Source organism: Rhyacophila brunnea, unplaced genomic scaffold (assembly GCF_057557595.1).
Source record: "Rhyacophila brunnea isolate RB1 unplaced genomic scaffold, BYU_Rbru_1.0 scaffold_24, whole genome shotgun sequence".
NCBI classification, from domain to species: Eukaryota; Metazoa; Arthropoda; class Insecta; order Trichoptera; family Rhyacophilidae; genus Rhyacophila; species Rhyacophila brunnea.
The window spans coordinates 17,660,870-18,731,529 of NW_028232904.1; the positions used below are offsets into that span (position 1 = coordinate 17,660,870).

The 1,070,660-nt window shown below is 34.2% G+C and overlaps 12 protein-coding genes and 3 non-coding genes across 29 annotated transcripts; 8 read left to right on the plus strand and 7 right to left on the minus strand.

The window, feature by feature from the left end:
* The first annotated feature begins 17,217 nt into the window (after nt 1–17,217).
* On the plus strand, nt 17,218–25,180 carry CAHbeta (carbonic anhydrase beta). The gene is made up of 6 exons (XM_085951283.1): nt 17,218–17,385; nt 17,608–17,692; nt 19,054–19,241; nt 21,018–21,206; nt 22,205–23,922; nt 24,177–25,180. The coding sequence occupies exons 1-5, from the start codon at nt 17,293–17,295 to the stop codon at nt 22,412–22,414; spliced, it is 765 nt and encodes a 254-aa protein (XP_085807409.1). The 5' UTR covers nt 17,218–17,292; the 3' UTR covers nt 22,415–23,922; nt 24,177–25,180.
* A 3,129-nt stretch (nt 25,181–28,309) lies between these two features.
* On the minus strand, nt 28,310–36,259 carry LOC147069126 (HIG1 domain family member 1C-like). 2 transcript variants are annotated; one of them, XM_085951484.1, is made up of 3 exons: nt 36,184–36,259; nt 34,557–34,655; nt 28,310–31,160 (listed from the first exon to the last, which is right to left on the minus strand). In XM_085951484.1, exons 2-3 carry the CDS (start codon nt 34,642–34,644, stop codon nt 30,973–30,975), a joined length of 276 nt encoding a protein of 91 aa, XP_085807610.1. In that variant the 5' UTR covers nt 34,645–34,655; nt 36,184–36,259; the 3' UTR covers nt 28,310–30,972. The 2 variants fall into 2 exon arrangements, with proteins under 2 accessions (XP_085807610.1, XP_085807611.1); XM_085951485.1 differs by lacking the exon at nt 36,184–36,259 and adding an exon at nt 35,822–36,136.
* Nucleotides 36,260–38,465: 2,206 nt separating this feature from the next.
* LOC147069127 (HIG1 domain family member 1C-like) lies at nt 38,466–45,287 on the plus strand. The gene is made up of 3 exons (XM_085951113.1): nt 38,466–38,547; nt 40,328–40,450; nt 44,174–45,287. The coding sequence occupies exons 2-3, from the start codon at nt 40,339–40,341 to the stop codon at nt 44,359–44,361; spliced, it is 300 nt and encodes a 99-aa protein (XP_085807239.1). The 5' UTR covers nt 38,466–38,547; nt 40,328–40,338; the 3' UTR covers nt 44,362–45,287.
* Nucleotides 45,288–62,298: 17,011 nt separating this feature from the next.
* Nucleotides 62,299–90,417, minus strand: Sec5 (exocyst complex component secretory 5). Its single transcript, XM_085951274.1, has 15 exons — nt 90,223–90,417; nt 88,374–88,526; nt 87,587–87,776; nt 86,282–86,393; nt 84,745–84,904; nt 82,388–82,602; nt 80,860–81,109; nt 80,191–80,375; nt 77,790–78,146; nt 75,117–75,311; nt 73,585–73,784; nt 67,499–67,730; nt 65,854–66,041; nt 63,919–63,978; nt 62,299–62,496 (listed from the first exon to the last, which is right to left on the minus strand). The coding sequence occupies exons 1-15, from the start codon at nt 90,329–90,331 to the stop codon at nt 62,424–62,426; spliced, it is 2,679 nt and encodes an 892-aa protein (XP_085807400.1). The 5' UTR covers nt 90,332–90,417; the 3' UTR covers nt 62,299–62,423.
* Nucleotides 90,418–91,010: 593 nt separating this feature from the next.
* LOC147069129 (growth hormone-regulated TBC protein 1-A) lies at nt 91,011–105,702 on the plus strand. Its single transcript, XM_085951158.1, has 6 exons — nt 91,011–91,162; nt 93,030–93,214; nt 98,937–99,203; nt 101,672–101,854; nt 102,610–102,863; nt 104,360–105,702. The coding sequence occupies exons 1-6, from the start codon at nt 91,143–91,145 to the stop codon at nt 104,456–104,458; spliced, it is 1,008 nt and encodes a 335-aa protein (XP_085807284.1). The 5' UTR covers nt 91,011–91,142; the 3' UTR covers nt 104,459–105,702.
* A 13,846-nt stretch (nt 105,703–119,548) lies between these two features.
* On the minus strand, nt 119,549–125,631 carry LOC147069130 (mitochondrial import inner membrane translocase subunit TIM14). Of its 3 annotated transcripts, none has more exons than XR_015071245.1 (4): nt 125,530–125,631; nt 124,053–124,292; nt 121,119–122,155; nt 119,549–120,564 (listed from the first exon to the last, which is right to left on the minus strand). XR_015071245.1 is itself a non-coding variant. In XM_085951267.1 (3 exons), exons 1-3 carry the CDS (start codon nt 125,530–125,532, stop codon nt 122,039–122,041), a joined length of 360 nt encoding a protein of 119 aa, XP_085807393.1. In that variant the 5' UTR covers nt 125,533–125,631; the 3' UTR covers nt 120,420–122,038. The 3 variants fall into 3 exon arrangements, 1 of the variants encoding a protein (XP_085807393.1); XR_015071244.1 differs by having other exon boundaries at nt 119,549–120,560; nt 120,795–122,155; XM_085951267.1 differs by having other exon boundaries at nt 120,420–122,155.
* A 79,393-nt stretch (nt 125,632–205,024) lies between these two features.
* On the plus strand, nt 205,025–215,726 carry LOC147069131 (uncharacterized). Its single transcript, XM_085951369.1, has 7 exons — nt 205,025–205,128; nt 205,780–206,145; nt 207,453–207,629; nt 208,612–208,716; nt 209,783–209,893; nt 212,317–212,400; nt 215,382–215,726. The coding sequence occupies exons 1-7, from the start codon at nt 205,048–205,050 to the stop codon at nt 215,607–215,609; spliced, it is 1,152 nt and encodes a 383-aa protein (XP_085807495.1). The 5' UTR covers nt 205,025–205,047; the 3' UTR covers nt 215,610–215,726.
* On the minus strand, nt 205,634–205,715 carry TRNAS-AGA (transfer RNA serine (anticodon AGA)). Its single transcript has one exon. It is a non-coding gene; the product is annotated as a tRNA-Ser (tRNA).
* TRNAT-CGU (transfer RNA threonine (anticodon CGU)) lies at nt 206,198–206,269 on the minus strand. The gene has a single exon. It is a non-coding gene; the product is annotated as a tRNA-Thr (tRNA).
* A 5,698-nt stretch (nt 215,727–221,424) lies between the features above and the next one.
* On the plus strand, nt 221,425–238,040 carry LOC147069134 (E3 ubiquitin-protein ligase RNF13-like). Of its 4 annotated transcripts, XM_085951227.1 has the most exons (5): nt 221,425–221,493; nt 227,599–227,777; nt 231,532–231,695; nt 234,447–234,538; nt 237,661–238,040. In XM_085951227.1, exons 2-5 carry the CDS (start codon nt 227,667–227,669, stop codon nt 237,900–237,902), a joined length of 609 nt encoding a protein of 202 aa, XP_085807353.1. In that variant the 5' UTR covers nt 221,425–221,493; nt 227,599–227,666; the 3' UTR covers nt 237,903–238,040. The 4 variants fall into 4 exon arrangements, with proteins under 4 accessions (XP_085807353.1, XP_085807355.1, XP_085807354.1 ...); XM_085951229.1 differs by lacking the exon at nt 234,447–234,538 and having other exon boundaries at nt 221,465–221,493; nt 237,661–237,856; XM_085951228.1 differs by lacking the exon at nt 221,425–221,493 and having other exon boundaries at nt 227,580–227,777.
* Nucleotides 238,041–244,980: 6,940 nt separating this feature from the next.
* On the plus strand, nt 244,981–782,992 carry LOC147069135 (E3 ubiquitin-protein ligase RNF13-like). Of its 9 annotated transcripts, none has more exons than XR_015071263.1 (12): nt 244,987–245,284; nt 257,643–258,517; nt 276,178–276,344; nt 278,822–278,913; nt 281,261–281,363; nt 283,856–283,964; nt 284,561–284,735; nt 285,340–285,554; nt 286,601–286,737; nt 289,268–289,405; nt 293,258–295,287; nt 782,917–782,992. XR_015071263.1 is itself a non-coding variant. In XM_085951502.1 (12 exons), exons 3-12 carry the CDS (start codon nt 258,413–258,415, stop codon nt 293,619–293,621), a joined length of 1,605 nt encoding a protein of 534 aa, XP_085807628.1. In that variant the 5' UTR covers nt 244,987–245,284; nt 257,643–257,861; nt 258,179–258,412; the 3' UTR covers nt 293,622–300,026. The 9 variants fall into 9 exon arrangements, 8 of the variants coding, with proteins under 8 accessions (XP_085807627.1, XP_085807628.1, XP_085807629.1 ...); XM_085951502.1 differs by lacking the exon at nt 782,917–782,992 and having other exon boundaries at nt 257,643–257,861; nt 258,179–258,517; nt 293,258–300,026; XM_085951501.1 differs by lacking the exon at nt 782,917–782,992 and having other exon boundaries at nt 244,981–245,040; nt 293,258–300,026.
* LOC147069136 (uncharacterized) lies at nt 634,527–637,172 on the minus strand. The gene is made up of 3 exons (XM_085951496.1): nt 636,774–637,172; nt 635,794–635,888; nt 634,527–634,909 (listed from the first exon to the last, which is right to left on the minus strand). Exons 1-3 carry the CDS (start codon nt 637,108–637,110, stop codon nt 634,562–634,564), a joined length of 780 nt encoding a protein of 259 aa, XP_085807622.1. The 5' UTR covers nt 637,111–637,172; the 3' UTR covers nt 634,527–634,561.
* LOC147069137 (inactive ubiquitin carboxyl-terminal hydrolase MINDY-4B) lies at nt 640,782–720,384 on the plus strand. Its single transcript, XM_085951607.1, has 11 exons — nt 640,782–640,983; nt 697,311–697,423; nt 698,897–699,123; nt 700,839–701,004; nt 702,121–702,186; nt 707,169–707,239; nt 708,779–708,926; nt 709,672–709,803; nt 713,499–713,578; nt 718,616–718,750; nt 720,318–720,384. The coding sequence occupies exons 1-11, from the start codon at nt 640,782–640,784 to the stop codon at nt 720,382–720,384; spliced, it is 1,407 nt and encodes a 468-aa protein (XP_085807733.1).
* A 180,096-nt stretch (nt 782,993–963,088) lies between the features above and the next one.
* Nucleotides 963,089–963,160, plus strand: TRNAM-CAU (transfer RNA methionine (anticodon CAU)). The gene has a single exon. It is a non-coding gene; the product is annotated as a tRNA-Met (tRNA).
* A 91,257-nt stretch (nt 963,161–1,054,417) lies between these two features.
* On the minus strand, nt 1,054,418–1,058,256 carry LOC147069139 (uncharacterized). The gene is made up of 4 exons (XM_085951608.1): nt 1,057,425–1,058,256; nt 1,057,139–1,057,207; nt 1,055,467–1,057,086; nt 1,054,418–1,054,968 (listed from the first exon to the last, which is right to left on the minus strand). Exons 1-4 carry the CDS (start codon nt 1,058,254–1,058,256, stop codon nt 1,054,418–1,054,420), a joined length of 3,072 nt encoding a protein of 1,023 aa, XP_085807734.1.
* Nucleotides 1,058,257–1,070,660: the final 12,404 nt, after the last annotated feature.

Genomic DNA, 1,070,660 nt, shown 5'->3' on the forward strand with positions numbered 1-1,070,660 from the left:
ATTGCATTGCGTACAAATTACCCTAAACATTTTTTCTAACAGAGTTGAAAATTGACGCACCGAAGCCCGGGGAAAACTGCCCTTCATGACATGCCCTTTTCCTTTGATATGACCTGCATCTATAATAATTATTGCTTTTCGCATTACTTTTCCGATGTTCTCCTCCTGAAATGCTTTTAATAAAATAAGAGTTGGCAACTTTAAGAACTGGCAAATATTAATTTTCATGTTCCCACCAATATCACTCGTAGCTCCACGGTCTTCAAGATACCTCATCGCAGGACAGATGTTATGTTTCATGATGCTGTGTATCGTGCAATTAGCTTATTTGATGGCACCATAAAGGTTGATTTGTTTTTTATTAACTATATAATGTTTGTGGACGTATTAAATAGGTTAAATTTATAATTGTATATAATATTATCATATTTCTTTAATATTTACACATGCTGTCTTTTCTACTTTCTTGTTATACCTATTAGTTGTTATTTGTAATTAAGATATTTTTATATATTTGTATTTATTATGTATTATGGCGCATTGGCCAATCGCTGTAATGCCGTAATACTCTTTTTCTAAATAAATAAAGTGTCAATTATCGGTTAAATTAAGAGTATAAGTACGTAATAATTATTCGTTCAGCCTGTTTCGTCCATGCGCTGGAAACACCATTTGAAAAACATGATCTGAATTTACAAGACGCTGTATAATATTATGGTCTATGAATTTTATTCGGACCCATTCTATACCAGTGTTTCCCAACCGCCGGTCCGCAAATAGTTGCCCCGGTTGTCATCCATTGTAAAATGCATATTATGCCAAAAATTTCAAGCAAATTGTCATTCAGAAAAAGTAATCCGTTCTTGGAAGGCATAAAATACAAACGTGTTTAGTTACAACTATACTTTCGACTCCATATTCATGTGTTTAAAAAACGAAACAAAGAAACTGAATGGATGCTAATGCAGTAGGTATTTATTTACTTACATCATCTCTTCGAAAGAACACTGATGCCATGCTTTCTAACAAAAATGCATCGTTTTCACTAGCACAGATTTCTGCAGGTGAGAATATAATTTTCATGATAACATATTTTTTGCATTCACAATCAAACTATTATACCTATATCTGTTATTATAAGATTTAAAAACTAAGTTCTTAATAAATTTAATAATAGTTTTTTGTGTCATCGGTCCTCGAAATAATATTATTTCTCTTATCGTCGATGCCCATCAAATATGGTCTATGTGACGATTTTACGAAAATGAGCTAAATATACAGTCTTTTTTTTCTTTGCCTTGTAAAATATGAACCATGTGATAATAACAAAATACAAACAAACTATGTGCCAACATTCAAAACTTTGCATTTAAATATAAACCATGTGATCTTACTGCATATGCGCCGTATTTAAAACGTGGCTAGTGCAGGGCACGTTGTCTGTATTTAGCATCCATGATTTCACTGACAAGTGACAGTTGTCTAGTTGTTCCCGCCTTGTACGTATCCTGGCTGTTTTTGGTTTTTCCTGAGGATGTGCATTATTGGGTCCCTTATTCTCATCAAGAGGATGTTTGCCAAAGTCTTTCCCGGAACACTGAGTAAAGTAATGCCTCGGTAGTTGTCGCAGCTAAGAGGTCACCTTTTTTGTGAAGTATTATGATTTCACCGTTCACCCAGTCCCTTGGACAGCGCTCTTCTTCCCACACCTTTGTCATCAGATGAAACACAGGGTGCAGGATTGCGCTTAGGCTGTACTTGAAGAATTCAGGATGAATCCCGTCTTCCCTGGTGCCTTTCCGTTCTTGAGCCTTTTCACAGCCGATTTTATCTCGGTGTGCGTGGGCGGGCAATCGGAAATGTTGGTCGCTGGAGCAGTAGCGCACCCAAATGAAAATCATCAGAATGATTTTACATATTGAAATCGAAAGCCAATAAACTATACCTTGGGCTTAGACAAACAACACGGCAAAAAATTATTTGTAATTCTCCGGCACCCTTTTTAGTAATATTTCTTAGATTTTAATTTCTAATACAAAAATTTCGAAACACTAATGTCAGGTTTTTTTAGAAACCCGTTCCCTAATGAAATTCTCGGTGTCCACCCGAATTCCGGAGTGGTATTCCGGTGGTGGTGGTGGTCATGGCTGGGGAGGGTTGACAGGGGTCTAGCCTGGGGGCCCGGGCTGTGGGGGGCCCGGCGTGTCGGGTTGACCAGATAAGTGAGATAAACACATTTCATAAATTAGCTTTAATAGTAAAAAAAGTCGCCTGCGGCGCTATTACACTTCATGACTATAAACATTTTAATTTATATAAATGTCCAATATATTTTCTGATTATTATGTGTCGGCAGCTCCATTATTAAAGTAGATGACGTACTGAAAATCGCCAATAATTCACTGTATAAGTACCCTCAATTTGAACTAAAACACAATTTGAAAAACGATAATGTAGTGTTTCACACTGCCTTTAATCTAAGCGGTGGATAGGGGGCCCGTCAAATACCCTAGTCCAGTGGTCGGCAAACTCATTAGTCAATAGAGCCACATATCAACAGTACAACGATTGAGATTTCTTTTGAGAGCCAAATTTCTTAAACTTAAATTATATACGTAGGTAGTTTAGTTAAAGTCCTAATTAAATTATAGGTAGGTACACTGAATAAAACTGAATATCATACGTAATAATGATCTTATTTATTAATAAAAATTAAATTGTAAGTAAGGTATCCATAAAATTGAATCATGACAATGACTGACAAACTCAATGTGAATAATGGCCTTGCACCTCCTTGTAAAGTTTTGGTAAGTCAGGTTCGTATGTTGTTGATTTAATTTTAAACACGATTCCAGGTTCTCATCAATAAATCGATTTCTCAATTTACTCTTGATTTCCTCTCTTGGAAATCTTTTTACTAACCACAAAACTTGCAATATTAACATTGTTGAAAGATTTTATTCAGTACCTAATTAAATACAGAACTTTATTTTTCTTGACTCTTCTCCTCAGCTGCTTTCTTCCTTGCATCATCGACAGAATATTTAGCGCAAAATTACGAGTTTTTAGTTGTAGTATCTCTCTAAATTTGAATGCGTCAATTTTTCCCGACACATAAATACAGGTCTGGAAGCCATTTAAGTTTTGAATAAACGCGAAGTCTCGGTCTATTCAACATTGTATTTACGGTTATCCTCTTCCATTTTCTTTGCTGCTTCTTTGTAGCCATGTCAAATATGACAGAGAGCATATGTGGCAGAGCCGCACTCAAGGGGCCAAAGAGCCGCAGTTTGCCGACCACTGCCCTAGCCTGAGGGCCCGTTTCAGGATGTGGGAGCCATGGTGTAGGTACACCGAGTGCAATAGACAAAAGACCGATAAACGAGATATAAGGCTGTGTTGTATTGAGTAGGTTGTGTATAATTTAAAGGCAATAATACTTTTTGTATCCATTTTCAATTAATATGTTAGAACCTCAATATTAAAAAACCAAAAATCTGAAACATTCTGCGAAAAGAACGACTACACCCACTACGGTGGTGGTGTAAATCAAAGGAACATTTTTTTCGGTGGAATTCGGAATAAATATTGTATTGTTATTTTAATTTAATAAAACGTATTTTTTTTTAGTACTTATTCCACTTTTATTAAATAGATTAGGACCGGTTTCGTCCGCCTCTGAGGGACATTTTCAAGTAGTTGAAAATGTCCCTATGTATATCGCCATGTATTGTGAAAATATGTAAAAATATTTATATGAAGAAGAAAAAGAGCCTATGGGACTAATTTACATTCTCCTCCTTGGGCCCCCCCAATAATAATTCCTGGGTGCGCCACTGCGCTGGAGTAATGTACAAAAGCAAAGCTTCCGCAGATATGTCGAAGGGATCCAAGGGGAGTGGGCGGTTCAGCACTCCGCAGTTCTTTCAAATCTTCTTGACGCATTCTGCGTCAGACTCTATTGCTCCACTGGGGCCACGAATATCTCCGGGAGTCAGTGGTCGTCTGCCGCAGACTTCACGAGTGATTCGGAAGAGTTTTGCAACTGCACGCATCGTTTGACTACCCTGTCTTGGGTCTGGTAGTCGGTCCTGCAGTCCTCGGTTCGGTTGGGGTCTATCTCCTCGTCTCTCAGGGCTTTCAGCCTGGCTCGCTCTCCAATTTCAACCCATCTTTCGTCAGAAATCCACTTTGACTGCTCACTCCTTCTGGTACCAAGGACGGTACGGGCTGACGACACAATCGCACTCTTTATGAGGCTCCAGTCCGCCTCAATGCGGTCGGATTTCGAAGTGTAGCGCTCGTAGATACGATCTATACTATCTCGTACAGCAGTTTCGAAATCGATCCGAATTCTGCGGCCTTGGAGCTTCTCAATATCGATTCGTTCACGCTTTAGAGGCCTCGCCTGATATTTCGGATATTTCCAATGAGTAGCTCATGATCGCTATGGATATCGGCGCCTCTGTAAGTGCGCACGTAGAGAAGTTCCTTTCGGTGCTTCAAGCTGTACAATGAGTGGTCAATCTGCGTCCATCAGGAGACGTCCACGTGTGTTTGTGGGGAAAAACGGTGCCTCTGATGACGAGCTCATTCGGGGTGGCGAATTCTACGAGCCGCTCACCATTATCGTTGGGGTCACCGAGGCCGTGTCGTCCCATCACCATGGGGCCAAGCACCGGGTCCGCTCCTACTCTCACTCCTACTCATTATAAACCCCACTACAATCACGCGGTCTCTTCGAGGGATGGAAGAGACTGCCGCCTGGAGAGAATCGTAGAAGGCATCCTCGGTGGGGGCGTAGCACTGAAAGACGGTCAAGGAGCTACCAGGCGTCTTGAAGGAGGCACATATCGGTCTCTCCGAGATTGGTTCCCATGTCACCAGGCAACGGACCGCTCTCTTTGACATCAATACTGCCACTCCCTGGCGATGATATTGCTTCTGACCTGAGTAGACAATAGAGTAACCGTCAATCAACTTTCTCCCGGCTCCTTTCCAGCGCACTTCGCTCAACCCTAGGATGTCCACACCATAGGTGTGCATGATACGTGGGGCGTGCAGGTCCTTTCCGGGGATACGCAGGGTGCGAACATTATATGTCCCAATGCGCATGCTCGAGTTGTTAGAGAGGATTACTCTACCTGTTTCATTGACCATTTCCATGCAAGGTCGTCGGTTTACAGAGCCGGTTGTCGTCCGAGGCTGCTGTGAAGGTGTTATGTTGATCAGTTGCTTTTAAAGAGGCAAGGTGATTAGCCCAGCGCTCCCGAGTCCTGAGCCATGAGGGCCCTGAGGGCAGCGCTCGGAATGGAGCGGAACGCCCCGGAGCGCCGTTCCTGTTCGTGGGATTCTTAAGGATGGCGTTCCTGTTCGTTAAAACCTCGAAAATGGCGTACCGGTTCGTTAAATATCCGACGGACAGCGAGTCGTCTAGTAAAATCCTCAAGCGTCATACTTAATATTATTACGTTCCGGGTTAGATTTAAAATTTACGAAAATGAATTGATAGGTACAAAGGTACAAAAACATAAATATTTTTTTTATTAAAAAATAATTTTACTGGTTTAGAACCACTGGATTTTCTATGACCCGTACATAATTTACTTAAGTTTTTTTGAAATAGTGATAGAGTAATTGTAAGACAGCGTATTTGAGAAATAACCTTTTTTCAAGACAATACTTTTTTCAACGAATTTGGCCTTGAATGCACCAATAGACATATTACTCTTTTGCGTCAATGGTGATAAAACAATAAAATTGTATACAAAGAAATGCACTGGGGTAAGTAAGATTTATTGCATTGTCGTATGGGACAATAATGTATTTTGAAAAAAAAGGTTTTTATGATTGTAAGGAAATGTTGGAAGCTATTTTACATTGGAATGTAGATTTACTGTATTATTAATTTATAAAACGAGACACTTACTTTTTTGCAAGTTCAAACATATTATTTTAATACAGTTAAGGTTAAGTTACATGCCTAAATATAGTGAGTTAATAACGTAATAGTTATAATGCACACTGGAACTTTTAAATTTTTAAATGAAACACATTCAATACATATATTATCTTTACTGCAGTGGTAGGCAATTGTTTTTTGTAATGAAACTTTAAATTTTGTATCGAGACAACCATAATTGGCCGAATTGTCCATTTATCATATTATTATGTTAGCGAAATTTACATGGGTTTGACGCGTTCATAGTTTTTGTATTTCATAATGCAATCGAGGTCGTTCATTGGTCGTTTATCAATATTAAGTTGTATGCAGCCAATGATAAGCGTTTTCATCAGAGGAAGCGACAAAATTAGACTCCTTATTTTTCCAAATTTAATAATTTTGAGTTGTGTTTTTTATCTTCTATCATATATTTTTATTGTTTTAATTTTATATGGATATTTTTCGAGTTGAATGAACTGTGTTTTTGATGGTTAAACTAATATTATAATAGATTTAATAACTTAAATCAAATAATTCCATAATTAATATAGATACATATTCGTGAACATCGTATGCATGTTAAAAAAAAATGTATTGTTTAAGGTACAATACGAAATAAAAATATTTAAATAAATCAATCAGAATCCAATAGGATAAATATATGAAAAATTTCCCTGTATATAACAATTTCTATAACATTGGAAACCTATTAGAATAAATTATCCTACATGTCCACATGATGTAAATATTTTTTTTCTAATAATATGTACCTACACTTCTGAGGTTGTTTAAAATGATTCATATTTAATAAATAATGCTACATTTGTAAATCTTGCGTATTACATACTTTTTAAATTAATTTATTTAAAACCATGCCCTTGCTTTTTCGTATACGATGGATTTTGATTTGATTAAAAAATAGTTTACCATAATCAAAATATTTCGAATTTACGAAAAATCAGAGCTTTGAAAAAAGCGGCATGTATTTTGTTTAAACCGAAGAATCTTCACTAATATTTCTATCCACTCTTAGTTGCATATTTTTATTCAAACTACTAACGAAACCAATGGGAAATTGTGATTAGTTTGTCTATTGTTTCGTGTATTTTAATAATGTTTCCCACTCCAATTAGATTCATATACGTTTAGTTATTTATATTTGTATAATTATTAATGTATTTTTTAGAAAACGATTTCGTAAACTAAAATGACTCTATATTTGTATGTTACCACTAATTGTTATAGCCGATAGCGTATTGGGCGAAGATGATGATAAAAAAAGTACATCATGTAAAAGTAAAAGATATTTTTATATTACAGATATTATTATATCTAATATCACACATTTTTGGAAAATTGTCGAGCGTTCCTGTTCGTGAAAATTTCCATTTCGAGCACTGCCTGAGGGTCGGCTCGACCGGGTTTTTCTGTTGGGGATTTCGTTCCCTTAGCCAGAAGGCCAGTTTTATACGGAGAGGCCAGCAGATGGGACTTGCTGGAGTTTGGCATTTCCCAACTTTTGCTATGAACACATCTACTGGCGTCAATGTGTCCACTTGGGGCCGACCAGCCGTTGACTGTATTTTGTAATAAAAAAGTCATATCCTCTGCATATCACTACACAATTCCATTGTTATAGTCCATAACATTCACATAAATTTTGTGATAATAGAATTAATTAGACTAGTGCCTAGTTATCAAATATGAATAATTTTGAATGAAGTATTTTGACAACTAGTATTAAAAATGGTTCATGTGACGAAAACTGTGCATAGAATATGAACCATGTGCAAAAAACGTAGTAAAATGCCATTTTCTTGTTCAAAATAGTAAATATTTGCAATAAAATATATTCTTACATCGAATAAACATTTTTTCCCTAATTTGTCCATAAAATAGAAGTGTTATGTTCCATTCCGTTTTTTAAACAGTTTTTATCGATTTTCTCAGAATGTACTCAGAGTCACATATACCATATTATTTGATGTGCATCGACGTTATTTTAACCGATCCGTAGATGTAAAAAGGTTTGGAAACCCGTTTCTATACCACTGCACCACCGCTCTCTGCAGTATTGAGTGAAGCACAGAACAGATTGATAAATATAATTCCGATAAATTATTCGCCAATACTCTATATTTTGATGCATGGTATTGAATATTGTGTGACTGTCTACGAAAATGATAAACACAATATTATAGATGCGCAATAGTGTGTGTCGCAACCTTCAAATACACCAATATTGAATGATATGAATATATCAGTGCATAAAATGAGAGCAGTGTTGTCAGAACTAAAGACAAGCGTATTCTTTACACGTGTTTAAGTTTATCCCATATTCTTCCACACTCCTGCTGCCTTTTAGCGATGGTGCCCACAGAACGCGTCGAGCGGGCGAATTCGGCGTATTCATAACCATAATCACACGTCTCTCGCCGCGCATTACCCTTCACCTATGTAATAAGCGGCCCAAACAGCACAAAACAATTATTTTTACAGCGTCTCTCATAACAAAGCAATAAAAATATTATATAATTTCGGGGCTTGTAATAAATATTTACGACGACATTATTCAACCAGCGAAATATAATGACACGGAATAAAATAAAACAATGGGTTCTCTGTTATTAAATAATTGCTTTTGGCCCGTCGATCGACGACGCCTCAAGCAGCGTAATTTTGGTAGCCGTGTTCAATGAATGGACTTCTTTGTATTTTCATTAAATCGTATCGCCGAGAAGCGAAAAACGGTGACTCATGCGGCAGGCGGCGCGCAAGGCATCGTTAAGTCCAGTGGGCGCTGGCGTATTTGATTACGTTGTATTTTTGATGATTTACGCGCCACTTGTAGAAATTTTGCGCGAGCGCCGCACTCGCTGCGTCAATGGGCTTTATGCCTTACTCCACACCCGTTCAGCATTTCAGTTCTCATTAATTCTGTATTCCCTGGTCTATCTATTACAGTGTAAATTTGATAAACGAATACCTAGGTACATGAAATACTATATAAATAATGTGTCTTTCTGAGTTACCGGTCTGCAGGTGTACAAAAGATTGGGAAACACTTCTCTATACCACTGCATCACCGTTTTGGCAGTTATGAGTGCAACCTAATTAAAACAGCCTTTTATCGCTGTGATTTTAGGGTTGTCAGTTTTATTATGACGGATGGTTAGGTTAGGTTAGGTTAGGTTAGGTTAGGTATATCGTACCAAAAGAAATACATTACCTACGTAGATAAAACAATTACCCACTTACCTAATAATCTAAATAGGATGTGCTGCAAAAACTTGACTGATAGGTAAGTAGGTATAGGTAATTCATTATGAGGATACTACAATTTATTAGGTAGGTACTTATCATACATTTAGGCGTTATGTGGGTAGGTACCTACTTATTTTTTATGTGAGTATAAAAACTTATACCTATACAATATACCTATTATACTTATGTAGTTTCTTCATCCTGTCAAACCAGAGAACACAGAATCTGTTCTGTGTGTCAAACTCTAGAATCGGTATTAAAAATTTAACGTAACCTTTTTACTGATGATATCCTTTCCACGAAATCTACGATCAAAAGTTGGGGAATGAGACAACTGGACTCCGGACAATTGGACGCCGCACTGTCGTAGACACGTATACAGAACGTAGACGACGTATTATAATCAGTTTCTATCTACTGCTTAGTAGTTTTAATTCATTTTACTCATAATATAATGTATTCTTTATTGCGGATTGAGAATTACCAGGCCTAAGGCTTTATATAAAATAAAAAACTCTTTTTGCGTTGGAACTTAAACATATGCACGATTAAATCATTATCTACGTCTGCATATTTACATTTTCACAAACTATTAAATCATAATAATATAATCATTTAAATATAAATAATAATATTAAATATTTTTTTGAAAGTAATGATAAGTACCTAACGTCTATTTATTTTCGAATTCCGTGGCGTCCAGTTGTCCCGGTGCCAAATCGTCCTAGACCCCAAAAGTTGTAGCCTTCCTCTTCCTTTATTTGCTCAACCCAACCTTTCCTATAGGTACCTCGCACAAATGTTTGATCAAACCTTCACCCCTCAAAAACATCAATAATCATATTTGAAACTTATTAGTCAACCTAAAAAATCTGTCCAGTATCCAAGTCGAGAATTTTTTAATGTTTTCATTACAAAATAAAGTGCAGTCCTTTTTTATTCAGCTTTTCTTGAGGAAAAAACCCGAACCACAAAAGCCCAGGATCTAAATGTGGAACATTCAATATACATGTACATGGAAGTACCGCTAATATGAATGGTCATATTATTATATTCCAATTTTCAATCAACGTATAGGTAGGCAGTATTTACAAATAATATAGGTACCAAGGTACCTATATCTACCTAGAACAAAAATCTAAAATCCTTCTTAGGCTGCAGACCAATGACATATTTAAATGGACAACTCACTTCATACCCGGCGCGCACGAGAAATTGTGCATGAAAGTCATTTACAGGTATATGTCACGTGACCATATGACGTATCCGTTTCCATTATGCGATACAAGCTTCGAGAATTTATAGTAATATAACCTTTATTGTAATGGCGTATTAGTATCATGACTCATTGCGTTAGAAACAGATTCTCGGTTACTTACGACTTCTCGGAGATTAGACGCAAGTGATCGCAGCGCATCACAGGCGACTGTCCAATGGTTTCTGTCATTCAATTGCATTGAATAAACATTCATCAATATCTTAAAATGGCATTTTATAAATAATAAATAATACTAACACATGAAAAGTGATATCCCATCTTTCTTGGAGTGTTTAGTAGATTTTTTTTTACAATTTTTAACTAGGCACATTGGCATTTTGTAACACAATAATAACGGTGGAGTCGAAACCTGAGTCAGAAATTTTGTATGGGCAGACCCAGCGGTGTCGCCAGACCGCTTGCAAGCAGAATGTTCATTTGAGCGTAGGATACCGATATTAAAATATGAATTTCGCCATCCGGCAGACCCGACACAAAGTGAGTGTCATTTTATTTTCTAGATGCTTCGTCCATATTAATGTCATTGCTGCAGACACACTGCATTGCAGAAGACCTGCGTCGACGCAGGGTCTTATTTGATTCCAATTGCATCCGATTAGAATCACCAGTTAGATTATTTGTTTTATCTAATTGGTGATTCTAATCGGATGTAATTGGAATCAAATAAGACCTGTGTCGACGCACGTCAACTGCAATGCCGTGTGTCTGCAGCCTTCGTCGAATTCTTTCCCTCATTCTCGCACACCTTGGTGGTGCGTGCCAGCGTTGCCAACTTAGCGTTCTTTTATACCTACCAGCCTAGCATATTTGAATAGGCATCTAGCCTGCAAAATTTCTCGATACCGCGAACAGATTAAACTACTCATAAAGCTAGAACATTACACTAGATTTGCTTAAAATTCCACATACTGGTATTACATACTTTATATCTTACTATGAAAAAATACCAGGCGGCAGAGCCACCTGTCAATATTCTTGTTCAGTGTGTTCAATGCGGATACAGATATAGAGCATATTGTGTGTTTTGCGCTGCGTTGCAAAACAAATATAATTATTTTACCTAATATTCTATTAATTGTAAAATCCTAAATTTTCTTCGATCTTTGTTCTTGTAAAAACGATGCTTATGGGTAATGATTGTGCACATTTTTTTTTAATTCTACTTTCTAGACACTTTTTCAATTTTGAAAAAATCCATCATTTTATTCTGCCATCCATTGACGTCCCATGGGGGTAGGCAGATTGAGCGTCGCTTGGGGGCGGCAGTTACTCGATGGGCGGCAAATCGAGGAAAATCATTTGGAATATATAGAAATAGCTAAGTACCTTAACTTAGTAACAACGAAAATATCTTTCTGTTAAAAAAATCAGCTCACTGGTTTTGTCGGGTTCGCGATATCTAGTTTACTTCCGTTGCTCTTCGACGTCCTTGGTGACCAGAAACGACACGTGCAGATTTGCGAATAATAAAATTACTCTGATATTTGGTTAATAATGTTTAGATTTTGGACTCATGAAAGGATGATAAAAATTATGTATGAACAAATGAGGCGGCATTTTGGCGCTGCTTAGAGGCGGCATTTTATCTAGGGACGTCACTGCTGCCATCTAGCTTATTTTCTTACCCTGTCTGGCATATTTTTGTAAATGGCAGTTGGCAACATTGGTATGCGCACCCAGATTAGGGTCATCTGTACTAAACAGTGCATGATCTATCCAGTCGATAGGAACACATTATGCAGTGACGTCCCTATACAAAATGCCGCCCATAGGCAGCGCCAAAATTGCGCCCCATATTTGTATACAGTATTTTTTATCATACTTTCATGACTCCAATATTTAAGTTGTTAAGGGGGGACATGCTCGTCGAAGGTCAAAATTGAGTTTTTATTGTATTTTCAAACCATGATCCTGGACACTCCTTAAACGTTGTAGATAATCTATTTATATAATTTTGAAGCCTTATTATCCTTTATAGTTATTTTAAACATTTGATGACTGCATGAAGTATTTTTGTTACATAAAATAGTATTCTTTTAAACCTCTCGCTCTAATGTTTTAGAATATAGTCATATTTCGGTACAGAACTGTGCAGTGGTGTTAAGATTTTTTACATTTATTAATTTTTAAACGCATTTTTAAAACCATTAGTATAATTTATTACGAGATAATTTTTGCAAAATATTCACGATAAAAAATTATTTTGATAATCTCTGTGATCCCAAATTTGACAAGAATTAGGCATTTTATTATTCAAAAAATCGGCAAGATTAACACATTTGAAGATGATTCTAAAGATATTTAATATAAGCTATGTCTTTGACCATTCAAGTGTGATAAACATCTTATGAATAATGATTGCTTTATAATAATTATTGACCTAAGAAGAAGGTAGTGTTTTTTTGAAATACGCCATTTCTTTTGTCATTCCCTAGTGGTTAAGCTACAACATACGGCCGTAGCCATAAAATGACAAACTATAAATAAAGTAAGGAGTAAAATTATGTTAACGCGCGTGTTTGAACATGTACCTAACAGAATTTTTTTTAATTTTTTTTTAAACGGTACATGTTCAAACACGCGCGTCAATATCATTTTACTCCCTACTTCAATTATAGTTTGTCAATTTATGGCTACGGCCGTATGTTGTAGCTTAACCACTAGGGAATGACAAAAGAAATGGCGTATTTCAAAAAAACACTACCTTATTCTTAGGTCAATAATTATTATAAAGCAATCATTATTCATAAGATGTTTATCACACTTGAATGGTCAAAGACATAGCTTATAATAAATATCTTTAGAATCATCTTGAAATGTGTTAATCTTGCCGATTTTTTGAATAATAAAATGCCTAATTCTTGTCAAATTTGGGATCACAGAGATTATCAATATAATTTTTTATCGTGAATATTTTACAAAAATTATCTCGTAATAAATTATGCTAATGGTTTTATAAATGCGTTTAAAAATTAATAAATGTAAAAAATCTTAACACCACTGCACAGTTATGTACCGAAATATGACTATATTCTATAACATTAGAGCGAGAGGTTTAAAAGAATACTATTTTATGTAACAAAAATACTTCATGCAGTCATCAAATGTATAAAATAACTATAAAGGATAATAAGGCTTCAAAATTATATAAATAGATCATCTACAACGTTTAAGGAGTGTCCAGGATCATGGTTTGAATATACAATAAAAACTCAATTTTGACCTTCGACGAGCATGTCCCCCCTTAATTAATTAATTAATAACAAAATATATACCACTAAAACATTCAAATGTATATTTATGAATATTATTCCCCCAAAAGTGGAGATATTTTTGACGTTGATAATGTGGCTTCTAACATGTCATTTTTGCCATACATTAATTTGCTCTGTCTTGAGGAATCCGTGTCGCTTTTCTTCTTCATAAAACTTGGCAACATTTGCAATGATATGTATTTTTAGCCTGAGATCGTAAAGGTTTAGGCATTATTAAATCCATAATCGATATAAGCTTCGATACAGGCTAACATCATGGGCCAGGAGCGGTAGGTGGGACGTTCTGTAAGAGGAGGGTGCATCTTTAGTTTCGACGGCCAACGCAACTTCCGTGCGTACTAGTTAATATGTCAAACTGTAATTATTCGCAAATCTGCACATATCGTTTCTGGTCACCGAGGACGTCGAAGAGCAACGGAAGTAAACTAGACATCGTGAACCGGACACAAAATTAGTGTCCTGTTAAATCTTTTATATTAATTAATACATTTTGTTTCCAACCATTGAGCTAAATTATTAATTAAAGATATTTTCGTTATTACTAAGTTTATGTAGCTATTTCTATATATACCAAATAATTCTCCTCATTTGCCGCCCCCAAGCGATGCTCAATCTGCCTACCCCCACGGGACGTCACTGACATTATGGAAACAACCCGTCGATATTATAAAACACATATTCTAATTAGATTCTTATTGGCTTCCTATTAGAACGACATAATAGGTAGGTAGGTACCTATCGATGGTATTTTAAAAATAATATTAGGTATAAGTATAAGATAATAATTATGTTTAATAAGTGTTACCTAACTCATGTAAAGTAGGTAGGTATCTACCTACTTACTCATTGGAATGTTTGAATTGCGGCAAAAATTGTTAACGTAGGTATATTATTACGTAAGTATATAATAATATGTAGGTAGGTAATTACCTATTATCTGGATAAAAAAATGATAATCTGACCGATTATCTACCTACCACAAATGCTGTGGTTATTAAAAATTGCATTGTCTTGCCGAGATATTTTTGTTAGGTAATAATTATTATTATGTTTACTATTAATTTCGTCGCTAAGCAAAATAATTTGGACATTTGAAGACTTAAAACCAATGACATTTTAATGTCATTGCATCAAACCTAAACTTCTATGCTAAAACGATTCCATTATATTGTAGGTAAGGTACAGTGACGTCCCGTGGGGGTAGGCAGATTGAGCGTCGCTTGGGGGCGGCAGTTACCCGAAGAGCGGCAAATCGAGGAGAATCATCATGTATATATAGAAATAGCTACCTTAACTTAGTAATAACGGATTGGTGAACAGCAATAACATGTGCAGATTACAGATTTGCAAATAATATTTGAATTATGTATAGGTAGGTACATACTTACATAATTTAAAATTTAACCAAATAATGTTTGCTAGTTACTCACGAGTTTTGGAAGTTGTCAGGCGTATTTTAAATGTAGGTGCCTATCTGAAATCATTGTCTATTGAAGCAGATATGGCATTTAAATTAGATTTAGTGGTAATATATCATGTTAGTAATGTATCCATACAATACATTTCATAGATATTAGAGTCATGAAAGGATGATAAAAGTACTATAAGTATTAAAAAAATGTGGCGGCTTTTTGGTACTGCCTAGGGGCGGCATTTTGTCTAAGGACGTCACTGCTAAGGTAGGTACAAAGTATAATAGAGTTCCATGACTGGAATAAATTAGGAAATGCTCATCTATTTATTTTACATAATATTGTCAACAAATAGGTACCTACAGCATCACTAACGAAGTGAGAGAACATTTATTAGGTAATTATTTATTAAATCTGTACTATGAAAGTTAAAAGTAAATTACCACTATCGGTCCTGAGCGGAGCATGTGGGCCAAGGGCCTCCACATAATAAACGTTATATTACCATATTTTTTACGAAAGATGATTAGTAGCCATTCGCCCAACCAGTGGCGCACCCTGGGGGGGGGCAAGGGGCCCTGGCACCCCCCAAACATAAAAATTATCAGAATGCTTTTAAACATTGAAATTGAAAGCCAATAAACTATACCTTTGGGCTTAGACAAATAAAAACACGGCAAAAAAATGATTTGTAATAATTCTCCAGCACCCTTTTAAGAAAAATTTCTTAGATTTTAATTTCTAACACAAAAATTTCGAAACACTAATGTCAGGTTTTTTTAGAAACCCAATCCCTAATGGACCTGTCAAAAAATTCTCGGTGTCCACCCGAATTCCGGAGTGGTGTAGGTCATGGCTGGGGAGGGTTGACAGGGCTCTAGCCTGGGGGCCCAGGCTGTGGGGGGCCCAGCATGTCGGGTTGACTAGATAAGTGAGATAAACACACATCATAAATTAGCTTTAATAGTAAACAAAAGTCGCCTGCGGCGCTATTATATTTCATGGCCATGAACATTTTCAATTACTTATATAATTGTGCAATATATTTTTTGATTATTATGTGTCGATACTCGACAGCTCCATTATTAAAGTAGATGTATTAAAAATCGCCAATAATTCACTGTATAAGTACCTACCCTTAATTTGAACTAAAACACAATTTGAAAAACGTTAATGTAGTGTTTTACACTGCCTTTAATCTTAGCGGTAGGTAGGGGGCCCGCCAAATATCCTAGCCTGAGGGCCCGTTTCAGGATGCGGGGACCATGGTGTAGGTACACCGAGTGCAATATACAAAAGACCGATAAACGATAAATTAGGATGTGAAGAAGAAAAAGAGCCTATGGGTCTAATTTACATTCTCCTCCTTGGGTCTCCCCCCCCAATATTAAATCCTGGGTGCGCCAGAATTCTTTTCTGGAAATCAAAATTTCATCATTTCGGGAAATCCCGAATCTGATGAAAAGATGGAGATTTTCTCGCGAAATACCCAACTCTACCCACGACTGTATAGACGTCCTCCAGAAAAGTTAGACCACCGTAGTGCAAAACCTCGGTAATAAAACATCTTGAAAAATGTGATTATTTCCAATTAAAATCCTTTCCACGCGGACAGTACACCAGTTGTACACTAATTAATTGGTCATTCGATATAATTAGTATGTTATTTAAATGCGGTAATTAAATGCTCCGCGTCCAACAAGTTAAAAATAAATTGGGTACATACATAGGTATTGAAATGTTATATTTAATTTATTATTTTATTATACTAAACTTGCTACATACAGTGTGGAATGATTATTAGGTAGGTATTATTTTGCACTAATTACTTAAGCAAGGTATTTTTTTACTGAAAACATTAGCAAAAAAATAACGCAATAAACTAGTTTCTAATTAAAATCTAATTCATTTTATTACATAATATCGTAATGTTGGATTTCATTCATTGATACCAATGTGTAAACATTAAAAAAATGTTATGTTATGACGAAATAGATACGCGCAACATCACACCGCTGACCGATTCGCAATGAAAAGTGTGTCATAGCATAAAACCACGAGTCGTCCACAAGTGAGTACATGTAGGCATAATAATGTTTTTACACAAACTGCGAAAAAATGGACAAGATACTGCGAGGAATAATGAGATACCGGTATCTAGATAGAGACGTCATGGTTAAACAGTTTCAAAAAGTAAAAGACAATCCTCAGGTCAGTGTAACAGTGTTTAATTTAATAATTTTCATTTAGAATCGCACATTTTACATCATTGTTTGACATTCGTACGTCATTTTCTACAATGCCATGCTTTATAGAGCGTAGTATGTTTCTGCGCGTTTGGTTACAGATGATTTTCAAAATGATCTTTGAATAAATTAACAAAATAGGAGAAATAATATTAACAATTAATAAAAAATAATATTTGTTTTATAGCCTAAAGCAGTTTTCTTCACTTGTATGGACAGTAGAATGATTCCTACTCGATTTACTGAGACATGTGTTGGTGATATGTTTGTTGGTAAGTATACCTTTTGTTTGTTATTTTTTTGGCGCCCTTTGACACTTGTGGCTTTTGACAGCTTCTTATCAACAATGATCAAGGAGTAAAAATCGATTATATTTTTATTCATAAACATTGTCTAGGTAGGTACCATTATTGTTATTTCGTATAATTTTTATGTACATAATGTTATAATTATAAATAATATTTTAAGACTATCAATAAACTATAATAGGTAGGTACTTAATTATTAAATTTGCCTATTGGTAAACGACTAAAATTATTCAACTTACCTACCTACCTATTATCTATCTGAATAAAAATGATGAAATTTTTAATATGAATAAAAAACGGCAATTGTGCCGCAGATGCCGTCATGAGCTTTTATGATTTTTTTTACGAAAACTGTTTATTCCATGTAGACAATTATAATACATACATACCTTTTACTGTCGGCGCATAGGTTTTTCGATCCAATAATTGTTGATTGAAAATTTGAAATTTTCATACATTTTGATGCATGATCATCACAAACTAAGATTATATTAGGTTGGGGTAGGTTAGATTAGGTTAGGTTACGTTTGGTTTGGTCTAAAAAGAAAGTTATAAAATCTCATGATGGCAGCTGCGGCACATTTACCTAAAAAACATTGGTAATGGTGCTGCAAATGACTGCATGACCTTTTATAACTTTATTTTTAGACCCAACCCGACCGAACCTAACCTAACCTCAGTGGGTGATAATGATGTAGGTAGGTATCGAAATGTATTAAAATATCAAACTTTAAATTAACAATTTATTGGACCGAAAAGTATCTCCCCCAACAGAAAAAGGTATTTAATATAGATAGTAAAGTTGTCTACATGGGATAAACCACCATGGCTTCCCTGGTTATATGTTAATTATTTCCAATAGATAAATTTAAATATGTTTGAAAATAATAGCCAGTTGGAATCCTATTTGAATCAAATTTATTATAAAGATGAGTTAGAATGCAACTGCTGAATATTTTAATGTCCAATGATAAGGATCGCAGACATTTCGCACCGTGAGTGTAAAACCAAGGCATCTGCAAATTTTTCAATTTCGAAATTAAATGCAAAACAACTGCAAAAGTCGTGAACTTGATAATGTAAAAGTGAAGTAACTGAAAGAACATGCAATATAATGTAGATATAAACCAAATATGGTTTTTTTTAGAAATTCTTTCTCCTAACAAAACGAAGACTTCAAACCCTAATATATCCAAAATATGTCTTTTGCAGATGCCTTGGTTTTACACTCAAGGTGCGATTTGTCAAATCTTAGCACACTTGACTATATAACTCGTGTACAAAATTGGTATAATTTAACTGGGTTCATTTTTCTTTATTTCCAGTGAGAAATGCCGGAAATCTGATTCCACACTCACAACATTTTCTGGATGAACAGACAAGTTGTGAGCCTGCTGCCTTGGAACTCGGTTGCATTGTCAATGATATCAGGCATATCATTGTCTGTGGTCATACCGACTGCAAAGCTATGAATCTATTATACCAATTGAGAGATAAAAATGTGTCATCACAGGTACGGAAAACATTTGATATAAATCACCGCTTTCTTCCTTTGGAGCCATCTCTGATACTAGTCATTAGCCATGAGTTCATTAACAGTTTCTACCGTAATCAAGGACAGGTAATGGCATGAATGCTGTATTAGTATGCCTACCATAATTACAAATTAAAATTAAACCCTGGTGCGCAAGTGGGAGATTTTTGGTTCGGACTCCCTCCATCCCAGGAATAGAAAATACAATTTATTTAAATGAATGGAAGATAAATTCTTCTTCCTCTTCGCCAGGACCTCATGACTGAGGATTGTGACCTGGATTATTTAACTGTCATACAGCCTTCTGAACGGGTGCGCCCAACTCCTCTCGGCGTTATACGACACAAAGCCTGTGGCCACTGGAAAACCTGTGACTCCTGAATAATGGGTGCACCCATCTGGGGAATCCATTTTTCCTTTAATATTCTAATGCGGCATTGATTGTACAAATTCATGAGCACCGCGGGTCTCCCACTGACATAGGTCCCTGTGTCGTAGAATGCCGAAATGAGAGGGCCAACCCGTTAGAACGCCCTTTGTGTACTTGCCAGCTTTAGACAAAACTTTGCTTGTTAAATTAAATATCTTTGTGAGAAAGCCCACAGGAGGTTGCGTGGCGAGGTGTAGAATTCACGAGGGGTTTACAAAGCATTGCTCAAGACACTAGTGAAATGTGTGCAATTCGTTATCTTGAAAAGTAGATCAACGGCATATTTTTTTTAAAATTTCCATCCGGAATCTGACCACAAAGAATTTCAGATCAATAAGACCATCGCCACCTAATCAAGCATCCAACAGTGTAAACTGAATGACACTCGCTCCGCCGTTTCGTGTGGGTCCTGCAGTATTAAAACAAATTGTATTTTCATTAAGTACGGCTGAAAAAATTGATAGATGTGCCACATTGCCCTGCCGCCTCATATTTCAATATTTTTTTACTCCAGAGTATAAAATCTGGATCCATTTGTTCTAAAAAAGGCGTGTCATTGATGAAACTAATTATTACGTCAAAAACGAATAGTGATCAAAATTATAAGACTTAACTTGTTGACCACGGAGCATTTAATTACTTTTTAATTACCGCATTTAAATAACATGCTAATTATATCGAATGGCCAATTAATGACGGCACAACAGGTGTGCCGTCCGTCTGGAAAGGATTAAAGGAGAGACTATCAAGAAAATAAAATATACTTTGATGTTTAAGTGCTGTCAGAAGTTGTGCAATACATTTTTTGCAGCCGTTGGACAAAATAATTTATTTTACAAGTTTTGGGAAATGGGAAATAAAATCCAACGGGATGCAAAATAAATGGAAGACATTTTGTCTTGTTTGCCTTTTGTGAAGCCAACAAAGTGCTGATTGGTTAAAAAATATATTGGAATTTATCCCAATAAATGTTGGAAATGGACCTCCTGATGAAGACATCACTTCAAGTGACTCACTTAAAAACTTAGGGTAAAGATATTACCGTCAAAATCAGAGTTGTACGATTATTTTATGTTATACGGAAAAACAGCGTTAAATTTGTTACCATATATTTTATTTTAACCATTATGGTTTATCCAATAAAGTTTTTTTGTTCAATAAACCGTGTTCTCAATTACTCAAACTACTTTCATTCATCAGAAATAAATATTTTCGATAACGGGTATCTCCACAACAACCAAAACTGTCAATATTTCTGAACGCCGTTTTCAGGATAACGCTCGTTTTCCGGATATCAATCATTCCATTTAAATTTTTTGTTTCAGGAAAATAGAAGATTGTCACCATTAAAGTCATGGCTGTGTACACACGCTCACACCAGTTTAGATAAGTTCCTAGAAATGCACGGAGACTTCAAGAAACCTATGGTCTTCACAGCTGAAACGCCAATGAGAAAATTTGTGGCCTATATTGATCCAGATGATAAATTTGCAGTAGAAGATAAGCTGTCACAGGTATCCCTTTCTTCATTAGCTGTTTGTAAATTTTTCAGGAATGAATCTCTGGAGATGTTGAAGAAATTCTTCCCAATCAGCTGGAGCGTAATTAATGTATGACAGGACTCATGGACTAATGTTTAAATTAGCGGAAAGTCAACTCGCATTACGGATTGATTTGTAACAAACTTCAGCATTTTCTTCTCCATCTTGCAATTTTAGATTCAATCAAAAAGTCAATTCCATGAAATAATATAGTTACTATAATATACATAATGTACAGCGGCTTAAGTGTCGCGGGTCCCAGGTTCGAATCATGGGTCTGGCAAGTACATATTGTTTTTGAATTTGTGAATGAGTCAGAGTATGGACCTGATAGGTTGAGCAAGTGGCTGACGTCCATTTCTCGTAAAAACAAAATCTTTTAAATTAAATCTCCGCTCTGTGCAGGCCCATTATAATCTTATTAGGATCAGACATTGTCGAAAAAAAAAAAATATTTCTGATACTCCCACTTCAAGAATTTGCGGCAACGATGAGTGAAAATATGTGACAGACTATCCCGAATCAGCAAATGGCTTCTCAATATTGAATTGAATCTAAACTTATATTATTAAATTCTAATTGTTTTTTAAGTCGATAGCATCATGACTACAAAAATGAACGACTTTTCTGCGGATGAGTATAAAACTCACAGAATGAAATGAAATGATGTCTCTCTCTCTCTCTCTCTCTCACTCTGCTATGCACTATTCAAGAATAATACCTACTATGTATTGGATAGAAGGCCTCTCCTTCAATTACATAAGACCTTCCCTCTAGGATACTGGGAGAGTATGACATCCCTCACACGGTCGTCGCCATAATCGAATCCGTGGATGAGAGTATCGAACTGTGTCAGAATCGGTAACACTTTCACAGAATGTCTGTATTATAACAGGGTTGTGTCCTTGTGGTGCCGTTTCTATTCATCAAACTCTTCGTTTACGCGTTTTAATTCTTTAACATTATTTCAGGTGAATACCCTTCAGCAACTGCAGAATATAGCGTCGTACGGGTTTCTGAAGAAACGATTGGAATCTCACGATCTACACATCCATGCCCTGTGGTTCGACATTTACACTGGAGATATTTATTACTTCAGCAGAAGGGCGAAACATTTTGTGATAATAGATGAAACTACGTTTGAAATATTATTAGCAGAAGTGAGACGATTCTATTCGTAGAATATTCTAATAGAAAAATACCGTGTAAACCAGTGTTTCCCAATTAATTTAGTCATGCAGGCAAAAACGTATTAGGTTCAAGGTTAAATATCTTTAAATTGAATGTTTGATTTTTCAAGGGAAAGTCAACTAGACGTTTTGTCATTTTTTCATGTCCGATAAATAAATGCATTGTTTGGCTTTGCTTAAAATGATCCAACTTTTTTTGATTGTTGCATTTTATCTACAGAGGTGTGAGTACACCACGTAACTCGGAGTGCAACCAATCACACCCGTTTGCGCATTGTTTCTTTGTATTTAAGTTAGTATGTGTAACTGGATTACAATTACAAAGGCAGTTTAGTACCTACTCAAGCTGTGCAGTAAAAGTGACTCGAATCAAATATTGTCTCGTCTGCCAGATATAAACAAAACCAGGGCTTCGAACCAGAACTGAACCGAAAACCAGAAAAACTGTTATTATTGTCGGAACGGAAACCGGAACCGAACGGAAAAAAATATATCATTTTTTTCAGTGTGTTAACATGATCTTTCTCCCCACTTCAGTTGTCATTCAGTTGCCGTGACACATCTCGACATAATTCTCATAATTTATAATATACTATTTTAAAGATTTATGGTTACAGCCGTGCGGTGCAGCATAACCATTGGTTTCGAAGCGTGGCACCGGGCTCTCATACAAGTACTTACCATAAAATGTTCTAATTAATTATGGTAGAAAATATTTTCTTAATACAAATAAAAACATTTAAAAATTAATCGAACCGGAACCGGAAATACTGTTATTTTTTCGGAATGAAAACCGAATCGATATAAATTGCAAATGGTGTTAGTTTTTAAAATACAATTAAACCCTATCTAAACCAAACCATAATGGTTAGGTATGCTCTGGAGATCTGACAAAAATAGTGCACACTATATCAGTCATACTTTTTTGTTTTCGTTCAATTAAGAATACATGTTACAGATGGTGTTGGTTAGTTTTTTTAAATTCATTATGCCCTGCTTAACCAAACCATAATCGATAAAAAATATTCTTCTATCGATATCATATCTAAAATTATGTATGATTTTAGATATTTTATAGGTAAACAAATATTTTTTGACTATATTATCTACTTTGGATTGGATTAGGCAGGTTTAATTGAATTTTAAAAACTAAAAAACACAGATTCTAACAGATTGTAGTATTAGTTCAATGAAAACAAATACGTTTCACTGACAAAGTTTCGAGTGCATTATTTATGTTAGATCTTAACAGCCTACCTCCACCCTTTGCCACTGGTAAAACCCAAATGGTTTTTTTTGAACTAAGAAGACAAATTGCAGATGGCGTCAGTTAGTTTTTAAAATTCAATTAACCGGATGTATGCCACAAGCATGGTGGTATCCTGTGGGCCGTGAATTTTAATGAAAAGAATCTTTTTTAGAAATATATTAAAAGTATATCATAAAGACTTGTATTTTGGTTAAGTATTTCGCCATGATTCCAAAAGATGGCTGTGTGTGTACAATATATCGTCTCTGTTCTGGCAGAACACACTAACTGGAGAATACTATTTTTGAGTAGTTTGACTTTGAAGTTGTTAAAATGTTTGAAATAATGGTCTATCAAGTGAGTTTATTAAGTAATCGTAAATAGGGTGACTTTAAAATAAAGACCGTTTATGAAGGTTTCCAGACGGTAAAGTTTGAAATAAGGAACATTTTGGTACTAACTCAATATGTAATTTTTTCGAATTAGTGTTTTCTGCCAGAACAGTGACGATATTTACTTATTTAAAGCAATCGACGGGGGCTTGTATAATGAGTGTAACGTACAACATGTATACAATCTCACTGTCTATGGACAGCAGTGGCGAAGGGTGTAGGTAGGCTGTTAAGATCCGACATAAATAGTGCACATTAAACTATGTCAGTCATTCGTATTTGTTTTTATTGAACCAAGACTACAATTTACAGATGATGTTGGTTAGTTTTTCAAAATCAATTAAACCTTGCCTAAACCAAGCCATAATAGTTTTGGTGTACTTTGGGCGATATGACAAAATTGTGCACACTTTTTCATTCATACTTATTTGTTTTCGTTGGATTAAGAAAACATATTGTTGGTTCATTTTTTTAAATTCATTAAGCCCTGCCTAAACCAAACTATAACAGATAAACAATATTATTCTATCGATAAAATATTCAAAGTTATGTATCATTTAATTGCATAATTTTAGATATTTTATACATGAGTATTTTTGACTATTATTTATTATGGCTTGGTTTCGCAGGGTTTAATTGAATTTTAAAAACTAACCATCGCCGTCTGTAAATTGTTGTCTTATTTCAATGAAAACATATACGTATGACTGACAAAGTTTAGTGTGCACTATTTATGGCTGATCTAACAGCCTACCTCCACCCTTCGCCACTGATGGACGGCCTTGCGCACATGGAATTGTAAAGTGGCTAAACGCGCTTATGGCATACATCCAGTTTAGAGAGTTTCGAAATGGACCCCTCCCAAAACATTTTTCTGTGTTTGCGCCTGAGTCTTTTCTATTAGGGCAAATGATAAATAATTGCTTAAGGTGATACATCAGTGAAACGGCAAATAATTTTCAACTATAGGCGCGACGAAATTTTGGACTCGCTCACATTCTGAGAGAGAACGTCGAGCTGGAAACACGTCACTTTGTTTCATGATGGCGACAGGCGTTTTAATTCTTAAATTCTTAAATCGTGTAAAGATGACTAAAAACGTTACCCATTTACTTTAAAAAGAAAACATGTCAATGAATATATTATTATTGAACAATAAACAGTACATAAAATGGACGTATGTTGGATTTATATGACAAATTATATTTTGTTTGGCATGCGTCATTTGCACCCGCGACCCGCAATCCGCGCATTGCCTAGCCACGATCTTTTTAGACCGTGCCTCAAGTGAGGTACAACCTTAATAAGGTGTCTTCGCAACTGCTAGATAGTCAAATTTATAAAACAATACAAATATCACCTGTGATTCTCTGTGCTAATGTAATATGCATATTTTTGTACCTTTGAACTATTATATATTATATTAAATTGTATGTACTTAATAGTAAGTTAGATAGAAGAATAGGTACTGTTCGGTTATACCGGAGCCAGCGGAAAACGCATTTTGAAAATAGCCGATAAACTGGATTATTTGTTAGTTTGGGTTAGTTTAGGTTCGGTTAGGTTAGGTTTGGTTAGGTTAACCTAACAAATAATCCAGTTTATCGGCTATTTTCAAAATGCGTTTTCCGCTGGCTCCGGTATAACCGAACAGTACCGAAGAATATATATCTTATTCCAGATACCGAAGTGTCTTCAAACGTGTGCTTATAAATGGTCCAAATGATTCCTTAAATTTGTTGTCTATTGAAAAAGTTTACAATATCATTTTACTGCTACATATTATTATTTACTTATAATTCCTATGTTGTATTTATTAAATAGTATGAAGCAACGCTTGTCAGCAAGTATTGGATTCCTCTGCAGGGCTATTCTAACTAGTTACAACGATAACATGTTACCGATATTTACCTTGATCCAAAATAACACTGATATCACTTGGGGCAATTCCATATTCAAAGCAGTTTATCTACAATAATTGGTAACACACGGCATTGCTTCATGACCGGCCGTGCTAAAAAACATCACGCCTGCAGGGCAACTCTTAATAATTAACATGGTAACACATTTCTGTTATTTTTATTGCTCTAAAATAACACGGATATCACTCGGAGCAATCCCAAGGTGGTTATCTACAACAATTGTTAGCACAGTTAACACGTGTTACTTGATTTCAAATGTATCCCATTAGAATGCCCAATTGGATAAAAAAAGGTGTAATTATTACTAACTGACATTTGACTGCTTGCGGTTAACACGGTCATGGGCTGGCCATGTTAAAAAATATTACGTCTGACAGTTAACTTGCGGGCTAATCAACTGCCTGAATATGACATATCATATTTATCACTTTTTTTTATTGATTTTGGATTAATGTGATACGTCAGAATAGCCCCTGCTTGGATGCTAAGTGTCTTATTTTAAAATATTATAAAAATTATTATTGTTAATTAAAAAAGCATTGATTGTTTATGTTTTTTATAGTATATTACATATGAAATATATTAAATAAGTATATAATTTTATAATAGACTACTAGGTACGATAAAAGTTGATTGATTTTTCTATGACAAAATTGGTGTTTTATTTCTCATGATCATAGTTTGATAACAAAGATTCTTTGCAACCATTTAATCCTACATATTAAAATAAAACTAATAAATATGAAAGTCATGTTTAAATTCAGAAACACCTCTAAAACATACATACAGTCGAACTCGGGTATTACGATCTCGGATGTAATGAGGAAACATTCGTTGACATTTTGGTTTATGATTTTCTCCATACATTTATTCACTGTTATAACAAGCAACTTATCGGATATATCGAGCTAAAATACTGTTAATGTGTCGATTGTTTGAAAACATTTCGACCCTAAGCAATAAAATCCGATCGGACAGGATGCCGCCGGTCATGGATTACGTTTATGACACTAGTTAAGTGTCTTAAGTACCTACCTAATTGTTGTTTTCGCCGACAATAATGAAAAAGTATCCACACATATGGTTGAAATATCCAAGGTTTGTGAAGTCCGTAGGTACCTACCAGTGTACATTACAATAAACAACTTCTTTTGTAGTTTATGAAGGCCATGTTTGTTTCTGGGATTTTTACGATGGTTTTCAGATTTTTTATTTTCGACTTTTGTTATGTGACCGCTCATTTAAAAATACCTATTCTCTGATATAATGAGTACCGCTTATAACGAGCAAATTCAGTCGGTCCCATCTTCCTCGTAATAACCAAGTGACTGTATTAGAAAAAATGTTGAAAAAAATATGGTACCAGGCGGGACTTGAAACCATATCCATCGGATTCTGGCCAATAAATGCTTTACTAATTCAACCACCTAACCTAATTTTTTTCTACTATCTTCGATCCCAAGAAGATCGTATGAGCCTCCACAGGGTGGAGGTTGTATTAATTGATTTTTATTTATACGAGAAATGGATGTTAGCCTCTTGCTCAAATTACCATGGGTCCAAACACACATTGAAAAACACCCACGACATTATAGGCTGACATGTTACCTCTCAGCCGTTGTGGGTTACCTACGTAATTATGACAAAATTAACTAACAGTCATGTAACTGAGGCGTTTCTCGGATTTCATTTATATCGAGACTAGGAATCAAGGTATGTACTAATTATTGGTACCTGGATTTGAGCCACAAAAGCCGGTAGTGAATATTAACAAAAATTGCTTCAGTTGATTGACTATTAGTTAATTCCATTGTAATTATGTAGGGCACAAGTAGTTAACATGGTAAATCACATTGGCCGGAATCCGATAGATGCTGTTTGCACTCCTGAAGAATAAAAAGGGATTCTCATAAAATATACTCCTCTCGACTAGCTGTAAAACTATATCATATACCAGTACACACATTTTCTCTCATACTATGTATGTTTCTGATGTTCCAAATTCTATAGGTTCAATATTCTTGCATTTTTACCGTTGGATAAAATACAGTAATTAAAATACATACGGTAGGGAGCGGCTAAGTGTCGGCCTATAATGCCGTGGGTTCCAATTTCGAATCTTGGATCTGGCAAATACCTACACATTATTTTTCAATCTGTGTTTGAGTCAGAGTATGGACCTAATAGATTGAGTCGATGGCTAATATCCATTTCTCGTAAAAACAAAAAAATCTGTTAATACAAACCTCTCTACTCTAGGATCGGAAATGGTCAAAAAAGTTAAAATACATTGATATCTTTTAAACAATTTATTATTCAATGATAAAACATAATAATATACAAATTATATTTGTATTTAATTTCATTCACATAATAATAAAATTATATCACATTTCATAATATAAAACTAGTAAGTACATCATAACTAATAAAATTAATAATTTTAAAACACCTATCGAAATAAATTAAACAAATCAATTTTGTTTTCAAAAAATCTTCATCTGTTACAGCATGCAATTCGATTTTTATAAAGCCTAACACCATTACAAAATACTGTTCAAAATTTTTTATACAAAACTTGTTTCAAAGATGGTTATCGCCATTTTATTTCACATTTTTCACGATTCTGGTTATCAAAGTGATTTTCCAACAAACTCGGCTCCTGTTGCTATTAAAATTGTATTGAACCAGAAGTTGGTTATATTTATCAGCTGCCATTTTTAAATATTTCGACCAACTTGAAACATGTGTCATTGGTAATACATATTATTTCTAATTATTTATATTTGCAGTCGTAAATGTGCTTGACAATTTTTTGTGATTATTTCAAAATGATGGTTCATGGAGCTGACCGACTTTGAAACTATTAGTGTCTGTCAACAAAATTGAAATTGACATGAAAAAAAAATTGCAGTAATAATAACCAGTATAAATTGTCCACTGAGTAAGGGCACCACATGCTAACATTTGACATATTATCATTTAATACTGTAATGAGTTTTGTTCTAAATTCGAACACCTGAAGATTTATTATGGTATATCTATTTCATAGTAGGTGTCGTTACTGGATTTTTTGTTTTGATTATAATAGAGAATTATATAAGAAATAATTTTAATATAACTAATACACTATTACAAATGTACATTTCACAGCGAACAAACGAGGATTTTTATAATAAATAAAGCCTTACATATAAAGAGATTCGCAAGAAGAATTTGTAAATTTAATATTAATACATACAAATTATATCAAATAATTAATATGGGGTAAAGGATACAAAAAATAGATCCCGTATTTTAGTTACATACAAACAAAAAGAAACAAATTGAATACCATATATCATAAACTTCACTAGTTTAACATGCATAGATACGTTTGGTTGAAACTATCACGATTGTCGTTATAGTTTGCAAGGTCATTACATATACTCTTGAATATGAGGCGTCTAATTACAAAAAGCGACAAGTCCACAATTCAATATTTTCGGGAAACAACGTTTTTATGTTTCAAGCTTCAATTATTTGTTTTAACGTGAGATTATTTTTTTCGTTGTATTCTATGTCGAAATTAGAACCAAATGGCAATTTGTTTCAGCCGATAAACTCTTAAATGTAATAAATATAGGCAAAATAAAATTGGACTTAGCGCTACTTGTACTTCACTTTTTAATTTATCCCGCATAAGGCACATATTTCCGTGGCACTGTCATAAGTTTACCAGATGCTACAGCATGGGAGACGCCTTTTTCAATATTGAACGTTCCCTTATTGGTTGACTTAAGCACGCGCGAAATCAACCTAGCTTTAAATAATATGAAAAACGGACTTGGCGCTTTTTGTAATAAATCGAGACTTAAAATATTTTTTTTCGTAGGGTTATGTCGCGTTTTGGAATTTTTAGATCAATACATATTGTGTAAAATTATACAAAGAATATGTGCGTATTTTTTTCTCGATTTTGACCAAATGTGGACTTGGAATTAGACGCCTCATATCATAGACTTCACTAGTTTAACATGCATAGATACGTTTGGTTGATTATCATTTACAAGGTCATTACATGTACTCTTGAATATAATCGCCATCTTTGGTAGCCTGTTTACACATTTTAAGTTATAATTATTGATTCATGATCCATTCACAACAAATTCAAGTCTCAGGGATTATTTGGCAATATTTTTTAGATTTAATAGTTTATGGAATTCATAAATTGAAGCTATTATAGTTTCAAAGTCAGTTATCTCCATATTCTGCCATTTTGAATAGTAAATAGAATATTTTCTCTGTGCAAACAATTATAAAAGGTTAAATAAAATGACCCAAGATTGGTAAAAAGCCATGTTTAAAATTGGTTGGGATATATAAAAATCCACCTCTGTGTTAATATCATTTCACCAACGAATGGAGCTAGATTTGATAGTTTATAAATATTCATACGATGGAAAAATGTTTAGAGAACCAGAATCAAGAAAAATGGATGTAGGTAACTGACTTTGACACTGATAACCTCAATTGAATAAATATATAATTGTGCTAGCGGTTTTCGAAGGATGCGGGCAATAACATTATGAAGTTTTTTTCGAGTCCATCTACAATTTGAAATGACTTGCAGTTTATTAAATTTAATCATTAACCTTAGTAGTCTTAGTACAGCTTTACTTTTTAGATTCCGTCAATAGGTATAGCGAAGATTTTCTTCAACATTTTAACATCTGATTTTGTTGTTGCAGGAAGTTTTTTATCAGGTCGGTAACCTATAATCTTTTGTGTAGAAAGGAAGTATGTACCTATTGTCGTCATGAAACATTATTGAGGGCATGAATGGGCAATGCCATATATTAAAAATAGTAATACGTAATATATACAGTAATATCCCGCCATTGGCACCCTATTTCCAATTTCTGATGCATACCCAAAATTTACTTCTAGCTACAGCCTTGCGACTATTACAATCTAAATTTATTATGTTCCTAAAAACCCGTAGTATTAAGGTTTCTTTTTGTGTATTATGTGTTCGTCGATCATCCCATAGATCATGCCGGCGGTGAGGGATCCGATGACGGACCCTTGCGCGATCACCCTCAACTGCATGAGGAAAACGCTCGTGCTCATCTGCCCTTTGTGCTTGAACTTGTAAGCACCCAAACTACACGCCACCACCAATCCTACTAAACCTACAAAATAAAACAGAAAAAAGGGTTAAATCACAAATGGATTACATGAAATGTCTATTTTCAAAAATGGATAAGTCCACAATTCAATATCATTTGTGGGAAATGATGTTTTTCAATGAAGTACTGTAAAACGAGGTGAATAGGAACGTTTTCAGATTTCATATTTAATTCAAACCCTATGCTGTATGACTGAAAAGATAAATTTGCCTGCCAAAAGTTATGTCTGCGATTCATCAGTATAGTTATAGAAAACGGGGTCAATAGGAACGGGGAGGGAAAAACTGCAAATTTTATTAAAACACATTAAATAAAGAAATATTTATTTAGAAAACAGAAACTGTATTCTTTCTTTAATCAGTGGATTAGCTGGAACAAAATTAAGTACTTATTTAATTGTGTTGAGCTCATTCATGGACATAGACACGTTCGACAAAGTTTGTCAGACATGCAAAACATGCGAATCGCAACAAACTTTTACACGTCTGATGAATAACAAACGGTCAAGTTTCCTGTCCTATCGGGGTTTCCAAGAGGAAGAAAAATAAATTATCTCTCAAATAACAAACATATTGGAATGCAAACGATAGCATTTTGGCAATTGAACCACTCTAAATCTTTTACCAGTAAACTGTTCCTATTAACCACGTCATTTCTATTCACCCCGTTTTACGGTATGCATTTTTGTTAGCCGATAAACTCTTTGTTGCAAGAAATATATAATGAAAATAAAATTGGAGAGATGAACATTTATTGGAGTCATTTTAACCGGTTCTATTTCTTCAGCGAGTTTTCTCGCTCTATGAGGCCGCGATCGACAGGTCGCACATACAAATTTCGTGAGTTATCTCGTCCGACTTTAAACTCAAATTACTAGCCACTGTCGATTGATTTGCATAATCTAAAAAATTAAACACACAGTGACATCTGTGTGAAATACTATGAAATACTAAGCCACAAATTATCAGTATTACTACATTCAACGTGTGTCATTAAAAATTTGCGGCCTGTCAGATACTGCTATAGTAATATCGTGAGACATAGAAAAGATTAAAATAATCTGTAGCGGGTTGGAAACAATCATATCATGTCAGGGGTCAGCGATATGGAATATATTATATGCTACGTTACGGGAGATAAGATTATCAAACCGAGACGCACATGCTTTAGATTGAGAATGTTTATTATTCAAATAGAGATTGACATTGTTAAGATATCAGATAAATTGAATTGAATGGACTCGGAATCATGCAGCGAGTTGACGGTTATTAAAAGAAGCTGAATTGCTCAAATATATGGCCACAAAGGAAATGCTGCCATTATACCGTGTGAGTTTTAATGTTGCCACACGGTGGACTTATCGGTTGTTGAAAATAGAGACTCGATATGATAATCAATTTGGCATCATATCAAGTTGGCAGTTTAGGTACAATGCAGTGTTCTTTGAACGATTACATTGAATTTTGCATTTTTTAATCGTTCCACATACAAAAATAATATCTTGGATTCAAATACCAAAAAACATTTCAGAAAGTTAGTATAAAGATAACAGTAGCGAAGGGTGGAGGTAGGCTGTTAAGACCCAACAAACAGTATACCGTCAAATGGGGCGACATTGAAATCGAGGGGCTACTTTGATACTTTGAAAATGATTTTGAAATTGGCAACACAGTACCCACCGGAACGGTATAATTATAAGTTACCGGTCTATTTTAAAAGATATATCTATGGTCTACCTGTCAAACTACAAATACGGTAATTAATTGTCCGATTTGTTGTATATCGAAATCCGTAAACATCAAGGTGAATTTGGTGTCTTATTTGAAGAGCTATAAAATGTGAGTACCCTTTTATTATCATCGTAGTAATTCAATGATTATTTAAATACTATAGTGATATCACTATTTCTTTTTCATATTTTAAATTCAAATTTATTGAGGTGAATTACACTTTTGTGTAACATACTGATTTAGAGTATGGGACGTCATTGATACGGGGTATCAAAGTCGCCCCCACACCTAATACCTATAATGAAGATGGTGTAGTTGCTAAATTTTAAGAATATTCTCGTGATTTTTTTTAATTTACATGTTTTTAATTTCAGAATAAGATGATGCGACAGTACAAAAGAAAACTAGGTTCAAATTATTTTATTTTAAGTTTTATTGGTTATTTTGTATTGTAATTTTGGTCTCGTATAAAAATGTTCCTAGATCTTTGTTGTTTACCCTGTACTTTTTTGATAACATGATGAATAAATGCTATAATGCAAATCTGTACATTTTTTGCTTATTTTTTTGATTGAGAATACGTTTTCATATTTTTATTTTATTTAATGTAGCTTGTAACTCCTGAAAAAAAAATTGAAAAAAATAATGAAATATAGGGATGGGTTTGAAGTCCCACATATAAACTAATGAAAGCATAAAAAAAATAGGTATCAAAGTAGCCCCACCCCATGGTGTGACTTTGATAGGGTACATTTTATTTTTTATTTCAATACGTATTCGTTAAAATTTCAATTTGGTTGGTATTTATAATGCAATATTTACATTATTTTTTCAGTCTAATCCTATAGTCGGTTTTCAAAATATCGTAAATATAAAATCAAAATCGATCAAAGTCACCCCACTTTACGGTACACTAAACTTTGCCAGTCATACTTATTTGATTTCATTGAACTAAGAATTTAATTGCAGATGGTGTTGGATAGTTTTTAAAATTCAATTAAACCCTACCTAAATAAATTAATCATAATAGATAAAAGGAGGTAGGTTATGGAGACCTGACAAAAATAGTGTACAACAATACTTAAATGTTTTCATTAAAAACGAAAAGTTTAATTGAATTGAACAGCTTACCTCCACCTTTTGCCACTAAAACATACTACATTAGCATAAAGTACGACAGTTTTGACAGAAAATAAGTCATAGTTGGAGCACTGCCGAACAAGAGAAAGTAATGCAATAGAAGTTTAACGTAAATGAAGTCGGGAATAATACCGTAACAATCATCAAATTCGCCTGTGTTATTCGTGCACACTAGAAGAAATCACGTCTGTATATATTCAAGGTTAAATTGTTCTACTATAGCAACTGGTTATAAATTTGCCAAGTCTGGAACGAGGCAGAGCTTGGACTGTAGATATGGCTGGTGATTATTGATGCTTGCTCACGCGATGCTTATCATCGGCACTGTAACCCAATGAAGGAATCGTCTCCACTCCCCTCTGTCTATTGCAATCTTCCACTAGGGACGGGATGCTGTTTCTTTCTACAGTCTAGGTCTCCCTTTTGGTCTACTGGAAAAGAGCCTCTTTTGTGGTTGGGTATCTTTCATCCTTGAGACATGGCCTACTAGCACTTTCACATTGGAAGTGACGGGGTTTTCAATACGTACCGATAATCATGAATGGAGAATCTTTCGATTTTCTCGCCAGTTTCTCTGCCTGTGTTTCATACTCATAATCGAAAATTTTGTCTGCCATTTTCGACGGCTCTGTAAAGTAAAACACAGAATTATGAAAATAATCCATTTTTTTCAAATACACATTACTTAAGTACTAATAATAATTGAAGATGTTCATGACAATTTAAAAAAAAAAAAAGTGGTATAATAAGAATAAAAATAGGTATACCGTGTCGTTTATGTGTCTGTGGTCTTTTGGGACATAAGCCCACAACGTGTAACTCACAAATAAGTAGGTGATGTCAAGTTGCAGTTTGTTAAATTTAAAAACTAATGATTTCAGACCCTTTTTCAAGCTTCTATTGATGTCACAGTCCAAGAGGGTGGGGGGGGGTCTGATATATGTGATGGTTTATAACAATGGGGATGTTACAAAACCAACACAATGTAAATGTAGAATAAAATATAATGTGAGAACATTACACCTACTGAAATCGATATTTTTAACGAATTCATTCTGGTAATGCAACAAACACAACAAACAGACGCTTCCGCCGTGGGAAATATAGAAGCCAGTGGGTGCGTGGGAGATAGAGGGATAAGGTAACCACACAGTCTAAAGGTTAGAAAATGTTATCAGCATGTGATGTCAATTATGGACGATCGCTAGGGTACCTACTAGAAAAGACACAATATGGTAAAATGTATTTAAAAAGTAAAATACCATGTTCACTCCTAAATGGACCATATGGGGTAGAGTACGGAGTAGATATTATATTGACAAACTAGTTTTACGAGGAATGATTGTAAGCCATTCGTCCAACCCATTGGGTCCTTGCACTAACCCAAACATGCACTGATATTCAATTTAAAAAATATATAATCTCATACAGTCTAAAACAGCTGTTTTTTTCAAGGTCGATTCACATAGGTACCTAGCTAGAAAAATAGCACCAAAGTTTCAAATTTTGTAAATAATAAGTCTACTTATAGGTATGGTAAATTAAGAATAGTGAGACCTTCAGCTAAAAACGTAATGAGTTATATGTAAATTCAAATATAAATTATATTTATATTCATTTTGAATAAAACAATATGACATGTCGATGTTAGATTTCGTCAGAAAATTAACGATGCACATGCTATAATATATCAAAGTTAAATGTAAATAACACAATATAGTTTAACACGAAAAATATAATAAAATTAAATTTAAAATTTTTTTTTTTAATAATATGTAAGATGTGTGTACTCACAAGATTATTACGTAAATGTAATGTGAAAATAAATCACTTTTAAATCGGCTTATGTAATAAAAATAAACATGAATTGTGTAAAATGTCCTAATGTCGAATGGTTTCACGTGATAATCTTCCCGTCTTTCATTCATTAGCGTCCATGATTATGACAAATCCGCGACTAAAAATAAACTCCAATGGAATTGTGTCAGTGTCAAGATGAACTTGACATTGGTTTTGTTCGACATTACGAAATTTTCCACGAACCAAAATAATTAACAATGATGTTCAACGGAAGAATGATAAAACGTAGTCAATTATATTACATTATTATATGACATCAATATAATAATCACATTTTGTGTTATAAAATTACTCACTTTTTTTACAAATTCACACAAGACGTCAAATTTCAAACTGAAAAGGTTATCCAAGAAACCCGCTAGAAAGTGAAATGATTATCTATGGTGAAATATCTGATTGGTGATGTTTATGGCTAGTCAACTTTTAATTGTTTGGTACACGCATCTTTTTCAAAGTTCATGGATAAAATTTAATAATGTCGATATAACCATTTTCATGAATTTATATTAATTAAGATATACGAAAATAAATTTACATACTTACCTAGTAAATTTAATTGTTTAAAAAAGTAAACTACCTACATTAGCGGCCTGCACTCATACAATCTTGTCTGCGTGAAAGCCTCGTGTGCACGATGTCGCACGGGAATGATCGTGTGTCTAAAGTCGCGTAGCGAACAGCAGAAAGAGTGAGGTTAGTCGCGTTCAATTTTTCACGCGTGCCGTGCGTCAAGTCGTTTTTTAACATATTTTACCACGTTTAATCTTTCACATATGCCGTACGTCAAATCGCTTTACTACGTTCGTCACAAAAGGACGTTCGCAATTTCTCTCGCCAATTTATTAGACATTATGGACATGTAGGTATAAAATATTCCCATGCTTGTGGAGAATCAAATCGGCGGCATATGAAAACAGAAATTTACGAGATGTGGCGTATGCAAAAATAATTATTTTCTTTCAAAGAGAGAGGATTTCCCGAGGCTAATAGAGACTTTGTAGAAAAAAAATTCAAAGCCTTAGGGGTTCTTTTCGGAAAGAGTTTAAAAAAGTAGAGGTAAGTCGACGTAGTGGTAGCGGAAGAGATGAAGTAGGTATATGAGCCATCATTGTGGTATTACGATCTGCTGCTCTTCACGAAGGACTAAGAGCTTCCAATGGCAAGCATGTCAAATATGGATTAGGAGATCGGGGATAATGAGGATGAATCTGTAATCAAATGATGAACTACTGTTTATTCTTAAATAATTAATTTAAAATTTTAAGTTCTCCAAAAACATGGGAATATTTTATACATGTCCATAATGTCCGTAATAAATTGGCGAGAGAAATTGCGAACGTCCATTTGTGACGAATGTAGTAAAACGATTTGACGTACGGCACACGTGAAAGATTAAACGTGGTAAAATTTAATGTGTTAAAAAACGACTTGACGCACGGCACGCGTGAAAGATTGAATGCGACTAACCTCACTCTTTCCGCTGTTCGCTACGCGACTTTAGACACACGATCATTCCCGTGCGACATCGCGCACATGAGGCTTTCACGCAGACAAGATTGTGTGTGTGCAGGCCGCTTATCGATTCTTAGAGCTAAAATATTGTATCTCCAGTTTTGGTCGAAAATGAGTTAAGTACTGAAATGTACCAAATATAGCCTATATTTTTATGTGTTAAAATATTGCATCTTCTAATTTTACCATTTCAAAGATATATACCTATTTTTATATCACAAAATCTAATTTTCCAAGGTTTGCAAACTTTCAATTGCAGTTTTCTCAATATTATGATTTATGGAGATACAATATTAATTTTAACTCCAAGCCATCGTTATAGTCTTTAACCCAGACTTTTCGTTTTGTTTTGACTTAAACTTATACTTGCGCCTGCACAAGCTCAGTTAGTATAATAATTCTTCTTTGTATATCCATTTATAATGTACAAATTAAGTGTGTACAGATGCTTTCTTGTATAAAAATATAGCTAAACTTGTTCACGCGTTATATTTTGGTTATGTTGTGTGCGGAAGGATTCAATTGAATTGTTTTTTCTCAACAACGGTTTATTTACGAAATTGTGTTTGAGCCAAATGTCAAAATGCAGTGTGTCAAAATAACATACTCACACATACTCTTACTAAAACCGTTGAATTGTTGTACGCTCCAACGACTTTCACGATCACGCCGTAATGACGCGCGATACGCCTTTAGACGCTCAATCCCGGCGCGCGCTCCTCAAAACGTTGTGCTTTCGCGCAGGATATAGTTGACATGTAAATTGTAGCAACAGACATCTGACACGTGTGATATCACGCGCTCAATACCGGGTTCTGGCGCGTACGCTCCTGAGCATGCGGTAAAGAATGTGTGTGTAAAGGCCGCTATTGATACATGCGAAATAAATATAAGTATTTTTGTGAAGAAATTAAAATAAAATTTTTAAAAAATTAAAAACTATTTTTTACTGTCATTTTAAATGAAAGGTGCTATTATTTTTTTTAAAAATTAAATTTTTCAAAAACGGAATATTTAATTTTAATGCATAGTTATTGTCTTTGTCTGTAAAATACCTGGTAACATCAACAAATGTGACAGCCGCCCTCAACCTCAAAGTCTGGTCGTGAGTTTTCTCACGTAGATTCAAATTCATTTCGAAGCGAACGGTGAGTATATACCAATGTTATCCTTTTAGCTGTGAATTTCGGAATAGAGTTTCTTAATAACTAGTTGACTGACAAGTTAAAATATTTTTACCACTCCTTGAAGAATTTTAATAGTTCCATTTATGTCGCAATAATTTGATCATGGTCTATTTTACATCCAAACTATTTAAAAATAGTACCCTACTTATATACTGTGAATTTATTTTATTTGTTAAATAATGTGGCCCTCTTAATTTTATTCTTTAAGTACATAAGTTTATACCCACGCTTTTGTCGTCAGTCAAAAATAATCAACTCATGTAGGTAGTTCGGGTGATCCTTTCTATTAATAAATCGTGTTACCAAATCAATAAAATATTAATGAGATACCTACTCAATTAGCTAACGGATATTGGACAATTTCACTACTCTAATATTAGATGCAATTATTTTCGGATTTTATAAAAAAAATCTTAAGATATCTTTTAATCAAAAAGGTTAATTTTATTAATCTCTTTGATTTGAACTCAATTTGAACCTAACCTGATTCAAACAGGTCAATAAGAATTGTGTCGAAATGTGACATTAGGGTACTTAGAGGGAGGTTTCAAAAAATATTCAACATCATATTGTGATAATATCATTTATGGACGACCCCTTAGCAAAAAGGTCCACATCCGTAAAACTAAAATTATCTAGTACGTATTGCTTCTCTATTTTTCAGAATACACAATCTCACAAACAAGTGAATTCAGTGACGTCCCTAGACAAAGTGCCGCCCCTAGGCAGTACCAAAATGCTGCCACGTTTTTTTTATACTTACAGTACTTTTTACCATCCTTTCATGACTCCGATATCTAAGAATTTGTTGTATGGATACATTATATTATACCAATAAATCTAATTTAAATGCCATATCTACTTCAATAGACAATATTGTGAGTCTATGATTTCAGATAGGTACATTTAAAAATACGCCTAACAACTTCCAAAACTCGCAAACATATTTGGATAAATTTTAAATTATGTAAGTATGTACCTACCTATAATTCAAATATTATTTGAAAATCTGCACGTGTCATTCCTGTTCACCAAGGACGTGACGTCCAAGGACAACGGAAGTATACTAGACATCGCGAACCCGACAAAAAATTAAAATTTTTATAGTAATTAATACATTTTGTTTCCAACCAGTGAGCTCAATTTTTTAATGGAAATATATTTCCGTTATTACTAAGTTTAGGCAGCTATTTCTATATATAAATAATGATTATCCTCGATTTGCCGCCCTTCGGGTAACTGCCGCCCCCAAGGGTCGCTCAATCTGCCTACCCCCACGGGATGTCACTGAGTGAATTGTTAATAAATTGTTTAGTTACTTATTTCAGATTCACTTTTTGCTTATTGTAACAGACACGGGAAAAAATTAAATGGAAAAACCCATAGTATGTCTAGCATGCAAACAGGTTTGGACTTGATAATTTTATTTTCACTGGTGTAGTAGTCATCATTATTGTATAATATGTTAGAGACCGATAAGTTTAACGTGAAGCTCCGCTTCAAACTTGTCAGTCTCTACAACCAAATATAAAAATAAGCAGAAAATTATTTTTCTATGGCTAACCTATTCAATCCCAATAAAAATATTGTGGAATCACTGTCCTGTCCATGCTCTTTGTCTCCAAATCTTTTTCACTTGTTTGTGAATCGTTGTAATAGTTGAATAGAGCAATTGGAAAAAAAAAGCTGTGTAAATGTAATCATCGAAGTTATATTTTAATGCATTTATTTTCTCAATCAGGTGCTGATTAGATGTCCGACAAAATGTCAGAGAAAATGGCAGCCCCGATTTTCAACTACAATGAAGAAACACAGACCGAGAAACTGGCCAGAAAGTCCAAAGACTCACCGTTCATGGTCGCAGGTGTGTACCTTTCAATTACTATATGACAGGTTCTAAAAATCTTTTTACGAGGATTAATTGTTGTTTTAATTGTGTGGCTTAATCGGATGGCTGCCAATGACGTTTTAAGACGCGAACTTTTCCGTGAACGGAACGCGGCTCATACAAAAATGACATCTTTGGACATCCTGCTTTAAACGGGATTTTACGTAAACGTTTAACGTAAATCAATTATTTTAAACATACAATAATATGTTGAACACACAACAACATATGTTGGGAATATCGTCACATACTCAGAATTGAAACAGAATTCGTTTTTACCACTTGAAACGTAAATTGATTTTTATTTTTTATTTTTGCAATAAAATTCGCGGTGTCCAAGGTATCGCCATACATACACCTACCGGCAGTAAAAAGGTTAAGCGTCAAATCCTGAGTCTGGCAAATACACATATTGATTTTCAATTTGTGTTTGAGTCAGAGAATGGGCCTAATAGGTTGAGCAAGTGGCTAACATCCATTTCTCATAAAAAACAAATCTGTTAATACAAACCTGCTCTCTGTGGAGGCCCATATTATGATCTTATTAGGATCAGACATGGTCAGTCCTTGTAGATCCAAAAATCTAATAATATAGTATTGGCCTGCGCGCCCATTAACACCGTTTATCTTTGCATTTTTATGTATGTATGGCCTCCTCTATCTGGCTGGCTTCTAGATTTCCTATGGCTGAAGAGTCGAACACAGTATATATTATGTAAAAGAACACATGATTACAATATATTTTTGTTAGATTTTGACAGTGTGTGGTTTCAGTTTATCTTCACCATTTATATTGACTCTTTTAAATCCTAATACCTTATTTGTTCTGATAATGATAAATTACTTATTTACCATTTTCATCAGTAAATTCGGAACCTGATGAGGCTTGCTATCTGCGTTATCTCTACTTAATTAATAAATGCATTTTTTTCCACAAATATTCTATAGGTAGATCGATTCTCATTGTTTAGTTGTTATCAGCTCATACCAGCACATACCGAAGACGACAATCATGTTTAATTGCTTTGCTGACCGAAAAGAGATTCTTGTAATGGCACACAGCTCGAACGGGTGAAGAAAGATGTCTGTTTAGGACAGTAAATGTCTATAGAGAGACATATGTATAAAATTGATCACAGAATGAAGCTGGGCTGAAATGCTTCTGGCTTCCTAAATAATATCTTCAAAAGTGACTTTCCATTGTCGCTAAAACGCAGTTTGACCTGTAATCATATATCTGTTCAAAATATATACAAAAGAGAAATCCAAAATTTTAGATACATGTTGGTCATAATGCGTAAGGAAAACAATGAATTCATGTGTGAATATCCCAGTACTTTAATTGCGCGCAAGAGTAATTCGATATAAACACAAAAAATATCCAAGTGATAAAATATACATAATTTGGAAAAATATGGTGCCTGACAGGATTCGAACCCGTATCCATCGGATGTGCATTTCCAATATATACGGGCTGGCAATCGGTGCTGCAAGTATGTCCCCGGAAGGGTTAAATCCACACCTCAACGAAATGCTTTATTGAATAACAATCAATGGTATGCGACATAATACAGTTTGTTAAAAATCTGAAATGGATACAGGCACAGAACAGATTAATAAATAAAATTCCGATAGGCTATATTCAATACACTACATTTTGACACAGGGTTTTGAATGTGAGTGTCCTACGAAAATGAACCACGCATTATGGACGTGCAATAGTGTGTGTAATACACCAATATTAAATGAGCGCAATGCATAAACCAAGAGCAGTTGTCAGTATTAGACGTATGACATATTCTTGACACGTGTTTAAGTTTATCCCGTATTCTTCCGCACTCGAGATCAGTTGGATGCTACTCCTTAACCGTTAGGTATTTCAGTTCCCGTTACTTCAAAGTTCCCTGGATACAGACAAGGCACAGTTTGGAGGAGAAACAATTGCTGAACAGTCATTCAGTAGTGTCCAAAATGTAGAAAACATTCGAAAGGTAGACCAATAGAGCACTACATTGATGAAATAGTTAAGTTCTGCAGAAGTAATTTGGCAACACAATGCGAAGGTCTGAGAGGAATGAAGTCAGCTGTGGATTGATTCATGTCGATGATGATAATAATGACATATCAGTGTTGAAGTCTGTTTGTCGGTAACCGTGGGTAACCTAATTAATTATATCTCTCCAGGGGGGTAAATAGTACGTATTTTATACTGATTTTCTGGTGAATTTTCTTAAGAAACTTCTGCTTTGAGTACAATAATTATTAGCGTCTTCTGCAAGGCCAGACAAAATTAGTATGTTATTGAGACTGATAAAATTTTCAGAAGTGCTTAGTCACAAGGATAATGAGATGGAATTAACTGGAATGAAATGATCGAATTTAAAAATTCAATTTTGTTGTTTTGTTTCAAATTGTGATAGGTTCTGAATATAATTTTGTTGCCTGAAACAGCTGTCAGTGTTGACAATAATAAAAACTCTATGTCCAATCATCATAAATTTATATTTCAATCTTTCGGAAGATTTAAAATGTAAATGCAATTATTAATAATTACAGCACATACTTAAATGGCCGGCAAAGGAAGATGACGTCATTCTTACATAGTTTCTTTGCTTAAAGTATATGACGTATTCTACTTACATGACAGAAAATCATATCATGTCATAAATTTGTTTATCTTATCTTGAATAATTTAATCTTTGTACCCATTTTGTCGCATGGAGGAATTCCCAGATAAAATGCATCGAGTGTGAATGATCTCATCGTTTACTGCTATCATGTAGATGTTGAATATTGACAGCAATTTATTACTGAACGTTATATTAGTGTTGAATCCACCATTGCTAATGTGACCACTTTTATTCTTATCTCTGACTATCTCGTGCAACTGGCAACAGTTGGATATAGACACATGTCCCTCTACCCTCACCTCACCACTCCACAGCTGCTATCTGATCAATTTACCTCCCCGTGATAAATTGTTCCTATCATGTTGTATTCGACAAGTTTTATCATATCTTCTGAACGTTTCGAGATATTCAGGTGAAATTCGATGATATAAATAATTGATAGAGGAAGGACAGACTCTTCTGGAATTGCGGCCACAATGAAATCACTTTACAATAGTGTTAGTGTCATTTGAAATTTACTATACCAACACATAAATGAGTCGCCTGCAATGCCAGAAAAATTTAACACCATTCTACTAACAATGTAGTCTGTAAGCTTTATCAATATTGATCCAGTAGTTTTTGAGTTACAACCAACCAAAAAAAATACAGGTAACCCCCCTGTTCATCGTGACCCCGGCGAGTGCGGATTCGTTTTATCGTGATCATTTTTTAAAACTGGAAATTGTAGAAAGGGAAATTATCCACCTCCAATTTAATTCGGCTCAGCACTTCATTACAATAAACAACTTCTTTTGTAGTTTATGAATGCCATGCTTGTTACGATGATTTTCAGATTTTTATGTTCTATGCTTAAATAAAACGTGGCGCGAAAAATGTTATATAACGATATAACAAGTAATGCTTATAACGAGCAAACTCAGTCGGTCCCATCTTCCTCATGATAACCAAGTTTGACTGTATTTTCTTCAGATGGATGAACAGTGTGGATATATTTCATCAGAGATTTGTTAGAGGACTGGTCAACAAATTGAAACCACTAAATCAAATATTCTCGTTTAAATTTCAGGCTTAATTGGTCTAGTGGGAGCCGTGGGATATGGTGCTTACCATTACAAGAAGAGGGGAGCGATGAGCACCAGTGTATACCTCATGCAGTTCCGAGTTATTGCACAGGGAACGGTTATCGGAGCACTTACCGGTGGCGTTCTGTACTCAATGTATAAAGATTACTTAGAGCCAAAGAAGGATGCATAGATATTTTATTAATTTTCTAAGTTTCAAGATAAAAAATATGTATTCTCATTTTATTATTTTTATATAAGGAGTTCGATATTTTACTACCAGTATAAATTTACAGTTGGGTGGTGGCGCCGCTGTCTATTCAGTATGTCAAAGTTTGTATGTAAAATGTCTAGTTCAAAATGTGGCCACCTATCTGTTTATAATGATGACGGACAAAGATGTTTTATAATGTTATTCGATAGAGTGGCTAATGAAGATGGATGTGTTTAAAACGTAATTAAGATACCTACTTAATAAAAGAATTAACCCAAAATATTTTTATTATATTGTGGAGATACAATGAAAACTGAATAACTACGAGAAGTACCTAAGTTAAGAAAACAATTATTGCCTGTTGAATAAGATACCTTTTTAATATGATGTTTCTAGAAGACTTATGAAACGCCGAATGAATTCCAAGATTATAGTTATAGGCGTTTTGTTGAATTTCTGTAATGAAATAAATTATTGTGTTTCTATTCAAAATAAATTTTATAAAATAATTTTTGTGGTAGGAAAAAATCATATATATTTTGAAATTAACCATAAAGATTTATTAATTTATTCCAAATGCATTTAATAATAAAACCGTACGTACAAATATTTGTTTTTATCCAGTCTTGGCATGGATGCAGGAAATGTGTTTTATATTATGGCTAAAATGTGAGTTCTTTTTGACTTTTGAGGATATTAATTTTGATTTATTTCGATATTAAAAATTAGGAAAATGTACCCACTAAAGAAAACTTTCGATATTATTTATTTTGTTTGTACAAATGTCATTATAAATTAAGTAGAAAACAATATTATTATGTGATATACAATATTATATTATTTTGCGATTTATCATACATTATTTATTATCATGAATCATTGGGAACATGCTTTTATTAAAATATATTTTAAATAAATGATGTGTTTTATTTAAACTTCAAAAATTTTCGGAAATCCCGCAAATTAGAGGGTGATGGAAGAACGGAAACTGAGATCATGACTAAAATTCACACTTTGGAACTAGACTATTGATTGAAAAAATGAAATCCAGGCAATGTGGTTTGAATCTTTGGAACAGATTGATGAAAGTCTATACCAGTAGCGCACCCAGGGGGGGGGCCAGGGGGCCTTGGCCCCCCCCAAAATATGAAAATCATCAGAATGATTTTACATATTGAAATCGAAAGCCATTAAACTATACCTTGGGTTTAGACAAACAACACGGCAAAAAATGATTTGTAATTCTCCAGCACCCTTTTTAGTAATATTTCTTCGATTTTAATTTCTAATACAAAAATTTCGAAACACTAATGTCAGGTTTTTTTAGAAACCCGTTCCCTAATGAAATTCTCGGTGTCCACCCGAATTCCGTAGTGGTATAGGTCATGGCTGGGTAGGGTTGACAGGGCTCTAGCCTGGTGGCCCGGGCTGTGGGGGGCCCGGCGTGTCGGGTTGGCCAGATAAGTGAGATAAACACACATCATAAATTAGCTTTATTAGTAAAGTAATAGTATATAAAATAATAAAAAAGTAATAGCATAAAGTAAAGTATTATACTTCATGATTATGAACATTTTAATTTATATAAATGTCCAATATATTTTCTGATTATTATGTGTCGATACTCGACAGCTCCATTATTAAAGTAGATGTATTGAAAATCGCCAATAATTCACTGTATAAGTACCCTTAATTTGAACTAAAACACAATTTGAAAAACTTTAATGTAGTATTTCACACCGCCTTTAATCTAAGCGGTGGATAGGGGGCCCGTCAAATACCCTAGCCCAGTGGTCGGCAAACTCATTAGTCAATAGAGCCAAATATCAACAGTACAACGATTGAGATTTCTTTTGAGAGCCAAATTTCTTAAACTTAAATTATATACGTAGGTAGTAAGTAGGTACACTGCTAATTTACTTAATAAACTTTAATTAAAGTCCTAATTAAATTATAGGTAGGTACACTGAATAAAACTGAATATCATACGTAATAATGATCTTATTTATGGCTTCAAATTTTTGGGTAAGTATATATATGCATTACCAGCAAGTATTTTAATAAAAAATCGAGCAAGTATTTTATTTAAAATTTGGGAACTATTTAATATGAACAGCAAGTAAAAAAATTATTATTGGTAAGTATTATAATATAACAATGGAGGTATTTAAATTATGATAGGGAATTATTTAAACAATTTCCGGGAATTATTTAAATAATTAATGGTAAGTATAAATATCAATTTGTCAGTATAAAATCTATTTTGGGCAGATTTTTTCTTTTACAGAAATAACTTATTTAGTAGCTTCCTTATTATGTTAAATTTAGTAGGATAGTATTGTTCTTTCTATCTGGCTCTCCAGAACAGATTGTACTATTAGAATGGTATTTCTCTATTATTTCATCCTTTACGCCCATTTAGTGTAGCAGCATTTGTGTATCTATAAAATGGCTCAATGATGCAATGCGAGTCTCCTGAGAAAGCTTCTAGTGCCTTTAAGATACTATTTCATTTTAACTATCAGCTGTAACTTAACTTAACTGCACCTTCCGAACCATCAGTTGTAGGTAGCTGTTAGGCATACACTCTTGATCTAAGCGCACTTCAAAGATATATGTAACCTTACCTTATGAGATTCAAACCCTTAATCTCTACCTACTTCATTGCGGAGTTAAATAAATTGTAGTGTCTATTATATACATTTTAAACTTTGCAATAATAACAAGACATACTTCAGACTTGTATAGAGCTTATTACATATTATTTTCAGTATCAGAATTAAATAATAAGACAGACTTCAGTTGTTTACAATAAATGTAGGTATTTCTTGTGTTCAAAAATTCACAATAATAATCAATGGTAAGTAACAAACATATGACAGAATAAGACGTTTCCTTCAATGATATATCAATTATATACAACCTATTACTAAAGACGACCGATGTCGATCAATGTGAATGATTGAAAATGATAATCTAGAATACACACCCAGTCAAACGATAACATAAAAATCTTTTCCTTCAATTACGTACAACCTATTACTAAAAACGTTCATGAAATTCATAAAAGAAAACATAAAATTTGTGTTGTTTTTACTGTTATATTATTTTATGCAAGTCTACATATAAATAACACAACATTTTAGGATTATCGGAAAACATTCCGATAATCGCAACTTTTGACAGCTCGATTTTTTTATTCGTTCGTTGATCAGTATCAGAGCATAGACAAATCGGACGACTTATTAAATTGTCCTCGGACTTTTAGCTCGCCAATGGCAATACGTTTCACGGTCTTGTTTACATTACATACTGTAATAAATTAACAATATTAAATTATTATCTGATTCGGCATAATATACACTAATAATAAAATAATAATATACATATTATATAAATAATTAAGATACTTACTTAAATAAGTAATTTCAAAAGACGTTGAAAAAAACCTTTTTGTAGTGATGAGTAAAAAACATGTAAAATATAAAAAATCCACGAACCCTAACTAATTAATTTAGCATACAATTTTAATTGAGATAAATTTAATATCACACTATTAATTATTGTTGTACCCAAACTGAGATTCATTTTTTTTATAAAATTAGACAATAATAGGTAATAAAAATGTACTTAGTTTAAAAAAATGATTTCTGTAATATTTGTAGTACCTACCTAGAGAACCTATATTTTTGATCAATTATTAATTTAATCTTTGAGGTTATTCGCATTTATTTTGTGAAATGTCCATCTAGCTCTTTTCTCTGCACCTCTGCGACTTCTTATTTGATCTTCTTTTAATAATAACCAAATGTCGTTTGTTTAACGCGTGCGTGCTACCTGTGCTCCTGTATGGCTGTGAGACATGGCATCTTACTAAGCTTCAAGAGTCTCGGCTTTTGTGCTTTGAGAATCGATATCTCCGCAGAATCTTAGGGGTACATTGGTACGACCGCGTTACAAACACCCGAGTTCGTGAGCAGACACAACAGCCTTCGGTGATTGAAGTTATCACGAAGAGACGATTTACGTGGCTGGGACATGTATTCCGGATGCCGCCAAAGAGTTCGGCACTTCGTACCCTTGTGGCACAGCCACAGTCAAGGGTTCCGTCGCCGTGGCCGGCCCTCCCTCACCCTGCAGCGATGCTACAAAAGCGACCTACGTGCTGCAGGTCTGACATGGCGGGAGGCACAGGAGTTGGCGATGGACCAAGGGAAGTGGCGCCAACTTGTGCTTGCCCTATGCCCCAATGTTGGGACGTAACAGGGTGAAAGAAGAAGAAGAAGAAGCCGGACGATAGGTATTGTTTTTTTTTTTTAATATTTGAACCTAACTACACGCAACAGATATCCTTACAAACAAAATCTTAATATATACGATTTAAAACTAAAATTATTTCTTTCGCGTGACCAACCTTTATCTCGTTTATCTAGTAATTTGTACATATAATTTACATAATTACTGGACAAAGGATTTACAAAAATATTTTCATTTATACATACTTCTCATTTTAAAACGGACGGAGATAAACTTGACAACGTCGTTTATTTTTGAGAATCGTGGGTGCGACATTCTTAGCTTCGGCAGCCCACCGCCCAAGGGGGTCTCCAAACCCGTTGAAACCTGTGGGTATCAATGGTATATTGAAGAATCGAAGTAAAAACTGTAATTTAGAAGTAATAATTGTTTATTGTAAGCTGGAAAACATTGAATTTATTTAAACAAGAAGACAGAGACATGAAATTCAAGAGACTCGTGATCTTTGCTATGCGAACATAATATTATATAGTTTTACAAGAACATTATAATACAAAAAATAGGGGTACTCATCTACTGGTTCATTTGAAGACACTGATTTTACAAATGTTAATGAAAGTTCAAATAAAGCAAAGCAATACTGAGGATTAATGTGACCGGCGTCCGTACCAGCCGTCACCTAAAGTAAGTTAAGTGCAGAGCTCCTTCGAGATCAAACGCCAGGGTAAAAAAGTGAAAGAAATAAAGGTCCATCCCATTGCCGCCAAAGTAAAGAGTAGGGTCTCGTCCTGCCGCAGGGTGGGGGTTGGTGTGAAAGACACAACCAATCTTGCATCTTCTCTTGGTCAGCATTTTTACCTACTTTGGATTTAGGTATAGGTATCCACAACAGTTAAGCATGATGCTTTTTATTTGGCAGCTATTTTCAAACGATTTAAGGCCATGCATTAGTTGAGGCACGGTCTAAAAAGATCGTTGCTAGGCGATGTGCGGATTGCGGGTCGCGGGTGCAAAAGACGCCTGTCAAACGAAATATTATTTCTCATATAAATCCAACATACGTCCATTTTATGTTCTGTTTATTATTCTATTAGTAACAATAATAATATATTCATTGACATGTTTTCTTTTTAAAGTAAATGGATAACGTTTTTAGTCATCTTTACACGATTTTAGAATTAATTGGCCCGTCGCCATCACGCAGCAAAGTGACGTATGTCTGACTCAACGTTCTCTCAAGGAATGCGAAGCGAGTACAAAATTTCGTGGCGCGTACAGTTGAAAATTATTTGGCGTTTCACTGATGCGTCACCTTAATGAAATTAACCTGCAGCTTCAAGGTGCCACTAAAACACTTATTAGTTGTAAAAATACTGTGTCCTTATTTATCGAAAAACTTGATCTTCTCCATTGTAACCTTCTGAAGAGAGAATTTTATCATTTTCCCGAATTATTATCTATAAAAGAAGATAAATAACACCAGAAGAAATCTAAAGGTTTAGTTGCCATATCAGCGAACTTAAAATTGATATGAAAATAAGATTCAAAGACATATAATAGTATGATAAAACCTTGCACCATAAATTTGGATTAGGTCGATATAATTGATCAAGAAGAGTTGTTGGAACAGAAATATGACGAAGAGAGCAAAAATATTTTCAATATTTCCGGAAGCCAAAAACTTTGGCAAAATAAAAAAACGCCTGGTTTGTATCAAAAAATGTGGGAAACAATTAAAGATATTTTAATACCCTTTCCCACATCTTACCTTGTTGAGTTGAGTTGTTTCAGTGTAGTGTAGGTATATGAATTTAAACGTTGCTCTAAGAATGTCAAAAGGAATCCGATTAGCTAAGAGCAAACGTTGCTCAGAGTAATCTGTCAATCGTTACGACAGAGATACCCGCTCGAATATTGGATTTTTCTGATAGTGCCGGAAGCCATGACGTTTTTAACCGGAATCCATCATCCCTATTAATAATTTCAGGGTTTCTATGGATTTCAATGACCTCCTTTACCAATCGTGCAAAATATCTTTTATTCCGACCCAATATCTTTTTTTTCAAAGTCAAATTTGTGTCCTGTATCCATCGAGTGCTCGGCAATTGCTGACATTGTGTAATGTTTAAGTCGGTATGCTCTCTCGAGTTCACTCACTCACTTCTTTACTGTTCTAAAAGTTTGGCCTATATACTTTTTTGGGCATTAGCGACAGCTTAACTGGTAGGTATACACCTGCCGAGTCCAAAGGTTGCGAGTCCTTTACTGGTCTTAACATATTTCGGACCTTTGTCGATGTAGAGAATATTGTTTCGATTTCATGTTTCTGAAGTATCCTGGAAATGGTATCGGTGGTGCTTTTGATATAAGGTAGATAACTATATAATGACGAAAACCCTGACCACTGTAACGGAAGCCAGTACCACTTTGACTACCTCGACTGGTCACGCCCACTCTTCCAACCCATACTGTAAAGAGGTACCGGGACAAGGCGCTACCCTGCAAAAGAACGCGCCTGGACATTCTGCAAGAAAAGATGCCGACACATCTAACGATTTCACAATCAACATCGCCCCTAGGGCAACCCGTTCCAATTCTGGAACCCCACATTTTAATGCAAGCGATTTGAACAATCGTTGCAATCCCTCATGCAAGAATTCTCCAATTTAAACAATCAGAAATAACGCTGCACCGCCACGGAGTAGTACGTCATCACCGCAGACTCTACATCAGGTATTGAATGCGAATCCATCATCGAGGAAAACCAGCCACAGCACGGCCAAACCCCAACTTCATCACAACCCAATCATTTCGACAACGAATCATTTCATACACCTGGCCCTATTATGGGAACAACCGGTGCCGAAGTCATGGTGTGTAAAACTCCCACCTCCGCACCCGTTATATATATGCAGCCACGTCGTCCGCGGCCGCATAACATAACCCTTACGTGTGCCAGATCAATGAATTTAAGCCCTCATTTTGTCTCGAGCAGAGTTGCACGGGACTAGTGATGCAACCTTGCACCGAAGTGCGAATGCATGATGTTAATTTATATGGCAGCTATCAGAGTGACTTTAATTTGAAGAGTCGCAAGGGGGGTCGGGTGTGTCCCGCTCCTAGAACCCGTAGTCCCGAATTTAGTAAAGGCCGCAAAATTGGCCTCGGTTGCCACCATGTCCGCGTGTCCTATTGGGCCCGAATGGGGTCGGACCCGGGCAAACAACTCCGCTCGTTCGGGGCCCATAAGTGAACGGTCCCACAGGACGTGCTCTGCGTCCTGCTGGTCGTGTCCACATGAGCAACCCGATCCATGTCCTGCCAAACCAAACCCCTGCAGTTTGGCCGCAAAGTTTCCATGGCCAGTCACGAATTAACTGGTCCAGTTGGTCGGCATCAGTATCCTAGTCATGTGTCTCACAGTGCCGAAGTCATGGAGCACTTGTCAGGTGGAAACGAAAGTGTTGGTGCCTCCAACACTCCCATATCACAATGTCCAGTGACAGAATCATCATAGGAAAATACCTACACCCAGCAACCTCAGCAAAAACCAGAGTACCGAAGTACTCAAACATCTCCGTTGGGAGAACAACACGCATCACGGCAGGGTGAGCTAGCACCTATGCAACAAACTACAATATCTACCGAGACTGTTCCTCCTCCACGGAGAACTCAACCGTTGTTCGTTCAAGACTATTCCAAGAAACCTGAAAACGAAGACAGCTCTTCGTCGCAAAAACATCAATTCTTCAAGAAAGCTAGTTTCGAAGAAGAAGTTGAACATCAAACCGAGAACCCTACTGCCAATGAAAACCCCATGACGACCAGTTCGGCTGTTGCGGCGACAACAAAGGCTACTAGAAGGCCTATTCATTTCAGAAGGCCCCACGATACACCTTTTCGAAGTCAGAAAACGGAAAGAACCCCACAAAGCAGAGCGTTTTACGACAAACGCTCATCAGAAAGAGAAAACCAAATCCGTTTCGCACCAGGTTCAAAAGTTCATCTTCCCAAGCTGCGGTGACAAACCGAAATTAACGACTTCGATCCAAAGGCCGTACCCGTAATAGAACTTTTGAACATCACCATGGTACAGAGATGATTTGGAAGAAGCGTAAAAAGCCAGGTAAACGGGATCGCTTCTCATCTCAACAAGCTGTTTCCCACCCGAAGCACCCGGTTACCCTTTCAGACAGGATGAGTACACCCGAAGTACACTCGTCCACTCCAAGGCCACAGAACAGGCAAGGAGTAAAGTCATCCAACCGAACCAGAAGAATACCTGAAAAAACTGGTAGCACCCAGAGGTTAACATCAAACGCATCCTTGGACCCTGATCATCGCCAGAAACAACCGAGCTTCCAGAGAGAACAAGAAAGATTGAACACACCGATGAAATCAATCCAGCCAGGAACGCTGGTGCTAATCCACGAATACAATTAATATACCACCACCCAAGTGGCCGATAGGCATTTTCTTGAAGGTATTTTCTGATATGGATGCCATTATTCGAGCGGTGTTCATAAGAACCACCAGAGTCGTCGACAAACGAACCGTGGTTAAACTCCGCCCGATACCATACCAGTAACTTCCTTAAGATTTGGGTTCGGTGCCATGTTTATCTGTAATTTCTAGCGTTAGTTTTTTCTTTTTCCCCTTTGTTCGTTTATTTTTCTTCTCTTCTGCAGTTGGTATGACGTATCCAACTCGTACCAATTAGGTGTTTTTTTTTTGTTTTCTTCAACTTCGGTTTCTCACTACGGGAATCGAAAATAACTTTCGATGCTGGGGAGACTATGGTTGGGTCATTTATGTTCCCACTCCACTCCTTATCTCCTCACCCACCTCCTAATCCCCAGTGTTATTGTTACCAGACAATCAATAAGCAATTACGGGTCAGGAGAGACCATGTTACAAAGAACATTCAGTTGCATCTCGACAGCGGACGCATGCGGGCTTCTAATAGCTTTCCGTCGCTTAAGTGATTGACTCAATTGATACAGACTCACTCATAATCTATCATCATCATTCATACACCCTCACATATAATCCATAAAACTGTGTCATAAAGTGCGGGAGTCTTCCCTTAAAATAATTACAGTCGACTTAAAAGCTCAACCAGCGGCTTTTCCCTATTATTCGAATTTGACTTTGAAGTCCTTGAGATAGGGTTTGCTCTTCCTTCTTCGCGTGAGGTGTTATTCTACTAATTTAATTTCCTTTTTCTTGTCGTTGGTCATTCCTCCCTTTTTATTTACTGGTCATACCCGTGCGTCTCTTTTTTATGTAGGGAGTTTGGGACCCCTTGTCTTCATTCTAGATTTGGCTTCCTTATTGTTTAGATGTAGCGTCTGACATTTCATTTCTAACTATCAAAAAAATTATCTTGGACGGACGTTAAGTGATAGTTAAGTGATAGTTAAGTGATCAGTGATTACGGCGCAACATCTGAATGACCGTGAGGAGAATATTCTAAAAGCAATGGACACCAGATGGCGGAGCAGACTTGCTACAGGAGGAAAAATTCAACGTACGAGCGTCGATTAAGATGCTGATGTTTGATGTATCCTCGTTACGTACCTTATTTCAGCAGGGGGACCGGCAAGGAGTGGCACAATGCCCAAAAACAATTCTTTACACCCAACACGCCTTTACACCCAAACACAATGCTAAAAAAAAAAACAGTTGCGTCGGTACGACCACTCGTCATCAGCTAACCATCTGACGGAGAGGACCATCGCGGCCCTCCAGAATGTGATGTTTTCCCAACGGGACAGCTTCTGTAAGGGTATGCAAGGGTTAGTGGATTGGGTAATCAATCCTCAAAACATCATAACAGCGATGAGCCTGTACCAAAAAATTGAAGAGGGTTTTGGGGACAACGCATAATAAAATTTGCGAGGACATGACTCAGATCCTTACCGGGAAGCGCACCGAGATTATACAAGCTCGGCGCCAGGTGATTTCGCTTCAGTGAAGGATACCTTCACTCGGGGGGCACTATCAAGGATTCCTCCGAGCTCAGAGTCCCGGAAGGCCCTCGAACTCACATTATGGCCGGGGTACTTCCAAGGGGAGAAGTCCTGTGGGAAGGGAGTTCTCCATCGGAGGTACGGGCTCCACCAGGGATCCGTACCTAAGCGAAGGTGACCGCATCTGGACGACCAACAACATTGGGGGCCACCTAAGAGACTTTTGGGGAGTCTGGATGGCGTAGGGTACCCCCCCCCCCCCAACATTGGTAAAAATATTGCCCGCATACCTTTTGTGCGGACACCACCATTGGTAAGTCCTTCTTTACTTTTACGGAAAGAATTTCAAACGCAACAATCAGCAGAGGTCACTCTCGAGATCGAGGAGTTAAAGAACTCAGGGGTCCTAGAAGAAGCGGGTCCAACCCCCAGTTTTATCTCAACCCTGTTTCTGATCAAGAAATAGGACGGGACCCTATGCCCTGTTTTCAATCGAAAGCGTTTGAATGCGTTCCTACAGCCAAAGCCATTCAAACTAATTCACCATTACGAGGTTCCAGCCGTCTTACAAAAAGAAGACTGGCTAGTAATAATAGATCTAAGACAGGCGTACCTCCAGGTACCCATGGCTTCTCAACATCGTCGATTCGTTCGACTAGCCTACCGAGGGGAGCTCCTACAATTCACGTGTCTCCCGTTTGACAGCACGACAGCCGCTCCGATTATGTTTGCATCCCTGACCAATTAGGTCGCCGAACGCCTACGAAAGAATGGCTGAGAATATTCACTTATCTAGACGACTTATTAGTAGCCAACCAATCCGAGAAACAGTCTCGGTTCAGGTGGAATACTGGATAACCTTCCTACAGTCTTTAGGGTGGTTAATAAATATAAAAAGATCCTGTCTGATCCCAAGCCAACAATGAGGGTTCCTGGACATCACGTGGGACACACAACAAGCGGAGGTTTCTGTCATTGGAGAAGTGTGTAGCATTCCGTCACCATCTGCTAACGCAGGTACAAAAAGGCAGTTCGTCCCTCAGACAGGCACATATCCAATCCCTTCTGGGGCGACTCAACTTCACATCCTACCTCCACGAGGAAGATTGCATTGCCGACGGCTACAGCGCTCCAGTCATCAATATGGCCGAGGTCCCATCCTTGCCAATTGATGAAAATCCCACCACAGGCTCAACAGGACATCATGTGGTGGGTCTAGGCGATAGGATCCTCAGAGTTGACACAACGCAGGTACAAAAAGGCAGTTGGTCCCTCAGACAGGCACATGTTCAATCGCTTCTGGGGCGACTTAACTTCGCATCCTACCTCTACAAGGAAGGTTGCATTGCTGACGGCTACAAAGCTCCAGTTATCAATTATCAATATTATCGAGGTCTTATTCTCACCAATAGGCGACAATCCCACCACAGGCCTAACAGGACATCATGTGGTGGCTCCAGGTGATAGGATCCTCAGAGTTGACACACAGAACGACATTCAATCACTTCCTGACGACAGACTCAGCCGACACAGGCTGGGGAGCCCAACTGAATGAACACCACCTACCAGGTACGTGGAAACAAGACCAGTTAGCATGGCATGGCATTCCAACAGGAAGGAAATGCTTGCAATTCAATCTCGGGTACAAGCAAAGAGATTGGATAGAAGAAGAGATACAAGCAATCATAGGATCAGATCTGATTCTGCAGACAGACAACAAAACAGTGGTGGCATACATCAACAACGAAGGCGGCACAAAATCTGCCACCCTCCTAAACCTATGCCGACAGACACTAGTATTTACCAGTCGAGCCAACATCACGTTTACTGCACAATAACTCAGCAGAAATTACAATTGCGTGGCAGATCATCTCTTCCGCAGACAACTCATTCCCGAATGGCACCTCAACACCGCAATCACCCCCTGTTTCAAAGATGGGGAGTTCCCGAGGTGGATTTATTCGCAAGCGAAACAGCACATGTCGTTGCAACGTACGTCTCACGAGACGTTACAGACAGTGGCGCGCTGTTTCACGACGCCTTCGGCTGAGTATAGGGCTTGAGACTGGCGTGGATATTTCCCCCACCAAACTTACTTCCACGAGTCCTAGCGCACCTGAACTCAGCAAAAGGGAAGTACTTACTAGTGGCACCGAGCTGGAAACAATGCTTTTGGTGAGTAGACTTACGAAAAAAGGCGATAGTACCTCCTTATACAATACCTCACTTACATACGAAACTAGTAGGTACGGAGACCAACCGTCCACCTCCAAGGACCCAGGACCTGTCCCTTTAACTATGGATAATTTCGGGTGGGGTGAAATAACATCAAACTGAATGGTGGAAGAAAGGGCACTCCTTACTTCCAGATGGCGGCCTTCGACTCTAAAAACTTACAAATCAGCTTGGAACAAATGGAAGACAATGACATGGTGTAACACGAACCAAATGGATCATAATAGCCCTCAACCAATGGAATTGGCTAGATACCTAGGCTACTTGCACAACACGGAGGGTTTGTCGTACAACACCATCCTGGTGCATAAGTCAGCCATAGCCACATTTTGCAAACCGATAATCATTGAAGATATCAGCATCAACGTGGTAGTACAACACAATATGTTAAAGGCAATTTCGGTACATAAAACCAAACCCGTCAAACCACCCGTTTGGGATCCTGGACGCGTGGTACCTAGATCATCTTAGGAAAACAACACCGGTGGAGTAAACCTATACGAAACGTCTCGCAGGACAGCTACTCGGCTGCTTCCCGCATCGGGACGAAGGGTTCATGACCTCATACTACTCAGTAATAGTAGACAATGGATTAGTGGATAAAGGTAACCACATAATTGTATGGCCAATGTTTGGCGCAAAGACAGATACCGCCAAGCATCGTCAATCGGAATGGAAGCTAAGCGCTTCCACGTGTCAGAACATCGACCCAGTATTCTGGTTACGGAAACTCATCTGCATGTCAAACCCAATGAGAGAGGAAGGTGGGGATATTTCGGAATTATTTATGTCTTCAAGAGGACCACCAAAACCAGCCACCAGGACAGTTATAGGGAATTGGATAAGGTCAGTACTGTTGGAAGCAGGGGTACAAGAACCACCAGGCAGTGTCCGCTCAGTGGTGGCTTCCTTAAACTGTAAATATACCCAATAGATGATATCTTAAAAAGAGGTGACTGGCGTAGTGAGTCGACATTTCACAACTACCAGAGAACGATGGACACACCACTATCAGAAGGGGAAAAGAACCAATTAACTTATCTATTCAACCCTATACATTGAACGTCACGATGGTCTATACCTCGTAAATGAATCATTGTCACATACAGGAATTTGGCATACCCAACACCATAACAAACAGATATCTCAAGGACTCAAATTCGAATAATGAAAGGAGTTTTACCTACCAATAAAACTCTTATTATTCATGTAGACTTTGAAGTCCAGGTAACTTCTACCTGGTTCCTTGAGCCATATCATAATGAAGACAAAGGAGTCCCAAACCCTACATAAAAAGGGACGCGCGGGCATGACCAGTAAATAAAAAGGGTGCATGACCAACGACAAGAAAAAGAAAATTAAATTAGTAGAATAACACCTCACGCGAAGAAGGAAGAGCAAACCCTATTCCAAGGACTTCAAAGTCAACATGAATAATAAGAGTTTTATTGGTAGGTAAAACTCCTTTCAATATTTCATATTGTGTAATCTTTATTTTTTGCCTGTGGTAAACATTATCCAATCCATAGACTAATATAAATTTATCAAATCTATTTACATTACTTTGTTGTCTATGATTTGTGACAGCTGACAAGAGTCGAATGCAATGTTATTATTTAAATTGAACTTGAATGTTATACCTACCAGTAATAAGCACTTTATTTATTGTATTATGGTGAGTAAAAGTACAGCCTTAATAATATTATGAATCGCTTATAATCGTAATTTACAGTGAAATTATATTATTTTATAATTTGAAATTCGCTTCTTAAATGTCTTTTTATCGAATTTCAGATAGGTATCTGCGATGTTTAAGGGGATAATAATAAACAACAAATTCGCCTTTATCATGAATATTCAGGAGCGTAATGGGTAAATAATAAAGATTGCTGACTTAACCTCAAAATTTGAACCTGAAGCATTTTTTATTCGGTGAATAAATTCATTTATAATGTCGGTCGATAGTAGCGGATCGGATTCAAGCGATTGCGAGCCTCTTATTGTGCATCAACATATAATACACAACAGTACTTTAAGCAAAGAAGTAGCCAAAAGAAAGAAGTATGCTGGCAAATCTTATGTTTCTCCAAGTACTGGCGATTTTGTTGGGAGTAAAGTATTCAAATATGCTGAAACATGCTGTCTGAAAAAGTGTTACCAGAAAGTAGACGAAGATACCCAAGAAGAATTTTTTAAATCATTTTGGAGTATAGGTGACAAAGAATATCAGGACACGATGATTTTACGATTGATTGAAAAAAATGAACTGAAAGATAAACCTGGCGATGCAAGGCGTAGATATAGTTTTATTTATCATATTGATACAGGTGTAGGAATGTTGCCGGTATGTAAAATGTTGCTGTTGAATATTTTACAAATAACCGAGGGCCGCTTGAAGGTGATACTAAAATCCGTTGTATCGGACGAATTATTTGTGGAAGATAAACGCGGGAAACATAAAAATAGACCAAATAAACTACCAAACGATATGAGGACTGTTATTCGAAATCATTGGGAACTTCTACCCAAATGTGCATTGTTGTCCGGATCCGAATTGAAACATTTCAGTGATCCCGCCCTAAATATTAAGGAAATATACAAACTGTTTGTGCAGTATTACAGGGAAACAACTGGAAAAAGTTGCACTGTTAAATACTGCACTTATTATGAAATTTTCAAAGAGAATTGTCCATACAAAGTTCAATGTATTAAGCCCATTTCACAAGGATTTAAAAGAAAACGGAAAAGTTTTTAACTGGAACATTGACAAATTATAAATTGAAGACAGTCTCAACATGACATGAAAAAACAATGAAAATAATAGTATTCCTTTGGTGCCCGTCTTCCAGTGGCGAAGGGTGACTTTTAGAAAAAGGTAGGCTGTAGAGAAAGCACACTTGTTAGATATATTTACGGGAAATAAGAAGATAATCCGACATTACTACATACGGATGAATAGGTACACAAAAATCGATGTAATTTCTAAAGCTCACTGAAGGTATAAAATTAAGCAATTAATTTTAATTCTGTATTTTCCTGAACATTTATAAACGCAAGATACCAATTTATAATTTAACCCGTAAAACTAGACACTTTAAAATACTTCTATATTTTAAAACACAGACTTATTATGTACAATATCAGATTTCAACTGACATAACCTGACTGAATAAATTGTCTTAGTCTATGAATGAACTAACTGATAAACAAAAATCACGAGATAAATTATTTTATATTTTTAACAACAATCAATATTATATGTGATTGAATCCCATAGATGTTATTTTTTTTTATATTATCTTATTAATTATTTTGAATAAATGTGCACTTACGTAATATGTAAGCGCTCCTTAAATAGCTTACCGATTTGTATGGGCCGCTGCAGACGTCTTGAAATTATGAGAAACAAACTTCATATAAAAAAAACTTTCGATTCACGCGAACATAATCCATACAATATGTGAAGCGAAACGAGATGTCGCCTATTTTTTTTAAACTTTAAAGACATGGCATAAATGGTATTTATTGAAATAGGGGAAAAGATCGTAAAATTGTTATGACAATTACACGATAGATGTCGTTGGGCATATTAAATATATTATTAGGTATGTGATTATACTATTATTATTTAATATGTCAATATAAAATTAAAAAATATTTTTCTTAAGAAGGTAGGCTTTAAATAATCGCCTAGTATGGAGTCTTCGCCACTGCCGTCTTCTATCAAAAGTAGGCGCCCAACTTGCAGTACACCTAATCTGAATCAAATCCCCAACGCCTTGAACATTAAGCCCCTGACGGAGGTTACGCAGCCAAGGGAATCTCCTTCTATATACGTTCCCCCGCATCGAGTTTGAGTAATACTTCCCATTGCGGAATATTTCGCACTGTGAGTGTAAAACCAAGGCATCTGCAAAAGACATATTTTGGATATATTAGGGTTATGAGAAATAAATTTTCTAAAAAAAAACAATATTAGGTTTATATTATCTACATTATATTGCATGTTCTTTCAGTTACTTCACTTTTACATTATCAAGTTCATGACTTTTGTAGTTGTTTTGCATTTAATCTCGAAATTGAAAAATTTGCAGATGCCTTGGTTTTACACTCACGGTACGATTTGGCTGATGTATGCAACTTTACTACACTTGATAATAGCTATAAGTTGTCTTAGTTTATGTTCAAATGGCCTCATTGGTCATGTGATCAACCCAGGATAGCTTTGTGTTTCCCAAGCCTCCAGTCTTCTTATTGCTCATTCCTGCAACGTTCAGGCTTCAATTTAGTCAATCAGTGTGGGTTTGATGTAGCACCTGATCGCCTTCCATCGAGTGGCTATTAAGAGATTGAGGTATTAAACTCATGGTCTGGACTTCAGTCTTCATGTAGACGCCAACCGAGGTATTCAACATGCTCCATTCTCTATGCAGGCTCCTCAATGTGCAGGCGGACATTTCTGACTATTTGTTTACCGACAATCATTAAAACCATTTTTAGCATATCGTCGTAATTTTCTACAAACACGTATCTCAAAAAACACAACTTTTCAGGAGAGGCAAATAACAACTTTATTCTCTCAGTCTTTAATTCAGAAATAAATTTTCTTCTATAAAATATCCATATTTTCATGAAAAAAATGTTATATTTCTTCAATTTATCACACTATACTTTCGACCGTTTAGTCATATTGTCAGAGATACGAGAATGCGTTGCAAATTTACTGTGACTCATTCCACAATATTACTACAGTAAACACGTATCTTGACTTACGAGAAAAAACTTCAGTATAATCATCTGTCGGAGTTCAGTATTCTGTGTACTTATAAACACGTAACTCAAGATACGAGTTTATAATATTTATAAAAGTCTTATTGTGATACGAGTTTTTTTGTCATTGCTTAAATCTATTATGTTATAAAGTATGTTTTGAGATACGTGTTAGTGGAATATGTGCATATTCAAATTCTGAATTCATTACCTCAAACAACTCAAAACTGACAAAAATTGAGATACGTGTTTGTAGAAAATTAACGACGATATGCAGTGTGTAAGCATAGGTATCTAAAAGAAAGTCAGTCAGATAATACTATGCATAGTATCCTTAGCCTCAAGTAAAGGAGTCCAAAAATATTCTATTGAACCCATCACCATAAATCCTTAATTCAAGTGATGCAGTGCCCAAACAATAGATTTTATATTATAAAGAAGTTTTAATACCATAACATCTGGAAAGACCTGGGAAGTACACAAGATGAAACCCAACATTAATTGTAGAAGTGGTAACATTTTGGCCACTAAACGACAGCCAATGTGATTGGGCTTATTTTGAGGCATTTAAAGAGACGTTTGGGAATATATCGGAGTGACAACCGATCAAAATTTAGGCTTCACTGAAGTGTGTATTGGAAATTCACATAAATTGGGTTGGATTTTACTATGCTATTACTGGAGAAAGGTATTGCAAATTAAACTCAATCAATTTCTTGTAAATACGTTTATTAAATTTATGATAATTTTAATGATATAAATATAGGTATCTAGTAATAGTAATGATTATTTAATTTTAGGTTTTCATTAGCAATTCTTAAAGCACATCATTTGCAGTTTTGTTCTGTTGAGGAAATCTTGGATAATCTCATCTTTTAACCTGCAAGATAAAATATAAAATAAAACAGACTGAATTGGTTTAAGTATAGTAGTAGGCTGAAATTAAAATATTCTTTAAGAGAAAAAATACACTAAGGCCTTCCGCTAACGAGAATACTCAAAAAAGACAAGATTGAAACTAAAATTCCAGCCAGTATCTAGCTGATGTATTTCAATGGCGGCTTGCTCACGGCAATACTGAAATCTCTGTTTCAAAACGTTCGTGACTAAACTGAAGAGACGCGACATGCTAGTCTCCCAGTCTCTCAGTTTCCGATCACCCATAAAACAGTGATGTAGCAAAAATGGTAGCACTGAAGGCTAAAGGCTAGGTGAACTGATTTTTAATTTAAAATTCGTGGCAGAAGTTGAGAAATCCCCTGCCTGTACAGGCTGCCAGAATATTCCTGTAAAGATATTACGGAAAAAGCTTGGAATGGAGTAGGAAAGACAATGGGTTTTTGACAGTTTGAGGTTATGAGATTATTAGTGGGTTTCAGTAGCGCCGTGTGCGAAGCATCAGTCATTGACCAGTTTATGAGCTCCATCAGCAACAAGTTCATCGGATTTTAGTTTCTCCATGAGGGAAAGGCTTTATACAACAGTACACGGCCGCTCGTTGTATGGTATAGCATAGTTTAAATTTACAGCCCAATTTCTTTTTTTACTTTTCAATATATTGTGCCTGTTTGGGCAAATAAATACATAAATTGGAGATGAACATATTTGGAATGAATACTGAATCACCTGCATTATAAAATTTGACAAATGACATGGCAAGAACTACCCCAGGGTTTGTCAACAGCGCTTTCTCATTTCAAACAAGAGAGGAATATCCTACTTCACATTGATCCCGATGAAGAATGCATTTATTTTGAATTTGAAATATATATTATGATAAATTTTGAAATAAATAAAATCTAATTTGAATTAAAACGTTTTTTTTTAAGGTAACCTGTCAGAGGCACCTAGCGGAAAAATATGAAGCTTGCAATTTGAGACATTTTTTTGATACTTTACAATTTCAACTGTATTAGTTAATAAATATGTACTTAATATCAATTCATATAAATAAAAAAGATTTCAAGCTACATTTATATTTTCATAAAAATCAATGTTTTTTAAAATGAATATAAAAAATATTAAAAGTATGAATTAGTCAAAAACCTTTTAGGGACAGCATAGAAAACTTAATAAACTAAATTTTAATAATAAATATAATAATAAGACGGGACAAATTCTCATTTTATTACATTTTTTTATAATAATTATTGCAAGTTTATCTTTGACTTAAATAGTATTTGTATGAAAATATATTATGATTAGTTATATGAAATTTTACTATACAGCCAACTTTCCAAGAACCTATCTCGGCCATAAAGCGAGGCATAATTAGTTAGTAAGTATGTAGTGTAATTATTACCTTTTGTCATCAGCCGATTTTATTTCTGGGATGGATTCCAACGCATCATCAAAATAATTCCTGAAAAAGAAAGAAAAACATTTACAATTACATATTTTGCAGATAGTGTAACTTATCTTAATAATTCTAGAATTGTGTTCTTCCTTTTCTTAATCCATGTTCGCTCCTGGAGCATATGGACATAAAGTGGCGTCTTTAAGAATCCCTGACTTTGTGTCTACCCATGTCATGCAGTGGCGAAGGGTGGAGGGAGGCTGTTATGACCTGAAATAAATAGTGCACACTAAACTTTGTCAGTCAAACTTATTTGTTTTCATTGAACTAAGACTACAATGTGTAGATAGTGTTTGGTAGTTTTTAAAATTTAATTAAACCCTGCCTAAATTAAACCTAATCCAAGCCATAGTAGATAATAGTCAAAAATATTTGTTTATAACCATACATATTTTATAAGTAGATAGAAGAATATTTATTTATCAATTATGGTTTGGTTAGGCAGGGTTTAATTGAATTTCGAAAACTAACCAGCACCATCTTCAATATTTTATATTCTTAGTTCAATGAAAACAAATAAATATGACTGACAAAGTTTAGTGTGTACTATTTATGTTGGATATCAACAGCGTACCATCACTTTAGCTCAATGTCGCTCAACCGGTGGTTCGCGGACCACTGGTGGTCTGCAAATTTTTGACATCCAAACACCTATGCTAAAAAATCCAATAAAATCTTCAAAACCGGTGCACTTGCAAGTGTTTGTGCATTGTGTTTCTGTTATTAAAATAAATTATTGGTTTTACGTGACAAAATCAACTGCGATTAGACGTTCCATTTACACTTATTATTTTGCAATATAGTCGTTTCATACCGATACATTGATAATATTTTTTATTTCTGTAAAAAGAGTAAAAAGGGGGTGCTAGTTTTACTATATCAATTGCGACTAGAGATCTCAGAAGCCAAAAATGATAACAAACAGCTGTAAATGTCTCCATATAAATCTTAACACCAGCTATAAATCATGTTTATTTATTTAAGAAAAAAAACATTGTGGACATAACAAATCTAAATTCAAGACGTGCACAACATGAGATTTACATTATAACAAATATTACCCTCACAAGAGAGAAGAGAATATATAAAATAATAAAAAATAAAATTTAAAAAAAAACAGGTACTAAAGTACAATTTTTTACAGAAAAATTAAATTTTGAAAATAAAAGGACACAATTTTAAACAGAAAAATAAAATTTCGAATACAAAATACATAGCACGTCACCGAAAATGTCTACGCCTTTGGGGAGCGCATTGATTAGTCTTGCACCCCTCGCTAATTGTGCCTGGTAGGCTTGACACGAGGAAACTGTTCCGATCCAGAATAAATCATGGCTGCGACCACGTAGATAATTGACAGGCGCATGTAAATTCAAATTCATTAGGGCACCTGGATTGGAAACCATCCCTCACGATATCAAGCAAAAGTGTTTCAAGAGCAGAAGAGACCTACGAGATTTGAGAAAATGAAAAGTAAGCATGCCTTGCAGAAAGGCATTTGGAAAATAATCATTTGACGAATTATCGAAAGGAAAATAGTTATATGTCTTAAAATAAAGACATCGAAGAAATTTCTTCTGGACGCATTCTAAAATAAGCTTATAGGAAACCTCATAAGGACACCAGATAATCGACACGTATTCAAGAATGCTACGCACTAATGAGATGTAGAGTGTACGTAAGACATTTGGATTCTTGAAAGGTTTGGATTGTCACATGATAAATCCTAGAAGCTTAATTGATTATCATTGGATAAGAGCGCTCACCCGGACAGCGAATAATGTTGGTTTGAATCTAATTCGGTCTAACCTTTTTCTGGAATTTTTTCTAATAGGTATGTATTTGAGGTTTTAAAACATTCAAAGTATTTCCTATCATTACTTTGCATTTTGTGTGAGCAACAACTTGGTGACGTCACGTAGAGTGGTGAGATCGATGCGGGCTTGCAATGCACCGTACGGGGAGAATTGATCTCGGCAGCATCCCATCAGACGTGCCACTTCCTGACCGACAGTCTCGATTATCTGCGACAGCACCGCTCGGACCAGAGACGGAGATATACTGTGAACCTGGAACAGATAATAATATTGAACCTCATAACAAATCTATAATTCAAACAATGTTGCAAGACTGAGACAATTGATTAATTGCGTTAGCCTAAATTTAACAGAGTTTGTACAAATGATAACATAAATTATAGATACATAACAGGTTGGTTTATTATGAGATCTTTTAAAAATGGAAAAATCGATTCTCAATTTGCCAAGCATATACCTAATAGAAAATTCACACAATATGGCAGTTAACAGATAGCTAAATCGCGAGCCTAATATTACAAGGTTCTAAGTGTTCATCCTTGAGAAAAGAAACTCACCAATAAAGTATTATTTTAAGCTGCCTCATCGTTACTTTTATTTCGCCAAGGACAAACACTTAGAACCTTGTAGTTCTCCACTCACGAAATGTCTACATTTACGTAAAAAAAGACTCAGGTAAAAAAAATATTACAGCTTTAATTTAATAAAGAATTGCCCAAAAATAATTTAATGAGAATCTCATGGTCCTTATTAAATTCACAAATAAAATTGTCACATGGGTCCATTTTGACAATTTGCTTCTACATAATTTTGTTTTTAATTGAATAATTTTTATTAAAGGGCATGGCATGGAATCTCGTCAAAACATGCAATAATATTCAGTTTCAAAAACCAAGCAAAGAATGCACTTATTTTTGGCTGTATTGGCAACAAATTCATTATTTTCTTCTAGTGGGAGCTCCGAAAACAAAATGGTGACTCGCATTCTGGTTTGAAGTCTGATGCTTTATTTACATAATTTACAAACGTATTTCTCTGTGTTTTATGTCATTATTCATGATAAGAATAATGATCAATGTATTGCTTTTGGCTGATTACATAAAATTGATCAGAGAGTAGCTTGCAAAAGGTTATTTATAGCTAAATTTTATATATAAATGTCTGCTTTGATATGGCAATTTATGTGAGATGTGTGAAATGTCAAATTAAAGTTGAATTTAATTATATACTATCCAATCCTTTGAATATAAGTATTCAAGACTTATTTTGACAATATCTGCATATGTATTAGCTAACTTAACAAGTAAACCAGAGGTTCTCTTTTTTTCTTAAATTTCATACATTTATGCTCTATCTTTATAGAAGAAGGTTTTTTCAACTTGTACCCAATCCTTGTATGAATTTGTATGGAAATAAACAAGTTATTATCCGACATTTCGCTTTAAAACCAACTTTCCAGAGACATAACTTAACCTTAAAGTGAAATATTAGTGTACTTTCAATTATTGAAGTAATATTCAAACTTTTGACAGAAAAAATTAACATAATAATTAATTACCTATTGAAGTAACAAGCTTGACATTTCTCATCAGCCATATTTACTGTACCAGCAAAACTGCTGTACTGCACGAAATAAAGAATTGCCACAAAAATTCAACGATCTATGAAGTCGTGCAAATAAGCAATCAATTTGAATACATAATAAATACCTCCGCATGCACCGCAATGAGATTATTAATGCATTCTTTGGCGTAGGGCCGAACATCAGTCGGTTTATATTTCAAGTCCCAGTCGAACTTCCCGATGTACATCGAGGGCTCGATGGTGCCAATCAGCGGGTCACTTTTCTGTTCCAGATACGCCTCCATGATCGATTTGTCTAGGGTTCTCAGGGCCACCTTGGCCGTCTCTGTCGGGATTATCGGTTTCGGGTAGCCATTCCTGTAGCGAAAAATCATATAAATAATTAATATGGCAGTAATCAAACAGGATTTCTTCTGTCCGTGCCATATTTGTTTTGTCAATAATGTTTAATATGTTTAATGTCAATGACAATGTCAATGGCGACATAAAATTTATAAGGGCCCTATACATAGTCATACTTACATAAATAAGTGGGCTCATGAGTTATCTAGCTGATTTTCAGGTACATAACACATCTCTATATATATAAAAATCTCGTGTCACGATGTTTGTGGTCAAACTCCTCCGAAATGGCTCGACTGATTTTTATGAATTTTTTTATGTATACTAGCTGACCAGGCAAACGTTGTTCTGCCATATAAATTATTTCTAGTGAATATTTTGGTTGTTAAATAAAAAGTAACAACGAATGTATCGTAAGTGTGTGGGGATGGGATCTATGACAGAAAGAGGAATAGAGCACTGTAGACGATGACCGCCGATAAAAACAAAAAAACATCAACCATTCATTTTCTCAATTCAAAATGAGTAATGATGTTCATAATGAATGAATTACCTGTGACAGGATCTCGTTGTTTAATGTTTATGCAATATCCGTCTTGTCCCTTCCAGAAAATTAGCGGATATTGGAGAGCGTCGTATGAACGGTGTGTGTCAGCGATGAACTCCAGATTATTGTTTCTTCTTCGAATCACGATTTCTCGCGTCGATGTGCGGTCGCCAACCATGATTCCAGCAATGTCGTCAACAACAGTCGCATTGAATCGACGTACGTGCTCTCCAGCTGGTGTTTTATCAGGATTGATGACAATAGCGTGATTGTCACTTTGCAATTCGTGCATGTGTGCTTTGAAGAATTTCAATAATTCATTGTGCTCATTCAACAGGGCGTCCAGTTCGCCGACGATGCGCCTGGCATTAGGCGAATTGAGGCTATTGTAGCCGCAACGTGCATCCACATGATTGATGTCCTCACCGCGCCCATGAAGTAGATTTGCAAAAATGTATGTGGTTCGTTTGGCATTAGCAGCAATGAGCCTACTTTGTGGTATACTTGACCTTTGATTTTGAACGTAGAATGGAATTGTTGACCATTTGCCGCAGTATTGTGAACTATTTCTGTTGCTCCGGACGAAGTCATTTGGAAGCATGAATTGAATGTGCGAATGGACTTCAGGAACAGGTTTGAATCTGGAACCGTGCCAATGAGCAAGCTGTTCAATGGTTCTGGTGGTATCTCAATTTCTGGTAGTTGCACTTTTCCTGATGCGCAACACATCCCGGCTGACTCATGTTTGAATTTGAGCGCATGACAATGGGGACATTCTTTGTCCATATCACCAATCAGCACTTTCGGATGAGCGGAATATTCAATATCTGGCTCGTACTCGAATGCAAGACGAAGGAACGAAGCGGATGTAAATGTTCGATGTACTTGTTGGCGTTGTCGGTCATTTGCTCTGCGTGTCTTAACTACGAACCGGCGCGCTTGGCTCCGTTCCAATTGTCGTTGTTGATTTCGTTCAGCTTGTGCCTCTTGTGATTGAGATGCACGCAATTGCGACATGCTTACACGCACGTTTTTGTTATCTTGTTGGATTTGTTCGTCTGTTCTTTCTACTCTACTATTTCGCATGTTTGTTGCTTTATTCGTTCGACGGCCCAAATGGCCCCCCTTGCGTCTTGCTGGCATTGTGCACTGTAATACACGCACATAAAAATAGATAAATTAAAATAAATCGTACAAAATTTTGCACGCACTGCGTTGTGATTTGCCGAATGAAATGTCAAAATGACGCGACGCTTCTCTTGAATTCTTCTCGGACGTAGTGCTATCTGTTATTCAACCAATGTCATGTTATTTTAACACGACACACTAAGCCAAGCGAAGTTTTTACGCGTTATTTAACGACGGTTAAATTTGTTCATACAAAAATAATAAAATCGCGATTAAAAAATGGGAGGATGGGGGTAGGAAAGTGGAAATTTGAGGTTATAAGTATTTTTTTATGCCAAATAATAAAAAAAATACAAAAAAAAAATTGTCAAAAAAATAAAAGAAAATTTTTCTGGATAGAGAGAGATACCCTAATCACCTAGCGGTATAAAATATACTTGTTGACCTATTCTCATACTTAACAAATATACATAAAAAAATTCATAAAAATCGGTCGAGTCATTTCGGAGGAGTTCGACCACAAACATCGTGACACGAGATTTTTATATATATAGAGATTTGTTAGGTATGAGAATAGGTCAACAAGTATATTTCATACCGCTATGTGATTAGGGTATCTCTATCCAGAAAAATTTTCTTTTATTTTTTTGACAATTTTTTTTTTGTATTTTTTTTATTATTTGGCATAAAAAAATACTTATACCTCCAAATTTTCACCCTCCTACCCCCACCCTCCCATTTTTTAATCGCGATTTTATTATTTTTGTATGAAAAAATTTAACCGTCATTCGTATTTCAAACAGATCGAAATTATTTATGTTGTTAAATGACAGATGGCGCTACGTCCGAGAAGAATTCAAGAGAAGCGTCGCGTCATTTTGACATTTCATTCGGCATATCACAACGCAGTGCGTGCAAAATTTTGTACGATTTATTTTAATTTATCTATTTTTATGTGCGTGTATTACAGTGCACAATGCCAGCAAGACGCAAGGGGGGCCATTTGGGCCATCGAATGAATAAAGCAACAAACATGCAAAATAGTAGAGCAGAAAGAACAGACGAACAAATCCAACAAGATAACAAAAACGTGCGTGTAAGCATGTTGCAAACGCGTGCATGCCAATCACAAGAGGCACGAGCTGAACAAAATCAACAACGACAATTGGAACGGAGCCAAGCGCGCCGGTTCGTAGTTAACACACGCAGAGCAAATGACCGACAACGCCAACAAGTACATCGAACATTTACATCCGCTTCGTTCCTTCGTCTCGCATTCGAGTACAAGCCAGATATTGAATATTTCGCTCATCCGAAAGTGCTGATTGGTGCTATGGACAAAGAATGTCCCCATTGTCATGCGCTCAAATTCAAACATGACTCAGCCGGGATGTGTTGCGCATCAGGAAAAGTGCAACTACCAGAAATTGAGATACCACCAGAACCATTGAACGGCTTGCTCATCGGCACGGTTCCAGATTCAAACCTATTCCTGAAGTCCATTCGCACATTCAATCCATGCTTCCAAGTGACTTCGTTCGGAGCAACAGAAATAGTTCACAATACTGCGGCAAATGGTCAACAATTCCATTCTACGTTCAAAATCAAAGGTCAAGTATACCACAAAGTAGGCTCATTGCTGCCAATGCCAAACGAACCACATAAATTTTTACAAATCTACTTCATGGGCGGTGAGGACATCAATCATGTGGTTGCACGTTGCGGCTACAATAGCCTCAATTCGCCTAATGCCAGGCGCATCGTCGGCGAACTGGACGCCCTGTTGAATGAGCACAATGAATTATTGAAATTCTTCAAAGCAGACATGCACGAATTGCAAAGTGAAAATCACGCTATTGTCATCAATCCTGATAAAACACCAGCTGGAGAGCATGTGCGTCGATTCAATGCGCCTGTTGTTGACGACATTGCTGGAATCATGGTTGGCGACCGCACATCGACGCGAGAAATCGTGATTCGAAGAAGAAACAATAATCTGGAGATCATCGCTGACACACACCATTCATACGACGCTCTCCAATATCCGCTAATTTTCTGGAAGGGACAAGACGGATATTGCATAAACATTAAACAACCAGATCCTGTCAGAGGTAATTCATTCATTATGAACATCATTACTCATTTTGAATTGAGAAAATGAATGGTTGATATTTTTTTGTTTTTATCGGCGGTCATCGTCTACAGCACTCTATTTCTCTTTCTGTCATAGATCCCATCCCCACACACTTACGATACATTCGTTATTTTTTATTTAACAACCAAAATATTCACTAGAAATAATTTATATGGCAGAATAACGTTTGCCAGGTCAGCTAGTAATAATATAATGATTGACAACTGTCAAATAAATATTAGGAAATATTTGAGTCTTGACGAAGTTTACACCTATTGATTGTGTTATTAGTGATAAGGATTTTTTACAAACATTTCAATTATACATAATTTGTTGCCTATATTTTTATTGTGATCCTAGATTTAATAGGTAGGTGATAAAGTTTTTACCTACTTCATTGTATGTATTAATCTGTTGTATAAGTTAGAATTAATTGTATTCGTTGTTAGTGTGTATTTACCTTTTGGTGAATGCACATAGTGCCAGAAAATGCTGAAAGGCGAAACCCGAGTCGCGAAAAAATGACTCAAATGAAATAGTACAAAACTTAAATCCATTAGAATTTAAATTCAAATTCCATTAAGTAGGTACCATCGTTTGATAATATGAATACAGTATAACCTTGTTTTTACGTGCCCGGAATTCACGTTTTCCCAACAATTGCGTGTAATTTTTTCAGTCCCGATGTATTTCAGTACATTTAATACCCGCATTTACGTTTTTCTTTCCCGCAATTTACGTCGGAAATATTCAAAATATGCGAGTTACGCGCGCTTGACAATGATTGGGTCGTGACATTCGAACGGTGTAAGGTGTTTGGAGGGAAAACTCCGTGTCTTTAGAACGGCGCATGGTGATTGGTCGGCGAGCGACGCTGTGATTGGCCCGAGTTCGGCGCATAACAAGGTGATTGGTCCATTGGTCGCCATCTTTTCTTTTGGCATCGTGTTTGTGTTTTGTATACACTCCGTCTGTCATTTTTCTGTCATCAGTCTTACAAGTTACAAGTTCGCGGTTTATTTATTTCATATTGCTTTCGGTTCGATTATTATTCATTTTCCAGACTCCAATGTTATGACATCAGACTTGGTGGAAGTTGCTGACATTGTTGACAGTCATTTAGCAGACTTGTCTGCTGAAGAACTGTCTGATGAAGAAGAGGTTGATATTCCAACAAAAGTAGAAGCAATGAGGTTCATCGAGGGTTTAAAAACCTACTTTACAAGCTTTGCTGATATTCAAGATGACACTTTTAAATGTTTATATAGCCTTGAAAGAGAATTACATAACAAAAAAACAAAAATGCAACAAACTAAGTAATATACATGATTTTTTTAATAAAAAATAAAAAAAATTTCATTAAAAATTTAAATTGAATGTTGTTTTTTAATAAAACGTTATTTTTTTAGAAACATAAAATTTAAATGTTCTTTTTTTTAATACCCCCCTTTTACATTTTCCCTCCAATTGTTTTTTTTTCAGTCCCTTAAAAAACGTAAAATAGGGGTTATACTGTATGTCAAAAGAAGTATAAACTATTCAATGTCATTGACTTGTTTCGGACAAAGCAAAATTGATTTGACTATCGATTATCTACACAAACATGAAAAACTAGCAATATTAAAAATGTGTTATTATGTTATTCAGACTATTGAAACCAGTTTGACATTTTTGTACGCATGCATCAACTGACGTAGTGTTGCAATACTTGCAATTTTAGTAGTGTTGTCCAAATACTAGGGATACTGTATCCACAATATGTATCTACATTTATTGAAATAGTAAAGTTTATAATAATATTAACTATTAATTTATGATTATTCAATTCATATTATGCAGAGGAGATACGTTTACCATTGTATCAATTAAAAAATATTTTAATAATCTACGCAAAATCATAATTTAAAAAATGGCTCGACTTTTAATCGCGGAAAGCAACGTTACCTTGTCAACTACTATGCATAGTGTTAATAACTAAATAGTTTTACATAACGTTAACATTCTATGCATCAGGCTCTTAGAAATGAAATGAGTAGAGAAGACGACAACCAATCACTCACTTGTCAAAGAAGCTGATAATCCTGGGCAACACGCAATCGGAAGTGTAATGGCAGTTGGAGAGGGTAATGAGCAAGCGGTGCTGCCAGAGGGGGGTAGAAGAGTGGGGGGCGTCGTGCCCTTCCAGCTCCCGCAGCTGACTACTGATAATCATCATCTCCGGAGAACCCAGGACAACCGACAACGGAGATTGGCCGTAGTCCTGAAATAAAATTTGATAAATTTATCATTATTATTTCTCAACACATCTTTACTAGATGGAGCATAACTATATGAAATTGAAGTTTAAAAAAGGACTTATGGACTATGTACCACTTAAATTAGCTGCAAATGATTCAAGGCTCAAAATAGACTGGAGTACAGTTCCATTTTGTGGGATCCACGAGACTAGCGCTCTTAAAATTAAAAATGTATTTAATGTAAATAAATAATTAAATTAAATGTTTAATAATATGTGCTACACTTGTATTTTGGATATGGGTTAAAAAATTTTCGAAGCTTCTGAATTTTCACACAATAATAATTGGTACTTGCATGGCGGATGAGCAGTAGAACAATAGTGGCGAATCTGCCGGAAGAAATACGAACTACACCGCACAGAACATTTTGATGTTTACCGATTATTTACAAACCTGTTAAATAGCACCTTACAATGATAACATCGCGTCTCGCTTACGCTTAAAGAATGAGATTGGAGAAACAGTCAGCACTTTTACGTGTAAACAGTAATTATCGCGATAGTTTAAAATACACACTATTGGTGCCAGTAAATCCATGCACGTGTACAGGCGCTATAATACATTATTTATAAGTAGAAAGCTGTGATGTCTGGTGTGGATAGGCAGATCATGCAGTGCTCATGGGTAGCAGATAAAGGGAAAAAAGAGAATAATACAATCTTTGATAGTATATTTCAAAATCAGTTTTTTTGCCTACAACATTAACAACATTTGACTGCCTAAATCTTCAGTTGCATAATTAAAGTTTAATCCTTTCCACGCGGACGGCACACCTGTTGTGCCCTCATTATTTGGCCAATCGATATAATTAGCATGTTATTTAAATGCGGTACTTAAATAGTCATTAAATGCTCCGTGGTCAACACGTTAAAGACATATCGATGGCTCAGTTCCATAGTACGATAAGTAAAAAATTTCAAGCTTTGAGTTATGTTAGCCATTATATTCGTATATCGTTCCTCTTGAGTTCCACAAAATTTAAACTCGAAAAATTTACTAGTTGTCCTCGTAGGGTCGTTGTTTTTGTCGCTTTTCTATAGGTCAGTATAGGTGAGTCAAAACTTTGATCAGCCATTACTCAAAACTACTAATTCCTAGCTGTAGCACTATAGAACTGAGCCATCGATATGATATTAGTCTGTCCAATGTAGGTATGTAAATTAACGAGCGCACCGGTTTGTAAAAGTTTCTATTTTGAGTGCTGAATTGATTTTGTATTGTGTTCTCGTGTATAGCAAACCTCAATATTTTTGCAAACTGCAAGTCTATTTAAAAAAACATTTTGCAATCCTCACCTGCTCATCGTGACTGAATGCCAATTTTTCCAGAGTCTTGGTAAACGTCATGAAAATATCTTGGATGTGCCCACTCAAGTGACTGCTGGCAACGGACGCCGTATCGAACAGTAATTTCTCCCGAGGACACGAAACCAATACAGACTCCTTTATGACAATCATTACATCGTATATGGTCTTCTCCAATAGGCCGGGCTGGAATAGAAATACACATTTGAAAACAAAGTTAGATCATATGAATACGTGTATTAAATAAGGCTCTAAGTACCAAAAAGTAGTATTGCCTGTAGTTACAAAATATTGAGTCATTGCAGTAAAATTTCATGAAGCAGACCTTTTGAAAAATGTAGTTTTACAGTGTGAAGCAATCACGGCAGCTTCTATAATTTTAGGTATTAAGAACTCGCAAGTGTCAACTCACCATCGTCAGCTATTTTATATTGAATGCCATTGACCACTGCAGTGATACTTACACCATTATAAATAAAAAACGGCAACGGACTTACAACGTCGACAAGTTTCATTATTTTGCTGTATTTTTTTGACTTGCTTGAGGCACTTAGACTATAGTTGAAGTTATTGTCGTTGGTATGTAGAACTTTTTTCTATAAAAATGTCAGTTTTTATTTTTTTGGTACTTAGCGCCTTAATTAATAGATACACGTATTCAATTATGATATTCCAATACATATCTCAGTTGGTAGATTATTAATGAATAACAAAGACAACATAGAATTGAACAATAAGTCCGGCATTTATATATATTGTGGGGTTACTTCCAAGTGTCTCGAAATCATGTTATGGAGTAATTGCAATTTAAATTTCCAACGGTTTCAGAGATATACGTTATTGAAAATCGATAATTGGCAGCCAACGAGCAAATGGGCAAATTGACAATTTGACAAATATGTATAGAAACAATTTTATAGGAAATTTAATTAGCTTTCCTGTCCTGAAGTCAAAAATGGTGACATATTCCATGCACTCTACAATATATTCATTGACTGGACTAGTATAATAATGTCATATTACGTAAACGATAATAAAAATTTATGGAATTTACTGTTGTGTGTGAATCTAAAATTGATTGAAATGTTTGCGGTTTGTAGCAGATGCGGGACAAAATAGTAATGCAATTAACAGCATATATTTTCGAGCATTTTACAAGGGCCTTCATTCACAAAACCCACTTGAATGTTTTCAATGTGTAAGTACTGTGAAAAATTTTATAATTTACGACTTGTTATAACATAACTTATTTATAACAAATACAGTTCAAGAGCGGTGCCGCCCGGCTCGACCGGTGACATTATATTTTACTGCCGTATTGACCAGCGGCGGCTGGTCTAACATCATGCAAGTGCACCGCACTGCTTGCATTGCTATGAAACATCGTTCAACATCGTAAATCATATTTTTTCTTCATAGGTTTTTAATATTATCGCTCACTTATTGTAATGCAAACCACAAACCGATGCGACCACATTCCCAATCGGCGATAATACAGGCACTATGCACCGTGTACGTCATCCTCGCTGAAATCGTTTGCGCTCCGGCAATAATTTTGTTTACTTAAAATGAACCCAAAGCTTAGTATTAACTAAAGACATTATAAAACAACTTAAACCGTGCTAATCATTTACGCCATGCGTAAGTTCCAGAATATCGAGCGCCGACCGGGTAAAATGACATCATATTGTTCTGAGTAGAGAGCAATTACAGATTTGAATTATGGTGTGTTATTATAGACGCCGCGACTTCACGCTCAAATTATGTTTAGTATCATATTTAGCAATCTCGTATGTAAAATGCCTGTTAAACTAAATACAATAGAATTCATTATTTTTTAAATTTAAAATGGATAAGAAATATAATAGAATGTCGGTAAGATATTTTGATTTATGTGTACTGCAAATTACATCAATGAAGATAAAAATAATTTTGGTACCTACCGCATTTCTGGAAAATTAATATTTCATTATCCTGTGTGTTGACTAAATGTGAAATGATGTCGGTTATTTATAATAGGTATAGAAAATTATTGATTCATGAATTCTAGTGATAAGCTAATAAATCTTAATACTACTATTTCACAAAGTGCAGTTTCATAATAATCATTATTCATACAGTGTACAAATTGCTAAAGATAATGTACTTATATAGAATAAGATGGCTTACGTTGAAAGTAAGAGGTATTTATCTACTATAAGAGATGCAATCGTTTCTTAAAACAAATCCAATAAAGATTTAAGTAACTCGCAACATGTTTTATTAAAAATATAAAATATACAGGTAATTTCCCAAATGTCAATAACGTTTTGTCAAATCAAAAATAACGCCGAATTGATTTCATTTTTCAATAAGGTAGGTTTCCAGCGCACCCTCAAAAATTACAATCCAAAAAATCACCGGCCGCCACTGGTATTGACATGTTTATCTACTAAAAAAATATTATGAATATAGTCATCACTTGGTTTCATCTACCATGACCTAATTTTTACGTTTTCGTGGATTGGCACATGGGGTCAATTCTATATTATATATACTAGGCAGCGAAACTGTTAATGAGTAATTTAAACGTTAGTCAATGATCCCCCTCTCCGCTTCACTTCTAATATTTTAAAGGTCAGAAGTCTGACTGAGACGGTTTTTTTCGACGTATCTGCATCTTACCAATTCTGTGATACCGCCATGATGAGGATCAAACTCCACCTTCCAGAGCTCTTTCTTATGGAAGGCCTTAACGAATTCGTTGGCCTGCTTTAGCAAACCGATCATGCAATGCAGTCGGAGGTCATGGATGAGGTTCCCCACTATATCCAGGGCTTCCGATGGCAAGTCTAGCCGCATGAGAGAACTGTAGGTTCCCCTCACGTCCCGCAGGCAATGGGCTAGCCAGTTGCAGAGATTTGGGGCAGTGTGGGTGCTCCACATTGACTTTTCTGCGGATGCCGATCTTTCCAGGGTTTGTGGGAGTAGAGCACCTCGTAGAGTGCGGCTGAATAGTTCTATGGATGCCAAGATCATTCTCTGAAACCAAAATTACTGGGTTAGATAGATTTGATATTCTTATTATATTATTTGATATCAACTATCTTATAAACCAGGGATGGCCAGTGCGACGATTGTGGACATATAATAATAAATAAATAGCCATAAAAATTAGTGTTTTATTAGATATCGATTCTACACACTTTGCCACACTTCAAGGAGAAATTTTGACACTAAAATGCGATGTGGTCCTGAAAGCCAGAGCTGTATGTCTTGATAATTTTTGGAGCTTAATTTGTGAAAACAAATATCCACATCTTTGGAAAGTTGCAGCATATTTAACTTGCTTTTTTGGCTGCACATATCGGTGCGAATCGGCTTTCTCTTCGATGAATTCAATCAAAACGTAGCATCGCTCACGATTGACTAAAAATAATTTGACTGCGTGCTTACGTCTAGCTGTAACTTCATATTATGTACAATATGATGAAATTGCTGAAAATATGCAATGCAAAGTTTCGGTTAAAAAAAAAAAAATTTTAAGATTTCTAATATTCAATATTATACAGGTAAATTGTGTAACTATGTCGAAATTACAGTTAATGTGTATTTAATTTTTTTAGAAGTGAAATACGTAATAATTATAATATTATTGTCATTAATTCGATTTTTTCGTATCGTTATTTTTTATATGTATAAAAATTGGGTTTTTATGGTTCTCGCATGATATAATTACAAGTGACATCAGTCGATTGCCATAAATAATTTTATCAACTAGCCGTCCGTAGAAAAAAAACTGTGGCCACCTCTGTTATAAACCGTAGGCTTTCATTGGCATTAGCAATGTCCCATTCACCTTTAGTGAATTTTATCTATTGATTTAAAACTCCATCTCTATACAATTCAATTTATTCAAGATTTAAACGGAACAAGAGAAGGTTGAACTTTTGATATATTGGAACATTGGAACGTTTCTCTGGGTTTAATATCATTCTTTTCTAAGATTAAGCACATTTCCATGCGACTTCCTCAATAAATCAATCGTTTACATGAATTCCAATGGCTTCCTTAATAAACAATATTGACAGTACTTTAACAATAGAAAACACAATATAAGCCAACACTTAAGCCGCGCGGCCATCGTGGGTTAATAGCAATGACATTAATATGGACGAAGCATCTGGAAAAAAAATGACACTCACTTTTTTTTCGAATCTGCCGAATGGCATAATCTGTTCTAACGCCAATGCAATAAAGGTGATATTACTATAAATTCCCGATGCTTTTTGTTGGGTCTGCTGAATGGTTCGGGTCGCTCAAATGAATATTGATTGACACTAGAAACACTGTTCTAATGCCATTACAATAAAGGTGATATTGCTATGAATTCCTGATGCGTGATATCGCATAATGGAAATTGTGTGACGTCTACCTATACATGTGCGATTGTCGCTATGCGTGAATTTACTTGCTAGCTACTGTATTGAGTGCGTTGTCCATTAATAATGTCATTGGTTAATAGCATATTTTTCGATATTTTATAGACAAATAAATCGTCAGCTGAATGCAGAACTATTCTAACTTACATTTGAAATTTTTGAGGAGAGTTTTTTGAAACAACTTACTGAAATTATTTATTATCTTTATGGATAAATGGATGGATCATATTTTAGTAGGATTATTGATGAAAAAAATGGTGCATACACTTGTCCATATAAATAATAAATAACTGAAGTAGGTTGTTTCAAAAAACCTTTCTGCAAAATATTTCAAATGTGAGTTAGAATAGTTCTGCATTCAGCTGACGAAATGTTGTTTGACATTTTCTATGGCTTGGATTTGGCAGGGTTTAATTGAATTTTAAAAACTAACAAGTCTATAAGTCTTAGTTCAATGAAATGTGTCTGACTGACAAAGTTCAGTGTGCACTATTTATGTCGGATTTTAACAGCCTGACTCCACTCTTCTCCACTGCCATCTATATAATATAGATTCAATGGAGAGTAGTGCAACATGGCATGGAAAGGAGCATATTAGGCATAGAGTTGAAAGATCACAAGAGAAACTAATAGATAAGGATCACCTTAAATTTGTCCTGCTTGTCCTGGTGCCTGTCACCTCTGAGCTCACCGCAGAAGTAGCTTTGTCCCAACTTCCAGAGGTGAGGCATGCACTCCATCACCAGGGGGCACAGCGCTCCGCAAAGGGACACTCGAGCCGGCCACCAATCCCCGGCCGGGCCTCCCTTTGACCCTTTGTGATGTTTGCCTGAAACCAATATTTATCATTAGTAATAAGAAAATAATGGTGCAGTTGGTGAAACTGTTTTATTACGTTGATGGAAGTGGCAAAAATTTAAAAGAAGATTGTATTATAGTATAAATGAGAAGACTACCATGGTTACCAATGTACTGGCACAAAATAAATGTCAATCCAAAATATTGTTCGAATGCCGATAGAACATGCCAGTGTTGATAGATGAAGAAAATTTTAAAAATTCAGTAGATTTTAGATGAATTAATTTATCTCTGATTGACGAAAACACTTTAAGATGTAACAAACAGAACAATGAATTTAATTACATACTTCGACTCGACATCGACTCGCATACTCTGATGCTAGCTAGATACCGCCTTTAGCACTAAGCTTCCTCTTAAAAATTGAATTAAAATTAGAAAAATACAAAGTATTTTTATCACTTTTTGTAACAGAACATGGATAGGATTTGTTATAAGATATAGTAAAATAGAACCTTGTTCATCATCGGAAGCTTCGAGCTTGACGTGATAGTCCCTAGTGTGCGTGATCTGGGCGGAGATGTAGTCGCAGCGGCTAGTGATGGCATCCCACGCCGCATCTCCCGTCCACTCCAGGTTCATGAGGGACCGTATAAGATGCTTCTGCTCCTCCACCGAGATGGGATTCTTCTGTAGCTTCGTGTGTAGAATCGTGCGAAGGTTCTCGATGCGCTTCTCTACTTCGCCGAGTACGGTTTTGAAAATCTTCAAAAAAGGTGGTAGCCAATTAAGTTAAATCCAAAGAGTTCGGCTACAACAAGACAAGCTCTTGAATGAAATGTTAGTATTAAATCACTTGTTGAGCATTAACATTTTTAACTTTTTCTATGCCTCACGATATTACTATGGCAGTATCTGAAAGGCCGCAGATTTTTAACGACACACGTTGAATGTACAGCGATGCTTTACTAAAATCACTCTAATACCGATAATTTGTGGCTTAGTATTTCATAATTATTCAAACAAATGTCACTGTGTGTTTAATTTTTTAGATTATGCAAATCAATCGACAATGGCTAGTAATTTGAGTTTAAAGTCGAATAGGGTAATTTACGAAATTTGTATGTGCAGTAGAGGTGGGAAAACTGGTCGATTTTGAAGACTAAGTATACTTACTACCAGTATAAAAAATACTTAGTTTCGAAACTTGTTCCAAAATACTTCCTAGTAATTGAAATATCGGCTTTAATACTAGAATCGCAAAAATACACTGAGCTCGGCTTTTCGAAATGTCCCATTTATTATAAAATTTTAAACACATTTTAAATTGATTAGTTGTTTTTATGTTAGGTTATAATATTCTTGTTAAGATAAAATGAATATACAATGATTTTAAACATATAAATATAACAACCTGTGACTTCACCTCACCACATTCCCTAGGGAATGTGCTGCCAATTATACAAAATTTATGACCTATTGTTCATACATAAGATTATGTCATTCGAGTACAGACTAATAAATTAAAATATAGGTAAGTACTTGTATTCGAGTGCTATCTCGCTCGCGCACATTTAATGTCAATAGTATTGAAAGTTTACCAACTAGTGAGCGACTCGCAATATCATAGCATGCGTTCGTACAAGTTTATTGGGCCACACGTATTGCCACGAGTATTGGTAGTTTCATCCGAGACTTACAACGAGTACACAAACTGGTGACAGTATTTCCAACTCACCTCTAATATGCAGCCTGTCAATCATGGCCTCATAGAGCGAGAAAACTCGCTGAAGGCATAGAACCGGTTAACGTGGTAGCCAGAGTAAAATTAATAAGTTATATGTTGGCAATTGAAATTTAAACAGCTTATTTGTAGCAATCTTTGTTTTTACTTTTTGGTGCTAATGACAACCGCACTTGTAAAAGGATTTGCACCTATTTTCAAACCTTTGCCTCATTGTACACAATATAATGTCATATTATATAATATCCCGTGCCGGATTTACTATTTAAAGCCCCTGGGCAGATAGAATCATAACTCACTGCGACTTCGGTTTTCCCGAACAAATTCTTGGCCCTCGCATAATCATTGATGACCAGATCGTAATCTTTCTTGATGATGTTTTTATCGATGTTTCCAGGCAGTTGGAAGAGGAACTTGTATCTGGTGAGGATGGTTAGAGCGGCTCTCGTGGAATCCGCCTTGTCTTTTCTTGCCAGCACTTCGTCAAACAGTTTGTTGGCTTCCACCATTGATTCTGCAATAAGTATTGAGAATTGAGTTTTATTGGAATGTTAAAGGTCTCACACAAACAAACTCGACACAACTTGTTAATAATTTAGTTGATGTTATCAGTTATGAAAAATACAGCGGAAGAGCTAATAAAAATTGATTAAAAAAGATAAACAGATATGTATGTATGTATGATAACACAAACAATATAAGAAAAAAAATACAGTCGTCCAGTTATGAGTGGTAAATTTTGGAGCAACTTAAGGCTATACCTCAGTTGAGGCATGGTCTAAAAAGATCGTGGCTAGGCGATGCGCGGATTGCGGGTGCAAATGACGCATGCCGACCGAAATATTATTTGTCATATAAATCCAACATGCGTCCATTTAATGTTTTGTTTATTGTTCTATTAGTAACAATAATAATATATTCATTGACATGTTTTCTTTTTAAAGTAAATGGGTAACGTTTTTAGTCATCTTTACACGATTTAAGAATTAATACCCCCGTCGCCATCACGAAACAAAATGACGTATTGAAACCTCGACGTTAGCTCTTAGACTGCCAGCGAGTCCAAAATTTTGTCGTGCCTATAGTTGAAAATTATTTGCCGTTTCACTGAAGTATCGCCTTAATGTAAAAGAGGAAAGAAAACAAGACAGTTCCATTAAATTCTTATGACGATAGTGCCCTAGATTAGTTTTATATATACATATATTATTATATCTGTGTATGGCATGAATATGTTGATAAATCTAAAAATATTTATTCTTAGGGCAGTTCTTAGTAAGGTTGGTGTTCTGTGGTAAATCAGGAATGTTTTTAAATTTTAGTTTGTTGAGAATTTACAAGCATTTTATTAAAATTTAAAATCATCTAAAAGCATATAACGATGGCCTAATGTTATTATTCCATAAGTGACTTTGTACAAATTGTGCAGGAAGCTAAAAAACCTAATTATTTAATATCCTGTTATCACCGGCCTTCTACGCGCTCTTAAGCGGAAATGGCAGGCCGTGATAATGTCAAGGTCAAAGCGGGGGTGGGAGACAGAAACGCATGGTGTATGGTGTCGAGGCTGGTATATTTTATCGTATTTGATACAGGGTATTGTCGTTGGTGGTCGGTAATTGGCGCTTTGGCGGGCTGCAAACGTGGTATCGCGGCTGGGCTGCTGATTGATGCTTGGCATCCGAGGTGAGAGTCAGCGCTTGCGGCGTGGCGATTCAGTCTTTTTGGCGGGAAATGCTGGCTGGGCTGCAGACGCTTGTGGCTCCGCGTCCGAGGCAAGAGAGAAGAGATCCTGGCTGGTCAATGTCTGATACAAGAGAGAGCTTTTCGCGCGCGTCCCACTGTCAGATTGCCGGCATTAACGCACTCTATGTTTTACCGACAAATTGACTAGTGGCGGTGCGAGCGACCGTTTTTGACAGGCCGCGTCTGTGGTTTGGCGGGGCACTGACGAATTTGAATTTCCGATTCTTTGAGGCGGGCTTCGCTCGGCCGAGGTTTGCGAGAACCGCGAAGAGTGGACGTAGGCTGAGGGGTATGGGAAAGTTGATGGTTCGGTCCGTCCTTTGAGGTGGTCTCCTGTGGGAGACTTTCATCTGGTATCACTGTATCTGACTGTTAATAGCACACACATGTTGTAACTACATAGCATGCCAATAACCCGTAACGTAAAAAGTGGTAAAGCAAATTATGATAACATCCAATAAAATGTGATATATATATGAAGACAGACATCCACATCCATACATATTTGTTATATTACTTACTGTTTTAACTTTTAAATAATTCGAAAGTGACATTTTGAAGCTGAATTCAACACACGTCATGCAACACGCTTGACAGCGTAGAGGCAAGATACGGGCTATTACAGGTTTATTCCTGCAATGTTCAAGATAGGGGAAATTACTAAAATGGCTGTATCATTTTTGTAAAAATAACTACAGATACAGGAATTTTGCAGTCGATGGGAAGTATTTTTGTTGTATTTAGTACATCAAAAAGTAATTTTCGTCATATAGGTCAGATACGGGGTATTGACATTAGACCATCGATAGTCTGATTTACCACAGAATACCAACGTTACAAATAGCTCCCCTAAGAATTGATGTTTTTATTCTTATCAACATATTCACGCCACACACGGATATTTAGTTACCTTCAATGGCAGATTCCAACTTTATCAAAGGTTCTTTCCCGCCTTCTCTGACATCGATTTCAAACCGATCCTTGAGCAATATGAGGGCGTCCAATTGGTCCATCACGCTTCCAGTGTTAGCCTTTAAAAAACTTAACTGTCCTTCTTTCTGGACGTCAACCTAAAATATAAATGCTAATTTTTAAATTATGTCTGAACATATAGTATGTTTTTTAAGTGCGGGTGTGCACACAACAACTGACGAAAGTTTCATTGCAATCGAATGAATGGTATAAGAACCATACGAATAAAAGAAGATAGAATGAAGAAGAAGAAAAAGTGGTTTTTCTAATTCAGAAACCTTCGCAGGTGTGCGCACAACAACTGCAGAGATTCATTTTTATATATATATATATAGATATATACTGAAATTCGAGACCCGACCACGCACTCCGGCTCATCGGTCTCCGTCTAGTGTCCAAATTTTGTCGAATTCCGACTGCGCGTGTGAATTTTTATAAAGGAAAACCGACGCGACGGTACATAGGCACATCCAAATATATTCTTCAAAATATAGTATAGAAGCTTTCAGCTAAAGGCTTTGTGCTTAGTCATATTTATGTATATAAGTGAACTTATACAGACGTATATATATATTAGATGAAAGTCATGTTCAACTGCTCTGTGGACCAATAAGAGATCCTCGTCAATGATACTCAGCTCGAACAGGTGAAAAACTACATCTATCTGGGTCTATAGATGGATGTATATTTGATGAAATTGTTTGCAAAGCTGAGTAAAGCTGAGCTTGTAAGTAAAGCTGGGTTGGAATGCTTTTGGCCGCCTGAATAATGTCTTTAAAAGTGACCTCCCACTGTGCCTAAAGTGTAAAGTATTCAACCAGTGTGTGCTTCCCATATCACAAATGCGGGTGAATCATGGACCCTAAGTAAAAGAGAGATCCATAAACTTAGAGTAGCACAGCATGGTATGGAGAGGTGCATGCTGGGCATAACGCGAAAGGACAAAAAGAGGAAACAGACAAGGGTTTGCGATGTAATAGAGTTCGCTAAAGGCCTCAAATGGAAATGGGCTGGAAACATAGCTCGAAGAAGGGACAATAGTTGAACAAATCTAGTCATCCAGTGGTACCCAAGAGGTACAAAACGACGGGGAACGGTTAATGCGGGATTATTTAACATTGTTTTAATGGGTGTTTGGCGGGACTTTCAGAAATGAACGATCCGTGCCGGAAAACGGTTTATGCGAGAACGGTAGATCGGGGTTTAACTGTATGTACAGTTTTTAATATTTCATAAGGCAATCGGCATGATTAAACGATCAGCTGTTTATAGGATTGACTATTTGAGTGAATCTAAGATTGTGTTGGAATGCTTGTGGTTTTAGACAGATGACGTTGATAATAGTGTGAAGTTCACTACAAACGAATCTGCCAGTGACAAGGGTTACATCTAATTTAATCACAGTATCGAAAGGTGTCAACAGTTTCGATGTTCTATTCGTCACTGATCGGAGGGAAAAAAATAGTAATGAGGACCTTTCTTTTCAAGAATAGTGTTCCAGCCTTCAAGTCTTCAAATGTTGTAGCATGATGATGCTCCAACAAAAACCATCCAGGATGAAAATTCTCAGCTGCTAGATCGCCAGAACTAAAAAAACACAATATATGAGAATACAAAATTCGTTTCTGAATATACATAATTTAGAATATGCCAGAAACATACATATAAAAAAAATAGTTGTACAGAACGGAATTCGAACCTGTCAATTAAGGGCGGACATTCTCAGCTTAGGTCAAAATGGAGCTTTTATTGCATTTTCAAAGCATGATCCTGGACATTTCTTAAATGTTGTAGATAATATAATTATATAATTTTGAAGCCTTATTATCCTTTATATTTATTTTAAACATTTTATGACTGCATAAAGTATTTTTATTACATAAAATAGTATTCTTTTAAACCTCTCGCTCTAATGTTTTAGAATATAGTCATATTTCGGTACATAGCTGTGCAGTGGTGTTAAGATTTTTTACATTTATTAATTTTTAAACGCATTTATAAAACCAATAGTATAATTTATGTCGACATTATTATAGTGAAATATTTACGATAAAAATTTATATTGATAATCTCTGTGATCCCAAATTTGACAAGAATTAGGCATTTTATTATTCAAAAAATGGGCAAGATTAACACATTCGAAGATAATTCTAAAGATATTAATTATAAGCTATGTTTTTGACCATTCAAGTGTGATAAACATCCTACGAATAATGATTGCTTTATAATAATTATTGACCTAAGAATAAGGTAGTGTTTTTTTGAAATACGCTATTTCTTTTGGCATTCACCAGTGGTTAAGCTACAACATACGGCCGTAGCCATAAATTGACAAACTATAATTGAAGTAGGGAGTAAAATGATGTTAACGCGCGTACTTATTATTAATAGTAATATATTGTCACCTATTCGTTTCATTGAACTAAGAATACAAATTGTAGGTGGTGTTGGTTAGTTTTTAAAATTCAATTAAACCCTGCATAATCCAAACCATAGTAGAAAAACATTTTTTTTTGTTTTTGCACTATTTTTGTCAGATCTTCACAGCCTACCTCCACTCTTCCCCACTTCTAAACAATCTTCCCTTATATTTTCTTAGTTTATATTTTAGTAATTGATTGATTAGTTAGTTGCTGATTGTATTTACTAGTACAGAGATTACTAAAATGTGCACTGCGGCAACCTAGTATGCCGCGAGTAATTTACAGGGGCGCCACGGAATATTTATATAGTTTATAAGCTATTGTTACAATCGATAATAACAAAATAATATTAGTTACCAATCGGGGAATAGCTCGTGCAGATCGTCCTCGGGGAATTTGTTTTCATCGCCTTCCGTGGACAGCCCCAGGGGATCAGGGGGGGCGTATGAAGCGGGGGATAGGGGTCTCCTTCCCCACGAGAGAGCTGTGCCACCCTCTTCCACCCACACAGCGCTCTCTTTCATTGGTCCATAAGACTCATGGTAGCCTAAAAAAATTACATTACTTAAAAGAGCTCTAGGCATTATTTGTTAATTGAATTGGCGTTTAGGTGGTAGAACTCTATTATATAAGTTTTAAAATATTTTTTTTATGAATATTATGGTATTTGAATTACTTATATTGACAGCTGTTTAAAGCCATTTGTAGAACGATAAAAAGAATATAGCTTAACAAGTAACTAATAAGTTGTCAATCAAAAAACTTTGTTATAAAAACATTTAATTTTATTTGATTTAAGGATGTTTGTCCAATGTTTGTACATGCTTCCAATACATGATGTACTAAATTAAGTATCAGCCAGCAATTTCTGTTTTGTTATAATTGAGATTTCCATGAGGGTCGAGCAATTTACTTGGTTCTCAGAATGTTTCAGATTTGCTGATGCCTCAATGGTGCATTTGGTAGTGGGCTAGGTTGCCAACCAAAATATTGATGGTTCAACGCTAACCTACGGTGGATATTTTTTGTTTATCGAATTTCGAATTGACTATGACAGTTTTCGTTACACATCAGCCGTATTCATTCTACCGATGAAATTCCTGTAGCATGGGAAAAAATAATTCACTTCCGACAATATGCTAACCTCTGAACTGAACAGTGGACGTTCCTATGCCCCCGGATCGTGTTGTGATGATTATGTCGCCTCTGCCTTTTCCTGGACCGGACCTCGCCACTATTTTGTTCTTGCTTTTCCACTCAGCAGACAGAAGACAATCGCTGCCGCATATTGTGACCCCTGAAAAAGAAAATGGATGCTGTTATGTCAATAGTGATGGGATTAGTGGGTAAATCGAACAAACATGTCATTTCAATACCACAGCATGGACCGAATGGTAAATAACAATGTTCCCTCTAGCTAGATTCATGTTCCATAAATGTGTGCAAAAAATCTGGACGTCCAACAGTAAAAATTTCTTGTAGTAATAAAGACAGACATGAGAAAAGCTAGAATTGATGTCATAGATTTAATAGATGTGAAAACTTTCGAAAAATGTTCATTCATCATGTCAATAATTTTATAAATGGAGTTTTATACTATATAAAAAATGTGTACTGATTTATTTCTCCATTCATAAATTTTATGTAGATTTTTGTATTATACCACTGACTTAAAACATGTGAGTCAGAGGCTGTCCGCCCATTAACGGCGTCATGTGGTTGTCTTTTGCAGGGTATACCCGCACAATGATACTGCGAGAACTGCAGGACATAGTTAAATTGTCAGATGCGTGTGTACTACCTGTCCTTCTGTATGGTTATGAAACGTGTCACCTTACCAATTACCGCCGGTTTACATAGCACGGACATGCGATATGGACGGCAACAGAGAGTGCATTAATCCGCATCCTAGTAGTACAGCTACACAGATTCTGTTGCCCTGCAGTGATGCTACAAAAGCAATCTACGCTTCGAGTGAAAGGGGTTCAATGCTTGAATGTAATAGGGTAAAGGGTTCTTGTCTGTTTAGTGGAAGCCAGCGACAAACAAATTTTGAAAATAACCGATATACTGGATTATTTGTTAGGTTAGGTTAGGTTATCATTCTTGAATTATTCATGAATTTTGCTGAAATCAGCTATGAAAATTTTCGCTGTTCCCGCCTGGCTTCCAGTAAACATACTTGTTCCGGGTATAGTAAGTATTTAGATCAGTGTTTCTTAACTTATGTGTTGCGACCCAAAATTGGATCAGTTGATATATTTAGTGGGTCGCGAAATATTCTGAACAAAACAATATTCATAAATATTATATTGAATTATAAATTTTATACTCTGGCAAGAGTATTGTATTGAATACAATATTCTGGCAACACTGTTTAACGTTGACGTTTCACGCTATTGCAGTGGTCAAAACTAATAATTTCTTTCAAGACGAAGTTCTCTTCTCTGTTACTATTATATAGTCTGCTTATATTAAAGTTCTTAATATTTATTCTACCCACAATGGCAAAACGTGAATACAAAGAAGTATTTTTAGAGATAGGTTTCGCCTGCATTAATGATCGCGGAGTAGACAAGCCACAGTGTGTACTATATTGTGAAGTTTTAAATAATGAATCATTGAAACCAAATTAACTTACAAGACATTAGTATTATTAAAAAAAGCATTTTTTGTCAGTTCGTGCTATTTTATTTATTTTATCGTGGGTCGCGAACCAAAATCATTGCCCTAAATTGGGTCGCAGATCAAAAAGGTTAAGAAACGCTGAAGTAAATGAATGAATGATGTGCGAAGGCATCAACGGAATAACATTTTTGCCTAAATTGAAAAATCTGCGTTTTTCGAATAACCTAGTTTGATCTAGCCGTAATTTGAAACCGTTAACTCCTTCTGCTCTATTGATAATTTGACATAATGGCGATGTAACCAATCAATAAAATATAAATATTGAGATAAATAAAATACTTAGAATGAAATGTAATATGTAGTACCTAGTAAATCATTCGCTTTAACTCCCAAAAACTCGCCGCGTATCGTCACCCTGGTTCCGGGTGGTCCTTCTTTTGGTGACAGACCCGTTACGACGGGAGGTGGGCCCATTTTTACTTAATATTAATAATAAAATTTGAAAAAATAACAAATTTTGACAGTTCGGTTACACCTCTTTGACATTTTCATTTGACATTAAATCCAATAGACAAGCGTAGAAAGTCACTCGGTGTTTCCACACGACAAACTGCTAAAAAAATACTAAAGAAATTCAGCACTGATTCAAGCACTACAAATTTTTAATAAAATTAAACACAATTATTAAAATTTTACATTAGTTGTGTTATTGTAACGAATAAATTATTTGCATTGTGTATAAGAACATTATGATAATTTTAGTGAAACAACTGTTTACAGTACATTACTAATATTTTTTTATTGATTATAATTTTTATTGGGGCAGACAACAAAACATTCTAAATGCATTTCAAGAATTTTGATTAAAAATAATGTTATCTTTTTATTCAGGTTTAGTAAGTTAGGTACCTACAGGCCTACTAACATATATGGAGAATGAAATGGGAGAGCCACTATCGAAAACTACCCAATCATGACTCGTAACTGGCAAAATCTGACATTCACATGACATTTTTTAATATGGCGTCCTATAGTAGTTCGTAGTTCCATTTTTGGCCATTCTTCAGATACGTATGTAGGTCTGTACGTATGTATCTATTAACAACAAAAATCATGAATCAATAACCAAAGACAATATTTTAAATTAATATTCATATGGCAGCGGACTGTCATGAATGGACTACCGAAAAAAGTATAAGTGTAAATACTCTTATCTGCCAGGAAACGTCAAAAATTCTGAATAAGTTATATCTTTCGAGACGACGGCGGCCGAAACTCTGTAGGGATGGCCAATTCTAGTTTTAGGTAAATTCTAAATGAAAACTCGTCCCGACGTCCACCCTTCGGTACCGGTTGTTTACATTTTGTAGGTTAATTGTATGAGGTCAAGGGGTACATTTTCTATTTGTTAGCCAATTTATTTCGACGCGGATGACTGTTAAACCCGTTATGATGCGTTGTTTATCTTATTCTCAGTCTTCCGCATAGTGTCTTGTGCGATGTTTTATATCGGGAATCACAGGTGAAAATTCTATTGGGTTTTTGACATTTTGACACTCCGCAAGAAACCCAATAAAAGGGGGTTGCCAATCGTAGATAATGGTTTTGTTTCTAATACCGCCAAATATTCAGTTGACGTTCCATTTTTGAATTTGAATTTAAATCTAATTATGTTTTTTTTTCACTATTAGGCTTTTATGGGTACATACCTACCTATACCTACTATTATAATGGATATTTGATAAACCAACAGACTTTTACAGATTTCATGTAGGTATCATTGATCATGGACCACCGATAAAGCGTGAAAGAGGCTGGCCTGAATTCCCTGGCTAGTTGTAAGCATTAATGATTGTTGAATGCTTGAAGTCTGCACCTAAGGCAGAAAGCCCACAGAAGGCGGCGTAGTTATATGTGGATTTTACTAGGCATTTATCAATACATACAAAAAGCAGACACCCACTGTACAGCCCAGTTTCACAGGAAAATAGTGAAATGTGTACCTTTAAATTATCACAGAAAGTAGATAGAGAGCATATTTTTTTAACATTTTTTTTCTTGAAACCGCCCATGAATAATCAATTGACGAAGATTTCAGATCGTTAAGACCGAAAAAGATAGGCTAATAATGTGACAGTCATTTGCCATTTAAACCTAGATTATATTGTATTTTTGCTAAGCGGTTGTACCACTGGCAAAATTGACACCCGTGCTCTAATACAACTGCCTTCTGTGGGTTTTGCGCCTAATGAGAGAGCAGCCATTTCAGATAGGGACACGAAACTGCAGAAAACCAGGCCCCACACTGGGTAGCTGTATGTACTCTACAACAGTCATTGACCGCAGTGTGTACCTCCATAAACAGTTCTCCTATAAACTGATAAATACAGATGAAAATGATTGAAAAAAAAAGTACCTAAGTACAATGTAATAAGCGTCAATTAGCAAATTTGTGTTAATTTTCTAGATGTCATTATTCTGCTAATGCATTGCCAGCTGTACTGCCTGATGTTTATTGTAAAAAGACAAGTATTGTATGATGGTAAAAATGAACTCAACCTACATTGCAATATGTGTGATTTTTAAAGATTTTCGTCAAATGTCTTCGACCTATTAGGCAAAATGTGTCTAATTAATTTAGTGTTTGATTGCAGGGTGTCTGAACACTATGCACGAATCATTTATTCAGATAAAATATTTAAAGTGCCATTCAAGGATGATAGATTTTATAACTGTTTTGTCCAAAAAAAATGCATAGGATTAATTTTTTCTGCAGAATCATCAGATTAATTCTAGTGTCATTTACCATTATCTCGGATGTTATTGAGTATTTTCATTATTATCACTCTCGGCGCAACAGTCCGGGGTAGGCCCTGGCCTCCTCAAATCTTCTTCTCCAGTCAGTTCTATCCTCTAATCGCTTGTGCCACACCATCCAACCACTACAATTACGGTTTCCCTATACTCCTCCACCCAGACAGCTTTGCATCGAAAACTTTCTAAACTAGTCCTAAAAAATTCCTCATATTCAAGGTTCCCCAATCGTGATTATAGGCCGCACCCCATCTTCATTATCAAGTGGCACTTGAGGCACCCCGTCCACATCACTTTTGTACATTAATAATTACAGTAAATACTTAAACTGCTTTATCAATAATTGTTATGTTTTCAGCAAAGTGGATGAATATGGCTTCGAAAGACCGCAAAGTTTCGACTATTCCTCGTACGAGGAATTCATGTCGGTGTATCTAAAAGTTTTGGCGCGACGGTCGAAGAAATGGTCGGATATGCTGGGAGATGGGAAGTCATTGAAGAGGAGTCTTACCATAAAACGATATGTCAGAAAAGGAATACCCGGTAAAATATATAGAAATAATACTTAAACGTTTAATAAACTATTTCTTTTATTCAACGAATAAGACACAAGATTTGAGAACGTAACAATCTATATATTGAATATACATAATTTGAAAACATCTCATGCGTATACAGACTAGAAAAAATCATTTTGTACGAAAAAATACGACACCCGACGGGACTTGAACGTGTATCTGCTGGATACACGCAAGTATGCTTTTCCAATTAAGCCACGGGCATCTTATTGAACTATGGCGATTTTAACTAGTAGTTCTTACATGACATGCTTATCGAATTGCGTTATAAGTGGTAATAATCGAGGTTACTTGTAATACTTTAAGAAAAACCTTCTTAGTAGGTACGTTACTGACGCCTGATAGCAAGGCAAAAAGGAAGGTAGAAAAAATTGCATTAAGTATCGCATTGCTGTGGTTTAGTTTTGTATAGCCACATATTTCTGTCAAACTGAATTATTTCATCAATCAAGCGGTATTTAGGGCGGCCGTTTGGCTTTTTTGTATCTCATTGCTACTTACAATTGAATGACTGAATTTGTCCAGCGATTATCTCTTTTTCAATAAATATGCCCAGTCCATTATTCGTGGCGAACTTTTGTACAATATGCCTATTCCAGATTAAGATACATCTATTAGTGAACGAATTATACAAATGTCTAAACATTTATCACAATGCAAATGTCCGTGTTTCGCAATGATTCGTTTGAAACTAACGCTTAACACCTGTGTTATATTTAGTGGTTTTATCTTGTAACTTTGAAACATTTTGAGATAACGAGATGAAGCTGTATTAAATTAGTAAGTAATCTGTCCAAGTTTCATCAATTTTGGCTCAGTAGTTTTTGAGTTATAACTGAACAAACAGACAGACAAATACGGATTTAAAAAAAATCTTACTTACTTCTTTGGCGTAACAAAACAAAAACAAAACTTGTGATAACCTAGATTCTTCGACTAGCTCTTAATTATCTTGTTAAATTACACACTCAAGAAAAAGGACCGCTTATTGGAACGCCGTTCGTTTATTTCTATATACTTATTATATAATTACTAAATTATATAATTATTTATCGTCGTTTTTATTTTTAAAGTGACAACTGCCACTATGACATTTAATAGTTTGTTTACGTAAGGAATTGCAAATGGCCAACAATAATAAATTCGCTGCCTAGGCAACGGAACAATTCTAAAATATAATGTTACACTGTATAATCGTCACGATTGCATTATCATACTGTGGCGTAAAGGTAGTGCGTTCGGCTGATGACCGAACAATCGTGGTTCGAATCCAATCGAGTGCGATTTTTCATGAAAAAATAAATTATGTGTTACATGTCACACGCCAAAAAGAAATCATGTTATGTGCTTAAGTATCATGGATATAGTCAAAACGCTGACCAAAAAGTAAATATTTCACAATCACAGACTGATAGTTGCCTTAATTTTATTATTGGTGGTGACAATTCAATTAGTTGATATAAAATAGACGTTCATAGTAATATAACAGCTATTTTCCTGTCATTAGATTGTGAGTCAGGATGTCATTCTCGATTTTTGTCTTGATTACGTCATGTGTGAGTTTGTGGGCTGTCTAATGTTTACTGAGTAATACAATCACGTTAATTATTATTTCCTTTATTTTTGGAATTCCAAAATATTTCAATCTAATTTGAATTAAACATACGTAATTTGTAACACCTCAGAAATATAGCTAGAAATAATATTACATATTACTCTACCATTTATCTATTGTATTATTTTGTGTTTTATTTATCGTATAATATATCGGTGGCGAAGGGTGGAAATAGGCTTAAGATCTGACATAAATAGTGCACACTAAACTTTACTCATACATTTTCATTGCACTAAGAATACAGATTGCAGATAGTGCTGGTTAGTAATTTTAAAATTCAATTAAACCGTGCGTAAACCAAGCCATAATAAATAACTATCGTCAAAAAAATATTATTTTATAGATAGAACAATATTTTTTATCTATCATGGTTTCGTTTCGGCAGGGCAGGGAAAAAACTAAACATCACCATCTGTAATACGTATTCTTAATTCAATGAAAACAAATTAGTATGAAGTATGCACTATTTTTGTCAGATCGACCATTGCATACCAAATCTATTATGGTTGGTTTAGGCAGGGTTTAATTGATGTTTAAAAACTAAGCAACACTATCTGCAATTTGTAGTCTTAGTTCTATGGAAACAAATTCGTATGACTGACAAAGTTTAGTGTGCACTATTTATGTCGGATCAAGCCTACCTCCACCCTACACCACTGTAATATACATACAGTCGAACTTGGTTATTACGAGTAATATGGGACCGACTGAATTTGCTCGTTATAAGCATTACTCGTTATATCGTTATATAACATTTTTAGCGCTACGTTCTATTTAAGCATAGCACATAAAAAATCTGAAAACCACCGTAAAAATCCCCGAAACAAGCATGGCATTCATTAACTATAAAAGAAGTTGTTTATTGTAATGAAGTGCTGAGCCGCCGGCGCTGGTAGGTACCTACTGACTTCATAAAGCTTGGATTTTTTACATGCAATTTCAACCATATGTGTGGATACTTTTCCAATGTTGTTGGCGAAAACACCAATTATGTAGTGTCATAAACGTAATCCGATCCCGGCGGCATCGGTCTAGTTAACTGCCCAGTCGGATTTTATTGCTTAGGGTCAAAAATGTTGTTTTTAAACGATCGACACATTAACAGTTTTGCTCGGTATACCCGAGAAGTAGCTTGTTATAAAAGTGAATAAATGTATGGAGAAAATCATAAACTGAAATGTCAACGAATGTGTCCTCATTACACCCGTGTAGTATTTCCGTGATCGTAATACCCAAGTTCGACTGTATTTCACAAAGATCCAATAAAACATTTTTAATTTAGAGGCTCATGAGTTTTCTGAATTTTTGTAGAATCTGAAAAAAAATCACTTTCAAGTCTATGGGGTAATATCATCGTAAACAAATATATTTTAGGGTAATAACCACAAAAGTTCTTCCACCCCTGTTTTAGAAAGACATCATGTTTATTTTTTTCAAAATGGAGATATTTGCCCTCCATCAAAACAGTTAACATTTTCTTTGTCATTCCATATTCAGTTAAATATGGCAGTCATATTAATATAGATAATGTTATTAACTTGCAATGTGAGTTATCATAATTATAAAAGCTCTGTCATCCGAGATAATGCACACATATTATGTTTAATTAGCTGTCACTCTTATCATTTATAGAAAAATTCATATTATTTTTGCATTCACTTTTATATAGAGATAATATTATAATGTTAATAACATATTTTATATATGAGGCGTCTAATTACAAAAAGCGACTAGTCCACAATTCGATATTTCATCAATATTCGAAACAACGTTTTTATGTTTCAAGCTTCAATTATTTATTTTAACGTGAGATTATTTTTTCTGTTGTATTCTATGTCAAAATTAGAACCAAATGGCAATTTGTTTCAGCTGATAAACTCTTAAATGTAATAAATATAGGCAAAATAAAATTGGATGTAGCACTACTTGTACCTCACTTTTTAATTTCTTCCGCATAAGGTACATATTTCCGTGGCACTGTCATGAGTTTACCTGATGCTACAGCATGGAAGACGCCATTTCCAATATTGAACGTTCTCTTAAGACACGCGCGAAATCAACCAAGCTTTAAATAATATGAAACATGGACTTGGCGCTTTTTAATATATATATATATTTTAATAAATCGAGACTTAAAATATTTTTTTTCGTAGGGTTTTGTCGCATTTTGGAATTTATAGATCAATACATATTGTGTAAAATTATACAAAGAATACGTTCGTATTTTTTTCTCGATTTTGACCAAATGTGGACTTATCGCTTTTTGGAATTAGACACCTCATATGACTTTTGTAGGAATTTTATCACGTAATATCATGTTTCTCTGCTCTATAATAAATCAGTGACCTTAAAATAATTCAAATGCTTATAGGATTTATTAAATACAGTCAAACTTGGTTATTATGAAGAAGATGGGACCGACTGAATTTGCTCATTATAAGCGTTACTCGTTATATCAGAGAATATGTAGGTATTTTTAAATGAGCGTTCACATAACACAAAAATACACAATTAGAATTTTTCCCCGAAACAAGCATGGCATTCATAAACCACAAAAGAAGTTGTTTATTGTAATGAACGCTGGTAGGTACCTAGTGACTTCACAAACCTTCGATTTTTTATATGCAATTTCACTTTTTCAATATTGTCGGCGAAAACACCAATTAGGTAGGTACTTAGACACTTAACTAGTGTCATAAACGTAATCCGAACCCGGCGGCATCCTGTCTGTCAGATTTTATTGCTTAGAGTCAAAATGTTTTTAAACGATCCACACAATAATAGTTTTAAGAAAATTTTTGACGATATTTTAGCTCGGTATATCGGATAAGGAGCTCGTTATAAAAGTGAATAAATGTATGGAGAAAATCATAAACTAAAATGTCAACGAATTTTTCCTCGTTACATTCGAGATCTCGCTATATCCGTGATCGTAATAACCGAGCTCGACTCTACAATTCAATTTTTCAAACTCAAAATTTACAGGTTGATTGCGGGGGATACGTTTTGGTCGTGATAGACGATGGATTTAATAAAGAAACACTTTACACATGTGCGTAATTCCACTCATTATGATGACTCCTGGCATGTGGCACATTAAAATCAATCACGATATAACAAATTCACACTCGCTGGGGTCGCATTGAAGATGCGATATCTGTATTTAAAAAACCAGATTCCGTTACTAAATTTAAATAGAAAATGCTGTCTAAGAGAAAGTGCCGAAGAGTGGAGGTAGGTTATTAAGATCTGACATAAATAGTGCACACTAAACTTTTTCAGTCAAACATATTTATTCTCATTAAACTAAGCCGGCTCTCACATCAAAACTCGTCTCGCCTAAAAACGTGTCGAATACGTTGATGTGATGTCATGGTTATTTAACACAAACAATAAAACACACGTGGATGCGAATGGAGCTCTGTAGATTGGTCGAATGTGACTGTTTCGTTTGAAAAAAATATCTGGCTGTTGCAATCGACAAGTTGCATCCTTCTCGGGCTTCAAGTCAAAGGGTCGAAGTCACAAACAAACACCTACGAATTGGTCATTCCTATACCGGCTCTCTGATCACCGCATTCAAATATCAATACGTTCCGAAGGCTACGTGCGACTGTCGCTAAGTCGATGTGCGCGGTATTCACAAGCAACACTGGTTTGTGGTGGTTTGGTTTATGCAGGGTTTAATAAATTTAAAAAAACTAACCAACTCCGTCAGCAAATTGTATTCTTAGTTAAATTAAAACAAATAAGTATGACTAACAAAGTTTAGTGTGCACTATTTATGTCGAATCTTAACAGCCTACTTCGACCCCTCGCCACTAGGTTTTACATCGTGGATGAGTCTGGTAGATATGCCCATTTTAGGATGGCTTGCGATTAGAAGAAAATGAATTACTAATTAGGAGTTCTGTTGTCAGTGGTGACGGTGATTTGGCAAAATTCTTTGGTGTATATTTCTACCTATGTTATTTATTTGTAACCTTCATTTGCAGGCGTTCTTGTCATATTGAGAATGTCTCAAACTTTACTATTGTTCACCCATGTAAATAAATAAATTTGAATTGAGCAGGTGGACACAGAAGCGCGGTGTGGATGTTGATATCAGGGGCACAGCAGAAGAAAGAGCAATCACCCGACCTGTACGAGAGACTACTGGACACCCCTTTTGAGAAAGAGTTGGTGGATATCGTAAAGACTGACCTGCCGAGGACCTTCCCCGACAACATTTACTTCAACAAGACAGCCAACCACCAGGCGCACCTCTTTAACGTCCTCGTAGCCTACGCGCACAATAACAAGGATGTGGGCTACTGTCAGGGCCTTAACTATATCGCAGGTATTCATTATTTTCATATTATTGAATATTCAACTCTAAACAATGAATACATTGGGATAGTTGATAAGTTTGTTTTTCTTGGATTACAGACCAATATCAATAATATGATTGATGAAATTGAAAGGATGGCCATAAGCGCTAAAAGGTGTTTATAGGCACCATTCTCCGGACTATCACAAAACACAAAAGTCTGCTGAAATAAAATAGTATTGAGACCATTGATTTACCACATTGAATAAGCTTTTAGCTAATTTCGCAATGGTTTAATTCTTACATAGTTATTGACATTTTGTAAAACAATTAGGGCCATTCATTGGTATTTAGAGGTGTGTAACCAATAAGGTTTATATTGCTAAAGCGCAACCCACATTGAGGTGCATGTCGCCTACTGTCACGTTGTCGCGGCGAAAATTTAGTCTATGGTTTTGTCATTTTGCAGAATATTTTGAATGGAGATGGTCTCCGTAAATTCACTGAAGAATGACACTGATGAAGAGTGCCTATAATGTATTAGTAATTTGAATTAATATTAATTATTCATGCTAATTTCAATTAATTTTAACAGTTTCTACGTGTGCGTACGTTAAAATTACGTTTGACCTGACATCCATAGATAATATTTTTAATAGAACCCAACTTGCAGACCATAGATAATAGACAACATTCTCATAGAAAATACACAGTGCCAACTGCTAAAAACAAAAAAATCGTGATTTTGACATGACATTCAAAAAGTGCAGGCATGTTGAATATGATAAAAACGTTCAAAACGTCATGCAGGTGCCGAAGCAGTGCAATTGAACGTGAAGTGCCATCATTGTTGTTTTAGTGATTACGGCAGATTTTGCCAACTGACAATGTTTGTTTAAAGGTTCAAAATGTGCTACGGGATGGGAGCATCAGTCTGATAACATTTTAAACACCAAGAACAACGACATTACACACTTTTTTTCCCGTAGTGGCAGCCCATGACAGTAGGCGACATGCACCTTAATGTGGGTCGCGCTTTAGGCGCAGGTAACCCCAAATTGATATAGGATTTTTGCTAGCAAAAGCGCCTCTATGAATGTACAGTGAAAAATTTCAAATCTCATTCGTTGAGACTAGTATTAATTGTACTACAGATCGGAGATGTGGAGATTAACTGTCAGTGATTTCTAAAAGCTATATGTCTTTGCCGCCCACAATGGCCTTGTAGTTACCACGTCGGCTTATAATGTCGTGGATCCCGGGTTCGAATCCCTGGAGCATGGCCCCCACAAAGGGGGGGCTGACAGGGGTCTAGCCTGGGGGTGAAATAAATGCACACCACAAATTTTCTCTAATAGGAAAAAAGTCGCCTTATTTGACGACTAGAATTTATTTTATAATTATTTTTAGTGTGTTTACTAACTAATAGAGATTACTATTTATCCAATATAGCGAAGGATCGCATGTTACATGGCTATCACAAAAGGGGGTCATGGTCAGTGCTTCATAATATGATGCCAAGTGCCGGCAATTCAAAAATACCAAAAATCGCTAAAAACTCTCAGAGTACCCTTTATTTTACACGGAACCCTGGAGTTTCATGGCATACCCTTTGGGGAACACTACTGTAGATTATTAGATACACTGCCCTTAACCTTTGGCGGGCCCGCCAAACATTGTGACCTGGGGCGCCGCTTCAGGATGTGGGGCCATATATGGATGAACAAATACCGATAAAAAATTTCACGATGAGTGTAGGTGTCGCTTGAAGCAGCCGAGGTCCACCTCAGGCTGTAATTCTAAAAAAGAGGAATATTGTTGGCCTGCATCAATCCCATTGATCTCTCCTATGATTTGTATACTTGTTTAAAAAACCATATTGACGATTCAGCGGCGTTTGTACCTCTTTTGTACCACTGGGTGACTAGATTTATCCAGCGATTGCCTCGTCATTAAGCTGCGTCCTGCCATTTAACGGTGCATTATTTATTGTGCCCCAATACACCCCAAATTCTTTATTACAACGTTTTTCTTAGCTCGTATTCTTATTTGTCCGGTGGTTCTTTGTCCAGTACAAATCTTGCAATCGATTTTTAACTAACTATCCAACTAGCTAGACATTTGAAACTTTTAGAACATATCAGAACACGATGCCAATGCATTTTTTTAATACTTTTATCCATCTTTAAGTAGAATTGAATTCATTTTCAGTTAATTCTGTTTTGTATGAAAAGTTATCTCGACACCATTATTGGTTGCTAGGGGGTCCTAGCAACTAAATTATTAAATACATAATATATACATGCGTTACTATGGAAACCAATATGACATGTCAAGTACAAATTTTTTTGATCGTTTAAGCTAGTCAAGTCAAGTTTATATGGCTCAACAGAATTTAAAAACGTATATAAAAAGTTCTTTTTATCTTGTAATTATTTTTGACCTATGTACATACCCCACCAATTATCTGAGTTTCATAATATGTATGTATGTTACAGGCTTATTATTACTGGTGACGAACAATGAGGAAACGGCGTTCTGGCTGCTGAAGGTGCTGGTGGAGGTGATCCTGCCCGACTACTACACCCGCACGATGGACGGCCTCATCACCGACATCGAGGTCCTCTCGGAACTGGTCCGCATCAAGGTGCCCGATGTGCATCAACATGTCACCAATTTAGGTTACATATCCATTTAATTCATTTAGTGTTTCGTTTGCTGATCACAAGCTGGTTTTAAACAGTATATCATTTTATGTGCTCGGGATCAAACAAAAGGAGTTTATTGATTCCTCACTAGAATTTGTAATTGAACCATTCTATGGAATATATATATGGGCATAAAAGTACTGCCTGCAGAATATTAGTACTGGATTATATTGATTGCAGAATCGTTGGTTTGTTTGAGCATCCACGGGGCATATTATGACAAATGTAAATATTTATCGCCCACGATGGTCAAGCAGGTTAAGCTTTGGCCTCTATCGTCGCCGGTCCTAGGCTTAAATCCCGGGTCTAGTAAATACACATTATATTTCAATTTGTTTTTGAGCCGGAGTATGGACCTAATAGGTTGGGCAAGTGGCTAACATCCATTTGACAAACTAAATCTGTTAATACAAACATCCAATCTGTGGAGGCTCATATGATCAAATTAGGATCGGACATATTATTTATAAAAAAAATATTGAAAATAACATATTCTTTAACACATGTTTAAGATTATCCCATATTTTTCGGCACTTGAAAATCATACTTCTTACAATCACACCTAGAAGGTAACGCCCATCCTATTATTTTTGTGTTCCCTGGTGGACATATTTGTTTTGTTTAAAGCACAGGCACGGTCATTCTGTCCATCGAATTCTAGAGAGAACTAAAAAATATAATTTCGGAGTATCCCAGGAATGCACAATAAAAATGCTCTTTTATTTCAGGGTTACCGTGGGCAGTAATAAGCACAAAATGGTTCGTCTGCCTGTTTGCCGAAGTCCTGCCAACGGAAACGGCCCTCCGGATATGGGATTGCCTGTTCTACGAGGGTTCCAAGATCCTCTTCCGGGTGTGCCTGACGCTTCTCAAGCAGAACCGGCAGCAAATTCTTCGCTGCGATGATTTTTCCTCACTGGCCGAATGTTTCAAGACCATAGTAAAGGATGCGTTCGCCGTTAACTGCCATGTATTTATGCAGGTGAAGAAATTATCCATTTTTTTTCTCGTTTGTTGTATAATCGTATATTTTAATTTAATTGTTGAATAAGAAGAGGCAATATGACAGCGGGTCGGAGTCAAAGCCTTAGTAAAATTGTATATAAAAAAATCTAGTTGTGTTGACGAATCTTTCGGGTCATAAATTCATCTGTCAGAATGATATTTAAAATTGAATATCAAAACGGCTAATGATAATTTTTTGTTTGAATATCGTGCCAGAGTGAGATGAATAATTGAGGCGGTGTTCTCCAAGACAGACCTCTTTCATCCCTGTTACAAAAATCAACTACTGTACTCTCTTAGTAATTCGCCACCCCAAAAACCAGACCAATTAGTGAAAGCGGCGGATTATAGTGCATATACAAAATATGGTCAAAATTAAAATAGGTTTTTCATAAAAATCGTTTTTTTGAGAAATTTGTACAAGAAAATTACGGTTTTATTTATAATCAAAATCAAGTATTTACTAAATTATTTATATTTATAAACTAAGTTTATTAACTAAATATTAAACAGTAAATCACTTGACACAACCAGTTGTTCAGTGAGGCAAATATTCTTGAATGGCTTAGGATTCCTGGCTTTCCCTATGACCAAAAGCTTCATTTTGTGTGTCCCGGTTGCATTGGGGCACAGCATAATTGTGATGCGGTCCTTGGGCACTTTCCTCCCTGGTAGATTACTTTCTTCATGATGTACGTACGATTTACGAAAGAGAAGTTTCCAAAATAAATCCGTCTCATCTGCGTTGTATACTTGTACGTGGCGGATTACTAAATTTGACAATCGAATATCGGCAAATTATAGAGCTTGATTTTGTGCTTTCAACTAATAAAAATAACGGCGGATTATAGTAGTTGCCGGATAACCGAGTGGCGGATTACTGAGAGTGTATTGTATGTTCGTATCACTGATAAAGGGAAGGCTGTGAAAATTCTACATAAATAGTGGACACTATATTTTGTCAGTCATAATTATTATTTGTTTTCATTTAACTAAGAATACAAATTAAATATGGTATTGGTTAGTTTTAAAATGTAAATAAACGCTAGTAGATAAACCATAATAGATAGAAGAATACTTATTAACTTAACTTAAATTTTGGTTTAGACAGGTCTTAGTCGAATTTTAAAAACGATCTGCAATTTGTTTATGACTGATGAAGTCTGCATTATTTTTGTTGGATCTCCTCAGCTCAGCCTCAATCTCTACTATTATGGTTTGGTTTGGGCAGGGCTTAATTGAATTATAAAAACTAACCAATGCCATCTGCAATTTGTATTTCTAGTTTAATGAAAATGTGCATTATTTATGTCGAATCTCCACACTCTACATCCACCCTTCGCCACTTGTTTGTATTACTATGCAAGTATGCACTATTTTTTAAATTACTCATTGTTTACCTACCCTCAACTGGCTCGCTTTGCCACTGGTCCAACCTCGGGTTATTCCTAATTTTACTGTGTTATTTTACAGAGTATCTTCAAAGTACCGGGATCCTTATCGAACACCACCATCTTGAAATTGCGAGAGAGTCTAGCGAAGCAACGATTGGAGCGGGGCTCCGACAGATAATGAGGTTCATGAATAGTTTATAACAATACTTATATTAATCTAGTTACGAAAATATTCTGCGATCAAATAATAATTCTACACCATGACATGTTTGCGTTGTTTTTTTGCGTACACCGAGTGAGTTAATGATTTCTTACTACGGTGACGGTTTTCTAAATGATGTGTTTATACTTATATCAATTTAATTCTAAAATAAGTTAGACAAAACACTGCGTCAATACTGCAAGGTTATATGTAACATTTCTATCATTTTATATATAATTATAACAGATTGTTATCAAATTGGTTACAGTAAAACCTCGTTAATACGAATTCTATGGGACTTAATGTACTTTATTACGATTTATTGAACATTTTTATATGCCAGGACTCTGAAATCATTTCGAATTACGAAATTCGAATTAAACGTATGGTTTTATATGAAAAAAATGTTCAAGGGACCTTTTTTTCGGTAAAATTTCGAATTACGGCGAATTTCGAATTATCAGTGTTCTTACTAACGAGGTTTTACTGTATGTGTCCTGGGCTCGAATCACAGATGTGTCAAATTTACATGTGTGTTTTGGTCACAGCATAGATCTAATAGGTTGCGCAAGTGGCTACCATTTTTCGCTCTTCAATCCGATGTGAATCTTGACCGCCTCACGAAGAGCTTTTGTAACAGTTTTTTTTTTATGAAAAATGGGTGTTGGCCACTTGCTCAACCTCGGATTTTTTATCGTCAGCCGACATGTTACTGCTCGGCCATTGTGAGCATAAATGTAAGTGGCTAACATACATTACTCAAAATAAAAATGATAAGTAACCTCTTTGTGATGCGGCTGAGATCCGCTGATTGTAGAACAAGCGAAAATAAAAACACTATAGATTAGCCATTCAGTCAACTCGCGCTTTACTGTCAAGGACTCTGGATACAGGTTCGAATCCTACATCTGGAAAAATTCACATTGTTGATCCAGAGCAAGGACCCAATGGGTTGAGCAAATGATTTAATATCCATTTCTTGTAAACAGTCTTTTAAATATAAGATTTTACGGATCCATAGACTTATTTATTGAAATTAGTGAATTCCATTTTCTTCAAATATTTCGGTCTCAAGAAGTTGAATTTGTTTTATTTTTTAGTTTTTCTTCCATGACGAATAATGTGGGAACATTTTTTTAAGGTTTTCTGGACTAAACGTACGTCTGGACACATAATAAACAAATTATGGCAACATTCATTTTGTGTAAACTAATTAAATTAAAAAACAACTAAACTAAAACTAACTAGAACTTTAACTTAACCATTGATCCATTGTGGACACATACCTACATAGTATTGATCGAAAATTATGTGAATTGGACTCAGTGGTGGGTTTCGATTCGAACACCTACGATTTGAGCAACGAGCGTTCTTTACCACTCAATCTGTTTAGTCGCCAAATATAAAAGCATTATTCTGCATCATAGAAAGTTATATGAATATTTTTTTCTTAATAATTTATACAAAATGAGTTTTTCTTCATTGATTTAATGTTCCATATGACCTTGTTGTATTGAAACAGCGAAATTATGAAATATATGTAGATAATAAGGGTCTCAATACACAGTCCGCAGTTTGCAATCGATACAACTACAGTAAGCATGCGGTATTTTGCTGTCAACCTGTAGTCGATAACAAGACTAATTCTATAGTGTTCGATTATATAATATTATATCGATTCATGTCGAAAACGAGCCTTAAACATTAACGATTGATAGTATTTTTTTCACTATATAAAGGGTCTCTCAGTTATACTTATGTAAATAAATGGGTTTTGGCATTCTGTAGCAGATTTTTGGTCTCATAATACATACCGAGTGTCAAGTGAATTTGTATTGTAAACAGAAATCAAGTAAATATAGTATTGAATGTCATTTATTTGTTTCGGACAAAGTAAAATTGTATTGAGCATCGATTATCTACCCGAACATGAAATAATGGAGTGATATTTTTTGTACTCAGTATTATCCTAACACTAGGAATACTGCATCTACGGTACATGCATTTACTCAAATAAACCATTCAATTATTCAATGTTTATTAAAATTACTTATAATATAATTAACAAGATTCAAAAATGTAACATGCTTTATTGAACATACATAATTCGATTGGCACGTCGATTCAAGCCACAAAAGCCTGTCGCCAATATTAGCGAAATTTTAGAAGCCCTTTAATTGCATGACTTTAGTTACTTTCGTCGTAATTAGGTAAGGTGCAGGTGGCTAAATACGTAAAGCGCATTGGCTGGAATCCGATGGGTGTAAGTTCAAATCGAATCCAGGACCATTTTTTTTCAAGATTTTTTTCTAATTACATTTATATTATATATTATTCTGAGGTGTTTCCTAATTATGTAGGTACATAGGAATATTAAATAATAAGCTGAGAATACGGTTTCTTGTAAATTCTTCTTTTTTTCTTCTTTCGACCATGTCCGATCCTAATAGGATCATATGGGCCTCCACAGAGTAGAGGTTTGTATTAACAGATTTTGTTTTTTACGAGAAATGGATGTCAGCCACTTGCTCAACCTATTAGGTCCATACCCTGACTCACACACAAATTGAAAAACAATATGTGTACTTGCCAGACCCAGGATTCGAACCTGAGACCCACGGCGTGGTAGTCCAACGCTTAAGCCGCGCGGCCACCGTGGGTGTAGATACGGGTATATTAAATTTAGTTTTATTTTTGTACAATTGCATCCAACAGGTAAACGTCAAAGTTACTTATGTACTTATTTTTAAAAAGTGCTTTTCTATGACATCAATATTTTTTACTTATATATAGTTTTACACATCACAGAATATTTTGTCCGCAAGTGCGAGTTGTCTGATATCTGTATCGCGAAATGTATCGATTGCAAAATGCCATTTGTGTATTTTGACTCTAGGTTTGTGTACACAGTGAAGGTCATGATATTGAAAACAAATAATTTTAAGATCTCGATTTGTCGCGTGATCTTTCAATGACTGTTTCCATGACGACAATACAGGTTCATGCTGGTACACTTCATTACGTTGTATGTACGCAACCCAATCATTGTTTTGTTATGTCATTACATTATAAATGTAAATGTTAGAATATTAGATAACTAAGATAGTTACGTGAATTTCATTGTAATTTAACGTACCAAAAGAAATAACTCTGGTAACTTTTCTTATATTTATTTGTAATTTATTTTGTATAAACAACTTTATGTCTGTTAATTGAATAGATAGTGTGTTAAAATCCCCACATAAATAAATCCATATTATTAACTTAAAGGTAAAACTTATTAAACGCATTAACTATATTGTCATCTTAAAATCAAAACATGTTAAATGCATATTTTGTTGAGATTCACCGTTTATTCGGTCGTTGTACATGATAAATCATAAACTGTTCATTAGACATTTTCATATTTTAGATTACTTCATACTATCTACCCATCAAATAAACTTAATAAGTTTTACCATTAATTTGATTTTATAATTTAATATAACTGGATATTATGATCTCTTGATAAAGCTTAAAAGTATAGACTTTCAAGAAATTTGTCATTCACACTTTTTTTATATCGCAGGTTCATCAGGTAAAACTTATTATTTAATCTTATTGCACTTCTGTGGACAATAATGTTCACCATGTTAAAAATGGTGACTTTTTCCAAAAGTTATCAGTTATTCAATTTACTTTGTGATAACTATTTTACTGAAATGTCATTTAAATAGTGAGTTTTACCTGTTGAGCTTGTAATATTTTTTTGTCAAATAGGTACTTGGTACCGTCTATAGATAGATATATTATATAATTTCTTATACATAAATGTAGTCTATTACATTGTAATATTTAAAAAATATTTTTCCAATATATTTATATGTTTTACGAGTCAATTATAATTTCAGATTATTATGTAATTATTCCAAATTTAATGATGGATTATAAGCTATAAAGCCAAATTTTTAAATTATGCTAGTTCTGTAATGTAAAATAACGTTAATAATCTGTTGTTTTATGGATTAATCAAAATTTATTTATATTTCGGTAAGTATCATTCGCAGTTCAGGCAAAAGTCATTAAAAATATCAGACCATAGTCACCCAATTGGGATACATCTCCTTATCCTGTGTCAGTCGTATCAGATTACCAACACCCGGGACATTGAGTTATTTACAGATGTTGGTTAACCAAGAGAATTTTTTTTACTTACGCCTCTACCAAACTCTAACTTTCTCTGTTTTGTGAGTCAGAGTAAATTATATTTCTCATTGCGATAAATAAGGCCAAAATTAGGCTCTTCTTCTCTTAATGGTAGTTATAATTTCTCTTGTCTTGGCTCATCTCAAATCTTCCTCATTGGTAACGGGGTCAGTCCAGGAAATGTTCATGGTACACTGATAAAGCCACATCTCAAAAGCCTTCGGTCTTTCGACGGTCCATTTCTTTAACATCCAAGTTTTGATTCTGTTGATCAATGTCACTGATGAGACAAAATACTCAAACACAACACGTCAGAATGCTAACGTTGATTTTTTTCATACACCTTTAAACTTTCAAAGTCTAGTATCTCAAAGCTGTGTCTCTGCTAATACTGACTTTTGCCTGGGTGGCAACCGTATATAAAATAAAAACAGTGATTTTGCCTGTATTAATTTTTATTAAACATAATATCAATTAATAATTTGGCCAAAATTTATTAAAACATTTACTTACGAGACAAGTATTATTTGTCACTACTTCCACAATCGTATTAGCAATTTATTTGGTTTCGTATCGTCCTAGTATTTTCAACCGATTAGAAAATGTGGAATGGCGGATTGAGTGTGGATATTCCTGTAGTTTTAATTAATTATACATATATTTTAAATGTACATACAAACATGAAACAGAATCAATAGATAAATATAAGTGTGGCGAATACACGTGGCAGAAGTGAAACTTTTCTCTCCATTCTCAGACACGTAGATTATTAATATCAGCCATATTAATTTTAATTAAATGCGGAATGTATACCTGCGGCCTATTAAATTTTATGTTGACATCTGTTAGTACCATCACAAAATAATACTTTTAAAAATCGATAATTTCAAAAAAAAAAAAAATATTGAATAGTTTTATTCCATACATAATAGATATAAATTGTTATTTACCCCATGGCTGAAATAATGCAGTCATTCCTGCCTGATTCCATTGATTTTAATTGAAGCGCCTAGTTTCAAAAGCCCCTAAAACGATTTTAGGTAGTTCTGAGAAAAATGATTTTAGTTAGTTTTGAGAAAAATTCATATAATTTTTGACAGTTTCTGGCGTTTTTTAAAGTTCAATCTTTGGCCATCTTATATGTAATAAAAATATTCATCTAAATACATATCTAACTCAAAAATTTTCAAAAACCGTTTTAGGGGCTTTTGAAACTAGGCGCTTCAATTCATTTGTCAAGTAAATCATTACAGGAATTCCCTCTTCTGTGAATATTCGTCTGTCGCGTGTAAAAAGTTCTGTTTATCGTTTTAATATTTTTTTATAGTCATCTCTCAAAGCCATGCAACAAATTATTGAAAATATTAAAAATAACATTGCCTTAGTATTAATTCTCATACAGTATTATAAAAAAATGCATTGTATCCTGTTCAAAATGACTTACAATTCAACTATTTTTTTAGTCTAGGCGGAAAAGTGAATTACGGTTGACAATTGATTTACTGGCATGTTAATTAGGCGGAGATTAAAAGTGCTAAGTGGTCTACTATTATTATTACATTTAATATTTATACGGACGCATTGAATGAGGTGCATACTGATTATCCGAGGAATAGATTTCCCCATCCACCCGGTTATGTCGAGTCAACTGTAATATGAACATATTATTTATTTATTATTAAAACAGTATTGGGTCGCGTTGTACTGGGCGAAATATTTGTCGGAGAATTTTGTTAATGATAATTAATTTATTTAGACTATACTTTTGTTATACCTTATAAGTCACTCTGTCTCGCATTTGTTCAGGACCAACATATTTAAAATTACATTGTAGATGTGAAATTTCTTTTACACAAATTATGGGTTCCATTTAGGTCGTATCTGCCCTCTACTCTTAATTTGATGATATCGTACTATATCGGAGGTAAAACTAATTACAGTACTCTCTCAATAATCCGCCACCCCAAAAAGCAGACAAGTGTCCAATTAGTGAAAGTGGCGGATTATAGTGCATACATACAAAATATGGTCGAAATTAAAACAAGTATTTCGTAAAAATAGTTTTTTTTTTGAGAAATTTGTATTAGCAAATTACGGTTTAATTTATAATCAAAATCAAGTAATTACTAAATTATACATATTTATAAACTGAGCTTATTAACTAAATATTAAATAGTAAATCACTTGACACAACCACTTGTTCAGTGTGGCAGATATTCTTGAATGGCTTAGGATTCCTGGCTTTCCCTACGACTAAAAGCTTCATTTTGTGTGTCCTGATTGCATTGGAGCACGGCATAATTGTGATGCGGTCCTTGGGCACTTTCCTCCCTGGTACGTTACTTTTTTCGCGATGAACGTACGTTTTACGAAGGAGAAGTTTCCAAAATAAACCCGTCTAATCTGCGTTGTATACTTGTATGCGGCGGACTACTGAATTTGACAATCGAATACCAGCGAATTATAGAGCTTGATTTTGGGGTTTCAACTAGTAAAAATAACGGCGGATTATAGTAGTTGTCGGATAATCGAGCGTCGGATTACTGAGAGTGTAGTGTATGTACAGTATTTTATTATTGCACTTAATGAGTTTTATTTCTGAGTCAGCTTAGTGCTAAAAGTTATTAACTAACGAAATTATAATATTATAGTAATAACTTCTTTGATATAAGATTCTGGATTCCAATGTACATCCCAATGGCGAAGGTTGGAGGTAGGCTGTTACTGTCTGACATAAATAGTGCACACTAAACTTTGTCAGTAATACATACTTATTTGTTTTCATTGAACTAAGACCACAATGTGTAGATAGTGTTTGTTAGTTTTTAGAATTCAATTAAACCCTGCTTAATAAAACCTAATCCAAGCCATAGTATATAATAGTCCAAAAATATTCTTTTATCTATAAAATATTTTTATCGCTTGTCATTTGGTATTTTTTTTTTCTGACCATGTCTGATTCTAATAGGATCATATGGGCCTTCACAGAGTAGAGGTTCGTATTAACAGATTTTGTTTTTACGAGAAATGGATGTCAGCCACTTTCTCAACCTATTAGGTACATACCAGGCACAAATTGAAAAACAATATGTGTACTTGCCAGACCCAGGATTCGAACCTGGGACCCACGGCGTTATAGTCCAACGCTTAAGCCACGCGGCCACCGTGGGTGTTTGGTATAGGCAGGGCTTAATGAATTCAAATAAGTATGACTGAAAAGGTGTGCACTATTTTTGTTGGATCGCCCATAGCATAACTATTATGGTTTGGTTAAACAGGGTTTAAATGAATTTTTAAAACTAAACAGCAACATCTGCGAATTCTTTTTCAATGAAAATAAATAAGTGTGACTGACAAAGTTTAGTGTGCACTATTTATGTCGAATCACCACAGTCTACCTCCACCTCTCGCCACTGCTATGTACTTATGTCTAATTAATGATTTGTTAAGTTAACCCCTCTTTATTGCATTTTTTCATTTGTTTGATAGTAAATAAAATGCTAAAATTACAATGGACAGAAATCATGATATAAGAAATTATTATATCATTTACACACATTTTTATTTTAGTAGGGGTATTATGAATCATTTCATGATTAGTTGAGGGCAATAAACTAAAATGTCAGTTAGTGACTTCTTACACTGAAATAACTTAACATAACCTAACAATTTTATTTGTAAATATTATAAATTACTACCTAATTATTGTTATGATATATTATTTTGTGATTTATTATTTGTAATTAAAAGTTAAAATAATCTTTTTAACAATTTAGAAATTATTATGAAAATACTCCCACCTTATAAATAATAAAACATGCATAATATTATTAATAGAAATTATTTTTTTACTTTTATTAATTTTGATTTGTAATAGCCCGTTCACACATGCATGGATTTACTGCTGACAGTATGTAATATCGCGCCCATAACAATAAACACGTATTATCATCGTGAAAAACGCAAGATTGCATGCTTGGATCAAAAAATTTCTGCAGCTTCTGAATTTTCACACAATAGTTAGAACTTGAGCAATATCTACGCCTGCACAGTAGAACGATAGTGGCGAACTTGCCGTAAAAATACAAACTACACTGCGCAGAGCATTCTGATGTTTATCAACAATGTGTCTCGCTTATGCTTGAAGAATGAGATTCGCGAGACAGTCGGCACTTTTGCTTGTAAACAGTTATTATCGCGATAGTTTAATTTACACACTGTGCCAGTAAATCCATGCATGTGTACAGGCGCTGTAGTGCTTCAGATAATATATTATGAGTAATGATGTACCGTGTGCGTGTTTTTTTTGTCCTTTCTTCATCGACATTTTGAGCTTGTTATGGAGACCATTTTCTATTTAACCGCTTCGCCGCGAAGCATTTAGTTACCACATTTAAATAACATGCTAATTATATCTACTGGCCCCCTAATGAGGGCACAACAGCTGTGCCATCAGGCTGGTCGCATGACCACATTAGACACTATTGGCATAATTAAATGTGGTAATGAATTAGTAATTAACTGGTCAGCAGTGAATAGCAGAGAGCCGAATACATTCCAAAAAATATTTAACCTTTTCTAGTACCTATTTGTTTTTCAATATTACTGTAGACACAAAACTATGCTTGAATTTAGTTGAGTTGATACTGATAGTGTTTTGGATTAACCTTCTTCTTTCGGTGCTGTCTTCTATCGAAGGTTGGCCTATCCTACATGCTGCTCGTATCAGATCACCAACGCCTTATACATTGGGCCACTTACAGAGGATGCATCACCAAGAGAACCTCCTTCTGATTATGTCTGATAAGTTAGAGTAAATATAGCTGAAGAATGCAGACTTTCTATACTTGATGGTAGCAATACATTCTCTTCGCTTATTGACTGAATCCTTCTCATGTGTATTGTGATCAGACCGAGCAATTTTCATCGTATGCAAATATAGCCACATGTCGTAAACCTCAAGATGGTCTTTTCCTTTAATGTCCATGTATTCGGTGACGTATCCATTCTAAATTATGGAGTCGAAGCCTGGTTTGAGGAACGGATTAATCTGGAATATACCCCTGTAAATCGAGAGTGAATGTGTCAACAAAATTATTTGAAAATGCATTTCCTCAATGAGATCCTCACGAAAATTTGGAGAGTCTAGCACATGCGAGACAGGCTATTTCGTTGTCTACGAGACTACTTTGTTTTTCAATCCGACGTAGCGTGATTTTGCAATGAGCAATGTGTCATCCGCGTAACTCAAATTATAGAACTTTTTTGGTTTTGCTCTTCCAAATCGTTTGCAGTTTGGATTAGGCATTTTTTATCATTGCTAGCTATTCTTAGTGGCGGTTTTAGGTACGTGGAAGCATAAGACACTGACATGCTGGGAGGCTCCCTTGCGGATAAACCACTTTCCAAATTGCCAAAATAATCTAGATTATTTACATTCAGATTCTGAAAAATATGTGTATTTTATAAAATTTTGGTACTTTTAACAAAGTGACCGCCTCATCTTCTTCGAAATTCGGCACTGGCTATTCTCCTTTTGATATCAGCCTTGCATCCACTCGTATCGGAGATCCTCAACTTAAGATAATCATATTCATTATCCACCATATTACATAATCAGTGAATTTATATTTCTGTCCAAATAACAATATACATAAATGTTTCACGGAATATCTATTGTAATTAATAATATCGCTTGTTATAATATATTATAATGTTAATTATTAATCTGTCTTATTTTGTATATAAAATGACTGTCGATAGTTAAAACACCAATGCATGTATATTTTAACGTTTATATAAGTTATTATTATAATATATAAATGTTCATCGGAATATGAGAAGTGATATATATATATATATATATATATATAATATGTATTATATTCTATTTCATAGATTATTTTTTATTGAATTTGCACCATATATTATTATTATTATTAATTGTTATAAAATATGTTTGTTTTGCTTCTAATAAGTGATTTTAATTTCTGTCAAGCGCAAATCAAAATATCAGTAAGTAAAGTAATCATTACCGATTTACTATGTTTTCTTAATAAAATTATATATTAATTGAGATAAAATTAAATTTGTATAATTCCATTATAGGTACAACAGTTTCAAAAATATTAAATCCCAAATAAAAATGTATTGTAGTCAATTACTATTTCAGTTGTAAAAACATTATAATGTTTTAATCACAGAACAGATTAATAAAATAGAAATTTGGAAGCAGGTCGCCATGGACCAAGTTTGAAGCAGGTTTCACTTTATTACTTTAGGCCATAAAACCAAGGAACACAAAGCGTGACGGCTGTCGTCAAATATTACCCGGTAGAGTAAGCCAGTTCCCATTAATTTTGTGCTCCCTGCTCTTGATAATGTCAACTGTGTTTAGGAAAAAGGGCGTAACCCTCGATTTTTCGAAAAGTGCTTTTATTAGATATTAACAATGTATACAACTAAATACACGTTCTATAAAAAGGAAGTAAGCCGCAAATACCCGATTATTATCTAAATTCAGATTTTAATTGAGATTAATTAATTTTTAATTTGTGGAAAAAAGCATTTATCCTCAATTTTAATGATTTTTCTGTAATAACTTCTTTAATTATTATTAGATCGAAAATATATTACACCAAATCATCAATTATCATGCACCCAATGTCTGTGCCTATTTTTTACAAAATATTAAAATAAAATCACTCAAAAAATGTTTTTTGCCTCTCCTGTAAAATTTGTTCTGTGAGGGTTACGCAATTTTTCTTAAACACGGTCGATGTGTTTCTACCGAAATATGTAATTATTTACAAAAAAACTGATTTGATATATTTACTATAATACTTTTGTAAAATTGTCCATAGTATAGTTATTTTACAACATGGCATTATTGTACCTCGTTGATTCAAACATCCAGTATTCAAATAACTACCTACAAAAATAAAATATTTCCTTACAACATTCTAACGCTTTGAAGTAGTTTCAGACCACAGCTAAATATGTCATTAATTCAAGTAAAAATATCGACACCTATGTATAAGGCCGGAACTACAAAATGGTATTTTTCAGTACAGTAAGTCGTTGACTTACTTACTCGAAGGTTTTCATATAAGCGGAGGACTTAGTGCTCAGCCGTAGTGGTTTGGCGGGCGTGGCGGCGTCTTGCGAAACTCAAACGTATAACCGTGTGTATTATGCCCCAAAAAAGACACTGTCTACGAACATTTCACACACGGTTAGACGTTTGAGTTTCGCAAGACGCCGCCGCGCCCGCTAAACCACTACGGCCGAGCACTTACTGTATATTATATTTTTTTGGTGGCATTAGAAGTATTGCATTCGGAGATATTAGTTTTTTAGTACGTAGTAGTCTTTTCAAACGTATGATTTCTTAGTTAACGGAGGTTGTATTTGGAGAAAGGAACATTATTTTTACATTTTCGTTATAGTCACAAGGCAGATGACCCAATGCATTATCAACTAACAATAAGATCTTAAATGGTAGGTCATTTTCTTTGCAATATTCTTCTACCTCTTGTATTTTAAAATGATGACGAAACCAGACGTCAAAAATTTTGTGAGTCATCCATGCTTTTTGATTGGATTTTCAAATCACAGGTAGTGAAGATTAGGAAATATTCTTAAAGGCCCTTGGGTTTTCACTGTGGTAAATTAGAAGTGGCCTGATTTTGCAATCCCCGGCAGCATTTCCACCAAGTAAAAGTGTTAGTGTATCTTTAGACACCTTAAAACCCGGCATAGATTTTTCTAGTTGGGGTATACTCGTTCGTATATGACCGATCTGGCATTTTTTTCCAGTATTGTCCACATTAAAAATTTGTTGGGGCAGGTAATCCAATTTTTTTATGATTTCTGCTAGTCTCTTGATAAAATTCATAGCTCCCTCTGTGTCTGTATTAGCAGCCTCACCTGTCATTTTGATGTCGTGTACTTTATTACGGTCTTTAAATCTTTGAAACCATCCGTGGCTTGCAGTGAATGTATGAGTATCAACACTAGCGTTATTTTTGCACTTTAGGTCTTCATAAATACTCAAGGCTTTCTCCTGTATGAACATAGGCTTATTGGGAGGTGTTGTTGCTGTACATCTTCTATCCATATAGCCAATATTTTTTCTATTAATATTCCTCTATTGGTAATAATCGTAGATTGCATTGGTACTGATTTTTTCACATGATCCATAATTCAAACTTTATCGAGTATAATAAAATTGTTCTAATCGTAGAATGACTCATTTTATGAGCGTGTGCGATGTCCGTCATCTTTTCACCTTTTTCGTATGAATTAATTAATATTCATTTAATCGCATAAGTATGAATTCACGTAAGTCGAAATCAGTCGAGGATTTTAATAAATTTTAATGACACCACAACGTTAATTTTTAATGCTGAAATCGTAATTTTTTAGTTGATTGATAATATTGACTGAATTTTTTTTTCGATTATCATTGTTATTCATTCATTATCTTTGAAATTATTTAATAAAAGGCAATCAAGTGAAAATAGCCAAAAACGCAGTTCCTGCCTTTTACATAGGTGTCGATTAATATATGTAGTTTTTTGGGCTGTCAAAGCGGGTTGTCTTACTTCAACGAAGTATGACTGACAAATTTTAGAGTGCACTATTTATGTCGGATCTTAACAGCCTACCTCCACCCCTCGCCACTGACGTACTTGTGTTATACAGTCCCACATACTCATCTGTAGAGCAGACAAAAATGGAATTACAATGACGCCATATTGAATACGTCATTCCACTGTCAGATTCTGTTCAGTTGCGAGTTTTGATTGGGTAGTGTTCAACTGTAGCGCCCCCATCAATTCTCCAGATAAATTTGAGGCACTGTAAATGTCAACTGAGTTGCATAGAATTACGTTGAATTTTTATGGGAGGCTGCTCAAACCAGTTTTCTCAGTTTTACAATGACGTTGCTTGGTCTATAATTACTAAGAAGGTGGGTGAAAGAGAAACATAAGCGATAAAATCAACACAAAAAAATGCATCATTATTGATTTACTTTTTGGCTACTAGCAGTGCCTGTAGTTAGTTATCAAATCAAAATGATATTTGGTGATGTAGAGAAGGAATCAGGATTTCTAAAAAAATGGCCTAATTTTATTTACGCCACTTGTTTATCCAGCTCCTCAAATGCATTAAGCTCTCCGTGAATATTATTAGGTACTACTTTAGGTCACATTATTAATTTATATTATGGTACATTGTGATTTTTTTTCATTATGAAATATACAATATTGTAATTACCTAAATAATAAAATATCATAAGGTGTTTTTAGTTAGAATCAGTATTTTTTTGTTTGTTTAAAATCTTACAAATATGAATTTGTTTAATCTAGTCAGTGTAAGATATATCATTGATCAAAATAATAAATGAATTTCAATAAAAAAAACTTACTTTTTACTTTAGCAAAGATGTTGAAAAAAACTTTATTCTATAGAAATATAAATGTACGAAATTCTATCGAATACAGTGTTCTTCAACCTTTTAACACCCACGGCCCGGTATCAGCCAGAATTAAAAACCAATATGAATAGAATTTTAATTACAATTTTTAGTTAGTACGCCATCTGCTGCTGCTTCTTTGTAAGCAAATTTAATATATCGTGGGCGTACAGGCAGAAGTCACGCAAGAAGGCAGAAATCGCCAACTCTTACGCCCCCCGCCATGTCAGACCTGCAGCACGTAGGTCGTGAGCACCGCTGCAGGGTGAGGGAGGGACGGCCACGGCGACGGAACCCTTGAGGCTGTGCCACAAGGGTACGAAGTGCCGCACTCTTTGGCGGCATACGGAATACCGGATACTTTTTCTATATAATGACATTAAAATCTTGATTTCGTCAAAACTAGAGTTAGTGACTTCTGCCTGTACGCCCACGATATGTGGTAGCAGCGTTGTTTGTTTATGAGAGACGAAGTAATGTATTAACATCCATTCAATTTCTCTGTTTGGTTTTTATTACTGACATAGAGTTGAAGAAGTCTTTTCACACAAAAAGTATGTTAAAAAAATTACCAATAATCTAATAGCTTTATAACTCACGACGGATATTCCTTATCAAGGCATATCCAAAATTGAAACAATGACACCAGAGTGACATTAGGAGGTAGCTCGATCAGCTTTTTATTCTCTCAATAGGCACATACTGACTGAGCGAACAGCCTCGGGCATTAGCTCGCAACAAAATTAACATTACGCGAGGCAGCCGCACGCAGCACCTTTGAGCATCGATAAACCGACAACGATTGGCTAGGTCGCTGCTCGCTCAGTCAGTACGTGCCTAATAATCTAATTTAATATCTTCCAAAAGGGGATTATTAATCCAGAGGTTACCTTTCCCCTTTCATAATTCCCCGAATCGTGTAGCGGTATAGTCGGTTGAAAGCATGGTGATGGCTTTCGCGGACCACCGGTTAAAGAACACTAGAACAAAGGACCTGTGGTCTACTGATTAAGTTAGCTACAATTGACTTTGCAGGTTCATTTAAAAAGAACTTCACACCTATAATATTATCTTATAGAAGATATTAAATCATGCGCCCTTGATTATTGTGAGAAAAAAAACCTGATCGAGCTGCCAATAGAAGAAAATAATGAAATTGTTACCGATACAACCACACAATCGTCCAAACCGCCTTCAAAATTCCTAATACAGAATACGTATATGACTCCATCTAGAGTCCAAATTCATTGGTATTTAGTGTATTCTCTCCTAATACTTACCCGTTTCCATGGTGACATCAATAAATAGAAAAACCTATTGGAAAGCCTGCACATAGAGGTGAGTTTTTGAGGGATTGTTTTGTTAGAGACAAGGTTGTTTAGAAAAAAAGAAACAGCTTTATAACAAATATGCTATATTTATAATCAAAAATAACTAACCTAATTGTAACCAATACATAATTTACACAAGCTCGTAAAGTTCGGTGGATGTACATGGCAGCAAAGAACTAGTGACCGAGATGATTTGAGAGAGCTAGGGGAGGCCTTCATACAACAGTGGATCGACCCACGGCTGATGTCGATGACATAATTTAGAAATATAGACAGTGCCTAAATGAAGCAATTTACAGACATATCACAGAAGTTTTAGAAAGAGAATGTCTTTCACTAGTAACACATTAACATAATCAAAGCTCTCTTTAAAATCGTACAATTTATTCAATGGCCCACTAGTTATAAATTGTTGACTAGCGATGGCGTACTATCTGCTCTATGTTACAGTTTCAAAATCGAAATATATTCCTATTGTCACATAAATACTCAAAACAACCCGAAACTTGTACACACTTAATTCTCGGGTTATAATATGGAGTTTTGGAAGTAAAAAAATACTCCACAAATTTGCATTTCGATTTTACGATCAAATTTTAAGAAGCAAAAGTTATCATTAAACTAGTTACGTGTATTACACAAATCAAAATATCACACAAAATTAAACAATGTATGCAACACTATCAAAATATATAATTTATGTTGAAATTAAATGACAAACACGACTCAAGCAGTCGTTAACAGAAGTTAATAATATGTTGTGTGCCATTTTGTCTAGTGTGGCAAATGTAAAAAAAAATCTTCAAATTCAAGAAATTATGTAAAAAAAAGGATGCAGGATGATTTCACAATTATTATGAAGTAGAATTGTTATTTGGTGACATCAGATTAGTTTAGAAAATATGAATTTCAAGCTGTTTTTATTTATAAGTTTTTCTTTCATGGTATGAAGAACCGTATGTTGACATTTGAATGATTCATAATATGAACCTAAGGGTACCTAATGATATTATTATTAGGTACCCTGTATCTAACTTGATGTAAGAGAAATTTTAGGTTTATTAAGATTATTAGGCACATACTGACTGAGCGAACAGCCTCGGGCATTAGCTCGCAACAAAATTAACATTACGCGAGGCAGCTGCACGCAGCACCTTTGAGCATCGATAAACCGACAACGATTGGCTAGGTCGCTGCTCGCTCAGTCAGTACGTGCCTAATAATCTTAATAAATCTAAAATTTCTCTTACATCAAGTTAGATACAGGGTATCTAACTTGATGTAAGAGAAATTTTACCTTCAGAATTGCTACTACATAGTGTTATAAGTTATAACAAACATGTGTAATGTTTCAAAAACATTATCATCATGGTATGTGCTGTCACAGTAAGCTGCCGCTACGGGAAAACGTGTGTGATGTATATTTTCTTGGTAGGTACCAATTTAAAATGTTATCAGACTGATGCTCCCATCCCGTAGCACATTTTGAACCTTCAAATGAACATTGTCAGTTAGCAAAACCTGCCAAAATCACCAGAACAACAATGAGGTCACCTCACGCATACTGCTCTGCACGACACCCGCATGACTCAATGAACGTTTTTTTTTATCATTTTCCACATGCCTACACATTTTTGACTCATGTCAAAATCACGTGATCTTTGTTTTTTGTGGTTTTCTCTGTGGATTGTCTATTAAATTACTATCAATAGTCTGCAGGTTGGGTTCTGTCCAAAATATTATCTATGGATGCAATAATGCAAGTAATTTTAACGTACGCATACGTAGAAACTGTTAAAATTAATTGAAATTAGTATGAATAATAATTCAAAATACTAATACATTTGAGTAGGCACTCTCCATCGTTGAATTTATAGATATAGTGATCATTTAAAATATTCTGCGGAATGACGAAACCATAGACTAAATTTGTCACCGTACCAGCATGTGACAGTACGTGACATGATCATAATGTAATGGCAGCATTAGTAACTGTCATCTCTCTTCAGTAGGTATTGCAATATCTTATCTACATTACTAACCGGAATTCTACTTTTCCGTATGACATCACGTTTATTTAGATTCAATAAATCTTCAAACTCAATAAACTCAAAACTAATAAATCACAACAAGAAGTTAGAACCCGAGTGACAATATATATCCGTAACTTATTCACAGTGAACCTTCACTGGAAGTTTTGTAAGTTTAATCAGTTTCAAGAAAGTATATATATTTTATTAGAGCTATTAGGGGTCGTCCATAAATCACATCTTCTTCATAAAGTCTTTTACCACCCTGTTTAAATTACCAATTTAGCCACCTGTACCATACCTAAGTACGATGAAATCAACCATGAACTATGCATCTGAAATGTTTATCAATTTTGTTAGGTATGTTTCTGAGGTGTTTCCATATTACAAGTAAACATTTTATTGATTTTGTCACGTTATATTTTATACAGCACCCTATCTCTTTCATCAAAAGTACATTATATCAGAATCCCCTCCCTGTTGGGCATGATGTCACAAATGGACGACCCCTACAACGGTTCTTGTTCGATTATGATTTTCCTGTTTCGAGGAAGTCTTTGGCTTCATTAATCTTGGCAGCGAGCAATGGAGAACCTCCTCTGTCCGGATGATTTAATGACATTATTCTCTTATGGGCTTCTTTCACCTGTAATAAAAAGAACACATTAACGGAACATTCTTCAATATATCGTGAGGTAATCGAATCTCTGCCTAACTGTTTAACTAAGATAACATTATGAACATTCACTCCATTATAATGCCACTTACAAATTCAAATTTAGTTGTTTACTTGACTGAGCATTCAAGAGCGAACAATTCAGTGCCGTCAACTTGATTTTAAAACAACTGGATGATGGATACCTGCACTCCGATATGGATAAATGCGCACTTAGAAATACATGTACATTACTACTTGAACCGATAAGTAAATAAGCAAGCTCACTAATGTGGGGTTGCTGCTAAAAGTTGTCTATGTGAGGTTAATGGGTTTTTTTTATAATGTTGGATTATAAAAAACAGCAGCCATACTGTAGAATAATCGTAAGAAACTAATCCACTTTCAGCAATATAATATTAAATATACCAATGCAATTCTGGCCAATTTATAAATACTAGCGGAGCCAGCTATCTTCGCTAGACATTCAATTCGGATTGATGTCCTAACCACATAGTGGTGGATTTTAATATAATAATGAAATAAATCTAAGAATAATGATACACTTTGACTTGGGGTGTTAGTGTTTGCTTGGTTTTATAAGATTGTGCTTGATTCAAATTGAAGTAAGTTCAGGACTTCAAAAATTGAAGTAAAAATGCTAAAAAATAAACAAACTGATGTTTAAATCGTGGGCGTACAGGCAGAAGTCACTAATTCCAAATACACAGTTCTGAGATAATCAATGTTTTGTGTTTTTGGTGTTCTTAAAATGGTTGTAAAATCTTTATTTTTTGAGTTCTTTATTACTTTTATTTTTTTATATGTTCAATAATCTTAAATCGTGACTTATGCCATTTAAGCAACATTACTTTTTCTATATAATGACATTAAAATCTCAATTTCGTCAAAACTGGAGTTAGTGACTTCTGCCTGTATACCCACGAAATATGAAATTAGTGTGTTATCCAAGACATCTTAGTGAATTAATAATATTAGATTATTGCACTACATCGCTGCAGTTCAATGCAAGATTGGAATGTGAAAGCACACCATCAACATGAGTCTGCAACAATCACAAACCTAGTTACCCCTAATAAAATTATAGGTAGACACTTGCTGGTTCAAGTCGTAACTTCTTCACGCATTTCATTCATCTGTGCATCGCCCAGACATCCGTCATGCAGTAGTGATGCCAAATCAACATTACAAATAGATTAAGATGTTTACAACTCATGGTTTAGAAAGATAGAAGAACGCAATTAAATTACATAATTATAAAATAATACATAATATAAATTAAAATATGAAAGATAGTAAAAAACTATAGATCATCTTTTTAGATTTATAGAACAAATTATAAACAACGTCCATATGAACCCATGCAAATGGAATATATCATAATATTGACTTCCAATTGGTATCACCAATGGCAGCTTAGGTAGGTTAAGAAACATTTCTGAGATATAATATGAGGTATAAAAAAATGGGGCGGCATTTTGTCTAGGGACGTCACTGGATATACATAAATATTTACTGTTTTTTTCCTTATGAAACTGACATTGATCTATCATAAATAAAAATACAAATGTTAAGTTTTATAATCAATGTTTTTGTAATTTTGCCATTTTTGTGTAGGCAAAATATATATTTTTTTAAATGATCTATTGTAAACCAAAACATTTATTATAATTGAGTAACTTTTCGTGAAGCACCAATGAAGAACATGTTAACCGTCTCTATTGTCAAAATTGATTTTTTTCCATTAGCTGCGTTTTTGCTTATGGGGGCAAAATAGCAAAGTTCTCATACGATACGAGGTTCGGTCAGTATCTAACCACAGCTTCAGGCCCTCTACGAAAAGAAATATCCACATTGTGGTGCAAACCTTTATTTTAGAAGCAGTGGGACTGACTCCTAATATAAGCGATGCCTCTCTTTTGCTCATCTTGGACTCAAAGCCTCCTTTGTAGTATCTGGAGTTGGCTAAAGATTCCGCGTCGAGTTTGGGCATATTTTTGTAAGCCTCCGCCATCTTTTGAGACATGTTTGGCATTTGACGCATAACGTATCTGCCGACAAACCCGACGGTCGCCAGTCCCAGGCCTGCCATAATCAATGAACTGGCCTGTGGATTAAAAAAGAACAAATTAATCATGTAAGTAAATTGCAGGCATTGCTGTCTACGCGACACGTTAACATATGATAGGGAGAAGTTTAGTTCCACATTAAGACATCAGTCAAGTTGTAATACAGTAATTCCCGACCACGTACACCACAATTCGACTCGATTGGATATGGCATCATACTTAATGAGTAGTAGTGTAGACCATAAATACATTTCTCCAAGACTTTAAAGGCAGTTTTGGTTTGTGACTTAATGACGGTTCACCCATTTAACGTAAGAAATTCAAAGTCCCTTGAATATATCCTCAAATACTACCAATATTGAATGCGCATTTCGTTCACATGACAAATCGTAATCCAGTGACGAGTGGTGGAGGTAAGCTGTTAAGATTCAACATTATATAGTGCACACTAAACTTTGACAGTCATACTTATTTGTTTTCATTGAACTATGAATACAATTTGTATATGGTGTTGGTTAGTTTTTAAAATTCAATTTTACCCTGCCTAAACCTACCTACCTTCACCCTTCACCACTGCTATAATCCATTCAGATGTAAATATTGAAAATAACATATTCTTTAACATGTGTTTAAGTTTGTCCCATATTTCTTCACTCGAGAATCATATCTTCCTACAGCCATACGCAGAAGGTAACCCACTTCCTTTATTGTTGTGTTCTCTGAGAGACACATTCTAAGGGGATGGCAAATAAAGGTGGAATAAAAATTTGGTAATTTTACAGTATAAACCTAACACAACCTACTTATGTTCGAGTTACAGCAGGTTGTGCTAGGGTTTGGTTTTTGGTCTCAAAAGACCACAATCACAAAAACGACATGGACTACCTACTAAAAAATTACCAATTTTACTTATGATTTATGACACTTAAATGTTTGTCAAAATTACATTTAAATTAAAAACGAATTCGTCACCAAACGAACGCCAAGTCAGTACTTAATAATTGTAGGTTATTTTTTTTTATTTGGATAATAAAAATTAAATGTCATCCATAAATACATCATAGAACATCAACAAATTATTAAGAAATATATAAACTATTATACTGCAAACATGGTTTGACAAATATGTTGCGTAATTTTATTAAAACGCAATTCAACCTTTTGGCGTTCTACAAACCTAACCTAAATAAGTCTAAAAGAGTTATTTCAATGAAAACAAGGAGTATCGTGGCATAATATTTCGTTCAAAAAGTAAGTAGGTATTTCATAGTTTACCATTTTGTTTCTGAAAGTCTGTCAATGCTCTGGTTTTAAAAAGAATACTATGGTCAAAATATAATTCTAGGAGCAAGCGAATTGACAATTTTGACAGCGAGCAAAAAATATGACAGCTAGAAACAGACCAATAGCAATAGACAATGCCCAGCTACCACCACAGACAACAAAGACAGTATAGGTGGATTAAGTATACTTGCACCAGTGTTACCATCTTTTCAAAGTGAAATTATAGTACAGAGCCTCCAAAATTATAGTACTTGGGGAAAAAATATAGTACGCGTTGTCATCACTGTTTAAAATGTATAGGTTTTTTGTTTCTCAGAAAAAATCACAGAGAATTTGAGAAACTCCGAGACCCCCTTTTATTTAGGTACCTACCTCTTCCGACCAAAAATTTTTACCAAAGTCAAGGGATTTTTTTACGTTTTTCGAGCAATTTTTTTCAAGTTCTCCAAATCTTCTTATATTGCGAAATTATCGTACTTTTCACCAATATATCGAATGGAAAATATCGAAATTTTAGTAAGTATGTTTAAATATTTTTTCCGATATTCAAAATTATAGTATTTTGGGCGTACTATACCTACCTGTTTTATATTGTACATAGTACGCGGACCAACATTATAGTACATTAATACTATAATTATTATAGTACGGTTGGCAGCACTGATTTGCACTAATTATTATTTTTATTTACTTGCAAGCAGAGTTTGGTATTCTATAATGACTGAAGAGTATAAACAAGTTATTAGTTATTGTCGTTTAGAATCGACTGTCACATTGACAAAGAACAACGTCCTAGTGTATTATAATATCTGTAACTCAGAGGCAGACGGATGCAAATCCAAATACCCAATTGTTCAGGAGGGCCAAAAAACAATTTTTATTTTAAACGAATACTCATAACTTCTAAGAAAATATACAAAGAATGATCATTAGGTATTTTTTTTATTCTAAGTCAATTAAAGTACTTCTGGAATATGTAAGAAAGGAATAAATATAATACAATTTTATATCTAAAAAAAATAAAATAGTGTGGATTTGCATCCTTCTGCCTCTAAAGATATTTTGTTAATGTGGATTTGTATCTTATTTACCTAGCCAAAATAAAACAATTTGTAAGTTAAAAAAATTTATAGGTATAAATATAACAAAGCAAAACACATTTTTTTTTTAAATTTTTATTATGTCATCATCATCATCACCAGCCTGAATCTATTAACTGCTGGATGAAGGCCTCGCTAATCTCCAAGCTGATTCCACTTCTCTCGTTCCTGTGCGTTGCGTTGCCAAGTTTTTCCGCAGATATCATTTCATCGATCCAGCGGCCTCTAGGTCTACCTTGCGGATGTTTTTTACCTCTTGGATACCACTGGATGACTAAATTTGTCCAACGATTGTCCTTTCTTCGAGCCATGTTCCAGCCCATTTCCATTTGAGGTTTTTAGCAAACTCTATCACATCATTAATTCTCGTCTGTTCCCTTATCCACTCATTCCTTTTTTTGTCCTTTTGCGTTATGCCCAGCATGCACCTTTCCATACCACGTTGTGCTACTCTAAGTTTCTGGATCTCTCTTTTACTTAGGCTCAATGTTTCACACGCATGTGGTTACGGGAAGTACACACTGGTTGAACACTTTGCACTTTAGGCATTTTTGAAGAAATCATTCAGGCGGCCAAAAGCACTCCAGCCTAGCTTTACTCTGCGAACAATTTCATCAAATATACATCCATCTATAGACACTTATTGTGCCAGATAGATGTAGTTTTTCACCTGTTCGAGCTGAATGCCATTGATGAGGATCTCTTTTTGGCCCGCAAAGCAGTTGAACATGACTTTATTCTTTGATACATTTATTTTCAAGCCTACTTTGTTGCTTACTCCAGCGAGTTACTGCATTCTGCTTTGGAGGCCTTCTGAGTCTTGCAAACTACTATTTTTATTGTTATCGGCAAAGCGTAGATGACTCACGTATTCTCCATTTATGGGTACCCGTGTCATTCCAGTCAGGTTGTCTAAAAAAGTCTTCAAATGTAGCTGTAAATAGTTTAGGTGAGATTGTATCACCTTGTCGGACTCCTTTGCTGATAGGAAATGCGCGATGGTTTATGGAGATGTTGTTGCGAAACTGTATATATTATTGAAAATATTTATTTAGCGCCCGGGGATTCCTTGATTTCTGAGTGCATCGAGTATTGATAATTTCTTTATGGAATCGAACGCTTTCTCATAGTCTATAAAACCCATGGATAGCGGCAGCTTGTATTCCTGTTACCGCTCTGATTTCTCTGATGACTTGGATAATATTGTCCATAGTGCTGTATCTTCCTCTAAAGCTCGTTCTCCTGGTTGGTTCTCGTCTAGTACATTTTGCAGACGGTTTGAGAGTTTGAGAGTTTGTCATGTCATTGTCGTGTCATTGTCGTGTCATTGTCGTGTCATTGTCGTGTCATTGTCGTGTCATTGTCGTGTCATTGTCGTGTCATTGTCGTGTCATTGTCGTGTCATTGTCGTGTCATTGTCATGTCATTGTCTTGTCATGTCATTGGTCGTATCACTATTCCAAACTTCGCCATATTTTTAAAATGATTAATTATCAACGGTTTATTCATATTCAACAAAATTTAGTTAAAATTTAATGAGAAAACGAAGGTAGGTAACCTAGGTATTCCTATATATATATATATTTTTTTTTAATATTAGTGCGGAGCGTGCGTTGGATCATCCAACGTTCATTGGATTCAGGCCAATGTGTATAATATTCAATAACGAATACCTACTGCATTTTTAATTCTTGTAACTTATTTATTTGAATATAAAAAATAGTTTCATAAATTAATTAAAAACATTATTAGGTATAGAAATGAATGGTAGGTATTGACTACAAGCATTGAAATAGTCATTGCAGCAAACAATTATTCTAATACACTGGCGAATTGCACATAGTGCCAATGTGTATTGATTTACCTACTTACCTAGGCACCAATAACACAAGTATGTAGTTGTCAATAGCAAGGGACTGACATAATATTATTATCTATGAGTGTCGAGGCTAGCTCGGATGGTATTGTTTGGCACTCCTGACACGTAGTACAAAATTAAAAGTAATATATTAGGTAACTTGTTATTTCTTGCCGATCCCGTAGATTAGGTATATCCGGGTGTGTAACACGGTTTTATAGAATTTCCCAGTAATGAAACGCTCGGAACTTTTCAAGTTACTGTTTATTCAGGACACAAGTACAAATTAACATTGTTTTATCAATTATCTTGACAGTCAGAAACCAAAAAAAGTAAGGGCCACTGTCGTGGAACTACTAGTTTAATTATTGTTCATTTCTAACTATATGTCGTTAGATAAAATTTGTTACCAATCTCGATCATAGTTCACAATTAAAATTAGAGTCTCACTTGGAGTACCTCTGGTTTAATATATTTCACTTCCAACTTTACTTTAAAGTGTAAAAGTTAATTTTATTTAACATGCATTTTAACTTAAATGAATGCTTGGTGAATTTCCCGCACATAACAGATAATAAATTATGAGTTCCCTGATTTCCCGACTATGAACGTAAGTAGCGTTTAAATTCAAAACTACATAAGTACCTACATACATTGTAAAACAAATGAACCTACCTACGAATAAAAAATAAACAAAAATAGTCGTTCACGGTTCGCTTCAACGAATGACGTACAGATATATTTATTAAATTATCGACTTATTGGTGAAATAGTTCAATAGTTTTTGTCGAATCAAAGATAAAGATAAATTCATATTAATAACGAAATGGAAGATAAAGAAAAAAAACCGTTTAGTAAGAATAAAATTTTGACTGACAATCAACAAAAAAAACTTGACAAAATGAAAGGTAATATGGAACGCGAGAATAAAAAATATTTGGAACAGCATCCCGAGGTATTGAATACATATAAAATACAATATTATTAGCTTTTTGTCATTGGTATCTTCCTTTTAATGTTGACCTTTATCCATATTTATCAGCGTTGCTGCACCCATGATAAATACTATGGTAAATGTGCCGCATAGGTGGCCATGAGATTTTACAACTTTCTTTTTAGACCAAACCAAACCTAACCTAACCTAATCTATCCTACCCCAACCTAATATTACCTTATATAATCGTAGTTTGTGATAATGGTGCATCAAAATGTATGAAAATTTCGAATTTTCAATTAACGATTATTGGATCGAAAAGCCGATGCGCAGACAGAAAAAGGTACCTATTTATTATAATTCTATACATGGAATAAACTGTTTTCGTAAAAAAAATTTATAAAAGGTCATGGCCACCTCTGCGACACAATTACCAATAATCAGCGCTCGAAATGGAAATTTTTACGAACCGAAGCGCTTGATAATTTTACGAAAATATCAACTATATTATACTATAATACTACATTGATTGTAAATGTGATTTATAAAACTAAGTGTGTTATTTTTTTTATTATTTGAAATATCTAGCTAAGACGGTCAAAATAATATTTCCACGAGACGGAGCGATAATTTTGTGGATTTTATGAACCGGAACGGCGCTCCGGTGCGTTCCGGTCCATTTCGAGCCCTGCCAATAATATTAGTAACTCTTTCTAGATGCATAGGTACCTAATCTTACTTCCCATCAGGTATATTCATTGATAGAAACGTTTCTTGTGAACGTGATGGAATCTAAGCCAAAGGGTGACCAGATAATTCCCGCGGCTGTCAATTATTTCACTCAACCATTGGAAGATCTTCAAGCGAAGGTCCAAGAATATTTAACTAACATCGACACTAATGATTCGCCGAAAGCCTTTGTAAGTATTCTTTAGAGCTTTTCCTGTCGTTTATCCATATTGTTCAGGGGGCAACAAAACCGGGATGCTCAGTATATACATCATGGCCCCCACAAGGGCGGGCTCCAGCCTAAGCCGTGTCGACCAGTTAAATCAGATAAACACACACCACAACAATTCGTCCTGTAAGGCTAAGGTCACATAGGCAGGTGCCTTGCTTGGTCGCTACGTGCTAGGTGACATATCCTAGCGAACGGACACACACCATACTATCGCAATGGCCACACTACACGCTTCGCGCCTCGCTACCTGATTATTAGTCACTTCGTGAGTCTCCCGGCGAACAAACGTGTTGGTTATTTTTATTGTGTCACCTAGTGATTTTGCAAGATGGCGAATGTTTTTTCAGTATGACAAACGTCAAACACCGTATATTTTGGGGTTATTACTATTGACGCATGGGATGAATTCACATTATGCACCCAACAAGTTCGAATTTGAGACTTTCGAAATTTGAAACTTAAATTCTTTGTGAGAAGTAGCTTTCTGGTTAGTTTTGAGAGTGACATATCGTTGTTGACTTGAACGCTCCCAAATGTCAAATGAATTTGTACCTACCTAAGCACGTAGCGTGCAATGTGGCAGTAGTGTTTTAGTAGACAAGCATAGCACCTAGCGAAGCACCCATATATGTGGCCGAAATCTTAGGCTTCGCATGCATACACAGAATACCATTAATGTTACCTAGCGGATTCCACGAGATATCATTTGGAGATTTGGGGAACACTACTGTAGAACATCATACTGCTCTTAACTTTAGTGATAGGTAGGGGGCCCGCGAAACATCCTCGCCTGAGGGTCCGCTTCGGGATGTGAGGCCAACCGTCCAATCTCTTTGGGGGGCCATGATATTATATTATATTCACTGGGATCCCTGCTATTCGCTAAACTCATATTATTATGAACGCCTTGGCAACGTGTGACTGCGCGACAGGTTGCATGCACGTGCAGTTTTAGCCCACGTGTTTATCACTCAGGTAATAGAGACGGCGCAGTGCCCGTAGATGATGTCTGGCGATCGTAGCAAGGATCTGCGGATTCAAGGATTATCTACTCGCAGTAAGTCGCACACGTTCGACGCAGCAACGCAACGTGTGTGAACTCAGCATACCAACAGTCTGATAAATGCAGCCTGCAATGAATGGCTGTCACCTATAGCAGGCACAAGCTGTTACTGCCCTAAGCTAAAGAACCATTATGGAAATGTGATGATAATGTTTATGTTTCAGTGTCTTTGTATATTGTTGTTCACACCCTCAGTGACATCCCGTGGAGGTAGGCAGATTGAGCGTCGCTTGGGGGCGGCGGTTACATGAAGGGCGGCAAATCGAGGAGAATATTTAGGCGTTTAGAATAAAGGAAATATCTTTCCATTAAAAAATTCAGCTCACTGGTTGGAAACAAAATATATTAATTACTATACAAGTTTTAATAGGACTATAATTTTTTGTCTGGTTTGCTATGTCTAGTTTACTTCCGTTGTTCTTGTACGTAACGTCCTTGGTGATGAGCAATGACACGTGCAGATTTGCGAATTATATTTTAATTATAGGTAGGTAGATACATATCTACTTGGTTAATTTTATGTAAAATGTTTGCGACTCACTCGCGAGTTTTGGAAGTTGTCAGGTGTATTTTTTAATGTATCTGAAACCGTGGACTCACAATATTGTCTATTGAATCAGAAGTTGTAAGTAATGTATCCATGCCAGCGCTCGAAATGAAAGATTTTACGAACCGGAGCGCTTGATAATTTTCCGAAAATATTTCCATATTATTTATGTAATAATTATATGTAACATAATATCTATCATATACCTGCCAAGCTCGGCCGGTCAAATGAAGTGACTATCTTTAAAATTGTGGCAAGCAAGATTAGGGCATAATGTTGAGGTTTACGTCATAAATATATTTTTTTTACTATAAATCCGATAAGTAGCGTATAAACTTTTTTAAAAATATATGAATTAAATTAATTTTATGACTTTTTAATATTTCACTTTTTCTACGATACGAGCGAATAAGCGAACATAATGTCGAAAGTGAACAAGATTATTAATTTTTTTAGAAAGTCGCATCGGATTCCTTCCCAAGTCTTCCTCGGTACGTTCTTTCGAAGGAGTCGTTTCCGTCCGTGGACTCCCTGTGGTTCGAAACCGAGTCGACTTCACCAAGCGCAAGCAGCTCCGATCTGGTGTCTCCGCCGTCAGTGTCAACGGAGGTGCTACGCGCGCTGGAGGCTTACTATGATTCAGACCGTGAAACTTCATCAGAGGACTCCCACACGCAGCAAGTATTGTCACAGCATACTATGGGCAAAGATGTCGAAAAAGAGTAATTTTGGGTACCTACCTACCTAACTAGCAATTAATTATCTTAGTATGCATTTCGAATTCTGTATTTTTCAGGTATAAATAAATGTATTTCCGTGCAAGGTGTTTCAATCCATTAATGGGGGTTGGGCATACAATTATTTGAAAACATAATTCACTAAAATACTGCGTAGGTACCAGCTAGGTGCCAGTAGCGTAGGGCAGGGCTCGAAATGGACCGGAACGCACCGGAGCGCCGTTCCGGTTCGTGAAATCTGTAAAGTTATCGCTCCGTCTCACGGACAAAATAATTTGAGCGTCTGAGCTAGATTTGCCATAGAAAGATATACCAAAAAAATCTAGCACACTTATGTTTATAAAATACGCATCAAATTTGATAACCTTCTTAATATCCTCAGAAAACTTTCGAGCGCTCCGGTTCGTAAACTTTTACATTTCGAGCGCTGGCGTAGGGTGAAGGTAGGCTGTTAAGATCCGCCATAAATAGTGCACATTAAACTTTGTTAGTCATACGTATTTGTTTTTATTATTTTATTGAACTAGAAGACTACAATAATTTTACAGATGGTATTGGCTAGTTTTTAAAAACCAATTAAACCTTGCCTAAACCAAACTATAATAGTTTTGATATACGAGGGTGGGTCAATAATTCCTTAGAAAAAAGCATTAAAACAGTTTTTATTTTTGTATTTTTTTTTTATTTCTCAACATAATCTCCTTGGAGCTCAATACACTTGGTTAGACGTTTCTCAATTTTTTTTAAACCGTCAGAAAAATAAGTTTTCGGAAGGTCCTCAAAATAAGCATTTGTCCGATCGATGACTTCTTCATTTGCAAAAAAACCTTGTCCACTTAGCCATTTTTTTAAGTTTGGGAAAAGGAAAAAGTCACTGGGGGCTAAATCTGGCGAATACGGTGGGTGGTCGACCAATTCGAACTTCAATTCTTCAATTTTAGCCATTGCTCGTAAACATGTGTGAACACGGGCATTGTCCTGATGAAAGAGGATTTTTTTCCTGTTTAAATGAGGCCATTTTTCTTCAATTTCGTTTTTTAGCTGGTCCAATAAAGATGCATAATAATCCCCTGTTATTGTTTTTCCTTTTTTCAAATAGTCAACGAAAATAATTTCACGTGCATCCAAAATACAGTAGCCATAACCTTACCAGCTGATTTTACGGTTTTCGCCTTCTTTGGACATGGTTTGTCTTCGCAATCCACTGCTTTGACTGTTCTTTTGTCTCGGGAGTATAGTGGTGTATCCATGTTTCATCTACAGTCACAAAGCGACGAAAAAATTCATCCGGATTGCGTTGCATGAGCGACAACAGGGCTTTAGAGGCCACCACCCTATTGCGTTTATTGTCGACTGTGAGCAAACGCGGCACCCATCTTGCAGAAATATTTTTCATGCCCAATTTGTCATGTAAAATAGAAATGACGCTACCTTTTGAGATCCCTGTAACCTCAATTATCTCACTCAACTTTAATCTTTGGTCACTTAACACCATATCGTGGATTTTATTGATTATTTCTGGTGTAGTCACCTCTACAGGACGTCCTGAGCGTGGTTCATCCTTTGTTGATGTACGACCACGTTTAAATTCATTTAACCAGTTATAAATAGTTGCAAGTGAAGGAGCAGATATGCCGTGAACTAAATCCAACTCATTTTTTATTTCCTTTGCTGTTAACCCTTTTATATTAAAATGTTTAATAACAGCTCTAAGCTCAATTTTCTCCATTTTCCATTTTTCCATTTTCCACAAGCAAATTTTTTTTTTAAATGTACGAAAAACACACAACAACCCGAACAATCTGATTGAAACTTCGCAGCATACTGAATCGGTAGTGCCGCTGCATGAAAACAAACCGCTCACAGTACTAGTCGCGCCACTTGTCGGCTTTTCTAAGGACTTATTGACCCACCCTCGTATTTTGGGCGATACAACAAAACTGTGCACACTTTTTCATTCATAAGGGGGATCATATAATTATGCCAACAGAGAACCTAGCGGAAAAATACGAAGATTGCAATTTGAGAATTCTTTTTGATAATTTACAATTTCAATTGTATTAATTAATAAATATGTACCTATCTGAAAACATTAAAAACATTTAATTTAAGTCAAAGTCAAAGATAAACTTACAATTGTAAAAAAATGTGAATTTGTCACTTATTTGGTACATAGAATACGTTATTATTACATTATTTTTATGGTTATATTTATTATTAAAATTTAGTTTATTAAGTTTTCAATTTTTCGCCGTTTAGATTTTTGATTAATTCATAGTGTTAATATTTTTATATATATTTTAAAAAACATCGATTTTTATAAAAAATATAAATGTGTATAACTTGAAATCCCATTTTGCACCCACGTTGGCCGCGTGGTTTAAGCATCGGCCTATAGCGTCGTTGGTTCCAGGTTCGGATCCTGGGTCTGGCAAGTATACATATTGTTCTTCAATGTGTGTATTATGAGTAGTATGGACCTAATAGGTTGAGCAAGTGGCTGACATCAATTTCTCGTAAAAACAAAATCTGTTAATACAAACCTCCACTCTGTGAGAACCATATTAACCTATTAGGATCGACATGGTCGAAAGAAAGAATATATTACCTTATATAATAATGTATCCATACAATACATTTCTTAAGATATTGTGAAAAAAGAATGATAAAAAACACTAAATGGGGCGGCATTTTGGCACTGCCTAGGGGCGGCATTTTGTCAAGGAACGTCACTGGTCACCACCCATGGACCTAGGTTTGACATGAATTTTTAATAAGGTCTGTACTGTGCTAAATTTGGCATCATCTCTGAGAGATTTCGAACCTTTTTAGATATAAAAATAATCGTTACGCTTACTTAAAAAATACATAGAAGGTAACACATAAGTATGTATTAAACCTACCTAACTGTAAAAGTTATTTCATTCTTTATTGGTATGTTAGGATGCCGCCGGCTATGACGTAAAAGGAGAGACGAGAAAAATGGTCGCACGTGACCATTATGGCGATCTCGCGAAAGAAGTTTAATTATTTTATTTAATAACAAAATTCGTAAAAAATGAACCTGATTCTATTTCGCACAACCCCCGCAGAGACGCATCCAGTTTCCAAAACGAAACCGGATTATTCTTGCTATGCCAAGTCGAACATAGTTTTTAACTAGTACAGTACTCTCTCAGTAATCCGCCACCCCAAAAACTAGACAAGTGTCCAATTAGTGAAAGCAGCGGATTTATAGTGCATACATACAAAATATGGTAAAAATTAAAAGAGGTATTTCGTAAAAATAGTATTTTGAGCTTAGATTATAGAAAAATATTACGGATACGATTTTGAGATATTACGGTTTTATTTATAATTAAAATCAAGTATTTACTAAATTACACATATTTATAAACTAAGTTTATTAAGAGCATGCTTCAGTGAAACGGCAAATAATTTTCAACAATAAGGTGGGGTGTAGTTTCGCACGCGTTGTCAATCGGAGAACGATATTCGACCTGTGAGCACATCAATTTGTTTTGTGATGGCGTCGGAGGAATTAATTTTTAAATCGTGTAAAGAAAAACGTTACGTATTTACTCGAAAAATAAAACATGTCAATGAATATATTATTATTATTACTTAAATAACAATAAACATAACATTAAATGGACGCATGTTGAATTTTTAAGACAAATTATGTTTTGTTCGTCACGCGTCGTTTGGACAATATGCGCGTCGCGTAGTCACGATATTTTTAGACCATGCCTCAGCTGAAGTATAGCCTTAAATAAATATTAAACAGTAAATCACTTGACACAACCAGTTGTTCAGTGAGGCAGATATTCTTGAATGGCTTAGGATTTCTGGCTTTCCCTATGACCAAAAGCTTTCATTTTGTGTGTCCCGGTTGCATTGGAGCATGGCATAATAATTATTGTGATGCGGTCCTTGGGTACTTTCCTCCATGGTACATTACTTTCTTCGCGATGAACGTACGTGTTACGAAGGAGAAGTTTAAAAAAAACCCTTACTGAATTTGACGATCGAATACCGGCAAATTATAGAGCTTGATTTTGTGCTTTCAACCAGTAAAAATAACGGCGGATTATACTAGTTGTCGGATAATCGAGCGGCGGATTACTGAGAGTATACTGTAATTGATTTTTTTAACACTACAACAGGCCACGAGGCCCAAACAGAAACAATAATTTGTTATTTATTTATTACTAGATGAAGTACCCGGCTTCGCACAGGGTCGCTTCGTGGTTATATTTATCTTAGATATTTAAAAAAATAATAAGAGGTAATTATTTTTTTAATATTAAAATATCTGTGTAATACAATATGGAAATATGAAAATAATTCTAATAGGAGTAAAGGTCAAACAAAAGAACACTAAATTAAAATCGAATCCAAAATAATATGCAAACGTTATTAATGTTATTAATATGTAGTAAAAAAAAACTTAAATTGGATGGAACAAACAAACAACAAACTTTGTATTTTATATAAGTAATACTAATTTAGAAACCTTCGCAGGTGTACGCACAACAACTGACAAAAGTTTCATCGCAATCGGATGAATGGTATAGGAACGCATAAGAATAGAAGAAGAAGATGATGATTTTCTAATTCAGAAATCTTCGTGGGCATGCGCACGACAACTCACCAAAGTTTCATTGCAATCGGATGAATGGTATAGGAACGCATACGAATAGAAGAAGAAGAAGTAGGTTGTACTAATTCAGAAACCTTCGCAGGCGTGCGCACAACAACTGGTCAAAATTTCATCGCAATCGGATGTATGGTATAAGAACGCATACAAATAGAAGAAGATAGAATAGAAGAAAAAGAAGAAGAAAATGGTTGTATCAATTCAGAAACCTTTGCGGGCGTAAGCACAACACTTGATCAAAATTTCATTGCAATCGGATGAATGGTATAGGAACGCATACGAATAGAAGAAGAAAAAGATGGTTGTATTAATTCAGAAACCTTCGCGGGCGTGCGCACAACAACTGGTCAAAAGTTTCATCGCAATCGGATGAATGGTATAGGAATGCATACGAATAGAAGAAGAAGATGATTTTCTAATTCAGAAATCTTCGTGGGCATGCGCACGACAACTCATCATTGCGAATAGAAGAAGATAAAATAGAAGAAGAAGAAGAATATGGTTGTACTAATTCAGAAACCTTCGCGGGTGTTGGCACAATTACTGACAAAAGTTTTATTGCAATCGGATGAATGGAATAGGAACGCATACGAATAGAAGAATATAGAATAGAAGAAGAAGATGGTTGTACTCATTCAGAAACCTTTGCGCGTGTTACCACAACAACCGACGAAGGTTTCATCGCAATCGGATGAATGGTATAGGAACCATACGAATAAAAAAAGATATAATGAAGAAGAAGAAGAAGATGGTTTTCTGATTTAGAAACCTTTGCAGGTGTGCGTATAATAACTGACGAAGATTTCGTCGCAATCGGATGAATGGTATAGGAACCATACTAATAAAAGAAAATAGAATGAAGAAGAAGATGATGATTTTTCTTATTCAGAAACCTTCGCGGGTCTGCATACAACCACTTACCAAAATTTTATCTCAATCTGATGAGTGGTATAGGAACGCATACGGGACAGACAGAAAGACAGACAGGCAGACATTCATTTTATATATAAGATATAGCCTATAATCTTCGCGCAAGTGCAAGCAATAAGTTGACAAAGTTTTATCGCAATCGGATGAACGGTTTGGCAGCGCATAAAATACGAACAAACAAACAAACAAATATTGATTTTTATATTATAGATAGAGGAGGGAATCAAAGCCAGCCGGTGTCACTAACTTAAGCCTTTCGCTCACGGAGAAACTAAAATCCGACGAACTGTTTGCTGTAGGAACGCATAAACTGGTCAATGATGCTTCGCACACGGCGTTACTGAAACCCATTTCCAATAATAATCCATTACTTCAGACTGTCAAAGTCATTTCTTTCCTATTTCATTCTAAGCTTTTTTGTAATATCTTTACGGGAATATTCTGGCAGCCTGTAATTTTATTATACAGGCAGGAGTATTTCTCAGTTTCTGCCACAAATTTTAAATTAAACGTCGGTTCATCCATCTTTAATTTTTGACGTCTTGACTAAACTTGTTATTCCTTGTTCAGTTCAGTTCAGCGCTACCAATTTTGGTAAGAAAATATTATGATTTTTCATCGAATCTACTGATATTGGCACTACTGTTTTATGGGAGACTGGAAACTGAGAGTCGCGTCTCTTCAGTTTCGTAGCGAAAGTTTTGAAACTGAGAGATTCGTCTGTCGTTTTTGAGTATTCTTGTGAGCGGAAGGCCTTACTGACTCTGTTGCCCCCTTATGCGCCTTGTAGCATAAAGCGTGGAACCCCGCACTTTCCGCGGGAAAATTCCCCATGCTCAGATGTTTTTCGATTTATTAAATAATGAATACCTAGCCTGGAACTACAATAACTAATTTGATTTTCAGATAGTGCTTGCTGTGACCTGTCGCATCTTCGATCGAGGTATCGAGTGCCATTTGTGTCATCCGCATGCACTGTGTTTGTTGTTTACTATATTTGTTTTAGTTTATTTGTGGTTCAAGCGCTATGATTGGGGAGGGGGGGGGGGGGGCGTTTACAAAATTATTTAAAGGTATGATTGTATTGAGAGTTAAAGTCTTTGAGATGTGTTTATTTATATGATACACGACACGTCACAAATAACAAATAACAGTAGGCACATCTTATGTCAGGTTGAGTCAACGGCGCGTATCTTTGACCCAAATAACGCAACCAGTTCGTCATAAAATTTAAAAGGGGGCCTCCTAAGAGTTTACACCAGAAATAAAGTTACTTAATAAATTATATTTAAATTTAAAAAAGACGCGTATTTCTACCAAACTGAGTGTAAAATAATAAATATAATATAACAAAATTACTGCATTTATAATTTGGAAAATTCTTTAAATTAGTCAGTGCGTCGGACCTATACGTCACTAAACGCGCCACTGGATTGGACTATACTGTCGTGGGTCCCGGGTCTGGCAGATTCACATGTTGTTTATTCAATGCGTATTGGACCTAATAGGTTAAGCAAGTTTTATATAAAGCATAGTTTATCGTAAAAACAAAAATCTCACCACTCTGTAGACGCCTATAATGATATGATCTTCTTAGGATCGAGCATGGTAATGTACATATTACGCACAATACTTTAAATACTTACTAAAACCATGGCTCGAAATGGACCAGAGCGCCGTTCCGGTTCATGAAATCAGCAAAGTTATCGCACTGTCTTGTGGAAAAAATAATTTGACCGTCTGAGGAAGATATGCTATAAAAACAAAATAATAATATATTTAAATTATAAAATATACATCAATAATGTAGATAACTATGTTGGTTACATGTAAGTTGTACGTATGCAGCTTATCATGGGACACTTATTCGTGTGCCGCAGTACGTGAAACATGAGTTCGTATAACATTTTATCAAATAATGACGAGTTCTTTGTTGAACATTTCACCGTGGAATACATTTTTACGTATCTTACAAAATGCGGCGATAGTTTTCAAATAGTACTGTTCCAATTATTAGATTAACCCTAACCTACTAAAGACATCTCATAAAATTCGCCACATGTTGTAGCATACGTACAAATACGGTGAAATGTTCAACGAAGAACTCGTCATTTGATTAAATGTTACACGAACTCATGTATCATGTACTGCGGCACACGAATAAGTGTCCTGCCGTGAACTGTTTACGTACAAATTTCAGGATACGAACTAGGTTAATGTTTTCGAAAAATTATTGAGCGCTCCGGTTCGTAAAATTTTATATTTCGAGTGCTGAGTCTAAAACGAATCACTAAATTCATATTATTATGAATCGCTCGAGTATAGTCAAAACTCCTTGCTCTTCTCCAAAATGCGGCTCTGCAAAAAAAGAGTTTTTTTCGTTAAATAATTCCATAAAATAATCTACATAGATACGTCGTTTTTAATAGATAATAAAAAATCGATTTGTGCCGATGATTGCCGAATAAATGTTTGCCGTGAAATGTCCAAGTAATTCAGTGAAATTGGCCAGCAATAAAAAATGATAAAAACTATGGGTATGTAGTGTTATAGAAAATAATAAAAACATAAATTATAATATTATAGGCGTCGCGGTGTTCTTTCGTTGATATTTTTTTCTCTTATTAGGTCCAGTAGATCTGTAGGTATTGTATTTAAATAAATAACGCAGTTTTTAGTACTTCTTTCACGGTTTGCTTAAAATACCATAAATTATGTACTAGTAGTTACAAGCTACAGTGTCGGGTTAGAGATTTGAAGGCCCGACACGGTTACGTCGTGTAAATTGTACGTAAAACATTTCACTTTTGGAATAATTTACTTTTGTTTCTGACATTTGGAATAAGTTGCGTTTGTAAAAACCACTAAAAAAACTGTCATGTTAAATGTTGCAATATATAAATAACTATTATAATAATATATTGGTTGTTGTGAGTTTCCGAAACGGACATCACTCATGTAACGAAATGATATCAAAGAATATTATTCGTCGAGAGTGTGGTGTTGTAAGATGCTGTCTATCGCGTGGTTCCATCGTAATCCGTTATAACATCATTAAAGTTCAAGTATTTCATAAAATCAATTAAGTATTTGATTTTTTAAAAATGTTTTTAATACATTTTCTAGGCACGTTTCCCTGTCATAATTGGTTAGGGTAAATTGTACGTAAAACATTTCACTGTGGCACAGTTCGCCGTGAGCTTTCTTATCGGAAAGAGATGATCGTATACAATATGGTCTCCAATATTTCAATATGAACGTTAATTCAATATTCATAATTGATTTTGGCAAAATTCATGAATTCAATAATGAAAACCTAACCTAACCTAAAAATAAACCAGTATATCGGCTACTTTCAAAATTTGTTTGCTGCTGGCTTTCTGTAAAGTGTAAACCGACAAGAACCGTGTATATTTAGAAATGAATTTTATGTCAGTACTATACAACCCAAAGAGGTTGGACGGTCTTTAATATACGGTAGGTATATATTTCCGATACAACATTTCACGGTGAAATGTGATACGGCGAACTGCATATGTACAAGTTTCCTGACACGGCCCGATACAACTACTGATTTTGAGACTCACCACGATAAAAAATTAAATAAAAACCATAAATTCTAGCTACCAACGTGCTTAGAAAAAATATCAATATAAGTACCTTCTTCCGAGAATCAGATCCTGACTTATTTAAAAATATTATTAATGCTGATTGACATATAATAATATTAGTGATTTATTTGTTTGTGTAGAAATACATACCTATCTGTTTGAATCAGTGACGTCCCTAGACAAAATGCCGCCCCTAGGCAGCGTCAAAATGCCACCCCATTATACAGTATGTTTTATTATCCTTGTATTCTTATATCATGACTTCAATATCTAAGAAATACATTATTAACAAAATATATAATTACCACAAAATTTAATTTAAATGTCATCTCTTCTTCAATAGACAATATTTCGAGTCCGCGGTTTCAGATATATTTAAAAATACACTTGACAACTTTCAAAACTCGCGAATGACAAAAATATTTGGATAAATTAATTAGGTACTTACCTAAGTATGTACCTACCTATAATTCAAATATAATTCGCAAATCTACACGTGTCATTGCTGGTCATCAAGGAGTGATGTCCAAAGACAACGGAAGTAAACTAGACATCGCGAACCCGACGAAAAAAATACAGTCTTGTTCAACCTTTTATGCCAATTAATACATTTTGTTTCCAACTGGTGAGCTGATTTTTTTAATGAAAAGATATTTCCGTTATTACTAAGTTTAGGTAGCTATTCCTATATATATTTAATGATTCTCCTCGATTTTCCGCCCTTCGAGTAACTGCCGCCCCCAAGTGACGCTCAATCTGCCTACCCCCACGGGACGTCACCGGTTTGAATGTTTATGTTATAGGCTCTTTTGATGTTAGTTACCAGGATTTTGTTATGTTTTGGGTAATACCGTACCTACATTTATTATAATTTGTGAGAAATAGGTACGTACGCATTTAAGATTTTGGTATAATAATTCAATAATTGTATAGCGGGTTTGAACTATTTATAGGACCCGTTTTAAGTCTTCTAACGAATCGTCAGCGTCAAAGAAAATCCGCCGTTGACTGGTAACTGTTTCCAGGAGTGATTGCTTCCCGGGTGCCAGTATGAAATTGCCACCCCCTTTGGTTTTGTACCATATCGGCGATGATTTTTGCCATTTTTTCCCTGCCCGTCGCTGCAAATAGGGGTCGAGCTATGCACACAAACAAGTGTTTTCTCATGAATATGTTTCATTGATAGTAACAGTAAGTTTATCGTTAAAATAATTACAAGATAAAACGAACTTTTTATATACAACATTTTTAAATTTTCTGTTGAATCATATAAATTTGACAATTCTATGTAATAATAAATACTTTATTTGTACTTGATAGAAATATGTACTGAATAAATATTATAGAATAAGTACTGAAATGTCATTTTGACAGTTCATATTGATTTCCATAGTAACGCACGTATAAATTAATAATTTAGTTGCTAGGACCATCCCCTTAGCAACCAATAATAGTATTTTACTTTTTACGGATTTCTTCCGAAATAACTTTTTATACAAAACAGAAATAACTGAAAATGAATTCAATTCTATTTCAAGATGGTTAGAATCTTAAAAGAATACATTAGTATCGTGTTCTGATATATTCTAAAAGCTTCACATGTCTAGCTAGTCGGGAAGTTAGTTAAAAATCGATTGTAAGATTTGTACTAGATAAACAACCACTGGACAAACAAGAATACGAGCTAAGAAAAACGTTATAAAATACGACGTCTATTTGAATCTATATTCAAATACAAATAAAAAATATGTTTCTATTTTTAATTGTTTGTTATATTATCATTAAAAAAATGTTTATGGGGGAGGGGTGGCAATTTCCATTTGACATCCTTAGCACGGGTCTGGTTTCCATCTTCGCCTTCACCTTAACATTCGAAGCCGTGTTTTTTTTACAGCTGATACGGAGCAAGCATATTATGTGAATTTACTGGTACCATGATGGCTGCATCATTGGCTTTAACATAACATTGTTGTTGATAGTGCAACTGAATGCAACGAGCAGACTACCTACACAGTTTGAAGGATCATTGGAGTATCCCTGTATTTCTTCATGTTGTTCTGTTCACTCCGGTTTGTATCTGATCGTCCGTCAAACTGTGAAGTTTTGCGTGTCCCGAGGTAGTAGCTTTCCGTCGGTTGCCATTAGCAGTATAGTCAAATCTCTCGCACCACCTTGCTGTTCTTTCTGTCACGGCTGACTCCGAGATCTTCTTGAATATACAAGGAAGATTATCCTGGGTTTCAAACGTGATTGCGCCGCGCCAATATAGATCCATATATTGGTGTCTTTCATCATATATTTGGGCATGTTTCAATCCATTCCATGACAAAGCAGAACAGTGACAAAACAGAACATGATAAAATAGAACATGACAAAACAGAACATGACAAAACAGAACAGTGACAAAACACAACAACGATAAATATAACTATGACCTTTCAGGAAAAATATAAATTTAATATTGAAATTGTCCTATCTCTATTATGTTGATAGATTTTTAATAGCACAGATTTTCAATACGCCATAATAAATCAAATTATATACCTAATTTCTGCATTCCTAATCGCTAGAAAGCCTCAAATAAACGTGACTTAACTCGGTGTTGCCGGCAAGCTTAGGATATCTCATCAATCAATATAATAATAATATGTTCAAAATGATTGGGTGACTAGGTACAACGAAATAATGACCTAACCTAACCTAACCTAAATAGATTCCACAAAAAATAATGTTTCATTTTTCCCCTGGCTGTTCTGTTTTGTCACTGTTCTGTTATGTCATTTTCTGTTTTGTCATGTTCTGTTTTGTCCGGTTACCGTTTCAATCATACAACTTTCGCGAACGATGCATATGGATTTAGAATCGAAATTTTTCAGTCAGCCACGGACTTGAATGGTTTATGGCGCCATTTAAGTAAGTAAACATTTTAAGCCGAATCTATTTACTTAGTACAAAACTAATCCATTGTAAACACCATTTAATTTTTAATACAACATTCATAATACACGAAAGTCATGCTTCTGAGAATAAACGGTAATGAACCTTTGATTATATTTCACGGGATGATTTCTTAGATAATCATTTTAATATACTTCATGCTTGATTTATTCGTCAATTTTTTATAACGCCATAGAAAATAAAAACTCCAAACAGTGAAGTCTCACTTTAAAGGCAATTGTGTATGTATAGGGCCATCACATTTATCGGACAATATCAGTAGACACCGGTTATTATGCGATAAAGTTAACCGGTGTATTACTATTCCTTACTTTAATGGTGTAAGCGATTTTTTTTTGTTGCTTCAACACATGTTATAAAATGAAATAAAACAGTATGTATACTTACAAAATAATGAAATGATATTGGTTGAGCTTTTTAAGTGGACTGTAATTATTTTTAGGGAAGATGAGGGGGTCGGATCTAGGGGTGGGGGCGATGGAAGAGGATGCCAGACACTAACCTTTGTGATAATGTATGATGGCTCCGTGGTCTGGTTTCAACTTTCACTCGAGTATCGGTATTGTTGTTTTGGGTCACCCGTTTCGTATACTCACGCACTTTGTGATGCAGTTTTATGGATGATATGTGAGGATGTATGAATGATGATGATAGATTCGGAATGTGTCTGTATATATTGAGTCAATCACTTAAGCGACGGAAAGCTATTAGAAGCCCGCACACGCCCGCTGTCGAGATGCAACTCCACGTTCTTTGTAACACCGTCTTTCACGACCCGTAATTGCTTATTGATTGTCTGGTAACAATAACACTGGGGATTATTAGGTGGGTGAGGAGAAAAGGAGTGGAATGGGAACATAAATGGCCCAACCAAATATATTAGTTAATAGATTCACATAATTTAAAAATAATTGACCCACTATGTATTTACCTTTACCTTTCTATGTCATGCCAAGATATTATAACTCAGTTGGAGAGTATTTTACGGCCTCCAAAGTTAAAGGAAAATAGAAGGAAAATAGGTAGGCCAAGTTAAGTCTTTCTTAAGTCATCCGTGTTATGTGACCGAGCAAGGTCAAACCTCGCATCTCCCTTTTTATGTAACCAGAGGATACATGGACAGTTTTTGTTGAAGTTATACTTCATTAGAAGCGTTTGGAAAATCAGACCAGAGTGTATTTTTGGCGTGTGACATGTAACACATAGGTAATTAATTTTTTCACACGAAAAAAATCGCACTCGATTGGATTCGAACCACGATTGTTCGGTTATCAGCCGAACGCACCGCCTTTACACCACAGTATGATAAATCAATCATGATGATTATGCAGTATAATATTATATAGCTTAGAATTGTTCCGTTACCTAGGCAGTGAATTTATTATTGTTGGCCAAAATAAAATATAAACAACGAGAAATAATTAAATAATTTATTTAGTGATATAAGTTAAAGTGTCTAGAAAAACCAGCGGCACTCCAATAAGCGATTGTCCTTTATTTTAGTTTTTATTGATATGGGGCTATTAAAACGTCAATTCTATCTTATATCATACTTTATTATTTGACAGATCTGAAACATGACGTCTCGCGCAATGATGTGATCATAGCCGACCATAGTGACCATAGAATAAGGAGTATAGATTATTTTGCTTGGTGAAAAATATTCTTTCGCGTTGTGAATTGTACCTACTCCTTTTTATATGTGATTAGCTGTCAAAACTAAGCTTAATATTTTTAAGTGTGATAGGTACGTTACTTTTATTTGGTATTATATATTTAGTTTATGTGAAAACTATTTTCTTGTTTGAATATTTTTGGTTGATGTGAATTTTGACTAACGTGGTGTGCGATTATTTTATTTTGTTACGCTAAAGAAGTATAACTTCTAACGCGTGTAAATAAGTACACACACCGATTTTTTTATTTCCTCGTTACTCTTAGTCATAATACCACACATCCGTGGTAGTATGGATGATGTGGAATTTGGATACATACATCTTTAAATATAAAATATGGAAACATTATTATTTTTTATTACTACTCCACCCTCAATGGAAAACTACGGAGCCAATATCTGGAGGTTAAAGAAACATAACATCAGAAGAGTGGAGACATTTTTAATGTAGCTGTATTGGCGTAGATGAGAAGTTCCTGTGCTGATCTTTTCACCAAAGAATTAATTAAGGCTTAATGATAGATCAAAGTAATTTACCTTTTACCGTCACGCGCGAGGAAGCTGCATACTTCGGAAATACTTTCTACAATGAGAGTTTCACTCCAACTTATAATGCAGGGGAAATTATAGGGCAGCAGTGGCGTAAGTATAAAAATGCTTGATCATTTTACCTCTGTAAATGGCTGAATGTCAATATTATTAGTGATCTAACCCCGGATAGGCAGATGTACTGCATTTTAGTTGTCAACTTTTGATTGAAGCATCAAGGGGTTAAGTATACGGTTTCACTGAGCCTTCATGAGATGCCATGATTTACCATGACTAACCGGTAAAATTATTATTCGGTTAACCGGTAATACCGGGTATAAAGCCCCTACACGTGCCACAATCAATAGAGTCTCTATTCATGAAGTAGCCACGTTGTTTGCAAAAGTAAATAAAAAGTTAAGTAAGATAATTATTGTGCCTACTTAAGTACCGTTGCTAAGTAACCAGAAGAAACAAGGAGTTTCTTATTCTACAGAAGTCCTGACATAAGTACCTTTGAAAATTACAGGTCGTCGGTAATTTTCTACAAACACGTATCTCAATTTTTGTCAGTTTTGAGTTGTTTAATGAAATAAATTCAGAACTTGAATACGCACATATTCCACTAACACGTATCTCAAAACATGCTTTATAACATAATAGAATTGCATCAAAAGTTAAACGATTTTTATTATTATTAAAAATAATATTGGAAACTTCATAAATTATTGTATGCCTTTTAGTGGCTGTTTTAATAATCTAATATTATGAAAGTTTCCAAACATAGGTATACCCCAGCGTAATGAACGAGCTGCGCTATTCAATACTATGTCGCAAGCGTCCCAAGAATATTTTCCTAAAACTCTTCTTGGGAAGATTTTTTTTTATTTTACCGGACTAAGGGAATAATAGATAATTATTCTCTTTCGCTATATAATAGACCCTCGAATTTTCTACATGCCTGGCAAATATCCTCGGGTTGCAATACCCGATCGGCTCAACTGAGGTTCAGGCTTCAGACAGACTTTTCAGCGTATTTCTAATTGCCCTCGTAAAAGGGTATATTCAGATACTTCGATATTGAGGTGTGAATAATTAAATACATTGGTAGCTATTGTACGACAACATCTTATTGGTTACATGAAGGAAGGCGCTGTTGTCGACTAAATGGGAGGAGCTTGTTAGTTTATAATGGAAGTGCGGTTAAAAATGGGAGGAGCATGTTAGTTCACAGTTTTAACACGTAGCCAAGAAGATGTTGTCATGGAGTAGGTAGGTACCAGGGCTCGAAATGGACAGGAGCGCACCGGAGCGCCGTTCCGGTTCATAAAATCCTCAAAATTATCGCTCCGTCTCGTGAGAAAAATAAATTGACCGTCTGAGCTAGATAGGCCATATAACGAAAAGTCAAACAAACTTATTTTTATAAAATACATATAAAATTAGATAACTTTGCTGATATTTTTGTAAAATTATCACGCGCTCCGGTTCGTAAAAATTTCCAATTCGAGCGCTGGTAGGTACCTTCATTAAATTGGAGACAAGTGAATTTTTGAGGATTAAAAAGGCACACTGATTACTAAAATTGATATAACTCATTTATTATTAATTTAATTCAAATAAATATTTTAAAAATATTTATAGTTAAGTATTGAATTCTTCAATTATTTAATTTTTAGGTTAACTTTGTGTATCAGGGAATCAAGAAAACATGTCAAACATAGGTTGTTGTGTTTTTTAGCTTTTTTATACAAAATGACAAAAATGTAGAAAATCTATGATAAAATAAAGATATAGAGACTTAAACGGGAGCTAAATATAATACTCTTCAAGATATTTAGAAGATGTAGAGCCATTATATGTTTTTACTCACTTAAACACCTCATACCTACCCAACTGATCATTATTTTGACAAATTTAAATAAAAATACATTTTATAAATCAAATAATTCTTTTAAAATATATCGGATTATGTATATAAATATCACCATGGCCCCCACAAGGGGGGGGGCTAACAGGGCTCTAGCCTGGGGGGCCGGCGTGGCGAGTCGAGTAAATAAGTGAGATAAACACACATCACTTATTTGCTCTATTACTAAAAAAAGTCGCCTGCGACGCTAATTTCCTTTAACATTGGCTATAGTTTCGAATATATGATGTAATTTTTAAATGTGTCATTACTTGATAACTCCATAATTCAAGCGGATGTAAGTATTAAAAATACACAAAATACCCTTAATTTTGCCGTGAACGCCTTTTGGAAAACGCTACTGTAGAGCGCACATTGCTTTTAACCTTTGCGATAGGTAGAGGGGCCGACAAAGATCCTAGCCTTGGGGCCCGCTTTAGCGTGTGGGGGCCATGACTATCACCCAAATACGAAAACAGCATCTAGATCAGTGGTTCTTAACCTGGGTTCGATCGAACCCCAGGGGTTCGGTGAGTCAGTCTCAGGGGTTCGGCGGAGGTCAAGACACAACGACAACAACAACCCTCTCAACGTTTTGCTATCAACTAATGGTAACGTACCCTGTTATTGCTAAGAAAGCTCTGGAGATTTTCATACCGTTTGTTACAACATATATTTGCGAGCAATCCTTTTCGAGGATGCTGGAGATAAAAACGAAGAAAAGGAACAGACTTTCTTGCGAAAATGACATGAGAGTGGCACTTGCCAAGGTTTTTCTGAACTGGTCCCTGAAAGGCAACAGCAGAAGTCACACTGATTATATTCATTATTATGTTTTTGTGTGAAAATCATGTTTTAATGGTTTTGTTCTTTGAACACAGTGATGTTGATGCACGGTTCATTTTGTGCACCAGTAAAATATATACCTACCTATGTTTTGAATTTGGAAAAAATCATATTTCATTTTTCCAATTAATAAAGGTTCGGCGAATGCGCATATGAAACTGGTGGGGGTCAGTACCTCCAACAAGGTTAAGAACCACTGGTCTAGATACTTTGACCGCTGACAAGGCGTCGCCGCGAGACATTTCCTTTGTATTCAAGTAATATAAAAAGGTGGGGTTGCTACCCACTAATCATCAGTCACACACAGTCATTCAGATCTTGCCAACGTAACCACGTCCGGCGAGCTGTCAATTTTCTCAGAATGCTATCTTCGTAATCTTTATTGTCAATCATAAATTTAAGCTCAATAATATTAAATACTAACGTGTCTGCAATCTTGTATCAATTTTTAATATAAGGGGATAATAAAATCACGGTTATTGTATTTCACACCCCAATCTGTTTTATTATTTGGAGTCATTCACCAACCTACCTATCCTGTTCCACTCACACATCCCTAACTGTAACTCCATACTTAATTTAGTTCAATGACTGACAGGGAAACAATTAATGCCGAGACCGTTGTCGATTTCCAGTTCAAATCAGTCCAAACAGCTATTGAGCCCATCGGGCCGTCCTGCTTGGTCGCCACAAAGGTCAAATTAAAAAAATACCTACTGCAGACGTGAAGATCTCCTCACCAGTGACGTCCTGTGGGGGTAGGCAGATTGAGCGTCGCTTGGGGGCGGCAGTTACTCGAAGGGCGGAAAATCGAGGAGAATCATTTGGAATATATAGAAATAGCTACCTAAACATAGTAATAACGATTTTTTTCGACCATGTCCGATCCTAATAAGATCACATGGGCCTTCACAGAGTGAAGGTTTGTATTAACAGATTTTGTTTTTACGAGAAATGGATGTCAGCCACTTGCTCAACCTATTAGGTCCATACACTGACTCATACACAAATTGAAAAACAAATATGTACTTGCCAAGCCCAGGATGCGAACCTGGGACCCACGACGCTATTGGCCGACGCTTAAGCCGCGCGGCCATCGTGGGTACCTATATCTAAAATATCTTTCCATTAAAAAAATCAGCTCACTGGTTTTATCAGGTTTGCGATATCTAGTTTACTTCCATTGCCCTTCGACGTCCTTGGTGACCAGAAACGACACGTGCAGATTTGCGAATAATTAGTCTGATATTTTGTTAGTAATGTATCCATACAACACATTTCTTAGATATTGGACTCATGAAAGGATGATAAAAACATGTACCGTATAAAAAAAATGAGGCGGCATTTTGGCACTGGCTAGGGGCCGCATTTTTTATAGGGAATGTCATTGCTCCTGACGTCATAACCATGTCTGTCAGTATTGTTTTAGCTTTATTTCTTGGAAAGTTCTGCGTAGTATTAAAACCAGATAACTACAGTAGGTACATTCGCCACATTGTGAGAGGACAGAAGTACAGCATCCCCCAACTTGTCATCCAAGAAACGATTAACGTTAAGCGTAGCACAGGCTGGCGCTGGATTTCGTGGCTAAAGAACATCCGAGATTGGTACGGGTCCACTGAACTGTGCCAGGTAGCAGTTATAAAACAAAGATCGCCACTTGTTAGGGCATGGCACGATAAGATGAAGACCTTGGTCTTCTATCCAATGGGCACTTTTTGTCAGGGACAATGAATTTTAAATGGAACGGAGCGCCGTTCTTGTTCGTGAAATCGGTAAAATTATCGCTCCGTTTCGTGGAAAAAATTATTTGACCGTGAGCTAGATAGGCCATATAATAGAAAATCTAACACACTTATTTTACAACGTTTTTATTAGCTCGTATTCTTGTTTGTCCGGTGGTTGTTTGTCCAGTGCAAATCTTGCAATCGATATTTAACTAACTTCCCGACTAGCTATACATTTGAAACTTTTAGAATATATCAGAACACGATGCATTTTTTAATGTTATTTTATTATTGTAATTAAAGTGTAAAAAATAAAATACACATAAAATTCGATAACTATGTAAATGTCTTCAGAAAACTGTCGAGCACTCCGGTTCGTAAACTTTTCCATTTCGAGCGCTGCTTTTTGTTAGAATCAGTCAAAGTACACGTGAATGCGTGGAGACCTTAGTTTTGGGTATCTGTTCCTAAGATATTCCCAGTCGTGTAAAACTGCTAATGCTTTTCAGAAAGAAGAAAAAGGGGTACAGTTTGGTTATGAGGAATTCAGCGGAAAACACATTTTGAAAATACCCGATATACTGGATTATATTTTGTTAGTTTGGGTTAGTTTAGGTTAGGTTAGGTTTGGTTAGGTTATTCTAACAAATAATCCAGTTTATCGGGTATTTTCAAAATGTGTTTTCCGCTGTTTGTATTCCTCATAACCGAACTGTACCGAAAAAGGTTAAACGTTGATTTTGAGGTAATTTTATTTCAATTTATTTATTATTATTTATTGAACATTAATTGTAGAATATTTTTATGGTACTGTTCGGTTATCAGGAATACAGCGGAAAACACATTTTGAAAATACCCGATATACTGGATATATTTGTTAGTTTGGGTTAGATTAAGTTAGGTTAGGTTAGGTTAGGTTAACCTAACAAATAATCCAGTTTATCGGGTATTTTCAAAATGTGTTTTCCGCTGTATTCCTGATAACCGAACAGTACCTTTTTTATTTCAAATAGTAGTTTAATAGTGGTGTGATTCAAAAAAATATTTAAGCAACTGGTTCGCCAAATTGAATCAGTATGTAGAGCGTCGAGATAGTATCTATCAGGCGTCTACTTAAAACATAACAAACACTTCACCGTTAGCGAAATTATTACATTATTATCGGCGCGAAAAAAGAGAATAATGTCTGCCAAAATGGACATAATCGTAATGAACTAGTTGCCCCGAGAGAATTTCAATTCATTCAAATCCATTTCACGTATCTATTGAGGACATACAGTAAAATAATATTTTTCTTGCTGTGTGATATTTCAAATGGTTTTTTGGCACCGTGCTTTTTTTTTCTTTAACTAACGGAACGCTTAGTGCATACATGTGTGAATTATACAACACTTTGAGAACCATTTTTTTTTTAAATTTAATATTTAATTTTAGGATATAGATATTATGGGAATGGAACAACTGTACGCCAGGACAAGTGGACCCAATTGGATCGTAGACACGTAAACAGAACGTAGACGAGGAATTTTAATCAGTTTATATCTACTACTTAGTAGTTTCAATTCATTTTACTCTAAACATAATGTTTTTTTATTGCGTATTGAGAATTACTAAGCCTAAATCTGAACTCTGCCATTCTTGTTGGTGTTGGCTTGTGTGTCTCTGATAATTACCTAAGGAATCGAGGGCATCCGTTGTTTGTTCTCCCACGGTGCAGAACTAACCTGCCATTAGTAATGCCAATTTGGAGGGCAGTAACCATGTTTAATGAAATCGCTTCGGATATTGATATATTCCACTTACGTGAGGGTGAATTTAGATGGACGGTGTTTTATAAGTTTTTAAGATAGGGTCTTTCAAAGTTCACTCTGTGTGCTTCCATCTACTTTTATTTTATTTATTTTCTTATTTTATTACTTATTCTCTGTATTTTTATTTTTAAAAATTATTAAGTACCAATTATTTTATGCCATGTCGTGAACACTTTGAATTTATAATTTGTTATGTTCATTATATGTAAAATAAATAAATTTGATTTGATTTGATATAACAATAAAAAACACTTTTATCGTTCCTCATAATATGCACGATTAAATCATTATTTACGTGTGTATATTTAAAATCTCACCAACTATTAAATCATATTATAATAATTTAAATATAGATAATAATATTAAATATTTTTTTTTAAAAGTACCTATAAGTACCTAACGTCTGTTTATTTTCGAATTGCGTGGCGTCCAGTTGTCCCGGCGCCAAATCCTCCTAGACCCGATATTATTATATGCGAGGTCCGGAAATTTCATATTATGGATAATATATTGAGCTGTAATAAATTATACATCAGCAGTGATAAATAAAAATATCCCTCTGGATTAATTAATTATAATATTTTGGTACCCCCCTCCTCCCAACATAAAATTTTGTAATAAACTATTTTTTATTCAAGGAATAATAAAATTCACAAAATTCTTTATTGAACATACAGACACATCAGAGAAATCGTGTCCGGAAACTTGTTGGTATGCAGTTCCGTATCCGGCAATTTGTACGTAAATAGTTCACCGCAGGACACATATTCGTGCGCCGCAGTACGTGAAACATGAGTTCGTGTAACGTTTAATCAAATGACGAATTCTTACAATTCACCATGGAGTATATTTGTACGTATGCTACAATATGTGGCGAATTTTATGAGATGTCTTTACTAGGTTAGGTTAGGTTAGGGTTAATATAATTGGAACAGTACTATTTGCAAACTATCCCCGCATTTTGTAAGATACGTACAAATGTATTCCACGGTGAAATATTCAACGAAGAACTCGTCATTTGATAAAATGTTATACGAACTAATGTTTCACGTACTGCGGCGCATGAATAAGTGTCCCACGATGAACCGCATACGTACAATTTACATGTAACCATGCTGTTCACCGTATCACACTTCACCGTGAAACGTGAAAACCTCTTTGGGTCGTATAGTACTGACATAAAATTCATGTCTAAATAAAACACGGTTCGTGTCAGTTTACACTTTACAGGAATCCAGCAGCAAACAAATTTTGAAAATAGCCGATATACTGGATTATTTGTTAGGTTAGGCTAGGTTTTCATTCTTGAATTCATGAATTTTGCCAAAATCAGCTATGAAAATTGAATTAATGTTCATATTATTGAATCTAGTAAAATTGGAGACCGTATAGTATATACGGTCATCTCTTTCCGATAAGAAAGCTCACGGCGAACTGTCCACGGTGAAATGTTTTACGTACAATTTACATGTAACGTAGAGAAATATATACCTACTCGAAAATATACCTACCCGTATCCACTGGATCTCATGTGCTTTGCCAATTGAGCCACGAAACTAATTACTTAATCGTAAGTACGTATTTACATTATTTATGACTAACTCACATCTGGATCTCTCCAAATTTTAGTCTTAGCGTACTTGCACTTCCTAATGATCTATGAAAACTATTTTTTATAATCAACGAATAATTCACAAGATTCGGAATATAATATTATTTATTAAACATACATAATTTGAAAACACCTCATATATATACATACCTGCCTATAGAAAAATATTCCAGTGGATGCGGATTTGAGTCCCGCTGGGCGTCGCATTTTGTTTAAGTAAGTATAGATTTTATCTTGTATGTATGTATCTATACATATTATATTTGAGGTGTTTTCAAATTAAATAGTTACCTATTTTAAAAATTTGTCTTTAAAGAGTTTTAAAGTCAGTCAGAAGTTATCCATATGGTCAGTCAGCACCATCTTTAGATTAAAAAAGCCTGAGCATAACTTTTTGCACAAGCAACGAGTCGTCCACTCTTCAGCTGTCAAAATCAGATCACAGATTGCTTGACATATTGATTCGCCCTTTCTCGTTTCAAATTGAATTATATAAAACTCTCAAATCAAACATATTAACTATCAGTGTTATTTATAAATAATATACATTCCTGTTATTCGTCAACTGTTAAAGTCAGACCAGTCCTTCACACAAAAACCGGTGGTAATATCGATTTCCAAAAAATATGTAGCATTAATATATGCATTACATTTGTAGAAGGTGTGTTGACATCCCGTGCGTCGCCGCGATACAAATCTAGTTAATCTCGCGAATCAAATGACCGATAGGTGGGTAAAAATGTTCGCTGTATGTCGTTGTTCAAAACTGATAACGGTAAGTCTATAATTAAGCATGCTCTTTAATCATTTTATATTTTATTCTGAAAAAATACTCATTTCTTCATTAATAAAATCATATTATAAGTAGTAATAATTATATAATATGGGAAAGTAGGTAGGTATGTATATTTAATTAATGGCTAAACCCCTCCACCTAGAAAGTCGTTGAGCCGCCACTGAATAACACATTTCGCCTATGGTGTTAACAATGTTTCTCAACTCTAAATACCTCCCTAAAGGTCTATAACAATCATAAGAAGAATATATTTATTGATTATGGGTTAAAAATCCACTATTTACGCAGTCTTCAAGAGGTTTAACTATTATGTAGCTAGAGAGACATAAAAAGACCATCATTGCTTGCATAGTGTCGTACCATCATACATAGTACACGCTTATTATATTTCGCATCCAATATGTTCCCGGAAACGCTAAAAAAACAATAACTTTTTAACGCACATATTTGCAAAGTGTCTTGACGTAGGTACCGACTCTGTGGTGTATTATTTGTTTTCAACGGCTATTTGAAACAAAGAAGTATACTGAATGCATTTTAAAAGAAAAAAACGGTAACTGTCAGGGTCAAAGAGGTTTAAAATAATATTTTGAGGTTAATTACGCTGTGTCAAAGATTTAAAACGTACATGCAAGTGACTCAACTGTCACAAATGCTTCCAAAACTATGTAAAGCACGGCCCGCGGTCCTGCAGCGGCCATAGTGTCTCATACTAGGGGCGGCAGGTTATATGAAAGTATGGTGAAGCAGGCTGGTATGGTGAAAAAGTCTGGTGAGGCGGGCTGGTAATCAAGTTGCAGCCAAATTTCCACGTTAACATTATATTGTATGGGTAGGTTATAATGCCTAATGTAAGTTGTCGGCCATTGTTGTTCAGTTGTATGAGAAAGCCGATTTCTTGCCCCTCTTTTTATTTAATACCTATATGATCTCATACTACTACATACAACTAAGGGATCATTCATTAAAAAACGTCACACGTTTTAGGGTATTTAAGGTAGAAGTGGAAAAAAGTTTTTCCATTTATAAAAATTTGCTAAGATCAAATCGTCAAAGATTCACTTTCGAAAATTTGAAGCAAAATTTTATTATTTTTTGTAATAAATCGTTTTCTGTCTGTGAATAAATAACACATTTAATTAAACTGTTGGAATATATATGTTATATTGTAATTGGTACTTACTTAAATTTTTAGCACCTATTTCTGTTTTTTACAACATAATTGTGAAATTTTAATAACATATTTCCCAATTATATCTACATATTTGAGGTACCTATTATTCATTTTTAGCACCTAAAAATCCTAAGCCTAATAATATATAATATAGAACCTTAAAGGTAAAGTTGAATAAATTGACCATGATATTGCACAATACAAACACGAATATTAGTATTAGTATTACATAGTAATTGTCTATTTGTATAGACCTATATATGTGGTGTCTAATTACAAAAAGCGACAAGTCCACAATTCGATATTTTCGGGAAACAACGTTTTTATGTTTCAAGCTTCAATTATTTGTTTAACGTGAGATTATTTTTTCCGTTGTATTCTATGTCGAAATTAGAACCAAATGGCAATTTGTTTTAGCCGATAAAATCTTAAATATAATAAATATAGGCAAAATAAAATTGGACGTAGCGCTATTTGTGCCTCACTTTTTAATTTATTCCGCGTAAGGCACATATTTCCGTGGCACTGTCATGAGTTTATCAGATGCTACAGCATGGGAGACGCCATTTTCAATATTGAATGTTCCCTTATTTTGGTTGAATTAAACACGCGCGAAATCAACCAAGCTTTAAATAATATGAAACACAGACTTGGCGCTTTTTGTAACAAATCGAGACTTACATTTTTTTTTCGTAGGGTCATGTCGCGTTTTGGAAGTTATAGATAAATACATATTGTGTAAAATTATACAAAAAATACGTGCGTATTTTTTCCTCGATTTTGACCAAATGTGGACTTATCGCTTTTTGGATTTAGACGCTTCATATATTGTATAAACTGCACGCCACTGATTGGTACCTAATAGCGCCTGTACACGTGAATGGATTAACTGGCACCAATAGTGTGTAAATTAAACTATCGCGATAATAACTGTTTACACGCAAAATACTGACTGTCTCAACAATCATTATTCTTTTAAGCGTAAGCGAGTCGCATTTCTGTCATTGTGTGGTGCTATTAATTGACAAGTTGTGAAAATGTGCAATCGTCAAAATGCTCTGCGCGGTGTAGTTCGTACTTTTTCCGGCAGGCTCGCCACTATCGTTATACTTTGCATGCGCATACGTCATGAAAAATATTCAGATGCCGCTCAACTTTTTAGATCCATGTATGCAGTCTTGCGAATGCACGACAATGTTATGTATTTACATATCATCATTTTGATTTATCGTTATTGTCGCGAAAATACGTACTGTCGCCAGTAAATCCATGCACGTGTAAAAGGGCTATAATGCTAATAACGGTGTTCAATCGAATCGTTTCGTATATTGATATACTTATTCCACTTACGTGAGGCGAGTTTGGTTGAACGTTGTTTTATATATCTTTTAAAATATGGAGTCTACTTAGCACATTCGGTATTTTTTTTCGACCATGTACGATCCTAATAGGATCATATGGGCCTCCACAGAGTAGAGGGTTGTATAAACAGATTTTGTTTTTTGCGAGAAACGGATGTCAGCCACTTGCTCAACCTATTAGGACCATACCCTGACTCACACACAAATTGAAAAACAATATGTGTACTTTTCAGACCCAGGATTCGAACCTGAGACCCACGGCGTGATAGTCCAGCGCTTAAGCCACGCGGCCACCGTGGATGGTTTCGTATACTTTCATATAATTCATTAGTTTTATTATTTATTAGTCTTGCTGTTTTAATTTTTTATCCCATTTCCTACATTATAATATTATGTAAAATAAACAAATTTGAATTCGAATACTTACATCGATTTGTAGAGTCAATGGTAATGATTAGCTGATAATAATAGGTGTTGTTCCCGGGCCGCGAGTTTAAAATCTACGACATTATCGATGGTGGTTGGCTGGTTGGTAGTCAGAGACTAGGCAGAGAGTGAAGCGGTCAGTCACCCATAAAACGATGTGCAATAGACAGGTGAGCAGTTGTTTCCAATGTTCGTGCCGCAAACATCAAAATATATTATATATTTTTCAAAATCGCATTATACAAAATTGTAATGAAGAATGCTACATTATTAAACCGTGCGCCATCTATGAATCAAGTTTATACAGTCGAACTTGGTTATTACGAGGAAGATGGCACCGACTGAATTTGCTCGTTATAAGCATTACTCGTTATATCGTTATATAACATATTTCGCGCCACGTTCTATTTAAGCATAGAACATAAAAAAATATGAAAACCATCGTAAAAATCCCCGAAACAAGCATGGCATTCATAAACTAAAAAAGATTGTAATGAATTGCTAAGCCGCCGGCGCTGGTATGTAAGTACCTACTAACTTCACAAAGCTTGGATTTTTTACATGCAATTTCTACCATATGCGTGTATACTTTTTCAATGTTGTCGGCGAAAACACCAATTAGGTACTTAGACGCTTAACTAGTGTCATAAACGTAATCCGATCCCAGCGGCATCGGTCTAGTTAACTATACGGTCGGATTTTATTGCTTAGGGTCGAAAATTTTGTTTTTAAACGATCGACACATTAACAGTTTTTTCTCGGTATACCCGAGAAGTAGCTCGTTATAAAAGTGAATAAATGTATGGAGAAAATCATAAACTAAAATGTCAATGAATGTTTCTTCATTACATCAGAGAACTCGTAATAACCGTGATCGTAATAACCAATTTCGACTGTATTTATATAACCATGATTTAAATCACCAATAATACTTTTCATATACCACGTTTTTAAATTTTCTGTATGATTATATGTATTAATAATTTAGGACAAATAAGGCAATTGTCAACAAATCATTTTTCAACAAACAAACAAATATAGAATACTGAAATGTCATTTTGATTTCCATAGTAACGCACGTATATATTAATAATTTAGTTGCTAAGACCACCCCCTTTGCAACCAATAATAGTGGATTGGATTACGCATTTTTTCCGAAATAACTTTTCATACAAAACAGAATTAACTGAAAATGAATTCAATTCTACTTAAAGATAACTAAAAGTATTAAAAGAATGCATTGGCATTGTGTTCTGATATATTCTAAAAGTTTCAAATGTCTAGCTAGTCGGAAAGTTAGTTAAAAATCGATTGCAAGATTTGTACTGGATAAACAACCACCGGACAAATAAGATTACGAGCTAAGAAAAACGTGGTAAAATGATAGAGAGGGTTCAAAAGAAGAAGAAAAAATCTAATAATGAAGTAAAAACAGTCCAAACAACATTGGTGGAAAATGAATTAATTGTAATTAGTTGTTAATTCATAAGAGTCAAACTGTTCGACAGCAAGATCTCGTCGATAACAGAAAGTCGCTGCAGTCGCATTTATAATACCTGTCATAGCGGCAACTAGAGTTGGGTATTTCCCGAGAAAATTTCAATCTCGAGATTCGGGATTTGCAGAAAAGAATTCTCGAGAATTCTCGAGATATCAGGAAATTAAAAAAAAAACCTGTAAAAATCCTAAAATCAATGTAAAACCGGCAAATTCCAAAAAAAAAAAAATGTTTTTTTTAATAATGTATGAAGACAAACAGAATAGAAGTAGGGAAAAAAATAATTCAAAACATTACTTATTAAAATAGAATTTCAAAAAACACAGACTGTCAATTGTTGCGTCTGACAATCGCGTACGCTTTTGAGACACAAAATTCCCTGATGTTGCAAAAATTGCGCTCATTTTGAGTCGACGTTGGCTTAATTGTGTTGAATGCCCCGATCAGTCTTTGAACGTTTTGTGTTTTATGTCCACTTTTTTCATATAGAAAATCGTTTTTCAATTAATATTTGATAATAAAGACATCCCAAATCCCGAGAAAAGATTCTCGAGATCCGGGATTTCCCAAAATGTTAAAAATTTCAATTCTCGAGATTCGGGATGGGAAATCTCGAAACCCAACTCTGGCGGCAACGCGTGTTTAAATAATGTATCGGTTCTCTTTTTAGATACGACTCCTTCTCTTCTTCGCAATAAACCAAAAGTTTACTAATAACAATTCTAACATCACTCTTGATTGTTTTAGACATATTTTTATCACAAAAAGCATCAAATTACGTAAATTGAAAAATCCGTACACCACGGAAGTGTAAATTGAAATGATAAATTTTGGGGCGAACCTAATGCTTGTTAGTCCACAGTTTTAACCAGTGACGTCCCTAGGCAAAATGCCGCCCCTAGGCAGCGCCAAAAAGCCGCCCCATTTTTTATACAGTATTTTTATCACCCTTTCATGACTCCAGTTTCTAAGAAATGTGTTGTATTGCTACATTACTAACAAAATATACACCAATAAATCACACAAAATTAAATTTAGATATAAAAAGCGAATAAATATAATTAAGTTAGACACTTACCCAAATCATCAAAGTCTGATGTCGTATTTGGTTGATATTTCTGACACATTTGGTTTGTACCATTTAGCAATACACAGATTTGTTATTTCCACACCATTTTTACAAAGCTATTATTGTAGGTAGGTACAATATGTAAACAAAATATTTTTAGCTATTTCTATAAGTATACCAAATCTCGATTTGCCGCCCCCAAGCGACGCTCAATCTGCCTACCTCCACGGGACGTCACTAGTTTTAACACGTGGACAATACTGCCTACATAAGCAAAAAGGCAGCGTTTTGCCAAAGTCACATTTTGAGATAATGAGACATTAACGTTTTTTTTTTTTAACTTTTCTTAATAAATTTTTAAATAATGTGGATGAATCATTAAATTTGATATATGGAATAAGCAAAAACTAGTATGTTTTCAATCGATGCTGTGTTTTTGCTTATGAAACTCGATATAATGTATTTTTGTTTAGAATAACTACCGTTTTTGTGAAAAAAAACAAAAAACAATGTGTCGATTATTATACTGAAATAAATTTTATACCGCTTTCGACTTTATGTCAAATAGTTCAGAATTTCACGTAGAGCATTATCTGTACACTAACTCAATTAATTTGTGATTTTTGTCGAAAAACTGCCTTTTTCCTTATGAGGGCAGAATACCGATCAGTGACTTATGAGAGGTTTAAGCTATATTATTCAATATTATATAATATATATATAATTATATTATATATTATAAGTTATATTATATATAATATATATTATATATTATAAGTTATAATATATTCAATAACAATGAATCGAACATTCGTAGAATAATAATTTGATTCGTGTTCTTCCATAACACAATGTAATCAGTTTGAGGCTTAGAGTAATAAAAAAAAAGTTTTAAATCCAAAACCGATTGTATATCGCTGTTAAAGTCAATCTGCCTATCAAATACAAAAAAAGGTCTAAACATCCACAAAGTGACGTCTCTATCGAAATAGTATTTCAAACCAACATAACGTGGAGATTACAGTCGAACCGGTGTAAAGTGACAGATTAAGTCATTTTTATTTTTGACACCTTCTCGATACCCCCAAAACGTAGGAGTGTTAAAAAATCTCTCAATTTTGATTCGAGAGGGGGGGAAATGTGAAGCTAAAGAAAAAAACTTGCAACAATTCAAAAATACAGGTACCTTAATGTGGAAAAAAATATGTTGCCGGGTGGGATTCGAACCCACATCCATTGGATTCTGGTCAATGTCATCATCATCGGCACTACAACCCAACGTGGGTCCTCGCCGCCTCCAGGAAACTCTCTTTCTATACAGTCCAGGCACCGAAGTCTAGGTCTCCCGACCCTCCTTTTCTCTTCTGGTCTGTTGAAGAGAAGCCTCTTTGGTGGTTGGGTATCTTCCATCCTTAAGACATGGCCTGCCGAACGAAGTCGCCCCACTTTGACGTGTGAGACTACAGGTGGATTTTCATACAACGCATATAGTTCATGGTTGTACCTTCCTCGCCACGTGCCATCCTCCTTACATACACCGAAGACTCTTTTCTTTCAAAGATATCCAGCTGCCTCTCATCTTTTTTTGATAAAGCCCAGCATTCCGACCCATAAGTTAGGTTAATATTGGTCTAATGAGGGTTTTCTATAACTTTATCTTAGTTTTCTTTGAGAAGTCTTGATCTGAATTGTCTCTGTAAACCGTAGTAAGATTTGTTTGCCAGAGTAATCCTTCTGCTAACCTCTTGGCTTATGTTTTTTTAGGGGTAATGCGTGATCCCAGATAATATGAACTCGTCGACCCTTTCGAACTGATACGGGTCAATCGTGAGTGGTGAGCTTGAAGGAGCCTCACTTGCAGGCATCTATTTTGTTTTTTCTTGATTGACCTGGAGTCCCATTTCTATGGCAGCTCTTTCCAGTGCGATAAATGGTCAATGTGCTTTACAATTTTAGCGATCTGCGCGATATCTAATTACGACGAAATTATGTCAGAAACAAAAGTAACTTATTTCAAATGAAAAATGAGAAAATACATTCATTTAACAACATTGGCATAGTTTTTAGCATTGAAATATCCATTTCAAAGTGTAAACTACAATTTTCAACAGAATTAACAAAAACATATATAAAATCAACAACGTAAACAGTTTCTTGATGTTTGCCAACAATTTGTTGAAGTGTTATCAGTTCACTTTGAAACTACACTCCTCAATTCGTCGTTCATATCTTGTAGATACATACCTATTTACCTACTTATGATTTTTTGTTAGTTTATTGTGTTAACGTTAGTTTCACAGCGTTGGTCATATTGTCACGCTTCTTTCACGCTACTGTAATAGCAACGCCCACAGTCCTTTGCTATGGTCACTCCAGTTGAATGAGAATGACTTTAGCAATTTTCGAAACTTGTATTGATATTTTTATTAGTTTTATGTAATTGAGGCCTATGCAGTCGAACTTGGTTATACGATCACGGAAATAGCGAGATCTCGGATGTACCTAATGAATGAGGAAACATTCGTTGACATTTTAGTTTATGATATTCTCCATACATTTATTCACTTTAATTTTCTAGTACAAATATCTCAAAAAAACTATTTTTACGAAATAACTGTTTTAATTTTTACCATATTTTGTAAGTATGCACTCTAATCCGCCGCTTTCACTAATTTGACACTTGTCTGGTTTTTGGGGTGGCGGATTACTGAGAAAGTAGGTACTTACTGTATTAAATATTTATAATTATATATTTCGTTTATAAACTTAAATTTAACTTATAAGTATTTAATTAATAAATAAATACTTACCACAAAAATTAATGTTTTATTTTTCTCCTGAATGTTCTGTTTTGTCACTGTTCTCATGGAACCATAATATTGATATAATATGCAGTTGACGAAGACACTAAAACAAAATACCACATCACAGGATTGGAGATCTACACAGATGGCAGTCTAATCGATGAAAAGTAGAGCTTTTGTAGCCTACGAAAATGGAACATTAATAACCCCCCGAAAATTTAAGCTCGAAAGCTACTGCACTGTTTTCCAAGCAGAAATATTGGCTATCAGAGAATTTTTCGAGTGGACACTGAAAAGATTAAAGTTCCACAGATACAACTATGTTAATATATTCTCAGATAGCCAATCCAGTCTGGTAGCTCTCCAAAACCCATCATCTACACACCCACTAGTAAGGGACATTTTAACACTACCAACACAGCTTCGAATGATAGGAACAAACCTTAGATTCTTCTGAATAAGAAGTCACACAGGGATAGCCGAAAACGAGGAAGCTGATAAATACGCTAAACAAGCCACAACAGATAAAAGACCTTAAACCTACACACACTTCCCTCTAAGTTACGCAAAACAAAAACTAAACGAAGACACAACAGAGTTATGGAACTACAGATACACAACATCCCCCACAGGATCAATAACGCAGAAATTTATTCCAAACATAAACTTTACTCTACCATCACTCTTGCCAGGAACATAAAAATATCACACGAACTCACACAGATACTAACAGGCCACGGAGCGGTGCGAGCTTATCTAAAAAGATTTAAATTGAGGGATGATGACTGTTGTCTATGTGACGGCAACACATCTAAAACTGTGTGGCATGTCATCAACAACTGCCCTATACTAGAAAGGGAGCGATGGACTCTCAGGACTCGATGTAGACAGCATAATCATGAAATTGACCTCCAAAAGCCCAGTGACGTCCCTAGATAAAATGTCGCCCCTAGGCAGTGCCAAAATGCCGCCTCATTTTTTATACAGTATTTTTATCATCCTTTCACGAGTCCAATAATATATAAGAAATATGTTGTATGGATACTTTACTAACAAAACATCAGACTAATTATTCGCAAATCTGCACGTCTCATTTCTGATCACCAAGGACGTCGAAGGGTAACGGAAGTAAACTATGTATCGCAAACCCGAGAAAACCAGTGTGCTGAGTTTTTTAATGAAAAATATTTTCGTTATCACTAAGCTTAGGTAGCTATTTCTATATATTCCAAATCATTTTCCTCGATTTGCCGCCCTTCGAGTAATTGCCGCCCCCAAGCGACGCTCAATCTGCCTACCCCCACGGGACGTCACTGCAAAAGCCTCACGAAGTACTAAGCAATAGAACTACACAAGAACACTTCACAAAATATTTAATCCTGGCCACAAAGAAAATTAAAGATATAAATGGAGGAACCTAATTAGCCCCACATCAATGCAGCTAACCCACCGAACCACCTTGTACGAAAAAGCAAGGGAATGGTTATTAATATTAAAAAAATGCACTGCCACCTGGTATTTTTTTTCTAATACTTAGTATTTTTTGTTGCATTTTTATCATTTGTGGACTTATCGTTTTTTGGGAAATGGGTGCCTCATTTATTTTATATTAAGAAGATAGTGTGGCGTGTGAAACGGTAATCTTATGATATTTTTTGCAAATAAAATAATTAATAACACGCAAAAAATACCATAACTAATAATAGGTAATTGATAGCATACTTGAACACTACTCAGACCACACTATACCATAAATAATATTATAATGGTTTAATAAATTATATTATTTATGACCCGACACCCACAGACAGATAGGTAGAAAAGAGATTTGCTGATTCGAAATACTAAAAAAAACAGTATGGAATTAATCAGTGGTGAATATTTAAAGTCTTATAGTTTCAAAAGATGTTTATGATGACATTTTCATAGTTTTGATGAAAAAAGCGGGAAAACCGTAGTGGCTAGAGTTGGGTATTTCCCGAGAAAATCTCAATCTCGAGACTCGGGATTTCCTGAAATGATGAAATTTTGAATTCTCGAGATAGAAAAGACTTCTCGAGATATCGGGAAATTAAAAAAAATTGTAAAAATCCTAAAATCAGTGTAAAAACAGATAAATTCCAAAAAAATATGATTTTTTTTATTTATGTAAGAAGACAAACAAAACAGAAGTAGGAAAACAAAAATAATTAAAAACATACTTATTAAAATAGAATTTCAAAAAACACAGACTGTCAATCGCGTACGCTTTTGAGACACAAAATTCCCTGATGTTGCTAAAATTGCGCTCATTTTGAGTCGACGTTGGCTTAATTGTGTTAAATGCCCCGATCAGTCTTTGAACGTTTTGTGTTTTCTGTCCACTTTTTCATATAGAAAATCGTTTTTTCAATTAATATTTGATAATAAAGAAATCCCGAATCCCGAGAAAAGATTCTCGAGATCCGGGATTTCCCGAAATGTTAAAAATTTCAATTATTGAGATTCAGGATTGAAAATCTCGAAAATTTCTCGAGAATTCCCGTCGGGAAATTCCAGAAACCCAACTCTAGTAGTGGCTATTATATTATTGTAATCAACATGACAATGAATTTAGTTTTGCAATTCGAAGATAGCTCATTAAAACCGTTTTAAAATATAAATATGTCAGTTAAAATTATTATATTTATACCTTTAAATTGACATAATTAATTGTAACTAACTGTTGGACGTTATAGGTACATACATGAATGAGTTACATGTAAACTATATGAATTACATTTCACCGTAATATAACTCACCGTGAGCTGTATTACATGGAAAGAAATTGGCATTAAAGAAATACGCGTTGTTCGTGGATCATTGCAGACAGTAATGTTTCAATTTTATTAAATTTAATAAGAACATTAATTTGATGGTGATTGGCATCAAATATCTGATAATAACGGTGTCATTATTGAGCATACATAATTTGAAAACATCTCATGCATATTATACACACTAGAAAAAATCATTTTATAGAAAAAAATATGACACCCGACGGGACTTGAACCTGTATCTGCTGAGTTCGCGCCAGTACGCTTTTCCAATTAAGCTACAGGCATCTTACTAAATTATGACGATTTAAATTAGTAGTTGTTACATGAAATGCTTATCGAATTGCATTATAATGTTGGCTATCGGTTTTAGTAAGATTAAATTAAGGTAGGTATCAATTAATCAATGGGACCAGTCTCAGGAAATAAAAACTAGAATTGAGATCGCGAGGAGCGCCTTTCTCAAAATGAGACGCCTCCTTAGCAATCGAGATCTTAACTTAGGTCTGAGACTGCGTATGGTACGTTGTTATGTTCTCTCAATTCTTTTCTATGGAATGGAAGTATGGACGCTAAACCAAGAGATGTCACGGAGACTTGAAGCTTTCGAGATGTGGCTGTATAGGCGCATCCTCAAAATTCATTGGACTGACCGGGTGACAAATGTTGATACAACAGTTCTCAATCGAATGGAGAAAGACCGAGAAGTTCTACGTAGTATCAAAACCAGGAAACTACAGTAAGTACCTCGGCCACATTATGAGAGGACAAAAATACAGCATTCCCCAACTTGTCATTCAAGGAAAGATCAATAGGAAGCGTAGCAGAGGACGGCACCGCATTTCGTGGCTTAAGAACCTCCGTGATTGGTACGAGTGCAGCTCCACTGAACTATTCCGGATAGCAGACGGCAAAAATAAGATCGCCTTGATGGTGGCCGACCTCCGCTAGGGGATGGCACAATAAGAATATCAATTAATTCCTTAATTACTAACCGACGTCGCGGATCACTCCGTTATTTAGTTGTTACAACGCACTTAGACTTGCTAATACTTTAATAAACTATTTCTTTCATTCAACGAATAAGACACAAGATTTGAGAATGTAACGTATCGTACGGCCTTTATCAGTCACAGACCTTTAACACATTTTCTGGTGTCCCTCAGGGCTCAAACTTAGGGCCGTTGCTGTTCACGATTTTTATAAATGACATAGCATTGGTAATAAAAAATGCTATGTTTTTGTTGTTCGCTGATGACTTGAAACTCTTTTTGGAAGTTGTCACCTTGGACGATTGTCGTCAGCTCCAACTTGATATAGATAATATATTGGATTGGGGAAGGTGTAACAAACTAGAATTCAATATTGATAAATGCAATCTTTTGTCGTTTACCAGAGCCTCAAAAGTGTTGTTTTTCCAATACTCGATGCATGGCAGAGTTCTGTCACGAATATCATCTGTAAGGGATCTTGGCATTACGTTTGAGAGTAAACTGACATTTATTAGCCATATAGTTACCATTTGTAACAAGGCGCTTAAAATGTTGGGCTTCGTCATGCGTACTTCCCGGGTCTTTTCGGATGTTACGGTATTAAAACTTTTATTTAATTCTTTAGTTCGAAGCAGCCTTGAGAGTGGGTCTATTGTTTGGGCACCGCATCAGTTGAAGTATGGCCTTATAGTGGAGAGGGTTCAGAAGAAATTCTTGAGACTCCTTTATTTGAGGTTGTACGGATACTATCCGTGGCTTTATCCAACTGACTTTCTCTTAGGCATGCTTACATACTGCAGTTTGCAATTTAGAAGAAATCTTTATTTAGCTATGTATTTTTTTCGACTTATACGAGGTATAAATGAGAACTCTGCCATTCTGGGCAGTGTTGACCTGTGTGTCCCTGATAACTATCTTAGAAATAGAGAACATCAGTTGTTTATTCTCCCAAGGTGCAGAACCAACCTGCCACTGGTAATGCCAATTGGGAGGGCGATAACTATGTTCAACGAAATTGCTTCGGGTGTTGATATATTCCACCTACGTGAGGATGAGTATAGGTGGACGTTATTTTATAAATTTTTAAAATAGGGTCTGCTTAACTCATCCGGTGTATTTCCATGTACCTATATAATTAATATTTTTGTATGTACATATTTGTTTAATAACATATTATCTATCTCTTTTTTTATGTCATGTTGTGAACGTCTTAAACTTATAATTTGTAATGTCCACAATATGTAAAAATAAATAAATTGAAATTGAATTGAATTGAATTGAACATTCTATATATTGAACATACATAATTTGAAAACATCTCATCCATATACAGTGAGATACATTAGAAAAAAACCATTTCGTAGAAAAAAATACCACACCCGACGGGACTTGAACCTGCTGTCAATATTATCAAATATTTTATAGGTAGGTTACGACTTGATAGTTACGAGCACCTACCAGCATTTTATATAAATATATACGATGTGATTGTATTTTTAATTTACTTATTAATTAAATTAATTTACCTATTTTCTTCTGTATTTCCCTAGTATTCTGGTGTTTTTATTACGTATTCTATTTAGACATGAATTTCACTTAAATACTATATGGCCATCTATTCCCGATACAACAGTTCACGATGAACTGTGATACGGCCAACTGAAGGAATTGTAGTCAAATGACGAAATTACTTTTGAGTGGAATTAACACTTATTTATAACTAGGATATGTTATATTTCCATTGATTTTAAAGCTAACGAGATTCAAAATTTATTATATAACATTGCTTACTTTGTAGAGCTTTCAAAGTTTTATACAATTGAAATACATAGTTTGTATCAATGCAAGAAGCTGAAAGACCTCGTTCGACGCGGACGACACGGCTGCCGTGTCCCCGCTAAATGGCCATTAGATGCAATCAGCATGTTATTTAAATGTGTGGTAATTAAAAAATAATTTAAACGTACGCAGTGATTGTGTTTTAAACGTCGAACGGGTGGACAGCTACAAAATTAACTTTACTCTTACGGATTACATGAGCAATAGCAACCAGTGGCGGTTTAAGGTACGTGGAGGCCAGAGGCGCTGGCTAGTGTCTGTGTCATCTACAAGAAAAAATAACTTTATATAATTAAAATTCACATATTTTGTTTTATTGCTTTTAATCATGACATTATGAGAGAACTTAATTTCGCCGATCTAAAATTGAGAATAAAAGCATTTTTTTAGTAATTAAAATTTTTAACACTTTTCAATAATTATTCTTTTGACAACACGTGCATTAACAATTTAATTTGATTGTCAACTAACGTTATACAGTAGGTATCATGTTCGTTAGCTAAACTTTACATTGAAGTTTATAATTGATTCGTAATTTAAAAAAAAACTTTTAAAACAAAATATTTTGGAATTTGTATTTGTCATCATAATAATTAATTTTATTGTGCATTTTTATAAAATGATTTATTTATTGAGCTGTTATATTATTTCGAATTGATTATCAGAATAAAAGATATTTTTTTGTCTGAATTGAATCTTCATAATGTCCAGTCCAGTTTCTCCCGGATATGAACTATGAGGCATCGATGTGAAATATTTTTATTTTATTGAAGCCTGAATTTATGGCTCATCAATACGGCTGCGCGACCTGTCGGGGGTGAGTCTAATTATCAATAATAATTATTTATTATAGAAATTCTACATGGTATATTACTGAACATACCTATTGCTTATTACGAAGCTAATTACGATAGCAATCTACATCCTCTGATAATATAATAATATAATCTTTCTTCTTGTGGAACAGTGATTCTCAACTGAGGTTCCGCGGGCTGGGTTAGGGGGCCCGCGAGAATTCATAAAAGCTAGCAATAAATATACAACCTGAAACCAAAATACTAATGATAAAAAAAAATTAACATAAACAATCAAATATTGTGAAAAATTTGTTTGATTAGTTATGATCATCAGTTGGCGTTGATCCACTTTTGGATGAAGGCCTCTCATAGCTCATTCCACTCTTTTCTTCTCTACCACGTACTTAGATCCATCAAACTTTATGAGCTCGTCTATACAGCGGGCTTTGATCTGAAAACCGGCTAACTCCATCCCTCTAAGGTGGGCGAAACCGGTCCAGATTTGTTTATTAGAAGTGGAAAAAATACTATAAAATTTTTGCGTCTTATTAAATTAATAATGAATTACCTAATCAGTAAAATTATGACTGACCGAATTCCCACAGTAATATGTTATATTGTTAAATGTTTATAACAAGGTGTGTTTTTATATAAATAAATAAGGTATACATTTAAATTATCCACTCATTCCTCTTTTTTTGTCCAAATGAGTGGATAAGGAAGCAGACAAGGGCTTGCGATGTAATAGAGTTTATTTAAAGCCTTAAATGGAGATAGGCTGGACACATAGCTCGAAGAAGAGACAATCGTTGGACAAATCTAGTCATCCAGTGGTATCCAAGAAGTACAAAACGTCCGCAAGGTAGACCTAGAGGCCGCTGGATCGATGAAATGATAAAGTTCTGCGGAAGTACGTGGCAACGCAATGCACAGGACCGAGAGAAGTGGAAACAGCTTGAAGATGCCTTCATCCAGCAGTGGATAGATTCAGGCTGAGATGATGATGATGATGACATTTAAATTAAGTATTGATTATATTAGATATAGATTTATTGTGTAATTTAATTACTAACTATATTTCCACAATATTATTGTAGAGGGTGTAGTAACATGAATTGTAAAGTTCAAATAATAAAATCGATAGTTTACGATGTTTTTATGGAACATTTACTATTTAGGGGATCTACATCCCCTTGACCCTTGTCCGTCATGTACCCAATAAAAAAGAAGACTCTTGTTTCATACGCCATACAGTAAGTTATGTTAAATACTTATTTTTACAATTGCCAATTAGTAATTGAATCCAATAAAGTATTTTAATGCGTTAAAATTGTTATTTTTGGATAATTATAGCAGCCTGGTTAAATCGTGCTATAACATTAAGGGTGGCACTGCATATTTTGCAGTTTACCTTTCTTGGTCGGAATAATATTTGTCAGACAACATATAGGAGTTTCTTGACATATATAATAAAATGGTTCCAAGGTTCCGCCATTTAAAAAGGTTGGAAATCACTGTATGGAAGATGGAGCCAAAACAAAAAAGGTAGATTACAGCGCGAAAGATGCAAGGAATCTTCACCACACCTGTGTATTATTATTACGCCGGCAATCAAAGGCCTATACAGAATGCAACAGCCCATAGGTATAAAAGGCTTCGACGGTGGGTTTCGCGTTTACTCTGCCGTTGATGACCCTGAGTTGAGGTCAATGTCACTTATAGAGCTGGCCGTCAATATAAATTCTCCATAGAAACTAGTAAATGAAAATATTATACTATCGCGCATTCTCTATTTAAAAAAAAAAACAAATTAATTAAACTGTGTTCTATTTTCAAATTTGAACATCCATAGACAATAAGTGTTCGTTTTTTTTAATTGCTATTAGGCCAGTGCTTGGATTATTTAGTAATAGATAATTAATTGTTTTTGTGATAAGACAAAAGTATTGTGTTTTTTCTCAAATTTGGCCGTGATAATCACCTGACTTCAAGGTAAGCAAAAGTGTAAATAATATAATTTTTATGATCTGAATTCATTGAGTTATAAGACCTTAATTTTTATGACATTTTTACACCTGTTATTAAATTTTAATTGACAAATTCAATAATAATTAACAATTACTGAGCATATAATATAATATAATGTGTTTAATAACTTATAATATACTATTTATTAATGTTTAATTAATTAAAATAAACACACATGATCCTCTTAAGATAATAATGCTCAGGACCGGCTTCGTCCGTTTAAATATAAATTTTAACTGAATTCTAAATAAATCCGTTAAGACAGTTGCTTGGTATATTTTTTTTTTCAATTTAATAAAATAGGAAATATGGAAATTACTTTAGATTAGTTGGTTCCTACCATTTTTTTTTGTTTCAATTATATAATAATGTGTAATAAAATATTACTTATTAATTAAATTACCTAGTTGGTATGATACTAAAAGTACAGAAAATACAATTATTTTTGGACTATTTTGCAAATCTTATGAGTAAGTTTGGCACATTTCCCTACACAGCTGTCAAACTAATTACAACGCAATTGTAAAATAACAAAATTTTATTTTCGTTAATATGTAGCTACATATTTTCTTAGTGAATATTTTTCTAATGTTGGTAGATGCCAGGTACTTATTTGAATTATAATTGAATCGGAAAACTGATTCAAAACCTATTTCACTAAGGATGCCAAAATTTTCACACTATTTTCAACATAATATTATTATAGTACCCATAGAAGAAAGGCTTTCACATTTTATCAATATAATATACAGATTAAATTTATTAATTTATGTAACGTATTATTTTACTTCCCAAAGTCAATAATTGAGTCAAATGAAGCTATTATCAGAATACAACTGTTATATTATATGAAAGAATTGTCTATAAAATTATATGTAAAAATTAATGGCTCTCTCGTTACAATACACCGCGGATCAGTAGCGAAGGCTAGAGGTAGGCTGTTAAGATCCGCCATCATAGTGCAAATTAAACTTAGTTAGTCATACGTATTTGTTTTTATTGAACTAATACAACAATTTGCAGATGGTGATGGTTAGATTTAAAAAATAATTTAACCCTGCCTAAACCAAACCATAATAGTTTTGGTATACTTTGGTCGATACGACAAAATTGTGCACACTATTTTTATTCATATATACCCACTTTTATGTTTTCGTTCGCTTAAAAATACATATTATACACATAATTTTTTTTAAATTTATTAAGCCCTGCCCAACCAAACCATATTAGAAAAAATATATTATTCTATTTATAAAATATCCAAAGATTTAATTGCATAATTTTAGATATTATATTATAGATAGACGAGTATTTTTTAAAAATTGGCTATTATGGCTTTGTTTTCGCTGGGTTTAATTGAATTTTAAAACACTAATCAACACCATCTCTAAAGTGTAGTCTTATTTCAATGAAAACAAATACGTATGACTTAAAAGTTAAGTGTGCACTATTTATGGCGGATCTTAATAGCCTACTTCCACCCTTCGCCACTGCTGCGAATATATTATAACTTATAACACATCGGTTTCAATATGAATTGTTATTTTTTTCGTTTCCTAAAATCATTTATCTCAAATTCAAAAGGTTATCCTCGTCACTGAAATCTGAATATTTACCCACGTTAATTAATACATCAATTTAATTCATTAAATCACAGTTTGGCATATTTATATGTAAAGAGTTGATTTATAATGATTTTCTATTACTACCTAACATAATGTATTGTGTATAATATATACGTCCAGATTCACATCTAGTGGGAGTGTTAGGGATGCACAGAACCCAAGCGGTTGGGTTCAGGGGGCGGCAAAATACCATAAAAACATTTATTTTCTAAATACTTTTATTTATATTTTATACATTATATAATACATATAATTAAATTACTTTCATAAACTAAGTATTTTTAAATATAATATGACGTAATATGTAAATATCTACGTATTTTACGTGCCAATAGTGGGTGATAAATTATTGTAGAATAATAATTGATCTACAATCTATTAATACTTTGGATGCTGAAGACTCACCTGGCGCGTAATGACCAGGCGGCCGATCGATGTAATTAATGTGCATTTTAAAGGTGGTAATTAAAAAATCATTATCTAGTCAGTAGCGAATGAGTTAAACAAAAAAACATAATGCTTTGTTTTCGTTGGCTACAATCTGATGTGAATTGCAGTCGCCTTATGAATAGACTTTCTTAATATTTTTTTTATAATAAGAAATAATTTGTCTCAATCAATTATTGATGTTAGCCAGTTGTTTAACCTATTTAATGCTCTAGGTTCAAACACACATTGAAAAACAACATGTGAATTTTCCAGACCTAAAACCCGAAATCCACGATGTTCGATCTATACTAAAAATAACAGTTACCTACATTTGTACATATACCTATCTAATCTGCAAAAATATAATTCGTTATACCTACGGCAAAAGGCGCCAGAAAATGGAATTTTTCTCATGAATTAGTTTCGTGATAGCTTAAAAAGTCACCTGCGGCTCAATGTATTATAATTTATAGGCATCTCTCGTAATCCAGTGCGTAAGGCATTTGCCTTTCATCCGAGGGCTCTGAGTTCGATCCGCGGTGAGGTTTCAATACATTTATGTGATTTTCGAAGAACCTGGGTGTTTGAGATTGTTTCTCTTCTATTACTGCACTACTCTCATTGGGCTTCGTGACCTGCTGTAGTGCTAAAAATAATATAATATACTAGTATTAGGTAAGTATATATTATATTTTTACATTAAAAACCATTTTTTGAAATGATACTTAGGCAAGTTGCTTAGTTACAATATTCAACTACATCTTTCAGAATACTATAAAAAAATTATAATATAACTATTTTGATGAAAATAAAACTCGATTTTTTCTTTTATAATTTAATTAAACATATATTTTAATAAGGGAGGGGGGGCAGCTACCCTTGACGTGGCCCTGTAGACTTCGTAACAAAGGAGACGAATAAACAAGGGCGTTACTTAAAAAAAACACCCAAGTCTGTTGACCCTGGACTTGAACCCTGAACCTACTGGTCATTAACAATCACATTACCTTCTAACTGTAGTCATTAAAAACCCACCGAAAAAAATGTTATTATTATTTATGAACTTATCCTTTTTATAAATCTATTGAAAATAACTGTTATGAATATTTATTTATGTAAATGTAAATGAATATTGAAATGACAATCCTTTGGTCATTTTAATTATCACAAAACTTGATTTCTAACAGTTATATTATTATAAAGAAAGAATTTGTTTTTATATCATTACGTAATTATACGTAATATTAGACATCGGCACAGGGACGTATCGAGGAATACTTTGGCACAAAGTAAAAACTTCCTCAATAAATTTGATGTAACGTTTTTGAATTTTAGAAAACAGAGGATCGTTCGGCATGTTTATTTATGTATTTATTTATTTAAAAAAAGACACACTGAGACAAACATTCGCAATACTACATTTAGAATAAGAATGTAAATCAAATTAATAGAGAAAAATAAACCAAAAAATAATTTTAAAGCAAAAGAAATAAAATAAAAAAATAACATTAATTCAAGAAAAATACAAAATAAACAACAACATAGAATTTATAAAACAAAATACATAGGACATCACTAAAAATGTCTACATCTCTAGGGAGTGCATTGATCAGCCGCACAGGCCTCGCTATTGGTGCCTGGTGAGCCTGAAGAAACGGTTTTCACCCAAAATAGGTCATGGCTTCGACCACGTTACCAACTATATTATGATTATATTGTAGAGTAGGTACATTTTCATTTGGCAACTCGGCTATTTTTGGAAACGGAGGACCGTTCGGCAATCTTCGACTTTGCCACTACCAACTGTCGATTTTCTATTATGATATCGCGATACTTTATAGTGCGGATGTAGCTTTTAAATGCAATAAGTATCTTCGATGCACTTCGTATTTGAATTTTAAAAACATCATGTTTTTCTTTGCCTAACCTAACCAATGGTGTCGTACGCCTGACCCACGGCCACACACACGGCTGCTCTACCAAATTAAGTAACCCAGTGTTGCTTTTACTGAAATTTCAGCAGATTTATTGATATTTAATATTAAAGTAAAGGTCAAATTCACATGATTTTTTAAGAGACTTGTGACGTTATAACAACAGCACACTTTGAAGGTCACTAATCACATTCTTATCTCACAGTACTGAAAAATACTCTACCATAAACTAGTCTTTCATAAAAGTTAATGTCGTGCTATTACACTGTAAACAGTGGCGTCATTTGAGGGATAGGCAGGTCTTTCGTTGCTTAGGGACGGTAAAATATAGAGAGCGACAAATGAAGGTACGAATACTGGCATTAAAACGGTTTTAAGGCGGTTTTCCATGAAACGGATGATGTGGTCGCTTTTAGATTTAAAATTGTTTTTTTTTTTTAGTTTTAAAGCATCCCAAAGAAGCCTTACTGCATGCGGCATGACTGACCAAATTCGTATTATGTTATATTGTTAAAAGGGATGTTTTTATATAAATAAATAAGGGATACAGTTTAAATTAAATACTAATTAAGCTAGATAAAGATTTACTGTGTAATTTAATTACTAGCTACATTCCCACAATATTGTAGAGGTGTATTAACATGAATTGTAATGTTTACATAATAAAATCTATAGTTTATGATGTTTTTGTGGAACATTTACTTTTAAGGCATAAAGCCCACCAAGACAGACAAGCGGGCGCAGTCGGCGTGAGAAGCGTATATTCATAACCATAATCACACGCATCTTGCCCAGCACAAAATAATTATTATTACAGCGTCTCTCATAACAAAGCAATAAAAATATTATGTTATTTCGAGGCTTGTAATTAATATTCACGACGACATTATTCTACCAGCAAAATATAGGACACGCAATAAAATTAAACAATGAGTTCTCTGTTATTAAATATTGGCTTCTCGCCCGTCGATCGACGACGCTTCCAGAGCGTGATTTTGCTCGCCGCGTTCAATGAATGGACTATATTGTATTTTCGTTCATTCATATCGCCGAGAAGCCAAAAAACGATGACTCATGGGGCGGGCGCGCATAATGCATCGTCAAATCCAGTGTGCGCTGGCGTATTTGATTACGTTGTATTTTCGATGATTCACATAGAATATGCGCTTCTCACGCCGACTGCGCACGCTCGTCTGTCTTGGTGGGCTTTATGCCTTAGAGGACCAACATTATTCTTTCCTTGACCGTTGTCCGTGGGAAAATCGCAATTACAATAAATCCCTATTCAGTATCCAATCAATATCAATATTTTTTTTAGTTTTAAAGCATACCAAGGAGGCCTTCATACTTGTCAGGTCTTCAAACATCCACGTACCTAAAACCACTGCTGTTTTATGATAACTACTAATTTTTAGTAGATTATAATATTATGTACGTATGTAATTTTTATCAAGAGTTTTGTAGTATATGTCTGCTAAGTTAAGATGGAAAAAAAGGTAGATCTGTAAAAAAATTGAGGCTTATGAAAGGGAACAGCATCTTAAGTCTGCTAAGACTGACTTACTGACTGTAAAATATTTTATAAAATATTCTTTATAAAAGAAATTTGTCAATGATCTTTTATAGTCTCTGAGAAAAGATAGTGAAGAGAAATGTTGAAAAAAAGAAAAGGCGGGACCCACACCGGACTGTAGTAATAATAAGAATTATCTGTTTATTTTAAATGTATCTGAATTTGTATTTAAGATCATAATCATATCAGAATTTTATAATGAGTGATTTTTATGACATAACTGTTTTGTAATCTATATAAGGTTTATTTAACGATAATCTAGTTTTATCGAATTGCCATTAAAAATATAATGTTATGTCCATCGCATCGCACCCACCCATTCCGCCCCTGGTTACCAAATCAGGCATTATCTCCGAACATATCCACGTTTACAGTTAGTTAACAGGCCCGTGGGCCAACGACTAATAGCACACCGCTCGAGGAAAGAAACGGTACAGTCCGGTTTATCGAAAATCTTTTTCACACATTATTTGACGATTAGAATAATTTCATTCTTCAGTGATTTTTTTTATTATTATTGCGTGTGAGAAAGACTAGAAACCAGTCGACACAACAAACGATTATATTTCAAATTAGCAAGTTACTAATAGTTGTGGGTTAACATCTTTTTTTATTCAACAGTGACCTTTTCTGAGGAATGTTTCTAATAATTATAGAGCATTGTTGTCAGACACGTCCCACGGCAAAGTACCGACAAACTATATCCCCAGGGAATACAAATATTAATGGGAACTGGCTTACCCTGCCAGGTGTTGTCTAGCAGTCTTCGGATCTCGAGTGTAGAGAACTTAAATGATATGTTATTCTTAATAGTTACGTGTGTATTGTAATAATATGCATTAAAGTTTCATTTGTAAATAAAACACAAATTTAATATTAATTTGAGGATTGTTGTGGGGGCTTTGTGTTCTTTGGGTTGGGTTATAAAATAATAAATAATTCCCAGTTTCAAAACCTTTTATATTTATATTGTATTAATCTATTCTATGCGGATCCCCATAAGCTCTACGCTACAGTTAAAATCCAACATTGGTATCATTAATACTCCGCCTTCACGACACTCGGCCCTCCGCTTTAGAGGGCTCGCACATCAGAACTCGCCGCATGCGTCTTACGACGAATACGTCGATGTGACGTCATCGTAAACCAAGAAACAAACGTTATCAAATGGACCTTCGCAGATTGGCCGATGCAACTGCAACTCTGCGACCCTGCGACATTCGTCTAGTTGCAATGGCCAAAGCGTGCATGTCGATCTCGGGAATGTCGCCTCCGCGCAAGCTCACAGCTTGCGGCCATCGGCCATTTCTGTTTCTGTCTCTGTCTACACTGTCATTGCTCGCTCATCGCGGCAGTGATGCCAACCGTACTATAATTATAGTACAATACTATAATTTTAATTCCGCGAAAAATGTAAAATACTATAATTTTACGCCAAATATACCAAAATACTATAATTTTAAAGGATTCAAGACGAAAAATGTTCCTGTACTATATATTTTTTAGAAATACTATAATTTTTACGCCTTCGTACTATAATCAGCATTAAAAAAGATGGCAACATTGCATCGCGGTGAGCGTTTGACGTTTGTTCATACAATCAACACAATAAAAATGGCAGACGAGAGACTTCTCCTTTTTCACGTTTGACGTTTGCCGCTAGGCAGATGTGCGAGTTGTAGCATACTAGCATATAGCTCAGAAGTCTTTGATTTATGGCCGTCAGGCACACAAGGCGAGTTGCGATGTGCGAGCCGGCTTAAGGCCCGTTTCAGACGGGACACCGGCGTCGCACTCGTATATAATACGGAGGCATTTGTATTCGAATAAAGGGTCTTTGTATTATGTTTATGAACGCCCCAGAGCTAATGAGTCAACGCGTGTCCGGGACACTTTTCCGTCGGCCGCTACATTCTCAAGCCGCCGATAAACTTTTTTTTTGATTACCGCAGCCAGTTTTATGTTCTAATTTATAACGCGAAATTATGCGATGACTCATTAGCTCTGGGGCATTCATAAACATAATGCAAAGGCCTCTTTAATCGAATACAAAGGCCTCCTATATTATATCGAGCGCGACACCGGTGTCCCGTCTGAAACGGGCCTTACTCTTGCAGTTATTCACCAGTATCTAGCAAACAGAAAACTGTCACGTAAGGGGGGGAGAGACACATTAATATATTTCGCCATGTAGAATGTGCCTCCTCCTACAGTGCACGATCTGGACACACACGGAAAACGTTTTATTTCACCTACTTTACATTATTTGAATTAAAATGATCTCTTATTTACCACCTAAGGACGTGTTTTATAAGCGACAAAGCACGCTGTATGTGGCCGTCCGAGTGCCGTGTAGGTCTCGTGTGCCATGCGCGCATCGCACGGCGTCCTGCAGTGTGCTCCGCCACCAGGAGTTCTCGAGATAATTATAATGTAAATAAAAAATATACGTATATACGCGGTATATGCTTTGTAATAGATACATCATAAACAATATTCATGAGTGAAACGACATTGTCTCTTTTTTCAAATTGAGTGACGTTTATCCGACAAACGACATAATCACATGTTACTCACCTAAGTAATATTTTTGATAGCGTGACGGAAATGGTCGCTCAAAAAAGACTATGATTTTTCACACGGTGTAGTGTAGCATGTTTAAAATATTTGGCATTCGAGTAGATTTTTGTATTTGGTCAAATAGTACTATCAATGAATAGTACTATCAATGAATAGTACCTACCTTAAATCTACCAATATATGATGTTGTCCAGGGGTTTTCAAACTGTGCGCAGTGACTAATTTTCAGGGGCCTGTTTTAAAATTTAATATGTAATTCCAAATAATCTTAATGACCTGGAAAAGTGGGAAACGATTCGGAATCGAAGTTAACCTTTTGAGAAGGCAATCCGTTGGCACGTAACAATGTTTTATGGAAGGAAAGCTTAAAATAACCATTCCTAATTTTGTTTTAAATCCCTTGACATGTCACCCATTTTTTTTTACACTGCGTAGTGATTTAAAATGCTCATCTAGCCTATTAACTGATAGTTGATACCTATATTTGGAATGCCGTAAAAAAGAGATACTACAGTAATAGCAACTGACGTAGATTATACTGAGAACCTATCTTAAAAGAATAACCTTAATTAACCATATAATGGTAATAAATAGCGGTTGATGATGGTAGTGATAAAGCAGGAAACTGCTTTTGGGTGTGTTATAATAATATGGTCCGTGAGAAAACAAAATATTTTACATAAACAATGTTAATTGCTCTCAAAGTCAACCGTTTTAAATAATTAATAGGTGGGCAAATAATGTTAGTGTGTCCATATAAACAATGGAATATTTGCTGTACTGACAAGTTTTAAAACCGTTACAAAAGATTATTCAACGCTTTATTTCAGATATTTGAATAGTGAGTCATGTTTCGGGAAAAAAACATTCATTATTTTAAAACAATAATAAACTATGTATTTCTTTTAACGGCCCACATGCTCAGCGTACCTACGTCAAAATGGAGCTTTTATGCTATTTTCAAAGCATGATCCTGGAAATTCCTTAAACGTTGTAGATAATCTATTTATATAATTTTGAAGCCTTATTATCCTTTATATTTATTTTAAACATTTGATGACTGCATAAAGTATTTTTATTACATAAAATAGTATTCTTTTAAACCTTTCGCTCTAATGTTTTAGAATATAGTCATATTTCAGTACATGCATGTGCAGTGGTGTTTAGATTTTTTACATTTATTAATTTTTAAACGCATTTATAAAACCATCAGTATAATTTATGTCGACATTATTATAGTGAAATATTTACAATAAAAAATTATATTGATAATCTCTGTGATCCCAAATTTGACAAGAATTAGGCATTTTATTATTCAAAAAATGGGCAAGATTTACACATTTAAAGATAATTTTTAAGATACTTAATAATAATAATAATAATAATAACTTATAAGGATAATTATAATAAGGCTTCAAAATTATATAAATAGATTATCTACAACGTTTAAGGAATGTCCAGGATCATGTTTTGAAAATAGCATAAAAGCTCCGTTTTGACGTACGCTGAGCATGTCGCCCCTATGAAAATCGTGGTAAAAAATCGTGTATTTTCCTGGCTTTTGTGTAATATGTATTTCTTGAAAGAATTGAATTATAATACCTATATTGTCCTGATATTTCGATGTCTTTGATTTTTCTATAAAAAAAAATAAGATTGTAAATGGATATTTTTTTTAAATTATTACCATTAACCCTACTTCACCCTATGTAATGTTGAAAGCAAGTAAATATGTAGCTCTGATAACTTGCGATCTCCATGATAAATTATCGTGAAGAGCTTTTTAGACATGTTTTATTAATGTGCTTTTAATTGGTACCTACGCACTGACATCGTTATATCCGCCGGTTAACGAAGGCTCGTTCGGTAATAATAAGTTTCTATAGCCTGTCAGTTTTTGTAGCGTATTCAATTTATCATTTTCCTTGGTGTAATGGTGGATTCGTTTTCACAATCATAACACGATGCCAATTCGAATTATTATAATAAAGCTATTTCTCATCAGCTTATCTCGCCCATGATCAGCGGTGATTTTAAGTACGCGGAGGCCTGACAGGTTAGATGACTCCCTTACAAAAAGCCTATATTGTGGTAAACCATTATTGAGTATTAAAATACCGCTTGCATTCTGACAGTGCTGCTTTACAGCAGTCGCTATGGGTGGAGGTAGGCTGTTAAGATCCGACATAAATCATCACCACACGTGTTAATCCCATATTATTTCACACTCGAGATCGGTTGCCTGTTACTCCACACCCGTTAGGTATTTCAGTTCCCATTAATTCTGTGTTCTCTGATCACCAGTGACGTCCCAAGACAAATTGCCGCCCCTAGGCAGCGCCAAAATGCCTCCACATTTTTATTCAGTATTTTTTATCATCCTTTCATGTTTCCAATATCTAATAAATGTGTTGTATGGATACATTACTTACAACTTCTGCTTCAATAGACAATATTGCGAGTCCACGGTTTCAGATACATTAAAAAATAAGCCTGACAAATTCCAAAAAACGCGAGTGAGTCGCCAACATTTTACATAAAATTAACCAAGTAGGTATGTATCTACTTATAATTCAAATATAATTCGCAAATCTGCACGTGTCATTGCTAATCACCAAGAACGTTACGTCCAAGAACAACGGAAGTAAACTAGACATAGCAAACCAGACAAAAAATTATAGTCCTATTAAAACTTGTATAGTAATTAATACATTTTGTTTCCAACCAGTGAGCTAATTTTTTAAATGAAAAGATATTTACTTTATTCTAATGGCTAAATATTCTCCTCGATTTGCCACCCTTCAAGTAACTGCCGCTCCCAAGCGACGCTCAATCTGCTTACCCCCACGGGACGTCATTGCTGAACACAGTTTATACAAAAATATTTAAAAACATTTTTTTCAAAGTCTCAATGAAATAGGTCAGTGTCATAATATTAATAAAACGGTTATGCAAAAATATAATTCTTGTGTAATGTGTCATTAGGGTACAATATTTGAAGAAAAACCATTATGTACGTACCTACCTATTATGAGCTTGTTTTACGGATAATATAAAACTCGCCTGCGTTGCAATTTTTTTTCATGTCGTTAAATATTTTTTTTATAAATTGTGCGTCCCCCTCCATCGACCATTTTCTTATTGATACAACACCTATATCGATTGTCTCAAATTGCTTCACAATATAATTCAGAATGTTAATAAAATATGTGTCATAATTTGTAATATGACATAAATAATCGAAAAGCAGCATTTAAAAATTCCGACAAGGGAAAAAGTATCATAATATGAATTGACATTGACAAAAAAGTATCAATATTGGTACCGTATCGGTAGAAAATAGGGATTTCAATAACGCTATTACAACGCCGGTATTCCAGTATTTAGCAATACCGAAATACCTACCAGTTTTAAAAATTCAAAATACCGAAATTTTCGGTATTAAGAAACCACACTCGTTTACGTTTTTGGAAATGAATTTAATGTTATTAGATCGTATTCTTGTTTGTCCGTTGGTTGTTTGTCCAGTACAAATCCTGCAATCGATTTTTAACTAACTTCCCATGCAGAGACATTTGAAACTTTTAGAATATATCAGACCACGATGTCAATGCATTCTTTTAATACTTTTAGCCATCTTTAAGCAGAATTGAATTAATTTTCAGTTAATTCTGTATTGTATGGAAAGTTATTTCAGAAAAATCCGTAAAAAGTAAAAGTCTATTATTGGTTGCTAAGGGGGTGGTCCTAGCAAACTAAATTAATAATATGTACGTGCGTTACTGTGGAAATCAAAATGAAATGTCAAAATGACATTTTCAGTATTCTATATTTGTTTGTTACAAGTTTGAGTATATTGAGCATAATAATTCAACAGAAAATTCAAAAACGTTGTATATAAAAAGTTCTTTTTATCTTGTAATTATTTTCCTATTACGTTGAACTGTATTGCCTATTAAATTGAGTGTATATTATGTTATGTGCTGCTAAAATGAAAATATATTGACTGAATCCAACAGAGGTGAAATAATAACAAAACAAAATTCATCAAATATACCTATTAATAAAATTGTCGGGATAAAATAAAATAATATTATTTCGAAATAGAAAATATCCGTGACAAATTCTCAATCATTCTATAATATAATAATCATTGATGACTGTACAAGCGTTGAATTGAAGAAACTTTTCTTACAGCCGCACTTATTTTTACTTAATGAACAAGCCTTTTTGAGGACTTTAGTTAAAATAATCAATATATTGAAATTATTGGTGAAAATTATCAATTCTACAATATTACATATTTTACCACGTTTTTCTTAGCTTGTATTATTGTTTGTCCGGTGGTTGTTTATCGAGTGCAAATCTTGCAATCAATTTTAACTAACTTCCCGACTAGTTAGGCATTTAAAACTTTTAGAATATATCAGAACACGATGCCAATGCATTATTTTAATACCTTTAGCCATCTTTAAGTAGAATTGAATTCATTTTCAGTTCATTCTGTTTTGTATGAAAAGTTATTTCGGAAGAAATCCGTAAACCAATCCACTATTATTGGTTGCTAAGGGGGTGGTCCTAGCAACTAAATTATTAATATATACGTGCGTTACTATGGAAATCTAAATGACATTTCAGTATTCTATATTTGTTTGTTTGTTTGTTGCAAAATAGCAAAAAATGATTTGTTGACAATTGCCTTATTTGTCCTAAATTATTAATACATAGAATTGTCAAGTTTATACGATTCAACAGAAAATTTAAAAACGTGGTATATAAAAAGTTCTTTTTGTCTTGTAATTATTTATTTGTCAACATAATAAATGTAGGTAGGTTTTTGCTATAAAAGATTTGACAGAGATTTTAATAGCTATATTTACTAATAAATATTTCTGTTTTTTATGTTTTAACGAATACCGGTATTCAATAAGAAATACCGAAAAACCGGTATTTATATTTTCATTCGGTATTGCAATCCCTAGTAGAAAAGTACTGAACCAAAATATTGATAATTTTTTGACATCTCTATCCACGCCGAAGTTTGATTATATTTGAACCGGAAGCAGGGTTCCTATTTTTATTTTGACGCAACCAAAACCCAGATCTAAATCACTTGCATTATCTCATCATTATCTGTACACTGGAAGCAAATTTGACATGTGAATGTTGTCCAGCTTAAAGTAGTACCTATATTAAAAATAATGAATATGTTTCGCATCTATCAAACCGTGTGTATTTTAATTTAATTTTTAATGCACGCCACGAAACGTTCGTTGCACAATCTTTTGCTATGTTCGAGTATCAACTTAATTACATCTCCGGTGAATAAATATTTTTTAAGAACGATGAACCCGGCTTAGTTACTGCGTGAACGAGCACCTAGCGGCTAGTTACCTCTCTACTTTGCTTCACTTTATTTATTTTTTTTTTGTTTTTTTTTTAATATTTTTTTTAATGGCTGTTCAAACAAGTTTTTCAACGGCTTTGTGGTGGATAGTTGGATTAAAAGCATAAGCGCATCTGACGGTCAGTCATCAATGACTAATCGGACTAAATCAAATTAATTTTAATATATAATTCTGAAATCATAACAACTAGGTACTGTAATAATAATATGAACGTCGATTTGATGTCGCGCAGTGACGTACCATGGAGGCAGGTAGACCACGGTAGGTGTAGAGGCGGCAAGTCACGAAAGAAATGCGAATATTTATTAAAACTTAACAGAGAAGATTTTTATGAAAATATGACTGTTTACATTTGACTACAATTTTTAATTTGCTTCTATGTGGACGTCTCTTCAATTGACACTTTTAACTCAATCAAAGCAGACTTGCGTGCACGGCGACCTTAGTCTTAGATAACTGCTCCTGATATATTGCCACTGATAAAAATACTGATGTTTCTCATCCAAACATAGGGTCTTGTGAAATGTCCGATTAAATTCGTGTGATGTGATCTAGGCGGTTTGTGGTTTGGTAGGACCATTAATTTCAATGTTTGCTTGCGACGCCAATATTGTTTGTCTAGATCAGTGTCTCTCAACCTTTTTTTGGTTGGCCGGATCCTTGGAGCATTTTGAAAAATCTCGAGAAACCCCTATCTGGTACATATGATTCAGATGGTTAAATTTAAAAAAATCGTATACCGATAACCAGCAAAATGCCATCGATAAGCAAATTCAAATCGTTAACGTCTCAAGATGGGATATTTACAAGCATATTCATAGACATTCAGATATACATATCGAGAAATTTTTAAAGAAAGTTATAAATTTTTATCTTCTCCATCGAATCTACTCTCAAAAGTTGTATTATTTGCATTCTTACCTTAATTTTGTATGTAGCATTTATTTTATTTATAAGATAATTAAAGGTACTTACAAACGGTTAGCGTGAAGATTATCATGCAAAGTTAGTTGTTCTAGATTTACTATGAGAAGTTTTAAGCTGTTTGCGGTGTCGGTAAACGCTAGATTTAAAGCTATACGCCAGATGCGAATTACGCAAGATCGCCTATTCAAAAATGCCAGATCTGGCAAGAAAAAGGCCAAGTAGGCAACGCTGAAGATAATGAATAATTCCCAAAAATGTTGAAACTTGATTATCTCAGAAGTGTCATTCTTCTTCTTCTTCTTTCACCCTGTCACGTCCCAACATTGGGGCATAGGGCAAGCACAAGTTGGCGCCACTTCCCTCGATCCATCGCCAACTCCTGTGCCTCCCGCGATGTCAGACCTGCAGCACGTAGGTCGCTTTTGTAGCATCGCTGCAGGGTGAGGGAGGGCCGGCCACGGCGACGGAACCCTTGAGGCTGTGCCACAAGGGTACGAAGTGCCGCACTCTTTGGCGGCATCCGGAGTACATGTCCCAGCCACGTAATTCGTCTCTTCGTGATAACTTCAATCACCGAAGGCTGTTGTGTCTGCTCACGAACTCGGATGTTTGTAACGAGGTCGTACCAATTTACCCCTAAGATTCTGCGGAGACATCGATTCTCAAAGCTCAAAAGCCGAGATTCTTGAAGCTTAGTAAGATGCCATGTCTCACAGCCATACAGGAGCACAGGTAGCACGCATGCGTTAAACAAACGACATTTGGTCCTCACAGAATACAGCCTTGACCTCCATGCGACTCCAAGTTGGTTGAACGCAGAGCCCGCCACACCCATGCGGATTCCAAGCTCACTAGAAATACCACCATCATCGGCAACCGTGGCACCCAAGTATTTGAATCTGGACACCAGCTCGACGGGCAGACCAGAAACCCGCAGAGGAGTGTCAGTGTCGATGCAAGCAGCACTGCACATGGATTTGGTCTTAGCGGCATTCAGATGAAGACCCACACGTATCGAGTTATGTAGGTATATTGGTGACTGTATGATCAGGACGATATTATTATGCGTTATGACTTATGATACTACAGCTCACAGCTCAATTCCTGTTTATAGGCATATGATGCGCTTGACCAAAATCCATGCTGCGGTCGACGCATTGGACAAGCTTGCCATAAAATTTTAATATCAACGATAGCCAGTATTGCCATCTTTTCAAAGTGGAATTATAGTACAAAGTCTCCAAAATTATAGTATTTGGGGGAAAAATATAGTACGCGTTGTCATTTCTGTTGAAAAAGTATAGGTATTTTGTTTCTCAGAAAAAATAATAACGGAAAATTTGAGAAACTCCGACACCCCTTTTTATTTAGGTACCTCTTCCGACATTTTAAACCAGTCAAGGGATTTTTTTACGTTTTTTGAGCAATTTTTTTCCAAGTTCTCCAAATCTTCTTAGGTATATTGCGAAATTATAGTACGTTGCTCTAATTTATCGAACGGATATATCGAAATTTTAGTACTTTTTACATATTTTTTCCGATATTCAAAATTATAGTATTTTGGGCGTACTATACCTGTTTTATATCGTACATCAGTGGTTTCCAAACTTTACGTTACTACGCCTCCCTTTATTTCATTAAATACATTTTTACGCAAAGTACTTTTTTTTACTAAACGGGCTCCATATAATATGGATTTCATTGCATCTAATGCAGAAAATTCCGTTTCGCATACATATTGTGATGTTACGAAATGGTAGCAGTTTCTACTTGCATTGCTTTTCTTGACAAAGTATTATATTATTCTTCAATTCGATTCAACGAAAATTTAACAAAGGTTTTTGTTTCCATATAGCCATTTTTATTAGTCAGGAAATACACTACAAATAATTATAAAATAAAATTCTATGTGTGAATTATCATCAATCACATCAAATTGTATCACACAGATACATAGGTATATTATAAAATGTTAATATCCTGTAACCGAAACAGCACCGCAGGCGACTTTTTTTTACTAATAGAACGAACTTGTGGTGTGTGTTTATCTCAGTTAACTGGTCGATCCACAACACCGGGCCCCCAGGCTGGAGCCCTCCCAGCCCCCCTCTTGTGGGGGCCATGCACAATAGTATAGAAATGAGGTACGAGTATAATAAAATTAGTCTCCATATCTGGACTGTTTTTATGTAGTTTATAACTAGCTGCCATTTATAAACTATGCACTTGCAAACTGCAAACTGCAAACCTGTGGCTACATTATTGTGTTAATTTTTTCGCGCCTCCCTTTGCAACAGTCCACATCTCCCCAAGGAGGCGCGCCCCCCAGTTTAGAAATCGCTGTCGTACATAGTACGCGGACCAAAATTATAGTACAATACTATAATTATAATACGGTTGGCAACACTGACGATAGCTAATAATACCAATCAATAGACAATAACAATAATTTATTATCATAATACCTATCCCTAAAGAGAAACGGTAAAAAACCTCTATGCTACGAATATTATTTTTTATCCACATTCACAAATATTACAACCGCACTATTTGATCAAGAAAACCATCGTTGGTTTGATTGATTCCTCAGATGATTTGTGGGTTTTTACGATGATTTTTTTAATGTGCCGTACAGAGATGGTTAGAGGGACACGTATACGTGCTTCATTGACCGCTAACGACAGCTGATGGCTCAATAGTCCGGACATGGCTGCGCGCCTAAATTAATGGTGAATACAGAAGCGGATTAATAAACATATGCGGAAATTTTCTGTAGCCGCCCGAATTGAAGCTTATCTTCTGGGCAATTGCAATCATTAACATATATGTTTCATAAGAAGAGAATTGATATTACTAAGTTAGTATTTTGTCGTTTACCTCGCCTCGCGAATATTATCTATATGATCTTGGCATTACGTTTGATAATAAACTGACATTTAGTGATCATCTGGTTACCATCATAGTTCATATTGTTACGCTAGATATTACATATTCTTTATAATCTTGAGAATGGGTTTATTATTTGGGCACCGAATCAGTTGAAGTACGGCATTATTGTGGAGAGGGTTCAGATTTTTTTTAAGATTCCTTTACTTTCTCTTACTATATGCTTACATACTGTAGTCTAAACGTCCGAAGAGATCTATATGTGGCTACGTAATTTTTCCACCTTAGACAGGGTGTACCTAAATGTGAACTCTTCCGTTCTCCGTATCTCTGATTACTATTTTAGAAATGGGGGAACGTCAGTTATTTGTTCTCCCAAGGTGCATAATTAACCTGCCATTGGTAATGCCGATTGGGTGGGCAATAACTATGTTCAACCAAATCGATTCGGGTATTGATATATGTATTATAAATTCTAATATTCTATTCTATTCTTATAAATTCGGACGTAGTTTTATAAATTTTAAAAACCTAATTAGTTCATCCATGTAACCACTAAATCATTTTTATTGTTTTTATAATACTGCTTAAATTTCTTTGTTTTTGAAGTTATACTTCTTTTGGGGCGTTTGGTAGAGAGTGAAATTGAGAGCTGCGCGCGCACACCGTTACGAAAGTGCGCGACAGTATGAAGTTAGCTGCGAATCAGTCAGTTGTATACAAACGTAAGTTTGATAGTAGAATTGTTCCGTTGCCTAGGCAATGAATTTATTATTGTCGGCCATCTGAAATTCCTTACGTAAACAAACGATTTAACGTCAGAGTGGCAGTTGTTACTTTAAAAATAAAAACAACGAGAAATAAGTTCATAATTTAGTATGTAATATAAGTTAAAGTGTATAGAAATAAACCAACAGCGCTCCAATAAGCGGCCCTTTTTCTTGAGTGTGTAATTTAACAAGATAATTAAGAGCTAGTAGAAGAATCTAGGTTATCACAAGTTTTGTTTTTCTTTTGTTACGCCAAAGTAGTATAACTTCTCGCGTACATAAGTACACACACCGATTTTTTTCATGTTGTGAACGTCTTGAATTTGTAATTTATAAAGTTAACTAAGTATATGTAAATAAATAAATAAATTTGAATATGAATTCTAAAGAATGGTGATGTTCTTTTTATGGTGTCATCTCCGATCGCCAAGATGACGTATCTAGACTTCAAACACATGTCCTGGTCATAGAAGTATAGTTCATAGTTTATAATTACTTCATTCGGTCCTGAACTAATAGATCATATTATTATTCATAACGTTTTAGCTGATGAATTAATTCAGTGTTTGCCAAACATTATACATTACATTATTATATTAAATTTACACTCACAATAAGAAGGTACTGAATACATCGGTGAAGTTTTTTGGTTTTGACATAATTAAGGCGATGATACTCTTCAGTGTAAATGTATTTTCTGCGTAACTATCCTTTTTACCAGGTTTTTATTAGCTCGTATTCTTGTTTGTCCAAGATTTATATTGGACGATTGAAGATTTTTAACTAACTTCCCGACTAGCTAGACATTTGAAACTTTCAGAATATATCAGAACACGGCGACAATGCATTCTTTTAATACTTTTAGCCATTTTTAAGCAGAATTGAATTCATTTTCAGTTAATTCTGCTTTGTATGGAAAGTTATTATTGTTGGTTGCTATATAACGTATAGGTACTAATATATACGTGCGTTACTATGGGAATCAATATGAAATGTCAAAATGATATTTCAGTATTCTATAATATTTATTCAGTAGGTACTTATTTCTATCAAGTACAATAAAAAGTTTTTATTAATACATAGGATTATTGTCAAGTTTATATGATTCAACATAAAATTTAAAAACGTGGTATATGAAAAGTTATTTTTATCTTTTAATTTAGATGATTAGTTGTGGCTCTTTTGTATACTAATATGTAGGTAATACGTGTGTGTATTTTGCCACCTCTTAAATCCTGTCGCCTGAGTGCAGCGTACCCCCAACACCACCGCTTGGCACGTCCTTGCCAATCGACATATCCATAATAATTTCAGTTTAAAACACTTGCGAAGCTATTCTCTACACAAGGTGGATATCGACGGCTAAAGTGATAAATATTACCACTTAATCATATATATGTATTGAGGCGGTTAATTGTTACAATAAGTTACCCGTCTAAACTGTCAAAACTGTATATCTCGCTCTAAAAGTTAGTCAGTCTTGGATAACTGCTCCTGTGGGTCTATTCTATAGACAAGGCAGCTATCGGCAGCGATCGACGGTAGTTTATAATATTTATGTATTAAGGTATTAATAATTATTGTTACAATACATTATCCGGATAAACTGTCAAAACTGTCTATCTCGCTCTAAAATGTAATAGACAAGAGAGGGGCTATTAAAACTTGGCACTTTTTGACCGTTTAGATTTTTTCTTAGAGTTTAAACTTTAGACGGTTAACTTATTGTAACAATAAACTTCTCAATACATAAATATGATAAACTACCGTCGGTAGCCGCCTTGGCGCTAACTGATTATAGCCCCCATAGTAAAATGGTTAACGATAGAACAGTACCCGCCGCATAGACACAAGGCTAGAGTGTTAAATCTTCCAATCATAACAGTGTATTTTTTTCAAAAACTATATTGTAGGTATATACAGTTTAGCAAGCGCTGAAATATGCTTCTTCAATAAGCTGTACATACGCATTGGAATGCCAATCCACGTGCTTTCATAGAAGCTATTCATCATTGTCTTCTTCTCACAATACAACTAGATACACACTACATCCTGTGAAACAAATTTACTGGACCCACAAGGAACCTTAAAAACCCGATGACTCACTATTTATTTTCTTTTGTTTTCATTTTTCTTTGTATATAATATTTTAATAGAACAATAATTAAAAACGTAAAATATTCAAAGTTGGAATAAATTATATTACAATATGTTCTTTCCGTATATGAAAAACCGGCTGGAATACATGATTACATTATAATATTATTCTATGTATAGTATATCAGTGGCGAAAACTCCACACTAGTTAAATAATAACTTGATTATTTTATATTCTATAAAAATAATTTAATTTGCCAAAGACATCTGCCGTATATGTAGTAATGTATTATAAATATAGGTATACAGAAAGATTAAAAAAATATGACACAGCGCCATCTCTCTTTAACTGTTGTATCGGATTATTCAGCGAGAATTGCTGATATTATTTTAAATGGACTTTACCTTACATGATCTCAGTCCGTCTACTGCAATGTATGCAATACGGTAGGCTCTAAATGCGAAGCCTAAAATATTTGCGCATAACATTATTGTATATGAATGCAGCTTTGTCCAAAATAATAATAATTATTAATAAGATAATTTAAAAAATATATATTTCTAGACCATTCAATCAAAATAGATTGTTTTCAAAAATAAAAATTAGCTTTATCTAATAATTTTTGGTGTGTATAAATGTTTAGGAAAACACGTAATTTAAACTCATCGCTCAATTTTATATCGTCAGTGAGCTATTGAAATCTTATCGAAGTAGTGTGTCGTTGTCATTAGTAATATCGCATTATCTTCTTATTTCCTGTAAGTATTCCTGACAAATGTGCTTTTTTTTCTCTGATCTCCACAGCCCATCTCATTCCAAAAGTCACCATTCGCCACTGTATCGATAAAGATCCAAAAATCTATCTCAGAGTCGTTCGCTAAACCTCTTTGGACCTATGTTCCAAACAGCGCATCTTCTTCATCCTAGCGCTTTAACCAGCATCTGCTTCATCTAGATATGTCCAATTCCACTTTTCTTCAGTTCAGTAAACCCAAGATCTTTAAATCCAACTTCGTCGTTCTGGCTTACCGAATACCAGCTTCTTTGTTATACGTGATTCATTCATCTAAGGCGGCCCACTTTGACTGTGCCCCTGACACTTTACAAACTATCGAAATTGTGTATCATTGATGGATCCAACCACTACATCAGTAAATTTTTAAGAAACACATAATATGAGTAAGTGTATCAGTTAATCTTCTCTTCAAGAAGTCACTGGTAGAGGGGTATCAGTGGGTATCAGCACCTACCTAACTAATATAAAAGCACTAATACAATTACAATACAGAAATTAATTAAATTGGTGATTTAATGTGCAATTTTATAATATATACTTAAAGCAATTTTTAAAAGTAGGTAAAGTAACTAAAAGTTTTATTAGTTGTTTTGTAGATGGCAAGAAAAATATTGCTAATTATTAACTATTATTATAATTATTATTATTGCGTTAAATCAAAATAACATTACTTGAAACGAATTTGATTACAGTTACGTTAAAAAGCGGTAGTATCTCTTTAAACCAAATGAATAAAAATAACACTTAAAGATATTTCCTTACGTTTTGTCAAGTTCCATATTCGGAGGCTCCTAAACGTTTCGGTGTCATGCCCCTTCCTAAAATTCCAGACAGCTATTTCTTAAAAAATGATTATGTTGAAAATAAATAATATCTCGTTTTTGAACTCTTTATTCTACCGATACAAGGAGTCCATGGGGCTGGTAATCATAGTCCTGTAGTCAATTTTGTATATTAATTTATTTTATTACTATGAGCAATTAGTAGGAGGGTACTCGCCTTCCGAGGGTCAACTAATCAATGTAAATCCATGTCGTTAATTAGAGGATATAAACAACACGGGGTGTTAACAGTTCTAGCATCATGGCCCCCACATCCCGAAGCGGGCCCCCCTACCTATCGCTAAGGATATAGGCAGTGTGACGCTCTACAGTAACGCTTTCCAAATTGGGTACGCGGTAAAATTAATGTACATATTATTATGTATTTAGTGTTTTTTTTGTATAGATTGTTATGTACATCCATTTGAATTATGGAGTAATGGAAAATTGCATCGTAGAACCATATAATTTTCAATAATAATTGTATTGTGGGAAAATAGCGCCACAGGCGACTTTTTTTTGGTACTGTTCGGTTATACGGAATACAGCGGAAAACACATTTTGAAAATACCCGATATACTGGATTATTTGTTAGTTTGGGTTAGCTTAGGTTAGGTTAGGTTTGGTTAGGTTAAACTAACAAATAATCAAGTTTATCGGCTATTTTCAAAATGTGTTTTCCGCTGTATTCCGTATAACCGAACGGTACCCTTTTTTTACTAGTGAAGCAAATTTGTGAAGTGTGTTTATCTCACTTATCTGGTCGACTCGCCTCGCCGGGCCCCCAGGCTAGGGCCTTTTCAGCCCCCCCCCCCCTTGTGGGGGCCATGTCTAGCATCTCCCCAGGTAGTTAAGGCATTCCATAGCTCATAGCTTAGCTGTTTTTAATGGCTTTGAATCTTTTAACTTTATGATTTTCTTAGTTCTCATATTAAGTTAGTTTCTGGAAAATCTTTTATTTTGTTTGAGCCAATGTCCTATGATACCCTTATCAAAGAATCCTGAACCTTACCCATCTATATTTATCCCGGACACTTACACCGGATTAGTGCCAATCCGACCGCGAAACCAACAACAATTAAATGCAATTACAAACCAATAAACACCAATACTACAGGGTGATCCACGCGCAATTGAATCGTAGCAAAACCGTGAAAGTGTGCGCGTGAGTGACTTGGGAGCTAATAGTTCGGAACAAAGTATGCCAAAAGTTGGTAAGTCGATAATTTACGCACACAGAGTTAACAATCAATCATGTGCCCATGTATAAATTATGTTAGAAAAGGTCATCGGATATAATATAGGAAATGAACATAAAGCACAAAGAAATTATGCCTGATTTTAGACGGAATGTCAAATTTTCAAATTGAAATTACTCCGCAGCATTATTTCGAGACTTACCAACTTTTGGCAGTACCCCCATAACATATTATAATATTATGATGTTTATCGAATCTGAATCGAAACGGTCTCAAATCACTTTAATAAAAAATGATAAACCACATCCTAAATTCGTCATCGTTGTAGATGAGGATTCTTCGCGTCTCATCCGTGTCGATTATAATATGGTAGGTATAGAGCTTTGTCATATGAATTTTGAAACTACATATTATATATATTTTTTCTTATTGTTATACACATCTGATTATTTGAAATGCTTATATGAAAATATCTAGATGTCTTTACTAACTAATACATTAGACATTAAGTGGGAATGTCCTGTAATTATTTGCTTCGGTTGTACCTATTAGACGACTGTTGCGTGATCAGTAACGGAAGTCTTTTTTAAACGTGGTCCATTGGAAGATGACTCTCCGTAAAACGTCTCATTCGCTGCGTCCAACGCAACTGGTGCGTCGCCCATCAGGTGGCCATTAGATATAACATGCGCGATGCAGATATAGCATGTTATTTAAATGCTAATATTAATGCGTAATTAAATATTAATTAAAAGGTCCGCAGCGAATGGGTTCTTATTGATAATTAGTTTCAAGTTCGCATTCATAAACTTATTACACATACACACTTCGCATTCGTATACTTCATCAATACATTATATATTGATAATGGTATCTGCAACGAGTTCGAAACGTGTAGGAAAGAAGGAGGAAGCATAATATACATATATTACGATAACAAAGAACCGTGAAAGTCTTAAATATTTTCATTAGTTGATGGAGAAGAATGCGGCATAAGCACCTACATCTCATTCATGGTAGAAAATGCTTGTTCGCAAACGTAATTATATTTAAAATATAAATAAACGATAAGGTTCTATCTGCAGAAGAACAATTCAGGTTAAAGGGTAATTAACTAAATCAACTTCCCTAGGCAAAGTTAAAATAAATTCATTCTTCAATATTCTAAATCAATTTGCTGGATGAAGGCATCATCAAACTTTTCCCATTCTTCTCGGTCCAGTGTATGCCACGTAATTCCGAAGTACTTGACAAGCCAATCGTTCCAGTAGCATTGATTGTTTCGAATCTCTTCCGTAGCACTGGATGAGTATATCTTTATACGAACTACGAAGTCTAAAATCACTCATGGAGATTCAACATAACTTTGTGTTTTGGGAAATTCAGTTTTTGTTTGATAACAGCGCTGATTTGACTCATCCCTTTTCATCTTATGCACTCGTAAGTCGTAAGACAAATCTCCCATTTCTATTTACACACGTATATTATTTTTCTAGTGATTATCTCTTTATGTGATTGTTGTTGTATTACACAGGCGCTAGTCGCAGCAATATCTAAAAGAATTGAAGGGATAATAGTCCAGTCAATCTGTACTTTTTGGTTGCAAAAGTTGGGTTAGAAGATTTTTTTGTCCCCTACTTGTATATATGATAATGAGTAAGAAAAAAACGAGTTTGAAAATTCGGATAACTTCGGCACAACTTTTGGAAAGCAAAAAAACCGCAAATTTTTGGGATTTTTTTTTGGTTTTTCGCTTATATCTCAAAATTGGTCGGTCGTAGCAAAAATATTGTTATATACAAGTAGGTACGTTTTTTTCTATCTCTGACCGTTTATGAGATAATTGCTGTTGAAAACAGTATATATGTATTCGAAAACACGCTACTAATTTGACTGGGGAAAGGTGAATATTGACACAATCCCATTTGTCAAATTAATTGATTTTTCAGGAGAGACAAAAAAAAATTCACGGGCATATTGTTTCATCCAGTTTTATTATCGTTTAGTATTATTATTTTTAGTTTTGCGACACAATCCCAGATGTCATTGATAAGTCTAGTGTGGGATTTTATCAGCAAACTGTTGTTAACAAGTGGTGTTTTGTCAGAATCAATGTTTTTCATGGCCTTATATTCCGGACATGTGATATTTTATCAAAAATTTGTGAATAAAGAAATATATGCTCCCCAACGCCACCTACAAATCTGCATTATTAGTTAATTTGACTCAATTTTTGACAAATGGGATTGTGTCAATTATTACAACAACGAATTTTCTTTTTGTGACTCATTTGAGAGGCACTGCTTTTAGTAGTTTGAAAGCCTCTGCTATGCGTAATAATTTTTATAACTGTTCATCAATTATTGCATGTCGGCATTATTGAGACGAGTCTTTATTTTGCAAGCGATGCACTCGCAGTTAAAAAAAAAACTAGATTTAATAGACCTTGTGTAATGTCTTGTAAATACCACCTAGGCTTATACCACCGTATGTTTTAACTCCTAGTAATAAGAGATTAACTATTACATAGTAACTCTAACTGGATAATGTCGTTAAAGCAAGATCAATGGCGGATATAGATACATACCTACTGTCTTCTCGAAGAAGTTAATAATTATTACAACGTTTTCTTAGCTCGTATTTTTGTTTTTCCGGTGGTTATTTATCCAGTACAAATCTTGCAATCAATTTTTAATTAACTTCCCGACTAGCTAGACATTTGAAACTTTTAGACTGCATCAGAACACAATGCCAATGCATTCTTTTAATATTTTTAGCCATCTTTAAGCAGAATTGAATTCATTTTCAGTTAATTCTGTCTTGTATAGAAAGTTATTTCAGAAAAACCTGTAAAAAGTAAAAGACTATTATATTGGTTGCTATGCGGGTGGTCCTAGCAACTAAATTATTAATATATATGTGCGTTACTATGGAAATCAAAATGAAATGTCAAAATGACAGTTCAGTATTCTATATCATTGTTTGTTTGTTTTTTATTTACTTCATATTGAGCATAATAATTCAACAGAAAATTTAAAAACGTTGTAAGTATATAAAAAGTTCTTTTTATCTTGTAATTATTTTTAATATAAATAGGCATCAAGCAATTTATTAGCATTGATATCAGACAGGTGCGCACACAGCAAAGTCATAATTGGGGGGGTCATGGTCCCCACATTATGAAGCGGGCCCCTAGGCTAGGATCATTGTGCGGGCCCCCCTACCTATCACTTAGACTCATACCTATCACTTCTCTAATACACTCACTTGAATTATGGAGTTGTCAAATATCGATAAACAAAAATCAAAAATTGCATCGCATAATCAGATATTTTTAATTATTAATATTATATTAATAATCATATTATTGTTTACTATTAGTGCAATTTTATGATGTATATTTATCTCAATTGGCTGGTCGATCCGCCACGCCGTGCTCACTTAAGCCCGGGCCCCAAGCTAGAGCCCTGTCAGCCCCCCCCCCCCCTCTTGTGGGGGTTAAACATGGTTGGTATATTCTAAAGGGGTGGCAAGTTAAAAATTAAATAAAAATAAGTAAGTATATAGGTACATTATACAAACTTTGACATCAATGTCAATAAACCGATATATATTATACAAACATTTATAAAAATACTGATAAACGAGTTAGAGAAGTATTTATGGACCTTGAGAAAAACACCAGAAAACGGTTACATGTAAATTGTACGCAAAACATTTCACCGTGGCACAGTTCGCCATAAGCTTTCTATCGTAAAGAGATGACCGTGTACTCGACGGTCTCCAATTTTATTAGATTCAAAATGAACATTTAATTCAATTTTCATAGCTGATTTTGGCAAAATTCATGAATTCAAGAATGAAAACCTAACCTAACCTTACCTAACAAATAATCCAGTATATCGGCTATTTTCAATATTTGTTTGCTGCTGGCTTCCTATAAAGTTTAAGCCGACATGAACTGTGTTTTATTTAGACATGAATTTTATGTCAGTATACGACCCAAAGAGGTTGGACGGTCTTTAATATACGGCCATATATTTCCGATAAATCATTTCACGGTGAAGTGAAGCGCTTACTTTCATAAGCGGCTAAAACGGTTTTATGCAATTTATCTATCTTTTACTACCGTTTTAGCCGATTTTGAAACTAATGTAGATTATTAATAATTAATATCGACGTATTTAGCCGAGTTTTGAAATTAAAACTCAGACCATACTATGATAGATAAATATATTTATCAAAATATATATCCAACTCAAAATACTCAAAAAACCGTTTTAGCCGCTTTTGAAAGTAAGCGCTTCAAGTGTTCACGGCGAACTGCATACGTACAAGTTTCCAGACACGAAGCAGCACACGTCCAGTCTATCCATATGGGACGTCACTGATTTAGAGGCTAACACGGCTCACTACAGTATTGAGAATGACCGATAATTATTACGCAATTAAGGATAAGTGCATACTTTTCTTGCTTTCTGTTGTATAAAAAACATATCTTATTTTGCAGTAATGCTCTAATGATGCGTCGTTGAAACGAAATACTGAGAACGAGTCACATTAAATTAATAATGGCCGCCGGTAAAACTCCTGGACGTCAGCTGTCATCATCATTTTGATCAATTAAAACTAGAGATTCAATAATAATTGCAATAATTATATCTGTAAATTAAATTAAGACAAAAATGCTGTTATTACTTATTTTATTAATCTTATTATTACTGTCGGTTGAACTTGCTACCCAGCTGTCATTGACGTCTTATTTAGGTAATAATAAGATAATAATACCTACCTAATAAAATCCAATGAGCCAAAAAGCCAATAAAAAGTTAAATTTTTATTGATATAATAAATACGAGGTTGTTCATGAATCAGACGTGTTTATGGTCACTTAATCACTCTTCATGAAAATCTTAAAGTATTTTCCATAAATTGAGTAAGTCCTACCTACTTATAAAAGAAAATAATCAAATCGGTAACCGAACATGAAGATACAGAACGGTGACAAAACAGAAATAAAACATTCATTTTTGTCGTATCTATTTATAAACGAAATACATATTTATATATCATACATATGAATAATTTTTAAATATTATAATATAATGTATTATAATCACTGCATGTTGGCCATTCGGCGTAAAAACCTCAATTTATCTGCTCAATTTTGGTAATCATGCACTTCCACAGACTTATTAAACTCATTATTTATTTTCGTTGTACCTAGTCATCCAAACATTTTCAACATATACGGTTGAGAATTGGCCTTGAGAATTGAAAATATGATTTTTTAACATGTGGTCCATAATATCTGGTCTACTAGTTAATATAAAAAGGTCGTGTCAAAGTTGTTTGTGTCAATAAATTCGCTCTATGACTCGATCCGACTTATATTTCATCAGGGCTGTCGAAGACATAAATCATAAATATTTATAATTTTAAATTTTTATTTATAATATATATTATTTAAGTTTTGTGCATCTAATGCCGGGTCCACACTGGCAACAAGTTAAGTTGCTGGCAACCTCGTTAGATTTTACGATAATTATGATGATTATCGTAAAATTTTTTAAGCAATTATGGTAAGTATCGTAAAATTTAATGAGGTTGCCAGCAACTTGGTGCCAGCAACTTGTTGCCAGTGTGGAAATGGCTTAATATCCACTGTGGTTTACGTAGTGGCATGGACCTGGGGTTAACTAATTCAGGAAGTCAAAAGCCATGATAGAATTTTTTCCAGTTTTGGTTGCATTATATTCCGAAACTCTTCTGTAAAAATCGTTTCCGATTTTATAAATGGAAATTTCTCGGTGTACATAGTAAACAAACCTACGAATAAAAAAAGACAAGAAGGAACATACTGATTCATCGCAGTAAAATCTGGCAATCAAATTTGCCATTTTGAAAATCGACGATTTTGCGTAAACAAATATCACGTGGTCTGTACGTGTGCGGCAAACTTCGAATGTGTTTGTAATTTTGTATATTTTATGTTTGTGTATCACGCATTGTCGGCCATATTTGCCGGCCTTTCTGATTGCCGTGATTTGTACACATCTTCCTTCCTGTCTTTTTTTATTCGTTGAAACAAACAGTTTTTTTTATTAGTTATATGATTTATACGGTGTCATGTCCTAATAAGGATATTTTTTAAGATATTGAGCCATTCAAAATTTACACAAGTACCCCAAAATTCCAAAATGCCGGAGATAAATTCAATCATTTGTAATTAGCGTCTGATTTTATCGGTTGTCAATTTGGACGTAAATAATATTTTAATATGGTGTTAAATTTTAATTTAAAGTAAAACTTGATAATTTACAATTGAAACCCTATAAAATACCAAGATGGTGGCCAAAATTTGAATTTTCAATTGATTCACCATGTCAAAGTTCATGATTTTAGACAAAATGCATATTTTTAGCAATCCCGCTAGACTAAACCAATAATCGTAAAAAGTTTCGTCAACACATTCTAATATCATGTCGTCAGCAGAACTGCTGTAGTTTATCGCATAGCTAATATTTCCAAACCTGTCAGAGCCTCGGCCTCCACGGCATAGTACCCACCGTATTCATTAAAATCCGAATTTATCGAAAATGTCACAATATTAGGACAGTATCGTTGGTTTTTACCACACCCAGAGTCGATTCACTACTGCATGAAGGTCTCCCCAGGTAAATCTACTTCCTGTGTCCTGACGCACATGGCATTATTGTTAAAGCATATTGGCGCGCATCCAGTAGTCTCGTAGGTACTTATCGGGTGTTTTTAAATTATGTATTTTCAATAAAGAATGTTACATTCTTAAATCTTGTGAATTACCTATACGTTGAATATAAAACAAAAATATTGCCAAGTGCAAGTACGTAATAACTAAAATTTGGATAGATCTAGACACCAGTTAGTAATTTATTAAGGTAAGTAGGTAATTGAAACTTCCAAAGCCGACTGCCAAAATTAACGTAATTTGTAAAGCGCTTCAGATATGTAAAATATACAAGTTAATTTCGTCGTATTTACATAGGACGCACATGGTTCAATTTGCAAATTACATTATCGCGAATCTAGTGGATGCGGGTTTGAGTCCCACTGAGCGTCGTATTTTTACTAAATGATTTTTTCATATTATATCCCCTTGTAAAATTGGCATACTATAATATTTATTTTGTTAACTGTCAATTCATGGTGGAAATGCAATGTATTATTAATTTAATTAAATAAAACGCAAATTTTTTATAGTACTTTTTCCAATATTTATAAATAAATCTGGATCGGTTTCGTCCGCCTCAGAGGGACATTTTTAACTAAACCGAACGAAATTGGTCCAGATTTATTTATTAAAAGTGGAAAACGTATTATAAAAAATGCGTTTTATTAAATTAAATTAATACTTGATGCTTACTATAATATTTAATGTGATGTTTGCTGTAAATGAATCTGCTACTGGGCATATACTTTAATCGCTAGTCTTAGTAACATCTTTTCAGGACCACCTCCATCGAGAACTTTCTTCAACGTTCTTGGTCTTTCGTATAAAAAACAATGAGCAATTGAATTAATTAGTTTTACAGGGCAAAAAAATGCTTCCCTGGGCCCCTGTGATTCGTTTGTTCCATTCGGCCCTGGAATAAATTTAAACATCGGACGTGGGTGACACTGCCATTTTCAGACAGGTCGTAATAATTAATCTCTTGTAATAAATTAGATTTATACTGTATTTTTGGCGTCCTCAAAGCAAAACAGGATGCCATGTCATAGACAGCGCTGGTCAATCGGTTACGCCATGTTTTTTTCAAATGGTGAATAATAATATTATGTAGATCACTCACTGTACATACGAATATTATCGAGGGTATACTGACAGAAAGCATTACCTCATTAAAACAAGTTCTGAGATAATCGCAAAAAGGATTCTTATTTTTTTTTCAAAGCGTTCTCCCACGTAGATTTTTTAATGATTTAAAAACATTTTTTCTACATTATAAAGACTAACCTTTATGGCAAACACAATATACGACATGTTACAAGTCCTGTATTTTGTATATGCATAACGCATTAGGTCATTATCATGCTTTCTATCAGAATAAAAAAATAACAATATGATTTAATAATGTTTCTATTTTCTCACCATTATATCCTATGCCTTTGTGCGTTTTACCAGGACGTAGAGCGTAAAATTGTATACATTTTGGCATTTAAAACAGAAAAACAGCAAAAACTGAAATAATGCGTTCTGTCAGTATACCCTCGTTATTGTGATTGGCGATTGATTTTACGACCAACGGGACTTATCAGATAAAAATGAATACTAAAATGCATTGGCCACTAATTTATTTAGTTAGTCTGCTAGCATGACTAATTGAAATTAGATAATGAATGGGATTATATATAACGGGTTTTTGGCGTATTGGCAAGTAGGTGATAATGATAATATTAATACTTTGGACGCGGAAGACGCACACGGTGCGTAATGACCAGGCGGCCGATCGATGTAATTAACGTGCATTTTAAAGGGGGCAATTAAAATCTCATTATCTATTCAGCAGCGAAAGCGTTAATGATGTGATTACATCCAGTGACGGTCCTTAGATAAATTGCAACTCTCAGACGACCAAATTGTACATACATTATTATCTAGCTAGAGCTGCTAGATAAATAAATTCACAGCATAAGATCTGTATTTTATTATTTCTCTCAGCTTCCCTAAACGGAAAAAAAACTTCTTTACATCGAATTTATTTTCATTTTATTGTATTTTATTTCCTTTAACTCAAAAGTATTGCGTGTAGCATAACATGGCATATTTATTTAATTTACGGTTAGATACTAAATTATTTTTCTGCGTTATGTCTGCACTGCCTAGAAACGATCACTACCCCGATCGGTGTAACCAAAGTTCGGGCTGAATTGAGAAACTATCCAAATTATACGTCCAGTGCACAAACCGCACCTAGCGAGTTTATACAACATTTCCCCTGGTGCTCACACCGCGCCAGTCACGGTTTCGCTACAACAACACTTAGGCCCGTTTCACATGGGACACCTGAGCTGAATGGGCGCGTTCAGACGGGGACACACGAGTGTCGCATTCATTTATATTATGTAAATGCGGAATCTCGCCACGCCGGTGTCTTGCCACAGGTGTCCCATGTGAAACGGGTAACTTATATTGCACATTATTATCGCAGCACAGCTGGAAATTATAATAGACTGTGTCAGCACATGACATGTAATTAATATCCACTATGACCGCACTAAAAAAAAGTTCTGGAGCCGTGTTGTGCTTCGTCTACCATTCGTATCATCATTCTATTTCCCTTATGATGTCCCACAATATTAAGATGTGATTATTCTCGAAAATAATAATATATTTCTTTTCGTTCACAGATGAAGTCAACATTTTGCAGTATATCGATGTTATTTGGCTTAGTCATTACGGCTACTGCTTTCGGCTCCAGCGATGACAGGTTCTTGAAGAAATACGCAATGATGAAGGTAAATTATTAATGCTATAGATCTTGTAGTTCATGAGTTGTGCCAGTTGTGATCTCTAATCGTAGGTAGTCATATAGAAAAGTTAACGAACCGGAGCGCTCGACAATTTTCTAGAGATATTAACATAGTTATAAAATTGTATGTGATTTTATGTGGCCTATCTAGCTCAAATGGTCAAATTAATATTTCCACGAGACGGAGCGATATTTTGGGGATTTTATGAACCGGAACGACGCTCCGGTACATTCCGGTCCATTTCGAGCCCTGAATTATTAACATAATTGTGTGAAATATTGACCTTTGTACAATTTCGTATGGGAAGAGTAATTATTCAGCGATTTTAACTTGTCCCTTTTTTCATTAATTTGGCATGTTTTAAATTAATGTTTTTTCAATACTTTTAGATATATCCCTTTTCCTTTCAAATATGGATAAATTTAATAATACTTACATAAATAATTCATTATGTAAATCAATACAATCTAAATAAATACTGCAAAAAATTCGCAGTCGGTAGGATTCGAACCTACGCTCCCAGAGGGAATCTGATTTCTAGTCAGACGCCTTAACCGCTCGGCCACGACTGCCGTTGAGTCTAGCGACTAAAATTATGTATAATTACAAAAAAATTTCTAAATAATATTTTTTCAGATTTACGAGAGTTGTTTCGGGCCGGACGTTGTAAAAGAAATTCGACAAGAAATGAAAGCAGCTTGCGCAAAGTGTGCACCACAAAATATTGAAGCTCCTAACAACAATAATATGCCAATGAATAACATGCCTCCGAATATGCAGCCAGCCTACTTGGCAAGACTACCGCCATCTATGGGATACATGCCGAACAATCAAGCGTATGGGCGACCCGACGCGCCTATCCAAGACTCGAACCAAAATAACGAGATATCTCTCGGTCAAATGATGGCGGCCGCCGCGCCTCAAATCGCCGGCGAACAACCAAATATCGACACGGAAAAATTACAACAGGCCATTATGGCCTATAATAATAGGGCTCAACAGGTTAGTGTGTACTGAAAAAAATTATATTGTTAGTAAAAAAACCAAAAAATCCTGCCTCCTGTGAGGATTGAACTCACGACCCCTGGTTTACGAGACCAGTGCTCTACCACTGAGCTAAAGAGGCCACGGGAAGGGACGCCGTTTTACGAAATACAAACTAGTGTGATCTTCTTTAATGTTTGTCGTAAAGCTTGGTTGAAAACTTTGGATGTTTTTTCCTTATCTAGGCAAAAGGAAAATATACATGTGCCCGCAAACAAATTTAAACTCAAAGCAAGTTCACACCTGCAAAAATTCCTATCCAATTAAAAGTACCTACCTAGTTTTAACTATACAAATTTGTGCGCTTTAATCAAAACAACATTTCACAAGATCACATATTGCCCAGGTACTTCCAACAAATCAGTAGGTAAACATTTTTCAACACAAATGCTAATAACACCAACGCTATTTTCATTTGTTTTGTTCATCTGTCATCGACTTCAAAATAATATTTTCGCACACACAATTAAAAATTGGAGTTTACGTTGCTCAGGACATCAATAATTATTGAAGCTATTAATTTCAAAGTTGGTAACCTCCATAATCCGCCATTTGAGATAATCGCAAAAAAACCGATAGGTACCTCTAATCATATTATTTAGGATTCCAAAATAGAATATGTACACACTTACTTTCTTTTTGTAAACATATTAATTACCTAGTAAACAATTTAAAAAAGCGAATAGCGAAATAACATGTCTGTGGTTTCCAAACTTTATATTGCTATGCTACATATTTCAAAAACAACTACCTACCCTATTTCTTTATAGAAATTTCATGTAAAAAATCACTTTTTTAAATGATATTAAATACATGAAGCAATAAAGTATTAAATGTTACACTTTTTGCTCCCCCCTTTGAACTTTGGAAACCACAGCTTCACATAATTAAAATTAATAAAATATCATGTCTAAAGTTAATGTAATAAATGGCGGCTGATGAATATATACACGATTTAATTTATAATAGATAATTATTGTTCTATTTAACGACTAAACATAATTTTCAGCATCATGATTTGATATTTATATACAATGGAAAAGTACCTACTTACAGAATCTAAATCAAGAAAAACATCAAAATAAGTAAAAATGGAGGTTACTGACTTTGAAACTAATATGCTCAATTTATTATTCATAACAAAAACTAAAAGTTCCAGTCGGATTTTGTACTTAATGATGATTACAAAAAATATGAACAACATCATGTGATATGTACGACATAATAACCTTATTTTACAATAAACCATATAAATGAATTTCCAGCAGATGCAGGGCTATCCTCAACCACAACCGAATCTGGGTCCATTCCGAGGTGGTTACAATGCGCCTGTCTATCAACCCGTTCAAGCCGGACCTTTCTTCCAACCATGGTCACCTCAGCAATACTTCCCTCAACAATATTTCCCTCAACCATACCAGTTCTTGGGCAACAGAATGTCGGTAAGCAACAGTCTAAACAATATACCTTCTTCCTCTTTCAGAAATTAGTAGATATTGACATATTCCTTACGGAGAATGGTGACCACTTGCGGTGACCATTTAAAAGACAGTCCATTATTTTAGCAGTGACCTGTATTATTTTTTAGTTTTTCAAATTCAATTAGGTAGGTACTGAATCCTGCGAAAACCAAGCCATAATAGATAATAGTCAAAAAATACTCGTCTATCTATAAAATATTATCTAAAATTATGCAATTAAATCATTACATAACTTTGGATATATTTTATCTATTATAGTTTGGTTGAGACAGGACTTAATTAATTAAAAATTCTTAATCCAACGAAAACAAATAAGTATAAATGAAAAAGTGTGTATCGCCCAAAGTATACCAAAACTATTATGGTTTGGTTTGACGGGGCTTAATTGTTTTTTAAACACTTATCAACACCTTTTGTAAATTTGTAGTCTTACTTCAATAAAAACATAATATAGGTGCATATGGCTAACAAAGTTTAATGTGCACTATTTATGGTGGATCTTAACAGCGTACCTCCACCCTTCGCTATTGGTATGCACCGGTGTAGACTGTGGTGAAAAACTTACTACAGTTTATCCGGGGCTTAAAACTTATTATTTTTATCTTTGCTGTATCCCTTTGTTTTTATTTTACCAAAATTATCTGTATCTCTACCGAAATAGTCTTTTCTATGTTTTATATTTTGATTAGTGATGCTTTTGTTTCAATTATCTCAAAACTGATTTTTTGCATACTACAAGTTAGTCTGGTTGCAAGACGGCGATAGTATCTATAAATCACTTAGAAACATACCTATTAGAAGAAAAATAGTGATTAAAATCCAATGGAAGTTCGAGTCTTGCCTGACACCAATGTTTTTTCAAGATTTTTATGAAGCGGAATAGGAATTTTTCTGAAATGTTCCGAATTGCGTGTTTTCATAATTAATTTATTGTTATTTTCAGCGCGATATGGACTTCAGGAATAGACTGGAAATGTTGACAGCGAGGACCAGTGGAAGAGTTCGCAATGTTACATGCGTCATGCAAGAGCTCGGCTACCTGGATCATGTAAATTAACTAATACCTAATCATATCTATATAAAATTTCAATATTATATTAGGAATATTGTATTTATTGTGCTTGTTTTTATGATGGATATTTTCAATTAGTAACAAACAAAATATTTTTTATACAACATTTCTGTTGATATGTTATGTAACTTCACATGAAGATTGTATTTTGTAAGTGTTTATTAAGGTGAATACTTACTAAATTTCTCATTGCCATGACGTTGTTTATTAGTTAATGACATTTTATTTAATTGAACAACTTAATTTTATTATTATTGTATCAATATTTTTGATTTGATTGGTTGAATTTTGTGTGTCGCTGACTACCATAGGCACCTAGCGGAAAAATACAAAGCTAGCAATTTGAAACCTTTTTTTGATAATTGACATTTTAAAGTGTTATAGTTATTCAATATGTAGGGTATCTAAAAACATTAAAAAGAAAAATATATTTTAAAGTCAAAGATAAACACGGTAGGTATGTATGTGTGCATACACAATGGGTAAGGCGATAGCAGGTAACCGACTCGAGTAAGGAAGAATCCGGGTTAAACTTACATACGTGTATAGAATACGTTTTACGTCGAATACTGAAAACTGCTCTCGGTTTATGCATTTATGCTCATTTAATGTTGGTGTATTACACACACTATTGCACGTGCATAATGCGTGCTTCATTTTCGTAGGACACTCACACATTCAAAAGCCTGCTTCACCATGCGGCGTATTGAATATAGCCTATCGGTATTCTATTTATTATCTGTTCTGTGTGTGCAGGCCTAGGCAAACTTTTTGGATGATGGGCCACATTAGGAATATAAAATGAACGGCGGGCCGCGAGTAAAATACTATTTTTAGACATACACTATTCATTATCATGAATAGCCAACAATTTAATGAGAAGAATAATAATAAAGAAGAATAATTTAATTACCTATTTCAATAAATTCCCAATTTAAAAATAAATATTGAATATAAATATAACGTAAACAATTTATAGCAGTTTTAGTAAATATAACGACAAGGGGATAATTTAAAATGTTTTTTAAATCATGGTTTTCAGAATTTGGAGCCCAATTACGAAAAGATTGCTGATCGAATTGCAAATCTTCCCGTATCCGCAGAACTCAAAGGTGATATGCAAGAAGGACTTCAGTTCTGTCAGAAATTCTCTGTAAGTAATCCACTAATATTTAAATAGACATATAATTATGAATTTCACATAGATACTTACTTGTATCTATGAATATTATACCATTAAGGTACTGAGGATTGAACAAGTAAAGTTGAAGAAACTGGCTTCAAAATGAACACTCCAAAAATGAAGTCATTGTTACTATTCCATGAAAAAATATTGACATTAGATGTCTTTATTTATCAGTGTAGTTAGCGTTTGAAATATGACAAGTCAAGCCAAAGCATTCAAATAATATTTTGTTGCTATGGATACGTTGATGTATTAAATTAACAAAGTATATGAGCCAGATCATTCAATTTATATTGAATTTCCATAATACGAGGGTGGGTCAATAAGTCCTTAGAAAAGCCGACAGGTGGCGCGACTAGTACTGTAAGCGGTTTGTTTTCATGCAGCGGCACTACCGATTCAGTATGCTGCGAAGTTTCAATCAGATTGGTCGGGTTGTTGTGTGTTTCTCGTACATTTAAAAAAAAATTTGCTTGTGGAAAATGGAAAAATGGAAAATGGAGAAAATTGAGTTTAGAGCTGTTATTAAACAATTTATTATAAAAGGGTTAACAGCAAAGGAAATAAAAAATGAGTTGGATTTAGTTCACGGCATATCTGCTCCTTCACTTGCAACTATTTATAACTGGTTAAATGAATTTAAAAGTGGTTGTACATCAACAAAGGATGAACCACGCTCAGGACGTCCTGTAGAGGTGACTACACCAGAAATGATCAATAAAATCCACGATATGGTGTTAAGTGACCGAAGATTAAAGTTGAGTGAGATAATTGAGGTTACAGGGATCTCAAAAGGTAGCGTCATTTCTATTTTACATGACAAATTGGGCATGAAAAAAATTTCTGCAAGATGGGTGCCGCGTTTGCTCACAGTCGACAATAAACGCAATAGGGTGGTGGCCTCTAAAGCCCTGTTGTCGCTCATGCAACGCAATCCGGATGAATTTTTTCGTCGCTTTGTGACTGTAGATGAAACATGGATACACCACTATACTCCCGAGACGAAAGAACAGTCAAAACAGTGGATTGCGAAAGGCGAACCATGTCCAAAGAAGGCGAAAACCGTAAAATCAGCTGGTAAGGTTATGGCTACTGTATTTTGGGATGCACGTGGAATTATTTTCGTTGACTATTTGGAAAAAGGAAAAACAATAACAGGAGATTATTATGCATCTTTATTGGACCAGCTAAAAAACAAAATTGAAGAAAAACGGCCTCATTTAAACAGGAAAAAAATCCTCTTTCATCAGGACAATGCCCGTGTTCACACATGTTTACGATCAATGGCTAAAATTGAAGAATTGAAGTTCGAATTGGTCGACCACCCACTGTATTCGCCAGATTTAGCCCCCGGTGACTTTTTCCTTTTCCCAAACTTAAAAAAATGGCTAAGTGGACAACGTTTTTTTTCAAATGAAGAAGTCATCGATCGGACAAATGCTTATTTTGAGGACCTTCCGAAAACTTATTTTTCTGACGGTTTATAAAAAATTGAGAAACGTCTAACCAAGTGTATTGAGCTCCAAGGAGATTATGTTGAGAAACAAAAAAACAATACAAAAATAAAAACTGTTTTAATGCTTTTTTCTAAGGAATTATTGACCCACCCTCGTACCATTAATAATAACCATAATCCACACTAGAAAAAATCATTTTGTAGAAAAAAAATACGACACTCGACGGACTTGAACACATCTTCTGAATGTCACGGCAGTATGCTTTTCCAATTAAGCTACGGGCATCTTAGTTAATTACGATGATTTTGACTAGTAGTTGTTACATGAAATGCTTATCGAATTGCGTTATAATGTAGGTTATCGGTTTTAGTATATTAAATTAAGGTAGGTATCAATTAATTCCTTAATTACTTACTACTTTATTAAAATTATTAGCCAAACTAAGAACGTTATAAAAACTAAATAATGGAGTAATCCGCGACGTCGGTTGTACAACAACACAATGTCTGGAACTTAAGGCTATACCTCAGTTGAGGCATGGCCTAAAAAGATCGTGGCTAGGCGATGCGCGGATTGCGGGTCGCGGGTGCAAATGACGCATGCCGAACGAAATATAATTTGTCATATAATTCCAACATGCGTCCATTTAATGTTCTGTTTATTGTTCTATTAGTAACAATAATAATAATATATTTATTGACATATTTTCTTTTTCAAGTAATTGGGTAACATTTTTAGTCATTTTTACACGATGCAGAATTAATACCCAGTCGCCATCACGAAACAAATTGACGTATTCACACCTCCACGTTCGCTCTCTGATTGCCAGCGAGTCCAAAATTTCGTCGCGCCTATAGTTAAAAATTATTTGCCATTTCACTGAAGTATCGTCTTAACTATTCGTTTACTAAATTTATCACATTATTTTTACAGCAATGCGTTCCTGAAGCGAAAAAAGAAAATTCTCCGCTCTCCCGAGAGCTCATCAAGCCAATGTTCTTCTTCAGGTGTTACAAGGTAAATAAAATAATAAAAGTAATCAAAATACAGTGACTTCTAAATACAATGCTTGCCTTACTTATTTTCAACTAGCAATAACCTGCTACTTCATCTACGCGAAATACAGCATGAAGAAACACACTAATTCGATTTTAATTTTTTGGATCACGCTCCCCTTGACCTGCATCCCACCTTACCACTCCACCGCTGCTATCTGACTCTTACGAATTGAACTGTATTGTTTCAAAAGTTTTTAACTCTGCTATTGGTATGAGATTAGTTAGCAATTCCAATTTGTAAATAAAAATAGTAATAATAGTAAACATAGTAATAATTTCAATACAACAATAGTTACGATGTCAGTGTTTTTTATACTTCGATTTTCTTTAAACTAAGATGGCCACTGATACACCCCTGTTACAGGCGGGCTTCTCCCGGTGTAAAATAATCATTTAGTAGCTATAAGTCGAAACGTAACCCTCACCTCTAGAAACGGCTTCATAAAACATCTAATCTGATTCCTTGCTCAACCACGTAAGTATTTTTTAATCATAAGTAAAGGCCTTCGTCCGGTGTGTGAAAATCGCATATTGGGCGGAGGTGTAATTAAGATAAATTTAATTTAATTTAAAAAGTATAAATGATGATGGATGAAAGCGATAATTTTAAGACTAAATATAAGTATTTAAATATAATAAATTTTGCCGCGCATTGTGCGTGAAATCGTCGCGCGCCGGCGCCAGGGTCAGGCTCGTGATTCGCCGAATCAAAGATCACGCGATAAAATTTGGCCAATCACGAGAGTCCTTTTTGCTGGACGGCGTCGGTACGCGAAATTTAAAAAGAAAAAAAAATTAGTAAGCGTCCCCTTTCCGACATATACGGACCTGCGTAACTAATTGCAAAACCTAAACATGTAAAGAAAGTGTAAAATATAAGCTAATACCAAGTTACACGAGACAGACGTGGTTTTATTTAATTCCACCCTCAAATATATCGTACTTTTCTTTTGTGAATCCGGGGTTCGATGGACGCCTGAGCTAGCCGCTGGAACCCCGGGAATCTCACCACCGTAATGAAGCAATCACATCTTTTGCTTCATGGTAAACCTCCTCTGTTAGCAAAAGTTGTAATATTTTTGTATTCGTTCCTTGATTCGCCGTCCTTTATAATATGCCACTATAATGGCCCCCCTACCCATCGCTAAGGATAAAGGCAGTGTGACGCTCTACCTACAGTAGTGTTTTCCAAATGGTGTATGCAGTAAAATTAATGTGTATATTTAGTGTTTTTTGTATAATTTAATACATCCATTTGAATTATGGAGTTGCCGAGTATTGATACACAATTCAAAATTGTATCGTACAACCACATAATTTTAAATAATAACATTATCAAAAGAAAGTGACTACGTGTGACGAAAGCGTGTCGACTCGCCACGCCGGGCTCCTCCTGAGCCCGATCCCCCAGGCTAGAGCCCTGTCAGCTACCCCCTTGTGGGGGCCATGGACACTATTTAACATATGGCCTGCTTAACACTGCGGGACATCACTGTAGCTACCTACACTATTATAATCATTAATAATTAATAGCTACCGAAATGGTTAATAATTCTTAAGATAATTAATAAGTCATGTAGTTTTGTGGTTTATCTTGTGGTTATCTGTGGTTTTATAATATAGGTAACCGTGTTATATCTATCAAGATATAGTTTTATCTATTTTATTGTCTATTAATAATTATTGTAACAGTAATAAATTCCCAAATTTGGCCATCTTGATAAAAAAATATATATATATATTATTATATAAATTAGGTCATTATCACTCAACACATGTTTTCACTCAAACTAGTCTTTTTTTAAATTATAGGTACAGTCGAACTTGGTTATTACGAGGAATATGGGACCGACTGAGTTTGCTCGTTATAAGCATTACTCATTACTTCTATTTAAGCATAGAACATAAAAAATCTGAAAACCATCGTAAAAATCCTCGAAACAAGCATGGCATTTATAAACTACAAAAGAAGTTGTTTATTGTAATGACTGCTGGTAGGTACCTACTGACTTGACAAAGCTTTCAACCATATGTGTGGTTACTTTTTCAATGTTGTTTCATTTTTTTCCATTTCATTTGGTTTATGATTTTCTCCATACATTTATTCACTGTTATAACGAGCAACTTATCGGATATACCGAGCTAAAATACTGTTAATGGGTCGATCGTTTAAAAAATTTTCGACCCTAAGCAATTAAATCCAATCGGACAGGATGCCGCCGGGGGACGGATTAAGTTTATGACACTAGTTAAGTGTCTAATTGTTGTTTTCGCCGACAATAATGAAAAAGTATCCATGCACATGGTTGAAAAATTTAAGGTTTGTGAAGTCCGTGGGTACCTACCAGCGTTCAATACAATAAACAACTTCTTTTGTAGTTTATGAAGGCCATGCTTATTTTGGGGATTTTACGATGGTTTTCAGATTTTTTATTTTCGACTTTTTGTGTTATGTGACCGCTCATTTAAAAATACATATTCTCTTATATAACGAGTAATGCTAATAACGAGCAAATTCAGTCGGTCCCATCTTCCTCGTAATAACCAAGTTCGACTGTAATAACATTTTAATTAGATTTAATATTCTAGTAATAGTAAGATGACAAAGTGCATATAAACTAATATATTTTCAGTTTAACACTATCACTGCTGCCCTTTTAATTACCACATTAATTATATCTAATGGCCAAGTACTCCAAACGCGCCAGTCGCGGTGTTAGCACTAAATGAGTTTAATGGGCTGGGTAACCTAAGATGACATTACAGTAACGGGAGTGTTAAGAGGGAGTTTGATTGTACAATACATACAGTTTACAGTAGTTGTACCTTTCCCACTACGTCCCTTTCGTTGCATACGTCTCAGAAAAACCTTGTGTATTATAATAAAAATAATCTATTAACCCGGCACTCTCTTACACATAAAATTATTTCTGTTAACAGCACAAGAAGTTGGAGGCGTGCGTCATGAAAGATGTCCGCGAAAGGTTCACAAGCGAAGAAGACCTCGACACCGACACCGACTTCAGGTCGATGTCACGAGTTGGCAGATCGATGAAAAACGGCGGTTCCCCCGGGCAGCCGTTCGCCGACGAACTAGACGACATGGCCGCCTCTATGTATGAGTTCCTCTACGGAGCCAACGAGATGGATCTGGAGTCGCTTTTGTAGAATATAACTTATTCGATACAATGTATTGTAACATAGGTTAGGTGTCACTATGTAACTTGTCACTTTCTGTTTCTTTTTATAACACTACTTATTTAATTTACACGGATTCGCTTCAGTATCACACTGTCCAATCCGACATGCTACACTTTATTTCATGTCATAATTTCAGGATGTAGATCGCTCTTGTGGCGATGTGATAGCGATGACTACCTAAATCTGACCTAACCTAACATTCATAAGAATTTAACGATTTCAAACAGATGATGTCTGTTTTATTTATTTATTTATTTATTCAGAAAACAATCTTATGGCATTGCAGTGATTGGCCAATACGCCACAATACATAGTAAAATATAAAGTTTACAATGATTATAAAAAGTTATGTAGAGAACATGATATAGATTATAATAAAAAAAACTTTTACATTACATACTGAGACAATAACATAATTTAAAAATGATCAATAAATTGATGGGCAATATTGCAAATAATATATAGAAATGACAATCTTTATTTGTATTGAGATGTGTTTTAAAATATTATTCTATAACATCCAAGGATATTGAAAACAACCTTCTTGTATAGAAATGGAGCTTAAACATATTGCAGGTGCAAAAAAAGAAGTTCTGGGAATACTGCACTGATTTTCGTACAAACTCTGAATTGACTGTACTGTTACTGGAACTTACTTCAGTGATTTTTATAGCGAAGCGACAAAAAGGCTTCACCTGAAGGAAAATTCAACATCTTTGGTAGGAACAATAATATTTTAAAGTCTAAAGTATACATAACTTGAATTCTTAATGGATTTTAAGTATGTTGTTTTACAGAAAGTGCCAAATTATAAAATTGTTTGTTTTGAAGGCAAATAAATAAAATGCCTTTGAAATGACCTGGTGTGTACAATAAATAAGCTTAGAATAATTAATATAAAATATATTTTTTTTATAAAAGAAGAACTAAGTATTAATATTTTTCAATTTAATAATAATAACAGTAGGTATATAAACTAATGTATTATTTTTTATATATTCAAATAAAATATAAAATCAAAAAAAATTCTTTGTTATTCGACTTTGTTACCGTTATCATCAGGCCCTGTCTTATAGCGCCTGTGGCCTTATATTGTAACTTGCAAGTTGAAGTCGCCCGGTCGACATGATGTCATATGATATCATTGTGACGTATTACCGGAGTGATAATAGCATTCGAGAAATTAACGCTACTCAAATACTGGCGTTATTCATTGTCCCCATACACAAATAGGTGTTTCAGCATAATAATATCTATGGTGAGCCGTGTGCTTGGACGGCTCGCCTCGATGCGTGTATTGGGGTTACGTCATGTCGTCGGGTGACTTCATGTCACAAGTTATAACATAAGGCCCCTGGACACGTGTATGGATTTACTTGCAACAATAGTGTGTATTTTAAACTATCACGATAATAACTGTTTACACGTAAAAGTGCTGACTGTCTCTCCAATCGCATTCTTCAAGAGTAAGCAAGACACGATGTTGTATTTGTATGGTGCTATTTGACAGGTCGTGAAAATGAGTCTCTGCGCGGTGTAATTCGCTTTTTTTCCAGCAGGTTTGCCACTATCGTTGCAGATATCGCATTGTCCAATCAGAAGCTTCTGAACTTTTTTAATCCATGCATGCAATCTTACAACTTGCACGATAACACATGTTTACACATGCATTTTTTTGTTATGGCCGTGATAATACATAGTCAGCAGTAAATCCATGTAGGTGTAAACGGGGTTTTAAGTCGGTTGGACGGATTGGCCCAATCGGGTCTTGCACTCTAGGGAGCACCACGTCTCGGGTGGATTCGAAAATTATAAAGCAAAGTAACAGAACATTGGTTTTTAATTTTAATCATATATCTTATTGTGAAACATTTAACCTTATCACTGCCAGCCAATTTTTACTAGGTGGACACTTGTAGGTCAGCTATTTTCGGAATAAAATAAATCCTTTAACAAATATGAAATAGGAACGGAATGATAGATATTTGTGAAAAATTAGCAACACAGCATGTTTATCAAGTCTATCATGAATATTTTCATACTAAAATGATAAATATTGTTAAGAAAATATACACAGAATGCTTATTCAGAAGTTATGACGTTTATAAGAACCCGCGAATATATTCGTTCGTGGCCTGACGCGACATACATGGTTTGGCGAGTTAATTCGTCCGTGGCACGGATCAGGTTAAAACGGGGGGGTTTCTGAGCCGTAAAATCAGAAATATGAAGAAAATTAGCCCCATTGTTCAGAAAAATCTTCGATCTGTTTCTAATGAAGATGTTCAGGGCCACTACTTGAAACAATAATATCTCTGACAAAGTGTGCATACATTTGACGAATATTTGTCTTATAATCGGTGTAAATGTAATTTATTTAATATTATGTTTGTTCAATATATAGAATATTACATTCTCAAATCTTGTGAATTATTTGTTGAATAAAAGAAATGGTTTATTAAAAAATAAATGAAATTTACCACTCTAAAGAGTTCTTCAGACCAGATTCCGGCGTCCTGAAAGGCCGCTAAATACTATCTATTGAATGTATACGGCAGACCTACGGGATGCTGGTATGACCTGAAACGATGCAAGAAGACTGGCGAGCGACAGGGATTCTTGGAAGTACCGCATGGTATGCATATGCTCCAAATAAGGGGCGAATATGGCCGATGAAGAAAAAAATAGTACCGAGGTAAACTTCTACACTGCACTTCTGCTCCATGAGTCGCAAATATGGAAAAGAGATGTGAATATAACATTTCAGAGTAGCTCAGAGTAGCTCTTGTGGAGATAATTTTTCATCTACAGCGTTAACAAGGGCTTTTCTAGACACCCGGCGATCTGTCTTCTTTATGGCAGATTATTGGATTTTTCATACATAGGGACCTTGAGTAAATATTCCAAACGAGCCTCGCACTTGCTAGAACCAGACTTGCGGGTCTATTATATACACAAGGCGACTATCGACCGCTAAAGTGATAAAGTGATAGTATTTATTACATATTTGTATTGAGGTATTATAATTGTTACAATAAGTTAGCTGTCTAAACATTCAAAACTGTCTATCTCGCTCTAAATTGTATCACAGCCAAGAAAGGTGTTATTAAAATATAGCACTTATTGCAACAATTAACAACCAACTTATTGTAATTGTTACAATAAGTGCTAATACTTTGATATAAACCTACCCTAGTTAGCCATCGTATTTATCACTTTAGTAGTCGATAAGTATAGAATAGACCCACTAGTTATCATATCGAGTTGTTGTTATTATAATGCTGAATAGAGGAAAAAAATGGTTTATTAAATTGTTAGCAAGTACAAGTACATTATAACTAAAATTTGGAGTAATCCGGATGTCGGTAATAATTATGGCACCTAATTGATATCATGATTTAAAACATAAAAACTGATAGCCAAAAATTAACGCAATTTTATAAGCACTTTATGTAAAAACTACTTGTTAATTTCGTTGTAATTAGATAGGATATCTGTACATTATAATTATTAAAGCACATTGACACGAATTCATTGGTCAGTGGAAGTGGAAGTCACGTCGAGTGTCATATTTTAAAATTTTTTTTTCTAGTAAGTAGATAATATGTGAGGTGTAAATTATGAATGTACAGAGACGTAATTATTTTATCTATGGCACAGAGGGTCCTCGTTATCTGAGGATAATAGGGACTGAAAAAATACCTCTTAAAGCGAATCCGCTTAAAACGGACACCAAAAATACTTAGTAAATGGGTTTAATTGAGACACGTTTAAAAAAGAAAAAGACAGAAATAGCTTAGAAGTGTGGAATTGAATGATTGAAAGTGACAATTAACGACTGTGAGCTATTACGCTTATGTTTTTATAGTTTTTTTACATTGTCCTGTAAATTCATAACAGCGGTGACTGGGATAACGGATACTTGGATAATGAGGACCCCATGTATGTTCAATACAAGGAATGCTATATTCTCAAATCTAATGAATTATTCGTTGAAAAAAAGAAATAGTTGATTATCTCAGAGTAATAAAATAAAGAGAGTGGGTATTGTTCAGCAAAATGAAGCCGTGTTTCTCGCGTATAACGCACAGTAGAACTTCAATTTTATTAATATTAACTTAACTGTGAAACGTTACACCATCGTGTTGCTTCTCAGTATGGCTACCAAATTTAAACACAACATAGTTAAATATTTTCTACTAAATTAACTAAAAATAATTACCATTTCACATTCGCGGACATGACGTCTATAGACATCGTATTTTGTGAGATGGAGATATGACAGGACGTCCTGTACTGTGGAACGGAATACGACACAAGTGTTTATAGAAGTCGTATTTTGTATTCAAAAGATAGGTTCCCTGCTACTTGTGTCACGGTGCGAACATATTTCCATTAGATAGTGTTATATCTTAAGACTATATATCTAAATCAAAGATTTAAAACATAAATATTTTAATATGTGTCATATCACTAACATGTATTAGCTAACATGTGTCTGCGAAAGTGTTTTACACAAAAACAATAAATTTAACTAAATTTAAAATTTAAATTAAATTAAATTAAATTAAAATTAAAACCGGCCTTCTTCGCGCTTACGCGGAGATGGCAGACCGTGATAATGTCATGGCCAAAAAGCGGGTGTGGGGGACAGAAACACACGGTGTAGGCTGTTGAAGTTAATTTATTATACGCTCTAAGTCAAGCAATTAAGGAAGTCAATGATGCTGATGGCCACGGCAGTAGATGTACGGTTTGGCTGGATCGTAGGTACGCCGCTGGCTCGAGGTTGATGCGTGAATCGTCAAAAATGGCGGACACGGCGGTATGGCGCTCTGTACTGTGGTACGCGAGAGAGATGTTGGCTGTAGGGAGTCCGAGGCCAGAAGACCACATTCAGCGCGCATCAAAAGTTTGGGATCCGCGGTGTCATGGCGCTGTTGTTGGTCCCGGTCGTGAACCTCTCTATTTTTTCGACGGATTACTTTGTCTCGTGGCGGCCGTTTTCGGTAGCTTGTGTCAAGTCTGTTTGAATTTTGGTGAGGGCGCAGACGAATTTAAAGTTATGAAATTTCAGTGGAGGTAGGCTCCGCTTCTTGAGGGTCGCGAGAGCTGCGAAGAGGACGTAGGCTGTGGTGTTTTGAGAAAGTTGATGGTTCAGTCCGCCCTTTGAGATGGTCTCCTGTGGGAGACCTTCATCTGGTATCAAAGTGCTCGCAGTTTTAAATCATTCAAATCAATATTTTACCGGCGACGTTTCCAAAAAATATTTAATTCAGCCGTAGAAATTCTCTCAATTTTATAAAGTAAAGTTAATTCCCTACTTTATAAATCACCATTACTGTGGAACTGGTGGGCGGTTAGAAAATTTTACTACTAACAGAGATACAAAAGTGGGCGGTAGGTATAACAAGGTTGACTACCCCTTCTCTAACGCATCTTGTGGAGATATAAGCGTGCCGAATGCTTTCTCATTCACATTTATGGTTCGTTTTTGTTCAGGCATTGTTAATTATTGTTTTAAGCGTTAACTTGTTTGAAAATATGTACAATTCTAAAAAATTCAAAATCTCTTACAACAAAAATATTAGAGTACCTATTTTATGACTTATAGCGCAAAATGTTGTTGGATGTCTCTCAAGTGTTTACGAAGTTTGTTTATGATTTTATAATTTCTAATTTAATATTAAACATGGTGTGCTATGACCTATGACTGTGACCGAGTGATAACCTAAAAACAACCCAAACGTATGGACATCAATATTTTTGTTAATCAATGATTAGTGTTTTCGGTGTATCAAATTAATTTATTTCTATAAGGTTGACATCAACACGATATTGTTTTAAGAAGGTAATAATATTATACTATTAACATTTACAGCAGTTTATGACAAACCTAAAATTAGGGGTTACTGCCAAAAGTTGGTAAGTCTCGAAATCATGTTATGGAGTAATTATTGCAATTTGAAAGTTTGTTTGTTTATATTGTGCATGATTTTTTTTTCTTTTCTTTTTCTGTTTGGCCATATCCGCCCCTTAGTTGGAGCATATTATGGACACCACGAGGCGCCTCCAAGAATCCCCCTGTCGCTCGCCAGTCTTCTTGTATCGTTTCAGGTCAAACCAGCATCCCGCAGCTTCGCCGTATACACTCTATAGATAGTATTTAGCGGCCTTTCAGGATGCCGGAATCCGGTTGACTTGAAGAACAGGCAAGCCAGACTGAAGTTTTCTGGCACACGTTCAACGTCGCCTCTTCACTCTCAGCGTGATGAGAGGCTGCGTCCTCTTATCTCATCGTTGCTCCTAAAGTCAAACCACCACACACCCAGTATCCGTAACCCTCACAGAACAAATTTTACAGGAGGGGCAAAAAACGTTTCTTGAACGATTTTGGTTCAATATTAAAAAAAAAGTAGGCACAGACATTGGTTGCATGATGATTGCTGATTTGGTGTAATATTTTTTCGATTTAATAATAATTAAAGAAGTTATTAGAGAAAAATCATTAAAATTGAGTGTAAATGCTTTTTTTCTTAAATTAAAACAGAATTAAAGCTCAAATAAAACCTGAATTTAGATAATAATTCAGCATTTACGGCTTACTTCCTTTTTACAGAATGTGTATTTAGTTGTATACTTACATTGTTAATATCTAATGAAAGCACTTTTGGAAAAATCGAGGGTTACGCCCTTTTTCCTAAACACAGTCAAATTCTGTTTTCTAAGTTCAGTATACGGTTGCTCTGAGCCTTCGTAAGGTGCCATGATCCGCTACCGTAAAGCAGCACCGTCAGAATGCAAGCGTCGAATAGGCGGCATTTGGTTTTGACCGAGTACAGTCGTGAGTCCCAGACACTTCGCATCGAGTTGAATGTTGCTCCAGCATTCTCATTCGAAAAGCGAGTTCTCTCTGCAAAATGCCATTTCCCATATTGTATACCTACCCCCAGGTATTTGAAGCTGTCAATGCTCTCGATGTTTTGTCCCTCGCTAATCAGAGGAAAATCTGGATCAGGACAGGTGCTGTTGCATAAAACATAATCCGTTATTAGCTCTAAATACCTCAATTATTATCGACTTACCAACAATTTTTAATGGCGGCCATATTAGATTTCGTATATTTTTAGGCCTGTGATTGGCTCGTCAATCCTTTGGCCGTTTTTAATATTCATGCACATTTTAATAGTCGATTTAGCATAGGTTCTGGCTAGTTTTGATGCACGAAAATTATAAGAGTGAGATATTGACATAAAGAATTTTTCGGCATTAGAATATAAAAAAAAATGCTGAAAAGTGCCTTTGGCCCACTCTGATACTGTACAGTGCAGTTATTAATTGTACATTTGGCTTTCTATGGTAAATCAAATTAAGTATAATATGTTTTGAAATTTTAGTAAAATATTTGTTAATTCTCAACAAATTAAAATTAAAAAACATTCCTGATTACCACAGAAAACCAACCTTAAAAATACATGTTTCTGTGACCCAGCACTGTTGATACCGCCTAAACCATGGCATCCTCAGAGGATCCAAGGCCACGAGGCCTGAACCATCATTGGGCGGATTCATGCAGACATGAGCAGATCGATTACAAGACAAAAATTTCTAGCCCGTAAGTTTAGATGTGTGAAAATTTATAGTCACCCTTTTGCAACTTCAACAAAATTTAATATAAATAAAATCCTGCATTTTTTTTATACTTACATTAATTCTAGAAACAAGCCAAGTAAAACATAGCGTTACAATCATTGACCTAACTAAAGCTTTATTAAAAATAACATCCATAAAAGCACTTAAGTACCTACTTATATTAAAGTCATTGCATAATGATAATTAAATACCTATAAACTCATTCATTCCAAGCCATTGCGCTGCTATTTAATATAAACTTGTTACATTATATTATTATTATAGGATATGTTTACCACTTGGCTAACCTTGATTGATCTCATAGTTTTATACATCATCTTATGTATAATTAATTATAATTGCAAATTAATCATTCATATTACATATTATACTATTTATGCTAGGTATGTTTCAACATAAAGTCACATAAAATAATGGTAGACCAATAATTATTGCTAAGATTTGCTAGAGCCAGGCAGAGCAGGGCTTCCCAACTTTACATTGAATTGGCAATTACCATGAATTAGAATATTTGCAAGATTTTCAGCGTGATGTTTTTCGTCTGTAGATCATAACGTAATTTTTGGTCTAGATCAGGGTAGGCGAACCTTTTTACGTGCGCTTGCCAAAATTTTCAAAATATTATTTTTCGACTAAGAGGGGGCTCAAGAGGAGGAGATTGAAATATAATCTAGTATCAAAAGGACATCGGCGTCGTTAGGACGTTAATTTAAATCGATATTTTCGCAAAAACCACTAATCATCGGAGATTTTATTTAAAAAAAAATATATATTATTGGCATTGTCGGCCGTCTTACACATTATTATTTGATAAACAACTGCACGTGTCCGCCGATCAGAAAACAGGGCTGTCAAAATATTATATCCATTAATATTTTTAAAATGTTAATTTCGTCATAGTATTATTATTACCTAATTCAAATTGAGCGTAGGTTGATACTCAAATACTATTATAGTATGTTTATGATTTCGAGAAAATAATACGATGATATATAATCCATATCAATTATTTGAAAACAATACATTTGCATGTAGGTACATGTATAATATAGTGAAAAGGTCAGATACCTGTTTAATTTTCAAGATAACATCAAAATTTGTATATACTTACCTAAATGAAGAATATTCGACATTCATGAGTGAGCACGGCTCAAAGCTATGAAAATGTGTTTTTTTCAATTTGAAAATATTTTAATTGTGTATTATTTTATTACAGATTCATAATACGTTATATAACTAATACAACATACTGTTTTTTTCTATGAATAAAAAAGACTGGAAGGAACATATTGTGTCACGGCAATCAAGAAAGACCGGAAAATATGGCCAACAATGCATGATACACAAACATAAAATACACAAAATTACCTATTTAAGTTTACCGCACACGTGCAGACCACACGATATTTGTTTTCGCAAAGTCATCGCTTTCCAAAATGGCGAATTTGGTTGCCAGTTTTTATGGCGATGAATCAGTATGTTCCTTCCTGTCTTTTTTTATTCGTAGGTTTGTTTACTATGTACACCAAGAAATTTCCATTTATAAAATCCAAAATGAGTTTTGGAATATAATGCAACTAAAACTAGAAAAATTCTATCATGGGTGTTTACTTCTTGAATTAGTTGACCCCAGAAACAACAGGTCCATTCCACTACGTGAACCACAGTGGATATTATGCAGGGTCCACATTGGCAACATGTCGCCGGCAACCTCGTTAAATTTTACGATAAGTATGATAATTATCGTAAAATTTCTTAAGCCATTATGATAATTATCGTAAAATTTATCGAGGTTGTCGCGCGACATGTTGCCAGTGTGGACCCGGCATTAGATGCACAAAACTTGAATAAAATATATTATAAATAAAATTTAAAAAGTACAATATAATTAATTGCGTCGACAGCCCTGGCGTCGCCCGCCAGTCGGATGGTCTAATAAAAAAATAATGTATCTAGTGACTGTATGTTAATAATTATTTTTAGGCACTCATGATATAAATTATTTCGCCCATTGCCTTTACATGCAATAATGGTTCTACCTACCACTTGTTTCACTAGTATAAAAGTGAAGTTGCGCAGTCAATAAAAAGTCACTTTCTTTTTATAATAGGCAGACACTAAATTCTACGTTTTAAAAAATATGCATTAGAATTAAACAATACCTATTATTTTTAATACGTAGGTCCTAAACATTACAAATAAACACTATTCATTATTAATGTTTTTTGGATAGCACATGAAATAAAAATGTAGGTAGATATGCATTTCAACATCCTTCGTATGTTTAATTCTCGGACAATTTCAGGTTAAAAAGTTATTAATATATTATTAAGTTTATATTGTGGCAACCACATAATTGAAAATGTCACCATCATATTGGTTGCAATACTTTCTCCCAAACAGTTGATTAACAAATTGAATTTAGTAACATTTACGTACCTACCTATATTAGAAGATATTATTTTTTGGTCACCCCATTCTGTCTTCACGTCGACCGTGTTTATGATTTAAATTTAATTTAGAGACCATTTACATTTGACACAAGCATTGTCGGCGACCTTTGTATATTGCTAGTAGACCAACAATTCCGGACCACATATAAAAAAATCATATTTTCAATTCTCAAGGGCAATTCTGTAGAGTTTGGATCAAAATAGAAAGTGTCTTATACATTATTAATTCTGTTAGGTATGACATTTGAGATTATTTTGCAAGCGCATGAAGCATACTAAAGTATATTCCACAAATATTAAGATTGCTCAGTTGCCATTCCGATTTTCTTACATACACAACGGCCGCCATTTTTTATGTGCATTGTGATTACTTACTTGAGTGCAGTAAGTTATAAAGCCTCAATTACATTAAGCTTCTTTACGAGTTGTTTATTGGTGAATTTAAAAGCGGGCGATTCAGCTACTGCGATTTGATGATTACATACAAAACTTTCCATTCGCTGATAAGCCACAAGCCAGCGACAACTTTGACAGAACGTAGTTCGTTTTTTTACCGGGAGGTTGCTACTGCGCTCTACTGCGCAGACGCAGTAGGTCCACACGCCGGTGTGTAGCGTATAAAGCCTCAATTACATTGAGCTTCTTTACGAGTTGTTTATTGGCGAATTTAAAAGCGGGCGATTCAGCTACTGCGATTTGATGATTACATACAAAACTTTCCATTCGCTGATAAGCCACAAGCCAGCGACTATTTTGACAGAACGTAGTTCGTTTTTTTACCGGGAGGTTGCTACTGCGCTCTACTGCGCAGACGCAGTAGGTCCACACGCCGGTGTGTAGCGTATAAAGCCTCAATTACATTGAGCATCTTTACGAGTTGTTTATTGGCGAATTTAAAAGCGGGCAATTCAGCTACTGCGATTTGATGATTACATACAAAACTTTCCATTCGCTGATAAGCCACAAGCCAGCGACTATTTTGACAGAACGTAGTTCGTTTTTTTACCGGGAGGTTGCTACTGCGCTCTACTGCGCAGACGCAGTAGGTCCACACGCCGGTGTGTAGCGTATAAAGCCTCAATTACTTGAGCTTCTTTACGAGCTGTTTATTGGCGAATTTACAATCTGCCTGTAAAGTCGCCCAGTGTAATCATCGAACAAGCTAATAAGCAGGTTGTAAACACTCTACCGAGAAAAGTTGAAAGCCGATCAACTTTACACGCTACACGCCGGCGTATGGGCCTACTGCGTCTGCGCAGTAGAGCGCAGAACCAACCTCCCGGTAAAAAAACGAACTACGTTCCGTCAAAATAGTCGCTGGCTTGTGACTTCTCAGTGAATGGAAAGTTTTGTGTGTCATCATCATAATCGCAGTAGCTGAATCGCCCGCTATTAAATTCGCCAATAAACAGCTCGTAAAGAAGCTCAATGTAATTGAGGCTTAAAGTTGACCGGCTTTCAACTTTTCTCGGTAGAGTGTTTACAACCTGCTTATTAGCTTGTTCGATGATTACACTGGGTGACTTTACAGGCAGATTGTAAATTCGCCAATACACAGCTCGTAAAGAAGCTCAATGTAATTGAGCCTTAACTGGTTTTACACAAATTTAACATGATTTTTCAACCAAATAATAATGCTGAAGTGTAGTATTATTGGCTGCTTATCTACTCATCGTGACGAATTGTCTTTTTATACACCCTGAAAATCGCACCGCATCCGACTTATTTTACTTTTATTTTACATACATAAAATAAAACCTGAGACACACAAGTTGGGAAGCTCTGTATTAGAGCACTTGCTAAGATAAATTAATAAATTATTAATCTCATCACTACACAATTGGTTTTAGAATATATGAGTGCATAACAAGATAAGTGGATTTCGCGGCACTACGAGTGAAGTTTAAGTGAGAACACGATGGCTGGTAGCTTCTGCATTTCGGTGACTACCGTGGCAGTGGTCTTCTTTATCCTCAGCACCATGGCCAAGGGAGACATCCAGGTCTACACAATGCAGATGCCCAGACTTGTAAGTATTGCTTTTCTATATTAATTCTATATGTTACACCGAATGTGTGAAATTGCGTATTACATGAAATCGGCAAAATTTTGCCTATTTCATGAAAAATGCAAGCCCGTTGCCTTATTCATGAATTAGGCAAATTATCTGCCGAGTGCGTGAATTCGGCAGGTTACCTATGGAATTCTTAAACTGTCAACATGACAGTAGAAAAAGTAAATTTAATACGGATGGTTTTATTAGTTATAATTGGACTATAATTGGAGTTATAACATAATAATATTATAAGGTTAGGTTAGGTTATGTAATTCTGAATTCAACTGAATGTCCATTTTGAGGTTAGCTAACAACTTACTGTCAACAAACTATCAAATCATACTATCACAAACAAACAATCGAACATTGTACAATTGATAACCAAGCACGAATCAAATCGCGAAAATACCTTTTAATAAAATTCTTCCGTTATCAGATTATAGTTCTAGACTTTTTTTGGGCATAGAAAATGGAAATGAATGTCATTGTAGTTATTGATTGGTATATTTTTATATAATCAATGACATTTGACACATTTGGTTAGTTTGATTAGTTGCCACTATCTATTTTGACCAATGCATGAGCATTTGACAAATTTGGTTTAGTTGCAAAAAAACACCACCGGCGCGCCACTATCTAATTTTCCCAATGCATGAACTAGGCAGAAAAATTACTGCCGAATTCACGCACTCGGCAGATATTTTGCCTAATTCATGAATAAGGCAACAGGCTTGCATTTTTCATAATATAGGCAAAATTTTTCCGATTTCATGTAATATGCAATTTCACATATTCGGCGTAACATATACATGAATAACTTAAGTGCCAGCCACATCTTTTATACCATAGCAACATACTAATTTAACTACAGTAATCCACAATAGTTTTGGTATATTTTGGGCGATACGACAAAATTGTGGACACTTTCAATCATACTTATTTGTTTTCATTGAATTAAGCATAAGTACTTATTACACATAGGTATTGTTGATTAGTTTTTTATAATTCATTAAGCCTTGTTTAAACCAAACCATAATAGATGAAAAATATTATTATCTATAAAATATCTAAAATTATGTATGATTTAATGGCATAAATATATAGTTATACAAAAATAAGTTTATAGATAGACGAGTATTTTTTGATTATTATCTATTATGGCTAGGTTTTCGCAGGGTTTAATTGAATTTTTAAAACTAACCAACACCATAATATGTACCTAAACTTGTGTCCGGAAATTTGTACGTATGCAGTTCGCTGTATCACAACTTCACTGTAAAATGTTATATCGGAAATATATGGTCGTATATTAAAGACTGTCCAACCTTTATATGAGTCGTATAGTTCCTATATACGATAAGTCCACTTTTAGTCAAAATTGAGATAATGATGCCATTTTTTTGTACCAGCAGCGCTCCACAATAATAAAATGTTAATCAGTTCTTAACGGCGATAAATTCATGTGAAAAGAGAGTTTCAAAATCACGATGAATTCCTATCGGCGATAAGTCCACGGTGCGGTTTGTTCCAAGGGCCGATGAGTCCATGCGACCTTGTAGACAGCCAATTAGTATCGAGCCTTTGCAAAAATCAACATGGCCGTTGTAGCAGTTCGCGTTATCAAAAGTGTCTCAAGTTTTTAGAAGAAATACAACGAAATAATGTCTGATTTTACCCAGAATGTTGCTAAAGTGGAAGGAAATACATCAAGGAAACGAGTCATCAATTAGGAATTATGGAAAAAGAACGTGGATCATCGGGAAAGGTATTTGAAATACGACTATTTTGCATTAAATGTTGGCAAATACTGGGTGATTGAGAATTTTTCTCGAATTAAACAATTGTTTTCATTTTAGTTATATCCGTACTTTTTTTTCTGACAAAATTACCTGAACAAAATAAAATCTGTGTGATTGTAAACTTCCCACGTTTTAAATAATAGTTTTTTAATAAGATTTTTTTATGAAAAAATTTTCTGTTAAAAATTACTCGGCCTACGTTTATTTAAAAAAATATATTGTGATTACATTATTGATGGTAAATAAATGTCATTATTATACATAATAGGTACATTTGTGTAAAAGAGTATGTTGTTTTTTCAATGTATGCTTGATCCAGTGCAAGGTCCCAATGGGTTGGGCGAATGGCTAATAACCATTCCTCGAAAAAAAGGGTCTGTTAATATAACCTTCACTCTGTGGAGGTTCATATGCTCTGCTTAGGAGCAAAGACGGTAATTAATTTCTTTTTTACATTAATTTGTGTATCTTTTTCTACTATCACTTACCTAAAAAACCTTTTAAAGTTACCAAACCATGTTAATATTTTTTGATTTAATTTTAATAACCACTTGTTTATTAGATGAAGAAAAGACAAAAGTATGTTCGATTCATTCTAATGTATTACGTTCGCTAGTGTTGAGAAACAAAGACCGATAAGTTTGTTATACTACTTATTAAACTACTTGACAGTTAGTTTCAAATGCCGATAAGTCCATCACTGTTTTTGTTTTTGAGATAAAATTTCATTCTTGAATTCATGAATTTTGCCAAAATCAGAGCATAGTATACAGTCGTCTCTTTCCGCTCAAGAAAGCTCACAGCAAACTGTGCTAAGGTGGAATGATTTATGAACAATTATTTACATGTAACCACATGATTTAATTGAATTTTAATAATTACAAGATAAAAAGAACTTTTTATGTACAACGTTTTTAAATTTTCTGTTGAATCATATAAACTTGACTTGACTAGCTTAAACGATCAAAAGATTTTGTACTTGATAGAAAAATATTAAGTATTTACTGAATAAATATAGAATAGGTACTGAAATTTAATTTTGACATTTCATATTGATTTCCATAGTAACGCACGTATGTATATTAATAATTTAGTTGCTAGGACCCCAGACCCCTAGCAATCAATAATAGTGTTTTACTTTTTACGGATTTCTTCCGAAATAACTTTTCGTACAAGACAGAATTATTCTACTTAAAGATGGCTAAAAGTATTAAAAGAATGCATTGGCATCGTGTTCTGATATATTCTAAAAGTTTCAAATGTCTAACTAGTCGGGCAGTTAGTTAAAAATCGATTGCAAGATTTGTACTGGATAAACAACTACCGCACAAACAAGAATACAACCTAATAAAAACGTTGTAAAAAGTAACCAGCACCATCTGTAATTTGAATTCTTGATTCAATGAAATCAATTGAGTATGACTGATAAAGTTTAGTGTGCACAAATTTATTGTTTTAATAAATATTCACCATTTAGTAGGTAAATAATGTGAGCCTCCACTTTCAAGACTAATGAGCCGCCACAGGTTACTACAACTATATATCGTCACTGTTTTGGCAGAAGACACTAATTCGAAAAAATGACATATTGAGTTAGTTATACCAAAATGTTCCTTATTTCAAACTTTACCGTCTGGAAACCTTCTTAATAAATAAACAGTCTTTATTTTAAAGTCATCCTTTTTACGATTACTTAATAAACTCACATGATAGACCATTTCAAACATTTTAACAACTTCAATGACAAATTACTCAAAACTAGTATTCTCCAGTTAGTGTGTTCTGCCAGAACAGAGACGAATATTTTCAATACTATTTTACATTTACACAAACAGTCAATATTATAAAATAAATTATAATTTATTATAACGTCTTTTGCTCTTCGATTGCAGCAAATTAATATGTTATTCTATCTGATTCTGTTATAGATGCAGGAGTTCCCTGATACGCCGGCGAGTGTTGGTAATCTGGTGCCATCAGATGGCATCCGTGGCATGTTGATTCCCGGCATTCCAAAAGACGGCTGCATGCCCCTCCAGAGTCCGCCACCTGTGTCTAATTACACCGGCAAGTGGATCGTTTTGCTCGCCAGGTTTGATATGTCTTTTTAACCCTTATTTTTCAGTATCCATAAGATATGACTTCTAGCAATGATATATTAAAATTTGTAAAATATTACGCTAGGTATAAAGTCATAACCTAACCTAACCCGTGTTTCATGCACAGTGAATATTGTTGCATAATCAAAGTTCACTCTGTGTGCTTCCATCTACTTTTATTTTTGTTATTTTATTTTATTTCTTTTCTTATTACCACGTTTTTCTTAGCTCGTATTCTTGTTTGTCCGGTGGTTGTTTATCCGGTACAAATCTTGCAATCGATTTTTAGCTAACTTCCCGACTTGTTAGACATTTGAAACTTTTAGAATATATCAGAACACGATGCCAATGTATTTTTATAATACTTTTAGCCATCTTTAAGTAGAATTGACTTAATTTTCAGTTAATTCTGTTTTGTATGAAAAGTTATTTCGACACCATTATTGGTTGCTAGGGTCTGGGGTCTTAGCAACTAAATTATAAATATATACGTGCGTTACTAAGGAAATCAATATGACATGTCAAAATGACATTTCAGTATTATTTCTATCAAGTACAAATTTTTTTGATCGTTTAAGCTAGTTAAGTCAATTAATTGAGTTAGCATTTACTTGGTAGAATTCCATTTTACAAGAAATGAAAATATAATTAATATTAAATTCTACAGGTTTTTAAAAGGTTTGTCGATAGCTATTTCGGTTGTAACACCATTATCAAGACTATTCAGATAGGCCGAAATGCTGGCTGGGCTGGAATGCTTTTAGCTTAGGATGCTTGCTTGGCGCCGACGCGGTATTTTTTGCTGGATAAGTGAAGATGCTGGCTTGGCTTCGCGTCCGAGGCGAGCAGAGGCGATGCTAGCTGTCCGGCGTCCAATTGAAGAGAGCGATTTTTCGGTCGATGCTGTTCGTTCGGCGTCAGAGACAAGAGAGGATTTTCGATTTCAATTCGATTCGATTTGTTTATACTGGTAGTAAGTATACTTAGTCTTCAAAATCGACCAGTTTTCCCATCTTTAATAATGAAGCTTGTGTTTCAAAAGAAACAATGAAAATTAACGCATTATTATTATTGATGTTAATGAAAATTAACGCATAATTAATTTTAAAAAATTTTAAATTATGACGTGGCATGGATTTTGAACATAATAAACACCGCATACCTATAATATAATAAGTAAGCTTCCAGGATACATCATGCGACAAGCCAAACCATCCAAGAATCCTAATGTCATACGTACACTCTACTTCTCTTTAGTCCGTAGTATTCTTGAATATGGTTCTATTATCTGGAGTCCTTACGAAGTTTCCAACAAGCTATTTTAGAGCACGTCCAGAAGAAATTTCTTTGATGTCTTTATTTTAAAACATATAACTATTTTCCTTTTAATAATTATTCGTCAAACGATTACTTTCCGACTGCCTTTCTACGAGGCATGCTCACTTTTCACTCTCTTGAATCTCGTAGGTCATTTCTTCTTTTGAAACATTTTTGTCTGTTATCGCAAGGGATGGTTTCTAATCCTTGCATCCTAGAGAATTTAAATTTATCATGACTTTTTCTGGGTCAGAACTGTTTCCTCGAGTAAAACCTATCAGGCACCATTAGCATTAGCGAGGGATGCAAGACAGAAATTTTCAATGATGTACTTTATTTTATTCTACAAAATTATTTATGTTTTCTATTATTATTATTTTCTTCTTCTCTCTTGTCTTGTGAGAGTAATATTTTGTTATAAGGTAAATCTCATGGTGTGAACATCCTGAATTTTGATTAGTTATGTCCTCAATGTTTTGTTTTCTTAAATAAATAAAATATATACTGTTTAGATCAGGGGGGGGCAAACAGCAGCCTGCGGGCCGCATGTGGCCCACCGGGTATTTTTTTGCGGTCCGCGATCATTAATTCTACTTCTGATTACGAATAAATTTTTTATAATTTTTTAAAAAATATTGACAATAGATTAAAATTTGAAGAATTTGTTGTTTCGTAAATGTATTATCTCAGTACGTCTTCCTTGCGTCTCGTCTCATACTATGTAACCACTATTTTCTACGTTGAACATCAATTTCAATAGATATTGATAGTGTGCCGACAGAGCTACAACTTGAGATTATTGATCTGCAGTGTGACACTGATTTAAGATAATTGCATTGTCGTGAAGAAATCTCCAAATTTTACAATGCCCTTAATTCAGACAAATTCAACCAACTTAAGGATTAGGCAAGAAAAATGTCCGTTATTTTTGGATCAACCTATATATGTGAACAAACATTTTCAATCATCAACCTCAATAAAAATTCTTTACGATCAAATATCTCCGATGCCCATTTACAAGCAGTTTGAGAATATCAACTACAAAATTAACACCTGAATAAAAAAAAATGTACAACAGTTTCATTCTTCACATTATTTTTTTTTTGTAATGTTTATTTTTCGTGATAATAAATAGTGTATATCTAAAAATGGTATTTTACTTGCGGCCCGCCGCTCATTTTGAATTCTTGAACTTGGCCCTCCATCCAAAAAGTTTGCCCCCCCCTGGTTTAGATCATTGTTTCCCAAATGTTATAGGTCCTTTTTCAAAGATATTTTTTACTGTATAGTGAAAACCTCTTGCCTTACATTCAAGGCAAAGTTCAAATAACATAATAAACTTATAATATTTCACACGGTTATAAAGAATGTATGTTGTTAGTTAGGTCCTATTTTAATTTTCATATTTTGTTTTTCTTTATTTTAAGATACAATTGTACTTTTGACATGAAACTGAGGAATGCCCAAGATGCCAAATTTGATGGTGCGATTGTCCAAAATGTAAACTCCAATGAATTAGGTAATGGGAATTATCCAATTAACTGTTATGGTTTTGGTAGCTTTGATAATTACCTTATATGTGTCCTGATTTAATGTAACAGGTGTATATGTATAAGAGAGAGAGATAGGGAAAAAACTTATTAAATGGGTAAGGTGATAGAAAAGATACCTACACATAAAATGCAAATTCTAAAATTGAAAAATAAGCCAACACGAAAACAATGGAATCATTTATTTTTACAACATTTTTATTAGGTCGTATTCTTGTTTGTCCGGTGATTGTTTGTCCGGTACAAATCTTGCAATCAATTTTTAACTAGCTTGCCGACTAGCTAGACATTTAAAACTTTTAGAATATATCAGAACACGATGCCAATGCATTTTTTTAATACTTTTAGCCATCTTTAAGTAGAATTAAATTCATTTTCAGTTAATTCTGTTTTGTATGAAAAGTTATTTCGGATAAAATCCGTAATCCAATCCACTATTATTGGTGTCTATGGGTCTGGGGGCCTAGCAACAAAATTATTAATATATACGTGCGTTACTATGGAAATCAATATGAGTGTCAAAATGACATTTCAGTATTATTTCTATCAAATATAAATTTTTTTGATCGTTTTATCTAGTCAAGTCAAGTTTATATGATTCAACAGAAAATTTAAAAACGTTGTATATAAAAAGTTCTTTTTATCTTGTAATTATTATTTGGTTATGAAAGAAAATAAATGATAGGATACTCTCATAATAGTTTGACAGATACACACAGTGCAGTACTAGCATATCGATTATATAAAAAGTATTAAACAACATTACAATTATTGATTTGTCACAGATTGACGGAAACGTATAAAAATGTGATGTCTGATAGGAACACACAATTTTGAAAATGTTTTGAAAGTGGAAAATGGTTTGATTATTACAATATCTATAAGAATATACATGATTCAAGACATTTCAGGAGTAGAGAAATCAATGTGAAAGTGTTAAAAAATCAATAAAGTGGCGTTTAGATAAGAAGTCAGTGTGTTATCCAATACACAATCAAAAAATAGAATTATTATGGATGAAAAAGAACCATCAACTAACCGGTCACCGTTTGAACGAGTTCAGGAGACTCTACAAAGACTCCGCCAGGTTGATGCATTATAGCGCCTGTGGATGTGTTAAATCCAGAAAATGTCCACAGAAAAACTAAGACCCGGCTCTATAAAACCGTCATATGCACAGTCGTTGCATACGGGTGCGAGTCATGGACGATAAAAATGAAAGCAGCTGAAATGGTGGATTGCTTTGAGAGAAAGATCCTGAGGATGATATACGGACCCATGAATGATGGTGGGGAGTGGAGAATTAGGTACAACACGAAACTATACCGCTTATACTAAGATTCAAAACTCTCCACCTTCATAAAACTCCAGAGGCTGAACTGGGCAGGCCATGTCCAGCGCATGCCTGAGTCACGGATACCGAAGAGGATCCTCGAAGGAAATCCAGGGGGGAAGGGGCCAGTGGGAAAGCCACGCACACGATGGGGTGACAACATTACAAAAGATGCCAACCAGCTACTAAAAATCATGAACTGGAAAAGACGTGCGGAGGACCGTTCCAGCTGGAGGACGGCGGTGGAGGAGGCCAGGGCTCGACTTGAGCTGTAGCGCCATCGAAGAAGATGAAGGATGTGTTTAATGGATTTACTGGCTGCAATAGTGTGTATTTTAAACTATTGTGACAATAACTGGTTACACGTAAAAGTGCTGACTGTCTCTCCAGTCTCATTCTTCAAGAGTAAACGATATACGATGTTGTCATTTTATGGTACTATTTGACAGGTCGTAAAAATCGGTTAACCTCCGCGGTGTAGTTCGTTTTTTAGTAGGTTTGCCTCTATCGTTCTACTGCACAGGCACAGATCGAAAAAATCCCAACTGTTGCATGAAAATTCAGAAGCTTCCGAACTTTTTTGATTCATGCACGCACTATCATTTCGCTCACATATTACTTCTACGGCATTGCGTGCGAGCAAGCTTCTAGGATTCGTCATGAGACAAGCCAAGCCATTCAAGAATCCAACTGTTTTACGTACACTCTATGTGTCGTTAGTACGGAGTATTCTTGAGTATGGGTCCATTATCTGGACTGTTTATGAGGTTTCCTGTAAGCTTATTTTAGAGCGGGCTCAGAAAAAAATTCTTCGACATCTATATTTTAAAGTTTATAATTATTTTCCCTTTGACAGTTTCTGAAACGTGTATTTTCCGACTAACTTTCTTCAAGGCATGCTCGCCTTTCATTCTCTTGAAGCTCATAGGTCACTTCTGCTCTTAAATCATTTTTCCCTGCTCTCATGTGGTATAGTTTCCAATCCAGATATTCTAGAAAATTTGAATTTTTATGCACCCTTCAATTACAAGCGTGGTCGCGCAGCCATGACCTATTTTGGGTGAAAGCTGTTTCCTCATGTCAGGCTCACCAGGCACTAATAGCGAGGGCTGTGCGGCTGGTCAATGCACTCCCTAGAGATGTAGATAGTGATGCATTATGTATTCTGTTTTTAAAATACTATTTTATTGTTTAATTTGTATTTTTTTTGAATTATTGTTTTTTTTTTATTTTATTTCTTTTCTATAAAATTAATTTTTGTTTTGATTTTTTTTCTCTACCTTGTTTTTTCTCTAATTGATTTACTTGTACTTTTTATTCTAAAAGTCATGTTGTGAACATCCTGAATTAATAATTTGTTATGTGCTCAAAGTGTCTTTTTTTAAATAAATATACATGTTTACACATACATTTTCTTGTTATGGCCGCGATAATACATACTGTCAGCAGTAAATCCATGCACGTGTAAACGGGGTATTAAGTCACAGACAAAGAATCAAGCACAATAACAAAAGGAGTAAAATGAGAGAAGTCATATACATAAACGTATTCGAGAGAGAGAGACAGGGTGATGATGAATTGGCAGGTGGCATACAGGTAATAAACAAGTAATTTATATTGACAGCTATTTAGAGCTATAAACCTATCGTCAAAACTATCATCCGAATCTGGATAATGGTTCAAAGAAGCCGAAGAATCTTTGACTAAGTTGTTTTACTGTAATACAATAATCATTTTTGTATATTTGTTTTGTTTCAGAAATCATGTCTGCAAACAATCCGGAAGGAATAAATATAACATCAGTGTTTGTCAGTGAAGAAACTGGATCGATTTTAGAAAACAACTACTCGTACCCAATGAATTATGTGGTCATAATGAAGCCAAGGCCTCTCAAAAATGTTGCAGTTCTGAATGTTCCACACTTTTTTCAGAATTATTTTTATATTGTGTTTTGTGTCGTTTACTCAAAAATAGTAGTTATTTTCAATATTGTAAATTAATCATAAATAATAAACCAGTGGTGAAGGGTGGAGGTAGACTGTTAAAATCCGATATAAATATTGCACACTTAACTTTGTGAGTCAAACATATATGTTTTCATTGAACTAAGGCATAAAGCCCACCAAAGCGGCGCTTAACCTAAGAAATTTTCTTATATTTTGTGACTAAAAATGAAAGGGAGTGGTAAATTTGCATAAGGGCGGCACTTTGCTCAGGAACGTTACTGCCAGTTTCTGAAATCATTCCACTTCTTATGAAGGCCTCTCCACCAATATTCCCTGTAAAGGACCTTCCAAAATGTGTCCGCACACATGTTTTCATCCCCGCACAGTCCTCACACAAAAATATTGTAAAAGAAAGCTTCCTTTGCCAGATTTTAGTTTTGCTCGAAACCATCACATGTACAATTTTTCGACTCATTTCTTGGAAGGCGAAGGTCAAGTGTGACTAACGCGAGCACGCAAGTGAAATTTTACGTCGAGCAGGATCACTATATCCGTCCCGTTCTATCGCGCGCCAAAGTATACGAAAAGAAGATACGTATTTTAGTGTTTATCAATGACCACCTATGTGCCTCTGCATCTACATTTCTTAGTCTTTGACATATTTCAACTTGCAAGAAATATTGTCAGTACAGTCCCATAGTAGTCCTTATTGAAAAAACAGCACATTTATAATTATTGAAGTGTTCGTGCCAAATAGCAGTGTTTTTTACTTATAATACAAAACTAATTTTTTGTAAATATAACTACATGTGTGTTCAATGTACGTAACAAACAATAATTCAAGTGGTCGATACGATTGCTTGCACAATTATATATTATACATATTGTTTTAATTAATTATCATAGAAAACTTGTTCCATAAAAATTTCAAAAAGGAGTGAATTTGACATTTCAAATGCGATCATTAAAAAGAAAGAAAGAAAATTAAGAAGAAAAATATTTGTTGTATTCGTCAGGGTGAAAAGAAACACATTTTTATAAATTAACAAATACTTTTTTCTTTATTTCCTTTTTTTTTATTTACTTCAAAAATTATCGTTGTTAGTGTTATTATTATATAAAATCACTGAAATTAATGAATTAAAAAATATAAGTTTTAATGAAAAATTGTATGTGTGTGTTTGTGGGGGGAGCGGAGTGTAAATTTACCGGACCGGATGACACCAACCCTGCTCAGATGCGTTGATGATCCGCACACACAATATAAAAATTAGACGGAATGTTGCTCTCCACATCTCCACCATAGCTCTTTGTTTTTGGTGCTTTGCTTAATTATGACGCCTTCTCAGCAGTAAATTATTTACATTAATAATTTAATCATACTATATCAATTCAGACCAGGTGCACATACAGAAAAGTGGTAGGTATGGGGGAGGTACTGTTTTAAAAAAATTACTAGGTATTGCTAAATACCATCTACAGGGTGTATACGGTGGAGCTATGGGTGCTGGCATGACCTAAGAAGACACAAAAAGACTGGCGAGGGATAACGATTCTTGGAGGCTCCGTGTGGTAACTATAATAATTATTATGTCTAACAAAGGGGGCAGCCATTGATTTGAATTGGTATTCAAGTACCATATTGAAACCTGAATCAATTTAATTTAATAGAAAGGTAGGTAACTAAGAATAATTTTAATAATTTCCATAAAAGATGACTTCTTTGCACCGTTCAATATTTTTCATTCAAACACATAATTTATTACTTGAGTAATGACAAATTTTAACTATCTATATTGTGTCAGGATGTGCAGCGCCTAGTTTCAAAAGCCCCTAAAACGGTTTTCCTAAAATTTTGAGTTAGATAATATATATTTAGAGATATGTTTTTGTCCATTACATGTTGGCCAAAGTTATAAGTAATTTCAAAAAGGCCTAAAACCGTCAATTATCCAAAATTAGGCTTAATTTCAAAACCCCCTAAAACAGTTGGCGTGTGAATTTCAAATCCCCCTAAAATGAATAAGCCAATCAGCGGCTGCTCTAATGGTCATGTGATACGGATTTCAATATGTCTGCCTGAACAAAATTAAAGTGACTTCGTGTTGATCGCTCTGTAGGTTAATAGTATTTTTCAATATCTATAATGAATGTTGAACTGATCAATGTGTCGAAACGTAAGCCCAATGAAACAATGAAGCGTTTACAAAGAAAAGAAACATGGGAAGTTAATATCGAACGCCAAAAAACGGTGATAATTTCTGAGTGTTATTTGTCCAATAATACAGTGGTGTCTCGTCATACTGTCCCTATTGTTGATTATAAAATTACTTGTTTAAAATAATTACAGTTTACCATTGAAAACGTTAAATATGTACCTATTGACTTAATAATTTTTTCACATATTTTATTAATTATCAGGACCGGGTTTACCAACTTATTATTTTCTATACAAATATTTAAAAATACATAATAACAAAATATAAAGTAGAGACAGCCACTAACTAGAATATAAATAATTATATGTACACTATACCCACAATACCATTCATCCGATTACGATAAAACTTTGATGAGTTATTGTGTGCATACCTGCCAAGGTTTCTGAATTAGAAAAATCATCTTCTTCTTCTTCTTCACTCTATCTTAATTTATTCGTATGGTTCCTATACCATTCATCCGATTGCGATGAAACTTTCGTCAGTTGTTGTGCGCACACCCACATTTTTTTTTGAATTAGTACAACCATCTTTTTCTTCTTCTATTCCATCTTCTTCTATTCGTATGCGTTCCTATACCATTAATCCGATTGCGATGAAACTTTGGTGAGTTGTTGTGCACACGCCCGTGAAGGTTTCTGAATTAGTACAACAATCTTCTTCTTCTTCTATTCTATCTTCTATTCGTATGCGTTGCTATACCATTCATTCGATTGCGATGAAACTTTCGTCAGTTGCTGTGCTCACACCCGCAAAGGTTTTTGAATTAGTACAACCATCTTATTCTTCTTCTTCTATTCTATCTTATTCTATTCGTATGCGTTCCTATACCATTCAACCGATTGCAATGAAACTTTGGTGAGTTATTCTGCGCACGCCTGCTAAAGTTTTTGAATTAGTAGAACCATCTTCTTCTTTTTCTTCTTCTATTTTAACTTATTCTATTCTATCTAATTCTATTCGTATGCGTTCCTATACCAAATCCATGCTTCTCACATGGACTGCTGCATGTGGCCTGCTCATGCGTTGGAAAACCTGATTTATTCGTGTATGCACCACACGGAAAAACAAAAAATATTGTGTATCCAAAAGCACTTCAATAAAGAGAATTAACACACAAACACTTTATTTCTTTGAGTGGCATTGCAACGCATGCCAGGTACTACGGGCATACGAATAGAAGAAGAAGAAGCATATGGTTGTACTCATTCAGAAACCTTTGCGGGCGTGCGTACAAGAATTCACCAAAGTTTCACTGCAATCGGATGAAGGGTATAGGAACGCATACAAATAGAAGAAGACAGAATAAAAGAAGAAGAAGGAGATAGTTGTACTATTTCGGAAACCTTCGCGGGTGTGCGCACAGTAACTGACGAAAGTTTCTTCGCAATCGGATGAATGGTAAAGGAACGCACACGCATACAAGAAGATAGAATAGAAGAAGAAGAAGAAGATGGTCGTACTAATTCAGAAACCTCTGCGGGTGTGCGCACAGTAACTGACGAAAGTTTCATCGCAATTGGATGAATGGTATAGGAATCATACGAATAAAATAAGTTAGAATGAAGAAGAAGAAGAAGAATATGGTTTTTCCAATTTAAAAACCTTCGCGGGTGTGCGCATAATAGCTCACCAAAGTTTTATCGCAATCGGATGAATGGTATAGGAACGCATGCGGGACAAACAAACATTTATTTTTATATAAAAGTATAGACTACTGTTCTATTTCATTATTATTTTTAATTATATAATATGTATGTATACAATATTAAATTCTATATCGTTATATTGTTAATTTTCCTGGTAGCGCTCTACCAGGAATACAAACTGCCATTATATCTTGGCTTAATAGACTATGAAAAGGCGTTTGATTCCATCAAAAAATTCTCAATTATAGACGCCCTTAGCAACCAAGGAATTTCCAGACGCTACATAAACATATTGAACAGTATATACAGTGATGCCACAGCATGCGTGAAACTCCACAAACGGTTGTGTAAATTCCCCATTAACAAAGGTGTCCGGCAAGGTGATACCATTTCACCTAAACTATTCACCGCTACTCTTGAGGACCTATTTAGGAAACTTGAGTGGGAAGTAAAAGGTGTTCCAATTAATGGAGAGCACCTCAGTCACCTGCGCCTTGCAGATGATATCAGTGGCGCACCCAGGATTTAATATTGGGGGGGGGGGGGGGCAAGGAGAAGAATGTAAATTAGTCCTATAGGCTCTTTTTCTTCTTCACAGCCTAATTTCTCGTTTATCGGTCTTTTGTCTATTGCACTCGGTGTACCTACACCATGGTCCCCACATCCTTAAATGGGTTCTCAGGCTAGGATATTTGGCGGGCCCCCTACCTACTGCCAAGATTAAAGGCAGTGTGAAACACTACATTAACGTTTTTCAAATTGTGTTTTAGTACAAATTAAGGGTACTTATACAGTGAATTATTGGCAATTTTTAATACATCTACTTCGAATCGAAAAATATATTGCACAATTATATAAGTAATTGAAAATGCTCATGGCCATGAAGCATAATATTGCCGCAGGCGACTTTTTTTACTATTGAAGCTAATTTATGATGTGTGTTTATATCACTTATCTGGTCAACCCGACACACCGGGCCCCAGGCTAGAGCCCTGTCAGCCCTCCCCAGCCATGACACCGAAAATTTTTTGACAGTTCCATTAGGGATTGGGTTTCTTAAAAAACCTGACATTAGTGTTTCGAAAATTTTGTGTTAGAAATTAAAATCTAAGAAATTTTTCTAAAAAGGGTGCTGGAGAACTAATACAAATCATTTTTTTGCCGTGTTTTTATTTGTCTAAGCCCAAAGGTATAGTTTATTGGCTTTCAATTTCAACGTTTAAAATTATTCTGATATTTTTCATTTTTGGGGGGTGCCAGGGCCCCTTGGCCCCCCCCTGGGTGCGCCACTGGATGATATTGTTATACTCTCACAAGACCCGAAAGACCTCCAAGGTAGAATGCAAGAACTCGCGGATGTCAGTCAAACGGTCGGTCTAAAGATAAATGTCTCAAATACAAACTCATTGGATCTGCCTGGCTTGCCACCGCACAATTTACAACTGTAGGTTGATTCTGTAGTCATCATGCTTCGAAATCTGAACCAACCAAAACAAATGTAACGGAACGCGTTTGGTGGTGAGAAATCTCATGGGCAATGTGATTCACGCGACGATAATCAAAGGAGTGTTCAAAGGTGAGAAATTCTCATTCCGAGAATTCTGATGATCCCAACCGATATGCCATTCGAGTTTAAACGAATTCAATTTCCGATTCGTCTTGCATTCGCCATGACGATCAACAAATCACAATTCCAATCCTTGAGTGTTTGTGGCCTGAATCTAGAAAATGAATGTTTCTCTCACGGTCAATTATTATTGTACGTAGCATGTTCACGTGTCGGCAAACCATCTGCTTTGTTCGTTCTCGCACCTGACAACAAAACGAAAAATGTTGTATATCACTAGGTGCTTCAATTAAGGGAATCGACTCGAGTGCAACCCATCCAGCAAATAGTTTAACAGAAAGTAGTGCCACAATGTTACGCGAATCATTTCGATTCGCTTCAATAAAGCAAATGCCTTGCTGCCACGTGAATTACATTCATTTCAATGAAATTAAAATACTTTTCATTTTGATTTGATTTTTGCACATTTATTGAACTCAATTCATTTTGAGTACCTATTCATTTTAACTTAATAAAAAACTGAATTTAATGTAGCTAATAAGTTAACACAAGATTAATTATTGGTTCTGAGGCGGTACGAAGTTCGCCGGGTCAGCTAGTAGTGTATACATCAAATAATAAATACCTACATAAAGTTCACGCATTTAATAGATAATATGACTTTTTCTCATTTTTCTCAGAACTGTCAAAAGTCCTTTTAGGGGCTTTTGAAACTAGACGCTTCATGTATTATTTTGGTTTATTAAAGTATTCATTATCCAGTACCTATATATTTCGTAAAAATATGTCAGGGATGTTTTTTGTTAAAAATCATTGTTGAATTTATCGATAATCCATTGCCGACTCAAGTAGAAAGCCGATACATTCACAATTACTGGTCCTACCTTTTCCGCCCCTCCCGTTGTTGTCTATGGATGACCTGTCATTGTTCTATAGAGTGCTCATACTGACGCGTCTGTCGTGTTCACACAGGGAATGGTTTGATTTGGATAGATGAGTTACATGATAAATAATACACTAGGTAGCATTACCTAATACACCTTATACATAATTATGTAATGCATAGATCAATGCTACATATTTTTGGAAAACGATATAATTATTACCACCGGTTTTTACCGGGACTAGTCTGACTTTAACAGTGATGAATAGGTAACAGGAATGTATATTATTTGTAACACTGATAGTTAAGTACCTACCTAATATATTTGATTTGAGATTTTTTTATAATTCAATTTGAAACGAGAAAAGGCGAATCAATAATACCTATGTCAAGCAATCTGGGATCTGATTTTGACAGCTGAACAGTGGACCACTTGTTGCTTGTGCAGAAAGTTATGCTCAGGCTTCATTAATTTAAAGATGGCGCTGGATATTACTCAAAAAGATTCGACGAATTAGTGCAAGAACGTAGTGGTCGCGCGGGGGCGGCGCGGCGGCGTCTTGCGAAACTTAAACGTATAACCGTGTGTATTATGCCCCAAAAAAAGACACTGTCTACGAACATTTTACACACGGTTACACGTTTGAGTTTCGCAAGACGCCGCCGCGCCGTGCCCGCCAAATCACTACGGCCGAGCACTTAATGTATAAAGTACGTAATAAGTATACCTTACTATTAGAAGGATAAATATTTTTATTTTATTTATTTACGGTTGGCTAAGCTTTCGACTGAAGGCACTGAAGTTAGCCACGGAGTAATCGCAAAATTGTTATGGCGCATATTTTATTGGACGTCTCTGTGTAGTGTTTTGGAAGTTTGTTTATTTTTTTTTTGAAATCTAATATTAAACGTGCTGTGACCGAGTGACAAGTAAAAAGCAACCCGAACGCATGAAAATCAATAATTGTGGTCATCAACGAGTGCTTTCAGTGTAGTTAATCAAAAATCTTCGATGAAAGATCGCTGTCACTACTCACTAACATAATAGTTCTGTATAGACATGTTGGGAGTATATCGTATAATTTCATACAAATGACTTTTATAACTGCAATTTAATCGTTTGTATTCTCTTTATCTTTCACGATAGAGTCGTCAGATGATTACGAAAATCAATTACGTTAGCCAGAGCGCTTGTTAAGCTAAATTAATAGTGAAAAATATTGGTGCCGTCTGAAGTATGTAGTGATTTTTTTCTTACATATTTTATTGTTTAATTTGAACACAAATAAACTTGTCGAGGTCTTTCTGTCAACCCGTAAAGGATCAACGATCTTTTTTAAACAATGGCAATGCATTGGAATAGTGTTTATTTTTATAATAAAGCCGTGGCAGCGGTCGTGAGCCGTACATACATAAAATAATAATGATATCACGTTATCCGTCTTGTCATTATTTCTTACGCATAAACACGCCTATTTTGAATACTAAACCATTTATAGAAATTAATGAGTATATTTACTATTGTTTATTATAATATATACGTAGATAACTATATTCTAAGAAACTGAAAATCTTTATTTCAATATTATGATTATTATGAGACCGCCCTCACTATTATTTTTTGCTGTCATGTGAATAGGTAGGTAATTAATTTATAGTTCGGTTATGAGGATTACAGCGGAAAACACATTTTGAAAATAGCCGATATATTGGATTATTTGTTGGGTTAACCTAACCATACCTAAACTAACCCAAACTAATAAATAATCCGGTATATCGGGTATTTTCAAAATGTGTTTTCCGCTGTATTCCTCATAACCGAACTGTACCATTAATTTATATTTACTATCTACATACCTAATGAAATTAATCTATAAGTAATATCATTATATATATCAAAAGAATAGCATTTATTGAGGTACAATTATTATCTATACAGGCATTTTTACAAGAATTTGTTCTCAATTACTTATTCCATCGAGCCAAAAACTGTATAAAAAAAACAATACTATATGATCCTGCCAAATGATTCCTGTATTTACAGATGAATATTCTGTCCACTACTTACTCCACGGCTAGTGCAAAATAACAGATAATTTGTAGCACTCTGAAATCAATTATTCGGATATTTATCTTCCATTGTAGAGATGTATCTAAACTAAATCTAAACATGTTTATACCAGAATCCATTGTTAGTTAGAGTATTATAATATATCCCCATTAAGTTTCTCCAAAACTCATTGAAAAGGCAACAACATGTGAATTTGATCCTGACAAGGGATTCGAATCTGTGTATTCTTACCTCGAAGTTTCTGGCTCGCTGTAGATATCATTCTCAAGAGGCCATGAGGTAAATTTCTCTTAGGTTAAGTTGCCAATGCTGCTCTAATGCCGTGTCTACACTGGCAACCTCATTAAATTTCACGATAATTATCAAAATTTGTTTGAAAAAAAATTATTTTAATCGAAATTTAATGAGGTTGCCAGCAACTTGTTGTTGATGTGGATAGTCTCTTATGGTACGTTTACATTTGACACTAATATCGTCATATTTATGTATGACACCATATTCACTTAAGTGTAAACAGTAAGTATATTTGTATCTGCCACTTATTTTGCGTGTGTCGACTCTCACCTACCTCTTATTCAATCTACTTATATACGCAAATGTAAACACCGCGTATTCGACAAGTTCGAACTTGGAGCGATATATCACCGAAGTTGGACCACCGTCTACTTTTATGTCAAGTACCTGACACAATATTCGTAGTTTGACAGGTACCTAGTGAATTGCATATGTATATTTCTAAAACAACGGACAATCAATAATCATAGGTACACCATGAATGTATGCCCAACGTTTACGTTAATAAATGTACTGTAGCGATCTGTCAAAAATCATAGACAATGAGAAATAAATCGGATGTGCCGTGTTCTATGGATTTTGTTCGAAAATAAAATATCGCTTGTTCTCGGCACATACGATTAATTCTGATGCACTCTGTGAAGAAAAAATGCGCTTCAAATGGTATTACCTAATTCATTTTGGCCCACACCTGCACTCGTATTAGGTACGATAATATTATATTGAATATGCAATGACGATCAAGTGCTAGATATCGCAATGTTACTGTTAATCGTTCTTCTACGCATTTCTGAATTGTTTGTCTTGTTTTTTGGCAAAAGGTCCAATCTTGCAAACTAAAGTTCAAAAATTGAGTTGGATCTTCGATTTTAAACTCTGACATTAAACGGAAGGCACCTAGTTCTTCTCGTTGCTGAATCCATTCCCGCACCCATCTAGACCATTTTTTCCTCCTTTTTGTTGCCAAAAGACTTAAAATAATAACACTCGCTGCTTTCTTTTTTAACATTCCCATATTGACAACTGACATAACGTTTTTGAGAAGTATACAAAATAAGTGTCCGAATAAATTACAATATCATATGTAAACACCGCATATATTTATTCCAATGTTGCCATTGAATAAAGTGTCGAGACTTTATTTCAACGAGAAGTATACCAGAATTTTATGTCAGATCCATGCAGGTGTAAACAGTAAATGAAATTTTATGTCCGACACATAAAATAAGTATAACGGTATAAGTGTCAGATGTAAACGTACCATTAGCGATGCATGTGATACATTACAACCCCAACAATATTAATAACGGACGACGGGCTGCGTTTGAATATGTCAAGGCTTCCGGCTCTCCAATGTCTTATCTGGCATCTCTGGCCTCTAATGCGTAGCCTGGACTGAGATACGTTATTACATTATAAGTAGGTACTATTGTATCAAACTATTGTATCAAAAGTTTTCTTATATAAAATTTCATTATAAATATCTGTCAAGATATTTATAACTAAACTACAATGTCTACTATAATTAAGATGCCTTCGTCAATTTTATGTAGGCAGCACCAAAAATAATATATTGGTTGTCATATTTTTTAAGATAAATAATCATATAAAACCCTGAGAAATACTTATGTAAACTAAGCAAAATATTTCAATCCCGGACGCGTGTAGCCATTTTGTTTTTTATTGCCAATAGAAGACGAAAATAATCAACTTGTTACCAATATTCGAATATTCGGTCCGTTATTCGAAAATCGAACTGCCTTAAAAATTCCAAATTTGGAATGTGCGACTCATTCTATATTCTAGAGTACGAATTTTCTATGAAAACTATTAGCTTTTAGTCTGAGATACCTACTTACTTTACGATTTATATAATATTAAATATACTTACAGTCAATAATAGTGGTAAATATTTAATGTTCAATAATTCATAGTAATGGACAAGCTATCTTCTATGTATTTTGAAAACCATTAATAAAATTATAAAACAAATATCTCTGAATGTGATATAAATTCCTTAATTAGGTAATCTGATGACAATATGTACGCAGTGAGTATGGGTCAAAATTGCTTGTAGCCATTGTGGGCTGTTGACAGTTTTAGTAAACTAAGATGTGCTGTAGATTATTCAAATTGGTTCCGTGCTATTGCCCTGCTTCCTGTTTATACTGCAAATGCAGATATAGAGTGCATGTGAAAATGAATCATCTTTTCAATTTGAGTGTACATATGGATTGCTATACCAATTACTTCTTGGTACACATTCTCTCCTTAGGTGGAGCATATGAACATTAAGCGGCAGTGGCTTACACTGCCTGTTGAATGGAAGTTAAGGCGATACTTCAGTGAAACGGCAAATAATTTTCAACTATAGGTGCGACGAAATTTTGGACTCTCTGGCATTCGGAGAGAGAACGTCGAGCTGGGGACACGTCAATTTGTTTCGTGATGGCGACGGGGGTATTAATTCTTAAATCGTGTAAAGATGACTAAAAACGTTACCCGTTTACTTTAAAAAGAAAACATGTCAATGAATATACATATTATTATTGTTACTAATAGAACAATAAACAGAACATTAAATGGACGCATGTTGGATTTATATAACAAATTATATTTCGGTCGGCATGCGTCATTTGCACCCGTGACCCGCAATCCGCGCATCGCCTAGCCACGATCTTTTTAGACCATGCCTCAACTGAGGTATAGTCTTAACGGAAAGAGTTATAATCAACATTACCTCTAATTTTTCTATTGTGCGTACAGATCATCAACGCATCTGAGCAGTGGCATAACTAGTAGGCCATCCATGGACTAAAACCGTATGCGGTTTCAAACCGTGTGCTATACTAACCTTATCTTTTCTGGTCATGGAAATATATTTCCACAAAGTATATTATAAGCATCTGATCGTATCCGTTTATACCATACACTTACAAATTTAGTGAAAATATATTTTCATGAACAAAAATCATAAGTTTAGTATGGCACACGGATCTAAACCGCATACGGTTTCAGTCCATGGATGGCCTCTAGGGTTGGTGTCACCCGTTAGTGACGCTAGTTTCGACTAAAATCGATTATTAGTTTTGTATCACTTATAAATATTTTAAGTAAAAAAAACTGTCACCTGTCTCGCTTGTTCTTATTCAATATTTTTCTTCTTCTTTCATTGCAGTCTTCTATCGAAGGTTGGCGACCAAATCACAATACATCTCCCTATCATGGATCAGTCATATCAGATTCCCAACACCTTCGGCAGTAAGCCACTTACGGAAGTTGGGTAACCAAGACAATCATCTTATGCCCACGTCTCTGTTGCCCTCTAAATTTCCCATTATGAGCCGCAGTGAATCATACTTCAAATTATAGAATATGACAGAGCCTTTCTGCGCTTGATAATAACTATGAAATCTCATGTGTGATTATCTCGTTTTAAAACCGCCTTATCGGTAGGTATTGTGACAGCCCAGAAAATTCATATCATATGCCGATACAGCTACATTTCGAAAGTTTGCAGTCATCTGATGGTTGTAATAAATTGCTCTGAATTTAAGTGGCAGTGCCACCTGTCAATATTTTTGGTCGATGCACTCAATAATACTATTGAGCTAACGATAATATCGTTCGTAAAGCAATATAGGGTAAAAATATTCATAGCTAAAGAACGTGAGTGAATGGGTTAAGAAGAGTGTGAGTTTAATGCATATATTTGACTAAGCGATTAAGTGCAGAATGCATGAGAGACGTATAGCGTGGGTAATCACGGAACAAAGATGCAAACTCTTTCGCAAGCATATTTACGTGCGTCAAAGAGAGACAGCTTATGCATTACAGACAGACAGATGAATAATATATTAAACTAAACTTAATGTAATTTACAGTCGAACTCGGTTATTACGATCACAGATATAGCGAGGTCTCGGATGTAATGAGGAAACATTCGTTGACATTTTAGTTTATGATTTTCTCCATATGTTTATTCACTTTTATAAGGAGCTACTTATCGGGTATACCGAGCTAAAATATCGTCAAAATGTGTCGTGTCTAAGTACCTACCTAATTGGTGTTTTCGCTGACAATATTGAAAAAGTATCCACGCATATGGTTGAAATTGCATTTAAAAAATCCAAAGTTTGTGATGTCAGTAAGTACCTACCAGCGTTCATTACAATAAACAACTTCTTTTGTAGTTTATGAATGCTATGTTTCGGGGAAAAATTCCAATTCTGTATTTTTGTTTGAATTGCGACTTTTTGTGTTATGTGACCGCTCATTTAAAATTACCTATTCTCTGATATAACGAGTAACGCTTATAACGAGCAAATTCAGTCGGTCCCATCTTCCTCGTAATAACCAAGTTCGACTGTATTTAGAATCTAAAGTAAGCGTCTAATAATCCTTCAGTATTGAGTCTTCTCCGCTGATGTACAAAGTGATAAAATTTATTTTTAAATGAATATATAATTATTCTTTTGTTGACGTGTTTGTGCTAATAATAAAATTGATAACACAGTAATAATTTTATACCACAAAGGGGGCTATGACCCCCTCAAAGTGCACGGCCTTACAGCTTTTATGAGTTATACATTCCCAGTCAAATTGAATTAAATTCGCTTTTATTGATATGTTTGTTTGAAACTGGGTCGACTAATTTAGTCAGAATTATTTTGTTTTGCACATAATATACACTTAGGATTGATGTGCTTGTCATCTAATAATGCAGACAGTTTTCAAAAACCTCATGAGGTTTGCAACAAATGCGGTCTAAGCATGAATACTAAGTCGGCTCGCGCATCTATAATGAATACGTCAATGTGACATAATCGTTATTCACAAAACACATGTTATCTTATGGACCTTCGCACACTGCTGGAATGAAACATTTTAGTTGGAAAAATATATCTGGTGTTGCTTGTAACAAATCTCATACGACTCCGCCTGCAAGTTGCTCGCCATCCGAGTTGGTCATTCGAGCCAATCGTATTCAGATGTCAACCTGTGCGTTTGCCATATCTCATACATATCCACATAAAAATTCGCAGATGAGCGCAACATTTGCTTCATTCATGAAAACAAGAAATATCCTTATATATAGGGAATGAACCCTTCGCTACTACTTCAATTTCTGTGTCTGATACTGATTTTTCGTGTGCGGATATTTGTACGTATGTAGTTCGCCGTATCACACTTCACCGTGAAATGTTTTTGGAAATATATGGTCGTATATTAAAGACCGTTCAACCTCGTTGGGTCGTATAGTACTTACTGAGATAAAATTCATGTCTAAATAAAACACGGTTCTTGTCAGTTGCCAGGAAGCCAGTGGCAAACAAATTTTGAAAATAGCCGATATTATACTGGATTATTTGTTAAGTTACGTACATTATTGTCTGCAATGCTCTATGAACAACGCATAATTTTTTCATCTCAGTGCTATAATCGAGATGACCGTATAGTATACCGTCATCTCTTTCCGATAAGAAAGCTCACGGCGAACTGTGCTACGGTGAAATTTACATGTGAGGTGTCTAATTCCAAAAAGCGATAAGTCCACATTTGGTCAAAATCGAGAAAAAAATATGCACATATTCTTTGTATAATTTTACACAATATGTATTGATCTATAAATTCCAAAACGCGACATAACCCTACGAAAAAAATATTTTATGTCTCGATTTATTGCAAAAAGCGCCAAGTCCGTGTTTCATATTATTTAAAGTTATTAGATTTCGCGCGTATTTAAGTCAACCAATAAGGGAACGTTCAATATTGAAAAGAGCGTCTCGCATCTGGTAAACTCATGACAGTGCCACGGAAATATGTGCCTTATGCGGAATAAATTAAAAAGTGAGGTACAAGTAGCGCTTCGTCCAATTTTATTTTGCCTATATTTATTACATTTAAGAGTTTATCGGCTGAAACAAATTGCCATTTGGTTCTAATTTCGGCATAGAATACAACGGAAAAAATAATCTCACGTTAAAACAAATAATTAAAGCTTGAAACATAAAAACGTTGTTTCCTGAAAATATTGAATTGTGGACTTGTCGCTTTTTGTAATTAGACGCCTCATGTAACCGGTATTTTTGGTGTTTGACTAATTTGATGTTGCGAGAGGTTACGCGCGTCGCTAACGCTAGACTCCTATGTGCGCGTTCAAATATGCAACATGCTTTTGACATTCTTACACGGTTAGATTTATGACTGTGCTGCCGACGAGATGAGTTAAGATGTGCGAGTCAGCTTAAAAGGCATGTGTATTAATTAGTATGTTCCCTATAGATGACAACATGCATTTGCCAAGTCGAGAAAGCCAGGACTGTTAGACGTTTGAGAAAAATACTATGTAGCCATGACATAAACCTTAGAATTAGAACAAGTGTACTGTACGGGGTGGAATCGTGGACACTCACAGAAGTTTTCAAAATGTGGGTTTGCTTAACAGGTGGAAAAACAAAGTTATAACAATTTTGAAGATTAAAAAGACCAAATAAATACCTAATCATGGAAGTTGAAGTTAGAAAAATGGCCATCGGCTCGTTTACCTGATTATTACCAAGTACCTATCTGTCAAATTTTAATATTATTTTACCTTGAACTATTTTCACATAACTTATAGGTAACGTAAACAGCTTAATATTATCATGTATGCAATTTTTATCTTATCAAACATTATTCAAGTCAAGTCGATCAACTGTACGATTTTGGCTGAACAATAAAGATATCCTTATCTTTCCTATTTGCATCCAGTGCGACTGTCTATGAAACTGTGGGTTAGATTCAAGACAAATTTTTTTTTTTAAAAAGGTTTTTTCAATCTGTGTTTGAATCAGTGCAAGTACGGAAAGGGTTGGTGGTTGGTTAATAACCATTCCTCATAAAAAAACTCTACCAGCCCATATTCTCCACTCAAGTGCGAACGTGGTACTAAATTTAATTTACCGTTGATTGCTTTTTATACTGTCCACTCTTCATCGGCTGGTAAATTTGTAAATTTATTGTGTCAGTTCTTCAACGTCATCATAAGTGGCCCAGTAACCTAGGGCATGTCTTAGCCTCCTCTCTTCTCCCCGTGTTCTGGACCAGTGTCCTCCAGTTCTCTGCACCGGCCGCTCTATTATCTTTGTTGACACCGTCCAACCACCGGTGTCCGGGCCTGCCAGCTTGTATCCATAATTTCCCTCGGCGGTCGAGCACTGTCCATTCTTGCTACATGGCCCGCCCATCAGAGTCTACCAAGTTTAACGAATGCGGAGATATCGTCTTTTTGGAAGAGGTTGTAGAGCTCCAGATTATACCGAATATACCTTTCTTCTCCTTCTAGTATGGGGCCATATATCCTACACCAGCACCTTCCTCTTGCATATATTGAGCGCACGCTCATCCATCCATCGTAAGTCAGTAATGGTCAGATCAGCGTCATGTACATCATAATTTTTGTACTACGGGAGAGTATATGAGACTTAAGCTGATTTTGTAGATCAAAGTAGCACCTGTTCACTGTTATGACTCTCCATTTTATTTCTTCACTTATGACATTCTTCATGACTCTTGTGCCTAACATAACGTTTGATGTCAGTAAGTTTTTAAAATTATAATATTAATTATGTAGGTACCTATAATGTTTCTTATGACTTGATCATTATCTAACAGAGCAAAAAGTTATTGCAATGCTAAAGTACACTAACTTAGTACATATTGTAATAATATGTTTGTAAGTATATTCTATTAAAATCATGTATACATCTGCATGTAGTAAATTGCATATATTTATTAGTGTATTTTAATCTGTGTTTGCACTAAAACCAGTTATTCTTGAGTCACATTGAATCCTTTTAATTTTCTTACATGCAAAATCTTAAACATTTTGTAATAGCATACTTAATATAATTGAGGCGCCGAGTGCCAAAGGAGCTCAAGCGCCAACTTTACGATTTTTGACATTTGAATGTAGGTATTTTCTATAAATCGATATGTATCATGCCACAAAGTCTTATCGCTCAAATAATTATAGATATTTTACAAAAGAGTTTTATTTTCTGTGGCATAATTGTTTTGGTCGTTATGTCGGCACGCCACAGAAGCTTATCCGCCATTATACTATGGAGAGCGCGAGACCAAAACAGCTGTCAGATTTGTCTTATTGAATATACATTCTCAACAGTGAAAAAAACTAAAAATGAGCTCAAGAAGGATTAGAAAAATAGTTTCGATGTGTGTTAAACCTGTAAACGAGGAAAATCATGGTAAGTATAACATGTTTTATCCGTTTTTCTTTCACATATGCTGTTGTTTAAAATATTTTAGATTACTTTTGAAATATGGTTATTAACGTCGTTTTAGTAATTATGTCCACTAAACTTTTACTTCCATAAAGAAAAATAACTCTTATTTCTAATTTCATCTTATTTTATATCCACTTACGAAAGATATACACTAAAAACAGTATTTAAAAAATCACCCGAATCCTTGAGAAAAAATGATGGTGTTAAATTTGAATAATGATTTTGTTATTTTGGCCAGTTTGGAGTAACGATTTAATTTAGTATTATTAATAATATTGGGTATATAGACGGTTATTACAAAAAAAACCATCCAAAAGCTTTGAAATCATTTCTGTAATGGCAAAAACGTATTTAATATTATAAGGCAAATTTTATGCCAAACAAACTTATGTAACAATCATAACAAATTTGACCATTTTTTCAGTGTTTATTTGGCATAATAAAATTTGTTTATATCAAAATGTTTTTTTATTGCTATCCAAACCCTTACATTAAAACATTTTTTTTAAATGATTTATTTTTTTAAATTAATGCCATTATTTGAGTTTGAAAATGTTAATGCCACAGAAGCTTATGCAACAAAAAAAAGTATCAAGTGCCACCTTTTTTCATTTTTCTATATGCCAAAGGGGCTCAAACACCATTTTTTTTGGAATCCAATAGATATTTTTCATTAAATGTTATTGCAAATAATACTTTGATTTTTTAAAATTTGCTTTGCTTAGAAAATAATTGTCCATTTCAACATTCAAGTTTAAAACTAAAAAAATAAATTAACTGAAAACTTGTCGGCCATTTTGTAGCACTTTTGTTAAATGGTGCTTGAGCTCCTTTGGCGCTCGGCGCCTCAATTATTAAAACCAGTCTTGCAACACTGGCAGGTTATCGGTTCAAAACCTGGCTATATCATTTTTTTTTAAATTTATTAAATTTATGTCTATCTAATTGCCCTAAAGATGACAGCCATTTTTTGTAACATTAAATCAATATTTCCAACTCTGATTGATTCATAGATGGCGTCAGGTTTATTTAAAATTTTAGTTTCGTGCACTTGCTAATAATACTAGCTACGCATTTTTTATTGACACATTACAAGAAGTGGCAGTTTTAGATAATTATGTGGAGGCCTAAGACTGACAGGTTTGAAACTAACTAAGAAACTGCTATTCGGTGTCAACCTTTTCTATGCTTCACAATATTATTATGGCAGTATCTGACAGACACATATTGAATGTAGAGCAAAGCTCATACTAATATCATAATTTGAAAATAATTAAAAATTTCATGATTATTCAAACAGATGTCACTGTGTGTTTAATTTTTTAGATTATGCAAATCAATTGACAGTTGCTAGTAATTTGAGTTTAAAGTCAGACCAGATAACTCACGAAATTTGTAAGTGCGGCCTGCCGATCATGGGCTCATAGAGCGAGAAAACTGGCTGACGGCATAGGACTGAAATACTGCAATAGTTTAGGTTGCTTGGATTTTTTCTCTCTCTTACTCTCGCTTCACTTTATCCAAAGTAAATATCTTTCAAAGATGTTCGATACTTTCAGATGAAGCGACAGCCTCATCTGCTTCGCAGAAAACTTGAAACATTCTCAGAGAAATCTTTTTTGGTCCGAGTGGGATTTGAATCCATCCTGTTTCTTGGGTTGTTCTACATAGTACGTTAGTCGATTTTCGGAACAATAATAACTAATAACTCACGCTAACGATAGACAGGTGGCGCCCCTGGAAACGAAGCATTGAAACAAAACGGACAACCGCTGTTAAATAATTATATTATGTAAACAGAAATAAGTACTTAGTATATTTATATAGTTTTTGAGAAAGCAAGAACTTATTGTTGCTAACTATCTACGCAAATACTGACCAAAAAAATCAAGTATGCATTTAATCTATTGAGAATCATGTAAATAATATTATTTGAACACGGAGAGCGTATTGCCATTTCAAATAAATAATAAAAGTGATAGGGATACTTTATCCACATTGCATGTATTTACATTTAAAACACTGATAAAGTAACCATTGTATTCTTTCAACTTTATATGGAAAATGGCAACATTTAAAATGACAAGACCTCTAATGCCAGCGCTCCATTGGCGAGCCAAAAGTCCGAGGACAATAAATCGTCCGATTTGTCTATGCCCTGCTACTGATCAATGAACGAATAAAAAAGTCGAGCTGTCAAAAGTAAAAAATTGCGATTATCGTAATGTCTTCTGATAACCCTATAATTTTGTGTTATTTATATGTAGACTTGCGTAAAATAATATAGCAGTGAAAACAACACAAGATTTACGTTTTCTTTTATGAATTTCATAAATACAAATAAAAAAATAATTGGTAAATCTCTCATTTTATAATGTGTAAATTAACAAATAAATCAATGAAAATGTTTAAAACAATTACAGATTTTTTTGCGGTCCGAATGATTGCGTATTAATGTCAAATCGAATTTGCATTGCGATCGACGGACGAAGTCTGGCAACTCGGAGGTAAAATATCAAACATGTTTGAAATCCAACGAGCCTGGTCTGCGGATTAAAAAGTCCGCAGACCTGGGGTGCTCCACGCGAAAAAAAAGTCCGAAGACTGTAAATCGTCTGACTTGCGTGCCAATGGAGCGCCGGCATAATAATTATTGTTGAGTGCAACTTTGTCATGTTAGTCACTGTCTTGTTTATTTGCAATATCATATTTATTTATGCATATCATTCTTAACTAGTTAGTTTTACATGACGTCTAATTACTATGCATCAGGCCCTTAGTATTAACAATGACTAATTTTGTATGTTCTTTTTATATTTTTAGATTGTTCCTTGTGACAATGTGATTTTTAGACAAGTGGCAATACTTTGCCAACGAATGACCTTCCAAACTGTTTATTTTTTATCACAACAACTGTTAATAAAAGCCTTTTAGAGTGCTAAAATAAATAATTACAGTATTTTCAGTGATCAATTACACTTAAATATTGTGAATGGGATTGTGTGTTTATTCATAAAGAAACACAGAAAGTGACCACACCAAGTTAGTATATAAATAATTGAATATACATTGTTTAATTAATATACATGACAGCTTGAGTGTAATATAATTATAATATAAAAAGACATTAATAATATTTAAAGTGTATTTTTATATACTTACCTAGAGAGACTTTATATCTTGTTAGAGAAAGCAAAGAACATCTTTTTTCTGTGACTTATTTTATATTTCTTTTATTGAGTGACTATACAAGAACTAAGTAGTACCTAATTAAAATTAATAGCATTAAATCTCCACATGATACAGAGTTTGGAAGATAATCATAATTTCTTAAAAACAGTGTTATAAATTTAATATAGGTGCAGTGATATAGTTGGGCATAAATTTAAACCAGTGCTAAAGAAGAATATATTTTGGACATATCTCTAACACATAGAGATTGTCCTATAAATTTGTTGAGAGTGAATATGATTTTATAGCACATAATAGTGGATATATCTTGTGCGTAGACAGGGTTGTGAAGTTTCTATCAGATGAGAGGATCGGAGTTTGTGGCCCGTTTGTGGATTTCTTGGTGTTGCGAGTGAGTCACGATGGCCGGGAGTATCTGCATCTCGCTGATAGTGGTGGTCTTCTCTATCCTCAGCGCCATGGCTGAGGGAAATATCCTTGTCTACACCATGCAGATGCCCAGATTTGTGAGTATTATTTTCTATATTATGTACACACTTGAATTTATTTATTTAGGTATTCAGAATACAGTAGTGTTTACTTCTTCGGCCATATCCGCCCCTTAGTTGAGCATATGGACACCACGCGGCGCCTCCAAGAATCCCTGTCGCTCGCCAGTCTTCTTGCTTTGTTCCAGGTCATATCAGCATCCTGTAGCTCCGCTGTATACACTATAGATAGTATTTCGCGGCCTTCCAGGATGCCGGAATCCGGTCGGTTTAAAGAACCTGGCTTGTTGAGGTTCTCTTCTGGCATCCGCAGCACGTGGCCGAGCCAGGTCCAACGTCGCCTCTTCACTCTTAGCGTGATGAGAGGCTGCTTGGTGCGTTCTCTTATCTCCTCGTTGCTCCTAAAGTCATCCGCACACCCAGTATCTGTCGCAACCATCTGTTTTCGAAGCTCAGTATACGGTTGCTCTGAGCCTTTATAAGGTGCCATGATTCGTTACCGTAAAGCAGCACAGTCAGAATGCAAGTGTCGAATAGGTGGCATTTGGTTTTGACCGAGTACAATCGTGAGTCCCAGACACTCCGCATCGAGTTGAATGTTGCTCCAGCCATTCCCATTCGAATAGCGAGCTCTTAGCAGTGTGATATTATGATAACTAAATGGCCAATGCGCCAAAATACATTGAAAAATACAAGCCATACAATGGTTATAAAAAGTTTACTAGTGAATAGAAATATAACACAATACAATAGAGTATGGATCTTGAACCCATGGGTTACAAGTCTTACAACCCACAGAGAGGTTGCCAATTACTAAATAGTAAACTTAAAATAATACTAAGTAAGTACTTAGTGACTCATTTTTAAACTTTTATACAATGGAGTCCAGTGGCGCACCCAGGAATTATTATTGGGGGGGGCCCAAGGAGGAGAATGTAAATTAGTCCCATAGGCTCTTTTTCTTCTTCATATAAATATTTTTACATATTTTCACAATACATGGCGATATACATAGGGACATTTTCAACTAGTTGAAAATGTCCCTCTGAGGCGGACGAAACCGGTCCTAATCTATTTAATAAAAGTGGAATAAGTACTAAAAAAAAATTACGTTTTATTAAATTAAAACAACAATACAATATTTATTCCGAATTCCACCGAAAAAAATGTTCTTTTGATTTACACCACCACCGTAGTGGGTGTAGTCGTTCTTTTCGCAGAATGTTGCAGATTTTTGGTTTTTTAATACTGAGGTTCCAACATATTAATTGAAAATGGACACAAAAAGTATTATTGCCTTTAAATTATACACAACCTACTCAATACAACACAGCCTTATATCTCGTTTATCGGTCTTTTGTCTATTGCACTCGGTGTACCTAGACCATGGCTCCCACATCCTGAAACGGGCCCTCGGGCTAGGGCAGTGGTCGGCAAACTGCGGCTCTTTAGCCCCTTGAGTGCGGCTCTGCCACAGATGCTCTCTGTCATATTTGACATGGCTACAAAGAAGAAGCAAAGAAAATGGAAGAGGATAACCGTAAATACAATGTTGAATAGACCGAGAGACGCGTTTATTCAAAACTTAAATGGCTTCCAGACCTGTATTTATGTGTCGGGAAAAATTGACGCATTCAAATTTAGAGAGATACTGCAACTAAAAACTCGTAATTTTGCGCTAAATATTCTGTCGATGATGCAAGGAAGAAAGCAGCTGAGGAGAAGAGTCAAGAAAAATAAAGTTCTGTATTTAATTAGGTACTGAATAAAATCTTTCAACAATGTTAATATTGCAAGTTTTGTGGTTAGTAAAAAGATTTCCAAGAGAGGAAATCAAGAGTAAATTGAGAAATCGATTTATTGATGAGAACCTGGAATCGTGTTTAAAGTTAAATCAACAACATACGAACCTGACTTACCCAAACTTTACAAGGAGATGCAAGGCCATTATTCACATTGAGTTTGTCAGTCATTGTCATGATTCAATTTTATGGATACCTTACTTACAATTTAATTTTTATTAATAAATAAGATCATTATTACGTATGATATTCAGTTTTATTCAGTGTACCTACCTATAATTTAATTAGGACTTTAACTAAACTACCTACGTATATAAATTAAGTTTAAGAAATTTGGCTCTCAAAAGAAATCTCAATCATGCAAGATACTGTTGATATTTGGCTCTATTGACTAATGAGTTTGCCGACCACTGGGCTAGGGTATTTGACGGGCCCCCTATCCACCGCTTAGATTAAAGGCAGTGTGAAACACTACATTAACGTTTTTCAAATTGTGTTTTAGTTCAAATTGAGGGTACTTATACAGTGAATTATTGGCGATTTTCAGTACGTCATCTACTTTAATAATGGAGCTGTCGACACATAATAATCAGAAAATATATTGGACATTTATATAAATTAAAATGTTCATAGTCATGAAGTATAATAGCGCCTATAATACGCCGTATAACTTTTTTTTACTATTAAAGCTAATTTATGAAATATACTGTTGATATTTGGCTCTATTGACTAATGAGTTTGCCGACCACTGGGCTAGGGTATTTGACGGGCCCCCTATCCACCGCTTAGATTAAAGGCAGTGTGAAACACTACATTAACGTTTTTCAAATTGTGTTTTAGTTCAAATTGAGGGTACTTATACAGTGAATTATTGGCGATTTTCAGTACGTCATCTACTTTAATAATGGAGCTGTCGACACATAATAATCAGAAAATATATTGGACATTTATATAAATTAAAATGTTCATAGTCATGAAGTATAATAGCGCCTATAATACGCCGTATAACTTTTTTTTACTATTAAAGCTAATTTATGAAATGTGTTTATCTCACTTATCTGGTCAACCCGACACGCCGGGCCCCCCACAGCCCGGGCCCCCAGGCTAGACCCCTGTCAACCCTCCCCAGCCATGACCACCACCACCACCACCGGAATACCACTCCGGAATTCGGGTGGACACCGAGAATTTCATTAGGGAACGGGTTTCTAAAAAAACCTGACATTAGTGTTTCGAAATTTTTGTATTAGAAATTAAAATCTAAGAAATATTACTAAAAAGGGTGCTGGAGAATTACAAATCATTTTTTGCCGTGTTGTTTGTCTAAGCCCAAGGTATAGTTTATTGGCTTTCGATTTCAATATGTAAATCATTCTGATGATTTTCATATTTTGGGGGGGGGCAAGGCCCCCTGCCCCCCCCCTGGGTGCGCTACTGATGGAGTCCATGGAATGTAATTTTAGTACTAAAATGCTTATGTGTTCATACAAAACAGTTAAACGTTTGAATCCTGTTTCACACAGTTCATAAATAGCTATTGTTGATTTTGAAACTGGTTCTATTTCTTCTAATTATGTCATTTGTACTCGTTTGACCTTTAGCACCTCAATTATTATCATAATTAATTTTATCATGGATGGTTGTAATCATGGCCCCCACATCCTGAAGCGGGCCCCCAAGCCAGGATTTTTGACGGGTTCCCCTACCCATCGCTAGGCCTAAAGGCAGTGGGACGCTCTACATAAGCGTTTTCTTAATGGTGTTTAGGTAAAATTAAGAGTATTCGGTGTATTTTACAACGTTTTTCTTAGCTCGTATTCTTATTTGTCCGGTGGTTCTTTGTCCGGTACAAATCTTGCAATCGATTTTTAACTAACTTTCCGACTAGCTAGACATTTGAAACTTTTAGAATATATCAGAACACGATGCCAATGCATTTTTAAAATACTTTTAGCCATCTTTAAGTAGAATTGAATTCATTTTCAGTTAATTCTGTTTTGTATGAAAAGTTATTTCGACACCATTATTGGTTTTTAGGGGTCTGGGGTCCTAGCAACTAAATTATTAATATATACGTGCGTTACTACGGAAATCAATATGACATGCAAGTACAAATTTTTCTGATCGTTTAAGCTAGTCAAGTCAAGTTTATATGATTCAACAGAAAATTTAAAAACGTATATAAAAAGTTCTTTTTATCTTTTAATTATTTAACGATTTTTTTGTATTGTTGAATAAATTCACTTGAATTATGGAGTTGTCAAATATCAATACTATTGTATCACAGAACTAAATATTTTAAAATGTTAATACTTTAAGTAAACAGCGCCGCAGGCGACTTTTTTCCCATTAGAGCAAATTTGTGATGAATATTTATCTCACTTACCAGGACGACCCGCCACGCCGGAGCCCCTAGATAGTTTCTTGCGTTGAGCATGGGTTGATTTGTTATTAGTTTTACCGAGATTTAATGTGCGAGTCGAGTTGAGTTGCCTTATTATGATGTTGTCAACTTGTGTGTGTAGTTATCTTTAAATTCCCTATTTTTATATTCGACCGATGTTTTAAAAATAAATTTTGTTTAGGTAGGTACTCATAGAATATCTCCATATAACCAGAACTCTTCCCCTTTGATATAATGTAATATTATACAACATTGTTAATTTATCTTTATGCAATTTACCAGACATTTTGTTATTTTTCCTATTTTAGTAGATACTCAATCTGTACTTACCCACAGGTCACAAGCTCTCAGTAGATAATGTATGCCAAACATTTGAATAAGATAAGATTATTATTTTATTATTAATATTTCGTATCATTTTAACGATGTTATCAGCTGTCACTGGATGCGATTTTCGATAATGTGTAATGTTAGATATAAAATATTAATCTACATACTTATTTGTTTTCATTCAACTAAGAATACAAATTGCAGATTATGCTGGTTAGTTAAGAAAACAATTAAACATTAAACCCTGCCTAACCAAACCATAATGGTTTAGGTATGATATGGGCGATCCAACAAAAATAGTGCACACCTTTTCAGTCATACTTTCGTTGAATTAAGAATACATAATACCTATTACAGATGGTGCCTTTTGCAGAGATGGTTTTTTTTTAAATTCATTGAGCCCTGCCTAACCAAACCATAATAAATAAAAATATTCTTCTATCTATGCAATAATATCTAAAATTATGTAGTTATGATTTAAAATTGCATCTTTTAAGATATTGTATAGATATAGGAATGTTTTTTGACAATTATTTATCTGTTTTGGCTTGCTTTACATAGAGTTTAATTGAATTTTATAAACGAACCAACAATGTCTGCTATTTTTAGTGTCGGTTCCAATGACATTTGGTTCAATGAAAATAATTAATACGTATGACTGAGAAAGTTTAGTGTGCATTATTTATGTCGGATCTTAACAGCCTACCTCCACCCTTCGCCACTGGTACCTACTTATGATAATTGGCTTTGAAGAATAGTTTTTTTCTTAAAATGACGATTCATTCACTATTCTCCTTTATTTTTTATTTCTTTTGCTACAATATTGCCTCTTAGGCCCGTTTCAGACGGGACACGGTGTCGCGCTCGTATATAATAAGGAGGCTTTTGTATTCGAATGAAGGGGCCTTTGTATTATGTTTATGAACGACCCAGAGCTAATGAGTCAACGCGTGTCCGATACTCTTTTCCGTCGGCCGCTACATTCTCAAGCCGCCGATACACTTGTTTTTATTATCGCAGCCAGTTTTATGTTCTAATTTATAACGCGAAATTATGCGTTGACTCATTAGCTCTGGGGCGTTCATAAACTTAATACAAAGGCCCGTTTATTCGAATACAATGGCCTCCTATATTATATCGAGCGCGACACCGGTGTCCCGTCTGAAACGGGCCTTATAGATGCTTTAATAATACGTTTGGCGCGATAAGTGTCTCTAATGAAACAATTAAATTCTATATTACTAACAATTTTATGAGATTTCTCGCGTAGCCTCTGGCATTAGTCGCGGAACCTCGGTAGGTAATCACTGCACTCTAGGTATCGATTCATTTTTCTGGTCCCACGCAGGGCTATTCTAAATAGTTAACACGTTTCCATTATTTCTATTGCTCCAAAATAGCACAGATATCACTCGGGAGTGGGAGTAAACAATGCGGTTATCCACAATAATTGTTAGCACAGTTAACGCGTCACTCAACGATATTTGACAGCTCGCAGTTAGTCGGGCGACCATGTTAAAAAAATATCACAATTGACGTTTATCTTTCCATGATAACTAACTGCCTGAATGCGACATAATATATTCATCCTTTCTTTAAGCAAGCACTAAGGTGCATGGTTGATACATCAGTCCCGTGCAGCTTCGTTTCAGGACAAGGAAGTGTGGCACTAAAATATTTTCATTCTGATACGTTTTTAGCGTCATGAAAGGCGGCCGTACACAAATCGCATATACATAGCGGATGGAGATGGGGTAACTCAAATCATATCATATTTATCACTTTTTTATTGATATCGGAGTTAAGTGGTATGTTAGAATAGCCGTGCTGGGCTATAGCACATTTAATGTAAATTCAGTCCTGTCTTTAACGGTAAGAAAGTTCTCTTATCTTAAGTATTATTGATAATAATTGTAATCTGCCCAGGTATATATCATTTTTAATAATTAAACAATAACAATTAACAACATATTAGATTTTATTGTGTTTTAATTATACATACAATCAGTAATGGCCACCGAGTCAGTATCGAAGTATCGCGTGCGTTTGGATTGTTTTAAAAGTGTTTTTATTTTTTTTAAATTAATTAATTTGTTTATTTTAATTAGGTTGTGATAGTGAAATTTTACTGAGATGTCTCCTGCTATGGTGGTCAACATCCTCCAAGTTTTCAGAGTCGTGGATGTGCAATCATATGTGTGTATTTCATTATATTGTCGTCTATCAGATTGTTTTTTGTCTTATGGTTAATCTATAGTGCCTCCTAGTGACAATACGAATGAATGAACCGTAATTCATTCAATCAATGACCAAAGATTGTGAATTGGCGTAATAAGTAAATCCTTTTAGCAAAAATATTTTATCGTGTCCTCTTCACCATTTTTTATGAAATTATTTTAATGTTAGCGACATGTATTTCGTTGAGTTTGTAAACTGCATCAAATTTAATTTAATATGAATAGGTATCAAAAATCTATGCTTAAATTGATATTAAAACAAATATTTCATTTATTTTGATAAAATAAATACTACAACAGTATAATAATTCTATTGAGAGCGCACTTCAGTGAAACGGCAAATAATTTTCAACAGTAGGTGCGACTAAATTTCTCACTAGTCGCCAATCGGAGACCGACACGAGGTGTCCGCACGTCGATTCGTTTTGTCATGGCGTCAGATGAAAATATTCTAAATCGTGTAAAGATGACTAAAAAACTTTACGTATGTACTTAAAAAAGAAAATATGTCAATGAATATACTATTTTTATTAGTCATATAACAATAAACATTACATTAAATGGACGCATGTTGGATTTTTATGACAAATTATATTTCGTTCGGCACGCGTCATTTGCACAACCCGCGCATCGCCTAGCCACGATCTTTTTAGACCATGCCTCAACTGAAGTATAGCCTTAAGTAATCGCTACAAAATAGTTTTTTAGTCGATAGCTATTTCGGATTTTGCATCTTTATTTAGATTATGAAAAATCAATCGAATCGCCATTCTGTTTAGTTGCTATAGTCACTAGTGGGTACAGTATTTTTCAACCTTTACTAAAGCGGCACACTTGGCCTTCTGCCAAATTCTCCCGGCATACCAAACATTGGTACATTATAAAATTAATGATCAGCATACTTATTTTTTTCGGAGATCATCTTAAAAAAATTGTGATTTTAGTGCGCGGGTTTTAATGAAATTAATAATATTTTTACGGCTTGGTTGAACACATTTTTCGAGTTATATACTACTATCATCAGTCTTATCAGTTATCAGTGTTTTATCATTTATCAATGAAACACGTGTCGTGAGCCAGTGGCGCACTATTTGAGAAAACAAAAAGCTGTTTTTCTCCTATTCATCTATTATGGACTTGGCTGATTTTGAAATCTAGCGACACATTATACTAACGGTTACATTTTTTAATAATTTATTTTATGCGGAGGACAGTGGCCCACCCAGGATTTAATATGGGGGGGGGGGGGCAAGGAGAAGAATGTAAATTAGTCCCATATGCTCTTTTTCTTCTTCACAGCCTAATTTCTCGTTTATCGGCCTTTTGTCTATTGCACTCGGTGTACCTACACCGTGGTCCCCACATCCTGAAACGGGCCCTCAGGCTAGGATATTTGGCGGGCCCCCTACCTACCGCTAAGATTAAAGGCAGTGTGAAACACTACATTAACGTTTTTCAAATTGTGTTTTAGTTCAAATTAAGGGTACTCATACAGTGAATTATTGGCGATTTTTAATACATCTACTTTAACAATGGAGCTGTCGAGTATCGACACATAACAATCAAAAAATATATTGCACAATTATTTATATAATAAAAAATGTTCATGGCCATGAAGTATAATAGCGGCGCAGGCGACTTTTTTACTATTAAATCTAATTTATGATTTGTGTTTATCTCACTTATCTGGTCAACCCGGCACCTCGGGCCCCAGGCTAGAGCCCTGTCAGCCCTCCCCAGCCATGGACCTACACCACTCCGGAATTCGGTTGAACACAGAGAATTTTTTGACAGTTCCATTAGGGATTAGGTTTCTAAAAAAACCTGACATTAGTGTTTCGAAATTTTTTGGTATAGAAATTAAAATCTAAGAAATTTTTCTAAAAAAGGGTGCTGGAGAATTACAAATCATTTTTTGCCGTGTTTTATTTGTCCAAGCCCAAAGGTATAGTTTATCGGCTTTCAATATCAATGTTTAAAATGATTCTGATAATTTTCATGTTTGGGGGGTGCCAGGGCCCCTTGCCCCCCCCTGGGTGCGTCACTGTCGTGAGCTGCCACACAATTGACGCATAATTGCATTAATTTGCTAGTTGTATATTACACGCCGATCGTTGTCAAGGGCGTCGGTTAGAAGGTATGTTGTTGTAGGTATTAGCTTTGTTTCGTAAAATTGTTGGCATACTGGGAAACACTCGCGGCACACCAGTTGAAAAACACTGCTTTAGTCTACTATAGTTAACACCAATATTTCGGTTTTATAGTTTACGTTAACTATTCAAAGTTACTAATAGGTAGATACTTAGCTAATTATTGTTTGTAGTGACTAAATGCATGGTATTGTAGGTTCCATCACTTAATTATTGTTTCTTGCTGATTATTTAGTGCGACATGTTGTTTTAATCATTTTTGCCTGTTATATTATCTCGGAATAATTGAAAGCAGATATACCTACACAATATCAATTGCTCATATCCTATGTATTTCATTGTTGAAAGAAAACAATGTGACGCATGTATTTATTAGGCCCGTTTTAGACGGGACACCGGTGTCGCGCTCGATATAATATAGTAGGCCTTTGTATTATGTTTATGAACGCCTCAGAGCTAATGAGTCAACGCATAATTTCGCGATATAAATTAGAACATAAAACTGGCTGCGGTCATAAAAACATGTGTTTCGGCGGCTTGAGAATGTAGCGGCCGACGGAAAAGTGTACCATACACGCGTTGACTCATTAGCTCGGGGCGTTCATAAACATAATACAAAGACCCTTTTATTCGAATACAAAGGCCTCCTTATTATATACGAGCGCGACACCGGTGTCCCGTCTGAAACCGGCCTAAATGCATGGTATTGTAAATTCCATCACTTAATTGTTTCTTGCTGATTATTTAGTGCGACATGTTGTTTTAATCATTTTTGCCTGTAATATTAGACTCTTTTATCTCGGAATAATTGAAAGCAGATATACACAATATCAATTGCTCATATCTAATATATTTCATTGTTGAAAGAAAACAATGTGACGCATATATTTATATGTATTATTATTATTATAGAGGTGAATTACCTTCTAATAATATGCCCTTCACACGTTTCGAGTTCGTTGGGCGTTGGGGGCGACTTTGTTTGTTTGCAAATATAATTAAAAATTGTTTTTTTTTTTAATTCATTGGTCCGAAAAAACGCAGCTAGGGTGCCGTGAAACGAAAATGTTTGAAAACCACTGTCTTTCATTATTAGCTAACGTCACTTGTTAGTTGCGATCCCAAAATTTTGCTTTTTTGATAAAATTTGAGTCTGGATCAGTGATGCCAACCGTACTATAATTATAGTACTTACAATACTATAATTTTGATTTCGCGATAAATGTAAAATACTATAATTTTACGCCAAATATACCAAAATACTACAATTTTAAAGGATTCAAGACGAAAAATGTTCGATAAGTTACATGATAAATAATACACTAGCCACACTTTCACAAATGTATTGCATGCAGGGGGGGGGGGGGCAAACTGCGGCCCGCGGGCCGCATGTGGCCCGCCGGGTATTTTTTTGCGGCCCGCCATTATTAATTATTGTACTTCTGATTACGAACAACTTTTTTATAAATTTAAAAAAAATATTGACAATAGATTAAAATTTGTTTAGCAATAGTACGCGATCCATTTTCAATAGATATTGATAATGTACCGACAGAGCTACAACTTGAGATTATTGATCTGCAGTGTGACACTGATTTAAGATAATTGCATCGTCGTGAAGAAATCTCCAAATTTCACAATGCCCTTAATTCAGACAAATTCGACCAACTTAAAGATTATGCAAGAAAAATGTTCGTTATTTTTGGATCAACCTATATATGTGAACAAACATTTTCGATCATAAACCTCAATAAAAATTCTTTACGATCAAATATCTCCGATGCCCGTTTACAAGCAGTTTTGAGAATATCAACTACAAAATTAACACCTGAATTAAAAAAAATGTTAAAAAAATGTACAACAGTTTCATTCTTATCATTAATTTTTTTGTAATGTTTATTTTTCGTGATAATAAATAGTGTATATCTAAAAATGGTATTTTACTTGCGGCCCGCCGCTCATTTTGAATTCTTGAATTTGGCCCTCCATCCAAAAAGTTTGCCCCCCTCTGTATGGCATAGATCAATGCTACATATTTTTTGGAAATCGATATAGCCACCGGTTTTTGTGTGACTAGTCTGACTTTGACAGCTGATGAATAACAGGAATGTATATTATTTATTAATAACACTGATAGTTAATATATTTGATTTGAGATTTTTTTTATAATTCAATTTAAAACGAGAAAGGGCGAATCAATATGTCAAGCAATCTCGAATCTGATTTTGATAGCTGAAAAGTGGACCACTCGTTGCTTGTGCAAAAAGTTATGCTCAGGCTTTATTAATCTAAAGATGGCGGTGGGGTAGTTTATTGTAAAAGTTATTTTATGTTTGTTAAGCTTCATATCGATTAGGTATAACATTACAGGAATTTTGATATTGAAACACTAATATTGTAGTTTAAAGTAGTTTTATGTGTATTGCGGACAAACACAGTATGCGTGAACGATTGTTCAATTGACTGTTTATTAATAATTGTGAACTGCTTGATTGAAATGTTTGATATCGACTGATTTGATTGTGAGAATAATTTACTTTCTTTTTCTCAACGATAGTGATGTTGTTACAGTTAGTGAACAATATTATGAAAAAAGAATAAAATTGTTTTGACAATTACTCAATTGCAATCCTGTAATGTTGCAAACTGTTACTAAAGATTCAAATACATTATGATCACGTCACGTACTGTCACACGCTGTCACGGCGACAAATTTAGTCTATGGTTTCGTCATTCCGCAGAATATTTTGAATGATCACTTTCTTTATAAATTCAACGATAGAGAGTGCCAACTCTAATGTAATAGTATTTTGAATTATTATTCATTATTCATGCTAATTTCAATTAAGTTTACGTGTGCTACGTTAAAATTACTTACAGTATTTTTTCCATAGATAATATTTTGAACAGAACCCAACCAGCAGACCATAGATAATGGATAATAATTTAAAATAAAATCCACACAGAAAACCACTAAAAACAAAGAATACGTGATTTTGACATGGGTCGAAAATGTGTAGGCATGTAGAAAATAATAAAAAAAAAGTTCACTGAGTCATGCGGTTCCCTATGTAGCGCGGTACGCGTGAGGTGACCTCATTGTTGTTCTGGCGATTTCGGCATATTTTCGTTCAAAATTCGACATTACACACTTTTTTTCCGTAGCGGCAGCTTACTGTGACAGCACGTGACAGCACATAACGTGGTGATAATGTATTTGAAGCACAATGCCCTTTTTGCTCAGCAATGTCGGCATGTTATATGCGCAGTTCTTGACAAGAACTGAAACAACTCATTTTTATTCGGATTTTTTTATTAATTGTTAGTAGGTATACAGTTCTAAGTATTTTATTCGGAAATTACTGGTTGTAGTAAATTACCTCTGTTATATTATTATTTATTATAATTGAATGCATGAGAATGACGATGTTGCGGTTGCCGGGCAATTATAGTTCAACTCTACAATACAAGTTACAAGTAATATTGATTGGATAGGTGGTTCTCAAACTTTTTAACGACTCAATTAAAATGGGTGCAATCCTGGGATCGGGAATGCTTAAATACTGGAATTTCGATTTTAGTTTTATTACGGGGTTTGTTTTATTTTTAAAATCGCGTATTTTTGCAAAATAAAGAATATAAATTTAAGAGAGCTAGAGAACTTAAAAGTTTTGATTATTTTGTGTTCTAGACTGTATGTAGGCAAGATTTAAAAATGTAACATTCATTGAACATACTTAACTTGGAAAAGCCTCAGCAGACCCATAGATAATAATGTAAATAACACTTTTCGACCATGTCCGATCCTAATAGGATCATATTATGGGCCTCCACTGAGTAGAGGTTTGTATTAACAGATTTTGTTTTTACGAGAAATGGATGTCAGCCACTTGCTCAACCTATTAGGTCCATACTCTGACTCATACACAAATTGAAAAACAATGTTTACTTGCCAGAACCAGAATTCGAACCTGGGACCCACGCCGCTATAGGCCGAGCTTAAGCATCGTGGCGAATAAAACACTTAAAAATACGTATCTAATTAAAAACACTCAAATACTAGGGAAAGATAAAAGTAGATTAGAAATACAATGATTGATCAATGGCGAATGTTATTTTCAGATATTTGATACCAATCAATATCAAATTTATGTTCTTATTGAATCTAATCAGCAAACAAGCGTCGCATCTTTGTAACATACGTACAACTTACTTCACACTGAAATACTCCACTAACAGTGCGTCATTTTTGGATCTCGATGCTATACGGCCATCTTTTTCTGATACAAAATAATGAGGTATGGCTCACTGCATACATACAATTTACATGTAATAATACAATTATTATTGTAGGTATGAATGTCTATAAGTATATGTATGGAAAGGGAAGAGCTGCTTAAGTCGGTTCAACCAGCAGTTGGGCCCATCGGACCATCCGACCTGATAGCCCCTAAGGCCAATTTTTTTTGCATCTATTAAAAAAATTGCATCATCATATTGCCAACATGAACTCTCTTCACTTGAGATTGTTTGGCAGCTTTGTATTAGCTTTTTGTTCTTACTACAATATTTAATTTTACCTCTATCTGCATTTCTCTCCAATGGGTACTCTTAACTTAAAGTCATGTAAAATCCAGTCAAATCACATTTGAGTGCATGGCGACCTTAGTCTTGAGTAACTGCTCCTGAGACATTCCCAGTCATAGAAAAAAATTATGCTTCACTAAACGTAGGGTACCGTGATACGCCCGATTAAGACTGGGTGTGGTTTGGTGAGGCCTTAACTTCAACGTCTATTATGTATAGGTATAATTTCATCGTTTTAATGTATGAGTAGCCACAACATAAACGCTAGCATTGAAACAGGCATTGTAGCGAACAATACTAATGCATCTGCGAATCACTCATGGCGTCACTGTCGAATGATTCCGGTATACCTAAATTTTATTCAATATCAGTTGGCATTTTTTTGTAGAAGCGTATTATTCCCAGTTACATCACTGGATGTTGGATTTCTCGTGGAACAGTATTGAGAATCACTGGATCAACTTTTTGAAAGATGACATCATACTATGAGAATCACATGACTTTGAATGAGTTTAAAATAATATGTATGTATGCATAGGATGTTTGTAGATATTATTTTTAATCATTGTCCTCATTGTGTATAGTAAAATAACAACAATACAGTCACACTTTTTAAATAGATAGTAATATCGAGTAGTTATTGCTTCGCGATTGGTTCTTCATTTTTGAAGTCTTTTCAAGTTTGCAATCAACAGACGTTTTGTAGACAATGATGTTTATAATGAAACATCTTCAGTCGGTGTTGATCCATTTCTGAATGAAGGCCTTCGGCTTGTTTGCGAGTGTAATGAACGAGTCTGTATATCTAGGATCAACCATTAGAGGAAAAGGTGGATGTGAAGCAGAAGTCTTACCACTGTAATATGGAAGAATCGGGGATTTTCAATTGCTATGAAAATGATGCTTCTGCAAGTTCTTCATATTTTTGTATGGTGTCGTAAAGTCGTGGATCCTGAGGGCAAGGGAGTGGTAGGCAATTGATGCCTTCGTAATGTGGTGTTGGCGTCGAATGCTTTAAATTTCTTCTTCGACAGAGCGCATGTTGAATCATCCATAGAGGAACGGCTCTCGACGATATGTCTGAGATGCATGGACAACTGAGTGAGAATTGTATGCAAAATAGGAAATGTTTATGAAGACCGTGATCTTCATTATTGTGGCGATGGGTGAGAAGAAACCCACATGGTTCTTCTTCGCGTATTAGCGTGTGGATCGAAATGCTGAGCACTTAGGAAACAAAAAGATGGACATCTTTGTGAGGAGAGTCCTGGAAAGAATCTTTGTAGTCGTTAAATAAAATTGCATTTGGAATCAAGGGGGGCGGAAAGGTCATGTGACATAATGAAGATACTGAATCGATAACATAAGTTTCCATGTTCCCATTCTCTGAGGGAAAAGAAGTCCTGAATACCTGAAACTGAAATGGCTAGACTGGTTACATGTAAATTGTACGTATTACATTTCACCGTAGCACAGTAGTTTGCCGTAAGCTTTCTTATCGGAAAGAGATGATTGTATACTATACGGTCGTGGAGCATTGCAGACAATAATGTTCCAATTTTATTAGATCTTAAACTAACCTAACAAATAATCCAGTATATCGGCTATTTTCAAAATTTGTTTGCCGCTGGCTTCCTGTAAACTGACAAGAACCGTGTTTTATTTGGACATGAATTTTATCTCAGTACTATACGACCCAAAGAGGTTGGATGGTCTTTAATATACGACCATATATTTCCGATACAACATTTCACGGTGAAGTGTGATACGGTGAACTGCATACATACAAATTTCCGGACACGGACTAGACCGCGCCATGGAAGTTTTAAGAATGCTTGGTTAAAGCAATTGGAAAGCGTTGGACTGGCTCGTCTTGGACGGAAAAAGTTTTTGGAAGATGCTTTGACCACCGAGGATTGTAATGCCAGATGTCAATATCTTAATTTTTGTATTCTTAATACAATTTTGAATACCACTTGAGTATATTACAATATACAGACCTCTGGACCTGATGTAAAAACTAATTATGATGCAATCTTTGAGAGAATTGCATCGCTCGTTTGCCCCCCTTTGTTGTTATAAATCATTTATTCTTATCGGTATAACAATGACATGTTACAAATTTAATTATTAACATTAATATACATTATCGATTAAATAGAACATGTCCTAAATAATTGAACTATTATTTTGTGTTAGTAGTTTCTGTTAACTTGTATGTACTAATACCATGACCCCCACAAGGGGGGGCTGGCAGGGCTCTAGCCTAGGGGCCCGTTGTGGCGAGTGAGATAAACACACATCATAAATTTGCTCTAATAGTAAAAAAAGTCGTTCCCTTATTAATTGTTATATTTTAAAATTTGTGATTATGCCATGTGATTTTTAGTTCTGTCATTACTTGATAACTCCGTAATTCAAGTGGATGTAAGTATTAAAAATACACTAAATACCCTTAATTTTACCGTGAACGCCTTTTGGAAAACGCTACTGTAGAGCGTCACACTGCCTTTAACCTTAGAGATAGGTAAGGGGGCACGGCAAACACTTAAGCCTTGGGGCAGCTTCAGGATGTGGGGGCCATGACTAATACCCACTATTTGTGACGGGGAAAGTATACCTCTTGTCCTTCGCGTAGATTCCTTATGTTTTGCCGTCAATTCAATTAGTCACAGACTGATGTGGAAATGTGAGAAAAATCTTTAATAATATGTTCAGTGTGCACAAATCAATGTTCATTCACCTTATCAAAAGTGGAATATTCTTCCTGCTGATAGATTAAGATACATTCTTTTTAGAGCAGCTGAACGATCGAGCTCCGACACTCTCTAATTGATTTGACTGAGCATTTTTAAATCTCCTGTGGCGCAGTCCAGCCATCTCAATTTTGGCCGTTCAGGTCTTCTCTTGCCATCGGGGGCTGCATACATAACCCGCCTCGCAGGTATATCCTCTGGCATTCTATTCACGTGGCCGATCTAGCGCAGTCTCTGCATTTTCATATGCTACGTGATCTTTTCGCCCCCATAAAGTGTGTACATCTCCTCATTCTACCTTGACCTCCAAATGCATTTTCTTGAACAGCCCCAAAGATTCTTCTCAAAACTCTCCTCTCAAAGATGTCGATATTTCCCTTATCCTGTTTGCTGAGTGCCCAGCATTCTGATCCATATGTTAATACCGGGCGCAGGAGAGTTTTATATAAGGTTATTTTGGTTTTCCTTGAGAGTGCTTTGCTCTTTAGAAGCTTTTGGAGACCAAAATAACACCTGTTGGCGAGGGTGAACCGGCGTTAGTAGTTAGAGCTGATAGTACCCCAAATTATTTCAAAGGTTCGGTTCCGGGTAAGGGTCCAGTCGGACATTGGATGGGATTCGATTCCATAAACTCATAAATTACAATTCCAGTTCCATTTTCAGATGAGGATATTAATTAATAATTCGATATTCTCTTCCCGCAAATGCGTTGTGCATGTAATGGAATACATGCAGTTCGCCGTATCACACTTCACCGTGGAATGTTGTATTGGAAATATATGGCCGTATATTAAAGACCGTCGAAACTCTAGGTCCTATAGTACTGACATAAAATTCATGTCTAAATAAAACACGGTTCTTGTCGGTTTATACTTTACGGGAAGCCAGCAGCAAACAAATTTTGAAAATAACCGATATACTGCATTATTTGTTAGGTTAGGTTAGGTTAGGTTTTTATTGTTGAATTCATGAATTTCGCCATAATCAGCTATGGAAATTGAATTAATGTTCATATTGAATCTAATAAAATTGGAGACCATATAGTATACGATCATCTCTTTCCGATAAGAAAGCTCACGGCGAACTGTGCCTCGGTGAAATGTTTTACGTACAATTTACATGTAGCCAAAATATTTATACTAGGTACTTTGTATACCAATATTGTATTGATATCTTTGATAATTATTTTACTGTGTGTTTGCACGAATAAATCGGTACAGTGATCAATGTTTATCTTGATATAAGTAACCCCTCCCTCTCAAAAAAATTCCTATGCCTCACTCCCACGACTCGCACTGAAGCCGATTTGTTAATACTTACCTAGGTATGTCTGATTTAGATTAATAACAAATTAGTCAATGTGACATCGTATAATTATGTTTCTAAAGTTGTTTTGTCTGCTTCTGTTCCAGATAGAGGAAGAGTTCCGCGACATGCCGGCCAACTTCGGCAGCCCGCTGCCGTCGGAGGGTCTTCGTGCCATGGTGGTGCCCGGCATGCCGAGGGACGGCTGTTCACCCCTCCAGGCCCCGCCTACCGTGCCCAATTTCACTGGCAAATGGGTCGTTCTGATTGCCAGGTTTGTTGATGGTTTTCCTTCATTATCTTAGTGTCCATAAGGTAGTGATGACATAGATAAATAATTAATCAACATGCATAGGGCCTCTTTCTTAGTCATACCACTGGTGAAGGGTGGAGGTAGGCTGTTAAGATCTGAAACAAATAGTGCACACTAACTAAACTTTATCAGTCAAACGTATTTGTTTTCATTGGACTAAGGCTACAATGTGTAAATAGTGTTTGTTAGTTTTTAAAATTTAATTAAACCCTGCCTAATCCAGGCCATAGTAAGTAATGCCGGGTCCACACTGGCAACATGTCGCGCGACAACCCCGTTAAATTTTACGATAAGTATGATAATTTTCGTAAAATTTCTTAAGCAATTATGATAATTATCGTCAAATTTAACGAGGTTGTCGCGCGACATGTTGCCAGTGTGGACCCGGCATAATAGTCAAAGAATGTTTGTTAATAAAATATCTCAAATTATAGCATTAAACAATACATAATTTTAGATGTTTCATGTTTTAGGAGAATATTTTTTAACGATCATGGTTTGGCGTAGGCAAGCCATAATGAATTAAAAAAAAAAAACTAACCAACACCATCTGCAATATGTATTCTTAGTTCAATGAAAACAAATAAGTTTGACCGACAAAGTTTAGTGTCCACTATTTATGTTATGTCATACTTATTCTGTCGAAAAATGACCACATGAAGGGTATTCATAGCCATAGTAATTTGATTTGTACGTTAGTTAATAAACACAGGATAAATAATTATAGTAATCAAAAATAAGTAAATAAATTAATTTAAAAAAAGTGGACTGAGACATTGACAGGTTTGGATGTCCCTTTGCGAAAACTTTTCCTATTGGACAAAACACCATTGAGTGTAACAAATACATCTACAGTACTCTTTCAGTAATCCGCCACCCCAAAAACCAGACAAGTGTCCAATTAGTGAAAACGGCGGATTATAGTGCATATGATACGCCGAATGTGCGAAATGGACTATTACATGAAAAGGGCAAAATTTTGGCTAATTCATGTAATAGTCAAGCCTGTTGCCTTATTCATGAATTGGGTAAATTTTCTGCCGAGTACATGAATTCGCCAGGGTATGGAATTCTTTAACTGTCAACATGACCGTAGAAAAAGTAAATTTAATACGGATGGTTTTATTAGTTATAATTGGACATAATATAATATTATTATTATTAGGTTAGGTTAGGTTAGGTTTGGTTTTGTAATTCTGAATTATTCAACTGAATGTCCATTTTGAGGTTAGCTAACAAGTGTCAACAACCATACAATCGATCATTGCACGATTGATACCCAAGCACGAATCAAATCGCGAAAATACCTTTCAAAAAATTCTTCCGTTATCATATTATAGTTCTAGATTTTTTTTTGCGCATAGTAAATGGATATGACTGTCATTGTAGTATTGGTATATTTTTATATTATAATCGAATGACATTTGACACATTTGGTTAGTTTGATTAGTTGCAAAAAATACCACCGGAGCGCGACCATCTATTTTGACCATAGATAATATACGTACATTTTGACCAATGCATGAGCATTTGACACATTTAGTTTAGTTGCAAAAAATACCACCGTAGCGCTACTATCTAATTTGTCTAATGCATGAACTAGGCAGAAAAATTACTGCCGAATTCACGCACTCGCCAGATATTTTGTCTAATTCATGAATAAGGCAACGGGCTTGCATTTTTCATGATTTAGGCAAAATTTTGCCCATTTCATGTAATAGTCAATTTCGCACATTCGGCGTAACACATACATACAAAATATGGTAAAAATTAAAACAGGTAAATATTTCGTAAAAATAGTTTTTTTGAGAAATTTCTACTTGTACTGTTTTATTTATAATCAAAATCAAGTATTTACTAAATTATACATATTATTTATAAACTAAGTTTATTAACTAAATATTAAACAGTAAATCACTTGACACAACCAGTTGTTCAGTGAGGCAGATATTCTTGAATGGCTTAGGATTCCTGGCTTTCCCTATGACCAAAAGCTTCATTTTGTGTGTCCCAGTTGCATTGGAGCACGGCATAATAATTGTGATGCGGTCCTTGGGCACATTTCGCCCTGGTACATTACTTTCTTCGCGATGAACGTACGTTTTACGAAGGAGAAGTTTCCAAAATAAACCCATCTCATCTGCGTTGTATACTTGTACGCGGCGGACTACTGAATTTAACAATCGAATACTGGCAAATTATAGAGCTTGATTTTGTGCTTTCATCTAGTAAAAATAAGAGTGGATTACTGAGAGTGTACTGTATTGTTTTTTTACATTTGGATTATGAAAAATATGCACTTTTTTAAGGTTTTGATTCTTTCTAACGAAGTGATTGTGAAGTGATGGTTCACGAAAAACCGCCACGGATGATGGTTTTATAAAGTTAGAAAGTAATATAAATAAATTATTTAATAAAATTAATTAATGTGTTTTCAGATACAGCTGCAGTTTTGAAATGAAGGTGCGTAATGCCCAAGACGCCAAATTCGACGGGGTGATTGTTCATAATGTGAACTCCAGTGAATTAGGTAACTGATATTTTAATTTCTTCTTTGTCCGTTGCAGATGTACAACACATTTTCCCGTTTGCTCAAACTCGGGGGCACTCGATGATTACGAATTCAAATATTCTTCTATGCAGATAGAGCTTTTTAATAGTAAAACCAATGACATTATTAATGGACAACGCACTCAATACAGTAGCTAGCAAGTAAATTCGCGGATAGCGACATTCGCACATGTAAAGGTAGACATCACGCAATTTCCATTATGAGATATCACACATCGGGAATTTATAGCAATATCATCTTTATTGTAATGGCGTTAGAACAGTGTTTCTAGTGTCAATGTTCATTTGAGCGAACTCGTTCGAACCGAACCATTCGGCAGACCCGACAAAAAGCATCGGGAATTTATAGCAATATCACCTTTATTGTAATGGCGTTAGAACAGATTATGCCATTCGGCAGACCCGACAAAAAAGTGAGTGTCATTTTTTTTTCCTGATGCTTCGTCCATAATATTAATGTCATTGAGTAAAACTAAAGAAATCCTTACTAAGGCTATTATTTGAAAGCCATTTTGCATTGCTGATTATTTATTGATAGCAAGTTTTCACACTTTAGATTTATTTGATTTTTGGGTTATAAGCGTAAAGGAAATTTATTATAAAATTAAACATCATTGTTTGGTTGGGCAATCACGTAAAAGCGTATGTAACATAATCATATGAAAATGCCGTATTTTTTTCTTTTAGGGGGTATTGTCGTTATATTGTATTCGATTTGTAGTGAAACTGTTTGAATGTAAAATCACATAAATATACTGACCAACTGGCAACTCCTATTTTTTTTTTAATATACTAATCCTTAATATTTTAATCTCATTTCACGACTAGTAACTATGAAAGTAGCCCTAAATCTTAACTTGGGAGAACAAAAACTGATGCTCCCAATTTCTTAGACAGTTATCCGGGGCACAGGTCAACACTAAAAAGAATTGTGTTTTCATGTTCATCACTATTTACTCCTTTGGTACTCACTGTTGTAGTAATTCAATCTCTTTGGAGCCGCAGCTGTTCATGATCTTCTCAAGTAGTAGAATAGAACTGTTTCACCTTCAATTTGTGATCCCAAATGTTGTCTCCTGATTTTCTAGCTCAATAGTATCAAAGGTAAGAAGCCATCACGTAATGTTATACAGTAGAACCTCGATTATCCGGACTAATTTGGGATGAAGATAGTCCGGATAATCGAAAAATAATGATAATTGACAGGGAAAGACAAGTATATTGAGTATGAATAATTTTTATTTGTCTAGATTTTCATATACATACATACCTACACATGTATAATAAATTATTTTTTATTAAAAAAATCGTTTATCCATTTTTGCTTAAAGCTTAAAGCAGGATCTACTTTACTGCGTTACTGGAACTTACTAATGGTCTTTTCAATGTTCCATGATTTCCAATTTTTGTTCCATGATTTTGTCAAAGTTGACACATCTAAAGAATTCCAACTATCTGCTGCCATGTAGCAACAATCATTTAAATTTATTTTCTTGTAGAAGCTGATAACTGTTTCTTCATTATTTTCGTCTGTTAAGCCTCAATTACATTGAGCTTCTTTACCAGCTGTTTATTGGCGAATTTACAATCTGCCTGTAAAGTCGCCCAGTGTAATCATCGAATAAGCTAATAAGCAGGTTGTAAACACTCTACCGAGAAAAGTTGAAAGCCGGTCAACTTTACACGCCGGCGTGTGGGCCTACTGCGTCTGCGCAGTAGAGCGCAGTACCAACCTCCCGGTAAGAACTACGTTCCGTCAAAATAGTTGCTGGCTTGTGGCTTCTCAGCGAATAGAAAGTTTTGTGTGTAATCATCAAATCGCAGTTGCTGAATTGCCCGCTTTTAAATTCGCCAATAAACAGCTTGTAAAGAAGCTCAATGTAATTGAGGTTTTAGTAATAATCGTCGAAGCATATGTTTTCTATATAAACGTTTGAATGTTTCTATTACACCCTGATTCATCGGTTGTATTACCGATGTGACTCTTTCGTCTTTGTATATGAACCACATAAAAATGCTCTCTTTAACTTCTTTAGTTCCTGATTTTTTCATAACTTTCCGCTCTGAGCTTCCATCTTCTGACATTAAACAATTAGTAAACTTCATAATAGTTTCGCTTTGTTTTTTTATATCTGAGATAGTTGACGTTCCGACACCATATTTATTAGGTAGATAACGTCCCGAATCACCGCGTTTCAAAGCATCGATTGTATCCACTTTGCCTTTTAATGAAAATAATCCGGATAATCGAAAATCCAGATAATCGAGGTTATACTGTAATAGTTTTTGTATTTTGTTTCTTTCAGAAATCATGTCAGCGAACAATCCAATGGGAATAAAAATACCGTCGGTGTTCGTCAGTGAAGATACTGGATTGATTTTAGAAAATAACTACATGTACCCAAATAAGTATGTCCATTTTTCCTATGCCGAATTTTTGAAATTACCTTATCTTTTTATTTTTTTTTTTATCGTCATGGTTAATTGCTTTTTCCTCTGCCACCCGTCACGTTTTTACAACTGTTTAGCTTGCATTTATAATTAACGTTCGGCACCTTTTAAGAGCGTACTTCAGTGAAACGGCAAATAATTTTCAACAGTAGGTGCGTCGAAATTTTGCACTCGTCGCCAATCGGAGACCGAAAGTCGTGGTGTGCGCACGTCGATTTGTTTTGTCATGGCGTCGGATGAAAATATTCTTAAATCGTGTAAAGATGACTAAAAAACTTTACGTATGTACTTAAAAAAGAAAACATGTCAATGAATATACTTTTATTATTATTAATATAACAATAAACATAACATTAAATGGACGCATGTTGGATTTTTATGACAAATTATATTTCGTTCGCCACGCGTCATTTGCACAATCCGCGCATCGCCTAGCCACGATCTTTTTAGACCGTGCCTCCACTGAAGTATAACCTTAAAGTTGTGCCATGAGTTTTTTAAAAGCACATTCTCAAGATTTTGCTTTGTCATATGTGATAACTATGTCAACATTTGATTACTTCATCTTCATATATGTATTTATAAATATATGAAATTGACGAATTACAAAAATTCTCATCGAATGCAGTCATGGAGAACGCTCTGACTTGCTTCTGTCTTCAAAGCGTTCACAAAGTACCGTCATACTCGCACATGCCATCATGTTCATGAAATACCCTATAGCTATGTCTACATTTGATCTACTGATACTGATACTTCCACTTCAACTTTTTAATTCTGGTTTTAACACCGAGTAGTTTTGTAAGCGTCTTAAGCGTGAATCAAATTGAGATGCGTGTCACGCGTCATGCGCGGCGACAACTTTAGTCTATGGTTTCGTCATTTTGCAGAAAATTTTGAACGAGCACCATCTCTGTAAATTTAGTGAAGAATGAATGACACTGATGAAGAGTGCCAACTATAATGTATTAGTAATTTGAATTATAATTAATTATTCATGCTAATTTCAATTAATTTTGACAGTTTCTACGTGTGCCTACGTTAAAATTACTTTTGACATGACATCCATAGATAATATTTTGAACAGAACCCGACCTGCAGACCATAGATAATAGACAACATTCTTATAGAAAATACATAGTACCAACCGCAAAAACGTGATTTTGACATGACATTCGATGTGGAATATGGTAAAAAAGTTCAAAACGTCATGCAGGTGTCGATGCGGTGCAGTTCAACGTAAGGTGACCTTATTGTTGTTTTAGTGATTTCGGCAGATTTTGCCAACTGACATTGGTCGTTTAAAGGTTCAAAATGTACTTGGAAAATGGAGCATCAGTCTGATAACATTTTAAACACCAAGAACAACAACATTACACACTTTTTACTGTGACGTCACGTGATAGTCCGCGACATGTACCTAAATTTGGTTCGCGCTTTACGCACTGCGTCAACTGTCTACACTTGAACGTCAAATAGTTTTCAATTTTTCACCGGAAGCAGTGTTGTCATTTTTTCATAAAGCTGATTTTAATACAAACATGTAAAAATTATAGTATTTTGAAAAAACTATAGTACACAGAACATCTTTCGTTTCGAATCACTCGAAATTATAGTATTTTTGGCGTATTTGGCGAAAAATTATATAGTATAATTTACTATTATACATTTTTTGCGGAATCATTCGGTTGGCAACACTAACGTGATGTTGAACAGAAATCTGCCACTGGCGGAGCTACGTGCCTTAGCATTTTCATGAAAAATGGCCATATTGAAACCGGTTTGAGGCAGGCAAAACACACGTTACGCACGCACTGTGCTGCAATATGAAAAATTGCTTTAGACAGGGCTTATGATCAAGAATGGTATGAAAAATCAAATTTCAATCAGTCCATCTGAGGCTCTGATCAACATAAAAAAGTCTTACTTGTCTACTGATTATCAGGTTAAACTAACATGCACCACAACATAACTTTGGTTAACTTGTGGGTGTCATGAATTTATATGAAAACGCATTATAGTATTCACACTGACTACTAATAAGTGTAGTCAGTTTCGATGGTCTCACCCACAAAATTGTCACAGTTGGTAGTCGAGTACGACACTCATTAGTGGCTTGCCAACTACTCACCGCCAACGCTACATCCTGTCAGAGAGTCTCATTCACTTACATCTCATGGTTGATCGTGTCTGAAAGTGCAGATTCTTTTGACACAAGAGATATTTATTTATAAACGAGATTCACAAGTATTTAATATGCATCTTTGTCTTGTCGTCGAAAAAGCAATTAACTCAATAAACAATAACCAAATAGTTAAGATATTTGTTATTTTAATTCCATTGCAAGTTCAATAATGTTGTACCTAATTCGAAATTTTCTGTAATTAGAATTTTTGTGTAATTCACAAATTTTTGCCAGTTTTTAAATGTTTACTTTGTATTACTTTCAGGTTTTATTTTGTAATAAATGGCGACCTTCCGTTTAATGTTAACACACATTTGCTGTTGCCTTTTGCAATTGTCGTAGGGGTGTGTCTCTTGATCATCATTGTCATTACGGTAAGTAATCATTTGGTTATTTTGAAGATTATCCATTGCATGGAAGTCAATGATTATAAAATCATATTTTATAATGTAAAATGGATGGCTCTCTGAATATTTTAGTTTTTATTTTGAGGTCATAATATTATATAAAACTGTAGAATATAAGTATTCCGACAGACATGGAGGACAAAATGTGATTTCTTCCAAATTACATGTCAATTACATACCTGAATAGAAAGTTTTAGATTGTATTTAGTTTATTGGGTTGTCATGAAGGTTGCTATGGGTGAAAAAGGTAATATGTCTCGTGTAATCTGTAATGTTCGATAATTTGGACAGGAAACGAGAGAGTGGAAAATGAGCACGGAGATAACAGACGTGGTCTTATCAAAATCCGCAGTAGCAATGATAAACAATAAATACATTAACCCCACCTACTTTCTGCACACGAGAAAAAATAGCATCTGTACATATTAGTGGTTAACGGCTAAGCAACAAAATGATACAAATATTTTTTCCACCAAGTTAACAGATTGTTCAGGTTTAAATTACTAACTTACCCATAATTCCTCATTCCTGACGAAGTTCTAATGCATCTTGTATATTCACAGGTAGTGAAGTGCACGAGAGACAGGAGGCGCGCGAGACGCCACCGATTGCCCAATAGCTCACTGAAGAAGATCCCCACGTGCAAGTTTGCCAAGGGGGATCCTTACGACACGTGTGCTATCTGCCTCGATGATTACGTCGAGGGAGACAAGCTGAGGGTACTCCCATGCGCTCATGGTAATTATTTAATAATAATTTTGTGATTACGTAAATAGATCATTCGGCTTTTTACCATAACACAGCTGTAACAATGTGTCAGCTGTTGGCTATATTTTTTTCATGATTTCATATTTAATAGTGTATAATATAACTATTTAATACAAGATATTTTCAGCAAAATTAACCTGAGGTTATTTATCTTACTCGTAGAGCATTCAATTACAGATCTAAAGATTGACTTTTCAAGTATTTTGTAACGCTTTTTCGTTACATCGTCGGAGAAAAAGCGAATGTGACATATTAGGCCTTTTCAAATATTATTCAGTCAGACAGTATTCTTTCTAATCTTTATTATAAACTTGTTAGACATTTATAATCATCCACAGGTAATTAATAAATAAATGTCAAAAGTTAAAAATCCTCCTCCTGTAAAATAGCATTTTGGTTAATAACGGCAATTCTGCTGTATGAATCGTAAAAAAGTTTTACTTGGTATGATTATAAACAGCTGATTTCCATCATTTCCTGCAATAAACCAGTCACACCAGTAGCAGATTGGAGCCGACTAAGGTTGATCGAAATTATGTGTTGATTTTGAATGTAATTCATGTTTTGTTTTTAGCGTATCATTGCAAGTGCATCGACCCGTGGCTGACGAAGAACCGACGCGTGTGCCCTGTGTGCAAGCGTAAGGTTTTTGCGTCGGGCGAGAGGACCTCTCGCAGAGGCAACCCGCCCTCCCGAGGGTCGGCCAATGCTAGAGACACCCACTCCGACAGTGACACTGACGATGATCAGGCTCCACTAGTCAGGCCCACGACCACACCCACCACACAGGTATGGATCGTTCCTCGTTTCCCCAACATTCAGAGTATTTGCCCCACTAACTTGCAGCGGCGGAAACTTTCTTGCAAAGTAGTTTTATAAGTGCAGTCGTACCAAATTGATCTAGGTAGAGGATTACGAACTGAAGAACACCCTGATGGCGGCCTACCTCTGATAGGATAGAAGAAGACTTATTACCATTGTAATATTATTTATAGATGCTACTCCTTTATCATTCTGCAATCCTTAATTGCTGTAATATTTATGAATGAAAGAATAAATTAATTTTTACTATTTGTTACTATTTAAATTCTCAAATGACACATGACGAGTGACCGGTGTCAAATAAATACATATCGTAAACAGAAATAAAAATTGTATTAATTATCTAAGCGAACACCGATCAAAAATACAATTGGAATGAATAATTAGCATGCGTTTAGTATCCTACACATGATATTTGTGAATAATGTACACTATAAGCGTAGGGCATGGCAATTCACATTTTATAACATTTTTCTTAAATTGTAGGTTTATCTTTGACTTAAAATAAAAAAAAAATCTTTTTAATGTTTTCAGATACATAATATTTATTAATTAATACAGTTGAAATTGTAAATTATCAAAAAAATGTCTCAAATTGCAAGCTTCATATTTCTCCGCTAGTTGCCTCTGGTAGAAAGGCTGAGTAAAGACATCACCTTAAAATTGTGGTTGTAGGCTGTAGCTGTAATAAATTTTAAGTTAATTTTTGTTTTTATATCTGCTTTACTTAAATTTAATTTAAAAATTAAAATTTCACTTTAATTAAAATGTTGTTTTTAAACGATCGACACATTAACAGTTTTGCTCGGTATACCCGAGAAGTAGCTCATTATAAAAGTGAATATATGTTTGGAGAAAATCATAAACTAAAATGTCAACGAATGTTTCCTCGTTATATCCGTTATCGTAATAACCGAGCTCGACTGTAGTTAGTTTAACTGTTTATCATAATATAGACATAATTATTTACATTTGGCCTTAAGTAATCATTAATTTTTAATTGCACTTTGCAGGGAGGAACTTTTGTGCCGCAGAGAATAAATCCGTTCGTCCGAGCTGTACGGTCATCCCTGGCTGCAGCTTCCACCCCGACAGCAGACAGAGTAAGCCCCACGTCAGACAGACACATGCGGGGAAACACGGAAGACAGGTACTTGGAGTTCTTTTTTCTCTGTGCATGCGTATGGATAACATATCGCTGCTTTAAAAATCGCTGACGCTCTTCAATCTTTTCAGATTACTTCATATTGTCCAGTGACTTGTGGGTTGTTGGGACAATACCGCCAATGTTTTGGGGTATTATCTTGGCTTTGCCTTTCGATATTTTTTTTCTACTAAATATTATTTTTGCATTCATCTTGGGATCCAGGTTTTTCTTTCAATTCACCAAACACCGAAATATGTTCAGCAGTTTTTGCATAATTTCTAGGAATAGATATATCATCGGTGTTTTGTAAAAAGGGCGAATCAACTATTTTGGCGAAATCGAGATTTTAATGAAAATACGATATGTACCCCACTAGCTTTGTTGTGTAAAAACGGCGAATTTGCATCTCCACAGAAAAGTCTTAAAAACGATAATCGACTAAAATTAAATTAATTAAAATTACGAAATAAAAAGCAAATGTGACATGATATTATGACAGTATTCTTTCTAAGCTTTATTATAAACTTGTTAGATATTTATAATCATCCACAGGTAATAAACAAATAAATGTCAAAAGTTAAAAATCCTCCTCCTGTACAATAGCATTTTGGTTAATTCACCCTTTATACAAAACACCGACGAAATATCAGCGGCGAACGGTGGAGGTAGGCTGTTAAGATCTGACATAAATAGTGCACACTTCACTTTTTCAGTCATACGTATTTTGTTTTCATTGAACTAATAATGCCTGTACATGTGCATTGATTTACTTGCATCAATAGTGTGTATTTTAAATATCGCGATAATAACTGTTTACACGTAAAAGTGCTGACTGTCTTATCAATCTCATTTTTCAAGAGTAAGGGAGATGCGATGGTGTCATGATACGGTACTATTTGACAGGTTGTGAAAATCGGTTAACCTCAAAATGAGTCTTCGCGGTTTAGTTCGTTTTTGACCAGCAGGTTCGCCACTATCGTTCTACTGCGCAGGCGCAGATATCAGACAGTCCAATTTTCGCGTGAAAATTCAGAAGCTTTTGAACTTTTTTGATCCATGCATGCAATCTTGCAAATTGCACGATAATAGGTTTTTTCTTATGGCTGCGATAGTACGTATGTACTGTCTTTAGTAAATCCATGCACTTGTAAACGGGGTATAAGGCTACAAATTGCAGGTAGTGTTTAAAATTCGATTAAACCCTGTGTAAAACAAGCTATTGATATATAATAGTTATGGGTTGAAATACGTGGAAAGCATTGCTTAGGCAGATTAATGATGTCTATTTTGTCAGCGCATATGAAGCATCTTTCAATGTTTGACCGGTGTTGCAATCGCAGCGGTGTTGTCAATGAAATGTGAGAGATATTCTTTACTCGTTACCCAATAAAAGGCATTACACGTCATCCCATTTTGGTCAGTGATAATGTTTTTATTGAGTATGGTGGTATTATCGAATTTATAACTATCTACATTTGTGTAAGATTCTTGTACCCATAACATGTCTAATTAAGAGCCTCTCCACATGGCGCATTTTTATGCACGAGTGACAAATCGCGCGTTCTCCAGGTACATGTTACCCAATTCAGCTGTCTACAAGCACTCGCGTGTTTTGACTCTCGCGCAACGATCGTCTGCAAACGCCAGACTCTGGACAATCGCAGCTTTTACAGCCATTACAAAATGAAATACGACCGTTTGGCGCTCGAACGCGAGACTTTTTATTGCTACTCCCAAATAAATTACGTCATCTAGGTTGTAAAGTGCGGAGAATATGTATTGGAAGTAATCGCGAAATACAAAATCTCATAGAAACCGACCAACACCATCGAGTTGTAGTGCATTTTTCTACACTCGCGTTTGTTTTTTTATGCTGATTCAAAAATGAATTACGTCACCTATTGTTTCAAACGTGCAAACTACGCCGTATCTGGATGGAAGACATTTTTGGTTCTCGAGCGTAAATCGCGATGGGAATCGCACCGTGTGGACAGACTCTAAGTAAATAATTACAAGATAAAAAGAACTTCTTATATACAAGGTTTTTAAATTTTCTGTTGAATTATTATGCTCATTATGCTCAAACTAAAAACATACAAACAAACAAATATAGAATACTGAAATGTCATTTTGACATTTTTGATTTCTATAGTAACGCACGTATATATTAATAATTTAGTTGCTAGGACCACCCCCTTAGCAACCAATAATAGTCTTACTTTTTACGGATTTTTCTGAAATAACTTTCCATAAAAAACAGAATTAACTGAAAATGGATTCAATTCTGCTTAAAGATGGTTAAAAGTATTAAAAGAATGCATTGGCATCGTGTTCTGATATATTCTAAAAGTTTCAAATGTCTAGCTAGTCAGGAAGTTAGTTAAAAATTGATTGCAAGATTTGTACTGGACAAACAACCACCGGATAAACAAGAATACAAGCTAATAAAAACGTTGTAAAATAGTTTTTTTGAAGATAGAATGGCAATATGTTGCCTGATGTACTCTTGCATGACATATGGTGTATTTTGCAGGAGCATGACGGGCCAAGGTCATGGACAGGTACAGGCAGCGAGTGGTAGCTGGCCGGAATCGTCAGGGTCTACTCGCGGCGCTCCCTTTCTTGCCGGAGTGCTCAACCTCAAGGGAGAGAACTTGCATCAGCCCAACAGGTCAATATGCGTTGACATTTTTACAACTGTAGACGGCTTCAAACCGTTGGGATTCTAGCATCCTGTACGCTTGGTAAATACCAGTGGTAAAGAATAAACTTTAGTACAGATCGACATAACCTTGCCGTAAACGAATTATACTTCTTTCTGGCGCTACAACCGTGTGTGGGCCTTCGCCTCTTTCCAGCATCTGCCACCATCCAAGTCTGCCCAAAGTTGCTTCCTTTCATTTTAGGACGCCCAAGGTCCTTCAATCCAACTTGACACTATCCTTCCATCAGACTAGCTCTTTATCTGTCAGTTTTTTTTTTGCTGTGTGTGTGACTCGTCCGTCCTGTGTACATGGGCCAGCAGTTCAATTAGTAGGGTGGCGTCCAGTACAGATTGTAAAACTCATTATTGTATCTCTGCCCCCTCCTGTGTGTCATTGATGGGCCGAAGATACCTCAAATGAGCCCAACGTTTTTTTCATGTTTTTGATCATGCACCAGATTTCCGAGCGAGATATGAAGCGCCTAGTTTCAAAAGCCCCTAAAACGGTTTTTGAAATTTTTTGAGTTAGATATGTATTTAGATGGATATTTTTGTTACCTATATAATGGCCAAAGAATGAACTTTAAAAAACGCCAAAAACCGTCAATACGTATGATCAAAAATCAGAGTGAATTTCAAAACCCGCTAAAATGGTTGGTTATGCTTTTCAAATACCCCTAAAATGGAAAGCCAAAATACTCTTAAGAATGTAACGAATTAAAAAATAAATACATAAAGTTCACAGATTTAATAGATATGATTTTTTCACATTTTTCTCAAAACTACGAGGGTGGGTCAATAATTCCTTAGAAAAAAGCATTAAAACAGTTTTTATTTTTGTATTTTTTTTTTATTTCTCAACATAATCTCCTTGGAGCTCAATACACTTGGTTAGACGTTTCTCAATTTTTTTTAAACCGTCAGAAAAATAAGTTTTCGGAAGGTCCTCAAAATAAGCATTTGTCCGATCGATGACTTCTTCATTTGAAAAAAAACGTTGTCCACTTAGCCATTTTTTTAAGTTTGGGAAAAGGAAAAAGTCACTGGGGGCTAAATCTGGCGAATACGGTGGGTGGTCGACCAATTCGAACTTAAATTCTTCAATTTTAGCCATTGATTGTAAACATGTGTGAACACGGGCATTGTCCTGATGAAAGAGGATTTTTTTCCTGTTTAAATGAGGCCGTTTTTCTTCCATTTTGTTTTTTAGCTGGTCCAATAAAGATGCATAATAATCCCCTGTTATTGTTTTTCCTTTCTCAGAACTACCTAAAATCGTTGTAGGGGCTTTTGAAACTAGGCGCTATGACAACCGGTCTTATTAGTGTTTTCTACTAGATTTCAAGTGTCAGTTCAGTACCTTGGAATATAGCACCTAAGTATGTACATTAAACCGAAGTGAAATTGTACAATTGTTTCTAAACTTTGCTGGCACACAAATGCACTTACATTAGTTAGAACGGCATGTATGCAAACAATTATATTAAACTAAATGTAGTTTTGACAGTCCATATCGTAAAAATTTGCACTCTCAGAACAACACTCCGATGAAAGAGTATTTCCCTTTGTCAGTGTAGTTGTGGCTGAATACTTTGGTATTTGTATGAAATTTAAATCAGAATTTACCTACTTCTATAAAATTTTATGTTAATAAAATGATAAGGGTAGAAATTTATGTCTGCTTGAGGGCATGTCTTTGCAATTCAATATTGTGAGTCTTTAACCCTTTCTAAGCGTTACGAATCCCGACTTAGTACAACAGTGCGCGTTGTGATTTCAAGCATCAATAAATCGTAATAAATGTCAGTCAAACATACACAAATAGAGTAGTAAAAAATCGGAGTCAAGTTCAAAAATGATTATGACAGAACCTAATATTTTATGTGACTCTAAAAATAAACATTCGTCGCCTAAATCTGATAAGAAATCACGAACAAGACTTCTTCATTGAAAAAATGCCAGCTTACTCGAGCGGCGCCATGACACTTACGAAATGGTGCTGGACTAATGCGTCGATGACAGATTAACAAGTGTAAGAACAGTTCAGTATTCTTATAGTCTACCGGCTACCATTTCGACAAATATGTCATACACATAATGAATAATAATATGGTTTATGACTTTTATGAGCATTTTTGTTGAGTGTGTTGAAAAAATATCAGTCATAAATAACTCATTTTTATAGCATCCAGGACATCTCAAACTGTGTAACTTTTGTTTGAACTCGCATACACATTGCAGCACTGCAGGCCGAGTATAAATAAATCATCCTTGAGAACTACTGGCTATTTGAGAGTGATGTACTTACCACCAGTGCCTGGTTTGTACCTACCATTGACCCTGAACTGAATGGAATCGAATGACACATAGTTTATATAACAAAATGGTTTATTTTTCGAATACCTATTACAATTCGTAAAATATTAAATTTCAAACACTTTTTGCACTTCTAAATGCTTTATAGTCACCACAATTTTATTTTCAAGTTCATTTGTTTTTTTTTATTATATTACTTCAATAACCTGGTACTAGAATAGGTAATCTCTTATTTTATTATAATGACGTGATAGTAAGTAACTCGAGTTATTTTCGACTATAAATATAAGAAGAATTCTACATAAAAAAAATAGTAGTCATGAATCAAACCCTTTTGAATAGTATTACGAAAAAAATAATTCTCAAGTGTCTGTCTCACACCAGCAGACGATGATTTGCCGCGCAGTGTATAAAAATTCAGTAGCGCGGCACCTGGTGTTTGCGTAATACGACAATTTCCGCATTTATGCGGGAACGGGCGTCTGAGTGTTCGTGTCTTTTCTTTATAAATGGCTGATAACTAGGGTAAATAAATAATTTTTGTCTGTTTCACCTAATACTATAACCAGAAAATAGTATTTAAAAATGTTAATCAATGATAAACAAAGAGACATATTAAATCGCGGACTTCTAGGTATATTTAAATGACACCTGGTTCAAATTATTTTCCGAAACTATAAACTCGCGGATAATATACTGGCAGATAGGCGAATGAATGCAATCTCCAAAAGCATTCCTTTTGTAAAAATATTTTGTAAATTCACTTTGATCAATGTAACTTTCGAATATTCTATTTAACAGTTTACGCACCAAATAGTTTTTCAATCACTAAAAAACAATATAACTTATTATATCGCAAACTCGTATCGTTACAAACACGTCAGTCAAATGTCTTCGGCGCACATGCACTAAGAAGCGATAAGACACTATATACGCGGCAAATTTGAATTGGCCCGATGACTGATATATTTTTATTCAAGACACGCTCCCGAAAAATATTTATTTAAATTAGATAGAACAAAAGTTTAGGCTATCCATTGACAGATGTCAAGAGAAGGATGATTTTTGAATAAATTAAATCAATATTCGAATTATTCGCGCCTGGCGGAAAGCAGTACTAGGCAAACGAAAATCGAAATGACTTTAGTCAGCTGACGCGCGGATGACTCGCGCGTATAGGCTGACTAAAGTCAGTTGCCGCGTTAGAAAGGTTAGAGATATAACGTTATTACATGTGAAAAGAGGATTTTTTTTATTAAGTATGTCTGATGTAATCCAACATAGCCATAAAATGAGTTAGGTACTGCTTAATTCGTTGTGGGTGTCAATATATTGTATAGATTTGTATTGGATTTTGGCCTGCTAACTTGCATTCAAAGCAATACACCTCATCCACCTTGTCAAACAGATCGCATCCTCCATGATGCAATTGGTAGGGCGCTCGGATGTCGCCATTTTAATGATAGCACAATCCAATTTCATAATGTATTGTTATCTTTTTAGATCGACAAACCCATTTGAAGACGAAGAGGCGGCTGTGAACCCCTTTGAAACTTCGCGGAGTCCGTCTCTGCGCACCTTCGTAGAAGAAGAGCACCCGAGACATAAGAAACTCATAAAGCGCGTCCGGCCCAAACGCAGAGGCTCGGACTCTACGCAGACGTCTAACTCCAATGCTTCCACCGCCAGCAGTAATGATAGCACAGGCGAGCGAAGCATCCACGAGAATCCTGCAGTTGCTGGCGACGAAGAGACGAACCGCGATCGAAATTCAGGACAAATAGGTGTCGCTGCGCTGCCCAATCTTGAAAATATTCAGCCTGGCAATGATAACAGCAGGCCTTCTAGGAATGATTTCATCGTTTAGTGGAATCCCGCTTTGTGATTCTTAGGTTTATAATACTTATGTTTGCAATTATTGAGTTTGAAAGCTCCGTATTTGTGAATATAGAAAACTCAGCTATCGTATTAGTTTTTTTGGGTTGTCACTTTGTGTTCGTCCTTCTTCTTTCCTCCTACGTTTAGATCTCGATGCAGAGGCCCAATACACCAGATAAATACACTGGAACCCTGATAGTATTAATAGGGATAATAGGCTATTTTTAAAAACGTCATGGATTCCGGTTCTTTCAGTAAAATCCAATATCCGATCAGGTATCTCTGGTCACAACTGGACACAGTCAATACATTATTACCCGCTTTTTTTTCTGCATTACGATCACTGTTGGTTAAACAATACCCTTTTGGCACAATTAGATCCGCGCTTGCATTCATCCACCTAATGGTCCGCTTCTTACGACAACTGACTCGAAATGTCAAGGAAAGAGGGAGAAAGAACACGGTGACAACCCAAATACTAAATAATATAACAATCTCCACCCATAAAGTTTGGTCTTGTGGGTGCTTTGTACCGTCCGATAAGGTTTAAATACAGTAAAACCTTGTTAATACGTACACGGTCAATTCGAAATTTTTGCAAAAATTCATATTTTTTTTTTTAAATAAGTATTATTCTCGGAGTAATGATATGTAGAGGACCTATTTTTAGGCAAAATGAAGCCGTATTTCTAGCGTATAACGCACAGTGGAACAACGATTTTATTGTTATCAACTTAACTATGAAACGTTATACCATCGTGTTGCTTCTCAGTACGACGACCAAATTTAAACACAACATAGTTAGCCATATGTTCTATTAAAATAACTAAAAATAATTACCACTAACTTTATATTTAACAAAACTATAAATTTCAGCAACACGTGCTAGCAGTTTTTAAATGCATGTCATCAGCCAAATCAATTTTATCCGGCGAGTTTTAATTTTTTTTAAATTCAGTCGGAGAAATTTTATCTTACTTTAACGTATAAAGCGGAGATATAAGCATGCCGAATGCTTTCTCACTTACACTTATGGTTAATTTTTTTCAGGCCTTGGTATTATTGTTTTTTTGCCATATATTTTGTATTTCAAAATTCGTAATTTCAAATTAATCAACTTGCGGCTGAGGACTTTCAGAAACATCTTCTTAATAATTTTTATCGATGAATTCACTATGAAAGGAAAGACACGAATAACAAGCTTTTACTGTACACTAATACCCCGTTTACACGTCCATGGATTTACTGTTGACAGTAAGTATTATCACGGTCATAACAAGAAAATGTATGGGTATACATGTATTATCTTGCTGTTGGCAAGATTGCATGCATGAATCAAAAAAGTTTGGAAGCTTCTGAATTATTTTCATGCGATAGTTGAAAATTTTTCGATCTGCGCCTGCGTAGTAGAACGACAGTGGCATACCTGTCGGCAAAAAAATGAACTACAAACGAATTTTCAGTTTGACCGATTTTCACTACCTGTCAAATAGAACGAAATAGTACCATAAAATGACAACACCGCATCTTGCTTACTCTCAAAGATTGAATTGGAGAGACAGTCAGCACTTTGCTGCCAGTAAATCCATGCACGTATAACTCCTCCCGACCATGTCCGATCATAATAGGATCATATGGGCCTCCACAGAGTAGAGGTTTGCCACTTGCTCAACCTATTAGGTCCATACCCTGACTCACACACAAATTGAAAAACAATATGTGTACTTGCCAGACCCAGGAATCGAACCTGGGACCCACGGCGTTATAGTCCAACGATTAAGCCGCGCGGCCACCATGCACGTGTACAGGCGCTATAATAATACATTGTTTTACCGTCAAGATTGGTCACAAAGCGAAATGCCGTATAATGAATCATTTAATTACATACAATTTCATCATTCCTTGTTCGAAACGAGAGAGCTTTTGAAAAACTCCGAGGTGTCTTTTATGAAATTTTATGATGCAAGCGTTCATGACTTCTTATTATTCGTCACTGTTCTGGCAGAAGACACTAATTCGAAAAAATGACACATTGAGTTAGTTATACCAAAATGTTCCTTATTTCAAACTTTACCGTCTCGAAACCTTCTTAATAAATAAACAGTCTTTATTTTAAAGTCATCCTTTTTACAATTACTTAATAAACTCACATGATAGACCATTTCAAACATCTTAAAAGCTTCAAAGTCAAATTACTCAAAACTAATATTCTCCAGTTAGTGTGTTCTGCCAGAACAGACACGTATTGTTCTGCATCCCATCCAAATATTTCCATTTCCAATTGATTACATACATGCGTAAACTGTTTTATGCATACATTTTTTTGTGATGTTGAAACTACATTATAAAGTTTTTTTGGCTAATACTTATATATGAACAAATATATTGCGCTATACATGGAAATTACGCCATAGTTAAAAAGAGGCTGCGTAGCGAAAAGTCATATAATATGCGGGGCCGTATTAGTGAGGTATAGTGCACTCAATTTTGCAACACTTCCGTATGCCATTCTTAAGTTTGCGATGGCGGACTTTGTGATAAAATTTACAATGCTTAAATTTACAATTTGAATGTTAACGTAATAATACATAGTATGTCATCTTTTCTTTGTTTACTGTACAAAACTTTGCAATGTTTTAATTCACACTACCTATCAAAGTGTACATTTATTTTGGAATGAAGTCAAGTGCTAAGGATTCAACTGATATAAATGCACCAGTGACAAAGTTGATTAAACGGGTGAATTAAATGCTTGTTTATTTTCACACGAGGCAGTTTCCTGTTTTACATTGATATGTTTGTCGTGATACAGAAATCTGCTCCTATTTTTTTTAATTATGTCACTTTTACTTGATAAATCCTCATATCTTAAAGTTATGTATACAGTGCACAAATGGATAATATTTACGGTTGTAATGCTTCAATCGAAGCTTGAACCTGTTTTGGATAGTTTCTGATCAGCGTTGGGGTAGCGACTCTGAAGATAGCCACCGATGACAATGACATGCGGAAAATGCTTACCAATCTACTGCTTAAATATCGGGAAGAAGAAGACACTGAGTTTGAAGCATATATTATTATCGTGCAGTTTTAATTGATGAAAATGAACTTCTATCAAGCACAGTCGCTCGTAGTATTAATATTATTTAGTATTTTTATCATTCGATGAAGTGACTTTGAGTTTCAATCAATATTTGCGGACAATCAATTTGGATATTTTTGTCAGTATTCCAACACGGCAGCCGATCAAATAAGGCCTTCCCCGGAAAAAGAGTATTATTGCGTCAATAAAAGTTTTCGGTAAATCAGTTCAAGTGTCGCGCCATACTTTTGCCTGGTCACCTAGAAGTGAGAGATCGATGACGTGCAGCATTGTTTTAGATGATTTTTGAACTGCCGTATCGTGTTTAATGCTATTATGTATCTAAAAAATTATCTAAAGAATTCAACATAGAGCTACTTTTCCGTAGATGGGTTCAATTGTTCGTTTACATCTTTTCCGGCTACTGTAATTGCGTGTCCAGAAACTTGTACGTATGCAGTTCACCGTGGAAATGTTATATCGGAAATATATGATCGTATATTAAAGACCGTCCAACCTCTTTAGGTCGTATAGTTCATACTGACATAAAATTCATGTCTAAATAAAACATAGTTCTTGTCGGTTTACACTTACAGGAAGTCAGCAGCAAGCAAATTTTGAAAATGGCCGATATTCTGGATTATTTGTTAGGTTAGGTTTTCATTTTTGAATTCATGAAAATTGCCAAAATCAGCTATGACAATTGAATTAATGTTCATAATATTGAATCTAGTTCATAATATTGAATCTAATAAAATTGGAGACCGTATAGTATACGGTCATCTCTTTCCGATAAGAAAGCTCATGGCGAACTGTGCCACGGTGAAATGTTTTACGTACCTACAATTTACATGTAACCCTATAATTGAAGGGTACCCGGTAAACTGTATCCCTCATATTCTTTATTTTTATTTGTCACTTTAGTTATGGTTGGTGACATCATGGTCTCATCAAATCGCGGGATCACAAAAATTTTTGTAACTGAAATTTAAAAAGTCATAACATTCTTTTTTCAAAAATATACATGTTTTTACAAACACGCTTGATAGAAAAGCTAGAAGGTTTTCTTCGCGAGTAGCTTTTATTTAGTTCTTGCAGAATTACATAAAAATATTCTTTTTGTAAGTTAGCATATTATGAAAAAATTTAATGTTTTCATTTTGTAGAGTGTAAATAATTACGGTAGCTAAGTAACATCGCGAGTCTAATATTACAAGGTTCCAAGTGTTCATCGTTGAGAAAATAAACCCAGCAATGAATTTGTATTCTACTCTACAACAAGATCTTCCAGGCTACGTGTTAAAACTGTGAACTAATAAGCTCCCCTCATCTTTAACCGCACTTCGATTGTAGCGACGTCCGGTTAGCGACGAGTTGTCTGCGTGTTAAAATGAACTAACAATCTCCTCCTATTTAGTTAACACTTAGAACCTTGTAGTTCTCCACTCGCGACAAGCCAACTAAATAAATTATCGTGTTTACTTGGCTTTTTTTTTGACTAAATTCTTATCGTAACTTTGATGATTTTCGGTATTTTTTGAAAAATCCCTACATTGGCCATATCCGCCCTTTAGCTGGAGTATATTGACACCATATGGCGCTTTTAAGAATCCTTGTCGCCCGCCAATCTTTTTGCGTCATTCCAGATCATGCCAAAATCCCGTAGATATGCCGTATATACTCTGTGGATAGTATTCAGCAGCCTTCCAGGACGCCGAAATTTGGTTGGTGGCTTGAGGAACAGGGAAGCCAGGCTGAAGCCCCATTGTCACACTTCATCGTAAAATCTTTTACAAGCCCCTTTCCCGGCCTCAGATTATGTTAAGCGGTTCTATGCCTTCAGCGAGCTATCTCACTCTATGAGGCCGCACATACAAACTTCGCAAGTTATCTTGTCCGACTTTAAACTCAAATTACTATCCACTGTCGATTGATTTGCATAATTAAAATTAAACACGGTGATGTCTGTTTTAATAATTATGAAATACTATGCCACAAATTATCAGTATTACGGCGATTGCAGGAATAGCTTTGCTCTACATTCAACATGTGTCGTTAAAAATCTGCGACCTATCAGATATTGTTAGTGTTTAACACACGGCTCTACCTAATGTTTTCTGGACTCCGGAATATTATATTCTTGCAAAAAAATTTGTGATGTCATATTTTCTATAATCCCCCCTAACGCCTTCTTAACAAATTATCACATTATATTGGACACCTCCCTCCCTAGAATGTGACCTCATATATGGCCTTAGAGTTTGTCTAGATGACAGATGACGCGTGTCTCACCGCGATACGTCGCGAGTGCACGTGGACGGCTCAATGAGGTCACATGTACCTCGACCACGCGAGAAGTGATACGCGGCGATTACTTGTGGACAGCTCAATGGGTCACATGTACCTGGAATGCACGAGATGCGCCATCTGGACAAGGCCTTACTGAAAAAAATATTTTCTTTTACCTGTTTGATTTTGTCAGTAAACCTAATTGTTATCAAGTATTTACTCACAAGAAATACACGTATAAGTAGACATTTAATTTTATTCATTTCGCAATACTAAAATGAAATCACTTAGGCGAAATTGACCATTTTAATGTTAATTCTAGTATTATTATGAAATGTACATATTTTATAAAACACCCTCGTAAAAAGGGTTGTTATAAAATAATAGGTTTAACTCTTTCCCTTACTGAGTGATATAAAAAATGTTTAATGAATTTTCTGATTTTATCATAATTAAAATAAAAATTATCCATCCATGTAATTATTATTATATTGTAATTTTTATGTTGCCACCTGTTAAGGATTGATGTCATTATCTTCTTATTATAATCGGTTCGTTTCTGTGATAAAATAAGTGCTATTTGAACATTTTGCAGAATTGTAGAGGGAAAGAGTTGTTTACATTAAAAAGACTTTGGAAAAATAAAGTTGAAACTCAATACAGCAAGTGTTTTTTTTTATTTTTGTTTTTTTTCTGTACTGGACAAAAAATAAATTCTTAGTAATTTTTTTTCATATGTTGTGGAAAAAATATAATTTTTTCCTAGATGGGATACAAATTTTAATTATGTTTATTTGCAAACATTATAGTCAAGATACCGTAGGATTAGGTAATGTATAATTTAACGAAACAAAATCATTTAATATATTTTTTAGGTTAGGTTAATACTTTGTTCTTCCTTGTTATGGCATTTTTAAAGATGTGAACAGTATAGATTTGTAAATATTCTATTGTTTTATTAAATAACTTTTATATTATGTTATTGTAATCTGTAAATATTAAAATACATTATTTTTTAGAACATGTCATAATTATTATTAGTTTATACATAATTATTTAAAAAAAAAATGTAAACTTACAAATAACTTGTAAATGACACAACTAACATTTTTTTTATAAATAAATAAAAAAGAAAATGTTATAATTTTGATTTATTTTTTTCTCCTTTATAGGTACAGTACACTCTCAGTAATCCGTCACTTGATTATCCGACAACTACTATAATCCGCCATTATTTTTCCTAGTTGAAAGCACAAAATCAATTGGCCAGTATTCGATTGTCAAATTCAGTAGTATACAACGCAGATGAGACGGGTTTATTTTGGAAACTTCTCCTTCGTAAAATGTACGTTCATCGCGAAGGAAGTAATGTACCAGGGCGGAAAGTCCCCAGGACTGCATCACAATTATTATGCCGTGCTCCAATGCAACCGGACACAGACTGAAGCTTTTGGTCATAGGGAAAGCCAGGAATCCTAAGCCATTCAAGAATATCTGCCTCACTGAACAACTGGTTGTGTCAAGTGATATACTGTTTAATATTTAGTTAATAAACTTAGTTTATAAATATTTGTAATTTAGTAATTAATACTTGATTTGATTATAAATAAGATCAATCGCCATACAATGTGTATTATGGTAGGTATAATATGTTTTATAACTTTGCACTTTTCACTACTGATATGCCTTTTCGCCTGATAACCTCGCATAAAATTAGATAAAATGATATTATTTATTCACTTGTATTAATCTTGTAATTATGTAGTACCTAATAAGAAAATAAATAGATTATATATATGTAAAAAAATATTTTTAGAATATACATTCATCATTTTCATCCTAGAGCCGAAGTGCAAAGTTATAAGGAATATACTCTACAATACAACAATGCAGTGATGTCCCGAGACAAAATGCCGCCCCTGGGCAACGCCATAATGCCTACAATATTTTTTATCATCCGTGTTCGTGCCATTTCTGGTCACCAAAGACGTCGAAGGGCAATGGAAGTAAACTAGACATCGCGAACCTGACAAAAAATTACAGTCCTGTTAAACCTTTTATGTTAATTATTACATTTTGTTTCTAACCAGTCAGGTGATTTTTTTAAAGGAAAAATATTTTCGTTATCGAGTAAGTACTCAGTTTAGGTAGCTATTTCTATACATATCTACCAAATGATTCTCCTCGATATGCCGCCCCCAAGCGACGCTCAATCTGCCTACCCCCACGGGACGTCACTGCAACAATGGTTATGTTGTGTTATGTTCAAAATGAACATAACTAACATTCATACTCTGGCAACCCCGACGAATATTTATGGTCACGTCATGGAGCGTACGCTATTGCACAGATGTCGCTGACAGAATTTCCGGGCGCAACGGACGTCGCGAGGTGTGAAAGAAGCAACAGGGCTTTTTGATTCTGTCTGTCATCCAGTATAGTCGTGCTCTGCTTTGGTTCTACCCAACATTTATAATGGACGTCACTTAAAGCAGCACGATTGCAGCCGCAGTGCTTGAGGCCTCTGTGTCGTTCGAGTTTGGTATTTTAAAACTATTATTATTTGATTCACTTATCTTCCAATGTTTCTTTTAAAACTTAGCTGCTTGCCTTTATTATAGTATTTCCTTAATAACCCTTTAATGTAATATTCTTGTTTTTGCTATAATATAGTTTCGGTCAAGTACATAAATTGCTCTTTCATTTATTATTCCCCCTTTCTTCCTCACTGCTATATAATTATAATCTTTCACGGTATCAAGACCGTGTGGCGTCCAGGACTTTAATAAGTACATCTTTTAACCATAGATTGCACGTGTCTTCGAAGTTATTCGAAGGGCGGCAAATCTAGAAGAATAGTACATAGAAATAGGTACCTAAACTTATATCTTTCAATTAAATACTTCAGCTCACTGGTTGGAAACAAAATGTATTAATTTACATGAAAGGTTCAACAGTACTGTATTTTTTATCGGGGTTGCGATGTCTAGTTTACTTCCGTTGTACTTGGGCGTCACGTCACGTGAAGATTTGCGAATTATATTTGGATTATATGTAGGTACATACTAACGTAATTAATTTATCCAAATATTTTTACCAGTCACTTGCGAGTTTCGAAAGTTGTCAGGAGTATTTTTAAATGTATCTGAAACCGTGGACTTGAGTATTGTCGATTGAAGTAGAGATGGCATTTAAAATAGATTTAATTGTATATATGTATTTTTTTAGTAATGTGCCTATTCATACAACACATTTATTAGATATTGGAGTCATGCAAGGATGATAAAAAATACTGTATAAAAAAATGGGGCGGCATTTTGGCGCTGTCTAGGGGCGGCATTTTGTCTAGGGACGTTACTGAAGATTGTAATCTACGGTACCTTCACATGTTTTTTTTTATGGAATATGGGTCTTTTTGATGAGTCACAGAATATTACATTTCCTATTTAAAATTAATGCTCCCGTCTCTATGGCAGATTAATGTGCACAGTTTAAAATGACATTAATTTTAATGCCGGCACCATTTTAATGACGCCGTAACATTTATGGTTATTAAGTATTTTATGATTTTGGGTATTAATGTCCTGACACTAAATAAATTATTTAATGACAGAGTCATTAAGGTGATAGGTATCTGTATCAAAATAATTACATCTCATTATCGTAGGGCTGCCAAAATTTTATTTATGTGGTAATAATCGTACATAAAAAATTACGTATAGGTAATAAGTAGGTACATATCGGAGTCTGAAATCATGTGAATAGATTTTCACCATAGGCCATCCCTAGAAAAGGGGAAATGGAGTAAGTCCATTCTACCATCCCGACAGTTGGTACCCTGGTTTGTAGAGTCTCCTTTGAAGAAAAATGAGGTTAAGCGGATACTGAGGCTGAGGACACACAATGGGTAAAAGCAGTAACGTCCATAGACAAAATGCCGCCCCTAAGCAGCGCCAATGTGCCGCCCCATTTTTATACAGTATTTTTTACCATCATTTCATGACTCCAATATCTAAGAAATGTGTTGTATGGATACATTAGTAACAAAATATATACCGCTAAATTTAATTTAAATGCCATCTCTACTTCAGTAGATAATATTGCGGGTCCATGGTTTCAGATACATTTAAAAATACATCTGACAACTTATAAAAATATTTGGATAAATTTATTAGGTTATTATGTACCTACCTATAGCTAAAATATAATTCGCAAATCTGCACGTGTCATTGCTGGTCATCAAGGACGTGACGTCCAAGAACAACGGAAGTAAACTAGACATCGTAAACTCGACAAAAAAAAAAAATACATTCCTGTTAAACCTTTCATGTTAATTAATACATTTTGTTTCCAACCACTGAGCTCATTTTTTTATGAAAAGATATTCTCGTTATTACTAAGTTTAGGTACCTATTTCCATATATATCTAATGATTCTCCTCGATTTGCCGCCCTTCGAGCAACCGCCGCCCCCAAGCGACGTTCAATCTGCCTACCCCCACGGGACGTCACTGGGTAAAAGATTTGATGTCTTCATGGGAAGAAGCAGTTCGCAGCTCTGAATGTGATGTTTTGGAGGACATTGTACATATAGCTATACAATGCCCTAAATATGAACGATACAGAGTACAACTGCGAATTGCGGATATCCTTGAGAATGTCGACGAATTGAAAGGTGCCCTGACGGTGGGTAAGACAGGAGAGCTTGGCAAAATTGTAAAGTTTTTAACAGAATTGGAGTCCTGATCAGCGGATCCCCTTCTAGAAGATGACAGCGATGATTCTATGACAGCGAGTCGCAGTCAAAGCCTCTGTAAAATCATATAAAAAGTGCGTGTTGGACATAATACGCAAAGCTGATAAAATAAACGATGGAACAATATAAAAAAGGCAGAATATGGTAGATGTCGCCAATTTGAATGACAATACGCTGGAATATCGCCAGGCAAATAGAAACAGCATATTCGGCGGCCTGGTCGGTAAAGCACCCGTCTATCGGCTATAAGAGCTGGCGGGTTCGATCCTCCAGCTGGCAGAAATTTGATCCAGTGTACAATGATTATAAATTGTGATTATTTTTTTCTAGTAAAATCAAAAATCAAGTAAAACAGTCTGTTAATACTATAAATTGTGATAGCCAATATAATATCTCACTTAGGAACGAAAATACAGTTTAGGTACTTTTTACTTTAAATACCATCACACAGTGGTAGGTATATAAGTGCTTATGTACCTATATGAAAATGGCGACTCAAAAATCAAAATATACAGGATCGACGAATTGACAATGTTCTGTTGAAATACGTAACAGCAAATAATGTGGTACTTACCTGTAACATAGCTCGGCACATTTTAAACGCTGTAAAGATACATCTAACCTAAGCAGAGTCGCACACACACATTGTCTCGACTGTGACACGTCGAATTTGTTGATGTGATTTTGTTGTCATTCACAAAAGACAGTATAACACCTGCTTGACACATGTAACGAATTCGATATCAAAATGTTGCGTCGATGTATCTGCAGATGCGGCATTTTCATTCGTTTCGGCTAGCCACGTGACGTCACTGTCTCTATGAGTGTATTTGAATCTCAAATTGGATTTTCCTTTATCCAACTGGAGATTCTAATCGGATGCATTTGGAATCAAGTAAGATCAGCGTCGATAGACTGCAACTGCAGTGCTGTGTGTCTGACGCCTAATAATAGTATGGTTAATGGACGATAGCGAGGGTCGGAGTGTAGATTAGTACGTGAAAGAGCGAAGACTTTGTAGTTCCATCAATCAACGCTGACATCCGTAACCATGATGTTATAACACAGTGACGTCCTTGGGCAAAGTGCCGCCCGCAGACCTAGAAATTCCATCCCCTTTCATTTTCTATTTCAAATTGTCTACAAAATCGTAAGGTTACCTACTTATATTTATTATAATTTATTTTCGGCTATATGAAACAGCAGATACACCAAAAATTTAAATAAAAAAAACAAACACACCTATTGAGAATTTCCATAAAATCTTGTCTCAAAAAGTAGTGGTTTTAGGTATTTAGAAGGGCCATGGCGCATGACAGGTTTAGAGGTACCTATTTTATCTGTGCGTAAAACTGCCATTACAATTTATGTATTATAATGGGTATCACAATTAACACACCAATAGTTAGATATGTTGTTAACATTTTTATACCTTTAAGCTAAGAGCTAAGTTTTAAGCCAAGAGCTTTAAGCCAAGCTTTTTAATGAAGCTTGTTAATTTTATTGTATTTATTCCTTTTTCGCCGCCCTTTACAACGTGCCGCTCCATAGCAACGCATGTCCTGCCTGCCCTCACGGGACATCGCTGGTTATAACGGTAACGCATTAGCTATGTTTTACCATTTAGACAATATTCCATATTCACCGTTAAAATTGTAAAAAAAAACAATGTCATATAATTTGAAGCGAATTCTTTATTTCACCTATAATATTTTAAAACTATAATTTGGTTGTCGCTATTTGTGATACGATTTTGATTATAAATAGGTTTCATATTATAATATCTAGATGTCAATACTAACCGTTGCATTATCTTGTTAAAAAAGTAATGAATTATATTTAGAAATATTACATTATGCCCTGAAAGATCCGAGTTAGGCCATGTTAAGGTCACGTGAGTTTAGGGCATGCTAAAGTCTTGAGTATATTGTAGAATTAATAAATAAGGTGTGTACATAGATTTGGTAACATAAAGCATAGTATAGTAGTTTCGTTCTACATCGGCATTGTTGTACGCTAAAAACGATTTGCAGTTGTGTTGGTGTTTGTTGGTAGTATTGACACAGGGTGTGCATGAAGAATTACGGTAAATAAGCATATTTTTATGACTTATTGTTTTAATAAAATATAGAATAAAAATGCGTACATTAGAACAGGTACCTATATATTATTTACTTATACCAATAGTTACAATTCAATGAAAACATCCTGTTTTATTATTTATTTAGTTGGGATTAGGAATATACAATGTTTTGGAATTTATAAATTAGCCTTAACGATATTATTATCATTATTTAAAAGATTAGTTATAAATTTATAGAGAACTAAGCAATTAAAAACAATTATAATACCGTAAAGACATAATTTTGTTGGCAATGTCATTTAATTATATTACAATTAAATGTATTACAATCATTAGGACTTCGGAGAACAATTACAAATGGCATTTTTAACTATAAGTATAATGCTGTTAAAGTAAAATAAATAATAGGAAGAACATAATTTAATCGTGTATTATTATTTATTTAGTTAGGATTGGGAATATACAATGTTTTGGAATTTATGAATTAGCCTTAACGAAATCACTATTGTTATTTAACTTAAAACACGCCAAACCGTTCTTAAACCAACTCCTTATGCATTCGAAACTTCTGTCACAACACTACTTTCACTACACATTTGTTTTTAATTTTTTACGTATGTATATATATTATATATAACTTTCTTCGTTTGGGCATTAATAGTATGACTAATTAAACGGGACATTATAATTCAGTATGCGTATCGTTTCGATAACAATCACTATATGAACACACTGTAGACGATTGCAAAGAATGAGTTTATGGTATGTTTATTACCAGCAACTGTCTTTAACAATAGAAACTCCGCCTTTTATGCCCCTAAACTGCACGGATAACCAATTGGTGATAAGGTAATAATTGCAGGCGGTTCTAAGTAAGGTTTTATTACAGGGCTTAATGCATACACACAAATAATACCAACACAGATGCGAAGCAATTTTAGCGTACAACAGTGCCGATGTAGAACGAAACTACTATACCCACGTACGTTCTTGCTTGATGGTTTTGCTCGATCGAGCATGTTGACTTGGAAGCATGCTCAACGTTGCGTCCACACAGCCGAGCAACTTGACACAAGACGCTGTGAGGCCACCGTCGCACCGTCACGACTTCGACCAGCACCGCGATTTCCTAACTCTCGTCTCGTGTGGCACCAGACGAGATGACGTAATTGTGTCGTCACGCTCGAGGCATGCCGACCGCGCACAGAATAACCATAGAAAATATTATTACGATACACCTATATGTGTATGGTGACAATGAATAGCGCCGCTGTCGGAGTAGCGTAATATTCTCGAGTGCTATTATCACTCCGGTAGTACGTCATAATGATGTCATATGACGTCATCTCGACCGGGAAGCTTGCACTCGCAAGTTCTAACATAGAGCCCCAGGAGTGAGAGCGAGGCCAAACGAGTCTTGCCGGTGCGTCCTCACTCCCTTACTCAAATTACATCGAGCAAGAATTACGGACCTTCAATCTTTTTCGGATAGCGCAATTTGTTCGATGTCGAACAAAAAACCATGGAGCCAGATGATACACACGTTGAGACATGTTGGAATCAGCGTAAAACCATCGAGCAATAACGTGCGTGTGTACCTATTTTTAGATTAGACATTAGGTAAGTACTAACACACCTCCATCGCATGCTCGAAGAGAAGGAATGTTGTTTTTGAGGCGGAGTACAGTATTTTCAGATTATTTAAAAGGACCATGATCCGAAGTGAATAAGAAAATGAAGATGGTTGGATAAATGAATTTAAGACGTGGATTTTGGGGTATGCATTGTAAATCATGTGTTTTCGGGCAATTTGTGTTTTGTGTCATCTCACTAAAAATAATTATCAAGATTTAAGGAGTTTACTACAATTACCTACTTCCATAAGCTTACTGTCACAAAATAATAGTCGATGATAGTATATACATAACCAGTTAAAAACGTTTGAATGATTTCGGAATGACAAAACTATGGGGCAGATGCAAAGATGACATAGTTAAAATTATTAACATTGTTAACATAAATGGTACCGTCACCAAAGACGTCACTGCAGACTTGAGCAACGTATATGGCATACTATGTCGAAAGAGTCAACATATTACAAATACAATTCAGGCGAGTGGCGCTAGTTAAAACTAACTTAAATCTCGATTGAAATTAAAACAAAATATAACACTTGCCCGAAATTTATGTATAATACATTTGACTATCATGACAGGTTGTCACTTCGGTTTCTCAATTTAGTCACTATAGTGCAGTGGTCTTCAAAAACTGTGGTTCGCGGAACCCCGCGAGTCAAAAAAAATTGAAATGCGACTGCAGTTAACATCAATGGAGCTAGACTTCGACAAATTGTGTAAAAAATGCAAGTAAACCCCAGTCACTAAATATAATGCAAAATGCAAGGGTAGGAGACAGCTGAGGAACGAGTTGATGCTACTAGTGAGTGAAATTACATTATTTTATGTTAAAAAAATAAATAAAAATACAATAATTTTCTTTAATTGTCTTTAAATAAAGTAACTATAACACATTGATCTATTTTGAATATTATTTTAAGATATATTTGTCTAAGGATGGGATGGGGTTCCCCGAAAATAAACTTATAATTCTAAGGGTTTCGTGAGTCGACAAAGTTTGATGACCACTGCTATAGTGTGTCTACATGTACTAAACGACTGATTTCGACAGCCTAGCTTTAGACGACAATAGTATGACTAAGCATCTGGCCCATGTGACTATGAGGACAGATAAAACACTAAATTTTGATCATTAGTTGGTGTCAGAACATAACATTTAAAAATAATATTAATAAGAGTTATTAGGCGGTTTTTGGTGGTGGGGGTTTACCACCTTTCGCTGGTGCACCTTTCACAGGTGGTAGTTTCTTCTCTTTGACCACCTTTGCTTCCCCTATGATCTTCATACACATTATAGCCCCTTTCGCAGAATGCAATTCAAAAGAAAACGCATATTTAGCATAGTTGAACTTGTTTATGGCTGAGTGCATTAGTTCGTTTAGATTGAAGGCTTTTAGCTCGTAGTCACCCTGAAAACAATATGCATACAACAAATTAAGGGTGGTCCATATATTATGATGTTAGGCTCTAAGTAAGGAAGGATCCGTCTCGTGGATAAAATAATTTGACCATCTGAGCTAGATAGGCCATATAATAGAAAATCTAACACTTATTTTTATGAAATACACACAATTTGATAACTATGTAAGTATCTCCAGGAAAGTTACTGTCAAGTGCTGGACGAAGGGGTTAAGGGTGTTGCACAAAATGTAACTTTACAAAACCAAGATAAACTCATTTTTTGTAGCCTCTATTTTTCAATGGACCAACGTAATTTTTTACTATATCTACCTACCAATGGTGTTGTAATATAAAAAAGGTATACGTAGTGTTACATTCCCAAATGGCCCCCATTTGGGGATGTCTCTGTGAATCTGGAGAGGCCCTAATCGATATCAAGCCTACAAATAATAAGGGTCGATTAAGAAAATAAGTAATAAAAACCGGCAACGTTGTACATAGTTGCCGGCAAAATTTCATATTGGCAACGCCGCATTGGATCGCTTTGTAAGCGGCCGTTATTTTTTGGCGCGGGAGAACGCTGCAAACAGCCAAATCGTAGACACGCACGTTTCATCCTCCGCATAAAATAAATTATGAAAAATGTAACCATTAGTATAATATATATTAACCTGAATAAAACTCGTTGTTTCTCCATCACAATTCCGGTGTGTTATTTGTCCACCTCCAAGTACCGAATCCAGACGAAAACCACAAAGAATAAAAGTGATAGCGTGTTTTCACTTTCGAAAATGGAGGGAAATGACAGTAGTCGAGTAATTTTCTAGTTATCTGTTTCAACATTTTGTTTACACTCTATGTACCGATCCAAGGAAAAAACTAATGGTATCAATAAGCCCGTAGAATTCTCCTCTTAGTGAGACCTCCCCTTTGCTAAGTCATGTCCGGAAAGTTGTACGTATGCAGTTCGCCATATCACACTGAAATGTGAAATGTTGTCTCGCAAATATATGGCCGTAATATTAAAGACCGTCCAACCTCTTTGGGTCGTATAGTACTGATATAAAATTCATGTCTAATTAAAACACGGTTCTTGTCGGTTTACACAGGAAGCCAGCAGCAAACAAACTTTGAAAATAGCCAATATATTGGATTATTTGTTAGGTTAGGTTGGGTTTTTATTCTTGAATTCATGAATTTTGCCAAAATCAGCTATGAAAATTGAATTATGTTCATATTGAATCTAATAAAATTGGAGACTGTATAGTATACGGTCTTTTTTTTCCGATAGAAAACTCACGGCGAACTGTGCCACGGTGAAATATTTGTTTTACGTAGGTACTTACAATTTACACGACTGTAACCTTGATAAGTGAAACACCTAGAACTAGGCCCGCCCACGTACTACAAACGCCTCAGGAGAGTCTCAACTTGGCTTGCCCTTTCTTCAAGCCAAATGAACTCTGGAAGGCTTCTGAAAACTATCCACATGGTGTAGATGTACGTCAGAGTTAAGGGATGCTGGGTTGACCTGGGAAAACGGAAGAAGACTGGACATGGACTGAGGAGAAGAAGGAGAAATAAGTAAGTATAATAATGTTGAAGTGCGTACCTTTGTCACATTACATTCTTTGTCGGGTTTGATCAACTGCCCTAGTACAAAATACACTGTGATGTGATCACATGGTTCTTTCAATTTCCTGGTCCAAAGGGGAGTAAAAGCACCGCCCTGCCATACTTCACTTTTTACAATTGCCTGAAAAATAGAGTTGAAAACTTCTGACAAAGTCTGACATAAAGAATCTACGCAACATTAACAACGGCTCTCGTGGTGCAGTGGGTAAGGCGCTGGCCTTTCACCCGAGAGTTCTGGGTTCGATTCCCGGTCATGACAAAAACATTTATGTGTTTTTCTCAAAGCCTGGGTGTTTGTGATTGTTCAAAATTACTAACAACCACCTTGTACGAAAAAGCAAGGACATGGTTATTAATAATTCTAAAAAAAAAAAAACATTAACTTGACTTGAACTCATTGATATAATTTACTTAGATAAACCTTATGGAGCTTAAAATGACTCTTGATTTTCAGGTTTCAGCCCAATGGCGAAACTTACTGTTTCAATGTCAGCGTACGTGACACAATATGCTTTCAATTTATATTAATCGCAAACACGACCTGGTAATAATGCACGAGTACGCCCCATTCTTTCAATCAATCTTCCATCTTCCTCTAACTTATGATCAGCTCTACGCGTCGACGACAACTTTCTTTGTTCGCTCCTATGTGCATTTTTTGTTGTTGTACTATACCAGGGATGGCGAACCAATGGCACGCAAGATGATTTTACAAAAAGTATTGTCATCAAATATATCCTCCCCCCAAATCACGCATCAAGACTCCATATCAAATCAGTAATCTAATCAAAGACCTCACTAGGATACCCCGACTAAAGGTTAAGCTCTCCTGCCTTACGAAATAATATTATTGCAACACGCATTTAGGCAGCCGAAAACAGGGCCAAGTACCTGAACGCCTTCCTGGACATTTCAGGCAACCTTGAACATCGACCGGCGCGGGGACCATAGACTCAAAAATCTCTCAAGTAACCCGCACCCCTTGAGCCTCTCCTCAGCAGACTAGTCCCGCCAAATTGAAACATGCCCTTTGAAATAGCGACAGTCTCAACCTACCCACCATTGAGAGCGCGTAATACAAGTACCTAAGCCGCGTCCCGTCGCACGTAGGCGGGTGATGAGCAAACTTGTGCGATCGCCCGCCTCCCAATTACTATGTCTCTAGTGCCCGTGAAATCCAAAAGTGAATACCACAAGGTATCTAATTAAAAATGTGCCTAATCTAAGATCTTCGTCGAAACCTATATTGTAAATTATCAATGTTCATCCTAATGTAATTACAACCCATGTTTGTATAATTTCGTGTAATTAAATATCTCTGCGCGGAGGTTTTGAATCTAAAGTGTCTGTGTTATAATGATGTCCCATGATGTCACACATTTCCCCCAACTTGAAGTGATGCTGGATGACGGGTCTACCAAGATATAAGTGAGTCCTTCCTCCCGGTATTAGTATATAATATTAAAAAAATAATGGCGATATGGCCATGGAAATTTTCTTCGGTTTTTAATATTATTTTTACTCATAATATTTACCAATCGATGCGGGAACGGAAACGATGAAATGCATGTATAAACTACAGATCGTACCTACTGTATAAAAAATAGGAAGCAAATAGTCTTCAAGAATAAGCATGTTTAATGGAAAGATATAATTGGAATGTCGGTTCTTAGGCTTGAAGAATTAATTAAAATTTAATATATAAAAATATTCAATCAACAAACCCAACGAAATTTATCTGCAATCATTCAAATATAATAGTTAGGTACGTACTTGTTATTTTGCCTCAAATATAATTGCTAAAAATGGAAAACCGTTCACTGATGGAGAATATAATATTATGAAAGAAGCATGATTAAAATCTTACCACGATTTCTTTGAAAAATTTGAAAACAAGGAAAAAATTATTCAAAGAATAAAAGATATGCCTTCCGCAAAAACACGATGGAAGATAGAACCTCAAGAACTCAATTGAAATTTTTAATCTTTTTAGTAGATTTCTTAAAAACTACTTTTTTCATTTTTTCCTCATGAAAAACTGGTCGGCACGTCAGACAGTCGATATTTTTTGGGAAATTTTGGCACGCGTACGTAAAAAGGTTCGCCACCCCTGTACTATACTGTCTAGGCAAGGAAATTAAATTTTATAGCAGCCTTTTCAATATGGGTGATATTCGGGAATCATGATAACGGTGTTAACGCATTATGAGATGATATTCGTAAAAGGCATAGCTAAATCTTACTGTACTTTTGTGTACCTAGTTGGTGCGGTTTCAAGTCGACAATTATTATTGTTTAGACATTATTCTTCCAAGTTAAATATTATATCAATAATAATATTGGAATCCCTATTCATCACCTTGCACGAATACGCGATTCATTCCGTAGGGTCAAATTACACTGAAAGATTCTTATGCCGATTGTCTGCCACGATCGACTTGAGAGTCTGCCGGTGTGATTTGAGCTAGAGAGCCAAAACAATAATAGCGACTCAATTAGAATGGTCGTTTTCCTTGAAAAGTCAGAAGTATTTAATTAAGCCAAAAAGTTTCAAAATAATTTAGTAAAATCACTGTTGACAAGTATTTTCAAATGAATGTCAAAATTTCATGCAAATTCGACGCGTAGTTTAACATTAATTTGGCAAGCATCTGAATCGTACACTTTCGTATTTACCAAAGTAATGGAAAAAACGGGTTCCATGCCGTGATAACACTTTTTTATCTGAATAAGTTAACGGTGATGAAGACCAAAGCCAAGTTGGATGAAGTGGACTAATCATTGAATAAAAGTACATTCGAGGGTATACTGACAGAACGCATTATTTCAGTTTTTGCTGTTTTTCTGTTTTAAATGCCAAAATGTATACAATTTTACGTTCTACGTCCTGGTAAAACGCACAAAGGCATAGGATATAATGGTGAGAAAATAGAAACATTATTAAATCATATTGTTATTTTTTATTCTGATAGAAAGCATGATAATGACTTAATGCGTTCTGCTTATACAAAATACAGGACTTGTAACATGTCGTATATTGTGTTTGCCATAAAGGTTAGTCTTTATAATGTAGAAAAAATGTTTTTAAATAATAAACAAATCTACGTGGGAGACCGAACTTTTTGCGATTATCTCAGAACATGTTTTAATGAGTTAATGCTTTCTGTCAGTATACCCTCGAATATTATATGAGAGATTGCTGATATTGTGGGCAATTAAGTGAATGCATAAATGAACTGCCTTACCCCAGTGATTTTAAGGTCTTGATTCACTATTAAATTTCCTTTTAATTCTTCAGTTGTTCTTGTAGCTCGAAATATAAACAGTTTGGAATTGATTTTGTTTTCTTCGTCGAAAAGTATTGAGGGGGTGCAACTTTCGATTGCTAGAGTTTTCAAGTAATAGGGTCCCTGAAAAAAAATAACGTGATAATATTATTGTGAAAGCCAACATTTTCCCTCTACTGTGTAGACGGATTTTAACTTTGTACATTCAATGACAAATAATACATTAAATTGATGTCAATATGGACATTTCGTCACTGTTCTGGCAGAAGACAATAATTCGAAGAAATGACATATTGAGTTAGTACAAAAATGTTCCTTATTTTAAACTTTACTGTCTGTAAATCTTCTTAATAAATAAACAGTCTTTATTTTGAAGTCATCTTTTTTACGATTACTTAATAAACTCACACGATAGACCATTATTTCAAACATTTTAACAACTTCAGAGCAGCACTCGAAATGGAAAATTTTACGAACCGGCGCGCTCGTTAGTTTTCTGAATATATTCAGATAATTATCTAATTTTATGTGTCTTTTATAAAAATAAAAGTGTTAGATTTTTTTGTTTTATGGCCATTCTAGCTCAAATGGTAAAATTATTTTTTCAACGAAAAGGAACGACAATGTTGCCGATTTTACGACCCAGAACGGCGCTCCGGTCCATTTCGAGCCCTGCTTCAAAGTCAAATTACTCAAAATTAGTATTCTCCAGTTAGTGTGTTTTGCCAGAACAGAGACGATTTTATTTGAGATTTTTCTAGAATCGACAATATACCCTTTACATAAAATTCCATTACAAATTCAACTGTATTTATTTGTATATCTGTAAGTATACCTAGTAAAATAAAAAGGCAAATAATAACAGAATTTCAGCAAAAATAGAATTATTTCAAAGAATGTTTATTACAAGGATTACATTGTCATTTATTCAATACAGTTTTATTCAGGGACTGGAGTAGTAAAGCTTACTGTAAGTTCTCAACCAAATGCGGGATGGATCAACGTTGGTTTTACTAAAATCAGTGACGCGAGAAATTTTATAGGATAACCTCTTTCACGGGAACTACAGAATAAAAATGAACCACGAGTTGGAAGAGCTGATTGAACAGCAAACAATCATAAGATACTGTAAGTCCCAAAGACTACGATGGGCGGGACATGTGGAGAGAATTCCTGAAGTTAGAGCGCCAAGGATCATGACGAAGTGGCTACCCCAACGGAAGAGACCCAGACGCCGTCCAAGAAGGAAATGGGCTGATGCCGTAGAAGTGGACTGGATTCATATAGGAAGACCCGGTAACTGGAGAAGTGTGGCGAGAGACCGGAGTTAGTGGAGAGCGGTTGTGGAGGAGGCCAAATCCCACCTCGGGATGTAGCGCCGTGGAAGAAGAAGAACCTCTTTCATTTCTTTGACGTAGAGTCTCAAACCTATACCTATCAATATTTGTAATATTTTTTTTTTTGAGATAGGTACATATTGTGAAACCTCAATATTTTTAACCCTCAAAAAAACACGTACCTTATAAAAGTCGATAAAATAAGATTTTAGGGTACCTTTGAGACCCAAACCTGAACAATTTGAAGACTTTGGAAGTAATATGTATATAAAATTATAATGAATTTAAATTTTGTACTATTTCGTTTGAGTGAAATAGGAAGAGTGGAATACTCAAATGGAATAGTACAAAACTTAAATCCATTAGAATTGAAATTCAAATACAATCAAGTACCCACCCTCTGTTGATAGTATTAATACTATAAATATGTAGGTATATGTCATTATGATGCTCTGTATTTTCTCATTCTAGGAATGATTACTTACTACTACATACAATATAATAACATTACTGTAATCGTCTCGAGATTGTAATTTGTGATGTACACTTATAAAAAATAAATAAAATTCAATTCAATACGCTTTTTAAACAAGGTTGGTTTTGAGATTTTTAGAATCGAAGGGAGAGCTTTACAAGAATTTATCGTAATGATTTAGATATTATATATTATACATTTCGATTTATAACGTAATACAAATATTATCGATATAACACACATCGACTTAATGCGTTGTAATAATTAATTGAATAAATATTTTTTTACTTACATATCCGGCTGTGAGAAGGGCAGTCAACCCTCTAGCATTTGGGATTTTAGCATTCGGGGCTTTAGCATTTGGGGGTTTAGCATTCGGGATTTTGTCATTGACCCCCAAAGAACAACCGCAAAGGGTGAAAATGATATAAATTGCAGGGAAGGCGTACATTATTGCCACTAGTTTTCTTTCAGTGGCCGGTGTTCATATTAATAATAAATTATTAAATACTTATTGTGTGCAAACGATTGTTTTGCCGTTGACTGATAAAATAATGACAAAATAATTCTATTCATTATACAAATCGCGCAATTTATTATAGATTTAGTTACCTGGTGACGGATTTAGGATTAGTCTATCATATCATATTTACTTTTGTACTACTTTGTGTCTAGAATTCGAGTTCCTATCAAAATCACACATTTTAATAATGTAAATCACATTGGTGAGGGGTAGTATACTAAGTATACTTACTACGAGTATAAAAAAATACTTAGTATATAAACTTGTTCCAAAATACTTACTAGTATTAGGAATACTATATAGATCGTTTTGCGTGCGTATGCGACAAAAGTTTCATACTCAACTAAAACTAAAATCTACTCAATATTATTAATATTTTAAAATACTTATCGGCTCAGGGAACAGACTGTGTATCGGCTTCAATAGATCGCTAAAAATACGCTGAGCTCCGCTTGTCGAAAAGTCCCATTTATTATAAAATTTTTAATTTATGAGTTGTTGTTCTGTTAGGTTTCAATACAAAGATACAGTACAAAGATTTTTTTAAAATTTTAAACATTTTTGAGCGGTATATAACAAAGATAAGCCTGTGCGTCATCTCACCACTGTGCTACGACACAAAATTTATGACCTATTCATACATTCGAGCACAATAGACTAATAAACTTAAATATATCTATATTCAAGTGCTATTTCGTACATAAATAATGCACAATAAACTTTGTCAGTCATACTTATATTTTGTTTTCATTGAACTAAGAATACAATTATTTGCAAATGGTGCTGTTTAGTTTTTAAAATTCAATTAAACCTGCCTAAATCAAACAATAATAGTTTAATTATGCTATGGACGATTCGGCAAAACACTGCTTACGTCTTTAGGCATACTTATTTGTTTTCGTTAAATTAAGAATTATATATTAAAGATGGTGTTGATAAGTTTTTTTTAAATTAATTAAGCCCTGCCTAAACCAAACTATGATAGAGAAAAAAATATTGTTCTATCCATAAAATATCTAAAGTTATGTATGATTTAAATGCATAATTTAAGATAGTTTATAGATAGACGAGTATTTTTTGACAATTATCTATTATGGCTTGGTTTTCGCTGGGTTTAATTGAACCTAACCAAATCATCATCATCATCATCAGTCGGGGTCAATCCACTGCCGGATGAAGGCCTCCCCAAGCTTCTTCCAACTCTCTCGGTCCTGTGTTGTTCGCTGCCACGTATTTCCGCCGAACTTTACCAGTTCGTCAATCCAGCGGCTTTTAGGGCGACCCTGTGGCCGTTTCGTGCCCCTTGGCCACCACTGGATGACGGCATTTGTCCAGCGGCCGTCCTTTCGGCGAGCAATGTGCCCCGCCCATCTCCATTTCAGCTGTTTGGCAACGTCTATTACATCGCGTACTCCTGTCTGATTCCTAACACATTCGTTTCTCTTATGGTCCTTTCGCGCGATGCCCAACATACACCTCTCCATGCCTCGCTGTACGACTCTTAGCCTTTGGCGGCCCTAATACTAAAAACCCACCTGACATCATGATCCTTACCAGGCCGACAATTAACGGTCAGTCATTCATCAACCGTGCGCTTATAAACACTTTTAACCTGAACTATTTTTGACCTTCAAGTGCTGCGCTGTGTCTGGAAACTTGTACGTATGCAGTTCGCCGTATTACACTTCACCGTGAAATGTTGTATCGGAAATATATGATAAAGACCGTCCAACCTCTATGGGTCGTATAGTACTGACATAAAAGCATGTCTAAATAAAACACGATTCTTGTCGGATTACACTTTACAAAAAGCCAGCAGCAAACAAATTTTGAAAATAGCCGATATACTGGATCATTTGTTAAGTTAGATGAATTTATAAATTTTGCCAAAATCAGCAATATGAAAATTCTATTAATTTTCATATTGAATCTAATAAAATTGGAGACCGTATAGTATAAGGTCATCTCTTTCCGATAAGAAAGCTCACAGAGAACTGTGCCACGATGAAATGTTTTACGTACAATTTGCATGTAACTCTGCCGTGCATCGGATGACCCAGTAAGCAATACCGCGCGAGAGTGATAGTGCGATCAGGAGTGACAACCAGACCACGGAGCCAGCCTCAACAGGATAAAAAGTCAGTGTCTGGTATCCTAAACATAACCCCCCCCCAGCATCCGAATCATTCCATGACAATTTACAGTCCACTGAAAAGCGCAGCCAGTGTTTATTTTTTAAAAATATTTTCGGTCAAGTCCTGCGCCGATTCTGTCATTTTGATACTTATTCTAGCGTAAAATGTATTATTTTTGCAAGCTTATTGAATACGTGATTTGGCCTTAGTAAAGAATCATTAAAAACCATTTTATTAAATATTATGTAGATTCAGTAGATACGGTACAATGATTTTTTATTCGAGAAACAAAAATAAAATGGTTGACAATGGAGGACATGTCCACATTTTTCATTATAAAGATTACGGAATAGCGCATGAGGAGGTTTCCATTCAGAGAACAGAATATAACAAACAGAATTCCGATAGGTACTATACTAAATACAGTGCATTTTGACGCAGGGTTTTGAATATGTGAGTGTCCTACGAAAATGAACCACGCATTATAGACGTGCAATAGTGTGTATAATACACTAATATTAAATGAGCGTCAATATATAAACTGAGAACAGTTGTCAGTATTCGACGTATGACGTATTCTAGACACGTGTTTAAATTTATCCCGTATTCTTCCTTACTTGAGATCCGTTGCCTGCTTCTCCTTACCCGTTAGGAATTTCAGCTCCCATTATTTCTGAGTTCTCTGCTTACATTTAATATAAATAAGTATATGGGACTCAAAAAGAAAACCGCCACAAAATCAATGGTCAACTTAAAATCTCGATTGTGGCAGTTTTGCGTTTGAAGCACACATATACTAGATAGCAGTAGCGAAGGGTGGAGGTAGGCTGTTAAGATCTGACATAAATAGTGGACGTTAAACTTTGTTAGTCATATGTATTCGTTTTTATTGAATAGAACAGATTTATTTACATATGGTGTTGGTTAGTTTTTAAAGATCAATAATTAAACCCTACATAAACCAAACCATAACAGTTTTGGTATACTTTGGGCGATACGACAAAATTGTGTAGACTTTTTCATTCATACTTACTTGTTTTCGTTGGCTTATGAATACATAATTATTATGACGCATATTGTTGCTTCATTTTTTAAATCCCTGCCTCAACCAAACTATAATAGATAAAAAATATTATTCTATATATAAAATATCCAAAGTTATGTAAGAACATATTATTTAATTGCATAATTTTAGATATTTTATAGTGGACGAGTATTATTTGACTATTATCTATTATGGCATGGTTTTCTCTGGGCTTAATTAAATTTAAAACACTAACCAACACCATCTGTAAATTGTAATCTTATTTCAATGAAAACAAATACGCACGGCTGAAAAAATTTAGTCTGCACTATTTATGGCGGATCTTAACAGCCTACCTCCACCCTTCGCCACTGCTAGATAGTGTACCTTGGTTAATTAATGTTCATGTTTAAGCACGCTTATTATTTTAATCAATAAATTATTGGGTAGAAATTTAAAGTTTAGTGTGTACTATTTATGGCGGATCTTAACAGCCTACCTCCACCTTTTGCCACTGATAGATAGTGTACCTTGATTAATTAATGATCATATTTAGGCACGTGTATTATAATACTATTCAATAAGTTATTGGGTAGAAATTTAAATATTAAATTGGGTGGTCAAATCAAATCAAATTTATTTATTTTACATATAATGAACATAACAAATTATAAATTCAAAGCGTTCACGACATGACATAAAATAAGTGTTAATAAATTAAAAAAATTAAAATACCGAGAAGTGTGAGTTTTTAATACAATAGGTAATAAAATAAGAAATAAAATAAGAAAAGAAATAAAATAAAATAACAAAAATAACGAAGTAAAAGAGGATGGAAACACACAGAGTGAACTTTGATAGACCCTATCTTAAAAACTTATAAAACAACGTCCACCTAAATTCACCCTCACGTCAGTGGAATATATCAATATCCGAAGCGATTTCATTAAACATGGTTATTGCCCTCCCAATTGGCATTACTAATGGCAGGTTAGTTCTGCACCGTGGGAGAACAAACAACGGATGCCCTCGATTTCTAAGGTAATTATCAGAGACACACAAGCCAACACCATCAAAAATGGCAGAGTTCACATTTACGCCGCGTATAAGTCTGAAAAAATATGTAGCTAAATAAAGATCCGTTCTAAATTTTAAGTTACTGTATGTAAGCATCCCTAAGAGAAAATCAGTCGGATAGAGCCACGGATAATATCCATACAGCCGAGAGTAAAGAAGTCTTAAAATTTCTTTTGGACTCAAGGCCGTACTTCAACTGATGCGGGGCCCAAACGATAGACCCACTCTCAAGTCAGCTTCTAACTAATGAGTTATAGAGAATTTTTAGTACCGTAACATCCGAAAAGACCCGGGAAGTACGCAAGACAAAGCCCAACCGTCACAGTACCTATGTTGCTTTTTATTCATGTTATAATTTATTATCGTCTAAATACTTTTTCAATAAGGATACATTTTGTAATCAATAAGGGAGACCAGATGTTAAAGAAAATATAAGTATTACCTTATAATGTATTTTAGAGTAAATTACCTGTATATAATACATGAGAGAAAATATAAAAATTACGTATTAATATTATTATATACCTATGTCCGAGTATAAACTCTATAGAGGCAAATTCTATATTTGAAAAATTGGAGGAATCGATTATTTAAATCGGGTCTTGAAAAAAAAAACAAATGACATTCTTATAATAATATAGTGTGACATATTATGTTTACAGTACGGTAACTTCATATCGAGTGTTAATAGTTTCTAGAAATTAATGTATTATCCAAGAGATTTAATGGTAATTATAATAGGGATAGGGTGCTTTAACCTACCGTAACCTTATCAACAACAGTTCAGTGACAAGGAGTGAATGTAGGCTGTTAAGATTCGACATAAATAGTACACACTAAACTTTGTCAGTCATACTTATTTATTTTCATTGAAGTAAGAATACAATTTGTAGATGGTGCTGGTTATTTTTTTTAAATTCAATTAAACCCTGCCTGAACCATGAAAATATAATAGTTTTGGTATGTTATGGGCGATCCTACAAAAATAGTGCAAATTTTTTCAGTCATGCTTATTATTTGCTTCGTTGAATTAAGAATACATGTTATTACGGTGTTGGTTGGTTTTTTAAAATTCATTAAGCCTTGCTTACATCAAACATAATCGATAAAAATATTCTTCTATCTATCAAATATTTAAAATAATGTTTGATTAAATTGCATAATAATTTTAGATATTTTATAGGTAAATCAATATTTTTTTGATTATTATCTACAATGGCTTTAAATGGCTTTAAAAATAGAAACCTTATGGATGATGAAGAATCACCAACTAAGCATCGCCGCTTGACAAATGAATGAGTTCAACCATGAAGTGCTCGGCAAAGTCAAGAGACTACAAAGACTCCGCCAAGCTGATGTAGCAGCTCACAGACACACATTTGAGCCTGAAATACCATATACATAGACGTATGAGAAAGAGGAAGGCAGGGAAAAGACATATGATAATGTTGACAGATGGTAATACTACCTGGTAATATTTTTTAGTAGTTTAATATATTGATTTAGCCCGTAGTTGATTGGTGGAATGATCATTCGCCTCTTAATCCCATATAAAATATAATATATTGTAAAATTCCCATAGTGTGTTTTTAAATTTGTGTTTGGATCCGGACCATAAATTCAATGAGCTGAACGAATGGTATTAACAATTCCACGTAATCATGCAATAATTGTTAAGATAAGTTCTGCTCTGCGTTGGTTCACTTTAGAAAGATGGAAGACATGCGCGTTTTGATCTCTGCATCAATGTACCTAATAAATGATGACTCAATAAATCATGATTCGTGCCTTTCAGATCCAGCGGTTGGAGCCATATAACCTAGCTAGGCTAAGTAAAATATCAATCCTGCAGCATAATACGCTCGGAAATGTAGTCTATTGTTCTACAAATAAAACAGCTATGAATCACTGCAGCTTGGAAAAAAACAGTTCTTATTTGTTATAAAGAAATTTTCAGGGCTTTTTGCGAGGTGATCTCACAGGCTATGGTCGAATTATAATCAGCAAAATCTGATATAGGTAGACGAATCAACCTTCTATTTACGATGCAAATAAATTCCGTCCGTTCCGGTGATGTCACCTTGGGTTACCGTACAAGATTGACAATAATTACAGTAAAAGGAAAATGCATATTTTGGCAACGATCATTATTTGGGAATGGGATGACTGGACTCCGGACAATTGGACGCCGCACTGTCGTAGACACGTATACAGAACGTAGACGAGGTATTTTAATCAGTTTCTATCTACTACATAGTAGTTTTAATTCATTTTACTCTTAACATAATGTATTCTTTATTGCGGACTGAGAATTACCATGCCTAAGGCTTTATATAAAATAAAAAACTCTTTTTTCGTTGGAACTTAAACAAATGCACGGTTAAATCATTATTTACGTCTGCATATTTACATTCTCACTAACTATTAAATCATAATATAATCATTTAAATATAAATAATAATATTAAATATTTTTTTTAAAGTACCCATAAGTACACTCTATTTATTTTCGAATTCCGTGGCGTCCAGTTGTCCCGGTGCCAAATCGTCCTAGACATGCAAGCATAATGTTCGTGATAATTGTTAATAACTTAGATATTATTATTTCGTACATAGCACAAAAACCCTTACTACCCAGTAAATCAATAAAATCACATTGCTATAAGGTACTTACAAGTATTTATAAGTAATATCTATTGTACCTACTGTAATTTTACCGTTTTCTCTAAAAACGTTATATCTTGACACGTTATTGGATTATGGTATACGACTTTAAATTTTACTTATCTAAATAAGGTAAGTACAACAGTAGCTGACAATATCGTTGACACAAATGAATTAAATAAATGTAATATTATTTTTTTTCTTTATTTGTATGTAATATTATAATGAAAGCAATTGAGTTTCTAAATTTCAACAGTCAACACAGCGATTAGTGATTACTATAATCTATAACATTATTAGTAAAAATTTTGCATAAATTTTGTTCAAAATAATTTGATGTCATTACTAAAGTTATAATATACTTATTAGAAAAAATAGCTAGCCTACAAAATTATTACTATTAGACCATTTAGTATGAAATCAAAATGCAATTAGAATAATATAATAAATTTTTATCAGTGATAATGATATGATTTCGATTTCTTAATTCATAATTTTGTCCAAAGTCATTTGGAACGTGCGCGTTGCTATTTTGACGATCTACGAATCAGATAAAATATAAATATCATTTGAAATAGTTACAATTTAAGATGTTTACTTTTTGCGTGAATGTTTTGATATATATATCTTTATTGCAATACGGTTATTGTAAAAATGTAAGAACTAGTAAGCCAAGATTAAACGTGGGTGGTATTCGCAGCATGATGAGTTTGAGTTTCGTAAGTAAATGAGTTTTTAATATACTTTGCACAATATATCAGTGGCGAAGGGTGGAGGTAGGCCGTTAAGATCCGATAAGGTAGACTGTTAGGATCATAAATAGAGCACACTACACTTTGTCAGTTATACGTATTTGTTTTCATTTAAATAAGATTACAATAATTTACAGATTGTGTTGGTTAGTTTTTAAAATTCGATTAAACTCTGAGAAACCATGCCATAATAGACAATTATAGTAAAAAATGCTATTCTATCTATAAAATATCTAAAATTGTGCAATACAATCATATACCTGTAAGATATTTTATAAATAGAATAATATTTTTTTAAATCTATCATAGTTTGGTTTAGGCAGGGTTTAATGAATTTAAAAAAAATAACTAACAATATGTGTAATAATATGAATTCTTAATCCAACGAAAACAGATAAGTGTGAATGAAAAAGTGTGCACAATTTTGTCGTATCGCCCAAAATATACCAAAACTATTTTGGTTTGGTTTAGGCAGGGCTTAATTGATTTTTAAAAACTAACCAACACCATCTGTAAATTGTAGTCTTAGATAGTTCAATAAAAAAAAAATACGTATGACTGACAAAGTTTAATGTGAATTATTTATGGCGGATCTTAACAGCCTACCTCCACCCTTCGCTACTGCAATATACATAATGATAATATTATAATGTAGTAGGTTTTATAAAATACACGAAAAGATTCGTCAACAATTGACCGGTACGATCAATTAATATACGCGGACAATTCCCCGCTGATGAAAAACAAAGTTGATTTACTTTGGCGGCTGGGGAGTTAAAATTTAAGAAAATTGTAGCCTCCAGTCTTCTTACTGACCAAAAATAAGTCCAAAGTAATCCGAGTAACATCAATCCTTTTATGGAAGGATTTAGGTCGTTATTTAGAATGATAATTACGAATTTTCGCCTTGCATGGCATGGTTACATGTAAGTTGTACGTATGCAGTTCATCGTGGGACACTTATTCGTGCGCCGCAGTACGTGAAACATGAGTTCGTATAACATTTTATCAAATGACGAGTTCTTCGTTGGAAATTTCACCGTAGAATACATTTGTACGTATCTTACAAAGTGCGGCGATAGTTTGCAAATAGTACTGTTCCAATTATAACTCTTTCAAATTTTTAAATTTCCGGACAACGGCATGGCTTATAATAGGTCTTCGTCGAGCAATGACTAAAAAGATTTTGTATGATGCTGGATTAGAATGGCGACAACACAAACATGGATGCTCCGAACCAACGCATCCCTCACACTATCATGAGCCCCTACGTTTAATGTGAAACATAAACAGTTGTTTAGGCTTGTTTATTCTAGTACTGTGATCGTCACGCATTCAACTGTGCTTTGACTGAGTTTACAGTGACACAATTTAATAAAAACATGCTTACGGGAGAGAGGGCACGTAAAATTAACAAAAATAAATGATTATAATTATTGATTAAATATATAATAATCAAACAGATATAACTTCACGTCCGCAGTAAGATGCCGTAATTTTTATGAAAGCAATAAAGTTGACCTTTGTGATGACCAAGTCAGACGGCCCGATGAACCCAACAAGTGGTTGGACCAACTTGAGCATCTCTTCACTTTCTGTATACATTTTCGGTCATTCCCACAGGACGTGGTTTTCATTCTATGTTCTTCGCCAGATGCTCATGACAAGTTTAGTATAAGCTCGTAGAGAATTGGCAGCGAAACCACTGTGTCCACTGTCCAGTCAAACATTTAATGGTGTTGTGGTCAGGAATCAAGAGTCAAAGTGGCTGTCTCAAATTGCCATAATTGCTCAAATTGACAATTATTTGAGTTTCCCCACTTCCACCCACCATGTATATGCAGCCGCGGCTTGTGCACGGCCACCTTCTATGATACTATAAATGTTTCTGAATGGAAAGCTTTTAGTGCCACACTCCCTTATCCCGAAACGAAGCTACACGAGACCAAGGTGCATGGTTGCTACATCAGTTCCGTGCAGCATCGCTTCAGGACAAAGAAGTGTGGCACTAAAATCTTTTCATTCTGACACGTTTATAGCGTCATGGAAGGCGGCCGTGCATAAACCGCGGCTGCATATACATGGCGGGTGGAGATGGGGAAACTTAAATCATTGCTGTATCAAACATGTATCTTGGTGCTTAAAGAAAGATCTTAGAAAATAAAAAAATATCATTGACTCGCTCTGCCGTCATTTGTCTTTGGTGATATAAAGTGTCATTTGTACTCATATACTGAAACTCTGGTAAAAAGAGGAGTCAGGAGTTGAAAATGATGAATCTAAGGAAGGATCGGAATTATTCCGTCATCCATATGACGCAGCAAACTTTTCAAGTGCCTCCAAATTGGTCTTCGTTGATATCAAGTCGGCGTGGCCAATTAGGCCCGTATGTGAATGGATCCCAGCAAACAGCTCCGCTCGGTCGGATCCCATCAGCGGGCAATCCCAGGAGTTGTTGTACGTGTTCAGCGTCTTTATGGTCATGCCCGCTTATGCATTCCGGCTCATGTCACACGGACAGTCGTATACTATACGGAAGCAAATCGTGAACACTAAGCATGAAAGCAGTTGGACAGATATTCTTCTTTAAGAGAGATATTCTGCGGCGGATCCACCATTATTAAACTCTTGAAACTGAATTAAGTATTTTCAGAATATAATCGACATGTATACCGACAATGGACAAAAAAAGCTACTCGGGAAGCCACGGATGGCGTAGGAGAAAGGGTGAGACCAATTCGAGAGTCATTCTCAGTATAAATACCCAGAGAAGGATCATAGATGATATCGCCGACTGAAAGAAAACGGTGATGGAGGTCATGGTTGGAGTTGAACTGTCTTACATTTGGAAGTTAACCTGTTCAACGTTTGTAATATAACAGTGCGGTTTTACTATTGATATATGAGGATGCGGCGTTGAAGACCTGGTAAAGAGTGGGATGCCTCCACCAAAGGCAGACGCACATAATGTGTTTTTTTTTACAAATATCAAATAGTAAATGAAGATAATCGCTTTGACTCCAGATTACACCAGTCGATTCTTGACTGGGCATGGTGGCTTCGCAGGCAGGCTTTGTAAGCTCGGTCTGCTTACTCTTTCAACATGTTCCTGTGATAGAGAAATACACGATGCAAGAAATGTCCTAAAATGTATACGGAGATTGTACTATCGGCTGTTGGATCCATCGGACCGTCCAACCTGATCACCACAAAGGCTAATTTTATTGCATTTACCAAGGCTGTTTAGTAGTTTTGTATTAGCCCTATGTTGTTTACTACAATTATTGCCTCAAGATACTCTTCTCTCTCACGGGCATTCTTAATTATTATTTAAAGTCATGCATATTCAGAAAATGCATACTAAAGTGCACTGTGACCTCAGTGGTTTGAGCAACTGGTCCTGATTTAGGATAACAAATATTAATGCTTTATATCTAATGTGGGTCTCCGTGTACAGCCAATTAAGACCGGGTGTGATGTGGTGTGGTATAGTTTGAGGGACATTGACGTAAAAAATGCTGTTGTTTGTGATGGATACTGAGTGCCCAGTGGTACGACTTTATCAGAAACGAAAAGATTAGTGGACCATGCAGTCTTTCAATACGTCATATTATAAAGTAGATCTGGATTGGCCTTGTGCTTTGTATGTCTCAAAAGAGTCTGAAAGAGATGGTGCAAAAATGGAAGATATGATCACTAAATTTGTAGTTAAACTTAAAAAAAATGAAAAGGATATTCTTCTGAAAAATTCATTAAGAAATTAAATAAAAAAAATGGTTTATTTTTATTTTAGGGAACTTATACGTATACAACAACAACGATCGAAAAATGCATACCAACCATTGAAATGGACAAAGAACACGAAGTTGATTTTAATATTTTTCTTAAATCAAACACAAGTAAAGAAACCATAACTGGAAACATAACGTGTCCTGAGGATTTTAAAATGGCAGCAGTAAGTGTTTATTTGCAACCCTTTTAACCATTTCAGCAGCTTTGGTTGTTCCAAAAAAATGGTTGTATCCGCGTAAATAAATGAAAATATTTAATAAGGTTTTTGTCTAAAAACAACTACAAGTTATATCGCATTGCAGAATTTATTATTATCCACAGCAAAATGGACTCATGCGTTCCGGAACGGTTCCGAGGTTTACTTGTTAGAGCTGCACTAAAATAAAACAAATTTTGTATGTATTAGTAAGCATAAAACGGGATATTATTCTATAAACCATTGTCATTTAGATAAACAATCAAGTAAAATGGTAAGTAACACTACGTACGTAAGTAATCAAGACAAGACATCAATAAGAGGTCACCATATTCTTTTTTAAATACATTTTTTTAAACCTTCAACGCAGGCAATATTGTATACTTAGTTAATTTTGTACGTATAAGTATATCTATTTATATTTAATATATAATTTCATACCTTTATTTATTATTTTTACCATGTCCGATCCTAATAAGATCATAAGTGGACCTTCACGGAGTGGAAGTTTGTATTAACAAATTTTTGTTTTAATGAGAAACGGATGTTAGCCACTTGCTATCAGGTCTATACTCTGACTACAAACACTAATTAAAAAACAATATATGTATTTTCTAGACCCAGGATTCGAACCTGGAACCAACGAAGCCGATGCGTAAGCCGCTCGGCCATCGTAGACTGTTCCTACGCTTCCGTACCTTTTTAAACCCGTATTGATTGATTTTATTTGCAGAATGTGTTTAGAGTGGTTGATTGTATGTTTAGGGTTGCTTATTAATAGTGGTCGATTGTATTTTTAGGGTTTGCTACAAGTGGAAACATGGCGTGCTGGAGCCTTCGCTCCCTTCCTCAAGCAGAGGGTTATAGATCCTTGCAAAGACATTCTGTTGGGTACGATTTTAAGGCTTCTATTCACCCCGGACGGGGATTGTGTAATAAAAAAGGTATTTTGTAATATTTCATATTGTTCGATCTAATAAGTGAATAATTAGATAAAATAACGGACACTAATAATGTAATTGTATTTTTTAGGATACATACCAACTTAAGGAGGTATATCCAAATGATATTTCACATTCTTTCACGAACTATCAGGCTTACAGCAAGATATCTGTGTGGATTGAGTGGCATAGTACGGAAGGTGCCGTAGGGTGTATAAGGCTTATCGGCGAAGTTAAGCCCCTCCAAAAAATCAAAGTAAACAGTTTTTAATAATTTTTATTGGGAGAATAAAGGGACAACTCGAGTTAGTTACATTTTCAAGTAATCATTTTTGTGTAATTTTTTTATTTTACAAAACCATTAATATTGATTCTGAGAACATTTTGTGGTGAAAGGGTAAAACTAAATAGTATAGGGTGGTTTTATTTATTTATAACTAACAAAAACTTCGGGCCCACGTTGGTCGCCAGTTATAGTATGTTTTAGTTATAAAATAGGAACACTTCCGGTTTTGTATTTGTTCAGAGTTCACAGAGATTTAATCAATAATAACAGAGAATATGTCAAAAGGTACACGAAAACAGATTAACACAATCAGATGACTCGCTCGACTAAATAACCAGATAAACTAGCTAAATGATTAGTTCAGTTCAGGTAGGTATCAAATTTGATAACTAGATACCACACTAATCATCACTAGAAATGAATCTAGATAGCGTAAGATGCTTAGTCTCAAAATAAAGGACCTGTATGATCAAAAGGGTCAGAGCTTATCATACTAAACTGGCTGGCTGTGAGAGATCTGCGAGAGATATCAATTACGGAGTCAACATAAAGTTAACAAAGAACAAATAATTATTATCATTATAAATAGTATGTATATAAAAGAATATTCTTTTGGAATCATGGAAGCATTTTTTAAAATTTCAATTATGGACAGACAAGGATGCGTCGTTTTGATGAAGGGAGAAAGCACGTCAGCGGGTATCCGAGACACAACGTTAATGCCGTCACTTTGAATCAAATTACGAAGTTTCACTATATATTTTAACTGGATATAACTAAAATTACACTGCCGCGGCAATATCTTCATAGGTATTTGTTTGAATAAAATTTTTATAATTTTCGAATGTTTATGTGGATGTGACACATTAAAATCTAAGATGGTGTTTAAAATGGAAATTACGGTATTTTACAATAAGGTGATAACTAATGATATAACATGGGCCACCTGTTTTATAACATTTGAATTTGTAACGACGCGTAATTTGTATGCCCCCCTTGAAATTAATGTCTCCAATCGCTGTCAGATAGCTGAGAATCATCCCCCTTAATTATAATTATTTTATGTTATAGGAAAGCTACTATATGTCTGTTCGATCGCTGGAAAAATGTACACCGTCCTCGGTTATCGACGATAGCAAGTTTATCACAGCTGATTTCAAAGTTTCAAAAATAACGAGGATCAAAGAAGCAGTCGTTGGAAACTTCACAGTCCCAGAAGATGTACAATTTACTAAAGTAAGTTGACATAGAAATATTTACCTAGGGGTTTTGGATCCGGACCCTACCAGAAACGGAATAATTACAAGATAAAAATAACTTTTTATATACAACGTTTTTAAAATTTTCTGTTGAATCATATAAACTTGACTTGACTGGCTTAAACGATCAAAAAAAATTGTAATTGATAGAAATAATACTAAAATGTCATTTTGACATGTCATGTTAATTTCCATAGTAACGCACGTATATATATTAATAATTTAGTTGCTAGGACCCGAGACTCCTAGCAACCAATAATGGTGTCGAAATAACTTTTCATACAAAACAGAATTAACTGAAAACGAATTCAATTCTACTTAAAGGTGGCTAAACGTATTAAAAAAATGCATTGGCATCGTGTCCTGATATACTCTAAAAGTTTGAAATGTCTAGCTAGTCGGGAAGTTAGTTAACAATCGATTGCAAGATTTGTACCGTACAAAGAACCACCCGACAAATAAGAATACGAGCTGAGGACAACGTTGTAAAAATACAAATTATTTAGGTAAATTGCATATTGGACGTGGAAACATCCAATGCAGGTCTGACATGGCGGGAGGCACATATGCCCTATGCCCCAACGCTGGGACGTGACTAGGGAATCCAATCCCGAGCCAAAATTCTGATCCCGGGATTTCGGGATTACAATGTGATAATCCCGGGATCCCGGGACTGGTCCCGGGATTGGCATTTTTTCCATAGTTAATACATTTTTTTTATATTTACAAATAACATAAATAAAATCGGTCAAAAATAAATCTAGTATAATTTATACTATTTAAGACATTTTTATACAACGTTTTCATTAGCTCGTATTCTTATTTGTCCGGTGGTTGTTTGTCCGGTATAAATCTTGCAATCGAGTTTTAACTAACTTCCCGGCTAGCTAGACATTTCAAACTTTTAGAAAATATCAGAACAGGATGCCAATGCATTCTTTTAATACTTTTAGCCATCTTTAAGCAGAATCGAATTCATTTTCAAATAATTCTGTTTTGTATAGAAAGTTATTTCAGAAAAATCCGTAAAAAATTAAAGACTATTATTGGTTACTAAGGCGGTGGTCCTAGCAACTAAATTATTAATATATACGTGCGTTACTATGGAAATCAAAATGAAATGTCAAAATGACATTTCAATATTTTAGATTTGTTTGTTTTTTATTTAATTCATATCAAGTACAAGTTTGAGCATATTTAGTATAATAATTCAACAGAAAATTTAAAAACGTTGTATTTAAAAAGTTCTTTTTATCTTGTAATTGTTATTGTTAATTATGTTAATTGTTCAATCTTGAAAATACATAAGTTTAGTGGAGTAAATAATATTGTAATATAAATAATAATGTGAATTTAATATGAGATTGCTGTTTCTGGTAGTAAAGACTCAATGAATGGGTTAGCTAGATTTAAAATAGTAAAACAAATCGTCGTGTATGGCCTTTTCGCTTCATAAATCCAATTAATCAACCAAATATGAAACTGCCGTAAAACTTATCAGATCATGGTGGAATTACTTTGTTAAAAGTGCGAAGAATTGTTTTTTTCCAATCTTTCTCATTTTTATTGATTTATGTGGAAAAAAAAATTAATCGGCAACTTACATATGGGTATAAATCAAACTTAGTTTATTTCTAATTTAGTTATTTGTTATTAAAGTATTTTTTCTGTTATATTTTCGTTTTTATTTTATTTTCCATAAAAATTGATAAAAAATCAATCCCGAAATCCCGGGATTATGTTTACCAATCCCAGGATTCATAGGTATCGAAAATAGCTCGGGATCCCGGGATTGGAATCCCTAGACGTGACAGAGTGGAGTAGTAAGTGGTAGTGAATGCGACAAATCATAAGCACCTCAGTATTGGCTTTAGTTGTGAATATTTACAGCAATAGCCAATACGCGAATTGTCTGGGCAGTTGGGAATGCACAAAGAAAGTTCTAAGATCAGTCAGATATGTGACGAGGTGCGGTGAACTGTGGGTCATGTGAATAAGCTACACGCTATGCAACTGAAATAGACGATACTATTCTGTGTCGGCGTGCATTTACCAATGTTATATTGTCATATTTACGCCCAGGATGGTCAAGTGGTTTACGCTTATATTGTCGTGAGTCCCAGGTTTGAATCCTGGGTTTAAAAAATACACATATTGTTTGAGTATTGACCTTATAGGTTGAGCAAGTGGCTAACATCCATTTCTAGTAAAAACAAAAATCTGTTAATACAAACCTCTATTCTGTGGAGGCCCATATAGGATCAGACATGGTCAGAAGAAGAAAGGGTATTGACATGTACCATAACTCGAATAGAATTTAAATTTCCATTATGAACCTACCTAACCTCAGTTGATAATATACATTAATGAATTGTTTGTTGTTTCAGGGAATAATAAAGGCAGAAAGTGTCCATTTAGGACGTTTTGAAACCATGTTCGAAATGAAATCAGAGACTCCTTGTGTTGATCCAGTTTTTAAAACTGCTTTGAATATTTCACTTACCCCCAATGAAGACTGCACCGTCAAAAAGGTAAGAGAGTTTTAAAATATTTTTAGAACTCCAAGAGCAGAATATAGGACGATAGAAATTACATTCGTTTTTTTTTTTTAAATGAGTCCGATTATCTGAATATTGAATTTTAAAATTGGAATAATGGAAATAGTAGGTAGTGGTTACAGACCTACAAAGTTATCTAAAGAATGGGATGGGGGAGCCACTGTCGATAACTACCCAATCAAGGCTCGTAACTGGACAAAATCTGACTTCGAATGACGTTTCCGAAATGGCGTCCTATGGTAGTTCGTAGATCCATTTTTGGCCATTCTTTAGATAAGTTTGTAGGTCTGTACATATTATTATAATATTACATAATACTATATTGTAATATAATGTATTATGATACTATTCCAAATTACTTGCAGTAAGCGACTATTGATATATTGAAGTCACTTTTGAAGTCGGCATTGCGTTTGACTTTATCAATGGCGAAGAATAAAGTTTTTGAATATAAATAATAAATACCTACATGTAGTAGAACCTTGATATAATGGACTTCGGATATAACACACAAAATATCTGATCAAATGTGAAAATTGTTTAAAACATCCTGGTTCTGCGCCTGATAATCACACCATACCTCTCGCGCTCGAATTCGATTCATAATGCCGCCCTGCTCGCAGATTAAACATAGCACTGACGTTTGCAACATTAGTAGCTAATTCACACAGCCGCACAGCAGTTTAATTTGTTTACTCGAAGTGAATGGATGCATTTATTAAATTAGTATACAATGGTTAGAAGTAGATGAAGGTGACCCTGTGAAACAGCAGATGAAGTTATTATCTAGGAAAATGAGGATGGAAGTGAAGATAGCAAGGAAGAAGAAACAACACGCCCAATAACATTTATTGACCATTTTGTCGGATAATGAAATTCAACTATATTACACGCATTTTCGTAATTTTAGAGAGTTTAAAAGTGCAAAAAAACATGATTTTTTTTTCAAAGCAGGATTACCGAAAGGAAGCGCATCAACATCGAACATTAACGTCACTCCACAACGACTGTATCTGGATATATTATCCAAAGACGAATACATATGATTTTGTTTTGAGTTTTATATATAACTGACTTTCGGCTTTAAGAGCGGGAATATACGGGCAACATCGTGTTGCTGCTGCTGGCATCAAACGAGCTGCCGACCAATGCAACAATGCGGCAGTTCATGTTGCTGTGAATGGCAGCAAATGTGTCGGCGGGTGTGTATCGGATTTTAATGACGGTGCGCAGGACTAGGCGGAGAAAGAGGTGGGAGGGGCTGTTGCTATAACGGGCAGCAAGCGCTGCTATTTTTTGCCGCAGCAAATTGACTGCGGAAACTCGGCGGTTTCGAGCAGCGCGTCGACAGCAGCTGCCGGGGCGGCAGCAACGTGTTGCTGTGTATGCGTCCACTATGAGTTTTGTATGAAAAATTGGGGATTTCCGAGTTGCCACTGCCGGTAGCAGCAACATGATGTTGCTCGTGTATTCCCGCTCTAACGGACATCTCCCCACCCGCATTAATTCATTATATCCAGGGTCTACAGTATGTCATTTTTGTTGCAGGGTTTCTACAGCAAGAAAACTTTTGACATAAACGAAATAGCCCACAGATTTGTGCAGTATTTTAATCATGGAAGATATGTGTTTTCCATTGAGTTACGTTCTAAGGACGGCGCTGTGCTATGTATGAAGTCTATGGTCGAAGCAAAAACGCTGAGGAAGAAATCTTGAAATATCCAACGAACCCACTGAAGGCAAAACTAATTTAGTGACAAATCAGATACCTATGCATTATTCCTTGTAGCATTTGTGTTTATATTATATTTTGTTGTGTTCTAACAGAAATTTTGAAGAAATATTTAACGATTTGGATTTAATGAGTTTTGCCTTAAAATACGTATTCAAAATTATTATATATTGGTTTTCAACCATTTATGGAATGGAATATTTTAAAGTTATTTAGTATTGAAAGCAGAAGTTGTATGTACTTATATTTCGTTTACGATAATACATTTAATTTGTTTTGTATTTCAATATAAACACGACCATAGCTTTAATTTAAAAAAAAAATGTTGTCAATATTATAATTAATCAACAAGACAACATGTGACTAAAGAAATAATACATACCATAATAATATACTAAATAATTATTTATAAGCAAGATTCTCACTGTTTAATCAAAACAACCTATGTTATTTGCAATGTGATCTAAAATTTCTATTAATTACATCAGTAGGTATATTAAACCTGTTTTTTGTTAGTACTAATTTTCTTACTGGAACATATTTTTAAATACGTACAGTAAATAGTCTGTTCTGATTTATAATTTTTTTTTTTACTTCTGCACTACAATTTATTAATTATTTGGATTACCTATCCACAAGGTCATGATTTGAACATATGCCTAAAGTGTAAATTGTTTATCCAATGTCTACTAACAGTGCTCGTGAATGCATGTGAATCATGGACCATATCATTGCCGACTCAAGTAGAAAGCCGATACATTCACAATGACTGGTCCTACTTTTTCCGCCCCTCGCATTGTTGTCTATGTATGAACTGTCATTGTTCTACAGAGTGCTCATACTGACGCGTCTGTCGTGTTCACACAGGGAATGGTTTGATTTGAATAGATAAGTTACATGATAAATAATACACTAGCATTAACACACCTTCTACAAATGTAATGTACAGATCAGTGCTACATATTTTTTGGAAATCGATATTACCACCGGTTTTTGTGTGAAGGACTAGTCTGTCTTTGACAGCTGATAAATAACAGGAATGTTTATTATTTATTAATAACACTGATAGTTAATATATTTGATTTGAGAATTTTTTATAATTCAATTATTGGAAACGAGAAAGGGCAAATCAATATGTCAAGCAATCTGGGATCTGATTTTGACAGCTCTGCTAAAAAGTGGACCACTCATTACTTGTGCAAAAAGTTATGCTCAGGCTTTATTAATCTAAAGATAGCGGTGACCATATACATCCAAAAACTACAAATAGAGTAGCGTGGAATCGGAAAATCACACCATTGGATAATGAGAAAAACAAGGGTAGGTACATACTACATACACAATGTAGTGGATAAGCCCCACTATAGTCAGGCTGTGACACGAAACTGTAAATGTCTACCATAGTGCTAGTTATTGCTCGTACTTCGAATGCAAACTAAATTGGTAAGTTGTTTGTAGAAAATGATGATTTTTGCATATTGAAATAAATTGTAATATTTTAAACGAAATTTGTAATCAAAAATCTTCATTTCTTGCAAACAGATTTACGTTTACAGCGAAGAACTACGGACCGAGAAAAGTGGAAGAATCTTGATGAGGCCTTTATCGAATAGTGGATCAATTACAGTTGGTGATGATAAGTATGGTAACCGGACAAAACAGAACGTGAAATATTAATTTTTGTAGAATCTATTTAGGTTAGGTTAGATTAGGTCAGGTCATTATTTCGTTGTACCTAGTCACCCAATCATTTTGAATATATTATATTGATTAAGATGAGATATCCTAAGTTTGCCGGAGTTAAGGCCCGTTTATTTGAGGCTTTTTAGGGATTAGGAATACAGAAATTAGGTATATTATTTGATTTATTATGTCGTATTGAAAATCTGTGCTATTAAAAATCTATCAACATAATAGAAATAGGACAATTTCAATATTAAATTTATATTTTTCCTGAAAGGTCATAGTTATATTTATCATTGTTCTGTTTTGTCGCTGTTCTGTTTTGTCATGTTCTGTTTTGGCAAGGTTTTGTCAAGGAGCCCTTATACGGCGGTATCGGGCCTTATACGGGCGGCGCTATTATATTTCATGGCCATGGACATTTTAAATTATACAATTGTGCAATAAATTTTCTGATTATTATGTGTCGATACTCGATGGCTCCATTATTAAAGTAGATGTATTAAAAATCGCCAATAATTCACTGTATAAGTAGATACCCTTAATTTGAACTAAAACACAATTTGAAAAACGTTAGTGTTGTGTTTCACACTGCCTTTAATCTTAGCGGTAGGTAGGAGGTCCGCCAAATATCCTAGCCTGAGGGCCCGTTTCAGGATGTGGGGGCCATGGTGTAGGTACACCGAGTGCAATAGACAAAAGACCGATAAACTAGAAATTAGGCTGATTTGTGTTGAGTAGGTTTGTGTATAAGTTAAATGCAATAATACTTTTTTTTGTCCATTTTCAATTAATATTTTGGTACCTCAATAAAAAAACCAAAAATCGATGATAAACATTTCGGATAAGAATGACTACACCCACTACTTACAGACGGTGGTGGTGTAAATCAAAAGAACATTTTTTCCAGTGGAATTCGGCATAAATACTACTAGCTCTCTAGACCGAGCTGGTAGCATAGCCGATATTATTTGAGTAATGTTAAGCGTACTACGCGCACATGTCGAGCATGGTCGCTGTTAGTCACTTCCAATCCGCCAGTCGCTGATGACACGCTCAAAGGTTACCGTCACTATGGCTCCAATTAAAAAAAAAAAAAATTGGAGAAACTGTAAAAATATACCGCCGTGGATTGTGAAAATATGTAAAAATAATTATATGAAGAAAAAAGAGCCTAATTTATATTCTCCTTGCCCCCCAACATTAAATTCTGAGTGCGCCACTGGTAACCGACCTCTGCTTTAGAACTTTAGATAATTATAGCTGAATTTTTTCGTACGCCAAGCAAAATAAATCATTGGTTTCAGACCTCTGGTTTTTTATAACTTAAAATTAATATTATTAATTGCTAACTTTGAGAAATTATTAACATTTTTTATTTACTATCAGATTTTAATTTTTATTATTTTTTCACGAATAAATATTTATAGATAACATTACATAATTATAATGGGATTATAATAGGTGTGCTTAAAACGAAAAAAACTCACTAATGTAAATTATACATTGTCGGCGTGGCTATAAACCTGAGCGTTTAGTGTTTTTTGTTGCTTAAAAATAATGACTGTACTTCATGTAATATTTATTGTATATATGATAATTAAGGGTAGCCATTGCCAAAGAAATGCGACAAATAGAATGCCGAGCAAAGCTGCTACCTCAATATACGTAAGTATTTGTACCTACTAATTATTTGTAATATTGAAAATCTGTATTAAAAAACCTCATGTCGAAAATTCTTGGGAAATCTTTCAAAAAAAATCTCATTGAATATATTATTATTATACAGTCTTGTTTCTAACTACGAGATTTTACGAGAAACCTTGATGATCATTTCTCGTTTCATAGTATTTTGATAAGCTCGTAAAGTTGTAATTATGTGGAGATGCATGTCGCGTACTGTCACGCTACGACGGCGTCAAATTTAGTCTATGATTTCGTCATTTTGCAGAATATTTTCAACGAACATGATCTCTATAAATTCAATGATGGAATAACCTAGTAACGAGTCTCTGTAAATTCAATAATATTTTAAATAGAACCCAACCCGCAGACCATAGATAATAGACAGCATTCTTATAGAAAATACATAGTGCCAACCGCTAAAAGCAAAAAGTACGCGATTTCGACATGATTCGAAATTGTGTAGGCATGTAGAAAATGATAAAAAACGTTAATTGAGTGATGCAGGTGTCGATGCAGTGCAATATAACGCAAGGTGACCTCATTATTGTTCTGGTGATTTAGGCAGATTTTGCTAACTGACAATGTTCGTTTAAAGGTTCAAAGTGTGCTACGGGATGGGAGCATTACTCTGATAACATTTGAAACACCAAGAAAAACGACATCACACACTTTTTTTCGAGTAGCGGCAGCTCACTGTGACGTCACGTGATAGTACGCGACATGCACCTCAATATATTTTGCGCTCTCTGTATTCAATCGCAATGAAAATACAATTATACATCTATAGTAGTTCAAAAAAGTACACCGAGCTTGCTAAGGAGACCCTAATTTAAGAATTTATAAAATAACGTCCATCCAAACTTACTCTCACGCAAATGGAATATGTCAACACCCGAAGCAATTTGGTTGAACATAGTTATCGCCCTTCTAATGTGCATTACCAGGGGCAGACTTCTGCACCTTGAGAGAATAAACAACCGATGCTCCCTATTTCTAAGATAGTTATCAGGGACACACAAGTCAACACTGCCCAGAATGGCAGAGTTCTCATTTATACTTCGTATAAGTCGAAAATTGCAGAGGTTCCAGAGGTACTCGTAATAGGGAACCTCTTCCAATGGTTAACTCCGTTTAAACATTTTTGTGGGTTACGCCACTTTTGCTTTGATCGTCTCAATTGTCTTTTATTACAATGTTCGACTTAATATCAAACGGTGGTTTAGTTCAGTGATGCACAACTTCATTACCAAGTATTTCATTGAATATGAAAAAAAATTTTTTTTTGATGTATGAAAAAATTATGCAGAAGCAAATGAATATAATCTGAATCGTCATTGACAGAAAACAATACGTTGCTGTTTGATTTTAGGGACCTTTTTATGTAACAACTCAATCTATTGAGCGATGCGAATCATCAGTTCCTTACGACGACAACCATCGTGTCACTCTTAATATGAAGGTGTTTAAAGTAACTAGGACCAGCGAAGATTATCGAGGGAATGTAACATTCGATAGTGACACCGTTCTTACTGGGGTAAGTGTGCAATAATATGTATCAAAGCAGCTAAGCCACACAAACCTCAAACAGAGATAGAAGCAATTTTATGCAAAGTGTGTTTCTTTAAACCCACAAAGCCTCTGTATACTATTTATACCTTTTGAATAATATATATTATATATTTATATGATTTTGTGTAACTTATAATGATATAAAAGCATACAATCTATGAAATTTTGGTGTTTTAGCAGTCCAGGCTGTTTTGTGCAAAACGGGTTTTTTAGAATGTTCATTCTTGAATGCAGCCAACTCTTATTTTTGTGAGAAAAATTGGTATTTTTGTATCAATTTTCTTAAAAATAACCTTCTTAGTTATTCAAGTATTATAAGAATTTCAAAATTCTGAAAATAATTCGAAAAACTTGTCATTTATACATTAATATTTAGCTGCCTGTCACTATTTTTTATATGAAAAATTTTTATATTATTATATTCTATATAATAAAATGAAAAACATATAATGTAATTGAGAAAATAATGCTTATTAATTGAATGTAGAAAAACATACCTTACAGTCAGGATTTTAATAATTATGTTAAGTAGGTACATAATATTATCATTTGGCTGCTTTTTGCAGAACGAATATGGCATATTTTTAGAACGCATTAATATGACATTTTTGTATGACAGCAGCTTTGCTGATTTGTGCAGAACGTAAAACAAACGTGTGAGATTATAGAAATCACAATAACTCATTTTTTTCAAAATTGTGGCTTGGCTGCTTTGTGTATAACTACGATCATTAGATAAAGTCCGTCTATACTCAGGCTGCTGTACTAAATTGCAATTTCCTATGCCGTAGTGCTAGTCATTGCTAATTATGTAACAATACGGTTTGATGGTAGATGAGGTGGAAGAGGGTATATTGATCACGAATACAATAATAAGGATGACTGCATCGAAATAATAGGAAAAAGCTACATCTATCTGGGGCAGCAACAAATGTCTATAGGCGGCTCTCGTGGCGCAGTGGGTAAGACACCCGGCACCACTTCATCCGGGAGCTCTGGATTCGATTCCCGGCGAGGACACAATATATTTATGTGATTTTGGTGTTTGTGATTATTCAAAATTACTTACAACCACCTTGTACGAAAAAGCAAGGAGATGGTTGTTAATAACTCAAAAACAAACAAGTGTCTGTAGATGGATGTATATTTGATGAACTTGTTCGCAGAGTAATGCTAGGCTAGAGTGCTTTTGGCCGCCTGAATAATGTCTTCAAAAGTGACCTCCCACTGTGCCTAAAGCACAAAGTGTTCAACCAGTGTGTGCTTCCCGTGATCACATATGAGTGTGAAACATGGACCCTAAGTAAAAAAGAGATCCAAAAATCCACTTACAGTAGCACAACGTGATATGGAGAGGTGCACGCTGGGCGTAACGCGAAAGGAAAAAAACAGGAACGAGTGGATAAGGAAGCAAACAATGGTTTGCGATGTAATAAAGTTTATTAAAAGCCTTAAATGGAGATGGGCTGGATACATAATTCGTGTGATCAAGAGATTGATTACATTAATGAACTGAGAGACTTAATTTGAGTGGAATAACGGTTAACTATGTTGAGTCAATGAGTACGTCTCATGATGGACTCGATGAGTGAGTGAGAATTCATGAATTCATACAAATGCAATATTACAAGAGATATTGTCGTAATTACCAATAATAACAGACCCTACCAATCAAGTTATGATTGAGGAAATACTGGCCATTATTATCGCTCTATTGTTTTGTTTTGACAACAAAACATTAATATTAAAGTGTGTCACTCACATAATGGTGAGTAGTATGATTGCTACAGCGGTAACATGTTCGCAGTACCTATATGAAGATTTTCGATGGCATATTTTTTTCATAATAATTAACGTTGATTTCAATATGAAATAATCATCTTTCTACAAACAATTTACCATATTACATTCAATGTGTAAGCAATCACTAGCACTACGATAGAAATTCATAGTTTCGTGTAGCGGCCTTAATGTAGTGGTTATGTATTATGTATTTTTAGCTGTTTTTAACTGATAGCTGCCAGTCATTATGAAGATAATTAACCATTTATATCCATCAATACGTCTTATGACGCTGGATGCGGAGTCGCAAACCTAGCAGCGAAAATGGGATGCTTTCTTCTAGAGCAGGAACACATACCTATTTATTTTTCCCAAATGTACCATACCATGCCATACCGTACAATACCCGACCACCATGTCCATTTGGTGGAGAATTACAGGATGCAAACCACATCTTCTGGGAATTTCCGAGGATGTGCTCCGAGAGGGAAGAGATCTCCAAGTCGGTCCAACCAGCTGTTGGGCTTATCAAGCCATCCGACCTGGTCGCCCACAAAGGCTAACTTTATAGCATTTAGAAAATGCGGCATCTTATTGCGGACGTGAAGATTTCTTCACATAGGTTTTGTATGTCTGTAGTAGGGATTGCAATACCGAATGAAAATATTAATATCGGTATTTCCTATTGAATACCGGTATTCGTGAAATATATGGAAAAAAACATATCTACCAAAAAATATACCTACCTAGATATAAAGATCTCTTTAAAAACAATTAATATGTTATAGTAAAACTTTCTAAGTATGTACCTATATAATTTATGTAAACATTTAAAAATAGGTAAAGAGGTGCTGATGTTTCCAAATACCTAGTAGTTAAACTATTGGCACTTTTTTCTTCAAATGATCTTTCAATAAATTTATATAATGAAGTGTTCTTCGATGTATATGTGCCCCACTGGTAATCCCACATAACGTTTTATTCATTTATTGCACTTTATACACTTAATAATTTCTTTACTTCCCATAAGAAGTAAAACCAAAAACAATATTGCCCACTGCTTTATTCAAAAAATATATATTTAACCATTATTGTATTAGCTACCGACTTCTTCCGTAGAAAACATTATTATAGTGTATAATTATTATTTCATATTGAAATCTCTCTAATTTCAATACCAAATATATTCGTATTGTCTGATTTTTAAAACCGGTATTTCGATATCGAAAAATACTGGAATACCGGTTTTAAAACACCGGTATTGCAATCTCTAGTCTGTAGGTATTGTTTTAGCTTTATTTTTTTTTGTATTATATATTATAATACTATTAAATTGATTTATTTTTGTTAATTCTCCGTTCTTTTCTCTCACATGGCACTTATTATTAAAATAGGCCAATCAGTAAACCCAATCAAAGCTCACTTGAGAACGTGAAGACTTGGGTATCTGTAAGACCAAATGTACTCCGTACTGGCGGGTTGGTTTATAGGGGTCTTTGTTTCTGTTGCCGTTCAAAAACGGCAGTAAGTAAATGAGAGAATTCAGTGTTTTTTTTAAATTAAATTAACAATAAATCTTAAAAAACTCCCCAATTATTATTTGTCGTATCCGAAAAAAACGGCTTTTCTTTAAAAAAAATCTGTTCGTGTACTGATGTACGCGCGTTAGAAGTTATACTTCTTTGCCGTAACAAAACAAAAACAAAAATTTTGATAACCTAGATTCTTCGACTAGCTCTTAACTCTTTTGTTAAACTACACACCCAAGAAAAAAGGCCGCTTATTGGAGCGCCATTGGTTTATTTCTATACTTTTTAACTTATATTACTAAATTATATAATTATTTCTCGTTGTTTTTTTTATTTTTCAAGTAAAAACAGTCACTCTTACGTTTCATCGTTTGTTTACTTAAGTAATTGCAAATAGCCGACAATATTAAATTCGTTGCCTAGGCAACGGAACAATTCTACTATCAAACTTGCATTTGTATACAGCTGACTGATTTGCAGTTAACTTCATACTGTCGCTCACTTTTGTAACAATGTGAGCGCGCAGCTGTTAATTTCACTCTCTACCAAACGCCCCAAAAGAAGTATAACATAAAAAATGGATTTATGAAAGATTTGGATACAAGTTAGTATGTGTCTTTTTGTGTATTTTGAATCACCTTTCATGTTTTCAGGGAGTACAGTTTACTGATGTGTGGAGGGATGGAGGGTATAAGCCCATGATCCATAGAAACTTTACTAATGTTTGTAAAAGCCTTGTTTTGTCATTCGTGCTGAAAAACTTTGCCAAACCAGACAAAAACTGCATGGTGAAACAGGTTGGTCATTATAAATTTTATTATTGTGTTATTGATAAATTAATTTGATTGTCAATCTTTCAAGGCTTTAACGGCCCACATGCTCAGCGTAGGTCAAAATGGAACTTTTATAGTATTTTCAGAGCATAGCTCTGGACATTCCTTAAACGTTGCAGATAATCCATTTATATAATTTTGAAGCCTTATTATCCTTTATATTTATTTTAAACATTTGAAGACTGCATAAAGTATTTTTATTACATAACATAGTATTCTTTTAAACTCTCGCTCTAATGTTTTAGAATATAGTCATACTTCAGTACATCCGTGTGTAGTGGTGTTAAGATTTTTTAGATTTATTAATTTTTAAAACCATTTATAAAACTATTAGTAAAACACAACTGCACATGGATGTACTGAAATATGTATATATTCTAAAACATTAGAGCGAGAAGTTTAAAAGAATACTGTTTTATGTAATAAAAATACTTTATGCAGTCTTCAAATGTTTAAAATTAATATAAAAGATAACAAGGCTTCAAAATTATATAAATAGATTATCTACAACGTTTAAGGAATGTCCAGGATCGTGATTTGAAAATAGAATAAAAGATCCATTTTGACCCACGCTGAGCACGTCCGCCCTTAACTATTATTACTTAACTTACTTATAAATACATCTTATTTTTTTATATATTTTAACAAATACCGGTATTCAATTATAAATACCGAAACACCGGTATTGCAATCCCTAGTTCTAAAATAAGTTTCATGTAATACAGTCTCAAAGAATATTGGATCTACACTTCTGACAATCATCGTAAGGAATTTAAAAAAAATCGATCAAAATACATACATTGTGGAGAAGCTGTTGTTGATGATGACATACAAATATGTTATTTTATTGGGAGATATAATGTCAAATAATGTTTCGTTATGGTCGTAAACCGACCATTGTGATATTCCACGAATAAAAAGAATTTCAAATTTATTAGTTTGTATTTTTATTTAAAAAAAAATACATAAAATTGTGAATTATTTGAAAATCTCATTAAATTACATTATAATGAGAAAAATCATAAATATATCGTATAGTGCCTGAAGATGCCGAAAGGAGAAACCAGGTTTGTAAAAAAACGACTCAAATGAAATCGTATACAACTTAAATGAATTAGAATTTAACATGGAGACGATTACATGCAATCAAGACCTGAAAGAAATTAGAGTGCTTGCAGCCAGATCAAGCATCACTTAGAGTAGCAAATAAAAAAATTCGAGTGATACAACATTTGAGAATAGATGTCGTGAATTTTGAAAAAAATTCGCCTGCGGCACTAACAAATAGTGTGTATTTGTGGATGTGTATTTCCAAATTTAAAAGAAATCTTGACGTGTTGTTGGTATAAACTTTCAGACGTTTTTATATTTTATTTCTTTGATATTTCGACGCCAAATTTTTGAAATTTTGTTTTCCATTGCTCTTAAAAACTCCGAAAGAAATTAAATAAATAAACAAATATGTACTGTACCAAAATAAAAACATTTTTTGGTTTTGTTTATATGGAAAATAGTGTCTCAAAACTTTTTATCTGTTTATTCAAATTTAGCTTACTGACTCTCAGTTATTTATTCGCTATTTAAAATTCTTCAATATTTCTTTTCTAGAGTTAGTTAGGAACCAAAGATGTTGAAAAACTTTTCTTCTATAGATATTTACTCTAAATGTATGAAATTTAAGCAAAAAAGGACATCTGTTTTCTGATTGATCAACTCAGCCACAAGAGACTTCGCATTGCATGTTTATTTGAAGAGAACATAAGACAATAATTTTAGATTCACCCGATTAGTTAATTACCTGCATGAATTTTAGTGAGTTGTCAAAATAAGTCTTGAATACTAAAATTCATAAAATTTGATAGTGTATACTTAAATTGTACTAACATTTGAGATTTAATGCAACTCACAATTTGCCAAATCAAAGCAGATATTTGGATACTAAATTTACTTATAAGTAGATATTATGAAAAGTTACTCCCTCAATAAGTTTATGAAGTCAGCCAAAAATTATATTTATATACCATTATTTTTAAAATGAATAGTCACATAAAATATGGAGAAATACAGAACGCAAGCCGCCATTTTATTGTCGGTGCTGCCAATAGAAGAAGAAAAATAATGAACGTGTTAATAATATAACCACACCTACAATCATTCGATTCGAAAATCGAATTGCTTTTAATAGTCCTAATACGGAATGAGGATAAAGGTTTAAATATATTATGATGCACGTTGCGTACAGTCACGTGATCACAGTAAGCTGCCGCTACGGGAAAAAGTATGTAATGTCATTTTCTTGGTGTTTATAATGTTATCGTCTGATGCTCCCATCCTGTAGCATATTTTGAACCTTCAAACGAACAGACAACAGCATTGTCAGTTAGCAAAATCTGCCGAAGTCACAGGAACAACAATGAGGTCACACCCGCATGACCATAGATAATATACGTAAATGCATGCCATGCGTCAATGAACGTTTTTTGTAATTTTCCACATGCCTACACAATTTCGACTCATGTAGAAATCGCGTGTTTTTTGTTTTTAGCGGTTGGCACTATGAATTTTTAATAAGAATGTTGTCTACTATTTATTATGGTCTGCAGGTTGGATTCTTTTTTATGGATGCAATATCGCAAGTAATTTTAACACACGCACACATAGAAACTGTCAAAATTATTTGAAATAAGCTTGTATAATGAATAATAATTAAAAATACTATTACACCAGAGTTGGCACTCTCCATCATTGAATTTATAGAGACAGAGATCGTTCAAACTGTTCTGCAGAATGACGAAACCATAGACTAAATTTGTCTCCGTAACAGCATGACAGTGCGTCACGTGAATCACAATGTATTTGAACCTTAAGACTCAATCCAAATTATTGTTTGTATTTATATCAGATTTCAGTGAGGAGTAAAAGTATTATTTTTTATTTAAAATAAGTACCTATCTACCAATTAAACAAATGTGGAATTGCTCTCAATTAGTATTACGTACAAAATGGTTATATTAACCCCTCTATTATAATAGTTAAATCACTTTGTTAAAAGCTCATAGCTTAAATTATGTACGCAGAGCTTGATAATTCTCGAGCTTTTTCATCACGCGGTCAAATTATGTAGTTTTCTATATTTTAACGAGTGTTTAAAATAATTGCATTGCTGAGTTTGCAAACCGGATTTCCGTTTTAGTAAAATTGTCAACAGTACATAAATAACAATATAAACACCATTAAAATTAGATTTAAAAATAGAATTTTGAACGCAATGAGTAAAATTATAATTAGTCATCCAATTTTGTAATTAGCCGAAAAGCGAATAGGCGTATAAACTAAATTTAATATTGTCTATTAGACTTCTATTCGAATAGCATATTTTTGTGTATAAATACAAAAATTATAATTATGAATATTTACTACGCACTATTTGTCATAATTTTTACAAGTAACCATGCTCTGTGTATTGATAAAAATAATCGTCAAGCAACCAAAATGTCAAATTTTGTAAGTAATATAATTTTTATTTTAAAGAATTTATCAATTTGTCGATATTTTAGCTATTTACCTTGACATTCTATAATATAATCAGTGGTAAAGGGTGACTTTTGGAAAGAGGTGGGCTGTGGAGATCAGAAAAAAAGAGCACACTTGTCAGGTATATAATACGATATTACTATTGATGAATCTTTTTCTTGGTCGTGCACTCATGGCTGAGGATCGTGACCACATTTAAATTTCGCCATCCTTTGAGCGACCAAGATTTTCCATCCTTCTCGATCTTCCGCTTCTCTCAGGGCAGAATGGATGGTGCCTTTTGACTCTTTCACTTGGTCGCTCCATCGCGCAGACGCTCTTCCTCTGCTTCGCCTTCCCTGGAGGCTACCCAAAACTACCAGTCTCTCCAGGTTGTCCGGTCCGCGCCTGACAATATGTCCAAAAAACTGCAGAATTCTTTTCAGACATATCGTCGAGAGCTGTTCCTTTATCTTCAGTCTCTGGATGATTGACTGGTTCGTCCTGTGCTCCGTCCAAGAAATGCGAAGCATTCGGTGCCAACACCACATCTCAAAGGCATCAATTGCCTTCCGTTCTCTTGCCTTCAGGGTCCACGACTCGACTCCGTAAAGAAATATCGAGAACACTAATGTTTGCACATGAATAGGTTACACACTAATTCGATGAAATTTCAATAATTGAGCGATGAGTTTAAATTATGTATTTTTTTTAAATACATCAAAAATATTTATTTTTATTTTTAAAAACAATCTAAGTATATTTATCTATGTGTGATTAAATGCCGTAGAAATATATTTTTTAAGTTATATAATTATTAATTGTCTTGGACAAAGCTGCAGTCAAAGGAGCTTACCGTATTACATACATTGCGATAGACAGGCTGAGGTGACGTAAAGTCCTAAAAAATTAATCAGCGTTCCTCACAGAATAATCCTATACAATATTTAAAGATAGACGGTGCTGTCCCATTTTCTAACCTTTCTGACAGATATCGATGGTAAATTAAATCAATTTTATAGAATATAAAATAATCAAATTATTATATAAATACGTCAATATGTAATTAAAAATTATTTTTCTAAAGAAGATAGGCGTTAAATAATCGCGTAGTATGGAGTCTTTGCAGCTGAATATCATATAATTAATATTTGTTTTCATTTTTTCTACAATCCGAAGTATATCTTAGTTGCCTTACCAAAAAGTTTTTTTTATTCAGACTATAAGGTCCATGCTCTAGGTCCAATCACACAGTGGAAAACAATATTTAAATATACCATACGTCTTCCCATACGACCATACGACCTTAAAATATATTTCCATGAACAATCACGAGCTAAGTATGTCACATGGTATATATTATATACTTTTATTTTGTTAGACCATGTCCAATTATAATAAGATCATATGGGCATCCAGAGAGTGGAGGTTTTGTATCCACAAATTTTTGTTTTTACGAGAAATGGATATTAGCCACTTGCTTGTTAGGCCCATACTCTGACTGAAAACACACATTGAAAAAAAAAATGTGTATTTGTCAGACTCAGCATTCGAACCTGGGACCCCACGACATTAGAAGCCCACGCTTAAGCAGCTCGGCCATTGTGGGCGCATTCTATAGTAGTAAAATAATATAAAAATAATAATTATCATACTAACACTACAACAGATCATGCAGACCTATGACAGTAGTGTAGCGAAATAGTATTGCAGTAGTAGAAATAAACACATACATGTATTCAGTATTGTAACCAAACCTCCACGTTTCCGTCTATCGATGGCCTCAGGGCACATATTATTAATGGGAAGTTCGTTACCTTCCTGGTGTGGTTTTAAAAATGGACGATTCTTGACTGTGAATAAATATGGGATAGAATAAAACATTGTATTAAATAATTAGTTCTAGTTATGTTCAATATATTATTCTAGGACAGGGATGGCGAACCTATGGCACGCGAGATGATTTTGCATGGCACGCCAATGTTTTATTTTGAAGAGAGAAAAAATTACATTAAAAAAAAATACAAAAGTGTTTAACAAATAAATTTAAAAATAAGACGAGATAGCCATGCGTATTGTCTTCGGGTATATTATTTTTACGAATAATATTTACCTATCGATGCGCAAACGGAAACAACGAAATGCATAAATGACAGATCGCATTGTATAAAAAATATCATGCAAACACTACAAATTTCATTAAAAATCAACAAATCTGATGAAATTTATCGACAGTCGTTCAAATACAAACAGCTGATTGCTATTTTGCCTCAAACATTATCGCTAAAAATAGAAGAATATATGAAGGACGCGTAATTAAAATGTCTCCACGATATCTTTGAACATGGAAAAATTTATTCAAAATTAAATTAAATTAAAAAAAAATCAAATTAAAACATATAAAAAGACTAGAAACACGGCGAAAGATTGAATCTCAAGAACACAATTGTGTGTAATTTTCCAACTTTCTTACCATGATTCTTAAAAATATTTTTTTCCCTACGAAAAACTGCTCGGCACGTCAGACAGTCGAAAAATAATATTTGGGAAATTTTGGCACGCGTACGTAAAAAGGTTTGCCATCCCTGTTCTAGGATGTATCGTATTATGCATTAATATTTGTCGTATAAACGCAACATGCATTTAGTATTGGTTCTATTTGAGAATATTCAGGGGGTTAGTGTTTCTTGCGGTTAATGTCTTGCCCCTCATTAAGTCATAAGCAAAAACTGCCGTTTTGCATTTCTGTCTTATTACTTTGTTGTGTCCACACACTCCACAAACGGTCGTATAAATTCCCCATTAACAAAGGTGTCCGGCAAGGTGATACCATTTCACCTAAGGTATTCACCGCTACTCTTGAGGACTTATTCAGGAAACTTGATTGGTAGGAAAAAGGTGTTCCAATTAATGGGGAGCACCTCAGTCACCTGCGCTTTGCAGATGATATTGTTATACTCTGACAAGACCCGATAGACCTCCAAGGTAGAATGCAAGAACTCGCCGATGTCAGTCGAACGGTCGGCCTGAAGATAAATGTCTCTTCTAAAAAAATAGATCTAGCAAGGAATTCATAAATCTGAAAATAAACGACCACTGATAATGATGATTTTAATATATTAAATTTACAGGGTGCGTATGTTGTAAAAACTAAAATGGTAGAGAACTGCCAACCCTCGATCCCTTTCGACAAAGAGAATAAGGTTACCGTCGATTCAAAGGTGTTTAAAACATCAAGAACCAGCGAGGATTTCACGGGGAATGTGACGTTTGATCAAGATACCATAGTTAAAGGGGTAAGTATTATTGGTTATATGTATCGTAAGGGATGGATGATGGGGGTAAGTTGATTCCAATGAATAGAAGGATTCTGTGTGATTAAAGTAAGACCCAATATACTATTTCCCTTAACAATAAATGATACAATTTTAATACAGACACGTACTATGATAATATTTAAGTGATTTTTACAGTTAATAATCACGGAGATGCGTTGTGAGAAAATTACTAATCGTTAGATCGTAGATTCGACTGGATGTTAGAATGATTTGACGACTTGTGTTATTAAGTTTCTCGCTTCCTGAGTCTTTATACTGCGCTTAGACAAAGGAAATGCGATGCTAGCTTGAGGCGAACGACCTGAAGATGCATGTCATTGTTTACTGCATGACTGATGCAGAGTTCATGCCCTGGTAAACAATTCATAGAAAAATGACTCTATTACGAAATCGCGTTATAAAATAATCAATAATATATTTTATTATACAAAGTTGCAAGAAGTGCATTGTTCCACGATCGGACAAGTAATTTTCTTGCAATAACAATGATTCGATATTATCATGTTCGCATTCCGAATTATTATAAACAGTTGATTTAGCAAGAAAAATGTTGTGTCATTATGAAATCATCGTCGATGCGATCTTTCTTACTGGGCTTACTGACCGCAGAGCGTGCCGTTGAGAATAATTTATAACTGATATTAAAACTAAAAGACATACCTAACAACTAGCTTTCTTACAAAGTAACATAGTGACGTTCACCCCGGTCCGGGAATAGTCTCAAAGGTACTTTATCTACAACCGGTCCTGCCCTCGGACCGATCAAGAACCTTTGTTTGGCTAGCTCGATACTATTCGGGGAGAGGGTGATCAACTAAAGTTCTTGATTGACACTTTTGGAATACACTTGATCGATATTATTTAACTTTATATTATTTAGAATCGCCACCTAATAATAGGTAGACATCAAGGTTATTAATTATCCAATTAACTTTTAGTTTGAATTTATTTTCGTAAATATTTACGTAAATGTCAAAGACAGCTGACCACCTGTCACTATTTTCAGATCAGATGTTTTCCGTAAAATACTTCGTAGATTATTTTCAAAATAAAACTCCTTGTGGTAATTCAGTTTAAATTATTTATTAAATTATTTGCAATAGTAAATTTATCTTCCTTTTATTTAATTGTTTATTAACAATTATACACTTTAATTTTAATTTCAAATACTTGCATAATTATTTTATAAAACTTATTTAAATTAATTATTAAATAAAGTTAATTAATTATAATTCTCTTATATTTAATTTATGTACGATCACACCTTATAACTATGAGTCGCCGACCGTAAACTTTGAAGAGCTATGCTCTTTCAAAAAAAAAAATATTTATCGCGGAAATAACTTCGCGAACGATGACGCGTCGCAGTATTATTCACGTTATCAACTGACAGCCCGAACACGTGTCGGCTGCGATGACGTATCAACTCGTGACGCGTCGGGAATAATCTTCGCGAACGAATTACTTCGCGAAAATAATTAAAACTATGTGAATTTGGTGCACCCTCGGGCACAACCTCACGGTGATATGAGAAGATCGACTACTAACGGTACATAAAATACAGGCCGTTATATAGATTCACAGTGGGAAAAACCCGAGATTTTGACGTCATTCGAAATATGGACCAATGGGAGATCGTTCTACCTCCTCCACAGAGCTAATGGCCAAAGTTTTGGACCAATCACAGAAAAGTCGTTTATTTCCCGGCTTTTCCGGAAAATTATGAACATTCAATAGAATAAAAATATATAATTAATTAATACCTATAGGCGGTACAAGTTTGATAACAATCGTGAAAGTCCTTATAGGGCTTTTGGCACAAATTGTCCAAATATCTGTTAGTTCATTTATCGAGCTAACGGAAAAGAAAAATGAAAATATTTTCGCTAAAAATAATACGTAACAGAGGCGTGAATCATTAAGACTACCGACTGGCTACGTATTTGCAAAGAGAATGGCAGAAAAACAAACTTGTCCGTTTCTTTTATGCAGAACTTTTGCGGGCTAATTATGGATGATCGGAAAGGGTTGCGGTTAAAATTTATTCAATTATATTTATAGAACACTTCAACTTAAAGGTATAACATTAGTTTCAATCAAAATTTCTATGACAAGTCTTCATTTATTAAGTTTGAAAATTACCTACTTTGGGTAATTTAATATTGATCTGTCGAGGTTAATTGACAGATCTAAAGAATAATTTTTATTCGTAAATTAAGAGAGCAACCGAGTCCTTAGACTTACATTGTCAGAATTTCTATTTTCGAAATTCCTTCATTTAACTTTTACAAAAGTAGGTACTTAAATTGGTACCCTTTTTATTATAATTCGAAATATTAATTTGTTATTTAAATTAAGTGTGCGTAATCAGTACTTACAAAACGTAATCATTAGATTTTAAATACGACAATATTTGATATCATAATTTATTTATTTAAGTTATTTTACTTTGGCCGCGGTGAAAACATCGCGACTCAATTTAGAAAAAAATAAAATTTATTTTTATATAATTCAAAATCAGATTAAATACAAATGAACATTTATTTACAATGTTTAGCAAATGATATCCCATAAGTCGTTTACAATTTATTATCTATTTTTAACCTTAATCCTATACATTTCAATTACTTACATTTCACCTTATAAGACCATTTGGTCCCCTTGAAAGAGAATTCATCCGTAGTTCATTCTGAGGGGCTATAAGTCACTCAGACTGCACTACGGGACTCAATACACAATAACTATAGCTTTGTTTAGAGATTAGGCACGTATTTTGCAAGTAAAATCGACATTCACGGTCGGATCAAAAAGTTGTGACGTCACTAATTTATTAAGGAAAAATGCCGGCTGAGGGCCTACATTTTGGGGCCGTGTCAAACGTCCCTACTTCAAAGAGTCACAACTGTGAGTGTCCGATCTCGATAACGTCCGTCCCACCTCTAAACTTCACCATATATAAAGCAGTTAAAAGCAGTTAGTATAAATTTCTATAATAAAGTACACACTACAAATGGGTGGATGCACATAGATCGCTTTATTTATATTTATTTATAGTCGACCCAGCATCGAGTCTTAAAAGAAAGTAATAAAATTTTGATACAAAACAAAATTTGATTTTATATATTTCATTTCTTCAAATGGAAAGCTGCATAACGCGAAGCTGTCTTCGTCATCAGAGAGGAAGTACAACCGGCCTCTTCGTTGTAAGCTGCACTCTCCTTGCTAAGGAACAATCATAGTATCCTAACATTTTAAAGGGGTAACTGCCCCATAAACCATCAATAACTAATAAAACTTTCGCTTAGTAAACTTAATTATTTTTCCATTTAATATTTAAGAACAACAGAGCTTAACGCGAAGACTGTTAAACCTCCCCTTCGTGAGCGTTTACGTAGGATAAGAAGACCAGAGGGGTCCCCTTCCCCACGCTCCACGATCTTTATGACAAATTATTAACGTAGTCTTCATTTCTTCATCCTCCTCCTTTTTATCCTTATACGCAGCTCCGAATACTAATGAGGACTTAGCGTGGAACTAAACGTACTCCCCCATGCCATCACTTAGCAACACTTTCTTCATTCCGCAGCTCCGAATACTAATGTGGACTTAGCGTGGAAGCAAACGCTTCCCCAAGCCATCACTTAGCAACACTTTCTTCATTCCGCAGCTCCGGAGGAAGAGACCGACCCATGCGTCTCCTTCCCGTCCGACCTGCACGTAGATATCTCCTCAGAGGGGGCCTCGTCTTGATGGGGGCGTTTCGTAAAACTGCGTCCAACGCATCTTGCCTCTCTCTAAGGGTCATTGGTCCTATTTTAACCATATGTTCACTACGTTTCACTTAAGGGCGCTGTTTAGGTGGAGGAGCCCTTGGCTGCGACTGCAACACCCTACCTCTCACTAAGAGCCTTTCTCCCTTCTATTATTTTAACGGTGAATTAGCTAAATTTCTTTTACTCAAGCACATCCAGGTACATCCAAAGTATACCGGTAAGATTTTCGCGAGTCCGTCTCCGTACTGCTTACTGGCACTGTTGACGTCGGTGGTTCCGAAATTCGTTCCGCCATCGACGCGGTTCGTTCCAGTTGCTGGTACTTCCTCTCGTTCGCAGGTTTCACCGATATGACTGGAAACCTCTCAGTATGTGGTGTTAGAGTGGTAACTAAATTGTTCACCCATCCATCTTCATTCTCCGCTCCTTCATGAGCTTCTTCATCTCGCAGCTCCGAATACTAGTAGGGACTTAGCGCAGAAGTAAACGTACTTCTCCATGCCGCCACTAGTAACTCTTTCTTCGTTTCGCTTAAACTTCTTCTTCCAGCTACACGTTCATATAACCACTCCGAACTTCACATAAAACATACATATTTCACAGTAATCCTGTTTACTGATCACTTATTACTTAAACGTCAATTACATTCAGTATATTATTCACACAATACGAATATAACATACTACACTATTAATATTTGAAACACTTAATTAACACTATTATTAATGACCTCACTAAATTATATTTCTTATAATGAATTATATTTATATTGCGCACAATTGCAGTAGTTGGCAATAGCTCGTCGCCCGATACATCCAAAGTACTACCTACAATTGTCCACACAATCTTACTACTCTATTTTGGACGGTCTGCAGTCGTTACAGCTGGTAGTGTCTTTTGACACGCCGAAAGTTACTATCCCCGACTACACCTGTCCCTAAGATCTAAAATATTTACAAGCCAAGAAAAATCCGTAGAATCGTTTGTTTTTGTTTTGAGCTGGTTTTCACACCGACTCTCCCTGCATAAGAGGGTAGTAAGTTATGGTCAATCGTCATTACACCTCATAACTTTTATCTTATAACTAACTTATATAGTATGGTCTCACCACTACTATTAACTCAATAACATGTTATACTAAATAATGTTATTACTAGCTAACCTACTATTACGAACTAACTTATTAATGGGCTTACACCTACTTGATTACTTGCTGAGGTAGTGATCCAGTTACTTACCTTCCAGCAACGCTTCTTTAGTTCCTTAGACTAATTTTAACGAAGGCATTTACATTGATGCAATTTGGAGACGACTCAGCATCCAAATTACATAATTTATTTAATTAATCAAGTAGATCGCCAAATTATCGAACACATACATCTCGTAGGACGTTATCTAATATATTTAAGTTTAATATACTATCGCTTCTACAATAGCTCTTCGTATAATCATTTAAATGATCATTAATCGGTTTCGCACCGACTTCCCCCTCATTATAGGGCAATAGATTTCTAGCGACAGAAATCACATCCAATAATTTCCTCCGATATTTAATTTTACGATATAACCTATCAATGGTATTAAAATTAATAATCACTTTATCTCTAATATAATTAACACACTTTATTATAAACTTATTTAATTTCGCCTTAAGCCTATTTAATCTCTTCTTGTGGTTATACTCCTCGAGGTATACCACGACGTCCTCTTTAATTTGATTTTTGTCAAGTCGTCCAACGACTTTAACAATGGTTTTATTAGATTTCAAAGCGATCTTGCTTTGCCCTTTAGCCTGCCTAGGGCCGACCTCCTCTGGATCAACGGCTAGTACAGGAGCCAAATGCTCGATAGAACCCTCAGGTTCAAATTCCAATTCAGGATCCATTTCCTGTTCACGTTTATTAAAGTTATCAACATTATAATCTTCAGGACCGCTTTTTGGCCCGACCTCTTCAGGGCCAGTCACCATCCTTGAATTTAAACACTTCAGAAAACCATTGAAGTTCAAATTCGACGCGGGCTTTACTTCCCGTTTACATACGCCAATACTATTATTAGCATTATTTAAATCAACATTAATTTTATTAATGGAGTTAGTATTCATATTCAAATTAGCAAGAGCATAAGGATTAATTAAATGGTTAGTGGATGCACAATGTCTGTCACTAGATTCAGTGATATTACTGGCACCTACCTTTAATGAAGTTCTCGGCTCTGCAAGGGCGGCATCCACACAACTGGAACTACCGAAGGCACAGGTAACTACCTTTCGAAGTTTATTTTTATAAACCTTTAACTTTGGTTTTGTTAACATACATATTAAATAATTCAATTGGGAACTTATCCCTAATAAAACTTGCTTTGTGGCTAATTCGGCTGCCGGTTGTTTAATTTGAGATGTCGTATGGTGTAAGGGATTTGTTTTATTTTTACCTTTAGAATGAACAACTTTCTTATTACAAGAGGCAATTTTCAAGGCAAATTTTATACCTCGCAATTCTTCCCCTTTCACCTTACCACAATTAGAAGTTACTTTACTTTGCACAGATGGTGCATTAATCAATATCCCATTATTAATATTTACATTCGGTATTTCTACCGAATCATTGGTAGTTTCTACCACATTTTCATTACAATATTCTACCGGTCTTACGTTATCAATGCTCTTCTCAAGAGCGACAACACTATTAATAGCAGACTTATCAATGCCAGCTTCGGCTTTAAAATTAACATTAGTATTAAATGTCTTCACTGGAAGAGTGTTCATTTTAACTTTATTATTATCACTAAAATTTCTCGCCGGAAGAGCGTTCACATCACTTAAAACTAATTTTGAACGGCGCCAAAAGGGAGTCCGCATCGAAGCACTAGTAGCACCAGTAGTCGCTTGAAGAGAGTCCGCTGATTTCACACTAGTCTTCTTACCGGCGGTAAGCCGGCGTTCGCCATCAAAGAGTCGTCGACGAGACACCGGGGCCGCTGACCATCCTCACGTTCGGGGATTACCATTCCGTTGAGGGCGCTGTTGATTTGGACAATCTCTGTTGTCATGTGGTCCCGAACAATAGTGACATTTACGATTGTCACTGAATTGTCGGGCGCCTCCCGGCTGCATACCTCCACGTCCACCTCTAGCTCCATTAGCCGAACCACCACGTTGGTTCATATTATTACCCCCATATTGAGGTCTCCCTTGGGCAACATTTTGCGCCCTATTATTACTTCCATATTGAGGTCTCTCTTGCACAACATTTTGTGTTCTTTCAAAATGTTCTTCGGGTCTTTGTTCCACACGTGGCCTTCCTTGCCACCTATTCGGTTCAACGACCCTTCTGTCGTTATTCCTATAATTATTGTCGTATACTCTTTCATGATTACCCCAAGACGTCATTACTGGAGGTTGGGTTTGTTTCAAGGGATGTAACATCGATGCTTTCTTCAAGAGTTCGGGCAACGTACGCCACGTCCCCTGATCAATCCGAAATTGATCTCTCTCCGTCAACAAATCGAAGAAAGTAGCAGCCAACGTCTCTGACTGCATTCCTGGTAAAAGAATTTCCGCCAATTCAGCTTTTTGTACTAAGAAGTAGTACGCCTCTTCATCTTGTCTCTGTGGCCTCTCCTGCAAATCTATCCTTTGACAACTTCTCCGAGTGGACGATTCGAAGTATGCTGTCAAAACTAGACTAAATGATTTCCAGCTATCCGAAGGACTAATATTCCTTCCCCAGGCTTTGGCTTCACCTGTCAATTGTTTTAAAGCTCTTTCTGTCCAATTTTCTCGTGGGTAATTAACCGCTTCAAAGTAATCCTGACAGTGTTTCAGAAAAACATCGGCACGTTGCCTTAAGTTTCCATCATATGTAGCGAAGAGTTCAGGTTTGAAACTGCAATGTACGTCCATCTTTTTATCCGGGGTCACCGTCGGGCGTCTTATATGTATGGCACTTTCGTCTGTGCGAGGGCTATCCTCTGAGAAAACTTGCGCGTTTTGCAAACCTTCTTCCAATACGAAGTCCTCTTCAACACTAGGACCAGGAATGGGGTTCGGCATTATTTCTTCGAATTCCTCCGTTCCTCGAAGTTGAAAGTAGCGAACACCCGACCGTTAATTCATAAAAAAATTCCAGCCTCCAATTGGCTTTTGTTTGGATCTTCTGTCTCAAACCGTTCGGCTGCAATCGTCGTTTGAACATATCATCCAGCTAAGTGATTTAACAGTTTTAATCTCTATATTAGTTAAAGACCGTCGCTTTCCTCCGTTTGCCGCGCAAAGTGAACATGTTTATAGACCAGCTTACGAGTATCTTGCAGTATACGACGTCGCGGTAATCATAACCAACATTAGAGAAAAATTTTCAAAAGTCATAAAAAATTTTATTTTCGAAAATTTTTTTCTTGTTATCGACTATAGATACCTCCAGGTATATAGTTCAAAACTTAAATTTCGAAAATTTAAAAAAAATTCACAAATTTTTCAATTCCAAAAATTTTCGTAAAATATTCTTAATTTAAAAGTTTCTGAAATGGTGAATCATCATTTTCAGTTTTATTACTTTAAATCCACTTTCCGGGGTTCCGAACCGCCCCAATCATATTAATATCTATTCTAGACATCCAACTAATGACTTTTTTCCATAAAAAGCGAAAATAAAAAAAACTTAGTAAAAACTATATAAGTGTTTTTTCAATTTTTCTCATTCCATACCTCCCGGTATCATGTCTAGATACTATTTCTATATTTTTTTCTTAAAAATATTAAAATAAAATTTACTTAGTAATTTACTAAGTATAATTTTTATTAATTTTTCTTATCTAGTATCGTCAGGTATCATACCTAGACACTATTTCTTTACTTTATTTCCATAAAAGTAAAACTATATTTACTTAGTAATTACTATATATTTCATTTTCGATAATATTTTGATTTAATATTATCGCGCATATATTCCGATGTCGATTCAAGACTTGATAATAAGTTTTCACTGTTCATATTTCATGTTACTCACTCTTTTGTATACTGGGACAATTCCGATATTTCTGCGGGTTCGTTCGACTCCATATGACGTCGAAAAGTCCCGCGTTGCGGGCGCCAAGTTGACGTTCACCCCGGTCCGGGAATAGTCTCAAAGGTACTTTATCTACAACCGGTCCTGCCCTCGGACCGATCAAGAACCTTTGTTTGGCTAGCTCGATACTATTCAGGGAGAGGGTGATCAACTAAAGTTCTTGATTGACACTTTTGGAATACACTTGATCGATATTATTTAACTTTATATTATTTAGAATCGCCACCTAATAATAGGTAGACGTCAAGGTTATTAATTATCCAATTAACTTTTAGTTTGAATTTATTTTCGTAAATATTTACGTAAATGTCAAAGACAGCTGACCACCTGTCACTATTTTCAGATCAGATGTTTTCCGTAAAATACTTCGTAGATTATTTTCAAAATAAAACTCCTTGTGGTAATTCAGTTTAAATTATTTATTAAATTATTTGCAATAGTAAATTTATCTTCCTTTTATTTAATTGTTTATTAACAATTATACACTTTAATTTTAATTTCAAATAATTGCATAATTATTTTATAAAACTTATTTAAATTAATTATTAAATAAAGTTAATTAATTATAATTCTCTTATATTTAATTTATGTACGATCACACCTTATAACTATGAGTCGCCGACCGTAAACTTTGAAGAGCTATGCTCTTTCAAAAAAAAAAATATTTATCGCGGAAATAACTTCGCGAACGATGACGCGTCGCAGTATTATTCACGTTATCAACTGACAGCCCGAACACGTGTCGGCTGCGATGACGTATCAACTCGTGACGCGTCGGGAATAATCTTCGCGAACGAATTACTTCGCGAAAATAATTAAAACTATGTGAATTTGGTGCACCCTCGGGCACAACCTCACGGTGATATGAGAAGATCGACTACTAACGGTACATAAAATACAGGCCGTTATATAGATTCACAGCGGGAAAAACCCGAGATTTTGACGTCATTCGAAATATGGACCAATGGGAGATCGTTCTACCTCCTCCACAGAGCTAATGGCCAAAGTTTTGGACCAATCACAGAAAAGTCGTTTATTTCCCGGCTTTTCCGGAAAATTATGAACATTCAATAGAATAAAAATATATAATTAATTAATACCTATAGGCGGTACAAGTTTGATAACAATCGTGAAAGTCCTTATAGGGCTTTTGGCACAAATTGTCCAAATATCTGTTAGTTCATTTATCGAGCTAACGGAAAAGAAAAATGAAAATATTTTCGCTAAAAATAATACGTAACAGAGGCGTGAATCATTAAGACTACCGACTGGCTACGTATTTGCAAAGAGAATGGCAGAAAAACAAACTTGTCCGTTTCTTTTATGCAGAACTTTTGCGGGCTAATTATGGATGATCGGAAAGGGTTGCGGTTAAAATTTATTCAATTATATTTATAGAACACTTCAACTTAAAGGTATAACATTAGTTTCAATCAAAATTTCTATGACAATCCTTCATTTATTAAGTTTGAAAATTACCTACTTTGGGTAATTTAATATTGATCTGTCGAGGTTAATTGACAGATCTAAAGAATAATTTTTATTTGTAAATTAAGAGAGCAACCGACTCCTTAGACTTACATTGTCAGAATTTCTATTTTCGAAATTCCTTCATTTAACTTTTACAAAAGTAGGTACTTAAATTGGTACCCTTTTTATTATAATTTGAAATATTAATTTGTTATTTAAATTAAGTGTGCGTAATCAGTACTTACAAAACGTAATCATTAGATTTTAAATACGACAATATTTGATATCATAATTTATTTATTTAAGTTATTTTACTTTGGCCGCGGTGAAAACATCGCGACTCAATTTAGAAAAAAATAAAATTTATTTTTATATAATTCAAAATCAGATTAAATACAAATGAACATTTATTTACAATGTTTAGCAAATGATATCCCATAAGTCGTTTACAATTTATTATCTATTTTTAACCTTAATCCTATACATTTCAATTACTTACATTTCACCTTATAAGACCATTTGGTCCCCTTGAAAGAGAATTCATCCGTAGTTCATTCTGAGGGGCTATAAGTCACTCAGACTGCACTACGGGACTCAATACACAATAACTATAGCTTTGTTTAGAGATTAGGCACGTATTTTGCAAGTAAAATCGACATTCACGGTCGGATCGAAAAGTTGTGACGTCACTAATTTATTAAGGAAAAATGCCGGCTGAGGGCCTACATTTTGGGGCCGTGTCAATAGGTTCTAAAGTACTTAAACAAACTATGATGATAACTTAAATATACACTATGATTGAAGATTTATGGTGTACCCACATATTATGTAAATAATTGTACGTGTTACATTTCACCGTAGCACAACTCGCCGTGAGCTTTCTTATCGGAAAGAGATGACCGTAGAGTATACCGTCATTTTCATAGCACCGAAATGAAAAAAAAATCGCGTTGTTCATGGAGAATTGCAGACAATAATGTATCTAACCAGTGGTGAAGGGTGGAGGCAGGCTGTTAAGATCCGACATAAATAGTGCACACTATACTTTGTCAATCGTACTTATTTATTCTCGTTGAACTATTAATACAATTTGTAGATGGTGGTGGTTAGTTTTTAAAATTCAATAATTATACTCAGCCTAAGCCAAATCATAAAAGTTTAGGTTTGCTATGGGCGATCTGACAAAATATCGCACACTCTATCAGTCATACTTATTTATTTTCGTTGAATTAGAATTAGAATCAGAGATGGTGTTGGTTTTTTTAAAATTAATTATACCCTACCTATACAAAACCATAATCGATAAAAAATATTCTTCTATCTATAAAATATCTTAAATTATGTATGGCTTAATGCATAAACTTTGAATTTTTGTAAATAACCGAATATTTTTTGGATACTCCTACTGTGGCATGAATTATGCATGGCTTAATTGAATTTTAAAAACTAACAAACACTATCTACATATTGTAGTCTTCTTTTCTTCTTTTGGTCGCGCACTCATGGCTGAAGATCGTGACCACATTTGAATTTCGCCATCCTTTGAGCGACCAAGACTTTCCATCCTTCTCGATCTTCCGCTTCTCTCAGAGCAGAATAAATGGTGTCCCCAGTCAGCTCTTTCACTTGGTAGCTCCATCGCGCAGACGCTCTTCCTCTGCTTTGACTTCCTTGGAGGCTACCCAAAACTACCAGTCTCTCCAGGTTGTCCGGTCCGCGCCTGACAATATATCCAAAAAACTGCAGAATTCTTATCAGACATATTGTCGAGAGCCGTTCTTTTATCTTCAGTCTCTGGATGATTGACTGGTTCGTCCTGTGCTCCGCCCAAGAAATACGAAGCATTCGGCGCTAACACTACATCTCAAAGGCATCAATTGCCTTTCGTTCCCTTGCCTTCAGAGTCCACGACTCGACTCCGTATAGAAATATCGAGAACACTAATGTTTGCACAAGCATCATTTTTGTGGCAATCGAAATTCCCCGATCCTTCCATATAGTGGTAAGGCGTGTCATCGCATTTTTTGCAATCTGTATGCGCCTTCTTATTTCCGCTTTGCATCCGCCCTTTCCACTGATGGTCGATCCCAGATATACAAACTCGTCGGCTGTTTCGAGGTTTTGGAGTGTACTTGCTGTTGGTAGCAGGTTAGCCCGATCAACTACCATTAACTTGGTCTTATTCCTATTAATAAGGAGGCCGTATTTGCGACTCTCTTCCTCTACCAATATTAATTCAATGAAAACAAATACGTTTGACTGACAAAGCTTAGAGCCCACTATTTATGTCAGATCTTAACAGCCTACCAACACCCTTCGCCACTGTACCTAACCTAAGCTAACTTAACCTAACCTAACATAACCAATAATCCAGTATATAGGCTATTTTAAAAATTTGTTTGCCACTGGCTTCCTGTAAACCGACAAGAACCGTGTTTTATTTAGACATGCATTTTATCTCAGTACTATACGGCCCATATAGATTGGACGGTCTTTAATATACGACCACATTTCACGGTAAAGTATGATACGGCGAACTGCATACGTACAAAATTCAGAAAAATATAGAAGTGTTTAATAATCGATAAATTTTATTCAAAAGATAATAATTCTTAGATGTCAATGAAATGTCGTCCTATCCCTAGATCTGGCATTCAAACTAGTGAATCATGATATAACATATTGTAACGAACAGTAAAGTTAAAACATTCCATCAAATGGACGCCAGGGCTACTGGATGATGGAAATCTCAGCATTGTGGAGATAGATGAATGAAATGCGTGAAAGAATACACGTGTGTTACCTCGTGAACCAGCAAGTGGATAAGAAAGTAATAAAGCAAGGTTTATGGTTATCGCCAAGGCCGACTATATTCAGGGCGTGGTACTGAATTTCGAATTACTATGGTATTCGTAGGCATTGATTATCTTCGAACGCAATGGGGTAACCTGTTTGCAATAAATTAATATATTCGATTGCATATTTCGTTGAAATTATTACCATTTATTTAAATATGTAATAATCATCATTTTCTACAAACTGTTTACCATATTGTATTCGAAGTATTAGCAATAACTAGCATTACCATCAAAGTTTACAGTTTTGTGTCACGGTCTAACTATAAGAAGGCCTTGAGCTTTTGCAAAAGTTTATGTCGATGTGTGCTTTAACACTTCAATCTCACATTAAATAACAACGAAAATGTGCAATAATAATTAGAATTTTGTCAATATTTCGCAATCGCTTCAGAGAGCCATTAGTTAAAATTTGTCGCAATTAGATAGGGTGCCTGTACACAGTGTTTTAGAAACTTCCCATATCTGTGTATAGTTGTCGTAACACTAAGTACCCCTCGTCAAATAAAATGCATATACTTTTTAAAAATCAAAATATATTTCTTTTTACCTATTTTAATACATAAACAAAATAATAATAAACCAAAAAAAATCATTCATAATAAAATAGAAATAAAATAAATGAGAGTTATATTATAAATAACATTCATTATAATCAATGAGAAGGATGAACTTGTTTATGTTGAGACAAATCATCATAATTTGGTTTCCTGGTTGTTAATTTTAGTCTGAGATCATCATCATCATCATCAGGGGCGCGACAACCCGGTGTGGGTCTTGGCCTCCTCCAACTGCTCCCTCCACCTGTCCCTATCCAGTATGGCCGCTTTCCAATTTGGTACCCCTAGAACACGGCAGTCATTGGCAGCTCCATATCCAACCAGCGAATCTTTGGCCTGCCTCTTCTTCTACGCCCGTTTGGATTGGCAGACATCACTCTCTTTGCCAGTTCATTGTTATTCATACGGCGCACATGACCTAGCCACCGCAGTATCCCAATCTTAATTGATTGAACTGCGCTGCAATCTTCAAATTCAAATTCAATAACCTGTTCCTTTTTTTCTACTTAATGTCTACAAAAAAGCTACTTCACATAGAAATGAAGTTGGAAAAGGCAGTATGTATTTCAGGACCTTCTCTCTTAAAACTGGATACACATATTGCATTTGCAACCAGAGAGATGTTTTTTTTTTTAGAATTATTAATAACCATGTCCTTACTTTTTCGTACAAGGTGGTTGTTAGTAATTTTGGACAATCACAAACACCCAGGCTTTGAGAAAAACACATAAATATTGTGTCGTCACCGGGAATCGAACCCAGACCGCTCGGGCGTAAGGCCAGTGCCTTACCCACTGCACCACGAGCGCCGCAACCAGAGAGATGTTAAAGTACACTCCTTATATTTATTTTTCAAAAATCCGTCTCAAATTAATTTCAACAATAATTATTGCTCTTCTTCCACATGCGATAAACCTTCTAGCATGGATGTTGTATTAATGCTTGTTGAACCAGTCGCAGCCAAAGCGCGTTGCAGAGCATACCTTCACCAAACTCTTTCCGCCGTACACCGTACGCGTATCACACTTTACACCTATAGCATTGTGGTCGATATGCGTGGGCGCGAATCCCGAGAGACGCAGGTTCGATTCCTGCTGGGTGTCATATTTTTTTCAAAAAAGATTTTTTCTATTGGTTATATATTATTTTTTTAAAGTGTTTTCAAAATTATGTATGTTCAATAGTTATTGTTTTTCAGGGACTGATAAAAGCCGATGTTTGGACGGATAGCGGATTTAAGCCAATGTTGCACAGAAAAGTTGAAAATGCTTGTACAAGTATTGCATTGTTTTCAGTTTTGAGAAGTTTCTCAAAGCCTGATATGAACTGTATGATAAAAGAGGTAAGGCCTTCTTCTATGTCGTAGTTACTACAGTCTATGTCTACCCATATTACATCTTTCTAGCGAAGGGTCCAGCGCATCTATTCTATACACACGACTGCTATCAGTGGCTATCGAGGGTAGTTTATCATATGTATTGAGTATTGAGGTATTGTTACAATAATGTATTATAAAAAAAATTAGACATTTAACTATCAAAACTGTCTATCTCGCTCTAAAATATAACACAACCAAGAGAGGTGCTGTTAAAACATAGGTCTTATTATAACAATTACAACTAATTTATTATAACAATTATAATACCTTAATAATTCATAATTATGATAATCTACCGTAGATAACCGTCGATAACGGCTGATAGCAGTCTTGTGTATAAAATACATGTGCAGGTGCCATATAACGGCAAAAAAATGAATATTTTATAGTATCTTTGTCCTAGTTCCTAGTCTATACTATCTGTAGACTTGTAGGAATGTGTATATATCATTATACACATGGACAGAGCATATATCACTCCGATCGGTATCAATATTTGTATCAGTCAGATCTCAGTCTCTGTATCGCCGCGCACAGCATCTCATCTACCGAGCCTCGGATATTGGACCAGCAATATTCGTGTATCTAAACTTTTGTAATATGTACCGACTGTTTACGCCGCAATAAAAACTCTCTCCATTATTCGGAGCAACCACCAAATCTGAATTCTCATATCAACTCCTGGTCACCTCCTATCGGTCTCGTCCGTTTACAATGAAACTTCCCCAAAGTGGTGACCCCCAACGTCTATATTTCGGACTAGATTATACAGTCGAACTCGCTTATTACGATCTGGAACATAGTGAGGAAACATTCGTTGACATTTTGGTTTATGATTTTCTCCATACATTCATTCGCTGTTATAACGAGCAACTTATCGGATATACCGAGCTAAAATACTAAACATTTAAATATTTTGACCCTAAGCAATAAAATCCGATCGGACAGGATGCCGCCTGGGTCGGATTACGTTTATGACACTAGTTAAGTGACCAAGTACCTACCTAATTGGTGTTTCACCGACTATAATAAAAAAGTATCCACGCATATGGTTAAAAAATATAAGGTTTGTGAATTCCGTAGGAACCTACTTGCGTTCATTACAATAAACAACTTATTTTGTAGTTTATGAATGCCATGCTTGTTTCGGGGATTTTTACTACGGTTTTCATATTTTTATGTCACCGCTCATTTAAAAATACCTATTTTTTGATATAACGAGTAACGCTTATACCGAGCAAATTCAGTCGGTCTCATCTTCCTCGTAATAACCAAGTTACACTGTATTATGATTTACCTTTGTCTTTAACATCACTAATGAAATATAATTTGACTTTTATTGTCTTTTAGGGAATATACAGAATTAAAAACATCAATGCAAATGAGGTTCTACACAAAATTGCAGGGTCAAATTTCCATTATAATAATAAATTTTCTTTTACTTTGGAATGGCATACAAAGAGGGGTGCAGTTGTGTGCGTAAGGCTTGTTTGTGAAATATTACCAGAAAGAAAAAAAAGACCCAAGCATTGATGAACGCAGCTATCATTGTCATACATTAGGTTTGTTTCCACAAAAAATGTAAACCAAACAATGATTAATTGATATAATTGTAAAACTTCTTTTGCGCATACGAAAAATAAAAACAGTTTTTGAAATTATACTTCTTTTGGCGCATTTAAGATAACAGAGTCATGCGCATGCGCATAGTGTCATTTAGTTAGTCGTTCAATACAACCAAGTAAAGAGCACATGCTGTAAACATAACCAATATTGTGTCGTAATAAATATATATGTTTATAAACAAATTTCTGGAGACTAGCATTCTACACTGTTAATTTATATTCATAAAACTTTCTTTATATTGGAGTGTATTTTTTGATTTGTCATTGTAAAGATTGTATATCAAGATCTGAGGCTATATTTATGTAAGTATTATTTATGAGTGAAATTATAGGTGTATCAATAAATAAATAAATTTTGTGAATGTTGAGTTGGTAAATAATTCAAAAAATATATTAAAATTTGATTTTTTATTAAGTCATCATGGGCACTTATGAATCGATTATAACCGCTGTATGGCAAAGATGAGTTTTGGTCCAATACAATAATTAAATTACAATTATCATGTGCTATATGACACAGATGAATCGCATACGTTTTGATCAACCTAATCCACTGTAATATTAATAGACCCAGGTAACGGCTTAGGAGTTTCTTCATGCCCAGAAGATGGAAGTTTTGTTATTTTTATAATTCATCATGGACATTTCTGAATCGATTATAACCGCTGTATAGCAAAGATGAGTTGTGGTCCAATACAATAATTAAATTACAATTATCATGTGCTATATGAGACACAGATGAATTGCGTACGTTTTCATCAACCTAATCCACTGTAATATTAATAGATTTAGGTAATGGCTTATTTTGTTTTGTTATGCCAAAGAAGTATAACTTCTAACGCGCATACATAAGTACACACACCTATTTGAAAAAAATATTAACTGGAAAATAATATTGTTATAATTTATAAATGAGTAGATATTAAAATTTTCAATAAAACATGTATTAATTTGACAAAAAACTTAGTAACCTTGTTTCTAAGACCATAATATGCCCTGTTTTTGATAGTTTAGCCTGAATAATAATTGTACTCTTCTGCAACATCTTCTTGGCTACGCTTCTAAGCGCTGTTGTCTACTAAATGGGAGGAGCTTGTTAGTTTATAATAGAAGTGCGGTTAAAATGGGCGGAGCATATTAGTTAACAGTTTTAACACGTAGCCAAGAAGATGTTGCTGATGGGTAGTATGTACACTTTGTCGGAAAGATATATTATATGTCATGATTATGGTATCTCCTTTTTCATTATAAAAATTAACACTTCACGAGTATATAAAATTTAATATAATAACACCGTAAATAGCAGTGGTGAGGGGTGATGGTAGGTTATTAAAATTCGACATAAATAGTGCACACTAGTCAGTCATATTTATTTATTTTTGTTGGATTAAGAATACATAATATTACAGATTGATGGTGATGGTTAGTTTCTTTAAAATTCATTAAGCCCTGCCTATACCAAACTATAATCGATAAAACATATTCTTCAATCTATAAAATATTTTTTGACTATAATCTACTATATGGCTTGTTGTAGTCAGGGTTGGATTGAATTTTAAAAACTAACTAACACTATCTATAATACATTGTAGTCTTACTTCAATAAAAACAAATACGATTGACTGAAAAAGCTTAGTGTCCACTATTTATGTCGGATCATAACAAAGACAGGGCTCTAGCCGGGGGCCAGGTCTCAGGAGGGGCCCGGCGAGGCAAGTCGACCAGATAAGTGAGATAAACATACATCACAAATTTTCTTTACTTGTAAAAAAAGTCGCATGCGGTGCTATTTTCCTTATATAATATTAATATTTAAATTTATGGGGTTGTACAATACAATTTTTAATTGTGTATCAATACTGGAGAACTCCATTAGTAATTTAAATGGATATATTGAAATATACAATAAAAAACATTAATTTTACCGCTACATTTGGAAAACGCTACTGTAGAGAGTCACACTACCGTTATCTTTAGCGATAGGTAGGGGGGCTGCCAAATATCCTAGCCTGGGAGCCCACTTCAGGATGTGGGGGCCATGGCCTACCTCCACCATTCGCTACTGGAAAATAGGTATTAATGTAGTGTAAAAACAATAAAACCATATTATTTTGGTCTAATGTCCGTGGTTATAGGACCTTTTGAAATTATTTTGTCGACAATATGTGCAGACCTTTAGTTTTATGAAAAATAACATTATTTAGTAAAATATATTCGGTAAATTTTTAGTTAGAGTTTGTAATTGACTCGTAATTTTGGAGAAATCTTAATAAAAACAGACTTACCGTTCTATAACAAAAATAAGTCGAAGAAATCGATACATAAAGTTTTAAAAAATATTGAAAAATATCAAATAATAATATAAACATAAAAGCCCAGCTGAACTGAATAATTAATATACCTTAGGTTTTGGGTTTGATTCCCGATGAGGAAAAAAAAATATGCGATTTTCTCAAAGCCTGGGTATTTGTGATTGTTCAAAATTACTAACAACCACTTTGTACGAAATATAATATATAATACTATATAATATATAAAAGTGTGAAAGTCAATGACCCGGGATCCAGGTGTGCTTCGAGTGTCCAGGGGGACTTATCTGTTAAACAAACCCTAAAGGTTACTACCCTATCTATCCAACCCACCGAACATTACAGTCCATTAAAATGATCGCTGTAAAAGTTGACTGTAGAAATTATTGAAAAGTTAAAAAAGCACACATAATATATCAGTTACGGAGATTAGTACAAGAGTAAATTCTACTTACAAAGATTCCTTCATAACATAGAACATTAAATTCAAAAGAGGTTCAAACGCTTAACTCTATTGTATAGAAGCGCAAGGATCGAATAATAAATGAATGAGTTAGAAAGCATATATTTTATTTATTTATTTATTTAAGAAAGACACGTTGAGTACATAACAAATTATTAATTCAGGACGTTCACAACATGACATTTATTTTAGAATAATAATTACAAGATAAAAAGAACTTTTTATATACAACGTTTTTAAATTTTCTGTTGAACCATATAAACTTGACTTGACTAGCTTAAACGATCAAAAAAAATGTACTTGACATGTCATATTGATTTCCACAGTAACGCACGTATATATTAATAATTAATTTGCTAGGACCCCAGACCCCTAGCAACCAATAATGGTGTCACAATAACTTTTCATACAAAACAGAATTAACTGAAAATGAATTCAATTCTACTTAAAGATGACTAAGAATATTTAAAAAATGCATTGGCATCGTGTTCTGATATATTAAAAGTTTCAAATGTCTAGCTAGTTGGGAAGTTAGTTAAAAATCGATAGAAATGCGAGATTTGTACCGGATAAAGAACCACTGGACAAATAAGAATACGAGCTAAGAAAAACTTTGTAAAAAGTACAAGTAATCAGTTAGAGAAAAAACATGGTAGAGAAAAAAAACAAAGCAAAAAATAGTTTTAGATAAAAGATATTATAAAATAAAAAAAACAACAATAATTCAAAAAGAAAATACAAATTAAACAATAAAATAGAATTTAAAAAACAAAATATATAAAGGATCGCCAAAAATATCTACATCTCTAAGGAGTGCATTGACCAGCTGCACGGCCCTCGCTATTGGTGCCTGGTGAGCCTTACATGAGGAAACAGCTTTCACCCAAAATAGGTCATGGTCAAGAGTGCATAAAAATTCAAATTTTCTAGAATATCGGGATTGGGTTGGATTATCGGGACTATACCACGTGAGAGCAGGGAAAAATGCTTTAAGATAAAACAGGTGGATTCTTGAATGGCTTGGCTTGTCTCTATATTTATAATATATCGTGTATTATATTATAATATGATATATTATGTGATATTTTATAATTCAAAATTGAAATTATTGTAATTGTTACTCTTTTTGTGAAGAAAATGTGAGTTTTAATAGGTCACACTAAACAATCGCTCAGATAAAATTTGTTCATAATCTATGCCGTAGAGGGTCTACGGCGTGAAATTTTTTAAATTCAAAATTGAAATTATTGTAATTGTTACTCTTTTTGTGAAGAAAATGTGAGTTTTAATAGGTCCACACTAAACAAACGCACAGACAAAATTGGTTTATAATCTATGGCGTAGAGGGTCTACGGCGTGAAATTTTGTAAATTCAAAATTGAAATTATTGTAATTGTTACTCTTTTTGTGAAGAAAATGTGAGGTTTAATATGTCACACTAAACAATCGCATAGACAAAATTTGTTTATAATCTATCACGTAGAGGGTCTACGGCGTGATATTTTTTACATTCAAAATTTAAATTATCAAAATTGTTACTCTTTTTGTGAAGAAAATGTGAGGTTTAATATGTCACACTAAACAATCGCATAGACAAAATTTGTTTATAATCTATCACGTAGGGGTCTACGGCGTGATATTTTTTAAATTCAAAATTGAAATTATTGTAATTGTTACTCTTTTTGTGAAGAAAATGTGATGTGGCGGAAGTTATGCGGTTGTTGTGCGGAAAATTTGCGGAAGTTGTGCGGTAGTTGTACGAAAGTTATGCGAAAGTTGTGTGGAAATTGTGCAAAAATTGTGTGGAAATTGTGCGGTAGTTGTGGAGAAACTGTGCGGAAGTTGTGCGAAAGTTGTGCGTAAGCTGTGCGCAAGTTGTTCGCCAGTTGTGCCGTAGTTGTGCGGAAGTTGTGCGGAAGTTATGCGATAGTTGTGCGGGAGTTGTGCGGGAGTTGTGCGAAAGTTGTGTGAAAGTTGTGTGAAAATTGTGCGGAAGTTGTGGAGAAACTGTGCGGAAGTTGTGCAAAAGTTGTGCGTAAACTGTGCGCAAGTTGTTTGCCAGTTGTGCCGTAGTTGTGCGGAAGTTGTGCGGAAGTTGTGCGGAAGTTACGCGATAGTTGTGCGGAAACTGTGCGGGAGTTGTGCGGAAGTTGTGCACTAAACAAACCCATAGACAAAATTAGTTTACAATCTATGGCGTAGAGGGTCTACGGCGTGATAAATTTTAAATTCAAAATTGAAATTATTGTAACTGTTACTCTTTTTGTTAAGAAAATGTGAGTTTTAATAGGTCACACTAAACAATCGCACAGACAAAATTAGCTTAAACTATTCAAATAAATACACATTGTTCATAATGGGTATATATTTATATGACGTCATGTCGCACCATCGCAACTAAACTGCCACAATCCAAAAAACGTCAAACAGAGAAAATCAGCTTTGAAGTTTTTACCTTTCCCATTTTTGTACTGTGTTTTTGAAATATGTTTAGATATTTAATGAAGTTTTGACTTCATTTTGATGACTTAGAGATATGAAATTTTCGGTACATATACTATGGACGATAGACAATGAAACTTAGTAATTAACTCAACACACGTAAATTTGGACTTGTGGCGGTTTAGTTGCGAGGTGCGATGTTATCGTCGTGGGTTCCTGGCTCGAGTCCTGGGTCTGGCAAGTAGACATATTGTTTTTTTAATTTTTGCACGAGTCAGAGTATGAACCTAATAGGTTGATCAAGTGGCTAACATGCATTTCTTGTAAAAACATTCAAACAAAACTATTCCATTTGAGTATCTGATAATAGAAAACTCCACTCTATGATCTTATTAGGATCGGATATAGTAGGAAAAAAATATGACATTATAATTTATATGTACTTGCAGGAAAGAATTTTATTCTTTCAGAAATATTTGGATACACAAAAAAGCTTTGATGTTTGGTTGAGTTATAAACATCTCAAGAATGAGTTATAATTATTGATAATTTTGACTTTTAAAATTTTCAACGAGTTTTCGTCTTTGGTGGTCAAAGCGGATATTGCCAAAAACTTGACTTATATTCATTGTCACTTCCGCATTGACATTTCTATATTATAAGACTAGGTGTAGGTAGCGCTTTGCGGAGCGGGAAGTGCGGCGTGTATGTTAAACAAGACGTGTACACAATATGTACGCTACATACTTCGCACTGTAAAACGCTGCCACTGAGGCCTTACGCTAACTATTTTTCATTATATTTAGCACGTAAATCGTGTCCAGTACACAAATATGCATATATTTATTTTAACAATAATCATGTAAGTATTTAACTTTTTATAAACTCAATCAAATTGTGTACACTCATTTTTAACTATTTGAATATAAATAAAATGTTTCTGTAAATTTCAACTTAAATGGTTTTATTAATGTAGGAATATCGAGTATAGACTCTGATAATATCAGTTTTTAACTTGATACAAGAAATATATACATATATATATATATATATATATTTATATATATATGTATTATACAAAAATATAAAAATATACTTAGATAAAACATAAAAAATCATAGATAGATAGATATATATACATAGCAGATATAATTATAGGTTATAATATACATTAGATATAGTCAATTCACTGTCATTTACTGTTTGGTTGTTAGAAATCAAAGGGCTTTTTTATTTTTATTTTATTTATTAAGATCGGACATGGTCTAAAAATAAAAAAAATAATACAAAAACAAAGCTTAACAATACGGACATACAAAAACTATTTTCACGTCCGCAATAAGACACCGCAATTTTTTTTTAAACTGATATAGGTAGTTGGCTTTTGTGACGACCAAGTTGGACGGCTCGATGGGCCCAACAGCTAGTTGGACCAATCCTTCCTTCTCGGAGTTCGAAGCAGTCAAAATCTACACACGATTATAGAGACAAGGAAAAACAAATATCTTTATTATGGTCGAACACGCTTATTCATGCCGGTTCTAGCCGTTACATATCGAGCTCCGAAAATGATATTATCTATCATTAAAAAAATATTAACATATAATAAGTTAATGACATTGTACAATTTACATACAAATACTAAAAATACACAATTATATTGTTTATTGTAATACGTAGGTTTTTATCCAATTTTATGGTCATTATACATGAGTAGGTGGGTGCATTTATGTAAAAAACAAAAATAAGTTAGTTATTATGACAACATATGAATATAATTACTAGCGACACATAATATTATTATGTAAGTTAGTATTGTTCTTTTGGTCATTACTGGGAAAGCTTAGCTATCGAAAATGAATTTCGTGTTGACAAAGTTTATCATATTTTTAATAGTAGAAGTTATTCACTGCGACAAAAGTAACCATATAATATTTAAAAGATCGAAACCTTTCAGAGATTTCGTAAGTGTTCTTTTTTTAAGTTCTGGAAGTAAATTTTTTGAATATTATATTTTAATTTAAGTGGACTGTATGAAAGTGGCTATGCGTGAAGGTAGCCGGTTAAGATCCGACATAAATAGTGCACGCTAAACTTTGTCAGTCATATAATGTAATTGTTTTCATTATTATAAAACTCTAAATTGCAGATAGTGTTGGTGAGTTATTGAAATTCAATTAAACCCTGCATTACCAAGCCATAATAGATAATAGTAAGAAAAATTGTCTATCTATTTAAAAATATGCCATTAAATCATACATAATTATTATTTTTTTATATATTATACAATAATATTTTTTTATCTCTTATGCTTTGATTTAGGTAGGGCTTAATGAATTTTAAAATACTATGTATTCTTTTAAACGAAAACAAATAAGTATGGCTGAAAAAGCATGTATTATTTTTGTCGGATCACCCATATCATACCTAAACTATTGTGATTTGGTTTAGGTAGGGCTTAATAGATTTTTAAAAATTCACCAACAATGACCGACATGAAAATTATGACCGACAAAGTTTAGTGTGCACTATGTTATGTCGCATCTTAACAGCCTACCTCTACCCTTTGCTATTGCAGTATGGATGGGCAGGTGAGAATGGCAGAAGCACGGCTACTAATATTGATGTTAAAGTTTGTGGACGATCCGAATCTCACAATGTGTATAGACTTGAAGTTATGTTGTCCATAGTTGAAGGTGGGCCAAACACTAAATGAATTTAAATCCTATTGATTTTGATTCCCTGTTGGACTACTTACTTTTTGCGTTGGTGTCGTGTAAGATATTCATTTAAATACTGCACAGAATTTATTTGGTGTCACTTGTCAATGTTATTGTTGTACAACGGTGAAGATAATGAACATGTTTGGAAATAGAGATTTAGAGCTAACAGTATTTTAATTCTGTGGTAGGTATCTAAGAATACATAATATGTCAGTTGGAATATACTGGTAGGTACCACTCTAGGGGCGGCAGGTTATATGAAAGTATGGTGAAGCAGGCAGGTTATATAAAAAAGGATGGTGAGGCAGGCTGGTAATCAATTTGTGGCAAAATTAACGTAACATTATTAATTATATGAGTACGTTATTATTATAACGTAAATTATTATAACCAAAGTAAATCCTCCGTGATGCCCAGCATTTTTTTTATCGCGTCGCTATTTCTCGTAAGTTGTCGGATATTGTTGGCCAGCTTCATTCATTGTACGAGCAAGCCGATTCCGTGCCCCTCTTTTTATTTAATATCTCTATGGTACCACTGCTTTACGACCAATCCAATAACACACGTGTCAATTGTTTGTAACGGATGTAATTAGAGACACTTCACGTGCCTGGAACATATTTAGAAGAGGCTCTTATGGGTCAGCCGCATAGATTCCGCCACTGTGGCTGACCTTATAAATGTACAATAAATCAATTTATGTGCTGCAAGGTTGCTGTGACAATAACCTCAGATCCTAGCAATGGAGTGTACTTTTGTGTAAGAGCATGAGACGATGGACGAAGTCAGTAAATATGGTTGGTTTAAAGTATTGTGTTTTCTATCTTATTGTATGGATCAAAATCTTGGACATCACGAGTCAATGGGTGGATGTATTGGTGCTGGAGAAAAGTGCAAATAATTCGAAAATTCTATTCAATTTGAATGCTCTGCCTTGAAGGCTCGATGGCTAAATTGATTAAAAGATTTTTTCTCCGAGTTAGTGGTTTGTTATAATACTTTCTTGTGTTAATACACTTAAGAAAATAGAACAGTCATCACCGGAATGATAGTAGAATAGATAATAGTAAGCAACAAAAAAAAAATGAGCGTGCACAATAGAAACTAAAATTAACTTTATATTATATAATATAAAGTAGGTAAGAACGGAAGGTATTATTGCTACGTAAATTTTTATACTACATACAATTTTCATCGTCTATGCGAGTATTAATGTATCCGGCGCACGTAAATTATCAATGAGGTAAATTGATCGCAAAAAATAAAAATATATTTATAAACTTTCGATACAAGTTGTACTTGATATAGGTACTCACTACAACATCTTCTCCTACTGGGAAATTTGTTACACCACGAGTAAAAAAGTTTAAATAAAACCGCGAAAAAACAACTTCTAATAATGTTTCTAAAATTGAAATTACAGGGGCCGTATTATGTGAAAACTCAATTGGTGGAAAATTGCCAACCCACGATTCCCTTTGACAGTGACCATAAAGTTACCGTTGATACAATGGTATTTAAAACATCAAGAACAAGCGAGGATTTTGGTGGGAATGTGACAATTGAGCACGATACCGTAGTTGCAGGAGTAAGTGTCTTCTTTTTCCGGTAATCCAAGTAAATTAAAAAAATTGAGGATTTTTTCATCTCTTCAAGACTTAGTTCATGATAGCCTTTTTAAATGTATCTGTAATAAAAAAGGCCAGGGCCTGAATACAACAAACTGTAGGGTGAATCCCTTACCATCCGCATGACTTGGCAGGAAACCATCAATTTATAACTACAATGTATCTTGCAACATAATATTGTTAAAAATGTAAATCAAGCGATGTATGTAAATCAATCAAATTTCAACAAAGCTAATTTGGCAAAAATAATTCAATAATTATATTAATCAATTATTTATAATTTACAAAACGATTTATCATGATATGCACAAAAGTTGTTTATATGAAAATCAATCTTGCTTAATTATTAAAAACTGCTTAATTGTTCAAATTAAAATCAATTATTTACAAACGAGCCATGCATTACACAATAAACCTAATAAGAATGATTATCAAAATATTCAAGTAGTGATAGCAGCATTTTCTATTGTATCGAATCACTATAAAAATACTCATTACATGAAATCAATATGTCAGTCAGTTATCAAAGATTTAACCATAAGGTTATCGTTCAGCTTCGCCCGATCGACTTCGCAATTCATCAGAACGTATAACCGTGATTTCACTCATCTAAATTATAATCTGTAAACGTACCTGTAATAATAAAATTAATATTTATTTGGAAGGAGATAATAAAACCAGGGCTCATTTCATTCACGCTCTCTTATTATTGGAGTCAAACCAACCTACCCTCCGGTTCCTTATTCCATCTCACTCCAATATCAGTGTGAATGAGAAAGCATTCGGCACGCTTATATATCCGCAATATGCATTAGAATAAGATAGAGTTTCTACGGCTGAATTCAATATTTTTTGAAAATGTCGCCCGTAAATATAGATTTGAACGATTGTATTCACAAGTATTCATTATTTCAGGGACTAGTAAAAGTAGACATTTGGAAGGATGGTGGGTTTAAACCAAGTGCGCTCAAGAAAGAAAAACATGCTTGTAGAAGTATTCCGTTGTACGCCGTTCTGTGCAGTTTTTCGAAACCAGATTCAAACTGTATGATTAAAAAGGTAATTTGGTTAATTTTTGTGTATATATTTTCATTGTAGGTACACCATTACAATGCTCCCATTGTTACGAGTAGGTACCTATATCCCTTTGCTTTCCGCCGTCTGAAGTAGCACACAGATCTCTTAGGCATAAAGCCCACCAAGACGGACAAGCGAGCGCAGTCGGCGTGAGAAGCGTATATTCATAACCATAATCACACGCCTCTTGCCGCGCATTACCCTTTACCTATGTAATAAGCGGCCCAAGAAGCACAAAATAATTCTTATTACAGCGTCTCTCATAACAAAGCAATAAAAATATTATATTATTTCGGGGCTTGTAATTAATATTCACGACGACATTATTCTACTAGCAAAATATAGGACACGCAATAAAAATATTATATTATTTCGGGGCTTGTAATTAATATTTACGACGACATTATTCTACTAGCAAAATATAGGACACGCAATAAAATTAAACAATGAGGTCTCTGTTATTAAATAATGGCTTCTCGCCCGTCGATCGACGACGCTTCCAGAGCGTGATGTTGCTCGCCGCGTTCAATGAACGGACTATATTGTATTTTCGTTCATTCATATCGCCGAGAAGCCAAAAAACGATGACTCATGGGGCGGGCGCGCATAATGCGTCGCCAAATCCAGTGTGCGCTGGCGTATTTGATTACGTTGTATTTTCGATGATTCACATAGAATATGCGCTTCTCACGCCGACTGCGAACGCTCGTCCGTCTTGGTGGGCTTTATGCCTTAGGTACTCGTATAGAGCCCACAAAAAGTGAAGAGTGTGCGTCAATTTTTTGATCGGTACTACCATGTATTGAAAATATAAAATGTTAATAGGTACGCATGTTGCTTAAGGTTCAAATATGTTATGATGCACGTCGCGTATTATCACGTGATGTCACAGTAAACTGCTGCTACGTGAAAAAGTGTGTAATGTCGCTTTTCTTGGTTTTTAAAATATTATCACACTCGTGTTTACATCCCGTAGCACATTTTGAACCTTTAAAAGAACATTCTCAGTTGGTAAAATCTGCTAAAATCACCAGAACAACAATAAGGTAGTGCGTACCGCACTGCATCATCATTTTCTACATGCCTACACATTTTCGACTCATGTTAAAATCCCGTGTTTTTGTTTTTAGCGGTTGGCACTATACAATATCTTCTATTAGAATGTTGTTTATTTTCTATGGTCTGCAGGTTGGGTTCTGTTCAAAATGTTATCTATGGATCCAATATTGCAAGTAATTTTAATGTACGCACACGTTGCTGAAACTGTTAACTGACGTCAGCTGTCATGCGACAAACGCAAGCGAATGTGAGACTCTCGAGAACTCGACGTTTATAGCTATTCCAAAATGAATTACGCCATCTAGCTTATAAACTGCCGATAATACATAATTATGATGAAATACAAAATCTCATAGAATCCAAGTATCACAATTGAATTGCCAGGCTTTCTTCTTGCACTCACTTTTGATTTTTATGCCGATTAAAAAATGAATTAGTTGTTGACCGTTGACTGTGACAAATGAAATGCGCTATATGGGCGGAGCACATATTTGATAGTCGATCGTAAAGCGTAGTGGGACACACGCCATATGGAAAAGGTCTAAGACGCCAGTTAAAAAACATTTTTTTTTCTGTATTTCAGGGTCTATACAAAATAAAAAATATCAACCCAAATGACATTGTCCACAGAATTGTATCAAAATTTCATTACAACAATAAATTTTCATTCTGGCTGGAGTGGCATACAAAGAAGGGAGCTGTTGTGTGTATAAGAATTGTGTGTGAAGTTATAGAGGACAAGAAAAAAGTCAAACATTAAATTATTGAGTTATTATTTTATTATGCAACCTAATATATTATAATAATATATAAGCAAATCGAAATAAGAAGACGATTTTTAATCCAATTTCTTTTTTTTTCTGCGCATGCGCGGATCCAAAACAGTTCGAACACAATATACAAGATATATTATTAAATATACACTTTGTATAATATTGCCTTAGCATGTATTTTGGCTTGGGAGAAATCAACTAAACTGTCATTCGCACCAAATAAGACTGAAGCCATTGTCCTGAAAGGGCCAGGAAAACTAATGAAGCGGACACATAAAATATGTATCTGTATTGTTCGTTGAACATTTCACCGTGGAATACATATGTACGTATCTTACAAAATGCGGCGATAGTTTGCAAATAATACTGTTCCAATCAGATTAACCCTAACCTAACGTAACCTAACCTAGTAAAGACATCTCCACATGTTGTAGCATACGTACAAATATACTCCACGGTGAAATGTCCAACGAAGAACTCGTCATTTGATTAAATGTTACACGAACTCATGTTTCACGTACTGCGGCGCACGAATAAGTGTTTACGTAAAAAAATCCGGATACGATTTTCGGGGGTTGTTGCCTACGCTACAAGCGTATTGTATAAACATATCCGAAAAAGTGTAGTTCTCAGTGGATCTCTTTTAAGTGGGCAACGCAGTGTGCATGTGTCAATCAAAAAGGCCTACCGTTCAACTTCAACGGACGCGCTCCCTGTCTTGGCTGGGGTTCTCCTTCTTGATCTGTATGACATGTACAAGTACGCAGCGCATCCTCGATGCTCCACAAAGGCGAGGAGGCGGATGAAGGACACTTTCATCTTACGCCGCCTTCCCACTTTGCTGGTGAAAAAAACATTCACGAGGAAGCGAACTATCCGTCTAATGATGGATTTCAGAATTTATACCCATAAGAAAGACATTATTTTTAATGAATCGCCAACATATTGAGAAAATTGAGACTGTCGCTTTTGTTTCCGGAGCCCTCATGTGTACTTGTCAAACCCAGAATTCGAAACTACGATCCACGACGTTATAGGCCGATGCTTAAGCCAAGCAGCCATAGTGGGCGTGTTTGTTTACGTGCCTAAATATTTTATGTTATTTAATAATTATGACTGTATTTGATTGAGTATAGAAAGGAATTTTTTAAATTTGTTTTTATTGAAAGTTACATTCTGCTTCCATTTATTGACATTTGAAAATCGAAACAATTGGTTTATCAATGATGTGAGGTGTGTCAAATGTAGACGTGGGCCCCCTCTACCAGCAACCCACATCACCATTCCACCGCTGCTATTCGACCACTTTACCAAATAAGTTGTTTCCGAGATGTTTTATTAGAGTTCAATCAAGACATCTTAAAGGTTTTTTTTTAGAATTATTAATAACCATGTCCTTGATTTTTCGTACAAGGTGGTTGTTAGTAATTTTAAACAATCACAAACACCCAGGCTTTGAGAAAAACACATAAATATTGTGTGTCCTGACCGGGAATCGAACCCACGAACTCTCGGGTGGAAGGCAAGCGCCTTACGTACTGCACCACGAGAGCCGCCAGATATCTTAAAGGTGACAAAGTGAAACTGTTCGGCCTTGAAAAACATAATCAAAAGTATAAGTAATCAAATAACAGCGTTGGGAATGTGAGGTTAGGTGCGGGTGAAGGGGCGTGCGCCTATATCCAACCGTTGTTAAACGCGCGGATTCACTAGAGTGTAGAATTGACTTACGTATCTACTGACTGGATATGCATAGTAAAAGAGCAGCTGGGTACAGGTACAAGCGTTTGTTATCGCACTGTTAAAAAAAAAAAACAATTCGAGTCATCGTCATAGAAAAGGCGGACAAAAAAGCATTCTTTTGATAATAAAATCATAATTAAAAGTTTACATTTTAATCTAGTTCTGAATTAAATAATCCTGTTATTTATTCCGGCTCGAACCATTACATACCGAGCTCTGGATATGGTATCATTAAAATAGTATCAAGATTAATAATCTGATGACTATATGCAGTTTTGTGCATTAACCTGTAGAATGTTTATTTTATTCTAACATATTTATCCGATTGCAATGTCCTTCAAAATTATTAGCAAAACAAAATAATTGAATATTATATTGTTTACCATTGTTTGCTTGGTCATTATTATTACAGGCGAAGCTTATTTTTATACTTTCCAGAATGAATTTTCTTTTAACAATCTCTATCATAATTTTTCTATGTAAAAGTATATTTTACTGCGATGGAAATAATCATACAATTGTGAAAAGATTTAAAGGTTTTAGAGATTTCGTAAGTCATCTGTTTCTGTTTAATAATACATAGGCAGTAAATAAAATAGTGTTTTTGAAACGATATATAAATAGCATAACAGTGGCGAAGGGTGGAGGTAGGCTGTTAAGATCCGACATAAATAGTGCACATTAAACTTTATCAATCATTCATATTTGTTTTAATTGAACAAGACTACAATTTACCGATGGTGTTTACAGTTTTTAAAAATCAATTAAACCTTTCCTAAACCAAACCATAATCGTTTTGGTATGTTATGGGCGATTCCACAAAATAGTGCACACTCTTTGATTCATACATATTTGTTTTCGATGAATTAAGAATACATAATATTACACAATATGTTGTTGATTAGTTTATTAAAATTCATTAAGCCCTGCCTAGACCAAACCACAGTAGATAAAAATATTATTCTATCTATAAAAAATGTCCAAAATTATGTATGATTTAATGAGATAATTTTAGATATTTTATAGATTTACGACTATTTTACAACGTTTTTCTTAGCTCGTATTCTTATTTGTCCGGTACAAATCTTGCAATCGATTTTTAACTAACTTCTCAACTAGCTAGACATTTGAAACTTTTGGAATATATTAGAACATGATGCCAATGCATTTTTTAAATACTTTTAGCCATCTTTAAGTATCATTTTCAGTTAATTCTGTTTTATATGAAAAGTGATTTCGACACCATTAATAGTTGCTAGGGCCCTGGGGTCCTAGCAACTTAATTATTAATAAATACGTGCGATACTATGGAAATCAATATGACATATTGTCAAGTAAATACAATTTTTTTTGATCGTTTAAGCTAGTCAAGTCAAGTTTATATGGTTCAACAGTAAATTTAAAAACGTTGTATATAAAAAGTTATTTTTATCTTGCAATTATTTTAGTATTATCTACTATGGCTTGGTTTTACAGTGTTTAATTGAATTAAAAAATACTAACCAACACCATCTGTAAAGTATAGGTTTAGTTGAATGAAAGCAAATACGTATGACTGACAAAGTTTATCGTACACTATTTATGTCGGATCTTTACAGCCTACCTCTACCCTTCGCCACTGTACCATAATAATAATCACAGTAAACTTATTTAAGATAATTAAACATATTATGTGCATCATACACTTAAGCTAGCGGTGCCGTCATGTAGCGGCCGTAACGTGACGTGATGCGGAGGACGTAAGAAAACGTCCGTCAGAACAGTAAAGGTGTAAACTTACAAAAAAAGACGGACAACGGTCAGTGAGCATATTGCGATGGAGAATGGATGATCTAGATTCTAGACGTAGCATTATTACTATATTTGAAAAATGAGGAGTCATTGGAAGACGAAAACTGTCATTTGGAAATCGAGCAAGAAGGTCTTTTCTCATCGATAATTGACCGTAATATATTATATCGAAGTAGGAATCATGCACACTCTAGTGCACGCATACCAATATCTTAGGAAGTTGCTCCTGTGGGTCTATTATATACACAAGGCTGCTTTTGGTCCACTACGGCAGCTAAATAGGGTAGGAAAGTATCGAATTATTAACACTTATTCTAACAATTACAATAATTTAGTTATAATTAATTGTTACAATAAGTACAATGTTTTAACAGCACCTCTCTTGGCTGTGATAAATTTTAGACCGAGATAGACAGTTTTTGTTTCTTTTATTGTTACGATAAGTGCTGATAATTCGATACTTCCCTGCCCTATTCAGCTGCCGTAGCGGACCGAAAGTAGGCGTGTGTATAGAATAGACACGTTGGTACATTTTCGGCACAACTTTAAAAAGCGCCTATCGTTCGTTACGCCACGGTATACGCCTGCATAACGGGTGTGGAGACGTGGCGGGTGGTGAAGAGAAAATAAAATATCTCCAAGTTATCATCGCCCTCCTCTCTAGTTATCAAAAGCATTTATGGGTGATTTTTTAAGCTAGGTATGTATAAAGCATCAATTACACATTGAGCTACTTTACGAGCTGTTTGTTGGCGAATTTAAAAGCGGGCGATTCAGCTACTGCGATTATGATGATGACACACAAAACTTTCCATTCGCTGAGAAGCCACAAGCCAGCGACTATTTTGACAGAACGTTGTTCGTTTTTTTACCGGGAGGTTGCTATTACGCTCTACTGCGCAGACGCAGTAGGGCCACACGCCGGCGTGTAGCGTGTAAAGTTGACCGGCTTTCAACTTTTCTCTGTAGATTGTTTACAACCTGCTTGTTAGATTGATCAATGATTACACTGGGCGACTTTACAGGCAGGTTGTAAATACGCCAACAAACAGCTCGTAAAGTAGCTCAATATAATTGATGCATAACGCTTCAAGAATGCATTCGATATGCATTGCAGTTCAAAGGATTCAGGATACGCGTCCAACTTTAAAACTTCGCGTTTTTATGATCCATGTTGCCAATGGAATCATTAAATTTAATAACCCTACATCATTTACAGGGTCTATATTATGTGACTACTCAATCAGTGGAGAACTGCCAATCGTCGATTCCCTCTGATAGAAATTGCCGCATTACTCCTGATATAAAAGTCGTAAAGACTTCCAGAACCATAGAAGACTTTCAAGGAAATGTCACATTTGAGCAAGATGTGATATTTTCAGGGGTGAGTATTTATAGTAGAAAATTATACAAATTTTATTTATTTATATTAGATAAAACGATCATGCGATGGCCGTGCGGCTTAAGCTTCGGCTTATAGCGTCGTGCGTCCCAGGCTCAAATCCTGGGTCAGGCAAGTACCCACACATATTGTTTTTCAGTTTATGTATGAGTCAGAGTATGGACTTAATATGTTGAGCAACTGGCTGACATCCATTTCTCGTAAAAACAAAATCTGTTAAATTCTAATGGATTTAAGTTTTGTACTATTTCATTTGAGTATCTGTTAATACAAACCTCCACTCTGTAGAGGCATATATTATGATCTTATTAAGATCCAACATGGTCAAAAAATGGCCATTAAACTTATTCAATTTATTTAATTTTTTAACATATTGTGGACATTACAAATGATAAGTTCAAGACGTTCACAACATGACATTTAGAAACAAAGATATATAAATATAACAGTATTACATAAAAAAAAGAGATAGGTATATTAGTAGATAAATTAGATAGGTACAAGGAAGTACACCGGATGAGCTAAGCAGTCCCTATTTTAAGAATTTATAAAACAACATCCACCTAAACTCATGGCCATGCAGTGGTAGCGCCTGTACACATGCATGGATTTACTTGCACCAATAGTGTGTATTTTTAAATTATCGCGATAATAACATTTTACACATAAAAGTGCTGACCGTCTCTCCAATCTCATTCTTCATGCGTATGCGAAACACGATGTTGTCATCGTATTGGTGCTATTTGACAAGTTCGGACAAGTTCGTAGATAATCTGTAGACGTCAAAATATTCTGTTCAGTATAGTTCGTATTTCTTCCGGCAGGCACTATCATTGTACTGAGCATGCATGTATCAATTATTGCGTGAAAATTCAGAAGCTTTTGAACTTTTTTGATATATGCATGCAATCTTGCAATTTGTACGATAATACGTGTTTGCACTTGCATTTTATTGTTATGGCCACGATAATACGCACGGTTAGCAGTAAATCCATGCACGTGTAAACGGGGTATGATACTCAAAATCACGGAGGAAGCAAAGACTACAATAATTATTAATATATTTGGTAAAATAAACATTTTCATACATGGTCATAATAATATTTAAAAGCATTAAAAATGCTTCAATATAATATTACAAAGTATGTTCGTGTGTTCCTTTCAAATTAGAATTTTTACTACAGATGCATAGTATGCATATTTTGGATTCGAATTTCGAATTCAATTTGGTGTTCTTTTGTTTGACTTTAACTGCTGTCAGAATTATTTTTATCTACGTCTAGATATATTTATTTTGATATTGAAAAAGTAATTCCTTATTATTTTTACGTTATGTAAGAGTAATGTATATTGATAAACGGAGTGTTCTCGTGTGAAGACAGGTATTTCTATGTTATTATATCGACATGCTCGATACTACAATAATTTAGCTACGTGCTATGCTATGGACCAAGCGATTTAATAGTTCATTCATTATACGTAATGCCCGAATGACCAGGGTGGACAAATAAAAGTCGGGCAGAATTATTCATATATTTTAATTGTTTTGTTATGTAGTAATTAAGTCAAACCTAACCTCACAAGCATGAGCGTGTTAAATAACTGCATTTTTACTAATTACGTGCTCGGACGTTCACCATAATCTGTTTCCTGTCCCTTGTTATCAGATATGTACACAACGTATTATCACATTGCCTGGAGAGTGAGAAGAATAATTTTATTATTGTACAAAATGCCCGGTTAAAGTCGTAAATTATCAATATTTTTCATACCGCCCGATTGTTCTGGTCATTATCTATAATAATCGGGAATTATGTATACCTACGTCCCATTCGACAACTCAATCGAGGGCATTCAAGGGACAATCGACAATTTGCATGACAACTCGTCTCGCGTTGGTTTGAAAATCAATGCGAAGAAACCAACGTTTTATGCAACAGCACCTATCCCGATCCAGGTTTCCATCTAATTAGGGAGGGGAAAAGTATCGAGAGCGTCGACAGCTTCAAATACCTGGGAGTACAAATCACGGGAGATGGTATTTTGCAGAAAGAGCACGCTATTCGAATAGGAATGGCTGGAACAACATTCAACTCAATGCGGAGTGTCTGGGACTCATGATTGTACTCGATCAAAACCAAATGCCGCCTATTCGACGCTTGAATTTTGACGGTGCTGCATTACCGTAGCGAATCATGGCACCTTACGAAGGCTCAGAGCAAACGTATACTGAACTTAAAAACAGATGTTTGCGACGGATACTGGGTGTGCGGTGGTATGACTTTAGGAGCAACAAGGAGATAAGAGAGCGCACTCTGCTGGGCTCATCACGCTGAGAGCGAAGAGGCGACGTTGGACCTGGCTCGGCCACGTGCTGCGGATGCCAGAAGAGAATTTCAACCTGGCTTGCCTGTTCTTCAAGCCAACCTGATTCCGGCGTCCTGGAAGGTCCCTAAATACTATCTATAGAGTATATACGGCGGAGATATGGGATGCTGGTTTGACATGGAACGATGCAAAAGATTGGCAAGCGACAGGGATTCTTGGAGGCGCCTTGTGGTGTCCATATGCTCCAACTAATTTATTCATAGTATTAATGGTATACGTCATGTTAATTCGGATATCAAGCTCGACAATCAGAGACAGTGATGTTCTAGTCAGACATGTTTGAACCTCGTAGGCAGACCAGTTTTTCATACCAATTGTATTCTTACAGGGTCTCGTCAAGACTGACATTTGGCAAGATGGCGGCTTCAAGCCAATGGTATACAGAAAGCAACCTGATGCTTGCAAAAGCGTTGTTTTGATGATTGTCATGCAAAACTTTGCGAAACCGGATAGAAACTGCATGGTCAAAAAGGTTTGTATAAGATATGCGTCGTTCATGTATGACTGACTTGAAACATGTACAGAGAGGTTGCCCGTGAAACAATCATATACTAGGTCAGGGTTGGCGAACCTTTTTACATACGCATGGAAAATTTTCCAAATAATATTTTTCGACTGTCTGACGTGCCGAGCAGTTTTTCATGGAGAAGAAATAAAAAATATGGTTTTTAAGAATTCAATTAGGTTGTTAAGATCATTTTTTTCATCGTGTTTCTAGCCGAAGGCATATATTTAATTCTTTGAATATTTTGTCTATGTTTTTGTGGTTATACATTTCGGTCCACCAATTTTGAAATTGTCTGCCAGATACTACTAGCGCCACCAAGTTTTGGTTTCTTATTATTTGGTACAGCCATTTTTGTGGATTGCAATGAAATTGTTTGTTACTGTATTACTTAGTTTGGTTTTTCCGCACAAATTAACATCAGAATGGATCCGATCAGATGAGGATTCTCTTGTGACAGAGGTCTCAACCATTATAAATCGATCACATCGGGGAGAGGTTTGCGGCGCGACTTTGCCCGTCGCCTGATGAGGTCAGTGTGATAAAATTATGGGTGACGCATACAGCATAAGGACTGACCAATGCAATTATTTATTTACATTATGTACTTATTCTTGAAGAGTATTTGCGTGATATTTTTCATATCGCATTGTCTGTCATTTATTATTATTACGGGTATTTTTTTTCTCTTCAAAATAAAACATTCGCGTGCCATGCGAAATCACCTAGCGTGCCACTAGTGGCACGCATGCCATAGGTTTGCCACCACCGTATTAGGTATTTTGCGTAGTATCACGACTGATTCAGATGTCGTGGCTAAAGACTACGTTACACCTTTTGTGAACGCTCAAAGGGTGAGAACGAGTCGTAGGCTACGAACTTCGTGAACGCTGTGAAAGCAGGAGTTAGTCAAACGGCACATAGCAAACGCTCTGAAGACAAGCAAGTCTGAGCATTCAGAAGGGAAAAGATGCTCAAGTCGATCCAACCAACTGTTGGATCCATCAAGTGAAGGTCACCACATAGGCCAATTTTGTTGCGTTTAAAAAATGCGGCGTCTTATTGCGGACGTGAAGATCTCTTCACATAGTTTTATATTTACGTATTATTTTAGCTTTGTTTTTTGTACTATATATTTATCATTTATTTTTGTTGGCTCACCATTCCCCTCTCTTCCTCACTCACATTTTGCAATTTTGTCATTTTTGAGTTAAATATACCAAGTGATTCTAAAGACATTAATCAATGTAAAGAAAAATAGTTGGCTATCAAAAGTCACTTTAAAACATGTGGAAATCATTCACTGTTGGTGTCATACGTCATATTTTTCAATGAATAATGTGAGTTCTGTCATCAAGGCCTTTCTAACCAATCAGGGAGGTCTATAATGTGCCGTGTGTCTGCAGCCTTAGGAGTACTATATAAAAAATAATGTGAATCGACTCACTGACTCATTAATATTGAAGGCAGTTAGATACTTTTCTTCTAATTACAAAAAACAGCACTCTGGCGGTTTCTTGCGATTATCTCAAAAGATTTTTGGAATATGTGAGATGCAACTCAAATATGTGTGCCTGCCTTCGGTGGAGGTCTGCCTGCACGCGGCATCGAGAAACCGGGTGGCGGATTCACCAGTACCGAGTCTGAAACGGCTGCGGTCCTACTCGAGGCCCTCATCCCCCTGGATGATGAATCCAGGGATGATGACGCCATGAGGATGGCCCGCTTTGAGGCTTCTCTTCCCATCGACACGGATCACTCATCGTTGCCTTCCGAACAGGAGATCAACCACATCATACGCACGTTGATTGCTGGCAAGGCCTCGGGCCCGGACTGCATTGACAATTTACTTGTCAAACGCACATGGGCCATCGCCGCGCCAGAGATTACAGCCCTCCTCAGTGACTGCATCAGAAGCGGCACGTTCCCCGACTGCTGGAAGAGGGGCTTACTTAAGGTTATCCCCAAAACTGGCAGCCGAGAACCGTCTAGCCCCAAAACCTACCGCCCTCTAACACTTCTGCCCGCTCTGGGCAAAGTGCTGGAGAAGCTACTGTGCCACAAAAGAAAGAAAGAGGGCAAGAAGCCCACCTGGAGACACACTCGCCGCTTTCCGATAAGCAATTTGGATTCAGAAGAGGCAAATCAACAGTCGACGCCATAAAGAACGTGATTGCCATTGCTGAAAATTCTCGTCGTAAATACGTCCTAGGAGTTTTCCTGGACATTGCAGGTGCGTTTGATAGTGCGTCTTGGCCTCTTATACTTCGAAAGCTCCGGCTGAAGAGACTACCAGGAAATTTGTTCGCGTCAATTCAAAGCTATTTCACCAATAGATCGATCGAGTTTCGAGTTGGTTCAACCACAATAAAGAGGAACACCAGCATGGGATGTCCCCAGGGCTCAGTCCTCGGGCCCCTTCTCTGGAACGTACTCTTCGACGATTTCCTTAGAATTCCGCTTCCAACCGACTGTACTGTCATTGCCTACGCAGACGATGCGCTGCTGCTGGTCGAGGCCGACAGCAGGGCGAAGATTGAGAGCACCGTTGACGAAGCTTTAGCATCAATTGAGGCTTGGGGTAGATTAACTAGACTATCATTCGCACCTTCCAAGACAGAAGCCATTGTCCTCAAAGGACCGAGACGACTTAGCTGTTCGAGACTACCCACAGTCCGATTCGGTGACACGATAGTGAAAGTGTCGAAGATTGTCACCTATCTAGGCGTCAAAATGGACACAATGTTAAATTTCCTACACCATGCCGAAACCCAAGCCCACAAGGCTGGGGTGGCCTTCCAGAGGATCGGCCGCATGGCTGGTGAAGGATGGGGCTTAAAAGTAAGGGCGCTCAAGATCGCCTACGGCGCCATTTTTATGGGAATCGCGGCTTATGCCGCCAGTGCTTGGTGCCCGCGCATTCCCAAAAGTGTCAAACTTAGAATCTCTCTTTTAAGAGGACAGCGCATCGCGCTTCTGTCCATTACCAAGGCCTACCGTACTACCTCAACTGACGCGCTCCGCTGGCGAACTGAAATGCTCAGGTCGGTCCAACCAGCTGTTGGACCTATCGGCCCGTCCAACTTGGTTGCTACTAAGGCTAATTATCTTGCTTTCAAAAAATTTGCGGCGTCTTACTACGGGCGTGAAGATCTCTTCACATAAATTTTGCTGCCTGTATGATTAGCTTCGTTTTTTAATTTAATAAACAAGTAGGTTCATTTTCTTTTTAGTAATTTCCATGTGCTTTTTCTCTCCCTGGCACTTTGCATTATAGTAAACTCAGTAAACTCAGTCAGAGCTCACTTTGAGCGTAGCAATCTAAGTCTTGGGCATCTTCTCCCAGGACACTCCCAGGCCAATTCTTAGATGCTTCACATCACCAATTGATGGGTCCCGTGATACTCTCGATTAAGACCGAGGGTGGTACGGGGCGGGTTTGGTGGAGGGACTTTAACTTCAATGCCTGTCTGGTCTTGAACGCTGCATCCAGAGTAATTAAAATTTGACGTATTGTTTGCTTCCTCATTGATACTTTTCTTGCATCAAGGATTAGAGGCGAACAGGTTACTACATTGTATTTGAAGTTAAGTAATAACTAGCATTATCATCCGACCTCGCCATTTAGGTACTATCGAGACCTGAGTGTGGATGGTCCTGTTTACAACTTTTATGTATTTATTACATAATATTTTTTTTTGTTTTTAGGGAATATACAAAGTCAAAAATATAAATCCAAACGATGTCGTGCATAAAATAATTTCAAATTTTCAATATAACAAGTATGCCTTTACATTGGAATGGCACACCAAAAAGGGGGCAGTAGTGTGCCTGAAGATGGTGTGTGAAATTAAACCATTAAAAGCAAAGAAAATTCAAAATTAAAATGATTATTAATAATTATTTTAAATATCAAAATATGTCAAAGTGAACTGATAATTACCAAGTATTGTATTGTAATATTATACCTACTATATGAATCATTGTCCTTTATGAATAAATGTATACCTACGTTAGATTAGAATAATAGAAAAAGTGGTGGATAGATCTTATTCTTGGTCATTTTTTGGTATTAAAATGATGGAGACGAGGCATACGTCCACAATTCAACATATTTGTCGGAAGCGATGTTTTTGTATTTCGAGTTTTTCCTATTGTAATTACTGTATTTTAACCCTCAATTGCATCAATTCTTTCGAAAAACTTACCTCTTGTAAGTTTTGGGCTCAGTTTTCTGCTGGGTAAATCAATACAGTATGCATGTTATATTATTATGTCACTATAATAATATTATAGTATATAAAGTTCGTTTTTAAGCTTGTAACAACATTAAAGTATATTGTTCAACTACCATAGTCGGTCTTAATCAGGTGTTTCAAGAGACCCTACATTTGGCTGTGAAGAATCAGTATTTTTGATGACTGGAAATGTCTCAGAAGCAGTTACTAAGGTCTGAACTAACTGTGAAACAGTGGCAAAGACTCCATACTAGACTACTATTAAATGGCTACCTTCTTAAAAAAATGATATGATTTTCCAACCACATGGGGCAGGTATGTATTATAAAGTGATTGTCCGCTTGCCTAAACAGTCCGACACATCCATGGCAATAATGCAATAAAAAGGCTGTAAAAGTAATTTCGAACATTTCACACATAAAACACATAGAAACGATTTCACACATTTGTAAAAAATCACACACACATAATGTCAAAACTAGTGTCATACTATCAAAGTGACCTGAAGATGTAGATATTTCAGCCTTACTTGTTTACAGCGATGTATTTTTTGTAAATATATACGTTAATTTAAATGCGTTCTATTCGATGTTAAATGGTCTCGCTCAACTGATGTGACAGTAGAATTTTAAAGCCCAGGTTCGAATCATGATTAGGCATGCATTTTTATTATATATATTTTAGTGACCCTTGTAATTTTTCTTTAAAAATATATTATAAAAATGTAGAATAATAATAATTTTTGTACTATAATTCCTGCCTTATAAATCCCTGTAAATATGGCTGTTCTAAGATTTTGTTCAGTAACCTACCACAACCAATCTACCTTCAACGGACACCATTTGCCACTGCTATGCCCTCAAGTGTGCTTTAACTGAATTTAAATAACTTTTAGTTAAAAGTTCCCATATGGGAGAAGTAACAATACATTATATTAAATTTCCAAACAAAATAACGCCCTTTGTATTGGATTTTAGCCACGCTTATGTAGGATATTTTTTTCTGCTCAATGCCATTATTTAATTGACTCAGTTATATAATATTGTCACGTTTGATAACTTTGCCAAAATATTCATGCATTACCACAGACGATCGTGATTGTAATAATATCACACTATTTTAATATTCAGAGAACGACTGTCTGTGAATTGAACACACCACTGAATGATACTACTTATGTAAATGTTCCGTTTTGTTGTGTTAGAAATATATTATAATGTAGAATTATCAACAGGTAGACATATCCATCATACTGTGTACTAAGACTATAAGTAAATAAATATTTATAGTCATATTTGGGACATATTTTCATACGGGATTAAGATTACAAAAAGTTCTCGTATCATTATTCAGTTTCTTGATTTCTCTAATTATTAGACGAGTCAGATGGAAATAACTTTAAGTTTATGACAATTTTATCATTTTAGTAGGTAATTAAATATATGTATTAAAAAAATTAATTCTTTAAGCTCATTATTATGATGATTAAAATTTTCTGAATATAATATTATTATTTCCTCATCTAAATGCCACTTTGTTGATTTTTTAAAACTTTTACTTCGATTAATACAATCAATGTCTTCAAATTGAATTTAATGAATTAACTACTATCCGACACTATATTTTTTCGTAATTTAGGCAGTACCTACTTTATATTGCGAAAAGGGATGTTGCTTTGTTGTTTTATTGATTTACTAAACTGTTAACACTATGCATGGAAGTTTATAATTATTAGTTAACTTTTTATTTGACCTTTAATATTATGTGCCATGATAGCTATTGTAGCCTATTTAATGATCGATTTAAACATATTTAAACCACAGAATTATGCGCAGTGCATAGTTATTGTTTAAGTCTTATTATATTATATGAAGGCTTACTAATAATTTCTTTCTAAAATATAATATATACAATAATTATATAGAATTAACACACAATTGATATCACTTAAAAATTCAGTCATTTGTCACAGGATTTGTCACAAGATGCGATGACTCAAAGTAAACATAAGGTAAGTAAAAAATATTAAAATTTATGTTAAATTTATTTGAATGATGATAAACTTTTAAAAATTACAATATTTTTATAACGATAGTAGTGATAATTATTATCCATTAGTATTTTTATCTTCATAAAGTTTTTAACTTACATAGTAGATATCAACACCAATGGTACCTACACTCGATAATAAACAATATTATTTAACGTTAATATTGACTTATAAAGACATAATTTATAATGAATAAACCATAATATACAATGATTACTATAACAGTGGTGACAATTTATTTATATATAAGTGTTTAAATAAGACACAAGAAACATGGTTTAATTTAAATGATAGTGATATATTTCATGTGATTGTTGGAGCGTGCTACTGGTTTGTTAAATGTATGAAAAACGCTTGTGCCACTCAGTGGTAAATAATAAAATATAATATTATACAAAGTCTTTGGTGCAGCAAACGACACATTGTGCATTCGTCGTGAGAGAGACACCAGGAGTGTGGATTTATTTGACTTTTTAAAATTCATTGACGACTTGATGTCGGTTTTATGTCATATAATTCATTTAAAAAGTATTCATTTAAATATATAATTCCATAATTTTATATTATCTGTAAGGTTTAAAAAATTGGTTCGTTTCGAATGTCGTATTATGTAGCATATCGATATAAATATGATAATCATAGTATATTATTGTTATAATATATTATCCATTTTTTTATATTAAAACCAAAATTTTAAATTTAGACTACATATTTATTTTCACCACCAAATTAATGGTAAATTCTCTGTCAACTTATGATAAATTTTCATTTTGGCCAGCATAGATCTAATAATTTTCATTTAACATTATTGAGTACAGTGGGTAAGCTAAACGTTATTAGTCTATTTACAAATATTTTTTTTATTTACTTAATATTCAATCAAAAATTTTAAATATCCACTTTACAAATTTTATTTTTCAATACCAATTAGAAAATATCATACCATCCCGAATTTGCTCCCATAGAAAGTTGTTCTGGGCAGATAGTAATGTATTAACACAATCACTGTTGACCTTTCAATTACCACATTTAAATAACACGTTAATTATATCTAATGGTCAAGTACTCCAAACGCGCTAGTCGCGGTGTTAGCCCTAAATGAGTTTAGTGTGTATGTACTACTGTGTTTTTATGTTACGAATTGTTAACCTTATAATAACATGCTGTTTTGGCAACTAATCGATGCAGAACTTGGAAAAATGTGATAGCCAAAGAGAGAAATGTATGGTTAGCACTGATTGTAATAATCACCCGGATCTTTATAACATTGCTTTACTAAATTGAAATAAAAAATATACTTTTAAGATTTTCCCTTTTCTAAAGGCGCCATATCAAATGGGATAGACAGACATCCAACTGCTCCTTTGTCGGAGAAAAATTCCATGTTTATAAGGTAACTGTCATAGTAAAATTGATTGGAAAATTTATGGGAAAAGTCGTTTGTATCAATGTCTTTTACTTCATGCACACCCTGAAAAAAAACAACCATTTAATTATTTACATTTTAAAAACTGCCCACTCTTACGATGATTTAAATACAGCCGTGAGCATTTCATGTGGCCCAGCACGATGATACTTTGGTTACATGTAAATTGTATGTAAAACATTTCACCGTGGCACAATTCGCTGTGACGTTTTTATCGGATACAGACGATCGTATACTATACGGTCTCAAATTTTATTAGGTTCAATATGAACATTATTTCAATTTTCATAGCTGATTTTGGCAAAATTAATGAATTCAAGAATCAAAACCTAACCTAACAAATAATTCAGTATATCGGCTATTTTTAAAATTTGACTGGGCTCCTGTAAAATGTAAACCGACAAGAACCGTGTTTTATTTAGACATGAATTTTGTGTCAGTACTATGCAATCCAAAGAAGTTGGACGATCTTTAATATACGGCCATATATTTCCAATACAACATTTCACGGTGAAGTGTGATACGGCGAACTGCATATGTACAGGTTTCCGGTCACGTGATACTTTAGGGGTGAACGTATAGAGATACAAGTCGGATCGGTGGTTGCTCCGGTAAATGGAGGAGCGAGCTTTTATTGCAGTCGGTACAAGAGTTAGGTTACTGGTCCGAGGTTCGAGGCAAACACGCGTGTTAACATGATCTTACTCCCTACTTCATTGATTTTTTGTCAATTTATGGCTACGGCCGTATATTGTAGCTTAATCACTGAGAAATGCCAATATAAATGTCGTATTTCAAAAAAATACTACCTTATTCTTAAGTAAATAATTATAATAAAACAATCATTATTCGTAGAATGCTTATGGTATTTGAATGGTCAAAGACATAGCTTATCATCGGTATATTTAGAATTATCTTTAAATGTGTTAATTGTGCCCATTTTTTGAATAATAAATGCCTGAATCTTGTTAAATTTGGGATCACAGAGATTATAAAATATATTTTTTTTATCGTAAATATTTCACTATATAATGTTAATATAAATTTTATTAATGGTTTTATAAATACGTTTAAAAATTAATAAAACTAAATAATCTTAACACCACTGCACATGGATGTACTGAAGTATGATTATATTCTAAAACATGAGATCGAGAGGTTTAAAAGAATACTATTTTATGTAATAAAAATACTTTATGCAGTCATCAAAATAAATGTTTAAAATAAATATAAAGGATGATAAGGCTTCAAAATTATATAAATAGATTATCTACAACGTTTAAAGAATATCCTGGATTATGCTCTGAAAATACCATAAAACCTTCATTTAACCCACGTGGTGCACGTGGGTTCTTAAGTACCACTAGCTTCAATCAAACCGTTCATGAAGCATTTACAGAATTCTCAGATCGATTCATTAACAAAAGTCATTTTTAAAGAACGTTCTATGGAGATCCCATGTTTGAAGTACCATAGTATTTAATACAATATAATATTATCACTGCATTAACACATATTATGCACTAAATTTAAAGTCTCTTGGTACACGGGAACTAGATGAAAATTTAGCGTAGGTAACGGAAATAGATAAGTAGACGAATTTCGTTGAGCAAATAAAAATAAAATCAATAATTTTCATCACATAAAATTGACCAAGTTTACCTTTTTTACAAAACAATTTACATCTGTCCTCAGAAGTATAGCGAGAGTTGTTCCTATTACCGGATCTAAGCAAGCATTTTTGGCAGTCCTTTGAAAAATACGGGTGTACTTGGAGAGTTGGTAGTTCTTTGCGTCAACCGCACCCTAAAGTAACAAAACGTTTTGTAAATATTTATATTTCTTAGTTTACATTTAGTTCTTAATTTAAGATTATACAATATATTATGATCACCACACTGTCTCCATGAATCACTGTCAAAAATATTAGTATTTCCTCCGTGGATGGTATTTAAGTGTTCCTGGAAGCTGGAGTCCGATTGGCTTGAAGAAAAGGCAAAAGCAGGGGTATCCGTGGCAAACCCAATGTCACTTGTTCACCTTTAATGTGATGTGAGGCTGTATGGTTCACTCTATTGGGTGCCGGATGCTGAAATACCGAATGGCCGAAATCCCGAATGGCCGCAATCCCGAAAAATAAAAACAGCAATAATTGCGCAGTCTTAACACTTATCTTGAATTGCGCAATATGTCGTAATAATTAAATAAAAAGAAAATATAATATGTAAAATTAGAACATATTACACCATTTTCATCCTATAGACGAAGTGCAAAGTTATGAATCATATACTCCACGCATGTAGAATTTACAGAATATAGCCTTGACTTCAAGAGTTTCTCACTGAGTCGAATGTTGACCTTCCTATACAAAACAATAAAGATGCTATGACGCATTCCAAGAGTTAATTAGCTCGAGGTAAGAGCGATAAAATTTAAAGTTACGTAACGGCAAAGAAGGTAACTAAATTAAGGTCAGCAAACAAATCTTATGATGCGGCGATTTGAAAAAATAATAATCATATCGCAACACTACTGTCACCGCGTCACGCGTCAAGTTAAATTTGCCGTATTATACGCCCGTAAGTTGAAAATTGCAAAAACAATGTACTTCTATATAATGCAGAATATATAATGTAATTTATACTGTAAGTTAATAATATAATATAATAAGATAGTAATGATTACTTACCGCAATGAAGCGTATCGATAATTTTAGTTTTACTACAAATTTTAATAGGTTAAATAAATTTCCAAGTAGCATTTGGTAAATCACTAGCATTCCGCATACGTAGCAGGTGTTTTAGATAACCACCCTGTATACAGAATTAATCCGAGAGTTAACGGAGTTATCTCAGATGAATAAAAATAACGGAAAGATGTTATGGCGTTTACTAGTTGGAATAGCCCTGTTGATATTTTTTAATAATGCTAGGATAATAAGGAAACAAATACTTACACTAATTATTTTAAAATCCTTTGTGATAGTTATGGAAGTCGTCGTGAGAGTTTTCGTACTGCTTATTTTTTTGTTGGTGACATTTATGTAAAAAAAATTGTTTTTATCCATAGCTTTACTTGGAACGCAATTGGTCACTTGTTTCATGACTAAAACGTACTTGCCCTAGAAGTTTAACATCATATTATTTAGTATAAGTAATAATACATTGCTTCCTGTATAAGAAGTAAACTTCTAATATATAAAACAATTGTAAGGCCAGTGGTCACTTATGGCTGTGAGACTTGGTGCTTAACTCAAAACGAGGAAAACAAATTAGCTGTCTTCGAGCGCAAAATATTCCGAAAAATCTTTAGACCCACGTTAGAAAATGGGAATTACAGAATAAAAATGAACCACGAGTTGGAAGAGCTGATTGAACAGCAAACAATCATAAGATACTGTAAGTCCCAAAGACTACGATGGGCGGGACATGTGGAGAAAATGCCTGAAGTTAGAGCGCCAAGGATCATGACTAAGTGGCTTCCCCAACGGAAGAGACCCAGAGGCCGTTCAAGAAGGAGATGGGCTGACGCCGTAGAAGTGGACTGGCTTCATATAGGAAGACCCGGTAACTGGAGAAGTGTGGCGAGAGACCGGAGTGAGTGAAGGAGGCCAAATCCCACCCCGGGATGTAGCGCCGTGGAAGAAGAAGAATACACAATAACCGATAGTCAATAATAACGCAATTTGATAAGCATTTCATGTATGACTTATAATACTAGTTTAAATTGTCGTAATTCGATAGGAGACTCGTAACATAATTGGTTAATGCACAGATTGGCGCAAAACCAATGGTTATACCGGTTCAAATCCCGTCGAGTTTCGTATTTTTTTTTTCAAATATGATTTTTTATAGTAGTTACTATGATATATCTGAGGTATTTTCAAGTTATGTATGTTCAATATATTATGGAATGTTACATACTCAAAATAAAAATGAATAAAAGAAATGGTTTATTTTTATTATTATTTACCGCGATATAGCGTATAAATGATTTATTCCAGTACGACGACATCATTTTTGGGTTAACAAAACGTCGAAGTAGTACAATAATAAATATCAGTGGCATGTGTTAACTTGCAATTTAAATAACTGTCTTGTAATACTGAATTGATTCAGAAATTAATAGAGATATCTCGGGTCAAGCAAAAAGATGTTAAAAGTAATTTACTAGTTGGAATTGAAAATAACGTAATAATAAGCAATAAGGAATACATTCATGAACATACCGCCATCAATGGTTTTACGTCTGTAGACAGCTTCATGCAGGCAACACTTCCTGCTTTGGAATTCCATTCCAGACTGTAGACAAACTTTCCGTAATGTAAGAAGTTACTGTAACGATGAGCAACTGAATTCGTGTCGATATTGTCCACCACGTAAACACCCTGGTAAAACGAATATTTACATAATATAGTCCAGTCGTATTATATCAAAATAACATCTAACCTTAGACATTGCATATTATACGAGGTATAAATGAGAACTCTGCTATTATGGTCAGTGTTGACCTGTGTGTCTCTGATAACTATCTTATAAATAGGGAGCATCAGTTATTTATTCTCCCAAGGTGCAGAACCAACCTGCCACTGGTAATGCCAATTGGGAGGGCGATAACTATGTTCAACCAAATTTCTTCGGGTGTTGATATATTCCACTTGTGTGAGTTGAGTTTAGGTGGACGCTATTTTATAAATTCTTAAAATAGGGTCTCCTTAGCTAACTCGGTGTATTTCTTTGAACTACTATAGATGTATCATTGTAGTTTCACTGCGTCTGTATGTTTATATTATGTTCTATGTTTTTATTTTCATTTTTATCCCTTTTATTATTTTTCTTTCTTCTTTATTAAGTATACTGTTTCATGTCATGTTGTGAACGTCTTAAACTTATAATTTGTAATGTCCACAATATGTAAAAAAAATAATTTGAAATTAAATTGAAAATGCATTGTGTCAGTGACCACTAACAGTAAAATCAACACTTTTGTTGACTAGTTGATCAAGTTGTGCGACTGCCGCAATATTAGAAAATGGCGGATTAGTTTAGTAGTGGTTAGTTTTTTTTAACCATATCATACTAACGGCTTAAAATACCGAAAACAGTTTCAAATAAGAACATTAAGAAATAAAAATCTGTAATAAAAATATTTGATCGTATCTACAACGGCTACTGAACTGGCGGCTCTCGTGGTCCAGTGCGTAAGGCGCAGGCCTTCCACTAGAGAGTTCTAGGTTTGATCCTGGTGAGGATACAAAATTTATGTGATTTTCTCAAAGCCTGGGTGTTTGTGATTGTTCAAAATTACTAACATTGTACGAAAAAACAAGGACATGGTTATTAATAATTCTAAAAAAACGGTTACTGAACTGTAGTTCGAGGTTGGTCTTGAGAATTCCCAAGAAATAATAAGAAAAGGCTAATCACGAATCTTGAGAAATAAATTCTCTGGAATTTCGAGAATTCTCATTTCTTGAGAAATTAACAATGAAATTCTCGAGAAATTAACACTGTCTAAGCTAAGGTATACACCCACGGTGGCCGCGCGGCTTACGCGTTGGACTATAACGCCGTGGGTCCCAGGTTCGAATCCTGGGTCTGGCAAGTACACATATTGTTTTTCAATTTGTGGGTGCCAGGGTATGGACCTAATAGGTTGAGCAAGTGGCTGACATCCATTTCTCGTAAAAACAAAATCTGTCAATACAAACCTCTACTCTGTGGAGGCCCATATGATCCTATTAGGATCGGACATGGTCGAAAGAAGAAGAAGAAGTTAAGGTACCGCAACAAGAATATAATACCTAACGGAACTTTTCAAGAAATTTTCTCAATAAAAAAAAACCTTCCTAATTCTGAGCGAAATCCCGATATATTTTTTCATTTTGGCTAATATAGCTGAAAAAAGGTCTTGACTTTCAATTTAAACGGAATTTCTTTAAAAAATCACAGAGAAAAAAACCTGGCCGGAAAATCAATATTTTTGAATATAAGAATTTTCGAATCTTGAGAAAATAAATCACAAACTCTAGCTGTAGTGTAGAAATAATTAATGTGAAAACAGATTTTGAATTTGGATTTCGAATTAAAATTTTGAATTTTTCGATGATGGGTGGATGGTAGATAGAACAACATTTTTCGATGTATTGGAGCTGTGAGGATTGGAGGAGAAAAGGAGGGAATTGGATGAATCAGAATGCAATAGTGACCGTGACCGTGAGGTGACCACTTTATTATTATTAGGAAATTCTAAATACCTTTTTAATAGTGCAGGTTTTATCGATATTAAATATCTCCTGTAATATCGTTCCCAAGACGAGATGCTTACAAGGGTCGTTTGGGTTTTGCATAAACATAGTTTTGTATGCTCCATGCTGCTGGATACTTGCCTCTATTAAGCCCTGAAATATCAACAAACCATTATTAATTAACTAGAAAATATAACCAAGTAACATCTGTCTAAATTCTGGCACGTCTCCCTCACTCTTATACGTTTAAGTGTATGTTCTGTCTTTGTTCTGGTGTTTAAGACAATATTTTGTTTTTGAGCTACTGCATCAGTTGAATTTGTAGAATCTCCAGACTTTGCCATTTTGCCAATTTCGCTGAACTCTCAACCATAATGTTTTTTTTTTTTTAATAATTGTGTATGTTACGGGTTACTCGCTAATTTATCGATACTCGATATGCTATTACCACACTGTAAGCATCTGTTTAACTATTATGAGAGTGTAAATTGTTTTCTTTCACGACCCGGTTAAAATAAATGGTTTTTTAAATTTAGAATTCACGATGTATGTTATATACGTAATTTTTCCATCTCGCTTGTTGAAACACATTTTTATATATTTTCTCTAATGCATTACAGATAATTCAAGATAATTCGTATAAGGTAATTCATGCCAAAAAGGGGCTGTAGATTGATAAGAACTAAACACAGTTCGTTACTACAATACTTGTATGATATTTTTAAAGTTACTATTAATTGTTTGTAGTAGCGACACCATATATATGAGAACTCTGCCATTCTGGGCAGTGTTGATCTGTGTGTCCCTGATAACTATCTTAGAAATAAAAAAAACATCAGTTGCTTATTCTACCAAGGTGCAGAACCAACCTGCTACTGGTAATGCCAATTGGGAGGGCGATAACTATGTTCAACGAAATTGCTTCGGGTGTTGATATATTCCACCTACGTGAGAAAGAGTATATATGGACGTTGTTTTATAAATTCTTAAAATAGGGTCTACTTAACTCATCCGGTGTACTTCCCTGTTCCTATCTAATTAATATTTTTTGTATGTACACATTTCTACTGTTTAATAACTTACTATCTATCTCTAATACTGATCTATCTCCTTTTTTATGTAATACTGTTGTATATTTCTTTGTTTCTAAATGTCATGTTGTGAACGTCTTGAACTTAAAATTTGTAATGTCCACAATATGTTAAAAACTAAATAAATTGAAATATATTATAATTTAATTATGACTATGAATCTGGCCCTTACATCCCGATACATGGAATTTTACAAATCGCTAACCGTTATTTCACTTTGAATCTGTTGTTTAACAGATAGCGAAAAAGAAGTTAACATACGTGATGCTTGGAAGAACATGAGTATATAATTATTATAGGTCTTCTGATAGATGTCAGCTGTTATTCGTGGCTTGTGAGTATTCATGCAAATAACAACTGAAAAGATAATATGATTGGTCACATGTAAGTTGTACGTATGCAGTTCATCGTGCGACACTTATTCGTGCGCCGCAGTACGTGAAACATGAGTTCGTATAACATTTTATCAAACGACGAGTTCTTCGTTGAACATTTCACCGTGGAATACATTTGTACGTATCTTACAAAATGCGGCGATAGTTTGCAAATAGTCCTTTTCCAATTAGATTAACCCTAACCTAACCTAGTTAAAACATCTCGTAAAATGCCACATGTTTTAGCATACGTACAAATATACTCCACGGTGAAATTTTCAACGAAGAACTCGTCATTTGATTAAATGTTACACGAACTCATGTTTCACGTACTGCGGCACACGAATAAAGTGTCCTGCGGTCAATGACATATGAATGACATTGCCTGCGGTGAACTGTTTACGTAAAAATTTCCGGATACGAATATGATTACTTTACAAGCAGTTGACATATTTAAAATGTCAATTAAATTAGCAAATACGTATGACTAGTATTAAATACATCTCTTTGTATTATAAATGACGTTGAAATTTACTTTCGTGTTGTCATGTCAATAGAAAAATATACAAATATATGATACATTACAAGGTATACTGTACGATTAGTCCATTGATTCAATTAACTACTGATAAATGAACTATTAAGTTAATTAGTTCGTATACCTTATCATACTTTTATCATTATATGGTAGATGTTAAAAATATTTTAATTCAATAAAATTATCGGGAAATCGAAATTTAATAATGGCAAGAATTCTGACTTCGTATGTGGCGTTGCCTGAATAATTCGCAGCTGTCATTATATTTTTTACGTTGTTTCGATTTAACGTAACAAAATTCTATGCATCTCAGACTTAGTTACGTCAATTTACCGGTGACATCTCTGCATCTGGTCAAGTTGTAAAAAGAAAATAATACGAAGATAGAATAAATTACTTACTGAGGTAATCTTGATATCATTTGGTACAGTGACATTTCCTTTGAAAGTTTCCTTTGTTCTGCTCAATTTTGAAACTATTATGTGTATCGTAATATAGTTATCACTGTCTGGTGCCATAGCACCCTTGCACATCTCCACCGACCTCGTAGACACTGTATATACACCCTATAATATTTAAAAAATAATAGCGATCAGAATTAAAACTGAATTCAAAATGTTTCCACTATAACTGGAGAAAAAATCCTTGGCAATTGTTTGACATTGTACTATTATGTTCATCTGTGGTGAAGGGTAGAGTTAGGCTCAGTGCTCGAAATGGAAAATTTCACGAACAAGAACGCTCGAAAATTTTCCAAAAATGTGTGATATTAGATTTAATAATATCTGTAACATAAAAATATCTTTTAGTTTTACATGATGTACTTTTTTCATCATCATCTTCGCCCAATACGCTATCGGCTATAACAATTAGTGGTAACATACAAATATAGAGTCATTTTAGTTTACGAAATCGTTTTCTAAAAAACACATTAATAATTATACAAATATAAATAACTAAACGTATATGAATCTAATTGGAGTGGGAAACATTATTAAAATACATGAAATGATAGGCAAACTAATCACAATTTCCCATTGGTTTCGTTAGTAGTTGGAATAAAAATATGCAACTAAGAGTGGATAGAACTATGAGTGAAGATACTTCGGCTTAAACAAAATACATGCTGCTCTTTTCAAAGCTCTGATTTTTCGTAAATTCGACATATTTTGATTATGGTAAACTATTTTTTAATCAAATTAAAATCCATCGTATACGAAAAAGCAAGGGCATATTTTTTAATAAATTAATTAAAAAAAGTATGTAATACGCAAGATTTACAAATGTAGCATTCTTTATTAAACATGAATCATTTTAAACAACCTCAGAAGTGTAGATACATATTATTAGAAAAAAATATTTACGTCATGTGGACATGTAGGATAATTTATTCTAATATTTAATCCCATTGGATTCTGATTGATTTATTTAAATATTTTTATTTCGGATTGTACCTTAAACAATACAAATTTTTTTAACATGCATACGATGTTCACGAATATGTATCTATATTAATTATGGAATTATTTGATTTAAGTTATTAAATGTATTATTATATTAGTTTAACCAATGACATAAATATGGTCGAATCATCTGGAAAAGAAAATGACACTCACTTTATTGTCGGGTCTGCCGAATGGCATAATCTGTTCTAACGCCATTACAATAACGGTGATAATGCGTGATATTGCATAATGGAAATTGCGTGACGTCTACCTATACATGCGAATGCGCGAATTTACTTGCTAGCTACTGTATTGAGTGCGTCGTCAATTAATAATGTCATTGAGTTTAACCATCAAAAACACAGTTCATTCAACCCGAAAAATATCCATATAAAATTAAAACAATAAAAATATATGAGGAAATAATATTTATTTTTTTTGTCACTCAATGTAAAATATTATAATAGATTAGTATAAATAATTATTATCTGGCGATTCCGTAACGTTGAGTAAATAAGTAAAACAGCAAATACGTATGTTCTGGTCACAGGGAAAAGCATGACTGTATTTACTATTTAATATGAAATATATGACCCCCTCAGAAATTATTAAACAACAATTTAAGCTATTAAGTACCTACAAAGAGTTTTTAAACGATGTCAGAGCACAAGTTTTTCGGAAATTTAAAAATTTAGCAAAACAGCTGCAATAGTTAGGTTTTTTCATGTATGCAATAATAATTATTTAGAACCCAACCCATCAACCTTGGTCGATCCAGTGCTGGATGAAGGCCTCCCTTATTTTATTCCATCTCTCTCGGTTCCTACTTAGTTTTTCACTGCAAAGTATTTCCGCTGAACTTCATCAATTCATTCATTCAATAATGTAAGAAATATAAAAAATAAATTAGTGTAGAGCAGCAAAGCATGGGGGTTAAGTAATGGGAAACCAAAAAAACACAACTTAAAATGATTAAATTTGGAAAAACAAGGAGTCTTATTTTGTCGCTTCCTCTGATGAAAACGCTTATCATTGGCTGCATACAACTTAATGTTGATAAACGACCAATGAACGACCCCGATTGCATTATGAAATACAAAAACTATGAACGCGTCAAACCCATGTTAATTTCGCTAACATAATAATATGATAAATCGACAATTCAGTAAATTATGGTTGTCTTGATACAAAATTTAAAGTTTCATTACAAAAAACAATGCCTACCACTGCCATATTGATCATAAATGTGCTCAAGAATTTCAACCCTCGGTAGGACAGATATAGTATACCAATCTCGGTAGATACTAAGGTAGGGCACGTAGTTTTATTCACAGTATTTTTACTATGTTATTTTTGTGCAATATTTAACAAATTAATTAAGTCATTTATACAGTAAAGATAATATATGTATTTAATGTGTTTCATTTAAAAATTTAAAAGTTCCAGTGTGCATTATAACTATTACGTTATTAACTCACTATATTTAGGCATGTACCTTAACCTTAATTGTATTAAAATAATATGTATGAACTTGCAAAAAATAAGTGTTTCGTTTTATAAATTAATACTACAGTAAATCTACATTCCAATGTAAAATAGTTTCCAACCTTTCCTTACAATCATAAAAACTTTTTTTTTTCAAAATACATTATTGTCTCATACCGTGAAACAATGCAATAAATCTTACTGCATTTTTTTGTATACAATTTTATTGTTTTATCACCATTGATGCAAAAGGGTCTGTCTATTAGTGCATTCAAGGCCAAATTCGTTGGAAACAGTATTGTCTTGAAAGAAGGTTAGTTCTCAAATACGTTGTCTTACACTTACTCTATCACTATTTCAAAAAAAATAAGTACATTATGTACGGGTCATAGAAAATTCAGTGGTTCTAAACCAGTAAAATTATTTTTTAATAAATAAAAATATTTATGTTTTTGTACCTTTGTACCTATCAATTCATTTTCGTAAATTTTAAATCTAACCCAGAACGTAATAATATTAAGTATGACGCTTGAGGATTTTACTAGACGACTCGCTGTCCGTCGGATATTTTACGAACCGGTACGCCATTTTCGAGGTTTTAACGAACAGGAACGCCATCCTTGGAAATCAAACGAACAGGAACGGGGCGTTCCGCTCCATTCCGAGCGCTGGTTAGGCTGTTTATATTCCACATAAATAGTGCACACTAAACTCTGTCAGTCATACGGTATTGTTTTAATTGAACTAAGAGTACAGATTGTAGATAGTGTTGGTTAGTTTTTAAAATTAAATTAAACCCTGCGTAACTAAGCCATAATAAGTAAAAAAATATTCGTCATCTGTAAAATATTTAAAATTATGCCATTAAATCCTATATAATTTTAGATGTGTTATACAATATAGAAGAATATTATTTATTAGTATGTGCCCATGTATTTTAAGTGTCAGTTCGATGCCGTGGCACCTTGCCAATAAACACCTACATTATGTTAAAAGGATTACGTTGGATTACACAGAATGGATGTTTTATAAACAGATTTTTGTAGATCGCTTATGAAGCACCACTACAGTATTAGGGAGAGTCTTGGACTTGTGTTCTGGATGCAGCCTCAGAATGCGGCATTCTGCACATCATCAACGATTCTGTCACCGTGATCGACTCTCCCGACATACAATTAATATAACTATTATTTTATTTAAAATATTTGTAATTTTCATAATTTTCATTTGAATGATTTTTAGTGACCCTGGTTTCGAATTTTGGTATCTTTAGGAATTAGACACACTCACCTGTGGAAAATATACCACTGCAAAGAAATATAGTTATTAAATTATATACGATAAGACCTTCTTACTTAAAACACTAAACTGATAGAAAACATTTTCATTTAAAAACTACCAATTAATTTTGTTGTAATACAATAGGACACCTGTAGGTTAATTGGTGAAGCATATTTTGGTGAACCCAGTGAATACAGTATTCATGTCTATATCTCGCTGGCGTCGTATTTTTTCAACAGAGGTTTTTTTAAACATTCATAATTTTAAAACACTTCTGAGAAAATATATTACAACCAATAGAAAAAATCTTTTTGATAAAACTAAGACAACCTTCAGGAATCGAACCTGCATCTCTCGGGTATCGCGCATATGCACATAGACCACTATGCTAAACGCATCGTACTTAATTGCGACAAACTTTAACTAATAGCTTTTAATACTCCCTGAAGTGCTTTCCAAATTGAGCTACTATTCATCACTCCTAGATTTTTTTTGTAACTTACTCTTGAACTTGCTTATAATTTTTAATTAACTATTTTTTTATTTGGTTAAATAAGATCATTAAAAATGCCGAGCATTGGAGAACGTTAAGTATAATACTTACAAAATAAAAAGAACTTTTTATATACAACGTTTTTAAATTTTCTGTTGAATTATTATGCTCAATATGCTCAAATTTGTACTTGATATGAAGTAAATAAAAAAACAAACAAATATAGAATACTGAAATGTCATTTTGACATCACATTTTGATTTCTATAGTAACGCACGTATATATTAATAATTTAGTTGCGAGGACCACCCCTTTAGCAACCAATAATAGTCTTTTACTTTTTACAGATTTTTCTGAAATAACCTTCCATACGAAACAGAATTAACTAAAAATGAATTCAATTCTGCTTAAAGATAGCTAAAAGTATTAAAAAATGCATTGGCATCGTGTTCTGATATATTCTAAAAGTTACAAAATATCTAGCTAGTCGGAAAGTTAGTTAAAAATCGATTGCAAGATTTGTAATGGACAAACAACCACCGAGCAAACAAGAATATAAGCTAATAAAAACGTTGTAATAATAAAAATCCGGGTAAACCCCGGAAATGGAATAATATAAATCTTAAAACAATTCCTCATAATTTCAATTTAAATTCCTTCAAGTACCTAGCCTTTATCAAAAGTAATAATTTTCTAAATATTATTAAGTATTTAAAATTTCTTACCAATCCGAGGTTCTTCATAGAATCGAGGACCCTAAAACCCCCTAATTCAAAAGAAAATACTGTTTCAAAAAGTAAGAATTTGAAAAAGAGCAGAACAGCGGAATGCAACATGGCGGTTGATTGTTTATAATATTAGTTGCAAATAATAGTGTTTATGCAAGTAATTTAAAAATATACATCATTATAAAATATGTTTTTCAAATGATAAATCATAACGAGAGCCCATTAAATATCAATTTTGCGACAGAGTGTGGTCTCATTATTTTGGTAATTCGAGATAATTATTTTGTGCTATGATACATCGCTATGATAAATATGTCCGAAATAATTATTACCTACTGCGGAAAATTTATTAAATTGGGATAATGATTATTACGGCAACGTAAATTTGGCTATCGCAAAATGAAATCTATGGGGGGTAATATATAATGTATTATACGTCATATTATAAATTTATTATGTACTACAAAACGAGCAAATTTTACCTACATAGCGATCTACAGCTGACAAACACTAAATTGACCACATTTAAGGCTATAACTCAGTTGAGGAATGGTCTTAAAAGATTGTGGCTAAGCGGTGCGCGGATTGTGCAAATGACGCGTGCCGAACGAAATATAATTTGTCATATAAATCCAACATGCGTCCATTTAATGTTCTATTAGTAACAATAATAATATATTCAAAGACATGTTTTCTTTTTCAAGTAAATAGGTAACGTTATTTAGTCATCTTTAAACGATTAAAGAATTAATTCCCCCGTCGCCATCACGAAACAAAACTCACAGCTCGACTTTCGCTCTCCGATTGCCAGCGAGTCCAAAATGTCGTCGCACCTATAGTTGAAAATTATTTGCCGTTTCACTGAAGTATGCTCTTAAGGAACCGGCTTCTGACGGTGTTATAACAAAGAGTTGGCTGCGATTTGGACAGATTAATATTATATTTTTATGGAAGAAGTCTTAATAAATGTTAGAAACTAAGCATAACATGGAATGTTTTGCCAGTGAACCATTTCCAAGAAGGTCACACCAGCACATAAGAATGATTAGATATTATCGTTACTTGCTTTTACCTGAGGATTGCAGATATAATAATTAGTCAAGAATCTACCCAGAACTCATCGTGGAAACCACTTCATTATTTAATTCTCTAATTTAAAAAATAATCATTGTAACTGTATGCAGATTGTCCTGACCTTGAACATGTAAACAGTTATCCACCCAAGTGTTGGTTATTGGTTTAGATATCCGTAGCCTTAAGAGGACGCTCTACAGAATCGGCCTTGAGAATTGAAAATATGATTTTTTTACATGTGGTCCATAATAACTGGTCTACTAGTTAATATAAAAAGGTTGCCGCCAATGTTTGTCTCAATAAACTCCCTCCAAGTGAAGCTTGTGAAGTGAAGCTATGGGGTGACCAAAAAATAGTACTTTCTAATAAAATTTATTTTCTAATAAATTTACTAATAACATTTAATGTTACTAAATTCAATATGTTTATCAGTTCTTTGGTGGGAAGTATTGCAACTGATATGATGGATATGATTACTTTTTTGATTATGTGTTGGCCACGATATAAACTTAATAATATATTAATAACTTTTTAACCTGAAATTGTCCGAGAACTAAACATACGAAGGATGTTGACATACATATCTACCTACATTTTTATTTCATGTGCTATCCAAAAAACATTACTAATGAATAGTGCTTATTTGTAATGTTTAGGACCTAAATATTAAAAATAATAGGTATTGTTTAATTCTAATGCATATTTTTTAAAACGTAGAATTTACTGTCTGCCTATTATAAAAAGAAAGTGACTTTTTATTGCCTGCGCAACTTCACTTTTATACTAGTGAAACAAGTGGTAGGTAAAGCCAATGGGCGAAATAATTTATATCATGAGTGCCTAAAAATAATTATTAACATACAGTCACTAGACACATTATTTTTTTATTAATCCATCCGACTGGCGGGCATATAAAAAATGACTGTCGCTATAAAAAGTGTCTGACAGGGCTGCCGACGCAATTAATTATATTGTACTTTTTAAATTTAATTTATAATATATTTTATTTAAGTTTTGTGCATCTAATGCCGGGTGCACACTGGCGCAAAACAATGTCGCACGACAACCTCGATAAATTTTACGATAATTATCATAATGGCTTAAAAATTTTTACGATAATTATCATACTTATCGTAAAATTTAACAAGGTTGCCGGCAACATGTTCCCAATTTGGACCCGGCATAATATCCACTGTGGTTCACGTAGTGGCATGTACCTGTTTTTCTGGGGTCAACTAATTCAAAAAGTAAACACCCATTATAGAATTTTTCCAGTTTTGGTTGCATTATATTCCAACTCATTTCCGATATTATTAATGGAAATTTCTCGGTGTACATAGTAAACAAACCTATGAATAAAAAAAGACAGTAAGGAACACAGTGATTCATCGCAGTAAAAACTGGCAACCAAAATGGATTATATAATATATTCCATCGTATTATTTTCTCGAAATCATAAAGATACTATAATAGTATTTGAGTATCAACCTATGTTCAATTTGAATTGGGTTATAATAATAATATACCCGTAGATATATCAATAGTATGTTTGCCACGATATCCACCCAAGTTATCAGTATGTACTTGCACAGGTTTGATTAAAAACTATGATGAAATTAACATTTTACAAATATTATGTTATTTTGACAGCCCTCTTTTCTGATCAGCGGACACATGCAGGTGTTTATCAAATAATAATGTAAGATTGTCCACAATAATAATAATGTAGAAGGTCGACAATAGTAATAATAATGTTTTTTTTTAAATAAAATCTCCGATGATTAGTGATTTTTGCCAAAAGATCGATTTAAATTAACGTGCGTACGACGCCGAGGTCCATTTCATACTAAATTAAATTTGAATACCGAGCTCTTCAGCCGCCCCTTAAAACCAGGGAACTCAGAAATAATGGGAACTGAAATACACAACGGGTAAGGCGATAGCAGGTAACCGACTCGAGTAAGGATGAACCCGGGTTAAACCTACACACGTGTTTAGAATACGTTTAACGTCGAATACTGAAAACTGCTCTCGGTTTATGCATTTACGCTCCTTTAATGTTGGTGTATTACACACACTATTGCACGTGCATAATGCGTGCTTCATTTTCGTAGGACACTCACACATTCAAAAGCCTGCTTCACCATGCGGCGTATTGAATATAGCCTATCGGTATTCTATTTATTATCTGTTCTGTGCTTAACACTATCCACTAAATTGATCTATCTTAAAGGATTAGGTTATAATCGGCTTCTGACAGTCATATGACTAGGAGTTGGCTTCAATTTAGCTGTGTTGTATGGCAATTAAAGAATAAATTGTAATACCTACACGATTATCTGAATGTTCGGCCGATAAGTCTATTTCATAAAAGATTAAATTGGCGCTTTTGCCAGCGACGGCTTCATATCCAAGCCAGTGATGAGTTGTAGGGGATGAAGATAACATGACCTAGTCCCATGCTAATGGCCCCCACATCCTGAAACGGGCCTCCAGGCTAGGATCTTTAGCGTGCCCCCTACCTATCGCTAAGAATAAAGGCAATGTGATACTCTACATTAGCGTAGTAGTGGTGTACGCGATATAATTAATGTGTACATTTAGTGTTTTTTTGTATATTTTAATACTCACATCCATTTGAAGTATGACAATTAAAAGTTGTATCGTTTAACCACATAATTATAAATAATAATATTTTTGAATGAAAATAGCGCCACAGGCGACATTTTTAACTGTTAAAACAAATTTATGATGTGTGTTTATCAAACTTATCTGGTCGACTCGCCTCGCCGGGCCCCTCCTGAGCTCGGGCCCCCAGGCTAAAGCCCTGTCAGCCCCCCCTTTGTGGACGCCATGCCCTTGCTCGTTATATTGGAGTTGCAAGTAGTAACGCTCAGTTCTTAACCTACAGAAGGCTTTACTCCTGTGTCTGCTTTATTTTAAATTAAAGTATATTTTATTTGTTCAAATAAAAACTGGTCTTCTTCACAATTTTGATTGAACCCTCAGTTATAATATTAAATTTACTTGTACTTTATATTATTATGGAAATACATAGGTCATCATCATTATTATCATCATTAGCCGGGGTTGCTGTCAACTAAATCAATCGCATAGCTCCCTCCATTTTTTCGGTCTTTAGTTCTTCCTTGCCAGGTACATCCACCAAACTTTATACAGCGTCCTTGCGTTTTGAAGATACGATTAAAGTGCCCAAATGCACTCCATGCCAGTTTTGTTCTGCGAGCAAACTTTTCATACATACTACCGCTAATAAACACAGTTTTCCAAGGTGGACTGAGACCGGAATGCAGAAACATTTGTCTAAAAACTAAAATTTCCTTAGCAGAAAACAATATGCAGAAACATTGTCCTTAGTTAAGATCATGTTGTCTATGGTTCACCTCGTTTTAAAGCTTCGCTCGTTTTTTCTTTTGAAAATAATACCATATTTAAAAATTCTCCTTCCTATAGTTTAGGTAAATTATTTTATAATTGTTAAACGATGACAAAAATATGACAACTGCACTTTATAAATGCAATAACTATAAATACATATTAATATTTAATTATAATACTCTTATGTTTCCGTTGTAAGTCATTATACGTGATTCCACAGGCACCGCAAGATATTTTTTTAACATGGTAACACTAGTGTCAAGTGTCATTCTATCATCTGGCATTTCTGCGGGCTTGCGTATAAAAGAAAAAATTTATTCTGCAAGTACATGCCAAATGAATTCACACTATCAATATCCATATTGGGATACATTGTTAAATGAATTTGAGTGTATGGACTGTTTTATAGACATGCGAATTTATTTTGACAGCAGCTGTCAGTGGTAAATGGTAATACAGAAGGGGGCGTGTTCATAACAAAAGTAGTCTATGGTTAAGGATTACTTAACTCTTTACTCAGTATAGTCTATAGTTAAGTCATGCTTTTCGGCAATTTATCCTAATATGATTTCATTGTCATCGGATTTTTTTGATTATTTTCCGTATACATAGAGACTTAAACCGTCTTTATAAAAATCTATCGTTTTTGTTAGTTTTATCGATTTAATTTTGCGAATAGATTTCCTCTTGGTCATTGGAAGTTTATATTTAATTCTGAATTAATAAAAAATACCAAAAAAATATGTATTAGTTAGTTGAGATTGATGAAATGTTATTATAGAGAAATTCTTATTTAGAGGATGCAGTGCCTTTAACTTTGATTTAACTTATTATGTATGTATCCGTAATTATTGTACTGATCGATTCAATGAGCAAAAATAAATAGCATAGAATTGTATAGGTAGCACAACAGAGTTGAGACGACCAGAATACTCACACAGACGCATTGTTTACAAACAGGATGTTTCAAACTTTTAAATCGAACTATTCAAAAAAAAGAACAGCCTGTAAAAGAATACTCTTTTCTCCAAAAATACACCAATACACACAATCTTTCGTATCTGTGATCGTCTCAACTTTCGGAAATATACCTATAATCAAGGCCTGAACAAAAACGATGCATGAGTGCGAGTGAGAAAGTATTCGGCACCCTTACAATCTCTGCGACATGCGCTAGAGTAAGATAAAAGTTCTACATATGTGTGAGCTAGTTTCAAAAAGTATCGCCATCAAATCGGAGCGAAACGCTTCACATAGCGTCGATAACTTGCGAGCTCGTGTTGCTAAAATTGATATTTTTGTGTTAAACATAAAGTCAGAAAAGATGGTTCTGTGTGTTGTCTTAAAATGTGGTAGCCGTACTGATAAGCAAGAAGATGGTATTACGTTTCATAGGTAAGTTGATACATGTTCGTGATAATTTATTTGTATTTTATTATATATTTTAATATCAGTGACCTAGTGTTTCTTTAAAATAACTTAAATTATGGATATCTTTATCTAATGGTTGCATTTTGACCGCTTAAAAATACTATATAACGTAAAAAAATAGAAAATTATATTTTAATTCTGAGCGTCTAGTGCGAGCACTTTGGGCAAGCACTAGCAAAATGGTCTATGGTCTCGAAAATTTGTAGACGAATGCGTTCGCTCGCCCACAAACTAAACGCAAGGCACGCGGCTTCATTTAGCAATGCAACGGGTGGCGTCTAGATGTATCTATAGTCTAAGATACATCTAGATAGAATTATATTAGCCTCCACAGAGTTGAGGTTGTTCTAACATTTTTTTTGTTTTTACGAGAAATGTAATGATGTTAGCCACTTGCTCAAGTCCAGAGAGATCCAAGATCCATACTCTGACTAGTAACACAAATTGAAAAACAATATGACATTTGTGTACTTGCCATACCCAGGATTCGGACCTGGGACCCATGATGTTATAGGCAGACGCTTAAGCCGCGCGGTCATCGTGGCTCATTACTAATGAGGTAAAGACAGGGTATCATAATAACATCTATGATAACCTATAGATTGTTTAGGCTTAGATTCCAAATTTGTACCAAATTCTTGATTTTCAACAATTATATGGCATGTGGGCACATAAAAGAAATAAATAGATTTAAAAAATAAAAACACACATTGTAAATTTTAAAAGTTTATTTACATTTAACAAACATGTAAGAAAAATAAAATATTTTTAAAATAAAGAAAAAAAAATGACATTAAAATGGTAGGTGGGTTTTTATCTTATTTTTAGGAATAGGTGTACTTTCATAGACTATTACGGTACAGCATGAACTTCCATGGTCAGGGAACCACTTCAGAGTGACTTTCAGAGTCATGTAGAAATAATTGGGTCCAGTCATGGAGTGCATTACACTGTTAATGTCAATTCCTTTCATGGTGTAGTTATTCTGGAAAGTGAATAAAACATAAATAAAAGAATGAGTGAATGAATTAACGAATGAAATAATTATTATTGAATATACCTATGAATGAATTAATTGTTGAATGAACAAACGAAATAATGAAAAAATGAACGAACGATCGAACGTAAGATCGATCGAACGAACGAATGAACAAACAAACAAAGAACAAACAAATTATTTTATCTTTTTTTCTTTCGACCATATTCGATCCTAATAAGATCACATTATTGGAGGTTTGTATTAACAGATTTTGTTTTACGAGAAATGGATGTCAGCCACTTACTCAACATATTAGGTCCATACTCTGACTCATAGGTACACAAATTAAAAAACAATATGCGTACTTGTACTTGCCAGACCCAGGATTCGAACCTTGGACCCACGACGGTATAGGCCGACACTTAAGCCGCGCGGCCATCGTGGGCTGATACAAAAAATAAACAAATAAGTAAATTTATTCTAAAGCGTCACTGTTCTGGCAGAAAACACTAATTCGAAAAATGACAAATGGAGTTGGTACCAAAATGTTCCTTATTTCAAACTTTACCGTCTGGGAACCTTCTTAATAAATAAAAAGTCTTTATTTTAAAGTCATCCTTTTTACGATTACTTTATAAACTCACATGATAGACCATTATTTCAAACATTTTAACAACTTCAAAGTCAGATTATTCAAAACTAGGATTCTTCAGTTAGTGTGTTCTGCCAGAACAGAGACAAAATATTATGTTTAAAATCAATACCGCTTTCACGTGACAGTTATTATCTGGCTTTGTTACCAAGTTCATAAGCGTTCCAATTACTGGATGTTTGCAGGGTTTATCGAATGATCTGCGGAAGAATGGTTTAAATCCACCATCTGACAATAAGTCAACTTTGACCATACCCTGGAAAAAATCAGATACTTTGGTACAATTGAAAGTATCCCTTCAAAAAAAATATCATGAAAAGAACCTGAAGCTTCTTTCAGGGAGTCGTGATAAATTTCAGGATTTGTGTGATAAATTCTTATAAATATTTTATTTTCAAAAAGCGCATACTATGTACATGCACAGTACACCTTGTTTATATTGAAATGCATGTTAGTTTCCAACACTTTACCCAGTTCCTTTGTTTATGAGTAAAGCCTCAATTACATTGAGCCTCTTTACGAGCTGTTTATTGGCGAATTTAAAAGCGGGCGATTCAGCTACTGCGATTTGATGATTACACACAAAACTTTCCATTCGCTGAGAAGCCACAAGCCAGTGACTATTTTGACAGAACGTAGTTCGTTTTTTTACTGGGAGGTTGGTACTGCGCTCTACTGCGCAGACGCAGTAGGCCCATACGCCAGCGTGTAAAGTTGACCGGCTTTCAACTTTTCTCGGTAGAGTGTTTACAACCTGCTTATTAGCTTATTCGATGATTACACTGGCGACTTTACAGGCAGATTGTAAATTGGCCAATAAACAGGTCGTAAAGAAGCTCAGTGTAAAAAGTGTAGGGCGCTAAGGGAGACCTTCATCCAGCAATGAATCGACTCCGGCTGATAATGATGATGAATATTATCTATCATTCAAGGGAAGATATCTGGTAAACGAAGCATTGGCATCTGAGAGACTGGTTTAATCTCAGCACTCCATTATACCCATTTAGAACATCAATAGATAGGGAAAAGGTATTAAAAATAATAATCGGTGACATCCAGCAACAGATATGGCATATAAAGTGGAAAATAATTATTTACTTACTTCAGCATATTTTCTACATATGATTATTTCTATACAAATTATTTGAATAATTACTACTATGGACATAACACGTGTTATTTTCGAAAACATTGTAGAGTTTTTGTAAACATTGCACAAATGACTGTAAAAAACTAAAATCATAAAATAAGTTCTGATTTTTTATTGCATAATATCAGATAGATCTCGATCAGATATTTATAATAAATGCGTTTTTGTAATGCATACAAAAATTAGGCATTATCTGTTTCAAACAGACCAGTTGCATGCGGTGACAATGCAAACAATATTATCTTATAAATCTGTTATAATAAAGAGATATTTTATTATTATATTGAATAATAGAATAATTCAGCAGCTTCAATATAGCTACAATATAGTGATGTCATTATGTAATGTGTCTTTGTAGATAAAACAGTACGCTATATTTTACGATTTTATTAATTTAAGAAAACAATACATTGTGGACATAACAAATTTAAATTCAGGACGTTCACAGCATGACATTTTTATTAATTGAGTTAGCATTTACTTGTTAGAATTCCATTTTACAAGAAATAAAAATATAATTATAATAAATTCTACAGGTTTTTAAAAATGGTGTTACAACCGAAATAGCTATCGACAAAATCTTTTTAAAAACCTGTAGAATTTAATGTTAATTATATTTTCAATTTCTATGAGATTTTTACATTATAACAAATATTACACTCACAGGAGAGAAGAACAAGTAAAAAAACATAAACAATTTTACACAGTAAAATAAAATTTCAACAACAAAATACGTGGCACGTTACTGAAAATGTCATTGTCTTTGGGGAGTGCATTGAATAATCTTGCACCCCTCGCTAATGGTGCCTGATAGGCTTGAGACGAGGAGATAGTTCTGACCCAGAATATACCATGGCTGGGACCGCGTAGGTAATTGACAGGTGCATATAAATTTTAATTCTTTAGGACATCAGCGCATCTATTCTATACATAGGGTTGCTATCGGCGGCTATCGATGGTAGTTTTTCATATTTTTGTTTTGAGGTTTTATAATTTATACAATAATTTAGTTGTAATTGTTACAATTAGTACTATGTCTTAACAGCACCTCTCATGGCTGTGCTGATTTTAAGAGCGAGATAGATAGTTTTGATTGTTTATACGGCTAATTTATTGTAACAATTATAATACCTCAATACAATAAACATGATAAACTACCCTCGTTAGCCGCTGATAGCATTCTTGTGTATAGAATAGATGCGCTAGATTGGATTTTTCTAAAGCATTTTGTTCTCGACGCTCAGTTTGAAATAATTATTCTGAGGTATAATGAGGCCCCATGTCTTGCAGCACAGCATCAGAATCAGAATGCAGGAATTTAACAGATGATGGCATCTGGTTCTGACCAAAAGTGCCAGACAATCCATGCTCGATCACCGTGATATACACTAACATGATGTGTTTAAAATTGTCCACATTATTGAAGACCTGTTTCTTCCTGATCAAAGGATGATGGAGATCGGGACAATGGTATTATTCATTGCCGACTGAAGAGGAAAGTCGATGCATTTCACAACTGGTCCTACTTTTCCGCCCCTCCCGTTCTTTATGGATGAACTGTCATTGTGCTCAAACTGACGCGTCTGTCGTGTTCACTTGTCGGAGTATTCTTGGTTTCGGATTATTTTAACGTACCTAACTTGGAGACCTTGGAGTTCATCTGATTTATAGTTCTGTGTTATTAATAATTGGAAGTGACGATCAACGTAAGTAAACTTCTTCTGTGTATAATAATATCATAATACACTAGGACGTTTGTCAATTCTAAGCGACAATAACTAATGACTTATTTTTTATACTATTCAGTCATTATAGAATACCAAACTCTGCTTGCAAGTTTTTTATATCAATAAATAGTATGACAGTGGACCACTCGTTGCTTGTGCAAAAAGTTATGCTCAGGCTTTATTAATCTAAAGATGGCGGTGTGTTATTACATATTATTTTAATCTTGTTTTACTTTTCGTTGATTTTCAGGTCAATGCGAGATAAGTTAGTTTGGAGTCAGCTTCTTGAATATTTCGATAGAGTTGCCAAAAATATCACATAGTATCAATTTAAAAAAAAAGTCATACACGTGGAACAAAATATTGTTTTATAATTACAAGACATAAAGAAAAATATCCACGTGAGAAATAACGTTAGTTTTTCGTCTTATTTTTAGGAATTGGTATGACATCGAAGACAACAACAGTGCAGCATGTAGTTCCATGGTCAGATAACCACTCCGCGGTGGACTTTATGGTCATCTAGAAGAAATTAGGTCCAACCATGGAGTGTAATATCTCGTTCATGTCAATCCCCTTTATAGTGTAGTTATCCTGTACAGTAAAAGAAATATCTGCTATATTATAGTTTTAGACATTAGCCTTGAAATTGAATAAAATACACAAGCAATTAGATAACTATGTTAACATTTTCATGAAATATTGAGCGCTTCGGTTCGTAAAATATTCCATTTCGAGCGCTGCTCAGGAGTAAACCTAAGTACGGGAAGACCCCGACTTTGATAGCTTGATGGCCTACAGTGATACGTGCAAGCGCTGGACGCGAATGACTGGGAACAGAGTGTGTGCAAGCGAGAATATTGGAAGAGAATTCTTGATGCATCTAAAGCTTTCCACATGCTGTTTGCCTAATATTTTAGATCAATGTGCAGATGAATAAATTATAGAGCAGTTAAAAATTAATAGCAAACGCAATAATGAATGAAAAAATCGATACCGGTTTTTCGGTATTTCTTATTGAATACCGGTATTCAGTAATACATAAAAAAAAACAGAAGTACTTAATACAAGTAAATATAGCTATTTAAATATCTTTAAAACATTGTTGTATAGGAAAACCATATATTTATTATGTTGACATTTAAAAATATGTAATATTGTAGAATTCGTGATTTTTACAAATAATTTGAATATATTTATAATTTTAACTAAAGCCCTTAAAATGACTAGTTCATTAAGTGAAAATAAGTGCGGCTGTCAATAATTTAATTATAAAATAATAATTGAACATTTGTTACGAATGTTTTCTGTTTTAAATAATATTATGTTAATTTATGACGAGGTATATTATGTGATGGATTTTGTTTTATAATTATTTCACCTCTGTTATTCAAAATATTTGCATTTTAGCAACATATAACTTATATACTCAATTTTATACGCAATACAGCAAATACAAAGAAGTGAAGAAATAGCATTAAATTAATTTTCAAAAACGTAAACGGATGTGGTTTCTTAATACCGAAAATTCCTGAATTTTGAATTTTTATAACCGGTATTTCAGTATTGATAAATACTCGAATACCGGTTTTAAATACCGGTATTGCTATACCTAGTCAAAAAGGGGTGCTAATAATATTATATTATAATAACATCTTTACCGGTTTCAGGTGACAGTTCTTATCTGGTTTTGTGATTATGTTTAAGGATCCCAATATAGGATGCTTGCAAGGATTATTAAAAGTCCTGTTAAAGAAAGGCTTAAATCCACCATCTGACATCCTGTCAGCTCTGATCATACCCTGGAAAAAATAAATCAGATGCAGTGGTTACTACAACACCGAGAGACTTTTCAGGTAATTTTAGCTGAATAGCACATACACAGTGGCGCACCCAGGGGGGGGGGATGCTGGCACCCCCCAAACAAAAGCCAATAAACAATAAAAAATGATGGCAAAAAAAATGATTTGTAATTCTCCAGCACCCTTTTAAAAAAAATCTTAGATTTTAATTTCTAACAACAATTTCGAAACACTAATGTCGGGTCTTTTTAAAAATCCAATCCCTAATGGAACTGTCAAAAAATTCTCGGCGTCCACCCGAATTCCAGAGTGGTGTAGGTCATGGCTGGGGAAGGTTGACAGGGCTCTAGCGTAGGGTCTCGGGCTGTGGGAGGGCCGACGGGTCGGGTTGACCAGATAAGTGAGATAAACACACACCATAAACTAGCTTTAATAGTAAAAAAAAGAATTTTATTCAAACACAATTTGAAAAACGTTAATGTAGTGTTTCACACTGCCAAATATCCAAGCTTGAGGGTCCGTTTCATGGTGTAGGTACACCGAGTGCAATAGACAAAAAACCGATAAACGAGAAATTAGGCTGTGTTGTGTTGAGTAGGTTTGTGTATAAGTTAAATGCAATAATACTTTTTATCGTCAATTTTCAATTTATATTTTCGAACCTTAATATTAAAAAACCAAAAATCGACATTAAACATTCGGCGAAAAGAACCACTATACCCACTACAGTCGGTGGTGGTGTAAATCAAAAGAACTTTTTTTTCAATGGGATTCGGCATAAATATTGTACTGCCCTTCTAAAGAAGAAGGCAGTAACTGACTCTCACACACAAATGACATAGTTAATGTGTTTTTTCTCAAACTTTAGTACTGTGAATTAATAAAAAACGGTCGTAATTTTTATAAATAGTATGGTAAAATACAAACAAAATAATAGTAAACAAGCAGTAACTGCAATGAATAGGTGCAATTACTGCCCTTTGCCTAAAAAAATGTATTATTTTAGCAGATGTCTATTTTTTCACTAAGAATTTTAACGGTATTTTAGTGATAATACTGATTTTAAAGTGAACAGAATATATAGCTTTCAAAATTACTTAACGGATGGCATTCATATCTCAATTTCACAAATTTTGCGAGTTACTGCCTTCTTCCTTGGAAGGGTAGTGTAGCTCTCTAGACCAAGCGGGTAGCACAGCCGATATTATTTGAGTAATGTTTTAGCATACTAGGTGCACATGCCCAGCATAGTCGCTGTTAGTCACTTCCAATCTGCCAGTCGCTGATGACACGCTCAACGGTTACCGCCACGATGCCTCCAATTTAATAAAATTTTGGAAAAACTGTACAAATATGCCGCCGTGTGTTGTAAAAATATGTAAAAATAGAAGAAGAAAAAGAGCCTATGGGACTAATTTACTTTCTCCTTCTTGGGCTCTCCCCAATATTAAATACTGAGTGCGCCACTGTACACACAACATTATAAAATTGTATTGACTGGGACATTTGGTAATGTTGCAACTCGATTCCGGGGCAATGACGTTTCGCGCTTAGCTGAAACAAATGAAAAAGTAACACCTGCACTTGCGCCTATCCAATATTCTGCTATTCTACTGCAGCCAAGTCGACGTACATAATATTTCGTTACTTGCGACAAGCAGATGTTTTTTCCTATCAAAAAGTTGTACCAAGTCGTGCACAGTATTTTGTGAATGGTTGCATGTAAATTATACGTAAAATATTTCACCGTGGCACAGTTCGCCGTGAGCTTTCTTATCGGAAAGAGATGACCGTATACTATATGGTCTTCAATTTTGTAAGATTCAATGTGAACATTAATTCAATTTTCATAGCTGATTTTGGCAAAATTCATGAATTCAACCTAAATTAACCAAACCTAAAAAATAATTATTCAGTTATCAGCTATTTTAAAAATTTGTTTGCTGCTGGCTTCCTGTAGATCGTAAACCAACAAGAACCGTGTTTTATTTAGACATGAATTTTATGTCAGCACTATACGACCCAAAGAGGTTGGACGGTCTTTAATATACGGCCATATATTTCCGATACAACATTTAACGGTGAAGTATGATAAATTTTATTTTATTTTTTTCATATATCTTTTTTCACAGGCCGTCAGCGTATCGGTCAGTGATTATTTAGTACAATAATCTTTACCACATACATTTCAGACAAATCTTAATACTAATAATTGCAAATAAAAACTTTTACCTCAGTAATATTTATTACGTTATATAATGCATTTCTCACCAAAGGCATGGGATACTGTGTGTCAGTCTGGATGTATCTATAGTCTAATGTGTCAGCAGTATTCAATTGTGAGGGGTTGAATAAATAGAGTGACTCCATATTATACCTCAGTATCGCCAAGCCTCGGACTGCATATCTAACTAGTTTTTATATTGATAATGATCAGTTTATTAACAATCGACTAATTCGTTATCTCCAAGTTGGTTGAACGCAGAGCCCGCCATACCCATGCGGATTCCAAGCTTACTAGAAATACCACCATCATCGGCAACCGTGGCACCCAAGTATTTGAATCTGGACACCAGATCGACGGGCAGACCGGAAACCCGCAGAGGAGTGTCGGCGTCGATGCATGCAGCACTGCACATAGATTTGGATGGGTGTAGCGGGGTCTGCGGTCAACCAACTTGGAGTCGCATGTAGTCAAGGCTGTATTCTGTGAGGACAAAATGTCGTTTGTTTAACGCGTGCGTGCTACCTGTGCTCCTGTATGGTTGTGAGACATGGCATCTTACTAAGATTCAAGAGTCTCGGCTTTTGAGATTTGAGAATCGATGTCTCCGCCGAATCTTAGGGGTACATTGATACGACCACGTTACAAACACCCGAGTTCGTGAGCAGACACAACAGCCTTCGGTGATTGAAGTTATCGTGAAGAGACGATTTACATGGCTGGGACATGTATTCCGGATGCTTCGTACCCTTGTGGCACAGTCTCAAGGAGCCGGCCCTCCCTCATCCTGCAGCGATGCTACAAAAGCGACCTACGTGCTGCAGGTCTGGCATGGCGGGAGGCACAGGAGTTGGCGATTAACCGAGGGAAGTGGCGTTGCCCTATGCCCCAATTTTGGGACGTGACAAGGTGGAAAAAGAAGAAGAATTCGTTATCTTAGCAGTTCAACGTCCATTTGTATCATCAGCGCCGCACTTTTCATTCTATTGGAACTGCCACATGGCAATAATGAAAAACAACATGTTATTTTAATTCAATATCACCGCAGTAAGTATTATTCCATTAGTCCCAACTTACACTTGTAATGGTGGTTCCCGTCGGTACAATCAGGTATCCAACATAATCCGTTCTTGTCCTGCTCACTTTGGTGACGTGGAAATTAACCTCGCAAATTTCGCTATGAGTATTTTGCTTAGACGGCGAACATTTGCTTATGTATTTCGGTCGAGGAATAAACGGACCCTAACACACAAGAGTATTTTACTTAAGACGGTACTTCAGTGAAACGGCAAATAATTTTCAACTGTAGGTGCGACGAAATTTTGGACTCGCTGGCAATCGGAGAGCGAACGTCGAGCTGTGAACACGTTAATTTGTTTCGTGATGGTGACGGGGCTATTAATTCTTAAATCGTGTAAAGATGACTAAAAAACGTTACCCATTTACTTGAAAAAGAAAACATGTCTATGAATATATTAATATTGTTACTAATAGAACAAAAAACAGAAAATTAAATGGACGCATGTTGGATTTATATGACAACTTATATTTCGTTCGGCATGCGTCATTTGCACAATCCGCGCATCGCCTAGCCACGATATTTTTAGACCATGCCTCAACTGAGGTATAGCCTTAACATCAAGAATCGGTAACACGCTTTAGAAAGATATTTAAGGCACCCTCACCAGCGATGCCAAATTTTAATTTTTTTATCCACAAAAAATATCAGACGTGGTTATGAAAGAAGCCATTTGAAACGAATAGTGCTAAATATCATTTAAATCTTGTATCTAAGTTCTAATAAAAAAACATTCGATTGTACTTTCCGTATGTTAACTAAAAAGTCGTATGCGGCGCAATTTTGTTTATTATGTAGTCAATTATGTGTACATTTGAAAATTGTGCTTGTGATATACTAGATAATTTTAAGCTTCTAATCTATCAAAAATATTTGTTGTTTTGTATTTTCAAATATAATATTATTGCGCCCTTCATGAGGAAAATGTAGGTGACCTCTGCTTTAAACTTTAGACCTGTAATTTTGATAACCTGAATTGTTTGTTCAATTTTTAGCTAAGGGATATTAGTATTTTCTATGCCCCACATTCCTAGGAAATGTTTGGGTAATGATCGCACCCCTTATAGACATAATAATAATGTCACATTTGAAGATGAATGAGTCAAATTAAAATATTATTTTAATGAAATATTATTGCATCCAGTAATGTAGGTAACTAAGTTAAACTTAAACAAACAAGCTTTCAACTCAGTGAATTTAAATATAAATATGAGCAACTAGAAATAAACGAAAATGATAAAATCAATACCAGATGGCCTCTTTATTCTTGATTTTGTTGTAATCGACAATAAACAACTGGATCTAGATTATTTACACGTCATGTACATAATGATACAATTTTACGTTAATGTTGCATACCCTTAAATTCGTACTGGAAAAATACAATCAATGATAAATTCTTTATAGTTCAGGGGTATTAAGAGGTGAATTTTAAATTTATGTTGTTAAGACGTTAACATCTCCTTAATTCAATTCAATTCAATTTATTTATTTTTAAATATTGTGAACATTACAAATTATAAGTTTAAGACGGTCACAACATGACATAAAAAAAGAGATAGATAGTATGTTATTAAACAGTAGAAATAATATGTACATACAAAAATATTAATTATATAGGTAAATGGAAATACACCGGATGAGTTAAGCAGACCCTATTTTAAATATTTGTAAGATAACGTCCACCTATACTCACTCATCCTCGCGTAGGTGGAATATATCAACACCCGAAGCAATTTCGTTGAACATAGTTATCGCCCTCCCAATTGGCATTACCAGTGGCAGGTTGGTTCTGCACCTTGGGAGAATAACCAACTTATGTTCTCTATTTCTAAGATAGTTATCAGGGACACACAGGTCAACACTGCCCAGAATGGCAGAGTTCTCGTTTATACCTCGTATAAGTCGAAAAAATACGTAGCTAAATAAAGATTTCTTCTAAATTGCAAACTGCAGTATGTAAGCATGCCTAAGAGAAAGTCAGTTGGATAAAGCCACGGATAGTATCCGTACAACCTCAAATAAAGGAGTCTCAAGAATTTCTTCTGAACCCTCTCCACCATAAGGCCATACTTCAACTGATGCGGTGCCCAAACAATAGACCCACTCTCAAGTCTGCTTCGAACTAAAGAATTAAATAAAAGTTTTAATACCGTAACATCCGAAAAGACCCGGGAAGTACGCATGACGAAGCCCAACATTTTAATCGCCTTATTAAAAATGGTAACTATATGGCTAATAAATGTCAGTTTACTCTCAAACGTAATGCCAAGATCCCTTATAGATGATATTCGTGACAGAACTCTGCCATGCATCGAGTATTGGAAAAACAACACTTTTGAGGCTCTGGTAAACGACAGACCCTACATAATCTCTGGATTTATCTTCTAACTCTCCAAATCGAATACTTTTACGTGTACTATCTAATATATACTATAATATTTAGTCCTAAGTGTTGTATTTATTTATTATTATAATGATTACTTACATAGAGAACTTTTGCGCATGATATTATTTGAAAACAAATAATAATCTGAATTATAACTGTAGTCAACATAAATACAATTATTTTCGATAACATTATGTTGTTTGTTAAAAATGCACAATGTATATTAGAAATTTTAAAATAAAAAATGAGTTGTAATTTTGTTTTTAAATATAAAAAAAACAGATCTTAATCATCTAATTGATAATAAATGTATTATAATATGTAATAAAGTAATTAGGGATAATTCATTTTTAGTTTCCATGCCATGTTGGATTTCACGATTTAAGATTCAGATTAAGAGTTAACTACATATTATGCGTACGTGAGCACTGATAATATACATTCATTGAATATTTAGTTAGGAGATGAAATATCGGAACAGGCAGGGTTGGTTGACTCCAAGGAATAACTCAGAATTTGATCCGTGAATGAAATGAACCCTAGTTTTATTATCTCCTTCCAAATAAATATTAATTTAATTATAACAGATATGTTTACAGATTATAATTTAGCTGATTGAAATCACGAGTATGCGTTCTGATGGATTATGATGGAGATGGTTACGAGATCCGATCGAGCGAAGCAGAACGATAACCATACGGTTCAACTTTTGATGACTAAAAGACGATGTTGCTTTCTTCTACTGAGTGTTTTATACAGATTCGATACACTAGCAAAATGCTGCTATCACTACTTGAATATTTTGATAATCATGCTTATTAGGTTTATTGTGTAATGCATGATTCGTTTTGTAAATTATAAATAATTGATTTTAATTTGAACAATTATGCAGTTTTAATTAATTGAGCAAGATTGATTTTCATACAAACAACTTTTGTGCATATCATGGTAAACTTACATTGCATTATTTATTAATTTGCGATATTATTGATTGATTGAATTATTATAATATTATTTTGCTGAATTGGCTGTCTGTTGAAATTTGATTGACTCACATAAATCGCTTGTTTTGGAATTTTAACAATATTATGTTGCAAGTTATATTGTAGTTATAAATTAATGGTTTCCTGCCAAGTCATGCTGGATGGTAGGGTATTGACCCTACAAATATACAAACGCTTAATAATTTAAATATTAATGATTCAATAAATAGAAGTGATTATATAATTACCTATCTAAATAAAAACATAATTCTAAGCATTATTACTATTGACTCAGGGTACTTGATCAAATTTGAATTGAAATTCTAATCGATTTAAGTTTTGTACAATCATTTGAGTATTTTTTTTATTAACTGGATTATGCTTTTTATCACATTCATGCACTATGCATTTCAAAATTCAAAACCGGTATTCCAGTATTTATCAACACCAAAATACCGGTTTTAAAAATCCAAAATACCGGAATTTTCGGTATTAAGAAAGCATACTCGTTTACGTTTTTGAAAATGAATTATAAGTTATGTGCTGCTAAAATGAAAATATATTGAGTGAATCCAACAGATGAGAAAAAATAACAAAACAAATTTCATCAAATATATTTATATGTATAAGTAATTGTCGCGATGAATTTTCATAATATTATTTCGAAATAGAAAACATCCGTGACAAAAATGTTCAATTATGTATTCTATAATAATTATTGATGACTTTACAAGCATTGAATTTAATAAGCTTTTCCTGCAACCGGGACTTATGTGCAATTGGTGAACTTTTGAGGGCCTTAGTTAAGATTATCAATATATTCAAATTATTTATAAAAAATAGTTCTTCAATTATTATCAATATATCTTTTAAAAGTTTTTTGCAATAAAATAATATATAAAAAAATAATAGATATATTTATTGATAAGCACCTACTTGTTTTTTTAATATTTAAAAAATACCGGTATTAATACCAGTATTCATTCATTAAGAAATACCGAAAAAACGGTATTGACATTTTCATTCGGTATTGTAAACCCTACTTCCAAATGGTAAATGAACACCGATACTAACGGGATGTAAAATGTCTCAAATAGAAAGTACTGTGAAACTTAAATTAATTGAAATTTATAGTTTTTATGCACTACATGCCTACTAACTGTAAACTAATGACATTCGGTCAACTTATTACTGCATACGATCGAGCGAGGTTTCTTTGAGAGGGTGGGTTCGATGTATTTAAACACTGCATTTAGCACGTGGACACACATTTAATCTTCAAGGCAAGTAAGTTAAATTTGGGTATACCTATACGGTTGAAAATATTATTCGATTACCTACATGTTGTTTGAACATGAGTTAACGTGATGGGTTGGTAATAAATAATTACAAGACAAAAAGAACTGTTTATAAACGTTTTTTAAAGTTTCTGTTGAATCATGTCAACTTGACTTGACTAGCTTAAACGATCAAAAAAAAATTGTACTTGATAGAAATAACACTGAAATGTCATATTGATTTCCATAGTAACGCACTGTCATTTTCCTTCATTTTCGAAAGTAAAAACACGCTGTCACTTTGCTTCATTGTATGGATTTTCATCTGGATTCAGGACTTGGAGGTAGACAAATAACACACCGGAATTGTGGTGGAAACGCCAAGGTATATTAACGTTAATATATTCTAAATGGTTACATTTTTATACAAATTCTTTTCAATTTAATTTTGGCGGATAGCGAGGTTAACACTGCTTACTGCGTTGCTGTCAAAAATGCTTCTCTCGCGCTAAAACAAATTATTATATTATATAATATATAATATACCGTATTTTTTTGTAACGGCATTCAGACAATGTTGCCGGTCAGATATTTAACATTATTTAATTATTTTCGCTATCAACCCATACTATTTGTTGGTTTGATACCGACCTCTCCAGATACACAGAGACATCGCCAAACGGGGACCATTCGGGGGTGTAACAGCACGTATATATTAATATTAATAATTTAGTTGCTAGGACCCACTTAGCAACCAATAATAGTTTTAATTTTTACGGATTTCTTCCGAAATAACTTTTCATACAAAACAGAATTAACTGAAAATGAAATCAATTCTAACTTAAAGATGGCTAAAAGTATTTCAAAAATGCATTGGCATTGTATTCTGATATATTCTAAAAGTTTGAAATGTCTAGCTAGTCGGGAAGTTAGTTAAAAATCGATTGCAAGATTTGTACTGGATAAATAACCGCCGGAAAAACAAGAATACGACCTAATAAAAACGTTGTAAAATGACGTATTCGCGCTCTTTTTTTTATTGCCATTTTTCAAAAGTCACTCCTGCAGATACTTTGTGTGTACTAGCAATCTAGTGACCGGTCGGCCAATGCCTCTATTATCAGATTTTAAAATTATATTTTTACAGGGCGGGAATTTTGCATAAATGAAGTTTCGTCTGTTTAGGTTACCAATTATTTAGTTTGGCCATAATATCGCGATGGCATGGTAACACTTCATATTATTTAACCGTGTATTATGATTCAAATGTATATCTTACTGATTTATATGGACATATATAATCAATATTTTCTTAACCTCAGATTACACTATATTATTATGTATGCATGGCCCCTACAAAGGAGGAGCTGACAGGGCTCTAGCCTGGGGGCCCGAGCTAAGGAAGGGCCCGGTATGGCGAGTCGATCGGATAAGTGATATAAACGCTCTAGTCTCTCTAATAGTAAAAAAAGGCTCTGGGGCTATTTTCCTTAAATAATGTTATTATTTATAATTATGTGGTTGTACGATACAATTTTTAATTATATATTGATACTCGACAACTCTGTAATTCAAATAGATGTAAGTATTAAAATATACAAAAAAAATCATTAAATATACCTATACATTAATTCTACCGCATACACCATTAGAAAAACGCTAGGTATGGGGGCCCGCCAAAGATTCTAGCCTGGGGTCCCGCTTCAGGATGTGGGAGCCATGTATGTATGTGTTTAAAATATTATTTTAATTTTTATAGTAACGTAGGTATATATCGAGGGTTTACTGACAGAAAGCATTAACTCATTAAAAAAAGTTCTGAGATAATCGCAAAAAGGACTTTTTTTTCAAAGTGTTCTCCCACATAGTATTTTTTTATGATTTGAAAACATTTTTTCTACACTATAAAGACTAACTTTTATGGCAAACTCAAGTATTTTGTATACGCAGAACGCATTACGTCATTATCATGCTTTCTATCAGAATAAAAAAAATAACAATATGATTTGATAATGTTTCTATTTTCTCACTATTATATCCTATGCCTTTGTGCGTTTTACCAGGACGTAGAGCGTAAAATTGTATACATTTTGGCATTTAAAACAGAAAACAGCAAAAACTGAAATAATGCGTTCTGTCAGTATACCCTCGATATATACCTTGAATAATATGGTCCGACGTGGCAAACACTCATAATATAATGTTAATTAAAATTACAAAATATCAATATTTTTTCATATAATAGTAATAATGCACCCAGAAATTGTACGAACACACTGTACGAATACATTTTAACCGAAAACCTTTATACGCATTGTAGAAAGGCTCGCAGACCGAATTACAATATGTTATACGACTAGCAATTCACCGCGTGGTAATTTTGTACGCATTTTTAAAACATGTGCTGATTATTTGAGATGCGATACTTGTTTATATATAAGATATACCATCATAAATCGTCAGGTGTTCGAATTTAGAACTAAGCTCATCATCACAGTATAAAAAGTATTGAATGATATTATGTCAAATGTCAGCATGTGGCGTCCTCACTCAGCGGACAGCTTATACTGGTGAATATAATATAGAGTGTACTGTTTGGTGATTCACGTAATTCGGTCTCTAAGCTTTTCTGAGTTTTGCCATTGCATACAAATGCATTTCCTACAAATGTTTTTGAACAAAATATATCCGCACAAATGTTTTCGTACAAATTACATGTAGGTAACCCTCAATTACAGAATGTTGATAACAGTAATGTAGAATTTACAACAGACTGGTATACTCACAGAGGATGGTTTCAATATACAAGTATGGTATATTTAAAAAAAATTACAACGGAGTAGGTATAGGTATTTTACACTGTATATTTTATTTATACAATTATTTCACATTCAAACAGAAACATTACAAAAATAATTTTATACAGCTAAGCAGGAATAACGCGTCATTTAACAAATGTCAATGCTATAGGCCGGTTCGGATTAGTCGAGTAGTTTGGCCGAAACGTGGCGAGTGATTTAGTTACCACTAAATGATTTAGTAACTGAAAAGTATCCGAACACAGTACATTAGTGAGTAACGTGTCAAAATGAACAGAGCAAAACGTTATAAAGCAAAAATAATTTTTTTTTTTTTTTTATTCAATGAATAATTCACAATTTCTTTTATTTTGTTAACTGTCAATTCATGGCGGAACTGCATTGTACTGTTGTTTAATTTAATAAAACGCATTTTTTGTATTACTTATTCCACTTTTAATCAATATATTAGGACCCGTTTCGTCCGCCTCAGAGGAATATTTTCAGCTGTCGAAAACTGTTGAAAATGTCCCTTTGAAGCGGACAAAACCGGTCTTAATTTATTGATTAAAAGTGGAATAAGTACTACAACAAATGCGTTTTATTAAATTAAACAACAGTAATTTACAAGACTTAAGAATGTAACATTCTTTTTATTGAACATACATAATTTTAAAAACACTTCTGAGGAATGTAATATAACCAATAGAAAAAAATCTCTTTTTATATAAAAAAATAAAAATATGACACCAAGCAGGGTTAAACCTGCGTGATGAACCTGGTTCGAAGTGTTTTCAAATTACGTATGTAAAATAAATACATAATAGCTATATTATAAGAGTTGGAGAAAGAAATTGTACGACCACTAATGAACTTGACTAAAGATAACGTGTGTAGACTCGTCTCGTGGGTTGTCTAGTATTTAGTGAGAGGTGGTGGGGGTCGCTACTCGATCAAAAATTAGAACAAAATGGATCGACTCGACTAAATGATTCTACTAAATTTGTCTGTACGTACACGTTTAGTTACTAAATTGCTCGCCATTTGACTAAATTACTCGACTTATACGATTATCTTAGTTGTGATAAGTCTCTATAGTATATTGTTTTGTCTCATCATTACTTTTAAGCAAAACTACCACACATCCAGTATTGCCATAAAATATTAGTTCTCGGCGATCAGCACACAATAATTATTATTACTATAAGCTTTATATTGAGGTGCCATATTATTGTCTCACAGCACTACCCGAATGCAAGAATTTGACAGGCACGATCTGGTTCTGACCAAGAGTGCCAGATAATCTATCTATCTCTATTCTATCTCTGTGATATACACCCACAGGTCAACAAGTGTAGGGATTGCAATACCGAATGAAAATATTAATACCGGTATTTCGGTATTTATTATTGAATACCGGTATTTGTCAAAACATATAGAAAAAAAGAAGTACCTATCAATAAATATAACTATTTATATCTATTTAAAACATTATTCTATGGCAACCTAAAGTACATATCTGCATTTATTATGTTGATCTTCATAGATATGTATTGATCATAATATTTTAGAAGTGCTAATTTTTACAAATACTACGGGTAGGTACAGATAAACCTCTCTCAAATTCAACGTTTGTTGGATATATGTAGCAAGTTATAGTAAATTGGAAATGTGTGCCACGAATAATTTCCTTAACGAAACATGTTAATTTATAGCGACAATTCTATAAGTATGTTTGAGGAATTTTGTTTTATTTTATTTAACTTTTTGTGGTTCAAGTCAATATATTTGCGTTCCGAAAACATAAAACTTATACACTTAATTGAATATACAATAAATAGTAGTAAATACATAACGTAATCGTGTATGCTTTTTTACTACTGAAAATACCGGTATTTTGGATTTTTGAAACCGGTATTTCGGTACTGATAAATAAATGAATACCATTTTTAAATACCAGTATTACAATCCCTAAGCAGGTGTCTATAAACTGTGTACATTATTGATGTCCTGTTTGTTCTTGATCAAAGGGTAATGGAGATTGGGGTAGTGGTGTCTTTATATAATAAATTATAATATTGGTTTTATTTGCGTTCATTTTCAGGTCTATGCGAGATAACTTAATACGCAGTCTACCTATTGAATACTCTGATAGAGTTCTCAAAAATATTTTATATTAATTATCAATTCAAAAAACAGTAATTCACAAATATTGTATTATAAAATAATACAATTATATGTTAAGACATAAAGAAAAAAATCCACGTGAGAAATAACGTTAGTTTTTTGTCTTATTTTTAGGAATGGGTGAGATATCGTAGACAACCTGAGTGCAGCATGTAGTTCCATAGTTAGAGAACCACTCCGCGGTGGACTTCATGGTCATGTAGAAAAATTTAGGTCCAACCATGGAGTGTAATACCTCGTTCATGTCGATCCCTTTTATGGTGTAGTTATCCTGGACAGTAAGAGAAACATTTGAGCATTTTCTCCAAATATAATAAGGTCTAGGACGATTTGGCGACGGGACAACTGGATGCCACGCAATTCGAAAATAAATAGACGTTAGGTGCTTAAAGGTACTTTAAAAAAAATATTTATTATTATTATTTATATTTAATTTGATTTAATAGTTGGTGAAAATTTAAATATGCACACGTAAATAATGATTTAATCGTGTATATGTTTAAGTTCCAACGAAAAAAGAGTTTTTATTTTTATATAAAGCCTTAGACCATGTCTAATTCTCTATTTACAATAAAAAAAACATTATGTTAAGAGTAAAATGAATTAAAACTACTAAGTAGTAGATATCATCATCATCATCAGCCTGAATCTATCCACTGCTGGATGAAGGCCTCTTCAAGTTGCTTCCACTTCTCTCGGTCCTGTGCATTGCGTTGCCACGTACTTCCGCAGAACTTTATCATTTCATCGATCCAGCGGCCTCTAGGTCTACCTTGTGGACGTTTTTTACTTCTTGGATACCACTGGATGACTAGATTTGTCCAATGATTGTCTCTTCTTCGAGCTATGTGTCCAGCCCATCTCCATTTAAGGCTTTTAATAAACTCTATTACATCGCAAACCCTTGTCTGCTTCCTTATCCACTCATTCCTCTTTTTGTCCTTTCGCGTTATGCCCAGCATGCACCTCTCCATACCACGTTGTGCTACTCTAAGTTTCTGGATCCTTCTTTTACTTAGGGTCCATGTTTCACACGCATATGTCATCACGGGAAGCACACACTGGTTGAACACTTTGCGCTTTAGGCACAGTGGAAGGTCACTTTTGAAGACATTATTCAGGCGGCCAAAAGCACTCCAGCCTAGCTTTACTCTGCGAACAATTTCATCAAATATACATCCATCTATAGACACTTGTTGTCCCAGATAGATATAGCTTTTCACCTGTTCGAGCTGAGTGCCATTGATGAGGATCTCTTTTTGGCCTGCAAAGCAGTTGAACATGACTTTCGTCTTTGTTACATTTATTTTCAAACCTACTTTGTTGCTTACTTCAGCGAGTTCCTGCATTCTGCTTTGGAGGTCTTCTGAGTCTTGCGAGAAAATTACTATGTCATCGGCAAAGCGCAGATGACTCAGGTATTCTCCATTTATGGGGATCCCTTTGTCATTCCAGTCAAGTTGCCTGAATAAGTCTTCAAGGGTAGCTGTAAATAGTTTAGGTGAGATTGTATCACCTTGTCGGACTCCTTTGCTGATAGGAAATCTGCGCGATGGTTTATGGAGATTTACAGATGCTGTTGCGCTACTGTATATATTATTGAAAATATTTATATAGCGTCCAGGGATTCCTTGTTTTCTGAGTGCGTCGAGTATTGAACATTTCTTTATCGAATCAAACGCCTTCTCATAGTCTATAAAACCCATGCATAGTGGCAGTTTGTATTCCTGGTACCGCTCTATGATTTCTCTGACGACTTGGATATGGTCCATAGTGCTGTATCCTCCTCTAAATCCGGCTTGTTCTCTCGGTTGGTTCTCGTCTAGTACATTTTGCAGACGGTTTGAGAGAATTTTTGTAAACGTCTTGTAGAGAATAGGGAGTAGACTTATTGGGCGATAATTTGCTAGGTCTTTTCTGTCACCTTTTTTGTGAAGAATGACAATGCTGGCATTTTTCCATACGTCTGGGACATCCTCTTTGCATATGCAGGCTGTGAATAATTGTGCAAGTACTTCCTGCTTCCTACTTTCCTGCTTTTTTGAGGATATCTATCGTTAAACCGTCTTCCTCGGGGGCTTTCCCACTTTTCATGTAATTTAAAGCATGGGTTACTTCCCAGGATGTAATTTTGGGAGTATGGTCTTCCGAGTAGTGGATATAAACTGGTTAAAATTCCTCGTCTACGTTCTGTATACGTGTCTACGACAGTGCGGTGTCCAATTGTCCTAGTGTCCAGTTGTCCCATTCCCACATAATATTATTGAACATACATAATTTTGAAAACACTTCTGAGAAAATATATTATAACCAATAAAAAAAATCTTTTTGAAAAAAGTAAGCCACCCCGGCAGGGATCAAACCCTGCATCTCCTGGGTTTACGCCCTTCCGTCGCATTTACCTCTATGATGAATATATTTTCTCAGAAAGTGTTTTTCAAAATTATGTATGTTCAATAATCTGAATGGTACTCGTATATTCTTAAATCTTGTGAATTATTCGTTGAATAAAAGAAATAGTTAATTATAAATTATTAGCTAGTTCAAGTAAGTTACATCATAAAAAATATTAGAGAAATCCACGACGTCGGTTAGTAATCGAAATAATAGGTATCTACTTTGATTTAATAAACAAAAACCGATTGCCAAAGTAGCTTGATTTAGAAGAACGCTGATGAGTGGGTATTAAAAAGGCAAATAGTTAAAGTTTGTTGCAATTAGTATGTCACTGCGTAGCAAAGAGGTAAATGCGACGAACCCAGGAGATGCAGGGTTCGATTCCCTGCCGGGGTGGCTTACTTTTTTGAAAAAGATTTTTTCTATTGGTTATAATATATTTTCTCATAAAGTGTTTTTCAAAATTATGTAGGTATGTTAAATAATTATTTTTTTATGAATATTTCCTCTTTTTACTAATTTTACCAAACAAATTTTCGATTCAACCGTCAAGCCCAAAGGTTTTCCGAACCTGGTTGATAATTAATTCACGACTATTATTATCAACTTTACATTAACTGTGCAGCAGCCAGTAGGATAACACAATATTTACCGCTTTCACGTGACAGTTCTTATCAGGTTTTGTGATTAAGTTCATGATTGTCCCTAATACAGGATGCTTGCAGGGATTATTAAAAGTCCTGTTAAAGAAAGGCTTAAATCCTCCATCTGTCATCATATCAGCTCTGATCATACCCTAGAAAAAATAAATAAGGTGGAATTTTAACTCTAATGGATCATTTTAGCTCGACCACACATGAGGCGTCCCATTACAAAAAGCGACTTGTCCACAATTCGATATTTGCGGGAAACAACGTTTTAATGTTTCAAGCTTCAATTATTTGTTTTAACGTAAGATTATTTTTTTCGTTGTATTATATGTCAAAATTAGAACAAAATTGCAATTTGTTTCAGCCGATAAACTCTTAAATGTAATCAATATAGGCAAAATAAAATTGGACGTAGCGCTAGTTGTACCTCATTTTTTAATTTTTTCTGCATAAGGCACATAGTTCCGTGGCACGTCATGAATTAACCGGATGCTACAGCATGGGAGACGCCATTTTTAATATTGAACGTTCCTTTATCGGATGACTTAAGCACGCGCAAAATCAACCAAGCTTTAAATATTATGAAACACAGACTTGGCGCTTTTTGTAATAAATCGAGACTTAAAATATTTTTTTCATTTGTCGCGTTTTCGAATTTTTCGATCAATACATATTGTGTAAAATTACACAAAGAATACGTGCGTATTTTTTTCTCGATTTTGACCAAATGTGGACTTATCGCTTTTTGGAATTAGGCGCTTACATACAAAATTTCAAAATTGTGTTGTCTGGGACATGGTCATGTAGGAGTCATGGTGTTGTGGATGAAGAAGTCGAGGTTTGGTGGTTACTCCGATGGATGGAGGAGCGAGTTATATTTACTGCGTAAGCAGTCGGTATGGCGTCCCGACAAAACCACCCGAACCAAAACGGGCGGACATTGAGAAAAATTTTATTTTTACATAATACTATATCTTAGATACAAAAGTAAAAAAAAACATGCGAATAAAAATATACAAAAACAGTAGATATTCCAGGTATTTCATTCGGGAACTCAGGTATAAGCTATACAGCCCCAACGGATTAAACACGTATTATTGGCATTTTTTTTCAGTACTGGGTATGAAAACTGATGATTTTAAGTTATTAGCTGCAACGGATAAAGTCTCAGATCACTCTGTAAATTTCTATCAATACGCAATTCGAAAAACCAAAAAAGTGTTGTTTAATATATTTTTGTATTTGTTGCGGGCAGTTTTGTCTAGTCGGATTTGGCCGGTCGGTATTGACGAGCACTGGTACGGACGCATTTGATTTGGCGGCAATGTCCGGGAGGTTTTTTTTGGGGTACCGTTTTGTTAGCAATCGACTAATTTGTTATCATATTAGTTCACCGTCCATTTGTATTACCAGCGCCGCGCTTTTCATTCGTTTGGACCTACGACATGGAAATATTGAAAAATAACATATTTTACTACGTTTTTATAAGCTCGTATTCTTGTTTGTCCGGTACAAATCTTGCAATCGATTTTTAACTAACTTTCAAACTAGCTAGACATTTGAAACTTTTAGAATATATCAGAACACGATGCCAATGCATTCTTTTAATACTTTTAGCCACCTTTAAGTAGAATTGAATTCATTTTCAGTTAATTCTGTTTTGTATGAAAAGTTATTTCGACACCATTATTGGTTGCTGGGGTCTGGAGTCCTAGCAACTAAATTATTAATTTATACCTGCGTTACTATGGAAATCATTATGACATGTCAAAATGACATTTCAGTATTATTTCTATCAAGTACAAATTTTTTTGATCGTTTAAGCTAGTCAAGTCAAGTTTATATGATTCAACAGAAAATTTAAAAACATTGCATATAAAAAGTTCTTTTTATCTTGTAAATATTTTTATTTCAATATCAGGAAGTATTATTACATTCGTCTAAATCTTTTTTTTATATATTTTTTTATTCCAACTTACACTTGTAACGGTGTTTTCCATTGGTACATTCACATATCCAACAAAATCTATTCTTGTCCTGCTCACTTTGGTAACATGGAAATTACTATCACACATCTCGCCACGAGTATTTGGCTTAGACGGCGAGCATTTGCTTATGTATTTCGGTCGAAGAGTAAATGGACCCTAAAACACAGAGTAGTTTACTTAAGATCAGGAATCGGTAATGCGCCCTAGGAAGATATATGAGACACCCTCGTCAGCGATGCCAAAAAAATGTTAGACGTGGTATGAAGCCATTTGAAACAAAGAATGATAGGCATTGTTTAAATCTTGTTAGTCCATGCGGTCGCATGGTCCAAAAGTCGCATGCGGTGCAATTTTGTTTATGATGACTAGTCAAGTGTTTACATTTAAAAACTGTGCTTATGATATACTACATAATGTCATGCTTCTAATCGATCAAAAAATAGTTTTTGTTTTGTATTTTCAAATATTATATTACTTATTGCGCTCTTCATCGGGAAAATGTTGCTGATCTCTGCTTTAGATTTTAGAACTGAAATTTTTATAACCTGAATTCTATGTTTAATTCTTAGCTAAGTGATATTAGTCTTTTTGGTGCTGTTCGGTTATCAGGAATACAGCGGAAAACACATTTTGAAAATACCCGATATACTGGATTATTTGTTAGTTTGAGTTAGTTTAGGTTAAGTTGGGTTAGGTTAGGTTAGGTTAGGTTTGGTTAGGTTAATATAACAAATAATCCAGTTTATCAGCTATTTTCAAAATGTATTTCCGCTGTATTCCTGATAACCGAACAGTACCGTCTTTTTTCTTCCCCACATTCCTAGGAAATGTTTGGAAAAATGATCGCACCCTCTATAGACATATTAATGTCAAATTTGAAGACGAAGTAAAATTAAAATATTATTTCAACGGCATATTATTGCATTCAGTATTGTAGGTGACTAAATTAAACCTAAATAAACAAGCTTTCAACTCAGTGATTATAACTGAAATAAAAATTGAAAAAATTTGAAAACATGAAAAAAGTAAAATCAATACGAAATTGCTTCTTTATTCTTGCCTCTCATTCCTGATGTTGTCAAAACGAGGAGCTTTCTTATTGATTGCAATCAGCAGGTCTGCTTGAAAGCTTTTGTCGAAATCGACAATGCAGAACTGGATCTCTATTGGAAATATATTAAGTACTGAACTTTGAAACCCTTACGTCTTGCCTTTAAGCTACATCTCCAAAAGTTTGATTTGTCCATCCAAGAATGAGATCTTCCTTCAGCTCTTAGTTAGCTTACATTATATACTTCTCTGTTTTATAGTTGGGTGTGTGGGAATCTGAGATTGGGAACTACTCTATGATCAGTTTTAGTCGTAACCGGACAAAACAGAACACGAAAATACAGAACAGTGACGAAACAGAATAGACAGGGGAAAAATAAAAGATTCCTTTTTCTCGTATCTATTTATAATTAAATACTTATAAACCTTAAGTTTATAAAGGAAATAAATATACATAGTTAATGTATATGTTACGCCGAATGTATGAAATTACGTATTACATAAAATCGGGAAAGTTTTGCCTATTTCGTAAAAAATGCAAGCCCGTTGCCTTATTCATGAATTAGGCAAAATATCTGCCGAGTGCGTGAATTCGGCAGTTATTTTTCTGCCTAGTTCATGCATTGGGAAAATTAGATAGTAGCACTATGGTGGTGTTTTTTTTTCAACTAAACCAAATGTGTCAAATGCTCATGCATTGGTCAAAATAGATGGTAGCGCTCCGGTGGCGTTTTTTGCAACTAATCAAACTAACCAAATGTGTCGAATGTCATTGATTATATAAAAATATACCGATCAGTAACTGCAATGACATTTATATCCATTTACTATGCCCAAAAAAATCTAGAACTATATTGTGATAACGGAAGAATTTTATTAAAAGGTATTTTCGCGATTTTCGCGGTATCAGGCAATGATCGATTGTTTGTTTGTATTGATAGTTTGTTGACGTTAGCTAACCTCAAAATGGACATTCAGTTGAATTCAGAATTACAAAACCTAATCTAACCTAACCTAACAATAATAATATTATATTATGTCCAATTATAACTAATAAAACCATCCGTATTAAATTTACTTTTTCTACTGTCATGTTGACAATTTAGGAACCCTGCCAAATTCACGCACTCGGCAGATAAATTGCCTAATTCATGAATAATGCAAGCCCGTTGCCTTATTCATGAATAAGGTAAAATATGGCCGATTTCGTGTAGTACGCAATTTCACACATTCGGTGTAACATATATATAATCACTGCATGTTGGCAATTCGGCGTAAAAACCTCAATTTATCTGCTTGATTTTGGTAATCATGCACAACTCGCAAAGAATTATTAAACTCATTATTTCGTTGTACCTAGTCACCAAAGCATTTTGAACATATTAGATTGATTAAGACGAGACATATCTAAATTACCGGCAACACCGAGTTGAGTCCCGTTTAATTGAGGCTTTTCAGTGATTAGGAATGCAGAAATTATACATTTTGATTTTCTACAGCGATTGAAAATATATATATATAATATAATATATCGACGTGCCCTAGAAAAACCATGATAAGTCTTAAAATAGCGTTTTAAGTTTTATTAGCTTTTTATAATATCATATTTTTTGTGCATGTCCTGTAAAAATTTCAGGTCTCTAGCATAAAAATTGACAAAGTTAGGTTTTCGACAATGGTGCTCTATATCTACATATCGCATCGACCAAATTTGTGTTCACATAAATATCCGAGGAGTATAGTCATATATCAATAAAAAAGTGTACTGCGTTTTATTTTACGAGTGAGAAGGTTGTTATACTTGCAATAACAGCCTTTAACGGAGATCCTAATATACGTCATGGTTTATATTGACGTATCACATTAGTTTTGAAAAATATATTGGTTTATCTTCGGAAAATATTAGAATTTGCAGTAGGTAAATGCAGTTTTAGTTAAAAAGCTACTCACTAGTTACTAGTACTAGTGTTTTATAATCAAAATATTATATTATTGAATATAAAACAAACAAAATAGAAAAGAATTATTTTGTACTAATATAGGTAGGTACTTTTACTATACTAGGACACAGTAATAATGTTTAAATATTGATTATTCATTATATTGATTCATCAGCCAATTTCAATCCACCGCAAAATAAAGACCTCCACAAGCTTTCTTCGACTATTTTCGGTTAATTACTCTTCTACTTAGATACCCAAAAAACAATGTTGTAGGTAATGTTTAAGTTTGAAATTGTTATATTATTTGATATTAAACAAATACTTATCCAATAGAAAACGATATGGATATATCATTATAATAATTCACTGTTTCAATTATTTAGATGAGTAAAAAAAGTATGTAATTATAAATAAACTTAATTTAAATAAATACCCAGCAGAAAACGACATATTTTTATTAAATATTATTACCTATCACTAGAAAACAAATTGTTTTGCAATTAAAAATGTACCCACCTAAAATATCCGATCATGTCCGATCATAATGAGGCCCCCCACAGATTGGAGAACAGGTTTTGTTTTTACGAGAAATGGATGTCAGCCACTTGTTCAACCTATTAGGTACGTACTCTGACTCCGACCACAAATTGAAAAACAATTTGTATCTATTTTTCAGACCCATGATTCGAACTCGGAACCCACGATGTTATAGGCCGATGCTTACACCTATAATATTATGTTTTAACTTCAAAACATTATTTTATTTTCGGTACAGTATGACACATTTTGATTAAATTAGTCTTGTACATCGATAATAACAACTAGGCAGTATTTTCATGTTTAAATTACAAAATATTTTATTATTTAAAAGGAAGGACTTATCTAGCTAGCAAATACAAGAGAGTTTATTTTATTATTCTCTTAGTAAAATTCTTACTAATTACGGAATAATATTTATGACTTAAGAAAGTGAAAAAAATCATTTTTATTACTCTTTCAAATGGTGAGAATTTTCGAAAGGCTTACTAATTGAAATGTACACATTGGGACCAACTTAAGCTCATTGTAAAACTTAAATACGTCCAACGTGTTAATTTTATGTTTGCAATAATATAAAAGGGTATATATTATTATTACTTTGTACATTGAATGTTTCTCGAAAACGAGCTCTGTGGATTATAAATTATTATTACATGTCGGTCACCTAAAAGAAAAGATTAGCCGGGTTTTTTGAAAACTTATTTTATCTATTATTTTCAATAGAATTTTACCGAAAAACGTGTATAATAGTCAGTTTATGAATCATTTATGGTTGTCTAGAATCTAGGTAAATAATATGTATGAGATGGGATTAACATATTGTGGTATCCCCGGTAGGTATAATATCAAACAAAATATCAATTGGTTTTGAAAAATCTAGTACCTACTCTCATGTATACTTACCTCGTATTAATTTATTGAATATGATTGTTTTAAAATATGATTTAATGATGAGAGATGAAATAAATAGTAATTACTATTTTTTATCTAAGTTAAATCGGTCGGAGTTATATAGATCGATCAAAATAGTAAGTTAAATAAAGTGCTATGAATGATAATTGATATTAAACTATGTTTTTATGAGAAAGTATTTAATAAAACTCTACGTAATTGATTAGATTAGATAACAATATAATGTATCATTTAAAGAAAATACTAGTTAAAAGCCAACCGTTTAGAAAAATGCAGATTCGTACCACGATTATTTAAATTTTAAACCAAATATTACAATGTTGGGGAGGTACATATTTATTTTATCTTTCCAAATAAATTATTGCAATCATGACACCTCGTATTAATTAACATAACTGAGTTCAATTAAGACGTACTTATACTGATGTTTCATGATTTATGTTGACAATTAAATATAATTCAACTATGTTTACTAATCGATAATTAAACTCATATCAACAATAAACATTAGAAAAACAAAACGAAAGTTAATATGATCACTGTATCAGTATGTATAAGCTTTTAATTACAATTTTACAAGATCAATTACAGAAAGATATTATGTTGCAAAAATTGAATTGAAAAAAGTGAATAGAAGGTAGGTACTGAAAAGGTTATCACTCTTGCTACAGCAGAACTACATAATGTTGTATCAATGTTATTTTAGATAGGTAATTACCTAATCGTGATTATAGATTGTGTATGTAATACAAGCCTAGTATAAATTTTATATGAATTTAACTTCTGCTGATGAACATTTTAATAATGCGATCTCATTTGATAACGAAAGTGAATTCAGCTGTCTTTAAATAATAATTATTAGGTTATAAATAACACTTTCCTTAGGTTTATTAGTATTAAAATTTTTGAAACTAATAAACCTACTTAAATATATTTTTTCCAACATTTCGATGCTTTGGTAGGTACATTTGTGCCAAATTGTTATGTATAATATTATATTCCACTAGTTATTTAATATTTTTGTATTTTTGTATTGAACAATAATAATTATGTGTGTTCTAAAGTGATAATTACTAATTTAATTCACTCAGTATATCCTTTATGTAAACCATTAACGAACTTATAATGATTTATTTAATGAAATATATTATCTCTCTGGTTTCGATATATGTACTGAATATTAATTAAATTAAAATTGTTCTAGCGATATACATGACCATTAACATTACATTGTTTTTTTCTATCTATTCTATATTTTTAATGAAAAATTTGTTACGAAGTAGGTATAAAAAATAGATATTTTATTGATGGTGTAGTAAGTAGTGTTATGTACTAATTTCCTCATAACTTCTTTATTATTCCATTATAAACATTTTTCTTGAATGTTTATTATTTCGTAATGTACATATTCTGATTATTTATAAAAATATCAATAATAATTTGCAAAAAAACATAAAAAGTCATACTTAAATACATTTAAATAATAAAAACTCCGTATAAAAATATATATATATCAATATGTCCCTATATCCCTTGTTAAGATTTTATAGACACGCTGTACTATTTCGAGTTAAATATTGCGCAATGTCAATTTTTCCGTAAAAGAGCGTTATAACTATAGTTGTAATTAATAAAATCGTATGGAGTAAGAAAAATGCGACGTAAAATAAGGTTTCTATCTCAGAATATGAATGTGTTATGCGGAGTCAGTAATCTATTTCGTCCGCGCAAAAGCATGTTGAATCGAGTCAAAATATAAAGTGCGTAATATTATTCCAAATAAAAACGATTTTTGGACATTATCTCAGCTGTTAATTAATGAATCACCATTAAATTTTGATAGGAATATAGACCATAAAATGGTCTATCTGATTTACTTAAATAAGATAAGAAAAAACTTACTCATTTTATATGATGAATTTAATAGCGTAAATATTTTAGTTTTTTCGCTCTCCTGAACATTTATGATTTTAGACTTATCATGGTTTTTCCTGGGGCCGTCGATATATAGAGATACGACAATTTCAATATTAAATGTCATATTTTTCCTGAAAGGTCATAGTTGTATGGATCGCTGTTATGTTTTATCACTGTACTGTTTTTTCATGTTCTGTTTATTCATGTTCTGTTAATTCATGGAACCATTAGAATTTATGTTGATATAAACAGACTTTTCCAAAGTTCTTTTGAGAACTCAGGATTCTGATCTACCTATATTATTATTATTATTATGGATAAAGATGTATAATATATACTCGTACCACCTCTCAAAATATTATGTTAGGTCCACTAATTTGGCATTGGTAAATCTTCCTCTTTCAACGTAATTTATTATCTATTATCGTATATCAATCTCCCTGTTATTTTTTTATATAAATATCGATGTAGTGATGACCTCAAACCATTTACTCAGATTTTTAAGCAAGAAAATTCTTATTTTTCTATTACCTTGCCTACTAGAGACCTCCTGAATGATAAGAGACAGGTGTTGATATAATATTTCGGAATGCCGCATCATACAACACAGTTAAAAGAGGGGCTGTTAAAAGATAGCACTTTTAGAGAGTTCAGACGGTTAAATTATTTACATAATTAACCGCCTGAATACTTAAAGTGATAAATGTGATATATTTATCACAATTAGCTCTCTTTGGATGTTACATGATATGTCAGGTGAATTTAGAATTTATGTTATTAAGACGTTAAAATCTACTTAACCCTACCTTTGATCTCTGGATAATATCTTCAAACTCTCCACGTAGATATACTATTATATTGTGTACCTACTGTCCAAAATATACTATAATATTAATTATAGTACTAAGTGTTATATTTATTTATTATTATAATGATTAGGTACTTACATAGAGAACTTTTGCGCATGATATTATTTGAAAACAAATAATAATTTGAATTGTTAGTGAAATGCGCCTAAAAAGAATTATTTTCGATAACATTATACTGTCGTCTGTGGAATATAAATAATTTATATTAAAAATTTTATTCTAAAAAATGAGTACAATTTGGTTATTTTAGATAAAAAAATAGATCTTAATCATCAAAATTTTAATTCATAATAAATGTATTATAATAGGTATAAAACAATTAGGGATAATGCATTTTTAGTAAACGCTAGGATTAAAAATACCGCTTACATCCGTATTATCAGTGACGTCCCGTAGGGATAGGCAGATTGAGCGCCGCTTAGGGGCAGCAGTTACCTAAAGGGCGGCAAATCGAGGAGTATCATTAGGTATATATTATAGAAATAGCTAACTAAGCTTAGTAATAACGGAAATATCTTTCCATTAAAAAATTCTGCTCACTGGTTGGAAATATTTATTAGGTACCTACTACAAAAGTTTTAACAGGACTTTTTTGTCGGGTTTGCGATGTCTAGTTTACTTCCGTTATCCTTGGACATTACGTTATTGGTGAACAGCGGTGAACACGTGCATACCTAATTTAAAATTTATCCAAATATGTTTGCCAGTCACTCGCGAGTGTTGGAAGTTGTCATGTGTATTTTTAACTGTATCTATCTGAAACCGTAGACTCGCAATATTGTCTATCAAAGCAGATATGACATTTCAATTAGATTTCGTGGTATATTATATTGTTAGTAATGTATCCATACAACACAGTTCTTAGATATTGGAGTCTCGAAAGGATGATAAAAAAGACTGTATAAAAAAATGTGGCGGCATTTTATCTAGGAATGTCACTGCGTATTATCAATTTTAGCATAATGTAAATATAAAATAGTCATAGCAACCTACCTACATTAAAAAAACGAATAATTATTGTAAATCAAGATGTTTCAAAAACAATACGATTATAATTTACGCCATTTAGCAAATAAATGCCACATAGGGGTTCCTTCACACAAAGCAACGCGATTGTATCGAGACCAAAAACTGAAAAAAATGACATATGCGTGCGATAACGTAATATTATAACCTACTATTATAAATATTATAAATGGCCCCCACAAGAGGGGGCTGACAGGGCTCTAGCCTAGGGGCCTAGCATGGTAGGTCGACCATTTAAGTGAGATGCGACAAATTTGTTCTAATAGTAAAAGAAGTCGCCTTTGGATATGGCCGCCACATCCTGAAGCGGGCCCCCAGGCTAGGATCTTTGACGGCCCCCTACGCATCGCTAAAGATAAAGGCAGTGTGACGCTCTACAGTAACGTTTTCCAAATGATGTAGGTACGCGGTAAAATTAATGTGTACCTATATTTAGTGTTTTTTGTATATTTGAATTCATTTATTTGAACTGTGGAGTTGTCGAGTATCGATAGACAATTAAAAATTGTATTGTACAACCACATAATTAAAAATAATAATAACATTGAAGATAAATACTATTCGAGAGTATTTGTGATGTGTTTTTAAATCACTTATCTGGTCGATTCGCCACGCTGTGCCCTTTCTGAGTCCAGGACCCCAGGCTAGAGCCCTGTCAGCCCCTCCTTTGTGGGTGACATGTCTGTGGCGCTATTTCACTTAAGAAATATTTATATTTACAAATATGTGGCTATAAGATGCAATTAGATTTGATAATTATAATGATTGATATAGTTAAATGATAATTCACGTATAGAAATTACATGAAGATTACATGTTCTGTGAATACCACAAAAGGGGGTCGCGATCAGTGCTTCATAAACGAATGTAGAGTGCCGATAGACTCCTTTATTTGAGGTTATATGGATACTATCCGTGGCTTTATCCAACTGACTTTCTTTTAGGTATGCTTACATACTGTAGTTTAATTGCTAGAAGATATCAATATTTGGCCACGTATTTTTTTCGACATACGTGGTCTGAATGAGAACTCTGCCATTCTTGGTAGTATTGACTTGTGTGTCCCTGATAACTATCTTAGAAATCGGGAGCATCAGTTGTTTGTTCTCCCGATGAGCAGAACTAACCTGCCATTGGTGATGCCAATTGGGAGGGCAATAACTCTGTTCAACCAAATCGCTACGGATGTTGATATATACCATCTACGTGAGGATGAGTATAGGTGGACGTTATTTTATAAATTATTAAAATAGGGTCTGCTTAACTCATCCGGTGTAGGTACTTCCTTGTACCTATATAATTTTTTTGTATTTACACATTTATACTGTAGAATAACTTAATACTGATCTATCTCCTTTGTTATGTACCTACCTAATATTGTTTTAATAATATTTCGTTGTTTCTAAATGTCATGTTGTGAATGTCTTAAACTTATAATTTGTAATGTCCACAATATGTAAAATAAATGAATTGAAAAAAACACAATAATTCAAGTAGATTTATACTATAAAAATTCAAAAATTCGCTAAACTACCCAGAAAGTCCTTAATTTTACTTTGCGTGCCCGTAACCTTAACGATATGTATGGGTGCCCGTCAAATATCCTCGCCTGGATACCTGCTTCACGATGTAGATGCCATGATGTGATGTGAGGCATCTGCAGTATTTTAGAGCTGAGAATGTCTTGGCAGCAGTTTCCCAATACTAAGCTCGTTGAGAGTTTTTACTGATTTCACTGTGCTTAATTCTTAAAAATAGCCATCAAAGAGAGGAGCAAATAGAATTTTGAACTATCTAGAAATAATAAAAAGAAATTTTTATATACGAGTACCTACAACGTTTTTAAATTTTCAGTTGAATCATATAAACTTGACTTGACTAGCTTAAACGATCAAAAAAAATGTATTTGATAGTCCTAATAATACTGAAATGTCATTTTGACACTCATATTGATTTCCATAGTAACGCACGTATATTTTAATAATTTAGTTGTTAGGACCCTAGCAACCAATAATAGTGGATTGGATTACGGATTTCTTCTGAAATAACTTGTAATACAAAACAGAATTAACTGAGAATGGATTGAATTCTATTTAAAAATGACTAAAAGTATTAAAAAATGCATTGGCATCGTGTTCTGATATATTCTAAAAGTTTCAAATGTCTAGCTAGTCGGGAAGTTAGTTAAAAATTGATTGCAAGATTTGTACCGGATAAACAACCACCGGAAAAATAAGAATACGACCTAATAAAAACGTTGAAAATATAAATATATTTATATTGGTAAGATAAGCTAAAGTTGAGTGGTCCAGCTAAGGAAAGAGATCCATTCGTTCAACGTGATGTGATGAATTTACCTAACAAATATTTTCTTTTATCAGTTTGGCAACGGAATGTTTATCAATGGCCCCTGACTTTTCACACAGTCCATACTATGTCCGTGATGGTCAGTAAAAAGACTCGGTGGGTGTTAAGTCAACCTTCAATTATTTTATTTATCAAATCTCAGAGCAATCTCATAATGGATATCATCATCAGCCTGAATCTATCCACTGCTGGATGGAGGCCTCTTCAAGCTGCTTTCACTTCTCTCGGTCCTGTGCATTGCGTTGCCACTTACTTCCGCAGAACTTTATCATTTCATCGATCCAGCGGCCTCTAGGTCTACCTTGCGGACGTTTTGTACTTCTTGGATACCACTGGATGACTAGATTTGTCCAACGATTGTCTCTTCTTCGAGCTATGTGTCCAGCCCATCTCAATTAAAGGCTTTTAATAAACTCTATTACATCGCAAACCCTTGTCTGCTTCCTTATCCACTCATTCCTTTTTTTGTCCTTTCGCGTTATGCCCAGCATGCACCTCTCCATATCATGTTGTGCTACTCTAAGTTTCTGGATCTCCCTTTTACTTAGGGTCCATGATTCACACACATATGTGATCACGGGAAGCACACACTGGTTGAACACTTTGCGCTTTAGGCACAGTGGAAGGTCACTTTTGAAGACATTATTCCGGCGGCCAAAAGCACTCCAGCCTAACTTTACTCTGCGAACAATATCATCAAATATACATCCATCTATAGACACTTGTTGTCCCAGATAGATGTAGTTTTTCACCTGTTCGAGCTGAGTACCATTGATGAGGATCGGGCGAGAGGATCGGAAGAGTTGGCCGTAAATACAATTATTTTCGTACGGTACCAAACCTCAAAAGCATCCTGCAGTTTTACGGGTTTCAACTTTTGTATTTTTATATTACTATAACGGATTGCACCGACAACCAAAATGGACAACAAGCTATCGATAATTCGGAGTTTTTGACTTGGATGACGTCATGTTGTGTTAGATGATAATTATAATGAGTATTTAGGTAGGTAGGTCAGTGACGTCCCTATGCAATGAGTCACTTTGAAGTAAACTAAAGAATGTCATCCCCTTTTCACATTTTTTTAGCTCGGTACATACCTACTTTCCTATTTTATTATTTATTTTCAGCTAAAACTGACTATAACTTTCTTAAACAGAAAAAATACATTTAAAAAATCTTAAATTGACATACACACCATAATTAATAATTAGAGCATTTCCACAAAACCTACTTGTAAATTTAATTGTGGTGGTTTTAGATACGCGGAAGTCTGTGGTGAAAACAGGTTTGGTAGCACCTTAATAAAAATGTTACCTGTGCGATAAACTGCCATAACAATATAAATTACAATAGATATTATAATTAATAATTACAAGATAAAAAAAACTTTTTATATACACCGTTTTTAAATTTTCTGTTGAATCATATAAACTTGGCTTGACTAGCTTAAACGATCAAAAAAATTTGTACTTGATAGAAATATTGAATAAATAAAAATACTGAAATGCCACTTTGACATTTCATATTGATTTCCATAGTAACGCACGTATATATTAATAATTTAGTTGCTACGACCCCAGACCCCAGACCTAGTAACCAATAATAGTGTTTTACTTTTTACGGATTTCTTCCGAAATAACTTTTCATACAAAACGTATACATACATACATACGTAACGCATTGTGTTCTGATATATTCTAAAATTTTCAAATGTCTAGCTAGACGGAAAGTTAGTTAAAAATCGATTGCAAGATTTGTATTGGATAAACAACTACCGGACAAACAAGAATACGACCTAATAAAAACTTTGTAAAAAATAATTATGTGTTCATGATTTTTATGCTTCGATTATTTTTCGATGGCGATACTTTCTAATGAAGTCTGCTACATGGAAACCGTCACTGCTCTCAAAAGTTATTCTTTATTCTTATATTAAAGTATTTATATTCGTTCATTTATTCGTCGCCCTTCATTATGTGCCGCCTCTAATACAACACAAGACCTGCCTACCCCCACGAGACATCACTGAGGTTGGTACACAGTATTTATTTATTCAACATACATAACTTTGAAAAACAATTTTGAGAAAATATATTAAAACCAATAGAAAAAATCTTTTTAAAAAAAAGTAAGCCATCCCGGAAGGGAATTAAACCCTGCATCTCATGGGTTTACGCCCCGTACATCGCATTTACCTCTATGCTACGCAGTGACATACTAATTGCGACACATTTTAACTATTGGCCTTTTTAATACCTACTCATCAGCATTCTTCTAATTTGCAATCGGTTTTTGTTTTATTAAATCAATGTAGATACCTATTACTTCAATTACTAACCGACGTCGTGGATTTCTCCAATATTTTTGATGATGTAATTTACTTGAACTTGCTAATAATTTATAATTAACTATTAATTAGCTAGTTTAACTAGCAATTAGTATGTCACTGCGTAGCATAGAGGTAAATGCAACGGACGGGGCGTAAGCCCAGGAGATTTAGGGTTCGATTTCCTGCCGGGGTGGGGTGGCTTACTTTTTTCAAAAAGATTTTTTCTATTGGTTACAATATATTTTCTCAGAAAGTGTTTTTCAAAATTATGTATGTTCAATAATCAGAATGGTACATTCTTCAATCTTGTGAATTATTCGTTGAATGAAAAAAATAATTAATTATAATTTATTTATTCATATAAAAAATAAGAAACTATACTGTAAAATGGAAAAATATATTTGAAAACAAATGAAATGAAAATACAAAGACTTTCGAAAATAAAACAAGAAATATTCCATGTGTAAAGCGGCACTAGTTTTTTTTAATAGTTTTATTTTTAGGAATTGGTATACTATCAAATACCATAATACAGCAGCATGAACTTCCATGGTCAGGAAACCACTCCATCGTTACTTTTAGGACCAGGTAGAAGAATTTAGGTCCAATCATAATGTGTGTGAATCCATTCATGTCAATACCTTTCATGGTGTAGTTATTCTGGACAGTAAACGAAACGTCATAATTAGCCTATATTATCCAATAAATAATAATCGTAACTGATGATAAATGATATTAAAACCATTACCGCTTTTACGTGGCAGTTCTTATCAGGTTTTGTAGTCAAGTTCATGAGTGCCCCCAATACAGGATGCTTGCAGGGTTTATCAAAATTCTTTTGGAATAATGGTTTGAATCCACCATCTCCCTTTATATCAGCTTTGATCATACCCTGGAAAAAAGTAACCATGTACAATGCTTTCCACTATTTTGCTAACATAATTCTCCAGTTTGGGAAACCAAGCAACTGATTCACATGATTTATTAATATTGTTACTGAGTTAGTCCAGTGGCGAAGTGTGGAGGTAGGCTGTTAAGATCCACCCTAAAAATAGTGCACTATGTCAGTCATACATAATATCTGTTTACATTAAAATAAGACTACAATTTTATTTACAGGTGGTGTTGGTTAGTTTTAAAATTCAATTAAACCCAGCGAATAGTCAAAAAATACTCGTATATCTATAACGGAAATGGGACGATTTGGCACCGCGAACTGGCCTTGGGCGATTGGCCTCCGGTATTTGGCCCTCCGGCCCAATTGGACGCCGACCTAATTCGACGCTGGGAGGATTAGACACTATAACATATCTAAAATTATGCAATTAAATTATATATAACTTTGGATATTTTGAAGATAGAATAATTTATTTATCTTTTATAGTTTGGTTAGGTTGGGCTTGAATTGATTTAAAAAATGAACCAGCAATAGGTATGTGTAATATGTATTCTCAATCCAATGAAAACAAATAAGTATGAATGAAAAAGCTTGCACAATTTCGTCGTATCGCCCAAAATATACCAAAACTATTATGGTTTGATTTAGACAGGGGTTAATTGATTTTTTAAAATTAACCAACACCATCTATAAATTATTGTAGTCTTAGTTCAATGAAAACAAATACGTATGACTAACAAAGTTTAATCTGCACTATATATTATGATATTAAAAGCCTGCCTCTACCCTTTGCTACGGAAATAAACAGATATACAATAGTACCTTGTGCGAAAAAGTAAGAGTAACAGGCCACGAGCACATCTAAAAAGATTTAAATTGAGGGACGATGACCTGTTGCCGACGTGACGGCTACACGATACCTCATGGAATGTCATCAACGACTGCCCAATACTAGAGAAAAGCAGTGATGAACTCTTGAAATTCTGTGTAGACAAGATAATCATGAAAATGAACTCCTAATACCTCACGAAATACTAAACAACAAAACAACACAAGAGAACTATACAAAATGTTAAATTATGGCCATAAAGAAAATTAAAGACATACATATAATATAATTAACTGCACACTTCCCTGTAATCTAGCATGACCCAATGTAATTAACTCCCTTAGTCCCTGTATGCAAAAGCAAGGGCATGGTTATTTATAAAAATAATATAGGTACCGAAGTTATTTGACTTAAAAAAAAAAATTCTTTTTAATTTATTTTAGATAGTTAAGGCTATACTTCAGCTGGGGCACGGTCTAAAACGATCGTGACTACGCGACTCGAAGATTGTGCAAATGACGCGTGCAGAACAAAACATAATTTGTCATAAAAAGTCAACATGCGTCCATTTAATGTTATGTTTATTATTCTATTACTAATAATAATAATTATATTCATTGACATGTTTTCTTTTTCAAGTAAATGGGTCACGTTTTTTAGTCATCTTTACACGATTAAAAAATTAATTCCCCCGTCGCCATCACAAAACAAATTGACGTGTTCACAGATCGATTTTTGCTCTCCGATTGACAGCCAGTCTGAAATTTCGTCGCACCTATAATGGTTGAAAATTATTTGATGTTTCACTGAAGTATCGTCTTTATTTCGATAAATAGTGTAGGGAAGTAGGGAAGCTATATATTTTTCCGGTAGGTCTCTTTGGTAGGCAGAGAATTCACCATAATGTGACAAAAAGCTAAGAATAAAATATTATTGCATGGAAAAAAAGTTATAACTTACTCTTGTAATGGTGACAGGCTTTGGATGATGGACGTATCCAACATAATCTTCCTGTGTCCTGCTGACTTTGGTGACGTGGAAATTAATATCACACATATCGCTATGGTTATTTGACTTCTCCATCGGGCACTTTGATATGTATTTCGTTCGAAGAAAATATGGACCCTAAAATACAGAAAATTCGACGTCATTCTTCAAAAAGCAACCAACCCACTGAAGTAAGTTGGTAATGTCCAAAGCTTAGTTGCATTCTTTTTTCCCTTTTATTCCTCGACGTTTCAAATGCTTGTCATATCTGTAATCTTTGTAGGAAAGATATTGTATAATATGCTATTATATTATTACTTTCATTTCATCATCCTAGAAATTATTAATTGATATTAATATTAGTATTTTTCCTATTTTCAGTGGTCCGCAGGTATAAAACAGTTGATTACAATAATATGTTTATTATGAAAGTAGCAGTAAATATATACAATCAAGAAATACCTATACTGATTCGTATTTTTAATTTGTTCGATTACATATTGTTACAAGTTTGATGATTTCAAAAAGTTTTTTATGTGATATCAGTGGGTCTATTCTATACATACGGCGGCTTTCGACGGTAAATTATCATATTATTTAGGTATTGAAGTAATATAATTGTTACAATAAGTTAGCTCTCTAAACCAGGGGTAGTCAACCTTTTTATACCTACTGCCTACTTTTGTATCTCCATTAGTAGTAACATTTTCTAACCGCCCACCGGTTCCACAGTAATGGTGAATTATAAATTAGGGAAGTAACTTTACTTTATAAAATTTATAAAGCAGAGTTACAGCAAGTTAAAGCATATAATAATAATTACTTACCAAATACTTTACGTCATAGCATAATGAAAATATTTTTAAAACCACTACCGCCCACCATGAGAGCTGGAACTCCCACTAGTGGGCGGTAGGGATCAGGTTGACTACCCCTGGTCTAAACAGTCAAAACTGTATCTCGCTCAAAAAGTTAACACAGCTAAGAGAGGGGCTGTTTTTGATAGTAAGTAAACTTAGAGTGACTATTTATCGCTGTTCTGTTTTGTCACTGTTCTGTTTCTTCATGTTCTGTTTATTCATGGAATCGGGATTTAAATACCATAAACAGGTTTTACGCTGATAAACTACGCGATGTAAGCATGTCGTAGTGTGCCACAATGATTTATGGAGGCATTACGAAGTATCTATATACTCCACTTAAGAAACGGACTAGCAGGAAACAAGGATTATTTGTAGAATTGCTACAGAGCAATAGTGATCTCGTAGCAGCAAATAATTAAAAATAATTACAAGATAAAAAGAACTTTTTATATACAACGTTTTTAAATTTTCTGTTGAATCATATAAACTTGACTTGACTAGCTTAAAGGATCAAAAAAATTTGTACTTGATAGAAATAATACTGAAATGTCATTTTGACATGCATATTGATTTCCATAGTAACACACGTATATATTAATAATTTAGTTGCTAGGACCCCAGACCCCTAATAGTGGTTTGGATTACTGATTTATTCCTTAACTTTTCATATAAAACAGAATTAACTGAAAATTAATTCAATTCTACTTAAAGATGGCTAAAAGTATTAAAAGAATTCATTGGCATCATGTTCTGATATATTCTAAAAGTTTAAAATGTCTAACTAGTCGGAAAGTTCGATAAAAATCGATTGTAAGATTTGTACCGGATAAACAACCACCGGACAAATAAGAATACGACCTAATATTAACGTTGTAAAAAATATAATGTAGAAACCTACATAATATATCACTTACATATTCTTCTAAGCAAAAACAAGCATGGGCGAATAGTACAGTGAAAATGAAGTTCTTCGTAGATGCCATGTTGCACAACGTCACTAACTTTGTGCCGTAATGTGACAATGGAAATATTTTTTTTTGTTATATCAGGCATTTTAATTTGTTTTGTGTTTGACAAACTTTTTATTACGGCACCCCTTTTTATTACAGTTGTGATGAACTAAATTTATTCCAATATCAATATATAAATACTGGTGAAATATGTTTCGTATTGCATTAACGGATAAGCGCATAAATATATCTACATATTATTATATAAGCTTGGCATCAAATAATGTCTCTCGGCCACCTGTAGGAGAATTTTATTTTACAACGTTTTCTTAGGTCGTATTCTTATTTGTCCGGTAGTTGTTTGTCCGGTACAAACCCGAAAACTTCCCGACTAGCTAGACATTTGAAACTTTCAGAATATATAAGAACACGATGCCAATGAATTTTTTTAAATACTTTTAGCCATTTTTAAGTAGAATTGATTTCATTTTCAGTTATTTCTGTTTTGTGTGAAAAGTTATTTCGGAAGAAATCCGTAAAAAGTAAAACTATTATTAGTTGCTAAGTGGGTCCTAGCAGCTAAATTATTAATTTTAATATATACGTGCATTACTATGGAAATCAATATTATATTTCAATATTATTTCTATCAAGTACACATTTTTTTGATCGTTTAAACTAGTCAAGTCAAGTATATATGATTCAACAAAAAAATTAAAAACGTTGTATATAAAAAGTTCTTTTTATCTTGTAATTATTTGATATTATGAGTAGGCTGGAGAGGAGAGTGAATGGAGTGTTTCCTTTCCAGGAGCTTTATTTAGTATACGAAAGCCATAAGTGAATTTCTGGCTTACCTGTTTTTTAAACCAAGCGGATTTTAATGTCCTGGTCGCTAAATTTCACCTAAATGGTGTATAATGTGTATACAAGATGCTAGCATGATCTGGGATGATGCAAAAAATCTGGCGAATGAAAGAGATTCATCGAGAAACTCAATAAAATTATTGTTTTATTCCGCTTTCACATTGTAATGATTGGCTGCGACACTGGGTCATAAATAAAAATGGTAGACAGTATTGCAGTTTTTTTTCATGCACACAAGTGGAATCATGCTGGGACACTGACGTCACACGGCTGCTAGCCAAAACGAATGTGAAATGTGGCATCTGCGCATGCGCCGATACAACATTGTGTTATTTTACCTGCAGCCCATGCCGCGTGAAATGTATTACGTGCGACAAGTGGATGTTTTTTTTCTTTCAAAAATGTCGTATCAACGCTATGTGCTTAATGCGTTTTCTAATTAAAAACAAAATAACATTTACAAATTCAATTTTTTGTAGTTGAGGCGAGTTTGTATGCACGGTTGTATTCTTGATATTATGTTATAATATTCGAAAATAAGTCGATAAAAGCTTTTTTTTTAAAATATATTTTCACTAAATTTAGCAAATTTTCTTGCAAAATAGCTTATCAACGTGAGTTGGTAGCACTGAAGCGAGGCACAAATGTATAGCCCAGTGTTCTCAAAAGAACATTATTTTACGACACACAATTTGAGAAAGACCATCATTTAGATTTTAGATAGTTACTAAATACCATATTAGCATGCCATTAATACTATAATTACTTAATATAGATCTACTAGCCACTTGAAAGATTAAAAAAAGATTAAAAAAATATTATTCAATCATTATGTTATGTTTTGCTGTGCAATAAAAATATTGTGTTTTTTACAAACTCACTTTCTCAATAATTATTATGGTAAAAAATATGTTTTACAGTTTATGTGTATGCGGTAAACTGACATTGAGTATTTTGTTTGTTAAAAATATTTATTTATTTGGATGATTATGTTTTGTCAGATTTGTAATTCGAACCCGCGACCCATGATATTATAAGCCTGACGCGTAACTGTCGGCAATCGTGGGCGAGTGTGTTTGGATCTAGAGCGCGATGCAGAGCCATCTGGATTAACTTGGCAATAAACACCATCAAGAGTTGCTAATTTAGCTCGACTTGTCTTGACTAGGTAATCCAATCCCGAGCCAAAATTCTGATCCCGGGACTTCGGGATTACAATTTGACAATCTCGGGATTGGACACAAAATTTTTATATTAATAAATAACAATCGGTCAAAAATAAATCTAGTATAATTTATACTACTCGTATTTAAGACATTTATTGTTAAAATTGTGTACGTTCAATCTTGGAAATATATAAGTTTAATGGAGTAAATAATATTGTAATATAAATAATAATGTGAATTTAATATGATATTGCTGTTTCTAATAGTAGACTTAATGAATGGGTTAGCGAGATTTAAAATAGTAAAGCAAATCATGGTGTACTTATGGCCTTTTCGCTTCATAACTCTAATTAGTCAGCAAATATGCCGTAAAACGTATGAGATCATAGTGGAATTATTTTTTTAATAGTGCGAAGCATTGTTTTTTTCCAATCTTTCTCATTTTTATTGATTTATGTGAAAAATTAAAATTAATCGGCAACTCACACATGGGTATAAATCAAACTTCATTCAAACTCAGTTTATTTCTAATGTAGTTATTTGTTATTAAAAGTACGAGTATTTTTTCTGTTATATTTTCGTTTTTATTTTATTTTCCATAAAAATTGATAAAAAAATCAATCCCGAAAGTTTCGCGATTATGTTTATCAATCCCGGGATTCATAGGTACGAGTATCGAAAATAGCTTCGAATCCCTAGTCTTGACCAGTGACGTCCCTAGACAAAATGCCACCTCTAGGCAGCGCCAAAATGCCACCCCATTATTTTTACATAATATTTTTTACCATCTTCCATGACTAAAATATTTAAGAAATATGTTGTTTAGTTACTAATAAAATATATATTACTAAATCTAATTTAAATGCCATCTCTGCGTCAAAATACACTTGACAACTTCCAAAACTCGCGAGTGATTGACAAAAATATTTGGATAAATTTTAAATTAGCTAAGTACCTATGTACCTACCTATAATTAAGAAATCTGCACGTGTCATTGCTGGTCATCAAAAACGTCACCTTCAAGGAAATCAGAAATAAAGTAGACATCGCGAACCCGACAAAAAATACAGTCCTGTTAAACCTTGTATGATAACTACTTAATACATTTTGTTTCCAACCAGTGAGCTGATTTTTTTAATGGAAAGATATTTCCATTATTACTAAGTTTAGGTAGCTATTTCAGTGTAGGTATACCAAATGATTCTCCTCGATCTGCCGCCCTTCAAGTAACTGCTGCCCCCAAGCGACGCTCAATCTGCCTACCCCCACGGGACGTCACTGGAATTGACTACATTTTACAGACATAGGTACATTTAAAATTTATTATTTTTATCGATTTTATTTTAGACTCTATAATATTATTATAATCTACCCAGTTCCATGATGCACATTTAGAGAAAGACCTCATCTAATAAGACTGTACTTAGGTAATTAGTATACTTACATGATTTTTTGTAAGTATGACTAAATAGTTCTACATAATTACTATAATTATTAACATATTGTTTGAATATAGTCATAATTTATTTCCAGATAAAAAAGAGATAAGAGTAATTTGATATTATTATTTTATTTATTATTCACGGGTCGGCAACCTAATCTTCCCTAGTTTGTTTGTTATTATAATATATTTGATGACTTTATATGTTATCATTAAAAAAACGATGTATGTGATATGGAAATTCGTAGACCATACTAATGGTTACATGTACATTGTACGCATTATATTTCACCGTAGCACAGTTCGCCGTGAGCTTTCTTATCAGAAAGAGATGACCGTATAGTTCTAGGATTGATTTTGGCAAAATTCATGAATTAAAGAATGAAAACCTAACCTAACCTAACAAATAATCCAGTATATCGGCTATTTTTCTTTAGGCTTACCTTAAACCGACAAGAACCGTGTTTTATTAAGACATGAATTTTATTCAAGTTTCAATTCCATTCAGTGCTTTATTTATTAATAATATAAAGATACCTAATGTAAAAGTAGCAATATTTTTTTTGAAAATATTTTTATTTATTGTAATAATCAAAAAATTAAATACAAATTTGTTACTAAAAATCTTATTTTAAAATTAATGTAAAACAAACACACTTATTTATAATTTATTTTTTTATTTTATCTAAGCCAGCATAATCAACAAAAGTCGATTTTCCATGGATTTGAAGGCCCGAGACTCTCCCCTCCCAAATAAACAGTAAAATAAAAACCATCAACTTCAACCAGAAACCTGTCTAATTAAAAAATGTAGATATCTCTTTCCCATCCTAGTATGACGGAGTTGACACATAATAATAATTAATTCTAGTAACTAGTGTTTATTTTTTGTGTGTTGCCAAAATTTGGTTAGATCAGAATTTAGTTATTTAGAGCTAACAGCGGATTATGTACTTATATAATGAATATCAGGGAACTCAAAAATAATGGGAACTGAAATACATAACGGGTAAGGCGATAGCAGGTAACCGGCTCGAGTAAGGAAGAATCCGGGTAAAACTTACACATGTGTCAAGAATACGTTTTATGTCGAATACTGAAAACTGCTCTTGGTTTATGCATTTACGCTCATTTAATGTTGGTGTATTACACACACTATTGCACGTGCATAATGCGTGCTTCATTTTCGTAGGACACTCACACATTCAAAACCCTGCTTCACCATGCGGCGTTTTGAATATAGCCTGTCGGTATTCTATTTATTATCTGTTCTGTGATAATTATGTATGATAAAAAAAAATCAAGGTCATCCGATGTATAGAACAGCGGCCCGCAACCTATGCCATGCGTGCCACTAGGTGGCACGCGAAAGGATTTTTAGTGTCACGCCTCGAAAATGACGATTTATTAAAAATTTTGGTACTTTTCGGTTATTTAAAAGTTTTTAATATTTTTTAAATTTAAAAAAAGTTTGTGGATACTTTGTTAAGTAATGACTTTGTTATAACTGATATAATGGATTATATAATATATCAACCTTACAGAAGTATTTCATAAACAGATTCAAGGATGAATTTATGAAAAACGAAGAGAATTAACTTGATATGATAAAAAAACGTGGAATGGACTCCCAGACAGATTTCATTGTATGAAAAAAGTTGCATTCGCTTTTTTAAGTGTTTTCGGTACAATATACTACTGTGAGCAAACAATATCAATTATGTAATATATTATAAATCCGTATCGAAAATTCACAATGTGCATACAATTAAAAACTTCAAACTATGAAACAAATATTGAGGTGTCAGCTTCCAAAATTGAACCTCAAAAGAATCACTAATCTTTAAATATTTTAATTTTTATGATGTTTTTATGTAGCATGTATTATTAGGTAGGTATAGTCAAACAAAATTGTCTTAAAATAGATTTATTAGTTTTATTTCGGTGGCACGCTGAGTGTCCAGTACTTTGAATAACCTGTTTGTGGCACGCCAATGCATTTGGGTTGCCGACCGCTATACACTCTATACTATAGAACATGCACATAAATCTCAAAGAAATTAGCAATATGCCTGATTTTAAAGTGCATGCCAAACTTCAAATTGAAATTTTATTACCCCATAACGTGATTACAATATATTATTTGACGACTAAATAATATAATTAACTATTTTTTTAAACTAACCAGTACCATCTGCAATAATTTGTATTGTTAGTTCAATGAAAATAAATGTGTATGACTGAAAATAATTATTGTGTATTATTAATGTCGGATTTTAATAGCCTAAATCCACCTCTCGCCTTTGCCTGGCGTAGACTATAATAGTGCAGGAGTAGTTAACTTGGTGCCTACCGTCCACTAGTAGGCGGTTCCAGCTTTCATGGTGGGGTGGGGTAAGGGTTTTAGAAATTAGATATGATGAAGAAAGTAAACATAAATTCGATAGTGGTGGATATGAAAACCTATGGCAAAATAAAAAAAATGTCTGTCTTATATCCAAATATGTGGAAAATGGTTGATCTTTTTAAGTGGACTGTAATTATTTTAATGGAAGATGAGGAGGTCGGATCTAGGGGTGGGGGAGATGGAACAGAGTGGCAGACATTGACTTTTGTGATGATGTATGATGGCTCCGTGGTCTGGTTTCAACTTTCGCTCGCGCGGTATAGTTGTTTTGGGTCACGCGGTTCGTACACTCTCGCACTTTGTAACACAGTTTTATGGATTATATGTGAGGGTGTATGAATGCTGATGACAGATTATGAATGAGTCTCTATTTATTGAGTCAATCATTTAAGCGACGAAAAGCTATTAGAAGCCCGCACGCGTCCGCTGTCGAGATGCAACTCAATGTTTTATGTAACACCGTCTCTCATGACCCGTAATTGCTTATTGATTGTCTGGTGACAATAACACTTGGGATTAGTAGGTGGGTGAGGAGATAAGGAGTGGAATGGGAACATAAATGGCTCAACCAGAAAATAATATTCAGTTTATTGATACCTTTCTCTACCTCATATCTTATGGAATCAGGCTTTATTGCTGTTAATCATATTATGTCCAAAGAATGAAACCGCCTGAATATTTCCGAAAGAGGACACCTTCGTTTGTTCCTCACAAAAATTGAGCCAGATATCCAGTATTTAGTTTTGCAGCATCAGCCTTAGGGATCTCACTATTAAATTAATTAATGAAATGTAATTTCATCAGGCTTCATGCTTCTATGTATGAAAAGTATAAAAAATATTCTGCCAAAGTTAGCGAAAGTCTGACATAAAGTATTTGGTAAGTAATTATTATTATATGCTTTCACTTGATGTAACTCTGCTTCCTAAATTTTATAAAGTAGAGTTACTTGTTTACTTTATAAATCACCATTACTGTGGAACCAGTGGGCAGTTAGAAAATTTTACTACTAACAGATATACAAAAGCGGGTGGTAGGTATAAAAAGGTTGACTACCCCTGCTATAGTGTATCGATTTACCTGATGTTGTAAGGATTGTTTCCGCAAGCTATGATTTTTTTAAAATAGCAAAATAAAGCATAGCAAAATAAAGAATTTTTGGGACCGAAATAAAAACACGTTTTTTTTAATAATCATAAAATGGCATTGCAGTATTAATTATAATGGGTTGAATCTGACGATAATAGTGCCATGTCAATGTTTTTTGAATGATTTCAATTGGCCCCCTTTTCAAGATGGTTTCAGGTGTCTTTTTGGCGGTGGTGGTTTTTTCATCGACCTCACAATTGGCTTTGACTCCACCACGACTCTGATGCAACATGTTGTGCCCTTATCGGAAAAGTACTCGATGTCAAATGCCATAATACCGTAAAAGAAATTCTCGCCTACCATAGAGTGGCAAATTTCGTCGACGTCCAGCCCATTAATTGTATAATTATTCTATAACGATAAAAACACAATATCTATTACATTAGTGAACTTACATAATTTTGAAAACACTTAATATACCTATTAAAACCAATAATTTTTTTTTTTTTGAAAAAAGTAAAACACCCCGTAGGATCGAACCTGCATCTATCGAGTTTCGCGCCCACGCACATATACCACTATGCTAAAGGCGCCATACTTAATTGCGACAAATTTTAACTAATGGCTCTTAATAGTCTCTGAAGCGCTAAAATCAAAGTAGGTATCACTATAATAAATTATTAACCAACGTCACGGATCACTCCAAGACTTTTTGTTGTAACTTACATGAACTTGCGAATAATTTTTAATTAAAGTTTTTATTTATTAAACGAATAATTCACAAGTTTTAAGAATGTAGCATTCTAATTATTGAACATACATAATTTTAAAAAACGCTTCGGAGACACCCTGCAGGAATCGAACCTGCATCTCTCGGGTTTCGCGCCCACGCACATAGACTACTATGCTAAAGGCGCCATACTTAATTGCGACAAATTTTAACTAATGGCTCTTAATACTGTCTGAAGCGCTTTCCAAATTGAGCTAAGTACTATTATTGGCGATCGGCTTTTGTATTTTAAATCAAAGTAGGTATTACTTTAATTATTAACCGACGTCACGGATCAATCCAGACTTTTTGTTGAAACTTACTTGAACTTGCAAATAATTTTTGATTTTATATCTTTTTAATTCAACGAATAATAAAATTCACAAGATATAAGAATGAAACATTCTAATTATTGAACGTACTAAATTTTTAAAATTGAATCAAATTGAGGTGCATGTCTCCTACTGTCACGCTGTCGCGGCGACAAATTTAGTCTATGGTTTCGTCATTTTGAAGAATATTTTGAACGATCACCATCTCTGTCAATTCACTGAAAAATGACACTGACTACTATAATGTATTAGTAATTTCAATTATTAATAACTATTCATGCTAATTTCAAATAATTTTAACTGTTTGTACATGTGCGTACGTTAAAATAACTTGCGACATGACATCCATAGATAATATTTTGAACAATCCTGGCCATAAAGAAAATTAAAGACATAAATGGAGTAACCTAATTAGCCCCACATCATTGCAACTAACCCACCCAACCACCTTGTACGAAAAAGCAAGGGCATGGTTATTAATATTTAAAAAAAAATTTTTTTTTGAACAGAACCCAACCTGCAGACCATAGATAATAGACAACATTCTTATAGAAAATACATAGTGCCAACCGCTAAAAACAAAAAAACGTGATTTTGATATTATGAGAATCGAAAAGTGTTGCTGAATATAGAAGCTGGCATATAGAAGATGATGAACACGCAGGTGTTGATATAGTGTAGTTCAACGTGAGGTGACCTCATTATTGTTCTGGTGATTTCGGCAGATTTTGCTGACTGACAATGTTCGTTTAAAGGTTCAAAATGTGCTACGGGATGAGAGATCAGCCTGATAACATTTAAACAACAAGAAAAATGACATTACACACTATTTCCTGTAGCGGCAGCTTACTGTGATGTCACGTGTCAGTCAGCGACATGCACTTCAATTTGATTCGTGCATAATCCTAGGGAGAAGGCGCGACCTTTTGCGCACGATAAGGTGAAGGTGACCTACCTTGACTATGACGCAGTCTTTAGTTATGTCAGGGCAGGTCATCGATAATATCTTCCCTAGTATAATCTGTTTGCATGGATTCTTGAAAGTTTTCTGGAATTGTCTTTTAAAACGTCCTTCGTGCATAAGATCGACTCGAAGAATACCCTGAAATAATCGTGAAAAGCAATTATACAATGCGTAGTCCACCGGAAAAATCGTCTGCGATCCGTAGACCATTGCGTCGTCCTCCATGATACGCATAATGGAAGAGGACGGCTGTGCAATCACTGAACATCACTGAAGATCTCGACTTGTCATGATAAGACACATGCGCCGTTTTAGTACGCGCGCGCGGTTGTTTAGAAATATTGAATGTGAAAATATCATAATCATATTAAAAAAAAAATGTGGGTCTATATTTTAAAACAATAAAAAGGCTCAATATAAAGGCTCATTTACACGAGTCAATGCGGATGATCCTCCGCAGGGAATTGGATTCAGGCATTCACTTTTTTTTTACACGTCGTGTCACTGAAAGTGAAATATTCAATTCATTCCAAAATGGTGTCAAATGAAATAGCGAACACATAAATCACAGAAACAGCAACCAAGAGCAACAAAACAACACTTTGTTTATTACAATCAGTATGTACTATTAAATATGATGTAGACTGCAGGAACATCTATTCAACCAGTTTGTTTTAAATTATTCAAAATGAAAATTTTCGTACCAATGTAAATAATATGACAGTACTCAGGGGCGCAGTGCGCATGCGTGGCATGTGCGTAGAGTTCAACTTCATTCACTTTTGATTCCGGATGATCACTTTCGATGATTCGTTGATGAATGTGCATTTACACGGGTCACCAGGGATGATTTCTCTGCGATGATCGTCAAAAGTGAACCATGCAAATGGGACTTAAGGTAATCCGAAAGGTAACTACTAATTAAAATGAAAAAAGAAGAAAATTTTGACTTAACGAAATATTTACCTTTATTACTTTGACAGTTTTAGGCATATAACTGTACCCAACAAGATTTTCTTTGTCCCGACTGAGCTTCGTTATATGATACTTAAGATCGCAGGACTCTCCGTTTGTGTTGGGGATCGACGCGGGACAGTTCATAGCAGTTTTTGTTCTCAAGGAAAAAGGACCCTGTAGAAATTAAAAAATGTTGAAAAACTAAAAGTTATTTATTATTCAGCTTCAAATAATTGTTCACATTCTAAAATCGATTCACTTGGTTAATAAATTAGACATACAATGGTTGAATCTGAACCCGTGCACCTCTACCCTCACCGCACCACTCCACCGTTGCTATCAGACAACTTTATTTAAATTGGTTGGGTCTAGGCGTGCGTCCTTCTGCCCGCAGTTCTCCTTATTAGGGCGAGAATCTCCAATTGAATTTTTTTACTTCACAGATGCTAACTGACTGCTTGCTACTCATATACAGTCATAGTGCGTTATTTTCGAGAGTTACGAGTATTATCTTGCGATTTTGGTACCTTTTGAGATATCGAGATGACCTATGCTTAACTAGTATGAATATTTACATAATCTATATAATAAATAATACAAAGCCTTTTTATTTCTTACAAACAAAAGTAAATGACAATTAAATGACTATATCTAATGAACATATATATATATATATATATATATATATATATATATAACCTATGAATATATCTATTATGTATATATATCAATCTATGGTTGTATTATCTACTTATTTTCTAGTTTATAATTAAGATTTTTTATTTTTGTATATAATATTATTAGATAATGTTTATAAATTGAACAATGGTATGTAATTAGTTTGTTTGGTTTGTAAGAACCCCTCTTCGGGTGAAGGCCTCCTCCAAAGTGTTAATCTCTGGCCTCTCTAGTTTCTTTCTCCATACCTGTTTGATTTCGTAGCTAAGTATTCGTCGTGTCTGGGTTGGCCTATTTTTGCGTTTAGGTCGCCCATTATTATAAAAGTTTTATGTGCCTGGTTAATAGCTTTGTTTACATTTGTATAAAAAGTATAAATTTCTTTTTCTTTCACTTTTCTTTGGGTGTATCATAATCTATACAATAATAGCATAATATTGATTTTTTTGAGTTAAAACGTAACAAACAAACATTGAGATAGTCAAAACACGCTTACTCCTGCTTTAACAGCATTTTGGAAGTATTTCACAGAATGGTTGTACACTTGAGAACTTCCATAGGCAGAGAAACAGGTGATATCAGAAAACCCGAAAAAAAATATAATGAACATAATTATGTTACATGGCATAGTTACTATCCGAATTACTGTAATTTGGATAGATAATCAACTAACTGCGTTTAGTAAATTTAGTCAAATGATTGTAAACAAAAAATCGAGTTATATAGCAATAATGATTCTTAATATTTTTTCTGATTAATATCTGAAAATTGTACTGACTATTGGAATAATGTTTGAATAGTTTAGATCAGTGTTCCTCAAACTTTTTACGAATACAGACTGGTGAAAATACATTCAATATTTCGCGAACCATTAACGCAGAAATAAAATAAATATTTATGTAGTTTTTTTGTTTATTAGTTTTTAAATATTATATTAAATAGCAGACATTCAGATAAACCGTTACGTGTCCGGAAACTTGTACGTATGCAGTTCGCCTTATCACACTTCACCGTGAAATGTTGTATCGGAGATATATGGCGGTATCTTAAAGAATGTAGAACCTCTTCAAATTCATGTCTAAATAAATCAAAAATGAGGTTTTCATTCTTGAATTCTTGAATTTTGCCAAAATCAGCTATGAAAATTGAATTAATGTTCATATTGAATCTAATAAAATTGGAGACTGTACATTATATTACGATCATCTCTTGAAGAAAGCTCACGGCAAACTGTGCTACGGTGAAATGTTTTACGTAAAATTTACATGTAACCAAATAATTGAAAAATGTAGCATGAAATTTAAATTGTTGATTCAAATAATCAAACACCGATCAGAAAATAAATTGGAGCTTTTTAAGCCTGGTTGCACATTAGATAAACTCGTCTCGATTGCAATGCGATAAATATCTCGATGCAATTTTGTTAGTTGAGGTTTTGAGGTTGCCAGCAATTTATTGAAATGTAGACGCGGCATAATGTACCTCCATTCACACTCGAATGAGATAAATTAGTTTGAAAAAAAACAGCTGGTGTCTCAAGAAACAAATTTCACTTGATTTGGGGCGCAGATATAATACCAAAATGTCACATCAGCACATGTGCAGAAGCTGTTTTTTTCATTATTTTCGGCTAACCGCGTGATGTCACTATGAATGCAAGATAGTTGCAATATTGCGCCCGAGTTTGATTTATGACTATATCGCAGTCAAAACGGTTTTCAATGTGCGACCGGGCTAATAACAAACCATCTGGAGTTTTGAGAAAGTATGTAATATATTTATTTAAAAAGCATAACATTTCGTTGCTATAGGATTTGTTTCCCGAATATCCATTTTTGTCGAAATCGACATTTTAATGCAGCTCAATTTCTTTTATCGAACTCTACCGTAATCATTTATAAAAACAATATATTTTTATCTAGGAACAGAGATATTTTTTTAAAAAACCCGAATACGCCATGTTAAGTTACAATTACTCCGTGGTGTTCTCCCGAATGTCCAACTATTCGTACCTGAATATCCAAGTTAATTTCGGTCGAAATATATCTCTGGCTGAGTGTTTATTTCCCGAATATGACTTTAGCCAATCAAACCGCGCTCACGACGTGCATCTCGCTCCCACATTCACGCTGTCTAGCTCTAAAACAATCACGCCCACTTTCATATTTTTCCGCCGTCTGGAGACTTCTTTCAAATTTCGTCTTATTGATATTATTTTTAACGTTACTATTGTTTTAATAGTGAATTCATCAAATTTGAAGAGATCATTCATAGCTGATACATCACCAGTTCGCCCTGAACTTACAATAGAGTTGTGGAAGTGAGTATTTTAACCTAAATAACTGCATTTTGTTTTGATAAATGACACAAAATCCCAACGGTTATATGAATTCTACAGTATGACCCGGCAACTACTATGACGTAAAAAATAATTATTATTTCAAATTATTATTAATCAAACATTGTTTGTCTTTATTTTACTTTTAATCTAGGTATTTCTATGAAAATAAAGGCGATGCTATTATTTATTTTTGAATGCGCTGATAATTAATATTTTAATTTAATATGTATGTTAGTAACTATTTATTTGGTGGATATTATATACTAAGGATATTGGTACATACTTAATATTAGCAGCCAATGGTAATTAATTTATACATGCTATTATTTTGTGTTGTTGTTCCTTACAATAGTAAATATATAATATTTATTTGGTGGTTTGTAATAAGTTTAATTGTCAATTATAGAAATATATATATATATAATAATATACAGATATATATAAATAGATTTTTTTTTTTGGAAAAAGTATAAATATAAAATTGTTAGCAAGTACGAGTAAGTACCATCATAAAATATTGGAGAAATGACCGTGACGTCGGTTAGTAATTGAAGTAGTAGATACCTTATAATATATTTTCTCAGAAGTGATTTAAAAAAAATATGTAAGTATGTTCAATTATTAGAATGGTACATTCTTAAATCTTGTGAAATATGCGTTCAATAAAAAAAAAGGTTATTTACTTAAAAACTATTTTATTACTTAATCCGAAAAAAACCGAAAAAAGCGATTGCCGCGTGTTATTATTACATACGAACTTGGGTAATTACGATCATTAAGTATTTAAATAGTAGAGGTAATTATTAACAATTATCGTGTAAATAAATATAACATTTGAGGCGCGTACTTTTTGACCACTCAGTAATCTGTGGGCCGTGCAGCAATACGCTACGGTCTTAAATCCCGAATATCCATGTTTTGTCCCGAATATCCATTATTCTGAGAGAGCGCTAAAAATTTCCCGAATATCCACAGTGAGTACTTGTAAATAAAACGCATTTTCTGTGCATTTAATGATTTATACCAGTATATTATTCTTGGAATCTATTCTTAGATAATGTTGCAATCATACAGTATAGAAAGAATGATTGATACATCTACTGATATTAAAATATACGACAGTGAAATTTGTTTTTCGTCTCCTGTAAAATTGACATTTGGTCTATTCGGGAAACAAATCCTATAGCGACGATTTGCTGCCATTAGTTAGAATTATAGTTGATAATCACGGCTTCAGTTGTATTTCTAAGTGATAAATTTTAATCGCTGCATTGGCATCTATTATTTGGTTTCCAAGTTTCGGTTTTATTACTGACATAGCCGAAAATAATATATTCTCATATGAATACGTAGTAGTAAATGACAATAATTTAATGGTTATGTTATTTAGATAAAGTCAAAGCTAAGACTGAGTCAATATATATATTCGATACCAGGACACCATCGCTGGCAACTTCAATAGACAACAATATGATTAGGTTTCCCTTTTCTTGAGTATCCACATATTCGCATGAATTGACGTCTTCCATGACGGGATTTTTATCCATATATTGCTTTTTTCAGAATCTTCATTTGTTGGGAAATATAGAGTAATATATTTTGAAGTAACACCCTTTAATGTTGACTTGTCTTATAATATTAAAAAATTACTTTCCCATTAAAATCCCCATTTAATCATTAAAAATTCTTGCAAAATAGAATAAACATTTCTATATCTTCATCATTTTTATACGCGACTAAACCAAAGAGCCATCTTATTTTTAAACGCATCCATCATAATTGAGCGTAGTTATACACAAAGCAGCCAGGCAACAGTTTTGAAAAAAATGAGTTACTTTGATTTCCATAATCTCACACGTTTGTTTTACATTCTTCACAAATCAGCCAAGCTGCTGGCATATAAAAATCTCATGTTAATCCGTTTTAAAAATTTTGCAAATCGCAGAATTTAACATTTTCAATCTGCATAAAGCAACCAAGCTGCTGTCATAAAAATGTCATATAAATGCGTTCTAAAAATATGCCATATTCGATCTGCAAAAAGCAACCACATGATAATATTATGTACTTACCTAATTATTAAAATCCTGACTGTAAGGTGTGTTTTTCTACATTCAATTAATAAACATTATTTTGTCAATTACATTATATTATGTTTTTCATTGTATTACATATATATATAATATATAGATTTTTCATATAAAAATTAGTGCCAAACTTAGTTATTGAATAACTTAGAAAGTTTTTTTTAAAGAAAATATATGCAAAAATAAGAATTAGCTGCATTCAAGAATGAACATTCTAAAAAACCCGTTTCGCACTAAACAGCCTGGACTGCTAAAACACCAAAATTTCATCGATTTTATGCTTTAATCTCTTTATAAGTTACACAAAATTATATATATATATTTAATTTCTATCATCCAAAAGGTATAAACAGTATACAGAGGATTTGTGGATTTAAAGAAACACACTTTACATAAAAGTGCTTCTATCTCTGTTTGAGGTTTGTGTGGACTGGCTACTTTGCGTATAACTACGCTCAATTCTCAGTGTGCAAAAATATTTTTGGAAAATCACTGGAAATAAAATATATTGTATTGATAATGCCGGAGTTTTTGGCATATATGCATTTTAAAATAGGCGACAACTATAATATTTGTAGACCGGCATTTGGAAAACACTGGCTTTGATTGTTAAATATTTAAATAGTCATCACTATTATGGTCAATTACCAATTTTCCTTTTTCGCGGTACATATGCCTTCCCCTTCTCTTCCACTATTTTCGGTTCTTTGCTGGTGAAAAGCGATGGATCGCTTGTTTCAAGGCGGGTAACTGCAGAATGTAAGCCATATCATCTGGGTATGTCCGAAAACATGCTTCCAAAGAAAATATATACTCAAGTCGGTCCAAATAGTTGTTGGATTTATCGGGCCGTCCAATTTATTTGCCATAAAGGCCAATTTTGTTGCGTTTTAAAAAAATACGGAGTTTTATATATCCGTATAGGTTTGTGTTTTGTATACCATATATTTATTAATTTTAATCATTTGTTTTTTGTTGAGTCACCGTGCCTTATATGAAAACTTTTTAATAAGTACATCAAATCCTTGTAACCTCAGTCAAAGCACACTTATGTGCGTGGCGACGTCAGTCTTGAGAATCTGCTCCTGAGACATTCCCAGTTGTAAATAATTGTTCATGGCAAACAGGGCCTCGTTATACTTTTTTGATGCTTGATTACCACCAATTATGGTGAGGAGCGGGTTGATTTGGAGGGGTCTATGTTTGTGTTATTTCAAGGGCATTAAAACGTAATTATATTTTTCTAAAATTAATGCTGTAGTTTTGAAAACGTTACATATGTTACATGTTATTGTGTTTTAATCAAAATAGTGAAAATAATAATTCTAATATATTATATATAATAATTACAAGAAAAAAAGAACTTTTTATATACACCGTTTTTAAATTTTCTGTTGAATCATATAAACTTGACTTGAATAGCTTAAACGATCAAAAAAAATGTATTTGATAGAAATAATACTGAAATGTCATTTTGACAGTCATATTGATTTCCATAGTAACGCACGTATTTATATCAATAATTTCCTAGCAACCAATAATAGTGGATTGGATTACGGATTTCTTCCGAATTAACTTTTCATACAAAACAGAATTAACTGAAAATGAATTTAATTCTACTTAAAGATGGCTAAAAGTATTAAGAAAAATGCATTGGCAACGTGTTCTGATATATTCTAAAAGTTTAAAATATCTAGCTAGTCGGAAAGTTAATTAAAAATCGATTGAACGATTTGTACCGGACAAACAACCAATGGACAAATAAGAATACAACCCAATAAAAACGTTGTAATAAAAATAAATAGTGATAAGTTTTAATGTAAAATATAGTATTTTATAGTACCTAAGAGTTAACTGTTGTCTTAAAAAAACTACAAAAAACAATACCATACATTTGTGTATTTAAGTAATATGAAGAATTTTGTAACTTATGTAGGTCATAGCTTACTTTCTAGATCAATGACCGCGACAATAATCTTTGTATATCTGTTCTCACTTAGCTAGTTAAGCGTCAATTACATTGAGCTTCTTTGCGAGCTGTTTGTTGGCGAATTTCAAAGCGGGCGATTCAGCTACTGCGATTTGATGATTACACACAAAACTTTCCATTCGCTGAAAAGCCACAAGCCAGCGACTATTTTGACAGAACGTAGTTCGTTTTTTTTTTACCGGGACGTTGGTACTGCGCTCTACTGCGCAGACGCAGTAGGCCCACACGCCGGCGTGTAGTGTGTAAAGTTGACCGGCTTTCAACGTTTCTCGGTAGAGTGTTTACAACCTGCTTATTAGCTTGTTCGATGATTACACTGGGCGACTTTACAGGCAGATTGTAAATTCGTCAATAAACAGCTCGTAAAGAAGCTCAATGCAATTGACGCTTTAATAGCCTAATTATTTTATAATTATAAGTTGATAAAATAATAATAAGTACGTCATGATTGATAAAAAGAGAATTATTCGATTGTAAGTTTTCGACCGAAGCACATCGCTTTGTGCTGTGATTCGCATTATTGTAACAATTGTACACCTGTACTTTAAATAAACTCACACCCTTCATAATCACGACAACGACTTCTCATCTCTCCTCGTCACCACACCATTCGCCCTCACATCGACAACCCCATACATATTAATTAGTATCAACATAAACGTGTTTGGTCCTACCCAATGGCAAAGAGAGTGCCCATAGCCTATTACCCACCCTTAAAATCGTGACTACGTTTAGTTTCCCGTCATTTCCCATAACACACTAGAAGCCTCACACTAGGAACAGGTACTCGTAATCATTTTTAAGAACACCAATAGTGCACCTATAAGCTTAAATAAAATTTTATTTATTTATTTATCAGAATCAATGACATTAATATGGACGAAGCATCTGGTCAAAATAAAATGACACTCACTTCGTGTCGGGTCTGCCGGATGGCAAAATTTATATTTTAATATCGGTATCCTACGCTCAAATGAACATTCTGCTTGCAAGCGGTCTGGCGACACCGCTGGGTCTGCCCATACAAAATTTCTGACTGTCAGGTTTTGACTCCGCCGCTATTATTGTGTTACAAAATGCCAATGTGCCTAGTTAAAAATTGTAAAAAAAATCTACTAAACACTCCAAGAAAGATGGGATATCACTTTTCATGTCTTGGTATTATTTATTATTGATAAAATGCCATTTTAAGATATTGATGAATGTTTATTCAATGCAATTGAATGACAGAAACCATGCCTGTGATGCGCTGGGCTCACTTACGTCTAATCTCCGAGAAGTCGTAAGTAACTGAGAACTGTTTCTAACACAATGACACTAATACGCCATTACAGTATAGGTTATATTACTATAAATTCTCGAAGCTTGTATCGCATAATGGAAATGGATACGTCTATGGTCACGTGACGTCTGTGAATGACTTTCATGTAAAATTTCTCGTGCGCGTCGATATGAAGTGAGTTGTCCATTTAATATGTCATTGATCAGAATACATGGGGTGAATGAGGTAGAGTAGAGAAAAGGTTGTTGTTGCTTGTAGGCTTCGAGGAGAGAGTTTATTTGTCATTTAAAAGAATGAATAAATATAATAATGCTTTAATAAAGATGACAGCGTGAGATTATAATCGCGGATAATAGGAATGTACTGGTGAGATCGATGTGATCAAGATATTTATTATATTAATGAACTGAGAGAATTGATTCGAGTGGAATGATGCTTTCCTACGACGAGTGAAAGACTCGTGACGATAGCAGTGCGTCGCGTGACGGACTCGATAAATGAGTGAAAATTCATGTATTGTCCTTCCAATTTATACAAATGCAATCCATATATTATTACAAGAGGTATTGTCGCAATTAACAAATCAAAAGAGACCCTACTTAGTACTCTTCTAGTTATAATTAAGGAAATGCTGAGAATATTAGCGCTCTATTGTTATGTTTTGACAACAAAACACATATATTAAAGTGTGCCACTCATTTGATTCTGAGCGGTATGACTGCTATACATTATTTTAAACAATGATAAACACGTCATTAACGTTATAGATGAGGACTACTTCTTTATTTATTTCAACAGTGTCGACTAATTTTGGTACAGTTCGGTTATGAGGAATACAGCAGCAAACACATTTTGAAAATACCCGATACACTGGATTATTTGTTAGATTAACCTAACCAAACGTAACCTTACCTAAACTAACAAATAATCCAGTATATCGGGTATTTTCAAAATGTGTTTTCCGCTGTATTCCTCATAACCGAACTGTACCCTAATTTTATTATTATGATAAAAAATTGGAGATCTTTGATAAAATTAGAATTAAACAATATTTTTTTAATATAAAAAAAATAATTGTACACAATATATTATGTTGTAGGGACAACCTTAGTAACCAATGCAGCTTTTTGATTAAAAATAACATTATTATCAAAATTATTCCATATTTGCATAGTTACCAATTTTGGTTAATGAGTACAGTAAACATTTTTTTATTATAATAAGCCAATGCATAACAAATATAATAATCAAATTATTTCCAATTCATACCAAAAATAAATTGTTTATCGCTAACCGAATATTATGGATTAAAATGCACTTACTGTATTTGGTTGCATATTTCAGTAAATCGTAAGGGATTACTAAAATGTAAAGGCCGTATAGCACTAGTTATTTCCAACCGCAATATAAATATTATAATATTATTTAAAAAAATAAATATTAATTCTAATATATTTGAGTAATTTACTATCTTGAGAGCTGTTTCAGGCTATAAACTAATAATGGGAATGGTCTACAATACTGCCCCCATAAGCAAAAAGGCAGCTTTTGGGCAAAGTCACATTTCGAGATAATGAGACATTAACGTTTTTTCAACTTTTCTTAATAAATTTTTAAATAATTTATATGAATAATTTGATATTATAATCAAAAACCAGTATATTTTTAATCGATGCTGTGTTTTTGCTTATGAAACTCTTTATGTCTTTTTGCTTAGAATAACTACCATTTTTGTGAAAAAAAATGAAAAACAATATGTCGATTACTATATTAAAATAAATTTTATACCGCTTTTGACTTTATGTCAAATGGTTCAGAATTGTATGTAGAGCATTATCTGTACACTAACTCAATTTGTTATTTTTGTCGAAAAGCTGCCTTTTTCTTATGAGGGCAGAATAACTTTACTATCATAATGTAGGCGCTCCATTTACGAGCCAAAAAAATTCGGAGGAAAATGAATCGTCCGATTTTTGTATACTCTAAAACTGATGGACGATCAACAAACGAGTTAAAAAGGAAAGCTTTATAAAGTCACAAGTTGCGATAGTTAAACATATCGTAATGTCTTCCAATAATACAGAAATTTTGTTTTAATTTCGTATAGATTTGTATAAACTAACGTAGCAGTTTTACGTTTCCTTTTAAGAATTTCTTAAATTTAAATAAAAAAGTAATTTATCATTTTTTATTAATGTAAATTAACAACGAAAAAAGGTCGCGTGGCTTAAGCGTCGGCATCAGCGTTTTTTTTAATTCAGACGATGACATAACTATCTCATACTTGCTCATCAAAACACCTCGTAGTCGTTTAACATTGCGGTCAACTGGTTTCTCAATATTAACCTAAATAAACTAATAAAAAAGATTGTAAGAGATACAGTCGACAGTTCACTCTCACCATTCCACTCGAGTCCGACACTCGACACTCATTCGACATTCGTCTCTCCATCAGAGACTCGTCCTAATAATCATTGCGACCTGATCGAGGCCCTGTCTGAGCACCTAGCTCACCGCGATACTCTGTACTAAGACAATAAACATCTACATCCATCTCTACTACCGCTATTTTCACTACTCATCGACCCTAAACGACGAATCGTAACGATTCGACGAATGAATACAGTTTGGTGAAAGTCCTTCAAAACGAATAACCAGGGACTGATAACAGTGAAAAATGGGCTAAAAAAGAACTTTATTTAGGTAATTATGATGATGATGAATATAATTTATATTAAATGAGCTTTATGTAAATCATCTTAACCACGGAAATTTGCAGGTATATGTGAAAATAAATAAATAACCGAATAAACATAAAGTTGTATTCCGTTGACACTCTGTGGAGATTTCGGTCCTCGTATAACATCGCTCTGAATAATTGACCAGCCGGAAACACGTGCTTTAGGGCCACGTAATAGAAGAAAGTATTTCATAGTGTGTTCCGGAAACAGCTGATAATATCCGCTATAATTTAAATTTGGAATTAAAATATGAAGTAAGGCTTATAATTTGAAATTTAAAGTATAACTTCCATTTTAAATTATATTTTAATAGTTTATAGTTTAAATATCAATAAATTACCTACCATTTTATTTTAATGTGTACCTTTTTTGCTTATATGGCAGGCATCATGATGTAGAATTAGACCACAGAAACTCGCACAGAAACAAAACCAAATCCACTAATATACACGCACAATTTAGTTTGCCAACGACATATGTCGTATATATAGAAAAATATTAAAAATATGTACAGATTACAGAATTATCTGTCAAACGTTTAGCGCCATCTGTCTATACGTATTTATCGGATTATTCGGCGAGGAATGCTATTTTTTTGTATGGACCTTACCTCACGTGACCTCAGCATGTCTACCGCAATGTATATAATACGGTAGGCTCTGATTGCGAAGCCCAAAACCCTTGCGTATAATACTATTGTATATGACTGCAGCTTTGTTCAAAATAATTAATAAGATAAAAAAATCTATGGCATTAATCATATATTATATTAAATAAATATACTAAGATACTTATACTGCCCTTCTTAGGAAGAAGGCAGTAACTGATTCTCACAGACTTTCAAGATAAATGACATAATGTGTTTTTTCTCAAACTTTAGTACTGTGAATTAATAAAAAACGGTGGTAATTTTTATTAGTAAGATGTTAATATACAAACAATGTAATAATAAACCATCAGTAACTGCAATGAATAGGTGCAATTACTGCCCTTTTGCTAAAAAAATGTATTATTTTAGAAGATGTGTATTTTTTCACTAAAGATTTTAACGGTATTTTAGTGATAATACTGATTTTAAAGTGAACAAAATTTATAGCTTTCAAAATTATCTAACGGATGGCATTCATAACTCAATTTCACAATTTTTGCGAGTTACTGCCTTTTTCTTAGAAGGGCAGTATATAGATCGCATTTTATACCCACGATGGCCGCGTGGCTTGAGCGCCGGTCTATAGTGTCGAGGGTCCCAGGTTTGAATTCTGGATCTGGCAAGTACACATATTGTTTTTCAATTTGTGTATGAGTCAGAGTATGGACTTTATAGGTTGAGCTAATGGCTGACATCCATTTCTCGTAAAAAAATAAAATCTGTTAATACAAAACCGGAAGTGTGGAGGCCAATATGATTCTATCAGGATTGGACATGGTCGAAAGAAGAAGATTGACCTAATGATTATTGATGTTTAGGAAAATACATAATTTAAACTCATCGCTCAATTTTATATCGCCAGTGAGCTATTTGAAATTTCATCAAATTAGTATCTCGTTTTCATTAGTGCGGACCTATTCATGAGTAGTAATATCGTAATATTTTCTTATTTTTCGTAAATATACCTGGCATGTAGTCTTTTTCTCAGATATCCACGGCCGACCTCATAAGATAAGATGTTAATAAATTAAGAAAGTACTTTCTAACTAATCTGTAGTTTCCGTCTGTGTACTTTATTAATAATAAAACCACGAAATGTGAATTACTTTTCTCTTATGTAATGCATAAATAATTCAGACCAATTTATTAAGGAAAGTTTTACTTTATGCAAGACCACACAAATTTAAAAGAAACTCTATGTTTTGCTTTTCAAAAGTTTTGTACAAAGAGGGTACTTAGAGCCGAGATGAAAAAAAGCCACGTAATGACCTTAGCCTTAGATAAACATCGTTCCATTTATTAGGATGACCATGTTTCTGTGAGGACTCAACAGGGTAGTGCATTAATTTTTGTATGAATATTAATGTCCTACTACACACTCTTACTAGGTGACTGTCAAGGGGGGGCATGCTCAGCGTAGGTCAAAATGGAGCTTTTATTGTATTTTCAAAGCATGATCCTGGACATTCCTTAAAAGTTGTAGATAATCTATTTATTTAATTTTGAAGCCTTATTATCCTTCATATTTATTTTAAACATTTGATGACTGCATAAAGTATTTTTATTACATAAAATAGTATTCTTTTAAACCTCTCGCTCTAATGTTTTAGAATATAGTAATATTTCAGTACATGCATGTGCAGTGGTGTTAAGGTTTTTTACATTTAACACATTTGAAGATAATTCTAAAGATACTAACTATAAGCTATGTCTTTGACCATTTGAGTGTAATAAACATCATATGAATAATGATTGCTTTATAATAATTATTGACCTAAGAATGAGGTAGTGTTTTATTGAAATACGCCATTTCTTTTGGCATTCCCCAGTGGTTAAGCTACAACATACGACCGTACCCATAAATTGACATACTAAAACTGAAGTAGGGAGTAATATAATGTTAACGCGCGTGTTTGAACATGTTCCGTTAAAAAAAAAAGATCTTTTTTTCGGAAATTTTTAGGAAAACAAAGGGATCGTACTCAGTAACAATTAAATAAAAAGGACATTTATTTCGTTAACTTTCCCTTAGCGATGTAATAAATTTCGTCCATTTCGGTGATGTCATATTGGGTTGCCATACAAGATTGACAATTTACAGTAATTAAAAAGAAAATCATATCCATGTGGCGGAGAACTGCAGGATGTAAACCAAATTTTCCGGAAATATTGATAAATATGCTCCGAAAGAGAAGATATGCTCAGATCAGTCCAAGCGTTGGGTCCATCGGCCCGTCCGACCTGGTCGTCTTAAAAGCTAACAATAATGCTTTAAAAATTGGGCCAATTCTCCGTGGGCACGTTTATTTTTATTAAATTGAATCTCAGTAAACCTAGTCAAAGCACATTTGATTACGTGGCGACTACTAACAGTCTTGGGCATCTGCTCCTGAGACATTCCAAAGCGTAAACACCTGCTGATATTTCAAACCTAAATGTAGGGTCTCGTGATACGCTTGGTTAAGACAGGGTGTGGTGTGGGACGGGTTAGTTTGGAGGGAACTATTAGGTAGTAGGTAATGATTATTTAAAATGAATATTATCAGGTATATGTATTCGCTATTATTATACACGATTGTACTCGGTCAAAACCAAATGCCTACTGTATACTGAATACTAAATGAATACTGAGCTTCGAACACAGGTGTTTGCGATGGATATGACTTTATGATCAATGAGGAGATAAGAGAACCTCAAGCAGCCTCTCATCACGCCGAGAGCAAAGAGGGAACGTTGGACCTAGCTCCGCCACGTGCTGCGGATTCCAGAAGAGAATTTAAAGCTGGCTTGCCTGTTCTTCAAGCCAACCGGATTCTGGCATCCTAGAAAGCCGCTAAATACTATCTATAGAGTGAATACGGTGGAGTTACGGGATGCTGGTGTGACCTGGAATGATGCAAGAAGACTGGCGAGTGACAAGGATTCTTGGAGGCGTCTCGTGGTGTCCATATGCTCCAACTACGAGGCGGATATGACCGAAGAAGAAAGAAAAAGATATGTATTAAATTATTGCAGTGTTTGCTAAAACGTCAGTGTTTTTAAGATACTTCGTAATTAATTGAAATGTATATGTTTACAATAACAAAAAACTAAAACTTTTTTTTATTTAATCCACTTTATTACACGGATCAAGAATATTGTAATAATGTATTGGCTTGTATAATATATTACGTGGTAATATATTATGATTCCCTAGCGTGAGGCTCGATGCATCTCTCGTGAGACGTTTCTCATACGAGTTCCAAGACACGTCGAACTTTCGCAGACGAAAAAGGAAGTAATAGATTTTGTATGGGTAAACTTGGATACATTATTTCGTGTTGCATGCCTTATCTTGTTTATTTCTAGTGGAAACTTTCGCAAGACTTACATGCATTCGAAATTATATGTTATCTTCGAAAACTCATATTATGTTAGTTTGTATGAGGTGGAATATTATTTCGAAAAAAAAAAAATTATTCAATGATTTTTTAACAAAATTATAGAGAGCAATAATATACTTTATTGAACAACTTTGGAGTATCCTCAGACAAATTTATTTTAAATCCTAATCTAGATAAATATACATCTGGTCATGAACATAATATTACGTGTGGGTATAATCAGATTCCTGTAACCCAGATCTCGATTATAATAATTATTATCTGTAAGAAATCTTGGAATTACGTTTGACGGTAAACTGACGTTTAGTGGTCATATAGATACTATTTGTAAAAAGGCGCTAAAGATGTTGGGCTTTGTCTTGCGTATTTCCCGGGTCTTTTCGGATGTAACGGTACTAAAAATTCTCTATAACTCATTAGTTAAAAGCAGACTTGAGGGTAGGTCTATCGTTTGGGCCCCGCATCAGTTGAAGTACGGCCTTATGGTGGAGAGAGTCTAAAAGAAAATTTTAAGACTCCTTTACTTTCGGCTGTATAGATATTATCCGTGGCTCTATCCGACTGATTTTCTCTTAGGGATGCTTACATACTGTAGCTTAAAATTTAGAAGGGATTTTTATTTAGCAACATATTTTTTCAGACTTATACGCGGTGTAAATGTGAACTCTGCAATTCTTGGTGGTGTTGGCTTGTGTGTCTCTGATAATTACCTTAGGAATCGGGGGCATCCGTTGTTTGTTCTCCCACGGTGCAAAACTAACCTGCCATTAGTAATGCCAATTGGGAGGGCAGTAACTATGTTCAATGAAATCGCTTCTGATATTGATATATTCCACTTACGTGAGGGTGAGTTTAGGTGGACGTTGTTTTAGTTTAAGTTTTTAAGATAAGGTCTATCAAAGTTCACTCTGTGTGCTTCCATCTACTTTTATTTTGTTACTAATTTTATTTATTTTCTTATTTTATTACTTATTCTCTGTATTTTTTATTTTTAAAAATTATTAACACTTATTTTATGTCATGTCGTGAACGCTTTGAATTTATAATTTATTATGTTCATTATATGTAAAATGAATAAATTTGATTTGATTTGATTATCTATTAAATATTCATTTTTCATTCAAATTAAAAAAAAATCCTTGAAAAATCTATAAAAATCTGACCTACATACACTATACATATTTTCACTATCTTAGGGCCCTTTGAGCTATCGGTTTATATAGAACTCATTATGGCATCCTAAGTGTGTCAAGCTTTGCCAAAGTAAAGCGACCAACTAAGGTGTAATTGGAATTGAGGTAACCTAATAACATTCTATGCATCAGTACTTTGGATCTGTATTATGATTGCAGTACAGTTCAATGAATTAATATTGATAGTCTATGCTGTCTAAGTTTAGTAATCTCCGTGTAATATCCAGCAATACAATATGTATAAAAATATATACAGGTGAAAAAATCACTGAGTGTATGAAGTAGGGATTCCAATCCCGGGATCCCGAGCTATTCTCGATACCTATGAATCCCGGGATTGATAAACATAATCCTGAAACTTTCGGGATCGATTTTTTTATCAATTTTTATGGAAAATAAAATAAAAACGAAAACATAACAGAAAAAATACTTTTAATAACAAATAACTACATTAGAAATAAACTGAGTTTGATTTACACCCATGTGTAAGTTGCCGATTTATTTTATTTTTTCACATAAATTGATAAAAATGAGAAAGATTGGGAAAAAACCACCCTGAAATTCCACCATGATCTCATACGTTTTACGGCAGTTTCATATTTGGCTGACTAATAAGATTTATAAAGCGGAAAAGCCATAAGTACACCATGCTTTGCTTTACTATTTTAAATCTCGCTAACCCATTCATTAAGACTTTATTATCAGAAATAGCAATCTAATATTAAATTTACATTATTATTTTTATTGCAATATTATTTACTCGATTAAACTTATGTATTTCCAAGGTTGAACGTATACAATATTATCAATAAATGTCTTAAATAGTATAAATTATACATTGATATACTACTGGATGAATCATATGCTTCTTAAAATGACGCCCGATTTTCAGCGACTCGGCTTTTGTTAAAACTTACTGAGTAAGCCCGATCTAGCTTGCATCTTACTCTAACTAATAGTCAGCGTATAACGACTTGCTCTGTCTGCTTTGCGTTGCAGCCACCCTTAGGTTCACTATTCCAAGAACGCAAATTTAGTTTTACAGCCAAGGCAATACGGGTGAAATTCGGGAATCCATGTTATCGGTCTTAACGCATTATACCTACAAGGAAATATTATAAGACGATATTCGTAATATCTTTTGTGGTACATTTTTAAAATGACACTTGTATGGGAACTGCTCATCTAGTAGTATATCAATGAAATTATACTAGATTTATTTTTGACCGATTTTATCAATGGTATTTGTAAATATAAAATTTTTATATTAATAATGGAAAAAAATGCCAATCCCGAGACCTGCCCGGGATCCCGGGATTGTCAAATTGTAATCCCGAAATTCCGGGATCAGAATTTTGGCTCGGGATTGGATTCCCTAGTATGAAGCAACCGATGACTATCGTATTGTTGAGGTACTAATGTACATTGTACACGCATTTAGCAATGTAGAGACACGATGCACTAACTAATTTTAAGCCTAATATAATAACTTTTATATTAACAATTTCTTAATTTGATGTCATGGGATGTCAGTGATTATAACATTGTTGAATGATGGCTGTGTGTTTGTTCTGTGACATTTAAATCGATATTAACAATTTGTGAGAAATGCGCATCATTTGGAAGAGGCCCTTTTTTAAATTTTCTGACGAATCAATTGCGTCATTTGCATAAAAAAAAATCGCCACTGTTAATATACCATGTTGCGATAAGGGTAGAGTAGTTGGATAAACCTAAAGCCCACCCCTGGTTGTTGTGCGCCAACTAGCGATTTAGAATAACAATAAAAATGATAAGAAACACTTTCAAGACAATAAAGTTAATGGGAAGTTTTGATTGCAGAAAACTACCCCAGTTCAAATTGCACGTCACGAGGTGTGGCATACAAAACACATTCGAGGCAGACCCCATATCAGCTGGCAATTCTCACTGTCTGATACCTTGGTACAGGGGTGAACTCAAGAGTAATTTGGATAATTAAAATTAAACAATATGTCTTATTCCACATAATTTTTAAATAACGATCAGGACCGGTTTTATACACTTTACCACAGTATTAATATCCACAGTTTATAGATAAAATATATTCTTAAAACACACGAATACAATAAACTAAGATTATACTGTGTTAAAAATAAATGAATTAGATTTACATAGTCTCACATATTATAAGAAAGCTCTGGAAATAAAACGGCAAACTGTTGACAAGTCAAAAAAATGTCTCATATTATGGGTATCAATTCTGAACAACTTTTTGGAAAACTATATTTCGAATAGTTACTTATAAGAAATAATAATTACAAGATAAAAAGAACTTTTATATACCACGTTTTTAAATTTTCTATTGAATCATATAAACTTGACAATTCTATGTATTAATAATTTAGGACAAATAAGGAAATTGTCAACAAATCATTTTTTTTGCTATTTTGCAACAAACAAATAAATATAGAATACTGAAATGTCATTTTGATTTCCATAGTAACGCACGTATATATTAATAATTTAGTTGCTGGGACCACCTCCTTCGCAACCAATTATAGTGGATTGCATTACGGATTTCTTCGGAAATAACTTTTCATACAAAACAGAATTAACTGAAAATGAATTCAATTCTACTTAAAGATGGCTAAAAGTACTAAAAAAATGCATTGGCATCGTGTTCTGATGTATTCTAAAAGCTTCAAATGTCTAGCTAGTCGGGAAGTTAGTTAAAAAATGATTGCGAGATTTGTACTGGATAAATAACTACCGGATAAACAAGAATACGAGCTAAGAAAAACGTGGTAAAATATATACATTTTTGTTGACTTGTTTTTGTTAAGTTATTTTGTTGTTGCCGGGCTATGCAGGAACTAAGTGTTGTAGATATGGATATATTCTTTATCGAGTCAATAGATATTATTATTATTTTAATTATTTAATCCGGTACAGACTAGACACTCCGAACAATACGCACTATGCATTAATTGTAACGTACATACGTCCATTACTTTGCGTATTTCATTCATATATGTAGCGTCTACTTATACCGGCGCCCTGTTGTCCCAGCCCCTAGTTGTATAGGCGCCTACTTGTACTGATGCCCAATCGTCCCAGCGCCCAGTTGTCCCAGCGGTCAGTTAGCGGGGTCCACTAGCCCGTGCCTAGTCGGAGCCAAATCGTCCTAGACCCATGTTCTATCATCGGTAGTCTTACTTGTATCATACTTGAGAAGAAATAAGATGCAAAATAATAATGAGAAGTGAGTGATCTTCTAGGTGAGGCTATAACAAGGATTAATTCTCGAGTGTGAGTGAAGTGTGACAGCATATGGGATAAAATTAAACACGTATTAAGTAATAATATGTTATTTTCAGTAGTTATATCTGTATCGTAATGTGCATTAAAATCTTACATAAAAGCGGCTAACGCATCGGTCTATAATATCGTGGGTCTCATACTATATTCCAATGACATTAATATGGACGAATCATCTGGAAAAGAAAATGACACTCACTTTATTGTCGGGTCTGCCGAATGGCATAATCTGTTCTAACGCCATTACAATAAAGGTGATATTGCTATAAATTCCTGATGCTTTTTGTTGGGTCTGCCGAATGGTTTGGTTCGAACGGGTTCGCTCAAATGAACATTGACATTAGAAACACTGCTCTAACGCCATTACAATAAAGGTAATATTGCTATAAATTCCCGATGCGTGATATCGCATAATGGAAATTGCGTGACGTCTACCTATACATGCGAATACGCGAATTTACTTGCTAGCTACTGTATTGAGTGCGTCGTCCATTAATAATATCATTGCTATATTCATAGATCTGGTAAATATACATAATATAATATTATCTTTCAATTTGTGTTTGGCGTCAGAGTATAGGTCCATACTCTGTCAAGCAAATGGTTGACACCAATTTCTCGTAAAAACAAAAAAATCTGTTAATTCAAACCCCCGCAAGTATAATGAGGAATAATTACTTCAAGGCATTGATACATTACAACTGGTTTTCACATCTCCATCTTATTAATGTGTTGTATGGGCCAAACTCTAGTAATTAAAATTGATTCCTTTGATTTTACAGATTGAATAGTATACCTACTATTCAATAGCAATAATTGTGTCTAATTCGGCCCTGCATATCAAAGTGTAACATTAATAGCGCTCCATTTTGATCGAGGAGCTTTTGTAAGTTTCGATTGAGCTTTCCAAAGCTCTATCAAAGTGTTTTTGATCGAACAAGCGCTAAGTCAGTTTTTTTCGGTAAACAGTCTTCCTTCACGCGGTACAAGGCAAAAACGTTTGCTTTATATTAGCAAATTTAGCATTATTAACAATACCGACACATCGTATGTCATAGGTATACCCAGCTATGCTAGAAAATAACCCTGACTTTTAAAAGCATTTCAAGGGCTCACTTAGTCAAGTGACATCGTTTGAAAGGTGTGCATATTAAAGTTAACAAGCAAAAAGTGTGAAGTATTCATAATATAAAAAAATATATTATAATACGAGTATTATAGTGTAGATACTTAAAATAACTTACCCTATTCTAAAAAAACCCTGTAACTAAATAAAAATCCTACTGCATCCCACAATTAAAAAAAAATCTAATACATTTGATACTAAGCAATTATTTAACGTTAAAAATAATAAAAAAAGACACATTTCCTACAACTAAATGTGACGTGAGTTAATTCATTATTTCATTCATAAGTAGTAGTGAAAAAATAGTCCATCTAAGAAACTAGCGAAAACTATAAATAACTTACTGTGAAACAATAGAGTATGTTATAGTAACTACAAGTTGCAAACAATCATACGATATTGTAACATGTTAATCACTGCATCAACATGTTTATTATAGGCAGTTCTCGTGGTGCAGTGCGTAAAGTTGTAATTATATTGAGATGCATGTCGCGTACTATCACGGCGACAATTTTCGTCTATAGTTTCGTCATTTTGTAGAATATTTTGAACGAACATGATCTCTGTAAATTCAATAATATTTTGAACGGAAAAGCAGACCAGAGATAAAAGACAACATTCTCATAGAAAATACACAGTGCCAACCGCTAAAACAAAAAAAAAAAAACGCGATTTTGACATGATTCTATAATGTGTAGGCATGTAGAAAATGATAAAAACGCTCATTGAGACATGCAGTTGTCGATGCAGTGCAGTACAACGTGAGGTGACCTCATTGTTGTTCTGGTGATTTCGGCAGATTTTGCTAACTGACAGTGTTCGTTTAAAGGTTCAAAATGTGCTACGGTATGAGAGCATCAGTCTGATAACATTTTAAACACCAAGAAAAACGACATTCCACACTATTTTCCCGTAGCGGCAGCTTACAGTGACGTCACGTGATAGTACGCAACATGCACCATAATATTATATTTCGCGCTTAAAACGCTGGCCTTCCATCCGGGAGCTCTGAGTTCGATACCGAGTGAGGACACAATATATTTATGTGATCTTCTCAAAGTCTTGGGTGTTTGTGATTGTTCAAAATTACTAACTACCTTGTACGAAAAAGCACGGACATGGTTATTAATAATACCTATATATACATAAAGAAAAATATATGTTATTAATTATAATAATTATTGTCTAAGGTCCAATCAACTCATCCAATAGGCAGTCTTCGCCACGTCAAATGCACCGACATTGCCGTTATAAAAAGTTTACTAATTATAAAGCTTGTGACTTGATAAAAGTTTACCAAAGCGATCGCAAGTGTTGCCATTTTTGAATTCAGATTTTTCGTATAAGTAACTTAAAAATATTTTTTAATCGACATACAATGAAAACAGTAAGAAAACTACTCACGACTCACTCTTACAAGATAAAAAGAACTTTTTATATAGAACGTTTTTAATTTTTTTGTTGAATCATATAAACTTGACTTGACTAGCTTAAACGATCAAAAAAAATTGTATTTGATAGAATTACTGAATAATGAAATGTTATTTCATATTGATTTCCATAGTAACGCACGTATATATTATTATTTATACTAATTTAGTTGCTAGGACCCCCTAGCAACCAATAATGGTACCGAAATAACTTTTCATACAAAACAAAATTAGCTAAAAATGAATTCAATTCCACTTAAAGATGGCTAAAAGTATTAAAAAAATGCATTGGCATCATGTTCTGATATATTCTAAAATTCAAAAATGTCTAGCTAGTCGGGAAGTTAGTTAAAAATTGATTGCAAGTTGTACCGGATAAATAAGAATACGACCTAAGGAAAAGGTTGTAAAAATAAGGTCACAGTACATAATTGTAAATGTTAAATATTTTAATGATTAATAATTTATCAGTGATTTCTTTTTTCGTTCCCGTTCGTTGATATAGTGTTCTTAGTTTTTACATTTGAATTTCGAGTATTATAACACTGCGTACGATGCACACGTACAAGAACAAGTTTCAATAGTATGATTAATATAGTAACCATGTTTTAATGTATTTTGTGTTTGTGTACATAATGTACTCGATAAAAGATTTTATTATGGGATACGTAAGATAAATGTCATGTCACTCGTTATATTGTCAAGTCCAAAAATCGACTACATATCGCGTACACCTACTTAGTTACATACAGTAATATTACTATGTACCTATGGTGCTTTAATTTTTGCCTGGTAAATCTGTGACACGGTTAATTGTTGTTTACGAATTGAAATTTAAAAAAATACAATTTTATTGTATGACTAAACGTATTGCAACGAAATAAAAAAATAAATCTCGGAATACTGTACTAATTTTCTTACAGTCTCAGAATGTCATTTATTTATTCTATACAAAAGTAAAACAAACGTTGAACTGGAACCTGCTTTAGTAATTTTAGCGAAAGAAGACTCTATCTGGAAGAAAATTATCTGATTTTTTTATGTATTGAATAAAGCTGATTGTATTTACTGAATTCTTTTTTAGTGGGTGTTATAGGTATACATACTATTTTTTTATTTAGTTGTACCATATACCATTGAGACGAGATAAATAGAGATAAATATAACATAAAAAAAACTAACCGGAATTACTTCTGCAAACATAAACATAACGATATAAAATAATATGATGAAAATGTGAAACAAATTAATTTTTGACAGTGTTTTAAAGAGTTTTAAAGTGAAATCGGTGGTTGGGATAACATCAAGTATTATTTCAAACTGAATATAATAATATGTAAGTAATTAATTGTCTTATTATATTTATATGTTTCTTTGTACATAATTATATTATTATTATCAATACAATCAACAATAACGAAAGAAAAAAGGCATTTTATAGCTTCTTTAACTTGTTCATATTATTAGATTTTTTTCTGGAGAAAAAAAACCAATATCGGTGCATATTTCTTTGAGAATCGATTTGAACCGGTATAATCACTGGTATAGCGCCACTGTGCATTAATCAATTATGCCACGAGTCTCATATCTAATTGCGACAATTTAAGCTAGTTGGTTATACTTATCAAATTACGTTATTACTGACTATCGGTTTTTGTGTATTAGGTACATCAAGGAATATTAATTACCTTAATTACTAACCGACGCCCGGCTCTCGCCAAATATTTTAGTTATAATGCTTACTTGAACTTGGTAACAGTTCTTTAATAAACCATTTCTTTTATTCAACGAATAATTCACAATATATTGGAAATGTAACACTCCACATATTGAACATACATAACTTGAAAACACCTCAGATATATACCCACTAGAAAAATCATATTTGAAAAAAATACGATGCTCGACGGGATTTGAAGCCGTATAACCACTGGTATCGAGCCAACTGTGCATTAACCAATTGTACTACGAGCCTTCTATCTAATTACGACATAGTACGACTAGTAGGTCATACATGAAACTGTTTTGGCAAAAAGGTACCGTCAGTACACTTTGTAGTCTTTTGAAGTCTCGGGGCTGTGAGGAATAAAATAAATGTAGTAAATTCTAATGGATTCAAGCTCTGTACTATTCCATTTTACTCGTTTTTTGCGACCCGGGTTTCGCCTTTCGGCATCTTCAGGCGCCGTGTACACTCACCAAAGGTAAACACACACTGACAGCGAACAATCTTAACTCTAGCTTATATATAATCAATCAATACAATAAAGTAGGTAAAAACTCCATTACCTACCTATCAAGTAAATGGTCACAAAAAATACAATGAACAAATTATGAATAGTTGAAGTGTCAGTAGAAAACCTAATTAGTAAAAACCCTTTCTTATTAATAACAATACACTCGATAGCATATTATAATAAATCGTCAAAACCTAATAATAGATCATTGTTCTTTATAAACAATAAAAAATACTACACTCAAGAGGTGTAAATCGTCAATTCTAAGAAAAATAATTAACGGAGTTAACTAATGAGATAGGTAGGGTAGGTAATGGAGTTTTTACCTACTTTATTGTATTGATTTATTATATAAGCTAGAGTTAAGATTGTTCGTCATCAGTGTGTGTGTACCTTTCGTCCGAAGATGCCGAAAGGCGAAACCCGGGTCGCAAAAAACGACTTAAATGGAATAGTACAGACCTTGAATCCATTAACAGACTAAGGTGAAATTGTCAAATTATTAAAAAAAAAAAATGATTGATGTGAATTGTATTTTAAAATATCAACAAACACAAACCATTCCTTACATAATAATATACTAAAAGAGTCGACAGGTTTTCTTAAAAATTCATTATTTTAGTATATGGAATTTATACGATAATATATGTGAAGATGTAAGATAATTATATTAAATGAATAAGAAACCTTTTGTGAAAATCACACGTGACTTATTTAACACGTGTTACTTGTTATAACAGTACTTCCCAATCATCTACTAAATAGTAAAATTTTAGCGGCATACCTACTGGGTAGGGATTCCAATCCCGGGATCCCGAGCTATTTTTAATACCTATGAATCCCGGGATTGGTAAACATAATCCCAAAGATTTCGGGATTGATTTTTTTGTCAATATTTATGGAAAATAAAATGAAAACGAAAATATAACAGAAAAAATATAACTAAATTAGAAATAAACTGAGTTTGAATGAAGTTTGATTTATACCCATATGTAAGTTGCCGATTTATTTTATTTTTTCACATAAATTAATTAAAAAGAAGAAAAATTGGAAAAAAATAATGCTTCGCCCTTTTTACAAAGTAATTCCACCATGATCTCATACGTTTTACGGCAGTTTCATATTTGGCTGCCTAATTAGATTTATGAAGCGGAAAGGCCATACACGACGATTTGTTTTACTATTTTAAATCTCGCTAACCCATTCATTAAGTTTTTACTATCAGAAACAGCAATCTCATATTAAATTCACATTATTATTTGTATTAAAATATTATTTACTCCATTAAACTTATGTATTTTCAAGATTGAACGTACACAATATTAACAATAAAAATGTCTTAAATAGTATAAATTATACTAGATTTATTTTTGACCGATTTTATCAATGTTGTTTGTAAATATAAAAAAAATATATTAACTATGGAAAAAATGCCAATTCCGGGACCAGTCCCGGGATTGTCAAATTGTAATAACGGGATCAGAATTTTGGCTCGGGATTGGATTTCCTACTACTGAGCAATACTTATAATCTTACAATTATTATTCTTGCAGATCAAATTATGTAACCATCTTGATGTGTTTTGATTTATCTGTAATGCATAAAACAAAATATATGTAAATGTATGGGAGAGACAGAGACAGAAAGTAGAATTATTCAAAATTAAGGGTAGCATGAAAGAAAAGACATACGTCCAACGCAAATTCTAAATTTAAAAAATGAACTTACATGAAAATAAAGAAATCGTTTATATTAGGCGGACCGTAAAAAAACAAATTATATGAAAACTCTCATAATAGTTTGACAGATACAAAACCAAGCCACACTTAAGAATATTGACAGCTGGTAGTAATTGGTAATTTTATCTACTTTTTTTAATGAAGCATTAAATACTACTTCATTCTTTTTAACTTTACAACATAACATGCCATGACATCCAATAAGAATAGTGTAGTAGTAGCAATCAACCAATCACAGAAACACCAAGGATTTAAGAAAATCAACTACCTACATGTATTTTGACCAATTGGCGAGGGGTGGAGGCAGGCTGTTAAGATCCGACATTAATAGTGCACACTAAGCTTTGTCAGTCATACGTATTTTGTTTCCATTGAACTAAGACTAGTACTACACATTGCAGATAGTGTTGGTTAATTCTCAATATTAGATTTACACCTGCCTAAACTAAATCACAATTATTGATAATAGTCAAAAAATATTCGTCTATCTATAAAATATCTTAAATTATGATAATAAATTATATTATATTATAATTTTAGATATTTTTTAAATGAATATTTTATATCTATTATGGTTTGGTTTAGACAAAGCTAAATGAATTTAAAAAAAGCTAATAACACCTTCTGTAATAATGTATTTTTTAATTCAACGAAAACAAATAAGTATGGCTGAAAAAGTGCGGACTATGCGCGCTCATGTGTAGTTTTCCTACTCGAAGTGAATTTTTGTGTACAAACAAAAAGAATTCAAACAATAATCGAACATAACCTACAATATTTGACAGCTGCCGAGACGCAGATAGTATTAATTTTCAAAATATTAGCACCTCAATTCTCAATATGTATTTTACGTACTCTATCTCGCTCTAAAACAGTTAGCACGCTCATGAGAGGCCGTGTTAAAAGATTTGTGACGTTTGACGGTTAATTTCCCGTGATATTTAACTACCTGAATACACTACATGATAAATGTGTTATGTTTATCATATTTATTTCTTTTTATAGCTTTTGGTTAGTTAAGTGATATGTTAGAATAGCCTCACTGAGGCTTTAAAAATACAAATGATTGCATGTACAATGATTGCAAATGAAATGTTTCGCGCAGGTTTGAATATAAATATTGTATTACAAAATATTATCATGCTGCACGACTCACCGGTTGAGAGACTCTACTTAATATCACTGGGTAATTCGTTTATGTCAGTAATTAGTATAACAGCGTTTTCAGTAAATTAATAGAAAATTTTCGCAAAGTATTAATTACTTATTTGAAATAGTCTTATATTACTTTTATGTTATTCCTGAAATAAGAGTATTATGTTGGCTGTACTGTCGCCCACGAAGTTCGGGGAAATCCGTTAATAAAGTATTATTAATCTATCGTTATTATCTAGAGTTCAGTTATATTTATAAAGTACTGCAAAATGTGTTGGGATTTCCTTGCAGAAGGTTGGGCGATAAATTATGACTCATTACTAAACTATTTATCGGGAAAGTCGCATGTATTTATGTAACAACTGGGATAAAATCATCATCATTAATGGCACTACAACCCTTGGCGGGTCTTGGCCTACTTCAAAAACTCTCCAGGCTCTCCAGCTGCTTTGGACGAGCATTCCTAATTCTGTGTACAGTGTGTAAATAGCCCGATTTGTTGGTATATCCTCCGGCATTGTATCGATACCCCAGTTCAATAAAGGAACAATTCATAAAACCTTGTTCCAAGATAATGGCATTTGAATTTTTTGCAGTAATTCTCATTTTAATTTTAAAGCCTTGAATTCATTGAAAGTGTATGTTTTTTTTTTATATTTAATTTGGTGGAATTCATCAATCCACAATGATATTGTACATTTTAATAAGGAATTAACCAATAAATTTGATTATATAATGGAATTACTGATTTATCTCAGAAAGGGTTATTTGATTTTATGACACATTGAAGACATTTTTGACTATTTTTTTTGCTGAATTATAAAGAGAAGATTTTTCTACATCGAATGGCATTCTTTACTCAAAACCTTTAATTTTTGAGTTGTTCCCCTATTGAACTGTGGTATCGGTATGCACGTGGCCGATCCTACGAAGTCTCCGTATTTTAATATCTTAAGTGATTCTTTCGCCATTAGAAAGTGTGTACAGCTCTTTATTATACTTTGACCTCCAAATTCCACTTTCAAGAAACCATGGATTATCGAAGGAATACACAGTTCCAAAAGCATCGACGCCAATGATAAATGTGTTATTGTCATCTGTTGCACTGGAATAATACTCAATTATTGCCAAAAATTGTTAAGTTTTGAAATCATGTTATGGAGTAATTGCATTTTGAAGTTTGTCATGCTCTCTAAAATCAGGCATAATTCTAATTTCTTTGTGCTTTATGTGCATTTTCTATACTACATATTATATATAATAATATAATATGGAGATCTGATAGCAACCGAGGCCAACTTTGCGGCATTCGAGAAATTTGCAGCGTCGTATGGGGAGCGGGATAATCCCGTCTCTTCTGTAGACTCATCCATTTCAATTCGTGACACTCAGTATGCGGGTACACAAAGCGCTTAACGTCAGCGGACAGCAGAGCCAGTCCAAAAAACAAAAAAAAAATCTTTCTTAACTTTCTTCTTTAAGCACTACGGTGCATGGTTGCAGCATCAGTCCCGTGCGGCTCCGTCTCGGGACGGAATGAGCACTTAAAATCACTTCTTTCAGACACGTTTAAAGCGTCATAGAAAACGGCCGTGCATATCCACGGCTGTGCATATAATATGACGGGTGGTGGTGGGCACTTTTTTTTGGTAATATGTAGTATAGAAAATGCACATAAAGCGCAAAGAAATTAGAATTATGCGGTAAATCTAAATACCTAAATTATCGAGTTACCAACTTTAGGCGGCCACTCCACGATATAATATTTTACGATTTTGAAAAATTAAATACAAATTCGTTTTGACCTTCAAGACTAGTTGAATGTTAATATGATTCCAGATATCACCCAGAGTGCAACTTAAGTTAATAATAGAATATTCTTTATGTAGGGTTTGACTACCGATGAATATTAACTGATTATTCCCTGTGATCTCCTGGTCTCGGAAAAAGAAGATGTACGAAACTTTGCTAGCCAAATAACAAATTAAATGACAGGGAATTAATTAATTTTCTGAAAGATGTCAATTTTAAACAGCCAATAAATTTGCCAAGAGATAATACTATAATTACTTTGGCTTCGGGACAAATTGATTCGAAATTTCAGCGTACGTAAGCGGTGAAAAGAAATAGCCAATTTATTTATTTGTTTACTCCGGTCGTTTATTATTGCTTTACATCAAATGACTAGGGAATAAATAATTATTTTTAGCCCAAAAGATCTTGAGTTTAGATCAATATTAACTTTAACTAAAGTCATATTTTTTACCTGAACATTTATTTTATATTATTTATTTTGTACATTTCCATTCCGCTTACCTTTACTTTACCCTTTATTATTATCTTTTCAACTATATTTTAATGAAAGTATACCCCGTGATGTGAATTTATGTTATTATAATTTACGATAATTTGTGGCTGATCATTCATTCTAACTCTGCAAACGATGGCTATGAACTCAATTCCCATACAGTACAAATATTTTTTCCAATATCGACTTCTTAATCTACAAACCGGCTCTATTTGAACAAATTATTTAGGGAGGAGAAAAAACATAATAGTTTAAGTATCGAGCGGAATTTAGCAAATCCAAAAATACACACAAAAACACAAATATACATAAATATTTTTTTACAAATAAGCTGCACTGTGAATTATTAATACAATATTTTAGCTTCCTTTTTATATAACATAGAAAATAATTACAAGATAAAAAGAACTTTTTATATTATACAACCAACGTTTTTAAATTATCTGTTGAATCCAGTTTAATCATATAAACTTGACTTGACTAGCTTAAACGATCAAAAAAAATTGTACTTGATAGAAATAATACTGAAATGTCATATTGATTTCCATAGTAACGCACGTATATATTATTAATATTAATAATTTAGTTGCTAGGACCCACTTAGCAACCAATAATAATTTTACTTTTTACGGATTTCTTCCGAAATAACTTTTCATAAAAAACAGAATTAACTGAAAATTAAATCAATTCTACTTAAAGATGGCTAAAAGCATTAAAAAAATGCATTGGCATCGTGTTTCAGTCTGTTTAGCTAGTCGGGAAGTTAGTTAAAAATCGAATGCAAGATTTGTACCAGACAAATAAGAATACGAGCTAAGAAAAACGTTGTAATAATAAAAAAACGTTGTAAATAAAAATATATAAAAAGCGGAGTTGTTCCATTTACGATATTGGAAATTTGGCACCTGCAGTTGGGTGTTTTATGTGAAGAACGATAACGCATTTATTTATAGGTTTAGGAGTTTGAAATTTTGTGCGAGCAAAGAAAACATGCTTTATAACAAAATTTCATTAAATCTGATTTTTGGTCAAGAGTGCAGTGGGCTGGTTTGCGGATGAAGCAGTCGATATGTATATTTCTAAAGAATGACGGAAAATTATGTTTTTCATCACTTGAAATGAACCACATAGTTTGGCACATTGGCACAAATATCTTATATACAAATGAACTCACTTGATAGTAGAGAGATTATTATCCCAGTCGAGACAATTTTCAATGTGCGACTGGGACTTTTAAATAAATGTGTATTTTTCTGTATTCAATATTTCAATCAATTGGTTATAATTCGTAATTGCCCATATCCATTGGAAAAAATATTGAGTTGGACTTTGTAGGTAATACATTGTTTTCATTAATATTTAAGGGTAATGATAAGAAACAGAAAACATTATTAAGCTCTTGTTAAATAATCCGATATTTTTTCTAATATGGTGATATTATAATCTTTGTAATAATTATAGTGTTTCGTGTATAGAACATGACCGTAAAACATAATAATGCGTATTTTAAAAGGTCTTTAAAATATAGTTTTTAAATGGAACTGGAAATAGAAATGTGTTGTGGATTAGCAAATTTAAAATATGGAAATTTGGAAATTATATTCAAAATTCACAATCGTAATAATTGGGATCGTCCGGTTGGGAACCTTTGTTCTAGTAAATTAGTCTGACGTGACCATTCTAATGACTTATCTAATAGGTTGAGTAAATACAAATGTCAACCGTTTCTAAAATGTTAATAGTTTTTTATTATTAAACTTTTTGAACTATAAATAATTCTATACAATTATAATATCATAATAAAGTATATTTTTAAAACTTTTAAAACACCCGTCTTTGAAAATATATTTGTACTAGAACTTTTTACCTTTTTATAGCTTTTTAAAAGCTTTTTTCACCTACTACAAGCCCACTTAGAAATGAATCATCCATAAATAATATTATCGGGGTTGTTTTTATCGGTCTATCATTTTTTCAAAAATAATATTATTAAAATTGAACTTTTTGATTCGATGCAAACTCTTAATTGACTTTGAAATGAGCCGATATTGGAAATTATTAACATATTTTTTGTACTGATTTTTTCTTTTGATTCAAATTAGTTCTCAAAAAAGATAACAGTTGAAATATTTTTTTGTCATCAAAGGTTATTGGCCATTTTCTTATTAAAATACTAGGTATCGTAAAATATCATATTTATATAAATTATTATTATATTATATATTTTTCTTTGAAATAATTGATGGAAAATTATGTATTTATGTATTATGATTTTTAGCAAAGGAGACTGTTACAATTAAACCGTATTTGTATAATTTATACAATAATTACAAGATAAAAAGAACTTTTTATATACCACGTTTTTAAATTTTCTGTTGAATCATATAAACTTGACAATTATATGTATTAATAAATATTTTTTTGTACTTGATAGAAATACTGAATAAATATAGAATACTGAATTGTCATTTTGACATTTTGATATTGATATCCATGGTAATGCATGTATATATTAATAATTTAGTTGCTAGGACCCACATAGCAACCAATAATAGTGTTTTACTTTCTACGATTTTTTCCGAAATAACTTTCCATACAAAACAGAATTAACTGAAAATTAATTCAATTCTGCTTAAAGATGACTAAAAGTATTGAAAGAATGCATTGTCATCGTGTTATGATATATTCTAAAAGTTTCAAATATCTATCTTGTCGGGAAGTTAGTTAAAAATCGATTGCAAGATTTGGACAAACAAGAAAAAAATTGTACTGGACAAACAAGAATACGAGCTAATAAAAACGTGCTAAAATAAAAAAAATATTTGAATACATGGATTTATTTGGAAAAATAAAATTAGATTGTCCATTTTTTATCGTAGGGGGCTCAAAATCAGTCAGTACGTCAGGCCTCTACGTCAAAAAATACGCCGCTGGATCCAGCTAGGAGGAGTGTCGATGTCGGTTTTGTATATAGCTGTAAATAACGCATTGTATTATTTTATTGCAGAACAAGCACTTAAAATGGCGAAGAGTCTATTATCAATCACTAAGCAGATGGTGGAGGAGCAGCCCAATACGTTCACACCATCACAACCCTCAAACGAAGTTCCCGGAGTAGTGAAAAAGAGTTCTTCAGTTAAAAGATTTGGCGTGATTGCCAAACAAGTGACGAAACTTCCCGGTAAGTGATAACTATAATTAAAATTATTTGTCGTTTTGGTTTACTTATTATAATGAAAATTGGTGATCAGTAGATTATTGTAGAAAATGAACTAATTTGATAGTAAGGAATAATAGTTGATACAAAATTAAAACACAGTTTTACTATGGTATTATTTTATTCTCCATATTGTTATGCCGTGTTTGGTAACGGAAATCCTTACCAACGGGCCCCGATCCTTCATGACGTGGTCCAGTGGAAACTGTATATCGATAATTAATAAGACTCACTAAATGTTAATTTTTAGTATGGTTTATTTGTCAATTAATCTCAAATAATAGTTACATGGTCTAAATAAAAGGTACGGAGCATAGAATTGAGTTAAGTTTGTACACGTTGAACGGTCCGTGTTGAATGGTATTACAATGATTTACAATGTTATAATATATTAACAAGTAAGTAAGTAATATAAGTGACGCTTAGTTCATGTACAAGGGTTTACATGTGTATAGTAAGGGTAGATCAATAATATAATATTGAATAGGTACTGTCATCTCCCTTCATTTTCGAAAGTGAGAAAAACGCTGTCACTTTTATTCTTTGTGGTTTTTCGTCTGGATTCAGGACTTGGAGGTAGACAAATAACACACCGGAATTGTGTTATCTAATTGTTACATTTTTATACAAATTCTTTTCAATTTAATTTTGGCGGATAGCGAGGTTAACATTGCTTAATGCGTTGCTGTCAAAAATGCTTCTCTCGCGCTAAAACAAACGGCCGCTTACGAGCGGTACAAATGCGGCGTTGCCGTTCGTATTTTTTTGTAACGGCATTCAGACAATGTTGCCGGTCAGATATTTTACATTATTAAATTATTTTCGCAATCAACTCTTACTATTTGTTGGTTTGATACCGACTTGGGCCTCTCTAGTTACATAGAGACATCCCCAAATGGGGACCATTCGGGGGTGTAACAGTACCTACATTACAATAGTCGAAATCACACCAATCGGGTATTCTTAACAATATATACTTAACTATTAGCTACTTAAAGTGTCAATGAATTAAACAAAATATTTATTGTCAATGGGAAGATATCATAAAGAGGGTAGTAATGGATACATAACATTATTATCTTACACCATTAATTAGAGTTAAGGTAAATACATAATTTTAAAATCCCCAGCAGGATTAAAAAATGCGCCCATGGGATTCACGCCCATGCACACTGACCAATATGTTATACGCGTCCTATCTAATTGCGACGAAGTTAATTACTGTTTTTACTTTCTGTATACTTTTTTATTTACTGAATACTGTATTTCTGTTTACTATATTATGTTAATACTTTCTGAAGCGCTACCTATCTAAATTGCGTTACGGTTTTTGTATTTTAAATCATAGTGTTGAATTACCTTAATTATTACTAATCGGCGTCAGGATCACTCCAAAATTTTTATTTGGTACTTGCACTTGCTTATAATTTAATAAATTATTTTTTTATTCAAGATTAAAGTGTATCTTTTCAATGCACAATCTTAATTTAATGGACCAGCCTAAGGTCATAAAAGATTTGCTTACTTATATGGCTGATTTCTTTAGGCGACAATACAATATCTATACAAAATACTGCTCTTCCTTTATAGCTATGTATATAAAATACTAAAGATGATAATCGCGGGTACAGATGTACTGGTGATATTGAAGTGATAGAGAGATTGATTATATTAATGAACTGATTGACTTGATTGACTATGTCGAGTGTAGGACTCGAGACGGACTCGATGAGTGAGTGAGGATTTATGGATTGTCTTCCTTATTTATACTAATCCAGTCCATATATTATAAGAAAAATTGTCGCAATTGACAAATCATAACAGGCCCTACTGATCTAGTAATTCTTGAGGAAATGCTGACAATCGTTTTCATTATATAAATTTGTTTTGACAACAAAACATACATATTAAAGTGTGTCATCCATGTAATGTTGAGTGATATGATTGCTACAAATGCTAGTACAGAGATACTACTACAGTTGTTCTCAGTGTTATAAATGTTTAATCGGTTAATGCAAAATGCATTTTAGATACTTTTATACGTGCTAACAGTATGCGAGTGTTTTAATACGTCTACGAAGAGAAGTGCATTGTTTAATGAATAATAAAGCGCCATCTGCCGAGTGTCTCATCAATCAATATAGCTGACATTATAACTAGTATCTTCAACTCTCGATAGATGCCATGCATCTGTAATTTTTGTGATGTAATATTAATGATATCATATTATTATTTTTCTCTCGATGACTGTCCAAAATGTGCTCTTTCATTTCGGTTATAAATATTTTTTAATTTAATTTTTTTTTCGGTTAGGTACATGTTCAAACACGCGCGTTAACATAATCTTACTTCCTATTTTATTTATCGTTTGATAATTTATGGCTACGGCCGTATGTTGTAGCTTAGCCACTGGGAAATGTCAATAGAAATGGCGTATTTCAAAAAAGTACTACCTTACTCTTAGGTCAATAATTATTATAAAGCAAACATTATTCGTAGAATGTTTATCACATTTAAATGGTCAAAGACATAGATTATAATCAGTTTCTTTAAAAGTATCTTTAAATGTGTAAATCTTGCCCATTTTTTGAATAATAAAATGCCTAATTCTTGTCAAACTTGGGATCACAGAGATTATCAATATAGTTTTTTATTGTACATATTTCATTATAATAATATCGACATAATTTTTTTAATTAAAATTAAAAAATATAAAAAATCTTAACACCACTTCACATGGACGTACTGAAATATGACTATATTCTAAAACATAGGAGCGAGAGGTTTGAAAGAATACTATTTTATGTAATAAAAATACTGTATGCAGTCATCAAATGTTTAAAATAAATATAAAAAATAATAAGGCTTCACAAGTATGTAAATAGATTATTTACAACGTTTAAGGAATGTCCAGGATCATGCTTTGAAAATAGCATAAAAGTTCCATTTTGACGTACGCTGAGCATGTGGGCCGTTAATAGGCAGTATCCTTCACTGATATGTATGCCATCAGTCATAGATTGGACATATTGAACTCATAAATAAGATTATTATTATGTACGTTTAAATAAGAAATTACTTAGTGTATTATTTAAAGTATTTTAGCATATTAAATGTTGGTTGCGCTTTATATAGTGGATTATAATTGATTTTGATAGAATGATTGTGATTGGTGGATGTGGATGCTGCAGGCTGGGTTATGTTTGGATGCCAGGCACGGACGTTTTATGCTGTTGATGATTTTGCTCCGTGGTTTGGTTGCACTATCACTCAGCGGGATTGTTTGTTGAGTCACCCGGTGCGCGGCACTAGATGTTCGAAATACTCGTAGTTTGGGTTGTAAATGAGCGCACCGTTTATGCATGACTGAAGTTTTTTTTATATTAATAATTAATAACTGGTAACTGCGTTTTGCCTGGTCTTGCGATAACACTGAGAATTTGAGGTAGGAGAGAAATATAGGAATGAGTGCCACCATAATTGGCCCAACATAGCATAGCATAAGTATCATTTTTTGATAGTATGCAACACACGTAGGCACTTCACATATTTCAACATGAGATTGAGCTTATATAATATAATTTAATATAAAAATAATTAAAATAGGGTAGGTACCAATCATACAATTTATTTTCTGCGTATTTTAACGCTCCCTAAGCCCCATCGCCTGGGTGCTGTGCATCCCCTAATATACCCGTTTGGCACGTCCTTGAATCTAGATTTGCCTTTCAGACATTTATAAGTGACTATATTTTCAAATGATTGTCTCTTATTAGACCTACATAATTATCTCTTACCCATTTATATATGAGTTTTTTTCACACTCTATTTTATTGCATACCCACCCTTATTTCTCTATTCTCAATTTATTTATTAATTCTCCACTAAATATATAATAATATATGGTTACTAAACATTTAAAAGGATATTCTCAAACCTCAGTACGTGGTTTAGTTTGCTAATGTTTTACGCGATCCCAATCTCACCACCTTAATGCACATTAAATGCTTGAAAAATAAAATAGATGACGCCATTATTCGTTTTTCTCCATGCATTAAAAATAATTGACTTTGAGAGGAGGTTGGGGGCGATCCAAACTATAAGATACGTTCGGCTAAATTGAAATTGGCTCACGGACAAGTCGCCTCCGGATCAGAATCGAATTGACAATAATAATTCGTCTCCGATAAATTAAATATGAAAATTATTTTATGATGAGTATTTCAATCGGGGTGCTGCTGTAAATTAAGATTTGTTCTTACTGCCGTATTCATACACTTTTGAACCGCATTCAATGCAGTAAGCGGTTTATCGGCCAAATAAGAAAACTATAAAAAATGCATACATCACGAAGATGCGTACAGGAATGCGCACCAAACTTAAAATGGCGGCGATCTGCGCAAGCTGTCAGTGTCACTTTAATATACGTCTTAAATGAGTTCATCACAACAAGCTTTTAGTAGGAGACTTGAAACGTGCCGTTGTGCTATAATCGCTTGTAAAAATGGATACAGATCGTGGATCGATGGAGATGTATGTAATATTGTCAATGTGTCCGCGAAGCTGTATTGCCATATTATGGAAATATTTACTGGGTATTCTTTATCATTTTGTGCATTAAAAATTATAAAATATATATGATTTTATAACAAATAAATTAGTTAAGTTCATGATAATTATTCATTTATAATTATTAAATTTATATGGTACAGTTTGCACATTTTTACACCTATTTACAATTTCAAAATTTTAAATTAATTATCGGGAAATTTAAATTTAAAAGTTGGTTACATTAGCCACGGCATGACGCGTATTACGTCAGCGACGTGACGTCACTATTCGACAGATTCAAATTACGTTTATGCATGCAAATTTGCAGTAAATAGCTTGAATGCAGTTTGCTGTTATATGCATACGCCAGTTAGTTGAAAAATTATCAAACCTCAGAGCAATAATACTAAAGAGACAGTGTATTGTCTATATAATAATATGTGACTTTTTGAAGCCGTTTTCCTTGCATATTATGAAGCATAGTAAAACGTCAATTTTATCATTATTAACAGTTAACTAGCATGCAATGTTATACCTTTATCTTTTTTCTCAATATGGCTACCAAATTTAAGCAGCAAAGTTAACCATCTTTTCATGTAAACTAACTAAACAATTTGTCAGACAACAAGAAATCGGCGATAACAGTAAGTCGCAGTAGTCACAAGTAGAATAATTCTAGTGACGTACCTGTCATGGCGGCAACGCGTGCCAGAGACGTATTTAAATAATGTATCGGCTCTTCTTTTAGATGCGACATCTTTTCTTCTTCGTAATAAATCAAAGCTTTACTAATAATAATTCTAACATCACTCCTGACATCACGCACTAGCCACACAGTCAAACTAATATCGCATCCTAAAACTTAATTATTTTATTCATATGATTTATTAATATAATATCTTATTCTGCGGCATACTCTATATCAGGAATACCCGACCCCGTGCCCTCGGTCTCTTTTGTGTGCGCTCACGGACTCATGTGTGCATTATTTTCAACAATGAATGTAATGAAATATAAAGATACAAATAGCAACTCACTGATGCGAATCAATATGATTGTTTAAGAATGTGAATATCCATATACATTCCTAACTACTCGAAATTGACTGAAGAAATTCAATGTCAAAGATCCCATTCATTCTGTCGCGTTGTAGGTATATATTTTTGCACATGGCGTTCATATTATAATTACATGCATATTTATAATTATCTTTTTTATTATATTTAACAATATATTAAATAGAACTAATGTTTATTTGTGAAATATATTATATAACTTATATAGTATGTATTCTCTGTCTAAATTATGAAAGTTTTATTGAAAAAAATATGCCCGCTATTCCTTTATTGGCTATAAAAGTGCTCCTGAAAACAATAAGGTTGTGCATCCCGGTTACGTGTAAGTTGTACGTATGCAGTTCATCATGGGACATTTATTCGTGCGCCGCAGTACGTGAAACATGAGTGAAACAAATGACGAGTTCTTCGTTGAACATTTTACCGTGGAATACATTTTGTACGTATCTTACAAAATGCGGCAAATAGTACTGTTCCAATTAGATTAACCCTAACCTAACCTAGCCTAGTAAAGAAATCTCATAAAATTTGCCACATGTTGTAGCATACGTACAAATATACTCCACGGTGAAATGTTCAACGAAGAACTCGTCATTTGATTAAATGTTACACGAACTCATGTTTTACGAACTGAGGCACACGAATAAGTGTCCTGCGGTGAACTGTTTAAGTACAAATTTCCGGATACGGTGAATCCCAGATAGGTACTACAGATTCATCATACTAAGTATTCATATATTGCATAGTTTGTGGTTTGAGAATTGCTCAATCACAGTTATGCCTTTGATGTATGTCTTTCAAAACTGACTCCATTCCTCTCAGTCCTGTACGCCGTGTTACCATATAGTTCCGCAGAACTTGGCTGCATATTTTCTGTTCTACTTTGATACCACTGAATGACAAGATTTGCCCAACAGGTGCCAAATGATTACTTCTTCTTCAACAGTAATTAAAATAATAAAATCAAAACATCTTACTGTGATTTCCTTAGGTCACCATCTAAAAATAATTTAATAATCACTTTATCATAATATAATTAAAAGGTTCATGTAGCACAGTATTCTCTAACTGTAAATTGTCCAGGGAAGTACAGATTAATATCCCATTGATATTCTAGATCTGCCCCAATCGATTTTGCTTATCACTCTGTAGTAGACGGAAGACTGGCGATGTTTAATTCAGTCAAATTAGTTTGTTTAATAGCCCGTAGGGGTTACAAACTTTTACGATTAATTAAAAAATCTATAGTATCCACAGAGAGAGTAGTTTTTTAAAACATCACGAGAGTTATTTTAGTGTTATTAAAATATTTTACACCTCTCAAAATGAAAATGCAAAATTCATTTAGTGACATAATATTTATTTTAATTCATGTGGGTATATACTTATTTACATGTTAATGAGTGAAAGATTTACAGTTCTTTGATACTGGCAATTATTAATTTTTATCTTCCCATCAATAGATGTTGAAGAAAACCTTTTTTGCAATATCACTAGCGATTATTCTTCAGTCATTAAAATACAGCATTGTAAGACAGGCATGACGTTGGATGATGCTGTATATCTTGCGGTTGAATTATTTGATAATACCAATATTACTGTATTTTTTAAAATCATTTTTTTTTGTATCTAGTATAGCAGTGGTGCACCCAGGATTTAATATTGGGGGGGGAGCAAGGAGGAGAATGTAAATTAGTCCCATAGGCTTTTTTTCTTCTTCACAGCTTAATTTCTCGTTTATCTGTCTTTTTTTTGTCTATTGCACTCGGTGTACCTATGTCATGGTCCCCACATCCTGAAACGGGCCCTCAGGCTAGGATATTTGGCGGGCCCCCTACTTACCGCTAAGATTAAATGCAGTGTAAAACACTACATTAACGTTTTTCAAATTGTGTTTTAGTTCAAATTAAGGGTACTTATACAGTGAATTATTGGCGATTTTTAATTCATCTACTTTAATAATGGAGCTGTCGAGTATCGATACATAATAATGAAAAAATATATTGCATAATTATATAAGTAATTGAAAATGATCATGCCCATGAAGTGTAATAGCGCCGTAGGCGACTTTTTTTACTATTAAAGCTAATTTATGGTGTGTGTTTATCTCACTTATCTGGTCAACCCAAAATGCCGGGGCCCCCACAGCCCGGGCCCCCAGGCTAGAGCCCTGTCAGCCCTCCCCAGCCATGACCTACACCACTCCGGAATTCGGGTGGACTTTGACAGTTTCCTTAGGTATTGGGTTTCTAAAAATACCTGACATAAGTGTTTCGAAATTTTTGTGTTAGAAATTAAAATCTAAGAAATTTTTCTAAAAAGGGTGCTGGAGAATTATTACAAATCATTTTTTTGACGTGTTTGTATTTGTCTAAGCCCAAAGGTATAGTTTATTGGCTTTCAATGTCAATGTTTAAAATCATTCTGATAATTTTCATGTTTGGGGGGTGCCAGGACCCGTTGCCCCCCCCCTGGCTGCGCCACTGGTGTTAACCACTCCGAAATTCGGGTGGATACCGAGAATTTGTTGATATTTCCATTAGATATTGAGTTTCTAAAAAAACCCGACATTAGTGTTTCGAAATTTTTGTGTTGAAAGAGGGTGCTGGAGAATTTCAAATCATTTTTTTTTGCCGTGTTGTTATTTGTCTAATCTATTGGCTTTCAATTTCAATGTTTTGGGGGGGGGCAAAGCCCCTTGCCCCCTCCCCTGGGTGCGCCACTGTAGTATAGTAGACCTACAAGATAACTTTCAAATTATTTTTTTATATTTTTATATCGGGTAGCATATTATATCAAATAAGACACCTGCGCATCTATTCTATACACACAACTGCTATTGGCCGCTATCGAAGGTAGTTTTGTATCGAAGTATTACGACTTATTGTAACAATTACAATTAATTAGTTGTAATTGTTATAATGAGTCTTATGTTTTAACAGCACCTCTCTTCGGTGTACTAAATTTTAGAGCGAGATAGACAGTTTTGACTATTTAGACGGCGAACTTAAATACTTACCTCGATAGCTGCCTATAGCAGTCTTGTGTATATAATTGATGCGCTGGAGCATACTGGAATCAACTAAAATACATACAATCACAAAAAAATGGTCTTTTACAATAGACGAGAAGGAGAGTCGTCGGAAGTAGTCGGGAGACCTTGCGGAGGACAGTGAGGAGTAAAGATGTTTCTCAGAGGTAGCCACGCCATAGGGCATCCAATTAACCGGTTGAAGGAATTCTACCCGGTTAGCGGTTTTTTACGGATACCTAACCAATTACCCGGTTTAAACTAGCAGATTAAAAAAAATATTACATGTTTAGATATTTTGAATAGAAATAAGACATAACAATGTCAAAAAATATTATTTAATAAAAATACTTTTACACCACTACTTTATAATACTACTTCAATTTGTTTATAATTATTTAAATTTTAATTATTTTTTTTTTTAACATATTGTAGACATTACAAATTATAAGTTTAAGACGTTCTAAACATGACATTTAGAAACAAAGATATATAAATATAACAGTATTACATAAAAAAGAGATAGATCAGTGGATAAATTATATCGGTACAAGGAAGTACACCGGATGAGTTAAGCAGACCCTATTTTAGGAATTTATAAAACAGCGTCCACCTAAACTCATTCTCACGTAGGTGGAATATATCAACACCCGAAGCAATTTCGTTGAACATAGTTATCGCCCTCCCAATTGGAATTACCAGTGGCAGGTTGGTTCTGCACCTTGAGAGAATAAACAACTGATGGTCTCTATTTCTAAGATAGTTATCAGGGACACACAGGTCAACACTGCCCAGAATGGCAGAGTTCTCAGTTAGAGTTCAGAGTTAAAATTATTTTATATATGATATCTTGATGACGTGTATTTCAAATTATTTCAATATTTTTGTTCGTACAAATACATATTATTATTGAAAATTCGGTCAATTAACTGCGTAAAATTACGTATCCGGAAATTTGTACGTAAACAGTTCACCGCATGACACTTACTCGTGCGCCGCAGTACGTGAAACATTTAATCAAATGACGAGTTCTTTGTTAAACATTTCACCGTGGAGTATATTTTTGTACGTATGCTACAACATGTGGCAAATTTAATGAGATGTCTTTACTAGGTTAGGTTAGGTTAGGTTAGGGTTAATCTAATTGGAACAGTACTATTTGCAAACTATCGCCGCATTTTGTAAGATACTTACAAATGTATTTCACGGTAAAATGTTCAACGAAGAACTCGTCATTTGATAAAATGTTAGACGAACTCATGTTTCACGTACTGCGGCGCACGAATAAGTGTCCCACGATGAAATGCATACGTACAACTTACATGTAACCGTAAACTTACCCGGTTACTGGTTTTAATGCTCTAGCCAAGCTCCATATTAGGTTTATAGTTGCGATGATAAATGAATATTTTAAAATTTATTATACGTTGAAAATTTACGAGTATCCTTTACCCATTTGTAAATAAAACGAAACAATACGCTTTTAATAAAACACTGTTATATTAAGGGAGTCAAATTTTAATAACCAGCCAATGAAAATTAATAGCTTAGTGATATTTTTTATCGAGGACTATTTTGCGATTTATGTAATAATTAATATTCGAGATCATGTAACACGAAGGTGAATTCGTGGAAAATGAGCGATACGCTATTAGAAAATAGAATTTAATTTCAAAGTAGGTACGTATTAAGTAAAATTTGAAAATAATTAATTTAACTATTATTTTTGTAATATAAAGAAATATCTCAGAAGCAGCTTAGATTCTGGCTAAATCAAGATTCGAGGAACAGGAGAAATTCACATATAAGTATTATTTTTAAATTTATTGAACATACCTACATCACTTGAAAACACCTCAGATATATATTTACACACTAGAAAAAAATAATTACAAGATAAAAAGAACTTTTTATATACCACGTTTTTAAATTTACTGTTGAATCATATAAACATGACAATTCTATGTATTAATAATTTAGGACAAATAAGGCAATTGTCAACAAATCATTTTTTTGCTATTTTGCAACAAACAAACAAATATAGAATACTGAAATGTCATTTTGATTTCTATAGTAACGCACGTATATATTAAGAATTTAGTTGCTAGGACCATTCCCGTAGCAACCAATAATAGCGGATTGGATTACGGATTTCTTCCGAAATAACTTTTCATACAAAACAGAATTAGCTGAAAATAAATTCAATTCTACTTAAAGATGGCTAAAAGTATTAAAAGAATGCATTGGCCTCGTGTTCTGATATATTTTAAATGTTTCAAATGTCTAGCTAGCCGGGAAGTTAGTTAAAAATCTGTACTGGACAAACAACCATCGGACAAACAAGAATACGAGCTAAGAAAAACGTGGTAATATCATATTTGAAAAAATACGATGCTCGACGGGATCGTATTTTTTCAAATATGGTTTTTTCTAATGGGTATATATATATCTGAGGTATTTTTAAGTTATGTATGTTCAATTTATGGAATTTTACATTCTCAAAATCTTGTGAGCTATTCGTTGAATAAAATAAAATGTTTATTTTCAATTTATATTTGGAGTTTGAGGATGCACGTGAATACAAATTCTAAATTTGAAAAATAAACTGACCCACAAATAGTAGAATCGTTTGTTATGCACCCACAATGGTCGAGCAGCTTACACGTCGGATTATAGTATTGTGGGTCCCAGGTTCGAATCCTGCGTCTGGCAACTACATAATATTGTTTTTCAATTAGTGTTTGGAGTCAGAGTATGGATCTAATAGGATTAGCAAGTTTAGTGCCAAACATCCATTTCTCGTAAAAACAAAAATCTGTTAATACAAACCTCTACTCCGTGAATGTCCATATGATCTTATTAGGATCGGACATGGTCAAAAGAAAATTCAAAAGTGCCAGTTCTCAATTACTTGCCCCTCGAATTGAGACTATGACCAGTTTTCTATTATAACTAGGGAATCTAATCCCGAGCCAAAATTCTGATCCCGGGATTTTGGGATTACAATTTGATAATCCCGGGATTGGCATTTTTTTCCATTGTTAATATATTTTTTTTATATTTACAAATAACATTGATAAAATCGGTCAAAAATAAATCTATTTTTTTTTTTTTTTTTTTGTGATTTTACCGAGGCTTTGACTGCGACTCGCTGTCATATCGCCTCTTCTCTTCTAGAAGGGGATCCTTCGATCAGGTCCTCACTCATATTCTGTTAAATGGCTTTATAATTATTTTGTCTAGCTCTTCCGTCTTTCTTTCTTTCTTCTTTAGACGCCAGTGTTTTATGCACCAGAATCGCTCTCCTCCGTATCCATCCCTTCTGTATTTTCGATACATCGTGTAATCATTGAATTTCAGATAGTCTAATTCAGACCTCAGCCAAGTCTCTGAGATTAATTCTATTGAAATGTTTTGTCTTATTAAGTAGAGTTCTATATCATCCTTTTTTTTGCTTCATACTTCTGGCATTCCATTGTAAAATCCTAATTTGTTTTTTATTATCCATTTTGCTCCAGAACCTCCCCTAGAATTTTCTTTAAGTGTCCTTCTTTGAATTGTTTGCATACCCAGTCCACTGCTTTAATTATTAGTTGTTTAATGATCTGCTGCCAGTCTCCCCCTTTCAGCAAGACTTTCATAATTTCTCCCATCGCGTTAACCTCTGTCTTCCCCTTTGAATTTTTCTTATTTTTTGTAGGCTTTACGCTACTACCTGTAGATATTATTGTTGAGCCTGAAGCTTCTACCACCGCTTCTTCTTTCTTTTTGTTTTCCTTAGTTTTTTGAATTGTTTCGCTTTCATCTCTTTCTACGATTTTTTTTTGTTTTAATATGTCAGCATAGCTATTATTTAACATATTTTTTTTTGCTTCCTTGAAAGGTATGTTCATTTTTTTCATTGCTTCTTTGCAATTCTTTTCCTCTTGCCACTTTGGGCATTTTTGGCTGTTTGCCGCGTGGTTACCTTTGCAATTGATGCACGTAATTTCCTCATTTTTTTCGCAGGTTTTGTGGTTTTCACCACACTTAGGGCACGTTTCTACTGTACGTCCGCAATTGTTCGCGATATGCCCATATCGCCAGCATTTGTAGCATTGCATAACCCTGAATACATACGGTTCTACAGCAAAAGAGACTCCATATATGTAAATTGTTCTCGGCAATATTTTCTCCCCAAATTTAATACTGACTGACGAGGTCTTTGTCAGCTCTCCTGTATCACCTTTTCTTGTCAACCTCTTAAGGTTGATTACTTTTGCATCACTTTTGATTTCCATTTGCAGTTCTTGGAGGTCCATATCAATATCGACTTTTCTTATTACTCCATAAGAGCAGGAGTCATTCTCTTTGGTCACAAAACCGAGATCTTTGAGTTCTCCAGCTTGTTTCACTTTATCTGCTTCTTTTTCTTCTTCTACTTGGATGTACGTCTTTAAATTTTTATTGTAAATTTTCTGTACTTTTACTCCTGCCTTATGCAGCATCTGCGCTATTTTCAATTTTAATGGAATTTTACTTCCCGTCGCTATCATGACGATGTTTTGGTTTCCCTTTGGAGTGACCCCAGAGTCTCTTCTGGGTTTTTTTCCAGAGGTCACCGTCTGCCATTCTTCTTCTTTTTCTCCAACCACTTCCTCTTCATCATCGTTTCTTTTCTTCTTCGTTTTTTTGGTTTCATTCACTTCCATCGTGGTGTTTTCCATTTTATTGCTTTTGCCGTTCACGTGGTCTTGGAATTCGCGCAACAGTGTGAACAAAAAACAGTGTGGACAACCCCTCGCTTCACAGCGTTTGACGCACTCCCCGCACAACGTGCACTATCCGTGCAACAATAAATATTTTTCACTTTTTCTCAAGCACTGGCACTGATTGTCAAAATCACCTGGGACCACACATGTTGAGTTTATTGTCAAATTCATTTACAAACAATATTATTTTTGTTGTATCCCGTATTTATAGCCGTTCGCGAGTAACCAGGCGAATAGCGTCCCGAATACGCAAGCGAAGTTGTACAACCTCACTCCACCGCTGTTGGCTTCCGACTGAAAAATAAATCTATATAATTTATACTATTTAAGACATTTATTGTTAATATCGTTTACGTTCAATCTTGGAAATACATAAGTTTAATGGAGAAATAATATTGTAATATAAATAATAATGTGAATTTAGTCTGAGATTTCTGTTTCTGATAGTAAAGACTTGATGAATGCATTAGCGAGATTTAAAATGGTAAAGCAAATCATGGTGTACTTATGGCCTTTCCGCTTCATAAATCTAATAAGTCAGCCAAATATGAAACTGCCGTAAAACGTATGAGATCATGGTGGAATTACTTTGTTAATAGTGCGAAGCATTGTTTTTTCCAATCTTTCTCATTTTTATTTATTTATGTGAAAAAATAAAATGAATCGGCAAATTACACATGGGTATAAATCAAACTTCATTCAAACTCAGTTTATTTCTAATGTTGTTGTTTGTTATTAAAAGTATTTTTCTGTTAGGTATCAAAAATAGCTCCCGGGATTGGAATCCCTCGTCACGACAGTCGGCGTGGATCGTTGATCTGGTTGTTGTTGCCAGTGTAATTAATTAAGCCTTATGCATGGAAGCGGTGACTTTGTAAACTACACACAAGCAACATTCATGCTGGGTACTTCTAAGTATAATATAGCATGGATCATCAGACATGTTATAAGATATTGCAATACATTTAGTATCTAACATGTGTTTTGTAAATACGTCAACAAAATACATTTACAAATTCAACGTGTTGAAGTCAGGACGGGTTTGTATGTACGACTCTAGTTCTGAAGAATAGTTATAGTTGCATTGTGAGTCGGAATTTGTGGAATATAATGGCTGGAATATGCAGTTATCATCCAATAACTGGACCGAAATCAAATTCTGAATAAGTTATGACAAAATTCGATGATGAAAGACACATGATGCATTGCACGTGACAGGCTAGTGGCAAATAATGGCACGTAGGAAGTGGCGAGATGCGGCGAATGGCAAATGGCCCACTGATGCAAATGAGCCCCAATTTGAAAGTCGTTCAAATAACTCTGCAAGTGATGGTCGAAAACTTTCCGCCATGGCACTATATCAAAAAACGTGGCGTAGGACTTAGCGGGGCAGCACAAGGGTGTTTTGAACCCCTTTTATCCGGACGGAAAAGAAAGAAAAAGAAACCTTGCGCTAATTGGGTGAAACGATTAGATAAAAGCAATCACTATTACTATTTTGAATAAGTAAAAACGGATATTGCTATAAAATAATATATGAATCTATCAGAAAGTTTTATAATATGTTATACATTTATATATACAGTATTGCAAACACAAAAGCACTTTCGTTGGTATTATTAATGATTTATTGAAAGCCCTCGTAGTATATAGTGCGTGGTGGTGTTGGGCACCGCATCAGTTGAAGTACGGCTTTATGGTGGACAGGGTTTAAAAGAAATTCTTGAGACTCCTTTACTTGAGATTGTATGGATACTATCCGTGGCTTTAACTGACTTTCTCTTAAGCATGCTTACATACTGCCGTCTGCAATTATTTAGAAGAAATCTTTACTTAGCTACGTATTTTTTTCGAGGTATAAATAAGAACTCTGTTTAGAACAGTGTTTTCCTGTGTGTCCCTGATAACTATCTTAGAAATAGAGAGCATCAGTTGTTTATTCTCCCAAGGTGCAGAACCAACCTGCCACTGGTAATGTCAATTGGGAGGGCGATAAATATGTTGAACGAAATTGCTTCGAGTGTTGATATATTCCACCTGCGTGAGGATGAGTATAGGTGGACGTTGTTTTATAAAATCTTAAAATAGGATCTGTTTAACTCATTCAGTGTACTTCCTTGAACCTATCTAATTCATATTTTTTGTATGTACACATTTCTACTTTTTAATAACTTACTATATAATATGTCTATTCTGATCTATCTCTTTTTTATGTAATACTATTTTAAATTTTTTTGTTTCTTAATGTCATGTTGTGAACGTCTTAAACTTATAATTTGTAATGTCCACAATAATATGTTAAAAATAAATAAATTGAAATTGAAAAAAAAGCGCTAGCCTTTCATCCGAAAGCTCCGGGTACAATTCCCGGTGAGGTCACCATATTATATTTATGCGATTTTATCAAATCCTGAGTGTTTGAGATTGTTTCAATTGCATTTACTAATATTGCACAGTTGTTTCACTACAATACAACAATATTAGGCTTCATGACCTATTGTAGTGCTAATATATACTTAGGTATATATAATTTTTATATTATTGATTTTAATAAAAAAAGCAGCGACATTATTTATAGTCATTATAAGTTTTATTTTTTACACTGTTAATGTATAATATATGGTATTATATGAATATACATATTACAGCACTTTTGGTGTATAATATGTATAGGTACAAACAAGTATTTTCTTCCATTAGTTTTAGAAGGAACAGATTGTATTTTGTCAAAATTCCTATAAACTGCAAATCAAATATGACAATAATGTAATATTATAATTTTGCTAAGGAAAAGAGGTAACAAAAGTCACTTTTAGCAAGGAGAAATACATAAACTTTATTTTATTCATATTCTAATAATATATTTTTTATTACCACGTTTTTCTAACTAAACAGTTTTGTAGATCGTATATTTTTACTTCAAAGTCGATTTACTCAGTTTATGTCACTGGTTCTTTCAATTTTTAGCACCTCAATCTGTCTTCTTCACTACAATTTTTATATACACTCGATTCTTTTTTTACGTAGGTACCTAAAACGTACTTACCTATTATTATATGTTGATAAATAAAAACACTACGAATGGTTTTTATTTTATTACAACGTTTTTTTAAGCTCGTATTCTTGTTTGTCCGGTGGTTGTTTATCCAGTACAAATCATGCAATCGATTTTTAACTAACTTCCCAACTAGCTAGAAATTTGAAACTTTTAGAATATATCAGAACACGATGCCAATGCATTTTAGCCATCTTTAAGTAGAATCGAATTCATTTTCAGTTAATTCTGTTTTGCATGAAAAGTTATTTCGGAAGAAATCCGTAATCCAATCCACTGTTATTGGTTGCTAAGGGGGTGGTCCTAGCAACTTAATTATTTATATATACGTGCGTTACTATGGAAATCAAAATGCCATTTCAATATTCTATATTAATTGTTTGTTTGTTGCCAAATAGCAAAAAAAATGATTTGTTGACAATTACATTTATTGTCCTAAATTATTAATACATAGAATTGTCAAGATTATATGATTCAACAGAAAATTTAAAAACGTGATATATAAAAAGTTCTTTTTATCTATTAATTATTTATATTCATATTAATATTTTTTCATTTGTTTTTGTCTTATAAAGTGTCGTATTTAATTTTTTTCTATATTTTTACAAATTGGAAAACCTACTCACCAAAATTTGTTTGGTAGTTACCCAAACTGCTTATATTACTAAAAAATTTAAAATGTTATCCAAATATATATTACTGTTACCCTAAGAACAGGCCATGCAAAAAAACATTACTCAGGTTTTGATAGAATCACATAAATGTGTTGTAACCTCATCAGGAATTGAAGCCAGAGTACCTGAGTGAGTACACTTGCGACACTACTATTAAAATATAAACGTGAATGCCCTGAATAATTCTGAAAAGAAAGCTGAACCCTGATCTAAATAATATTAGTTCATCGTATTTTCCGCGTTTTTCGTTGTTAAGAGCGTACTTCAGTGAAACGGCAAATAATTTTCAACAGTAGGTGCGACGAAATTTCTCACTAGTCGCCAATCGGAGACAGACAGTCGAGGTGTCCGCACGTCGATTTGTTTTGTCATGGCGTCGGATGAAAACATTCTTAAATCGTGTAAAGATGACTAAAAAAACTTTTCGTATGTACTTAAAAAGTAAAAAAGACAATGAATATACTATTATTATTAGTAATATAACAATAAACATAACATTAAATGGACGCATGTTGGATTTTTATGACAAATTATATTTCGTTCGGCACGCGACATTTGTACAATCCGTGCATCGCCTAGCCACGATCTTTTTAGACCATGCCTCAACTGAAGTATAGCCTTAACATTAAATTTGTAAAAAATATTAAAGAAAAAAAAACGGTCTTATATAAATTACCTACATAATCTTACTTACTTAGTTATGTTATTTTTATTGTCAAATATAATAAATTAAGAGCCCAATTCCTATTCTGGCTCTTGCACACTCCAGTTAACCTATCGTATGTAGGTGTGTGAAACCGTTGGTGGGCAATAATGGTTGTTTGCGCAAGCCACAACGTTGTGGGATCGCGCGCCGACGGTTGGGATTAACGATTGCGGTATGACGTCACGCGTTAAAATGTTACTGGAAATATGATTATCGGAATAAAACTGATGGATATCATAACCACAAAGAAATATCATAAATTTCACGTTATGAATTTTATGGTTATTATAAGGTCGAATGTTCAATTCGCAGATATTTTATATCTAAAATTTGAAAAGATCCGACTGTCAGTTATTAGGCTTAGGATTTTTAGGTGCTGAAAAATCAATAAAAGGTACTTATAATATGTAGATATACCTAATTGGAAAATATGTTATTAAAATTTGATAATTATGTGCTAAAAAGCAAATAATTACAAGATAAAAAGAACTTTTTATATGCTCAATATGCTCAAACTTGTACTTGATATGAAGTAAATAAAAAAAACAAACAAACAAACAAATATAGAATACTGATATTGATAGTAACGCACGTATATATTAATAATTTAGTAGCTAGAACCACCCACTTAGCAATCAATACTAGTGGATTGGATTACGGATTTCTTCCGAAATAACTTTTCATACAAAACAGAATTAACTGAAAATGAATTCAATTCTACTTAAAGATGGCTAAAAGTATCAAAAAATGCATTGGCATCGTGTTATGATATATTCTAAAAGTTTCAAATGTCTAACTAGTCGGGAAGTTAGTTAAAAATCGATTGCAAGATTTGTACCGGACAAACAACCACCTGACAAATAAGAATACGAGCTAATAAAAACGTTGTAAAATAGGTGCTAAAAATTTAAGTAAATAAATATTACAGAACGCTTTATTACAATAAATAATAAAATAATGCTTCAAATTTTCGAAAATGAATTTTTGACGATTTGATCCTAGCAATTTTTATACATGGAAAAACTTATTTTCACTTCTACACGTGTTATTATTGCGTATATAAATGAAACTATTTCTGAAGTAGAAAAAATTTAAACATCTGAGGCATCTGATGGATTTTCCAAAACAGCTTTAATATTATGCACCATTTGAAGTCCAGTATTTTTTTTATTTAAAACACTATTTAAGTTTGACTTTATTTTTATTCCAATTGGTCCAGGGACATTTTCTTATTTTAGCAGCAGTATTGTTTAAAATAATAATTTGCTCTACTAGTGACTTTGCAGATGATTTTAACATTTCAATTCTGTTTAATAATGTTATTGTGTTTATGTGAAAATATGTAATTATCCAAAAATATTGAAAAATATGTGCTTACAAATAGGGCTTAAATGTTTCAAAATTGTCTGAAGCAGATAGATAAGAATCCTAAACCTAGTTATAACTAAAAACTAACTAACTAAAATTTGAAAAAATCCAACCAGCGGTTAGTAATTATTGATGTTATAATTCATACATTGATTTAAATCACAAAAACCGATTTTCCAAAAAATAACGTTATTTGTTGAGTGCTTCAATAATATGTAAATACAAGTAGTTAATTTTGCAGTTATTATAAGTCTATTTATAAGCACATCAGTGGCGAAGGGTGGGGGCTGTTAAAATCCGACATAAATAGTGCATACTAAAATTTGCCAGTCAAACATATTTGTTTTTATCGAGCTAAGACAACAATGAGTAGGTACATAGTATTTGTTAGTTTAAAAAATTCAATAATTAAGCCCTGCCTAATCCAAGCCATAGAATATTACTTATTTAGTCGACACGCCACGCCGGGCCCCCCCATGATCCCGGGCCCTTAGGCTAAAGTCCTGTCAGCCCCCCCTTGTGGGGGCCATGTATAAAATAAATAAATTGAAATTGAAATAAAAAATGTCACACTTAAAAGTAGTAAAGTTTTTTTACTTAATATTTAAGACTTTTGGCGGTTACTCCATATATATCGTCACTGTTCTGGCAGAAGACACTTATTCGAAAAAATGACATATTGAGTTAGTTATACCAAAATGTTCCTTATACTTAATAAACTCACATGATAGACCATTTCAAACATTTTAACAACTTCAAAGTCAAATTACTCAAACCTAGTATTATCCAGTTAGTGTGTTCTGCCAGAACAGAGACGATATTATATTCTGTAAATATGAGGTAAAATAAATTTGTCGGTATATTCAAAATCTATTGCATTAAATAATGTAAATGGTTTTTTGACAGCTGGAACTCAGTACCTACCACGACAAGGTCTTGTAATTAACCCGAAGGCTGCATATTTCCAACGAATCCATAAATATTTTAATTAAGTTTACCTGAAAACTCTTGTTTGAAGACGTCGCCTTGTCGAGGAGCAAACTTTGAAAAATAGTTGCCAGTACTTTTCTTGTTAGCAGTTCACTTTGGCCAATTAATTACTTTGTGAGAATCGTTTCGTTAGCGCTGACAGCCGTAGATACTACGTACTTTCTCTTTGCGAGGGTGTACTCTTTGATATAGTGGTGAGTTTGTATGATTCCGCTCGTGCAGTACAGCCACTCTAACTGTGATCTACAATATGTAATTAAATTAAAATCTATCAAAATAATATTTATTAAAACATATCGGAAATATACCTACCGATTATATACATATATTTTTTAGGGCTTGAACCTGCATCTTTTGCATTCCCGTTAATATTATGAATTACGAATGCAGAAACCGATACAATACTAGTTGGCTTTGATTTTTGTAGTGGACTGTAATTTATGTGTGATTGTAATGGTGGATGTGGATGATGGGGGGGAGCGGTTACACGGGAGTTAGTTCAGCCACTAACCTTATTGATGTTCAGCTGCCTGGTTGAAATACGGTACACTTGGGTTGGTTGAGCATTTCGCAGTGGATTGTAATTATTTTGAGGGATGATGAGTCCGGATCTAGGGGGTGGGGGCAATTTAACCGAATGCCAGACACTGACTTTTATGATGATTTTGTTGATGGCTCCGGGGTCTGGTATCAACTGTCACTCACGCGTTATTGTTTGTTTTATGGATTATATGTGAGTGTGGATGAATGATGATGATATAATGATTGAAGAGGATGAGAGCAGGTATCATGGCTTATTCAGAAGTATCCGACGGTCCCACTATAATCAAGCTGGCGAAATACTTCTGAATGAGTCTGTATTCTTGAGTCAATCTCTAAGCGACGGAAAGCTATTAGAAACCCGCAGGTGTCCGCTGTGTCGATCGAACTGAATGTCTTTTGCATTTACGCTCAAATTCTCACCGTTACTCCGCGCTTGCCTGGTCTTGTGACAATATCGAGGAATTAGAAGGTGGGTGGGGAAATAAGGAATAGATGCGACTAAAAAGGGCTCAACCATGGGTTTATATGATAAATAAGGAGACACCCTGTTCCGGTAACATGGCTTGACATGTAGTTTAATTTACTGAGTTTGCACAGAGAATTATGGTTTCCACGACGTTTTTTTTTTTTAAATTTTTTAACAGAATTTAAGTGAGGACATGAACCATGGATTGTTACTCAAAGGGAAGAAGTAATATTATGTATTAAATGCTATATCATGACATATTGCAAAAAGTATCGGCATTCAGAGACATGGATGAGAGTTTCGTTAGACTATGTATTATAACGTCAGTGCAAGGAAAAAATAACGGCCTACCAGGTGCCGCCATAGTACCTTGCAGTATAGAAAAAGGTTAATATAATACTATGTCTTATTATTTTGTAAATAATATTAAATGCTAGTTGTTAATGTTTAATAGTCATTTAGTAACAAGTATATGCCACTGGTATCTGTGTAGGAATCCACACGAGCGCCAAGTCTAAAACAACACAGTCTACGAAAACATCCCCCCATGTTTTATTTCCTCCCCATTATTTAATATTATTTGTTCTCGTTTCGTAAGAGAATTCCGGATGGAGTCGTTCACCTAATTCAAATTTACATAATGCATATTCCATTATTATATTGATTTATATAAATGAAATGACAATGAAAGGAAACATAACATTAAATAACTAATGTAATTCTGTATCGAAAGAATTTAATGATATTCATGTTAAATAGCTTTCATATATTATTATTATTATAAAATTCGAAAAAATATCAGATGGTAGTGCCACCTGTCAACATTATTCAATTTGACGATAGTTTAGTACTGTACTGTATTCACCTGTCAAACTATCATGTCAATATATATTTTTTTTTTGATTTCTTTCACGGCCCGAATAAAACCATTAATTCATTCATTTGACCACGTCCGATCCTAATGGGATCATATGGGCCTCCACGTAGTACAGGTTTGTATTAACAGATTTTTGTTTTTATGAGAAATATTAATTACTAACTCAATCTATCAGGTTTATACTCTGACTCCAAACACAAATTGAAAAACAATATGTGTAGTTGCCAGACTCGTTATTCAATATTAAATTCAGTACTGTATATTGATTTTGAAAATGATTTTATCATTTGGTATCACATACCTACATGTAGCAATCGTAACACCCAGCATTACAAGGGTGACAAACTTTGATTTTTATGTTTTATTGTCAAAACAAATCAGAGTGGCGGAAGCGATAATCAGCATTTCCTCAATCATGACCTAGATCAACAGTGTCTATTATTATTTATTTCACTGCGACAATGACTCTTGTAACGTATTGATTTAATTTGTATAAATAGCGAAGACGATCTATAACTAACATGACATACCAGTCCACTCGAGTTCAGTCACTCGATCGATACTCGTCATTCGACATTCATATCTCGAGCACAGGCTACAGAGCTCGTCACCCAATCATCATCAACACCGGATCGCGGCTCAGTCTGAGCACCTAGCTCACCGCGATACTCTGCACTGTTATTTTACTCCGACCATTGGAACTCATTGTAGTCTTCATCAAGACAATAAAAATCTATCCATCCACAACGCTGCTGCCTTGATCAACTTAAACACGACGTAAGTGAACAAAGTCGACGTTATCATCCAATCCTCTACTTCTATTATAAATATATACAACATATTTAACGATACGTATTACGTTACGTAACCATGACGAGCTTTGTGGGAGTATCTACCGGAATTTACGTTTGAGTTTGTAATGATGTAATGTTATAATCCAGTGGTTTCCAAACTTTATATTACTACGCCTCCCTTAAAAAAAAATCTTGGCGTCTTCCCCTTTTTATTTCATTAAATAATAGACACATTTTTACATTGCCAAAAATGTACTAAGTAATACATAAAATGAAAAAAAAACTTAATTAAAAAAATAAGCAAGATTTGACTATAAATATTCGATTTCTAATTTATTTGTTTTTCATGCGATGGATGTGTTTGTTTATTAGCACAAAGTGCTCTTTTTCTACTAAATGGACCTGCATGTATTCTTCTTCCGACCTTGTCCGATCCTGATAGGGCGCCATATGGGGGGCCTCCACAGAGTGGAGGTTTGTATTTGACAGATTTTGTTTTTTACGAGAAATGGATGTCAACCAATTAGGTCCATACTCTGACTCAAACACAAATAGAAAAACAATATATGCACTTGCCAGACCCAGGATTTGAATTAAGGACCCACGGTTTTATAGTCTAACGCTTAAGCCGTACGGTTTTCAGCCAAATTTTAACCAAATAGACAAGTTTAGCAATAAAGTTATCGACCCTAAACAAATTTGCTTCTTCAACGTGATTTTACCATTATTTTATTTAATTTTTTCACGTGATAGCTAGGGCACTTCACAATAGTACAGATGTGCGGTATAATAAAATTAGTCTCCATATCTTCAGAGGTTTAAAAACAATCTAAAGTTTATATGACTGTTTTTATGTAGTTTATAACTAGCGGCCGTTTTATGATCTTGAAGTTAAAATCCCTCCACCAAACCCGTCTCGTACCACCCTCGGTCTTGATCGGGAGTATCACGGGACCCGTCAATTGGTGATGTGAAGCATCTAAGAATTGGCCTGGGAGTGTCCTGGGAAAAGATGCCCAAGACTTAGATTGCTACGCTCAAAGTGAGCTCTGACTGAGTTTACTAAGTTTACTCTAATGCAAAGTGCCAGGGAGAGAAAAAGCACATGGAAATTACTAAAAAGAAAATGAAGCTACTTGTTTATTAAATTAAAGAACGAAGCTAATCATACAGGCAGCAAAATTTATGTAAAGAGATCTTCACGCCCGTAGTAAGACGCCGCAAATTTTTTAAAAGCAAGATAATTGGCCTTAGTAGCAACCAGGTCAGACGGGCCGATGGGTCCAGTAGCTGTTTGGACCGACCTGAGCATTTCCTCCCATTCGGAGCACATATTCAGACACTCCCATAGGATGTGGTTGACATCCTGTATTTCCCCTCCGCATGGACTTGTCGGACGGCTTGCAAGTCCAAGCTCAAAGAGCTTGCCAGCGAATCCACCATGACCAGTCACAAATTGACTGGTGTAATGGTCTGGAGTCAGATATTTGGTTATCTCCATTCGCCACTGTATGTCTGGAAAAAACGTATATGCGTGCCGGCCCTTGGTCGATTCGTCCCACTTTTGCTGCCAGGTCTTAATGGCCGCATCGAGCGACATGAGTTTAATTCTGCGCCTCAATAATGCTACTCCTTCGCCAACTAGCCGAGGGGGAGGGGGACGAGATGAAAATCACCAAGGTCGGCCTCCTCGCCCTTGAGGAGCAATATTGAAGCGCCGCTGACCTGAATGTGCAGGTCAAGTGGGAGAATGCCGGTCAGGACCGGGAGCGCGTCAGTTGTGGTAGTACGGTAGGCCTTGGTAATGGACAGAAGCGCGATGCGCTGTCCTCTTAAAAGAGAGATTCTAAGTTTGACACTTTTGGGAATGCGCGGGCACCAAGCACTGGCGGCATAAGCCGCGATTCCCATAAAAATGGCACCGTAGGCGATCTTGAACGCCCTTACTTTTAAGCCCCATCCTTTTATCCGTTTTATGAACTAGGCACTTGCAAACTGCAAACCTGTGGCTACATTTGTGTTAAACTTTTCGCGCCTCCCAGTTTGGAAATCGCTGTTATAATCATTGCCAATATTGTTTGGTGGAGGCAAAAAAAAACATGTAATGTGAGAAATAAATAATTAAAAATTATAATTGAGTATATGGGGTGGGAGTTTTTAATGGGAACACCGTTAGTAGTGTGGGAAATATATTATGTATTTTTTCTATTCCTGTACTACCCTCTCTTTCTTAGGACCGGATATGAATGGGATAGAGTGATAAAGTAATGTCGAATTATTATACATTGCCACGTATGCCGAAAAATTCATAAATTAAATACAATATTATGTTGCTTATATTATATGATTATGGTAACCGTTCGTTTCGTATTTTAAAGGGTAGTTTTTTTAGCGTAGTATCAATTAAGAACTCTTTTAGAGTACTTATCAATTCTCTAAAGATATCTGATAAATGTAGACGCGAGGTAAAAATAACAAGTCGGAATTGCAAGAAATTTGGAAGAGCAAACACATAAGCAGAACGGCGGAAATGCATTGCGGAATTACCTCTTAGCCGGTTTGCATATCTAAACTCATCTTGACTGTAACACGTTGAATATGTCATTTTGTTGGTGTTCACAAAATATATGTAAGTAATCTAATGTACTATTGATCAAGAATTTCTTGTCTACGTGGTAAAACTGTGAACTAACAAGCCCCTCCTATGCAGTTAATTGTACTTCCGTTTCAAATGAGGAACGCCCCTAAATTTATCATTTAATTTTTTACTTCCGTGGTGTACGGATCTATCAATTTACAAAATTTTATGCTTTTTATAACAAAAATATGTCTAAAACGATCAGGAGTGATATTCAAATTATTATTAGTAAACTTATGGTTTATTACGAAGAAGAAAATGAGTCGCATCTAAAAAGAGAGCTAATATATTATTTAAGCACGCGTTGCCACTATGACAGATACGTCACTGAGAAGTCTTCCATATGCGATTACGGCGACTTCCGGTTATCAACGAGATCTTGTTGTCGGAAAATAACTCCGCACTCTGTTCGAATGCGACATTCTAGTTTGAAACCAGAAGCTGGTGTCTCAACCAACAAATTTCACTAGACTTGGGACGAAGGTATAATATAAATGTCGCACTGGCATAGGTATGTGTAGAATTGGTTTTTTTCATTCGTTTCGGTCTGTCGCGTGACGTCACTGTCCCGGCATGGTCTTGCCTACGCGCACAGAAAACAGTTTCAACATTGACACCAATTTTGATGTATGACTAAATCTTAGATCAGATGTGCGACAGGACTTAGTTTTCCCGATGTCTATAATATACCATATTATGCACCAGACTATAGCTATATAGAAAAGATGAACGGAGAAGCTAGAGGCTTCTGAAATGTCATTTGCCTTTGCCAGATTCTTCAGTTTTTTGGTCTTAAGCAGAGAAAATTTACAACCTGAAAAAACTCGTGATATCGAAGGTCAGAGGAGACGATGAAGTGTTACCTCCAGATAGACAGACCAAATTAAGAATGCCACAGGTTTCATATGGCCCAGTACCGAAAGGAATAGTCATGAAGAAAGCTTGTAGTTTGTTAGCTGTTAAGTTTAATTTTTGAGTGGATACATAATTGATTGACATACAGAACTGTTTACAATATTTGCTTTATTGTGTGCACTTATAGTCACGGTATTAAATTTTGAAGATGTAGGTATATATTATTTAGAGAATATTAATTGAGTTATCTATATGACTTTTGTAATAAATAGTAATATTAGAATAAATACAATATGGGTGGAAAGACTATTTAATTGAGAGGTTAATTTACAACTGTTTGCTTGAAAGGTTTGATATCGACTGATTAACATGATGTTTTCGAGTAACGACAAAGTACCTAATTATCGTCTAAGCTCGTTAGTTATAATTTATGTTGATAGATGTTACTATAAGCTGTCATAGGAACAAATCAACTTTGTCATAATCCTTAGTCACGAGGTCCCGAAGAAGAAAAAGAAGATTTCGAAATACTAACAGTACTTTTATTGGAAATACAATAAAATTAAAAAGTAATATCCAAAACGGTATTGTCCACAGATTAATGTAGACAAAAAACTTATTACATAATTCAGAATTTATTGGAAAAACTTTTAAATGGCAGCTAATAAAATCTAAAAAACACCACCAAGGTTTATTCTAAAAATATATCTTATATTAGGCGAGACAGAAATACTTACATTAAACTCACACCGTTGATATCTAAAGGGAAAACTATGATTTGTATAATATACAAACCATGACCCATATTATGGGTCATCGACTTTACCTCATGAAGTCAGTAACAAAAAATAAATATATACCGTCACCAAATGTACCCTTCCGCATAAAAATGCCTCTAATACCGCATCACAAATTTAAAAACAACATATAAACATATCGCCGATAAATATTATAAAATAAATAACATCTCGCAAACGATCTTGCGAGGAGCGAATTTCGAAGACCGACGGTCACAAATTAAATTACCTGAACCCGAGGGTATTTATTGCCCTTCGGCCCAAGCAAAATATTTACGTTAGATTTCTAAGTTGAAATATCTACCCCTCTCCCCGCATCTTACGAGGGGGTAGACCTGTTGAAAAGAATTCAGTAGTACACTTTCGCCCGCGAAGCCAGGAAATACGTCTTCCGCGCCCCCTTTGTCTTCGCGGAGGGAGCCGCCTAGAAAAAGTAAACTCCGTCTGTCCCGATTTTTTAAATCAGTATATCCCTTGTAGTGTTCCCGTGTTAATAAATAATCGTATAACTCCTACCACGCAAGAGCGAAATAAATAACAAGTGATCTGTGAAACCTAATACATCGTGAATACCACAAGGTACCTAATTAAATCAACCCAAAAAATAACGTCAGTGTAGTGCTTAATCTTAGACTTTTTTTAAGTGTAATTGTAATAAGACCCATGCTTGTCCATGCTTTAGTGTAATAAAACATAATTCTGCGCGGAATTATAAAATAAACGCCTGTGTTATCCATTTTTATACTTGTGCCCGTTATAATAATTATTGTCTCTCACTCACCAATACATCGAAGTACCTAGCCAAATGAAGGACTCCACACATACACCGGAGCCCTAAAAGGTATTAATACATTACCAAAACAGTCCTGGAATTATCCATTTACAATACTTCATTCTTAAAATTATTTTAATACCAAAATATATTTAGTCGAGTCATGGACCCCAATTGAAAGCAACTGATGCCTTCGAGATGCTTCGTATTTCTTGGACAGCACATAGAATGAACCAGTTAATCATCCAGAGAGTGCAAATAAAGGAACGGCTCTCGACAAAATGTCTGGGTCGAATTCTGCAGTTTTTTTACATATTATCCGGCGCAGACCGGACAACCTGGAGAGACTGGTGGTTTTGGGTGGCCTCCAGAGGAGACGAAGCAGAAGAAGAGCGTCGGCGCGTTGGAGTGAACAAGTGTAGGATCTGACTGGGGGCACCATTCATTTTACCCTGACAGAAGTGGAAGATCGAGAGAGATGGAAAGTATTGGTCGTTCAAAGGATGGCAAAATTCAAAGGTGGTTACCATCCTCAATATTTAGAAATGTATAGAAATCATTCTTTCAAAAAAAAAATTACAAGACAAAAAGACCTTTTTAAGTACCACGTTCGCTATTTTCAGTTTTTGGAAAGCTTGCTTAGGATCGTTTTAAGGATGGGTTTGAAGTTAGAAAAGTTTGTCAATTTAATATTATCCACATGTTTTATGCAACAAATATGGTCACCTTAGAAAATATATGACCCAAACCTGTGGTACGAAATAGTGGCGTGTACAAAAAAACATTAAATATACCTGCTGAAAAATATTTTAATTACATTTTCACGTGAAAAAGTATAAATTAAAAACTTAACACTGTACTAGCGGGTGTAATAATCCTTCCATAATTAAAATAACACTTTACGTGTTGAGATGTGTTAACAGCCTCTCGCTATTTTCACGCCAAAGTCTGAATATGAAAATATTTTTACAGCTTTTTCGGATGCGAGAAGCTTTTAGAGGTTGAAAGTTTATCGCTCAAGAGGCGTAGGCATTAAATTGATTGTTAAATATTTCAGGCTTCATATGGGGAAATAGGTCTCTATCCCAATAGGAATAGCTGAAGCAACATTCAACTTAATTCGAAATGTATCAGACTTACGCAGTATGTGAGTATGATAAAAAGAAATGGATCAAGGATGCAGGCCTGCCTGAAGGCAATCAACATAATTAATATCTAAACCATAACGATGTTTTTTTTATAAAACCAATAATTTGTAGATCAACACAAGCATTTTACAACGTTTTTTTTAGGTCGTATTCTTATTAAATTTGTCCGGTGGTTGTTTATCCAGTAAAAATCTTGCAATCAATTTTTAACTAATTTCCCGACTAGCTAGACATTTAAAACTCTTAGAATATATCAGAACACGATGCCAATGCATTACTTTTAGCCATCTTTAAGTAGAATTGAATTAATTTTCAGTTAATTCTGTTTTGTATGAAAAGTTAATTCGGAAGAAATCCGTAATCCAATCCACTATTATTGGTTGCTAGGGGTCTGAGGTCCTAGCAACTAAATTATGAATATATACGTACGTTACTATGAAAATCAATAGGCCCTGGCCGAATTCAAATTATCAATACCCGATGCGGGTTGGAGAATAGTTTTCAATAAGGCATATTCTCTTAGCCGGCACAATTTTTATTTGACTAGCATCAAGTAGAGTAGTCTGCGTGCCAAAGTCCTTAAAGAAACTTCGAAAGTAAATGCGAGGTATCCATAAAGGCATCTAGAAAAAAAAATATGAAATATCAAAATGACATTTCAGTATTATTTATATCAAGTCCCTACCTACAAATTTTTTTGATCGCTTAAGCTAGTCAAGTCAAGTTTATATTATGATTCAACAGAAAATTTAAGAACGTTGTGTATAAAAAGTTCTTTTATCTTGTAATTATTAATGTCATTATGTTGTTTCATTTACAAGGTATGAATATTTTTAATGTTTCCGTAGTACAGTGCCAATATTATATACTTGGAATAAAATACAAAAAAATGTAATCAAATATATTAACTATCTATCTTATTTTATACTACATTAATAATCGTAAACCTTGATAACATAGCAACATTTTTTTCTAATGACAATATTCGGCGTAAAGAATATCTTAATTTGCTTCGCTAGCAGGCACTATGAATTTGGTCTTGTTACTCTCCAACATGTCCATGTGGTGGAGAAATACAGGATGCAAACCACATCCCCTGGAAATGTTCTAAAATGTGTATGGAAAGAGCTGCTTAAGTCTTTTTAACCAACTGTTGGGCCCATCCAGTCAATTTTATTGCATTTAGAAAATTTACCGCGTCATACTGCCAATGTGAAGATCTCTTCACTTAGAATGTTCAGTAGTTTTTTATTAGTTTTTGTAACTTACTACAATTTTTAATTTTACCATGGGTACCTTTAACCAAGTAATGTAAATTCAGTCAAAGCACATTTGAGTGCATGGTGGCCTTAGTCCTGGGTAACTGCTCCTGAAACATAAACTCAGTCATAAACAATGATATGATGTTTGCGACTTTCATGGTTGATTGTTATCTTATTTATAGATTTCTGGGTTTTTCAATCCGGTATCTCTGGTCGTCACAACTGATACAACACATTACTCTGAGCAACGTTTGCTGTAAGTTAATTGGATTTATTTTGACATTCTTAGAGCGGTATTCGCATTCATACATCTACACTAAACTTCATTATAAGATATCTCTTTAGAGTGGTCTCTGCAACAAGCCCGAAACGTCGAGGAAAAAAGGTAGAAGTACTCACGGTGACACCCCATAAATCTATAAATACTACTGTTTCACATCAAACGCAGGGTCCCGAGATACGCCCCATTAAAACAGGGTGCATTTTGTGTAAAATAAGGTGACGAAGAGATTCTGGATGTGTTTTTTAGCAGGAAAAGCTATTTGCGGCCCGATATATTATTGCTCCACTGAACTGTTCCGGGTAGCAGACAACAAACCTAAGATCGCCTTGATGGTGACCGACCTCCGCTAGGGGATGGCACAATACGAAGAAAGAATATTATTGTTCGTCACTCAATTTGGCCCAAGTGAAATTAGAAGGTTACCATTAGGCCACTGAAGTGGTGGTTTTTCCGCAATCTATGTAATTAAAATGCCATATAATATGAAAAAACCAAGCGAGAGAGTTTTTTTTAATAATAGCATATGTATACATCCAAAAATAATTGCACCTTTTCAATAATAATCCAACTGGCATGAGAAATAATTAAGTCTTTACAATACCGTAATAGGTCTTTTCCACAAAACGTAATACTGCACCAAAGCCCGGGGCTATATTCATACATCATCCGATATAAATACCCACGCGCGACTGCTGGGAATTATGAATTGTGATGCACTTTTGTGCAAGCTGCATACTGCAGAATGCAGACGATCCGCCGAGATGATTTGTTGCCATTGTGTTAGTTTGGTATGCACCCTTTCAGAAGAGCAGCACTCCTGTGACGTGAGTATATATAGTATTACCAACTAAACTTTTGTAGCACTCGACGGAGAATATTTATTAAATAAATAAGACATATTGGTATACTTTGTATAATAAAACAATAAGACTAAACATAAAAAAATGTATAATATAATATTTTTACGGTTGTTTATTATCGTAATTAGTTTTTGAGATGTCACTGCAATGTTTATTTATTTATTTAAGAATACAAAACATTGTGGACATAATAAATCTAAATTCAAGACGTACACAACATGATATTTATATTATAAGTCAAATATTAATGGTTACATGGAAGTTGTACGTATGTAGTTCATCGTGGGACACTTATTCGTGCGCCGCAGTACGTGAAACATGAGTTCGTATAACATTTTATCAAATGACGAGTTCTTCGTTGAACATTATTCACTGTGAAATACATTTGTACGTATCTTACAAAATGCGGCGATAGTTTGCAAAAAGTACTGTTCCAATTAGATTAACCCTAACCTAACCTAACCTAGTAAAGATACCTCCGAATGTTGTAGCATACGTACAAATATACTCCACGGTGAAGTGTTCAACGAAGAATTCGTCATTTGATTAAATGTTACATGTACTGCGGCGCACGAATAGGTGTCCTGCGGTGAACTGTTTATGTACAATTTTCCGAATATGAAGTCAAACATTACCCTCACAAGAGAGAAGAGAATATAAAAATTATATATAATAACAATAATAATAATAACAAAAAAAAAATCAAAACATACTTAAGTACAATTTAATACAGAAAAATACAGTTTCAAAAACAAAATGCAAAGTACATCATTGAAAATGTAAATGTCTTTAGGGAGCGCATTTACTAATCTTGCACCCCTCGCTGTTCTTTCTCTTTTTTTCCTTGGCTTTTAAAGCTCGTTGCAGGGGCTATAGAGATCTCATATTTAAAGTATACTGTTAGGTTAGGTTAGGTTAGGTTAGGTTAGGTTAGGTTCGGTGTCGAAAACGGGATTGTTTAGCTTAGGCCTTGTCCAGATGGTGCGATTTAGCTCGCATGTATTCCAGGTACATGTGACCTCATTGAGACGTCCACTCGCATTCGCGCGCGACTCTCGAAAACGCGGCGTTTTTATTGCCAATTCAAAATGAATTACGACCGCTTCAGTTCGAAATGACAGTTTTATAGACATTTCAAAATAAATTACGTCGCCTAGGTTGTACAATGACAAGAATACATCTTGCCAGTTACCGCGGCATATATATGAAGTCTTAAAGGAACCGAGTATCATGATTGAGTTGTCAGCCTTTATTCTCGTACTCGCGTTTGTTTTTTTTTATGCCGATTCAAAAATGAATTACGCCACTTAGCTTGTTCACTGCCAAATGAAACGCGCTATTGCTAAAACAACCGGAAGTCATGATGTTTTTAAATATAACCTCATTGTCTCTAAGCAAAACTGTATAACTATGAAAAAAAAGTAGTCTGTAAGATGAGGGTATTGATTTTTACATGATTTGAATATCAAATAACTCATGGAATAACACACTAAGTCACAATAATGTATTATTACCTTTTGGCTATTGTTTAATAGAAAAATAATTACAAGATAAAAAGAACTTTTTATATATCACGTTTTTAAATTTTCTGTTGAATCATATAAACTTGACAATTCTATGTATTAATAATTTAGGACAAATAGGGCAATTGTCAACAAATCATTTTTTTGCTATTTTGCAACAAACAAACAAATATATAATACTGAAATGACATTTTGATTTCCATAGTAACGCACGTTTATATTAATAATTTAGTTGCTAGGACCATCCCCTTAGCAACCAAGATACGTGGATTGATTACGGATTTCTTCCGAAATAACTTTCCATACAAAACAGAATTAACAGAACATGAATTCAATTCTACTTAAAGATGGTAAAGTATTAAAAAATGCATTGGCATCGTGTTCTGGTATATTCTAAAAGTTTCAAATGTCTAGCTAGTCGGGAAGTTAGTTAAAAATTGATTGCAAGATTTGTACTAGATAAACAGCCACTGGACAAACAAAAATACGAGCTAAGAAAAACGTGGTAAAATAGCACATCGGCCAATTTTTATTTCGGATTTTTCCTCAAAAAGTTAGTATTAATAAGTAGAGTGATGATTATATTACATTCTATTGTGATATGATAAATAGCGTGGAATACAAACCTATCTCTAGTTGGTGTCTAGCAAGTGACATCGATGTAACTGAAATAATTAAGTAGGATGCATTATATGTTTTTTGGGGGCTGAAACAACTACTTACCAAATAGGTTTGAAAGGAAAAATTGTATTCTGAATTTATTTCTAAAAATATGCATTACTACTGAAAGGGACATTAGCCACGAACTTAGCGAAAGAATTATGTTAGCAAAGAAAACTTAACATGGTTTACTAAGACACTTCAGATAAAGATTTTTTTCCCAAAAGAAACTAAAATAAAGTCTACAAAACCCTCATCGGGTTTATATTGATCTATTGATTGGAATTTTGACCTTCGTAAAAAACTAAATTTCTTTTATATTTAGAAGAGTCTTTTTAATGGAGATAACTACTTCTTCTTCTTCTTTGGCCATATCCGCCCCTTAATTGGGGCATATGGACACCACGCGGCGCCTCCAAGAATCCCTGTCGCTCGCCAGTCTTCTTGCTTCATTCCAGGTCAAACCAGCATCCCGTAGCTCCGCCGTATATACTCTGTACATAGTATTTAGCGGCCTTCAAGGATGCCGGAATCCGGTCGGCTTGAAGAACGGGCAACCCAGGTTGAGGTTTTCTTCTGGCATCCGCAGCACGTGGCTGAGCCAGGTCCAACATCGCCTCTTCACGTTCATGGTGCGTTCTCTTATCTCCTCGTTGCTCCTAAAGTCATACCCACCGCACACCCAATATTCGTCGCAAACATCTGTTTTCGAAGCTCAGTATACGGTTGCTCTGAGCCTTTGTAAGGTGCCATGATTCTCTACCGTAAAGCAGCACCGTCAGAATGCAAGCGTTAAATAGGCGGCATTTGGTTTTGAACGAGTACAATCGTGAGTCCCAGATACTCTGCATCGAGTTGAATGTTGCTCCAGCCATTCCCATTCAGATAGCGAGCTCTTTCTGCAAAATGCCATCTCCCGTGATGTGTACCCTCTGGTACTTGAAGCTGTCGACGCTCTCGATGTTTTGTCCGTCTAACACCTCTTTCCCCCCCTTCTTAACTACTTCTGCAGAATATTAATATATATATCCATTACGCTCGTTATCAGTAAATTTAATTAGGATTTCCTGGAAGCATTAATATTATCGAATATCCTGCGGCATCTCAACAGCTGAGGTGCATACTTGGAGATTCTCTGGGATAATCAATGATCAAATTACTTCGCGATATCGCCTTTGGCACTATTGCACTAAGCAGGTATACAAAGGTAATGCATGTTTAAGCCAAAGCAATCTATTTTTGCTATGTACCTTTGATAATAATCGACACTATTCTTACTTCTATACGTCTGATAATGCGTTTTATTATGCAATCACAGTGCACACAAAAGAGAATGCATTTTATACAAACATGAATTAATTTTGCTTTTTTTTTTAATATTCAGTTCCATATAGGACAAATATAGTTCTTCTTTCAAATACCCTTAAATACGTTTTTTTGGATCGCTTAAGCTCGTCAAGTCAAGTTTATAAATTATGATTCATCAGAAAATTTAAAAACGTTGTTTATAAAAAGTTCTTTTTATCTTGTAATTATTTCATGGTAGGTTACTAATACCGTGTCCGGAAACTTGTAAGTACGCAGTTCGCCGTATCACACTTCACCTTGAAATTTTGTATCGGACATAATATTATATGACCGTATATTAAAGACCGACCAACCTCTTTGAGTCGTATAGTACTGAAATAAAATTCATGTCTAAATAAAACACGGTTCTTGTCAGTTTACAGAAAGCCAGCAGAAAACAAATTTTGAAAATAGCTGATATACTGGATTATTAATTCTTAGATTAGGTTACGTTAGGTTAGGTTTTCATTATTAAATAAAAGAATTTTGCCAAAATCGGCAATCAAAATTGAATTAACGTTCATATTGAATTTAATAAAATTGGAGACCGTATAGTATATTATATAACGGTCATCACCTCTTTCCGATAAGGAAGCTCACGGTGAACTGTGCCACAGTGAAATGTTTTACGTACAATTTACATGTATCCTACTAATACAACTGTTAATATTGCGAATAGTTGTTAAGAGCATACTTCAGTGAAACGGAAAATAATTTTAAACTACAGGTTCGACGAAATTTTAGACTCGCTGGCAATCGGAGAGCGAAAGTCAAGCTGTGAACACGTCAAATTGTTTCGTGATGGCGACGAGGGTATTAATTCTTAAATCGTGTAAAGATGACTAAAACCGTTACCCATTTACTTAAAAAGAAAACATGTTAATGAATATGTTATTATTGTTATTAATAGAACAATAAACAGAACATTAAATGGATACATGTTGAATTTTTATGACAATTTATGTTTTGTTCTGCAGGCGTCGTTTGCACAATCTTCGCGTCGCGTAGTCACGATCGTTTTAGACCATGCCCCAGCTGAGGTATAGCCTTAATAATCACGATATCGGTGTTTCAATCATCACAAAAAAATGATTACTATCTTTGTAATTTAAATAACCGCAGTGATATTATTATTATTAGCATAACCTATTCGGCAGATCTCGGGAATCTAAATATGACTTGCAAAGACACACGAGGTATCGGCAGGTATTTTTCGATTCTTTACGCTGAACTCATGATGTACAGATTAATATAGAAGAATAAAGCTCTAATTAGTTACCTGTACATTATTTTGGCGGTATGGTGTATATCAACTAGACTGAGTTGGTTAAATAAAATTTGAAAGGCTCAAAATCAAATAATCATTATTGTGTGTCCATATAGTACAAGATAAGAAAACGTATAACACTAAAGTTGTGCTTACTGCAAGGTAACGTGCAGAACGCTTATGTTCATTTCATACTAGTAATTAATATCAAATATTTATCTATCTGTGATAAGAAAGGCGGAAAGTTTGAAAATCATCCCCTAATGTGAATCAAACATGCTTGTTTGCGAAACCGCAGCGTTTATGAAATACAGCCTTAAAATCATATTTTTAGTTGCTGTTAAGGTCACAATATATAGGGCATCCAATTAACGGGGGAGAAAATACTACCTAGTTAGCGGGTTTATAACGTCAAAAACCATTGTATAAAACAGGGTTTCCCCAACTTTTTCTGCAATTGAACACTTCGCAAACCCGAAAATTTTAACGGAACACTTAGTTTATTTTGTAGGTTATTTATTAGCGCATTTAACCGTTCTTTTCCATGCGCATGGTGTGAGAAAAGATGGTCTGTACCTAGATCATGGCCCCTACATCCCGAAGCTGCCCCCCAGGCTAAGATCTTTGGCGGGCCCCCTACTTATCGCTAAGGTTAAAGGAAATGTGACGATCTACAGTTGCATATTCCAAATGGTGTTCGAGGTAAAATTAAGGGTATTTTTAGCGATTTTTTTTATTTTTAATACACCCATTTTTATGTTGATATCAATCAAAAATTGTAAGTATGGCAAAACCACATATCATTAAATGTTAGTATGCCTGAAGTGAAACAGCGCCGCATGCGACATTTTTTTACTATTAGTGCATGTTTGTGATGTGTGTTTATCTCATATGGTTGGTTGATCTCTCACGCCGGCCCCCCGTATGCCCAGGTCCCCAGGCTAGTGGCCTGTCAGCCCTCCCCTCTTTGTGGGAGCCATAACCTATCTAGATACTTGACGTCATAAACATCAGTGGAGATTGATCATTTCTTGATCATTGAGCCTTTCAATATGAAGTAGATTCTTTATTTATTTTAGTTTTACTTATTTTACTTCTACTTAGTAGAAGATCTTTAAATGTATTGCAGTGTATAAAACCTTTCCAAATGGTCGCGAAACACCTATTCAGGTTCGTCGGAACACTGGTGTTCCGCGGAACATAGTTTGGGAAACCCCGGTATAAAACATGTTATATATCAAACTGTCATAATATTTAGGTGTCTTAATAGTATCTTCAAAAGGGATCCTCCATTGTGTTTTAAGACTAAAGTTTTTAAGCAATATAATATGCTACTATTGTTTAATATACGCATCACATCTTAATAGAAGAGATATTTAAAAATGAGTGGCAAATGTGCATGTTAAGAATAACGCGGAACGACCTGAAATTAATCCAATTGATAAGGAAGCAGACAAAAGTATGGGATTTGATAGATGTCGATACGCATATGAAATGGCAATGAGCTGGAATGACGCTCATGGAGTGGACAATCGCTGGACACATGCCGTAATACAGTAGTACTTACCCAAAGAGTATTAGTTATTTACAGAGTACTGTACGAAAACATTTTCTTGGCTACGTGTTAATACTGTGAACTAACATGCTCAGCCCATTTTTAACCGCAATTCCATTATGAGCTCCTCCCATTTAGTAAACAACAGCGCCTGGCAACGTAGCCAAGAATATATTTTCGCACAGTAGTAAGCAAATTAAGTAAGTAATATTATATTTTTGAAATTCTGCGCTGCGCGGTTGTTGAAAATAATTTATAACCTATTATTTTGTATTTATTGCAACATATAAACTCAAACCCGGTTAACCGGGTACGGTTTAAGCCGGTATTTATGCTCTATTCACATAGCAATCATAACGTTTCGATTTCCAGTGACGTGCCCTTTCATTTTTCCAGGAATTTGGTTAGTACCAGCTATATAATATTATACTTTTTAAAACTCCTTTATTCAAGGTTGTGTGGATACAATCTGTCACTTTATCCAACATACGTTTTCTTAGGTATGCTTAGGTACTCTATTTGGATATACCATTCTTAGCAGTATCGATATGCATGCCCATGATAGCTATCTTATGAATCGGGAGCATCAGTAGTGATTTAGAGGCCATCCATGGACTGAAACCATATGCGGTTTAGATCCGTGTGGCATACTAAACTTATGATTTTTGTTCATGAAAATATATTTTCACTAAATTTGTTGTTCTTACAAAGTGTAATAATTTTATTGTAAAAGCAATAACTAAAAATTACAATTCTTTGAATTAAGTTTTGTACTTTTTCATTTGCGTCGTTTAAATGACCTGAATTTCAGTTTTTTTTATTAGTTTATTATAAACGCTAGAATTGACTGCATTCATCATAAGTGTGCTTACCATTGGTGTGTGCGCATAGTACCTGAAGATGCCGAAAGGCGAAACCAAGATCGCAAAATACTACTCAAATGGAATAATAACAAACTTAAATCAATTAGAATTTACAGGTTCAGAGACAGGAGCTTAATGAACAACTTTGTCATGGGGTTGCCATAATAGTATGTCACACTTTAAAATATTAATAAAAGCAGTTGTTTGATATATGAGTGGTTCACAAGCATAATGAACCAAGTCCATTCTGGTTATTTGTGAGTAAGCTAGGTTCAAACATAATATTTGAGTATTTCTTATTCTGTAAGGGTAAAATTTCCCTTACATAATGACTTAAATGTACTCAAAATAACACTTTAGAATTGCAATCATACCCTTACAGAATTAGAAATACTCAAATTTTTTGTTTGAACCCAGGTTACTCAAAAATAACCAGAATGGACTTGGTTCACTATGCTTGTGAAACACTCAAATATCAAACAACTAATTTTATTAATATTATATAGGCGCCGATTATTTTTACTTGAATGTTAAAACTATTACTGAGTACGCCACTGTACTACATACTAGCAATTGAAACTACGGCTCGCGAGCCGGAAGTTAGGTTTCGAAGTTTAACAGTTCCGACCGCTTTGTTCATCATCGAGGAAGTCAGGAAACACTCCAAGGGTAATCTGCTCGTCAAAGAGACGTTTGAAACTCCAATCCAAAAGAAAACTTTCCAAAGTGCATGCATGGAAATTGACGTGGTAACTATTACATAATATGTGGCCAATTCAATAATAATGATGTCAAATTCGAATGTATTGCAATCGAGACAAATGTGAGACGCAGCCTAGGCGTACACTGGTACCACGTGAGTTCATACGCATACATATCAGTCCTCAATAGGGAATACAATCCCGAGCCAAAATTCTGATCCTGGGATTTCGGGATTACAATTTGACAATCCCGGGATCCCGGGACTGGCCCCGGGATTGGCATTTTTTCCATAGTTAATATTTTTTTTTATATTTACAAATAACATTGTTAAAATTGGTCAAAAATAAATCTAGTATAATTTATACTATTTAAGACAATTTTATTGTTAATATTGTGTACGTTCAATCTTAAAAATACATAAGTTTAATGGAGTAAATAATATTGTAATATAAATAATATTGTGAATTTAATATGAGATAGCTATTTCTGATAGTAAAGACTTAATGAATGGGTTAGAGAGATTTAAAATAGTAAAGCAAATCGTGGTGTATGGCATTTCCGCTTCATAAATCTAATTAGTCAACCAAATATGAAACTGCCGTAAAACGTATGAGATCATGGTGGAATTACTTGGTGAAAAGTGCGAAGCATTTTTTTTCCAATCTTTCTCCTTTTTAATTAATTTATGTGAAAAAATAAAATAAATCGGCAACTTACATATGGGTATAAATCAAACTTCATTCAAAGTCAGTTTATTTCTAATTTAGTTATTTGTTATTAAAAGTTTTTCTTCTAATATATTTTATTTTCCATAAAAATTGATAAAAAAAAATCAATCCTGAAAGTTTCGGGATTATGTTTATCAATCCCGGGATTCATATGTATCGAAAATATCCCGAGATTGAAATCCCTAGTCCCCAATTATGAGTAAAGTAAAAGAGACTTCACGTTATTTAAGGAACAACTAAGATTAAATAAAACAGTTTATATCTTTCGTGTTTAACGCTGTACTTTCAGATAACTAGTGTATAGCTTCTAATCACGGGGAAAAAATATTGATGTAACCAGCGCAAGGATATGTCACACTATCTGCTACTAATCGAAAAAAACTAAATATGCTGAAGCACTAAAGCTTGAAAAATAGTATACCAAAATTCTCTCGCATGTGGTCAAATATTCAATTTAATACTAATATATACACCGAGCAATGAAATTCCCTCCTAGCGGCTCTCCCGGCAAACAATGCATCGCGGGCCTTCCGTTTAATACTCGAGTGTGCCATTCCGAAAATACTTGTTAGCGAAGCTTTTATTTCCCAAGTGGAGTTTGCAAGTGATGATGGGAAATAGGCTGCGTTGAAATAATACGAAGTCCGCAGTTGCTTGGAAATGTATGAATGTACTATGAAAACACAAATGTATACTATGGCATATAAGTATGGAGGTGGTTGATTTAATACAAGGGTCCAGGACATCGCGAGGTTTTTTTAAAAGCTAAGTAACCAGCAACCCTTCTTTGCATTTGCGGCAAGCAGTGGCAAAAACTCCATACTATGCGATTATTTAAAGCCTTCTTTTTGTTTATTGATTAATTTAATTTAATTGTTATATAGATTGATTCAGAAGTTGTTCATGGGCCACGACTGGATCAGATTGATACAGTGTTATCGTCGTCAAAGCGATACTTCTGAATACCTGGCAAGCCGTGATAGGCTCTTATCTTTCATACAACCTATCATCATCATTCACCAACCTTATATAATATCGTCCATCAACCAATACCGTCAACTGCCACGCACCGGGTAATCCAATAAACCATACCACGCAAATAATAGTGCAACCAGTTCACGGAGCGATCATCAACATCATAATAGGTCAGTGTCTGGCATTCTGTTGAACTCCCCCCCCCTCTAGATCCGGAATCCACCATCACCTTCAAATCATACAGTCCACTGCAAAAAGCGCCACCAAGTATTTCATTTTTTAATATTTAATAAAAATGTGCGGAAATCAACTGTCGTCAGATTATTGAACGCGGCTTAAGCGTTGGGCTAAAACGCCGTGGGTCAAAGGTTCGATCGGACATGGTCGAAAAAAAATAATAATAAAAAGAAGCCACCTACCCTTAGAATAATTTAGAATGAATAAAAAAAAGCGCCATCTGTTCTCAACTATTGAATTAACGATTCCTTTAGAAGGATTTCTGGATCTGTTTTGTATAACCATAAGGTCACACGACATCATAAGTACAGATTATTTTTAAAATTAAAAAAAATACTTGCGATGGACTAGCTATAACAAGGCTTGAACGCGCACGGTGTCTTAAGGTTACTTGAGGTAACTTAAAGTTATTCAATCAGGGTCGACTGATGACTTGTAATTGCTGATCGTCTGATCTTGAGACAATAACTGGAGATTTAGGTAGGAGAGATAAAAGTGACCAGAATTGGCCCAACCAATATGTAATAAATCGATACAAGAAATCGTCGTTTCGTATAATCAATTAGAATTAAAATTCAAAATCCGATAGAATTAATTACAACGTTTTTCTTAGCTCGTATTCTTATTTGTCCGGTACAAATCTTGCAATCGATTGTTACTAACTTCCCGACTAGCTAGAAATTTGAAACTTTTAGAACATATCAGAACATGATGCCAACGCATTTTTTAATACTTTTAGCCATCTTCAAGTAGAATTGAATTAATTTTCAGTTAATTCTATTTTGTATGAACAGTTATTTCGACACCATTATTGGTTGTTAGCGGTCTGGGGTCCTATCAACTAAATTATTAATATATACGTACGTTACTATGGAAATCATTATAACATGTCAAAATAACATTTCAGTATTATTTTTTTGATCGTTTAAGCTAGTCAAGTCAAGTTTATATGATTCACCAGAAAATTTAAAAACATTATATATAAAAAGTTCTTTTTATCTTGTAATTTTTTATTTTTAAGAAAGTTTAATATTTTACCAGAACAACAGAAAAATACATTTTTTAAACAAATTTATGGGTAAAAGTCAGGATCAATAATTATTAGCTATACTGTTGTTAGCCATAAACCGAATTCCCTAGTTGCAAAACTTTCCCACCTTATTTCCGTAGTTTAGATGTTTGATATAGTACCGCGTATCTATTTTGACTTACTGACTTATTTCCAAGAGCCGAAGATACAATGTTTCCGTTTCCGGTGGCGCCGCGTAACGCGAGAGCTTGGAAAATGGACTTGTAAAAAGCGCGAGTGAGGCTCGAAACCAAATAAAATAGTTTTCAGGATATATTATTATGTGTCTAGTACCCACAAACAAACAAATAATGTGTTATTGGTATTATGGTCGGGAAATCCCGTATAGACCTCAAACGAGTCCCAAAACCCAAAAGGACGGTCAGACTCGATGTGGAAAAACTGAAAAGTACCCGTGTGCGTGCAACCTATGAGCTGGAGCTGCAGAAGCGCTTATATGATGCTAGAACTCTCACGTCTTCCATCGACTCGGATCCCTTGGAAGGAAAATGGATATTATTCCGGGATGCTATAATGAGCTCCGCAACTACTGCATTAGGAGAGCGGCATATGCACAGGCCGGACTGGATGTCACCTCATACATGGGAGATGATTGAGAAGAGGAAGCTCCTGAAAGAATTGCGAGACAATGGTACATACGACCCACAGCGCAGCGCGGAATACCAGACAATGGACCGCGTGGTAAAGCGTTCTGCCCGCCGCGATAAGCGCCGACGCCTGGATGACCTCATTCGGGATGCGGAATCTGCTGCCTGCAAGAATAATCCAAGTGCTCTCTTCCGCATCACCAGAGCAATTTGCGGTAAAAAACGTCCAGTGGTCACTGCATTACGCAACTCTGACGGAGTGACAGTCACCGAACCTGCAAAGGTCCAGGAGCTATGGCGCCAACATTTCAGTGATGTCCTGAATCGCCCACCTCCATTGCATCCCTTCGATATTCCGTCGGAGATCACCGCCCTCAGAATCACTACTGCATCGGGATTCTGCGAAGATCCTCCGACAACTGCTGAAGTTAAAGAGGCTGTCAAAAGATTGAAGCGCAGGAAAGCTCCTGGAGATGATGGCATCCATGCAGAATTTCTGCTCTGCGGACTGAGCGCTGTATTGCCGTCCTTGTGTGACCTTCTGCACGAGGTGTGGGAAAGGGAGCAGTGCCCTAAAGCCTGGAGGGATGGTACCGTTGTTACTCTGCACAAAAAGGGTAACCCACAAGACTGTAATAATTACAGAGGAATCACTCTCCTCAGCGTTCCCGGGAAGGTGTTGGCGCAGATTCTCCTGTACAGGATTAGAAGTCCCATGCTGGACGTTTTGCGTGCGCAGCAGAGTGGATTTGTCCCGGGGAAGTCCTGCTCAGAGCATATTTCAACTCTCCGAAGCCTTCTGCAACAGTACCAAGAGATGAATATACCTGTCGCCTGCTGCTTCGTAGACTATGAAAAGGCATTTGACAGTCCTCATCGTGAATCTCTGTGGCAAATTCTGCTAGGATATGGTGTCCCACGGAAACTGGTCGCCGTGATAAGTGCTCTCTACACCAATACAGAGTGTCGCGTGAGAGCAGCCGGAACATCCTCTGACCTCTTTGAAATCACGTCAGGAGTCAAGCAAGGATGTGTACTTGCGCCCTTTCTTTTTATCATCATGATGGATTTCATAATGCGTAAGACGGTTTGCCCCGACAGTGGGATACGCCTACATCATGATGACACAAGCGATCTATGCGAAGAAAGACTGTGCGACTTGGAGTATGCAGACGACGCAGTCGTGTTTGACTCGACGATCGAGAGGTTGGAGGTGACCGTGAACAGGCTAGCCGCGAACTCGATGCGTGTGGGTCTTCATCTGAATGCCGCTAAGACCAAATCCATGTGCAGTGCTGCTTGCATCGACGCCGACACTCCTCTGCGGGTTTCTGGTCTGCCCGTCGAGCTGGTGTCCAGATTCAAGTACTTGGGTGCCACGGTTGCCGATGATGGTGGTATTTCTAGTGAGCTTGGAATCCGAATGGGTGTGGCGGGCTCTGCGTTCAACCAACTTGGAGTCGCATGGAGGTCAAGGCTGTATTCTGTGAGGACCAAATGTCGTTTGTTTAACGCGTGCGTGCTACCTGTGCTCCTGTATGGCTGTGAGACATGGCATCTTACTAAGCTTCAAGAGTCTCGGCTTTTGAGCTTTGAGAATCGATGTCTCCGCAGAATCTTAGGGGTACATTGGTACGACCGCGTTACAAATATCCGAGTTCGTGAGCAGACACAACAGCCTTCGGTGATTGAAGTTATCACGAAGAGACGATTCACGTGGCTGGGACATGTATTCCGGATGCCGCCAAAAAGTGCAGCACTTCGTACCCTTGTGGCACAGCCTCAAGGGTTCCGTCGCCGTGGCCGGCCCTCCCTCACCCTGCAGCGATGCTACAAAAGCGACCTACGTGCTGCAGGTCTGACATGGCGGGAGGCACAGGAGTTAGCGATGGACCGAGGGAAGTGGCGCCAACTTGTGCTTGCCCTATGCCCCAATGTTGGGACGTGACAGGGTGAAAGAAAGAAGGTATTATAGTCACTGTATACTTTGAGTATCCAAAAAAACATTGAAAATAAACTTTCTTTTATTGAGAATTATAGAATTATAAAAGTATTTAAAATTCAATTGTTTACATAACATAATATTGAAATTAACTATTTTTTTATTTTTATTCAACGAATAAATCACAAGATTTAAGAATGTACCTACCATTCTAATTATTGAACATACATAATTTTGAAAAACACTTTCTGAGAAAATATATTATAACCAATAGAAAAAATCTTTTTCGAAAAAAGTAAGCTACCCCGGCAGGGAATCGAACCCTGCATCTCCCGGGTTTACGCCCCATCCGCGCATTACCTCTATGCTACGCAGTGACATACTAATTGCGACAAATTTTAACTATTGGACAGATTTGGAAGGGCGCTGATGAGTGGGTATTAAAATTAAAGTGTTTTTCAAAATTATGTATGTTCAATAATATTGAAAATTGCAGTAACCTGGAGTGGAGGTAGGCTGTTAAGATTCGACATAAATAATGCACACTAAACTTTGTTAGTCATACTTATTTTGTTTTCATTGAACTAAGATTACAATTTGCAGCTACTGCTGATATTTTTTTAAAATTCAATTAAACCCTGTCTGAGCCAAGCCATAATAGTTTTGGTATGCTATGGGCGATCCGAAAAAATAGTGCACATTTTTTCAGCTGTTATACTTATTTGTTTTCGTTGAATGAATAATATGTACATATTACGGTGTTCATGAAATTCATTAAGGACCCACATGCTCAGCGTAGTCAAAATGGAGCTTTTATGGTATTTTCAGAGCATAACCCTGGACATTCCTTAAACGTTGTAGATAATCTATTTTGACAATTTTGAAGCCTTATTATCATTTGATATCATAAGATCGTGGTAAAGCGCGTGTTTGAACATGTACCGTTAAAATAAAATTGGTTAGATACACGTTCAAATACGCGCGTTAATATGCAAGATCATGATCTTACTCCCTACTTCATTTATCGTTTGCCAATTTATGGCTACAGCTGTATGTTGTAGCTTAGCCACTGGGAAATGCCAATAGAAATTGCTTATTTAAAAAAAATACTACCTTATTCTTAGGTCAATAATTATTATAAAGCCAACATTATTCGTAGGATTTTTATCACATTTGAATGGTAAAAGACATAGCTTATAATCAGTTTCTTTAGAAATATCTTCGAATGTGTCAATCGTGCCCATTTTTTGAATAATAAAATGCCTAATTCTTGTCAAATTTGGGATCACAAAGATTATAAAATATAATTTTTTATCGTAAATATGTCACTATATAATGTTAACATTAATTTTACTAATGGTTTTGTAAATGCGTTTAAAAATTAATAAATCTAAAAAATCTTAACACCACTGCACATTTATGTACTGAAATATGACTATATTCTAAAACATTAGAGCGAGAGGTTTAAAAGAATACTATTGTATGTAATAAAAATATTTTATGCAGTCATAAAATGTGTAAAATAAATATAAAAGATAATAAGGCTTCAAAATTATGTAAATATATTATCTACAACGTTTAAGGAATGTCCAGGGTTATGCTCTGACAATACCATAAAAGGTCAATTTTGACCAACGCTGAGTATGTGGGCTGTTAAGCCTTGCCTACTCCAATCATAATTGGTCAAAAATATTCATTTATCATTCTATAAAATATCTTAATTTATTTATGGTTTCATGGCACAATTTCAGATATTTTGTATAGGTACACAATACGACTGTTTGCTTGTAAATTTTATTTAATTTCTAAATTTCTCAACGTTGGATACTTATGTAGGGTGATACTTTGAGATATAATGCACAATGTACGTATTATTAATATCTAGCTGGAAATTGTTTATTGTCAGAAGTTATCACTTGGAAACCCATCAGCCCAACTTCGTCCCAAGTATTCCAAAGGCCACGATGGATTAACGCCTTGCTAAAGCGCGCTATAAAGTTTGTTTGGAATAACTCAAAAGCCTCTAATGCACTGATAGAGCATTAAACACGACAAGTGAGTTATGTCACCACGTTAATTATTTCGATACTTTGGTGTAACACATTGCCCGAGAGAGAGAGTGAACTCAATATCCAAATAGAAATCAGTACAGTAGCTTTTGACTTAATGCGGAATGCCTGATACATTACATTAATTATTGTGTAATATAAAAATCAAAACATACAGTTTTTTAGTTAAACAGTGATTTTAAATACATAATGCAACAGAAGGCACATAGCGATGACATGAACAATGAACATGTGTAACAATTCATTAGAAATTCAATAGCATCCAACAAAAGGGTTCCAGAGGATAATGAAAACTAAAGAAGGCTGAACTGATTCGGAATATCACTGTAACAATTTTGGAGTGATGATAGTGATCAACTATATAGATTATAACGCGGAATAATATATACTTAAATAATAAAATGGTTGTGAATATGTTACAATTATTTTCTTAAGACCACAGAAAGCGCATCTTGTTAAAAATGCGCCAATTTCAAATAAAATTAAACCGAGCCTGCTTTGGTCAATCGTTTAAAATTAAAATTATATATCAATTCATTAGTATTAATTATCGACATATTAATATTACGATGGTAATTAATATTACTTAGCTAAAACACACGATTTTCCTCGGTAAAAACCAAATTCCGCCTATTCGAAACTTGCATTTTGATGGTGCTGCTTTGCGCAATGAATCATGGCACCTTACAAAAGCCGTATATCTGAATCGTAAACAGATGTTTGCGATGGATACTGGGTGTACGGTGGTATGACTTTAGGAGTAAATAAGAGAACGCACTAAGCAGTCTCTAATCATGCTGTGAGTGAATAGGCGACGTTGGACTTGGCTCGACCAGAAGAGAACCTCAACTTTACTTGCCTGTTATTCAAGCCAACCGGATTCAGGCGTCCTGCAAAGCCGCTAAATACTATCTATCAACTGAATGCTGGTAAGACCTGGAACGATGCAAGAAGACTGGCTAGCGACAGGGATTCTTGGAGGCACCGCGTGGTGTTCATATGCTCCAACTAAGGGGCGGATATGGCCGAAGAAGAAGAAGAAAAATTTAACTGCACAAAATTAAACCACACACAATTGTGCAATAATAACGGTGATCTTTCCGAAGTTAGTGTTATTTAGTACAAGTTTAATCCTTAATGCATTCCTATGCACGTATTTACTGATGCATTATTTACTATTATAGTGCAGTACAGCGATTGTTACAATTACACTTGATAAGGTTTTAGAATATTCAGAATGGCTCGATTGATGTATGTGATACCCCATCTATATGGATTATTATCGATTACTATAATTAGGGTTAGACGAAAGTCTCAGTATGGTAAATTAAATAAATTGCAAAATCTCCAGGAATATTATTATATATTGGCTAAATCTTAAGCTGAGATCTTTGAAAGTAGATGATGGAGTGGAGATAAAGGTGGTTGTTGCATGGATTCATTCAAATTCAAATTTATTTATTTTACATATAACGAACATAACAAATTATAAATTTAAAGCGTTCACGACATGATATAAAATAAGTGTTAACAATTTTTAAAATCAAATACAGAGAAATGTGAGTTAATAATACAATAAGTAATAAAATAAGAAAATAAATAAAATAAAATAACAAAAATAAAAGTAGGTGGAAGCACACAGAGTGAACTTTGATAGACCCTATATTAAAATATTATAAAACAACGTCCACCAAATTCACCCTCACGTAACTGGAATATATCAATATCCGAAGCGATTTCATTAAACATGGTTATTGTCCTCCCAGTTGGCATTACTAATGGCAGGTTAGTTCTGCACCTTGGGAGAACAAACAACGGATGCCCTCGATTCCTAAGGTTTATCAGAGACACACAAGCCAACACCACCAAGAATGGCAGAGTTCACATTTACGCCGCGTATAAGTCTGAAAAAATATGTAGCTAAATAAAGATCCCTTCTAAATTTTAAGCTACAGTATGTAAGCATACCTAAGAGAAAATCAGTCGGGTAGAGCCACGGATAATATCCATTCAGCCGAAAGTAAAGGAGTCTCAAAAATTTCTTTTGGACTCTCTCCACCATAAGGCCGTAAGTATATATATTGCCAGCATATTGATCGATGAAAGAACTCAATAAATAATACAATGATACTTTAAGAAAGACGACAGCATGAGATTATAACCGCGGGCAATGATGTACTAGTGAGATCGATGTGATCAAGAGTTTGATTATATTGATCAACTGAGAGACTTGATTCGAGTGGAGTGATGGTTAACTATGTCGAGTGAAGAACTACTAGTGACAATAGTAGTGTGTCTCGTGATGGACTCGATGAGTTGAGTGACGATTTCTGTATTGTCCTTCCAATATATATAAATGTAGTACCTACATAATAATATATTGCAAGAGATATTGTTTCCGTTACCAATCATAACAGACCCTACTGATCTGGTTATGATTGAGGAAATGCTAACGATCATTATCGCTCTATTGTTGTGTTCTGACAACAAATCATACATATTTAAGTGTGTCACTCATGTAATGCTGAGTGGTATGATTGCTACAGATCCAATCATCCATAAAGTGTATACAGCGGTGCGGTTATGACCTGGGAAGTTGCAAAAAAATGGCGACTAACAGAGATAATTTGAGATGTTGTGGGGTGACAGTATGCTCCAACTAAGGGATGGACATGGTCGAAGCATTTCATACATTAATTGACAGCCGGGCAAATGCTTTATCCATGTAACTGACCCAAGTGTCCGTCTTGATGATATTTCCCAATGGCTACAACATTAAGATTTTTTCATTTTTAAATTGTTAATATATGTGTTCATTAAATCTTCAACATCGTCAACCTGGATCAATCCACTGCTAGATGAATGCCTATCCAAGATAACTGCATTCCTATCAGTCATGTTTGTTACCTTGTTCTTTTGTATCGCATCATCATAATTATTATCATCAGCCCGGGTAGATCCACTGCTGGAAAGCCTTTTGACTTCCTTCACCCTTCTCGGTACCACCCAACATTATGAGTATGTCTATCCAGCGAGTTTTATTTTATTTATTTAAGAAAACCAAATATTGTTGACATAACAGAATTCAGGACCTTCACAACATGAGATTAACATTATAACAAATATTACTCTCACAAGCGACAAGAAGGAAATATTTGTTTAATAATAGTGAAAGTTTCAAAAGTAAAATGCAAATTACATCATTAAAAATGTCTTACTAGTCTTGCACACCTCGCTAATGGTGCGTGATAGGCTTGACGCGAGGAAACAGTTCTGACCTAGAATAAGTCATGGCTGCGACCACGTAGGATGGCGTCCCGTGATTGTTTGGTGCCCCCCCCCCCCCTGGGTACTACTGTATTACGGCATTAATTTGTCCAGCACATTACAATTTTATTTGCTTAGCGACCTTTATCGCGTACTCTTGTCTGCTTCCTTATTCATTGGTTTTGAGGTCTTTCCGCATTATGTCCAATATGCAGCTATCATGCTACGTTGCGCTATTCATATAATAAATGTTATAATAAGTTATATCTTAGCTTTCATGTTTTTTTAATCGTATAGTAAAGTTAACTTTTAGCATAGATACATGCTTTTGCCTTGACCTCCCGGGCAGATTCGTTACGAAAAATCGCACATGTATAACAAAATTTCATATCACAACTATAGCGCGGCCGTTAGAGATTTCATTCGGCCGCGAACGGTATTAAGTATTAACAAATTTCAAGCTTTTCTATAATTAACATGGATACATGCTTTTGTCTTGACCTCCCGGGCGGATTCGTTACGAAAATCGCACATGCGTAACGAAAAATAATGTCACAAAAGTTGTGCGACCGCTAGAGACTCCAAACGGCCGCGAGCAGCACTTCGAGGATGACGTGTAAACCCTTGCCCAGCAATTTGTTTTGATAAATTTATAAGTAATAAAAAATTTCAAGCTGGTTTATAATTTTTCTTTAATACTACTTAAGCAGAGACATGTCGTTTATTTTTGTAGTCTTGATAATGTGCATGAGCAGTTTTTATTAGGTATGTAAGTTAAGTTCTCTTCGTCAAGATGGTTTTCCGATATTTCTTCTGAGAATAATAATACAATTAATAATTTAAAAAATATATTTCCACCTTCAACACCGTTTTAGAACATTTTTTATATATTTTATTATGGCAGTACTTTTTGGTAAACTTTGTTATAATAATTAGTGCAGTTGAAAGCGCGTTGTAGCAGAAGATTTATAAATAAACATAACGGTGTATTTAAGCCTTCGCTGAAAGCTTTTCGCGCCGCAGTGTGATTTCTGAACGCTAACGTGCGAGTTGCAGTGGGTCGCTTCCACGCCCGAGTAAACCTAACCGAAAGTTCAAACAAATAATTAAAATAAAAAAAACTAACCCGATAATAAATTGTGTGTAAATACAAAAATAATCTGCAGTACCTCCTATTAGGTAGGTAAAGATTAATAATAGGATACAATTCGAAATTAAATAAATAATGTATAATAATATGTACCTAATCATTAATTATTCTAACTCAGGTAGTGGTGACGAAGAGTAGTAGGTTGTTAAGTTGCGACATAAAAAGTGTAGGCACACTAAACTTTATCAGTCATTTTTTATTGAATTAAGAGCGGAATGCAGAAACATTTGTCATAACTAAAATTTCCTTAGCAGAAAACACTATGCAGAAACATTGTCTTTAGTTAAGCTCATTTCTATTGAAAATAATTCCATATTCAAAAATTCTCTTTCCTATAGTTTAGGTAAATTATTTTATAATTGTTAAACGATGACAAAAATAAGACAACTGCATTTTATAAATACAATAACTATAAATACATATCATATAATATTACTACTAATTATAACACCTAATAGTTTCCGTTATATCGTTTCCGATTCCACAGGCACCGCAAAATATTTTTTTAACATGGCAACACTAGCGTCAAGTGTCATTCTATCATCTGGTATCTTGTATTTCTGCGGACTGGCGTATAAAAGTAAAATACTATTCTGCAAGTACATGCCAAGCGAATTAACACTATCAATATCCATATTGAGATACATTGTTAAATGAATTTGAGTGTATGGACTGTTTTATAGACATGCGAATTTATTTTGACAGCAGCTGTCAGTGGCAAGTGGTAATACAGAAGGGGGCGTGTTCATAACAAAAGTAGTCTATGGTTAACGATTCCTTAACTCTATACTCAGGATTGTCTATAGTTAAGTCATGCTTTTCGGCGACTTATCCTTAGGATCGAAATCATAGATTGTGCATGCCGCTCTAAGTTGTTAATCACTTTCCGTGGGGATCACCATTATTTTGTAAGTGTTCGTTATTTTAAATATATTTAAATTTAGTATTACGTCCAACTACTAAGCTTAGTTTTTTTATATGCATATATAATTGATCAATAAACCCACAACTGTTTTCACAGTTGTTTATTGCTTCGTATCTATTTTACTACGTTTTTCTTAGCTCGTATTCCTGTTTGTCCGGTGGTTGTTTATCCAGTACAAATCTTGCAATCAAGTTTTAACTAACTTCCCGACTAGCTAGATATTTGAAACTTTTAGAATATATCAAGAACACGATGCCAATGCATTCTTTTAATACTTTTAGCCATATTGAAGTAGACTTAAATTAGTTTTCAGTTAATTCTGTTACCACCAAAGTTTCTCTGTCACACGTATTTGTTTTCATTGAAATAAAACTACAATTTTTACAGATGGTGTTAGTTAGTTATTAAAATTCGATTAAACCCTGCGAAAAGTAATAATAATAAAAGTAAGATAATAGTAAAAAATACTCGTCTATCTATAAAATAATATCTAAAATTATGCCATTTAACCATACGTCATCTTAGATATTTTATAGATAGAACAATATATTTTATCTAATATGGTTTGGTTTAGAAAGGGCTTAATTAATTTAAAAAACCAACCGACATCATAATATTGTGTAATATGTATTATTAATTCAACGAAAAGAAATAAGTTAAAGTGTGCACTATTTCGTCGGATCGCCCATAGCATACCAAAACCATTATGGTCTGGTTAGGCAGGAAAAACTAAACAATACCATCAGTAAATTTTATTGTAGTCGTTCAATAAAAACAAATACGTATGACTGACTTAGTTTAATGTGCACTATTTATGTGGGATCATAGCAACCTGCATCCACCCTTTGCCACTGTACTCAAGTTTCAACAAACTTTGACTTACATTATGCAAGTATAGAAAGGGCATGGGAAATGTATATTTTTAAAATATCAATTATTAAAACTAGATATACATTTAATTTATGAAGTAGGTACAAAATAATTATAAGATAAAAAGAACTTTGTATATACAACGTTTTTTAAATTCTGTTGAACCATATAAACTTGACTTGATTAGCTTAAACGATCAAAAAAAATTGTACTTGACATGTCATATTGATTTCCATAGTAACGCACTATATATTAATAATTTAGTTGCTCATAATGGTGTCGAAATAACTTTTCATACAAAACAAAATTAACTGAGAATGAATTCAATTCTACTTAAAGGTGGCTAAAAGTATTAAAAAATGCATTGGCATCGTGTTCTGATATACTTATTCTAAAAGTTTCAAATATCTAGCTAATCGGGAAGTTAGTTAAAAATTAGTTAGGACAAAGAACCACCGGACAAATAAGAAAACGAGCTAAGAAAAACGTTGTTACAAACCTGATTCAAAATATTTATACCTATATTAAAAATAAAACTATTTTATAGATAACTACACATTATATCTTTTAGATATTTTATCTATCGCTTCGATAAAATAATGTATTCTTCAATGTTTTATTATATTTAATTTCCAAAATTTTCATATATACCTATGTACTATGTAGTTGGTTTAGTTTATTTGAGTATACCTACAATGCCCATTTTTCACTATGTTGGCCTAGTCGGTACAGTAGCTGTCTTCGTATTTATGTTACGCCGAATGTGCGATATTGACTATTACATGAAATCGGCAAAATTTTGACTAATTCTTGTAATAGTCAAGCCCGTTGCTTTATTCATGAATTAGGTCAATTATCTGCCGAGTGCGTGAATTCGCCAGGGTATGGAATTCTTAAACTGTCAACATAACAGTAGAAAAAGTAAATTTAATACGGATGGTTTTATTAGTTATAATTAGATATAATATAATATTATTATTATTAGGTTAGGTTAGGTTAGGTTTTATTTTGTAATTCTGAATTCAACTGAATGTCCATTTTGAGGTTAGTTAACAAGTGTCAACAAACTATCACAAACAAACAATCGACCATTGCACGATTGATACCCAAGCACGAATCAAATCGCGAAAATACCTTTTAATAAAATTCTTCCGTTATCATATTATACTTCTAGATTTTTTTGGGCATAGTAAATGGATATGAACGTCATTGTAGTTATTGATTGGTATATTTTTATATAATCAATGACATTTGACACATTTGGTTAATTTGATAAGTTGTAAAAAACACCACCGGATCCCGACCATCTATTTTGACCGATCCATGAGCATTTGACACATTTGGTTTAGTCGCGAAAAACACCACCGTAACGCTACTATCTAATTTGCCCAATGCATGAACTAGTCAGAAAAATTACTGCCGAATTCACGCATTTGGCAGATATTTTGCCAAATTCATGACAACGAAGGCAACGGGCTTGCATTTTTCATGATTTAGGCAAAATTTTGCCCATTTCATGTTATAGTCAATTTCGCACATTCGGCGTAACATATACACGAAGCTGTGGGTCGCGAGTTAAAATCCGCGGTTGGTTAATAACAAATGCATGTTGTTTTTCAATGTGTATTTATTTGTTCCTTTGCAAGGACTCAATGAACTGCTAAAGGGTTACCAATTATTCCTCTTAAAAAAAGTCTGTTAATACAATTCCATGCATAGGTACCATACATTGACGATAACAATGTTGACCTGTTATTTCACACCCAAAATGCATTTCCCTCTATATCTATATAAAGCCTCCATTTTGAGGGTCACATTTATATAATATTATTTAAATAATAAAACCACGCAAACAAACTGAACATGTCCTTGTGGGAAATCGACACCAAAAGCAATATGGCACCTTAGTACGTATTCCACGAACGCCGTACGAGCACAAAAACGCTAACGTTGTAAACAGAGCCGAACCGAGAATTTAAGCTATACGGGTATTTGCTGTAACCGAAGGAAGTCAGATATTGCGGCGCAAAATTTGATATTATTTCCTATAATATATTTTTATGTCTAGATGCAACCAATACGTATATAAAAGTGAAAATAAAAAAGCGTTAATGATTAAATTATTTACAAGCTCAGAGATCATACTAAAAGAGATGCTTTCTTTGCGTATGGGAAATAGAAACTCAAATTTATTATTATTATCTTACTTATAAAATTTTATACCATCATCTTGTCATCATCGTTAACCATCTTTTATACTAAATTGACTAAACATATTGACTAAAAAAACCACTCTATATTTCAGCAATATATACTCCCGGTTTTGCCGTAAGCACATCGGCCAAAACAATATCTACCGATTGGATGACTACTACACTAAGTTGTTAATTCATAATATGTCTTCCATTTTCCTCTGACGTATATTGCGGAGATTATATGAATGATTAATGCTTTCCCACTCACACTTAAGCTTAGTTTTCGTTCAAGCCTTATTACAGAGCATATTATTAACTAGAGAACCCGCCAAATGAAGCTGTCAGTACAAGTTTAATTTATATTGCGTGTGATAAAGTTTAAATGTCAAATTAAGGCCATGCATTAGTTGAGGCACGGTCTAAAAAGATCGTTGCTAGGCGATGCGCGGACTGCGGGTCGCGGGTGCAAATGACACCTGTCAAACGAAATATTATTTTTCATATAAATCCAACATACGTTCATTTTATGTTCTGTTTATTGTTCTATTACTAACAATAATAATATATTCATTGACATGTTTTCTTTTTAAAGTAAATGGGTAACGTTTTTAGTCATCTTTACACGATTTTAGAATTAATTGACCCGTCGCCATCACGCAGCAAAGTGACGTGCTTACGACTCGAGATTCTCTCAGTGAATGGCAGCGAGTCCAAAATTTCGTCGCGCCTACAGTTGGAAATTATTTGGCGTTTCACTGATGCGTCACCTTAATGTGTGTTTGTGAACGGAAATGTAAATTGATTATATTTCATTCATATTTACCGTAGCTGTACTGACATAGCATAACAAGATACCTTGCATTAGTGTAACAAGCGTGAATCATCATTTAAATTTTGATTAAAAATATTTTAATATTACATTTATGACACTATTAACGTTGGCAGTTCTTGGTTTCCTTCAATTCTCTTAAATCCTGAGCGATATAGCGCCGACGATCTCCAGTGGCTTTGACTGAGCATTCTTATATCGGTTACGTATATCTTCCGGCATTCTATGCACGTGGCTGACTCAGAGCAGTCTTAATTTTCATTTACCACGTGATCTTTGACACTTTAACATGACCTCCAAATCGACGGCTTATTCTGCAAACCGGCTAACTCCATTTAGGAAAAATCTTAACTATCAAGCGGAATTTAACAATTCCATAAATACCCCTTTACACCTTTTATATATAAAGAAAATTAATATAAAGAGCGAAGTTGTTCTATTTACGATATTAGAAATCGGCACCTGCAGTTGAGTGTTGTGTGTAAAGAATAATAACGCATTTATTTTAGAAGTTTGAGCATAGAAAACATGCTTTATAACAGAATTTGGTACTGTTCGGTTATCAGGAATACAGCGGAAAACACATTTTGAAAATAGCCGATAAACTGGATTATTTGTTAAGTTAACCTAACCAAATATAACCTAACCCAACCTAACCTTACCCAAACTAAAAAATAATCCAGTATATCGGGTATTTTCTAAATGTGTTTTCCGCTGTATTCCTGATAACCGAACAGTACCCAGAATTCCATTAAAATCTCATTTTTGGTCAAAAGTGTAGGTTTACAGATTAATCAGTCGAAATGCCATATTCTTGAGCTGCCCAAAATATACTTTTCAATACACTCCTCTCAAAGATACCCAAATTAAATTTCTCTCATCATATTTGCATTCTGATCTAGACGTTCTTTTTTTACAACAGATGATTCGTCCTGCGACAGTGAGCAGAATATAAGTTTATGATCTGGAATTGATTTAGATCCAATAAAATATTATATCCAAAATGAGTTTAACTTCTACAGTGCATGTCCTACATACACAAATCGACTCGCGAGTTCTTTGGCTGTAAAATATCTTAATACAGCTCTGGTTATAGGGAAAGTGTCTTGGGAGTAAAAACTTTGACAGAGACTCGTAATGCCTGGCGAGAGCTCGCGCTAGTCGAACAAGCCTCCAGTGGCTCGGCCGAGTTGATTACTTGAACGTGTAAGAATTATATTACATTTCACGAATAGGGAAGAATAAAAAAATCGGAAAAAGTTTAAATACGCTCGAATGGCTATGACCTAGATCTAAAAATTTTGGTATATTGTGGACTTGCCTGCAGTTATTTATCTCTTCTTCATCACCTTCCTCGTGAGTCGTGATTAGGGTCACGGTCTCTCTGGAATACAGCAAAATTTTTCCTAACGTCCCCCTTAGTTTTTTCATATTGCGTGTACGGATCATTAATTAACTCAGCTTAGCAATAAATTTTGAATACAAAAAAAAATATTTGCTAAAATTTTACGTAGATAAATGAACTATCAAAGTCTACTATAAATATTATACTACTGTTATTGTGTGATTACTGTTGCAGTGTTATAAAAATATATTGTGTAATTGAGAAATCATTACTTCTAAAGAAGATAGAGTATTTCCTGGAAGTGCAGTATATATGAGTGGTTCACAAGCATAGTGAACCAAGTCCATTCTGGTTAGTTTTGAGTAAGCTAGGTTCAAACATAATATTTGAGTATTTCTTATTCTGTAAGGGTATGATTCCCATTACATAATAACTTAAATGTGTACAAACTAACACTTTATAATTGTAATCATGCCCTTACAGAATTATAAACACTCAAATTTATTATGTTTGAACCTAGCTTACTCAAAAAAAACCAGAATGGACTTGGTTCACTATGCTTGTGAATCACTCATATGTAACAAACTATGTGAACACAATATGATATTATAATAATATATTGTAGGTATACCAGCATCTTAGAAGATCTATTAAGGCGAGTTTACTGGGTGAACATATAATATAAGTCGCTGCTAACTGCGAATATTTCAGTCACCCGTGCATTGCAGTCTGCAATAATTGCAGACGAGATTGATGTCTTTGGGAAAGACCAAAGAACCTGGGACAAAATGCAGGAACTTACAAATTTGACAAAAGCCGCAAAGTAGGTTTAAAACTATATAAATCTAGCTGATAAAAGTAATTTATTTATTTAAGAATGCAAAACATTGTGGACATAACAAATCTAAATTCAAGACGTACACAACATGAGATTTACATTATAACAAATATTAACCTCACAAGAGAGAACAAGAGAATGTAGAATATAATAATAATAATAACAGAAGAACAACAAGTAATGATAAACTGCTTTGCTAAACCAAAAGTGACTTACGATAGTGCATATTGGGTATTAGCGCGGAAAGTCCAGAAAAGAAACCAGAACATTTCTAAATTATTGCTTTCATTTCTGTCTATGTGGTTATAGGAATGCAGCACTTTGGAGACATATGGAATTAATGATTTTTAAACATTCGACCAACCCATTAAGTCTGAAAATATATTATCAAGACTGCAATCTGATTGGGGTTTATTTGAAGCAAGGTTTACAGTATTGCATTGGCGAAGGGTGGAAGTAGGCTGTTAAGATCCATCAAAAATAGTGCACACTTTTTTATTCATACTTATTTGTTTAAGTTGGATTAAGAATATATTATAATATACTAGGTACACAAGTCATTATTGGTTCATTTGTTTAAATTCAATAACCCTTGTCTAAAGCAAACTGTAATACATAACAATATTAGGTTGGTATTAATTCTATCTATAAAATATCCAAAGTCATGTATGAATTAATTGCATAATTTTAGATATTTTATTAATAGACGAGTATTTTTTGACTAATATCTATTGTGGCTTGGTTTTCGCAGGGTTTAATTTCATTTTATAAACTAACCAACAGCATCTGTAAATAATTGTAGTTTTATTTCAATGAAAACAAATACGTATGACTGAGAAACTTTGGTGTGCACTATTTATAGCGGATCTTAACAGCCTACCTCCACTCTTCGCTACTGCAGTATTGTACCATGCACATTATTGCTCTACGCTTAGCGTGTACCAGCAATCATTAATCATTTATCATTATTTAGATTATCACGTAAAATCAAATAAAGTAGTCAATAATCAAGATGTTTTAAAATTTAATGCTAATAATATTGCATGTGGTTAGGTACAAATTTATTGTACCATATTGAAAACGTTCTGGAATCGGTATACAAAGTCGTGCACATACAATAGGTTCGTAATATTTCTTAGACTGATTTTTTTTTTGAAATGACATCTAAATAAACGAAAAAAATTAAAATAAAATCATTTTAACGGGGAAAACTGAACAAAGTGCTGTTGAGATATTACCAGGGGGACATAAATGAAAAAATGAACCATAACATTTGTTGAAAAGACGCTAGAAATCCGAACAGAATTTAATACGTAGGTACCAGGCGCTCAGAAAACCAAAGAGGTGGTGTAAAAATACAAAAAAACATCTTTTGTCCTTTGTGTTTCCCGGGAAAAAGTGAGAGACGGCGACATTGGAAATGGCTGTGATGCGAGATTACGCCGTTAAGATGGATTCGTTCGAAGACGAAATTGAAGGGGGGGAGAAGTGCCGCCAGATGTCACCGGACGCGGTCAGGCGGAAAAAAGACGACAAAGGTTTGAGTCTCCGCTAGATTATATTATATTGCTTTTTTCCGATTGTGTGCCAAAAGTACTTGGAATTGATGGATTTTTATTATTTTTCTTGGCTGTGATTTCGTTTCAATTTGTTTTCTGTGCCTCTACTAACTGTACTTAATATTTAATTTAGTGTCGTTCACAAAACATGTAAGGTCATTAATAAAAAAATTGATTAAAAAGACTTTTTTTTAGTAAAAGCGATCTTTGTAATTTTCTGCTATCTTTTATGAAAGGTTAGCGAACAAATAATTATTATTGTAAAACATTCCCTATCGAACCAGTCTAGATAACCAACAATTTGAACGTTGAGCCACTTACAGATGTAATATTGTATTCAAGAGAATTTTTTGTATGTACTGTCATACCCATGATTATTGGGCCTCTCCCGATAGATTAAATTAATTATTAGGTATAACCATGTCATCTGACCTCCTAGTCAACAATGGGCGTACGTACGTCCAAAATTCCTTGATTAACTGTCAAAATGTTTAACATGTACTCAGCACGTAAGAATTGTATCTATCTAATAATTATAATTATAGTATATCAGATAAGAATGTGATTTGCCGAATAAAAGAGACGAAAGCCAGAGAAATTTAATAATAAGGAGTATGTAAGAGAAAGATGGCAACACTGTTGAGAGAAAGAAGAGAGTAAAGGGTTGCGATTTTTAAAAAACGGAAAACACTGGCCCTCACGACTCGGAGAGTAAAACAAATAAAAATTGAGCATAGAAATGAAAAATGGGATACGGAGTGAAAGGACATAATTGTGAACGATTAATTATTAATAACGAAACTAAAATTAGTGCATAAAACATTGGAAGTGTAACTAACTAACACGTGTAATCTAAAAAAATATAAACCGAATATAATAAAACGAGTTTCATTTAACCCTACCATGAAACAGATACCAATTTAGTTTTAATTTTTGTGAATCCAACCATCCCACCAACATCTCGAGCTAGCCACCAGGTCCCGGGATATCTCAGTACCTACCTCTGCAGCCCTCTTTTAGCTGATTTATGAGTGGAATAAATCATATTTTTCATTATGGAAAATGTGGCCGAAGTATGCAATGTTTTGCGTTTGATAATTAAAACCTAATAAAACTTCTACATATTTTGATCGGACAGAAAATAATTATATGGACTATAAACTAAAACTAAATTATATGACAGTGAAGCTAACACGATGCTACTAAGATTATTGCTGACCTGCATGTTATTTATTTTCGTTTATAGCCAAACATAACGCTGGTGTTGCCGTATGTCAGTGGCGAAGGGTGACTTTTTGAAAGAGGTAGGCTGTGGGAGTAACCATGCTTGTCAGATATATTTGCGGGAAATAAGAAGCTAACCCAATATTACTACTGATGAATAGGTACTCTAAAACGAAGAATTATCAAAAGCTTAATTGGTTTGTGATAATTAGTTCCTAAAAATAAGCAATTAGTTTGAATTACTTATGTATTTTCCTAAACATTTATAAACGTAACATACGCTCAAAATATATTACCTATCATCTTTGAAAATTTCCGTTGTTGTTTATATATTATGCTCCATAACAATTTATAATTTAACCCGTAAAACTAGACATTTTAAAATACTTCTATATTTAAAACACAGACTTAGGTAAGTACAATATCATAAATCTAAATTGTCTAATGAGTGAACTAATAAATAAATAAAAATCACGAGATAAATTATTTTATATTTTTAACAACAATCAATACATATTTATGTGATTGAATCCCATAGAAATTATTTTTTCAATTATCTTCTTATTAATTATTTTGAATAAATGTGCTCTCGCGACGTAAGCGCTAACGAAACAACTTCTACATTTGTATGCGGGACGCCAGATATTTTGAAATAATGAGAAAAAAACTTCATATTGAAAAACCCGTCGATTCACGCGAAAATAATTATGTACAATATGTGAAGCGAAACGCGGTGTGTTCTATTTTTTTAAACTTTCAAGAGATGGCGTAGATGGTGCTTATTGAAATATGGGAAAAGATCGTAAAATTATGACAATTATACGATAGATGTCTTTGGGCATATTGAATAATATTATTATTTGTGATTATAGAAATACGTCAACATGAAAATAAAAAATATTTTTCTTAAGAAGGTAGGCTTTAAATAATCGCCTAGTATGGAGTCTTCGCCACTGCCGTATGTTATGTACATAATATTAAATTCAGTCAATTGCATAATATACTATTATTAAAATGTGCAGATATTGTCAAGATCAATTTGTGGTGAACAATGAACTTTTGATGCACATAAAAGTATTTGCCAAAGATGCACTGAGATCATAAACGCATTAACGCGATAGATGTAAAAAATTATAATTATTTTAAATATTTAGATATGAATCGCTAAAAAGCTCCTCACAGTAAGAAAAAGTTCAAAAATCTACCCACACAGTCTACTTACTACATAAAAAAGCAGGCCGTGTCAACCTAGAGGAGTGCCTCCATTTTTTTATCTGACGGCACACTGACAAAGTGGAACTATTTCGTGGCACACCAAATAAAAATCGAAATATTTTACTAGTGATTGATTGATTTTGAGAAAGAATTATGTCAAAATTAGATAAACAAGCACCCGACTTAAATTTCATTTCTATGAGCGCTTAGAAAGTTTATTCGTAAAGATATAACGATCCAAACGGCGATAGAGATTTAAAGGAAATAATGGTAAATAGAGGATATCGACTCCAATCCAGTCTCTAGCTCAAAAAAATTTGTAAACTGAAAAGCTTTGTGAACAGGATTGTATTGCATGCCTATTGAATTCATTTACCCTGTTATTAACAGGTATATATCTATTTATTTACCTACACTGTTAATATCAGAATAATATCTGAGAAGGGACAATCGTTGGACAAATTTAGTCATCCAGTGATACCCAAGAATTGAAAAACGTCCGCAAGGTAGATTTACTGTCCAACAAGAACTTCTTGGCTACGTGTTAAAACTGTGAACTAACAAGCTCCTCTCATTTAGTCGACGACAGCGCCTTCCGGCTTGTGCCTTAATCTTCTTGTTGGACTGTAGAGGCCGCTGGATCAACGAAATGATAGTTCTGCATTAAGTTCTAAGTTCTGCGGAAGTACGTGGCAACGTAACGCACAGGACCGAGAGAAGTGGAATTAGCTTGTAGAGGCCTTCATCCAGCAGTGGATAGATTCAAGCTGATGATGATAATGATATATGGTCATATCATGCGGATTGTTGACCTACTTATAAGTACGTTTCTTAATCAAAAGTGATAAAAAAAATTAAACGGCACACGCTACGCGCCACACATCCAGGCAAAACTGAACTAGAGTAATATTATATCTTTCAGAGTCGTTTTATTTTTTCGGTATATTCATTCATAACAAGAACCCAATTTATTATCTAAAATCATAAAGCTGAACGTCCATAGACATTTCTTGTATTTTTACTATAAGGTATCCATGTAAAACGCACTCTAACAGAACATACTTATAAAAAATAGATTATTTTTATCCGGGACTCAAAATAGGGGAAAAATCTAATAAATCTCGAAGGGCGAACGCAATTCCCCTGAAAAATGCTCTCGTCAGATAGAAAACATCCTAAATAATCCTTGCACCTGTTGTAGGAAACATTTCAATAAGGATATCGGAAAAAATTCTTTTATTTTTATTGAACGTCTCCTCACCTTCTTCCCTTTTAGGACAGAATAATTCGCTCTCAGCGTTATGGATTTATTGCCTAGTTGAGCTGAAAGATTACAACGTTTTCCAGGTAATTTATTTTCCATAGGTACCTTATTTATTTATAGTATTTTAATTTTTTTTTCATATAGGCACCCTCGGCATGGCGGTGGACAGAACACATTTAAATGTATTAGTCGTGGATTTGAATCCCGACTTTCTTAAAGTTGTGTGTTGTTTTGTACTTAATAATATAAAATACCAACTAAGCCTATAAGTATGTATATAACAAACATTTAAAAAATTTCAAAGTTTGTTTTATACTTGCTAAAATACTTAGTAGGTACCTAGGTAATAAGATTTTTTATGTTCATTGTATTCGCTGTTGGTGTGAATTTACCATTGGCGAGTGTGAATTTTGCCTGACGTTGCCAAAAGGTCGCAAAAAAGAGTCAAAAATCAATTAGAATAATTCTAATGCAAAGGGACTACTATTACTGCAACTTGTTGTGCTCTAGCATCAGAGTATATAAAAAAACGTAAGGTGTCTTTTTTTCGGTCCATCGCCACCTCTCACGTCTCTTGCCATAATATGATACCTGTAGAACGCAGATCGTTTTTGTAGTAGCGCTTCAGGATAAGAGAGAATTGAGGATGACGGAATCCCTGAGACTGTGTAACAAGGGTACGAAGGCTTGCACTCTCTGGCGGTCCAAGCCACGTGAAGCGCCTTTTCATGATTGTATCGATCATCAAAAACTGGCATATCAGGTTACGTACTGGAATGTTTATTACAGCAGTGGATATCACCTCACGTATTGGAGTGTTTGTTACACTAGTGTATCTCTAAAAGTCGGCGGAGATATCGATTATTAAAGCTCAAATGTCTAGAATCTTGGGGTTTGGTAAGATGCTGCGTCTCACAGCCATACTCGAGCACGATTCGAGACTAACTGAGCTAGTCCAACACTAATTTAATTTTCTCTCTAAATTCTTTCTTTCAGGACCACGGTGTATGGTTGTTACATCAGTCCCATGCGGCTCCTTATAGTAGAGCGAGCATGTAAATTCTTTTCTTTCAGACACACCCTGCATATCCATGGCTGTACATGATACATGACGGATGGCGGAGGGAATCTATGTAGTACGCTTGCGTTGAATACATGACATTTTTCTTTCTGACCTCCACACGAGTCTAAGTTCACTGTAAAGACGACTACTATGATGCCTTAGTATTTAAACCTAGTCACCAGCTTGACACTGACACCAATAAAAGTGTCATCTCTTAGGGAAATCTACTCCAAAACCTAGAAGAGGTCGAAATCATTATAGAGTTGACTCAGATATGAGCAGGGTTGACTACGAGTTAATTTTAGAATAATAATATTACCTGAAATATATTAATTTATCTGGGTCAGACATAATTCTGAGAAATTTCGAGAAGCAGACATGCAGGTAAAATACCCGCCATCAGAGTAAAAAGGGATGAAGCACCCCAAACAGCAGGTAAGGAGAAATGGAATTACTCTCATAACTTTGCGCCAACGCAGCTGAATTTATTATTATTGATTTTTATCGGGATCAGTAACGAATTTAACTTCTGTCTTTCCACCCGTTTCTCTCTTCAAACATACGCTGTTGTCAATGTGTCACCGATGGTTAATCCAGCAAGACGATATCAGTATTTATTTACAATCAAGCGGGGTACCTAAAGCTTCTGGAGCTTTCACTGAGCTAGACTGGAAAACTGCAAAGGAATGTAGGCATAAATGCATATGTAGTGTTCAATGTGTTGGGTTATCACTTTGGGAGTCGACGATGTGTCGTAGGTTATGGTGTTGAGGATGATGATGAAGAAGTCGAAGATGTACGCAGGAGCGAATTTTATCAGGCGTAACGGTTGGTACAATAGTATGTCACAGCAGTTATGTTACAATACTAAACTTATGATAGGTATGGATCCGAGGTCCGCATCTCGGTACAATCAGATGTTGGTCGAAGCGATATAGAGAGTATATTCGAGTGACATTTTGATTAATCATTATTCGTATTTTATACAGTCGAAAGTAATTCCTTAATATTATATTCTAGTATATAATTATATTGAACGAAGCAGCGGTTTAAAATACGAGTAGCTGTGAATTTTATTTATTATTACAGTCATAATATAATATGATACTATGGGAATGGATATAAGACTAATTTTCCATTGCGATACCGTATTTAATATCGCCAATCAATCTGCTGACATAGGTAATGAGTTGTTTACCGGCATATGAGTCGCTGTGAATTTATTATTGCGGTAGAATAATTTGATACATTAAAAATAGATATTTGATTAATAATATACTGACAGCTACACATAAATTACTCTATAAATTATGGATTTGCCATATAGAGATGAAAACCTACACAGTTTGAATTTAAGGTGAACCTATTCAGGGTAACCTAATTATAAATTTGTAATGTAATTGTAATAGTTTAATGTAAACACTGTGAATGATAATAATGTGATTGTTAAATATAATTATTATAGGTTAATCTAGTGTTATGTATCCATAACTCTCCTCTCTATGATATCTTCCCAATGACATTAAATTGTTTTTTGTTTAATTCATCATAACCCTAAGTTACTAATTATGTACCAATGTTAAGAATATTCGATCGGTGTGATTGTGACTATTGCAATGTATTATAATTATATTATTAATCAACCCCAATTTATCCACCCTATCTAGCTGTGTTGCTACACACATATAAACCTTTGTATAAGCGTCACTAATACTACTTACTTACTATTTATTATTAAATTTATACTATTGTAAATGATTCTGAGATCATTCAACTTGTTCAAACTTAATTCAGCTCTGCTCACCGAGTTCTTTCACTGCGGATCGAACTCTCCTGAGTTCTTTCCCCATTATTTTTATACCACTGTAAATTGAGAATTATTGATGAATAAACAATTTCTCTGAAGATTAACATCCATCAAGTTTTATTACTGATATAAACCTTCTACTCAGGGCTCGCAATGGACCGGAACGCACCGGAGCGCCGTTCCGGTTCGTGAAATCTGTAAAGTTATCGCTCCGTCTCACGGATAAAATAATTTGAGCGTCTGAGCTAGATATGCCATAGAAAGATATAACAAAAAATCTAGCACACTTATGTTTATAAAATACACATAAAGTTTGATAACCTTGTTAATATCTTCAAAAAATTTTCGAGCGCTCCGGTTCGTAAACTTTTCCATTTCGAGCGCTGCTTCTACTAGAATACGTGAAGGATCGGGGCTCGCTGGTAAGGATTTCCGTTGCCGAAAACATAACACTAGTAATATTTTTACGTAAGCACAGTTTTCTATTAAGTGGACCGTTAATAGTTACATTTTTTTTTGTTTATTCGGTTTACTTAAGTGGTTGTTGAAAACTTAACAGCGCCGCAGCAATGTTGTCGTTGTATATGGCTTTGTTTTTCTCTTTTAAAAAATGCAGCATTTTGTAATAATTTATACGTCCGCTTACCGCAAAACGGACCACTGGCACTCTATCCAGAACTGACTCAAGTAATTTACAATGTTGGTTTCTTGCAAACTGTTTTGTATTTTCTAGCGGATAGCGATATTAAAAAAATAAACATAGTTTACGATAGCATAATAATTTATTAACTAGGTACCTATACAAGCAATTGATTTATTATCGGTTTTTGCAAACATTTAACGTTAACATTGATATACTACTGGATGAATTATATGGTTCTTCAAATGACGCCCGATTTTCAGCGACTCGGCCAGTGTTAAAACTTACTGTTTTAATATCAGCGGACTTAACTCGATATAAGCTCACTTAATATAAAGTCTTGAAAACGACCTGGCAATAATTATGAGTAAGCCCGATCTAGCTTGCATCTTTCTCTAACTAATAGTCAGCGCATGACGACTTGCTCTGTCCGCTCAGACATGAATTTTTGGTAGCTTGCAAGCTTTGGGTTGCAGCACCCTTAGACATAAAGCCCACCAACGCGGCGCTCGGTGCGCTCTCTACGAAGGCCCCCCCCCCCACCGCGCATTATCCTTCACCTATGTAATAAGGGGCTCAAGGAGCACAAACTAATTATTATTATCAGCGTCTCTCATAACAAAGCAATAAAAATATTATTCAATTTCACGGGGCTTGTAATTAATATTCACGATGACATTACTATACCAGCGAAATATCGGACACGCAATAACTAAACAAAGAGTTCACTGTTATTAAATTATGGCTTCTTGCCCGTTTATCGACGACGCTGCCAGGAGCGTGATTTTGCTAGCAGTGTTCAATGAATGGACTACGTTGTATTTTCGTTATTTCGTATTGCTGAGAAGCCAAAAAACGATGACTCATGGGGCAGGCGGGCACAATGCGTCGTCAAATCCAGTGTGCGCTGGCGTATTTGATTACGTTGTATTTGCGATGATTTACGCGCCACTTGTGAAATTTTGCGCGAGAGCCCCACTTGCTGCGTTAAGTGAGTTTTACGCCTTAGGGCAGGGGAGGGCAAACTGCGGCCCGCGGGCCGCATGTGGCCCGCCGGGTATTTTTTTGCGGCCCGCCATCATTAATTGTATTTCTGATTACGAATAACTTTTTTATGATTTTTTTTAAAAAATATTGACAATAGATTAAAATTTGAAGAATTTGTTGTTTCGTAAATGTATAATTTCAGTACGTCTTCCTTGCGTCTCGTCTCACACTATGTTACCACTATTTTCTGATTTCTATCTGATATATAATCTGATTTCAATAGATATTGATAGTGTACCGACAGAGCTACAACTTGAGATTATTGATCTGCAGTGTGACACAGATTTAAGAGAATTGCATCGTCGTGAATAAATCTCCAAATTTTACAATGCCCTTAATTCAGACAAATTCGACCAAATTAAAGATTATACAAGAAAATTGTTCGTTATTTTTGAATCAACCTATATATGTGAACAAACATTTTCGATCATGAACCTCAATAAAATTTTATTACGATCAAATATCTCCGATGCTCATTCACAAGCAGTTTTGAGAATATCAACTACAAAATTAACACTTGAATTTTAAAAAATGTTCAAAAACGTACAACAGTTTCATTCTTCTCATTAATTTTATTGCAATGTTTATTTTTCTTGATAATAAATGGTGTATATTATCTAAAAATGGTATTTTACTTGCGGCCCGCCGCTCATTTTGAATTCTTGAATTTGGCCCTCCATCCAAAAAGTTTGCCCTCCCCTGCCTTAGGGTTACTATTCCAAGAACGCAAATTTAGTTTTACAGCCAGGGCAATACGGGTGAAATTCGGGAATCCATGTTAACGGTCTTAACGCATTATACCTACAAGGAAATATTATAAGACGATATTCGTAATATCTTATTTTGTGGTACATTTTTAAAATGACACTTGTATGGGAACTCCTCATCTAGTAGTACCTATATCAATGAACGTTAATAATAATATGTACATACGTAATATTAATGTATTATTGTTTATTGATTTGGTGGATTGGTTGTTTTTGACAATAATTTTATATTTTATTTATTGTTATTTTTTTAAACAAATAGATTTTGTGAGTTGTTGAAACTAGAGAAAATATTCCCAAATGTATTTTACCCACTGCCCCATTTTCAGAAAAATCTGAACGCCTTCCCGGAAATCTACCTTATTTATTTTAAGCGCACAAACAAAAATAAAATCATAAAGTGACGTACTTGCGTTATTATTATGTATATAAAATATTTTATTTTCTACAGAACATGATATCGTAGTGTTTCTACCAATAATTGGTAAGTCGATAATTTAGGTAAGTATTAAGGCTATACTTCAGCTGAGGCATGGTCTAAAAAGATCGTGACTAGGCGATACGCGGATTATGCGAATTACGCGAGCCGAACGAAATATAATTTGTCATAAAAATTCAACATGCGTCCTTTCAATGTTATGTTTATTATTATATTCGTAATAATAATAGTATATTCATTGACATGTTTTCTTTTTCAAGTAGATGCGGAACGTTTTTTAGTCATCTTTACACGATTTAAGAATATATTCCTCCGACGCCATCACAAAATAAATTGACGTGCTCACACCTCGACTGTCAGTCTCCGATTGGCGACGACTGCGAACTTTCGTTCCACTTACTGTTGAAAATTATTTGCCGTTTCACTTATGTATGCTCTTAAGAGTTAACAACGGATTATGTGTCTATTTAAATACATAAATGTATGCTAGAAAAAAAAATCAAGGTCATCCAATATTTAGAACAAGCACATAAAACACAAAGAAATTATTAGCGTTATGCCTAATTTTATAGGGCATGTCAAACTTCCAAATTGCAAATACTCCATAACTTGATTTTGAGACTTACCAACTTTTGGTAGTAATCCCAAAACCAAAACACTGTCTATTTACTTAGAAGGGCACTATAGTTTACTGGTTTTGTTATTACGTAGACATTCTTGGTCTTTTTTAACAGTTGTTACCATGTCAATCCAAAAAAGCCATATTTCTAAATGCAGTGATTCCCACCGGGGGCAAAAAGGGAATCTTGAAAATCATTTAAAGATGAAACATAGCACAAGGATCGCACTGATAATCTTCTGAGTTGTACATGTAACGTAATATACATATTATCATTTACTTATGAAAGTTAAATTAAAAATAGTATTGCCTACGTGAATTTTTTATTTGAAGCAATTCATTTTATTTAGAATTAGTTAGGTAACTATAATATTTTGATAAAGGGGCATGAAGATTTTTGAAGCGTCGAAGTAGAGCTTGGCAGAAATAAGGTTGGGAAAAACTCAGGGAACTCAGAAATAATGGGAACTGAAATACATAACGGGTAAGGCGATAGCAGGTAACCGACTCGAGTAAGGATGAATCCGGGTTAAACTTACACACGTCGTGTCTAGAATACGTTTAACGTCGACTACTTAAAACTGCTCTCGGTTTATGCATTTACGCTCCTTTAATGTTGGTGTATTACACACACTTTTGCACGTGCATAATGCGTGCTTCATTTTCGTAGGACACTCACACATTCAAAAGCCTGCTTCACCATGCGGCGTATTGAATATAGCCTATTCGTATTCTATTTATTATCTGTTCTGTGGAAAAACTGCAATAAAGCCTTTATTATCCGTGACATGTCCTGGTTTACTGTGTGTACCTCTATATGAAAGCATTTTTTTGTTTTATTTCAATCAATTTATGGCTACGGCCGTATGTTGTAGCTTAACCACTGGGGAATGCCTCAAGAAATGGCATATTTAAAAAAAAACACTACCTTTTTCTTAGGTCAATAATTATTATTAAGCAATCATTATTCGTAGGATGTTTATCACACTTGAATGGTCAAAAACATAGCTTATAATTAGTATCTTTAGAATAATCTTCAAATGTGTTATAATCTTGCCCATTTTTTGAATAATAAAATGCCTAATTCTTGTTAAATTTGGGATCACAGAAAATATCAATATAATTTCTTTTATTTTGTTAACTGTCAATTCATGGTGGAACTGCATTGTATTGTTGTTAACTGTGTAAACTGTGTAACTGTGTAAACTTAAAAGTGGAATAAGTACTATAAAAAAAAAATGCGTTTTACGTTCTACGTGAAAGCGTAGCATAGTCAAAGCACTGCAGTAGTTTTATTCTTTCTTACTCTTAGTAGCTTCTACTCTGCTTAAAATATGAGCGATTTTCCACGATTTTCTTTTGCGCTGGGTTTTCTTGTACCAGTCCGGGAAACGGAAGGTGTCAGAGTTATGAATTTTCATGCGGCGGTCGGGTTTATTCTGGCTGTTACTTGGTGATTCGTGGAGACCATTTCAAAGAATATGGCAAGAACCATTTAAAACAATTTATACTATTCTAATGACTATTACTAATAAATTATACTAAGTATATATTTGTACTTCCGTTAGTATTCGGTCTATAATAATAATTCAAAAACTGTTAGACCAGTATTGATGGAACTTACACTCTATATAGACTAGAGATGGGTTGATTTTGAAGTCGAAGTTGTGAGTTTTTGTATTTTGAAATACGTATCGGCTCTGGGAACTCAGACTGTGTATCGGCTTCAATAGAATCTTTAAAAATACGCTGAGCTCTGTCATATTTTGATTTGACAGGGGGGCTTAGGAAGGATGGGATGGGGATGTAGGGAATAGGTGGGAATGGTGACAATTGATCGGATTGTCACGTAGGTAAAAGAGGAGTGGATATGGGATATGGAATGGGATAGGATAGGGACAGCATGAGACTCGGGGAAAGGAGCAGGGTCATGGGTGGTTTGACAATTACCTCTAAAACCTCATTTACCCGTCCGGTTACTTCGCTCATTCGTTGATGTTCCTAGATTAATGAAATGGCATAATAAATATGTAAGTAATAATAAAATCTCGGTTTGAGCGCCATTCTATGATGATGCATAGAGACAAAAGTGATAAGGATAATTAAATAAAAAGCAAGTAGAGAAATTTCAACAAATGTATAATTAATAAAGGAGTTTACTTGCGGGCTACAGTGTAAAAAGATGTATTATTACTCAAGTGAATCACGAGCACCTAATGCGATATAATATTTAAACAAATTAGAACAAAAACCCAAAAGCTAGTTCGGTGGACCGTAACGTAAAAGAACAATAAATACCAATTACACAAAAGGCTCTTCAGCCTCTTCGCTGCCCTCGATTCCTTCCAGGACGGAATCGAGGAATGCGTCTTCAAACGTGTGAGGACCGTAGAGTTCCTCCGATCTCCTGGCGTGGGGGGGGCGTCCTTCGGATGGCCATCGTCCTCGTCTCCAAAACGTCAGGAAATCGAAAGCCCTGTGCCCCGGGTCCGAGGCTCGGAGCTGGCCAAGACGTCTGCTTCCTTCAAACGATCAAGACTGAGAGATCGACTCCTGCTTCAACTTCATGTACAAAGCCCGCTATCTCGTTTAGCGCCGGAAATATTATCACGAACTCCGTACAAACTATCCCGTGCGCAGGCGTGGTCCGGTCGATCTTTTGCGTAGTGTTGCCGTCGTAAAAATAGTGTGTTATGTTATAAAATAACATGACAGCTCCGCTTGTCGAAAAGTCCCATTTATTATAAAATTTTGAACACATTTAAAATTTGTGAGTTGTTTTTCTGTTAGGTTGCAATATTCTTGTTAACAAAAATGAATAACAGTGATGTTTTTTAATTTTAAACATGTTTTAAGTGGTATATAACAAGCCTGTGCGTCATCTCCTCACCGTGCTGCGACACAAAATTTATGACCTATTATTCATACATTATAACGCAATAGACTAATAAATTAAAATATACCCATATTCAAGTGATATCTCGGTCGTGCGCATTTAATGTCAATAGTGTTGAAAGTCTACCAACTGGCGAGTGCACAGAACAGCGACTCGCGATGATAATCATCACAAGTGTTTTGGAATAAGTTTATTGGGCCACACATACTGAGTATGGGTAGTTTCATCCGAAACTTGAGCACACAAACTGGTGACAATATTTCCAACTCACCTCTAATATAGACTACATTTTTGGTACCAGCTCAATAAACCGTTAGACTTCGGCCACATAGGCAAGTGCTTCGCTAGTGCTGAGCTTGGTGCTATGCTTGTCTACTAAAAACACTACTGCCACATTGCACGCTATGTACTTAGGTATAAATTCATTTGACATTTGGGAGCGTTCACGTCAACAACGATATGTCACTCTCAAAACTAACCAGAAAGTTACTTCTCACAAAGAATTTAAGTTTAAAATTTCGAAAGTCTCAAATTCCAACTTTTGCATAATGTCAATTCATCCCTTGCAACATTATTATAGCCTCAAAATATACAGTGTTTGACGTTTGTCATACTTTGATTTTACATTTCCCACCTCCACCCGTCATGTATATACAGCCATGGATATGCACGGTCGCCTTTCATAAAGCTATAAACGTATCTGAAAGAAGTGATTTTAAGTGCTCATTCCGTCGCAAAACGGAGCCGCACGGGACTGATGCTACAACCATACACCGTAGTGCTTACACGTTTGCGACGGTTATCTTAATGTTTATCGTATTGAAGTAAGTATAATAATTATTATAAGTTATATTATTTTGAGTAGTATCTTCGCTCCAACGCTGTGCCATTTCTACGGCAGCTGGCGACTTATGAACTCGCCTGTTCAGACTTGTTTCGTGGCTTGTTTAATATTAAGTGAGAGGTGGTGGGGGTCGCTACTCGGCCGAAATAATAGAATAAAATGGATCGACTCGACTGACTATTTTACTAAACTACTCGTCTAAATTTAGCTGTTCAGACACGTTTATTTACCAAATCACTCGCTACTCGACTAAATCACTGGAACAGTCCGAACAAGCCTTTAGCCTTAGTAAACTTTCATCTGAATTCCCGATGCTTAAAAAAAACTTTCCAAAAATATGGCATGTGCGACATATCAATTAAAAGCGGGTAGTAAGCAGTATGTATGAATTGTGCTGATTTGCGCGAAATTTCATGAATATTGTCGGCGTCTTATTGGGGACATGGAAGATCTTCTCCCTTAGTTTTGTATGTAAGAATTATTTTTGCTTTGATTTTGTACCTATACTTAATATTTATTAACTACAATCATTTTTGTTACTTGTTCACCGTACTTCCCTCTCCTATGGAAACTTTTATTAGAAAGTCTATGTAAAATCAGTCAAAGCATATTTAAGTACATGGCGACTTCCTGAAATATTCTCAGTCGTAAAAAACTGCCAAAGCTTCACACCAAAATAGTGATAACGCCTAAACCATTGCATCCTCAGAGGTTCCAAGGCCATGAGGCCTGAATCATCATTGGGTGGATTCATGAAGACGTCATGAGCAGATCGACTGTGAGACAGAAATTTACATACATTAATTCTAAAAGCAAGCCAAGTAAAACCTAGCGTCATTATAAATTCTATACGTATTCAATTTTAAAAAGACGTACAAGCAAGCTGTGATTTTAAAGCCAATAACTAGCAAACGATTTTGTAGTTACCTATATAACTTAAAACAATCGTCAGCACAACACTTTAGATGCCTAAAACAATAATTATTAATATCATTTTTTAATATTATTACATTAGCCTTCATCCAATTTTGACCAATATTAAAATTCGTATACTTATATAAATATTGGAAGCAAAGTTCCCAGCCATACAATGTCACCTAATACCTAGTATATTTTTAGTCTTAACTCTAAACTGATTTAAGATTATTTGTAAAAATATGTGTCGTAATTGTTAATAGATAAGCAGATAATATTATATAGGTACTTAGCAAAGAAATATTTTAAAATTATACCTAATAGCCTACTAGGTACCTAGTAAGTAGGTAATAATTTTTCGAGCCAGGCAAAAATTCTCAGAAATGCCACGGACGCAGCGCAACCCACGGGTCCAGCTCAACCTACGCCCCCTTTCGAAGGTGACAATAGGGCCTCGTGATACTCTCGATTAAGACCGAGTTTCATGCATAGTTTTGAGGGTTCAATGTTTGCATTGTTCTTATTCTAAAAATGACAATTAAATAATACAATAATAAATTTACCGCCATCCTGGTATTTTATGAGCATCTAAAATATGCAAAATGTATAGATAAACTGACATTGAATTTCTATGTTACACAATTGAATACGTGTATTAATTAAGGCGCTAAGTACCAAAAACATAAAAACTGACATTTTATAGAAAAATGTTCTACATACCAACGCCAATAACTTCAACTATAGTCTAAGTACCTCAAGCAAGTCAAAAAAATACAGCAAAATAATTAAACCTGTCGACGTTGTTTGTCCGTTGGCGTGTTTTATTTATAATTGTGTAAGTAGCATTGCAGTGGTCAACGGCATTCAATATAAAATAGCTGACGATGGTGTCTTGACACTTGCGAGTTCTTAATACCTAAAATTATAGAAGCTGCCGTGATTGCTTCACACTGTAAAACTACATTTTTCAAAAGGTCTGCTTCATGAAATTTTACTGCAATGACAATGACTTTTGTAACTACAGGCAATACTACTTTTTGGTACTTAGAGCCTTATTTAATACACGTATTCAATTATTCTTACCCCCGCCCCCGCTATTTTTGGTCGCAGTTAAATCCTTATTCATACAGACCCATGACGGTCAATGATATAATATCGTGGGTCCCAGGTTCGAAGCCAGAGTAAGTATGGAGATAATATGTTGAGCAAGTGGCTAACATTCAGTTTTCGTAAAAACAAAAATCTATTATTACAAACTCGCACATGGTTAAAAGAATACTACAGTTTATTTGATTCTTACACAATAACTCTGATAATATATTATGTCAGTGTATTCTTAATTGATGAGGTTATCGCAAGACAATGATATGCCACATAATTATGAATTTGTTAATTTTGAATAAAACCAATACACTCATGTTTTACTTAAGACACTTTAAAAAAAATACACATAATATGTCTCAATAATTATGATCAATATTGAGTTCTTACAAATTAAAATTTTGCTATAAAAATAGTTATAATAATAATATGATATGCCATGCCAGTTAAAATTGATATCGATCAGTCATCCACGCCTTCTGCTCCAAACAGAATAATTAGATGTGAGATATATTGAACATTTTAATGAGGATAGTAATTTTTCCTGTTACAATAGTGAACGAACAAGAATATTAAATTGCTCATATCTCCAAACTATGTTTCTGTGCCATATCCATTGTCTTGTAATAACTGCTTCAATTGTGCGATTCTTTATAATATTTACAAGGAATTCCCGTTGGCCGTTCATTGAATATCATAATATAAACAAATTGGTATTTTCGTCTCTGTTCTGACAGAACACACTAACTGAAGAATACTAGTTTTGAGTAATTTGACTTTGAAGTTGTTATAATGTTTGAAATGGTCTATCATGTGAGTTTATTAAGTAATCGTAAAAAGGATGACTTTAAAATAAAGACTGTTTATGTATTAAGAAGGTTTCCAGACGGTAAAGTTTGAAATAAGGAACATTTTGGTATAACTAACTCAATATGTCATTTTTTCGAATTAGTGTCTTTTGCCAGAACAGTGACGTTATGTACCTACTTAAAAAGTTACATTATTTATAAATAGAATCTAATAATATTATTTGTTATATATGAAAACGTGAATAATATAATGTACACACGAGAATATTATTTAATCTGACTTTAGTTATTCGTTCCGCGAGCTCTTTCATTTGCATCAGTAAAACTGCAGAGTAAAAATGGTTTTATGCGAGCGTGGAAATGCGCGGGAGAAATGCACTTAGCACCAAAACAAAACCCGCGAACAAATAAACATATCTTAAATGAAATTGCAGGTTTTGTATTATTTGCGGCTGTGAATGCCAATTATTATACTAACTTCACAACTCGAGGTGAAAACTTTCCTGCTTATTACGGTGTTAAAACGTGAACTTTACAGTTATGTAGCACCTATGCAGAATATTCTATTATTAATTTGACCATTATTTTTTATTCTTAAGCTTTAATGAATCTCATATACTTAGGTATGTAAAAATATAAAAAAATATCATTAGGTATACAGATACATAGCGTCGGGGTCACCAAACTGAGGAGATGTTAGTGGTGGCTCGTCTCTTGATCCAAGCAATACTGAATGGTTGTTCCGAGTATGATCCCAATCTTATCCTTAAACTCGCAAAAATTTACTACACATACCATCCTTATTATTATTGTCATCCAGGCACTTAACAATCATGTGTCATCAGTAGACCGCGACTTAATGATTGTCAGTTATCAGTAGACAACGAGAGACTCAACTTGCTACAGTGTGACCGTCGTTTAAGCAAGAATTCAATACGAGTCTTCGTACGATCTCAGTAAATCAGAACATCTATTCAAGCCGTGTTACTGGCATAGTGTGTCTAATCATTCATATAAACGTCATCATAATTCATATCAACCCAAGTGTAAAAGTGTGAGTGACACTTCCTACTATTGCGTGAGTGCATGGCCCGGGACCAGCTCCAGTGCGTGCCAGCTCTCCAACATCAACGGTCAGTGCCAGGATTAATTTGAAATTACTGTTATTGCAATTTGAATATGTTAGCTCAGTCGCACATTGAGAATCATCTCGACTAGGATATTGTCATCAATTAAAACTGGGGGCAACATTGCAACTTTCTTTCAAGCGTATAGGCGAGGAGGCCATATCAGGACAGTCACGTCACATGGCCAGCCAAAATGAATGAGATTTTGCGACATTTTGGGATTAAGCCTTGTATATATTGGGATGTCGGGTAAAATTTGTTGCATGCAACACCTGCTGTTTTTTTTTTTTTTTTTTAATTTTGCATTGCAGCAGTGTGCGGAGGTTCATTAGGTTACATGTGTTTTGTAAATACCGAAATACGATATTTGACTCTGAAGTATAAGTAGTTTTTATGACTGGGAATGTGTCAGGAGTGGTTACCCAAGACTTAGGCCGTCATGCACTCAAGTGTGCTTTGACTTAGTTTACATGATTTTAAGTTAAAATTGTCCATGCGATAGAGGGGCATAATTAAAGTTTTTTTTGAAATGAGGAAGCCAGCGTGACTTTGTTGTATCTTTTAATTTGTATTGTATCACTCACGGCTTGCCGCAGAAATTAAACAAATAGACTATATGAACTACTTCGTTTAAAACTGAGACATTACTCTCTTTAACGTCGCCCACTGTGTTATGTGCAGGTACAGAGGAAGAATAGTGAGATAATGAGATAATCAGATAATGAGTGCCTGAAAGAAGACCAAAACTTATTATTTCCACGACGAATGGGAAATCGAGATTGTGAAGAGTAAATAGTGTTTTTGTTTAATTAATAATCTCAATGTCATCAGCCAAAATATAATACAGTTTGTTCAAATTGACATTAGGTCAGTGTGGAAGATGGGATAGTTTTGATACTGGATACAGGCAACTTGAAGTAGGATATACATAGTCTAGCTCATGGTTTCCCAAACTATGGGTCGCGACCCACCAGTGGGTCGCGAGCGAATATTGAGTGGGCCCTCGCCACTGTATACCTACATGAATTTAAAAAAAATAGAAAGTGATAAATTTGATATTTCATTCAGCTATTTATAATTCTTAAAAATTGAAATAAACTTAAGTTACGGAAAATGTTGTGATAACATAATAATAATTTGAATTGACAATGCACTACAGATGGCTTGATTCGTTGCGTTGGATTTGTAACCCATTTCAAGACGACTTACCAACTAGTATGTCAACAAAAGCAAGTGAAGAACTCATTAATTTATCAGAAGATACGTCACTGAAAAATAGTTTCAATCGTAAACAGTTAACGAAATTCTGGCTCTCAGTTGCTGATAATTATCCTTGCCTGTTCGATGAAGCTATGAAAATCTTCCTCCTCTTTACTACCTCATATCTATGTGAGGTCGGATTTTCGGCTATGGTTAACATTAAAACTACATACCGAAATAAATTGGATATATCAAACTCACTGCGATTAAAAGTAACTAAAGTTGAAGTTGATGCTAATACTGTAATGAAGAAAAATAAGAAACAAATACATCCTTCCCATTGAAATAACTTTGTAAAAAAACTTTGCAGGTGTAGGTATTTCAGTAATATTTTTTTTTATTTAAGTTGTGTTTCTTATTTCAACAGTCTTTCATTCATATTGGTAACACTTATAAAAAATATTTTTTTTATTTAAATTAGAACAAATATGACAGCATTAGGTAGTTCCACGACTCGCCATTAGGGAATCTGAGCATTACCAATATTTATACCCTCTTTTCTCTAAGACAGCTAAGAGGTGGGTCCCAAGATTGGAAATTTTTGTTAGATGGGTCGGGGCCCAGTCAACTTTGGGAACCACTGGTCTAGCTAGACTTTAGAGTCTAGACCAGGGTTTCCCACACCTTTTTTAACCGAACACTTATTTTTTAGATTAATTCCTACCAGTTAAAATTAAAAAAAAATGTTATTATTTATTATTAAATTATTTATTTAGCAATTACATATTTTTAAATATACAACTATAATATAAACATAAAAATATGAATAAATAAAGCACTTAGGTAATGACTTTGATAATTTTGAGTCCTTGAATTGCATATCTTCTTGATATCAGGCACAATATTGGTAAGTTGCATTCTAATATCTGGTGTGGCATCGAGCCTGTCCTGCACTTTGACTTCGTTGCAGCATAAATAGAAAATCTTGTTTCGGATAAATAGTTAGTAAACGGAATTAAAACAATCATGGTCCCCACATTATGAAGCGGGCCTTCAGGCTAGGATCTTTGGCGGGCCCCCTACCTATCTCTAATGTTAAAAGCAGTGTGACACATCACATTAACATTTTTCAAATTATGTTAAAGCTCAGATTAAGTGCTTTTATTCAGTGTATTATTAACTTTTTTTTCTATTTTAATACATCTATTTTCATCATGGAGTTGTCGAGTATCAATACGCAATAATCAAAAATTACATCGTTTAATTATATAATTTAAAATTAACAAATGTTAATATAGTAATGTTAGTAGTTATAAATTTGTGATTTGTGTTTATCTTACTTATCGGATCAACCCGCCACGCCGGACCCACCCAGAGCCCGTGCCCCTAGGCTAAAGCCCTGTCAGCCCCCCTCATTGTGGGTGCCATGAAAATAGTAATAGCTTGCTTTGAAAAATTGGGGTACTCTTCTGACAAACTTGCCCAGAAATCATTTAAAGGCTGATCTTCAAATCAGAGTCACTAATTAAATCAATAAGATTTTCATAGTCACTTGTGTTTAAGCATACTGGTTTAGCTGTTACGGAAAAGGGATTCCGAACCCAGGAATCGTCATTACTCGATTTCAAAAAATATTGCAAAAGTGTATAAAACCTTTCCAAATTGTCGCGAAACACCTATTCAGGTTCTGTGGAACACTGGTGGTCCGCGGAACATAGTTTGGGAAACCCTGGCCTAGACAGTGGTCTAGTATCCGTGCAGCTATGATGGTGGAGAGGTCTTATATGGGGCAGTATACATAGGGGAATACAGTCATTTCCTAGAGGCGGCCAAGATGAACATTGGTACGAGTATGTAGTGACAATTATAATTGAAGACAGGTATTCATTCAAAAATAATTGTATTACAAAATAATAATAATAAAAACAGTTTCTGTTATAAAATTTTACATAAAATAATATTTCTTTAACTCCAAAAGAAATAAGTATCAATTTTTTTATTAAAGTGAAAACGAAATGGATTATTTCACACTTTTAATCAGATTATCCAATCAAATCGAGCAAAAAGAGAAATTGAGCAATTAACTTTTAACAAATCCTTCATTCCGATTGATGAAATATGTCCATTAAAAATCCCTCGGAGGGGAAAAATTCCCTGAAAAGTTATTAAGAACTTTATTGATTTCCTTCGCGCGTCGAAAACTCGAGTTACGTTATTTAATTGGACGTCTGTGACCAGAAATAGGGTTGCCAGACTCAAGTGGATGCATCCGTAAAAACAAAAAAAAAATCGCCTAAACGTCTCAATCAAAAGACTAAAATATATTGTATTTCTGTTGTACTTAATCAAAGTTCAAAATTTAATAATTGAAATTGGAAATTGTACCTACTATAGCATACAATATAAAAAGAAGAAAAAACGTTGACAATAAATAATAAATTATAAATGTGAGAAAACAAAATTATAACAATATAATAAATATGTCACAGTGGGACCGGACTTCGGTTCACCATGGTGTATGGCTGAAACTCCTCCGGAGCATATTATGCTACATGACTACTAAATAATTACAAGATAAAAAGAACTTTTTATATACCACGTTTTTAAATTATCTATTGAATCATATAAACTTGACAATACTATGTATTAATAATTTCGGACAAATAAGGCAATTGTCAACAAATCATTTTTTTGCTATTTTGCAACAAACAAACAAATATATAATACTGAAATGTCATTTTGATTTCCATAGTAACACACGTATATATTAATAATTTAGTTGCTAGGACCACCCCCTTTGCAACCAATAATAGTGGATTGGATTACGGATTTTTTCCGAGATAACTTTTCATACAAAACAAAATTAACTGAAAATGAATTCAATTCTACTTAAAGATGGCTAAAAGTATTAAAAGAATGCATAAACATCGTGTTTTGATATATTCTAAAAGTTTCAAATGTCTAGCTAGTCGGGAAGTTAGTTAAAAATTGATTGCAAGATTTGTGCTGGATAAACAACCACCGGACAAACAAGAATACGAGCTAAGAAAAACGTGGTGAAATAATGTTCCACGGTGTGAATCTGACACCACACACAAAGTTAGGAGTCTTTCAAGCATCACTTATTCATACATCATTTAAGTATATCTGGAATAACCGTACTGAATTTAGTTCAGATTTATGCTAAATTTGCGTGGAAGTCTAAAGCCAGGGAGGCCATCCAAGAGATCTATAAATAAAAGGTAGTTCACGTCCAATGATAGTCAGTCACGTCACCAGGCATCTCCCTGCTCACTCTCAATCTGAAGAAGCTTCTCCTGCAAACTCGAGTATCTTTCTGAAATGATTTCAGCATCAATAGAACCATGTCCGGAAACTTGTACGTATGCCGTATCACACTTTACCGTAATGTTGTAGGTATTGGAAATATATAACCGTATAAACCTATTCACTGCGTCCAACGCAACTGGTGCGTTGCCCATCAGGTGGTTATTATATATAATTAGCATGGTATTTAAATGTGGTGGACCTTTTAATTAATATTTAATTATCACATTTAAATAACATGCTAATTATATCCAATGGTCACCTGATGGGCAACGCACCAGTTGCGTTGGACGCAAAATATTAATTACCATATTTAAATAACATGCTTACCTGCATGCCTACTGCCATGCATCTATCGGTTCTTATCGGTTTACACTTTACAGGAAGCCAGCAGCAAACAAATTTGCTGAAAATAACTGATATACTGGATTATTTTTTAGGTTAGGTTAAGTTTGGTTTTCATTCTTGAATTCATGAATTTTGCCAAAATCAGCTATGAAAATTAAATTAATGTTCATATTGAATCTAATAAAATTGGAGACCGTATAGTATACGGCTATCCCTTACCGATAAGAAAGCCCACAGCGAACTGTACCACCGTGAAATGCTTTACGTACAATTTACATATTGTAACCTAATAGAACACGCCATGTTGTACTAACTTTGGATGTATCCAATATCTCACGATCAATTTTTTCCATTACTTTCCGAAATATACCTCTGAGATTTAGGTGTTCAGCTATTTGAGAAATCTTGCCTAGTTCGTTGCTAAAATTAAACCTTAAACTTTCTAGCGAGTATCTTTGAATGTTGCTACAACGGGATGGAGAGTTACTTGTAAGAGTCTTTCCAAACCTTATTTATTTATTTATTTATAAAAAAGAGTATTACGGCATTACAGCTTTTGGCCAATGCGCCATAATACATAATACATACAAATATATAAAAATATCTTAATTACAAATAACAACTAATATGACAAGAAAGTGGAAAAGACAGCATGTGTAAATATTAAAGAAATATGATAATATATACAATTATAAATTTATCCTATTTAAAACGTCTACAAACATAATATAATTAATAAAAAACAAATCAACCTTTATGGTGCCATCAAATAAGCTAATTGCACGATACACAGCATCATGAAACATAACATCTGTCCTGCGACGAGGTATCTTGAAGACCGTGGAGCTGCGAGTGATATTGGTGGGAACATGAAAATTAATATTTGCCAGTATATGCGGATTGTAAATGAACCCACGAAGAAGTAAAAAGAAGTGCTTTAAAAGAACAATCACTCTTCGGGTAGACAGGGATTGCATTGATAGCATACCCAGAAGAAAACGAGTCGGGAAATTCATTTTATTGTCATTATCATAAGGAAAGAACCCGTATGTTCTTAAGTAGAGAAATCTAAGAAATCTATTGTGGACTCGATCCAGCTTAATTGTGTGCATGAACCTATTAGGACTCCAAATAATGCTGGCATATTCAAGAATACTCAACACAAATGATACGTATAATGTACGTAGCACTCGGACGTTTTCGAATGATTTTGAAACCCTCATAACAAAACCAAGCATTTTGCTAGATCTAGTACTGATGTTAAGAATATGCTGATTTATTTACTTCTACTGTTTGCTAACTAAAGTATGAAAAGAAATTTTGAATATTTAAAGTGTTCTAAACCATTATTTAATGTATATAATATGGTAAAGATATGGAAATAATTACAAGATAAATAGAACTTTTTATATACCACGTTTTTAAATTTTCAGTTGAATCATATAAACTTGACAATTGTATGTATTAATAAATACACTTTTTTGTACTTGATAGAAATACTGAATAAATATAAAATACTGAAACGTCATTTTGACATTTCATATAGATTTCCATACTAACGCACGTATATAATTATATTATTAATTTAGTTGCTAAGACCCCCTTAGCAACCAATAATAGTATTTTACTTTTTACGATTTTTTTCCGAAATAACTTTCCATACAAAACAGAATTAACTGAAAATGAATTCAATTCTGCTTAAAGCTGGCTAAAAGTATTAAAATAATGCATTGCCGTCGTGTTCTGATAATATATTCTAAAAGTTTCAAATGTCTAGCTAGTCGGGAAGTTAGTTAAAAATCTTCAATCGTCCAATACAAATCTTGGACAAACAAGAAAAAATTTGTACTGGACAAACAAGAATACGAGCTAATAAAAACGTGTTAAAATAGCCTGTGAGGACGTATGTTTAACTAATATAACTTCTTAAAGCATGAAATTTTGGTACCGCGGTCAGTTCAGCAGTGCATTCAGTTCAGTTACATACTTCCATTATTTACTGATATTAATTTAGTGACTATCTAATGTATCTACTACGAGTTTTTACACCTTAAATATTCAAAATTTGTTCTCATACTAAACTTGATCCTTTACGTAGTGGGCAATAAGGTTTTTATCTTGTTTTATTGTATTGATTTATTAAATAAACGAAAATTTGTTGTGAGTTTGAATTTACCATTAGTGAGTGTGCAAAGTGCCTAAAGATGCCGAAAGGCAAAACCCAGGCAGACTCAAATAGAACAGTACAAAAGTTAAACCAATGAGAATTAAAATTAAAATTTCATCAAGTACCCTTGGTTGATTTTATTAATTATATATTTTATAGTATGAAAGGGCAAACTTCTCATTAATTATTAACTCTTTCGGGATCCCTCCTTCTTTGGAGAGATATTTTATGACTTATACTATACAGCGGCGTTACTGAAGAAAATTCATTTTATGCAATGTTGTATTACCAATTAAAATGTAAAACATTTTCCGACCATGTCCGATCCTAATAAGATCATATGGGCCTCCTCACAGTGGAGGTTTGTTTTAACAGATTTTGTTTTTACGAGAAATGTATGTCAACCACTTGCTCAAACTATTAGGTCCATACTCTGACTCATGCACAAATTGAAAAATAATATATTGTGTACTTGCCAGACCCAGGCTTCGAACATGGGCCCCACGACGCTATAGGCCGACGGAAAAGTCGAGCGGTCATCGTGGGGTAAAACTAGAGATACTCTAGAAAATATACCAATATATGCCGATAATTATTCATCATCAGGATTTGATATGTTTTTTTTTAAATCTGGATAAGAATAGTGGGTAGGTAACCATATTTTATTATTATTACTACAATGTTAAGTTGATTTATAAATGGTGCCATATTCTCTTCATATTTTCGAGTAAATTGTCATACAAATATTAGCTTCAAAGGGGATATGCAAGGATAATAAAATAATTAAATGTTCATTTATTGCATATAATAAAAAAAACGAATACAGTGACCCTATCAAAAAGCCTATTAATTGTTTGACGAACTTTATACAGCCTCTCAGCAAAACTTTGGCGAGTGTCTACGGAGAGCTTTCGTTAGAACATGAGCTTTTTTGTTATAGCGCCGACAGAGCTTTGGTCTGCAGTCACTAGGGGTCAGATTGGTGACGTATTAACGTTATTAACAACCTTTGAAACTTTTAGATAAGAATCATCAACATTTTAAATCACATTATGGATAACTCGGATAATATATATTGTTTCATGATGCCATTTACCAGATTAATTGGTCAAAGGCTGTATTAATCATCGCATTGCTTGTATATTAACAGATTAAATAAAATAAATTAAGGATTTTGAATTTAAAACTACTACGAAGTAATATGATCATAAGTATTTAACCTCATTAGTAGCATCAATGTTTAAAAAAAATCAGAATTATTGATGTTGCACACTGATATCTCCGAAACCTTGATTTTAATTTCCAAGTAAATATGGATAACCATTCGTAAAAACGTTCCAATTTTTTATTTTAAATTTAGTTGTAAAAAGTTCAAACGTTATGGAGGACATTCACATTGAAAAAATAATTATAATCAATATTTACAAACGTAGATACTGATTTCAAAGTTGGTTACTTCCATTTTTATTTTTTTTCTTGGTTCTGAGTCCCATGTGCTTTTACGTTGTATCTATATATTCATATACTATAACACCCAGCATCTTTTTTTGTAAAATAGTATTTAATTGGAGGTATTTAATCGGAAGTGAGTCAGTCTCCAGTGTTCGCGCAGAGGGCAAGCACAAGGTCACGCTACTACCATCATCAAGTATCACGCCTCCCGCTATGTGAGACCTGCAGCGCGTAGATCGCATTTGTAGCACCGCTGCTGGATAAAGCAGCATCGGCCATGTCCTAATTACTTCAATCAACGAGGGGTGCCTTGTCCGGTCATGAACTCGAGTGTTTGCAATGCATTCGTACCAATGTACCCATGCTCAAAAGCCTATAAAGATGTCATATCTCACAGCCATACAAGAGCGCAGGTAGCATGCACGCGTTTAACAAACGACATTATTTGTTCCTCACACAATACAGCCTTGACAAATTAATACTGCCGTCTACGCTTTTTCTCCCTTCACCCCATTTTTTCACCCAATACAGCATATATACTCGCGCCAACTTCGACAACTTATTGTCTCTGAGGTCCGCTTTATCCCCCCCCGTGTCCCTGTACAATTTTGGATAGGGACCATTTTTGGACCGCGGGCCCAACTTGACCTCCCCTGACCGGAAGTCAAGGGACCCCATCTGGACCCCGACCCCTGACTTGGGCACCCCTGATAGCCAAGTAGGTATCCACTTTGTATACATAACTACTGCTTCGCTTCGGCCACCCCCGACAAAGTGTTAAAACACTATCTAAACGTCAAGCTACCGGCCGTGTGACGGACAACCAAATCCAATATAAACTCCACTCGTCTTCTCTCTCCCTGCCTACACACCATCACGCGACTGCATGCCGAATATGATGCGCACTCCTCCCCAGGAGGGTCCTGATCCTCCAGAGACTGACAACTCCCCAACCCTCGCGGCATCCACTTCGGGATCCACAGCATACGCCCCATCTTCGGCCAGAACTAGCAAAACGAAACAACGTTCCCCCAAATCACCATCAACAAAAAAAACATCAAAAAATACTTCTCCGACAACAATCACAGAACCAGAGGCGAAAAAACCCAAATCCAGAAACCATCAGCCGCCCCCCCCCCACAAGAAGACGAAGACTCCTCCTCCTCTGGCGAGGATTACGAGGTGGACTTCTCCAGGATAGACCCCGACCAGCACGAGGACATATACACTGAGGTTTCAACATGCCTGAACGAGGTTATTACGGCCTTCCGCGGCAAACAGGCCGGCGCCAAAGAGTGCATAACAAATGCCCTCCTGAGCATGTCGGAAGCCCACAGCCGACAAAATCTAGCCATGGCCAAGCTAGAGCGGAGATCAATCGTCCAAGAGGCTAGGATCCTGCACCTTGAAGGATTATTGAAAGACAGGACCTCCGGCCTCAACTTACAAAAAAAGGCTATCAAGGACCTGCATGCTCAGTCTAAAATATTAAAAACTATCCAGCCACAAGCGGTCACAAACGCCCTACCTACAGCAACGACACCTGCAATGTCATGGGCCACAGCATTGGGCAGGAAGAGCCGCCCACCTACGGCGACTACAGCAACACTTGCTCCACCCTCCACCTCAACATCCGCCAACCAACAGTTTCCGTCCCTGCTTCCCCTCGCCCCCAGACCGGGAGTTCTCTTCTTCCCGACCGGATCTGGGGAGAAGAAGTCGGATACCACGAAGGAGATCCTCAAGAAGGCCTTCGACCCCAGGTCACTTGGGGTTCAAATTACGGGTATCCGTAACATAAGGAACGGAGGTGTAATTGTTCACCCCCGTTCTGAAGTCGAGGCCAAGGCCCTTATGAAAGCCCTGGAGACCTCGGAGGCTGCCCTACGAGCCGAGCTCGCTGGGAAAAAACAGCCTCGTGTCATTATCTTTAACTTACCGTCGACTCTCACGGAACCACAACTCCGGGAAGCTATCTTCACCTCCACCAGGGAACAGACCGGCCTGCCAGAAAATGCATACCAGGAAATAAGACTGAGCCACAAAGCCGGGCCAAGAACCGGCAGATGCCACTTTGTGGTCTTCGCCCCGGCGGCCATCTGGTCTGCCCTAATAGCAGAAGACAGACTCTACATGGGGTGGGAATCCTTCCCTCTTAGGGACTACGTTGGGGTAGTAAAGTGCAATATTTGCCACCTCTTCGGTCACATGGCCAAAGGTTGTTCTAACAAAACCCCGACGTGCAGCCACTGCGCCATCTCCGGCCACGACCGCGAGGACTGCCCCAACAAAGGAAACCCACCCAAATGCGTGGCCTGCCATAAACACAAGCAACCGTCTGATCACTCCACCGGCAGTCTCGATTGCCCAGCAAGGCTACACGCTGAGCTGCGCGAGAGGGCTATGGTGGACTACACTGCCACGCGATGATTACCTTCGCTCAGTTGAACGTCAACCTGAGCGACGCCGGCTCGGCGGAGTTAATTGAGACCATGCGGGCCACAGGCTTGTCTCTGGCGCTGGTGCAGGAACCGCACCACTGGGGCTCTAAAAGGGGCCCCAAGGCCACTGAAAAGAGACTCGGGTGCGCGGGCCTTGTCGTCAGCGCCAGGGGTGCAGAGCCAAAGGCCTGCGTCTTCGCTCTTGACCCTCGCCTTGGCGTGCTTTCGCTCTCGCACCTGTCAACTGAGCTAGTCGCATGTGCAGACATAAGCTTTCCCGGAGGAGGCAGTGTGGTGGTTATCTCCGCCTACTTCAGCTTTAAGAGCACAAAGGAACACGTGGCATCAGTGCTCGACGGCATCCTACGCGCAGTTGGTGGCAGGGATGTCATCATCTGTGCGGATGCAAACTCGCAATCACCCCTCTGGGCGCCCGTGGATATCCCCCTATGCGACGCGGATGTCATTGAGGAGCTGGTTCACCAGCACAACCTGGTCGTCCTTAACGACCCCAACAGCTTGCCGACTTTCGTGTCGCACGCAAACTCCGGAAGCACCCACATCGACATCACCCTGGCCACTGAGTCCGTCGCGAGACGAATCAGCGGCTGGAAAGTCCATGAGAGCGCTTCCATGAGTGATCACCGGCTGATCACTTTTGAGCTGGCCACTGTCTCCTCGCACGATGGCGTCTCTGACGTATCCCCAACCCCGCCCACGCGATTTAGAACGCGCGACGGGAATTGGGAAAAGTTTGAAGAGGTGCACTCCAAAAAGCTTGACAGGACATCTAGAACCCGATTTCCGGACCTGCACTCAGCCGCCTCACGACTGACTGCAGACATCACCGGATCAGCCGAAGCTTCACTTGGACGCTGCAAGCCCAAGCCACCAAGCCAGTCGCCGTGGTGGACGCAGCATGTTTCGCGCCTGCGTGACCTTTTCAGAAAAGCGCGCAAGACCCATCAACGTGCACGCCTGCGCAAGCAACCACCTGCCTCCATCGATCCCCTTGCAACCATGGCCAAATCCACCCGAATGGAATACAAGAAAGCGATTACTCAAGCCAAGAAAGACTACTGGCGTAACTTCGTCACCATTGAGGGAGGTTCGGACCCCTGGGGTCCTCCATACCGCGCATTAAGGCTGGGACTCAGACCGACGAGCCTCCTGTGCGGCATCGAGAAACCGGGTGGCGGATTCACCAGTACCGAGTCTGAAACGGCTGCGGTCCTACTCGAGGCCCTCATCCCCCTGGATGACAAATCCAGGGATGATGACGCCATGAGGATGGCCCGCTTTGAGGCTTCTCTTCCCATCGACACGGATCACTCATCGTTGCCTTCCGAACAGGAGATCAACCACATCATACGCACGTTGATTGCTGGCAAGGCCCCGGGCCCGGACTGCATTGACAATTTACTTGTCAAACGCACATGGGCCATCGCCGCGCCAGAGATTACAGCCCTCCTCAGTGACTGCATCAGAAGCGGCACGTTCCCCGACTGCTGAAAGAGGGGCTTACTTAAGGTAATCCCCAAAACTGGCAGCCGAGAACCGTCTAGCCCCAAAGCCTACCGCCCTCTAACACTTCTGCCCGCTCTGGGCAAAGTGCTGGAGAAGCTACTGTGCCACAGGATTGAAGCCCACCTGGAGACACACTCGCCGCTTTCCGATAAGCAATTTGGATTCAGAAGAGGCAAATCAACAGTCGACGCCATAAGGAACGTGATTGCCATTGCTGAAAATTCTCGCCGTAAATACGTCCTAGGAGTTTTCCTGGACATTGCAGGTGCGTTTGATAGTGCGTCTTGGCTTCTTATACTTCGAAAGCTCCGGCTGAAGAGACTACCAGGAAATTTGTTCGCGTCAATTCAAAGTTATTTCACCAATAGATCGATCGAGTTTCGAGTTGGTTCAACCACAATAAAGAGGCACACCAGCATGGGATGTCCCCAGGGCTCAGTCCTCGGGCCCCTTCTCTGGAACGTACTCTTCGACGATCTCCTTAGAATTCCGCTTCCAACCGACTGTACTGTCATTGCCTACGCAGACGATGCGCTGCTGCTGGTCGAGGCCGACAGCAGGGCGAAGATTGAGAGCACCGTTGGCGAAGCTTTAGCATCAATTGAGGCTTGGGGTAGATTAACTAGACTATCATTCGCACCTTCCAAGACAGAAGCCATTGTCCTTAAAGGACCGAGACGACTTAGCTGTTCGAGACTACCCACAGTCCGATTCGGTGACACGAGAGTGAAAGTGTCGAAGATCGTCACCTATCTAGGCGTCAAAATGGACACAATGTTAAATTTCCTACACCATGCCGAAACCCAAGTCCACAAGGCTGGGGTGGCCTTCCAGAGGATCGGCCGCATGGCTGGTGAAGGATGGGGCTTAAAAGTAAGGGCGCTCAAGATCGCCTACGGCGCCATTTTTATGGGATCGCGGCTTATGCCGCCAGTGCTTGGTGCCCGCGCATTCCCAAAAGTGTCAAACTTAGAATCTCTCTTTTAAGAGGACAGAGCATCGCGCTTCTGTCCATTACCAAAGCCTACCGTACTACCTCAACTGACGCGCTCCCGGTCCTGGCCGGCATTCTCCCACTTAACCTGCATATTCAGGTCAGCGGCGCTTCAATATTGCTCCTCAAGGGCGAGGAGGCCGACGTTGGTGATTTTCACCTCGTCCCTCCCCCTCGGCTAGCTGGCGAAGGAGTAGCATTATTGAGGCGCAGAATTAGACTCATGTCGCTTAACGCGGCCATTACGACCTGGCAGCGAAAGTGGGACGAATCGACCAAGGGCCGGCACACATATACGTTTTTTCCAAACATACAGTGGCGAATGGAGATAACCAAATATCTGACTCCAGACCATTACACCAGTCAATTTGTGACTGGTCATGGTGGATTCGCTGGCAAGCTCTTCGAGCTTGGACTTGTAAGCCGTCCGACATGTCCATCCTGAGGGGAAATACAGGATGCCAACCACATCCTATGGGAGTGTCTGAGTATGTGCTCCGAACGAGAGGAAATGCTCAGGTCGGTCCAACCAGCTGTTGGACCCATCGGCCCGTCCGACCTGGTTGCTACTAAGGCCAATTATCTTGCTTTCAAAAAATTTGAGGCGTCTTACTACGGGCGTGAAGATCTCTTCACATAAATTTTGCTGCCTGTATGATTAGCTTCGTTCTTTAATTTAATAAACAAGTAGGTTCATTTTCTTTTTAGTAATTTCCATGTGCTTTTTCTCTCCCTGGCACTTTGCATTAGAGTAAACTCAGTAAGCTCAGTCAGAGCTCACTTTGAGCGTAGCAATCTAAGTCTTGGGCATCTTCTCCCAGGACACTCCCAGGCCAATTCTTAGATGCTTCACATCACCAATTGATGGGTCCCGTGATACTCTCGATTAAGACCGAGGGTGGTACGGGGCGGGTTTGGTGGAGGGACTTTAACTTCAATGCCGTCTACCGTTTAGTTAACTTATGTATTTGATGGCGACATTATTATTGACTTATTACCTATATTGGATGTGTTAAGTAGTTTAATGTATTAATTGAATGTAACAGTTTTTTTAAATCTCTGTAAGCTTTGTAGGGAAGATGTATTTCGAATATGCTTATGTCCACACTTTTTTGATTCTAGCTATAAGTACATTGTTTCCAACTAAAACCATTGTTAGCATTGCTCCTTTAATAGTTGTTGCAACTTATCGTACCAGAAACGTCCCTAGACAAAACGCCGCCCCTAGGCAGTGCCAAAATGATGCCACATTTTTTAAAACTTACAGTATTTTTTATCATCCTTTCATGACTCCAATATCTAAGAAATGTTTTGTATGGATACATTACTACCACCACTAACTACTCCACTTTACTAAATCTAATTTAAATGCCATATCTGATTCAATAGTAAATGTTGCGGGTCTACGATTTCAGATAGGTACATTATAAAATACACCTGACAACTTCCAAAACTCGTGAGGGACTAGCAAACATATTTGGTTAAATTTTAAATAAGTACTTAAGTGTGTAGGTACCTAGGTACCTATAATTGGAATATTATTTGTAAATCTGCACGTGTCACTGCTGTTCACCAAGGACGTGACATTAAAGGACAATGGAAGTAAACTAGACAATGCGAAACCGACAAAAAAATAAAATCCTGTAAAACTTTTATAGTAATTAATACATTTTATTTCCAACCAGTGAGCTGCATTTTTAGTGGAAAGATATTTCCGTTATTACTAAGTTTAGGTAGCTATTTCTATTTATAAATAATGATTCTTCTCGATTTGCCGCTCCCAAGCGACGCTCAATCTGCATACCCCTACGCGACGTCACTGTATTGCACCAACAAGTAGTTCCAAACGCACCGATACTATATTTTAATTTATGAAAAATCAAAATACAATATTATATTTTCTTGATTCTCAACCAAAGTAAAATGTTACAAAGTTGGAACTTCGCAAAATATTAGAAGGAACCGGTCCCATTACGGCACGTGACCACTTGGTTGGCGGCGAACGGGCTCAACTAAATGTCGAAGTGTCGATCAAAATACACTTTTGATAGTTTTGAAGTTCGCTTTTAGAACAACGAATACCGACTTCGACACGAAAACTTACTTACGTCTTCTTAATCCGTGTCGACGCAGGATTCTAAACTTTTCGAAGAACGACTGACTTACATATTGTCGGTTATTATGTTTTATTTTTATCTACAATACATAATACTATGTTAATACTATCGACCGAAGGTACTTGATAGAATTTGAATTTAAATTCTGATTGATTTAAGTTTTGTACTATTCCATTTGAATCCTTTTTTGCGACCCGATTTTCGCCTTTCGGCATCTTTAGGCGCTGTGTACACTCACCAAAAGGCAAACACTGACAACGAACACTATTAACTCTAACTTATAATTATAATAAATCAATAAAATTAGGTAGATAAAAACTTATCGCCTATCTATTAAGTCTAGGATCCAATAAACAATATATAACAAACAAAATAAATTATGAATAGTTGAAGTGTTTGTAAAAAACCCCATACTTTATCAATAATAGTAATTATACACTCGATAAGCGAAAATCAATCGTCAAACCTAATATATCATTAGTAATATTATAAACAATAAAAAATACAAGATAAAAAGAACTTTTTATGTACAACGTTTTTAAATTTTCTGTTGAATCATATAAACTTGACTTGACTAGCTTAAACGATCAAAAAAAATTGTACTTGATAGAAATAATACTGAAATGTCATATTGATTACCATAGTAACGCACTTATATATTAATATTAATAATTTAGTTGCTAGGACCCACTTAGCAACCAATAATATTTTCACTTTTTACGGATTTCTTCTGAAATAACTTTTCATACAAAACAGAATTAACTGAAAATGAAATCTACAAAAAAATATTATACCTAAAGATGGCTTAATTTAAAAAATGCATTGGCATCATGTCCTGATATATTCTAAAACTTTCAAATATCTTGCTAGTCCGGAAGTTAGTTAAAAATTGATTGCAAGATTTTTACCGGAGAAACAACCACCAGACAAATAAGAATACGAGTAAAAACGTTGTAAAAATACTACAATACTCGAGAAGTGTAAAATCGTCTATTCTAAAATAGTCCCAGAATGGACGTAAAATAGTAAAATAATTTAGTATAGTGACACTGTGGTGTCTAATACCAATATTGATCAGTACGGTGTAACCTTTTACAAGCGTTGCATGGGTGATATTTTAATTTGAGTGGCTTTTATTTTTCAATATTGTAGTGTTCTCAAGCTGTGCTCAATAAAAAAACAACTTATTTAAGGAAGGTATTGTGAATTCATAGTTAAACTGAGTGATTTATTGATTCATGGATTTTACATACGTCAAAAGGCCTATAATACAGATATCACTACGCTTATAATGTCGTGAGTCCCAGGTTCGATTCCTGGGTCTGGTAAATACACATGTTGCATTTGTAGGTTTGTAGTCAGAGTATGGACCAAATAATATGTTGAGAAAATGACTAACATCCATTTCTCGTAAAAAAACAAATTCTGTTAATATAAACCTCCACAAGTATTTGATACATTGCAACTGGTTTTCATATTTCCATCTTATTACTGTGTTGTATGGGCCAAACCCTAATCATTTTATTGATTTTACAGATTAGATAGTACACCATTTGGTATCAATATTGTGTCTAATTCGGACCTGAATACAATAAAAATTGTAATATTAATAGCGTTTCATGTTGATCAAGGAGCTTTTGTATGTTTCGAGTGAGCTTTCCAAAGCTCTATCAAAGTGTACTTTTCATCGAAAAAGCGCTCATTCAGTTTTTTTTCGGTAAATAGTCATCTTTCACGCGATACAAGGCAAAAACGTTTAACTACGTGGATGCTCATATTATGATACTATTAGGACCAGAAATGGTCACAATGAAAAAAACCATGTAGCTAAAACATTTTTTCCGAACCATTTTAATGGAGTTCTACCATGCTTCAGCAAATGCTTAGAATAATAATATTATTTTCCGACCATGTCCGATCCTTTAGAATCATATGGGCCTCCATAGAGTAGAGGTTTGTATTAACAGATTTTGTTTTTACGAGAAATGGATGTCAGCCACTTGCTCAACCTATTAGGTCCATACAGAGGGATGAAAGTTCCATACAGCGAACGTGACCACCTAATACTCAGTTTTCAGAATAGATGGTAGCACGGTCACACACGAAGTCGCATGATACAAGGCCATTTCAATGACCAATCAGAGCTCACCCATGATCCAGCCAATCAACATTCGAGCTTTCGATTAGTCTTTTCAAATTTTATGTCAATTCTACATGATATTTTCAAAACAAAAGCAGTCGTCCAAGTGTCAAGTGTCAGGATAATATTGCTGTTCGGTGTTTTTAAACCATATTGATAAAAGGTTTTGCAATCCGATAGCTGATAAAATAAGTTAATGGGTAAGTCTACTTTTATTATATTATGTTTATAGGTATATACAATTGTATGCCCCTTGAAATTTCTTTGCAGTCGTGGTATCGAAATAATGATAGTACCTACCTTCCTATTGTAATTTTCACGTTTGCAAATCTACAAAGGCAAACATAAAAAATAGGTAGGTATATAAAGAAGATTATGTTTGAGTAAATTACGTATCTACCTATATAAAATGTCTATATTATATTTGCGCATTCTTACAAAAGTGTAAATGGCGACCATTGTCATTTTATATTTTGAGATTAAGTAGATTTTAAAATTGTTGTTTCAGAATCTACATCAATATGTTGTTGATCGTCAAGCGATGAAAATTTATAAAGAAATCTTCAAGCTACACAATATATGAAATAATTAATGAAGTCATCAATCTGACAGGAATTTCTGACAAATAATTTCCATGGTGGGAGTGCATTACTATTAGTATTATTACATAATTATGTCCTTATAAATTTATATTGTTACTCATAATTTGTTAATATGATTACCATTGCAATAAAGTGTACCTATCTGAATTGAAATAACGACTTTTATTCATTTTTGTCACAATTTCGTTTTTATAATTATAAATACTTTTTTGGGTTCGGATCTATGGTTCTGTCATAGCCAAAACTTCTAGTCACGTCAATAGATGGTGCCAATTATAGGGGGCATCTTCTTGTATAGGAACTTACGAATTTATATATATATATACGTCTGTTATCTATGGGTCCATACCCTGACTCACACATAAATTGAAAAACAATATGTATACTTGCCAGATCCAGGATTCGAACATGGGACCCACGGCGTGATAGTGGGTATGATAATATTTTTAATACATGTTTATATACTCAATGATTGCTGAGTTATTTATGTTTACAATTTGAGCCATTATTAGCCCATCGAACAACGATAAAACGAAATATTTTTGTTTATCTCTCTATTTCTCTCTATTTCTCTCTATTTAAGTATCTGCTGTACTAAATTGTTTGCAGTTATGAGGTATTAATAGTTCATTCAATAAACGCAGCTGATATTCATTTTATGAGACGATTCCCGCGATCCGTTTTATAACTTATCGTAGAGCAGCACTAGCGAAATCTATTTTAAAAAAAACAGACATCAAACTCTTATATAACAGAAAAACTTATAACTGCTCAACAAAAAAAAAACAGGCAAATGTATTTTCACAAGTGATTAACTTTTTATGATATTTGCTATGTTCTGTTACGGATTTTTTTTACACAACGCTTGGCACGGTTCCAAAAACTCGCACAGTTTGAGAAACAATCCGTTAAAGCCTTTTCAGGGCTCACTTATAAGTTCTCTCTCCGTTCGTCAATGGAAAAGTTTAGCAGACTCATATGTGAGGAAAAAAATATGGCCGAGTCATAAAGTTTTCAAATAAAACGTTCCAGAGATTTATTTTGTAAAGATGTTTTATTTAGAAATTCGAAAAATAGCGAAATGGGGGGGGGGGGGCGTTGGACGAATTTATTTCGAGTTTCGACTTTAAGTGATTCGTATATATTATTACGACATAATATTATTAATAAAAAAAGTTTATTTTATTTTAGGTTTTATTCTATTACACAGGAATACTTTATATGTCATCCGTTTACCGAGCTGTATTGTTTTGCAGAAATAAAATATAGTGATATTATTGTCAATTCAAACGTGTACTCTACTAAGAAAGTTTTAATTTCTTCTTCGACTTCTTTACTCCAATTTATTCTAAATTAAAATAATCTAACTCAATATCTCATGACATGTGGAGTATATAAATAAAATTCTTGTGGTTTCCTAGTATACATGAGGCTTTTTAAGTTTTTTTCCAGATTCCCATAAATTATAATTATTATCATTCATAGAATACACACTCAGGATAATATATTTTTATTACGATCAGTTTCTATATAATAGTGCGGTGAGTTAATTCTATAGAACAATGAATCAATCTAGTATTCGAGCGACACTAACCATTTTGTTATCTTGCCTCTTTAAAAATATCATACACATATATCTACAACTACTTGGGTTCCTATTACCACCCGTAATGTATTTACAACCGTGGATATGCACGACCGCCTTCCATGATGCTATAAACGTGTCTAGAAGAAATGATTTTTTGTGCTCATGCCGTCCCGAGACGAAGGCGCACGAGAGTTCTGCTGCAACCATGCACCGTAGTGCTTAAAGAAGGAAGTTAAGAAAGAAAAAAAAAATAACTGTATCCGCATACTGAGTGTCACAAGTTGAAATTGATGAGTGTACAGAGGAGTCGGGATTATTTCTTTCCCCATACGATATTGCAAAATTCTATAATGCCGCAAAGTTGGCATCGGTTGCTATCAGATCTGCGGGTCCAATTAGGCCCGTGTGAGGATGGACCCTGGCAAACAGCTCCGTTTGTTCGGGTTCCATAAGCGGGCAATCCCAGAGGACGTGTTCAACGTCTCGGTGGTCATGCCCGCAGGTACAACCCGGTCCATATATCATCAAGCCAAACTCGTGTAGTCAATCAATAATGTGTTTATTTCTTATATAATTTTTTTTTTGACCATGTCCGATTCTAATAAGTTCATATTATTGGCCTCCGCCTAGTAGAAGTTTGTAGTGTCAACACACTGCTTACTTGCCCTTTTAATTCATTTTGTAATTAACGTGTTAATTTGCATTTGAAAAGTAATTAGCAAAAACACAATTTTGTGCGGCCCGTGAGCTATGGGTTAACAGATTATTTTTACGAGAAATGGATTTTAGCCACTTGCTCAACTTATTAGTTCCATACCCTGACTCTAAACACAACTTAAAAAACAATATGTGTATTTGTCTGACCCAGGATTCTAACCTGTCACCCACGACACTATAAACCGATGTGTCAGCCACGCATACGCTTTTTTGTTTAGTTAATACTAGGTAGAAAATAATGCTTTCCGATGCTTGCATTCTGGCAGTGCTGCTTTACGGTAGCAAGTTATGGCACCTTACCGAAATCGTATAATGAGCTTCGAAATTAAAATAAATGTTTGTTATCTCAAAAAAACTATAAATATGATACAACATAGACGAGAGTACAGCTCTACCGAATTGTCCCGGGTAGCAGATGCTAAAACAAAGATCGACCCGATGGTTGCCAATCTCAATTAGAGGATGGCACGATAAGAAGAAGAAAATATGACTTCAAACGAGTGATCACTGATTGATACATTCAATACCTACCAATTTATATTGGTATTGGTTTTCGGGCACCGTTAAAAATACTCTTTTTACATACAGGTGTAGTATTATTATATATATATATATATTATTATATATATATTATTATTTGCTACGTCATATGGAGGACGGAATAATTCCGATCCCTCCTTGGATTCATCACTTTCAACTCCTGACTTCTCTGTTTCGGCAGAGTTTCAGTACACGGGTACAGAGGACACTTCATGTCATTAAAGATAAATGACGGCAGAGCAAGTCAAGATTCTTTTTATTTTCTAAAACTCTTTCTTTAAGCACTAAGGTGCATGGTTGCTACATCAGTCCCGTGCAGCATCGCTTCGGGACAAGGAAGTGTGGCATTAATTTTTTTTCATTCTGACACGTTTATAGCGTCATGGAAGGCGACCGTGCACAAACCGCGGTTGCATATACATGGCGGGTGGAGGTGGGGAAACTCAAATCATTGTTAATAGTTCACGCATGTAACTACATATCATGCCAATAACCCGTAACGTATAAAGTGGTAAAGCAAAGCACATAACGCATAATATAATGTTAACATCCAATAAAAATGTGACATATTATAATATATAAAGATAAACATCCAAATTTGTTATATTTACTTACTGTTTTACCTTTTAAATAATTCGAAAGTGACATTTTGAAACTGAATTCAACACACGACATGCAACACGCTTGGTAGCTTAGAACAGGGTTTCCCAAACTATGTTCCGCGGAACACCAGTATTACGCCGAACCTGAATAGGTGTTCCGCGACAATTTGGAAAGGTTTTACACACGTTTGCAATATTTTCTGAAAATTAGTAAGGACGATTCCTGTGTTCGGAATCTATTTTCCGTGACAGTTAAACCAGTAGGCTTAAACGCAAAAGAGAACCCCAATTTTTCAAAACAAGCTTTTATTGTTTTCATGGCCCCCACAAGGGGGGGGGCTGACAGGGCTTTAACCTGGGGGCACGGGCTCTAGGTGGGCCCGGCGTGGTGGGTTGATCAGATGAGTAAGATGAACACACATCACAAATTTGCTTTAATAGTTAAAAAAGTCGCCTGTGGTGCTATTATATTTCATAACTATTAACATTAGCTAATTTTAAATTATGTAATTGAACGATGTTATTTTTGATTATTGCGTATTGATACTCCACAACTCCATGATGAAAGTAGATGTATTAAAAATAGAAAAAAATGTTAATAATATAACGAATTAGGGCCCCTAATTTGAGCTATAACAAAATTTGAAAAACGTTAATGTGTCACACTGCCTTTAACATTAGAGATAGGTAGGGGGCCCAAAGATCCTAGCCTGAAGACCCGCTTCAGGATGTGGGGGCCATGATTGTTTTACTTTCGTTTTCTACTACCTATTTATCCGAAGCGGGGTTTTCTATTTATGCTGCAATGAAATCAAAGTGCAGGAACAGGCTCGACGCCACACCAGATATTAGAATGCAACTTTACCAATAGTGTGCCTGATATCAAGAAAATATGCAATTCAAGGACTCAATATTATCAGTCATTATTTTTTTTTTAATTTTAACTAGTATAAATCAATCTAAAAATAAGCAATCTAAAAAAGTGTTCCGTTAAAATTTCCGGGTTTGCGAAGTGTTCCATTGCAGAAAAAGTTTGGGAAACCCTGGCTTAGAGACAAGATACGAGTTATTACAGGTTTATTCCTCCAATATTCAGATATGTGAAATTACTAAAATGGCTGTATCATTTTTGTTAAAATAACTACAGATATGGGAATTTCGCAGTAGATGGGCAGTATTTTTGTTGTTTTTAGTACTTACATCAAAAAGTCGTTTTCGTCATATAGGTCAGATACGGGGTATTGACATTCGAGTGAGAGACATACGTGTTGGTAAAGGAAAATTACAATACTATCACCATTTAGTTTTAAAATAAATCTTCACCCTATGTAAATGGTAAGTATTATTTATATGGATTCATTTATGATATTGTTTCTTTACTGCCAATTAGCTAAAAATAGAAGATTATCGATAAACATAAAAAATACGAAATAATTGAGAAAATTACTAATTATTCGAATCGTTTGCTTCATACATCGGAGCTCAGATGTCACTGTTGCGGACAAATAATAGAAACAGCCAGTTTATTTCTAGTCACCCGATGTCGACAACCTTTATTATTTATCAATACTATTTATTTAACAAATACGTTAACTTCTCTTCTTGGTCGTGCACTCATGGCTGAGGATCGTGACCACATTCTTCCTTTCTCTTGCCTTCAGGGTCCACGACTCGACTCCGTATAGGAATATCGAGAACACTAATGTTTGCACAAGCATCATTTTTGTGGCAATCGAAATTCCGCGATCCTTCCATATAGTGGTAAGGCGTGTCATCGCACTTTTTGCAATTTGTGTGCGCCTTCTTATTTCCGCTTCGCATCTGCCCTTTCCACTGATGGTCGATCCAAGATATACAAACTCGTTGACTGTTTCGAGGTTTTGGAGTGTACTTGGTGTTGGTAGAAGGTTGGCCCGATCAACAACCATTAACTTGGTTTTATTCCTATTAATAAGGAGGCCGTATTTGCGACTCTCTTCCTCTACCCGGTGTAGCAGCTCTGTGAGTTCTCTTTCATCAGCAACGATTAGTGTGGTATCATCTGCGAATTTTAAGTTATTTATTTTCTGGCCACCAATTGTTATTCCGCCTTGCCACTTTACTTAACTTAAATTATTACGTCTATAGTTATAGGATAGAAATTCTGAAGTCAGTTTAGTTGCAGCTAAGTTTATCGCATTTGAAATAGATGACAATGTTAAAAATACTATAGTTTTCAAGATATTTTTTCGGTACTTCTTTTACATTAATAAATATTTTAAAACCTTTTGGCTGATATTATATTTTTATTTTTAAACAATTCACAATGAAAGATGCTACAATTTAATTGATAAAACACATGGTATAATTTACGTCGAATTATTATATTGGGTGCGGGAGACTAATAACAACAACACTAACAATAAAAAATACAACCCATTTTTAGAGTAATTCAGATCGAAGTTTTTATCCTTTTACAAATCATTACACTCGATGACCAATTGATTGTCACAACACATTGGCAAATTTTACAATATAATTTATAATACTGAAATATTGTTTCAAAATAAAATAAAAATTTGCGGTACTATGAGATTCAATAGAGTTGCCTAATTGCATGAAAAATTTCCATTTGAGAGTTGATACATGTACATTTCCTGTTCACACATATATGCTGTTTTTATAATTTGTCAAACTTACGTTTTGACTTTGCTCCAAATAAATTTCCGGGAGTATACTAGAAGCTTTATAATGAAATAGGTACATAACTTAACTACATGGATTTTATTATTAATAAATAACTGTAATTTCTAATAAATAAATCATCTAATTTACAAAAGAAATTTTAAACAGTACCTATTGAGTTATCAATGTGCAAATCAGAAACAATAATTACAAGATAAAAAGAACTTTTTATATACCACGTTTTTAAATTTTCTGTTGAATCATATAAACTTGACAATTCTGTGTATTAATAATGTAGGACACATAAGGCAACTGTCAACAAATCATTTTTTTGCTATTTTGCAACAAACAAACAAAATATATAGAATACTGAATTGTCATTTTGATTTCCATAGTAACGCACGTACATATTATTAATAATTTAGTTGCTAGGACTACCCCCTTAGCAATCAATAATAGTTGATTGGATTACGGATTTCTTCCGAAATAACTTTTCATACAAAACAGAATTAGCTGAAAATGAATTCAATTCTACTTAAATATGGCTAAAAGTATTAAGAAAATGCATTGGCATTGTGTTCTGATACATTCTAAAAGTTTCAAATGTCTAGCTAGTTGGGAAGTTAGTTGAAAATTTATTGCAAGATTTGTACAGGATAAACAACCACCGGACAAACAAAAATACGAGCTAAGAAAAACGTGGTAATAAAAATCGTTTTGCCAATGACACATTAAGAAGTTCCCTAAATAATTTACTATTTCAAGCATTATTAAATTTATGACGTCAAACAACGATCGTGATTGACATTTCTGGCTGGTATTATGAACATCGATATAATATTCTTGTTTAGCATTCAAGGGGAAGTAATATTTTATTATATTTAAATGCAATAAAATTGGTCTTTGACTAGGTCGGACGGTCATGGCCAACCGGTCCAACTGAGGTTCAGACCGATTTTATTAAATATTTTTTTATACTCTTCGTAAAATATAGTGCTAGCAGTAAAATAAATTACCTATAATATAAAAAAAATGACAGCACTGCCCATACTCTCCATTCGCGTGACCAACAGTTACACATCCCTGTGTAACACACCCGTAGAGTGCGGCAGACCCGAGGATGCCAGTCAATTAATCAAGTCGGCGGTGCGTAGAGAGCAGCACTACACACCCGCCAGTTATTACATAAATCTATTTATCATCGTCCTTAATACGGTCCGACCATACATGAGGATAACATTTTAAGGGACTCGCCATAAACATTACTGTTTATTTAAATTTAACATTAACTTTTATTATTTTTTCTGTTTCTGCTTTTTAACATATTTATCCTAAAGCAGTGGTTACCAAACTTTTTTAAAAATCCTTGAAATATTTTGTAAAATTTTAGGAAATACCTATCTGGTGGACATATTCAAAATAATTAAAACGATAGTGAAAGTAAGACTTTATGTCTGGTTTATTTGTTAAAGAAGCATTGTGTAATAATAAATATTCTTTTTATAAAATGTATTTATTTGAAATTCCTTACATTGTCCATAATTAAAAATTTTAAGGGCGCACATAGAACAATGATTTTGTTTTGAAAAAATGTTCATAATATTTATTATTGAATTTTGGGGCAGCTGAAGGGGGCGGGGTTAGGAGACTTGCATGTGCCGCCGAAATTCATATTATTTTTCTTCGCCTACTATTTATAGCTTCTCATCACTTCAATCGCGAATACCACACTTTTCCAGATACATTCTCTATACTCAGACACCTCGCAATTTAAATCTAGCTATAAGCACATAGGCTGCAGGTGTACATAACTAAGGGTACATACGATTTATTAAGTGCTGTCTCATCCACAGATGATTGTTATAGTTATTAAGATCGTTAGTGTCCGTTTGTATCGTCCGCGACGTCTTGTCTTTTAGAAATGCTGCATTATCCGGGTCATAATTCTCAGTCTTGAAGTCCTGAAGAAATAATATTCCATTTATCTAAATAATTTGTATATTTGTGTCTGGGGGGGGGGGGGTCTGGAACTAGACTGTCGGTTGTATCTAGAATGCCCTCGATTGAGTTTTTCAATGTGATGTGCATTTTCGGGCTACTGGGCTACTTAAAGTCACATAGATTCCTAGTAGGGGTGACATAATATATGTTTCAGTTAAATAGTAATGATGACTATGTTCAACCAAATTGCTTCGGGTATTGATATATTCCACTTACGTGAGAGTGAGTTTAGGTAGACGACATTTTATAAATTCTTAAAATAGGGTCTCCTTAGCAAACTCGGTGTACTTCTTTGATATACTGTATTTTTACTGCTTTTGTATGTTTATAATATTAGGTATGTTCTCTTTTTATAATATTTTCATTGTTATTGTTTTTATTACTCTTTTTTTCTTCTTTATAATAATGTTTCATGTCATGCTGTGAACGTCTTAAACTTATAATTTGTAATGTCTACAATATGTTTAAGAAAAATATTTAAATTGAAATTGATTTGAATGACTTTCATGGTTTAATGCTGAAAAGAAGCGGACCAAGAAGGCGACTCTGCCCGACTCCTGATCTCAATGTTCTTTGACCACTTGACTGTTACCATACAAGGATTTGATTATGATGATGGTCATGGGATGTTTAACTCTATAATCAATACTTATCGAAGGGGAAAAAAATATATTATAGAGTATTGTAAGAGAAACAGAATTATTGTCGTCGTGTGTATGTCCAAATAAAGACTGAACCCCAAACAATGCATCTTGAATCGTGTTTTTGTATCGCCCGGTAGAATACAACTAAAAACTAGGGGTGGATACAGCCCCGGTTAAGACAATGGGATGATATCACACACAGTGATATGTTTTACTAAAGTTTTCATTGTGATAGCTCACTAATTCGCGTTATGCGTGATTAATATCTAACTGAATCGTATCACATACTCAAAATATATACCTCTCATCTGCCATGAGTTTGTCATATCATTATTATACACACTATAATATTAGTATGTTGACATAGATTACAAAATGTCTTCAAAAGTTTTCATGAAAGATTCAGTAGTTTACTGGGAAAGTGAGCCGGAGAATTTGTCAACATATAACTAAATTTATCAGTGAGAGCAGTTCGGGAAAAATTACTTTCAGAACGCAGTTATCAAAGCTTATTTTATTTTACCCATCTGTCAATATTTTAAGATTTGAGTGGTATAAATGTAATATCTACCGCATAGCCCCCACAAGGGGAGGGCTGATAGGGGTCTAGTCTGGGAGCCCGGCATGGCGCATCGACCAGTTAAGTGAGAAAAACACACACCACAAATACCTTGGTGGAAAAAAACGTCACCTGCGGTGCTATTTTCATTATCGATTATTAACATTAACAAATATATGATAATATGATGTAATTTGATGTGTAATGGTGGTTAATATAATTAAATGGTAGATTATTCGTATGTAAATTATTTTAAGCGTGTTTCCTGAGTATAAAATGGCTTTTTATCCAATACGGCGAAGGGTTACATGTCACTTGGTTATCATAAAAGGAGGTCACGATCAAGAAGTTAGAAGTTAGAAAATGAACCATGTAGCCTTTCATCAAGAAACGAAGTTGAATCTGGAGCGATGCCTCAAGAGAGTTTTAAATTGGCTAACTTGATTTTCTAGCCAAAAACATTCTGGCGTTCTGACCGCTAAATACTATCTACCGTGTATATACGGTGGGGCTACGGGTACTAGTTTGGCTTGGGAAAACGCAAGAAGGCTGGTGGGTGAGAGGAATTCCTGGAACGGATATGAACGACGCAGAAGAAGCAGTAGTTTGAGATATTATTCTATTTTGACTACGATCGTGAAAATGTGTTATACATAGTCATGTTTTTGTGCTAAACGTTATTCATTTGATGAATACAAAACCTTCTTGCGGAGTAATTTTTAATCATAAATAGTCCTGTCAAAATACAGTAATTTATGTATAAGCGATATAATTTATATGCGATATAATTTATATGCGAATTAAAAATATATATGTATATAAATGGTTCACTTTTTATAGTAACGATATAGTGGCTAGAGAAAATCAATTGATTGTGGCTTTTATGACATTTAAATAATCTAAGAGCGTAATCTCCCCTACCTAATTTTTAAGGACATGCTATTCCGGCTTCCTGTAAAACCGTAAAATATTATTCAAACGGCGTTATATGGCGGGTCTTGGACGATTTGGCACCGGGACAACTGGAATCCACGGAATTCGAAAATAAAAAGACGTTAGGTACTTATAGGTACTTTAAAAAAATATATTAAATATTATTATTTATATTCAAATGTTTAAATTATGATAGAATGGTTGGTGAGAATGTAAATATGCAGACGTAAATAATGATTTAATCGTGCATATGTTTAAGTTACAACGAAAAAAGAGTTTTATATTTTATATAAAGCCTTAGGCATGGTAATTCTCAATCCGCAATAAAGAATACATTATGTTAAGAGTAAAATGAATTAAAACTACTAAGTAGTAGATAGAAACTGATTTAAATACCTCGTCTACGTTCTGTATACGTGTCTACAACAGTGCAGCGTTCAATTGTCCGGAATCCAGTCGTCCCATTCCCTTATATGGCATAGCTACAAGATTCTGGCATGGTCTGGTTAGACGCAAGAAAGCTGGGATGGGAAGACAGGGATTCTTGGAGGTGCCACGTACGCAGTGGCGAAGAGTGGGGGTAGGTTGCTAAGATCCGATATAAATAGTGCACATTGCACTTTGTTAGTCATACGTATTTGTTTCTATTGAACTAAGACTACAATAAATTTACAGATGGTGTTGGTTAGTTTTAGAAAACCATAATAGTTTTGATATATTTTTGCCGATGCAATAAAATTGTACACACTTTTTCATTCATACTTATTTGTTTTCGTTTGATTAGGAATACATTTATTACACATATTGTTGATTCATTTTATAAATTCATTAAGCCCTGCCTAAACCAAACTATATTGGATAAAAAATATTATTCTATCGATAAATATCCAAAGATATGTATGATTTAATTGTATAATTTTAGATATTTTATCGATAGACGAGTATTTTTTGACTATTATCTATTATGGCTTGGTTTCGCATGGTTTAACTGAATTTTAAAATCTAACCAACACCATCTGTAAATTATTGTAGTCTTATGTCAATGAAAACAAATACATATGACTGACAAAATTTAGTGTGCACTATTTATGGCGGATCTTAACAGCCTACCTCCAACTTTTGCTACTACCACGTAGTGTCCATACGCTCTAACTGAAGTAGCGGATACGATGATGATTTTAATTTTATTTGAATATATAATTCTACATCGCATGCGTGCAATTCGCAAAGAGATAAACACATACATAAAAATCCCAATGCCATAAAAACGAAGAAAGCTAATTTAAGCTTTTTATTTGATTCTGTAACTGCTTGGTAGACACTTCTATTCAGTAAACCCGAATGTAAGATTACGCCAAGCTAAAGAGATAAAAGAGATAATTCAGCTTAAAAAGGAGGCATTAAAAAGCTCAACAGATATGAGCTTATTTAATGAAAAGCCTGGCCTTTATCCGCCTTGAGTGACGTGGGTATAGCTCTATGCAATGAACTTAAAAAGCTCGAGGCCTTCGGCTATTTTATCGTAGAGTTGTGCGACCTAAAAAAATATTTTACACAGTTATACTATCAAATACAGACCAATTTTTTAGAGTTGTTTAATTTTTTCCAAGAAAATTTTAGTTCTAGTGACTTTTTTAAAATTTAATAATACTAGTGGGTGTTTTCAATCCGAGATTATACTTATAGACCAGTTGTCAACTACCTTTTTGACTTAAGGCCAAAAAATACAACTAATGACAATACCAGATATGAAAAAAAAATATAGGTAGGTACAATGTAACAATTATATTATATAAATTAAATAGATTTAATGAATCATTCTGCTTAACGTGATTTTTGTGGCTTATTTTCCCCTTGCTAATTTATAAATAAAATAAGACCCACGATGGCCGCGCGGCTTAGCGTTGGCCTTTGGCGTCTTGGGTCCCAAGTTCGAATCCTGGGTCTGGCAAGTACATATACTGTTTTTAAATGTGTGAACTTGCCTGTGTATGGACCTAATAGATTGAGCAAACGGCTGACATCCATTTCTCGTAAAAAAACAAAATCTGTTAATATAAACCTTCACTATGTGGAGGCCCATATGATCCTATTAGGATCGGACATGGTCGGAAAATTATAAATATTAACACCTTTTTAAAAATAAAATTTGAATAAACATAAATAATTGCACCGTCGAGAATAAATCTGCAAATTTTACAACACTCTCGATTCGAACAAATTCGAACGACTTAAAGATTTTGCTCAAAAAATGTTTGTTATTTTTGATCAACCTACATAATATATTATTGTGAACATACATTTTTAATAATGAATATCAATAAAAACTCTTTACATCAATCACTCTACACATTTTAAGAATCTCAACTACAAAATTAGTTAAAAAACATTTTCATTCTTCTCATTAGATTGTTGGCTATTAGAGAATCATTAATTTTATTATGTTGACATTCCCTTTTTATGATAAAAAATAATGTATGTCTAAAAATAGTATTTTACTTACGGCTGGTCCTTCATTTTAAAATTATAATGTAGCCCTTCATCCAAAAAGTTTGCACAGACCTACTATATCTATCTGGGACAACAAGTGTCTTTAAATGGATGTATATTTGATGAAATTGTTCGCAGAATAAAGCTAGGCGGGAGTGCTTTTGGCCGCCTGAATATTGTCTTTAAAAGTGACCTCCCACTGTGCCTAAAGCGCAAAGTGTTCAACCTGTGTGTGCTTCCCGTAATCACATTTACGTGTGAAACATGGGCCATAAATAAAAGAGAGATCCAGAAACTTAGAGTAGCCATAACGCGAAAGGACAAAAAGAGAAATGAGTGGATAAGGGAACAGACAAGGGTTTGCGATGTAATAGAGTTTGCTAAAAACCTCAAATAGAAATGGGCTGGATACATGAATTGAAGAAAGGATAATCGTTGGACAAATTTAGTCACTCAGTGGTACCCAAGAGGCCGCTGGATCGATGGAATAAATTAAATGATAAAGTTCTGCAGAAGTACGTGGCAACGAAACGCATAGGACTGAGAGACGTGGAATTAGCTTGTGGAGGCTTTCATCCAGCAGTGGATAGATTCAGGCTGATGATGATGATGAATATAATGTTATTTTGGTCAACTATTTAGGTACGACTCGCATGCAGTCTGCGGACCGCCGGTTGCCAATCACTGCATAGAGGAATAGAATCAGTTCGAAGAAACCTTCATACAGCAATGAATTAATTTAGGCTGAGGATTGTTAAAAAAACTTATATTCTTTACCCGTAATAATATGATGGTATTCAAGTTCTATTGGAATGATATTATATTTAACACCTAATCCGTGAAATAGCTGGTTCGACAAATGTACAAAAAAATGTATTGAGCTTGACATCAATTGAAATGTATTTAACCTAAAGTAGTATTTGACAGCTGTCACTTTGACGTTTAACATGGATACGTTTTCAATACTGGCAGAGCCTTAGAGACGACCAGAATTTATTATAAGTCTATAGCGTGATTATTGGTAAAAACATTTTCTTTTCGAATATTGACTGACTTCTTCTATTTCTCTCTACTTCTATGGATCGACATATAGATTTTAAAGCAGCGTTTTACAAACTTGACATAGTTGAGACCTGGTATCTATATTTATGTATATTTTTTTTAGATCGTGATGTAGCCTTACAGATTATGTTTGACGTCTCTTCTTCCTTTTCTTGGTCGTACACTCATGGCTGAGGATCGTGACCACATTTGAATTTCGCCATCATTTGAGCGATCAAGACTTTCCATCCTTCTCGATCTTCCGCTTCTCTCAGGGCAGAATGGATGGTGCCCATTCAGCTCTTTCACTAAGAATTTTAGAATTTCTCTAATGTATAGAGAATATTTTAAATTAGGTTGTAGCAATCATACCACTCATATTACATGAGTGACACACTAATTATGTATGTTTTGTTGTCAAAATAAACAATAGAGCAATAATGATTGTTGGCATATCAATCATAACTAGATCAGGAGGGTCTGTTATGTGTCAAAATTTAGTGTATTGTATAGCCTATCTGAATTATATTTATTAATCAATTCTGTGCATATCATGGTTTAGCGTCAGTTCTTTAATGCCATATCAATGAATTGAGAGAACAAAGCAACGTACGTAAGATCCGCCATAAATAGTGCACACTAAACTTTGTCAGTCATACGTATCTGTTATCATTGAAAAAAGACTATGGGTCGTATGCATGAGATTCCCAAATACTTTATAGGCTATATCGAGTGCTTAAAGTCAGACAACGTTATCTACAAAAAAGTGTTTTTTTTTTTTTTGAGATAATGTTATTTTACATTTACGGCTACATGGTAGTCAAACAATGTTATGTCAATCTTTTCTAATTTCTTATTAAATCGTCAGTAAAGTTTAACGCTAATTACATAAGTTACCCTTGTTTTCATATTTTTTAAAAACTATCCCTATAAATTTTAACATCATCATAAGCAAGATAAATGTACAATACACAATAAATTATAAAATATTAACATTAGATTTTAAATAAACATTTCCCTTGTAAAGTTACAAGAATCTAAAATAACGATTTTTGGCTCTCCTGTAAAGTTGCACTTTTGTAGATAGTGTTGTTTGACACTAAGACCTCGATATTATACTGCTCATTTGTATGCATGAGTGAAAATTTAATTCGTTGTTTAGTGACGTCACGATGTGACGTCATAGTGTGTCATGGCGTCCAAACAATTGCAAACTTATAAAATTTCATCCCAAACCATTAATTTAAAATTTTGAAATTGTAAATGTGTCTGAAAGTGTGCGAACGGTACCATATAAATTTAATAATTATAAATGAATAATTAGTATGAACTTTAAATAATTTATGAGTCATTTTATCACATTTATTTTATAATTCTACTGTACGAAAGGATAAAGTATTCCCGATAAACATTTCCATTTGATGGCAATACATACAGTTATATTATGACTAACTTCACTTCAATCACTTCTATGATATGTCAAAACAGAATAAGAATAAATGATAGAAATGCAAATGGATTTAGATAATAATATGTAATGATCTCTGTATAATATTATCAGTTATACCAATCACCGTATGACACTATTGATGTTTCCAGTGTATTTGAGAGTTGTGCCTTGTTTATTACAGTTATCTTACAATAATTAACTAGGTAGGTAGGTACCATAATATTTTTAAGAATGTAGAATGCTTTCAATTGCATATTTTAATGCCAGATACAGCAGTAGGTACCTATCTTTGCGATAGTTTAGTGGATGTATTTTATCGTAATCTTACGTAAACCCATCTTATCTCTCAATGAGAAATATTTAATTAATAAAAAAATTTGTAAGCGAAATACGAGGCATTGTATCAGTTACCTACTATCTAGATTATGGACTGGATAAAAATTATACGTATTTTGTAAACAGCACGACTAAGAACTGTTTTTAAAGTTCGCAAATGTTTTACAGATTCTACGAAATGAACGAGGGCCTCAAGCAAACGTTTGTTGTAATGAATGCATTATTAAAATGACATTTGAAAGTGACAGATGAAGCAGCCATTTTGAATTACATCTGACGTCAGATTGCTTACGTCACAAACAGTGGTATACGCTATATGGTGGAACATCGGTTAAATAGCTTCTAAAGAATTTGGTAATCTCATACATACGGCCCTATAATTTACAGATGATGTTGATTAGTTTTTAAAGTTAATTAAACCCTGCGACAATAAAGCCATAATAGATAATAGCCTAAAAATACTCATATATCTATAAAATATCTAAAATTATGCAATTAAATCATACATAACTTTAGATATTTTATAGTAAAATAATATTTTTTATCTATTATAGTTTGGTTCAGGCAAAGCTTAATAAATAAAAAAAATAAACAAACAATATGTGTAATATGTATTCTTAATCCAACGAAAACAACAAATTGTGAATGAAAAAGTGTGTACGATTTTGTCGTATCGCCCAAAGTATATCAAAACTATTATGGTTTGGTTTAGGCATTGCTTAATTGATTTTTAAAAAATAACCAACACCATCTGTAAATTGTAGTATTAGTTCAATAAATACAAATACCTATGCTAACAAAGTTTAAAGTGCACTATTTATGGCGCATCTTAACAGCCTACCTCCACCCTTCGCTACTGATACGCAGTCTCAGACCTAGGTTATGTTCTCGATTACTAAGGAGGCGTCTCATTTTGAGAAATGCGATCTAAATTACTTTATGGCATCTTCAAAAATATCATATTATAAATCTCGTAAAAATATATCATTTATTTATACATTTATTGTAAAATATGCCAGACGTACGTGAGATAAAAACATATTACGTGTAATAATTTTAATGGCTTTACTTTATAATATGTCTTATATCTATGTAGATTGGTGTTTTATTCAAAAGCTATGAAAAATGTAAACATGAGTTAAATTTTTACTCTCAGAATATGTGTTTTATTTTAGAAATATTTTTATCTCTTTGAATCTAGTTACTTTGAGAGAGAAAGGTGACAAAATCATTATTTTACAGGCAAAGCAATAAAAATGTATATATATTATAATATAATATTTTAATAACATAATTTTCACCTGAATAAAATCAAAATGTATAAGTTTCCATACTTACTGACTTCACTTTATCGGGCTCCAGTATCCAGAACACAAGTAAAGAATCGCGTCATTTCTCTTAGCCCAGCGTCACATCTTCTAGATTCTTTTATGGGCACATATTGGGTGAAAGCGAACGGCCAATGGAATCTATTGGAATATACCACAATTATACCAGTCAATTCTTAAGGGGGGACATGCTCGTCGAAGGTCAAAATTGAGTTTTTATTGTATTTTAAAACCATGATCCTGGACAATCCTTAAACGTTGTAGATAATCTATTTATATAATTTTGAAGCCTTATTATCATTTATAGTTATTTTAAACATTTGATGACTGCATAAAGTATTTTTGTTACATAAAATAGTATTCTTTTAAACCTCTCGCTCTAATGTTTTAGAATATAGTCATATTTCGGTACATAACTGTGCAGTGGTGTTAAGATTTTTTACGTTTATTAATTTTTAAACGCATTTATGAAACCATTAGTATAATTTATCACGAGATAATTTTTTACAAGTATTTTTTTCGAAATTTTTTCAAAATTATTTCTCAAATAAATTTAATCCATACCTCTCTGATTTTGACGATGCAACCTTGTACTGAAAATAATAAAAAAACCCGACGTCCTGTAAAAATTGATAAAATTTTTCATTAAGAAAATGTCATTTATTTCGTTTTGTATTATATTGGTATTGCAAAGTAATTGAAGCGCAATTTTTTCCGTTAACTAAAATGTACTCCAATACATTTAGAAATGCTGTCGATACAAAAGGTGAGAAATTTAGCTCTCACATTAATTTAAGTATTTCTGCATGTGAATGAGATCTATATAGTCGTCTCGCAGGAAGCTGGAAAGAGCTTTTGTAATATACATTAAAGGTACATCATCTCGTTATTTCTAACTTATTGTAAGGGAAAGAATACACTTTTAAAACACCAACCACGATATCGAATAACTGTAGATTTTGTATCTCTTCAGTAGACATTTTATTTTTTTTCCTGACGAATTTAGCCATAGGACTGATTTAAGCTTTGGATTATCGTGTAAGTATAGTGTAAAAATGAAAAATCTCAATTTGGGGCTGTGTTAAATCATCAACGTATTTTTTATTGAGTAATAATTGTGTATTCATATTAGGTGCGTATATTAAAAAAAAAACATCATTATATCAAATACCCGAGTTTCAAACCAAAAGATTTAATCAGAGAAATAGTGCCGCCGTCAGAATATTATTCCCATACAATTTAAATTTCACAATTTTAGTTAATGGCCCCACTAAACTACATCGCCCTGCACCACGCCCGGTCTTAATCAGGCGTATTACTGGACCCTACATTTGATAGGAAACACTAGTATTTTTTATGACTAAAATATCTCAGGAGCAGTTATGTACTCAAAAGTGAGCTTCCCATATACGCAGGTATGTGTTAACTGAATTGAAAGTGTAAATGGAAAGTGTCTATTAGGAGAGAAGAGCAGAAGTTAAAAGATCTTGACGTTCACAGTAAGACGCCAAAATTTCTCTAAATGCAATAAAATTAGCCTTTGTGGCGACCAGATGGTCCATTAAAAAGTACAGTTTTATTTTTATGGTATGCTGTAAGTTCCTCGCTAATCGCTCCGTGTCCTCGTGAAACCAATCTGGGTGATTCTATGCAAAAATGCTACTAAATAAAATAATTTAAGCCAAGGAAGATCGTACGAATCGATAATTTTGAACACATTGCACTACCCGCTATTCTTATTTTTTCAAATGGGTCGAACCGTTCTACGACCATGCCGATGGCATGGTACAATTATTGCATTTTCAATCAATCCTTGATTCGGTCTTGGTTTTATTGAAGAACTCAGAACAATTTTTGGTGGGTTATACGAAAAAAAATTAATACCTGAATAAAAAAAAATGACCACTAATATCGCCTGGCAACATCGACATTATATAATATCTTTGTGACCCCTAGAACCTATTCCAATTGTCAGAATGCGTTCCGCATATTATGTATACGAAAAGTCTATGGGATCCTGCACTAATATCAACTGAACGTGTTTTATAAACCAATTAAATAAGGCGTCAACACGATCGAGATGGTAGCTAAATTGTTCCGTGTACCTAATTGCCATTTTTAAAGTCGACAATTGCTCACGACTCCACTCACCAATTGCTAGGTCATATTGCAAGGATAAAGGTAACGTAGTATATAAAACAATATAACTATACACTGGTAGAAAACAGATGGCTTTCTTGCGTTGCAATAATGTAATTGAGACGCTACTGGAGAACTAGAGGTAAGAAAAGGAAGGCGTGGAGAGTTATCCAGAAAGTCATCAACTCATCACGATACACGCTGGATTATACCTATAGCCAGTTATGATGATTATAGTGATTTAAATCAATTTTTTTCTAGATCACCACCCCAAGATAAAATTTCTCAAACATATTTTTTACGAGAAAGGGATGTTTGCCGCGTTTTATTGAACCGAAAATTTTATTGGATTAGATATATCTCTCTTCTCTTCTTGGTCGTGCACTCATGGCTGAGGATCGTGACCACATTTAAATTTCGCCATCCTTTGAGCGATCAAGACTTTCCATCCTTCTCGATAGTCCGCTTCTCTTAGGGCAGAGTGGATGGTGCCCCCAGTCAGCTCTTTCTCTTGGTCGCTCCATCGCGCAGACGCTCTTCCTCTGCTCTGCCTTCCTTGGAGGCTACCCACAACTACCAGTCTCTCCAGGTTGTCCGGTCCGCGCCTGACAATATATCCAAAAAACTGCAGAATTCTTCTCAGACATATCGTCGAGAGCCGTTCCTTTATCTTCAGTCTCTGGATGATTGATTGGTTTATCCTGTGCTCCGTCCAAGAAATGCGAAGCATTGGATACCAACACCACATCTCAAAGGCATAATTTTTTTCCGTTCTCTTGCCTTCAGGGTCCACGACTCGACTCAAAATATCGAGAACACTAATGTTTGCACAAGCATCATTTTTGTGGCAATCGAAATTCCCCGATCTTTCCATATAGTGGTAAGGCGTGTCATCGCATTTTTTGCAATCTGTGTGCGTCTTCTTATTTCCGCTTCGCATTTGTCATTTCGACTGATGGTCGATCCCAGATATACAAACCCGTCGACTGTTTCAAGGTTTTGGAGTGTACTTGGTGTTGGTAGAAGGTAGGCCCGATCAACAAACATTAACTTGGTCTTATTCCTATTAATAAGAAAGCCGTATTTGCGACTCTCTTCCTCTACCTGGTGTAGCAGCTCTGTGAGTTCTCTTTCATCTCTTTCATTCTCAGCGATTAGTGTGGTATTATCTGCGAATCTTAAGTTGTTTATTTTCTGGCCACCAATTGTTATTCCGCCATGCTAATGATCTAGGGCTGTTCACATTATATTCTCCATATATATACTTTGGATCTAAACACACATTTTAATTTGATAGCCCCGTATTTTGAACTCGAGATCAATGACTTAATAAACGGACTGTTATATCTCCAATGTTAAAGGGCGCATTTTAACCTAGCTGAGTTTAAGTTAATTTATAGAGTTAAGCTACTATTTTTCTAAAAGCATTTTAAACAATGTACCAACTCTAGCCAAGAGCGATATACATTAGGGAATAGTTGAAAGGTTTTACAATATTGCTTTTCTTCGGAGAGGAAATTCTAAGAATGGTTAACTTAAACATTAATTTTTCTTTCAAGGAGCATTTCCTTCCTACACTTTTCATTGTGGAAAATTTTTTTCATCACTCTACTGGTTTAATAAAATTTGAAATACAAACCAAAATTTCTCTAAAATGCTTTTCTTAAAATACATCCAAATCACAATATTATAATAATTTATTACACATCAGTTATTTTGGTGACTCTGTAAAACATCTCGTCCTATGGATTATACAAAATGTTTTACAGCCTTTTAAAATACAGAATTTCCAAAGACAATTAGACAGCTAACTTAAATAATGTATTGAAATAAATTTTAATGGCGGCCAAATTGGGAAACGTAGTCATCCTAAAAAATAAATTGCCTGTAAATGTACTATATTCTTAAATATTTCAGTTAAAATTTTTCATTTCGACTGACAAGACCGGTCTTGGCTAATAATCAGTATTATGAATAATTAAATACATTATTATAATATCCACGATAGCCGCGCGGCATAAGCGTTGACATATAATGTCGTGGATCCCAGGTTCGAATCATGGGTCTGGCAAGTACACATTGTTTTTCAACTTGTGTGTGAGTCAGATTATGGACCTAATAGGTTGAGAAAGTGGCTGACATCCATTTTTCGTAAAAACAAAATCTGTTAATAAAAACCTCCACTCTGTGGAGCCGATATAATATGATCTTATTAGGATCGGACATGGTCGAAAAAAATACATTTTTAACAGTTACTATCAGTAACTTACCTTAACTGTTAAGTATATAAATGAAAGCAATACTTATTTCGATCGGTTTTGCTCACTTTTCAAGGACTTAATTTCTTAGGCCCCGGAAACAATGACAGGATGAATTTGCATAATACATTATATTTCGTACACACGTTGTTTTGACCTTGTTCGGATCAGTAAAATAATTACAAGATAAAAAGAACTTTTTATATATACAACGTTTTTAAATTTTCTGTTGAATCATTTATAAATTTGACTAGCTTAAACGATCAAAAAAATTTGTACAATATAATATATTATGATAGAAATACTAAATAATGAAATGTCATTTCATATTGATTTCTATAGTAACGCACGTATATATTACTCGTATTTAGAATTAAGTTGCTAGGACCCCCTAGCAACCAATAATAGTATCTAAATAACTTTTCATACAAAACAGAATTAATTAAAAATGAATTCATATCTACATGGCTAAAAGTATTTAAAAAAAATGCATTGGCATCGTGTTCTGATATATTCTAAAAGTTTCAAATGTCTGGGTAGTCGGGAAGTTAGTTAAAAATCGATTGTAAGATTTGTACCGGACAAACAACCACCGGACAAATAAGAATACGACCTAAGAAAAACGTTGTAAAATAGAACGATTTCCTTTAGCATGTTCAAATCAACTGCCATCTTGCTTTTTTTCATACTGCGAGTATTGTCACCTATAATGGCGATTGTATATAACTTTTATGGGTGCCGGACGAAATCCCGAAGGCCGAAATCCCGAATGCTGAAATCCCGAATGGCCGAAATCCCGAATGGCTGAAATCCCGAATAGCTGAAATCCCGAAAGCCTAAATCCCGAAAACCGAAATCCCGAAAGCTGAAATCCCGAATACCGAAATCCTGAACGCTGAAATCCCGAATGGCCGAAATCCCAAATGGCCGGAATCCCGAAGACCGAAATCCCGAAAAATAAAAAAATACAAACATCAATAATTGCGCGATCTCGAATTGCGCAATTTTTAAAAGAGAGACAAAACCCATTTTTGTGGAAATATAAAAAAATAAAAATGCAAACATCAATAATTGCGTAATTTTTGCAAGAGAGACAAAATCCATTTGTTCTACAAAATTGTCTCTCCTGCAAAAAATTGCGCAATCTGCAAAACCCATTTTTCACAAAAAATGGGTTTTTGTCTCTCTTATAAAAAAGTTTGCGCCATTTAAGATTGCGCAATTATTGATGTTTGTATTTTTTTTATTTTTCAGGATTTCGGCCTTCGGGATTCCGGCCATTCGGGATTTCGGCCATTCGGGATTTCAGCGTTCGGGATTTCGGTATTCGGAATTTCGGCTTTCGGGATTTAGGCTTTCGGGATTTCAGCATTTGGGATTTCGGCCTTCGGGATTCCGGCCTTCGGGATTTCGACCCAAACCCAACTTTTGTTCTATAAAAAACCGCATGAGATACTTATAAATTTGAAAAAACTGTTATGATTGTCAAAAATCATTATATGCGTCGCTTACTAATGCATTTTTATATTTAACACACTTATGTCTCATCGCGATTGAGATATATAATATTCGTGAGGTTACTGCTAAAAATTGGTAAGTGTCAAAATCATGTTATGGAGTTAATGCAATTTGAATGTTTAAATGCCCTCTAATGCTAATTTCTTTGTGAATTCTAACCTTGATTTTTTTTAGTATAAATATTTATATAAGACACAATATAATCCGTTGTTAACTCAAAATATCTATATTATCGACTTATCAACTTATGGCAGCAACCCCAGAAATGAACGTTGAATAAAAATTCTTTACGAACATTTGAAAAATTCTGACACAGATATGTTTTCTCGTTTTGTGTCGCAGATGTAAAATATTGTTCTCAAACTCATATTTTCTGTCTGGATTAAATATGCTACGAACTAGATAAGCTGTGTCGAATCTTTTTAAATATATTATTCCTAAATTATCCACGTGAAAATCGACAAAATTTAATGTAGAGTATTCGTTTCAATTTATCATTATCCATTCGCTCAATCTCACCCCATTTTATTTTCTCTCATGCAACTTTCCCAATTATAGCCCCCATCCCCCGAGCGCACCCGAACTCGACGCTTTTGGGGATATATTTTTTCCGCTCGATGTAGTATGCAGTGTGATTTATTTGTTATCAACTTTTTTATATTGATACGCATCCGAGGCTTCAAGATGCAATACCAGTAGATCACCGTAAGTTCGACCTTTAAACTGATCGATTGGCAACAACGCTATGATTTATTTAAAAAAACAAAACATTGTGGACATAACTGTTGGGAATAGTGGATTGTTTTGAGGATCGTAAATAAGCAACGTAGTTTTAATATACGATTAACTATATTTATATTAAACTGCATGAATATAATTATACATAAAGATATGCGCGCGTTACATATAACCGAAGAGAACTAACTAGTATCACGCCGCACACACAGGAGCGGCGAAAGAGTGGGAAGAAGAATCTGTCTCCCTCTTTCAAACAATAGTCGGTATCTGGCAGCGTCGTACAGCGAGCGCTAGATGTAAACACGTACTGCTTTATTCTTATATTATTAATTATATTATTTAATTATATTGTTATATTAGATGGCTATATATCAACAATAACAAATCAAAATTTAGGACCGTCACAAGTGAGAAGAATTTTATACAGTAATATAAATTTTCTAAAACAAAATGCACAGCACATCATTAAAAATGCATATAGCGCATTGACTAGTCTTGTACCTCTGACTAATGGTGCTTGCTAAGTTTGACGCGAGGAAACAGTTTTGGCTGACACAACGTAGTTAATTGAGAGGCGCATATAAATTTAAATTCTTTAGGACGCCAGGATTCGAAACCATCCCACGTGAGAGCAATTCATAAAACTAAAGTTGAACTAAAGTTTAAGTTAAACTACTTAGTGAAAAAACATACAAAACTAACTTCACACTACCGCAATAAATACCAAAGCCTACTCCCACGCACTCTCACCCATATATACACACGCACGTAAACACATACCTTATATTATATACTTATTTTAAAGTTGTTTCTTCTATCTCACTTTGTTTTAGTTTAATATAAATGTAATAATAAATGTGGAAACCCATTATTGGTCCTTGTATATTATGTAAAAAGTTGTAATATGTACTTTCAATGTCGACTGTGAGGTTTCCCAAATAAAATAAAATAAAATAAAATAAAATAAAAATAAAGCGCTTCACAAATAATTGTGTAAATTTAATATTATAAATCGGCTTTTGCGGATTAAATCGAGGTAAGTGATAGGTACTAATAATGAGTAACTTCGATTTCTAGCTTAGACTATTTTCTTTATTTAACGAATAATTCACAAATTTTGAGAATGTAACATTCTTTATTGAATATATTTTAGATGTGTAAGAAGTGTGTGGTGATGTGGAAATGGAAATAGACGAGCAGGTACACAAAACTAACAACAATAACCGGTTATCCTTTCTTATCATCACGCACATAATAAAGTATTGTATTGCTTTAGTTATCTGGAAAATTTTGGATCAGCTGCAAATCTTTAGGTGGATGGTATTGGTTTTCTGGTTAGTTTCTTCATCTGGTCACTTGGTACACTTCCTAAAACATTGAACCTTTTGTGGCTTTTTATACCTACTTCAGCGTATCCAAAAAATAGCAAAATGTGACAAAAGCATACAGAAATCCTTAGTTCGTAACCTGGATTTCACACCAAACAAACTATAATGTAGACATACATATCAATTACTGTATAGAATAAGATTGCTCAAAAAATACAACAAGCATATTTTTTACTATAGTTATGTAGTTAGGTATGTACTTACTTATTATTATGAGACAGGGATCACATCACAGTCATCTCTGTTTAGACGTTTAGTGGGTTTATAAATTCTTGTTTGTAAAAGATAATATTAATTGCTTGTAAAGGAAATAATTATAAATTAAGTAGCTATTGACCTGAGAGGTACAAGTAACAAATTAGCTGTTATACATTTAACGTTTTTGCATATAAATTTATTCGCAAAAAACATATTTCCATATGAGACAACTAAAACCAACACACTAGGTAAGCCAGTTTCTGGCCGGTCATGGTGACTTCGCAGCCAAGCTGCATGGTTTTCGTTTGGTAGAACATGGGCCAGAATGCACATGCGTACATGACCATTCAGACGCTGTACACGTCCTCTGGGATGGCCTGCTGATGTGATCCGATGCAGCGAAGTTGTTTGTCAAGGTCCGTTCACATACGGGCACGATTGGCCATGCCGACTTGATATCAACCATGGCCAACATTGGGGCATTTGAAAAAATTGCTGCGTCATATGGAGGACGGAATAATTTCGATCCCTCCTTAGATTCATCACACGGGTACACGGGTACAGAGGACACTTCATGTCATTAAAGATAAATGACGGGAGAGAAAGTCAAGATTCTTCTTATTTTATAAAACTATTTCTTTAAGCACTAAGGTACATGGTTGTTACACCAGTCCCGTGCAACATCGTTTCGACACAAGGAAGTGTAGCATTAAAATCTTTTCATTCTGACACGTTTATAGTGTTATGGTAGGTGGCTGTGCACAAACCGCGACTGCATATACATGGCGGGTAGAGATGGAGTAACTCAAATCATTCCCAAGAAATAGCTACTTTGTAATAAAGTCAGAGTAGAAAAAAACCGCAATATTTCTCTCCGAAATCAACTAAAATGCATAATTCTCTAATGCCATGTGAAAATTATGATATACAAGTCACTGAATAGTTTTGAACTTGCAAATTGTCAAACAAAAAAAATCACACCGCACAATACTCACTTCCACCGAGCCTCGGACCGCTAACATAACTATTTACTATTTACTCTTGTACCAACTATATACTGTGTACGCGGCTCTAAACTCTCTTTCCTCCATTCATTTGAGCCACTCCAAATAGATTTTCATTTAATATACACCTGTCATGGATGTATATTTGATATAAATTGTTCGCAGAGTAAACCTATGCTGGAGTGCTTTTGGCCGCCTGAATAATGTCTTCAAAAGTGACCTTCCACTGTGCCTAAAGCGCAAAGTGTTCAACCAGTGTGTGCTACCCGTGATTACATATGCGTGTGAAACATGGACCCTAAGTAAAAGAGAGATCCAAAAACTTAGAGTAGCACAACGTGGTATGGAGAGGTGCATGCTGGGCATAACGCGAAAGTACAAAAAGAGGAATGAGTGGATAAGGAAGCAGACAAGGGTTTGCGATGTAATAGAGTTTATTAAAAGCCTTAAATGGAGATGACCTGGACACATGGCTCAAAGAAGAGACAATCGTTGGACAAATCTAGTCATCCAGTGGTATCCAAGAAGTACAAAACGTCCGCAAGGTAGACGTAGAGGCCGCTGGATCAATGAAATGATAAAGTTCTGCGGAAGTACGTGGCAACGCAATGCACAGGACCGAGAGAAGTAGAAGCAGCTTGAAGAAGGCCTCTTTAAGCTGCTTCCACTTCGCAGTGGATAGATTCAGGCTGATGATGATACACCTGTCATCCCTAAGTGGTTCTAGTCCCATTACACTTAGACCTCATAAATGTGCATGCACCGTTAATAAATTAATAAATAAAGTAATATACATAAATACCTCTGCACTTTTTAAATAATTTAGTTCTATCGTGTGGAGTTGGGTCGGTTGTCCTCTCAGCGTCTCAATTATAATACCTGTATTATTAAGGACATGCGGGTAATTAATTATTATTATTTAAGCAAGGGAGGTGGGCGATTAACCATGATGCCAAGCAATTAATAAGCACATTAAATTTAGTTGATTAAAGTACAATTCTAAGATAATATGCTCTCAACAGACATTTGCCACGAGCGATAATTCTTAATTCTATTCTGGTTGTTTTCATAATGTATTGTTATAATATTTCTAATGTACGTGATATTTATTATAAACCAGCGTTTCTCAAATTATAGTACGCGATACGGGGCACGCGGTTGGTTTTTTTTTGTAAAATATTGTTTTATATGACATGCTTTATATACACAAACTTGTAGTAAGAGCGGAATGTAGAAACATTTGTCATAACTAAAATTTCCTTAGCAGAAAACATTATCAAAAACATTATGAAAACATTAAGATCATTTATATTGAAAATAATACCATATTTAAAAATTCTCTAAATTAAAAATATTTAAAAAAAAAAACCCATAACTGTTTTCAAAGTTGTTTATATTGCTTCGTAACTATTTTAATATTATATTATAGTTGGGTTTTATTATTTTGTATTTTAATGTAGGTACCTACATTGTGAACAATGAGCAATTATTATTCAATTGAGACATTATATTTGTGAACTGCTTAATTGAAAGGTTTGATATCGATTAATCATTATATCTAATATAATGTAATATGATAATTTCGAGTTATGATTACTTAATTATCGTCTGAAATCGTTAGTTATATTTTATGTCGATAGATGTTCCTATTTTATAACGTTTTTATTAGCTCGTATTCTTGTTTGTCCAGTGGTTGTTTGTCTAGTTAAAATCTTGCAATCGATTTTTAATTAACTTCCCGACTAGCTAGACATTTTAAACTTTTAGAATATATCAGAACACGATGCCAATGCATTCTTTTAATACTTTTAGCCATATTTAAGCAGAATTGAATTAGTTTTCAGTTAATTCTGTTTTGTATGGAAAGTTATTTCAGAAAAATCCGTAAAAAGTAAAAGACTATTATTGGTTGCTAAGAGGTGGTCCTAGCAACTAAATTATTAATATATACGTGCGTTACTATGGAAATCAAAATGAAATGTCAAAATGATATTTCAGTATTCTATATTTGTTTGTTTTTTATTTACTTCATTTCAAGTACAAGTTTGAGCATATTGAGCATAATTTATTTCAACAGAAAATTTAAAAACGTTGTATATAAAAAGTTCTTTTTATCTTGTAATTATTAGTTACCTATGTTAATAGGTACAACATTTTGAAAATCTGTTAAACAAAAAAACGTTTTCTCGTGATTATATTTTTTTATCACATGTCCTAAAAATGTCCTAATGTGTTGGGGAAGAAAAGAGCGGCTCAAGTCGATTCATGCAGCTATTGGGCGCCATCGAACCGTCCGAACTGAACGCCACAAAGGGTAATTTTAATATTTTGTTGCATTTAGCCGACGCCATCACAAAACGAATTGACGTGTTCACAGATTTTTGCCGATTGGCAGCTAGTCCAAAAAGTTCGTCGCACCTATAGTTGAAAATTATTTGCCGTTTCACTGAAGTATGCTCTTAAACCTCTTGGGTGATTGCTCCTGAGCTATCCCACTCATAAAAAATACTGATGCTTTACATCTAAACGTAGGGTCCCGTGATACGACTGATTAAGACCGGGGTTTATGCGGGATAGTTATGGTTTAGTAAGGCCACTAGCTTCAATGTCGTTTTCACCTATTTTGAGGTTAAGAATTCCTTTTTATTTTAAAACACTACAATAGCCCATGTGGCTTAATGACAGTAGTGTAGTGAAACAATCCTGCATTTAAAAATACATTTATATGTACTGTGACTTCACCGGGATCGAACCCGGAGACCCCGGATTAGAAACTAGTGCCTTACGCACTGATATGTTCGGTCTGGTCAGAGGGTGACTAGCAATGGGGATACTTCTTACTATGTTCGATTTCTGCTTCATTTTGGTTTCAAGCAAAAAGGCAATATTGCCATCTAACGATTTTAAGAGAAACTTTTCCCCAACAGTAACCCGAAAAAAATATCGTATCCGGAAATTTGTGGGTAAACAGTTTACCGCAGGACATTTATTCGTGCGCCGCAGTACGTGAAACATGAGTTCGTGTACCATTTAATCAAATGACGAATTCTTCGTTGAACATTTCACCGTGGAGTATATTTGTACGTATGCTACAACATGTGGAGATATCTTTACTAGGTTAGGTTAGGGTTAATCTAATTTGAACAGTTCTATTTACAAACTATCGCCGCATTTTGTAAGATACATACAAATTTATTCCACGGTGAAATGTTCAACGAAGAACTCGTCATTTGATAAAATGTTATACGAACTCATGTTTCACGTACTACGGCGCACGAATAAGTGTCACACAATAAACTGAATACGTACAACTTACATGTAACCAAAAAATATATAATTTCAATTTCAGATGCGTTTTGGTCAATTTACTCTCAGTTTTATTCTAATAACAATACTTATACACTATAATAATGTTATGTATCTAAAAGAAACAATTTTAATTTACAGGTGAAAGCCTAAAAAAAGACTGGTTTTAAAGTGTTGTAGAAAGTGAGATTACACTAGTAAAATCCATGCTTCTTAAAGTGTATTATAATGTTATAAGTTTGAGAAATACTGTTGTAAATAAATTTATATTATAATGTTTATGTTATAATATAACGTATCACAGGAAGAACTAAATTGTTTAATTATTATAATGTACCTAATACTTATAATAATAATTATTATTAAGTCAGACTAATTAAGATTAACTTAGGTGAGACGTTTCCGAAGTCATCAAAGTAATGAGAATATAATATGCCAACATCAAAAACACAAGTGTCCTTGATCCAAATATACATCACTCACGTAAATTATCACCTCCGCTTCCATGACGAAACACATGAAAATTGGGTATTCATTGGGTAAACATTAATGTATCTTTTTTATAATTTTACCAAGGTTTTGACTGCGACTAGCTGTTACATCGCCTCTTCTAATCTAGAAGAGGATCCGCTGATCGGGGCCTCATTCCAGTAATATTCCAGGATACCGGAATCTAACATTCACTGTTATTTATAGCACTATTTTATTTGAATATCCAGATATATATTAAAAAATTCACTAAATACGTGTGTATTGTGTTTGCTATTTAACCTTCTTCGACCATGTAATTAGAGTTAGGTATTTCCCGAGAAAATCGCAATCTCGAGATTCGGGATTTCCAGAAAAGAATTCTCGGGAATTCTCGAGATATCAGGAGATTCAAAAAACTTGTAAAAATTCTAAAATCAGTGTAAAAACAGACAACTTTCAAAAAGATATGTTTCTTTTTATTTATGTTAGAAACAAAAAGAACAAAATAGAAGTTGGAAAACTAAAATAATTCAAAACACACAGACAGTCAATCACTGCATCCGACAATCGCTTACGCTTTTGAGACACAAAATTCTCTGATGTTGCAAAAATTGCGCTCATTTTGAGTCAACGTTGGCTTAATTGTGTTAAATGCCCCGATCAGTCTTTGAACGTTTTGTGTTTTCTGTCCACTTTGTTTATATAGAAAATCATTTTTTCATTTAATATTTGATAATAAAGAAATCCCGAATCTCGAAAAAAGATTCTTAATATCCGGGATTTCCCGAAATGTTAAAAATTTCAATTCTCGAGATTCGGGATGGAAAATCTCTCGAGAATTCCCGTCGGGAAATTCCCGAAATCCAACTTTACATGTAAGTACCTCAGTTGAAGCACATGCGCAAGCATGCAAGACGAATTATTATGCAACTTGTCGGTTGTCACAGTTGTCGAATTGAACAGTTGCAGAAACAGTATCGCTTTATATATTTCCTCTCATGCGTTACAAACAGGTCTAATATAGATAAATAAAGACACATAATATATATTATAATATAATGTAATTGTTGCGATGTACGCATTTACAAAGCCGGCATTTGGATATCAAACAATACATCAATGACCTCCATTATTAAGATGCTCTCGTGGTGCAGTGCCCTTACGCCTGTACTCTACTTCTATCCTGAAGCTGGGTTCGATCCCAAAGAGGATTCCGAGGAGACAATATACCTAATATTAATTATTAGTTTGGAAAAAGGCCTGGGTGTTTGTGATGGTTCAAAATTACTAACAATCATCTTGTATGAAAAATCAAGGACATGGTTATAAATAATTTGAAAAAACACCTTCATTATTGTGACAACTCTGATTTGGATGAAAGCATTTAGCTTAAAACTAACTTTTTCCAAAAAATCTTAAAATTACAATTTAATACTAACTCTTCGGTCGGAAGCGTTAGAAACTTTTGGCATTTATTTTATTTAGAAGTTTAAAGAAAGAGGCCTTAAAATAGAAAGAGAAGCTTCACTTGAAATGACTTATTCACTCCGCCCCTCGAAGGAAAGTTTTGAGTGATATTTTCTTCCTCCAGGAATATATCTACTGGAAACTACTTAAAAGTTGACTGACACTGACGTCACGTGTTTTGCTTTACTCCATTCTTTTCATATATAAGTCTTTTAATATTATTATATAAGAGGAAAAAATGAGTTGAAATTTTATTTTGCGAAAACTTTTTCAATGGGGAATTTTCACTGTCGATTTATTTAGTTATTACTTTATTTAGTTACTGATTTTGTTTTGAAATAGTGATTTTATTTAAGATGATGAAAGTTAAACATCGGATGATGTTAAGCTTTACGGCGATAATCTTAATAAGATTGTCGGCGGTAAATGAAAAAAAATATAATTACCTATCCATAGATTCTTTTTTCGACCATGTTCGATCCTAATAGGATCATAATTATGGCCTCCACAGGGTGGAGGTTTGTATTGACAAGTTATGTTTTAAAGAGAAATGGATGTCAGCCACTTGCTCAACCTATTAGGCCCATACTCTGCCTCATACAGAAATTGAAAAACACCATGGGTACTTGCCAGACCCAAGATTAGTCTGGGACCCACCAAACTATAGGCCGACACCTAAGCCACTGTAATATAGATTATAACTATTATTTATTTGATATTTCGATTCAAACTTTTGATATTTTGTCTACGATGGTATTAAGATAAGCTCTCAAAATTGATTATATATTAAAATATTCACAGTTACTTCCAAAAGTCTTTAAAACGTGTTATAAAGTTATGGCCATTTTTTCACAGTTTGAAATCAGGTTTTTTTAATAGATTGAAGTCTATTTTAATACTTAAGTATGTTAAATAAAACGGCTATTTTTTAAGAAATCATAATAATTACCAAGTTTTGGTAGACAATATTTTATCCGTTTAGATAGTTAACTGTGCATTCCTATTGAGATCAAATGAAGAGAATGGTCGAATGTTTTATCACTATGGTTCAGTGTAGTCATTTCAGAAAAAAAAATTAAACAGTATTTGTAGTAAGAGTGGTAAAACACATTAAAAAATAGTATTTATTACGTCATTAAAACACTTTTTAAGTATAGTTACAAACTTAAACAGAATGATCTTGATGGATGCCTGTTTTGTGAAGATTATTAAATTAAATATTAAATTGAGTAAATTAAATCAATAATACAATGAATTTCCACCATGAATTTTTAGTTAACACAGTAAAAGAGATTAATTTTAATATTTTATGTGGTTGCCGAGAATTGCATTGCTATTTTTATTAACAGTACGTCATATCGAAAAAGGATAAGTTATTGAAAATGAGACATCTTTCTTTTCGGGAGTGTCTTATAATAACGGGTTAATATCAAATAAATTCACGTAATTCGTCAAGTTATAACTTTACTGTGGTACCGACCACTAACGGAGAAGCGTATTGTATTTTTCACTGTGGCAATTTAATATCGCGTGTTACCCACTTGTCTTGTGAGCGTGCAGGCGATGGGTTGGCGCGATCACACTGGGAGCGTTTTCGCAGAAACTATTTCATAATATAAGTGTCTCCGTAGACAGCTATCGTTTCTAGAGTGCCAATCTGACTCTAGAAATTATGGTTACCACAGTAAACAGGAGTAAATTTAATATATTTAAACAAAGTAAAATAATGGATTTTTACAGTTATCATTTTTATTTTATTTTATTTTATTTTATTTCGACTCACAGTCGACATTGCAAGTACATATTACAACATTTTACATAATATAAAAGGACCAATAATGGGTTTCCACATTTATTATTACATTTGTATTAAATTAAAACAAAGTGAGAGAGAAGAAACAACTTTAAAATAAGTATATAATATAAGGTATGTGTTTACGTGCATGTGTATATGTGGGTGAGAGTGCGTGTGAGTAGGCTTTGGAATTTATTGCGGTAGTGTGAAGGTAGTTTTGTATGTTTTATCACACATTGTTTTTGTGAATGTGTTAAATGTTAGGTGTAAAATGTCTGTATCGCTGAAATCAATTAATTAATTAATTAATGTGATACATGAGCAAGTCGGATTTTCTAAATTTTAGAAATATAAGGTCGAATATTTGAAATAGCTACCCACAATTCTTTTTGCTCAATTGCTTTTATCATACGAGTATTATTTTTCGCGGTGCACTTGCGACTTGCACCAAGCTAGCGCCAGTGCTCCACGGTGAACCGGTTCAGTACCACTGCGTTAACTAAATTAATCACATGGAAGCTATATAACGGTCAATTAATTTAGTTTTTTTTAATAAACTATTTTGTTTATATAATGAATGATTCACAAGATTTGAGAATGTAACGTTCTTTATTCAAGATATATAATTAGAAAACATCTCAGATTTATGCAACTACTAGAAGAAATCTGACGTTTTTTCAAATTATGTATGTTCAATAAAGAATGTTACATTCTCGAATATAGAGAATTCGTTGAATAAAAAGAAGTTTATTAAATTATTATTAACAATAATTGGTTATAACTAAAATTTGAAGAAATTGAGATGGAAAAAAGACACAGGTTAGTAAGTAAGGTAATTGATACCTACTTTTAATCAAAACACAAAACTCGACTGTCAAAATTAATAAAATTTGTGAAACGCTTCAAAAATGTTACAACTACTAGTTAATTTCGTCGTAATTAGATAATATCGTACATGGCTTAATTGGTAAAGCTCATTAGCACGCTTCCAGTTGATGCGGGTTCATCTCCCGCTGAGCATCGTAGAATTTTTAAAAGATTTTTTTAGTACTTGTCCATAGCATACCTAAACTAAAGTATGGTTTGGTTTAGGCAAGGTTGAATTAAATTTTAAGAACTAACAAGCACCATCTGCAAATTGTATTCTTAGTTCAATGAAAACAAATAAGTATGACTGACAGAGCTTTTGTGCACTATTGATGTCGAATCTTAACAGCCTACCTTCACTCTTTGCCACTGTAGTGTAATAACTGTAAAGTATACCTGAGTATTGGAAGTCATGCAGTTTTTAAACGTACTATATTTATATTATTAGGTTTCCTCTGATTTTCGATGCTTATATTTACTAAGTGTGAAAAAGTACCCTTAGACGAATAAATCTGTTTTCGTAATACCTATTAAGTAATTGATTCCGTTTTACGTATTATTTTACCTCATCTATGCATTTCAGTCGAACGGGAATTGCATTGCAGTATCTTCTAATAGAATAACACTTGCATTCAATCCGAAAACCTTACTGTGCCAGTCTCGCATAAATGCAATTCAATTATAGTATACAGTATGTTGTTTTACTTATCTTATATTAAACAATATAAATTTGGTTTATTACACTATCAGCAAATTTTCATAATATTTTTATAACACATTTGGTAAAATTGTATCAATCAAATTTATTATTCTGGCTTTATAAAAAAATATGCCAAAACTCTATTGAGTATATGGCAAGGGATCTGCCCCCTGCGCATCTATTCTATACACAATAAATACTGCTATCGACAGCTATCGAGGGTAGTTTATAATATTTATGTATTACGATAAGTATTATAATTATTACAATAAGTGCTATGTTTTAACAGCACCTCTCTTCGCTGTATTAACTTTAAGAGAGAGGTAGACAGTTTTGCAGCCATGTTGATTACTAGAGATATAGTTAATGTGGTAGTTTCCCGATGCTTTCCACATCGCAGTGTCAAAGCCATTAAATCCGTTGCGATCATGCCTTAAGCTATCTAAATGTAAGCTGTACTGAAGTCCATCCTCTCCACCTTAAACCAGTACTGGTAATTGCTGCTGCCCAATACCTGGGATATTTATTGACTTCCCAGTCTAGATCCGCTGTGTTCTGCGATACCAGGGTCACCTCTAGGAGGATGTGGTGCTGGCACCACGCACAGACGGTGTTGATAGGGGAGAGACTAATGATCTGTTTTAGATCTATATTACGCATCCACTTGCCTTGTAGGACAGCGAGGACCAGTGACTGGTTTACTCAGAACAAAGGTACTACCTCTGCAGTCCAACTTAACCCCATTGAAATTCAAGGAAATTCTTCCTTATTAATATCATAAATTAATTCCTTAAAATTCAAAGAAGGATCAATGGGAAGCATAGCAGAGCACGGCGCGGCATTTTGTGGTTTAAGAACCTCCGTGATTGGTACGAGTGCAGCTTCATTAAACTGTTCCTGGTAGCAGACGACAAAGATAAGTTTTATTGCGGATTGAGAATTATCATGCCCGAGGCTTTATATAAACATAAAAGAACTCTCTTTTCGTTGGAACTTAAACATATGCACAATTAAATCATTATTTAGTGTGCATATTTAAATTCTCTCCAATTATAGACAATAATATTAAATATATATTTTAAAAGTACCTATAATTCACAAACGTCTATTTATTTTCGAATTTCATTCGATTGCGTAGCGCCCGGTTGTCCCGGTGCCCAATCATCATAGACGCGATTTTTTTAAAATTAATTAGTATAGTTCTTAAGACACAATTTTGTATTTAAAAATATAACGATTTTGTGCTTAAAATTACTATCCGTCGCGTATAAATTTCCATCAGAGAATTAATGTCATGATACTAAAGTGAGCCGTCGTCCGTCTGATGAATTTGAAACATGATTGGACAGATGTCACGCGGAGTAATATTTTTTATTGTAAATTGTCCTGCCCGTCGATATTTAGAAAGAATCAAAATATTAGTTTATTCATATTAATATGATCTTTGTTATACAAACTATCATCTCGAAAACTTGTGTTTCACTCGTATATTATATTTATACCAAAGAAGTCTTAATTTTTCAATTATACGATTGTTTTGTTAATTTATATGTTTTGTCGCACAAAAGTCATTAAATTAGAAATGCCATATTACGTCATATTATAAGTCTGTGCACCAATAATATAAAATTAATTATTTTATAATCACCCTCTAAATGACGTAAGGAAATCTAGCTAAGTATATATATTATATACCTGGTCATTTTCAAACGCAACCGCGTTATATCAGTTGGTATTTGTATCAGGCAAGCAGAAATCGTTCAGAATAGACTAAACGTTTGGGCCGTGTTAGCAGATTCGCAGTGTTGTTTTGTATACAGATAAATCTCTGAAGCGTTGAATTGTTGACTGACCTCCTATAATGCTATGTCCGCCTGGTATTTTGTAACGTCTATCGCGTTGTTATACAAAACGGCTATCAAGAGGTTTAGACATAGAAATACATAGATTTGTATGTATTGCAATTAATAATATAATATACTGCTAAAATTTGGTAAGTCTCAAAATCTTGTTATGGAGTAATTGCAATTTGTAGTTTGACATGCCCTCTAAAATCAAGCATAATAGCGCCTGTTGTACACGTACATGTATTTACTAGCAGCAATACTGTGTATTTTAAGCTATCGTGACAGTAAAGCCCAACCCACATTAAGGTGCATGTCACGGTGCATGTTGCCTACTGTCGCGCTGTCACGGCGAAAATTTAGTCTATGGTTTCGTCATTTCGCAGAATATTTTGAACGTGAACCATCTCGTAAATTCTCTGAAGAATGACAGTGATGAAAAGTGCCCACTATAATAATGTATTATTAATTTGAATTATTATTAATTATTAATGCTAATTTCAATTAATTTTAACCGTTTCTACGTTGCGTACGTTAAAACTACGTTTGACATGACATCTATAGATAATATTTTTAATAGAACCCAACTTGCAGACCATAGACAACATTGTCATAGAAAATACGTAGTGCCAACCGCTAAAAACAAAAAATCGTGATTTTGACATGACTACTATAAAAACGTTCAAAACGTCATACAGGTGCCGATGCAGTGCAGTTCAATTCAACAATGAGGGAACTTCACGTTAAGTTTAAGTAACAACTGTCACTCTGACGTTTAATCGTTTGTTTACGTAATGAATTGCAAATGGCCGACAATAATAAATTCGGAACAATTCTACTATCAAACTTGCGTTTGTATACAGCCGACTGATTCGCACCAAACTTCATACTGTCGCGCACTTTCGTAACGGTGTGTGCGCGCAGATCGCAATTTCACTCTCCACCAAACGTCCCAAAAGAAGTTTAACTTCTAAATTGGATGCATTTGGAATCAAGTAAGACTGGCGTGTCTAAGCCGGCGGTTATAAATAAATATGATATTTTTTTTCTATTTCTACTAATTCAGCCGCAACGTTGTGGAATCACTATAAGTGTTATAAGTACTAAATTTCAAGACTTTTTTCTTCTTCTTTCTTTTTGAAGAAAAAATAGACAATAATATTTTTTATAGATTTATTATTCAAAATAATATATCCGGAGTAACTAATGCCGGCGCTCCATTGGCACGCAAGTCAGACGATTTACAGTCTTCGGACTTTTTTTTCGCGTGGAGCACCCCAGGTCTGCGGACTTTTTAATCCGCAGACCAGGCTCGTTGGATTTCAAATGCCAGCGCTCCATTGGCGAGCCAAAAGTCCGACGACAATAAGTCTTCAGATTTTTCTACGTTCTGCTACTGGCCAACAGACGTTCAACGAAACGAGTATATAATTAATTTGACGAGTAAAACAGTCGACTTTGACAGCATAGATAATATACGTATATCTGACAGTTAAATCGTGATGGCGTTAAATGATACCGACGTTTTATGGGTTATTGGGTGGCAGATACCTAATGTAATAACGAAGCAAAGGGTACACAAATACTGGGTGAAACATTGGATAAGGAAACGAACGACATTATCCCACACAAATTTAATACGAGAATTGCGTTTGCAACCGAGCGATTTCCGCAATTATTTGCGAATGTCGGAGGATGTATACACAGAACTGTATAATTTGGTCTCCCCATTTATTAAAAAAAAAAATACTATGATGAGGGAAGCTATTTCTCCTCATGATAGATTATGTGCAACCCTGCGATTTTTGGCTGCCGGCGGAACATTCACTGACTTGCATTATAGAACTGCGATTGGAAGACAAACTCTGGGCAAGATAATTCCCGAAACTTGCCAAGTCATCATTGACGTTTTGAAAGGAGAATATTTCAAGGTGTGTATTATATTATACGTCATCTAATAAAGTTGGGCAAATTTACAAATATATCATTAACAAGTAGACATTGGTTGGTCTTATAAAGTGAACGTTTAGTGGATTGTTTTACCTATATAAATCATAGACGGCAACATCATAAGAATGGCAGACAAGATGCATTTGAGATAGGTATATATATAGTCACAAATAAGGCCATCGTTGACATGCTAAATATTCAATAGACCATTAGAATGCTGTACCTAGCCAGGACTCTCCATATAGGCTGTAAGCAAGCTGCTTAATTATTCCTGTTGAATGTATTGTAATACTAGTCATATTCTTCGAAAAGCAAGCATGGAATTTGATTTCTAAATGAGGCCACATAATAATATAGGTTTGCTAACATAGCTCAAATACTTACCATTTGTTGTATCGCTTAAGCTAAGGTTTATAGGCATAAAAACAAACAAAAAAACAAATATTTTTACAAGATATTTATTCATACAAAAAACATTAATTTATTATACCGGCTTTTGTACATTTTTGCTTAATATACGATAAACTGGTTGAGTATGAACAGTAGTTGCTGGCATTATTTTGTCACTTTGTCCCATAAAGGCAACTTCATGCATCAGCTTCTCGGCCAGCAATCTTTGTCCCTGTGACATCGATCGTAGTTTCATGGCCATCATTTTGCCAAAAACATCAAATTCATCTTCAGTCTTGCTTAGTTTGTCGGTGATTAATTCTAACACTTTGTTGGCGCTATCATTCGATTTTTTTCGTTTGAACGATGGGGGTTCTGGTGCTCTATTGAGATTCGACCTTGGAGTAGTCGACAACGTGGATGTTGAAGGCGAATATTCTATCTGTAAATAAAATGTTGATTATTTTTTGTTGCAGTTCCCTGATACGCACGAAGAAATGGAGACGATTGCAGAAGAATTTAATAGTAAATGGCAATTTCCAAATTGCCTGGGCGCAGTTGATGGGAAACACATTGCAATCGTGCCACCTGCAGGCGCCGGCTCCCACTTTTATAATTACAAACATTTCCACAGCATTGTTTTGATGGCGATTGCAAATGCTAATTATGAATTTATTTATGTTGATGTTGGAACAAATGGACGTATTTCTGATGGAGGCGTACTGAGAAAATCTGATTTTTTCAAACGTTTAGACGAAGGCAGATTAAAAATACCTGCACCAAAAAAACCTACTGCTAATTCTGATGCACTGCCATTTGTTTATATTGGCGATGAAGCCTTTGCATTACGTAACGATTTCATAAAGCCGTATTCACAAAGGCATTTAAATCACAGTAAAAGAATATATAATTATCGGACATGCAGAGCCAGGCGAATTATAGAAAATGTTTTTGGCATTTTAGCTGCTAGATTCCGCATTTTTCAAGCTCCAATAAACATGAAAATTGAAAATATCAATACAGTTGTATTAACTTGCTGTGTGCTGCACAACTTTCTTCGTCGCAAATCAACACATACTTATACTCCTTCTCATGACCTTGATAGGGAAAATCCTGAGACAGGTTTAATAGAGCTCGGACTGAGGTCACAGGGCACCTTAGCGCCTTTGGAAGCAACGACTAATCGGAACTCGACTGCCAATGCTAAGAAAGCGCGAGGAGATTTCGAAAAATATTTTAATACTACCGGGGCTGTCACATGGCAAGAAAGTATGATAAGCAATAGATAAATTAAACCAATGTAACAATTTAGTTAAAATGTTTTACCTCAATACAATCTTCGTTGTTTAACGAGTTGGAGTAACTCTCATCAGGAGACATGTTTTCCAAATCGTCCACCATGCTGGATATTGAGCTCGATTCTGTAAAACAAAATGTAAATTGTTAAAATACAACATAATACTCAAACTTGTTTTTTATTATCTCTCCCCTAAGTACCCATTCCTTCATACGGTTAATATTGATGTTGGTATAATTGGTGTAATCCAGTATATCGGGTATTTTCAAAATGTGTTTTCCGCTGTATTCCTCATAACCAAACTGTACCATTAATTTTGATTGATGATTGACGATTTATTGATTGTCTCTGAAGGAACCTAACTCGAGCGATTTTTGATTTTATGATCATTTCTTTTCTTCTTCTTTCGACCATGTCCGATCATAATATGGACCTCCACGGAGTGGAGGTTTGTATTGACAGATTTTGTTTTTACGAGAAATGGATGTCAGCCACTTGCTCAACATATTAGGTCCATACTCTGACTCATACACAAATTGAAATTCAATGTGTACTTGTCAGACCCAGGATTTGAACCTGGGACCCGACCACGACTCAATAAGCCGCGCTTCCACCGCCATGATCGTACCTATATATTATTATTTCTTACCTACCTCAGCAAAGAATAAATAATTTTATTGTGACTAGAAATGATTCATAGCTGTATGTTTTAATTGCTTAATAGTAGCTAATCTAATGCGATGTCACTTTCAGAGATACGACAATGTCATAGTCTGCACGTGTATAATAAATAGCTTTAAAGCATTCCCTCGTACCTATATATTATTATTATTTATTACCTACCTCGGCAAAGAATAAGAAATTTTATTGTGACTAGAAATGATTCATAGCTGTATGTTTTAATTGCTTAATAGTAGCTAATCTAATGCGATGTCACTTTCAGAGCTAGGTACGACAATTTCATAATCTGCACGTGTATAATAAATAGCTTTAAAGCATTCCTACGTACCTTCCATTTGGTCGTTCAAGAACTCCAAATTTTTATAGTACCACAGTTTGGGTAGATAAACTGCGTCTGTGCCGGCTCCGCTTCGATATGATGTCCTTACTTTATTTCTCTCCTTTCTGTAACCCGACCTCAATGTCTGTATTTTCTTTTTAACATCGTCGACCCTTGCCTGCGGCTCCACCTTGATTAAAATCTCCAAAAGTTCCGCATACGCCAAGGACTTGGCATCACGATTCTTGTATAGTGGGCTGGTCGTCTTCCACAACGATGGGTTGTCTTTAAAACAACTAATAAAATCTTCCAAGAAACTTTTCGAATGCACTCGTAGATCTACCATTGTTGTTATCGATGTGAGATGTCCGAACACTTTGAATGACAGTAAAATAATGATGGCGCTGTCGTCCGTCGGCATAGATATAAATAATGTGACGGTAAAGCGTGGTGAACGTACGAATTTCAGCGGCTCGGCGAGTAAAATATCAAACATGTTTGAAATCCAACGAGCCTGGTCTGCGGATTAAAAAGTCCGCAGACCTGGGGTGCTCCACGCGAAAAAAAAGTCCGAAGACTGTAAATCGTCTGACTTGCGTGCCAATGGAGCGCCGGCAAAACATGTTTGATATTTTACTCGCCGAGCCGCTGAAATTCGTACGTTCACCACGCTTTACCATCACATTATTTATATCTATGCCGACGGACGACAGCGCCATCAACTGTCATTCAAAGTGTTCGGACATCTCACATCGATAACAACAATGGTAGATCTACGAGTGCATTCGAAAAGTTTCTTGGAAGATTTTATTAGTTGTTTTAAAGACAACCCATCGTTGTGGAAGACGACCAGCCCACTATACAAGAATCGTGATGCCAAGTCCTTGGCGTATGCGGAACTTTTGGAGATTTTAATCAAGGTGGAGCCGCAGGCAAGGGTCGACGATGTTAAAAAGAAAATACAGACATTGAGGTCGGGTTACAGAAAGGAGAGAAATAAAGTAAGGACATCATATCGAAGCGGAGCCGGCACAGACGCAGTTTATCTACCCAAACTGTGGTACTATAAAAATTTGGAGTTCTTGAACGACCAAATGGAAGGTACGTAGGAATGCTTTAAAGCTATTTATTATACACGTGCAGATTTTGAAATTGTCGTACCTAGCTCTGAAAGTGACATCGCATTAGATTAGCTACTATTAAGCAATTAAAACATACAGCTATGAATCATTTCTAGTCACAATAAAATTTCTTATTCTTTGCCGAGGTAGGTAATAAATAATAATAATATATAGGTACGAGGGAATGCTTTAAAGCTATTTATTATACACGTGCAGACTATGACATTGTCGTATCTCTGAAAGTGACATCGCATTAGATTAGCTACTATTAAGCAATTAAAACATACAGCTATGAATCATTTCTAGTCACAATAAAATTATTTATTCTTTGCTGAGGTAGGTAAGAAATAATAATATATAGGTACGATCATGGCGGTGGAAGCGCGGCTTATTGAGTCGTGGTCGGGTCCCAGGTTCAAATCCTGGGTCTGACAAGTACACATTGAATTTCAATTTGTGTATGAGTCAGAGTATGGACCTAATATGTTGAGCAAGTGGCTGACATCCATTTCTCGTAAAAACAAAATCTGTCAATACAAACCTCCACTCCGTGGAGGTCCATATTATGATCGGACATGGTCGAAAGAAGAAGAAAAGAAATGATCATAAAATCAAAAATCGCTCGAGTTAGGTTCCTTCAGAGACAATCAATAAATCGTCAATCATCAATCAAAATTAATGGTACAGTTTGGTTATGAGGAATACAGCGGAAAACACATTTTGAAAATACCCGATATACTGGATTACACCAATTATACCAATATCAATATTAACCGTATGAAGGAATGGGTACTTAGGGGAGAGATAATAAAAAACAAGTTTGAGTATTATGTTGTATTTTAACAATTTACATTTTGTTTTACAGAATCGAGCTCAATATCCAGCATGGTGGACGATTTGGAAAACATGTCTCCTGATGAGAGTTACTCCAACTCGTTAAACAACAAAGATTGTATTGAGGTAAAACATTTTAACTAAATTGTTACATTGGTTTAATTTATCTATTGCTTATCATACTTTCTTGCCATGTGACAGCCCCGATAGTATTAAAATATTTTTTTGGTGCAGGTATTTTTAATCTGCCTTCGTCTAAACGTTTGAAAAAATCAGATTTTCTCAGTACGCCTCCATCAGAAATACGTCCATTTGTTCCAACATCAACATAAATAAATTCATAATTAGCATTTGCAATCGCCATCAAAACAATGCTGTGGAAATGTTTGTAATTATAAAAGTGGGAGCCGGCGCCTGCAGGTGGCACGATTGCAATGTGTTTCCCATCAACTGCGCCCAGGCAATTTGGAAATTGCCATTTACTATTAAATTCTTCTGCAATCGTCTCCATTTCTTCGTGCGTATCAGGGAACTGCAACAAAAAATAATCAACATTTTATTTACAGATAGAATATTCGCCTTCAACATCCACGTTGTCGACTACTCCAAGGTCGAATCTCAATAGAGCACCAGAACCCCCATCGTTCAAACGAAAAAAATCGAATGATAGCGCCAACAAAGTGTTAGAATTAATCACCGACAAACTAAGCAAGACTGAAGATGAATTTGATGTTTTTGGCAAAATGATGGCCATGAAACTACGATCGATGTCACAGGGACAAAGATTGCTGGCCGAGAAGCTGATGCATGAAGTTGCCTTTATGGGACAAAGTGACAAAATAATGCCAGCAACTACTGTTCATACTCAACCAGTTTATCGTATATTAAGCAAAAATGTACAAAAGCCGGTATAATAAATTAATGTTTTTTGTATGAATAAATATCTTGTAAAAATATTTGTTTTTTTGTTTGTTTTTATGCCTATAAACCTTAGCTTAAGCGATACAACAAATGGTAAGTATTTGAGCTATGTTAGCAAACCTATATTATTATGTGGCCTCATTTAGAAATCAAATTCCATGCTTGCTTTTCGAAGAATATGACTAGTATTACAATACATTCAACAGGAATAATTAAGCAGCTTGCTTACAGCCTATATGGAGAGTCCTGGCTAGGTACAGCATTCTAATGGTCTATTGAATATTTAGCATGTCAACGATGGCCTTATTTGTGACTATATATATACCTATCTCAAATGCATCTTGTCTGCCATTCTTATGATGTTGCCGTCTATGATTTATATAGGTAAAACAATCCACTAAACGTTCACTTTATAAGACCAACCAATGTCTACTTGTTAATGATATATTTGTAAATTTGCCCAACTTTATTAGATGACGTATAATATAATACACACCTTGAAATATTCTCCTTTCAAAACGTCAATGATGACTTGGCAAGTTTCGGGAATTATCTTGCCCAGAGTTTGTCTTCCAATCGCAGTTCTATAATGCAAGTCAGTGAATGTTCCGCCGGCAGCCAAAAATCGCAGGGTTGCACATAATCTATCATGAGGAGAAATAGCTTCCCTCATCATAGTATTTTTTTTTTAATAAATGGGGAGACCAAATTATACAGTTCTGTGTATACATCATCCGACATTCGCAAATAATTGCGGAAATCGCTCGGTTGCAAACGCAATTCTCGTATTAAATTTGTGTGGGATAATGTCGTTCGTTTCCTTATCCAATGTTTCACCCAGTATTTGTGTACCCTTTGCTTCGTTATTACATTATCTGCCACCCAATAACCCAAAAAACATAAAACGTCGGTATCATTTAACGCCATCACGATTTAACTGTCAGATATACGTATATTATCTATGCTGTCAAAGTCGACTGTTTTACTCGTCAAATTAATTATATACTCGTTTCGTTGAACGTCTGTTGGCCAGTAGCAGAACGTAGAAAAATCTGAAGACTTATTGTCGTCGGACTTTTGGCTCGCCAATGGAGCGCTGGCATAACACGTTTCTAATACCAGGCAAGCATAAGCGATTAGGATGTCACTCAGTACGAATCGGAACGATGAGAAGTTAATTACTGGCAATCGGGACGTGCAATCACCGTCTGTATCGAGGGAAACGATTGTATCAGGCCAGCAGAGTGTTTTAGGAGGTGAAAGTGAACAGTGCGATAACCGTGTGTCATTTGAATCTCAAGCGATGTTCGGGAGATCTAACTCTGTTAATTTCTGGGACCCTGGTAATTATTTTTCGAGTATTCTTTTTTTATTATTTTCTTATATTAAATATTATTTAATGTTAGGGAATCCAATCCCGAGCCAATTCTGATCCCGGGATTGGCATTTTTTTTCCATTGTTAATATATTTTTTTTTATATTTACAAATAACATTGATAAAATCGGTCAAAAAAAATCGAGTATAATTTATACTATTTAAGACATTTATTGTTAATATTGTATATCTACGTTCAATCTTGGAAATACATAATTAAGTTTAATGGAGTAAATAATATTGTAATATAAATAATAATGTGAATTTAATATGAGATTGCTGTTTCTGATAGTAAAGACTTAATGCATGGATTAGCGAGATTTAAAATAGTAAAGCAAATAATCATGGTGTACTTATGGCCTTTCCGCTTCATATATCTAATTAGTCAGCCAAATATGAAACTGCCGTAAAACGTATGAGATCATGGTGGAATTACTTTGTTAAAAATGCGAAGCATTGGTTTTTTCCAATCTTTCTCATTTATATTAATTTATGTGAAAAAATAAAATGAATCGGCAACTTTCACATGGGTATAAATCAAACTTCATTCAAACTCAGCTTATTTCTACTGTAGTGATTTGTTATTGAAAGTATTTTTTTCTGTTATATTTTCGTTTTTATTTTATTTTCCATAAAATTGATAAAAAAATCAATCCCGGGATTCATAGGTATCGAAAATAGCTCGGGTTCACGGGATTGGAATCCCTAGTGTAGATATATTCAAATTAACATATTATTTTAGTAGGTTAAATCAATCTAACCCAAATTATTTGGGTTCTAGATGACTTGAGTTGTATGCATTTTGAAGATAGTTTGGTTTGTATGGTTTTATTGGTAATAAGTTCATTATTTTATTCTTCTATTGGCACCGCCGGAAATAAAATGATGACGCTTTGTTTACATAACTAACATACGCAATAAATCGATGTTTTAATTATTGATTATTCTTTCTTATTAAATCTTTATTTCTACCGTTCAATATTGTATATATTACTAGCTGACCAGGCAAACGTTGTTCTGCCAAATAAATTATTTCTAGTGAATATTTCGGTTGTTAAATAGAAAGTAACGAATGTATCGTAAGTGTGTGGGGATGGGATCTATGACAGAAAGAGGAATAGAGCACTGTAGACGATGACCGCCGATAAAAACAAAAAAACATCAACCATTCATTTTCTCAATTCAAAAAGAGTAATGATGTTCATAATGAATGAATTACCTGTGACAGGATCTCGTTGCTTAATATTTATGCAATATCCGTCTTGTCCCTTCCAGAAAATTAGCGGATATTGGAGAGCGTCGTATGAACGGTGTGTGTCAGCGATGAACTCCAGATTATTGTTTCCTTCTTCGAATCACGATTTCTCGCGTCGATGTGCGGTCGCCAACCATGATTCCAGCAATTTCGACAACAACAGTCGCATTGAATCGACGTACGTGCTCTCCAGCTGGTGTTTTATCAGGATTGATGACAATAGCGTGATTGTCACTTTGCAATTCGTGCATGTGTGCTTTGAAGAATTTCAATAATTCATTGTGCTTATTCAACAGGGCGTCCAGTTCGCCGACGATGCGCATGGCATTAGGCGAATTGAGGCTATTGTAGCCGCAACGTGCATCCACATGATTGATATCCTCACCGCCGCGCCCATGAAGTAGATTTGTAAAAATGTATGTGGTTCGTTTGGAATTAGCAGCAATGAGCGTACTTTGTGGTATACTTGACCTTTGATTTTGAACGTAGAATGGAATTGTTGACCATTTGCCGCAGTATTGTGAACTATTTCTGTTGCTCCGGACGAAGTCATTTGGAAGCATGAATTGAATGTGCGAATGGACTTCAGGAACAGGTTTGAATCTGGAACCGTGCCAATGAGCAAGCTGTTTAATGGTTCTGGTGGTATCTCAATTTCTGGTAGTTGCACTTTTCCTGATGCGCAACTCATCCTGGCTGACTCATGTTTGAATTTGAGCAAAAGTTTAAAAGCACCAATCAGCACTTTCGGATGAGCGGAATATTCAATATCTGGCTCGTACTCGAATGCGAGACGAAGGAACGAAGCGGATGTAAATGTTGGCGTTGTCGATCATTTGCTCTGCGTGTGTTAACTACGAACCGGTGCGCTTGGCTCCGTTCTAATTGTCGTTGTTGATTTCGTTCAGCTCGTGCCTCTTGTGATTGAGATGCACGCAATTGCGACATGCTTACACGCACGTTTTTGTTATCTTGTTGGATGTGTTCGTCTGTTCTTTCTACTCTACTATTTTGCATGTTTGTTGCTTTATTCGTTCGACGGCACAAATGGCCCCCCTTGCGTCTTGCTGGCATTGTGCACTGTAATACACGCACATAAAAATAGATAAATTAAAATAAATCGTACAAAATTTTGCACGCACTGCGTTGTGATTTGCCGAATGAAATGTCAAAATGACGCGACGCTTCTCTTGAAATCTTCTCGGATGTAGTGCCATCTGTCATTCAACCACATAAATAATTTCGTTCTGTTTGAAATACGAACGACGGTTAAATTTGTTCATACAAAAATAATAAAATCGCGATTATAAAATGGGAGGATGGGGGTAGGAAAGTGAAAATTTGAGGTTATAAGTATTTTTTTATGTTAAATAATAAAAAAAATACAAAAAAAATTTTTTCAAAAAAATAAAAGAAATTTTTTCTGGATAGAGATACCCTAATCACCTAGCGGTATGAAATATACTTGTTGACCTATTCTCATACCTAACAAATATACATAAAAAAATTCATAAAAATCGGTCGAGCCATTTCGGAGGAGTTCGACCACAAACATCGTGACACGAGATTTTTATATATATAGAGATATATATTTTTTTTCTTTAACACGGTATTAGGTGAAATGGATTAATGTCAAATTGAAGTCGAATTTAATTATACATTAATCCTATAAATATGTATTCAAGGCGTATTTCGGCAATTCAGTGAATCTGAAATTATAGTGGTATGTTTAAATTGCCCTTCCATGGAAGAAGGCAGTAACTCGCAAAATTTGTGAAATTGAGTTATGAATGCCATCCGTTAGGTAATTTTGAAAGCTATATGTTCTGTTAACATTGAAATCAGTTTTATCACTAAAATACCGTTAAAATCCTTAGTGAAAATTTGGAAATTTGCTAAAATAATACACTATAGATGCTGGACTTGTGTTGCTTGATGTGAAATCCAGCATCTATTATGATTATGATCAGAAGGTTGGTTGTGTGTGACATATTGTGTTGAGGCAGGTAGATTGAGACACTTGTTGGTGATTATTAGTTTTATTTATGTATCAATATTTATGTATATATGTTATCACAGTATTATTGATTAAACTTTGAGTATGCAGATCTAAATTATACTTTTGGAATTTAGATATTAAAAAGAGGAACGGACAAGCGGCGCGAGTCGACTACATTTTGTGTTTTCGTTTCATTATTATTGTCCATGGTCGATCAATGACCATAGACAACAACTTGACATTTGTAGAGTTAAAATATAAAACCTCTACAATACATTTTTTAGCAAAAAAGCAGTCATTGCAACTATTTACTGCAGTTACTGCTTGTTTATGATTACTTTGTTTCTATTTTAACATCCTACTAATAAAAAATATCACCGTTTTTTATTAATTCACAGTATAAAAACTTGAAAAAATAACATAACTAATTGTCATTTATTTCGAAAGTGTGTGAGAGACAATTACTGTCTTCTTTCTTCCGGAAGAGCAGTATAGTAATATTCTCTTTAAACCAACCTGACATGCAAAGTTACTTGTGTTTGACCAGAGATAGTTCTTTGCTTCAATTTAATACATTTTGACTCCATCTCTATAGAATAAGGATTTATTTAACATGTATCTAAAAACGCAATATATATACAAATGTACACACATAAAATATTAAATATTTATTGACTCAAACGATATTGAGATTTGAGAAACGGGGTTAGTTTAAAAAAAATTATACCTACCCTTACAAAGCAGCAAAGATTTCAGTCACATTATGAGAGGAAAACAAATAAACTCAGCTTGGTGAGATGGGTAGATGATATCGCAAAAAATCGGTAGTCAAATGTCATCCTCTAGTCACACTACTGAGATTCAACAGTTACTAAAATACCTGAATTGTTATCAAGCTTCCATTGAAAGGTATTAAAGCTTCTTTCTTCTTTTGCCATATCCGCCCCTTAACTGGAGCATATGCCATATGGACACCATGCGGCGCCTCCAAGAATCCCTGTCGCTCGCCAGTCTTCTTGCTTCGTTCTAGGTCAAAAGGTATACACTCTGTAAATTATATTTAGCGGCCTTCCAAGACGCCGGAATCTGGTTGGCTTGAAGAACAGGCAAGCCAGGTTGAAGTTCTCTTCTGGCATTCGCAGCACGTGGCCGAGCCAGGTCCAACGTCGCCTCTTCACTTTCAGCGTGATGAGAGGCTGCTTGGTGCGATCTCTTATCTCCTCGTTGCTCCTAAAGTACCACCGCACACCCAGTATTCGTCGCAAACATCTGTTTTTGAAGCTCAGTATACGGTTGCTCTGAGCCTTTGTAAGGTGCCATGATCGCTACCGTAAAGCAGCACCGTCAGAATCAAATAGGCGGCATTTGGTTTTGACCTAGTACAATCGTGAGTTCCAGATATTCCGTAACGAGTTGAATGTTGTTCCAGCCATTCCCATTCGGATAGCGAGCTCTTTCTGCAAAATGCCATCTAACATGATGTGTACCCCCAGGTACTTGAAACTGTCGACGCTCTCGAGGTTTTGTCCGTCGCTAATCAGGATCTGGACAGGTGCTATTACAGGTGCTATTAAAGCTAAGCGGAAGTTAAATGATGAGAAATAGGTCTTTAGCAGTAGATGAAAGTGGAGGAGATAAAGTCGTTATTGCTTGGATGTTGTGAGGGGAGAGTTTATTTTTTGTTGTTACTAATAAAGATGACAGCGTGAGATTATTATCGTGAATACGAATGTAATAGTAAATACATTAATTAACTGACTTGATTCGAGTGAAAAGACGGTTGACTATTTTGAGTGAGGAACTCGTGACAATAGTAGTGCGTCGTGTGACGGACTTAATGAGTGAGTGACGATTCATGCACAATTTATACAAATGCAGTTCATGGGATCTATTTAAAACACAAGTTTGCTATGGGCTGCTATCGGCAGCTATCGACGGTAGTTTTTTCAATTTTGGTATCGAAGTATTAGCACTTATTGCAACAATTACAATAAATTAGCCGTCTTAATAGTCAAAACTATCTATCTCGCCTCTAAAATTTAACACAGCCAAGAGAGTTGCTGTTAAAACACAGTACTTATTTTAACAATTACAACTAATTTATCGTAATTGTTACAATATGTGCTAATACTTCGATACAACAAAATGAAAAACTACCCTCGATAGCTGCCGATAGCGGCCTCTAGCAGTTTTGTGTATAGAATAGATGCGCATATATTATAAGAGATATTATATAATTATAACAACCCCTACTCTGCCCACCTAAGGAAGAAGGCAATAACTGATTCTCACACACTTTCGAGATAAATTCGAGGTGAATTAATAAAAAACGGTGATAATTTTTATTAATAGGATGTTAAAATACAAATTTATTAAAGTAATAATAAACAAGCAATAACTGCAATAAATAGGTGCAATTACTGGCTTTTTGCTAAGAAATTTGAATTAATTTAACAGATGTCCATTTTTTCACTAAGGATTTTAATGGCATTTTAGTGATAATACTGATTTTAAAGTAAACGGAATACATAGCTTTCAAAATTACCTAACGGATGGTATTCATAACTCAATTTCACAAATTTTGCGAGTTACTGCCTTCTTCCTTGGAAGGGCAGTACTGATCTAGTTATAATATATTGAGGAACTGCTGACGATCATTATCGCTATACTGTTTTGTTTTGACAATAAACCATACAATATAATATTAAAGTGTGTCACTCATTTAATGGTGAGTGGTATGATTGCTACATATCCAAAGTATCGCTGCGGTGATTATATACAAGAAACATGCAGTGCAATAATGGTATAGCGCCTGCTTCCAAAGCTATGGGTCTCGTCTTCACTTGTAGTTTTTTTTATGTTTGAGTAGGTAGGTACATAGCAAAAATAAATGAGTTTGAGAACTGCTGATAATTATTCCTTGAAAAATCTTCGTGGAAGTCCACATCTCATTTCACTATAATAAAGAATTTAAATTTTGTTATAAGCACTTTATGCATTCACTGTTAGTTGTAAGTATATTATGCTAGAGCTAGGGCGTGTATACTAAGAAGTATTCCCGGATTGAAATTTCAATCAATCTCGGGTTCCGGGACTTATATTTTACAACGTTTTTATTAGCTCGTATTCTTGTTTGTCCGGTGGTTGTTTGTCCATTACAAATCTTGCAATCAATTTTTAACTAACTTTCCGATTAGCTAGACATTTGAAACGTTTAGAATATATCCGAACACGATGCCAATGCATTATTTTAATACTTTTAGCCATCTTTAAGCAGAATTGAATTCATATTCAGTAAATTCTGTTTTGTGTGGAAAGTTATTTCAGAAAAATCCGTAATCTAATCCACTATTATTGGTTGCTAAGTGGATGGTATTAGCAACTAAATTATTAATATATAAGTTCGTTACTATGGAGATCAAAATGACATTTCAGTATTCTATATTAATTGTTTTTTTGTGTTTTATTTACTTCAATATCAAGTACAAGTTTGAGCATATTGAACATAATAATTCAACAGAAATTTAAAAACGTTGTATATAAAAAGTTATTTTATTCTTGTAATTATTTTTAATTTAGAATGAATTTGTTTACTGACTGGATGCCAAGGTAATTTGGATACAAGAACACTGGACGGCGGACATCTAGGCGGCACACATTTTATGAAAATGCGTGATTAGTCGCTTGCTCACTCTGCCTCCCTCCTGAGATAGTGTGAAGCGAAAGATGCCATCGAAATAATAACCAATATATTAGGCGACGTCATAAATAAATAAATAGTTAAATAATTAAATAATATAATATTATGCGTGTTTAATCTGAGTGATTCAATGCATACTAGTGCCGCAGTAGAGATGGCAACACAGATAATATGAGAGTAGAAAACCATAGCAACCGAAATCAACAACCGTAACCATAAGTATGAGACCGATGGCAAGTAACAACGAACACGAAACGAATTATTAATGTCATTAATACTATTATATACAATCAAATATAAAGACACTGAATATAAGAAGAATTATTCTACGATATTATGTAATCGATCGATCGATAATCAATCACTCACTTGCTATAAATTAGAGGGGAATCGGAATAAACTATTCACGAAATTATGTGTTATGGTATGTAACTAAAAATCTAACGTACAATGCAAAATTATCCGATTTGCATTATTTATGTATCAGTGTGAAGTGCAACACGTGTTGATACATATAAAATTAAAAAGTTAACTGTTTGATCCTTTAAAGGATTAATGAAAATCCTCCAGACGATAATCGGAATTTTAAACGAAATGTGATTACTGTGAATGTAAATGTAATGTCATATTATTTTCTTTTTCTTTTTCAGATACCTAAAATGTATGGATAATAACATTATTATATTAATTTTGGTTTCGATTTGTAATCTGCTGAGATATCAAATATTGTGCAATATTATTTTTGTTTTTAGGAATATGGTTAGCTACTTAATATTAGACATGGTGTCTACTTGTTGGTATAAGACATAGCCAAGTAATCACTCAGATGACCGTCGTCCTGGTGTCTCATTGTCAAGCATCGATTTAGCATCCAGTCGGCAACGTAAAATTATCACGTTTCCATATTTTTTGATCCTGTGATATGACTTGCTACTATGACAAAACGATAATATGAATTGATATAAACAAAAAAACATACTGGAAATCTGACGTCTTCCAGTGCACTATTGATTGATAATTTAGTGGTTGAGTGGGGAAAATATCCACGCACCTGAAGTTCTGGTTCACTAGTTCGAATACCGCGTCTGGAAAATTCATAAGATGTTTTTAAATACTAATATATTTATAACTATAGAACAAATAGTAAATAGAAATTTATCATAAAAAAACTGTTATAAAACCTTTTCGGGAAGCGGACAAGGTTAACTAAAGATTTCGAAGCTAAAATAAGTTCAATACATTTTTGTATACAATTATAATATTTTTAAAGCTGATACCTAAAACCACATTTAAATACATATTGCCTCTCTCCATTAAATTACTGTAAGTATATATAAGTATCGTTGCAATTTCACTTAAACGTCTGTATACCGTTTTCAATATTTACAATTTAATTCTTCTTATTGTGCCATCCCCTAGCGGAGGTTTGCCACCATCAAGGCCATCTTATCTCTGTCGCCTGCTACCCGTAACAGTTCGGTGGGGCTGCACTCGTACCAATAACGGATGTTCTTAAGCCACGAAATGCGGCGCCGTCCTCTGCTACGCTTCCCATTGATCTTTTCTTGAATGACAAGTTGGGGAATGCTGTATTTTTGTCCTCTCATAATGTGGCCGAGGTATTGTAGTTTCCTGGTTTTGATACTACGTAGAACTTCTCGGTCCTTCCCCATTCGGTTGAGAACTTCAACATTTGTCACCCGGTCGGTCCAACGAATTTTGAGGATGCGTCTATACAGCCACATCTCGAAAGCTTCAAGTCTCCGTGACATCTCTTGGTTTAGCGTCCATACTTCCATACCATAGAAAAGAATTGAGTGCACATAACATCGTACCATACGCAGTCTCAGACCTAGGTTAAGATTTAATAATTATCTTCTTTTTATCGTAGCATCCCCTAACGGAGGGCGATTTCTGATTTATCAACTGCTATCTAGGACAGCTTAGTGGAGCTACACTTGTGCCAATCATAAATCTTCTGCTATGCTTACTGTTGATTTTTCATGAAAGACATATGGGGAATGCTGTAATATTGTCCTCTTATAATAATATTGTGGTCAAGGCACTGCAATTATCTGATTTTGATACTACCCAGAACGTTTAGGTCCTTTCCCATTCGATTGAGAATGTCAACATTAAATTTGTCACCCGGTTAGTCTAATGAGTTTTTAGGATGCGTCTATACAGCCACATCTGGAAGTCTCAACTCTTCGTGACATCTCCTGGTTTAGCGTCCGTACCTCCATACCATAGCATACATAAGGATGCATACTACTATTTACAATTCATTGGATTACATTTTTTAGTAAACTCTATTATAATAATATAATAAAACTAATAATATACATCAAACTTCCTCAACACTGCGTAATTATTTTTATTCGCATATCTCAATGTCTGGGTGATAGAGAAAAGCACTTTTACTTTTAACCTACTCAGTTATAATACCGTAAAAGATATTATTTGAAAAATATTTTTTTTCTGAAATTTTATTTCTTGTTGCCATAAACTGGTAAGTCTCGAAATAATGTTGTGGAGTAAATGCAATTTGGAAGTATGACATGCCCTCTAAAATTGGGCATATTATTTCTTAGATTATTTATTTGTGCTTTTTGTGCATGTTCTATATTATATTGAATGGCCTGAATATATATATCTATAATATTATATAGACACATAATCCGTTGTTGACTCTGAATACCGAAATTTTCGACTTACTAACTTTTGGCAGTGTATTAAATCGTCACTGTTCTGGCAGAATACACTAATTCTAAAAAATTACGTATTGAGTTATACCAAAATGTTCCTTATTTCAAACTTTACCGCCTGGAAACCTTCTTAATAAATACAGTCTTTATTTTAAAGTCAGCCTTTTTACGATTACTTGATAAACTCACATGATAGACCATTTCAAACATTTTCACAACTTCAAAGTCAAATTACTCAAAACTAGTATTCTTCAGTTATTGTGTTCTGCCAGAACAGAGACGAAATATACTAATTCTTCATATTACATTTATTTTGTAGACAGAAACATGTAGTTGTCAATAAATTGTAATTTATTTTATTTTGTTACCTGTCAATTCATGCTGGAACTGCATTGTATTGTTGTTTTTATTTAATAAAACGCTTCGCAGAGGGACATTTTCAACTGTAAAAAAAACTGTGTGTTGAAAATGTCCTTTCTGAGGTGGACGAAACCGGTCCTAATCTATTGATTAAAAGTGGAATAAGTACGACAAAAAAATACGTTTTATATAATAATAACAACAATAAATTATAATATAAAATTCGATATCGCAATTGTAATATATTGAGACCCGGAATCCTCAAAGATTAACCGGGAACCCGATGTTGCATACCCTAGCAAGTCGGTGCTGTGGAATATTTTCTTTTCAGTGGTAGCTTGTAAAAACACGGTTCAGTTTCCTGGAAGTGTCTCTTGTAAGAAATAAAATAAAATAATATTGCAGTGGCATAGTCCCTAAGGATTCTGAGTCTATTAAAATAAGTAGACCGTAAAGACGGGTGAAATTTAACGTACCATCGTAGTTTTACCGGAAGGTAATGTATTTTTTATGCGAATTTTTATTTAATCTACGTTTTCTAATTTATTAGCATGGTTCTATAACTTAGCAGAACATATTATTATCTGTACCAATGCGAGAGGTAAACTACAAGGAAAGTTCACATTGGTGAAAATGGTTACATGTAAATTGTACGTAAAACATTACAATTGTCACTGTTCTGGCAGAAGACACAAATTCGAAAAAATGACATATTGATTTAGTTATACCAAAATGTTCCTTATTTCAAACTTTACCGTCTGGAAACCTTCTTGGGGACGTTCTACAGAATCGGCCTTGAAAATTGAATATATGATTTTTTAATATGTGGTCCATAATATCTGGTCTACTAGTTAATATAAAAAGGTTGTGTCAAAGTTGTTTGTGTCAATAAATTTGCTCTATGACTCGATCCGACTCATATTTCATCACGGCTGTCGAAGACATAAATCATAAATATTTATAATTTTAAATTTTTATTTATAATATATATTATTTAACTTTTGTGCATCTAATGCCGGGTCCACACTGGCAACATGTTGCTGGCAATCTCGTTAGATTCTACGATAATTATGATAATTACCGTAAAATTTCTTAAGCAATTATGGTAAGTATCGTAAAATTTAATGAGGTTGCCAGCAACTTCTTGTCAGTGTAGAAATGGCCTAATATTCACTGTGGTTCACGTAGTGGTATGGACCTGGGGTTAACTAATTCAAGAAGTCAACACCCATGATAGAATTTTTTCCAGTTTTGGTTGCATTATATTCCAAAATTCTTCTGTAAAAATCGTTTCCGATTTTATAAATGGAAATTTCTCCGTGTACATAGTAAACAAACCTACGAATGAAAAAAATAAAATCTGGCAATCAAATTCGCCATTTTGAAAAGCGACGATTTTGTGTAAACAAATATCACGTGGTCTGTACGTGTGCGGCAAACTTCGAATTTGTTTGTAATTTTGTGTATTTTGTGTATTTTACTTATTGCGTAAGTACCTACCCTATTTAAATTAAAAAATAATTGTAAGATAAAAAGAACTTTGTATATACCACGTTTTTAAATTTTCTGTTGAATCATATAAACTTGATAATTATATGTATTAATAAATACTTTTTTTTGTACTTGATAGAAATACTAAATAAATATAGAATACTGAAATGTAATTTTGACATTTCATATTGATTTCCATAGTAACGCACGTATATATTAATTATTTAGTTGCTAGGACCCCCTTAGTAATCAATAATAGTGTTTTACTTTTTCCATTTTTTTTCCGAAATAACTTTCCATACAAAAAGAAATTAACTGAAAATGAATTCAATTGGCTCGCCAAATTCAGATGGCCAAAAGTATTAAAAGAATGCATTGTTGTCGTGTTCTGATATATTCTAAAAGTTTCAAATGTCTAGCTAGTCGGGAAGTTAGTTAAAATCTTTAATCGTCTAATACAAATCTTGGACAAACAAGAAAAAAATTGTACTGGACACGCAAGAATACGAGCTAATAAAAACGTGGTAATAATAAGTAAATTACCACAGATAGATGGTTATGATATGTATGAACAGAACCGTATTTCAATTATAGTTACCTACTAACAATTCGCTATACCCATTTAGACTCTTGCACTGACTTGTGAAAATGACGTTATCTCTTGGCCACGGTTGACCATTATGGATTTAAAAATTGTGCTTATTCATAAAAAAGATATGCGTCCACTCACGTTAATTGAATTTAATAACCTTTGTTCACATAGGTAGCTATGATTACCTTTTTCATGCCATTACGTAGTCAAAGATTATTAGCTGTTAGGTAATAATCTTTGTAAATGAAAGCTTCTAAGGCTTGCAAGGCACGCGAAAGCTTTGGCCAAGGTTAAAAGAAAATTCCAGCAGCTTTTGACAATCTGATACAGCCTGAATATACCAGGGATGTATAGTGTTATGGGGTGATAATTTCTTGTGGCGAATGAGAATATTCTCAGAATAATTATTAATATTTGCAGAAAATCTTCTAAAATTATTTTTTAAGAATATTTTTGTATTCATATTATTGGCAAAGGTAAAATTGCTCAGCAGATCGCTTTGAAGGTGTACCTCGAAATTGTTCTTATGATGCCGCAAAACAATAAATAAAAAATAAAAAGTTAAGGGCGGACGTGCTCAGCGTGGGTCAAAATTGAGCTTTTATTCTATTTTCAAACCATGATCCTGGACATTCCTTAAACGTTGTAGATAGTCTATTTATATAATTTTGAAGCTTTATTATCCTTTATATTTATTTTAAACATTTGATGACTGCATAAAGTATTTTTGTTACATAAAATAGTATTATTTTTAACCTCTCGCTCTAATGTTTTAGAATATAGTCATATTTCAGTACATAAATGTGCAGTGGTGTTAAGATTTTTTACGTTTATTAATTTTTAAACGCATTTATAAAACCATTAGTATAATTTATCTCGACATTATTATAGTGAAATATTTACGATAAAAATTATATTGATAATCTCTGTGGAATTAGGTATTTTATTATTCAAAAAATGGGCAAGATTAACACATTTGAAGATAATTCTAAAGATACTGATTATAAGCTATGTTTTTGACCATTCAAATGTGATAAAGATCTAACGAATAATGATTGCTTTATAATAATTATTTACCTAAGAATAAGGTAGTGTTTTTTTTGAAATACGCCATTTCTTTTGGCATTCCCCAGTGGTTAAGCTACAACATACAGCCGTAGCCATAAATTGACAAACTAAAACTGAAGTAGGGAGTAAGATCATTATAACGCGCGTGTTTGAAGATGTACCGTTTAAAAAAAAAGATTTTTTTTCGGTTAGGTACCTACGCTGAGCATGTACCCCCTTAATACCTTAAAACTATAATTTGAACGGTTGTATTATTCAAAAACGCAAATATTTCTTTTCTAAAATTTTAAAGATTAAATACATACACTGAATATTATAATATTTTGAAATTTTTACATAAAACTTAGTCGAAGATGAGTGCTAGTTGGCTTGACAGTTACCGTCCATTGTTGGTAATCAATGACCCAACTCGTCAACATTAATGTCAATTGAGTGTGCAAAAGGTATCTAGAAACGATTCAACATCGGGGTAGACGATTGGCGTACAGTCTTCCAATGTAATTTGAGCTTAAACACTAAATCCAACTATTCTAGGATAATGTGCTTTTATCCAGAATATCTTTCTAATATCAAAAATCTTTAAACTATACAAATAGCTGCCGGGCGGGTTTCGAATAAAAACAGATAAATTTAAATTATTAGTAAGTAGCTATCTATGTTAATACCAAAATTTGGAGACTTCCTGATGCCAGCTAGGAATAAGGTAAGAGTGGCATGCACAATCTAAGATTTCGATCCTAAGGATAAGTCGCCGAAAAGCATGACTTAACTATAGACAATCCTGAGTATAGAGTTAAGGAATCCTTAACCATAGACTACTTTTGTTATGAACACACCCCCTTCTGTATTACCATTTACCACTGGCAGCTGCTGTCAAAATAAATTTGCATGTCCATAAAACAGTCCATACACTCAAATTCATTTAAAAATGTACCTATCTCAATATGGATATTGGTAGTGTTAATTCGTTTGGCATTTACTTGCAGAATATTTTTTTACTTTTATACGCCAGCCCGCAGAAATACAAGATGCCAGGTGATAGAATGACACTTGACGCTAGTGTTACCATGTTAAAAAATTATCTTGCGGTGCCTGTGGAATCACGTATAATGACTTATAACGGAAACATAAGTGTATTATAATTAAATATTAATATGTATTTATAGTTATTGCATTTATAAAATGCAGTTGTCATATTTTTGTCATCGTTTAACAATTATAAAATAATTTACCTAAACTAGAGGAAAGATAATTTTTAATATGGTATTATTTTCAATAGAAATGATCTTAACTAAGGACAATGTTTCTGCATAATGTTTTCTGCTAAGGAAATTTTAGTTATGACAAATGTTTCTGCATTCCGCTCCAAGTATCTATTATTGGTTCAACGTGGTTCATGGTGGTACCATGGTTCAAGCCGCAAAAGCCGGTAGGTAGAAAATATTTGCGAAGAAATTTACTAGTAGTTTGTATATGTCTCTGAAGCGCTTCACAAATTTCGTTAATTATGGCAGTCTTTTTTGTACTGTAAATCAATCAGTTAATTAACTTTATCGCTAATCGGTGTCAGGATCTCTCATAATTTTTAGTTATAGCGTACTTGCACTTGTTAATAATTTACATTTTTTTTTATTCAACGGATAATTCGTTAAATTTGAGAATGTAACATTGCGATGTAACAAAACGATTCCAAAACTAATGCAATTTGTTAATAGCGTACTTCAGTGAAACGTAAAATAATTTTCAACAGTTGGTGTGACGGAATTTCTCACTAATCGCCAATTGAAGACCGACAGTCGAGGTGTCTGCACATTGATTTGTTTTGTCATGGCGTCGGATGAAAATATTCTTAAATCGTGTAAAGATGACTAAAAAACTTTACGTATGTACTTTAAAAAGATGTCAATGAATATATTATAATTATTAGTAATATAACAGTAAACTTAACATTAAATGGACACATGTTTTTTTTTTTTTTTAGAATTATTAATAACCATGTCCTTGCTTTTTCGTACAAAGTGGTTGTTAGTAATTTTGAACAATCACAAACACCCAGGCTTTGAGAAAAACACATAATGTTTTTGTCATGACCGGGAATCGAACCCAGGAACTCTCGGGTGGAAGGCGAGCGCCTTACCAACTGCACCACGAGAGCCGCCAATGGACGCATGTTGGATTTTTATGACAAATTATATTTCGTTCAGCACGCGTCGAGGTGTAAAAACGCTAGTTAATTTCGTAGCAATTATATGGGGCAGAAGTAGCTTTGTTGATAAAACATATCGGTTCGAATCCAGTAAGAGCGGGTTCGAAGCCCGCTGGGCATGGTATTTTTTTCAAGAAGATTTTTTTCAATTGGTCAAATATATATTTCTCTGATTCACAAATCTTGTGAATTTCTATTCGTTGAATAAAAAAAAGGTTTATATATGAATATTTTATCCTTAAGATAACTCAATATAAATTAATTAAAAATGAAAAAAACTACCAAATATTAATATCTAAAATATTATGGAGAATATTCTCGAGAATTTAACAACACTACCGCATGCCTTACCTGAGGTTTCGACTGGGGATATCTACCTGTGACGTCACAGGCTCTCTCTCCTTTGTCTGCTCTCAAAGTAAATGGTTGCATGGCGGTCGTTGGAGAATAATGAATGTGGCAAGGAGGCCCTGCGCGGTAGGTACCTTTAATTAATTATTATTTTGCTTAATTAATTGGGAATTTTAAAAGCTAATAATTAAAATAATGTTAATTAATTGAAGTGCCGTTGAGATAGATCTTTGCTACGTATTTAGCATCTACTATTTCATTATCATTATATATTTGGATCTAAAATTCAGGGAGGGTCTTGGCCTTCTGAATAAATTCCAAATCTTTTTCTGATACCTGCTGATCTTCGATGCCAATATGATTTAAATTCAAATCGTTCACAACATGACATAAAAAAAGTATTAAAAAAATTTTAAATCAAAATACAGGGTAATGTGAGTCAACAATGAGTCATTAAATAAGAAAAATAAAAGCACACAGAGTGAACTAGGATGATAGACCCTATCTTAAAAACGTATAAGACAACGTCCACCTAAATTCACCTCACGTTAGTAGAATATATCAATAGCCGAAGCGATTCATAGTATCTGCACTGACATTGCTAAACGTTATCCATATAATATTCGTAGGGTTGCTACCAAAACTTGGTAACATGGTGTGTAAAACTCCTACCTCCGCACCCGTTATGTATATGCAGCCACGTCATACGCGGCCGGCTAATATAACCCTTACGTGTACCAGATCAAAGAATTTAAGCCCTCCTTTTGTCCCGAGCAGAGCCGCACGGGACTGGTGATGAAACCTTGCAGTGAAGTGCGAATGCATGATGTTAATTTATATAGCAACTATCAGAGTGACTTTAATTTGAAGAGTCGCAAGGGGAGTCGAGAGTGTCCCGCTCCCCATACCCTCTGTCGAATTTAGTAAAAGCCGCAAAATTGGCCTCGGTTGCCACCATGTCCGCGTGTCCTATTGGGCCCAAATGGGGTCGGATCCGGGCAAACAACTCCGCTCGTTCGGGGTCCATAAGTGGACAGTCTTACAGGACGTGCTCTGCATCCTGCTAGTCGTGTCCACATGAGCAACCCGACCCATGTCTTGCCAAACCAAACCCCTGAAGTTTGGCCGTAAAGTTTCCATGGCCAGTCATGAATTGACTGGTTCAGTGGGTCGGCATCAGTCTCCTCGTCATGTGTCTCACCGAGACATCTGGAAAGTATAGAAAAGCCTGGCGGTCCTTAAGGGAGGCCAAACATCTCGCCTGCCATGCCGAATATGCGGTCTTGTAAACCAGCTCAGATATAGTCGTTCTGTAGCTCACACCCTCAACTCTCGATGGCGGTGTCAGAGGGACACCGGCGAGAGTTGTATTGATCCTCCTCATAAGGAGAGTGATCGATCCTCTAATTTGAACGTGCAAGTCGAGGGGAAAGACCCGATAATTTAGGCATTTAGAAGATTTAACGGATTATGACGTAATCTATACCTACATAAATACATATGTAAGAAAAAAATCATGGCCAACCAATATATAGAACATGTACACATATAGCAGAAAGAAATTAGAATTACGTCTGATTTTAGAAGGCATGTCAAACTTTAAATTGTTTTAATTCTATAACATGATTTCCAGACTTACCAAATTTTGGCAGTAACCCCGCGATATATTTTGAGTCCTTTTGCGTTTAACCTACTTATAAGCCATTATCGGTCTGATTTCTAAGTTATCATGGCTAGATAGTTTTTGTTTCCTTAGCCATGTAACAGGTAACCTATTTTTTCAACTCAGCATTTCACGTCAATGATTCGGCGAAGACATCGATTCTCTAACCTCAAACGTTAAGATCATTTGACCCATACACTACAGCAGTGGTTTGCGAACTTTACATTACTACGTCTCCCTTTTAAAACAATCTAATTTTGGCGCCTCCCCCCTATAGTTCATTAAATACATTTTTACACAAAGTAATTTTTTCTGTAATGCCCACGGTGGCCGCGCGGCTAAAGCGTTTGACTATAACGCCGTGGGTCCCAGGTTCGAATCCTGGGTCTGGCAAGTACAAATTTTGTTTTCCAATTTGTGGGTGTCCGGGTATGGACCTAATAGGTTGAGCAAGTGGCTGAAATCCATTTCTCGTAAAAAACAAAATCTGTCAATACAAACCTCTACTCTGTGGAGGCCCATATGATCCTATTAGGGTCGGACATGGTCAAAAGAAGAAAGAATTTTTTTTACTAAACGGGTTCGATATATGGATTGAAAAAAACTGACCTTTTTGTTGAGAGGGCTGGCGCGGTTCGGTGTTCACGCACTCATGCACTGGTAAACGGTTGGTTCGGAGTGTCACTTTCGCGGTTTTACTTTTGGTTTTGGGATGAATTATGATGAAAAGTTAAGGATGGATGATAGTCGCGACGTTTGCTCAAACCGCATCAGATTTAGCGCAACGAAGGTCAAACATCTGAGTTTTGAGTCACTCTGTGGTTAACGATGGCTAAGCTACAACAAACCCGCACACGACCGCTTTCTTGATGTCACTCGAGCTAACTGCTGAATCAGTCTGTATAATTGAATTAATCAATTAACAGTGGTTCAGTGGTAACAGGCCTACATGCACCCGTTGTCTTGAGATAACTGAATGTAATTCAATCACGGTCGACTGATGACCTGTAATTAATCGTCGTTTGGTCTTGTGATTTTAATAAATAAGGATTCGAAGGTAGGTGGGAAGAAAGGAATAACGGCCACCACAATTGGCCCAACCATATTTTAAAAACCGGTTTTTGGAATACCGGTATTGGAATCCTTAGTGGTGACCTTATGATTGCTCTATGTTCGAATACTTTAAAACGTAAGACATGCCTGATCCAACACGTCGATCGCGGGATGGCGTCTGTCTGTAAAGGGCCTTAGGACTCGTCGCAGCGCTCACAGGCCAACATATTCTATTCCTTTTGATATGTTTGTTTTGCGGTAGTTTTGTTCTCACACATTACATAGTAGTTGTACCATCAAACACGTCTCAGTATAAACCTTTTTTAATGCGCTCTTTATGTCGTCCTATATTTTCTATGTTTAATTTCTATCCGGTAGTAAAATGTGTCATAAAAGTGTACAAGCAACCTTGTGATTGTATAAAATCGCAATAATATCACAATAACATACAACATATTGTAATATTATGACAGTTATGTTATGTGAATTCTGAATAATACTATAAAATATAAATTGAATGAATATTACTTTGAATCATCATCAGCCGGGGTCAATCCACTGCTGGATGAAGGCCTCCCCAAGCTTTCTCCAACTCTCTCGGTCCTGTGTCGTTCGCTGCCACGTGTTTCCGTCGAACTTTACCAGTTCGTCAATCCAGCGGCTTTTAGGGCGACCCTGTGGCCGTTTTGTACCCCTTGGGTACCACTGGATGACGGCATTTGTCCAGCGGCCGTCCTTTCGGCGAGCAATGTGCCCCGCCCATCTCCATTTCAGCTGTTTGGCAACGTCTATTACATGGCGTACTCTTGTCTGCTTCCTAACCCATTCGTTCTTCTTACGGTCCTTTCGCGTGATGCCCAACATGCACCTCTCCATGCCTCGCTATGTGACTCTTAGCCTTTGGACATCTCTCGTGTTGAGGGTCCACGTTTCGCATCCATACGTGAGCACGGGTAGCACACATTGGTTGAACACCCTACGCTTAAGACATAATGGTAGGTCACTCTTGAAGATAATATTCAGACGTCCGAAAGCACTCCATCCCAGCTTTGTTCTTCGAGCAATTTCATCGTGCATGCTTCCGTCTATGGACAATAACACTGCTAAAAGTTGGTAATTCAATAATTTAGTTATTTAGAGTTAACAACGGATTATGTGTCTATAAAAAAAATCAAGGTCATCCGATATATAGAACATGCACAAAAAGCACAAAGAAATATGCATTGTCCCTGTTTTTAGAGGGCATGTCAAACTTCAAATTGCACTTACTCTATGTTCCATAACATGAGTTTCGGTTATACGGAATACAGCGGAAAACACATTTTGAAAATAGCCGATAAACTGGATTCTTTGTTAGGTTAACCTAACCAAACCTAACCTAACCTAAGCTCACCTAACCCAACCTAACCTAACCTAACCTTAACTAACCCAAACTAACAAATAATCCAGTTTATCGGCTATTTTCAAAATGCGTTTTCCGCTGTATTCCGTATAACCGAAACTTATGTTATAGAACATAGAGTAAGTGCAATTTGAAGTTTGACATGCCCTCTAAAAACAGGGACAATGCATATTTCTTTGTGCTTCTTGTGCATGTTCTATATATCGGATGACCTTGATTTTTTTTATAGACACATAATCCGTTGTGACCTCTAAATAACTAAATTATCGAATTACCAACTTTTGGCAGTGTTATTGTCCATAGACGGAAGCATGCACGATGAAATTGCTCGAAGAACAAAGCTGGGATGGAGTGCTTTCGGACGTCTGAATATTATCATGCAGTATTCATGATTTCAATTAATATTATAGTACAATACAATTATTTTTAATATAAATACTATCGATCGAGTGCACTCAGTGACGTCCCTAGAGAAAATGCCACCCCATGGCAGTGCCAAAATGCCGCCACATTTTTTATACATACAATACTTTTTATCATCCTTTCATGACTTCAATATCTAAGAAATGTGTTGTAAGGATACATTACTAACAAGATATATACCTACCACTAAATCTAATTTAAATGCCATCTCTGCTCCAATAGAAAATATTGCGACTCTACGATTTCAGTATTTTTAAATGTACCTCTTTTAAAAATACGCCTGACAATTGACTAGCAAACATGTTTGGATAAATGTTAAATTATGTAATATGTACCTACATATGTACTATATACTAGTACATATATATATACTATATAGAACGTGACGTCCAAGGTCAACGGAAGTAAACAAGACATCGCGAACCCGACAAAAAAAAATAAAGTCCTGTTAAAACTTTTATAGTAATTGATGCATTTTGTTTCCAACCAGTGAGCTGAATTATTTAATGGAGATATATTTCCGTTATTACTAAGTTTAGGTAGTTATTTCTATATAAAAATAATGATTAAACTCGATTTGCCGCCCTTCGAGTAACTGCTGCCCCCAAGCGACGCTCAATCTGCCTACCCCCACGGGACGTCACTGAGTTTACTTGATGGAATTTGAATTAAAATTAATAAATGGTTCGCAAAATTTAATATTGGTGTATCCTTCTCCAATCTAAAAAAAAATATAGCCTGTACTGTAAGTATATATTTTGTTTAGCTAATATAACTTTTTCAAAGCCTGACATTCTTACCAATATTGTTGTTTATTGATACCCATTGTTATTTATTATTAGTAGATACTTATATTATTATTGTTATGTCTCATTATAAACCTATAACGTCATGGGTCCCAGGTTTGATTCTCGAGTCTGGCAAACTAATTTTGACATATTGTTTTTCTATTTGCGTGTGAGTCAGAGTATGGACCTAAGGTTGGGCAAGTGGCTAACACTATTTTCTCGTAAAATTAATACATATTATTATATAATATGTATTTACCAGACCCAGGATTCTAACCTTGCCACTATGGGCGTATTTATAATACAATATGTATTAATAATAATTATCGAAGGACTAAGACAAGGGCCAATATAGTCAGACCGTGACACGAAACTCTAAGTTTAGATGGTAAGTAATGTTGTTATTGCTCATACTTCCAATGCAATATGTTAAGTAAGTTACTTATATAAATAAATTGTAGTAATTTAAATAAGGCGGCTCTTGTGGTGCAGTGCGTAAGGCGCTGGTCTTCCATCCGAAAGTTGGGATTGTTTTTGTCACTTTTTAAATTTTTTATTATAATGCCTGTTGTGTTAAATTTTTTAAAATTATTTTTATGATTTTACCGAGGCTTTGACTGCGACTCCCTTCTAGAAAGGAATCCGCCGATCAGGTCCTCACTCCAATTCTGTTAAAGATTTTTTTTTTGCCAAGCTCTTCTGTCTTACTTACCACCAGTGCACTTTTTAATTCGTTGAAATTCTCAAAGATATCCGCAATTCGCAGCTGTACTCTGTGTCGTTCATATTTTAGGGCATTGTATAGCTATATGTACAATATACTCTAAAGCATCACATTCATCATAGAGCTGCGAATCGCTTCTTCCCATGAGGACATCAAATCTTTATATTTTTAGGTTAAAAATGTCCTTCTGAGGCGGATGAAACGGGAATGGGACGATTTGGCACCGCGAACTGGCCTCCGCCGATTGGCCTCCGGTAATTGGCCGCCGATACGATCGGACGCCGGCCCAATTGGACGCCGACCCAATTCGACGCCGACCCAATTGGCCTCCGGGAGGATTGGACACCGCACAGTTGAATTAAATGCGCAAAGGAATAGACGTACGTTACGATTTGTTGGAGTAAATAAGCAAGTCAGTTTAATATGCTTCTATCTTCTCAGTAGTTGTACATTATACATTTCGCACTTAACACATTTTTAATATAGATTGAGAATAATTATTATGCCTTATGATGTTTATTAAAAGAAAATAATTCGTCCCTCGCTAAAACTTAAAGATGTGCATAATCAGTTAATTTATTGTCTATAGAATATATAGGTACTGGGTGCCAGACGAAATCCCGAAGGCCGAAATCCCGAAAAATAAAAAAAATTCACACATCAATAATTGCGCAATTTTTGCAAGAGAGACAAAAACCCATTTTTTGTGGAAATATAAAAAATGTAAAATACAAACATCAATAATTACGCAATCGTGAGCGCAATTTTGTAAGAGAGACAAATCCCATTTTTGCGGAAAATGGGTTTTTCCGATTGCGAAATTTTTTTCAGGAGAGACCATTTTGTAAAACGAATGGATTTTGTCTCTTGCAAAAATTGCGCAATGCACGATTGCGCAATTATTGGTTTTTGTATTTTACATTTCTTTATATTTCCGCAAAAATGGGTTTTTGTGTCTCTTGCAAAAATTGCACAATTATTGATGTTTGTATTTTTTTTATTTTTCGGGATTTGGGCCTTCTGGTTTCCGGCTATTCGGGATTTCGGCGTTCGGGATTTCGGCTTTCGGGATTTAGGCTTTCGGGATTTCGGTCATTCGGGATTTTGGCTTTCGGGATTTCGTCCGGCACCCAGTACCTTAGTAGTTTATCAATCAAACTACTGCAACATTTATACTTAGCAGATACCTTACTTAATATTTTGTTTGTAATTTCATACTATCTTAAAATACGCATTTATGCATAATAATATACATGTTTAAGCTTTATAATATTAAGTCGATAAAACGCTGAAATATAATGTAATTTTCATTCTATCATCTAATATTATTTTTAGTATTTGTTGTAAATATAAATAAGTACCCAATAAATTAATTGATTATGCACATCTTTAAGTTTTAACGAGGGAAGAATTATTTTCTTTTAATAAACATCATAAGGCATAATAAATATTCTCAATCTATATTAAACATGTGTCAAGCGCGAAATGTATAAGGTACGACTACTGAGAAGATAGAAGCATATTAAACTGACTTGCTTATTTACTCCAACAAATCGTAACGTACGTCTATTCCGTTGCGCATTTAATTCAACTGTGTGGCGTCCAATCCTCCCGGAGGCCAATTGGGTCAGCGTTCAATTGGGCCGGCATCCGATTGTACCGGCGGCCAATTACCGGAGGCCAATCGGCGGAGGCCAGTTCGCGGTGCCAAATCGTCCTAGACCCGATGAAACCGGTTCAGATATTAAATAAAAGTGGAATAAGTGCGATAAAAAATAAATTGCGTTTTATAAAATTAAATTAATTATATACTTAAGGAAAATATTGCTAAAATCATTGTTGACGTCAGATAACGGATATGGAAGTAGAAGAATTTCCTTAAATTTCTTTTATTTTGTTAACTGTCAATTCATGGTGGAACTGCATTGTATTGTTGTTTTTATTTAATAAAACGCATTTTTTTTGTAGTACTTATTCCACTTTTAATTAATATATTAGGAACGGTTTCGTCCACCTCAGTGGGACAGTTTCAACTGAATACATTTTTTTAAAACAATATTTTTCAAACAAAATTCAAAGCGATAGAAATAATATAACAATAGGTACATAAATAATTATCCGTCGAATAATACCTTCCTAATAACAGATTAATTTAAAAATAATGAGGTTGGACATTAATATTTCATACTACGTCAGGGGATTAAACAAATTATTTAAAATATTAACAAACTACAAAATATGAAACAATCTACACTTACAATAACATTAATATCAACAAATAATTATGATTAGTCAAAATTTACAATAAAAATTTTATAAAAAATAAAATAAACAATATTATCAATTGAAGTGAGATCGAATAAAAAAACAAATACAACCAAAATATGAGTCAAAATTAAATAAAAATTAAAATAATAAATAATGTACAATATATAAAGTTATTTTATGACAATCCCAAATATTAAATGGGTTGTAATAATGGAGAAGACACAAAATATAATTGATCATTTAACAAATTAGAATTGGGCAAAAATTTATACCTATTAATTTCTAGGATTTCCTGTTTATCTAATTTTATAGATTTTTCATTCAAATGCAGGATTTCAAAATTTTTACTGATATTAAAAGAATGACTATTTAAACTTAAATGAATCTTCAGCTTTTGGAAATCATTGTTATATTATTTCTATCGCTTTGAATTTTGTTTGATAAATATTGTTTTAAAAAAAATGTATTCAGTTGAAAATGTCCCACTGAGGCGGACGAAACCGGTCCCAATATATTAATTAAAAGTGGAATAAGTACTACAAAAAAAAAATTGCGTTTTATTAAATAAAAACAACAATTTCCTTAAAAACTAATGCGATTTAACAGTCAGGATCGAGTAAGTTGATAGTAATATAATTATAAACCTAAGTTTATTACATTTTATAATATAATAAATGCATTTTGTAAAAAAATATATATTGTGTCACCCAAGTGCATATAGCTAGGGAGCATTCTGCCAGCTTTCTACTCGCAATGAAATTGCATCCCCGTGTCAACATAATAATATTTTGTAGCGAAAGAGTGCGGGTACAGATGGGGAAGTCAAGCTTAAAGATATTATTGAAATAATTTTATATTAAAGCTTTATTTCAATACTCCCCATAAAGCAAAGGTCAGTGTATTGCTCTAATGACGACGAAAAAGAAAAAATTCTTATATAAATATAATAATCAAAGAACCTTTTTTTGCACGGTCACGAATCGGAAATGATATGTATTATAGGAACGCCCTCGTGGTGTAGTGAGTGTAATAATATGAGACGCTGGCCTATCATCCGGGAGCTCTGGGTTCGATCCCGGTGAGAACACACTATATTTATTTGATTTTCTCAAAGCCATGATGTTTGTGATTGTTCAAAATTACTAACAAGCCACCTTGTACGAAAAAGCGATGACATGGTTATTAGCAATTAAAAGTATAGTTACATACATAGGGATTACAATACCGAATAAAAACATAAATACCCGGTTTTTTGGTATTACAATATTGAATACCGGTATCAATATCGGTTTTCGTTAATTTTTGTCGTTAAGTCAATTATTCTTTCGCTGCGCTCAAATTGTTGTATAAGTCGAGAGCTTTTCGGTGGTGGGTTTTTTTTGTTATTATTTCACTTTTGTATGGTGATTCAGTCATTTAAGAGCAATGGTATTTAATTTTTTTCTGCTCTTTTAATACCAGTATTTTGGTTTTTTTAAGCCGGTATTTTGCTAACGATGAATAACGGGATTCTAGTTTTTGTAGTACCGTTTTTGAAATCCTTAGCAGAATGCTTTTTGTAAGGTTTCAGTGGCAGATTATAGAATTGCAGAACAGAGGCAGGATGTTGCACTAAAACAGCTATGATGACTAAATATATTGATATTAATTAATTACATGCAACATTACATAGGTAACGGTTAACTAATTAAGTTAGTTTAGTTTACGTCTTCGTTAATATAGATTAACGTCATCCCGCCAACCAGTCATTACTTTGACTTAGATTTATCTGTATTTTAGATATAGTGTAGCCAATGTAAGTTAAAAAAAACTTAGATAAAATTATAAATTATATAGAGTTTGTACTTTAAATATCAATTTAAAACAAAAACCTAAAATCGACAGTCTATAATAGACATCTAAAGAAAGTTTTGAGTTGCGTTTTAGTCCAGTCATAGTAAGGCTTCACCTAGATATAATTCCCTTAAAGGCAAAACTTTGCATATTATAATATAAAGTATTAGTGCCCAGCATACCAAAAATCAACACTCGTGCATGCTGTGCTACGGCGGCCATCTTGGAACATGGTGGATGATTTTTAGTTTTTTAGCTCTATCTCATATCAAAAACATGCTATAACATTTTTTTTTATATGTGGTGGATACCAATTAATTAGATGTGAATAATTATCAGTAAATCCTGAATCTCTTAGAAATATTAGGATTCTGGTGGTCTATGAAGTAGCTAAATATGTACCATTCAAAGGATGTATTTTATAGGAAATAGGAAACTATGGATATAAAAACCTTAAGGACATTACTCAAAAAGAAATTATAAAAAAAACATTCATATCTCACTTCCAATTAACAGACGGTACGTTTACTTTGGTATTCTCGCTTTGTTGGAACCACTTCTCCTCGATCCACTCCGCAGGCGGAGGTTAAGACTCGTTGTAAAAGCACATCAGTTCCAAGAGCTGCTGGCGAGTATCAGCAGAGATGGCGCACAGGGCTGTTGACCTCCATTAAGTTGTAAACAGTTTTTGCGTTAGTCACCAGCGAATTCTTTATCACAGTTATTTAGATAAGTATGCTCAGAATATCAGTCCTATGCGATATTTCTTTTACCACGTGAAAAAAACTCGACTACAAATCGCAGTCCTCAGTTCCCAATGAATACGACAAAATATTCATCAGAATCATCACCGCCTTGCGCTACAAAGAATTTTCCAGGGTTTTTGCAAGGCGGTTTCATAGGCCCTGTCCGAATTCAAATTAGCAATACCCGATGCGGGTAGAAGAATTAATAGTTTTCAATAAGGTATATTCTCTCAGCCGGCACAATTTGCATTTGAGTAGCATCAAGTAGAGTAGTTTGCGTGCCAAAGTCCTTAAGAAACCTCGATAGTAAATGCGAGGTATCCATAAAGGCATCTAGAAAAAAAAATTAGGTTGAAGATGTAGAACAATATTTTAAATAAAACCTGCAGAAAATAAAATTAAACAATACGCGTATTTTATAACAATACTTTTCTATGTCCAGTAATTGCTGGGCACTTTCACTATGTAATATAATATACAAAGTCTCCCCGTTAGATTAAATTATTTCTGGGTTAGGTAGTTGTTGTTTCCCGAAAGTGTTTTCTTTGGACATACGTGTCGCTACATTTCAAAATCAGCAATGTCCACCTTTAGGTATTTTTGACTTTTTTTGTGAATTGCTGAAGAACTACTGCTTTCTAACATTTATGCATTATCAAAATGTGGAATTTATTAATTTTAAATATTCTATACTCGAAATAATATAAACTTTCACCCTTGTGACTGTGTATTTGAGAAAACAAAAAGCTGTTTTTCTCCTATTCATCTATTATGGACTTGAATTTTTTTTAATATTAGATTTTGAAATCTAGCGACACATACGGTATATTGGCGATAGTATACAAATCTTATAGGGTTAAATAAATAAATTGTTCCAATTTGAAATCATTGCCTGTTAAAATGCCTCCAATTATAAACTAAACATACTTGCTATTTCGACCATGTCCGGTCCTAATAAGATTATATTATGGGCCTCCACAGAGTGGAGGTTTGTATTAATGGATTTCGTTTTTTACGAGAAATCACTTGCTGAACCTACTATGTCCATACTCTGACTCATACGCAAATTGAAAAACAATACGTGTACTTGCCAAACCCAGGATTCAAACCTGAGACCCACAACGCTATAGACCAGCGATTTCCAAATTGGGATGCGCGAAAAGTTTAACACAATTATGTAGCCACAGGGTTGCAGTTTGCAAATGCATAGTTTATATATAGCAACAGCCGCTAGTTTAAACTACTTTAAACTTTAAACTAAAAATCCGGATGCCGCCAAAGAGTGCGGCACTTCGTACCCTTGTGGCACAGCCTCAAGAATTCCGTCGCCGTGGCCGGCCCTAACCTCACTCTGCAGTGGTGCTACAAAAGCGACCTACGTACTGCAGGTCTGACGTGGCGGGAGGCGCAGGAGTTGGCGATGGACCGAGGGAAGTGGCGCCAACTTGTGCTTGCCCTATGCCCTAATGTTGGGACGTAACATGGTGGAAGAAGAAGAAGAAGAAGAAGTAACATGCATATAAAAGGTTGTTTGCAAACCTGTCTGAAAATATTTAGACTAATTTTAGTATACCTTACTTCTATAACATTGTGAAGCGCGCTAGCAATCTCGTGAAAAAATGAAATAAAAGGGTCAAATTATAATGTTGAAATTTGAGGCAAATTTGCTTAGGAACGATAATTTTGTGGTTAAATTTGTCTATTTGGTTGAAATTTATTAAAAAAAAAGTGAGTGAATAAATCAACGCAAGGACCACTAATGCATTCACTGATTTAAAATGATAAGCCATTCATAAAAAAATGGAGCTTTGGAAATCAAAATTACGAAAAAAAATAAGTTCGCCATGTCTTCACTTTTAAATGATAATGGCTATGCCAGATATATTGAAGCAAACAAAAATCTATTTACCGAGTTCTAGGTTAGTTTGCTAATGCACTTTTCACATTATTTTATTAAGGGGGGACATGCTCGTCGAAGGTCAAAATTGAGTTTTTATTGTATTTTCAAACCATGATCCTGGACACTCCTTAAACGTTGTAGATAATCTATTTATATAATTTTGAAGCCTTATTATCCTTTATAGTTATTTTAAACATTTGATGACTGCATAAAGTATTTTTGTTACATAAAATAGTATTCTTTTAAACCTCTCGCTCTAATGTTTTAGAATATAGTCATATTTCGGTACATAACTGTGCAGTGGTGTTAAGATTTTTTACATTTATTAATTTTTAAACGCATTTATAAAACCATTAGCATAATTTATTACGAGATAATTTTTGTAAAATATTCACGATAAAAAATTATATTGATAATCTCTGTGATCCCAAATTTGACAAGAATTAGGCATTTTATTATTCAAAAAATGGGCAAGATTAACACATTTGAAGATGATTCTAAAGATATTTATTATAAGCTATGTCTTTGACCATTCAAGTGTGATAAACATCTTATGAATAATGATTGCTTTATAATAATTATTGACCTAAGAATAAGGTAGTGTTTTTTTGAAATACGCCATTTCTTTTGTCATTCCCCAGTGGTTAAGCTACAACATACGGCCGTAGCCATAAATTGACAAACTATAATTGAAGTAGGGAGTAAAATGATATTAACGCGCGTGTTTGAACATGTACCGTTTAAAAAAAAAATAAAAAAAAATTCGGTTAGGTACATGTTCAAACACGCGCGTTAACATAATTTTACTCCCTACTTTAATTATAGTTTGTCATTTTATGGCTACGGCCGTATGTTGTAGCTTAACCACTAGGGAATGACAAAAGAAATGGCGTATTTCAAAAAAACATTACCTTATTTTTAGGTCAATAATTATTATAAAGCAATCATTATTCATAAGATTTTTATCACACTTGAATGGTCAAAGACATAGCTTATAATAAGTATCTTTAGAATCATCTTCAAATGTGTTAATCTTGCCGATTTTTTGAATAATAAAATGCCTAATTCTTGACAAATTTGGGATCACAGAGATTATCAAAATAATTTTTTATCGTGAATATTTTACAAAAATTATCTCATAATAAATTATGCTAATGGTTTTATAAATGCGTTTAAAAATTAATAAATGTAAAAAATCTTAACACCACTGCACAGTTATGTACCTAAATATGACTATATTCTAAAACATTAGAGCGAGAGGTTTAAAATAATACTATTTTATGTAACAAAAATACTTTATGCAGTCATCAAATGTTTAAAATAACTATAAAGGATAATAAGGCTTCAAAATTATATAAATAGATTATCTACAACGTTTAAGGAGTGTCCAGGATCATGGTTTGAAAATACAATAAAAACTCAATTTTGACCTTCGACGAGCATGTCCCCCCTTAATAGAGTATTAATAAATATTAAAGTCGCCTGTGGCGCTTCTTTATTTCAGAACTATTGAATATTTTAAATATGTGGTTGAAAGATCATGGGCCAGGTTCAGGATGTGAGGCACATGATAGAATGTCAATGAACGATGATGAATTTGGATTGACTACATTGAACTTGATTGTGATCAAGCACATTCGTCGCATGAAATTAAATTAATTTAATAATTAATATAATATAAGTACGTAGTAAAACCTTGTTTATTTTAATATATTTTTGTATTAAGTGGTACATTGTTTACCATTTTAAAAGATGTCTGTATTATTTGATGAAATAAAGGGGGGAGGGGAGACGCCAAGATTAGATTTTTTTAAAAGGGAGGCGTAGTAACATAAAGTTTGGAAACCACTGCTATATACCGATGCTTAAGCCGCGCGGCCGTCGTTGCTATACCTAAAAGTAAAAACGTTAAAAATATTATAATATTAGAAATGATATTTATTTCCCCTGCACCAAGTTTTCTTATGTTTACCGTCGCGTATTGTGTTCAAACCGTAGACTCATTTCTACTTTATTCTTGTCTAGTTTTGCTTCCTTGCGCTACTTCGTCTCATAGACCCTGCACATAGTCCCGACGACAAACTACCTCTACGCTGTAGCACTCAAATCGCTACAAATGAATCGCTTTACCAGAGTTATTTGAATCACTCAAAGTAGTTCTATCAACTTTGTAGTATTACAAAATGGTTTGTTTACAATATTTACCGACTTACTTATGTAATATTACGATACAGTATCAGAACATAGGGCAAGCAAAAAGTAAAATCATTTCAATCGCTACGTATGTATGACAAACTGCCTCTACGCCGGCCGTAGTGCTTAATAAAAGTAATTTAATTTCCTCAACGATTGCAGTATTTCGAGTAGATAATGTTTCAATATTTACTTATTTACTACATCTTATCACTTTATGGCATTGGGGTAAATTGTAAGTAGGTACAGGGTCGCGCCATTTCTGTTGGTCCATCCTTACATACGACAAACTACCTCTACGTTGTAGTACTTAAATCTATATAAATAAGTCACTGGTGGCGATTTTGGAGTGGACTGTAATTTGAAGATGCTGGTGTTGGATTACGGATCTAGTGGGGGGTTCACACAGGATGCCAGACACTGATCTTTTATATTGAGAGGGCTGGAGCGCGCTGGAGCAGGTTTGGTGTTCACGCACTTACGCACTAACGTAAACGGACGGTTTGGAATGTCACTCTCACGGTTTCACTCGATTTTGGGATGAATGGTGATGGTTCAGGTTCGCGACGTTCGCTCAAACCGTATCAGATTTAGCACAACGAAGGTCGATTATGTATTTTGAGCCACTCCGTTGTTAAAGCAGCTTCGTTTGTATCGTATCTGATAGAGCACGATAGCTTTACAAGCCTACGCGCGTCGGCTGTCTTGAAGAAACATAAACTAACCTTTGTACACAGTCTATATAATTGAATTAATCAATAAACAGTGGTTTAATGGTAACAGGCCTACATTTATTGTATTGAGCTAACTGAATGATATTCGCAATCACGGTCATCTCATGACCCGTAACTGCTATTCGCCCTTCGATAATATTAAATAAGGATTCGAGGGTAAGTGGGAAGAAAGGATAAATGCGAGCACAATTGGCTCAATCAGTCACTTTGGCAAAATTATTTGAATCGTTTGAAGTAATTCCGTCTGCTTTTACAGATTTTCAGGGAGGTTATCTTACAATATTAACTAGCGTTATCATATCAAGGCATACAGGGCAAGTACAAACCCACGAATTTCCACTCAGTTCATCGCCAAATACGACAACGTTCCTTTATCTATGCCAGGGATTTCCAAACTGGGAGGCGCGAGAAGTTACACACAATTAATGTAGCCACAGGTTTGCAGTTTGCAAAAATGCTTATTTTATAAAACGGTCGCTAGATATAAACTACATAAAACAATCATATAAAAGGTTGTTTGCAAACCTGTCTGAAAATATGGAGACTAATTTTACAATACCTCACTTCTATAGTAGGTATATTGTTAAGCGTGCTGGCTATCTCGTGAAAAAATGAAATAAAAGGGTTAAATCATAATGTTGAAATTTGAGGGAAATTTGTTTAGGAACGATAATTTTGTTGTTAAACTTGTCTATTTAGTTGAAATTAAAAAAAAAGAGAAACTGATTTAAAAAGGCATACATAAAATATTGAAGGATTGGAAATCAAAATTACTAAAAAAATAAGTTTGCCATGTTGCCACTTTTAAATGATTTGTGCGCCAGATACATTGAAGCAAACAAAAATCTATTTACTGAGTTCTTGGTTAGTTTCCTAATGCAGTTTTCACGTAATTTTATTAATAGAAAAAAGGCGCTGCTATGTTTCGAAGCTGTTAAATATTTTAAATATGTGGTTATCCGTTTGCAATTAGATGTGATACCTATATGATGATTGATATAATGAAATGATAATTTTTGATATATGATGATATTTTAAAAAAGGTGTCTGTATTATTTAATGATTTAAAGGGGGGGAGGCGCCAAGATTAGATTTTTTTTAACAGGGAGGTGTAGTAACATAAAGTTTCGAAACCACTGATCTATGAGAAAGTATTATTATTATTACAAGTAAATCGGTTTGTCTGAATCAATTGAAACATTCCAAGAAATTACTTTTTAGTCGATAGTGTTTCCAGTTGTTGGAAGGTTATGAAAACTATAATCACCATTTACACTACGATAAGATGTGGGTCTTTGATGTTTACAGTTTGATCTTTAGTCTACACAGGCGTTTCTCAATTAAATTTAGCAACGGAACCTAGGCCTAAACAAAAATGAATCATAAGTGCGAGTTAGTAAGCATTCTGTACGCTTATATCTCCGCTCTATGCGTTAGAGTAAGATAGAATTCCTTCGGCTGAATTTTAAAAATATGAAAACGTCGCCGGAAAAAATTGATTTGGCTGATTACATGCATTTAGAAACTGGGAGCACGAGTTTGTATTAAATATAAAGTCAATGGTAATTATTTTTAGTTATTTTAATAGATCAGTGGTTGGCAAACCGCGGCTCGCGAGCCACATGTGTGCTTGAGTGCGGCGCAGCCACAAATGCTCTCTGCCCTATTTGACATGGCTACCAAGAAGAAGCAAAGAAAAACGGAAGACGAAAACCATGAATTCAAAGTTGAAGGACCGAGACTTTCACGTTTATTCAAAACTTAAATGGCCTACCAACCTGTATTATTTGTCGGGAAAAAATGGCCCATAACAAGAAGTCAAATTTGGAGGGACAATTTACAACTAAACACGCCCTGTCATTTAGCATTAAATATCCTGTCGGTGATGCAAGGAAGAGAGCAGTTGAGGAACTTTAGAAGAGTCAAGAAAACTCAAGTTCTGTATTTAATTACTGAATACAATCGTCCAACAATGTTAATATTGCGTAAGTTTTGTGGTTGGTAAAGAGATTTCTATCAGAGGAAATCAAGAGTAAACTGAGAAGTCGTCTTATTGATGAGAACCTGGAATCGTGATTAAAATTAAAAACAACAAGATGAAAACTTGACTTCCCAAACTTTCCAAGGAGATGTAAGGCCATTATTCACATTGAGTGTTTGTCAGTCATTGTCATGATTTAATTTTATGGATACCATATCGATAAATTAGATCATTATTACGTGTGATATTAAGTTTTATTAAGTTAATAAATAGTGTACTTACATATTAATTTAAGGGGGTACATGCTCAGCGTAGGTCAAAATGGAGCTTTTGTTCTATTTTTAAAGCATGATCCTGGACATACCTAAAACGTTGTAGAATGTAGGGAGTAAAATGATGTTAACGCGCGTGTTTGAACATGTACCGTTAAAAAAATCGGTTAGGTACATGTTCAAACACGTGCGTTAACATAATTTTACTCCCTACTTCAATTATAGTTTGTCAATTTATGGCTACGGCCGTATGTTGTAGCTTAACCACTGGGGAATGCCAAAAGAAATGGCGTATTTCAAAAAAACACTACCTTATTCTTAGGTCAATAATTATTATAAAGCAATCATTATTCGTATGATGTTTATCACACTTGAATGATCAAAGACATAGCTTATAATGAGTATCTTTAGAATTATCTTCAAATGTGTTAATCTTGCCCATTTTTTGAATAATAAAATGCCTAATTCTTATCAAATTTGGGATCACAGAGATTATCAATATAATTTGTTATCGTAAATATTTCACTACAATAATGTCGACATAAATTATACTAATGGTTTTATAAATGCGTTAAAAAATTAATAAATATAAAAAATCTTAGCACCACTGCACATTTATGTACTGAAATATGACTATATTCTAAAACATTAGAGCGAGAGGTTTAAAAGAATACTATTTTATGTACAAAAAATACTTTATGCTGTCATCAAATGATTTAATTAAATATAAAGGATAATAAGGCTTCAAAATTATATAAATAGATTGTCTACAACGTTTAAGGTATGTCCAGGATCATGCTTTGAATATAGAAAAAAAGCTCAATTTTGACCCACGCTGAGCACGTCCGAAATTTGGCTCTCAAAAGAAATCTCAATCGTTGTACTGTTGGTATTTGGCTCTGTTGACTAATGAGTTTGCCAACCACTGTAATAGAACATGTAGTTAACTATGTTGTGTTTTAATTTGGTGGTCGTACTGAGAAGCAACACGATGGTATAACGTTTTATAGTTAAGTTGATAATAAAAAACTATTATAGGTTGCTAGAAAATTATTAATATATACGTGCGTTACTATGGAAATCAATATGAGTGTCAAAATAACATTTCAGTATTATTTCTATCATATACAATTCTTTTTGATCGTCTAAGCTAGTCGAGTTTATATGATTCAACAGAAAATTTAAAAACGTTGTATATAAAAAGTTCTTTTTATCTTGTAATTATTTAATATAATAACATTTGATGATTCTAGGAATAAATGAAACATCATAATGAAGTGCATTTTAACTAAAATAGTTGAAATCAAAGAGGCTACATAACCTAAAGTAATAATATGACAGCAACGGGTTAAATTATCATGTGCAAGTGGGTGATTATGCCGATATAATTCAAGTTTTAGAAACACCGTGTTAGATTATCAGCTGATATATATAATAACTTAAAGCAATATGTCTCGAGTTTTCAACACGTTGCGCCTCGCCTGTATATGTACATATCACGTCTGGTTTATTTTACCTGCATTAACATTTCAAGTGTCTCCTCTGGGATTGGGCGAATATGTATGCAGAAGCACCAGCCACGTAAAAATGCATTGTGACAGTGCGCACGAAAGATGCACCCGGGAGACAAGGGGTTATATCTTAGAAAAAGAATATAATACAGCAGTTTTATGTATACATAATACAGTGACTGCTGCAATTTCAGAACAAAAGAATTCTCAGTATTATCTATATATATTCAGTATACAAATTGGCATACTGTTTGTTTAAGAGCACAGTGAAACGGCAAAGAATTTTCAACTATAGGTGCGACGAAATTTTGAACTGGCTGCCAATCTGAGAGTGAAAGTCGAGCTGTGAATACGTCAATTTGTTTTGTGATGGCGTCGGGGGAATTAATTCTTAAATCGTGTAAATATGACTAAAAAACGTTACCCATTTACTTGAGAAAGAAAACATGCCAATGAATATAATATTATTATTACAAATAGAAGAATAAACATAACACCAAATCGACGCATGTTGAATTTTTATGACAAATTATGTTTTGTTCTGTACGCGTCGTATGCACATTCTTCGCGTTGCGCAGTCACGATCGTTTTAGTCCGTGCCCCAGCTGAAGTATAGCCTTAATGCCTAGCCCTAGTTCAAACCAAGCTACATTAGTCAATAAAATACCCTCCAGTCCAGTCCAAAATCCAGTGCGTAAGATGCTGGCCTTACATGCGGGAGCCCCAAGGTCGATCCTCGGTGAGGTCAAAATACATAATATATTCATAAGATCTCACGCACATACACACTAGAAAAAATCATTTTGTAGAAAAAAATACGACACCTGATAGGACTTGAACCTGTATTTACAGCTACTTGTTAAAATCATCGTAAAATTAACCAAGATGACCGTAGCTTAATTGGAAAAGCATACTGGCGCGAATCCAGTAGATCTTGGTCCTGCCGGGTGTAATATTTTTTTTCTACAAAATGTTTTTATCTAGTGTGTATAATTTATGCATGAGATGTTTTTAAATAATGTTTATTCAATATATAGAATGTTACATTCTCAAATCTTGTGTCTTATTCGTTGAATAAAAAAAATAGTTTATTATATCTTTATGTGATTTTCTAAAGCATATGACGTGTTTGTGATTGCTTCACATATATTACAAAATAAATTTACAGCCTTAAAATGTATGTATAAAATGGACATGTTTTTTCATATTATAATATATTTATTATCTAGTCTATTCCAAAATGCATACATTGGTTCGTGAACAAATAAATATTGTAAGTATACAAATTGTCATCCAAATATTAACGTACATTATAATAGTTTGTTCAAATACAAGCGCTTGTGGAAAATGCTGCTCATATTATAAGTCCCAGTAAGTATTTTTGGTCTGGACTTGACTATAAGTCGCAGATGATGACCACGATAGCTTATTCGTCAGCTTATAATCTCAGGTTTGAATCCTGGGGCTGGTAAATATACATATTTATTTGAACCCATAGTATAGACCTAATAGGTTGAGCAAATTGCTAAAATCCATTTCTATTATAAAATCTAAAGTTAAAAGTTAATTCAACCTCCATTCTGAGGAGGTCAATATTATAATCTTCTTAGGGTCGAAGATGGTTAAAGAAAATATTTCAAAATGGAGCGGTGAGTTAAAAAAAAGCTTGTGAAGCTATGGTGGTCGAAACAGTATGGTATAACTTTTGAGCGCACTCAAAATGCGAATTTTCACCTACGCTAAGTACTTCTTGAAAGGTGCCTTGTTTTACGTCAGCGCCCGAAACGGGAAGCCGACTTCCGGAATAACCTGCGCCAAATTGTGCCGGAACGTTTCCGGTTGGCGCATTCCGGACAATAGTGGGCGTCATGCCGACGTGGTGAGTAACAAGCCACGCGTAATTATTCAACTATGCGGTAGGCAAACAAGCCGGGGCTTTGGTTCAAAGCCACGAAACAATGAAAGTGCACTTTCAAGTGAACGAGTGATGACCTGTGTTTTGAACCGGGTTGATGGATATTATCAATGGTTAAAGTAGTGAATATTGTAAATATGGCATAGGATATGCAGAAACCAGTGGCAGAGATTACACGCGGAGGTCTCTAAAATATAAATTAATTTAAATATAAATATTTTCCATTTTATTCTGAAAAACATACCTACTTTTTATTACTTACAATTTTATTCAAACAAACAAGATGCAAACAAACAAAACAAGAAACAAACAAAACCTACTTAATGATAAAAATATAAAGATAGACCAATATTGAAATAACATAAGTATTTTAAGTTTAATTAAGTACTTAATTTGTTGGGTGTACATTGAAGTTAATGGCCCCACCAAACCACACCGCCCCGCACCACACACGGTCTTAATCGGGCGTATCACGGGACCCTACGTTTGGATGTGAAGCATATTTTTTTATGACTGGGGATGTCTCAGATAGAGTTACCCAAGTCTTTCTCAAGCACTTTACTGAATTTACATGACTCTAAGTTAAGGTACCCACGAGATAGATGAGCACGTAGAGGCAATATTAAAAATTGTAGTAAGTAACAAATTAAAGCTAATACAAAACTGACAACATTCTAAATGAAGATATCTTCACGTTGGCAGTATGACGTCGCAAATTTTCTAAATGCAATAAAATTGATTGAAATGACGTTCGTTTGATTTCATTTTCTATAATATTAATTTCTGAAATTATGCGTTGCAACGTAAAGCAACTTAAATGACTGTGGTTTTGGCAGTGCCGAGGCCTGCCACGGACTGAACCAGTCAATGACGGTGTACATAATTAGGATCATACATCCTCGATCTATTCTATTACATTCAATTTGACTAATATGTTTAATAGAGAAGCTAACATTATTAATATAATGTCATTTAACGGTTAATTTATTATATATTTCAATATGCATTAAAAATAATTCATTTGACTAGACGTACTGAAGGAGTTGTATGTTTTTGATACATATACTCATTTCCAATTTATTAATTTTAATATATTTGTTACAGAATAATAAATAAAGAATGCTTATTAGTGCTTATTAGTGGCGCGTTTCTTTGTCGTGAATAACGCATCTGATTCGTCAAAAAATTAAAAAGGGGGTCCTTCCAAGAGTTAGAAACAGTCACAATGTCGTTTAATTATATTTAAATTTAAACTGACTGTAAAATATTACTCGAAACATAAAAAAAATATCTAAATCAGTTATTGCTTCGGGTCTTTATGGCACTATACGCACCATTGTTATAACTTCATATCTATATAATGAGAACTCTGCCATTCTGGGCAGGGTTGACCTGTGTGCCCCTGATAACTATCTTAGAAAAAGAGACCATTATTTGTTTATTCTTCCAAGGTGCAGAACCAACCTGCCACTGGTAATGCCAATTGGGAGGGCGATAACTATGTTCAACGAAATTGCTTTCCACCTACGCAAGAATGAGTTTAGGTGGACGTTGTTTTATAAATTCTTAAAATAGGGTCTGCTTAACTCATCCGGTGTACTTCCTTGTACCTATCTAATTTATCTACTCATCTATCTCTTTTTTTATATAATACTGTTTTATATTTCTTTGTTTCTAATTGTCATGTTGTGAATGTCTTAAACTTATAATTTGTAATGTCCACAATATGTTAAAAATAAATTAATTGAATTGAATTGAATTGGATAATCCATATGGAGTAAAATTACGCTAAAAATAATGACTATTCTAATATACTGAATTCTAATATAGTAGTATGATAACCGCCAATCACCATCAATTGTGTTGTCCAGCAAAGAAAATAGTATCGAAAGTGGTATCTCATTGAAAGAAGAGTTTCGTTGGCAAACTACCTATTGAAATATCAGTCAAAAAAAATAATCGATTTTAACTTTTTTAATGGCCTTATATGTGCGACCCACCTAAGTTTGCTAGGAAGGGATGTAGATTATTGAATATTGATAGTTATCCGATGGTATAATAAATACTAACGGTTTTATGATGACATTGTCATAGAGTAATTAACTTCTTCTTTGTAAAATAGGCATCTGCTTTGTTCTTAACTACCCTCAAGGCAGTCACTTAGCGCACGTGGCCATGTGGAGGTCTACCTGGCATAATGACTTTGGCGAACTTCGATACCAAAATCAAATCTCAAACTTAACCCTATAGTAGTTGGGCTTAGGCATGGCTGGTTAAGGTCATCTTAAAATACATGAACGGGTCTCTGAGGTAGATTCATTGAGTTATCAATATCATAGTGCAGGAGTAACTATTAGTAAATTTCATCTATTCTCTTATTTTAAGCGCAATTTTAAACAGAAATGATCCAGTCATAATGCTGTGCCCCTTCATATATCGGCAAAAAATTCCCTCAAGTATTTTTTGCATATTTTTTTTACAATATCTGCAGATTAGGGAATCCAATCCCGAGCCAAAATTCTGATCCCGGGTTTTCGGGATTACAATTTGACAATCCCGGGATTGGCATTTTTTTCCATTGTTAATATAAAATTTTTATATTTACAAATAACATTGATAAAATCGGTCAAAAATAAATCTAGTATAATTTATACTATTTAAGACATTTATTGTTAATATTGTATATGTTCAATCTTAGAAATACATAAGTTTAATGGAGTAAATAATATTGTAATATAAATAATAATGTGAATTTAATATGAGATTGCTGTTTCTGATAGTGAAGACTTAATGAATGGGTTAGCAAGATTTAAAATAGTAAAGCAAAATCATGGTGTACTTATGGCCTTTCCGCTTCATAAATCTAATTAATCAGCCAAATATGAAACTGCCGTAAAACGTATGAGATCATTGTGGAATTACTTTGTTAATAGTGTTAAGCATTGTTTTTTTTCAATCTTTCTCATTTTTATTAATTTATGTGAAAAAATAAAATGAATCGGCAACTTACACATGGGTATAAATCAAAATTCATTCAAACTCAGTTTATTTCTAATGTACTTATTTGTTATTAAAAGTATTTTTTCTGTTATATTTTCGTTTTTATTTTATTTTCCATAAAAATTGATAAAAAATCAATCCCGAAAGATTCGGGATTATGTTTATCAATCCCGGGATTCATAGGTATCGAAAATAGCTCGGGATCCCGGGATTGGAATCCCTACTGAAGATAGAATATGTTGCTGAATTTGAAAATAACTGAGTTTTAAAACCAAACTTTTTTAGCCAAAGCTGGATTTGATGGTGAATGAACTAATACGCACTAGAAAAGTAGATACAGAATACAACTCTTGATACATTATTGTAAAAACATTAGCTAAGTAGTGACTTTGATATAAATATTCTTTTATACGCTTACGTCGCGTCAATAGGTGTTCATTTGTGAATCCTTGAAACTGTCTTTCGTTCATTGTTTCTGGGCTAGGGATGTTCGATTATTGCAAAAATATCGATTCTTCGAATCGATTATATTCAATTAAAATAACATATCGATTGCTTTAAATTTCAATTTAACAAATTACATGGGTTAAAAAGGTTACAAGTCAGTGGCGAAAGGTGGAGGTAGGCTGTTAAGATCCGACCTAAATAGTGCACTATGAACTTTGCCAGTCGAACGTGCTTATTTTCATTGAACTAAGTCTACAATGTGTAGATATTGTTTATTAGTTTTAAAATTCAATTAAACCCTGTCGTAAAAATCTTCGTTTAACTACAAAATATCTAAAATAATTATACCATTAAACCAAACATAATGTTAGATATTTTATAGATAGAAGAATATTATTTTTATCGATTATTATTTGGCTGGGTCAGGGCTTAATGGCCCACATGCTAAGCGTAGGTCAAAATAGAGCTTTTATGGTATTTTCAGAGCATAACCCTGGACATTCCTTAAACGTTGTAGATAATCTATTTATATAATTTTGAAGCCTTATTATCCTTTATATTTATTTTAAACATTTGATGACTACATAAAGTATTTTTATTACATAAAATAGTATTCTTTTAAACCTCTCGCTCTAATGTTTTAGAATATAGTCATATTTCAGTACGTCCATGTGAAATGGTGTTAAGATTTTTATATTTATTAATTTTTAAAAGCACTTATAAAACCATTAGTAAAATTTATGTCGACATAATTATAGTGAAATATTTACAATAAAAAATTATATTGATATCTGTGATCCGAAATTTGACAAGAATTAGAAATTTTATTATTCAAAAAATGGGCAAGATTTACACATTTAAAGATACTGATTATAAGTTATGTCTTTGACCATTCAAATGTGATAAACATTCTACAAATAATGTTTGCTTTATAATTATTATTGACCTAAGAATAAGGTAGTTTTTTTTGAAATACGCCATTTCTATTGGCATTTTCCAGTGGCTAAGCTACAACATACGGCCGTAGCCATAAAATGACAAACGATAAATGAAGTAGGGAGTAAGATTATGTTAACGCATGTTCATGTTAAAATAAATATAAAGGATAATAAGGCTTCAAAATTATTTAAATAGATTATTTAAAACATTTAAAGAATGTCCAGGATCATGCTTTGAAAATAGCATAAAAGCTCCATTTTGACGTACGCTGAGCATGTCCCCCCTTAATTAATTTAAAAAAAATGTATTTATAATTCAATGAAAACAAATTAGTGTGAGTGAAAAATTGTGCACTATTTTTATCAGATCGCACATAGCATGGCCAAACTATTATGATTTGGCGTTGGCAGGATTTAATTGAATTTTTAAACCTAACCTGCACCATCTGTGAATAGTATTCTTAGTTCAATGAAAACAAAATAAGTATGAGTGACAAAGTTTAGTGTGTACTATTTATGTCGAATCGTAACAGCCTACCCCCACCTCTCGCCCTCATGTTCTAGCAGGAACTCACACGGATCACATGGGCTCATGGTAACTGAGGAGATACCCAATGCCGGTAACACGGACACAGGTGGTTTAATTAACGGAATTTGCACGGTGACTCGAATAGAATTATTCCACGATGGTTTCATTGTACACGCTCGTGGTCTGCACTTAATTTTTGAAGCAGTTTGTGTGTGCTTTGAATAAATTATTCGCGACGGTCTAGCTGCAAACAACGTAGGCGCGCCCATTGTCTTGAGTAACTTAATGTTATTCAATCACGGTCGACTGATGATAACTGCTAGTCGCCTGGACTTGCGACAATAACTGGGGATTTGAGGTAGGAGGAAAATATAGGAATGAGGGCGACCCTAATTGGCCCAACCATCATTAATATAATATGAACGATTATCATCGTTTTTCTAAATTTTCAAAAAAAAAAAATCGAGACAAAGTCAAAAAGAATCAATTTAAGGCTATACCTCAGTTGACGCATGGTCTAAAAAGATCGTGGAAAGGCGATGCGCGGATTGTGCAAATGACGCGTGCCGAACGAAATATAATTTGTTATATAAATCCAACATGCGTCCATTTAAAGTTCTGTTTATTGTTCTATTAGTCTTCTTCTTCTTCTTTCACGGCGCTACATCCCGGGGTGGGATTTGGCCTCCTCCACAACCGCTCTCCACTCACTCTGGTCTCACGCCACACTTCCCAGCTACCGGGTCTTCCTATATGAAGCCAGTCCACTTCTACGGCGTCAGCCCATCTCCTTCTTGGACGGCCTCTGAGTCTTTTCCGTTGGGGTAGCCACTTCGTCATGATCCTTGGCACTCTAACTTCAGGCATTCTCTCAACATGTTCCGCCCATCGTAGTCTTTGGGACTTACAGTATCTTATGATTGTTCTATTAGTAACAGTTATAATATATTAATTGACATGTTTTCTTTTACATCTATATTTAGTTATCTTTACACGATTTAAGAATTAATACCTCCGTCGCCATCACGAAACAAATTGACGTGTTTACAGCTCGACGTTCGCTCCGATTGCCAGCGAGTCCAAAATTTCGTCGCACTTATAGTTGAAAATTATTTGCCGTTTCATTGATGTACCGTCTTAAGTCGCGCATCCCTATTGCGTGTATGAAAATTGACGGAAAAGTTTCAATAGTAGGTGCCTAATCTGATTTCCTCTTTCAAAAAGTTAAAGAGATCAGGCGTGTTCAACCTTTGTCTGGCACACGCGCATATTTATATTATTATAATTCCTCGCTAAAGTAAAGTTACCTACGGCGAAAGTAAGTTATCATATTGTTCTAGGCGCTTTTATCCTGGAAAGTCCTTGGAGAGAACGTGTTCAAGTCTCGCAAAGTCTGCTTAGGTCACCAAGTTTTGCACCCTCCTAACTTCCGTGTCTCATCCTCGTGTCATTTAATTAGAATTAGCGTACACTGTGGAAATAACATCATTCTGTTTACGCCATTTTAAACTGGTAAAATCAACTTATTCTTCTTGTCAACCTTTTCATCGTTAAATTCGTTTATTAAAACATGAGCAAATAATACAAATTCTAATTTAATTTAGTTTTGCACTTTTATAATTACTATTTCAATCGTACCCACATTATAAAATATATTCAATCGAAATATCAGTACTCATAGTTGATAATGATCAACACATGAACGAAACACATATTTTAAAATAGTATTTTTATATTATGTGGAGAATACTATGACGTGATATACTTACTAGTGGCGAAGAGTGGAGGTAGGCTGTTGGGATCCGTTAGAAATATTGGATACTAAACTTTGTCAGACATACTTATTTGTTTTCATTGAACTAATACTACAAATTGCATTATGGTGCTTGATAGTAATTTTTAGTTGCCCATTAGGTGGCCACTAGATATAATTAGCATATTATTTACTTCTTCACCACGAAGCATTTAATTACTATTTAATTACCGCATTTAAATAACATGCTAATTATGTCTAATGGACATCTAATGACGACACAACTTTTATATATTATAACATCACCCCTGTAAGGCTTAAATGTGGTAATTAAAAATTAATTTAAAGGTCCACAGCGAATGGGTTAAGCCCTGCATAAATCAAGCCAATGGTCAAAAAATATTCGTCTAGCTAAAATTATAATATATAAAATTATGTCATTAAATCTTCCATAACTTAAGATATTTTTTATAATGTATTATGATTTACTTTAGACTTAATTGAATTTTAAAAATCTAACTAACAGCATCTGCAACTTGTAAGCTTAGTTCAATGAAAACAAATAAGTATGGCTGACAAAATTTCAGTGGCGAAGGCTCCATACTAAGCGATTATTTAAAGCCTACCTTCAAGAAAACTATATCATCATGTATTTATTTCAAATTTAAATACATAAATAAAATGTGGAATATTTTAAAATATTAGGAGTCATCTATGGTCAGAATTTGAATTTAGAATGGCGATTGTTTAAATTAGTCAAGTTTAGAATCACACAAAAAATTGCAAGAGAGTAGCGACATCTGTTTTTGTTCTTTGAATAACGATTATTGACATCATAATCGAAAAAAAAATTCTATACTTATGATGACTCATCTCTTCAGGTAAGTCTACAAATTTTTCTCGTTTGGTAAGCGCTCGAGAGACCCGCTTACAACTCTTTATGTAAATTTTATTGTTTATGCCTAAATAAATAAGATGATTTAAAAAAAATAAGGTCCATTGGGTTTAATCAGATATAATTATTAATTGTTTTTAATAATAATAAATAATTGTATTTCGTAATTATTATTTAGATTAGTTCAGTCATAGACAAACATAATTTCTATCATTTTAATTCAGTCAGATTGTTGTTCCAAACACGGTGGTAAAGTTTTATTTTGTAAGACAAAATTCAGTGATTTATTGTGTTCTGAATGTGGATAGATTATCTTATTTTGTACCCTTAGTCATTCATCAGTGCTTTAAATATATAGGTATTTAGTAAATGTCTAGTTTTTCGATGGATTTTGACAGTGACCTCCCGTGTGGGTAGGCAGATTGAGCGTCGCTTGGGGGCGGCAGTTACTCGAAGGGCGGCAAATCGAGAAGAATCGTTAGGTATATATAGAAATATGTAGGTACCTAACTTAGTAATTACGGAAATATCTCTCCATTAAAAAATACAGCTAACTGGTTGGAAACAAAATGTATTAATTGATATGGAATGTTTGACAGGAGTGTATTTTTTTCGGGTTTGCGATGTCTAGTTTACTTCCGTTGTCTTTGGACGTCACATCCTTGATGACGAGCAATGACACGTGCAGATTTGAGTATGATATTTGAATTATAGGTAGGTACATACTCGTACTTATACTCGAAAAACATCTTCTTGGCTACGTGTTAAAACTGCGAACTACAAGCTCCTCCCATTTTTAACCGCAATTCTATCATAAACTAACTAGCTCCACCCATTGAGTCGACAATAGCGCATTCCGCCTTTTGCCTAAATCTTCTTGTTGGAGAGTACCTAATTAATTTATCCAAATATTTTTGCCAGTCACTCGAGAGTTTTGAAAGTTGTCAGGTGTATATTAAATTGTACTTATCTGAAAACCGTGGACTCACAATATTGTCTTAAAGAAAAGATGAAGTAGAGATAGCATTTAAATTAGACCTATATATTTTGTTAGTATTGTATCCTTACTACACATTTCTTAGATATTGAAGTCATGGAAGGATGATAAAAAACATTGCATAAAAAATGGGGTGGCATTTAGCCTGCCTAGGGGCGGCATTTTGTCTAGGGACGTCACTGGATTTTGAAAATTGTTATACGACATACCAAATTTTAAGAATATCATTTTCGAGTTTGACGTTTGTTAAAAAATCATATATTATCAAAGCTGGAAGGTCAATGGTTCATTTAGATTTGCATACAGAAAAAAAATTATATTAGATATTATCACAACAATTTATATGATAAATATTCGTTTTTTTCGCCACTGCAAAATTTAGTGTGCACTGTTCATGTCAGTCCCACAGCTGACGTCAAATCTTTGCCACTGATACCTACTTATTTTATATTATCAATTATTACCACCGAATAAACACTGAATATCTTACTGCTTAGGCATTCAATATAATATGAACTTTGTAATGTAGGTATTTCTCAATGAGCATAAGCTGATAATAAAACTATGATCAGACACCAGTATGATCAAGAGATTTGATGTCTCCTGATGAGAAGCGATTCGCAGGAGAGAATTGTACACATAGTGATTTTCTTCTTATCGTGCCTTTCCCTATCATCTGCTATCCAGAACAGTTCGATGGAACTTTACTTTTCATTAGACATAGCGGCGTCATCCTATGCGGCGTTTACCATTTATCTTTAATTAGCTGACAATTTGGGGAATACTGTAGGTTTTTCGTCTCATAATATTATGGTCAAGGTACTGTAGTTTTCTGGTCTTGATTCTACGCTTAAGTTCTTTGCCATTTCCCATTCGGACGAGAACGTCATAGTGGTACAATGCTCTAAATTTGAATACCACTGAGTAGAAATGCGACTTGCAGATGTTCCTGTGATCGTTGATGATCTCAAACGTGGTCTGGGATCAGGAAAGATGGAAGAATTTGATAAAATTGTAAGGAAATTGGAGAGAGTGGCTGAATAATGGATCCTCGCACAGAAGAGAAGAGGAAAAATGATAGTGAGTCCGATAAAATAAAAAATATTATTTATTTTGTTATTTTTAAAAGAATTTTGACAGATTTTTTTTTCATTTTAATTTAGAACAAAAAAGTTTATTCAAAAACTATGTAGTCGGTTTGTAAGCAGAGTCTAAATCGAGCTATGGAATACATTTGCAAGAATTAGTTTATAAAACCAAATGAAGCGAAAAATATCCTCTTGTTAAAGGATACTGCGAGAATTGGATGGGTACATTACTATGCAGTTTGATTGCATTTCTGCAGATAAAAGTACTTTTGCTCTAATACTCCGCCGTAATCTATAAGGTGCGGTTTGAGAAACACTGATTTTTATTTAAATCAAATGACATTCATATAAATAAAAAAACTCAGTATTTTTATACATAATTAAAGAACACCAGAAAACCACTAGAAAAAATCTTTTTGAAAAAGAATATGACACCCAGTGGGATTTAAACCGGTGCCCCCTGGGATTTACGCCTATATGCTCTGACCGCTTAGCTATTTGTGTCCTGTCTAATCACGACGAAGTTAACTAATAAGTCCTTCTAATTTTTGTTATTACCGTAGCAAGCGCCTCGTTATTTTATACATGGTATAGTATTTTTTAATTAAATATTATGCCCATTTCACTTCAAACGGTCGATCAACCCTCAAAAAACGTTTTAATTACCACATTTAAATAACGCGTTAATTATATCTAATGGCCAACGACTCCAAACGCGCCAGTCGCGGTGTTATCACTAAAGGAGTTAATGGTATTGTACAAACTATATACGCAAAATACGATTGTACATAATATCATCATCATCATCCATCACTTGTGATCATTTTGTGCAAATTGGATACCACTGTATGACGGAATTCATCCAGCAATTGTCCATTCACCACCATCCATGATGTCCAGCCTATTGTCATTAATTAATATAATTAATATAATTAATAAATAAGAATAATAATTCATAATTAAATAATCTGCTCAGATTTCTATATTTCTCTAGATTTCTATATTCTAGATTTATATATCACATGGTGTAGGTGCCATAGGTGTAGAGTATACGTTTTATAAATTTGCGCTTTATATAACTCGTTACCAATATACTGCTACACCTCTTTGCCTGATTACCTCGCATAAAATTAGATCAAATATTAATGATATTTACTTGAAAAATTTTTTTTAGAATATATTACATCATTTTCTTCCTAGAGCTGGAGTGCAAAGTTGTGAAGCATATACTTTACTCGTAGGTATATGCCTTTAAACGTAATTTGCAGCTTTCCTTTGCAAACTACTGCATCGTATTCTGAAGATCATCTGGGAGACAAAAAGTCGTTTGTAAAGCGCAGGTGTCTGAGGTATTCGCTGTTAATGGTAATTCCATTCAAGTCAAGTCACCTGAATAGATATTACAGAGTAGCAATGAATAATTTGGATGTCAAAGTGTCGCATTTTGTGCATGATTCCTAAAATTATATAAAAATATATTTTTAAATAATTAGGATTGTTATATATTATTATAGCACACATTATGTTAAGTATGTGGTTTTACCAAATATCAAATGGTGAACAGAAATAACCGCTTTGACTTAGGTCTATTAAAAAAATAGTGCACACTTTTTCAGTCACACTTATTAATTTGTTTTCGTTTAATTAAGAATGCATAATTACATATTATTATGGTGTTTGTTAGTTATTTAAAATACATTAAGCCCTGCCTATATCAAACCACAATCGATAAAAAATATTCTTCTATCTATAAAATGTCTACAATTATGTATGGTTTAATGGCATTCTTTTAGATAATTTATAGGTAAACGAATATTTTTTGACTATTATCTTTTACGGCTTGAATTAGGCAGGGTTTAATTGAGTTTTAAAAACCATCACACACTATCTACACATTGTAGTCTTAGAGCGGAATGCACAATCTAAGATTTCGTTCCTAAGGATAAGTCGCCGAAAAGGATGACTTAACTATAGACAATCCTGAGTATAGAGTTAAGGAATCCTTAACCATAGACTACTTTTGTTATGAACACGCCCCCTTCTGTATTACCATTTACCACTGACAGCTGCTGTCAAAATAAATTCGCATGTCTATAACACAGTCCATACACTCAAATTCATTTGACAATGTATCTCAATATGGATATTGATAGTGTTAATTCGTTTGGCATGTACTTGCAGAATATTATTTTACTTTTATACGCCAGCCCGCAGAAATACAAAATACCAGATGAAGAATGACACTTGATGCTAGTGTTACCATGTTAAAAAAAAACTTGTGGTGCCTGTGGAATCACGTATAATGAATTATAACGGAAACATAAGAGTATTATAATTAAATATTAATATGTATTTATAGTTATTGCATTTATAAAATGCAGTTGTCATATTTTTGTCATCGTTCAACGATTATAAAATAATTTACCTAACGAGGATTTTTAAATATGGAATTTTTTTCAATAAAAATGATCTTAACTAAGGACAGTGTTTCTGCATAGTGTTTTCTGCTAAGGAAATTTTAGTTATGACAAATGTTTCTGCATTCCGCTCTTAGTTCAATGAAAACAATTATAATTTCTGACTAAAAAACTAACCAACTCCACCTGTAATTTGTATACCTACTAAATTCAACAAAAATAAATAAGTATGACTGAAAAAGTTTGCACTATTGTTGTCGGATCGTCCATAGCATACCTATCTAAGCTGTTATAATTTTGTTTAGGTAGGGTTTAATTGAATTTTAAAAACTATCAGCATTTTGTAGACTTCGTTCAATTATAAAAATAGGTATGACAGACAAAGTTTAGTGTGCACTATTTATGTCGGATCTTAACAGCCTATTTCACCCCTTCGCCACTGATCTCCCGTGATACTCCGGGGTAGTTTGGTGGAGCTATTAACTTCAACGTAATAATATTTTTAATTCCAGGTAATATATTAATTTATTTACTGCACCTCACCTGGAATCGCCAAACGAATGCTAAACCAATTCCGACAGCATTAAAAAAAGCGGTGGCCTGTTCTATCACGACTTTTAAATTAAAGGGAATTACTTCTCCAATTCGCAAACTGCGAGTACTAATACCTGTGACTGGTTTAAAAAGTACGCTTCTACCGTTTCGTTTGAAAACGTCGACACCTTTTTTACCGGCATAATATCCTATAATTGGGACTCAATAATTAACGTTGTAAATAAAACTGTGACTTTTCTAATTTTCTGTTTTTTGTTGTTTTTTTTCCACATTTCACCAAAACGGACTTTTTCATCCAACACCTGTCAGATGTCAATATCCGTAATTGTATTCTTGAATAGGTAATAAAGTTGTCGGTAAGTAGCCGGAATCCTATCGCTAGCCGGAGTTCTCTTCTGGCATCTGCAGCACGTGGCCGAGCCAGGACCAACGTCACCTCTTCAACCGCAGCGTGGTGTGTTCTCTTATCTCCTCGATACTCCTAAAGCCGTACCACCGCACACACACTATTCACCAAAACCCACCACGCACCAGACCCGGTCTTAATCGGGCGTATCACGTGGCCCTACATTGGCGATGTGAAAGTCTAGTTCTAGTTAAGTTTTAAATTTAAATCTAGTTAAGTTTTAGGCCGGGAATGCCCTAGGAGGAGATACCCAGGACTAAGGTTGCTACGCTCAGAGTGAGCTCTGACTGGGTTTAAAGTTACTTTCTAATGCAAAGTGCCGGGGAGAGAAGAGCACAGGGAAATTACGAAAATAAAAATGATTCTAGTGTATATAAAACAAAATAATGAAGCTAATCATACGGACAGCAAAAATTATGTGAAGAGATCTTCACGCCCGCAGTAAGACGCCGCAATTTTTTTAAATGCAAGATAATTGGCCTTAGTAGCAACCAAGTCGGACGGCCCGATGGGCCCAACAGCTGGTTGGACCGACCTGAGCATCTCCTCCCGTTCGGAGCACATTCTAAGACATTTCCAGAGGATGTAGTTGGCATCCTGAATCTCCCCTCCGCATGGACATGTCGGACGGCTTACAAGTCCAAGCTCAAAGAGCTTGCCAGTGAACCCACCGTGTCCAGTCACAAATTGACTGGTGTGATGGTCAGGAGTCAGATATTTGGTTATCTCCAATCGCCATTTAATATTTGGAAAAAAACATATGTGTGTGCCGGCCCTTGGTTGATTCATCCCACCGTCGCTGCCAGGTCTTCCACGCCGCCTCAAGCGTCATGAGACGTATTGTCCGCTTCAACGAGCTATTTCTATATATACCAAATGATTATCCTCGATTTGCCGCCCCTCAAGTAACTGCCGCCCCCAAGCGACGCTCAATCTGCCTACCCCCACGGGACGTCGCTGGCCCATCGCTAATCAAAGGGAAATCTGGACCAGGACAAGTGCTATTGCACACAGCGTTGGTTTTCTCCGCGTTGATGTTAAAACCAACGCGAGACGAGTTGTCATGCAACCTGTCGATAATATTCATTATGACTAATGTCTTATGCGAATAAAATCTAGTATTTACGGTATCTTACATGTTTTAAGTTTTTAATAGGTAATTTATGTATTAAATAAAGTAAATTATGTACTTAAGATTAGGTATATTCAGCATTGAATACGACAAAAGTAATTTAATTAATATTGTAATGTAATTTATTAATATTGAGATTTTATAACATTTGACTTGATAGGTAGGTAATGGAGTTTTTACCTACTTTATTGTATTGATTTATTATATAAGCTAGAGTAAAGAGAGTTCGTTGTCAGAGTGTCTTTACCTTTGGTGAGTGTACACGACGCCTGAAGATGCTGAAAGGCGAAACCCGGGTCGCAAAAAAGACTTAAATGGAATAGTACAGAGCTTGAATCCATTAGAATTTAAATTCAAATTCCATCAAGTACCTTCGGTCGATAGTATTAATAATTTAATTAATAGTTATGATATATGTTTATTAATTGCTACTGCTCTGGATACTATTTTATTATAAATAAATTATTTGGAATGCGCTTTCTTCAAATAAATTTAATGAATTCGATGCTTGGATCTTTATTTATTTTAAATTTTCATCTAAAAGTAAAACGAACTACATTTAAAAAAATCCCAAGGGTTACCTGCTCAGGTACAAATGTATTATTACGTTATCTCTTTAACATATCCCGTTCTCCGATGCGATTCAAAGTATGTGCACATTGCGATGCGAAATACATTATCGTGTGGTCTGCCCACTGCTACTCCAGGAACTTTATACCTACCCGCAACTTGCTGGGGGCCAGATGCTGCTCACCGGCCTCACAAGGATGGAGTCAAGGAATGTGAAAGAAAAACATTATTAAAATCAAAGATATTAAAAAAAATCTTCATAAATTTATTTATTTGAAAAAGATACGTTGAGTACATAACAAATTATTAATTCAGGACGTTCACAACATGACATTTAGAATAAAAATTACAAGTAATCAGTTCGGAAAATCAGAAAAAACAAAGTGGAGGAATAAAAGAAAGCAAAAATATTTTTATACAAAAGAAATAAAATTAAAAAAACAACAATGATTCAAAAATTACAAATTAAACAATAAAATAGAATTAAAAAAAACAGAATATATAATGGATCCTCAGAAATATCTACATCTCTAGGGAGTGCATTGAACAATTGCACAGCCCTCGCTATTGGTGCCTGGTGAGCCTGACATGAGGAAACAGCTTTCACCCAAAATAGGTCATGGCTGCGACCACGCATGTAATTGACGGGTGCGTAACAATTAAAATTTTCTAGAATATCGGGATTGAAAATGATACCACGTGAGAGCAGGGAAAAATGCTTTAAGAGCAGAAGTGACCTACGAGAGAGTGAAAGGCGAGCATGCCTTGAAGAAAGTTAGTCGGAAAAGACTCGTTTGAGAAGGTGTCAAAAGGAAAATAATTATAAACTTTAAAATAGAGATGACGAAGAAATTTTTCCTGAACACGCTCTAAAAAAATAAATAAAGATGAGACTTAAATGTATGAAATTGAAGTAAACAACGGACTAATGGTGAAGTTAGCTACAAGTGAATTCGCATTCAATGTTTATTTACATCTTCATACTTTTACTACGATGTTTCATTATACCTACTTTCAATTAGTTATTTACATACATGAATATTATGTGCAGATGTTGCCCACCCACAAACATCCAAGATGGCTGCGTGGCTTAAGCGTCGCCCTATAATGTCGTGAGTCCCGGGTTCGAATCCTGGGTCTGTCAAGTACACATATTGTTTTTCAATTTGAGTGTGGACCTAATAGGTTGAGCAAGTGGCTGCCATCCATTTCTCGTAAAAACAAATTCTGTTAATACAAACCTCCACCGTGTGGAGGCCCATATGATCTTATTATTAGGATCAGACGTGGTCGATAAAAAAAAATTGTCAAAGTGTCAAATTCAATGGTGTATATTTAAATTCGATTTAAATTTAACATTTTACTGAGAGACTAAACTCGAGTGGAACGTCGGTTGACTATGTCGAGTGCCGATAGTAGTGCGTCGCGTGACGAACTCGATGAGAGCCAGTGAGGATTTATGGATTGTCCTTCCGATTTATACAAATGCAGTCCATATTACAAGAGATATTATCGCAATTAACAAATCCTATTGATCTAGTTATGACTTAGGAAATGCTAACAATCATTTTCGCTTTATTGTTTTGTTCTGACAACAAAACATACATTTTAAAATGTGTCACCCATGTAATGCTGAGTGGTATGATTGCTACATACATATAATATTTTAAGTCGAACTCGGTTATTACGATCACGGATATAGCGAGATCTCGGATGTAATGAGGAAACGTTCGTTGACATTTTAGTTTATGATTTTCTCCATACATTATATTTATTCACTGTGATAACGGGCAACTCATCGGATATACCGAGCTAAAAATATCGTCAAAATTTTTCTTAAAACTGTTAATGTGTCGATTGTTTAAAAACATTTCGACCCTTAGCAATACAATCCGACCGGACAGGATGCCGCCGGGGTCGGATTACGTTTATGACACTAGTAAAGTGTCTAAGTACCTACCTTATTGGTGTTTCGCTGACAATAATAAAAAAGTATCCACGCATATGGTTGAAAAATCCAAGGTTTGTGAAGTCGGTAGGTACCTTGGTACTAGCGTTCATTACAATAAACAACTTCTTTTGTAGTTTATGAATGCCTTGCTTGTTTCGGGAATTTTTACGATGGTTTTAAAATTTTTTATTTTCGACTTTTTGTGTTATGTGACCCCTCATTTAAAAATACCTATTCCCTGATACAACGAGTAACGCTTATAACGAGAAAAATCAGTCGGTCCCATCTTCCTCCTAATAACCAAGTTCGACTGTATTTTAATAATTATTAAGTTTATTCAATAACTATGGTAATTCTAAATTATTGAGAGCTGGAATATTAGCTTAAAGAACAAAAGAAATTGTAATAATTATTGACTTACTGAGAATAAAATATTAGCTGATAAAATTTGCCAAAGAAAATAATTTTTACAGTGTAAAATAAATCCGTTGAGAAAATTGCAAATGAATTGATAAAGAAAACTAAAGCTAATATTGAAACGTAATTTACCTGTCTGATAAAAAGAGATCCAGTAATATATATATATATATATATATTATTAAAACTCCACCCTACAGGATGTTCCGTCAAGTCCCGTGAAAATAGAGAAAACTGGCTGTGCACGACTATAGGGGGTGGTGGGGTAAGACAGGCACAGGGGTATTCATCTAATCTGTTTTTTACGAGTCTGGAAAGTTTCACTTTGCGAAAAGGGCGGTGGGGCACGGGGGTGGTCCTCTCTCTCTCGACACTGCCGGGTAGTATAACATAGTGAAAGGAAAGAGGAGGGAGAGGGCGTGTTTTTAAACGGATATTTCAGTCGGTTAAATGCATCGTTACACACGAAAGTTATATCCGTGCAGTTTTTCGGTCGCCGCTACCGTCCCGGAAAAGGTAAAACTCTCGGAGCGTTACGGAGAAAACTTTTTTGGGATTAAAAGTCCTCGTTTAGGGAATTGATGACAGAAATTTGTTTTACTGGATGCATTTTTATCTGTGAGTAGAATTGTTATACAGCTCTTTTTTATTTGGGGATAAACGTTGCTACATGTAGCAATGTTTGTTTTTTTAATATAGGATCAGTGTTCGAGTGGATTGGTTATTTATATGTAACTATGTAGAAACTGTTGAAATAGTTGCGGTTTTTGATATAATAGCTGATATAGACCAACTTCTATATCAACTCTTCGACGTCACAGTTCTGTATGCGCCAATGGAGAAGGGTGGAGATAGGCTGTTAAGATCAGCTATAAATAGTGCACACTAAACTTTGTCAGTCATACGTATTTGTTTTTATTGAAATAAGACTGCAATTGTCAGACAGTGTTGGTTAGTTTTTAATATTAAATTAAACCCTGCGAAACTAAGCCATAATAAATAATTGTCATAATAGACTATCCAGAAAATATCTAAAATTAAATTTAACATAACTTTGAATATTTCATTGATAGAATAATATTTTTTATCTATCTATTATAGTTTGGGTTAAGCAGGGCTTAATGAATTTAAAAAAAATAACTAACAATATGTGTAATATATATATATTCTCAATCCAACGAAAACAAATAAGTATGAATAAAAACGTGTGCACAATTCTGTCGTATCGCCCAAAGTATGTATACCAAAACTCTTATGGTTTGGTTAGACAGGGCTCAATTGATTTTTAAAAATAGCCAACACCATCTGTAAATTGTAGTCTTAGTTCAATAAAAACAAATACGTATTACTAACAAAGTTTAATGTGCACTATGTATATCGGTTGGTGTTCAACCAATGTGTGCTACCCGTGCTCACGTATAGCTGCGAGACGTGGACCCTCAACACGAGAGATGTCCAAAAGCTAAGAGTCGCACAGCGAGGCATGGAGAGGTGTATGTTGGGCATCACGCGAAAGGACCGTAAGAGAAACGAATGGGTTAAGAAGCAGACAGGATTACGCAATGTAATAGACATTGCCAAACAGTTGAAATGGAGATGGGCGGGGCACATTGCTGGCCAAAAAGACGGCCGCTGTACAAATACCGTCATCCAGTGGCCGAAATGGCCACAGGGTCACCCTAAAACCCGCTGGATTGACGAACTCGTAAAGTTCGGCGGAAATACGTGGCAGCGAAAGACACAGGACCGAGAGAGTTGGAAGAAGCTTGGGGAGGCCTTCATTCAGCAGTGAATTGATCCCGGCTGATGATGATGTACATCGGATTTTAACAGCCTACCTCCACCCTTCGCTACTGGTATGTACTGACGCAGTTAAGTCACGTGATTTTGTGGGTTGATACTATTACGTAATGTGCTCTTTGCGTGTTTCATCTTGTCATAGCAGATACTCTACCTCTAGCATTATTGAAAGAAACCCCCCATCAACCCCTCTCCCTTGTAGGGGGCCATGATGTAGGTACTCATAACTTACAGTACTATCTTTAGTCTAATAGCCCCTTAAAGTTTATTTTATTTTGTTTTCAGAAAAGATTCTTTATGCCAGAGGAAGTAAGGGTCCACCAGGGGCTCGTGCTCCAGTCGCAGGTGGACAGCCTATCACTGAAGACGAAGCGATTGTAAGTATAAAAAATTTTTGAGCTGTTCCAAGGTCCTTCATTGGAAACTTTGTGAAATGACCGTATTAATCTATATTACGTGCACTAGCGTTGTGGGATAATAAGAATAATAAATTGTTGAAAGAGTCATTGAAGAAAATGGCCCCACCAAACCACATCCGTAAAGCATCATTTTTTATGACTGGGAATGTCTCAGAAGCAGTTACCCAAGACTGATGTCGCCATGAATGTGCTTTGACTGAATTCACATGACTATATGATACGCATGCGGGAAATAAGCACGAAGAGGCAATATTTTAAATTGTTGTAAGTTATAAAAGCTAATACAAAACTGCCGAACAATCCAAGTGAAGAGATCTTTACGTTGGCAGTATGGGGTGCCGGACGAAATCCCGAAGGCCGGAATCTCAAACGCTGAAATTCCGAATGGCCGGAATCCCGAAGGCCGAAATCCCGAAAAATAAAAAATACAATCACCATTAGGTAATTGCGCAATCTTAAATTGCACAATTTTTCCAAGAAAGACAAAAGCCCATTTTTTATGGAAATATAAAAATAAAAAAAATAAACATCAATAATTGCGCAAATTTTGCAAGAGAGACAAAATCCATTTGTTCTACACGCAATTATTAATGTTTATATTTTTTTATTTTTCGGGATTTCGACCTTCGGGATTCCGGCCATTCGGGATTTCGGCCATTCGGGATTTCAGCGTTCGGGATTTCGGTATTCGGGATTTTGGCTTTCGGGATTTAGTCTTTCGGGATTTCGGCCATTCGGGATTTCGACCCAAACCAGGCAAAATGACGCCGATTTTTTTTTAAATTGCAACATAATTGGCCTTTGTGGCGTCCGTCTTTGTGAACGGGCCGATGGGGCCAACAGCTGGCTGGTTCGACTTGAACAGCTCTTCCCTTTCCGTACACATTTAAGGATATTCCCAGAGAATGTGGTTTGTATACCGTATTTCTTCACCACATGGACATGTTGAATGGGTAACAAAACCAAGCTCAAAGAGCCTGTCAGCAAAACCACCATGTTCAGTCAAGAATTTACTTGAAAGAGTCACCTCAAAATAAAAACAAAATTTAATATTACTTACGTCACGACCCAGCATTGGGGCAAGTTCAAGGTCGCGCCGCTGGCCTTGGCCCATCTCATGCCTCCCACCATAATGAGACCTTCAGCGCGTAGATCAGAAGAAGATATCGAGTCTCAAAGATCGAAAGTCGAAACCTTTGAGGCTTGTCTTATAGACACACAGGAGTACTGGCAGCACATACACGTTGAACAAATATCATTTGGTCCTCGTAGAATACAGCTTTGATTTTTATGCGACTCTAAATTGGCTGAATGCAAACCTTGCCACACCCATTCCAAATGTAATATACTTCTCTTATAATCATCCATAGAAAAAAAATGTTGTTGGACCTGTAAATGATTTTGTTCGAAGTCAAATTCTTTTTCTTCTAGGAACTACGTCAAGTCGTCTTCGGGTCAGCAGCTTGTCCACCCAGAGGCGAATGGCTCCGGACTTCTCTGAGCCTCCGTCCACCGTCTCTTCCACTAGCGTTTGGGTTGAACGCACCAAGGAATGCTACACGTGGGACTCTTGCAGCTGTTGGGGCACACGCCCTCAAGTATCTGCTGTTTGAAGACAGACCCCGGGATGACCAGGGGAAGTTTTTGATTACAGACGTGTAAGTCTCTGATGTATTTGCCTATTTTAAGCGTGACGTTATGCATAACTATGGTAACCTATCAATAATCATAAACCAAATAGTAATCCGTTAATAATTTTTTGAAATAATTAAAACCTCACACTCTCACTGCGCGGCTGCTGTGCACAGAGGGTACAACCGATAGATTTCATAGAATAAACCCCCTTTTGCTGACATACTATTATACAAACCGAGACTAAACGTTCGTTGTTTTAATTCAGTTATAATGTAGTAGCAGGAGAAAGAAACCAGAGAGGCCAGAGATTAACACTTTGGAGGAGGCCTTTACCCGAAGAGGGGTTCTTACAAACCAAACAAACTAATTACATATCATTGCTTAATTTATATACATTATCTTATAGTATTATAATATACAAAAATAAAAAATCTTAATATATGTAATATGTATTATACAAAAATATAAAAAATAATAATAATTAATACGATATAAACTAGAAAATAAGTAGATAATACAACCATAGATAGATATATATACATAATAGATATATTCATTAGATATAGTCATTTAACTGTCATATTATACTTTCGTTTGTAAGAAATAAAAAGATTTTTTTATTTATTATTTATTTATAATGTAGTAGATTTTTACCCAAAACAGCTGTCAACATCAATAACACAGTACGTAATTAAAAAAATAATCGATATGTCATTTAAACAAGTTTAATGGAGTTCTACTAAGGTTCAACAAATGCATAGATCAATCATAATAATCAGCCGAGTGATCCACTGCTGTATGAATGCCTCCACTAGCTCCCTTCACTCTTCTGGTCCCTAGTTCTTTTCTGCCACGTACATCCCCCGAACTTTATGAGTTCGTCTATTCGGCGGTTTTTAGGGCACCCTGTGGGCTGTTTAGTGCCCCTTGGATACCACCAGCGATTGTTCACTCACCGAATGACATGTCTACACCATTGCCATTTCATCTGTTAAGTGATCTCTATTGCATCGCTTATTCTTATCTGCTTACTTATCCATTGGTTTCTTTTGTGATATTTACACGTTATGTCCAACATGCAACTTTCCATGCCACGTCGCGCTGCTTGTCACTCCACGGCATATTTAAATACCTAACGATTGTTGAGTTATTTATGTTCACAGTTAGGCCTATTATATAATGGCATTACTGGTGTTGGAGAATCGGATAACCTTTTCCCAATTTTCGACGGTATTCCTCTTCTTCGGTCATATCTGCCCCTTAGCTGGAGCATATGGATACCATGCTGCGCCTTCAAGAATCCCTGTCGCTATCCAGTATTCTTGCATCCTCCCAGGTGATATCAGCATCACGTAACTCCGCCATATACACTAGATAGATAGTATTTAGCAGCCTTCCAGGACGCTGGAATCTGGTTGGCTTAAAGAACAGGCTAGCCAAATTGAGGTTCTCTTCTAGCATCCGCAGCACCTGGCCAAGCTAGGTCTAACGTCGCCTCTTCGCTCTCAGCAAGATGAGAGGCTGCTTAGTGCATCTCTCCATCATCCTCTTTGACTTCATACTACGAAAGTCAATACCATATATTTCTCTTCTACTCACGATAATGGCGTAGTCCTCATATATTTTTTTTCTATAATATAATATGTTTACTGATTTATATATCACTGAGCATTAAAACAGTTTAAAAAGAAGACTATAGTTTTAGTGCATATCCAACATTATTGCTTATTAATTATAGGCTTCTTCGACCTGATGAAACACGCCAAAAAGACGCCCTATGCTCAGCTATCAGTGAAGTGATCTGGAGATCAGGAGAGCAGACGAAGAGTGTGGTTGCACTTCCTCAGGATATTGCTTATATCCAGCACTCTCATACATACTACCAGGATACTATAACTGAGAAGGTATGGCATAGTGTAAAAGCATAATAATTAACAAAACAATTATTGTCAAAATACAAATGACATAGGTACTTAATATAATATTATAGATATAGTACAGGAAATTAACTGTGAATAAATTGACCGATTTCATATTTGTTTTTTTAAAAGGCTTACATATCGACTGTGGAAAAGAAAAACGCCGTAATCGTAAAAAAACGTTTTTGTTATGGATTTCGGTCAAAGTTAAAATACAAAATAGACATAACCTTGAAAAGTACATAATAATTAATAATATGGTTTTTATATCCCTCATCTGATATTAATTATTGACTTATTAAAAAAAAACCAACAAAAATGATGGTTAAGTCACTTTTCACGTCCTTTAAAAAAATGCTAGCTAAATTTAGATAATAAATCGGAATTTGCAGCTTACATTCTTAGGAAACAACGTGTATTTAGACGTGCACAACGTTATTATGCAATTAAACGTATTTTGAAAAAAATGTAGGGTTATGCCCTTTTCCTTTCTAAGGTCAATTTAATTATAATATAAAGATCCTTTTGGGTAATACAAGAATTTATAAATAAATTGTCAGAATAATATATTCAAACGACAAAGTGTATCAAAAAAATTGACTGCAAAATAATGATTGGTCGACGGTAAATCGACGATGAATTATTTTGTACAAGAATGAAATGAAAAACTTTTCAGAATATGGGCACCTAGGTGTTTTTACTCGTATTATGAGAAATTGGTGGCGAGAATAAATTACCGAAAGTAAAATATTTACTCATTGACTGTAATAAATTACTATTAAGTACTGAAAAACAGAATTTACTTACGGTAAACTGACCGAATAATTACATAAAAATAATTCTTCAGTTTAATAAAAATTTTAGTTACCTATGTAGTTAACTATGCGTGACCAGTGTTACCAAATTACTGTTGTTTACAAACATATTCCAGATGACGTAAAAAATAGCTTTTTGTGAATAACCTAAAGATATTTTTTGCTGTGTCAAAAATGTTAGATTTAACGCTATAAGCCTGATGCATATTTTGCGAGCTAAGTCGAGCAAGAAAAACGTTAAATTAATGTTATTGTAAAATAAAATAATATTAAAAATTTATTTCAGTTGCATCTTTACGAGTTCACCAAACTGGAAGACCTACAAATCTTTATAAAGCGATACATGTATGTGGTAAGTGTCCAAAATTAATAATATTGTTATTTAGACTGATCCATATTATTATATTAATATGAAGATCACGATCATAAGAAAAATGTACATAATAAATTATTATAAGATTGTTGTCAATAAATCACAACAAACACAAATGCCTATCTAAATGATCTGTCCATTTTTATAAACGACTAAATTTTAATTTGTTTTATTACATATTTATGTCATATTTGTGTTTTCTGAATAAAAAACACTATAATTTTATTATTATCTTTATATTTAATTAATAAAAAAAAACCAAAATAATTGGCTCGTGCAGGATTCGAACCTACAACCTCCGGTTTGCATTAATTTGGCGCTCTAACCTATTGAGCTAACGAGCCGATGCAACCAGTCGAGTATTTTTTGTTTATAAAGGGAATAAAATGAATCATCACTTTTTTTAAGGCATAGTGGAAGTAATGTAATTTTTACCGACACAACACTGGCATGACTAACGATTTTATAATTGGTACAATGTATTCGTATTAAATTTACAGAATTGTTTGAAATCTAAAGGTACCTACTTATGATAGGTACTATTAATTACATTTTTATCGTAGTATCTTTTGGGATTTAAAAATATTTGCTTTTTGATCAGCGTTTTGACCATGAATAGAATAAAAATTCAGTCTTTAACACTCCCGTTACTAGGTATAGTGTCTATAATATCACATTTTAACCGGACCAGCAAATATTTTAGTTAATATGCACTTCGTCATCTTCATATTTCACTTATTCCTAGAACCATCAATATTACAAGTAGGTACCTAATTAAAATCTTAAAATTTTCAAAATCGATAACATTATCTCTTACATAATAATTGATAGATATCCGTTAGATTTCATTTATCTAAATCTGTCATAAATTATAAATATGTACATAAATTTCATTACAAACAAAAGAGACAGAGAGAGAACTAAAAGTATATGCAACAAAGAGAGACATGCGCAATTGAGAGAAAAAGATATGAAAATAAAACGTGAGATCAAGATAGTATTATGACTCTTGTAGGCTGTAATAATGTATAAAAATATTCAAATTATGATTAAGTATAATTAAATTTTGATGCCTTTTTGATCATTTTATAGTTAAAACATATCGCAAATAATGATAATGAAAACTTTTTAGACGTCTTATTTATGTTGCCAAAAAATTACATTTTCCTTTTTACCTGCTGTAATATTGTCAAGGTCGTGCGGTAATTGAAGGTGACATCAGCGGAACGAACGGAATTTATTAGCATCGTGGAGAGAAGGTTAATTTTTTGTCTATCTATATATTTTTTGGTTTCGTTAAATATATTATAAACATTGCATTGACAAAGAATTGGGGCCCAACTATACAAGGTGACCTAAATTTCAGTTGTAATAAATTTGTTAATGAGATTTTTAATAATGTTATAATTTTTAATTCATGTTGCCGTTGCCTAAACCAAGCCAAAATATATAAAAAATATTTTTCTATCTATAAAATATCTAAGATGTTCACCATTTGCCACAAGAATGGAGGCAGGCTGTGGAGATTCGACATAAATAGTGCACACAAAATTTTGTCAGTTACTTATACTTATTTATTTCCATTGTACTAAGAATACAATTTGTAGACGGTGTTGGTTAGTTTTAAAATTCAATTAAACCCTGCCTAATCCAAACCATAGGTAATAGATAAAAAAATATTCTTATTATAGATTTATCTTTTATATAATTATTATGGTTTGGTTTAGGTAGTTGTTAATTAATTTTTAAATACTGACCAATAGTATCTGTAATTACAACGTTTTTCTTGGCTCGTATTCTTATTTGTTCGGTGGTTCTTTGTCCGGTACAAATATTGCAATCGATTTTTAGCTAACTTCCCGACTAGCTAGACATTTGAAACTTTTAGAATATATCGGAACACGATGCCAATGCATTTTTTAAATACTTTTAGCCATCTTTAAGTAGAATTGAATTCATTTTCAGTTAATTCTGTTTTATAGGAAAAGTTATTTCGACACCATTATTGGTTGCTAGGGGTCTGGGGTCCAAGCAACTAAATTATTAATATATAAGTGCGTTACTATGGAAATCAATATGACATTACGCCAAGTACAAATTTTTTTAATCGTTTAAGCTAGTCAAGTCAAGTTTATATGGTTCAACAGAATTTAAAAACGTTGTAAGTACCTATATTGTTTGCAAAAAAATATAAATTAGGTAAGTATTAAAAATAAATAACAAGAAAAAAATTATTGTTATATGCGCAATTCTAATGAATTCGTGGTACAGCTTGAATACGATGTCATTAATTTTCTTTTATTGTGTTAATTCTTGGTGGAAATGCATTGTATTATCAAAACAAATCACTGCTTACTGCTTAATTATTCAAGCCAAATTTATTAAACACATTGGATCTCATATTTTAATCGCTTCGGATATTGATATATTCCACTTACGTGAGGGTAAATTTAGGTGGACGTTGTTTTATAAGTTTTTAAGATTGGGTCTATCAAAGTTCACTCTTTGTGCTTCCATCTACTTTTAAAGAATGTAACATTCTTCAACACATTGACTTGTGACTATATAATTACTTTTTAATTACCACATTTAAATAACATGCTAATTATATCGAATCGCCACCTTAAGACGATAGTTCAGTGAAAGGGCAAATGAATTTCAACTATAGGCGCGACGAAATTTTGGACTCGCTGGCATTTGGAGAGCGAACGTCGAGGTGTGAATACGTCAATTTGTTTCGTGATGGCGACGGGGATATTAATTCTTAAATCGTGTGAAGATGACTAAAAACATAACCCATTTACTTGAGAAAGAAAGCATGTCAATGAATATATTATTATTGTTACTAATAGAACAATAAACAGAACATGGACGCTTGTTGGATTTATATGACAAATTATATTTCGTTCTGCACGCGTCATTTGCACCTGCGACCCGCAATCAGCGGATCGCCTAGCCACGATCTTTTTAGATCATGCCTCAACTGAGGTATAGCCTTTAGCGTCTCATCTTTAATGAATCGCTCATATGTTTAGCCTTCGTCTCTATATGAAAAGGTTTTCTTCAACATCTTTGTATGAAACCAATTTTTTGCTATTGCGTCATGTCGTTTATGTCCATAAATTAACTGTATCTAAAATTTGTCTTAATGACAGTATTGTGGCGAAATGCAGATAGGTCACTGTTAAGTAGCCTAACTAAGACATTGTTATTTTAGACCCGTCGGTTGCTAAGTCACCGATTTCGGCGGTGTACAAACATTAAACGTTGCTTTAAGCCCCTTAGGCATTCGAGTATTACTATGCATTTGGTTCTTAATAATATATGTAAAATATTCCGGGAAGATGAATGATTTACTCAAGATACCAGGCAGCAAAACGATTTCAATAAAATTACTTTTGCTTTTAAATAGTGCATTGCCTCAAGCTAGTAAGTGAGTAAACAATGATATTATGTGAAATGATATTTTCTAAAAAAAGTTGTCCAAGAAAATCCTATTACAGTTTTAACAAGGAAACTCACAAGAGATACTTATCCATTTATTGCCTGTATGAGTACATCAGAGGTTCCCAATTGTATTTAATTTATTATTTTAATTTTAATTAAACAAATATAATAATTTCGGATATTTTCGTTCGTTCTCGATAATCGTACTCAAAAATAAGAATAATTGTTTAATTTCTCTCACGACTCCAGCAAACTCCATGGAACGACTCAAGGGGAGGGTGGGGATCGTGGCAGACGGTTGGCCTGAGAATCTGTCATTCAATTAACCGCACAAATCTATCTCATATTGGTCGGCCACTACTACCTAGATCAGCGATACTCAACCTGCGGCCCGTTAAGCTTTGATGTGCGGCCCATGATTTTTAAAAATCTGGCTTTCTAAATTTCGTATATCTTGAGATTCGTTTCGACTTCGACGCACAGATAGTGACACCCGAAGAGGATTGTCATTATGGTCCACATCAGATCTGGTATAAGAGTGTTGCTATTACACACGCTGGATTTATTCCCAAAAAACAAATATTTGATAGACAAGAACGCGCGCAAATAACTTTGCTTGTGGCAACACATAAATCTTTGACAGCTCCAAAGTCGAACGCGTCACAGTGTTGTGGCTTTATCTCAAGTAAACATTATTCGGAACACGGATACAATAGTATTTTTTGCTGTCTTATGAAAAATGGGTAAAAAATAAAAAGGGGGGGTTTCATGATTTTTTTCGTCACACTAAGTGATGCGGCTACAAATATATGTATTTGGCCCGAAGAAAAAAATAGTTGAGTATCATTGACCTAGAACTAGATGCATAGTACCAATGTTTTTTCATCTACTTTTCGAGATAATGAAATTTCAACATTGCGATTTTATTATTTATTTTGCCAACGGTAAGGCAAAAACGAATAAAAATATCAACACCGGTATTCATTAAATACATACAAGACAATTATTTCACGGTACCCTAATTGTTCTTAATTTTTCTGCACAGAATAAAAGAAATTCAAGATAGTTTTATTAGTCAAATTTTGTCCAAAACCGAAGTCGAAAGCTTTTCCGTCCAAAATACCTAAATACGTAATAATTTTTTTCGTTATTATTTCTCTTTTGGCAGGTCATTCAGTTGTTTTATGATTTATTGATACCAAAAATACCGGTTTTCAAAAAACCGGTATTTCAGTATCGATGAATAACGGTATCCAGGTTTTTGTAATACCGGTATTACAATCCCTAGTAGGGGAGTTGCAGGGACGGGGTCCCACTTGTACACTACGATAATATTATTACGAGCCGCATTTCTAGAGACCACAGTTTGTAGTTAATCCATTATTATACTTTTCGCAAGATTGAGTTTACACTTTGATGCCCCTGGGCTTGCTTTCATCAGAAACTATATTGTCACGTACTGCCAGTTATTTATTTTTATTATTATTATACTATAAGGAAAAGTTTGTTTTCAGTTTGAAGAGGAGCCCGGGGCCGGCGCGCTGCTGTTGGTGTACGCCGCAGTACTGTCGAGAGGACCGCAAAAGTGAGATTTTGTCACATTATACCGCGTATCCCCCCACATTTATGTCTGGGCATACAAGTTAATTATCATATAAAAATATACGGACTATCGTTTTCATGTAGAATGGACAGTATTGTTGAATGTTGAGTGGGCAAAATTTTCTCGAAAATGTAACTTGTACTATATAGCACTTGGAGTATCGCACCCAGGAAGGTGAAGGGGGGGGGGGGGCAAGGGGCCCTGATGATCTGATGATTTTAAACATTGAAATTGAAAGCCAATAAACTATACCTCACACTACTACTACTCACCTAGACAAATAAAACCACAGCAAAAAAAAATGATTTGTAATTCTCCAGCACCCATTTTAGAAAAAATTCTTAGATTTTAATTTCTAACACAAAAATTTAGAAACACTAATGTTGGGTTTTTTTAGAAACCCAATCCCTAATGGAAATCTCAAAAAATTCTCGGTGTCCATCCGAATTCCGAGTGGTGTAGGTCATGGCTGGGGAAAGCTGACAGGGCTATAGCCTGGGGGCCCGGCGTGTCGGGTTGACCAGATAAGTGAGATAAACACACATCATAAATTAGATTTAATAGTAAGGCGCTATTATTCTTCATGGCCATGAACATTTTAAATTATGTAATTGTGCAATATATTTTCTGATAATTATGTGTCGATACTCGACAACTCCATTATTAAAGTAGATTTATTAAAAATCGCTAATGATTCACTCTATAAGTACCCTTACTTTGAACTAAAACACAATTTGAAAAACGTTAATGTAGTGTTTCACACTGCCTTTAATCTTAGCGGTAGGTAGGGGACCAGCCAAATATCCTAGCCTGAAGGCCCGTTTCAGGATGTGGGGGCCATGGTGTAGCTACACCGAGTGCAATGGACAAAAGACCGATAAACGAGAAATTAGGCTGTGTTGTGTTGAGTAGGTTTGTGTATAAGTTAAATGCAATAATACTTTTTTTTGTCCATTTTCAATAAATATTTTGGAACCTCAATATTATTAAAAAAATCAAAAATTGACGATAAACATTCGGCGAAAAGAACGACTACACCCATTACAGTCGGTGGTGGTGTAAATCAAAAGAACATTTTTTCTGTGGAATTCGGCATACATATTGTAGCGCTCTAGACCAAGCGGGTAGCACAGCCGATATTATTTGAGTAATGTTTTAGCATACTAGGCAAACTGTAGTCGCTGTTAGTCACTTCCAATCCGCCAGTCGCTGATGACACGCTAAATGGTTACCGCCACTATGCCCCCAATTTAGTAAAAACTAGGAGAAATTGTACAAATATGCAGCCGTGTATTGTGAAAATATGTAAAAATATGTATATGAAGAAGAAAAAGAGCCTGTGGGACTAATTTACTTTCTCCTTGGGCCCCCCCAATACTAAATCCTGAGTGCGCCACTGAGCACTTGCACGAAAGAACATTAGCTGAAATTGACAAGTCGATTCAATAAAAACAGAAAAGCTTTTAGTGGTAATTTTTATAAATTCATACGCACAATAATATTAAAACTATCTCATTGCAGTATAAAGAAAGACCTTGACGGGATGAGCACATATCTGGTGTCTACCCACGTGGAAGGCTCTATCAATCTGGTGATGCTGTTTCTCACTGGAAGGGCAACTCCGTATCTTCATAACGGAATCATCTACGTTGGCGATGAAGATCATTATGTATGTATTAAAAGACTTTTTGAATTGATCGACAAATACATGGAGTAGTATGTAGTAGTAAGTTACCCATCTTAACCTAGTATTCGAATTTAACCAAGCCATACATTCTTAGTGTCGTATCACAGCCTGAATATAGTGGGTCTTAAAACCAACAGTATTTGATAATATAGTCCATAAATCAGCGCTCGAAATGGGATATTTTACGAACCGGAACGTTCAATAATTTTACGAACATATTAACATAATTATCTAATTGCATGTGTATTTTATAAAAATAAGTGTGTTAGATTTTTATATCATATGAGAAATCTAGCTGAGACGGTCAAATTTATATAATATTCACGAGACGGAGCGATAATTTTGGGGATTTTACGAACCGGAATGGCGCTCCGGTCATTTCGAGCCCTGCCATAAATTACTTCACACGGATTTCGGTATTTTTAGATTTCCTCTCCTATCATGACACCTTTTCAGAAAAATTCAAAACCCCCTCTCCCTGTCAAAATTTCGTCACATTTTTTTTTATTTACACATATTATATACGTAATGTTCTTACGGAATATTTTATTTTCAGAAAAATTTAAGATTAATTTCAGAGAGTTTGGTATATTTTGTATTGAGGCACATTTTCCACTATTCTCTTTCATCATAGTCGACATATTTTAACAGGCAGTTTCTTCTTAAGGTATTATGTCATATATGAATGACTCCATAAATAATGGTATATTATTATGGATTATTTAAGGCTCTCCCGCAATATGGAGTCCTGTCTCGCAGTACCATTGGCTTGATGGTATGGAAAGGTTCTGAAGATTCAAAAGAATCCGACATGCAGCCTCCAGGCTCCAGACTGAAGACTCCTGCTCTTCCTATTTGGGTAGGTTGTCATTTACTTTGACAGATACATTTTTAACACTTTTTAGTTATTTTACCTTAGTCCCCATATTTTATAAATACAATGACAAGGTTACATGTAAGTTGTACGTATGCAGTTAATCGGGGGACACTTATTCGTGCGCCGCAGTACGTGAAACATGAGTTTGTATAACATTTTATCAAATGACGAGTTCTTCGTTGAACATTTCACCGTGGAATACATTTGTACGTATCTTACAAAATGCGGCGAATTTTATGAGATATCTTTACTAGGTTAGGTTAGGTTAGGTTAGGGTTAATCTAATTGCTATTTACTTAGTTTGCAATAATTGGACACTTATTGATATAATAAAAATAATAAATGGTGACATGTAATGATGATTCATGCCTTTCAGATCCAGTGACTGCAGTCATATAAGATAGGATAAGTATATGCTCAGAATATCAGTCCTATGCGACATTTCTTTTACCACGGGAAAAACTAGGCTACAAATCGCAGTCCTCAGTTCCCGATGAATACGACAAAATATTCATCAGAATTACCACCGCCTTGCGCTACAAAGAATTTTCCAGTGTTTTTGCAAGGCGGTTTCATAGGCCCTGGCCGAATTCAAATTAGCAATACCCGATGCGGGTAGAAAAATAGTTTTCAATAAGGCATATTCTCTCAGCCGGCACAATTTTCATTTGACTAGCATCAAGTAGAGTAGTTTGCGTGCTAAAGTCCTTAAAAAACCTCGATAGTAAATGCGAGGTATTCATAAAGGCATCTAGAAAAAAAAGAAAAAATTGGATACTGCGGGAAATGGATATTAAGGAATTCTTAATTGCTGTCAGCTATCGCCGATCAATATACTGACACAGCTTGAGTTGTTTATTTCCATATTAGAATGGTTTTAGCCTATTGTTATATTAAATAATTATAAAATTTCATTTAATTACGTCCCATGAAATATGACAGGAACCATTACCAGGTTTTCATTCGAAAGTGTCAGTGAAGCGTATATGATTTTCGAGATATCACTCTATTTTTCGAATATTTCTGCATGAATACAAATTTTGTAAATACGACATTAATTTACAGCAATTATGAAAGACCTAAGTTTGCTACAGATCTGAATTTTTCAGGATATACAAAATAAAATAAACCTTTGAAAAAGATGATAAAAGTTAAAACGCGATTTTCAGACTTATAACAATCTTGATGGTGGCCATAGAAATGTAAATCTCAATTATTTTCTACGTAGAAGTTCTAACAGATAAATACCTTATTATTATTTATGAATGGATTTATCAAGAACACAAAATTATCAGGATATTAATTCCTCAAAGAAAAGATCAATTCAATTACGAGCGAAATTTTCAGGAAACTTCTAGAAACTTTGGCGGAATACTGGATTGTTCAAAACAAGCTAATAACTAACTAACAACGAAATATTTCAATAATAATAAATTAAATGTTTTGTAACTCGACAAAAATGACTAATTTAATATATCTATGTAATAGAATTCCAAGTGGGTACCATAAAATTGAAGTCTCGAACAGAATTTTCAATCCATGGATTTTTAGATTAGTAAATTTGTAATCCGACGCCGTTTTCAGATACCAGGATTAGTGTTAACATTAAGCTTCTCCAAAAAGGGTCTGTAATTATACATGAATATTAATCGTTGTCTATGAAAAAAATTGATTGAAATATTTTACAATTACTTAGTTACATTTTTTATTATAAAACAGCACAATAGAATTTAATGTTGTTTTAATTTAATAAAACGCATTGTTTTTGGTAGTACTTATTCCACTTTTAATCAATAAATTAGGACCGGTTTCGTCCGCCTCAGAGGGAGTTGAAACCGGTCCTAATTTATTGATTAAAAGTGGAATAAGTACAACAAAAAAAAATGCGTTTTATTAAATTAAAACAACATTACAATGCAGTTCCACCATGAATTGACAGTTAAAAAAATAAAAGAAAACAATAGAATATAATAAAAATGACGTAATGTGTTTTTCTCTTGTATCATTTTTGGGGCTGAAGGGGGACCCGGTGTGGTGTCCCAACCAGCTAAGTGAGATAAACACACATGGTCATGGCCCCCACAAGGGGGGGCTGACAGGGCTCTAGTCTGGGGGGCAGGGCTCTAGTCTGAGGGGCAGGGCTTAGAAAGGGTCCGGCGTGGCAAGTCGACCAGTTAAATGAGAAAAACACCCACCACAAATTTGCTCTTACAGTAAAAAAGTCGCTTGCGGCGCTATTTTCTTAAATGATTATTAAAATTCAAAAATATATTACTGTGTGATATGATAATAATATGATGATTGATATAATTAAATGCTAATTCACGCGTAAAATTTTATTTTATAATTATTTTAACTGTGTTTCCTGACTTCGACTTACAAAATGGCTTTTTATCCAATATGGCGAAGAGTTTCATGCTACGTGGGTGCCACAAAAGGAAGTCGCGATCAGTGGTTCATAATATGCTGAGTGCTGGCAACTCAATAAATCAACTGGATTTATTTAAAAATCGCCAAAAATACACGGAATACCATTAAGCCCGGGTTTTCGTGGAAACCATTTGGGAAATACTAATGTAGAAAATCACACTGCCCTTAATCTTAATGATAGGTAGTGGGCCGCCATAGATCCTGGCCTGGGGGCCCGCTTCAGGATGTGGGGTCTAATAATAAAAATATGTCGCCTGCGGGCAATTTCACGTAAAGAATTAATAGTAAGTATGTTGATGTGATGTTAAAATGATTATTATACAATTACAAAGAAACGTGAATATTTTTTTATAACATGCATGCGCAATAAAAGTTGCGAAACTAATAAAATTATCCCTGTTGCGCAAACGATGCGGTAGATTACCGTGCGTGGATTCAAGTTGCGTTGAGTAACCAAGGTTATAATAACAATAACTAACTCACTAATCTCAGAGTGGAAGACTGACCTCGAGGTGGGTGCACACCAATGTTCCCGGTAAGGTGTGCGCGCGCACACCTACCAGAATGTTTCCGCACACATGTTTTCATCCCCCGCACAGTACTTAAACAAAAATATTGTAAAAGAAAGTTTCCTTTGCCATTGATTTTAGTTTTGCTCGAATGCACGGAACCATCACATGTACAATTCTTCGACTCATTTCTCGGATGGCGAAGGTCTTTATTTTTTTATTTACCATAAAAATATCGTTAGTGTTATTATTAATCAAGTATATAAAATCACTTAAATTGCTAAATACTTAAAAAATATAAGTTTTAATGAAAAATTGTATGTGTGTGTTTGTGGGGGGGGGGGGGCTGTAAATTTACCGCACCGGGTGACGGCCCCTAGTTACGTCACTGCTCAGATGTGTTGATGATCCACACACACAATAGAAAAATTAGAGGGAACGTCGGTGCACACTGAATTGAGCTGCATGATGAAGAAAGACTTTGAAGGAGGTTAAGACCCGCCAACGGTTGTATTGCCATCAATTTTAATAATAATAACGTACAACTAGTTATTTTCAATAATAGGTAATTAAAATATCCACAGCATTACCTATTTGAAATAAGGAAAATCTAAATGCTTTAGACTTATTTTTCCACATTTTTAGTTTTAGCGAATCGGTAGCAATCGATTGTATTGTGTATACTCTGAAGAACGGAGATATTTTCTTCTGTAGTAAACAAACAATTTTTTTTTTCAGGTGACTGACTGTGCTGGACACTACGGCATGATGTTCAATACGAATAGAGAGTTATTACGAAATTATCACGCAGAGAGAAGGTTGGTTAATTTTATACCCAGATTTTTTTTAAATATAACTATCTACTTATTATCAAAAGAAGCATGTTACTAATTTTACGTCATTAAAATTCTAATAAGTATAATTTTAATAAGTATGTACTTATTTATATTTTTTATTCAATACTTAAGTACAAAAGTGGCCTAAAGCAATGAATGCTTGAGTGCTCAGCCGTAGTGGTTTGGCGGGCGCGGCGCGGCGGCGTCTTACGAAACTTAAACGTATAACCGTGTGTATTATGCCCCAAAAAATACACTGTCTACGAGCATTTTACACACGGTTATATTATGTTTGAGTTTCGAAAAGACACCGCCGCGCCGTGCCCGCCAAACCAATACGGCTGAGCACTAACATTGTTACAACTCCGAAATCGGTGACATAGCAACCGACGGTTTTATTTAAACTAACTTAACGGTAACATATCTGCATTTGGCCACGAAACTTGAATTGAGTTATGAATTAGATCAGGGGTTCACAAAGTGTGTCCCGCGGGCCAATTATGTTCCGCGAGATTTATATTCAATCTATATTATTAGCATGGAACATGCTTTTGTCTTGACCTCCCGGGCGGATTCGTTACGAAAAATCGCACAGGCGCAGCGGTAACGAAAAATAAATTCACACAAGTAGCGCGGCGCGGGCCGCGAGAGACTTTACAGTTCAGTCGGCCGCGAATGGTGCTTCGGGAATGACGTGTAAACCCACGCCCCGCAATTAATTATATTTTAATTTTATTTTCTTTCGAATTTGGACAACCAGGATTAAGAGAATCAGTAGGCAAAGCATGTTCCATGTTTAATAATTTGAGCCATCAGGGTTTAAGTAACCATCATCTGAGTGGCCCAGGGGGGCTGATCCCCCCTGCAACGCGCAATTATTTGAGGGGCACAATAAATTCAAAATAAATATCATTTGGCAAAAATGAGTGGTCAAACACTTTCATATTTGTGTATGCGGATGTGTGAAGTGACGGGGTTCAGCGCAGACGCAGTTACGAGCGGGCCACTACCATAGTTGTTGCGTTGTTAGTTGTCAAATATTACCGGTTCTGTTACAAAATATAACCCCAAATTACCACTGTCAGTCCGGTAATGTTGCAATTGCATTCAAGGTCTGTTGCAGTTACAGGCGCGTCATTGCTATAGTTTTGTGTTGTAAGCTGTCAATTTTTACCTGGTCTAATAAAAAAATTAGATACAGTTAATCTATGGAAATAAACGATGTTATCGAAAAAAATATTTGTATTTAAAGATGCTGAAGAAAACTTTCTCATTATAGAGACGAAAGCTAAACCTATATACAAAAACAAAATAATTTTAATATTTTAGTATTTTTTTATAGATATTAGGAAGCAAGGAAGAATAAAAAAATCTTCATGCAGTTTTTCATTAATTCAAATACTTGAGCTTCAATTACATTGAGCTTCTTTACGAGCTGTTTATTGGCTAATTTAAAAGCGAGCGATTCAGCTACTGCGATTTGATGATTACACACAAAACTTTCCATTCGCTGAGAAGCTACAAGCCAGCGACTATTTTGACGGAACGTAGTTCGTTTTTTTACCGGAAGGTTGGTACTGCGCTCTACTGCGCAGACGCAGTAGGCCCACACGCCGGCGTGTAGCGTGTAAAGTTGACCGGCTTTCAACTTTTCTCGGTAGAGTGTTGACAACCTGCTTATTAGCTTATTCGATGATTACACTGGGCGACTTTACAGGCAGATTGTAAATTCGCCAATAAATAGCTAGTAAAGCTCGTGTTAGATATTTGGATTTAAGACGGTACTTCAGTGAAACGGCAAATAATTTTCAACTATAGATGCGACGAAATTTTAGACTCGCTGGCAATCGGAGAGCGAACGTCGAGCTGTGAACACGTCAATTTATTTCGTGATGGCGACGGGGGTATTATTTCTTAATTCGTGTAAAGATGATTTAAAAACGTTACCCATTTACTTGAAAAAAAACATGTCAATGAATATATTATTATTGTTACTAATAGAACAATAAACAGAACATTAAATGGACGTATGTTGGATTTATATGACAGATTATATTTCTTTCGGCATGCGTCATTTGCACAATCCGCGCATCGCCTAGCCACGATCTTTTTAGACCATGCCTCAACTTAGGTATAGCCTTAATAAATTTCATATAAAAAAATAAAGATTTATTTAAATATTATGTACTTTCAAAATATGATAAAATTCGAAGATATACCTACGCCCTATTATATGTTATATACGTATTTTGTTGAATTAAGTACTTTCCATATATCAGAAGATTTGAATTGTATCAAAGCAACGTAATTTTTGAAAAAAATATTACGACGGGTTGAGCTAGGCTTGAGCTAGACATTATTTTAATTCACATTTAAAGAATAAGAAAATGCAAATTTTATGAATCTCATTAATGTCAGTACCCATTGACCCAATAATTCTTTTAATATACTGATATAATATTCGTAATTATAAGAATCTTCGTTTTTAAGAATTCTCATCTATGTTTGTAATTTTAAAATATGAAAATCATTATTTTTAAAATTCACATTCGTTCTTGGGTCGACCAAATTTTGCTTCGCCATCGACCGGTTGAGAAACCCTGGCCTAGGCCATCAAGAAGTGATGATTCATTTTATTCAATTTATAACAAAAAAATACTCAATTCTTCGCGTCGGCTCGTTAGCTCAATAGGTTAGAGCGCCAAACTAAGTAAAACCGGAGGTTGTAGGTTCAAATCCTGCACGAGCCAATATTTCTTTTACTTTTTTAATATTTATTAAATTTATACATTATAATTTTTTTATTTTACATTATGCATTATTTGTTTTATACTCAGTTTTTGAGAAATGCACATCTATTTTTTTTATTTCAATATAACTTTTTAAACTTGAGGCTGGTTTTCACTATTCGAAGGCCCCTTTTAAATTTTCCGATGCATTAATCGCTTTATTTGTGGTAAAGAAACGTGCCGCTAGGCACTTTTGAGAAAAATTAAAAGCTTTCTTTTATGTTTCTCCTCCTCGCAATTCTGCATTCGAAATAATGCCCCATATGTCTGCTTCCACATAGATTTCGGCATTTCAATGTTAAAAGAACATCAAACGATATTTTTTATCACATATTTATTCATTCATTTCATTTACAATCCGTATATACTGGCAAATATTGTTTTTTATGTTCCCACCAATATCACTCGTAACTAGGGATTCCAATCCCGGGATCCCGGGATCTCGTACTATGTTCGATACCTATGAATCCCGGGATTGGTAAACATAATCCCGAAACTTTAGGGATTGATTTTTATCAATTTTTATGGAAAATAAAATAAAAACGAAAATATAACAGAAAAAATACTTTTAATAACAAATAACTACATTAGAATTAAACTGAGTTTGAATGAGGTTTGATTTATTACCCATGTGTAAGTTGTCAATTCATTTAATTTTTTTACATACATTAATAAAAATGAGAAAGATTGGAAAAACAATGCTTCGCACTTTTAACAAAGTAATTCCACCATGATCTCATACGTTTTACGGCAATTTCATATTTGGCTGACTAATTAGATTTATGAAGGAGAAAAGCCATGCACCATGATTTGCTTTACTACTTTAAATCTTGCTAATCCACTCATTAAGTCTTTACTATCAGAAACAGCAATCTCATATGATGTATTATGTAAACACTAAACACAATATTGATTTTACGAAATTTTATAAATGAAAATCGTTCAGATTTGTAAATAGTTTAACATAAATTAAAAATTTCACATAAACGTAAAGGGAATTTAAGAAATAGAATAAATTAATCAAGAAACATTTAGTTTCAGCCATTTACACTTAAGCTGTCTTCTTTTTATAGAAAGTAAACCATTACGCACTACCAGAAAATGCTATTTTGGACATAACTTCGGGCATATTATTCAGAATAATGTTTTAATTACTTGAAACTTTAATTTTTTTTAACACAATATGTTATTTTTTATATTAATTGAAATTGTATTTTATTTGTTATCTTTTCATAAATAAATAAAACTGCTTTACTTTCACATTATTATTTATATTACAATATTACACTCCATTAAACTTATGTATTTCCAAGATTGAACGTACACAATATTAACAATAAATGTGTTAAATAGTATAAATTATACGAGATTTATTTTTGACAGATTTTATTAATGTTATTTGTATAATTATATAAAAATTTTATATTAACTATGGAAAAAATCCCGGGATAAAAATTTTGTCTCGGGATTGGATTCCCTACTCGTAACACTACGGTCTTCATGATACCTCGTCGCAGAACAGATGTGATGTTTCATGATGCTGTGTATCGTGCGATTAAACTTATTTGATGGCACCATTAAGGTTGATTTGTTTTTTATTAACTATGTCATGTTTGTGGACGTGTTAAATAGGTTAGATTTATAATTGTATTTATCATTTTACTCTAATATCCACATAAGCATATAGTGTCTTTTCTACTTTCTTGTTATACTGGTTTTTATTTTTTAATTAAGTATTTTTTTTATAATTTTCTATAAATTATGTATTATGGTGAATTGGCCAATCGCTGTAATGCCGTAATACTCTTTCTAAATAAATAAATAAATATATAAATATTGTTGCGGGGAATGTAGTAGTAGGGAAAGTAAATGCGGGGGGAGGATGTCATTTCTAGAAACGACCGTGGTGACGTATAAGACTTGAAATAAAAGTATCATTTTAGTTATTAGACTGCCTACGGCAAATACAATAAATTTAATATTCTTAAAATATTAATATTATTATTAATAATGTGATGTTTATATTGTTGTTTATACTATTGTATCGTCACACGCTGTTAAGTCAAAGCGTGTTTAATGCTAGATGATTCAATTCAAAATCAAATGCCAGCAAATCGAGTCGACACAGCATAATGCAATGATCATTATTACCACCGGCAAATTAACGAAATCAGAAACGCGCGTGACACGTTCAACGTGCCGTGAAAAACGATTTGAATTGAATTTCCAGATTCGAGCTACAGTACTACACGTGCGGCGGCTGCCACGTGACTCTCACGGTCGACACACGTGGCCTCAACGAGGGTGGGGGCATCCCGAAAGACGACATTAATGCTACGCCACTGGAAAAGCTTATACATTCCAAGTGAATATTTTAAGTTAATCATATATAACGTACAGTATTATCATCATCATTATCTCAACCAAAATCGATCCACTGTTAGATGAAAGACCTTCCTTGCTGGCTATCTCTACCTTTCTCAGTGCGTTATCTTTTATTGCCACCCACTTGATTTTCATATCAGTTCATCTATCCAACAGACTGTTACTCTATGATCTATGATCAATTATCACAATTGAAGACTTTAGAAACAAAAACGGCAGTTTTCATTTATTTTAAATGTTGGCAAGTCAATATCTCTCTTCAATATCAATCTCTCTTGTGAATCTATTATAAAGTAAAATAAAATGTCATATATTATTAGTAGGTATACAAACAAAAATATTTTTTCCAGAAATTATACTAATAAAAAAGATTTAGGTACTAATTACATTTTTAATGGCTTGCCAAACACATAACGAAAGTGAAACTCCTCAAATTAAAGCAGCTTAGTCATGGATAGATCAGTACCTAGCTTAAAAATACCGCCCATTAACGCCGTCTCTGGTTGCGTTTTTATGTATGTATACCCATCTATACCCCGCGCAGGTATACCTCATCAACGAGGTTCTACATTTTCTTACGGTGGAAGGATCGATAGACGAGCGGGGTCTCAGCGTTTGGTGGTTCATACGGGGGCTCCGGGCTTGATACCCGATGAGGTCACAAATTTTATGTGATTTTCTCAAAGTCTGGGAGTTTTTGTTTCACTTATATTATTAACTAAACTACTGTCGTTTGACCTCTTGGCTCGTTGTAGTGATAGCAGTAATAATATAAATGTTTGCGTACAGCCTAGATTTCAGCCTTAATTGTCTAAAGACTCTCATGCATATTGGCGCGATACTGGTGGATATATGGGTTCAAATCCCGCCAGGCCTCGGATTTTTTTCAAATGTGATTTTTTCTATCAGGTATTATACATTTGAGGTGTTCTCAAGTTATGTATGTTCAATATATGGAATATTACATTCTAAAATATTGTGAATTATTTGTTGAATAAAAGAAATGGTTTATTAGAAATAACGCTGAGTTTCTCGGATAGGATCATAACTTTGAGTTGCCAGTAAAAATTCTAAAAGCGATCTTTTGAGACTTGAAAGAATGCTAATGAAGATGGATTATGCCACGAAGTTAAAAAAAATTGGGAAATACCTACTACATAATACAAAGCATCAAAATTTCTTGACTACAAAGAGCTGGTCATGTTTTTTTTTATGAAAACCCCATTGGTTGGAGACAAGTTTGGAGGAATGGATTGCGGTGGTTGGGTGGTGCAGCAAACCTCGGGTTGAAGGAGGATATACCCGTTTGAGGAATGGTGAGACTAAGTTCCACCACTAGGGTATTATTCCACAAATCATGAAGAGTTAAACGGAAACTTCAATTCATGATCACAAGCGCAATATTATTATTTAATGGAACGGTTTTTATAAAGTAGGTATTATAATCGATAAAAAAAAATTAAATCGAAAAATTTAATTAGTTATCAATGTAAAAGAATCTCTCTTAAAATTATTTCAGTAATTATTATTTTTTCCTTTCATTTCAGATGGCAAGACGCTAAGATAACTTGGACGGGACAAACGCCCTATGTTGGAGAAACAGCGGTTAATTAAACGCTTCTTGAAGGACAGAGCTCTCAAACTGTAGCCGGAATAAAATCAATAATAAGTGTTGATACTTTCGATAATGCAGTGTAATTTAGTATTTAAATATTAGTTGAATTCAAATATCTTGAAGACAATCGTTGTCTATCTATAGAAATAGTAAAATATGTGGAATAAAAAGAATATCTAGTCAACAAATTTTAATATAAATAAATACTGTGAAAAGATAGAGCAACAGTTTATTGAGCTTGCATAGAAAATGAGAATTAATACTAACTGAAACTTACTTCAGAGAATTCGATAGGGAAACCAACAAAGGGTTCATCAGGCAGAACAAGAATTCATCCAATACCTTTGGTCAATATCGATATGCATTTGGCAATTATTATGGTTGTTTTAGTATTAATAGAACTTTAAATAATACACACCGTATTTATGCTCCACAACTGTTTTCCACTAACTCTTATTTTCTTTGATTCCCAACTCTTTTTATCCTGTCTTCTACCATTCATTGTTATTGTAACTAGCATCACCAATTTGTAGTTATTAATAATATGCCCCCGTTGTATAGTAATAATTTTTATTTAATCATATTCTGAGCGGAGTAAAAATTGTATATATTTAGCTATTTGAGTAAAAAATGCTTTCTTTTTTACCATAATGACCCATCCTTATTACAAGATTGTTTGTAAAATTCTTATTTTCCATGCATTAGGACGGATTCTGTTCACAGTTGAGACAAGTTTGCTTAATTAAAATATTTTTACCACTATATTATTATAATCAGTTTGATCTTTATAATGTTGTATCGTTTAATAACTCTATTTTACTATTAAATTGTCCGAATAAACCGGGATGTTACACAAATTATCTCCGTGTTATTTTAATGTCTTTCCCATAAAATGTTTACTCTTTCAGCACTCGATTCTCTCCCATTCTCGACAAGGAGTGGCCGAGTGGAAGACAACGGTATGTACATATATATATATTTTTGTTTTGCCACTAGATTGTTTTTCTAGCGTACTTGCATGGTCGTGGTTAAATCATTCACTGCTGACTAGTTAATTACCACAATTCGGTCACTGCTAAAGACACGCCTTGCGTGTAGCAATTAGCATGATCTTTAAATGTTGTAATTAACTCGTCAGCAGTGAAAGTATTATATCTAATGGCCACGCGCTTGGTGCGTCTTTAGCGGTGAAATATTTAACATTGGTGTTGATGTGATAGAGGCTGCTAAGTCGATAAAATAGTGATGGGCTAAGCATGTTGCTCAGCGAGTGGACAAAGTCATCCAAGATGCACTGAACAACGTTAAGAATGCCCTAAAACTAGCTGGATAGAAAAACTCATAAAGTTTGGTGTATGTACGTGGCTACGAACAACTATGATTATTTAAGGTTCCTCATCTCTCCCGTCATGTATGTATAGCTGTGGATATGCAGGGCCGCTTAAAACGTACCTGAAAGGTTTTACAAGCTCAATCTACTATCCTGATATGGAGCCGCAGGGGATTGATGTAACAACCACGCGGTGCTTAAAAAAAGAGCTTAGACAGAAAATGAAAGTGTTGGATTGTCACTGCTAGTCTCGGTAACGTTAAATGTCATCTGTACTCGCATACTGAATATTAAGATTTCAATTCGATTACTCTCCGGAGGAAGTGGGAATCCGATTAACTTGCCCTTCATACGACGCTGCAAATATTTTCAAACGCCTTAAAGTGGACCTCGGTTGATATTGTGTTTGTGTTGCCAATAATTGGGTCATGTAAGAACGGACCCTGGCAAATAGCTTTGCTCACTCAGAATTCATAAGCGGGCAATCCCAGATAACGTGTTTAACGTCTTGGTGGTCATTGAGCACACGTGAAACCCCTGGAGATTCGCGTCAAAATTACCATGACCGGTAAGAAACTGGCAAGTCCAGTGTATTGCTCGAAGTCTCTTCGTTTGATGCCTGCAGAGTACGTCTTGAAAAAAATAACAAAGTTTGTCGCCTCTTGAAGAACTAGTTACTTAGAAGAGTGTATGGATCTAGTGGAGGCATTCGTCCAACAGTATATCGACATTGGCTGATGATAATAATTTATTTATTTAAAAAAAGACATATTGAGTACAGAATAAATTATTAATTCAAGACGTTCACAGCATAACATTTATAATAAAAAGTACAAATAAATCAACTAGAAAAAAAACAAGGTAGAGAAAAAAACAAAGGAAAAAAATAATAGAAAAGAAATAAAATAAAAAAACAACAATAATTAAAAAAAAACTTTAACAATAAAATAGAATTTAAAGAACAGAATACATAATGCCTTTGCTAAAAATGTCTACATCTCTAGGGAGTACATTGACTAGCCGCATAACCCTCGCTATTGGTGCCTGGTGAGCCTGACATGAGGAAACAGCTTTCACCCAAAGTAGGCTTTGGCTGTGACCACGCATTTAATTGACGGGTGCATAAAAATTCAAATTTTCCAGAATATTGGGATTGGAAGCTTTATCAGGTGAGAGCAGGGAAAAATGCTTTAAGAGCAGAAGTGAAGTAATAAGCCAGATTAGGGATCAAAGAATACGTCATAAAAATGATGTTCATATTATGAAACTCAAAACAAAATAAATCGTAGTAAAAAGGCGTACTAATGAATTACTATCAATGTAAAGTTATATAATATTATTTTTTCCACAGTTTTAAAAACCACTGAGTCAAAGAATTTAATATTTCCCGATCGACTAATGACAATTTCCCTCAGGCTGCGGATTTTCCTTTTCACAAGAAAAAAAGGCCAACAGAAATAACTTTTTAGCGATAAAAATATCCCAATTAGATTATTTAAAAATATTGTATTGGGGACAACTTTTGGATTCTCTCTTTTTCAATAAATTTTTCATTTTTTAAAAGCGTTTTAATCGTATTGATACTTCCTTGCCATTGAAGAAGCATTTAAATTTTAACTGTACGAAAATTACTGTGTATTTTTGGATGCTTAAAAAAAATATTTTTTATATTTTTCATGGAATCATTTCTTTTACTTAAGCGTCAATGACATTGAGTTACTTTACGAGCTGCTTGTTGGCGATTTTACAATTTGCCTGTAAAGTCGCCCAGTGTCATCATCGAACAAGCTAAGAAGCAGATTGTAAACAATCTATCGAGAAAAGTTGAAAGCCGGTCAACTTTACACGCTACACGCCGGAGTGTGATACTGCGTCTACGCAGTAGAGCGTAGTTGCAACCTATCGGTAAAACAAAAACTACGTTCTGTCAAAATAGTCGCTGACTTGTGGCTTCTCAGCGAATAGAAAGTTTTGTCTGTCATCATCACAATTGCAGTAGCTGAATTGCCCGCTTTTAAATTCGCCAACAAACAGCTTGTAAAGTAGCTCAATGTCATTGACGGCTTAGTTCAAAACCGCATGTTCCTTTCAAGAACATCGACTATCACCCGCTCCCTATGATGATTACTTTGAAACACTTAAAAATAGATATTTAAAAAAATATACACATAGGTATTAGTCCCGTTTGAGACTTTCACGGTTGTTTTTTATTAATAGATTTTTGGGTTTCCACCACGTGTAATTCTTCTCTGGTCGTAACGATTGACATATAACTTTGAGCAACGTTTGCTCTTAGCTTATTGAATTCCTTTTAGCATTCTTAGAACGACGTTTGCATTCATATATCTACACTAAAACTAGTTATTACTAACACATATCTTTTGATAAAGGGCCTCTGCAACGAGCCCGTAACGTCGAAGAAAGAAAGAAGAAGTACACGTGGTGGAAACCCCAGAATCTATTACCATAGGAATAAGATCACTCTCTGGGTGGCGTTTTGCCAAACCCTACTTTACTACCTACATGTTACAACTACAACACAAATAAGTAAAATAGCTAAGTATGTTATTTTGGCCTCTATCCGTTTACTACTAAAATGTTTAAATATAACCTATGAAGACCTCTATTATATTCAGGAATAATTAAGTATCCATTTCGCAGTAAGAACAAAAAAATACGGAATGTGCCGGCCACTCCAAAGCCTACTACGATCTATTGATATTCGATATGTAGTGTTTGGCATTGTAGTCTGTATGGGCGAAGTTGAAATTTGGTTACCAAAAGCTACATCAATACAGTCGCAAAAACTACGTCTGCCTTGCAAAGTAGTGTTTAACAATATGCATACGGGTGAGTATTTTAACGTGTTAATACTTTGGACGCTGAAGATGCACCTGGCGCGTAATGACCAGGCGGCCGATCGATGTAATTAACGTGCATTTTAAGAGTGGTAATTAAAAAGTAATTATCTAGTCAGCAGCAAATGAGTTAAGTTATAATTATGCTATATATGAAGTCCTTTGAATTCAGCCAAATGATAGGTGACCAAGTCAGACAACCTGATGTGGCCAATAGCTGGTTGGACAAATTTGAGCAACTCTTCTCTTTCCTACACATTTCAGGATATTCGAACAGAAGATGGTTTAAATTCTGCACTTCTCTCCACCATATATGGTCATGTCGAACAGGTGACGTTCAGTTCTCGAAGTCAAGTGCGTAAGGCGCTGGCCTTTTATCCAAAACGTTCTTATTCGATACTCGTATAAGTAATATATTTATGTGATTTTCTCAAAGCCTGTAATTATTGATTAAATTATATTACTAACTACACTAGTGTTATTGGATTTAATGGTATGTTGTAGTGTTTAATAGAATATTGTAAAAGAGTTAAAAAGTATTGGTATAATGGTTCTAGTCAAAGGGATTATCTTCATAAATATGTCAGCGTTTACTTTTAAATAACTTCTTCTTTTGTCCATATCCGATCTCAATAGGTTTATAATATTATTATGGGCCTCCAGAAAATGAACGCAGGGTTTAATGAAGTTTTAAAAACTAATAAACATTATCTACACACTGTAGTCTTAGTTCAATGAAAACAAATACGTCTGGTTGACAAAGTTGCTTCTTTGACCATGCTCGATCTAAAAAGATCATATGGGTCTCCACAGAGTGGAGGTTTGTATTAACAGATTAAGTTTTCACGAGAAATAGATGTCAACCTGTTAGGATCATACTCAAATTGAAAAACAATATGTGAACTAACCAGACCCAGAATTCGAACCTTGGACCCACGACGCTATAGGCCGACGTTTAAACCGCGCGGCCATCGTGGGGTCAAAGTTTGGTGTGCACTATTTATGAAGGATAATAACAGCTTACTCTTTCGCCACTGTTACCAATTTATCATAAAAAGGTGCTAAAGATGTTGGGCTTTGTCTTGCGTACTTCCCGGGTCTTTTCGGATGTTACGGTACTAAAAATTCTCTAATTCTCTACTCATTAGTTAGAAGCAGACTTGAGAGTGGGTCTATCGTTTGGGACCCGCATCAGTTAAAGTACGGCCTTATGGTGGAGAGAGTCAAAGAGAAATTTTTGAGACTCCTTTACTTTCGGCTGTATGGATATTATCCGTGGCTCTATCCAACTGATTTTATCTTAGGGATGCTTACATACTGTAGCTTAAAATTTAGAAGGGATCTCTATTTAGCTACATATTTTTTCAGACTTATACGCGGCGTAAATGTGAACTCTGCCATTCTTGGTGGTGTTGGCTTGTGTGTCTCTGATAATTACCTTAGGAATCGAGGGCATCCGTTGTTTGTTCTCCCACGGTGCAGAACTAACCTGCCATTAGTAATGCCAATTGGGAGGGCAATAACCATGTTCAATAAAATCGCTTCGGATATTTATATATTCCACTTACGTGAGGGTGAATTTGGGTGGACGTTGTTTTATAAGTTTTTAAGATAGGGTCTATCAAAGTTCACTCCGTGTGGTTCCATCTACTTTTACTTTGTTATTTTTGTTATTTTATTTTATTTCTTTTCTTATTTTATTTCTTATTTCATTACCTATTGTATTATTAGCTAACACTTCTCGGTATTTTAATTTTTTTTAAATTATTAACACTTATTTTATGTCATGTCGTGAACGCTTTGAATTTCTAATTTGTTATGTTCATTATATGTAAAATAAATAAATTTGATTGAAATTTGATCATAATAATATTACATTCTAATAAACTCAGTTAAAATATAAACAAGTGTTTAGATAAAGTTGATCCCACCGTTCCATAATTCCGAAATTATTCTCTCAATTCAACTCTGAAGAGAATTTGTTTCACTGTGTTGCCTGGAGGGCGATTCATGAATTTAGCACAAGTGACCAGTTGCACAACTATTGCACAACTTGCTTCAACCGTAGCATATTAAAAGTCGACCGCTGGATGTCACTAGGCCAGGCTTTGGTAGTACACATGCTTCGACGGTAGAGGCGCTCGCAACTTTCCGTTTGACATAATAAACGTCAGATTTTCAATTCGTATCATACGTAATATTGGAGAAAGCTGTTAATAAATTGTTATACATTTACCATTTATTACTACATATTACCGCTAAAATTATTATTTCGTGTTTCAATTCTCATTTAAGGAGGTGTTTATTGTGATTTTGTAATAGTTTGTCTGTAAAATATTGTTGTATCTTGTATTGAATATTCTAATAATGGAGACGTTTCTTTCTTTTAATTATCTACGTACGTTTTATATCGCAACGTTGACGGGTAAATACTGATTAAATATGATGTTATTAACATATTTTAGGTTATTTTACGCCCCCAAAATGGAAGTCCCGCAGTCAGAATTCGGTAAAAAAACGAGGCTTGCCGCATGCACACTTTCTTATTTGGTTAGTCGAAAGAATTCGACCAGACCAAATAGATGACATCATATGTGCCGAGATTCCTGATCCCGAAACCAATCCAGACCTGCATAATGTTGTAAGTACTAACATGATTCACGGACCGTGTGGCGCCATCAGCCCCCAATCACCGTGCATGGTCGACGGCAAGTGTTCCAAGCGTTATCCACGAAATTTGACGGCGGAGACTATCACCGCCAACGATGGTTATCCACTGTATCGGCGTCGATCACCTGATGATAACGGTAGAACTATCACAACGAAAGTGAAAGGAAACGATATCGTGGTTGACAACACTTGGATTGTTCCGTATTCGCCACTTCTTTCCAAAACATTCAAGGCGCATTGCAACGTAGAGTTTTGCAATTCAGTGAAGTCCATCAAATACATCTGCAAATATGTCACCAATGGCAGCGATATTGTGGTTTTTGGCGTTCAAACTCCCAATACCAACGATGAAATCAAGCACTATCAAGTTGGTCGATATATGAGCTGCAATGAAGTGATTTGGCGTATTTTCTCATTCCCCATTCCCCATTCATGAACGTCATCCCACTGCTGTACATTTGGCGGTGCATCTGGAGAATGGTCAACGAGTTTATTTTAACGCATCGAATGTTGCTCAACGTGCTGAAACACCTCCAGCGACAACATTGACCAGTTTCTTTTCGATTTGCCAAAGCGATAAACCGTTGCCATTAAACCTTCAAACGACTGAAAAACCGACATATTTACAACTGAAGGTTGGCTCGGTAATCATTATGCTTCGAAATCTGAACCAACCAAAACTATGTAATCTATTTCATTTTGATTTGATTTTGGCAAACTTATTGAACTTAATTCATTTTAACTTAATAAAAAACGGAATTTAATGCAGCTAATAAGTTAACACAAGATTATTGATTCTGAGGCGGTACGAAGTTCGCCGGGTCAGCTAGTGTTAATATAATACAGGTGTACGCTCCAACTGCCGACAAAGATGATGATGTTATAGAAGAATAAAAACTTCAGTCATTACATCCTCTGACATAACAGACAAGTGGGACAGGATAAAAGATGTGTTCTCCTCCATATCTAATAATCAATTAGAATATAAAAGAACAGCTAAGAAGCAAAAATGGATGACAGATGAGATTCTGTCTTTAATGGACGAAAGAAGAAAATGGAAAAATAAAAATGAAACTCAATATAGGAGAATTCATAATACCATAAAAAGTAAAATTCGTACAGCTAAAGAAGAATGAATGTCCGACCAATGCAAAGAAATTGAAAATCTCCAACGAAAATATGATTCCTTTAATATGCACAAGAAGATAAAGGAAACATTGGGAATTACGAAAGGAACCTCATCAACTATCTTGAAAGACGAAAATGGGCGTATTATATTAGATATAGAAAAGAAGCTGACTCGTTGGAAGACATATATTGAAAATCTGTTTGATGATGGTAGGGAACCTATTGGCTATACTCTTAATGAATGTGAACAAGCCCCATGCATAAATAGGGCCGAAAAAACCAATCGAACGTGTGACCAATAGTACCAAAATAAAACTTTCTAAATATATCTTTTTAAAAATGTATTTAAACGGATACTGTTTCAATTCTGAGTGTGTGACGATATTCCCAATATACGCCGTTGTGTGTTCAACATATTTGTATGTTTAAAATAATTGATTTACATTAGTGAAATCCCGTTTAAAGCGGTACGTCCAAGGCGTTCTCGGAAAAGTGCGCGTCTTAAGACGTTCTTGGCAGCCATCTGGTTAAGCAAAATTGGATAAAAAATATCCATGTAAATAGCGAATCATAAATTCCATTGTAATCTTTATGGATAACTGGCTTCTAGGATTAAAGGTTAAATACAATCAACCACAAATTGTTAGGACAACTAGTTTATATGATTCATCAATGGTTTATGATTACGATTAAGGATGTAACAGTGAACCTTTTCTGTTATATTAACACATAGTTTTACTTGTTTGTTTATAAAATGGCATCACATAGCGTCTTTGTCCAGCAGAAATTTGGAATTAATGTGGGAATATAAAAACAGTTTGTCGGATATTTCAACAATTATGAAAAAAGATGTTTGTATTTGTATAAAACCATTTATTTATCAAAAAATTTATTTATGAAAACCAAAATAGGTACATAAATGGTTAAATATTACAATTACAGGAATGTTCACATTATTTAAATCATGGCGATTTAATATCAGTGTACTTTATTAATACAAATAAAAAACAATTTTTTAGTACTAGTTCCACGACATACCAAACTATACACAGGCATTGTCTTAAACTTAAATGACCGCCCAATATGACTTGGTCAATGCGAACACGCGCCAATCTCTACTGGCAAATAATCTTTAGTTGACTTATCGTGTTTTGCCAGTATAGATATTGATTTACAAAAGCGTTATAGTTATTTATAGCGTTTTTCCAGTAATAATATATTCAATATCGACTTAACACGTAGTGATATCATAAAATTACGGAGGAATTATAATGAATTTGACGACGCTTGTTTTACCAGACGATAGAGCGTGTTGATATCTATCAAGTATCTTATCAGTTCCAGGTTGTTCTATGTCACTTCGAATCAATCAAAAAGCCATTTTGCTAAAAAATGTGATGTAGAATATCCTGGAAATAAGGCAGCGAAGTATCTATCAGTAACTATAAATAAATACCACATGAGTTAAGACGCCTCAATAGCTCATCAAAAATAAAATAAGTAAAAAAACTGTGAAGTTATGAGGTTTTCATATCTTGACGCCGATATGCATCGGACACATACTTAAAAATCAAAACTATGATTCTGTTACTCTATGTTAATATTAGAATATTTGAATGTTCTTGTGAAATATGAAAGCAATAAAAAAAATGATTATTTCATATACTTTGGAATTTTATTTCATCCTGTCTCAAAAAATGATTTATGTACACAATCAATAGCACAATTCACTAAATTTAATATAGTTTTGCGTAAAATTTGCATTTTCAAGATACTTATTATAATATCAAACAAAATACACTATGCTGGCACACATAAACACTCTTTAAACAATTCCTTAGAAATATTTTATAGACTAATTATACATAGTAATTATACGCACAAAATATGAAATTTAATATAGGTTTGCATAAAATTTGCAAATTTTCAAGACACTTATTATAATAATAACAAACAATATAAGGCTGGAAAAATCACAGATGCAGACACACATAAATACTCATTAAACAATTCCATTTAAATAAATCACTGCATTGAAACAGAACTAGACAAATTATTGGTTTTTCATAAGGATACTGACATGAATGTATACTTTGAAATAGATTTCTTTTGAGTATTTACATGAAAAAACTGTTTTGAGACAAATATAAAATAATGTTTCACAGTTGATTGTAAACAGGTGAAATCATACATCGTTTAAAATGTAACAAGGATCACTTATACTGATATACACGATGCTGTAAAATTTTATTTTATATTCGGCTCAACACGGTAATTATGATTCAGTGAAACCCCCGAAATAGCAACAACCACCCCAAAGAAGCGATTACGGTGCATAGCCGAGATTGTCAATTTTTGCACCTAGCATTAATATTAGTGCGCTCAACTCTGACTTGGCTGCACCGATCAGAGCCGCAGTCTCTGACTTGGCTGCACCGATCAGAGCCGCAGTCTCTGACTTGGCTGCAATGATCAGAGCCTGCGTGTCTGACCTGGTTGCAATGCTGAGAGCCACCATGTCAGACCTGAGCGCAGCAACGTTGATGGTCAGCAACTCTACGGCGGCATTCAACACGGGCACCGGACCCATTGTCTGCGTTGCCACAGAAGTTTGTGACAACGAGAGCCTGTGGGCTCTCACTGTTGCTGGGAAGACAGCACTGCCTTCACTTGTAGCAGCATGGGCTCTTGTGAAAGCAGCACTGTCTTCCAGTGCAACAGTTTGAGCCGTGAGCCGTGGTGTCGCAGAAATTGCACATTCGGGGGTTGTCATCATATCTGCATCTGATGATGATTCAGAATATGCTGTAGTAGGTACAGTAAGAGGGGTTGCGGTGAGTGCCACCTCCATGCTGCTGGTGCTGGGTTGGATGATCCACCGCTGGGGCTCCGACGTTGATGCGACGTTGACACAGACGCGACCCAAAATTTCCTGTGGTACCTGTGAATTAAATGTTATCACCATAAGTAAACATGCGACGGGTGAACCCTTTTATACTGTTAATCAATATAGAATTACATGAATGACCTACCCCCCCAGTGTAATTTCCCTGTCTACCTTGCTCCCCAGTAACTGTAAATGGCACTATTAGAGCCATAATTCGCTGCTGGAGAGCAGACAGCCGGATTCTACAGGGCGGGCCGCCTCCTGTCTTCCTCTGGGAGATCAGGATTTTGGCCCGCGTGTTCCGCCTCGTGTCTTGCCATACCTGTAAACAATAATAATTAGAAATTTTCAATTTCAACAATATTACTAACGATCTAGTACTATTTACAGCAGTGACATTTGGGATGCTTTCAAAAGATGTGGTTTAATTTATGAAAACATTTCTTACTTGAACTTGCTATCTATAGCTACCTATGGTGGATTTATGTGGAGAGTAAGATATTTTGTAAAATAATATTGGATAGGTTGTTGACACAGTCTATTATATTTAAATAAATAATAATTTTTACCAATACTAGTAATAAATAGTAAATCACCTTTTTCCATCGTCTGTGGGATTTTGTAGCACCGCCCAAACAAGCATTTAATTGCTCCGACAGTTCTGTCCACAACCTCTCCATGTCGAGGCTGGTGAACTGCCCGGTGAGCCTTCCGGCGACGAGGTCTGGATGCACTACGGAAAATATGGTAATGTTATAGTATTCCATATCATTGCGGTTAAGCTGGTTTGAGTTACAGTAAGTTATGGTTTGGTTTTTAGTCTCATAAAACGAGGTCATTACACAATTATAAGTATGTCATAATAATGACACAGGCTATGTCTCGAACTGTGTTAATTCCACATGTTGGCATAACTTTAGTTGGCTACATTTCTTACGAGTATTGAATAAAAACGTGGTAGCTACTGACATTCCATGAATTCTACCAATTGCTCCATCTGGTGGCTATTTGCCGCTGGCATTTTGTTATTTCTGTAAAAGAATAAATAAATACACTTTTAGTATGATTCCTACATATTATTTTATAAAAGAAACAGTATATTTGAAATCAAATCTGACTTACCGACGTATCTGTTCTTATGAAAGTTTTTGCGCGCGAGAAATAGCTGTCAGATGTGGGCATAGACAAAAAAACTCTTAGGCGATCATAAATGTACGCCCGTTTTTGGCAATTATTAGGTTGCATTATTGGACACAGGAAGGAACAGTGTGCTTCTGTCGAAGCATCACTATCCAATTATGACTACTCACACTACTCACGTCGGCCATGCTAAATTCATGAATCGCCCTCCTGTTCGATCAATATACAATGACATAAATCACATGTGAAATAATTATATTCTATTTGACGAAATCCTATGGGAAATTATCAAATAACAGATCTGGAAACATCTACACACGCGTCACTTAATTATGATGGATTATGATTTAATTAATATGCAACAAGAATCGTGGGGCATAATTATTGTTATTATTTGGCTTTATATTGTAATAATATATAACAATATTATTATGATTAATAATATGACGATGTAGTATTCGTATGTTTATTGCAGGGGTTCACAAGGTTTTTGTGCTTGATATTTGTTTTATTTATTTATTTGCGTGTTGTTTTTTTTACAAATGTAGTATTTTTTAAGGGGGGACATGCTCAGCGCACGTCAAAATGGAGCTTTTATGCTAGAATGTTTATCACATTTAAATGGTCAAAGAAATAGCTTATAATCAGTATCTTTGAAATTATCTTTAAATGTGTAAATCTTGCCTATTTTTTGAATAATAAAATGCCTAATTCTTGTCAAATTTGAGATCACTGAGATTATCAATATAATTTTTTGTTGTAAATATTTTACTATAATAATGTCAACATAAATTTTACTAATGGTTTTATAAATGCTTTAAAAAATTAATAAATATAAAAAATCTTAACACCACTTCACATTTATAAGCGAGAGGTTTAAAAGAATACTATTTTAAGTAATAAAAATAATTTATGCAGTCATCAAATGTTTAAAATAAATATATAAGATAATAAGGCTTCAAAATTATGTATATAGATTATCTACAATGCTTAAGGAATGTCAAGGATCATGCTTTGAAAATAGCATAAAAGCTCAATTTTTACGTACGCTGAGCATGTGGGCCGTTAATATTATTTAATATTATTGATTAATATTAAACATATTAACAATATACGATATGCCGATGATACTGTTCTGATTGCTGATAGTTTAAAGAGTTTACATCAACTGGTAGAAAATGTTAATGAGGTCAGTAATTCTTATGGTTTAAAAATTAACCCCAAGAAAACAAAACTATTACTAGTATCAAAAATAGCGACACCAGACACAAATTTTGTCATTAACATCGAACCAATCGAATGTGTGACCCATTGTAAATATTTAGGAACATGGGTCAATGAGAAATGGGACCAGTCTCAGGAAATAAAAAAAACTAGAATTGAGATCGCAAGGAGCGCCTTTCTCAAAATGGGATGCCAGCTATATGAGGCAGTATGATGCCGTTTCTTAGCTTTGTTCTACAGTGCGTATCAATTTAATTTTTATTGACTTACCTATAAGCATTATACCATCACATTTAAAGACATTTAACAATTTTTCTACTAATTTAACTAGAAATATTGATCAATAATTTTTGTTTAGATTTTAAAACAGCAAATCATACATTGTCTCAGCTGTATTTTTAATAAGTGAATCGGTAGTCATTCAATAATTTTTATATACTGAAAATATTTCTGCGACCGTCCGGTTGAACGTCCATGCGTTATGGTTGATATTCTGTTATCTGGAAATATAATATTTTGGAAACTAACTTGTTAAAATATTGTTATAAAGTTTTAATGAACGTGTTTTAGTAGACTTGAAAGCATTTTAGAGTATTATTACGCATGGGTATGTTTTAAACTGACTAATTAAAATTGACGATATAATATAATAAAAAAAATGTAAACATTAAATCATCAAATTAATAAATAAAATAAATAAGCTTGGACTAAATCAGGTGTAATTTTGAATCATAATTATGCTTAATATTAAAATTAATATTTCTCTTATTATCTTAAAAATCTCTGAGATTCATTATATTATATTGTCTATACCTTTCAGCAATCGATTGGCATACTTATCTCAAAATCGATATTTTCATTGTTGCTTTCAAAAGTGGAATCTCGCTGTCATGTAAATTTTACTAACGATGAGACCTGTAGGGATATAAATTAATCAGTTGACAAAAGAAAAGATATTAAAAATGATTGTAAATATGTATATGAGTATGTGGGCGCCAAGTGTTTTCTTATATGTTTGTCAATTAATTAGTAATGCAGTTTATTAAAAAGAAAACAATGTAATTATTTATAAATATTTATTGCAAGTTGATAATATATACCTAACGTCACATGAATACTACAACTATATAACTTGATTTTAACAGTTTTTGAGATCGTATCCGGAAATTTGTACGTAAACAGTTCACCGAAGGATACTTATTCGTGCGCCGCAGTACGTGAAACATGAGTTCGTGTAACATTTAATCAAATGACGAGTTCTTCGTTGAACATTTCACCGTGGAATACATTATTTGTACGTATGCCACAACATGTGGAGATGTCTTTACTAGGTTAGGTTAGTTTAGGGTTAATCTAATTGGGACAGTATCATTTGCAAACTATAATCAAACCTAACCTTTTGAAATAGCTATCGAATATGATTCTACATTTCGGGTAAGTTAGAAGGTAGTGGGATCTGTATTAATTTTGTGTTTGAAAATATTACATAACTTTAAAACCATAAATGCATTAAATAAATAAAATGATATATCTACAATATGTTTTCATACAACTGAAGACTATTTAATTATTGTTCCCAATAATTAGACAAGCACAATTTCCCATTATTTATTTTAAAGAATGATTATAGCCTAGATTTATGTTAATCAAGTAAAGTTTAAATTTCATTTTCCCAACAATGACCAAATCAGAGTTATCTTGTTGTAGTATATTGAGATTACGATATATAATTATAATTTTATAAGCTGTATAAAATAAAGAGACATTAATTGTTAATAACATTTAGACTTTAGTGACCCATGGTTTTCAGACATGATACAACAGTTTAAAATAGGGAAAGGTTAAGAATGTACTTGTACCAATGGCCTTACATTTAAAACTGATTCTAGTAATGTTTTGCAAGATGAGTTATCTACAATACAATAACTGAATTTGTATGGGTATTGTCTAACTATAACCGATCAAAGGAGATTTTAAGCTATGCGAGATCGAGGTTAAAGTCTGTGAGCGAGTGATGATGTTACAAGATTAATCACAATATTTTGCAATGAGTATGTAGGGTGAATACCCTACGATCCAGCATGACTTGGCAAAAAACCATTAATTTATAACTATAATGTATCTTGCAACATAATATTGTTAAAATTGTAAAACAAGCGATTTATGTGAGTCAATAAAATTTCAATAGAAAGCTAATTTAGCAAAATAATAATAGAATAATTCAATTAATCAATAATATCGCAAATTAAGAAATAATGCTATGTAAGTTTACCATGAAATGCACACAAGCTGTTTGTATGAAAATCAATCTTGCTCAATTAGTAAAAACTGCACAATTGTTCAAATTAAAATCAATTGTTTATAATTTACGAAACGAATCATGCATTGCACAATAAACCTTATAAGCATGATAATCAAAAATATTCAAGTAGTTGATCGCAGCATTTTTTATTATATCAAATCAATATAAAACACTCAGTAGAAGAAAGCAACATAGTCATTCAGTTATCAAAGGTTGAATCGTAAGGTTATCGTTCACTTCGCCCGATTGAAACTCTTAATCCATCAGAACGCATACTCGTGATTTCACGCATCTAAATTATAATCTGTAAACTTATCTGTAATAATTAAATTGATATGTATTTGGAAGGAGATAATAAAACCAGGGTTAATTTCATTCACGCGCCAAATTCTGAGTTATTCATTTGGGAGTCAAACCAACCTAGCCTCCGGTTCCCTTTTCCATCTCACTTCTAAAAGTATCACAACTAATAATGCAATTTGATTTCATTGTCCCATTCACGTTGTACTTAATATTTTGTTTACAAATCGTTCGCTCTCTCATATGCAGTTTCACTTAGCTACTGTCTCAATATATAAGTAAATAGTTGATTATAGTAAGAAAAATTGTAAAAAAGGTGTAAAGTAATAATAAAAATTTGTTTGGAAAATTTCAAAAATGACTTTTATTTATTAATATTATTATATATCTGTCAATGACTTTGGGCCTTGTCAGCATTCTTTCAATAGTGCAAGAATTAGCAGGTCATTTAAACTATCGCACAATCGTCGCATCTAAAGTCAGCATATTCTACACGCGTGACATTATTCGATGGGATCGAAACGTTCGAAGTGCAATAATGCGGAGGCCAGCAGATTTCTCAATAATTGCAAACTTCATCAGCTACGACTCGCAATTAACCGAATATTCATGGATATAATAAGCGTTTTATAGTTGATGAGTTAATCAGTCTAAATACCTATTAATATCAATACTATCCTATCCCATATTTTTCTTTATACATTCGATTATTTTGTGATATTAACGCATTATGCCCAACATACACCTTTTCATGCCACATTGCGTTACTTATAATTTGTTTTTATTTAGCTTATGTTCGGATACATGCAAATTGCACTTAAAATATAAATACAATACAGTATTTATTTAGTCCATTAATATTATAGATGATAAAACTTATTACTTATTGTTTTATATCAATCAAAAATTTGTTAATACAGTTTGATTAAATAGCTGAATATCGTTATTATAAGATATTTGATAAGATATCAATGTCAATTTGTGTAATTCGATCTAATTTAAATATCGTCGGTATACTGCCCAATGTTGGTAAGTCTCGAAATCATGTTATGGAGTAATCGCAATTTGAAAGTTTAACATCCCTCTAAAATCAGGCATAATGATAATTTCTTTGTGCTTTATTTATTTAGATGAATTGAAGTATGAACTATTTATTATCCCTGCATGTTAAAAAACGTACAAATTAAATTAATCATTCAAAATAATCGCATTTTGTAAAGTGAGTAACATTTGGCAGAAATGAATCACCTCTTTTGACAGTTATCTGTGCATAGCATTGTGTCAGGATTAAAGAAAGAGAAGGTTTATAGGTAAAAGAAATAAATTTGAAAGTAATTTAATATTATCAATGATCAATTTCAATTCATTTATAAATATTTCAATGGACATACATTAGTATCAGTACCCTACGTTCGACCTGAAGCATCATGCCTGGGTATGTCTCAGAAGCAGATACCCAAGACTGAGGTCGTCACCCTACCAACTGAGCTTTGACTGAGTTTATAAAAAGTGCCATAAGGGAAAGGCACGGAGACCCATATCCATACAAATATTTTTCTACTAATATAACATTGAACACACGCACAATATTTTGATAGTTATTAAACGACCCTCATAGTCTAGTGCGTAATTCACTGGTATTTCGTTCGAAGGATCTGGGTTTGATTCCCGGTGACGTCACAATCAATATATTTATTAGTTCGGGATTATATCAGTTATATTATTAACCACACTACTGTCATTGGGCCTTATGGAAGAATATAATATTATATGTATATTATTGACAAAGCTTATGTTAATATGTGAGCGTAAAACGAGCAGTATTAGGTACAATATATTATTTTTTTTGATTTAATTATCTGTTTGTAACGCATGCGAGAAAACTTAGTATTTTAATATAATATGGGAGAGAACAACACAAGGAGAAGACGTATTAAAATGTATTTTAATGTGAGAGAAAACAAACACGTAATCGCAAATTCTAAATTTAAAAAAAAATGATAGAATATTTTTATAATAGTTTGACAGAATATCGAGTACACAAATATAAAGTATTTAATGTCTTGAGGGCGCGAATACTCAAAAGGGCCTTGTTAGAAGAAGAAAAGTCGTCAAGAGGGCCGCAGAAAGGGCGAGTATGACCAACCGGAGAGAGAGAAAGAAAGCTCGGGATACAGATACCTGGATTACGGTTGTGCAGTTCACCATAGACCTGATTGGTCTATAGCGCCAGATTAAGGGGGGACATGCTCAGCGTACGTCAAAATAGAGCTTTTATGCTATTTTCAAAGCATGATCCTGGACATTCCTTAAACGTTGTAGATAATCTATTTACAAATTTTGAAGCCTTATTTTCGTTTATATTTCTTTTAAACATTATTTGATGACTGCATAATGTATTTTTATTACATAAAATAGTATTCTTTTAAACCTCTCGCTCTAATGTTTTAGAATATAGTCATATTTCAGTATGTCCATGTGAAGTGGTGTTTAGATTTTTTATATTTATTAATTTTTAAAAGCATTTATAAAACCATTAGTAAAATTTATGTCGACATTATTATACTTATTGAAATATTTACAATAAAAAATTATATTGATAATCTCTGCTGTGATCCCAAATTTGACAAGAACAGGCATGTTATTATTCAAAAAATGGGCAAGATTTACACATTTAAAGATACTGATTATAAGCTATGTCTTTGACCATTTAAATGTGATAAACATTATACGAATAATTTATGCTTTATATTATTATTGACCTAAGAATAAGGTAGTTTTTTTTTTTGAAATACGCCATTTCTACTGTCATTTCCCAGTGGCTAGGCTACAACATACGGCCGTAGCCATACATTGAAAAACGATAAATGAAGTAGAAAGTAAGATCATAGTAACGCGCGTGTTTGAACATGTACCGTTTAAAAAAAAATCGGTTAAGTACATGTTCAAACACGCGCGTTAACATGTGCGCCGGCAAGTAAATAAGTAAGTATACAGATTGACGGAAAAGTATAAACAAGATGAGGAAACACGATTTTGAAAATGATAAGAATATTTTGGGAGTGGATAAAGCAAAGAAAAAGTATTAAAAAATCAACGTTTAGATCAGTAAGTTATTTAATACACAATTTCAAAAAAAATAAAAGAAGAAGCAATTGGCTAGGCGTCACCAATACATATCTACTCAGTTGTTGTGTTCAGAGAGCTTTTCCAGTAATTTACCAAGTCTATATTATGTTCTAATGGATTTATGTTTTGTACTATTCCATTTGAGTCGTTTTTTGCGAATATAATAATATATTATATTTCTGTCTAAATAGTAGCTGGCTTGTGGCTACTCAGCGAATGGAAAGTTTTGTGTGTCATCATCCTAATTGCAGTAGCTCGTAAAGTAGCTCAATGTAATTGATGCTTTAGCAACCAATAAGTGGATTGGATTACGGAATTCTTCCAAAATAACTTTTCATACAAAACAGAATTAACTGAAAATGAATTCAATTCTACTTAAAGATGGCTAAAAGTATTAAAGGAATGCATTGACATCATGTTCTGATATATTCTAAAAGTTTTAAATGTCTAGCTAGTCGGGAAGTTAGTTAAAAAATTTATTGCAAGATTTGTACTGGATAAACAACCACCGGACGAATACGAGCTAATAAAAACGTTTTAAAAAATATGGTATAGTGCAAAAGTCACAAACAAGAATGTTAGTAGGGAGGTTTTTTAATATAAAATTTATGGTATATACCGAATGATAATTTTCATTTCGATTATAATAGAATGCGGATATCTCGAATGAGACTCAACCGCCGTTAAAAAGTACACTTCCTTTACAACATTCTGAATGCCTGATACATTTGTGAAAAAAAAACCTGTGCGGGTATAAAAAAAAAACAAAAAACCGAATTTTCTTTCAAAGGTAGCAAGCAGTATTACATCTCTGTGCTTAAATTTATTTAAAACCAAGTCGAAAAAACGACCCGGAGATCCGATTTTATGAGTTTAATTTACATACAAACGCTTAAGAAGTTTATATCCACCCAGTATGCAAGATGAATACAAAGAAGTCTTTATGTTCTCCTAGTACTTTAAAAACCTCTCTTACTAAGAACCTATGCACCACTATCCACTACTCGTCTTATAAAATATTCAAGGCATCGTTTGCTATCTTTTTTTCCGTCTGCTCCCCTTGTAAAAATGTCTAGTCTTATGTTCTTAGTTTCGGATTTTTTATCATTTTATAGACGGATTTTCATTGTAATATCCGCACAGCGTGTAGCATATGGTCACCATGTATCTCAGCGTGTTAAAGTTTAACCTGTTTAATATGACTTAGGTATTCAAAAAAATATTTTGTTATAACAGTCAGAGTAAACCATTTGTAGAATGTACCTAATTGAAAATGTTTGAATCCATTTTTTTCCATTCAACATAATTACTTAGGCTTTGTCCAGATGTTGCAATTTGACTTTTGACTTGGCGCGCATTCCAGGTACATGTGACCTCATTGAGCCATCCACACGCACTCGCGGCATATGATTTATCGCGTGGCAAGCGCAAGCACTTGTTAGATTCTCGACAATGCGACGTTTCTATAGCCATTCCAAAATGGATTATTACCAAGGCCTGAACAAAAGTGCGAGTGAGAAAGTATTCGGCACCCTTATAATCTCTGCGACACGTGCTAGAGTAAGATAAAAGGTTTACAGATGTGTAGAAGATTTTGTTGTCGGCGTAGCCGCCAAATCTTAGTTTTTTGCTTAACTAAGCGTCGATAACATGCGAGCGCGTGTTGCTAAAATTGATATTTTTTGTGTTAAACATAAAGTTACTGCTAAATATTTTTAGTTAATTAAGTACAAAAGATGGTTCTGTGTGTTGTATTAAAATGTGGTAGCCGTACTGATAAGCAAGAATATGGTATTACGTTTCATAGGAAAGTTGATACATATTCATGATAATTTATTTGTACTTATATTATTATATATTTTAATATCAAGTGACCGTGTTTCTTTAAAATAACGTAAAATATGGATATTTTTATCTAATGGTTGCATTTTGACCGCTTAAAAATACTAGGTATATAACGTAAAAAATAGAAAAATATATTTTAATTCTGAGCGTCTAGTGCGAGCACTTCGGGCGAGCACTAGCGAAGTGGTCTATGGTCTCGAAAATTTGTATACAAATGCGTTCGCTCGCTCACAAACCAAACGCACGGCACGCAGCTTCATTTAGCAATGCAATGGGTGGCGTCTATATGTATCTATAGTCTAAGATTATGACCGCTTTGTGCTCGAGGCAAAAGTTTATATGGCCATTCTAAATTAAATTACGTCACCTAGCTTGTACGCATACAAGAATATAATATATTGCCAGTACTTACTACATTAATTAAAGCGAAATATTAAATCTCAGGAGCAGTGTTTCATGACTGAGTTGCAGACTTTCTTCTCGCATTCGCGCTTGTTTTTTATGCCTATTCAAAAGTGAATTACGTTGCCTAGCTTATTCATTGCCAAATGAAGCGCGTTATATGGGCGCAGCACATTATTGATACTCGCGCGTAGAGCGCGGTGAGACACGCGCTATCTAGACATGGGAAGGCCTTAAGAAACATATTACGTTACAATAATAATATACTTCTCTATAATATAAGATAAGAAAAATGGGTACTGTTCGGTTATGAGGAATACAGCGGAAAACGCATTTTGAAAATACCCGATATACTGGATTATTTGTTAGTTTGGGTAAGTTTAGGTAAGGTTAGGTTTGATTAGGTTATCGTAACAAATAATCCAGTATATCGGCTATTTTCAAAATGTGTTTGCCGCTGTATTCCTCATAACCGAACTGTACCGGAAACTGTTACTCACCCGATAGCTGGGGAGAGTGCCCATTTTGTTGATCAAAAGGTCTATGGATCAAACCAGCTAACTTCATTTCACTTTAATTCTGTTTGTCGAATATTCATAACATAATTAATTGAACTTACTTTGCGGATATATGCAAACGCTGAGTGCCTTTGTATCAAATGCACTTTGCGCTGTTCGGTTTAAATTGGTGCATAAGACAGGTGAGTTATATATATCATAATATATGTGTGTAGATATATCTTAATATATTATGCTACATTACCGCTGACGTCACCACAAGCCCAATGTGTTGGGCGGGTAGATGGCATTATCAAAGGCTGCTTGCCGTAGTGTAATATTATAATACTGAGTACTAACTTTGGTACTAGTGGCGAAGACTGCTTGTTGCGAGAATGTAAAGAATAAGTGCACAAAAAGAATAAAAATAGTTCTTCAGTCAATCATTTACAGTAACGTCAGACAAAAATCGGTACGAGTTAGGATTATAACGATGATAATGAAAAAGAATTGTTTTCTGTTGGTGGTTACTTGCTGTGATATACTAGTATACTCATAGGGTTTATTTAATTTATTATAGCCCCGCACTTTTGAGCCTTTCTTTGTATTCTTATCAATTATTTATAAGCAGCATAATGAATGTCTGTAAATACACTGAAAATGCATTTGATAAATATTTGCTTTTCTAACGGATATTGTTTTGTATGTATCTACTTTTCTTATCAAAGTAAATGTCTGAGAATGCCATGCGTAATATTTATAATGTTTATTTTATATAGAATCAAAATGACTTTTTAGTTTCAGGTTTAACTCAACCTTAAAGACGGATGCATCGATTGCAATTATTCACTGTATCAAAATCAGACTGTTTACAACATAATAATCTATTATAATATATTAATTTCTAATAAAGCTAGTTTTAGCAAACGAATTTCAAAGTTAAATAATTATGAATATTATTGCTTACTAATAATAGTTAAATAAATATTGATAGGATATTATAGGTATAAAAAAACTAAATGATTATCGTTTTTATTACTTCAATATTTTCAATGCAAACTTTTTAAGTTTATTTATGCTAAGTTATAAAATAACCTCTGGAAATTAGATAATTAGTATTATAGTCAGATGTATTATACAAAAAACTTTATAATAACATGATATTATATTACCTATGTCTTTTATTTGATTGAATCATATTATTACCTATATTAATTTATTCAAACGATGATTGTCATAAAAACAGTCTCCAAAGAATGCAATTTTCTGTGTTTCATTCGTGTATGCTTTAAACTTATTCCTCAAATCATAGTTAAATAATTTTTGAACACCTTAACTACTCTTTACAAGTGATGTCACCCTAATTAGCGTAGCCACGTATATATTACTATATACATAAAAATAATATATATCATGAATGCATTTGAGCATACATTAACAATTAATATTAATGATTCCTTTAAGCATTCTTGTATAATAGGTATAATATTATGATCATGCATCGGTCGATTGGTTAAAATCATACAAAAATTCTACACTTAATCTTCTTCTTATTGTGCCATCCCATCCCATCATCAGGGCAACCTTAGTTTTGTTATCTGCTACCCATAGCAGTTCAGTGTAGCTGCACTCGTGCCAATCACGGAGGTTCTTTGGACATGGAATGCAGCATCGTCCTCTGCTATGCTTACTGTTGATCTTTTCTTTGATGACAAGTTGAGGAATGCTGTACTTTTTTCCTCTCATAATGTGACCAAGGTACTGATTTCGATACTACGCAGAACTTCTCGGTCCTTTCCCATTCGATTGAAAACATTTGTCACCCGGTCAGTCCAAGGATTTTGAGGACGCGTCTGTACAAGCACATCTCGAAAGCTTCAACTCGCCGTGTCATCTTTTGATTTAGCGTTCATACTTCCATACCATAGAAATTAATTAAGAGAACATAACAACGTATCATACGCAGTCTCAGGCCTTGGTAAGGAGGCGTCTCATTTTGAAAAATGCATTCATTGAAATCTTAATTCTAGTTTTTATTACCTGGTCCCATTTCTTATTGGCTCATGTTCCGTTGTTAATGATACAATTTGTGTTGGTGTTTGATGTCGCACTTTATATACTAAATGCGTGTGAATAAATTATTTGTTTATTCAGTAAACATTATTTTATTCCATATAGAGTAAGCGCGTTCGGCGGCGCGTATAGCGGCGCGCGTAACTCAAACGTATAACCGAATAACCAGAAAAAGACTTTGTCTACGAACATTTTCACACACGGTTATACGTTTGAGTTGCGCGCGCCACTCAACGCTTCGCCAACTTCGCCCACGTAAGACGCCCAGTTAGTGGAAAAAGCGGATGTGAAGCAGACATAAGAAGGCGCATATATATTCCAAAAAATTCGATAATACGTTGTACCACTAGATTACTACCTTAATTGATATAAAAATAATGCTTGTTTAATTTTTGTATGGTTTTGAGTAATTCATATCCGGACGACAAGGCAATTCTTGCCTTTGAAATGTGGTGTTGGCGTCGATTGCTTCGATTTTCTTGATCAGCACACAATACGAACCAGTCAATCATCCAGAGATTACAGGAACGGTTGTCGACAATATATCTGAGACGCATTATATATTAATTATATTTTGATAAGAGTGATAAATTATCAATGTGTGTTTTAAGTATTGTGATAAATATTTGACTAAACTGTGCTTTATTTTCCGAGTTTTATGGTAGCACAATCTTTATTTTAGTTTATCAAAAAACTGTGTTTCTTTAGAAAGGATCCTGTGATTCGCTTTGAATTTATCTTTGAAAATGTGCAGATTTTAGGCACATTCTAAAGGGGTTATTGTAACAATTTTTATTCTCGTCAGTACTTACATCAAGCCTATTGCGTCCTTTTAATAATACTCCACAAGGTTGTAAATAAAATACTGGAAAGTTTAGCCAAAAATATACATTTTTTTTACAATGGACTAGTAAAAATACATACATTATTTATAGCACATAATATATCGTCGGTGTTTTGTAAAAAGGGCGAATCAACCATTTTGGCGAATTCGAGATTTTAATGAAAATACAATATGTGCCTCACTAGCTTTGTTGTGTAATAACGGAAATTTTTTATCTCTACAGAAAAGTACTTAAAAACGATAATCGACTAAAATTAAATTAATTAAAATTACGAAATAAAAAGCTAATGTGACAAATTAGGCCTTTTAAAATTTTTTATAATAATACGTATTATAATGACAGTATTCTTTCTAAGCTTTATTATAAACTTGTTAGATATTTATAATCATCTACAGGTAAAAAACAAATAAATGTCAAAAGTTAAAAAACCCTCTTTCTGTGAAGTAGCATTTTGGTTAATTCGCCCTTTTTACAAAACACCGACGATATAGTAAGAATTTTACCTTTGAAGGACAGTTATTTAATTTTTTTTTTTATTAAGAAAAGGCTTTTATGAATAGTCCTTAGTTTGGAATATGTGGATATTACTTCAGATGCTATATTTTTTTAAGACAGAGATAAATAACAAGTAAAGTTATTTAAAAAATAATTACAAGATAAAAAGAACTTTTTATAATATACAACGTTTTTAAATTTTCTGTTGAATCATATAAACTTTACCTGACTAGCTTAAACGATCAAAACAATTGTACTTGATAGAAATACTGAATAATGAAATGTCATTCCATATTGATTTCCATAGTAACGCACGTATATATTATTAAAAAGTAATTTAGTTTCTAGGACCCCCTAGGAAACAATAATGGTATCGAAATAACTTTTCATACAAAACAGAATTAACTAAAAATGAATTCAATTCCACTTAAAGATGACTAAAAGTGTAAAAAATGCATTGGCATCGTGTTCTGATATATTCTAAAAGTTTCAAATGTCTAACTAGTCGGGAAATTAGTTAAAAATCGATTGCAAGATTTGTACCGGACAAATAAGAATACGACATAAGAAAAAAGTTGTAAAATCACCGTTCACATCATTGTAATACAGTAAAGGTTTACATAAAGACGTTGAAGCAATACTTTTCTTTCGTGGATCTTATCTGAATGTATCGCCATTACAATTGTGTACATGAATAATTTTATCATAATTATATTTAACAGCATCTGTGATCTGGCGGTGTATTTATATAATCATTACTTAGAAAATTTCTTTGGTGAGCCTAACATAGTCAGTTGTACATCATTTTGAGAACACTTCTGAAAAAATGTATTATAACCAATAGAAAAAATCTTTTTGAAAAAAGTAAGACACCCCGCAGGCATCGAACCAGCATCCAACTGACTTTATCAAGGCATAAAGCCCACCAAAAGCGTCGGATTGGGGCGAGCGGGGCGCAGTCGGCGCGAGAAGCGTAAATACATAACCATAATCACACGCCTTTTGCCGCGCATTAACTCTCACCTATGTAAAAAGCGGCGCCGATCACATTTCGCCTCGTGTTTCTTTGCAAATCTATAAAATTTATTAATTTATTTGTCGGCTCTAAATTCATTTTCACAATGATGTCATTGTGCTAGCGTAGTAAGTTATTATTTGCAATGAGCGATTTAATCGCACGGTGTAGAATACATTATAATATGCGGAAGAAGCGCGTGCCTGTACGACGACGCTCCCGCCACCGAGTAAATTAGAGACCGTCGCGCCCCTTTCACTGGTCACATCTAATGGGCCCTGACGTATTTCAATATATAGTATTTTCGTTTTATTGTCGTGATATGACGTCAAAGGACGCCCCACTCAACTCTGTGCGTTGAAATATAAGGCGCGCGAGGCGTTATGTTCGCCATACGCTGTGTACGATCAATTGTATTATACCTGGTAATTCACCGCCCAAATTGCAAAGATGCGCGAGCACCTCGCGCACCCGATTGTATATGCCCGGCGCCTTGACATGCTTACATGTCACAGTCTGCAATTTAGAAGAAATCTTTATTTAGCTACGTATTTTTTTCGACATACGAGGTAAAAATGAGAACTCTGCCATTCTGGGCAGTGTTGACCTCTGTGTCTCTGATAACTATCTTAAAAATAGAGAACATCAGTTGTTTATTCTCCCAATGTGCAGAACCAACCTGCCACTGGTAATACCAATTGGGAGGGCGATAACTATGTTCAACGAAATTGCTTCGGGTGTTGATATATTCCACCTACGTGAGGATGAGTATATTTGGAAGTTGTTTTATAAATTATTAAAATATGGTCTGCTTAACTCATCTGGTGTACTTCCTTGTACCTACCTATCTTATTTATATTTTTTGTATTTACACATTTCTACTGTTTAATAACTTACTATCTATCTCTATACTGATCTATATCTTTTTTTATGTAATACTGTTTTATATTTCTTTGTTTCTTAATGTCATGTTGTGAACGTCTTAAACTTATAATTTGTAATGTCCATAATATGTTAGAAATAAAAAATTGAATTAAATTAAAAAAATCTCTCCAGGTATCGCGCCCGCCGCGCATAGACCACTATGCTAAATCTGTCATACTAATTATGACAAACTTGAACTATTGGCTCTTATAATACTCTCTGAAGCGCTTTCCAAATTGAGCTACGATTGGAAATCGACTCTTGTATTTTAAATCAAAATAGGTATTACTTTAATTACCAGCTGACGTCTGAGAGAGAAAATCCTTGAACTCCTCCTTAAAAATAAAAAAAATATATTTTTAAAATGGTCCCCCCCTCTCAGACTATTTTTATGTATGCGCCTGCATTACTAACGTATATACATCTTTTTAGGTATAGGTATTCGCCTAAATACAAATGGTGAAAAAAAGTTTTTTACGGTTCTAATATAGTTACACCCACGTTGGCCGAGCGGTTACGCGTTAGGCTTATAATATCGTAGGTCCCGGATTCGAATCCAACCGGGTGGAAAATTTACATGTTGTCTTTTAATGTATCTTTGAACCCACCGTATCCTAATAACTTGAGCAAGTGGCTAACATCCATGTTTTATCGTAAAACTGAATTCTGTTTATTGAACATTAAAATTATATAATTTATTACATAAGTATATCTATTGAAAAATACATGTCTGAAAGCAGTTAAGAAGTTTGCTACAAAGTAATTTCGAAAGCGAAATAACTTATGGCTAATTTAGTTAGTTAAGTAGCCAAAGTTACTATTTTACAACGTTTTTATTAGCTCGTATTCTTATTTGTCCGGTGGTTGTTTGTCCGGCAAAAATCTTGCAATCGATTTTTAACTAAATTCCCGACTAGCTTGACATTTGAAACTTTTAGAATATATCAGAACACGATGCCAATGCATTTTTTTAATACTTTTAGCCATCTTTATGTAGAATTGAATTCATTTTCAGTTAATTCTGATTTGTATAAGTTATTTCGGAAGAAATCCGTAATCCAACCTACTATATTATTGGTTGCTAAGGCGGTGGTCCTAGCAACTAAATTATTAATATATACGTGCGTTACTACGGAAATCAAAATGACATTTCAGTATTCTATATTTCTTTGTTGCAAAATAGCAAAAAAATGATTTGTTGACAATTGCCTTATTTTATTTTTAATTATTAATACATAGAATTGTCAAGTTTATATGATTCAACAGAAAATTTAAAAACGTGGTATATAAAAATTTATTGTTATCTGGTAATTATTTCTACATTATTTAACTTAATATGTAATATGAAATCTCTCTTTAAAATTAGAAAAAACTCTCTTTCAATAAATGTTGTGTTCCCCTTTTCTGACACATTATCCTCACAAGCGCGTTTTATATCAGCAACAGTTAATTACACACTTCAATTCACAATCCTATCTTCCATCATTTCCCCTTTTTTTATTCCTCCTATCCACTGAGAGGCCCAGGAATCCCGGATATTGAATGGAAAAAAATACATTTTTTTTATAATACGTATCTCTTGTACGGAATAAAAAAATATATAATATAAGTGAATACGTGAGATGGGTAGAGAGGTATTTATTTCAATTGGATACTACTCAACTGTTTTTTTTTCTTCTTTCTTCTTAGAAATCAATCAGAAATATTCATTCCAGTGACTTTAGTTGGATTCGCAAGGAAATTGTTTTTTTTCACTTATTTAGGTTTTTCTATTGAAAGTATGCATATAGTATCCTCGTATATTATGTATGTGTAATATGATATTGTTACGGTTGACTAAAACTCTGGAAATTTGTAATTTATTTTCAATATAATTTTAACGAAATACATACCCACCATTTTTCACGAAAAGGGCACTGCATATAAATATTTAATATCTACACCAACCCCGCCACGGTTGTTTGATAAATACCTATTTTAGTTACATAATTTTAGGGGTAAATTATTCAGGTTTTAAAATCAAACAAAGTGTAGCTATTATAAGAACAAATGAAATGGCAAATCACCATTTCACCCCATTTGTTCTTTAACAGATTCTCAAATATTATTTATTAAAAAAAAATTAACTTAATAAAAAAATTCCACTTTTAATAAAAATTGTGGAATGGTTTCGTCCGCCTCATTTGTTTTATGTTAATAATTTAGAATATATTATGGTTTGATATACTATTATATAAAAAATATATAATTTCAATTATTTTAATTTAATTCTTATTGCCAAAGTATTATTGGATAGATAATTAAGCTTCGAATGTCTCGGCTTTTGAGCTTTGGCAATCGATATCTCCGCTGAATCTTAAGGGTACATTGGTACGACCGCGTTACAACACTCGAGCTCGGAGGAGACACAGCAGCCTTCGGTGATTGAGGTTATCGCGAAGAGATGCTTTACGTGGCTGGACATGTGTTCCGGATGCCGCCAGAGAGTGCGACACTTTGTACCCTTGTTACAAAGCCTCAAAGGTTACGTCACCGTGGCCAGCCTTTCCTTACCCTGCAGCGGTGCTACAAAAGCGATCTATGCGCATCTAGCATGGCGGAAGGCATGAGAGTTGGCGATAGAACTTGTGCTTACCCTGTGCCCTAATGCTGGCTCCTGACAGGGTAAGAGAAGATAGAAGAAGAAATGGGCAAGGAAGAGAGGTACGAAAGTCTTTTCATTCTGACACGTTTATAGTGTCATGGAAGATGGTTGTGTAAATATGAAGGCATACATATTATGAAGGGTGGGAATGGGGTAACGTAAACACTGTCGCCTTTCTTCCTGGAATCCTAAAGAAGATAATATGATGGTACATGTATTTTTAACATACCCTACATAGTGGATAATATGGCTGTATCAATTCAGTTTCAAGAGTTTCACATTAGTTCTTTATCCTGGTAGTGGATTATAATGCAAATGATGTAATATATTTTTGTAATCTTTTTTACCTTCCCGAAATAAAACTTGAGCGATTGGTCCAACAACTCATCCTCATTTTAAAGACAAATAATTTACTTAACTCCCAAACTTTGGCGTTCCCTTTTATTGGCACTGTTGCCAAAACGGGCGCCAAAAACGCGCAAAAAAAAGAAAGAACACAAAACGGTGGCTCGCGATTTCGAAGCTCCGGGCTTTTGTTTGTTTTAATGTTCGCTCTCTTCCAATCCACAATTATTGATGCCCTCAATTATTATTACTACTACCGCGAGGAACTAGTCATTAGGGAGGGTCAGGCTAAAAACCCTCCATCTGACTGAGATAAAAAACAATGAATATATAATTTTGAAAATAGGTGAATTATTAACTATTGTCATAGGAGGGTCTGTTAGAAGTAATTGAGGGTATACCAGCTACTTCTTAGATGAGTCATTTATTAAATAGATACAATTGTTTTTATATTGAAATTGGCTGGATGTGGGTACATCTAGAACACGGATAGACGTACATAAACTTAAATAAAACAAAAAAGAAAGAAGAAAGAAAGAAGAAGAGAAGAGTCAGGTTAAATAATATATTATATTGGCGAGGTGTGGATGTAGGCTGAGGATACTGTCATTTCCCTCCATTTTCGAAAGTGAAAACACGATGTCACTTTTATTCTTTTTTGGTTTTTCGTCTGGGTTCGGGACTTGGAGGTAGACAAATAACACACACCGGAATTATGGTGGAAACGACAAGATGTATTTACGTTAATATATACTAATGGTTACATTTTTTTCACAGTTACAATTTCTTTTATATGAAGCGCGAGTTAACAATGTTTACTGTCTGGCCGTCTACCGCGTATTGCCAGCCATTTTATGTTTCGCTCCCAGAGAGAAGCGTTGTCGAAAACGGCGACAATGGCGACGTTGCAGATATTTTTAAACGGCCGCAATTTACAGCATTGCCGGCTTTATTATTATTTATTTTCGTAATCAACCCTTACTAGTTGTTGGCTTGGTACCGATTAGGGCCTCTCCAGATTCACAGAGACATCCCCAAATGGGGACCATTTGGGAATGTAACAATATCTATATACATAATACAGATTAAGTTTTGTCACTCATTTGTTTTCATTGAGCTTAGAATACAATAATTTGCAAGTGGTATTGGTGTGTTCTTAAAATTCAATTAAACCCGGCCAAAAACCATAATAATTGATACATATTGGATAAAAAATATTCTTCTGTCTATAAAATAGCCAATATATGCAATTAAATCATAGAAATGTATATATCTTTTTATTTTTATATTTAAAATGAATGTTTTTTATCTTATATGGTTTGGTTAAAGTTAAACCAAACCTGCGAGTGAGATGAAATGCAAAGCATGGAGCACCTATTTTCATGCAAGGCTTGCCCAGTAAGCTGCAATTTCGACGAGATCCTACAAACCGAGGAAAATGGTGTTGCCTTCACTAACTTCTGAAGTGACACATTGTAGCTATTGAAGACCCGACACGACGAAAAAGAAGAAGGCAGGGTTTAATCAAGTTAAAAAAACCTTCTGTAATTTGTATAATTAGTTCAATGAAAACAATTAGTAAGACTGAAAAATTTTGCATTACTTTTGCCTGATCTTCAAAGCCTAATATTACCATTATGGTTTGGTCTAGACAAGGTTTATTTTAATTGAAAAAAACTAACCAATACCATCTGTAATTTTTATAATTAGTTCAATGAAAACAAATAAGACGTATTATGGCTGACAAGCTGTGCCTAAAGCGCAAAGTGTTCAACCAGTGTGTGATTCCCGTGATCACATATGCGTGTGAAACATGGACCCTAAGTAAAAGAGAGATCCAGAAACTTCGAGTAGCACAACGTGGTATGGAGAGGTGCATACTGGGCATAACGCGAAAGGACAAAAAGAGGAATGAGTGGATAAGGAAGCAGACGAGGGTTTGCGATGTAATATAGTTTATTAAAAGCCTTAAATGTAGATGGGCTGGACACATAGCTCGAATAAAAGATAATCGTTGGACAAATCTAGTCGTCCAGTGGTATCCAAAAAGTACAAAACGTCCGCAAGGTAGACCTAGAGGCAGCTGGATCGATGAAATGATAAAGTTCTGCAGAAGTACGTGACAACGCAATGCACAGGACCGAGAGAAGTGGAAGCAGCTTGAAGAGGCCTTCATCCAGCAGTGGATAGATTCAGGCTGATGATGATGGTGACTGACTGACAAAGGTATCTAAGTGTCTAATATTTATGTCGGATCTTCGCAGCATATCTATACCATTCGCCACTGATATAATAAATAATAAATAATATAACAATATCATATAATAATTATCATTGGAATAGAAATTTAAAATAAAAGTAAAAAAATATTAAATAAACATTCTAAACTACCCTTGGACAATATTGAAGGCGTCCCTATAAATAGGGTTTGTGTAATTGATTGGAGACAAAAGCGATCTTATTGTATTTAACGAGCCTATATTACTAGTGTACACTAGAGGTAAGTTGGAAAAACTGTCACCAGTTTGTGTACTCAAGTATCGGATGAAACTACCCATACTCATTACGTGTGGCATTGTTCCAAAAAACTTGTGATGATATCATCATCACGAGTCTCACTCGCTAGTTTGTAGACTTTCAATACTATTGACAATAAATGTGTGCGAGCGAGATAGCACTCGAAGACAATAATAATTATATTTTAATTTATTAGTCTATGCATGCGAATGACATCATCTTATGTATGAACAATAGGTCAAAAATTTTCTGTAACAGCATATTATTCTCTCGGGAATGTGGTGAGATGACTGAGGTGATGGCAGTTTAAAATAAAAATATTATTGGTATTCATTTTATGCAAGAATATTACAATATAACATAAAAACAACTCATAAATTTAAAATTTGTTTAAAATTTTATAATAAATGGGACATTTCGAAAAGCCCAGCTCGGTGTATTTTTAGCGATTCTATTGAAGCCGATATTTCAAATAATAATAAAGTTCTAGTTGAGTATGAGATGTATGTCGTATACGCACGCCAAACGCTCTATATAGTATTCCAGATACTAGTATTTTTTATATTGGTAGTAAGTATACTTAGATGTCAATGATACTTCAAAATCGACCAGTTTTTCCACCTCTAGTTTCCACCCTCTCCACCACATGGGAAATCTAATTTTCATAATATCGCCGTATTTCTTCAAAATTCGTTCGTAAATGTTGGCTAGCGTGGATGAGGGGTCTACGTGCGATATACAATTTGATACTTTATACTGATTTTTGAAGTTATACTTCTTTAGGCGCGTTTGGAAAATTAGATCTGAATGTATTTTTGGCGTGTGACATGTAACACATAATTTATTTTTTCACACACAAATAAACGCACTCGATTGGATTCAAACCACCGATTGTTCGGTTATCAGCCGAACGCACTGTCTTTACGCCACAGTATGATATTGCAATCGTTACGATTATACAGTATAATATTAAAGTTTAGAATTGTTCCGTTGCCTAGGCAGCGAATTTATTATTATCGACCATTTGCAACTCCTTACGTAAACAAACTATTAAACATCATAAGTGGCAGTTGTTACTTTAAAAATAAAAACGACGATAAATAATTATATAGTTTAGTAACATAAGTTAAAGTGTATAGAAATAAACCAACGGCATTCCAATAAGCGGTCCTTTTTCTTGAGTGTGTAATTTAACAAGATAATTAAAAGCTAGTCGAAGAATCTAAGTAATCACAAGTTTTGTTTTTGTTTTGTTACGCCAAAGAAGTATAATTTCTAACGCGCGTACATTTAAGTACACACACCGATATTTTTTTTATTTCTTATGTTTTATTGTTTGTTCTATTATATGTTATCTTAAAATATTATTTTTACGAAACACGAAAATGCTTATCTTTTAAAATATACCCATAAAACATTGAACTTATTGTTATTGTTGAGTATTTTCCATTTCTCTTTTATAGGGACCCTTTTATAGAGACCCGTTTTATAGAGACTCTTTTATAGGGACGCTTTCAAATTATTTCTGGTGTGCTGTGTCAAACGATATACGGTGTAATCAATAATACTATAGTTACATACTACCAAAGTCAAATAGAAATACTACTGGGATATTGAGAAGCTGTGGTTTGTTTTACCATATAATAATAATTTACGCAGGAAGTCTTCTAGGCATTTTGATCCTTTCATGCAAAACTGTGGCTGTGAAAGGATCCCCGCGTGAGCCATTAGTCGAAAAGGGATTAACCACCGGCCATATTCAATCAATCCGATTATTGCTGGAGACGTAAGATGCTTAGCTGGTTCTAATGCGATTAAAGGCTTGAAGTTATACGTTTGATCTGTCTTGTCTGGCTGGGGAAGTAATGATAAATAAAAAAATACAAAATATCGTTGCCAATATTTGCGGAATTTCAAATATTATTTCAGATGAATAGTTAGTTGTAGTGACATTCGCGCAGGATTTTAACGTAGGGGTGGCAGGTTATATGAAAGTATGGTGAATTAGGCAGGTTATATAAAAAAAGTATGGTGAGGCCGGCTGGTAATCAATTCCCAAAATAAATCCTCCGTGATGCCCTGCATTTTTTTTTATCGCGTCGCTATTTCTCGTAAGTTGTCGGCTATTGTTGGCCTGATTCATTCAGTTGTATGAGAAAGCCTATACCTTGCCCCTCTTTTAATTTAATAGGTCTATGATTTTAACTAAGTGTAGTAAATGTATCGAGATAAAATAAAAATAATGGTCTCAAATTCAAATTCAATTTCAAATTTATTTATTTTTACATACCGTGAGTATTACAAATTATAAATTTAAGACGTTCACAACATGACATTTAAAAACAAAGAAATAGTGTAAAAAAGAAATAAATATATGCAGTATCACAAAAACAGTATGAAAAGTAAAGTAAAAGGCACAAAAATAATAAAAAAATATAAATTATAAAGTATTGAAGCACATCGAATGAGCTAAGTGGACCCTATTTTAAGAATTAATAAAACAACGTCCATCTATACTCATCTCACGTAGGTGAAATATATCAACATCCGAAGCCATTTGGTTGAACAGAGTTATTGTCCTCCCAATTGGCATCACCAATGGCAGGTTAGTTCTGCTTCTCGGGAAAACAAACAACTGATGCTCCCGATTTCTAAAACATCAGGGACACACAAATCAATACTACCAAGAATGGCAGAGTTTTCAGTTGATAATGAAGTACTTATCACAAAAAATAGTTGAAATAAACTGACATTAACCGAACTAATATGTATATAGTATAGATTATAAGGAGTAGTCGATATCAAACCTTTCAATCAAGCAGTTCATAAACATTTTCTCAATTGAATAATCATTCTTCGTATACCAACGGTGTTTGTCTGCAATAGACAATAAACTATCAAAATAATAAAACCATAGATACTACTATGTAATATTAATAATATAAGTTCTTAGCTTAGAATCAATAAACAACAATGAAAATAGTTGTGTGTTTATTAATCAAACATTTATCTATAAGTATAAAATTAAGCTAAGTAGTTGGAAATTATACCAAATTAATATACTAAATAACTACAAATGGTGATCCCGACGGAAAGTGATGAACATCTTCTACATAACCTTACCATTACAATAATGATAAATTCCATCCGTTTCGGTGATGTCACCATAGGTTACCATACGATACTGAAAATATTGGTAAAAGGGGAATGCTCATTTTGCCACCATAAATAAGACTAATTAGGTTTCATCATCACTATTTTGCTATTTGTTTATGTATAAAATTATCAAAAAAGAGTATTTCTATACATTCTTATATTATAGCCTACAAGGTGATAAAACATTTTGCAATGTGCATTTATAATTTATGCCAGGTAAACGAAATCTTTTGGATAAAAATATATTCTATCAAGTATTATTCCAATATCTATTAACTGAATGATTCCACTGATTTTGTAATTTAATGTTAAATTGCTGTATGAATAGTTGACATATTATAAAGATGATGAAGTGCATACTACTAACTAGAATAATTGCAGTTTAATGGTTGGGTGACCTTAGGTGACACTACAGTAATGGAAAGGTTAATGTATGTGGGTTTAAGTCTCATTCCGTTAAAAACTTTTAAAGAATTTTCTGGATCGATGAAATGATAAAGTTATGCGGAAGTACGTGGCAAAGACGCACAGGATCGAGAGAAGTGGAAGCAGCTTGAAGAGACTTTCATCCAGCAGTGGATAGATTCAGGCTGATGATGATGATGATGATGATGATGATAGGTACAATATGAATAACATCATCATCATAAGTGGCCCAACAACCCACATTGGGTCCAAGCCTCCTCCAAGAGAGACATTAACTGGTTTTGTAGACTATAGTAGCACCCGTTTGCTGTCATGACTCTTGGTTTTATTTCCAGATATTTTTCCAAGGATATCCAAAGCATACATAAGATCTTGTTATTAATTAGGAACTTTATGCTGGAACATATAGTTTATCAACCTGCTTCATATAAAATAACAGAAAAAGATTGTCTCAAGTCCTCTTATAAAGTTTGTAAGTACCTGACTAATCCCATCCCTATTTTTACCACTACCAAAGCAATGCCTTGCGAATGTAAAAGTAGTTTTTCCATGGCTAATAAATAGTGAAATCATTTAAATGCTCAGAAAGACTTTTAAATCTTTCCAATAAGTACATATTTTTAATGCTGTGCTAAAACGATTCTCATTCTATTATTAAGAGACTTTTATAATATATAAACAAGATTCAAATTTATTTATTTACATATAATTATAGTGAGATAAGCTTGACTCGAGGAAACAGTTCTGACCCACAATTGGTCATAACTATATGGCGCATATAATTTTTTTTAGGACAGCAGGATTGAAACCATCCTTGTGATAGTAGGCAAAAATGTCGCAAGAGCAGAAGTGACATACGAGATTCAAGAAAATGAAAAGTCAGAATACCTATTAGAAAGGCAGTCGGAAAGTATTTTTTTAACGAATTATTAATAGGAAAATAATTATACGTCTAAAAATAAAGACATTGAAAATATATCTTCAGGATGCGCTCTAAAATAAGCTTATAGGAAGATTCATAAAGACTCCAGATCAGGGAACTCAGAAATAATGGGAACTGAAATATCTAACGGGTAAGGCGATAGCAGGTAACCGACTCGAGTAAATATTGAAGTTAAAGTCCCTCCACCAAACCCGCCCCGTACCACCCTCGGTCTTAATCGAGAGTATCACGGGACCCATCAATTGGTGATGTGAAGCATCTAAGAATTGGCCTGGGAGTGTCCTGGGAGAAGATGCCCAAGACTTAGATTGCTACGCTCAAAGTGAGCTGTGACTGAGTTTACTGAGTTTACTCTAATGCAAAGTGCCAGGGAGAGAAAAAGCACATGGAAATTACTAAAAAGAAAATGAACCTACTTGTTTATTAAATTAAAGAACGAAGCTAATTATACAGGCAGCTAAATTTATGTGAAGAGGTCTTCACGCCCGTAGTAAGACGCCGCAAATTTTTTGAAAGAAAGATAATTGGCCTTAGTAGCAACCAGGTCGGACGGGCCGATGGGTCCAACAGCTGGTTGGACCGACTTGAGCATTCCGTTCGGAGCACATACTCAGACACTCCCATAGGATGTGGTTGGCATCCTGTATTTCCCCTCCGCATGGACATGTCGGACGGCTTACAAGTCCAAGCTCGAAGAGCTTGCCAGCGAAACCACCATGACCAGTCACAAATTGACTGGTGTAATGGTCTGGAGTCAGATATTTGGTTATCTCCATTCGCCACTGTATGTTTGGAAAAAACGTATATGTGTGCCGGCCCTTGGTCGATTCGTCCCACTTTCGCTGCCAGGTCTTAATGGCCGCGTTGAGCGACATGAGTCTAATTCTGCGCCTCAATAATGCTACTCCTTCGCCAGCTAGCCGAGGGGGGGAGGAACGAAGTGAAAATCACCAACGTCGGCCTCCTCGCCCTTGAGGAGCAATATTGAAGCGCCGCTGACCTGAATATGCAGGTCAAGTGGGAGAATGCCGGCCAGGACCGGGAGCGCGTCAGTTGAGGTAGTACGGTAGGCCTTGGTAATGGACAGAAGCGCGATGCGCTGTCCTCTTAAAAGAGATTCTAAGTTTGACACTTTTGGGAATGCGCGGGCACCAAGCACTGGCGGCATAAGCCGCGATTCCCATAAAAATGGCGCCATAGGCGATCTTGAGCGCCCTTACTTTTAAGCCCAATCCTTCACCAGCCATGCGGCCGATCCTCTGGAAGGCCACCCCAGCCTTGTGGACTTGGGTTTCGGCATGGTGTAGGAAATTTAACATTGTGTCCATTTTGACGCCTAGATAGGTGACGATCTTCGACACTTTGACTCTCGTGTCACCGAATCGGACTGTGGGTAGTCTCGAACAGCTAAGTCGTCTCGGTCCTTTGAGGACAATGGCTTCTGTCTTGGAAGGTGCGAATGATAGTCTAGTTAATCTACCCCAAGCCTCAATTGATGCTAAAGCTTCACCAACGGTGCTCTCAATCTTCGCCCTGCTGTCGGCCTCGACCAGCAGCAGCGCATCGTCTGCGTAGGCAATGACAGTACAGTCGGTTGGAAGCGGAATTCTAAGGAAATCGTCGAAGAGTACGTTCCAGAGAAGGGGCCCGAGGACTGAGCCCTGGGGACATCCCATGCTGGTGTTCCTCTTTATTGTGGTTGAACCAACTCGAAACTCGATCGATCTATTGGTGAAATAACTTTGAATTGACGCGAACAAATTTCCTGGTAGTCTCTTCAGCCGGAGTTTTTGAAGTATAAGAGGCCAAGACGCACTATCAAACGCACTTGCAATGTCCAGGAAAACTCCTAGGACGTATTTACGGCGAGAATTTTCAGCAATGGCAATCACGTTCCTTATGGCGTCGACTGTTGATTTGCCTCTTCTGAATCCAAATTGCTTATCGGAAAGTGGCGAGTGTGTCTCCAGGTGGGCTTCAATCCTGTGGCACAGTAGCTTCTCCAGCACTTTGCCCAGAGCGGGCAGAAGTGTTAGAGGGCGGTAGGCTTTGGGGCTAGACGGTTCTCGGCTGCCAGTTTTGGGGATTACCTTAAGTAAGCCCCTCTTCCAGCAGTCGGGGAACGTGCCGCTTCTGATGCAGTCACTGAGGAGGGCTGTAATCTCTGGCGCGGCGATGGCCCATGTGCGTTTGACAAGTAAATTGTCAATGCAGTCCGGGCCCGGGGCCTTGCCAGCAATCAACGTGCGTATGATGTGGTTGATCTCCTGTTTGATCGAGTAAGAAAGAATCCGGGTTAAACTTACACACGTGTCAAGAATGCGTTGTACGTCGAATACTGAAAATTGCTGTCGGTTTGTGCATTTACGCTCATTTAATGTTGGTGTATTACACACACTATTGCACGTGCATAATGCGAGCTTCATTTTCGTGGGACACTCACACATTCAAAAACCCTGCATCAATATGCGGCGTATTGAATATAGCCTATCGGTATTCTATTTATTATCTGTTCTGTGCTCCAGATCATAGATTTATATTCAAGAATACTACATAAATGTTAGGTCAGTTGTGCACTTGCCTTCAGAGAGTTAAACTTAGGTCGAAGAGTATAAAAATGAAATCAATTAGAATTGAAATTCTTAATATGTAATATATTATATAATATGCTTATTCTCAGTCAATATAATAAGGTTCGTGTATATTTTGTTTATTTTAATTAATCAACGTTTAATTTCTTACATGGAGGTGGAGGATACTGAAATACAATACACGAGCATTTACAGTACAGAGTTGTTGGCCCATTGTCAATAGCTATCCATAGCAATAAAATTCCCGGAAACGATCGAACATACACCCAAATGGTCAAATACGTATATGGTCGAATACGTGTATGGCCGAATAATATATAAATGGCCCATCCCGCGGATGCTCGAATGTATTAACGTCACTGGCAACGCTTGAAATTTCGTAATTTATTAAAACGTCGAGTCGCGAGCGGCTCGTGACGGGGGGTCGAGTGGAAAGTTTGAAATACAGTCCCGTCGAGTGAATTATTCAAAACTTTCAATTATCGTCATTTTGCCCGATTTGTAATAATTATTTCATACGAGAAGGGTTCGGTTTTAGGATAAAACAATTGGATGACAGTGGTTTATTATTTATAGAAAACAGCAGGTTGAATTAAATAATTTTTATTTTCCTTATTTGGCCACGGACTTATCGTATTTTTTTCATCACTTGCCGTCGGGGTCACCATATTTTCAGTTGTTTCCACGAATACCGCACTTTTCTACGTAAACACATTCTCCATACGCAGATACTCCACACTAGAGATTGGAAAACTGGTCGATTTAGAAGACTAAGTATACTTTTTACCAGTATAAAAAAATACTTAGTTTAGAAAATTGTTCCAAAATACTTACTAGTATTTGTAATACTATATAGAGCGTTTGGCGTGCGTATGCGACAAAAGTTTCATACTCAACTGAAACTAAAACCAACTCCATATTAGTTTTTGAAATACGTATCGGCTCAGGGAACTCGGACTGTGTATCGGCTTCAATAGAATCGCTAAAAATATGCTGAGCTCCGCTTGTCGAAAAGTCCCATTTATTAAGAGTTTTAGGTGTGAGTGTGTAGAGTGTTATGCCGGGTTCACATTGGCAACATGTCGCACGACAACCTCGTTAAATTTTACGATAATTATCATACTTATCGTAAAATTTAACGAGGTTGTCGCGCGACATGTTGCCAATGTGGACCCGGCATAAGTTACAATATTCTTGTAAACAAAAATGAATAACAGTGATTTAAAAAAAAAAAAAACATGTTTTGAGCGGTTATACAACAAGCCTGTGCGTCATCTCACCACTGTGCTGCGACACAAAATTTATGACCTATTATTCATACATTCGAACGCAATAGACTAATAAATTAAAATATACCTATATTCAAGTGATCGTCTCGTTCTCGTTCGCGCGTATTTAATGTCAATAGTGTTGAAAGTCTACCAACTGGCGAGTGCACGGAACAGCAACTGGCGATCGCGATGATATCATCACAAGTTTTTTGGAATAAGTTTATTGGGTCATACATACTGAGTATGGCTAGTTCCATCCGAACCTTGAGTACACAAACTGGTGACAATATTTCCAACTCACCTCTACTCCACACTTCTAGAGTGGAGGTTTGTATTAACAGAATTTTGTTTTTACGAGAAATGGATGTCAGCCACTTGCTCAACCTATTAGGTCCATACTCTGACTCATACACAAATTGAAAAACAATATGTGTACTTACCAGACCCAGGATTCGAACCTGATACCCACGACGCTATAGGCCGACGCTTAAGCCGCGCGGCCGTCGTGGGTCCCTAAGCTTAGTAATAACGAAAATATAATATTTCCAATAAAAAAATCAGCTGACTGGTTTTGTCGGGTTCGCGATATCTAGTTTACTTCCGTTGCCCTTCGACGTCCTTGGTGACCAGAAACGACACATGCAGATTTGCGAATAATTAGTCTGATATTTATATATCGTAATAATGCATCCATACAACAAATATCTTAGAAATGATGATAAAAATAATGTATAAAAAAATGAGGCGGTATATTGGCGCTGCCTAGGGGCGGCATTTTGTCTAGGGACGTCACTGGCTACAGGCCTTGCGTGTCGTTGAGAATGTTGTTTGACAATCAAACAATCATCCTGGTCACGATCCTCATTCATGAGGTTCTGACAAAGTGTCAGTAATAACTAATACTAATGTCGATGTTTCTTGTTACGACCCGACTATAGAGTGGGTCTTGTAAAATAATGACTCGCAGTTAGGGAATCCAATCCCAAGCCAAAATTCTGATCCCGGGATTTCGGGATTACAATTTGACAATCCCGGGATCCCGGGACTGGCTTCGGGATTGGCTTTTTTTCCATTGTTAATATAAAAATTTTATATTTAAAAATAACATTGATAAAATCAGTTAAAAATAAATCTAGTATAATTTATACTATTTAATACATTTATTGTTAATATTGTATACGTTCAATCTTGGAATAACATAAGTTTAATGGAATAAATAATACATATATTATTGTAATATAAATAATAATGTGAATTTAATATGAGATTGCTGTTTCTGATAGTAAATACTTATTGAATGGGATAGCGAGATTTAAAATAGTAAAGCAAATCATGGTGTACTTATGGCATTTCCGCTTCATAAATTTAATTAGTCAGCCAAATATGAAACTGCCGTAAAACGTATGAGATCATGGTGGAATTACTTTGGTAATAGTGCGAAGCATTGTTTTTTTCAAATCTTTCTCATTTTTATTAATTTATGTGAAGAAATAAATTGAATCGGCAACTTACACATTTCAATTCAATCAAATTTCATTCAAACTCAGTTTATTTCTAATGTAGATGTTTGTTATTAAAGTATATTTTCTGTTATATTTTCGTTTTTATTTTATTTTCCATAAAAGATGATAAAAAAATCAATCCCGAAAGTTTCGGGATTATGTTTATCAATCCCGGGATTCATAGGTATCGAAAATAGCTCAGAATCCCGGGATTGGAATCCCTACTCGCAGTGAAGTGTAAAAAACACATCTTTAATAATTAATTATTATAGCTCTGCTGTAAAACTTTTACGATGAATTCAAAGATAATCACGATGTAAAAATTTATTTATGTATTATGCAAAATTTAATTTGAAAATTTTCCTCCAAAAGGCTTCATAGTTTGGCGCATAGTTTTTCTCTCTCATTTTTGAGATAGTTAAGTTTTCTTCATTATTGAGATAATATTAAATAATAACAAGATAAAAAGAACTTTTTATATACCTACAACGTTTTTAAATTTTCTGTTGAATCATATAAACTTGACTTGACTAGCTTAAACGATCAAAAAAAGTTGTACTTGATAGAAATAATATTGAAATGTCATTTTTACATGTCATATTGATTTCCATAGTAACGCATGTATATATATATAATTTAGTTGCTAGAACCCCAGACCCCTAGCAACCAATAATGGTGTCGAAATAACTGTTCATACAAAACAGAATTAACTTAAAATGAATTCAATTCTACTTAAAGATGGCTAAAAGTATTAAAATAATGCATTGGCATCGTGTTCTGATATATTCTAAAAGTTTCAAAATGTCTAGCTAGTCGGGAATTTAGTTAAAAATCAATTGCAAGATTTGTACTGGATAAACAACCACCGGACAAACAATAATACTAGCTAAGAAAAACGTAGTAAAATTAAAAGAAAAACCACGTCATAAAAAAGGAAAATGTTATTGATACTTAACAAAGACAGTCACTTTTTAAGAGCGCAGCTTTGACCATTATCAGCGTTATTATATTTTTAAAATAAAAAAATACCGAGTGGCAGTGTCACCTGTCAACATTCTTGTCGATGCGCTAACTAGACGTATCATAAAGTAAAGAATTCTAATGCATTTAAGTTTTGTACTATTGTACATTTGAATCGTTTTTTTGCGACGTCTCTATCTATACGTATAGTATTTAAGCAAAGGCAAACGGACTATCTGAATAGTCTTGATAATGGTGTTACAACCGAAATAGGTATCGACTCTTTTGTAAAAAACCTGTAGAATTTTATATTATTTATATGTACAAATTAAGAAAGTTATGGCGTCGATTTTTCTTTGACCAGGGGCTGAGGTTTGGTTTGCACGAGAAATGGATGTTAGCCACTTGCTCAACCTATTAGGTCTATACTCTGACTCATATACAATTTGAAAAAAAGTATATGTACTTGTTAGAGCCATAATTCGAATCTGGGACTCACAACATTATAGGCCATCGTGGGTGTATACAAGTTATACTTTATAATATACCTACATACTTATATTATTTATAGATCCAATTAATATCAAGTTTCCAGATATATTCTATTATTTTATATAGAAAGCCACGTGCTGAATATTGATGTTATATATAGTACTAATTTGTAGTGTACCTAAGTAATATCGTAAAGGTAAGACAAGGGTTTTTCTGTTAAGGACATAAGAATCGATCGGAGTACCCTCTTTAATTTGTGTCTAGTTATTTCGGTCGAAGTTCAGAAGATTTCGGTGAAAAAACACTTGGAAGATAAATACTTCTGGGTTGGACACACGCGAGCGAATCGTTTTGACGTAAATCTCTGAAAATTCCTGTTTGTACAGTAAATGGGACCAAAAGGTCATTGGACCAAATGGGAGTCAAAATGAGACGGCTTCTTAGCATTCGAGATCTTAACCTAGGTCTGAGACTGCGTATGGTACGTTGTTATGTTCTCTCAATTTTTTTCTATGGTATGGAAGTATGGACGCTAAACCAAGAGATGTCACGGAGACTTGAAGCTTTCGAGATGTGGCTGTATAGACGCATCCTTAAAATTCCTTGGACTGACCGGGTGACAAATGTTGAAGTTCTCAATCGAATGGGGAAGGACCGAAAAGTTCTACGTACTATCAAAACCAGGAAACTACAGTACCTCAGCCACATTATGAGAGGACAAAAATACAGCATTCCCCAACTTGGAATTCAAGGAAAGATTAATGGGAAGCGTAGCAGAGGACGGCGCCGCATTTTGTGGCTTAAGAACCTCCGTGATTGGTACGAGTGCAGCTCCACTGAACTGTTCCGGGTAGCGGAAGACAAAGATAAGATCGCCTTGATGGTGGCCGACCTCCGCTACGGGATGGCACAATAAGAAGAAGTACAGTAATTTTTTACCTTTGAACGAAAAACATCCGCAATAGTGAATTCAGTTGACTGTGATGAAAAATCGTCATGATCTTAGACTATAGATACATCTAGACGCCACCTATTGTATTGTTAAATGAAGCTGCGTGCCGTGCGTTTGGTTTGTGGTGGATCGTATACAAATGTTCGAGACCATAGACCATTTCGCTAGTGCTCTCCCAAAGTGCTCGCACTAGACGCTCAGAATTAAAATAAATTTTTCTATTTTTTTTACGTTATATAGTATTTTTAAGCGGTTAAAATGCAACCATTAGGTAAAAATATCCATAATTTAAGTTATTTTAAAGAAACACGGTCACTTTGATATTTAAATATATAATAATATACAAATAAATTATCACGAACATGTATCAACTTACCTATGAAACTTAATACCATCTTCTTGCTTATTAGTACGGCTACCACATTTAAATACAACACACAAAACCATATTTTCTACTTAATTAACTAAAAATATTTACCACTGACTTCATGTTTAACACAAAAAATAGCAATTTTAGCAACACGGTTTTCGACGCTTAGTTAAGCAATAAGGCAAGATTTGGCGGCTACACCGTAGCAAACCATCTCCCACATCTGTAAACATTTTATCTTACTCTAGCGCGTGTCGCAGAGATTATAAAGCTGCTGAATACTTTCTCACTCGCACTTATGCATCGTTTTTGTTCAGGCCTTGCTATGGATACATCATGATTTACTCGACAAAAAAAAATAAAAATCGAAAGCAGCGGACTGCATCGATTATTATAAAGCTTTCGATCGACAAGTGCGCACGCTGCCGATTGCGCTATCTTAGCAATTGCGTGAGTCACGATATTTATTAAAAAAAAAACACGTCAATATATAGGAGAAAGCAAGATTGGGAGAATTAGTTGAAAAAGAACCAAGTTGACAGAAAACATAAACGAAAAAACACTCAAATCGCGATCGTTTATTTTAATCGGGTTGTGAAAGAAAACAAAATGTTATGATACTTTTATAATAGTTTGACAAGGGGTACTTTTTTCTTCTTTCGACCATGTCCGAACAGATTATCAGATTTTATTTTTGCGAGAAATGGATGTCAGCCACTTGCTCAACCTATCAGGTCCATACTCTGACTCATACACAAATTGAAAAACAATATGTGTACTTACCAGACCCAGAATTCGAACTTGGGACCCTCGACACTATAGACCGGCGCTTAAGCCATGCGGCCATCGTGGGTGTTTGGGCCATACTTACCTGGCGTAGGGGACACCGTGATCATACAAGTGGTACTGTCACAGGTTATTTTTCTTGTATATTATAATAAATAATAATATATTGAACAGATTCCGATGATGTGGATTTGAGTCCCGTCTACCACCATATTTTTTAAAATTTTTTCTTTGTATAATATGTAGGTAAGTATTTTAATAAAAAAATATTCTAGAACATCGTAAATTTATTCGTTGAGTAATACAAAATAATACTTACTTAGATTAAATTATCAGCAGACTAAAATTTGTTGAGATCCTAACACTGGCAATGAATCAAGGTAAGTTTTTTTCGACCATGTCCGATTCTAATGATATCATAATATTATGGGTCTCCACAGGGTTGCGGTTTGTATTAATAGACTTTGTTTTCAGTAGAAATGGATATCAGCCACTTGCTCAACCTATTAGTTCCATACTGTGACTAATACACAAATTGAAAAACAAAATTATCTACGTGGTCGCAGCCATGATTTATTCTGGATCGGAACCGTTTCCTCGTGTCAAGCCTATCAGGCACCATTAGCGAGGGGTGCAAGATTAGTAAATGCGCTCCATAAAGACATATACATTTTCAGTGATGTACTTTGCATTTTATTTTTGAAACTTTATTTTTCTGTGTAAAATTGTATGTTTTTTGTTTTTAAAGTTTTATTTTTCTGTATTAAATTGTACTTAAGTATGTTTTGATTAAATTTGTTTTTCTGTTATTATTATTGTATTCTAAATTGTAATATTTGTTATAATGTAAATCTCATGTTGTCTACGTCTTTAATTTAGATTTGTTATGTCCACAGTGTTTTTTATTCTTAAATAAATAAATAAAATGTGTACTTGCCAGACTTAGGATTCAAACCTGGGAATCTACTTCGATTCATGCCACAAAAAGTCGTTTCTTTCCCATGAACATTAGGTAATTTATATCGTAATTTGGTAGTGTGCAAGTGGTTACATTGGTAAAGCACATTGGCCGGAAACCCGTGAATGCGGATGTGAGTCCTATCCGTTACCAAACAGTAACTATATATATTTTTTTGCAATAATAATATCAGGACTAGGGATTCCAATCCCGGGATCCCGAGATATTTTCGATACCTATGAATCCCGGGATTGATAAATCTAATCCCAGGATTTCGGGATTGATTTTTTTATCAATTTTTATGGAAAATAAAATAAAAGCGAAAATATAACAGAAAAAATACTTTTAATAAAAAAAAACTACATTTGAAATAAACTGAGTTTGAATGAAGTTTGATTTATACCCATGTGTAGGTTGTCGATTCATTTTATTTTTTTCACATAAATTATTAATAATGAGAAAGATTGGAACAAAACAATGCTTTGCACTTTTAACAAAGTAATTCCACCATGATATCATACGTTTTACGGCAGTTTCATATTTGGCTGACTAATTAGTTTTATGAAGCGGAAAGGCCATAAGTACGCCATGATTATTTGCTTTACCATTTTAAATCTCGCTAATCCATTCATTAAGTCTTTACTATCAGAAACAGCAATCTCATATTAAATTCACAATATTATTTATATTACAATATTATTTACTCCATTAAACTTATGTACGTCCAAGATTGAACGTATACAATATTAACAATAAATGTCTTAAATAGTATAAATTATACTAGATTCATTTTTGACCGATTTTAGCAATGTTATTTGTAAATATAAAAAAATTATATTAACAATGAAAAAAAATGTCAATCCCGGGACCAGTCCCGGGATCCCGGGATTGTCAAATTGTAATCCCAAAATCCCGGGATCAGAATTTTGGCTCGGGATTGGATTCCCTAATCAGGACTGATACTTTTAATTTCGGTACATAAGTGAATGTCACAGAACTTATGTTTATTGTGTTAGTAAATAAGATATATTTAAAAAAATGTTGTATGTATCTAATTTCTTATTTAAATAATATATTATGTTATACTATAATAATTGGTTTCACCACATGTGTACCAGATATTAACTCTTCCAGACACGAATAGTGGGTAAGAAACCGTGAAAAGAGCGAATCATATTCCCATGAAAGATTTAGTTGTGTAGGGAAAATTAAGCTTCCGCATATATAAGGAAAATATCATGTCCGACCTAAGAACAATATAACATTAATATTATTTCAACATGTTCTAGTAGAAAAAACTCTTCTTCAACCTGTTCACTTTACTATACCCAACGGTGTAGTAGTGTTATAGCCCCGCAGCTTTGAGCCTATCTTTGTGTTCTTATCAAGTAATAATAAGCATGAATAATGAATGGTTGGAAATGCATTTGATAAAGATTTACTTTGTCGCAATATTGTTCTTATCAATCTAAACATCTGGAATGCAATGCATCTTTATCGCTCATTGTTTCAAACTTTCTTCTAATGGATATGGGGTATATGTATATAATCAGATATACTAGATTATTTGTTAGCTTAACCTAACCAAACCAAACCTAACCTAACCTAACCTAAACTAACCCAAACTAACAGATAATCCAGTATATAGGGTATTTTCAAAATGTGTTTTCCGCTGTATTCCTCATAACCAAACTGTACCGGAAATGGTTTTATATGTATCCACTTTTCTTATCAAACGAAATATCAGAGAATGCAATACGTAATAATAATAATGTCTGTTTTATATAGAATCTAAATAGCTTTTTAATTCAGTTTTAACTCAACCTTAAAGAAGCACGCATCGTCTGCATTTAAACACTGCATCAGATCAGACTGATAACAATTTATTGTCCTTGTCCTTGTCCAAGAACAAGCAATAGAGAAAAGTAATAATTGAGCTTGGGGTAGTCTTCATCTAGAAGTATATTGAGCTGACTGATGATGATCCAATGAATAGCTTTCGTTTATTTTATCAATACAAGCCGAAAACACCGGAATACAGCTAAATCTTTACAAAAAAATCGATAAATCTACCAAAAAAATCAATTTACTTAATACTTTTTTAAATGTAGAAATGAATGATCTTTTATTTCATATTAGAATAAAATTTATGTAGAGGTGATGGTTATTAAAATACTACCCAAAAACCATTTTTGGCTGACAATTTACCGAGATGGCGTCATTTTCCCAAGTGTGCCACGTGGCAGTAAATTTGTACGTATCCAGTTCGCCGTAACACACTTCACGGTGAAATGATGTATCGGAAATATAATATGGTCGTATATTAAAGACCGCCCAACCTCTTTGGGTCATATAGTACTGAGATAAAATTCATATCTAAATAAAACATGGTTCTTGTTGGTTTACTTACAGATTTTGATAATAGCCGATATACTTGATTATTAATTGTTAGGTTAGGTTAGGTAAAATATCAAATCGAACATGCAGCCATGACTTATTTTGGGTGAAAGCTGTTTCCTCATGTCAGGCTCATCAGGAACCAATAGCGAGGGTTATACGGCTAGTCAATGCACTCCTTAAAGATGTAGACATTTTTAGCAATGTATTTTGTTTTTAAAATTCTATTTTATTGATCAATTTGTATTTTTTTTTTGATTTTTTGTTGTTTTCTTTTCATATTTCTTTGCTCTTTTTTTTATTTCTACTAAGTTGATTTACCTGTACTTTTTTATTACAACGTTTTTCTTAGCTCATATTCTTATTTTTCCGGTACAAATCTTGCAATCGATTTTTAACTAACTTCCCGACTAGCTAGACATTTGAAACTTTTAGAATATATCAGAACACGATGCCAATGCATTGTTTAAATACTTTTAGCCATCTTTAAGTAGAATTAAATTCATTTTCAGTTAATTCTGTTTTGTATGAACAGTTATTTCGACATCATTATTGGTTGCTAGGGGCTGGGGTCCTAGCAACTAAATTAATAATATATACGTGCGTTACTATGAAAATGACAAAATGACACTACAGTATTATTTCTATCAAATACAAATTTTTTTGATCGTTTAAGCTAGTCAAGTCAAGTTTATATGATTCAACAGAAAATTTAAAAACGTTGTATGTAAAAAGTTCTTTTTATCTTGTAATTATTATTTTAAATGTCATGTTGTAAACGTTTTGAATTAATTATTTATTATGTGCTCAATGTATCTTTTTTAAATAAATAAATATTTCATAACAATAATGATAGCATTATTATCAGATAATCAATCAATATCAAATTAATGTTCATATTGTATCTAATAAAATTGGAACATTATTATTGTGTGCAATGCCCACAAACAACGCGTACTTTTTTCATCTCTTTCCTATAAGAAAGCTCTCGGCGAACTGTGCTACGGTGAAATGTATCACGTACAATTTACGCAGAATCAGACTAAAACCGTTGTCCTTCGACATTACCAAGTCAAGTTTTGTTTGTAATTATGGGCTGCCGACTATTAAACAACCATCTACTCGATTACAGATTCATAACATTATACTTCGTAGAAATGACAAAATACAAAAACATTAAAAAAAGTCACTGCATGTCTTTAATATCAATTTGGCATCAAAGGAAACAGGTAGGTAGATATTATAACAAAAATAGTCGAGTTATAATTAATCATTATAAGTATACAGAATATTATCGTGCTTTCCAGGCACGGATCCAGGACATACTCCGCCCACTTAATAATCATTTTAAAATACTTTGTCATTTTCTTTGTCTGGGGAATTTAATTAAAACTTACTGTCTCCTTTATGAACGTTAAAATAATAATAATTTTGTCTGTTGGAGATTTGAGTTTTAACACTGAAAGTGCGACGACGCTAGCAATCTACCAGATATTATTAATTATTTTATTAAGGCTCTTCAGCTGAGGCATGGTCTAAAAAGATCGTGACTAGGCGATGCGTAGATTGTGCAAATGACGCGAGCCGAACGAAATATAATTTGTCATAAAAATTCAAGATTCGTCCATTTAATGTTATGTTTATTGTTATATTACTAATAATAATAGTATTTCCATTGATATGTTTTTTTTTAAGTACGTAGTGAGAAATTTTGTCGCACCTATTGTTGAAAATTATTTGCTGTTTCTAACAATACCTTCTGCATCTTCTTGTATTCATTAAATATTGTTATATATTAGAATAATTCTTTCAATGTTAGTTACAGACCTACAAAATTATCTAAAGAATGGATGGGGGAGCCACTGTCGAAAACTACCCAATCAAGACTCGCAACTGGATAGAATCTGACATTCGAATGACGTTTTAAAAATGGCGTCCATGTGGTAGTTCGTAGTTCCATTTTTGACCGTTCTTTAGATAAGTTTATAGGACTGTACTCGTAATTTCACAGTCTTCACATTACCCAGTTGAATTAACGTATTGTTTTATATTATCATGGTGTTTTCACTTTATCACCTCAATACTATGACTAGATATCTGTCATATTATATAATATGTATATCTTGTTTTGAGATATAATATATTGAATTCTTCTCTACAAAATGTTAATGGGGACTGTACTAATTTTGTGTTTGAAAATATTAGATAACTTTAAAACCATAAATGCATTAAATAAATAAAATGATATACTTACCTACATAATTACTTTTTTATTCAACGAATAATTCACAAGATTTAAGAATATAGCATTCTAATTATTGAACATACATAATTTTGAAAACACTTCTGAGAAAATATATAATAATCAATAGAATTTTTTTTTTTTTAAAAAAAGTACTACACCTCTCGGGTTTTGCGCCCACGCACATATACCACTATGCTAAATGTACCATACTTAATTACGACAAATTTTAACTAATGGGTCTAATAGTACTTTATGAAGCGCTTTCCAAATTGAGCTACTATTGGCTATTTGCTTTTGTATGCTAATCAAAGTAGGTAGTACTTTAATTCTCGTAGTAGATTTTTGGGTTTCCAACGTGTGTCATTCTTCCTTCTTTACTCGACGTTTCGGGTTCGTTGCAGAGGCCATTATCAAGAGGTTATATGTTTTATGATGAAAATGTAGTTTATGTATGTGAATGTAAACGTTGCTCTAAGAATGTCAATAGGAATCCGATTAGCTAAGAGCAAACGTTGCTCAGAGTAATCTGTCAATCGTTACGACCAGGTATACCGGCTCGAATATTGTAAATATAGTAAAGAAGGAAGAAGGACACTCGGTGGAAACCCAAAAATCTACTACGATAAAAAACAACCGTGAAAGCCTCAAACAGTTCTTTAATTACTAACCGACGTCGTGGATTACTCTTAAGATATTTTAGTGTTGTGGTTTCCTTGAACTTGCAAATAATTTTGAATAATATCTAATTAACTACTTTTTTTATTCAACGAATAATTCACAAGATTTAAGAATAATAATATATTCTATTGAGTTAGTTCTGACTATCTCACTAATCTCATTCTTCATGAGTAAGCGAGACGCGATGCTGTCATTTTATGGTACTATTTCACAGTTGTAAAAATCGGTTAACCTCAAAATGAGTCTTTGCGCATTGTAGTTCGTCCACTATCGTTCTAAGGCGCAAGCGCATATATCTAACAAATCCCAACTGTTGCGTGAAAATTTAGAAGCTTTAGAAACTTTTTAAATTCATGCATGCAATCTTGTAACTTGCAAGATAATACATGTTTACACGTGCATTTTATTATTATGGCCGCGGTAATACGTTCTGTCAGCAGTAAATCTATGCACGTGTAATCGGGGTACAATACTTGTCTTGTATTATGTAAGCGAAGTTGATAGTCTAAAAATTATTTTTGAAAATGGACATTATATAATTATTGTGAAAGGTTTAAAATATATTTTAATTCAAACCCAACTCGAAATGGCGATAATTCTCTTAAATAATTCATTCCGTTTACCGCAGAAAACCCCAGAATGAGAGAAAAGGTGGCAACATTTCGAATTATTTTTATGAGGCCACATTATTAAAAAGGGGAAAATCGCGCCCGGCATTAAGGTAGACGGGAGATAAGCAATATAAGGGTTGCTTTTGAGGTAAGGGTTGAAATGATGAATGCAAACTTTGCGGCGGCTGAATGATAGGCAACTGTAATTAATGATTTACGAGCGCGGCGTGGCGGTTGAGGATAAACACTTTGAGAAACTGTGGCGTAATCTTGACTTTGCTAAAATGAGGCAGCAATAATTATTATTATTATCATCACAGTTTTTGACTAAATACCAGTAGCGAAGGGTGGAGGTAGGCTGTTAAGATCCGCCATAAATAGTGCACATTAAACTATGTTAGTCATATGTATTTGTTTTTATTGAACTAAGATTACAATTATTTACAGGTTGTGTTGGTTAGTTTTTGAAAATCAATTAAACCCTCTACCTAACCAAACCATAATAGTTTAAGTAAATAGTTTAAGTAGTTTAAGTAAACCATAATAATTATGCAATTATGCACACTTTATCATTCATACTTATTTGTTTTCGTTGGATTAAGGATACATAATAATATTACAGATATTGTTGGTTCATTTTTTTCATTAAGCCCTGCCAAACCAAACTATAATAGATGAAAAATATTATTTCTATTTATAAAATATCCAAAGCTATGTATGATTTAAGATCATAAGTTAAGATATTTTATAGATAGACGAGTATTTTTTACTGTTATCTATTATGGCTTGGTTTTGCAAGGTTTAATTGCATTTTTAAAACTAATCGACATTATCTTTAAATTGTAGTCTTATTTCAATGAAAACAGATAAGTATAACTGACAAAGTTTAATGAGCACTATTTATGGCGGATCTTAACAGCCTATCTCTACCCTTGGTCACTGCTAAATACGTAGTGGGACAGTGGCTGAAACGATCGTATTTTGCTCGTAGATTGTAGGCTCTTATTACGTGACTTTGCCAAATTCAAATACCTCTTGCTTATTTTAGATGGAATTTAAGAAAGAAGAAGGCATGATTATATCGAAGTCCATTTTTAGAGCACATTATGTAAGTCTTCTTAATACATGGCTACTAATGACGTATGTACCAAATATCTTACACAACACAAACAAAAACTCCTCCAAACCAACCCGCCGCGCACCACACTCGGTCTTAATGGAGCGTATCATGAGGCCCTACGATTGGGTGTGAAGCATCAGCAGTTTTTTTTACGCCTGGAATGTTTTACGAAAAGATACTCAAAATTAAGGTCTCCTAGTGTGCTCTAACAAAGTTTACAGAGACTTTCTAATAAAATTTTCGATGGGAAAGAGGAGGAAGGTGAACTAACAAAAACAAACGATTCTTATTAATAATATATAGTACAATAAAAAACTAAAACATTACGCACATAGTCAACTATATGAAAAGATCTTCAAGTCCGCAATAAAACGCTGCATTTAAAAAAAATCAATAATATTGGTCTTTGTGGCGACCAGGTCGGATGGCCCGATAAGTCCAACAGCTAGTTGGACCGACTTGAGTATCTCTTTCCTCTCATTATGCTCATTCTCGGACGTTTCCAGAGGTTGTGATTTGCATCCTGCAGATATCTGCCTCATGTATATATTTATCGGGTGACAAGTTCAAATTCAAAGAGCTTGGCAACAAATCCACCGTGGCCAGTCAAAAATTGAGCGGTGTAGTGGTCAGGAGTCATACTAGTTACCTCTGCCCTGCTAAGTAAAAAGACAGTGTTTTGGGGTTTAGTGAAATAAGAATGAGATGTTTTGATATTATAATCTCTAAATAGACAGTGTATATTAATCACAGAAAAGAAAAATAAGTTCCCTGATATTAATCATGTAAATACTGTATTTTTACTTAGCAAGGCAATTCTCCAATTGCTATTGAATATTTGGAAAGAATACGAATGTTTGTGTATGTTTTGTAATTATGTTGTGTGCAATTATAATAGTATGATATAATATTCTGTTGTTTGACATCCACCTACGAGAGGATGAGTATTATAAATATGTAGACGTTGTTGTAAAATAGGGTCTGCTTAACTCATTTGGTGTACTTCCCTTGTAAGTATCTAATTTATATATTTTTTTATTTACACTTTTCTTCTGTTTAATAACTTCTTCTTTGACCATGTCCGATCCTAATAGGATCACATGGGCCTCCCCAGAGTGGAGGTTTGTATTAACGGATTAATTTTTTTACGAGAAATTGATGTCAGCCATTTGATCAACCTAATAGGTCCATACTCTGACTCATACACAAATTGAAAAACAATATGTGTACTTGCCAGACCCAGGGTTCGAACCTGGGACCCTCGACGCTATAGGCGGGTGCCTTAAGCCACGCGGCTATTGTGAGTGTATAACTTAATAATGATCTATTTCTATTTTATATAAAAATGTTTCAATAATATTTCTTTGCGTCTAAATGTCACGTTTTTTTAATTAATTATTTCTTCTATCAAACGAATAGTTCACAATATGCACAGGGCGTGATACCCAATAGATGCATATTCGATTCCTGCCAGGTGACTGACTTTTGTCGAAAAAGATTTTTTCTATTGGCTATAATTTTCTCAGAGTGTTTAGAATTATGTATGTTCAAATGCCATGTTGTGAATGTCTTAAATTAATAATTTGTAATTTTCACTATAGTATGTAAAAAAAAAGTAAATTAAATCCCATAGGTTGATTTAATTATCGGAAAAAGTCAATTTATTAGAATAATTAGTGGAATATGTGGATTTTCCAAATGCAGGATCGATCCCGTAATTTACTGCTGTATCAGTTTAGATGTTACTACTTATTTACAGTGGATGGTGTCTAAATTATCTGAAGGAACTTTATTCAAAATAATATGAAGTATTTATAATATGTATTATTTAAATTGACATAAAATACCTCTCTGAAAAGTTGAAAAAATACCCTTACGGTCTGGTAAATATCTTTTATACAGAAGTAATATCTTGTGACAAAAAAATGTTTCAGTTCACTATTAATGGCTTTTAAATTTTATTCATCGATCACAAAACAACAAGTAAATAGTCTTCGCCCAAAATAATACTGACAGCTTATATGCATGGAGGCGCACGAAATCAAACAGTCCTCAGTAAAATTTTCGCCTGAAATAAAATGTAAAGACTCGACATTGATTTGTTTACTTCACGATATTTCCCTTTCAACCTAATAACGTCTCGCGTTTCGAATGAGTTACGTCTATAGACCTTTTGCAGGCTTCATACAAGGCAATGAAAACCTACAGTTTGTCATCGACTCGGTTCAAGTGGGTCTATAAAGTTCTGATCAAATTGAGGTGCATATCGCCTACATGCCGCCTACTGTCACGCTGTCGCGGCGACAAATTTAGTATATGGTTTCGTCATTTTGCACAATATTTTGATCGATTACCATCTCTGTAATTCACTGAAGAATGACACTGATAAAGAGTGCCAACTATAATGCATTAGTAATTTGAATTATTATTAATTATTCATGCTAATTTCAATTCATTTTAACAGTTTCTACGTGTGCGTACGTTAAAATTACTTGCGACATGACATCCATAGAAAATATTTTGAACAGAACCCAACATGCAGACCATAGATAATAGACAACATTCTTATAGAAAATACAAAGTGCCAACCGCTAAAAGAGCTAAAAGAGATTTCGACATAATAATAAAAACGTTCATTGAGTCATGCGGGTGTCAATGCAGTACATATCAACGTGAGGTGACCTCATTGTTGTTCTGGTGATTTCGGCAGATTTTGCTAACTGACAATGTTCGTTTAAAGGTTCAAAATATGCTACTGGATGGGAGCATCAGTCTGAAAACATTGTAAACACCAAGAAAAACGACATTACGCACTTTTTTCCCGTGTGATGTCACGTGATAGTAGACGACATGCACCATAATATATTTTGCGCTTCACAGTTTTCGCGGCAATAGCCTCTGAAGCAATAGGGGGCCGTTGAATATAAAGAACCAACAAGTTAAGTCAGATTGATTACTATATTTTCCAAATAAAGATTGTCACAAATCAGTTAAAAATCGGCGTGTGTACTTATGTACGTGCGTTAGAAATTACACTTCTTTGGCTTAACAAAACAAAAACAAAACTTGTGATAAACTAGATTCTTTGACTAGCTCTTAATTATCTTGTTAAATTACACACTCAAGAAAAAGGACCGCTTTTTGGAACGCCCTTGGTTTATTTCTATACACTTCAACTTATATTACTAAATTATATAATGGTTTCTCGTTGTTTTTATTTTTAAAGTACCAACTGTCAATCTGACGTTTAATAGTTTGTTTACGTAAGGAATTGCAAATGGCCGACAATAATAAATACGCTGCCTAGGCAACGGAACAATTCTAAACTATAATATTAAACTGTATAATCGTCACGATTGCAGTATCATACTGTGGCGTAAAGGTGTGCGTTGGTCTGATAACCGAACAATCGGTGGTTCGAATCCAATCGAGTGCGTTTTTTTTCGTGTGAAAAAATAAATTATGTGTTACATGTCACACGCCAAAAATACACTCTGATCTGATTTCCCAAACGCGCCAAAAGAAGTATAACTTCAAAAAATGTAAATAAGCTAGATATTATTATGTAAGTAGTTCATTTATTCAGATATTTAATGAAGGTAGGTCGATACTTGAGAAATAACACAACACAATGAAACAATGTGAGCATTCTTGCTATTGTTGGTATAATGGTATCAGATATTACAATTTAATGTGTGCTTAGGCGTGTGGCATCGCGGTGACGATTATCGGAGATTCCACTCTCTGGAATTACTTATTATTACTACTAACTATTCGATTAATTTATTATTTTTGACAATTTAGAAATGTGGTTAGTTTTTTTTGCTTTTTTTCGATGGGATTTCGATGATTTATGTTCATAAAATTTTGCGTTTTTTCCTGCCAAATAGCTTGTTTTCGTACCCCGTCTGGCATGTTTTTGTCAATGACAGCTGGCAACACTGAGCGCAACACTGCAGAAGTAATAATATTATTTAATAAAACAATGAGAAATACAAAAAAAAATTGGTCGACCCCTATCCTTATAAAACGTTGACAATATGTAGAAAATAAGAACACGTTGGGGTGAAATTATATATAAAAAAAAAAGATTGGCCCGTGTATGATTTGAACCTACAACCTCCAGATTAAATGATGGCAAATTGGTGCTCTAACCTATTGAGCTAACGGGCCGATAAGACATTGTAAATTTGTAACATAATTATTATTATATTGTTGTGATGAATCACCATCACTGTTTACGTGCATATTGATAAGTAGGAATAACTAGATCATAATATTATATTATTGTGTGCGAGTATTAGACATTGAACTAATTGTTCATGCATGATCATATAAATTAAAACTGTATGTATAATAAATATTCACAGCAAATTTACTGTGCGTACCTACAATACATAATCATTATTATTGATTGCAAAATGTTATAATGAGACTTTGCATTTCCGGTATAAAATGTAAATTAAAACATAATATAAATATTTATTATAACACAAGATTTAAAATGTGTCTAATATTCTTTATTGACTATACATCAATAATTTTCTCTTTAATAATTCGTCAGACGATTATTTTCTGACTGTCTTTCTACAAGACACGTTCGCTTTTCACTCTTTTGACTTGAATCTCGTAGGGCACGATGCTCTTGAAACATGTTTGACTGATATTACGAGGGATGGTTTTCAATCCTGGCGTAGGTACTAAAGAGTTTGAATTTGTATGCACCTATAAATTTATTACTTACGTGGTCTTGACTTGACTTGACGTGGTCTTGATGACCTATCAGTGACGTCCCTAGATAAAATGCCGCCTGTAAACAGCGCCAAAATGCCGCCTCATTTTTTTCATACTTACATTATTTTTATCATCCTTTCATGACTCCAATATCTAAGAAATGTGTTGTATGGATACATTACTAACAAAATAACAGACTAACAAGGACGTCGAAGGGCAACGGAAGTAAACTAGATATCGCGAGTCCGACAAAACCAGTGAGCTGAACTTTTTACTGGAAAGATATTTTCGTTATTGCTAAGTTTAGGTAGGTTTTTCTATATATTCCAAATGATTTTCCTCGATTTGCCGCCCTTCGAGTAACTGCCGCTCCCAAGCGACGCTCAATCTGCCTACCCCCACGGGACGTCACTGTGACCTATTCTGGGTCAGAATCGTTTTCTTGTGTCAAGTTTATCAAGCATCATTAGCAAGGAGCGTTATGGTTCAAATAGACTATATTATGACGATCGGGCACATATAATATGCTAAGAGCGATTTAGTGTCTATGATCATATCTATTCCATTCCAACATATTAAACATACACCTCGTATTTACACTCTGTGACACCCTGTGACACAGGACGCCAACATAAGAAACGGGTTTTTCGGCATTTATATGACCGATCGTCATAGAGTCTATTTGAGCCATAAGACTAGTCAATGCTCTTTACAAAGACAATATACAATTGCTGTGTGTTTATATTTTATTGTATAACATTGTTTAACTGTTTTTTTAAATTTTATTTCGTCTCTCTTGTGAGGGTAATATTTGCTATACAAGTAAGTATTTTTATTTAACTTTGTAATCGGCTTTCTTTTCAATTTAAATCTCAAGTGGTGAACGTTCTGAATTTTGATTTGTCATATTATCCACAATGTTTTTTTTTTTTATTAAATTGAAAAGTATTTTTGAAAAAATACGACGCTTAGCGAGACTCGAACCCACATCCACTGGATTTGCGCTAATGTGCACTACTAACTTAGCCACGTGCATCCTAGAAAGATTTTTTGTAGTATTGTATTTTTCTGATGTGTATTCAAATTATGTAAGAATATGTTCAATAAAAAATAGTATAAATTAAAATAGACAGTGTTTATTTGGAGATTATGTCAAAGCAATCCAATTTTTGAACATACTATAAAAGAAACGGTAGTTTAAAACATCGGTTCTCATTTCACTCGAGCCAAAAATACTGTCTTTTTATTTATCAGGGCAGAATAGTAATAATAAATAATAGCAAGTTATTACTTTATTTATATTGAATAGTATGAAACATTAAACGTGATTAATATAATAATACCGAAGAGTAGAGCACTTGATTCAAGTAATTGTCCATACATTAACGAAACCGTTTCTATAAAAGGGGTTGGAATACCATTTTATAAGGACTTACGACCCCCAAAGTGATAGGAATGACTGCCCTATTTATTCGACTTCTTTTCTAATAGGTACTCGAAATGTTCAAGACATTTTTTTCAATGACTTTTTTCCATAATATAGATATGTAGGTACCAAAGAATACAACTCTCGATGCTCGATTTTAATGCTACCTTTGAATTGTTAATAATTGAATTAATTCGCAAACAAAATCACATGTAAGGTTTCCCATGTATTTAATTATACATATTAATGTTACAACTTAGGTATTAAAGGTGTACATGTTACATTCTGAAATTTTAAGGGGGAGAGGCACGCCAGCAGAGAACCTAGCGGAAAAATTCGAAGCTTGCAATTTGAGATTTTTTTTTTGATAATTTACAACTTCAACTGTATTAAATAATTAATATGTTTCTGAAAACATAATTTTTTATTTAAAGATAAACTTAAAATTTTATTGTAAAAAAATGTAATAAAATTTGAATTCGTTGCAGGGTCACATCTTATTATTACATTATATTTTATGGTCATATTTATTTTTAAAATTTATTTATAAATAAAAAGGACTTTAAATTGGATTAGAAGTTATACCTACACATTTATATTTATATAAAAATCAATGTTTTTTTAAATAAATATAAAAAATATTAAAACGATAAATTAGTCAAAAATCTAAACGACGAAAAATTGAAAACTTAATAAACTAAATTTTAATAATAAATATGACCATAAAATATAATGTAATAATAGGATGTGACCATGCAACGAATGCACATTTTATTACATTTTTTTACAATTGTAAATCTTTAAATTAAAAAAAAAATCTTTTTATTGTTTTCAGATAAGTACATATTTATTAATTAATACAGTTGAAATTGTAAATTATCAAAAAAAAAATCTCAAATTGCAAGCTTCGTATTCTTCTGCTAGGTTCTCTGTTGGCATGCCTCTCCCCTTAAAGGTGTAGTTTATTAAAATTATTGCAACTATAAGTACGTTATAAAAACTAAACAATGGAGTGATCCGTGACGTCGGTTAGTAATTAAAGAGCTAATTGATACCTACCATAATTTGATATACTAAACCCGACAGCCAACAATATAACGCGATTCGATAAGCATTTCATGTAACAAGTACTAGCTTAAATTGTCGTGATTCAATAAGATTCTGGTAAAGCATACTGGCGCGAATCCAGCAGAACAGGCTTATATCCCGTTGGAAGTCGTATTTTTATTTACAAAATGATTTTTCTAATGTGTATAATATGCATGATGTGTTTTTAAATTATGTACAAAATAAATTATGCTTATCTACTAACTATTTTTTATTCAACGAATAATTCACGAGATTTAAGAACGGAACATTCTAATTATTGATCATACATACTTTTGAAAACATTTCTGGGAAAATAATATTAGATATATTATATAACCAATACAAGAAAATCTTTTTGAAAAAAGTAAAACACCCCGCAGGGATCGAGCCTGCATCTCTCGGGTTTCGTTCCCACGCACATTGATCACAATGCTAAGGGTTACATACTTAATTACGAAAAATTTTAGCTAATGGCTTTTAATACTCACTAAAGCGCAGTATGACTCCTTTAGCATTGTGGTCAATGTGCGTTGGCACGATACCCGAGAGATGCAGGTTCGATTCCTGCAGGATGTCTTACTTTTTTCAAAAAGATTTTTTCAATTGGTTATTATATATTTTCTTAAAAGTGTTTTCAAAATTGTGTATTATGTTATCTACTAATTATAATGTAGGGTGAATACCCTACCATCCAGCATGACTTGACAGGAAACCATTATTTTATAGCTACAATGTATCTTGCAACATAATATTGATAAAATTGAAAAACAAGCGATTTATGTGAGTCAATCAAATTTCAACAGAAAGCTAATTTAGCAAAATACCATAATAATTCTATTAATCAATAATATCGCAAATTAATAAATAATGCTTTATAGGTTTACCATAATATGCACAAAAGTTGTTTGTATAAAAATTAACTTACGCAATTATTAAAACTGCATAATTGTTCAAATTAAAATCAATTGTTTATAATTTACGAAACGAATCATGCATTGCACAATAAACCTAATAAGCATGATTATCAAAAATATTCAAGTAGTTGATAGCAGCATTTTCTATTGTATCGAATCAGTATAAAACACTCAGTAGAAGAAAGCAACATAGTCATTCAGTTACCAAAGATTCCACCGTAAGGTTATCGTGACGCTTCGCCCGATCGAACTCGTAATTCATCAGAATGCATACTCGTGATTTCTTTCTTTTGACCATGTCCGATCCTAATAGGATCATATGGGCCTCCACAGAGTAGAGGTTTGTATTGACAGATTTTGTTTTTTACGAGAAATGGATGTCAGCCACTTGCTCAACCTATTAGGTCCATACCCTGACACCCACAAATTGAAAAACAATATGTATACTTGCCAGACCTAGGATTCGAACCTGGGACCCACGGCGTTATAGTCCAATGCTTAAGCTGCGCGGCCACCGTCGGCATATGCATATACATGATTGCACTTACCTAAATTATAGTCTGTAAACTTACCTGTAATAATTAAATCAATATTTATTTGGAAGGAGATAATAGAACCAGGGTTCATTTCATTCACGCACCAAATTCTGAGTTATTCATTTGGGAGTCAAACCAACCTACCCTCCGGTTCCCTATTCCATCTCACTTCCGAAAATAATATTATAATATTGTGTTTTGTATATTATCCACCTACAGGTAGAGAATTTCGTTTTAAAAATAGCCTGTTGTAAATGATGTAGGTACTACGTTTATTATTGGCAAGTTTTACCTGAAAAAACTATTTGACTGATGGCTCTAAGAAAATTGAATTATGGCGAAAGTACGCTGGAAAATCTGTCTAAAAGTTTTCCTTCGCAATTTTATTTTCAACTACTAAGTAACAAATTCAGCTCTAACAGGCTTTCGAAAATACTTTTTTTTTATTTTGTTAACTTCGTTATTAAAGATAAGATGGGGATTTCGGGACAAGGGTTTCAGACCTCTCAGACCTCGTGGAGCAGGTTGAGATAAATAAATAAATATCTTAGCACATGTTCAGAGAATACCTTATTATTTTAAACGCCAACCTGTGTTCAAATTGAATGAATTTTTACAGATATTGTAGGTTTTTAGAAATAAACATTTGAATTTAGAATCCGTACGGGCATAGCGGAGTTCTCCATTTAAACAAATTAGAGTTGTATAGAGATCAAGGTTAAATTCTGTGACGACCAAATGTCGCTTTGTGGATTCAAAAGTTTTGACCTTTGAGCTTTAAATGTCGTTGCCTCCCGCCAAATAGCAGGCAGTAGCGAAAAAGTGGAGGTAGGCTGTTAAGATCAGCCATAAATAGTGCAAATTAAACAAAGTTAATCATACATTTTGTTTTTATTGAACTAAGACTACAATAATTGTATTTACAGATGGTGTACAAACGCTGCCCAACCAAACCATAAAAGCTTTTGAATACTTTGGGCGATACGACAAAATTGTGAACACTTTTTCATTCATACTTATTTGTTTTCGTTGGATTAAGAATACATAATATTACAAATGGTGTTGGTTCGTCTTTTAAAATTCATTAAGCCCTGATTAAACTAAAGTATAATAGACAAAAAAAATATTATTCTATCTTTAAAATATCCAAAGTTACGTATGATTTAATTGCATAATTTTATATAGTTTATAGATAGACGAGTATTTTTTGACAATTATGTATTATGACTTGGTTTTTGCAGGGATTAATGGAATTTTAAAAACTAACCAATACCATCTGTCAAAAATAGTCTTATTTCAATGAAAACAAATACGTATGACTGACATAGTTCAGTGTGCACTATTTATGGCAGATATTAACAGGATACATCCACCCTTCGCCACTGAATCAGGGGTACACATATATGGCCGCGTTTTAAACTCGTGAGTTAATTCGTTAGTAGTAATTGATGATGGACATAATCTCGATGATTGCAACACTCCATACCTACCCTTGTAAAACAGTACAATAATAGTACATTGCTCATCCGAAAACGGAACTTCAAAAACGATCAACTTGAGGGGAGCGAGGGACGTGTGGATGGACTAAGGGAAGTAACGTGACCTTATGACAGTGGCGAAGGGCAGAGGTAGGCTGTCAATATCCGATATAAATCGTCCTTACTAAACTTTGTCAGTCAAATGAAATTTGTTTTAATGATCCAAGACTACAATGTGCAGGTAGTGTTTGTTAGTTTTTAAAATTCAATTAAACCTTGCCTAATCCGATCCATAGTAGATAATAGTAAAAAATAGCCGTTTATCTCTAAAATATCTAAAATTATGTCATTAAACGTTACATAATTCTATATATTATTTTGTATTGATCATGTTTCGATGGGGCAGGGCTTAATGATTTAAAAAAAAAAACTAACCAACACCATCTGTATTAATATTATGTATTAATAGTTCAGTGAAAACAAATAAATATGAATGAAAAAGTGTGCACTATTTTGTCAGATCGCCAATAGCATACCTAAACTATTATGGTTTGGGTAGGTAGGGATTAATTGAATTTTAAAAACTAACTACCACCATCTGAAAATTGTATTATTAGTTCAATGACAACAAATAATAAGCATGATTGACAAGTTTATGGTGCACTGTCTATATTGAATCTTAACAGCCTACCTCAACCCCTCGCCACTGTCTTGTGATCAGTGTTTTTTTTCTTGTGAGATTTAAACATTTTTAAATAGGCATATTATAAAATGGCGAATTTTTGTTTTTAGATTCCAAATAGTTAAAAAAATATATAATAAAGCTTGAATGTAGACTTTTGTACCTTATATGTTATACATTAAGTAAATAATACAATTTAAAATGTGATGATAAATACATGAAAGATGATGCTTTACGCATTTCTGTTACTCTCCGACTTGGTATGAAATTTTAGAAAATATTCAATACATTAAAAAAATGTATAAATTAGCGATTGATGAAGAATAATATTACCAGTATTATAAAATATCAATAATATAATGATATTTTAGTCAAGATAGCAACATTATTGGCCCCACTACATGATGATATGATCTCTTCTTGGTCGTGCACTCGTGGTTGAGGATCGTGACCACATTTAAATTTCGCCATCCTTTGAGCGACCAAGACTTTCCATCCTTCTCGATCTTCCGCTTCTCTCAGAGCAGAATGGATGATGCCCCCAGTCAGCTCTTTCACTTGGTCGCTCCATCGCGCAGACGCTCTTTCTCTGCTTCGCCTTCCCTGGAGGCTACCCAAAACTACCACTCTCTCCAGGTTGTCCGGTCCGCGCCTGACAATATGTCCAAAAAACTGCAGAATTCTTCTCAGACATATCGTCGAGAGCCGTTCCTTTATCTTCAGTATCTGGATGATTGACTGGTTCGTCGTGTGCTCCGTCCAAAAAATGTGAAGCATTCGGCGCCAACACCACATCTCAAAGGCATCAATTGCCTTTCGTTCTCTTGCACGACTCGACTCCGTATAGAAATATCGAGAACACTAATGTTTGCACAATCATCATTTTTGTGGCAATCAAAATTCCCCGATCCTTTCATATAGTAGTAAGGCGTGACATCGCATTTTTTGCAATCTGTGTGCGCCTTCTTATTTCCGCTTTGCATCCGCCCTTTCCACTGATGGTCGATCCAAGATATACAAATTCGTCGACTGTTTCGAGGTTTTGGAGTGTACTTGGTGTTGGTAGAAGGTTTGCCCGATCAACAACCATTAACTTGGTCTTATTCCCATTAATAAGGAGGCCGTATTTGCGACTCTCTTCCTCTATATGATATGATACGAGTAGCACGATATGATAGCGATATGATAGCGATGATATGATAGCACTTTCAAAAAGTAAAACAAAAAGAAATTAATCAACAACATTATAGATTGAATAACACAAAAAACATGAAATGCTCGGTATCATACTAATAATTGCCACTTAGAATACAAAAATATACATGAAAGATTAGAAATATAAGTATTTTCACCTTCATATTATATTTTGATGTAGATTTTGAAACTTTTATAAAATATTTTATGCAGTGTACTTTGCTAAACATTATTTATAATTAAATATTTCTTTTATTCAACGAATAATTCACAAGATTTAAGAATATATCATTCTGATTATTGAACATATTTTTGAAAATGTTGAAAAACACTTTCTGAGAGAATATATTATAACCAATAGAAAAAATATTTTATGAAAAAAAGTAAGCCAACCCGACGGGGAATCGAACCTGTATCTCCCAGGTTTACACCCTGATCCGTGCATTACCACTATGCTACGAGGTGACATATTAATTGCGACAAATTTTAACTGTTGGTTAATTTTAATACCTACTCATCAGTGCTCTTTCAAATAATAATATATTATTCTCTCAGAAAATGTTTTTCAAAATTATATATGTTAAACATTATTTGATAAAACGTCATTGTCAAATATGTTTGACAGTTAAATATTGTCCTTAAAGACCTAAAGAATACTCGATGTTTATATGTTATTGTGTTGACTTAAAGAAATGTTTCCTTCAAGTACGTGCCTACTTTGATAGTTATATCAAGTAGGTATGTAATATTTTTGCCCAAAATAGTGCCCAGTGCGCTATTCACGACAGAGTTCGCAGTGAATACAGCGTATCGCTTGCCTATCCCCACCCCTTATCCCGACAAGTCAGGACCAGAGTGCGAATAAGCGCCCCCCAGGGTCGGACCAGCGCACCCGGACGCCCCTGCGGCACGTGATGTGTTTTTATTCGCGACAAATGTGGGCGTACAATGAATACTTAAAATATAGCACGGCCCTGCGCTGTGGTATAAGGTCACGATCTTTGGGACAGGCTGTATGAAATGTATGGTAAACAGCGACATCGGTTTTAAATTGGTGTGTCCCCTTTCGAGGTAATATAGCCATTTGATTTCAAGAGGACTTCATTTATTATTTAATTGATAATTTAATTGATAATTTAAAAACAACAAAAAATATATAATAAACCATTTGTTTTATTCAATGAATAATTCACAAGATTTTGAAAACGTAACATTCCATATTATATTGAATATAATAATATAACTTATATATAACACCCCAGATATAATAATATGCCTTCTAGAAAAAATGATATTTGAAAAAAATACGATGCTCGATAGGATTTGAGCCCGTATAACAGTGGCGAAGACTCCATACTAGGCGATTATTTAAAGCCTACCTTCTTAAGAAAAATAAATTTTATTTTCTTGTTGACGTATTTATATAATCACAAATAATAATATATTCAATATGCCCAAAGACATCTATCGTATAATTGTCATAATTTTACGATCTTTTCCCATATTTTAATAAACACCATCTATGGCATCTCTCGAAAGCTTAAAAAAATAGAACACACCGTGTTTCGCTTCACATATTGTATAGGATTATTTTCGCGTGAATCGACAAGTTTTTTTCTCATTATTTCAAAATGTCTGGCGTCCCGCATACAAATGTACAAGCTGTTTCATTAGTGCCTACGTCGCGAGAGCAAATTTATTCAAAATAATTAATAAGAAGATAATTTAAAAAATAATTTCTATGGGATTCAATCACATAAATATGTATTGATTGTTGTTAAAAATATAAAATAATTTATGTCGTGATTTTTATTTATTTATTAGTTCACTCATCTGATATTGTATCTACCTAAGTCTGAGTTTTAAAAATAGAAGTATTTTAAAATGTCTGGTTATACGGGTTAAATAATAAATTATTATGGAACATAATATATATACAACAACAGATATTTTCATAGATGATAGGTAATATATTTTGAGCATGTGTTACTTTTACAAATGTTTAGGAAAATACATAAGTAATTCAAACTAATTGCTTATTTTTATGAACTAATTATAACAAACCAATTAAGCTTTTGAAATTTATTCGTTTTAGCGTACCTATTCATCAGTAGTAATATTGGGGGTATCTTCTTATTTCCCGCAAATATATCTGACAAGCATGGTTACTCCCACAGCCTACATCTTTCAAAAAGTCACCCTTCACCACTGCCGTATAACCACTGATATCACGCCACTTTGCATTAACCAATTATTCTACGAGCCTCCTATCTAATTGGTTAATGCACAATGGCGCGATACTGGCTCAAATCCCGTCGAGCGTCGTATCTTTTTCAAAAAAGATTTTTTTTAGTGGGTATATATCTGAGGTATTTTCAAGTTATGTATGTTCAAAAAAATATATTGTTATCACGAAAATAGTGCTTAGTTTTATCATTAAAAATATTTTGTCTTGCTTTCGCGCTTGTTAGTCTTGGCAACGTTGGTGGTCTAGAGGCAGAGCGCTTGATTTTGGTGTGGTCCGAAGGCCAAGTCCCAAAAAAGAGAAAGATAGAGAGGACGTTGGGTTGTCCTATCACTGATGATGAGTATATATTTTTCGTTCATTACACCATAATAAATACCAAAATTTTATGTTTGAGACTTTCACGGTTATCTGTTATCGAAAAAAATGGACTTCTACAACGTGTTCTTCGATGTATCTTTTGAAAATTGTATCTATAACAGTGGCAAGGGGTGGAGTTAGGCTCTTAATTCCTTAGACCATGTCCGATTCTGATAGGATCATATGGCCGGCCCTCCACTGAGTGGAGGTTTGTATTAATAGATTTTATTTTTACGAGAAACGGATGTCAGCCACTTGCTCAACCTATTAGGTCCATACTCTGACTCATACACAAATTGAAAAACAATATGTGTACTTGCCAGACCTAGGATTCAGAATCTGGGACCCTCGACTCTATAAACTGGCGTTTAAGCCACGTGGCCATCGTGGGTGTTAAATTATGGTCTTAATATCCGACATAAATAGTATTCACAAAATTTTATGATTTCATTGAACTAAGAATACAAATTGCAGATGGTGCTGGTTCTGCACACCTTTTCAGACATAAATTTTAATGTTCGTTAAATTAAGAATACAAGAGGATTTTGGTAAGTTTTTTTTTTTAAATATATTCATAAAACCTTGCCTAAGCCAAACAATAATAGATAAAAAAATTCTTCTATTTATAAAATATCTAAAATGATGTATGATTTAGATAGACGAATATTTTTTGACAATAATCTATTATAGTTTTATTTAAAAACTAACCATCGCTATCTGCAATGTTACAACGTTTTTATTAGCTCGTGTTCTAATTTTTTCGGTGGTTGTTTATCCAGTACAAATCTTGCAATCGATTTTTAACTAACTTCTCGACTAGCTAGACATTTGAAACTTTTAGAATATATCGGAACACGATGCCAATGCATTCTTTAAATACTTTTAGCCATCTTTAAGTAGAATTGAATAAATTTTCAGTTAATTCTGTTATGTATGAAAAGTTGTTTTGGAAGAAATCCATAATCCAATCCACTATTATTGGTTGCTAAGTGGGTGGTCCTAGCAACTAAATTATTAATATATACGTGCGTTACTATGGAAATCAAAATGTCATTTCAGTATTCTATATTTGTTTGTTTGTTTGTTTTTTATTTACTTCATATCAAGTACAAGTTTGAGCATATTTAGCATAATAATTAAACAGAAAATTTAAAAACGTTGTATATAAAAAGTTCTTTTCATCTTGTAATTATTTAGTCTTAGTTCAATGAAAACAAATACGCATTGCAGACAAAGTTTAGTATGCACTATTTATATATGTCGGATCTTAACCGCCCACCTCCACTCTTCGCCACTGTTCTGTAAAAAGCCCGAAACGTTGAAGAAAAGACGAGGAAGAGAACGTGGTCGAAGCACACAAATAAAATTTACTGCCAAAAGTTGGCAAGTTTCGAAATCATGTTATGGAGTAATTACAATTTGAAGTTTAACATGCCCTCTAAAATCAGGCATAATCTTAATTTCTTTACGCTTTATGTTCTAGCATACATATTTAAGTATATATAGACAAATAATTCTCTGTTAACTCTAAATACCTAAATTATCGACTTACCAACTTTTGACAGCAACCCCACGTATGATAATGCCAACATTGTGTAAATTGTTACATACGTGGTGGAAGTGAGAGAAGGTACATAAAATATTTCTTGCCTATTATTTTGGCACCCAGTATTGATACTCAAGTCCAAGTGTGATAATATGCAAAGTTTTTATTAACATAAGGCGAAGCTATCTTTGTATTATTTGAAAGAAAATTCAATGAAAATTTACAACTGGGGCGTCCGTATTGAAAATCGAGAAATGGGAGGCGTCTCGTGTTTCTCTTAGATACAGCGTCGGTTTTCCCATCGTAGAACCCACCCCCGACGTGAGATATGAAAATTACTTCTGGTGTAGGACGCGCGCGGTAAAATATGTTGAAAATAGTCGAATATTTTACGTAGAAATGTCCTTAGATGTTTTGGTGATAGTCGCATAAATATTTGAACCTAAAATAACTGCCCAAAATAGAAAAAAATAATAGCATAAACTACAAAAATATACATCTCATATTTGAGGATCGCGGTTTTTATGATCAGTTACTATCATTTGCCTCTATTTGTTCCTAGAGTTTTTGAAATTGTAATCGGGCATATCATGGGAACCTACATTTTAATTTAAAGAATCAGTATTGGTTCGGCCAATTATGGTCGCTTTCATTCTTACTTTCTTAAATCCCCAGTTATTGTCATAAGTCCAGGCGACCAGGAATTACAGGTCATCAGTGGGGCGCGTTCTAGGCTTGTTTAACAGCTAGACGCGAGTATTTCAAAGCACATACAAACTGATTCAAAAGTAAGTCGTAGATCACGACCGAATCAACTTTATATGCCGTCCAAGCACCTGGCAAGCCACAATACCGGAGCATGTCATTCATCATATTAGTAATCAAAAGTTACCATCAAGTGCCGCGCATCGGGTAACCCAACAAACAATACCGCGTGAGTGCAACCAGACTACGGAACCAGCCTCAACACCATAAAAGATCAGTGCCTGGCATCCTAATATAACCCCCCAAGCGTCTACATCCGCCATCACAATCATTCCATCAAAATTATTTACAGTCGACTATAAAAATCGCAACCAAGCATTTTTTATGGCTGGAAATGTGTCAGGAGTAGTAACCTAAGATTAAGTCACCATGCACTTAAGTGTACTTTGACTATATTTACATGATTTTAAGTTAAGAGTACCATGGAAGAAAGGAACATATTATTATAGAAGCAAAATTAATAATTTTGTAGTAATAATCTTTTATCTTCTTCGGCCATATCCGCTCCTCAGCAGGAGTAAACGGATACTAAACGGCGCTTCCAAGAATTTATATCGTTCACCATTCTTCTTGTATCATGCCAGGTCATACCAGCATCCCGTAACTCCGCCGTATACTTCTTCTTCTTTGGCCATATCCGCCTCTGAGCTGGATCATATGGACACCACGCGGCGCCTCCAAGAATCCCTGTCGCTCGCCAGTCTTCTTGCTTCGTTCCAGGTCAAATATGCATTCCGTAGCTCCGCCGTATACACTCTGTAGATTGTATTTAGCGGCCTTCCAGGTCGCCGGAATCCGGTCAACTTGAAGAACAAGCAAGCCAGGTTAAAGTTCTCTTCTAGCATCCACAGCACGTGGCCGAGCCAGGTCCAACGTCGCCTCTTCACTTTCAGCGTGATGAGAGGCTGATTGGTGCGTTCTCTTATGTCCTCGTTGCTCCGAAAGTCATACCACCGCACACCCAGTATTCGTCGCAAATATCTGTTTTCGAAGCTCAGTATACGGTTGCTCTGAGCCTTTGTAAGGTGCCATGATTCGCTACCGTAAAGCAGCACTGTCAGAATGCAAGCGTCGAATAGGCGGCATTTGGTTTTGACCGAATACAATCGTGAGTCCCAGACATTTCGCATCGAGTTGAATGTTGCTCCAGCCATTCCTATTCGGATAGCGAGCTCTTTCTGCAAAATGCCATCTCCCGTGATGTGTACCCCCAGGTACTTGAAGCTGTCGACGCTCTCGATGTTTTGTCCATCGCTAATCAGAGGGAAATTTGGACAGGTGCTATTGCACAAGACGTTGGTTTTACCCCGCCGTATACACTGTATATTATATATCACTTAGCGGCCTTCCAAGACGCCGAAACCGGTTGGCAGGCAAGTTAGGTTGAAGTTCTCTTCTGGCATCCGCTGCACATGGTCGAGCCAAGTCCAATGTCACCTCTTCACTCTCAATGTGATGAGAGGCTGCTTGGTTCGTTATATTACCTCCACGTTAGTCCTTAAGTCATACCACTGCATAGCCAGTATCCGTCGCTAACATTCTCGAAGCTCAGTATACAGTTGGTCTATGCCTTTGTAAGTTGCCATGATTCGCTACCGTAAAGCGGCATCATCAGAATGCAAGCGTCGACTAAGCGCCATCTAGTTTTAATAATAAAAGTTAATAAACAGATCTTCACATCAGCAGTATGACGTCGGTAATTTTCTAAATGCAAAAAAAATGAGTTTTGTGTGGTGACTAGGTTGGACTGTCCGATAGGCCAAACAGCTGGTTGAACAAATTTGAGAAGCTTTTTTGTGTGCGAATACATTTTAAGACATTCCCAGATGATTTTCATTCTGTATTTCTCCATCATATGGAGACATTGAACAGGTAACAAGGGCAAGCTCATAAAGCCTGATATCAAATTCACCACACCCAGTCAAGAAAATAAATATGGTCTTATTGACATTAATGAAAATCCTGTCGTAATCTTAATTTGATCATTCTAGAGTGCAGGTGTTTTTCTTTATATTCCTACTATTTGCCCTGTCAAGCATTACTATTGTTTTCAACATATAAAAACCTCTGTTTATTTCAGAAAGATTGGAGTCTATCTTTTATCATTAGAACATACATAATTTTGAAAAACACTCAGAAACACACCAGAAAATATATTATTTATAACCAATAGACAAAATCTTTTTGAAAAAAGGAAAACACTCGGCAGGAATCTAACCTGCATCTCGTGGGTTCTGTTCTTCCAAATAACGCTACTATATATTTTCTCAGAAGTGTTTTTCAAAATTATGTATGTTCACTTATTAGAATGGTACATTCTTAAATCTTGTGAATTATTCGTTGAATAAAAGAAATAGTTAATTTTATCATTAGATTTTGAGGATGTAGGGTAGCAGTTCATAGGGTGCTGATCCCCGGCAGAGCATCTCAAAAAATCTGTGCTTTAGTTTGATCCAAAAACAAACAAAAAAACCGTTACTTTGGTCCAAATTTCCAAAATGTCCAATATTATTTGTATTGAATTTTCAAATATTATTGTGTATCTATATGAATAATGACAAAGATATTGTTTTTAACGAAAAAAACTGAACCCGATAAGTGGGATTAAAATATTTTAATCTCAGGTTTATTGGCATCAAGATTTTTATCAAGAGAGATCAAGTAACGATAATTTAAGTGGACTGTAATTTATGGTTGGGATAAGTATTGTGAACTGGGAAACTCAGGCACTAACCTTGATAATGGTAAACAGAGCAAGTTCTGCCATTTTACCCACGCACTGTCACGGTTATCTCATAACGTCACCTGTGGCTTTGAAGCGCACAGTCTGTTCACGCGCGGTTGCCCTGTATGTCTTGTTTATTGGTTTATTATAATTGTTAATGATGTCGCCTGATTTGGAAATTTTTATAGGGAGTATTAGAGAAATTTGGCTCTAACACAATTAATATTATATTATAATTAGAGTCACAACAGGCCACAGTTAGTACTTAGCAGTGAAACATGCAATATTGTTGACCTTCTATACATCTTGGCCTATGTAAGTGAAAAGAATCGTTTAAAATATTTGTTTATTTTACCTACCTATGTCTACTATGCCTACCTTTATTAAAAGCAAAACACGGATCATTCACTTTCTACTGATTTCATTTGTTATTTACATAATACCTACTAATATATGAGGCGCCGAGCGCCAAAGGAGCTCAAGCACCATTTAACAAAAGTGCTACAAAATGGCCGACAAGTTTTCAGTGAATTTGTTTTTTTAATTTTAAACTTGAATGTTGAAATGGACAATTATTTTCTAAGCAAAGCAAATTTAAAAAAATCAAAGTTTTATTTGCAATAATATTTAATGAAAAATATCTATTGGATTCCAAAAAAATGGTGTTTGAGCCTCTTTGGCATATTAAAAAATGAAAAAAGGTGGCATTTGATACTTTTTTTTGTTGCATAAGCTTATGTGGCATTAACATTTTCATACTCAAATAATGGCATTAATTTAACTATATTAGCGAACCTGCTGGTAAAAAAAAATTAACTACATCGCGCAATGACTCATTTTGAGGTTAACCGATTTTTACGATCTCTCAAATAGTACCAAACAACGATAACATCGCGTCTCGCTTACTCTTGAATAATGAGGTTGACGAGATAGTCAACACTTTTACGTGTAAACAGTTATTATCGCGATAGTTTAAAATACACACTATTCGTGCAAATAAATCCAGGCGCTACAAAGCTTTTAAATTTTACACAAAAACTTTCGATTTCAGTATAGGTACATGCCATTACTCGCCCTCTATTATGAATATTCTGGTTTCAATTATTAATCACTGGGTACTCCAGATTAATGGATCAAAATAATGATTAAAATATTGGATCATTCTGCGGCGCACACTTTGCCAAACCCTAATATAAACAACAAATTGAGGCGCCGAGCGCCAAAGGAGCTCAAGCACCATTTAACAAAAGTGCTACAAAATGGCCGACAAGTTTTCAGTGAATTTGTTTTTTTAATTTTAAACTTGAATGTTGAAATGGACAATTATTTTCTAAGCAAAGCAAATTTAAAAAAATTAAAGTTTTATTTGCAATAATATTTAATGAAAAATATCTATTGGATTCCAAAAAAAAGGTGTTTGAGCCTCTTTGGCATATTAAAAAATGAAAAAAGGTGGCATTTGATACTTTTTTTTGTTGCATAAGCTTCTGTGGCATTAACATTTTCATACTCAAATAATGGCATTAATTTAAAAAAATAAATCATTAAAAAAAATGTTTTAATGTAAGGGTTTGGAAAGCAATAAAAAACATTTTGATATAAAAAAAAAATTTATGCCAAATAAACACTGAAAAAATGATCAAATTTGTTATGATTGTTACATGAGTTTGTTTGGCATACAATTTGCCTTATAATATTAAATACGTTTTTGCCATTACAGCAATGATTTCAAAGCCTTTGGATTGTTTTTTTTTATAATAACCGTCTATATACCCAATATTATTAATAATACTAAATCAAATCGTTACTCCAAACTGGCCAAAATAAGAAAATCATTATTCAAATTTAACACCATCATTTTTTCTCAAGGATTCGGGTGATTTTTTAAATACTTTTTTTAGTGTATATCAATCGTAATTGGATATAAAACAAGATAAAATTAGAAATAAGAGTTATTTTCCTTCATGGAAGTAAAAGTTTAGTGGACGAAATTACTAAAATGACGTTAATAACCATATTTCAAAAGTAATCTAAAATATTTTAAACAACAACGTATGTGAAAGTAAAACGGATAAAACTTGTTAAACTTACCGCGATTTTCCTCGTTTACAGGTTTAACACACATCGAAACTATTTTTCTAATCTTTCTTGACCTCATTTTTAGTTTTTTTCACTGTTGAGAACGTATATTCAATAAAACAAATCTGACAGCTGTTTTGGTCTCGCGCTCTCCATAGTATAATGGCGGATAAGCTTCTGTGGCGTGCCGACATAACGACCAAAACAATTATGCCACAGAAAATAAATCTCTTTTGTAAAATATCTATAATTATTTGAGCGATAAGACTTTGTGGCATGATACATATCGATTTATAGAAAAAACCTACATTCAAATGTCAAAAATCGTAAAGTTGGCGCTTGAGCTCCTTTGGCACTCGGCGCCTCATATGCTTTTCTAAAAATATATATTTTAATATGGCCCACTTGAGTTGACAAACTAAACTCAGTAAAGAAAGAAGCCTACCCTTCAATAAGTTTTTCAGATTAATTTAACAATCCTTGTGCTTTTTGAGAAAACTTAGGCATTTTCCTTTGAAGAAAATCTGGCATATATCCCTCATTTATAAAATATACATCCCAGTATCAGTGCTCGAAATTACATTATAAATATATAACATAAATAAAAATAAAGTATACCCTATGATAGAGAGGGTTAAGAAGAATTTATGCAGATATTGTCTCTCTATAAGTGGCTCTCTCTTGATGCTTGCATACATATTACATATTTCAGCGTTCCAGGCTCAAGACATATTGGGTGTTGAAAGGATTGGCCGGCTGTTAATCTGCCGTTTCCAGGGGACGCCCGATTGCGGTGAGTATGTTTTTGGTTAGGTACAGTGGCAATCTTCGTGGAGGCTCCTTTCATGTCCCCCATAATAAAGAAACTAACCGGGTCATCTTGAGGAGCGCAACTACATACCCTGCGCACGTCTGCCTTAAACCTATGCTTCTCAGCCGCAGAATATGCGGCACCAGTATGGAGCGCATCTGTGCATGCCAAACATGTGGATGTATCAATCAACGAGACAGGTCGCATCATATCGGGATGCCTGCGACCGACCCTCGTTGATAAAATATACCCCATCATAGGCATAGCTCCTCCCGATATACGAAGAGAAGTAGCGGCAAATGTCGAAAGAAGGAAGCAGACGCATGATCTTAGACACCCACTCCATGGACATCAAGCAGAGACCTCAAGGCTCAAGTCCAGAAAAAGCTTCCTTAAAAGGACAACGGAAATGGATTGCCTCCCAGAAGAGAGTCGTATCCAGAAATGGAAAGAAAGACATGGATACATTGGATAGAGCCAACAGAGGAACCCTTGCCGGGACACGAACTTCCCTTCGATGTCTGGAAGGCAGTGAACAGACTAAGAGTCGGTATCACAAAGTGCAAGACAAACCTCAAGAAGTGGGGTGTCTTAACCGGCGAGGATGTCTCATGCGAGTGTGGAGAGGTGCAGGATGCGAAGCATATGTTGGTTTGCCCTCGAATTGGGATTGAGTGTATTGAGTAGGACCTGTTGAAGGCCAATGATAGGGCGGTCTCCGCTGCAACATTTTGGAAAGGAGCAGTGTGATCTCAGACACGATAAGTAAGTAAGTAGAAAGTGACGCCATTTCCATAGATCTAATGCCATGATCTACGCTACTAACCATGTGAGCTCTGTACTGCCCTTCCAATAAAGAAGGCAGTAACTTGCAAAATTTGTGAAATTGAGTTATGAATGCCATCCGTTAGGTAATTTGGAAAGCTATGTATTATTCTGTTCACTTTAAAATCCGTATTATCACTAAAATACCGTTAAAATCCTTAGTGAAAAATGGACATCTGCTAAAATAATGCAAATTTCTTAGCAAAAAGCCAATAATTGCACCTATTTATTGCAGTTACTGCTTGTTTATTATTACTTTATGTGTATTTTAACATCCTACTAATAAAAATGATCACCGTTTTTTATTAATTCACAGTACTAAATATGTAAAAAAAAGCCACATTATGTCATTTATCTTGAAAGTGTGTGAGAGTCAGTTACTGCCTTCTTTCTTAGAAGGGCAGTGTAGCGTATATCGTTCTTGTAAAATTTATTAGCAAGTTCAAGTAAGTTACAACAAAAAATCTTTGGGTGATCCGTGATGTTGGTTAGTAATTAAAGTACAAAAGCCGATCGCCAATAGTAGCTCAATTTAGAAAACGCTTCAGAGAGTATTAAAATCCATTAGTTAAAATTTGACGCAATTTAGCATAGTGGTCTATGTGCATGGGCGCGATATCCGAGAGATACATGCTCAATTCTTGCGGGGTGTCTTACTGTTTTCAAAAAAAAATCTATTGGTTATAATATTTTATTTTCTCAGAACTGTTTTCAAAATAATGTACATATATGTTCAAAATAATAGTAGTATAACCGATACAATTATACTCTTTTACTATGGAATCATAATGGCACACAATATACATCTTTGTTTATATTAGTCTAGTGATAATTCAAGCTTAGCTCCAAGTCACTTTAGATCAGTATTTAATATTTTAATAAAATATAAAATATTATTTTCTCCATTTCTTTCACTGCAATATAGCGTTCATAGAATAAAATGTCAGTAAGATTTCCAAAATAGTCACAGGGGTCTTCCAAAAATGCTAGTTATTATTTATGATGAATTCTTTAGTAGAAAAAAATACGAAACTCACCCTAATCATTAATGTTTCGTGCTCTTCAAAAGAAAGGAGAAAGGTAAACCTGTAGGGTTTTGGTTTGTTAACACTTTGAGTCCACTGTTTATTATTTGTAAATAAAAGCTCAATTTTTTATTATATTTCACTATTGTTATTGTTTTTTTTTTGTTTGAACGTAAGGGGTAAATGAAATGTTAATACAATTATTATTCTTCTTCTTTTTCTTCGTTCAAATCTCTTGACTGATAATCATGACCGTGTGGCACCATTCTCCACGTCTTTGTTCCACCATTCTTGGTATTCAGCAATACACCGGGCCTTTGTCAATGTGGCACTCTTAATTTGGATTAATTGTCTGAATAATTAAACCCTTCATCACCCTATTTGATATTGCAGATGGTCAGCTGTTGGACCTATTGCGCTGTCCGACTTGGTAGCCGCAAAGGCCAAATTAGTTGCACTTAAAAAATTTGCGGTGTCTTAATTCTAGTTTGTGATTATGTGTATTTTTATAAATTTCGTTTATTTGCCGAGTTAAACTTTTCTGATATTACAACATAATCAGTGAGGCTTTGCTCCCTGGCCATCTTCTGCTTCCCATCAGAATTGCTACTTTTTGTAAAACGATAACATACACTAATGGAATTTTTAAATGCCATTATGTCAAAAATTCGATGGACGACACTGATAATATATTATTTTTACAACTCTGAAACCACCGATGAGAAATTTATCAATGAATATTTTAAATCAGTTGTATACTGCCCTTCCACGGAAGAAGGCAGTAACTCGCAAAATTTGTGAAATTGAGTTATGAATGCCATCCGTTAGGTAATTTTAAAAGCTATATATTCTGTTCACTTTAAAATCAGAATTATCACTAAAATACCGTTAAAATCCTTAGTGAAAAAATGAACATCTGCTAAAATAATACAAATTTCCTAGCTAAAAGCCAGTAATTGCACCTATTTATTGCAGTTACTACTTGTTTATTGTTATTTTATTTGTATTTTAACATCCTACTAATAAAAATTATCACCGTTTTTTATTAATTCACAGTACTAAAGTTGGAAAAAAACCACATTGTGTCATTTATCTCGAAAGTGTGTGAGAGTCAGTTACTGCCTTCTTCCTTAGAAGGGCAGTATAGATACCCTATGATTGGAGGACCCGACCGCCACTAAATTTTGTTTGATTGTAATAACATATGTGTACCAAATTTCAAGTATTTGTATAAACAGAAAGGAGACGAAAATTAATCTGATATTATCTTTGAAGTTTTTAGTAGATATATTTTTAATATATAAAACCGAGTACTCATTAGCGAGTCGTAACTGTAACCGTTCCAGTGCATCTATTCGATACACATGGCTGCTATCAACGGCTATCGATGGTAGTTTATCATATTTATGTACCTATTGAGGCGGTTAATTGTTACAATAAGTGCTATGTTTTAACAGCACCTCTCTTGTCTGTGTTAACTTTTAAAGCAAGATAGACAGTTTAGACAGGTAAGTTATTGTAACAATTATAATACATCAATACTTAAATATCATAAACTGCACTCGATAGCCACCGATAGCAGCCTTCTGTATAGAATAGATGCGCTGATACTGTAACCAACTCTAGATGCGAAATAATTATTTATTAGACTTCCGAAGTAAATGTATTTGGCGTCCATACTAATTACGGTATCTACAACGGTCACCGTTACGGCTCGCTAGTGAGTAACCGGCTTTATAGAGTAGTCAGTAGAAACAGTAGACATAGAAATAGTATTAAATTTTTTTTTTTTTTATTTCTTTATAAAACTATTAATAATAATTATTATATATTTTAATATCAATAACTCTAGTGCTTATACCGTTAGGCTTATTGTTATTCCCTAACTAAGGCCTTTATAGGGATTAAAGTCGGAGAAGGTATTATGTTTTACATACATACAAGGTATTTCAAATTCGTCTTTCGGGTTAAGTAATAATACACAGTTTATGCTCGTTTATTAAGATAAATTACCATTAATTTCGCTCCTTAGCGGTGCATATCGGCTTCCAGCAGGTAGAGGTTATAATAACAGAATAATTTTTAACCATTCTTCCGAAACTTTGACCAAACGTTCTGGATCAAACGCAAAATGTGATTTTAGCAATGTCCCGGATAATTATTACAGTTAACCATTTAATAAAATATTATTCTTTCAATCGTTACCGAGCATGCACTAGAATTGGGGTGCCGGACGAAATCCCGAAGGCCGAAATCCCGAATTCTGAAATCCCGAATGGCCGAAATCCCGAAAGCCTAAATTCCGAAAGCCGAAATCCCGAATGCCGAAATCCCGAATGCTGAAAACCCGAATGGCCGGAATCCCGAAGGCCTAAATCCCAAAAAATAAAAAAAAACAAACAGTAATAATATTGCGTAATCTTAACACTTATCTTGAATTGCGCAAATTTTACAAGAGAGACAAAAAAAACATTTTTTTTAGAACAAACGGGTTTTTGTCTCTCTTGTAAAATTTGCGCAATTCAAGGTAGGTAAGTGTTAAGATTGCGCAATTTTTTGTATTTTTTTATTTTTTCGGTATTCCGGCCATTCGGGATTTAGGCTTTCGGGTTTTCGGCCATTCGGAATTTCAGCATTCGGGATTTTGGCCTTCGGGATTTCGACCCAAACACCTTGTACGAAAAAGCAAGGGTATGGTTATTATTAAAAAAAAAAAAAAAAAAAACACCTAGAGTTGAGTAGGTAAGAATCAATGGGCTTCTCTCTATTTTTGAAATGCACAGCAGCCACTGTCTGTAATGTTGAAATTAATTAAGTCATCATATTTAATTTAAACAATGTTTAAGTTTATCAGTACACTCTATTGATATATTAAAAGGAACTCTAGAAGATACCTGAAACCCACTCAAAAGGTGATAGAAAGATGCCCTTTTTTAACCTAATCAACTAATAATCTAAGATTACTATTACTGAAAAGACTCATAGATGGCATCCGGCGTAGTTAGGCTAAGAGTTGTCAACCAGACAGTGAAAATTATGAGGTTCGAGACCAACTTTATTATCTGTAACTAACTCAGTGGCGAAGGGTGGAAGTAGGCTGTTAAGATCCGCCATAAATAGTGCACACTAACCTTTTTCAGTCAAATATATATGTTTTTATTGAAATAAGACTACAATTTACAGATGGTATTGGTTGGGTTTTAAAAATCAATTAAGCCATATCTTAACCATATCATAATAGTATTGGTATATTTTAGGCGATATGACAAAATTGTGTTGATTTTTTCATTCTACCTTATTTTTTTTCGTTTGATTAAGAATACGTATTACACAATATATTGTTGATTCATTTTTTAATTCATCAAGCTATGTTTAAACCAAACTATAATTGACAAAAATTATTATTCTATCTATAGAATATCCAAATATATTTGTATGATTTAATTGTATAATTTTAGATATTTTATAGATATACGAGTATTTTTGATTATCTATTATGGCTTGGTTTTCGCAGGGTTTAATTGAATTTTAAAAACTAACCATTACCATCTGTAAAATGTAGTCTTATTTCAATGAAAAGAAGTATGTATGACTGACAAAATTTAGTGTGCACTATTTATGGCGAGTCTTAACAGCCTACCTCCACCCTTCGCCACTGATTACTATACGTGTGTTCTTAAATTGAAAAAAAAATACATGTACTTATTATTTTTCAGTTTTTCTTCTTCGGTAACGTCACAGCTCAAGTAGGTACATTGGCACAACCGCGTGACACTCACTTGAGTTCGTGAACTGAAACGTTTGGCCTTGGTGACTAATAATATTATGTAATCGTAAAGAGCTGATTCACATGATTTAGTCAGCTTAAATTACGATACTCTGTACCCTTGTTGCACTAGCGCGACATAGTGATTGCTCTTATTTATTTTTAAATCCTTTCTTCTTCTTCAATGACGCTCAATTAGAGCATTAGCTCCTTAACTTTCTACCATGATACCTGGTCGTTTGCGGTTCCTCTTCAGTTGCTTACGAATCTTCAAACAAGAATCTTTTAAGTATTTTTTTGACCATATCCGATCCTAATAGATTTATAATATGGACGTTCACAGAGTGGAAGTTGAATTAGAAAATTTTGTGACGAGAAATATAATAATATGATAATGCGGTAACCGGCGTGAGATTTAGAATTAGTCATAATGTCCGTTGAAGTTGTCCCATTCATCGAAAATATTTTCAGATGTAGAGGTTTTACCTAACTACATACAACTTACATGGCTATATTCTAAAAATGAGCATAGACAAAACCCAAACAAAAACGTCAGAAATTTGATCACTTCAATAATACGCGACATGCGTACTAACTTTATTGCGTGATATTCATATACTTAGGAGCATGGCCCTCGCGTACTGAAACGGGCCCCCAGACTAGGATCTTTAGGGCCCCCTACCTATCGCTAAGAATTAAATGCAGTGTGATGCTCTACAGTAGATTTTTTCCAAGTGGTGTACGCGGTAAAATTAATTTTATTAATTATTATTAATTAATGTTTATTTGTATATTTTAATACATCCATTTGAATTATGGAGTTGTCAAGTATTTATACACAATTAAAAATTGTATTGTACAACCAAACCACATAATTTTAAATGTTAATATTAATGAAGGTAAATAGCACTGCAGGCGACTTATTTTTACTAGTAAAACAAATTTGTGATTTGTGTTTATCTTACTTATCTGGTCAATTCGCCTCGCCAGGCCCCTCCTGAAACCGGGCCCCCAAGCTAGAGCCCTGTCACCCCCCCCCCTTATAGGGGCCATGGTTAGAAGACATACGTCTATTCTTAAGTTTCAAAGTTTAGAAGATCGTATACAAATATGTAATCATTAATAACCTTTATCTACTGCCGTGTAATTATCAATATGAAGTGTAAAGTAGCATTTGCATTATACAAAATAAATATAAACTATCTAAATGTCTACGAGTGTTTCCATTTATAAAGACCAGTATATATTATATCGTTTCTGTTCTAGCAGAACACACTGACTGGAGAATACTAGTTTTGAGTAATTTGACTTTGAAGTTGTTAAAATGTTTGAAATGGTCTATCATGTGTCGTAAAATGGATGATTTTAAAATAAAGACTGTTTATTTATCAAGAAGGTTTCCAGATGGTAAAGTTTGAAATAAGGAACATTTTGGTATAACTAACTCAATATGTCATAGTGTCTTCTGTCAGAACAGTGACGATATTATATGCATTCATTATGCAACCTGTCTGAACATAATATAAAGCGGGGTAGTTGACTCCGTAGATCAATCTACTCCCTCAAATAAACAGAGAGAATATATTATTATCTTGTTAAAAAAATCAATTCACACCGCGAGTATAAAATTTAATAATATAAAACTTTCAAATTCTCAGATAATATTAAAAAAAAAAAAAAAAAAATCGAAAAGTATCGGCGAAGGGAAACAATAATGCGAATTCAATTTTATATCGCTCGAATAATACACAGACTGAATATTATTTCAATTTTTCTTTTTTGTTCGAAACCAATAGAGTTGAAAAAATTCGAAAAGTTTTTGTTCGAATATTGCTTATGAAGAAGCAATATGAAAAATTGTTCCACAGTCTATATTATTATTAAAAACTAAATACTGCCGAAATGTTTCAGTTTTTTTACTACGTCGAATTAAGTCTTTTTAGTGAGTAACTGAATGAAGAGACATTTTTTTTTATTATTTGAAATTAACTAAACTTTGTTACTGATTGAACCTAATATCGATAATACAGATATATTTTTTTTTAAATCAAATTCACAAAGTTTTCAAAATTATGAATTATTAAATAGTAAAAAGCATAATTTCAAAAAACCCCAGCAAAAAATCAATCAGAAATAATTACAAGATAAGAAGAACTTTTTATATACAACGTTTTTAAATTTTCTGTTGAATCATATAAACTTGACTTGACTAGCTTAAACGATCATAAAAATTTGTACTTGATAGAAATACTGAACAATAAAATTTCATTTCATATTGATTTCTATAATAACGCACGTATATTATATTATTTAATAATTTAGTTGCTAGGACCCCCTGGCAACCAATAATCGTATCGAAATAACTTTTCATACAAAACAGAATTAACTAAAGATGAATCCAATTCTACTCAAAGATGGCTAAAAGTGTTAAAAAATGCATTGGCATCGTGTTCTGATATATTCTTGTACCGGACAAACAACCACCGGACAAATAAGAATACGGCCTAAGAAAAATGTTGTAAAATAGGACTTTCTGGGTGAGTGCTCTTGATTAGGGAATCCAATCCCAAGCCAAAATTTTGATCCCGGGATTTCAGGATTCCAATTTGATAATCCCGGGATTGGCATTTTTTCCATTGTTAATTTAAAAATTTTATATTTACAAATAACATTGATAAAATCGATCAAAAATAAATCTAGTATAATTTATACTATTTAAGACATTTATTGTTAATATTGTATACGTTCAATCTTGGCAATACATACCTACGTTTAATGGAGTAAATAATATTGTAATATAAATAATAATGTGAATTAAATATGACATTGCTGTTTCTGATAGTAAAGACCTAATGAATGGGTTTGCGAGATTTAAAATAGCAAAGCAAATTATGATGTACTTATGGCCTTTCCGCTTCATAAATCTAATTAGTCAGCCAAATTTGAAACTGCCGTAAAACGTATGAGATCATGGTGGAATTACTTTGGTAATAGTGCGAAGCATTGTTTTTTTCAAATCTTTCTCATTTTTATTAATTTATGTGAAAAAATAGAATGAATCGGCAACTTACACATGGGTATAAATCAAACTTCATTCAAACTCAGTGTATTTCTAATGTAGTTATATTTGTTATAAAAAGTATTCTTTCCTGTTATATTTTCGTTTTTATTTTATTTTCCATAAAAATTGATAAAAAAAATCAATCTCGAAAGTTTCGGGATTATGTTTATCAATCCCGGGATCCCGGGATTGGAATCCCTACTCTTGATCAATCGGTCTTTCATGTAAATTATTTCTTTTTTAAAACGGTTTAACTGAGGTACTTCAAATTCCGCAAATCAAGTGGCAATCTACTTTGTAATAAAATCAGGTAAATAATAATATAACTAATTAGTGACAATTTTCGGTAGACTGAAGGAAGGGCGATTTTGATGCTGGGAGAGTTGTTGTTGAGATGGATGATGCTCTGGAGCTGGTTCCGTATCCTTGCATTCACGCAACGGGTACGCCGACTCTCACGGTTTCAATGTACTCGTGGCGGATGAGTAGGCAATGAGTTTATTGCTATTTATGAATTACGGTGATTGACATGGTGTTGGTCGAACCGTAACTCGTGATTAGGGATTCCAATCCCGGGATCCCGAGCTATTTTCGATACCTATGAATCCCGGGATTGATAAACATAATCCCGGGATTTCGGGATTGATTTTTTTATCAATTTTTATGGAAAATAAAATAAAAGCGAAAATATAACAGAAAAAATACTTTAAAATAAAAAATAACTACATTAGAAATAAACTGAGTTTGAATGAAGTTTGATTTATACCCATGTGTAGGTTGCCGATTCATTTTATTTTTTCACATAAATTATTAAAAATGGAAAGATTGGAAAAAAAACAATGCTTCGCACTTTTAACAAAGTAATTCCACCATGATATCATACGTTTTACGGCAGTTTCATATTTTTCTGACTAATTAGATTTATAAAGCGGAAAGGCCATAAGTACGCCATGATTATTTGCTTTACTATTTTAAATCTCGCTAATCCATTTATTAAGTCTTTACTATCAGAAGCAGTAATCTCCTATTAAATTCACATTATTATTTAAATTACAATATTATTTACTCCGTTAAACTTGTGTATTTTCAAGATTGAACGTATACAATATTAACAATAAATTTCTTAAATAGTATAAATTATACTAGATTTATTTTTGACCGATTTTATCAATGTTATTTGTAAATATAAAAATTTTATATTAACAATGGAAAAAATGCCAATCCCGGGACCAGTCCCGGGATACCGGGATTGTCAAATTGTAATCCCGAAATCCCGGGATCAGAATTTTGGCTCGGGATTGGATTCCCTACTCATGATTGAATTACTGCTTTGATGACGCTATGGCGGTCAAACTAGTGCAAGTCTTGACGCTCTCATAGTCTACAGGTAACTATTGTTTTGCAAACACGGTTCAACAGTCACTCGATAATTGATTAAAGTCCCTGCATGACAATAATGAGTGTAGTAGGTAGGGTGAAAATATGGGACAGGATTTACGCAACGATAATCGGCACTAACACTAATTTAATCTGGCACGTGCCAAGTTTACTAATGACGTTCTTGCATTTATGAATAATTACATTATCTCGACACTATAGACCGGCGCTTAATCCATGCGGTCATCGTGGGTATCCCAGGCTCGAATCCTGGGTCTGGCAAGTTAACGTATTGTTTTTCAATTTGTGCATGAGTCAGAGTATGGTCCTAATAGGTTGAGCAAGTGGCTGACATCCATTTCTCGTAAAAATAAAATCTGTTAATACAAACCTCCACTCTGTGGAGGCCCATATGATCCTATTACGATCGGACATGGTCAAAAAAAAAAGAATATTATCTACCTACTTATTAAACATATGAATTACATTTTAATGGCGTTTTCCAATATAATTATGTTTCTTTATTAATAATGTAACCATTTTTAATACAAAATACATTATTCTGACATCCATTCGTTTTATACTTATTTAACTACTTAAAAATGGTCGCAAATACTGTTTACTGGCATGTTTATATGACAATTTATTCTTTAATGTCAGAAAGTGTCATTTTGAAACTTGTTGTTGCGAATTTTATAACCAATCAGAACAGCTTGCGTGCTATAAAATATATTATTTTTACTGTCTACTTATGATAAGTTTTCATTAATTATTTTACGAGTTTAGTTAGATATAACAAAAATGCATGTATAGTGGGCAAGGTAAATACGCTGCTTCAAAGAAATTTAAATACACTACAGCCAATGACATTATTAATGGACGACGCACTCAATACAGTAGCTAGCAAGTAAATTCGCGCATTCGCATGTATAGGTGGACGTCACGCAATTTCCATTATGCGATATCACGCATCGGGAATTTATAGCAATATGACCTTTATTGTAATGGCGTTAGAGCAGTGTCTCCAATGTCAATGTTCATTTGAGCGAACCCGTTTGAACCGAACCATTCGGCAGACCCAACAAAAAGCATCAAGAATTTATAGCAATATCACCTTTATTGTAATGGCGTTAGAACAGATTATGCCATTTGGCAGACCCGACAATAAAGTGAGTGTCATTTTTTTCCAGATGATTCGTCCATATTAATGTCATTGACTACAGCAGTTTAATATGCAATTATATTAAAGTGATTCCTCTCACCTGCAGGGATGTGATGGTATTATTAGTCCAGCCGAATATTTTTTTATTCAGTTCAGTTTGGCCAGTAAGTATTGATCTAGTAATTGACATCTAAAAAATCCTTTTGTATTGGGAAAATTAAACGTTATAAACGTATTTACGAAATATTTTAAAGACTTGCCTATAATATCATTCTACTTTTTGTAATATTAAAATAAAACGTGAATTTTCCGCTAAAACAATTTCATATTTCATTAGAATTTAGAAAATTTCATGCTTCACCATATTTGCCTGTAGGGAGTCATTCACTGTAAATAGTGTAATTATAATTTTTATTATTCAAGACTAAATATTATATACAAGGCTTTAAAAATGTTGCATTCTTTATTAAAGATTTATTTTGGGAATTTAGTTGAGATATTATGTAAAATGGCAATATATTAAAGCAAAGTTTATTTGTTTGTTAAAAAGGTTTGATAATTCAAATTTTAATAAATATCGATTAAAAACAAAATTACTGAAATTAAATATTATTATTATCTTCTTCCATTTTCACCCTGTCACGACCCAGCATTGGGGTATAGGGCAAATACGAGTTCTCGCTACTTCTCTTGGTCCATCGCCAATTCTCGCGCCTCCCACCATGCCAGACCTGCAGCGCGTCGATTGCTTTTGTAGCACTGCTGCATGGTGAGGGAGGGCCAGTCACGGCGACGAATGAGGCTGTACCACAAGGGTACAAAGTTTCGCACTCTTTGGCGACATCCAGAACACATGTCCCAGCCACGTAAAGCGTCTCTTCGTGATTACCTCAATCACCGAAGGCTGCTATGTCCACTCATAAACTCCCTAAGATTCGGCGGTGACATCGATTTTCAAAGCTCAAAAGACCAGACCTTTGAAGCTTAGTAAGATGCCATGTTTCACAGCCATACAGGTGGACAGATAGCACGCACGCGTTGAAAAAACGACATTTGGTCTTCACAGAATATAGCCTTGACCTCCATGTGACTCCAAGGTGGCTGAATGCAGACCAACCATAGCCATGCGGGTTCCAAGCTCACTGAAAATATCACCATCGTCGGCAACCATGGCACCTAAGTATTTGAACCTGGTCACAAGTTCGACGGGCAGACCGGAAATCCGCAGAAGAGTATCGGCGTCAATGCATGCAGCACTGCACATGGATTTGGTCTTAATCGCATTCGGATGAAGACCCATACGTTTCAAGTTCGCGGCGAGCCTGTTCACGGTTACCCCCAACCGTTCGATCGTCGAGTCAAACACAACTTCGTCATACTCCAAATCTCCCAGTCTTTCTTCGCATAGTTTGGTTGTGTCATCATGATGTAGGCGGATCCCACTGTCGGGGCGAACTGTCTTACGCATTATGAAATCCATCATGATATAAAAAAGAAAGGGCACAAGTATACACTGTGAATCTCTATGGCAAATCTGCTGGGCTATGGTGTCCCACGAAAATTGGTCGCCGTGATAAGTGCTCTCTATACCAAAACACAGTGTCGCGTTAGAGCAGCTGGAACATTCTCTGACCTTTCAGAAATCAATATTAACACAATGTTTACGGGCCCTTTTAATTAATTTTGTAATTAACGTGTTAATTTGCATTTGAAAAGTAATTAGCAAAAACACAATTTTGTGCGGCCCGTAAGCTATGGCTTAATATACTATTATCACGATATTAGTATGAAAGCTAAATTTCCATAAAAGAAAGCCCTTTTAAACACATTTATATTAAAATTCACATTATGTAGGCAACTTATTGGATATAAATATTAAATTTTCTTTCGATATCATATCACAATAATAATAATATGTTTTCAGCAGATAGTGATGGAAAAATGAAAATAGCGCCCCGGCGCCATCTGTTATCTGGCGAGAAAAACACGCTCGACTTTCCTCTTTGGGAATTCTTTTTTCGCAAAGAATGTTACTAACTGCATAATTAGATTTTCCTACGAAACGAATGAGATTCGTACAAGTTGATATTAATTTTTAATTATCTTAATGTTTTGCTGTAAAATCGATGGTTCCTAGTAAAACTTTGAGCGTTAGGAAATCTTTTAAAGCCATTACTCTCAACGGCCATAAAATTGATCATTGTTTTATATATAGGTATTATATAGTATTATACTACTCTAAGTTTCTGGATCTCTCTTTTACTTAGGGTCCATGTTTCACACGCATATGTGATTACAGGAAGCATACATTGGTTGAACACTTTGCATTTTAGGCACAGTGGAAGGTCACCTTTGAAGACATTATTCAGGCGGCCAAAGCCCAGCCCAGCCTAGCTTTACTCTGCGAACAATTTCATCAAATATACATCCATCTATAGACACGTGTTATCCTAGATAGATGTAGCTTTTCACCTGTTCGAGCTGAGTGCCATTGATGAGAATCTAAAGCAGTTGAACATGACTTTCGTCTTTGTTTTTTTTCACATTTATTTTCAAACCTACTTTGTGGTATGGAGAGGTGCATGCTGGGTATAACGCGAAAAGACAAAAAGAGGAATGAGTGGATAAGGCTGCAAGCAAGGGTTTACGATGTAATAGAGTTTATTAAAAGCCTTAAATGGAGATGGGCTGGACACATAGCTCAAAGAAAATACAATCGTTAGACAAATCTAGTTATCCAGTGGTATCCAAGAAGTACAAAACGTCCGCAAGGTAGACCTAGAGGCCGCTGGATCGATGAAATGATACGAAAGTTGGAAATGATACGGAATGATATGAAGTACGTGGCAACGCAATGCACAGGACCGAGAGAAGTGGAAGCAGCTTGAAGAGGCCTTCATCCAGCAGTGGATAGATTCAGACTGATGATAATCATGATGATGATATAGTATTATATAAATGTATAGTTGTAGGCTTAAATAAATGAAAACCCGAAGAATTTACTGATTTTGAGGCATAAATAAAATCAAAGCCAATTACCAACATAGGTAACTAAATATTTAAACTCTCTAAATACCCTGTGAATAAAAACAAATAGGTACCTATTATTATAGACTTACCAGTTTTGAACAATGACATACAGCGAACGTTTTTACTCACCTAAAGGTTATTTCATTCGCTCCCCAGTATGGGTATACCAACGCTAATGCATTCACATCCTTTGTAAAATGAGATTTGACTGGGTGACTCCAGTTAGCCAAACATAAACGCCATAGATTTCTTAATTTGTACATAGGTATCACCGTGAAATAAGGCGTATTTCATTTAATTCATTATTTTAATATCCCGTAATAATCATGATGTTATTACCTACATTATTTACAATCATTGCTTTATTTATTTGTATAATAATAATAATAAATATCTCTTAGTATAAAATCACGTCGTTTATAGATAGATATGACTCATTAAATAGTTATTTTTTAGTCATGTAAATACGTAGGTATATTATGACAATCGTAACAATATCGGACGTCTATTTTTGACATAATAACGATGTGGGGATGGTCCCTACGAACCATTAAGATAGAGTCGTCCCTACATGTGCTCTTCCTTTACCTTTCAAGACTTAAAATATATTTATATACAGGAGTACGCGATGTAATAGACGTTGCCAAACAGCTGAAATGGAGATGGGCGGGGCACATTGTTCGTCGAAAGGACTACCGCTGGATAAATGCCGTCATCCAGTGGTACCCAAAGGGCACGAAACGGCCACAGGGTCGCCCGAAAAGCCGCTGGATTGACGAACTGGTAAAGTTCGGCGGAAATACGTGGCAGTGAACGACACAAGACCGAGAGAGTTGGAAGAAGCTTGGGAAGGCCTTCATCCAGCAGTGGATTGACCCCGGCTGATGATGATGATATACAAATCGGGATGGTAACATATTTTAAATGATTGTTATAATAATTTTGCTCTTCCAAACTGATTGCGATTTTTTCCATTACTATTTTCATTTTGATATCAGTCTGGCATTCACATTTTTAAAATATTACACAGTTAAAAAACACAAAGAATAAGGTTATAATTATATTTTAAAGACAACATGTAAAGGTATAGAAAGATCCAGGGAAAGCGCTGCGGCGAATTATAAAAAAAACCGAAGAAAATATTACAACAATGAAATAATTGAATTTTGACCGCGGGCTTTTAAACGAAAATAAATAAATAAGGCCGCAGACTTGCTTAGCATACACAAAGACGTTTTAAGTTCGGCGAATTTAATTCTGCTTATTTTTTTTTTCATTTTTTATTTTGAAAAGAAAAAGTTTCAAGTTATTATTCCTCATTTTTCTTTGTTGGAAAACAGCCTTCGAGCTTTGAAACCTCGATCTTGAAAATAAATAGAAAAAAATGTATCGTTGATAAAAGGGTGTGAGAGAAAAAAATGATTTAAAAAAACAGTGATTAAAAAAGAAATACGTATATTATTGTCCATCTCATAACAAATTATTATGTTCAGCCTGACAGTAGATGATGTGGAAGAGATAGAAGGTCGTTGTTGCTTGGTTGTTTGGATGAGAGTTTATTGATCGTTACAAGAATACACTGAATACGATTATTATTATTATCGCGGGTTAGATCGATGTAATCAAGACATTGATTTTATTAATGAACTGAGAGTCTCAATTCAACTGGAGTGATGGTTAAATACGTTGAGTGAAGGACTCGATGAGTTGAGTGAGGATTTATGCACTGTCCTGCCAATTTTCAATTCAATACAGATGCAGTTAATTTATTACAAGAGATATTTTTGCAATAATTGTCCAATCATAACATATTACCCTACTGATCTAGTTATGATTGAGTAAAAATGCTGACATATATTATCGCTCTATTGTTTTGTTTCGACAAAAAAACGTACATAAAGTGTGTCACTAATTATGTGTTGCTGATTGGTATGATTTCTACATCAGCAATAATATTATGTAACAGTAATGAATGTATTTTGCGATACTTTAAATTAATAATATTGATAATTAATAAACTTGTTTCCAATCATTTTATTGAGAGTTGATTTTTTTAAGACTACAATAATATTACTAGGTGAATCATTATAATATTTACTATATTGAAGCGTCTAATTCCAAAAAGCGATAAGTCCACATTAGGTCAAAATCGAGAATTCTTTGTGTAATTTTACACAATATGTATTGATCTATAAATTCCAAAACGCGACATAACCCTACGAAAAAAAATATTTTAAGTCTCGATTTATTACAAAAAGTGCCAAGTCCGTGTTTCATAATATTTAAAGCTTGGTTGATTTCGCGCGTGTTTAAGTCAACAAATAATGGAACGTTCAATATTGAAAAGGGCGTCTCCCATGCTGTAGCATCCGGTAAACTCATGACAGTGCCACGGAAATATGTGCCTTATGCGGAATAAATTTAAAAGTGAGGTACAAGTAGCGCTACTTCCAATTTTATTTTGCCTATATTTATTACATTTAAGAGTTTATCGGCTGAAACAAATTACCGTTTGGTTCTAATCTCGACATAGAATAAATAAAAAATAATCTCATGTTAATACAAATAATTGAAGCTTGAAACATAAAAACGTTGTTTCCCGAAAATATTGAATTGTGGACTTGTCGCTTTTTGTAATTAGACGCCTCATATATTTGTAATAAATATTGCAGTCCGAGGCATATGATTTAGCGTTTAAGATATCGTCAATTTAAACAAATGAAGAAATTTCTTAAAAATTTACAACTGTGGTATTATTTTTAATTATATAAGATAACTGTTTGTATGTTTTTTTTAACTTTGACGGATGTACATTGAAAAATAATATATTCAACCTTCATAAAATATATTATATATTCAATAATATTTTGGAAAATACAGAACACTAAATGTTCCAATTTTTACAGAATTATGAGTCAATTGCAAAGTCGAATGAAAATTTCGTTGAATATATTTTATTCAAAATTTCATGACGATGTTTAAAATAATATTAATTTCTAAATTGAAAAACATATGTCAAAAAAATAACATACTTTTAATATTTACTACTAATTCTAGAGATTTTTCAAAATTACCTACCTTTCCATAAAAAACCCCAATTTTTCGAAATATGATCTTTAGGGCTAGTCTATATAAGCAGGTGAAATGCCCTAGGTTACTGGCAAACAACTGCGCAATCAACTAAAATAAACTATGGACTAATAACAAGCCTGTCCAGACGAAAGTATTATCGGACGCGGAGGGAGGCGTTCGGAAAGCGGGTGGCGATCGGAACGCATCGGGAGATGTTAGCAAGTGAGATTACGTCATGTCATTGTTTAGTAGCATAGTCATTTTTATTTTGCGCACTGCATTTTGACAGTCACGTGAAGTTTGCTCATGCATCATAACCGGCGCTTCGGGACTTAATAATGGCGACTAAACAAATTTGTATAATAATCTAAAAATTAATACTTAATTATTATGTATTTAATTAAGTAAATATTATTAGCCGTGATGCCCTTTTCAAAATAGGTATTCAAACAAATATGAAACCCGTTTATTTTTTCAGAGATTATACGTAATGCATTTTACATAAGTAAATAAGAATTTATAAATTATTTCAATAATATTTCATTTCCAAGCATTTTTATATTGAAATTGAAATAGGTAGGTATCTATCAAATTTCCTCTCCAGTTTTAAATTTCGTTTTAATTTTACAAAGGGAAGATGATTAAAAATATATTAATATTAAATCCATTACGTGGAAAAGACTGGTTGAGAAATAGAATATCGTTTTCAAAGGTAGAATTATTTTGTTTATGGGTTTTTATAAAAACGTATTATTTGTTTTTGTCTATGATATGTTTAAATGTTATTTCAGTATGTCAATAAATAGCCGCAGGGAATATAACTTACCTGTCTCTAGTATGATTTTAATATTCAGTAATATCTAGTAATATCCAGTAATAACCAGCAATATCCCTTCATATCCAGTAATTGTCAGTAAGATGATGTAGTAATGTATATAAAAATAACCCAAATAAATGTAGGTATTATATAGAGGTGACTTTTTAACCGATATTTTTTAGTGATTGTTAATAGATTAAAAATTAAATTTCTGTAACAAATCTATGTACTCCCAGACCAGAAAATAGTTTAATTAATTAATTTAGTTCGAAGCAGACTTGAGAGTGGGTCTATTGTTTGGGCACCGCATCAGTTGAAGTATGGCTTTGTGGTGGAGAAGGTTCAGAAGAAATTCTTGAGACTCCTTTACTTGAGGTTGTATGGATACTATACGTGGCTTTATCCAACTGACTTTCTCTTAGGCATGCTTACATACTGCAGTCTGCAATTTAGAAGACATCTTTATTTAACTACGTATTTTTTTCGATTTATACGAGGCATAAATGAGAACTCTACCATTCTGGACAGTGTTGACCTGTGTGTCCCTGATAACTATCTTAGAAATAAAGAAAATTAGTTGTTTATTCTCCCAAGGTGCAGAACCAACCTGCCACTGGTAATGCCAACTGAGAGGGCGATAACTATTTTCAACGAAATTCCTTCGGGTGTTGATATATTCCACCTACGTGAGGATGAGTATAGGTGGACGTTGTTTTATAAATTCTTAAAATAGGGTCTGCTTAACTCATCCGGTGTACTTCCTTGTACCTATCTAATTAATATTTTTTGTATGTACATATTTCTACTGTTTAATAACCTACTATCTATCTCTTTTTTTATGTTATACTGTTTTTTATTTCTTTGTTTCTAAATGTCATATTGTGGACGTCTTAAACTTATAAATGTCCACAATATGTTTAAAATAAATAAGTTGAATTGAATTGAATTGAATTGAATTGAATTGAAAATATACAGGAGTTTCCCTAGGTGCTTGCGAGGAGTTTATGGCGCATCAATGTATACAATAAATACACATTCCCACACTGGCTATGCTAGATGCCGAGTAGTGAAATAATTTCTTTTCATTAATCTCGGAAAGTAAATTAACAGCATATATTTTTTTAATTTATATATGGACACCGATGACAACAAGTCAGTTGATTCAATATCACAATTATTACAAACAGTGTGTATGTGTAAAACTCACACAGTTGTGATGATTTTTATTTCAGTGTGTACTTGAGTAAGGTTTTGGTAATTGACTTGTTAAAATGCTGTGGCTAGTTAATAGTAAATATTATCTAGAAAACCATCAGAAATGGTACCTACCAAGACTAACTTGTCGATGGTATAATCAAAATAATTATAGGGAGAGTGTAACTAATTATCCATGATTATAAATACATGACGTAATAAATGAGAGTTGAATAAATAAAAATAAAATTATCAATATATGATAACTAAAATAGGATATGTAGTAATCAATTAAAATAATGCGTCAATAGTAGTTACAGATTTTGTGTTAGATAATTATTATGTTAAAACGACGCTTCCACCTCATTCAGACTGTAGCAAACATCTGGTCGGTTATTGGTCCGCAATACACAATGCAAACGTTAGCCACTATAGTATACGTTTTATAACTTTGCACTTCTTATTACACTGGTATCCCTCAGATCATTTGTATATATGTAGCAGTGGCGAAGAATACATACTAGGGGATTATTTAAAGCCTACATTCTTAAGAAAAATATTTTTTAATTGCATATTTATATACTTAATCACTTCATTATTTTATGTTATATAAAAATAATTTATTTTGCCAACGAGAGATGTCGTATAAGTATGAATGTATTACAGTATTACACAGTTTACAAAACAACTGCATTATTATTATTGGTATTAAAAAATATACCACAGTGCGCCGTAAATAAATAATAAACGCCGAGACGTCTCGACGTAAATAAATCTCCGATTATGTGTGACATAATTCTGAATTTTTTTCGTATGGACTTTACATCTCGTAACCTCAGCAAGTCTGCTGATTTATACGAAATACGGTAAGCTGCTATTGCAGAGCCTAAAACATTCGCGCATAATAATGTTGTCACGACTGCGCACTTTGTCCAAAATCATTAATAATTTGATAATTAATAAAATAATTTCAGCGGTGTTTAATCGAATATTAATAAATAAGTAAGTAAAGATTGTTTTTATAAATAAAAATAAATTTTATCTAATGATTTTTAATGGGTATACATGTTTTGAAAAATACGTAATTTAAACACATCGCTCATTTTTATGTCGGTAATGAGATTTTGAAGTTTCATTGAATTAGTGTGTCGTTGTCATTTACTAGTGTGTACCTATTCATTAGTAGTAAATATCGTACTATTCTCGTAAGTATACCTGACACGTGTGCTCTTTTATCAGATCTCCACAGCCTACTTCTTTCCAAAGGTCACTCTTCGCCACTGATATGTAGTAATAAATAAATAAATAGATAATAAAATATAAAAATTTATTTTTAGAATTACTTAATTTTCATCAAAGAGGCGGGGTGCAAAGTTATGAAGCATATAGTCTACCTTGACTGACTGATACTGCAAGTGAAACAGAGAGAGCATGACATGCCGTTCCTACCGCAAGCAGCTCGGTAAGGATTCGTTTCAGTTAGATTTCTAATGAAGGAACTTATACTCGTGGATAAAATAGTTTCACTGCAAAAGATAGTTGTAGTCGTTTCTGACTCGTTATACTAAATTGGCTCTGTGGTATTACATCACGATATTTTTCGGTTGGAATTAGATATTATCATCATTTGGCTACGTATTTTACAACGTTTTTATTAGCTCATATTCTTGTTTGACCGGTGGTTGTTTATCCAGTACAAATCTTGCAATCGATTTTTAACTAACGTATAAGTATATCATGAGCAAACTTAAATTACATTTATCGGAGTGAGATGGTGTAAGGAACCGGAGGGTAGGTTTGTTTGACTCCAATAATAAGAAGGGTGATGCGTGAATGAAATGAACCCTGGTTTTATTATCTCCTTCCAAATAAATATTAAATTAATTATTACAGGTACGTTTACAGATTATAATTTAGATGAGTGAAATCACGGTTATGCGTTCTGACGAATTGCGAAGTCGATCGGGCGGAGCTGAACGATAACCTTAAGGTTAAATCTTTGATAACTGACTGACAATATTGTTTTCATGTACTGGGTGTTTTTATAGTGATTCGATACAAAAGAAAATGCTGTTATCACTACTTGAATATTTTGATAATCATGCTTATTAGGTTTATTGTTTAATGCATGGCTCGTTTATAAATAATTGATTTTAATTTGAACAATTAAGCAGTTTTTAATAATTAGGCAAAATTGATTTTCATATAAACAATTTTTGTGCATATCATAATAAATCGTTTTGTAAATTATAAATAATTGATTAATATAATTATGGAATTATTTTGCTAAATTAGCTTTCTGTTAAACATTGATTGATTCACATAAATCGCTTATTTTGCTATTTCAACATTGTAATTATAAATTAATAGTTTCCTGCCGAGTCATGTGGATGGTAGGGTATTGACCTCCCTACACATTTATTTGTTAATTTTCTCAAACTCTTAAATAACTCATTAATGGTAGGTAAATGTTTCCAGATTGTTTGTATATCGTGTGTATAGCATATCTATGATTATGTGTGTATAGCATATCTATGATATTATATTGTGTGTATAGCATATCTATGATTGGTATGACTGCAGCTCGCCACCAAATAAAATTAACGCCTTTCAGATCCAGTCGTTGCAGTCATATAAACAAGGATACATAAAGTATAATAGATTATTTCTTAATTCTGCAGTATTATAAATGGTCAAAAGTAACGTCCCTGTTCGATTTTTTTTTCATAGGAAAACTACAAAATATGTGGTTGTACATACATCGAATTCACCACCATCTTGTTCTTCATTACAACGTTTTTATTAGCTCGTATTCTTATTTGTCCGACGATTTTTAACTAACTTCCCGACTAGCTAGACATTTGAAACTTTTAGAATATTATCATAACACGATACCAATGCATTCTTTTAATACATTTAGCCATTTTTAAGCAGAATTGAATTAATTTTTAGTTAATTCTGTTTTGTATTGAAAGCTATTTCAGAAAAACCCGTTAGAAGTATAAGACTATTATTGGTTGCTAAGGGGGTGGTCCTAGCAACTAAATTATTAATATATGCGTGCGTTACTATGGAAATCGAAATGAAATATCAAAATGACATTTCAGTATTCCATATTTGTTTGTTTGTTTGTTTTTTATTTACTTCATAATATCAAGAACAAATTTGAGCATAATATTTCAACAGGAAATTTAAAAAACGTTGTATATAAAAAGTTATTTTTATCATTTCTTTCAACTTATACCCAGTGTAAATGTCCTATGTGCGGATTTGGGAGTATCAGGTTGTATTTGGTTCCAAGTCGGATAACTAACCTGCTATTAGTGATACCAATTGGATGGCACAGATGAGGTCTACCAAATCATTTCAAATACCGATGGGTTGGCGTATTATACTTTTGCTATGGTAAATTAGGTGGAATTTTATAATTTCTTACAATGGTAGAAGAACCAATAAAATTATCTATTTGAATCGTTATCTCTTTGGAATTATAATGTAGCAAAGTAAATTTTCAGAAAAAGTTATTATTGTTAAACCAATTAGTTCTTAATTTCCACTGCGGCGTTGGGAGGACATCAACAGCAAAGCGACTCAACAAAAATGAAAGCCATTTAGAAAAATCCTTAGATCAGGGGTTTTCAATAATTTTAGTTAAATAAGAAGTAATAAAAATGTTAAAATAAGATAAATACAAGATAAAAAGAATTTTTTATATACCACCTTTTTAAATTTTCTGTTGAATCATATGAACTTGACAATTCTATGTATTAATAAATACTTTTTTTTATACTTGATAGGGTACCGAATAAATATTATAGAATACTGAAATATTATTTTGACATTTTATATTGATTTCCATAGTAACGCAAGTATATTATATTAATAATTTAGTTGTTATGACCATCCCCTTAGCAACCATTGATAGTATTTTAATTTTTACGGATTTCTTAAGAAATACCTTTTCATACAAAACAGAATTAACTGAAAATGAATTAAATTCTAATTAAAGATGGCTAAAAGTATTAGAAGAATGCATTGGAATCGTGTTCTGATATATTCTAAAAGTTTTAAATATCTAGCTAGTCGGGAAGTTAGTTAAAAATCAATTGCAAGATTTGTACCGGACAAACAACCACCGGACAAATAAGAATACGACCTAAGAAAAACGTTGTAAAATGGAATTCTACTAAGCAGTAGTAATGCTTTTTTAACTAATGCTGTGTACTTAATATTATCTTATTTCAAAATACCCAAAGTTCAAAAGGCCTAATTAAGATGTTACGACGTGTCAGTACAGAATCAGAGGTATCATGTACGACGAGGAATTGATATTTGGTTCTAACATAATCAGTGGCGATTGATATTTGCACCCTTTTCAATGTAAAGTGAATGTTTTTCGCAAATGTTGATAATGTATCCTTCTCCAATCATTGAGTTGCCAAATGCTTTGTAATTACAATAATTGTAATATTTAATTTTCTCGCAGTTTTTCCCACGTAAAATTTTAGACAATTGTTGCACTATCGTTGCCATTGTTTTTCCAGTATTGATGATTTCACACCTCTTGAATGTAGTACTTAGTATTATTGATTATACCGATTTATAATTACGGTTTTGACAATGTATACGCTTGTTGATTGTATTGGATAAACACCACCAGACAAACAAGGATACGAGCTAAGAAAAACGTGGTAAAATGATACTGTCCTTATTGTCGTTTCACATTTTTATTACGGCTTTATTTCAATAAATATAATATTAAATTTTTAGTACTCACGTTGGCATATTACGTAGAGTGGCCATCGTTGCATAAATACAAATCTGAGTCCGCTTCTAATCAACAACAGTTATTACTTGTAAAAAAAACTGTTCACTCAGATTGTTCGGCAGTTTTGTATTAGCTGTTGTTAGTTACTAAAATTTTAATTTTGTCTCTACGTGTTCCTTTTTTCAATGCGTACTATTAACATTAAATTGACGCAAGGCACTTTTGAGTGTATGGTAACGTCAGTCTTGGCTAACTGCTCCTGAGACATTCTCAGTAATAAAAAAATGATGATTCACATTCAAACGTGATACCCGTCTCGTGATTTACCAGATTAGACTGGGTGTGGGTTTGATGGGACCATTAACTTCAATGCTAGTACAACTTTCATCATAATATACCTAATCACATATTATAATCTGATTAGAACCGAAAATGATAATTTACTTTTTTTTAAAAATTAATTTGTATCAATAGAAAAAATTATATTTTTTACATTCGCTCATGGAAACGTGGAGCCTGTACGCTATATCTATTTTATTGTTGCTATTTTTATCAGTAGTTTTTGTCGTTTCGTTATTTTATAAGTATATCATGAGCAAACTTAAATTACATTTCTTTGTTAATTTTCTCAAACTCTTAAATAACTCATTAATGGTAGGTAAATGTTTCCAGATTGTGTGTATTAAGTATCTCTATGATTGGTATGAGTGCAGCGCGCTTCCAAATAAAATAACGTCTTTCAGATCCAGTCGTTACGGTCATATAAACAAGGATACATAAAGTATAATAGATAAAAATCCTAATTCTGCAGTAAATGGTCAAAAGTAACGTCCCTGATCGATATTTTTTTTCATAGGAAAATTACAAAATATGCTTTTATACATAAACATCGAATTCACCACCACCTTCTTCTTCATTTTTTTGTAGTTAATCTTTTATTATTATTTTCAATACACTTTTTTCCTTTTGAATTAGCGAATGCATATTCAAGAAAACCTCTACCTCTTTCTAAAACTCTCCTGATGGTAGACTATCACCGATAGAGGTGTTACAAGAAGAAGAAGAATGAAAGTGAGAATTAAGGCTATACCTCAGTTGAGGCATGGTCTAAATCGTGGCTAGGCGATTCGCGGATTGCGGGTCGCGGGTGCAAATGACGCATGCCAAACGAAATATAATTTGTCATATAAATCCAACATGCGTCCATTTAATGTTCTGTTTATTATTTTATCAGTAACAATAATAATATATTCATTGACATGTTTTCTTTTTCAAGTAAATGGGTAACGTTTTTAGTCATCTTCACACGATTTAACAATTAATACCCCCGTCGTCATCACGAAACAAATTGTCGTATTCACACCTCGACGTTCGCTCTCTGAATGCTAGCGAGTCCAAAATTTCGTCGCGTCTATAGTTGAAAATTATTTGTCGTTTCACTGAAATATCGTCTTAAGGAACCCTAAATTCAACCACAAAAAAGTGAATAATAGAAAAAATATAAAAAATGAAACGACCCTTTTTGAGTAGAGATTAGTAATAATATAATGCAAAGAGATAAAATTTTTAGCTAAATACCCCTGAACTGTGTGGAATCTGTGTTACAATTTGAATGCTAGCGCAGTGAAACAACGTGATTTTATCTTTTTCTTGTGTTAAGGGTAGAAAGGCGGCAAGTGCTCCTAAATCTTGTTCACGTCCCCCCAGACAGATTTTAGGCTAATGAAAAAACTTGATCACTTTCGTTCAGCGTGAAAAAACGTGGTAAGTGTACATACTGTGGGAAATGGGTTGAAAGAATGAAAATTCTATTTTTAGCTTTCAACAAAAAGTCAATATTTGCCAAAAACTAAAATGGCAGTGGAGTATAACATTAAATACGTCTATTGAGAGTATCATTATTTGTTTGACGTGGAAAATTTTCTTATATCGTATTCTTATTTGTAAGTGGTTCTTTGTCCGGTGATTCTTTGTCTGACACAAATCTTGCAATCGACATTTGAAACTTTTATAATATATCAGAACACGATGCCAATGCATTTTTTAATACTTTTAGACATCTTTAAGTAGAATTGAATTCATTTTCAGTTAATTCTGTTTTGTATAAAAAGTTATTTCGACACCATTATTGGTTGATAGGGGGCTGGGGTCCTAGCAACTAAATTATTAATATATACGTGCGTTACTATGGAAATCAATGTCAAGTACAATTTTTTTTGATCGTTTAAGCTAGTCAAGTCAAGTTTATATTATGGTTCAACAGAAAATGTATATAAAAAGTTATTTTTATCTTGTAATTATTTGAAAATAGAATGCAATACATAGTAATAGAACATACTGAAAAATAATAGTAAAATATTACAGTTAGCAAAACAAAAATACCTACTCGTATACCTAACTAAATAAAATTATCATTAAATTAGAAATACAAAATTAAAAGTATAAAAAAATAAAATCAGTGTACGTATTGTATCATCTCTGTATCAGTAGCGAGAGGTGGAGATAGGCTGTCAGGGTTCGATTATAATAGTGGAAGTTAAACTTTGTCAGTCATAGTTATATGTTTTCATTGAACGAAGAATACAATTTGAAGATGGTGCTGGTTAGTTTTTAAAATTACATTAAATCCTGCCTAACCATAATATGGGCAATCGAACAAAAATAGTGTACACTTTTTCAGTAATACTTAATTTGTTTTCGTTGAATTCAAAATAGGTACATAATATTACAGATGGTGTTGGTTGGTTTTTTTTAAATTTGTTGCAAGGGATGGTGTGATGAGGGGTAGGTAATGAATATTATCAAAAGATTTTGATTCGTATAAAAGTAATTCCCCAAATTTATTATCCCTTAACACAAATTACAAATTCAATTTACATCTTGTACAATACAAAGTTTATAAATTAGATTTACGACGATAGTGCTTGTAATAAAAATTATTTTGACGTTGAAGCGAGAAGCGTGTGATTAAGACGAACGAATTTAAAGTACTGATCTATTATTGGATTGCAACATCATTCTGTTTTTATATTGAAAGTAGACAAAGAAAATGCTATCCACGACGTGGGTAAATTATTGTTTTTGTTCCCACACTGCGGATTGCTTCCTGGAATTTTGTCTGCGAAATTTGATTAAAATACAAACGTTATCAATCCAACAATGGATTTCTCACGACACAATGACAGGAATGCACTGTCTACTCGTTCATTCCTGTGATGCGACAAATGACACCCGACACGTAAGTATTTCTTCGGCCGGCGGAAAACTATCATATGTCCGTTCGCACGGCAGCGTTTTGCTGATTATTAAAATATTGAATAAAATATATTAAAATATTGTGATTATAAAAATGTTGTAATTTTTAGGTTTTCTTAACTGTCTTAACTGCTATCTACACATTGCACTATCTGCGGACTCCTTCCACCCTCAAATTCATTTAGCAATGCCTACAAAACCATAATCGATAAAAAATATTCTCCAATTTTATTTATGGTTTAATGGAATAATTTTAGATATTTTATTAATATTTTACTATTATCTACTATGAATTCGATTTTGCAGGGTTCAATTGAATTTTAACAACTAACAAACACTATCTATACATTGTAGTCTTAGGGCTGTATGTAAGAGATTCCGAAATTCTTTATAAGGTATTTAACCGATTTTTCATCATATAGCGTATAGCACTGTTTGTGACGTAAGCAATCTGACGTCACACGTAATTCAAAATGGCTGCTTTATATGTCACTTTCAAATGTCATTTTAATAACGCATTCATTATAACAAACGTTTGCTTGAGGCCCTCGTTCATTTTGTAGACTCTGTAAAACATTTTCGAAATTTAAAAACAGTTACTAGTCGTGCTGTTTATTCATATCATTCATTCATTTATTCTTATTCCGTTTTGACATCTCATAATAGAAATGATTGAAGTGAAGTTAGTCATAAACATAACTGTATGTATTGCCACCAAATGGAAATGTTTACTGGGAATACACTATCATTTTGTACAGTAGAATTATAAAATAAATGTGATAAAATAACTGATAAATTATTTAAAGTTCATAATGATTATTCATTTGTAATTATTTAATTTATATGGTACCGTTCGTACACTTTTAGACACATTTACAATTTCAAAATTTTAAATTAATGATCGGGGAATGACTTTTTACAAGTTTGCCATTATATGGACGCCATGGCACATTATGACGTCAAATAGTGACGTCGCTAACCAACGGATTACATTTGCACTCATGCATACAAATGAGCAGTATTTGGGAATCTCATGCATACAACCCTTAGTTCAATAAAAAAAAATAATAATATGTACGTTTGACTGACAAACTTTAATGTGCACTATTTATGTCGAATCTTAACAGCCCACCTCCACCCTTCGCCACTGATGTGCAATACCTCATATTATGTGGATATTTGTATGAAAATGAATTAATTATTGATACTACGTGATGTCGTCTGTACTTTGATATAGTATATCAAGTGTGAAATGACTTCACCGTCACAAAATAAAATCTACATTAAATTAATACTATGTGACAGCATCCAAAATCAGGCATCGTAATTTATGCTATGTGAGTGTCATCCGCTTCATTTAAGTTTAATTTGAGATAACCGGATAATTCCATCCGAAAACAAAATCAGCATTCATGATTACATATTTTGCGAGTAGGGATTCCAATCCCGGGATCCTGAACTATTTTCAATACCTATGAATCCCGGGATTGGTAAACATAATCCAAAAATATTCGGGATTGAGTTTTTTTATCAATTTTTATGGAAAATAAAATAAAAATAAAAATATAACCGAAAAAATACTTTTAATAACATATAAATACATTAGAAATAAACTGTTTGAATGGGTTTGAATGAAGTTTGATTTATTACCCATGTGTTGCCAATTCATTTTATTTTTTCACATAAATTAGACACATTAAATAAATAATAATAAAATAAATAAATGAGACACATAAAAAGAGAAAGCTTGGAAAAAACAATGTTTCGCACTTTTGACAAAGTGATTCCAACATGTTTTTTAATGCATTTGTCCTTTTTTTATTTTAATTGAACTTAATGTATTTGTTATCTTTTCATAAACAAATAAAACTGTTTTACTTTCACATTATTATTTATACATATGACAATATTATTTACTCCATTAAACCTTTGTACTTCCAAGATTGAACGTACACAATATTAACAATAAATGTCTTAAATACTCGTAGTATAAATTATACAAAATTTATTTTTGACCGATTTTATCAACGTTATTTGTATATATATATATATATATTTTTATATTAATAATTGAAAAAATGCCAATCCCGGGATCGTCACATCGTAATCCCGAAATACCGGGATCAAGATTTTGGCTCGGGATTGGATTGACTATTTGCGAGGCAAGATGTCAGATGGACCCTTTGAAAGGTCCCGATATTAATTTGGAGATTGAGTCACTGGCATCTGTGATTATGTTAAAATTAGCGTGTCTTATGATGAATAATCGATTTGTTCATTAAGTCCCCAAAGAATCAGAAAAAATAGAAAAAGATCCTATTGCATTTAAGTTTTCTATTATTCTTTTTGGGTCATTTTTTGTGACCTGGGTTTGCCTTTTGGTATCTGCAGGCACTATGTGCACTCACCAAAAAGTAAATACACACTGACAACGAATATAATTAATTCTAACTTATATATTAAAGTTAAGCAATAAAGTAGGTAAAAACTTTGTCACTTACCTATTTAGTCAAGGATAACAATAAAAATTATAACAAACAAATAATGAATAGTTGAAGTGTTTGAAAAAACCCCTATTACTAATAATACAATCAATAGGCGTAAGTATACATCGTTAAAACCAAAATAATAGATCATTATGATCAATATTAATATTATATTCAAGAGGTGTAAAATTTTCAATACTGGAAAAATAATGGCAACGACAGTGCAACAATTGTCACAAATTTTACGTGGGGAAAAATACGAGGAAATTAATTATTAGAATTTTAGAGCATTTGGCAACTCAAAGATTGGAGAAGAATACAATAAAAATATAACCAACACATTATGTGAAGTGTTTGTAAAAAACTCCTATCACTAATAATATACAATCAATAGGCGTATACATCGTCAAGACCCTAATAATAGATCATTAAATAATAATCAATAAATACTACATTCAAATGGTGTAAAATCGTAACTTATTAAAGACTAATAGGTATTATTGATATATATCATTAAAGTTAACTTTCTTTCATTCTAGAATTCCAGAAAATAATTTATATAAAACCATTTTTGTATTTTTAAGTTTCATTGACTATCACTATAATGGCAGCCAACCCCCAAAAATTTCCGAAATTACGCCATTTCTCGTCATACTCGTAAATGTTGAAAGTTTTAGGGTTTAACGACAACTACTTCTGTAATATATTCGCGTTTCTTTACGCATACAAGGACGGACGCATAGTATCGTGAAGCGTCGATGTTAGAATCATGTTCATTCATTCGTTTTAGCATTCAATTTCAAATAATTTTTTTTTAACACATTGTGGACATTACAAATTTAAAAAAAGTTTAAGAAGTTCACAACATGACATGAAACATTATTATAAAGAAAAAATAATAAAAATGGTTAAAATGAAAATTAGAGATGGTAAAACTGGTCGATTTTAAAGACTTAGTATACTTACTACCAGTATAAAAAAAATACTTAGTATAGAAACATGTTCGAAAATACTTACTAGTATTTGGAATACTATATAGAGCGTTTGGCGTGCGTAAAAGTTTCATACTCAACTGAAACTAAAACCAATTCCATATTAGTATTTGAAATATGTACGTATTGGCTCAGGAAACTCAGACTGTGCATCGACTTCAATTAGCTTGTCGAATAGTCCCATTTATTATAAAATTTTAAACATATTTTAAATTTATGAGTTGTATTTCTGTTAGGTTGCAATATTCTTGTTAACAAAAATGAATAACAGTGATTTTTTTTAAATTTTAAACATGTTTTGAGCGGTCATATAACAAACCTAAGCATGTGCGTCAACTCACCACTGTGCTGCGACACAAAATTTATGACCTATTATTCATACATTCGAACGCAATAGACTAATAAATTAAAATATACCTATATTCAAGTGCTATTTTGTTCGCGCGCATTTATCGTCAATAGTGTTGAAAGTCTACCAACTGGCTAGTGCACAGAACAGCGACTCGCGATGATATCATCACAAGTTTTTTGGAATAAGTTTATTGGGCCACACATACTGAGTATGGGTAGTTTCATCCGAAACTTGAGTACACAAACTGGTGACAGTATTTCCAACTCACCTCTAATGAAAATATAACACAATATCAACATACAAAAGCAGTGAAAATACAATTTTATTATACATCACTATAGAATTTCAAAGAAGTACACCGAGTTTGCTAAGAAGACCCTATTTTAAGAATTTATAAAATAGCATCCACCTAAACCCACCCTCACGCACCTTTAATATATCAACAACCGAAGCAATTTGGTTGAACATAGTTATCACCCTCCCAATTGGCATTACCAGTGGCAGATTGGTTTTGCATCTTGGGAAAATAAACAAAATGCTCTCTATTTCTAAGATAGTTATCAGGGACACACGTCAGGTCAACACTGCGCAGAGTGGCAGAGTGCCAAAGTTCTCATTTATACCTCGTACTCTAATACGTAGTTAAATTACAGTCTGCAGTACGTAAGCATACCTTAGAGAAAGTCAGTTGGATATAGTCACGGATAATATCCATACAACCTCAAGTAAAGGAGTCTCAAGAATTTCTTCTGAACCCTCTCCACCTTAAGGCCATACTTCAACTGATGCGGTGCATTATGACACGGTGTAAATTTTAATCATGATCATATTATTTAATGACCTCAACATACCCAAAAGAAAACGACACGGAAAATTATTTTTATTATCATTATCATAAGGCAAAAATCCGGGTGTGGGTCGAAATACCGAAGGCCAAAATTGCGAAGGCCGAAAGCCCGAAAAATACAAACAATAATAATTGTGCAATCTTAACACTTATCTTGAATTGCGCAAATTTTGCAAGAAAGACAAAAAACATTTTTTTGTAGAAAAGGGGCTTTTGTCTCTTGTAAAATTTGCGCCATTCAAGATAAGTGTTAAGATTGCGCAATTATTACTGTTTGTATTTTTTTATTTTTTGGGATTTTGGCCTTCGGGATTCCGGCCATTCGGGATTCCGGCCATTCGGGATTTCGGCCATTCGTGATTTCAGCATTCGGGACTTAGTCCGGCACCTCAAAAATCCATATTATGTCCTTAAGAAGATAAATCTAATAAATCTTTTATGGATTTGATCCAACTTGTGGATGGATCGGCCTGTGAGGAGGACTCCAAATAATGCTGGAGTATTCTAAAATACTCAATACAATTATGATACATAATATTATAATGTACGTAGCAAACGGACATTTTCGAATGATCTTGAAACCTCAAAACAATACCAATCATTTAGGGTGTTATATTATTAGGCCTATGTTAGGGTTTCGTTAGATAATAGTTAACTCATAATACCGTGTGTAACAAAGTTTTAAATAACAAAATGGGTAGGATAGATACCTTTAGATAGTTGAGTTCACCATATTGTTTATGTTCGACTTATCGTGCGGCTATACTGTGTTTCCAGCTTTAGCGGGGGAGCTTCAGGAAAATTAATGGAAAATCCTCAGTGTTTCAACACAAAAGGCTTTCGGTGGCAATTTCCTCACTTGTGGTTTACAGCCTTTTTTGCAGCTTTTATGGATGCGGGTGTTAAGTGTTTTTATTTTCAAGAAGGAGCTTTTAAAAAAGGGATCAATGTTGATCCTTCGCGCAAATGTAGATTAGATCGTCTTGAATTACACGACGGAACGTCGCGGTCATAATAATACATATTATACAGCACTAGGCATACAATATGTACCAACGATTGTTTATGACGTGCTGTTAGTTACCAGATAATGAAATTAAGGACCCATCAATGTATGATTTGAGTTTTTTTTACCAAGTTTGATTCAAGAAAAATCCACTGAGTGGATGAAGTATAAACATTTTTTTTTTTTTTTTTTTACGAGAAACAGGGATCAAACGCACATTAAAAAACAACATCTAAATTTTGTCAGTTCCGGGATTCGAGCTCGGGATTATAACAGCATTATAACTTTGATGCGTAACTACTTGGCCATCGTAAGCGTGGAAGTTTAATGGGTGATATTTAGTAAGTAGCTTTTGAGCTTTGAGAATGGATATCTCCGCCGAATCTTAGCCGGCTCGCACATCACAACTCGCCTCGTGTGCCTGACCGCCATGAATCAAAGCTTCCGAGAACGGGCAGGCGGTGTTCCTTGATAAAACCTCGCACATCTGCCTAGCGATATCGACATTCGCCGCATCGTGGCTGCTCCGAACGCGGCGACAGTCTGGAGAGAAATGGCCGTTTGTGCATCTGTGCGCTTGCGCGGAGTCGACTTTTTTTAGATACAACATGCAGGCTGTAGCAATGTTGTATCTGCGGATCGTCTCGCGTCGCAGTTGAATCGGCCAATCTGCGAAGCTCCATTTTATAACATTTGTTTCTTGGTTTACGATGACGTCACATCGACAAATTTGTCGTAAGACGCATGCGGCGAGTTCTGATGTGCGAGCCCACTTAAGGGTGCATTGGTACGACTGCGTTACAGACACTCAAATTCGTGAGCGAACACAGCAGCCTTGGTGATTGAGATAATCACGAAGAGACGCTTTACGTACCTGGGGCATGACGTTTTCCGGATGCTGTCAGAGAGTGCGACACTTTGTATCCTTGTGGTACAGCCTCAAGGGTTTCGTTACCGTGGCCAGCCCTCCCTTACCCTGCAGTGATGCTACAAAAAATGATCTACTCGCTGCCAGTTTGGCATGACCGGGAGAAGTGGCGTGAACTTGTGCTTGCACTATGCCCCAACCCTGGGGCGTGACAGGATGAAAGAAGAAGAAGAGGGTCGTTTTATTTATGTTGCAATGTTTTAATACTTCCAAGGCATATACTATTAATTTATCTATGACTACTTTTCAACGATTATTTATTTAAAAACTTTCTGTATTATTACCAATAGTGTCGTAATACAGACAATTCATATGATTATACTCATACTTAACCATTATACATACATAATTCTGAAAACACTTCTGAGAAAATATTTTATAACCAATAGATTAAATGGTACAGTTCGGTTATGAGGAATGCAGCGGAAAACACATTTTGAAAATACCCGATATACTAGATTATTGGTTAGGTTAACCTAACCTAACCTAACCTAACCCAACCTAACCTAAACTAACCCAAACTAACAAAATAATCCAGTATATCGGGTATTTTCAAAATGTGTTTTCCGCTGTATTCCTCATAACCGAACTGTACCGAATAAATCTTTTTCAAAAAAATAAGACACCCCGCAAGATCAAACGTGGATCTCTCGGGTATCGCGCCCACGCATATATACCACTATGCTAGAGGAGTCATACTTCATTACGACAAATTTTAACTAATGGCTTTTAATACTAATTGAAGTGCTTTCCAAATTTAGCTAATATTGGCGATCGGCTTTTGTATTTTAAAGCAAAGTTGATATTACTTTACAAAGTATATATTACCTATATACATAACTAAAATTATGTATGTTTTAGTTACAGAAAACTTGGATCAAAGAAAATCAACATTCCATCTTGAAACCATAGAGTTGGAATGTTCATACAGAAGAAACAGATCAAAAGAAATTTAATAATATCATGATATTATTTGACATATTATAAAAGACATTTTGCCCGAATGGGACGACCAATGTTATTTTTAAATCTAACCACAGCCTTTTTATTGCCCAAAATCACTTTTTTATGAGGAACAATTTAGTTTTTCTTTTCTATTTTCATATTATCTTCCATTTACTACCACGGTAATATAGAAAGGGGCGGAGCATTGTTTTCAATTTTTTTTTATATAATGTCATTCAATATTCTAAACTTTGTGACATCAAAATAAAATTTAACTTAAATATTTATTTTAATCGGTCGTATTGTAATAATTCTATTGTTTTATTATAATTTGCTCAGAAGGTAATTTTATTGAACACATCATCTCGACTTTAGGAATCGATGTTTTCGCCAAATTTTTTGGTTACATTGACATGACAGAGTTCCTATAAAAATACGTTAGTCATCGTTGATTGAGATTATCATGAACAAGTGCTTCAAATGTTGAACAAAATAAACATATACCTCTACAAAAAATGTGTAAACGTCATTACTTCTACCATAAAATTACCTTTAACTGTTTCTGTATATTTTTAAACAATATTTATCATTTTAGTATAGAAATATTCACGATAAACTTGAGAAACATGTTGATTTGGTAAGTTTTTACAAATATTTATCATTCGGTTCCTATTTCATATTTTTTAAAGGATTTATTTTATTCCAAAAATAGCTGACCTACAAGTGTCCACCTAGTAAAAATGGCCTGGTAGTAATAAGGTTAAGATAAGTAAGCTTATTTTATGTAAAATTCAAAATTAATCATACGTTTTTATTAAAAAAAAAAATATATATATATTGCCTATGTCAGTGTTTTACAAATTATGGGCTTTGGCTACGCCCAGTGCAACAAGAATTAATACGATATTAATACAACATTCATGCTAGAAGGTTTATCGCATGCGGAAGAAGAGCAATTAATTGTTGGAATTAGCTTCAGAGGGATTCTTAAAAAATAAATATAAGGAGTATATTTTAACATCATTCTGGTTGCAAATGCAACATGTGTATCCAGTTTTAACAGAGAAAGTTTTGAAATACATCTTGCCTTTTCCAACTTCATATCTACGTGAAGTTGCTTTTTCAGCATTAAATTTGTAGACATTAAGTAAAAAAAAAGAAACAGGCTTTTTATTAAAAGTCTTACTAAGCTTCCACACTGCACCCTTGTAGGGTAATCGTTTTCCATTTTGAGAGTCACTAGTCTGTCGCACCTTCATCATCCCCTAGTCCAAGGGAAATATTTTCCTTCTACACTTTTTTATGGAATTATCCCATTTTGTGGAAGTGGATTCATAAAGGCCGAAAGGAGAAACATTACTCGGTCACTATTCCAATAAGATTTTTTTTCAATAGACTGGGGTGAACGGAGCCCACAATGACGTCATAAAGATTTTATCAATTTGATTCATGCTCTACTTATAATGTGACGATTTTTACTGTACTATTCAAATCTATTTTTCTTCTATTATTTGAATTAAATCAGAAGTTGAATTTAAAGATACCAAAAATGGATTTACCTGCTTTTTTATCCATTTATAAAACAATCATTTTCATCAATTGCTGTGATTATCCCAGTGACGTCATGTACGCGTTACGTAGGGGTGATTGTTTATAAAAGACGGCGACTTCAGGAACGATTACAATTAATATTACAACTTTTGAGAGCATTGGTAGTTTTCCATGGACCAGACAATCGACACATTAGTTTAAAAAATAATCTTAGCATAAAAATCATAACATAATGATTATTTTATTGTAATATTTACACATCAAACATGTGGGGTCAACAACCCCAGGCCGTGTCAGCAAATATTCTGTGATTACAACAACGCGAAATCAGCGAAATCGCACGTCTTTCAGCACATTCTGCAAGTGTGACATACGTCGGTATGTTTCGACAACCCCAACCCTTGTTAGCTAAATGCTGCGAGGTAGCAGCAAAGCGACAGTCAGCATATTACCTAATTGTGACCTATATCAATTATTATAGCAATTTATCGAATATTGATAAATTATGGCATGACTTCATCTACGTTCAGCACATTCTGCAAGTGTGACATACGTCGGTGAATTTCGATAACCTCAAACCTTATCAGCAAAGCGCTGCAAGATAGTAAGGCGACAGTTAGCATGTTACCAAATTATTATGACCAACATTGATATAGTTTTCCGCAATTCATCGAATATTCATTTCATTAAAAAATAGCGAGTCACAGTTGATGGGAGATGGCATTCTACTATATCTCATCGCGTGGTACCCCACACTGTAAACTTCGCTCTTGTCATTGTATTTATTTATCGGTAAATAAACGCTTACCTCAATTCACTCGAACAACTACCACCAAAAAATACCTAACCGAAAAATAAATATTTTTTTAAAAACGGTACATGTTCAAACACGCGCATTACCATGATCTTACTCCCTACTGCATTTATCGTTTGTCAATTTATGGCTGCGGCCATATGTTGTAGCTTAAGTACTGGGAAATGCCAATAGAAATGGTTTATTTCAAAAAAAATACTACCCTATTCTTAGGTCAATAATTATCATAAAGCAAACATTATTCGTAGGATGTTTTTCACATTTGAATGGTCAAAGACATATCTTATAATCAGTATCTTTAAATTAACCTTCTTATAATTTACCTTCAAATGTGTTAATCGTGCCCATTTTTGAATAATAAAATGCCTAAGTCTAAAATATAATGTTTTATCGTAAACAGGTCACTATATAATGTTAACATTAATTTTACTAATGGTTTTGTAAATGCGTTTAAAAATTAATAAACCTAAAAAATCTTAACTCCACTACACATTGATGTACTGAAATATGACTATATTCTAAAACATTCGAGCGAGAGGTTTAAAAGAATACTATTTTATGTAATAAGAATACTTTATGCAGTCATAAAATGTTTAAAATAAATATAAAAGTAATAAGGCTTCAAAATTATATGAATAGATTATCTACAACGTTTAAAGAATGTCCAAGGTTATGCTGTGAAAATACCATTAAAGCTCCATTTTTACCTACGCTGAGCATGTGGGCCTTTAAGGTAGTTACATTTATGTAACATATTACCTAAAAAATTTGCAGACAATTATTATTTCAGACTGAAACGACACTGGGTGATCGTTTACAATGCTGTATTACAGTTGTAATGCCGTTACAATTTATTTAATCTCTACATATTTGGTTGTAAGCCAATCAAATGTTTTTATACATGCCACAAAATACAGTAAAATAACTAAATTTATATGAGCAAATTTAATATTATCATACATTATTTGAAAACACCTCAGAGACATTCTCTACCAACTGGAAATCCGTAGGTACCTAAGTCTTGTTTTCAGATTATCAAAAGTCATAACTTCTAAATTAATTAAATAAGTTAATAATTATTTAACAATTAATAAGTAAAATACGACTAAAATATACAACTATATCGTTATTGTTTGTTTGTTTAATTAAAAAAACAGGTTATTGTATAGGTACTTAATTGTAAAATAACAAAGCTTAAATCGTTCTCCTGAAAAGTTCCTTCTCATGTCGGTACCTACTATTTTACTGTTGGTAAAGCATTTATATAACATAACCTATAGACGCAATGATCTTGTGTTGTAGGTAGGTAGATATAATGTCTATTATTTGTATGTAGAAGGTTGTTTCGTGTGTGTGATAATATAATGTTCGGGGCACAATTGAAATGAGACACAGTCTTGATATGGATTGTTTTATATTGTCCTAAAATATTTAAGATTAACACGGCACTAAAATAAGATTGTCACATTGTTTTTATACTTTGTGACTGAAGGTAATATTATGATTTTGAATATGATATCGAAACTTTATGCGGAGTTTCTCGCATGATTGGCTGTACTGTTGGAGGCCGGATTTGCAACTGAATTGTTGACTCATTTCCGCTTAGTATTATTGTCTTTGATATACAAATGAACATAGACAATAATAATACCTCGGTTGTAGAGTTGGGTAAACCTCTACAAACCACTAGAAAATATATTATTGAAAAAAAAATACGGCCCTCAGCGGGATTCGAACCGGCGCCTATTATATAATTACGACAAATTTCTTACAATCATATTCGTTGAATAAAAAAATAGTATATTATTATCATTGTCCATTTCACAAAAATATACTCAAGAAGTATTAGTTTTAAAGTAATTTTTTTTTTATTAACGATGAATAAATTATAAAATAAATATTTGTTTGTTTGTTCGTATTTTATGCGCTGGCATACCGTTCATCCGATTGCGAAAAAACTTTGTCAATTTATTGCTTGCAATTGCGCAAAGGTTATAGGCTATATCTTACATATAAAAATGAATGTCTGTCTGTCTGTCCCGTATGCGTTCCTATAACATTCATCCGATTGCGATGAAACTTTGGTAAGTTGTTGTTTGCATACCAGCAAAGGTTTCTGAATTAGTACAGCCATCTTCTTATTATTCTTCTATTCTATCTTCTTCTATTTGCATGCGTTCCTATACCATTCATCCGACTGTAATGAAATTTTGATCAGTTGTTGTGCGCAAACCCGAAAAGGTTTCTAAATTAATATTATGTAAAATACAAAGATTTTGTTTGTTCCATTCAATTATGATTTTTTTTTACTACATATTAATACTATTAATAACGTTTGCATATTTTGGATTCGATTTTAATTTAGTGTTCTTTCATATTGCCATATTGTTTTACACAGATATTTTAATATCAAAAAGATAACTACTTATTATTATTTTTTTAAATATCTAAGATAAATGTATTTACGAAGAAACCTTGTGCGAAACCGGGTACTTTAGCTTGTATTATATAATTATTATACTAATTCCCTCCTCACTTCTCACGAGAGTTCCATTAAAAATGTATACCCCTCCTGAACTGAATTCAGAATCAGCTGTACCTCTCCCATATTATTTATTATGTAAGTCTTTCCTCTCTCTCATATTATTACTCTCGTTTTTTATGCATATACTTGATAAAATAGATTCGCACAAAACACGACGTGTCATAATATATCATATTTTTTTTTCGACCATGTCCGATCCTAATAGGATCATATGGGCCTCCACAGAGTAGAGGTTTGTATTAACAGATTTTGTTTTTACGAGAAATGGATGGCAGCCACTTGCTCAACCTATTAGATCCATACCCTGACTTACACAGAAATTGAAAAACAATATGTGTACTTGCCAGACCCAGGATTCGAACCTGAGACTCACGGCGTGATAGTCCAACGTTTAAGCCGCGCTGCCACCTTGGGTGCATAATATAAATATAATAATTACAAGATAAAAAGAACTTTTTATATACAACGTTTTTAAATTTTCTCAATATGCTCAAACTTGTACTTAATATGAAATAAATAAAAAACAAACAAACACACAAATATAGAATACTGAAATGTCATTTTGACATTTGATTTTGATTTCCATAGAAACGCACGTATATATTAATAATTTAGTTACTAGGACCACCTTCTTAGCAACCAATAATAGTCTTTTACTTTTTACGGATGTTTCTGAAATGACTTTCCATACAAAACAGAATTAACTGAAAATTAATTCAATTCTGCTTAAAGATGGCTAAAAGTATTAAAAGAATGCATTGGTATCGTGTTTTAATATATTCTAAAAGTTTCAAATGTCTAGCTCGTCGGGAAAGTAGTTAAAAATCGATTGCAAGATTTGTACCGGAAAACAAGAATACGAGCTAATAAAAACGTTGTAAAATAAGGTAATTGGTTTCATTATATTATATTTTTCATTAACACTACAGTTACCGCAATGTCTGTCATCTTAAGTTACCTAGCCCAATAAACGTATATTCCTAAAATCATCAATATTACAATCTAATTTAAGTATTATTATTTTCAAAATCGATATCATCATCCAGTTCCAGTAAATACATATACTTAATTAAGTGTCGCATTACGGATGAAAGAGAGATCTAAAATTATATACTGTAAGAATGTTATATCCATATGACCATATTAACATTCTTATTTATATTGCCAAAATAAACTTTCCCTTTACTTACTGTAATATTTTATTTATTTTATTTATTTTATTTATTTTATTTATTTTATTTATTTTATTTATTTTATTTATTTTATTTATTTTATTTATTTTATTTATTTTATTTATTTTATTTATTTTATTTATTTTATTTATTTTATTTATTATATTTTTTTTAATTTTTTTTTTTATTTATTTATTGAAGAATACAAAATATTGTGGACATACCGAATCTAAATTCAAGACATACACAATATGAGATTTACATTTTAACAAATATTACCCTCACAAGGGAGACAAAGAGAATATAGAAAAAATAATAATAATAATAATAACAATAAATAAAATAAAATCAAAACATACAAAATAAAATTTTGAAAACAAAAAACATACAATTTTATACAGAAAAATAAAGTTTCAAAAACAAATTGCAAAGTACATTATTGAAAATGTCTATGTCTTTAGGGAGCGCATTTACTAATCTTGCACCCCTCGCTAATGGTGCCTGATAGGCTTGACGTGAAAAAACGGTTCCGATTCAGAGTAAATCATGGCTGTGACCACGTAGGTAATTGACAGGCGCATGTAAATTCAATATTGTCAATCTCGTACACGTACATACATGGTGACATCACCTGATCAGACGAAATTTTTTAGCATCGTACAGTGAAAGTTAACTGCCCTGAAAAAATACCTTTCTTAATAATAATCTTTTTAGTATTTTTTATAATCAGTAGCCACATGGTGTAGCTTAAGTCAGGAAACTAATCTCTATCAGTATCCCATTCCCTCTATCTTCCGTATTCAAACAGGAAATAGCAAAGTTTGATCAACATTCTACTGTTTAATATAAATAACGATTAATATTAATTCTCAATTTGTCTTTGTTGTTGTTTAATGAAAATGAATTAGTGTAATAAATAATATAATCAAATAAATGGGAAACCATTAATAGTATAACTGTCTAACACCCCCCTAAAGAATCGATAGGCAATTAAAAAGTTACTTCCAAGGTTACGCCCTTGTTAGTTAGCTTTCGAAACAGCTAAATCATGTATCATAGATCACAGGTTACCAACCTTTTCTGTCTAAATTAGGGATTGCATATTATTTAATACCGGTATTCGTTAAATACATATATAGCTGTCAGTATATTAGCGATTAAATATCTATTTTTTAGTATATCAAATTATTCAACCGCAATAATAATTTCTCAGCGACTCATTTAACGGCAAACAAGTTTACTGTTTAGCTAGATCAGCAGATTGATTGGCGATATGAAATACGGTATCGCAATGGAAAATTAGTCGAATAATCCTTTTCCGTAGTATTATTTTATGTTATGACTGTAATAATAAATAAAATTCATAAGCTACTCCTATTTAAACCGCAGACTCGTTCAATATAATTATGTACTAGAATATAATGTTTAGGTATTGCTTTTGACTGTATAAATAACGAATAATAATTTATCAAAATGTCACTCGAATCTAAGTACCTGGCTCGTAACTATCTCAGTAGATATTATATACTGTCATTGTATTTATACCATTGTACCGATCGTTAAGCTGCAAATAAAACTTGCTCCTGCATACATCTTCGACTGCTTCATCATCATCCTCAACACCACAACCCACACATCGAACACCACAGTGGTGACACCAACATTATTGGCTCAACACATACAAGACAATTATTTCACAGCCCACTAATTGTTTTTAAACTTTTCTGCACAGAATAAAATAAATTCAACGGAGTTTATTAAACTCTTGTCAAGTTTCGTCCAAAACTAGAGTCGAGAGCTTTTCCGCCCTAAATAAATATTACCTAGTGGATTTTTTTGTTATTATTTCACTTTTGTCGGATTATTCAGTCATTTAAGATAAATGGTATTTCTTCTTTCCCCATACAGAACATACCGGAATTTTAATTTTTTATAACCGATATATCAGTATCGATGAATAACGGAATCGCTGTTTTTGTAATACCGGTATATTGCAATCCCTAGAAAAAAAAAAAAAAATACCTCATATCAATTAGGTATAATAAATCTTAAAAAAATATAGGTAACGGGCGGTATGCAATCTCGGACAAACCAGCAACCTGGACCATAATATCAAATCATTCAAATCATGCCAAAATTAACCAATAATTATGGATTCGAGATGTTTATTAATTTTGGTAATATCGGCAATTTTTTTTGTGATTTTGAATCAGAGTATTATTATGTAATTACTCCAATGGTGTCAAAACTACATTTAAACATCAGGTGCCGCGTACCGGGTGACCCAACAAATGATCCTGCGCGAGTGATAGTGCAGCCGATATAACGCAGTGATAGAGCCATATGCAACAGCTTAAAAGGTCAGTGCCTGGCATTCTAACATCCCCCCAGCATCCAAATCTACCATCACAATCATTCTATCAAAATAAATTACAGTCCACTATAAAAAGCGCAACCAATTACTACAAAAAAGATATGTTTATAAGGTTTGATTTGCGGTCCGCTGGACACCATCATACCTCTCGGCATATAATATATGATTATACGGCAGATACTATTATGATTATTAGCAATTCATTGGAATTTAATCACTCTGTCACTACTCATCCATATTTGTGTCTCGATTGCACCATAGGTAGTCACAAGTGGATAACTGTTAACAAATCTATATTCTGCGATAAAAAGTATGCTAAAATTACCATTTTGAGTAGCACTTTCTGACTGTGTATCTGATAATTTTTCACATGTTGAGCAACTTTCATCTCATAGTGTTTTCACCAGGGTAGGTAAATGACCAAAGCATTAACATTATTAAATATAATTAATGCCCCACGTTGGGCACCACTTTCGTAGAAGCATCGGTTTGCCGTAGCAGCGTAGCACCGTAGCCGCGTAGCACGTGTATGAATAGGGGGTGTTTACAAATAAGAGGCCATGAGTTACGACAGTCCAGCGTAAATATTGACTGGCTGGGTTAATTACTTGTTTACACAGTCCAATAGGGCAGCCATGTTTGCAGAGTCGAGGGGCGGCATTTTACGTCATCAACAAACGCTACATACTAGGCTTTGACTTGTTAATTTGTAACATTAAATTAATTACGCAAACTAGATTTGATAATAAGTGTATATTGAAATTAAAATTCATCAATATCACTCACAACTCTTCATGCTATCCCATCGCAGGATGGATGTCATGTTTCTTGATACTGTATATTGTGCAAATAATATATTTTTTAATAATAATAATAATAATTTTATTATGAGTGACCTAGTGGATGATTTAAATGAAAAATCAAGAAAATATGTAGAGGTCAATGACTTCGGGCCTAGTTAGCTTTATTTCAACAGTGTAAGAATTAGCAAGCAAGCCTAAAGTAGCTTGATTTAGAAGAGCGCTGATGAGTGGGTATTAAAAGTGGTCAATTAATAGTTAAAATTTATCGCAATTAGTATGTCACTGCGTAGCATAGAGGTTATGCGCGGATGGGACGTAAACCCGGGAGATGCAGGGTTCGATCCCTGCCGGGGTGGCTTACTTTTTTCAAAAGAGATTTTTTCTATTGGTTATAATATATTTTCTCAGAAAGTGTTTTACAAAATTATGTAGGTATGTTCAATTAGCAAGTCATTTAAACTACCGTAAATCGTCGCTTCTACAGTCAGCATCTTCTACACGCGTGAAATAATGCAATGATTTCTCAGTTGAAAACTTCATCATGAATGACTCGCAATTTACCAAATATACATGCATATAATTAGCAGGTCATAGTTGATGAGGTAGTCAGTCTAAATACCTATTAGTATCAATAATAATCTCTGTCCGATCGGTAGGCTTCCACCGAGTTCGGACCTCGGAACATTATCATAAGTATTGTAACATAACGATCTTGTAACATACTCTTGTACCAATTGTTTACGCTGTAAATAAAACTCACTCCTGCATACATCGGAGTAACCACCAAATATCGATTTCTCATCTCTTTTACTGACGACTCTCCATCTAAACTTTCTGGTTATCCCCAAACACAGTGGTCTCATCCCTTAACAACGAGACCCGCAAAAGATCCACTACAGGATTTGCCAAGTACAGAAAATTTAAAGCAAGTTTATCCAGTAGTTTATATCATAACCTATTTTAGAACGAATAGAAAGGACGACTGCTCTGTTATCGTTTATTTCAGCTGGTCAATATACGTGTTCTGTATGGAACAGTTCATGCTATGTCGGAAAGACAGAATGCTTGAAACTGACTCCTGTGGCAAAAGTACACAATATTCTATCTGGAATCGCACCACCTGATGTCCGTACAGAAGCAGCTGCCGATGTACATGGTACAAACCAAATGTGTGATGAACGATATTCACTACATTACAGACATACACCGGCGTAATCATTACTAAAATCAAGGAAAAGTTTCCTTCGGTTATCCAAGGAGATTTAGGAGCCACATGCGGTAGAAAGAATGGTAAGATGGAGCGTGAGATGCGACTATGCAGCTTTATGGACCCTCCAAACCAATCTACCTCACACCTCACTCGGTCTTAGTCGAGCGTATCACAAGGTACTACTTTGGATGTGAAGCATCAGCAGTTGTTAATGCTTGGGAATTTTCAGGAGCAGACTGAGGTGACCATGCTGTCAGGTATGCTTTGATTAAGTTTACTGAAACACGCAGTTTAATAAAAAAGTAACATGGAACAGAAAGGAACGGAGATTTAATAAAAATTAATGCATTTAATAATATATAAGATACAAAAAAGAAAGTTAAAACAATACGAACAAACAAAATGAAAAACTATGTAAAGAGATCTTCACGTTGGCAATAAGACGCCGCAATTTTTTTAATGCAAAGTAATTGGCCTTTTTGGCGACTAGGTCAGATGGCCTGATGAGTGCATCAGCTGGGTATCTCTCCCTTTTCGGAGAACATTTACATTCTCGGACATTCCCACAAAATTTGGTTTGCATTCTGTAGTTCTGCGCCACACAGACATGTTGGCCTGGTAACAAGTCCAAGCTCGTAGAGTTTGACAGCAAATCCACCATGGCCTGTCAAAAAATGACTGGTATTTATACTGGTCAAGAGTCATAATATAAAGGCAATATAAAAACATGAGGATACTCCGACGTTCCTTTAAACTGCGAGTGTTGTGCTGAGGAAACTGTGGAACATTTATGATGATCTGTCCTTTCATTCCAACCAGCTTCACAATATCGATAATATATTTGTCAATGACGCGGCTATCATGGAGACCATTGTATGATTGGAAAGAGTATCTCTCGCATGGAGGTAACATAAGTTATTTGCTAATCTCGTAAGTCTTATTCAGAATGAGAGAAAAAAAAATAAAAATACTATACTATTATGAATATAAATGCCTTACATATTATTATATGGGAATGTAGTGTATTTATTTATTTGATAAAAATATTATGAGATGTTTCCAACGGAGATTTTTTAAAAACTCAGTTTCTCTACATGTTAGGTTACTTTACACAGCACCGCTCAGCTACGGATGTGAAAAATAGTACTTGTTGTGAAGACAAAAACAACAGTAGGTTATCAAGATTACGTGCCATGATTTAAGGAATAAGGATGTAAAAAAAATAATAATCTCTCTCTCGTATTATATTTCATCGTGAGACAGAAGCTTATGTACACTTTACGATACAAACGACAGTGAAATAATCTGCTAGTTGAAAGAGCCCAGCATGCCTCACCGGTAACGTCAATATTTTTATTCCTTCCTTCCTCTCTTCACTATCTTCAAATCAAATGTATTTATTTTACATATAATGAACACAACAAATAATAAATTCAAAGCGTTCACGACATGACATAAAATAAGTGTTAATAATTTTTTAAAATAAAATTCAGAGAATAAGTAATAAAATAAGAAATAAAATAAGAAAATACATAAAATAAGTAACAAAATAAAAGTAGATGGAAGCACACAGAGTGAACTTTGATAGACCCTATCTTAAAAACTTATAAAACAACGTCTACCTAAATTCACCCTCACGTAAGTGGAATAAATCAATATCCGAAGCGATTCCATTAAACATGGTTACATCTTCATCTACTTCATTAAAAACGTCATACAATAATAACGTTAAGAAGCAAGACAATATATTTATATAGACTAGTTGAAAATGCTTATTGTTTTAGAGATGTACTGGCGATAGGTAATTACTGAAGGTATTTTTAGGTAAGACTATCGCATTGGTGCAATCTCGCAGCGTTTGCTGACAAGGCCTGGGGTTGTTGACCTCCAAAAATTATGTTTTGAAAAAATACGTCGCCCGACGGAACTTGAAACTGTATTCACTGAATTAGCGCCAATATGCCGTACCAACTAATCTACGGGCGTCCTATTCTATTACGATGAATAATTTAACTAGTAATTTGTAATAAAACGCTTATCGAATTGCGTTAATTTTTGGCTATCGGTTTTTGTGTTTTAGGTGAAGGTATCAACTAAGTGCCCTAATTACGCAATATTATATTATGTTCAAGAAAAAGAATGTTACACTCGCAAATCTTGTAAATTATACATTGAATAAAAAATATTGTATTAAATTATTAGAAGTGCAAGTACGTTATAACTATAATTGGTGTGATCCGGGCGCCTTTTACTAATTAGAGCTCTCAATTGTTACCTTAATTAAAATTCACACCCAAAAACTGATACTTAGCCATTTTAAAATTTTGGTTTTAGTATTACATAAAAGTGAAATATTATTCAATATTCTTGTCAATAGAAAAAAACACATTTTTAAATAATATATAAACACACCCAAGATTTTTTGACAGTATTTGCAACATTCATTTTTTTTGAAGCGTTTTGAAATTGGAATGGTTCAATTCAATTCAATTCATTTATTTTACATATTGTAGACATTACAAATTATAAGTTTAAGACGTTCACAACATGACATTTAGAAACAACGAAATATTATTAAAACAATCTTAGGTACATAACAAAAGAGATAGATCAGTATTAAGTTATTCTACAGTATAAATGTGTAAATACAAAAAATATGAAGTATATAGGTACAAGGAAGTACACCAGATGAGTTGAACAGACCCTATTTTAAGAATTTATAAAATAACGTCCACCTATACTCACGCAGATGGAATATATCAACATCCGAAGCGATTTGGTTTAACAGAGTTATTGCCCTCCCAATTGGCATCACCAATGGCAGGTTAGTTCTGCTCCTCGGGAGAACAAACAACTGATGCTCCCGATTTCTAAGATAGTTATCAGGGACACACAAGTCAATACTACCAAGAATGGCAGAGTTATCATTCACACCACGTATAAGTCGAAAAAAATACGTGGCCAAATATTGATATCTTCTAGCACTTAAACTACAGTATGTAAGCATACCTAAGAGAAAGTTAGTTGGATAAAGCCACGGATAGTATCCATATAATCTCAAATAAAGGAGTCTCAAAAATTTCTTTTGAACTTGCTCCACCATAAGGTCATATTTCAACTGATGCGGGGCCCAAACAATCGACCCACTCTCAAGTGGTTGAGTATATATATAAAAAAAAACCGTATGCATTCAAATATAATATGATATTAAGCGATCATCGGGCTATCCTAAAATATGTCGGATCAACGGGGGAAGTAAATGGATGTAAAAAGCTATGTGCCGAGAAGGGTGGAAGTTGTACTTCGTACAGTGAATCGACCCACAAAATTATGATATGTGATACACGTACGATTAGTCGACAAACCGAGTTACTAGCACGAGTAACTGTAGAAGGCCATGATGAAGTACCAAGTCAAACACCGTTCTAGCTTTTTGGCACTGGCGGAAAAAAAATGATCTGTGTAGTGGAAGAAAATTTATGAATTACGGGACACGTTTCAAATTTTTTATGATTAATACAAACTTTTCAAAAAACAAACAAAAACAACAAAAACGCCTTCAAGAATCGTTTGAACGTGTAAAGTAATATTTATTTTTTTAAACAAACTTTTGGCCTTGAAGGATTTCTTTTCAATATTTTTGAGAAATTAAATCGACTGTCTTATTAATATTATAAAATAAACGAAAAATTTTATTACAAAGGAAATATCGCTTTTAGATTTTTTGGTACAGTTCGGTTATGAGAAATACAGCGGAAAACACAATTAGAAAATAGCGGATATACTGGATTATTTGTTAGGTTAACCTAACCAAACCTAACCTAAACTAACCTAAACTAACAAAAATATTCTAGTATATCGGGTATTTTCAAAATGCATTTCCGCTGTATTCCTCATAACCGAACTGTACCCCTAGGGTATTCTTAGCGTAACTTTGATTTAGGTTTTTTATTCGTAACATCACGGTTTACGCCCCAAGAGTGAAGTGAAAAACGTGGAGAGAAAAACACGCAAATTAGTCAAATCACGTATTTTTCATTTATATGTGTTAATAGCCATTGACTAGTCATTGAACAAGGTAGGGTGAATATCCGTTTTCAAGTTAGAAAACAGTATGTGATAGAGAACATCATTTTGCGAAATTTACTCAAAAAGCTGTGCCAAGCACAGCTTAGTTTTATTTGATACCAACAAAAATCAGTGTGTGTACTTATGTACGCGCGAGGGAAGTTATACTTCTTTGGCGTAACAAAACAAAAACAAAACTTGTGATAACCTAGATTCTTCAACTAGCTCTAAATTATCTTGTTAAATTACACACTCAAGATTTTTCTTGAGCTAATTGGAGCGCTATTGGTTTATTTCTATACTTACATACTTTATAATTATTTCTCGATGTTTTTATTTTTAAAGCAACAACTGTAACCCTGACGTCTAATTGTTTGTTTATCTAAGGAATTTCAAATGGCCGACAATAATAAATTTGTTGCCTAGGCAACGGAACAATTATTATACTATCAAACTTGCGTTTGTATACAGCTGACTGATTTGCAGCTAACTTAATTCTGTCACGCACTTTCGTAACTGTGTGCGCGCGCAGCTCTTAATTTCACTCTCTACCAAACGTCCCAAAATAAGTATAACTTCAATAATAATATATACTTTATTAATAAACGACGAAGCAACAATAATTGTTAATATTGGAATAAGTAGTATTCACAAAAATGAATGTTTGAAATTTGCGGCAACCCGTTTATAAGGCCGCCAAATGCTGGTTCCGACTTTTCTGGGAGAGGTTTTTTTACAATATTCGTATTACTACATATAAGCTGAGAAAAATGGTAGCAATATTAGTTATCTTTCACAAGTTTGTTTTCAAGGTAAGTGCCGACAGGAAGCAATTATTACTTCCAAAGTTTATTTCGCGCCAGTCAAAAGGAAAACAAATTACTTTATCGGAACAAAAAAATTATATTCTGATGATTGTAGAATAATTATTCTTTGTAAGCGTTTCAACTTCTGTAACGTTTATATTGAACTGTCAAAGATGACCGGGTGGAAGGAAGAGAGGGAATTATTCTCACCCGGCTGGAACAAAATAAAAAGGGGAAACTCCCGGTTTTTCTTAAATTTTCATTTTTCTGCGGGAATTTTTTTCATTAGTGTACTTGTGAAAGGTTCCAATTGTTTCGGCGCTGCGTTCGCGATGAATTATGGAAGGTTTATTTTTTTAATATTATTTTTCTCGAAAGGCATTGTTATTGTTTTCAAGAGGCGATTAAAAAATATATTTTAAGATATTGTTTTTTTTATTAAAAAAAAAGAAAACATGAATTATTTTGGACAAGAAATGTGAAGAGATGTTAATTTGAGGAAATGTAAAAATATCACGTTATTAAAATATCTTCTATAGGCACTAAGGGTTGTAAACCAGGATGGAGTTTCCAACACTGGGATTACAATATTTTAATTTCCAGGATCCCGGAATTATGAATCGTTACTTAGGTTAGGTATTAATTGTTATACCCACGGTGGCCGCGCGGCTTATAAGTTGTCCTAGAACGCCGTGGGTTCGTGGGTCTGGAAAATATACCTATTGTTTTTCAATTTGTGTTTGAGTCAGAGAATGGACCTAATAGGTTGAACAAGGGGCTGACATCCGTTTCTCGTAAAAACAAAATCCGTTAACACAAACTTCTACTCCGTGGAGGCCTATATAATCCTATTAGGATCGGAAATGGTCGGAAAAAAAAAATTAGGAAAAATATCTGTGAATAAACTTGGACTCGACAAAGAGAATCAAGAGTATCGCTTCTGTAGTCGAATATAGTTAATATTTTAAGGGCGCGAGGACGAGACGAAAAACAAATTTCGTAATCCTATGTTTAAATACATGGAGATATTTAAATTGTTATTTTTACCGCATACGAACGATGTATTCATTACCATTACAAAGTAATTTAAAGAAAAGGGTGGTTCTAGTCCATTTAGATACAAAAAACATTCTGCATTAAAAGGTTGATTTCGATAAAAACGGATATTCGACTAACCAATCCTATAGCGACGATGTGATGAATACAGTCTCCATAAGATTCATGAAAGAACCCCAGTAGGCACTCGGGAATCAAACTGGTCGTGGATGATATAGACGGAACATGTCAAGATGGATGTAGAGAGGCTGAATGTGACGTGTGGTTTATAGTAGAGAATGAAAGAGCTAAGGATAGAGATCCTGTGTGACGGTTTTGCAGTCAGCCATAGATCTGAATGATACCTAGTCCAAACATAAATTTTAATTTTTTTTCGATCACTTAGCCTTGAGCTGCCAATAATTATTAATTATTCACTCAGAATCGAGTTTTTTGTTTGTATTGTGATTATTATTTAAAATTTAAAACCGTCGCAAAAATAGAAATAAGATAAACTGAAAGGTAAACAACAATCTGGTTGACCTCGTAGAAGGTAGATGTATATTGTCAAAAAATTAAAGTAAGTTACCATTCTTTTTTTCTATATAGGCATGCATAGAGTGGATGTTTTACAGGAAATGGTTGTTAACCTTTTGAACAATCTATTGTTCCTTACTCAGCACTAGGATAAACACATTGAAAAATATTAACCCTATTTCAGTCAAGTCAAAGTCTATTTCCATTGGTTTTTTAAACTTTTCAATAGGTACTATGTTTTTAAATGTCGTGTTATGAACGTCTTAAATTTATAATTTGTTAAATTCCATAAGTAACATGAAAAATAAATAAATTTTGATTGGAAAAAAAAATCTATGTGTGGCAGGTCTCACATTGCTGGAGGCGTGAGACTTGGCGATGGACCGAGGGAGATGGCTCGACCTTGTTCTTGCCCTATGTTCCAATACTCGATCCAAACAGGGTAAAGTATATAAGTCTCAGTAATTTAAACAAATCTGAACATAACTGTAATCACTAACACGTGGAATAATTTGAGCCAAGGAGAAGTCGAGTGAGCCAACCGACATTTTTGAAAAAAAATGAGTTAGGTGCGTTATGGTATTCTACATGTCATAAACTATCATAAAAGTGAAGTGAGCTAAGTAAATATATACCAAAACAGTGTTTTATTGTTACAATAAAAATATTCATTGAGCTATCGTCTTATATTGTCAAATGGTGAAGTGAGCCAAGTCATTAGCTCACTTCACCGTTCTCACCAACTGCTTAACGTCTTGTTATCCTATAATAGTAAACACGGCTAACACGCAGGTTGCTATGGTAACATGCTTGTTAGCTGTGTTCACTTCTATGCATTTACGCAAGTTTCCCACGTAATGGTGAACATGACTTATCTAAAAGTGAGCCAAGTGACATTCATTTTTAAATGTGAAGTAAACTCACCTCTTTTATTATCTCATTACAATCAACATTATCAATAAATACTTTTTTTCTATTTATTTATGTAATAAACTTCCATTTATTATAAAAAATGAATACAGCTCCATACAAAAAATTATGTAAAAAATTCATTAACCTTTCACCATTTTGTCACTTGGCCTACTTCACTTTTTGAGGGCTCATTTCATAGTACTTTCTCTATATTGTAGTTTAATTCGTTAGTGTATTTTTTAAACCACGATTTTTTTGGCGATAATGACTTAATATCCACCAAGTTGAAAATTATATAGTCCGTCGATAAAGAAAATTCGGATTTACATAAAATGTAGGTACTTTTAGTTAATTATTAGATTGGATGTTTTTTCACAGGTAATAAAACAAAACATGAGCCCACTCTAATATTAATCTAGTTAAAAATGTACGCTTATTATTAAATGGTTAATTTATGATCGGTAAATATGTAGCAAGTTAATAATAGCATACGAAATTGAACCAATATAGGACAGGTCGTAGTGGTGAGGGGCAGAGGTAGGTTTTTAAGTTTCAATATAAATAGTGCACACTAAACTTTGTCAGTCATACTTATTGTGTTCATTGAAGTACGAATATAATTTAGGAATAGTTGTTGCCTATTCGTTATATTTTTAACCGATTCATTTCTATTATAACGTTTTGCAATTTTCCACTTTTAAACATAGATCGCACATTCCAGGTCGCAATCTTCATAGCCGGCCCGGGGATTCTTAGCACACTCTGACCATTTAAGGCCTGCCGGGGACTAAGATCCATGCAATTTGATTTTCCAGCCATGATGATTACTCGGGATATAGTTTATTTGTGCTCTCAATTCTCTTCTATGGTATGAAAGTATGGACGCTAAACCAATAGATGTCACGGAGACTTGAAGCTTTCGAAATGTAGATGTATAGACGCATCCTCAAAATTCCTTGGACTGACCAGGTGACAAATGTTGAAGTTCTCAATCAAATGGGGAAGGACCGAGAAGTTCTACGTAGTATCAAAACCAGGAAACTACAATACCTCGGCCACATTATGAGAGGACAAAAATACAGCATTCCCCAACTTGTCATTCAAGGAAAGATCAATGGGAAGCGTAGCAGAGGACGGCGCCGCATTTCGTGGCTTAAGAACCTCCGTGATTGGTACGAGTACAGCTCCACCGAACTGTTCCGGGTAGCAGACGACAAAGATAAGATCGCTTTGATGGTGGCCGACCTCCGCTAGGGGATGGCACAATCAAAAAAAAATTCGTTATATCTATCGTGTCCTTGCATTAAATTTAACACACGGATTTAAAAAAAAAAACACATGTTTTTTTATGTGGCTACTCTACCAACATGGCCACTGTGAGTGTAATTCTGAGATACTAAGTAATAGATTAATAAAAATACTTTTTGACAGGAACAACAGGATAGAAAATTTCTAAATGAAAAAGGACACGTTAGCAAAACAGTTGGGTAGAATTTGAAATAATTATTATTCATGTGTCAGTATTAGTTAACATTTATTTGTCAACATAATATAAGTAATTTATACAATATTTATTTAATGGGTGTTGAATGTTTAGATTGATAGTAAATTATGCAAATGATAGTACGATTAAATAATTAACTTGATGCGACGATTATTTATAGAATGAATATGTTGTATGAATGGATTGATTGATTCGAATGGATGCATGTTTATTAATGCGTTTGTTGAAAAGGAATGGATGTATTAGAAATCAATGAGCAAATTGATTTTGACTAATGATAAAATACATAAGAATATATTTTCCAACTTATACGCGGCGTAAATGGAAACTCTGCCATTCTTGATGAAATTGAATTGTGTGTCTATTAGTTATCTTAGTAATCGGGAGCATCAGTTGTTTGTTCTCCCAAGGTGCAGAGCTAATCTGCCATTGATAATGCCAATTGGGAGGGCAATAACTCTGTTCAACTAAATCAATTCGGATGTTGACACGTTCCACCTGAGTAAGGATGAGTATAAATAGGTGGGCATTGTTTTATAAAATCTTAAAATGACGCGTCTAATTACAAAAAGCGACAAGTCCACAATTCAATATTTTCAGGAAACAACGTTTTTATGTTTCAAGCTTCATTTATTTGTTTTAACGTGAGATTATTTTTCTGTTGTATTCTATGTCGAAATTAGAACCAAATGTCAATTTGTTTCAGCCGATAAACTCTTGATAGATACAGGCAAAATAAAATTGGACATAGCGCTACTTGTACCTCACTTTTTAATTTATGCCGCATAAGGCACATATTTCCATGGCACTGTCATGAGTTTACCAGATGCTACAGCATGGGATACGCTATTTTCAATATTGAACGTTCCCTTATTGGTTGACTAAACTCAAACTAAAATCAACCAAGCTTTAAATAATATGAAACACGGACTTGGCGCTTTTTGTAACAAATCGAGACTTAAAATATTTTTTTCCATAGAGTTATGTTGCGTTTTGGAATTAATAGATCAATACTTATTGTGTAAAATTATACAAAGAATACGTGCGTATTTTTTTCTCGATTTTCACCAAATGTGGACTTATCGCTTTTTGGAATTCGACGCCTCAAATAGGGTCTGATTAGCTCATTCAGTGTACTTCATTGTATCTCATTTAAATATTTTTTGCATTTACACTTTTCTACTGTTTAATGCTGATCTATTTCTCATTTTTTTTAAAGTTTAATACGGTTTTATTAATATTTCTTGTCTTCTAAATGTCATTCTATGAACTTTTTAAATTAAAAATGTGTAATGTTCACTATATGCTATTTAAAATTTGAAGAAATTAATGCGATGAATGGATGAATGAATGCATATCATAAGTAGCAATGCGATGAATGAAAAATATTGTTTGAATCAATATAGTTTATTTAAATGAAGTATGGATCGTGTGTACGGATGGATATTGGGCACTGAAATATTATCGGCTGGCCTTGGAATCAAGTAAATTGTATCATGTTATATATTCAGAATTATTATTAGTTTTCGTTTATTAAAATTCCAAAGTTGGGTACATGCGACACGTCATTACCACACAGAGACAAAGTGAAATTGATACTGAATAAAAAACACAATCATTAAAAACAGCACAACTTCACTTCAATCCAATCACGTATGCACACCACCAGGATATATTGTAGGAAGGGTAGGAGGGGTAATTTTTTCATGTCTGACGTTTTTGGAGCCTTAATTATTATGCTTTTGTGGAACCTCAAATTTTGTAATATGTTCGCAATGTATTATAAAAAAGCTCATTATTTTATAAATAATTTTAATATGGGCAATAACTGTGTTTTATAGAATTTTATAAATTTTCATAAGTTCTCGGATCATTTGGTGTACTTTGATGGACTTTTAGAAAACATATTTGTTCAACATTTTATTAATAATATCCTTGACAATAATTAATAATACCGATACATATTACTTTTTCCCGAATTTATAATGTGTAAAGCTCACCATATGTAAAAACAAAAATAAATTTAAATATTTGTAAGCATTTAAGCTCCGAATCTGTTACTTATTGTCCGTTTTTTCCGATTGATAACGTTCAACTTAAATTAAACATAATAATTAATAAGCCAGAACCGAGTTAGCTCTTCAAAGCATGTATGTCGCGTCAGGCCATAACTTCATAATATCATAACTTTTGAATAAACTGTGTTTGTATATTTTCTAAACAATATTTATCAGTTTAGTGAGAAAATATTCACGATAAAGATTTAGTAAGTTTTCACAAAATATGTATCATTCTGTTCATATATTTAATAGCTGACTTACAAGTAGTATCCACCTAGTAAAAATTAGCTGGCAATAAAACTATAGAGAATAACAAAATCAATATTGCTATACAGCGCAGCGATCTACCAAAAACTGTTTTTTTTTTAGCAACGAAGTATCCTCTGAGACATATTTAGCTTTATATTTATATTTTATTATGTAAAGTACACTGTTAATATTACAATTTAATAATCATGTAGTAATACAATAAAAACTTACAAAAAAAAAATACAATTGACTTACACTTGAAGACCACACTCCCTCAGAAACACTTGGATACACTGGAACGCCTTGATATTAGACCAAACCAATAGCATTGCAAGATCCAGTGGCAATTGATACTTTTGTTTACTTAGATCTTCTAGAAGCTTCTGTCTCTGGGCATCATACGGGTGACATTGTCAAACAACGTGATTAATGTCTTCATTCTCACTTCCACACCTAGGGTCATTTACTCGTATTATATCCAATCGAGCCAGGGATACTGCAAGGCTATAATAATCTGCTCTGCAGCAATTAATTGTAAAAATTGTTTCCCTATTGAGCATTTCATTCATGACTGCTTTTATTGTCCATTAAAAACATACATTATTAAAATAAATAGTTACAAGATAAAAAAAACTTTTTATATTCAACGTTTTTAAAATATTTTCTGTTGAATTATTATGCTCAATATGCTCAAACTTGTACTTGATATGAAGTAAATAAAAAACAAAAAAACAGACAAATATAGAATGCTAAAATGTCAATTTGATTTCCATAGTAACGCAGGTATATATTAATAATTTAGTTGCTAGGACCACCCACTTAGCAACCAATAATAGTGGATTGGATTACGGATTTCTTCCGAAATAACTTTTTATACAAAACAGAATTAACTGAAAATGAATTCAATTCTACTTAAATATGGCTAAAAGTATTAAAAGCATGCATTGGTATCGTGTTCTGATGTATTCTAAAAGTTTCAAATGTCTAACTAGTCGGGAAGTAAGTTAAAATCGATTGCAAGATTTGTACTGGATAAACAACCACCGGACGAATAATAATACGAGCTAATAAAAACTTTGTAAAATACATTTACCAATATAAAATGTGGTTATCAATATAACCACTTTGCTGCACCATCCTCTTACTAGGAAAGTAAGTAACAAGGCATATATCGGCAGCGTATAGCATCCTCTGATAAATGTACAAATGCATTTTTGATGAGATTTTAATTTCCGCACCGCGGCGAGGGATGTCTGGAAAAGCGCAGATAAGAAACACTACCTTTTTTGTATCGCTGTCGAATAAAAGTTACATAATATGATCACTTTATCACAATGCGATATCAAAGTATTCCGGTGAATAGGGAAACTACATAATAATATCTAATAGTTATAGTATATGCGTGAGAATTTAACTGACAAAATAAATGGTCAAATTATAATATATAAGTCTTTCATGGTTTTCTTTACTCAGCATAATAATTGACACCCGGCAAGAATCGAACCTGCATCTCTTGGGTTTACGCCCGGTGCGCATTGTTCACTATGCTACAAGGTGACATACCAATTACGACAAATTGTAACTATTGGCCCTTAATACCTGTTCATTAGCGCTCTTCCAAATCAAGCTACTATTGGCAATCGGCTTTTGTTTATTAAATTAAAGTAGGTACATCCCTACTATTTTTAATTACTAACCGACGTTATGGATCTCTCCAATATTGTATGTTGTAACTTACTCGACCTTGCTAATAATTTTTAATTAACTATTTCTTTTATTCAACTGATAATTAACAAGATTTAAGTATGTACCATTCTAATCGTTGAACATACATAATTTAGAAAAAACACTTCTGAGAAAATGTATTATACCCAATATAATTAGCTTGATTTGGAAGAGCGCTGATGAGCAGATATTAAGAGCCAATAGTTAAAATTTGTCGTAATTAGTATGTCACCTTGTAGCATAGTAGACAATGCGCACTGGGCGAAAACCCAAGAGATGCAGGTTTGATTCCTACCGGGTGTCTTACTTTTTTCAAAAAGATTTTTTCCTTAATAAGTAGAATGATACATTTTTAAATCTTGTGAATTATTCATTGAATAAAAGAATAATAGTTACCCATTTTGCAATGAATATCCAGATAATTGTGTTTCATGAATATTTTATTACTAAATAATGTGAGTACCCATGACTATATTAATTTGGTAGTTTTATATCTATTACGGACAAACAGTATGCGAGGAACGATTATTCAATAGAGGAATTATTTGTGAACTGCTTGATTGAAAGATTTGATATCGACTGATATCGTTAGTTCTATTTAATGTCGATATAAATGTTACTATAGTGTCCTTACTGATGGTAATTAAATTCAACACAGTTTTTGGTATCATTATAAACAATTTCGTTAAAATGATAAGCAAAGTTTGCTCTGTATTACAATATTGAATACACCAGGCAGAGCTGCAACTGAATTTACATATTTGCATACAAAATGAAGAGGTTAACTTAGTTAGACCTTACACTTAAACGGATACATTAAACAAAATTGTTCTAATACATAACAATTTACATACTATATTGTTATCAAAGTTTTTTTTCTATTTCTATTTAATGGTGCACAACCATCTTTTTATCTTGTAATTATTATAAATTAAACTTTCAACATCAAAGTATAATTTTCAAATATTATTAGACCGATGTAGTCCCATTGTTCATTTTGATTTTTATTGTTAACAATAAAAATATGTACCTAGGTATATAAAACATTAATTATGTGAAATAATAGTTGGTTGGTTAATAATTACATAAAGGACATTACACATATTATTATATAATTTTCACTGTTGATGTTTGGCTAACTATATTTAAATATGTAGAAACTGTTTGTAAAAGGATCTCTTGTATGTATTAGTTAAATAATAAATATAATGTAGGGTTGCCGCTAATGCCTGATCGAATGTTAGTCAAATTTTTAAATATGTTAAAGTTAATTATAAATAAATTATGTATATATTATGCCTAAGAAAAATAAGGGCCCTACGATGGCCGAGCGAAATCATGTCAGCCTATAATGTCATGGGCTTCGGATTTTAATCCCGGGTCGGGAAATTCAAAATCACATGTTGTTTAGAATAGGTAGAGCAAATGGCTAACATCCATTTCTCATAAAAGCAAACAGCCGTCAATACAACCTCCATTTTGTCGAGGTCCATAAAATCTTCTTAGAGTCGGACATGGTTTAAAAAAAACCTGAATCTGATCCGACCACGAAAAAGTACTTAAGTTTGTAAGTCGGCACTTACTAAATTCTTAACGTTAAATTATTGAACCTTTAACAAAAATATCTGTACAGCAAAATGTTTGTAAAATCACATACAGTATTCTTATATAAAACTTGATGTATAAAATATAGAATAATATATTATGATTAAAAAAAATATGCCAAAAGTTTGTAACTAAAAATTATTTTATGCAATTATTGCTATTTTTAAATGTGTTTTGTCATACCTGGAAGAGATACATTACTAAAGTTATCATAAATTGTAGATTAATTAAAGTAAGATTGTTCACTTTCAATCAGCATATTCTTAACATCAGTACTAGATCTAGCAAAATGCTTGGTTTTGTTATGAGGGTTTCAAAATCATTCGAAAACGTCCGAGTGCTACGTACATTATACGTATCATTTGTGTTGAGTATTCTTGAATATGCCAACATTATTTGGAGTCCTAATAGGTCCTCCACACAATTAAGTTGGATCGACAATAGATTTCTTAGATTTCTCTACTTAAGAACATACGGGTTCTTTCCTTATGATAATGACAATAAAATGAATTTCCCGACTCGTTTTCTTTTGGGTATGCTATCAATGCAATCCCTGTCTACCCGAAGAGTGATTGTTCTTTTAAAACATTTCTTTTTACTTCTTCGTGGGTTCATTTACAATCCGTATATACCTACTGGCAAATATTAATTTTCATGTTCCCACCAATATCACTCGTAGCTCCACGGTCTTGAAGATACCTCGTCGCAGGACAGATGTTATGTTTCATGATGCTGTGTATCGTGCAATTAGCTTATTTGATGGCACCATAAAGGTTGGTTTGTTTTTTATTAACTATATAATGTTTGTGGACGTATTAAATAGGCTAAATTTATAATTGTATAAAATATCATATTTCATTAATATTTACACATGGTGTCTTTTTATTGTTATTTGTAATTAAGATATTTTTATACATTTGTATTTATTATGTATTATGGCGCATCGGCCAATAGCTGTGTTGCCGTAATACTCTTTTTATAAATAAATAAATAAATTACGACACGGTTGATCTAGTTTTTTCCCCGAAATAACTATGTACACTAATAACGACGTCATGACAACGATAAAACTTTCAAATACTTTCTTCTTCGATTCCAATATGACTTCTCAGTAAACTATTGAAATGTGTTTTAGTCTGCCAAAAGTCGGTAACCTTTTGTGTGCTATTCTTAAAGTTTGTCGGTTATATAATATTCTGAAGTAATATAATATACTCCAATTTAATATTGACTTATTTTATAGATGATGATTTTAAAATTACTCATAACTCCATAACAATATTTTTAATTAACTATTTCTTTATTCAACGAATAATTCACAAGATTTAAGAATGTCTTATTATTGAACATATTACATAATTTTGAAAAACACTTCGGAGAAACTATATTATAACCAATAGAAAAAATCTTTTTGAAAAAAGGAAGACACCCGGCAGGAATCGAAACTGCATCTCAAGGGTTTACGCCCCGTGCGCACTGTCCACTATGCTACAAGGTGACATACTAATTACGTCAAATTTTAACTATTGGCCCTTAATACCTGCTCGTCAGCGCTCTTCCAAATCAAGCAAGGTACTATTGGCAATCGGTTTTTGTTTATTAAATCAAAGTATGTACATATCTACTACTTTAATTACTAACCGACGTCACGGATTTCTCCAATATTTTATGTTTTAACTTACTCGAATTTGCTAATAATTTTTAATTGACTGTTTTTTTTATTCAACGAATAATTTACAAGATTTAAGAATGTACCATTATAATTATTGAACATACATAATTTTGAAAAACACTTATATTAGGTATAACCAATGACATTAATATGGACGAAGCATCTGGAAAAAAAAGACACTCACTTTTTTGTCGGGTCTGCCCAATGGCATAATCTGTTCTAACGCCATTACAATAAAGGTGATATTGCTATAAATTGCCGATGCTTTTTGTCGGGTCTGCCGAATGGTTCGGTTCGAACGGGTTCGCTCAAATGATCATTGACACTAGAAAAACTGTTCTAACGCCATTACAATAAAGGTGATATCGCTATAAATTACCGATGCGTGATATCGCATAATGGAAATTGCGTGACATCTACCTATAAATACAAATTCAAAAAGATTTTTTCTATTGATTATAATATATTTTCTCAGAAGTGTTCTTCAAAATTATGTATGTTCCATAACAATATGATTTTGATACTTACAATTTTTTTGCAGTAATTCCAAGATATTATTGTCTCTCAAAATATTGATTATATTAGGTATAAAATAAACTCAAATTAGATAAAACTCACAAAAAATCTCACTATCTCGTTGATAATGTATCAGATCTTCCCAGAATATGCAGAAAACAGACGCTTTACAAAATCAGCTAGAACAGAAAAAGCCAACCATCATTTATTCAAATCCAATCAAAAAGCTCTCGATGACGCAGAGGGTGCACTTTATGTTTGTCTTCCCGGCCAGAGAGCGAGAGGGGTCGACAGTTTGCTCGCTCTGTTGAATCAGAACTGCCTTATTAGAGTCGCTATCTCGTCGCTGTGATGTGAGAGACCTTTTCAAAAATACCTCATGACATAGCTTAAACTCTTGGTAAAGCTCTACGTTTACGATACGAAGCTTTTACTAAGCTAATGCTGGTAATATTGCTAATTATTATTGAAAGCTTATTGAACATAATATAATAATTTGGAATACCTCAGAAACAAATTATCTATTAGAAAAACATTGGTACGAAGCGGGACACTGACCCCGCATCTATTTGGAATATTAGGGTAATGAGCTTTTATAATAATAATATTGACAATGGACTATTGTGGTTTGAAGGTTTTAGAATAAGTAGGTACTTGTTCCATTCCAACGTGAGTGAAATTTATCAATATTATAATGATAAAAAATGATAAGAATGAAAATATAAAAAGAGAACATAATATAAACATACAGAAGTAGTGAAAATACAATTAAACGTCACTATAGAAGTTCAAAGAAGTACACCGAGTTTACTAAGGAGACCTTTTTAAGGAATTTATAAATTAATAGCGTTCACTTAAACTCACCCTCACGCAAGTGGAATATATCCACACCCACAGCAATTTAGTTGAACATAGCTATCGCTTTCTCAATTGGCGTTACCAGTGACATGTAGGTTCTGCACGGGAGAATAAACAATTATTGATGCTCTCTATTTCTAAGATAGTTATCAGGGACACACAGGTCAACACTGCCAAAAATGGCAGAGTTCTCATTTATACCTCGTATAAGTTGAAAAAAATACATAGGTAGCTAAATATAGATCTCTTCTAAATTGCAGACTGCAGTATGTAAGCATACCTAAGAGAAAGTCAGTTGGATAAAGCTACGGATAGTATCCATACAACCTCGAGTAAAGGTATCTCAAGGATTTCTTTTGAACCCTTTCAACCATAAGGCCATACTTCAAATGATGCGGTGACCAAACAATAGACCACTCTCAAGCCTACTTGGAACTAAAGAATTAATTAAAACTTTTAATACCGTAACATTAGAAAAGACACGGGAAGTACGCATGACGAAGCCCAACATTTTAAGCGCCTTATTACAAATGGTAACTATATGGCTAATAAATATCAGTTTACTCTCAAACGTAATGCCAAAATCCCTTACCGATGATATTCGTGACAGAACTCTGCCATGCATTGAGTATTGGAAAAACAACACATTTTAGGATAAGCAGATAGGCGAATAGGCAGATAGGTCGAATTACTTTGATATAATTGCATAATATATGCTGCTGTAGTGCATTTAAATTTCTTCGAAACAAATTTATTACCTTGCCCACTTCATATGCAATTTTGTTAATACCATACTTCAACTGATGCGGTGACCAAACAATAGACCACTCTCAAGCCTACTTGGATCTAAAGAATTAAACAAAACTTTTAATACCGTTACATTAGAAAAGACACGGGACGTACGCATAACAAAGCCGAACATCTTAAAATACTCCTATATAATTAACCATTTCTTTTCTTCAACGAATAATTCACAAGATTTAGGAATGTACCATTCTGATTATTGAACATACATATTTTTTTTTGAAAAACGCTTTCTGAGAAAATATCCTCACTGTTCTGGCAGAAAACATAACATATTGAGTTAGTACCAAAATGTTCCTTATTTCAAACATTACCGTCTGGAAACCTTCTTAATAAATAAACAATCTATATTTTAAAGTCATCCTTTTTACGATTATTTAATAAACTCACATGATAGACCATTATTTCAAACATTTTAACAACTTCGAAGTCAAATTACTCAAAACTAGTATTCTCCAGTTAGTGTGTTCTGCCAGAACAGAGACAATATATTATAACCATTAGAAACAATCTTTATAAAAAAAAAGTAAGCCACCCCGGCAGGGAATCTACGGGAATAAATCAAGGGAATAAAAAATATTGGAGAAATCCATGACATCGGTTAGTAATAGAAGTAATAGGTATCAACTTTGATTTAATAAAACAAAAACCGATTGACAAAGTAGCTTGATTTAGAAAAACGCTGATGAGTTGGTATTAAAAAGGCCAATAGTTAAAATTTGTCGCAATTAGTATGTCGCCTTATAAAATAGCATAGACGTAAATTCAACGGACGGGGCGTAAACCCAGGAGATGCAGGGTTCTATTCTCTGCCAGGGTGGCTTACTTTTTTCAAAAAGATTTTTTCTATTGGTTATAATATATTTTCTCAGATAGTGTTTTCAAAAAAAAATATGTATGTTCAATACTCCTATATCTTCGTTTACACATAAAAAAATAATAATTAGTCTTAAGTTATGTATGTTTATTTTGATTTAAGCAGTATACATCAATCTTAATATTACATTGACGGACAATTCCAGCGAAGCTTAGAACGTTGCAGTCACCGTCGAGGACTTAATTCACAATTGAACTATCTCCAAGAAAATACGGAGCTGACTTCACACAATAGTAATGTCACTCTGGTCTGAGTCCACGGTGGCAATGTCCTCTGCAAGATCTCTAACTCTAATTATCCAGATGTCATCGCGTTCGCAAAGAAAGTGGAAAATATGTATGTACTTCTGTAAGAGAATGAGATTTTGTAGACGAAATAAAAGTGTAAAAGAACACGCTAGTTTTAGACTGAATAGAAAATGGTATATTTAGAAAATACGCGGGTGAAAAAACCTTTAAAGCAATTTTCTTGTTTTGTCGCTCGGTTGTCGAAAACGTCTATCTTTAAAGCATTGTTAAAATAAATTGATAATATTATATGTTTTAGACGTATATTATTAAATTTATAATAATATACTTATACAATACCTATTATAATAATATAGTATGACAAGATTTCTCGCAGAACCAAACGTACATTAAGTTAATTTAGGTGTCTGAAAAGTATCTTCAAAAGTGATCTCCTATTGTATCTTAAGCTGTGATTATATTATGATGCACGTCGCGCACTATCACGTGAAGTCACAGTAAGCTGCGGCTACGGGAAAAAAGTGTGTAATGTCATTTTTATTGGTGTTTAAAATGTTGCTTCCATCCCGTAGCACATTATGAACCTTTAAACGAACATTGTCAGTTACCAAAATCTGATCTGATATTCCAGCATAGCGGTGAATAATAGTTATGTATGTATGTATACCCACGATAACCGCTCCGCATAAACATCAGCCTATAGCGTCGTGAGTCCCAGGTTCGAATTCTGGGTCTGACAAGTACATATATTGTTATTCGAGTTGTGTATGAGTCAGAGTATGGACCTAATAGGTTGAGCAAGTGGCTGACATCCATTTCTCATAAAAACAAAATCTGTTAATACAAACTTCTACCCTGTGGAGGCCCATATGATCCTATTAGGATCGGACATGGCCGAAAAAAAAAATAATAAAAATTAAAAAAATACTTGTAAAAAATATGGCATGGAAAGTTGCATGCTGGCCATAATCCGTAAAGACCACAAATGAAATAAATAATGTATACGGAGTCAAGCAAGAGTAGAGTTGCTGCTTCATAACTTTGCACTCGCAAAAATGATGTAATATATTCTAAAAATATATTTTTGACATATTATATTATTTATTTATATTCTTATTACTACATTTAATACAAGTGAATATTATTTTATCTAATTGTATGTGAGGTAATAGGGCAAAGAGGCGCATTAGTGTAATAAAAAGCGCAAAGTTATAAAACGTATATACTCTACGGCCTACGCAATGTGATAGAGGTCGCTAAATATATAAAATACAAATGGGCTGGACATGGTTCTTAGAAAAAGGACACCAGTTGGACAAATATTGCCATACCGTGGTACGCTAAGGCCACTAAATGACCCCAAAGATGCTTTAAAACCCACTTGATAGTGAATAATTCATTAAGTTCAACGAATATACGTGTCACCGAAGAACTAGGAAACAAGAATGGTAGAGAGAGCTAGAGGAGGCCGTCATCCAGCAGTGTATCGACCCCAGTTGATGACGATGATGGTAATATTATTAAACATAAGTATTAAGAAACATAATAAATAAGTATTAGTAATGCTTCCAATAACAGACGGAGCCAGAAAGTTTTAAAACATCATACAGATTAAAATAATTGCATACAGTGGAGGGAGAAATTAAAAACGTGCCTACAAAAAATACACAGTTGGATTAAAAGCAGGTCAACAGAGATTGAAAAATATAAAATAAATAAAGGCCTGGCGATACACATAAAAGAGAGTAGGTACAGTTATAATAAAATAATACAGTTATCACTTTAATGTAGATAACTAAATTGAAAAAATGATAAAAAGAACTTTTTAAATACAACGTTTTTAAATTTTCTGTTGAATCATATAAACTTAACTTGACTATCTTAAACGATCAAAAAAAAAATTGTACTTGATAGAAACAATACTGAAATGTCTTTTTGACATGTCATATTGATTTTCATAGTAACGACCGTATATTTTAATAATTTAGTTGCTAGGACCCCAGACCCCTAGCAACCAATAATGGTGTCAAAATAACTTTTTATACAAAACACAATTAACTAAAAATGAATTCAATTCTACTTAAAGATGGCTAAAAGTATTTAAAAAATGCATTGGCATCGTGTTCTGATATATTCTAAAAGTTTCAAATGTCTAGCTAGTTAGTAAGTTAGTTAAAAATCGATTGCAAGATTTGTACCGGACAAACAACCACCGGACAAATAAGAATACGACCTAAGAAAAACGTTGTGAAATGGAATTCTACTAAGCAGTAGTAATGCTTTTTTAACTAATGCTGTGTACTTAATATTATCTTATTTCAAAATACCCAAAGTTCAAAAGGCCTAATTAAGATGTTACGACGTGTCAGTACAGAATCAGAGGTATCATGTACGACGAGGAATTGATATTTGGTTCTAACATAATCAGTGGCGATTGATATTTGCACCCTTTTCAATGTAAAGTGAATGTTTTTCGCAAATGTTGATAATGTATCCTTCTCCAATCATTGAGTTGCCAAATGCTTTGTAATTACAATAATTGTAATATTTAATTTTCTCGTAGTTTTTCCCACGTAAAATTTTAGACAATTGTTGCACTATCGTTGCCATTGTTTTTCCAGTATTGATGATTTCACACCTCTTGAATGTAGTACTTAGTATTATTGATTATACCGATTTATAATTACGGTTTTGACAATGTATACGCTTGTTGATTGTATTAATAATGATATAGAGTTTTTACAAACACTTCAACTATTCATAATTTGTTTGTTATAAATTTTATTGTTATCCTTGACTTAATAAGTAGGTGATAAAGTTTTTACCTACTTTATTGTACTTAAAATTAATTATTATGGTATTCTTTGTCAGTATGTATTTACCTTTAGGTAAGTGCACATAGTGCCTGAAGATGCTGAAAGGCGAAACCCGGGTCACAAAAATCGTTTCAAATGGAATAGTATAAAACTTAACTCCATAAGGATTTATATATGTATATCATATATTAAGAGAGATCCAGAAACTTAGAGTAGCACAACGTGGTATGGAAAGGTGCATGCTGGGCATAACGCAAAAGTACAAAAAGAGAAATGAGTGTATAACAAAACAGACAAAGGTTTGCTATGTAATAGAGTTTATTAAAAGCCTTAAATGGAGATGGGCTGGACACATAGCTCGAAGAAGAGACAATCGTTAGACAAATCTAGTCATCCAGTAGTATCCAAGAAGTACAAAACGTCCGCAAGGTAGACCTTGAGGCCGCTGGAAAGATGAAATTATAAAGTTCTGCGGAAGTACGTGGCAACGCAATGCACAGGACCGAGAGAAGTGGAAACAGCTTGAAGAGGCCTTTATCCAGCAGTGGATAGATTCAGGCTGATGGTGATGATGATATATCTATATTTGGCTATGTATTTTTTGTGGTGTAAATGAGAACTTTAGTATTGATATGTGTGTCCTTGTTAACTATTTTAAAAATTGCGATCAGTAGTAATTGTGTATGCTCCCAAATTGCAGAACTAACCTGTAATCTAAGTGATACTTTTAGATATGTATGTATTCCATTGACGTTAGGATGGGCTTAGGTGTAGTACATTGTTTTATAAATTCTTAAAATAGAATCTCCTTAGGTCATTCAGCATACTTTCATGTACTTGATAATTTTGTATTTACTCTTTTCTTTTATTATAAAGATTAAATAATTAGGTACTGATAAAAAGTCCATAAAACAGCCATCGCCATCCATTATGGGACATATATGAAATCTTTAACATCATAAAGACGCTATAGATTTTCATAAAACGTCTTACTCCGACCCCAGCGCTGCATAACTTGTCTAGCAGCATGGCAATTCATACAGATAAGGGGTGCTACAGGAGTCAAGAGGTTGGAAAAGCACGAGTGGAAAGAAAATCCGTTTTCCCGTTCGAGGAAATCTCACAGGAAGACGGCAAGGGAGTGCTGAGAAAGCCGACGATACATTTGTCGCGGAAGAAGTTATAAACTCTAAGTAGGTACCTACCGATTAAACAACGTATAAATTAATACTATGAACCAATGGTACTTGAATGTGAATGAATGGGTATGGAATTTGAATTTAAATTCGAAATAGTTTTGTACTATTCCATTTAAGTATTTTTTTGCTACCCGGGTTTTGCAAGAACATTGTTTTATTAAAAAATTATGTGCATACTTTGGAATAACTTTATACTTGTTTAAAATAATTACAAAATAAAAAGAACTTTTTATATACCACGTTTTTAAATTTTCTGTTGAATCATATATACTTGACAATTCTATGTATTAATTAAATAAATATAGAATACTGAAGTGTCATTTTGATATTTCATAATATTGATTTCCATAGTAACGCACGTATATATTAATATTTTAGTTGCTAGGACCGCGTTGCGTTATCGCGAGGGATGGTTTCCAATCCTGGTGTCCTAATGAATTTGAATTTCCATGCGCCTGTCAATTACCTACGTGGTCGCAGTCATGATTTATTCTGGATTGGAACCGTTTCCTCGTGTCAAGCCTATCAGGCACCATTAGCGAGGGGTGCAAGACTAGTAAATGCGCTCCCTAAAGACATAGACATTTTCAATGATGTACTTTGCATTTTATTTTTGAAACTGTATTTTTCTGTATAAAATTGTATATTTTCCGTTCTCAAAAATTATATTTTTCTGTATTAAATTATACTTAAGTATGTTTTGATTATTTTTTTTTTTTTTTGTTATTATTATTGTAATTATATATATATTTCTGTTTCTATATTCTCTTCTCTCTTGTGAGGGTAATGTTTGACTTATAATGTAAATCTCATGTTGTGTACGTCTTGAATTTAGATTTGTTATGTCCACAATGTTTTGTATTCCTAAATAAATAAATAAATAAATAATAGTGAGTAGTAAATATTACTTTTAACGATTTCTTTCTGAAACATACAAAACAGAATTACCTGAAAATGAATTCAATTCTGCTTAAAGATGGCCAAAAGTATTTAAAAAATGCATTTCTGTCGTGTTCTGATATTTATTATAAAAGTTTCAAATATCTAGCTAGTGGGGAAGTTAGTTAAAAATCTTGGACAAACAAGAAACAACCTGTACGGGACAAACAATAATACGAGCTAATAAAAACATAGTAAAATACTAGTGAAAAAAAAAAATGATACACGATAGTCAATTGTCAGGAAATTAAGTATTGTTACAAGAGCTTAATTTGTAATTAATATCACCACCAGGATTGCGATGGATGTAGATTTGTATCATAATTGGTGCATTTTTTCTCTCTAAGATTTCTTCCAATACGTGTTTTTTCTGATGCTATTCTAAATAATGTATATCTATATGTTTCTCCCACGATGGCTGAGCAGCTTACGTATTGGCTTATAATGTCATGGGTCCAAGGTTGGAATTCTGTGTTTAGCAAATACTTCTTCTTATTATTATTCGATGGCGCTTCAGCTCAAGTCGATCCTTGGCCTCCTCCACCGCTGTCCTCCAGCTGGAATGGTCCTCCGCACGTCTTTTCCAGTTCCTGATTTTAAGCAGGTGGTTGGCATATTTTGTAATGATATCACCCCATCGTGTGCGTGGCATTCCCACTGGCCTTTTCCCCGCTGGGTTTTCTTCGAAGATTTTTTTCGGTATCCGTGACTCAAGCATGCGCTGGACATGGCCTGCCCAGTTTAGCTTCTGGAGTTTTATGAAGGTGGAGAATTTTGAATCTTGGTATAAGCGGTATTTGGTATTAGCAAATACACATTCTGTTTTTTAATTTGTGTATGAGTCAGAGTATGGACCTAACACGTTGAACAAGTGGCTAACATCCATTTTTAAAAGAAAGAATATTATTAGTTAATAACGTTGCGTTCTTAATTAATTTCTATATTTTTCAGTATTCAATAAAAACGAATAATAAAAATTATTGTAATAACGTATTATGAAAAAATTACCATACTTATCAAGACGTTTAATGAAGACTTATTCCGCAAACACCTGGATTTTAATCTATTCACCTTTATAACACTTAAGGGTTGAGTGGGTAAGCAATATTCAACGCTTGCCAGAGATATTGGTATTGAAGGTAGTGAACCTCGTAGAGACCCAGGAAATTGATTAGCAATCAGTTGAGATGTCATCATTCTCATCTTAGGTGAATGGAAAGGAGCCGCAGAAGATCGTCCTTTCTATATGAAGAGAGTGTGAAAAAGCTTAAAGATTCAAATAAACTTGCAGAACCTCGATAAGAATTCAAAAAAATATTGTTCCCATTAATTCAATGTCTAGAAATTTAGACTCTTGTTACTTTCAAATATTTTAGCCCCAGTGTAAGATTATATTTTTGGTATGTTTAATTATTTAAATTATTTTAAATGCTTTAAGGCGCCAAATGAACTTGTCAAACATTGATAAACTTATCAACAGAGTACATGACCGTATCAAAAAAAGCAGCGACAAGTGTTTTCCTTTGGAAAATGCCTTCGGAATATTGAAAAGGCTATTAGCATTTTTTCCCGTGCGGGAAACTCCCGTCTCAATTTTCATATCCTGGCTTTATTATTGTTTTCAATGCAAAGGAAAGGGGAGGAGGAAAAACGGACGCATGTGAATTTCAATGGAAAACACTTCCGGTTTTTGCACTTGAGGGTAAAAAGAAAATCTTAAAAAATCTTTTAGGATCTATGTCAGTGTTTTTTTCCGTGTGGGATGAAATGAACTTTTTGATGTTTTTGTCAGTTTTTCGTAAACCGACAAAAAAAGGGATATTTTTATTTGATGTTTTGACTAAAATAATTCCATCAATATTTTATTTTTTAACAGAACATTACCAAATATAAAAAAAGAATATTATTTCAATATTGTTTTGATTGACCATTGAAATACAATACTATATTATTATAGTCTCATGTATTGTTTGATTTTATGTGGAAGGTATTAATAAAATACTAAAAGGTGGAAAAAAAACGCAGTATCTTATTATAAAATTAGATTTGTGGGAGTCATACAACTTAAAATTACAAGTGTGACACACTTTATGCAATATTAATATTTTGTTGTCAAAATAAAACAATGTAGCAAAAGCGATTGTCAACATTTCAAATTCAAATTTTATTTATTTTTACAAATAGTGAACATTAGAAATTATCAATATAAGACAATCACAACATGACATTTAGAAACAAAGAAATAATTAAACAGTATTATGTATTCGACCGTGTTTAGGAAAAAGGGCGTAACCCTCACATAACAAATTTTACAGGAGAGGCAAAATATAATGCCTATAAAATAGGCACAGACATTGGGTGCATGATGGTTGATGATTTGGTGTAATATATTTTCGATCTAATAATAATTAAAGCAGTTATTACAGAAAAATCATTAAAATTGAGGATAAATGCTTTTTTCCATAAATTAAAAATTAATTAATCTTAATTAAAACCTGAATTTAGATAATAATTCGGCATTTGCGGCTTACTTCCTTTTCATAGAACGTGTATTTAGTTGTTTACATTGTTAATATCTAATGAAAGCACTTTTCGAAAAATCGACGGTTACGCCCTTTTTCCTAAACAAAGTCGAATATAAAAGTTATTAAAGTGTAAAAAAGTGTAAATACAAAAAAATATGAATTGGATAAAATGAAGTACACTAAATAATTTTAATAATTTTTTAAAAATGTCTACCTATAAATATCCTCACGCAGGTGTAATATGTCAATATCCGAAGTGATTTGGAACAGAGTTATGTTCCTCCTAATTGGCATTACCAGTGCCAGGTTAGTTCTGCAACTTGGGATAACAAAAAACTAATTTTTTACGATAGTTATCAGGGATACACAGGTCGATAATACCAAGAATGGCAGCGTATAATTTGGGAAAAATACGTGGCCAAATATAAATATCGTTTAGTGTTACAATATATAAGCATACTTAAGAAGAAGCCAGTTGGCTAACGCCACGGATAGTAGTCATACAACCTCAAGTAAAAATCTTTTGAAGTTACTCCACCATATGGTCGTATTTAAACAATCAACCCACTCTTAAGCCGACTTCTAACTAAGGAGTTATAGGGAATTTGTAATACTTAAATCGAAAATTTCCTCAATCATAACCTAGATCAGTAGTGTCTACTATGATTTATTTAATTGCCACAATGTCTCTTGTAATGTATGCACTGCATTTGTATAAAAAACAAGGAGGATCCATAATTCGTCACTTATCACGAGTCCAATCACTCGACACAGTCAACCGTCATTCACTTGAGTCCAGTTTCGCAACCCTATTAATCTCTCGATAACACCAGTCTCATTAATACGAGTACATCCGTACCCGCGATTATAATATCACTCTGTCACCGTTATGTAGGTATTTATTTATTCTTGTATCGATAAATAAATTCGCTCTTCAAAACCTCCAAGCAGCTACGATATCTATACATCTCACTCACAACATCCCTTATGATTGTTACAATCATGCCACCCACATACTGACACAGGTCCACAGGCCATGATCTTTGGCTGCCCCCCTACCAATTATTGATAACAACAGTGTGATGTTCTACACTGCAGCGTTTGCCAAATGGTATTTTGCGGAACTCTAGTAATAGTGTATACAAATGTTACTTTTTATCTTATTTAAGGGTAGCTAATGACCATCTAGAAATCACACCGTTTAAAAAAAAAATAAAAAAAATTCGGTTAGGTACATGTTCAAACACGCGCGTTAACATAATTTTACTCCCTACTTTAATTATAGTTTGTCAATTTATGGCTACGGCCGTATGTTGTAGCTTAACCACTGGGAAATGCCAAAAGAAATGGCGTATTAAAAAAAAACACTACCTTATTCTTAGGTCAATAATTATTATAAAGCAATCATTATTCGTAGGATGTTTATCACACTTGAATGGTCAAAGACATAGCTTATAATAAGTATCTTCAGAAATATCTTCAAATGTGTGAATCTTGCCGATTTTTTGAATAATAAAATGCCTAATTCTTGTCAAATTTGGGATCACAGAGATTATCGATATAATTTTTTATCGTGAATATTTTACTAAAATTATCTCATCATAAATTATACTAATGGTTTTATAAATGCGTTTAAAAATTAATAAATGTAAAAAATCTTAACACCACTGCACATTCATGTACCGAAATATGACTATATTCTAAGACATTAGAGCGAGAGGTTTAAAAGAATACTATTTTATGTAACAAAAATATTTTATGCAGTCATCAAATATTGAAATAAATATAAAGGATAATAAGGCTTCAAAATGATATAAATAAATTATCTACAACGTTTAAGGAGTGTCCAGGATCATGGTTTGAAAATACAATAAAAACTCAATTTTGACCTACGACGAGTATGTCCCCCCTTAAGCAGAATTGAATTCATTTTCAGTTAATTCTCTTTTGTATGCTTCGGAAAAAAAATCGTTTAAAGTAAAATACTATTATTGATTGCTAAGGAGGTCCTAGCAACTAAATTATTAATATATACGTGCGTTACTATGGAAATCAATATGAAATGTCAAAATGACATTTCAGTATTCTATATTTTTTCAGAATTTCTATCAAGTACAAAAAAAACTATTTATTACATAGAATTGTCAAGTTTATAATGATTCAAGTGAAAATTTAAAAACGTGGTTAAAAGTTCTATTTATCTTGTAATTATTTTACTATCGGTTTTGTATTTTAAATCAAAGAATCAGTAATTGCCTCAATTACTAACCGTCGCCCGGCCCTCGCCAAATATTTACTTTACGTCTACTTGAACTTGCTAACAATTTTCAATAAACCATATTTCTTTTATTCAACGAATAATTCACAAAATTTGAGAAAGTAAAATTCTATATAATAATGAACGTAGGTATAGTTTTGAAAACATTCCAGATATAATATACCTACTAATTTAAAAAAACGACGCCCGACTTCTAAGCATTTTATGTAGGTAGGACTTACTGTCTAGTTAAAATTATTGGAATTAAGTAAGAGGCCCGTAGTTTAATTGGTTAAAGCATATTGGCGCGATACCAGTAGATATACGGATTATAATTTTGTTGGGCGTCGTATTTTTTTCAAAAGTGTGATTTTTTCTAGTACGTATATATTTGAGGTGTTTTTAAGTTATGTTTGTTCAATATTATATTATAGAAGGTTACATTCTCAAATCTTGTGAATTATTCATTTAATAATATAATATTATATGGTGTATTAGTTTTATAGTGTATAGAAATGTATTATGTAATGTAATGTCATGCATTCATGCATTTGTACTTGTAACGGCACAAACAGAGAAACAATTTGACGGAGTTTAATATACGTGACACATTCGTATGCAGACTTAAGTAATTCCTCTTCAAAACAAACCGAACACAAATCATACACTGGTAAAATTTTAATGGAATATAACCTGAAAATAAATTATTATTTATTGTATTGTAGATTTATTAATCGTCTAGTGACTAGTCAATGAAGGTGTTGTGAATTCAACGGACTTGTGGCCAAGTTAGAAATTGACTTCAAATGTAAATAATAGGTGATTGTAAATTTATTATACAAAATAGTTCTTAATTTTCGAAGTTCTTAAGGCGTGTTTGGGAAAACAGATAAGAGTGTATTTTTTGGCGTGTGACGAAGTTGCACGCATTAATTTGGCATGGGACGAAAGTTTGACTCGCCAATGCAACATAAATTATTTTGCGCGGCGACGTTCGGGTGTTCTAAATGCTGGAGGTTTGTAATTTTCAGCTGTGATATTGAGGGCTGTGACTTAGGCCGATTGGGTAAAGACTGAATGTTGCAACTTTTATTATTTTCATTGTAAATGTTGTGTATCAAGATTTGAGGCTATATTTATGTAAATATTATTTATGAGTAAAATTATATATCAATAAATAAATTTTGTAAATGTTGAGTTGATAAATAATTCAAACAATGGTATGTTGTAAATTTACAATATTTAGACAATTCATACACAAAGATACATATTTTTACAGTTTAGGATAATATTTGTCGTATATACCATGTCAATTTATTTATTAGCGGTTTATAATAATTGAAGACAATAATAATTATTATGTTTCATCACAAAAGCCAATATCACGTTTCAGTTAAACAAACCATTAAATAGTCTATGTTTTACTTTTGATTTGTAATAAATTATAATTGTTAACGAAAATAGTTGTACAGTCATCTGTTTAAGAAAAGATGGTCGAAATAGGGGTTTGTTAAATTTTTCAAACACAGGTTTTGAGATTTTTTTCTTCCAAAGTAGATACATTCTGCAATAATATTTTGTTTGTTTTTTATTTTGTTACGCCAAAGAAGTATAACTTAAAACGCGCATACATAAGTACACACACCGATTTTTTTTTTATATAAACAAGGTTTGTAAACAATGATTTGCGCATGATAATCACCTCATAACTTTCAAACTCAATAATTCACACAGCTGCACAACAGTTTAATTTATTTACTCGAAGTGCATGGCTGATCTTGGACAATGAGAATGGAAGTGAAGATAGCGAAGAAGAAGAAACAATATGACCAAAAAAATGTTATCAGGGATGAAACGCATCTTGATGCTCTAATAACATTTATTGACAATTCATAAATTAACGAAATTCAAGTATATTAGCGCACTAACTTTATGTTAGAGAGTTGATTATAAAAAAATATTACAAGATAAAAAGAACTTTTTACATACAACGTTTTTAAATTTTCTGATGAATTATTATGCTTAATATGCTTAAACTTGTACTTGATATGAAGTAAATAAAAAACAAACAAACAAACAAATATAGAATACTGAAATGTCATTTTGACATTTCATTTTGATTTCTATAGTAACGCACGTATATATTAATAATTTAGTATCTAGGAACACCGCCTTAGCAACGAATAATATTCTTTTTACGGATTTTTCTGAAAAAACTCTCCATACAAAACAGAATTAACTGAAAATGAATTCATTTTTGCTTAAAGATGGCTAAAATTATTAAAATATTGTATTGGCATCGTGTTCTGATATATTCTAAAAGTTTCAAATGTCTACCTAGTCGGACAGTTAGTTAAAAATCTATTGCAAGATTTGTACCGGACAAACAACCACCGGACAAATAAGAATACGAGCTAATAAAAACGTTGTAAAAAACAGCAGACTTCAAAAGTACAGACAAAATTTCATTCTTTTTTCAAAATAGGATTACGGAAAAAAAACACATCGACATCGAACATTAACGTCATTTCACAACAGGTTTGTCTGGATATTATCATCCAAAGATGATTAAACAGGATTTTTTTTGTGTTTTTATATAAAGAACTTTCAGTTCTAACGGACACACCCTCACCCGCATTAGTCCGTTATATCGGGGTCCTTTTTAAAAAAAATTGACGAATCGAATGTGCTCTTCGCCGTTTATTCCACTTTATTGGTCCTAATCTTTTAGCAAGGAACATGCTTTTGTCTTGATCACTCAGCCGGATTCGTTACGAAAACATTGCACAGGCACAAATCAGTAACGAAAACGAAAAAAATAAAGTCACGAAAGTAGCGCGAGCGAGCGGCTTTAGAGTTCATTCGGCCGCGAACGGCGCTTCGGTAATGACGTGTGATCCGCGCCCCGCAACCTCAATTCCTATGTCAAAATTCATTAAAAAAAACCATTTTACGTTCTCTTTTGAATTTGGAAAACTAGCATTCAGAGAATCAGTAGGCAAAGCATGTTCCACGTTTAATAATTTAAGCCATTAGGGTATTAAGTAACCATCATTTAAAAGGTCTAGAGGGGGGTAGCTCCCTTGCGAGGCGCAAAGCGCCGAGTTTATTTATGATCTATTTTTTTCATTGAAAGGTTTGTGGCCCTTGGGTACCACTATACGGCTACACTTACTATCGATTGACCGAGTATCATGTCAGGAGTTTATTACAAATACTACTAGATAATATAATATGTTGACATATATATATATATGTGTATGTATCTAATTGAAGCGAGTAGTCAGTGAGGGTTTTATTATTTCGGAGCGCGACATTATTTAGCGAGCGGCTTCTGCTGCTGCGAGATAAGAAGATCCGCGGAAGTGACGTCATGGCGACACCAAAATAGCGCCCGCGTCCGCCATTTGGGGACCGATTAATAATTAACGCGGCCATTTTGGTGTCACTAACTAACTATTGCGTCGTCAAGCATTTTCGAAACAAACTTATATTAAGTTTGTTGTAAATTAACATTATTATAATATGAAGACAAGTTTAAAGAAATTGGATATTGGGTATTATAACCACATTTTTTTATAACGAAAACTAAATAAGTAAATCAATCTTCTTATTTTTAATTTTATTGCCATCACTTTTACAAAGATTTGCGATCTCAATATTTGAGTAGGTTGAAAACAAAAGGCTTGTTTCCATTTTTGAAATAATTTACAGTTGTCACTATTTGAAATTTTTAAACTAGACTAACTAACAAAGCTATTTTTAATTTAATCAATCAACGGTCAAAGTAGCTCAATAAACCTAGAGTTCGTATAATTTTTATGCTGGCGTTCACGTCACGTCGCTCGCGGACGGAAATCATTGGCCCAACAGCTGGTTGAACCGACTTGAGCTGATCTTCCCTTTCCGTACATACTAATTTAGGATAATCCCAAATGATGTGGTTTGCATCTTGTATTTCTCCGCCACATGGACATGCCAAACGGGTTACAAGACAATGCTCAGAGCCTGCCAGCGAAGCCACCATGTCCAGTTAAGAATTGACTGGTGTAATGATCTAGATTCAAAGTGGTTATCTCCATTCGATATTATTTATATTATGTATAAAAATATGTTTATAAACCTCAGTTCTGATATTAATTGTCAAATAATTACAAGATAAAAAGAACTTTTTATATACCACGTTTTTAAATTTTCTGTTGAATCATATAAACTTGACAATTTTATTCTATGTATTAATTAATAAATACTTTTTTTTGTACTTGATAGAAATACTGAATAATTCATATTGATTTCCATAGTAACGCACGTATATAATAATAATTTAGTTGCTAGGACCCCTTAGCAACCAATAATAGTGGGTAATAAATATTACTTTTAACGATTTTTTTCCGAAACATACAAAACAGAATTAACTGAAAATGAATTCAATTCTGCTTAAAGATGGCCAAAAGTATTAAAAGAATGCATTGTCGTCGTGTTCTGATATATTCTAAAAGTTTCAAATTTCTAGCTAGTCGGGAAGTTAGTTGAAAATCTTGGACAAACAAGAAAAATTCTGTACCGGACAAACAAGAATATGAGATAATAAAAACGTGGTAATACAATAGTGTAGGTAGGTATAAGTTTTCGTTGTGTATTGTATAAGTCATTTTATTATGTTTTAAAGTTGTTTTATTTATGACAAAGCAAAAACACTGTCATTAGTCCCCGCTGAATACGAACACGTATCGCGTTCTCAAATTTACAGGTAAGTAGGTACCTACCTACTTACATGGCATGTTTTCTCTAAAATAAATTAGGGCATAGTAAACACCTTTACGTTATTAAACAGTGCCGTGCGAGACTTTAAGAGGATGATTTATAACCGAGGACATAATAATATTTCAAGAAATGAGCGACAAATTTTTGCCTTCAAATTTGCCAAGTAAACAATACCCTTATATTATCAGCGTGTAGGGCGTTAGCAATTCGACATTGATAAGAAATATTTACCGGTTAAACGGTTATCCTAATGTTATGTGACACATTTTATTTCGATTTATTTACATAAGCTTGCATTAAGACGCGAATTTACTGGTAAGTTCGCCCAGGAGTACGAACCCTAGCCTACAAGGGACTCACAACTCATAAAATCATGTAATGATTAAGCAAATATTTTGTTCGACGTAGCAAGGAAACTTGATTATTCCGGGCATTCACATTCCAATGGATGTTGCATTATAAAAAAATATATAAGTAAGTAAAAATATTTTTACTTTATTACATATTATTTTAATATTTTACGATGAATTTTTCAAAATAAAAGATTTTTCGGTACTGTTCGGTTATGAGGAATACAGCGGAAAACACATTTTGAAAATACCCGATATACTGGATTATTTGTTAGTTTGGGTTAGCTTAGGTTAGGTTAGGTTGGGTTAGGTTAACCCAGTGGTCGGCAAACTCATTAGTCAAAAGAGCCAAATATCAATAGAAAAACGATTGAGATGTCTTTTGAGAGCCAAATTTCTTAAACTTAAATAATATATGTAGGTAAGTACACTGTTTATTAACTTTATAAACTTTAGTTAAAGTTGTAAGTCTGAATACAACTTGATAGCATACGTAATAATGATCTTATGTATTGATAAAAATTAAATTGTACGTAAGGTTTAATTAAATCATGGCAATAACTGACAAACACTTACTGTGAATAATGGTCTTGCATCTCCTTGGAAAGTTTGGGTAAGTCAGGTTTGTGTGTTATTTTTAATTGTAAGCACGATTCCAGGTTCTCATCAATAAGACGACTTCTCAATTTACTCTGAATTTCCTCTGTAGACATATCTTTACTAACCACAAAACTTGCTACATTAACATTAGAAGAAGATTGTATTCAGTAATTAAATACAAAACTTGATTTTTCTTGACTCTTCTTAAGTTCCTGAACTGCTATCTTCCTTGCATCACCGACAAGATATTTAGTACGAAATGACGCTGTTTAGTTGTAAAGTGTCTCTCTAAATTTGAATGCGCCAATTTTTCCCGACAAATAATACAGGTCGGTAGGCCATTTAAGTTTTGAATAAACGCGAAAGTCTCGGTCCATTCAACTTTAAATTCACGGTTTTTGTCTTCCGTTTTCTTTGATTCTTCTTTGTAGCCATGTCAAATAGGGCAGAGTGCATTTATGGCAGAGCCGTACTCAAGGGGCTAAAGAGCCGCATGTGGCTAGCGAGCCGCGGTTTGCCGACCACTGGGTTAACCTAACAAATAATCCAGTATATCGGCTGTTTTAAAAATGTGTTTTCCGCTATATTCCTGATAACTGAACAGTACCGTATCTATTGGTTATAATATAATAATTATTTTCTTTAAAAACTATGTATGTTCAATAATTAGAATGTTACAATCTTAAATATTGTGAATTATTCGTTGAATAGAAAAAAATTGTTAATTAAAAATTATTAGAAAGTTCAAGTAAGTTCAACATCAAACAATCTTGGAGTGAACCGTGACGTCGGTTAGTAATTAAAGTAATACCTACTTTGAAATTAAATGCAGAAGCCGATCGCCGCTTCACAGAGTATTAAGAGCTTTATTTATTTATTATTATTATTATTATATTATTTATTTAGTTAAAATGTGTTGCAATTAGGTATGACGCCTATAGCAAAGTGCGAAACCCGAGAGGTGCAAGTTCGATTCCTGGTGGGTGTCTTACTTAAAAAAAAAAAATTCTATTGGTTATAATAATATACTTTCTCCGAAGTGTTTTGAAATTATGTATGTTTAATTATTATGATATTCGGTTATTCGTGTCATTTGCCATTTTAGATAAGTAGATAAATTTTATTTAAAATAACAAAATCAAAAATCTATTAGAGGACCATGGCGCCCTGAGAAGGCCCTTCGACTGGTAAAATCATCCTCTATGTACCTATATGAATAGATATAAATTTAATGTGGTATTATAGGAACATCTATTAACATAAAATATAACTAATGATCTCAGTCGATAATGAAGTACTCGTCACCAAAATAGTTGTCATGAACTGACGTTAACCGAACTTATATTTAATTATAAATTATAAGGAGTAATCGCTATCCAACCTTAAAATCAAGCGTACACAAAATAATCTCTAAATTTAATAATCGTTCCTCGCATACTGTATTTGTCCGCAATATATATAAAACTATCAAAATAATAAAGCTTTACAATCATGTAATATTAAAATAGACATGAAACAATAAACAAAGCCACCCCCTCCCTCAATAATGATTTATGTTACATTTTGGCAGCTTTAAAATAAATATGGAACAATGATCTATATCATATTGCCTCAGTTTTGGCATATTTTTTTTTTTTGATTTAGCAACATTAAGTCACTTGTTTTTGATCCGTTATATTGGCCTCCTTACAAGAGTTTTTATTAACCTTGCGTATGCAAAAAGACTTTACAGAGAAAAAAAAAATCACACGGATGATTGAAAAACGAATAAAATTAAGTGATTAATGAATTCAGGAGAGGCCTTTTAATTATAAATAATCTCAAAATGCCCAAATGTAACATATATATCATTATTGAGGGGGAGACTTCACCATAAAAACATTTCAGTGGTTATTAATCAAAAATGTATCCATATAAAAAAACGAAGCTTAGTAGTTGGATGTTATACCAAATTAAAATAACGACAAATACAAGCCCTAATCACATGCCTTTGTGACATCGTAGCAATGTCGTAGCACCGTAGAACTCGCGTAGGCCTTGCGTAGAGCTACTAGACAATCGCTAATTAGTCTCTTTTTAGCTTTCTACCCAGTGAAAGCTTTTTTGTGATGTCAAACTAATGTAATAATAATCTAATTAATTAGGTTTCTGGTATTGATTATTTCTTAATTAAATGTACACATTAATTACAATGATATAACAATGTCATTTCGATAAAACGACAATATTATTATTAATTACAATACAGCCAGACAGGCAATATACATATTTTTCAAATAAATATAACAGAAAACGGAGTACGATTTTTTTGAAACATAATAATCATAAAATAATAATGAACTTATAAAATAATGTAGATATTGTGAAGGATGGCTACTTTATATTTTTTATAAATAAAACATTTATTAAATACAAAATAAATAATATCATCCCTTTTCACGATATATATTTATTTTGATATGTTTAAAAAATATTATTGGCGGCGCTTATCAGTGAACTGTAAAAATTGGGGTGGATTCTGGGGGAGGGCGGTTATACAGGGATTCAACCCAGGCACTAACCTTTGATTTTGTGATAGCTGGTTTTGTGTTCACGCACAAATTCACTAGTAAACTGACGGTGGTTTATCACGGTTACGCTTATGTTTTTGGATGAAATTATGACAAATTTAAGATAGATAAGAAACGCAACGGTCGCTCAAACTATATCAGATTTAGCGCAACAAAGGGCGAACAGATACATGATGGATGAGTCACCCTGAGTTGTAAACGCAGTTTCAGTCGTACCCTATCAGATCACGGCGCGACGGAGGTTGAAAGGATTCTGGATGGATGAGTCACCCTGTAATCACAGCGGTGTACGGTCAATTCACAAATGCCGGTATCAATTGTGTCTGTAATGTAGCTTACTGTCATTAATTTATTAACATGCTTGTTATTATAGTGCCTAGATGGCGACAATAATTATGATACATAGATATGAAATATTGGTTCGTGTTAGGGATCGGATTAGGATCATAATAGGCCCAAACAATTTTTATTGTTGAAGAAGTCGTGTCAATGTATAGTGCACTCACAGATAACTAAATTCGGAGCTCCCGGATGAAAAATCAGTGTCTTTCTTACTAGACTACGAATGTTACATTGGCACTACGAGGATAGTCCTTCCTGCCATAAAAATTTGGTGGGCTAAAAACTGATCACCATAGACAAATACCATTACACCATGGCTGAAGAAGTCTTAGCTATGATCCAAAGAACTACAATTTTTAATTCTCTCGTTATTGTTGTACATTATACTATGACCCTCACCCCGCTTCCGGTATATCGCACTGTATACAGCATTCAATGAAATTGCATTTATAATATTTTGGTTTCAAAATGAGGTCAAACTCACAGAAACTGATTAAAACAAGTGTTTGCAGCGATTCAGTTAACATTTTTTTTACTTACAGGAACTATTGTCTTACCAATATAATATAATATATGAAAATAGAAAATAGAGGAATTAAATGGGTAAGGCATACTCTTTAAATTCAAATTGAATCATTTTACTTGAAGGTACACTCGAGGAATCTACGATATTTCAAAGTGAAGAAAATCTGAAGAATTTTCTTTATTTTATGGTAAACGGAAATTGTCTCCTTCAACATATCTGGCATAACGAAAGATGACTCGCAGATAACGTGGCTTGAAAGAAAATATGAAATTTATATTGCATTTTATATCCGGAATGAAAAAAAATATTTACAGGATCCTCGTAGAGAAGAAAAGGGGTTGCATAGATAGGCCAAGGGTTGAAAGTCTAGGGGATGTTTAATATTCAGGTTGCATCAAAGAGTGAATGCTCTTATTAGGGAGGGAATGCGGAGGGAGGTTTGTGCAAAAATGCCCGATTAATCCCTCAGGCATACAAGAATGTCGATGTGGGGGTGAATTTCTTTTCAGCGTTGCTACTCGCGATAAATCATGACAGTCTCTTTGTCTCACAGGCGGGGCATGTGATCAGCATATATATGGTCCAAATCAGTGGCCAAGACTGCCTGTTGGAGGGAGGCAAACGGTTTGTAACCGAAAAGAACAATACACGTTTGGTCAGTTAAATTATACTTAAGTATAATAAATTAACTTGAGTTGAGTAATAAAGGCGTTGAAAATAAATTATGCTCTCTACAAGAAGGATTATAAAGTGAGAAGATCATTTGATATCGAGGTTTGGCCGTAATATATCATATTAGTTAGTTACACTCTAGTTTACGTCAATAAAGGTCTTAAGAAGTTTCTCCTGAGACACTCTCGGCACAACATTTAATGGCGCCTAACGTTTGTTACGCCACTGTATACAAAGTATAACGGGTGTAGAAATGTAGCGGATGATGTAGAAAAAAGCGAGTGTAAATGTATGAATAAAAATACTTATAAACTAATCAGTAATTTTCCATTGTGGATTCATCTTAAACAAACTACCTGTCAACCTTCTCATTCGTTCAACAATATTAGGGATTTGTAATATTTTTTCATCCCTACCACACACACATTTACATAATATATCTTACATTACTTTACTCCTTTTAATACGTCTTCACTTTGTCTCACTCTCTCTCTCATACTTTTACGTGTATGTTCTATCTTACCTTCCCAATATTTTAATATATTCTTTTTCCCTCTCTCACACTAATTTGCGTATGTTTTCTCTCACCTGACCCTTTTTAATATTTCATCTCTCTCTCACTGGCTTTCTAGTTTCATGGATGATTATGTATTTCTCCCTCTGCGTTACAGACTTGCAAAATAGATAAATAAAAACAAATAAAATTTTGATCTTCTCTAACGGTAAATTATTTCTTAAATTATTACATATTAGGTATATAGTTATTAAATTTGGTTTTTTGATGGATACATGTTAGTATTACCAACCACAACGCACATTGACCATATTTACAAGACTTTTTTTACTTGTACTAGAATAAGAGTATATATTATTTAAAAAAATATTCGCTCCCAACCTGAGCATATGGGTTACCACAGATGGGAGGTAGTAATACGTGAACAATGATTGGTTGTTTGTCATTAGCCCGAAAAACATGTTTAAAATAAAGCAACATAAACTTAGGACACGGCTGCTTTACTAACTAGGCATCCCACTATGACCGATCCTAATAGGAGCATATAGGCCTCCACAGAGTAGAGGTTTGTATTAACAGATTTTGTTATTTATGAGAAATGGATGTTAGCCACTTGCTCCACCTATTAGGTCCCTGACTCACACACAAATTGAAAAACAATATGTGTACTTGCCAGACCCAGAATTAGAACCTGGGACCCACGGCGTGATAGTTCAACGCTTAAGCCGCGCGGCCACTATTGATCATCAGGCATTCATGGGTGCCAAAACATTAACTAAAATACTTTACTATATACTGCAAATGAATTCTGTATAAGGACTTATCAATTTTATTATTGTACAAATAAATGATGCCAAATATACAACTAACTGTAATATTATGATAAATAATTAGATGAATAAGTATTTCAACGTTAATTACCAAAATGTTTACTGGTGAAGATAAACATGCTGAGTTTAACATTTCGCAAACTTACAAAATATACATTTACTACAAAATACGAGTACCATGCTAAAAATATTATAGAAGTTCCATCTTCTGTTGAAATAATATTATTTAATTGGGTTCCTAATATTATACACAATCGATATTCAATACTATATCTTAATATTATACGCAATCATTGAAAATATCGATGGGACTCATCTGCTTCCTTCTTACGTTTTTTGTAGTTTTCTTCTAGTTTCTGCGCAGCTGTTAGGCCCTCTTCTCACCGCGCTACTAAAATCTGACGGAACTGGTTGAAGATGGAACTCATAAACTGACAAATTTGATGATTTGCATACGGCGCTACTGAATCCACTTGAAATAATAATCACATAACCTCAAACTGTCGAACTGGACCATCAGCTGTTTTGTACAAAAACCGACAACACGCACGCTGCTGCGTTAAATCGAATACAATTAGGTTATTTAAATTTTGCTTATCTTGTACTTTTGACGGCTTGTGTTGTAATGGTTTTTATAGCATGACGCTTGTTACGCAGTGCTATAAATTTTGGTAAGAAGATATGATTTTTCACCGAATCTACTGAAATTGGTACCACTGTTTTACGGTGACTGGAAACTTGAGAGACCGCGCGACTAACATGTCGCGTCTCTTTGCGACCGTTTTGAAACCGAGAGATTCTAGTCTCGCCGTCAGCGAGCCGCTATTGAAATACATTAGCTATATACTGGTTGGAATTTTAGTTTCAGTTCCGTCAGAATTCAGTTGCTCCGTGGGAGGAGGGCCTTAGTCTTGACATAGTGAACCTGTAAGATACAATTTGTCACTATATTATAATATTATTAGAGCTTTCTAAAGAGAATTTAGTCGTTAGCGTATATTAAATGAATGCAGTGACTAGTTGTCATATATAATTAGTTCAGATACATGGTGCACAACTGAAAGCATGAACACAGTGTTGGGATCATTTGAGCGGAGCGTGCTGCATAGTATCTTCGGAGACGATGATAAAATAATAAAGAGCTGTATGCTTTGTACGAGGGGCCGCATATTGTACAGTTCATCAAAGTGGGCCGCTTTAAATGGCTAAGCCAAGTACATATGATGGACGAGATAACAAATAAACTGACATTCAGGAAGGCGGAAGGCAAACGAAGATGTGGTCGACCTCGTATAAAATAGAACGATTGAAGTACCATCATAAACCGGAGAGAAGAGGCTTTGGACAGAGGTGTATGGAGGCAAATGCTAAGACCCACACAGGATTGTAGCAACGGAAAGTAGAAAATAAGCATATTATTGAGTAGTTAAGGGTATAGGTTATAGGGTATAGGTAAGGGTATAGGGTTATAGGGTCTGCTTAACTTATCCGGTGTACTTCTATTATTTATTCTATATATTAATTAATATTTTTGTATGTACATATTTCTACAGTTTAATAACATTCAATCTATCTCTTTTTTTATATAATACTGTTTTATATTTCTTTGTTTCTAAATGTCATGTTGTGTACGTCTTAAATTTTTAATTTGTAATGTCCACAATATGTTAAAAATAAATAAATAAATTGAATATTCAATGTATTAGAGAATGGAAGTATAAAAATCATAGGTATTATCGACATAACAGATTAATATAATATAAATAAATAGGCCAGTTGCCCTGGACCAAGGTTCTGAAGTCGGGCTATTTTATGACCCAACCCAAAGAACATAAAACGCGCCGATGGTCTTCAAATATTGGATGCGCGTTTTGTTTACTGACAAACTTAAATGGATATTATGATAATAATAGACAACGTTTGAAAATAACATATTATTTAACACGTGTTTAAGTGTATCCCATATTTCTCCACACTTAAATATGAAGGCTGTTGTGCTACACCTAGTATAGTAATCTAGTTTGCATTAATTTTATGCTCACTGTGTATATCATTTTGGCTGTTTTTAAGATTTTTTGATGACTTTCAAAAATAATAAATTGCCCTGGTCCAAACAGGTGCAGGACACTGTGAATACAATATACATATATACCTACGTAACTCATAAGTCTAACACCGTTAGAACCGAAGAAACTCCATATGTTTTACGTCAATAAATAACTTACTAGTTATATATTTTATTTGTTTGAAGTTTGGTATTCGAAAAATGGACTTTGAAATCTTGTTCCACTTAGCATTTTAGTAAAGTTTCCATCTAACCATTTTGACTATGTGATTTTGTCTTAATGTCTGTGGTTCTGTTTCTATGTGCCATCATGAATAAATTAAATGTCAAAATATTATGTGCCATGATGATTATAAAATAGATTATAGTGGGAAGTTTATATTGTAATGCGGAAGAGTGAATCTGGTTCAATTAAAGTGATATGCCAGATTTTGACGAGCTAACACGCGGGGATTGCCGTGCTAATCATAGCAAAAAAACGCCGGCGCGGGGAAGTACCTATATTATTTGTATCTTAAGAAACATATCCGTACTGAGGACAATAGTAACCCATTATGAAAATAATGGGTGTTTGTTTGCTTAGATAGAACTTACGAAAAGGTTAACTGTCAAACGTAGCCGTGATACTGCGCTCATTTATGAACAGTATAGTCTGACAAGTCATCATGAATACAGTCACGCTTGAACAACGCTACCAAATTATCCGAATTTATTTTTAAAATCGGTCGTTGATTCGTGCAACTTATATAATTATTATGTTGTATTACCACAAAATTGCGTTCAGCAATGAGGCTTAACGGGTTTTTTAATAATAAAAAAATGATAGCGACTCTATTACATCTACAAAAATACACAGTTCAATGCAATTTATATGCTGGTGGTATCATCACGTCGCTGTAGGATTGGTTTGTCGAATAGACCAAATGTCAAATGTTCAGGAGACGAAAAACAAATTTGATTATCCTATATTTAAATACATGGAGGTATTTAAATTGTTGTTTTAACAGAATATGAATGTTGTTTTCATTACAAAGCAATTTAAAAAAAGGATGGTTCTGTTCCATTTAGATACAAAAAATCATTCTGCATTCAAAGGTTGATTTCGACAAAAACGGATATTTGACAAACCAATCCTATAGCGACGATCAGACAATATTTCTTCAAAAATTAGGCTAGAGCTCGCGTTATGGTCAATGGAGATCGTTACTAAACCTTACTCAATGATTTTTTTTAAATATGGATGGCAATGATCTGGAAGAGATGTAGTTTCAACAATATTGCACCATATGCCATATGGCCACAGCAACCATTGACTTATTGAAATAAAAATTCTCATTCCCATTCGCTGTCGACCTTTTAATCAATATGTAATTACCACATTTAAATAACATGATAATTATATCTAATGGCCACCTGATCGTCAACGCACCAGTTGCGTTGGACGCAGTGAATGAGATTTCGAGAAATTGTTCTTTTATCCAAGACAAAACCCAGCCTGAAAAAGTAACAGTTTGAATCGGATGAAGGGTGACTGATCTTTTTTTATGTATATAATGCAACATTGTCTATGTTGGTACCATTTACTGTAGGGCATTGCGTCTTGTTAAATGCATGAATTCCAACTAAAAATTAAAAAATGGCTCTACTTCAGTCAATTAATCATGATTGCAATAATTCATTGGTTCAACCAACGTTTAAGCAATGCAGTATAGGTGGATGAGCTTTTTAAGTGGAGTGTAATTATTTTGTGGGAAGATAAGGAGGTCGGATCTAGATGTAGGGGCGATGGAACAGAGTGCCAGACACTGAACTTTGTGATGATATATGATGGCTCCGTGGTCTGGTTTCAACTTTCGCTCGCGCGGTATTATTGTTTTGGGTCACCTGGTTCGTACACTCCCGCACTTTTATTGATTATATGTCAGGGTGTATGAATGATGATGATAGATTCTGAATGAGTCTGTATCTATTGAGTCAATAATATAAGCGACGGAAAGCTATTAGAAGCCCGCACACGCCCGCTATCGAGATGCAACTCAATGGTCTTTGTGACACCATCTCTCATGACCCGTAATTGCTTATTGATTGTCTGGTAACAATAACCATGGGGATTAGGAGGTGGGTGAAGAGATAAGGAGTGGAATGCTAACATAAATGACCCAACCAATAGGTAATATATATATAATATAATATATAGTATAATATAGTATATATAAAATAAAACAGCTCTGATGCGATTTTCGCTTCACATATATTATCTTTCTTTACGTCAAAATATTACTTTTATTTTATTCGCGGTTTTATTTATTCCTAAGTGCGGCTCTGACGCGACGCTCTTGTCTGACACGCCGAGACGCTTGCTGATTAATAACGCCGCCCGTCATTTTACCGCATTAATTAAAGTGTAATGAGAGACGCCGTATATACGGATAATCAGGAAAGCTACACATTTCTTGCGGATATTACTTATCTCATACACGCCGGAAGAAGATGCTTAACAGCTTTTAGTTTTTCATTGCGTATAAATGATGTAACTACCGGTTCTAGCGACTGGCAATGTAATAACATATAAGAAAATCATGATGGGAAAATCACCGACATATAAAACAACTGTAAAATATTCGGGTATTATAAGCGTAAAAAATAATGTCAAATGAATTTTAAAATTGTTAACAATGTCGTTATTTATGTATGTATTTTTACAACGTTTTTATTAGGTCTCGGGATGGATTTTAGTTGATAACGTCATACGAAACTAAATTATCCAATTCTAATATATTATAATATTATTGAAATCTTGAAGCGGAATCGTTAACCATTTTTATTTCCTTAATCAGCTTACGCAAAGGCTTCATTGTATATTGTATAATTTACACTTATCGATGTTCAAATGTATGCCTTTCCCTTTCCTCATTAATCTATTTTTCTGGTCTATCGATGACAGATATTTGTATAAAAAACAATATATTCTTAATACACAATACGTATTATTTATTTGATATTATATAAGTAATATAAAAATTTTACATTCTCATCTACTCAATGTTCTTTTTTTATTTTTCCTATGTAATTTCTTAATTTATATATAGAAACTTTGCTGTTTGAAATATCTCTCTCTAATCTATATAATATAAAATATGTTATTTATTATAAATTTACTGTTTGTTTTTCTTAATAAATAGAATTTAAAAAAATATTTCGTGCTAAGAACACGCCTGGCTTGTGGCCATTAGATACATTTACTTTCACTGCTGACCAGTTAATTACCACATTTAATTATCATGCTAATTGCTACACGCCAGACGTGTCTTTAGCAGTGAGCGAGTTTAGTTAATTAACTAGTCAGCAGTAAGAGAGTATAAAGAGAGATTTTAAGTCCCCGTGCTTTAAACTGAGGCGTAGTTATTGTGGCAATACCAGTATTTATAAAAACAAATAAATTATTGTCACAATAATATTGTCAAATCAGCCAATATTAAGTCTTTAGATCGAGCAGTTCATTAATAGCCTTTCAATATAAAACAACCAAAATAATGAAGCCATACTATCATGTATTTTTCAACTAGGCATCCAACAGTAAAACAATCTTAAAATATATAATTTTATTATAATCGATATGAAGGTAAAGGGGGGGGGGTATTGCTCAGCGTACGTAGCATAACCCTGGACATTCCTTAATCGTTGTAGATAGTCTATTGATATAATTTTGAAACATTATTATCGTTTATATTTATTTTAAACATTTGATGACTGCATAAAGTATTTTTATTACATAAAATAGTATTTTTTTAAACCTCTCGCTCTAATGTTTTAGAATATAGTCATATTTCAGTACGTCCATGTGAAATGGTGTTAAGATTTTTATATTTATTAATTTTTAAAAGCACTTATAAAACCATTAGTAAAATTTATGTCGACATAATTATAGTGAAATATTTACGATAAAAAATTATATTGATAATCTCTGTGATCCCAAATTTGACAAGGATTAGGCATTTTATTATTCAAAAAATGGGCAAGATTTACACATTTTAAGATAATTCTAAAGCTACTGATTATAAGCTATGTATTTGACCATTCAAATGTGATAAAAATTCTACGAATAATGTTAAGTTTGCAATATAATAATTATTGACCTAAGAATAAGGAAGTATTTTTTTAAATTAGCCATTTCTATTGGCATTTTCCAGTGGCTAAGCTATAACATACGGCCGTAGTCATAAATTGACAAACGATAAATGAAGTAGGGAATAAGATCATGGTAGCGCGCGTGTTTGAACATGTACCGTTAAAAAAAACGGTTAGGTACATGTTCAAACACGCGCGTTAACATGATCTTACTCCCTACTTTATTTATATTTTGTCAATTTATGTGCTATATAAATGATAATAAGGCTTCAAAATTATATAAATAGATTATCTACAACATTAAAGAAATGTCCAGGGTTATGCTTTGAAAATAGCATAAAATCTTCATTTTGACGTACGCTGAGCATATGGGCCGTTAACAAATATAAAACAACTTTTATTTCCGATATTATAATTTGCGTAATGAACGCTCTAAATTTAAATAATTAATAAATTCGAATTCGAATTTTAAAATTGAATGATGTATTTTACGACAACGCAAAATCCACTATCTCAATAAATAATAATTACGTAAATGTATTCGAAAACCATCTGCAGTTGTTACCGAGGTAAATAAACGCCAGTCCTCGTGATTGATTATACCATTATGTATATGCCACATGTAATAATATTCCACTCTAAATATTATTAATTATTCCCTAATCCTATTATATTCGATGTTATTTTGCAGAATATCTGTTCCACATTCGGTACACAACATATAACACGGTACATTGGATTACAAATCAAAATGTGATTAATGATTCAATGATGCACGCGTCTGTTTTCTTTGTAATGTATCAACTATTAATATTGTATTACAAATTGATATTGATTTTGCTGGGTATAAATTCAAAATGGTTTGATTTTAGGTTCCCCATCTCCACTCGTCATGTATAAATATGTACTGCCAGGGACGGCTCTACCTTAAGGGTTCGTAGGGATCATCCCAACATCCATATCATGTCAAAAATACAAGTCATATATTTTTATTATTAAACTACTCCATTATATGATTAAATGAACAACTTATTTAATTATTCATTTTATCCATCTAAACCTGTCGCATTTAATGGAGATATTTATTATTATCATACAAATAAATAAAGCAATGATTGTAAATTATGTAATAACATCACGATGATTACAGGGTATTAAAATAATTATTTAAAATACGTTCTATTTCACAGTGACACCTATGTACAAATTAAGAAAGCTAAGGCGTTTATTTTTAACCAACCGGGATAACTCGGTCCCATCCCGTCGCCGCCGTACAAATATCGTTCCACAAAGGATGCGAACGCATTAGCATTAGTATAAGCGTATTGGGGAGCGATTCAAATGACCCCATGATGAGTAAAAAAAAGCTCGCTGTATGTCGTTCTTCAAAACCGTTAATGGTAAGTCTATACTTATTATTATTATTAATTAAGTTAATATTTATAAACACGTTTTTCGATGTGACTCTATAACGATTCTATTTTATGTAATAAAAATACTTAAGTAGTCCTCACGTTTTAAAAATGATTATAAAGGATAATAAGCCTTCAAAATTATTTAAATAGAATATCTACTATATTTAAGGAATGTCCAGGATCATGCTCTGAAAATACCATAAAAGCTCAATTTCACCCATTTTCACATACGTGGCGCACGTGGGCCCTTAAGCCTAACAGACCCTTTTTATATATTGTATATCGTCTCTGTTCTGGCAGAACACACTAACTGGAGAATACTAGTTTTGAGTAATTTGACTTTGAAGTTGTTAAAATGTTTGAAATGGTTTATTATGTGAGTTTATTAAGTAATCGTAAAAAGGATGACTTTAAAATAAAGACTGTTTATTTATTAAGAAGGTTTCCAGACAGTAAAGTTTGAAATAAGGAGCATTTTGGTACTAACTCAATATGTCATTTTTTCGAATTAGTGTCTTCTGCCAGAACAGTGACGATATATAACAATTCATTCATCCTCTGGTTCTGAGGACTGACCGTCCTACTCTTGTGATAGCACAATTTTTTAAATCGAGTTCGAATTACTCTTTTTTTAATATATATATATATATTAGTACCTGTTGTCTTTTTCTCAAAATTATATTTAATTCAAATAATAACAAGTAAGTATTATAAAAAGGTAAAATTTAATAATTTTGTTCAGTAAAAAACACCCTTCGCCACTGATAATACTATAATATAGAGTTCAAGTCAATTTAATAAATTGTAAAAATTGATAGTCTGTATATTTACAATAAGTAGCAGAAAATAAATAAAATTTTGCCATGGTCTTTTGTAGGACGAGTTTACTGCATGGTGCTTTGCCGGAAATGCAATCTACTCCATGCAGTCCAGTAACTTTTAAACTTCGATTTATGAACGGGGAAGGATGCCCCAGAATAATAATATTATATTATATACATAAAAAATATTTTTTTAATTTTTTTTAAATATACAAGAATGTAGAAAGTAGATGAATGTTAGAAAAATTCAAAAATTACGAATGGAAAGGTGCATGTTGGACTTAACACTGTACAGATGCCATCATATAGTTATTCCAAATCTCTAAAATAGCGATTTCCAAACTGGGAGGCGCGGAGTGTTGCGGAGTGGCACGAAAAGTTTCACACAATTAATGTAGCTACAGGTTTGCAGTTTGCAAATGCTTATTTTATAAAACGGCCGCTAGATATAAACTACATAAAACAGTCCTATAAAAGGTTGTTTGCATGGTACCCAATGGTACCCAAGGGGTACCAAACGGCCACAGGGTCGCCATAAAAGCCGCTGGATTGACGAACTGGTAAAGTTCGGCGGAAATACGTGGCAGCGAACGACACAGGACCGAGAGAGTTAGAGAAAGCTTGGGAAGGCCTTCATCCAGCAGTCGATTGACCTCAGCTGATGATAATGATGATATATGGTTGGGCCAATTATGGTCGCATTCATACTTTCTTCCCACCAACCTCAAATTCCCAATTATTGTCATAAGACCAGGCGACCACCCGTCACGGGTCATGATTGACCGTGATGAAAGTTAAGCTTAGTTATTTCAAAACAGCGGACGCGCCTAGGCTTGTTAAAGTTAGGTCATCGTTAACTACCGAGTGATTCAGCCAAAACGCATATATTCGTTGCGCTAAATCTGACACGGTTTGAGCGAACCTCGTGTCTGTCATCCATCCTGAACTTTTCATCATCACTAATCCCAAAACCAAGTGAAAGCGTGAAAGTGACATTCCGAACCGTCCGTTTACTAGTGCGTGAGTGCGTGAATACCGAACCATCTCCAGCACGCGCCAGCCCTCTCAACATAAAAGGTCAGAGTCTGGAATCCTATTTAAACCCCTCCCCTAGATCTTTTTCTACCAGCATCTTTAAATTACAGTCTACTGCTTTATAAAATCTTCACTGAACATCGCTCAAGTGTTGGAATTTAAATGTTCAATAAAACTGACAATAAAGCATTTTACACTTGATACAAAGCGAAAAAATAAAATCTATTGATTTAGGGAAGGTTCTATATTTCTATACTTATAGATTTATATTAGTAGATATAATATTATATTGTATAGAAAGTATTGTATGAAAACAACAGCTGATACACAACTCTATTATTGGCTGCCCGGAACAACTTTATAATATTATGAGAGCAAAAGTTATAGAATCAGATTTGCTATTTACTAATGAATAATTCAATTGATATAAGTAGTGGACATTTCAAGTTTTGTTTTAATAGTACATACAAATATAATAATATATAAGTTATGTTATTGTTTAGCTTGCCCACTTCACACCCATTTTTGTTAGGTGTCAATTTTTAGATCCATACTGACCAAAAAAAATTATAAAAATGTATCATAAGTAGACACATTTTACTTATGTACATTTAAAAAATTCTCTGAGCATCCGAATTTTTTACATAAGCGAGTTAATAAATAACAACAATTAGAAGTAGTTTTATGCAAGTCACAGAAGATAGATAGACAGAAGATTTTTAAATGTTCTTTAAAATGAGTAGTTACTATGCAAGTGACAGTATTTCCGACCTTTTTTTGTCTTTTTTTTTAAAATATTGAAATCTCGTATAAAATGAGTGAGTATCAAAATAATATGTTTTGAATTTGGAATGTTTATTTATAAATAAAACATATTATTATATCGGGAAATAATATATACTTATTAAAATTCAACTGTCTGTTTGTCTCGCTATTCGGAATTCTTATTTTACAACGTTTTTCTTAGGTCGTATTCTTATTTGTTCGGTGTTTGTTTGTCTGGTACAAATCTTGCAATCGATTTTTAACTAACTTCCCGACTAGATAGTCATTTGAAACTTTTAGAATATATCAGAACACGATGCCAATGCATTTTTAATAATTTTAGCCATCTTTAAGTAGAATTGAATTCATTTTCAGTTAATTCTGTTTTGCATGAAAAGTTATTTTGGAAGAAATCCGTAATCCAATCCACTAATATTGGTTGCTAGGGGTCTGGGATCCTAGCAACAAAATTATTAATATATACGTGCGTTATAATGGAAATCAATATCAAATGTCAAAATGACATTTCAGTGTTATTTCTATCAAGTATAAATTTTTTTGATCGTTTAAGCTAGCCAAGTCAAGTTTATATGATTCAACAGTAAATTTAAAAACGTGGTTTATAAATAGTTCTTTTTATCTTGTAATTATTTTTACTTATAGATTACATAAACCGATATACATAAAACAGGCACAGCTTTTGGAATATTATTATTAATACTAATTTAAGTTGAGTAAGTTTTCTTCTGGTGCTGCTAATATTCAATGTTGGTTCGGTTAAACTCAAAAACTACTTAACCAATATTGACGAAACTTGCACAGCTTATGAGTATAGCATGATATACTCGTAATATATTTTTGACACATATTTTGTACTTACAATATTATTAGGTGATTCAAAATATATATATAATATGTATATATTATATTTGGCGCTGTATGATGTTCGTCCGAGTGCTACGTACATTATGCGTATCATGTGTGTTGAGTGTTCTTGAATATGCCAGCATTATTTGGAGTCTTATAGGTCCATCCACACAATTAAGTTGGATCGACTCCACAAAAGATATCTTAGATTTCTCTACTTAAGAACATACGGGTTCTTTCCTTATGACAATGATAATAAAATAAATTTTCCGACTCGTTTTCTTCTGGGTGCTATCAATGCAATCCCTGTCCACCCTAAGAGTCATTGCTCTTTTAAAGCATTTCTTTTTACTTATTCGTGGGTTCATTTACAATCCGTATATACTGGCAAATATTAATTTTCATGTTCCCACCAATATCACTCGTAACTCTGTTTTCAAGATACCTCGTCGCAGGACAGATGTTATGTTTCATGATGCTGTGTATCGTGCGATTTACTTATTTGATGGCACCATAAAGGTTGATTTATTTTTTATTAACTATATAATATTTGTGGACGTGTTAAATAGGTTAAATTTATAATTGTATATATTATCATGTTTCTTTATTATTTACATAAACACATGCTGTCTTCTCTACTGTCTTGTTATATTAGTTGTTGTTTGTAATTCAGATATTTTTATAATTTGTATTTATTATGTATTATGGCGCATTGGCCAATCGCTTTAATGCCGTATTACTCTTTTTTCTAAATAAATAAATGTTGAAGAGAGATAAAGTCGTTGTTGCTTGGATGCTTTTAGGATAGTTTATTTATCATTAAACAAGAATACAATAAATACAATAATACAGCTGATGACAGCGTGAGATTATAATTGCGAGTATGGATGCGCTAGTGAGATCGATGTGATCGAGAGATTGATTATATTAATTAACTGAAAAACTGGACTCGATTGGAATTACGATTGACTACATCGAGTGACGGACTCGATGAGTGAGTGTGGATTTACGGATTGTCATTCTTATTTATACAAATGCAGTCCATATTATTACAAGAGACATTGTCGCAATTCACAAATCATAACAGACCCTACATATCTAGTTATGGTTGAGGAAATGCTGACGATCATTTACGTTATATTGTTTTGTTTTGACAACAAAGCGTACACATTAAACAGTGTCATAATGTAATGCTGAGTGGTATGATTGCTACATATATTATAAATAAATGTGTTAAGAAGGTTTTTACCATAGAATGGCACGTATATGAAATAAAACATAATATTATATTAAGGCTTTACCTCAGTCTAGGCATGGTATAATAAAATGATCGTGGATAGGCGATGCGCGGATTACGGGTCGCAAGTGCAAATGACGCATGCCGAATAAAATATAATTTGTCATACAAATCCAACATGCGTCCATTTAATGTTCTGTTTACTGTTCTATTAGTAACATTAATAATATATTCATTGACATGTTATCTTTTTCAAGTAAATTGGTAACGTTTTTAGCCATCTTTACACGATTTAAGAATTAATACCCCATCGCCACCACGAAATAAATTGACGTATTCACACCTCGACGTTCGCTCTCCGAATGCCAGCGAGTCCAAAATTTCGTCACGCCTATAGTTGAAAATTATTTGTCGTTTCACTGATGTATCGTCTTAACAAAACAAACTTTACGTGAATATTGATTATACAATAGTTTCACACGTAGTGTTAGTATAATTAAGAGGCCATTATCTAGCTATAGTATTAAAGCCATCTACAAGTCGAAGAGTATGCACAGAGAACTCAGAAATAATGGGAACTGAAATTCACAACGGGTAAGGCGATAGCAGGTAACCAACTCGAGTAAGGAAGAATCCGGGTTAAACTTACACACGTGTCTAGAATACGTTTTGCGTCGAATACTAAAAAATGCTCTCGGTTTATGCATTTACGCTCATTTAATGTTGGTGTATTACACACACTTTTGCACGTGCATAATGCGTGCTTCATTTTTGTAGGACACTCACTCATTCAAAAGCCTGCGTCACCATGCGGCGTATTGAATATAGCCTATCGGTATTCTATTTATTATCTATTCTGTGAGTATACACTTTCAAATCACTCAATTCCTCTCAACAATAGCATTTTTATCCACACCTATTTACCAGTGGCGTGCGTCCGCTGCAATATTCTATAGATAAAAACGAATTTATAATGTGTTGGTACCTAAATAAATTTACTAGGCAATTGCATACTTAATTTTACTAAAACATAGTTTGATAATAAGATTATAATAATATTATATTGCTTGAGACTTTTCACGTTGTATGTTATTGTTCGTATACTATATTAAAAATATTTTTTTCGACCATGTCCGATCCTATTAAGATCATATTATTATGGGGCTAAAAAGAGTGGAGGTTTGTATTAACAGATTTTTGATTTTGCGAGAAATGGATGTCAGCCACTTGCTCAATTTATTAGGTCCATACTGTAACTCATACACAAATTTAAAAACAATACGTGTACCTCCCAGACCCAGGATTCGAACCTAGGACCCAGGGCGTTATATTCCAACGCTTAAACCGCGCGGCCACCGTGGCGGATTATGAGTAAAACTTAAATATTAATATAATATTAATAATTACGTAACGTATATTAAAAAAGGAATTATATTTATTGAATTACCACCCTTACATGAAAAGGTCACCGCATTACGTAAATAGTAATAACAAAAATATAGAATAACAAAATTGAGCATCCCTAAAGACAAAAATTATTTAAAAATATATAATAATATATAGTCTGTAATATGATACCTATATAAATAGTAATCGGGATAATGGCTATAAAGCTTATTTTAATGTAGCCAGATATATAACCGTATATATTATACTTAGGCTGTATGATAAGTAAGGTAAAATTCTAAGAAATAAAGTCACGATTTCATAATATAATATAGTATATCTGTTGCTAAGCTACGTTAATAATTTCAGGCAGATTTTTCGTTTAGTTTATTTTTAACAGCTATTCAAAGCAGACAACCTCTAGTATTTTTGGAAAATGGAAAAAAATGAATTTCGTATGTTTATAAAACATATTTTTTTGCGTAGAAAAACCATTAAGGGGGGGACATGCTCAGCGTAGGTGAAAATGGAGCTTTTATTGCAATTTCAAAGCATAATCCTGGACATTCCTTAAACGTTGTAGATAATCGATTTACATAATTTTTAAGCCTTATTATCCTTTATATTTATGTTAAACATTTGATGACTGCATAAAGTATTTTTATTAAATAAAATAGTATTCTTTTAAACCTCTCGCTCTAATGTTTTAGAATATAGTCATATTTCAGTACATAAATGTGCAGTGGTGTTAAGATTTTTTACATTTATTAATTTTTAATTGCATTTATAAAACCATTAGTATAATTTATATCGACATTATTATAGTGAAATATTTAGGATATAAAATTATATTGATAATCTCTGTGATCCCAAATTTGACAAGAATTAGGCATTTTATTATTCAAAAAACTGTCAAGATTAACACATTTGAAGATAATTCTAAAGATACTCATTATAAGCTATGTCTTTGACCATTCAATTCAGATAAACATCATACGAATAATGATTGCTTTATAATAAATATTGACCTAAGAATAAGGTAGTGTTTTTTTTTAAATACGCCATTTCTTTTGTCATTTCCCAGTGGTTAAGCTACAACATACGGCCGTAGCCATAAATTGACAAACTAAAACTGAAGTAGGGAGTAAGATCATGATAACGCGCGTATTTAAACATGTACCTAACCGAAAAAAAAATCTTTTTTTTAAACGGTTAAAGAATGTCCAGGATCATGCTCTGAAAATACAATAAAAGCTCCATTTTGACCTACGCTGAGCATGTTCGCCCTTAAGTAAACCAAGAAAAATCTTGACAATTATTACTGGGACTCTTTGCTATTGATTAAAATGATTCACAAGCGGTTTTCTGATTATAGATATGGGTATTCGGGCACAAGTGATGCCGGACGTTCAGTAAACCCAATTGAGGTAACCACACCAAGGCGGCTATCAACAATAGTTTATCATATTTATGTATTGAGTTTATATAATTGTTACAACAAGTTAGCCGTTTAATCTGTCAAAACTGTCTATCTTGCTCTAAAAGATAACACGGCCAAGAGAGGGGCTGCTAAAACATAACACTATTTTACAGTTTAGACGGTTAATTTCTTGTAAAAAAAATCTTTTTTTTTAGTTTGTTATTTTATGACTGCGGCCGTATGTTGTAGCTTAACCACTGGGAATGCCAAAAAAATGGCGTATTTCAAAAAAACACTACCTTATTTTTAGGTCAATAATTATTATAAAGCAATCATTATTCTAAGGATATTTATCACACGTGAATAATCAAAGACATAGCTTATAATAAGTATCGTAAGTTATCGTAAATATTTTACTATAATAATATCGACATAAATAAAAACTGATAGTTTTATAAATGCGTTTAAAAATTAATAAATTTAAAAAATCTTAACACCACTGCACATTTATATACTTACTGAAATATGACTATATTCTAAAACATTAGAGCGAGAGGTTTAAAAGAATTCTATTGTAATAAAAATACTTTATGCAGTCATCAAATTTTTAAAATAAATATAAAGGATAATAAGGCTAAAAATTATATAAATAAATTATCTACATCGTTTAAGGAATGTCCAGGATCTTGCTTGGAAAATAGAATAAAAGCTCCATTTTGACCTACGCTGAGCATGTCTCCCCTTAATGTGCACCATTTATGTTGGCTCATAACAACCTACCTCTATCCTTCGATACTGCCACATGGTAATACTTGCTAGTAATAAGAATAATCAACTGTCATAATACTAATTTTATTTTTCACTTCACTCCCACACCACAATCCGTTTGCTCCCATAGGTAGCAGGTAGCTAGTCAAATTATTATAATATTTTCATTTTAAATAATACAATCAGAAAACATACGTTATTATTTTGGTTACTCGTTAAAATAAATCTTCTATGATTTTCATAAGGCTTGCTATATATTTTTTTAGATTTTTACGATAAATACAACCATAGACTTTTAATATTATCTCTCTATAGAGAACTTTTTCAAAGGACATTGTCTATTAAGTCCCTCGGCCAGTCTAGGAGTTTGCTTCTGTCTCTAGGGAATCCAACCAAAAGACTTCTTGCTGTACTAAAAGGAAACCGTATCACACGGAAGGATTTCTCAACCATCTATTTATATTGTTATAATTATTTTTTTTTAAATCTGTGTGTACTTATGTACGCACGTTAGAAGTTACACTTCTTTGGCGTAACAAAACAAAACAAAACTTGTGATAACGTAGATTCTTCGACTAGCTCTTAATCATCTTGTTAAATTACACACTCAAGAAAAAGGAACGCTTATTGGAACGCCGTTGGTTAATTTCTATACACTTTAACTTAAGTATATTACTAAATTATATAATTATTTATCGTTGTTTTTATTTTTAAAGTAACACCTGCCACTCTGACGTTTAATAGTTTGTTTACGTGAGGAATCGCAAATGGCCGACAATAATAAATTTGCTGCCTAGGCAACGGAACATTTCATAAACTATAATATTATACTGTGTAATCGTCACGATTGCAGTATCATACTGTGGCGTAAAGGTTGTACGTTCGGATGATAACCGAACAATCGGTGGTTCGACTCTAATCGAGTGCGTTTTTTTTTCGTGTGAAAAAATTAATTATGTGTTACATGTCACACGCCAAAAATACACTCTGCTCTGATTTCCCAAACGCGCCAAAATAAGTATAACTTCAAAAAACGTTTCAAAAAAGTAAATTTTACATTAAGTAAAATGAGAAAATAGAATATCTAAAAGTTTCTAAAGGAAGATATATATTTACTTATTTAACCAATAAAGTACAATGAAGGTTTTAGAATAAGTTAAATCGAGGTCAAGATAAATTGTCAGTTGTAAAACGAATTTGTAAATCCAGCATAAAGGGTTTTATTTATTTAGAACGCCATGAGTGTCCTACATTGCATGGATAACCACTGTCGCTTGTGGTGAACTAGATGTAACGTGTCCACCTATAAAGGTTTCGTTTACGAATCTGGAAAACTCACTTGTAATTTCTCAACGTGTGTTTTGGTCCAGAGTATGGAGTTAATGGTTTAAGCACGTAGCTAGAGTGCGAAAAGTTTAAGTTGATGTGCGGTGGCTTGAAGAACGAGAATCCTTTCCTCTCGCGTTTCAGTATTCATTCCCTTCACCTTGCAACCTTAAAAGCATTTAACGTTTTTTATAAATGCGCAGTATCAGTCATTTAGACGTGTTAATAATGGAAAAAGTTTTGAAAAGTTACAGCAGGAAGATTATAAGTCATCTTATCTCCTGCTGTGAAGAAGAAAAACGACAAAATAAACTCATTCGGCCATTCAATAACGCTATCGAAATAGTTTCCGCGATAACAGATACAAAACACACTTGAAATTTTAATGTCGCTATATAAAATTTATCCTAAGTTATTGGGAAAAATGCATATCATTTTATTTGAAATTTTCGAAAATATTTATATCTATTTAAGGAAATGGGAAATAATATCTTCTAATCCTAATAATACTCTTACAGTACTTCTAAATCGAAAACAGTACGAACGCCGCCGCCAGCCCTCACGTTAAACTTTTCGTTCTCTAATATCAAGAAGTCTATTTTAATAAATTATGAACTGTTGCAATCTGATTTTTTTAAAAATATGTTTCAAATAAAAAACAAGTTACTAGTAACTGTACTATTCCATTTAAGTCGTTTTTGGCGACCCGGGTTTCGCCTTTCGGCATCTTTAGGCGTCGTCTACACTCACCAAAGGTAAACACACATTGACAACGAACAGTATAGTAAACCAATACAATAAAGTTGGTAAAAACCCCATTACCTACCAATCTAGTCAGAGGTCACAAAAAATACAATAAACAAATTATGAATTGTTGAAGTGTCAGTAAAAAACCTAATTAGTAAAAACCCTATCTTATTAATAACAATACACTCGATAGCATATTATTATAAGAAATCGTCAACTTAATAATAGATCAATATTCTTTATAAACAATAAAAATACTACAGTCAAGAGGTGTAAATCGTCAATTCTAAGAAAAATCATATTTTTCTTGAAATAATTAAACCAAATAATGACTTCTTTAAATATTTGACTAAGCAAAATTTTTCTTATTTAAGCTTGAAATCATAAAAATTCGTAGCCCGCCGGGTGCCGTTATGAACCACCCGACAGTAGTTAATACATTTTAAGGCTGTTTTTAATTTATCACAATACTCTATACGCTTGAAAGCACGGTACAATAATTAGTATTTTATCTAAATACTAAATAGGCACATCATTCGCTGGTTGTCAACACCAGTCATAAAGGATAGTAAAACCTTATTTGTACAAGCAGTCGTCGGATTATTATTATTACTACATCACTTGCTATGTCGTACGGACGTCGGGCTTTACTTATTTTTATAGTGTATATACCAGTAATGGTGAACTAGGTTTTTAATGAAATATGAAGAATTTGGTTGACAAACTAAAAATTTAGTGCCTAGCTTAAATACTTAAATTATATAGGTACATTTTTAACATCATAACCGTAAGGATTGACAATAAATATTCTAGAATTATTTCAGTTGCACGAAATATTATAAAAGGGTTCAATAACTATTTTAAATGAGAAATAAATACTTGTCGAGTGGATTAATATTTTTACCGATTCCTATTAAGAAGAAAATGTAGTAGCGTTTTTTGAAGTGACCTGTAATTTGAAGATGCGTGTGAATTACGGATCTGGGGGGGGGGTTTAAATAGCGATTGAATCCAGGCACTAATATTTTTTCATGTTGGGAGGGCTGGCGCGTTGGGACTGCCTTGGTGTTCGCGCACTCACGCACTGGTAAACGGATGATTCGAAATATCACTCCACGGATGATAGATGTGACGTTCGCTCAAATCGTATCAGATTAAGCGCAACGACGATCAAATGGATGCGTTTTAGATTAATTTCTCTGTAGTTATAGGCGCGATAGAGGTCAATTCACAAGTGCCAGTCAACGAAACATACAACTTTAACAAACCTAGGCACGTTCGTTGTCTTGAGGTAACTGACTGTAACTCCATCACGGTCGACTGATGACCCGTGACTTATGGTCGCCTGGTCTTGTGACGATAATTGGGGATTTGAGGTAGGTGGGGAGAAAGGCATGAGGGCCACCATAATTGGCCCATCCAAAAGGTAAACAAATATAATAAAATCTTTACCTGGCTTGATACAAACAAACTTTCTGTTTATAAAATTATTTTCTATCCGGTTATGAAGGTACGTTATTTTTTGTTTAATAATGTTTACCTAAATTATAATTTAAGCATTATGTACATGTTACAAACCTACTCAATTTATAAACCTATAATAAGAAAAGGGTTATAGTTAGATTATTGTTCGTCTGTTCTTTATTTTTATTGATATAATATATTTTTAACAACTTAAGATTTGCAGACGATACCACACTAATCGCTACTGATAAAAGAGAACTAACAGGGCTGCTACACCGGGTAGAGGAAGAGAGACGCAAATACGGCCTCCTTATTAATAGGAATAAGACCAAGTTAATGGTTATTCTACCAACAGCAAGTACACTCCAAAGCCTCGAAATAGTCGACGATTTTGTATATTTCGGATCGATTATCAGTAGAAAGGGTGGATGCGAAGCGGAAATAAGAAGGAACACACAGATCGGAGAATTTCGATTGCCACAAAAATGATGCTTGTGCAAACATAAGTGTTCTCGATATTTCTATACGGAGTCGAGTCGTGGACCCTAAAGGCAAGGGAACGGAAGGCAATTGATGCCTTTGAGATGTGGTGTTGGTGACGAATGCTTCGTATTTCTTGGACGGAGCACAGGACGAACCAGTCAATCATCCAGAGACTAAAGATAAAGGAACGGCTCTCGACAATTAATATGTCTGAGAAGAATTCTGCAGCTTTTTGGACATATTATCAGGCACGGACCGGACAACCTGGAGAGACTGGTAGTTTTGGGTGGCCTCCAGGGAAGCCGAAGCAGAGGAAGAGCGTCTGCGAGCTGGAACGACCAAGTGAAAGAGCTGACAGGGGGCGCCATCCATTCTGCCCTGAGAGAAGCAGAAGATCGAGAAAGATGGAAAGTCTTGGTCGCTGAAAGGATGGCGAAATTCAAATGTGGTCACGATCCTCAGCCATGAGTGCACTACCAATAAGAGAATATTTTTTAGTGATATATGGATTGAATAGAGCGTACCCGTTTTCAAGGATCAAGCTAGGCTGATTTTATTTAACTAGGCTAGTTAGATAGTAGACTGAGCTGAACTCAATGAAAACTGTAGGTCAAGCGATGCTTTATATGGCTAAACTGGTGTCCTTTTCTATGCCTCCTGTGTTACTGCGCTATATGATGGGGAGCTGTGTGTAACATCAAAACGTATGAATAAGAAATTATTCGGATCACACGCCTTGCAATAATATTATTTTTTATTTATTTTCTTGACCTTGAAAGTGAAAAGGTTGGCTATAAATGATATTGTCTATAGCCCATATTAAGGCTCTGAAATATATTATTTTATGGTAAAAGAAAGTAATATTATGATTTGATACCAGATCAGACGTCATTAAATTTATTTAACGTACCTATTCCAAGATACAAAGAAAATGCTATAGAGGTTATCTAGGTTAATTAGATTCCCTACTAGTAAGGATTTGTTAGTAGACTTAAAAGTTCAAACCAACCAACACATAACAAAAACGTTGTAACTAACACATTACAGCCACGTCACGTGAGCTCATTGCAAGTTTAAACTACGGGCAAAAAGTATTTACTTGATATTTAAACAATTACAAGATAAAAAGAACTTTTTATATACAACGTTTTTAAATTTTCTGTTAAATCATATAAATTTGACTTGACTAGCTTAAACGATCAAAAAAAATTGTACTTGATAGAAATACTGAAAAAATTTAGAATACTGAAATGTCATTTAGACATTTCATATTGATTTCCATAGTAACGCACGTATATATTAACAATTTAGTTGCTAGGACCCCAGAGCCCCACAAAACAGAATTAACTGAAAATGAATTCAATTCTACGTAAAGATGGCTAAAAGTATTAAAAGAATGCATTTGGCATCGTGTTCTGATATACAATATAACCTCGTTTTTACGTGCCCGGAATTTTTTCAGTCAGTTCAGTAGATTTAATACCCGCATTTACGTTTTTCTTTCCCGCGATTTACGTCGGAAATATTCAAAATATGCGAGTTACGCGCTCTTGACAATAATTGGGTCATGACATTCGAAAGGCGTAAGGTGAGAATTACATAACAAAAATGCAACAAACTAATATACATGATTTTTTTAATAAAAAATAAAAAAAAATTCAATAAACATTTAAATTGAATGTTGTTTTTCAATAAAACGTTATTTTTTTAGAAACATAGAATTTATATATTCTTTTTTCAAAACCCCCCTTTTACATTTTCCCTCCAATTAGGTTTTTTTTAGTCCATTAAAAAACGTAAAATAGGGGTTATACTGTATTTTTAAAGTTTCTAATGTCTAGCTAGTAGGGAAGTTAGTTGGACAAGTAAGAATACGACCTAATAAAAACGTTGTAAAAAATGTTTTCAGATACCCTTAGTGCAGTAGCGCACCCAGGGGGGGGGGGCAGGGGGCCTTGGCCCCCCCCATAATATGAAAATCATCAGAATGATTTTACACATTGAAATCGAAAGCCAATAAACTATACCTTGGGCTTAGACAAACAACACGGCAAAAATGATTTGTAATTCTCCAGCACCCTTTTTAGTAAAATTTCGAAACACTGATGTTAGGTTTTTTTAGAAACCCGTTCCCTAATGAAATTCTCGGTGTCCACCCGAATTCTGGAGTGATATAGGTGATGGCTGGGGAGGGTTGACAAGGCTCTAGCCTGGGGGCCCGGGCTGTGGGGGGCCGGCGTGTCGGGTTGACCAGATGAGTGAGATAAACACACATAAATTATCTTTAATAGTAAAAAAAGTCGCTTGCGGCGCTATTACACTCCATGACTATGAACATTTTAAATTATATAATTCTCCAATATATTTTCAGATTATTATGTGTCGATACTCGACAGCTCCATTATTAAAGTAGATGTATTGAAAATCGCTAATAATTCACTGTATGAGTACCCTCAATTTGAACTAAAACACAATTTGAAAAACGTTAATGTAGTGTTTCACACTGTCTTTAATCTAAGCGGTGGATAGGGGGCTCGTCAAATACCCTAGCCGAGTGGTCGGCAAACTCATTAGTCAGTATAGCCAAATATCAACGGTACAACGATTGAGACTTCTTTTGAGAGCCAAATTTCTTAAACTGAAATTATATGCGTAGGTAGTAAGTAGATACACTGCTAATTTACTAAATAAACTTTAGTTAAAGTTTTAAGTCCTAATTAAAATTATAGGTAGGTACACTGAATAAAACTGAATAAAACTGAATATCATACGTAATAATGATCTTATTTATTAATAAAAATTAAATTGTAAGTCAGGTATCCATAAAATTGAATCATGACAATGACTGACAAACTCAATGTGAATAATGGCCTTGCATCTCCTTGTAAAGTTTGGGCAAGTCAGGTTCGTATGTTGTTGATTTAATTTTAAGCACGATTCCAGGTTCTCATAAATAAATCGATTTCTCAATTTACTCTTGATTTCCTCTCTTGGAAATCTTTTTACTAACCACAAAACTTGCAATATTAACATTGTTGAAAGATTTTATTCAGTAGCTAATTAAATACAGAACTTTATTTTTCTTGACTCTTCTCCTCAGCTGCTTTCTTCCTTGCATCATTGACAGAATATAGCGCAAAATTACGAGTTTTTAGCTGTAGTATCTCTCTAAATTGGAATGCGCTAATTTTTCCCGACACATAAATAAAGGTCGGTAAGCCATTTAAGTTTTAAATAAACGCGAAGTCTCGGTCTATTCAACATTACATTTACGGTTATCTTCTTCCATTTTCTTTGCTTCTTCTTTGTAGCCATGTCAAATATGGCAGAGAGCATCTGTGGCAGAGCCGCACTCAAGGGGCCAAGGAGCTGCAGTTTGCCGACCACTGCCCTAGCCTGAGGGCCCGTTTCAGGATGTGGGGGCCATGGTGTAGGTACACTGAGTGCAATAGACAAAATACCGATAAACGAGATATTAGGCTGTGTTATATTGAGTAGGTTGTGTATAATTTAAAAGCAATAATACTTTTTATGTCCATTTTCAATTAATATGTTGAAACCTCAATATTAAAAAACCAAAAATCTGCGATAAACATTCGGCGAAAAGAACGACTACACACACTACGGTGGTGGTGTAAATCAAAAGAACATTTTTTTCGGTGGAATTCGGCATAAATATTGTAGCTCTCTAGACCAGTGTTCCCCAAACTTTCGACATCTGTGTACCCCTTCTATAATTATAACACTGAGTTCACCTCGTGAAAAGAAAAATGCATATAAGTACTTTAATAACAATCAAAATATATTCCTTTTGTAGTACATAAACAAAATAATAATAAACGAAAAATAAAATTCATTCATAATAAAATATAAATAAAAGTTATATTATATAAAATAACATTCATTATAAACCATGAGAAGGATGAAATTCTTTATGTTGAAACGACAGATCATCATAATTTGGTTCCCTGGTTATTAATTTTAATCTGAGATGCGGTTCCACACCCAAAGGCTGTTCCTTTTTTTGACTTAATGTCTACAAATGCTGAAAAAGCAACTTCACATAGATAAAAGGCAATGTATTTCAGGAATTTCTCTGTTGAAACTGGATACACGTGTTGCATTTGCAACCTAAATGATGTTTAAGTACACTCCTTATATTTATTTTGCTCGGTCGCTGTTCACTTCCAATCCGCCAGTCGCTGATGACACGCTCAACGGTTACCGCCACTATGCCTCCAATTTTTAAAAAAACTAGGAGAAACTGTACAAATATATCGCCGTGTATTGTGAAATTATGTAAAAATATTTATATGAAGAAGAAAAAGAGCATATGGGACTAATTTCCATTCTCCTCCTTCGGCCCCCCCCAATAATAAATCCTGGGTGCGCCACTGCTTAGTAGAGTTTGAACCATAAACCAATAGCATCAATTAGAAATATCTGTTCAAATGTATCAGAATGACACTAAAACACTTCGCGCGTATCATGCCACACGTATGTTTGTCTGAAAAATTACACATTTTTGAATCACGCTTTCTCACGTATCTTTGGTTTTAGTGGTTTGGAAAGGAGCTACAATTGACAGATAATTATTGACACAATGTTTGTGTAGATTGTCAGTTTTAAATATTGTATTTTGTTGGTTATAGCATGTGAGCTCACGTGGTATGATGGTATTTTGTTTATAGCCATAAATACACTGCGGTACCTATTTAATACTACCTCTCGTACTCAAGTGGCTATGTACGACCTCACGATCGTCAAATCCTACATTCTTCCAGTTACGATTTTCTTTGACGCAGATGACGCACTCAATTTGTCAAAAGATTTAAAAGAGAGTTTCGACACACTCCAAGTCAGTCAAAAAATTATTATATTATACGAAAATCTTAACAACCATTGCATTGCCATCAAACAGTCATTGTACTGTTATGTCCTAGTGATGAGTAGCTTAAGGGAGTAGGAGATCTGGGTTGGCAGGTCCTGTATGGTTTGATGATATTAACCTTCCTTAAGTTTCTTACCAGAATTGGGACACTCTGTGAGACTCCTTGATGTAATTTTTCACAGTTTTCTTGTACGGTTATAGACTGTATGTCTTGAAGGTAGTTTTGTCAGGAGATTTACCTTCTAGGATGCTTGAGCGGTGGGCGTTTGTAATTGATTGTGAACACAGCGGAGAAAATAGTGTTTTACGTAAAGTAAAACATTACTATTTATTTCAGTAATAATTTTAGTACAAAGTGTTTGACAGACAGAGGTTACGTACTGTACTATGGTTGGAGACTAAAGACAACAGGGGTAACATTCCCTGAGGTTTTATACTATTCTCTTTAATGGGTTTTTGACTTGAACAGACTTCATTTCATCTGCACGTGTTGATTGTGATATATGTTTTACATTAACAAGAAATAACATTTATGACATTATTTGACTATGCAGGTGTTCATAAGTGTCTAAACTAATCCAAAAAGATGCACATTTGTGCAGTTAATGTAGACAACAAATTGCTTTACTTCAAGTATTGAACAGAAGCTCGTAAATAATACTGATAATTACCAGTTAAGTGCTTCTTCTGGCTTATTTCCATAACACGCAAAAACGTGGGAGCGATTTCATAATGATGTACTTGTTTTAAATCAACATATTTAAAGTAGGGGTGAATGCAGCTGTTTACTCCAAAAGGGTGAGAACAGATTTCATGAGCTCATAAATAATATTAATAAAAATACACTTAAGTGTATTTCTTAACTCGTGTCAGTATTTTAAAAGAGGGTAAAGTGCTATTTGTATAAAAGGATACATATATCATCTTATTTATTACAGCAGGTGTGCGTTTTGGTTACTGTGAGATCCCTTTGAACATTTCTTATTTGACACATTCAAGTGGGTGCATAAATGTTTATATTATATTATATTGTTTACTTTAAAAGCTTAAAGTTTATATGATGCTATAATCAAATAGCATTGTAAATAAAATAGGTGTGATGTCCTATCAGTGTACACAACAGTACCAACAACAATAATATAGCACAATTATTACAGTGTGTCTTGATTTTACTTGTTGTTTATCGTGGGGGCCTCAACATGACGTCGCTGTAGGATTGGTTTCCCGAATAGACCAAATGTTCAGGAGACGAAAAACAATTTTCATAATCCTATATTTAAATACATGGAGATATTTAAATTGTTATTTTTACAGCATATGAATGATGTATTCATTACCATTACAAAGTAATTTAAATAAAGGAATGGTTCTCGTCCAATTAGATACAAAAAAACATTTTGCATGAAGAGGTCGATTTCGACAAAAACGGATATTCGGGAAACCAATCCTATAGCGACGATGAGTCAGTGCCTGAAGCCTTCATATTCCTAATCCTAAAACTATTGAACTTCGTAAGAGTTACTGCTAAAAGTTTATAAGTCTCAAAATCATGTTATGAAGTAATTGCAATCATTTGAAGTTAGACATATCCTCTAAAATCAGGTATAATGCTCATTTATGTGTGCTTTATGTGCATGTTCTATATTATATCGGATGATCTTGATTTTTTTTTCTAGCAAATTTTTATATATACATATATACATAATTCGTTTTTAACTCTAAATACCTAAATTATCGACTTACCAACTTTTGGCGGCATCCTCACAATTTGTGTCTTAAATCCAATGACATTATTAATGGACAACGTACTCAGTACAGTAGCTAGTAAGTAAATTCGCGCATAGCGACATTTGCACATGTATAGGTAGACGTCACGCAATTTACATTATGCGATATCACGCATCGGGAATTTATAGCAATATCACCTTTATTGTAATGGCGTTACAACAGATTATGCCATTCGGCAGACCCGACAAAAAAGTGAGTGTCATTTTTTCCAGATGCTTCGTCCATATTAATGTCATTGCTTAAATCGGTTTATTTCATTAAAATGCTTCGCTTCGATTTCGAACTATTTTATTGTTACATTTCTCGCTGCGTCAGCGAAATGCAATTTTAGACAACAACGGATGATAAAAATGAAAATGAACAACAGCCGACATACTATAATAGGTAGCAACAAATTGATTGCAAGCTTCTAAATTCGGATAACAGATGCAGCTAACAGACAATGGCAGAAAATAGATTATCCAGGCGAGTTGTTTGGTTTAATTCCCTGGCTTTCAGAAAACTTTACGTGTCAAAATAATTCGTCACGTAAATGAATTGTTTTAATAAACAATTAAAATTTATTTTATTCAATGATCAATTCAAACGATAAGAAAATGTATCTACCAAACAGAGGATGGGACAACTGGGCGCCAGGACAATTAGATGCCGCAATGTCGAATGAAATAAATATACGTTCGTTAGTTACTTATTTTAATCAGTTTCAATCTACTACTGAGGCTTTGTATAAAAATAAAATAACTATCTTTTCGGTCTAACTAACATACTCTAACATAGGTCTGCATAATTAAATCATTATTTACGTGTGCATATTTTAATTCTCACCAATTATTAAATAATAATATAATAATTTAATTAATATAAATAATAATATTAAATATATTAATAATAAGGTAGGTAGGTACTACCTATCATTCAGAAACATCTATTAATTTTGATTTCCATTCGATTGCTTGGCGCCCAGTTGTCCCGGCGTCGAAGAGTCCTAGACTACAATAACAATTGTAATTACATGACATTGACATTATAAACATAATTTGAATGTATCTCATATTATATACCTACTTACTAGAAAATTTCTAGTCTAAGGTGTTTTCAAATTATTTTCAATGTCTTATATTCTCAAATCTAATGAATTGGTTACCTACTTGCCGCCGTGAAAATTGTTGCAGTCTTTAAAATTATTATTCTCCCAAAAAAATTAAAATATGTAATAGAACTGCACAATATAAATTAATAATATTTGAACTACCTAGTTCATTATTTGTCGATGACCTTTAGCTGATGGTTCTTCCTCATCCATAATTTTTCTATTTTTGATTGGTCGTGCATGTTGCCTAATACCGTGTCCATACTGGCAACCGTATGTTACAGCACCCTATCCTTATTATAATTACCTAACCTTAAATCTCTTGGTTAAAACACTAATTTCTCTATAATACTGATCACTTGATATGCTATTACTGCACTGTAAGCATCTGTGAAACTATTATGTATGAGAATATAGTTTTTCGTTTTATTTCACGACCCGATTAAAATAAACGATTTGAAAATTTAGAATTTGCGTTTATATAATTATTATTGTGTATAATATGTAATGCTTCATTTCTCTATCTCTCTTACACATTTTCATATGTCTTGTCTCCGATTTGTCAGATACATTACAGGAGTTTAATACCTAGCCGCATTGAGACAAGCTTTATTATCCATTAGAGCGATTACTATTATTAAGATAACAAAATAGATAAAATAGTTAGGCAGACAACATTTTTTGTAAAAATATTATTTATCTTCGACGAATTGCCATGGCGTATGTATTGCCAGTTACCTTAATTCCCAAGACGATAGCTGGCTTGCGCAGCATGACCTGCAATAGGCCAGCATGAAACCAAATTAATTAATTCGCGGTGCACCGCAAGTCCACCCCTCAGGTGAACCAACGCCACTGCCCTCTCTGGGTAAACACAATAACTAATATGCAAAACTGCAGTGGTTCGGATCTAGGGTTTATCGATTATTTTGACAGTAGGTACATAAAATTACTGTTTATTTTAATACAGACTGACGTCGTTTAAAACTATGCCTTAAATGCATAAAATGTCGAATTACGTTAAATCAAAAAAGATGTACTTAACGTTAATATTACATATAGAAACAAAAATGAAATGACAGTTAGTAAATACTCTTAAAGGGGTTCATATGCCAATAGAGAATTTTTCGTTGACAATTTACAATTCCAACTGTATTATTAATAACTATGTACTTATCTGAAAACAATAAAAAGATTTTTTTTTATTTTAAGTAATTTTTACATAATAAATATACTTATGTAAAAACTAGAAAGGTATGTTTAGGTGCCTCGAGTATCTCTTAGAACCTATACAGAACACCTCTTAGTCGGCTCGCACATTTGAACTCGTCTCGCCTAAAAACGTGTCGAATACGTCGATGTGACGTCATCGTTATTTAACGAAACAACATAACACGTGTTGCCAAATGGAGCTTCGCAGATCGACCGAATGCAACTGTTTCGTCTGAAAAAAACATCTGGCTGTTGCATTCGACATGTTGCATCCTTCTCGGGCTCCGAGTCGGAGGGTCGAAGTCACAAAGAAACACATGCGAATTGGTCATTCCTATACCGGCTCGCCGATCGCCGCATTGAAATATCAATACGTTTCGAAGGCTACGCGCGACTGTCGCTAGATAGATGTGCGAGGTTGTGTCATGCAACACTTGCCGCCTGTTCTCGGAAAATTTGATTTATGGCGGTAAGGCACACGAGGCGAGTTGTGATGTGCGAGCCGGCTTAGAGTCCATTCAATTGGTAGATACGTCGAGTGTACCTATCCAATATCGATATGACTACCTTTTTGGATTCTACGTTTATTCAGTGGAGTGTCACTTAAGCCTCATATACGTCCTCTGTTTTGATTAGGAAAATGTAAGCCTAACCATATCAGGTATTGATTATAGCAGACGGCTTGATTTAGTAGGTTGATTTTTTGCTTCCTTACAAGTGAATGTATGATTTACAGTTTTTCAATATCTGTATAAGTATAATGAAGACCTTTTGATAGTATAGTGTTCGTATAGGCAGGTCGAGAATGTCCGACCACAGCGAACGAAGATTGCCGAGTGCTGGTACATTTTTTGACCATGTCCGATACTAAAAGATCAGTCGTGGTGTTACTGCCAAAAGTTGGTAAGTGTCGAAATCATGTGATGTAGTAAATTGCAATTTTAAAATTTAATATGCCCTCTAAAATCAAGCATTATCCTAATTTCTTTGTGATTTATGTGCATGTCGTATATATCGATTGTTTTTGAATTTCAAGCATACCCACATATTTATATACAGATGCCTACACAGTGACGCCCTTATACAGAATGCCACCCCTGATCAGTGCCATAATGTCGCCTCAATCTTTAAACAGTATTTTTATCATCCATTCATGACTCCAATATCTAAGAAATGTGTTTTGTGGATACATTACTAACAAAATATAAACTGTAATTATTCGCAAATCTGCTCGTGTCGTTTCTGGTCACCAAGGACGCCGAAGAGCAGCGGAAGTAAACTAGACATCGCAAACCCTACAAAAAAATACAGTCCTGTTATGTATGTTAATTAATACATTATGTTTCCAACCAGTAAACTGAATTTTTAATGGAAAGATATTTTCGTTATTACTAAGTTTAGGTAGATATTTCTCCTCGATTTGCCGCCCTTCCAGTAACTGCCGCCCCCAAGCGACGCTCAATCTGCCTACCCCCACGGGACGTCACTGTGCCTACATAATCCGTTGTTAACTCGAAATACTTCAACTATAGACTTACCAACTTTTGGCCACAGAGCGGAGGTTCGTATTAACAGTTTTTTTTTTTTTTTACAAAAAATGGATATTAGCTACCTACTTGCTCAACCTATTAGGTCCATACTCTGACAACAATAGATAATACGTGTATTTGCCAGACCCAGGTTTCAAACCTGGGATGCATGAAATTATAGCCCGACGCGTCGCCGCTCGGGAATCGTGGGAAATAAAAAGTAATTCATTTTTATAAAAAAACGATGTTTTTTTTTAAATTCAATATATATGAAAAATAGTATTAAAACTATGAATTAGTCAAAAATCGCTACGACAAAACATATAAAACTTAATACACTAAATTTTAATAATAAATATGACCAAAAAATATAATACGTAATAATAAGCTGGGGTAAGACAAATTCACATTTTATATTTTTTTTACAATATTAAATTATTGAAAGTTTATCTTTGACTTTGTTTTCAGATACTTACAAATATTATTATTTATTAATTAATACAGTTTAAATTGTAAATTATCAAAAAAAAATCTCAAATTGCAATCTTCGTGTTTTTCTGCTATGTGCCTCTGGTAGGTAAAGACATCGCCTTAATGTCATAAAATAATAATTTATTATTGGAATTACATTTTGTATGTATTGTTTGTGTATTAATTTTGCTGTAAATTTAATGACACTTGTAATGATCTCCCATCAACATGAATAACATGAGTCTAGATCTCACCTTATTCAATAAAATCCAGATCCAAATCTAGGCCTCGTATTATTATAGCTCGGATCATAACCAGGGCCGGATTAAAATTTTACGGCCGTAATTAAATTTTATATCTTAATTGAATGCCTAGTACTGAGATACGGTCTCGCCTAAATTGAAATAAAGGTTTATCTACGATAATTAAAAGCCTTTATGGTCAGTTATAAGGTTTATTACATGAGGTATGAGAAATCCTATCTGGATTATTTCTGCAAAATTTACCTTTAATAATAAGATAATAATATTAGTACCTAAGCAAATGCTGGGGTACAGGCGCGCGCACAGGGGAGAGAGGAGTTTTTGGGTCGAGGCCCCCCTCCAGAAACGGAAAACAATACAAAATATTTAGTCAAATGGCCCATTAATTATTGTTTTTCTTTTCGTCAAGACCTCGTGAGAATTATGACCCGGATGTGAGCCCCACTCATCTCGGCATTCTACGATACGCAATGCCTGTGATCACTTGAAGACAAGTGGCACTCAAAAATTGGTGTAAGTATTTGGGGCGTCCAGTATTTGCTTGAATATTCTGATACGGTATGTTTAAAAGATAATACAGCGCGGATGATACAAATAGACACAGATTATAATAATAATTATGACTGTTAAACCATGTACATTCGATAGCCATGTGTGGATGCTGACAGCTCATAATAAAAGACAGGTGAACACCCTTAGATATACACATGCAAGTCAGCTGTTTATTGCTACACTTAAAGTGAGGAGTGCTTGGCTATGGGGAATGTATCTGGGATAGTGTGATATTCCATGGTTGAAGCGGTGAGAAGCTATAAGTAGTAGGCGGTGTAAATGTTGAAGCCAATGGCACCGGGTAGATTTTGTTAACCCACCCCCTCAAGCCAAATTCAAAATTTAAAAAAATATTACCGATAATATTTCAAAATTGCCCAATTGGACTAAGACTACAATTATTTACAGATAGTGTTGGTTAATTTTTAAAAATTAATTAAACCCTGCCCCAACCAAACCATAAAAGTTTTTCTATACTTCGGGCGATACAACAAAATTGTGCACACATTTTTATTCATACTTATTTGTTTTCGTTGGATAAAGAATACGTCATATAACACAATATATTGATGGTTAATTTTTTTAAAATTCATCCTTGCCTAAACCAAACTATAATAGATAAGAAAATATTATTCTAACTATAAAATAATATCCAAAATTATGTATAATTATTAATTATGTACACCCACGATGGCCGCTATTGCGTCGTGGGTCCCAGGTTCGAAACCTGGGTCTGACAAGTGCACATATTGTTTTTCAATTTGTGTATGAGTCAGAGTATGGACCTAATAGGTTGAGCAAGTGGCTGACATCCATTTCTCGTAAAAACAAAAATCTGTTAATACAAACCTCCACTCCGTGGAGGCTCATATGATCCTGAGGAAGTGAGATGGAATAAGGAACCAGCAGGGTAGGTTGGTTTGACTCCCAAATGAATAACTCAGAATTTGGTGCGTGAATGAAATGAACCCTGGTTTTATTATCTCCTTCCACATAAATATTAATTTAATTATTACAGATAAGTGTGCAGATTATAATTTAGCTGAGTGAAATCACGAGTATGTGTTCTGATGGATTTACGAAATCGATCGGGCGAAGTGAACGATAATCTTACGGTTAAATCTTTGATAACTGACTGACATATTGATTTCATGTACTGAGTGTTTTTATAGTGATTCGATACAATAGAAAATGCTGCTATCACTACTTGAATATTTTTGATAATCACGCTTTATTGTGTAACGCGTTTCATAAAGTATAAACAATTGATTTCAATTTGAACAATTAAGCACTTTTTAATAATTTGGCAAGATTGATTTTCATATAAACAACTTTTGTGCATATCATGATAAACTTACGTAGCATTATTTATAAGTTTGTAATATTATTGATTAATTGAATTATTTTGTAATTTTGCTACATTAGCTTTTTGTTGAAATTGATTGATTCACATAAAACGCTTGTTCTGCAATATTAACAATATTATGTTGCAAGATACATTGTAATTATAAATTAATGGTTTCCTGCCAAGTCATGCGGATGGTAGGGTATTGACCCTACAATTCTATTAGGATCGGACATGGTCGAAAGGAAGAAAGAAAAATGTATTATTTAATTGCATAATTTTAGATATTTCATAGGTTGACTAGTATTTTGTTATTATTTTATTATGGCTTTTTATTGAGCTAAGAATACAATGTATCAGTTAAACTCTCCATAAGTATTATCCTCTGTAAGACTCGAGTGTTGAATACTATCGGTTTTTAAGGGGGGACCCAACAGATTTTTTTTAACGGTACATGTTCAAACACGCGCGTTAACATGATCTTACTCCCTACTTCATTTATCATTTGTCAATTTATGACTACGGCCGTATGTTGTAGCTTAGCCACTGGGAAATGACAATAGAAATGGCGTATTTCAAAAAAATACCTAAAAAATACAAACATTATTCGTAGAATATTTATCACATTTGAATGGTCGAAGACATAGATTGTTATCAGTATCTTTAAATGTGTAAATTTTGGCCAATTTTTGAATAATAAAATGCCTAATTCTTGTGAAATTTGGGATCACAGAGATTATCAATATATTTTATTGTAAATATTTCACTATAATAATGTCGACATAGTTTTACTAATGGTTTTATAAATGCTTTTAAAAATTAATAAATATAAAAAATCTTAACACTTTCACACGGACGTACTGAAATATGACTATATTCTAAAACATTAGAGCGAGAGGTTTAAAAGAATACTAATATATGTAATAAAAATACTTTATGCAGTCATTAAATGTTTAAAATAAATATAAAGGATAATAAGGCTTCAAAATTATGAAAATAGATTATCTACAACATTTAAGGAATGTCCAGGATCATGCTTTGAAAATATCATAAAAGCTCCATTTTGACGTACGCTGAGCCTGTGGGCCGTTTTTGTCGAAAACAATATTGTCTTCTTTTTCTTTAATGGTGGTAGGTACTATAGCCATAATAATATTGGCAAACATTTACTGCATCCACGATAATTAGAAAAAAAAATATTTCAATTGCAGCGATACAAAAAAAACAGCTTTCAAGTCGCTTTTTGTCAACCCCTAGATACTGTATCACATAAAGTAACGAAAGCCATAGATCAGCGTTTCCCATTTTATGGGTCGCTGTGTGTGTACGATAAAAACTTGTGGGTTCAAAAAAAAGATTTAAATTGAGTGACGATGACCAGTAACGTCCCGTGGGGGTAGGCAGATTGAGCGACGCTTGGAGTCGGCAGTTACTCGAAGGGCGGCAAATCGAGCAGAATCATTTGGTGTATATGGAAATAGCGACCTAAACAGAATACCTACCTACCTAATAACGAAGATATCTTTCCTTAAAAAAACTCACCTCACTGGTTGGAACCAAATGTATTAATTAACATAAAAGGTTTAACAGGACTGTATTTTTGTCGGGTTCGCGATGTCTAGTTAACTTCCGTTGCCTTCGACGTCCTTTGTGACCAGAAACAACACGAGCACGGATGATAAAAAATATTTTATACAAAAATGGGGCGGCATTTTGTCTAGGGACGTCCCTGACGATGACTATTGTCCATGTGACGGCTACATTATCAACGACTGCTAGAAAAGGAGCGATGGACTCTCATAACTCTATGTAGACAGCATATACATGAAATTGACCTCCAAAAACCTAACGAAATACTAAACAACAAAATAGCACAAGAACACTACAAAAAATATTTAATTCTTACCATAAAGAAAATTAAAGATATAAATGGAGAAGCATCATTAATTGCATATGAATTTAACTAACCCTCCCAACCATCTTGTACGAAAAAGCAATGGTATAGTTATTAAAAAAAAGCTTGTGGGTGCGCAGGTCTCGCAGTTGAGCACCTCGCTAGTGGTTATAGCTGAAGACTAGGTGCTCATCGCTGGAATCAGTTCGGAGTATCTGAGCATGTGTAATGTATCCGGAATAATGTGACAGTCGGTGATGGAAATAACGCTAGGCATATTATAACGAACGATCGTCAGTCGCGACCGATAGCTTATGAATTCTGTAGCGTGTCGCATCCAATCATTGGGTGCTAAGCCGTCTCGCACATCTAAATTAATCTCGTTTGCAACATGTTCAATACGTTGATGTGACGTCATCGTTATTCACAAAATACACGTTGCCAACGTAGAGCTCCGCACATTGGTGGAATGCAACATTTTAGTTTGAAATAACATCTACGTTGCAAGCAAAAAGTTTCATGCAATTCACGCTGCGAGTCAAAGCCGCCAGTATTACGGTCACGCATGCGCACAGGCGCAAGCTCGCCGGTCACTAGTCAGAGTATATTTTGACCAGGGAACTCATAAATAATGGAAACTGAAATACATAACGGGTAAGGCGATAGCAGTTAACCGACTCGAGTAAGGAAGAATCCGGATTAAACTTACACACGTGTCAAGAATACATTTTACGTCGAATACTGAAAACTACTCTCGGTTTATGCATTCACGCTCATTTAATGTTGGCGTATTACACACACTATTGCACGTGCATAATGCGTGTTTCATTTTCGTACGACACTCACACATTCAAAACCCTGCAACAAGATGCGGCGTATTGAATATAGCCTATCGGTATTCTATTTATTATCTGTTCTGTGATTTTGACGTTTGAATAGGTTACGCGAGACTGTCGCTAGGCGTCTTTGTGCGCGGTTCAATATGAAACATCGGTGCGACCTAAAAGGTTTGATTTATGGCTGTGCCACAGACGATATCGAGTTTAGATGTGCTAGCCAACTAACAGGTGTCTACGGACATTGCATACAAACAGCTTTTGGTTAACACCGACTTTTCATAAGACAAGACGTATGTATTTTCAGTAATAGGAATCTAAATTCATTAAATGTAATGTACATATTATATAGAGTATTTAATATTAAAAAAAATAACTCAAAGGTTATAATAATGCCTCTGCAAATGAATTTGCAAACTTCAATTCAATACAAGTAATTGATAATTTTCAAATAAAATTGTCAATACGTATCGGAAAACATTGAACATGTTTATTTTATTTTATTCTTATTCTTTAAAAATAAACTGAAGTAAGTATATATTATATTTTAATAATATTCATAGAATGATGTTTATTTAAAATAAAAGTTATCAGTCAAATGTATTGAATTTAACAATTTATTGTAAGCGAGTGCAAGAATGTCATAAATAAAATTGGTATAACGTTATGGTGTTGAAAAGGGTCCCCTTTTTCAAAAAAAAAAATAATTACAAGATAAAAAGAACTTTTTATATACAACGTTTTTAAATTTATTTTCTGTTGAATTATCATGCTCAATATGCTCAAACTTGTACTTGATATGAAGTTAATAAAAAACAAACAAATACAGAATACTGAAATGTCATTTTGACATTTCATTTTGATTTCCATAGTAACGCAGATATATATACGAAACAGAATTAACTGAAAATGAATTCAATTGTGCTTAAAGATGGCTAAAAGTATTTAAATAATGCACTATAATCGTGTTCTGATATATTCTAAAAGTTTCAAATATCTAACTAGTCGGGAAGCTGGTTAAAAATCGATTGCAAGATTTTTACTGCACATACAAAAATACGAGCTAATAAAAACGTTGTAATAAATACTCAGTAGCAGCTATATGAAGTTTGGGGAGCGCAGACATAGATAAGGCTGGCGATATAGAATAGCGATATAATAATATCGAATTGCGAACGGCATCTCTCCACCTAATACATCTTTGTTTCTGTCATTTCGGAACTCAGCGCGATATTGCTGTATCTATTTTGCACCTGTTTCTGACAGAGCAGATAGCTTGTAGCTTCGACTATCACTTTTCTTACGTCTTCAATATATTAAATTTATTGTTATAACCCGGTTAAACTCACTATAAAATTGCATACAAACTCTTGGAAATTGATAATATTATCATCATGACGTAATATTATTTATCATTTACTAAACATTCAAAACACATACAAAACTATTTTCCGATGTCTCGTATTTGCTGAGTTATAAATCCTCATATGTCTTTCTCTTCGTTTTCTTGGTCGTGCACTCATGGCTGAGGATCGTTACCACATTTAAATTTCGCCATCCTTTGAGCAACCAAGACTTTCCATCCTTCTCGATCTTCCGCTTCTCTCAGGGCAGCATGGATGGTCCCAGTCAGCTCTTTCACTTGGTCGCTCTAGCGCGCAGACGCTCTTCCTCTGATTTGCCTTCCCTGGAGGCCATCAAAAACTACCGGTCTTTCTAGGTTGTCCGGTCCGCGCCTGATAATATGTCTAAAAAACTGCAGAATTCTTCTCAGACATATTGTTGAGAGCCGTTCCTTTATCTCCAGTCTCTGGATGATTGAATGGTTCGTCCTATGCTCCGTCCAAGAAATACGAAGCATTCGTCGCCAACACTACATCTGAAAGGCATCAATTGCTTTCCGTTCCATTGCCTTCAGGGTCCACGACTAGACTCCGTATAGAAATATCGAGAACAAACATCATTTTTATGGCAATCGAAATATTTCTTTAAGAAAACAAAATATTCTGGACGTAACAAATCTAAATTCAATAATATGTTCACAATATGAGATTTACATCTTAGTTTTTTGAAACAGTCTAGGTACTTCAGTTATTTACTATTTATAAAGATAGACAAATGTATGCACAATTTTATATATCAATAATAATTCTAAAATATGATACGTACATTTATCCATTAAAATAATAAATAATTTCAGTAAGTTGATTCAAAGAACTGTCTCCTAAAAAAATCAAATGTACGTTAGAGAAGTTCTGCATTCAGCCGACGAAGTTTAGTGTTCTGTGACTTTGTTTATTGATGATTTTTTTCCTTTTAAACAAAATTTGTTGCTAAATATGTTGTTTTTTATTTTCTCCATATTATTATGATTACATTTACATAGCTAATTTCACTCTTCTCGGTCATATGCGTTAGGTTACCACGTACTTCTACATAACTAATCTATTTTTTATATGTTTACCTTTTGGACGTTTCCCACTTAATCCTCAGTGACTGTCTTTTCTTCAAGATACGAGTCCAGCTCAAATTTAATCATTTTTAAGCAAAATTTATAACATCGCATATTCTTATTTGGTTCCTCATCCAATTATTCCATTTTTGACAATGAGTCATCATGCACCTCTAAATTATAATGTGTGCTACTCTAGGGTCTGTGTTTCGCACACTGTGTGACTACGAATATGTTAAAATTATTATAATATGTTGTTTAATTTAATAAAACGCACGTAGTAATTATTTCACTTTTAATCAATAAATTAGGACTGGTTTCGTCCGCCTCAGAGGGACATTTTCAACTGAATACATTTTTTTTAAACAATATTTATCAAACAAAATCCAAAGCGACAGAAATTATATAACAATAGGTACATAAATTGTCCGTCCAATAATACCTTCCCAATAACAAAATAATTCAAAATTAGTGAGGTTGGACATTAATATTTCATACTATATCAGGGACACTAAACAAATTATTTTAAAATATTAACAAAACACTAAATACTTACAATAACATAAATATCAACAAATATTTTTTTATGATCAGTCAAAATTTACAATAAAAAATATATAAAAAAAATTAAATAAACAATATTATCAATTGAAGTAAGATCGAATACAAAAACAAATACAACCAAAGTTTGAGTAAAAATTAAATAAAAATAATAAATAATGCACAATTTAGTTATGTTATATCAATTCCAAATATTAAATAAGGTATAATAACGGAGAAGACACAAAATATAATTGATCATTTAACAAATTATAATATAATGTGTTAATAGATATTTTGTACATATACTTAGTGTTATAAAAAAAACTATTTGTCTTCGAATATTAAAAACATTTTGGCAACAACAATTAAGTTGATGTAAGAAACCGCGGAAAAATTCCGTTGCACCAAGGTTGCATAAACAGAAAAAAATCTGGTAAATCCCGTATTTATAGGGGATAAAAAAGCAATCATCGTCATCACCATCAGCTTGAATCTATCCACTGCTAGATGAAGGCCTCTTCAAGCTGCTTCTACTTCTCTCGGTCCTATGCATTGCGTTGCCACGTACTTCTGCAGAACTTTATCATTTCATCGATTCAGCGGTCTCTAGGTCTACCTTGCGGACGTTTTGTACTTCTTGGATACCACTGGACGACTAGATTTGTCCAACGATTGTCTCTTCTTCGAGCTATGTATCCACCCCATCTCCATTTAAGGCTTTTAATAAACTCTATTACATCGCAAACACTTGTCTGCTTCCTTATCCACTCATTCCTCTTTTTGTCCTTTCGCGTTTTGCCCAGCATGCACCTCTCCATACCACGTTGTGCTACTCTAAGTTTCTGGAGCTCTCTTTTACTTAGGTTTCATATTTCACACGCATATGTGATCACGGGAAGCACACACTGGTTGAACACTTTGCGCCTTAGGCACAGTGGAAGGTCACTTTTGAAAACATTATTCAGGCGGCCAAAAGCACTCCAGCCTAGCTTCACTCTGCGAACAATTTCATCAAATATACATCCATCTATAATAAACACTTGTTGTCCCAGATAGATGTAGCCTTTCACCTGTTCGAGCTGAAAAGCAATAAATTATCCAATATGCATTCAATTCTATATTACATAATATTTTACATTCTTCTCAATACGCCATATTTGATTGCAATATCTACTACTTTGATCACTTCAAAGCGATGTCATACATTTGTACAACAAGAGATGGTGCAATGATATCCTTTTACATTTTCTCAATAATATTCACTTTACTTATACGCCGTATACAGCTGTCAGATGTTTTTGACAGGTTATTTATGTGGTGAATTGCCCTCTATGCAGACAGTTCTGTCTCGCCTACCATAATACGAATTACTTTCTAGAAACATTTTAAATACAAATTATTTTAAAATTGTTTTTCTGTGTCTCCGTTCAAAACTCAATACGTATTAATTAAATATTGACACGATCTTCACTGGATCACTCATAAAGAAATAAAACAAAAACTAAAATAGTAATGAGCATTTTACTCAAAATATTCGATAACGCATTCTGTTAATATTTGGGGCAATCTTTTATATTTTTATTACAACGTTTTTAATAGCCCGTATTCTTATTTTTTCGGTGCTTGTTTATCCGGTACAAATCTTGCAATCGATTTTTAACTAGCTTCCTGACTAGCTAGACATTTGAAACTTTTAGAATATATCAGAACACGATGCCAATGCATTCTTTAAATACTTTTAATCATCTTTAAGTAGAATTGAATTCACTTTCAGTTAATTCTGTTTTGTATGAAAAGTTATTTCGGAAGAAATCCGTAATCCAATCCACTATTATTGGTTGCTATGAGTCTGGGGTCGTAGCAACTAAATTATTAATACGTATGTTACTATGGAAATAAAATGACATTACAGTATTCAGTATCTCTATATTTGTGTCGCTACATTTCAAAATCAGCCAAGTCCACCTTTATGTATTTATGACTTTTTTATGAATTGCTGAAGAACTACTGCTTTCTAACATTTCTGCATTATCAAAATGTGGAATTTATTGATTTTAAATATTCTATACTCGAAATAATAATATAAACTTTCACCCTTGTGACTGTGTATTTGAGAAAACAAAAAGCTGTTTTTCTCATATTCATCTATTATGGATTTGGCTGATTTGAAATCTAGCAACACATTGGTTTGTTTGAGCATATTGAGCATAATGATTCATCAGAAAATTTAAAAACGTTGTATATAAAAAGTTCTTTTAATCTTGTAATTATTTTAATTATAAAATAACTTGAATGGTAAAGAAAACACTAGAATTAAAATAGTATATCACATGTGGCCAATTTATTATACATACGTAGGCGGTTTCTAGCATTTAATATAAACATTGCCAGACTTCATGTTCTAAGAACAACTGCTCTATCACTTGCATTAAAATTAACTCATTTAACTCAGTCAGAGCTCAATTTGAGCGTAAGAACCTAAGTCTTGGGCATCTTCTCCCAGGACACTCGCAGTCCAATTGTTTCAGATGCTTCACATCACTAATTGTAGGGTCCTGCGATACGCTCGATTATGACCGAGTGTGGTGCGGGGAGGGTTTCAGTGGAGGGCGCTTAACTTTAATGTCTTTGTTTGACAACGTTTGGCGTCGAAGATCTGACAGCTAAAGTGAGATGCTTCTATTAAGGGCAGGTATACATATTTGATATTCCCGAATATACAATGGCGATTGGAGATTTTGATTGACTCCTGACCACTACGCCAGTAAGTTTTTGACAGGCCACGGTAAATTTGCTGCCAAGCTCTGTCCATGTGGCAGAAAACTACATGATGCAAACCACATAGTCTAGGAATGTCCAAGAATGAGCTCCGAGAGGGAAGAGATGCTTACGTCGGTCCAACCAGCTATTAGGCCCATCGAGCCGTCCAACCTTGTCGCCACAAAGGCCAATTATATTTCATTTTAAAAAAATTTGGCGTCTTATTGCGGACGTGAAGATTTCTTTACATAATTGACATAATTGTCCGAATTGTTTTAGCTTTGTTTTTTGTATCTTATAATATATTATCATTACATTCATTACTTTCTATTAACTCTCTGTGCTTTTTTCTCTCATGGCACTTTTTGATAAATTACGTTTTTCAGTAAACTCAGTCAAAGCTCACTTGACACGGAAATCTGCTCTTGAGACATTCCCAGGTGTAAAAAACTGCTGATTATTTACATCCAAACGTAGAGCCTCGTTATATATTCGATTAAGACTGAGTATAGTGCGGGGCGGGTTGATTTAGAAGAGTTCATGTGTGTGTTGCATGTACGGTATGCAACCATTCACGTCATATTATGTGAGAAAGGTAGATATATCCCTGAATGATGCCTGCCGCAGACGAACGGAGTGCTTGAAATGGAGTCCTGCGGCAAAATTACACATTCTAGCTGGAATAACACTACCGGATGTCTGTAGAAAAGTAGAGTATACGGTTCATAACTTTGCATTTGCACAGTCTAGGGTGACAATAATGCAATATATTCTAAAAATATATGTATTAATAAATTTATCTCCAAAATTTACTTATACATATATATTCTTTTATTTTTTATGTTACTTTTTTATTTTTCTTTTGTATATCATTTAATTATTCACTATTCTTCCTCATTTTTCTCATTTTTCTCATGTAATCTTCTTATGTAATTTCTTTATATTTATGTTATTCGTACTCTCTATCTTGTTAGGCTTAACTATATTATAATGTATATATGGAAACTTTGCTGGTTGCAATAACTTTTTATTATTATATTTTAAATTTCTGTAATCAATATGTAACTGTTTGTTTTAAAATAAAAAAATAAAAAATATATATTAATATTATAAGTAATTGAATAGAATTTAATCTAATTGTAGGGGAGGTGTATCAGTGTAGTAAAAAGTGCAAAATTATAAAGCGTATACTCTAGTCCAGTGGTCGGCATACCGCGGGTCGCGAGCCACATGCGGCTCTTTGGCCCCTTGAGTGCGGCTCTACCACAAATGCCCTCTGCCCTATTTGACATGGCTACAAAGAAGAAACAAAGAAAATCGGATGACGAAACCCGTAAATTTGAAGTTGAATGGACCGAGACTTCGCGTTTATTCAAAACTTAAATGGCCTACCGACCTGTATTATTTGTCGAATAACATGAAATTGGCGCATAACAAGAAGTCAAATTTAAAGGAACACTTTACAACTAAATAAACTTCATTTAGCACTATATATATTGTCGGTGATGCAAGGAAGAAAGCATTTGAGGAACTTTAGAAGAGTCAAGAAAAATCAATTTCTTTATTTAATTACTGAATACAATCTTCCAACAAAGTTGCATGTTTTGTGGTTAGTAAAGGGATTTCTAAGAGAAGAAATCTAGAGTAAATTGAGAAGTCATCTTATTGATGAGAACCTGGAATCATCAATAAGACTTAAAATTGAAAACATCAACATACAAACCTGACGTATCCAAACTTTCCAACGAGATGAGAGGCCATAATAATTCACATTGAGTGTTTGTTTGTCATTGTCATGATTTACATACAATTAAATTTTTATCAAAAAATAAGATCGTTATTAAGTATGATTAGTAAGTTTTATTCAGTGTACCAATAGTTTAAATAAGACTTAAATCATAAGTTAATTAACAGTGTACCTACATACATAGGTATATAATTTCAGTTTAAGAAATTTGGCTCTCAAAAAAAATCTCAATCGTTCAATTGTTGATATTTGGCTCTGTTGACTAATGAGTTTGCCGACCACTGCTCTAGTCGAAGATGTACATTGCACAGTCTAAATGTGTGATGAAAGCCATCCACTATATGGACATACATAGGCGCAATCACGTCTTAAATCTGAGAAAAACTTTCTTCGGTCATTCAAGGAGATTTTGGTTGAAAGAATGATGAGATTATAGCCAGGGATGCGACTACGTAATCTTCTCAATGGTGCCTGACAAGAAACGGCAGGTTGAAGACATGCAGAGCTTCGTCTTTGACATATCCAGAAATTTTTACGTAAACAGTTTACGCAGGACACTTATTCGTACGCCGCAGTACGTGAAACATCAGTTCGTGTAACATCTAATCAAATGACGAGTTCTTCGTTAAACATTTCACCGTGGAGTATATTTGTCCGTATACTGCAACATGTGGGGATGTCTTTACTAGCTTAGGTTAGGTTAGGGTTAATCTAATTGGAACAGTACTATTTGCAAACTATCGCCGCATTTTGTAAGATACGTACACATATATTCCACGGTGAAAAATGTTCAACGAAGAACTCGTCATTTGATAAAATGTTATACGAACTCATGTTTCACGTACTGCGGCGCACGAATAAGTGTCCCGCGATGAACTGCATACGTATAACTTACATTTTACCGCTCTTTGGAGAACAGTGAATTAAATACTAACCCAAAAAACTTAAAACAAAGACAATACAAAGTCCTGGGGATACTCCGTTGACTCTTTAAACTGCAAGTGTGACGCTAAGGAAATTACGCACAAGCGATGACATATCGTTGTATATACTTGGGTTTCCACCGCGTCTCCTTCTTTCTTCTTGACTCGTTTCGGGCTTGTTGACATGTTGATGACATGTTTTAACCGGCTCTACGTTATCAGCAAGCTTTCTCGCTCTATGGGGGGCCGTGATCAACATGCCGCACGTACAAATTTTGCAAGTTATCTCGTCCAACTTTAAACTCAAATTACTAAATATAATAATTAATTTAAAGTAACTAATTATGTACCATTGTTAAGAATATTCGATAAGTGTGATTTCAACTATTGCAATGTACATACTAAATATTATATTATTGATTAACCCCAATTTATCCGGTTACATGTAATTTGTACGTATGCAGTTCATTGTGGGACACTTATTCGTGTACCACAGTAGGTGAAACATGAGTTCGTATAAAATTTTATCAAATGACGAGTTCTTCGTTGAACATTTCACCGTGGAAAACATTTGTACGTATCTTACAAAATGCGGCGATAGTTTGCAAATAGTACTGTTCCAATTAGATTAACCTTGACCTAACCTAACCTAACCTTGTAAAGATATGTCCACATGTTGTAGCATACGTACAAATATACTTCACGGTGAAACGTTCAACGAAAAACTCGTTATTTGATTAAATGTTACACGAACTCATGTTTCACGTACTGCGGCGCACGAATAAGTGTCCTGCGGTGAACTGTTTACTTAAAAATTTTCGGATACGCCAAAGAAAAAAGCTCTGCATGTCTCCAATATGCCGTTTCTTGTCAGGCACCATTGAGAAGACTACGTAGTTGCATTCCTGGCTATAATCTCATCATTCTTTCCACCAAAATCTCCTTGAATGACCAAAGAAAGTTTTTATCAGATTTAAGACGTGATTGCGCCAGTGTATATCCATATAAAATTCGCCATATGTTGTAGCATATATGTAAATATACTCCACGGTGAAATTTTCAACGAAGAACTCGTCATTTGATTAAATGTTACACGAACTCATGTTTCACGTACTGCGGCAGACGAATAAGTGTCCTGCGGTGAACTGTTTACGTAAAAATCTCCGGATACGAATTTATCCACCTTATCTAGCTGTGTTACTACACACATAATATAAACTCTTGTACATGAACTAAGCGTCACCAATATAAATTACTTGCTACAGAGTTGTTTTGTTGTTTTTATTTAATAAAACGCAATTTTTTATAGTACTTATTCCACTTTTAATTAATATATTAGGACCGGTTTCGTCCGCTTCAGTGGGACATTTTCGACTGAATACATTTTTTTTTTTTAAAACAATATTTATCAAACAAAATTCAAGCGATAGAAATATTATAACAATAGGTACATAATAATTATCCGTCCAATAATACCTTCCCAATAACAGACTAATTTAAAACTAATGAGGTTGGACATTAATATTTCATACTACGTCAGGGGCATTAAACAAATTATTTAAAATATTAACAAACCACAAAATACGAAACAATCTACACTTACAATAACATTAATATCAACAAATAATTATAATTAGTCAAAATTAACAATATTTTTTTTTTTTTTTATAAAAAAATTAAAAAAAATTTAATACTAGGATCAAAGAACATTTAGCCTGTGCCAAAAATGGTAATGAATCTTCAGCTTTTGGAAATCATTTAAGTTTAAATAATCACTCTTTTAATATCAGTAAAAATTTTAAAATCCTGCATTTGAATGAGAAATCTATAAAATTGGATAAACAGGAAATCCTAGAAATTAATAGGTATAAATTTTTGCCCAATTCTAATTTGTTAAATGATCAATTATATTTTGTGTCTTCTCCATTATTGTACCCTATTTAATATTTGGGATTGTCATGGTTTGTGGCATACATTAATGGCGGTGAGATAGCGGCTCGTAAGTACCGCCTTGCCAGCTATTGTACGGTAATGCAGGCCGAACTCTATGCCATCCAATGCGCTCTGGAGTGGGCAGGCTCAGATCCAATTCAGCGAAAGCTCACCGAAAACCATAGTATTTGTATTTATTCGGACTCCAAAAGCTCAATCCAAGCAATTGGAAATCCGTTGTCTACTAACCCGATTGTCTTTTCTATTCACAGCGAGTCCGCTCTACTGAGACGGCGCCATCCCGAGGTGCACTTCAAGTGGATAAGGGGACACACCGGGATAGAAGGAAATGAAAAAGCTGACAAATTGGCTCGGCATGGTGCCTCTGAACCCAAGACCGCGGTAGCTTATGACAAATTTCCTCTGAGCTACGCGAAAATTACAATTTCAGACATGGTGAAAAACGAATGGAACTCACGATACATAAACTCATCGACAGGGGAGTTGACCCGAAAGTTTTTACCTTCAATTTTAGCAGCACGAGACGTCAGGGTGCATAAGGGACTGTGTTTTGAGATGACTCAGATTCTTACAGGTCACGGAGTCATGCGAGCATACCTGCACCGGTTTAAAATAACATCTGATGGAAAGTGTCCATGCGACGACGGAAGCGACCAAGACGTCTTACATTTACTCCTAGATTGTCAAATCTTTAGCAAGGAGCGGCATAACCTGAACTTTTTATTACAGATGGCAGATGCGGACATTCGAGACCTTCCGGGGACCATGGCAAACGAGGCCGGAAGAGATGCCCTTTTTAATTTCTGTATTGATGTAATAAAAAGAATAAAAATAATAAATGGTGACATGTAAAGATGATTCATGCCTTTCAGATCCAGTGACTGCAATCATATAAGATAGGATAAGTATATACTTAGAACATTAGTCCAATGCGACATTTCTTTTACCACGGGAAAAAACTCGACTACAAATCGCAGTCCTCAGTTCCCAATGAATACGACAAAATATTCATCAGAATCACCTCCGCCTTGCGCTACTAAGAATTTTCCAGGGTTTTTGCAAGGCGGTATCATAGGCCCTGGCCGAATTCAAATTAGCAATACCCGATGCGGGTAGAAGAACAGTTTTCAATAAGGCATATTCTCTCAGACGGCACAATTTTCATTTGACTAGCATCAAGTAGAGTAGTTTGCGTGCCAAAGTCCTTAAGAAACCTCGATAGTAAATGCGAGGTATCCATAAAGGCATCTAGAAAAAAAAAAAAAAAACATAACTTTATATATTGTACATTATTTATTATTTTTATTGAATTCTGACTCATATTTTGGTTGTATTTGTTTTTTATTCCATCTCACTTCAATTGATAATTTTATTTAATTTTTTTATAAAAAAAAAAAAAAATATTGTTAATTTTGACTAATTATAATTATTTGTTGATATTAATGTTATTGTAAGTGTAGATTGTTTCGTATTTTGTGGTTTGTTAATATTTTAAATAATTTGTTTAATGCCCCTGACGTAGTATGAAATATTAATGTCCAACCTCATTAGTTTTAAATTAGTCTGTTATTGGGAAGGTATTATTGGACGGATAATTATTATGTACCTATTGTTATATTATTTCTATCGCTTGAATTTTGTTTGATAAATATTGTTTTAAAAAAAAAAATGTATTCAGTCGAAAATGTCCCACTGAAGCGGACGAAACCGGTCCTAATATATTAATTAAAAGTGGAATAAGTACTATAAAAAATTGCGTTTTATTAAATAAAAACAACAATACAATGCAGTTCCACCATGAATTGACAATTAACAAAATAAAGGAAAAAAACAGAGTTGTTTCATTGCGGATCGAACACTCATGTTGCTATTTCCCTTTTATTTATAACATGTAACTGTACTTTGAGACTGGACGAAGAAACATAACTGAAGATTAATATCCATCGGTTCTTATTACTGTCATACACCTTCCACTGGACCACGTGAAGGATCAAGGCCCATTGGTAAGGATTTCCGTTGCCAAAAACATAACAATTCAGAAGCAGGAATTCTGCCAGACGCGAATTAAGATCAGTCAAACGCCCTTTATAGGCGGAGTAATTCAAGTATAATTATCACCGCGTCGTCGGGTGACTGAATCAACGCGTGCCTAAAGACTGCGGATTAATATTCATAGGCTAGACCTGTTACATATTCATCGGACGGGCACGGACGACCCGATGCGACCCTCGGGACGCCACGTTTGCCAAATAGCGTGAAAGCCTTCGCATATACGCCGAAGGCTGTGTTTGTCGCGCACATGTGATTTCGACGACGCGAGTAGGCGTGTGAAATTATTCAACTCGTTTAATAATCGGGTATTCGGATATTGGCATTTCGAGATTCGTTACTCGGTTCAATTAAAGAGTTTCATTTAAAAACGTATTAGCATTCTATCAGCAATGCTAATACATTCCATCCATTCCGGTGATATTACATTGGGTTACCGTACAAGATTGGCAATATTCCAGTTATTAAAAGGAAAAATTTGGCGATTTTGGCAACAAAGTAAGTATATGGTTTCAACATCATTATTTGCCATGTGTTTTACCCATAAAATAATCAAAAATGCATCAAAACTTGATTATGATACTAGTAATTCTATTCATTCTTACTACCTACAAGTCATTATACTAATTATATTGATCTGACCCAGCGAACTCAGAAATAATGGGAAATGAAATACCTAACGTTATACGTCGAATACTGAAAACTGCTCTCGGCTTATGCATTTACGCTCATTTAATACGGTGTATTACACACACTATTGCACGTACATAATGCGTGTTTCATCTGCGTCATCTGCATACTCCAAGTCGCACAGTCTTTCTTCGCATAGATCGGTTGTGTCATCATGATGTAGGCGTATCCCACTGTCGGGGCAAACCGTCTTATTTACTTAAGGTGAAATAATTATAGTAACTGTTTCTTGAGAGAGTCCGGGCCCCCAAAAACCCTTTTATGTACGCGCCTGTACGAACACTATCAACTAATATCAACTGAATGTATTCAGTTTAAAATATCCCTCTGAGGCGGATGAAACCGGTCCTAATCTATAGATTAAAAGTGGAATAAGTACTACAAAAAATTGCGTTTTATTAAATTAAAACAACAATACAATGCAGTTCCACCATGAATTGACAGTTAACAAAATAAAAGCAATTATTCTATAATATATATTTTTAAATGTACTATGTTTATTCCAAATATGAAAATAACTATCTACCATAATGAGAAATGTCCGTATGTCAGTTAACCAAGTATGATCCGTCAGTTAACCGATTAATAAACTACCTATCGAGTTGGCATATTTATCAGTAGGTGCACTAAGAGAAGGTAGTCTCATGTATTTACAGCGTATGTCTATGAAGTCTTTGTTGATAGTATTCTACGTTTTGCTTTGTGAACTTTGAAGTAGATCACCGATCTAGTTGGACTACTGGTTCCCTACCTTATTCGTATCATGACCCTACTTTGTAGTAGCCAAGTAGCCTGCAACCCGGGTCACATTAGCATACAAATGTAATTTTATATATTGAGAAAATATATTTAAAAAAAAAATGTAATATAAAACCTGTGGATAATTATAATCATTTAATTATTAGCCACAATAATTTTACTCTCACATTGTCTATGTTTACATAATCATTAACGGGGATCTATCCAAATCTGATGAAGACATCCAATTTTTTTTTATCCAAAGTTTATTTTATTCCACCGAGTATTAAATATTTAACTGCTTCAAATTTTGATAGAAGATAATGATGATTCAAAAGATTTTGAAATGTCTCGATGTCATCAAAGCAGTTTTTTCAGACAAGGTTTATAGAATTTCATACGCAGAGACTTAAGTTTCTCCGTTTACACCAAAATATTTAGTAGTCAGTGGCGAGGGGTGGAGGTGGGCTGTTAAGATTCGATATATAAATGCACACTACACTTTTCTGTCATACTTCTTTGTCTTCGTTGAATTAAGAATACATATTACAGATGGTGTTAGTTAGATTTTTTTAAATTCATTAATCCCTGCCTAGACCAAACCATAATCGATAAAAAATATTCTTCTATCTAAAATATCTTAAGTTATGTATGGTTTAATGGCATAATTTAAGATATTTTATAGATAATCCAATATTTTTTGACAACTATCCATTATGGATTGGATTAAGCAGGGTTTAATTGCATTTTGAAAACTAATGGACACTATAATAATATATACACTGTAATTTTAATTCAATGAATACAAATACGTTTGATTGATAAAGTTTAGTGTGCACTATATAATATATCGGATCTTAACAGCCTACCTCCACCCTTCGCCACTTATAGTGGTTTACAATTTCCGAGTTTTTTAAGCAGTTAAGTTTAATCAGATTAAAAGTGATTAACTCAACCCGTTGAATGCTAAACAACGATATAGGTATATTTGTTCATAATAACAGCGAGAAATGCCAACAACGATGTCGTAATTCTTTATAAGTAGTAACAAATAGTAAATTATTTATAGAATTTCTTACTGCTGTGACATTATCAAACCGGGTTTAATAATATAATCTATTTTCCACATTTAATTACTTTTATAAAAATAATATTCATATCTTGTACCTACAATCCATAAAACAGTAGGTACAAAAATTATCATATTTTTTATCAACAACAAAATTATTATAAATGGTAGCCTTCCTCACCGGAAATTTGAAAAACATACGTGGCAAAAGGCACATAAATTGGCACGATAATTAAATAATATATTGGCTACGCTTTTTATAGTGGACTGTTAGTATTGTGTGACGGAATGATTATGATGGCGGATGTGGATACTGGGAGGGGGGGTTGTTAGAATGCCGGGCACTGACTTTTTGCTGTTGAGGCTGGCCCCGTGGTCTGGCTGCGCCATCACTCGCGCGGTATTGTTTGTTGGGTTACCCGGTGCGTGGCACTTCACGGTACACTTTTGATTAATAATATGTATAGATGTTTTGTATAACCCTATAACCAACATGTTAATGTATATGGTCAATTAAAGACCATGGACAATAACGCAAACGGATATGTAACAGTTGTCTTCCGGCGTTCCTACAATGTAGTCGACACACCTCACTCTTCTGTGTCTCGCACCATATCTACGTTTCAAATCAATGTAAACCTTTCAACTCAACTAAAATTAATCATTCTTTCAGTCATTTTGATGTCTTCATACAGTCGATATACATACGATGATTCATACAGTCATTCTTTGTGCCGTGTTTATTCAAACTTTATTACTACAATATAAAACCAAGAAAATACCAACTCCGTGTATTATTCATATCTACTCGAACGCACGTCATACACAGACATCAAGCAAACTTCGTCGATTAAACATATAATCTGGGGTAAGAACAACACTGCGTTCATCCCCCAATATATGATAAATGACGTTGATGAATGACAAGAGCCGATATCACGGCTTGCCAGGTATTCAGAATTATCGCTTGGACGACGGTCACACTATATCAAGCTGACCAGGCCGTAGTCCAGAAATAACTTCTGAATCAGTATAATTATATAATCGAATTATTCATTAAACGACGGTTTAGCTGTAATACGCCTACACGTACGGTCTAGGACGATTTGACGCCGGTACAACTGGACGCCACGCAATTCTAAAATAAATAGACGTTAGGTACTTATAGGTACTTTAAAAAAATATTTAATATTATTATTTAGATTTAAATTATTATATTATGATTTAATTGTTGGTGAGAAATTAAATATGCACACGTAAAAAATAATTTAATCGTGCATACGTTTAAGGTCCAACAAAAAATGAGTTGCTTATGTTTATATAAAGCCTTAGGCATAATAATTCTCAATCCGCAATAAAAAAAAAACATTATGTTAAGAGTAAAATGAATTAAAACTACTAAGTAGTAGATATAAACTGATTAAAATTCTTCGTCTACGTTCTGTTTACGTATCTACGACAATGCGGCGTCCAATTATTGTCCTGGCGTCCAGTTGACCCATTCCCTACACGTACCCGTTGTTTTGAGGTTACTTGTGCTAACTACAATCACTGATAACCCGTAACTGAGTTGTACCTGGACTTATGACTATAACTGGAGATTTGAGGTAGGATGAATAAAAGCGACCATCATTAGTACAACCATATATACCTACTAATGGAAAAAATTGTAAGAAAAGTGTATGAAAATGTTACTGTGCGATTGACGATCAGTTGAACATGAAAGTAAATTTTCTCAACTAACTCATCTCTGCATTAGGACCTTATGTTTTTGTAACACCTAAGAGCGGAATGCACAATCTAAGATTTCGTTCCTAAGGATAAGTCGCCGAAAAGCATGACTTAACTATAGACAATACTGAGTATAGAGTTAAGGAATTCTTAACCATAGACTACTTTTGTTATGAACACGCCCCCTTCTGTATTACCATTTACCACTGACAGCTGCTGTCAAAATAAATTCGCATGTCTATAACACAGTCCATACACTCAAATTCATTTAACAATGTATCTCAATATGGATATTGATAGTGTTAATTCATTTGGCATGTACTTGCAGAATATTATTTTATTTTTATACGCCAGCCCGCAGAAATACAAAATACCAGATGAAGAATGACACTTGTCTTGATGCTAGTGTTACCATGTTAAAAAAAATCTTGTGGTGCCTGTGGAATCACGTATAATGACTTATAACGGAAACATTAGAGTATTATAATTAAATATCAATATGTATTTATAGTTATTGCATTTATAAAATGCAGTTGTCATATTTTTATCATCGTTGAACAATTATAAAATAATTTACCTAACGAGAATTTTTAAATATGGTATTATTTTCAATAAAAATGATCTAAACTAAGGACAGTGTTTCTGCATAGTGTTTTCTGCTAAGGAAATTTTAGTTATGACAAATGTTTCTGCATTCCGCTCTAAATTAATAATATTTGCAAGTGTATATATTATATACTATAATATAATACGCCAAAGTATGACATTTAATCTGAACTAAACTTGTAACCGAGTTATATTACCAAATACCTACTGCACAATGCGGTATGTGACACGGTCTGACTGAATAGTGAACGATTTCTATGGAGTAATTATAATTATATTACATCGTCTCTATTGAATCTAGCATTTCAATACAGTTGACGTATACATAAGTGTTTCGTTTACGGCTTTGTAGTTCTGTTATAAACTTTACTGTATCCTGCTTCTAGAGTAATAAGGTTACAAAGTACATTAGGTAACTACAATAATTTATATGTCAGATAAGTTTTAGATATTATTAAGGGCGGACGTGCTCAGCGTGGGTCAAAAAGGAGCTTTTATTCTATTTTGAAAGCATGATCCTAGACATACCTTAAACGTTGTAGATAATATATTTATATAATTTTGAAGCCTTATTATCCGTTATATTTATTTTAAACATTTGATGACTGCATAAAGTATTTTTATTACATAAAATAGTATTCTTTTAAACCTCTCGCTCTAATGTTTTAGAATATAGTCATATTTCAGTACATGAATGTGCAGTGGTGTTAAGATTTTTCACATTTATTAATTTTTAAACGCATTTATAAAACCATCAGTATAATTTATATCGACATTATTATAGTGAAATATTTACGATAAAAAAATATATTGATAATCTCTGTGATCCCAAATTTTACAAGAATTATTATTTTATTATTCAAAAAATGGGCAAGATTAACACATTTGAAGATAATTCTAAAGATACTTATTATAAGCTATGTCTTTGACCATTCAAGTGTGATAAAAATACTACGAATAATGATTGCTTTATAATAATTATTGACCTAAGAATAAGGTAGTGTTTTTTTGAAATACGCCATTTCTTTTGGCATTCCCCAGTGGTTAAGCTACAACATACGGCCGTAGCCATAAATCGTCAAACTATAATTGAAGTAGGGAATAAAATGATGTTAACGCGTGTCCAGAATCATATTTTGAAAATAGAACAAAAGCTTCATTTTGACCTACGCTGAGCATATCCCCCCTTTATAGAACTGGTGTACACGCAATATAATTATAGTATAATCCATGTATCTAAGTATAACCGGTATATGATCCTTAAAATTTCATTTTATAAAGTTTCAGTTAAATATTGTGTTACCGCCAATTTTCAATTCAACTTCCTTTTCCTATTTTTACTGTGCCCGTAGCCACTAGTTACTGACAAATCTTGAATCTATCAACAGCTACAAGTTCAGATGTTTAATAAGCGTAACTAAGGCCTACTTTGTTATTGATACTTTTTTACCAGTATCAAAAAATGACTCGATACATTTTACTCGTTTAGAATATTTAAATATTTATTATTGGCGACTACAGTGCATTGTATTGTTCAATATTTTAGCTAGTATTTTAAAATTACGTTTTTCGACATTTTTGCTCCAGCGAGGCTTTTCTAACATATTATCACTTAACATCCAAAAAAAACTTAATGTAATAAATATATCACTTTATGTATACAGGTAGTTAATTATTACAATAAGTTAACCGTCTGTAATGTCAAAAAGTGCTATCTTTTTACAGTCCTTCTCTTGGTAATATTAACTTTTAGAGCAAGATAGAGTACATCAATTACATATTTAGAAGAGAGATGCAAGATGCAGCTATTTTGAAAGATAATAACGTCACGGCCGCCGTCTTAATTTATAGATCCCCTGTCATAGAGCTGTCGAATATCGAGTGACTAGCAGTAATATAATATTTTTATTTTACTATAATATAGTAAAACAAAATGATCCAATCGCAATGACATGATAAGTAAAATATTGTAAGTTATGTATCAATGTTTGACGTTTCAACAAAAAAATTTGGGGTTCGGGTGGATACGCCAGTACGAACATACCCGAATTTGACCGACATATTGTCTACCATACTAAATTTTCGCCGTACCTATTACAAATTTACCAATTATCGGAGATAACGTTCGATAGCTGCCGATAACCGCCTTGTGTATGGATTGGCTTTCATGTTAATTTGGAGCAATTAAAATAACGACAACGTGCTGATGTGCTAACTGTCAAGAATTAAGGCTATACTTCAGTTGAGGCATGGTCTAAAAATATCGTGGCTAGGCGATGCGCGGATTGTGCAAATGACGCGTGCTGAACAAAATATAATTTATAATAAAAATCCAGCATGCGTCCATTTAATGTTATGTTTATTGTTATATTACTAATAATAACAGTATATTAATTGACATATTTTTTTTTTAGTACCTACATATTATATAAAGATTTTTAGTCATTACATGATTTAAGAATATTTTCATCCGACGCCATGACAAAACAAATCGTCGTGCGGACACCTCGATTGTCCGTCTCCGATTGGCGACTAGTGAGAAATTTCGTCGCACCTACTATTGAAAATTATTTAAACGTAGTTGTGCAGAATGTAGCCAGTCCACAATAATGTCGAGCTGAGATAATGGCACTTTAGCAACATGATATTAAAATGTATGTAAAATGTAACATTGTAAATAGTATTTTATTCCAAGAATATTTTTTGTGGACTAGCTACTTTCTGCATAACTATGTCCGTTTGCCGTTTCACTGAAGTACGCTCTTAATAGCTGTGCAAGTGCCCATTGTTTCTCACACCCGCTATTCTTAGAAATCAATACAGTCCACTAATTGTATCAACCAATTAACTAAGCTAAATTGAATAAATCCAAGGTGAGCCAACAAAGACTATAATATTAATATCTAATTCATAACTTTTTTTTTGTTTTTGTTATATTGTTTAAAATATTTTTTGGAGATTTGTGGTGACCACTTACAAAGCTTAATAACGAGTCAATATTGTTTGGTATATTATTACGTCAAATAAAGAAAATACTGTCAGCATTTTAAAATAAGAATACCGCTTAGTAGTTGCATTCGTTTGACTTCAGCTCTTTGGAAGATAGATAAACAATTGCCAAACGATCACACAAAAAGAACGAGAAAAGGAATATTCTATCATTGTGTAATATGTAGGGTCACCACCATCAAATTTGGAACTTAGTTAGTCTTATCAAACGTTTAGCTAAGCTTTGTGTAATCCCAAATAAGCAGTTGCATAGATACTGCCAGTACACAGTAACTATGCAGTAATTACGACTAATATTATGCAATTATATTATCTGCATGTTCAACCCTAAAATTAGCAGTAAGATAATTTAATTTATAATGAACTCTGTATTATAGATAAACATCTTTTCTAACTTGAGGCATAGACACACATAAACTTAAATAGATAATCAGAGATACTCAGATTTATTTATTTAAGAAAACAAAACACTGTGGACATAATAAATGTAAATTCAAGACGTGCACAACATAATATTTACATTATAACAAATATTATCCTTACAAGAGAGAATAATAGAATATATAAAATAATAATAAATAAAATAAAAAAAACCTTACTTAACTATAATTTTATACAGAAAAATATAATTTCGAATACAAAATACGGTACTGTTCGGTTATACGGAATACAGCGGAAAACGCATTTTCAAAATAGCTGATAAACTGGATTATTTGTTAGGTTTACCTAATCAAACCTAACCTAACCTAAACTAACCCAAACTAACAAATAATCCAGTTTATCGGCTATTTTCAAAATGCGTTTTCCGCTGTATTCCGTATAACCGAACAGTACCCAAAATACATAGCACGTCACCGAAAATATCTACGTCTTTGGGGAGCGCATTGACAAGTCTCACACGCCTCGCCAATGGTGCATTGACACGAGAAAACGGTTCCGATCCAGAATAAATCATGGCTGCGACCATGTAGATAGTTGACAGGCGCATGTAAATACAAATTCATTAGGACACCAGGATTGGAAACCATCCCTCGCGATAACAGGCAAAAGTGTTTCAAGAGCAGAAGTGACCTACGAGACCTACGAAAGATAAAATGAAGCTCTCGGTATGTGGGTATAGATAGACGAAGTTACTAATATTGAGGTGGTATAGAGGATTTAAGCGAGATGAAAATATCAGAGAATTAAAAACCAGAAAATTGGGATATTTTTGTCACACTATGACGTGGCATCCCGTAAGATATCAACTTCTGCATCTTAGCATTCAAGGAAATATTTTAGTTAAGCGAGGCTCTATCAGACAAAGAACGACCTGTCTCAATAATCTTAGACACTAGTTTTAGCTCAGCAGACAGACAAGGGAAATGTAATCTACGTTCGACACCCAATATTGCACAAAAAGAAATGAATAGTATGGATTGCTGCGCACAACTAATTTACTTAGAATTTTGGGAAACCTGCTGGCAAGAATAATTGACAAGACAAACCTAAAAAGTTTTTCATGCGAAGCCGTCTGTGTTGACAATTATTGGGAGATCCAAATTGCAGTGGTTGCATAGTATGTCTTATGGTGCGTTTGTAATTGAAATACCAACTGAGAGGTGGATTGCCGTAAATAGACTCAACTGTGGGTGATGGCATGAGGAGGCCTGACTGCACCTACTATGTGATATTTAAATTGAACATGTGACACTTACCTACTTGTTGCATAGACCCATATATTATTAATCTTTCATCGTGGTCAAATTTATTTTACCCCGTAGCTATATTATGCGTAACCTACAATATAGAGGCGGCTCTCGTGTTGCAGTGAGTAAGGCACTGGCTTTTCATCCGGGAGGTCTAGGTTCGATCCCGGTGAGGACACAATATATTTATATGATCTTCTCAAAGCCTGGGTGTTTGTAATTGTTCAAAATTACTGACAACTACCCTGAACGAAAGAACTAGGACATGGTTATTAGTAATGTATTTAAAAAAAAAGCTCACAAGATGGAAGTTGGTATGAGAAATGACCAATGTTCTGAAATTTAATCGTGACAGATATTATGTAAGTGAGTGAGCTCGTAGTAAGGTATAAATCAGTGCATCTTCAGCAAGCTTGACTTTCCACCCAAATGTTTTGTTTTTAGAGATATTATAATATTATAGACTTCGTCACAGTTTTCCTTCCCATCTTGTCGCGTATATGCGTGAATTTGTTTTATAATGTGCGACCCTAGAATAGCATTAAGTACTTCTCCAAACACAAAAGTCCTCTGTAATTTTTCCCTTAATACCTCTCATTCCAGTGTTCCTCAAAGGCATTTAAAATAATTGAACAATTAAGAATGGAATAAAAAAACGTGCAGCGTTTACAGAAAAGAGTTTGTGTATCCGTTCTGGTAATTTAGGGTTGAAAATAACTACCACTGCTTTTGACCCCGGCCAAAGAAGGAGGCGGCGTCACCTACGCCAGGGTTGTCTACGTGAAAACTGTCCCCAGAAATAACCTAAAAATCATTTGGGTAATTCATACATAATTATTTGGAACCATCTAAAAATATACTTGCAGATGCTGGGTGTGACCTACTGAGAAAGGAGAGCAAAGGTCTGGGTAGAGTGGAGGCGTCTGATTGAGGCAACCCTAGACTGTAAGGTTACATGTAAGTTGTACGTATGCAGTTCGTCGCGTCTATCGCCCATCCTCAATTTAGAATCATCGTCATCCCAAACAAAAGAGTAACCGTTAAAGTGCCCACCACCACCCGTCATATATGCACAACAGTGGATATGCATGGCCGCTTTCTATGACGCTTTAAACGTGTCTGAAAGAAGTGATTTTAAGTGCTCATTCCGTCCCGAGACGGAGCCGCACGGGACTGATGCTGCAACCATGCACCGTAGTGCTTAAAAAAGAAAGTTAAGAAAGAAAATGTTTGTTTTTTGGACTGGCTCTGCTGTCCGCTGACGTTAAGGGCTTTGTGTACCCGCATACTGAGTGTCACGAATTGAAATGGATGAGTCTACAGAAGAGTTGGGACTATCCCGCTTCCCATATGACGCTGCAAATTTCTTAAATGCCGCAAAGTTGGCTTCGGTTGCAACCAGATCTCCATGACCAATTGGGTCCGTGTGAGGACGGACCCTGGCAAACCCGCATGCCCGCAGGTACAACCCGGCCCATCTACTATCAAGCGATCGTATTAGTTGTGTGAGTGCGTAAACACGGAACCAGCTCCAGCGATCCACCTATCTCAACATCAATGGTTAGCGTATGGACTAAATCCCTGTGTAACCGCCCTCCCTTAGCATCCAAAAACCCCCATGCTACAGTCTACTAAGAATCGTCACCAGTATTAATTTGGTAAGTTTCTACAATTTTCATCATTCTAGGCGTATTTAATGTTTCTCACGTTATTTATTATATTTCAAAAATAGCTGGTCTAGAGGTAGGTATCCACCAAGTAAAATTAGGCTGCCAGTGAAAAGGTTAAGACATTAAAAAGTACATTTACAAGAGAAATAGCCACAAGATACATATTTGTACAAGTGAAAGTGACTTCGGTTAAATTATTCTTTCTTTGGATTGAAACTTCGGGGACATTATCGTGAGAAGGAACCCTAAGGTAGAGCTTAGATTGGGAGGAAGATGAGTGTGTACTATGTATTCTCTAGAGATACGAACAATACTGAAGCACATGGGTCAGAACTAAAGACGTCAGAGGTCAGAATACATCTGATAACACAGGATCGGAAAGCAAAGTATATTATTTTATTGGCAGTTTGATTTGATTAAATAATAAAAATGAAGGTTGAGTTAACAGCTATGAATGGGCCATTTTATGACTATAATATTTTCATAATATCTACTGGAAATACATACATAATAATGTTATGAACATCCAGGATCGGATTAACGTTAAAATTACTCTGGGGTAAGTAATATATATTGGGGGTGCAAAAAACCATGTACTTACATAATAATATTAAGTTTTTTTTAAATACATATTTTTCCTTCTTTGCTTTATGATATTAAACGTGATTTAATGAAAGGATTTGAATCATGTGTACCAAATAAATAATTAACGCGTGTCATGGGAGGCTTCTAATATATTTTGATGTAGTAAATATTTCTTCAAGTGCCATCGAAGCATTAATAAAAAATCAAATATTTCTATCACCGAATAAATTAATAAATAGAATTAAGACAGGCTATCTACATTACAACACATTACATTTTATAGCAGTGTTTTGAACATGTGAATGTACTACGAAAATGAACACTATGAAAATGAATGCCCTCGATGGCCGAGCGGCTTACGTATTGGCTTATAATGTCGTGGGTCCCAGCCACAGAACAGATTAATAAATAGATTTCAGATAGACTATACCCAATACACTACATTTTGAAGGAGGGTTTTCAATTGGTGAGTTTCCTACGAAAATGAAACACACATTAAAGACATGCAATAGTGTGTGTTTCAACTTTCAAATACACCATGATTGAAAGAGTTTCACTGCATAAACCGAGAACAGTCGTCAAAACGAAGGACAAGCTCGTATTCTTGACATGTGTATAAGTTTATCCCATATTCTTCCACACTCGAGATCGGTTGCCTGTTATTCCATTCTCGTTAAGTATTTCAATTCCTATTAATTATGTGTTCCCTGGTTTCTATATAGACATAAATCAATGGGTTTTGCACGATCTACTTGTGCAAAGATAGCCTTCAAGACTTTTTTTAGAGGGTTCGTTGTTAGACATTTACCAAATATATCGAGTCCGGCGCCGTTATTCCATTGTACCAATCGCGAGTGGGATATATCCTGACAGAATTATTGAATTTAACTTAAGTATATTACAAACTCCATTGGTGTTTCACTACACTGCTGTCATTGAACCTCGTGGCCTGATGTAGTGATGTAAAATTATAATATAATTATTTGTATATATTTCCACACGGTGGCTGCACGGCTTAAGCGTTGGACTATAACGCCGTGGGTCCCAGGTTCGAATCCTGGGTCTGGCAAGTACACATATTGTTTTTAAATTTGTGTGTGTCAGGGTATGGACCTAATAGGTTTAGCAAGTGGCTGACATCCATTTCTCGTAAAAAACAAAATCTGTCAATACAAACCTCTACTCTGTGGAGGCCCATATGATCCTATTAGGATCGGACATGGTCGAAAGAAGAATATATTTTATTTATATGAAAAAAATCCTACACAAATGTTCCTATAATAATAATAAATTTATAAGGTTTTTAAGAAATAATGTTTAACAAATAATTAATATAAAATACAATATTTTTAAATCTTGTGTATATTCAGTATAATATATTGAATAAAATCGTAATATAATGTGTGAATTTAAAGAATTTTCTATCATTTTTTTAAATCAGGATCACGACTGTCGACTAGCTATTTCCACGGTTCAGCTCCATCTATCTCGGCTTCTAGCAACACACACGCATGTAATGTGATACTGGGATATTGAGACATTCATGGCTTAGTATATTATCTTCCCCATATCTCTGATCATATTTTTCTTATCTTATCTTGATATAATATTTTCTAACAAAATATTTTTGAATAAAGAACGCAATGAAATGATTCCTTTTGATTGGCTGTAAAAATTACGCCGCTATCAGCGAGTTATGGAAAACGTAAAGATCGGCGCACACCGATGTTGCTAAAAATATCGCGCGATATTAAATTTATCGATAATAATCTTATCGCTGCCGTGTTGAAGGAAAACGAAACATTTGCGAAGCAATAAACTTGTTATGTGTGTATATCGTTACATTTAACTGGGCCTTAAATAAACACTTGCATGTCAAAGTATTACAAGGGGTAATAAAAGAAATAATCATTATAAGAAAGTATTGTTACAAATATATTGAAATATTATTATTTTTAAATATATTTAACCCTTAAATACATGATGGAAACCCCTCAATTATTTATCTACATCATAATATAACATTTCTAATCGATCACGTCATGTACTGTATAATATTATTATAAATTGACAGTGGCACATATGAACAAAAACTATAAACATTCTGTCTGTTTATTTTGATAACCGCAGAAAACTGCAAGTTTTTAAATAAAATTCACACAAAAAATATAAAGAATAATGCAGTTTGTTGCTGAAAGGCAACGCCATGCAAAAATTCCTCTTTTCTTTCACCCTGTCGCGATCCAGCATTGGAGCACAGGACAACCACAAGTTCGCGCCATTTTTCTCGGTCCATTACTGTTGTGCCTTCCGCTATGCCAGACTTGCAGCGCGTATTTCGCTTTTGTAGATGTGCCACAATGGTATGAAGTGTCGTACTCTCTGGCGGCATCCGGAATACATGTCCCAGCCACGTAAAACGTTTCTTCGTGATTACCTTAATCACCGAAGGCTGCTGTGTCCGCTCACAAACTCGAGTGTTTGTAACGCGGACGCGGTTGTCATGCAATAATCAATAGGTATACTATATTAACATTAAGCCGCAAACTGACTTTATTGTCCTGGCGACGATAATAATATTAGGTTCTGATTCTTTGTACATAGTATAATCACTTAAGTCCAGATTACTCGACCTTTCTTATTTGCTTTCATTCCTTTGAAGTAAAGCATCTCGGTTGGTTGGGTGTCTTCCATTTTTGAGACAAAGCCTGTCTTGTGAAATCGTCTTATTTGAACATGCGGCATTCGGCGCCAGACAGAGTTTGTGTCAGTGGAAAGCCCGCAGTTTCTTGAATTGGTTTATTCTACTAGAACCATCGAGTTAACCATTTTACAACGTTTTTATTTGCTCGTATTCTTGTTTGTCCAGTACAAATATTGCAATCAATTTTTAACTAATTTTTCGATTAACTAGACATTTGAAACTTTTAGAATATATCAGAACACGATGGGAATGCATTCTTTTAATACTTTTAGCCATCTTTAAGCAGAATTGAATTCATTTTCAGTTAATTCTGTTTTGTATGGAAAGTTATTTCAAAAAAATCCGGAAAAAGTAAAAGAATATTATTGGTTGCTAAGGGGGTGGTCCTAGAAACTAAATTATTAATATATACGTGCGTTACTATGGAAATCAAAATGAAATGTCAAAATGACATTTCAGTATTCTATATTTGTTTGTTTTTTATTTATTTCATAATATCAAGTACAAGTTTTAGCATATTGAGCATAATAATTCAACAGAAAATTTAAAAACGTTATATATAAAAAGTTCTTTTTATCTTGTAATTATTTTGTTGTAAATTATAATTTTTGGGCTTTTTAACCATACACATAATAATAATATGTTGGTGTTGACATTATATTAAAAGTTTTTTGTAGCTAAATACGTCAGCCAATAATGCAAGCAATAATTGAGTTCTTCCTACGTATAAAACAAATGTGTCGGTACATTTCAAAATCAGCCAAGTCCACCATTAGGTATTTTTTACTTTTTTGTGAATTGCTGAAGAACTACTGCTTTCTAACATATTTTCTGCATTATCAAAATGTGGAATTTATTAATTAAACTCATAATCATCTATTATGGAATTAGCTGATTTTGAAATCTAGCGACATAAATATTAAAGGAAATACCATAATACGTAATTAATTCTACTAAAACGTCGGGTTCAAATCCGCACGTTCAACTTTAGAGTCGTAATAAATACGGTATTATGCGATTGTACCTTTATTTTCTTTTTATTGTTTTTACATATTACGTTATTAATAATTAAAATATCTGAAAATAAAAATCATCAAAAAAATTATCAAATTGCAAGTTTTATATATTTTTCACTAGGTGCCTCTGGCACGACGCGCCAGTTCAAAAGAAAAGTGTTACGTGCTGCGCTTCACCACGCAAGATCTGTTGCAGATATTAAAATAATGATTTTTGGGTGGTAGGTATGTAGACAAATGTTTGTTAGTAGCTAGTTTATTCAGTCGTACCTATATATCATTTGACCCGTAAATGAATAGTGCAGCAACCATAAAGTAAACTCTTGTTATGTATCCATAACTTCCCTCTATATGATATCTCTCCAATAACTATAAATTGTCTTTTGTTTAATTCATCGACATCTTAAGTTACCAATTATGTACCCACCAACTGTTAAGAATATTCGATTGGTGTGATTTCGACTATTGCAATCTACCCTACTTAATATTATATTAGTGACCAACCACAATTTATCCACTAAATCTAGCTGTGTTGCTACACACATATAAACCCTTGTACATGAACTAAGCATCACTGATATTAATTATTTACTATTTCATATGTATACTATTATAAATTATACTAATATCATTCAACTCGGACCATTCAACTTGTTGAAACTTAACTCAGCTCTAGTCTCCCAGTTGTTTCACTGCGGATCGAACTCTCCCGAGTCCTTTCCCTTTTATTTACACCATGCAATTATTGTACTTTGAGAACATGACGAATATTCATCACTGAAGAATAACATCCACTGAGTTTTATTACTGATATACATACACCTTCCACTGGACCACGTGAAGGATCGGGGCCCATTGGTAAGGATTTTCATTGCCTAAAACATAACAGCCCTATTATAGCAAATGGTTTAAATCTGTTGCCAACAATGCCAATAATATAATTATTCTAAATAATATGTAGGTAGTCAATTTATTTAAATTTGAGAGGACATGCAGAAAAAAATGTTGATTGCCACTGTACGTATTGATATTTTTACGAGCGTATTTTTATTTCAAGCATAAGGTGATTGTTACTGCCGACTTTATTATTCTTTCTGTGTAGGTCTTAACCGTTCTACATTCGATCACGCTAGTATATATTTATAGCAAAACTAAGTGTATTTTCTGTTATCAGATATACAAATTAATTCTTTTGTATGTCGCAATATCGATATCAATAACAGTACGCGTGTACTCTTATTAAAATAAATAAAAACTTTGAAAACTGAACTCTGCACTAGATTTAAGAAATGTGGCATTCTTTATTAAGAACATTACATTTTTCACCAGTAGCGAAGGGTGGTGGTAGATAATAAATATAAATAATGCATAATAAACTTTGTCAGTTAAACGTATTTGTTTTCATTGATCTAAGACTACATTGTGTAGACGGTGTTTGTTAGTTTTTTAAATTCAATTCAACCCTGCCTAATACAAGTCATAGTAGATAATAGTCAAAAAATATATGTCTATCTATGAAATATATAAAATTTTACCATTATCCAACCATTTCGGATCCTAATAAGATCATAATATGGGCTTCCACAGAGTGGAAGTTTGTATTAACAGATTAAGCTTTTACGAGAAAATGTATGTATGTCAGCCACTTGTTCAACCTATTAGGTCCATACTCTGACTCATACACAAATTAAATAAAACAATATGCGTAGGTACCTATTTGCCAGACCCAGGATTCGAACCTGGGACCCACGACGCTATAAGCCGGTGCTTCAGTCATTCATTTTTCAATAAAATAATATCTAAAATTATGCAATTCAACCATACACCATACTTTTTAATATTTGGTATATAGATAGAAGAGTATTTTTTATCGATTATGATTTGGTCTAAGCATGGCTTGATGAATTTTAAAAAACTAACCAATACCATCTGTAGTCATCATGTATACTTAATTCAACGAAACCAAAATAAGTATGACTGAAAAGTGCGCACTATTTTTGTGGGATTTCCAGTAGTATACCTAAACTATAATGGTTTCGTTTAGGCAGGGTTTAATTGAATTTTAAAATCTAACCAGCACCACCTGCAAATTGTATTCTTAGGGTCGTATGCATGAGATTCCCAAATACATTATAGGCTAAATACTGCTCATTTGTATGCATGAGTGCAAATGTAATCCGTTGTTTAGTGACGTCACGACGTGTCATGGCGTCCATATAATGGCAAACTTATAAAATTTCATTCCCCGATCATTAATTTAAAATATTGAAATTGCAAATGTGTCTGAAAGTATGCGAACGGTACCATATAAATTTAATATATATTATGAACTTTAAATAATTTATCAGTTATTTTATAATTCTACTGTACGAAAGGATAGATTATTCCTAGTAAACATTTCCATTTGGTGGCAATGCATACAGTTATATTATAACTAACTCCACTTCAATCACTTCTATTATGAGATGTCAAAACGGAATAAGAATAAATGACAGAAATGAAAATGGATTTTGACAATAATATGTAATGATTTCTATATAATATTATCATTTATACCAATCACCGTAATATGACACTATTGATGTTGCCAGTGTGTTTGAGAGTTTTGCCTTGTTTATTACAGTTATCTTACAATTAACTAGGTAGGTACCATAATATTTTGAAAGAATGCAGAATGCTTCCAATTCTTCTAATTGGATATTTTAATGCCAGATACAGCAGTAGGTACCTATCTTTGCGGTCGTTTAGCGGAGGTATTTTATCGTAATCTTACGTAAATTCATCTTATCTTTCCATGAGAAATACTGCGTTTTTGATATACCTAAGCTAAATACGAAAGCATTGTATCAGCTACCTACTACAATCTAGATTATAGACTATAGATCAAAATTATACGTATTTTGTATACAGCACGACTAGGAACTGTTTTTAAAGTTCGCAAATATTTTACAGAGTCTACAAAATGAGTGAGGGCCTCAAGCAAACGTTTGTTGTAATGAATGCATTATTTAAATGACATTTGAAAGTGACAGATGAAGCAACCATTTTGAATAACGTGTGGCGTCAGATTGGTTACGTCACAAACAGTTCTATACGCTATATGGTGGAAAATCGGTTAAACAGTTTTTAAAGAATTTTGGAATCTCATACATACGGCCATTAATTAATTGAAAACGAATAAGCACGACTGACAAACTTTACTGTGCACTATTTATCTCGAATCTTAATAGCCTACCTCCACCCTTAGCCACCGCATTTCACACAATATTATTCTTAAATTACCTGTGTTTAAAAATACCGAAGTAAACCATGTATGGAGTAACATTTGTACTAAATCGGGTATAAGATAAGACGTGTTATAGCTTTTAAGCTACTGATACAATTATTATTAATGTTCGAGAAGAAAATAATAAAAAAAGAAAGCTACTATAATTTTAAATATTGTAGATGGAATATATTATGTTTGTGAGAAATATGATATTTTACTAAACTTAAAAGGTCTCAACTTTTGAGCTTTCGCCGAATCTTAGAGGTACATTGGTACGACCGTGTTACAAATACTCGAATTCGTGTGCGCATATGGCAGCCCTCGGTGATTGAAGTAGGTCGTCACGAAGACACGCTCCACGTTGGGATATTTGTGTTCCGGATATCGCCAAATAGCGCGATACACCGTACCCTTATGGGTTACATGTAAATTGTACGTAAAACATTTCACCGTAGCACACTTCGCCGTGAGCTTTCTATCGGAAAGAGACGACCGTATACTATACGGCTCCAATTTTATTAGATTCAATATGAACATTAATTATAATAGCCGATTTTGGCAAAATTCACGAATTCAAGAATGAAAACCTAACCTAACTTTACAAATAATTCAGTATATCGGCTATTTTCAAAATGTGATTACCGCTGGCTTCCTGCAAAGTGTAAACCGACAAGAACCGTGTTATATTTAGACATGAATTTTATCTCAGTAGTCTTTAATATATGTAAGACCATATATTTCCGAAACAACATTTCACGGTGAAGTGTGATACGGTGAACTGCATACTTATGTGGGACAACCTCAAGGGCTCCGTCATCCTCATAGCGGGGGGTGTAAATCGATGGAACGGGAGAAATGGTGTGACCTTGTGCTTGACAGACTTGAGGCGTGAAAGAGTGAACCTAAGTAAGTAAATGGGTATTATATCGTGCATCTAAAGACAGTACGTTTTATCACAGTAATTTAATATGGATCGTTTCACAACTGCGTGTAATTAGCCTTAATAAACTTTCATTATTAAGCTATTTCTTTATGTATATATCAAAGTAATGGTTAAATTTTTAATAGTTGACTATGGAGTCTTCGTCACTGTTATAAACATAGCTTCCCAAATGTTCTGTAGAGGGTGGTACTAACTAATACAACACGTTCCCAACATCTATCATTTTGTTCGTACAGACACGAGGCATTATCGTGGCGCAAAACGGCTGTTTTAGGCTATAATAATGTTGCTATCACGATCCTCAGGGAACGAAACACGAGTGATAATAATAATAATAATAATAATATCATGTGTGCGACGTACACTATGAATGATATCTCCCTATGACACATAATAATATTACAGTCTTACTTCTCTGTCTTATGTCTTAAAATGAGCTAGTGTTCAAAATACGTAAGCATTTAAAAATTTGAACTTGAATTGTCTGAAGAATTCTTGAACAGCAAACAAAAATTCGGTCACGCTTCTGCTGGGGCATGTAGACACCACATGGCTCCCCGTAGATTCGCCGTATACTCTCTATAAATAGCAGTAGCGAAGAGTGGAGGTAGGCTGTTAAAATCCGATCACAAAGCCAATTATCTTGCATTGCGGCATCTTACCGCGGGCGTGAAGATCTCTTCACATAATTTTTGCTGTCCGATTAGCTTTGTTTTTTTGTTATCTTTATAAAATTCCTTTCTTTTCTTGTTAATTTCCATGTGCCTTTTCTCTTCCCGGCACTTTGAATTAGAGTAAAATCAGTAAACTCAGTCAAAGCTCACTTGAGAGCATGGTGACCTCAGTCTCGTGTAACTGCTACTGAGACATTACCAAGCGTAAACAACTGTACAGATTCACATCAAACTTAGTGCTTCGTGATACGCTCGATTAAGACCGAGTGTGGTGGGGGGCGATTTTGGTTTTGACGATAAGTTAAAAAGGTGGTAATCTTTTTGTTCTTTTGTTTTAATTTATTTTAATGTTACGTTGGGTCGTAAGAAAAAGTAATGATTTTAAAGCACATTCTCATTAAAACTATTGGCTAGGTCAATTATGGTCGCCCCCATCACAGTATTTCCCGTCTACCTCTAATCCACACTGGTGTTGCCGTCCAGGCGCCCAACTCAATTATGGAGTCATCAGTCGACCGTGATTGATAAATAATCAGTTAGATCAAGACAACGATATACCTAGTTTATACAGTTTTACTCTCGTAAACGCATACAGAGTGACTCATAAGTGACAGTTTAACCGTGTTGCATAAAGACTGCCACGCGTCACCAAGACAATCATTCAATCACGAGTTATGGTTCGACCACTGCGTCAATTACCTACCGTAATTCATTACCAACTAAGTGTCGCCGTCCATATAACGAAAGTTTCGGTTGATTCATGTGAAAGTGAGAGTGCTCTACATAACAATCAGCAACAAGTGTAGAAGAGCGCCCCAAGAGCCAGCAGTCCGGACCAGCTTACCATCGAAGGTTAGTTCCTGGATACACCCCTGCTTCCGCTGTCTCTCACCAACATCCAAATTCTCAACCCCTCTTCATACAATCGAATGAAAAGGGCAGCCAACTATTAATACTCTTATAAAATTTTAACGTTTTACAAAATCGTCTTAGGAAGAAATCTAGACTCAGTGTCCTTTGCATTTTAAAACAAATTGAAAACCCACTGTGCCTATGGAAAATCTGTTTTCAACGAAAATCTTCGCTTAGTTTTCCCATTTTTTTCCTACAGAATAATGAAACTTGATGTAAAAGTTAAATCTGATTATTTTCTCTTCTTAAAAAATGCAAGACTGAAAAAAAACTTTGCCCACAAAGCACCGATACATTTTTCTTTGGAAAGCTTTTAAACATGAGACAAAGGCCTACTAAAGTATCACATTACAAGGTAGAAACTACCACACGTTGTCGTTGGGTTGAGTTTAATAGCGTCTGTAACGTGCATGGATTTACTGCCAGCAATAGTGCGTATTTTAAACTATCGTGACAATAACTGTTTACACCTTAAGGTGCTGACTGTCTCTCCAATTTAATTCTTCAAGAGTAAGCGAGACGCGATGTTGTCATTTTATGGTACTATTTGACAGGTAGTGAAAATCGGTTAACCTCAAAATGAGTATAGTTCATTTTTTTGCCGGCAGGTTCGCCACTATCATTCTACAGGGCAGGCGCAGAATGAAAAAATCCCTACTGTCGCATGAAAATTCAGAAACTTCCAACCTTTTTTTGATTCATGCATGCAAGCTTGCAACTGCAGGATAATATTATGTTTACCCATACATTTTCTTGTTATGGCCGTGATAAAATAAAACTAAAGCTATAAATAATATTATACCAAAAAATAAATAAATTGAAATATTACTAAACTTACTGTCAACAGTAAATCCATGCACGTGTAAACGGGGTATAAAAGCGCCTGTGCATGGAATTACTGTCTTATTAATTACTGAATTATTGTACAATCGTGCTTATATTAAACTATACTGTTTACACGTAAAAGTGTTGACTCTCTCTCCAATCTCATTCTTCAAGAGTAAGCGAGACGCGAGGTTGTCATTTTATACCACTATCTGACAGGTCGTATTGAAAATCGGTTGAGCTCAAAATGAGTAGTTCGTGTTTTTACCGGCGTGTTCGCCGCTATCGCTCTACTGCGCAGGCGCAGATCGAAAATAATCTTACTTGCGCGTAATAAATCATCACAATTCGAAAGCTTCCAAACTTGTTTGATTCATGCACGCAATCTTGCCAACTGCAGGATAATACATGTTTCCCCATACATTTTCTAACTGTGTAAACGGGATATAAGTCTAGTAAAGATATATTATTAAGCTTTGTGGAATCGCATAAAAATAGCCTCTTAAATTGCAACTGTTTTGCGATAATATTTTGTTTAGTATTTAGCACAACATTTTCTATTTTTACTTCACTAAAATTTGGATCAACGCATGTATTTTTAGGTGTCTGTGTGGTTTAATTCACAATAATTTATATTAACATGTAAAACTTACTATACATTATTATAATTTGAATTTATGGATGATGTCACTAATTCATTTTCTATTTCTTTATTAATCGGTAACCTTGATAACGGAATAAAATAAGAATTGTTTGAATTCATTATTCGATAAAAATGTATTGATTGGGATTCAGAATAATTTACCATTAGTATATTATACAATTTTACAATGAAGAAATGATAATAACTAAGAATCTGAGAAAGCTAAGATCTTAAATGATGTTAGACGATTTTATAATTTAATTATAATAATACTATAATATTATCATTAGCCTGATTGTTATCCATGCTGACATATTGGCATTCATTCCAAGAGGTAACATGATTAATAAGGGTAAAAGTATGCATCAAGGTATCGCATTTCACCCAGAAACTTCTTAATGATTTAACACAATCCCAAATCGTTTTAGTGTTATGTTACATTATGGGTTTACCAATTGATTGGCAAAAAGCTAACCAGACAGTGAACATCTCGAAAACACATTGCGACGGTTTAAGAATATGGCATACTGGTAACTTTTGATCTTAACCTTGAATATTTTGTACTACACATCTTCAACGCATTTCAGTTGCCATGGTTTTGATTTTAATAAAAGCAACAATTCATTCAACACCATCATGAGTAGGGATTCCAATCCCGGGATCCCGAGCTATTTTCGGTACCTGTGAATCCCGGCATTGATAAACATAATCCCGAAACTTTCTAGATTGATTATTTATAATTTTTTATGAAATATAAAATAAAACGAAAAAATAACAGAAAAAATACTTTTAATGACAAATAACTACATTTGACAAATTTTTGACATTTGACAAATAACTGAGTTTGAATGATGTTTGATTTACACCCATGTGTAAGTTGCCGATTCATTTTATTTTTTTCACATAAATTAATAAAAATGAAAAAGATTAGAAAAAACAATGCTTCGCACTTTTAACAAAGTAATTCCACCATGATCTCATACGTTTTACGACAGTTTCATATTATTTGGCTTATTAGATTTATGAAGCTGAAAGGCCATAAGTACACCATGATTTGCTTTACTATTTTAAATCTCGCTATCCCATTCATTAGGTCTGTACTATCAGAAACAGCAATCTCATATAATTATTATTTATATTACAATATTATTTATTCCATTAAACTTATGTATTTCCAAGATTGAAAGTATACAATATTAACAATAAATGTTTTAAATAGTATAAATTATACTAGACTTATTTTTGACCGATTTTATCAATGTTATTTGTAAATAGAAAAATTTTGTATTAACAATGGAAAAAATTGCCAATCCCGGGATCAAAAATTTGGCTCGGGATTGGATCCCCTAATCATGAGGAAGCTAAATATACTACACAAAATAAATTGTTAAATACAGTCAAATTAATTATATTGTATGTACAATGTAATAAAAATAAACAATCGTCACTCGGCCAACAATAAACAGTCGTAAACAGTGCGATATACTTCCTGGCTTTTTGTTTAACATAACCCTCAACAAATCCAGCCGTGATGGAAAAGCACATAAGAGGCATTTATTTCCGCAGTGTCAAACATGAGACATCAACAATTTAATTGCTATACCTTTCATAAAAAAAATGCTAAAGAAAGTACACGACGTGTATCTTTCTTCTTCTTTCACCGTGACACGACCCAGCATTGGGGCATAGATCAAGCACAAGTTTGCACCACTTCCCTCGATCCACCGCCAACTCTTGCGCCTCCTGCCATTACAGACCTGCAGCGCGTAGATCGCTTTTGTAGCACCGCTGCAGGGTGAGGGAGGGCCGGTCACGACGACAGAACCATTGAGGCTGTGCCACAAGAATACAAAGTGTCGCACTCTTTGGCGGCATCAGGACCACATGTCCCAGCCACGTAAAACGTCTCTTCATGATTACCTCAATCACCGAAGGTTGCTGTGTCTGCTCACGAACTCGGGTGTTTGTAACGCGGTCGTATCCCGAATTGCCTGTGGAGCCACTATATACCTACTGATTTGTCTATACGTAATGTTTATCATTAAAAACTAATGATAAGATAAAAAGAACTTTTTATATACAACATTTTAAAATTTTCTGTTGAACCATATAAACTTGACTTGACTAGCTTAGACGATCAAAAAAATTTGTACTTGATATGTCATATTGATTTCCATAGTGCCGCACGTATATATTAATAATTTAGTTGCTAGTACCCCAAAACCCTAGCAACCAATAATGGTGACGAAATAACTTTTCATACAAAACAGAATTAACTGAAAATGAATTCAATTCTACTTAAAGATGGCTAAAAGTATTAAAAAAATGCATTAGCATCGTGTTTTGGTATATTTGTTTCAAAGTTTCAAATGTCTAGATAGTTGGGAAGTTAGTTAAACATCGATTGCAAGATTTGTACCGGACAAAGAACCACCGGACAGATAAGAATACAAGCTAAGAAAAACGTTGTAAAAATCAGAAACTCTGGAGCTCGTGAATGAAGTAAGGATCGGGGTTAATAATATATACGTATCCAAAAGAGCAGGAGAATTTGTAGTTCCACAGATCGCCGTAATATATCTGCAGCCTATATTACATTTACGGGTAGGTAATGGTGAGTCAATATTGGTTTTTATTGGTACGTAGGTATATTATAAAACCATGAATATTCCCACCCAATTGTTGCTTTATCAATCCTTCCTTGTGATGCAACCTGGAGGCTTTTTTTTTAAAGTGGGTCAAAAAAGAAATTCTTCCAGTCGAGGTATTTTACACTTTTAGTTTCCGCACAGTGCCTCTTGTTTTTGCGAAAATGTATTTCCGCTTCCCGCCGAAAACAAATATCGCTCCTTTAAAACCAACCAAAGTTTCCACGTTTTCGTCTCCCATTTATTTAATTCGGGCCCAGGTTTTGCGAGCCTTAGCTAAAGTGGCTTTGCTACAAATATATTCCTCCTTCCAATGGATTCACCGTTTACGCTGGAGTGTTATGCTACTTGGGACATTTAGTGATGGAATTACGCAACTTGCAATTTACTAAATTTAATCAATTGTCAAATTCCATGATCGCGCCCTCTAGATACGGGGCGCACAATGTTGCAAACGGGATTTCAAGGATTTCAAGTTACACACATTTATATTTTTATAAAAATCGATGTTTTTTTAAATGTAATAAATAATAATTTTATTAATAATTATTTAAATGTATTAAAAAAATATTAAAACTATGAATTAGTCAAAAAGCTATAAGAGGAAAAATTGAAAACTTAACCTTATCACTGCCAGCCAATTTTTACTAGGTGGACACTACTTGTAGGCCAGCTATTGTCATGTTATTTTATAACATAACACACTAAGCCAAGGAAGTCTTTACGAGGGCAACACTACGCAAAAGTACGACCGGATCGCGCCTGCGCACGGGATAGTTTGTACGGAGTTCGTGACACTATTTCCGGCGCTATAGGAGATAGCGGGCTTTTTACACGAAGGCGAAGCAGGAGTCGATCTCTCAGTCTTGACCTTTCGAAGGAAGCAGACGTCTTGGCCAGTTCCGAGCCTCGGACCCTGGGCACAGGGCTTTCGATTTCCTGACATTTTGGAGACGAGGACGATGGCCATCTGAAGGACGTCCCCCCCACGCCAGGAGATCGGAGGAACTCCACGGTCCCCACACGTTCGAAGACGCACTCCTCGATTCCGTCCTGGAAGGAATCGAGGGCAGCGAATAGGCTGGAGAGCCTTTTGTGTAATCGGTATTTATTGTTATTTTATGTTACGGTCCACCGGAACTAGTCTTTGTTTCGAACTTAGCTTTTGGGTCTTTGTTCTTATTTATTTAAATATTATATCGCATTAGGTGCTCGTGATTCACTTAAGTAATTATATTTCTCTATACACTGTAGCCCGCAAGTTATCTTATTTATTAATATACAATTGTTGAAATTTCTCTACTTGCTTTTCATTTAATTATCCTTCACTATTGTCTCTATGCATCATCATAGAGTGGCGCTCAATCCGAGATATTTATATTTATTCCATATTCATTATGCCTTTTATTAATCTAGGAACCTACACGAATGAGTATAGTAACCGGACGGGTAACTGAGGTCTTAGAGGTAATTGTCAAACCATCCACGACCCTGCCTCCTATTTCCCCGAGTCTCATGCTTATCCCTATCCTACATTCCCATCCATACCTATTCCTTACCTACACATAAAATCATTCCATGATACTATTTACGGAATAAAATAAATCCTTAAAAAAATATGAAATATGAATGGAATGATAAATATTTGTGAAAACTTAGCAACACAACAATATGTTTATCAAGTTTATCGTGAATATTTTCACACTTAAATGATAAATATTGCTTAGAAAATATACACAGAATGTTTATTCAGAAGTTATGACCTTTACAAGAACCCGCGAATATATTCGTCCGTGGCCTGACGCGACATACATGCTTTGGCGAGTTAATTCGTCCGTGGCACATATCAGGTTATTAATAAAATAAATTTTAATAATAAATATGACCAAAAAAAATACAACATAATAATAACATAACTGTGGACATAAATATGTTACAAATTCCGATGTTTTTTACAATTATTATTGTTAGTTTATCTTTGACTTAAAAATAAATATTTTTCTTTTTAATGTTTTCAGATACTTCTTATTTATTAATTAATACAGTTAAAATTGTAAATTATCAAAACAATGTCTCAAATTGCAAGCTTCGTTTTCTGCTGCTAGGTGCCTCTGGTAGTTAAAAGCCTCCCCTTTAAGGGGAGAACCTTTTTTGATTTGAACTTACGAATCTGGCGCCTAGTGCTAGTATGCATATGTCAGATTTCGGCCATTTTGAGTTAAGTATGAAAAAGTATTTTAAAATATTCTTCTTTCAATGCAAATAAGAGCACATCTTAGACCAAAAATGCCTATGTTGACATAGCGATTAAAGTTTTGAGATTTCCAGATTTTCTGATTATTCGCATTGACCTTATTAATTTATATTTTTTATAACCAGGTTTTCATGTATATTGTAAAAGTTATTAATATTAATTGTTGATGAAAAATAAACATTATAATATTTGTCGTAATAGATTTTTGGGTTTCCACCATGTGGAGTGTGTCTAGGGATGATGGGTTTGGCTTCCGGCACTATCAGCAAAATCTAATATTCGAGCCGGTATCTCTGGTCGTAACGATTGACACATTACTCTGAGCAACGTTTGCTCTTAGCTAATCGGATTCCTTTTGACATTCTTAGAGCAGCGTTCACATTCATATACGTACACCACACTTCATCATAAAACATAACATCATCTCTTGATAATGACCTCTGCAATGAGCCCGAAACGTCGAGGAAAGAAGGAAGAAGTATACTGCGTGGACACCCAAAAATCTATTACTATAAAAAAAACAACCGTGAAAGCCTCAAACATTGTATATAATATTTGACTTCTAGTATTATGCCCTAGATAAAATTAATAATATATAAATCTTTTATTTATGCAATCATCCAGCAGTGGACTGATCATGACACCACGGGCCCCCAAGTGACGATATTTGGCGGCCCCCCAATTGCACGGGTTCTCCTGGGTTCCGTGTAAATTAATGGATAGGTACTGATTAGTAGTGATTTTTTAATAAATCCACAAGAATTGTCGGCAGTGGGCATCATAATATGAATCACTGGTTGTAACCGCCTTTTGTGATAGCCAAGTAACATGCGACCCTTCGTCATATTTGGATAAATAGTCTTTTCATTTGTCGGGAAACACACTTAAAAATAATTATAAAATAAAATTATATTCGTCAAATAGCGTGAGTTGACTTTCTTTACTATCGAAATCGAATTTAAATTATCCGGAAATTTGTACGTAAACAGTTCACCGCAGGACACTTATTCGTGCGCCGCAGTACGTGAAACATGAGTTCATGTAACATTTAATCAAATGACAAGTTCTTCGTTGAACGTTTCACCGTGGAGTATATTTGTACGTATGCTACAACATGTGGAGATGTCTTTACTAGGTTAAGTTAGGGTTAATCTAATTGAAACAGTACTATTTGCAAACTATCGCCGCATTTTGTAAGATACGTACGAATGTATTCCACGGTGAAATGTCCCACGATGAATTGCTTACGTACATTTTACATATAACCGGTACCAACGCACATTTTTTAGATCCTCTAATCCTGGAGATTATGGAATTTAAAGCGGCGGTTGTGAAATGTAAAGAACCAAGTTATAATAATTAAAATTAGGTTTCATTTTATACAGTCTTTGAAACTTACTAAGATGATGATGATTAAGATGTCCAAATGAATATTCTTTGCCAAGTCCAATAAAAACTTTAAAGATGACCCTTTGAAGGGAAGTTAAAGTAGGAAGGTATTTGTGCGCATAAATATGTCACTAACATTCGAAAACTTGTGGAATTTTCAACACCCAAAACACTTCAAAAGTTTTCTACTTTACAAAATAGTCCGATTGTAAAACTTTCGAATTTTGAATCTATATAGTGATAAGCCGATTCCTAAACTAATTTTAGGATTACAGAAAAATATAGGTATTATTATGTATTTATCAGTGATAATAATAATTGAGGGGTGTATTTTCAAAGGGAACTTATTCCACAACTTGACGAAAATGAGTTATGAATGCCAGAATTTATAGGATAAAATTTTTAACAAGTATTTTTTGTATAAAAGAATCTAATAGCATCCAATCCAGTAGAAAAATCAACTTCAAAATCGGTGTTAGTTACAAAATATGTAACTTATTCCAATACAAAAAACATAAATGTAACATAAACACCGTAAACAGTTTTTTGGGTTTTGCCACAAATATGTTGAAGTGGAATAAGTTAACTTTTTTTCCGACCATGTCCGATCCTAATAGGATCATAATATGGGCCTCCACATAGTGATGTTTGTATTAACAGATTTTGTTTTTTACGAGAAATGGATGTCAGCCACTTGCTCAACCAATTAGGTCCATACCCTGACTCACACACAAATTGAAAAACAATATGTGTATTTGCCAGACCCAAGATTCGAACCTGAGACCCACGGCGTGATAGTCCAACGCTTAAGCCGCGCGGCCACCGTGGGTGTATTTTTAAAATACACGCCTCAATTATTACAATTAGTTTTGTGTTCAACTATGAGTGGATAAGGAAGCAGACAAGGGTTTGCGATGTAATAGAGTTTATTAAAAGCCTTAAATGGAGATGCGCTGGACACATAGCTCGAAGAAAAGACAATCGTTGGACAATTCTAGTCATCCAGTGGTATCCAAGAAGTACAAAACATCCGCAAGGTAGACCTAGAGGCCGCTGGATCGATGAAATGATAAAGTTTTGCGGAAGCACGTGGCAACGCTATGCACAGCACCGATAGAAGTGGAAGCAGCTTGAAGAGGTCTTCATCCAGCAGTGGATAGATTCAGGCTGATGATGATGATAACAAATTCGGGTAAAAGTCTTTTTACTGGAAGCCAGGTGAGAACAGCGACATTTTTCATGGCAGATTTCAGCAAAATTCATGAATGAAGAATGATAACCAGCTAACCTAACCTAACAAATTTAATAATCCAGTATAATATATCGGTTATTTTCATAATATTGTGTTTGCCGCTGACTTCCACTTAACAGACAAGTGGATTTATTCTATACACATGTCGGCTATCGATGGTAGTTCATCATATTTATGTATTGGGACGGTTAATTTGTTACAATTAGCTAACCGTCTAAACCAGGGGTAGTCAACCTGGTCCCTACCACCTATTAGTTTTCATGGTGGGCGGTAGGGTTTCAAAAACATATCCATTACTTTATAATTAAATGTAATTTTATCAAACTTCATGCTTCTATGTATGCAAATAATAAATAAAAATATAGATTTAACTGTGGTAAGTTTTTTTATAAAGATTTATTCTGCCAAATTTAGTGAAAGTCTGACAAAAACTAATTGGTAATAATTTTAAGTATACTTAAATGCTTTAACGTGCTGTAACTCTGCTTTATACATTTTATAAAGTAAAATTACTTCCCTACTTTATAAATCACCATTACTGTGGAACCGGCGGGCGGTTAGAAAAATTTACTACTAACAGAGACAATAGTGGGCATTAGGTGTAAAAAGGTTGACTACCTCTGGTCTAAACTGTCAAAAAGTGCTTTGTTTTAACAGTCCCTCTCTTGGCTGTGTTAATTTTTAGATGCAGATAGACGGTTTTGACAGATTAGACGGTTAACTTATTGTAACAATAAATTATAATAGGTACCTACCTACCGCAATACATAAATATGATAAAAAACCGTCGATAGCTGCCGATCGCCGCCTTGTGTATAGAATAGACTCAAAGAACCAAAATTCGGTTTCCGGTTACCTATCAGAAATGGAAACGAACAAAATTTAAACTTATGAAAAATATTTTTCTGACAATAATTTACAATAAAAGTAGGTATAACAATTTATTATGAATGCTATAACGATGATAAACACGTAATTGCCATTTATTTTTGGAGTAGCTGATGATGGAAACCGGTGTCTTGATAGGTAGTTACATATTCCGGAAAATAACTTTATCGAAATGAAACGAAACGATTGTATGATAATTATTATAATATTAATTTATTATAGTTTAAAATACAATATTAAATTTCTACCATTCCATCTAATTACAATGTTTTTATAAGCTCGTATTCTTATTTGTCCGGTGGTTGTTTATCCAGTACAAATCTTGCAATCGATTTTTAACTAACTTCTCGACTAGCTAGTCATTTGAAACTTTTAGAATATATCAGAACACGATGCCAATGCATTCTTTTAATACTTTTAGCCATCTTTAAATAGAATTGAATTAATTTTCAGTTAATTCTGTGTTGTATGATAAGTTATTTCGGAAGAAATCCGTAATCCAATCCACTATTACTGGTTGCTAAGTGGGTGGTCCTAGCAACTAAATTATTAATATATACGTGCGTTACTATGGAAATCAAAATGACATTTCAGTATTCTATATTTGTTTGTTTTTTATTTACTTACTTCATATATCATTATCAAGTACAAGTTTGAGCATATTGAGCATAATAATTGAACAGAAAATTTAAAAACGTTGTATGTATATAAAAAGTTCTTTTTATCTTGTAATTATTTTATGAATTATATTATAAATTTATCATGTTACATCCTTCAGAAAAAAAAATATTGTACCTATCTATCTAAATTGAAATAGGTAGGTATTCTATAAAAAAAATTATTGCATCAGTCGCCTAGAGTTAGTCGTCTACGTTTATATTTATTAATTTTGTCACTCGTGGCACGCAGCAGAGTGGCGCAGCGGAAGCGTGCTGGGCCCATAACCCAGAGGTCCGTGGATCGAAACCACGTTCTGCTAGATATTTTTTATTTTTTTTATTTGATCTATATAATTTTATTTTTAGGAATTTATTTTTAAATTTTATGCTTAATCTATTAAAAGTAGTTTAATGTATATTTTCACCCATTTAAATATAATATGCCACATATAAAATCGATCTATAGATAATGACGTCCAGGATAATAATATACAACCAATAATAATGCAGAATGACGTCATAGCAACGGTTAATATTATGTATGTATGTATTTAAAAAATAATTATATCATTAGATAAATTCACAGAACAGATTAATAAAATAAAATTCCGACTAGCTGAGCCAGCTGGCTCTCGCCAGTCTGTCTCGATAGGTCTTGCAGACAGCTTAGCGTCCTAATGTATGGTATTGAATTTTAATAAAATTGTGAGGTATGCAGAGACGGCGCCGTTTGACATTTCGCTGATTTTTCACTTTTACAATTTGCAAGTCGTTACTTTCGATATAAATTTGGCGTCATATGCAGAGTCTATTCTGGATTCACCATCCCAGGCTGCTAGACCTAGCAGAATAGCAGGTAATTTGATTGCGATTCAATAATATAACGTTTATATTAATCTCACGCGTATCCCCTTGAGGTAATAGATGAAGATTAGCCATATAACTATTAAATTATTTTGTTTAATTGTCTAAAAAAATGCTTGCAGCTATAGAATAATATTTAAAAAAACAAATTTTGAATTAACATTTTATATAATGTTTCCCAGTGCGGGACGTTCATATCGAAACAAATGTTGATAAAAGAAGGAACTCGTAGATCTGAGAGGAAGTAATTGGGTTAGAAAGGACTTCGTCTATATAATATGTATTGATCCAAACTGATTATGATAATGGCATTATAAATATTTAGGTAGATATATGCATGTATATGTTACGCCTACGTGTGAAATTGCGTATTACCTACATGAAATCGGCTAAATTTTGCCTATTTCATAAAAATGCAAACCCATTGCCTTATTCATGAAATAGGCAAAACATCTGTCGAGTGCGTGAATTTGGCAGTAATTTTTCTGCCTAGTTCATGCATAGGGCAAATTAGATATTGGCGCTCCGCTCCGGTGGTGTTTTTTCCAAGTAAATCAAATTTGTCAAATGCTCATGCATTGGTCAATATAGATAGTGGCGCTCCGGTGGAGTTTTTTGCAAATAATCAAACTAACCAGATGTCAAATGTTATGGATTATATAAAAATATGCCTATTAATAACTACAATGACGTTCATTTCCAATTACTATGCCCAAAAAAATCTAGAACTATAATAATATGATAACGGGAGAATTTTATTAAAAGGTATTTTCGCGATTTGATTTGAGCTTTGGTATCAGGCAATAGTCGATTGTTTGTTTGTGATAGTATGATTAAATTTGATAGTTTGTTGACAGGTGTTAGGTAACCTTAAAATGGATATTCAGTTGAATTCAGAATTACAAAACCTAACCGAACCTAATAATAATATTATAATATTATGTCCAATTATAACTAATAAAACCATCCGTATTAAATTTACTTTTTCTACTGTCATGTTGACAGTTTAAGAATTCTATACCCTGCCGAATTCACGTACTTGGCAGATAATTTGCCTAATTCATGAATAAGGCAACGGGCTTGCATTTTTCATGAATTTGACAAAATTTTGCCGATTTCATGTAATACGCAATTTCACAAATTTGGTTCAGTTCAATTCATAGAACAAAAAATAGTGGACTCAGCTTAGAGAGGCCTTCATCGAGCAGTGTATTGATCCGGTGTAATTATGATAACGATGAAATGAATATATTATTATTATTTAAAAATGTTTGATAAATGCAGCAATGTATATAAGAGGAATGGAATTAGTTCTGAGACGGCTATATCGAGTAGTGGATCGATCCTGGTTCATGGTGATAATGAGGATATAAATGGGTAGGTACATCAATTTTGATAGATATAGCAATTCATATGACCAAGAGGATTATTGGAATAACCTTCACCCAGCATGGAATCTTAATAAGCATAGTGACACACATTGATTCTTCTATATAGTAACCACATGGATGCAAATAGTGGATAATAATATGACGTAGGTACTTCATAGTGCGATTATGGGATGAAATGATCATAATTGACTTTTTTAGTTGTCTATAAAGCATGAATTTTTCTTATATTGTGTAATAAAACGTTTAATTCAACATTATATAAATACTATATATTAATAAAATTGTAAAAACCTTGTGTATTTATTACGTATAGTAAACGTCATTTTTAATTTACCTACCTACGTTGTCTATGAATATGACAGCTAAAATAAAAGTATTTTGTCTATGGTTCAAAATAAATAAAAATGCATGCGTAAATGATGCTCCGTCAATATTTTTTTAGGATAATTTGATTAATCAACGTAGTTTTATATTTTTTGATCATGATGATAATCGTTGAAATGTGGCCTTATTATAAAATTTAAATAAACTCATCGAATATTGTGAAGAGGCAAGGCAATGACGTACCTATTAATACATTGTTGTGTGATTTGTGACAGCCAGGAATTTTCGGATTAAATATGGGCAAAAATATATCTATAGGAAACGTATTTCTGAAAGTGATTGACTATTGTTTTTTTATGCTCGTTTATAGAGACATTAAAATATTATATTTATTATGCAATTAACGTAAACATTAACAATAAATGTCTTGATTGAAATTGATTATTTAATATGCTAATAGAAATGTCACATTTTTCGATTATTTCTGCAAATTCTAAATTTGAATTTTGACACGTCAAATGAACTTGTTTATATCACAAAAGAAAACAATTGAAAATCAATCATCTATTATTTCAGTTTGACAGATAAATAGCAGTGACGTGGTTTTAGATTATATTTTCGTAGTAATTAGTGAGGAAATATGTATTTATTTCTTGTTCGTACGCCAATGTGCTACTTACAGATTTGAATAATTTTGTGGAATATTAATTTAGATATTTTGCAATATTGATTATATAGAAAGAATTAAGCGACATTATAATCGATTTGCGGTAGACGAAAGGCAAGATGCGAAAATGTATGGTGACGGATGTAAAACGCGATTTAAAAACGATAGTAACTGTGATTGTGTCGAGTTTTATCAGATTGTGCCCGATTCAAATAGAAGTAGATTCGGGACTCCAAAAATTGAAGTGAATTCCTTTAATAATCAACAAAGTGGTATTTAAATAAAAAAGTTGACGTATTTTCCAAAATCTCTTAGGATAATAATATATAGGAGATAGAAGATAATTTTGAAGCAGGGTTTTGAATGTGTGAGTGTCCTACAAAAATTAAACACACATTATAGACGTGCAATAGTGTATGTTGCAACCTTCACATACACCAATATTGAATGAGAACGAAGGACAAGCTTAGAATGACTTATTCTTAACACGTGTTCAAGTTTATCACATTTTCGTCCACATTAGAGATCGGTTGCATATTACTCCACACCCGTTAGGTATTTCAGTGGCCATTAATGCTGTCTTCCCTGGATAAAATAGTATAGTTAAATATTATGTACAGCTTTCAGTCATAATGCAGAGCAAACGGACCAGGGCAAAGTGAACCTTACCAATACCTAATAATCTTAACAGATATTATTTTTACGAAAAACTGATAGGTACCTACCTATTTAATATTATGAAAAAAATATATATAAATTGTAATGGATTTAGTTTAATAATATTCTATGTGTGTTCCAATCACTTATATTATTATGTGGATCCATTTGAACATCTTTTATATCATAATATCGATGATTGAATCTATGCGCAATTCTAAATGGATTTAGCACAAAATGTTTTATGATAGACTATGAAATAAAACGTATAAGTAAGAAATTTAATGATTGTCTCGGTTGGATTTACACCAATTTACAGCGAAGTCTAGAATAATCTCATTTAAATGGTAGAAATACTACTAAGGACTTTATACTCGAATAACTGTTAAGTAATCGGAGAGTTCAAGTCAACAGTTTAAATTCATATATTTATTATATTAATAATTTAAACATTTTAAAACTTCTATTGAGCAGCCAAGTTTCTTATCTCGATGTTTATCAAATCTTACCTGACTTGATATTGTTATCATAGAGAATTAAGGAGACTTATTGTATACAAAGAAATAAATAAAAATCAATAACCCACTTTTTTGTGTAGTGTTCTTGTGTTGTTCTATTGCTTAGTACTTCGTGAGGTTTTTGGAGGTCAATTTCATGATTATGCTGTCTGCATCGAGTCCTGAGAGTCCATCGCTCCCTTTCTAGTATAGGGCAGTCGTTGATGACATGCCACACAGTTTGAAATGTGTTGCCGTCACATGGAAAACAGTCATCATCCCTCAATTTAAATATTTAATCCTGGCCATAAAGAAAATTAAAGATGTAAATGGAGGCACCTAATTAGCCCCACATCAATACAACTAACTCACCCAACCACCTTGTACGAAAAAGCAAGGGCATGGTTATTAATATTAAAAAAAAAATAACACACTTAATTTACATAATAAACAATTGTATTTTTTTTATATTCGAATAAAATAATTCATGTTAGTTTTTAATGCCTTAGTTCCTTAGTATAATTATTAATGTTCATAGTGTTATTTACCACGTTCGATCCTAAGAAGATCATAATATGGGGCTTCAGAGAGTGGAGGTTGTATTAACAGATTTTTGATTTTACGAGAAATGGATATTAGAAAATAATACAAAAAAAAAACAACAACAACGTGTATTTTTTTCCGGAGTCTAGATTCGAACCCGGGACCAACGGCATTATGGGTCATAACGATAGCGCTCAATCATCGTGAGCGCCATAGCTTTTGTAGACTTAAAAACTACATATTAAAAAAGAAAATGTTGCGCGATCGAATTTGTGTGATTCAGGTTGGAAGCTGAAATTTTGTAAGTAGGCATGCAGTTCTTAGCTCCCTTTTTTATTGACTCGACTAGCAATAAATTCACAGTAGGTACCTATGTGAGCAAGTCAAAGCTCACTAATTAAGGCTATACCTCAGTTGATGCATGGTCTAAAAAGATCGTGGCTAGGCGATGCGCGGATTGCAGGTCGCGGTTGCAAATGACGCATGCCGAACGAAATATAATTTGTCATATAAATCCAACATGCGTCCATTTAATGTTCTGTATCTGACACTCAGTATGCGGGTACACAAAGCGCTTAACGTCAGCGGACAGCAGAGCCAGTCCAAAAAACAAAAAAATTCTTTCTTAACTTTCTTCTTTAAGCACTACGGTGCATGGTTACAGCATCAGTCCCATGCGGCTCTGTCTCGGACGGAATGAGCACTTAAAATCACTTCTTTCAGACACGTTTAAAGCGTCATAGAAAGCGGCCGTGCATATCCACGGCTGTGCATATATGACAGGTGGTGGTGGGCACTTTAACGTATGTTCTATTAGTAACAATAACAATGTATTCATTGACATGTTTTCTTTTTCAAGAAAATGGGTAACGTTTTAAGTCATCTTTACACGATTAAAGAATTAATACCCCCCTCGCCATCACGAAACAAAATGACGTGTTCACAGCTCGACGTTCACTCTCCGAATGCCAGCGAGTCCAAAATTTCGTCGCGCCTAGAGTTGAAAATTATTTGCCGTTTCACTGATGTATCGCCTTAATAGACAAGCCGTGAAACTGTAAATTTCGATGGCAGTGCTAGCTATTACGTATACCTACCTCGAATGTGCTATGGTAAACTGTTTGGCGGCTCTCACATTAAAACTCGTCCGTGTGCGGCACAGCCAACTAATAAATAATTTCAGCAGCACGTGCTCACAGTCAAATCCTTAGACTATAGATACATCTAGACGCCTTGCATTGCTAAATGAAGCTGCGTGCCGTGCGTTTGGTTTCTGGGCGAGCAAACGCATTCGTATACAAATTTTCGAGACCTTAGACCATTTCGCTAGTGCTCGCTCAAAGTGCTCGCACTAGACGCTCAGAACTAAAATATAATTTTCTATTTTTTTACGTCATATAGTATTTTTAAACGGTCAAAATGCAACCATTAGGTAAAAATATCCATAATTTAAGTTATTTTAAAGAAACACGGTCACTTGATATTATAATAATATACAAATAAATTATCACGAACATGTATCAACTTACCTATGAAACGTAATACCATCTTCTTGTTTATCACTACGGCTACCACATTTTAATACAACACACAGAACTATCTTTTGTACTTTTTTAACTAAAAATATTTACCACTGACTTTATGTTTAACACAAAAAACAGCAATTTTAGCAACACGATTATCGACGCTTAATTATACAATAAGGTAAGATTTGGCGGCTACACCGTAGCAAACCATATCCCACATCTGTAAACCTTTTATCTTACTCTAGCGCGTGTCGCAGAGATTATAAGGGTCAAATCCATATTTACTGGCTACGTTTACAAAAAATATTTAATTCAGCCATAGAAATTCTATCTTATTCCAAAGCACCGTGCGGATATATTATAAGCGTGCCGAACGCTTACTCACTCACACTTATGGTTTGTTTTCGTTCAGGCTTTGGTAAAAGACTTGCTACCACCATTATCGGTATAACCAGCAGCACTGTTACAATGAAAACATTGAGCAGGCGGTATTCGGTTTTAACCAAGTTCCTGATGTTATGTCTCGCTATGTTGATTGAATGTCGACAGCTTATAAGTTGTAGAATATTGTCTTTAAAAGTGACCTCCCACTGTGCTTGAAGCTCAAAGTGTTCAACCAGTGTGTGCTTCCCGTAATCACATATGCGCGTGAAACATGGAACCTAAGTAAAAGTGAGATCCAGAAACTTAGAGTAGCACAACGTGATATCGAGAGGTGCATGCTGGGTATAACACGAAAAGACAAAAAGAGGAATGAGTGGATAAGGGAACAGACAAGCGGTTGCGATGTAATTAAGTTTGATAAAAACCTCAAATGGAAATAGGCTGGACACATAGCTCGAAGAAAGGACAATCATTTGACGAATTTAGTCATCCAGTGGCGTTCAGGAGGCACAAAACGTCCGCAGAATCGATGAAATGATAAAATTTTGCGGAAGGACGTGGCAACGCAACGTACAGGACCGAGAAAAGTGGAATCAGCTTAGAGAGGCCTCCATCCAGCTGCGGATAGATTCGGGCTGATCATAGAGGAATAAAGGCTGCTGATAATGATAATCATGAAACGATATAATATTACACAGAAAGCTTTCGAAATGAGAATGCCTTGAACAGCACTTAATATAATACTTATTAGATTACTACTTATTTATAATATAATGAAATTCAGTTAATGGTTACGTTGTTGAGTCACTTTGGCCAAGACTGTCCATGATCCAAGCCATGATGAAGAAAAATTATTATTTTTATTTTTCTAAACTTCAAAATTAATCACCCCTCAGACATGTGAAGAGAGGGCAAAACTTTGTTCCGGCTAAAATTGCGAAATTATTTTACTTGAGTTTCATAATGAAAAACTCAGTTTTTATGTTCCCCTTTCGTACAAAAGACCCCCTATCTCACGCTTCTGATCTTTGTTCTTCCCTTTTCTTCTCTTAACATCCCATCCCCCGTTTTATCTATGTGTCTCTGTGACGAGATTATTATAGCAGAAATGGGAAGGGGGTTAGATTATTGTGATAAACGTGCAACGCGTATAATTTTTTATTGTTTTTTTATATGACTGCATTTCATTATTATTATAAATTAATTAAAACCAATGAAAACAAATAATTTAAAGGATTTAATAATGTAGCATTCTTAATAAATTATACATACCTACTCCATAAATCAGAAACACTATAGGTCGGTACCAATTAAATAAAACCACAAAAGCCTGTAAAAATTAAAGGGGATCCTATATGCCAACAGAGAACCTAGCGGAAAAATACGAAGCTTGCAATTTGAAAATTTTGTATTACTGTATTAATTAATAAATATGTACCTGAAAACATTAAAAAGATTTTTTTTAAGTCAAAGATAAACTTACAATAATTGTAAGCAAAATGTGAATTTGTCACATATTTGGTACATAGGTAACGTTATTATTACCTATATTATTTTTATGGTAATATTTATTAATAAAATTTAGTTTATTAAGTTTCAAGTTTTTGACTAATTCATAGTTTTAATATTTTTTATATATATTTAAAGAACAACAATTTTTATAAAAAAATTAAATGTGTACAACTTGAAATCCTTTTTATTTATTAGATAATAAAAATATTGTTAACTGATTGATAAAAACTTTTTTAAATAGAGTTAAGTCATACTTTACTTCGCTTGAGTTTAATCATTACGACTACAAGATAATTAATTGTGTAATCTTTCACAATGAAAGTTATAATTTGCATGTTTTACTGAACATAAAAAATGTCTAATCTTTCGCTCTACTACGCGGGGAGGCCGGGGTAATATTGCGCGCAGTCTAAATCTGGGTAAGTTTTTTCATTAAATTAAGTACATTGTTCAGAATTTAGAGGCGGAAAGCAACGCAGAAAATTCATTTTTTGTGCATGTTTAATTTTTCGTTCATCCATTCATTGTTGAGGGAGAAAATTTTCACTGACTTAAATGATTTTCGGCATATTTTTTTTTTTTTTTTCAACGTTGAATATCAAGATCGGATTAAGGTCAATTCGACACCAAAAACTGATCATCGAAACAACTGGTAGTCGCATAAAATATTTAAATTCGCAAATAGATATGGAAGACTACTCTACCCTATAGGTATTATACAATTTGCATATTACATTTTTTTCAAAATTTGGATCAGAATGCTGGGTACTCAGCAAACAGGATGAGAGAAATATGGATATCTTTGAGAGGAAAGTTTTGAGAAGAATCTTTGTAGCTGTTCAAGAAAGTGACATTTTGAAATCAAGATAATATAATAAAGATCTGTACACACTTTATGGTGGCAAAAAGATCACGTGGCAAATGGAATTGCAGAGATTGCGCTAGCTCGACCACGTTCATAGAATGCCGGAGGATATATCGGCGAGGCGGGGTGTGTACGCAACCTCCGATGTCAACAGAAAACCTGAACGGCCGAAATTGAGATAGCTGGACTGCGCCACGGGTGATTTTAAAATGTTAGGTCAAAGCAACTGGAGAATGTCGGCGCTTGATCGTCCAGGATTGGAGTTTTTGAAGAAGGCCAATATCCACTGAAGATTGTAGTACCATATATAATGATGATTCCGAAATATATTCATAAATCAAGAAAAGAGCCACAAAAGTTCTCAACCTTTGAAAGGACATCTACTGATACAAGAGATTTCTATATTGGGATCGGTTGTCACAACGTTCTCAACCTTTTGGAGATCGATGTTCACTACTCTAGGGATATTTTTAAACTTCTGGAGTTCCACGAGGACGTCCATGGAAGACGTCCATGTTTTGATATGAATTCAAAACATTTTTAATGTTCTTATGTACAACAAAATGTTAGTAAAAAGTTTTTATGCAATGTTCTTCTTCTTCCACGGCGCTACATCCCGGGGTGGGATTTGGCCTCCTCCACAACCGCTCTCCACTCACTCCGGTCTCTCGCCACACTTCTCTAGTTACCGGGTCTTCCTATATGAAGCCAATCCACTTCTACGGCGTCAGCCCATCTCCTTCTTGGACGGCCTCTGGGTCTCTTCCGTTGGGGTAGCCACTTTGTCATGATCCTTGGCGCTCTAACTTCAGGCATTCTCTCCACATGTCGCGCCCATCGTAGTCTTTGGGACTTACAGTATCTTATGATTATTTGCTGTTCAATCAGCTCTTCCAACTCGTGGTTCATTTTTATTCTGTAGTTCCCATTTTTCAACGTGGGTCCAAATATTTTTTGAAGTATTTTGCGCTCGAAGACAGCTAATTTGTTTTCCTCGTTTTGAGTTAAGCACCAAGTCTCACAGCCATAAGTGACCACTGGCCTTATAATTGTTTTATAAATTAGAAGTTTACTTCTTCGCCCTAGAATTTTCGACCCCACCAGTCGCTTGCAGGCATGTCAGCATTTATTCCCGGAGATAAGGCGGATTTTTATCTTATTTTGGGTTTTTTAGCTTAGGGCTTATTAAGGCTGGATCCGAGATACGTGAACTTGTCCACCCCTTCATATATGCATGCTGTTCTATGTCTATATTCTGCAGCGGTACCTGATCGCGATGTTCACGCACATATATATTATTATCTTGGTTTGGACTTGGCATCAGGTTTCTTTAGGATTCCATATTTTTTTCAAACTCAAATATTTCTTCTATCAGTGGCTAGTATGTCCAAAGCCGTGTGTCACAGATCTAAATATCATGCCAGGAATAATTCACATTTTGTTTTCTAAAACTGTATCTAAACTAGAATATTATGATAAGGTGAATAGTCAACAAAAATATTCTTTTTAAGGAAAATAATATAACTCTCCTCTTTGGATGCCCATATTATGCTCCGCGTAGGAACGAAAATAGTAAATTTGCCTCTTATTTTGATAATCGAGAATTAGGACCTATTTGACGGTGTAATTTAAAAAGAGGCAGAAAACTGTAAAAAAAAATAATTCTCAAGTGTTGATAAATATGGGATACAAATGATCAAAGACATTGAACATACATAATTTTGAAAAACACATATATTATAACCAATATAAAAAATCTTTTTTGAAAAAAGTAAGATACCCGGCAGGGATCGAACCTGCATCTCTTGGATTTACGTCCCGTCCGCGCATTGTCCAACATTCAAAAATATGTATGTTCAATAATTATAATGGTACAGTCTTAAATATTGTGAATTATTCGTTGAATAAAAAAAATAAATAATTAAAAATTAAAGACATGTAAAAAAAATTGTTTTCTTTAATAGTTATTGACCGTCATAAGGTAATAAATCAAACCGGGCTTCAAAATATTGGTCCGTGGCGGCTGGCTTTTACATTTATATCGTAAATCTTTTCTGTAACTTGTACCAATACTAATTATTAGGTTAAAAAAAATAATCGAATGTTTGTAGTATCTGCTTCAAAACTGACAGAAGAACTAATTTAATAAATTGGGACCTATGGTTTCTTTCAGTACATATTAGAGTTTAATAGTCTAGAAAGGTGAAAAAAAAGCCGAAGAGTATTTGAAAGTAATGGTAATCTTTTTTTATTGTGCTCACATTTTTTGGTAGGTTGGGATAACACTGAGCGAAGTCTAAATCGGGATAAGTTTTTTCATTAAATAAAGTACATTGTTCGGAATTAAGAGGCGGCGAACATCACAGAAATGTGTAACGCTGCAGATTATGCCGTTTTTTGCATTTTTGTGAAAGTTTTACAAGACTTTAAAATGCAACGTGGCATGCAGAACAAAATGGGATGAGTTTTCTCTTTAATATCACGACTAAGAAGTTGGACTATGATTTTAAATAAAAAAGTAATTTACGTCACGTCAAAAGTTTTTAAATTTTTACACATATCTAGCGGTTATGAGTAGGCAATCCAATCCCGAGCCAAAATTCTGATCCCTGGACTAGTCCCGGGATTAGCATTTTTTCCATTGTTAAGGGGGGACATGCTCGTCGAAGGTCAAAATTGAGTTTTTATTGTATTTTCAAACCATGATCCTGGACACTCCTTAAACGTTGTAGATAATCTATTTATATACTTTTGAAGCCTTATTATCCTTTATAGTTATTTTAAACATTTGATGACTGCATGAAGTATTTTTGTTACATAAAATAGTATTCTTTTAAACCTCTCGCTCTAATGTTTTAGAATATAGTCATATTTCGGTACATAACTGTGCAGTGGTGTTAAGATTTTTTACATTTCCTAATTTTTAAACGCATTTATAAAACCATTAGTATAATTTATTACGAGATAATTTTTGTAAAATATTCACGATAAAAAATTATTTTGATAATCTCTGTGATCCCAAATTTGACAAGAATTAGGCATTTTATTATTCAAAAAATCGGCAAGATTAACACATTTGAAGATGATTCTAAAGATATTTATTATAAACTATGTCTTTGACCATTCAAGTGTGATAAACATCTTATGAATAATGATTGCTTTATAATAATTATTGACCTAAGAATAAGGTAGTGTTTTTTTGAAATACGCCATTTCTTTTGTCATTCCCTAGTGGTTAAGCTACAACATACGGCCGTAGCCATAAAATAACAAACTATAATTAAAGTAGGGAGTAAAATTATGTTAACGCGCGTGTTTGAACATGTACTTAACCGAATTTTTTTTTATTTTTTTTAAACGGTACATGTTCAAACACGCGCGTCAATATCATTTTACTCTTTACTTTAATTATAATTTGTCAATTTATGGCTACGGCCGTATGTTGTAGCTTAACCACTGGGGAATGACAAAAAAAATGGCGTATTTCAAAAAAACACTACCTTATTCTTAGGTCAATAATTATTATAAAGCAATCATTATTCATAAGATGTTTATCACACTTGAATGCTCAAAGACATAGCTTATAATAAATATCTTTAGAATCATCTTGAAATGTGTTAATCTTGCCGATTTTTTGAATAATAAAATGCCTAATTCTTGTCAAATTTGGGATCACAGAGATTATCAATATAATTTTTTATCGTGAATATTTTACAAAAATTATCTCATAATAAATTATGCTAATGGTTTTATAAATGTTATGTACCGAAATATGACTATATTCTAAAACATTAGAGCGAGAGGTTTAAAAGAATACTATTTTATGTAACAAAAATACTTTATGCAGTCATCAAATGTTTAAAATAACTATAAAGGACAATAAGGCTTCAAAATTATATAAATAGATTATCTACAACATTTAAGGAGTGTCCAGGATCATGGTTTGAAAATACAATAAAAACTCAATTTTGACCTTCGACGAGCATGTCCCCCCTTAATATTATTTTGAATATAAAACAAAACTACTCATAATATCTATTATTATTTTTTTCATATAACTAAAATATTTCATTTTTTATCACACCCGCTCCTAGTAGAGGTTTTTTTTTTTAAAAAAGAAATGGATGTTAGCCAGTTGCTCAACCTATTAGGTCCATACTCTGACAATTGAAAAACAATATGTGTATTTGCCAGACCCAGAATTTGAACCAGACACCCACAACATTATAAGCCAAAGCGTAAGCCGCTCGGTCATCATGGACGTAAATATTGATACAATATTTTTTTAGAGTCGCTTAGTCGCAAAACTCGCCCTGGAAAATTTTTCCATAAAATTAGTTTTGAATGTTTGTACCTATGTGCTATTTTGAGGTGAGAGTTTTAAAATCCTCGTCAAAAAATCAAAATGAATATATACTTGAGTAGCCTAATCTAATAACATGATAAATAACAGGACGTTAATAAATCCGCTCTACATAGCCGACCAATCAGACGTCATGATTCAAACCATGATTTTTAGTATACGTGTAAATCGCTTTACAAACGTCACCACTACTACCAATCAACATCATCGTAAATGCACAAAACAGTTTTTCGGAATTTACTCGAAATTAAAAATACCTCCCAGAGCAGGTTAAGCGACTAAGTGAAATTAACTTTATGACATAATTATATTATAGGTGCTTGATGGAAAGACACAATACTTTTTATCATGTTTTATCGATAATACGGGCCTGTACAAAGTAGAGGTTGTCATAATAGATTTTTATTGTATCTTGCTAAATTTATTACGGTCATTATAATATCCCACATTTTTTATAAATATAGCAAGTCATAGGACCGGCAGAAATGCAATCAGCTTATATTGATTCAGGCTGATGATTATAATGATGATGTAAATAGGTATGTATATAATATCACCAATTTTTCACCAACGGAAATGATACATGGTGGTGAGACTATGGGTACATATTGATTCAATGACCAAATTTTACTATGTATTATATTTTTTTGTTGTTTTCCTAGTTTTCAGTCTTGGTATGTTAGCATAATTTAATTTCATGTAAAATTTTACTAAAAGAATAATATATCGGTTAAATGATTACCGTTTTGTTTTTACCGATTAACTGGTTCTCTGATAATCAGGTCGATATTGTAATGGTAACATTATAATATACCACCCTACTCTTATGTAAGGTGTATACAATATGTCACGGGAAAACACCAACCCCATACTAGTAACTAAGAATATTTTCCTTTAAAGCGATAACCTTTTATGTACATATAAAAATGCACAGTGGCAGCTTGAGAAAATGGGTAAAGGTAATGTTATATAATTATTATGAAATAATAAAAACATACTATCATAAAGGTGTATTTTTAAACGAGGCGTCCAGGTGTTTTCGGCCGTAAACCAAAGTATTTCCACTTCTAAAATGATAATCCTGAATAACAAAAGTATCTTGTCAGATTCCTATGTTTTCTCCATAATCCAATATGTATCTTGGCTGCATCAGGAAAAAGATTCTTAATAATTCTTACTCATGGCGTACTCGTTTCCATTCTTCTTTATTATGGGCTATTCTCCTTCAACTCGAGACTAAGATCACAGGTACGTTCTGGATTACACCACCTAATCATCGCAACTTACGTCTTTGAACAGTCTTCTGACCAGACTTCATCAAATCAAAAAGATGTCGAACTGTTCGTTCTAAATCTAAGTCTATTTTTTTGGACAAGACAAGTCCATTTTTGTCGGAAAATATTGACGCTGTATAACAATACCATCTTATTTTGCATCTAAGGTAAAAATACGACTATGGAAATGGCTTATCCACATCAAACGGATGCGTCAAAGGATTATCAATCTGGCAACCCATTCCGATTCTGACATCCACTCGAAGGCCACTTAAAATAACCCACAGAGTATACAGCAAAGCTACGGGATACAGTCATGACTTGGGAAGAAGTAAGAAGACTAGCAACAGATAAGAGTTATAATAATTAATTCCAATATTGGAAGTGGCACATGGTGCTCATATGGCAATGCTGAAGAATTCCTGTTCGATGGAGACAGACTCGAGAAAAAGTGCTCACACTTACTGGACTTAATTTTATACCTTCTTCGGCATTTTTCTAATATATTTTAATACAAATAACATTAAGTCGTATGTGAAATACATAATTATTATGTATATTCAAAACAAACTAGACACAACGAAAATAGTTCAGAAACCAATTAATATCGGAAAAATACAGCCGCCGTGGGTATATTGCTATTATAATAATATCATAATAAGCTGTCAATAAAATGCCTGGTTTACGCATACAATTTTCAATATTATCTGTTACGTCATTGACGTCTTTATTTAGATTTTGTATGCAAGGAGTAGGCTATGATAATCGTGAGGTTTCTATGAATAAAAAATGACATTTATTTTTTTCACATGAGGTGGTTAGTTAATGAATTCTCGTAATTTAATGATTTTATTTACAACTCATTTAAAATTTAAAATAAATGTAATTCAAAGAGTTTTATCAACTAACATTTCGTCTACATTGGATAAAGAAAAGTGGTTGCGTTTTTCACAGTGGACTGTAAATTTTGTGACGGTGATTCTGGATTCTGGGGGGGGGGGGGGCTTACATAAGCCAGATACTGACCTTTTATGATGTTGATGATCTTGCTTTGTGATCTGGTTGCACTAGCACCCGCGCGGTAGTGTTTGTTGGGTCACCCGGCGCGCGGCACTTGACGGTACACTTTTGAATTTGATAAATGAGCTGGTATCACGGCTTGTTATGTATTTATAAGTCTCGCTTGGATGACGGTCACACTATATCAAGTCGTCCACAAATAACGTCTGAATCAGTCTGTATAATCGAATTAATCAATTAACGGCAGCTAAGCTTTAACAAGCTTAGGCGCGTCCGCTGTCTTGAGCTACATTGAGCTAACTACAATCATGGTCGACTAATGGCTTGTAACTGCTGGTGCGTCAATATCTAGGGATTTGAGGGTAGTAAAAAGGAATGAGAGCCACAATAATTAGCCCAACCAAAGAGTTTATTGATCTATGGAGAATAATGATGATGATGACATATTAAAATGACATATATTCTCGTGCAAGTGTTATGATGCGAAATATAAAATGCTATCCCCAACTTACATTAATATTGCGTTGCCGTACAGATATCTTTCCGGCTGAATAAGTTATAACCGTATCTTTGTGAAATCCTCAGGGGATGCACGCCACTGCTGTTGACTCCGCGAAAAGAAGTATTTCTACTACTTCCTCGAAAGCCTTTTTCACAGCCTTCACTCAGGCATAGGTGTAAGTAGTAACTATTTCTTCAAATATGTACTTACGAAGCATACATAACGTATTCCGCGCAAAGCGTTTTCTTGGAAACATAGCCTGTTAGAAAAAGTGCCTTTTCACATCACGATAAAAAAAATATATAGTGCTTCATTTTATGAAGTCATATAAAAAATAATTTGTCAAAATGTAAAGGTATTTTGAGATCATATTAAAATGAATGTTTCATTTTTCTGTTCACATGCTTTAATGTAACATAATATTTGAAAATTATATCGAGATATTAGGTATTGTTAAAAAATTTGAAAACGTGTTAAATTTTTGGGTTGCGACAAATATTCAATGGCAATTGGAAATGACCAGTTTGATTCCTGATCGCTTCACCAATCAATAATAATTTTTGACTGACCATAGTGAATTTAAAGCATTGAGTCAGAGCTTCTGCTATTTATTTTGGATTGCAGTGTACTTATCAATGTAGGTATAAGATCGGTCGTCGCTTCACTATTAAAACAGGTGAGTGTCGTTCAACCGAGTACACGAGACAGCGAATAAGCATAGCAATCCAAAGGAAAATGCATTCACAGTTTTAGGTACCTACTCTTGGGGTATATAATGGACTGGAGGAGATTTTGTATATACTTGAGAAAATCTTAAATATCAAAAGTTTTATAAATTTTAGTTTATATATTATTATATTGTGTACCTACATGTTTTGGCCAATTGTGGTAGGTCTAATCCCATGTTAATTTTTAACCTACCTGTTGCAATAATCATTGTTGCCATCCAGGCATTGTAATACTAGGCACGTTAATAAATAAATGACAATTAGGCCCGTGTCAGACGAGACACCGGTATCGCGCTCGTATATAATAATGAGGCCATTATTATCGAATAAAGGGGCCTTTGTATTATGTTTATCAACGAGTGTCCGGTATACTTTTCCGTCGGCCGCTACATTTTCAAGCCGCCGATACACATGTTTTTATTACCGCAACCAGTTTTATGTTCTAATTTATAATGCGAAATTATGCGTTGACTCATTAGCTCTGGGGCATTCATAAACATAATACAAAAGCCCCTTTATTCGAATACAAAGGCCTCCTATATTATATCGAGCGCGACACCGGTGTCCCGTCTGAAACAAGCCTTAGACTGCGGCATATTTAATATGAAGCGTGGCCGTTTCTAGAACTACAATACTGATAATCCTTTCATAATATATCGCAGCGCCACGACGGCGGCCATGACAATTCAACTTATAATTTTCGCACTCTAGTTACATTACGATTACGATACGATTCAACACCTGTATAGCAATCGACACCAGCATTTGTGGATTGAGCGTAAACCCTTGTGCGTACAGAGTAAATCATCCATAATGCATCTTTTCGACCTTCATTGTGCTAAATCTAATATGGTCAGAGCGAACGTTGCATCTATCATCCATCTTGAACTTATCATCATCATTTATCCCAAAACACAAATGAAACCGTGAGGGTGCCATTCCAAACCGTCCGTTTATCAGTACGTGAGTGTGTGAATACGGAACGAGCTCCAGCGCTCTAGCTACCTCAACATCAAAGGTTAGTACCTGCATTAAATCCCTGTGTAACCACCTTTCCCCAGTATCCAGAAGGCACCCCAATTACAGTCCACTAAAAAGCGCCGCCAGTACTTATATCGTTTACTTTTACACCATTTGTTACTTATTTTGTTTTACTCTTTTACCACGTTTTTCTTAGCTCGTATTATTGTTTGTCCGGTGATTGTTTATCCAGTACAAATCTTGCAATCGATTTTCAACTAACTTCCCGACTAGCTAGACATTTAAAACTTTTAGAATATATCAGAACACGAGGCCAGTGCATTCTTTTAAAACTTTTAGCCATCTATAAGTAGAATTGAATTCATTTTCAGTTAATTCTGTTTTGTATGAAAAGTTATTTCGGAAGAAATCCGTAATCCAGTCCACTATTATTGGTTGCTAAGGAGGTGGTCCTAGCAACTAAATTATTAATATATACGTGCGTTCCTATGGAAATCAAAATGACATTTCAGTATTCTATTTTGGTTGTTTGTTGCAAAATAGCAAAAAAATGATTTGTTGACAATTGCCTTATAGAATTGTCAAGTTAATATGATTCAACAGAAAATTTAAAAACGTGGTATATAAAAAGTTCTTTTTATCTTGTAATTATTATTATTATTGTTGACCTATTTATTAAATCATACAATATATATTACGTAACTGTTTATTAATGAAAACTAAATAAAAATAATTAAGAAGTTTAGTCAGCAATCAAATTAAATTAATTTGAAGCACATAAGGTGAACTAAATGCATGTATTGTTAATGGGGGAAGTTTTCAAGTCACGCTAATACCGTGCCCGCAGCAAAAGAGCACTAAACCGCTGACTGATAATTTAAATTTTCCGCTGAATTTGAATAAGAAACAAATAAAAGGCGAACCCAGGAGAGAGAGAAAGAGAGAGAGAGAGGGGTAAAAACTGTAAAGCTCCTCCCAACTCTTTTTTTTATCTCCCGAAATAAGAACCTCCGCGAGGAGAGAGAATAAAGAGAAACAAATTATTGAAGTGAAAACTTAAATTAACTTCACAATCAAGTTACAAATTGGCGGAACGGGGGACGGAGAAAAAAAAACACTCGAAGAAAGGAAGAACGAAGGAATCTCTCACTTCCGAAACACAGTTTGACAAATTTAGAATGCGTACTAAATTTGTTCTTTTTTTGCCTTTACAAATAAATGTCAAGTAAAAATACCTATCCATTTATAATTTGAATTGTTTACAAAGTATATAAGATAAAAAAACAAACGTAAGTAACCGATTTAACCACTAAGCGGAATTAGACCGAGTACCTAAAGGTTATATTATTGTTAAACTACTTTGCAACGAATAACTGTTACCCATTTACACAACACATTGGCAATCCATATTCAAATAAGTATACATAACATGTGAATTATAGGAATGGATACATTAGAAAAACCAATAAATCATTGAATTTCATTTCTAATACACACCTTTTACTGATATTACCAATATAGTCATGTTTTCTGAAGATATTTTCCAATAGACACATTATAATACTATGTATTATCAGAGAACATCGATATGTATTATACATGCGTCGTTATTTAGAATATCTTAGATGTAGGTGAGAAAAAGGAATGAGGACCACCATAATTGGCCCTAACAAAGAGTTTAATGATGTATGGAGAATAATGATATAAATAATAATGAATACCTGGTATATACCTAGTTGGTCCAATTATTGGGGCCCTCATTCCTTTCTTCCCACCAACCTCAAATCCAGAATTACTGTCGCAAGGCCAAGCGACCACCGGTAGTGAATCGACCGTGATAAAGTTACAGGTGGTTACTTCAACACAGCGGACGCGCCTAAACTGCCGTTAACTACATAGTGATTCTTCCAAAACGCATCTGTTTGACCTTCATTGCGCTAAATCTTATACGGTTTGAGCATACATCGCGTCTATCATCCATGCTGAACTTGTCGTCATTATTTATCCCAAAACCCTAGTTGAGTGACATTCCCTAATTCCCATTATCCCTAAAACACCGTGAGAGTGACATTCCGAACCGTCCGTTTACCAGTACATGAGTGCGTGAATATCGAACCGCGCGCCAGCCCTCTCAACATAAAAGGTCAATGTCTGGCATCTAGAACCATAATCCATCATCATTCTCAAATTACAGTGCAATGCAAAAAGCGCAACCAACCTATACATTGAAAAAATATTTTTACCAGGCGGGACTCGAATCCGCATCTATCGGATGCCGACCAATATGCTTTATAAATATAGCTGCCTGCATCATACATAATCAAGACAAATTTAACCAACGATTATTTCAAATTTTAAATCAAGGCATTACAAATAATGAGTTTTCTTAATAATTTCTAAGCTGTTTCAGAATCTCTACAAATTATAGTTATAATAATATATTTTTATAATAAAAATACTTTTTTATTCAAAAACTGATTCACTAAGTCTAAGAATCCGGCATTTTTTATTGAACATATTAATATATAATTTGGAATACCATAGAAATATGTATTATATTAGATTATTAATATGTTTTTTAAGTTACACCAAATAGCTCGAAAAATCGTTTGAATTTAATCGAAGAATGTCGGAAGAGTTATCAAATTGTGCCTGACAATGAACTGGTCAGACTGGTGATTAAAGGTAGCTGAAAGCAACTGGAAAACATCGGCGCTGAACCACCTGGGATGAAAAAAGTTTTTAGAAGGTTGAAGTGCCGGATATAATGAAGCTGATGTTTTTTGTTTATATACAGAGAGCCTTAATAAAATAGGTATTTGAGCCAATTTCTGTGTCACCCCTACCAAATTATCTATAACATAATATAATAATATGTCACTTGGACATACGTTTATGAATGCCATAGACCGCCAAATGGTTAATATTAAACAATTAAATTAAATGCAAAAGAATCACAACTAAAAACTAAATAGTGTGAGTTAAGAATGTGTGCCCGGAGTTACCCAGGCCACCCTCCCCATCCAAACTCTGTTTGGAGTCCATTAAAATATTGCCAATAGATTTTATTATAATAAGTTCTATCCAAAACAATGAGTCTTTTTTAAAATGTTCCAAAACTATGTTATATTATTAAATACGATGAATAGCTTAGTCTTTAAAAGCTCGCTACCTGAATGTTATATGAAACCACTGGCCGTTGTTGAAAACTGAGCCTTTGCATACCAGAGTGGTCAGACGTCGCGACGTTGCAGTGACGTCATTTGGCGTCGAAAGTTGACGTCACTTCCGTATTATACCACTTTGTAAGAGGAGACCGGATCCAAGTAAAATTTAACCGCAGCGCAGAGGAAAATGCTGAGGATTTCAAAGGGCTTTAAACATGAGGGTTTTATGGAGTGCGACGGCATAGCTTGGTCATAGACACGACCTTCTTTCATGTGGTAAAGCCAAATCCTTACAAAATGACCGCGTATATTGTGGCAAGTAAAAAGATTATACAATAATCATAGCTATAATTATATTATATTCGTAGTAACCACGTTAAAGTATTTTTAGTGACAATTTTTGGTATTCTATAATTATTTAAATAAATTATTTGCATACTCGTTTTATACAAGATTTAAATATATATTAGAAGGATTAAATTAGCTATCATTTTTATAATAAACTGACATTTAGACTGAGCAAAGTAATTTTTATTATTTTAATAATATATTATGTATAATAATATAGTATAATATTACTTAATTCATTTATTTTTTACTGCCAAATACCTCAAGTCTCAAAACACACCACATTAATTTATCCGATAAAGAGCAGTACCGACCAGCAAATCATGTAATATTTAATATTATTATAAAGGTTATTTTGATTTTAATGTATTATTAAAAAATATTATTATTCTGTATAATATATTTCAACCGAATCGACATAGGTCGATAGATAACAGTCGTTTGAATATTTTATTAACATATTTACAAATTATTTTTACTATTCAATTAATTTCAATTTTTTTTTTTTTTTTAACATATTGTGGACATTACAAATTATAAGTTTAAGACATTCACAACATGACACTTAGAAACAAATATATATAGGTAAAACAGTATTACATAAAAAAAGAGATAGATCAGTAGATAAATTAGATTGGTACAAGGAAGTACGCCGGATGAGTTTAATAAATTTTATAAAAAATTGAATTTATAAAATAACGTCCACTTCATTCTCACGTAGGTTGAATATATCAACACCCGAAGCAATTTCGTTGAACATAGTTATCGCCCTCCCAATTGGCATAACCAGTGGCAGGTTGGTCCTGCACCTTGGAAGAATAAACAACTGATGGTCTCTATTTCTAAGATAGTTATCAGGGACACACAGGTCAACACTGCCCAGAATGGCAGAGTTCTTATTTATACCTCGTATAAGTCGAAAAAAATACGTAGCTAAATAAAGATTCCTTCTAAATTGCAGACTGCAGTATGTGAGCATGCCTAAGAGAATGTCAGTTGGATAAAGCCACGGATAGTATCCATATAACCTCAAGTAAAGGAGTCTCAAGAATTTCTTCTGTACCCTCTCCACCATAAGGCCATGCTTCAACTACGCTATATGGGTATTCTGCTATTCTTGGCAGTGTCAATCTTTGTCTCTTTAATAATTACTTTATATTGTCATCATTATTTGTTTTCCTGATGTAGAATCCTACTGTTATGATGCGGATAAAATTGGAAATGCAATATTTGTGTTATGATATAATTTCACTAATAAATGAAGGGTACAAGGGAATAAGGCTAGAAGTCACTAAATTTGCCAAATCGAGATTAGAATGCCATTTAGTGGCAAATTTTGTGTACTATAAAATGTCAAAACATAAAAGAGCAAAAAAGGTTTGAGTCACTAGATATTACACTTTGAAAAATGTGACATAAAATGGGACAGTATGAGTGTTGCAATTTTAAATTTCGACTCCTGAACATTTAAACTTAACTGACTTCTAGCCTTATTCCCATGTACCCTTCAAATCTTAAGCTCCGTATTATTAGTAAAATTCGATTAAAAATGGTAACTGCTCATAGAAACCAGGATCCTTATCAACTTTTATTTGCATAGTGTTGCCTTTCAGAAATAAACTGTATAATAAAATTGTTATATATTATTTTGTTTGTGTGAATCAAATTTTATTTAAAAACTCGCAGTTCTCTGCAGTTGATAAAATGTACTGACAAAATAGTTATACTTTTAATTCAAAGGTGCCACTGTTCATTTATAATAGTTATTTATAACGTCATGCTATGTGATTATCTCAGCGACAAGAGTGGTGGGTAGATCAATAATTAAAGGCTTTTTAAGATTAACTTGTATTTTTATTCGTCTCGAAAGAACACAAATACAAGGAAAAGGAAGCAAGTCAAAAGTATTAGAGAGCATTTGAAATGTCCAATAATAAGGTTGCATAGATTGTTATAGAATAAAATACTTATTGTTACTATAATAATATGTGACGTGGTAAAATACGTTTAGATCAAATAATACAAGTGTTAAATTTAAGTTTGTAATCGACGTATTGATTTTGATGGGGTGGAATTTACATAATAAAATGCCATAAAAGTTGTATATCTATTTTCCCATGAAACCAGAGGGTATGTAGTAATCATAACACAGCATTAAATGAGTGAAACACTTTAATATAAGTATATTTTTTGTTGTCGAAACAAAATAATAGAGCGATAATATTTGTCAGCATTTCCTCAATAATAACTACATCGGTAGGGTTTGTTATGATTGACAATTGCGACATATATCTCTTTTAATATTTGTACTGAATTTGTATAAATTGGAAAGACAATGCAAGAATCCTTACTGAACTCATAGAGTCCATCACGGGACGCACAACTATTGTCACGTGTCCTTCACTCGACATGGTCAACGTCATTCCACTCGAACCAAGTCTCTCAGTTCATTATTATCATCAATACAAACATCCACCTTCATCATCCGCCAAAGGTGTAATAAAATAACATAACAATTAATTATAAAACGTCGAATGAAAATCATTTTTTCATCATCAAATAATTCATGAACGATTGATGCTTTTCATTCACGGTTACGCCGTAAAGTTAAACAGAATTGAGTTGATTATAAATAAATAATTACAAGATAAAAAGAACTTTTAGTAAAGAAGTTTTTAAATTTTCTGTTGAATCACGTAAACTTGACTAGCTTAAACGATCAAAAAAATTTGTACTTGATAGAAATAATACTGAAGTGTAATATTGATTTCCATAGTAACGCACGTATATATTAATAATTTAGTTGCAAGGACCCCAGACCCCTAGCAACCAATAATGGTGTCGAAATAACTTTTCATACAAAACAGAATTAGCTGAAAATGAATTCAATTCTACTTAAAGATGGCTAAAAGTATTAAAAGAATGCATTGGCATCGTGTTTTGATATATTCTAAAAGTTTCAAATGTCTAGGCAGTCGGGAAGTAAGTTAAAAATCGATTGCAAGATTTGTACTGTATAAACAACCACCGGACAAACAAGAATAAGAGCTAAGAAAAACGATGTAATAAAAATAGTGGTGCTAACCCTAAGCATATTAAATACATGACATACAATATAATAAATGTGATCGATTTCAATGTAATAATTATGTGAATTAAAAGGTTGCCATCTTGCATTAAATTTAAGAGTTACAAATAAAAATATCAATAATTATTTATTAAAAATGTATAATATGTAAATGAATTGTTAAAAATAAACGAATCGAAGTTTAATTAACATGAATATTGTTTCCGTTAAACTATATAATGTACATGAGTTAATAAGTTGAGTAAAAGAATAAAATTAACGGATTTACATAACTTAACGCAGCTGTTTAAATTTAATTTAAATTCTGCTCATAAAAGTTAAGCGTCTTTAAAACAAACGATCATATTATAATCCTTGTGCAAATGTCCCGTCTCTTGGTGTTTATTTAAACGCGTTTGCAAAACTTTCGACGCGAACAAATAAACAGCAGAGGAAATACAGAGTAGGGCATAAATGCATAGCATCCCTCTGTTGTAACAATAAACAATGTATTACGTTCTTCAATTTACAATGAGTTACTAGCAATCCCACGACGGACAATAAATTATTGCTAGCAATTAAGAGTTATATGCAGTGGCGGGTACCTATAGGTATTTTAAGGTCGGAGGCACTGACAATCTTTGAAGGCCAGCACAATAAAAAAAAGGCTATTTTATTCAACGAATAATTCACAAGATTTAAGAATGTAACATTCTAATTATTAAACATACATAATTTTTAAAACACTTCTGAGAAAATATATTATAACCAATAGAAAAAATCTTTTTGAAAAAAGTAAGACACCTTGCAAGAGTCGGACCTGCATCTCTCGGGTATCGCGCCGACACACAGAGTCCACTATGCCAAAGGAGTCATTCTTAGTTACGACAAATTTAAACTAATGGGTTTTAATACTCACTGAAGCGCTTTCCAAATTGAGCTACTATTGGCGATCGGCTTTGCATTTTTTGTATTAATGTCGTAATCATTCTTGTTATAACTAAAGGTCTATTCTATACTTATCGACCGCTAAAGTGATAAAGCGATAAATATTATCAAACTAAGGGTAGGTTTGTATCAAAGTATTTAAGTAATTGTTGCAATAAGTGCTAAATTTTAACAGCAGCAAGAGAGGTGCTTTAGCGTTCGATAGGTATAAATTAGATACCCACAGAACTATATAATATCAATTCTGAATCGCTAATGTCAACATGTTTTGATTTAAGCACGCCAAAATACTATTTAAACATACACGTTAGACCTTGTCCAGATGGCACGTGTCTCCAGTACCAAAAATGTGCTGCGCCCATATACTTAACGCATTTAATTTGGCAGTGACCAAGCTAGGTGACGTTATTTATTTTTGAATATGCATAATGTAGTGCACGTGAACATACACGTGCATGGATTTACTGTTGAGAGTAAGTACTATCGCGGCCATAATAAAAAATGTACGGGTAAACATGTATTATCCTGCAGTTGCATGCTTGCATGAATGAATCAAAAATCAGTAAAATCAGTAGGATTCTTCGATCTGCGCCTGCGCAGTAGAACGATAGTGGCGAACCTGCCGGCAAAAAAACGAACTATGAACGAATTTTCATGTTGATTGATTTTCACTACATGTCAAATAGAACGAAATAGTACCATAAAATGACAACATCGCGTCTCGCTCACTCTTAATGAGTGAGATTAGAGACAGTCAGCACTTTTATGTGTAAATAGTTATTGTCACGATAGTTTAAAATACGCACTATTTCTGCCAGTAAATCCATGCACGTGTATGAGCGCTATAAACAACAAACGCAATTGTGAGAAGACAGATCGACAACTCAGTTGTGACAACGCTTCCTTGGAGATTTTATATTTCGCAAAAACTTGCAAGATGTATTAATTCTCGGCAGTAACAAGCTAAGTGATGTAATTTATTTTGAAATGACCATAAAAACTGTGATTCATTTTAGAATGGTTATAAAAACGTCGCGTTGTCGAGAATCGAGCAAGTGTTTGCGCTTGTGCCCAACAGACGTCACGCCATGTGCGCATTGGACGGCTCACATGTACCTTCTGGACAAGACCTTAGCTGCCATCCTATTTCATTTAGGTGTATTATATTGGCTGATATAACCATTTCAAGCAAGAAGGAACATTTTTAAATATTTATTTTCTGATACCTAAGTCAAAATCACAAGTATTTCTAACCTAAGGCCTTATAGTTTTTGTATATAAGGTTATGAAGAGGAAACCTTATAAACCACCTTGTACTGCCATACACTGAAGCAAGCGGAACGTATGAAATTATTTCTTGTGTCCGGAAGCGTCTGTGTGGGGCTTTGACTAACATTTTCGGCCGGCAGTGCAAAAGCTCGTGTATTTTAAACTTTTACCAACAAAAGCTTGCCGCCCGAAATTCACAAAGTTCTCAGTGGGAAGTAGTCAACTTTGCAATCAACAAAGCGCTTTGATTGGAAATTTGCAAGCCGTAAATATATTAACAATGTTGTTTCATTGGGCCATAGACCTTTGGTATTGATTCCCGGCTTAATAATTATTACTGGCAACTTTGTCCGCGTAAAATACGGACATAAAATAGACTGATATACCAAATGAATAAAATAACTATTACGATTTGATTTTTTTGAAATCAATTAGATATACAACAATTGGATCACGTAACTACCCCATTGCTACTATTTGACTACTCTACGCAGGTACGTAAACTAGTCTTCTTTTCTTCTTCTTCTTCTTTGGCCATATCCGCCCCTTAACTGGAGCATATAGACACCACGCGGCGCCTCCAGGAATCCCTGTCGCTCGCCAGTCTTCTTGCTTCGTTCCAGGTCAAACCAGCATCCCGTAGCTCCGCCGTATACACTCTGTAGATTGTATTTAGCGGCCTTCCAGGTCGCCGGAATCCGGTCGGCTTGAAGAACAGGCAAGCCAGGTTAAAGTTCACTTCTGGCATCCGCAGCACGTGGCCGAGCCAAATCCAACGTCGCCTCTTCACTTTCAGCGTGATGAGAGGCTGTTTGGTGCGTTCTCTTATCTCCTCGTTGCTCGTAAAGTCATACCACCGCACACCTAGTATTCGTCGCAAACATTTGTTTTCGAAGCTCAGTATACGGTTGCTCTGAGCCTTCGTAAGGTGCCATGATTCGCTGCCGTAAAGCAGCACCGTCAGAATGCAAGCGTCGAATAGACGGCATTTTACAACTTTTGCTATGAACACATCTACTGGCGTCAATGTGTCCACTTGGGGCCGACCAGCCGTTGACCACCCTCGTAAACTAGTACTCGTGAATAAATATATTATAATATAAATAATAAGTCTGCGCAATCAACGGTTGCATATTCTTTTTTCCTCTGTAAGCTGTTTGATGCAAAGCTGTCTTAGTCTAGACCAGTTGTCGGCAAACCACGGCTCGTAAGCCACATGCGGCTCTTTAACCCCTTGAGTGTGGCTATGCTAGAAATGCCCTTTACCCTATTTGACATGGCTACAAAGAAGAAGCAAAGAAAATTGGATGACGAAAACCGTGAATTTAAAGTTGAACGGACCAAGACTTTTGCGTTTATTCAAAACTTAAATGGCCTACCGACGTGTATTATTTGTCGGGAAAAATTGGCGCATAACACGAAGTCAAATTTGGAAGGACACTTTACAACTAAACAGGTGTCATTTAGCATAAATATCCTGTCGGTGATGCAAGAAAGAAAGCAGTTGAGGAACTAAGAGACCTAAGGCATAAAGTCCACTAAAGCAGGCTTGCGGGGCGCTCGCGCATTTTCTTTGTGAATCATCAAAAATACAACGTAATCAAATACGCCAGCGCACACTGGATTTGACGACGCATTGTGCCCGCCTGCCCCATGAGTCACCGTTTTTTGGCTTCTCAGCGATACAAATTAACAAAAATACAACGTAGTCTATTTATTGAACACGGCAAGCAAAATCACGCTCCTCGAAGGGTCGTCGATAGACGGGCGAGAAGCCATTATTTAAAAACAGTGAACTCTTTGTTTAGTTATTGCGTGTCCGATATTAATTACAAGCCCCGAGAAATTTAATAATATTTTTATTGCTTTGTTATGAGAGACGCTGATAATAATAATTATTTTGTGCTCCTTGAGCCCTTTATTACATAGGTGAAGGGTAATGCGCGGGTGGGAAGGGGCCTACTCAGTAGTGAGCGCACCGAACGCTTTTTTGGTGGGCTTTATGCCTAAGAGTCATGAAAAATCAAGTTCTGTATTTAATTACAATCTTCCAACAACGTTAATATTGCATGTTTTGTGGTTAGTAAAAGAGATGTCTAAGAGAGGAAATCAAGAGTCTTATTGATGAGAACCTGGAATCTTGCTTAACATTAAAAAAATATAAACATACAAACCTGACTTACCCAAACTTTCCAAGGAGATGCAAGGCTATTATTCACATTGAGTGTTTGTCAGTTATTGTCATGAATTAATTATATGGATACCTATACTTACAATTTAATTTATATCAATAAATAAGATCATTGTTTAGTTATCTATAGTTAAATTAAGACTTAAATCTTTAACTAAAGTTTAATAAACAGTGTACCAACATATATAATTTCAGTTTAAGAAATTTGGCTCTCAAAAGAAATCTCGATCGTTGTACTATTGATATTTGACTCTTTTGACTAATGAGTTTGCCGACCACTGGCCTAGATAGAAAGTGCGAAGGTTCTGAGGTTTTAATGAAGAAGCAGAACGGTATGTAGTGAAGTTTGTAAGACTTATTTTCCTTAATTTTCACTACATACAATGTATCGCAGAATTAACAGAAAAACGTTGTTTTACAACGAAAAACTAATACAAATACACTCCTATAACATATATATATATATAGTATGTAGGTATAAAGACAATCAAAAATACACTGCCTGGCACTATGCGCATTATTAAAACCAATTTATTGTCAGCTTTAAATATTATTCAAACCCAAACTGCGTCTCTCATTTATCTCATATGAAACTAAATCACTCGCACAGTGTCATTGTAATTTTAAATTAGGGGTTGAGAAGTTCCACGGCCACTTCCGGTATTGCCAACATGAATTTTTGTATACACTAGGACAGTTGGGTATACAGAGGAATTACAAATTAAAGCGTGTATATCATAATATTATATTGCAGATAAGTCCGAGGTGAGGTGCCCATCAAGTACGAAATTACTGAGGAGAGGAGTGGAAGCCACGATGATTTTTTGGCATAGTATCATATATTTTTGCGTAGGTATACTATGGTCTCAGTTAAACAGATCATACAAGAAACTGCGTACATAATATTATGTAGACGAATCCGAGGCACACGTCGGTGCCCATCATGTTCCAAGATACGGAGGTGAGGAGTGGAAGCCACGATCACTTCCCAGCCTGGCATCATAATTGTTTCTATATACTATGACAACACAACAAAATATGCGTCTCTTTAATTATTTATACGAATTCGATCCTGGCACCTTGTCTATCTGAGCGAAGGAGTGTTGGGAGATTCATATTGTGGTGACCAAATAACCTGGCCCAGTGTCAATAATATATGCCACAGTACAGAATGACTAATAAATAAAATCGTATACATAATAATATTAATAATATACCCCAAGAAAACAAAACTATTATTAGTATCAAAAATAGCGACATCAGACACCAATACAAATTTTGTGATTAACAGCAAAACAATCGAACGTGTGACCCATTATAAATACTTAGGTAGATGGGTCAATGAGAAATGGAACCAGTCTCACGAAATAAAAACTAGAATTTCGCTTTTCTCAAAATGAGACTCCTCCTTAGCAATCGAGACCTTAACTTAGGTCTGAGACTGCGTATGGTACGTTGTTATGTTCTCTCAATTCTTTTCTATGGAATGGAAGTATGGACGCTATACCAAGAGATGTCGCGGAGACTTGAAGTTTTCAAGATGTGGCTGTATAGACGCATCCTCAAAATTCCTTGGACTGACTGGGTGACAAAGGTTGAAGTTCTCAATCAAATGGAAAACGACCGATAAGTTCTACGTAGTATTAAAACCAGGAAACTACAGTACCTCGGCCACATTATGAGAGGACAAAAATACAGCATTCCCCAACTTGTCATTCAAGGAAAAATTAATGGTAAGTGTAGCAGAGGACGGTGCCGGATTTCGTGGCTTAAGAACCTCCGTGATTGGTATGAGTGTAGCTGCACTGATCTGTTCCGGGTAGCAGATGACAAAGGTAAGATCGCCTTGATGGTGGCCAACCTCCGCTACGGGATGGCATAATAAGAAGTAGAATAATAATATGTAAAGATGATTCCTATAGAATATTACAAAAATATGATTATAATACAATAACTTGCACGAATTTTTAATGTTAAATCGTTCCACTATTGCTATATTTTTCGCAGAATGTGAATGATGGTGTGATCAGGAGATGGGTGAAAAACTGAAAATATGCTTGTTGAGAGCTGTAATTGCGTATTTATTTGGCGGATTGACAAGTGCCGTTTACATAAGTACAATAAAGTCCATAATATAAGATATTAAGACTAGTAAGATAATAATATATAGCCCGAGGGTTGGCGATACTTAGTGACTGATATGGAGTGATGCTTACACGACGAAAATAAAGCGGAGTGAGATATTTATTCAATCGTGATAGCCTACTTATTGAACCTTCCGGTTACATGTAAGTTGTAAGTATGCAGATCATTGTAGGACACTTATTCGTGCGCCGCAGTACGTGAAACATGAGTTCGTATAACATTTTATCAAATAACGAGTTCTTCGTTGAACATTTCACCGTGGAATACATTTGTACGTATCTTACAAAATGCGGCGATAGTTTGAAAATAGTATTGTTCCAATTAGATTAACACTAACCTAACCTTACCTAGTAAAAACATATCCACATGTTGTAACATATGTACAAATATACTCCACGGTGAAATGTATAACGAAGAACTCGTCATTTGATTAAATGTTACACGAACTTATTGCGGCGCACGAATAAGTGTCCTGCGGTGAACTGTTTACGTAGAAATTTCCGGATACGGAACCTTCTACGATTGAATAATGCTGACATTGAGTATCCCAGATGTATATAAAAATATTAAAAAATATTTTAGCGATCAATTCGTATGTCACTGATTTTATTGACAATGCTTGTTCTCACATTACTTGTTTAACCCCACATACTGAACGTTATTTTTAACTCGAGAAATGCCGGAACCTATATCTGCCAGTATACAAATATTATTTATACGAAATACTTAGTAAACAGGAATTATTACATAGGAAGCACCACATTTTTGCAGAATTAACATATTGTTTGATTTTCGTAAACGAAGTAATTCATAAAACATACAACAAGTTCTGTATGTTTATGTAAGGAAACAAAAGATAACATTATGTTGTACGCAGTTTAAGGCGTATTATAAAATAAAATCATCACAATATTTATTTTAGAAATCATAACATGTTTCTAAAAATTAATATATAGTCCATACTGCCAAATATTATCAAAACATTATCAATACGATCGACAGTACGTATTGAAGTACCTTAAGGCGATACTTCAGTGAAACGGCAAATAATTTTCAACTATAGGCACGACAAAATTTTGGACTCACTGGCAGTCTGAGAGCGAACGTCGAGGTGTCAATTTGTTTCGTGACGACGACGGGGGTATTAATTCTTAAATCGTGTAAAGATGACTAAAAACGTTACTCATTTACTTGAAAAAGAAAACATGTCAATGAATATATTAATATTGTTACTAATAGAATAATAAACGTAACATTAAATGGACGCATGTTGGATTTTTATGACAAATTATATTTTGTTCGGCATGCGTCATTTGCACCCGCGACCCACAATCCGCGTATCGCCTAGCCACGATCTTTTTAGACCATGCCTCAACTGGGGAGCCTTAATCAATATATTAATGATTTATGTTAATAAAACGCATTTTTTTTTGTACTTATTCCACTTTTTATTTACTAAATTTGGACCGGTTTCGTCCGCCTCAAAGGAACATTTTCAACTGAATAATAAAACAGGTATTTACCACAACAAAATCGTAAAGGCGACACAAATAATCCATTAATAGATCGCATTATCCGTCCAATAGTGCTTTGTCACTAACAATTAAATTTACATTAATGTGATCGAATATTATTTCTTACTAGGTACATAAATATATATTATTTTATAATGCAATCACCTGTTAGCATCTGTGTATTTTTAGGCTCTTGAGTACTAAAAAAGCAAAATTATTTATTATAATATAAATCATAATGTTTCGTCTAAAAATACACAGTTTTCATGGAAACATCATCGATATAAAATTCATAATTTTCATTTTTAACAATAACTGAGGTTATTTATAATTAACAGTTGTTTTATTTTTTTAATTATTAAGGTAACAAACAGTTACATTTTGAATTAACTGTTTTTTTTATTCAACGAATAATTCACAGGATTTTAAGAACGTAACAGTCCAATTAGCGGCTCTCGTGGTGCAGTGCGTAAGGCGCTGGCCTTTCACCCAAGAGTTCTGGGCTCTGATTCCCGGTGAGGACACAATATCTATCTGTTTTTCTCAAATTCTGGATGTTTGTGATTGATCAAAATTACTAACAACCACCTTGTACGAAAAAGCAAGGATATGGTTATTAATAATTAAAAAAAAACAGTCCAATTATTATTGTATTTTTGAAAATACTTCTGAGAAAATATATTACTTGTAACCAATATAAAAAATCTTTTTGAAAAAATTAAGACACCCCACAGGAATCGAAACTGCATCTCTCGGGTATCGCGCCCATGCACGTAGACCACCATGCTAATTAAAGGTGTCATATTTAATTGCGACATATTTTATTAATTTGATATATTTATATTACAAATTGAGCTACTAGGCTAGTAGGCCAATAGTAAAAATTTGCTGTAATTAAATATGACTCCTTTAGCATAGTGAACTATGTGCGTGGGTGAGATACCCGAGAGATGCAGGTTCGATGCTGCGGGGTGTCTTTCTTTCTATTGGTTATAATATATTATTTTCTCAAAAGACTTTTCAAAATTATGTATGTTCGATAATTCGAATGTTACATTCTTAAATCTTGTGAATTATTCGTTGAATAAAAAACATTGTTCATTAATATACACGTTTGATAGATAATCGTTTAATACTGACAATTCTCCACTGCATATTTGTAGATAATCTATTTATATTATTTTGAAGCCTTATTATCATTTGTATTTATTTTAAACAATAAATTTGATGACTGCGTAAAGTATTTTTATTACATAAAATAGTATTATTTTAAGCCTCTCGCTCTAATGTTTTAGAATATAGTCATATTTCAGTACGTCTAACCTAACCGAACAAAAAAAATATTTTAAAAAAAATGGTACATGTTCAAACACGCGCGTTAACATGATCTTACTTCTTACTTCATTTACCGTTTGTCAATTAATGGCTACGGCCCTATGTTGTAGCTTAACCACTGGGAAATGCCAATAGAAATGGCGTATTTCAAAAACATACTGCCTTATTCTTAGGTCAATAATTTTTATAAAGCAATCATTATTCGTAGGATATTTATCACATTTGAATGGTCAAATACATAGCTTATAATCATTATCTATAAAATTATCTTCAAATGTGTAAATCGTGCCCATTTTTTGAATAATAAAATGCCTAATTCTTGTCAAATTTGGGATCACAAAGATTGTAAAATATATTTTTTTATCGTAAATATGTCACTTTATAAGGTTAATATTAATTTTACTAATGGTTTTGTAAATCCGTTTAAAAATAAATAAATCTAAAAAATCTTAACACCACTGCACATGGATGTACTGAAATATGACTTTATTCTAAAACATTAGAGCGAGAGGTTTAAAAGAATGCTATTTAATGTAATAAAAATACTTTATGCAGTCATCAAACGTTTAAAATAAATATATAAGAGATAATAAGGCTTCAAAATTATATAAATAGATTATCTACAACGTTTAAGGAATTTCCAGGGTTATGCTCTGAAAATACTATGTAAGCTCCATTTTGACTTACGCTGAGCATGTGGACCCTTAAGAAGGCTTCCAAGGGTGAAGAATATAGTAACGTGTGAGTTATTATATTTCGTTTACAAAAAATGAAAAAAATACACTCGAACTGAATATCGGTAAAGATATTCTTATGACTAGAGAAGAATTTTTAAAAATAGACCAGACGTCAATTACTTGTAAGCCTCGACACGTGTCTTCGGTGGATGATTTTCCCCACAAAATATTTCGAGATTTGTCTATACCAAAGCATCAAAAGAGTCTATTATTATGTCAGAGGTAAAACTAGGGATGTAAAAATGTCGATATATGGAAGTATCAATACTTTTTGACAGATATTTCAATACTTTAGTACAGAGTTTCCCAATTTTTTTTCCGCAATGGAACACTTCGCAAACCCGGAAATTTTAACGGAACACAGCTTATTTTTTTAGATTGATTCCTACTAGTTAAAATTTAAAAAAAATGTTATTAAAACACATTATTTATTTAGTAATTACACATTATTAAATATACAACTATAATATAATATAAACGTAAAAATATGAATAACTAAAGCACTTACGTAATGACTTTCGAGTCCTTGAATTGCGTATCTTCATAATATCAGGCACAAAATTGGTGCCTATTCCTGCACTTTGACTTCGTTGCAGCATAAATAGAAAAACCCGTTTTGGATAAATAAGTAGTAGAAAACGGAAGAAACACAATCATGGCCCCCACATCCTGAAGCGGGCCCTCAGGCTAGGATCTTTGGTGGGCCCCCTACCTATCTCTAATGTTAAAGGCAGTGTGACACATCACATTAACATTTTTCAATTTATTTTTTTTTGTTTAAAAGGGCCCTTATTTAGTGTATTATTAACTATTTTTGTCTAGTTTTAATACATCTACTTTTATCATGGAGTTCCCGAGTTAATACGCAATAATTAAAAATTACATAGTTCAATTATATAATTCAAAATAAACAAAAAATGTTAATAGTCATGAAGTATAATAGCGACTTTTTTTATAACTTTTAAATCAAATTTGTGATGTGTGGTTATCTTACTTATCTGATTAACCCACCACGCCGGGCCCACCCAGAGCCCGTGCCCCCAGGCTAAACCCGCCTCCCCCCCCTTGTGAGTGCCATGAAAACAATAATAGCTTGTTTTGAAAAATTGGGGTACTCTTCTGACAAAATCGCCCAGAAATCATTTAACGGCTGATCTTCAAATAAGAGTCACTAATTAAATCAATAAGATTTTCATAGTCACTGGCGCTTAAGCCTACTGGTTTAACTGTCCAGGAATCGTCCTTACTACTTTTTAGAAAATACATATTGCAAAAGTGTCTAAAACCTTTCAAAATTGTCGCGCAACACCTATTCAGATTCACACTCGTGTTTCGCGGAACATAGTTTGGGAAACCCTGCTTTAGTAGATAATCGATAAAGTGGAGAAAAGGTCGCCAAAGTGATTGATAAAATATAATTAGGGGTCGATGGATACCAATGTTATTTGATGGCAAAGTTATTGAAAGTAACGCAGAATATACGATTATCATTTGGAATACCATTTGTTATAACAATATAGTAGCTAAAGTTTACCTGAGCAGTCAGTTTATAATAATATACGCATTGCGCATAATGTATGTATGTGTGCAGTGTAGATCTGTCAGCACACAAATATTCCAGTCAATGAGTGCTCAAAAGATGGGTGCAGAGTGCATGGAATATGCCACAATTTTTGACTTCAGGACTTTGTTAGGAGTAGTTATTAGGTAAACATACTTAAAGTTCTAGCCCCTCGGAGGTGAGCTAAAGGCGGGAGGGGGGTCAAAATGTCCCATTTTTTGGTTTTTCGCTTATATCTCGGAAACGGTGCATGTACAAAAAAAATATTTCAAATAAAAATGAGAGCTAGTTAATTTTTCTATACATATTTGTCGAATTCCAAACGGTTTCCGAGATATACGTTATTGAAAATTGATAATTTTCAAAGATAATTGGCAGCCAATTTGTCTATTTGCTCATTGGCTGCCAATTATCGTAGATGCTAGTGGATTACGAATCTAAAGGGGAGGGGTTTAACATGATGCCAGATACTGACCTTTTATGTTGAGAGGGCTGGCGCTCACTGGAGCTGGTTCGGTGTTCTTGCATTATCCTTCAAATATATTATACAAATGGAGTAGGTACACATTATATTACAAGAGATATTGTCAGACCATACCGATATAGTGATTATCGCTTTATTGTTTTGTTTTGACAACAAAACATACTTACATATTAAAGTGTGTAATATATATTATGTTTTAACGAATATCGGTATTTATATTTTAATTCGGTGTTACAATCATTATTAGACCACTATAATTATAGATGATAATGGTTTTTGTTATATTTATAAAAACATCAATACTTTTCTTCCATACCGAGATGAAGTATCAATACATTTTCTTTCGATACAAATACACTAAGTATACCTGTATACTTCAGTAATTTCACATATAAAAATCTTTTCAAAGCTCCTTTGAATACTAGAGTTTCTCTTGGCCTTGGATATTATTCTTTGATATATTATGTTATTTTTGTCTGATAAAAATGATATTAGGTATCACGTAGAGAAAGCTTGTTCTATTAAAGACTCACGTGTTGTGTATACATATCTTGAAAATTAAGAATTTTGAGTATATTTGGAAGCCATATTATCCAAAGAATCTACAGACTTAAAAAATAAAATTACCTCTGTCATTTATGATACTGTCTTATTATTTCATCGTATAAAGTTATTAATTTCATAAAACAGGCATATCTAACACGTCATTAAAACGATAGATTACATAGGACGTGGAAATATTTAAAGATTCTATATTACCTACTACAACTTTACCATGTTCGATCCCTTGAGGATCATATAAGCCTCCACAGAATTTGTTTTTTTTTTACGAGAAATGGATGTTAGCCACTTGCTCAACTTATTATTTCTATACTGACAGCCGTATTCATACAGTCTCGAATCGCACTCAACGCAGTTAGTAGTTTATCGGCCGAATAAAAAAAAACTATAAAAATGCATACGTCACGAAGATGCGTACAGGAATGCGCACCAAACTTAAAATGGCGTCAATGTCACTTTAATATACGTCTAAAATGAATTCATCACAACAGGCGTTTAGTAGGTTTAGTTCGTCTTAATTGAAGTTAACTGCCCGTCGTCGTTGGGCTATAGATGGATTCATGATGGTAAAAATGCTAAAATTGTAAAAATGTATACAGAATGATATCGAGGATCGATGGAAATGTCAATAATGTCAATGAGCCCGCGAAGCTGTATTGCCATATTATGGAAATGTTTCTTGGGTATACTTTATCCTTTTGTGCATTAAGAAGTATAAAATAAATATGATATCATAACAAATAAATTATTTAAAGTTCATGATAACTATTCATGTATAATTAATAAATTTATTTGGTACCGTTTGCACATTTTTATAGCTATTCACAATTTAAAAATTTTAAATTAATTATCGGAGAATCAAAATTTAAAAGTTGGTAACATTAGTTACGGCATGACGCGTATTACGTCAGCGACGTGACGTCACTATTCAACGGACTCTATTTAGGTTTATGCATGCAAATTTGCATTACATAGCTTGAATGCAGTTTGCTGTTATATGCATACGCCAGTGAGACTCCAAATACAAATTGAAAAACAATATGTGTAGACCTATTTGCCAGATCCAGGATTCAAACCTAGGACCCACGATATTAACCGATATTTAACCACTCGGTCATCGTGGGCATAATTTTATTAATAAGTTCTAATATAAATGTTTTCATTAAAAGTTTGAGGAGGAAACATTAACCATTCTTATTTTTACTTCTTTAATCAGTAAACTTGAAAGTTGTTTTAAAAGAGTAAAAAAAGAGAATAGTTTGATGTCCACGTTTTATACTGAGGCGTAGTTCTCCCAAACCATCGCGCAGTAGGTTCTTTTCACAGTAAGAGATAATACTTTAACGATGAGTGAAATGAGTGCCCAATAGAAGACTAAAACTTATCATTCTTATGATGAATGGGAAATTAAGTATATCTTTGTGATTATGAATATATTTATTATTAGTATTGTCGTTTAATTTGCAACGTCTCAATTTCCTCAGGCAAATATAATAATTATCTGTTCACGTATATAGAATAAGGTTTTTTCAACATCTCTGGTAGAGTTTTGGTATAGTTTTGTGGCGGAACCTTTTGTTGAAAGTTATGTCCGCATAAATATGTATTAGGCGAGCACTATAGTTTACACGTGAACTCTTAAAACTGGGGGCCGTGACAGCGGGTGCATTACGGGTGAAAAATTGCAGCATCGGTGATAAGTTGTTTGTTTTATTCATTTTATTGTATCCAATGCTTCTGTCTAGTATAGTAGAGGAGACCGACTAAATAGTTTGGACTACAACTATACGTCAGTGGTGAAGGGTGGATGTAGGCTATCAAGATCTGCCATAAATAGTGCACATTCAACTTTGTTAGTCATTCTTATTTTTTTATTCTACAATTATTTACAGAATATGGTGTTGGTTGGTTTTTAAAAATATGACAAAATTGTGTTGGTTCATTTATTTAAAATTCATTAGGTCCTGCCTAAAACAAACAATAATAAATAAAAAAATAATATATTTAATAAATATCCACAATTATGTATGATTTATTAGTATAATATGAATGGTATATGTTAGATGAATAGTTTTTGATTATTATTTATAATGGCTAATTGAATTTTAAAAACTAACCAACACTTTCAATACATTGTAGTTTTAGTTCATTGAAGTTAATGGCCCCGCACAAACTATACTAGCTCCGCACCACACTCGTTCTTAATCGGGTGTTTCACGGGACCCTACGTTTGGTGTGAAGCATCATTTTTTTATGACCGGGAATGTCTCAGGAGCAGTTAAACAAAACTAAAGTCGCCATGCACTCAAATGTGCTTTGACTGAATTTACATAACTTTAAATTAAGGTACCCATGGGAAAGATGAGCACGTAGAGACAACATTAAAAATTATATTAAGTGACAAATTAAAGCAAATACTAAACTGCGGAACATTCTAAGTGCCATAAAATTGGCCTTTCTGGCGACTAGGTCAGATGGCTGAACCGACTTGAGCAGCTCATCTCTTTCCGTATACATTTTAGGTCATTCCCAAATGATGTGGTTTGCATCCTGTATTTCTCAGAAAGTCAGTTTAATAAAAACAAATAAGTTTAGTGTGCATTATTTATTGTATGTCCAATCTCAACCCTTCGCCACTGCTTTACGTATACTATTATTATAGTAGTTGTGTATGGCAATCCTGCAAATTTCTTAGCCTTATTGAATTGGTAGCCATAAAAAAGTATTATTTTGTATGTCAATGCATTGTAAGTTGGTTATTATTGATATCGCTGATAACCATCATAGATAACGGCGTGTTTATATTTTTTTTTATTATATACGTATGCTTTTGTACCTTCGAGATATATATCAAAATTATGACGGTGTTTTGTATTAAAATATAATTTGTATAAAATAATTGACACCTCATGCATAATATATTATGCATTTTTTATAAATATTGGAGTGGCAATTAGAGATAACCAGTCTGACCCGAAACTAATAATCATATTAGCAGTGTACGTTTTGTCACCAATATTTTCTAACAAAATTCTTCTTATTGTGCCATCCCCTAGCGGAGGTCGGCCACCATCAAGGCGATCTTATCTTTTACGTCTGCTACCCGGAACAGTTCAGTGGAGCTGCACTCGTACCAATCACGGAGGTTTTTAAGCCACGAAATGCGGCGCCATCCTCTGCTACGCTTCCCATTGATCTTTCCTTGAATGACAAGTTGGGGAATGCTGTATTTTTGTAATCTCATAATGTGGCCGAGGTACTGTAGTTTCCTGGTTTTGATACTACGTACAAATTTTCGGTCCTTCGCCATTCGATAGCAAACCAATCGAACGTGTGACCCATTATAAATATTTAGGTACATGGGTCAATGAGAAATAGGACCAGTCTAAAGAAATAAAAACTAGAATTGAGATCGCAAGGAACGTCTTTCTCAAAATGAGACGCCTTCTTAGCAATCGACATCTTGTCGTAGGTCTGAGACTGCGTATGGTACGTTGTTATGTTCTCTCAATTCTTTTATATGGTATGGAAGTATGGACGCTAAACCAAGAGATGTCACGGATACTTGAAGCTTTCGATATCTGGTTATATAGACGCATCCTCAAAATTTCTTGGACTGGCCGGGTGACAATTAATGTTGAAGTTCTCTAACTTACCTAATACCTACTTAATTATTTTTACTCTGTCACGCTTCAGAATGGCCCAAAACTTTTATATTATACTAAATACGATGACCAATAGTGGCTTAAACGTTGCTTTATAATAAGCCAATTTAGCGTTTTTTTTGCTAGATATAGCATTTTTCGATAGCCGTATAGCTTTCAAAAATTGTATCTAGCTTGTGACGTTTTTACTAGCATATTTCAATAGCTTTAAATTTGCTGAAAATATGCTAGATATTTAGTTTATTTATTTTCATGCGCATAAAATTTCGTACTATCAGATATCAACTTAATGCAGGTAGGTCGATAGCTATTTTATAAGCGTGAGAAATAAAACAATATAATTAATCACTTGAAACAATAGGAGCATTCATGACCTTACAGTGAAATGGTATTGTATTATAATTTAAAGTATGCTTAGGTAAATACTATGTGACATCAGTTTGACGATTATCGGATTGACATGAAACAAACCTTGAACGCTGTTGACACAATATAATATACAGGCATTTTTTGTCAATTTTGAAATACATTTCGGTTATAATTGTTGTTTTTACAGGTATAGACTTTTATTCGATTTTTGCACTTTTTCGATACGTGAAAGGAAAAGTAATTGTTTTTGGTATAATAAGTAAATTTACTTTGAATATTATTTTCACAAAATCTATCATTTTTTTCCTGCCAACTAGCTTGTTTTCGTACCCATCTGGTATATTTTTATGACCAGAGTCAGAGTATGGATCTAATAGGTTGACCAAGTTGTTATCATACTGGTTGGGCCATTTATGTTCTTATTCCACTCCTTATCTCCTCACCCACCTCCTAATCCCCAGTGTTATTGTTACCAGACAATCAATAAGCAATTAGGGGTCATGAGAGACGGTGTTACATATAACATGGAGTTGTATCTCGACAGCGGACGCGTGCGGGCTTCTAATAACTTTCCGTCGTTTAAATAATTGACTCAATAGATACTAAGCGATTATTTAAAGCCTACCTTCTAAGAAAACTATATCTTCAAGTATTTATTTCAAATTGCAATAAAAAAATATATAGAAAATTTTAAAATATTAAGAGTCATCTATTGTGTGAATTTGAATGTAGACTATGTAAATTAGCCGAGTTTAGAATCAAACAAAAAATTACAAGCGAGTGACGACATCTGTTGTTTTTCTTTGAATGACGATTGTCGATTATTGACTTCATAATCGAAAATGGTTTTCTATACCTTATATGACTCATGTCTTCGAGCAAGTCTACAAATTTTATCACGTCTTGGAAGCGTTCGAGTGACCGCCTTCCAACTCTTTTTGCAAAGTTTATTGTCTATGCCTGCCGCTTTAAATAATAATAAATAAATAAGATGATTTAAAAAATAATGTCTATTGGGTTCAATCAGATATAATTATTAATTGATTTTAAAAATAACAAATAATTGTATCTCGTGATAATTATTTAGATTAGTTCAGTCATAGACAAACATAATTTATATCGTTTTAATTCAGTCAGATTGTTGTTCAAAACATGGTGGTATAGTTTTATTTTGTGAGACAATTCTGTGATTTATTGTATTCTGAATGTGGATAGATTATCTTTTTTTGTACCCTAAGTCATTCGTCAGTGCTTCAAATACAAATTATTTGTAAAAATGTCTAGTTTTCCAACTGAAATTGGTCATTGCTGTAGTACAGATCAAATTTTAAAAATATCATTTTCAAGTTTGACGTTTAACCAAAAATCAGAAATTATCAAAGCTGGAAGATCAACCGTTCATTTAAATTTGCATACAGCAAAAAAAACTTATGTTAGACATTTCCACAACAATTTATATGACAAATATTCGTTTTTGACTGGCAGTTGTCAATTAAATAAACTATATTGTTGGCCATGTATGCTATTTGCCACAGATAAGTCTGCGTGGAATTATTCTGGTATAAGTGATTTAAATAATTTGACAAATTCAGTGGTAAAACATGTGACTACAGAAAAACATTTACATTCAATCGTAAATCTGGAATCTTTTGGTAAAACTAGAATCGAATTTGCCGTTGATAAACAACAAAAGGCAATTGCTAGAGTACACAATGAGAAAGTCGACAGAAATCTTAATATAATGCGTAGATTGATAGATACAACAATTTTTTTGGGTAAACAAGAATTATCTTTTCGAGCACACGATGAAAGTGAATCATCAAATAATCGTGGAAATTTCATAGAATCTCTTCAATTTTTATCATCTTACGATTCTGTAATTGAAGGAAATTTTAATTCATTAAAATCTTCGTGCGCCTTTTCTGGATTATCAGGTGAGATTCAGAATGATTTAATTTCGTCAATATCATCCGTAATTATTTCAGAAATTAAGGCTGAAATTGCAGAAGCTAGTTTTGTTTCTATAATGATAGATGAAACACCAGATATTAGTCGCCGTGAACAGTTAACAACCATTTTGCGATACGTTTCAAATAATTCTGTAGAAGAACGATTTTTAGGTTATGTAGACGTAAGTTCAGAGAGAACTGCCATTGTTTTGAGTTCACATGTATTCTCCATATTAGAAAAGTTTAATTGTAGTGAAAAATTGGTAGCGCAAAGTTATGATGGGGCTGCAGTAATGTCTTCAGAATTAAACGGAGTTCAATCAAAAGTTCGAGAAAAATGTTCTATGGCCATATTTGTACCGTGCCATGCTCATATTTTAAATTTAGTTTTATCTAGATCCGTTGAAAATGTTGCGGAATGTAAAAAATTTTTTGGACACATTAATAAATTTGTGAGTTTTTTTAATACATCTACAAAGAGAAGTGCATTGCTCAATGAAATAATGGATCGCCGTCTTCCAAGTGTTGCATCGACCAGGTGGCACTACCACTCTCGTATACTTAATGTAATACATGACAATAGATCTGATTTCATAACGACATTCGAGACAATACAGAATAATTCTTCTAAATGGGATGAAGATTCTTTAACCTTTGCAGATGCTTATGATAGTAAATTTAAAGAATTTGAATTTAACTTTTACTTAGGAATATTCTCCGAAATCTATGCCCGAACGGATATTTTATTTAAAATTATTCAAAGTAGAACTGTAAACATTTCTTATTCCATTAAAAAAATTAACGAATTTAAAAAATGGTTAGAGACCGACTTCCAAAATAGTTTTAGTAATTTATATAATAAATATAAAAACCTCTGTGAACCACCAAAAAAACGTCGCAGAAATGAATTAAATGATGAGCAATATTTTAAAATCATTTTTAAGGAGGTTTGCGATAACATTTTAATGCAAATGAACGATAGATTTGTTTCATTTGAAAAATTAAATTTTTTAGAATTACTTGAACCGACGCTATTTAAATCGTTTAAACGAAAATTTCCAGATAAACTATTTGAATCCCTGAAAAACAGTTATTCTGGTATTTTTGATTCAAGTCAATTGAAAAACGAACTTAAAGTCATTTATTCTTTACCAGAATTTCAAGATTCAAATTTAAGAGAGTTGTTCGAATATTTTAAAAACAAAAAATGTCTAGTGGAAGCTTTCTCACAGACTTATAAACTAGTCAAATTATTTTTAACGCTACCGACCACGACAGCGACGGCAGAAAGGAGTTTTTCTACTCTAAAACGTGTCCACACATATTGTCGAAATACTCAAAATCAAACTAGATTATCGAATCTTTCAATTATAGCTATTGAAAAAGAATTATTAATTAAATTAAAACGTGGGCAAACATTTTATGATGATGTTTTAAAAAAATTTCTGCAGAAAAACAGACGAATTGACTTAGAGTACAAATGATCATATAGTAAGCCTTTATAATAATTACCTACTGAAATATCTTGAAGTGTTTTGAATGGCAAAATGACAACAACGGCTTTTTTCAAAGCCACCAATGATATATTTTTGGGCGTATGTTACGTGTATGAATGTTTATGAAAATACATAATTTAAACTCATCGCTCAATTTTATACCGTCGCTGAGCTATTGAAATTTCAACGATTCAGTGTGGCGTTGTCATTAGTGTGCACATATTATTATTCATCAGTACTAATATCGTAAGTATTATCTTCTTATTTCCTGTAAGTATACCTTAAAAGTGTGCTATTTTTCTCTGATCTCTACAGCTTACCTCTTCCCAAAAGTCACCCTTCGCCACTGATAGATACAGACTCATTCATAAACTATCATCATCATTCATACACCCTCACATATCATCCATAAACTGTGTCACAAAGTGCGTGAGTGTACGAACCGGGTGACCTAAAACAACGATACCGCCTGAGTGATAGTTGAAACCAGACCACGGAGCCATCAAAGATCATCGCAATAGTCATTGTCTGGCATTCTCTTCCATTGCACCCGCCTCGACCTCCTCACATTCCCTAAAAATAATTACAGTCCACTTAAAAAAGCTCAACCACATACATTTCTAGTAAAAACTAAATCTGTTCATACAGCCTCTACTCAGTGGAAGCACATAATAATGATCCTCTATAATATATCGAACATGGTAAAGTAGCAGTAGTAGCATATAAATCTAATAATTACATGTTGCTGAATGACTTTTGGGCTGAAAGTGATTGATGTCTAATTCAGAAACCTGCCGTAGAATTGCTGCCATCTGCCGGTGCCTTAGACTATAGATACATCTACACGCCACCCATTGCATTGCTAAATGAAGCTGCGTACAATGCGTTTGGTTTGTAGGCGAACGAACGCATTCGTATACAAATGTTTGAGACCATAGACCATTTCGCTAGTGCACGCCCAAAGTGCTCGCACTAGACGCTCAGAATTAAAATATAATTTTCTATTTTTTGACGTCATATAGTATTTTTAAGCGGTCAAAATGCAACCATTAGGTAAAGATATCCATAATTTAAGTTATTTTAAAGAAACACTAGGTCACTGATATTAAAATGTATAATAATATGCAAAAAAATTATCACGAACATATATCAACTTATCTATGAAACGTAATACTATCTTATCAGTACGGTTATCACATTTTAATACAGCACACAGAACCATCTTTTCTACTTAATAAACTAAAAATATTTACCACTGACTTTATGTTTAACACAAAAAATATCAATTTTAGCAACACGCGCTCGCAGGTTATCGACGCTTAGCTATGCAAGAAACTAAGATTTGGCGGCGATACCTCAGCAAATCATCTCACACATCTGTAAACCTATTATCTTACTTTAGCGCGTGTCGCAGAGATTATAAGGGTGCCGAATACTTTCTCACTCGCACTTATGCATCGTTTTTTTCAGACCTTGGCCGATGCAAACCCTTAACTATAGGTACATACAAGTAGTGCCATCATATTCAATTAGGTATCTTAAGGCTGATGTCACATCATCTTGATCCTCGGTAATGAGACAAAAGATGTGTTAATTCAAAATTATATAATATAAAAACCTTATATTTTAAAAGCTTATTTAACTTGTGTGTTTATACTACTTTAAAGTGTAATGGAAAGTATATACGTACACGACCCGCTAAGTGATACCAGAACGAAAGAAATAAGTATTTTATCTTTTCTCAGCAGTTCACATGTTTAAAAGATAGAAATATGTTAGCTCTTGTTTTGCGGACTCAGTGGATTTCAGTAAACTTTTAAAAAGAAAAACAAGAAACATCATTCTGGCTTACGTACTGAGCTTTTATGCCCTTTGAAAAATGTATAAATGGTCAGGAAAAGCTTGAAACAATATGAATAGACTTATTTCGACTTCAGTAGAAGTCTTCACCAGCTGAAATTTATCCACTACTTTTTTGCATTGACTCTACAATCCGATTTAAATTGCTGTATTGTCACAAGAGGTTTCTTAACATTTTTTTTTACGAGAAATGGATTTTTACAAGAAATTAAACTACTTTCTTGGGTCGAGGTCCTAGGACGATTCGGCGCCGGAATAACCGGGTGCCACACAATCGAATGACATTCCAAAATCAATAAACCTTCGAGAATTATAGGTACTTTTAAAATATGTATTTAATATTATTATTTATATTTAAACATAAAGAATTTAAATATGCACACGTCATGCATCAAAGTTCAATCTTTGGCCATAATATAAATAAGAAAAATATCCATCTAAATACATATCTAACTCAAAATTGTTCAAAAACTGTTTTAGAGGCTTTTGAAACTAGGCGCTACAAATAATGATTTAATTGTGCATATGTTTATTCCAACGAAAAGAGAGTTCTTTTATTTTTATATAAAGCCTCAGGCATGATAATTCTCAATCCGCAATAAAAAACATTATGTTAAGAGCAAAATGAATTAAAACTACTAAGTAGTAGATAGAAACTGATTAAAATTGTTCGTCTACTTTCTGTATAAAATCGAACGAATGTCTATTTATTAAATTTGCTCTGTGCGCCCAATTGTCCTTGCGTCCAGTTATCCCATTCCCACTTCTTTAATCTATTAGATCAAATTTATGGGCCCAAATACACATAATACAACACAATAATAGTTATCACCATCATCAGCAGTAGATACGTGGATAGTACAATATTCAATGTCATGTTAGTATAATATAATAATTATTTATTATAATAATATATTTTATGCAACCGTCAATCATTACATGCGTGGTCGCAGCTTTGACCTATTTTAGGAGAACGCTGTTTCCTCGTGTCAGGCTCACCGGGTACCTACTGATAGCGAGGGCTGTGTGGCTGATCAATGCACACACTAGAGATGTAGACATTTTTGGCGATGCATTATTTATTTTGTTTTTAAATTCTATTTTATTGTTTAATTTGTATTTTTTTTTAATTATTCTTGTTTTTTTATTTTATTTCGTTTGCTATAAAATTATTTTTCGCTTTGTTTTTTTCTCTACTTAGTTGATTTACCTGTAAATTTTATTCTAAATGTCATGTTGTGAAAGTCTTGAGTTAATAATTTGTTTTGTTCTTAATGTGACCTTTTTAAATAAATAAATAAATATGGTAAATATACTTTAAAAAAAATATTTTAGGACCAAACCGCCGAGATGAAACAGAAAGCATCACAAATTGTCTAGGTGAATAGAATTTAATATTACGACGTCAAAGAAAATAATAACATTTTATACACCCTCTCTATGGGATAAAATCTAATAATATAAAACCTACCACCTTTTTATCAAATATTTTAATAATATAATATTATTCAGTCACCAAGTCGTTAGGAATCAAACATAATAATGTTATTATGATTAGATACTTTGATTAAAATTACAGAACTACATAACATTATTATACTCGTATCTTAATATAATTTGAAACTATTCTCAATAACACAGATAAAATATAGTATAGCAGTCGTCTGACAAGCGATGTATGTGTGTTTGAATCACATTCGGTGCAACCTTCCGTTTCATCTGGATTTTTCCAAATTTTTGGTTTTAACGTACCTGCACTTGCTAATAGATAATTTAATAAATCAGTAGATACGGGTTCGAGTTCCGTCGGGCATGTTATTTTTTAAAACGTTTTTATTAGCTAGTATTCTTATTTATCCGGTGATTGTTTGTCCGGTACAAATCTTGTAATCAATTTTTAACTAACTTCCCGACTAACTAGACATTTAAAACTTTTAGAATATATCAGAACACGATGCCAATGCATTCTGTTAATACTTTTAGCCATCTTCAAGCAAAATTGAATTCATTTTCAGTTAATTCTGTTTTCTATGAAAAGTTATTTCGGAAGAAATCCGTAATCTAATCCACTATTATTGGTTACTAGGGGGTGGTAATAGCAATTTAATTATTAATATATACGTGCGTTACTATGGAAATCAAAATGAAATGACAAAATGACATTTCAATATTCTTTATTTGTTTGTTTTTTATTTACTTCATACCAAGTACAAGTTTGAGCATAATAATTCAACAGAAAATTTTAAAATGTTGTATATAAAAAGTTCTTTTTATCTTGTAATTATTTTATTTATGTTCAATAAAAAATAACATTAATGTTTCAAATCTTGTGAATTAGTCGTTTGATAAAATAAACAGTTTATTGCGTTAATCGTATTTGTTCAATTATCAGAAACTTAATTATAACGAATCTACATAGAAAGTTTGCAAACATTTTAAAGTAATCTCTCTCTTATAGAAACTTGCAAATTACTAGTGGCGCCCTCATCTAGATGTGGAGCATAATCTAGCGGGAAAAGTTGCGACGAGAACGCCAACTACCCACTCCGTGGAGCATTTTATTCTTTTACAGTTTCTCGTCTTGTCTTTGAGAAAGTTGAAAAATATTTGAAGTAGATTACGGAATTACTGTGAATAGTTATTTAAATGAACACAATTTTGGTTATTCTTTAAATTTAAATATTAAAACTGAAACTATTTTACCACGTTTTTATTAGCTCGTTTACTTATTTGTCCGGTACAGATTTTTTCTTGTGTGTCCAGTACAAATTTTTTCTTGTTTGTCCAAGATTTGTATTAGACGATTGAAGATTTTTAACTAACTTCTCGACTATCTATACATTTGAAACTTTTAGAATATATCAGAATACGGTGACAATGCATTCTTTTTATACTTTTGGTCGTCTTTAAGCAGAATTGAATTCATTTTCAGTTAATTCTGTTTTGTATGTTTCGGGAAAAATTCGTTAAAAGTAATATTTACTACTCACTATTATTGGTTGCTAAGGGGTTCCTAGTAACTTAATTATTAATATATACGTGCGTTAGTATGGAAATGAAATCAATAAATGAAATGTCAAAATGACATTTCAGTATTATATAATATTTATTCAGTATTTCTATCAAGTACAAAAAAAAGTATTTATTAATACATAGAATTATATGATTCAACAGAAAATTTAAAAACGTGGCATATAAAAAGTTCTTTTTATCTTGTAATTATTATTTATATTAATTTTTAAGCCGCGTATGATAAGCACTATATATTCATTGTCAGTGCATATTTGCCATTGGCGAGTGCACATAGTACTCGCTGACAGTGACAGGCAAAAACCCGGGTTGCAAAAATAACTCAAATGGAATACCTAGTACAGAACTTATATTAATTAGAATTTAAATTGAAATTCCATCAATTACCCTCAGTCAGTAGTTTTATTTATTATTGAGAGAGAACATTTTAAACAATGAAAAACTCTCGTTTAATGCTGACATAGTGTCTCCATCAACAAAGTGTTTTTACTTAAGGAATCCTATATGGAATACAAGAAAGGGGTTGTTTTAGACTAAAAACGAAAAGAAAGATGCTTGACTGACGTGACTGGCGTGAGGAACTCTACTCTAACCTGTAGCTAGATCAATAATTGGACGAGTTTCCTGATTTTAAACTTCCACGCAAATATAGCGTTTGTCTGAACCAAATCCGGTGTGGTCATTCTAAGTATGCGTATATTATGGTTAATTAGTGGAGAATAAGAGAGTCTTCACTCTGTCATGAAATTCAGATACCGTGGAGTCATGTAATATACGCCTTCTCCGGAGGAATTTTAGCCACAATCCAAGCTATATGGGAAGCTATAACGTACCTACATTACGGCTTCCACTGTGACTTGTTATATGACTATATATATATTTATTTTTTAGAAAAATGTTCTTTTTTTACTATATACCAATATATTATAAAAAATAACCTTCCTTTTACTGTTTTTTTTAGATTTATAATAACCATGTCTTTGTTTTTTCGTACAAGGTGGTTGTTAGTAACTTTAAATAATCACAAACACCTAGGTTTAGAGAAAAACACATAAATATTGTGTCCCCACTGGGAATTGAGCCTCCCAGAACTCTTGGGTGAAAGGCCAGCGAATAATACAACACAAAACAACAGAAAAATAGTTGGCCTACAAGAGTATCCACGTAGTATAAATTGGTTGGCAGTGACAAGGTGAACAGTGAAATACTTGCAGTGTAATGGGCTGGGTAACCCAAGGTGATATTACAGTAGCGAGAGTGTTAATAACGTATTAGGGGTTAATTTTTGAATAATTTTTCAGAAAGAAAGACCAAGAGGATCACATTTCTTTCTATAAGTTAAAATTCTTACGTTTATCTTCACAACTTTGATCATAGGTACACATTGGAAATAGCTTTTAATTGATGAATAATAAACCGCTTGTTAAATTAAATATAATTTTTGTTATTATTTTGTAAAACATGATAATAAATTGACAATACTTTGAGTTATTTTATTCGGATATATTTTGTTTGTTTTTTGAAAACATGTTTTATGAGTTATTCTCCCAAACATAATATTGTAATGCGAAGCAACATGCAGTTTCCCTTGCTAGTATGTAGAGAGGAAAGCGGCAATAGCTAGTGAAATGTAAATCTGCCACTCGTGACAAACACTGTGTGAGATCGTGACATGAATTTTTCCATTGTCCTGCAGCAGTGATGTATTTGGGACTAACAAATAAATAATAAAAAAAACATGTTATAGTTTATAGAATCCGTGCTTAAAAAGAGATTATTAATCTTGTCAAATATTTCAAATACTAACTGGTTGGGCCAAATACGGTAGCCGTCATTCCTTATTTCCCCACCTACCTCATATCCTCATTTATTATTGTCGTAATACCAGGCGACCACCAGTCACGGGTCATTAGTCGACCTTGATGATATTTACAGCCAGTTAGCTCGAGTCACATCAAAAAAGCGGACGCGTGCAGGCTTGTTATAGCTTAGCCGTCGCTAACTGGCACTTGTGGATTGTTCGTAGACCGCTGTGCGTATAGGATGATTCGTCCATCGAGTACCTGTTTGATGCTACCGATAACGGGTGCGTGTAGGCTTGTTACATTTAAGCCGTCATTAACCACATAGTGACAGGGAAAACACATGTTCGACCTTCGTTGCGCTAAATCTGGCACGGTTTGAGCGAACGTCGTGTCTATCATCCATCCTGAACTTTTCGTCATCATTCATCATCAATACAAGTAAAACCGCGAGAGTGACAGTCCGTACCGTTAATTTACCAGTGCGTGAGTGCGTGAACACCGAAACGACTCCAGCGCGCGCCAGCTCTCTCAACACAAAAGGTCAGTGTCGGGCATCCTGCAAACCCTCCCCCCTAGATCCATAATCGATCAACCGTCACCATCACAATCCACTGTTAAAAGCGCCACCAGTAACTTTAAATAAACAAACACGATGATGTCTCCCATCCACAATAATACTAGAAAAGGAGCAATAAGCTCACGGAGCTTTATACAGGCAACGTCATCACGAAATTTAATTACAAAAACTTTGCAAAATACTAAACAATAAAATAACACAAGAATACTACACAAAATATAAAAATATAGCTATTAAAAAAATAGTAAAATAAATATTATAAAAGATATTTTATAAAACAGAACCACATCATGTAAAAAACAATGGTATGATTCATAATTAATACTTAATTATTAACAAAACCATTATAGAATACCTAACTATAATATAATATCTCTGGAAATATGGGAGCGTAAAATATTGCAATTTTTCAAAAATTACAAGTCAATCGAAAAGTCCACTGAAAAGTATTAAGAATATTATAATATTATAATATTATAGGTAGGTATAATAATATAATACACATATTGAGAAATATAAAATGTCTACAGAGTTTTATAATATAACTATGAATAGACATCTAGTATACTTGTAAACTACGACGCTTACAATAATAACAATTTTAATATGAAATTTATATATTTTATATAATCAAGATCATCTGGAATGAATACTATAAATTTTGACATATAACTCTATCTTTGATTTAAAAAAAGGGTTTCATTGGAGTTATGTATTTTGAGGAAATATACATATTAAAACAAAAAATATAACTCTATGCTGACATCAGGGTTAAATATGTCACACTCTTGAGATCGTTGAAACGCATAGGAGAAAATAGGGCTCGATAACTGTTTTCCTACGGCCATTTTATACGTATGTAAAATCTCAAACGGTTCCGATACTTATGTTTCTACAACGTAAGCATTATAATTATTCATTATTTATTCAATACACGAAACAAGAGAAAATAATAAAGGGTTTCGCTAATTTCGTTCAGTATTGCCATAGTTGATAAATGTGGGTTTAACCATTAAACAGTTTTTCTGTTATTTATGAACTTTCGAATTATTTTTATTATATTATTATCTTTTTTAATTTAATATAATACCTGCGCGAGATTGAAAATGTCAAAATTTTCTTGAAATACTTACATACATTTATCAACAACGAAGGCAGCCTTTGTCTTAAGTGCGCATCTGTTTAAATTCAACACGCCCTCATCATACAAGGGTGGCGAAAGTTTGCGGAAACCTTAAAATATATGCACACTGGTCTCGCGGAATGAATGAAATTCCGCAAACAGTGTGAGGCGCTCACGTTATGGCCGGAAGCTTTGTGTCAAATTGTGGGGACCTTCGTTTTATTGCTAATTTGCTACAACACTCTTAAACCTGCTCACCCATACATATTTTCTCTTAATTCTGGTACGTTTAGGGTTACTGTTCCAACAGAGTTTTTAGTATCAAAGACAGAAATATTTTTCGCATGGAAAAATATTTCAAATAATTTATTAAAAGTTAAATCCATAGAAACCCGGAAAATATTATTAGAGATAATGGAGCATGGTTAAAAACGTCATGGCTTCCGGCATTATCAGCAAAATCCAAAATTAGAGCCGGTATCTCCGGTCGTAACGATTGACACATACTCTGAGCAACGTTTGCTCTTAGCTAATCGGATTGCTTTTGACATTCATAGAGCAACGTTTACATTCATATACCTACACTACATTTCATCATAAAACATATCATCTCTTGATAATGGCCTCTGCAATGAGACCAAAACGTCGAGGAAAGAAGGACACACGGTGGAAACCCAAAAATCTACTACGATAAAAAACAACGGTGAAAGCCTCAAACTTCTAGTTCTTAATAAATATTTGTAATACGAGTAGTTGCTATATTGTTAAAGTGGAGATTCGATGGAAATATTCAACAGTCATTGCATATTTTAAAAAAATATAGATTTTACTCTACTCAGCTAGCAAGCGAAAAAAATGCAAATTATTCATATAGTCGCTCTATATAACAATAATATCTTCGTCTTATTGTGCCATCCCTTAGCGGAGGTTGGCCACCATCAAGGCGATCTTATCTTTGTCGTCTGCTACCCGGAACAGTTCAGTGGAGCTGCACTCCTACCAATCATGGAAGTTCTTAAGCCACGAAATACGGCGCCGTCCTCTGCTACGCACCCCATTGATCTTTTCTTGAATGACAATTTGGGGAATGCTATATTTGGGTTTGGGTCGAAATCTCGAAAAAATAAAAAAATGCAAACATCAATAATTGCGCAATTTTCGCAAGTGAGACAAAACCCCATTTTTCTGGAAATATTAATTATATCATAATTCAATATAAGTTTTAAGATTGCACAATTTTTGGAGGATAGACTCTCTTACAAAAATTGCGCAATTATGGATGTTTGTATTTTTTATTTTTTTATATTTCCGCAAAAAATGGGTTCTGTCTTTTTTTTAAATTGCGCAATTATTGATGATTGTATTTTTTTATTTTTCAGGATTCCGGCCATTCGGGATTTCGGCCTTCGGGATTTCGTGCGGCACCAGCTGTATTTTTGTCCTCCATAATGTGGCCGAGGTACTGTAGTTTCCTGGTTTTGATACAACGTAGAATTTCTCGGTCTTTCCCCATTCAATTGAGAACTTCAATATTTGTCACCCGGTCAGTCCAAGGAATTTTGAGGATGCGTCTATACAGCCACATCTCGAAAGCTTCAAGTCTCCGTAATAATACTGTATTACTGTAATACTGCTATTAATGCTGTAATGATTTTATTCTCAGAAATAATTCGATCATCGCCAACTTGATGTTTGTTTTAGTTCGCCACCAAGATTTTCCTGATGGCAGGAAAATTGGCGGAATTTCCCGCAAATGGCACTTGAAAGTTTTCAAAATTCAAAGAAACTATACCGTAAAAGATAGAAAAAGAAAACCCGCGGAAAGTTTCCTGAGAGAAACCTATTTTAGAGTGTATTAAATAAATTGAAAAGTATTCGAAACAGAAAATAAATAAGCTGTTGAAACTTGAAAGATTTTCTTTGGAAATATGCCTGAGTTCTTTTGAAGAAGAATATCTTTTAATGCTAATAAATTACCTTAATTTTAGGTACAAAGGTATGCTCGCTCCACCATGTGGTAAGTTGTTGTATGATCTATAACGCAGTAGTGAAGGGTGGAGGTAGTCTGTTTAGATCCGCTATACATCATATTGCACATTAAACTTAATTAATCAAACGAATTTGTTGTTATTGAACTAAGACTACTAATTTACAGATGGTGTTGGTTAGTTTTAAAAAATCAATTAAACTCTGCCTAAACCAAACCATAACAGTTTTGGTATATTTTGGATAATACAACAAAATTGTGCATACTTTTTCATTCATATATATTTGTTTTTGTTGGATTAAGAATACATAATACCTATAACAAATTTAATAGTGTTGGTTCATTTATCTAAATTCATTAAACCCGGCCGATACCAAACTATAGTAGACAAAAAATATTATTCTATCTATAAATAGCCAAAATGATGTATAATTGAATTGCATAATTTTAGATATTTTATAGATAGACGAGTATTTCTTGACTATTATTTATTATGGCTTGGTTTTCGCAAGGTTTTTTTTTAAATTAAAAAATTTATTAACACTATCTGTAAATTGTAGGATTAGTTCGTTGAAAACAAATACGGACAAAGTTTAATGTGCACTATTTATGACGGATCTTAACACAATCACTGCTAACTTTTTAATTACCACATTTAAATAACACGTTAATTATATCTAACGGCCAACGACCCCAAACGCGCCAGTCGCGGTGTTAGAACTAAATGAGTTAACAGCCTACTTCCACCGTTCGTCACTACTATAACGTATACTGAGGCGTCCTTGATAATAAGTGTTCCTCAAAAATCCCAGCAAGAACATCTCAAAATTATCAAAGTATATAAGAAAAATCTCATTTTTTTTATTTCGTTATGTTATCTTGAACGGTATAAATCCCATTCATTATAATTAATTTTGGGATTTTCGTAACAAACATGAATCGTTTTTCCAAGTAATGTACTTCAATAAAAGTAATTTTCTTTTCAAAAATATTTTTTATATTATTCAGAAAGGGTATTTGGAAAAATAAATGAGACAGTATAAAATATAATTAAATAGTATAAAATTACTAATTATGTAATTCTTATTACTTTTTACTATTTATATTATATAACTTATTATAAGGGATTTCAATCCCGGGATCCCGAGCTATTTTCGATACCTATGAATCCCGGGATTGATAAACATAATCCCGAAACTTTTGGGTTTGATTTTTATTATCAATTTTGATAGAAAATAAAATAAAAATGAAAATATAACAGAAAATACTTTTAATAACAAATAACTATATTATAAATAAACTGAGTTTGAATGAAGTTTGAATTATACCCATGTGTAAGTTGCCGATTCATTTTATTTTTTCACATAATTTAATAAAAAATAGAAATATTGGAAAAAAGCAATGCTTCGCACTATTAACAAAGTAATTCCACCATGATCTCATACGTTTTACGGTAGTTTCATATTTGGCTTATAACATTAGATTTATGAAGCGGAAATGCCATAAGTACACCATGATTTGCTTTACTATTTTAAATTTCGCTAACCCATCCATTAAGTCTTTACTATCAGAAACAGCAATCTCATATTAAATTTACACAATTATTTATATCCTAAGATTATTTACTCCATTAAACGTATGTATTTCCAAGATTTAACGTATACAATATTAACAATAAATGTCTTAAATAGTATAAATTAATACTAGATTTATTTTTCATCGATTTTATCAATGTTATTTGTAAATATAAAAATTGTCAATTTCGGGATTTTCAAATTGTAATCCCAAAATCCCGGGATCAGAATTTTGGCTCAGAATTGAATTCCTTACTTATTACTATTGTCTTTATATACCAACTTATGTAAGCTGCACTTTGCAATCAGTAAATAAACTCCCATATCCACCAGCAACTATAAATCTTCATACTCCATTCATCTTACATCATCTCCACAAACGCGTCACCCCAAACTCCTGAAACCATTACAACTTTGTGGCAATAATTATTCTCAAGAATGCAAATACATTATTGTAGGTCAATGGATATCAAGATGTGAATTTTATTTTTATTCTGATAGGTTTTCAAAACAATATTTTTATTATTTTATGTATGTACTTATCTATATAATAATTTATCGTCATAATGTTGTGTATTATTGTATGTTTTAGTGTATTGTTGTATTTTATATGGGAAAAAAGTTATTAAACGATCCATTATGGTGTTAAAAGTTTTTTTAATCGTAGTAGGTACTAAAAACGTTTTCACCGAAATTGAAAATAAAAGCAGAGTTTTCTCATTTTACGGAAGCACCTAGGTACTTAAAATCAGTGCTTTCAAAGCTTTCCACCACTATGAAATTAATGAAAATAATTAAGTATTTTTATCTTTAAGACCTTTAACATTAATAAAATTCATAATTTGAAACAGTCTCAAAAATATACATATTTATTATTTATATTGAAAAATTATCAAATGAACAATACATCAGATGCGAATAGTGCTTGAGTCAATTGCTTATAGCAGTGTTTTGCGTTCATGTACCTATTTATGTAGAACAATTTATTAAATTAAAGTATTTAACAGTTATTATTTTACATAATATATAATTTTGAAAAACACTTTCTGAGAGAATATATTATAACCAGTAGAATTTTTTTTTTTTTGAAAAAAAGTAAGCCAACCCGACGGGGAATCGAACCCCGTATCTCCCAGGTTTACGCCCTATCCGTTCATTACCACTATGCTACGAGGTGACATACTAATTGCGACAAATTTTAACTATTGGTAAATTTTAATACCTACTCATCAGTGCTCTTCCAAATCAAGACTGAGCACGGAAGAACGCTGCAACGCAAACGCACGCAAGGAAAGTGTTTTTCAAAATTATATAAGTATGTTCAATAATCAGAATGATATATTCCTAAATATTGTGAATTATTCGTTGAATAAAAGATATAGTTAATTATATGACGTGATTGAAGCACGCACCGTATATAAGTAAAAAATACATTTTAATGATTGTACTAAATAATAATATATTATTTAACAAACCAAGTATTTGAAAAAGTTTGCGAATGATTTTTGGGTTTGATTAGAGGACATCTTGATAGGATTTATCAAAACTTAACGTGTAGTTCACCATGTGACAGTAAAAGTGGAACATGTGTGGGACAACCTGCCCGCCCTGGTTATATTTTACTCCCTAGACAATTCAAGGTTAAAAAAAACTGTAACCACCCTCGTAACGCTTCGTCATACTTTCGATAAGGGATGGTCAGAATTATAATAATATGGTAGGTAGGTTGTTTTATAATATTGGATCGAAAGAAAAGGCGCAATCTTGTACATATTATCATCTGTACATGCAATAGCGTGAAATATTTATCTATCTGACTTGATAGGTAGGTAACGGGGATTTTGCCTACTTTATTGTATTGATTTATAATATTAACTAGAGTTCAGAGTGTTCGTTGTCAGTGTATGTTTGCATTTGGTGAGTGTACACAGCGCCTGAAGTTGCCGAATGGCGAAAACCGGGTCGCAAGAAACGACTTATACGGAATAAGATAAAACTTAAATCCATTAGAATTTATATTCAAATTCTATCAAGTACCTTCGGTTGATATTATTAATATTAATCTATATTCATGTACTTTTCCATTCCACTTTGCTCTCTGCGGAGTTTTTGAATTTCTACTACGTCAAAGGTCTATATTTTACATGCATGATGCATGGTAATGCACATCAGTTCTGAACAAGCTCTACTTTAAGTGGATTTATTTTGCGAGCAATCCATTGCCTAAGATAGATGTAGTTTATTCTTGAGTAAACTCATATAAAATAATGCTTCTTATATCGTTTTAAGCACAATTTGAGAAACATTAAACCGTTGGTATAAACACTGGCCACAAGACAAACTTTCCGCACGCCAGATGTCTGTGAACATTTTGTGACGGTGAGTTAGATGCACTTTTCTCCGCCAACCAAATATTATTAAACTTGCAGTATTTTACGGCAAACTGCATTCCACAATAACCGTAAATGTGCATCAAAATAGTATTGCACCAGATTTATAAAAATAAATAAAATGGATGAAAGAGCTCCAAAACAGTGATGTATTAGATAATGAGTGTGAATATATCCAACGTTTTGTGAAATAGCACATCAGTTTCTTAAACTCATAACTCACATTTTGCAATTTTGTAATTATTGGGTTAAATATACAAAGTGTTTATAAAAGAATTATTATATCTAAAGAAACAAAGATGGCTATTAAAGGTCACTTAAAGCCATGTAAAAATCGTTAAAAAAAGTTAATTGCTGGTGTCATACGAGGGTGGGTCAATAATTCCTTAGAAAAAAGCATTAAAACAGGTTTTATTTTTGTATTTTTTTTTATTTCTCAACATAATTTCCTTGGAGCTCAATACACTTGGTTAGACGTTTCTCAATTTTTTTGAAACCGTCAGAAAAATAAGTTTTCGGAAGGTCCTCAAAATAAGCATTTGTCCGATCGATGACTTCTTCATTTGAAAAAAACCTTGTCCACTTAGCCATTTTTTTAAGTTCGGGAAAAGGAAAAAGTCACTGGGGGCTAAATCTGGCAAATACGATGGGTGGTCGACCAATTCGAACTTCAATTCTTCAATTTTAGCCATTGATCGTAAACATGTGTGAACACGGGCATTGTCCTGATGAAAGAGGATTTTTTTCCTGTTTAAATGAGGCCGTTTTTCTTCAATTTTGTTTTTTAGCTGGTCCAATAAAGATGCATAATAATCCCCTGTTATTGTTTTTCCTTTTTCCAAATAGTCAACGAAAATAATTTCACGTGCATCCCAAAATACAGTAGCCATAACCTTACCAGCTGATTTTACGGTTTTCGCCTTCTTTGGACATGGTTCGCCTTTCGCAATCCACTGCTTTGACTGTTCTTTCGTCTCGGGAGTATAGTGGTGTATCCATGTTTCATCTACAGTCACAAAGCGACGAAAAAATTCATCCGGATTGCGTTGTATGAGCGACAACAGGGCTTTAGAGGCCACCACCCTACTGCGTTTATTGTCGACTGTGAGCAAACGCGGCACCCATCTTGCAGAAATATTTTTCATGCCCAATTTGTCATGTAAAATAGAAATGACGCTACCTTTTGAGATCCCTGTAACCTCAATTATCTCACTCAACTTTAATCTTCGGTCACTTAACACCATATCGTGGATTTTATTGATCATTTCTGGTGTAGTCACCTCTACAGGACGTCCTGAGCGTGGTTCATCCTTTGTTGATGTACGACCACGTTTAAATTCATTTAACCAGTTATAAATAGTTGCAAGTGAAGGAGCAGATATGCCGTGAACTAAATCCAACTCATTTTTTATTTCCTTTGCTGTGAACCCTTTTATATTAAAATGTTTAATAACAACTCTAAACTCAATTTTCTCCATTTTCCATTTTTCCATTTTCCACAAGCAAATTTTTTTTTAAATGTACGAGAAACACACAACAACCCGACCAATCTGATTGAAACTTCGCAGCATACTGAATCGGTAGTGCCGCTGCATGAAAACAAACCGCTTGCAGTACTAGTCGCGCCACCTGTCGGCTTTTCTAAGGACTTATTGACCCACCCTCGTAGCTAACATTTTTCAATAAATGATGTGAGTTCTGTCATCAAGGCCCTTCTAACTAATCATGGAGATCTAATTCTCACAGTGATTTGTGTGTCTGCAGCTTCAGGAGTATTATATAATATATTTTTAATAAAATAATGTAAATCGACTCTTTCTTTTTTCTTCTTTCGACCATGTTTGATCCTAATAGGATCATTTGAGTCTCCACAGAGTGGAGGTTTGTATTGACAGATTTTTTTTTTACGAGAAATGGATGTCAGCCACTTACTCAACCTATTAGGTCCATACTCTGACTCATACACAAATTGAACAACAATATGTGTACTTGTCAGACCGAGGATTCGAAGCCGGCGGCCATCGTGGGTGTGATCGACTCACGCACTCATTAATTGTATAAGGGAGTTCAACGCTTTTATTCTAATTACAAAACAGTGATCTGGATTTTTTTTGCGATTATCTCAAAGCTCGATTTTTGCAATATGTGAGTTATGACTTTAGGCTACTCATACGTTCTGCCCAGAATTTTTCCTGAATTTAGCTAAGGCCAAAGCAACAAGTGTCCACAGTTTTCAATACCTGGGAGTGTACATCATGGGATATGGTACTTTACAAATAGATTCCGTTCACTGTTCGAATGGGAATTGCTGGAGCAACATTCTACTCGATGCAGAAAATGTACTGGGTTAAAACCAAATGCCGCTTGTTCAATGCTTGCTATTTTATGATAGCGAATTGTGTCACTATACTTATGCGCCGGCTAGACAGCAACGACTTGCCTGTACGGTATAGTTTGTTCAAAAAATACGGAACACATTTTTAGAACTTTTCAGTTTCCGCGAGCTACAGTTTTCCCGTTTATACACACGGGCTTCCTGATACAAACCGGTTTTTACAGATAAACTTGTGGTAACCTCATTAATTTTCACGATAATTATCATAATTTATATGACCATAAATTATTTTATTCGAAATTTGATGGGGTTGCCAGCAACTTGTTGCCAATGTGGACACCGCTTTTAGGCTCAGATAAATCGTATACTAATCTTTGAGAACATTTCCGATAGATACTGGGTGTACAATAGTATGACTTTAAGAATAATCAGAAGAGTTGACCAGGCAGCTTCTTATCATATTGACAGTAAAGAGGCGAGTTTGGACGTGGCTCAGTCATATTATACTGCCGATATCTTAAGAGAATTTTAACCTGGCTTACCTGTTCTTCAAGTTTACCTGATTTCGGCATCCTGAAACGCCATTAATTACTCTTCACTGAGTATATAATATGACAAAGCTATGGGTAGCTGACATGTTCTGGAAAGACGCAAGAAAACTTAGGAGCGACAGGAATTCGTGGAACCAATGTGTGGTGGACATAATATTATGCTCCAATTAAGGGGTGGAATAGGTCGAAGAAGAAGAGAATATATTAATAAATTAAGCTTAAACATCGAAAAAGCTTGGTTAGTAAATAAAAAGTTTGGGCCTAATATTTTGAAAATTCCCTTTGATATAATTTTAAATGAATATATAATACACAAGAATTTTGGTGACAAACTCTCTTTAATGATATTGTAATTTTTATCGAAAATTTGAACTGTTAAAACTGTAGTTACTACCAGTAGTTCGAAAAAGTTTGAGAATCTCTATAATGGAATAGTTTGGTAATCATAAAAAGCTAACTTTTTTATGCATTCTGAATTGAATTGCAGTTTATAGGTGGTACATACAATTACGTAGAGCCCAATAGCAAAATGATCAAACACAAACAGTAGCAATTATCGATTTTTACTACGTAAATGCCAGGTAAATAAATATATATGCATAGCAAGCTTCCAAACATTACATTAGTCATGCTTCCAAACAAATAATATTTCATCGCAAATGGTTCTCAAACTGTTCCCCCGCGCAAAATGCAGCACTCGCCCCGTCGAGATATTTGCATAAACAAAAAAGATATGCAGTCATAAAATTTGATATATGCCGCGCTATTGAAAATGACCTTTTCAGAATTTTGACTTCTACGTTTTATTGTTACGTAGTACTCGTGTATGTATATCATAATATTTACATATTATGCTGTTATGTAGAATGGGAATATCCACCTAGATGAACATGTACCATTCACATGCTTGTGAAATTTGCAACGTTGCATTTATAGATTTTAAGAGCATTTATAATATACATATCATTATTATGCGAATATGTTGCAATCTAGCAATTCTGGGTTAAATTTTTTATGTTATGATCGTCAAAATAAATTACGTGAGAAATATGAAATACCGACGCATAGAATGATGAAAATGTTTGAAACCTTACCAAGTTGAAACAAAATATTGAATATTGGTGTAAAAATAAGCATCAACCACTACTGCTAATATTGCTATGACATTGACAATATATCGCGAGTTAACTCGCTTATGGCGTGATGATACATAAAAACTTTGGCAAATAAAGTCGCTCGTAGCACTTAAAGGGCTGATACTTACTAAGACATTGCAATGAGTAATGTGGTATTTTATATAATATAACAGGAAAAAAAAAATATGATGATGAACGGGTTATCAGTAACAGTTGGTAGATGGAAGGGGTTGGTATATTGCAAGCATCGCATGATATTAGTATAGTAGTGAGAAGTAACGCAATAGTGTGTACCCAAGGAAGAAAGAACTTTTACCCTACAAGATGTGGTTACTAGTTTGTCATATACAATACTACGGATCTCGAGTTATAAAAATATGGGATAAACGTAAACATGTGTTGAATAATATAATATTTTAATAGTAGTTATGTCTCTATCATAAAAATATGCATTACAGTTTGTCACGTAAATATAACGCGCATTCAATACTTGAAGACATTCGGCGCACTTTGTTATATTTTGATTTTATGGCATCTATACTATAATGTTCCCTGCTTCAAAACCTTGGTCTGTCCCTATTATGATGGATTTTTCATTATTATGTCTTATTAACCTGTTCTCTGTTTGCATCAGTAATGTGGTAGTATAAGTAAGTTAATTAAGGGGATAATCATACTTTCAGAAAGTCACGTGAATGTAAATAGATCTTACCTGAATCGAACTCGGAATCCTCGAATAAGATATTAGTACATTACGCATTAGTTTAAGAGGGCCGCTACCTCACTCCACTATCCAAAGAAGTGACATTTTAAATAGACGTTAGGTCCATTTAATAACACCAAAAATTTTCAAATAGATGGTTAGGCTGTTGTAATAGAGATACACCATCACTGATGAAAAGGCGGGAAAGGGAGCTTCCGGCAGACAAAGGGAAGTTGTAACATTTCCTGGAAGCGGCCAAGGTCATAACAAAGTTTGTTTAACAATATTTTTTATATGTACTAAGGGTAGCATATACAGTGATTGGCCATGAGATTTAAGATTTAGCAATAAAGCACAAATAAATGAAATAAATAGCCGTCCGTTACGATTTGATAATATATAAAGTAAACTTAGAAGTTAAATAAGATTCTATATACTATTTAGTAGTTTTAATTGACTTTGTTCTTGACATGATGTTTTTCTTATTACGAATTGAGAATTATTATGCCTGACGCTTCATATTAAAAAAATAAAAGTACCTTCTTCTTGTTGGAACTTAGACATATTATGCACAATCAAATCATTAATTATGTGTGAATATATAAATTGTTATCAAGTATTAATTATTAATATTAAGTATTAAATATATTTTTTAAAAGGGCATTATAATAATTCACGAATGTCTATTTATATTCCAATTTCATTCAATTGCGTAGCTCCCAGTTGTCTGGCGCCAAATCTTCCTAGACCCACGAGATTCACCTATTGGTATATTAAGGTATTATTACATTTCTATTTTTTTTTTTTATATATATTTATGTTCAAATTATCTTTAATATGTTTTTTTTATTATTTTTAGTTTAAGTATTTCAATGATTTATGTAGTAAACAAATGTATATTGTATTCGATTATAATATAATTTTATTTCATAACATATTTATGAAGTAATTCTCAATAGTAATGTTTTTTCAGAAAATGACAGAATGGTAGATCATACATTTTCTTTTTTTTAATTATTATTTCAACTAATTTACAATTCGTAAAATATGTATATTAATATAATATATATTTAAAAAATAAATCATTCACCAAAACGAAAACTACAAGCGGATTGAATTAATTAATAAATTAGTTTTCATCTATATTAACAAAATATGCCGTTAACTAGCCGGTCACTGTATTCGTTACCCTATTTATTTAATATATTAATATAAAGTAACAACTTATACATAATACTATTAAGCTGAGTCAAAATATCATATAAGACAACATCCATCGCTCTTTTTTATATATCTGTCAACAAAATAATCCCCGTAAGGAGAAATAACATATTATTTCAGTTAAGGGATGATTTATGGGGGCGGGCTAAAAATAATAATACACAGAGCCGGAGAAAGACACAAAAGTTCGGACGCTCGGCTAATTGAAGTCGTTTATCTTACTTGGCAAAATAAAAAAAAATGTATTGCGAAAATTTCTTTTTAATAGTTCCGGTTTTGTTTGTATTATTTTGTCATCTGTCAGGCAGTATTTAAATGGTCATCGTCTTTGTAAACTTTAAGCTCATGCCAGTGAGAGTTATTTTAGTTTCTTTTTAAAACTACAGCACGTCGTGATGCTGAATGACAGTGGCATAGTGTATTTTACCACGTTTATCTTAGCTCGTATTCTTGTTTGTCCGGTGGTTGTTTATCCAGTAAAAATCTTGCAATCGATTTTTAACTAATTTCCCGACTAGAAAGACATTTGGAACTTTTAGAATATATCAGAACACGATGCCAATGCATTTTTTTAATACGTTTAGCCATCTTTAAGTAGAATTGAATTCATTTTCAGTTAACTCTGTTTTGTATGGAAAGTTATTTAGGAAGAAATCCGTAATCCAATCCACTATTATTGGTTGCTAGGAGTCTGGGGTCCTAGCAACTAAATTAAAAATATATACGTGCGTTACTATGGAAATCAAAATGAAATTTCAGTATTCTATATTTGTTTGTTGCAAAATAGCAAAAAAAATGATTTGTTGACAATTCTCTTATTTTCCTGAATTATTAATACATAGAATTGTCAAGTTTATATTATGATTCAACAGAAAATTTAAAAACGTGGTATCTAAAGAGTTCTTTTTATCTTGTAATTATTTAATTATAAGATAAATAATCCCATAATAACACCCAGAATATGAGAAAATTACGTAAAAAAATGTTATATTGTGACCTAACTGAGGATGAAATTCTATTAGAGCCTTGCGCACTAGTAAAATCGGTATCACGTCTTACCACTATATTTATGGAAGCATCGAAGAATTTCAATTGCTACAAAAATCATGATTGTGTAAACAATAATGTTCTACATATTATTATGTACAATCTCCAATCATGGACTTTGGGGGTAAGGGAGTGAAATATAATTGATATGTAGTTGGTGGCGATTTGGACTCTATAATTTTGAAGGTGACGGTCGATGGTAGATTTAGGAAGGGCTATTTAATAGGGTTCCAGACACTGAAATATAGCACTTATTGCAACAATTACAACCAACTTATTGTAATTGTTACAATTCGTGCTATAACTTTGATACAAACCTACCCTAGTTAGCCGTCGTATTTATCACTTTATCACTTTAGCGGTCGATAAGTATAGAATAGACCCACTGGTGAAGAATAAGGTTGTAATTAGGGAACCCGAACTATTTTCGATACCTATGAATTCCGGTATTGGTAAACATAATCTCGAAACTTTCGAGATTGATTTTTTTATCAATTTTTATGGAAAATAAAATAAAAATGAAAATGTATCAGAAAAAATACTTTTAATAACGTATAACTACATTAGAAATAAACTAAGTTTGAACGAAGTTTGATTTATTACCCATGTGTTGCCAATTCATTTTCTTTTTTCACATAAATTAATAAAAATGAGAAAGATTGGGGAAAAAATGCTTTGCACTTAACAAAGTGATTCTACCATACTCATACGTTTTGCGATAATTTCATATTTGGCTGACTAATTAGCCACAGCTGCCTTACGCAATCGTAAAAACATCAGAAAAAAACTAACACTTCATGCTTTGGCATTATTTCGGGTATATTATTCAGAATATTGTTTTATTTACTTAAATCTTAAATTTTTTTATATTTTATTTATGGTCAACACAAAATGTCATTTTTTATTTTAATTGAACTTGTATTTGTTATCTTTTCATAAATAAATAAAACTGGTTTACTCTCACATTATTATTTATATTACAATATTATTTACTCCATTAAACCTATGTTTTTCCAAGATTGAACGTACACAATATTAACAATAAATGTCTTAAATTGTAAAAATTTAATTGTACTAGATTTATTTTTGACCGTTTTATCAATGTTTTTTGTATATATAAAAATTAAATATTAACTATCGAAAAAATGCCAATCCCGGGATCGTCAAATTGTAATCCCGAAATTCCGGGATCAAAAATTTGGCTCGGGATTGGATTCCCTAGTTGTAATCGAAAGATCTTTTTCTAAATTAACGATAAATATTATTTTAGCAAACAGTATTCACCCCTGCCGGACCCACACCTTTCAAAAACAGGTCTCGGACATTTATTCCGACGAGATATTTCAGCACAATATTCAACGTGGCCATACCGATTTTCCGCTGCGAGATCTCAACATTTTCTTTATTTTCCGTTCCGAAAATTTGCATGTATATAGCTTTCACCGTATACTGGAGGTTATATGCCGTCCGGACAAGTTGTATTTCAGCGAATTGCGGGGGTTGATTTTTGAACCACGCGTCTAAAGGTTGAATTGTTTTACAATTCTAAGGGTCTATTGCATAATATAAAGATATCTCGTCGAGGTTTTATAAAACTAGTAACTTATTATTATAAGCTTCATGTATGGATTAGCAAAAAAAGTCGATTAAAATTATTGCCATTATTTAAATACGATTTTCCCTAAATTATTAAAATATTTTTTAATTTACATCCAATGGTAAAAACAGCGACTGGACAAGAATAATTACAAGATAAAAAGAACTTTTTATACACCACATTTTTAATTTTTTGTTGAACCCTATATACTTGACAATTCTATGTATTAATAAATACTTTTTTTTGTAGAAATACGGAATAAAAATATAGAATACTGAAATGTCATTTTGACATTTTATATTGTTTTCCATAGTAATGCACGTATATATTAAAAATTTAGTTGCTAGGACCCACTTAGCAACCAATAATACTGAGTAGTAAATATTAATTTTAACATTTTTTTTCCGAAACATACAAAACAGAATTAACTAAAAATGAATTCAATTCAAAGATGGCTAAAAGTATTAAAAGAATGCATTGTCGTCGTGTTCTGATATATTCTAAAAGTTTCAAATGTCTAGCTCGTCGGGAAGTTAGTTAAAAATCATGGACAAACAAGAACAAATTTGTACCGGACAAACAAAAATACGAGCTAATAAAAACGTGGTACAATACATTGATTTCGGTTATTAACCAGGCAATAATCAAACACTTACAATCGTTCAAAACATATAGTTTCTGTCCGCAAAGACATAAAACTAATATAGTCGAATTAGTATTTACATTCTAATAATATTATAAATCAAAAATTGAAACTATATTGATTGCAGTGTTAATACAACAATTATTACTATTTAATAAAAATTAAATAAAATTTTTGTTAATATACCTATACCTAGAAGTAAATAATTATTTTTTACAAAAATAGTGACTTCTAGAGTGAATAAACATCCTTTAATATTTTAGACAATTATTGTGTGACTTAGAATAATAGTGGTTTAACTCCAACTTTACAAAATATCAGTACCTCTGACACGTTTAAAATATGTTAATGCATCAGTGGTTCATCTCCATAATAATTAATTATATTTACAAATGGTCAACATTATTAATTGAATGGTTATAAATTGATTGAAATGAGATGGATATATAGTGTTCGATGTGTGGGTTATGGTGTTGAAGATGATGTTGAAGAAGTCGAAGATGTATGCAGGAGCAAGTTTTATTTGGAGCGTAACGGTTGGTACGATTGTATAAATACAATGACAGTACATAATATTATGTACTTACTGAGATAGTTACGAGCCAGGTACTTAGATTCGAGTGACATTTTGATACATCAGTATTCGTAATTTATACAGTCGAAAGTAATACCTGAACATTATATTTCAGTACATAATTATATTAAACGAGTCAGCGGTTTAAATACGAGTAGCTGTGAATTTTATTTATTATTGCAGTCATAATATAATAAATGATACCATGGGAATGGATTTAAGACTAATTTTCCATTGCGATACTGTATTTAATATCGCCAATAAATCTGCTGACACAGGTGATAAGTTGTTTACCGGCATACGAGTTGCTGAGAATTTATTATTGCGGTTGAATTATTTGATACATTAAAAATAGATATTTGATCAATAATATACTGACAGCTACAGATACAATATAGCTTGATGAAATAATGCCCATTGCTTGATAAATTTAATCATTAGAAAAAATCATACAGGTAGACCCAGTAACCACTGGATTGGCGAAATAGTTTTGGGACGGAAGGTGGGTGGAGATGGATGATGATGCCGATGTGATGAGTGAAGACTTGTAGCGTGGATTGATATTGTTAGTTTCGGTAAGCATTAGGGGGTCACCACGACGTTCACAACGTCAAACAGTCACGTTACCTATATTTATTGACTTATTGACAGTGTTCCGCATCTAATTTAATTATAACAGTGAACGGTATATTATTCTAAAAATCAACACAGTAAAACAGAATCATTTCAAAATTTTCCAAAATGGCGGCGACGTCAAATTATCTATAATCTTTACACTGAATATCACATGAACTACTTAAAAAACACTTGACAATGCTTATTTTTAAAACATCTCATGAATATACACATTACTAAAAATCATTTTATTAAAAAAAATACAACACTCGACGGGACATGAACGTGTATTCTCGCCAGTATGCTTTTCCGATTAAGCTACAGGCATCTTACTGAACTACGAAGATTTTAACCAGTAGTTATTACATGAAATGCTTATCGAATTGCGTTATAATATTGGTTATCGGTTTTAGTATATTAAATTAAGGTAGGTATCAATTAATTCCATACTTACTGTCTGACGTCGCGGATTGCTCCATTATTTAGTTTTTATATCGTAGGTACTTAGATTTAATAATTATTTAATTAATAAGATAATATTTTTTATAAGTTTATAACTCCGAGACTAACCTCCACACAAAAGCAAAAAACTAAATAATTGCAAGATAAAAATAACTTTTTATATACCACGTTTTTGAATTTTCTGTTGAATCATATTATAAACTTGACAATTCTATGTATTAATAATTTAAGACAAATTAGGCAATAATTGTCAACAAATCATTTTTTTGCTATTTTACAACAAACAAACAAAATATAGAATACTGAAATGTCATTTTGATTTCCATAGTAACGCTCATATATATTAATAATTTGGTTGCTAGGACCACCCCCGTAGCAACCAATAATAATGGATTGGATTACGGATTTCTTCCCAAATAACTTTTCATACAAAACAGAATTAACTGAAAATGAATTCAATTATATTTAAAGATGGCTAAAAGTATTAAAAGAATGCATTGGCATCGTGTTCTGATATATTCTAAAAGTTTCAAATGTGTAGCTAGTCGGGAGGTTAGTTAAAAATTGATTGCAAGATTTGTATTGGATAAACAACCACCGGACAAACAAGTATACGAGCTAAGAAAAACGTGGTAAAAATAAAAAGTTACAAAGATTAAGCTTGTCAAAACTTATGGTTTAGTAATCGCTTCAACTTCAGTGATTTTCAAGTAAGCTATGTACGAGTAGTTTATATGAGTTGCAAGTAACGACATCTTGAACATTCAGTTAATTTATTTTTATATCAAATACGTGACAAGTTAAACGTGTTAGATTTGTTTCTTGAGTTGAAAAACATTGAATTTTTGATAGTAATAAATTATCCATGGGGAATAAAATCGCGAAGAAAGGATGCTTTATTCAAAAACGAACATTTCTTCAGCGATATATTACACGCAGCAAGCTTTTTAATATAAAAACGTCACTATCGCATGAAAATATTATACGCATATTTATCCAAATGTGAGAATAGTCTTTTTATAGTATCATCACAGCGGCTGGAACATCGTTTCGACTTCTGGAGTATTCTCGTAGTAGTCATAAATTACTTTGCGATTTTTTTTCGCTCATAAGAATATAATGTTATTCAAAGACATTTGTGACAAAAATTGTAAATCTTCTTTTATCTACCAACTTTGATTTTAACATCGGCAATCTAGATCGATTCGTCGGTATCGCGTTATCAAAATGTTATGTACAGCTCAGTTATGGGATACAGCGGCAAACACATTTTGAAAATAGCCGATATACTGAATTATTTGTAAGGTTAACCTAACCAAACCTAACCTAACCTAACCAAACCAAACCTAACCTAACCTAACCTAACCTAAACTAAACTAACCCAAACTAACAAATAATCCAGTATATCGGGTATTTTCAAAATGTGTTTTCCGCTGTATTCCTCATAACCGAACTGTACCAAGTTTTATTGTACGCGTTCCTTTTTCGTTGAGACTTCATGACTGGATCGTAACTCAAATGATTTGGCCAATCATTGACAGCTGCATTAATTTAATCTTCTTATTATTGTGCCACCCTTAGCGGAGGTCGGCCACCATCAAGGCGATCTTATCTTTGTCGTCTGCTACCCGGAATATTCAATACCATACTACGTAGAACTTTGCGGTCCTTTTCCATTCGATTAAGAACTTCAACATTTTGTCACTCGGTCAGTCCAAGGAATTTTGAGGATGCGCCTCTACAGCTACATCTCGAAAGCTTCAAGTCTCCGTGACATCTCTTGGTTTAGCGTCCATACTTCCATACCATAGAAAAGAATTGAGAGCACATAACAACGTACCATATGGATGGTGCAGATCACAAACTTTCTATGTCAAATTTTATGATTTTGACTTTATGGTATCAAAAAATCAACAAAAAATTAACGGATCTGTTGAACTTTACCTCCTATATCAAAGAGAAAAATAGCCGAGTTTATTGATCTTTTAATTAAAACTCCTATGTCATATTCATCGTATTATGCTGCAAATAAATCAGTTTTAACCTTCCCCTGTAAAATCGTATTTTTTGACTTAGGATGTTTGTGATCTGCACCATCGAATGCAGTTTCAGACCTAGGTTAGGATCTCGATTGCTATGGAGGCGTCTCATTTTGAGAAAGGCGCTTCTTGCGATCTCAATTCTAGTTTTTATTTCCTGAGACTGGTCCCATTTCTCATTGACCCATGTACCTAAATATTTATAATGGGTCACACGTTCGATTGGTTCGCTGTTAATGACAAAATTTATGTTGGTGTCTGGTGTCGCTATTTTTGATACTAGTAATAGTTTTGTTTTCTTGAGGTCCATTCTTAAACCATAATTAATCATAAAACTTTAATAATTAAACAATAACATTACTCATTTAGAAAACACCATAGATTTTATTATAATACTCACTAGGAAAAAATATGAAAATAGTTACCATAAAGAACTTTTTATATAGGTACAACGTTTTTAAATTTTCTGTTGAATTATTATGCTCAATATGCTCAAACTTGTACTTGATATGAAGTATATAAAAAACAAACAAATATATAAATACTGAATACTGAAATGTCATATTGATCTCTATAGTAACGCATGTATATATTAATAATTTAGTTGCTAGGACCTCAGACCCCCTAGCAACCAATAATGGTGTCGAAATAACTTTTCATACAAAACATAATTAACTGAAAATGAATTCAATTCTACTTAAAGATGGCTAAAGGTATTAAAAATGTATTGGCATCGTGTTCTGATATATTCTAAAAGTTTCAAATGTCTAGCTAGTCGGGAAATTAGTTAAAAATCGATTGCAAGATTTGTACCGGACAAAGAACTACCGGAAAAATAAGAAAAACATTGTAATAACGGAAATTGTACCCGTATAAATTTAATACCTATATGCGTATAAACATTGGTATCGCGCCAACTGTGCATTAAACAATTATGCTACGAGCCTCCTATCTAATTACGACAATTTAATCTAGTAGGTAATACATGAATAGCTTATCGAATAGTTACGTTATTATTGACTATGGGTTTTTTGTCTATAAAATCATTTTTTTATAGTGGGTATAAATATCTGAGGTGTTTTCAAGTTATGTATGTTCAACATATGAAATGTTACATTTTCAAAATCTTGTGGATAATTCGTTGAATAAAAGAAATGGACGGTTTAGGTTCATAATTGGGTAGTTCACAATAATATTATGGATCAAGTCCATCAAAATAAATCCTGAGATATTTGGACCAAAAGTTAAGACGGTACTTCAGTGAAACGGCAAATAATTTTCAACTATAGGTGCAATGAAATTTCGGACTCGCTGGCAATCGGAGAGCGAACGTCGAGTTGTGAACACGTCAATTTGTTTCGTGATGGCGACGGGGGTATTAATTCTTTAATCGTGTAAAGATGACTAAAAACGTTACCCATTTACTTGACAAAGAAAACATGTCAATGAATATATTATAATTGTTACTAATAGAACAACAAACAGAACATTTAATGGACGCATGTTGGATTTATATGACAAATTATATTTAGTTCCTCACGCGTCATTTTCACACGCGCATCGCCTAGCCACGATCTTTTTAGAGCACGCCTCAACTGAGGTATAGCCTCAAATCTATTTTTGTAAAATTCAAGAATGTTTTCACTGTATAATTTTTACCATTTTTTGATAGTGCATGGATCAATTTAAATAAATAGTCAAAATATAAAGTAGATTCAGTCATTATTTATATTATTAGAAAATTAATGTTAGCAAATACCTCTTAATACTGCTGAAGGAACCTGTCAAAATGGACACGATTCACAATATTCAATTTGATGTCTTATCAATACTAGTATTGCCATTTATGCGGAAAATTGTAGAGATACGACTGTGATATCAACACACAATAAAGAAATCTCTAGCCTTTATCCATAATTATTATTGTGAACCACCCAATTGTTAATAAAAACACATAATTGACCAGAGAGCCAAATATTCTACGAAAAAATATATCGTCCGATAAAATTATTAGCCCGAAGCGAAAAAAAAACTTTTTTATAAACCAAAGTATGATTGACAAGTAGTATTTTTCTGTCTACTCGTCTGAAAGAGATTCAAAGAATATCAATAGTTCATGCTTATTTGATATATAATATTATTACATAGCGAGACGTGTGCTGATAATCGATTATTTTTGTTTCCACATTGATTGATTGATTTCTATGAAGAGAAATTTTTCTTAAGAAGAAACACGTTTGAGATTATACAAGTGCGTACCTACTGTTTTTGTTCGAGTTCTTATGAAATGTTTTTTTATCTGAAAAGACATTATAATATAACATTAAGTTTTATTAAATATAAAAATATATGACAGGCAAGGCTGCGATCAATTATTCCAAAATGGGAATTTAATGTAATATAATAAACTAGAATATTATCAGATGGCAGTGCCACGTGTTAACATTTTTTGATTTTGCTTAGCTCTACAACATAAAATATTTTGATTAAAATTACAATCAGACTTATATTATATTTACGACTCCCATGGTTGTTTTTATCGTGATAGATTCTTGGGTTTCCACCGCGTGTAATCCTTCCTTCTTTCCTCGACGTTTCGGGATCGTTGCAAAGGCCATGCTCAAGAGATATGTGTTATGATGAAGTGTAGTGTAAGTATATGAATACAAACGTCACTCTAAGGCGCCGGGCACATACAATCGGGGGTGCGGGGCGCTCGCGCATATTCAATATGAATCATCGAAAATACAACGTGATCAAATATGGCAGAGCACACTGGTATTGACGAAGCGCTGTGCCCGCTCGCCCCATGATTCACGCGTTATTTGGCTTCTCAGCGGGACGAATTAACAAAAATACTACGTTGTTAAATATGTCAAAGCCCATTGAATACGACAAGCAAAATGGGCGTACGCTGTTTTATTTTATCCGCTTCTGGACGCGTTGTCGATAGACGGGCACCTCTATTATTTTAATAACAAAGAAGTTATTATTTAGTTGCTGGGTATCTGATATATTGCTAGTAGAATTATGTCATCGTGAATATGAATTACAAGCCGCCGAGAAATAAAATACTAATTTTATTGCTTTGTTATGAGAAACGCTGAAAATAATAATTATTTTGTGCTTCTCGTGCCTCTAATTACAAGGGTGAAGGGTAATGCACGGGTGGGAGGAGTGTCATTCGGTTGTATTTACGCTTCACGGGCCTACTTCGCAGTGATCGCCCCGATCCGACGATTTTGGTGGGCTTTATGCCTAAGAATGCCAAAAGGAATCCGATTAGCTAAGAGCAAACGTTGCTCAGAGTAATGTGTCACTCGTTACGACCAGAGATACCGGATCAAATATTAGATTTGGCTGATAGTACCGGAAGCCATGACGTTTTTAATCGTAACCTATCATCCCATTAATATTTTCAGGTTTTTTATGGATTTCAATTGTTTCCCTTTATCAATCGTGAGAAATATCCCTTATTCCGACCCGTGTGACTTCGAAACCAAGATACTGGTTTCTATACTTTACTATCTGTGTCGCTAGATTTCAAAATCAGCCAACTCCATAATAGATGAATAGGAGCAAAACAGCTTTTTGTTTTCTCAAATACACAGTCACAAGGGTGAAAGTTTATATTATTTCGAGTATAGAATATTTAAAATTAATAAATTCCACATTTTGATAATGCAGAAATATTAGAAAGCAGTAGTTTTTCAGCAATTCATAAAAAAGTCAAAAATACCTAAAGGTGGACTTGATTTTGAAATGTAGCGACACATTTTGTAGTTTCTATATTTTGTTATATTTTGACAATATTTGGGTATAATTTATTTTCATTAGTAATACATTGACTGCTGACTAGATAATTACTTTTTTAATTACCATATTTAAATAGCATGTTAATTATATCGAATGGTCATCTAATCGTCCGTCCTTTAGCGTCCAATGTAGATGGTAGTTCTTTAAGAACCCCAAAAAAAGTTGAAAAAGAAACAATCTTATACATTTCCGCATTTTTACACATACGAAATTTCTACAGTAACGCCTATAAACATAAATTATAACTTACGAACTCAGACGATAATTAAGTACTTGTCACTCGAACATCATATTAATCAGTCGATATCAAACCTTTCAAGCAAGCAGTTCAAAGTTACCCTCTCAATTAAATAGTCGTCGATGCATATTGTGTTTGGCCCAATATTACATAACTATTAAAATATACTAAATTCACTTACATAACCAAATTAATATTATGTGAATATAATATACACATATCCACTATGACCGAACGGCTTAAGTGTCCACTTGTAATATCGTGGGTCCCAGGTTTGAATCCTAGGTCCGCCAAATCCACAATATATCGTTTTCGATTCGTATTGGCCTTATAGGTTGAGCAAGTGGCTCACATCCATTTCTCGTAAAAAAAAATCTGTTACTGCAAACCTCTATTCTGTGGAGGCCCATATGATCCTATTAGGATCGGACATGGTCAGATAATATACACATACCCACTATGATCGAGCAGCTTATGCAGCAGTTTGTAATATCGTGGCTCTCAGATTTGAATCCTAGATCTGGCAAATACGCATATCGTTTTTCAATTTGTGTTTGGAGTCAGAGTATGGACCTTATTGGTTCAGCAAGTGGCTTACATCCATTTCTCGTTAAAAAATCTGTTAATACAAACCTCTATTCTGTGGAAGCTCATATTATGATCCTATGGGGTTCGGACATGGGTAAAAGAATAATATACACCAATAATATATAACAATCGATAATTATATATCCACATATCGAAAATTGAATACATCATGTCAAAAAGTGATTTTATTGACTAAAACGGGTCTATATAGCATTGCTCACGTTATTGGAAAGTTTTATTATTTATCTGCTATAGTTTATGAGATATTTGCAATACTAAAATGCTTACCGTAGAAGAGGGGTCTATATTTTGATTATTTTATTATCCAAAAAAAAAAAAAAAAATTTGTCAATGATAAAGAGTGCTTTCATGAACATAATTATTATCACAGATATACTCTAAAAGTCCGCATGATCGAATAAAAAGTTCTCTTCAACAATTTTGTTTTTGCATATAGACCCCTTTTCGGGGGACGCCTTCAATTAAACTTAGTGGTCGAATTTTTTAAGTGGACTGTGATTATTTATAGGTAATATGAGGAAGTCGGATCTAGAGGTGGGGGCGATGGAACAGAATGCCAGACACTGATCTTTGTGATGATGTTTGATGGCTCCGTGGTCTGGTTTCAACTGTCACTCGGGCGGTATCGTTATTTTGGGTCACCCGGTTCGTACACTGACGCACTTTGTGATACAGTTTATGGATGATATGTGAGGGTGTATGAATGATGATGATAGTTTATGAATGAGTCTATATCTATTGAGTCAATCACTTAAGCGACGGAAGCTATTAGAAGTCCGCACTCGTCCGCTGTCAAGATGCAGCTGAATATTCTTTGTAATTCTCTCATGACCCCCAATTGCTTATTGAATGTCCGGTAACAATAACACTGGGGATTAGGAGGTGGGTGAGGAGATAAGGAGTGGAATGGGAACATAAATGGCCCAACCATTTAGTATTTGAACAATTACAACAACTAGTAACAGTTGTAACCCATTAACTGAATAAACAACTACAAGGGAGTGGTTCCACCAAATAAAAAATGTTAGGAATGACTGGCATATACACATAATTTATTTTTAGTAAAAATACAATGTTGTTTGTTATTTCATTAAAATTGGAATCACAATTACTACATAAAGTAAGAATGTATATAGTATAATAAAAAAATATAAAATATAATTTACATCACCTTATTAAAAATAACAGATACAAATGAAATACATACAATAATATTAAAATACACCATCTCAATTTTTCTTCGTAGCATGTGTCAAAATTTTTATATTTTGTTTTATACTTATCGCAGGCAGTTAATCTAGAAAGAACGCAATAATTCTGGAGTGATGTTTCTCGAAGAAAAATTCTCGGCAATTCTTAAGTCGGCCTCTTTCCTCGCGTTACAGCCTGTTTGACACTCGAATCACTACTACCATTGTTGAGGGCTGAATTCCAAAAATACATACATTAATATAAATAGTTAGTAGGTTATTGAGGCTATATAGAAAGTGATTGTTTATAATATATTATATTAGGCGGCTCTCGTGGTGTAGTTGGTAAGGCGCTCGCCTTCCACCCGAGAGTTCCTGGGTTCGATTCCCGGTCATGACAAAAACATTTATGTGTTTTTCTCAAAGCCTGGGTGTTTGTGATTGTTCAAAATTACTAACAACGACCTTGTACGAAAAAGCAAGGACATGGTTATTAATAATTCTAAAAAAAAAAAAAAATATATTATATTAATAAAGGAGTTATTGGGAATACACTCAACCAAAATTGATGGATATCTAGCATTATTTTCATTAGCAAATTTTCATGTAAAATAGAATATAATAAAGAAACGCACATTTTGTTACTGGCGACGCTTAAGTGTACTGTAGGAAGGGGATGATTTGGATGCTGGGGGAGTTTATACATGGATGCAATCCAGACACTAACCTTTAATATTGATAAGGCGGGTGCGCTTGGCTGGCTCCGTGTTCCCGCACTCAACCACTTGTACTATCACTCTCACGGTCACATAGTCTTGGGATGAAGGTGAGCTTATGATATATGGTAACTGCGACGTTAGCGGTAACGAAGGTCGCACGATTACTTTTTGATGAGTCACCCTGTATCGCGGCGATCAACGCTCAAAACGGGTAACAGGTAAACAGGTGTTTATGTCACTAATGAATGTTGAACAATGACTGAATAATTAACAGCGTGCCTAGCACACAAAGGATGATAGTGGGAGGAAAGAAAAAAATTATATATGATTACTCGATTAGCGATAAATACCACAATTGGTCCAAACAGTCACTAATACAAAATAATAAATAATAATTTTATATTCAATGAATACACTTGGTTGAGCTTTTTAAGTGGACTGTAATTATTTTAAGGGAAGATGAGGAGGTCGGATCTAGGGGTAGGGACGATGGAACAGAATGCCAGACACTGACCTTTGTGATGATGTATGATGGCTCCGTGGCCTGATTTCAACTTTCGCTCGCGCGGTATTGTTGTTTTGGGTCACCCGGTTCGTACACTCACGTACTTTGTGACACAGTTTTGTGGATTTTATGTGAGGGTGTATGAATGGTGATGATAGATTCTGAATGAGTATATATCCATTGAGTCAATCAATTAAGCGACGGAAACCTATTAGAAGCCCGCTCACCCCCGCTATCGAGATGCAACTGAATGTCTCTTTGCAACACGGTCTCTCATGACGCATGATTGCTCATTGATTGTCTGGTGACAATAACACTGGGTATCAGGAGGTGGGAGAGGAGATAAGGAGTGGAATGGGAACATAAACGGCCCAATTACACCATAATATTATTACGTTAGATTAATGATTATAGTATTCATTACATATTGTTATAGTTCAGTAGTGAATACTATAATAAATTATTATGCTTATATTATTTTATGTAATATTCAGTAAGTAAATATAAAAATAGATTAATTAAACAATAAACCCATTCAAACTATTTTTTACAACGTTTTTCTTAGCTTATATTCTTATTTGTCCGGTACAAATCTTGCAATCGATTTTTAACTAACTTCCCGACTAGCTTGACATTGGAAACTTTTAGAATATATCAGAACACGATGCCTATTATTGGTTGCTAAGTGGGTCCTAGCAACTAAATTATTAATAATAATATATACGTACGTCACTATGGAAATCAATATAACATTTCAGTATTATTTCTGTCAAGTACATTTTTTTTTTGATCGTTTTAGCTAGTCAAGTCAAGTTTATATGATTTAACAGAAAATTCAAAAACGTTGTATATAAAAAGTTCTTTTTATCTTGTAATTGTTATTGAATGAATTAATTAAATACAAAATTACATTATAAGATTTTAGCATATTTTATTGAAATTCATCATACCTATTTTGAATTAGATAGTACCTACGTAGGTATGACCAAAAACTAACATTTCGTCATCTATAAATCACAGTGGCAAAAGGTGGAGGTAGGTATTGGAAATTCGACATAAATAGTGCACACTAAACTTTGTTAGACATACTTTTTGTTTTCAGCGAACTAAAAATACAGATTGCCGATCCGATAAACCATTTGGTTTATTCTATAGGCAATGCGGCTATCGACGACTAAAGTAATAAATATTACCACTTTATCATATTTGTGTATTTTTTTGGTTGATTATTACAATTAGATAACCGTTTAAACTGTCTGTCTCGCTCTAAAAGTTGACATAAGCAAGAGAGTGGGCTATTAAAACATGCACTTCTTGACAGTTTAGATGGTTAACAATAATTATTAATAGCCTCAATACATAAATATGATAAACTACCGTCGCCAGTCGCCTTGTCTATAGAATAGTTTTGCATAATAGATAATAATAAAATATCTAAATTAATGGTAAAATCAAATATGATTTTTGATATTTTATAGATAGAATAATATTTTTTATCTATTTTGGTTTGGTTTAGGCATGCATTAAAAAAACTAACTAACACTATCTGCAATTTGTACTATTCAATAAAAACAATAATTAAGTATGACCGACAAAGTGAGCGCTATTTTTATAGAACCTCCATAGCCTTCCACCACTATTATGGTGTGGCTAGGGCGGGGTTTAATATTGAATTTTAAAAACTAACCAAAACCATCTTCAATTTGCATTCTTAGTCCAATGAAAAAAATTGTAGAACTGACAAAGTTTAGTGTGCAATTTTTATGTCGGACCTCTACAGCCTACTTCCACCCTTCGCTATTGATGAGTCATCTATGGATTGAGATAAGTAACTATTGTCAAAGCTTTACATCAGTTGAGGCATGGTCTAAAAAGATCGTGGCTAGGCGATGCGCGGATTGTGTAAATGACGTGCGTGCCGAACGAAATGTAATTTGACATATTTTCTTTTTTAAGTACATAGGTAAAGTTTTTTAGTCATCTTTTCACGATTTAAGAATTAATACCCCCGTCGCCATCACGAAACCAATTGACATGTTCACAGCACGAAGTTCGCTCTCCGATTGCCAGCGAGTCCAAAATTTCATTGCACCTATAGTTGAAAATTATTTGCCGTTTCACTGAAGTACCGTCTTAACTTTTGGTCCAAATATCTCAGGATCTATTTTGATGGACTTGATCCATAATTATTGTGAACTACCCAATTATGAACCTAAACAGTACATATCTTTTATTCAACGAATAATCCACAAGATTTTGAAAATGTAACATTTCATATGTTGAACATACATAACTTGAAAACACCTCAGATATTTATACCCAGTATAAATATCTGACGATTTAAGAATATTTTCATCCGTCGCCATGACAAAACAAATTGACGTGCAGACACCTCGACTAGTGAGAAATTTCGTCGCGCCTACTATTGAAAATTATTTGCCGTTACACTGAAGTACGCTCTTAATATCATAGTTCAAAATTACAAAAAACGGACGCCACTATTTTCGGAATAAGAGGTAACACCTCGGACTCATAATAGTTATTAAATTACGGCGTAATTAGTATATCATTAAAATGGTAAACTATATTGTGCTGAATTCGATAGATGCAAGTTTGAGTCCCACTCAGTAATAAAAGTATTTTTTCTCATATCTATAATATTTAAATGTATGATGTATTTATGCACTCGATGGCCGCGTGGCTTAAGCGTCGGCCTATAGCGTCGTGGGTTCCAGGTTCGAATCCTGGATCTAGCAAGTACACAATATTGTTTTTCAATTTGTATATAAGTCAGAGTATGGACCAAATAGGTTGAGCAAGTGGCTGACATCCATTTCTCGTAAAAACAAAATCTATTAATACAAACCTCCATTCTATGGAGGCCCATATGCATGGCACCCACATCCTGAAGTAGGCCCCCAGGCCAGGATCTATGGCAGGCCCCCAGACCAGAAGGATAAAGGCAGTGTGATTTTCTACAGTACCTAGTAATTACCCAAGAAGTTTCCACGAAACCCCAGGGTTATGGGTATTTCGTGTATTTTTAGCGATTTTTAAATAAATCCAGTTGATTTATCGAGTTGTCGCCACTCATCATAATATTATGAGAATGGCGGCTCTCGTGGTGCAGTGGGTAAGGCGCTCGCCTTCCACCCGAGAGTTCCTGGGTTCGATTCCCGGTCATGACAAAAACATTTATGTGTTTTTCTCAAAGCCTGGGTGTTTGTGATTGTTCAAAATTACTAACAACCACCTTGTACGAAAAAGCAAGGATATGGTTATTAATAATTCTAAAAAAAAAAAAAAAAATATTATGAAGCACTGATTGCGACCTCCATTTGTGGTAACTAAGTAACATGCAACCCCTAAATTAAGTAATTATACAATAAAATTCTACACGTAAATTATCATTTAATTATATAAATCATCATATATCAAATTACATCACATAGCCACATATTTAAAAATGTTAATTATGTCATTATTTTTTTACTATTAGAGAAAAAATGGTGTGTTTTTCACGTAAATGGTTGACCCACCATTCTGGGCCCCCTTTAACCCCGGGTCCCCAGGCTAGAGCACTGTCAGCCCCCCCTTTGTGGGGGCCATGCCCATATGATCTTATTAGGATCGGACATGGTCGGAAAAAATCCAAATTGAAAATTATGTATAGATTACCAGTTATTTTCACTTTTCTATTTACTATGAATAAAATTACAGTAATGTGTTTAGTCTAAACTCTTTTTACTACCATAAGAAAGTTAGGTTATAAATTTGTTGTTTTTCGCAGTGTTGTCCCACAACATTTAAAGTCGCGTTTAAACTACGGCCACCCCAGCCTCTGTACGCTGTGACCCGGATCACGTTCATGCGACGCAAAGTGAGTAATGCGAAACCGGTTCCGGGCCGCGGACGACGCCGACGCCTTCGCTGGGTGACGTCATAGGACGCCGATAACTCTACAAGCACTGGTTGAATTTTTTACTTTTTAATGTTGTTTTAGCATGTGTACTCTGTACATACTTTATAACCTTCTTGAAAAAAGTAACCTTGCAGTATTAAGTAGTTTTCGGAAAATGGAATATAGTCACGATTTTAGGATAAGGTAATTGGCAATAGACACTTGATTTGCAGACGGGTTTGACCAAACACGTTTATTACAACGTTTTTATTAGCTCGTATTCCTATTTGTTCGGTGGTTGTTTATCCAGTACAAATCTTGTAATCAATTTTTAACTAACTTACCGACTAACTAGACATTTGAAACTTTTAGAATATATCAGAACACGATGACAATGCATTCTTTTAATATTTTTAGCCATCTTTAAGTAGAATTGAATTCATTTTCAGTTAATTCTGTTTTGTATGAAAAGTTATTTCGGAAGATATCCGTAATCCAATCCATTATTATTGGTTGCTAAGTGGATGGTCCTAGCAACTAATTTATTAATATATACATGCGTTACTATGGTAAATCAAATGACATTTCAGTATTCTATATTTGTTTGTTTTTTATTTACTTTGTATCAAGTACAAGTTTGAGCATATTATTGAGCATAATAATTCAACAGAAAATTTAAAAACGTTGTATACAAAAAGTTATTTTTATCTTATATTATTTATGTATTAATTAACATACAAGCACGTGTATGTGGGATTCGATCTGAGTTACCACTGCGGGAGTCGTCGACGTGTCGTAAGTTATGGTGTTAAGGATGATGATGAAAATTTTTAAGATGGATGCAGGAGTGAGTTTTATTTGTGGCGTAAACAGTCGGTACAATAGTATAGTAGTGATGTTACAATACTTTATGATAATGTTCAGAGGTCCGATCTCGGTACAATGAGATGTTGTGCGAAGCTATATAGAGACTGAGATTCTAACATGCCGGGAGTTATTATTCGCTATTTATACAATCAAAATAATATGTAAAAATTATAATTTAATGAATAATTATATTGTTCGAGTCAGCGACTAAATGGCATTTGCGTCAATGGTCATACGAGTAGCTAGGAATTTATTATTGCGGTAATATAATTTGATACTACGGAAATGGATATTAAAATAATTTGTAATTGCGGTACCATATTAATATCGCCGATCAATCTGCTGACACAGGTAATGAGTTGTTTATCGCCATGTGTATATGGTAATTATACAGGTAATGGACTTTATTTTGTCAACTTTTTGACCGATAGCGTTTATCACACTGTTTATACCATGAAACGTCACGGTGCTTAGCATACGACGAAGGCATACAACCCACTGTACAAGATAGCAGCCGAGGTGGCCGGCATCCACCAAGAGACGACAAACGTATCCGTTTTTTCCAGATGTGTCCTGCAGGCTTCAAATGAGATAACTAAGACCAACACACTGGGTAAGCCAGGTCCTGACCGGCCATGGTGACTTCGCAGCCAAACTGCACAGTTTTCGTTTGATAGGACATAATAATATTTCGGAAAGCACATGCAGGCATGACCATCAAGATGCTGAAAATGTCCTCTGGGACTGCCTACTGATGGGATCCGACCGAGCGGAGCTGTCTGCCAGGGTCCGACCACACACAGGCCCGATTGGCCGTGCTTGATATCTTGGGTCTGGCAAGTACATATATTGTTTTTTTTTTAATTTTTGTATGCGTCAAAGTATAGATCTTATAGGTTGAGCAAGTGGTTGACATCCATTTCTCGTAAAAAAACAAAAAAAAATCTGTCAATACAAACCTTCACTCTGTAGAGGCCCATATGATCCTATTAGGATCGGACATGGTCGAAAGAAGAAAAAGAAGGATTCCGGATCTAGGGGGGTTTAACAGGATACCAGACACTGACCTTTTATGATTTTGATGATGGATCCGTGGTCTGGTTGCACTATTACTCGCACGGTATGGTTTGTTGGGTTAGCTGGTGCATAGCTCTTGACGGTACACATTTGATAGATGATAATATGATAATGATAGGTTGTATGAATGATAAGGGCCGGTATTACTGCTTGCCAGGTATTCAGAAGTATCGCTGAGATGACGATCACACTATATAAAGCTAACCTGGCCGTGGTCCATGAACAAATTCTGATCAGTCTGTATAATAATTGAATTAATCAATAAACTGTGGTTTAGCGGTAACAAGCTAACACGAACACTGGTTGTCTTGAGAAAACTCTTGAATCACTCTACCTCGTTTGTATCGTATCAGATAGAGAGCGATAACTTTTACAAGTCTACGCGAGTCGGCTGTCTTGAAGTAACTGAATGTTCTTCGCAATTACGGTCGATTCCTGATCCATAAATGTCGGTCACTTGTTCTTGTGACAATAATACATAAGGGGATTTGAGTAGGTGGGGAATAAGGATGACGCACTCCACAATCAGCCCAACCAGTGTGTCTGTATAGTTGAGTGAAAAAATAAGTCTACAATTCAATATTATTCAATTCGGAAAACAACGTTTTTATGTTTCAAGCTTCAATTATTTGTATTAACATGAGATTATTTTTTCCATTGTATTCTATGTTGAAATTAGAACTAAACGGCAATTTGTTTCAGCCGATAAACTCTTAAATGTAATAAATTACAGGCAAAATAAAATTGGACGTAGCGCTATTTGTACCTCATTTTTAAATTTATTCCGCATAAGGCACATATTTCCGTGGCACTGTCATGAGTTTACCAGATGCTACAGCATGGGAGAATATTGAACGTTCGCTTATTGGTTGACTTAAACACGCGCGAAATCAACCAAGCTTTAAATATTATGAAACACGGACTTGGCGCTTTTTGTAATAAATCGAGACTTAAAATAGTTTTTTTCGTAGGGTTATGTCGCGTTTTGGAATTTATAGATCATTACGTATTGTGTACAATTATACAAAGAATACGTGCGTATTTTTTTTCTCGATTTTGACTAAATGTGGACTTATCGCTTTTTGGAATTAGAAGCCTCAGTTTTAGGTTTGTTTTTTTTACATTATTATAAACTTTGAAGTATTCGATTACATTTTTCATAAAACAAAAAATTACAGTGGCGTCTACACAGTTAAACACGCAGCTACTATTTATATGTACATTGTAATGGCGTAGGGCGTCGTCCAAATAAGTACTGTGCAAATCATTACGGACACTTTGTATTCCAACTCGTTATGTGGCTTGGATGTGCGAACGTGTTACTTGCAAGATAAATCAACGATAATTTAGATGGGGGTTATATTATTCAGTGAGTATAATAATATGAAGTGTCGTGCTTCTGTAATAAAGTAGAATTAATATGAAAATGATTATTACGTCCCTGAGAGTGTTTGTTACTTTGAAATATTATTTATGTGAGGATTTCATAATAATATACATTGTATAATATTATGAAATAATTTCTTCTACTTCACTGGATGTGTTATATTCATTTCCGGGTTGTAGTTATAATTCACACATACATAATATATATTATTATATTATAAGGAATAGTTAATTATTACTCACCGCTTCTATTAATGATCCATCAGTGGCGAGAGAATGGGACAACTGGACGCCAGGACAATTGGTCGCCGCACTCTCATAGACACGTCAACAGAACGCAGACGATACATTTTAACTAGTTTCTATCTACTACTTAGTAGCTTTAATTCATTTTACTCTTAACATAATGTTTTTTATTGCGGATTGAGAATTACCATGCCTAAGGCTTTATACAAAAATAAAAAACTCTTTTTTCGTTGAAACTTAAACATACTCACGATTAAATCATTATTTACGTGTTCATATTTAAATTCTCACTAACTATTAAATCATATTATAATAATTTAAATATAAATATAATATTAAATATATATTTTATTATGTACGTAGAAGTACCTAACGTCTTTTTATTTTTGAATTGCGTGGCGTCCAGTTGTCCCGGCGCCAAATCATCCTAGACCCAGTGGCGAAGGCTGTCAAGATTCGACATAAATAGTGCATACTAAACATTGTCAGTTATACGTATTTGTTTTCATTGAAATTATATGACATGTAGATAGTGTTTATTAGTTTTTTTTTAAATTCAATTAAACTCTGCCTAATCTAAGCCATAGTAGATAATACAAATATTCGGTTATCTATAAAAATTCTGACATTAAACCATACAGAATTTTAGATTTTTAATTTATATTGAAGAATATTGTTTATCGATAATGGTTTGGATAGCCAGGACAGGGAAAAACTAGCCAATACCATCATTCTGTAATAATATAAGAGTCGCCTAGAGTCATTTTACAATTTTGTCATTTTTAGTTAAATATACCAGGTGATGCTAAAGGCATTGGCCAAAAAGTTACTTTAAACCATGTGAAAATCGTTAATAAAGTGGACCGTTGATGTCATAACTCACATTTTCCAATGAATAATGTGAGTTTTGTCACCAACCTTTCTAACAAATCAGGGAGTTCTATTTCTCATAGTGCGCTGTCTGTCTGCAGCCTTAGGAGTATTATGTATATTTAAAAAAAATGTAAATCGACTCACTCACTCATTAATATACAAGAAGGTTCAATAATTAGTTTCTAATTACAAAAAAACATTGCTCTGGTGGTTTTTTGCGATTCTCAAAACTCGATTTTTGGAATATGTGAGTTACTACTCTAGACAACTCCTGTAGTCTTAATTCAACAAAAACAAATACATAAGTATGAAATTATGTAGATACTATTTTTGTTGGATCGCCCATAGCATACAGCATACCTAAATAATTATTATGTTTTATTAGGCAAAGTTTAATTGATTTTTAAAAACTAACCAGTACAATCTGCAAATTGTATTTTTAGTTCAATAAAAACATACAAAATATATGACTGACAAATTTTAGTGTGCGCTATATTTATGTCCACACTTTGACATGTATGACTGTAATTCATATATTATTATGCTGAACCACAACAATACGGAAAGACCTAATTAAAAAAGTATGTAATTTTGTATGTTTTTGTCATCATGATTTATATTTATATTGACAGTGACAACCTGCCGTCATGTCAATATATAAATAATTACCCAAGTCATTGGGTTTATGCTTTAGAACCGAACACATATTGAACAAAACGATCATGACTACGCGACGCGCAGATTTTGCAAACGACGCGTGACAAACAAAATATAATTTGTCATAAAAATTCAACATGCGTCCATTTAATGTTATGTTTATTGTTATGTGAGTAATAATAATAATATATTCATTGCCATGTTTTGTTTTTCGAGTAAATACGTTTTTTAGTCATCTTTACACGATTTAAGAATTAATTCCTCTGACGCCATCACAAAGCAAATTGACGTGCTCATAGGTCGACTATCGCTCTCCGACTGGCAACGCAAGCGAAATTACGTCCCACCTATTGCTGAAAATTATTTTTCGTTTCACTGAAGTATGCTCTTAACGGTGACCCAAACGGTCCAATGTCGAATACCTACTCAATTTTAACTTTACTTATCTGCGTGTTTTTTTCAAATTTTGTAAGGGTGCAATAAATGATATATTAAAATTATTTAGTTTGTGAATGCATCTATGGAGATTTGAGTCACGTAATTGTAATTTTACTGTTACCTACAATTTATTATAGCAATAAAATGCGTATCACGATATTATATTTGGTATACAGTACACTCTCAGTAATACGCCGCTCGATTATCCGACAACTACTATAAATAATATAATCCAACGTTATTTTTACTAGTTGAAAGCACAAAATCAAGCTCTATAATTCGCCGGAATTTGATAAGTCAAACTCAGTAGTCCGCCGCGTACAAATATAGGTACAACGCAGATGAGACAGGTTTATTTTGGAAACTTCTCCTTTGTAAAACGTACGTTTATCGCGAAGTAATGTACCAGGAAGGTATGTGCCCAAGGACCGCAACACAATTATTATTGCGCCATGCTCCAATGCAACCGGGACACAACAAAATGAAGCTTTTGGTCATAGGGAAAGCCAGGAATCCTAATCCATTCAAGAATATCTGCCTCACTGAACAACTGGTTTTGTCAAGTGATTTACTGTTTAATATTTAGTTAATAAACTTAGTTTATAAATAATATGTATAATTTAGTAAATACTTGATTTTGATTATAAATTAAACTGTAATTTGCTAGTATAAATTTAAAAAAAAAAAAACTATTTTTACGAAATACCTGTTTTAATTTCACCATAATTTGTATGTATGCACTATAATCCGCCATTTTCAATAATTGGACACTTGTCTGGTTTTTGGGGTGGCGGATTACTGAGAGAGTACTGCACATTATTATAATTAATATACAGTCCACCATGTATCACTTTTATTTGATAGATATTTTCAATTTTTGTATTAAGTTTCCGTTATGTATATGGATTTATTCCTGGTATTAAAAAAAAACATTTTTAAATAATACTAGAACTCCTACAGAAAATCATTCTACATTTAAAAGAATCGTAAGGGCTATTATACCTCAGTTGAGGCATGGTCTAAAAAGATCGTGGCTAGGTGATGCGCTGATTGCGGGTCGCGGGTGCAAATGACGCATGCCGAACGAAATATATTTTGTCATATAAATCCAACATGCGTCCATTTAATGTTCTATTAGTAACATTAATAATATATACATGTTTTCTTTTTCAAGTAAATGGGTAACGTTTTTAGTCATCTTTACATCCCCATCGCCACCACGAAATAAAGTGACGTATTGACACCTCGACGTTCGCTCTCAGACTGCGAGCGAGTCCAAAATTTCGTCGCGCCTATGGTTGAAAATTATTTGCCGTTTCACTGATGTATCGTCTTAATTTGTTTAATTTATAATATTATTTTAAATGAAAAATAGTATTTCGAGAAATCGTCTTGTTTTTTCATTAATAATTTTATTTCACTCATGTTTATTATCAAATTTCGGCTGCTGAAGTGATTGATACTGATGACCTTCTGGTTATAATATATACTATACGCTATACGGGAACGTTCTATTCACTACTCTACCACAGGCACTTGTTGTTATACAACAAGGAAACGAACCTTAAGCCTTAGGCATGACAGTTTGATTATCTCTCAAAATAACCACAGCTAAGTTTTCACGCTCAGCGATTTTAATTACTCACATTGTATTTAACAGCAGTTCTCATGTTGTGGGTCGCAACTTTGTACTCTAGAGGCGAAAAGCCATCGACAGTTTTAATACCGATTATAAAGCGATTTTCATTTATTAGAAGTGATTTTTTTAAATATAGGTACAATAATTACTTTTGTCAACATATTATTTCAAGCTTGCCTGTGATCTACACTTTTCATAATTACTGGTTGACACGGTTACATGTACGTTGTACGTATGCAGTTCATCGTGGGACACTTATTCGTGCGCCGCGGTACGTGAAACATGAGTTCGTATAATATTTTTTCCAATGACGAGTTCTTCGTTGAACATTTCACCGTGGTCGCCACTGTTGAGGTCACTCCAGTGTGGTGTCGATGCGTAGGTAGAGGATGATAGTAATGACGAAGTCTTCGATGTCGTATGGTGAGATTTATTTCGCAGCGTATTTATACAATGATAGTTACTTGCTAATTACTCTGAGTCGAGTGACATTGAGTTGAATTGTCTTTCCTTATTTATACAATACAAAAGTAATACGTCAACACAAAATTACACAAGACACAATATAATAGGTATACAATTACATTAGATTAATTATTAGCATCAGCGTTTTAAATCAAATAGTGAAATGAAATATTATTTGTTATAAAATATGACACTACGAGAAAAATGATTATTCAACTAATATATTAATGGTATAATGCGCTATGATAATATGTTATTATAGTTGTAAGCAAATACTATGGAAAACGTTTACTCAGCTCAATACGCCGTAATACTAATTAAGTATTGTTATAATATGTAATACTACACCGTCTCTAATTTCGCTGACGATATGTATGTTGTTTACTAGAAAATACATTCAGTGGGAATGTATCGCTGCAAAGTAACTTGATATTTTTATAAACAATAGATGAATTTGATAGTTATTATTCGGCCACTACATACCCCCTTTCCAGAAATTTACTAATTTTGATACTATATGATATAATTGAGTGGGTTTTTTGTTGTTGAAAAAAAATGGATATAACAATGGAATTTAATTACGTGTTAACCTAAACGATTTACTAATGTATAAATTATATAACGATATATGTTCCGTAGCACTATGGAATATGCACTTTTGGGATGTTTTTCAGGAGCCTAGACGATCAGGGAAGTGTACACGTCTGCCTATACGTGTGACGTTTTCATGCTGTCTGATGTCTTCCGGTGCTGGATCGTTCAATGTCGGTTTCTCTTTTTATGAGTTGTCGTCGTCTTCTGCCAATATGTATGCAGGTTTAAGGCGGTCTACAGTGACTGTAATGTCCTTGCCTCGAACGCGAATGACGTAGGTTCGAGTATTCCTGCTGATGACTTCGTGTGGGCCAGTGTATGGCGACTGTAAAGGTCTTTTGACAGTATCATCTCGGAGTAGCACATGCGTGGTCTTATCCAAATCTTTGAATATAAATGAGTGTTTCTTGCCGTGGTGCGTTGTTTTGGCGGGTTGTAATTCATAAAAATGTTGTCGGAGATATCTGACAAAATTAGCTGGTTCACAGTCGTTGGGTTGCTTTGAACCTAAGAATTCGCCAGGTAACCGTAGAGGTTTGCCATAGACCAGCTCGGCTGAGGTAGTTTTGAGATCTTCTCGCCAAGCTGCTCTGATTCCCATCAAAACTGTGGGCAGTGTCTCTGTCCAACGCGTGTTTTTATGGCATTTGATGGCTGCTTTCATTTGATGATGTAACCTCTCGACCATGCCATTTGCTGCGGGATGGTATGCGGTGGTGTGGATGTGAGTTGAACCTGCCAGACGATTTAGTTGTCTGAACAGCTGTGACTCAAACTGTCTTCCTTGGTCCGTAGTAATTCGTACTGGAGTTCCAAATCGCGTGATCCATCAGGAGTAAAATGCTCGTGCTACTGTCTCTGCTTCTTGGTCTTTCAACGGGAAGGCTTTTGGCCATCTAGTAAAGCGGTCTACACATGTTAAACAGTATCGATATCCCTCCGACGGTGGTAGGATGACGATGTCGATGTGGACGTGCTCAAATCTAGTTGACGGTGGCACAAACGTGCCTTATGGTGCTGAGACATGGTGTGTAACTTTATTCTTCTGGCATTGAATGTAACTGCGAGCCCATTGTTTGCAGTCCTTTTCGATAGAAGGCCACACAAAACGCTGTGTTGCGAGTTTCGTGGTTGCGGTAATGCCAGGATGTGAAAGTCGGTGTATTGTATTGAATGCAGCTTCACGGAATGGCTTGGTGATGAAAGGTCTTGCATATGCAGTAGACACGTCACAAAAGATAGCTACTTTAGCTTTCGGAATCTGCACTTCTTTCAGTTGTAAGGCGGATCCGTCGCGTAGGAATATCTTTAGCTCTTCATCTGTTTGTTGATCAGCTGCCAGGCTTGCGTAATCAAGTGGATTTTCGGCAATCGCTTCTACTCTAGAAAGAGCGTCGGCAACGACGTTGTCCTTGCCAGAGATGTGGCGGATGTCTGTTGAAAATTGTCCGATGAAGTCTAAATGCCGAAACTGTCGTGGAGTACATTTCTCGGCTTTCTGTCTGAAAGCAAAAGTGATGGGCTTGTGGTCCGTGTATATGACGAATGATTGGGCTTCTACCATGTGTCGGAAATACTTGACTGCCATGTAGATCGCTAGAAGTTCACGGTCGTAAGCTCCATACTTCTGCTCGGCTGGGCTGAGTTTCTTGGAGAAAAACGCGAGTGGTTCCCATTGATCATCGATCAATTGGTGGAGTGCTGCGCCGACACTTGTGTATGAGGCGTCACTGATGATAGCTGGAGGTGCGTCATTTTTCGGATGAGCTAGCAGTGTTGCATCAGCTAAACTTTTCTTGAATGCTTCAAATGCTTTGATAGTCTCGGGAGTCCATGGAATAGGCTGCTTGCCTTTTACCTTACCCTGGAGAAGTGTGTGCAGAGGTGCTTGAGTACCTGCAGCATTGGGTATGAACCTTCTATAGAAGTTCAAAATACCCAAAAATCGGCGTAGGCTCTTGGCATTCTCTGGGCGGCTGTACTCCCGAATGGCTTCCACCTTGTCGGGTAGTGGACAGATGCCATCCGCAGATACGAGATATCCGAGGAACTTGACCGTGGAGTTACCAAAGTCACATTTCCTTGAGTTTACCACAACTCCGTACTCCTGCAAACGTGTAAAGAGCGTTTTCAGGTGTTGGAGGTGTTCCTCTTCTGAGCTTGAAGCGATCAAGATGTCGTCAATGTAGGCATAGCAAAAGTACATGCCTTGTAGTACTTCGTCGATGAATCTTTGAAAAGTTTTCGCTGCGTTTTGGAGGCCAAACGACATATATGGGAACTCGAAGAGGCCAAAAGGTGTCGTAATGGCAGTCTTCGGTATGTCTTCTTCGGCGACTGGAATTTGATTGTAGGCTCGGACTAGGTCAATGGTAGAAAATATTTTCCTCCCGCGGAGAGCTTGAGCAAAATCTTGAATGTGACGTACCGGATACCGATCTGGTATGGTTCTGGCGTTCAGACTTCGGTAGTCACCACATGGACGCCATTGTTCGTTCGATTTGGCGACCAGGTGTAACGGTGATGCCCAACTGCTACTTGATGGTCGAGCGATTCCAAGTCTCATCATATTCTGAAACTCCCTCTTCGCCATCTGTAATTTATCTGGGGCGAGTCGTCTTGGGCGAGCAGCTACTGGTGGTCCCGGTGTTGTTTCGATATGGTGTTTCGTTGTGTGATGCGGCGTTTTGACTGTGCCATCAGGACGTGTGAGGTCTGGAAACTGTTGCAACAGGTCGTGATACGCAGACCTGTCTGAAACGGTTTTGATTGACAGAACCTCTCCTGTACTGCGGTTTCCGGAAGTGGTGAGATGAGTGGTTTGGTCCAACAGACGTCTATTCTTGGCGTCGACTAACAATCCAAAATGGATTAAAAAGTCAATTCCAATGATGGACTTACTAACATCGGCAATGACGAACCTCCATGTGAAGTCTCGTCTTAGGCTCAAGTTTAATGTCAGCGGAAGGTTTCCGTATGTAGCGATTACTGTTCCGTTTGCCGCTGACAGTTCGTATGTCGTTTTTGTTAGACGTCCTGGAACCTTAGAACGTGGGTACACACAGAGATCGGCACCTGTGTCGACTAGAAATTGTGTTTTCATGTTGCGGTCGGTCACAAATAAGCGGCTTGACATCGGGCTGTATTCGCTGGCCGCTATCAGTGATTGCCCGGAGCGTTTCCCTCTTGATAGCTACAGGGTTGTGTGCACTTCTGTGCAGCTGCTCCGAACCTATGATGGAACCAGCATTTGCCTTGTGTATCTTCTCTGTTGCGCCTGGATGAACGTGTACGGCTTTGTGAGCGGTTATTGAATCGACGGTCGTAGTTTGCTCGTGGGCGTGAGTCACGGCTGTAGATGCTGGCAATTTCGTTTCGTATACTTGTCATCTGCTCCTGTAATGAGACTGTGAGTTTCCGCATCCTAGTCTCAATCAGTGCTTCCATGGAAACCTCCGAGATTGAGGGTCTTTCTGTGGCTTCTACCATGGCATCAGCCAGGTCCGCCACTTTATCCAGATCTGTGTCCTTTTGGGTGGCGAGCACTACCTGCATAGTGTGTGGCAATCTACCTATCCATGAAGTTCTTAGAACTTCGTCAGAGATGGCGGTACCGGCAAGCGTCCTTAAATGCCGTAGGAACTGTGACGGTTTTCGATCTCCCATCTCTTCGTGTTCTAGAAGACGTCTTGTTTTTTGCTCTTGAGTGGAGCTGAGGCGACGAATCAATTCCTTTTTCAAGAGTTTGTATGCTCCTTTGTCTGGTGGGTTTAGTATGATGTCTCGCACTTCGGAAGCGTACCGTGGGTCCAATGCTCCCAGGATGTACCCGAACCTCGTCTCCTCCGTTACGACTCCTGATGCTGTAAAGCTCCTTTCTGCCATGCAGAACCACATCTCCGGATACTCTAGGCAGAAGGGTGGTATTCGTACAGCGACTCTATTGACTTCTCTGACGGCCTTTGAAGGTTCGCTGTGACTGGTTGCAGCGGGGCTGTAGGTGTCATCATATCCTCTCGGCATTGTCTTGAATGTTGAATTTGCGGTTGCGTGGAACGTCGGGTTCACCACTGTCGGCTGTTGGTCGCTACTGTTGAGGTCACTCCAGTGTGGTGTCGATGCGTAGGTAGAGGATGATAGTAATGACGAAGTCTTCGATGTCGTATGGTGAGATTTATTTCGCAGCGTATTTATACAATGATAGTTACTTGCTAATTACTCTGAGTCGAGTGACATTGAGTTGAATTGTCTTTCCTTATTTATACAATACAAAAGTAATACGTCAACACAAAATTACACAAGACACAATATAATAGGTACACAATTACATCAGATTAATTATTAGCATCAGCGTTTTAAATCGAATAGTGAAATGAAATATTATTTGTTATAAAATATGACACTACGAGAAAAATGATTATTCAACTAATATAGTAATGGTATAATGCGCTATGATATTATGTTATTATAGTTGTAAGCAAATACTATGGAAAACGTTTACTCAGCTCAATACGCCGTAATACTAATTAAGTATTGTTATATGTAATACTACACCGTCTCTAATTTCGCTGACAATATGTATGTTGTTTACTAGAAAATACATTCAGTGGGAATGTATCGCTGCAAAGTAACTTGATATTTTTATAAACAATAGATGAATTTGATAGTTATTATTCGGCCACTACATATTAGTACGTATCTTACAAAATACGGCGATAATTTGCAAATAGTACTGTTCCAATTAGATTAACCCTAACCTAACCTAACCTAACCTAGTAAAGACATCTCATAAAATTTGCCACATATTGTAGCATACGTACAAATATACTCCACGGTGAAATGTTCAACGAAAAACTCGTCATTCGATTAAATGTTACACGAACTCATGTTTCACGTACGACACGAATAAGTGTGCTGCGTGTTTACGTACAAATTTCCGGATACGGATTAATACATGTAGAACAGACGGGAAGATCAATAAAAACTATTTTCCTGGAACATAATGGCATTTAAAAAATTTAAAAAGCTCCCACGTGTAAAAAACTGATGATGCTTCACATAAAACATAGGGCTATATAATACGCTCGATTAAGACCAAGTGTAGTGCTGGGTAGGTTGGTTAGGTGAGGTGTATATTAAATAATAATTGTGTAAGACGGGAAGTATTATAATATCGTCCTTCCCCACTAATCTCATATAATCATAGGTATGTATAGTAAAATAGTTGGTTGCGCTTTTCATAGTGGACTGTAATTTTGTGACAGAATTATTGTAATGGTGGATGTATATGTAGGGGGGGTGGTTACACTTAGGATGGCAGGCACATACCTTTTATGATGTTCTGCAGTCTGGTTGAAGTTGGTCCCTGGGTCATGCCGTCACGTCTTAGTAGGCACTCACACGCTACACTTTTGATGAATAAGGAAACACCCTGTACCGATTACATACACACAGGTGTTTTGATTAACGGAGTTTTCACGGAAACTCGAATAGAGTTATGGTTTCTACGACGGTTACACTAGACACACTCGCGGAATCCACTTAACTTTTTAAATCAGTCTGTATGCTTGGAATTACTCGTTAAGCACCGGAAAAGCTATAGCAAGCGTACTTACACGCGTTTGTTGTCTTGAAGTAACTGTAGGTTATTCAATCACGGTCGACTGATGACCCGTAATTGCTGGGTGCCTGGTCTTGTGACAATAAATAGAGATTTGAGGTGAGCGGGATAAAAGCGACCATAATTGGCCCAACCAATATGTTTAAATTCTTAATGTAAATGAACTAAGTTTACGAGCAGGCCCGTATTTGAATAATTTCTGTGTCGCATTGTTTTTGCGGGAATGGGACAACTGGACGCCAGGACAATTGGAAGCCGCACTGTCGTAGATACGTATACAGAACGTAGACGAGGAATTTTAATCAGTTTCTATCTACTACTTAGTAGTTTTAATTCATTTTACTCTTCAGATAATGTTTTTTTTTTATTGCGGATTGAGAATTACCATGCCTAAGGCTTTATATAAAATAAAAAAAACTCTTTTTTCGTTGGCACTTAAACATATGCACGATTAAATCATTATTTACGTGTGCATATTTAAATTCTCACCAACTGTTAAATCACAAGTCACAAATCACAATCAAGGCTGTATTCTGTGAGGACCAAATATCGTTTGTTTAACACGTGCGTGCTACCTGCGCTCCTGTGTGGCTGTGAGACATGGCATCTTACTAAACTTCAAGAGTCTCGGCTTTTGAGCTTTGAGAATCGATATCTCTGCAGAATCTTAGGGGTACATTGGCACGACCGCGTTACAAACACCCGAGTTCGTGAGCAGACACAACAGCCTTCGGTGATTGAAGTTATCATGCAGAGACGCTTAACGTGGCTGGGACACGTATTCCGGATGCCGCCAAAGAGTGCGGTACTTCGTACCCTTGTGGCACATCCTCAAGGGTTCCGTCGTCGTGACCGGCCCTCCCTCACCCTGCAGCGGTGCTACAAGAGCGACCTACGTCCTGCAGGTCTGGCATGGCGGGAGGCGCAAGAGTTCGCGATGGACCGAGGGAAGTGGCGCCAACTTGTGCTGGCCCTATGTCCCAATGTTGGGACGTGACAGGGTGGAAGAAGAAGAAGAAGAATAACTCACAATATAATAATTTAAATATAAATGATATTATTAAATATTTTTTTAAAAGTACCTATAATTACCTAACGTCTATTTAATTTCGAATTGCGTGGCGTCCAGTTGTTCCGGCGTCAAATCATCCTAGACCCGTTTTTGCCGATTTAAGGCTATTTATTCATTTATTTTACAGTTGGTAGAATTATACTGAAATATATTACGCCGTACTTATGTTACATGGTTTGGAAATAGTGGCATATATAAACACAAACAGACAAAATTACAATCGTATAATCAACTTATCCCATGTTTATTGTTGTGTCGTATTGTTACATATCCTACAATCCAGTACAAGAACCATATACGATAAGTCAGTATGTAGCCTGGCTTGCTTTATCATTAATCTCTACAGTTATATCCCCCAGCGTATAGGCACTATAATACCCGTTCGGTTTTAGAGTGATTTTAGGCCTCGTGTTTTAGGCACTCTTGAAATAAAATATATAAAGGTATTGATACACATACCAGTAGTTAAGACATTCTATCATACCAGTAGTTGTCTTGTAGTGGTCAATAACTTAGGACCTTCTCAGCAATATTTTGATAGTGTAAGAATTAGCAAGTAATTTTAACCTATCGCACAATCGTCGTATCTACAGTCAGCACATTCTACACGTGTGACATTAATCGATGTGATCAAAACGTTCGAAGTGCAATAATGCAGAGGCCAGCAGATTTCTTAATTGCAAACTTCATCAACAATGACTTACAATTTACTGAATATTCATGCATATAATTAGCGATTTATAGTTGACGAGTTAGTCAGTCTAAATACCAGTAGCGAAGGGTGAAGGTAGGCTGTAAAGATCCGCCATAAATAGTGCACAATAAACTTTGTAAGTCATACTCATTTGTTTTTGTTGAACTAAGACTACAATTTACGGATCGTGTTGATTAGTTTTTAAAAATCAAGTAAACCCTACCTAAACCACACCATTAATAGTTTTGGTAGACGTTGGGCGATACGACTAAATTGTGCACACTTTTTCATTCATACTTATTTGTTTTCGTTGGATTAAGAAAAAAATTACACATATTGTTAGTTCATTTTTTTAAATTCATTAAGCGCAACTTAAACCTAACTATAAAAGATAAAAAATATTATTCTATCTATGAGATATCCAAAGTTATGTATGATTTATTTGCATAATTTTAGATATTTTATAGATAGACGAGTTTTTTTTACTATTATCTATTATGGCCTGGTTTTCACAGGGTTTACCTGAATTTTAAAAACTAACCTACATCATCTGTAAATAATTATAGTATTATTTCAATGAAAACAAATACGTATGATTGACAAAGTTTAGTGTTCACTATTTATGATGGATCTTAACAGCCTACCTCCACCCTTCGCTACTGCAAAATACTTATTAGTATCAGTCGTAATCTTCAGACACCAAGTGCACTCACATCTCCCTCTAAAATCAGGCATAATGCTAATTTCTTTGTGCTTTATGTGCATGTTTTATTTATAAGTATACCGTATCACCTTGATTTTTTCTAACATACATATTTATATAATTATACTAGTTGAAGTACCCGGCTTCGCACAGGATCGCTTCGTGGTTATATTTATCTTAGATATTTAAAAAATAATAAGAGGTAATTGTTTTTTTAGTATTAAAATATCTGTGTAATACAATATGGCAATATAAAAATAATTCTAATAGGAGTAAAGGTCAAACAAAATACCACTTAATTAAAATCGAATCCAAAATATGCAAACTTTATTTACGAGTACGTTATTAATATGTAGTAAAAAAAAATCAAAATTGGATGGAACAAACAAACAACAAACTTTGTATTTTATATAATAATTAATTTAGAAACCTTTCCAGGTGTGCACACAATAACTGACAAAAGTTCATCGCAATCGGATGAATGGTATAAGAACCAGACGAATAAAAAAAGATATAATGAAGAAGAAGAAGAAGATGGTTGTACTAATTCAGAAACCTTTGCGGGTGTTGGCACAACCACTAACGAAAGTTCCATCGCAATCGGATGCATGATATAGGGACCATACGAAGAAAAGAAGATAGAATGAAGAAGAAGAAGAAGATGATGATTTTTCTAATTCAGAAACCTTCACGGGTGTGCCAACAACCACTTACCAAAATTTCCTTGCAATCGAATGAATAGTATAGGAACGCATAGGGGACAGTCAGAAAGACAGATAGACAGACAGGCATACAGACAGACAGATTCATTTTTATATATAAGATATAGCCTATACTCTTCGCGCAAGTGCAAGCAATAAGTTGACAAAGTTTTATCGTAATCAGATGAACGGTATGGCAGCGCATAAAATACGAACAAACAAACAAACAAACAATCAAAAAAATATTGATTTTTATATTATAGATATACAAATAATCCGGTGTTAACTCTAAATACATAAAATATCGGCTTACCAACTTTTGGCTGCAACCCCGTGATATGTATATTACATTTGTGATCGCTTTATTACTAGTTGTTACTATCGACTTGTCAAGGACCTGCTCGCCACTTGCATGCTTTTTACAGGCAATAGTATCAATACCATTATAGACTTCCTTTGTGAAATCGAAAAATACTTGTATACATACATTATCTACAAATAAAATGAATTGCAAAGTACCTGCCTGCTTATTTCTGAGAAAGAATTATTGTTTGCTGTCATTTGTTGGGAAAAAAACAATATATCACTTTATAAGGAAATATATTCATAAATATTTTAGCATATACAAAATTACAAATTTAAAGTGTTCATGACACGATAGTCGTGGTGAAGGGTGGAGGTAGGTTGTTAAGATCCGCCTTAAATAGTGCACACTACTAATTATTGTCGGTCAAACGTACAGTACTCTCTCAGTAATCCGCTACAACAAAAACGAGTCAAGTGCCCAATTAGTAAAAGCGGCGGATTATTAGTGCATACATACAAAATATCATAAAAATTAAATCTGGTATTTCGTAAAAATAGTTTTTTTGAGACATTTGTAGTAGCAAATTACGGCTTTATTTATAAAAAAAAATCAAGTATTTACTAAATTATACATATTTATAAACTAAGTTTATTAAATAAATATTAAACAGTAAATAACTTGACACAACTAGTTGTTCAGTGAGGCAAATATTCTTAAATGTCTTAGGATTCCTGGTTTTGCCTATGACCCGGTTGCATTGGAGCATAGCATAATAATTATTGTGATGCGGTCCTTGGGCACTTTCCTCCCTGGTAAATTACTTTATTCGCGATGAACATACGTTTTACCAAGGAGAAGTTTCCAAAATAAACCCGTCTCATCTGCGTTGTATACTTTTATGCAGCGGACTACTGAATTTGACAATCAAATACTGGCGAAATATAGAACTTGATTTTTTGCTTTCAACTAGTAAAAATAACGGTGGATTATAGTAGTTGTCGGATAATCGAGCGGCGGATTACTGAGAGTGCACTGTATTTGTTTTCATGGAAAGACTACAATGATATTCCAAGGAACTGGAACTAAGACTATAATGTTATACACTCACGATGGCCGCGGGGCTTAAGCGTCGGCCTATAACGTTGTGGGTCCCAGGTTTTACTCCTGTAAACATATTGTTTTTCAATTTGTGTATGAGTCAGAGTATGGACCTAATAGGTTGAGCAAGTGGCTGACATCCATTTCTCGTAAAAACAAAATCTGTTCATGCAAACCTCCACTCTGTGGAGACCCATATGATCTTATTAGGATCGGACATGGTCGGGAAAAAAAAGACTACAATGATGTTAAACTAACTTAAACTTAGGAACTAACCAACACTGTCGGCTTAATCGAATTATTAGTTCAATGAAAACAAATAATTGTAACTGACAAAGTTTAGTGTGCACTATTTATGTAGAATCTTAAAAGCCTACCTCCACCCTTCGTCACTACTGTGTCCTACTTACTTACGACAAATCTACCTAAAAATTTAGCCCTTTCTTCTTCCATATAACAAGTAATATAAAATAACATATCGCTTTTATTCCATAATGAATGGATTTCAACAATAATATAGTTTATTTTGTTCACCTATTTATATAAATTGATTTATACACATCGGAAATGATGTAGTGTTAATTTAATTTATGCGATTTCCGTTTTTTTGTATTAAATCAGCATTTTTATTTCAATTCATTCAAAAAATCAAAAACCTTTATATTTTCGTGTAGATATAGTAAATTAAGCTTACGAACCAATTACATATTTTTTTAACAAACTTTTTAAATACGTTCCTAACTAAGCAATGAAGTAAACATTTATTTATTAGTTCTAATTGTCAATTATTGGTGGAAAAATCCTGTATTAATAAAAATAAAACACAGTAATCAGTAGGTATATATAACACATAAATAATAATCAGGATCCGTTTAATCCACTTCAATAGGATATTGTCAACTCTTCTCAACCATGCCTTGGCTTCCGTGATAGCCGCGTTATTGGGTTCAAACAATACATTATCATGCTTGATGCAGTTGCTCGCAACGAGTGGATAGATTATCACAAGTTTTGCTGTTTCCTGACCACCACATTTACAATTTGAAGGATCAGCAAAGTATTCTTACTTCTTCAAATTGTTTTTGATGTTGGGTACTCTGGTTTGTATTCCATTAATCGTCCTCCAAACTGCGAAGTCTTACATGTTCCCAATTGGCAGCTTCTCATCAGACACCGCTGAGAAGACATTCCTGATAAATAGGCAAACATTATGTCAATAAACAATTACGAAAATTACAGCGGTAGTTGGTAGTTTTAATTGATTTTATTTAATTCTATGCAAATTTACATATAATAAATAAAACACAACTTCAGTACATTACGATATGTTTAACTATCACAACTGGCTCCATTTTTGGTGGACTATAGAAAGAGGATGATTTGTATACAGCTTACCACACAGGGATTAATCCAGGCACTGACCTATGATGTTGAGATGGCGGGCGCGCTGGGTTCTTTCCGTGTTCACGCACTAACACAAATAGTACGTCACTCTTACGGTTACACTGTACTTGTCTTACTACGCGCGTCTCTTCACATAATATTTGCTATCCTTATGATTAGCTTAGTTGTCTTTGAACATTATATAATTTAGAAAAAACACTAACTGAGAGAGTATATCACAACCATAGAAAAAACTTTTTTGAAAAAAGTAAGCCAACCGGTCGGAAATCGAACCCGGCATCTCCAACGGGTAAACGCCCCAAACTCGTCGCATTCAGACATTATACTACGGAAGACATACTAATGACGACAAATATTTAAGCTATTGGCTATTAAATACCTACCACTCAGCGCTCTTCGAAATCATGTTACTTGGGCAATCGATTTTTGTTTATTTAATCAAAGTAGGTAGTTATTTTACTATTACAACGATTACTAACCGACGTCTAGGAATTTCTCCAATATTTTTTAAGCAACTTCTTGTACTTGCTAATAATTTTTAATTAACTATTTCTTTTATTCAAACGAATAATTCACAAGATTTAAGAATATATCATTCTGATTATTGAACATTATATAATTTAGAAAAACACTAACTGAGAGAGTATATCACAACCATAAAAAAAACTTTTTTGAAAAAGTAAGCCAACCGGTCGGGAATCGAACTCGGCATCTCCAACGGGTAAAACGGTTGTCTTTGTTATATATACCTTAAATTCGTTTTCTTTTTCGTAATTTCCACGTGCGTTTCTCTTCCTGGCACCTTGCATTAGAGCAGCGCTCGAAATGGAAAAGTTTGCGAACCGGAACGCTCGAAAAATCTGAGGATATTTACAAGGTTATCAAATTTTATGTGTATTTTATAAACATAAGTGTGCTAAATTTTTTGTTATATCTATGGCATATCTAGCTCAGACAATCAAATTATTTTGTCCGTGAGACGGAGCGATAATTTTACAAATTTCATGAAACAGAACGGCGCTCCGGTGCATTCTGGTCTATTTCTTACCCTGCATTAAAGTAAATTCTTTAAATCTCAGTCTTAGGTATTTTCTTCCAGGGCATTCCCAGGCAAAATTAAAATAGATGCTTCACATCGCTACTGTATGGTCCCATGATACGCTCCATTAAGACCGAGTATGGTGCAGGGCGGGTTTTGGCTTGGAGAGATTAACTTCAATGATGTACTTGTGATGGATGGGTGGGTAATGAGAAATTGTTTATGAATTACGGTGATTGATGCGGTATTGGGCGAACCGTTACTTGTAATATTTGAATAACTTCTTTGATGACGCTGAGGCGGTCAAACTAGTGCAAATCTTGACGCTTTGATGTTCTGATGATAATTTCCAGTCATTTATTTATTAATGTGCCTGGTATTAAAGTGCCTGGATGAAGACAATAATTATGAGACGTAGGTAGGGAATTTGTATGGGAGTAGCACTACCATAATTCTGCCCTTCCAAGGAAGAAGGCAGTAACTCGCAAAATTTGTGAAATTGAGTTATGAAAGCCATCCGTTAGGTAATTTTGAAAGCTTTATATTCTGTTTACTTTAAAATCAGTATTATCACTAAAATACCGTTAAAATCCTTAGTGAAAAGTAGACATCTGCTATAATAATACAAATTTCTTAGCGAAAAGCCAATAATTGGACCTATTTATTGCATTTACTGCTTATTTATTATTACTTTATATGTATTTTAACATCCAACTTATAAAAATTATCACCGTTTTTTATTAATTCACAGTACTAAAGATGTAAAAAAATCACATTATGTCATTTATCTCGAAAGTGTGTGAGAGTCAGTTACTGCCTTATTCCTTAGAAGGGCAGAATTGGCCCAAACAACAACTTTTTTACGTCTTGTTCATTGTTGATCAGTAGCAGCGCATAGACAAATCGGACAAATTATTGTCATCGGACTTATGGCTCATCAATAATTATAGAGAACCTTCATAAGTCTTCTAATGATATAATCTAATAAAAAAAACACTGATATAATATTATTATTATGTTTTATGAGTGAACGAAAATATTTTATCTATACATAATGTGGCCTACGGAATCCAAAAGGTTTTTCACTTATGGTTTAAAGCCATCACATAAAATAAACTTGCTATAACACTTATTTTAGATTTAAAGTTGTAGCAATAACACTCTTGTTTCCCTAAGGACGTCTTAGAATGTGCATACATCGTATTAATATGAGAACAAACAATACTAACCAACAGACTACTGCATTTAATTCACTTGTTCTACTATACATGACATTATAACACTGTAAAATTGTATATTAACCTCACTATTTTGTAGGTAAGTGACTTAGGTTTATGTACTACTGCACTAAGTTTATTAGAAGCTCGCTTCAGAGAGTTTTATTTTATAACACAGGCTTAGAGAAGTTTTGGTGTAAAGCATCAGCAGTTTTTATTCCTGTCATGTCTCATGAGTGGATACCAAAGACTGAGGTCACCACGCACTCAATTCAGTTTGCGAGAGTAATAAAAAGTGCCCATGAGAGAGATCAGTATGGTGAGTTTACAAAAATAAATGAATCTAACGTATAAGACGCAAGGCCTTATCCACATGGCACCTTTTATCTCGCATGTATTTTAGGTGCATGTGACCTCATGGAGCCGTCCACACGCACTCGCGCCGTGATGAATATTGCGCACAGTCGAGGTTCAGGTGACCTCATTTAGGTGTCCACATGCACTCGCGGTGAATCGCGGCGAGACAGACGATCGACTCTCGTTTAAACCGCTCTCCCCCAGCATTCACGTCCGCAATCATCCCAAATTACAGTCCACTAAAAGCGCTGCCAAACCGATAGCCAATATTAACACTGTGTAAGAACTACTAGTTAAATTCGAAGTAATTAAGAAGGAGACTCGTAGCTTCATTTGTAACTCACAGTCGCGCAAATCCATTGGTTATATTATTATGTTCAAGTTCTGTCGATCGTCACATTTTTTTAAAAAGATTTTTTCTAGTAGGTACCTATTGATACCAAATATCATAATGCCTAAATCCCCCATCAAAAATCCTCCAATCGACAGAGTCGGGAATATAACGATAATATTATTGTAACTGTAAATGAGTCAAGGCTAAACGATGATGCACAGCGAAACAAACAAAAAGAACGTTACCGTTATCTGTTTCTGGGCAGACGAAGGATCGAGATTCGAGAGTAGGTACGGCCAGTCGGTAACCTACCCTAAGCCTTGAACGTCGCCTCTAAAATACAATTTGCTACCTTCTTCGCGCTAAAGCGTGCGTTTACAAATGTTGTTAATAATTAATTGTTACTTGTCAAGTGAAATATACTTACGTAGTACTTAATGTCACTGGATCCCTGTTTTTTAATAAGAGAAAAAGTAAAAATCAACACCCTACGTAAACCAATACCTATCAAGTACCTATCACTATATATAATATCTGAGGTGTTTTCAAAGTTCGTATTTTGATTATATCAATAATATGACTACCTAAATGTACGATTCTATTTTTTTAGGCTTGGATATTTACCAAAATACACATAAATATAAATTAACTCAATGTACTTACGTAAAATGTTGACTTAACAACATTTGGCAGCAATCCTACGATATTATGTATTATAAAACAATGCTTATTTTTTCTCTATCTTTATTACCAGGAAATGAGGGACTAAAATAATATTACACAAAAAATCAAACAACTTTTTATAAAAGTATTGCGTATTAGGAAATATTTTTTATTACATTTCCTCGTAAATCAAAGCCTTTGCGAATTTCCTGACGTCATCATTAATCAAAATTTAATTTTTCCTTAGCCTGACGTCGGGCTATTAGCGATGGGCTCGATAGCAGATTTTTTCAGGTTAAATTAATTTATTTTAATTAAGAGATTGCGTGCGCAGGAAGCGTTGTCCTAAGCGATGAAAACATGGCTCAATTTGAATAAATTTCATGCTGTACGGAGCCGGTTATTGTTTCACTAATCGTTCATGTGATTCACATCACTATTGTAATACATCGTATCCATTACCTAACCATTGAGTTAAAAATTACTTGGTAAAAATATTGTATCATCATTATCATCAGGGGCGGGTCTACCTTAAGGGTTCGTAGGGACCATCACCACATCGCTATCATGTCAAAAATATACGGCCGATATTTATATCATTGTCGTAATATACCTACTTAATTACATGATTAAAATCATTTTTGTTTCGACCATGTCCGATTCTGATAGGATCATATGGGCCTCCATGGAGTAGAGGTTTGTATTAACAGATTTTGTTTTTTACGAGAAATGGATGTCAGCCACTTGCTCAACCTATTAGGTCCATACCCGTGATAGTCGAATGCTTAAGCCGCGCGGCCACCGTAGGTGATTGCTTGGTAAAATTATTGTAAATTACTTGGAAAAAATATTGTGTCATCATTATCATCAGGGGCGGTTCTACCTTAAGGGTTCATAGGGACCATCACCACATTGTTATCATATCAAAAATACACGTCCGATATTTTTATCATTGTCATTTTTATCATCACCGCCTACATGAATTGATGTAATAAAAAAATCAAAATAATAAATGGTGACATGTAATGATGATTCATGCCTTTCAGATCCAGTGACTGCAGTCATATAAGATAGGATAAGTATATTTTCAGAATATCAGTCATATGCGACATTTCTTTTACCACGGAAAAAACTAGACTACAGATCGCAGTCCTCAGTTTCCAATGAATACGACAAAATACTGATCAGAATCACCACCGCCTTGCGCTACAAAGACTT

Excerpts from the sequence above, each read along its gene's own strand:
- CAHbeta (XM_085951283.1), top strand. The coding sequence starts at position 17,293 with ATGGACAAGATACTGCGAGGAATAATGAGATACCGGTATCTAGATAGA. Across the intron at positions 17,386-17,607 it reads AAGTAAAAGACAATCCTCAG|CCTAAAGCAGTTTTCTTCAC; the intron begins GTCAGTGTAACA and ends TTTGTTTTATAG. Across the intron at positions 17,693-19,053 it reads TGTTGGTGATATGTTTGTTG|TGAGAAATGCCGGAAATCTG; the intron begins GTAAGTATACCT and ends CTTTATTTCCAG.
- LOC147069126 (XM_085951484.1), bottom strand. The coding sequence starts at position 34,644 with ATGGCAGACAAAATTTTCGATTATGAGTATGAAACACAGGCAGAGAAA. Across the intron at positions 31,161-34,556 it reads TTCTCCATTCATGATTATCG|GTTTAGTAGGATTGGTGGTG; the intron begins GTACGTATTGAA and ends TTTATTTTGTAG.
- LOC147069127 (XM_085951113.1), top strand. The coding sequence starts at position 40,339 with ATGTCCGACAAAATGTCAGAGAAAATGGCAGCCCCGATTTTCAACTAC. Across the intron at positions 40,451-44,173 it reads CTCACCGTTCATGGTCGCAG|GCTTAATTGGTCTAGTGGGA; the intron begins GTGTGTACCTTT and ends TTTAAATTTCAG.
- Sec5 (XM_085951274.1), bottom strand. The coding sequence starts at position 90,331 with ATGGGCCCACCTCCCGTCGTAACGGGTCTGTCACCAAAAGAAGGACCA. Across the intron at positions 88,527-90,222 it reads TAAAGCGAATGATTTACTAG|GGGTCACAATATGCGGCAGC; the intron begins GTACTACATATT and ends TTTCTTTTTCAG. Across the intron at positions 78,147-80,190 it reads ACAAGCAGGACAAATTTAAG|AGAATGATCTTGGCATCCAT; the intron begins GTGATCCTTATC and ends TTTTGGTTTCAG.
- LOC147069129 (XM_085951158.1), top strand. The coding sequence starts at position 91,143 with ATGGCCAATTCTAGTTTTAG. Across the intron at positions 91,163-93,029 it reads ATGGCCAATTCTAGTTTTAG|CAAAGTGGATGAATATGGCT; the intron begins GTAAATTCTAAA and ends TTATGTTTTCAG. Across the intron at positions 93,215-98,936 it reads TGTCAGAAAAGGAATACCCG|GTGGACACAGAAGCGCGGTG; the intron begins GTAAAATATATA and ends TGAATTGAGCAG.
- LOC147069130 (XM_085951267.1), bottom strand. Across the intron at positions 122,156-124,052 it reads CCACTGCTTCTAAAATAAAG|GTGAAAGAAGCCCATAAGAG; the intron begins GTTTGCACCACA and ends TTTTTATTACAG.
- LOC147069131 (XM_085951369.1), top strand. The coding sequence starts at position 205,048 with ATGTTATTTGGCTTAGTCATTACGGCTACTGCTTTCGGCTCCAGCGAT. Across the intron at positions 206,146-207,452 it reads ATAATAATAGGGCTCAACAG|CAGATGCAGGGCTATCCTCA; the intron begins GTTAGTGTGTAC and ends ATGAATTTCCAG. Across the intron at positions 209,894-212,316 it reads AGTTCTGTCAGAAATTCTCT|CAATGCGTTCCTGAAGCGAA; the intron begins GTAAGTAATCCA and ends TTATTTTTACAG.
- LOC147069134 (XM_085951227.1), top strand. The coding sequence starts at position 227,667 with ATGGCTGGTAGCTTCTGCATTTCGGTGACTACCGTGGCAGTGGTCTTC. Across the intron at positions 227,778-231,531 it reads CAATGCAGATGCCCAGACTT|ATGCAGGAGTTCCCTGATAC; the intron begins GTAAGTATTGCT and ends ATTCTGTTATAG. Across the intron at positions 231,696-234,446 it reads TGGATCGTTTTGCTCGCCAG|ATACAATTGTACTTTTGACA; the intron begins GTTTGATATGTC and ends CTTTATTTTAAG.
- LOC147069135 (XM_085951501.1), top strand. The coding sequence starts at position 258,413 with ATGGCCGGGAGTATCTGCATCTCGCTGATAGTGGTGGTCTTCTCTATC. Across the intron at positions 258,518-276,177 it reads CCATGCAGATGCCCAGATTT|ATAGAGGAAGAGTTCCGCGA; the intron begins GTGAGTATTATT and ends CTTCTGTTCCAG. Across the intron at positions 281,364-283,855 it reads AACTACATGTACCCAAATAA|GTTTTATTTTGTAATAAATG; the intron begins GTATGTCCATTT and ends TATTACTTTCAG.
- LOC147069136 (XM_085951496.1), bottom strand. The coding sequence starts at position 637,110 with ATGGTAGATCTACGAGTGCATTCGAAAAGTTTCTTGGAAGATTTTATT. Across the intron at positions 635,889-636,773 it reads CTTGAACGACCAAATGGAAG|AATCGAGCTCAATATCCAGC; the intron begins GTACGTAGGAAT and ends TTTGTTTTACAG. Across the intron at positions 634,910-635,793 it reads ACAACGAAGATTGTATTGAG|ATAGAATATTCGCCTTCAAC; the intron begins GTAAAACATTTT and ends TTTTATTTACAG.
- LOC147069137 (XM_085951607.1), top strand. The coding sequence starts at position 640,782 with ATGTCACTCAGTACGAATCGGAACGATGAGAAGTTAATTACTGGCAAT. Across the intron at positions 640,984-697,310 it reads TGTTAATTTCTGGGACCCTG|TTTATTTTATTTTGTTTTCA; the intron begins GTAATTATTTTT and ends AGCCCCTTAAAG. Across the intron at positions 701,005-702,120 it reads AGGATACTATAACTGAGAAG|TTGCATCTTTACGAGTTCAC; the intron begins GTATGGCATAGT and ends AATTTATTTCAG.
- LOC147069139 (XM_085951608.1), bottom strand. The coding sequence starts at position 1,058,256 with ATGCCGAGAGGATATGATGACACCTACAGCCCCGCTGCAACCAGTCAC. Across the intron at positions 1,057,087-1,057,138 it reads GGAGGTTCGTCATTGCCGAT|TCGACGCCAAGAATAGACGT; the intron begins GTTAGTAAGTCC and ends TTGGATTGTTAG. Across the intron at positions 1,054,969-1,055,466 it reads AGCTAAAGTAGCTATCTTTT|GTTCAACTCACATCCACACC; the intron begins GTGACGTGTCTA and ends ATCGTCTGGCAG.